Genomic DNA, 1,092,003 nt, shown 5'->3' with positions numbered 1-1,092,003 from the left:
TCTTAGTGAAACATTATGGTTTGATGGGAAAACTCAGTCATCTAATGTTAGATTTAGAAAAAAATCTTAGCAGTTGTTTGGACTCACCACCATCCCACTCTACAGACGAGCAAACAGAAACCCATAGAGGTTTAAGTAGGCCTTCCTCTTACATAAGCAGCCAATTCTAGATGATCTTTGAAGTGCATTTGACCTTTTATTTCTTTTTTTTTTTAGAGATTTATTTAGTTTTTTGAGGGGGTGGGTCAGGACAGAGGGAGAGGGAAAGAAAATCCCTAGCAGACTCCGTCTTCACATGGGGCTTGATCCCATGGCCCCAAGATCATGACCTCAGCCAAAACCAAGAATCAGATGGTCAACCAACTGTGCTACCCAGGCACCCTGAAGTTTCATTTATTTTGAGGATGAGTTTAATTATTTGGTCAGCCTACGCTTAAATTTACTCTTATTATTTTTCTTTAAAAAATAAATTAATAAAATAACATTTCATGATAAATGCTAATTTAGTATTGTATCCAACTCCAGCAAAATATGGTAAGGACCATAAGCCATGTGAGTGGAGAAATGATGATTAATAAAGAAATTGTGGATATTCCAGGTAAGCATTCACCAGCAGAGTTTGACTGTAGTTTCTTGCTGCTTTAAAGTATGTCTGCATATACACACACACTACACATATATATGCATAAATATGTATATTATATATGTTAATTATTTCTTATTTTTAATTAAATTATGGTTGACATACAATATTATATTAATTTCAAGTCTAAAACATAGTCATCTGACAATTACATATATTACTATATGCTCACCATGATAAGTGTAGTTACCATCTGTCAAAATAAAGAGTTACTACAGTATTTTTGGCTGTCTCCCCATGTTGCACTTGTCATCCCCATAACTGATTTATTTTATAGCTGGAAGTTTGTACCTCTTAATCTCCTTCACCAGCTTCACCTGTCTCCATGACTCCACCTAGTCTTTATCTCCTCCCCTCTGGTAACCACCAGTTTGTTCTCTGTATTTATGAGTCTTTTTCTGTTTGTTTATTCATTTGTTTTGTTTTCTAGTGTCCACATATAAGTAAAATCATACAGTATTTGCTTTTCTTTGTCTTATTGCGCTTAGCATAATACCCACTAGGTCCATCCATATTGTTACAAGTGGCAAGATTTCATTCTCTTTTATGGCTGAGTAATATTTCAGTGTGTGTGTGTGTGTGTGTGTGTGTGTGTGCGTGTGCCACATCTTCTTTATCCATTCATCTATATCAGTGGACACTTATAGGTTGCTTCCATGTCTTGGCTATTATCAATAACATTGCAATAAACAGAGTGGTGCATATATCTTTTTGAATTGGTGTTCTCATTTTCTTTAGGTAAATACCCAGAAGTAGGATTACTAGATTATATAGTAATTCTAATATTTTTATTTTAATTTTTTGAGGATCCTCGACGCTCTTTTCCATAGTAGCTGTACCAATTTCCATTCCCACTAACAGTACACAAGGGTTCCCTTTCTCCACATCCTCATCAACACTTATTATTTCTTATCTTTTGATGCCATTCTGACCAGTGTGAGGTAATAAATACCTGTGGATTTGCTTTGCATTTCCTTGATGATTAGTGATGTTGAGCATCTTTCCATGTTTCTGTTGGCCATCTGTTTATCTTCCTTTGGAAAAATGTGTATTCAGCTTCTCTGCCCATTTTGCAATCAGATTGTTTGTTTTTTTATAGGAGTTGTATAAGATCTTTATATATTTTTGATGCTAATCCCTTATTGGATATATCATTTGCAAGTATCTTCTCTGATTTACTAGACTGCCTTTTTGTTTTGTTGATGGTTTCATTGTACAAAAGCTTTTTTAAGTCTGATATAGTCTCAAATGTTTATTTATTTATTTTGTTTCCCTGATCTGAGAAGACAGAATCAGAAAAATATTACTAGGGTTGTTGTCTAGCAGTTTACATATACCTATGTTTTCTTTTAGCAGTATTATGGTTTCAGGTCTTACATGTAAATCCTTAATCCATTTTGAATTTATTTTTGTGTATGGTGTACTAAAGTGGTCCAATTTCACTCTTTGGTATTATAATGTTAAATCTTTATATAATATTGCCTATACTTGTGGATACCTACCTAGGATTACCTTTCCTTCTACAAACTGTAAATTCAAGTTTAATCATCCCTAACACTCAGTAACATATCTAGAGTATACAGCTGTTTGAAGTATGCAAACCTTAATGGCAAGTTACTCATCATAATGACTAACATTACATTTTGCATAATTGACCTGGGTGTGCCATGAGGAATCAACTTAGAAATCTACTTTGGTTTGGTTTAGAGGGAGAGTGAAAAAAAGAGATTGTATTTGAACTAGTCAAGTAAAATGGTGCATTGAAATAAAGATTACAGCAGAGATTTAGCCCATTCCAAGTATTCAGTTGCCATTTATTAGTGAATGGGTGAATGTTGGATTGAATGAACTCTACAATATTACTCTGAAACCTAGACCTTTTAGCTGTAAGTATTTTGTATTGCTTTGGATTTATTTAGATAACTGTTTCAGTGGTTCATCTTATCAGTGTCAAAGACCATCTCAAACAAAAATTGTAACTTTGATTTCATCATTCATCATTTTATCATTCACTTCCTAAAGAAGAGAATGACTTCTTTAGGAAGTGACCTTGCACCCTTCTTATGGGGTCCACATATATACTTTCTAGGATTTCACCTGAGACACCAAAATAACACTATCTCTTGTATGTTATAAAATTAGCATTCTATATATTTATATCTATACAAATTTGTTCCATGTATTTCTTTTGGCCTTTGTGAACCATTTTGTCAAAACTGTTGGTGTAAGCCCACTGTGTCAGAATGCAGACTGCTATTGGGAAAATGGGACATTGGTTAGAGAGATCCTAACTAGATCTATCACAATGGTGGTTCTTGCATTAAATTTGGCCTACAGATACATTGTATGTGGTCTTCACAGTGTTTTTTTTTCATTAATTAACTATAGAAAACAAACAGTGTTGCTGGAGAGGTGGTGGGGGAGATGGGATAAATAGGTAATGGGCATTAGGGAGAGCACTTGTTGGGATGAGCATAATACCCACTAGGTCCATCCATATTGTTATAAGTGGCAAGATCTCATTCTCTTTTATGGCTGAATAATATTTCAATGTGTAAGTATCGTATGTAAGTGATAAATCACTAGATTCTACTCCTGAAACCAACACTACACTATATGTTAACTAACTTTAATTTAAATATAAATAAATAAATAATAAATGAAATTCAGCCACATTTTATAAATTAGAACATTTTACTTAAATATCTGGATTTCTGTATCCTTGACAAACTAGCAGATCTGGCAAAAATAGGCCTCCTTTTGATACAGTAGCAATCAACAGGGGTAAAGCTCTCTTCAAGTGGCAGCTGAGATTATCATTTTGCTGCATTCTTACTTGGTATAATTCACTCATTTTTGGAGGCCTTGTGACCTTTTACCTAAGGAGAGGGGGGACAAACATGAAATAATAAATTGTGTGGTGGAGGAGAATAGGTGGTAGAAAAGTGGCAAAATGAGCAGCTTCTTGGTGACTTAAGATTAGAATAGTAAAGGTGGAGACTGCATCCCAGTAGCAGGGACATAGCAAATCTGGTTGAGTTCAGTAGAAGTCAAGAGCCCAGGGTATGTGACAAAGAAAATAGAGAGGAAGAATGGGCCAGGGGCTTCACTTTTGAAGTACAGAAAAATCAGGCCCATTGGATTATACTAGAAATCCATTTGGTGATGAAGGAGGAAGTAAGCATACTTGACCCAAACCCCAGGATATAGAGCTGGCAGATGAAGATAAGCAAGGCCTAGCCAGCTTACTGGTTTGTTTACAAAGGAAAGCACTGGATACCAGTGTTCCAGAAGAATATAGAAGCTCCAGATTCACTAAGCCCCTAGGTAGGAATGGTAAAATCCTTCTTGTGGGATCTAGCATAGGTGGTGGGCTGGGAGAGGCCACAGAAACGCCTAACATTGCCACCATCAAGAATAGAGCAGTAGAATAATTCTTTCTTAAAGCTATGCTGATCAGCAGTTAACTTTATTTCCATGATAAATGGCAGGACAATGATAAGTGGCAGGACAATTTGCCAATAGTGGAAGCCCACTCCCAAATAGTTGAGGCAGGGCAAACATGAAGCAACCATTGTATATGGAAAACTCAAAAAGTGAAAACTCAAAATCTCATCTAATTAATTAGTGTTCCTAATTAAGATAATAAACTTAATAAAATTTTTAACAGCTTTATTGAGATATGATTGCCACTATTAACCTCACCCTTTTAAATTGTATGATTCAGTGCTTTTTAGTATTTTCAAAGAGTTGTGCTACCATCACCACAATCAATTTTAGACATGTTCATCACACCTAAAAGAAATTTCATATCTATTAGCTGTCATTCCCCACTCCTTCCCAATTTCTCAGTCCTAAGTGACTAATCTACTTTCTTTTCTAGTACAATCTATCCAGATTTGCCCATTCTGGGTATTCTATATAAGTGGAGTTGTATTCTCTGTGGTCTTTTGTGACTGATTTCTTTCACTTAACATGATGTTTTCAAGCTTCATCCACGTTGAATTAAGTGACCGTACTTCATTTTTTTTTTCTTTTGGCTGAATAATCCCAGTATAGTATAGATATACTACAATTTATCCATTCATGAGTTGATAGACATTGGGTTATTTCTACCTTTTAGCTGTTATGAATAATGTTGCTATGAATATTCATGTATGAGTTTTTGGGTGAATGTATGTTTTCATTTCTCATGGGTATATATACCTTGGAGTGGAACTGCTGGATCATATGGTAACTCCGTGTTTAACCTTTTGAGGAACTGCCGAATTATTTTCTAGAGTAGCTTCACCATTTTACATTTTCATTAGCAATGCATGAGGGTTCTAATTTCTCATACCCTTGCCAACATCTGTTATTTTCCATTGTTTTTATTATAGCCATCCTAGTGGGTGTGAGTGGTGTCTCATTGTGGTTTTCATTTGTATTTCCCTAATGGTTAAAGCTGTTGAATATCTTTCCATGTGCTTATTGGCTATTGTATATCTTCTTTGGAGAAATCTTTATTCAGATCCATTTTCCATTTTCAATTGGGTTATTTATATTTCAAGATCATAACCTTTTGGAACATAATTTTTTAAAACATTGGGACACATAACCTAAAAAGAAAAAAGATTTTTGTTCTGGACTTGAGAAGCAGCCTGGAAGATCTCATTTAGAATCAAATATTGGAATTTCTGTTACAAAGCAACAGTATTAGAAAATGAAGAAAATCCTGGAAAATTTTGGAGGCAGCCACTGTCATGTGAAAATTTAGAATGCACACATGTGTCTTTCATCAATTTTTTTATAAGCTTGATATAGTAAGTCAAAGTAATAATGAGATTATTCATGAAATGCCGGGGAAATGTAGTCTTTAATTTTCCCCACATAGTTCCACTTTTCATCCATCAGGATAGTAACTTAGGCATGTTCTCTAGAAGTCAAACTCATCTCATTTTCCAAAATTCTTCCATCATACTAAAATCTAGCCTTTAAGCAATAGATCTTAACCTGTTGTGTTCATGAGCACTTTTGACAGTCTAATGAAATCTAGACCTTTTACCCTGGAAAAGTTACAAATATTTCTGTGAAGAGAAGAACATTGGGAAACACTCTGACATCACCGAGTAATAAAGTTTTCCTTCCCTTGGAAGATGATGAAATAAACTGTGAATATTTATCCAGTTAATATTAAGGTCTATGTGCTCATTTCTGGAAGACAAAGTATACATGGACACACACACACACACACACACACAATGTATTTTTATTAGGGAAACAAAAAAAAAGAATATGTAATTTTATCAGTTAGCTTTTGCTAACTACCTGAAAACATACTGACTTAAAACAACAAGTGTTATTTCTCATTGTTCTATGGTCTACTGGATGGTTTCTCTTGTCTGGGCTGCATCTACTGCGGCTGGTGGTTTGGGTTGGTCTCACCTGGTTGGCACTTGGCTCTACGTCAGCTGGAGGATGCCCTGCAAATTGTTCATTATGTAGCAGAATTGTTCTGGGTTTGTTCACATGGTTGTAGCAAGGTTCCTAAGAGCAGCAAGTGTGGAGGAGCCTCTGTGCACAAGAGCTTGGCAAACATCTGCCTGTGTCACATTTACTAAAGCCCAGCTGGAGCAAGTATTGGGCCAACCGAGTTGTAGGTTGGTTCTACCAAAGAATATGAATAGAAGGAGGGGATGGTTTGTGTTCATTTTTATAGTCTACCATAGTACTGTTGCACACTTATGAGAAGCCCCGTTTTTGTACAGAAATTATGCCTCTTCCTGTGTAGTATTTCTGTTAGAGAATACAAAGAGACCTTTTCCATTTGTTTTTTTTTAATATTTTATTTATTCATGAGAGACACAGAGAGAGGCAGAGACACAGGCAGAGGGAGAAGCAGGCTCCATGCAGGGAGCCCGATAAGGGACTTGATCCAGGGACTCCAGGATCATGCCCTGAGTCAAAGGCAGATGCTCAACCGCTGAGCCACCCAGGCATCCCTCCATTTGTCTTATATTGGTAACATTGATAACATAATTTGGTCCTTTTTTTTTTTTTTTTTTTCACTTCAGGCCCTTGCTCCTGTTATTGACCATCCTCATGGAGTGTAGTTATGGATTTGGATAGTTCCTCTGGGACTCCTCTACACAGGGAACCTGGATAGCTGAGAATTTTGAAATCCTTTCTTTCATAGAAAGCTGGAAATAGTACAAACAGAGAATAAAGTATCAAGAAAAAATAACCTGTTGACCTCTATCACTGGCTGTCCTAGAACTATCTCATTGCAGTTGAAGGATCAATGCAGTCGGTACATTGTAGGATAGTACCATCCACCCAAAATGCAGCATACCTTTTGAGTTTTAGAGACACTCTGAAGCCAAGTCATTCAGGGTTGGAAGTTGGAGAAGGCAACATTACATGGGTGAGGAGCCTGACCTGAGTTTTCTAGAGATTAAGGCCAGGGGCCAGAGTATAAAGTTTCCAGGTCTAGAGTCAGCTAACAGAGCAGAGGACTAGCATGTGCCAGTGCTTTTAGTTTATTACAATGTTCTATCATCACAACAACTTAATGGATGTTGTAAACGTGTTTGTTCTGGTGCATACATTTGTGTGTGTGTGTGTGTGTGTGTGTGTGATTATTATTACTTCTCTTTGGCATTTAAGCCTCCAATTAGTGAAGTGACTGTTGGAATTAGAACCAAGAGCCCTGAAAATAAGCCCAGAACTTTCTTTATCTCCTCATTTTTTTTGTTGTTGTTGTTATTGTCTTTTTTTTTTAAAGATTTTATTTATTTGAGAGAGAGAAAGAGAGAGAGCATCAGGAAGAAGCAGAAGGAGAGGGAGAAGCAAGTTCCTCCACTGAGCAGGGAGCCTGACATGGGACTCATTCCCAGGACCCTGGGACCACAATCTGAGCCATAGGCAGATGCTTGACCAACTGAGCCACCCAGGTGCCCCTATATATCCTCACTGTTAAGACAAGTATGATTCAACTCTTAGTGATGAAGGAGATACTATCTGTTTAGCCTATGGCTTTTCAGTGCTCCACATTGTGGGCAGTTTGCCAGGCGGTCACACAATCTGTGTCCCACTGGTTCTCCCAATAGAATGTCAGCTCTGTACTTCTCCCATATCCCACTTTCTGTTTGATGTTATTTGTATGTGGAAGCCTTGTTTTCCCATGTTATTTATTGGCTATTGTTTTTATGACCCAGAGTTAAAGTCTGAAAGATGTAAGCATCTTATGGATTCAAAAACTCTCAAAACATAAAATGTGACCATTTTTTACTGTTTTGAGAAATATTCTCCATCCTCAGTAAAAATAGTCCTTAATTCTCTCAAGTCTGGAATTAATTGCTTCCAGTATGTATCTTTTATGACACTCACCTGTTTGTCTCATAGGCATTTCACAGGAGTTCTTGGAGAGCAAGGATTATTTTAGGGGCCACCTAAAACACAGTGGATACTCAAGAAATGCTGAAGGAATTAGCATAAAGACCTCTGTTTGTGACCATCTGCTGTTATGAATGAGTGCATAGGTAATTGATCATTGTAATCCATAGAATCAGAATGGCTTTGGTTAAAAATATGCAGATAATTAGCATGTTTGTATTACCAAGAGCTTCAGTGATAGTCTTGGGAAATGGAAGAGCTGGCAAAATTGACCTATGAACATTTTATGTACTATATGGCAGGACGGTTTACTAGAGCTTCCATCCATCTGACTGAAATCATCCTTACAGTAAAATGATGTTTGCTTGCAAGCCAGAGCACCAATCAGAACAAATGCGGCTCCTGCCCTAAGTCAGAGTTGAATGCTACAGCATAACAGGTGTGATCTATCTAGGCCACTGGTGAGCCTGATGACTGAAAAGATGGCATGGATGAAGGGCTGAGAGGAAAATTCTTTTGAGGAAATGCTGCATCAAAGATAAAGCAGTGCACACTGCCTTTTTCAAGTCCACAGCCATTGTACATATTTGGCTTACCTAAAGCCGAACTGCCCACGGAAGCTATAAACTTGGAGAAAAATGGTGCTGAATTGGATGTTTGAGGCTAAATATTTAAAGTGGTATAATTGCCTCTTTGTGTTTGTCTCAAGCCCTCCTCACTTAAATTTCTTATTATGGAAAATGAATTTGTTCTATAAGTTCTCTGAAGGTCACTGGTGATAACTCATTATACCCCTGCTCATGGTGCCTTCTTTTTATTTTATGGACTTGAAAAATATTTATCAATAAATGACAGAATTTTGTCATTTTTGTAGTCCTCTGAATACAAACTCCACATGATTCTTTTTTTTTAAAGATTTTATTTATTTATTCATGAGAGACAGAGAGAGAGAGAGAGACAGAGGCAGAGGGAGAAGCAGGCTCGACGTGGGACTCGACCCCCGGTCTCCAGGATCACGCCCTGGGCTGAAGGTGGCGCTAAACGGCTGAACCACCCGGGCTGCCCAAACTCCACATGATTCTTACAAGTCACTTTTATATCACAGACTGGGAATGGACAGCAGCTGTCTCAGTGAAGTAAAACAAGCTCTCTCCTGCCAAAAAGCTGCAATAAATAATGAAAATGGGGTGCAGGAATGACATTCACATTTGGCTTCATGGCGTACCTACTTACAGCACATGGATAACCAAGAATTAACCATGGAAGTAGGTACTCTACAGAGCTGCAAGTAATGATAGGTACCAATTCCCATCCTCCAGGCAAAATGGTTATATTAAAATTCATATTCTCTTTATGAAAGCTTCATTTATTTTAATAATACCAAGATCTTAGAAAATACAGAAGCTGGCCAAATAGTGAAATTTTAACAGAAAAGGTATGCAGTCTGCAGTCTCAGTGTATAGCAATGCAAGGAAGAGGTGTATTTATAGAAAAAAATGATAATTCAACTCTGAAGATTCTAGAGAGAAGGTGGGTCATTCTGGTCTCCTGAGTTCATTAATACTAATGAGCAATCTGGTTAAAACTTACATATGAAATCTCAAAAGCATTGCCTGTCTACAAATTTCATTTCCTAGATCTTTATCCCTCTTGAGTGCTTTCTGGAGAACATCCAGGGTGCTGTCTAGAGAAAAATAGATTACTTATATTGGAAGGGAAGCATTAAAGCAACCCACAAGTTGGGAGGAAGAGGGTCTGGTCTCTCTAAATGTGCTCTTGAGTAATCCCGTCTGGATTTAGCCTTGTCAGTGATTCACCTCACCCCTTAATCCCACTATTCTTTCAAACCCCTGTTGCCTTCTAAAGCAGTGGACTATGCTTATTTGCACTTTCTGCCCATCCACTCCTTCCTGTCTGGCTTCTGCATTCATCTGTATGACATAATGCCTTGAATATGCCCAGAGTGTGATGAAGTCCCAAGAAACTGGTTAGGAACTAAAATGATAGTTGTGATATTGAATTTTATTTGTCAACTCAGCTGGGCTGTGGTCCCCTATTATTTTGTCAAACATTATTCTGCATGTGTTCTGTGGGGATGTTTTTAAATGAGATTTACATTTAAATCAGCGGACTTTGAGTAAACAAATTGCCCTACATCATAACGTGAGTGAACCTCATCCAGTCATTTGAGGGCCTGGATGGAACAAAAATGCTGACCTCCCCCAAGCAAGAAGGAATATTTCAGTAGGCTTCCTTCAGACTTCAACTGTAACGTCAGCTCTTCCCTAGATCTTTACCCTGCAGATTTTGGACTTGCCAACCTCCATAATCACATGAGATAATTCCTTAAAATAAATCTATCATTCTTCTATGTATCTACACATGCACACACATACTATTGGTTCTGTTTTTCTGAAGAACATTGAGTGATACAATAGTGCATAGAATGCTTTCGGAGGGAGACAGAGGGTGGGCATAGCAGTTACAAAAGCATTTTTAAAAAGTGTATGACATAGATTAGATGGCTGCAGATTATGAACTATTTAGGTCGGGCTGGGTTTAACTGCACTGCTCTCTCTCCTACTTGGGAAAGCTTTTTCAGACTGAAATTAGACTGATGTTATTATAAGCATACATTAGTTCACATAAGTTTTGCCTGCCAGAAACAAAATTCTTAAACTGCTTTAAACAATAAGCACATTTATGATATCACAGGACAGCAGGAGTAGGGCAGGCCGTTAGTTTACCAATGCCCAGGCTCTGCAGATACCTTGCCTCTGCCTTCCTCAGATTGGCTGCATTATGGTTGAAGTTGTTATAGCTGTCATGTCCAGATATGGAAGTGTCCAGGAGAAAAAGAATGATTCTCTCTTCTTGAGTGCATTTCTCAGGAGTTGGGAAAACTTCCCCAAAAGTCTCCATCATGCAGTCTCAGTAGCCAGAATTGGATCAGATGTACATTCCTAAAACCTGGCAAGGGGAATGCCATGACTGGATTAGACAAACCAGAACCTCCTCCTGGGCTGCATGCAAATGGGGTTAGCTTCTTCTGGAGCCTGTTGTTTGGTTACATGAGGCAAAGCAGGGTCCTGTCAGGCAGCCAGAAGGAGGGAAACAGATGTTGGGCAGGTAGCCAACAAAGTCCACCAATGGAGTCACCTGGACCTTGACTGGCCCTTTTCTTTTCATACAAATAGATGTTGTCTTGGTACTCTGCCAAAGAAAAATTAGTTTCTTTAAAAAAAATCAAACTACATTGATCAAATTGTTTTTAACTTATTTCAGTTACTGGGGCATGAGGATGAATTATATTATACAGCATGTGACACTATACTTGAAAATCTTCAGTGTCTCTGCTCTCACATCTCTTCCTCTTCCCCCGTTTCTGTGTCCTTCCTTTTACCCAGACCTCATGAGGCTTCTTTCCCCTTTTATATTTGAGGAATTAAACTCACACTCACATGTGAGGAAAGGTCTGCCTACTACTGTTGATTTGAGGACCTGGATGCCCAGTCTCCACCATCAGATTTATCAGAATATTCACTTACTCACCCAATTGCTGAGAAAATAAGTTGTCTTTACGTTATTACATACAGAAAAGTCTTTAACACTCTTCATTTTCTTTGAAAGTGTAAATCTTTTGTAGAGTTGGTGTTTTAACTAACATTAGTAAAAGGATACTTGTGATTGATCTCCCGAGTGATTGGAATGGATCAGAGTGCTAAGACTGTGTAGTGGAGGAATTTTAATTGATAATAATCGATAACCACAGCCCTGACCTTTCTCCTGAGCTTGACTCTCATATATAGTGCTCGTCTCTGCCAGACAGTGAAGGAACCTCACTCTGTTCAGAATGAATCTTCCATTGCACACTTGTCTCTCCTGTTTCCTAGTGCTATTAACAGCACCATCATCCTGCCAAACACTCGTTTTAAATTTCTTTCTCCCCTGCTCTTCAGATTAATGTAGCATTTCCCGAAACTGGTCTGGGAGTATTGGATCCCTTGAAGAAAGTGGTACAAACAACAACATTAAAACATTGAGAAACAGACTCATAAATACAGAGAATAAACTGGTGATTGCCAGAAGGGAGGAGGGTAGAGGGATGGGCAAAGTGGAGGAAGAGGACTAAGAGGTACAAAATCCCATTATAAAATAAGTCACGAGGGGTGTGTGGGTGGTGCAGTCAGTTAAGCATGTGACTCTTGATTTCAGCTCAGGTCATGATGTCAGGGTCATGACTTTGAGCCCCACTTGGGGCTCTGTGCACAGAGCAGAATCTGCTTGAGATCCTCCCTCTCCCTCTGCCCCTTCCCCCCTTGTGTTCACACACATTCTCTCTAAATGAATGAGTAAATAAATAAAATCTTTAATAAGTAAATAAGTCACAAGATGAAAAGTACAGCATAGGGTATGTAGTCAATAACATATAATAATACCATATGGTGACACATGGTGACTACACTTACCCTGGTGAATAAACATTGAGTAATGTATAGAATTGTCAAATCAATATGTTGTGCACCTGGAACTAATATAATATTGTAGGTCAGTTATACTTCAATAATAATAAGATAAGGAAAATAAGTTAAGCAAGAAAGTGTTCTGTACTCAAATGTCTTTGGGGAATGTGGTATATACCATATCCTTACTTTAGTGCATTATGATGCACATTCAGATATTAAAGACCCTGCCAAATTCTGTAGAACAGAAGGAAGTTAAGCCCTGTTTAATCTGGCATTTCCCAGACTTATTTCATCACAGAATCATTTTTGCAGGGAGTATCTCTTCATATATTGTGGGATATTACTATTTTACAGAAAAAAGAAAAGAAAACATTGATCTAAGTAATTTTTAAATAAAAATGAGGGACAAAGTTAATATTTATTTAGTACTTAGTAAGTACCATATACTTCATGTAGGTAAAGCAGATTTTTTATTATATCCCAATGCTAATAATAAGGGAAAAAAGCCCAAGTACTTCTTTTAGTGAACAAACTTAGCCAGAAATCCAACTTCATAATGAAATAAAGTATAGATGTACCTTAAATGTTATGGTAATTTGTATGTACATGTTTTACATTTTCCCCCTCATTTTAAAAAATATACTGATTTATTTGAGAGAGAGAGAGGATGAGAAGGGGGAGGGATAGAGGGAGAAGCAGAGCAGGGAGCCTTACCTGGGGCTTCATCCCAGGACCCTGGGACCATGACCTGAGCCGAAGGCAGCTGCTTAACCAGCTGAGCCACCCAGGTGCCCCTCCCTCATTTTTCTAAACAAAGGGTGATGGCTAATTCCTTTGTTGGTTCATAATCCTCCCAGGAGCTTCCCTGGTGTAATCTGAAGCTGGCCTGGAAAAAAGCAGAGGGCCAAGAGGGCAGGGTGAGACCAAAGAGGCAGGCCACTCCAGTTTGGTAGATGACAGTTTTATTAACAGCAAATGGAACTTGAATACAAGCTTGTCTTGGATGGCAGCAATGGATCTCCACACCCACCCTCCAAATCTTAAACATTTATAAAGAGACCCTATCTGGGCTCAGTTACATATACCATGCAGGTATTCTCAACACCATATCACCATCTCAAGGCGATGGAGCAGCCTTTGGGAGTGGGAAAGGCAAGCAGAACCCACATTCCAAGGGCAGGAGAGGGATTGAGAAGCCTCTGAGTGCCTGAGTCCAGTTTATGGGTCAATCAGCAGCCATCTTTTTGATACATTCCCCAAAGTCCTGCTTTATAGTCTCAAAACTATTTATGCCACATTTCACCCATTTTCACTAAATACCAATAGAACGTGTGGTCTGTGGCTTCAATAATCACCTTAAAAAGGTGGAATTGAGGTTATAATTCTTTTATTCTATATTATACCACTAGACTAAGGACTTAATGTGTCTTTTTACCTTAATGCACTGAATTCATATAGGTGCCTAATAAGTGTTCATTTATGAGAATGTAAGATTCTATAGATTCTTAGCCTACCCTCAAGAACTATCAGAAAAGAATTTGCATTTTAATTAATAAACTTAAGTTTATATAAATGAGTAGAATCCCCAATAGGAAAATAGATCGAAAGTGATAATCTAAAGCAAATTTGGCAATATTTGGGAGAGGAGAAATTCGATTTGTAAATGGGGAGAGATAAAGAATGAATTAAAGGTAGAGTATTTTTCAATATTGTATGTTTTACTGCATTTAACTCACATTTTTATTAAAAAATTATACAAACTCCCAGTAGATTGAATTCAGGTATTATACTGATAAGATAGATATAATACTGGCAAAGAGTTGTTGGGCTTTGTTGTTGTTGTTAATGAGACCCAAGAGTTGTCCAGAGAAAAGCCCTGAGTTATGATTTAAAAAAAAACAAACTGTACAGTGTACTTAGTGGCTTTTTAAAAGTTGAGGTACATCAAGCAAAGAAATATTTTGAAAATACTCAGGCAAATACAGGAATCAGAAAATGCTTTTCTTCTGTTCAAGCTAGCTGAAGAAAAGAACATAGGAAAATCATAAAATGAAGAGCATTTCTTTTCAGGATGCCTTTTTCTCATAAGCAGTTTAAAGTCCAGTGGAGTGTGCTAAAAGCTCTTTCATAATAGGGGGAAATAGAAAAAGAAGCTCTTGGCATTTCTGATTTTATTGAATAACTGCAAAACAGTGGCTTTGAAAGAGAAGAAAAAGCTCAAGGAAATGGGTAGTTGAGTGTCATGATAAGACGATAAAAAAAAAAAACAGATGAAGTGGGTATGGAGGCAAATGTAATGCCTCTCACTTCAGAGAAATCAGGCAGAGAAAATTATCTGAAGAGATTGCCAAACAGATGGCATGTTAAAGAATCTTGGATCTCTCTGAAGATAGGTTTGCCTCAATTGAAGTCCTGGAGTAATGGAATGAGGTTTTTTGAGGAGAGGATAAGTGGATTGTCTTAGCTTTCAAATGCAGCTAGTGCAAGGAGCAAGTGATGATTATTCATGGAAAAATATTATCAATGATGAAAATCTTAAGCATTTCTAAACTTTTAGGACTAAAGAGTAGAAAATGTACATTTGCAAAAAAATAGAAAATATACATTTGCTACTTAGCTTGAGGTGACATTTGTGTGGCACTAGGACTCCTTGACTGATACAAGAGAAGTCTGGAGCATTTTGAAGTTCCAGAAAGTAAGAAAGTATTAAACACACACACACACACACACACACACAAATACATGCAATGATAAAGATATGTCAAAAGGAGATAGGAATCAACTGAAAGAACTCCAAATGGTCATAACTGGAACATAATTTAAAAGCAACACAAGAAATAAAATTATATTGGATTATAAACCAAAGTATTAAATAAATAAATAAGAATAGAGAAATCTGGGGCAGCCCGAGTGGCTCAGTGGTTTAGCGCCGCCTTCAGCCCAGGGCCTGATTCTGGAGTCCCAGGATCGAGTCCCACATCAGGCTCCCTCCATGGAGCCTGCTTCTCCCTCTGCCTGCGTCTCTGCCTCTCTCTCTCTCTCTCTCTCTCTCTCTCTCTGTGTATCTCTCATGAATAAATAAATAAAATCTTAAAAAAAAAAAAAAGAATAGAGAAATCTCCCTCACAGGAGAATACCAAACAATTTATGTAGATGTTCTACCCTTTGAGGTCATGAGCATAACTTCCAATTTGTTAAGTGTGGGCTTTGCAGTGACTTTCTTCCAAATTATATCATATGGAAATGGGGAAATATGAATAATTGTAGTGGAGAATCATGATAAACATTACCTCAGCCAGACCAGTGTCACCATCAGCAGTGATAAGTGATGTTGATAGTATGTATGCTCAATTGATGTGATGAAAATGGTACTTGATCTTTGTGGTCTTCCTCTAAAACCCCATAACTCCAGTCTAACTATGAGAAAAGCATCAGATAAATCCCCAATGAAGGACATTCTACAAAATATCTGACCAGTATTCATCAAAACTTTCAAGGTCATCACAAATAAGGAAAGCCTGGGAAACGGAGAACTAAAGACAAATGATTACTAAATGTTTGTAACATCCTGCATGGGATCATGGAACAGGAAAAAAAAAAAAGGACATTAGGTTAAACTCCAAAGAGATTTGAATAAAGTATGGACTTTAGTTAACAAGAATGTATCCACATTGTTTAATTGTGGCAAATGTACTATACTAATGCTAATAATAGGGAAAACTGAGTGAGTTATATATGAAAACTCTTTGTACTATGTTCATAATTTTTCTGTAAATCTAAAACTATTCTAAAATGAAATTTTCATTTTAACATTTAAAAAAGTATTTTTGATGAATACTGGCACCTGAATATATGTTGGCTAAGAAATTGTTAATGGGATGTGATATTTGATATTTGATAGCCAAGCCTTGTGATGTTAAACTTGTTTTTTCCCTAAATTCATTTGCTTGGATTAGATACCTTATTTTTAAATGGTCAAAATATTTCTTTACCAACTCAACAAAACTAGTTCCAAGGATGCCTGAGAGGTTCAGTTGGTTGAGTGTCCAACTTTTGATTTCACCTCAGTTTCTGATCTCATGGTTGTGGGATTGAGCCCTGAGTTGGGCTCCATTCTTTTGACAGGGTATCTGCTTGAGATTTTCCCTCTCCCTCTGCCCCTCCCCCACCATTGCTCTCTCACCCCCTCTCTCTCTCTAAAATAAATAAATAAAACTTTAAAAACTAGTTCCAAAAAGGTCTGGTAGACGAAAGAAAGAAAGAAAGAAAGAAAGAAAGAAAGAAAGAAAGAAAGAAAGAAAGAAAGAAAGAAAGAAAGAAAGAAGAAAGAAAAGTAGTTGGGTCCACTGATACAAAAAAGTACTGCATAATTTTATTCATAAAAAATTCAAAATACATGAGGCATCTGGGTGGCTCAGTCAGTTAAGTGCCCGGCTCTTGGTTTTGGCTCAGATCATAATCTCAGGGTGAGAGATTATGCCCCATCGGGCTCCACACTCAGTGCAGAGTCTGATAAAGATTCCCTCCCTCTCTTTTTGCCCCTCCCTCCACTCACACTCTATCTCTCTTTCAAATAAATAAAAACTTTAAAACAAACAAAAAAAGTTTAAAATATATAATTAGGGGAAAATTGATCTAGAATGTTAGAAACTGATTATCGTGGGGGTATGACTATAAGGGACATGAGGACTACTTCCAGGAGCAGATGTTCCTTTTCTTGAGTAGGTAGTAGTACAATATTTATATTGTGAAAATTCATTGGGTTATAAGTTTTGTATATTTATTTTCAATATGTATATTTCAATAAAAATGTTTGTTAAAGAAAACAGTTAATCTTGAGAAGTTTGCCAACTTGTTTTTGACATCTATTTAAATAGAACTGTAAATAATTTCTATTCAGAAACTCTTCTTTCAAAGTGGAAGACCTAATAGTGCTGTTGTTGTTAGAAATTTATGTTGTCCACTTACTTATTCACTCATTCTACATATATTTCTTAAACACCTAGGACCGTCTTGACTCTAAAACCATAGATTATATGGGAAGTAGACCTAAAAACAAACAGTAATATGATAATTGCAATAATGCATATGTGTACAAGTGTAATGGGATTCTAGAGATGTTCTTTTGTGTATCAGAGGAAGTCAGAGGTGGCTTGGCAATATGGAGGGACATGTGAATTGGTACATGATGAAAGAGTACACATTTGCCTAAAAGGAAGTAGGTGTCATTTCATGAAACAAAATGAGATAAGGAGAGAATTTTAAGTGGACATAATGCTGGGGAAAGGTCACGGAGGCAGGATGAATTTTGGAAAATTTCTACAGTTTGGGAGAATGGCAGGAAGTGGCAGCAACTGGGTGTTAATGATTGAATGTTTGTATCCTCCTAAAATTCATAAGTTGAAGTCCTCACCCCCAAGTGGTAGTGATACTAGGAGGTGTGGCCTTTGGGAGGTGATTAGATTTAAATGAGGGAATGACAATGGGGTCCTTCTGATGCAATTAGGACCCCATGAAGAAGAGACCAAAGAGCTGGCTTTCTCTCTCCACTGTGTGAAGATCATAATAAAATGGCTGCTTGTAAGCCAGGAACAGTGCTCTCACCAGACACTGAATCTTGATTCTGGATTTCCAGTTTCCAGAACTGTGAGAAATAAATGTTTATTGTTTAAGCCACCCAGTCCGTGATATTTTGTTATAGTAGCCGGAACTAAGACACTGAAGCAATAGAAGAAAACAGGAGTCAGATCATAAAAGGCCATGTATGTCATGCAGAAGAAAAGATTTTATCCAGGAGGTGATGAACTTTAAATGGTGAGTAATATGATAAGAAATAAAATTAGAAGGATAACTCAAAGGCAGTGTTAAGGAATACTTGGAGGGCAATAGCTAGAAGCAGAAGGGCCAGTAAAGATGTCACCACAAGAGAGATGATGTCTGTGTGGAGAGCTGCGGACAGAAAAGTTGAAAATTTAGAGTTGGCAGGTCTTAGTGATTAATTAGATGGGGAGGAGGACATGTAGGAGTCCAAGGTGACATCAGTGGTGCCATTAATGAAGATAGAGAACATTAAAGGGAAAGTGAGAATGTGGAGAAAAATGACTTCTGTCTGGGATATGTTGAACTTGGGACACCCAGGTACAGACATTTAACAGGTGGTTGGATATAATGGGAATGGGGCCCAGAAGAATAGTTTGGAGTTAAGAGGATTTTCTACGGTGAATATATAATTAGTAATTGAAACTAGGGGAAGTCCAAGTTCACTTACAAAGATTAAGTAAATCATCCCAGATAATAATGAGTAGCTAGGAATTGGGCTGTTAGAGAGTCTCTGAAGTGCTCCACCTGGCATGGGTCTGAACTCAAGAAGGAAAGTGTAGTCAGGTGTAGGTGTGTGGAGTGGCTAGGAGACTGGAAGTCTTATGAAGTGAAATTGTGAGATTTGGAGTAGTGACAGAATGAGAATATGGGAAGGATATGAGCTTGTGGTGAGAGAGCACAGCACTGGAGTTAAAACTTTTCAGGCTGAGATAGTTCTAAGGTATGAATAGAATATAAGTTCCATGAGGGCAGGAGCATTTCACCTCTGTATCCCCAGTAGTCAGGGAAGAATATGGGTTGTGATGGGTGCTCAGTAAATGTTTGTTGAACAGATGAGGGGGGGTTACTGAAGTAGAATTGGATGAGATCAAGGAAGTCTGTTGAAATTCTTAGAAAATTTGAATAGATGTCTGATTTGTGTTTAATTAAGAGTTCATGTCTTATACATTCCTTTGTAGCAAGCAAATTAATAGTTATAGTTGGGAGGTTTCTATTTTCTGGGATATGATCATAATCAGAAAAGATCTTTATTGTTTCCTGCTTTAGAGAAAATGAATTTCTATAATGTATAAATGTCTATATTATATTCAAGTCAACACATTCTATTTTGAGGATTTCATCAGACTACCAGTTAGAAATGTTTGATACTGAATAGGTAATACCACCTATGTAGTCTAATTAAATGTTTAACTTTGAATACATTAAGCTATTAATTCTCTTATTTTATAGGAAGTACAAAGACTAGAAGAGCAAGCTAAATGTCATAATGAGGAAATAACCAGACTAATCTAGAAGATAGGACACTGTAGGACTATTGGCCCAATTTATTCAACATGTCAGGAAGACTTAAAACAAATGAAAAAAAAAAAAAAAGAGGAGACTCTGTCAGATTGATTTGAGTCATGATGTCAGGGTTGTCAGACTGAGCCCTGTATTGGGCTCCATGCTCAGCATGGAATCTACTTGGGACTCTCTCTTCCTCGCCCTCTGTGCCTCCCCCCAGCACTCACATGCTCTCTTTCTCAAATAAATAAATCTTTTTTTTTTTTTTTAAAGGCAAGAAATAACAAGTGTTGATAAAGATGTGGAGAAGAGAACCTTCTGTACTATAGGTGGGGATGTAAATTTGTGCAGCCACTATGGAAAACAGCATGGAGGTTCCAAAAAAAAAAAAAAAAAAAAGCTACCATATTTTCCAGCATCCCACTTCTGGGTATTTATATATATATATAAAAAATGAAATCACTATCTCAGAGATATCTGCACCCCCATGTTAATTCCAAAATTATTTATAATAGCCAAGATGTGGAAACAACCTAAGTGCCTGTCAATGGATGAATGCATCCAGAGAATATGGTATGTATATATGCAACAGAATATTATTCAGCCATAAAAAGGAAATCCTACCATTTGTGATAACATGAATAGACCTTGAGGACATTATGTTAAGTGAAATAAGCCCTCACATTTATATGTGAGATCATTTTTAAAAAGATGAAATCATAGAAACAGTAGAATGATGGTTGCCAGGAGCTGAGGGGTGTGGGATATAGGGAAGTGTTGTTAAAGGATACAAATTTCTAGTTATAAGATGAGTAATTTCCAGGGAGCTAGTATACAGCATGGTGACTATAGTTAACAGTACTATTGTATTTTTGAAAGTTGTGAAAAACGTAAATCTTAAAACTTGTCATCACAAGAAAAAAAATGTAACTGTGTCAGATGATGGATGTTAACTAAATTAATGAGGTAACCATTTTTGCAGTATGTGTGTATATCAAATCCTTATGTTGTATATTGAAATTAATAGTGTTATATGTCAATTATATCTTGATAAAAAAGAAAATGACTTTTCCCTTTACCTATAAACAAGTCTCCACTCAAAGGAAATGACCAAGCTGTAGTGACTCCTTTGTAGATCTATAAATTTTATTTGAATTTAAACTCAGATATCCACAGGCTCAATAAATGTTTGTAAAAATCCTACCACTTCTGATAAAACTAGTAGATAATTTGTTGGGGTTTTTTTTAAAGAAGAAGAAACATTTATTACTAGGAAAAATCTTGTCTTTTGGAAAATTAGTGTTGGTCTCTGTGATACAGTTTTTAATGTTGTATGTGAGGCCCAGAAAGGAGGATTTCAAATCAAAATACTTCTCTCCTTCTAGATCAGGTAAATAGTGCCATGGAATAAATTGAGGTCTGGTTAACGCTTAAAATCTGGCTCCCTCTACTGGAAGACATGATACCTCCTCTCCTTTTAATCTGCATCGAAGCTTGTATAGGATGGAGTTCTCAGCTCAGGGTTTTCTGATCTTCATGCATATATGACAATTGTCTCATTGACCAACTTGTAGTTTATAATGGAGAAAAACTTGTAAATTTCACTGTTTATGAATCAGCCACCAACTATCCCCCACTCTCCATTTCAAACAGAACTAATGTTTAATTTAGGGCCTAAAGCAAATGAGAAGATGCCCCTGACACTTAATCTTCCCTTCTTGGGTCATACGCTGTTGGTCCACGTTTAGGTTTTCAGAGCCTGGAAGGAGCCCAATTCTACTATTCATTTTCCTGATAGGAAAGTATAGATGCAGAGAGATGAGGTGATTTCCCAAAGTCATACAGCTAGGGCAACCGCAATGTGCATATATGACAGTTTACATATGATGCACTTCTCTAACTTTTTATAATGACTAGTGCATCAAATCAAATTAATAAATATTTCTTGATTGCCTTCTGTATGTCAGACACCAAAAGATATATGCAAAGATGTAAGAGACATGGTTTTTGCTCCTAAAAGAACTTATAGTTAATTAAATTTTATCAGTGATGATTCCAAGTTAGACACAGTTGTCAGGTTTGCAAATCCAAATGGCCAATTAAATAAACTTTTTAGTTTAAAAAGCACCAATTCCTACAGATGATTGATAGTTTTTTTTGCATAGCCAGTTAATTCCTCGATTAGGTGTTGATTCCTATACAACTAGCTGTGGGGTTTGACTGGCTTTCTGAACTGGAAATTAGTAACTTTAATGGAGGAGGGATATTTGTCTTGAAGTGAAATTAAAAATTTTTGGTTTTGTTGTTAACATAGAAAATGACATTGGATTATCCTAGTGAATGATCTAAAGTTGCTTTTGCATGGAAATGTCAGAATTTCCGTAAGTTTATTGATTCCTGGGAAAGCACATTTGCGTATCTGGTTCTATTTGACTGTGTCACATTGGAAAAACTATTTAACCTCTTTGTGCCTTACATGCTTCATGAGGTTGTTGTGATGATTAATGAGTTAATATACATGATGCCATTAGAGCAGATCCTGGTACATAGTGAGCACGTATATGTGTTTGTTTACATTATTATTACTTGAGTTATGTGCATAGAAAGCTAACATGGTGTTTATAAATTCTAAGAAAGGATTCAGAAGATGATTTACAAAATAAGACCCAACTAAATAAATACCATTTATGATGGCTCTGGATACACAGATGTACAAGAAGTTATTCTCTGGGAGACTGAATCTCTTCAGTAACCATAGGCACCGGGATGAGAAATCTCAGTTCCAACCTAATGAACTAAATGTCAATCCCCTGCTGTTCCCATATTTTATGTTTAGAAGATATAAAAGCATTGTGGAAATTATTTTTTAAGTCCATAGACAGAGGGAAAACCCCTTAGAGGCAAAAGTCAAACAGAGTGTATTTGAGCATACCATATCTCTTTTCCTGATGAAACATCTTTAGAAAACATGGGTTCTTGTATTTCAACCTCATTGGTAGTTCTTGGGTGCTAGGTGTTAGCATCAAAGAAAAGGTAACTGCAACAGAAGGACTCTGTGTTCTTAATAGTCACAATGTAACAGCAGGTGCTTCTTGCTCAGCACCTCTCTGAAGACTTGAGACAATATGAAATACTTTCCAGAGCTGAGAATCATTCTGAGGCTTAGCGGCACCTCATTTTCATCAAGGTTGATGTAAATGTGATTATTGCAAATGACTAGAGCTTTTCTCAGCATTCAGCCTTTAAAACTCAGATAAGACTTAATCAATTGTTTCCTGTTTTATGTCACTGACATCTTTTATTCTCCATAGCCCAGAAATCAAGCTGAGCTTGAATTAAGATCCTGTTTTCCAGGCTGTTCCTGAAAGATAAAAAGACTAATTGGTTTGTAGCCTCTTCAAAGCCCATCCAACAGGTTGAGCTTTAGAGGTTTAATCATTCGTGTTACTGTATAGCATTTATCCAATCACTGACAAACCCGCATCTTCCATGAGCTGCTCTTAGTGCCTGTGATCTCACCAGAGCAAAGCATGGTTCCCCATAAACACCTTGTCACTATTCATTAGGGGTCTCAAACCATGTCACTAGTTGCTGCAAAAGTAATAATAAGAGGACAGCATATATTCCACAGCCATTCTGCTGTAAGTTAGCAATGAATGACTGCATTAAAATGAATGGTTGCTGCACTTCCTGTGTTAGTGTAAGGAGTTTTGCTGACTCAATTCACAGAGAAACTGGTGAAAGTAGTTTTCAAAAATGTAAAGCTCCTTGGAATGGTTCTAAGGGCAAACAGAAAATGAAAAACCATCTATTCCAGAAAATTCACAAAAATTTGGAAAGAAATATGAGAGTCTGTGGTATCTGAACAAAGACTACTCTCTCCTTCTCCTCTTCCAGCTCCCAGTGGAAGAGCTTTCTTGCCAGGAGGTACAGAACTTCAGTGTTTCTCATTCCATCCCCAGCTATCTGTTGCTGAGGCTAAGTTCTGAGTGAATGCAATCAATAAATAAGGGTGTCCCTTCCCTCAGCCTCACTCATGAAATGGAGACTCTAGCTTGGGCATGACATGCTGAGTGTCCTGGAGTACCCCAGCTCATGAAGTTATGGCTCCATGCCAGGGGAGGCAAGCTCAGGCTTCTGCCTCCCCCATCTACCTAAGTCCTCAACTCCTAGAGCACAGGTGTCATTCTGAGAGAAATTTACCTTTGTCCCCATCTCCAGCTCCAAAACCCTGGTTCAGAAACTGCCTGAGGGAGAAGCAGCCATAAACTGATAGCTCTCAATCTCTTCCCAAGAGTACTGACTTCATTTGCAACAGACCTTGGAGAAGTACAAGCCAAAGGACACTCTTGAGATTAGTGGGGCTAGGGTTAAAATTAAATTTGGAGGCAAATTGGTGGATTTAATGAAGATAGAGCCTACATTGTAGGTTGACTACTTTGCAGGAGAGAACCAGAATAATGCAGTTGGGAGGAGTCCTCCTGGGGGTGAGAACAAATATCTAACATGACATCAGAAATCACTCTCAAAGGAACCACAGTCTGATTGGAGTAATTTGTAGAGCTATTTATGACCCAGGAATTGTTAAAAAAAAAAAAAAACACACACACACACACAACAAAACAAAACAGTCAAACAGCTGACAATTAATAGAGCTTAACAGCTGAGTTGTAGTTGGGGGAAAGAAAGGAGAGCCCTACCAATAGAACCACCATCTCTGGGTTACTGAGAGCATACTCAAAGGCATGCTTTGCTAAGGAGTAACATTCAAGGTTTAACACTATGGAAGGAGAAAGAAATAGATTTAATAAAATAATCCAGCAAGGTAATAAAGAAAAAAATAACCAATAACAATAGCCTCAAAGAGGGGAATCTAGTGCCCAGAACTGCTACAATAGACCATCTAAAATATCCATTTCCAACAAATTTATGAGGCATGCAAAGAAACAGGAAAGTATGACCTCTGCATGGGGGAAAAAAAGGAGACATCGCATACTGCCTATGAAAGCAACCAGATGTGAAGTTTCACAGAAAAATGCTTTAAAACAGCCATTAGAAATATGTTCACAGAGCTACACAAAAGCATGATAAAAGAAGTAAAGGAAGCTATGACAATGTTGAATCAGATAGAGAGTATCAATAAAAAGATAGTAACTATATATATGAAAGAACAAAATGGAAATTCTGAAGTTGGGAAGTTCCATAATTGAAATTAAAAACCTCACTAGAGGTGCTCAACAATAAATTTCAACTGGTAGAAGAAAGAATTAGCAAACTTGATAACATAAATAGAGATTAGGCAAGCCAAAGAACAGAGAGAACTAGTTCATTTTATGAGGCCACTATTACCCTGATATCAAAACCAGGCAAAGACATCACCAGAAAACCACAGATCAATTTTTTTATGACTATAGATGCAAAAAGTTCTCAATATTACAATCCCAGTGACGTAAGATTGGATCAGCACCTGAAAATCAATGTCATGTATTATATTAACAGAATTTTAAAAAACGGAAATCACACAACCATCCCAATTGATACAGAAAAACAGTTGACCCTTTCATGATAAAAACATTCAACAAATAAGATAAAGAAGTACAATTCCTCAACCTGAAATAGGGCATCTACAAAAACCTCACAGCTAGCATCATACTTATGGTGAAAGAGTAGATATTTTCTACTTAAGACTACTTAAGATCAGGAACAAGACAAGGATGTCTGTTTTCACCACTTCTGTTCAACTTGTACTGGAGATTCCAGCCAGGGCAATTAGACAAAAATAATAATAATAATAATAATACAAAAGGCATTCATATAAGAAAGGAAGAAGCAAAACTATCTCTATTTGCAGATAACATAATCTTGTATACAAAAAACCCAAAAGAATCCACTAAAAACTATTAGAGCTCCTAAGCAAGTTTGCAGAATACAAATCGGTTGTATTTTTACACATTTTACAATAAATAATCCAAAAACAAAACTAATGAAACAATCATTTTCACAGTAACATCAAAAATAATAAAATCTTAGGAACAAATTTAATGAAAGAAGGGCAGGACTATACTCTGAAAACTATAAAACATTGTTCAAAGAAGTTAAAGGAGATATAAATAAATGGAAAACCATCCCATGTTTATAGATTGGTAAAATTAAGATGGCAGTACTTGCCAGATTGATTTACAGATTCAACACAATTCCTGTCAGAATCTGAGCTGATTTCTTTGTAGAAATTGGCAAGCTGATCCTAACATTCATATGGAATTGAAGGGACCAAAAATAGCCAAAACTATCCTGAAAATGAAGAGCAGAGTAAAAGGACACACACTTGCTGACTTCAGAAGTTTCAACTAAATAGTGTTCCAACCAGTGTTCTAGGTACAGTTTTTCTCAGGGAACAAAACACAAAATTCATGTCCTTGTAGAATTTATATTGTTAGAACAGGACAGACAATAATCAATAACCTTAACAAATAAGTAAAGCATAGGGTGTGTTTGAAGGTGGCCAGTCCTGTGGAGAAAACGGACCATTAGAACAATGGCTTAATGTGTTTTCACATGAAAATCCCAGTGCCCAGAACACCTGACTCAGGGAGACACAAGGAATATTGAATAAAATGAATAAGATAGATGCAGTTCAACTTGTATGTTTGACTTCTCAAGGTTTGCAGTTTGCACTTCTGCACTGTTTGGGCTCTGTTCTTTTCTCTTCCCTTCTCTTCCCTTTTCTTCACTTCTCTTCTTCTTTTTTTTTTTTTTTTTTCTTTTTTTGAGATCACCATGGTTGTAGAAAGAATTTCACTCCTTTCCTGTTCTACTTTGCCCTAAATGGCAACATGGTATAGTGGTTTAGCACCAAAATCTTTAGACCCAGACTGCATGGATTCAAGTCCTAGCTTCACTGCTTAATTATTTCTGAAACTCTTAATCATACTTATCTTTATTTATAATGATTTGTAAATTGCATAAACTTTCATCTATTAGAACTTGAGGTTTTGTGTTTTGAAGACCTCCTTGCTACATATAATTTTCATGCTTTTTCTTAGCTTCATCATGATCATTCCCTTAAGTTGTCATATTTAGTCAACATTTACTTTGTGTCAGTTGTTTGCCAGAAACTGTTCTGAATTCTAAGGGAATTATCTAACAATGTGCCCATTGTAGGTGGATGTTAATGATCCTTTTCTAATATTAATAGGACATATGATATATCTTGATTCATACTAGATGTGAACTTCTGGATAGCTGGGACTCTCTAATTCACATCTAACACCCTCAGAACTTTACACAGTGACTGGCACATTTAGATATGCAGCAAACGTTTGATGAATGAATAAAAAGTTACTATCTTATAACAACAGTGATATATGCAAAAGGCACACATTTGCCACTGGTTGAGAGTTCTGTTTTGAACATCTTTAGGCTTTTTGAGAGTGGTCTGCGTAGGTCTGGACTCCCTTTCAAATGACAGGGTTTGCATGGATGGAGGACCAGGTGACCTGTGGCTTGGCAGAAGCCCAGAAAAATGCTTTTCTACCTTGGACATTAGCTAGGAGCCAAGTTTAGAGAGGAACTCCTTCCCTCCTTGGATGTGCTTCACAACTCTCCTTTGTAAGCTGATTTTTCATTCCTGAATTTGGGTAGCATGTTCTTATTTCTTCTTTTTTTGGGGGGGAGGGGAATGTTCCTGTTTCAAAAGTATAACAGCAGTAGGGTTTGTTAAGATGTCTCAGTCAAATAATAACTTATTAGCTATGATATAGTGATATCGGGAAACGGCAAGCTCTTTGGCTGTTTATTTCCCCCATTATGGATGGAAAGAGTAAGTATAGAGATGTCTCAGTTGCTATGGATACCAAGTCTTTGAGGTAATAGAATTCTTTTTAAAATAATCCATTTCAGTTAGATTAGCTTTTCTCTTGAATACTATGTCTACCAAACACAGTCTTTTTTTTTCAATACAAAAAATTATATTCCTTTCTCCTAACATCAGGAAGTATGATATTTAAAATTTTTTTCCCAATTATGCCTTGAAGGTTTTCTTTTTTTCTATATCTCTTTTTTCCTATACTAGAAAAGATGATATGGAAAGATAAATTCTATCTCTGGCTTTCCTCCTGTCTAAGCAAGAAAACTGATCTATGTGGTTCCACATAACCAAACTCAAACATCACAACATGATTGACTCAGGTGTGATGTTTATATTTTTTTAACTTAATGTTCAGAAACCAGGTTGATTATAAAAATATATATAGTGATCTCCTCAAAATACCATTAGTTCATTGAGTCAGAATTCTTTATAATAGAATGTCTTTAGGATAGACAGTTGAACACACTTCAGTTACTTTATTGTCACTGAAAAAAAAAAAACCACAGGGAAAAAAAAATCACCAAGTCTTCAAAATAAATTTGAAAAGTAACAACTCATAGTTTCAGAGTGTGAGAAAAGTCTATTCCCATGTGCAAAAGTAGTCAGACCCCTTGTTAACAGCATACATTTATGAAAGTTTAAAATGCCAGTTAAATTATTCATCTGTTTTTCAGAAGGAATTGTTTCTGTGGATTTATATATTAAAAAAAAAAAACAACTGGTAATGGTTTGAACTCCTACTTTGGTCCCTCGTTCCTCATTTCAGCTTGTATTTTCTTTTAGAGCAGTGTTGTGTTCATTATATAAATTTAAAACTCCATGCAATAAACATTTTTCTGGACTGTTTTGCTAGAGGCTGCCATGTTGGAGATGAAAAGGCCAGCATCTGAGTCATGAGGATTGGATTCTAGCCCCGACTATGCCTGTAGTTGTGTGGCCTGAGATGAGTCATTTACCCTCTCAGGTCTTCATTTCCTCATCCGAAAATTAGAGGTCAGACAATATAATTTCCCAAAGCCCTCTTTACATCCTAAAATATCTACATTGCTTTGAAATGTAGCCACATCTCCAACTGATATCCAGCATCAAGATTAGAAACTGTTTTAAATGAGCTTACTGAGGTTTTTTTTTTTTGAGGTTTTATTTATTTATTTGACAGAGAGAGAGCACAAGCAGGGGGAGCAGCAGAGAGAGGGAGAGAGAGAAGCAGGCTCCCCACTGAATGCAGGGAGCCTGATGTGGGGCTTGATCCCAGAACCCTGAGATCATGACCTAAGCCAAAAGCAGACGCTTAAGACTGAGCCACCCACTCACCCCCAAGTTCAAAACCAAATAGAAAAGAGAAAGCTTTAGAAGTATGAGTCTGCTAGCAACTTTATTTCCATCCTGCACTGCATTTAAAATAGTTTTAAATTTACAGTGGAAAATAGGACTGAGACCATGTTCAGGTGGATCATTTCAAGACCTTTGCTGTTGGTGATACTTTCTCCAGATGGAAAGTAAGTATGTAAGAGTAATGCTGGCTAATACTGGCATTTATTACTCTCTTAGTAAATGTCAAACACTTTGCTAAGTGCTTTCTATGGCTCATCTCATTAATCCTCACTGCAACGCTATAAGACAGGTTTTGTGATGTCCATTTTATGAATAATAAGGAAGAAAAAGGTGAAATCTTTCGTCCTAGGTGACTTAACTAGTAAGTAGCAGAGCCAGGATTTGAATCTATGCTGACTTTATATGTCATATAAACTCAATAATGCACAGACATTCAGGATTCGTGTGTGTGTGTGGCTCATACATTCATTATATGTCTCAAGACATATCATTATCTTATTTGCAGTGATTCTTCTATGCATGCCTGATCTCAGTGAAGGGTACCACACCCATCAATTACACCAGACAGAAAATTGGGGATTACATTTGACCCTTTGCCTCATCTCCACTCCTCACCCATTGCCAAGCCCTGTACAGTTTATTTATTAAATAGGTCTCAAAAATGGATGTATGAGTCAGGGTCCCAGAGCAACCCTAGCACACTTAAAGGGGTTAACCTAAGAGAATTTCATGAAGAGACCATTTATATACGTGTGAGAACGCTCAGGCTAACCTACAGGTGGCTAAGGTGGTGGAGCACCAGAAGACTAGCAGCATTGTAACACTATTGGCATGTTATGGGTTGAGTTGTGTCAACTCCAGAAAGATGCTGAAGTCCTAATCCCCAGCGCCTCAACCTCACAGTTAAGATTCTAACTGGCTCCTCGTTGTTCTTAAAGTAAAACACAAAAGTTAAAACTAGGCTCTATAAGGACATGTGGCATCTGACCTTCTGCCTGGGACTCCTCTCTCTCTCTTTGTTATTGTGTATTGTGTGTGTGTGTGTGTGTGTGTGTGTGTGTGTGTGTGTGTGTATGTATTTAACCTTACTGGCTCTCTTCCTTTTACTTCTAATGCATTGTCTTCCCTCCCACCAGGGAACCTTAATGTGCAGATGCTTTTCCTTCTGTCTGGTATATGTCCCCCATCTTTCTTCCTCCTGTGTTAGCCTGTTTATTCCCAACAGATGGAGCAGTCCAGTCAGCAGCTCTAATTTTCAAGTCATCTCAGGCTCCCAAGTGTGAGTGGATGAACCTTCAGATGGTTTCAATCTCCAATATCAAGTCAGAGGGTCTTCCTGTTTAAGTAGCTGAGCCCAAGATATCATGAAGGTGAACAAGCGCCCTCATTATGCCCTACGAAGCGTAGAGTCCTGACCTATAGGATCTCTGAATATAAATATATGCCACAAAGTTTGGAGATACTTTTATATTACTAACTGACGCCTATATTCACAGAAAATATTTTGAATATGTATATCCAAAAATCTTAAGGATGAGTTTAGTTGGGGATGTGACTGGGAAGGAAGATGTATATGGGCATATATTCTTTTCCAATAACATAAAGTAATAGAAGCTTTGCACACCTGAATGAACCAGGTGCCCTTTAGAGAAACTGACTTGGCAAAGGGAATAGTGTTGGAGTTGGAGGTGGGAGGGGCCCCTGCAGCCTCAGGCAAACCTTCCAGCAGAAATTTCACCCCCTCCCTTCCCTTCCCACTGCCACCTTTGAAATTCTGGTTTCTATCAACCAGATACTACCCTAGAGAGACAAAGAGGAGGAAATGAGCCAGGAGAGTCTTCCATTTAGGGGCTCTCCATAAGATGACCCTGTTTATTACAGTGTCTATAGTAACTGCTGCAACCACAAACCAAAAATCTTTACATGTGGCCATTGAAAAACTAGTATAAATTTAATGAGCAAGATATCATCCCTGCCTGGGAAAAATTCAAGGTGAGAGAATGAGGCCTCTCTGCTATTCCAATTAGCCTTTGTTTTCAGAGTTATACTACTGGTACTGAGAAACTAAAAGGGGCCTGAGGTGAGAAGGAGCCTTGTGAGCACAGGCGACAAGGAAGGCTAACATGTCATGAATAAGAGGAGGAGAAAGATTAAATCTGAGGGTTAAGCAGAGGACAGAATAGGTAGGACATTTTAGGCTAAGATAAAAAGTTAAAATTTTATTCTAAACGTATCAATGACCACTGGAGGGTTGTCAACAGCAGAGTGATCCTGTCTGATTTATACTCGGAGCAAATCTCTCTGGGCACCATTTGCAGAATGTGAACAGAGGGACATCATTCAGGATGTTGCAGTTGTCCAGGTGAAGTTCATGGTGCCCTAGACTCAGATTTTGGCAGGGAACATGGAGAGGAGTGGTTGGATAAGAGAAGTTCTTTGGGGGTAGTGCTGTGAAGACTTCCTGATGGAGAGAAATTCAAATGTGACTTCCAGTTTCTGACTGGAGGAATTGGTGGGTGGTGGTACCATTTATTCGGATGGAGAAGATTAAGGGGGAAGTATAGTTGGTGGGAAAAACTGATGAGTTCTGTCTTGGTGATCCTAGGTTTAAGAGAGCTGGGGCCATCCAAATAGAAATGTTGTTACGGCTTTAAGAGGACCCCTTGAATCCAGTCCTGCCTCCTATACCCTCCTCTCTCCTAATTCTCTTCTCTTCTACAGCCACTGCTCTATTAATCTTTCTGAAGCCTGGCTAGAATCATGCAAGGTCCCTACTTTAAAATCCTCAGCATCCCCTCATTGCCCTCAGAATCAGGTATAGATATCTCAGTCTGATTTTCAACTCTTGAATTATCCTCTGAAAATCTCCTTCTAGCCTTATCTCTTATTGCAACTTCCCCATAGCTCCTGTAAGCTCCAGCTAAACTGGACAGCTTTCTATTCTGAGTTATTGCTTTAGTAATTCCTCTTAAGTGTGTCTATCATCTTTCTGGCATTTAAAATGCAATGATATAAAGTAGTAGTTTCAAATGCTTGCTAAACAGTGATGCCTTGTGCTCTGAGCAAAATACTAAAAGCCAAAATACTTATAAAAGAAAGGGTCCTATGGCTCCAAATAAATAGAATGAGTGGGACACCTCTTTGAAATTTCATTAATTTCTACTCCTTCTACCAAGGAGCCTGAAGACAGAACTCACCACTCCTGTGTTCAGGAAACTTCTTGAAAGGCTTAAAGCCTAGGGGATGATTTATGGAAAAATCCAGTGGAAACCTCTTTTCACCAAGTAAAAGAAAAGGCATTGATATGATTAAAGGAAAGCAGGGTGAGAGTAGGATTTTAATAATAATAATAATAATCTCCTTGAACAGCAACTTAAATGCCAGCATCAACGTTCTCACTGTTGTCGGTTTGTTATTGCTCCTCCTGCAGTGAGAGGCCCTGTGTGGCCTTTCAAAAAAGTTTGCAGAGCCTTGGCACCTCTAACAGTGCTAGTTTTGTGCTCTATGTGTTCATGTCATTATATCCATCAGAAAAAAACATCTGATAATGAGCAAGAAGAAGAATTAGCACTTGGACATATTGTAATGGATGTGATGGTTAGGCACTTACCCAGAATATAGAAAAAGCCACTTCATGCTCACCAGAATTTGTGTATTTATATTCTGTTGCAGAAAAAAAAAAACATGTCATAAGTATAATAACTCCAGGTTATAGTTAGTAAATTTTGCCATCAATTATAAAATACTTTCTTTTTAAAAAAAGATTTTGTTTATTTATTCAAGAGAGACACAGAGAGGCAGAGACATAGGCAGAGGAAGAAGCAGGCTCCCTGTGGGGAGCCTGATGTGGGACTCGATCCCAGGACCCGGGATCATGACTTGAGCCGAAGGCAGATGCTCAACCATTGATCCAGCCAGGTGCCCCTGTAACATATCTTCAAATCCAGTGTTATGGACAACACTTACCTAGAGTCGAAATCAGTACGTAGACCCTAGATGGAACCACTCTTTCAGAGCATGTCATGTCAGCAAACCCAAATTTGGGTAATTTTCATGTCCCTATATTCAGTAACCCAATCCCAAAGCACCAAACCAATTTTGGGCCTTCTCCCCCACAAATAAGGTTGACCATGTGGCTGTAGCCAATCAGATGTTTTCTAATTCTCTCTTCCTTGTTCTTTATTCTTTATCCTATAGAATCTTGTTGTCTTTGCCCCATTTTGCAGTTCTTTGAAAGGACTGTCCATTTCATGAAGTGTTAAATGAAGTTTGTTTGTATGACCTAAGTTGTCTTCTTTAGTTATTTTTTTAACACTAGGCTCTACAAGAACATCTTTAAGTGAAGTGCTCTTTTATCAGTTGCATCATATATGACTAAAATAATGATTATTTTTGAGTGTGGCTAACGTGACGTATAAAATAACTTGTAGCTATTGATCATCAAATTGAATTCCATTAAGATTCATTGCTCACCACAGACAGAGATGTGTAGTAAGCCCTGGATCCTCTTTTAGCCCACAGTTTAGAATTCCAACCCCAGGCATTTAAAAATTCCCCTTTGAATAGCTCTCTCATCCACTGGTGCTATTTTTGAGGCCTTAAAATTTCATTCCCCCACTGAACATGTTACTTTAGTTCAGAACAGATGTGTGTGGCATCTGTGCACATATGTTCCCTGCAGAATTCTTGAGAGAGGAGGATCAGCACTCCAACTTTGGAACAGATTCCTTATGATGAACATACTTGAAAACACTATTTCTAGATCTGAGAAACTATGCTTCCTCCTTATCTCTAAAGCTATCTGTGTTTTCTGTGGCAGGCAATTTAATGAGTTGCCTTTTTCTTCCTCCTAGATTTTTCCTGTAGCACATTCTACTTTTCCAGCTGGGGTCAGGCATGGGATTCACTTTTGAGCCTGGAAGTCAGCCTGACAGGCTCCCAGAGCTATGGCCTTCTTACAAAGACAGCTTTGTAAGGGGGTTTCTTGATCATGAAGAAACCCACCAGAGCATGAAGTTTCTTTCATCAGCTCTGGGAGCTCTGACAAATGTCCCGAGCATTTTCACCAGGTGCCCTGACTTCCTAATGAGGTTTCTATGGCTCCACAGTCAACATTTTCCAATACTGACTTTGGAGCAGTTAGAAGAGAGCTCAGAGAAATAATGTCTGTTTTTTCATGAAAAACAAACAAAAAACCCAACTTATTATTTCAGAAATGATTAGGAACGTCAGTTGTATTTAGGAATGGCACAGAGATGTCTCCTGATACTGTCAACTTCTAGAGTGCAACCCCCCTCCCTCCCTCCACCCCCAGTAAGAGGTTCATACTTACTAATGGAGATGGGGGGGGGGGGCGGAGGGCGGAATGATACTCACCACACCAGAGTCCACGATCAAAGTGATCATGCAGTCTGTCAGATGATCTTGGAAAATTAGGTTTAGGAGACCAGAATTTGCCACCTTAAACGCACCTCTTTGGCTTAAGGATTGCAGACAGTGGAGAAGCTCTGAAAACAGAGTAGTTACCCTTTTGTAAGGATATTTACATTTATAAAGGAAATCACCACTTGTAAAGGTGTCTCATTCTCTGTACTAGGAGGAGGAAGATGACTCTAAATCCTAAGAGACTCTTATTAATGTAGAAGGCACTTAAATCTGCATAACCTTACTTACCCTTGTTTATTGTACTTTTCCTGGTCATTTGCCCATAACTGGCCTCCTGTACATCCTTCTTCCTTTGTTTTAGCTGAAGATGATATTTAAGCTCACGTTTTAGCCAATTCTTTGAGTTTACTCATCCCTGAGTTTCTAATACATTTCATTGTGTTAATCTGTCTTTCATAACATGGGCCCTAGTTAGAAACTGGAACACTGGAAGGAGGAGAAAAGGAGATTTTTCTCCTCCCTAATATGGGGATGTAACAAGCCTGAGACCATTGTCACTTGCACACTGGCTGTGTGTGTGTGTGTGTGCACGCGCGCGCATGTGCAGATTTCACAACAATGGATTTTTCTACAGCTCCCATCTAGGGAATCAATCAAGTTTTAAAAAAAATGTCCCAAAGTGATTCTGTCAAAATCCCAGTCCATAATCCTCTGGATCTCACCTAAACCTCTTCTACTTTGTCTACCACAGCCCTTGTGATTTATTGCAGAGCCAGGGAACCTTGAAACCAAGTATAAATCATTGGGTTACAGTTCAACAGCTATTTTTTTTTCTAACAGTAGTTCAGTGTGGGGCAGTTGGGTGGCTCAGTCAGTTAAGCATCTGACTCATGATTTCATCTTGGGATCTTGGGTTGTGATCTCAGGGTCATGAAATCCAGCTGTTGGGCTCTGCACTGAGCGTGGAGCCTGCTTGGGATTCTCTCTACCCTTCTCCTGCTGCCCCTCCCCCTGGCTCATGCCACATGCATGTGAGCACTCTCTCTCATTTAATTAATTAACTAGTTAATTAAAAGTTCAGTGCTCATTTCAATGTAATTTGGATTATTATAATAACATTTACAAGTTATTACAAATAGCTAAGATTACACATTAGGAATAGTTAAGAATGAGTGAGTTCACCCATAGGGAAGGCATGGACTAAGTGCTCTAATTAAATTATCTTACCCTCATGAGATCTCTCTATGGTAGGTGCTCTTTATGCTATTTTTACAGGTGAAAGCAGAGATTCAGAGAAAGTAACTTGCCTACCTAGTAAGTGATAAAACTAGATCTTGAACCTAAGGGTATGTTAATTTAACAACCGTGCTAGTGTTTTCCCTCCCTATTACCAGGTTTGTTTTTACTTTCCAGTCAAAGTCTGAGCTAATTGTTCCCATTTTCCCTGGCCTTTGAGAAGGCACTTGAACCCCAAGTTCTCCTTGTTCTCTGGGTTTCAAGCAACTGTTGAGAAACTATAATTAGAAATAAAATCTCCCAACCCAGAAAACCTCTCCACAAAGGTGGAAGAGAAAGACAACAATTTTAATATCAAGCATTAAACCAAAATGTGATGTGTGTCACTGGCAACCCACTGAAGGGATTACAAAGACAAGGAAATCTCGTTCTTTAATATATTATGTAATGAATATAGGTTTTGCAATTTGCAGTTAGGTGACAAGTTACATCCATCTGCTTCCAGGTCTCATGGTATTTTCTAATTTCCTTTGAAATGGGGGATGGGCCTTCTTTTTTCTTAATGATTGCATTCCGGAGAGATGGCTGCTGAGTCCCTCAGAAAATTTTCCTGAGTTGGGAGACTTATTTAACCATTAAAAAAAATTTACATGCATTTGAAAGGATAGAGAAAGAAAATTGAAAGAAAACAGAGGGGAGGAGGGGAAAATCTCTTCCCTGATTTTCCCCAGGAAAAATTAAGCCTCTTATTTTTTATTTTTATTTGCCTCTTACACTGTCTAAAAACTGACTTTCGGGATTACACTGAGCTTGGCCTACTCTTCTCTATACACCCAGCTTGTGGGCTCAGCACCTCCTGACCGCCCCAGGGCCACCAATTTCCTAAAAAGTTCTTGCTGTATCACTCCCCCTAGGATTTCACTTCTCTCATCTCTCTGCTCTCCCCAAAGAGGCTACTGCTCTGAGACACAAGTCTCTGAGTCTACTTCCTTTTTTTAGGAACAACACTAGGAGAATCATTAGCTTCTCTTGGACTGGATTTACATTTCATTTACTCTGGAGGCTATACTGGGTTACCTCCCAAATGAACATCTTTCAGAGGGCCCTGCCTCCACTTAGATTATACTTTCTGTTTTTTTTTTTTTTTTAATTTATTCATGATAGAGAGAGAGAGAGAGGCAGAGACATAGGCAGAGGGAGAGGCAGGCTCCATGCACCGGGAGCCCGATGTGGGATTCGATCCCGCGTCTCCAGGATCGCGCCCTGGGCCAAAGGCAGGCGCCAAACCGCAGCGCCACCCAGGGATCCCAGATTATACTTTCTGGAAGAGGTTGGGCTCCAGGAAGAATCAGGAGAAAAATAAAAGCAGCTTGTCAGACTTAAATCTATCTTCCGGTTTTAAATAACCAGAGAAAACACTTAATTTATTGCCTGTGCTTGATATAGATCATGTCTCACTAGACTCCCAGGCTTATGTAGGGGAGGAAAAAGTTTCCCTCAATGCTCTTAAGGTCCCTGGCTACGTCTGAAAATTCAACTGACAAAGACATGTGAACAAGAGAAAAGTATACAGATGTATTTATATAAGTTTTACATGACACAGGAGGATTGATAGGAGATGAAGACCCAAAGAAACTGTTACACCTGAGTATTTTTATGCTAGGTTTGAAGGCCAGTGCACAGTTGTGGAGAGATGTGATAGGTTAGGAAGTATGAGGTAGCTCTGGTCAACTAGGGGGAGTTTAGCTAGACTTGTTCATTCAGATTCCTCTCTGGGCCCCTCTCTTGGAGATAAGGGTACTCCTTTTCTCTGGGTGTAGAAAGGGCACTTCTCATGCAGTATTTTATGACCTGCTTCAGGGAGAATAGAGGGGGAAGGTCAGAGAGACCTTCCTGTTCCTGCTGTTTTCTCAGACTCCTTCAGCTTTCAACGTTCAAGATGTCAAGGTGCCATGTTTCCGGGTAGCATGTTTTGAACCCCATCACTTACCATGAACTGCATTTTCTGACATTAGAATGCATCTCCTGAAAATGCCTCCCATCCAGTTCTCCTTTAGACAATTCTTGTCCTCTGAATGTCCCTTTTACATACAGAGTTGCTTTTAGAAACAGCTGATTTCATCTACAGATGGATGATATGTTGGGGATCAAATATGTCACCTCAATATGGCACTTTGGCCTAAGAATTATTTTCAGTTGAAGGCATCTGAGTTCCTGAAATCTGGGAGTTCCTGAAATCTGCCTAAAAGCAGTGCCTCCCAAAAGAACTCAACTGCACAGATCCCCTCCCTGGGAGCAACTCTAACCTTCTCTTCTGGGAGAGGAGAAATTGACTCCACACCCAGATGGACATTAACACAAACTATCTCCCATCTATTCCTCAAAGACCCATTTATCTCTCCAAAAAGTCATCATGTTTCCATAAATGCCCTCCCCCTCACAATTTCTAAGGACTCACTTGTTCTCCCAGAAGTATCCCTCTGTTCCCCTTCTCCATCCCCCCACTATTAAGATGGTACATTAACTCCAAATTTCACAACTCCTTTGGGTATTCACCTCCTGTGTTGTATCTGCGCACATAAAATTAAAATAAGTGTATATGCCTTCTCTCCTGCCAAGCTGTCTTTTGTCAACTTAATTCACAAGTCCCCAGGCCACTCTGAGAGGGTGAAGAAAAATTTTCCTCCTCTTGTAATTTTAATCCAGGATTTTCTTCAAAATAATGTGAACGAGGAGAGTGGGTGGGAAAGAATTAGTCATGGGCTGCTGTTTGTTGGAACTAATGATGTCTACTTCGGTATATTGTTAACATTCTCCACTAAAAAGTTTTTTAAGAAAATAGTTGATTTTTTGGATGGTAAGAATTTGCTGATTTGGTTTTCTATCCTTGAGTATGATTTTGATTATTAGTATAACAACAAGGAAGAATTCATAGCCAAAAATTTGCCCACCAGATTTTTGCAGGAGATACATGATTTCTATATGGGTAGAGAAGTGATCACCCACATTTAAAGCAATAACTGTTGCATACTGAAGGCCTATCATATGCTAGATACCCTGTGTGGTACTTCATAAACACTATTTTGAATCTTCACAAAAACCCTACCAGGGTATGTGTCACTCTTTCCATCTCAAAAGTGTAGAAACCAAGATTCTGATAATTAAGTTGGCCAAGGTCGCCCAGCTGATAAATGATGGAGCTGGGATTCAAACCCCCCTTAACTCTGTGTTCCTTTATTCATATATTCCACAAGTAGTCATTGAATGCCTGTCATATCCATGCATTGTTCAGAGCTATGAATTTGGAAAATGTCATCTCTGCCCAAATCAGTAGAACCTACAATATCCTTCCTCTAGCCTGAACCACTTCCAAAGAAAGCAGGACCTGAACTAATCTTCTGCCAACTACATGGAAAGCCAAGGTACAGCAAAGTTACTTACTGTCAGGGAAAATTGTCCAAGTCTTGGACATATGCAAGAGAGATTACTGAATGTCCTTTCAGTGGAGTGCTGGGCAGTGTCTAGTGGACACTTTGGGGATTATCTGATTACATAGAGTGACATGTTTGGTAGTCTTTATATTGATGGATGTTGTACCCCTTTGTAGGGATAGAAATTATGTTGTGGAAAACAGATAGCAATGCAAATGATTCTGGCCCATAGCAAGAAAATAGAAACAACTGATTTCTGCCCTGCAGAGAAAAATCATCCCAAACATTATACTTTATTACTTGATATATTAACCAGATTTACTCCTACTAGCAAATTTATGTCAGCATTCCTGATTGCCAACACCTAGCTGTTTTGGAGAAGTTGGGGGCTAGATCTGGACTTTACTGAAAGTGTAATGTGAAACCATTGGAAAGTCTTTAGCAGAGGAGTGGCATAATGTGAATTATTCTCTGTAAGGACTACTCAGGCTACAAGGTGTTCTGAAGTCAGAACTTGGGGCCTTGGGAAAGCTATTCCATCTTGCTTTGTGACAGGTCCTTTATCTGTAAAGTGAGTAAAATTTTAACTTCTGTGAAAGATCTTTATGAAGATTACATAAGGCTGGAGACACGCACACCTCCTCCCTCCTGACGTAGATCATTGGTCACCTAGATGAATGTGTCTACACAAAGCCAGGCTGGGCTGACTTAGCCTCTGGAAGGATCCACATGGCATGTTCTGAATGATCATCATGAGGGGTGGGGGTTCACAGAGATAGAGTTAGGCTAGGTGAGGGACAGAAGTGGAGGTGAGAATAAGAATTTAAACACAGGTTTTGTGAGCCCTGCAAGTCTGCAAATCTAGACTGAATAAGGAACAGCTGAACAGGGTTTTTGTTTTGTCTTGGGAGACAAATGTGAAATATTCCTTATTCTTATTTTTGTGAATGCCAGGAAAGAGAAAGAGAGAAAATGTTCTACATTGCAGATAAGTTTGGGTTGAAGAAATTATCTTGTGCATAGATTTCTTTATCTTCCCTTTTGAAGATCCCTGAGTAATGACTTTCTATTCCTCTTGGCTTAGGGTAGTTCTTTAGGCTTAATTATAGAAAAGAGAACCTATAAAACCTCTGAGAAGAGAGAAGAAAAGAAGGACCCTTCAGTTCCTAGAATGCCTGAACCTTCTTGTTACCCTTTACTGGGACTGGCAGTTGTGTCTTACACCTGCTGGAGCACCTGCTAGAGCACCTGCTTGCAGCAACCCAGTGAGGTTGATATTCTCTCCCCCACTGTACACATGTTGAAACTGGAACCCACAGAGCTTAAGAAATTGTGCACAGCTGGTAAGTAGGGCAGCTTGTGTGGGAAGTGAATACCACCTGACTCCAAATTCCATACTTGTAAGCCTCATGGAAGGAATGTATAGGCATTTTCATATGGCTTGACCTATACCACTTCAATTTTGAATATTTTTGCATAAATGTCAAATCTGCAGTTATGTTCCCTTTACTCATAAATCTTTTCCTGTTTGTGTAGTAAAGAGCACATAATTTTAGATTTGGGATCTATAATCTTCGGTTTCTCTACAGAGTAAATATTCCTAACATGTTTTTCTAAAATTATATTCATTTAATTTTTTTATTAAAAATACAGCATGTTATTGAAATTGTGCAGCAGAATAGGGAGGATGATTAAAGTAAATATTTAGGATTCAGTTTTGTGGCTTAAGAGAGCTGGCCAAAGTTAGACAGTAGAGATGCTGCACATGCCCAGGGAGGGTTTTCTACCTGGGACAGGGCCAAAAGCCAGCAGTTAATAAGGCATGCTAGGGCTTTATGCCCATATTAGCTCAGGTCAGATCTGGTATTATATTGGGTCTGACAGCCACATGATCTCAGGAGAGTCTGTCTTCCACCCCTGAACTGACAGAGTGGGACATAAGACATTAAGAGTGAACGAGGAGTGTGTGTGTGACATGGAGAGACAGAGAGACAGATTCTGTGTGTTTGGTGGAGCAGGGAGAACATGCACATTTTAATTTTCAAAGACACAATGCACTACTTCATTGTCACATGGATTCTGGTCTGTGGCAGCCCTTTCTGTCATTGAGCCCACTAGTAAGAGTTTCTGCTTTCACCTACTCTGATTGTAGCCATTTTTGTAAGTGTCTCCTTGGTTTATTCTTTCTCCTGAGACGCATGTGGGAGAAAGTAGAATGAAATAGAGGGCTACTTTTGAGACTAGCAAAGGGATCTCTGACCCTTCCTCTGTACCTTTTAAAAGAGGTATTGAAAAACAGGCTTATTTTCTGGTTAGTTCTTGCATATTTGCTGACAGAAATGAGGCACTAACAGTGGTGGGTAAGACAGTGCGCTGTCAAGGCCATGTCCCCCTAAAAGCCATCTTGTCACATCGCATACTCTCTCCACAGCACTGGGTCTTATTTATCATGATCCACTGGTTTTATGTGAATGAAACCCACTCAGACCAGCTTAAGCAAAAAAAAGAATTTATTAAAATGGCAGAAAGGTAGTTTAGAGTGCTCCAGGTCAGGGAGTCAGCTAAGCCAAGAGCAGAATGGGAACCAGGATCAGAAACAGTTAAGAGTGTCATCTGATGGGAAAAAGTTTTCCAACAGCTTTTGAGTGTAATTGTTATAATTGTGACTCTCCAGAAACATTTTTCTCTCTATTGTCCTTTGCCGCTCATTCCTCCTTTTGCTCTTTCTCCAGTTCTAAAATTCTTAGACAAGTGGGGCACCTAGGTGGCTTAGTTGGTTAAGTGTCTGACTGTCAGTCTCAGCTCAGGTCTTGACCTCAGGGTTGTGAGTTCAAGTGTTGCCTCGGGCTCCATGTTGGGTGTGGAGCCTACTTAAAGATATAAATAAAATTCTTAGAGAAGAGACTCTGACTTACCAATCCAGGTGAACTGTCTACTCTCAGACCAACCAACTGTTGCCATGGTATAGGGAAGCTGCGTAGAGCTCCACGGCTTTGGCTGTGTGGGAGGATATCCACCCTACATGCATTGGCTTGGGAAAGTATATTCCACTGTGAAAGACTCCTTGGGATTTTCCAGGAAATATACAAGCAATTGGTTGTACAATGGTTGGTCTGATCAGACAGGCTGAGCCTGTAACTGGGGTCACACCTCTCAAAAGGTGATGTATTGTGTTTGTTTCCTATAACCTTCCATGTCATCTCATGAGAAAAATTTTATCTTTTGATGCAGAACTTAAGAAAGAAAAACAGAAAAAGAAAATTAAAAAAAAAAAGAAAAACAGTTGTGGGAAAAGAATTATGTGCTTTTCCAAAGCCCAATTCAAAGCCCCCAAAGCCTTCAGTGTTAAGGTACAAATATTGTTCCAATATTAAATAGGACTCAGATGTGCTCCACGGCTGACTTGAAGGACAGTGATTCTTCTCCCAAGACCAAGGTCTGGCCCAAACTCTTGTCTCTATTATGATCTTTTCTTTGAGAATCCCCTGTCCTTTTCCACTGTTACCATTATTCTGTCTAAGGTGCATGTGACCTGCTTGAATTTTAGTATTTCTTCTCAAATGTAAGCTACAGACTTGCCCTGACACTCCAAAGCTCAATAGTGACAAGAGTGGCATAGTCAAGCAAGACTTTACTAAATGTCAAGAGAAATGAGATAATATAACTTACAAAATACAGCCACCCCTTATGAACACTTGGATGAGCGTGCTCTCCATTTATTTCTATTTTGTATCTCTGTCTTTGCTTTTCACAGTACTGAGGAGGGTGCGGAGCATATGCAAAAGAGCACTGTGAGTTCCCTCCATTACAAGTGTTACAAGCCACTGGGGGGAGAAAACTTGCCACCAGAGAAGCCAGAGAATAGCAGGGTAAAGTACCCCTGCCTCACCCACATGGTTTCTGTCATCATGTGGTCTTTTAAATCTGCTCTGCAAAACTCTGCAAATTCACTTTTGTGTCACTTTAGTCGATTGCTGCTGGAACATACTGCCACCAAACTTAGTGGCTTAAAAGCACCAACTTATTATCTTACAGTCCTGGAGGTCAGAAGTCCGACACAGATCCCGCTGGGCTAAAATCAAGGGGTTAACAGGGCTGTGTTCCTCTCTGGAGGCTCCAGGGGAAAATATGTGTTTTTGTTTTATTTTGTTTTTTTACCTTTACTACCTTCTAGAGGCCACCTTCTTGCTTGTGACTCTTCCTTCAATCTTCAAAGCCAGCAATGGATTCCACTTTTCTGACCCTTGTGTGGTCATGTTTCCCTCTGACCACAGCTGGGAAAGGTTCTCCTCAATAATGCAGAATGAATGTCTAATCTGAAGAGCCTCAATTTAATCCCGTCTGCACAATCCCTCTTGGCATGTAAAATAACATTTCCTAGCTTCTGGGGATTAGGACATAGACATCTTTGGAGTGGTTGTGCAAGCTATTTTTTTTTAAGATTTTATTTATTTATTCATGAGAAACAGAGATGCAGAGACACATGCAGAGGGAGAGGCAGGCTCCCTGCAGGAAGTCCGATACAGGACTCGATCCCAGGATCCCAGGATCACAAACTGAGCCAAAGGTAGACGCTCCACCACTGATCCACCTAGGTACCCCTGTGCAAGCTATTTTTGATGAGAAGTACAAAATTCTGGGTGCCTGTGTAACACAGTCAGGTAAACATTCAACTCTTGATTCAACTCTCAGCTCAGGTCATGATCACCAGGAAGTCTGCCTGAGATTTTTCTCTCCTTCTCCCTCTGCTTCTCCGCACCCCCCCCCCCCCACCATAGGTGCTTTCTCTCTTTCTCTCTCTCTCTCTCTCTAAATGAATAAATAACATCTTTAAAAAATTACTGAAACTTCTTCTGCTTTCCAAGGAGGTATGATTCTGCTCCATAGGAGATTTAGAAAAATAGTAGTTTTTTCATGTAGTAAGGAAACACTATGGTGGTCATAATAGGCCTTTTTGGCTATGGATAAGCAAGGCTTTTCCAGGCTTGGGTAAGATGTGAAAAGTTCAGAAGAAGAAGAAAAGTGCTCCAAATAATAAAGTAACAGGGACTTTGGGATACTGCACATATGCACAAACACCTAATAATTAGCATGGACACTTGCAAACTATTTACACACCCAAACTAATGAATCTCTAATTTAGACTCTACAATGTGACTGAAATTTCACAATTTCCTCCTTTTTGTGATTTTTCAGAAATGAGGACATGGATTTCGACCTTCTTGTGTTAGGCTGCACGTGGAATCTATGTTGAAGAGGGCCTGGAGAGCTTCCTTTGCCTTAGGGAGTACATAGGGATTCCTCCTTATTTCCTGTTCTGGAGCCCAGGGGGACCCCTACCCCCACCCATGTGGCCTTGACAGTTTCAGTGTGGCAACATACCAAACACAAGCACATATGATAATGGGGGTGCCAGTAAGAGGGAGATTTCAATGTACCAGCTCCTCCTTTGTAGCTCATTTTCCTTGTTTTGTAAAATGGAAAGTATTTTTCTCCACTTTGTTCATGGGCTGTCTGTTTTTATTCATGCAGCTGCCCCTGCCTGGAATATCCTCGATTCTTCTCACCATCTACCAGAATCATTCATGCTTACAGGGCCCAACCCAGACCTGGGCTCCTCCCCATACAGCCTTCTGTGATTACCCAAGAACAAATGAAACCCTCCCTTTGAGCCACAATTCCTTTTAAAGATACCACTTCTCGGGCAGCCCTGGTGGCACAGTGATTTCGCACCTGCCTTCAGCCCAGGGCGTGATCCTGGAGTCCTGGGATCCAGTCCCATGTCGGGCTCCCTGCATGGAGCCTGCTTCTCCCTCTGTCTCTCTCTCTGTGTCTATGAATAAATTAGTAAAATCTTTAAAAATAAATAATAATACCATTTCTCATTTAGTCATTAAATATTTTCATGATTTCTCCCTTTCTTCCTTTCTATGAGACATGTTTAGGATGTCTCTGAGTGCCTGTGCCATGTCTTACACATCTAAGTTTTCACAGTGCCTTTTGTGGTATGTGGTAGGTACTCAATAAATGTTGGATATAGTAGACAACTCTTTTTTTTCTTCCCAGAATCTTTCCCTTTGTCTGCCAGTATTACTTCCCCTTTCATTTGGTAACCAGCCCATCTGCCCATCCACCCATCCACTCATCCATCCATCCATCCATCCATCCATCCATCCATCCATCCATCCAACTATGCAGTTAATTTATTGGGTGCCTAGAACCAAACACAGCTCTAGGTGTCTGGAAATCCACCAAAGAACAAGCATGCAGAAACTCCTCTCCCTATTGGGAGCCAATAAGCATAAGTAAATTAGATTTTTGAAAATTACATGTGCATTGCAGAAGGAAGACTATAAAGCAGGATAAAGACTATGAGTGTGAGGGGAGGGAAACAGATTTCGAATTTAAACAGATGATCAGGGTGGCCCTTGCTGAGAAAGTGATATTCGAACAAAGATTTGAATGAGGTAAGGAAGTGAAGTTCTACAAATACCTCAGGGGAGGATGTTCTAGGCAGAGAGAACAACTTGTACAAAGGCTGGGGTGAGAATGGGCTTGGCGTATTTAAGGCAGAGCAGGGTGAGCAGGTGGGAGAGGAATAGGAGATGAGGTCAGTGAGTAAATAGGGGCTTGAGCACGTGGGGTTTTGAAGGCCATCATAAGGACTTTCACTAACTCCCATCCAATCGCATGGTTTTGGAGGAGTCTCTCAGTTCCAAAATGTTTCTTTCTCACTCCTATCCAATTGTGTGGCTCCCCACTAGCCACCGTTTGTTAGAGATAGATGTAGGACCAAATCTAGCTCAAATGGAGTTCTTCCATAGAGTTTTAAAATTGAAACAGTGGGGTAGGTGGAATGCGGGGGGAGTCAGGATCTCTTCCAGTTATTGTTCTACTCTCTTGCTCTATTCCAATATCCTTGTAGTCATTATACAGACTTTTTTTTGTGTAGTAAAAAACATATAACATACAACTTACCTCTGCACTCAGCAACACCAGGTTCGATCCACCACCATGAGATCATGACCCAAATGAAAATCAAGAGTGAGACGCTCAACTGACAGCCACCCAGGCACCCCATAAAAGTTACTTTCTTAACCACTTCTTTTGGTGTTAACTAACTATATGCACATTGTTCTGCAACAGATCTCTGGAACTTTCTCAACTTGCAAGACTAAAACTATACTCATTAAAAAACAAGTCCCCATTTTTTTCTTCTCCCCAGTCCCTGACTAACACCATGCTACTTTCTGTCTCTCTGATTTTGGCTATTCTGAGTATTCCTATAAGTGGAATCATGCAGTATTTGTCTTTTTATGACTGGCCTACTTCACTCAGCATAATGTCCACAAGGTTTATGCATGTTGTAGCATATGAAAGGATTTACTTCTTTTAAAAACTAATATTCCACTCTGTCTACACTACACTTCTTTTTTTATCCATTCACCTATCAGTGGACATTTAGGTTGCTTTCACCTTTTGGCTGCTGTGAATAATGATGCAATGAACCTGGGTGTGCAAGAATCTCTTTGAGATCCTATTTGCAGTTCTTTTGGATAAATGCCCAGAAGTGGGAATACTGGATCATATGGTAGTTTTATTTTTAATTTTTGGAGGAACCTCCATATTTTTCATAGTGGCTGCACCATTTTACGCTCTCCCCAACAGGACAAAAGGGTTCCAATTTCTCCATGTTCTTACTCAGACTCTTTCATAGCCGGGTTTTTCATATGACCTAAGGAACACCAAGCCGATGCCCCTGAGAGATGTGCTTAAACTTGCAGGAGGGATTTCTGTCATCTTCAACTGGACCCTGACCAGTACAGATGCTGCCTAGTAGGACCTGCAGCATGGAATAGGGGAGCTTTCAACGGCTATGTTTCCTGCTATGAGGGAATGCTCCTTTGCTGTGAGATAGAATGAGGCCAACACAGACTGAAGCACAGAGACAGAGACAGAGGGTTTAACACCGGATTTAGGTTCCCACTCTCCACGAAGACCTGCAACACATATTATCCATTCATAACTTGGTTATCCAACCTGCCTTTGATTATATGATGTACCCCCAGAATCATTATTATGAATTCCCACTCTTGCTTAAACTCATTTAAGATGGATTTATGTCACCAGCAGATGAAAAGTTGACTGGAATTGGGGTATAGGATACCTTGGAGGTGTTTTTACTGGGTTATAACTTTTAAATGATTAGTCCGTCAAGCCTGTTTCCTCCTCTCTCCTCTCAGATTAATGGTTCCTTGTTTTGATCGTTTAGAGTAAAGAGGTCAAATGTAAGACTAAGGGGTTGTGTCTGCTCTGATTCACAGCTGCAGCTCTAATCCTAACAGACCTCTCACTGCTGGAAAATCACCCCAAATTAAGGGGCCTACTGTTGGCAGACTGGAAATCCATAAAAAGTAGAAATGGCATATAACTGGAGCACAAGTGGGTCACCAAGCAACTGCTCTACCCAAGACAGTGATGCCTTCCTACTGGAATGTAGCGCCCTGCTTTATGGAAGCCGCACTCGGGGGTTGGCAGTTTCAGATATGGGAAGACCAGCCTGCCTTTCACTCCAACTCACTTAAGCAGCAAACAACTCCAAAGCCAAACCCATCTATCCCAAAGAGTGGCCTAATTTCAGGCAAAATGTTCGTGTAGCAACTTAACTAGTAATTGTAAACTAGTACCCCCAAACCTTGCCCAATTCCATCACTGGGTGGCAGTCAGCTGCCAGATGGTAGATCAGCTACAGTTTTCTTAGGGTGTGACCTTTTTTCTTTTGGACCCCCCTTTACCCTACCATTGCCGAAAGCATACACCTGGTGGTCATATTCCTCCATGTGATTCCTGTTCTCTCCATTATTCCTGTTCCTCAAATCTTTTCATGCGCCGTTGGAGGAACCAATCATTGACTAGCAGGCAATCATCAGATTTGTTCTCTAGAAAGTGAAGTAAGGGGGATGTCTGGGTGGCTCAGTGGTTGAGTATCTGCCTTCGCCTCAGGGCGTGATCCTGGGTCGAGGAATTGAGTGGGGCTCCCCGCAGGGAGTCTGCTTCTCCCTCTGCCTATGTCTCTGCCTCTCTCTCTGTGTCTCTCATGAATAAATAAATAAATAAAATCTTTTTTTTAAAAAAAAGTAAGTAAAGCAAGGAAAACAATACCTAGTGGGTAGTGAGGGCTGGTGTTTAAAGATATAATGGACTAAAAGCACAAGCAGTGAAAGAAAATAATAATAATAATAATAATAATAATAATAATAAATTGGACTTCCTCAAATTTAAAAAAATTTTGTATATCAAAGGACATAATTTTTCTGGGCACCAATTTCCCAGGTTTCAAAATGGAGGGAGGTAGATTCAATGATCTCTATGGCTGCTTAAGGTTTCTACAAGTTGTTTTTCCTATCGTAGTGGAAAATGGAAGTGCTTTAGAAAAGGAGAAAAGTCTTGGGAAGAGAACTATAAAGCTTATTAGCAAAACTGAATCCTTCTGATTCAGGGCCACTACTGGCATCTGAAAAGAGATGTTTGCAGGTTTATTCTTCTGATGTTTGTAAAATTGGGGGGTGTTTATATATGCGGCTCTAGGGTGGGGGAAGGAGGAGTAGAATTTCACATGTATCATCAGTACTGACTAAGTGATCTAGCTGCTGCCACCACTGCCCACATATGACAGGTTGGTGCTTAAGACAGAAACTGAGACCACAGAAACAAAAGGCGTAAAACAGCATTCTGTGAGAACAATTCTTATATTTCCTGTAGCATGAGGGAAGGCAGAGAAGACAATTATGCCCTTACATGGATAGAACTCAGAGCTGACTCACTGACCACATGTTGTCCCCTCCAACTGGCTACTCCTTCATTCCCGCCGACTCGCCTTCTCTTTCCACATCACCTCACACACCTCAGTCTTTGTTCTTTTAGTCCTTCAATCCTCTTTTGACTCCACATGTGCCCTATAAACTCTGAACTCCTAGTCAGTTGTCACTCCACCCCCAACAATCCTCAGATTAGTTGCCGCTTGGATGTACTACCCTATCCTCTACACCAGTGAGAGATCTTTCAATCTCCCTGACTCTCGGGACTTGTCCCCTGGGAACTCATCTATATCTTCTTTTTTTAAAAAAGATATTTTAAGAGATATGTTTATTTATTTGAGAGAGAGAGAGGGAATGGGGAAAAGGGGTAGAGGGAGAGAATGTCTTAAGCAGACTCTCCACTGAGTGTGGAGCCTAACACGGGGTTTGATCTCACAACCTTGAGATCACAACCTGAGTGAAAATCAAAAGTTGGACACTTAACTAACTATGCCATCCAGGTGTCCCAACACCTGTATTTCTTTTAAGACCTCTTAAAAAACAAAATTTCATCTCAGCCAAAATTCTACCATGCCCCCTAGCAAGACAAATTCCTGACACCTGTCCCTTTCATAATTCTGGAAATCTGTATATTTTGTCCCTTCTCACTGACACTTTCCAATTTACAAAAAAACCATTTCTTTGTGTCCAGATTTAATACACAGAAATGCTGGTAATTAATAAAAATAAGCAAAATAAACTTAATTTTTTAACCCAGTCTCCTGGTTATTGGTGAAATTTGGTGGAATAGAACTTTAGGTTAGGAATAGAAGAACACATTTTGAATAGAAATCCAACTCATATGGGCTTGACATTAAAAGGAACTGAAGATACCAAGGAGGGGAAGGCTTGGTTTTATGGCTCAGTGGTGTCATCGAGTAACTGATTTCTTTCATTTTGTTTGTTTCCTCTTCTATGGTGTCAACCTTGTTTAAAATTAGCTCTTCTTGTAGTCCCAAGATGGCTACAAGCAGCTGACCTGCCTGTGCTCACCTCTAATCACTGTGGTTACAGAGTGACATGTAATGATTGCCATAGCCTCAGTCACCTGCTCTACTCCTGTAGCTGGAGTGGAGATTTATTTTTCCTGAAGCCAATGACTCCCTTCAACTAAACCAGCATGTTTGTCCTTTACTCATTTACTTGTAGGACATGCAGATTGGTTTGGACTTCACTTACCACCCTAAACTTATGTCTAGTTGGTATCTATCCTTTCTCAGACCCGGTCCTCCCACTCAAATCAGAGCACTGAATGTTAACAAGTTACCATGTGGAAGACTCCAGAACCATGTTTGGAAGCCTGCAGGCAGAGGTGAAAGATGCAGAGAAGGGGTGAGGGATAAGGACCACTCAGCCCTGTAATAGTAATGTAGTGACATCATGACTTGAACTCCCTGAACATCTACGGGGAGGCGCCTATTGCTAAAAGTGGAACAGCTGATTAGAGGAGAGAATGACTAGCACTTCCACTGAATTCTGACCAGAAAGGAAAAGCCATTTGGTAAAAAAAAAAAAAAAAAAAAAGATACGAGAAACAGGAGAGGAAGTGACTGAGTCACCCTGGAAATCATAATGGCAGAAAAAGGGAACAAATGGGGATGTTCAGACACATCCATTGGATTTTTTTTTTCTTTTTTAATCAGAGAAAGGTAAAATGAGTCCACAGTCAGTTTCTACAAGAGACTATCGCTTAAGAAGAATAAGTAGCTTTAAAAAAAGAAATGCTTACTCTGTAATCTTGGGTTATCCTAATGAGAAGGATGCTGAGGAGACATTAAAGAAATAGAACATGATCAAGGAACAATCCATGCCTAGATTTAGAAAGAACAAAACCAGAATCTCAAAGGCAAGGCACACGATCAAGGATTCATATGAAACCATGGACGTGGCACAAATCTGTGCAAATGAAAAATCCTGAAGGCTCACTGTAAATATGTTGAGATGAGAAAACGTTAAAAACCAAAAAGCTTTGGGGGGGGTTAATTTATTTTTTAAAAATTTATTTATTCATTTGGGAGAGAGAGCACATAAGTGGGGGCAGAAGAAGATAATTGCAAGCAGACTCCCCATTGAGCACAGAGCCTAATGTGGGGCTCGATCCCACGACCCTGAGATCATGACCTGCATTGGAACCAAGAGTCAGATCTCAACTGACTGAGCCACCCACGTGCCCCTCAATTTATTTTTTTTTAAAGGAAAGAAGGGAGAGATCATTGATAATTGTTTGAGGAAGATGGTGTCAAGTTAAATGACAGGAAAAGCAGAACCTCTCCACTGCTGTTTTTGTGGGCCTATCCCCTCTTATGGGAAGATTTTTTTTCTTTTTTTTTTTTTTTAAGTATTTATTTGACAGAGAGAGAGAGAGCCAGAGAGCACAAGCAAGGGAAATGGCAGAGGGAGAGGTAGAAGCAGGCTCTCTGCTGAGCAGGGAGCCAGATATGGAACTTGATCCCAGGACTCTGGGATCATGACCTAAGCCAAAGACAGGTGCTTAACTAACTGAACCAATGACTCCTGGAAAGGTTTTCTTAACATAGAAAGTCACAGAGAACTACTGTTCAAGAGAATTAAGATGATAGCAAGAATATTAGTCCATTAAAATGCATTTCAGTAACCAAGCCAAATGAATTATATCTGAAGATATTAAAGCAACTTGCTTAGGTGATGATCTTGGGATTTGTAGTAGGCAGAATGATGGCTTCCAAAGATGCTCACATCCAATCCCTAAAGCCTGTGAATATGCTACCTTACAAGGCAAAGAAGAATTTTGCTGATGTGATTAAAGATCTTCAGATAGGAAAATTATCTGGTTATCTGGGTGGGCCAAATGTAATCACAGGATCCTTATGAGGGATGCAGGAAAGCCAGAGAAGGAACAGATGATGTGGCCATGGAAACAAAGGTCAGTGATGTGATTGCTGGATCCTGGCCATGAGCCATAGAATGTGGGTGGCCTCTGAAAGCTGGAAAGTGTAGGGAATGGCTTCTGCCTCATATACTCCGGAAGGAATGCAGCCCTCTCAATACCTTGATTTTAGGCTAGTGACACTGCTTTCAGACTTCTGAACTCCAGACTATAACACATCTGTGTTGTTTCAAGCCAATAAGTCTATGGTAATTTGTTACAGCAGCAATAGGAAACTAAATATAAGATCACTACCTCATGCTTGGAAAAACATTACAAAAAAGAAAATTTACCAAATGATGAGGTAGACCTATTCCGGTTTGATAAAGGACATTCTAGTGAACACAAGCTTGATATTAATTATTGGTAAGATTTTGAATTGGATTCCTAAACAAGTAATTTGCAAGCACTTAGAGAAGTAGGTATTCATCAGGGGCAAATATACATAAACTAAGAATCAGTTATTACCAAATAAAGTGACTGAGATTTTAAATTTATTAGGCTTTTATTAGAGATATGTTTGTATGGAATAAAAGAAAGACTCAGCAAGGCTTTTGATAAAGTATCCAATGATAATTATGCCAACAAGATAAATAAGTAAAGACTGGAAAAAAATTTAGATGGATTCAGAGTTGACAGAACAAATGTACCCAAAGTATGTTGATTTTAATGGATCAAAGCCAATTTGGACAAAAAGAAAATCTTTCCTGCTTTCTTTGACCAAATGCTATTAAAACTTTTTAAATCAGCAACGTAACTATGTAAATGTATACTTTTTAGATTGTTGGATAAGGCAAGGCCAATAAATGGGTTGAAAGAATTAGTTTTTAAAAAATCTTTCCAAGTTGGAAAAAATAGAAGTTAATAGGATAAAATAAAAAAAGAATGTATGTAAAATCTGGCATCAGATTTTTAAAATGTGCAAAATTACAGTGTAGGAGAGATCCAGAGTGGCAGAAATTCTTTCAGAATGAAACACTACTTGGTAATTTTAGTTGATAATGTATGGACTTTGAATCAAGAAGAGTATGATCTAGGAATGCCTGGGTGGCTCAGTGGTTGAGCATCTGCCTTTGGCTCAGGTCACGATCCCAGGGTCCTGGGATCGAGTCCCACATTGGGCTCCTCAAAGGGAGCCTGCTTCTCCCTCTGCCTATGTCTCTGCCTCTCTCTGTGTGTCTCATGAATTAAAAAAATAAAATCTTAAAAAAAAAAGAGGAGTATGGTCTAACTACAATTTAATCTTGGGTGCATTTTTGGAAGTTAGGCTTTCAGATCTGCCTTGGTGTGACTGCTGCTAGAGTAGGTACCGGGTTAGTTCACCACTCCACCAAGGTGTAACATGAAGGGCTCTGGAAGCCATGTCTATAATCGTAAGTCCTGAAGATCTAAATTTGCAATGTGTCTCTGGGGGCCAATGAGTGGGCCAGCTTGGTTAAAGTGGAGGGTTCTTGTGACAGACGGTATGAGAAAAATCACATTGGCAGGACAGGGTAAGCAATTGTAGAGACTGAACTCTTGAATTTGCAGCTTAATAATGCTGAGCCTTCTCTTTTAGGCAATAAGGATGTTCTAAATATTTTCTTAAGTGGGAGAGGGCAGGTGAAAGATGTGTTTTCCAGGTTATATCTGATATATTTTTTAAAGATTTGTTTATTGGGGCAACTGGGTGGCTCAGTTGGTTAAGTATTCAACTCTTGGTCTCAGCCCATGTCGGGCTCCCTGCACAGCATGGAGCCTACTTGAGCTCTCTCCCTCTACCTCTACCTCTCCCTTTGCTCATGTGCTCTATCTCTCTCAAAAATAAATTTTCTGAATTTATTTTAGAGAGAGAAAGAGAGTGGGGGGAAGGACAGAGGGAGAGAACCCCTAGGAGACCACTCATCGAGCAGGGAGTCTGAGGTGGGGCTCAAACCCACCCCCCTGAGATCATGACCTGAGCTGAAACCAGAGGCTTAACCGACTGAGCCACCCAGGTGCCCCCTAGGTCTGGTATTTTAAATGACACAGAGGCAATGTGATGGCAAAGTAGGACTGGCATGGAATTCTGGACTTCAGTTTACTGGACATTTAACTTTAGGTAAGATTCTTTACCTCTCTGTTCCTGTTTCCTCATTTGTAGAGCATGGATAAAAATAGTATTTATAAAGTTGAGTATTAAATAATTAAAATGTATGAAGTACGAGAACAGTCCTTGGCATACAGTGACTCTCAACAAGTCCTAACAAGTAACTACTGGTATAGTCCAAACCTGGAATATGGGGACAGTATAAACGCTTGAAAGGAAGCATGAAGCTTGGAGTTTGAAGGCAAAATCCAGAGACTTTGTTGCTTACCTGAACTCAAACTGGTTCTTACCTCTCCTCTCTTGTGAGTTCCACCCTTGGCTTCCATCGTGGTTGTGGGCCTGCGTCTGTTCACCTAGGATGCGTTGCTGCCTGAGGTCTTCCTTCACCCATGCCCAGAGTGACTTCCATAACCATTTTGCTCTTACATTGTATTTCCTTAATTTACCTTTTCATTTGTACACATGTCTCACTGAGCTCACTTTCAGCTTGTTGAGGTCAGGGGCTGTTTTCCATATTTCTTTTTTATCCCCCCAACATCTGGTACAGTCTCTTGCATGTACACATTCTCCAAAACTGCATACTGTTGATAAAGGAGTAGGTTAAGTTAATGATAATTCCAAGTTTCCGAGCATTTGTTATGAGGGAAATGGTAGCGCCCATGATATGGGAGCAAAACACAGTGGGAAAGTCAATTAGCCTCAGAAGACAATGCATTCGGTGTTGAGGTATAGTGAAGTTGCAAGTTACTTGGGATGAGGTTCCAAAGGCACTAAGGCAGAAATCTAGTGTAGCAAATTTATCATTTAGATCCCTTAAATCTCAATGTCTCTCTGTAGGTGATTTAAATTGCATTAGAATTCATCAGTCTCCCTTAAGTTGAACACAGATAAAGATGTTGGCCTCTGAAGGACATGCTGCACCAAAAATGTTGCTTTTTTGGGTAGTGGTAAGGGTGCTGTTTGCATTTCTCCAAAGTGGATAGTGTGGATATGGGTATTCACAGCATATATGATTGGATTCCATTGTAATTATGTGGCATCTAGGTAGAGGCATCTAATGAATTTAACTGAGTGCTTTAATGCTTCATAGCCTCCTGGATGATAACCTTTTAATGCAACTTTTGGGAGAAATTGTCTATCATTTGGCAAATCTAAAGAAACAAATGGCATTGAAAATACCTTTCAGTAAGTCAGGCTTGGAAGTCAGTGCAGAGGTGGAGGGGAAAGGTTTTTCCCTCCCTTCTTGCAGAGTGAGGCCTCCACTTTCTATATTACCCCAAATACCCACAGAGGGGAGAAAGCAAAGAATATTATGGAACTGCTCTTTACTCCTTCAGCAGATGTGAGCTATTGCATCAACCAGCAGATTAGTAGACTGGGATCAGAAGAATGCTATCAGCCTAACACTGTATTTAACTATTCATGGTTATAACCCAGAGGGGACATTTTAAAAACATTAATTAGCTTTGGAGAGAAAAGTGCAAACCCAAGGAGAATGCTTCATTTTGCTAGACTCAAGAAATAATTTTAACAACCTTGTTGAATGTGGAAGCCAGCATTTGAATAAAACAATCCATTAAGCAGAAAACATGTCTCATGATATAAACAATCTAGCCATGCAGCAATATCAATAAACAGCACTTGACTGATAGAAATTAGCCATGCGCTAAGCCTAAATATGAACACCATGAGTTCATCACCTCAAATGCCCGAAAAGGGTTGCCTTGTTTTGTTGCTATTGCTGTTAAGGAAAAAGAAAATCATGAATCTGGACATCCTTCCCCTAATATTAACCATCTGCCCAAATGTAACCTACTTATTTCCTGGCTGACATTCGACTTTTGTGGTTCTTTCTTTTCATAGTGATTATGAAAAATCCTTAATGGTGACTGGGACTCACTAACATAATATGGAACAGTCATTTGGAGGCTGGCTTCCAAGTGATTTTCCTATTTATAAGCCCCTTCCTCCAAAATTCCTAAAATTCAAATATTAGAACTCCAAGAGGGTGGCAAGGCAAACCCATGTTCCTTGTGAACATCTCCCTAAGGAAATCTGTTTTGAAAATTCTTTTAGAAGGTTAGAAAGAAGAGTAGAGCAGAAGGGTACAAGGCCAAGGTCAACTAATTCTGATTGAAGGGAAGCAGGGATGTGAGTCTGTTTTGCAGAATCCCCTCAGGTGCAGAGAGGAATAGTTCCTCTGCTAATGGTGAGCAGCTGTTCAAACAGAGGTGCTAACCTCAATTGTTTTAACCAAAAGTGGTTGAAAAATTATGTTTGAAACAAGTGACAAGATGCTGTTTCTAAATTTGAAGGAATATGCAGAAAAGTTTGCATCAGAAGAATGGGAGACTCTCAAAGATACTTTTAAAACTTTAGTTATTTTGCTCAAACTTTGACTTTTGTTTGGTTATTGCCTAATGAGAGAGAAGTCCTATCCTCCACAAGCTCAAGCACGTATTGCATAGGGGAGCCTTCAAAAAATTTGGAGTGATACCGTAACTAGTCACACCCTTGGAAGTTTTCTCATCAACCTCAAGTCTGACAGGGCCTTACAAATCATTAAACAGAAGAATTCATTTTTATTGAGCCTTGTATTCATATGTAAGAAAACTATAAATAACAGTGATGAGGTGCCTGGTGAGGGTCCTTACACAGTCTTGTGGACAGGGATACATTCTATTTACCCCTGTTTATCAATTCAGTATTTTCTACTTCCCTGTAACTCTTCTAAATAATTAATTCAAGGTGCTATATTGGAGGCTTCCAGGGGCACAGGCTACATTGTACCTGCCTTTGCATTTTTTCCACCCCTACCTTGTCTGCAGTAGGCTTGATTCACATTGACCCAGGAAGATCTCATTAACATTTAAAGCCTCATTAAGTGGAGAACAAATGTAAGCAGAGGAAGTGGAGAGGCTGGCTTCGTTTTCCACCTGGTGGAATTCCACTCTTTCTCTGCAACTGATAGGTAATGTAATGTATGGGTTTGCTCTTGAATGCGGAAATCTGTTCTATTCCAAGTTCTCTGGTTTTTATCTCTAAATGTTGGCCATAATTTCAAGACAGTTGAGGTGAATACCATGTGAGTAGAATTTACATTGCATCACTTAAGTGCTTCCCTTTCCCTTGGCCCTGCGTGATGTGTTTTTCCTTTTTACTTCCTCCTGCAGAGGCAAAGTGTCCTGCAAGGAGTTAATATTTTTATGGCCATGTAGTTGGCAGCAGTAGATCACAGAGCTCAGTGCAGAAATCCAATTATTTCCTTTGCCTGAGATGAAAACCAATACTTAGGTGGTGGGGGAAGGGCTTCTCTTGCAGGGTTGCTTGATTTCAGATTTTGTTCTGTAAAGGACAGGTTCTGTGTTGCAGCTTGGCTCCTGGTCACAGAAACTCGGCTTTTTCTCCTGCTTGATGCTGGTCACCTGAATACCCTTGGCATCCAGGAAACAGGACAAAAGAACCCCCTAGTCTAAGTTTCTGGCTACTGTAAGGGCTTAGGATAAGTGATTAAACCAGCATTAAGTACCCTAGGCTAATCATGATGGTGAATCCAGCAACTTACTCTCAATCTAGGAGATATTTAGGGAACACAGGCATACCTTGTTTTATTGTGCTTCACAGATATGGTGTTTTGTTTTGCCTTTTTTTTTTTTTTTTTTTTACAAATTGACAATTGTGGCAACCATGCTTCAAGCAATTTTATTGGCTCTATTTCTCCAACAGTAAATTCTCACATTGTGTCTCTGTGTTAATAGAATATTTTTAAATTAACATATGTACTTTTTAAAAAAGATTTTATTTACTTATTCATGAGAGATAGAGAGAGGCAGAGAAACAGGCAGAGGGAGAAGCAGGCTCCATGCTGGAAGCCTGATGTGGAACTCGATCCCAGGACTCCAGGATCACGCCCTGGGCCGAAGGCAGGCGCCAAACCGCTGCGCCACCCAGGGATCCCCAACATATGTACATTTTTAAAGACATACTGCACACTTAATAGACCAGAGTAAATTGTAAACATAACTGTTGTAGACACTGGGAAATCAAAAAATTCATTCAACACTTTTCTGTGGTGGTCTGGAGCCAAACCTTCAATAACTCTGAGCTCTGCCTGTAATTTGAAAATAGAAGCTGCCACTGAGACCTTCTAAGAAGCCCTGGGGAGCAAATGTACAAAGAAATACATAAATTCATACTGAGAGAAGATGGCTAGATATGGCTTCAGCTGGGGATTTTCATTGGCTTAGAGTGGTTAGGGGAATTTCCAGTTCCAAACCAAAGATAGAATATTTGTCTTTTTTTTTTTTTAAGTAGCCATTACAAGATGCAACAAGAATAGAAGCATACATAGTTGAAGCCCTCAGAAACCACTCTCTCACCTAACCTAATATGCTCATCTATTTGCTATCCATTTTGCCAAGTAGTCTTGTGGAAAGATATGATTATATGCTTACCCACAAGGGAGCGGAAGAAAAGTGAGTGACTTATCCGAGAACACAGTATAATTAGAATCAGAATTGGAATCAGAAACTGAGCAGGATGGGATGGGTGGGAGTATGGATACTGAAGTCAAAGAGGCTTGGGTTTGAATTCCTGTGCTGCAGAAAGCCCTGATCTCTTATTTGAGTATTCATTCCTTCATCTGTAAAATGGTAAAATAATACTTACCTAGGTGATATGTTAAGAGGATTAGTGATAATGTACATAAATGTGTTTTCTCCATAGTAATCCTATTGAGTAGTGAAAGAGAATAGTAGGTAATAAGACAGAAAGGAAATCAGACTGAGATGATGGAGGAACTAGAATTCATGAGCTGTGCCTACCAAGATGTTTGGTCACAAGGAAGAGAGGTGGGTTTTGACCAGCAGTGATATGGCATGACAGACGCTCAATGAAAGCCTGTAGGAATTATAGCACTATGGAGAAACAAAGTATTTATTTATTTGTTTGTTTGTTTATTTATTTATTTATTTATTTTATATGGCCCTAGTTAGACTCTTGAATGAAGAGCTGGTCCTTATTCCTATCTAAAAGTATAAAAAGTAGGATTCTCACTTCACGTGGGATGCTCTGTCCTCTGAACCTCAGCCACGCCTTTTGTGAAGAACTAGAACCCACTCACTCAACTGTATCCTTTCCTGGCATATACCATTTGCACTGCTTAATGGCTGGTTTGGGGGTAAACAGAAGTGAAAGCATGATAAAATCTCCTCTAAGTCATCATTCTTGTTAATCCTGAAATTTGGACGATTCTTATGTGGTCCAGCCTAGCTAACTAAAATCAAAGAGTAATTAATTAAAAAGATACAGGGTAGTTTAGGAGATGAATGGAGATGCTGAACAAGCAGACCTCAATAGGTGGGAATCTGGGCTTCTTTGGAGATCTGTAGGAGGCAGGAATAAATGAGCTGTCTTTTGGAGTGCCACCAATGGGATTGATTAGTTTCAATATTTTTTCCAAACTTGGGTCACTCTCCTGAAACTTCACATTCTAGGAAGAATCTGGTCCAGTTCAGGTCACATGTTCACAGTCCCTCCCAGACCCCATCCAATAAAGGAAGGGCATTTTCTCCAAGGAGAAGGAAGAGGGGAAACTGAGTAGGCCAAAACATGGGCTGTCTCTCTTCTGGTTAGGACTTTTCAGTACAAAAGTTACTATCTCCTGATATTATAGTCCAGTGCTCTTTCTCTGGGGAAGGCTGCTTTTGAGGAGTACAGTGAGAAAATGATTAACCAAATCCTGTCCACATTTTGCATGTCACTCTTGCACTAAGTACCTCTATGCCTATTAGTAGAGTGAATGAGCTTTGATGTAATTTAACATGACAACTCCTACTGCGTACCACACAGTCCAAACATTGCCAGGCTGCATTTTGGATGGGAAGTCTGTATTTTGGCATCTACATACACCTCAGGAAATATACCTCCTGATACTTGCATATGAAACTAAGTCGAGACTAGATCTTGTTGCTTAGAAAGATATCTCCTAAGCAGCCAGAGGACTAGAACTTCTTGGGACAGCAGCATGAAGAGCTGCAGAAGTGCTTGGTATCCTGGCACTCTAGGGAGTAGCTGTCTCAGATACTCTGTCCTTGCAGCAAAATATACCAGTTCATCCTGAGTCAAAGCACTCAGAAACAGCTCTCCAAGCCCCAGCCCACCTCCCTAAGCACAGTGGCTTCATTCTGAGGCCAGAATCCCTGTCCACATGTCCTCTCACCACTCTCTCAGGGACTATGGACTCATTGCCTATAAACCCTATCAATTCTTTTTTTAGCAATGGATGTGAGGTATTTATTCACAAAAAAAGTAAATAATAGCTAATAAAACATTAGCATTATTATGCTATATTATAACATATATAAATGTTATATATAAATAACATATATAATAATATATAAATGTATAATTTATTTTTTTTAAATGTATAATTTATAATATATAATTTATAATACATATAAATAAATTATATATATATATATATATATAAATAGAGCATTACATTATTAGCTAATGACCCAAGATGCTCATTTGCCTTCCATATCTTCTCTCCGCTGTTCTCATTCCTTCTTTCTGTAGGAGGGTAAGCTGGCTCCCTCCCTGCTGGCCTTCCCTTGGAAAGCCACAGCTCCTGCTGTGTAGACCTTTCCTACAGCTATAGCTACACCAGCTACAGCTAAGCTCTCCTTTTTGTGGTAACTGCCCTCTCTCCTTGTCCCTTCAGATTTCAGAGTGACAAAGGGTTCCCTGCTTTAACCCTTCTCAGAGTGCTTCCACATGCCTTGCTGGCTTCTTTGAACTCCAAGCTGATCTTTGTAAATCATCCTCATTCAACCCTCCTTCATTACCCCGTTTGAGTCTATTACATATTTGCTGCTGGTACCCTCCCTGTTACCACAGAGTATTATTGTCTTTATCTTATAGATGAGAAAACAGTGGCCCAAAAAAGAGCATGTGAAACCCAGATTGTCCATCTATAAAGCGCAGGCTCTCTCTATCGTGTAGTCCACCCAGCCATGTCCATATTTAAGATAGCTCATTGACTTCTGCTAAAGTATCACACTCTGGCCTTTCAGGTATTAAATCTTATTTGAGGATGTGGCTTTGGAAGAGTGACCCTTTAATTTTCATATCTTCCTATGCGTCCATTCTGTTTCACCCGCCAAAGGGGATCTGGGACCTCATTTTCAATTTTTGAAGAATATTTCCTTCTTTGGGTTAGAAAGAATTGTTCTCAATCCCCTCTTTTCACTCAAGAATACCTCCTGAGATTTTGATATTTGCAATCCTATTAAGTTGAACTCTTAAACTTAATTATTTGAAAACAACCTTAATAAAATCTGACTCAAGGCAAGTCCTGATATACCAGATCAGAGAGGAACCTAATTAGCTATTTTTTTTCTTACTCTAGATGCTAAAAAGCACACTAGAGCTGGAAATGGCTTTAGAGATAATTCAGGTTCTTAATCTCAATTTGAGTAACAGAGACCTTAAATTTTGAAAATGTTATAAGCTCTTTCTGAAGAAAAATATGAATTTTCTGTCTCCCTCATACACACACACACACACACATGCACACAAAATATTACTTATAATTTTGGGGGTTCATTGTCATCTTGAAGCTCATTTATAGCTCCCAGAGTAAATCTTTCTGTTCCAGGCTAATCCTTTAGGTTTAGATACAGATAGGTTTAGTTATAGATAAGGAAGCTGATACCCAGGCAGGTAAAAGGACTGACCCAAGGTTGGTATCAGCGTATTAGTTGGTATCTCAATCAGATTGGGCTAAGTTATACCACAGTAACAAACAACAACATTTCATGGCTTGAGACAACATGTTTATTTCTCATTCATGCTGTGTTTCCACTATGGGTTAGCTAGGTATTCTACTCCATGTCATTTTTACTTAGGGATGCAGGATGATAGAAAATGCCTTCTAGAATATCATCTGTCATCATGACATGAGAAGAGAGGGCATTACAAACCTTGCATGATTCTAATGCTTTTGTCTGAAAAGATTTAATTTACCATTAAATTAAATTTAGTTTCCCATTAAGATTTAATTTGCCATCAGTGCTGGTCATATTTCATTGGCCAAAGCAAGTCCTATAATATGCCTAACTTCAAAGGTGACAGAGAAGCATTTGGTGGGCAGCAAAAGTGACCAAGAAAGCTGAAAAGCCACAAGCAGAACCAAGGCATTTTTATTTTTGTTTAGTGCTCTCTAACCCTTCTGCGGCTCCAATATCATAATCTAATTCATCTGGATAGATCCAATAGATTTGTCATTAGTTTAGGAGGGCCGTATTTTTTATTTAAAATTGAAACTAGGGGATCCCTGGGTTGCTCAGCGGTTGAGCGCCTGCCTTTGGCCCAGGGCATGACCCTGGAGTCCCAGGATTGAGTCCCACGTCAGGATCCCTGCATGGAGTCTGCTTCTCCCTCTGCCTGTGTCTCTGCCTCTCTCTCTCTCTCTCTCTATCATGAATAAATAAATAAAAACTTTAAAATAAAATAAAATAAAATAAAATAAAATAAAATAAAATAAAATTGAAACTAAGTCAGAGTCTTCTGTTTGTCTTATTGTAAATGCTGATTTTTCTGGCACAGTTCATTTAAGATGCTATCACAACAAAGGAGGCCCTTTTATACCGGATTTTTTACAACACTCATTTTTACCCATAAATCTTTCTTTCTACTGTCTAAATTGCTCTTATATCTCTAATACTCCCTCATTTTTGCTGGCCTTCCATAGTTTGGGACTTCTGCTGTTGCCCATGCAAACACAGAGGAGTTTCTAGATTTGTCTTCCATTAGCAATTGGCGATAGTTGTAGCTCTGTTTTTTTACCTTTGTTCACTCATTCCACAATATAATTAATACTTGCTTTGCCCTGTGAGTTGTAATGAGGATTAAATTAGAAAATGCGCAGAGCCTGGTCCAGAGTTGCTCAAAACATGTTGAACTAGTTATGTATATGTGTGTTTATTTTTATATTTTGAAATCGATATAGAATAATGGTAATAATGATACTTACCATAAGTATAAGATATAGGCAATTTTATTAACCTCTCTGTGTCTCAGTTTTCTTATCTATTAAATAGGAAAATAATAATTCCAAACTCTCAGGCTATAACAATGATTACTTTAAAAAAAAATTTTTTTTTTTAATTTATGATAGTCACAGTGAGAGAGAGAGAGATAGATACAGGCAGAGACACAGGCAGAGGGAGAAGCAGGCTCCATGCACCGGGAGCCCGACGTGGGATTCGATCCCGGATCTCTAGGATCGCGCCCTGGGCCAAAGGCAGGCGCTAAACCGCTGCACCACCCAGGGATCCCAACAATGATTAATTATAATGATACATATAAAGCATCTAACCAAGACCTGGCTCTGAGAAAGTTCTTGATGAAAGTAGCTATTAGTATTACCATCATGATTATTGAGTAGTATAATTGCTACTTGCCAAGAGGGCATTGTGGCAAGAAGGGAAGAGCATAGGCTGTGGAATTAGGTGGATGTGGGTTCCAATCTCAGCTCTGTGGTGATGTGAGTTTAAGCAAGATCCTGCTCTAATCTTCATTCTCTTATTTGGTGATACATACTGGCAGGGTGTTTTGGAGCACCCTCTAGGATACAACGTGACAAAAGGGTGCCACACCTAGGAGGCAGTGAATAAATATCAGTTCTTCTGAACATTGTGTGGCATCCAAAGATGAACAAAGGAAACAAATCCTCTCTTGCCTTCCAGGGGTTTATAATCTCCTTGCAGAGATAAGATGTGCCCTAGAGTAACTCCAGATACTCTAAAATGATGAGAGCCCTGAAAGAGCTACAGCTAATGGCCTGTGGAAGTTTGCATTAGGTGAATTACTGCAAGAGGGTATTTGAACTGGATTGTTGGCTTTGGCAGAGAAAATGTGCTTCTTACTCAAGAGAGATTTTAATTTATAAACACCACTTGTTTTCCTTCCTCTGCCTCTCCTCACCCACATCTCAGACTACCCTATTCCCCACCACTGATAATTTTGTATGGAGAGGAGGAATTCATTACCCTCACTGCCAGCATGGTGTGCTGATGTGCTGTTTTCTGGCTGTGATATTTACAGCGGCTCAGTTAAGATCTAATTTTCCATTATTCCCTGAACTTTGCAGCCCTCATTTTTCAACCCCTGTCTGAGATGCATTGCTCCAGCATCCTGGAACCACTGCTGGAAAGACTAATTTAACATTCAGAATCAATGAACAAACAGGAGATACATTTTACCAGAAATAGGCCACAAGTGGTGTGGGGTTTAACTTTGATTCTTAGCAATAGTTTTATACTCTTCCTTTCACCCCCTGTGGCCAGCTGCATTTCTCCACCTAATTATCAAATAAGATGCCTTGGAGGTACCTGAACTTCAGCATTCTCTCCTGGAAATGTTACGGTCCAGGATCTCTCTGGATGTTATTATTTCCTTTTAATAATAAAAGGCCTCTGGACTCACTTGATGTTGTAGAAACCCTATTTTTCTCTTTGTTCTCACTAGTCCCTTGCTAGAATTGCCCTATGACACAAAAACTCGTCTAAAGAGCTCTCAAGGATAGTAGACTCTTACACTGCCTCATTATCCGTGGATTCATTTGGTTGATGAGACAGGCTTTTGATTAATGTGTGTTTCCCCTCCTGAGCTCCCTGCTCCCTGCACAGTCTCTTTCCCTTGAGCCCACGAGAGCATTCATCAAGGATGAGAGTGGTTGAACATTCCCTCAGCCTACTGCCTTTCGCTCTGCAGCCCATCTGCTAAGGTGTTAGCAGGTTTATGGCCATTCTGGACCTATGACATTTTGGCAGCTGTCTATCCTTCAACACATATATTCACATCATTACACTGGGAGCAGCCATTTTATGCAATCTGACTATGCCTTCCCCCCCTTTCTTCATCAGTGAGATGGGAACTTAACAAAAACACTCTTCCCTGGAATTTTGGATTTGAGACTAAAAGCTAGTTAGACTAGTCTCTTTATAGGGGCTGGAACCACAGATGTAAAAGTGAGGGGAACTGGGTATCATTTTTCTAGCAGGTGGAGTCAGTGAGAAAAAAAATGGAGCATGCAGACTGGCAAGAGTTGGTTTCTGTCACAGGTTATCAGGGACTCTTAATTGGCACAACATTTTTCTTTAGCATATTGCTGATTTTATGTTTCTTGTGATAGCTACCAAGAGAAAGTTTAGATTATTACTTAGTATCTTTCTGATCATAAAGGAGAGTGTTAAAATTTTGGTGTGCTCAAAATAGAATCATCAAATACACCCAAATGAATTAAAAGCAAGGTCTTAAAAAGATAGTTGTGCACTCATGTTCATAGCCACATTATTCACAGCAGCCAACAAGATGGAAGCAACTCAAGTGTCCATTGACAAATGAATAGATACACAGAATGTGGTGTGTGTGTCTATGTGTGTGTGTGTGTATACACACACACAGTGGAATATTATTCAGCCTTAAATAGGAAAGAAATTCCATCACATGCTACAATATGGGTGAAACTTGAAGACCGTATACTAACCAAAATAAGCCAATGACAAAAAGATAAACACTGTATAATTCCATTTATGCAAGGTACCTAGAGTAGTCAAATTCAGAGACAGAAAGTAGAATGGTGGTTGCCAGAGGCTGAGGGGAAGAAGGAATGAGCAGTTATTGTTTAATGGGTACACAGTTTGTTAAAGTTTGTGAAAGATGAAAGAATGTTCAAGATTGGTTGCCCAGTATTGTGAAATGGACTTAACACTACTGAACTATACATTTAAAAATAGTTGAGAAGCTAAATTTTATTCTGTGTGTATTTTATTATGAGGTGTGGGTTTCTGGAGAAGCTTGTCCATAGGAAGTTATCTCTGGGTGTGTCTGGAAAAATCAATCAAGAGGAATTGTCCAGGTGAAAAAGTAAGAGCTAGCACTGTAGGTAGAGAAGCAGCCTGCGCAAAGGCCCAGAGGCATGAATGGGCCTGATGTATTTGGGAAACTCTGAGGAATGCTTTTGTGTTGAAACCTGGCAGCAGTTGGGGGCAGATGACCACAGAAAAGCATGGTAGGAGATGGGGCTAAATAAGGAGGCCAAGAATGGACCGTGGCTGCCAGTGGGTTGTTTGGGAGGTAGTGTTTCTATGAGCTATGTGGATTGCTTGCCTGTCAAGAGTCTAATGTACAAATAATCTGGAAGATGTTACACACTGTATCCCCTTGAATGTTGTCTTTAATTTTGTCTGAAGAAATGCTCATTGTGCTCCTGTCTCATGGCTACTGAATAAAAGATTAGATGGGCCGCTTTGGACTCTGTCCCTAAATCTTTCCTTCCATTGTCCTCTCAGCCCCCAGACCCAGCCACTTGTACATTCCCAATCTCAGGATTTAGCTTTTCATCATTAACCAAATAATTCTTCACTTTTATGCTTGTTTAATTTATTCATCCAACAAGAATTCACTGAGCATCTAACATGTTCATGAGGCACCACTGCAAGTGATCTGGAAGTAGGAGGTGAGAGGTGAGAATGCAGGGAGGGCGGAGACTCCAGGGAAAAGATCCTGGAATCAGATGGGTATGAGTGAAAGCCTCATTTCAGCCTTGAGCTAGTCGCCTTGCCTTTCTGAGACTCAGATAACTCATCTGTAAAATGAGAATAATCATAATATGTTTGTTATGGGCAGAATTATAGTCCCCCCAAATTCATATGTTGAAGTCCTACTCCCCAGTACCTCATATTTGTAGATCTTTAAAAAGTATTAAGTAATTAAGTTAAAATTAGGCCATTGGAATGGGGTCTTAATCCTATATGACTGGTGTCATAGAGACAGCAGGGGTATGTGTGCACAGAGAAACAACAATGTGAAGAAGCAGGAAAGGGGCAAGCCAAGGAGAATGGCCCCAGAGCCATATCATCATGGCAGCCCTACCAAACTAATACACCTACTTTATGAGGTTGATAAGAATGTTAATTCATGTGATGTACACATGAGTTAATATTTACTATAGTCCCTGATGCACATAAAATGATTAATACAAGAGAATTACTTTTGCTATTTTTGCTATGAAGGTAAACTAAACATAAAGGCCATCCTAAAAAGCTGTACTATGTTGAGAGGTAGAAACATGGCATTTTTATCATGCATGGTTTCTATGAGATGTTGAAATGTCTATAAAACAAGATGGAAACTGCTAAGTGCCAAAAGAGGTAAAGAATATTCTGTGGTAGTCAGAGGAGGAAGAACTGGGAGGAGAGGGAGGCTGAGAAGGTTTGATAGAGGGGTAGCATTTGATCTGGGGTGGATAGGGCTAGGACATACAGATGGCATGCAGGATGTTAATTGTATATGTTAATTATATATATATTACATATTAATATGCTGCATGAATAAGTATCTATACTTGATTGACTTGAATGCTATTCACTCACTAATCAGTCAATAGATATTTATTGAATGCCTACCTGAAGGTACTGTTCTAGATGCTAAGGAAACAGTAGTAAACAGGCAAAGTTTCCAGCCTCATGGAGTTTATATATACCAGGGGTGATGTTCATAATAATTAAGAATAAAAAAGATTCTGAAATAGTATATACAGTATGTCTGTTTTTAATATACATGTGAATATATAAATCTATATATTATAAAAAGAACATCATGTGTGTATAGTTACATATAAAGAGAAAGTGAGCAAGCTAGAGCAACAGACATCTGGAAACACAGATACCCAAGTATTTAAGTGATTGTATTTTCGGCCCTGAAATCTCTTTCCACGTTTTTTATTTGTATTTTCCATATTTGGAAGGAATAAACTTTATACATCATGTTTAAAAAGTTGTACATTATGTTTGCAATTAAACAACCAAGTGCTAAAGTTAGAAATTAACAGGAATTGGAAAGAGTCTGTTTTCCTTACGCCCATCTCCTAGACAGCTGTCACATTTCTAACTCTGAAGGCCCCTTTCTATGGTGGCTGTTATTTTTCACAATTCCACCTGAAGGCCTCTTGATTTTGAACTTTTTCCCTTCCATCTGCTACCATCCCCCTGGTTTGTGGCCCGCAAATCCCTTTGTTTGGTAAAATACAGTCTTCTGCTTTAGGGAAGTGCTTTTCTCAAAGAACATTGTGTTCAAATTCTGAACACTGTGTTCAGAAGCTTTGGGCATTTAGAAGGAAAGATATTCTGTAAATGCAAATAATTGCTGTCTCTACTTGCTTTGTAGTTCTTAAGTGCATAGAAGATGTTTGTATAAAGCTGGCTTGAAAGTAGCTCATGGATTTTATAATGGCAAACAAAACCCTCAGAATTTAGGGTCCCCTTGACAGCAAGAGTGTCCCAATTTATAAGAGGGTTTCTCTATAAAAGCATGGTGCCCTTTCTGGCTCCCAAAAGAGTACAGGAGATGGGTTTTATCTCACCAGCCCTGAGCCCAGAACCTCAGCCATTGGGTGCATTGGCGGAGCCAAGTTCTAGGCTGAGATTCAGGAAAAGTTTCTTGGTCATGGCCTTGCTTCTAGCAGACACAGTATATCTGTTTTCCATTGAGGCCCCAGTTTGCTTGGCATGACCTGGATTGTCTGGCAAAGCTAGTTCATGGTGCTCCAGTTTTCCAGAGCTGCCTGCATCTAGCAACTAGGCTGGGTGTGGTGATGTTAATAGGCTCACAGTTGAAAGTATAACGTTTTCACATTTCCTTTCATTTATTTACTCTGGTTTCTTACTCTAGTTGTTCCTGTCGTCTCTCCTAAATTCAAATGTTGGAAATTTTAAGTACAATTTTGCTATGCCTGTTTTTATTCCATGAATATTTTTTCATCCTAATTGGTTACTTGTGATTGTGGATCCTGCTATCATTTGAGTAAAATTAATCAATTTGCCTGAGTAATTTTTTTTTCAGAGAGGAGGGTCTAATGGGGGTGGTTATAATTTAAATGATGGTATATATGGATTAATGGGCAAAAAGAATGTTATGTAAATATGGAAATAAACATACCTAGATATATTTATGCTGCTGAAAAAAAAATCTCAAAGTTAAAAAAAAAATCTTATTTCCTCATCAACAGAGCCATTTATGTGGTTGTTATTCTTTGTTGATTGAATGTTGTCTATAGTTCTTAGGATAAGTACATGAGACTAGTCTGTTCATCCAGCCCATCAGGCCCCTGATTCTTCTGAGGCCACAAGCCTTTCACTCTAACCAGAGCAGAATCTGTTTCTTCCAATTCCTCTTGAGCACCCAACTCTTTTATCTCTACATCTTCACAGTGTGTTTTTCCTTCCTGGAACACTCCAGCTCTTCCTCTCTGTCTGGGCAACTCCTACTTATTTGCCAGGTCTCAGCTCACAAGTTGCTTCCCCTGGAGGGGTTTCTTGAATCTCCTTGGCCTACATTAAGGTCCCTTCCTCTACACTGTGTCATCAGGGAGGGTCATTGCCTGTCTACTTTCTGCTTCCTCCATTGGTCTGTAAAACTGCTGGGAGTAGATACCATGTCTTTGTGTTACCATTTCATGCCTTGTACCTAGCACAACATTTGGCTGGCACATAGTAGGTGCTCAGTAAATAATTGTCTGACTGAATGGGTACATTGGAATAATTTGTCCAAACAAAGAATCAGGTTTAGAATGATTTTATGAGTCCAACGCTGCCATATACGTGGGTGCCTGAGTTATCCAATCAATTCAGATTGGACAATTATTATTGAACACCATTACATGTCTGTCAGCTGCTTCTACCTACACTGATCCATTGATCTTCCCCTTACTTTTCTACTTTTCAGCTCTGTGAGGCTGAAGTACTTGATAATGGTGACAGATGAACAGAAAGAATCCTGAACGTCAAAGATTTAACTCATCACACTTGGCCTTATTTCAGGGTGTTGCCCCTTTAAACTCTTAACCTTTACTCTGCTCTGTTGCTGTATGAGAATACAAGAAGCCTTAAATTGACTACATATAAAGTATCACTGAGATAAAATAGAATCCTGGAGAGGAATTGGGGGAGGAAGCCCTGGTCCAGAAATCTGGACACCTGGGTTCTTTTCTTATCTTTGTTACTATCTGTGTGACATTGGGCATGACATTTAGTCTCTCTGGTCCTTAGCTTTCTCATCTATGCAATGAGCATGAGTGATTGGACCGTTTCTTAGGGGATCCCAGCCCTGTAGTCAGTCTGTGCTCCTAAGTTTGAAAGCTGGTACAAGGCATCAGAACTGCACACTGATTACTGCTCAGTGCATCATCAAGTCTACTAGAAAGAGCTCACCTCCAGGGGCTATTCTGAAATTGCATTCTCATGGTAAGAAGTGAAGAGAATAAATACAATTTTTCATATCACCCTCTTATTTAGTTTTTATACATATACTGGTAACAAAATAATAACTATGAGTCACTGGTGGAATTGAATGAAAAGAATGAATCGTGGCAATAAGCCACCCATTCATCAGCCATCACTAGTGGCCTTTAAATCAGCCACAGCCAGCACTGGCCCACTCTGCACACCTTCTTATATTCACAGAACAGGTTCCTTCTGATCCACGCTTGTTCTAGGCAAGTCGTCTTTAGCTCTGTGCCTCTTCAAACTACCTTATGTGTTTAAGCAATTAGCAATCAGACTTCACATCTTATTGCTGCACAAGCCAATCTGAAATATAAAAATGCAAATTGTAGGGAACAAAAATAGATTTTAAGTTGTTTACCTATAAATTGATTTCCATGAACAATGAAAACTTAGCATTTTTGTAATGATTTTTAGAGATGCTAAACTAAATAGAATAATTATATTACCCATGTGTGAACTTAGTAAAAGAATAAGCAAATTGTCGTTCTAAATTTAAAAAGAGAGACGATGTTGGCTTTAATGTAATTGAAAACAGCGGAGCAAATTAAAAATAGATGTAACTTTACAACCTTGAAGTTATCAAAGAATGTATATCAGTGAGTCCCTTAAAACTTCCTTTAAAAATTGAAATTGAGAAAAGGGAAACAGGAAAGTAACTAACAGGAGATTTGAACTTGCAGATTAGTTTTGGCTAAAATGGTAGCCATGACCAAAATGATAGAAAGTAAACAGAAAATGAGAACATGTGTTTTTCCTGTTTTGCCTGTATGATTTTAAAGCCATATCAAAAAATCAGATGGTCTATCTTTCCTGTCATCAGCTCACTGCGTCCATTTAGGCAAATCACTCAAGCTCTCTGAAATTTTGCTGGGCATGGAATTAATATTTTATAAAAATTAAGTCTTAATAACTTTAAGAAAATACCAAAAGTCCTACTAGGAATGACACTACAGATTCCAGCCTAGTGAATTCTGGAAGTAGATGTTTACTCTTTGGGGGAAAAATGATGTGTTTTGTTTCTATATTGAATCAGCTTCCTGTCTTAAGGTGAGATTTCTTTTTTTTTTTTTTTAAGATTTAATTTATTTATTCATGAGAGACCCAGACACAGAGAGAGAGGCAGAGACACAGGCAGAGGGAGAAGCAGGCTCCCTGCAGGGAGCCCTATGTGGGACTCAATCCCAGGACCATGGGATCACGACCTGAGCCAAAGGCAGATGCTCAACCACTGAGCCACCCAGGTGTCCCTTAAGGTGGAATTTCTGTCAGGAAAATGGCCTGATCATTGATTGACAGTTTGATGTAGGCATGTAAAGCTCAAACCCCACAGATCATAGATGTGAAAATTCTTGAGGTTCATAATGCATATGACAAAATGCAGAATATACTTCATTAAAAGATTTAGGAAAAAAAAAATAAAAGATTTAGGATCAAGAGCTATATTTCAAGCAGAGTTTTTGAACTATTAAGACATCTTATGGAAAACGAATCTCTTTTCTTTTTTAGTAATGCTGCACATTTTTTGAGAAGTTTATTAACAGCAGCATTGCTTCCCTTTTCACCACCAAATTGACAATAATATCCTATGGGTTTATGACACCTCTCGGAAAAAATGACTATATTCAAGTAGGGAAAACCTATTATTTTGTTCAAAAAAACAAATCCTAATTTGATTTGTCTCAAGTGATCATGTAAAAATATGTGTAACCTACCGACCATGGAGTTGATTTCACTCATTGAAGCTTAGGGAGAAGCAGGGAGTGGGTTGAGCTTCAGTGGTAAATTGTGAAAGGAAACCCCACTTGAGTTTCAAAACAACCACCACCACAGTAGTGCAGATGTAAGGAGGAAGGCCTGTTTTGATATTGAGCTTGAACCAGGTATTTGAGAGCTACACCAGGATTAGTGTGACAAGGGCCAGCTGACACAGGAGAAGCAGAAGAAAAAAATGAGGGGGTGAGAAGAGGATTCAGTCAGTGTGAGAAAGCAGGGTGCTGAGCTGTGCCACACAGAAGGCCTGAGGATAGAGGGCAGAAGGAATTACGGGCATGAAAGATATGGCAAGAGAGTGCTAGGCCATAAACATGGTCAGAGGGGAAGAGACACAGACAATTGAAGGTGGTGATTAGTAAGGAATACTCTGACTTTTCTTTCCATCAGACACCCATTCCTGGAAAGTTGTGTGCAAACCTCATTGTCATGCAGTAAAAAACATGTTCAGTAGGTAGCTACTTAAAGGAAATTTATGGAGGCACCAGGGTGGCTTGGCTCAGTTGGTTTTGGCCCAGGGACAAAACTTTCTGGGCTCTCAGTTTTGGCCCTGGTTGTGATCTCACAGTTGTGGAGTCAAACCCTGCATGGGCTCTGTGCTCAGCGTGAGTCTGCTTGAGATTGTCTCTCCTTTTCTCTCTGCCCCTCATCCTGCTTGCATGCTAGCTCTCTCTCTCTCAAAACAAAGAGATAAAATCTTAAAAAAATAAAGGAAGTTTATGTCTGTAAAGGAAAGGGTACTTTTGTAATACAAATACCAACCCCCTAACTTACCTCCTTGAAAGTTAAGGTTTGGCGCCTGCCTTGGTCCAGGGAGTGATCCTGGAGTCCTGGGATCGAGTCCCGCATCAGGCTCCTTGGATGGAGCCTGCTTCTCCCTCTGCCTGAGTCTCTGCCTCTCTCTCTCTGTCTTTCATGAATAAATAAATAAAATCTTTAAAAAAAAGAAAATTAAGGTTTTATGTATATTGAGTTTTCTCAGAGCAATGGGCAACTGAATCCAGCAGCTGTGAGAGAATTATACATTCTTTTAGCTGTGGATATGGCATCCAGAAAGAATGTTCCCAGCTGAAGGAGGCTCTGGTAATTCTTAAATTCAGCTCCCTTCTCCAGATGAGAAGACTGAAGATAAAATGCTTCCCCCAAGGCTAACCAAACGTTTAAGTGATTCATTTATGGTCCTTAGCTGGCGCTGAGAAATGAGAACTAGAACCCAGTACTCCTGCTTCCCACTCAATCTCACTCTCTGCATCTCCCTTGAACTGATGGCTTACTGCCTACATAAAGCCACCATGCAACTACATACTTTTGTCCAGCTCCAAAATTCTGTGATTCTGTATCATCCCTACATCTCTTATTTTTTAAGACTGTTACCTCAAAGGGTTCGTTGTAAGATCAGGAGGCAGCCAAAAAAAAGAAATAACTGTTATTGGCTCCCAAATGGCCAGGGAGTATAGTAATATATCTTATAGAAGGAGATGGATAATGTTAAAAGAAGAAATTCATCTTCCAGAAAGCAATAAAGCTTTAAAAAGCACCAATCCAGTTTCCCTTCACTTCTGCCAGAATATATCAAATATGGCACTTTAAATTGGTCCAAGCTTCACAGATACCAGGAAACCACAAGTGTGATGTTTTCAAAGATGCCATACATCTCCAAAAACACGTCATTTTGTTCCAGCTTACTCTTCTGTGCATGCCACTTAACTTCACTTCTTGTCATTTCTTCTCAGAGATTCCACACATATCTCTAGTTCCCCAGAAACGAGCCCTTTATTTGTAACTGCAGAAAGTGCATTACGTGAGAATTCAAAGAGAGAGAGAGAGAGAGAACATGATTAATGCCATTTTCAAGCACCACTTTTATAGTCTCTTCAAAGCACTGTAGAGATGATCCACAGAGGGTCATAAGGGCTCCCATTTTAATCTTAGGATTTTAAAATTATCTTATTCCTAAGTAGCAGCCTTCCATCACCTCTTCGCATTTTAATCTCTTTCCTCCTTATCTAGCACACACATTTCTTGCTAAAAATGCTTTAGATCATTACGCATTCATATGAAGTTTTTCATGTAGCAAAATGTTGAGTTGGGTTGCACACACACAAAAAGATGAAAAAGAGAAATCTTAAATCAAACCAGCCTTTAAATAAAAATCATGTTCTATGATAGCACCATTGTCTAAATTTTACCTTGTATGCGAAATATCAAATAAAACATAAATACCCATCCTGTGCCTCAATTTAGACAGAACCATAGGATTAAAGAATGCTAAAGCTCTAAGAGACGCTAGGATTTCTGGAGAACTTTCCTCATTTTACGGACAAGGAAACTGAAGCACAACACAGCCTAGTTAGGAGGAGGGCTGGCAAGGTGTTGCCTCAGCCGCCAGAGTATAAACTAGGATAAATGAGAAATCAGAGCTAGACAATCCAGGTTTCATACAGCTCCTTATTTGTGCACAGACAACTGAAAGTTGACAGTCCACATAAAATACCTGAAAATAAAGAATGCATGGCACAGCATGTTAGCCAAGAGTAAGCGATTTATTGGATTCTCCAAATTTTAATTTCTTCAAAATGCCCCCAAGCACACTAAGTTTTAAATTCACAGAGAATTTAAGAAGAGAGGACGAAAAATACAGAAGGAGGGATGACGTCTTCTTAGAGTTTTTAGAGACAATTACTCACTTTCTTTAGAGTTTTTAGAGGTTGTGTTTCAGCCACTAGAAAAATCTATCTGTAGTTAAATTTGTTTTTGAAAGCAAACACTTCAAAATTCCAATTCTCTCTATTCCTACAAAATAACAAAAGTGAAAAAAATAATAGTTGACAGAGTGCTAAATCATTAGTTCATCTCAGATGCCCAGAACTCTTAGGAGAGGCAGATTTTACCAAGATCATGGACCCATTGCCACTGGATCAAATTATATCAATGGATATAATTTGGCACATATCGATGCGATGCCAGTGCCAGAATGCTGGCAGCTACACAAATAACATTGACCCAGTCCCCTCCTACAGGATCTCACATTGTAATCATGAGTCAGACATGAACAATACCACGGACCAGCTCTTTGCTGAGATAGCTGGAGGTCCCTGAGAACACAGAAGATGGAAAGCCTGAAAGCCTTCACAGAGGAGTCCATATCTAGACTGGTGATTGAAGGATGAGTAGGAGTTTGCCAGGTGGACTAGGACAGGAAAAGGGAACATCAGTATATGCAACAATAACCAAGAAGATTGGGAAACTTATTCTGGTGAAAATGTTAATCTAAAACATTAATATTTAAAAAATTAAATAAAACATTAATATTATTCTTTATAAGCATCAGCAAAAAAACATTGTGAGTTGCAGTGGTTTTAATGATGTACCACCCAGATCCCACTTGTACCTTATGGATTTATTCCTCCCGTTACTGAGGGGGATGCTGACATGGTCCCCAGCGAGTCTGCTTCTCCAGGAAGACTCATCTGAAAACAGTACGCTTGTTTAGGGTCTCGTTCTTGGGGGGGGGTGGGTGGCGCCTGCAAGAAGTGCCCCAACTTGAGACACTGTGGGAACATTCATTCCTATTCAGAGCTTCCTGTGGGACTGGCAAGTCCAGCTGCATCACAGCCCAGCTTTCCTGTCTGCCCTGTCCTGCTTCCATCTCTTCTCTCTGTGACTGTTGATCTCAAGAGTACTCTAATAAAATTTCCTACCTGCTAATCTCCATCTCAGTATCTGCTGCTAGGGACAGCGTGATAACTAAATATTACATGATCTGTAAAGACATAGAAAAATCACATTCCAACCAGCAAGAGCCCACCAGTCTTATACTCGCCCAAGAGTGAAAGGATGATGTGTGAAGCCTGAATTGGTCACTAGCTTAGGGTAATCACGTCCGAACCTTTCCTCCTAGAGCTTTTAGTCTTCTTTCTGATAAACCTTCAAACCCTTTTCCCCTTTCCTACCTTCAGGGACTACCAGGAGTTTCTAGGGCTCCTGCTTCCAAATGACTTTTCTATGAGCCTTTATCCCAATTCTGTCCTGATCGTCTTATACATATTTCCTCCACTCCACATAGAATGTTCTGACCAGTATTCTCAAAATTTGGTCCTCAGCCTGCCTGAACCCAGTGCTTGTTTAAAATACAGATAACAGGGGCACCTGGGTGGCTCAGTGGTTGAGCATCTGCTTTTGGCTCAGGTTATGATCCGGGAGTCCTGGGATCGAGTTCTGCGTCAAGCTTCCTGCCGGGAGCCTGCCTCTCCCTCTGCCTATGTCTCTGCCTCTCTCTATGTCTCTCATGAATAAATAAATAAAATCTTTCAAAAAATAAAATAACATACAGATAACAGGTTCTACTCCAGCTCTACTCTACAGGTGGAGGAGAGGAGGGAGCTGCTCCAGAGAGTCTTATGGCCACTCAAGCCTGAGAATGTCTTCCTCAGAATCTGGGGAATGTATTAAAGAGAAAAAATGATAAGTGTTTCTGAATTGGCTCTTGAACCAATTGCTATATGTAATTGAGGCAACTTTATTATTTGTGATGAAGATAGTGTAGACACTGCATTTGTTCTTGTTGTGGATCATGTTAGGACTTCAGCTTGTTGTCAGTGGGTGGGATGGAGGCTGTTGAAATCCAACTAGACTTTTGAAAGCAGACAACTCTGACCTCATCTTGGATGGTTCTGGATATTGTTTTGGATCCAGGGTGGAGTGTTGAAGGGCCATTTATCAGAGAACATAGCAGCTTATTGGTAGACAAGTGGATGACTGCCATGCAGCTTTCAAAGATGAAGCTCCAGATCATTCACAAGTTTTTATTCAGCTGCTGGACTTACGGACAAGTTTTAATCAGGGTGGAACAACCAAGGATTTGCCAAGGAATCTTGAAATTCAGATAGCACTGCAGTTATTAAAAATAATTTCTTAAAAAAGTCAACTTAATTGAGGTACAAATTAAGTTTAATTAAATATATCTTTTTAGTGTATAGTTCAGTAGTTTTTTTTGACAGATATACAGTTGTGCAACCATTATCATGATCAAGATAACATTTCCATCATCTCCGAATTCCTTCATGCATGTTATAGTCAGTTTCCACCAACCATTCCTCATATGAGGCAGCCACTGAACTACTTTCTGTCACAATAGATTAGTATGTCCTTTTCTAGAATTTCATATAGATGGAAACATACAGAACATTAAAGGATATCTCCTCTAGATATAAAATTCTAGGTTATAGGGTTTTTTGTTGTTGCCCAACACTTTAAAGATGGTCTTCCATTATTCCACTTGTGTAATTTCTGATAATTTCTGGAATAATTCTTATCTTTGTTTCTCTCTATGAACTTTGTTTTTCTCCTCTAGTTGCTTAAAAGATTTTCTCACATTGATTTGAGCAATTTGACTGACATGCTTTGGTGGTGGGGGGTGTGTATGTATTGATACTACTTGGGATTCACTGAGCTTCTTGGATCTGTGAGCTTATGAGGTTTATGGTTTTCATCAAATTTAAACATTTTTTTGGCTGTCATATCTTCAAATTTTTTAGTGCCTCAGTTTCTCACCCATGAGATAGGAATAATGATAGTATCTATTTTATAAGCTTACTATGGAAGATAATGCACCGAGTTGTCTTAACAGAGTGTTTGATACCTAAGATATGCTCCCCAAGAATGTCTGCTTCAAATAGGGTGGCTTATAATGAATAGTACAAAAATGATCAAGCTTGAGATTGAAAGAAGGCAGTATCAATACTTATGCTGGCCACAAATATAAGCCACACTCATTCCAGGCAAAATGGCTGTATGGTCACCCTAGTTATGAAAGTAAAGTTGTTTTGTATAGCCTCCATTTGTAACTTGGGAGACAGCCCTGATATAGAGGAAGATTCTTCCCCCATCTCCCCTCTATTTGTCCCCTCCCCCCAGAAATGAGTGGATTTGGCCTGAAATTGGAGTCAAGACATCAGAATTGTACCTTAGACCATGACACCAACCAACTATGCAGCACTAGACAACTCTTACTGAGGTTGATGGTTTTTAAAATTTTTAATTAGTAGACTTTTTTTATAGAACAGTTTTATGTTTACAGAAAACTGTGCAGATAATACAGAGAGTTCTCATATACCCCCCTCCCTTAACTCAGTTTTCCATTATTAACAGTTTGCATTACTGTAGTGCATTTATTATAATTGATTATCAATATTGATATATTACAATTAACTAAAGTCCATAATATAACTTATGATTCATCCTGAGTTGTACACTATGGTTTTGACAAATATATAATGTCCTGTATCTTCCATTATGGTATTGTGCAGAGTAATCTCACTCTCATAAAAACCCCCTATGCTCCACCTATTTACCCATCCTCCCCTTCACCCCCAAGCCCCAGCAACTACTGATCTTTTTACTTTCACTTTCACTATGCTACTCCCAGAATGTCATATACTTGGAATTATACATGATATGGCCTGACTTCCTTTATAGTGCAATATGTATTTAAGGTACTCCATATCTTTTAGTAGCTTGGTAGCTCATTTTTTATTGCTGAAATTGTTCAGTTTGATTGTATAGATATACCACAGTTCATTTGTCCATTTGCATTTTGAAGAACATTGTGGTTTCTTCCAGTTATTGGAAATTATGACTAAAGCTGCTATAAACATCTAGGTAGGTTTTTGCTTGGACATAAGTTTTCACATCATTTGAGTAAATCCCTAGGAGCATGATTGCTGAATTATATGGAAAGACTGATTAGTTTTGTAAGAAACTGCCTGTCTTCCAAAGTGGTAGTCCTATTCTTCATTGCCACCAGTAATGAATGAAAGTTCCTATTGCTTCACATCCTCACTAGCATTTGATATTGTCATTTTTTCTGGATTTTAGTCACTGTAATAGGTGTGTAGTAGTATCACAGTATTGTTTTAATTTGCAGTTTCCTATATGTCATTAGGAATGTAATGTAAATGTAAAGTATCTTTTCCTATACTTATTTGCCACCTGTATATCTTTTTTGGTGAGATATCTGTTAAAGTTTTGACCCATTTTTAAAAATTCCAGTACAATTATCATACAGTGTATATTAGTTATATTAGATGTAGAATATAGTGATTCAACAATTCTGTACATTACTCAGTACTCATCATGATAAGTGTACTCTTAATCCCCTTCACCTATTTCATCCATCCCCCTCCACTTGCCTCCCCTCTGGTAACCATCAGTTTGTTCTCAATATTTAAGTGTCTGTTTTTCAGTTTGTCTTTTTTTTTCTTTGCTCATTTGTTTTGTTTCTTAAATTCCACAAGTGAGGGCAGCCCCAGTGGCGCAGCGGTTTAGCGCTGCCTGCAGCCCAGGGTGTGATCCTGGAGACCCGGGATCGAGTCCCACGTCGGGCTCCCTGCATGGAGCCTGCTTCTCCCTCTGCCTCTTCTATAAAAAATCTTTAAAAAAAAATTCCACAAGTGAGTGAAGTCATATGGTTCTTTTCTTTCTATGATTTATTTCACTTATCATTATACTCTCTACGTCCATCTGTATTGTTGCAAATGATAATATTTCACTATTTTTATGGCTGAGTAATAATCCAGTGTGTGTGTGTGTGTGTGTGTGTGTGTGTTTACACACTATATCTTTATCCATTCATCTGTTGATGGACACTTGGGCTCTTTCCATAATTTGGCTGTTGTAAATAATGCTGCAATAAACATGGGAGTGCATTTATCTTTTCAAATTAGTGTCTTTGTATTCTTTGGGTAAATACCCAGTAGTGGAATTACTGGATCATATGGTAGTCCTATTTTTAATTTTTTGAGCAACATCCGTACTGTTTTCCACAGTGGCTGTGCCAGTTTGCATTCCCACCAACAGTGCACAAGGGTTCCTTTTACTCTACAACCTCGCTAATGCTTAGTGTCTATTTTAGCCATTCTGACATGTGTGAGGTGACATCTCGTGATTTTGATTTGCATGTCCTTGATGATTAATGATATTGAACATCTTTCCATGTGTCTGTTGGCCATCTGTATGTCTTCTTTGGAGAAATGTCTGTTCATGTCTTCTGCTCATTTTTAATTGAGTTATTTGTTTTTTGGGTGTTGAGTTGCATGTATAAGTTCTTTAGATACTAACCCCTTATCAGATATGTCATTGGCACATATCTTCTCCTATTCAGGAGGTTGTCTTTTAGTTTGTTGATTGTTTCTTCCACTGTGCAGAAGCTTTATATTTTGAAGTAGTCCCAATAGTTTATTCTTGCTGTTGTTTCCCTTGCATCAGGTGATATATCTAGAAAAATATTGTTATGGTTAATGTCAGAGAAATTACTACCTATGCTGTCTTCTAGGATTTCTAATGTTTTGGGTCTCACATTTAGATGATTAACCCATTTTGAGTTTATTCTTGTGTATGGTGTGAGAAAGTGGTTCAGTTTCATTCTTTTGCATGTAGCTGTCCAGTTTTCCCAAAATCATTTGTTGAAAAGATTCTTTTCCCCATGGCATGTTCTTGCCTCTTTCGCTGAAGATTATTTAACCATAAATCATGGGTTTATTTCTGGACTTTCGATTCCATTGATCTATGTGTCTGTTTTTGTGCCAATATCATACTGTTTTGATTACTACAGGTTTGTAATAGATCTTTAAATCTGGGATTGTGGTACTTCTAGTTTTGTTTTTCTTTTTCGAAATTACTTTGGCTCTTTGGGGTCTTTTGTGGGTCTGTACAAACTTTAGGATTATTTGTTCTAGTACTGTAAAAAATGCTGTTGATATTTTAATTGGGATTGCATTAAATCTGTAGATTGCTTTGAGTAGTATAGACATTTTAACAATATTTGTTCTCTCAATCCACAAGCATGGAATATCTTTCCAATTTTTTGTGTTGTTTTCAATTTCTTTCATTAATAGTTTATAGTTTTTAGAGTATAGGTCTTTCATCTCCTTGGTTAAGCTTATTCCCAGGTATTTTATCATTTTTTGATACATTATACATACATAGTATCCTGTGACTTTACTGAATTCATTTGTCAGTTTTAGTTTTTTTGGTGGAGTTCTTAGGGTTATATACATGTATATATATAGTATCATGTCATCTGCAAATAGTGGAAGTTTTACTTTTTCTTTTCCAATTTGGATGTCTTTTATTTCTTTTTCTTTTCTGATTGCTGTTTGTAGGACTTCCAGTACTGTTTTGAGTAAGAGGTGAGAGTGAACATCCTCATCTTGTTCCTGATTTCAGGGGAAAAGCTTTTAGTTTTTCACCATTGAAAGTGTTGTTCTCTGTGGGCTTTTCATACATGGGCCTTTATTATGTTGAGGTACATTCCCTCTAAACCTAATGTGTTAAGAGGTTTTTTTTTATATCATAAGTGGATGTTGTGCTTTGTCAAATGCTTTTTATGCATCTTTTGAAATGATCATATGGGTTTTTATCCTTGCTCTTGCTGATATGATGTATCACGTTGATTGATATGTGAAACTAAACCATACTTGCATCCCAGGAATAAATCCCACTTAATTGTGGTTAATGATTTTTTTTAAATACATCGTTGGATTCAGTTTGCTAGCAGCTTGGTGACGAGTTTTGCATCTGTGTTCATCAGGGACATTGGCCTGTTCTCTTTTTGCAGGGTGTTTATCTGGTTTGGGTATCAGGGTGATGCTATCTTTGGCCCACTTTTTAATCAGGTTGTTTGTCTTATTGTTGAGTTTTAAGAGCTCTTCATATATTTTGGATAACAATGCTTTATCAAGTGTATTTTTTGCACATATTTTCTCCCAGTCTGTGGCTTGTGTTTTCATTCTCTTAGTCTTCAAATATTTTCGTATCTCTCTATTATTCTGGCAATACAATTACTTGCCTATTAGAGTACTTGATTGTTTCCACAAATTACAGAATGTATGTTCATTGTTTCCATCCTTTTTGTTTTTAGATTTCTGTTTAAATAGTTTCAGTTGCTTTATCTTCAAGTTCACTGATCTTTTCTTAAGCAGTATTGCAGTATTCACTGTGCTATAATAGCATAGCATCCCATCTAGTTTTTTTGCCCCATACATTGAATACTTCCACCTAAAGATTTCCTGTTGACTTTTCTTTGTGTTTTCAATTTCTCTTCTCATTATGTTTCCCTTAATATACTTGAACATATTTACAATAGCTATTTTAATATGCTTTTCTAGTAATTCCATTATTTCTGTCATTTTGGGGTCCATTTCTATTGACTGACTGATTTCCCCCCTAAGTTATGGGTTGCATCTTGCTGCTGCTTTTTTTTTTTTTTTAATTTTGAGATTTTTTTTCATTTGAAGGTAAATCTTAATGCTATTAAATTCACAAATATGCTAATTTAAATACCCAGTTCTATTTATCTAAAACACACATTGCAAACATACAAATATCTATTCTCTCCACATGTCAGAGCCCATTCATTTCATGGTTTGGAAATGCAGAGAATAGATTCCCCTTAAACTGCAAGTCAGCAGGTGTTTCTTTACAGTTAACTTTAGCAAAATTCATACAAAATAGTAATTAACAATGATCTTCTTTACTTGTTAACTCACAAGGAAACACCTTCAAAACTGCATTTTGTTAAAGTTTCTGTACTAAAATGTAGAAAAACTGAACTACACAAATATTGAAAAGTTAAAAATTCCTTAATTTTTTATTCCTGGTACCACTACCACAATTTACAGGGCAATATACCTGATGTAATGAAAAGAAAAAGAAAAAGACAAAGCTACAACAGATAAAAGACCTCAGGAATGTACATCTAATTGACACTACATTGCATTAATCAATAGCTGCACTTTTTGCAAACTGTGGCTATGACAGTCCTGAACAAGAAGGGTTTCCTGTTTAAGCTGCAGTAACTTTTCTGACTATGGATCATCGTTCCTCCTGTGGCAGATTTTTACAGTTCCTCCAATGCATTTGGGACGACTGTCTCAAAGTAACCTGCAGCTTTCCTGACAACTCCTTGCTCTCTCTCTCTCCTGCTAAGAACTGTAGCCCTTTTCTTCTGAAATTTTTTTAGAACCTTCTGCTACCATATCCACCACTTCCACCACCAGATCCATAACCACCACCATAGGGACTGCCTGAGCTTCTTCCACCAAAACTGCCCCCTTTCATGGGTCCATAATTTGATTGCTGTTGTCCACTATAATTTCCAAAATCATTATAGTTCCCACCACCACCATAGTTACCACCTCCAAAATTTCCTCCTTCATTGTAACCATCGTATCCTCCACCACCACCACCATATCCACCTCCTTGGTTTCCATATCCTGGTCCACCATCACCATAGCCTCCTCTACTACTATAACCAGGACCACCACCATAGTTGCCACCATCACCTCCAAATCCATTATATCCACCATCACCTCCTCCATAACTACCTCTGCTGCCACCACCTCCACCACCATAGCCTCCTCTTCCACCAAAGTTTCCACCACAGCCAAAATTACCACCACCTCCAAAGTTTCCTCCACGACCCATGAAGTTGCCAGATCCACCTCCACGACTCTTTGCGATCCAGCAGACTGCACCTCTTGTTTAGAAAGGGCCTTTTTCACTTCACAATTATGCCCATTAATAGTGTGGTATTTCTGAACAACAATTTTATCAACTGTATCATGATCATCAAAAGTTACAAAAGCAAATCCTCTTTTTTTCCACTCTGCCGGTCTTCCATAACTTCTATGGTTTCAATTTTGCCATACTTTTCAAAGTAGTCTCTCAAATTATATTCTTCTGTACCTTCTTTAATACCACCAACAAAAATTTTCTTCATTGTTAGATGGGCACCAGGCTTTACAGAATCCTCTCTAGAAGCAGCTCTCTTTGGTTCCACTACACGCCCATCAACCTTGTGTGGTCGGGCACACATTGACATTGCTGCATCCACCTCTTCAACACAAGAGTAAGTCACAAAACCAAAACCCCTGGAACGTTTTGTTTGGGGGTCTCTCATTACCACACAATCTGTAAGTGTGCCCCATTTTTCAAAATGTTCTCTTAAACTATCATCCGTAGTTTCAAGGCTCAAACCACCAATAAACAGTTTTCTCAACTGCTCAGGTTCCTTTGGATCATGGCCCTCCATTTTGAGACCGGACTCGCCTCTTCCAACTCGAGTTCAATATCTGCTGCTTTTCATGCTTAGCAATTTTTTACTAAGTGGTGAGTATTGTGAATACTGGATTGTGTTTTTTTTTTTTTCTTTTTTTTTCTTCTCTAAGGGGTGTTAGACTTTGTTTTGGTAGGTAGTAATACTTGCTTATCAACTTTATTATTTGAAGGCTGTTTTAAAAGTTCTGATAGGGCAGGTTTGGAATAACTTTATTTTTTTAAAGATTTTTTATTTATTTATCTATTCACGATAGACAGAGAGAGAGGGGGGCAGAGACACAAGCAGAGGGAGAAGCAGGCCCCATGCCGGGAGCCCAATGTGGGACTGGATCCTGGGACTCCAGGATCGCGCCGGGGCCAAAGGCAGGCGCCAAATCGCTGAGCCACCCAGGGATCCCCAGGTTTGGAATAACTTTAATCTCAGCCTCGTTTATCTTTTTTTTTTTTTTTTTTTTTTTTTAGCCTCGTTTATCTTATTGTCAAGGTGTGACCCTCCTGGAGTTTCTACTGAGTTCCCTGAGTATTCTCCACTTCGACTGATCAGAACTTCAACATCCCCCAGTCCCTTTTGAGCTCTGAGAATTGTTTACAGTTCCCAATGATTCTTTGGTTCTCTTAGAGAAATTTTGCCCTGTGCACTCATAACTTAATGTTAGCGATAGACTCAAGAGGAACGCTGTGCAATTTCTGGAGCTTTTTCTCTACCACATAGATTCCAAAGGCCTTTGCTTCCCTGAACTTCAATCTCTGTGTCTTCAACTCAATGATCCTATTATAGTTGCTTAGGATCCACCTCCCTGCACTGCTTTCCTGATAGTGACTCTAGATAGAAAGCCAGGGCAATCATAAGACTCACCTCCTTTGTTTCCTTTTCCTCAAAAATCACAGTCCTGTGCCACCTGTTGTCCAATATCTAAAAACAAAACAAAACAAAAAAAAGCCCCACACAGTTATTTGGCTTATTTTGCTAGGTTTACAAATTATAGTAGGGATATAAATCTAGTTCCAATTACTTCATCATGGTTGGAAGCAGAATTTACAATATCAAATATTTTGAAATTATGTAATCCCTCCAGCTGTGGTTGAAGTTTATTCTCTAGCTCAACCCCTTTGGTAATTGGTAAGACACTAGGCCAGGGAGGTCTCTGTCCTGAACCACACACTTGAAAGGAACACACACATACAAACACACAAATAAATGTCTTCAGGAGCACATGGGCAACAGTGCCTCTGTCAGTTGAGACCTGATGTTCAGCACTGATACGAAGGATCTATAACCAAAACATACTCCCTGACTTATGCTATGTTCTTGGATCAAAATGTTACAAAATGGTACTACAATTGAGTGCCATGAAGATTTGTAGCATGTGCCACTGAGGATTTCAGAGGCAGACACTGCTTTATTTAGTGTTTTGAGAGAATTTGAATGGCAGAAGCACTTAGTGAAAGAAAAGAAAAATTAATTTGTCAGATGCTTCCTCTCAGACAGCCTGAATACAATAAATTCTTATTTATCATTTGCCAGTAGTGCCAAATGTTCGTTTTCTTGATTTTCTTTGTGTTGTGCCAGAGATAGTCACAAATTACTATAGTATTTGCAACAGTTGCACATGGCAGTTGAATGATTGGAAATAGTAAAAGAAAATTACTATATCTGTTAAATTTATATGTATGTAAGTAGAAGCATCACATGTGTGAAGTAAGGTACTGATTCTTTACCTCACCAACTAGATTGATATTGAATCCTAGAATATTGAATATGTGGGCTTTTTACATTTTGTTAAAATATTTATTAAGATTTAGAGAAGGATTCAAAAGAGCAAATTTTGTAATTTCAGCATTATTTAATGTCTCATTTTGCCATTCATTAGTTATAATTTTTATTTTACCTTATAATCTTAACAGAACTTTTTGAACATGTGAGAAGAAATAAACTTTCAAAAGCATGAACAAATTTATTTTTTTAATGTAACTTAAATTTTTGATAAAAATAGGGATCCCTGGGTGGCGCAGCGGTTTGGCGCCTGCCTTTGGCCCGGGGCACGATCCTGGAGACCCGGGATCGAATCCCACGTCGGGCTCCCGGTGCATGGAGCCTGCTTCTCCCTCTGCCTGTGTCTCTGCCTCTCTCTCTCTCTGTGACTATCATAAATAAATTAAAAAAAAAGTTAAAAAAAAAAATTAAAAAAAAATTTTTTTGATAAAAATATATCCAAGATTTGTGTACTTGGCATAAATTATTTTAATATTTTATGCCATTGAGAATGAGTCCAGGTTGAAATCATGATAAAGGTAGAAAAATGCTACAAATGGAGTTCAATTAAATAGCTGAAGAGGAAAGAATAAACATTTCAGTATGAAAGTATGTATTTGTCAAGTCAGGGGGATAGAATGTATTCTATTTAACAGTTAGTACATCATGATTGGTAACTTTTAAATAGTTGCACTTACAGTGTGAGAGGTATCAGTTGTATTGCTGCTCTGGACCACATGAACATTAGGGGTGAGTCTCCATGAGAGGGATGGAGACAAAATCTCTTCCCCAGTTGCAGGAGGATCTCTTTGTATGAGTTCGGTCCCAAGTGGGCGGTTGGGGTAGGGGGAGTATAGGAAGACTGATTAAGAACCTTTGTCCCCAAATTGCTAATTTGGGCTCCAATCTGGGGTTTGCTTTCACTAGCCAGTGGTCCTAGGGTAGAGGCTGAGGGCAAGCAGGTGGGGCTTAGGGGTGGGATTCTAACCAGCAGAGAACTTAAATGCAAACAAGGCCACTAAGGCAGCCATCGGTTCACGTAGACAAAGTCGGAGGCCGTAATGAAGGTGGTTGGGACAGAGGGGGAAATAGACAGGAAATGCCCACCCTATCTGCCCTCTGGGCATCCCAAAGGCGCACCAGCATCCCTTGGATAAAGGCTCCCTCTGGCCAGTTGTGCCAACACACCTGGGATGTTTCCTACACTGGTCATGACTAGCCAGACTCTGAGCTGGTGGAAAATATCACTGACTCCTGCTCAGAGAAAGGTGTAAGGAGCAAAAGCATAATAGGGGATATTTTTAATCTCTCCCATGTGATTAAGAATAGTATTTGAAGTAATGTTTTATAAACAGTTGAATCCTAGCACCTCACTAGGCATGTCTCCTGTGACAAAATTTATGTTGTGTTTGTGATCGGCTCTGCTGGGTTACTTGGGCTGAGTCAAGATTGATGGCATGTGTCTTCGTGTCAGTTGCTTGCACTAGCTCTAAGCACCGGGAGAGCTTTGGTTAGGAGGGAAGGGCCACCAGCGTCTCCTGCACCACCTCTGTTGTGAGAGGAAACTGTAAGAAACACTCAGTGAAACAAATCTGAGAAATTCTAAAATAACCACGCGGGGCCATTTATTTGGCTAGCAGAGAGTACATACTTCTCACCAGAATGATTTCTGTCCTGTACAAACAGCGTCGACAAAGCCCAAGCTGGTGATTGCTTTACCCAAGGTGGAATGTTAGTGCCAGTTGCAAATAAGCCAAAGATGCACGCTCTATTAGAGGGAAGAGACCGTGCCACGTTCATTTCTGGACTTCTAATACCTAGCTCAGGGGTGTCTCAGCCCTGGTTGCACATTACAAACACCAGGAGAGCCCTTAACAATACTGCTGCCAGAGTCCCACTCCAGACCAATCAAGTCAGAATCTCTCAGAGACTGGTTGCTGGCATGTTCTCTTTTTTTGTAAAGCTTCCCAGGTGGTTGTAGTGTGCAGTTAGGGCTGGTAGGTGGCTAAGCTATCAAGCTAGACACATATTAATTATTCAATGAGCAGGCAATAACTCTGAACTTGGCACAAGGAGCTGGTGTAGGGACCAGTATAGCTGAGAACTGCAAGGATGGGGAAAGGGCTGTATCCTTCCAGTTAGCAAGCTGCAGAATTAGAATGGCTCATCTAGAGGTGCCCCATCTTTAATAGTGTGTATGGGAGGTGGGGGTGGTGATTTTAGGTTCTTTGCCAAAGCAGGGAGGCAACAGCATTTCTAAGACTGCCTCTTCTGGCCAGAAGTCCAGGGCTGTGGCAAAATCATTACAATTATAAAGTTGTATCACATCTGCTGCTCCTTGTGGAACAAATAACCTCTGTGTGGATTTTCCCTTTTGCTCATGTGTCTGAGATAGAAGCAGTACCTGGGGGAAAAGTTGGACCATTGACCCTGGCAAGGGGACAAGGTTGGCCATTCTCTGTGCATATGAAATGTGCAACCCCTGGCCACTCAGTTCTTTAAGCTTTACATCTGTGCCAAAATGGGAATCTGGGCCTAAGGGGTTTTCTAGCCCATATATTTTTTAATTTCTCAAATCCACAGAATGATGTATCAGTTTGTACATAAGACAAATAGTAAACATTGAACTAGCATTTCTGATGAGAGAGTTAAGGAATATACTAGGAGGATACTTAATGGCTCTTTCTGTTTTTTTTTTTTTCTCTCTCTCTCTTCTCTGGAAAGGGGAATCAGTATATATCCATGCACACATGACTACTTTCATCAGTATTTTTCCTTGTAACTGGTTCTTTATGGGCATTTCCCTCATCTTGATTTTGACTATGTGTGGCTGGCGTTCCAAATGTGGACTAATGTGGGACTGTCCAAAAAGAAAGAATATCACGTCTGGTGTTGCAATGTTTTTCACTGCTACTTGTATCCCTTAGTAACCTGCCTTAATAGCAGAGACATGTTTGAACATTTTGGGAGCTTGCTTTATAACTTAGATAAGCTACTTTAGGTTGTCAAGGAAAGAAGAAAATGAATAGAAAGATGAATAGATAGAAAAATGGGTGAAGGGTCAAAATAGCAACCTCTGATATCCATGGCTGGCCCATGGTTTGTTCTGTGTTGCAAAACTGGCCCATCCTGGTTTTGGTTCCATTCCAGTTTTGTCAATGTAGAAGCAGCTACATCTGCTGATTGCTGGTGAAACCGGCATTGATTTCCCTCTGTGACCGATTTTGTTCTTTTCTGGTTATCGACCAGGACTTCCGATGTTTCCTGTGTCCTCGCATCTGTAATTGATAGTGAGGGCAGAATAAAGTGAAATGTTTAGGATATATTGCAAGAACAGAATTAACATTTTAAAAGCATGTAACTTTACCTTTCATTTTGTTTACTGTCTTGTATATACAGCTAATAAACAGTGACAAGTGTCTTTGGAAGCTTGTGGCTGCTTGTAAGATCAAAAAAATGTGCCTACATCCTGGAAATTTAGTATTAGGGATCTGGAGGTAGCTAATCCATTTTGTAGATGAGGAACCTGAGCACCCCCTGCTCCCAAGATTGATTTGTCTCAGAATATGCAACAGCACAATGAGAGCTACGACCCAGATGGGACATAACTGGTCAAACTGGGTCAGGTAGCAAAATCTGATGTGGACCTCTTGTCATATGATAGAGTCCTCCTTTGTTTCTACTACAAATAGGGACAATCTATTCGTCAGGGCAGAGAGATTTGGGAGGTGGGGATGGGCAGCAATAAGAAGGTAGGGAGAAAGGGAGGGTGAGTATTTGTCTATGTAGAATTGAATTTCCTCATAGCCATAGCTAATGTCATTCTAGCAGCTTGGACTGTTGGGATGTCCATCAACTGGGACCCAGGGACACTTAGGAATTGATTGAGACCTAAACTAGTAGCTGATGTGAAAATGTTGGGGTTTGGGAGTTAAGTCAAGAAAGAATTCTTGAGGTGTCTTTGGTGCAAAAAAAAAAAAGAGTAGTTTTACTAAAGCACGGGGACAGAATCCATGGGCAGAAAGAGCTGCTCTGGGGTCGTGAGGGGTGGCTGATTATATACTTTCAAATTGGAAAGGGATGAGGGAATAGCATAAGTGCCTAAGGAATTCAGAAGCAAGATTTCCAGGACCTTGATGAGGCTGGTATTGTTGGGAAAATATCATTTACTACTGTCTAATAAAACTTTAGTGATGAGACTCTTCAGATGTCTGTCAGTGGCCATGTGCTTAGAGAGTGATTGCTAACATATATCTTGGTGGGTAGAGATAAAGGAAGTTTCCAAGAGAGTTTTTATATGTTAAAGGAGACTTACAGGATCCTGGAGGTTGGGCTAGTGTTAAGCTAAAATACTAATATTGAGGCAGTGAAATCCTAGAGGATATTCTCAAGGACTTTTCTTTTTTACTTTTTTTTATTTTTATTTTTTTCAAGGACTTTTCAATGGGCTGTAAGTTGTAAGGAAATTTAATTTTTTGCCTTTGCTCTCCACATCAGTGGCACATCTTATTGGTCTCAGAATCAGGTTAGGGATGCCTCAGTTCTGTCCTCTCAACCAGTTGACCCCTGGCCATGACAAAAGTACCCTTCCTGCCCTGGTAGTAACTTCTGCAATCCCTAGTAACTAGTGTTTAAGGAACCTAATTATTCCTTTCACTCTCTTTCCTCCATACATGGGCCGCTGATGGCAGTGTGTGGAGAGGTAGTGGACAATGAGCCGGCCAACACCTGGGGGTTAAGCATTGGTCCCTTTACAACCAGTTCACCAGCTGTGGTATCCTGTACTGTTGTTTCACCAGTTGGGACATGTCACCTGTAAACTTCACTGAGCATACTTATCATTCTTATTTCCCTCAAAACAGCTACTCACTTGAAGAAACTTCCAAGTCTCTCTCTCTAGCCATAGCCTTGCCAACCCTCTGGCAAGGCATAGAGTGGTACACTGATTCCTCCTTTCCATGCTCAGCACCCGAGACTGAACCTCTGTCCTAAGCCACAAAAAGGGAATAGTCCTCTTGGAGAGCTGCTATTGCAGCCTGATAAAGCAAGCCATATTTTTATTTGGCAATCCTGAGATCTGAAACATAAAGGATAACTTTTAAAATACTTCTGAACTTTAGTTTCACTTTTGGTTCAAAAAAACATCAACCACCTATAAATCTTTACCTATAGAAGTGTCCTATATATCATCCACTGTAGCTTTTCATTGATATTTACTCTTCTATAATTCCCTTCTTTGTCACAGGAATTAATGCATGGACGTTCTTTGGTTCTAAAGGAAGCATTTTACCCAGGAAATGAAAGTCTGCTGCTTTCTCTGACAACCTTTATTTTGTGTTTCTTTGAGATGGCTTCCTGACTCATGTAACCAGTTAACTTTGCCAAATTCCTTTATTAAAATCTCACTGAAGTCTGTAAGATCAGGCAAGAATCAAAGCATTTGAACAGTATTTGACCAAAAAGAGACTTTAAAAATTATCAAATCCGATCCTCTCTTTTTATAGGTAAGGAAACAGGCTCAGAGAGGTGAAATAACTTGTCTGAGGTAACAGCTTATAAGTAACACAGAGAGAGAGCTAGAATCTAGGTCTCCTAATTTATAGCCTATGTATTTTAGCAGGGATCAAAGATGGGACAAATGGACCAAACATAGCTACCTTTTTGTTAACTTTCTGTTCTAAGGAAGCCCATTTCCCAATTTTGCATTTTCAAGTTTTGTCACTAAATTTGCTATCTTAACAAACATTTTCAATATTATAAAATAATATTGGTACTGATATGTGTTATAAGATTATAAGACTATCTTCCTAGAACAGGTTAGTAAACTTCAGGTCCTCTGGGGACAGGCAGGTAATGGGGGATAAAACCAGTGGGAATGGAGAGGCTTCTGACAAACTGGAGGTAGAAACCTTTGCCTTATTGGCTTTGGAATCCTCTTTCTCATCCTCCATCTCCTCCTTCTCCTCCTCCCTGTCTCCTTCCTTCTTTTCCTCTGACACTTCCAGAGCTGCAGACCAAGTGCAGGCCCAGGTAAGGAGTTTATGCCCCTAGTGGAAGCTGTAGGTTCTTTTGCTGTCCTATGAGCATGGATTCCTTCTCACTCACCAGTTAATCCCCAGCACAGCATCTGTCATATTGTGGATAGTCAAATATTTTTTCAGTGGGTCGGTGATTAAATATGTATTGAGGTTGGGATTTTGAAATCAATGTCATGATTCACTCTTGCAAAGATAAACTGGTTCAGAGCCTGATGAAAACTTTTCTACAATTTACCACGTGCAGTGTTACCAGTTCATCAGCTGTGAGTACCTTGGGAAGGCCGTCCCTTACTAACAACTGAGTGTGAACAAGTCCCACTCAGTTTGCTTTCCTCCTGGCCCTGAGTTGCAAGCAGTTACATTAGGATGGAGAATAAGGCATAGGAAAAGAGGATCCTGTCCCAGAGGTAGGCTGGGAGGCTGGCCCCGCTGTGTAAGTGAGGACAGGGAAAGGGGCTTTAGAGGGCAGAATAAGAGTACAAAGGTTGATATAAGTAGCAAACGGTGCCTATTTCACAATTTTGTTTAAGGCTGGTGCCACGGGATTCCATCATGAAGGAAATGTGCTCATTTTCAGATGCAGATGACTCATAAACCGGCTCATTATAAATTCTTTGGAAGAAATTGGGCCTTGCGTTCTGTTTCTTTATCTGAGAGTTGTTTCCTTCCCACAACCTCTCCCTCCCCCAAAACATTACACTGGATAGAAATGTATCCCCCATATATCTTTGGGGCTGGGGATCATCAGTTAAATCCTCATCATCTGAACCACAACATAGCCTATAGTTCAATAGACACCATTGGGCCCTCAGGCAACATGCCAAACACATGTCTCTGTTTAGGGGAATCAGCAGCAGAAGTGCTCTGAATTGCAGTTTTCCAAACCTGTTGTACAGTCGTGCCAACAGAACAGGGAAAATTTCCTTTCAAAGCTGCCATGAAGGGCATCCAGATGTCTTTACTGAGCTAAAGTGCACCTGCACCAGAGTTGCTTGTTACAGCAGCTGCCAGGATCCCCTGGGAAAGCAAGCCACACTTACTGCCATCAAGTGGTGTCATGAACAACATGGGGCCAAGAAGCTTCAGGGGAAAGGATGCTGGACTTCGCACCACATGATGTGGGTTTAGCTCCCTATTCTGCCCTTGCCCGACAGGGGGTCTTCTTAAGTGAGCCCCTTCACCTCCCTGAGCTTCCCTCTGCTTACCTGTAACTTGGCATGGAAGTCCCTGCTCTGCCCATCAACAGAGTGGGCATTTCCATAGCTTCCACTCTGGACGGGGCACAGCTGCACATCCCTTGGTGCATCTCTTCCTCACAACGGCCCTGTGGGTGGTTGGACGCCATCATTATCCTCCCTTTCCAGATGGTAAAAGCTTAGTTTAGAGTGTTTAAGAGAACTAAGGTAGCACAGCTAGGCAGGAGCTAAGCTGAGGTTGGAAACCAGGCCTGCTTGCAGAGCTGTTGAAAAGACCAAATATGATACTGTATGTGAAAGGGCTTTGATATCACAATCTAGAGATCATGAACACAGTGATTTAAGAGTACAGGATTTTTTTCTTAATAAATTTTAATTCCAGTATACTTAATATATAGTGTCAGGTGTACATTATAGTGATTCAACACTTCATACAACATCCAGTACTCATCACAGAAAGTGCCCCCCTTTATCCCCATCACCCATTTAACCCATTTGCCCAGCTACTCCCCTTTGGTAACCACCATTTTGTTCTCTCTAGTTATGAATCTGATTCTTGGTTTGCCCCTTTCTCTCCCTTTCACTCTCTTCCCCTTTGCTTATTTGTTTTGTTTCTTAAATTCCACCTATGAATGAAATCACATGGTATTTGTCTTTCTCTGATTGACATTTCAATTAGCATGATATTCTCTAGCTCTATCTGTGTTGTTGCAAATGACAAAATTTCATTCTTTTTATGGCTGAGTACGATTCCATTGTGTGTATACACACACACACACACACACATATACATGCCACATCTTTATCCATTCATTTATCAATGGACATTTGGGCTGCTTCCATAATTTGGCTGTTGTAAATAATGCTGGTATAAACATAGGGGTACATGTATGTCTTTGAATTAGTGTTTTTGTATTTTTGGGGTAAATATCCAGCAGTGGGATTACTGAATCATATGGTAGTTCTATATTTAACTTTATAAGGAACCTCCATGCTGTTCTCCACAGTGGCTACACCAGCTCACATTCCTACCAATAGTGCAAAAGGTTCCTTTTTCTTCACATCCTCATCAGCATTTGTTGTTTCTTGTGTTTTTGATTTAGCTGTTCTGACAGGTGTGAGGTGATAACCTCATTGTGGTTTTGATTTGCATGTCCCTGATGATGAGTGATGTTGAGCATCTTTCCATGTGTCTGTCAACCATCTGGATGTCTTCTTTGGAGATGTGTCTCTTTATGTCTTCTGCTCATTTTTTATCTGGATTACTTGGTTTTTGGGTGTTGAATTGTATAAGTTCTTTATATACTTTGGATACTAACCCTTTATGTCATTTGCAAGTATCTTCTCCCATTTAGTAGGTTGCCTTTTAGCTTTATTGATTCTTTCCTTCACTGTGAAGAAGCTTTTTATTTTGATATAGTCCCAGGCATTTATTTTTGATTTGTTTCCTTTGCCTCAGGAGACATATCTAGAAAATGGTTGCTGTGGCCAGTGTCAGAGACACTACTGCCTAAGAGTGCAGAATTCTCTTTTTCAGAAAGGGCCCTGACTGTGGGTGGTGGGCAAGCTATTCAACCTCTCCTAGTCTCAGTTTCTTCATCTGTGAAATGGGGATGATAACATCTACCTCTTGGGGTTATTGCAAGAATGGAATGAAATCGTCCATATAATGCCTGACACGTTCCCATAAATGTTAGCTGCTGTTACTGTTGTTGATCTTAAGTTATTAATTATAAATGAGAGAAAATTCTGTTCGCAGCCCTTTGTTCATGTTATATGGACCATATTTGGTTCATTCCCTGTTCCCACTGAAAAGCAAAAGCCAGAAGGAAAGCTGATTACTGATATCACTTTTTAGCAAGAACATTTTATAGTATGAGTAACATATGTGCTTAAGCCTCTTTGCCCCTCAACCTGAATGAATGAAATTCACCATGCAGCACCTCACTAAGTCACAGACAGTGCCTTCTCCAGCCATGTCCAGCCAGAGCAGGCCTTCAGAGAGAGTTCTCAGGATCCAGCCCTCCCACCTTACATTCCAGCCTGCTTTTGCTTCTTATCTGTTTCTTGGCTCTGAATTCTGCACTCTCCTCCCACATCTGCTCCTTTGGGATAGCATTCATCTCTTCCTCTCTGATCATCTCTTTTAGTGGCACCTCTGGCTTCCACCATCCCTTTGGTCTCAGCCTCAAACTGTGGGTCCCAGCTGAAGCCCACAGAGCTCCACCCCTGTTGTAATTGATGGTGGAAAGACTTTGGCTTTCCTCAGGCTTGTGTTGCTTTGTCTTCTATTGCTCCCTGTTTTTAGCTCTGGTATGATTCATGCAGGGGCATGTACCAAGCAAAATAGCAAGTGTGGCTGAGGCTGTGTCTGTCAATATCAGACATCCAGATGTTTCCAAAACTCAGAAGTTTTGATCACGAAGCTAAATTCCTGTTCCTGAGTGAATTGTTAGCTTTTCGTCCTGATGTGGTATCCTGCAGGTGTGGCCTGTAACTCGTGCAAGTCAAGAATAGGACCCCTCAGTGCACAGGCATTAAAATTGTCTCTGTTGAAACCTGCCATTTTCTAAGTAAGCAGACAAAGACATCTTTCCAGGCTAGCATCCAACCTAGATCATGTGACGTTTTCATCAAGGCTACAAGTAGTTTTAGTAATAGGGGAAGATGGTGTAGGATTGATCTCTTTTGTGCCAGCAAAGCATGCTTTCCCAAATATATTTTTCCTCGTTGGCTTCCTAGGTCTTCCTTCTACCTACTGCTCCCTGACTCATATAGCTGCATAGACATTGCATAATCTACAAAGGAGTTACCCAGAGCTGGGATGGAAGCCCAGCTACCATTGACACTTGTGTATACTGAGTAAGTTAGTTAGCTTCTCTAGCTCCTGACAGCAGAAGTGAAAAAACCTAGAACCTGTTTCTTAGGAGGGCCAAAGGAGTTAATATACGAAACATACTAGCAGAAATACAGCTACGTGCATGGGATGTGTGTGACAGGAGCTATAGAAGTGGTATGTAACCTGTGTCTGGATAGATCTACATAAATCTCTCTCCCCTCATGGCCTCCTCATTTTGGTGAGTCATGATATAAATAACTTTCCCTGATCACAGGAATCAACTAGAATTTCATGTTTATCCCAGTAGTAATTCTGGATAAACTGTCCATTTAAAAAATATTCATGAAACACCTGGGTGGCTCAGTCAGTGAAGCACCCGACTCTTGATTTCGACTCAGGTCATGATCTCAGGGTCATGAGATTCATCCCCAGGTCCAACTCCATGCTGAGGGTGGAGCCTACAAGAGATTCTTTCTCTCCCACTACCCCTCCCCACTGTTCTCTCTCTTTCTCTCTCTAAAAAATGAAAAACACTCCTAAAAGTAGCCTTCTTGTGCAAACACTATGGGGTTATTGGTTTGTGTTGAGTGTGTGCACGTGCACACATGCACATGTGCATGTACATCTCTCCTAATTCGCCAGTTCTTTCCACTGTCACAGTTTGTCTTCTGTGAGCCTCTGTTAGAAGTGGTCCTGGTGGCTGTCCAGTTGGACCGGCTGGTGGAGCTGCTCCAGCTCACTGATTTCAGAATTTCCGTTGGCCTCTAACAGCCACCATCCTTCAAATATGTCCTTAGCTAGTTTAGCACTAGATGGGCAGTTTGCTCTAGAAAATACATCTGAATGCTCTTTTTTTCTTTCAAGAGAAAGTTTTACTAAGGTGCTCTTTTTTTTCCCCCTGTAGAAACATATCCCTCTGGTGTTTGACAGTTGGGAACTTCATGCTTCATCTGCCAATGAGTAATCTATCTGGGAGTAAACAAAGCCCTTTGGAAGGGGGTTAACTCTTTGAGGGTACCACTCTATTACTTAGGCATAATTTGAGCATTCTAAAAATATATTCTTTTCCTTTTCATCCAGAGAGGATCTGAACTTGCTTCAAAAGTGCATGCCATCTAAATTAAATAAATCACAAAGATGTCAGATACAGTTAAAAATTTGAAACTTGAGAAAAGAGTAGCACATGGCTCTATATGGTTACTATTTTCAGTCAGTTTGTCTCCCGGCTTCCCAGTAACCAAAGCAAAGAGGGAAACTCTCTCAGTTTTTAGAGATGCACTTTGGTAATATTATACCCATGCTAACATTTTCTCAAGCCAAAAGGGAATTCTCTGTGACCCTTCCCCAAGGAAAGCCATGACAGCTCTCAAAGTGCTAATCTGATGTGAATTGATCGACAACTCAAAACCTTTGGGACAGTTTGTCAGCTGACCTGGGCTGAGAAAAACAATGTGAAAAAAACAAACAAACAAAAAACAATGTGGCACTTGTCACATACACGTAGACAGAATAAAGCTATAATATTTAATCTCCTATGCCTACACATGAGCAGGACAGCACTAGAGGGGGTAAGGTGAGCATGCCCTGGCTCTTCCGTGTAGCAGAATTATGCCATGTAGTGTCACTGATAACAATACTAAATTACTGGATGTGTGTGATGTTAGTTAGATCATTCAACTGAAGGGGAAGTTTCATGTATCTTTCGAGAGCCTGCCAGAGTTCTCGCTATCCTGTGAAGTTCTGGGGCATTTCAGGATTCCCAGCAGAACACACAGCAAATTCGACAGGGCCTCCTATGTGCTTTACATTTGTAGGTCTCAGTCAGAGCGTTGTAGTGAGTTACTCTCATGCCTGCTCCTCAGCTGGACTGTGAGATCCCCAGGGAGGGTGTCACATCCATCCCTGGATACCGGTGCCCAGCACACCACCTCTATGGCTGATGTTGGCCACGAGGGGAGCGAATGTTGTGCACCAGCCAGAGTTCTAAGTGGTTTATGTGGCTTTCCTTTAACAGCTCTGAGAGGCAGTTGCCATTATTCTCCCATTTCACAGATGAAGAAATGATGGCCTAAAGAATGACTGGCTGTTTCCTGGAAGTAAACAGTGGAAGAGAGAACTGAAGCCCATGCTCTCAACCAGGACACTAGAATGAAGACCAAGTCTCAGTGTTCCGATGAGGTGAGCCAGCCAGCCAGTCTTGGGCATGGGAGATGCTGAACTTGTTAGTGGATTATGTCGCAGGAAAAGAGGGTTTAGTGGGTAGGGGTAGTGTCGCAGGAAAAGAGGGTTTGGTCGCAGGATAAACAAAAGATGTAGTGTTTATCAGAACCTTCATCTGAATTCCCTCTCATGATCACAGTCCCGGGAAACAGCCTCTGAGCATTACCTCCAGAAGTCCTGGGACATCCCTAAGGGCAAGTACTTTATAATTCCTCATTTCTTAGGTCAAAATTCGGTAATACAGCTAAACAGTTTTGTGGATGGTAACTGTATTAACTAATTGAAAGCTACCAATTAGAAAAGGAGAGACGATAATCTTTGTTTCTCATTTTCCCTGTATTGTTTATTCTCTCACAACACAAAGCACAATTTACAAGTTTGCGTTATTTCACTCTGAACTCAGCAGATTCTTAAATGACCTGACATCTCTGTGGTTTTCGGTGGGGTGGCGGGGTGGGGGATGAGGTGGGGTGGGGAGTGGTGGTGGGAAATGAAGCAGTTACAGTAATCTAGTGTTGGTACTTACTCCAATATTTTGATAAATAAAGCCCTGTTCTGAAAGAGAATTATGCCCTTTTGATATGCTTGGTGCATTTCTCTTCCAAGGGCATCCCAAATAGGTTGACTGCAAATATTTCCACTAATGAGATGGCCTTGAAATACCACTGCTGTGATTACAGGCATAAATAGTGGATTTCATTAGGTTGCTTGAGTCCCACTTTTGATAGCGTAGTAAATCTCAAAACAACCGTGGGCAGTAGATAGATGAAGAGCTTTTTTCGGTATAATTAACTTATTTGAATGCACTTACTAGCTACCTTAGCATAGTAATTCTAACTCAGTCTCCGGCTACTTAACTACATCGAACAGTTCAACACTATTACAGGGATGCTTAATGAGCCCAAAGGATTTATAACTTAGAACAAAACACTTTAACTTAGTAAACTTCTTAATAAGTGATCTGCCTTTTTGATTTTGTATACTTTCTTTAGACTTCCTTCTTACACTCCACTTTTACGGTCTCCTCTCTTACCTCCTCAGATGATATTTTATTTTATGGATACACAGTATATATGGCAGTTCACTCACGGTGACATGTGCAGTAAGTAACAGAGAATTATGACAAAATAATGTAAGCAAGAAAGAGGACAAACTGGTGTGTTTGAGAAGGTGTAAGCATTGGAGCCAGAAAACTTGCCGTTTACTCACCTAGCCTGGGGCTGTTTGGTCAACTTTTAAAAGAACCGGTTTCCTCAGCAGAAAATGAAGATAATACTTAACTTACAAAACAAAACTGGCTTGTTGTGAAGATAAAGAGAGATAATGTTTTCAACTAACATTTGTGGAGCGCCTGTGACGTCCTGGCGCCTTCATATACTTGATGTCATTAGTCCTCAGATGGGTGCACTAACTCTCCAACTTCCTAACTATATTGGTCTGCTGTAATAAATTCCTATAAAAGGATGAGTTAAAACAACAGGAATTTATTCTTGCACTCTTGATGGAGACCAGAAGTCCAAAATCAAGGTTAATAGAGTTGATTCATTCTTGAGGCTCTGAAAGAAAACCCATTCCGTGTCCATGCCTGTCTCCTAGTACCTGGTGGCCGGTCACATTTCTTGGCACTCCTGGTCTTGTAGACACATCACTCCAATCTCTGCCTCCATCTTCCTGTGGGCTTCCCCTCTGGGTGTGTCTGTCTTCTCCTTTTCTTTCATAAGGATACTCATCATTGAATTTAGGGCCTACCATTACCTATACGATGATCTCATCTCGAGAGCCTTAATTTAATTACATCTGCAAAGACCTTATTTCCAAATAAGCTCACATCCATGAGTACTGAGGCTTAAGGATTAGGCATATGTTTTGGGGGGCCAGCATGCAACCCACCACAGTGACCAAGAAAGGAACCAAATCCATGTACTTTCTGATTCGAGGACTGATGCACTATGGACCCCCCCCCCCCCCCCCCCATGTTCTCTCCCTCTGTGAAACTTCTTTGCCAGGGCTAAGGATCACATCATGGTTTCTTCTCCTTCTTCTTTTGGAATTTTGGGGTTCCCTGTGATTCTAATTTATATAAGAAAGTCACCTGGGCACCTAGAAGAAATCCTTAAATTCTACTAAATTTTTCATTCCCTTGTAAATAAGGGCATCCCTCTGCCTAAATAATCTTTAAATAATGAGTTGAGTTACACACAATGTTGCTAAACCATCCAAGCTTGTAGCAAAAATCAGAAGATAGTTAAAATTCATTGAATGCTTATTATGTGTTAGGACTGCTCTGTATGCTTCAGATGCATCATCTTGTTTCATCCTAGGAGACAGTAACTGTTACTTTCCCTCATTTACAGAAGAAATTGAGGTTCAGAGACATTAAGGAACTTGTCTCAAGTTACAGAGCTGCTAGGTGGCAGAGCTAAGATTTGAACCCCGGCCGTCAGACACCGAACCCCATGCTCTTGACACTGTAGTAGAGGAGTTTTACCACTGCAGCTCCTGGAACAGAGTTCACACCTCGACCATGAGGCAGGGCCAGAAGCACTTGGGCTTAATGAACAAGGACTTGTTAATCACACAAATTACCCATGCATTTCTAATGGAGTCAGACTGGGCATTCAGATGTCTCTTTGTTTTCCCTCATTTCATTTTTGGAGTGACATTGTTGAAAGGTATTTGGAACTGTTGAATGAAAACTACTTGGAACTTTAGCTGAGTTTTTAGGAAAAAGAGATCAGAGTATTTCCTTTATGTCATTACTGTTCCAAATCCTTTGGTCTGGAGTCTCCTTATGCATTCACTACTCAGAATAGTTGTTTTTAATTTGTCAGCACATTATAATATAATTTTGCTCAAGAAAAATAGCATTCCTCACCGCCCCCCACCACCACAAAGGCTGAGTTTGTTTTGGTTTGTCATCAACATAAACAGGGTAATATAATAAAAAGCCACCTAACTACTAGAGAGAGGGGATGTAGTAAGTTAGATGTAGTCAGCACTATAATTCTTTCTCTCTGACAAATATTTTCAAATTATCTTTAGCTGCCATAGGCAAGATAAATCTGTAATATGACCCCAAAGTCTAAGTGAAAGCTTATTGCTTTAGAGCATATTCATTTATTTTTAATGTTCATGTTTGTTTTTAAAGAATGTCTTTGTAAAAATATTTTAACTACTTAAAACATGAACTACACCATCTCCCATTCCATGATCTTAAGTGAAATGCTGGCCTTAACTAGAACTGCTCACTGTCTTTTCTTGCCTACAACACAATCATTAATTACACAATCATTAATGATGGTGTATTTTTAGCTTACATGGAAAAGGTCATCTTCTTTAATATATTGTTCTCTTAATTAGCTTTGGACCCTTGAAAAAGTATTTAAGCCTAAAAGTCCTTCTGATAAATTTATTATTTTCCTTTTATTGTAAGGTATCTAAAGAGTCAAGATAGCCTGCTTCAACTCCAGAGCAGTCTTTATAAATCATGCACATGAGAGGTTCTCAGGAGGTTCTCAAGGAGCATATATTTGGATTCAGCATTGCAACTTAATTGCACAAGGATGAGCAAGATCAGGAAACAAAACAAGAGCTCCAGCAAGACAGGAAAAGACTGGCCCTCTTGCCCCTTTGCTCAACTACTTCCTCTCCTCAGCATTTGATACAGCAAGTCACCAGGACAACAAGAGGCAAGGGACAGTGTGAAATTGGATTGCAACTGGCAACCAATGTGTTTTGACTTCTTAAAGCCATAACAAAGAAAACTCCAGTTATATATAAAGTTTCTATTTTATTTGGAGCACTTTATGTTCCCCAAACGAACACTTGATGATTCTTGCTCAATATACTGTTTTATAGAATTTCTATAAATTTGAAAGGAACAAAATGGCTTCCCTGGGTATCTGCATGCCATGGATTTACTTGACAACAGTGAATTCAGAGAATTTCCCAACCCCTCTGTGGAGAAGTTCTGATTATCCTCCCAGAGTCAGGGAAGCTGAAGAGTAGAGAGCTTAAGTGATTTGCTCAAGGCCAATCGGAGATCAGGGAATATTTGGCTCCAGCTTCCTGGGCTAATTATTATTTGGTTGCTCTCTCCTTGATTTATGCATTTGTTAATAATTGGTTTTTCATTAAAGCTTGACAAAATGAGCCAGCAAACCATTTGCAAAAGAAAACTAGCTTTTGTAATTTTTGCGGTTAATACATGCACATTCTGCTATTCTTGATTTTAAATCTTTTTTCTCGTTGCTCAAGGACTTTTAGAGTTGCAGACTTCCATCCAAACGGGGACACTTGAAGAGAGATGAGGGTTAAGCGGACCAGTTTTTCAATATATATGCTGCACTGACCACTGACTGCAAGAGTATCATTGTATTACCTTGCTTCTTAGGCAATGAAGTCTGAACACTCAGTTCTCACACATAATATTGGTACAGCCTACCTGTTGCTGAATGAGAGGTCTCACACCAAAGACACAAGAGAAGTCATTCTTTATTTCCATGGTAGCATGTACCAGAATTTCATTTCTTTTTGAAGCTAGTTTATTCTATAGAATATTCTATTTTGTATAGAATAAAATAAATATTCTATAAAATATTCCATTTTGTGTATATAACACATTTTATTTCTTCATTTATCTATTGGTGGACATTTGGGCTGTTTCTACTTTTTGGCTTTGGTGAATAATGTTTCTGGGAACCCTGATGTGCAAGTATCTCCTTGAGTCCTTCCTTTCAACTCTTCTGCATGTATAGTTTGAGGTAGAGTTGCTGAAACATATGGTAATTCTGTTTCCATTTAGAAGAACTGCCATACTGTTTCTCATAGTGGCTATACTTTTTTTTTTTTATTCCCACCAACAAGGCACAAGTGTTACAGTTTTTCCACATCTTTGCCAACACTTAAAAAAAAATTCATAATAGCCATTCTAATAGGTGTGAGTGGTTAATCAATTATATTTTAAACAGTATTAGCTATGGTGGACATGTGTTACATTTGCAGTGACTTCTATTCTGAAAAGCTTTTCTGAATATAGAGAATTTCCATGTTATATGTTCTTCCTCTCCATTACAGAACTCAGAACTCAAATCCCCACCTTCTTTTCACCAAGAATAAAATCATGTGACCCAGACTCAACTAATCAGATGCATCTATGCAAGATTTAAATTCCTGCAAGACCAACAACAGTGATAAGCTCTCTTCGGTGCTTTGGTTCTATTGGCTTGGGTGTTGGCAGTGGAATCTGGCTTTGGGGAGGCATTAACAATTGCAATAGGTCTAATGCAGTCAAGTTCCCAATGTGTAGGCCGATGGTGGCATTTCCTCAGCAAGTCATTTCTGTGGTATGATTGTGGGTGTTGTTCCTGGAAGCTCATCCCCAAGCCTATTTCTACAACCAAAAAGTCCCATCCAATTCAATTGCATAATTCTTGTGTTCATGCCCCATGCCACCAATGAAGCTTCTGCCTGGGGGTTTTGAAGTGGGGAAAGGGCATAGTCTACACATTCACTCTTTCTTCTCTCTTTTTCCTCTAGTTTTAGTTCTTGCATAGCAGGGGCAGGGAAGATGGATGAAGAAAAGAAAGAATGTTCACCTAACTGGTACCACTGTAGTCTCTTCTCAGATAGCATTCCCCTTTCTGTGGCACATGTCTAAATACTAGCTGTCTGGTGGTGTACTTTTCTATATGTGCAAGTGACCAGAATAGAATCTACATAAGATGTCACTAAAGGATAGCCAAGGGAGGTTCAGTAAAAGAATAGTTGAAGGCAGCAAGTGGACAAACATTGAACACATTCACATTCATATCTCTCTGAACTGAGGTTGTCTACCATGCTGGTTACTAAAGGTATAGCTGTTCAAGGGCCCTGTTTTTATATGGGAGTCTAGATCCATCTCCTGACCTGGGATATCCATTCATACTTGGCGTTTACATCTGCCCCCTGCTTTGGTCCACAGTGAAACACCCCAAAGCCTCTTGCTGCTACAGTCCTTGCTTGATTGGTTACCCTCTTGGGTGGGGTATTAGCAAGTCAGCTCAAGCCTGGCTACATGTGGACTCATAGGCAACTTACACAGCTTTGCCCCACCAAGTAGTGAGAGTACAGATCTGCATTCTCTCTGCCCTGTCATCTCTTTCCATTTATTTTCCCCCTGCACATATAGGAACAGGGCACAGATCAGCAAGCCCACTGTATAAACAAAAGCAAACTAAGGAATAAACTGTTGATAAGATGCTCTGAATCTTTGAGAATAATGTTTGGATCCCATTTCACATTAGTGAGATTTGGAAAAACAGCCACATCCCTTTTCTCTCCCAAGGAAAGAAGAGGGAAAAGTCACAATACTCATCCTTCCCCAGCAATACCCAAATTATAGGATTGTCCTTTCTCTCCCTAACCTGGAGACTGGACATGGAAGGGAGTATGGGGCAGAGGTTGAGGTGATAATAGGGGTTACAGAGCTCATTCAGCTGCTTCTTAATAATTCCTGGAAGAATTCCCTGGGCCCAACTGGTTTTATTTTTCTGTAAAATCTAGGGCATATTTATCTCATCTTTTATCTCAGGGCAATAGCTCATGTTCTACTCAGCAATCATTCTCTAGATATTTTTTTCCTGGGCAAAACCCATAGTCTCCTTTCAGAAAGTTACATATTTGCATTTCAGCAAAAGACTCTTCTATGTCTCCAGTGGTTTATCTTTATGGATATAATTTTTGTGTTCAGGGATATTAACTAGCCCCACAGACAATCATAGTACTATACATTGATTCCTAAAGGATCCCAGAAGAACCCATCAAATCTTCACTGGGATTGTTAGAAATCCCAGAGACACTACAGGACACCAAAGACAAGGAGTAAAACCTAAAAGCAGCCAGAGAATAGAGATGACCCACGAAGGAGCAACGATAGTGTCAGTAAAATTCTCAAAATCAATAGAGGCCAGAGGATAATGAAATAATTCCTTCCACATTGGAAGATAGGAATTGTTTTTCTTTTCCACCATATACTTATTTCCCAGATACTCATCCTTTTAATATAGTAATAGTATATTTTTGTTTAGATCAATCATCAGTGTTTGCATTATTATGGGTTTTGAATGTATGTGACTTGAAACACTCTGAAAGTGTTTAATGAGTTTCTGTTCTCTCCATAGTTTTGATAGTTCGGTGATACACCTTGGTGTGCATCCATTTTTATGTGCATTTAATGAGCCTTTCAAGCTAGAAACTCATGTATTTGAGTCTAGGAAATTTCCATTAATTATTTCTTTGATTTTTTTTCTCATTCATTTTCTCTATTCTTTTAAAACTCCCATTATTCATGTTTTCTTATTTTCCTCTTCTTTTCTTTTAAGTAATCTCTATGCCCAATGTGGGGCTCAAACTCACAATGCCAAGATCAAGAGACACATGTTCTACCAACCGAGCCAGCCAGGTCCCCCTGAAACTCCCATTATTCAGATGTTGGCCTTCTTAGACTATTTGGTACGATGTTTTATGATAAAATTTAAGCTTTTATGTTTTCCATTCAAAATATTTATATATAAATATAAATTTAGGGCACTCCTGGGTGGCTCAGTTGGTTATGTGTCGAACTCTTGATTTCAGCTCAGGTCATGATCTTAGGATTGTGAGATCAAGCCCCCCATCAGGCTCCATGCTGAGCATAAAGCCTGCTTAAAATTTTCTCTCTCTCCTCTCTCTGCCTCTCACTTCTTGCAATCTCTCTCTCTCTTAAAAAAAAAAAGGTGTATAAATTTATGTGATATTTTGTGATATTTTATATGTTTTTCTCCTATTTTCTTTGCTTTATGCTCTACTTTTTGGGAGATCACTTCACTTCAACCTGTAATATTTCCTATTGAGTGTTTCAGTTTTGCTCTCATGTTTTTAATTTGTAAGGGATCTTTTATGTTGTCTGAGTGTTCTGTTTTAAACAGTATTCTTAACTTGTTTCTGGGATTCAGAACCATGGCTTATCTCTCTGAGGATTTTAAAAATTGTTTTATTTTGAAGTTTTCTTTTCTTTTTTGTAGTTTAATTTTCCTCCAAGTTGTTTTCTTTGTTAGTGCCTTATTTGTTTGATCTTTATCTTGTATATTAAAGACATTCTTCAGTCCTCTGCTGATTTTTAGGTGTCTGCTCATGTTTAACTGAGCAGACACATCAGTAAGAGGCCGATTGGAAGACCTGAATGAGTTTCATTGGAGGGTGATGTGGCTGGCCTGTATGTTGGGGGAAACTTTAATATCACTATGTTTACATTTTTCCTCTATATCTGGTCAGATTCCTTGGAGATGACCCTTCCATTATCATTCTACCTAGAGAGAAAAAGTTTGGTCATAACCATTCTGGAAGCCAAGTTGGTAAACAGAGCTTAAAAGTAGGGTCTCTGTGTTCAGTATTTACACATTCATTTATTTACCCTGGTTTCAGTGTGGTACATTCACTCTTAACCCAGTCTGTGCTCTTTGAGTCCAGCCTACCTCCTTTCTGTCCTTTCTAGAGAATAAGCATCCATCTCTTGCTAGGGTGGTATGATGGTTGGTTTAATGTGTCAACTTGATTGTGCTAAGAGATGCTCACATAGCATGTTCAACTCACTCAGAACTGTAATCCAGAAGCCTACATCCAACTTAACTAATTTTTTGATCGATGCTTTCAAAAACTGGGAGAATTGACCTCTTCTAGATCTTAGCTGACAAAAAGATATATTTCAAAAAGAAGGAAATTGAACGTTGAAGGACAAAAGTGGAATGCAAGAATTAATAGGACTCAGGAACCTGCTGAGTACCCAGTCAGATGCCACCAGTAGGGATGCTATTCCCTTCTGGAGGGATGTGGCGATGTCTTTGACCCAGTATAGAAACCTAGCAGAGACACAGAAGGCAGCCCCCACCGTAAGACATTTCCACACCTAGAGTGGAAGAAGTCATTTCATTCCTATTGCCTGATTTTGGAAAGAAGCCTAGAAGTAAGAGAACCAGTTTCTCATGGAACATCCCCATCCCACCAAATAAGAGAAAATTTCTAAGTCCAATGAGTTGGATATTCAGAAGTCTAATTTGAGCCTGCTTCCCCATATGAGTGAATAAACAAAGCTTCCCTATAACAAAATAAATATAGAATAAATGTGTATATGAAGTTGTAAAATGTGTAATGAGAAAAGCAACCTTTTCAGTTTGGGAGGGGTTTTGGGGCTTTCAGCAGTTTGGAAACAAGATGTCTCATTTAAAAGTTTCTCTCTGGGTTTTGGTGTTGTTTTTTTTCCCAGAAGACATTTTTATTGGACACAGACAAACCTGCCCTTCGGGCTATAACCAGGGACCAAGATAATTTCCTTTAGCCTTTAAAGACATAATCCTGTAAGAAGTCTCTTCATATCTTCTACTCCATCTTGTTTGCTCCACCTCAAGTATCCTCAAATGAAGGTTCTATTTTAATCCTGAGACTATTTTCTACATTACTATTTTTAATGTCTTTGTTGTTGGTACTTACAATGGCATCCACTCAATAGTTTAGATTTTTCTTCTACTCTGATAAGACATTAAAGCTACAATTTGCTGATTGTCCAATTAACATTTCTAGTTTCTGCCTCCCACCCTGCAAAGGCAGGACAGTGTATGAAAGGCTATTTTGATGCATAGACTCCATAATCAGTCTCAACTACAAGCCTGACCTGAGAAAAATTTGAGTTGATAGAAAATGAATATTAAAGAAGAATGTAAGGCGCAGAGATACTGAACAATGCACACAGGTAGTGAGTGGCAGAGCTCCAGGTTAAACTCCAGCAGAACGATCTGACTCCAGGGTCCATGGTCTCAATGACAAAATTATACTCCCTGGGGGTGGCTGGGTGGCTCAGTGGTTGAGCATCTGCCTTCAGCTCAGGGCATGATCCTGAGGTCCTGGGATTGAGTCCCGCATCGGGCTCCCCTCGGGGAGCCTACTTCTCCCCCTGCCTATGTCTCTGCTTATCTCTCTGTCTCTCATGAATAAATAAATAAAATCTTTTTAAAAATTACAGTCCCTGTTCTGATATAACATTTTCTTATTCTTTTCAAACAGCTTTAAAAAATTAACAGTAATAGTACTTACTTTTTTTGATGATGAAAATATTAAGCCAGAGCATTCTTTTTTATTTTATTTTATTTATTTATTCATGAGAGACAGAGAGAGGCAGAGACACAGGCAGAGGGAGAAGCAGGCACCATGCAGGAGCCTGATGTGGGACTAGATCCCAGGACCCCAGGATGACGCTCTGGGCTGAAGGCAAATGCTAAACTGCTGAGCCACCCAGGGATCCTCAAGCCAGAACATTCTTAACCATGGCTTAGTAGAATCACCTTGGAGAGCTTTAAGGAAGTACCAGTGATTTGGTCCTATCCCAGAAATGATGATTTGATCAGTCTGCTGGGATCCAACCTTTGTATTAAAAAGAGCAAACTCCCCAGGTGTTGGTAATATACAGAAGGAATCATGTTGGTTGGATTGGTTCATGGAGGCATCTTGCAATGCCTCAGGGTAGAGTTTCTTCATTATCACCAGTCACCCAGGCCTTGGGCACTTTGAAAATCTGAAGGAATTGGTGTCATTTACCATCTTTAAATAGCCAGAATTTCAGGCTTTCAGATTAGTGGTGATGGTGTAGCTTGATGTCTCATCAGTAATGGCTCTTTGCACACCACATACATGTACAAGCATGCACACCCCCCCACACACACCTCATTCGCCTGTTCAGAGCTGATATTTGTCATCTGTCCCCCTCCCAGATGGTGTCCATTCTGCCTCTGAGTAGTTGTATCACTCTCTCTGTTCCGTTTAGATCAAATCACAGAGTGTAGATCCTCAATCTAACACATTAATAAGGTCAGAGACTGTAAATCAGAAGCTAAGCCCGGGTTTCATGGCTCTTTTTGGGGAATGTTTTAGGCTGCAAAATTCTTTATTCTTCCTTTTTTCCAGGCCTTGCTAAGGAAACAGAACTTGAAGAGGGAGAAGCATACTATTTGGGTTTAGCCTAAGTTGTACAAACGGCTTCCCAGGGATCCCTGGGTGGCGCAGCGGTTTAGCGCCTGCCTTTGGTCCAGGGCGCTCTCCTGGAGACCCGGGATCGAATCCCACGTTAGTCTCCTGGTGCATGGAGCCTGCTTCTCCCTCTGCCTATGTCTCTGCCTTTCTCTCTCTCTCTGTGTGACTATCATAAATAAATAAAAATTAAAAAAAAAAAAAAAAAACGGCTTCCTGGCCCTGCTCTGTGCCCCCTACCCCTGGAGCCGCCATTAACTGTAATTATGTTGAATTCCAATGTCCCTTCAGCTCACTCTTAGCCCCAGCAGGTGACACAGAGCCTTAACTCCCAGGATTGGAGGGGATGTCCTGGGGAGAACATGCATGTGCACAAGCCAGCCTACACACCCACCCACCCTGCCGCACAGCCACATGCTGCCAATTCTCCCTGCAGTTAACTTTGAAATGCCCGCAAAGTCTGCAGCAAGGTAAGACAAGATACTGCTCACCTGCTCTTCTTAATACTGCTCCAGGGGTCATGGAGATGTTTGCAGCCCCATGTGAGATTTATGGGAATAGACTTTTCTGGGTTCCCGGAAGCCCCGCCTTTCTCCTGGACCCAGACAGGAATCCACAGGGCTGGGCTGGGACAGGCTCAGATGGCAGAATGTGGGTGGTTTCATGATCTCTGTCTTCCTCCAACCCCCAAGACCTGGTGCCTTCATCCAGTGGCAGAGTCCTCTCCCTGCGGCCCCCTAGCCTTTCTTGCAGTGGGTCCTGAGAGCCTCCCTCACCTTTCCTCTCCTCACAGAGTGTATTGGGTATGCTGCTCTGCCCAGAAAACCCACACTTCTGCTCAGACTACTGCTCCTCTTCATATTGGCTCTGGGCTCTCCAAGCACATCTGTGCAGTTAATTTGTTTCCATAAATACCTTCCTGGGTGACCTAGAGCTTAGATTCAGTTATTTCCCTTCTAATGGTAGGGCTGCAGCTGAGGCAGGCCTCTGGACAGTGTATACCAGTGAGGATGTGCCATCCCGTAGCCTGTCCTTCAGAACATGTATTGAGTGCCTACAATTAGCCAGGCACACAGATGACAGGGGAGCAGAAATGAGAGTGAAGCAGACTGCTCAGCCCTTGAAGTATCAGCTTCCCTTGCAGATAACAGAGACATAAACAAAGTTATCATAATACAGCCTCGTAATATACGCTGTACTTTAGGAGGACAGGTAACCCTGAGAGGAAGAGAGGACCCTTGACTGAGTCTTTAGAAATGAATGAGATGGGTAGTGTAAACGGACTGTTTCTTTCCTTGTGTAGCAAGTGCCTGACCTAGGCTTTGATGGCTGAGGGCATCCATTTCAAAGGCTGGAATCACTATCTTGAATAGCTCTCTTGAACAAACACTTTGCCAGCCACATCATCTCGATTAAAGAGCCAGGCCACCTTTCCTCACTGAGTCCCCTTTGTCTTAAAGATCTCAGTTGATTTCAATGAGTGGCCACTTGGGCCACTTGTCTTTTCTCCTCCCTTGCTTTAAATTCCTGCTCTTATGTTTTGAATTCATCAATAGTGAGCCCACAAAACCCTAGGTCCTCACCTCAACCTTGATAGCAGCAGAACCCAGGCCCAAGGGCACTGTGTCTCTCTACCTACAAACCTTGCAGGGGCCCCAAGTGTGCTGTGTAGTTTCCAGGTCTTATAAGTAATAAACCTTTATTTTTCCCCCTAAAGTTTGCTGATCATTCTTGTTGAAAGGCCTTCTGCAGTCATCATAAGAACTATGAGGGTCAGTCCAGTTGTAACGACGATTTGGAAAGAAGAGTGGTCTGTGGGATATTCACTGGGGCCGTGGTAAGTGTGTCCGGGCATTTCTAGCTGGTAGTATCATTCTCCTAGGTTCGACCCACACAAAACAGAGCACATTTGCTTCCTAGGTCTGCATGCAAAGGATAATATACTGGGTCACTTAAACAATAGACATTTTAGTGCTGGAGGCCAGAAATCTGAAAATGTCAGTGGTGGGGGGGGGTTCCCTCTGAAAGCTGGGAGGGAGAACCAGTTCCCCAGCCTCTCCAGCTTCTGCTGGTTTGCAGGTGATCTTGCACAGCCCCGGGCTTGTAGGACCATTGCCGTGACCTCCACCTGGTCTTCAAGGGTGCTCTCCTTGTGAGCATTTATGTCTAAATTTCACCCTTTTATAAGGACACCAGTCATATTGGGCTAGGGGCCCACATTGCTCCAGAGTGACCCCATTTTAACTAATTGTAATGGCAATGACCTTATTTCCAAATAAAGTCACTTTCTGGGGTGTTAGTGGATAAGACTTCAATATGTGACATTTGGAGGGTTAAGGGAGCAGAATTCAATCCATTACAAGGAACTGACCCATCAGAATGCCTTCCTCCCCTTACCAATGGGAGAAGGGGAAGAAGGCATTCTGATTCTGAACAAAAAGAAGGGGGTATGTAAGAACACATGAGGAGTGGCCCAGAGGACACAGTCAGGAAGCTGCATGTGGCTGGTGGGGAATAGGTGGTAGGGGTGTGATGAGCTTGGGAAAGAAAGGTAGGCTCCACTATGATCACAAAGGGCTTTTTCTGCAGAACTCTGGTTATAGATACTTCACTGGGACAGAGAGAAATTCACCCTCTTGGCCTTGGGCCAGCCTAGGGGTATGGGAAAGAGGTGTGGGGTCTGAGAACAGGACATGGCACAGTGGTTGCCCAAACCTGGACAAGTCAAGAGAGCTTTGGTGGTAGCTAGAGCAGGGTTCACAGCCCTGCCCCGTAGGTCACTTAAACTCTTTGGGTCTAGTTTCTTCCCCTAAATTGACCATGAAACCACCTGGCATATCACAAACACTAAATAAAAAGTGGTAGTGTTTTCACTGTGATGACTCAGCCCTGCAAACTTCGACTTAAAAAAATTCAAAAGATTGCCATCAAACCATAGTGAAGGATATCTGACTCCAAGCTATGGTTCAGAGTAAACTGATGGAACAAAGATTAATGTTCCCTATGATCTATTCCCTTTTAAATGCCCACTGTAAAGGAAATGTCTACTTTACCAGTTCATTTGAGTGTGGCAATTTGAATAGCAGGGCATAGATTTTGTAACAGCAGGAGATCTGTTAAGAACTGGTTAACCTTGGGCCTTGGGCCCTCACGGTGGATGAGTCAGACTTGCAGCAGGCACGTGACTGTCCCCAAGGGGTAAGAGGCAGCTGGTGCTGGTCAGGAACCAAGGGACACTGCCAGCCAGCCTTGGGGCAGAGCCCCCAGACACCTCCTGCAGGAATGCAATGAAGGTCACTGACAGGATAAGCCATAGAGCCTGGAATTGTTTTACCAGCTCATTTTCAACCTGAGAGCATGCAGTGAGTGGGGGCACATCGAAGTCTATGTGTGGAGAGACAAAGAGAGCATGAAAGCAAGAGAGAAAATGCTGAGTAAGAGGCAGAGGGGAGCCCCAGAGGGCATCACAGAGATCCAGAGAGAGACACACAGACAGACAGGGACAAAGAAAGATGGAAATAAGCAGAAAGAGACAAAACTCCAGAGCAGAGACAATGTCTTGGTGTAGATCAGAGGGGACCCAGGAAGCAAGAAAGGGAGAAAGAAAAAAATATATATATATACATACATATATATGTATATATATAATTTTAAAACATATAGTATGTAATAGAAAGCAAAGTATAATTACTATGAAGGATATTATGAATAGCCTTATTATTTGCCCAAGACCTAAAGCATACAAAGTCCTGTCTGTGGACCCAAATCCTGGCCAGTGAGGAAGTGAGCTTATGACTTCCCATCTTGTCCCTACCACTTAGAGACATGTGACCTTGGAGAAAGGTCAGTTAGACTCTTTTTTTCTCTATTTTCTCTAGACTGGGACTGGTTACCTGTGTCTGGCCACCCCTTCTGGAAGGGTGGTGGTGAGCATCCCATTCTCTGTCTCCGTGGTTCTATCTTGGTGCTATAAATGGCAGTTCAAGAATTGATTATAGGTTTTAGTCTACGCCCCTCAGGTTTTAGTCTATGCCCACAGAGATTTAAATATGTTCTGTTTTAATTCATTGCCAGTATTTGAAAATACGGGCTATTACATCTGTATCTGGACATTGGGCTTCTTTTGAAAAACCTGGGCAAAATAGGCAGGGCTAGAGCCCTGTGCCACCATCAGTGATGCCCTGTGGTTGGGCATGCTCACACCACAATCCCTCCGTAAGTCCCCCTACTTCCGGCTCAGTTCATTCATGTCTGTTACTCTCTAGGCCCTGGAATTTCTGTTTGCTGTCTTTGCTCTACTTCACCAGCATATTTTATTGAAATGGTCTTTTTGTGGGTCAGTCCGCTGTCTGTGAAGTCAAGATTGTATCTTGTTCAGCCCTGGGTCTCCAGTCCTGAGCACTGTGCCTGGCACATAGTAGGTGCTCAGGAGTTGTTTGTGGAAGTGACCATTACATGGCACCACATGTGAACTCCAAGAAGGGAGAGAGGCAAAGGGAAGGGAAGGTGCGTGGCGAAGAGCCTCCCCATCTGGCTCTGCATCAGTGGTGCACACAGGGGTGCATCATAAGCACTCATTTCTTTCTTTCCTCCCGCAGATGAGCCTCTTCCCTCCTGATGCCTCAGTGGCTGGGCAGAGGGTGACACCCTCTTCTGTTGTGCCCAGAAAACTGGCCACAAGACCAAGCTAGGTCTTCAGCCCAAGAGTGACATAGCAAAAAGCCAATCCCTGGTTGTGGCCCCCCCGGGGGGAGCAGGGAGCAAAGCAGCCAAGGGCACAAGCATATGCCAGCTTCTGTGAGAGGGCTCGTGTGTGCTCCAGAGATAGCAGGCCCCTTTCCCTGCATGTGGTGTCGGCATGTCAGCAACCCTTGCCTGGGGAGACAGGCCTCTGTAAAGAGGAAATTTCTTAGGGGTGGTGTAGCTTGACCTGTGACACAGAACAAGTTACTTGACCCTTCTGGGCCTGTTTTCCCGCCTGTGAGATGGAGATAACAAGTCTCCATCTCACAGGGATGCAGCAGGATTGAAGGAGATGACTCATGGAAAGTGCCTGGCCCATGTTTGCTGGATGCTTAACACTTCTGTGTTAGTGTCCTGCAGCTGCCAGGACAAACCAGGGGACTTAAAACAACGGAAAGTTCTTCTCCCATCAATCTGGAGGCCAGAAGTCTGAAATCAAGGAGTCTGAGGGGCCAGGGCCACGCTCCTCTGGGGGCTGTGGGACTGGACCTGCTCATCTGGCCTTCTAGGGGCTCCAGGCATCTCTTCCTCCTTACCTGTGTCTGTTACTGGCCTCTGTCTCATGGAAGGGCACTTGGCCTTGATGTGGGGTCCATTTCAATCCCTGATTTAACTACATCTGCAAGGCGCCTTTTCTAAACAAGGTCATATTCATAGCCTATCTTTTTTGGGGGGCTACCATTCAACCCACCACAATACCTCATGTCTATTAGGTGCTTTCTCTAAATCAGAACTTTACCTGTGTTATTTAATCATTCCATTACACTAAATCTTAGAGGAGAGAGTCCTGGGTAGTCCTCCCCTGGGGAGGCGCTTTTCCAGGGGTTGAGGCAGTGCACGGCCACAGGGCTCTAAGGTCAGTGACTGGAGGAAGTGGGTTGATGTGCATAAGTTCTAGATGTTCTGGATTTCCTCCTTGGCTCTCTCCATGTGCAATATTCCTTCCCTTCTCTGCAAAATGTCTGTGGTGGACACCAGTGTGCTGCCCAGATCCTCCTTCTGGGAAGGACTCTGTCATCTCAGCTGGTGAGATTGTTGTCACCAGACAGCATTCAGCCATCAGCCCCCTTGGGTCGGCCTCTTGTTGGGGATCACTCATCCTTGTGTGGACCACATCCGCTGTGGCATGGAAGGAGCAATACAAGGAACCTGGCCATATCTGCCTCATATGGGATAAACTGCGTGGGCCATTTTAACTCCAGAGTAGCCAGTGGGGTCAGGAGATGCTTTGCAGGGCTTGCATTGCAATGTCACCTCTCCCTCAGCCCGGGTCTGTCTCCTTCTCCTCCCTTCCACACGTGCAGAGCCCAAGCACCTCACCTCCAAATCAGAGTCTGCTTCCCAGAGAAGCCATCCTACACCAGTGTCCAAGGATCATCTGTTCTTCAGATCATGCAATTATATGTGAAATCGAAATTTTACTCCCATTAACTCTGTGCATATGTGTAAGGATTCAGTTGCCCATAGGTGGCAATAAATGATGTTGCCTGAAAGTTTTAACTCGTCTTTAAAACCTTTGAATATCTCTTTATGGCTCAGAAGTTTTTCATTTTCTTAAGACTTGGAACATGCAAATGAATCTAAGGCAATCCTGAAACTGAAATATTCTGCAGGTACCTGGAGAAGGGAGCCCCAGTTTGAGAGTTGCTGGAAGCTTGCTTGGCTAGAAATAGTGATTTGAAGTTTCAAGTGGATTCATATCTGTCTTTGAATTTTTAATTGAGTAATTGGATGAAATTCATCAGATATTTAGTTCCATCCATGAACAAGAAATAAAAAAAAGAATATAAAACAAAGGAGACAGATTACCATTTGAGAGAATAGACTTTTAGAAGAAAGCAGATGTAGTTTTAAGTCTTCTCTCTGACTCTTGCTATTCACTGGACTCTGCACCTCAGTCTCCCCATATATTAAGTGGGAACAATTATGATATTGACCTCATAGAGTCCTTGTGAAAATTGAATAAGATTTTCGATATAAAATATTTATGATCTTAAGCACGATAAATGTTCTTCATTATCAGATACCACCTGAGGCAAAGCATATAAACACACACACGACTAAACAAATTTTAGGTCCTTTGGGTTATTGCTTACAGAAAACTCATGAGAATTTGTCCAAGCTTATTTTAAAAGGATCCGGGGTTTTTTTCTTATTAGAAAGAAGGCTAGTGGATTTCTAATACTGAAGGTGACAAGGGAATAATGACATGAAGGTAGTGTGGGTGGGTGGGTGGGAGTCATGTGGATCTCCAAGGAAGAGGATTTCAAGCTGAGGGAATGGCCAGTGCAAAGTTCTGGAAAGACAGGTACCTTGTATCTGAGGATCAGCCAAGAGGTCGATGTGGCTGGAGAGGTGTAAGCAGGGCAAATGAGGTCAGAGATGTAAGGGGGGTGGGGCAGGTCTTGTAGGATCTGGTTGGTCTTTGTGAAGACTGTTTTTTTTGTTTCTTTGTTTTAGAGAGAGAGTGTGTGTGCATGCACATGAGCAGGGGGTAGGGGTAGAGGGAGAGAGAGAATCTTAAGCAGGTTCCATGCTCATCGTGGAGCTTAACACAGGGCTCCATCTCATGACCCTGAGATCAGGACCTAGCCAAAATCAAGAGTCAGATGCTTAACCCACTGAGCCACCCAGGTGCCCCCAAAGACTGGGTTTTGATTTGCTGGTTTGAGAGTCTGTTGCAAATCTGAAGCTAAGCAATGACCTGCCACATGGCCTGACTTCTGTCCTAAACGGATGTCCTGATGGCTGCATTAGGAATGGAGTGGAGGTGGGCAAAGCAGGAGAGGCAGGGACACTGCCCTTCGGAGGTCCTGTAGTCTCCCCCTGCCAACAATTTAGATCAGGGCAGCCACTGGGGGCACAGAGCATGCTCAGCATCTGCTGTGTTTTGACCGGAATGGACAGAATTGGGTACTGTCTTGAGAGAAAGAGAAGAGTCAGGGATACCTCGATGTGATGTTTTTTTTCCTGAGCAAGCGGGGGAGAAAGGTTCCTTTAACTGAGATAAAAATGCAAGAGGAGGCAGGCTTGGGAGGGACTCCCAGGTTCATGTTGCGACCTGTGAAATGTGAGGTGGCAGTGAGGGAGAGGAGCCTGGAGTCAGTAAGCAGTCTGGGCTAGAAATGTAAATTCGGGAGTCATCAGGCTATATAGTTGGTAGGTAGTTCCAAACTAGGAAGCTGGATGAAATTACTGAGGGAGGGAGGAGATAAAAGGCCAGAGCTTGGAAGCACTCCAGTGTTTAGGGGGTAGACAAAAAGAGACAGCAGAGTATATGGAGAAGGAGCTGCCAGTGAAGGGCCAGGAAAGCCAGGAGAGGCCAGAAACTAGGTGAAGGTACATGAACAGGGCTTTGACGGTTGAACAGGAGTTTCTTAGGCCAGGGCTCCTCCAAGTGTGGTCCCAGACTAGCAGCATCAGCAACAGCATCCAGAAACCTGATAAGAATGTGCATAATCTTTGGACCCCAACCCAGATCTACCAGAGCAGAAACTCTGATGGCAGGGCCCTCCGGGGGGGTTCAGAAGCATCCTCAAGTTCCAGAACCACTGTCCTAGGCACAAAACTGCCTGCACAAAATTATAAAGATGGTGAAGAAGAAGAGGAAGAGGAAGAAGAAGAAGAAGAAGAGGAAGAAGAAGAAGAAGAAGAAGAAGAAGAAGAAGAAGAAGAAGAAGAAGAAGAAAGAAGAGGAAGAAGAAGAAGAAGAAGAAGAAGAGAAGAAGAGGAAGAAGAAGAAGAAGAAGAAGAAGAAGAAGAAGAAGAAGAAGAAGAAGAAAAGAAGAAAAGATCATCCCCACCACATTCTTTCTCAGAAGAGAATATTTTTAAAGACCCACTTAATGCTCAAAGCACTCACACCCTTCCTGACATCAGCACCCCCACCCCTCACATGCCAATTTAGAAAACTACTAATTTATCATGGCTCTTTGGAGAGGAGGAATGCCCCCATTTTACCGGACAGAGGGAATGCCGAGCACCAGGCATGCCAGACATTCCACTGCTAAAAAAAGGGGGGGTGGTATTCTAGGCTCAGCGTTACTGGGCCCCGAACACACAGCTCCTGAGACACAAAGCTTGTGTCACCAAGCAGTTTCCAAGTTCTCCTCTAGGTTTTCCACGGAGAATTCCACCCTTTTCCATTCTGGGGAGAAGAAGTTAAAATTAGGGCCAGCCCTGCAGTACTGGTGTGCCAGATGCGGGGAAGCTGTCCCCAGAAATAAGCTGGTTCCCACCGCGGATGGGCGGGGCGGCGCGCCTCCAGTCCCGGCCCAGCGGAGGGGCTGCAGGAAGGCCGGCCCCCTCCGAGTGTCTGCAAGGGGTCCGGTCCCAAGCTTTAAAGCCGTGAGCCGAGGCGCTGCATCCCGCCCTCTCCTCTGCCGGCCGGTCCTAGCTGCCCTTGCAAACGTGTGCAGTGTCTCCTTCCCGCCCGGCGCAGTCCTCGCCCGCCCGGGACCGCTGCGCGCCGGGCCGGCTTCCCTGGGGACGCGGTCCGCCCCGCGGCTGCAACCCGGCGAGCGGCGCTCTGCACCCCAGCAGCCCCGCAGCCCAGCACCCCAGCAGCCCAGCACCCTCAGCTTTCCGCTCAGCTCCCCGAGCCGCTCCGCAAAGTTGGGCAGCCCCAAGCGCACGCTCAGCCGCTCGGCTTCTCCCTCCCCGGGTCCCCGGCGGCCCCCAGCGGGCCCCCCTTTCCGGTCGGCCTCCCTCCCCGAAGCGCGACCATGCTGCTAAGGGGCGTCCTCCTGGCCGTGCTGGGTAAGTGCAGGGCCCCGGGGGACCCCCGGGGGGCGCCCTCGGGACCCGCTCCCGCAGCCCCCGGCCGTCCCGAGCCGGCCATCCGCGGGGGCCTCCGGGTCCTTCCCCGGCCATTCCCCCTCCCCAGCCTGGGGCGCGATGCGGGAGGGCGGAGGGCTGTGCCTGGGAAGCGCTGGGGGCGGGGAGGGTGTCCTAGTGCATCCCGCTTGCTCTCCCGTCGTTTCCCCCTAGCTCCCCGCCCCCACCCCGGGGCGCCCCAAGTTGGTGCAGACGCTCCCAGCCCTCGCCCGAACCGAAATTCGTTTTGTGCCCGCAGCCCCGCAGCTCGCGGGTGCCCTGGACCTGCCCGCCGGCTCCTGCGCCTTTGAGGAAAACACCTGTGGCTTTGACTCGGTGTTCACGTACCTGCCCTGGATTTTAAACGAGGAAGGTAAGGGGGCTCCAGAGCTCGGGGGGTGGGGGGGGGGGGAGGCTGCGAAGTGAACTCCCCCCCTTGCTGGTTGGCCTTTTCTCAAGGGCAATGTTATCTTGGAGTTAAATCTCCTTGGGAGGAAAAGTGTGAGTCATGGATCATCCTCAGCTCCGCTGCACGCAGAGCCCCGGGAAGACATGGGGGGCGGGGGGGGGGCGTCCTTTGTTTACCTGGCCTGCCTCTCCCCAGGCTTGCAAGGTCATGACGGTCGCCCACCGGCTGCGTGCCCTCTGCAGGTCTTCAGCCCCTCTGGGCCTCAGTAGACACCTTTATGAGCTGGGAAAGTCGCATGGGGGCTAGTTCTCTCCCCATACTGCAGAAGGGGTTCCCTGATTCTGTGGAGCCGCCTGAGCGCTAAGCCCTCGTGTTTATGTTGTGCCTCGTGTGTATGTGTTGGGCTGGGAGCGTCTGCACCAAGTGTGCTGTTGTATGACTTTATCCTCCTACTTCCCTCCTATCTGTAATATCCAGCACTTGGCAGAAAGGACACCAAGTCCATGACTGTGTGCCTGAGGTCACCGGGCTGGCGGGCGTTGGTCACTGTCTCACCACTACATACTGTTTGGGTTCTGGTGACAGTTTAAATGTGGGTCTTCAGATGTTTCTTCTTACCCTTCATTATATGGTCAAAAAACAAGTAGTTCTCAGCGCCCAGCAGCAGGCCCTGGGTGACCCTTCTCTTTTCCCCTACTCTGCAAGCCTGCTTTTTTTTTTTTTTTTTTTTTTTTCTTTTAGAAGCTTGGTGCCCCAGGTCATTTGGACTAGGGCATAGCCTCCTTTTAAAAACGCTGCAGTGTAAAGGAGCTCAGTTAACTTCCTTCCCCTCTAAGCTGCCCTCAGGGCATCCCAGCTGGCTCCCTGGAGGAGGGTGGAGCCCAGAACCCAGGCTCTGCCCCCACGCTTCTGCTGGGCTGCATATGCATTAAGTTTCTCAGACCTTCACAGGGGGGTGATGGGAGCCCCCTTTACAAAGGAGGGCATCACAGTCTCAGGAGATTCAATTGGCTGACTCCTGACACAAAGCGTCACTCAGCAGCTGGCCCTGCTGCTGCGTGATTAAGGGGAAGAAACAGAACCGGACTAGCTCAGTAGCAATCTTTATTTATTGCCAACAGTTGCCAGGTCTTGTCTACTACAGTTTACTTGGGGATAGCTGGGGGAAAGGCAGTTCCTGATTCATTATCGGAGGGATCCTCCCCTGCCAATGGCCTTGGGAAGGTCTCTGTCCTCTCGTCACCCCACCTTTTCTCTGCTCCTTCTGTGGCTGAAGCATTTTGAGAAACCACCTGCCATGGACCATATGACGGGCTTTGGAGAGCATTATCCTCTGGCACTGTGCTTCTCAGACTTGAGCTGCTCGGGAGTTATCTGATGTGTGCAATAAGACACAAATCCTGGGTCCCACCATCTGAGTTTCCCAAGTTCCCGGAACTGGTGGGGCCTGAGAGTTCACATTTCAGACAAGTTCCCAGGTGTTGCTGCTGGTCTGGAGACCATGCTTTGAGAGCCGCTGACCAAAGTGAGTTTACACACACATATGCACACATACAGTCACACACATCCCCCAGTGCTAGCGGCCCTGAGCAGTGTAGGGATTGGGAAGAAAGGGCCACTTGCATGATCCTGAGAGTGAAAACCTCCTTACATCTTGTGCCCTAACCATCTCTCCTGTCTCACCCCAGTCTTGGACCCAAGGAAAGGAAATCAGCCTCACCCCTTAATCGAGGAGCCTCAGAGTCTGAGCTCCCACTCCCAGCATGGGGGCCTCTCTCAGCTGCTCTGGGGTCAGTGGACATGCCACAGCTTGCTGAGTTCCTCCACCTTCCAGACCCACAGGAAGCGCTGGGCTGGCACCTCTGCACCAAAGTGGCCGTTAAACAGTGCCCCTTCTGGGAAAACAGGAAGATGATTATAGGAAAAGGTGATTTTGGTTTAATAGTATAATGGAAGCACTGTTGCTTTCTTTTTTGCTACTTTTGAGCTTCTAACGGCCACTGCTTTCTGGCATAGGATCAGGACTACTGGCTTGGCTGGGGAAAGTTCATTCATTCTCTTCAGGCAGAAGAGGCAGGGTAGGTCTCCGTCCTTCTAGGGCAATGTTTTTCAAAGGCCAGAACTTGGACATAACCAAGTGCACTCCAGAGGGGCAGTGATGTGTGTGCCAGCTCCGATAGCTGCTTACTGAGAGGGCAACACTAAGAAGTTCTGTGATAAGCCCATTTCTAGGTCGGTAAATTAAGGATGGTAAAATTGTCGCAGGTGGCATTTTGGCAAGCTGTTCCCAAGCCTCTCTACAAATGTACTCCATCTTGCGGCAGAAACCTTCAGAAACTGGTTTCCATCAACCTCTGTGCGTCTGAGCCACCCTAGATAGAAAGTTATAGGTTTCAGAGACTTTTGCCCGCAGGTATTTGGAATACAGATGGTGGTTTCTATATGTCCTTGGTCAGTAGGTTAACACACTGTGGAGAGAACTACGCTAAGGCCCAGTGCAGGGAATTATGTAGGGAAACAAATCTGCAAATTAGAATTTCATCACAGGAAAATCAGATCTGGGGGTAATTGCATAAGTCCTCTTCTTGAAATGTCTCCTCAGCTGCCCCAAATTGTATTTGAGGTCCACCCTTTTGATTTCTTTAGAGCATTAGGTCTCTAAGAGTCTCTGATTGCAATTCCACTGTCTCTAGTTTGTAGCCATCTTGTAGCCATATACTTGATCTCCGCTGGGCACGCTGAGTTTCACCTAGTGGTGTCTGCTTGGGTTGTGTACCACAGTGGAAGGTGCCCCCAGAAACAGGGGGTGGCACCTGTGCAGGTGACTGGGTGCAGCAGCCCAGCCTCTTCTACTTTCTAGATTTGCCAACAGTGGCTCGATTGAATGTTTTTATTTCCTCCTATTTTTCAAGGGGGGTGAGATTATGTTAGACTTGAATTTGAATTTGCTTCTCAATTTTAGGTTTGAATTAAATCCAAGAAATAAGAGATCTATCGAATCCTATAAAAATCTCCCTTAGTCCTTCATTCATCCTCAAAAAAAACCCCAAACCACACAACACATTTATTCATTCGCAGTTCAGAGACTATTGGAAGCTCTTAGGACGGTGGTCCTCGGGTAAAATCGAGACAGTTGATTCCATTTCCCTAATGCCAGCTGTGGGGGCAGAAGCCCTTCGGCTGAGGATTCTTGGAGCCCATTACGTAGGCTTCACATTGGAAGAGTCACAATCAAATGAGTCATCGGGTGAATTTTGGCTCCACTCTGGACACCTTGGCTTAGCACCTTTAACCTAGCTCAATAAGGAAGCCGTTGGAGGAACTGAGGAAGGGAGAGAGGTAAAAACCTGACCCAGGTACTGCTCCTTAATTGGAAGCTTGGCACACTAAGCCACCTAGAAGAGGAAGGTAAATACAGAAATGTGTCAGGTGAATGGGCGGTCAACAAGGCATTTCAAAGCTCTTGTTGTAGGGAATGGTTTTTGTACCACAGTGGGGGCTGGGGTTTGAGATATTGCCTAATACAGAAGAGTTCAGATGGTATTTGTACCTCGGAGCAAGTGATGCTATCTGGGGCAGGAAGGCTGGCTACGAGGTTTGGCACAACCAGGAGGTGACATGGGGGACATGGTAGATAGAGTGCACTGAAATCACATGTGTATATCTTTCTGACACCCGCTTTCTTTTTTTTTTTTAATATTTTATTTATTTATTCATGAGAGACAGAGAGAGAGAGAGAGGCAGAGACACAGGCAGAGGGAGAAGCAGGCTCCATGCAGGGAGCCCGATGTGGGACTCCATCCGGGTCTCCAGGATCACACCCCGGGCTGCAGGCGGCGCCAAACCCCTGCGCCACTGGGGCTGCCCCCCCCCCCCCCCCCCCAGCCCCTTTCTTTATCCATACCCGTCCCTTCTCTCTTGAAGACACTTTCAGTTACTGGGCCACCTGAGTTTTGATTCTATGCTCTGTCATGAAACTGATATTTCAGCTAGAGCCAAAAGTCTGGCTAGGATCCCAAGTGGCCTTCCTGGAAGAGGGGGAACAGTCCTCCCTTGTGAATTACAGCTCTGTTCCTGACTCTAGAAGATCGACACAGCACCCCACCCTGACATCACAACTTCATAAGGCAGTTCCCAACCCCACGGGCCTGCTTAGACTACATTGCCTCTGCGTATTGGTCTCCTGGTGCTCTGTAAGGAGAAACATACCCCCATGTTATGTAGAGACTGGAGAGCAGACAAGTCTGGGGTGTTCCTTGGATGTCTCTTGAAGAGACGCTCAACCCCAGCAAATGGCTTGGGATACTCCTGCAGCATCTCATGCCACTCCTGGGGGCTGCCCTGGCTGCTGCTGCTGTCAGGTTAATCATGGTTATCATGCGTTGTGCCCGAGCCCAGTTTGGCTTGGCCCTGGCCCTGCCTGGGATCCTATATCCTAAAACTGGGCTTTAGAAGTCATCCAGTGCAACCTCCTCATTTTCCAGAGGAGCACACTGGAGTGCAGACAGGCTAGCAGTCATGGTCATGAACCAGGGAAGTGCAACCTGGGGGCAGGGCCTTGTTTCTTGGCTCTCCACTTACTCTTGCTGCCCCTCTCCTAACAGCCCTGTCTCCAGGAGTCCTGGACCTTGAAGCTTTGGTGTATTGATAATAGAATGTTGGAAAGTCTTCATCAAAGAATTAATTATATTTCATACATATGGAAGAATATGAGTTCCAAAGGTACAGTGCTTCGGGCCCACCAAACCCATAAACCACTATGTTTTATGCCATACTGCATAATGATTCACTCTTTTAGATGGGTAGATCTCCCACCTGCCTGCAATCTTCAGCGTATAGGAAAGGGTCTTGCACATAGTAGATGCTCAATAAATATTTGTTGAATGGATGAATTTGCTGTATGAATAAACCCAGTATTGGATAATTAAAAAGTCCTTAGGCATTTTCATGTGTGTTCCTGTTTCATTATGCCCCTTCAAAGGTAATTATCTGTCTGATTGATGGCATAAAATTTTTTTTTTTTTTGATGGCATAAAATCTTAATGAGAGCCCTAGCCAAACTAATCTCTCTTACCCTAAGCTCTTGGGCAGAGCCCTATCCCTTGGCCTCCCTGCCAATCAGTCTGGGTTCTTGGGTTCTCTTAACTGGCCCCGCCACTTGGGATTTAACCTGCCTGGACTGGTTATATCCAACTGCTCCTCCCTCCCTTGATTGACTTCTTTGGACATAGGCTGTCTGGCCAACCCCCTTCTTTTCAAGGCCAATACCCCATCTGGGTTTTTCTCTTCTCAAATTAGAGTTACCCGATGGGAAGTAGCTACCCAGCTCCCACAAGACACCTAAGGAGTTTTAGGATGCTTCCCTTCTTATAATTGTACAAGTCAGCTGTGGTCACCATATGTTGGCAGAAAAAAATAATTCTTAGGACTTTCTGCTTTCATTGCCACCTTCAAATCCCCTGGCATACGGTTAGCATGTTTTGTGACTTGCATCTTGCTGTATAATATTTATAAAATACTCTTGTTCTTAAAGTAGCAGAAACTCCTTGCTAGGTCACCCCAGCAGTAGACCTACTTCTATCTCTTATTAAATAATATTTTTTTTATTTTTATGAATTTAAATGAAACTCCATTATGTCGATATAAGTGATACCTTGATAAATAAGGCCACTAGGGAGTTATATATGTCTTGGCATCTTGGTTGGTCAACCCTGATTTTCACATCTTCCAATTTTATATATATGTATACATATCAAATGTCAAATATATATCTATATATCATATCTGTATATATATCTTTTTTCAGATAGATCTGTATATATTATATCATATATATGAACATATCAATAATTACCAATGATATATATATGAAATACCTATAGGAAGAAGATAGTGCTTAACACAGATGAACATATTACTGTGATAAATGAAGAAGTTATTTAAAAGCAAGGAACTTTGCATAATATATCAGAAATTTCTGGTGTACCCATCGGGCTGTACCTAGTTAAACATAATGCCTTACCTATGTGGGCAAAGCATTCCCAACAAAAACTAAGAATTTATAGAGAAATTCTCATACCTATGTATTAGGCTAGTGGTTCTCAACCCTGGCTGGATGTTAAAATCACCTAAAAATCTCTTTTGAAATTGTCATGTCAAAGTCTACCCCAAGAGATTCTGATTTATTTGGCCAAAAATAGGGCCAGAGTTGGCATTGTTAATAAATAAATGAATGCTAACAAATGAACAAACTCCCTAGGTGAATGTCATATGTGGCCAGGGTTGAGGACAATATATTGGAATTACTGCCAACTGCTCACCCCTTCCAGATGTAAGAAAGAAGAAAGACCCTCTTGTTAAGAATCCTTTGATTATGAGTTGCCCAGGAGAAAGTACAGACTGCCCAGTGTGGCACTCAAAGCCCCTCATGATTTGCTCCAAATTATAAATCTGCTCTAACCCTCCTGTCGCTCCCCAATGTGCTGTTCATCAACGTGCCTTTTACTTTCTTGCCTTTTGCTCTATTTGCACTGTTCTGCACATCTGTATTCTGCTTTTTATTCCTTTGCTCCATTCTGGCCTATTGAAATCCTACCCCTACCCATGCCACTCCTACCCACGCCAGGGGTTCCAGCTCTTTCTTGAAGCATTCCCTGAGTTTCCTTGGTAGATGAACATCTCCCTCCCCTTGCTTCCCTTGGCCCTCTTCACTTTCTACCAGGTGTCTAGATCCCCACCCCTTCACCGGCCCAGAGGCCCAGAGCGTTACATCTTTGAGAACAGGGATCACATCCTCCACCGCACCCCCCCACCCCCGCAACACCCAACAAACAGCATGTGGTATCAGCAAACTCTTCAAAATTAATCAGTCTGTAAAGCCCTATTGAGATTGATAGGAAAAAAAGGGGGGGAGGGAATCCTTGACATCTCCCCTTATAGTAAGAGAAGTTGTGTTAAATAATCCTTCCTACTATAGGACTTCAAGGACTTTTGGAAGCTAGTGTTGTAATTTCCAAGTATAACAGGGAAGCAGTGTCTCAGCTTGTCTGACCCACAGGTGGTCTATTCTGTCTATGACATACCAAGGGACTAATAGCCCTTGGTTTATTGACTCATCAAGGCTACCTGAGTCCCTTGATCCTCTGCCATCACAAACAATCACAATGCAACATTGAGAGTGACACTGCTTGGTCTATAAAGTATTTTTAGCCAAAGATTATCAGACATTGAGCTAGCTTTTGAGAGCTGTTTTTTTCTAAGGGGAAGTGTAAGACAGCAGCAGTAGCCACTGATGGATTAAAGCAGTTAGATATTTGTCTGCTCTTGGAAGAAGCCCTTGCATATGGGTATGGCTATTGAGAAAACCTAAGGATTGGGTTCGTGATTCAGTGACATGTGTCAGAATATTTGCCTTCCCTACTTTGTGAGAAAGTCATTTGTGTTTTGGAGGATTCTGAGGCTAAGAATAAGATAATAAAACCAAACAAATGTACCATAACTTCATAGTATCATGAATGAATCATACATTTCACAGAAAAAGCATCTAAGAATATTCATTCTACCAATGTGCATTTGAGTGCCTACTCTCCATCAGGCATTATATTCATAGTTGGAGTACATAGAGGTCAGGGAGTATATACATGGTCATGGTCCCTGCCCTTGGCAGCCATAGACCAATAGAAGGAGACACAAATCTAGAAATTATGGTACAGAAGCAAATGGAATTGTACACTAGTCAAGGATCTTCATTGTAAACAGCATAAGTTGGCTATTTAAGCAGGAAAATGAGTTTATTAGAAAGGCATGAGCTTTTAGAATCAACAAAGAGTCTAGAGAGCTATGTTTGGGCAAGAATAAAGAGATACAAAGTGTAGGTAAGACTCTTTTGGAGGAACCATTTGTGTGACTTTGTTACTGTCCTGCTGGACATGTAATTTTCCTTGAGACTGTGAGTATTGATGTGGCCTGCTATCCAGTCTAGTAGCTGTGAGGAGGGTCGATTTGAGGGAGATAAGCCTGGCAATGGGGAAGCTAGTTAGGGAGCAATCCATTGGTCCAGCTGAGAGATGATGAGAGCTTGAAGTGGGACAGGGGTAATAGGAGTGAAAGGAAGTAAATAAAACACCAAAAAGGAGACGAAATTGGCAGGGCTTGATGATTGATGGGGTGGGAATGATGAGTCAGAGGGAGAATGACTCCCTGGTTTCTAGTTGGACAGCTGTTTGGCAGTGCCTACAGTTGAGGGATTTCAAGAGCAGCCTCCTGGTAAGGGTGGAAGAGGTGTGCCATTCTGAGTTGCGTGGGAAACAAACAAGTGGAGGCCTTTGATGCAAGAATTGGAAGGTCAGGTACAGTCTGGGCAGGACTACGTCCGTGGGAATCCTCAGTGTGAAGACAGTGGTTGAAATCTTGAGCAGGGATAAGATTCCCCGGGGAGAAAATACAAAGTGGTTAAGAGCAGGAGGCTGAGGGCAGAGCCTAGAGTCACTGTGCAGACTAGACATGGTAAGGGGGTGGTGGAGTGAGAGGCCCAGGAGGAACCAGGCACATTTGAAGAGAATTAGGGAAGTGCAGGTCACAAAGGCCAAAGCAGTTCGGAGTTTCAGAAAGGGCATGTGACCAACAGGGCCCAGGGCAGGGCAACCTCTGCAACAGCCTTGTCTGTTGATTGACAATTGGTGCAGTTTCCATGGAATGAGGAGGACAGACCAGAACCTCCAGGGAACAATGAAGGGAAAATGCAGAGAGCAGAGAAATCTCAGCAAGAAACTTGGGTGTTCTCCCTTTCTTACAGGGAGGTTCAGCCAGATTTACCAAGAAACATGATTTGAAAGGTTTTTGTTTTTATTTTGTCTCACTTTGTATTTTAAGCGAGACCTTGAGTTTGTTTATGGAGTGAGGGGAAAGGACCAGTAAGAAAGGAGTTTCTGGAGAGAGGGGGAGCAGCCTCACAAGTTACAAATTAGACCCAGTTCCAACTTCGACAATTCAGAAATGTCAAGAACGTCCAGATCTCAGACCCATGCAGCTCAAGAGCCCTCCACCCAATGGATCAGTAACACTTGAGTGTCAACTTCAAAATATGTGAAATTTTATTCCTACTGTAAATGCAGAGGATATAGGAGATTGGGCTGAATCTGTGGGGCTTATGAGGCATCCTGGAATCTACTTCTTAAAAAACAAAAGCCAACCTTTTAAAAGTGATAGGGGAATCTTTGGGTATCAGGGGATTTTAATGGCATCACGTATTCAACTTCTGTTGTAAGAGTGGTTCCCAGTGAGTAGTGTGGAGTGAAACCTAATGGGATAGTTACACAGTGGCTTTCCACGTAGCCCTGCTCTGTGATCTGCAGGTAGCATTTCACGGCGCCTGCCAAGTACATTTGTTGGCCTTATCTCTAACCTCTGCAATAATCCTGGGGTAGTTATGATCCGTTATTACCACATTTTGCAGATGAGAAAGAGGGAGGAACAGAAAAATGAAGGTAACAGACCCAGGGCAACATAGTTAGAGAGTTAGGATATTGACCCCAGCCCACCTAGCTCCAAAGAGTTGAGCTTCACTTGGCCCTAGACTCCCTCCTAATGGTGGTGATGCCTTTGTACTTGCAGAGGTCAATGCCAAGGAGGACAGACCTTCAAGATGTATGCTTTTCTAGAGATAGTAGAAAACCTCTGCAAAATAGTGACAATGTCCCAACATTCCAGCCCTGGGGGCGCAGGCCCCAGCTATATCTTGTGCACCTGCCATGCAGTGGTGAGCCTTTGGAATCAAGGAGGCATCAGGCGAAGATAGGAAAATGTGATTTTACTTCTTTTTTCCATAACAGATGAAAGTTTACTTTGGGAACCATTTTAAGGATTTTCTACTCAGTCCTCAGCGTAATCTTGGCAGAGAACTTCAGGAAAAATTTATAGCTTGACCTAAAATACTTTGGCCATCATAAGGAGTACTCCTAAACTTTGGATTCATCCATTCCTAGAGTGAGAATCAAATTGTACACAGATAAATGTGTTTTTGTAAGCCAGTTGCCCTGCTGGACAAGCAGTTTGGTACGTATTTGCTCTGTTACTCGTAACAGAATCGCAGTGTTGCTCTATAGCAGTGCAACAGAGAACTTAGCTCTATGCTTCGAAAAATTTCCATTCCTTATTTGAAAAACTTTTGCTTCACTGCCAAGCAGAAGTAAAGTGTTATTTGGGGCCATGCTTATAATGAAGATGACTTTAATATGCTTTAACTTCACGGAGAAGGTACCTTCTTTGCTTACTAATATTTTATGACTAAGATCCTCTTGTCTGAAACTATAACTTAAGCAGATTTCTTTTTTAAGGTTCTACAGGTTTCCCCTATATTTGTGGCTTTATTAAAAATGGATAATAGACCAGAGAATTTTCTTTCGAAGGGTGTTATGACCATGCATTAGTCCATTTTAAAATATAAGCTTCACAGAAACCCTTTGTTTTTCCATTACAAATCCTGAATTTGAAATCACACTGTTGTCCCTGAAGACGGTTTCTCTTTTCCACAAATTCTGATGAGGACAATCTGAATTAAACATTATTGTCTTTTTTCTTAATATATATATTTTAAAGATTTTATTTATTTATTCATGAGAGACCCAAAGAGACAGGCAGAGACATAGACAGAAGGAGAAGCAGGCTCCTTGCAGGGAGCCCAATGCAGGACTTGATCCCAGGACCCTGGGATCACGACCTAAGCTGAAGGCAGATGCTCAACCACTAAGCCACCCAGGAGCCCCGAGTGTGTGTGTGTGTGTGTGTGTGTGTGTGTGTGTGTTTAAAGAATCAACACTGAGGGATCCCTGGGTGGCTCAGCGGTTTAGCGCCTGCCTCTGGCCCAGGGTGCGATCCTCCCTCTGCCTGTGTCTCTGCCTCTCTCTCTCTCTCCCCCTATGTCTATCATAAATAAATAAATAAATCTTCAAAAAAGAAATAATATAAAGAATCAACACTGAAGAGCAGACCCTTTGAGCTCATATTTGATATTTAGGAATAACTGGGGGGGGGGGTCCCAATATATCCTAGGTTATATATTAGCTCTGCAGATTTTCATCTCTGTTGTCAACATAAGAAGTCCACAAACTGCTTAGACATCGTTCTCTACTGAATGCTATATAATAAAAGAGAAATGATGTTGGAGATAACCTATTTAAAGATGTATAGTATTGACGTGAAGTATGATTCAGTTTTAGTCTTGCGCTTGTGGACTAGGACTTCTTTTCTTTCTATAAAGGTGGTAAATTTAAAGGAAACTCTGGCAGTTGTAGAGCATAAACCCCAGGCTTTTAGAGCACCACCCCCATTTAAAGAGAATATCAATAATTACCAACAACGTCATGTTCAGCTTTGAGCCAAGTGGCCCTCTTGTCTGTCAAGTACACAGTTAAGCATCTTTTGAGACAGGATGAAGGTGACCTCTTTGTGTAACAGCTGAGAGTAGACAGCACAGTTGCTAAGAAAGTTTCTCTGTCCCTTTGAATATCCATCAAGCCTCTGCCTTTCCTGAAGCTCAGCTACTTACTATAAAAATTGCTGGAAGATGGAACAGGGTGTAAAATGGTTTATATTTTTAATTGACTCCATTCATTTGTTGTTTTGGTTATCAGGAAGTCATTCATAATTCTGTGACTATGTCCCTGTCATAAAATTTAAGTTTGGACACATTTATGAGAGATCTCTTGCTGAGCATAATATGAGCCTAGGAGTCTAAGAATTCTTGGAAAATTAATGGGTCTTGGAAAAATAGACAATATCCACTGTCATTCTGTTGAAGTGTGCAGTGAATCATAGTCATGCAAAAAAGACACTGCATTTGAGCTTCAAATGATTTAGGAACTTTTCCTTGGAGACATTTGACAAAGGAAAAGGCTGAAGAGTGAACTGCAAGGATTCAGAGTTCCAATCTCCTTTGAGTCTCTCCATCATCAGCTCCTGGGTGCATTCCAGAATGACTTGCCATCAAGGTACTACCCTTAGCTGGGAGCCTGCCACATTTTATTTAAATATTTGGAGAATGGACACCACAGTGATCATATTTTAGGATTATCCTTAGATCTCATTTCAGAATTGTTAAAAAAAAACAAAAACAAAAACAAAAACAAACCTGAAAGACCAAAGTGGTATTTGCAAGCATTTACTGAGCACTGAGTGATTATGTTGGTCAAAAATTCTAGTAGAAAAATGAATATTAACAATTATTTTCATGTAACATTTATTGAACAATCACTATATGCCAAGCACTGTGCTTGATGCCTTGCATGTATAATCTCACTGAATTTTTACAATGACCCAATGAGGAAGACAAGTCATTACAGATGAAGAAAGTGGGATTTGTAGGTTTGTTTGTTGTTGTTTTTAACATTCTCAAAGTCATGGAACAAGTAATTGGTGGAATCTGGATGTTAACCTCCATTTGTCTCCAAAGACTAAGAAAATAACCACTCAGCTATTTTACTTTTCTTTTCCCATTCTCCCTTAGCATGATGTTCTTAAAGGATCTTTGAGATAAAAATAATAGTAGTTATAGTAATAACTAATGCTTATGGAATAATCTCTCTCGTTTATTTACTGTTCTGTATGTTTGATGTTATTCACTGATTTAATTCTCTCAACACCTGTGAGTTGAGCCTTATCTTCATCCTCATTTTAGGGTTGAGGAGAGCTAGGCACACGGAAGTAACATAACTTGCAAGTTGCAGAGTTCCTGGGTGGCAGGGCTGTTTTTTTTTTAAACAGGTTTTCTGGTTCCTATCTATGTTTTGTGAAGAAGACAGCAGTTATAATATTCCTTTGTTTTCTCTACACTTTGAGGCAAGGAACTTTTCCACTTGAGTTCTGATATAAATGATGAAGAGAACCAAGTAAGAGCATTATTTCTTCTAGATTCTTCCATACACCAGGGCCCTACCACCAAATAAATTCTAATTTGAGGAAATACAAAATTAATCTTTTCCTTTAGCACAGGGAAAAGATTTAGCACTTTCCCTTGGCACAGGACCCTGGTACAACAGAATTCCTGCCCGGTTCCAAGTTCTAAATGAGAATACTTTGGGAACTCCTATGAGAGTCTCACATTTGCAGCAACCCCACGACTGCCCTGCATTCTCTGGACAGATTCCAGCAGAATTTGTGTTTCTTGATAACCTTATTGGTCTTATTTTGAAAACGAGTCAAATATCTCATGCAAAAAGAAAAAAAAGAGAGAGAGAGAAGAAAAGAAAAACGTAGTATTTGCCTGCTTGGGGTATGGAAAAAGACCTTAGAGAGCCATACTGGTAGAGATATAAGCAGGAGATACCATATAAGCTGAAGGACAATGAAACCCATGGGATAAAGGCAGATGGTGAACTCATCTCTCTCTGTCTTTTCCTTCCATAATGGGTGATGTCTGCTGACCCAAGGGACGTGAACATGCCTCATTTATTTCCAACCATGACCCAATGGTGAAGATACTCTTAGCAGGTGAAGACACTGTGGGTCAGAGAGTTTGTTTTAACCTTTCAAAAGTCTATTCTGTGGGATGTGAACATGTGTTTTAAGGCACAATGGGATAATGAGAGTCTGTGGCTTATTATTCAGAGTGAATACTTTAGCTTAATTTTATTCATTTGACATGTGCCTGCCTGTGCTAGCCAAGGACTAATAAAGATGCTGGCCCTCAGGGTACTTGCTGATCTATTAGAAGAAATAAGATATATGAACACTAACTATCTCATCTTTCACTGAGACTAGGGCATGGCAAGGAATAGGTAAACGATTCTAGGAATTCGGAGATTAGTGAGAACTAGCAAGGATGGCACTGTGTAGGTAAGAGGAGGTTACAAATGGTTTCCTGTAGGCTGAAGAGAGCACTGATCAGTCACCATCACAACTTTCTGGACTCTGCAACCTGGCACTTTGGGCAATAACTGAACCCTTGATAAAACTTTCTAGCCTAGCTAAAGAAAGGCATGCTTTCTGGTCTTGAGTTTTGACTAAATAAAAATAGGTCCATGAGTAGCCAGCAGTAAAAGCATAGCCCTTGGCCAGTGATTCTGTATCTGTCTACTAAAATGCAGGGACCCAAGAGACACTATGCTGAGAGGGTCAGTATTCATCTCTTAAATGATCACTTACTTCTGCAGAGCCATAATAAGTATGTTTTGAAAATTATCAGTCAGAACCTTGGTCATTTTATAGGAATAATGACTATTAGTTACTATGTCACAGACACCACCTGCATATCATCTCTAAAACCTCATTATAATTTTGTATGTAGTTTCTGAGGCTAACTCCATTGCTTGTTTTTTTTTTAAAGATTTTATTTATTTATTCATAAGAGACACACACAGAGACACACACAGAGAGAGAGGCAGAGACATAGGCAGAGGGAGAAGCAGACTCCTCGAGGGGAGCCTGATGTGGAACTCAGTCCTGGAACTCCAGGACCATGCCCTGAGCCAAAGGCAGATGCTCAACCACTGAGCCACCCAGGTGTCCCGGGCTAACTCCATTGTAAAGAGGCAGCACTTGATAACCAGCGAGGTTATTCAGCTTACCCCAGGGTACACAGCCAGAGCAAGGATTGGTTGGATCCAGGTCTGTGTATTTCAAAGCCCATGCCTCCCTGTCCCACTGGGTGCCCTCCTGAAGTGGATAGAATTCCAACCTCTTATGTGTTGACTATTTTGACAAATATTTTTCCCAAACCAGCCTCTTCACCTCTTTGTCTTTGCCAGAGGCTGCTCACCTTTGCCATCATCCATGTGAGACATCTCTCCCAAACTCCCTTGAGGCTGGGGATTGCCTTGTGTCCCCAGTACCTGGCCTCATCATGATAGACATTTAGTAAAGGCTTATTGAACTCTACTCCTCTCATCATCTCCCCTCTCTTCCTGTTTAGCTCATCCTACATGCCATCCCCTTCTTTCCTTTTCATGCAGGTTCTCAGTCCTCCACGACTTGCTTTTCCAAGTCTGTTCCTCATTCATTCAGGGAACTGAGTGCCATTATAACAAAACTGATGCTGTGTCTCACTTCCTAAGCCAGCTTCCATAAAGTAGAAATGAAGAGAGAGCTTATATTCAGTTCCTTAGGTCCTCGAAACTTAAAGGATAGATTCTTCATTCCAGGAACTATGTGATGGTTCACAGCTCCATTATCTGGAAGACATGCTAATGAGGCTAAGATCAAGGCCATGTCCCCGTGAAGCCTGCACCGCCCCACCTGGTACCCAGCTCTCAAGATGCATTTACTGGAGCTCAGTACATGCTTGATTCACTGGTAAATGAAGTAGGTGAGGATGTGTGGTAGCGTCGTGTCCTGTGTCTGGGGCCCTCTCCCCTAGACCTTCATGTAGCTGTCTCTTTCTTGTCCTCTCAGCCTCAGCGGGAATGTTGCCTCCTTCCCTGAGCACCCTATCTCAAGTGTGACCTCCTCACAGTCACTACCACATCGCCCGATTTTAATGAGCATTAGAGCACAGTAGCTCTCTGATATTTTTCACGTTGATTTTGTTGCATATATATTGCCTGCCAACTCTGCTGAACTGCCCACTTTGTGGAGAGCGAGGAACCTGTCTCATATGTGTCCCTCTGGGTTCTCCCATGCTCAGCACAGTGTCTGCCACCTGAAAGACACTCGATAAATATTTGACGAGTGGATGAACAAATCCTAGTCACTGTGAAGATGCTGCCTTAGAAATGTATGAAGAATTGGTAAGTGGAAAGAAATACCAGATGAGGCCAAGCATCACAGAGACGTTCTCCATAAGTGATGTGTTTTCCTCAAGGATGTGTTTAGACAGGCACATCAGACAGAAAAGGTGAATTTTTCAGTTACGCTTTGGTTCTGCTGTGATGGTGCCACTGGCTCTCCCTTTGTCTGCTGCTTTGAGTGAGTGTCTACTGGGAGAACAGAGATGTATTACCAGACACAGGATAGTATTTTCTTCTTTGGACAAATGTAGAAAGCAGTTCCTGCAACAAAGAAAAGATAGAGAACATTTAGAAACGAAATTCTAAGATGCTGCCCAAACATGAGTAAGAAGGTATGAGTGTGTGTGTGTGAAGCATAAATCATTCATTAGTCTGTGATCCGAGAGCGATTTTTCTGAAAACTGACTAGTTCCTCCCACTATTGGTTTTGTGTGGTTTATTCAAACACTTGTCTCAATCTTCTTCTCTTTCCCTAAGATAAGCCAAGCTGATACCTGAAATCCATCATGGTGCTCATACTCCAGATCACATGGAAAATATTCTCCCTTCTCACAGATTTTTCTTTTATGATGCCAATGACACAGAACCCAGTGTGGAGCTCTTGAAGCAGTTTGAAAAGCAGTGGCCAAGGGGGTTGTCTGGGTGGCTCAGCAGTTGGGCGCCTGCCTTCAGCCCAGGGCATGGTCCTGGGGTCCCTGGATCGAGTCCCACATCGGGCTTCCTGCGTGGAGCCTGCTTCTCCCTCTGCCTGTGTCTCTGCCTCTCTCTCTCTCTCTCTCTCTCTCTCTCTCTGTGTCTCTCATGAATAAACAAATAACATCTTTAAAAAAAAAAAAAAAAAAGAAATGGCCAAATAGTGGATGGGGATGTCTGGCTATAGTCCTCATGCATTCTTGGGAAAATGTGCATAACTTGTTGCATTTCTGTTGCCTTCTCCCTAGGGAGCTATGTGATGGCCAGTGTCATGACTGAGACTTTAAATCTGTGTTCCCCAGGCCTGCTTAGGCCCCACCGCTGTCATTTATTTTGAGTCCATCTGTGTTACACACATTACTTTGTCTTACCACACAATCACCTTCTGAGGTGGGGACGTTCTCTCCAGGTCACGGATGAGGAGATGGTAGTCTCTCATGGTCAAGTGGTCTGCCTGGTGTTACCCAGCTGGAAGTGGCAAAGCGAGGGCAAGAGGCTTAGCGTGGTGTCTGTCCTGCCTCACTACTCTTGAAGTGCTGTCATTATTTTGGAACTTCTCTTAAAACATTTATTGCTCTTTTGCTTTATTGGCCTTATTCTAGAACATGTTTTCCCTCCTATTATGCTATGATTCTAGATGTTAGCATCCACCTTTCTTCCTTCTCTGAATCCACTATATGCCTTTGCACAATGCTCTGCGCATAATCAACGAGGGCCTGGGACCAGGCTGAGGCATGCAAGGCCTTCATCTTGTGTGCACAAGTAAAGAAGACACCGTAAAAAGCCACTCATCAAGATACATAATATTTGTTGTTGTTTATTTATTTTTTTTAGATTTTTTTTTTAAGTTTTTTTTTTTAATTTTTATTTATTTATGATAGTCACACAGAGAGAGAGAGAGAGGCAGAGACATAGGGAGAAGCAGGCTCCATGCACCGGGAGCCCGACGTGGGATTCGATCCCGGGTCTCCAGGATCGCGCCCTGGGCCAAAGGCAGGCGCTAAATCGCTGCACCACCCAGGGATCCCTGTTGTTGTTTATTTATTATTTTATTTAAAAAAATTTTTTTTTAACTTTTTGACCCCCTCCCTCACAACCTCTACTCCTTACTCCCTGCCTTTGGCAACCATGAATCTTGTTCTCTGTATCTGTGGTCTTGTTTTTTGGTTCTTTTTTTAAAGTGAAATCACATGGTATTTGTCTTTCTCTGTCTGACCTGTTTCACTTAACATGCTCGAATTCCATCCATGTTGTTGCAAATGACAAGATTTCATTCTCTTTTATGGCTGAATAACATTTCATTGTATATGTATATACATATTGTCATTTGTGTATATATATTCACACATATGTACATATATATTTCATTATATATATATGCATACACCATAATTTCTTTATTTATTCATCAATTGTTGGATACTTAGTTTTTTCTGTATCTTGGCTATTGTAAATAATGCTGCAATAAACATAGGGGTGCAGATATCATTTTGAGTTAGTATTTTTGCCTTCTTTGGATAAATACCAAGAAGTAGAAATACTGGATCACTTGGCATTTCTATTTTTAATTTTTTGAGGAACTCCATACTGTTTTCCACAGTGGCTGTGCCAGTATAGATTCCCACCAACAATGCACAAGGGTTCCCTTTGCTCCATGTCCTTGCCAACACATGCTATTTCTTGTCTCCTTAAGAGTAGTTGTTCTGACAGGTGTGAGGTGATACCTCATTGTGGTTTTGATTTGTATTTCCCTGATGATTAATGACATTGAGGAGCTTTTCTATACCTGTTGGCTATCTGTACATCTTCTTTAGGAAATTGCCTATTTAACAAAAATATAAAAGTAATGCAAAAATTCCACTATGGATAAAATACTAAAATTTTAAATAAAGATGGTCTTCACTCTGCACTTGGCCTTTCTTGCCTGGTCCCCAGCCCTATAGGAACACTTAAAACATGCTGAACAAATGGATTGTAGAGTTGGTGTCTGGCTCATGTGAGCTAAATCTGCCATTAACAATCCAGTGAAACATTACCATTCAAAGCTCATTGATGGGGCAGCCCCGGTGGCACGGCCTGCAGCCCAGGGCACGATCCTGGAGTCCCGGGATCGAGTCTCATGTCACGCTCTCTGTGTGGTGCCTGCTTCTCCCTCTGCCTGTGTCTCTGCCTCTCTCTTTCTCTCTCTGTCTCTATGAATAAATAAAATAAAAATCTTAAAAAAACAAACAAAACAAAGCTTATTGATGAATCAGATGGACTAAAGTTCTTGTCCTTTCTTGCTGTCAGTCTGTCCATGAAGATGTTGGTTCAGCTGTGCTGGTCACTCCCACCCAAGCCTGGAAGGGCCACCAGAGTCCAGCTTCCCTTCTAGCCTTAGCAGCGGTCGACCCACCAGGGAGAGTTTTCTTAGAAGCTCAGCTCTAAATTAAAAACTGCCTTTGGTTGTCTAAGAGTCTGAAGTTCCTGAAATTGCTCTTTCATTTTGTTATTTTCTCTCCCTCCCTTAGTCTTGTTATTTCCAGAAATCAGAATAGTTGTTTTGAAAGGACAGACTATGAGATATATAAATACTTGCATTTGTGTATAGATAGATAGGTAGATAGATATCTCTTGGCTGTTCCCACCCCTCCACCAGGGTGAGGTAGATAACAAGAAGCAGAGTAAATATTTGTGAATCTATTATTTGGATCCTAGGAGATGGACTGTAGGAGAAAGAAGGGTTTGATTTTGAGCATACTATGTTTATATCTGAAGTCACTGTTATGTGTCACAGCCAGCAAAAAGCTTTATACCCAACAAAAAGATCAGCAGGTCAGATTTACTTTCATTTCATTTCAGCCTGTTTCTCCATGCTGTTTTCACTCTCTGTTTGGGACATTGAAGACTTAGCCAAATGAGGAATCTGCAGTCATACTGTTGTCCATACTAACAATGAGATGGGAGTTCAGGGTCTAAGTGCACACTGAGCAGCTTCTTCTCTCAGCTGACAGGCTCAATTAAGTGACCACTTCCATGGGAACTTTCGTCTCTCCTCAAAGACATGTCTCCCCAAAGTCAACAGAATCACAATGTTGAAAACGAGTTTCGGGTCCACAAATGGTCAGACTAGAAACTGAACCTTCAGAGGACAGGAATGCCCTTAGGTGCCATGCCAGTGAGGGATTGGGGAGAAGAGTCCCTCTTCTTTCCTATCAGCATGGCTGCCTTCTTCTTCCTCTTCCTCCTCCTCTTCTTCTTCTCCTCCTCCTCCTCCTTCTTCTTCTTCAAGATTTTATTTATCTATTTATTTTTAGGGAGAGAGAGAGAGAGTGAGAGAGAGATAGGGCGTGCGCAGGGGGCTCATGACCCTGAGATCATGACCAGAGCCAAAACCAAGAGTCAACCCAATGAGCCACTCAGGGGCCCGAGGTGTGACCTTTTTAACTAGAGCACAGAAATTGCTGCTCTGGACCTGTACTTTCGAAAAGAAGGAGCAATTTCCATCAGAACAAACCTTCCCACTGCTTGCATATAATCAACACAGACAGGCATGACTTAGAAAGACTTAGGAGTTTTCAGCAAGATTGGAGTTTTCATTAATTCGACAAGAATCTACTGAGGACCTATATCCACCATGTCCTGGAGATTCAGCAGTGAGCAGAAGCATTGTCTATCTCACCTGGAACCTATAATCTGGTAGGGGGAGCTGGAGATAAATGGCATACCAAACAACAGTATAATATGGCAGATGGTCTAAGTTTTATGGTGAGAAATGGACAGAGTAAGGGCAGCTCTCTTGGCTCAGGTGGGCAGGAAGGGCATTTCTGGAAAGGAGATGTTTGACCCAAGGCTGGAATGAGAGGGAATGAATGCAGCACATGGTGTGTTTGGGGCCCAGCTGGGAGGTCCGTGTGGCTGCAGGCAGGTGAGGGAGAGGGAGTGAGGTCTCCCAGGAACCCTGAGGGCCAGACCACATCAGTCTAGTGCAGGCCATGGCCAGGACTTCGGACTTTACTCTGAGAGAGATGGGAAGCCTCTGGAGGCTTTGAGCAAGTAATGAGCTTATACGAGTTTTGTTTTGTAAAGGTTACTCTGACTTCTGCATGGAGAAGAGCTAGAGCTTTGATTTTGGGAATCTAGAAACCAGGCATAACCCTGCTTTTGTAGAGCTTGTAATTTGGTGGGGGGATTTTGGTGATGGGCGCTTTCTCTCTCAGAAAGTCTGAAAAACACAAAGAAATAAAGTCAATTCAGGTATATTATGAATAAAATGAAAGAGGATGATGGGAAAACAGGAGGAATTGGACTGCGTGCTGCAGTGAATGGTTGGAAGAGGTTCTCTGGAGAGGTGGCATTGGACTGAGACTAGAGTGAGGAAGAAGAGCAGCCATGCACAGTGAGGGTGGGCAGGCAGTATACAAGGTAGATGGTCATCATTGCAAAGGCCCTGTGGTAGGGGTGAGCTACATGAGGTAGAAGAACCCCAAGAAGGCCAGTGTGGCCAGAGCACAGTGAGGTAAGGAGAGAGGTTGAGAGGTTACAGGGCCAGACCTTAGAGACACATTCAGGCCATGATGAAGAATCTGGATTTTAATCTAGTTGAAGTGGGCAGCCATTGAGGGGATTTGAGTATGAATTCTATTTCAAAAGAATCACTCTGATGCTTTGTGAGGAATAAATGTGTAGTAAGAATGAATGCTAGGAGCCCAGCCTTGGTAGTAATGTAGGTGAGAGAAAACTGTGGTTTTGATTCTGGTAGAGGTTGTGGAGAGAATGGATTTGAGATATATTTTGGAGGTAAGCCAATAGGATTCATTAACACAATGGATGTGGGAAGAAAAGGGAATCAAGAATGGTTTCTAGGTAATTGGCTCAAGCAAGAGGATGGATGGCATGCCATTTATAGAGATGAAGAAGAGTGGGAGAGAAACAGATGAGGGAAGGTCATAATGGTGGTAGGGGAATCAAGAGTTCTTATGTGGATGTGTTACATTTGAGGTGTTTTATGAAGTTTTTATTTTATTTTTTTATTTTGTTATTTATTTATGAGAGACAGGCAGGGACATAGGCAGAAGAAGAAACAGGCTCCCTACTGGGAAGCCTGATGTGGCACCTGATCCCAGGACCTTGGAATCACAACCTGAGCCAAAGACAGATGCTCAACTACTGAGCCACTCAGGTGCGCCCTTTTATGAAGTTTTAAATGCAAATAAATGTCCAGTAGACAAATTTGACATGGGTATCTAGAGTTCAGAGTAGAGATCTGGGGGTGAGCCATGAATTTGGAATTATCAGCATGCAACTAGTATTTAATGCCCAGGATTGGCTGATCAGCTAGGGGGATAATGTTAAAAAATAAGAGAAGGATAGAGGACCAAGCCCTAAGGATATCCCGGGATTTAGGGTGGAGACATAGAGAAGATGCCAGCCAGGAGGACTGAGAAGAGGTGGCCAGGCATAGAAGATAAGTCAAGATGAAGGAATGCCTTAGAAGCCAAAGGAAGAGAGTGTTTTTAGGCAGGAGTGTCTAACTGTATTGAATGCAGCTGAGAAGATGAAGACAAAAAGAAACCATTGGATTTGCCAACTTGAAGGTTTTTGGTGACTTTGGCAAGGGCAGATCAAGTAGAATAGAGAATAGCACTTTTGAACAGTTCCCCTTTGGCCAAGAAAGTGAAGTTCCCCAACCTTTTTGTGAAGTCATTTGTAAATTTTTATCTCTTGAAGCACAGAGAAATGTGCTTCTCCCTCCACTGCTGAGCAGAGTGAAAATGGCTACATTCTCTGACATAGAATTAACCAAAGTTTTTGGTATCCTCTGTTTCATTGAATAAGAAAACAGAGTCCATTTCTTCACTTGTGTCTATTGCCTCTCTTATTTATTTATTTATTTTTTTGGCCTGTTGCTTTGGAAATATTTGGAAATACAGAATAGCCCAGATAGAGGACCTTGGTCATCCCTTTATTTTATGAATGAAGAAACAGAAGCCTGGAAAAGTAAAATATCAGAGGCAGACTAGAACCCAGAAATCTTTTAACTATGTCACATTTAGGCTTTCTGATGCATATAATTCATCCTATTTTCCCCAGATGCTCCCAACTGAAGAAGATTAGGAGTATGATCCCAAACAGCTAGAAATAAAGGAATTCTACTTCCTAGACTGCTTCTAATCTGAGTCTATACTTGTAATATAGAATCAGCTTCATCTGTTAGGTCATTTTTTAGGATACTACAGAAGACACTATTGATGAAAGTCTGAAAAACACTCCATGCCCTGCGTCTATGGCATAAGACCACTGTGGCTTCCAGGCAGCTGCCAACACTCACTGCCATGACTGTGCAATGAAACCTATTTGCTTTATGTACTTGAGGATGAAGTTGTCCATGCCCCTAGCCTGAGCAAGTTTAGAGGGCACAAGAGCAAAAACTGTACATAAAGCAAAAGACTAGTAGATTCAGAGGTGTTTTGATCTGACAAGGTGCTCAGGTGGCCCTAAGGGCCAGTCATTGGCTGGTATGGTCTTTATATGAGTTTATTATCTAATAATAGGATCCTTTGCATCAGTAGATGAACGAGTAAGGAAAATGTGATACACACACACACACACACACACACACACAATGGAATATTACACAGCCATAAAAAGGATGAGATTGTGCCCTTTGAGACAACGCGGATGGACCTAGAGGGTGTTATGTTAAATGAAATAAGTCTGAGAAAGACAAATGCCATATAACTCCACTCATAAATGGAATCTTTAAAATGAATAAAATAAAGGAAGAATAAAGACAGAGAACAAACTGATCGTTGCCAGAGGGGAGCAGAATGGAGAGATGGGCAAAATGGGTAAAGGGAAGTAGGAGATACAGGCCTCCAGTGAACAAGTCACGGGAATAAAAAGCAGAGCAAAAGGAACACAGTCAATGATACCGTAATAGTGATGTAATGGGACAGATGGTAGCTATACTTGTGAGCATAGCATTATGTATGAGCTTGTCAAATCACTGAGTTGTACACCTGAAAAAAAAAAACCCCACTTACAAAAAAAAAGTAGATAGGATCTTTCAGTTTGGTGACAAAAGAAAGTGGGAAAGTCAAATGGGAGATGCAGCTGTTTCAGATAGCTTAAGAAAATCACTTTGCTCACAGTGGCTGTAATAGGCCTGCATGGCCATATGGCTCACTGGTGTGGTGTCACCGTAGCCACAGCTCCTTGCCAAGGAGCCGGATCAGAGAACCAGATCTCAACTTATCACACACCCAGACTCTGCATGTGCTGAGCAGACACAAGTGGTCTATACAAGACATTGTTCCTAAATCTTATTTTAAACTTCTTCAAAATGAGGAAAAGTCCTGTAAAGAACACTGTGAAGTTCACATGAGCTGGTTGGGTGTGCATTATAAACTGTAAATCACTATACGATTGTGCTATTAGAACACTTACAAAGAGAATCAAGAGCCAAGTTGAGCCTGACAGCTTGCAATCTTAAAAATACGAGAGACTTACAGGGACACCTGGACAGCTCAGTTGGTTAAGCCAACTTGATTTTGGCTCTGGTCATGATCTTAGAGTGGTGAGATTTCGCTCTGAGTTGGGCTCTGTGCTCAGTAGGGAGTCTCCTTGAGATTTTCTCTCTCCCTCTGCCTCTCCCTCTGTGTGCACACATTCTCTCTCTCTCTCTCTCTCTTTCTCTCTCTCTCAAATAAATAAATAAATAAAATTTAGTTTCATTTTATTATTTTTAAAACAGAGGCTTTTATTTTTTTATTTTTTTAAAAGATTTTATTTACTTACTCATGAGAAACACACAGAGAGAGGGAGAGAGAGAAAGGCAGAGACACAGGCAGAGGGAAAAGCAGGCTCCATGCAGGTGAGCCTGACATGGGACTCGATCCCGGGTCTCCAGGATCACACCCTGGACTGAAGGCAGCACCAAACCGCTGAGCCACCCAGGCTGCCCAAATAAATAAATTTTTAAAAAATTATGAGAGACTATAAATGTAAGGAAAATACTTATTTTAGTTAACTTGTGAATTAGGCAAAGGACTGTTTTATGAATAGTCAAGGCACACATCCTACTTCCAAAAAGGCACAATAATGAGTCTGCGTCTAGAGCACTGTGTATGCCAAGGCCTTGTGGTGGTAGTGGGGGGTGGGGATAAAAAACAACAGGATTTATTGTGAATCTCTGTTATGAGAGTGCAGGAGATGGGCCAGATAGAGTTCAGCCATGATGAAGACAAGATCCTATCTCTCAAAAGACTACAAACCAATAGGAAGCAGGAGGCAAACATCCAAATCCCAGGACAGAATGTGATGTTTGTAATAGGAGAAATACAAAGATCTTGTAAAGTCCAAAGAATAGGGGAGTTTTGTTTGGGAACGGAAGGTAATAGAAAAGGTTTCTTTCTTTTTTTTTTTTTTTAAGATGTTATTTGAGAGAGCACACGAGCAGGGGGAGGGGCAGAGGGAGAAGCAGACTCTTCGCTGAGCAGAGAGCCTGATGTGGGGCCTGATCAGAGACCTGAGCCAAAGTCAGATGCTTAACCAACTGAGCCTACCCAGGCACCCCAAGAGGTTTCTTAAAGAAGCAGAATTTACAATTTGCTGCAGTCGATAGGTAGGAATCTGAAAGTGGGGTAAGACAAGCCCCAGGTGCAAGGCAAAGGTGCAAAGGTAGGTTAGGTCTAGTTTGTTCCTGTAAGAGTGGTCCTGTGTTATTGGAGCAAAGGTCAACTTGGAAGAATGATCATAACCAACACTTACTGAGTGCTTACTGCATATCAAGCACTATCCTAAATACATTAAGGGTATTTCCTCGGGTAATTATCATAATGATTGTTATAATAACTATCATCAAATATTTATCATCATGATATCATAAAATTATCATCATAATGAGAGAGATGTTATTGATGTGATTTTATGGATGACAAAGCAGGGCACAGACAGATTGAGTCAATTGTCCAAAGTCACCTAGTTAGTAAGTGGCTGAGGCAGGAAGTTGAACTCAAACCCTGTCATTCAAGAGTCTGAAATATATAGATATTTCAGATAATCCACTGATCACCAATTTTTTAAGTTATGTATTTGATTTAATATGTATTGGAAAAAATCTATATTTAGCATATCAAAACTTTAATCATGGACATTTTTACTTATGCCCACTGTATTTTTACAAGTATGCCAAATTAAAGAAAAATTTTAAACTGTGTCAAGTTAAGTAAATTTTTTCTTAAGATTTTATTTATTCATGAGAGACACAGAGAGAGAGAGGCAGAGGCACAGGCAGAGGGAGAAGCAGGATCCCCACAGGGAGCCCAATGTGAGACTCAATCTCAGGACCCCGAGATCATGCCATGAGCCAAAGGCAGATGCTCAACCACTGAGCCACCCAGGTGCCCTAAGTTAAGTAAATTTATTAAAGAAAAATAACCCAGTACAGTTGTTATAAAGATTTGTCAAAATCTGTGAGGGTAGCCCTTGAATGCCTAATGTTGGAGGCAGCTCTGGATGGGCAATGGAAAACAATGAAGATTGCTGAAAAGAGGAGGCATGTTCAGATCTACTCTTTAGGAAAATTAATTCTTTCTCAACATTTAGGATGGATTAGAGGGGCCAGCAGTGAGATATGTGGAGTCTCGTTTTAGTGGGTTGTATCTGTCAATATTCAACCAAGGAATATTGGTTGAATTGGTTCAATCTTTACAGGAGGGGGATTTGGTGAACAAAATAAAATGTATAGGTTACATAGATGATAGAAGAACTGAGGAGCTAGAACGGGGGTATATCGAGGCAGCCCAGGAATCCGCTTCTCCTCCTGGCTGGAGAGACAAAGGGAAGAGGTCTTGTTGGAGCCCAGTTGTTAAGGTCACTGGCAAAAGCTGGAACTGCCCTGGAGCCAGGGAGCCATGCTGGAGCTACACAGGTGACTTCAGGGAAGGTAGTGGAGGACCCAGCTCCGGGCTCCTCCCTCCAGCGCCTCCCTTTGGTTCAGCCCCACTTAGGAAATGCAGCCCCCTGCAATACAGCCCAGAGGAAGGAAGAGTAGGGCAGTTTCAGATCTGAGCCAAAGATACCCAGGATCAGTGCTGGGGCTCTCGCCCAGATTTGCTGGGGAAATAATTTTGGAGGAGCCCGTGGAACCAGGATGCAGAGGGGGCCTTCTAGAGACATCTACAGACAGAATAGGTAGGACAATTGTTTGGAAGGGACAAGGCACATGATAGAAAGATTGTGTGTGAGAAAGAGAGACAAGCTGAAGTAAACCTTAGGTCTAGCCTTTGGTTTTTGTCTCCTGGATATGGCTTTCTCTTTTTTCACAGATGTTCCATCTCCTGCCTGGCAGTTCATTTCCACACTGAAGAACCTTTATTCTTGTTGTTCCTCTGTGCATGTGTGTGTTTTTCTTCCCCCTGTTACTGCCGTTGTGATTTTATTGGTCAAGTTAAAGACCCATATAATTACTGGAAGTAATTATATTTATTATGCCCACAGGCATTTTCAATGTTTTTCCAATCACAGCACAACTTTCTTGTGCAGCTATTACCCTGGCCTGTTTTCTTGGCTCATGTAGGCTAAGATCCTTAGCCTAGGATCCTTAATACTCTTGTGGATCAAATAGCCAGGGCTTGTCCTTGTAAACATTTCATAGATGACGAGGTCAGAAGCAAATTGTGAATTTACACAGCCTCTGATAATTCGTTTAGAATAGGACGCCTGACAAGTTTTAAAATTGAAAGCTACTTTGCTCCTTGGTGGCTAACAGAGGCTAAAAATACATCCAAAGCTGTGTTTCAAGCGAGAAAATTGTGATGGTTTCCAACTCCCAGAGATGGAGAGTTTTTTAAAGATGATCATGAGTATTTAGCATTAACCCTGCTTCACACTGTGGCACCTGGAAGGGAGCTAGCTGCTTTGCTTTCTGGAACTTCTTGTTCCTGAACGATTACAGGAAAAGTTGGAGGAGAATTTCAGCCAGAAACATTTGTTCTTTTGGTTGCTCTCCCCTTCTTTCCTAGGTCACCGTTTTCATGTCAGCATGATCTTGGCTGAAGGCAAATTTATCCCTCTTCACATTTTCCTCAACTAAGAACTTTAAAAAATAATATTTTATTTATTTATTTGAGAGAGACAGAGAATGAGCAGTGGGGAAGAGCAGAAGGAGGGAGAGAGAGAAGCAGACTCCCTGCTAAGCAGGGAGCCCAATGTAGTACTTGATCCCAGGACCCTGGAATCAAGACCTGAGCCAAAGATGCTTAACTAACTGAACCACCCGGGTGCCCCTAAGAACGACATTCTTAATGTGTGCCTTTTGGAAGCCTTGTCCAACTGCTCTGGTACCCCTCCCTGGGAGAGGTGGATTTCAAAAGATTTGGAAAGAGTTGTAGGGTGTGTGAGGGCTGCTGGCAGCTTGTATTTTCATTATGCATCGCTAGAGAAAGGGATTCTATTTACGAGATCCACCAACACCCAAATCCTTTCCTGATGGGTGAGCCCTCAGTTTCTTGATGTTCCTGAGAAGTGTACATGCCCAAAGTGGGCACGGGGAGGGCTGCTTCTGGGGATGAGAGAAACCAACATCTAGTCTCATCCTATGGAAGAGGGGGCCTGGACCATTACCGCTACAGGCACATCAAGAAAGGGAAGAAAGACTAACCCCATATGGGCTTATGGACTGTGAAAAATAAAAGGTGTGGCCCAGTCATTATTATCCATTTGAGGAGTTGCCTACTTTTTTTTTTTTTTAAGAGTAGAGTTTTTCTCTCTTAATTTTAATTCACTCTTTATAATAAGTAAGGTAAGAGTAGGGAGGTTGAGCCTTCAGCTCTAAAAAAAAAAAAACAAAAAACAAAAAAAACAAAAAAAACCTCACACAGCTAGTGTTGTATGAATAGCTCTACATGTTGAGCAATATCCAGGACTTGAGTCACTGGAAGTACAGGGCTGATCATGTCATAGATGCTCAGCAACTTCCTAGTGACTGAACGTCTGGCTGATTTGAGAAACAAGGTCTTATAACAACATATTTCACATACGATGTGGTCTTCTGGCCCCGAACTTGAGTAGTAAATTATATTCAAACTCTGGACTAGTGCTTGACACTCTATTGTCCCCTCCCTACTTTTCATGGTAAATATTCTGTGATTTAATGTATCAGGTTGATGAAAAAATATTTCAATAAACAGAGTTGCTATTTGCAAGGCATTCAAAAAATCATGACGAATTAAATATGTGAATATCAATGGTCATTCCTATTAGCCTTTTAACACCAAATATCTCGAATCCAGAACTCTGTAAACTGCAGGAAATAAAAAGAAACTAGTGAAATTCTTCAATAAACAGTACTTCTCAGAGGATGAGAAGGAGATCACCGGGGGGTGGAGGATGGGGTAACTGGGGGATGCGCATGAAGGAGAGCACTTGATGGAATGAGCACTGGGTGTTGTATGTAAGTGATGAATCACTAAACTCTACCTCTGAAACTAATAATACACAATATGTTAATTAAACTGATTTTAAATATTAATAAATAGATGTATAAATAGTAGAAGGAGATCACTGGTCTACCAAGTGGGAGGCCCTTATTGGCACTAGTTTTGAGAGAATTAACTTGGGTTATGTAGGGTTAATAGCATGTGTTTTACTGAACACTTTGACCCATTTTTCCTTGCAAAGGAGACCAACTGTGAGACAAAAGAAAACTTGAAAGCAGTGCTTGATTTACCTCAGATGTCATCGTTTATCTTCATGAACCAGAAAATTCCTTGATGGGGCTGTGCCACATCCCAGGGGTTCCAGAATTAAGAGACTACTCTAATTTTCTTTCATCCAAGTAGAAATAATTAGCTGAGGCACCTAACATGAGTCCATAGGTCTAGAGGTTTTGGTGAAAGTGTTCTTTCTTTCATGAGATCAAAATATCTGCTTATTTAATTTCTCTGAGCTGAATTGTCATCTACCCTTCCTATCTTCCAGGATTATTGTGAGGTCAATGGAGACGGTGGAAATATAAAACGTTTTATAAACCTTAATATTCTACGCACACTTAAGGTATTGTTATTTTTAATCTTACTGAATAAGATGAAGCCAAAGATAGAATAGGCAACATGCAGTTGTTGGGTAATCTATTGCTTCAGGGCTGGTTGAAAGCATTTCCATTTGGGGAGGTGCTGCAGATGCGGGGAGAGAATCAAGAGTCAGGAGGAGCAGAGGCGGAGCACCTGGGCTTACAGAAGATTGGTTCTAAGCTGATGAAGAAAGAGAATGAAGGAGGAGTGCCTGGATGGCTCAGTTGGTTAAGCATCTGACTCTTGATTTCAGCTCAGGTCATGTTCTCAGGGTCCTGGGATAGAGCCCCTGTCAGGTTCCACGCTCAGCAGAAAATCTTGGCTTGAGATTCTCCTCCCCTCCTGACTACAAGCACACTCTCAAATAAATAAACCTTAAAAAGAGAGAGAGAGAGAGAGAGAGAGAGAGAGAGACTGAACTGAGATCTCTGTCTTTCTTTAATTTACCAAAAAGTTCCTGGGAACACATTCCAAAGTTGAGCTTATGCAACTGAAAGAGGTAGGTACATTGGGTGGCTGAATAGAACAAAATTAATGTGGAATATTTAAAAGAGCCCTTGTTTTGACTATTTTAGGAACTGTTCAGGATTAAAACCTCCTGGTGTTTATTAAAGGTTGGCTGCCCGTTAGCTAGGTGCCACCAGTATTATGACTGATAATAATAATTTAACAATCATTTATTTTTAGGAAGTGTTTAGTATTATAGCAAGTTGGGGAGAGCAGAAAATGCAGACCTCATCTAGTTGATTTTATTTCATTTTAATTCTTTTGAAAAGAACAAGGTATCCACTTTTTCTGCCCAGCAGCAACATCCCCAAATAAAACCAGTCTCCAGGAAATTTGATTCACAGTTACACTGGCCCCATCACTGTGTGACTAGTCTGCTGGACTAGTTCCCAGGGGGTAAATGTCTGGGTTTAGCTGAAGCCCCCCTTTTCCTTGGGACCAGTACTCAATACATGACCTTGAATTCTAGTTCCTTCCAGAGTAGACTATAAATTTTCTCAATTTTAGAAATATGATGATGCTGTGTATGCAAGAATAATAGAGGCAGCCTCATACTTCTCAAATATTTTCTACCTAGCAGCCATAGTAATTTAATCTTCACAAAAAATCTGTGAGCTGGATGCTGGTGCTACTATTATCCCCACGTTTATAGGTGAGGAAATTCAGTGAAGAAGTAACTTGGCCCGATGATCCTGAATTGGATTTGAATCTAGGCAATCTGGGTTCTTATATTGTCTCTCTAAATACTTGCATTCCCAAACTTCTGAAATATTGGAAGATCAATAGCTATTTGTCTCTATCTCTGCCATATTAAAAAAAGAAAAGTCTGAGATAAAAGAGTCCACAAAAAATTAAAGGTGAGAGAGGTACATTTGAAGAGGAAAGATGTAAACGTGTTTTTTTTACTACTTCTATTTAAGATGCCACAGAGATTTCTGTAAGGAAATGAACAAATTGTCTGCAGAAGAGTAAAGCTTTCAGAGCACCTTGGTGGCTCCATTGCTTAAGCGTCTGACTCTTGGTTTCAGTTCACGTCATGATCTCGAGGTCCTAGGATACAGCCCCTGAATGGGGCTCTGTGCTCAGTATGGAGTCAGCTTGAGATTCTCTCTCTTCCTCTCTCCTTCTGCCCCCTACCTCCACTCTCACATACACATATACTCTAATAAACAAATCTTAAAAAAAGAAAGAAAAAGAAAGGAAGAAAGAAAGAGTAAACCTCTCATTTCCAAGCTTAAGTAACTGCAAAAATATGGTCACTTCTGACAAGCCAAGTTTGTTTCAATTTGTAGTACTTGTACATCTTGTACCTGAGGAGTGCTGCATATTTGTAACAAAGTGTTCTAGTTGGTTTAGACCCAAAATAACACCAAGAGAGGTGTAAGAGGGCTGATTCCTCTCAAAGGGAAGAGTTCCATCCAGGCAACAGAAAGTTCTTGCGGGGCGTGGATGACTGAGTTGGTCTTGTCCAGATGCTTGCTGGCAACTCCAAGGTCAGTGTGCAGATCCTTCTTAAAGGTACTATCCTTCAGCCAAGGATACTGAGAAGACTAGTTGGAAAGAACCACTACTTTATAGTGATTTATAGACGTTATGCAGCAGCTTTCAAATAGTGAATTATAGACAGAGCCCTAGCACCTCTCAAATCATGACCAAGTCTAAGTCCTTTCTATTTCTGGTATAAAACATGAATCTCATCTCATGAGACAGTGCTGAAAGTGAGGGGGTTAAAAATCTCTTTCCTGGCCAGGCCACCATCCCTGCGATTAATGGCTCTAGTTCTGTCGGTGTCTTACCCGTGTGGCACACACTTCTATATCTTCTATTGCTCTGGTTATGCCTATGATTACATGTAAACAACAAAAGAGAATATCTGCAGTTGCTCAAAGCTTGGTCCTTAAACTATTAGGGTGGTGGGCCCTTTAAAAATCCACACTGAAAGCGTGGATGCTCTCCTAGCGAAATATTCAGACATATATTGGTTTGTCTACAGTCATGAACTTTTGAAGCCATCTCCCCCAAGGTACGAACCCTGGTCCCAACAGCTTTACATCAAAGGCTGTTGTTTGGGATCTAGTGTCTTTCTGGTTCACTTTGCCATCCCATGTGTGGCCCTCATGGTCTCAGACGGCTCATGTTCCACCCATTTTAAATGCATTTCAAGCAGGATAGTGTGATGAAAAGATCATTTTTTAAGGGTGTCTCCCAAAAGTTGCATGAAAAACTTACACTTAAGTGCAGGATTGATCACACAGGCTTGAGACCAATATGGATACACAGGACCTTTTGCTTTGGGTTTATTGCTCTGTAGTCACCATCTTAAAATTCTTAACAAATTCCTGTTGGAAAGTGAAGTTTAATGGAACAGTGGAGAATGTGCTGGGGGCTTGAAGCCTCAGCTCCTGTGGGATCCCACCCCGCCTCCTGTTACTTTCCCAGGACTAGGTGTCCACTGCTGGCTCCTCTCCTTGGGAAGAGCTGGTGTCGAGGCATGACAACAGTGGTCCGCACCCTGAGCTGCCAATGTCACAATACACAAAGCAGGCAACACAGTCGGAGCAAGCAACTCACCTTCAATATAGACACCTAGACTGTCCTAGCATGCGGATGTGGCCATACCCCTGGGGTTTGCCCATCTGCAGTGGATTGAGGCAGTGGGACTGGGGAAAGAGGAGCTGCCTGGCTTGACTGCCCAGCCCCCGGAGGGGCACTGCACACAGATCTGATATTTGGCAGAAGGGGATGCTCAGTAGCCCCACTGGCTGGCCTCCTAGTGCTTGTGTCCCCACTCACTCTCGAGTATCTGTGTCCCCAAGGGAGCACCTGCAAACAGCAAATAAACATCATCGAGACAGGTCAAGAGAGAAATCCTGGACGAAATGAAAAAGCTTTATATTTAATACCTCTAATAGCACCTTTTCCCTGCTTTTTCAATAAGAGGCTCTGCATTCTCATTTTGTGCCAAACCCTACAAATTATGTACTTGGTCCTTTTGTGTCTCCCTGGCCAGCCACAAACAGCTGCAAAAGACTTTTTTTTTTTCCTGGGTGGCTATGCCCAGCCAGCCCCATGTTGGGATTTCTCTTACCATGGAAGATGGGGACAATGGAAATCAGGATAGATAACTAGCAGGGCCTAGCATATATGATGACAATTTAAAAATAATTTGCTCAAAGACTAAACGTTATTGAAAATGTTCACAGCTTTTAGCTCATTTAGTCCTAAAAACAGTAGTACTGTTCGCCCCAGCTTACAGAAAAACAGCAGCACACATGTGAAATCACCTGGCCCCGAACACATCTGTCAAGGGAGGAAGCCAGGACTCTAACCTGGGCAGTCTGGATTTTAAGTGCAAGGTCATCCCTGCCTGGGGCTCAGCACCTTTGCAGCTCAACCTGCATAAACCTGCATCTGTGCCTCAGAGATGTGCTGGTTCTCTAAGGCAGCAAAAAGTTAGGTCACAGGTTTACCTGTTTGGGAATTGCTACAGGATTTGTTTGAAAGGTAGCTTCCAAAGCTCTAAGCCAACCCACTGAATCAGAATATCCGAGAGTGAATCACAAGAATCTTTGTCTTACACAAATTGCTTCAGGTGATTCTTAGGAACTTTAAGAAATGTTGCTCAGAAGTTTTGGAGTACCATTAACTCCCTGAGATGAGTGTTGTGTGACAAGTTGCAAGGAAGGAGATACTCATAATATGATGCCTTGGTTGCGGGAAGGCACAAGGTTACAGCCCAGTGAAGGGGAATTTGACAGTATCTATCAGGATTACAGATGCATTGGCCCTGTGATGCAGAGATCTCGGAAATTTATCCTACAGATAGACCTGCACATGGGTGAAATGGCACACATACCAGATCATTCACAGCGGCATTGTTGATACTAGCAAAATGTTGGAAGTGACCCAGGCATCCAGCTGTGGGGAATGGCACACTATGCTGTGTGTCCAGAAGAACAAAGCAGATCACTAATGTAGAGAAATCTCCAGGACATGTTGGGAGGTGAAGAAAGCACAGCGCTAACCATGTGCATAGTAGAGGCAGGCGTGAGAAAGACCTCTCACTAGGAATAGCGTGTTCCCCTGAACTTGTACTCTCAGGGCTGGCCTGGTGGGAGGGAGCAGCAGAGTCAGCTCTGGCTCTTTGCCATGCACCCTAGGTTGTTGCAGACTCCAAGACCGCTGTCTTCAGAATTAATGGAGGTACTTAGCGCCCCTGCACCTCGGCTTTGGGTCCTATGGCAAAAGAAAACTTCCTTATAACATCTCTTTGGAAACGGTAAACCTGGCTCTCAAATGTAGGATCATGGTGAGATGCATTCATTTTCTCAGCATTTCCAGGTGAAAAGCCCGCTGCCTCAGTCCTGGGCTAGATTTGGGGGGCGAATTTTATGTATTTATATTTTAAGTGCATTTGGATAATTGCTGCCCAGCTTCCAGCTCCATATGATACCTCTCTCCTCTTGAATTTGGATGGCCCACTCCTGGTAGGATGCTTTCTTTCATACCTAAGGGAATGCTTACACTCTTGAGTGGAAACATGAGGGAATTTCAGAAACAGATTGTTCTCTAAAAATAGTCCCTTCAGCCTTTTGCATTAAACTAGGTGTCAAGGCTCAGAGTTAGCAGGGCAGTTTGTTAGAGCAAAAGCAGCACAGACTGTTCCCTTGGAGATTGTCTTATATGGCTGTGAAAGCCCAGGAAGGCAGACTTTGGAATTCTTCATGAGTTGGAGGAGAGAAACCCAAATGCCAGGTCAATTTGTTTTGCTTTAGTGAAAAAATAAGGATTAAAAAAATACAGTATCAGGAAGTAGATTAAATAATAGATGATCCATTAGCACAGTCCAGTCAAAATTCCATCATTTCCTGTGGTCTGGGCCTCGATTAATTTATTCTGGGTTCTGTCTTGGTCAATGGTGGTTCTAGAATGTGGGGTGGGAGGGCTTGAAGCTGCATCTCCATGACCTTTTGTGTAAGATTGAAGAGGTATAAATGGATTGTGTCAAAGAATAAAGGGATAGTTGACAGACAGTAGAGCTTCTCCACCCCCTCGGGCCTCATCTTGGTGCTTTAATTGCTCTCACTTCGTAGATGACTCTTGTCACAAAGGCCCAAGGCTGTATCCAAGGTTAATCTGGACCAGTGATGTCCAACAGAACTCTCTGTAATGATGGAAATGATGTGTGCCTGTACTTAACAGCCACTGGCCAGATATGGCTGTTAAGCAGTTGAAATATAGCTAGTGATTGAGGAGCTACATTTTTAATGTATTTCAAGTGGTTTAATTTTAAGTAGTCACATTTAAATGGCTGTCAGCTGCCATTTGGACAGCACAGCTCCACACTTGAATGGAAGTCAAGATTATAATTCATGAACTCTGTCTTTATGTCAAATGAAGATGATGGTAATGTCATGTTAATGCTGTTTGCATTAAAGGTCCACCTTCTACAACAGATAGAATGGGCCCAGGCCTCCCCTTTGGGTATTCTGAGAGGTATGGGCCATCCAGACTTCCTTACTAGATTCCATGAGCCAGAGATGTCAGTGCCAAGCTATTCTTTGACTCTATTGGTCCATTTACAAGATCCAAACCAGGGATTCAATCCTGAATAGAATAGAGGCAGAATAACATGCAGTCTGCTCAGATAGCAAAAGTTGTGAATTCACAACACTGTACCTGATATTCACAACTGAGGAAACTTTATTTGTGTCTATTTCTTTACTCACAGACAACCCAACTCCACAATTCTTGATTTTATATATATATATATATATATATATATATATTTTTTTTTTTTTTTTTTAAACCAGAAAATAGAAAAGAACTAGTTGCTGTACTTTGTGGGTTTGTGACAACCAGGGGATAATTAATATTAAGAAACAGCCTCATGTACAGTATAAATATCCAAGATGGCTTTGTAGGAGCAAACAGTGTTTGACCCATGTATCTTGCTAACCTCAAATCAGTCTGATAACCCTCCCCTACTTCCTGTTTCTGTCTCCAGAGTGTTTGTGTTTTAACTTAGTCCTTTCGGTGGTATTTTTCAAATCACCCCCTACCTAATAATTTTCATGCTGTTGATTAAGAAACAATGTATAGTTGAGTTTCCCATCATACAACCCACCAGGTCCCACTAAATCCTCATCTCCAACCCCCACACACTCCTATCTCTAGGCCTAAGATATCTCCAGAATTTCTAAGAGATGGATCTTGTCCTCCTTTCCTTAGGAATTCTGGGTTCTTAGAAAGTGGGAGGTTGGGATGGCCCAGAGTAAACCCAGCCTGGGTCAAGTCTTCAGCTCCAGCTGATCTTTTCCTTTAAGACTGTCCTTCTGGGAATCTCAAGACCTCTAAGGTAGCACAGAGGGAGCCACCTTACAGAACTAGTCTTCACTCCAGCCTCCACTTAGCTAGTGTGCTTTGTAGTCCAGGCCAAGATCTGGGTCACCATCTCTTGGCTTCTGATGCATGCCCATTGGTAATAAACCATGCTTTCCTTTTCCTGTATAGAGAAGCTCTGAAATGCTGTAAACTGGTGGTTATTAGCCCACTTGCCCTCCATTGTTAGCAGAACTCCTGAGAGTGACTCCCCTTGGCATAGACTGCTATGTACAACTTATGTATCTAAGAGAAGTTTGTGACATTGGGACACAGAAGCTCTCCAAAGGGCTTATTCAAGAACAAATTTATAACATATTACAAGCTGCTGTGAGAATGGCATGAACTACTTCCTCTCTTACCAAACAAGCCACCCAGCCAAGTGCCATGAATATAAACAGCCCCAGAATTTTAGATCTTATTGTTTTGTTGATGCGCACACATGACCCTGGAGCATGCAGTGTGGGTGGTCTGCTGGGAGGTGATGAATCAAAGCCAAGGGGTTTTGTTCTCTGGTCAGCCTCTGCGTGTTATTTGTGAGCACTTGAGTAATTCTCCTACACTGCACATTTAATGGCCACTTTTTGGGTTTTTGACAGAAAAATGGCTACTTGTTTATTCTCAGATGCCATAGTACATCTGCCCTTTCTCACTCAGGACCCCAGCATGGTCATGTGAATTGCTTGTGGGGGCAGATTCAGAGGCCCTCTTCCTATTCCGCAGCCCACTGCAGGACCTCAAGGAAGTCTTGGACAGGTGTGCTTTTGGCCTCCCCCTAACACAAATAAAACACACCTTCCCTTTATCTGGCTGAGTGGGAACATATACAGCTGCAGAAGATTAAACCCATGAACATTTGTCTGCAAAAAGACCTTCTTGGTTGTCAGATGTTATGCAATTACAAGTGTTATTGCTAAATATTCTTACTTTGTATGTTGAAACATTTAAAATTTATCATGCATTTGGTAGGACAGAGAATATTTTCCTAGTCTCCTGTTTTTGCTTTAATACACTATGGATTATGCTAAATGATCAAAACATTCATGCTGTTGTGATACTTCGCGTCATATAGAAATAATACAAATTACTAATCAAGTCTTCCTCATTTTCTTATCCCATCTCCTTGCGGGAACCAATGTTATTGGTGTAATGCACTGCATGAACTTTTTTCCACAATTCCTCTATGCATCTAGAAACATAAATTCTTATTTTTGTAATTTATGAAAGCACAGATATGCCTTCCATATGCATATATGTACACACTCATACATATGTATTTCCAAGTCAATATAGAGATACATCATTCTTTTCAATAGTTGCCTAACAGTCCATAATGTGGACTAGAATCTAATCATTTCCCCATTGCTGGCCACTGCAGTTTTTCCTCTGTTCTTAACGGATAAAAACAACAACAAAGGTTGTTGCTTTGGCTTTATTTTTTTTTCTCATATGCTTAATGTTAACCTTCACTGTCTTTTAAGTTACCCCTAATTAGGTATTTTGTCCTTCACATGACTTTTTAAAAAAGATTTATTTATTTATTTATTTATTTATTTATTTATTTATTTATTATTTATTTATTTATAAAAGATTTTATTTATTCATGAGAGACACACACAGAGAGAGGCAGAGACACACAGGCAGAGGGAGAAGCAGGATCCCTGCAAGGAGCCTGATGCAGGACTCGATTCCAGGACTCCATGATCCTGCCCTGAGCCAAATGCTCAACCACTGAGCCACCCAGGTGCCCCCACATAACATGACTTTTTAAAAAGTATATGCATTTTAAAGGTCCTTTATTTTGAAAAAGGGAAGAGAAAAATGCCTTGCTCTACATTGGTGGGGCTGCTGGGGTAGTTGGTCTGGTTGCATGAGTATTTGGGAATATTGTTTGTTTACACGGCCAGTTTCCTAGGTTTCCATGTGTCATTGCCAATCTGTGTGACTCGCCAGCCAAACAGCTCTTCCTACACTGTGTCTTGTGGCCAAACACCAAATGAACGTCGAGGAATGGAAAATCTTGCGAAGTTTCTAAATGGTCGGAAGGTTTTAATTCCAAGACAGGTCTAGTTTCTGTTTTGTGATAAAGAGTGTGGAAACACCTAATTTTAAAGACTTCTTTCGAGTGTTTACTTGAGTGCACACAAGAAATGAGAGTATGTTTTACTTGGTGTTGAATGTAGAGAGTTTTGTGGTCACTGGTTTGATAGGTACCCCGATGTTCAGGCCTTCCTTTGCCTGAGTACTTTAGCACGAGACTGTTAGCTCCCCGAGGGAGGCCTCTTTATGTACTTTTGTACCATGCCTGGCAGAAAGTTTGTGCTCAGTAAATGTTGAGCATGCCCACGAGTTTATATAGGGCCAAAAAGTAGCATTGTTTATAAGAGTTTTACTGAAGAAGGACTCTCACATTTGTTTGCTGCAAAGAGGTGACACAGAGTAGGGGAAGTTCTGGCAGGCATATCAGTTCAAGAGTAGGAGGGGACCAGGAAAATGAGGTAATGCGGTTTGCTCTAGTGATAGATGCTAAATCAGATCTTGAGGGTGTTTATCTTGGGCTTGAGAGCAAAGGAAAACCACAAGATCCTTTCTGATCCTTGTAAGGGAATGGCCAAATTGGTGAATGGAGAAGCTGACTTTGGCTTTTTATGTGTCATTGTGATTGATGACCTGGGAGGGACTGTCCTTTCCTGCCCTTTGCATGGGTTGAGGTTGTTATACCTTATTATTTGTAGTCATCCTGCCAGGTTTCTATGCACTGAAGAATATTCAAAACAATAAAAATAAGACTCCAATTCTTCATATTGTCAGTTGTCTGTAGGATGATTTTTTTCAGGTTGTTTTTAAATTCCTTTTAATATACAGTGTAATAATAGTTTCAGGCACAGAATTTAGTGATTCTTCACTTCCATGCATCACCAAGTGCTCATCACCAGCGCCCCTCTTAATCCCCATCACCTATTTAACCCATCCTCCTGCTCACTTCCCCTCCAGTAACCCTTAGTTTGTTTTCTATAGTTAAGAGTCTGTTTCCTGGTTTGCCTATCTTCCCTAACCCCACTCCCCACCCAGCATTCACCTGTTTTGTTTCTCAAATTCCACATATGAGTGAAACTACAGAAAGCTCTATAAATTAGAATTGTTACTTGGGGCCGCCAGGGTGACTCAGTGGAGTTGAACGGCTGACTCTTGATTTTGGATTAGGTCATGATTTCCTTGGTCATAGGATTGGGCTCTGCGCTTAGCGAGAGTCTGCTTGAGATTCTCTCCCTCCCCCACTGCCCCTTCCCCTGCTCATGCATGCACGTGCTCTCTCTCAAATAAATAAATACATCTTTAAAACAAAACAAAACAAAAAGAATTATTACTTGTTTGGAATGCAAACATTAGGCAAAACAACCTAGGAGAATAGCTTTCTTCCAAAGCCTAGCTTTAGTCTTCTGCAGTTTTCTCATGGAAGTTAAGTCTACAATTCATACAATAGAAAAGTTGGGGGAAGTTTGTTATCTCATCTCATGTCACTGTTTTTTTATTTTATTTTATTTTTATTTTTAATGCTTTTGCCTTAGTAGTTTCTGGTTAAGAGCATTGTTATCTTTTAATCTCAAAAAGTATTGAGGCTTTTTTTTTTTTTTTTTTTTTTTTTTTTTTTTAGCATATATGCTCTGTCCTTTAATCCAAGAGTTTAGATTGATGGCTGACTGGGCTGTTCCTTATCTGAAAGGCAAGTCAAGAACTCTTGCAGTCTTATATCTAAAGAGCCTGCTGCTTGGCGGGCTGGCTGGAGAACAGTGCCAATCACAGAAGTTATTTTTCATTGAAGAGAGACAATTCCCTTTCAGACCTGCAAGCTTAAAAAGCAATTTCCTCTACCTGGTTCACTCTTGGCACTTCATACAGCGCCACCAGCAAATTGGAACTTTTTAATAAATGCCAACCTCCCTTCACCAGAGGAATGTTGAAAATGGCAAAAAATATATATATAGTTTAAAAAGCTATAATAGGGATATTCCAGGAGCTACTAATTATTACCACTAAAATTTTGAAGCATGCTCATCTTAACTCTTAGCATCTCCCACCAAGGAGTAAGTGCAGAAAACAGGAAATAGGGCATTTTATTTTATTAGTAAAGTCAGAATCCAGAATAGCCAATGTGAGCACGTTTTGAAAACCATGGAAGTGAGCAGTGACTGCAATTGTCTTTCTCCAAGAATGAGAACAATTTTCAGATATGAATGGGTGGTTTGTCCATTATTGCCCTCCTCTCTCTATATATTCATTTTGTACCATTGATGGTTTACCAGTAAAGAATATAATTCAATATTTTCATTTTAAAATGTGTATCTAAGGCATTCTATAATTCTAGTTTCACAAAATTATACTTGTTTTGTGCCTAATTTTTGGAAAACAGTGTACATTTCAGGGCTTTTAAATTTTGCGTGTTTTATAATCAAAGCAACAAAGGGCTCCATCATTCAGTAAAAATGTTCCTGCAATGGCTGTAATGTCTTCTGAACCCAAGCTAGTCCTGACTGATTGATTACTTAGGACAGTCCGTTGTATTGAAGAGCAATAAAAATCAGCAGACCAGAAGGGAGTTGTAACTGAAGAGGAGGGTGGTATTTCTCAATGAAAGGGGCCAGCAAGCTCCAGATCAAGTCTTGCATTCCATTTCCTTGGCTTTGTTCCTCTTTCCTCCTTACTCACGATTTCCTCTGTCTTCTACCCCTCATCACAAGCCAACACCCAGCCTTTCAGGGACTTGAGGAAACCACTGGGATGACTGCCCTGTAGTCCCTCCAATTTATATTTATTGATGTGAAATCAGTTATCTGTTGTTATTAGAGAGATTCTTTAGCCAGACAAATTTGAATGTGGAAGTCACACAGAGAAACATCTTGCTTCCATTTCAGGACAGCAGAGCATGTTCTGGCCTTCCCGCTAGTCAGCTAAGAGGCTTAGGAAGAGTGGAGAGAAGAGGTTGTACTCAGACTTCTCAGGTCTTTTCTAATGTTAATATTTTGTGATATCAAAAAAATAAAATAAAATAAAGGAACCAGCTCTCCTCTAATATATCAAGTTCTCCTTGGCTTCAAAAATACTGACTAGAACCTTCTTCTCTTCTCCTAGCATACTCTTAACTTATATAATGTGAGGTTAGTTTTGCGAGGTGGGAGACTTACAACCCCTAATCCTCTTACCCAGGTCTATCATGCTCCCCACACTGCTAGGTGTGACCTCCCCACCTCCTATTTGGCCACCTCCTTGTATTGTATCTTGGTCATAGTCTTTGAAGAGTTCATGCTGACCGGTCTCAGTCATGGTGGACCTGACTTAAGATCACCAAAAAGGAGTAAATAATGCCATGAACATCTTTTTTGTTTCTAGCTCTACCTCCAAGGTATTGGAGAACTGCCTGGTATGGAGTAGATGCTCAGTAAATATTGTGGATCTCAGGGCTGGCACCACATCATCATGTCTTGGTCTCCCCATAGTCACAATCACATGTTGGATAGGTGGCAATAGTTATTCTGTTACCACTTCTTTCCATCCCCAACCATTACTCACTTAAAGCTTTGTTTGTATTTTTTTTCTTCTACCTGATTTTTTTTTTGCTAATCTATAAAAATTTCCTATTCACTAGATTAATAATCTTTTTAAAAAGATTTTATTTATTTGAGAGTGAGAGAAAGAGTGGGGGGTTTGGGGAAAGGAAGAGGGAAGCTCAAGCAGACTCGCATGTTGAGCTTGGAGCAGATGCAGAGCTCAGTCTCATGACCCCGAGATCATGACCTGAACTAAAATTAAGAGTCAGATACTTAACTGAGCCACCCAGAAGCCCCTAGATTAATAATCTTAATGTCATGTTTCATTTAGTGAATAATCCATTTGAAATTAGTTTGGTTTTCTAATTATTGTTATGATCTACTAATACCATAAGATAAAAACAGCCAAAGAACTATGAAATAAATGATAATGCTTGTCTTTGAATCCAAGAGACTTTGGTTTCTACTAATGAGGAGTCAACTAAGCAAACTTTCCTCCACTATTAATAGTACTGGGTCAGAGGGGAATAAAGTCTGGCAACAGATGCCTGCATGAAAGTCATACCCAGGGATTTTTATTTCCATGAACTTTATTTGAAGTGGTAGTAATAGGAAAATTAAACTTGCTTTACTATAGGGCTTTATTACATCTAATAAATATATGACTCACTATATCCCACTTTCTCTAATCTACAATGTAGGTACTCTAAAGGGACAATATGAAATCAGAGGTAAACATTAATGCATGAAAACTGCACTACAGGGCTACTTATTGTTCACAGCAGTGTTGGTCCTGGGATGAACTTTTGTTCCCAAATTAAATGGGATAGGCTTTTGGAAAGCAAATTATCTGAAGTTTAGGAGGACAATACTTTTTGTACTCCCCACCCCATCACCAAGGAGTCTGTTACAGCGAGGCATAGACATCATCCCTAGGGGTTTAAGTCAAACCTTCCAGTGGAATATTGCAACTGGTTGCCCCAGGCTCCAGGCACCAAGTTCATTCCATCAGAGTGGTACCGACTGGGAATTCTAGGGTGTAGAAGATAAGATCCTTCATTTGTTAGGGTCCTGGCTTTGTCAGAACACCTCTTGCCAGGGGAGCTATCCAAGGTGCTGTCTGAAACTCCCTGTCCATTTTGTCCCAAGCATTGACATATATTTCTGCCTGTCTTGAGCCTCACCCTTTTGCATTTGTCTAATCCCAAAACCATCTGTCTTTCCCAATTTTAATTTTTCCTGACCGCTACTTGCTTCCAAATCCTGAGATGTGTTGTGAGGCATTCATAGCTTGCCCTCATCTGACCCTTTGCCTGCATCTTGTCTTGACTCTGCTTAGTCTGACTTAATTCTTATCTTCTCTCACCCCATCCCCCACCTGGGTTTTGTGTATCTCTAGCATATGTGATAGAAATCAGGAGTTAAATCAATGAGAAAAATTAAACCTCAAAATATATATGATTTTATTTTTTGTATTAATATAAATTGCCTGAGTCATATCCTATCAAAAAACAAGTTTTCTAATGAGAAAACCATTAGTTATACAGAGACTAGAAGGACAAATAGAAAAATAATTTTCATTTATTATCTTTCAACGTGTTTGTTAAAGTAAATTAAATATTCATATAGTGTTGGCAAGATCAATATTATTTTTGGAATGTATATTTGTTATACAAATTTTAGTCATATTTGCAATTTTTACCTGAAATAAAGCAAAGAAAATTGTTTTGACTGTGGTAGTGGATGACCCATTCTGGAAATTGATGTTAAAATGTACTTTTTAAGATACATTTTTTTAAAGATTTGGAGCACTCCAAATTTGCATACAGTGTCAAAACTTGCCTGCAAGTTAATATATTTTAAATAATCATAGTAATTGATGTTCCCACAGAATGCTTTTATATGCTTTCATAGAAATTTTTGTTTCATCTGACTTCCACTCCAATGTGTATGTTGTCTATAAGAAAAAGCAAACCCACATGATTTTAGAGCACTGTGGATACCCATCAGATATTGTGCAATTGATTGTGTAACAGCAAGTGCTCTCTGTTATTTCAGCTTCTTCTACTATGATCCCACTGTCTTAAAAAAGAAAAAAAACAAACAAACTTCCAAGCATACCACCCTCTGTTCTCTAGCTATGAAGAGATTGCCTGCCTTGAGTGTTACCAGTGGTGTTTACACTGGCATTTAGGGCAGAGCTACGACTGTATGGACCCATCCCTGTTCCTTTTCCCAGTCCTTTGTATGACCACTGACCCACATCTCTAAGACCATTCTCGAGATTAGGGATGAAGATCATTGCCATTAACAATTCTTTTTTTTTTTTTTTTTTTTAATGTCTGTGTTAAGCTAACAAACCCTCCAGAGATTGAGCTCTTGACCTTGGCTTCTGACCAACTCTTCGCATAGAGCCACCATGTTTTTACTGGCCCCAGATGAGTCTTGACTCAATTTAGACTTAAGCATCAACAGAACTAGAACAGCTGATGAATATGTTTTAGCAGTAGAACCCACCTTCCAACAAAACCTTGTAAGAGAGCCTGACAAATAATACAGACAAGAAGGAAGTAAGTTGCAAGATGGAAGTCTGGGAACCTGATCCCCATAACCCTTCCGTTGCCTGAGGGGCTTTGAGGCTCCACAGAGGTCTGTTTGAGAATTACTGATTGTCCAATTCCTTTACTGAGGCTTGGAGAGGTTAACTCACTGTTCGGGACCACACAATGGGGCATGGGTAACGTTAAGGCAAGAGACTGGTCTCTGGCTGCCTTCTGCTGTCAGGAAACACCCTTGGAGTTCACAACCCCTGCCTCCTCTCCCCTCCCCATTTCCTCATGGTTGAAAGGCACTTATAGTGCACTCACTCTGACTTCTCTACCGACAGGGCTCCCTTGCCACCAACTAAAACATACTCTAATTCAGACTGCCTTAAACTAAAGGACTTCGTCACCTAATGTAAATGAAAAATTCAGGGATATCTGGCTTCAGGTGCAACACGTGGCTTTTAAAAATGCTATCCTGTTCAGTCTGTTTCTTTTCATTTCTCTTGGTCCTGGCTTCTGCTCTGCTGGCTGCATTTTCAGGGGGCCTTCCTCATGGACTCTGACAGGTGGAGGCATCCCACATTCTTTTTTTTTTTTTTTAAGATTTTATTTACTGTTTCTGCATGACACACACACACACACACACACACACACACAGAGGCAGAGAGGCAGAGACACAGGCAGAGGGAGAAGCAGGCCCCATGCAGGGAGCCTGATGTGGGACTCCATCCCGGGTCTCCAGGATCACGTCCTGGGCTGAAGGTGGTGCTAAACCGCTGAGCCACCCGGGCTGCCCATCATCCCACATTCTTACAGTTAATGGTTCCTAAGGAAAGAAGGCTTCTCCTAACAAAATTCTCATGATTGAGGCTCATTTACCTGAATAGGTCCGTGTGCTCACTGCTGAAGCAACCTCGTGGCCAGAGGGCTTGAATGACCTGATTGGTCAGACCTGAGTCATGTGACCACTCCTGGAAGGGGGGAGTTGGGGTCAGTGCCACACAAACCATTTGGGCTGAAACTAAGGAAAGGTAGATGCTGCAAGGAAAAAACAACCTACTGTTAGCCAGAACTGTGAGGGAATGAATGCCTGAAAGTGAAAATGACACACATCTCATGCAACAGCCTCTATTCTTTTTGGCCTTTGAGACTCTTCCTTGGAAACTGAGGTAAGAAGCCTCACCACAGAGTTGCCTGCTTTGTTGCTGCTTCTGTAGGAAGACCTCAGACTCCTGTCTATCACAGACTCTTTCATGGTATTATTGCTCAATTTGGGAATGTATAGGGATTTTAAAATTCTTAACAAGCACAGAATTTAAACATGCCCTATATTTTTGGAGGCAATTGGTGGAAGTGTTCCATTAGAGGATTTGACACAACTTGATACATTTGAGAGCGTGTAATTGGGAGTGGATGAAACAAGGTCAGAAAACTTCCAGAAAAGTCTCTAAACAGCACACAGTTTTGACACCCCCAGATTGCTCTGCTGTCTTCCATTTCATTTCCCCCCAGGGCAATGTGTTTGTACATGCCAAGCAAGGATATGAAGTGAGCAAGGCGCATGGCTGGGCCAGCTCAGGTGTGTGCTGTCAGGCATGTTCTGGGAGGGCAAGGCTGCCTTTAGGTTTCCTAGGTGAAGAAATAATATAGACAGTGGTGAAAGAGTGAGATTGGTTTAAGGTATCACAGTGTTCATCCTATGATTTTGCAGCAGGATTTAACTTAGGCTTCAACTAGAGGTATTTTAGGAGACTGGCTAATGAAAATGTGGACCTGGAAATCCAGAAACTTGTGTTCTTATTTCAGTTCTGCAATAGATTGTCTGGTTGACTTTGGTCTAATTTCTCACCCCTTATAGGCCTTAGTTTCTAAGTCTTGAAAACTAAAGTTTGACATTATAACTGACTTTTACATAAATCAGTGTTCCCCAAAGTGTGCTGTGCACACCATGGTGGCTCATAGGACTATTTTAGGTGGAGCATGCCATATTTGTAAAAATAATTATGTATATTTTCCCAGTTTTTTTGAGATATAATAATATATAACATGTTTTATGTATTTTTTAATGTACTAGACTAATCAGCATAGCAACTCCCAAATTTCATGGATAGCATTGCTAAGGAACCAGGTAAAATAAATATTATATTTTTAAAGATGAATATGGTTAAAGAAAAACATTAAATAATTGCTACACAGCTAAAGCAAAACCCCAAGGGTGGTACATAAATTATAGAATTTGAGAAAACTCTGATATATATGACCTCAATATAAAAACATTTTTTGATAGAGTAGTATAATAATGATTTGACAGTTAGGGAATCTGAGACCATGCTTTACTGAGAACCTATACTACACCAATTGCTGTACTGGGGACTTCCCATGAGTGAGATTATTAAATTTTTAAAGTAAGAACTACCTGGTTTTAAAACTATGTTCTTTCCACCAGCTGCACTATCCCTCCAGGGCTCATGGCTAACAGAGAGGCAAAAACATAATCGTTCAATATTTGTGTATACTGTGGAATGATCACCAGAGTGAGTCTAGTTAACATGTGTTACCATATATAGTTAATACAATGTTTTTCCTATGATGAGAACTTTTAAGATCTACTCTCTTAGCAACTTTCAAATTTGCAACACAGTATTATTAACTATAGTTATCATTCTGTACATTACATTCCCATGACTTATTCATTTTGTAACTGGAAGTTTGTACCTTTTGACCTCCTTCACCCATTTCGCACCACCCCCCACTGTCCTGGCCCCTGCCACCTCTGTCAGCCACCAATCTGTTCTCTGTTGCTATAAGCTTGGGGTTATTTTTTAGATTCCACATATAAATGAGATCATATGGTTTTTGTCTTTCTCTGCCTTATTTCGCTTGGCGTAATGCCCCATTTCTCCATAGTGGCTGCACTAATTTACATTCCCACCAGCAGTGCACAAGGGCTCCCTTTTCTCCACATCCTTGCCAACACTTGTTATTTCTTGTCTTTGAGACTAGCCATTCTAACAGGTGTGAGGTGATACCTCATTGTGGTTTTGATTTGCATATCCCTGATGATGAGTGATATTGAGCATTTTTTCGTGTATCTGTTGGCCATCTGCATGTCTGCTTGGGAAAATGGCTATTCAGATCCTCTGCCCATTTTTTAATCAGATTATTTATTTGCTATTGAGTTGTGTGAGTTCCTATATGACTTAGATATTAATCTCTTATCTAATATATGATTTGCAAATATCTTCTCCCACTTGATAGTTTGCCTTTTCATTGTGTTGACACTTTACTTTGCTGTGCAGAACCTTCACTTTCTTATTTTCAATTATTTAATGTTCTGTATTCAAAACTAATAATAATAACGCATTTTTAAAAAGTCGAGTCCACATGGAGAGGGGGGTCCTGGAGCCCTGAGAGATATCACTCATGTCTCCTTTCACCACCCCTCTGCTGACTCAGTTCGAACCACTGCTGTGCCAGAGAACGGTGCACATCCACAGGCTAGCATGTGCAGAACCTTCTGAATGACCTCATCACAGAGGTTAGAAAGGAGAACGGACCACCTTTCAGCCCTTTATCTTGGATGGTCCACAGTGATCCTTAAATCAGATCATCTCTTTTCACAGAAGAACTGGCCTGGAGCCTAGGGTTGCCAGGTAAAATAGAGGAAGCCACATTCCATTTGAATTTCAAATAGATGACAATTTTTTTTTTTTTTTTTTTTTTTAGTATAAGTATGTCCCATGCAGTATTGGGGGCATACTTAAGTACTTTGGATTGCTGAATCTGGCTATCCAAGTGGGATCCAGAACCCAGCTGCTCCTCAGGCAGCATGTCTTCTCTGAGCTTGGCTTTCCTAATCTGTGAGATAAAGGATAACAAGTCTCCAGCTATATCATGAGGTTACTGTGAGTCCGAAAAAGACCCCTGTGCTTTGGGAATAGTTAGGTGCTCTAAAATTATAAGGAATAAACACAGTTGCTCTCAGTATTCTTGTCCCAAAAAGCCTTAGTCTCCAAAGCAAACAACTCATTGAAACCCACTGCCTTGTTCTTCTGCCAGCTTTGCTGTTATTTTTTATATGCCTTGCGTACATAGTCATACATTTATTTTCATATTTAAGGAGGGTTTCTGAAATATATTTACAAGGTCTTCATTCCCAGTGTTTATTGTTATTGGCTTTAAAGGTGTTGCCTTTATTTTAAACCATCTTTACTGTAGGTGAATGAATGGCAGGATGTCCTACTTAACTCATTTAGACTGTATTTATTAAACATGTAGTACACGCCAGGCACTGGGATTAAAGGGTTGAGTAAAATAGACACAGACCCTGCCATCATTGTGTACATGGTGAGACTGAGATTCAACAGAGATAGAACCAAAGGAAAAGAAAAAAACAGATGAGAATAGTGCTTCTCAAGCCTTGTTTGACTTTAGAGCCACCTGCGAGGATTCTACGAATTGTTTGGAGGCTAACTAACCATCCCCGTCTGCCCAGATGTGGACTGATACCTAGACCTCCCTTGGTGATTCCAAGGTGCATCCAACATTGAGAACTGCTGCATTAGAAGGAATGTACAGCATGTTGGCGGCTGACCTCAGTGAGTAAAGACTATTTGGCAGATGAGGATTTCTCAGCCCCTGTGAATGTGGTTACCGCCCCAGACAGGGAGAGAGTGGGTTCATGTATCAGGGCCGGCACCCAGCTCAGCCGGTGAAACAGACTTGGAGGGAGCAGGAGTCCGGCCCAGAGTGGACAGGGGAGGTGGTGGCTCTGGTTGGTATGTCGGAGAGACTTAGGGCTGCCCAAGTCAGGAGTCTCCAAGTCCCACAGAATAAGCCACAGGGCCCCTGGAAAAGAGATTAATTGGGAGGGAACAGACCTCAGAGGCAAAATTACCCCAGATGACAAAAGAGAGTCTAAAACTTTTTAGCCTGCCTGGCGACCCTAGACACTCTTCTTTTCTCTGTTAGTAGATGCAATTCTGTGTTCAATTATGTTTGAAAAATAACAAGGTTTAAGGCCATGGATCTAAATCAGATCACTCATTTAAAAAAATATTCTGGAGGGGCAGCCTGGGTGGCTCAGTGTTTTAGCACTGCCTTCAGTCCGGGGTATGATCCTAGAGACCCGGGATCGAGTCCTGCGTCAGGCTCCCTGCATGGAGCCTGCTTCTCCCTCTGCCTGGGTCTCTGCCTCTCTCTCTGTGTCTCTCATGAATAAATAAATAAAATCTTTTAAAATATATATATGTGTGTGTGTGTTAGCTATCATTATCTTATAAAAACAATATTCTGGGGTTTACTTTCATTTAAACCCTTCTTTCTATCATTATGTTCCACCATCCCAAGTTGTGTCTTCTCTGTAATGCAACAAAAATAAATGTGTTCACCTTTATAGCTATATTTTCCTTTTATGTTGAATATCTTTGTTCCTACTTGCTTTTATACTTTATAATAGGCATAAAATGCTGAATATGAAATGAGAAAGTACAAATAAAAGTAAATGTGTATATATATATATATATATCTTTTACGTAAAAATGTATATTTAAAATATATTTAAATTCAGATTTATTTATTTACCTGTACTGTGGTGAAATTTTCATAGGCACTCCTATCTTATTGTGGTTCGGATGAAGCTGAAATGCATATAACTCCTTTTGTTTGACAAAATTGCCTTGCATAATTCATGAGCAAAAACAACCACCTTGGCTCTCAGCAGTGTTATTGGAAAAACTGTTAAGATAGGGGGTTAGAGTCTTTTATAAGTTAAAATAAGAAAATTTCCTTGTAAATGAACACATATTCCTTGGAAGGAGAATCCTTTTCGTCTTTTAGATGCACCAGAGTGCAATTGGTTACCTGTGATCTCCTGAGGTCATTACCCTCTGCATTTCCTTTATCTTAAATAAAAGGACCTTTCTAATTTTCCAACGAATATCTTCCCCACCTGGCAAGTCACGTAGTGGAAAATGTGTTCTGAGAACTGATTTTTTTTGGTAGAAAAAAAACACTATCCGATAATGCAGCCTTTTCTTACATTTTCATATTTATTTGTTAAACATCGTATCAAGCGAAGCTCCCTTTCCAAATATCCCATGACCTTTCACTGTGGGTTCATCATTTGGTTTTCTGTTGATGGTTGCTAAGGTAAACTTCTCTTCTTAAACTGCCACTGGGGCCAGCAGGGTTTAAATCTGCACCCTTCCCAGACCCTACAAAGGAGGGTGGAACCAACATCTGTGGTAGTGGTTTCAAATGTTGGTAGATTGTTTACACTGGAGATTGTCTGCTGGTATTTGTTTTTACTTTTGCCAGGCTTAACGCTTTGTAATCTTTTAAGACTACTTTTGCAGTGTTAGCCAGGATATAAGAATAATTTCCCCGTTGTCAGGGGGAACGAATATGGCATTCAAAAAGTCTAAGCAATGCTGACCTCATCAGTTCCCGATGTATCGCTGATCTCTGCACTTTGGAACTCCTCAAAATTTGAAGCTGATAAAACTATAGCTCTCTTTAATCTAGAAATGTCACACACTGAAACATTTTCTGAATGCCTCCCATAAATTCTGCATTCCAGAAAGGCAAAGAATTGTGTATTTTAACAATCCTTTGTGTATCTTGACATAATGAGAATTTGAGTTTCGGGAAGTTAACAGTGGGAGCATACATGAAAATATTAAGTGTAGTGTGGGTTGCCATTGAAATTACAGCTCACATTAAATGCCACATTTCCTAGAGTAAATTGAATTGAAACTCAAACCTAATGAGAAATCTCCATGACAAAAATGACTTTTAATGTATCCTTTATATGTAAACATAACAAAAGAAATCTATCATCAGGAAGGAGTTTACTCATTTATTTAAAAACATAGAGAACACCTACCAGGAGACAGGTAGATATGCCCTGATATGTTTAAAACCTAGTGAGGAATACAGACGAGTATATTGTCCAGAAAAAGCAGTATCTAAACAGGATCACCACGTATAGTTGACCAGGTTGTGCACTGCACATCTGTACATAGTGGTTCTCTTGAGTTAAGACCTGAGTGAAGTGTAGGAGTAAGCTAGGAAAGGAGGCAAGAGGTAGTAGAGTAGAATGTATGAAGGATGGGAGGTGAAAAAGTATCCTAGGTAAAGGAAATACCATGTGAGCAGGCCTGGAAGCAAGAGAGAATGTGCCACCTTAGCTTAGGGAACTAAAAGAAATTCTGTGCTGCTGTATAGACTGTGACAAGGATGTGGTGGTCAACTATGACAGCCAGAACATCAGGGCCGTGTAAAACAAGGGCAGTGGCGATTCTCTCAAGTATTTTTAGGCCAGAAAGTGATACAAACGTCATAGCTACCATATGGAGATCAGATTCGAATGAAGCAAGTCTCCGTGCAGAAGCAGGGAGTCTACTGCAACACTCCAGGCAGAAGATGGTGTTCTAAACTGGAGCAGGACAGGAGACCAGGTGGAATGGATGGCTTAGAGTAGATTTTAGGAAATTAAGTCATCAAGACTGATAGAATTTTGGAGAAAGAGGGAGATGGAGGAACCAGTGAAGATGCTAAGATTTCTTGATTGCTCGCTGGGTAGTGGCCTCCAGTCACTCAGATTTCGTACCTAGAGGAAGAGCAGGATGTGGGGGAAAGAGAATGGGTTTGTGTCCAAGAGGAGATGCCCACCAGGAAGTTGGACACATGGGTCTAGAAGGTAATGAGGCATCAGGCTGATGATACAGATTCAGAAGTTGAAAGTCAGGGAGTGTGAATCAGGCAGGTGTTTGAAAAGCCTGTAGCAGAAACCACTGAATAACTGGTTTAAATTTGCACTTGCTTTTCTCCATCGTAATCAAATGTGCAGAGGCAAGAAGTCCAAACTGGTTGGAAGACTCCACGTCATGGGCAGGAACCCAGGCCCAGCACTGACCCCCATCCTCAGGTCAACTGCTAGAGTGGTCAACTGTGTCCATATGCCTGGGACCCAGGGGGTTCCCAGGAGAGGGGCCTTTTTGTTCTCAAAGCAGGAAAGTCCCAGACTAGCTGGGGTGAGTTGGTCACCACAATGACCTCCCAGCTTTAACGTGGCCGCTGCAACTCCAGCCCCCTGCATCCACGGCTCAGACGGGAAGGCAAGCCAAATGCATGAGGCCCATCTTTAAAGGAACTTCCCTGGAAACTCCATCCAGCATCCCTGCCTGGAACTGTGGCCACCCACCTCTACATGCAGGGGTGGCCTGGCAGTGGCTGTCGCCTGGCTCCGTATAGTCCCTGCCCTGATCAAGCTCGGCTGCTTCAGAGGCAGCAGAGGAAGATGGATGTTGGGGAGCCAGTTAACAGTCCCTGCTACAGGGATAAAGACTCATCGGAGTACAGAAACCAGACCCACATCCGCTTAATACCAACAACTTAAGAGACAAGCGAGGATGAGAAGATCCCAAGGAGAAATTTGAGAAGAACAGGTGGAAGGCAGGAGCAAAACGGGAGAGAGGGTATCAAGGAACCCAGAGGAAAGAAGCATTTGGCGAGTGAGGGAGGCAGAGAGGTTAATGCGGCTCCCCCATGATTTCGGGAGCCAAACCTACAAGGTGAAAAGTGTGACAGCACTTCCTGCAGAAATTCCCCTCCCTCCCCAAAGGCCAAACACCCTGACATGGGAGAGGTTGCTGAACTGCTGAGACGAAGCAGCGAGACCCCAGCTGCCCCCGTGGCCTCCTCCCAGGACCAAGGCCCATGCTGGCAACTGATGGTCACACTCTGGACCGTGAGTCTGCCCTGGGCCTCCCCATTGTCTTCCAGGTTCATGCGAAGTGGCGGCCGAGGGGCTCAGCTTCCTCAGCACCCTCCAGCACCCCCACATCATCCAGGTTTCTGAGGCTGTGCGGTCCGGGCCGTGGCTCTGGCTCCCCTGGTGAGAATCAGAAATTCTTCCTTGGAAATGGATACTGGGAAGGCTGAACAGTCCATTTCCAGAGCAGGAAAAGCGTTCCCCTCGCCCACGGCCCTGTGTGCAGGGTTGGTCCTAAGCCCACGTAGCATTTGAAGCCACTGTTTAAATGCAGGGTTTCCCTCCTCCCCAAGCAAGGCGGTCTCTGCAACCTTCCCCGACATTCTGCTGTACCAGAGGTTTCACTCTGGGAGGGGTTTCTTACCCTTTGGGGACCCAAATAGGACTGCCCATGCCAGTCCCTTCTTCTCAATTATAGATCATTTCAGCCATTACATTTCAGAAGGGGGTCCCACCGGCATATAAAGTCACACGACAAATCAGCCCTCCTCAGTGCATTGGCTCGTGGTGGGATTTAGATTTAAGTGCATACCTTTCAGAGCTCATTTGTCTCTTTGTGCATGAAGCTAACTAAAAATCAGGGGTTTGGAGCAATTCTCTTGACTGGGAGTGAAAAGTCTCTTGGAATTCCGTCGTCATTGGGGACCTCGTATGGCAAGGAGAGGGTAGAAGAGAAGCCATTCCCATCAAAAATGTTTACTGAGAAGAGATGTGCCTTGTGAAATTCTGTAGAGGGACCCGGGGAGGTTGGAAGTCTGGCAGACTTGCTTATGTTGGGTAGCACAGAGACCCTCCTGTCTGACTCCGAGGCGTCCAATCCAGCAGAAGTCAATTACCCATAAGATGCACACACAGTGCCTCCTGCTCAATACAAATGAGTAAATACTCATTAGGTATTTAGGACACTAGTAGGACACTAAGCTGAAACTCTGGGCCGTGCCTTGTGCTTATGAATCCCTGCCAGTGTTGCCGTCATCCTGAGCGGTTCCTTCCCGCCCCAGCCAACTGCCATCCCCCCAGTGTTGGGCTCGGAGGACCCCAGCAGTATCTACAGGGGATAATGGCTGGGGTCCTCCAAGCCCAACATTGTGGAGTCTCTGTCCACTGTCACTAATCCAGGTGCAGGTGCAAATGTCTTATTCTGCACGCGTTGATTCTTACCTTTGGTTGGTTAACATCCTTTGTGGATGGTGGGAAGGTGTACTACCCTAGATCACTTATAAGGCATAGCCTAATTTTATAAAGCTCTACGTGTTTAACAACCTTTTACATTCGAGGCAATATGTTAGGAAAAATTAATCTGGTTATTGTGTTATCAATATGAAGAGTATGTGTAGAAAAGCCTCTGTGGGCTTCCACGTAGAAACATCAGCAGTCCCTCCAGGATTCCACAGTAAGGGAAAGGAAGAAAACGTTGCTCTCGTGCTCTAAGAAGATGAATACAATTATGAAAAGATAAATTAATGAAGAGACAGACAAGGATATATTCAGAGGCAGCATGGAGCAGGCGGGAAAGCATAGACTTGGAGTCCAACCTTGGTTGACTAACTGGGACCACGGGCGGCTGCTGCATTAACCTTCGTGAATTTGTTTCCTCCCTTGTTGTGTAGAAATTCTGCCTGATAGGACCATACATCAGGATTAAGAGGGAAGAGCACACGTCAAGAATCTCATGCCTGCAACACAACAAATGTCAATTCCCTTTGAATCCTTGTCTCTTATCCATATATATTCATAAATTGATTTAGTAAACCACAGAGGATACTGCTAAATATGGAAATAGAAGGTGAGAACACTTAATGCAAACCATAGAAGTTTGTAATTTTTTTCTTAGATACTTTCAGAACAGAACATTCTCCTATCAGAGGTAATCCATAGATTTATTAATAATTGTGAGTCTGGCTCACAAAAAAAAAAGCAGATATTCACAATCCTGAATATTTAATACAGATTTTTTTACATTTGAGAAACGCTAAACTCTTTTCTTTTCCAGCAACATAGTCCATAGTTTTTAAGAACCCCTATGCCCATTGCATTTTGTATACATTTGACTTTGAAATTTTTGAAAATCTTTGATGTGCAAAGAAAGCAAGACCCCTCCAAATGTAAGCTGATGGCTTATACATAATTGAAGATGCAATTCGTGGAGGCATCCTCTCTCCACAATAGGCAAAAAAAACCTCATGAATGTCTGCTCGGTGCTTCGCATGTATCATTGTCCGGGCTGCTCTGATCAGCTGCTAGATCCCAGAGATGATTGTTATAGCAAGGAACACAGCTGGGTGGTGGAATGGGACAGCCTGGGGGGTGCTGAGGTGTGCCCACAGGCTCGAGGGAGAGTAGATACATCTGCACATGGATCTCCCATGCAGTGGGCAGAAGTTGATGTCGGAAGCGCAGGAGTAACAGGGAGAACAAGTGGCAGTTGGCATCGTTGAGATCCACCAGGAGATGGTGAAATGAGTTAACCATCAGGGAAAGCATGCTGATCAGATATCAGGGGAAAATAAGAACTAATGTTTATCAAGAGTTGACCACAACCCTTGGCACAGTGCTTAGAGCTTTACTTACATTACCTTATTTAATCTTCTTTAAAACTCTGCAAAGTTGGTATTTGCAGAGTGACCAGTGAAGGAAGTGAGTGTCAGATAACGTGAATAACTGCCTCAAAATGACATGATTTGTAAGTGCTGTGATTGGGATTTGAATCAATGTCAGACAGGAACAGGAACTGCTTAGCAACTCTGCCATGTGCTTCTACAGGCAGGCACGACCCCATTCAGGGAGGCGGCAGCATGGCATTCAGGAAATCTGGTGAGAAGGCCATCACCTGAGTTCAAGGGCTGGACTTCAGCCCCAGGAAGGAAGTTGCCAAAAAGAAGGCCGTGTCCTTGCATCAGACGTGTGTGGTGCTAAGAGCTAGCAGAATAAAGACATAGGCGTCATTATCAGACCTGGGTCATGAGGTTTCATCCAGGATCCTACTGGAGTAAATGTGCTGAACTCCACTATGGATGGTAAGGAATCCTGGGTGAGAGCCCAGGGGGCTTAGCTGTGAGGACGGGCAGCCACGGCGGGCAACCAGGAGAGGCCCAGCACTAAAGAGCACAGAGGCATACATGTCAACGTGGAAGGGTCAACTAAGGTGAATTGAGCGAAGACTCTTGTCATACCAGCATTGAAAAGGTCTGCTACCTGAACAGATATTGGCTCTGCACCATACTGGACAAAAAGGAGGCAATATAAGTTTCTCCCTGTCTCTGAAACAGGTAAAGGACCCCTCCTCCTGATGATAAGAGAAATAACTAACAATTAACATTACAGTGTACAAAGCATTTTTATACACATCATTTTCATCAGGTTCTTACAATGAGTCTGTAGATGGGAAGTCATATCACACTGGAGCTTGAATTTATGTTCTAAAGCCAGCACAGAAGGTGAAAATCCGTTACTGTCACAATTGCCCTTGAACCTTGCTTAAATTACAGAGTACAGTGTACGTGGCTTTCCATGTATTATACTATCTCTATGTACAACACAGCCAGTTTTTTTAAAAAAAGATTTTATTTATTTATTCATGAGAAACACAGAGGGAGAGGCAGAGACATAGGCAGAGGGAGAAGCAGGCTCCCTGCAGGGAGCCTGATGAAGGATTCCATCCCAGGATCCCAGGACCCCAGGATCATGCCCTGAGCCGAAGGCAGACACTCAACTACTGAGCCACCCAGGTGCCCCCAACATGCCCAGTTTTCCTTTTAGTGTTGAAATATATAAATAGATTATATTTCATGGCGATTTGTATAAAATCATTTCATGTGTGTATGTATATATTACAATGGCTGGGTCATTTTCAGTTGGGTGTTTTTTTTTTCTCTGAGTACATTGAGTGCTTTCCCAAATATTGAATGTATATGTAATAGGACTCCACTGTTTTGTTATTCCCATTTTGCAGATAAAGAAACTGATGACACAGTAAGCCTTTGCATGATAAAGCTTTAAACAAATTTTAGCTTTACAAATCCTGGGTGGGGTCCACTGCACCACACGGTCACCTCAGCATGACCACCACACTTGAAGGACAGACATTCATCAGCAAACAGAATTTCAGGAATACCAAGAAGTCCCCCATGATTCATGCTCTGCCATAATGCCGTAATGATGGCCTGGGATTTAAATCCCAGAAACACTGTGCCTCGGCTATTGGAAGCCATTAATACATTGAGCTCTAGCTATGCAGATGTGTTTAGCAATTGAATGTGACATCAGAACTCCATTCTATTTGCCTTCGCTGAAACAGAATGGATTTTTCTGTTGTTTTCTGATGTGTGCTTGAGACTAGAAGATATTCAGACTCTGAGGTTCATGCAACCTGACTTTTTTGGCAGGATAGTTTAATTTTTGGTTTTGATTACTAAACTTTAAAAAAAATATCCATTTGGAATTTGATGGCCCTTTTCTGACCCATCATAAAGATTTGATTATTTCTAATAAACAACTTATAAATTAGTTCAATTGCCTAAGCAGCAGTATTGGAAGAGTATCCTTCACTTCCCTCCTGTCATCATATCTCCAACCCTGTGGCCAATAAATCCCTCCCCAGCCCCTTGGCCTGATGCATCAGTCAACATCCCAGTCTGTATGTGATCTCTGCTATTCTTTGCCTTTCTCTTGTTTGTGTCTGCTTTAATATCTTCAGAACATTGTTTTCTTTTATTAATGGTTTAAAAAGATGAAGAAAGGGAATGATGTTAGCAAGAACGGTAGAATAAGGACTTCAGACAATCCTGTCACTGTAAAAGCCATGAAAACGGTCAACAGTTGTGAAAATCAACTTTTTAAGAACTGGAAATCACTCAAAGACTTGCAACATTGGGAGTTTATTTATTACATAGATCAATGGAATAGAATTGAAAGTTGAGAAATAAATCCTGTGTCTATGCTCTATTGATTTTCAACAAAGATGCCAAGACAAGTTAATGGGCAAACATGAACTCAAAATAGATCAAAGACCTAAATGTAATAGCTAAAACTATAAAACTCTTACAAGAAAACATAGCTATAAACCTTTATGACCTTAAATTAGACAAGAGTTTCTTAGCTATGACATCAAAAGCACATACAACCAAAGCAAAAATAGGAAATTGGACTTTATCAAAATTAAAGACTTGTTTTTCAAAAGATACCATCAAGAAAGTGAAGACAGCCAGCCCATGGAATGGGGAAAAATATTTGCAAATCATGTATCTGATAAGATCTAGGATATACAATCTCTTATATTTTAACAATAGAAAGAGAAATAACCTAATTTTTTTAAATGAGCAAAGGACTTGAACAGACGTTTCTTCAAAGATGATGTGCTGGGGTACCTGGGTGGCTCAGTCGGTTAAGCATCCAACTCTTGATTTCAGCTCAGGTCATGATCTCAGGGTTGTAAGATCGAGCCCCATACCCAGCTCTGTACTGGGCGTGCAGTCTGCTTGAGATTCTCTCTCTCCCTCTCCCCCTGAACCACTCTTAAAAAAAAAAAGATAATGTGTAAATGGCCAATAAGCACATGAAAGGATGCTCTGCATCATTCATCATTAGAGCAAGGCAAATCAAAAGCACAATTAGATACTACTTCACATCTACTAAGATGGCTGTAATAACAAAAGATGGACAGTGACAAATGGTGACCATGTGGAGAAATTTCATTCTTCCTAATGGACGTGTAAATGGTGTTGCCGTTTTAGAAAACAGCTTGGCAGTTCTTCACAAAGATAACCTAGAATTATCATGTGACCTAGTAGTTCCCCTCCTATATACCTAGAAGAATTGAAACTTACATAAAAAGTTGTACAATACTGTTCATAGTAGCATTATTCAAAATAGCCAACAAGTAGAAAAAACTCACATGTCCATCAAGTGATGAGTGGATAAATTGTGGTATATCCATAAAATAATATTCCATAAAATGGAATATTATTCAGCCTCAAAAACGAATGAAATTTTAATAAATGCTACAATGTGGCGAACTTCAACAACATTATGCTAAGTGAAAGAAGTGTCACAAAAGGCCACATGTTATATGATTCCGTTTGTCTGAAATTTCCAGAAAAGGGGAGTAGACAGAAAGTGGATCAGTGGTTCCCAGAGGCTAGCAGAAGGGAAAAAATGGAGATGGGATTTCTCTTTCAAGTGATGAAAAGATTCTGGAGATAGTGGTGATGGTTGCAGAATTTTGTGAGTACACTAAAAACTACTGAATTGTATTAAAAAGATGAATTTTATTGTTTATAAGTTATGTTCCAGATGCCAATGTCTTTCAGATAGATTAAATGAAATATATTCTCAGCCCTTTGGCTACGATAAAGTGTAGAATAAATGAAATATTTCCCACACAAAGAAGACCTCATTAACTCAGTAGTAAAATGATTCTTTTTATTATTTTTTTATTTTTATTTTCTAAAGATTTTATTTATTTATTCATAGAGGCAGAGACACAGGCAGAGGGAGAAGCAGGCATCATGCAGAGAGCCTGATGTGGGATTCGATCCAGGGTCTCCAGGATCACGCCCCAGGCTGCAGGCGGCGCTAAACTGCTGCGCCACTGGGGCTGCCCTAATTCTTTTTTTAATAAACTAAGAAGAAACAAAAACATTATCAATTTGTTCTAGAAGAGCAGTTTTATTAATGATAGTTCAGGGAGGGGCACCAGCCCTGATAATTAATATCTACCTCATTCTTTCTTCATTTTCTAAAACTTCTTCAAAACATGTTCCTTCTAGTCCAATTTAGCTCTAACATGACTGCGGAATATACTCTGATACTGAAGCCACAAGCAAGGCTAAAACAAACGGTTTCAACTCAAGTTCTAACTCAAATTGATTGGTAGTGGCTACATGGAACACTGTTTAGAAGGATTCTGAGGCTATATTCAGACAAGGCAGGAAAAAAAGTAGTAATTAATTAAGAAAATCTTCCTTGAGCTTGACAGTGATAGTGGAGGTGGGCAGTGCTTGGGCTAGTTCTTTGATCAGGGAAAATGTATTATTCTGCAAAATCAGTTAGGGAGCTAAATCTGGATGGATTATAATGCAGCTAATAGGCACACTCACACAGCATGACCTGAAAATAAATTTGAAGTCTTCAGTTTACGTGAAAAATCCCAATATTTTGAAATAGCCAACACTTATGGCTGAGGTATCAAGATCTCTCAATAAATAGCACCAACTTTCATACCGTATACTATTGAGATATTTTAAGTAAGACATTTTTATAGTATGGGCTCTCCAAGGTTCTTTTTTTTTTTTTTTTAAAGATTTATTTATTCATGATAGACATAGAGAGAGAGAGAGAGAGAGAGAGAAAGAAAGAGAGGCAGAGACACAGGCAGAGGGAGAAGCAGGCTCCATGCCCGGAGCCCGATGTGGGACTCGATCCCAGGACTCCAGGATCAGGCCCTGGGCCAAAGGCAGGCGCTAAACCACTGAGCCACCCAGGGATCCCCGCTCTCCAAGGTTCTTAATATGATAGTATTAGCATATGCTTATAATCGAATCTGATATAGTGAGAGATTATGTCAAGAGAGATTTTTTAAAGTTTTTATTTAAATTCCAGTTAGTTTACCTACAGTGCAATGTTAGTGTCACGTGTACAATAGAGTGATTCAGCACTTCCATACATCAGCCAGTGCTCATCACAGCAAGTGCCCTCCTTCATCCCCTTCACCTATTTCCCCCATTCTCCCCAGGCACCTCCTCTCTGGTAACCCTCAGTGTGTTCTCTGTAGTTAAGAGTCCTTTTTTTTTTTTTTTTTTTTTTTTTTTGCCTCTTTTTTCCCCTTTGCTCATTTGTTTGGTTTCTTAAATTCTGCATTGAGTGCAATCATGTGTTTGTCTTTCTCTGATTTATTTCATTTAGCATGATACTCTCTAGCTCCAAGGGAGATTTTTCTATGACATTCACAGAAAAATCAAGATAATCACCAGTAGATGGACTCTCTGAGCCTGCTGCAGCACACATTTTACTTAATTTTGAGTTTTACCTCCAAGTGGAACTGACTCCTCCCTCCTTTATATGCTACAGTAGCCAGCCCTTTCTTTGATAGATAGGTGTCTAAGGGGGGCACCTGGGTGGCTCAGTCAGTTAAACATCCAAATCTTGATTTTGGCTCAGGTCATGATCTCTGGGTCATGGGATCGAGCCTCACATCAGGCTTGGGGCTCAGCAGGAGTCTGCTTGAGATTCTCTCCCCCTCTTCTTCGGTCCCTCCACCCTCTCTATAATAAGTAAATAAGTCTTTTATAAAATAAGTATTTAAATAATGAGTCCTATTTCTCTGGCAGATATTGTAAATCTTTGCTTCTCAAATGTGGTCCCCAGACCAGCAGCATCAGCATCACCCAAAACTTCTGAGAAATGTAGTCTGTTAAGAATGCAGCATCACGCCAGACCTACATGATGGCAGCTCAAGGGTAGCCCCAGCAATCTGTTTGAACAGGCCCTCCAGGTCCCGATGGGCTCAAGTTTGAGAGCCCTTCTGTTTCCTTCTAGAACTCAGAAAAGAAATGGAGAGTGGGAGAATTGAGGCTGTAGGGTAGCAGGTTGGCATGGGATGTGAAACTCCACCAGACACAGTGAGGGGTTTGTTTCTTTCCTTTGGTTACCCCATGTGTCAACTCTACTTCCTCAGAAAGGGTTTGAAGTGGTCTCAGGAGCTCCCTTAGTCACCATGCCCAACCCACTACCGGCCTGCTTAGAATCACTTCTTTGGGGACAGTAGTGGAGAATGGGAAATGAAGATGGCACTTACACATTCTCTTGTGTCACAGAGAAGCTGCCATTTCGGTTTAAAAAAGAGTTGGCCTCAAGAGCCAACTTCTCGTGCTTCAAAATCCAGCTAGTAAATCCATGTGAAGCGCTTAGAACAGCACCTGGTTCACAATGAGAGTTCACTCTGTGCAGGGAGTAATGGTGTTGGTGGCCATGACAGCAAGGGCCAGATTCCCCCCAGGGGTGCCTGGGTTGGCATCTAGAAGCCTGGATGGGTGGTTGCTATATTGAAAGCCTGCCCGCTGGAGACAGATGTCAATCTCAAAACCCCTCGCAAGCCAGTGAGGCTCCCTGAAGACAGCGCCCTAACTGTGAAGCTGGTCATCAGCTGAGCCTCCATTGGCCCATCCATACTCACTGCAAAGCCCAGGGTCCTGGCTGGGGTTGATGTTTAGGGCAATGAACATGGAAGGAGAGGCTGAGGAAGATCAAGCAAAGCAAAGAGGAATTTCAGAGCCCTTCTAGTAGAAGTTTGGTGTTGAGGAGCCTAAAATGCAAGGGGTGGGGAGGTGGTCCTAGGATGGAAGGCAGCAGGTGAGATGGCAGCCACAAATGTGGGAACCTCTGAGCATGGCGTGAGAATGCAGGTCCCAGGCAGATCAGGTCACTGCCATAGGAAGCCACTGACCAGAGTCAGATTTGGAAGGCTCAGGTTACGGTTCTTGTTTGTAATCCATTTTTTCCGGTTTTTCATAGCCATTTTTTTTTTTTTTTTTTTTTACATCCTGGTGCAGCCAGCAGAGCACCATGTATCAGTGTCAGGAAAAACTGCGGGGTGGGGTGGGGGGGCGGGATTGTCAGGAGGAGGAAAGAGGAGCAAAAAGAGCAAGGAAAGGGGGGGGGAGATTGGGGGAAAAGGAAGGAGAGGGAAACAGAGGAAGGAGGGGCTGTAGAGCAGAGGGAAGTGATGAGCGGCCTGTCCTCCATGTGTTGCATGTACTTTTTCCATTTTGTTATCAGGACTATGGAATTTCCTTGTGGAAGAGTCTAGGGAAGGAGAGTCTTACTCCTAATTTTAAAAATCAGCTGACAGTGAACTTTGTCTGCATAGGCCCCAAGATCTAAGGCAACCAAATAAATTCAATCTACTATAATGATGCAAATTAGATGCAGATCAAATCATTGGGCATGAGGGGAGCTGTGGAAGAAGGTTGAGTCCACCAAGGTATTCTAATTCCAGCAGAGGCATGCTGCTCCTCTGGGTTCTGAAGTTCTCAAGCTCTCACACCTGTGGGGACTGGGAAGATAAATGCAGCAAGCTAAATGGGCCTGGCATGAGATGATAATAGGCAACAGACACTTGGCTTCAGTGTCAGGGGGTAATAGGGAGTAGTGGGGATGATGGCAAAATGGAGCCCCATGCCACCCTCTGAAGAGGCAGCACTCCTTAGCTGCAGCCTATTATTTTCCTGTATTGTGCAACCATGGTCTCAGTGTGGTGGGACCTTCTAATTTTTTGCAAGAGGGCAGAGATCCCGTGTTCAGGCAACATTCAGTAGGCCATTGAAACGCATCTGCAGGCTGAATCTGCCCTTTGCTTCACTGGACCACTGTTGTGTATTTCCTTGAGTTTCGAACAGCCCATCAATCTTTTCCTGGTGCTCCTTTCTCTTTCTAGGCCACTACATTTATGTGGACACCTCCTTTGCCAAGCAGGGGGAAAAAGCCGTGCTGCTAAGCTCTGATCTACAGGCCGAGGAATGGAGCTGCCTCCGGCTGGTCTACCAAATAACTGCATCTTCAAGGTCTCCATCAGACACCAGCCGGCTGAACCTCTATGTGAGATTTGAAGATGAAAGCTTTGATCGCTTGCTTTGGTCAGCGAAGGAACCTTCAGACAGCTGGCTCATAGCCAGCTTGGATTTACAAAACAGTTCCAAGAAATTCAAGGTAGGTAGAATTTAGGTGCCCAGCTTATCACGTAGCTTTATGCTACTCTGAGGTTGGATGAAAATTTCTACTCTGAGGTTGGATGAAAATTTCTGCCACTGAAGGTAGTTATCTTCTATGTTAGGAGGTGCTGCTTTACAAGAGATGAGTCCCAGAAGAATATTAATAATTAATGATTAGTAAGTTAATATTTTGTTTATTCTTTAGAAAGGCTTCTTCCTAGATTCTGTTCTTGTCTAAGTGGGACTTCTGTGAGAATCTAAACCAACCTCCTCGATGGAAATTTAGTTTCTAATGGGCTTTAGGGAGCATTTTCATTTCTAGTCATTTTGTTTCATCTTTCTCATGTGTGTGTGGTATCTTCCTAATGTTTTGTTTGCTACAAATTTTGAACAAATCATTTAGTATGGTTAAAGGAAAAATGAAGATACTTTGAAGAGGGAAAGATATGTGAAGGATATGTTCTGATTCCTTTTCAAAGGTGAAGGCTGTTCCATCTGAAGTGTTGGAAAAGGAAGATAGACAATGTGACATAAAGCTGAGTGTTGTTTGGAGCAGGCAAGGAGGATGGGATCCCGACTCACTTGGCCAGACATGAAGTGTGATATTCAGTGAGACTGTGCTGTAGAGGACAGGATAGGGCCTTCATGAAAACTTTCTCCATTCCTAATTCCCTTTTCAACTCCCTATCCCATCTCTCTCCCTCAGAAAGTGTTGAAATGCTATCTTCTCCTCTCCCCCTGCCACTTGCAGCCCCTCACATCAGGCAGGACAGAAGATTGAGGGAAGGAGCAGTGAGGTCTGAGCTCTCTAGTTTACTCAGTCTGCCCAGCCATAGGCCACATCCTAAGTCTACCAGTGTCGTTGTCAAAGATTGAGCTGAAGTCACAGAAAGAAAAACAAATACTTTCAGAAATGGGAGCCAGAGTGAACCACAACAGTGCCTGAACTCCATCTCACAAATTGTCATGCTCCTCTCTGTTCCTTATGCAAAATTTTCATGTTTTTTTTTTAAACAATGCAGATACTACAAATTAATTTATGAGCCTCTTCCATCTCATGGGGAACTTCCCACTGCTGGTCATATTATGCTCCCTGCCTCTTCCCTTCCTCCAACAGCTTTCCCTGCTGAAGACTCTGCCCTGAGTCCCTCACCGTTCTCAATGGATTTCCCCAAGGGCACTGGCTGTCCTCTCCATCCACAGCCACATGGTGCTACCAACAAGCACTAGAGAAGGGGTGGTTGGGATAACAGTAGAAGACAGTTGACTCTAAGCTTTTACTGGACACCTCACTCACCTTGTACACACACACACACACACACACACACACATATTCTTTTAATAAAACCCACTGTGAGATTGGTACCCAGTAGCAATTAGCTGAGACAAGCAATCTCGCTCTGCCTTGAATTGCTGAATAGCTCCTGACCAGTCTCTGAAATACTGAGCCAAGGAACAACAGTGCTGGAAGCCTAACTCCTTTCTTCCTCATGTGTCATGCAGATTTTAATAGAAGGTGTGCTAGGACAGGGAAGCACGGCCAGCATCGCGCTCTTTGAAATCAAGATGACAACCGGCTACTGTATTGGTAAGTGGGTTTCATTTTCATTGTACCAGAAGGTGAATTGTGAATCTTCTTCTAAAATCTGTTGCCAGAGGGAATCGAATCAATCCTAAAGGGCAAGCTGTTTTATAGCAGTCAGTGCATAATGCAGAGTAGCTTAGATGCTGCTTCACTTGAATGGTGTCCCGTCACTCCTGTGGGCGGTGGAGGAAGGCTCACTGGGGTCTGCCTGGACTGGCTGCATTAACGAAGGGAAAGTAGATGCAGCAACTGTAACCTGACTTGCTGCCCAAACCTCAACACATTCTGATAAAAATAATTTCCAGCTTGCTGTGAGCTCAGCTTCTGCCGGAATAGCAAGCATCATATCGCCTTTCTTCCTCATTGCACTCCATTTCTCTCCTACATACCTTTACCCCATCTTTGTGTCCCCAGCGTTGCTTGGATGCCCCTGGAGCAGGGCTGCCTGGATGCCTCTTCCATGCCGGCCACTCACTTTCTATTTGTCTGCCATTGACACTATTTCCTTAGAAGCTGAAGACGGGCCCCCACGGAGGAGGCCAGGCCAGGCAGTGAGGGTGCAGCGGGGAGGAAGACAGGAGATCAGACAGGCCTGAACATCAGAGATGCGTTTGAGCTGGGGTTTCAGGAAGGAGCGGGTTTCAGTGAAGTGCAGGTGCAGGGGAAGAGGGGAGGTGCTCTCTGTGGGATGCCCCCAGTGTGGAGGAGGCCCAGAGCTTGCTCACCCACAGGCCAGAAGCCAGGACGGTGTTTGAAGTGCGAATCGGGACCGCCAAGGGAGTCCTAGGGAAGTCTCTGGATCCCAGCTGGGCTGTGGAGTGTGGATGGTTCTGTGGTCAGCAAGTGCTCCAGGTCAGCAGAGGATGAGCCCCTGCCCGCATCCTTACATGGTGACTCTGAGGGGCCCTTGGCAAATGACTTAGAAACAAGAAAATAACACAGGAGAGGAAATCCCCCAGGAAGTGGTTGTAACCTTACAAAAAGGGCCTGAATGGGGAAAAGGTGGGAGATTTGAGAGATTTTTCAACAGTGACAGCCCTTGGAGTTTGACCAGCTGTGGAGAGGAAGAGGAAGGGAGAGTCAGAGAATTCTGAATAAAAAAGAGCCTTTGCTGATCCCCTCTCAACTCTGTGTTTTGCCTTCCAAGGATAATACTAAGGCAAGTGGAAGAAAACATGGGAATGTGACCATGTTCTGAAGGTACAGTGGGGTTAGACCGCTGCGCCCCCTGGTAGTGCCCTCGCTCACCCCCTGGGGGCTGGTGTGGATCCCAGAGTACACTCACCAGATGGACGCCCCTGGTGCAGCAGCACCTGCTGGCCCTCAGCTCCCTGCGCCCTGCAGCCTCTCTTTCTCCACTTGCAAAATAGATATAAAATGCTTCCCTCATAGGAATAACATGGAAGCTGATGGGATCATAAGTATGAAGGTGACTGGCACAGTGCCGGGCACTTTAAAAATGTAAATTTCCTCTCTTCAAATCACTCAATGGCTTCTGGTTTGTTTGTTTGTTTGTTTTTTTTAAAAAAAGGAAAAAAAATTAAAAAGCAAAAGGAGTGCCAATACTTTCATCTTGTTGAGTAGCCTGATCCCATAATCCCTTCCCCTTTCTTTCTGTGCACTCTCTGCTTGTTTGCTCATCTGTAAAATGAGGTTAATAATAGTACCTACCTCATGGGACTGTTTTGAGGATTAAATAAGTTAATTCAGTTAAAGTGCTTAGAATAGAACCTGGCATATTAAGGACTGTTTTGCTTTCTATTTTATTCTTCAGCAGCCCTGGGCATGGAATGTTGGGCATTGCTTGGCAGACGCTGCAGTGAAAAAGTTGCAGATAAAAATCTTAACATTTTTCAGTGATTGCTAACGTAAAAACCCATTGATAGCTATATCAATCAGGGTCCTGGCAGGAAAGTGGAAACAGGGTGCATCCCACCTAATTTGAAGAAGACTCATTAGGGGCTACAGAGGTGAGGGTAGGTAAAGGAAACCAGCAAAAGCTTATGTGGCAATTCAGAACTGGTAAGAATGGTGATTCGTCAGACTTTAGGGCAAGGCGGGGGGGGAGGGGTGCTACTGGAGCCTGGAGCCAGTGGCTGTGTGGTGAGGGCTACTTGATAGGACCTGTGTCCTTGGAAGAGGGACACAGCCAACCCATGGCAGCCTGACAGGGAGGGAACTAGAGAAATGAACACCACCAGCCTCATTCTTCTCTTACTTTCCATTGGTCAAATCCAACAGGAAGGCAAAAGGCAGGGGAGACCATTGGTACAGTCCATATAAGTCTACCTCTGGAGGGCAGAGCAGGGTGAGAAAAGGTGGAGGTGGGGTCTGAAGGGGGTAATGGGAGATGACGAGGGCAATCATACTTCATATTTTTAGTTGATGAGTATGGGGGTCCTTCGTTTGTGAGCTTCTTATTCCCACTAAAAAAGCCTGAGAAAAATTTATCTTTGCAAACATGTCAGTGCAACTAAAAGTGTGTGTATGGGCGGGGGAGGTAGGTGAAGTGTCTCTATTTTCTCTTCTCCACTCAGTCGCTGCAGAAGAACCCAGAGCGTAGGATATGCCTGCCCTGCCTTTCTGACTGTTTGTTGTTAATAAGAAAAGCAGGGGCTTTTAACACCTAAGAAACATGTCCTTTTGCCCTGGGTATCTTGTCTACCATCAGGAGAGAAGGGGATGGGGAAGTATGCTACCAGAAGGGTGGCAGATACAATTTCTGGAGCTAAGCAGATAGTCCCAAATAGGGCTTTAAAGCAGAGGGGGCTGATACACCAAGCACTAACCACATGCCCAGCACTGTGTTGGGAGTGGCCACACTTAGAACCATCCTGTGTGGTGGGAGTGTTCCCCTCATTTCACAAATGAAGGAACAGAAGCTGAGAGAGGTCATGCTACAAGCCACGTGGCTGGTAAGTGGAAGGGCCGTAATACAAAGAAGCAAAAATGACTTAAAATTTCCATTATTGTCCAGGGATCATGGTACAAAGCTTCCAGTGATCAAAGGGAATGAGAAACATATCTGAATTTGGAAGAGCAAACTCCGTAGTGGGTCCGGGTATACCGAGGGGTGACCATGTCTCCACAAAATGTGTTTCTTTTTCTCTTCTGCCAGAATGCGACTTTGAAGAAAATCATCTCTGTGGCTTTGTGAACCGCTGGAACCCCAATGTGAACTGGTTTGTCGGAGGAGGAAACATTCGGAACTCCCCTTCCGTTCTCCCACAGGATCACACTTTCAAGAGTGAACTGGGTGAGCTGGCGACAGATGGTGTCCTTTTCCCAGGAGAAGTGTTTTCGTCCCTACATTGACCTAACCATGGCCCTGTCCACAGAAAAAGGAGAAGGGAGGAGAGGCCAGGAGTCGTGGTGGAAGAGCAGGAAAGGTGGGCTGTGAGATTGAGATAACCCGTGGACGGGAGCTCTGTAACTAAGGGGAAGGCCTCCCGGTTAAAGGCTTTTCTTCACCTGTGACCTGGCCTTGCTCTTTACACATTTCCCTATTATAGTTTACTTTCTTCTCTACTTGTTGTTCTATGTTTCTTATCCCTAAAGGCAAGTCTGGAATAATCCTAGATTGTTTTTCACTAAAAATAGATTGAGTGATGGGAACAAGTCCTTATGAACTTCCCAAGTGGCCCTGAGGTGAGTCTCAATTCCCAGTGATGAATCCTGAAAGCAACAGGGCCACCTAGTGGCCAAGTGGGCTGGACTGTGCAGGAAAATGGAGAGGAGAGGTTCTTGGGGATAAGTTGTCTTTGAGGAGACCATCTCCATAGATGGGAGACGTGTGCAAGGGCTTACTGTAACCTGGTCTCTAACTTTTTTTTAAGCGCCCATCCTGTAGCTTATCTTGGCTCTGGACAGTCTCCATTCTGAGACTGCTCCTACCTCTTCTGTCTCCTTTATAGCCAGACTCTCACACTCAGTTTCCTAAAGGAGCCAGGCAGATGTTATAAGTGTGACATGTGGGCTGGGTGAGGATTGTGGCAAATTAGGAAGCACAGATCCTGTACAAAGGGTACTCAGCTCTAATTAGTTGCTGCCATGTGAGATTGCGGGTCCAAAGGGCAGATCTTTTTATTTCATAAGATCACCAGGAAGGCAAGTATTTTATGTGAAATTTCCCCAATTTTTTGAAATTGGTAAATATTTTCTTTTTTTTAAAAGATGTTATTTATTTATTTGAGAGAGAAAGCATGAGCAGGGGGAGGGACAAAGGAAGAGGAAGAAGTAGGCTCCCCACTGAGCAGGGAGCCTCACATGGGGCTCGATCCCAGAACCCTAAGATCATGACCTGAGCCAAAGGCAGACGCTTAATCGACTGAACCACCCAGGTGCCCTGGTAAATATTTTCTTTAAAAACACAGCATGGGCCAAAAAAACACACCTTCAGGTCAGGCCCAGTTAGTCAACTTCTATTTTGCAGACTTTATTTTATCTGTTCCTTTTCTCTTTTCAACATGCCCAGGCTTCTTAAGTAATCATATATTAAAAGGTTGGAATCTCCTAGGATCACTTGTTTAAGACAAATGCAACATTGGAGCTAGCATTTTCATTCATTTGACTCTGTATCGGTTCTGATTGGAAAAACGACAATAAAATGGCACATTCCCTATGGTCCTTGCCCAGTTTCAAAGAATATACGTTCAAGAAAGGGAAAAAGAGGGATGCCTGGGTGGCTCAGTGGTTGAGCATCTCTCTTTAGCTCAGGGCATGATCCCGGAGTCCTGGGATTGAGTCCCACGTCAGGTTCCCTGCATGGAGCCTGCTTCTCCCTCTGCCTTTGTCTCTGCCTCTCTCTCTCTCTCTCTGTGTGTATGTGTGTGTGTCTTATATAAATGAAATCTTTAAAAAAAAAAAAAGAAAAAGATTTCTATCATACATGGATGTAAGACAAGGTAGCATGTGTCAAGTGATCTAAGAGTGGTCCCCCACTTCCCTCATAAAAGGAAAGTGCGGGGTATTCAGAGACAAGAGAGATCACTTACTGCTTGGACATTCTAGAAGACATGATGAAAGAAGTCAACTGCGTTTGCGGAATGGATAGGACCTTGACAGGCCGAGACAAGAGAGGGAGAGTGATGCATGGTAGCAATCATGGGGTATCGGAGGAGAGATATGATTGGGAAAGTGGTGTAGGGGCAAATTCGCAAAGGCCTCAAATGCCAGGAAAGAGAACTTAACTTTATAATGTCGACAGTGGGAGACCATTGGAGGTCTTTGAGCAAGGAGAGATGCAGTCACAACAATGTAGTTAGTTTAGTTAACCAGACAGTGTTTATCTCGGTAAATAGAGGACCAAACAGTAGAACAAGAGAACAAAAAACACTCTAGAAATGATTTCTTTAGATACATCTTAGGTCACTTACATAAATAATTGTGATTAGAAAACAAAACAAAACAAAAAAACCCAAAACATTTTCACTTACTTCTTCTAAAAGAAAGGGCTAGTACTTTTGGAAATGATAAATGACTGGAATATATATATATACATACATACATATTTTGGCCCTACGCACGCAGAGCCCAACTCCATTTGTGGCCATTGTAGGAGCCACACTGTAAGTGTCATGTGGTGAGTGGGTGATAACCTAGCATGACAGATTAGTCCACCAATCTGGTTCATTCAAAACAACAAAATGTTGCCAACTCTTAAAAGCTTTGTTTCAAGGAATATGACAACTTACATAACTTTCTCCCATATCTTAAGAATTTAGTAAAGGAAATAGAAAGAAATCTTGAAAGAGTAATACATTAATAATGTTATAACTCTTGATGTCATTAACATAGATGTCTGAACTTAAATATGGGGAAGTGTCAGAAAACTTCTCCCAAATCACTTAGTTCCAGAGTCAGATGCACTGAGTAACCGATATGATGACTTAATGACCACTTGTTCTATGCATCATTTTTCCTTTTTTTTTTTTTTAAGATTTTGTTTATTTATTCATGAGAGACACACAGAGAGAGGCAGAGACATAAAGGAAAGGGAAAAGCAGACTCCCTGCGGGGAGTCCAACATGGGACTAGATCCCAGGACCGTGGGATCATGCCCTGAGCCGAAGGCAGATGCTCAACCACTGAGCCACCCAAGCATCCCTTCTTTTTCCTTTTTTTAAAAGGTGTTCTTTCTTAAATAATCTCTACACTCAACGTGGGGCTTGAACTCACAACCCTAAGATGAAGAGTTGCACGCTCCACCAACTGAGCCAGCCAGGCGCCCCATATCATTTTGCATCCTCAATGATGATGAGGACCAGTTGGTTAGGGAGAACACATATTTCTTGGGAGAGGCAACGGATCTGTATCCTACTATCAGGTCATCCATTTGACTTTGTCACTTGAGTGTCATCCATCCTCTGAGGAGTGCATCATCCCTAGACTTTCCTCACTCTCATTTGTGACCATGGAACATTCCGACCTCAGCAGTGTCAATAAGGAACAGAGAAAGAGGACCAGGCTAGGAGTTCAACACTTGTGCTCCAGACCCAGTTCTCCGAGTGCTGGATTGCTTTAAGCAGTCCTTCATCTTCTCAAGGTCTCCACTGGCCTATTTTCAAATGAAGAATTTGAATTCCATAATCTCTAAGATAGCTTTGAGTTCTAGTATTTTAGTCCTAATGCTGTACATCCAAATCTCCAAATTCACCACTCATCGTAACCAGGGGGAAAAATAAACTAGGGAAACCCTGAGCTGAAGAAAGCTACACAGACTTCTTTGTTTCAGGACTTCTTGGTACCTTTAATACAGTTCTTTGTTAATGGGTATTATGGCATTTCTCAAATTATTCAAATACCAAAATACTCTGTAAGCATGCACAATGATGCATGACTAACAGAGCTGTGAAATAAATGATATGGGACCACAGAAAAGTGAAAGATTGCCTTGGTTTTGGGGGTTCAGGGAAAGCTTTCTAGAAGAAGTCATCTCAGAACTGGAATTTGGCTAGATGGATAAGAAGTACAGCATATGCAGAGGCGTACAGGCATGAGAGTGGATACTTTATTCAGTGATTGGAGAGCATTTGAAAGTTCTGGGATATGAGGTGATGGCAGAGTAACACCCAGACCTCAGTTATGCTCCTGCTCATGACAAGTCCGCAGCCTGGGTGCCTACGTTCTACTCATTTTCCCCTGACTCTCTGCTGTTTCTCTTGAACTTCTACACTGATGATCAGTTGTGGCCAGACAGCTGTCTCCTCACCTAAAACACACACACACACACACACACACACACACACACACACATTCAGACCCCTCACACATGGGCTCCCATATAAGACTTCTTCCTATATACAGTGAGGCTAAAACAGATGAGTTCTAAAGATTCTCTGATATTTTCCTTGAAAAGCTCTCTGCCCATAGGACTCAGAGTTTTGGCCAGAATCACTATTGGGAGAACAAAAAATAATAATAATAATAACCTTCCAGTGCTCTAAATTAAGAGAGGGGGGTTGCCTTTCTAAGTACATTTGCCATCTACTGGATGTATTGATTTTTCCTGAGCTCTATCAATTTGGGTGGCAAAGTAAAGATTAAATGGTTCAGGTATCTGCCCACAGCAGCAGATTTTGCTCAAAAAACTCATCTCATGTTCATTCATTTACTGGAAGCAGCTTATGCTTTCAGAGAAAACCCAGAGAAGTGAACAATGGGGGCAAGCGAAGCTGTGTGTCCGCTTAGACACTTCCAGGGGTTGAGGGACACCTTCAGGAGGGCTCTGGCCTTTGTGTTGTAGAAGAAAGGAGAGTGAATGTGGTATCTGAAAAATGTGACACATATATGAGTTTTCCTCATTTGACCATGCATTTTTAACAGCCCAAACCGTGAGTCCAATCTTTCAAATGGGCACTTGGTCTCCGAATGTCTGTCTCAGGGTGGAAATGGCTAAAATAATGCAGTCAAAACTCTCGTGAGACATCTTGGGAATGTTGGAGGGGATGGGATATTATCCTGCTTTTTTGTCATTCAATTCCGATTCATCATGAATGGATTTTTTTTTCTTTGTTAAATTTTATGAAGTGAAACGAAATCTTTCAGGAGGTAGCCTATTGGTAGCTCAGATCATTACTGTTTCCTACCTGCCTTGGCAAAAAAAGAAGGTAATTACTGGGCAAATAATGAGGGAAATCTGTTTCTTTGCTGAGATTTTAAAAATCATATGCACGTAGGGTGCCACCCTGAGAGCTGAGCAAGGTTTCAAAACCTAAATTAAGGTCAGAGTGATTTTATTCCCTCCAAGATCCTGAGATGGATGGAGCATCTTTCTATAATTCATGGCCACCTTTTCTCCTTTCAGTTCAGACAGAGCTCAGGCATCCTCTTAACAGTGCTATGCATTTACTCTCTGCATTGATCCACTTGGTTCCTTGCATACGCTCTCAGCGGGGAAGCAGTTTTATTAATTTTCTCACCGTTACCTTTACACAGGCTCTGCTCGTTCACCTTTCCCTGTCCTTGGATGACTTACCTTATCTTTCTGGACACTTTGAAGTATGAACTAATAGCCTCCTTCTCAAGGGTTTGGTTCAGCCCTGTCAAAACTCCAGCATCTCATCCGATTCAAATGTCCCCCCAGACTAAAACACGGTAGAGCCATAGAGAGAAAGCCATTGGCCTTTTTTCTTCATACTTCTTTTGCTTTTCCCTTCATGTTCTCCTACTCACTCTGCTGCTTCTGGCTCCTCCAGGGTAGGAGGAGTTGTGACAGTGGAACAGAAAAGGAAGGGATGGGGACAACAGATTTTATGTGACCAGTCCTATGGAAGCTGGAGTTTGGCCTTTATACTGCATGTGGTCCTTTTGAGAAAAGTCCTTTCAAGACATTCTAGCCTACCTACCTTCTGAGCTGGCTAAGGCTAAGGCTAAGGAAAATCTCAAATCTTTGCCCATGCCAAACTGGGAGGTACAGCTCACTGGCAACGGAATCCTTTCTCTCCATTCTACCCCCAGGGTCCCTACGGACGTCTTTTCTCTAGATGTATATGGTCAAGAGTCAGGAACTGCCTTCTGTGCCCCCACAAACCCCAGTTATCACTGATCAAGTTCTCCCGAGAACTCTGAGCACCCTCCTCTTGAGGCCCAGGGCAATTGAAGAACTCGGGGATTTCTGCAAGCATGGGTCAGGGGGAGGTTGAATGGTGATTTCCCTCTCATGGAGGTTCCACTCTCTCTATGAGTGGTTCCATTAAGCCTCTTCTCTTGGATCAAGATAAGAAAGGGGAAGCAATCCCTTTCCTTTTCCTTGGGAGGTCAAAAGAAAACACATTGCAGTTTAGCTCCGGAACACCAGTCTTCAAAGAGACTCTGTCTGTGATGTCTCTGATCCTTCTCATATCCTCAGGCTGGAAGGGAGAGATGGAATACATCTGGTGATGCCAGCTTAGATGCCAAGGCGGCCACAATGTAGCATATCCTACAGGGATGGTCTGGTACCAGACCACAGAATGGAGGTACTTGTCACCCATCGTTCTTGGCACTGAGGACTTAGCAGAGACTAGGAGACATCCCAGTTCATGTTCATTTATTACATTTATGTCATCTCTGAAAGCTGTCTAAAAAGACTAGAGCCTGACTCTACTATACTAAACTTACCCAAACTCTTAGAACTAAAGATCCATGACGATCAGTGTTGGATTCGTAGACAGGAAGAACAGGCATGGTGACCTCCCGTATTTAGGTGCTGTCTCCTCACAGTGGTAGCAGACCAGTGGGTTTTCCCAGCTGGCGTATGCTTCCTCAGACCATGCTTTCCCCCTTCCCCAGGAGACAGCTTGTCCAGACAACATGACACGGATATAGACGTCGCAACTGGAGCACAAATGTGGCCAACAAGGCCGAATCACAGCTGAGTCAGAGGATGCCTTGGCATCGGAGCCAAGCCGAGGGCAATTTTTGTGGAATGCTGGTTAGCCAGACTGTTTGAAAATAAAATTTCAGGAACTGCCCTCAAAGTTTTTTTTTCCCTAATTCAAGGGGAAAATGGCTACCTAAAAGGGGCCGCTGGTTGCACATGAACCGTTGAGTTAACATGGGGACATATTACTGCATGCAGGGAAGCAAGTGTACATGCGCAGAAGAGGCCTTTGGCTGACATCGCCAAGATTTTGATATTTTGATACAATTGGAAATTGTTTTTTGTTGTTTTTTTTTTCCCCCTAGGAGCTGTAGTCTCTCTGTGTATAATCTAGAATTAGGGAAGGATAGACTGGCTCTAAGTCTGAGTATGGCAAAGCAGCAATGGCTTTGGGTGTGGGGGGGTGGTGACACTGCACTTCCCAATTTTTAGTTGTATGGAGAACTCATGGCCCTGTCATAGACTCTTTCATTTCCAGTTGAAGTTTGATTACTTAGACGTCTTTGTGGCCTGCAGGATCCCTTAATATTTGTTTCCTTATAGGATGTGTACATCTAAGGTCCATTTAGACCTAGTTTCGTCCTACTCAAACTTAAAGGGTCAGACAAATTGCCTCTCCCAGGTATTCTAAAGGCCCTAGCACCCTGCACCAGTTAGAAGGACTGGCCTCACTGAACTGGGCAGGAAAATTCTCATAATGCCAAACACTAGAGATATAATTCCCCAAGAATTCCAAGCTACCTTCTTCATTCCCCTTGGAAAGGTGCACAAAATGGTGCCTGCATTCCTCCAAACATTTGCTCTTCTTCCTCGGGGTAGGTTGTACCCGAGGACACACACTGAGCCTGGGCTGGTAGTTAGCCCTCCAGCCTGGCCTCCTGTGGCAGACACCTGGTGATTTGTGAATCATCGGCCCCGCTTCAACTAAGATGAGCCAGCTACCTTTTGTTTCCCAGTGAGAAACACTCTTACTCAGATTTTCAGTAAATAGTACCCAACTTTGGCAACAATTGAATGATGGGGAGGCGGGGCAGGGAGCACAACAGAATGCGGTCTAGTCTAGTGGCTCCATGGGAGACTTGGTGTCAGCAGTCCTGGTCTCAGCACCAGCAGCCTGTCTGACTCACTGTGGGCACATCACATTGTGTTTGCTGGATGGTTTTTGGATCAGAAATGACTGTGGCTCACTTGGCTGAGTGTCTTGTACATGAGTTGTTAATGAAGCACTTTAACGGCAGATTCATGGATTAATATGTTGTCCCCACAGCAGGTGACTAACTAGCCTTTAGAGAAGACTGTCAGATATCTGTCAATGGTGAGGAAGATGGATTCATAATGGGATGGGGCTTACATTTCTGTAAGCCCAGTTACTGTGCACCCCACAAGTAGAATGAATACCTCCTAGTGGATTGTGAGGTCTCCTGGGATCACCAAGTCTCCCAGAGGCCTTCGAGGTCCTCCTCACCCTCTGGGGAATGATTTCCCTTGTCATGGCTGTGTCAGTTTGGGTCCTCCAAGAGGAAGACCCTAAGCTTGGATTAGGTGGGAAAGAGATTTATTGGCTGTGAAGGGTAAGGAGAGAGCTGGAGTGACTGGGGCCCAGGTCAACAGGTCTGTTAGGCATAGTAGCTCCCATGCCTAGGAGCCATGACATTTTTAGGGGTCCGTGAGAATGTTTTCATTTTATTTATTCTAAAATCAGTAGAAAATGAGGTGCCTGGGTCAGTGTCCAACTCTTAGTTTCAACTCAGGTCCTGATCTCAGAGTCCTGAGATCGAGCCCTGCATCAGGCTGTGTGCTCAGCATGGAGTCTGCTTGAGATTCTCTCTCCCTCTCCCTCTGCTCCTCCTACTCCTTCTCTCTCTTTCTTTCTCTCCTAAAATAAATAAATAAATCTTTAAAACAAAATCAGAAGAAAATAATGAATGTGATAATAACAGATAAAATCATCAGCCCCGCCTAAATTGTGTTCATCTTTATACTAAAATAGAATCTTTAATATGTTCTAAGGAGGAGCAGACCCACTCTGGCCAAAGTGCCCAGGGCTCTCGAAAGTCAGAACGCGGCCCCGGCTGGGGAGGGCCTTTGGGACAACAGAGAAGGCTGATACCGGGGAGGGGAAGGCCAGGCCAATGGGGAGTTACTGAGGAGCCCAGGTCAGGTGGAAATGGCCCCTCCCCAGCATCCTGCTACCCTTAGGCACCAGCTGAGACCAGCCCGGTGTACGTGACCGTGGCACAGGCGCCCGAGGGACCCAGAGGTGAGGCAGCCGGAGGCTGTCAGTGAGATACGGTCCCTGCAGCAAGTTCACCCAAAGGTGGCATGAGCAGCCCACCTCCACAGCCCCCGCCAGGAAGTACCAAGGAAACAAAATAAGGGCTCTCCACCCGTCCCCTCCCATTGCTCCCCCTCCCCGCATATCTTGGCAAGGGACTCTGTTTCATTACAAAGAGCAGTCAATACTTCCTCCCTGCCTTTGACACAGGAGCGCCCAGTGAGCAAAGGTGTGTTACGGAGGTTCGCTGGGTGCATATGTTCTCTATTAGCAAAGTATTCTTGGGGAGGCCGGGCCCCCACAGCCTGGGTGTGGGGAGCTTAGTGGGGAGGCCTGCCCTTCCTTCCAGTTCAGAGGTCCTCTGATTTGATTCAGTCTGACATTCTGATTCCTTTTTTTTTTTAAGATTTTATTTATTTATTCATGAGAAGAGGCAGAGACACAGGGAGAGGGAGAAGCAGGCTCCTTTTGGGGAGCCCGATGTGGGACTCGATCCCAGGACCCCGAGATCACACCCTGAGCCGAAGGCAGATGCTCAACCACTGAACCACCCAGGTGCCCCCTGACATTCTGTGTCTTTGTTTAACATCCCTTCCCAGAGTCAGCAAAGTGGGAGTCCGTCAGCTGTTTCCAGCCTGCAGATATGCTTATTTGGCATATACAGAATTTTTAAAAAGTTGCGGTGGTGGGTGTTACCGGTTGAATTGTATTTCCTCAAAACCATATGCCCAAGTCCTCACCACTACAACCACCACCACCTCCCCTGGTACTTCAGAATGTGACCTTATTTGGTGGTAGGGTTGTTGCAGATGTAATTAACATGAGGTCATACTGAAGTAGGTCCCTAATCCAGCATGACTGGTGTCTTTGTAAAAGTCATTGGGAGGATGGGGGTGGATTTAGACACAGAGAGACATGTGCAGAGAGAGAATACCATGTGAACATGAAGGTGAAGATCTCTTAGCCAAGAAAAGCAAAGTTGCCAGCCAGCCACCAGATTCCAGAAGAGAACCTTGGAACCAATTTACCTTGACCGCCCTCAGAAGAAACAATCCTGCTGACACTTTGATCTGGAACTTCCAGCCTCCTGCATTGGGATTAAAAATCCATTTCTGTTGTTTGTGATACTTCATTATAGCAACGCTAGCAGACTCAGACAGGGGGTATCATTTTTAAATGGATAGATGTGCTATGAAAATTTATATTTTGAGCTTCGGTGGGAAAAGCCTACGGCACCAGGCTGGATGTCGGGGCACCAGCTGGGAGCAGAGGGATGGATGCACTCAGTGTTGGGCCAGAGAACCTAACCCGTGCAGGGGCTGCCACTCTTACCCAGCCGCGTGAGAATAGGGGCTCAGTGCCATCTGATTCTCTGAGTTTCACAGAGAAGCTTGTTTTCTATTTCTCATTGCTGATGAAATATGATTTCAAATGTTGGCAATGAATCGATCACTCGATTTTTCCCCTGGACCCACTCCACTTCAGTGGTATACTTGATCCGGCTGGCCCTCTGGTCATCTGAGCCTGTGATCTTTATTTACTCACAGTTGCATGTCTTGGCAAGATGCTAAGAGAAATTATAGTTAAACAAGGGAGATGGTTCAGGAGGTTGAACAATTTGCCGCCAGGAGAAACAAGCCTTGATTTATTCACCTCTCTCCTCTGCCATGTTGAGGTGAGGACCTTTCTGAGACTGTATCTGTGCTTTGAATAACCATTTGTCAAGGGCCTATTGCACACCAGGTGGTGTGTTAGAAGCAAAGCAAGTGTCCGGTGCAGGAAGGCATATCTCCTTCCTAATACCCTTGTTGCTATTGTGCTGAGTATAAAAGGGATTGTTGTTAATCAGGCACCGCATAATAAAACAAAATATTAAGCTGTAATTGTTCTGAACTTATAAATAGAAAGGTCATTGTCGTGAAGCTACAACGCATCGCGTTCCTCCGTTGCCGCAGCTTACGTTGCTAATAATGACAACCAGTCTTTGCACAAAACAGACAATGGGGAAGGCATGGTACCAGAATCATTAATGACATTCCTTTATTTCATTGTAATTGTATTAGCCAGTCACAATGTGCCAGGCCCACGGTGAGCACTCCACATGCGTAATCTCATGTAATGCTTGGACCAGCTCTGCGAGGGAAGCATTTGGTTCTCCCTCTAGAGATCAGGACATTGAAGCCCGGAGATGTCCAGTAACTTGCCTGAGGTCCTAGCAGGGCTTGACCTCAGGTCACCTCAACGCCCAATCCAGGCTCTCCTCCCCCTTCCTGCTTCCTGGTTACTCTCTTGCACCAAAATGCCTCTAACAGAGGTCGGGTGGTCGACCTGTGGGCCCAGAGCCCACGAAGGCCTTGCCAAGGGTGATGTCCCAAGTCCAACCTCCCGAATCCCAACCCTGTCTGCATATTCTGTTAAAGAGGCAAAACTTGTAACCTAGTTTGAAGTCAACATGTTAGTTTCACTCAAAAAAAAAAAAAAAAAAAAAAAAAGACTTGGGCAGCCCGGGTGGCTCAGCGGTTTAGCGCCACCTTCGGTCCAGGGCCTGATCCTGGAGACCTGGGATCGAGTCCCATGTCGGGCTCCTTGCATGGAGCCTGCTTCTTCCTCTGCCTGTGTCTCTGCCTCTCTCTCTCTCTCTCTCTCTCTCTCTCTCTCTCTGTCTCTCATGAATAAATAAATAAAGTCTTAAAAAAAAAAAAAAAGACTTGCCCACATTTTGTGTGTATTGTAAAGATGAACAGGAGGGTCCCTCTGTGCCCCTTTAGGAACAGCTGGTATGCTGAGTATGTTCTTAGAAGTCTTGTAACTCACAGAAGCCTTGGGAGAAGCAGGGCCCTCCTGGGGTCAGGTTCGGTTTCTTTCCACAGCTGCGTTCAGCTTGTGAAAATTCCAGTGCTCTGCAGCTGATGCATCTACCTCTGTAGCTGTGTATTTTGCTTCTACCCAAAGTCGGGCAATGAGAGAGAGTGGACGGTTCTGGTCTTGTACTTAGCAGAGCACGTGGAGCTCCGTGCACTCCCCTCCCAGCAAGCACCCCCATCGGCCCGTGGCCAGACTTCGTGCGCCCCTAACTCATCCACTTCTTTGCCACACACACGCCCCGATCGCCTTGGAGCAAATCCTAGCATCGCACTGTGTCCCCTGAACCACCACCACCAGCCACCCCCCCCCCCCCCCCCGCCTAATTCCCGCCAGCCTGCCTTACGCTATGTGTCACCCTGTGATTTTCAGGCCACTACATGTATGTGGACTCGGTTTACGTCAAGCACTTCCAGGAGGTAGCGCAGCTCATCTCCCCGATGACCACAGCCCCCATGTCCGGCTGCCTGTCATTTTACTACCAGCTCCAGCAGGGGAATGACAATATCTTCTCCCTCTATACTCGGGATGGGGCTGGCCTCTACGAGGAAATCTGGAAGATGGGCCAGCCAGGGAATGCTGCCTGGAATCTGGCTGAGGTGGAGTTCAGCGCGCCCTACCCCATGGAGGTAGGTGTGCCCTGGCCGGACCCTCTGCGGGGGTGCAGCAGGCCCGGGAGTCTTTATCTTCCTTCCTCTCCACCCCCTGAGACCCCCTCTGCTTCTCCCTCTTCTTCTCTTGTCCCTCTGTCTTCCTGCTGCCTACTATATTTCATGGGCACACGTCCCCTCTGAACCTCACACTGTGATCGCGAGGCAAAAGAGATGAACACCCTCTAGGTGAAACCCACTCGTGAACTTCCATTCCTGAGAGCTAGGATGAAGCGTTCCCTTGCTGGAGGGAAGAGTCTTCCAGAGAAAGAGAGAAGGAAAAAAGAAAAAAAAAAAGCCAACTTATTTTCTTCTCTCCACCTTTACAATATAAAGAATGTCATAAAAATAAGAGATTTATGATTGTGGCCCCACTTTGAATCAAGCCTGGGTGCTTTTGTTTTAAAACTTTTTATGGTTATGTGAGTGATAAATATCCAGTGCAGAAGAATGAGAAGATTTAGGAAAGCAAAACATGCTAAAACGGCCCAGGCTGACCCTGCAAGGATGAGAACACTAACATTGTGGTGTTTGTTATTATGCGCCTTCTTTCTAAGCACATATACACACCTGTATCTATGTTATATTCCAGCACTTACGACAATCCAGAGTAGATAAAATTATCCCCACATTACAGATAAGAAAGGAGAAAAAAAAAAAAAAAAGAGAGCCCCAGCACTTGATGTTTTTTATCTAGGTCATACAGCTGGTGAGTGCCAGGCACGTAGGAAAATTCTGGACTAAATTCTGACCTAGAGCTGAAGGCAGATGCCTAGATCTGTCTGAGGACTCCAGAGGGCTACTAGAATCAATGGGTGCAACATTGTGCTTGCAGATTTGGGGCTGTATGTAGAGTCTCAGTTACCACAGATTTATACATATTCCTTCCTTTTCACTTTGTGCTTTTCTAAGGTCTCCTCTAGTTCCCTTTAAAGTGCAAAAGAAGGCAAAAGAAGTGGATTCTTCTTTGCATGCTTTTTGGTGATGCCATCTGCTCACCTGATGTGGGGCGCTTCAGAGAGCGTTGGGATTGGATGGGTTTGTGACATGTTCTGTCCACTGAAGACAGGCCTGCCACTCCCTTGGCCCCTTCAGCTCCCGCCCTACACCCCCATACAGCTCCAGAGATAGCACACTGGATGTGTGCTCTTTCCTCTCCCAAAGTCTGACGAGGCCTTGATTTGCTCTTGCAGGCCAGTGGAAAATTTTTTTAAGTTTGAGTTATAGGGAGGAAAAGAAATGCACATACTGTTTCAGAAAGTTTTCCTTCTATTAAAGTCAAATGAGTCACACACACAGTGACGACAGTTTCTTTTGCAAACTCCTTCCATCCGACCATAAACTCCTTGGGCAACATTTGTGTGAGTGTGGCTCTGCCGAATTTTCTTTTACATCCGTGCTTGAAAAGTCACAATCCTGGACACTACTACACTTCAGTATGTATCCCTCGGGTTCCCATGTGCGTTTGCTCCAGCAATCTGACTCATGATGCTGCTACTGTTTGCTAGTGGAAATTGCCAGCAAGAGAAACTCGCTCCGCAGAAATCAGTGAATTGAATGTCACCATATTCTCAAATGAATTTTAAAAAGGAAAACAAACATCTAAGAACCTCCCCCACCCTTTCCAAATAAGAGGGAACACGCTGGCACATGGGCTGTGATTTGCAAATTTGGATCAGAAGCATTCTTACCCCACCTGCTCAGTAAGACCAAGCTCCATCATTCACTTTATCAGCGGGCACCCTGAAAATGAAATGTCACGGACCTGAGCTATGTTTGTGGAGTCCATGGCCCCTTCTCACTGGTCCATGTCTGTCCCCTCTGTTCTCAGCCTCCCCCCACCTTTGCCAGCAGCAAACATCCAGGCCCCCCTTAGATTTTGCAGAATCCAAGGGTCTGTAGGACCACCGTTTTTGAGCTGAACAGGACCATCTTGTCCACACTCTTTCTTTCAAAACTAGGGAAACGAAGACTTAGGGAAAGGAAGGAACCTGCTGGGGCTCATTGGTGGCTAAGTAGGCTCAAACCTGGATAGGAGTTCCAGAGAAGTCAACCTGGAGAAATCCGCATGCATTTAGTACGGAGCTCAGTACGCACCTGACTCTGTGCTGGGGGCTTTATATACCTTATCTCATTTAATCTCCTTGATTGTCCCACAAAGTAGGGTTATGCCTATTTTATAAATAACAAAGGCAAAGCCTTAAGAGGGTTCGCAATGTATTCAAGGTCACCTAGTAGTACCAGAAATGGGATTTGAACTGTGGTCCGTCTGCCTCCAAGACACCCTTCTCTTTAGAAGAGGTTTGAAAACTAGAAGCCTAGGGGTCAGGTCCAGCCTACAACTATTTGCCTGGCTGCTCTCTAGAGTAGTGGGTTGGGTTTTTTCCCCTGTTTTTTCCATGTTTGTTTTAGTGTTTAAATAAATGGCCAACACTGAAATAGCCAAAGATTTCCCAGGAGAAATCTAGAGATCCAGGTCCTCTTGACAATTTGGTAGGTCCTGACACTTCAGGCCCAAACTCCCACACATTAGCAACTGAGGAAGCTGAGAAGCAGGCGCCCCTATAGACTGAGGTTGGGTTCCCCATTTCAGAGCAGTCTGCACCCGATCCTGCTGTATCACACCAAGCTCATGTCATGTGTTTATGTCACCTGCCTGACATGAGTTTCAGACCCTGCCAACGTTTCATCCTCTCGTGTTAATTCACCAGAGTAGGCTGCACACTTGGGTGGTTTCCCCACTGCATCCCCCACTGTGCAGCGCTGTGTGCACTGCTCCCCATCCCCAGGGGCACCAGCAGAAGGTAGCAGATGGACCTCAGAGTAGAAGCCGGTGGCAGAGAAGGGAGAAAAATGAGAGTTGAACTCATGAAAAACCTCATGTTCCTTCTAACCATCTGGATGTGCCTGGACATGCTGAAATGCTGACATCCATACATAGCATTTGGGGCCTGATTTTGCCTTTGCAGACAAGTAATAGTCTTTGATCTTACATCCTTGTCCAGAGCCCTCACAGAGGATTTCATGTGTGAGAAAAGGGAAAGAATCCCACAGTGCCTTACTTCCATGTGAAGGGCAGTTGGAAAGCCGGGCCTGCTTTCCCCAAGTAGTTCGTTGTTTCTGTAATGACGTGGGTTATTAGCAAATTGTCGATTCTGTGGTTCTGTCGGAGAGAGATACACACTCAAGTAAGGGGGAAAAATCCACCAATAAAATACAACACAGGGCTCAGTACTCCCTCCCCTAGAAGAAATGGTGGCTCAAGTCGGGAGCTGCTTGAGATTTAGGAACATGATTCCTAACATTTGCCTATAACCTGTCACCACCTGATTTGACTGCCACATCATGATTTTTTAAGATTTTATTTATTTATTTATTCATGAGAGACACAGAGAGAGGCAGAGACATAGGAAGCAGGCTTCCTGCAGGGAGCCCAATGCGGGGCTCGATCCCAGGACCCAGGGATCATGCCCTGAGCCAAAGGCAGACACTCAACCACTGAGACACCCGGGTGTCCCTGCCACATTATTTTAAATCATAGTTAAGAGGAGCCCCTGAATGACTCCATCCATTGAGGGTCTCTTGATTTCAGCTCAGGTCATGATCTCAGGGTCATGAGATCAAGCCCCATGTTGGGCTCCATGGAATCTGCTTGGGGTTTGCACTCTCCCTCTGCCTCTCTCTCTCTTTCGAATAAATAAATAAATCTTTTTAAAAAATCTGTAAATCATGGTTGAGAGCTCTGAAGCCTAACAGAAAATCTGTAAACCTGTAGCAATACATCATCTTCCTCTGCAGGTTATTTTTGAAGTTGCTTTCAATGGTCCTAAAGGAGGATATGTGGCTCTCGATGACATTTCTTTCTCTCCTGTTCACTGCCAGAATCAGACAGGTAAGCATTCTCTTTTTCTTTTGGCTCACACAGGGAGTTTTCTTTGTAGATGCCTGTGGTTGGGACTTAATTCTAATTTTCTCACCTCTCCTGTTATCTCCTCCTTTAAAAAATTATTTAATCAAGTAGTCATTTTTCTGCTACATTACTCTTTTTTTTCCCCTAACAGAGTGAATTTAATTTTTTTGACACCACAGGCCAGTTGTCATGTGTTAAGGAGCTTTCACCGTCCCTATCTACTAGGTAATGAAAATTAAATACAAACACATTCCCTCCTCATCTTTCTCTTTTTTTAAAAAAGAAGATTTATTTATTCATGAGAGACACAGATTGAGAAAGAGGCAGAGACCTAGGCAGAGGGAGAAACAGGCTCCATGCAGAAAGAGGCAGAGACCTAGGTAGAGGGAGAAACAGCCCGATGTGGGACTGGATCCCAGATCCTGGGATCACGCCCTGAGCCGAAGGCAGACACTCAACTGAGCCACCCAGGTGTCCCTCGTCTTTCTCTTTAAAGGATATCTTAGATCATGTACAGGTGGCTGAGTGGGTGGGAAAAAATTCTCAAACTCTCAAGTCGGATTATAAAAACTCTAATTTTATGTACTCAAGACCTATAAATGTCTCCATGTTTAAAGATGTTAATATTTGGTGTACATTATCTCTATGACAGTTTGTGATATTTATAGTATGTACTTAATTTAATTTCTCTTTCTAAGTAAATCCTCAAATTCTTTTATCGCAGCCAATTTTGTAATTTCCATAAACTTAGTGTTTGGAAAAGAGAGGAAATTTTTACTTTCTGGAAAAAAGGGAAGCAAATCGATTCAAAATAAATTAGAAAACAAATGTTCTAGGGGTGCCCGAGTGGCTCAGTCAGTTAAGCATCTGCCTTCAGCTCAGGTCACGATCCTGGGGTCCTGGGTCTGAGCCCTGTGTCGGGCTCCCTGTCCGCAGAGAGCCTACTTCTCCCTCTCCCCACCCCCCACTTATTCTCTCTCTAATTATCTCTCTTTCTCAAATAAAGAGATAAAATCTTAAAAAAAAAAAAAAAAGAAATGTTCCAGAATATGAAGGATGACACTATATTCATGATAACCCAGATTAATGCAACTGACCTTAGCTTTTAGTGTTTTTTTTTTTTTTTTTTGAGAGGCCCCAGGGAGGCAGTGATTGCCCCATCTTATTAATGAGCCCTCATTCTGAGTTTTAGAGCATGAAGTAAAGTTTTGAACCTGGCCTTTGTAGTATGACTTTCACTTAAGATAGAGTTGGTGTCTAATTTCATAGGGCTTCAGATACATTTCACAAGCAAGGGGACTGAGAAAGATAATGTTTTCTACTTGAGCTAAAGTGTTACCCCCAAATTAGAGAGAAACACTCTAATGTGTTAAAACCAAATATTTTTTTCTAATTCTAATTTTAAAAATGATCTAGCGAAATGGAACCAGACAAGATATGCATATTTACATATTTTCATTAAAATGATTTAATCCAAACTATAACCCCAAGATTAAAGGGGTCTCGAAGTTGGACAGTTCCCTACTCTCATGAGCTAGTATTTCAGTGGTGTTATCATAGTTGCATAACCCCTTTATCATTATTTTTGGAAAGTTTCTCCTGTTTGTCACCAGACATTTACATTGAACTTTTCTTTATTTTTACTTTATTTTATTTTATTTTATTTATTTTTTTACATTGAACTTTTCTATTTCCAAGTTATTCATATGGGAAAAAGGGGTGTTTATTCAGTATCTGCACAGGGTTGATGGTGGGGTGAAGATGCAGGTGAGAGGTTAACAGTATCTACTGAACCACCTTACAAGTAATGTTTGAAAACACTCTCCCTTTTAAAAAGATACAGAATCTATATGAGGGCTTTCCCACCGACTGGTGAAAAGAAAAGAAAGATTCCAGCAAAATAAGGACTATTTGTTAAAAGGTCCAATAGCCCTTCAGTCTGTAAAATTCAGCCCACATACAGGCCCTTCCTCTGCGGGGACCACCAGTGATTCACAATTTCATGTAATTAGGTTAGCCAAGTTCCATACTGGTCTTCAGAACTTCCCAACCTGGCAACTTTGCTTTAAACTAGTTTAATTGCATGAGCATGGTGTTCTCCAAAGTCGGGACTTTGGATTCACATCACTGCTCTGCCATTTGCAAACTGTGTGACCTTGGGTATGTTAATTAACCTCTCTGAGCTTCTGTTTCCACATTTGTGGGACAAGGTTAGAAGGATCTGTCCTGCATAGTTGGGAAGATGATGAGTTAATTTCTGTGAAGGCCTTAGCAGAATATGGCACACAGAAAATGCTTGGCCATGAGGCTTCGTGTGATTTACTTAACTTTCAAAATATGCCCATCCTTTCCCTGGGAACCAGGGAGTCAGCTTGAAACTGAGGAGAACCAGCAAAGGGCACCGCTTTGGTGAATGGGTGAGCTGGAGCCTCCTTTGTGCTGTTCCTTCAGCAGCTGTCGGCCAGATTCTGAGTCTTAGAAGCTGAGCTCTCCGTTTTTCATACTTCATCTTACATTTCACAAATAGTTTATGCCCTTCTGTTTCATAACAGGTGCCAACATTTTTTTCCTTATCTTGGTTAGCTCCAGACTTGTTGTCTCTGCTTTTCCCAGCTGGATCTAGCATTTTCTTCCCTCATCCCCTTTAGTAGGCCAAGACAGGAATTATTTCAACATATGAAGCGTCTCGTTCCCACCATCTGGTTGGGCTTAGTGTTAATCCAATCTCCCAGACCTGGGACCCATCACAGAGTCACAGGTGTTAAACACCAGTGTCATGTCGCTCCCCAAGTATTCCCCCAAGATGCTGCCAGAGAACAGTGAGACCTCTCCACGCCCCCTCCTTGAGTTAGGGCAGTTCCCTTTCCAAGCCTCTCCCACCCACAACCTCTCTGTCCTCCACCACATTTGGCTTAGCGCCTGGACCATGGGAATAAGCTCTCATTTTAAACTGTAAAGCCTTGAATGGCTGACAGGTGATTCCACTTATAGGGATGCCGTCTTAATGCTCTGCCCCAAAGTGAGAACTCCCACTGCTCTGCCATATATAGGCCCAATCTCCTCTCGGGGCTTGGGTCCACCCTAGCCCCATGCCAGGGACTGGAAGGGTCTTGACACTCGTGGATATAACCCTCAAAGATGTCTTCCTGGGCCTAAATGCCATTTATGCCCATTTGCCAACAACACACTGCCCTTTTGATATCTGATTAGAAACCTGGCTCTGGTCGTTGCCTTGGTTACAGCTGTAGTGGCCTTAGCTCAGACCTCAAGCATCTCCACAGCCTGGTCAGTGGCCCAGCCCCAGCCCCTGCTCCATCAAGATTCCTCAGTCTGGCGCCAGGTCCTACTCACACTGTCTCCCAGCCAACTTCGAGCTGTCTCAGCCTGCTTTCGGGCTGGCTCGGGCTAAAATAAAACTCCTGTGGCAGGTTAGCAGCCTACAGAGCACGCTGTACCCAGATCTCCAGAGCGCTGCAGGGGCTGAGGATCCCAAAGCCTGCTGATGAGCGTTTACAGTTCTCAGGCTGGTACGGAGTCCATCTCCATGAACCTCAGGGTGGGAAATGCTGCCAAAGATTCTTCTCCAACAGCAGCACCCTTCACCTGATTAGAGGATCTTCAGAACCTCTCATTTCCAAAAAGCTCAAGTGTCAGAGAGCAAGTAATTACATCTTACATTGTGATGCTTTTTGGCACCTTGCTCAAAGGGCCTTCTTCCTTTTTTTTTTTTTTTCTTTTCTGATCGACTGATGTTCAAGGGCTTCCAACTGCCTCTGATTCCTCCGTATGCTTCAAAGGGGTCATTATCGCTCAACTGTCATGGCCACTTGGCCCATATGCTCTGAAACCAGCCTTAAGCAAAAGCTTTCCACCCACCCCAGATCTCTGGCGTGCTCATTTTAGGTCACAAATAGGCCCTCTGGCCCCCTCTTCAGGAATTAGATGCGGTCTCATAGCAGAAGCGGTGTTCAGGGTGGAAGAGATTTAGGCTTTCAGTTATGCTTTTGAGATTTTCTTTTTATCAGGCCTCCTCAGGACCCCAGACAAATCCATTTCTAGGGCTAGGTATTTAGCAAAGGAATAAAATCATGTTCTCAGAAACATCTTTCCTGAGTGTCTCAGTTTGTCACCATGGAGAGAACTGATCTGTGCTTACTTTCAAGTTTTAATACCACCTCTCACCTCTCCTGCACACATAGTAAATGGGTTATGGTTCTCTTGTGGCTGCCCGGGGGAATATTCCTGGGGATGTATTCCCAATGAGTGATTTTACTGACCTGCCGTTCTCTGTGTGCCTGGCTTTTGGGAGTGCCATACCATTTTCTGGGCCAGACAGCTATCAATGGTGCATTTTCAACTACTTTTTCATTACCAGGTAGCAAGGGGTAACTAAGACTGGAGACCAATATAGGGTTTCCCTTGGTTGTAGATCTGCATAGGGAGGCTGGTGTCAAAGGAGACTCATGTGAATGACATCATCCTCATTTTTCAAAGACTTTATCTTCGTGGCTTAAAGATACTCCCTGATGCTCACAGAGCCAGGCCCAGCAATGCGTGGGCCAACCCACCAGTCTTAAAGCATTGAGAATGCTCTACGTTTCCTTTTCTCCTCTCTGGTTCCTCAGGGTGCTCACTTTGCACACTTGCTAGGGCATGTCACCTAACATACAATCGGAATCCAATTATGTAGGAATATTTTGTTCCTATTCTTTTTTTCTAATGTGGTGGTGATCACTTTTTACATGCTTTTAAAACTTTATTTATATGTCATTTTAAACTCAGCCAAAATTTGCAAGAATACTATAAAGAACTCTCATATAAGCTTCACCCAGGTCTAAGTTATTACCATTTTACCAGATTTACCTTATTGACCATTTAAGAGTAAGTTGCAGACATTATGCCCCTTTGCCCCTAAATACTTCAGTGTGTATTTTCTAAAACCCAGTGCATTTTCCAGAGTTAACTCCCATCAAATAACTATAAAGTTCAGGAAATTTAGCTACTGATACAGTATTATCAACTAACTCATGGTCCACATACTAATTTATTCCAATCCTGTCTTTTTTTTTTTTTTTTGAGATTTTATTTTTTTATTCATGAGAGACAGAAAGAGAGAGAGAGAGAGGCAGAGTCACAGGCAGAGGGAGAAACATGCTCCATACAGGGAGCCCAATGCGGGACTTGATCCCAGGACTCCAGGATCATGCCCTGGGCCGAAGGCAGACGCTAAACCGCTGAGCCACCCAGGGATCCCCTCAATCCTGTCTTTTATAACTCTTTGCTTTCTGGGACCAAGATTGAATGTTGGGTCCCTTATAGCATTTGGTTGTCATGCCTCTTCCATCCCCTTTAATCTGGGCCAGCTCCTCAGCCCACTTGATGGTTTTCTTGCTTTAGAAATTGAAGCATTGAGAGTATAGTGAGGTTCTGTCCATTATCAGCTTCCTGTTTCATCATGTCACTGCTCCCAGAACTCAAATATTTCTCTAGAACATTTCTCTTTCTCTGGCCCTAAAAACTTAGGCCAGCGTATGTCAGCATGCAGAACGGATCACAGTTGGCTACATTAAATGTGTCCCAAACTGTGGCAGTCACATCCCCTCTGGACTCAGACAATCTGAACAGTGAGATTTACAATCACTTGTTGCAGTACCAAGTTATTCTCAAAACAGCAGAAATCTTTTATGTTCCATTCACTCCAGGCAATCTGGAATGAGGTGGTATTTATAGACCAGGGTAAATGATACCAGAACTCAGCAAAAGCCAAAATAATACCAGGTGATGAAATTGGTGTGACTTTTTGGAACAGCGAGGTTTATACTAAGCAATGATTTTCTTCAAGCAGATCAGCTCCTACTACTAGTGTCAATTATAAATAGACAGCGGCTGAGCTGGTGACACTGAGATTGATCAACAAAGGAAAATTATTTCTGGAAAATATTATTTCTAAAATACCTGTCTTAAGAGAAAAATTAAGAGTTCCTTAAAATCTTTACCTTTTTCTTTCTCTTTAATTTTCTATGAATGAATTTGAATCGTGAAGAAATATGTGAATAATTGCTCCCAGTCTTTACATTATGAAAGGAAATTTCTTTTGAGGTCTGATATACTTCTTTATTTTTTATAGAGAGTATGAACAGAGTTCCTTCCCTCCATCTCCTTAGGGAGGAAAAGAACAATTTTCCTGTCATGCTGAGATGTTAGTTTGATGCTAACCTGTCAGCATGCCATTAGGGTGAAAATATTTTGTTGTGTTTTCTTTATTTGGTCTCCCTGGCTCAAATGTGTACGTATTTGTCAACCAGTTGATGTAGTCCTTTGAGATCGTTGGGTCTGGCATTTTCACTTTGGTTCTCCTTTGTCCAGAGCTTCCTTTCAGTGCCATGGAAGCCAGCTGCAATTTTGAGGAAGATCTCTGCAACTTTTATCAAGATAAAGAAGGTCCAGGCTGGACTCGGGTGAAAGTAAAACCAAACATGTATCGGGCTGGAGACCACACATCAGGCATTGGTAAATCAGGAGTCTGTGCTTGTGGGGATGCTGGGGGTTGGGATGGTGTTCATGCTCCATCTGCCATTCTTACTCCACACCAATCAAGACAGTGACTTACAAAAAAAAAAAAAAAAAAAAAAAAAAGCAAGCAAGCAAGAAAAGGCAGCTATAAAGAAGCAAAAATGATTGGTAATCGTATGTTTGGCCATTTTTTTAAAAATTGGCATTTAGGTTGCTATGCTTGCACAACAGTCTGCCAGTTCTTTAAACAGCCAAACCTTTAGAAATTATCTTGCTCTTCCCTTTAGATAGATAAGTATCTTTAAAAAGCTATTAGATTCCAATTACATAAAACATCCAGAAAATGCAAATCGTTAGAAACAGAAAGCCAATTCTTGGTGGCCAAGGGGCTGGGGAGTTACTGTTTAATGGGTAAAAAGCTTCCTTTGGGGGTGACGAAAATATTTTGGAGCTGGAGAGTGGCACTCGTTGCCCAACATTGTGAATGTACTAAATGCCACTGAATTGTAGACTTTAAAATGGTTACAATGGTAAATTGTATGTTATGTGTATTTTACTCAATGAAAAATAATTTTGTACGGCACTAAAGGCTATAAAAACTATTGGAAAAGGCTGGGGGTAGGGGCACTTGATGGTTATGTCTACAAAGAACTGTAAGAAAACCAATTTGAGCTCCCCTGTGTAAGGATTAGCTACCTAATTACTTTGACAGCATCCCCTGTGAAGCCCACTTCTGTAGAGACTGGTGCAAAGAGCTTGTTTCAAGGGTTAGTGTCTAGTTCATTTATTCAATGGCTATTTATACATTGGGCACTGGGTGTGCTCACCACACTCTGATGACACTTCAATTTCAGAGTAGCGTACTCACACAGGCCCTAGGAAGGGCCTTAAAAGGGGCCCTCACAATTTTATACTTGTAATCATGACTTCTTTTCTTACAGGTTGCTTAACTTATAGAAATACAGGCACTACAAAGACCTATTGTCACCTTGGCCAGACTCACTCCTGGAGGATACACTAGTGAACAGATCAGGTCCTGTTCTCACTGGCTAGCAATAATCTCAATGAGCAGGAGAAGTGTTAGACAATTATATACACAAATAAACTTATAATTTACACGTTGCGGTATGTGCTATGGAAGAAATGAAGAGTGGGCTCTGAGAGAGAATAGGAGAGAGATCCTGAGAGGAGAGAGTATTAGCTGGGAGAGTGGGAGGAATCCAGGCAGAGGGAACAGCATCTGTGAAGTCCTTGAATATGGGAAGAGCTGGACAGCCCCAGCAGTGAGAGGGTTACAGCGGCTGCAGTGGGCAGGAGAGTGGAGGAACATGATGTTAGGACATACACCATGGGTGTGGCAGGCCAGAGGGAGCATTTGGGATTTTTTTATAAAGGAAATGAGAAACCATTTAAAATTTTTAAGTAAAAGAAGAGTAGAATTCAATTCGGGTTTCAAAAACATTGTTCTGGCTGTGCATGGCCATCTGTATTAGTCCACTCGGGCAGCCATAACAAAGTACCACAGCTTGGGTGACCTGAACAGCAGAAACGTATTTTTTCATGGTTCTGGAGGCTAGAGGCACAAGATTGAGATGCCATCAGGGTTAGTCTCTAGTAAGATCTCCCTTTCTGCCTTGTAGATAAATGGTACCTTCTCATTGTGACCTCACATGGCCTTCACTCTATGTAAACCAGTAAAGACAGAGAGAAGTCTCTGGTGTCTCTTCCTCTTCTTGTGAAGACATCAGTTCTGTAGGATTAAGGCCTCACCCTTATATCCCCATTTAATTATCTCCTTAAAGGCCCAATTTCCAAATAAAGTTGCATTGGGAATTAGGATCTCAACTAATGGATTTGTGGGGGGACATCACTCAGTCCATATCACTACTTATATAAGATAACCCAAGAACCTTTTGTCAGATGAATTAAATCACTGGATAAAAAACCAAACTAAATACAAAGACCAAGGGAACAGAAGGAAAATTGATGAGGGGAGGAGCAGAAAAAGGAAAGAACAAAAAATAGATATTATTTTTTTCTTTTCTACCCAGGCTTTCTAGAATACGTGGATCTGTTTTAAGTTTACTGTAGGGGTGATGGAGCAGGTGGGAGGGGAGGTTCTTGACCTTATGTTTCTTTTTTTTTTATTTATTTAAAGGAAATAATTGTTCTTCCTTGGACCCTTTTCTTGCACAGAGAAGGTACTTGAAGATCTTTTCTGGTTGAATGGCAGGCTGAAACAAAATCGATTTTGGGGATGACACAGATCAGTCCCTAAGAATACTCATGTAAAATAATCAAAATTCGAAGGACTATCAGACCAGTCTGTGATCTGTTTCCACTAATCACTGCAGGAATAAGAAGGAAAAATCTACTCTGGACCTTACTGTCACTAGGACCCAGTATTAGGTACTCAGTCTGTGTCACTTGATTGACCCAGACAGCTGGAGCTCCAAGATGATTTCATCCCTTTTGTTTCATGAGAAGCACAAATCCTAACTGATGACTAGCATCTGAGCATATTGCAGATGGAAATCTATACTAGTTTATGAAGTTTACTGAAATTGAAGAAGTTTTTTTGATAATAGAGTCACAGGATATATCCTGTCACTTAAGCCACAGATATTACATAATGCATCCTATCATTTAAGACCCATGGAAATAGTCTCTGTTGGCAAATTCTACTGCTCTTAACCAAATTTTGCCACTTGACACTTTGGCCTAGATTATTTAAATTTTTCATCACTGATAGCCTAAATGTTTTGTCCTGTTTGCAGGGTACTACTTGCTGGCCAACACAAAGTTTACATCTCAGCCTGGCTACATTGGAAGGCTCTACGGTCCCTCCCTGCCAGGAAACTTGCAGTATTGTCTACGTTTTTATTACGCCATCTATGGGTTTTTAAAAATGAGTGACACCCTGGCAGTTTATATCTTTGAAGAGAACCACGTAGTTCAAGAGAAAATTTGGTCTGTGCTGGAGTCTCCAAGGGGTGTTTGGATGCAAGCTGAAATCACCTTCAAGAAGCCCATGCCTACCAAGGTATAGTAGAGCCAGTGCAATGCTTTGCCCCTTTGTTCATCTTTGGTTTCTGGGCTGGGTTAGTGAATTTCTGTTTAATTATTTTCAAATGGTGATGTTTTATTTTTCTTCTGACAGCCCCACCGCTACACTCTATCTGAGCCATGCACAAGTTATATTACCTATAAATTCTTTTCAGTTTTCTGTCTCAGAATCATGGCCACCGAGAGTGTTTGCTTGTTTATTTCTCAGATTCCCTGAGAATAGACCAAAGATGGTGAATTCATGGATAGTCCAAGTTCAACAGCTAAACTTTAATTTGAAGCCCCAATTCTGTGTGTGTGTGTGTGTATCACACACACATGCACACATGTATGACACACATAGGAATACTAATCACTGTATTATAATTTATAATACTAAATTACTTTAAAGGGTGAAATCAGTGAGCCTGATTTTATTGAGGCTTTAAGCTCAAAAGCTTAAAGTTCTACCTTAACACAAGGTAGAGAAGCTCAGTAAAAAATGAGAGCGAGCCCAGATGGAGAGAATTTATGTAAGGGTACCATCAGCCGCTGATTCTGATAGCAATGAGAATACAAAGAAGTATTTACTGCAAGGGGGATATAAAAGAAAACTATAATCTCCCCAAGTTTAACAACTCCTAAACTTAAGAAAGTTTTACAGAAGTAATAAATTCTGTCGACTACAACCCAGATATGAAACCAGTATGGGAAAATTCATTTTGTTTCAGCCCATCATTCAACCAGAAAATGTCTTTCAAGTACTTGCTCTGAGCAAGAATGCACTCAAAAAAAGATATGAGAGATCCCCTTCTTCAAATCCCCACAATGGGAACTCAAAATATATTGTTAAATGAATGAATCCAATCAATTGATCACGTTTATTAACCAGGAATTACCCAGGCTCCCTAGGGAAAGATACAAACCTAGAAGATTAGTAGAACCTTCTTCACAAACTTTAATGGCTTAGGCTTTCTTGCTGGTTATAACCATCCAGACAGAACATAACTTCATCCATCTGCTAATGAAATTTGGGACACCATTCCTATCACAGTGATGCTTGCTTATTTTTAGTGCATTGGAGTACCCACAAGGGCATGATTAAATTCTCACAGTGATTAATCAAAGATCTTTGAAAATCTTTACGAAGTTCTTTTCCATGGCTAGGCAAGAAGAAATTGTGATTATCATGACATGGCAGTCTCAGTAATTGGCTTCTTTTTTTTTAAGATTTATTTATTTATTTAAGAAAGAGTGCATGAGTGGGGGAGAAGGAGATGGAGAGACTCTCCAGTAGATTCCCTGCTGGGCTGCTGAGCATGGAGCCCAATGCAGGGCTTGATCCCACAATGCTGAGATCATGACCTGAGCTGAAATCGAGAGTCAGATGCTCAACCGACTGAGCCACCCAGGTGCCCTGTGACTTACTGACTTCTAAAAAGGGTTGAGCTAATTTACCATACTTCTAGCAGAACGTAAGCATACAAGTTTTATCACAGTCTCATAGGCACAACTTGTCTTATTTTTATGCTAATTAAACAGGTAATGTTATTTCAGGCCTCCCCTTCTTAACTCCGTTGTATATTGATCATGTGGCTAGAGTGAGATATTTGGTTTGCCCCCTGGATGATAGGAGAAGCTAGGTGATGTTTCTGGTGTGAGGTTCCCATTTCTTCTTAGTCTAGACTCATGCTCTTTAATCTTATTGCCTAGCCAATTCCAAACATTTCCTGGGTGAGTCTATCTTTCCATAAATGTCATCTGACCTTTGCAATGTCATTGAATTTCCTCTTTGATCTGTTAGTCCTGGAGGTATCCAAGTCTCTCTGCACCTCTTAGGGATCCCAAAGGCTTAAATTGTTTCCCATTACCAGTTATTTACTCTGGCAAGTAGTATGGTAATACACACACACACACACACACAGACGCGCACACACACAGGAACAGACATGCACCAGATTCACATAATCAGGGACACACCAGGAACTAAGGAAATATTCATTATACTCCATACCCTGTTATGCTAATGTTTTTTTAATTTTTTTAAAAAAGATTTTATTTATTTATTCATGATAGACATAGAGAGAGAGAGAGACAGACAGAGACACAGGCAGAGGGAGAAGCAGGCTCCACACCGGGAGCCTGACACGGGACTCGATCCCAGGGCTCCCAGATGACGCCCTGGGCCAAAGGCAGGCGCTGAACCACTGAGCCACCCAGGGATCCCCTAATGTTTTTTTTTAAAGTTGGGGGATATAATAAGGATTTTACTCATTCATTTGACTTTCATTTGTTTATTCATTCATCCATTCATTTATCCCTTTATTCAACCAGAATTTATTAGATACATGCTCAGGGCAGGAGTTATAAAGATGAGTGAGGCTCAGACCCTGCCCTTGAGGAGGAGATCACAGACAACAGAAGACTAAAATACAGATACGTAAGCAACTAACAACAGTCCAATCTCACTGTCTCATGGAAGGGTCTCATTGAGAAAAATAGAATAGTTCAACTAATTGGACATTTAAAAAATAATAACAAGTAGAGACCCAGCCTGATGAGTGGATGGTTAGGTTCAGGCTGTCTGGATTCTAATTCTTGCTCATGCCCCCACCCACCCTACTTCATCCTGTCCCCCCATAACCTCTAGAAACCTGCCCGCTCCTTTAGAGTGTGTCCCTGCTTTTACCTGATGCCATGGAATGGGAGCAAGCCCCTCAGCCAGTGAGGACTCCCTGCACAACTTGCCGTTTGTCTCTTGGGCTGCCTTCCAGACCCTCCCAGCAGCTGCTTTATTCCCTTCCGACCACATGAGGAAAAAGGGATCTGTACCCTTGGGGGCAGGGAAGTTCTTTCAGCCTTGGAAGGAACTAGTCATACATCTGGCCCCAACACCCAAGAGGAGAAAGTACAGTTCACCACCAGAAAACTCGACATACGTCTCAAGGTGGCCTGTAGTTCTTGGCAGGTCCCTGCTGAACAGAACCAGCTCCTCAGAGAGGGAGAGAGCCATTTGACAGCCACCATGGGGGCCCTTACTTATGTAACATATACAGGTGGAAGTAAGATGCAAATGACGTTTCAGGGAAGGGATAAAATGAAAAGTCAGAGTTGCCCTTACTACTCCGTCCTCCTGAATTCAAACTCCAATTGCACCTCTTTTTCTGGTGGTTTTCTTCCTAATTTGGGAATATTTTCCTCTTTAATTTTAAATATTGTATTTCCACATCCATTTCTTGATTCATTAACTTGAATAGTGTTCCCTGCGAAGAAAGATAAGGACTTTAGCTTACTTATACTATTCCTTCTCCTTTTTTCTCTCTTCACAATTTTTGGTTATATTGTATTTTTCACTTTTGGTGCTCTTTACAACTTTAATACATGTAACCATCTATATTTGGACCCGTAAACTCTAGATAGTGTCTCTTAACAGCCTCCTATGTAAGATGAATGAATCTTCACATCTACATCTCCCTTCACCTGTCTTGCCCCTTCTCTTGTCACCGTCTCTAAGCCATACAATAGCTTTTACATTGTCATGGCTTAGAATATTTATGTTCCTACAGTGAAGGCTTCTGGTGTTGCCAATGGCTGGATATCCAGTGTGGGTCACCTTGGCATTTGGAAGACGACAGTTCTGCCTTCCGGTAGGGGCGTCCCTCACAATACTCGGTTTTTCACATCTGCAAGTAATGCAACCCCAGATTATTTCCACACATTTCCAAATGGCCCCAGAAGTGCCAAACCATCCTTGGATGAGAACCATTGGTCTCTAAGTTGATGCTGAAAATTGAAATTATATTCTCACCTTACCTGCAGGCCACTCTTGTCCTGCTCCCATCTGTGCTCTGCCTGGCAATAGAGTTTTTATGAGCAAAACGCGCTCCAAACCTCCCCACCCTGGAGTAACCTTTTGGCTTCCTGTTGCTTTTAGGGAAGAGACTCCGTGTGCTCTGACACCAACCCCATCCCCAGCTTCACCTCCTGCTCTCTCTATTCTAACCATACTGCGAGTTCAGTTCCAGGAACTCACACCTCTCTCCTACCTTGGATAGTTATACACCCTGTGTCCTCTGCCTAGGCTCTTCTTAAATCAATCATGGCTTAAACCTCACTTCCACAGAGAGTGCTTCTCTGACCCTGCTCCCCAGAATAGTTAGGGCTCCCTGGGCATTCTAAGCCTCTTGTTCATCATCTTGGAGACAGTATAACACACTGATTAGGAGCAAAGACACAGGAGTCTCTCTGGTTTCAAATCCTAATTCCACCTATTATGGGCTTTGCAATCTTAGGACTTTTTAAAATTGAGGTGCAGTTGATATATAGCATCATATTAGTTTCAGGCATATAACAAGGAGTCAATATTTGTATATATTGTGAAATGATCACCACAGTACACGTAACGTGTCACTACACAGTTACAGATTTTTCCCTTGTGATGAAAACTTTTAAGGTCTCCTCTCTTAGCAACTTTTAAATATGCAATACAGGGCGGCCTGGGTGGCTCAGAGGTTTAGCGTGATCCTGGAGACCGGGGATCGAGTCCCATGTCAGGCTCCCTGCATGGAGCCTGCTTCTCCCTCTGCCTGTGTCTCTGCCTCTCTCTCCCTCTCTCTGTCTGTGTCTCTCATGAATAAATAAATAAAATCTTTTTTAAATGAATAAATATGCAATACAATATTGTTAATTACAGTCACCATGCTGTATGTTACATTCCCAGGACTTACTAATTTTATAACTGGAAGTTTGTACTTTTTGATCTCCTTCCATTCATTTCACCTACTCTCCACTCCTCACCTCTGGCAACCACTGATTTGTTCTCTTTTGTCTATGCACTTGGGTTTCTTTTCTTTTCTTTTTTAGATTCCACATATAAGTGAGATCACATGACATTTGCCTTTCTCTTATTTTTCTTAGCATTAATGCTCTCAAGGTCTGTGTTGTTATAAATGGCAAGATTTTGTTCTTTTTCATGGCTGAATGATATTCTCATATTCTTATAAACCTGTTTCTTCCTTACCTTTCTCATCTGGAACCCTAAACCTAACAGCTACTTAGATCACAACTGTTTACTAATTGTGGGATGACTCTCAGATCCTGACTTTTGAGCAGTGTTTGTTGACCCTTGGCACAATCACCTGGGAAACTTTAAATGTTCATTGTCCATCTCTCTTCTTACAAAAATATAATCTTCCTGAGGACAAGGGCCTTGTCAGCCTTGTCCATTTCTGTATCTACAGCATCTAACACTGTGCCAGGTGCAAAGTAGATCATCAGAAAAATTTTGTTCAATAAATTTAGTTTGATATCTATGTGGACAATGAATAAGTAGATGACTAATGAAAAGAACAATGAAAAATGACTTAAGAAAAGGAACAAATGGACTTTCTAAGGCTGGTAAGTGGCATAGCAGGATTTTACCCATGTTTATCCAGCTCTGAAGGATGCCCTTTGGCATGGGTTTTTATTAGTTTTTAAGATTATTTTTAGATTTATTTATTTGAGGGGAGCTTGGGGGGACAGGGAGAGAGAGAATACCAAGCAGATTCTGCACCAAGCCCAGATCCCAAAGCAGGGCTCAATCCCATGACTTCAGGATCATGGGACTGAACTGAAACCAGGAGTCAGATGCTTAACCAACTGGGCCACCCAAGCACCCCTGGCACAGGTGTCTTTAGATGCTCAAGGTTTCTACCCAGTCTCAGAGAAGGCTTATTCTTGAGCAGCTGCAGAAAGTGAGACTCCCTAGTGTGTCTTGAGGCATAGGCACCTTCTGCTATTTTATTTAATTCTTACCACATTCCTGCAAGGGAAGTGAGACATTTCCTTTTGGTGTCCTGGCCACCCTAGATGCAGAATCAAATGGATCCAACGTCATGTTCTGCAGAAGTGAATGCCTAAGCTCAGAGCTTACTGCACTGTTGTAGGAAGGAGCCTCTGCTTCATGCCCTCGCCACCCTAAAGCTGGTCAAGTAGTCAGGACCTAACTCAGAGTGAACAGCTATGTTTTCATACCTGTGTCCTGGCTTAAAAGCCTTTTTAAAATTTTGACTACACCTGGCTTAATCCTGGTCCTAATTCTCACTGGTGAAAATGTTGGGTAGAGGGACGCCTGGGTGGCTCAGTGGTTCAGCGTCTGCCTTTCACTCAGGTCATGATCCCGGGGTCCTGGGATTGAGTCCCGCATAGGGCTCCCTGCAGGGAGCCTGCTTCTCCCTCTGCCTATGTCTGCCTCTCTCTCTCTGTCTGGGTCTCTCATGAATAAATAAATAAAATCATAAAAAAAAGAAAACATTGAGTAGATATTTTTGAGTATCTATGCTGCTTATTCAAAATAATGACAATGAGCCCTTATATTTGCTTTGCTAGTTAGTATAACCTGCTTTCTTGAATGAGTCATGTGAGCCCAGAGCTGAGCTGAGTGAGAGGCAGCATGGGCCTCAAAGAAGACAAAACCATTGGCCTTTCCCCTACATGCTTCTCTTCCGTCACTCCTAATATATACACACTGCCTCATCTGTGCTTTCCCAGATGCCTTCTATTCTGGATGCTTCCATTCCTTTCTTTCCCCTAGAAGTCCTTATCCAGACTGTTTTAAGGACAATGGGCTGGTTCAATTAATAACTACCTGCTATTTCCATGGACGGTCTAATGTTTGATGGAAACTCTAATATATAGCTCTTTAAAGAAATGGTAGCAATGGCAACAATTTCCCTGAGGCCATTCTAGCAAAGTAGCCGTATGGACAGATTCTGTGTACTATTGGCACAGCTGCCCACAACAATGGGAACCTTCATAAAATGCTCCCTCGGTGCCGGGGACCATACTGAGCACTTGATGTATGTTGCTTCATTTGATGCTGTGACACCTGAGGAAGGAAGCAGTATAGCTCCACTTAACAGATGAGGAAAGCTGAGGCAGAGTATTAAGGACATTGTTCGGTAGCACACAGAGCTGGCTGAGATGAGAAGTAAATCCAGGTCTTTTTGAATTCAGAATCCATGTTGTTTTATACCAGGACTTTATGCCCCTCAGCCCTCTCCTGGTTGAAGGCATAGGATTGGCAAGAAAGAGAGCCCAGCCCTACCTAACTCAAGATTTGTAAAAATTTTGAGAGCTTTGGGCAGCCTGGGTGGCTCAGCGATTTAGTGCCACCTTCAGCCCAGAGCATGATCCTGGAGACCCAGAATTGAGTCCCATGTCGGGCTCCCTGCATGGAGCCTGCTTCTCCCTCTGCCTGTGTCTCTGCCTCTCTCTCTCTATCTATCTATCTATCTATCTATCTATCTATCTATCTATCTCATGAATAAATAAAATCTTTAAAAAATTTTTTTGAGAGCTTTATCATTAATGCCCAGTAGTTCTATTTTAGAAATAACTTTGGCTTCTACAAGGGATCGGAATCTATGGTGGGCCACCACAGACAAAGGAGGGCTTTGGGGTAGAGGGAAATACAGAGTAATGCTTAAGAGTTCTCGTGAGTGGGTTCTCTGCCACTTACACCTTCATAATTTGGGCTAATCATGTGATCTTGCTGAGCCTCACTTTTCTTCATATGTAAAATGGGTATACGAGTAGTACTTACCTCAAAGGATTATGGTGGAGAACAAATGAAATGTGTCAAGTAAAGCCCTTAGCACAGCATGTATTAAATTAACTGAACAGAGACAGAAGGAGAGAGAGAGAATGCCTGAGACTAAAGAATATTTTTTCTATGTCCTGATCCTCATCAGATTTCATAGGCAGCACCTCTACAGTATGTGGACAATTCTGCATAATTCTTGATTTTTGCTGTGCAGTATTCTTTAAGCTAAAAATAAAGTCAGGATTAAGTCTTTATTTTAATAGTACTAAGCTTTCTTAATGACACGGCTGTGTTTACAGTCATGAACAGCTTATAATAAATTTTTTAATGTCTTTGAAACATTTTGAAAGGCATGAGTCATGAAATGGTTTTCTTGATCGGTTTTTCCCCAGCACATTACTAAATGGAGGGCAGGTTATCAAGAGTCCCCTTGAGACCTTTATACACTAGGGACATTAGTAAGGAGAGAGAACAATTCACTCCAAAATGCTTTCCCTAAAAACCAAATGTCAGGAGAAACTGGAGTCATTATCAGAAATTCCATAAAGAGAGAGCACAGACATTAGCCTTTGTGTGTTCAAATCCTTAGTTTAAAATTATTCTTGGTCATTATAGCATATATATTAGGTCCTGCAATATTTCCTGGCCTGAAGCTAGTTTTCTCTTTAACAAAGATCTTCAAATGGTCTGTTAATTAGAAGCACTGGGAGCAACTCAAGATTGTGTTGGTTAAATATTTCCTTTGGAAAAAAAAATTGTTAACTGGTCCATTAATGAGAGAATGACCAGCCATTCTGTTTCATCTGAGCTCAGCTTAATGATCTTTGGGTTAATGGTCAAACCTTCTGAGTCTACTCTGCTATAAAATTAAAAAACAAATAAACTTTAAAAGTCACTTAAGGATTTGGAGAGAACCCCTATCTGGCCAGTCTGAGAAAATATAAATACATTTAATTTTTTACTTCACAAGAAACTTATGTCAGCACTTCTCAGGATATCCCCATAGTACAAATCATTTGAGTAGTTCATTGAAAAAATGTTCTGTGGTGGAAATTTTGCACACTAGCTCTCTTCCTTGTACACATGTGAAGATTCACAATGAGCAGTAACGTATTAGAAACTCTGGTAAATCCTACACTAAAGAACCCTGCTGAACTTCATATAAGGAGGAATTCCTTTAGGGTGTTTAACGTAGAATTCTTGTCTTCTGTTGCCCCTCTTAGCATCATTATACTACTACTATCATAGCATATTATCTACTTACCTGCCTGTCTATATTAATCAGACCGTAAGTTTCTAGAGAACAGAGAGCCTTGTCTCATTTGTTTCTAAATTTCTAATGTGAACATAATTCTGTAACAGGGTGGGTACTCAACAAATAGTTGGAAAGTGGAACTGAACTGTCAATGAATAGGGTTGATGGCAAGGAAGAGCACAGAGGTCCAAGGAAGAAGCAAGAAGTTTCTGCCTTTGGATCACACAAACCATGATCACTTCTAGCCCAGCACCTGAGCCATCTGTCCTGCAAGGAATAGGAGTGACCACTTACAGGCAGGAGTTGCTTGCTTGAGTGGATATAAGGACACACAAAGACATGTAGATATGGAGTCTGATTTGGGGCTTTTTATGATGATATTTATTAAAACCAAAAGCTGTGACTCTTCTCTTGGCACCAACTTTCCATCCTTACCTGGAATCATTTTGCTATTCCCAATGACTGATGGGGGGTTTTACAGGGCTTCTTGATTTTCTGGATGCCTTCCATGGACCCCAACACAGCTTCTCTAGCCTCCATTCTGCAGGTGTGGTCAATGATGCTCTCACTTTTGCTCCCAGTGCTTCAGGCTTCTCCCACCTTGGTCCCCTCAGTTTCTGGGAGTGTTCAGCAGCTACTTTCGTCTCCTTTCCCTCTCTGGGGTCTCAGCACAGCTAGAGAAAATACCACTGGCTCTCCAATGTCCCCTCCATGCTAATAGGAGAGCCTTCCTTTTATTCCTCTCTCCTCTCAGTGACTTCCTTCCTCACCCTCTGCCCTCAGACATTCAGATTCATCTTCACTTGCAGCTTTCCAACTTGATTCTCCCTGCCTCAGTCTCAGGATGTGACCTCACAGATGCATGTCCCAAAAGGATGAAGGCTTTCAACACAAACTCCTTTGATTCTGTTTCTCCCCAAATCCTCCTTTGCCTCTATGGGTCGCCTGGCACATGTGACAGGAAGTATTACCCTTGTTCTTAGTCAAAACCAACCAGTCTATCCATATGTGTGATTTCACCATCCTGTCACCTGTGGGACCTTATTTCCTAAATTATTTCTTTCTCATAAACCTTCAGTATCCACAGTCCTTTATACACTGCCAAACTATGTTGGCCACATGAACAAACAACCAACCTTCCTTTTACTTTTTTACCCATTTAAATTACCACCCAATCCCATGTTTTGTCTTCAAACTTCTTGGAAAACACATCTTCAATTAGTGTCTGTACTCCTGTGCAGGTTCTTATTTCTGAAATCCTCACCTTCTGACCGGTGCCTTCCTCCTACAAAGTATTTATCAACAACAACTATTTCCCACTGATGGTGCTACAGGAATCATCATGCCTGAGAAGATCCTACCCTACCTTTCTCTCAAAGTCCCATTTCAAGTGCCTCTTCCTCTTTGAATATTTAATAAATCATAACTCATGTCTTACTTATTAGCGTGAGATTTGTAGAATAGGAAGACTTGGCTTCGAGTCTTGACTCAGGCATTAATGATGTAATTCAGAATGTCATATCACCTCTCTGTGTAATAAGGATATGTTTTTGGGTGACCCACCACATCTCTTCTACCACATATTACATTTTTAGGCATCTTAATGTCAACAACTGTCTTTTCATACTGTGTAGCACAGCCCTTGTGGAGAGCTCTCTGTAGCTCCTTATTTCCTCTTGGGATAATCTTCTCCTTTTAGCAAAAAACTTGATGAAATTTAAGTCTGTGGTTTGGATTTGTGCTTTTAAAATCTTCCTTTTAACTTTGCCCTTTAATGATGAAAATGCAACTAGATGTAAAATATCTTGGCTTCTGAAAGTCTTAAAGTCAATACTTAGAAGTTCATTCAAATAGAAGAGCAAGTCTAGTAAGTTTCTGAAGAGACTTCTAAATAGGTGGCCATTGGATAACAAGACATCCTGCTCTAAAGGGATTAAGGAACCAGAAAACCAATGTGTAGACAAGATATATGAAAGGTGATAGATTTCCTATCACATTTCTTGATGTCTGGGTACATGGAGAAATGGCTGCCCTAGGATATTAATGTCCTGGTATAATTAAAGTAGGGCCACTGAGTGCAAAGTAGAAGTAGCAAGATCATTAACTAATGACAAGATAATCAACACATTATAGAACAGATTAGAGTAGTTCCATATACATAGCAAGGAAAATTATACTGTCAAGTGGAATAAGTTTTAATGTGGAACTGAATAAAAAGACGAAGTATGGAAAAGGAGACTCCTCTTGAGTTTTTCAAGCTAGACTTGGTGTCAGTTGTCAATCCAGGAATTCTCAATTACTTTAAATATGAGCAACACGGGGTTGAGATACTCGAGCTTTCCTTTTCTCTCCTTTTAGGTATTAGTTGAAGGCTTCTGCATTTCATGTCAACTTATGGGGGAATTACTGGGAAGACTGGTTTGCACAACTGCTGGTTGCCAACACAGCTTGCACGAGTGTAGCATCAGTGCATTCTTCTAGAACTTTCCCAAGGAATTAATCTCCTGGGGTATTGCTAGATTACCACATTTGTCCTCCCAGCACAGTGGAGAAATCTGAAAAGACATCACAGGCATTCTTTCCCCATGGTTTTATTAACAAACTTAATGAAGCAATCATTTATTCCAAGGATTGCTTATGAACCTGAAAGCACTACCTCCTCTATACTTTCAAATTCCTAATCCTGTGAATATTTCCAGATCTTGAAATGGCTACATTTTTAGGGAGACTTTTCCCAAGTTCTTATGAGGCAACATTATTTTTTGATGTTCACATTGAGATTCTCTAGGGATCCTCTGGTTTTCTGAGCTCTTAAATCAGGTAAAGTATTTGCTGGCTTTGGGAGCTGTGAGCTCCATTCACTTGCTTGGAAATTGACAATTCATAAACGTTAATAAAACTGTTACCCAGAGAAAAACACCATCTTTTCTTTTGCATAGAAAAGATACCTCCAGCTTTTTCTCCCTCTCTTGTGTGACTTTCTCTGGCAATTTTCTGCTCTATCTTTTCAGTACCCACCTCTAGGAGAAGTCACTCCAGATAGTCCCCAAGCTACTTTCCCATGGCATCCCCTGCCGCACTGCTATTGAGCGGTGACTCTGATTTTCTGTCTAACGTCAGGTTACATGTGTACCCATAAATACTCAGGGACACACAACGATTGTGGCCCACCCTTTTCATCTTAGTCTTTAAACCAAGATATTTAATTCTCTCTTAGTTTCATTCCTCAGATAAGGATGGCCTAATGAATGTCTGTGAAAGACAAATGTCAGGCCAGGAAAAAAAGTTTGCAACATATATGGCAAACTCTTAGGATATTTGATATATGTGTTTACCCTAATAAATCAATAAGCAGAAGGTAATAAGGAAGTGGGCAATGGATATGTACAGGCAAATCAGAAAAAAAGAAATACTACTGGGAGCATCTGGCTGGCTCAGTTGGTGGAACATACAACTCTTGATCTCAGGGTTGTGAATTTGAGCCCTGTATTGGGTGTAGAGATTACTTAAAAAAAAATCTTAAAAAAAAAAGAAAAAGAAAAATACTACTGGAAAATAAATGTACAAATCTATCCAACTTCATTTGTAGTCTGAGAAATTTTAAGAATTATAAAATAGCACATTTGTCTATCAAATAGGTTTAAATATTTTAAAACTATAATACTCTGGAGTATGCTGTTCCTAATAATAGTTATATCCATACTGTATACTGTTTGTATTGTTCAGCTTGTCAATTAAAAAGTAAATCTTTTGGGGTCCCTGGCTTGCTCAATCAGTTAAGCATCTGCCTTTGGCTCAGGTCATGATCCCAGGTTCCTGGGTTGCAGCCCCATGTCTGGCTCCCTGCTTCTCCCTCTTTCTCTGCCAGTCCCCCTGCTTGTGTTCTCTCTTTTTCAAATAAATAAATAAATAAATAAATACATAAATAAATAAATAAATAAATAAATCTTTTAAAAATTAAAATAAAAAATAAATCAGTTTGGACCAAAAATATATGTATATATGCATATATGAGTCATATCTATGAATACTTAAAATATATATATATATAAATAAAACACATTATCCCAGAAAGGTAAGGATGCAAGGAAATAAGGATTTTCATAAACTTTAGTATGAAGATACATTGATAATAATATTTCTAGATGACAATTAAATTACATGTCTCAAAAAGAAAGCCCCCAAACATGAATACAGTTTTGTTTTTGTTTTTATAGAGGGAAGGGGGATGGTAGGAGAGGGATAGAAAGGAGAAGGAGAGAGATAATCTTAAGCAGACTCCATGCCTAATACAACCCTGAGATCATGACCTGAGCTGAAATCAAGAGTCAGACACTTAACCGACCACGCCACCCAGGTGCCTCACATGAATACCTTTTGACGCAACAATTCTGCTTCTTGGAATTTACCCTAAGGAATGAATCACGGTTATGCACAAAGATTTAAATACCAATATTCCTCATAGCAGTATGTATAATACTAAGAAATTAGAAACTGCCCAATTTTCCATCAGTAGGAGTTGGTCACATAGGTTGGGGCAGGCTACAAAGGGCTTAGTGTTATGCAAGCTTTAAACCACAGCCCTTCATCCAGTCATGGATCTACACTTTGCCTTGGGAATCAGTGAAAATCAGGCCAAAAAACTGTCTCCCTATCTCAGACATGAGTAGAGCAAAGTCAATATTCCTGCTTGGGTATTACGGTACCAGCTGTCCTCTCCTGACCCCAGGAGAAGTTCCAGAGCAGGGCTGAAGGTCAGGATAAAGACCTAGATTCTTCCTTGTTTGTTGTTTCTTGACTGCACTCTGTGCGTCTTCTGGTAGAACTGGCGTTTTTACATCTCCATCCAAGTAACCTACAACAATAGCTCCATAGTGTGATGTCCATTAAATTGGCCATTACCTTAAATTGCGTGGGTTAGGGAAGGGTTCAACCAAGGGTCCTTCCTGAGGGAAGGGGCCAGAGATCAACCAGCATTTTTTTGTTCAGCCTGCCTGCCTGCTGACGAGAGTATATAAAAAGCAGGAAGGCATTCACACCTTATTTCCCTTCAGTGATAATGAGTGACTGATGGGATAAATATATAGAACAGTGTCCTCTTTATTAGGGTGTGAGTCAGACCCTAAAACACTGACAATCACTTTTATTTTTAAATTTTTTTAAAGATGTTATTTATTCATTGATGAGAGACACAGAGAAGCAGAGAAATAGAGGGAGAAGCAGGCTCTCTGCAGTGAGCCTGATGGGGGACTCGATCCCAGGACTCTGGGATCACCACCTGAGCTGAAAGCAATGCTCAGGGTCTGAGCCACCCAAGTGTCCCAACAATCATTTTTAGTATCAACCATCTACCTTTGTCTAACGTTCATTTTTCCAGAGGCCTCTCACATTTATTTTCCATTTGGATCCTCAATATTAATTGTGTAGATTAGGCATTCTGTCCCCAGTGGGAAGACCAGAAATTTAAGAGTCAGACAGACCTTGCTTCCCAAACAAAGGGAAGGGAATGAAAACAAGTGCAAATGAAGCTAAGGTGGGAGGTGTGGCTGTGGGGAGTTGAAAACATTCTTTCCTAGGCGCCTAAGTGGAGGCAGGGTCATCAGCTAAGGCAAAGAAGAATGTTGGCTGAGGTGAGGGAAGGCAGGCAGGAGAGGTTACTGACTGGTAGCTTTTAAATTTAGCCACCATCCATATAAGATTTGGGTTCTGGTGCCGGGTTCTGGTACCGAGTTATGAAAAACTCCTTATAAACAGACATGAGGCAACCAGACAGGAAGCTGGTTGTAAATGGAGGTCAAAGACACGTTTGGTCCACTGCTATGAACTGAGGAGTTTCCAAATCACACCCTTCAGAATAATTTTTTTTAAACTGAGGTATCATTAGCGTATTACATTCTATTAGTTTCAAGCACACAACATTGTGATTCAGAATCACAGTTTTGAATACCTAAAGCAAAAGGGAGAAAAGAGACTGGTGGGTATAATGAAACGTGCCCTATCGGATCTTTGGAGCGCGATGGTTTGCATCTGGCTCTGCAGCTGGACTTGTGTGATCTCGAGTTGGTATCACAGGGTCTCTGGGCCTTCCCAGATTCTAAAAAGTGACTGATTTTAATGTGCCTCCTGGAGTCTCTCTTCTCTTCCCAGTGACCAAAAGATCCAAAAATAGTGCAGATTTCTGAAATCAGTGAGCTGAGAGATCTTAATATTTACCACGAAAATAGCAATGAAGAAGTTCAGCAGTTTATCTGCAGGTTTACCACACCACGCCCTTTACCCCAGAACGGAAGGCTCCTATGAGCAGAAGGGCTCACGGAGGGAGAGACTGGAAGCTGCCCAATCTTTGTTGCTTGTCAAAGCCAAAAATTGAATTAAATCAGATGGGTCTTTTGAAAAAGAAAAAACAAAACAGATGAGTCTTTTAAGAAAAAAAAAAAGTGTTGGTCAGCTAAAGACTTATTTAAAAACACATGGTCATCCTGCCATTTGTGGGATCTAAAGACCAAATATAGTATCTGCAGGAGGCATGCTGTTACAATTTAGCAACTATTTCCCAAAACATGGCTGGGATTCTAAAAATGCTAGTCCTATCCTCGTGTCTCTAGATGAAGCTCCACTCAGCCTGTCTTTAGGGATTTGAGAAAATTCCACCCCTTTAGCCAAGTGTCTTAATATTGGAGTCTTTGTTTAGTTTTGCTTTACAGTTCTTTTATTTTTAGAATTCTATTACAGCTTATTGTCAAACAGTTAAATGAATACAACTGTATTATATAGGATACCCTGCAGTTGTGTCCACGCATCTTAATGAAAGACTCTGTAACTTCACAGACTGGATTATAGTAATTTTATGAATAATTATTCCACCAACTCTGAAGTCACCATACCCAAATTTATGTGTCCAAATGATTTCAAAGGAGTTTAACCTCATCAGAAGAAAAGTTAAATTTAACTCAGAATCAGGCCCTCTGCTAAATACTGCTTTTAACAGGAGCCTAGCTAGGTTCATTTTGTGAACCTGGGTAATTTATGATATTGTTGGCATACAACTGAAATGTTTCTATGTGAGGATAGAAGGCCATTTCTGGAAACTATCATTCACATACTTATTATAGGCCCAATTGGAGCTATTCAATGAGTAAAGTAGGTGGTGGGGTAAGCCAACAATCTGGCCAACTATGTCTAGTGAGCAGGCCATGGAGCCTACTTTAAAAGACACTTTTAAATCAAGTTAATTCAGCCAGTGTTTAGCTGTTTAATACAAACAATCCTTTTTCGCTTCACAACAAAGGTTTGTGGTTATATATTCCACAGCTCTTGGGAAAGCTTTATTACCTCCCTCCCTCAGCGAAGTTGGTTGGGTAGCCCTTAAATTATGACACTTCATAAAGTTAGAATCAGTAACCCTAACTCCTTTAAAAGTTTAACCTGGTTTAGTTTGAGAACATAAGTTCCCAATATATCTGTTTATCTACTTTTTCTTTGCTGGGTGCTTTAACCAGGAACTTTCACAGACTTCTACAGGCCTAGGGATAGTCTAGCTCCTCTGATTAACACAGCCTTGTGACTAGATTCCCATACAGACCCTCTACCCACCCCACTGTCCCTCTTCCCCCCTAAAATAACTTTAGAAGACAATTAAAATTGTAGGCTATGAAGAAAGTTTGCTCAGTTACTTTTTATGATCTGCTGCCCATTATTATGTTGTTTTGAGGGAGTAGATGATCCTTTTTGGAAAGGGAGAAAAATGTAAACAAAGAAAAGATTCTATGGCCCTTTGACAAATTTGCAGTTTTCTGAAGCAGGAAATTGGAACAGTAGAGCCTTGAAAATCTCGGGGATGATTATGTAGCTTGAGTTTTTGTCCATCTCTCTTGGTTTTTTGGCTCCTCTGCCTTTTGTTTCCAGAGCTTGAGGATATTTCATTGCTTGTTAGAACCATCTCCCAGTGACAAAGAGAGGAAGAGAAAACTAACTCCATCTAGTCTGCTTATAAAACATCAACAACTGTCCTGTGCTGATTGGGAAGAATAAAGTGAGGTTTTATCATCCACCCAGCAGTGTTTTACCACCCCCCACCCACCATAGGTAGAGGTACCTCTGGCTAAGAGGTAACTTTGCCCCTCAAGGGACATTTGGCAATGTCTCCATCTATTTTTGATTGTCTCAACTTGGGGGTGATACTGTTATCTAGTGGGTAGAGACCAGCGTTGCTGCTTAACATCCTGCAATGCATCAGAGAGTGTATATTAGTGTATTTGAGAAGGAGATGACGAGGAACAAAGTGAAATAATATATCCCTTAGACAGGTGTTCCTGATTTTATGCAAATCTCCTAAAACTTAATGGCAAATGAGATCTGCATAGATCATGTTGTTTCAGTGTATTTAAAGGTCCCAGTCCTTAGGTGCTTGTGATACTTTGCAATTTTTGTTTTGATAGAGAATATTCCTTGCAGAGGAGCCCTACCTAGACTAATTTTGGCAACACAAATAGGCAGTAACTTGAGAGCTACGTAAACGTATTTGCAAACAAGTAATTTTAAATACAGTCAAGTAAGGATCGACAATATTACTTAACATTTTATCATACTTAAAAGAGGCATTGCACGTGCTCGTTTATCTACAGCACAGTGTTCCAATCTCAGCACTACTGATATTTTGGTGTTTATAATTGTTAGTGATAATCGTTTGTTGTGGAGGACATTCTGATGCATTGCAGGATGTGAAATATATATTCAGGTTGCCTAGGAATTTTTTTTCCAGTCTATGGAGGTATTCCACTAGCTTTGAAATACTGCCTAAAATGAAATAAACACTCTTTTTAAAAAGATCTACAAATAAGCAAGAAGTTAATCCCTCAAGAATTTAGCCTATGACCAGTTCCCTTCTTGTCACATTCTTAACTGGACCTAGGGACAGGGTTCTGAAGAACAGACCAGGATGTTTGGCTTTCCCTTTTTCCTGTCTCAACCCGGCCTGGTCATTAGCTGGCCCAGGCACAACTACCCTAAAGTAACCTTTCCACTTCAAGTAGCCCTCAAAATGTAAGATGGTGGCCCAAGAATAGGAGCTGACATTATCAGCATTATTAATAGCACAGTGGAAAATCTTGTGTGTTCCACCAAACAAACTGATCTTGTCATGTTTCTTTTGTGTGTTGGAATGCTGATAGGCAAGTGCCAAACAGATTTGAGGTTTGAGGCCGTAGTTTGAATCTTAGTTCATAGCTAACTGACTATGGATCTTTTATAAGACAGAACAACATGTGGTCTGGCTAGTATTCTCAGTGCAGAAAGAGTTCTAAGATAGGAACAACCTAGTGGCCTAGTCTTGTCCAGAACAGCTTTAGCATTTCACCTAACCCACTGTGGCCCTTCACAAATCGTTTGGAATTCTTAAAAGGAGCCAGGAAGTTCTATGCATTGGAATTTCTGCAATGAGGAAATGCTATATATCTGCTGTGTCCAATTCACTTGACCACTAACTATATGTAACTACTGGGCACTTGAAATGTGGCCCGTGTGCCTGAAGAAATGAATTTTTTATTTTTACTTCTTAAATAGCCACATGTCCTCGTGGCTACTATAATAAACAATGCCAATCTAGGAAACACTAGCTCATTCCACATCTTAATTATAGATGTCCTGATTCTTTTTTCTTTTTTTTTTCTCAGTTGTAAATATAACAAAATTAAAAAGAATAGTTGGAAAATAGAAGGAAATTCTGTTTAACCCTCATATAATTTCATGGGCCTAACATAATTGTTCCAAATTTGATAAATTTTCAAGGCTTTTTTTCTATGTACTTTTAGATGAGTTCAGTATAATTTATCTTATTTTGTTTAACTTTATCTTTTATAACCAGCTTTTTTTTTCATTTAACATTATGAGAGAAATAGACTTTCATACTACTGAATAATATTCACAAGCAATCAGAGTTAATGTTTTCCTATTTCTTAACTTGTGGTACCATAGTTTATTCACTTCCTGTATTTTTGTGAAATTTTGGATTGTTTCATTTGTTGGCTTGCTGGCTTATTTTATTGCTTGTGTTTGGTTTTATGGTCATCATAAAATAATGCTATAGTAAACACATGAGAGCACATTACTATTTCCCCTTCTTAGAATCCATTTACATGCCAAATGATTGAGTCCTATTTAGGTAATGGTTTACATGGTGAATCCACCCCAGATTCATTTTGGAAAAAGTACATTTTCACTATTTAGGTGAAAAATAGACTTGAAAATTACCAAAAGGAAGGAAAGCCAGGACTTTTTCTCTCTGCAGCACGATTTATTCAATAAATTAGGAGACAGATTTACAATCCTTCCCCCATAACAATAAACATTGCTGATAAAATACAACTGCATTCAATGCTGATGACATAGAGCTTTGGTTTGCAAATGGGGAATAAGTTCCTAGGCAAAAATCCTGCAAGTAGAACACCCTGCTGATAGGGACTCCTGGGTGGCTCAGTCGGTTGAGCAACTGCCTTTGGCTCAGGTCATGATCCCAGGAGGGCTGGTGGGATCCAGCCCAGCCTTGGGCTTCCTGCTCAGCGAGGAGTCTGCTTCTCTCTCTTCCTCTGCCCCACCGCCGTGCTCATGCTTGCTCTCAAATAAATAAATAAAACTTTTTTTTTTTTAAGATTTCATTTATTTATTCATGAGAGACATACACAGAGAGAGAGAGGCACAGACACAGGCAGAAGCAGGCTCCATGCAGGGAGCCCGACGCAGGACCCGATCCCAGGTCTCCAGGATCACACCCTGGGCTGAAGGCAGTGCTAAACCACTGAGCCACCGGGGCTGCCCTAAATAAATAAAACCTTAAAAAAAACAAAAACAAAAACAAAAACCCTGTTGATAATCTCTATAATCTCTAAAAATTAGAAAATTAACAGAGATAAAACAAAAATACCCCCTTTACCTTGTCCCTTGTAAATATATATGTGTAGTTATATATTGTTACATCTCTAAACTATTCTAATTTAAAGCAGCCTAAATATGGTCCAAGTAAACTTTTACACATCTTATAATTAGTAATTATTCTGAAGATGTTGGCTTAAGACATTTTATACTTTGCATAGTGGTAAACTGTCACATCATTTTTAAATTTATTTTGAAACAAATTTTGTATGCTAATGGTTCCCATCCTCAAAGAGCAAAGAGATCCTGCTGGTAACACAGAGAAGTTGAAGACACAACATAATATTAGAATCTAAAAAAAAAAAAAAAAAATCAAATATTCTTATTATTCCTAATTTGAGATTTAGTTTCTGTTATATCTCTTTGTCTTTGTTTGAATTAATATTTGTGTTTGAGGGATTGCACATGAACTGAATGACTTCGTGCTCATTATACCTTAGGTTACACATGCGAAGCAGCTTTATAAACCACAAAGTACAGTGAAAATCTAATATAAATGTTTTGAAAAGTACTCTTTGCTCATCTTGTATATGAAAAGGAGACATTAAAATCGGTCTAATAGGGGGATCCCGGGGTGGCTCAGTGGTTTAGCGCCTGCCTTTGGCCCAGGGCGTGATTCTAGAGTCCTGGGATAGAGTTCCGCATCAGGCTCCCTGCATGGAGCCTGCTTCTCCTTCTGCCTGTGTCTCTGTGTCTCTCATGAATAAATAAATAAAATCTTAAAAAAAATAAAAATAAAATTAGTCTACTGGAAAGATATGCAAAACTTCTCTTCCTCCCCACCCCCCTTTCTATGGCACAATGAGTTTAATAATTTATAGTATGGATCTGTTTTTCTTTCACATAGAAGAATAAAAATGTTTGGCCTGATAAAATAACTGTATTTAGGGCTTTTATTAGTGATATTATCAAAGGACATATATCTTTTCTTCGGAAATGGAACATGAATCTCCAGATGGCAAATCACTGGGACTTTGTTCACAATATGAATGAAGCACATTGCCAGAAATTCATTTCCAAAAAATCAATGCTGTTTGTACTGGAAATGTTTTGTAAAAATGCTTGGCATTCCATCAACCCGTATGCACTTTGTGGATTATCTGGGGGAAAATATTTAAAACCTGACAGGTTTTCCTCTGCCAGGTGGTTAACCTCTTGCCTTCCTCCTTCAATTCTCTGAAGAATGTGAACTAATTCCAGCATTAATATACACAGCATATCATTATGAGCTTAACTGTGCTTAAAAAAAAGAATAGAAGTAGTTTCAGGGTCACGTATAAATGACTTGCTGTAACTCATGCCACTAGGACCTATAGTTCATGTGGACAAGGAAGAGGGCTCTGTGGTTTGCTTATGCATGCTTTGGACTAAGTAAATCCCAAGTTGTAAGAATTTCTAATTTGCAGCTAATGGAATTCATAGTTTTCTTTCTCGGAATTGTAGGTGGTTTTCATCAGCCTATGCAAAAGTTTTTGGGACTGTGGACTGGTAGCCCTGGACGACATTACAATAGAATTGGGAAGCTGCTCATCTCCAGGTAAGACAGCCAAGGTTTCAAGCGCCCTTTGTCTCCCAGGCCTGTGCCAGCACATCCTGTTTCTCTAAGAATACACCAAATACATTTAATCTGGGGCTTGCTTTTGTGGGTTTTTTTTGTTGTTGTTGTTTTCTTGCCAGAAGTGCCTCTGTCCAGATCTGTGTAGTAAGTTTTAGAATTTAGAAATGATGATTTGTATATAATGTATGACTTTGTACATGTGACTTGACTTCTATATCCTCATCTTTAAGAGAAGTAGTAATAGTAATACCTACCTGAACAGTGGGAATAATACCTGTACATGCCCTCGCATGCGGGACCTGGCATTTTTAATGTTGTCTTACATGAATGTAGATTTTCAAGTGATATTGATGAAATCATTATTATACAGATACTATACTAAACATGTAATTTTTCTTTTTCCTTTTTTTTTTTTTTTAGAGAGGTAGTGCAGGGCAGAGGGGGAGAGAGAATCTTAGGCAGGTGCCACACCCAGTGTGGAGCCTGTAAGCATGTAATTTTTAAATGATAATGAAATGAAATATTTTCTAAGTGAATTAAATGACAGTGGAACAGTGGACCAAGCATGGATGACAGGGACAAAATAAAGATGGTGGCCATGTGTCGGACACTATGTCTAATGAGATAATGGTGCATACCTCAGCCTGTATCTACTGATTACCACTGCATCCTAAACCATAGGTGTATCTATTTCTCTAACAAACAGGCAGATTGTGGTATCAGTGTGGCACTGCAGGATCATCTCCTTGTTTAGCTAATTAAAAGATAATTTGTTTTTAGCCTCTTGATTTGTGAGGCACTGCAAGGATAACACAAAGAAAAGAAAGATAAAAAAAATCTCTACAGTCGAGGCATAGCTTGTACCGTATATAAAATAAAATGGAGTAAAATAATTATTATGCAAGAGATGTAATAAAAACAGGTGGTAGATTAGAGAAATTTGCTAAGAATCTCAATGCAGAAAGGTACAACCATGTTCAGGCAAAGAAGTTTCCAGTAAGTGGGAGGTGGCACCATTCTCATTTTAAGAATCATCATCCAAAGACATAAATACTTGTTTTTGGAAATGGAAAATAAGGCTCCAGGTGACACAACACGAAGCCCTAATATTTATTTAGCTACTATTTATTGAGAACTTCATGTTCTAAATACTTTATGTGCATCATCTCACTGAACACAGTCCCGTGAGGTAGGTGAGAATACTGAAGCTCAGAGAAAGTCACTCACTTGCTCCACGCATGTTAAACTGTGTCTCCAGAAGCACAGTGAGCCTTTGCATGTTCTCTGCTTCCCTCCAGGCAACTATAGAGTTGTTCTAAGGATTTCCTTCACTTATCCTGGATTTCTGAAGAAACCTATTCTAGGCAATTTTATTATTTTCCATATTTCCATAAAGGCAATTTCCCTCCAATTTTCAGAGCTTTGTAAGCTCCTTCGGGCAAATAAACTCACCAATCAGAGGAGGTTTCTTTCTCGAAGTTATCCCGACACCTTGGAATCTAGATTTCTGATTTTTCTCCACTGCTATGGCAGAACCCACAGTAGAATCCAGGCTCTAGCTGGGGGCAAGAGGTTGGCATAGGTGGGTGGCCAGCTGGGGGGTAGGGAGGCTGCCTCTGCTCAAGCTCAGGCGTATGGCCAGGTGACATCCATACATGCAGGGTGGGCTTCTTCTAAGCCACGGGATGCATTTTCTTTGAAAAGGCCTTAACAATTACAACACCTGCTGTTTCCTTACAGAGAGGCTTCCACCTCCACCTGGAGAGTGTACTTTTGAACAAGATGAATGTGCATTTACTCAGGAGAGAAGAAACCGGAGCAGCTGGCATAGGAGGAGAGGAGAAACTCCCACCTCCTACACGGGACCAAAGGGAGATCACACTACTGGGGTAGGTGAGTTATGCCACATGGTACTGTTTGCTAAGGAAACCTGACCGAGCTTTCTAGGGGGTCATTCACTGCATTTTGGAAGGCGCAAATTTATGTCCTGGGTCTAGAATGAGCTACACATGCGATTCGACACCCCTGGGATAGATCGTCAAATTTGTGCATTCAAGATTGTTCTTTCTGCTTATACATTGTTTATGTATCTTGCGCAAAGAGGATTTAAATGGGCTTACAAAGATATGCACACAAAAATAATTTAATTAGAAGTGGGTTTAAAAATAAAAGAGAGAGGGACAGCATGAAGGAAAAAAAAAAGTAGTGATCTAAGCTGGAGCCAGCACTGAGGCCTCGAATGAAAAATGTGCTGGCAGACAAGGGAGGGAACATTAGCGTGCGAGCTTGACTCTACATTTTCTAGCAGCTGAAACAAAGATGAAAAACATGATTTACTGTGTCCTTAGGCTAAAGAAGAAGCACTCCACCAAGGGGTGTAGAAAATAAGGGGGTGCATTTTCTGCAGAAAATATATGAAGGACAATGAAATACACTAAATGTTGATTTATTATCACCATGTGCAGCAGTTGTAAACAATGTCAGTGGTAATATACCCCATACAGAATAGAGCTTTCTCACAGACACTCTTAATTTCGCTTAGTGTATCCATTGGGTGCACACTGTTCAGTCCAGAGAAGCAGAACAATGCCTGATCATAAGCTTGCAGAGATATTTTCTCAAGGGTCCTAGCAAAGAAGCCATTATAATAGGAAATACAAAGGGAGGGGCTCCTGGGAGACTTAGTCAGTTAGGCTTTGAACGTTGATTTCAGCTCAGGTCGTGATCTCGGGTCCTGGGATCAAGCCCCAGATTGGGCTCCACACTCAGCAAGGAGTCTGCTTTTCTCTCTCTCTCTCTCTCTCTCTCCCTCCCTCCTTCTCTCTCTCTCTCTTTTCCTCTCCCTCTAGCCCTCTCCTTGCTCACACACTCTCTCTCTTTCTCAAATAAATACATAAATCTTTCTAGATAAATAAATAATACAAAGGTGAGTTAGCTACTGCTATTTCTTATGGCCTACCTCAAGATAAGCCTATGGAATAACACCAGAGAGCACCCTGCAGTGTAACCTGTTTGTGAATTGGCTAAACTTGATGGGGTACCATCAGGAACAGCTTTATTCTTTCTTTGGACGCTCTCTTGAAACGTACCCTAAAATATTCTCCTTTCTCCATCCCCCGATCCCTTAGTTTCCCAGTCCTGTTGAGGTATTAGAATAGTTACCTACTTCTTTGTGTTACACAATCCAGTCCAAATCAAATCTTCAGTTTCTCGTTCAATTGAGTCACCTCTTTTTCCCTTGGCTGAGATCTAACTCGTAGTTTGGGAATTAGAAAAGGGAAGAAAGTTCCTTTGTTTTCTTTGTTGGACTTCCTCTTCTACCCCTCATTTCATGATCTTTATTCAGGATAAGTGGAAGAGAGATGGAAAGAAAAGAACTTTTAAAATAGTGGGTGCTAGGGACACCTTTGGCTCAAGGCGTGATCCTGGGATCCTGGGATGGAGTCCCACATCAGGCTCCCCTCCAGGAACCTGCTTCTCTCTCTGCCTGTGTCTCTACCTCTCTCTCTCTGTGTCTCTCATGAATAAATAAACAAAATATTTTTTTAAAAGTAAAATAATAAAATAAAATAGTGGGTGCTATTTCAGATTCTCTCTTGACTGATGAATATCCTCTGTTATAGCAGATACCTAAATATTGGCTCTTTGGGGAACCACTGCATCTTACAATATCTGGCAGTGTACTTTCTGGCTAATGTCCTGTGACCACCTTCTCTTCCCTTAGTGCTTGCTCTGCAAGCCACAACTCACACAGACTTTCTCCTTGGGTTCTACCTGGCAGTTTTGGATTGGGGTCCCTTCAAGAGCTCTTGATTCCATCCACCTTCCATGAGTGTCCATTTGACCTCAGGCACTAATGCACTCTTGCCTGATTAAGGAGATGTGCAGGTTGGTCCTACCACTGACCTTTCTTTCTTTCCTTCTGCGTTCGGGAGCTTATTCTGGAACACTGTTGCTTCAATAGACATGATGTTAAAGACATTCAGCATTGGTCCAGTAGAATAGATTCCCACTTCCAGCACTGAGTAGAAGATTCTAAGGGGTCTCTAAGAGTATGTGAGGCTGTATCTGGAAGACCAGGGGGTTAAAAAGATAATTGAAAGACTTGTATGAAAAAAAAAAAAAAAAAAAGAAAGACTTGTATGTTAATACTGTTTTGGTTGGGAATAGTTTGTTGCCCTTTGTAACAGACAAAATCCATTTAGGGTTAGCTCTAGGGACAATTTGATGCAGAGGATAAAACTGTGTGATCAGGAGCCAGTTTCCCTCCTGTCTACCTCTCTGCTCTGGTTTTTTGGGGTTGACTCTAATCTTAGATAGGCTCTCATCTCATGATAGCAAGACGGCTGTAGCAACTGTAGGTCTTTCAATATTAAATCTAGTGGAAAGGGCGGCCTTGGTGGCTCAGCAGTTTAGTGCCGCCTTCAGCCCAGGGTGTGATCCTGGAGACCTGCGATCAAGTCCCACATCAGGTTCCCTGCATGGAGCCTGCTTCTCCCTCTGCCTGTGTCTCTGCCCTTTTCTCTCTCTCTCTCTCTCTCTGTCTCTCATGAATAAATAAATAAAATATTAAAAATAAATAAATCGAGTGGAAAGAGGTAACTCAAACAAAAATTTTAAAAAGTGAGTTTCATTGGCTCTGATTGATAATGTCTTCAGGGCAAGGTACTGCCAACCTTGGTTTTGAATCCCCATAGGGCTTAATCTTGTACCTTGTATACTACAGATGCTCAGAAATGTCTTTGGAATGAATAAATGAGCTATAAGCCCTCCTTGACACAGATAAATAACTAGCCATTTATTTAGCAAAACCCCTAGAAGTAGGGAGGTATCTTTTTATTATAAGAGGAGTAGAGAAAGGTCAGGAACAAATCAGTTTGAGTTAGAGTCCATTGTAATCATGATGTTGTATTTATGTGCATTTTTCTTGGATGGAGGAGAGTTGATAGTTTTTCTTCCATTTCTCAGAGACACCAAGAAGGCTAGTTGTAGCAGATCTGAGAAGAGATACTCTCAAAGAGAGCTATGCTGTGGTAGATTGCCACAGGGGAATTTTCAGGGTAACATGCTGTGGAATGTCTTGGACATAGAAGAGAGCACAAAGCAAAAATAATAAGCAGTGGAGGAAAGTGGTCTTTGAAAAGGGCAAGGAGGGTCACCAGACTTCCACGAGGTACAGACAAATGAACTTTGGAATTATACCCCACTCACTATGTATGGAGCCATGAGATAGTTACATAAAATCTCTTCATTTCATTTGTGTCATCTCAAAGATTATATAAGAATAATTATAGCTCCTTGCCTATCTACCTGCTTTATAGGCTGGTTAAGTTTAAAAATTGAGAGATTTGGGACTCAACTGCTGCTACGGTCCAAATTTCACTTCTACCTTGAACATCTCTAAATGTCATTTCCTTATCTGTATGTGGAATAATTAGTACCTACATCATAGATTGTGGTGACATTTATGTATGTATCATTTATATGTGAGACAATATCTAAAACATAAGGGGCAGCCTGGGTGGCTCAGTGGTTTAGTGCCACCTTCAGCCCAGAGCCTGATTCTGGAGACCCGGGGTTGAGTCCCACGTTGGGCTCCCTGCATGGAGCCTGCTCCTCCCTCTGCCTGTGTCTCTGCCATTCTCTCTCTCTCTCTCTCTCTCTCTCCCTCTCTCCCTCCCTCTCTCTCTCTCTCTCTCTCTCTCTCATGAATAAATAAATAAAATCTTTTTTAAAAAATCTAAAACATGGTTAGGATATGACCTGGTATATAATAAATGCCCTAATGCTCTATTATTCATTTGTTCTTTCACTCAACAAATATTCATTGAGCATCTACTATGTGCCAAGTCCAGTTTAGATACTTAGGAAACACAGATGAACAAAACAAAACAATCATTTGCCCTCTTGGGCCTTCTAATCTAGCAGGTGGAGAACAGACAATGAAGACTACACTGAAGTATAAATTATATAGGTTAGAAGGTAATAAATTGCTACAGAAAAAAATAGAGTAGGGCAGGGGAGCTTGGAAATTGGGAGGAGGATGTAAATGGAGTTGGCTTATCTAAATAGTAGAGGCATAACAGAGCTCATTGAGAAGGTCGCCTGGAAAGAGTTGGGGTAGCTGTCCTAGTGTGTTTCTGTGAAGAAGTGTCTCAAGCAGAGGGAGCAGCCAGTGGGAAGCCCCTAAAGTGAAAGTATGCTCACTGTGTCCCACAGACAACAAGGCTGGTTTTGCTAAACAGAGTGAGTTGGGGAGGCAGTACTAGGAAGTGAGATCAGAGAAATAATCATGGGCCAGGTCCTGGCCTTTTCATTTGTTAAAAAGACTTTGGATTTTAATTTACCTGAAATGGGAGGACACTGGAAAATATTGAGCTTAGTGAAGAAGTGGCCTGGCCCCATTTTGAGAGAATCACTGTGGCTGCTCTGTTGAGAAAAGACTAAAAAATGGAAATGGGACAAGAGTGAAATCAGAGAACCCAGTTGGAATAAGGCGAGGCATCCAGGTAACTGATGATGATGGTGAATTTGCAGTGAGGGTGGATTTACCAATGACAGTCCAGGTGGTAAGAAGGAGTGAAATTCTGGATATATTTTGAAAGCAGAGGCAACAGAATCTCTTGATAGATTAAATATGAGTATAAGAGAAAGAGAGGAATCAAGAATGATTTCAACGATTTTGACCTGAGCAACTAGAATATGAGTTGTGGACAACTAAATAGAAAAGATTGGAGCAGTTTATTGGGAAGATCAGAAGCTCAGTTTTAAATATGTCAGGTTTGAGATTCTTAATAGATATTCAAGGGGGGAGGGGTGTCGAGTGGACAGCCGGGCCGGGGGATTCAGGAGAATGGCCAAGCTGGAAGTTGTTGGCATATGAATGATATTTAAAACTATATAACTAGGTGAGATCTCCAAGGGAGGTCTTGTAGACCCAAAAGTGGACCAAGGGATAAGCCTTGGAGCACTCCAAAGTTCAGAGGTCAGAAAAGGAAGAACCAGCAAAGGAGACGGAGAAGAGTGGCCAGTATCACTGATGACATTGTACGGGAGCCGCTCCTGCAGTGCCTGTGGGAAGTAGAGACTCAACAAAGGTGTCCCCATCCCTCCCTTCATCTCCATGACCTCTCCTTCCTTGGCTCTCTTTTCACTTGTGGCCATGGTTGTTGCTGCCACCTCAGTCACCCTCATGCCAGTCTAGTGGTTCTTACCTAATCCTTCTATGCATATATCACTTTTATCTTCCCAAGTGGATCATAAATAACGTCAGGAGTGGGTATTTGGACTCAGTATGAGCTTGCCAGTGCTGCCTTAATAAAATACCTCAAATACTGCTGGGCAGCTTAAACAACAGAAATTTATTTTCTCATGATCCAGGAGGCGAGAAGTCCAATCCAAGCTCAAGGTGTTGAGAGGATTGGTTTGTTTCTGAGGCTTCTCTGCTCAGCTTGCAGATGCCCTTCTTCCGGTGGTGGCCTCACATGGTTGGCCCTCGGTCTTTGTGGTCTGTGTCCTGAGCTTTAGTCATTGGATTAGGACCCACCCTAACATTTATTCATGAGAGACACACAGAGAGAGACAGAGACACAGGCAGAAGGAGAAGCAGGTTCCCGATGCGGGACTCAATCCCAGGACCCGAGCATCACACCCTGGGCCAAAGGTAGACGCTCAACCACTGAGCCACCCAGGTGCCCCCTAACTACCTTTTTAAAAGAGCTATCTGCAAATACAGTCACATTCTGAAGTACCAGAGTGAGGGCTTTAGTGTGTGAATTTTAGAAGGATGCAGTACAACACATAACAGAATTCCCTGGAGTTAGTGCACGGTGTGCTGAATCCTGAGGGAGCAAGGTAAGCTCTTCTTCCAGAAAATGGTCCCTGTCCTGCCCCTCTCAACTTTCTAATAAGATAATTCAAAGTTGTTTAATTTGCATACCACATTCTACCCCGTTCCCTCCACACACAAAATCCGTGATAACCTAGCAAAAGCACATTCAGTAGATCTTCAATTACTCATAATTTTCCTCCTTTATTTACCTTTTTTGCTGATTTATGGGGGATGCATTGGTTAACTGGGTGTGGCTTTGTGTTAAGAAATATGATATGATAGTGTTTGCTTTGTCTCTGAAAACTTTGAAGGATGTTTCAGCTTGCTGGATGTTTCTGCAAAGATGATAATGCAAAAACATCTTTGTGTGCCCACTATTCACTCCCAGTAAATGCTTTATTCATTAAATGAAATCCTCTGATGCACAATCAAGAGAATTTTGATTTTTTTTTCAGCACACTGCTTCCAGGGTCTGCCTTCTTCTTCATTCTTTATCTTACCTGTTTCAATGCAAATTTTTAGAAAGTTCTCAAGGCACCTTTCAATTTTCTAACTAAAGAAAATCTTTTACAGGTTATATCTTTTTTATTCCTATCTACAGTAATGCCGGCGAGGCAGCAAATTTTGCCATGGGTACCTACATATATGGAATTGGATTAAAGATGATTTGGTTTTGTTCTTAGAATTACTTTAGCAATTGCTTTACTAGGGAAATAATGTTAGCTAGTGATCATTTATGGAACATTTACCATGTGCAGGCACTATGCTGGGGACTTTATATCTTGTCTTAGTCAATTTGAGCTGCTATAATGAAAGTACCACAGACTGGATGGTGTAAACAAACATTTTTTTCTCTCAATTCTGGAGGTTGGGAAGTCTAAGATCAAGGCACCCACAGATTGGGTGTCTTGTGAGAGCCTGCTTCCTTGTTCATAGACAGCCACCTTGTCACTGTGTCTCCTCATGGCTGAAGGGGCAAAGGAGCTCTCTGGGTTCTCTTTTAAAAGGGTACTAATCCAGGACACCTGGGTGGCTCAGTGGTTGAGTGTCTGCCTTATGGCAGACATCTTATGGGATGCAGTTGAACACCTGCTTTCAGCTCAGGGTGTGATCCCAGCATCCTGGGATCGAGTCTCACATCAGGCTCTCCACAGGGAACCTGCTTCTCTCTCTGCCTATGTCTCTGCCTCTCTCTGTGTCTCTCATGAATGAATGAATGAATGAATTTTTTAAAAGGTACTAATCCCATTGAAGAGAGTTCACCTCTATGACCCAATCAGCTCCCAAGGCCTCCCCTCCTAATATCATCATGTTGGGGGATAGGATTTCAACATATAAATTTGGGAGGGGGAGGCATGGGTATTCAGTTTGTAAACACATCCTTACCACAATCTGTAAAGTAAGTGGAAGTGCCTGTTTTTCACATGAGAAAACCAAAATTGGGAGAATTTAAGTGTTTTTCCATGGCCACGGAGTAGTAACAGGTAGAGTAAGGACAGAATCTCAGGAATGTCAGACTCTACTGGCTATATCCTGGCCACACTGTCTCACCAGAGTTTCCCTGCCTTCGTGATACTAGGACACTGCAAACGACCTGGAACAACTGTGACAGCTTCTATGTGAAAGGCCCAGTTCTTCACATAGCAGCATGATCTCACCCCAACACCTTTCAGCCAAAGAAGGGTATCTTCTCTTGGAAAGGATATATTCAAACTGATGGTATTTTTAGACATCTATAGAAATGCATCTAGCAGAAAGTAAATTCTTTTCTGAGCTATTTCTGATGGCAGCAAACCAGTGTTGTAAATTTAACTCCAGGGCTGCAGCCTGCACATCTAGTGTGTGTCCTAAGGCCTGAAAGGGTGGCTTCTTCTTTCTCTGGAGTCCAGTGGCTTGAGACATAAGTAGGTGGATATATTGGCTCTCAGATTACAATATGACAGGTACCACTCGTTCAAAAATTAAAGTATTAGCAAATAAAGGCCCCTTTAAAACATTTATTTTTTTCAAGCCACCAGTGTCACACGCTATGTGTATATAAGATGAAACATCTTATGGGATGCAGTTGAACACCTTCTTTCAGCTCAGGGTGTGATCCCGGGGTTCTGGGATCGAGTCCCGCATCAGGCTTCCCGGAGGGAGCCTGCTTCTTCTTCTGCATGTGTCTCTGCCTCTGTCTCTCTGTTTCTCTCATGAATAAATAAGTAAAATCCTTAAAAAAGAAAAAGAAACATCTTAGAACTGGGAGCAGTCACAAATCCAGATGATCTTGATTTATTCCCCATTTTCTTAGCATCTACTATGCCTTATGCACCAAATAATTGTCCCAAAATTATGATAAGTATAGTATTAAGGGTTAAGTTCTAGAGAAGTTGGAACCACACAGAGAGAAGCAGCTAGCTCTCCTTGGGAGCATCTTGAAGGATGAGTGAGAGTTCACCAAGAAGAATGGCAAGATGAAGGATCCCTGGGTGGCGCAGCAGTTTAGCGCCTGCCTTTGGCCCAGGGTGCGATCCCGGAGACTCGGGATCGAATCCCACATCGGGCTCCCGGTGCATGGAGCCTGCTTCTCCCTCTGCCTGTGTCTCTGCCTCTCTCTCTCTCTCTGTGACTATCATAAATAAATTAAAAAAAAAAAAAAAAAAAGAATGGCAAGATGAGGTAGCATTTCAGAACAAGGGAATGGCACGTGCAAAGTATGGAACCACTTAACTAGTATGCCACCTAACTAGGTGGCAGCTTCAGGGAACTATAAACGATTCTACTTGGTGGGTGTATAGGAAACTGCCAGGCAGGATTCCAAAGAAAGTGACGTCCAAGATACAAGTTTGTATACAGGTAGTATTTTTGGAGGTGTGGTGCCAAGGAGCAGAATGTGGATTGAAGGTAGCCAAAGCAAGGAAGGGGGCAGAACAGATACAAGGATGCATCATTTAACTTGGCCACTGTTGTGTCCAACTGGTTGCTGGATCCTATGGGACCTCTCAGAAGCCATGAAGATTGCCAAGAGTATTTTGAGGCTTTGCAAAGCCCCACCCCAACCTCACCCGTGCACGTCCCATGTGCACATCCCATGACCTATTTTTTTTTCTTTAAAAATTTTTGGTCAGTCTTTTGTTAGCTTCAATTGTTAATTTCACCTCAGGCAGTTGCAGTGTTAAACAATTATTTACCTGATTGCTTTTGACAAATGCCCTGGAGATAAGGCTGTTCATACAAAGTAAGGTCTACCTCAGTCAAATTAAATAAAGAGAAGCCTTAAGAAGTTGCCTGTGCTTTGTCAAACAGGTCAAATAGTGACAATTTTCTGGGGACAGGATTTGGGGTAGCTCCAAACCAGTTCAGCCCCTTGCATAATTGCTGTAGGCTACTGCTTTTTACAGATACTTGAGTTGTAAAGATCCTGGTTTTCAAGTTTATCTTGGAGTAGGAGAATGAAGATGGGATTAGGTCAGGCTAAAAATTTACCTTTCTTAGCAAGATTATCATTTTTCTTGAATTAAAACTCGTAGATTGTTGTATGCCTTTAGTTAATTTCCAGAGTTCTGAATAAGTTGATTTGACAGTTTTTTTAAATCTTCCCCTTGCTTTGATAGAGAAACACTTTCAGAGGAATTTACTCTGGTATTCTCAAAGCTCCACATTCGTCCCCAACTTCTTTCTCTTTAAGAGATTCAAATTCTTTGATGAAATTTATCTTATCTTCTAGTTCTTGGCCATAATACTAAATGGCCGTATTATCAAATTATTTTTTTTGTATTATTAAATTATTAAGCATATTATTTTACACTCCTTAAAAGTGTGATAGCTCCATAGCTGGGTCACCTGTGCTTCTGTTCCTGTAGTCTGTTTTCCCCCCCGCTTTGGCCCAGTTTCTTGAAATATCTGGTGTTTTAATTGATTACTGAACATTGAGAATGAAAAATTATAGAATCCTTAGTGATGATGTGTTTTTCCCCAGAGAGGATTTAATCTCTTCTCAAATAGCTGGCTTGAGTAGAACAGGTCGCCTCAGCCCAATCAGAACTAGGCCAACTTGAGCAAGTGTTGCTTTGCTGGATCAACATCTTGTTCTCTCCTACACCTAGGAGATATTCTCTGAGAGCAAACCCTGGCGTTTAATGAGGGCCCTCCTCTTTAGTATCTCCTAGACTAATTTTTATCTCTTCAGCTGGTGAGATTGCTAAAAACTCTGTTTTGCATTTGACTTCTTGGCTCTTGCCCTCCACAGCTTAAGCATTTGGCACATGACTCAAGGGAAGATTGCCAAGTGATGCGCTCACTTTTCTGTGCCTCTCTTTTCTCACAAAACTTGACTCTGAAGCCCTGGCTGCCTTGGCAACCCAGAACTCCAGTTACTATCTTCCCAACCCACTGAATTCTGTTGGCTTCTCAGCCTCTTGCTAGCTGCTTTCTCTGTTTAACTTCTGAACTGACGAGGCAAATGCCCCGTGGGGAAAAACAGCTTGAAGAATGTTGAATTCACTTTCCTGACCTCCTTTTCCTGGCAACTCGGCCCCCTCGAATCCTTCCTGCTTCCTCTCTGCTAGCACCAAGACAGGTGTTTTCTAAAATATATAGATATTATCCATTGTTTTTCCAACTCTTCTCAGCAGGAGTGTAGGTCTGCTACAAATTACTCAACATAGCCAGAAGGGGATGTCTCTGGTATTTCATTTTTTTGGCATCATTTATCTAAGAACATAATTATTATACTCAAAATTTGAAGGCATTTGCTTTTCTCCTCTGTACCCACCAATCATAGAGTTTTGAACGAGATCTTTGTGTCTCTGGTCTCCTTAAACTGTATTCTTTAATTGATATTTCTACTATTCTACTCAGGATCTTGCTATATTTGAGATTATGTTATCATACGGTGTTCTGTTCTTCGAGAAGGGGTAATAGGAGGAAAATATTAAAATTTACATTTATACTGCCTTTGGCTATAAACTGCCTGAGAGACTATGATTTTCTACTTCTTTCCCTTTATAACTCTCAGTCTTGAGTAGTAAATATTGGAGACAATTGACATAGTAATAAAGTACTCCAGATGCCTTTTATTTAATTATCATAAAAACCACTTGACGATCACCTCATATTTTTATAGTAATGTAATTTTATAGTAAATGTAATGTTGCTTAGATGAATGTCACCAGAATTTCTCTCCAGCAGGGGATAGAGTCTGAAAGAATAAGAAAATTTTAGTTGACTCAACAAATTAATAATAATTCATAGATTTATAGGATGCTACAGGTAGAGAAGATTTTACAGATCAGCTAAGGCAATCTGGTCATTTTAAATATTAAAACACTGAAACTGCTCGGGGAGCCGCGGGCTTTGGTGCAGACATGGCCAAGTCCAAGAACCATACCACGCACAACCAGTCACGAAAATGGCACAGAAATGGCATCAAGAAACCCTGGTCACAAAGATATGAATCTCTTAAGGGGGTAGACCCCAAGTTCCTGAGGAACATGCACTTTGCCAAGAAGCACAACAAGAAGGGCCTGAAGAAGATGCAGGTCAACAATGCCAAGGCCATGACTGCGCGTGCTGAGGCTATCAAGGCCCTTGTCAAGCCCAAGGAGGTTAAGCCCAAGATCCCAAAGGGCGGCAGCCGCAAGCTCAATCGACTTGCCTACATCGCTCACCCCAAGCTCGGGAAACGTGCTCGTGCCCGCATTGCCAAAGGTCTCAGGCTCTGCTGGCCAAAGGCCAAGGCCAAGGCTCAAACCAAGGCCCAGGCTGAAGCTGCCACCCCAGCTCTGGCTCCGGCTCCTGCTTCTACTCCTGTTTCTACTCCTGCAGCGCAGGCTCCCAAAGGTGCCCAGGCCCCCACAAAGGCCCCAGTGTAGAGGCTTCTGCCTGCCAGTGTGAGGACGGAAGGTCTGGTATGACCCCTGGGCTTCTGTCTACATGGGCCTGGTGTCCTCCTGTGCTATTTGTACAAATAAACCTGTGGCAGGAAAACAAAACAAAACAAAACAAAAAACAAACAAACAAACAAAAAAACACTGAAACTCACCCAAGGGATTAATTATTATCTACTTGGATCCTAGGACAACAATAGCAAATGTGTCTGTGATTTAAATGTACGACTTAATCAATAATGGAATTACATCCAAAAAAATCTCCTACTGCCTGCTTTGTTGACTTATTGCTATCTTTGCATTTAATCCTAACAATATTTTCTGTGTGTCTTTTTACATTATAGGCAGTAAAATAATGGCAGTATGCAAATTTGGCAGAACTTACTAACTGATACATTAGTAAAATAATAGATTCAAACTCTGGAGCAGCAACACAATATCTTTCTCCCTAATGACTTGAGGGTGTTAGTTTGGTGTTGGTGATAACAGGATCCCTTTTTTTTTTTTAAACATTTTCTTTTTTTTTCAAGATTTTATTTATTTATTCATGAGAGACAGAGAGAGGCAGAGGGAGAAACAGGCTCCATGCAGGGAGCCTGACGTGGGACTCGATCCCCCATCTCCAGGATCAGGCCCCAGGCCGAAGGCAGCGCTGAACTGCTGAGCCACCCGAGCTGCCCCCAGAATCCTTTTTGAATGCAGTGTATTCTGGGAACTTCAGAGGCTATACCTATATTTGGAGACTTCATTCTACCTTTTTGCTTCCGTTCCTAAAAACCTATCAATTTACTCTTGAAAGAACACACACAAGAGGCACCTGGGTGGCTCAGTGGTTGAGCATCTGCCTTTGGCTCAGGTCGTGATCCTGGGGTCCTGGGATGAGTCTTACATCTAGCTTCCTGCAGGGAGTCTGCTTCTCCCTCTGTCTATGTCTCTGCCTCTCTCCCCATGTCTCTCATGAATAAAATTAAAAAAAAAAAAAAAAAAAGAACACACGCAAGAAAATAGAAAGAGGAAAGGCATACAAAGCTGTTTACAGACAACTGCATTAGATGGGCAGTAAATATAGGCCTATTAAATAAAAAGAAAAGCTCACAGAAGCCACATGTCCATATGGACATGCCAGTTTATTGTGTGTTTATTAGACTCAACACATCATCATACATAGCAATTTCAATGGAGCTTTAGTTTCTGACTCATTATCTGGCGAGGCAATAAATCTTCCCAAAATCTAATGGAAAGACCAATGGGTGAGCAGTGAACTGACTCTGCCACTTGCTGCATACAACCTGAGGCATGGTCACATAAGTTCTCTGAGCCTCAGTTTCTCCAAATGTAAAATAAAGTTAACAACAGCTGTCCTGTTAATCTCTTAGGGTTGCTGTGATGATCATAACTAAGATCATATTTGTGAAAAGCCTTAATACTGTATCAACTCCAGTCAAATGAATTGTATTGTTATTTTTTAATTTTTTTTAAAAGATTTCATTTATTTGTTTGAGAGAGAGAGCATGTGCACACGAGTGGCAGGGAGGGGCAGAGGGTGAGGGAGAGGGACAAGCAGTTGCCCCCTAAGCAGGGAACTTGACACAGGACTAGATCCCAGGACCCTGAGATCATGAGCTGAACCAAAATCACTTAAGCAACTGAGTCACCCAGGTGCCCCTGTTATTTTTATAATAACAAAAGTGAAACTTTTATAAACTTTTATAAACACTTTTATAAAACTTTTATAAACTTTTACAAAGAGATGTGATGTTCATCTCTAGGATATTTTCTTGGATTTATTGTTCTGTATCACCATCTGTGCTTTTATAAGTAGAAAATCATGGCCTATGACTACAGGTAAAATGACTTAGTAGTAACAAGAATCATTGGTAGACCTTAAACCAATGTTCTCCAAACAACCAGTGAGTAACTGAAGTGCCATGTGGATTAATATTTTTTAATTTTATGCTAATATCCATGTATAAGAAAAATACGTAACCAGTCCATCAAAAGTGTTATTTCACAGATTTATAGCTTTTTTCTATTTTCATGTTAATGTGAAGTTTCCTATTTGAATAAATATATTTATGTAATAAAAACGGAATCTGGGCCACCTGGGTGGCTCAGTGATTGAGCATCTGCCTTCGGCTCAGGTCATGATCTGCTCCTGGGATCGAGTCCTGCATCGGGCTCCCCACAGGGAGCCTGCTTCTCTCTCTGCCTGTGTCTCTGCCTCTCTCTCTTTGTTTCTCATGAATAAATAAATAAAAATAAATAAACAGAATCTAGTTGAAGAAGAATATTAAGTGACTAATACTGTAGGTATGTGAACAGACAAAATAAAATCATGAAGTTGGTATTTGTATGACTAAAGCTTGGGAAATATTTCCAAGGATTAAGGCAGTCATGTAGTAGGACAAGTCATGTTAGTAGAACAACAACAAAGACCAAAAACCCCCAAACTCTTGCACTACAATTTGGCTCCTTAATTAATGAGATAATACAGGCATTTGTGACAGATGAATTTGGACTTGCATGGAGAAGGGTTGGACTCTGCAGGATTTGTCTTTCCTGACACAGATGCTACTTATTTACAAGACAGTAAAGACAAGTTTTAAAGTTCACAGGGTTTTAATGTTTTTTTTTTAATTTATTTGAGAGAGAGAGCATGTGGGAGCAGGGGAAGGGGCAGAGGAAGAGGGAGAATCTCAAGCAGACTTTTCTGTGCTGAATGCAGAGCCTGACGTGGGGCTTGATGTCACTACCCTGAGATCATGACCTGAGCCAAAATCAAGAGTTGCATGTTCAACCCACTGAGCCACCCAGGCGCCCCAAGTTCACAGAATTTTACTGGTTATTGGAACTTTATTAACATTTATATGCTGCCATGATGTCAGAATTCCTCCATACATTTGTTTTAGTTGCCCTGGAGTTCACAGGGATTTTGTGGACCAAAGATAGCAGGATAAATAAATCAGTACATAACTATCCAGTTTAGCTAGAAAATGCCTCTAGTTGTAACATTTCCTAGCTCACTGAGTCTACAAGCCAATAGATTAAAAGTCCTCCAGGCTCTCCCCTCCACAACTACATTCTAGAAAAGCCGCTACTCAACATTTTCTTAATGATTTCAAAGAGAGAGACACCATCCTTTTCTTTTGTGATATTATTTAATGTTTCAATAAGTCTTCCATAGTTCTGATAATTAAGGGGTAAGTCTTCATTTCTAAGAACACTCCCTCTTGATAGAATATCAAGGATGCATTGAAATACCAACTAATGATATGTATTTATGAAATTACACTGTCAGACAAAAGAAAATTGCAGCTATACTTAATGTATTTATTATATAACTGAAATTTATTAGCAGTCAAATTTTAGTCCTTGTCTTTTAAGAATTGTAGTAGTTGATATGCAGACAAGTAAGGATGCTACCCAGCTAGTCTGTAGCCATCTGAGAAATTTGCTCTAGATGATCAAAATCTCCAATGTCCTTCAATCCTTGTATGATTTCTCTTCTCACACTAGTTTCTGATATTGTCAGATCCTGCTAACACAGAGAAGGCTTCTGCGGCAAGCTTCTGTTAAAAATTGCTATATCACACAACATTTACCACCTTACTAACTTGTAAGCCTGCAGTTCTGTGGCAGTAAGTCCATTCACACTGTTGTGCAACCATCACCACTGTCCCATCTCCAGAACTCTTTTCATTTCCCCAAACTGAAACTCCATGCTCATGAAACAATAACTTACTTATGACAAGCTTTAAAAATCATTTAGAAGGCATGGTAAAAAGCAATTGTAGAGAGACACATTTAGCTGTTGTTCTGCCCAAAGTACTGATGTCTTTTTTTTCCGTGTTAAAAATCCTCTTGGGCTTAATGAATGCAGCTTAGCTGTTCGGTTCACGTGGCTCTTACAGGCCACTCGAGCTCCTTCCTAGCCCTGGTGAAAGGGAGCAGGCATCAGACTGAAGGAACAGCTGTTTCACTGTTCCAAATTATGAATATGGTGTGTGTCTCAACACATCACGGTTGCTGCACAAAGAACAGATGGGACCCCGATCTCCCACTAGACCTAGTGGAATCCCATCTTGAATGTTAAACAATGACCCACAGAGAGAAAGTGATTTCAGTTAATAATCCCTTCCACAGATTGGAATCCTTCATGTGCAAGAACACGTGAGCTGGTCTGAGGTTTCAATGCTGGGGCTTCCTGGCTCCCATCCAGAGCTTTTGTTTGCTGAGACAGACAGCATTTGGAGTTAGAATGTGGCAAAGCTTGTCAACACATGGGGCTTTTCTCTGCTTTCCAAACACATGTGAGACAGACTGGCTCTCTATGAAGCTCTGATCTTTTCTGGGGAAAGGAAATGTCACATGCAAGTCAAAAAGAGAAACATTTGGAATCAAGAGGAATAATTGGTTTGAGCATCAGAGAGACAAATTCTGATCAGGTTGACAAATGTGTTAAAATTGTTTGTATGTATAGATGTTGATCTAGATTGGTTTCAATTGGTATTGCCTAGTGGAATATACATATATGCTTAAAATAGAAATGGTATCAAGCATTTTTGGAGAGCTTAACGTTACTCAAGAAAAATAGACTAGTATCTATCTGCCTAATATTATGATATTACATATATGCATATGTATATTAAATTTAAATATATGAAATTTTTTTAAAAAGTAGACTGGTGTCAGTGTCCCAGAAAAGCGCAACAAGTTGTACTTACATCCCCCTAGATGTTTTCTTTGTCTTCCTAAAGTGGTATAATTACACAGCTCAAAAGCCTGGGAGATTTCCTTTCATCCTTTATCTTCTGAAACACAAAGATCTCTGGAACCAGAGACCTGAGGTAATGGTTTCAGCCTAATACTTGAGACCCAGAGGTGCAGGAGCTAAAAGTGTTTCCAGAAAAATGCTTCACCCATTGGAGGCTAAATAGTTAGTGCATTGTACTCAAAAAAGAAATAATTTAATTTAATCCTGAGGGTGATTAGGGGTTTTCTTCTTTTGCAGGATCTCAGACTAATTCTGTCTGGGACTTATACTGTTACCAATAGGATGCACGCTGTCATCACTAGAAGCACCTCACTTAGCATCTTACGCATGATGGATCCCCATTGCTTCCTTTCCATTCTGCAAAGATGTCACGTCTCAGAGTCCTAATGGTCTCTACTTTCCATTTTTCCAGTGACAGCATCTTTTGGAGGAGCCTGCTTTTCCTCCCTAACTGAGTGGTTCATTTTTAGCCAAGGCCCTTTATTGAGGATCAAGTGGACCTTCTGAGAACCCCAACGCCAGATACAAAAGTTATTTTCTGATTTTCTCCTTATTTGAGGGGGTGAATTTTTTTAGGTTTAACATGCAATAAGGTAGGGTTTCAGGGCACTATGCTACTAATTTATGTATAGGATGGCATGGGATACCTTTGTGCATAGTTAGGTGATAAACCATGGTAATTTTCATGTTTTGACCTTATTCTCCATAGAATTAAGTTGAATACACCCTTCTGGGGCACCTGAGTGGCACACATCGACTCTTGGTTTCGGCTCAGGATCCTGAGATCAAGTCCTGCATTGGGTTCTGTGCTCAGCATGGAGTCTGCTTAGAGTTTCTCTCTCCTTCTTCCTCCACCCCTCCTCACCTCCCACCTCTGGCTGTCTCTTCAATCAATCATATATATATATATACATATACATATATACATACACCCTTCTGTTAGGATGATGTATGGCTGAATTTTTTATATCCAGCCTAGCTTAAGTCAGAAAATGTTAAAGAAAAGAATAATAAAAGTTCCTTTCATTGCTGAAAATACAAAAACCCCAGTGTTCCTTGTATAGTAATTTTCTTGCCAGTGGAAAAGTGAAGGTAACATTAAAAAATAATCTTTTTGTGTGTTTGGTTAAAAAACAATGCATCAGATAGCATGGTACTGGTTTAAGAACATTTAATTTGATATGACTTTAATTTTTTCAAAACTTGGATTCATCTTAGTTTTTCCTTGGAGCATCCCAGTCAAGTGCATATCTCATTGCCAAAACCCTCACACAACTGGAGTGACCTTGGTCAAACTGGTTTGTGGCTTAGAGATGCTGAAGAAAATACATTCATTTGTTCATTCAACAAGTGTTTATTGAGTATTTATTACTCAGGCAGTTCCAGGCACTGTTCTAGGACCTGGAGGTATAACAGTGAAGTAAATAAGAAAATATCTCTGCTATTGTGTGTTCTAGAGAAGGGAGACAGACAAACCTAAAAAAAAATTATATAGTATGTTATGAAGCAGTTAAATGCTATGGAAATAATAGTATAGGGAATGAGGAGTGCCAGAGGGGGATTATAATTCAAAATACTGTGGTCAGAATTGGTCTAATGAAAAAGGAAATAAGTGAGCAAAGACTTAGAAATGAGAGGGTGAGGCCTGAGATGATATGGAGGGAAAGCCATTCCAGGCAGAGGGAATAGTACGTGCAATGGCTCTGAGGTGATAGCATACCTACTCCATTCCAGGAACAGCACAGGGACCAATATGGCCACCCAACGCAGAGTGAGTAAGAAGAAAGGCAGTAGGAGAGGAAGGGGGTAGAAATCAGAGGTAGGAAAACTGTTGGGAGATACAGGGCTGTGAAAACCATTCTCAGACCTTCAGCTCTTACTCTGAGGGAAATGCTGAACCAATGGAAGGTTTTGAGCAGAGGAGTTGTGGTGAGATTTAGCTTTTGTTCACTATGGGTACTATGTTGAGATTAGATGGGAGGAAACCAGAGCAGAGAGAGGCAGACTAACTAGTAAGTGTTGCATGAATCCAAGTGAGAAGTAATAGTGGCTCAGACCAAAAGGTAGCAGGGTTGGTGGTGAGAAGAGAAATGACTGGCTTCTGGACATGTTTTGAAGGTAAAGCCAACCTGTCAGGAATTCCTAGAGGTGAGAGTGAGGAGAAGGGGTGGCACAGGACTTCCAGGTTTGGGGCCTGGCCAACCAGAAAGGGTGCTGTAGGTTTTACGGTAAGGCTGTTGGAATTTAGTTTTGGACATGTTCAGTTGGAGGTGTCCATTTGACAATAAAGGGAGATGTCTGTTAGGCTGTTTGAACAAACATGTCTGGGTTTCAGCAAAAGGGTTGGAAATTTAAATTCATGCTACAAGAACACATGTAGAATTAAAAGCCATGAAACAAGATGAGATTACTCTTGGAGTCAGTAAGAATAGAGCAATTTAAGACCTGGGCCTTGGAGCACTCCAAAGGCTCAAGGTCAGAGAAGAAAGGGTAAGCTAGTAAAGGAGTGACCAGTGAAGTAGAGAAAAACCAGGTGAGTATAGCGTCCTGCAAACCAAGTTAAGAAAACACTTGTAGGAGGCAGAAGTGATGTATTATCTTCAATGCCACAGATGAGCCAAGAATGACAAAGGCTAAATATTGACACTGGTTTAATGGTGAGCATGTCATTGGTGAACACTCCAGAAATACTGGCAGTATTATTTGTAATATTTTAAGGAGATCATGGAGAAGGCTGGTTGATGAAGGCCACATTCCATGACTCTGTTGGCCCAGTTTCCATTGAGTGGAACACAGCGGGGTGGTAGGAGGGTGGGGGTGGGGAGGGTGACACAGTGCATACAATTTGATAAGACCCACTTAAGCAGGACTCTCTCCCACCTGTTGAATTGCCCGTGGGACTTCTCAGGTCTGTGTTTATGGAAGTGAGAGAAAGGAAGAATGTCCTCTAGAAGCACAGATGGAGTTTCTGATCAATTCTGGTTTGGATACTTCAAGCCCTGCATTTGGGGAAATGACTAGAGCTAATTGATTAAAAGTCCAACTGTAAAGAAAGATGCCTTAGAGACCATTTCATCTGCATGCAGCATGTGGGCTCTCTTTCTTTTTACCCTCAATTTGGCCATTAATTTCTGCATGAAATAATAATAATAGGAATAACACTATGGATTAGTGTTATACACTAATGGATAGTAGTCATACACATAAAAAAATCAATATTGGCCAAGAAGACAATAAAAATGCATGGAAACACTTGTGCATAGTTTTTCAGGTAGAAGAGACATAAACTTTTATCAAATGGTCCAGGGTTAAGAATGATGTGGAATCCAGGGCCTTTTTGAAAATGACCCTTAAGTTTACAGAATTATATCACTGGTGTGTTGATCTAGAAGTTAGTATTCATATTATTCATCTGTTGCCTTATTTCAGTGGCTGGATGGTAATTATTTAACACTAGCCAGCTCTATCAGGGTTGGGGGGCCAAGGCTGATTTGTAGCCATGTCTAGTTTCTGTGGGGTAAATACATCAGTCATTTGGACCTACCAACAGAAGTCACACGATTGACTCTCAAGAGCCAGTAGAAGCTGGTTCCAGCAAACCACTGTTTTATTTATGTGCAGACAAATCTTGCTTCTGCCTGAAACCAGCAAATTAAAACAAATTGAAATTAATAAAGGAAATGGAAATGTTATATAGCATATGGATAGATAGATAGTATTAATCCTTATTCAAAATGATGAATGTAGTTTGAGAGAGGATAATTCCTTAGACCAAGATCAGATATTAGAGTCAAGACTTGAGCCCAGACACATCTGACTACAAAATCCATGCTGGCTCTCCCAAACCAATGTCTGGAAGCTCCAGAACATTGTCCATGAGTTAGTAGGATAAATTCTGATGCACTGATCATCACATTGGTGGCCCAATACTAGTGTTATAATAATGTCAATTACATCCTATATATTTAACTGAATTTTAAATTCGTAAGTGAAAAAAATTATTTTGATTATCTAAATTTTGTAGCATGTCTATTCCTCTTGGATGATATTCTCCAAAATGATAAAAATCTTTCATCAGCATGGTGGTCAAGTCATCCACTTACTCTAATTTGTTTCCAGGAGCACTACTCAAAAGAGAAAGAAGAGAATATTCTGTGTGTGTGTGCGCGTGCGCACACATGCTTTTAATAATACCTGATTTTGCGTTGCTCTCCAGGCTACTACATGTACATCGAAGCTTCCCACATGGTGTATGGACAAAAAGCACAGCTCTTGTCCTGGTCTCTGAGAGGAGTCACTGGAAAACACTGCTTGACCTTCTTCTACCACATGTATGGAGCAGGGACTGGCCTGCTGAGTGTTTATTTAAAGAGGGAAGGTGAGAATGAAGAGTCCCTCTTATGGAGAAGAAGAGGTGAACAGAGCATTTCCTGGCTACGAGCGCTGATTGAATACAGTTGTGAGAGGCAACACCAGGTAGGCCAGAGGAGACAAGAACCGAGTGATAGAAAGTGGTCCTATAAGCTCCTGATGTTCTTTCTTTCTCTTGTGACCCAAGAGAACATTTTGTTCTTTTTCAGGATCATAGAGAAAGGCAATACTTGTTTCAGAGTAAACATAATTGGTCCATATTGATGAAATCTCAGCAGTGAATGGGAGAGTAGGCGGGGAGAGAAAGCTTTGGGTATTTACGTGTAAAGTGCTTTTTGCAACTCAGTGATGAAAGGGTAGCTATTTTTGTCTTGGCACATTTTGAGTGTCAGGTGCATCCTCTGTGCCCTGCAACGTCTCTAAAGCAGTCCCCTTCTCTTCCAAACTTGGTATTACCCAATTAGTTGTTCAGGCTACATCTTCCCCTCAGTATTACCCACACGCAAGGGCTTTGGTTGCAGGCCTTTAACAGAGTGCGTGGTCCAGGGGAAAGTTGAAGCCTCTGTCTGCATTGACATGGAAGAAACAGAGAGTCCTGATCCTACGTCCTGAGTCTCGTGTGCAGTAGGAGACCTCTGTCCCACAGCATCCTGGCTATGAGTGAATCTGGGCAGCAACAGGAAGGAGCCTTTCACATTCCAGTCAGTGAAGCCGAGCAGCCAGTCTAGTCTAGAGGTGAGCCAGGGCCTCTGGACAGCCACTGACTTCACCTCCCTCTGAGCCAGAACTCCAGAAAGCTCTGGGGAGACATCCCTTGGATCCTGACTGTTCCTGAAATTGCTCTGTAGAATTCTCAGCTGTGACCTTCCACTGAAAACCCTGCTTCCTTCTCATCCTTGCTTCTGACCGATGAACAGTCTTGAGTCAGCACCCCTCAGCTTTAACCACTGGCCACTCTGCTAAGCCTAATTCTTCTGGGGCAAAGATACTTAAAATAAGGGCTTCATTTTATATCATCGTACAGCCACGTAGAATTTTCTTACAGATCCCAATGGGAAGGAATTGCAGAAGCTTGGGTGGGCCAGGTGGCAGGGCCAGCTAGGGTGCTGCATTCCTAAAGAACAAATAACAGAGGGAACATGAGCCATTATCCAGGGATGGCCCATTATCTTGGCATGATAGAACTATTAAGAGATTTAGTCAAGACAACAGCCTCAGGAATGATTTAAGTGGTGCTTTAATGTCTGGTATAGAAGAAACGTAGATCATTCAGGAACTTACTAAGATAATTGATCATCATTCTGCGATGGTAGATTAATTTCATTAGGCTATTTAGGACACTCATACTGGTACCTTATTCAGATGTTCATAAAGTGTGGTCCTGAGGCCAGCAGCAATGCTTGAAATGCAAGTTTACCTAAAATGACATGTACCTAAAATGCACATTCTCAGGCCCCACCTTGGAACTACTGACCAGCCAGTCTGGGAAAGGGGACCAGAAATCTGTGTCTTAACAAGCCCTCCTGGTGATTCAGATGCCCACTAAAGCTGGAGAGTCTGTCCTCAAGGAAGTGAATCTGAGTCTCTCAGGTGGAGACTGAGCGCTGATGTTTTTTACATTTCCCAAATGTTGCTGATGCAATCTGGGATTTAAGTTGAAGAGAACAAGTGGCTTCTCAGCATCTAAAGATTTTATTTTTATTTATTTCAGGGAGAACAAGAGAGAAAGACCATGAACAGTGGGGAAAGGGAGAAGCAGGCTCCCCGCTGAGCCAGGAGCCTGGCATGGGTCTTGATCCCAGGACCCCAGGAGCCAAAGACAGACGCTTAACTGATTGAGCCACCCGGGCTCCCCAGCTTCTTAGCATCTAAACCCAGGGAGTTGGGGCACCTAGGTGGCTCAGTGGTTGAGCACCTGCCTTTGACTTAGGTCATGATCCCGGGGTCCCAGGATCGAGTTCCACATCAGGCTCCCACAGGGAGCCTGCTTCTCCCTCTGCCTATGTCTCTGCCTCTCTCTGTCTCTTATGAATAAATAAATAAAATCTTAAACAAATAAACAAACCCAGGGAGTTGAGTACATGCCTTGCATATGCTAGACTTGCTGAGTAGCTGGTTGTTTGAAATGTTTTTTTGATCCCAAAGTAATTAGGCATCTAGGGTAGCATCTTGAGGTGTCAAGTTCAAAGGGTACAGAATAGCCAGAGAGATTTTTTAGCTCACAACCTGGAAGGAAGACTCCAGACCATTCCCTTTGTCTTACAATGAAACAGATTTGAATCTGCCATGAGGAATTTCCTTCTGGATTTAGTGATTCCCTCAGGAATCCCAAATGACTATCTGGAGACCAGGCTGAGCTTGTTTCTCCAAAACATTTTAGCGTCTGATAAAACACAGACACACCCATTCTAATAAATCAGCCATCTTCTCCGTGCCAGGCACTTACAGCCCTAGGATCAGAATATAAGTCCCTCCAGTTGATCTTTTAGCTCCTCATTACAGATGTAGAAATGGTGTCCAGTTGGTAAATGGCTGCGTGAGAGAATTCAATCCCAGATCTAACTGGTCCCAATGTGTGTATCCCTAAGTCATTATTCTACACTCCCTCCTATCATGAAAGTTCCAAACTAAACTCATTCCCCTGGGTGTCATAAACACTGGGTGATCTTGGGGAAATCTCATCCTCTATCAGAGTGTTTATATATTTTCAAAATGGGGTAGTAATTTCTGACGTGCTGACATCACCAGAGTTAGATGGTCAAATTAGATGATGTATGTGAAAGGGTTTAATATACTTTAAAGTCCCAAAGTATAAAAAGATGTTATTGTTTCTAAAAATATATTCCCTCCCAAATATCTCTGGTCTCAAATTCATGTCACCATGGCAACCCTGGTATTCTCAATAGTTACATTAGCAACCAGACTGAGTTCCTAAAGTATGAGGCCAAAATACCTTATTTTAATAATTATTTATTGACCATTTGCTGTTCTAAGTGCTGGGGTACAGCAATGAACATAACATGTAAAGCTCCTCATCTTTTAGAGTAGACGTTCTCATGGGGAAGAGGTAGAAAATGTAAACCAAAATATATAATGCACCATCAGGTGATAATATGCTGAGAAAAAGAATAGGTCAAGCTGATTAGGTAATGAGATCAAAGAAGTACCAGAGCATAATCATGGAAGGTCTTGGCCATCATCATGTAGAAGTTGAAATTTATTCCAGAAGCAACAAGGAACCATCAGATGGATTTAAGGTAATGCAATCTGATTTATATTTTTAAATGATCAGCTATTATGTGGGGTGTAGACTGTAGGGAGTGAAGGAGACTTTGGGGCTACTGCAGCAGTCCTGGCAGAAGGAGTGGTAGCTAGGGCTGTGTAGCAGAGGTGAAACGCATCAGAAGCCCACAGGACTTCTTATGTGTGGCATGTGGGGCTCAAGAGAAAGAGTCATCAAGATGACTCCACAGGTTTTGGCCTGAGCAACCACTAGAATGGAGTTACCATTTATTGAGCTGGGGAAGGCTTTGGGTGGAGCATATCTGGAGGTGTAAGGGCAGCGTGCACAGGAGGGAAATTTAACACATGGGGTTTTGCGGACATGCTAAGTTTTCCACATCTGGTAGATATCCACAGGGGGATGTCAGGTAAGCGGTAGGATATGAGACTAGAGTCTGGGGAGAACAAAGCTGGAGAAATCAGCGTGTGAATCATCAGAGGGGGCAGGCAAGTGTGGATCACTTTCAGAGTGCTGTAGTACTGCTGACATTTGAGACCGTAGAGGGGAGATAAGTGGGTGGCCTCCAGATGACATTCCAATCATCCGATCTTCCTTGTAGAAGAAATCCATCAAGTAGCAAAATTTTAATCATTCTCTTTCCTTGGGGTTTAATAAGGTGCTGAGCCACACTTGACTCGCTATTGATCAAAAACACAAAATGATTTTATTTCCTTTGAATGCCTTGCTTAACCTTTCCTCCTCCACTCTCTCGGGTTCTTTTATTTTGATGCTATTGAAAGAAAACGTTAGACAAATTCTTAGCTCATTGAAACATTTATGTCATTCATATTGTTCATTATACTGCCTAACATTTAGTAGGAATTATTACGTGGTGGGTACTCATCTAACACCATGTTTCCACATGTACTTGTTCACGGTGTGCTTAGTCTCATTCATCTTTTCCTGGTGCCACTAGAGCAAAAGTAATACCTAACAGTTTCATTTATTTAATAGTTGGGCCCAAACAACTTAGCATTTATGTCCTAATGACTTTGTAGCCATTTGAAAAAAATAATACAGTTAAATTGAAAGAAAAAATAAAGTTTCATCTCATTCTTAAATAACTACAATTATTTAATAATAGAATGTGTGTCTGTAATACAAAGGGGAAACCATAATGGTATAAAATGGTTACCACTCAAGTATTAAGGAAATTGAAATGAGAAGGTTGTATGGAATCAAATGTTTGGCTCAACTGCAGACTATTCCGAATTTAATTCCATCAGGTAATTTGTTTTTTGTATTTCCATTGTTAGAGTTGGAGGTGAAAAAACAGATTTTATTGATGTCCAGAGAACCAGAATGCTTATTAACTGCACTCATATATCCTCCTATCTAGATGTGTTAGGATATTTTTTCCCTCTTTTAACAACTTATTTGGATTCTTGTTTGGGATCATGTCCTTAGAATTTTTAATAACGTTATTTTGCCCATTTCTGTCATTACAGCTTCTTTGAGTCATTAATTTCAAGATAGTTTCATATGCTTATTAATTATCCACTTTATATTCTTTGATTTAATTTAAATCATAAACTAGTCCAATGGGGAGTCATTTGCTCATAAAGTGAGTAGAGCAAATGTATCTTCTGGATAATTTTCATTACTCACGAGCCTCCCTGGAGTATTAAGTGGTTTATTAACCATTGTTGGAGCAGCTTTAGGACTGGTAATGTAACCTGTTTTCCCTAGAACCTGAATATTTGATCAGTTATTTTCTTCTCAGTATCTAGAGTTATGGAGCTGGTTCTCTCCTCCTGGGCTGTTCTTGGATGTTATGGTATTTAACATGATAAGTGAACCATTGTCCTTTTGGTAAACTTCGTGATTATTCTTTGCTGCTCATACATAGTCTCATCAGCCATGTTAAATTCTTCCACCTAGTACTAGTATCACTGTAGATTTACGGAAAGCCTAAGAAAGCTTAAACTTCTGGCCCATGGCTTTCATAGGCCTTGTGAATACTGGGACTAGACTATTCTAGGGAGGAAGGGGAAACCAGGTCACTACCAGGAAGCCTTTCTAAGTGAGCATTTCTGGGAAATTGTCTAAAGAAATCTCAGAATAAAGGGACCTAAATCTCCAAGGCTCTTAAAACTTGTGAATTTCTTTAAAATCCCAAATAAGTACTCTCTTTTGTACCTAAGTCTGAATTTGTGACTTTGCATTCCTTTCCTTAAAGGAGCTCGAAAAACAGTCTAAGCTTCCAGACCCACATAGCCTGGATCTGTCCCTGACCAGTATTGTTTTGCTTTGTTTTGTTTTTATTTTTAAAATTTTTTATTTAAGTTCAATTTAGTTAAAATATAGTGTTTTATTAGTTTCAGAGGTAGAATTTAGTGATTTATCAGTTGCATACAATACCCACTATTGTGGTGTATACAACACCCAGTGTTCATTACATCAAGTGCCCTCCTTAATGCCCATCACCCAGTTACCCCATCCTTCTAGCCACCTCCCTTCCAGGAAGGTTTTGTTTCCTATGATTAAGAGTCTCTTATGGTTTGTCTCTCTCTAGTTTTCATCTTATTTTATTTTTCCTTCCCTTTCCCTATGTTCATCTGTTTTGTTTCTTAAATTCCATATATGAAGGGCACCTGAGTGGCTCAGTCTACCTTTGGCTCAGGTCATGATCCCAGGGATTTGGGATTAAGCCCCTGGGTTAGGCACCATGCTCAGCAGTGAGCCTGCTGCTTCTCCCTCTCCCCACCCCTTGTTCATGCTCTCTCTTGCTCTCAAATAAATAAATAAAATCTTTTTTAAAATTCCAAGCATGAGTGAAATCATATGGTATTTGTCTTTCTCTGACTGACTTATTTCGCTTAGCATAATACCCCCTAGTTCCATCCACTTTGTTACAAATGGCCAGATTTCATTCCTTTTGATGGCTGAGTAATATTCCGTTGCAAATGGCAAGATTTCATTCTTTTTGATGATAGTAATATTACATCTGTATCTATATACACACAATATAGATCTATCTATCTATCTATCTGTCTATCTATCTATATACCACTTCTTTATCCATTCATCTGTCAATGGACATCTGGGCTCTTTCCATTGTTTGGCTATTGTGGACATTACTGCTATAAGCATTGGGGGTACATGTGCCCCTTTGAATCACTATATTTGTATCTTTTGGATAAATACCTACTAGTGCAATTGCTGGATTGTTGGATAGCTCTATTTTTAACTTTTTGTGGAATGACAGTTTTCTAAGAGTGGCTGCACCAACCTGCATTCCCACTGACAGTGTATGGGGATTCTCCTTTCTCCAAATCTTGCCAACATTTGTTGTTTCGTGAATTGTTAATTTTAGCCATTCTGACTGATGTGAGGTGGTATCTCATTGTGGTTTTTATGAGTATTGTTTTATCAGGATGACTCTGTCTAAATTCAAACTCCATTACTTTTCAGGTAATTTTTGAAGCCATTCGGGGAGTGTCAATAAGAAGTGATATTGCCATTGATGATGTTAAATTTCAAGCAGGACCCTGTGCAGGTAACAGTCTTTTTCCCAATTATATCAGCATGCTTGAAAAGGGGTTTTGCAATAGTCTCAAATCATAAGAAGGCAAAATAAGTGTTTTTCCACAATAAAAATAGGGAAAATTACTATTGTCTATTTTCGATTTGTCTTTCCTGACAGAAATGGAAGATTTAACTCAACAATCATCAGGATATTCTGAGGATTTAAATGAAATTGAGTTTTAAGAAATGATCTGAATTGGATAAACTCAACAGGAGCCATACCTCTCTTCAATCAAAATGAAAACAAAACAAATGAATACTGGACAGTCTTAACCATTTCATAAGTTATCAATGACTCCACAGCACAGTACTCTTTTTTCATTTCTTTTGCAAAAAAATACTGACTCAGGGCTTTTTGTTTTGTTTTTGTTTTTTTCCTTTTTGCATATGACAACTGCTACAAAAGTGCAGGCTGTTGATTTTGCATAGATCACTCATCTTAATTTTGGTTCCAGTTAAAAATACAAATGTACTATATATTTCAATCATCTTAAAGTATGCAAATGAAGGGCACAAGCAAAATGAGATGTGCTCATTTAAATCTGCATTCAGTGAATGTATTGGGAGGAGAATAAGTCTTATGGGTTTCTTTTTGAATTTCAAGAATCATAACTATTTTTAAAGTAATAATGTGAGGTGTCAGTAATATCTGCAGAATGAATGCAGTTTTTCATGGTTAACAAGCTAGTCTAAGAAAATAAAATCTTATTTCCTATGTTTTATTCATAGAAATGGAGTATTAATTTTTTTGAGCATTAATTTTTAAATATTTTTACCATATGTGGTAACAAAGGATCTTTTCATGAATGTCCGAGGGTAAGTCAGTATTAATTAATGGTGTTTTACAAGGCAGTGCTACTTTCTTTTCTCCCCCTCTGAACTATTTTTGAAAGTCACTATGAACACATGAATTAGAAATTGCACTCTTTTTTTGTAAAGCAAGCTTGAAAATGTTTATGTACACACACCCAAAAATGTTTGGGATATGTCAGGCAATTTTACTGTTTTTTATAATAAATGTTTTGGTAAGGTTTTGAGTTAATATGAATTCAAGTAGGTATACTAAACTACTGCTTTTTATTTACATGTTTAGAAAATTGTATATACATATTTGTATATCCAAACAGCTGTTATAAGATTACCTAATAAAAGGTAATTTGAAAATCGTTTCACTAGCAATTAACTCATTTCTACATTATTTTTCTTGTTCAGAATATCTCCAGTACACAACGGCACATTCTAATTTGAATTTCTACTCTGCCACAATTAAATTCTTTTTAAGCCTTCCATTAGTGATACAAGCACTGCATACATTGATACAATAATACATTTCTAAAGTGTTCCATTTTACATAAGCTAACTTAATTTTTCACTAAATTTTGTGTTGTTAGAATATAAACACTATGAGGATAGGGATTCTTGCATGTTTTGTTTACTTTTGTAGCCTCAGAAGAATGTCTGGTATTTAGTAGGTGTTCAACATATAAAAGCTTGTTGGATGGATGAATTTAACTCTCAACATCCTCCAAAATGGAGATATTATTATCCCTTTTTACACAGAAAGAAATCAAGACTCTGAAGAATAAACAAATTATTTAAGATTCCATAGCTGTTAAGTGGAGGAATTTGGAGTCAGGTCTCTCTGACCCCAAAATCTATACTTCTTCCTGTTTTGTATGGCCAAAAACCCATAGTTTTCACAGAGTTTGGTGGTATTCCCATTCAAGAATGTCAAAATTCCTTGGGTGCCTGGCTGGCTCAGTCAGTAGAGCATCTGACTCTTGATCTTGGGGTTGTGAGTTTGGCCCCATGTTGGGTGTAGAGATTACTCAAAAAAAAAAAAAGTCAAAATTCTTAAATTAATCTGTAAATAGTAGTATATCCTCCTGAAGACCACATTAGTTGGAAAACAAAAAGTGAGACTTTTTGTCTCACCCTACAAAATAAACATCCTGAGGTAAACTTCTATAGTAAAGCAAATCAAAAATTTTGCAAATCCCTTAAATAGAGTTGAAACATTGAAAACAGAAGATTTTAAGATGTGAACCAACTCAATAGTATACTAGACATTATTTCCTCACTCTGTTATTCCTGTCCAGAGCTTAGTTGTATTTGCTGAATAAAGAAATGAAAATTGTGTCTCCAGGACCTAACACTGTACCTTGTACATAGCAAGGAGTTTATGAATAGTGACTGAATGAAGTCATTCACCAGCCTCCTTGCTTATGAATTACATAAATCCACCATAATAATCAGAGCTAACATTTATTGAATACTTAACTATCTTCAGACATTATTCAAAGAGCTTTGCATGAATTCACTCATTTAATCCTGATAACAACCTGTGAAGTAGATCTAGTGATATTTCCATTTTATAAGTTAAAAAACTGAATTTGTCCAAGTTCAGCAGCTGATATAGTGCTTAGGTTTGAACCTGGGTGTGTTTCACTGCCAAGCCTGTGTTCTGATCCTAGCAGGACTGCCTCCTGAACCAGCCAGCTCTCCTGCCCACTCCATCCCTAATACTAATTTAAACTGTAAGGAAAAGTTCCAAGTTTCTCTCCCTCCAGAGGATTTATTGGCTAAAAAAAATTGTCCCAAAGGTTGCCAAACCAGAAATAGTACTGGTGTAGCCACTTTGGAAAACAGTATGGAGGTTCCTCAAATAAAATAAATAAATAAATAGAGTTGCCCTATGACTCAGAAATTGTACTACTAGGGATTTACCCAAAGGATATATAGTAATTCGAAGGGACACATGCACCCAACATTTACAGCAGCATTATCAACAATAGCCAAACTATGGAGAGAGCCCCAATATCCATCAGTTGATGAATGGATGGAGATTAGACAGATAGATAGATAGATAGATAGATAGATGATAGATAGATATGATATGATATGATATGATATATGTATATCTCCACCACATACTACTCAGCCATTATAAAGAATGAAATCTTGCCATTTGCAACAACATGGTTTGAGTTAGAGTATACCATGCTGGGCAAAATAAGTCAGAGAAAGACAAATATCACAGGATTTCACTTTATGTGGAATTGAAAAAACAATAGATGAACATAGGGAAGGAGGGGAAAAAAGAGAGGGAAGTAAACCATAAGAGACTCAACAATAGAGAACAAACTGAGGGCTGGTGGAGGGGAGGTGGGTGGGAGGTGGGGTAACTGGGTGACGGGCATTAAGGAGTGCACTTGTGATAAGCACTGGATATGGTGTATAAGTGAGGAGTCACTAAATTCTACTCCTGAAGCCAATTTTACTGTATGTGTTAGCTAATTTAAACAAAAACTTGAAATAAAAAGAGAAAAAGAAATACTGCTTGGGATCCCTGCTTTGGGAATTGCAGGGGGTGGAGGGAAGGTAGGGGTTAGTAACTAGTCATTAAGTTAAGGCAGAAGGGAAAGAGGTAATTGTTACCAGTTGTTATTAAGAAACAACGTGTAGTTTATAAAGGAGAACAGAGGAAGGTAAAAGGTAAGTGGATTAATTTACCATTCCTCACTCTCGTTCCTTCTGCAGAATTCACTATTTGGATGCTTCTCTTTCTTTCCAGGTTGCTCAGGTTTAGAAATGCCCTAGTGGAGGACGTGCTAGCTGTTGGGTACTGCTTGATAATTTAAGTAAGCACAGTATTTGCATTTATTTAACTCTTATTTAAACACACAAATGCTCCAAAGACAAACTACTTTTTCCACACAGATCGCCTTCTCTCCTACAATTTGCTCTCTCAGTTGGAGATTATTTATATATAGAAGGAAGTGAAGGAGAAGATAGGGCCTCCAATGCAATATCTGGTTTAATGTGGAAAAAGAAAAGCTTCAGCAAAGATCTGGTGACAGGGTTGCCTGGGCAGCTCAGTCGGTTAAGTCTCTGACTCTTGGTTTCAGCTCAGGTTGTGGTCTCAGGGTCCTGAGGTCGAGCCCCACCGGGTAAGGCTCCTGCTCAGCAGGGAGTCTGTTTGAGATTCTCTCTCTCTCCCCCCCCTCTCCATCCCTCCCCCCTGACTCACATGCTCTCCTCTCAAAAAAAAAAAAAAAAATTTTTTTTTTAGTGAGAAATCTGTGCTCCAGGCATTATACCAAGCATGGAGGGTATGAAGATGCTCACAGGTGGGGAAGACGGATCCAAATGGATCAGCACAACTTGGAGCACTTAGTACAGCGATGTCATCTGCTCAGGTGCGAGGGGAAGCCAGGGCCGGCCTCATGCTGCAGTGGGGGCAGAGCAATGAGAACAGAGACATACTAAATGCAGCTTTCCAGGTGCCTGGATGTCTTCTGTGACTTCTAGGGCTAAGACTCGGGTTCTCTGACTGCTTATTCCCCTGTGGTAGACACGTTTCTCAGGGCGATTTAACCAGAACTTGGGGCCTGGGGTGGGGGGCAGTTTTGATAAGTGATCATTCTCCTGTTGCATCCTCAACATCTGGATTCTTTTAATGACAGATACAGCATAGTGATTAAGTACACGGTTTCCAGATTCAGGGTGTCCGGGTTAAAATCCTGGCTTTGCCACTTAGTGGCTTCATGACTAGGGGCAAGTCACTTACACCCTCTCTGATCTCTATCATTAGTCTGCAAAACGGGGTGACTACTCCTTGTCTCTATGTCTTCAGGTGGCTTTAAAGATGAAATAAAAGTGATAGCTACAAGCACTTAGTGTCTGACACACAAAAGCCATCCCAGTTTATATTAGTTTATATTAGAAGGTCTGAGAGAATTCTTTTACTAGATTGCACTTTTTAATGTAATCTTTCTCTACAAAGGAATTGTGAGTTTATAGTGCCATCTTAAGGATAAAGCAACCATATAATCTTGTCATTGTATCATGTTTTCCTTTTGTACTAACAATGCTAGGCTCATTTTAAGCAGCAGCTGGGCAGTGCCTTCCTCTTGCTCTTCCTACTCCAGCCGCGATTAGTGGTTCTTCTGGGCTGTATATACACTCTGGCAAAAGTTATCATGCTGAACCTAAATTCTTGTTTTCATGTCCATTTCCTCAAGAATGGTCACATTTCCAATCTGTTCCCCAACTGCCTACCATACTCAACACATATTTCTGGATTAAATAAACAAATACTCAATAAAAACTTTCAGTTTCATACACACATGTATGTGGATTCCAAGAATCACAAGGGCTATAAAGATTCTCTTTCATCCATCAACATTTCATGGTCTGAAAATCCACACTCTAAAAATTTAACATGAAAAATGTGTCCTTGCCCGGTGAGGACACTTGGGGCAACTAGTAAGAACAACTTTAAACCTTCTTTAGAGGGCCATGACTCCCAACCCAGGCTGCACACAATTCCCGTATGTAAAACTGGAAGAAGGACTCACAATCCAAAATTACAACACATTTGGTCAGCTGTCAACAGCAGAATTAGATACCCAAGACTTCACAGGATGAAATTTTTTAAAATTTTATTTATTTATTCATGAGAGACACAGAGAGCGATAGAGCCAGAGACACAGGCAGAGGGAGAAGCAGGTTCCATACAGGGAGCCCGACACGGGACTCAATCCCAGGACCCCAGAACTCCGGGGTCACACCCTGAGCTAAAGGCAGATGCTCAACCACGGAGTCACCCAGGTGCCCTGACAGGCTGAAATTTTTTGATAGACATTTTAAAATAACGATTTTAAAAATAGAGACCAAAAAAAAAAAAAAAAGCATTGAACACATAAAAGGCAATACACTGTGAAAAAATGAGGAGGCAGATTGATTTTTTTTAAAGATTTATTTATTTATTCAGATAGAGAGGCAGAGACACAGGCAGAGGGAGAAGCAGGCTCCATGCAGGGAGCCCGACGTGGGACTCGATCCTGGGTCTCCAGGATCACACCCTGGGCTGCAGGCTGCGCCACCGGGGCTGCCCAGGCAGACTGATTTTAAAGGGAACCAACTAGAACATCTGCACATGAAAAATACAGTCGTTAAAATTAAAAATGTAGTGGAAGAGGCAAATATCTAATTAGACATATCTAACAAAAGAGAACTGGTGAACAAGAATAAAAGATAAATGTGAATACAATACAGAGAGATAAAGAAATGAAAAATATGAAGGAGACAGAGAACAAGAGCATCCGGGCTGTTACAGTAAGAGAGGGGTTGGGGGGCGGGATTCAAAGGGAGAACATTTGAGACCATTTCAGAATGGATTATGGATAAAAATGTTTAAAATCAGGAAGTCTAACAAATTCTGAGCAATGTAAGTGAAAATAAATCCACACCTAGATCCATCATTGTGAAATACCAAAGGCTGAGAGATTTCAAATGGAACCAGAAGAAGACAGATGACTTACAAAGGAAAAAAAATGAAACAAAATCAAACTTCTCAATAATGAGGAAGGTGTTTAGACAGTGTGATAAAACCTTTAACATGTTGAGAGAAAACCACATCACCTGTGAATAGTATCATTCAGAAGAACAAAATCATGACATTTTCAGACAAACAAGGAAGAAATCATATGTTTGTCATACGTATGTGTGTATAGATATGCATGAATATACTTATACACAGATATTCCTCAACGTTCGATGGGGTTATGTAGCAACAAACACATTGTTAAGTTGAGAATATCATAACTTGAAAATGCATTTAATGCACCTAATGCACCTAACCTACTGATCTTGATAGCTTAGTCTAGCCTGCCTTAAACATGCTCAGACCTCTCACATTAGCCTACAGTTGGACAAAATCATCTAACACAAAACCTATTTTATAATAAAGTGTTGAATATCACATCCAATTCCTTGATACTCTACTAAATGTGAAAAACAGAATGGTTGCCTGGGTCCGACTATCATAGGTCGGAGACTGTATATTTAGATCAATGATAGTTAAAAGCACCACATATCAACATTCATGGAATGTAGCTACATTAACACATGAAAAGAATCTTGTCACCTTAAATAATTAATTTAAAACCTGAAAAAAGAGAAATTCTTGAGCCAAGCAGCAAACTCAAGAAGTTAGAAAAAGAACAGAAAATCTAAAGAAAGTAGGAAGGAAAACAGAAAGAGCATACATTAATAAAATAAAAACAAACATCTAATAGGGAAAGAATTAATAATATATGCAAGCATCTTGAGAATTAGATCAAATTAAGCCTAAAAGACAAACTCAAAAGACCCTAGGGGCCCCCACCTCGAGAGCCTATTGTGGAGGCTCTAAACATTCCATGAATGTTCTCAGATTGGGCCGTAGGTTGAGATACCAGGCCATCAGTATGTCTCATTCTTTATTTACATTTTATTTATTTTAATTAATTAATTAATTAATTTCACATGGCAGATGGAAGCAGCCAGCAGGTAGGCCTGCAGGACCAAAGGAGCTATTACCAAGCCCAGGAAGAGCTGTGGTCTTGGGGAAAAGTTGTATAAGAGAGACTGTGGCCAGAGGTAGAAGAACACAGCCACCTCTAAAACGCAGCTATGCTCCAATTCCCTGGTGAACCCAATCAAAAGTCAGAGGGCAAGTGAGCCTAGATGATGCAGGTCATCAAAATCAATCTCCCAGGCCACAGAGCAAGGGATATAGTGGGGCAAACAGAAAAGACACAGCACAAAATCTTTAAATCTCTTAATGAATTTCATCTTAAAGCACTATCTAGAATCTTTAATAGTGAGGATTGTGGCCTCATTCTTTAAGAGAGAGAGAGAACTAGCAGCAGGGGGGTAGGGAGAGAGAGAGAGAGAGAGAGAGAGAGAGAGAGCCCAACACAGGGCTCGATCCCAGGACCCTGAGATCATGACCTGAGCTGAAGGCAGATGCTTAACCAACTGAGCCACCTAGGCATCCTGGCATCTTTCTTTCTATTTTTTTTTTTTTTTAAGATTTTATTTATTTGAGAGACTGAGAGAGAGCACAAGCAGAGGGGGAGAGCAGAGGAAGAAAGACAAGCAGACTCCCTGCTGAGCAGGGAGCCCAACCTGGAGCTCGATCCCAGGACTCTGAGATCAAGACCCCAGTGGAAGGCAGACGCTTACCTGACTGAGCCACCCAGGCACTCTACTGCCCCGCTCCCCACATCTTTCTTTGGATCTTAATGAGAAGGAATAGGAAGCTTCTCCATTAATTATCCTGTATAGTCCAGGTTTTTGATAAGTAGCATTTAGCAAGTTCAGGAACTTCAGTGCCATTCATAGTTTTCTAAGACCTTATTACAAATAGACATTGAACTTTATCAGATGCTTCCTTGCATATGTTGAGAATATGATTTTTTCCCTTTAATCATTTAACATGGTGAATTACATGGATACATTGTAGGTACTTTTTTTTCTCCTTTAGAAATGCCTAACTTTTTATGTAAAGCATAATCTAACTGTAAAAGAGTATACAACATGGGGCACCTGGATGGCTCAGTGGTTGAGTGTCTGCCTTTGGCTAAGGTCGTGATCCTGGGGTCCTGGGATTGAGCCCAGGGGGCTCCCCCTGCCTGTATCTGTGCTTCTCTCTCTATCTCTCATGAATAAATGAGTAAATAATCTTTAATTTAAAAAAGGTTTGTAAAAAAAAAGTATACAGCATGTATGTCAATGCTTAAAAATAATAATAAGCACCCATGTACCATTGATACAGCATGAGAAATAGAACATTATCGATGATTTAGAAGCATTCCGTGGACTACAGCCCAGTCACATGTCCATTCCTTGTCCAGAGAGGTAACCATTATCCTAAAACTTACGTTAAGCATTCCTTTGTTTTGTTTTGTTTTGTTTTGTTTTGTTTTTGTTTTGTTTTTTAATAGTCCTAAAGCCTATGTATGCATCCTAACAATATATTACTTAGCTTTGCTGGTTTTCAAAATTAAATGAGGTGGGGCGCCTGGGTGGCTCAGTCACTTAAGCATTTGACTCTTGATTTTGGCAGAGGTCATGATCTCAGTTGTGAGATCCAGCCCCACATCAGGCTCTGCATCGAGGGTAGAGTCTGCTTGATACTCTCTTCTCTCCCTGTCTCTCTGCCCCTCCCTCCCTGCCACTCACACACATGTGGGCACACACTCTCTCTCTTTCTCTGTAAAAAAAAAATTATACAGGAGAAATCATTGTATATATATATCCATTGTAACTTGTCTTTTTTCCTCAAAATTATGTTTTTGAGATTCAGCAATGTTGAGTTTCTAGCTGTAGTTAATTCATTTTCACTGTGATATGATATTCCATTAAATGATTAGGCTTCAATTTATTGATTCATTCTCCTATTGATGAATATTTGAGTTGGTTCTAGTTTTTTGCTATTGTGGCAATGCTGCTAAAATACTTCTTGTGCAAGTGCCCAGGTACCCATGTGAAAGAATATCTTTAGGTTGCACATCTAACATGTTGAATTGCTGGTTTGGACCTCATAGGTACACTATACTACTGAGTGAGGAAAACTGCTTCCCAACTGGCTGCACTAATCTACATAACATTTACCAGTATAGATGAGTGCCCAAAAGATGCTAATGTCAGATTTTAATTTTTGCCAATCTGATATTTATGAAATTGCATTTCGTTGAGGTTTTATTTTTTATTTTTATTTTTCGTTGAGGTTTTAATTTGCATTTCCCTACTAATGAATTAAATTGAGCATCTTATCATATGTTCTATGACCACTCATGCACCTTGGGCCAAATGCCTGTTTGTTTTGCCCATTTTTCCAGTGAGCTGTATATCTTTTTCTTACAGAATCATAGGAATCTCTTAATACCCAGATACTAAGCTTCTGTTTATTTTAAATGTTGCAAATATCTTTATTTTATCATGTGGCTTCTCTGCTCCCCACTCATATTGTGAATTTGATTCATGAAAGGCTTAGTTTTTAATATGTATGAATTCATAATTTTTTCTTTATGATTTATATGGGTTTTTTTGTCTTAAGAAACTCTTCCCTACCCTGTGTTTTTAAAGATATTCCCATATGGTTTCTTCTAAAAAAGTAAACTTTTGTCTATTCTGTTTGTTTGATTTCTCTGAAATTCTATTCAGCCAACTTGCTAAGCTCTCTTTCTCAGAACAGACTCTATATTTACATTCATTTCCTACTGCTGCTGCAACAAATTACCATGCTCTTTGTGGCACAAAACAACACATTCATTATCTCATAGTCCTGGAAGTCAGAGTCCTAAAAATGAGCCTCATTGGAGCTAAAATTAAGGTTTCAGCAGGGCTGTGTTCCTTCTGGAGGCTCTAACAGAAAACCCATTTCTTGTCTTTTCTGGGTTTTAGAGGCTTCCCACATTCCTTGGCTCATGGCCCGCTTCCAGCTGTGTTCTCTCTCTAGTATCAGCTTTCATTGTCATGTCTCCTCTGACCCTGACCATCCTGCCCTGCTCTTTTAAGGACCCTTCTGATTATATAGGTCCACCCAGATGATCTAGGATAATCACCCCATCTCAAGATTCTTACCTTAATCACACCTACAAATTCCCTCCTGCCATGTATTCACAAGTCTCAGGGATTCACAAGTCTCAGGGATTATGATGTGAGCATCTTTGGGTTAGCCATTATGCTACCTATGGCAGTTTTCTTTTGCTATTAGGTCAGAATTCTTAATAAGGCCAGTTTTGGTTTTCCTCTTACAACTCCTCTATGTGTCCTATTTTCCTAACTGCTTTAGCAGGCTAAGATCTCTAATGTACTGCTCAATAGGAGTAATAGAATCATCCTTGACTTGTTCCAGAATTTAAGAGAATACTTCTAAACATTCTATCATTGAACATGAGTTTGCTAAAGGGTTCTGGAGTCACCTTTTCCTGGTTAAAGGGAGGTTTTGGGTTTTTTTCTATTCATATCTTCCTAGAAATTTCGACCATGAATGTGTGTTGAAAACAATTTTTCTTTTTCTGCTTTGATCTTCCTCCTATATTTTAATATGAAAAATCATAGTAATTTATTTGATTTGCTAGTATTTAATCGATCTTGGATTCCTATAACAAACCCAGTTGGGTCATGATATATTTATTTTTGTGAACATTGCTGCATATTCGTGCATATGTCCACAAGCAAGATAGGAAATTTTCATTGTCATCAATTTTCCAAGAAGCTGCAGATTTACATGATTAGACTCATGTATTCTCACAAAGTATGGATAGGATTAGAGCAGAGCTTCTTAATCTGGGGATGGCAGAGGAGGGGGGGGCAATTTTACCCTTTAGGGGACATTTTCCAATGTCTGGAGACATTTTTTGCTGTCAAATCTGAGGAGGCACTACTGGCTTCTAGTGGGTAGTGACCAGGGATGCTGTTGGCTATCCTACAATGCACAAGACAACTGCCTCCTCTTCCTCCAAAAGAATTTTATCCTACCCAAAATGTCAATAATACGGAGATTGGGGTTTCTTCTCATTCTGATATAAATAATCACTATCCTAATTTGTAATTTTGTGTTTTTTCAGAAGGGCTTCAACATTTAGGTACGTTTCAGGGCCCCCACAGAACCTGGATTCTATGGGGAAAAGAGTATTGTGTGGAGGACAGAGATGTATGTGTAAGAGAGAGAGAGATACAGACAGGGAACAGCTACTGAGCCAAAGTCAACACTAGAGAGAGATGGAAAAAAAGAGAGAAATTTTGTTTTGACATAATTTTCAAACAATCATAGTTACTAAGAAATTGGCCACATACAACAATGTCAAGAAACTGAAGGGAAGTAATTAGTGTAGTATATAGTCTAGCAATTTTAATTCTTGGTATTGATCCTAGAGAAATGCTAGCACATGTACATAAAGACATGTTTGAGGGTATTCTCTGAAACAATGTTTGTAAAAATAAAAAATTGGAAGCCATCTATATGTCAAATCAGTAGAGTAATGGATAAAGAGAATATCATCATACAAAAACCTTACAGCAGTTAAAAAGGAAACAGTTTTATATGTGTCAATATGGATATTTCTTAAAAATACATTTTTTGCATGAAAAACAAAATTGCGTAACCTTACCATATTTTTTAAAGTTAACACATTTATATGTATGCATGTAATATATTTTTATGTAAGACATTTATGTAATGCATTCACACTCAAAATATTACTACGTATTTTCTGTAGATAAAATGCATGTAAACATAAAAATGGCCTTTAAGGGGGGGGCTTGGGTGGCTCAGTCAGTTAAGCCCCCAACTCTTGATTTCAGCTCAGGTCTTGATCTCAGGGTCATGAGTTCAAACCCTGAGTTGAGCACCATGCTAGGTATGGAGACTATTTTTTTTAAATGGTCTTAAGAGACATTACATACTGAACAAGTGGATAGGTGAGGATAAGGTTTACAGCAACAAGATTGAGGAAAAAAATATCAAATGCACACTAATTTAATCTGTACTGTTCTAGTTTTTTAAAAATTTTATGTATTTGAGAGAGACAGAGAGAGCACTAGTAAGAGGCAGGGTAGAGGGAGAGTAAGAAGGACAAGCAGACTTGCCACTGGGCAGGGCTCCAACCCAGGACCCTGAGATCATGACCTGAGCCAAAGTCAAACACTTAACCAACTGAACTATGCAGGCACCCTTGTATTGTTCTAATTTTTAAGAGAATGTATGCATGTGTTTCATGTGTAACTGTTTAAAAAGCAGATAATGGAAAGAAGGACAATAAGATCATGCCAAATTGTTAACAGTGTTAATTCCTTTTTAAAACGTTTTTTTTAAAAAAGATTTTATTTATTTATTCATGAGAGATACAGAGAGAGGCAGAGACACAGACAGAGGGAGAAGCAGGCTCCATGCAGGGAGCCCGATGTGGGACTCGATTCCAGGACCCCAGGATTGCGCCCTGAGCCAAAGGCAGATGTTCAACCACTGAACCACCTGGGCGCCCCTCTTTTAATGTTTTGAAAATACTTTTAATCAATCTCTTTTGGATATTTAATTCTAGTATTTGTTAAAATCAAACATGTACTGGCGAACAATTTCATCTTCACATCTCTGAATATTTACTTAGGGTAAATTTATTAAAGGAAACTACTGACTCAAGAGGCATGAATAATTTTGGTGCTCTGATCTATACTGCCACGTGATACCAAAGATCTTGCTGAACTGATTTCCTTACCAAATTTTCCCTTTGGTGCCAGAATGACGATTTCATTGATCTTTCACCAACATTGGATGAAAGATTATCATTTTCAATTTCTGACTAACGTGGAAGGGTAACTTCATATTTGCTTTGTAATAATTTGCACTTTTTAATACTTTGTGTGAATATTTTTCAAATATCTGTGGCCATTTTAGTTCTTGTTTTATGATTTTTGCTTTTTTTCCTTTTCAAATTTTTATTTAAATTCTGATTAGTTCACATACTGTACTCAATATTGGTTTCAGAAGTAGAATTCAATGATTCATCACTTATATACAATACCCAGTGGGCACTGTAACAAGTACATTCCTTAATGCCCATCACCCATTTAGCCCATCCCTCTACTCATTTGCCTCCACAAATCCTCATTTGATCCCTATCTTTAAAGAGTCTCTTATGGTTTGTTTCCCTCTGTCTTTCATCTTTTCTTCCCCTCCCATATGTTCATCTGTTTTATTTCCTAAATTCCATATACAAGTCAAATCATATGGTACTTGACTGTCTCTGTCTTATTTCACTAAGCATAATACTCTCTAGCTCTATCCATGGCATTGCAAATGGCAAGAGTTCATTCTTTTTGATGGCTGAGTAATATTCCATTGTGTGTGTGTGTGTGTGTGTGTGTGTGTGTGTGTACCACATCTTCTTTATCTATTCAGTCCAATCTTCAGTCAATGGGTATTTGGGCTCTTTCCATAGTTTGGCTATTATTGATAATGTTGCTATAAACATCAGAGTGCATGTACCCCAGCGAATAAGTATTTTTGTATCCTTTGGGTAAATACTTAGTAGTCCCATTGCTGGATCATAGGGTAATTCTATTTTTAAGGTTTTTTAAAATTTTTATTTATTTATGATAGTCACAGAGAGAGAGAGAGAGAGAGAGAGAGAGGCAGAGACATAGGCAGAGGGAGAAGCAGGCTCCATGCACCAGGAGCCCGACGTGGGATTCCATCCCGGGTCTCCAGGATCGCACTCTGGGCCAAAGGCAGGCGCCAAACCGCTGCACCACCCAGGGATCCCTAAGTTTTGAGGACCCTCCATAACAGTGTTAGTTGTTTTTTAAAGATTTATTCATTTATTTTAGAGAGAACGAGAACAAGCGTGAGTGGGGATGGGACAGAGGGAGACAATCTCAAGCAGACTCCCCACCAAGCACAGAGCCTGACACAGCATTCAATCCCATGACTACGAGATCATGACCTGAGCCAAAATCACAAATTGGAAGCTTAACCAACTGAGCCAACTAGATGCTCCTGTTAATTCTTGATTGTAGGAATATGCATGCATGGTTGTTGGTTTCTGTTTTGTGTTTTTTGGGGGTTTTTCAAAATTCCAAAATAATATCAAAAACACAAGTACAATTTCAGTTATAAAAAGAATGTTATGGCTACCAATCAAAATTGTGGAAGTAAAAACTTAAACCCAAGGAGTTCATGGAAGAGTTTACTTTATAATTTATGTAGCTGATTTCAACAGATTTAGCATGGTTTTGACTATTACCAGCTTTATTTCTTTTGGTTAGTAACACAGTGTGAAGGGAAACAGTCACTGTCACTCTCCCCCCATACACCTCTGACCTAGCCTGGGTGAAGAGGACTGTTCATTTTGCAAGGATTGGCAGAGATGATTGTTCATAAGTGCTTTAGCACCTTGTTCCTGATCTTTCTGAAATTGACAGTAAATTCCCTCTGGAGCAATTTAATAACTGTTTTCCCATTTCATATCCTCAAAAGAAATGAAGGCACATTTAGCTATAGATTTTCTATCATGACACATTGCAAAGAACATTTGAAACCCAATATTAATTCCTAATGATTTTTTCAATCTTTCAGTTGGTTTTTGTATCCAACAGATGGAAATTTGAGAAAGATGCAAATCTGTTGAGATATTGATCTCAAATTAACTATGAAAAAGTACTTAGAACAGTAGCTGTTATATGGTACATGCTGTTAGTATCAGCTACTTCTACTAATACCGTCGCTATTACTCTAACCAGTTCCAAGACTACTGCCACCATGGTAAGGAGAAGGAGATATTTTGATTGTTTAAAGCTTTTCTGTTTTTTTTTTTTAATATTTTATTTATTTATTCATGAGAAGCACACAGAGAGGTAGAGAATAGGCAGAGGGAGAAGCAGCCAATGCTACATTTGATCCCAGGACCCTGGGATCATGCCCTGAGTTGGAGGCAGATGTTCAACCACTGAAACATCCAGGCATCCCTGTTTAAAGCTTTTCTATGATGTTAGAAACAAATTTTTTAAAAGTAAAAGCGTTAGAGATAAGGTATCCTTATTCCTAGCAGAAGCTTGCTGTATGGCATGTTACTTCCTCTGTAGAAAGGGTGCTTATTCTCCTCAGAACAGCTCATCCCTCCCTACATCTTCCCCAACTGTTCTTTTTTTTTTTTTTTTTAAGATTTTATTTATTTATTTCAGAGAGAGAGTGTGTGCACAAGTGGGGAGAGGCACAGAGGGAAGGGAGAGGAAGAGAATTTCAAGCAGACTCCTGCTGAGTGCAGAGCCAGAATCTGGGCTTGATCTCAGGACCTGAGCTGAAACCAAGAGTCGAATGCTTAACCAACTGAGCCCCCAGACGCTGCCTCCCCAACTGTTCTTTAACAACATTAATTAGAAAGAGTGGGTGAGGAGGCACCAGGAAAGAAGGGTTGTTTATGGGTGCTAAGGACTTCAGTTTCAACAACTGACTTTTCCCCTTCTTTTCAAGCCACCAGGGCTCACTTTTCCACTTTATGAATTTGCCAAAAGCAAAAAGCCATATTTACACCAGAGGACATCATCCCTGTTATCCTGTGAGGGTCTTATCAGAACTAGACGAGTAAACCATCTTAGTCCATCGTGGCCTCCGCAGAGTCCCAGTCCATGTATCTCGTCCCACCTTCTTGCTATTCTAGCACCATTATCAAGTTTGGAGTAAAGCCAAGAAAGACAACACACAAGATGGTATTCCCAGGGTGAGGTGAAATGTACTTACAACCCTTAACCCTGCCCCCTTTCTGCCAGTTTTTTGTTTGTAGCAGTTTTAAAGTTTCTGGAGCACTGTAAGGCCATCACTCAAAATCGCCGCTGGTGACTTACTCCTCGGTGAGTAGAAGGTTAAATACAATTGCTGGGCCACCGTAGCTAGCAAAAATGGCCCGATGAACTCAGCTGATGAGTGGACTTCGGATCCCGGAAATGTAGAATTAGCTGTTGTGGGTCATTCACTTATTCATTAGCATCAGTTTCCAATTAATTGATATTCTATTTCCAGAGACCATCTCCCTCTGCCTCTCTACCACCACCTCTTCCGAAACAGTTTTCACCAGTGGAATTAAAGAAACCAGGTGTGGCAAGATACTTTTATGGGTGCGTGAAATTATTAAAGAATGTTAGGAAGCACTGAGCTAGTATAGTCAGCCAGAGCACCCCTGGTTCCTGCTAACTGCCAGTTACACAGACAAAAAAGAAATGTTTAAATCAATTAGTTTATGTTTGATGGAATACTATATGGCTACTTAAAACTATGTCACAGAAAAATATTTTTATGGCATGGAAATACATTCATATTATATGAGAAAAGGGGTATTAAATGCTGTAATTTGGGATGCCTGGGTGGCTCAGTGGTTGGGCGTCTGCCTTCAGCCCAGGGTGTGGTCCCGGAGTCCCAGGATCAAGTCCCACATCGGGCCCCCTGCAAGGAGCCTGCTTCTCCCTCTGCCTGTGTCTCTGCCTCTCTCTCTCTCTCTCTCTCTCTGTCTCTCATGAATAAATAAATAGATAAAATCTTTAAAAAAATAAATGCTATAATTCATGTGGCATCATGTTTTTTTTTTGTTTTGTTTTTTTGGAGGGCAGCAACAAAAGTTGCATATCATGCATACAAAAGGAAGGAAGATATAACATACACCTAAACCTTAACAGTGATTAGCCTGGGTAGAGGAATTAAGAGTAAATTCTCACTTTGTACAGTATTTCTGTGAGTTCCCAAGGTTTCTACACCTAACATGTATTGGTTTTGTAACTCAAAGCAAAAGCAATGATATTTTCCTTTTTAAAAAAAGATTTTATTTATTTACTCATGAGGATAGATTTCCCCCAAATGTAATCATTTCTTCATAGACTTTGACGCTTCTAAGGTTCTTGAAATGAGGTAACAAATTACTTTTCAAAAAAAAAGTGTCCTAGCCTTGTGGGGGAATGACAGGATAGAGCCCCCCCTAAGACCTAAAAGTTCTAAAATTATTCTTCTGTATTGTAATTTGCAATTTATCATTATTTCTAGTAACCACGACGAGTTCATATGCTTTTCTTCTCATTCTATTTTCTCTGATAATAACTTTTAGAGAGCACTGATGCCACTTGTGTGAGAGGAAGCGCCAGGCACCTGGGGAAGGAGCACTGGTCCTCGAGTCAGGAATGAGGGTTCTACTGCACCTGTTTTTCAAACGGCTTCCCCGGTTCCAGGCTTGACCCTCTCCAAACAGTAATGAGGGATTATTTAAAAACTTGAATCAGATCACGTCTCTCTCTTGCTTACAACCATCCAATGGGCTTCCCAAAGCCTTAAAAATAAAAATCAGCTCAGCTATGGTGGGCAAGGCTCTGGTCAGGTGCAATGGTCAGGTGATCACTCACCGCAGCCACACAGGCCTTCCCTTTGTTCCTCAGAAGTCCCCCTGTTCCCACTCCAGAGCTTTTGTCCATGCCTGGAATACTTTTTTTTTTTTTTTTTTTAGCATTTAGGGTTCCACTCAAACACCACCTCTTCTGACAACCTTCTGTGCCTCCCCCCATCACCTGAGTTCTGTTTCACAGCACCTAGCACAGCCTGGAATGATCCTGAACCTGCTCCACTGGTTCTTTTTCTGTCTCCCACACCGGGCAGGGGCGCAGGCAGGCATCCCTGGCTGGGGTCCCTCAGAGCCGCAGCTCCGGCCTCTGGCGGGTTAGACATTAGCGAGACGCTGAGTGGTCGAGGCGCTGCGGCAGCTTCGGTGCGCCTCCCGTTCAACGAGGTTAACCAGCGGCAGGTGCGCAGGTTTAAGTGGAAGCGCGACCCACTGAAGCCGCTGCGCTCGAGCTCCTGGGTTTCTAGAAACCTCGGGGCAGGAAGCCTTAAAAGGGAAGGAGGGAGCGAGGAGGCGGAGTGTCTGCTTGCAGGGAGGCCGTTTGCAAGTTGGAGCGCCCCGGGTACCTGGCACCACGCGGCTCAGGGGAGACGCGGGCGCAGGGCCACCGCTGGAGTTTTCTTTTTTGGACACGGGGACCTGCATGAGGCCCAGCGGGGAGCAGGGTGAGACGCGGAAGAGCCCGAAGCAGGCGAGTCCGGGTGCGCGCGGGCAGGGTCCGCCCGCGGCCGCCGAACGTCTCCCTCCGTCCTCTTCGCGGGCCGGCTTCCTCCGAGCGCTCAGAGGGCTTTCCGAGTACTAAATGCAACTGACATCTTTTTCTGAGCCAAAAAGCCCGAACCGTGAAAGATGCACGAGCGCTTCGGGGGCACGGCCGGGTAGCCGCGCGCTGGGGGGGCCGCCGCCCCGGCCCGCGTCCTCGCTGCCGCCCGCCCCCGAGGCCCGGCGCCGAGGGGCGGGGCCGCCCGCTGACGCCGCCGGGCCGGACTGCGCAGGCGCGGGGCGGGCTCGCGGGCCGGGCAGTTCGCGCGGGAGCCGGGCGCCGGGGCGCCGGGGCCGCAGGTCGGTGGGAACGGAAGCGCCCGCGGGGCGGCGGGGACGCCGGGATGGCGACTCCGAGCAGGAAGTCGTCGACCCCAGGCACCGTGGCCTCCAAGAGAGCTCTCCCGAGGGATCCCTCGTCGGAGGTCCCGAGCAAGAGGAAGAGCTCGGCCCCGCCGGCGCCGCCGCCGCCGCCGCCGCTGCCATCGTCCAGGCCTTTCGTGGAGGGCTCTATCGTCCGCATCGTGATGGAGAACTTCTTGTGAGTGTCCGGAGGCCGCGGCGCCGCGGGGCGGGGCGGGGCGCGGCGGGGAGGCGAGCGGGCCCGCGGGCGGTCGGCGTGCGTCTGCTGCGATGCGGGGTGGGCTTTTTTTTTTTTTTTTTTTTAATTCATTCAGCCAGCGTTTTCTGAAGGCGTCACAGGGCGGGCAGCGGACGGGGTAGGGCCCGGATTTGTGTCGGCCGGAGTCACGGCCTACGGAGGGAGGACGTGATGTGCGAATCCCAGAAGTAGGGGCGCTGGCAACTCCGAGGAAGCCGCGGTGAAATCGGAGCAGCGGTGATGCTGTGGCCGACTCGGGAGGAGTCAGCGGTCGCCAGGTGGACAAGATGGTGAAGGTGGTTCCTCCTGGAGGTGGAAACGTACAAGCAAACTAATAAGCCTCGCTCTGGATTGTTGGGCCTCCTAGCAGACCCCGGAGCCCTCAGCATCCAGCTCCCCCCCCCCCCCCCCCCCCCGCGCCCCGTTCCTTTTCTTTCTCTCCAGGCAACTAAGAATCGTAATAATCGTTTGAGAATTTAGTAAATATCTTTTAACACAGATACTGTGTATCTCTCTAGCACCTTACAGTTTTGTTGGTCAAGGTCTTCCCACTCCCCCCCCACCCCCCACTATTTTTTTTTTAAAGCTTGCACATGGGGGCTTAGGATAACAGAATTGTAACTACCAACGTTGTGGTTCCCGCGCCCCCGTATCTATCATGTGCCAGGTACAGAAGTAGATGCTTTATTTACATAATACTCTGATTCTCTCCTAACAACTCTTCATCTTCACTGATGAGATGATGTCAGGTTAATTTACCCATGTTATACTGCCAATAAGTAGCTGAATTGCTATATGAATCTAGATCAGGAAAGATAATCAAATGAGTCACCTACCATGATAATGCGTGTATGTATTTATAGATATGTATGTATCAGGGTGCTGTGTGGGCACAGAGGCTGAAGTGGTTAATTTTATTCATAACTGTGAGAAAGGGCTTTGTACAGGAGGTTATGAAAGTTTTAAGGGAAGAGCACTGTTTCAGAAGAAACCGCCTGAAACAGCTGTATTTAGGAAGTTCTAGTATGGTTAGCACGTAGGGTGTGAGTGAGAGTGACGATGTGGACAAAGATGATACTAACGAGGTAGGCAGCTCTTGAGGATCTTTGTTCTCTATGCTGAGGAATTCCAATAATCCTGTTGGCAACCTGGGAATGGCATGTGATTTATATTACTCTGGAAGCAGTGTGAAAGATGATTTAGAAAGGGTCCAAGATCGGAAGCAAAGAAGACTTTTACAACGGTAAGACATGATTGGTTTTCGAACCTAGGAGTAACGGTGGGAAGTAGTGGAAAAGAGATTTGGCAGGATCTGGCTACAGATCGGGAGGCCTGAGGGTAAGAGAGTAAGACAGTATTTTTCTCAAGTCTCTGTCTTGGCTCTTGGTCGGATGTGGCCCTTTTCAGAAGACGGAGCAATTTGGGGAGGATAATGATAATTACTTTCTGGATCCTGTGATTTGAAGTTTCCCATGGGGGTGTCTAAAAAAGGTCTTCCATGAGCAGTAATTTTAGGGTCAGGAAAATGCAAACAGGTGAGAGATTTGGAAGTCATGCATAGAGGTGATTCTTGAAGTTGCAGAAACAGTTGAGGTTGCCCAAAAGGAAATATAAATTGGAATAGAAGGCCAACTGTGGTGTCCTGGAGGAATGCCAACACGTAAGGGTGAGCAGAGGAGTTGTTTGGATGGAGAAGGGAACTGTTCAGGGAGGTAAGAGGAGAATCCTGGGAGAGAGTATTCTCTCAGGAGCCTAGGGGGAAAAGTGTTTCAAAAATATCATCTGCTACTTTGGCATCTGATACAAGATAGTGGAACTGAAAAGAGCTCACTGCATTCAGCAATTAGGAATTCTCTTACCCTTTGAAGCCAGGTAAGCGCAACATTTTGCAAGTCCTAGAAGAATGAATGAATGTGAGGAAATAAAGCTTGGATATGAAGAGGAGAAGGAAGAGGTGGCTGCAAAGTGCAGAGCTAGCCTGTTGATTCTCACAATGAGAGGATGCTGAGTTTTAAGAATGAGGGAGGAAGGGTGGGCCTGGAGAACCAAAGTGGCCCGAAAGAGTACTTCCTAGAAGAATTCCTAGGAGCAAACCCAAGTCCAGTGGGGCTTGGGGATGGAGGGAGAGATTTCTGCTGATGGAAAATAGCATGTGCGAAGGCTTGGGAGAATAAATAAGTGTAAGATAGTCAGGAAGAAGTTCATGGTAGGTAGAATTTAGAGGTCAGATTAGAGAACAAGGAAGGAGATAGAAAGTAAGAAAAGATGATGCAAGAGTCCTATTTTTTCTTTTTCTTTCTTTTTTCTTAATGAGTGATCTCAGAATTGCTTGTCTACCAGCATGACTTGGTGACCGGATGATGGGGGGCAGAGGTGAAGAAGATGGTAGAATCAAAGATGATGAGAAACTTAACGTCTCGGTTTCTGATTTGGGCAGTGGGATGAATGATGGTACCATTCACTAAGAGAACACAAGAGTGGTTTTTGGATTGGAAAGCTAGTGGGTTTTAGTTTTGAATGTGGGATGTTTGAGGTGACTGTTGTGCAACATCCAAAGACAGTTCTGGAAGTGGTAATTGCATCTGTAGGTTACATGGTTTGACTTTGAGCATGTAGATCCTACCAGAAGTCATGAAGAGTATGTGAGATACCTGGCAAAATACATAGATGGAGAAGAGCATGGGCCTTTGACAGCTCTTTTCTGAAGGCGCTCAGAAAAAAAGAAAACTCACCAAAAGGGAATTCCCGATAAATAGATTAGAGTCAGACCAACTAATTTTCTTTCTTTCTTTCTTTTTTTTTTTTTTTTTACATGTGAAGGCGTTTTGTGTGTGTGTGTGTGTGTGTGTGTTTAGCAACTTTGTTGATAATATCTGTATGTTATAGGCCAGGAATTTTCCTTTTTCCTCTTGTTTTTATTGTTATCTTAAACATCATTTACATCACTTGTTTTAGTAAGACAGTGGCACAGATTTTACAGCAGGAAATTGGGGCTTAGTGTTTTTCTGTGATGAAGTTCCAAGGCTGGTCATTTTCCAGATGCCTGAAGTACCCAAGTTAGTTTCATTTTAACCATGACACTAAGGGTTTCTTTATGATCCTGCTGGGAACAGAACAAAGTATTTGAAATGATAAAGTAGGTAGATGCTGTGTTGAGACGTACAGTTGGAAACCTGTCAGAAAATACTTGTTTACTCCCTGTATTTACATTTATTACTATGTGACATTTCAGATCATTTGATTACTAAAGTGGAAGTGTACTTTGTTAAATTAGTTATATACCTACCAGGTTAGTAGTAGGGTAAGTTTTTATTCTTGGGGAAGTAGTTGTCAGCTAACTCAAACCATTTGGGAAGAGGATATTATTTGTAGGTTCTAATTTAGGATATTCAGAGACAAAGTAGATTATCGGAATGCATTTGTTTCACATTTTGCTGTAGTTGTCCTTGGTGGCTAATACAGATTAGGTGCTTCTGTTGGAGATAGAAGATTAAAACTGCTGGACAGCAGGCAGCTTTCTGGTTTGAGGGAGTTTACAAAAGTGCTTGGTGATGATGCATTCTTGTTTCTTCCCATAGGAATAACATTTATTTGAATATGGACTAACAGTGGATCTTTTGGTGAACCTCTGGCAGGATATTAAAAGAAATGGATTTTTAAAAATTTGTAATAAAATGAAACCATTGAGTTTATATCTCCAGTTTGTAATTAGAATAGAAATTTGGATTATTTCAAGTAGTAAAATGTGAGAAGTTGCTATTAAGCATTTTAATTCGAGAAGTAGAAGTGAAAAATGCACAGATTTAAGATGAGCTGTGGCTTCTCTTCACATAATTTTTTTTTTTGAGATTTTATTTGAGAGAGCATGAGCAATGGAAGGGAGCAGAGGAAGAAGCAGACTCCCTTTTTCTTTTCTTTCTTTTTTTTTTTTTTTTTTAAAGATTTTATTTATTCATGAGAGAGAGAAGGACCAGCGAGAGAGAGAGAGAGAGAGAGAGAGAGAGAGAGAGGCAGAGAGGCAGACCCCATGCAGGGAGGCTGATGTGGGACTCGATCCTGGGACTCCAGGATCACATCCTGGGCTGAAGGCAGGTGCCAAACTGCTGAGCCACCCAGGGATCCTGAAGCAGATTCCCTTCTGAATGAAGAGCCCGATGTGGGGCTTGATTCCCAGGACCCTGGGGTCATGACCTGAGCCAAAGGCAGACACTTAACCGACTGAGCCCCCCAGGTGCCCCTCTTACATAAAATTTAAAAAAATTATTTGTATCCTAGCTCTGATAAATTTTCTCATGTATTCTAATTATTAGAGGAATAAATAATATCAAACTTTGCTTTATTCAACAGACATATGTTTGAAAAGGACCTATGAAATCTTATTTTCTCACTGATAATCTTATTTCAGATTTGCATTATCACTTTCTCATTTCTTCCATTGATTTTCTTTTTTCTCTAGTTTATTAACAATGTATAAATACGTTAAAATGTAAGGTCAGCTGGCTTCTAAAGGAACTCCAGGAAGCCCTTAGATAATATAAGCAAGAATAAATGTTTTTGTAAAGAAAATATTCTTCACTTGTTATGTCTTAGTAATTTAACCTCTTTATAATTCAGAACGTATGATATCTGTGAAGTGTCTCCTGGACCCCACCTGAATATGATTATTGGAGCTAATGGAACAGGGAAGTCTAGCATCGTGTGTGCCATTTGTCTTGGATTAGCAGGCAAACCTGCTTTCATGGGACGAGCAGATAAGGTGAGTTAATATAAGTACTTAAAAAAAAAAAATCAGAGTTGACTTGCTTTTAGTAACAAATCACTTTCTATATCTCCGTTCCTTGGGTATCACAAAGATGTAGAATTTGAATATAAAGAATGAAGTTTGCAGGTAGACTGCCGGGAGGAGATTGCCATTTCTAGAAGTATACGTAGAGAATTCTCCAAGTATGTAACACTATAATTTTTCAGACTAGTGTAAGACTAGTGTAAGATGTCGTTTTAAGTGTATTGCTGGAGGAAAGATCACTGTCACTTTGAACATTAACATCCTGCCAACATTTCGTGGGGAGGAGGAGCCCTACCAAGGGCAGAAGGTTAAAAGAACAGCCTGAATTGATGGTCAGCCCTCACTTTTGTGGTTGAAGTTAGAAAGACTGGTGGCAAGAAAGCCACCAGTGCTGGACTGTCCCTGTCCAGAAGGTGAGGCTGAGCAAGAAGAAGAGGTTGAGAGAGACCTTTTTCTCTATGATGGAAGTGAGCTTTCAGCCCATTGTTGAGTCTGAGTGAAAGGATGTGAATTACACACTCAACACTGATCCCCTGGACTGGGCCTTATGTGAGCACGTGATGGATTTCCTGGCAGACGGATGGGCAGATGACACTTTTGCAGATGAGTTGGTAGAGCTCAGCACAGCACTGGAGCTTGAGGAACACATCATTTTCCATGAAGATCATAAAGGTTTTGTCAGGGTCTGGTAGAGCTGGCAAGACCTTGAATACCTTCTATTTTATGGCCGGCTTTGGCCAGGGAACAATCTACCCTGAAACTAGGCACATACATATTGTGAAAGGGTTTTCATCCTAATATGGAAAATAATTCAAATTTAAATTCTTTCCATTTCTCTCGTTTACTATTCATTTACTACTTCTCTACAAATCTGTTCCTAGATTTTTGTGTGACATAATGATGGATAATAAAATTGGTTTATCTCCTCCCAAAACAAAACAAAAAATACTATGAACAACATGAAGAATTCAAGCTTTATTAGCATAAAGTTTTTACAACTATGTAAATGATCAAAATCAGTAGAAAAAGTCAGCCATTCATTTTTTTTCTTAGAACACCAGAGACAATTATCAAAGACCATTATCCATTATATGCTGCTCTAAAAGCAATCACTTCCTATTTTACGCAAAGAATATGACTGTACCAGAATAACAGTACCAGCATCTGTTGAGGATGGGATGAGAAAATTAAAAGATAGTCCTACTCATGAACATGGGAGCAAAAATCTTAAGAAACTTTAGTCTGTTGAATGTAATACATAAAAAGCATAATACATCATGACCAAATGTAATCAAGGAATGAGAGATTGAACATTAGCAGGAAATTAATATATCATGTTTATTTTTATCTTTTTTGCATATCACTTTTTTTTTTAAGGATTTTATTTATTTGAGAGACAGAGTGCTCACAGAGGGAGAGGGAGACCCAGACTCCTACTGCGCAAAGAGCCGGACACGGAGCTCAATCCCAGGACTCTGGGATCATGACCTGAGCCAAAGGCAGATGCTTAACCGAATGTGCCACTCAGGCACCCTACATAACATTTTAAAGGAGAACTGGATGATCATCTCAGTGGAGGAAAAGCATAAATTCACAGTAATTTATGATAAAGTCTTAGCAAATTAGGATTAGAAGATACCTACCTTTTTAAATTACATAAAAGGTAAAACATACAACAAGTTCAAGAACAAGTCAGGGTTAACTACTAGCACTGCTATTTAATGTACTGGAAGTTTTAGCTAGAACAGTAAGGTAAGACAAAAGATACAAGTTAGAAAACTGTCATTTACAGGTTTATAAAAAATTTGCAGTGAAAAAGAGACTACAGATAAGCCTTCTGATGAATTAATTTGGAAATTTATCAGGATTGCTAGATTATGTAACAAAATCATATTTCCATACATTAACAATGGACAGAAAAATGCAATTAAAAATAGATAACTATTTACAGTAGCACCAAAAGTACAAGTTAATAGCAATAAACTAATAAGACATGTAAGAGCTATATTTAGAAGCCATAAAATTTTATTTGAAAATACTGGCGTTTGATGAGATGGACAGTTGTACTATATTAGTGGACAGGAAGACCTTGTATAAAAATGTCGTTCTTCATGTTGATTTACTTATTGAGCATCATTCCAGTCAAAATCCTAATGCTGTCTGTAGCAAATTACAAGCTATTTCTAAATTTTAGGTGAAAGAATAAAGGGCCAAGTATAGCTAAAATACTCCTAAAGAAATTCAACAAAATGGGAAAACTTGCCTTATTAGATGTCAAGACTTAACACGCAGTAATAGTAAATTAAAACATCATATGGAATATTATTCAGACATAAAGAATGAAATTGATGTTTGCAACAACATGAATGGGCCTAGAGGGTGTTAGACTAAGTGAAATAAATCTGATAAAGACACAAATACCGTATGATTTTAGTTGTATGAGAATCTAATAAACCCAGAAATGGACTCAAATACAGAACACACCAGTGGTTGCCAGAGGGGAAGAAGAGGTGCGTTTGGGTGAACATTGAAGGAAATTGAGAAACAGACTTCCAGCTCTAAAAGTCAAAGGGATAAAACACAGTATAAGGAATATAGTGAATAGTATTATAATAACTTTGCATAGTTACAGATGATGACTACACTGTTGAGCATGTGTCATGTATAGAATTCTTAAATCATTGTGTTATATATCTGAAACTAATAACATTGTTAATTGTACTAAAAAAAAAAAAAAAAAAACCCACCTATGGTATATTGGTGGAATATACATCAGACCAGTGTAATGTGATAGAATAAAGAGCCTAGATACAAAGCCATGGTGAGTAGACTCTTGATTTATGATGACTGACATTGTAGCTGAACGGGGAAAGATGGATAAATAGCACTGAGATAATTGCATAGGAAAAAAGAAATTGTATTCTCACACTTGAACACAGATCAATTAATTGCAAGTCGATTGAAGATCTAAATGTGATTGACAAAGTTTTTAGAAGATACTGGTATAGAGGAGAATAACTTTGTGAATATCTTTTGGGTTAAATAGAAATTTATCAAGTAAAAGTATAGATTGAAAAGGAAAATACTGATAAAAGTTAAACTCTTATCAAAAAGCACTATAAAGAAAAAGACCAGCCACAAATTGGGGGAAGGTATATATAACCCATATAACAAAAGATTGGTATTTAAACTTTTCAGTAACAAAACAATAACAATTAAAAATGGACAAAAGCTGTACTGAGACACTGCACAGAAGAGGCAGCTCAAATAGCCAATAAATGTTGATCTTTGAACAACATAGGTTTGAACTGTGCGAGTTTACCTATATGAGGTTTTTTTTTTTTTTTTTTTTCAGTAAATACAGTATGGTAGTATAAATGTACATTTTCCATATGATTTTCTTAGTAACTTGTTTTTTGTAGTTGTAAGAAAACAATATATTGTACATGTAATATATAAAATATGTATTAACTGTTGACATATTGGTAAGGATTCTGGTCAATAGTAGGCAATTAATAGTTATGTTTTGGGGACGTCAGAAGTTAATGCAAAGTTTTATGCAGGGAGTTGGCACTCCTTTGTGTTGTTCAGGGCCCAACTATATATGAAAAGATACTCAACTTCAATAATGGTCAGAGAAATGTACATTAATCCTGGCGAGGTATATTCCTCAGTGTCACAAAAATTCTGGCAGTGCCATGTGCTTACGAGGATATGGAATAATGGGAACTCTGATGCACTCTTGGTGGGAATATAAATTTGTAAAGTCTTGGAAAAGGGCATTACCTAGTGAATCTGCATATGCATATACCAAATCTCTCAAATTCTTCTAGACAGCTCTTGTACATTAATACTAGGCAAAAATTATTAAAATATTTACAGCAGTATTTTAAAATAAATCCTCGTATAGTGAAGTAAAATTGAATATTACAAATTAGTGAAAATAAACCATAGCTCATTGGTTAAATCTCAAAAATAATTTTAAGGAAAAGTGCTATTCTGGAAGAATACATGAGATATGAATTTATAGAATGTTCAAAACATTTAATATTTAAAGAGACAGCAAAACTAAAAAGCAAAAGGATGATCAAGTCAGCTTAGAGATTATATTTGCTGAGCGAGGATACAATAGTAGTGAGTTATATACGCGGAATGTCAGATACATGGTTAATGTTCAATTCTTTAAATTTTTGATAGATGCCTGATTGTTGTATTGTTCTTTCAAACAGTATATGAAGTTTATGTATAATGTTTGGTGTATATTTCACATAAAATTATGTTTTATAAAGAAAGTTTGAGGGTTGGGTTAATCCAACTGGAAAATAGTTGTAAAAGTTTAAATGATTCTTTGTGTTTTTCTAAAACTACTGGGAAATACTGCAGTATTACTAAAATGATGCTATAGGTTTCTTAGCCAGGCTTATATTTAATGTGGGATTATAAGGTTGAAGCATATACCCTTAAGATTATAAGCCTATTCAAAATACGTGTGTGTTTTTAATGCTATATGGGAGGCATTTATGAGGTATAATATTCCTAGATACTGCTCTATTAATAATTAGCCTTGTGACCATAGTCATTTGTCTGGACTTCAGTTTATTATAAAGATAGGGAGGTTGGAGTAGATAACTTCCAAGGACGAGTTTTTGTAAATATTGATGTATGGTTTTTTTAATTGTCAAAAATCATTTATTAAATCCTTATCTCTCTGTAATCGTCTGCTGAATTGTACTCCAGACACTGTACAGTCAGAATGGTTTGGTGTGTAACAATTTCCACCAACCTTCCCATTAATTTTTGGCAATCAAAGACGCTAGATCTTACCCTTCAGTGGTAGGGATTTTTTTTTTTTTTTTAAGATTTTATTTATTCATGAGAGACACAGAGAAAGAGAGGCAGAGACATAAGCAGAGAGGGAGCCCAGTGTGGGACTCAGTCCTAGGACCCCAGGATCACAACCTGAGCCAAAGGCAGATACTCAACCCACTGAGCCACCCAGGTGCCTTGAGTGGTAGATTTTTTTGTTTGTTTTTTGTTTTTTGTTTTTTGTTTTTTGTTTTTTTTTGAGTGGTAGGTGTTTAAAGGCTGTGGAATGCAGGGTTTTTTGTTTTGTTTTGTTTTGTTTTTTAATTTTTATTTATTTATGATAGTCACACACACACAGAGAGAGAGAGAGAAGCAGAGACACAGGCAGAGAGAGAAGCAGGCTCCATGCACCGGGAGCCCGATGTGGGATTCGATCCCGGGTCTCCAGGATCGCGCCCTGGGCCAAAGGCAGGCACCAAACCGCTGCGCCACCCAGGGATCCTGTATGCAGGGTTTCTTAGGTGACAGATGGCAGACCTTTGGATATCCCCAGATGGTTTTAGGGGCTACATAAGTCCTCAGCAAAAATAGTTTTAATGTATTTACGGTTAAATCCTAAAAGAATTTACCATATTCTCTACCATCCATATGTATACCTCATAATAAGAGCTGCCTTGTGATTTTTTTTTTCTTGACACAAGTATTTTAATTGATGCAAGCTAATGAGCAAATAGCACTCCTACAAAAATGCCATTGTTTTTCCTGTTTATGAAGAAATTATAAAACAGTGGTAACAAGTAACTTACACATTAATGGCAAGGTTGAGATTGGAACCTGGATGGTGTGTGTTAAAGCATGTACTCTTAATCATTAAGCTATACTTTCTAATTATGAGGACAGACCTCCTTTGTCATCTTTCTGGGCCTCAGTTCATCATCTGTAAAATGGGTATGATACCTCCGAAAGTTGCTCATGAGTATTAAAAAAAATTTGTAAATTGCTTAGCACAGTAGCATATGGTAATGCTTAATAAATGTTCCCTTTTGTGGTTCTAATTGTTGTCATCACTGGTGTTACCACTATTAAAAGAATTATTATTTACGAGATATATTTTCTGCCTTTTTTTTTTTTTTTTTTTTTAGAATTATTTAGCCAGATTGAAGATCCAATCTGTTGTTTTGTTTTTTTTGTTGTTGTTTTAGGTCCACAGTCTCTCTTCAAGATTATGCTTATGTCTATATTCAAACTAGATTAAATATGTCTACTTATCATGTAAACTGTACTTAAATTGTATTTGCTATGTGTATTCCTCTTTTTAAGAAAATGACAATTATGTCCTCATTAGTAACAGGATGGGTAGTATTAGACTGGTTAATATTTAATCTGTGCTACTCCAAAGAAGTCTCCAGTGGTAATAAGGAGATTTGGTAAAGCTTTGATTAATCCATAGAACCTATTTTCCTCCTGGTTTTTTTTTTTTTTTTGCCTCTACTGAGAGTATTTAGTATAGAGGCTAAGTATGCAGACTCTGGAGTCGTATTATGTGGGTTCATTACTTACTCTGTCATTCCTTGCTCTGTATCACTTATCAGCTTTGTCGCAAGCTTTATGAGAGGCTATCTGGCACAGAGAATGTTCAATAAATGGTAACTAATAGTATTGTTACTTGTGGGAGGAAACAATGGAAACAATTTCCCAAATCTGGGTAAGGGATGGGAGTGGGCAGAAAAAAATAGTTATTGAAAAAATTTTAACTTGGCAAATAATAATGACTTTGCTAAATCTGTGATAACCTGGGAATGTCACTCATGCACTTTGTTTTTTGTTCTAGGTTGGCTTTTTTGTGAAGAGAGGATGTTCCAAGGGAATGGTTGAAATTGAATTGTAAGTGTTAAAAGTGCTGAAACCACTTTTTCCTGTATGACTTATGTTCATGCTTTCATGATAACTTTAGAAAAGAGTAATATTGTGGCATTATGGCATGAATATTTAGAATTAGAATATTATAAATAATATTTAAAGAATGTTTTATCCAGACAAGTAATTTTCTTATGTTTCTATTAAAACCTAAGTTGTAAGACTTTTCTTTCAGTAGAATTCTTAAAGAAGTTACCTCTCGGCAGCTATTTCTGATGGGTAAGAGTATTCAAGATGAAACCAGTTAACTATCCTTGGTATATATACTGTTAGTCTTTTAAACACAGATATGTTCATTGGTTAGTTGGTTTTTAGTGAGCGTTGTGTTTTGGAGTGTTTATAGAAAGTCATGGAATTTTTGAGCTTATGTAGCTTTTAAAGATCATCTGATAGCTTCCTCGTTTTATAGGATACGGGAAAATGATCTTTTACTCAAAAACTGTGGAAGAACGTTTTATTTATGTAGTGATGAGAAATAGGCACAATAGAGGTAAAAGAAAACAAGATTATACTCCATTTATTAAAAAAATATGGTACTATTTTACTGAAAGATGTAAAACCGAGACCTGAATAACAGGGAAAGCATACTTTGTTCCTGGAAACATAAAGCTAATGTCATTATGAACATGCCAATCCTTTCTTATTAATGTATAAATTTGATACAGTTCCAACTAGAGTATCAACAGGTAAGTTTGCAAGTTGATTCTAAAGTTCATCTGGGAGAATAAATGTGCTGGAGAACCCAAGAAGATTCTGAAAAAGCAGAATCATGAATAAGTCGTTTGTGTACCAGATGTTAAAGTGTACTTACTATAAAGCTGTTGATAATGGTATTAGTACAGAAAATTAGAGGAGCAGAATGGAAAATGTAGGGAGATCTAAACGTGTAAGAGAATTTATTGTAAAGATGGCAGTTTAAGCATAGGCTATGAATTACTCAAATTGAGATAAACTAATTGGCTATTAATTTTTCAAAGAACATTTAGAGCTTTATCAAACATCCTACTTATAAATCTAAATGTGTTAATGACTGAGTGAAAAAATATGTAACTTTGAAAATAATAGAAAAGTATATTATTTTTTAAATCTTAGGAAAAGGAAAGGCTAGAATAGGATACCAAAGGAAGATACCAAAGGAAGATACCAAAGGATACCAAAGGAAGAATAGGATACCAAATAAACATAAAAAGGAAGATAGGAAATTTAGATTACTTACAAATCCAGCTGAAAATAATGGTACCATAGTTAAAAATGAGTGAGTGACAGATGGGAGAAAACATTCTCAGCACAAATAACATGTACATGTCTTAAAATTACCAAAATACCAGTGTCTCATGCAAGTCAGCAAAAATTACAAACAACTCTTAGAAAATAAGCAGAGAATTGTAATGCCAAGTAAAATAAATTGCCAATATGTATAAAAAGGATACAACTCATTAGTTGTAACTCGTCAATTTTGAAGGAAATCAAAATGAGGATTTTTTTTTCCTTTTAGTTTAGAAAAAAAATTTAAAAAAATTTTTTTTCATTTATTTATTCATGACAGGGGAGAGAGAGAGAGAGAGACAGAGACAGAGACACAGGCAGAGAGAGAATCAGGCTCCATGCAGGGAGCCTGACATGGGACTCGATTCTTGGTTCTCCAGGATCTGGCCCCGGGGTGAAGGTGGCACTAAATCGCTGAGCTACTGGGGCTGCCCGGTTTAGAAAAAGTTTTAAAATAAAATTTTAAATAAAATTTAGTGATGTGATGGTATAAAGAAGGGAATCCTGTCATGTAGGAATGTTAGCAGTACGTCTTATTTGGCAGTATATATCAGATTTAAAATAAAATAATCTTTGATTCAGTTACTATTTTAGAGAATGTTTATTCATTTGCACATAATTAACTTTTTCCTAATTTTAATAATGAGAAATTATAAACACTCCAGATGTCTATCATCTGATAAAAGGCTAAAGAAAATGTGGTATGTTCATAGTGACATCGGATTCAGCTATAGAAAGGAAGATTGATCCTCCAACAAGGGTGAACTGGGAAAACATGCTTTGTGAAAGAAGCCAGACACAAATACTGCATACTGTGTGATTCCACTTCTGTGGAATGTCCAGAATAGGCAAATCCGTAGAGACTGAAAATAGATTACTGGTTGCTTTGGAATGAGGGGAAGAGAGAGTGGCGAGTGACTGCTTAACAGATATGGGCTCTTTTTTGGGGTGCTGAAAATAATTTGGAATTAGCTGGTGGTGATGGTTGCAGAACCTTGTCAATATGCTAAAAACTATTAATTCACATATTCCTTCACCTGTATACCTAAAAATGGTTAAAATGGTAAATTTTATGTCACGTACATTTTACCATAATAAAAATGCATTAATTGGTATATATAAAATGATGGGGTATGTATGATATATGAATTACATCTCATTTTTTAAAAATTGCCAAGGATACTCCTGTGTTAGCCTTGTTACCGTTGATGGATCACAGTGGTTTGTTATCTTTTGCAACTGAAACAAATATACTAAGCCAGGAATATTTACAAAACACAGAGGGAGTATTAATATTTAAGTTTCAAGTCTTGTATGGGTGGCTGCAGGTGTTAGCACTCCTGATTTTCTGCTTGGAATCACCAAGTCCCAGTTGTTTTCTTAGTTATCTAAAGAGGCACACTTTTTGGTGTGTAATAGCTACTGGCCAGCTGTTATAATCTAACCAGTGACCATGAACCAGAGTTATGTTACCAGGTCTGCCACAGGGGAAGTTTCCCTAGTTATATTGTGGTCACTTGTTTGGGAATATGAAACAGAACGACTCATCATTAGTTGAAATTGTTATTGATGTTGAATAAATCTGTTAACTGGTCACATATTTGTTGAATGGAATAATGGATAACATAATTCTGGCATAAATGTATGCCATCATTTTCAGATATTTCTTGAGTACGAATTCTTTGAGGGAGAGGAGAGACAGAGCATCTTTCTAATTTATGGTTAGGGGCATGAGGGGAGGGACAGATAAATACATAGGTAAAATACATATTAGATTAGATGGTGATTAGTGAAGTAGAAAATTGAGTAGGAAAGGAGGATAGGGAGGGCGTGCCAGAGTGGAGTTAACAGTATTAAATAGGGTGATCAGGAAAGCTCTCACTCAGAGGTCAATACTTGAATAAAGACTTGAAGGAGATAAGGTGTTGAACTTGGAGGTATTTGGGGAAACAGCATTTCAGCATCTACAGATGCTAAGATGGAAGTGCTACCCAGTTGACTCCATTGCACTGAACAAGAGAATAATAAGAGATGAGGTCTGAAAATACCAAGGATCTGGTTGATAGGGGCTTGTAGGCCAGTGTAAGAACTTTAAATTTTTGAGTAAGCTGTGAACCCACCAGGATTTGAGCAGAGGAGTGGTAGAAGCTGTCTTGTGTAGTAGTGTTATTAGCCTCCTTGGTTGTTTTCCCCTTGATGTGAAAAAAACTGGTTTATCACTTTTATTAAGTCTTTTTCAGTGAATTGACTTCTGCATTGTTGTTTCTGTGCTATATCATGGTTTTCTGTTTCATTATTTTCTATACTTTACTAATTCTTCTTGAAACTTTTTTGTGGTCTTTAATTTCTTAAAATGGATTTCTTAGTGCAAATTTTTAGTCTTTTGTTTTTCTTAATATAAACAGTTAAGGTTAAAATTTCTCTCTCAATATTGCTTTAGGTCTGTCTCCCAAATTTTGGTATATAGCATTTTCCTATTTTTCAATTCTATTTTCTTCATTTTCTTTGAGTTCAAAATCAGAAGTTGTTTCAAAATTTGTAGTGATTTACTTGTTATATTTTAATATTGATTTCCACTTTGCTAGTAGTACTGTGGTAAAAAATACGTATATTATGAATATATAAAATTGTACAACGTTAGTATGTTTACTACTATATGTTATGTATATTATATATAGAACCATGTGTAATATTACTATATATTGTATATATTGTACATTTTATTGTGTATATATATGACCTTAGTGATAAGTAGTATAATATATAGCAGTGTACATTATTGTATGTTTTACTATATATGACCTTATAGTGATATATAGTATAATACATAGTATTATATACAGCATAATACATACATACATACATACATAGTAGATATATGTAGAGAGAGTAATGTCACCAAACCTTTGAAATTTATCAAGGCATCCTCTTTGTAGTGAGTTTTCATAATTGTTACCTATTGAGTTGAAAGAATGAGTACTCTGCTCTTATATGTTCGGTGTTTTCTATTCAGTTCAAGCTGATTAATCATATTGTTAAAGCTGATTATTTTGCTGATTTCAATCATTTGATTGATTCTTCAATTAACTGCGAAAGGTGTATTACATGTCCCTCTCTGTAGATTTGTCAGTGACCCTTGTCCTATCAGTTTTTGCTTTATGTATTCTCAGGACGTTATTAGTTGCAGCTAAGATTCAAATTGTTCTATCTATCTAGTGAGTTGAACTTTCTGTTGTTAGGTACTGACTTCTTTATCTTTTGATGCATTTCCCTTAGAATGTATTTTAATTTGCTACTACTGTAGTTGGTAGCTTTCTTTTTAAAGTATTTTCCAGGTTATCTTATTTTTATTCATTTATTTCCAATTTTTTATACCTTTTTGTATCTCATTGGAAAATTATAGCTGGGTCTTGTTTATATCACCTTTTAAATAGTGCGTATGATCCATTATGTTTATTGAATGACTTACATGTTGAGGCTTATTTTACTGTCTTACTCCATGCTTTTTATTTGTTCACCTGGATTTCTTTTCAGTATTTCTTCTCTCTTGCCATTGTCTAGATTTTTGTTTTAATTTTTCTCTACTGTTTTGGAAATTATCATTCTTCTTTTAGTGGTTGTTGGAATTTATAATGTAAATACTTGAATTTGAGTCTAGACTGAAATGTCTGTATCTTTCTGTTGAATAAAGACCTTAGAGTACTTTTATTTGAATAACTTTTTTTTTTTTTTTTTTAAGATTTTATTTATTCATGAGAGACCGAGAGAAAGAAAGAGAGAGGCAAAGACACAGGCAGAGGGAGAAGCAGGCTCCATGCAGGGAGCCTGATGTGAAACTCGATCCTGGGATTTCAGGGGATTTCAGGATCACGCCCTGGCCAGAAGGCAGGTGCTAAACCACTGAGCCACCCAAGGATCCCCTTGAATAATTTTTTGAACTATTTTAATTTTACCTTGTCTTTTAAACTCTTTAAGATACAGTAACTATTATTAATTTATACTGTTAGTGTTTGTTTAGAATTACCCCCCCCCCCCTTTTTTTTTGGTTTGCCTTTTTATTCTTTGCTGCATTTTTATTTCCTCTAGGATCGCTTTCTGCCAGAAGATATTTTTTAAAGTTTTCTTTAATGAAAATCTTCTAGTAGCATACTCAGTTTTTGTCTGAAAATGATGTTCTTATACTCTAAATCTAGAAAGATGTATTGGCTAGATATAAAAGTCTATATTGATAGGTCTTTTCTCAACAGATGCAAAGTATAATTCTATAATCTTCAAACGTAAATCTAATCTTAGTTTCTTTGATATTCTTTTTTTTCTTATAAGACTTTTTTTCCCATTAGTTTCATGTAGTTCCAGTGGCTTTTGGAGTCCTATCTCAGTTTTTGGTGTTTTATAGTTTCATATATATTTCGATGTTGATTTATTTTTTATTTATTTTGCTTGACATTTAATGAGCTTCTTAAATTTATGGTTTGGAAAATTATCTATTACCTCTTCCTATATTGTTACTGACCCATCTGTCTCCCTCCCTTCTGAAACTCTTGTTAGACAGATGTCAGGATCTTTTAGTCATCCATGTCTTTTTTTTTTTTTTTTTTTTTTTTTTAAGATTTTTATTTATTTATTCATGAGAGACTCAGAGACACAGGCAGAGGGAGATGCAGGCTCCATGCAGGGAGCCCAATGTAGGACTCAATCCTGGGACTCCAGGATCACACCCTGGGCTAAAGGCAGGCGCAAAACCGCTGAACCACCCAGGGATTCCCATTCATTCATGTCTGTTAACATCCTTCATATTTTTCATCTTTTTATGTCTTTGTGCTGCATTCAAGATCCATTTCTCTTTGGTTCGTTTTCAGATCAGAGTAAGTAAATATTTTGAATCTGCTATTTCTTGAAATATAGTGAATATACTTATTCTGTACTTGCCCATTAATTTGAGTGATTCTTTTTTGTTATTTCTGTTCTTGATCTTGATGGTTTGTTTTCATATGTGTATTTCTAGTGAGCTGCCCCTTTCTCTTTGAACTTTGTGTTAATTCTTTGAGGGTAAAGGTAGATTTCTGCTGAGGAAATTTTTATTGACTTCTGCAACAGACCATTGGATACTTTGAATCCAGGATTGAAATATACACGGTTCTCAGTTTGTGCATTTTTGAACCTTAGGTATGTCATGTAACTAACTTCAAGATACTAATGTGTTTGAAACTGGCTTGTGGTTAATAACTGTCTTTAGGAGAAATTGTTTTGCATTGCAAGCCGCAGTTTGAGACATGTAGGTGCTGGTGGTGGTGATGGTGATGATGGAGTAGTTCTAGTTTACCCTTATATTGAGGGTATGGTCTTTTTGGCATGGTTTTTATTAGACTCTCTACCATAGGTAGCTTTGGGCCCTGTCTGCAACCCCTCTCCCAGGAGATTCTGAAAATGGATGTGTCAGGTTATTTGGTGGAACAGATGCTTCCAAGGCAAAAGCCGGTTTCGTTTTTCAACTTCTGGATCTGCACCTGCCCTAGGATCCAGGCCAGATTTACTTACTTTCATGTTAACTCATAAATGTATTTATGAACATACTTCAATATTTCATTATTTGTAGTTTATAGCAAGAAGATCAAAAAGGGTAGTTCATTAGTCATTCTGCTGGAAATGAAAAATACTTTAAGTTCTAAAATCTTAATGTTTGGAGTGTTTTGATTACGTTATAGTCTATATACACAACATTTATAGATTATCATTGTCATTAGCCATTGAATACCAATAATTTATCTTTCTACCACATGCTGCTGATTCCCAGTGAAGAAGATGGATGGGAGGTGTGGAGCAGTAGTACTTCTAAAAGCAAGAAATAAGTAAATACCCTTCTTTCGGATTCTGTATTGCTTAATCTTCCCTTAAGGCTGTATGTTTTAGTCCTCTCTGAGTTCAGAGTGGAGTACAAGACAAGGAAGGCATGGGCCACCTGTATGACCAAGCTAGCTATGATGTCTGGAACTGCTTATGCAAGAATTGGTTTCCATTCATGTATTTTCCAAGTAGAGGAAGTTTCAGCATTTAATTTTATATGCTTTAATATACCAACCCATTTTGAATCGCAGTCAACGCATGTGATTGGAGAATAATAATTAAAGGATAAATAACTCTAGATATGTAAATCCTCTGTCAGTGTTTGGAAATTAGTATTGGTTTTGTTTTATTTTAACAGTTTAATTGTGATGTTAAATAAGTGGTAACTTCCATGTGGTCAGTTATGTATCATTACCAATGAAATACCAAGGTTTCCTTCTTTGGAGGGGCCAAAATATCAAAAAGAATAAAAATTATAATAATACTGTCTGGCAAACTTTGTTGTAAGAGAATTTTGGAAATTGTATTTCTAAAATATGTGTACTTTGAACATAAAGATTTTTAAAAATTATTTTTTAACCAGATTTAGAACTTCTGGAAACCTTATAATCACCCGCGAGATTGATGTGGCAAAAAATCAGTCATCTTGGTTCATCAACAAAAAATCTACAACCCAGAAAGTAGTAGAAGAGCAAGTTGCAGCCTTAAACATTCAAGTGGGCAATCTTTGCCAATTTCTACCTCAGGTATGAGAGAATGAAATGTACAGATGGGAAAATTCCTCTTCATGCTGTAGGACAATGTAAATACTTTTCAAGGGGTATTGTAAAGGAAGCTATTTAAAGTAAGCCTTATAATGTTAGTACTTTCTAACAGTTCTTTGTAAATAGAGCATCTCATCTCATATTATAATATAGTAAATTTGGAAGATTTCAATTAACTAATTAAAAGTTAAGTCTGCAGAATATTGTAAAGGAAATAAAGTTGTATTGTTTTTAAGTAGAGTAGCTTGGATGGCCATGGTCTACAATTTGTACGTCCTTAAAATTTTGTTAATAAACAACTTATTCGTGTTTTTTGTAATAAAATGCTTGATATACTGAAACTCCTAAATCTATAGGTGTGTCTTCTAAAACTTTGTTATATTTTAAGTTTGTTTAGTAAAAATATCCTGAAAACGCACTTTATTTTTTTTTATTTTTATTTTTTTTGAAAACGCACTTTAAATGTTACATTTGTTTTTGAGTGCTGTCTAGTGACTGCAGTATAGTTCATTTTTTTCAATTCAGAAACAATGACTTGATTATTACGTATGTCCAAATTAAATAAAAATTTTAAATTTGGAAGCATTGTTAGCTGATGTCTGATAGCTTCAGAACTAGATGTTTAAAAATGTCCTTTCTCTTCTAACATTCTAGCTGATATGTGGTAGATAATGATCATTCAATCCAGTGAACTGATTTTATTCACAAGCTATCTGTTATATGTATGTAAACACTTCACCCTAGAAATGTTGACATAGAAATTTTTTAATTTTTATTTATTTATGATAGTTACACAGAGAGAGAGAGAGGCGCAGAGACATAGGCAGAGGGAGAAGCAGGCTCCATGCACCAGGAGCCCGACGTGGGATTCGATCCTGGGTCTCCAGGATCGTGCCCTGAGCCAAAGGCAGGCGCCAAACCGCTGCGCCACCCAGGGATCCCGACATAGAAATTTTTTAAAAGTTCTCAGAAAGATGACAGTTCATACCCTAAGTTTATCTTTACCATTTTAAAGAGTAAAATATGAAGGACAGAGTTTCTGTTAGCACATCTTACAGGAGTTTTTTTCTTTTAAATGAGTTTCATCTTAACAAGTGTGATCACTGAGTGAAAATAGGTTTTGAAGATATTTATAAGTGATAATAGTTGTGGGACACCTGCGAGGCTCAGTCAATAAGTGTCCGACTCTTGGTTTTGGCTCAGGTCATGATCCTCAGGATTGTGAAGTTGAGCTCTGTGTTGGTCTCTTTGCTGAGCACTTAGCTAAGACTTAAGTTTCTCTCCTCCCTCTCTCTCTCTGTCTCTGTCTAAACAAATTTTTAAGAAAAATGATAATAGTTGCTGATATTTAAGTTTTATGCTCTAGGATAAAGTTGGAGAATTTGCTAAACTGAGTAAAATTGAACTCCTTGAAGCTACTGAGAAGTCTATTGGTCCTCCAGAAATGCACAGATACCATTGTGAACTCAAAAACTTCAGGGAGAAAGAAAAACAACTAGAGGTATTTATAAAGAGACAACTCATTTTTATTGTCCCTCACTGATTCCTTTCTTTTACAATGTGGTAGTGTAAGAGTAGCTTTGATTCATCGGGTGACTTCATATATTTGTGATTTTTTTTTTTTCCCACCTAGGGTTATATTGCTGACATTAATTAAACTAGGTAACAAAGTGAGAAATTGATTTGAAAAATTTGACTACCATTTCATCAAGTAACATGTCATTGATTGAGTTTCTAAGTAATCAATAATATTTTAAAGTATTTATTTTTCGCAGGAAGTTTCAGTATTATTCCTTTATTTATTCAGTGTTTCTTAAACACCTGCCATGTGCCAGGACGGTACAAGGCTTTGTAGTAGTATAGCAGTTACCTTGTAGCTTTTGATGTAGTGTCTCTTGAACCAGTTCTCATATTTTTTCAGTTGCAGGAGGGTAGACTTCGTAAGAGAGCTTTGTGTTTAGTTGCAGTGTTTTTATTTTCACCTTTAATAAACATTAAAGTGTCCATTTATGGCGTATCACTTAAAAGGGTGTTTTGTTTAATGAAGCATTTTCCATGTGTCAGCCACTAAAATAAATTCAGTAAATTTTCGTAATAAGATCTGTTATAAACAAATGGTTTCTCTTAAATTATAACTGTTCATACTTAATAATATGCATATTACTATAATTTAATATTTATTATACTTTTTCAGAGTCTGTGACCAAAGGAGTAGTTATTTTATCATGCTTTAGATACTCTGGCAGTTGTTTTACCTTTGCCCCCATGGAACAGTCAGATACAGTAGTCCTTCCCCTTATTCACATTTTCATTTACCTGCCATTTCAATTGCCCGTGGTCATCCATGGTCCAGAAGCAGATAATCTTCCTGACATATCGTCACCAGGTCACCAGGTCATCAGTAGTCTGTTGTTATATCACGGTGCCTCACTTCATCTTATCACGTGGCATTCTTCCCTTTCACATCACCACAAGAAGAAGGGTGACAACAGTAGGATGATGTATTTTGAGAACGATTGCATTTGCATAACACTTATGACAGTTTATTATAATTGTTTTGTTTTTTGCTAGTCTCATTGTGTCTGATTTATAAATTAAGCTTTATCATAGAGAAAAGCGATATATAGAGAGTTTGGTACTATCTGTGGTTTCAGGCATTACATCTGTGTAATGGCATTGTATCTGTGGTTTTGGATTACTTTCCCCACAAATAAGGTGACGGGACCACTGTACTCTGAAATACTCTGAAATTACTACCATCCTCTGAAGGAACACACATTATCCTACTAGGTTCTGAGTACATCTTTGCAATTGGTACCTCGTGGTCTAAGGGCTAAATTTTAGCTGCCTTCTCCTTTTTAAGTCCCTAAGTCATGAACATTCATAACATACGAATCATAATAAAAGTATTCATTTGTATGTCACATTACAGCTTTGGGTGAACTTGCATTTAGAATAGGTACATTGCTTCTACCCTCCAGGTGAGTAGGGCAGATACATGTCTTCTCTTGAGGCAGGAAGAGGCTGGGCTCAGAGGTATGGGGGGGGTCTTCCTCACAGTCACACAATGAATAAATTGCAGAGCCTAGATCAGAGCTCAGATATGCATGTTAGTTTTATGCAGTCCTTAAGAACTCCTGTGAAGTTCTTTATGGTAAAATTTTGCTAGCATTGTACATATTTTGATCATTAAAGGATTTGACCTCTTGTCTTCAGTTAAACTGATTGTTAAATATTTGTTTTAGACCTCGTGCAAAGAGAAAACTGAATATCTAGAGAAAATGATTCAGAGAAATGAAAGATACAAACAAGATGTGGAGAGGTTCTATGAACGTAAGCGACATTTAGATTTGATTGAGATGCTTGAAGCTAAAAGGCCATGGGTGGTAAGTCTTAATTATTAGAGGCAAGAATAGTGATGCTTTAACTAGCAGACAAGCCATAAAGAAGGCAATAATTGCTCTGTATTCAAATTATGTATTTTTGCCTTATATACTATAATAAAATTTGTGTTATGATAGAGCTGTGTACTGTTACTATTGTGTAACAGATAAGTTGATTGTGCTCCTAATTCTCCCAGATTTGAGTCCTCAACAGATTATGTAAGACATTAGCGATCTAAAAATGTTCACACATAAAAATGAAATCTTTGAGTGCCCTCAAGTCACAGAGAATTTTCTTGGCATGTGCCACCAATAACTTCAGGTACAGGTGGAGCGGAAGGCTGAGGACTACTTCTCTACTCGTGCTTCATAAGTTTATTGAGGCTAATGTTGTCTTTTAATCACTGTGCTGTACAGTTATTATGTTTGGCCACAGTTTGGGCTAAAGAGTCTGTTCCCTCAGTGCATTTCTTTATGACAGGTGGAATAAAATAGGGAAGTTTTAAGATGTTTGTTCCAGGGTTAGGATGAAGGTAATTGTTAATTGATTCGAAAAATATGTAGCTGTGTTTATGGCATTTCTTCCTCACCCCTTCACCCTATCCTGTCCCATAATTCCAATATTAAACTTTTTGCTTTCTTCAGCTTGTTTTGACTATATTTGCCCATTATTACTTTTAAACCTACTTTGTTTTTCCTTTAAAAGTCTTTTTGTTTATCCTTTTCTTTCTGAGATTGATTTCAATCTTTTTTTTTTTTCCCCATTTTTAAAATTTACTCTGTAATCTTTCTTTTTTTCAGCCCATACATTCTTAACTATAAGCTCTCTGGGCACTCCACTTACTTTTCTTTTTTAGCAAATATTTACTAATTCCTGTAACATGACAGACATTTTTACTCGCATTTTTGTTCTCCTTTGATCTGTTTTTCCTTTGTTCATTTTTACTTTTCATAACTGAGTTTATTTTTTATTTATTTTTTTAATAACTGAGTTTATTTATACCTTCTGCTATCCCTTCTTCATTGAGAGACTAGAAAGACTAGTAGCAATTCAGAACCAGCTTCAGAACCAGGAAGGGATGGAAGTGAGGGCCCAGCCCAATAATAGAGGTAAATACTCAGGGAGTGTTGAGCTTCTTAGTAAATCAGTGTTGGTATTCACTGCTACTGAAGTTATTTCAGGCAGTAGATTTCACATGAGTAGACTTGCCAAAAGGATACCCAGTCTTTTCATAGATTTGGTTTCTGTTTGCACCTTGATTTTAGCGTATGGGTTTTTAGTTCCACCTACTAGTGCATTAACTTTTATTTCTTGAATTAATTGCAAGGAATATGAAAACGTTCGTCAGGAGTATGAAGAAGTAAAACTAGCTCGTGACCGAGTGAAGGAAGAGGTGAGGAAACTGAAGGAAGGGCAGATCCCCATGACACGTCGAATTGAAGAAATTGAGAGGCAGCGGCACACTTTGGAGGCTCGAATCAAAGAGAAGGTACTTTTCCCAGCTCGGTTATGGATCTTCTGTATTTGAGCAAGTACAATAACTATTTTGTAGATCTGTTATTTTGTGGATTTACTTGAAGCTTTTGTTCCTTTTTAAGCTTGATTCTACCACTGCAGGGCTTTTCAGGGTACTGTCACTGCTGGTCGGTTGCTCCTTTGTGGAAACTCCAGCCTACAAAAGAGAAAATGGAAATGTGATTGTTTTAATGACAAGAAGACTCAGAGTAGTATTTGTAGGAACATTGAACATCTTTTGTGAATTTATCATAGAAAACTTGGTGTTTCTTAGAATAAATGGTATAATGGCATATGGAAAATTCCATTTATTAAAAAATATATTTAAACATTTTAAACTCAGGGACTCCTGAGTTGGGTGGCGCAGTGGTTGAGCATCTGCCTTCAGCTCAGGTCATGATCCTGGGGTACTGGGATTGAGTCCCATATCAAGTTCCCTGTAGGGAGCCTGCCTCTCTCTATGTCTTTGCCTCTCTCTTGTGTCTCTCATGAAAAAAATAAATCTTTTGGAAAAAAATTTTTAACTCAAAAATTTTTATGGTTGTGGCTTTTAACTTTAGGGAGATTTTGGAGTCCCAAGATTTTTGAGGACAGTTTAAACTATGGACCCCACTATCCTGGTAGGATTGCTTTTAGGATCAGATGAAAATCATGAGTTAATAAATGCAGAGATAAACGTGTGCATATTGCTATGGCTATTTTTATTTATTTAAAAAAAATAAAAGTAAGTAAAAAATAAAGATTTTATTTATTTATTGATGAAAGACACACACACAGAGAGGCAGAGAGACAGGCAGAGGGAGAAGCAGACTCCATGCAGGGAGCCCAACATGGGACTCGATCCCGGGTCTCCAGGATCACACCTTGGGCTGAAAGCGGCGCTAAACCGCTGAGCCACTGGGGCTGCCCTATGGCTATTTTTAAATATCATTGAATAACCTTTTATAGATTTGCAAGTAAGTTATTTTTGGTGTTAACATGAATTTGGTTTGAAAGAAATGAAAAAGCATTGTGAATTAAATTAATTTGGTTGGGGGGCCACATAATTGGCTTGCTTGAGATTTTAACTAAATCCCCCTCCTTGTGGTTCGATCTTACAGGCAACAGATATTAAGGAGACCTCTCAAAAATGTAAACAAAAGCAAGATATTATAGAAAGGAAAGATAAACAGGTAAGATTTTTGTATTGAAATTTTTATTGTGCTAATTTCACCTTACTTTTGTGTTCAGGCCTGAATTATGGGACAACCTTTTGTTTGGAAAGTGTCTAAGGTCCTCCTCATTCCCTCCTTGGTCTGTGAGGGCTACTAAGATTCAGAAGTAGAGCAGTTGCACAGACGATAATGAGGAAGAATTCTCACAACTCCTAGATAGGCACTGTGATCTTTGTAACTGAGTGGCTGTAGGTTTTTAATGGACTCATGGTAAAATTGGATTTAGTTATCTCAGAAATTAAATTTTAAGAGATCTGTTGATGTTAAGAGTTGGACGTTAAAAAGCTGGTAACAGATTCTTTGTTGATGGCAGAATTGTTTTAAGATGGCTATGCAGGAAAGTGGGCTTAGCCAAGAGATCCTCAACCATGTGTAGAGTTTTGTTCTTCAGAACCGTTCAGATACCTGAGTTTGAATTACCTGTCTTTGGGATAGACGCATAACTTGAAACATTCCCAGTGGTTGAAGCATTATGTTCATCTTCTGGTTTTTTCAGCCCCACCCATTTTTCTGTAGCTTTATCTTCAGATTCCAGGCACCTCTGATTTAATTTCTCCAGGATAAACCTCAGATTCTCATGGCAGAGGCTCAGCCATCAGTGTGAAGTGCATCTGTGTGGAGGGGTGCGGGGCACTGGGCGGGAGGCAGGGAGGGGGCAGTCCTGTTGTGTATGAGGTCTTTTCTCCTTGATATCTCCTGGTTGTTGAGAGGCTCCAGAATTGTTCTTTTGTTTTGAAAGAGTCCTCCTCTCTTTCCTTTTTCTCCTCATCACCTTTCACACTGTGGCTCCTCCAATAGGGTACTACATCAGTGGTCCTTCTGCTGTCTTTCCTCTTTTGAATGCTCTTGCTGTCTCCTCCCTTGGTTCCCTCTGTCCCTGTGGGAGTGAAGCTTTGTACTCCATTTCTAATACTTTGTTGGAGTTTAGGAGGGAAAAGACATAAAGATTTCATCTTTAAAACCCTAAACAGGGATGAATACAGATTGCTAAGTTGTGTAAATTTGAATCATCTTTGTTTCTGTCGCAAATCGTACCTGATATTTTAATACATTGCTGGATTCAGCTGGAAGATCTTGTATTTACAGTTTTTTGCACCATATGAGATTGGCCTAAAATTTTATTTTTATTTCATCCTTAACTGGTTTTTCAGTATGTGATGCTGACTTTTTAACTACTTTAATACTCCTTGGACCAGTATTTTCTATTTTGCTCTTAGTGTATTTACCAGGGCTTGTCACTTTATAAGTTATTTCACTTTTAACTTTTATTAACTTAAAAAAATATATTTATTTATGAGCAGTGGCAGAGACACAGGCAGAGGGAGAAGCAGGCTTCTCAAGGGGAGCCTGATGCCGGACTTAATCCCGGGATTAAGTTAGGTTCACACCCTGAGCTGGAGGCAGATACTAAACCACTGAGTCACCTACATATCCCTAACTTTTAATAAATACATTTTAGGGCATAAATAATTTTTTGGTTATCATTTGGCTACATCTCATATATGTGGTTAAGTGCTTTTATTGCTTTTCTACTTCAGATTCCATATTTTCAGCCATCAGTGAATTTGGTTTGAAAATTTAACATTTTCATTCATTTAAGCTTATATAGAAGTTCTTACTATTTTAATTTCTATGGATATGGAATTTCAAAACCTTAAAGTAGAGTTCTAATTCTGTTCCTATATGGTTAATAAACATGGGCTTTATGACTTTTAGATATTTTGAGATCTTTTTGGACTTTTATATTTGGTTTTGTACATGTTCTGTAAATATTCAAAAAGAATGTATTCAGTCTATTTATATGTATAAATATATGTGTTACAACAGGTTTACTATACTTATATTATGTCAATGCCCTGTGTACATTTTTATCCATTTTTAAAGTGAAATACCCTCTTCTATGAATATAGAATTGTCTATTTTTCCTAATGATTATATTAGGTTTCGTTTTCTAGGTTTTAAAGCTATATTGTTTTATTATTTCTGCATCATGTTTTGATTAATTTTTTCTGCTGTGAGTAGTATGTACTGGGTTTTGTTCTGCAGTTTTCCTCATTGTGGTGTTATGACACTTTGTCATCCAGGGAGTTTCACCAGTCCATTTATGGTTGGTTTCTACTCACTATGCTTTTTGTTGGATTTCTCCTGCCTGCTCCACTTTCTCCTTTCTGTTGGTATTGATAGCTTTTTTCTTTTATTCCATTTTTCTCCCATGGAGTTATATATTCTAAACCTATTCTACTGACTACTTTTAAAGTTTTAAATAACATATTTTTTAAAAGTTAGCATTTTGGGATGGCTGGGTGGCTCAGTGGTTGAGTGTCTGCCTTCAGCTCAGGGTGTGACCCCAGGATCCTGGGATCGAGTCCCACATTGGATTCCCTGTGGGGAGCCTACTTCTCCCTCTGCCTGTGTCTCTGCCTCTCTGTGTGTCTCATGAATAAATAAAAATCTTTAAAAAATTAAAAAGTCAGCATTTTTATTCTTCTGTTTAGTTAAGATACTTTGTCTTCTTCTATTCCATGTCTGTACCCTCAGAAATGATACTTACCAGTTATTTAAAATGTTATTTTTACAGTCTGTGCCTATTTAGACTTAATTTGTTTTATTATTTTTTTTGTAAAGATTTTATTTATTCATGACAGACACAGAGAAAGAGAGGCAGAGACACAGGCAGAGAGAGAAGCAGGCTCCATGCAGGGAACCCGACGTGGGACTCGATCCCTGGTCTCCAAGGATCACACCCGGGGCCAAAGGCGGCGCTAAACCGCTGAGTCACTGGGGCTGCCCTATTGGGTTTTTTTTTTTTTTTTTTTTTTTTATATTACTTGTTTTATCTTATTTCTGCCTTTAGGAGGTAGACTTTTTTGTTGCTGGATATTTTGCAAGGATGTTTCAGAGACACTCTTTGGGTGATGAACTTTGAGTTCTTGTATGTTGGAAAATAAGTTTTTTGCATTCATTGTGGAATGTTAATATGGCTGAATCTTAAATTATAAACTCTAAATTGTTTTTTTTCCCAACACTTTGACTATCTTTCCTCTGTGTCCCATGAGGTCTTATATTCCTAAAAAGTAGCAGATATGAGAGCTAGGCACAGACCATATTAGACCCTTAAAGAAAAAAGAAAGGAAATTGAATTTGATTCTAAATGCAATGAGAGAGAAAGCTTTTGAAGTTTTTAAGCTGGAGAAATAGTACTTCATATGTTTTAAAAGCACTCAGGATTGCCTTACAGAGAGTGAATTGTATGGGACAAAAAAGTAGAGAGTTCCATAATAAGGCCACTGAAGTAGGCAAGGCAAGTGAGAAGGCTTGCTTCTCCTCATATGATAGTCGTGGACAGGCAAGTTTAGAAAACTGAACCACAAAATTTGCTCGGGGAGTAGATAGACTGAATTGTGGAAGAATTGAGGATCCCTTCTAATCTTTTTGACTTCACAATTGGATGGATTAGTGGTACCTTTTACTGAAATGAGGATTCTTAGGAGAGTGGAAACGAGTTCTCTTTGACTCTATAAAGTTCCATTCTTTTACTTTAAACCTATTTGTGTCTTTGAATCTAAAATGTTTCTTGTGGATCATGGGCTTTCTTTTTTTATTGAAGTAAATATTAACATACAACATTATGTTAGTTTCAGGTATATGACATTGACTCAATTCTGTGCATTACTCATTGCTTACTATGATAAGTATAGTCACTATGTATTACACACTGTTATTCCAGTATTATTGACTGTTTTCCTTATGTTGTACTTTTCATTTCTGTGGTTTATTTTCTAACTGGAAGTTTTTGATCTCATAATCCCCTTTATTTAACCCATCCCCCATCCACCTTCCCTCTGGCAACCACCACTTTGTTTTTTTACTTAAGAGTCCATGTATATATGTATTTATGTAGGTATGTGTATATACATGGTGGCAGAGGGAGAGAATCTCCAGCAGATGTGGTGCTGAGCATGGAGCCTGATGTGGGCCTTGATCTCATTACTCTGAGATCATGACCTGAGCTGAAATCAAGGGTTGGACGCTTAACCAACTGAGCCACCCTGGCACCCTGAGCATCTTTTTATGTCTGTTGGCTGTCTGTATGTCTGCTTTGGGAAAATGTCTATTTAGATTTTCTGCCTGTGTTTTAATGATGTTGGGTTTTTTGTTTGCTTTTGTTTGGTGTTGAGTTGCATAAGATCTTTATATATTTTGGGTATTAACCTCTTATCTATCACTTGCAAATATCTTCTTTTATTTACCAGGTTGCTGTTTTGTTTGTTGACAGCTTCCTTCACTGTGCAAAAACTTGATGTTGGTGTACCAGTAGTTGTATTTGGTACACCAGTTGGCCCAATAGTTTATTTTTTTCCTTTTGTCTCTTGGCTGAAGAGACAGCCATAAATATGTTGGTAAGGGCAATGTCAAAGACATAACTGCCTATGTTACCTCGTAGGAGTTATATGATAATATGTCTCACCTTTAGGTCTTCAATCCATTTTTAGTTTATCTTTGTGCATTTTAAGCTGGAGAAATAGAAACTGGTCCAGTTTCATTCTTTAGCATGTAGCTATTGAGTTTTTTCAACATTTATTGAAAAGATTCTTTTTCTTTTTGTATATTCTTGCTTCCTTTGTTGTAGATTGACTATATAGGTGTGGGTTTAATTTCCAGGCTCTCTATACTGTTCCAATGATCTATGTACCTGTTTTTTGACTGGTACTATACTGATTTGATTACTTTCGCTTTGGAGTATATCCTGAAATCTGGGATTGATATACCGCCACCATTTTTCTTTCTCACAGTTTCTTTGATGATTCATTAACTTGTGTGTTTCTGTACACATTTTGGGATTATTTGTTCTAGTTTTGTGAAAAATGCTTTTGGTATTTTGATAAGGATTGCATTGAATCTTAGACTGGGATAGTATAAACATTTTAATGATATTAATTCTTCCATGAGGATAGTATATCTTCCCATTTGTTTATATCACTTTTGGTTTCTTCCATTGATGGCTTGTAGTTTTCAGAGTATAAGGCTTTTACCTCCTTGGTTAAATTTATTCCTCGGTATTTTATATTTTAGGGTGCAGTTATAGATGACATTGCTTTCTTAATTCCTCTTTTTGCTACTTTATTATTAGTGTGTAGAAATGCAACAGATTTGTTTAGATCCATTTTGTATTCTGCAACTTTACTGAATTCACTTATTCTAACAGTTTTTTGGTGGAGACTTTAGGGCTTTTCATATATTGCATACCATCTGCAAATAGTGACAATTTTACTACTTTTACCAGTTTGGCTGTCTTTTATTTATTTTTCATGTCTGATTGCTGCAGTGAGGATTTTCAGTATTATGTTGAATAAAAGTGGTGATAGTGAATGTCTTTCTTATTCTTAATCTTAGAGGAAAAGCTTTCAGCTCATTGAGTAGATGTTAGATGTGAGATTTTCATATATAGCCTTTATTATGTTGAGATGTGTTTCTCTAAACATGAATGGTTGTTGTATTTTGTCACATGCTTTTTCTGCATGTATTGAGATGGTGATAGGATTTTTATCCTTCTTGTTAATGTATCCTGTTGATTGTGAGTATTGAACCATTCTTGCATCCCTGGAATAACTTGCACTTGGTCATGGTGAATGATCCTTTTAATGTACTGTTGAATTCGGATTAATACTTTGTTGAGGATTTTACATCTATATTCCTCAGATACTTGCCTGTAGTTTTTTTGTTTTTTGGTAGTCTTTTTGTCTGGTTTTGGTATTAGTGTAATTGCTGGTCTTGTAGAGTTTGGAAGTTTTCTGTTTCAATTTTTGGAATAGTTTGAGAAGAACAGACATTACCTTTTCTTTAAATGTCTAGTACAATTAGTGTGAAGCCATCTGGCCCTGGACTTGTTTGCTGGGAGATTTTTTTTTTTTTTTTTGGTCAAATCCATAAACTATTTGCTGTTATTTTTATTGAATTGAATTAAAATTATAATTTAGGGAATACTGAAAACTTCATGATGGTGCATCATCTTACCAAGAACAGGGAATATTTTTTTCTTTTGCCCAAGTCTACCTCTGTGTCTTTCAAGAGAAATTCACTCATACATACAAAACCATGTAAGCGTATATTCATTTAGCAAGTCAAAGACAGCAATCTGTCCAATCCAGATTCCTATTGTTTATATTCTGAGACCCAAGGCCCAATAAAAAATCATGCATGGGCCGCAAGATGATAATGAATCCCTTCAAATTACATATAAAACTTGTGTGTGTGAGTGCTTTATTATTTTTTTTTAAAGATTTTGTTCATGAGAGACAGAGGCAGAGACAGACATAGGCAAGGGAATAAGCAGACTCCCTGTGGGGAGCCCAATGTAGGAGTCAGTGCCAGGAACCCAGAATCACGACCTGAGCTGAAGGCAGATGCTCAACCACTGAACCACCCAGAAGCCCCGTGTGTGTGGTTTAAATGAAATTTTTATTATATGTTGTTTTCTCTGAGAGATCATTATGATTTTCCTCTGCATTCTCATTCAAGTATAAACTTTCTAGTCTGTAATTTCCCCAACAGTAGCAATCTCATGTTTACAAAGAAACAAATACACATGACTTTTTTTTTTTTGTTGTTAGTGCTTCTAAGTACAATGACCCGAGCAACAAGTAGTTTCTCTCTACCCAAAATTGAGCCAAGCAATATGATAGAAAAGGATATTAGAATGATCCTTATACTAAAAAAAAAAAAAAAAAAAGGCAAGACAGACTTATTTGGGACAAAGCACTAAAATCAAGTAGAGAACCATAACAGTCACTTGCAACCTAATTCAATAAAAAATACAACAAAGAAGAGATCATAGACGCATACTGTCAGTGTTGTGCCCAAGATTGCGAATCCGAGAAACCACCAAGGAGCCGACACCAATGCTCGAGCTTGGGTCCAAGTATACCCGGCACAGGGGAGCAGGGACTTGGACCTTTTGGGAGATTTTTGAGTAGTGATTCAATTTTATCACTAGTATTTGGTCTGTTTATGTTTTTTGTTTCTTCCTAATTCAGTTTTGGGAGATGCTATTTTCTAGGAATTTATCCATTTTTTCCTAGGTTGTCCCAATTTGTTGGATGATAATTTTTCATAGTATTTTCTCTTGTATTTCTATAATATCAGTTACTTCTTTTCCTTCATTTTGGATTGTATTTGAGTCCTCTCCCTTTTTTTCTTTGAGTTTGGCTAAAGGTTTATCAATTTTGTTTATCTTTTCAAAGAAACAGCTCTTGGTTTCTTTTACCTTTTTCTTTCAGTCTGTGTTTCATTTATTTATGTTTTAATCTTTATTATTTCCTTCCTTTAGCAAGTTTTGGGCTTGCTTTGCTCCTTTTCCAGCTCCTATGAGTGTAAGGTTAGGTTTGAGATTTTCATTTGTGGGGATAGACCAGTATTTCTATAAAATTCCCTCTTAGAACTGCTTTTACTGTGTTCCAAAGATTTTGGCCCATTGCGTTTTCATTTTCATTTATCTCCATGAATTTTTTAATTTCCTCTTTAATTTCTTGGTTTTCCCATTCATTGTTAAAAACCACTATGTTTAGCCTGTGTGTTCTTTTCAGATTTCTCTTGTAATTGATTTCTAGTTTTATATCATTGTGGTCAGAGAAGGTGCTTGATATGATTTCAGTCTTCGTAAACTTGTTGAGACCTCTTTTGTGGCCTGATGTGATCTACTCTGGAGGATGTTCCATGTGCACTCGAGAAGAATGTGTCTTCTGTTTTTGGGATGTAATTTTTTTTTTTATTTTTTATTTTTTTTTTTAAGATTCTATGTATTTATTTGTGAGAGGCACAGGGAGAGTGGCCGAGACATAGGGAGAGGGAGAAGCAGGCTCCCTGCGGGGAGCCCGATGTGGGACTTGATCCCCAGACCCTGGGATCACGCCCTGAGCCGAAGGCAGACGCTCAACCACTGAGCTACCCAGGCATCCCAGGGGATGTAATATTTTGTGTATGTTTGTTAGATCCATTTGTAAATGATCCAGACCACTGTTTTTTGAATTTTTTTTTCTTTTGGTCTGAGTGATCTATCCATTGATGTAAGTGAGGTGTTAAAGTCTTCTATTATTCTATTGTCAAGTTCTCATTTTGTCTGTTAATATTTACTTTATGAATTTAGGTGCTCCTTTGTCGGGCACATCCATATTTACAATTGATATATCTAGTTGGACTGATCTCTTTATCATCATGTAGCGCTCTTCTTTGTCTCTAGCTTCAGTGTATTGTGTTGTTTATTTTGTCTTGTATATCTATTGCTATTCTTTTTTTTTTTTTTTTCCCCCTGCTTCATTGCATGGAATATCCTTTTGGATTCCTTCACTTCAGTCTGTGTGTCTTGAGGTCTCAGGTGAGTCTCTTAAAGTCATCATATATACGGGTCTTGGTTTGTTTTTGGTTTTTAATCCATTTAATCATTCTAAGTCTTTTGATTAGAACATTTAATCCATTTACATTTGAAGTAATTATTGATGTGTACTTATTGCCATTTTGTTTTCTGGTTCTTTTTTGTAGTTCTTCTGTTCATTTTTTCTTCTCTTGCTCTCTTACCCAGCAGTTGAAAGCTTTCTTTAGTGTTATGCCTATATTCATTTCTGCATTATTTTTTATCTATTTTAGGTTTTTGATTTGTGGTTGCCACTGGGCTCATATATAACATCTTATGTGTGGAGCAAATCTCTATTAAGTTGCATAAGTTTGAACACATCCTAAAATAACTACTACATTTATACTTCCCCCTCCACATTTTATGTATGTGATGTCGTACTTTATATCTTTTTGTGTATCCCTTGACTAAATTTTGTAGGTATAATTTATTTTACTACTTCTCTGTTTTAAAAACTGGCTTTTATAAGTGACTGATCTACCTTTAATACCTGGTTACTTTTACCTTTGAGCTTTTTTTTCTTTTCATAATTTCCTTCTAGTTCTGGCTTCGTCTTTGCACTTAAAGAGCCTCCTTTAAATTTAGTGATGAACTCATTTAATTTGTTTGCCTGGGAAACACTTTATCTTGTATTCTAAATGATTTACCTTGTTGGCTAGAGTATTCTTGGTTGTGGGTCTTGTCTTTTCAGCACTTTGAATCTATCAGTGACACTCCCTTTAGGCCTGCAAAGTTTTTGCTGAAAAATCAGCTGATAGCCTTATGGAGTTTCTTTTAGTGTATAACTGTTGTCTTTTGCTCCTTTAAAAATTCTCCTCATAAAAATAAATTATGTATCTTGGTGTGGTCCTTGGGTTCATCTTGTTAGAGGCTCTCTCTGTGCCTTATAGACTGTTTCCTTCCCCAGATTAGGACATTTTTCAGCTAGGTTTTTTTTTTGTTTGTTTGTTTTTTTAAGTTTTCTGCCTCTTCTCTCTCTTCCCTTTCTGGAATCCCCATAATGTGAATGTTATGCTTGATGATGTCGCAGAGTTCCCTTAACCTGTTCTTATTTTTTATATTTTTTTCTTTTTGATATTCTGCTTGATTGCTCTCCATTACCCTATCTTCCAGATCATCTGTATCCTCTAATCTCCTGTTGATTCCCTTAGTATATTTATTTCTGTTATTAATTTCTTCTGCTCTGATTCTTATATTTTCTATCTCTGCTGAAGTTCTCATTGAGATCATCTATGCTTTTATGAAGTCCCAATTTCTCTATTTGAATCTTTATTAGGTATATCGCTTACTTCCATTTCATTTAGCTCTTTTCTGTGTTTTTTGTCTTGTTCTTTCATTTGGGACATATTACCCTCTCATTTTGTCTGACTCTATGTTTGTTTCTGTGTCGATCAGCTACATCTCCTAGTTATGAAAGTCCTGGTCTTTTGTGGAAGAGATTCTGTGGTATCCTGTAGTTCTTGCCCTCTCTGGTCTCCACGGGTGTCCTCTGTGTGGGCTGCATATGTCCTGCTCTTGTGGCTGAGCCACTGTTGCCTTCAGCTTAGCTGACTGCAATGACCAAAATAGGTGCTGTGGGTGCACTAGGCAGGGTGTGGTCTCTGCTGTTGAGAGGCCTGTTTGAGGTTGCTTCAGGCTTGCTAGTGGGCAGGGCTGGCCATCTGACTAGGAGTCTGCAGTTATCCTCTCAAAGGGCATCTCTTGCTCCCTGCACAGCCGCCAAGAGTCTGGGCTGCTGAACTATAGGTGTGCCAGGGTGTGAGGTTATCTTTCCTCCTCCCAGGGCAGGAGTCATTTTGAAGTGGTACTGGTTCCTTCTGGGGCTTCCTACAGGGTGTGGTGTGCCAGGAGCAGTGGTTTGGATGAGTAGGTCCTCAGGGGAATGCTTGGGTGGAGCACCTAATGCTAGCAGGATATAAGTGGGGTGGGGGTGGGGCATTAGCTCTGGCTTCTGCAAGTGTCTTGCTAAGCTGGTGGAGTAGAAGAGAAGTGGCATCTGCCAGCACCTTGGTTCCTGGAGAAGTCTCCTGAAGATCCCTGCCCATTCACACACTCTAAGATTAGTCAATAAATCCCTTCCCTTGTACCCCAGGTGCTTTTCAGACTGCTGCTTCTATGCTATGTCTTGTGCAGTTAATTTTTTGTTCTTTAAGGGCAGCTACGGAGTTTCTTATTGCCATCTGGCTCTTACAGATTTAAGTCTCGCTGATTTATCAAGGGCCATGTTACCGGGATTCATCTTCCCAGTGCAGGCCCTCACTGCCGGGATTGCCTGGTATGGGATATGATCCTCTCACTTCTGCATGCGTGGCTACAAATTCAGGGGTTCCCATAGCCGATCTTCAGGTTTGATATTTGCTACAATGATTCGCAGAACTCAGGAAAATATAATACTTGAGAATTGCCAGTTTATTACAAAGGATGCAACTCAGTAACACCCAAATGGAAGAGATGCTTAAGATGAGGTAAGGGGGGGTAGTGTTCAGAGCTTTCATTCCCTCTTCTAGGTGCATCACCCTTCCAGGATATTGACCTCTTCATCAAGCCAGAAGCTCCAGGACTTTATCATTTAGAATTTTTTTTATTGAAGATTCATTATGTAGGCATGGCTGATTAAATTATTGGCCATTGGTAAATGAACTCAGTCTCCAGTTCTTTTCCCCTCCTTGAGGTCAGGGAGTGGTGCTGAAAGCTCTAGCCCTCTAATCATGTGTTGATTCTTCTGGCAACCAGACTCCATTCATTCTGAAGTTATCTAGGGGCCCTTCCAAGAGTCATCTTACTAGCACAAAATCAAGCATGGTCAAAAGTGGTCCGTGCTTGGTATGAATTTCAAAAGATGCTCCTGTCACTCAGGAAATCCCAAGGGTTTTAAGAACTCCAAGCCAAGAACTAGGGACTAAGAAAATACATGTTTTTTTTTTTTTTTTTTTAATTAATAACATAACAGTTGTCTTTTAAATCTGATAAAAGAAAAAAGATACAAAGAGATTTTACTATTTTTTTTTATTAACTCTGTAGCTACCTTTACTGATGCTCGCTCTTTCTTTATATAGATTTCAAGTTATTGCCTAGCATCCTTTCATTTTGGCATGAAAGAAGACTTTAGGATTTCTTGTAGGGTAGGTCTGCTAATGATGAATTTTCTAGTTCTTGTTTCTCTGGCAGTGTCTTTAGTTATCGAAGGACAGTTTTACTCGATAGGGAATTTTTTTCTTTTCTTCCCAGCATTTTGAATATGACATTCCACTGCCTTCTAACCTCCTTGGTTTCTTTTTTCTTTTCTTTTTTTTTTTTTTTTTTTATAAGATTTTATTTATTCATGAGAGAGAGGGAGAGAGAGGCAGAAGGAGAAGCAGAAGCAGGCTCCATGCAGGGAGCCTGATATGGTACTTGATCCCAGGGCTCCAGGATCACGCCCTGGGCCGAAGGCAGATGCTAAACCACTGAGCCACCTTGGAATCCTGCCTCCTTGGTTTCTGATGAGGAGTCAGCTTTTATCTTGTTGGGGATCCCTTGTATGTGATAAGTTTTTTTTCTTGCTTTCAACAGTTAACTATGATGTCAATCATAGTTAATCATAGTTAATCAACATGACTCTCCTTAAATTTGTCCTATTGGAAAGTTGTTTTTATCTTCTGGGATGTGCAGATTAATATTTTAGATCAAAGTTGGGAAGTTTGGGGTTATTAATTTTCTCAGATATTGATTCTGCCTCTTTCTCATCTCTTCCCCTGAGACTCCTATTCTGTATAGTTTTATATACAGTGATATATTTGGATACACATTTTGTTCATTTTTTTTCCCCTTTCATTAGACTGGATAATCTCAAGTAACCAATATTCAAGTTTCCTTTGTTCTGCGTTCAAATCTGTTTAGCCTCACTAGTGAATCTTTTATTTTGGTTATTGTATTTTTCAACTCCATATTTCTAGTTGGCTCTTTTTTTATAATTTCTTCCTCTGTTGATATTCTCTATTCAATGAGACATTGTTCTCTCTTCCTTTCTTTTAGTTCTTTAGACATGGTTTGCTTTAGTTGAACATTTTTAAAATAGCTATTTTAAAGTCTCTACTTTGTAAGTCTATTTCTGAGCTTCCTCAGGGATATTTTTTACTGGCTTTTTTTTCCCCAGTGTATGACCCATACTTTGTTTTTGTTGAATGTGTTATAATTTTTGTTGAAAGTGGCCATGTAAGTAGCATGATGTGGCAATTTTGAAATTGGTTGTTCTTCCCTCCCCAGGCTTTTTGTGTAGTTACTTTCCTAACCAATTGTTTGAAATTTGTATTTTTTTGTTGTATGTGACTACTGAAGTCTCTGCTTAGTTAGCATACTGGTCAGATAGTTCTTTAAATGACTACAATGGGGACATCTCCCATCTTTGTTCAGGATCTCTTTATGCATGTTGGGTCACACCTTCACACAGCAGGGTAGTGTTTTTACTGTGCACCAAGGTTCAGTAAGTGGTCTCTGAATTGTTACAAACTTTGGTTAATAATCAGTGCTAGTTTACAGCTGTCTTTTGGGTTTCATTTCCTATTTGCACAAGGTGAAACATTCTTTGTGTGCACAGAGACTCTGTGATTGCTTCGGGCTCCTTCCAGTCTTGAGCATGTGTACAGTCCTAGGCAGGTACACTGTCTACTCATACATGTAGGCTTCTAGATTCCCAGGAGCTTCCCAGGTCTCCTACAGGTATCTCATTCTCCAGCTTTAAAAAATTTTTTGGTTGCTTACTGTTCTCCACAACTGTTATTCTCATGAAACAGCTGTGGTTTTAAATACTTGCCACTGATTGTTTTTGACAAATGCCTTCAGGGAAAAGGCTGCAAGCTGTAGAGTCTTAACAAATAAAGATAAGCCTTGTAAGTATTTCCAGCAAGCAGATCACAGAATAGCAGTTTTCTTAGAATGAGAACTAGAAACCTTTTTAACGTTGTTCTGACTTCTCCATTGGTCAGTAGGTTGCTGATTTCAGTGTGATTGTGGGCTGTTGATTTTCAGGGCTGCCCTGGAAATGGGGAAGGAAATAGGGTATGTTCAAAATCCCACAAAGCTTGCTGTTTTTACCTAGATTGACATTTTTCTTGAATAGTCTCCAGATTATTAGAAGCCATTGATTAAATTCCAGAGTTCCCAAAAGGTTAGTTTTGATAATTTGTGTTTTCATTGCTTTTATGGAAGAGAGGATTTTCAGAGTTTGACTTTGCCCTTCTTGATGACATCAAATATTTTCTATATCTATAGAAAAATGTTTCTGATATTTTAATAGGAATTGCATTAAATGTGTATTTGGGGAGAATTGAAATCTTTACTGCATTGAGTCTTCCAATCTTTGAACATGGTATGTCTCCATATATTTACATCTTATTTCTTTGGTGAGCATTTGGTAGTTTCCAGCACACATGTCCTCCGTGTTTTTTGCGAGATTACACCTAAGTATTCCTGCTTTCCCCCCTCTCTCTAAGAAGCAGAGACCTTGGGATTTTCTGCATAGGCAAGCATGTCATCTACAAATGAGGACAGCTTTATTTTTTCTTTTCTGATTTGAATGCCTTTTATTTCCTTTCTCGCCTTGCTGTACTGGCTATAATTTCCAGCACCATGTTGGATAAGAATGGCAACAGTGGACATTCTTATCTTGTTTCTGGTCTTAGGAGGAAAGCAGTTGAGTATGTTGTTAGCTGTAGGTTTTGTATATTTTGTTTTTAATCAAGTTTGGGAGGTTTCACTCTATTCCTGTGTTTCTGAGAGTATCATTGATTGTTGGATTTTGTTAAGTGCTTTTTTTCTTTTTTTGCATCTGTAGATATGATAGTGTCTGTGTTCATCTTTAGCATATTAATATGTTGCATTACCTTGACTGATTTTTTTTATATCATTGGATTCTGTTAATAGTCAAAAAATTTTTTCATGTCTATATATATTTGTGAGGGATATTGTTCTGTAGTTTTGTTTTTGTACTATCTGTTTCTGGTTTCAGAATACCAACTAGCTTTATAAAAAGAATTGGTAAGTATTCCGTTTTCAAAATTTTTTTGTTTTGGAAGAGATAGTGTAGAATTGATGTTAATTTTTCTTGAAGTATTCCAAATAATTCTCAAATGACACTGGGTATTTGAGATTTCTTCTTTGAGCACTTTTAAATTTTTTTTTTGAGCAGTTTTAAAATTATGAATTTTATAGAGAGCTATTCAGATAATCTGTATCATATGTAATGAGTTGGGGTAATGTTTTTTGAGGAATTGGTCCTTTGAGTCTAAGTTGTCAAATTGTATGCATAAAGTTTCTTACTATCCTTTTGTTGTCTGTAGTGATACAATGATATCCCTTTTGATTCCTGATATTGGTACTTTGTGTCTTCTCTTTTATTTTTTGGGTTGGGGGCAACTCTTTCTAGAGGCTTAATTTTTTTTTTGCTTTTTTCAAAGAACCAGCTCTTTGTTTCATAGATTTTCTGTTTTTCCCTTTTTAGCTTTATTAATGTCTGCTCATATCTTTATTTTCTTTTTTCTGCTTGATGTGGGTTTATTTTGCCCTTTTTCTGGGTTCTTGTGGTGGAATCTGATTATTGATTGGAGCCATTTTCTCCTTTTGTATGTATTTAATGCTGTAAAGTACATCTTTTCATCACTGCTTTAGCTATGTCCATGAAGTTTGATATGTTGTATTTTTATTTAATGTATTTTTTTCCTTTGAGACCACAGTTTTTCTGCTTACCTATTGATGGACATTAAGGTTATTTCTGGTTTGGGGCTATTCCCAGTAAAGCTGCTACGAGTGTTCTTGTATAAGTTTTTGTATATATATATGCTTTCATTTTTCTTTGATAATTTCCTAGGAGTAGAATATCATAGGTGTACATTTCACTTCTGAAGGATTGACAAGCTATTTTCCAAAATGGTTGCTAGTAATTTATTGTGATTGATAAAAGCTGACTTTTGAGTGGCTCGGAATTTTTATTTTTGTTTTAATTATTATTTTTTAATTTATTTTTTATTGGTGTTCAATTTACCAACATACATAATAACCCCCAGTGCCCGTCACCCATTCACTCCCACCCCCGCCCTCCTCCCCTTCTACCACCCCTAGTTTGTTTCCCAGAGTTAGCAGTCTTTACATTCTGTCTCCCTTTCTGATATTTCCCACACATTTCTTCTCCCTTCCCTTATATTCCCTTTCACTATTATTTATATTCCCCAAATGAATGAGAACATATAATGTTTGTCCTTCTCCGACTGACTTACTTCACTCAGCATAATACCCTCCAGTTCCATCCACGTTGAAGCAAATGGTGGGTATTTGTCATTTCTAATGGCTGAGTAATATTCCATTGTATACATAAACCACATCTTCTTTATCCACTCATCTTTCGATGGACACCGAGGCTCCTTCCACAGTTTGGCTATTGTGGCCATTGCTGCTATAAACATCGGGGTGCAGGTGTCCCTGCGTTTCATTGCATCTGTATCTTTGGGGTAGATCCCCAACAGTGCAATTGCTGGGTCGTAGGGCAGGTCTATTTTTAACTGTTTGAGGAACCTCCACACAGTTTTCCAGAGTGGCTGCACCAGTTCACATTCCCACCAACAGTGCAAGAGGGTTCCCTTTTCTCCACATCCTCTCCAACATTTGTGGTATCCTGCCTTGTTAATTTTCCCCATTCTCACTGGTGTGAGGTGCTATCTCATTGTGGTTTTGATTTGTATTTCCCTGATGGCAAGTGATGCAAAGCATTTTCTCATGTGCATGTTGGCCATGTCTATGTCTTCCTCTGTGAGATTTCTGTTCATGTCTTTTGCCCATTTCATGATTGGATTGTTTGTTTCTTTGCTGTTGAGTTTAATAAGTTCTTTATAGATCTTGGAAACTAGCCCTTTATCTGATACGTCATTTGCAAATATCTTCTCCCATTCTGTAGGTTGTCTTTGAGTTTTGTTGACTGTATCCTTTGCTGTGCAAAAGCTTCTTATCTTGATGAAGTCCCAATAGTTCATTTTTGCTTTTGTTTCTTTTGCCTTCGTGGATGTATCTTGCAAGAAGTTACTGTGGCCGAGTTCAAAAAGGGTGTTGCCTGTGTTCTCCTCTAGGATTTTGATGGAATCTTGTCTCACATTTAGATCTTTCATCCATTTTGAGTTTATCTTTGTGTATGGTGCAAGAGAGTGGTCTAGTTTCATTCTTCTGCATGTGGATGTCCAATTTTCCCAGCACCATTTATTGAAGAGACTGTCTTTCTTCCAATGGATAGTCTTTCCTCCTTTATCGAATATTAGTTGACCATAAAGTTGAGGGTCCACTTCTGGGTTCTCTATTCTGTTCCATTGATCTATGTGTCTGTTTTTGTGCCAGTACCACACTGTCTTGATGACCACAGCTTTGTAGTACATCCTGAAATCTGGCATTGTGATGCCCCCAGATATGGTTTTCTTTTTTAAAATTCCCCTGGCTATTTGGGGTCTTTTCTGATTCCACACAAATCTTAAAATAATTTGTTCTAACTCTCTGAAGAAAGTCCATGGTATTTTAATAGGGATTGAATTAAATGTGTATATTGCCCTGGGTAACATTGACATTTTCACAGTATTAATTCTTCCAATCCATGAGCATGGAATATTTTTCCATCTCTTTGTGTCTTCCTCAATTTTTTTCAGAAGTGTTCTATAGTTTTTAGGGTATAGATCCTTTACCTCTTTGGTTAGGTTTATTCCTAGGTATCTTATACTTTTGGGTGCAATTGTAAATGGGATTGACTCCTTAATTTCTCTTTCTTCAGTCTCCTTGATAGTGTATAGAAATGCCACTGATTTCTGGGCATTGATTTTGTATCCTGCGACGCTACCAAATTGCTGTATGAGTTCTAGCAATCTTGGGGTGGAGACTATTGGGTTTTCTATGTAGAGTATCATGTCATCGGCAAGAGGGAGAGTTTGACTTCTTTGCCAATTTGAATGCCTTTTTGTTGTCTGATTGCTGAGGCTAGGACTTCCAGTACCATGTTGAATAGCAGTGGTGAGAGTGGACATCCTGTTCCTGATCTTAGGGGAAAGGCTCCCAGTGTTTCCCCATTGAGAATGATATTTGCTGTGGGCTTTTCGTAGATGGCTTTTAAGATGTTGAGGAATGTTCCCTCTATCCCTACACTCTGAAGAGTTTTGATCAGAAATGGATGCTGTATTTTGTCAAATGCTTTCTCTGCATCTAATGAGAGGATCATGTGGTTCTTGGTTTTTCTCTTGCTGATATGATGAATCACATTGATTGTTTACGGGTGTTGAACCAGCTGTGTCCCAGGGATAAATCCTACTTGGTCATGGCGAATAATTTTCTTAATGTATTGTTGGATCCTATTGGCCAGTATCTTGTTGAGAATTTTTGCCTCCATGTTCATCAGGGATATTGGTCTGTAATTCTCCTTTTTGGTGGGGTCTTTGTCTGGTTTTGGAATTAAGGTGATGCATCTGGTTTTGGAATTAAGGTGATGCATAGAACGAATTTGGAAGTACTCCATCTCTTTCTATCTTTCCAAACAGCTTTAGGAGAATAGGTATGGTTTCTTCTTTAAACGTTTGATAGAATTCCCCTGGGAAGCCATCTGGCCCTGGACTTTTGTGTCTTGGGAGGTTTTCGATGACTGCTTCAATTTCCTCCCTGGTTATTGGCCTGTTCAGGTTTTCTATTTCTTCCTGTTCCAGTTTTGGTAGTTTGTGGCTTTCCAGGAATGCGTCCATTACTTCTACATTGCCTAATTTATTGGCGTATAGCTGTTCATAATATGTTTTTAAAATCGTTTGTATTTCCTTGGTGTTGGTAGTGATCTCTCCTTTCTCATTCATGATTTTATTAATTTGAGTCTTCTCTCTCTTCTTTTTAATAAGGCTGGCTAATGGTTTATCTATCTTATTAATTCTTTCAAAGAACCAACTCCTGGTTCTGTTGATCTGTTCCACAGTTCTTCTGGTCTCCATTTCGTTGAGTTCTGCTTGAATCTTTATTAACTCTCTTCTTATCCTGGGTGTAGGATCTATTTGCTGTTTTTTCTCTAGCTCCTTTATGTGTAAGGTTAGCTTTTGTATTTGAGTTCTTTCCAGTTTTTGAATGGATGCTTGTATTGCGATGTATTTCCCCCTTAGGACTGCTTTTGCTGCATCCCAAAGATTTTGAACGGTTGGATCTTCATTCTCATTAGTTTCCATGAATCTTTTTAATTCTTCCTTAATTTCCTGGTTGACCCTCTCCTCTTTTGGCAGGATGGCCCTTAACCTCCACGTGTTTGAGGTCCTTCCAAACTTCTTGTTGTGATTTAGTTCTAATTTCAAGGCATTATGGTCTGAGAATATGCAGGGGACGATCCCAATCTTTTGGTATCGGTTCAGACCCAATTTGTGACCCAGTATGTGGTCTGTTCTGGAGAAAGTTCCATGTGCACTTGAGAAGAATGTGTATTCAGTTGAGTTTGGATGTAAAGTTCTGTAGATATCTGTGAAATCCATCTGGTCCAGTGTATCATTTAAAGCTCTCGTTTCTTTGGAGATGTTGTGTTTAGAAGACCTATCAAGTATAGAAAGCGAGATTGAAGTCACCAAGTAGAAGTGTATTATTATCTAAGTATTTCTTCACTTTGGTTATTAATTGATTGATATATTTGGCAGCTCCCACATTCGGGGCATATATATTGAGGATTGTTAAGTCCTCTTGTTGGATAGATCCTTTAACTATGATATAGTGTCCCTCTTCATCTCTCACTACAGTCTTCGGGGTAAATTTTAGTTTATCTGATATAAGGATGGCTACCCCTGCTCTCTTTTGAGGACCATTCGAATGGTAAATGGTTCTCCAACCTTTTATTTTCAGGCTGTAGGTGTCCTTCTGTCTAAAATGAGTCTCTTGTAGACAGCAAATAGATGGGTCCTGCTTTTTTATCCAGTCTGAAACCCTGCGCCTTTTGATGGGGTCATTAAGCCCGTTCACGTTCAGAGTTACTATTGAGAGATAGGAGTTTAGATGCATCATGATATCTATTCAGTCCTGTTTTTGTGGATTGTTCCACTGAACTTCTTCTTAAAGGGGAATTTTAAGAGTCCCCCTTAAAATTTCTTGCAGAGCTGGTTTGGAGGTCACATATTCTTTCAGTTCCTGCTGGTCTTGGAAGCTCTTTATCTCTCCTTCCATTTTGAATGAGAGCCTTGCTGGATAAAGTATCCTTGGTTGCATGTTCTTCTCGTTTAGGACCCTGAATATATCCTGCCAGCCCTTTCTGGCCTGCCAGGTCTCTGTGGAGAGGTCTGCTGTTACTCTAATACTCCTCCCCATAAAAGTCAGGGATTTCTTGTCTCTTGCTGCTTTAAGGATCTTCTCTTTATCTTTGGAATTTGCAAGCTTCACTATTAAATGTCGAGGTGTTGAACGGTTTTTATTGATGTTAGGGGGGGATCTCTCTATTTCCTGGATCTGAATGCCTGTTTCCCTTCCCAGATTAGGAAAGTTTTCAGCTAGAATTTGTTCAAATACATATTCTGGCCCTCTGGCCCTTTTGGTGCCCTCGGGAACCCCAATTAAACGTAGGTTTTTCTTCCTCAGGCTGTCGTTTATTTCCCTTAATCTATCTTCATGCTCTTTTAATTGTTTGTCTCCTTTTTCCTCAGTTTCCCTCTTTGCCATCAACTTGTCTTCTATGTCACTCACTCGTTCTTCCACCTCGTTAACCCTTGTTGTTAGGACTTCTAGTTTGGATTGCATCTCATTCAATTCATTTTTAATTTCTGCCTGATTGGATGTAAATTCTGCAGTCATGAAGTCTCTTGAGTCCTTTATGCTTTTTTCTAGAGCCACCAGTAGCTGTATAATAGTGCTTCTGAATTGGCTTTCTGACATTGAATTGTAATCCAGATTTTGTAACTCTGTGGGAGAGAGGACTGTTTCTGATTCTTTCTTTTGAGGTGAGGTTTTCCTTCTAGTCATTTTGCTCAGTGCAGAGTGGCCAAAAGCAAGTTGTATTGGGAAAAGGAGGAAAAGAGAGGAGAGAAAGAAGGAAAGAAAAGAGGAGAAAAAAAGGAAGAAAAAAAAGAAAAAGAGGAAAAGAAAGGAAAAAAAGGGTGGGGGAAGGAAACAAATCAAAAAGCAAAACAAAACAAAAGAACCACGGGGGAGTATCTTCTGATTCTGTATACTTTAAGTCCCTTGACTTCCCCTGGAACTTGCCCGTCTAGCTGGTCTTCTGGGGGAGGGGCCTGTTGTGCTGATTTTCAGGTGTTAGCACTTGGGGGAGCTGCTCTGCCCCCTGCCTGGTGCAGGGCTCAGTGGGGGTTGTTTACCCCGTGAGGCCCCAGGAGGAACAGCCCCAGTGGCGGGGCCAGCTCTGGAGCCCTGGATTCAGCCCCCGCAGTAGCTCCGGAGCTCTCCGTCTGCAGGGCCTGGAGGCTCCGGGGCGGGGCCGCTGATCTGCTCAGCTCAGGGCAGGAGCGTCCTCGCTGTCCTGGGCCCTCCCGGCCTCTGCCTGTCCCGGGGGAGGCCGGATCCCGGGCTGAGTCCCGGTGCCCTGTGCTTCGGAGCTTGCGCTGTTGGATTCAGGCTCCTGCTGCGCAGCCCCCTCCGCGGAGCCGCCGCAAGAGCCCCGCGCCCCCCCCCCCCCCCCCCCGAGCTGCTCCTGGAACTGCGCAGCCCTCTCCGCACGGAGCCTCTTCCTCCGCCGGAGCCTCTTCCTCCGCCCGAGCCCCTCTGAGCTGCTCCCACCCCGTAGCCCCCACCGCGGAGCCGCCCCATGAGCCCCTCTGAGCTGCTCCGGGCCCGCCGTGCGGAGGACTCTCCTGGGGCACAGGTGCTCTGTTACTGTCCCAGGGAACCCGAGGGCATCCCCGCCCTCCTGGGTCCTGCTCCAACTCCCCACGAGCCCCTTTCCGCCCGGGAAGGTCGGTGCAGCTCCTGCTTCTCCGGGCCGGGGCTCTCCTGTCCTGGGGACACTCGCCCCGACCTCAGCCCGGCTCCTCCCGGGGCCCCTCCCCCTTGGAGGCCTTTTGTTTCTTTATTTCTTTTCTCCCCGTTTTCCTACCTTGATAGAAGCGTGAACTCTTCTCACTGTTGCATTCCACTGGTCTCTCTTTAATTCTCAGGCTGAATTCATAGATTTTCAGGATAATTTGAAAGTTTTCTAGGTAATTTGGTGGGGACAGGTGATTTGGGGACCCTACTCTTCCGCCATCTTGCCCCTCCCCCCGGTTCGGAATTTTTAAAAAATGGCCCTCACTGTTAGTGATTAGAGAAACACTGCTTGGAGTAGCCTTGGTTAGATTTAGGTCACTAAAAGGACTCTCCTTACATTATACAAGATAAAATGGAGTGAGTACAGATGGAGACAGGGTGATGGATTTTAAAGCAGGAATAGTAAGTCCTTTGATCATAGTACTGATTTTATGCTATTAATGAAGTGTGAGGCAAAGTGATTAGCTGAGTGAGTAGAGGGCCTGTAGTAATAAAGGATTGAGGAAAGGAGGAGGCCAAGATGTGAACTCATTTTAGAATGAGCACACATTTGGTAGAGAATATAAGAGGTTTGTCTGGTAGTTTTTGAGTTCCTATTTAAGTTTTTGTGGCCATAAATTCAAAGTTAAGAAGTGTTTTTGTAGAGTTTCTTCAATTAGTTCAGCTGCTTGGATACAGATACATAGGAGGTATATAGTTAGATTCAATAAAGACTGCTTTCTTTCCTGGCTGATGTGACATAGGAATGGAGGAGGGTCCAGAGTCTTGTGCTGGGGTATAGAATTTCAGCAGGTTAAAAAGAAAAAAAAGAAATGAAGAGGGATGATGGATTGTGAAAAGATAGTGGAATCACTGGATTGCAGGACCCTCTGGAGTCCAAGAAAAATTTGAATACCACAGTAAGTAAGATGGAAGTAAAGGAGACTGAAAGAATAGGATTATAGAAATGGTTTTCAGGTATATGATTTTTGGTGTTTTATGTGATCTGAAGTATAAATAGTAGGAGAAGGTAGCTGAGGAGGGGTTTAGGAAAAGATGGTTGAAGTAGTCCAGGAGCTCAGAGGCCAAAGAGTTATTATATTGATTTTTCTGGACATATGTTGAAGCCCCAGAATCATGGGCATCATGATGGAGAGTAAAACAATGAGTGGCAGGCTAAAATCATCAATGAATAGAGTGAGGAAGGATTTTGAGGGACGTAGTTAGCACAGCAACAGAGGTAAAGCCTTATACCATGGTCTTCAAGGAAAATTAAGTGGGGGCTCAGTTAATAGAGGAAATAGTAAAGTAGGGATTAATGAGTTTAACTTCCTCCCCACCTCTTGGTTCTGAAGCTATTTGAAGGATTGTGGCAGGAAGTCACCGTGAGAGGACTTTAGGGAGAAGTGTCTTTCAGTAACAGCTAAGTGTCAGAACGAGAGAGAACACTCATGGAAATTGAAATGATGGGTTATCTAAGAGTTTGGACCTACAGTGTTTGAGCTAAAACCTGAGTAAAATGGGATTAGTCATGGAAGTTTCTTGGATGAGAGCTGCACATGAATTAGAATTCAGAAAAACTTAACCTATAAGGACAGGGACCATTGGGCTGCTTCCCAGTTGTCAGTAGCCCAGTGAGATTTGGTAGCTTGGTCTCTGTTTTGCTGGGAGTGCACAGGTTTTGTTTCCTGAATTTCTTGTCCTTTTTTCATGAAGCTAGACTTCCTCATGTGTTTGGTGATTCTTAATTCTACACCTTTTTATTCTCATTGCCTTGGACTTCAGGGTTTCCTGGTTGGATGCTGTGGCATCTTATCTCCTTCCTTCTTTTAGGTCCATTGAACATTGTTAATTTTCAGCCACAGATACATACCTTAATTTTAAAAATATTTCTGTCATTTGTATGTTTGGTATAGGAGAGGGGATTTTGGATATTTCAGTTCATTTTCTTGACACAGTCAAAGTTAAATTTTTAGAAAGGAAAAATTGATACCAACCCAAATGTCCAACAGTAAGGAATGATTGGACAAAGTGTGTTATATCTACTTGACATTACATAGATAACAAAATTTTGTTTTGCCTGCAACATGGGAGAAATGAGAAACTGCTCTTAATACATATTTAGTGATGCCATTTAGTAAAACATGTACATTCTATATGGAAAGATATAAGTAGGTATGAAAATATAAATGTTTAAGGGCAGTATAGATTTTTATTAAAAGTTTGTATTTTTCATGTTTTCTGTGATGAATTTGTTCCTACTTTTTTATAATGGGGAGGGAGAAAGGGAGTAGATAGGACCATTACAGAATTCTATTTTTGTAAAAATAGGGTTGTATACATGTGTATTTTTGCATGTGTATGCATGTGTGTCTTTAAGTCTTAATTCTTAGGTAGACCTTGTATGATCTTGATAAAAATCCACTGACCTCTATAATCTTGGTTTTTTAAAAATAATTTACTTTGAAAATGTCAACATATCTAAACATACATAGAGGATTAAAATCTTAAAATATTAATTTCAAGTATTAGTGAATAATTTTGTTAAAATAGTTTTGATGGGCGCCTGGATGACTCAGTCAGTTAAGTGTCTGCCTTCAGCTCAGCTCATGATTTCAGGGTTCTGGGATTGAGCCCCATATCAGGCTTTCTGCTCAGCGGGGAACCTGCTTCTCTCTATCTTCCCCTCTGCTCATGTTCTTTCACTTTCTCACCCTTTCTCTCAGGAGTGATGTATGTAATCTTTGTCATCTATACCATGTAAATGCTATTTTAATTGTGGTCTTCTGGTGTATAGTATGAATTTATTTACTGTCAGTATTTAGAAATCTGCGAATTGGCTTTATACATATTTTGTTTGTCGAGCAAATATTTTATAAGTGCTAATTATATGCTAAGCACTGTGTTCGGTACTTAGGATATATTATGAACAAATAAAACAAAGGTAACAAGTGTTCTGATAGGAGTAACACTATAATCACAGCAGAATACCTTTTAGTGAGGGGAAACACCCATGTTCTTAGGTTGTTTGTATTTTAGATACTGTACGTACTATAAAAACCTTACAAAGCAAGAGAAAAAACAATCTCCCGTACCATTCTATCTTTGTTTTATCAGATTGAGGAACTTCAGCAGGCATTAACGGTAAAACAGAATGAAGAACACGACCGGCAAAGGAGGATAAGTAACACTCGGAAGATGATAGAAGATTTGCAGAATGAACTGAAGACTACAGAAAACTGTGAGAATCTTCAGCCCCAGATCGATGCCATTACAAATGATTTGAGACGAGTTCAAGATGAAAAGGCATTATGTGAAGGCGAGGTGATTGATAAGCGAGGAGAGAAGGAAAGCCTAGAGAAGGAGAGAAAGAGTAAGTTTATGAAACTTAGAGTGAAGAGGTGTTTATAAAATGGAGATCTATTTCTGTTGATGGGCTTTCTTCTTCCCGTGGTACCATGTCTTTAGCATCTCAAATCCCTTTGTTGAGGAAGCTCAGCTTGGTTTTCCAAGTTAACACCTTTAATCACCTATAGGTAGTATATACCATGCTTTGGCACTGGCTAACAATTGCTGTGTTAGATTATGATAGTTGATTTAATTCTCTAAAAATGCTTTCCTTTATTTTCTTCACAAAGTCACTCACTGTTATTTATCAGATCAAATTTAAGCTCTTCATTTGTCTTCAGAATCTTCTATCATGGGACGCCTGGGTGGTTCAGCAGTTGAGCGCCTGCCTTTGGCCCAGGGCATGGTCCTGGAGTCTTAGGATTGAGTCCAACATTGGGCTCCTTGCGCGGAGCTTGCTTCTCTCTCTCTGTCTCTACCCAGCCCCTTCCCCCTGCCCCCATCTCTCCTGAATAAATAAGTAAAATCTTTAAAAACAAAAAATCTCTTCCATTAGCTTTTGCCTCTTGAAACCTGTCCAATTTCATCTTTGCTTTTCTTTCCTATGGACCATCAAAACAGTTGTCGGTATTGCTAGAATGCACACTTTGTAAGCTAAAAATACTTCAGACGTTCTGAGACCTCTAATTTGTACTCATTTTTATATTTTCAAGGCTGAAAACATTTTTTTGAGAACCATTTCAAATTTTATATGATCTGTTTATGGGTTAATTCTAAAAGCTAGAAATATTATTACAGCAGTGTATGTAACTTGTTCACAGCAGAGCCAGGTAGTGCATTATGATCTGATTTCCTTTCATTGATAGCTTTCTTCAAATGTTTTAATTTACTTTAAAAATTTTTTTTAAAAGATTTTAATTATGTATTCATGAGAGACACAGAGAAAGACAGAGGCAGAGACACAGGTAGAGGGAGAAGCAGACTCCACGAAGGGAGCCTGACATGGGACTCGATCCCGAGTCTCCAGGATCACACCCTGGGTTGAAGGCAGCGCTAAACCGCTGAGCCACCGAGGCTGCCCTAATTTACCTTAAAAAAAAAAAAAAAAATTTGCTTTAGCATTTCCTTAAAAAGAAAAAAATGATTAGGCATTCGTTCTCTTGAGTTTTAGAGCCTTGCCCCTCCCCCTCCTTCCATCTAAATGGATTGTTTTCAAAGCCACTTATGTGGCTGTCATCTGGGATTTGTCAAGATCCTTTTCTGCATTGGATAAAGCTATTCCCGAATTCCATGGGGTTTGTTATATTAATGTTTTCATACATAATTTGTTTTTCTTACATTACTCCCTTATACATCTTTGGGTAACCTCCTAAGGAGAGCTGTTTGGGGAATAATTTCAGAGTCTCTGCATCCCTCAAAATACCTTGTTTCATAGTTTTGTGGTATATATGACTCTAGGTTGAAAATAATTTTTCGCTCAGAATTTTGACGGCCTATTGCAGCTGCCTCATGTTAGGAAATGTAGTGTTTTCTTACTGGTTTTTACGTGACCTGCTTGCTTACTTTTGTAACTTAAAGATCATATTTTCTCTCAAATGTTTGGAAATTTGGTAACCATTTTTTTTGTCCAGGGTGTTGCTTTCTCACTGTGGGGGGTAGTTGCTGAGGGTGTTGCTAACTTTCAGATCTAAGACACCCTTTTATATTACCAGTGAATTATGTCACTGATTAAAATTTTCAGAGAAATAATAATTTTGTCTTCCTTTTTTAGGTGTAGGTGATAATATTGTACGGTTTGACAATCTTATGAATCAGAAGGAAGATAAGTTGAGACAAAGATACCGTGATACATATGATGCTGTTTTGTGGCTGAGAAATAACCGGGACAAATTTAAGCAAAGAGTATGTGAGCCTATAATGCTCACGGTAAGAAATTTTGTTCATCTTGGTAGCATCTGTTAGTTTTATTATTGTAGTTGTCATGGTTTTTTGTTGTTTTAAGAATTCTTAGTGTTATCAAAACCCTGGTTTTCCATGATCAAACTTGTGGCTCTTGGTATGCTGCTGAATCCGTACCTGATTTTTGACCAATAAATCTTTGAGCTTTGTCTAGAAAGATTATGAAACTGTTAGCTTATCGACCAAGAATCATGTATAAAATGAGTTTGCTTAGCTAGTTCCTTCTGGCAGTTGTTATTCTTAGGTTATAGCAGGCAAGAGATTAAATGCTGCCCACAAGCTAAGAACTGCTATAAATAACTGTGTTGATTGGAGGAATTAACAGAAGATAGAGGAGAAAATCACCTACAAATAATAGAGCATTCCAAGGATTCTGAGAATGCAACCAGCAGTCTCTTGACCTTATAAACCTTTGATAGATGGCTCTTTTTGATAATATGAGTCATTAAGAATAGCTGTATTTAATAAATCAGCTGTATTTAATAAATAATCTGTATTTAATAAATCATTTAATGAAATGTGGCCATGGAATGGCTAGGGTGATTTCCATCTAAAATATTTTAAGTAATAACTTTGGCCATGGAAAGAGAAAATAAAGTAAAAACCACATTCCTTGGAAATGATATATTTCGGTATAATATAAACCTAAAACTTACCAAGAAATGACTTAAGGATCGTTCTTGGTGTTTTTTTTTTTTTTTTTTTTTTTTTTTTAGAAAAGAATGTACTATAGAGCCTTGCAGGATTCGTGAAAACTTCTATTTTCTGTAATTCATGTTTGTATTATTCTTTATTTAAGATCATTTCATGTAGTTGTCTTTTTTATATCTTAGATTATATTAGCAAAATTAATATGCATAATACTGTATTCTCTTCTTGCTCAGGTATGTATTAGTAGAGTATTTTTGCCAGATCAAGAAGGGAATATCTATTTTGGATGCAGACATTATTGTTTTGATTAATCTGGTAAGGACTGAAAGAAAATATAAGAAAATATTTTGATCCTTAACATAATAAATTATAATGCAAGTAATTGTCAACAGATTTTAATTAAAATGTCAACCTCAAAATTTTAATTCACAGCTTAAGTGAATTTGCCATCTTTTTTTCATTTGATCTCCTAATAGTAGCTTGTCACCGAGAGGGATTACTAACTGGTGTATATTTACATTCAAATTGCATTTGAATCTTTGAGATAAAAAGATATATACTCTTGCTTTTTTATCCTTTCTGGGGTAACCCTTTACCTTTCCTACCTTCTTCCAACTATGTTTCCTCATCCCCCACCCCCTTCCCTACCCTGATGCACACATACTTAACTAACCTTTCAATAGCTAGTTGAAATGTCACCCATGTAGGCAAGTTAGCAATCTATAAACTTAAAATTTTAGCCATATGACTTGGCAACTAGCAATCCATTTCCATGAGTTATGTCTAACCATTCCAATATACAATGAGAGAAGTGTACAGAGATGTGTTTATGGTTCTGCTCCTCACAGCAGTGTTCATAACAGCACAATGATAGTGGAGTGCAAAGAACAGAATTTCCAAATATATTGATTAGTTATATAAAGTATTCTACATTCATTGGATGGAATACTATGCAGCCATTAAAAATGTCACTCTAGGTCTTAGTTAATATAAGAGGATATTTATGACCTATTAATGAACTATACAATAGGTTATCGGATAGGGTGTATAGAAAGATTTGTGTTAAAAAACTGAACCATGCATGCCATCAACTGCCCGATCACTTTGGAGTGCTACATCTCCTCTGTCCGCCTCTCTCTGTCTTTGCTGTGTTGTGAAGAAGTGACCTTGAACTTTGCCAAATATTTTCTTTACCAGTCTCACAAGGAAGAGCATGTTAAGTAGCTGATGAAGCTGCAGAACCAGCAAAGTGGTGAAATCTTCCTTCCTTCAAGATGTCAGGAAGCCAGACTGAGTGCAATGCAATTTGCATATTATGGGGGGTGGGGTGGGGTGGGGAATAACTCAGTTACTACTGGAAGTGCACAAAGTGGGCAGGGACAGGAATGACCTCCTACTCTTGAGGCTTTTTTCAGATTCATTATCTAAATGAGCAGGTGAAATTCTTCGAAGAGTTGAATGACCATGTAACCAACTTACATGAGATTGAGACCCCAGAAAAGTCTTTTTGAAAAAGGAGAGTGATAATGAGAGCTCAGTCTTGGCTGCCTTATCCACAACTATTTTAAAAAGGTGACTTCCTGCAGTCACGTTACTCTTTCTATAAGTTGTAGCTAACACTCACTTAACATTTTCTTTAATTTGTACCACTGCTTCTAATGAAAGTACCAAATTTGGTACCAAAATGAAATTGTGAAATGAGAGAAGCTAAATTTCTATAGTGTTTAATGTCCAGGTATTTTATGTTTTGTTTGCTTGTGTATCTGTTCCCAGTTTTTGTGCTGATGTTTTGTGGTGGTGGTTTTTTTTAAATAGAGAGTAGTAGTTGCTGATATTTATGTGATAAGCATTGTACTAATTTTTTTTTAAAGATCTTATTTATTCATGAGAGACAACACAGAGAGAGAGAGAGAGAGAGAGGCAGAGACACAGGCAGAGGGAGAGGCAGGCTCCCCGCGGAGAGCCTTGATGTGGGACTGGATCCCAGGACTCTGGGATCATGCCTTGAGCCAAAGGCAGATGCTCAACCGCTGAGCCACCCAGGCGTCCCTGTACTAAATTTCTTTGTGCTCTCTTAATCCACATTTATTCCTGAGATACTATTTTACTGTACCCATTTTGGAAAAGAATTAAAACTGAGAGAGTTAAGTGGTACGTGATTTGAAGCAACATCTGTCCAACCCCAGAGTTTTAGCTCTAAACTAATATGTTGTATTTTATATATATGGTACATAAATACCTTCCTTCTCTTTCATAAATCTTTATTTTTTCAAGAAAGCTGATTTCCATGTGCTGAAGGTAAATCCATCTCCCCCCTCCCCGCCAAAATTCCATAAGACAGTACTTTATAGACACCTCTGTTATAGAACTCTATTGTTCTCTACTTTTCAGCATACTTATCTGCAAAGAGTCTTAAAACAACCTGTCTTCACTTATCTTAGTGTTTTTCCCATAGCATTGAGCCTCACATGCAGAAAGTGCCTGGTTTGTTAATACTTAAAAAGGTAAATCCTAAAGCTTATGCTTTAGTGGTACAAGCCTAGGATTTCTCTTGAAAGCACTGTTAAAATTAATTCATACCAAGTGTCTTTTCATTAGTTTCTTAAAGTTTTGTTTGTGTTTTTGTACTGATTGTTATTGCCAGGTATAGTATGACTTCCTCTTGAAGATTAATAAACATTTCTCATCTATCCCCAAACTTTTAATATTTTTGTCCTTAGATTACAGTCTAAGCCTATTTCAGATATTTTCAATGAGTTGACTAGAAGGGACTGTAGTTATTTTTTTAGCTAGAATCAAAATTAATATGCATTAGGTACTTATTCAAGTCTTGGCTTTTGTTTTACTATGTATTGTTAGATGTTTCTGGGTGCTAAATTTAGTAGAGGTTTTAAAGTGTTGAGTCTTCATACCAAAATCTTTTTCCCCCCTCAAGTATTTTTTTCCCCCTCAAGTATTAAATTTAATTTGACTAAACAAATCAAAGTAAAATTATGTCCTAGTAATCAGTTTGAATTTCATGAGAATTAACTTATATTTTCTTTTTTTTAGATCAATATGAAGGATAATAAAAATGCCAAGTATATTGAAAATCATATTTCATCAAATGACTTGAGAGCTTTTGTATTTGAGAGTCAAGAAGATATGGAGATTTTCCTCAAAGAGGCAAGTAATCAACATACTTTGACTCACCTAGTGCTTATTTTCTGGTCCGTAAGTTTTTAAGTTCAAACTAAAGCAAAAAATAGCAACTAATTATACCAGCAGTAACTCTTGTGTAAAATCATTCAATTTTGCAAATTTCTTTTTTATATATGTCATTATTGGGGAATGAATTTGTTTTGCAAGAAAAGAAACAGCTCATAATTACATCTGTAACATGTTTTGAAGTTATTTGGAGTTAGTAAGAATAATTCATACTGTTTTAAGAGGGAAAAAACATAATGATGGGCCTTTGGTCTTAAAGAAAAGCCAAGTTCATTCCAATACATTTCCTGATAGGGAGCATGGGAATCAGTATGTTGTTGCTTTTATATAAAACCTCTTCAGAAAGAATGAGAATTCTCTATCTGGCTACAAAAACACCACAGAGAATCTAAGCCACTAAAAGGCAATGTGGCTTAGTAGTTTGGAGCATAGACTCTATAGATAGGCTGCCAAGATTTGAATTCTGGCTTTGCTACTAAATTGGGCAAGTTTCCTAAATGTTTTGTGCCATAATTTCTTTATCTGTAAAATGTAGATATATTATCTACTTCAAAAGGTGGTTGTAAGGATTAAATCTGTTAATAAGTAAAAAAAAGTATACAGAACAGTGCTTGTTTGCAATTATTTTTATTGTATGTGATTATCTATAAAATATATATTGTTAGCTGTTGTTACTATCAGTAAGATTTCTTTCCTTTTGCATATGCCACCTTCTTTTAAAAGCCCTAAAGAGGGGGATCCCTGGGTGGCGCAGCGGTTTAGCACCTGCCTTTGGCCCAGGGCGCGATCCTTGAGACCCGGGATCGAGTCCCACGTCGGGCTCCCGGTGCATGGAGCCTGCTTCTCCCTCTGCCTGTGTCTCTGCCTCTCTCTCTCTCTCTGTGTGTGTGACTATCATAAATAAAAAATTTAAAAAAAAATTAAAAGCCCTAAAGATTAGGTTTAGATTTTGCTTTAAATCTTTGCTAACAAGTGTAAATGAGGACAGGACCCTGAATCACCTCAAGTGGGGTCCTCTGTTTCTGTGGTACACTAGTGATTGGAAAGAATCCCTACTTTTTTTGGCTTTTACCATATTGCCCTCCTTCTGGTTTGGGAGTTGGCAGGAAATGTTGAATATATGGTAATTGCATAAAGTTGCATGTATAAAATTACAGAATGGACTCCAGAAAGTTAGACATTTGTGTAGTTTAGGATTATTTAAGCTTAGCCAATGAGTTTTTGGTCTGAAGAAGTAGGTTACTTGCATTACAAGTCTGATAAATGGCATGTTGCGAAGGGCATTCAGTCAGGTGCAGTTAGATGTTTTCTGTTGGAAATGGTCTGCTTAGCCTACACTGGGTACCTTTTTTTTTAAGTAAAAAACTCATGCTGCTTCTGTGCTAGAGATTTGAATCCTATATGGATAATGTGACAGGAGATCCTGAAATTTTGACCTTTTTGTGTGTGTGCTAAGTAACTTTCCATAGCTTCAGGACCAAAACTACTTCCCACATGTCTGACTGTTCATTTTACATTGTGAAATTTATTGTATATAACTGCCTCCTGTAATATCTACTATAGAATACCATTAGCATCTTATCGTGTAAGAAGTATTGTGTCTGCTATACAGTTACCATAGATGAAGTTGCCTTCTGTTCCTAGTTTGCTGAGAATTTATCATATTTTTCCGCATCTTCTGGAATGATCGTTTGGCTTTTGTACTCTATTCTGTGGACATAAATTAGATTTTTTTAAAGATTATTTGTTTATTCATGAGAGAGAGAAAGGGAGAGAGAGAGAGGGAGAGAGAGAGAGGCAGGCTCCCTGTTGGGGAGGGGACTTAATTGCAGGACCCTGGAATCACGACTTGAGCCAAAGGCAGATGCTCAACCACTGAGCCACCCAGGTGCCCTAGATTGGTTTCTGAAATATATCAATCTCGCATTTCTCTGAGAAACTCTACTTGGTTATGTGTGCTGTTTACATATTGCTGTATTCTGTGTAGTAATATTTTGTAAAGGACTTCTGCATATGTATTAATGAGGGATAGTGTTTTTTGTCAGGTTTTGGTATCAAGATTATGCTGGAATCATAAAATGATGTGGGAAATGTCTTGCATTTCCTCTCGTTTTTTGGAAGAGCTTCCTTAACTCTTAAATGTGCTCTATTTTCACTGAAATTCTTTCTGTACAAACATGTAATTATAATGTCCTTATCGCACTAAAACATTTTCTTGAAAGTACCATTAAATATACAGTTTTGATCATCTTATACAGTAGGAATGTAACTTTAAAAATCATTTTGATAGTGTATGCTAAGTAAAATGTTTTTTCCCTTATATTCAGATTCGTGACAATAAAAAATTGAGAGTAAATGCTGTCATTGCTCCCAAGAGTTCATACGCAGACAAAGCACCTTCAAGATCTCTGAATGAGCTAAAGTAAGTCTCAAAAATATTTTTAGAATTAACCTGTTACTTTGAATATTGAGTAACCATTTAGCTCTTAAATACCTCTCTTACATAAGTATCTTATAGGCTGTATCATTCCCTTTTAGGATCTCTGCTTAAGTTTAAAAGAATGAAACTAGGAACAGACAAACCATGGAATATTTACTGGTGATGTTTCAGATCAGTGGAATAATACTGGACTGTTTCATAAAAGATACTAAGATAGTTGGTTAGGTATTGGGAAAGTCAAACCGGTCATCACTTCATAATGCAGAAGTAATGTCCAGAAGGACTAAATGGAAAATTTGCAATTATAAAACAGTTAATAAATATCTTAATTCTGGGTATAAGTAAACATTCTAAATATAAAAGCAATGGAAGAAACAAAAAAGATTAATAGTTTTAATCATAAATATATTAAACTTTTCTGACAAGGGAGGAAGTCTCAACATTAATCACTTAATATTGATTTTAAAATATAAATTTTTGCCATACCATCATTAATTTATATTTTATTGTTTGCCACGTCTCAACTATCAGATTTCTGTAAATGATTTTCTTTTAAGAAGAAAAATCTAGTAAGTACTTTCTGTTTCAGACCATATGGATTTTTCTCTTACTTGCGAGAATTATTTGATGCACCTGATCCTGTCATGAGCTTCCTTTGCTGCCATTATCATATTCATGAAGTTCCTGTAGGAACTGAAAGGACCAGAGAAAGAATTGAACGGGTAAGAAATACTGAAATCATTACCAGAATCTCATTTTGTTAAAACTTCTTAGCATAAAAATAAAAAATTATGAGAAATTTAAAGAAGTAGGTCACTGTTGTTTTTAACCACACAGATATTCTTTGTATTTTACATTTTTAATATAACACAAAATAGTGACTGTTGACTATTATGTTATGACACATATGATATGGAGTTATCTAGAGTAAATGCTTTTATATCTGTATTTAATGAATAAAATGTTGAAGCCTGAAAAGACACCTGGCACTCTTACCTCATTCTATTTTGCTTGACAAACCTATGTTCAGACATTATATTAATTACTTTTTTTTGGCTTTTACCATATTGCCCTCCTTCTGGTTTGGGAGCTGGCAGGGACTGTTGAATATATGGCAATTGCATAGAAAGTTGCATGCATAAAATTATAGAATGGATTCCAAAAAGTTTAATCATTTAAATTCTTCTAGATTATTTTTCAGATAAATTATACGTTAGGGTGGTAGGCTGGTGTACAGAACTGTTTCGGTAAGCCCTTCCTTTCTTAAAGCTGCCATTTAAGATTATCTGCTATATGGATGACCTCCCTTCATAGGATCTCCCTTCTTGGCTAGCATAGCACACATATTTGTAGTTCTTATATTTTGCTAATTCTGCTTGGAGTTTTCACCTTCTCATATAAATCTCCAAGACTTCAGATTACATTTGTTGCTTCTATCACAGGCAGAAGCAGGAAAGAAATCTCTTCATCCAAAACAAGTATCTCCATAACACCAGGTTGTGTTTTTTGCTTGTAAGCATCTAAGGACCCAGTTAGAGACCCAACTACTATTGATTATATTGATTTCATTAGAAAATGTGTTTTAAAATTTTACACCTAGTGTACCAGTATTCCTGGGACAATTCTTTTGTAACTTAGGGACTCTTTATTAAACTTTATGGACAGAAGGTAGAAATGAGGGCTTATTACCAACCCATTTTGCAAACAAACAACAACAACAAAAACAATAAACCACCAAGTTAGTAAGTTGCGTGTGTCTTTGAATAAAAATTACATTATGGAGAACATTTGAGGAAATGAATATTAGAGCTCTCCATGTGGGTATACCACTCTTCTATCCTTTAGAAAAGAGGACAAGACCATCTATATATAGGAAGATTTATGGAATTGTTCTCATTAATTTCTAGGACTCTCCTCTTTGGTTGTTTTGCCACCTTAGGCCATGATGACCTTTTTGCTGCGAGTGTCCTGCCCTTGCCATCTCTGTTAAATTTATTAGAACTTGAGTAGCCTTTTAGCTTTCTCTTTATTTCAAATTATTCAGCAATTTGTGGATACCAGGTTATACCTTGTTAAACTTAAATGTGCTTAAATGTGTCTTATCTCTTCACTTAGTCTATAAACTTCCAGATAGAAACGAGCCACAAGAGTATTGATAGTGAAGCTTCAGAGATTGGAAAAAAACTGTATCACGATAGCCTGTTATTCATGAATATGCAGCAATACATAGAGTAATGTTACTGTGTTTAGGATGTGCTTTAGTTTATTAAGATCTTGAGAGACAAGCTTTCCAAAAAATGTAAAAAAAAAAAAAAAAATTTGAAAATTTTCAAGTGTGTCCATTAGGTATTCTTCCAAATATACAGGAATTATAACTGAGGGAAGGTGAGAATAAATGACTTAGTTGAGCTACCACAGTTCTGTGTTCTGGGCAGCTGGTTCCTGGCATCTCTACTGTAAACTCACCAAAACTCCAAAAGTACACTTACTTGAGAGAGATTATATAGTCAAGTAGAAGTATTGCCACCTTTGCTGTAGCTGTTTGGGTTTTATTCCTTCTCTCTTCCTTAGTATTTTCCAAAATAGTACCCTAAGATGTATCTATCACCCACCTTTTTAGAGATGTTACTGGTGAAGTTAAAAAAAAAAAAAAAAGTATATCTGTTTTGATCTTTTCAAATTCACTTGATCTGCATTTTCCAGTGTTTTAATCCTTTTAAAAATGTTTTAATAACTATTAGATGTACCCTAACAGTTTGACCTTGTTTGGCTTATATGACAGGTAATACAAGAAACCCGGTTAAAACAAATGTATACAGCAGAAGAAAAGTATGTGGTGAAAACTTCCTTCTATTCGAACAAAGTTATTTCTAGTAACACATCGCTAAAAGTAGCCCAGTTTCTCACAGTCACTGTGGATCTAGAGCAAAGACGACACTTGGAAGAACAGCTGAAGGTCAGTTACTTTGAGTATTAAAAAAAAAAAAATAACTGGATTTATAATACTTTACCTAGAACTATTTTTAAAATAACAATCTTTAACATTTCATAGGAAATTAATAGAAAATTGCAAGCAGTGGAAGCAGGGTTGATTGCCCTATGTGAGCGAAACAAACATCTAGAACACAAAGACAATGAACTTAGACAAAAGAAGAAGGAGCTTCTTGAAAGGAAAACCAAGAAGAGACAACTGGAACAAAAAATTAGTTCCAAACTAGGAAGGTATCATTCAGCCTATTTGGGCAAGGGTGTGTGGGGAGGTACAGCTCTACGAGGATGTTATTAGTGACAAAGATGTTTTTTATTTTAGACAGATTAACAGTTTGTGCAGCCTTCTGTCAAGTCTGTTGGCACCATTTTTCTAATAGCATTTGCTCACTTTGCCTCTGTGTCATGTTTTAGTGATTCTCACGATGTGTGTGTGGTGATCTGTGATTAGGACTCTGAAAGCTCAGATAATGGTTAGCATTTTTTAACAGTGAAGTATTTTTCAGACATAATGCTGTGGCATACTTAATGGGCTACGGTATGGTGTCAACACGACTTTTAGACACACTGGGAAACCACAAAATTCTTTGGACTCACTTAATTGTAGTGGTCTGGAACCAAATCTGCAGTATCTCTTAGGTGTGCCTGGACCCTGCCATGACAATGCAGTTCCCACAAACATGTTTTTGTGATAATTTCCCTCAAATTGTAGTCCTGGTATTCAAAACAAAATTGTGGTCTGTAGGGTAAAGGTTGGGGAATCTTAAGTTGTTGTGAGTTTTCTGTCCCCTGATTAGCTGCAACAATGTAGAAAAGTGCTTAGACCCTATGTGGAGGAGATACTCTTGCTAATCCTAAAGCATTGCCCAAGGGCCAGGAGCCTAATGGGAATCCCTCCTGGGACAGGGGCCATTGGTGGGGACCACTTTTGCACTCTCACTCTAACCTGCCAGCACTAGTGGGTGTATGGCACCCCCAAATCCTCGACAGAGCTAGGCACCCAAGGGTCTTAAACTCTCTGAGAAACAGAGTTCTTAGCAGACTGCTCTCCCCAGGATACTGTATAGACAGCAGTCTCAAACATTTTCCTGTGAAAAAGATCTATTTACTGGTCCAAAACTTCATCCTCAGAGGCTTCAGGATCACCACATATCTAGAGGCTCTGCAATTGTTCTCAGGGAACATGGTCCAGGAGTTGCCATCTTTGTACTCTGTTGTCCTTGCTAAAGCTCACTCACTCGTCTAGAGCCCTGATTTTTCCGACCTAGGTGTCCTAAATCTCTAGATTGCCTGGTCTGTAGATCAGTGAGGTTTATGGGAGTCCCGTAGGACTGTTTATATATTTGCATACGTTAAAAGCTGCTGCCTGAGGGTCCTAGTTTATATTCTAGTTTCCGCCTGAAACTAGGGATAGACTGAGATCCTTCCCTCTGGAACACTCATAGGACTTGGCACTCCCTCAACAACTGGGACCTATCAAGAATATAAATCAGGCTTCTTAGATTACAAAGAGTTAGAAGAGGCTTAAACAGCAGGGCTCATCTCTGTGAGGCCACTTCATGACTTGCTGAAGGTTGTTTCATCTGCTGCTTAGAAATCAAGCAGTCAAGCAAAATGAACAAGAATGTGTTCCAAATGAAAGAACAAGATAAAAATCAGAAAAGAACTGTTAATGAAATGGTGATAATTTACTTAAGAAATCAGAGTTGATGGTCATAAAAATGCTAATTGAACTTGGAAGAGGAATGAACATAGTAAGAACTTCAATAAAGAGAAGTGTAAGAAAGTACCACAAAGATTTCACAGAGCTGAAGAATACAGTAAGTGAATTGAAAAATATTCTGGAGGGGTTCTAACAACAGACTAATGAGACACAAGAAATATCAGTAATGTGGAAGACAATAGAGAAAAAAAAAAAAACTTCTAAGAGCGCATGTGTGCGAGCAGGGGTGAGGGACAGAGGGAGAGAGAGAATCTTAAGTTGGCTTCACGATCAGTGCAGAGCCCAATGTGGGGCTCAGTCTCACAACCCTGAGATCATGACCTGAGCCAAAAATCAAGAGTACGACACCTAACTAAATGAGCCGCCGATGCACCCCTCAAACAGAATTTTAAGAAGTAAAAATAGCGTAAGGGACCAACATGACAATATCAAGCAAAATAACTTTCACATTATATGAACCACAGAAAGAGAAAGCAGAAAACATACTTGAAAAATAACACAACTTCCCTAATCTCAGGAAGGAAAAGACATCCAGATCCAGGAAGCCCAGAGAGTTCCATGTAAGAGGAAATCTGTTCTGTAGAAGAGCACTGATTTTTTTTTTTTTTACTGAAAACAAATCAGTCATATGACAATGACATTTGACAGGACTGGAAACCCTACATTCCTCAATAATGAAGAATTTACACAATGTTCAAGGCTTTTGTTTTTTGTTTTTAAGCCATCATGACTGATGGAAGCATATTATTTGTATCTGAGAGAATATAACTTTATCACCTTAATATTTACCATTTAATCTCGTGGATCAAAGTATTTTATCCCAGAGAGGGAACATTCACTAGTTTTTAAAAATACTCTCTATCCATCTGCTGAAAAATGATTCATTAACACTTGAGTATTTAAAATCAGAATCCTGTTGTCCTATGCTTTGAAGAACAGTAGACCCATAGGAGTCACATATCTATGAATACGTGTAATTTATAGGAAATTTCAAATCATTAGAGAATGGTTTAGAAGGAACTATACAAGGCACATAGAGGCCTTAAGATGATCGAAATTGTAGCTATTGTCAGATAAGCTAAACTTTAGTTCATCAAGGATGTGTACTGTTGAAGACCTTAATGAGCTCTAGATATCTGGACATCATTCACAATTTTATTGCTGGGTCACAAGGAACTACCTATGATAGAACATTTGCCTTTGAAGTTCTGTGAACATCAGGGTGTGAATGTCATGTGCATGGTCTAGAATATTTGGCAAAAATGTCATGAGCTCTTAATGCAGTATGGGAAAGGCAGATCACGTTATTATAGGTTCCTAATTAAAGGACCACAGTGGATTTGGCTCCAAACTCATTGTATCATTTATCTTTAGTGGAATTCCAAGCCAGAGTTTATTGTTTGTACTCCTACCATGCTAAATTATGCATAAGTTAGGGCTGGAATATGAAGAGTACTTGGCGTTGAAGAGTCTCTGAGACAACTGCTAACAAAAGCCAAGATTCTCGGTCTGATCATTGTATAGATAACAGGCCTCAAAGAAGCATTGGAAGGGTTTGATCACAGCCCACCTCCTCCTGCTTTCTTCCAGAGTTCAAGAAAATCATTTCACCTGGCAGTCTCAGACCATTCCCTCAACATCAGCAGAGACTTGCACTCCTCCCAGATAGCAGCATATACCATCTTAATGAAAAGATGATGACAAAGAGGGTCATTGTTGAGTCAGTCCATAAGTTCCCAGTCTGTTCAGTCATTGATATGGCCAGTGATGTCTCAAGTTGCAAATATGCAAGTTCCTTAAGGCATGTCTCAGTTTCAATTTTTAGCTCAATTATGAGCCATGCAGCAACTGAAAGACCAGTTGGAGCAACAGACATGGAAGACAGAGGCAAATATTCATCAGCCACAAGAAGAACTAAGAAAAATTCAAGAACAACTTTAAATGGTCCATGGTTGAGGGCTGTAGATGTTTTTACAACAGTCCACCCCTGGGTTGAATTTAGATTCTGTTCAAATTTCTTCTGGAAATTCATCAAACATCCTATAAATATTAAGGACCAAGTTGTTCAAACTAACCAAAATCAAAGTGAAATGGTATTGGACACATTGGCACACTCAGCATATGATACTACAGCATACCCAACGAAGTCCATCAAATCAGAGTCAACAGAACGTACTGAGCTGGCACAGTCAATAAACACCTCTTTCCAGTTGGTCACAGAGCACTCTTACAGCCCCACTGTATGACACTATGATGATTTCATAGCAGAAAACGTGGTCCGGATTCCACCCACAAAAGAGTGCCACAAAACCGTACCCAGAGGGCTGCAGTTACCCCACTGGTTTGGGACAGAGAAGAATCTTTTCAAGGTCAGCGGCATGTGCTGTGTGATTTAGTACCTGCTCTTGTAGCTTGGGGGTGGTCGTGGTATTTAGCACTATGCTTATGGGTTAGGTGGTGGCTGCCTGCCCTACTTTTGCTACACAACAACAGCAATTACAGACCTTGTCCATCACGCAGCAGCAGCAGCGTTCCAAGGAAGGGCAGCTTAGTTTAGTTCAGCAACCCTCTTAGACTCCACTGACCCAACTACTGCAGCAGTTTTTACAGACTTGAAGGATTTCCATGGAGCAGTCTTGAAACCAGCTTACCCCTGCTGCATTTCCACTACAACAGGGCACATCCTTCAGTACCATCACCACCAACACCCACCTCAGCAACAGCAGCATCTGAGTCAGCACAGGACAAATTGATCTGTTCTTCTAAGGTTCAACCATGGTAGCATATATGCCTCCTCTGGCCTTAAGGGAGGAAGGGGTTGGCCATGAAGAGTTGCTCAGATGATCTGAAGCTAGGAGAAGGCCTAGCGGTTTCACAAGAAACAGTACTGAATGTTCTAGTTTGTAGAATTAGGGGAAATGCTGCCTAGTACTACAGAAATACATTAAACACCAGTCAGTGGGAGATGATCATGGGTCCATACCCAACTCTTGACAGTGTTGAATGTGGCCAAATATTTTTTGACAGGAAAAAGTGTATTGCCAGATTGTAAGCTTATCTATGAAACATGGTCACTAATCAGAAAGGCACTAACAGTATTAGTAACTTAGTGGTTCTGTACTTTTTTTATAGGTATTACAGGACATGTCACTGTCCTGTCAGGGCTTTGCTTGCAGTGATGCTATGGGGGTAGTCTAGTAGACTCAGACCCCTTCCCGAGCCCCTTTCCTTTTCAGAGGATGATGGAATAGTAATTAATGTCAGAATGTTGTGTGGGTACAAATTTTCTATGTACACATACTGTAAATACTATGTATATGTCTGGATAAAAGAGAAAGCCAAAAAATAAAAGTCCTACTGCATCTCAATAAATGCAGAAAAAGCAGTTGACAAAATACAACATCCATTTTTTTTTTTTTTTTAAGATTTTATTTATTTTTTCATGAGAGACCCACAGACAGGCAGAGGAAGAAGCAGACTCCACACAGGGAGCCTGACGTGGGACTCAATCCCAGTTCTCCAGGATCACACCCTGGGCTGAAGGCAGTGCTAAACCGCTGAGCCACCCAGGCTGCCCACAACATCCATTTTTTGTAAAAACTCTAAACAAAGTGGGCATAGAGGCAACATACCTCAATATAATAAAGACCATTTATGATAAATCCACAACATACTCAACAGTAAAAAGCTGTGAAATCCTTTCTTTTAACATCAGGATCAAGACCCAGATGCCCATTCCCCCCACTTTCATTCAGCACATTATTAGAAAATAGAATTTCTGACCAGAGCAATTAGGCAAGAAAGAAAAAGCATCTAAATCGAAAAAAAGTAAAACCAGCACTATTTGTGGATGACCTGATTTTACATAGAATACCGTGAATACTCCACCAGAAGAAACTTGCAGGGTACAAAATCGGCACACAAAAATCTGTTGCATTTTCAAGATGAATTCAAGAGAACAGTCCCATATACAATCACACCAAAAAGAAAAGGCTTAGGAAGAAATCTAACCAAGGAAGTGAAAGACCTGTATACCAAAAACTAACACATTGAGAAGGAAATGGAATATAACCCAAATGAAAGATTTTCTGTGCTCATGGATTGGAAGAACCAATATCTTTAAAGTGTGTTACCCATGGCAGTCTATAGATTCAGTGGAATTCCTATCCATTTCCAAATTCCAATGGCATTTTTTAGTATTAGAAGAATCCTAAAAATTTGGGGACCATTAAAGATATCAAATAGCCAAAGCAGTCTTGAGAAAGGACAATAAAGCTGAAGGCATCATGCTCCCTGATTTCAAACTATATCACAAAACTGTATTCATTAAAGCAGTATTGACCTAAAAACAGACGTGTACATCAATGGAACAGAATAGAGAGCCCAGAAATAAACCCCTGTATTCGTCTCTGGTCAATTACTTTGTGACGAAAGAGGGAAGAATAAACAATGAGGAAAGGGTAGTCTCTTCAATAAATGGTGCTGGGAAAACTGGATCACTAGCTTACACCACAAGAAAAATCAACTCAAAATGGATTAAAGATGAATGTAAGACTAGAAATTAATAAATTCCTGGAAGAAAATAGGCAGTAAGTTCCTTAACATGGGTATTGGCAGTAATTTCTTTGAAACTGGCTTCAAAGACCTTGGCGATATAAACAAATGGGACTACATCAAACCAAAAGGCTTTCACACAGTAAAGGGAACCACCACACCAAGAAGGCAACCTATGGATCGGGAGAAGATATTTGCAAATCACATATTCGTTAAGGGTTTAGTATCCAAAATGTAAAAAACTACAGCTCAGTAGCCAAAAAAAAAAAAAAAAACAAACTCCAAAACAAAGACCATTTGATTAACAAATGGGCAGAGGATCTGAAAGACATTTTTTTTTTTTTTTATTAAAAGTTTATTTATTTATTCATGAGAGACACAGAGAGAGGCAGAGGAAGAAGCAGGCTCCATGCAGGGAGCCCGACGCGGGACTCGATCCCAGGTCTCCAGGATCATGCCCCGGGCCGAAGGCGGTGCTAAACCGCTGAGCCACCAGAGCTGCCCTGAAAGACATTTTTTTCAAAGAAGACCTACAGATGGTCAGTAGGCACCTGAGAGTGTGCTCAATATTATTAATTATCAAGGAAATTTAAATAAAAACAATGAGACTACCACCTCACACCTGTCAGAATGGCTATTATCACAGGACAGGACAAGAGATACCACATGTTGGTGAGGACACAGAGACAAGGGAATCCTTTCCACTCTTAGTGGGAACGTAAATTGGTGTAGCCACTATAGAACACAGTATGGAGGTTCCTCAAAAAAAAAAAAAAAAGAACTACCACAAGATCCAGTAATTCTACTTCTGGATATTGATTCAAAGAAAATGAAAGCTCAGATTTGAAAAGATATCTGCACTCTCATGTTCATTGCAGGATTATTTACAAGAGCCAAGTCATGGAAGCATCCTAGGTTGTCCATGGAGGATGAATGGGGAAAGAAGTGGGATACACATGGAAACATGACGCATGTATGTGCACACACTGCACTATTTAGCCATTAAAAAGGATGAAATCTTTTGTGACAACATGAATGGAACTTGAGAGTATTACGCTAAGTGAAATAAGTCAGATGTCGTATGATTTCACTTTTAGTGCAATCTGAAAAACAAAGGAACAGAAATGCATAGATACAGAGAACAGATTGGTGGTTGCTGGGGGTAGGGAGGAGTGTTGGGGGTTTGGTAAAATAGGTGAAGGTGATTGAGAAGTACAAACTTCCAATATAAAATAAAAGCTCATGGGAATGTAATGTATGGCATATGACTATAGTTAATAACACTGTAATGCATTATTTGCAAGTTGCTGAGAGTAGATCTTAAAAGTTTTCTTTAGCAGAAAAATCTTTTATAATTGTATAGTGACAGATGTTAACTAGATTTTTTGTGGTGATCATTTCAGGATCGATACAACCACCAAATCATTATGTTTTGCCCCTGAAACTAATATGTCAATTATACTTTAGGTAAAAAATGAAATAAGATTCATGATTTAATACAGTTAATTTTTCTGTCATCAAAAATATTAATTGAATTTGGTATGTTTGAAATTTTTAAGTACACGGCAGTGAAGAATCTCATGACTCTGAGTCCCCTTTGGTGCCATTACCTAGATTCATTCCAGAGCACTAGCGTTTTTATTCACCATTGCTTTTGTCCATTAGTGCAAAACATCACTTCAGTGAATGGAGCAGTTGAGGTCTTCTTCCAACAGTGAAAATGGTTCATGATTCCCCTGAAATGGTTTCAGGGATCCCCACAGGATTCTGCAACACCCCTTGAGAGCCACTGACCCAGACATATATCCAAAATAATACATCCACTGAATTTGGATTGCTGGGAGAGGAGAGAAGAGGGTACAGGCAGTGAGATGAACAGTCCAGACCATTAGCCATTAAGCTGTGCATTCTCTTCTCGACTCTAAAGAGAGTAATGGGAGAGGAGGAAAACATGCTGATTTTCACAGAAGAGAATGGGCATCTGGGGATTTAACTCACTTCTTCAATTGTAATCTCCCTTGTTAAATTGGAATTATGTCTGCTTAGCCTTCATGCTCACACATTCCACAGAATTCTGTACAAGGACATGAATAGTCTTAAGTCTTTTCCTAAAGAAAAACTGGTAGGCAACCATTCTTAGAACTGATATGTTTTATTGCGTTTGGATATTTTGTAGAAATGGGGATATATAAGCAGAGATAAAATTTATGTTTATTCTAGGGGCAGGGAATGTGGCTTCCGGTTCAAAGGTTTTTCTCATGGCCTCAGACCTTTTTGTTGTGATTTTTTCTTTTATGTTTTCTATAAAGATTTAAATATTAATAGCATTGTCAACCTTTGGTAATAAATGACCACTCATGGCCTTAAGGTTATCTGTTTACCTTGCCCTAATGTAGTATGTTTTTAAACACATTGGTAAATTGAATTGTATTGAAATATGTTAAGAGAATTGGTGCTGTTTTGGTTTTGTTTGTTGGTTTGGGGCTTTGGGGGTTTTGTTTTTAAGCAAACAGTTGTCCATTAACTCAGTGAAAAAGTAATAGTGTACCTTGATTACTTAAAGCAAGATAGTATTTAGTCTGGCTGCCTAGGAGGTTTTTCATCTCTCAAGTCTCTTTTCAACTTTCACCTCTGGCCTCATTCCTCTCTTTCATCATCTACAAGTCACTTAACTTTTCATGTTCACCTGTTCTGCTGGACCCACTGTCTTAAAAACTTTTCATAGGTAGTGTGGATTTTTGTAGTGAGATGGCCTTTCATACCCATCACCAGCCTGCTGTCTCATACCTATAATTAATTGCCTCTAGTTACAACACTGCATTCCTTGAGATTGACTTTTCATTTATACAGTCTCCTTTCACTCGACCCATTTCGCCTTACCTCCCTGGCATCCCCCTACTCTCTTCCATGTACTGGTCAGGCCCCTCTCTACAACATCTGAACTTATTTATTATTGTTTCCAGTGGAGAAAAGGTAACATGGTGCAGTGGAAAGAACTTGGATGTCAAACATGTCTTAACCACATGCTTGCTATACATGATCTTAGAGTAACTTCTGATTCTTAGTTTCTTCACCTTGACTAGCAGAGTGTCAGTTTTTAGGGTTTATTGTCTTTTCAGTATGTATTTTAAATCTTAATCAGATATCCTCAGTTAAACTACTTTAAGTAAGAGACTGTATGTAAACAACATTAATAACAATGGTAGTAATTAATATTCATCAACTGGTTAAGGGCCAGGCACTGTGCCAAGTGTGTTATATGTTTTACCTTTTTAAAATTTTCATCATAGCCCTGTAGGGGAAGTAGCATTGCTAGAAAGCCCATGAAATAGCAGGAGACCTAAGGATTTTTGCTCAGTCCCTGTGTTAACTCTGATTTCTGCATCATTGTTTTATGCAGTTTAAAACTGATGGAACAGGATACTTGCAACCTTGAAGAGGAAGAGCGAAAAGCAAGTACCAAAATCAAAGAAATAAATGTTCAAAAAGCAAAACTTGTTACTGAATTAACAAACTTTGTAAAGGTAAGGCATTTTCTTAAAAACTCTTCTAAGGGGATCCCTAGGTGGCGCAGTGGTTTGGCGCCTGCCTTTGACCCAGGGTGCGATCCTGGAGACCCGGGATCGAATCCCACGTCGGGCTCTGGGTGCATGGAGCCTGCTTCTCCCTCTGCCTGTGTCTCTGCCTCTCTCTCTCTCTGTGTGACTATCATAAATAAATAAAAATTAAAAAAAAAAAACTCTTCTAAGATTTTTACTATCAATTTTAACTTGCTTTGTTTGACATTTCTCCTTATAGGTTAATAAATTAGTTAAAAGCTGTCATTAAGCTAAATTATTTTATTCCAGATGATGCAATTAAGCACAGAAAAACATTTAAAAATTCTCTTGTAAGAAGTAGTTGTAAAAAGAACTAATTGAGGTATCAGTCACATTAAAAAAATGTTCCTTTTTCTCATGGTTTATACTAGTTTAAAAAACTTTTTCTTAGTTGTAAAACAAATTAAAATTTTAGGGCTTTTTTGTTCCTAGATTTGTACTTCTTTGCATATACAAAAAGTTGATTTAATTCTTCAAAATACTACAGTGATCTCTGAGAAGAACAAATTAGAATCAGATTACATGGCTGCTTCATCACAACTTCGTATAACAGAGGTACGGTTTTTGCTTTTATTTTTTATGATAGGGTGGTTCTAGCCTTAGACCTGGTTTGAAAACCTGTATCTAGCACTTAGAATATGCATTTTGTTATGTGCTCTTTAGTTTATGAATTAATGCATTTTGCTGATGAGGAAGCATCTTTTGAAACAGTGTATTTTATGTTACTTGATAGGGGGAGTTATGGTAATAATCAGAGTCTTATGTAGTCACTCGACAAAGTCTCCTCTGTGTTCCCTTAGCCCATCTAAATTACAGTCACACTATTAACAGGTAGCATCTAGTAGCTTTTATTGCAGCTTGTACATCCCATAAAATAAACCGCAGATGAGTTATAATCAACACTAATTCTGGCCTAGGTGTACAGTTTTGGTGGTTTAAACTTCCGTTAATATCGATCTGTGAAATAATATTAAAATAGTGTGCAGGGGTGAAACAGGATGCTCTAAAGTTAACGAAAATTGCAAGGGCGAACTGGCAAAAGAAGTGGTGACAGTGGCATAGTTTTTGAGTCTTCCAAATCCTTTCTTAAAAATAGAAGAGTAACTAGGATAATGACCACAAATTCATGGATAACATATACAACAAAACTAAGTTTCAGAGCTCCCCTGTTGTTGTACTGCAGTATACTCTCCCACTGACCACCCAGAGTTAGCATCAGACTGTTCAGGTTAAGGGCACAGACTCAACAAGCCTGCCCTTCAGGCTCTTCCCCTCTCCCCTGAAGGCTCAAGAGTAAGTCACTCAATGCCCCGACACTCTGATCACATAATTTGCCTTTTGGCATTGTCTCTTGAGTCCCCTCAAGCTCTTAGGTCCTCTCCTAAGCTTGAATGTAGGTATGATCCAAGGGGGCGGGCTTATGAATAATAGACATTCCTATCACTCAGAAAATTCCTAGGGTTTAGAGTCTCCTTCCCAAAAACCAGGGACAAAAGCCCAATTCTTTATTACATGACACATATGAACCTCCATCATATCAGTGGGTAAGATTAAGTCAGCGGCAGCGGCGGTACAACTAGTGTGTTATCGGTAAGTGTGTGGTAAACAGAGGGAGAGCTCAGAGAACCCAAAAATGGAGGTCACCAACAGGTTCTCCTCTCTAAAGGGAGGCCCCACTAACTGTGGAAAGCTCAGATCAGTTTGAGAACAGCTGAAAGTGGGAGGTGACTGCAGGTCCTAGAAAGGCGGATGGTGCTGTGGTGGTCCAGGTCCTGTGAACCAGACTAAACTACTTTGCAGAAGAATGCTGCTTACTGAAACTAGAACCATGTGGTACACTAAGGAGACAGTTAACTTGGTAGTACATGGTTAGAAGGCTGACCCTGTAGCTAACACGCAGCACTAAAAATGGGAGAAGAGAGACAACAGAAGTAAAATAGAATATACTTCCTGACTGTCTGATAGGTATTATCAGGAAATAAAAGGATAATACTTCAGAGTGGGTGCTTTGGGAGACAGAAATAAGGGAGAATTTCAATATTTATAGTGGGAACCAAAAGACACTATTCCAAATAAAATATAAAGGACATAGGACATTATATAAAGTATTTGCGTAAACTTTCCTAAATACCAAAAGATACACAAAGAAAAGGGGAGGAAGATAAAACAGATCTTTAAAGATTGAGTATTTTATTTATATGTGTATTTGCCACAAAAGTAAATATGACATAAAATGGCAGAACTGGGGCACCTGGGTGGCTCAGTGGTTGAGCATCTGCCTTTGGTTCAAGTTGTGTTCCCAGGGTCCTGAGATCGAGTCCCACATTGGGCTCCCCACAGGGAACCTGCTTCTCCCTCTGTCTCTGTGTGTCTGTCTGTGTCTCTCTGCCTCTCATGAATGAATAAAATGTTAAACAAACAAACAAACAAAAAAAACAGAACTAAGGCCAAACATCAATCTTGTCACTAAGTATAAAAGGATGTGTAACTCATCTTTTAAAAAAGGATTATTTCCAAGTTCCAGTATGGTGCAGAATGTGAGGGGTACATCTAAGAGAAGAGATCGAGAAAGGTTTAAATAAGAGGATGATAAGCCCAAGGGATTTTTTTTTTAAATCAAAAAGATCCAAAATACCTATCAAAAGTCTCTATATTTATGGAATTATAAATATACTTAAAAATAGTAATATTGGTCACCTTTGGAGGATATTGGAGAACGAGCTCATTATTTTGAAAAATGGCAAAGAATTCTACAATCCAGAATTTCCTATGTGAACTATTACTTAGGATAAACAAGTGTAAGAGAAGTTCCTCTTTACAGGAGCATTTCAGATAATAAATGCAGAGGGAATTTTAGTATTAGAATATCACCACTTTGCAGCTGCTAATGAATCAGTGGATCACATTAGCTGCTAACATCACCAAAAAATAACCAGATATTTATATGTATTCCCACAGACATAACATGAAATTATTTTGTGAAAAAATTTCAGTCTGATTAAGCCTCTGGAACAAGGGTGTGTCGACATCAGCACTGTCAACATTTTACACTGGAGAATTCTTGTGGGGGCTGTGCTGTGCATTGTAGAATGCAGTATTTCTGGCCTTTACTTGCTAGATACCAGCAGTATACCCCTCCCCACTGCAGTTGTGACAATGTTGCCAGATGTACCCTGGGGAACAAGACTGCTCCCATTTCAGAACCACTGTTCTAAAACTACCAGTTTCAAGTCTTCAGAGTAGTCTATTTTATAATTAGATCTCAATTTAGATGATAAATTGTCATCAGAAGTATTTAATTATATTTTGATTTTGGTGAAACCTACAGTTGAAAAAGTAAATTCATATACACAGGTTATGTAACTAAACATTTTCTAATAGCTGTAGTATGGGTTTTTAAATTTTTTTAAAGATTTTATTTATTCATGAGGATCTAGAATTGTAGATGATAGGTACATGAAGGTTTATTATATTCTACTTTTGTGTATGTTTGAAGTTTTCCATAATAAAAAATAAAAAGTTTCCATTCTTGACCATCATGAAATAATAGGGGTCATAAGTATTATCTCACTTTAAGCCACTAAAAGATGGAACAAAATATATGAAGTAGTGATTTTCAGACACTGGATAACAGGCAGCACAGGATGGTGATTTTTGAGAGAAGGGAAAACAGTGCAAGGTGATCCCTGTGATTGCCTTAGCTTACTGCCAGGAGAGTTTTTAGGCCACACTGTAGGGAAGAGGAACCCAGTAGGAAATAGAGCAAGCACTGCAGGTCTTACACATGGTAAAAGAGTATTAGGAGAATATGGTCAAAAACATTCTGGCAGTAAATCTGACAGTTTAGAAGAAATGGGCACACTCTTGAAAAGCCACAACATATCAAAAGTCCCTGAAGGAAGACCTAATTAGATTAGCCCCATATTTACTAAAGAAATTAAATTTGTACTTAAAAACCTTCCCACAAGGAAAACTCCAGATCCAGAGGCTTCACTGGTGAATTTCACCAAGCCTGAAAAGGAAGAATTAATAGAGGTTCTACCTAGAGTCTTCAAAAGGTGTGGGGGGTGGGGTGAGGGTTACTTCTTGATACATTGTATGAGGCTAGTATTCCTAATATCCAAACCAGGCAACTCTACAGACCAGTATGTCTCATAATTCTTTTTTTTTTTCATAATTCTTTTAAAAAGTTAGTAAGTGAAGTCCAGTGCTTTATAAAAGAGTAAAACATCCTAACCAAGTGAGTTTATTATCCCAGTGTGTATCCCAAAAGTTGATCTAATGTTTGAAAATTCATCAGTGTAATCATGTGAATGACTACAGAAAAACCAGATGATCAGATGATCATCTTAAGTATACACAGAGAAAAAACATTTGCTGAAGTCTAGCACCCCTTTAATGATAAAAACTCCGTGTATCTAGGAATACAAGGAAATTTTATACATCTGATAAAAGGCATTTACCCAAAACCATTAGCTCATATACTCATTGATGAAGGAATGAAAGCTTTTCCCTACTGATTGGAAACAAGGAAAATGCTCACTAATCAGTTGTGTTCCACATTGTACAAGAGTATCTAGCCAGTGCAGTGAAGAAAAAACAAAAACTTGTCTACTTCAGACCAACAGATTTCTGTGGAAAATCTTAAAGAATCAGTGCATTCAGCAAGGTTTCAGGATCAGATGTGGCTCCGTCTACTAGCAGTGAACAATTGGCATTTGGAAGTTTAAAAATACTCTTTGGGGTGCCTTACTAAGCATCTGACTCTTAATCTCGTCTCAGGCGTTAGCTTGGGTTCTTGAGTGCAAACCCTGAGTTGGCTCCACACCCAATTTTTAAAAATGCCATGTACAATAGCTTCAAAAATAGGAAGTGCTTAAGGATATATTTATAAGAAACTACAAAGTTTTACTGAAATTAAAATAAGACTTACATAAATGGAGAGAATGATTATGTTCATGGATCAGAGGTTCAGGATTTGTTGTCAGTTCTCTCCCAAATATATATATTCAATAAAGTTCCCAGCAAGGGTTTTAGAAATTGACAAGCTTATTCGAAAATGCAGTAGACTTAGAAGAACTTTGAAAAAGAACAAGTTCGATGACTCACCCTTCCTAATTTTAAGACTTATTATAAAGCTGCAGTAATGAAGACATTATTGTATTGGTGTAAAAATAGACCTATATGGCTCTGTGGAACAGAATAGGGAACCCAGAAATAGATTCACACATACATAGTCAATTGTTTTTTTGGCATAGATAACTGAGGCAATTCAGTGGAGAAAGAATAGTCTAACAAATAGTGCTAGAACAATTGAAGAGTGGTGTACAAAAAATGAGCCACAACCCTTACCTCATACCATATATAAATGAATCATAGACTTAAATGTAAGAACTAAAGCTAAAAGCTTTTTGCAGGAAAGATAATAAATTCTTAGTGATCTTGGTTTTGGGGAAATTGAATGAAACACAAAAAGCATGAACTATAAGGCAAAAGGAATCAGAAGTTTTACTTCAACAAAATTAACTTTTCAATAGATGCTGTTAAGAAAAAGCAGGCTGGAGACTGGCGGGGAGAATATATTTGCAGCACCTAACACCTGACGAAGGACTTGTATCAAGATGAAGGGCTCTTCCTGGGGGCCTTATCAAGCCTAACGTCTGCTTCTATAAAGTCTCTGCAGGCTAATGCTTTTTCCATTTTCAAAGGATTAAAAAAGAAATACAGGATAGTTTGTCTGCGGCCCTCCACACCTAAAATACTTACCTGTTGGCCTTGTATAGAAAAAGTTTGCTGACCCTACAGATACCACAGAAAGAACTCTTAAACAACTATTGACACAAAGAAGACAACCCAGTCAGAAGACGGGCAAAAGATTTTAACATGATCTTCACTAAAGAAAATACAATAGACAGCAAATAAGCATATGAAAAGATGCTGAACTTTATTGTAGGGAGGTGTGAATTAAAGTTATATTGAGCTACTATCAGAGACCCACTAGCATGACAAACTTTGACCGTACCGAAGTGATGGTGAGGATGTAGAGCAGCTGGAGCTCACATATATACTGGTACTAGAGACTTCAAGTGTGCAACCACTTTGGAAAACCATTGGAGAGATTCTTAAATGCTAAAAAATCTGCCTGCCGTATATTTTGATCCAGCCATTCCTTTCCTGGTATTTACCCAAATGAAAGGAAAGCATATGTCCATGAAAGACCGGCACAGAATGTGTGGCAATTTTGTAATAGGTAAAGACTGGAAACAAATGTCCAGCCGTGGTTAAGTCACAAATTATGGTATATCCACACAACAGGATATTACTCAGCCATTAAAAGGAATGAATTACTGAGACACACAGCATGATGGATCTCAGCTATGCTGGGTGATAGAAGACCAAAAAAACCCTCTGATTCCCTTTATATGAAATTCTACGGAATGCCTAGTGACATTCTAGAATTCTAGTAGAATGCCTAGTGACAGACATAAATCAGCAGTTGCCTGGGGGGAGGATACAGTGGGGTAGATCAAGGAGGAGTATGTAGAGTTGAAAGTGATACGTTTGTTACATTGGGGATGATAGTTTCACTGTTGTGTAAGATCATCAGAACTTACCAAGTTGTATACTTTACACGCAGCTTATTCACCAGTACACTGCAAAGCTGAAAAAACTCTTTAAAAACTTAGTTTTTTTTTTTTTTTTCTAAGATTTTATTTATTCACGAGAGACAGAGAGAGAGGGGCAGAGGGAGAAGCAGGCTCCATGCAGGCCTGGGACTCCATCCCGGTCTCCAGGATCACGCCCTGAGCTGAAGGTGGCACTAAACCGCTGAGCCACCAGGGCTGCCCAAAACTTAGGAGTTTATCATTTGTTTTACTAAAGTTTTTTTGCAGTATTTTCAAGTATGAAATTTTAAAGGTACATTCGAGTAGGAGGAGTAACGTAGCTTCCACATGTCCTTACCCCTAACAAATGTAACATCTGGCCATAATTGTAGATTTTTAAAGCTTGTCCTGTATTTGAAGTCCCCTTGTACGCTTTGTCATCCATTCTTCTCTGAATCTGCTGTACTCTGGCAGGGTCTATACACGAGTCACATTGTACCTGACTTTTCAGAAACTTTTCTGTTGTGTAATAGTAAACTATAGTAGTATCTTTCAGTGGAAACAGCCCTGATAGGAGGAGCTGTGGGGGCTGGGTACAGAGCTAGCTCCCCAGAGGGCCTCATCTGGGTTTATTTCACGGGGTGTGAGTGAAGCCCTTTGCCCTCGTGTGTTTTGTTGGTGAATAATTACAGAGCCCATGCTACAGTTGTGTCACTGAGTGAGGCTGTGAACCTGGTTATGGAGTGTAGGAAGTGCTATTATAGAAAAGAGTTCATGGAGAAATTGACCCATCATGCCTGTACTATATGGAGTAAGTCCAGTCACATGATACAGTACTGGATCTCTGTGCCTGAACTTGTATTTTTGAATTAAGCATTAATAAGCTTAAGAAGACTATAGGTTTGTGCATGTTGACAGAAGTATCATGAAATCATGATGGCTTTGGGGTAAACATTCTCCCAAACTTCAGCCCACTCTTGACGTAGAGCTGTTCTTCCAGCAGCTTTTGTTCACATGGACATACTAAGATTTGGTGTAAACTGACAGCTATTGCCCTGTGATCCATTTTGTTAGTAGCAGCAGGAATATTAGAGCAGAGTGAAGGGAGAAAGGTTTGTTTTCAGTTTTTGAATCACTAATTTTTTATAAAGATGGCCACCTTACACTGTCCAAAGAAATAATCTGTGGTTAGCTGCTTGTCCCTTTAGATTTTGTTACCTGGAAATAGCCACTCACTTCTCAGCCTCTTAACCACTAGCAAAGACCTGTGTGCGTACAGCCCTTGACAGGTTTTCCCATAACGATCTTACCTGATACTCCCTGACTATATTTTGCATTTCCTCAGCAGTGTTTGGTACCATTCTGTTTCTTTTTTTCACTAGTTGATCTGAAAATTGTTTTATGCATCCCTTTTGGAAAGTTCTTTTATTTCCGGCACAGTGTACTCAATAAATGTTTGTTGCTGACTGACCATAGTCCCTAACTACACTTTTGAAATAATCAAGGACGAATGAAATTATATAGAATACACCTGTCATCATTCACTTTCTTTTGTTCTTTTTTCTTCTGGTTGCTGTCCTTTACCCACAGATGCTCTTACTATTCTTTCTTGCTCTCCTACTTCATTTGAAACAAGGAAAAAATAGTGTTTTTCCCCCTACTTGTCCCTTTGAACACATGGCAGGTTGCACTAAGGAACCATTACTATCACTTCCCCATTTTGTCCTTGACGCTGATCATGGAAACAAGTTAACTAGAGAGGACGGACTTGTGTCAGTGGGTGTTGTATCCATGAGGGAACTTAAGGATGATTAACTACCATGGATTCTGATGTGTCCTCAGACTGGAAGGCAAAGAGGGCAAGAGGATTCCAGGCCCCTAACATATCCTCAGAGAAAGGCAGGTGGTTGTAAGTGTTGGTTTGTTAACTGTGCCTGGAGTATTTTTAGGACAAGTTAATAAACATGTAAACCTGAATATAAAGGTGGATACAGATGAATATACCTGTTACTTGGTTGAGGTTTTTAAGTCGTGTGCTGCTTTCCTGATCCCACTCAGTGTCTCTTGTCTATCTCTGGTCATAGGTATTAAAACATCTATCTGCCTGGCAAGGGGTATTGTGATGTGATAATTCTATTTAATATATATCAGAATGCTTAGTGCACTGCCTACCATGAAACCAGGGTTTCCTTCAGAAGTATAGGTTTACATCAGAATTAACATTAGTTACAAGAATTAGAAGTTGTTTGTGTTTATCCTCACACTAAATTTAGAAATTCTGTGCTTCCGTCTAATGTTCTCTTCTCTAGCTGCCTGCTTCCCTCTGTCCCGCAAAACAATTTCAGGAACCTTTAGTTTATTTAAGGGAAATAGATTTGGGGAGAAGGAGGGTCATTTAACAAGTAAACAGTATTATTGCCATTTGTTAATGGCTCACTATTAGAATTTGTTATTTTGAATAGTAAAAAGTCAAGACCACTATCTTTAAATTTCAAGTTTGACGTTAAAATTTCAAGTTGATATTAAAAGATTACTTTTCATATTTCTAAAATATGTGTATGTACTAAAAGTTAACGTGAACTTGAAATCTATTGGTATGAAATTTGAGGCTTGTTTTAAAGGAAAATTGAAGCAATGCTTTTATTTACAACTACTGTTTTAGTAAAAGCTCACATTCCTTTACTACAGAAAATCATTGTCATTTGACTAATTGTTAAATATTTACTGTGTTAATTTTATATAAAACATGCAATTATATTAAGAAATTCTGTGAGCAGTTCTGCTTTCTATCACTAGAGGGCCCTCTTAGAGAAGCTTTTCCATATTCAATGTCACTATACACCTTTCAGGACCATTGAATGTGCTCAGAATTTCAGAAAAAAGGATACTTATTCTTTCGGAATATATACTCCTAGAATAGTCCTTTCTGAGATGTTGGTGGGGCACAGTTTGTCAGTTTGCCTTTTCCTCCCTTGGTCTCCCACAGATGAAGAGTTTCTGTTGTCTGTTAACTGTTAAAGGCTAGACTCTAAGCAGAATTGTTAACAAAGCCTTTTTCATTAGCGTGACTATAGAACATTATCTTAGATAATGGTAGGCTCTCTTTCTTTCCTATCGTTACCCACCGCTCCCCTACCCCAGGCCAAAAAGACTCAATAATACGAATTATGGTTTAGAGTAGGGAGAAAACCAGCACCGTTTAAAGAAGTGTGTCACAAACACATACATACAGAAAGAACAGTTTTCTCTTTAATTAGATCGATGCTATTCATTGGAAGGCAACTGTTCAGTGAGGTCCTCCCAAGCCCAGAGGCCCACACGTATTTCTTTGCCGTAACATTCTGGTGCTTTGTTTGGCAAGGCCCAGAGGAGTATGAAGCAGAAATGGAAGAGTCTAGAAGTGTGTGGTCTCTTTCTGGCACTTACTGACAGTTGCCTCTGTGTGATTGGCCCTGAGAGCGGAACAGAGGTGATGGGGAATCTTTAACATTTTCCTCTATTTGTCTCAGGCTTAGAGAACCATAATAGCAAGTGAGTATTGGGCTGGCTTTGCATTTTCAGTTCAGTCCAGGAATTCCTTTACTTTTTTCTTAGTTTAGCGCATTTGCTATCAAACTTGTATGCATAAAAATCACCTGAGGATCTTGTTAATACACATGTGCAGGCCTCTGCCCTAGATCTTAATGAGTAAATACATCTGCCATGTGGCTGGGCATCAATACTGTTTTAATCATCTTCACCATCCTCTCCCGCACCCCTCTGGTGCAGACTGAAGTTTGAGGTTTAGTGGAAAGAGTAAGCTGGACCTGTTTTCTTAGGAACCTGTTTACTTGGTATTTTTATAACCTTGAGAAAGTTTCTTAATACCTCTAAGCCATGTATGAAGAAGATAATACATTTCTCTAAGATTGCAATGAGGATTAGAGGACTTAACATATAACAAGCTTGGCCCACAGAAGGCATTCCATGATGCTCTCCTCATTACAAATGAAACTTGTCATCTGGCTCTTGCCTACCTTATCACTCTGATTTTGTACAATCTTACCTCTCCTCCAATTATGGTAGATTACTAGTTCCCTAAATAAGCCTCAGGGAGGCTTCCCTGCCCTTACATTTGTAATTAGGATGCTAATGCTAGGAATCTGTTCTGCTACTTGTAGCCTCCCTAGTAATTTCTTTCTTTCTTGTTCTTGAAGACCATTCACCTGTCATAGCTTCTGTGACCCCTCTGGCCTTCCTGTACCCTCCCCTGCCAGGCGTTGCTTTCATCTGTCCAGCCCTGTCCAAGGGCCATCCATGGTGCTTAAGAAGGAGAGCATGAGTTCTAGAAGCAGGCATGGTTGTGAATCCTGACAGCCTGCAACTAAATTTGTGAGGTTGGACAGGATGCTTTATTTTTTTAATGTGCAAAATGGGGAATAATAGCATTGTATAGTATTGTGAGAAATAAGGGCATCCTGTGTGAAGCATACAGCACATTAGCTTTCAATAAATAGAGCTGTTTCTTTAATGATAATAATTTTGTCTTTTCTCCTTTTTCAACTTTCTGTGTTGAGTGCCTAATAAAATCCTGACATTCCATGGATTCTCAGTAATTATCTGGTGAAGGAATGAGTGGGTCCATGAATAAATGATAACTATATGAAAGGCAGTGGGACAGCTACCAAACACTATTTACAGGTTCTCTTTACATTCAGATGCTGAGTGTTCAGACAGGAAGCCTACGGACTGTGTATTTCAAATTGTATTAGAGTATAATTATATATAGCTAAGTTAAACTGTTGAAGAAAAAAGCAAATTTAAATTTCAGCGCTCTTAAGGGAACTATGGCGCAGAACATAGCCATAGGATATACTGGTATATTTTAAAATTTAAGTTCAAATTTAATCTTCCTAATAATAGCTGTCGTGATTTTTGAGGTATGGTTTTTTTAGATGCTTTTGCTTCCCTGTATTCAGTCATTGATCTACAGGCCTACCTCGTTCTGTATTTTTCACTTCACTACACTTCAGATGTTGTATATTATATCATTATTGTATCAGTTACGGTGACCTGGGATCAATGAGTCGCTTTGCTGAAAGCTCACATAGTAGTCAGCATTTTTTAGCAATAAAGTATATTTTAAGTAATGTATGTACTTTTTTTTTTTTTTTAAAGATATAATGCCCTTGCACAATTAGACCACATTTTGGTAAATGTAACTTTTACATGTGCTAGGAAACTAAAACATTCATTTGACTTGCTTTCGTGTGATGGCCACTTCATTGAGGTACTCTGGGACTGAATCCACAGTGTCCCCAAAGCATGCCTGTGAATTGCTCATTTGATCAAGTAGCTCGCTGATCTAATGATAACAGAAAAATGGTCAATTCTTTTTCTTGCAATAGCAACATTTCATTGAGCTGGATGAAAGTCGACAGAGATTATTGCAGAAATGCAAGGAGCTGATGAAGAGAGCTAGGCAAGTATGTAACCTGGGTGCAGAGCAGACAGTTCCTCAAGAATACCAGACAGTAAGTATAACAAGTATATAAGGCTGCAAGGTCACATGCTGCGCACCTTCTTTATCTGCTTCAAGTGTGTTAGGCATTGTAATGGGCCCTGAGAAACACAACGTGCCATAAGGAATGTGGGATCCCACCCCCCCATTTTTAAACTGAATATGTAAAGTCATTGTGCATAGTGGATTTTCTTTCCTGTATTCAAACCTGGGCATTCCTCCATCTTCGCTTAGTCCTAAAGTTATTAAAGCACGGCTATCCCCTTGCATAGTTCTCAGTTCCGTAACATTCATTCTTCCAATAAGAGGCTTTTTTTCTCCAAACTCCCTTTAAGAGGTAGCGTCAGGGGATGGGGTGTAGTTCTTTATGGAAACATAGCATTGGTAATTGGCATATAAGAAATAGTAAATAGAAGGGATGTCTAGAAAAAGGCAAAATGAAAAGGTTTTTCTGGAAGTTAGCATGTTTATTTAGGTTTAAGCGGGACCTGAATCTTTAGGGCTAACATCTGGTGAGAAAAGGAGAAAAAGAGCCTTTCCTCCTTCCCTTTCTGTTTTCTGTGCTGACATATTGTTCAGTTAGTACAAGGAGTTGTTGCCCTCTAGTCCACGTTCCACCACTGATTATGCGGCCCCGTGGCTCTGTTATCTGACGAGTGGGGATCATACCAACTCTCAGAACAATGTCAAAATAAAAGTAGAAAATGAATTTTTATTTAAGGTATTTTATCTTAATTTGAACAGATAACGAATGTATATTTCCCTATTTCAGTAGTTCATGTCCCATCTCTTTCAATACCTAATGAAATGGTGGGTGGGGGGAACCATTCGGATTATAATTTTCAAATCCTCAAAGATCTTACTCTGTTATATCAACTACACCATAGAAAATGGTTCTATTTAGGCACATAATAGGGATGTAGTAGGTACATAGAAAAGACGAACTGAGTGGTGGCTGTTTCTAAAAATATATTAGAACTTCTCTAGAGTACATGGAATTATAAAATAAATATTAGCACAAGATCTGCACCAATTTTTTTTTTCAGAGCGTAGAATTAGTCTACTCTTGATAAGTTGTATTGTTTTTGAAAGAAAATTAGAAGATAATTCACATATTAAAAACATTACTGATGTATCAGGCATTGAACAAGACAGATACTTCTCTACTGAAATTTATATTCTAGTCTGGAGGGTGGAGCAGATAAATGAATTAAAAAGCAGATAATGTTGGCTGTCAAGAGGTGCTAAGAAGAAACAAGGTAAGAGGATAGTGTCAGGGAGCCTCCTTTGGGAAGATACTATTATAGAGGATTCCTGAATGCAGAAAAGAAATTAGTCAAGTAAGAGTTGGAGGGTAAAGTTTTCCAGGCAGAGAAAACAGCTCCATACAAAGCCCCTGAGGTAGAAGTACACAGGGCAGGTTTCACATGAAGGAAGCAATCTCAGTCTGGCTAAGACATTATGATCCAGGCCCAAAGGCAGGCAGGAGTCAGATCATGCAGCCCCGTAAGCCCATGGAAGGAGTTTGGATTGTACGTGGAGACGGAACCCACCAGAAGAAGATCAGAGAGAGGAGTGATGGGACTGGTGTGGGCATGTAGGAGCCCCCTCTGCCTGCCAGGCGGAGACTCGAGGAGGGACCCAAGAATGAAAGCAAGGAGGCCATTTAGAAGAGGATTGCTTCGGGCCAGGCCAGAGCGAAAAGTGGCAAGGAGCAGGGTAGGAGCACTGGAAAGGGAAGTTTGCCGACCTGAGGATCTTTTCGTGACAGTCAGCAGGACTGGCTAATGGATTTCAGGAGAAGGGCAAGAGGGAGAACCACCCCCTATGTTCTGCCATTGACTGAAGGAGAACTAGGTTTGCCCCCATTGGTGGGGAGGGTGGGTGACAGGAGTCTTTCTGTTGGACCATCTCCACCTGAAGATGCCTGTTAGGGAGCCTGTGAAGACCCATGCACGTGCGCAGCACAGGCTGAAAGCTCAGCAGTCACGTCAGAGCAGCAGCAGATGCTGACTAGAGAGAGCAGTTCAACTTCTCCAGGCTTTCAGAAACAGTTAAAAGACCTTAAAATTGAAGTATTAGATTAATGTAATACTTCAGGACCTCTTTCAGAGCGTCAAGATGCATTCTGTACCTCATTTTGTCTGAGTGTTGCAGGTTCCCCCTCAGACAGGAAAGGGCCTGTGCCCACTTCTCTGTCAGGGCTCAGAAGGTAGTACGGTTGATCCTCGAACAACATGGGCTGAACTGCACGGGGCCACTTCTAGAAATTGCCCCAGGGCAATTTCTTTCAATAAATACAGCACTAAACGTATTTTCTCTTGTGTTTTTCTTAATAACATTTCCTTTTGTCAAGTTCACCGTAAGAGTACAGTATATAAAACCCGTAACCTACAAAGTACGTGTTATCTCATACGTGTTATCTCACTGTTGATATTATCGCTGAGGCCTGCAGGCAGCAGTGGACTACTGGGAGTTAGACGTGTATTTCTGACTACACGGTGGGTGGGGGCGAGGGGGCGGTCCCCTAACCCTGCGTTGTTCGAGGGTCAGCCATGCTGTGGTGAAATTCTACCGTCGAAGTAATTGGATTCTTAAGATGCTTTTGTCGTTCTTCATAAGTACAGTATAAAGTTCTAACTTCTTGCTCTCTTTCAATGCCCCACATATTCTGGACCCATTCTACCAATTCAGCAAGTACCCACCATTCCAAATGGACACAACTCCTCACCCCCCATGGTATGCAGCGCTCTTTCTGTTCTCCACACTCCTCTCCCTCTGCCTCGCTTTTTCCCCAGCTACTTGCTTGCAGGCCCCAAGATGAAATTGAGGCCTCTTCTTTCCCCTAACTCTCTGTAGTTTCTCCAGCATGAACTGGTATCCCTTCCTCCCCCGTAACTCCCTGTAGCTGTAGGATAGAACGTTAATACTCAGCACCAACACTCGGCCTTAAGGTGTTACCAGTGTTACTAAGTGTATAAAGTGGAAGCTTTTTGAAGGCAAAAACCCCTGTTGAATTCCTCTGATTCCTTGTATGCTAGCATGCTGTTGAACACATAGTAGATACTTACTCAGCAGAACACTTAACTGTTCAAGCAGAACTGCTTCTGCTGGACTGCTTGTAATAACAGACCTTTGTTTTTTTCCCCTTTTAGGCTTTCCAGGATCTTCCAAACACATTGGATGAAATTGATGCTTTATTAACTGAAGAAAGATCAAGAGCTTCTTGCTTCACGGGACTGAATCCTACAGTATGCTACTTGCCCTGTTGCCTCCCGCAAGCACCACTGCCCCCCTCCTCACACCCACCACGCACGCGCACGCACACCTCCTTCCAGCACTCGCCTCCCACTCTGTACTAGAGCTCTTGGTAATAATAAGCCAGACAGCAGGAACAATGTGCTTTAAATGCCAGATTCTGAATCTATTAGAATTTTAAATAGACTCTTCCTAAGGAACACACTGTTCTGTGCCTTTCCTTTATAAAAAGAATCATTGGGCTAACCTGAAATACTGCAGTGTCTATTTTTTCAAGGATAAAAAAACACGTTTAGTAGAAGAACATAAATTGCGTACAAACAATGCAACAATTGGCATATTTTCAGTTAGTATTTTAATTGATGCAGAATTTCCTGTAATGTTATCCTTTGGTAGATTGTCTTAAATAGTTTTTTCTCTGCCAGGTTGTTGAAGAATACACAAAAAGAGAAGAAGAAATAGAGCAATTAACTGAGGAACTAAAGATAAAGAAGGTTGAACTGGATAAATACAGGGAAAACATTTCACAGGTCATTAACCTTTAACTTTTATTTCTGTCACGTGCTTATCATATGGGAATGTAGAATAATGCAAACTGAAATGACATGTTTCTAAGAACAACTGCCATGTATGGTCTCATGACTAAATTGATCTTTGTTTTATGGACAATTTTCTGTCAGAACGTAGTAATACTTCTTTTAAATTGCCCTTTTATGTTGAATTGATTTGCAGGTAAAAGAAAGGTGGCTTAATCCTTTAAAAGAACTTGTAGAAAAAATTAATGAAAAATTCAGCAATTTTTTCAGTTCCATGCAATGTGCTGGTGAAGTTGATCTACATACAGAAAATGAGGTAATATTGCATTTGAAATGTTTCTTGGCAAGTAATTTTAATTATATGCTAAAAGTCTGTGTAAATTATTTGTTTATTCTAGAGTTATACCTGTGAAAATTTTGCTAACTGCAAAATCGAGCCACCTAGGCACCCTAAATAAACCAGTTAAGCATCTGCCTTTGGCTCAGGTCATGATCCCAGGGTTCTGGGATCGAGCCCCGTGTTGGGTTCCCTACTCAGTAGGGAGTCTGCTTCTCTCTCCCCCTCTACCCCTCCCTCTCTTAAGCTCTCTCTTACTTTGCTCATTCTCTCTCTCCAATCTTTGAGAAGGAAAACACCACCTGTGGGAGTCCGTCGGGTTTTTTTTTTTTTTTTTTTTTGCGACATGAGACCAGTCACTATAGCCTTACTAAAATTCTTTTTTATATCCAGATAGGTAATGGTTATTCAGCTGTGAATGAATTGCTTTATAAATCTACCATTCTCCACGTTAGAAGAGTCCTTTAGAGATTGGCAAATGTAACTGAAATACAGTATAATATCAGTGGTTTCCTCTTTTATTCAAGATTTTAAGAGTACACAGGAATGAAAATATTTGGAAACTTGTTACTAATTCCTTAAACTATAACTTAATGCACTACAAAATGGTAGGTGTAAGATAATTTTGAATCAGAAATGTGTAAAGTGAATGTGGAATTTGCTTTAAGATCATTGGAAAAGAGGAAAGGGTAGAGTTAGAGATGAAACAGGGTTGGTCATTATGTTGATAATAGTGAGGCTAGTTGGTAATTTTACTGAGCTTATTTTAGTGTCTAGTTTTGTGTATGTTGAAAATTTTCCCTAATAAGTTTTTTCCCCTAGTATAGAAATGAAGACCATAAAAGATCATTTTCTTTCAAGCATGTGTGCAATCTTGCATGTACGTTCTGTACATAGATACAAAGCAAGGTAGTGCTTTAGGAACTTTGCCCCATGACTCCTTCACCTGCTTGACTATCCATAAGGATAGTCAACATTATTTCACTTTTCAGTTCTATTAAGATAGTAGATTTTGCCATAGTGAGGCCATCCACAGACTTTTTAGGCTTGTTACACAATTAAGAGACAGTGTAGTAACAAATGTAATTCATAATATACTGTGCACCTGCCGGGCTCTGTGCCGAAGCACTTAGAAGTCCGTTATCTCGTTTCATCCTCCCAGTTACTCTGTAAAGCAGTATTCTGATCATCCTTTTTTTTTTTTTTTTTTTTTTTTTTTTTTACAAATAAAGTATCAAAGAAGTAGTTGCTGTCTACAAAGCTATTAGAGATCTTTAAGGAACTAACTCTTCTAATGGATTTATTCAGTCTATCATCAAATACTATAAAATTGCTGGAGAAAACTGTAACCTTTCAACAACTTTTTACTGTTCTACAGGAAGACTATGATAAATACGGAATTCGAATTCGAGTCAAATTTCGCAGCAGTACGCAGCTGCACGAATTAACCCCACACCATCAGAGTGGAGGTGAAAGAAGTGTTTCCACCATGTTGTACTTGATGGCGCTCCAGGAGCTTAATCGATGTCCATTTAGAGTAGTTGATGAAATCAATCAGGTGTGGTGCTTATTCTTTTACTTGCGCTTTAGTGTAGCTTATAATAGATTGAAATGTAATCATTATTGTTGTCATTGTTTAGGGAATGGACCCGATCAATGAACGGAGAGTGTTTGAAATGGTTGTAAATACTGCTTGTAAAGAAAATACATCTCAGTACTTCTTTATTACACCAAAGGTGGGTAATAAGACATCTGCACGTGCTCTGTACTCAGAAGTCCCCTGTGGTCTAATCATAGAGCAGATTATGGCCCGATCCATAAATGAGCAGAAACACTCCCCCAAGACAGAACTAAAAAGATTTCAGTAATATTTATATAAAGGGGACAAGTTCCAGTGACATACTTAATCAGAAACCTTATTATTAGAAAAAGAAACGTAGGAGGCATAGAATTATGTTCTAGAACCAAAATTTCCTCCCTGCTTTTGGCACTTTTTATCTAGAGAGGCTCTTCTTTTAGTACTTTAAAAAAGGGGCGGGAGGGGGGGGGTGGGCAGGAGAATATAACCCTAGAAGTCTGGCACTCCTCATTTCCTCAAAGACCCAAGGATGCCCTGCCCTTCTGTATTTGCCCAACAGCAGTCCCCTGGCGCAGGGCAGATCTTAATTATCCTTACGGAGAATTTTCCATAAGCTAGAACCATTATAGCAGGAAATTTTCTTTTGTTACATCTTGTGCAAGAGCTAATTTGTAAGACCAATATACTCAAAGGTGTGTTTATCATCAGATTTCCCTTTTAAATTAAGTAGTCATGAAAAATTTCATTGGAGAGCCCACCTTAAATGCACATTTTCTTAGAATAGAATAATCTGTTTTTTTCCTGTTACTCTCTGGAATAGCCAGAATGTTTACCACTCTATTTACCAAACACCCTGGTGTATGAACCCACCCCTCTGTCACACACTTTTCAGGCTACCAATCTTTCATGGGCCATACAAGTTGCTTGTGAAGTATATGTGGATAAATGAGTTAAAGTATGGATCCTAGGAAAATTCTGAAGGACATACTTCCAGGGTCAGCCTAGAAGTTGTAGAAGCTTACTTGGCCTGGGAGTGCTGACAAGGCATTTGTTGATGATTCTTTAGGCCAGGTATTGATGATTCTTTAGGCCAGGTGCTAGCTCAAGTAAGGATCATAGTCTGGCCAGGTATCTTATCGAATTGAGAACTTCACACTAGAAATAACATTTGACTTGACACATGTAAGGTTCGCAAACTGTGCCTCTTAACGTATGGCATTATGGGACCATCTGTTCTAACACTTACAGCTCCTGCAGAATCTTCCTTATTCTGAGAAGATGACCGTATTGTTTGTCTACAATGGTCCTCATATGTTGGAACCTAACAGATGGAATTTAAAGGCTTTCCAAAGGCGGCGGCGCCGTATCACATTCACTCAACCTTCTCAATAAAAGTAAAGAGCAGAAACGGAGCATTTTTGGTTAACTCCTGTTTATGAGTATGGCTCACCTGAATAAAAGATTCGTTAAGACTAAGAGATGGGTCATTTTTGGAAACCTGTTAAATACAAATGGGTTGATGGATGGAGACCATAGTCACTCTTTCTATGGGGGCCTCATCTGACAGTAGAAATTAAGTCTTCAGTTTCTGTTGAGCTCAAGTCCTTGGCTCTCTGCCTATGAGTCATTGGGTTCCCATGGTAAAAGGTATTCACTGTTTCACATCACAGGTACAGGGGAAGGGGTGACCCAGCACAGGAAGTGTGGGTGACCTGGTGATCCCGAGCTTCAATTCCAGAGTCACTTTAATTACTTTCAGAGTCTAAAGAGGACTCTACAGCTAAAGTCCTCCCAGTATAATATTTAAAAAAAGAATCAATATGGAAATGTCTAGACTAATGTATAATAATAATTTATGACAAATCTATTTCTTCCTATTAAGAAGGATTACCTTATCTCACCAGGAAATGGAATTTTATGGGCCTTTAAAAATTTTTTTTACAAAACGACATTATAATTGTATCAGTATCTCAAGGGAAATATGTACTGGGCTTTAGAAATGGTAGGGGAAAGTCTTTGAAATGCCACAAGGTGGCCACTAGATGATGCAGTGTGCAACCAAAAGATTGACAGGAAAAAATCAAGTGATAAGGGTTTTTAAAGAATAACCTGGAAAAGTGTGTGTGGGTTTGGTGTTTTGTTTTGTTTAGTTTTTTTAATTTAAAGTCAATTGTATTTTACATCTTCAATTTCTAAAAGCATTTTTATAATTATTTTTAGTAGGATTTTTTCTTAAAATTTCATATACTGGTTTCTACAATTTATATTTGAAAATTTTCAGTGTTATTTCAAGAGTGAGGGAAATATTGATTTGTTTTAAAACACAATACTTCTAGAACCTGAACTTTTAGGTCCTTCCTTACAGTGTTGACCCTACCCAACTGTCTTAAAAAATCTAGTTTAAACTGGTTTTTTTTTTTTTTTTTTTTTTTGGAGCAAGAAAGAATTAGATGAGAGAATCATTTGTTCCTCTGAGTTACACTAATAGTGCCAAAACTATTTTAAAAAAAATAAATCCATTGGACTAATCCAAGAACATGTCTCTGAACAGTTGAATTGGATCTCTGCCAGTAATGACAAAATTATTTTTTAGTTGGTAGCTTGAATAAATTGAAGAATTGCATTCAGTTTCGTATATTCATCACTAGCCATGGAAATTTGTATTATTAGGTTAAAAAAATAATGAACCCTAGTCTATATCCTCTCACCTGGACATTTTCTCTTTAAAAAGGTATTTTTTTTCTTGAGAAAATTTTAAGAGAGCCTTCTACTCTTAGCCTAATGCATGTATTATGAAAATATTTTAAAATAACATTTTTTTACTAGTGTAACAACTCACGTAAAAGTTGAAAAACTTGGTAACCTACTAGTAGGTGGATCTTGTTACCAAATATTTGTTGTTTAATACTTTGTTTTCCACCAAAATATCTTTACTAATATGTGCTTACTGTCATTTGTTTTTTGTCTGAGTTAGTGCCAGTCATCTTACTTCTGCAAAATGATTATCAGTGTGAAAAAAGGAGCTTGAAGATGAGTGTGTTTGGGGGGGTGGGGGGATGATCAAGTACATTTCCGTTTACATATGGCAGTAATTATTCCTATAACTTGTTTGTAAGCATTTTATATTTCTCTACTGGACAAAGTTAATACTTGGTTTTACATTGGATTTTGAGCTGTAAAGGAAAAATTATGTATCATTTTAACATAAGAGAATAAGAAGTGTAGCACATTATATATACTCAGCCACTTAAAACTTCATATATTTTCTGCAAAAGTTGATTTCTAATTACAAACAAAATGTAAAAACACCAAGTCTGATTTGATGAATAAAATATTTAAAACCTGAAGGTGACAGGTATCCTCATCGATTTGCCTAAGGAGAGTGTCTCTATTCACAGATTTGTAGTGTTCGAAGTTTTTTTTTGTTTTGTTTTTTTTGCTGCTTTCTGATTTGCTTACTTTCTTTGGAATACGGATCTTTAGTATGTGAAAAATGTAATTTTGTCCTGCTATAGTGTGTGTCTGTGTGTGTGTGTATAACTGGGGAAAAAAATCTGTGGGAAATGCTACTTTGTTGGTAATAAATGCATATTTTCATATTCTTTTGGTGTATGTTATCTTAAATAATGGTTTTTACACTTTCAACATTAAGTCATTCTGGTTTTCACACTTACTGAAGAACAACTCTCTTCAGTGTGCCTTGCCAGCCTTCCCGTGGTCAAAAGCATAGAAAATTTTGTTTCACATTTGCCTGCAAAGGAAGTAGTCTAACAGCACTGAACACAGTGAAAAAGTTTGAAGCCATCAAGGAAGCCAAGTTACAACATGAATATAGACATTTTTTGCTAAAAACATTCACAGTATTCTTTTTGTCTTCATACAGTAAGCTCTTCTCTTGCCTCAATTTCCTCATTGTGAAATGAGGGTAATACTTCATTTACAGAGTTGTGGAAGGGAGCAGAGGAGGTCAGGGGCCTCTTACTAGGGCACCTGGCATCCTAGTGGATGCTTTATTAATGTGTCATTTTTTTTTCCAGCTTTATTGCAGTTTTGTATTTTAAATTTCTTACATTTGAGAGAGAGAGCGAGCACAAGTAGAAGGGGTGGAGGGAGAAGGAGAGAATCCCAAGATGACTTTGTGCTCGGGGGGCTCAGTTTTATAACCATGAGCTCATGACTGAGCTAAAACCAAGAGTCGGACCATAACCAACTGTGCCATCCAGGCACTCCTTGCATTTTAAATATTTAAAAAATGTAATATACTATATTTTATACATCAAGGTATGAGAATTCCCTTTTAAATGAAGTTTTTTCTTTTGTGTCCATTGTTCCAAGGACAGACACCTGTAGGTTTTGAGTGAGCCTCTCAACATACAGATAAAATTGTTGTACACCTTCATGAAATTTGACTTCGTTAATTAGATGAATTGGTATAAGTATCTTTAGCTTATCTCTTTATAGTCATACCATAGGTTTTGGAAAACTTGTAATCAATACAGTTTGCAAATTTGGGAGATTTGACTCTACTGATAATTTGGGCTTATTTTTTATTCCCAGTGGAAATTTATATTTGACATTTTTTTGTTGAGCTATTCACTCACTGCTCCAAAGTAAGTTATTGATGATTGGAGTTTAAAAAAAAGCTGGCTCAAAAAAAAAAAAAAAAAAGTCCCACTCTTCCAAAGACAATGAGCTGGGCTACTATAAGAGGATTTGGTGAGGCTGGGCTCTGGCTTCATCTGAGAGACCCGGACAGGATGTGGGGTGGCGGTTTTGGAGCAGATCAGAAACATGAAGGGTGTTCTGCTGCAAATCCTGCCTTACCTTTCTGATCATCCATTAGTAAATTTTCATTTCCTTTTGCCTCTCAAGAGCATGCTTACACATTCGGTGTCTAGGCCCAAGGGTTCAAGACCCCTTGGCACCCTACCCTGTCCCTCAACCTCTGCTCTTATCATGCCCAATACTCCTTAAGGAGTGGGTTGAAACAGGATAATTTTAAATATGTTGTTTAAAATCTTAATTTAGTCCCAGTGATCTCTGTGACATGTTCCTTTCTTCGTTTGCAAATATTAGCTGTTCAATTTGGAAACAATCTTCCAAGTGGCTTAAATCAGCCTCCTCTTTCCACTGTCTTAATTCATGAAAGGAATCATTTGAGTGATGAGGCCAGCACCTATTTTGTAAATTAGGTGGAGTAAGAATTTGTTTATAAGCTGTACTATACTTTCAACGTGTTTCCACCCAGCAACCCCTGTACTATCGATTAATAGAAACTTAGTAAAAACTTGAAAGTCTTAACAGTGCTATCAGTAAATGGCAGAGGTGGGAATAAAGAAACATTTTTTTTCCCGGGATACCGTACTGCTATTTTAATCAGGATACCTTGCCTTTTAGATTGGTGGAAGCTATACCATCAACAGTCCTGGTTATGTAATCTACTTCATTATGGCTAAGACTTGCTGTTCTGATATGCCCCTGGATTAGGGTACAAGTTCTGCAGTTACAAAAAACCCAGATACAGCTTATATAAGATAGAAATATATTCCTTTCTTAAAAGAGCATTAAACAGTCTGGGATTCTTCACCCAGTTCATATTTTGCTGTTCTGCCGTTCTCAAACTGGGTTCTCTCATGGGCCAGGATGGCTGCTTCAGCTCTTGCCAACATTTGTATCCAAATGATGAAGAGGGGAGAAAGGGACAAGAGGAAGACATGGCTACCACCGCCTTAGAAGTACTGTTACGTAAGAGGCCCAAGTTACTTTAACTCTTGTTCTGAACTGAGTGCCGCAGCCTGCATGAGACTTGACTATGTCATCCTGAGTTAAGGGACTACATACCTAGTTAAACTCCAGCCACTCTGTTAAACAAAAAAGGGGAGAGTGACTATCGGAAGACCAGCAGGAGTCTGCCACAGACCCCAAGAAGATAACCCTATGGCCTATTGACAGCGTTTTCAGAGAAAAGATCTGTTGAGTTTCCCATCGCACCTAAAGATCCGGTTACCACAGCCTTGAAGATTGCTACACACCACTCCCTCTAAACAGCAGCCCCAAGCCACTGCTATTCTCTTGCTCTCTCCTTTCTTCATAGCATTTCTCACCACTTGTGTATTGTGTTTGTTTCTTTTCTCTACTAGAACCTGAGTTCTCTGAAGGCAGAAGCTTCATTGTATTGAGTGCTATCACCCCAGAGCCTAGAGTGCTTATTAGTACATACAGTGTAATGGTATCATGAACGAATGCTCTTTCTCCCAACACTGATGGATTAGAGCATATTCCATTACCTGTATATTCAATTCTTACATGTATTTCAAGGAAAGCACTATCTTATGTAGTTTGAGGAATAAAAATACACCCCGCGTATGATTCCACTCTGAAGGAATTTGGGGTAGGGATTTATTCAAGAAGATGATGTAGGACGATCTTGAACTCCCCTCTACCCACAGACATATGGTGGCTACAGCTACATATGGAACAGTGTCGTCAGAATAACCTGAGCCTGGCTGAGAGATACCTACCCAACAGACTAAAGAGAAGAAAACCACATCAATGCAGGTAGTACAGGTTGGGACACAAGCTTGTCAACCCCTCCCCCCCAGGCACAGTGACCCACAATCAGGAGGAGACGCCACTCCAAATCCAGAGCCCCACCCCCCCTGCCGCCCACCACTAGTGATAAGAGCTCAAACCCATCAGGTGCCCCAAATTTTCAAATGTGCACCTGAAAAGACCAGTCCCCATCTAGTTTTACAAACCAATGGGGCTCATAATCCCCAAATCCACCAGACTATCAGTCTGAGAAATAGCTCTGAAAGGGTGTGTGTGCTTGAACTCACCTGCTCCAGATCCCAGCTCAGACACCACTGACTATGCCTAGACTTTAAAGGGAGGAGACTCATTTCTTTAGATTCAACCATCAGCTTGAGGACCAGGCATCAAATTTAACCCACATATCTAGAAGCCTGCTGGAACACTCCCGGGACAAGAGTGTCCTCACACTCTTCACTCTGATCCAAACCAGTTATCTCCCGGAAGGGAGCTTTTACATGTGTCTGGTGCCCCGGTGTTTATAGCTGCCATCAAGGGACACTTCTTGATCACCTGAGAAGGGCAGGGAGCTTACATTCCTGGTCCCATGGAACTATAACAATAGGTGTTACCCAGAAAGGAAATTATACCCTTGAGGCACCCTGGTTTTTGTGACTGCTGCTGGGGGACACTCCACATCACCTGGATCTGGTAGCCAGTAACGAATGGAGAAACACTTCTTAAATAGCCTCCATGCCCAAGGGCTCAGCAAGAGGCAACAGATCTAGGATATCAGTTTTTACGTGAAGGGGGCCTATTAGCTAATCATGGCTGTAGCCTAAGGGACAGGTTTTTTTTTTTTTAATAATAATTTATTTTTTATTGGTGTTCAATTTGCCAACACACAGAATAACACCCAGTGCTCATCCCATCAAGTGCCCCCCTCAGTGCCCGTCACCCATTCACTCCCACCCCCCTGCCCCCCTCCCCCCCCTTCCACCACCCCTAGTTTGTTTCCCAGAGTTAGGAGTCTCTCATGTTCTGTCTCCCTTTCTGATATTTCCTACCCATTTCTTCTCCCTTCCCTTATATTCCCTTTCACTATTATATTCCTCAAATGAATGAGAACATACAATGTTTGTCCTTCTCTGATTGACTTACTTCACTCAGCATAATACCCTCCAGTTCCATCCACATTGAAGCAAATGGTGGGTATTTGTCATTTCTAATGGCTGAGTAATATTCCATTGTATACATAAACCACATCTTCTTTATCCATTCATCTTTCGATGGACACCGAGGCTCCTTCCACAGTTTGGCTATTGTGGACGTTGCTGCTAGAAACATCGGGGTGCAGGTGAGGGACAGGCTTCTAATAAAACATGCATCTAGAGGCTCTAATCCTTTCCAAAGACCTGCAAAAGTGGGCACTTTCTTTGCACTCTCCCTCTGCCGCATTTTAGAGCACTGTGTCTCCCAGAACACGGCTTTACATGTGTCTGGTACCCTGGTTTTCAGTCTGATAGCCAGGGAAACTTGTATTTTTGGGTACTGTAAGACTAACAGTTTTTGGCAGGCTACTACCCCCCAGGATACTGCAAAGACAGTAGACTGAGGCACACTTCCAGTCTCTGTGAAGACCTCTTTGCTTGTCCTGGAGCTTTGGGCCTAAGGAGGTTTCAGGTTTGACACACATCTAGTGGCCTATGGAGCTGCTCTCAAGGAACATATGCTCTTAGATGCCATGTTGGTGCTCTCCTTCTGCCTTACTTCAGCTTGGCAGGATCTCCCAGAAAAGAGCTTGTACACATTTCTGGAGTCCCCATTTTTGCAAATACCTCCCAATTGCCTGGCTTTGGTGGCCAATGGGTCTTATGTGTGTGGTCTTGAGCACTATATATTTGCACACTTTTGAAAGCTGCTTCCTGAGGGTCTGGCTTCCAAATGGCCTGAATCCAGGTGCTGAGAGAGCCTCTTCTCTGGGATACTCACAAGTCTTGGCACATCCTCAGCTACTGGGAGCTACTAAAAATATAATAGGCTGCTTGGACAAGCACAAATATTTGAAAGACAAGAGCTAGGGCAGGATTGAACAACAGGGTTTATCTCCTACATGAATTCACTTCTTCAAAACTAGGAGAGGTGGCTGCTTCATCTAATGCATAGAAGCCAACAGAGAGCCAAGCAAAATGAAGCAGCAAAAAAGTATATTGCAAATTAAAGAACAAGATAAAAACTCAGCAGAAAAAAAAACAACAATGAAATGACAGTACATAATTTACCTGTTAAAGAGGTCAAAGTAATGATTGTAAAATGCCCAAACTGGGAAGAATGGATAAACACAGTGAGAACTTTAACAAAGAATGGACAACATGAGAAAGCACCAAACAGAAGTCGCAGAGTTGAAGAATAGATTACATGAAGCAAAAGAAGGGATCCATGAATTCAAAGGCAAAGCAGAACTCACCCAACCTGAGCAGCACAAAGAAGAATGAATGAAAAGAGGAAAGATAGCATAAGGGACTTATAGGGCAACATCAAATGGATTAATGTTCCTATTATAGGAATCCCAGAAAGAAGAAAGAGAGGGGCTGAAGTCTTATATGAAAAGACAATGGCTGGAAATTTCCCTAACCTGGGGAAGGAAACAAACATCCAGATCCAGGAAACTCAGAGTTCCAAATAAGGTGAACTCAAAGAGACCCACACTAAGACACATAATTAAGATGCTGAAAGTTAAAGATGAGAGAATCTTAAAAACCAGAAGAAAAAATAAGTTGTTATTGTACAAGGAAAACCCCTCATAAGACTATCAGCAGATTTTTTTCAGCAGAAATTTTGTAGGCCAGAATAGAGTGGCATGATATATTTAAAACTGAAAGGAAAAAAAAATCCCAAAATACACTACTCAGCGAAGTTATCATTCAGAATTGAAAGAGAGAGAAGGAATTTTCCAGACAAGGAGAATTTTCCAGACAAGTCAAGCTAAAGGCTTTCATCACCATTAAATCAGCCTTACAAGAAATGTTAAGGGACTTCTTTAAAAGCTAAAAGAAAGGGTGCTAATTAATAACAATATATAAAAGAATAAATTTCACTGGAAAAGTAAATATAGAGTAAAAGTTTAATTAATCACTTAAAACTAGTATGAAGGTTAAGACAAAAGCAGTAAAAATAACTGCTTACCATAATAGTTAAGGGATATGCAAGATAAAAAGATATAAAATGTGATGTTAAAAAACAAAATGTGGGGGACACCTGGGTGGCTCAGCGGTTGAGTGTCTGCCTTGGACTCAGGATGTGATCCAGAGTTCTGAGGTCAAGTCCCACATTGGGCTCCCCAAAGGGAGCCTGCTTCTCCCTCTGCCTGTGTCTCTGCCTCTTTCTGTCTCTCATGAATAAATAAATACAATCTTAAAAAAAAAAAATGTGGGAGAGAGAGCTCATCGAATGTATGCAAGTTAAGCATTAGCAACTTAAAATAGACTGATAGAGATTTAGGTTGTTATACATAAGCCATAGGTAACCACAAAGCAAAAGTCTACAATATATACATAAAGGTAGAAAAGAATCTAAACATACCACTACAGAAAATTAATCAACACAAGAAAAGAACAAGAGAAGAAAGGAACAGAGGAACTACAAAAGAGCCAGAAAACATAACAAAATGGAAATAAGTACATACCTATCACTAATTACTTTAAATATAAGTGGACTAAATTCTACACTTAGTAGATAGAGTGACCAAATGGATTAAAGAACAACAACAGGACCCATCTCTATGCTGCCTGCAAACTACGCACTTTAGATGTAAAGATACACACAGACTGGAAGTTAAGAAATGGAAAAATATATTCCATGCAAACGGAAACAAAAAAGACGTGGGGTAGCTGTATTTGCATTAGAAAAACACAGACTTTTAAACAAAAAAAGATTGTACTAAGAAGAAAAAGAAGGGCATTGCATAACGATAAAGCAATCAGTTCAACAAGAGAATATAACATCTGTAAATATTTGTGTACCCAACATAGGAGCAGATAGATAGATGGAGAAATAGACAGTAATACAATACCTGGGACTTTAGTACTGACTTACATCAATGTAAAGATCATCCAGATAGGAAACCAATAAGGAAATATTGACCTTCAACAACACATTAGATCAAATAGATTTAATAAATATATACAGAACATGTCATCCAAAAGCAAGAGAATATACAATCTTCTCAAGTACACATGGACCATCCCCCAAGGATACATTATGTGTTAGACCACAAAAACAGAACAATAAGGTTTAGAGGACTGAAATATCAAGCATCATTTCTTGCCACAATGGTATGAAACTAGCAATTGCATGAAGAAAACCAGAAAAATCCACAAACATGCAGAGATTAAACAATATGATAATGAACAAATGAGATAAAGAAAAAATTGAAAGAGAAATTTATTTTTTAAATTTTTTTTAATTTTTATTTATTTATGGTAGTCACAGAGAGAGAGAAAGAGAGAGAGAGAGAGAGAGAGAGAGGCAGAGACATAGGCAGAGGGAGAAGCAGGCTCCACGCACCCGGAGCCCGACGTGGGATTCGATCCCAGGTCTCCAGGATCGCGCCATGGGCCAAAGGCAGGCGCTAAACCACTGCACCACCCAGGGATCCCTGAAAGAGAAATTTAAAAAATACCTTTAGACAAATGAAAACAGGAAGCAAGAACAGTTCTAATAGGGAAGTTCACAGCAATAAAGGCCTACCTAAGAAATAAGGAGACCCAATAAACAGCTTTTATACCTCAAGGAACTCAAAGAAAAAATGAAGCTTCAAGTTAGAAAAAAAGAGGATATACAAAGATTACAGCAGAAATAAATGAAATAACAAAATGGAAATAAGTACATGCCTATCAATTGCCTTAAATGTAAATGGACTAAATGCTCCAATCAAAAGATAAAGGATGGCAGAATGGATTTTTTTTAAATGCTGTTTATAAGAGATTCACCTCAGACCTAAAGAGCTATTCAGACTGAAAGGGAGGAAAAACATTTAATGCAAACCTAAGTGAGGGGGAAAACAAAAGCCAGAATAGCAATACTTTTATCAGACAAAATTGACTTTAAAACAAAGAGCAAAGAAAAAGACAAAGAAGGATATTACATAATTATGAAACAACCCAAGAGGATATAAGAATCATAAATATCTATACACTCAACACTGCAGCACCTAAATACATAAGGCAAATATTAAATGGACATAAAGAGAAAATTAATGGTAATATAATAATAATAGGTGACTTTAACACCCCATTTACATCAATGGATAGATCATCCAGGTAGAAAAAATATCTGTAAAAAAAGAATATCTTTGAATGACACATTGGACCACATGGATGTAACAGACATATACAGAATATTCCATCCCCAAACAACAGAATATATATTCAAGTGCACACTAAATATTCTCCAGACAGATAACATGTTAGGCCACTAAACAAACCTCAATCAACTTAAGAAGAATGGAATTATACCATGCATCTTTTCTGACCACAACTGCATGATACTAGAAGCCAGTCTCTGTCTCTGTCCGTCTCTCCCCTCCCTTTCTCTCTCTCTCACACACACACACACCCCTAAAAAAAGTCAAATATGTGGAAGCCCAACAAGGTGATACTAAGTAATCAATGGTAAATGAGTCAAAGAAGAAATTGAAAAATACACGGAGACAAATGAAAACAGAAGGGTCTCAAAGATTTGAAAAAGTGATTCTAAGAGGGAAATATATAGCAATATAGGCCTACATCAAGAAACAAGAAAAAGCTCAAATAAACCATCTAACTCTACACCTAAAGGAACTAGAAAAAGAATAAGCAATCCCAAGGTTTGTAGAAGAAAGAAAATAACAAATATCAGAGCATATGACATAAATGACATAGAGACAAAAAATTTTTTAAAAAATTAAACCAAGAGCTGGTTCTTTGAAAAGATAAATGAAATTGATAAACCCTTAGCCTGACTCATCAAAAAAAAAAAAAAAACCCAAATAAATAAAATCCAAAACAAATGACATCACAAATACAAAGGATTATAAAAGAATGCATTAAAGATTATATGCCAACAAACTGGACAACCTAGACTAAATGGATAAAGTCCTAGCAACATAATTTTCCAAAACTGAATCAGGAAGAAACAGAAAATCCCAAGCAACTGATTACTAGTAATGGAATTGAATCAATAATGAAAAAGTCTCAAATGGAATCACAGACGAATTCAATCAAATATGCTATAAAACTGTAGTCATCAAAACAGTATGGTCCTGGCACAAAAAACAGACACATTGGTCAATGGACCAGAATAGAGAACCCAGAAGTAAACCCACAATTATATGGTCAATTAATCTACAACAAAGGAGGAAAGAATATGCAATGAGGAAAAGACAGTCTCTTCAATAAATAGTGCTGGGAAAACTGGACAGCTGCATGTGGAAGAAAGGAAAGAAAGGAAAGAAAAGAAAAGAATAGAAAGAAACTGGACCACTTTCTGACACCCTACAATAAAATATACTAAAAATGGATTGAAGACCTAAATGCAAGACCTGAGACTATAAAACTCCTACAAGGTAACACAGGCAGTAATTTTTCTGACATTGGCTATAGCAACATTTTTCTAGATATATCTCTTAAGGCAAGGGAAACCAAAGTAAAAATAAACCATTTGGACTACATCAAAATAAAAGGCTTTTGCACAGTGAAGCAAACAATTAACAAAACAAAAAGGCAACCTACTGAATGGGGAAAAAAAATATTTGCAAGTGCTATATCCAATAAAAGATTAACATCTAAAATATATAAAGATCTTCTACAACACCAAAACAACAAACAATTTAAAAATGGGCAGAGCACCTGAGCAGACATTCCTCCAAAGAAGACATCCAGAGGCCAACCAACACATGAAAAGATATTCAATATCACTCATCATCGGGGAAATGCAAATCAAAACCACAGCGAGGTATCACCTTCTATCTGTCAGAAAGGTTAAAATAAAACACAAGCAGTAACAAGTGCTGATGAGGGGAGAAAAAGGAATCTTTATATACTGTTGATGGGGAGCTAAATTGGTTAGAGCCACTGTGGAAAACACTATGAAAGTTTCTCGGCAAATTAAAAATAGATATGATCCAAATTAAAAATACCATATGATCCAAAAAATCCTACCACTGGATATTTACCCAAAGGGGAAAAAAAAAAAAACACTAATTCAAAGCCATACATACCTCTATATTTATTGCAGCATTATTTACAAGAGCTAACATATGGAAGCAACCTACATGTCCAGTGATAAATGGATAAAAAAATTATTTTATATATATTCATATGCAAGCAAATGCACATACAATGGAATATTGCGCAGCTGCAGAAAAGGATGAGATCATGCTATTTGTGACAACATGGATCTAACAGAGAAATAAATAAGACAGAGAAACACAGATACTATAGGACTTCATTTATATATATGGAATCTAAAAAACAAACCAAATGAACAAACAAAAAAGCAGAATCAGATCTATAAATACAAAGAACAAATGTTTGCCAGAGGAAAGGGGGTGGAAGAAATGAGCAAAATGGGTGTAAGGGAGTGGGAGATACAGGCTTCCAGTTATGGGGGAATAAGTCATGGGGTGATAGGGATAAAAGGCACAGCATAGGAACAGAGTCAGATACTGTGATAGCATTCTGTGCTGACAGATGGTGGCTATGCTCCTGGTGACCATGGCATAATGTATAAACTTGCCAAATCACTATGTTGTACACCTAAAACTAATGTTATATTGCATGTCAACTATACGTAATTAAAAAAAAAATCAGAAATGAAAGCAATGTTACAAGTGGTACCACACAAGCGCAAAGGACCATGAGGAACTTTTATGTGCAAATGTTTGCAAAAACATTAGACAACATAGGACAAATGTCTAACTTCCTAAAAACATGTAATCTGAGAATGAATTGTGAACAAATAAAAAATCTGAACAGACCAATTACTAGTAAGGAAGGTGAATCAGGAATCAAAAACCTAACACACAGAAGTCCAGAATGAAATAATTTCCCAGTGAATTCTAGCAAACATTCAAAGAATTCATACCAATCCTTTAAAAACTCTCCCCCCAAAATAGCAGAGAGACTGCTTCCAAACTCATTTTAGGAGGTTAGCATTACACAGATCCCAATACCAGACCAGGATACCACAAGAAAGGAAAATTATAGGCCAATATCCCGGTGAACACAGATGCAAAAACCCTCAACAAAATATGAACACATCGGGGTATTTGGGTGGCTCAGCTGCTTAAGCATCTTCCTTCAGTTCAGGTCATGATCCCAGGAGCCCCACATTGGGCTCCCTGCTCAGCGGGGAGTCTGCTTCTCCCTCTCCCTCTGCCCTTCACCCCCACCCATGCGCTCTCTCTCTCTCTCTCTCTCGTTCTGCTCTCTCCAATAAGTAAATTCTTTAAAAAAATATTAATACATCAAATTCAACAATACATTAAAAGGATCATACACCATGATCAAAGGGGTATATTCTGGAGATGAAAGGTTGGCAAACCTTTGCATCTGCAAATCACTTGATGTCATATACTATATTAACAAAAGATAAAACTCATATGATCATCTGAAGAGATGCATAGAATGCATTTAACAAAATTCAACATCCATTTATGATAAAAACTCTCAAGCATGTATAGAGGGAACGCACCTCAATGTAACACAGGCCTAGAACTAACATCATGCTCAATGGTGAAAATCTGACTTTTCTCTGTAAAAATCAGGAACAAGATTGGGATGCCTGCTCTAACCACTTTTATTTTATTATGGTGCTGGAAGTCCTAACTAGAGTAATAAGCAAGAAAAATGAATAGAGGCATATAAAAAGGAAAGGAAGAAGCTAACCATTTGCATATGACATTATATATATATATATATAGAAAACCCTAAAAACTGCAAATTCAGTAAAGTTGCAGGATATAAAGTCAATACACAAAAATCTGTTGTATTTTATACATTACTAATGAACTATCAGAAAGAGAAAGTAAGACAATAATCCCATTCGTAATTGTTCCAAAAAGAATAAAATATCTAGGAATAAATTTAACCCAGGAGGTAAGAGACTGAAAACCATGATGAAACATTAATGAAAGAAATTGAAGATGACACACATACAAAAATGGAAAATATTCCATGTTCATGTGTTAGAAGAATTAGCATTGTTAATTGTAAAAGAATTAGCATTGCAAAATGACCCTATTGCCCCTAACATTCCTTTTTTTTTTTTTTTAAGATTTTTATTTATTTTTTCATGAGACACACACACACACACACACACACACACACACACACAGAGGCAGAGACACAGGCACAGGGAGAGGCAGGCTTCATGCAGGGAGCCTGATGTGGGACTGGATCCCGGGTCTCCAGGATCACACTCTGGGCTGAAGGTGGCACTAAACCACTGAGCCACTGGGGCTGCCCAAACATTCTTTATTCAATGCAATCCCTATCAAAATCCGACGGCATTTTCTACAAAATTAGAACAATCCTAAAAAACTTTATGGAACCACAAAAGATGCTCAGTAGCCAGAGCAATCTTAAACACAAAGTTGAAGACATCATGCTTCCTGATTTCAAACTATATCACAAAGCTATAGTAATCAAAAACAGTAGGACATTGACCAAAAACAAAAAACCCCAAAACCAAAAAACCCACATAAATCAATGGAACAGAATAGAGACCTCAGAAATAAGCTCATATGATGGAGAAAGGACAGTCTCTTCAATAAATGGTGCTGGGAACTGGACTTTCTTACACCATACACAAAAATTAACTCACAATAAAGACTTGAATGAAAAAAACCTGAAACCATAAAACTCTCCCCACGCCTCAAAAAACATAAGCATAAGGGTTGGTGGTGATATTTTGAATTTGACACCAAAAGCAAAAACAAGAAATAAGCAAATATAACTACCTCAAACTAAAAGTCCTCTAGGTAGCAAACCATAAGTAAAATGAAAAGGCAGCATACTGAATGGGAAAAGGTATTTACAAAGCATTTATCTGATTAGGGGTTAGTATCCAAAAGATATATAGAACTCATACAACGCAACACCAAAAACAATAGGATTAAAAATGGGTTGAAGAAAAAAAAAAATGGGTTGAAGTTGTAAATAGATATGAAAATACGCCGAACATCATTCATCATCAGGGAAATGCAAACCAAAACCCCAATGAGAAATCACCTCACACCTATTAAATAGCTATTATCAAAAAGACAAGAAATACTAAAGTGTTGACAAGAATATGGAAGACAGAACCCTTGTGCACGGTTGATGGGAATGTAGAATTGTTTCTCAAAAAAATAAAATAAAAATAGAACTACCATATTATCCAACAATTCCACTTTTGGGTATTTATCCAGAGAAAATGAAAACACTCAAAAAGATGTCTCTACCCCCATATTCATGGTAGCATTGTTTACAATAGCCAAGATATTAAAACAACCTCAGTGTCTATCAATAGATGAATGGATAAAGAAATTGTATATATACACAATGGAATTTTTTTTAAAGATTTATTTACTCATGAGAGACACACAGAGCGAGGCAGAGACACAGGCAGAGGGAGAAGCAGGCTCCCTGCAGGGTGCCCAATCCCAGGACCCTGGGATCACGCCCTGAGCCAAAGGCAGATGCTCGACTGCTGAGCCACCCAGGCATCCCTACACAATGGAATATTTAGCCTTTAAAAAGAATGAAATCTTGCCATTTACAACAACATAAATGGAACTTGAGGGCATTATGCTAAGTGAAGTAAGACCAAGAAAGACAAATACCATGTGATTTCTCTTACACGTGGAATCTAAACAAACAAAAAGCAGCCTCATGGATATAGAGAATGGACAGGTGGTAGCTAGAGCTGGGGGTAGGGGATGGGAAGAATGGTTGAAGAAGATCAAAAGGTAAAAAAATAAAAGCTAAAAATAAATATAAATAAGAAAATAATTGTAAAAGAAACTTGGTCTATGAAGATGCTTTAAATTGTGCCACAAAGTGGGACGCCTGAGTGGCTCAACATTTGAGCATCTGCCTTGGGCTCAGGTCGTGATCCCGGGGTCCTGGGATCGAGTCCCACATCAGGCTCCCTGCAGGGAGCCTGCTTCTCCCTCTGCCTGTGTCTCTGCCCTGCTCTTTCTTAAAAAAATCTTAAAACAAAAAAATTGTACCACCAGGATGCCCAGGTGGCTCAGTCTGTTAAGCATCTGACCCTGAATTTCAGCTAGGGTCCTGGTGTCAGGGTCCTGAGATCAAGCCTTGCATCTGACTCTGCTTCCTGGGGCATCTGCTTCTCTTCCTCTGCTCCTTCCCCCACTCACACACCCTCATTCTCGCTGTTACATAATTGGATAAATGTTTAAAAAATTAAAAAAACTGTACCACAAAGACACTTTGCAGTGCAGTAAATGGCACGTAGATTGAACACTATTGGAATTGAGAGGGCATGGGATCTGAGAAACGGTGGGCTTCATGAAAACACAGAATTTGGATGTTGACAGTGGGCCTTCCCGAGGGGCAAGCAGAACATGCAGGCGAGATATCACAGGCAGTTTATGGAAGTGGAGAGACATTCATGTCATTAAAAATATATGTCCAGTTATTTCCAGCTGATCCAAGACAATTTGATCACGTATCACTCTTACAAATTTTGTTTGGGGAAAAAAAAATGAATTTAACACAGATGAAGGGACCCCAGGGTGGCTCAGCAGTTGAGCGTCTGCCTTTGGCTCAGGTCGTGATCCCGGGGTCCTGGGATCGAGTCCCATGTCGGGCTCCCCACATGGAGCCTGCCCCCTGCCTCTTTCTCTTTCTCTCTTTCATGAATAAATAAATAAAATTTTTTTTAAAAGGGCAATCCTGTCGGGACCCTTCTCACTTCTGAAAGCTTTCTCTATATCTTTGCTTAATAAACTTCTATCAGTTTACTCACAAAAAACAAAACAAAAAAAAACACGGATGAAAGTTAGCTACTCCCCCCCACAACCTTGTTTACAGGGTACGATGAAAATAAGTCTTAGATAATTCTGCCAATCATAGATATTTGAAAGTATTTTATTATTTTGTTATTCCATAGACATTTGTTAAGCATTTGGTACAAGTAAGCACAAAACTATTCTTGTATTGTGTTTCCTAAGCATAGTGAAGTTATATCTAGCTGTTTACCATTTTGGGTGATTTGATCATGTTTTGCATGAAAGGTTCACTTGTATCAGATGTTGTTTGTCCATTTAAAGGAATTATTACCACAAGAAATCCTTAGACCGATTGCCAGTCATAAAAGTCTGTTGGAGGAGGAGGGGGTATTCAAGCTTTGGGAATCACCTCTAGAGGAAAACATCTAGAATTTGCTGGATCCTTATACCCAGGTTCTTGAAATAATTGGGAGTATCTGAGCATTTTAGCTAAGCTATTAATACATATCTTGAATACCTTCCTCAGTGAGGGCCCATTGGTAACATTCATCATGTTAATTACAAGCTATCAATGTAATAAAAACCCAATTTTGACACTCTGTGCTAATTAACGAAGCATCTGTCTGGTTTTAATCAATATACTGATAGTAGATGCACTTTTGATAGCTGCCTCTCTGGGGTGGGCTTTCTGTTCAGAATGCTGAAGTACACACTGATTAGGCCAATTGGCTGTGCCAATGTAACCTCCCACATGATAGATATATCGCTGTGTGCAGGCAGGAACATTTGAAAGAAAGGAATTTTACATATAACAGCAACAGCGGGCAAAGGCAGCTGTGGAAAATGGCTTAGCAAGGTATAGAGTGGGGCTAAATAACAGAATAAGGCACAGAATTTTCTTAATTACATGGTCTTTTTTTTTTTTTTTTTTTTTTTGGTTATTGCAGGAGAGTAACACAACGAGAACTTAAATCCTGGGTGACTCATTTGACCATCGAATTTGGGGGAAGGAAACAAGGGCATGTGAGAAAGATACACAGAAAGCAGGTAGATGCATAATAAAGCCTGAACAGTTGCTGTGCTAAAAATAGTAGCAGAGAAGTGACAGTAAAGCACAAGAGCTATTTATACACAGAATATATAAAAATACTGATTCTGCTTCCCATCCGTGTAATGCGTGGTCTTTCACGGATCTCCTTTAATTTTGATAGAGCCTACAGAAAATGAATAGGAGCTCCACCGAAGAAGAGGATTCAGAGAGACTAGAGTGACTTGTCCACACTTGCGAGCCCAGTACAGTGCGCCAGTGCTGGGGACTGGGGTGGGGCGGGGGGGGGGGCAGCAGTGTGGCCACCGCAGAGCACAGGGAAGGGCCAAGCTCCAGAAGCAGACAAGCCTGTGGGGAAAGAGGCACCTGCTTGGTCCGGTGACCCTGCCAAACTGGTGCTGCCTCCGTGGTGAGCGGTGTAGAGATCTGTTCCGAGGAAGGTCCCTTCTGACCTAGCAGGTGCACCCACAGGAACGAATCCTGCCCTATTCTCCACTTGTAGGTCCAAGCCTATTCGAGAGCATGAAGCTCAGTACTGCTTGATATAGCCATTGATTAAGAACAGGTTAATAAATTAGGATGCAAACGACCACTTAAAATAATATTGTGGGACGCCTGGATGGCTCAGTAGTTGAACATCTGCCTTCAGCTCAGGTCCGGATCCCGGGGTCCTGAGATCGAGCCCCCCCATTGGTCTCCTCACAGAGAGCCTGGTTCTCACTTTGCCTGTGTCTCTCATGAATAAATAAAAATCTTTAAAATAAAAGAATATTGTACAGTTGTTAAAAAGAAAGAGGCTGCTTTTTATGTACTGATATGATCAGAGCCCCAGGCTGCATTAAGGAAAACAGCAAAATCCTGGGGAGAGGGAGGGGGAGGGAATTTACCATGGGCACTTACAAAGAAACAAATACACAGACACACATTACATTTTCCATCTCTTTAAGGATAGAAACAAATGGTGGTTACTTCTTCGGAAAGCAACAGGGTTGGAAAGAAGATTTATTTTTCACCTAATGTCTGTTTGTAGCTTTTGAATCATATAACTTACACTGCTTATTTTTAAAGGCTTTTATCTGAAAAGAAAAGAGAAGAAAAGAGAAAAGAAAAGAGAAAAAAGAGAAAAAAAAAAGAGAAAAGAGAAAAGAGAAAAAAGAAAAGAAAAGAAAAAAGTTTGGGCTTTGGACTCAGAGAATTTGTTTCCACTACTTAACTAGCTATGTGAACATGGCCAAGTTTTTTTTTTTTTTTCCAACTTAATGTGACATAATAGAACATATGACAAAGTCTCTTATGAAGCCAACACTTAGACACAATTATTGTCAAACTTTGATGTAATTCCTCATAGTCTCTAAAAAATAAAAAAAAAGGTGGGGGCACCTGAGTGGCTCAGTGGTTGAGCATCTGCCTTTGGCTCAGGGCATGAACCCGGTCCTGGAATTGAGTCTCGCATCAGGCTTCCTGCAGGGAGCCTGCTTCTTGGTCGGCCTGTGTCTCTGCCTCTCTCTCAGTGTCGCTCATGAATAACTTGTCTTAAAAAATATTTTTAAAAACCACTTTACTTCTTTCTGATACATGTAACAGTTAAATTTTAAAATGTATATTACAAAATTCATCAACCCATGTAAGGTATAGTGACTTGTGCTGAAAAATTAGAACATTGGGAAATATTTAAAGGTTTACTGGTCAATAAGTGTACCATGTTTTCCTGTTGAAGTCCCAAAATCATCTTTATTGTCAAATGCATCCTTCCTGGCTAATAGCATATCCCACCTGGAAAAAGAAGTAGTGACAGTGTTGCTACTTTAAATCCCACAGCTCTGGGAATTTGTATGGAAACAATACAGGTTATTTTGTCTGTGCAGTCCTCTAGTACCACCACGGATTTTAATGCTGGCACATTATGACTCCTGGGAGTCATTCATTCAGTGACTTCCAGGAACTTTAACACTCTTACTATGCTTTATGGATGATGAGGACAATGCAAGTCTTAGCCAGAGTTTGCAGGAAAATATGAACCATAATTCATTTTCCGGGCGGGTTAAGTTTGCCATTCAGAATTTTATGGCGTAAATACAGAACAACATGTTTTCCAGCAGGGCCTTTGCTTGAGCTCTTTAGGCCATCGTCACAGCAAGTGCAGACCATGCTCTCTTTTTCTGCAGGGCGCCCTGCCTTCCACCACCGCCCGGAGAGAGAAGCATAAGCAAGGGGCCCAGATGCCAAGTGAGAGAAGCAGCCCCATCTGCACAGGGAATGTCTGTCCCAGTTAGGTAGGACCCAAGTAAGACTCAGCCCATGAAGGAGGCTGAGTCCCGGGGCCCAGGGCAAGGTTCCCACTTGCAAAGCCGTCCACGTTGATCTGGACCATTCACAGAGGGAGCATTAAATAGAACAGAAATGAGCATCTGTCTTAAGCCACGTTACTAATGTTTGATCTCTGGTATAGCAGTGTAGCCTTATCATAATTAATATACTCCTATATATCAGATACTGCAAATCTGTCATTTCCATAAATCTGATAAAGCAAAAATAAAATACCTTCTTTTTCTTGCCTAATTTGAACTTGTTAGTGAGGTTGAGCCTTTCTGCTCTGCAGTCATTTGTATTTTTTCTTTGAATCGTCTCTTTTCCTTCTGTGCCCATTACTTTCTCTTATGAACTTTTTCATACCTATTTTTATAAATATATTTCATAAATATATAAAAATATTTCATAAAACAAAAAATAGATTGGGGGAAAATATTTGCAACTTCCATCATGGACAAATAGTTTTTTTTTTTTTTTTTTTTTTTTTTTTACTGTTTATAGTGTATTTTTGTTTTTGTTGAAGTAAGATTTATTCCTGTCTGTTTAGGTTTTGCTTTAGTCAGATTTTTCATTCTATGCTTTATGTCATTTGCAGAAAGGCTTTTCCCACTCTTACTCATGTTTTCTTCAGTCTTTTTATAGTTTTTTTTTTTACATTTAAATCTTTGTCTGTAATTGATTTTGACAGAAGAATGACGCAAGAATAAAGTTCCCACATGTAACAAGTCTATTGCCACATTGTCTTAATTACTCTTGATTTACAGTATATTCTTACCTTGTGGAAGTAAGTAGTCTACTTTTCTTATTGCTCAGAATCACTCTGTTTCCCTATGTTTTATATTTCCAGGTGGACTTTAGAATCATTTTGGCATTCTAAAAAACAAGCCTATTATGATTTTGTTTGATATTGTATTAGTTTACCAATTAAAAAACTGATATTTATATAATACCAGATCTTCTCATCCAAGAGTAAGATAGGTCTCTATTTAATCACACTTCCTATATTCCAGGGAGATTTATGGTTTTCTTCACAAAAGTACTGCATAGGTCTTATCAAGTGTATTTCTAGGCATCAATTTTGGTGTTATTGCTATCATAAAACAGAAAATATAATGATGTTGATATTTTGCAACTATTAAAAAAATCAATAAGAAAATTTTTGTTCCCCAACCCACATTACCAGTTGCACATGGATTTATTTTATGAAACTGATTGTACACTGGAGCATACAATTAAAAAAAAACCTAGCTCATATGAGCTAGTCTATTCATAAAATTTGTTATGAAGCCATATATCCTAGATTAAAATTATTCAAAGTTTTTAAGATATAAAATATGCACGAGCCAAAAATGTTAAGTAACATATAAAACAGTATCTGAATTGCTGATATATTTTCAGGTTATTGATACTTATTACCATAAAATACATAATTCTATTTCATGGATGGGCATGGAAATATTTGTTACAATTAAATATTTGTTACTATTTAAAAACTAAGGATTTCCTCATTTTGTAAAGAGTATATATTAAACCCACAGGACCAAGAAGTCTAAAGAAACCCAAACACAAGAAACGTGACAAAAACTGTACCAAAGTACATCATAATGAAATTGCTAAAAAAAAAAAAAAAAAACAAAAAAACAAACAAAAAAAAAAAACAGGTGAAAAACTTAAAAGTATCCACAGGAAAAGATATATAAAACAAGAACAAAGATAAGATTAATAGCAGATTCCTCGATGGATATAACACAACTGAGAAGTCAGTGGAGCAGCACATTTACAGAAAGAAAAAACCCAGCCTAGAAATCTATACACACACACAAAAAATCTCTTTCTAAAACAAAGGCAAAATAAAGACAGCCTTATTTTTTAAAATAAAGTTATTTATTTTAGCAAGCTCTATACTCAGTGTAGAGCTCGAACTCACAACCCCCAAGATCAAGAGTCCCATGCCCTTCTGACTGAGCCAGCCAGAATAAAGACGTGTTTAGACACACAAAAGCACACTAATACTATAATAAATGTTAACAGAAGTCCTTCTAGCAGAAAACAAACAAAACCCAGAAATCCAGATCTATAAAAGGAATAAAAAAGACGAACAAGGGGCATCCTGGGTGGCTCAGTGGTTTAGCACCAGCTTCGGCCCAGGGCCTGATCCTGGAGACCCAGAATCGAGTCCCATGTCGGGCTCCCTGCGTGGAGCCTGCTTCTCCCTCTGCCTGTGTCTCTACCTCTCCCTCTCTCTGTGTCTCTCATGAATAAATAAAATCTTTTAAAAAAATGAACAAAAAAAAAAGAATGAAGTAGTAACTACCTGGGAAGATGTATAATATTTAATGTATAAAATATATAAACTTTAGTATTATTTAAATCTCTTTAAAAGATAATTGACCATTTAAATAATAGTAATAATGCGGTGTTGGGTTTATATCATATGTAAAAAAAGTAAAATGTAGGACAATACCATAAAGATCAGAAAGTGGGAAATGGAAGCATATTATTTTAAGGTTCTAATAATATTACGTATACAGAAGTAGTATAATATTACTTGAAGATAAGATACAACAATACCTCATCACAGTCTAAAAGCCCTAAGGCAATTGCTAAAATAACATATAATTACAGCTAATAAGCAGAGGCTGGGGTGTGGACAAAATGGGTGAAGGTGACCAAAGGTACAAACTTCCAGTTATAGAATACATAAGTACCAGGAATGTAATGTATAGCATGGTGACTATAGTTAATAATAGTGTACTGTATATTTGAAAACTGCTAAAAGAGTAAAATCTTTTTTGTTTTACATATTTTATTTATTTGTTTGAGACAGAGAGAGAGCAAGCAAGCACATGCATGCAACTGGGGGCGGGGGGAAGGGTAGGGGTGGGGAGGGTAGGAGCAGAGGGAGGGGGGACAAGCAGACTTCACTATGAGCTGAGTGTGGACCCAAGGTAGGGCTCCATCTCAGGACTCTGAGATCATGATCTGAGCCGAAATAAAAAGTTGGCTAACTTAACCAACTGAGCCACCCAGGTGCCCCCTAAGAAAGTAGGTCTTAAAAGTTCTCATCACAAGAAAAAAAAATGTAATTATGAGTGGCAATGAATGTTGACTAGATTTATTGTGGTGATCATTCTGCAGTATATGCATGTATGCAATTACTACATTGTACATCTGAAACTAATACAATGTTATGTGTCAATTATATATCAATTTTTTAAAAAGATTTTATTTATTTATTCATGAGAGATAGAGCGGCAGAGACACAGGCAGAGGGAGAAGCAGGCTCCATGCAGGGAGCCTGATATGGGACTCAATCCCAGGACTCCAGGATCACGCCCTGGGCCAAAAGCAGACACTCAACCACTGAGCCACCCAGGCGTTCCATATGTCAATTTTTTTAAAAAAGAGTTCAATACCCTTCTCTCAATAATTGATTGGTAGAACATTAAACCAGAAAATGAGTAAAGATGTTCAACACTTAAGCAACACTGTCAACCAACCGGTTCTATTTGACATTTCTAAAACACCCTATCTTGGAACGCCTAGGTGGCTCAGTGGTTGAGCATCTACCTTCGGCTCAGGGTATGATCCTGGAGTCCTGGGATCAAGTCCCACATCAGGCTCCCTGCATGGAACCTGCTTCTCCCTCTGCCTATGTATCTGCCTCTCTCTCTGTGTGTCTCTTAGGACTAAATAAAATCTTTAAAAATAAAAGTAAAAAAATAAAATACTCTATCTAACAAAAACAGAATACACATTCTTTGCAGGTGCACATGGAAAATGTACCAAGACAGACCATATTCAAGGTGATAAAATTTTCTAATTCAAATCATACAAAGTAACTTCTCTAACCATAATGTACTTAAATTAGAAATAGAAAAATCTAAGGGAAAAGTCTCCAAATATATAGAAGCAGAACAAAATATTTTAAAATAACATGTGAGTCAAAAAAATAATCAAAGGGAAATGAGAAATTATATGGAAATAAAAAACACAACATCAAAATTGGATGGATGCCTACAAACCAAGACTTGGGAAATTTATAAGCAATAAATGGTCATATTAGAAAATAAGAAAGATCTCAAACCATAAACCTCCTAGAAGAAAACTAGGCAATAAGCTCTTTGACATCAGCCTTAACAACAGTTTTCTAGATCTCTCTCTTCTCGGGCAAGGGAAACAATAGTTTATTTTTGCTTGAGATTATACCAAAATAAATCAGTAAAGCAAAAAGGCAACCTATTAGGGAAAATATTTGCAAATAATATATCTGATAAAAAGTTAATATCTAAAATATATCAAGAACTCCTACAACTCAACATCAAAAACAATCCAATTAAAAAATGGGCAGAGGACCTCAACAGACTTTTCAAAGAAGACCTATAGTTAACCAACAAGCACATGAAACTGTGCTCAGCATCACTCACCATCAGAGAAATGCAAATCCAAACCAAAGAGAGGTCTACACCTTACACCCGTCAGAATGGCTAGAATCAAGAAGATGATAAGCATTCATGAGGATGTGGAGAAAAAGGAACCTTCATACACTGTTGGAATGTGAATTGGTAATAGTCACCATAGCCACTCTTTTTTGGAGTTTCCTCAGAAAATTAAAAATACTATATGATCCAGTAATCTCACTATTTGATATTTATCCAGAGAAAGCAAAAACATCAATTCAAAAAGATATATGCAGGGCAGCCCTGATGGCCCAGTGGTTTGGCGCCGCCTTCAGCCTGGGGAGTGATCCTGGAGACCCGGAATCAAGTCCCACATCGGGCTCTCTGCATGGAGCCTGCTTCTCCCTCTGCCTGTGTCTCTACCTCTCACTCTCTCTGTCTCTCATGAATAAATAAATAAAATCTTAAAAAAAAAAAAAAAAACACAAAAAGATATATGCACCCCAATATTTACAGAATTATTTATAATAGCCAAGATATGGAAGCAACCTAAGTGTCCATCAATAAATGAATGCATAAAGAAGATGTGGCATTTATATATAATGAAACGTTACCCAGTCATAAAAAAGAATGAGATCATGCCATTTACACAACTTAACATTTTTCCACTTAAGGATGGACTTTAAGTCAGACAGAGGAAGATAAACACCATATTATTTCACTTACATGTGAAATCTTTTTTTTTTTTTTTTTTTTTTTTTAATGATAGGCACGCAGTGAGAGAGAGAGAGGCAGAGACACAGGCAGAGGGAGAAGCAGGCTCCATGCACCGGGAGCCCGACGTGGGATTCGATCCCGGGTCTCCAGGATCGCGCCCTGGGCCAAAGGCAGGCGCCAAACCGCTGCGCCACCCAGGGATCCCACATGTGAAATCTTAAGAGCAAAACAAATGAGCAAAGAAGCCAAAAAATGGACTCTTAAATACAGAAAACAAACTGATAATTGCTGGCGTTGGGTGGAGGGTGAGTAAGGAGTGAGAAAATAAGCAAGATCTCAAATTAATGACCTCAGTTTCTACTTTCAGTAGTTAGAGAAAGAGTAAATTAATTCCAAGGTAAGCAGGAGAAGGGGAATAAAAATCAGAATGAAAATTAAGAAAATAAAAACCTAAAACAATAGATAAACATCACTGAAACTAAAGCCCGTTGGAACGATTAGGAAAGAATGCAGTACAAAAGTTACCATTATCAAGAATGAGAAAAATGACATTACTAGAGATTCCATTGGTGTTAAAAGGATAATATCATGAGCAATTTACACCAATAAATTTGATAATTTGATAACTTAGATCAAATGACACATTTCTTAAAAGATACAAACTGCCAGAGCTTGCCGAGGAAGAACGATAAGACCCAAATAGCCCTATATCTATTAAAGAAATTGAATTAGTAGTTGAAAGATTTCCCACAAAGACAACTCCATGCTCAGAGGGCAGCACTGGTGAATTCTAAATATTTACAAATTCTTCACAAACTCTTCCAGAGATTGAAAATGAGGGTAAATGTCCCAACTCATTCCATGAGTCCAGAGATTACTCTGATACAAAGACAAAGATATTACAAAGAAATTGCAGATCAGTATTTTTATGTAATAAACAGGGATAACAAAAACCCTAAGCAAAATTTTTACAAATGGAATCCAATGTATGTGAAAAGGATAATTAATACATTTTGACCAAGTAAAGTTTATCCCAAGAATGCAAGATCGTTTTGACGTTTGAAAAATCCACCAGTGTAGGCCAGTGGCACACGGCTAATTCATCTGAATAGAAAAATCCATCAATGTAACTTACCTTGCTGACACATTAAAAAATATATATCTATAAAACATATAAATTATATGTGATTATCTCCATAGATGTGGACAATCATATGAGAAAACCTAACTTCCATTCTTTTTTTTTTTTTTTTAAGATTTTATTTATTTATTTATTCATGAGAGACTCAAAGAGAGAGGCAGAGACACAGGCAGAGGAAGAAACAAGCTCCGTGCCAGGAGCCCGACGCGGAACTCGATTCTGGAACCCCAGGATCACACTCTGGACTGAAGGCAGCGCTGAACTGCTGAGCCACCCGGGCTGCCCTCTAACTTTTATTCTTGGTTAAAAACAAAAAAACAAAAAAACAAAAAACAAAAAACAAAACAAAACAAAACAAAACACAAAACTCTCTGGTAATGAAGAATAGAAGGAAAAATTCTTCACCCTGACAGAGGGCATTTACTTAAAATCCCCTAACTAGCATCAAACTTAATGATGTTAAACTAAATCATTTTCCCCTAAAATCAGGAACAAGGCAAGGATGCCTACTCTCAATATTAAAGATTCTAGCCATTGTGAGAAAGCAAAAGAGAATAAATAAAAAGAATTCATATTGGAAAAAGTAAAACTGTCTTTTTCACAAGGACCTGATCCCTTCTGTAGAAAATCTGATGAGATCTGTAAAAACCCTGAGAGCCCATAAATGAGCTCAGTGAGTTTTCAGGATACAGGATCTACATACAAGCACTGTTTCTATATACTAGCAATAAAGATTCGAAAATTAAAAATACCACACAGTATTGTTTATAATGGTACCAAAACCATGAAAAGTCAGGGAATTAAGTCTAACAAAAGATATGAAAGGCTTACACACAAAACTATGAACAATGCTGAGAAAAATTAAAGAAGACTTAAATAAATGGAGATACACCTTATTCCTTAGTCAGAAACTCAGTATTGTTTTTGGTTCTGCTGAATTCATTCTGGCTTCAACACAAGCTCTACCAAAATCCTAGCAGGTGTTTTTGTAGAGATTTTGACAAGCTGATTCTAAAATTCACATGAAAATTCAAAAGATCGAGAATAATCAGAACAACTTTGAAAATGACAACAAAATTTAAGGTCTGACACTAACATTTCAAGAATTATTATAAGGCAAAAGCAATCAAGTCAGTATGCTATTAGCATACATAAATAGACTAATGGAATAGATTAATGGAATTAAAGGGTCCAGAGACAGACATTTTTTCAGCAACTAATTTTTGACAAAATTGCCAGTATGATTTAGTGGAGAAATGACAGCCTTCTCATCTAGAACAACTAAAGATCCTCGTGTTAAAAAACAAAATAAACAAAACCTTGATCCATATTTTGCAACATAAAAAAATTTAACTTAAAATGAATCATAGGCCTAAATGTAAAACCTGAAATGGTAAAACTTCCATAAGGAAACGGGGGGAAAACTTTTGTGACCTCAGTTTAGGCGAAGATTTCTTAGCTAGGACACCGAAAGCACAATTCATAAAATAACAAATTGTTCAAATTTCTGCACATTGGAAGACACAGGTAAAGGATAAACAAAAAAAGAAATTACAAGCCACAGACTGGTTGAAAATAATTTCAGAGCATATATCTGATCAATTACTTATATTTGGAATATATGAAGTACTCTCAAAACTCAGTCATTAGAAAATAAACCAATTTTTTAAACTCCCAAAGGTTTCAGGGGTAAATTCACCAAAGAAGATATGACCAGCACATTAGGAAGTACTCAAAATCACTGATCACAGGAAAATGCAAATTAAAACTATAATGGCATAGCACTACACACTCGGTAAGACACCTACAATTAAAAAGCTATTTAATGACTGATGTTGACAACCATGTGGAGAAGCTAAAATACTCCTACAAGGCTCGTGGGAATGAGAATGGAACCACTTGGAAAAACAGTTGGACTGCGTCTTGAAAACTTAAATACATTAGAGCATATGATAAAGCTCTTCTACACCTGAGTATTTACTCAAGGATTGTAAGCATGCGTCCCTGCAAAGATTCTTCAGTGCAGATTGGTAAAAGCTCTCTTTGTCATAGCCTCAAACGAGCAAAAACCCAAATGTCCATCAACAGAGAAACGGGTAAGGGAGCTATAGTTTATTCATGCAGGGGAATTCCACATGGATCTACCTCCAAATAATTATACTGGGCAAGAGAAGCCAGACACTCCTCCCCTCAAAATAGAACAGGCTGTATTATTCCACTCATAAAATTATAGGAAATGCAACTTACCTTATAGGGACAAAATACATCAGTGGTTTCCTGGGTGTGGTAGAAGAGGATGGAAAGGAACAGGAGAGGTGGCTGGTGGCTGAGCCTGGTGGCTCAGTGGTTTAGCGCCGCCTTCAGCCCAGGGTGTGGTCCTGGAGACCAGGTATCGAGTCCCACGTCGGGCTCCCTGCATGGAGCCTGCTTCTCCCTCTGCCTGTGTCTCTGCCTCTGTCTCTCATGGAAAAATAAATAAAATCTTAAAAAAAAAAAAAAAAAGGAAAGGAATGGGTGGAGTTGCACGGGCAACTTTTGGATCTGATGGACATATTATCTTGATTATAATGGTTTCATAAGGTGTACATATGTTAAAATGTACATCGTGCAGTTTCTCGTATGTCAATTATAACTCACCAAAGCTGTTAAAGTTATTAATTTCATAAGATAATGAGAACCTAGCTTAATCCGATCATCCCTATGAAGAGATGGGGAAAAAAGGAAGACTTTCATAATACAAATCAAAGCTTGAAGACTGTTTCTTACAAAGGTTTGCTTCTTTGTTTTATTGTTTGTTGTTTGTCTTACCTTTCATTGATGCTAGTTCCCGAGAGTCCCCATAAGACTGTTTTGATATAGAAGTGAGCAAAAATCCCATACCCCAAAACTCTCTAGAAAATATCCTGCTCCTTTAAAATTCAAAACGACCCATTTGTCATCATTAGAGGGAAAACAGTTTCTCTGCTGATTATAATCCAAACTTGTTATGAAGTTACAGCCAATGTTCAGTCTTACAAATCATGATTACTCCCTGAGTCTATAAACCAGGGAAATAGGAATGCCCAGCTTAATGAATTGATCACCATTGTGTGCTTGAGGCCTCTTTCTTCTCATCCTTTTTATTCTAATGTGCAGATATAAATTCATTCTGTATAAGCTTGGATTCAGTTTATAAAATTTAGCAGAAAGTCTTCAGAACCCACAGAGCCCAGGTGGAGAGATTCTGTTCTTTATCTGGCCTCCTGCCTCTGCTATAGCTTCTGAATGGATGGAAAGTCTTTAGAGCGAGGCTGTGCCCCCACCCTCCACCCCCAGCTCAGCACCTGTCAGATCTTGGGAGAAGGCAAACACAGCAGTGGAGCAGAGAGGGGACAGAGTTATGTTTCAGTGAGCATCACAAAAGGCAGATGAAACCGAGGCCAGGACCCCAAAGCCCCCTGCTCTTGGACTGTGCTATCCGAGGCTTCTTTACATTATTTCGAAATTATAATAAGCAACTGTTTTCATTTTGAGAGATTCCCTTCATGTTTTCTTTCTGCTCCTCGGTTCCAAACTTCATGGCTCTTCAGAAACTCAACGTGGAGAAATTTCAAGTGGGAAAACTCTAGCCACCTGTGAGAGGCACAGAATATCATCAACTGCTGAAAAAAAAAAAAAAAATGGGATTGGTTTCTCCACCTGGCTTTGTATGCGGTATCCAGAGAACAATGCCTTCCTTGGAGACTGTCTCGGGACAGTCACTTGAAGTGACTGTGAAGATGAGGAATCAACAAAAGCAGAAAGTGGCAATAAAGTGACTTTATGAGGAATTTTGGGGCTTATGTTCATTTTCCCCATTCATTGGTACACCTCCCCTCTCAAACAGTTGAAAGATTTTGGCCATAAAAATTGCCTTGATTAGAGAATTATCAAAACCCATTTCAAGAATACCCCATTTCTATACTATCTTATGGGTGAAGTGCTTTTTATTTTGCCCAAGTTCCTATCTCCTGCTCACAGGTTTTAATTATAACAGTTATCTTAACCATTTACACATTTACATACAATTTTTCCCCACCACTTAGCCAAGAAATTTCCCACAAACACTGCCTATTTTTTTTCAACACAACATACATATGGCCATTACTTTTCCTTTTGTTTTTTTTCCCCCTCTTTTATCCTCAAATGTATTTTCCCATTCTGCTTCCATTCTTCTGATGCCTACACATTTTGCAGACTTCTACATTTCTATTCTTTCCAGACCCATTGTTTTTCCTCTCTTCTCCCACTCAAAAGGTACCTGTGAATGAGCAGCAAAAAAAAAATCACCTTGGTACAGAACCATCCGGAGGCTTTGGAGACGTGCAGACCTGGACTTGGACCAGGGACCTAACACCTCCATCTTTCTGCTTCAGCATCTTTAAAGGGCCTCGTAGTGTTGTTGTGGGGATTGAATGCGATGATGTAAGCTCCAAAATACAGCTGCCCCCACTCTTCCCTTTTTCTTCCCTCCCCCCGTTTTTTTTGGCCAAGTGGACTCCAAATCTTTTTGTATTAATACATAAACATCAGTTGAACTTCCAGCCCTGTGTTCAGTAGATGTGTTGTCTATACTATCTCAATCATTATGATCACAGTGTCATTCCTGGTGCTACCCCAGCTTGCAGAGAAGGGGACTTAGGCTTACAGAGGTAAAGTCACTTAGTTCCCCAAAGTTACACACAGAATAAGCTCCAGGACTAGCTTTGAACCTCTGCTACCTGGTTTCAGAGCCTGAGCCCTTGCATACTGAGCCCCTTCTTGTTCTAGGACCTCCATGCCTTTCTTTTGGAGAGACCCTATTTTTCCTTCTTGTTCTTTTCTAGATGTATCTTCTAGCTTTGATTTTATATTAGTCCTATCACCTGAAATATTTTGCCAAGCAAAATAGGTAAGAAAAAATTTAATGCTGGTATTTTTAACACTGATATATATATATATATATATATACGTACATATATGTATATGTGTTATATACACACACACAATATATATAGATTTTTTGGTCTTTTTTGTGAAAAGACTCCCATGAGTTCCTGTCTTCGTCTTCAACTTCAAATTCTGTAGTTGCTTTCCGATGCCTAGCAACCCTGCCTGCACGTCCAGGGACTCTTTGGGTCTCCCCTTGGAGGTAGCCTGGCATTTGCAATTCCCTCCTCCTCTTTCTCATGCTTGGTTCACCCTTCACTTTGTCTGCTGTGTAGCTTTTTCTCTCCAGAGCTGGGCTTCCTCCTCCCCAGTCTTCAGACCTCAGGCAGTGGGTTTCAGAATTCTCTCTCCAATCCTGTCCTTCTTCATATGGAAATGCAAGAACTGAAAAGGACCCTGCCTCCATCAGGCCTCTTGTAATAGTCTGACTCCCCTGTTTATGCTCACCTTCTGAGGCTTGTAAGCCTCCCTTCTCTGTGCTCCACTGGTGGGCAAGCTCAAAGGAGGGGGTTCAAGCCTCACAAGGCACTGCCCTCACCCTGGCCTGATCCCCTGTCCACCTCACTCTGCTCTCCCTGTCTTCTTCCCAAGCCATTTTGGGTACACCTGGGAGGCCTGCTCTGATCATCCCCAAAAGACTTGTTATGGGAGTAATTAGCCTCTTCATACCTCTTGGTATATGTGTGTGGGATCATTAGTTTGGGTGTCTGTACCACATTTGGGGTTGAGAGTCCACCCTGCTCCTGCAGAGTTCCCGCACTTGCCACTGAAGGAAGCCTTGTCCTTTTTCCTCTCTCGAGGGCCCTTCTGAGTCGGCTGCCTTGGTACAGAAGGTGCCCAGACATTCCTTGATTTGCCTCACTGCTGGTCTAGCTTGGACTGCTAACTTTCCTGACCTTAGTACCTATCCCAATTGATTGTTTTCTTTCTTTCTTTTATTCATATAAACCAAGAATTCTCACCAGCCTGCCCATTATTTGTGTTTATTTAATCTTATTATAGTGTTTTGTTTCTCTTATGTTTATCCTTTTCCATTTGGGGTTGCATTTTGCTTCTACTTGTATAGCATATTCCTTATTCAATTTAATAAGCGTTACTGATCAGTCGTGTCTCCTACAAGAGATGGATTTGTTGGACAAGGAGTATTTCCAGTCATGGTTTTGCAACTTTTCAGTCAGCAAGGGCTCCTTTACCTTAAACCATGCTTATATATTTACAGTGGAGATAATAAATACTGCCTCTAATTATTGGAATGTTCATTTTATTTTTTAAGATTTTATTTATTCATGAGAGACAGAAACAGAGAGAGAGGCAGAGACACAGGTGGAGGGAGAAGCAGGCTCCCTGAGGGGAGCCTAATGCAGGACTTGATCCTAGGATTATGCTCTGAGCCACTGAACCACTCAGGTGCTCCTGGAATGTTCATTTTAAAGGTAATGTATTTTCCAATTGAAAAGATAATATATGTGTGTAGATATATAAAAGATAGACAAAGAAGTCTCCTTACCTCAGACCTTCCCACCCCCTTCCTAGAGGCAATCACTTTAACATTTTATTAGGTATTAGGTATATACCAGGTATATAACACACACACATATATCCCTATATACACACAAAATTTTTAAAATTATACCTTTATAGATATATGTAGACACACATGTAAATACTTATTCAAAAATCCTTACAATGGGGCACCTGCATAGCTCAGTCGATTAAGTGTCTGCCTTTGGCTTAGGTCATGATCCCAGGGCCCTGGAATCAAGACCCATGCAAGGAGCCCACTTCCTCCCTCTGCCCACTTATATTCTGTGGCTACCTCTGTCTCTCACAAATAAAATCTTAAACAAAACACAACCCTCACAAATGGGGTGCATGATTGGCTCTGTCAGAAGAGTGAGTGACTCTTGATCTCAGAGTTAAAGGTTTGAACCCCATGTTGGATGTAGAGATAGATTCATTCATTCGATAAACCAAAGGCCTCACAAATGAAAATACGCTATATGAAAGTAGGCCTTGTCTGCCTTAAGTGCTGTGTCTCTAGGGCTCAGACAATACCTGGCCTATATTTATTTTTAAATTAAAAAATGTAAAAACATTACTTTAAATTCAGTTTGCCAACATATAGTATAACACTCAGTGCTCAATACCTGGCCTTTAGAAGGCACTCACTCAGGGACGCCTGGGTGGCTCAGGGGCTGAGTGTCTGCCTTCGGCTCAGGGCATGACCCCAAGGTCCTGGGATCAAGTCCCACATTGGGCTCCCTGCAGAGAGCCTGCTTCTCCCCTTGCCTATGTCTCTGCCTCTCTGTGTCTCTCATGAATAAATAAAAAATTTTTAAAGCACTCATTCAATAGTTGTTGAATGAACGAATGCTGTTCACAGAATTTATCTTGAGAAGTGTCCCTTGTCACACAGAGGTCCTACCTCATTCTTTGTAAAGCAAAGGTTAGTCCATGTTCTAGGTTTGTTATTAATTTATTTAACTGAGAGACTACGATGGACATCGAGTTTGTTTTCGACCTTTTTTTGCCTCCAAGATTAATAAGTAATGTTGCCGACATCTCTCACGTCCTGCTTTCCCACTCTGCTGTTTACAAAAAGTTCTTTGCTCTTTTCAGGAATAGGTCATAAAAATGCATCATCCCTTTAGAGGTTTCTGGCTTTTCTTTCTGGAAAATAAAACCGAAAAAACCCAAACTGTGAAAGCTGCCTTCCTTGGAGACTGTCTCGGGACAATCACTTGAAGTGACTGTGAAGGTGAACAAGGAATCAACAAAAGCAGAAAGTGGCAATAAAGTGACTTTATGAGGAGTTTTGGAGCTTATGTTCATTTTCCCCATTCATTGTGCACCTCCCCCTCAAACAGTTGAAAGATTTTGGCCATAAAAATTGCCAAGAATACCCCATTTCTATACTATATAATGGGTGAAGTGCTTTTTATTTTGCCCGATTTCCTATCTCCTGCTCACAGGTTTTAATTATAACAGCTATCTTAACCATTTACACGTTTACATACAATTTTTCCCCATCACTTAGCCTAGAAATTTCCCACAAACACTGCTATTTTTTTTCAACACAATATACATATGGCCATTACTCCATGCATCTAAATGTAAGAGAAATATTCAGTTGAAAATGTAGAAAGTGTTGACAAGCAGGCAAGGAGAGTCTCTGACTGGAAAAGGGATTTTAAGTAACTTAGAAAAAAGTGACTGCTTAAAAATAGATAATTAAAAAATTAAAAGATACATTTAGAAAATTTGTAAGTGTCCCCTGGGGTACACAGATGTTATCTATCTTCAAATTGATTGTAGCCAACATTGTTTTTACTAGTTTGCTCTTGGGCAATTTACTAGGAATTGGAGATTAAAATTTTAAACAATGGAAGTATTGCTTAAGTAGAAGAGTGTAAACAGCTTAAGACAACTCAAATATTTCAGATTGAGAGGGACGAGAAAGTCTAGGTTGGAGGGAATCCCTGGTTCATTAGAAGTACCACCTAAATTCTCTACCCCTTGTCATTCTGGAAAAATAGGCCCAAAAGGATAATTGGCCAATGAAAGATTGCAATGCTATTTGACTTGTAACAGATCAATTAAATATAGGCACAGTTCATTTTATTGCATGTTGCTTTATTATACTTGGCAGACATCGTGGTTTCTTTTTTTTTTTAAACAAACTGAGGGTTTGTGACAAGCAATTCTATTGGCACCATTTTTCCAATAGCGTTTGCTCATTTTGTGTCTCTGTATCATTTTGGTATAATTCTTGGAATCTTTCAAACTTTTTCACTATTATCATATTTGTTAGGGTGATTGGCGACATTTGATGTTACTATTGTAATTGTTTTGGGGTGCCATGAATCATGTCCATTGGAGATGGAGAACTTAATTGATAATTATGCATATTTTGACTGCTCTACAGCTAGCCATTCCCCCATCTCTCCCTCTCCTCTAGCATCTCTATCCCCTGAGAGGCAACAATATTGAAATTAGGCCAATTAATAACCCTTTAATGTTCTCTAAGTGTTCCAGTTAAAGGAAAAGTCCTATATCTCTCACTTTGAATCACAAGCTAGAAATGATTAAGCTCATGGAGGGAGGCTTGTCGAACCTGAGACTGGTCCAAGAGGCCAAGCTTTTGGTTTAAGAGCCAAGTTGTGAATGAGAAGGAAGAGCTCTTCAAGAAAATTAAAAGCGCTACTCCAGTAAACATACGAATGATAAGAAAGTCAAACAGCCTTATTGCTGATATGAAGAAACTTCTAGAGGTCTGGATAGAAGACCAAACCAGCCACAACATTCCTTTCCACACAAGCCTAATCCAGAGCAAGGCCCTAACGCTTTTTAACTCTATGAAGGCTGAGAGAGGTGAGGAAGCTGCAGAAGAAAAACTTGAAGCTAGCAGGTTGAAGCTAGCATGTTCATGAGGTTTAAGAAGCCATCTCCATGCAGTGCCTGGGTGGCTCAGGTTAAGCATCTTACTTGGTTTGGGATCAGGTCATAATCTCAAGGTCATGAGATCAAGCCTTGCATCAGGCTCTATGCTCTGCATGAAGTCTGCTTGTGATTTTTCCCCCTCCCTCTCTTACCCCTTCTGCTCACATTCTCTCTAAAAATAAATCCTTTAAAAAACAAAAACAAAGAAGCCATCTCCATAACATAAAAGTGTGAAGTGAAGCAGCAAGTGATGATGTAGAAGCTGTAGCAAGTGATCTAGAAAATCTAGCTAAGACAGTGCAGGAAGCCACACTAAACAAATTTTGATTAAAAATGAAACAGCCTTCTATTGAAGGAAGAAAATGCTGTCTTGGACTTTCAGAGCTAGAGAAGTCAATGCCTGGCTTCGAGCTTTCAAGGACATGCAGACTCTCTTGTTAGAGGCTAATGGATGGGTGACTTTAAGTTGAAGCCAATGTTCATTTACCATTCAAAAAAATGCTAGGGGCCTTAGGAATGATGCTAATTCTTCTCCGCCTGTGCTCTTTATATAAATGGAACAACAAAGCCTAGGTGACTGTATATCCACTAATAACATGGTTTACTGAATATTTTAAGCCCACTAGTAAGACCTACTGCTCAGATTTTTAAAAATATTACTGCTCATTGACAATGTACCTGGTCATCTGAGTTATCTGATGGAGATGTACGGAGATTAATGCTGCTTTCATGCCTGCTAACCCAACTTCCTTTCTGTAGCCCTTGGAACAAGGAGTCTTTTTCACTTTCAAGTCTTATGATTTAAGCAATACATTTCATAAGGCTGTAGCTGCCATATATATAGTGGTCTCTCTGATGGATCAGGGCAAAGTAAACTGAAACTTCTGGAAAGGATGTGCCATTCTAGGTGTCATTAAGAACATACATGATTCATTGGAAGAAGTCAAAATATCAATGTGAACAAAAGTTGGGAAGAAGTTAATTCCAAACTTCAGGGAGGACTTCAGTCTTGAGGAGCTCAAGACTTCAGGGAAGGAAGTAACTGCGGATGTGGTAGAAACACCAAGAGAACTAGACCTAGAAGCGGAGCCTGAAGATGGGCATGAATGGCTATAATTGCATTATAAAGTGTTAATGGACAAGGAGTTGCTTCTTATGGATGAGCAAAGAAAATGGTTTCCTGAGATGGAAACTACTCCAGGTGAAGTTGCTATGAAGACTGTTGACCTGATAACAAAGAATTTAGCATATTACATAAGCTTAGTTGATAAGGCAGGGAAAGCATGTGAAAGGATTGACTCCAATTTTGAAAGAAGTTCTCCAGTGGGTAAAATGCCAACAAACACCATCACATGAGAAATCTTTTATGAAAAAAAAAAAAAAAAAGAAAAAAGAAAAGAAAAGAAAAAGAAAGATAAAAGAAGAATCCACTGATTGGCAAACTTCACTGTTGTCTTATTTCAAGGAATTGCCACAGCCACCCCAGCCTTCAGCCACCAGCACCCTGATTAGTTAGCAACCATCAAAAAAGAAATTAAGACTCAAAAAGTTCAGATGATGGTGAGCATTTTTTAAGCAAAGTATCTTAAAAATAAGGTATATACATCTTTGTTTTTTAAACATTATCACATATGTAATAGGCTACAGTATAGTGTAAACATAACTTTTATATGTATTAGGAAACCAGAGTCATTTGCCTTCCTTTGTTGTAATAGTCACTGTATTGTGGTGGTCTGGAACTGAACCTATAGTATCTCTGAGGAATGCCCATTTCATTGGCTTTTTAAAAAAATGTGAGATTAGAGATTCGAAAAAAATCTGTTTAATGTTTTGTTGGTTTACAAATGTTTTTTCACAACCTTGTGATAGAAAGTTTGACCAGCTTCATGGAAGACTTCTTGGTTGAAAGTCATGAAAGGATCTCAATTTTAAAAATGGAACTGGTGAATACGAAATGGAAAATCTCACACACGCCCTGTCAGTAGAAGGGAAGTTAAGAACCGAGAGACTATTTCCTGTAAATGCTTCATTTACTGAAAACCATGATTTCTCTCTTGACTAATGAACATCCACCAAGAATCTCTTCTCATCCTCAAGCCAATGACTTCCTACTTGGACACTGCCTGGACTTCCCCTTTGCACTCCTTGTCCATAAATGCAGCCTGCTCCAAACACATGCTACCACATGCATTTCCCAAATTGTAATTCTTCTGTTATTCCCAAATCCTCCTTCAATAAAGTGGTAGATATTCCCTCAGTTTTTAGTGATTCAAATTCCCCTCAGTTTGAGTTGACATTCACAGGTGTCGGAAGAGGAATCTGAAGGAGACAACTCTCAGAAGGACAGTGACTGAGAATTAGGGTGCACTCGGTTTGGACTGAAACCTATAGACATTCCTCAGAACAAAACTAAAACTAAGACTGATAGGCAGAAGTTGAGCACCTAAATACTGCTAGAACATTTGCCATTTTCACCTGAAAGACAACAGTCTCTAAAGCACAAGAATCCCATATTAGGATAATATGGACATATGGACATGGACAAGTGTCAGGATTGCTTGCCACCCACAAGAAAATTCCGTGCAATGAGGGATAGTTGGTCAAGAATCAGACAAATTGGGCAGAGACTGTCAGCCAAGAAACACAAGTATCTCTCAAAAGGCACACTGTTAAACAAAACCCAAGTCCCAGCCTTCAGGCTATCGAGGATTTTCCTCTCCTCTTGAGAAAAATCCAGGTGTGGGATCCCAGTCATTAAAATGCTCTAAGGGGGATCCCTGGGTGGCGCAGCGGTTTGGCGCCTGCCTTTGGCCCAGGGCGCGATCCTGGAGACCCGGAATCGAATCCCACGTCAGGCTCCCGGTGCATGGAGCCTGCTTCTTGCTCTGCCTCTCTTTCTCTCTCTCTCTCTCTCTCTCTCTCTGTGACTATCATGAATAAATAAATAAAATCTTAAAAAAAAATGCTCTAAGGGTGGCCCCCTCTTTGGGAAACCCAGTTGGTTTTATGTTAGACATTATGGTCTCTCCTCACATTCATTTTTACTAAATGGACGAATCTTACTAAGACAATCTAGAATTACAATGGCCATTATGAGGAACATCCCAATTAGACAAGATCACTCCTTTATGAAAGGGTTCCCCTCAAAAACAGAATGGGATACATACTTTAATTGGCATGCAGAAGCTGCTAGAAACCTTTAAGATTTCGTAATAGCTTCATTGGAAGATTCATTGCAAAACGCTAATGAAAAATTATGAAGTAACTAAAACAAAGACTGTAAGACTTAAGTGACTCCCACTGCTTTCTCCTATTTTCCCTTAATTGGGTACTCAGGCTACTAATCCTCTAACTCATCTTTCCACTCTGAAGAGTCTATAGGATCATAAATAAGTCTGCCAAGTTAGTGGCCATAAGGACATCCCCATATCCACCCTCAAGGGTTGATAGGACTCTGAAGTGTTCTCCTGTAACTGTTACCAGTCATTTCCTTAAATAGCCAAGGGAAAAAAACTAATATAAAACTGCCAAATTCTGGTAGATACTGGAGCTACATGCTGTACTTTGAACTCCACTCACTCCAGAGCCTGTAGATGGGATCCTGAGAAAACCAGAGATGTTGGTGAAAAGTGAGGATTCCTAGCAGATTCAACTTTCCTGAATCTGTCTATAGCACCCTACTGAAAGAAAATTAATTTTCATGTTGTCCCTTTCTAAATCTGGACCCACTTTTTTAATCCTTTATCTCCCAGAGACAGCTATTGCCTTCTTGTTTGCCCCCTTCTGTGTCCTGAGAACTCAGCTTGGCAACTATTAGATCGGGGGTGCCAAAATATTGCTAGACAGAAATGTGGATCCAACTCCATGTTTAGGTAGGGTCAAACTGCCTACTGCCAGCCCTCAAGAGAATTGTCCAAGTCTTTTTTCCTCTGGCTATCTTTCGAAATTTCTCTGGATCTTGGGAGTGTAGTATCCTTTGCATCATCCTCGGGGAGGCTTGTGTCCAAGAGAGTTGTTCAATATTGCCAGGAATATTTACTCTTCGTCCTGGCTGAACCCTGATGAGATATTTGAAAGGATTTTTCTGAAGTAGCCCTATGGTCAGAGGTTGAAAGTGAAAAGAGATATTGAAAGCAAAATCAAAAGCAGATATTCAAGGCCTCATAGAAACTTTTTTTTTTTTTTTTAAGTCTTCTTCTCTAACCTAAAATGAAACTGTGTACTGAGAGGGAAAGTAAAAAACAAAACAAAACAAAAACATTCCAAAGACAAACAGCTCTAAATCTAGAATGCAGGAATTTTTCAGTTTCCATCTTAGTTGAAGATCTTCCCCCTGGTCTAAGGAAACAAAGTGAAGATAATGTAGTAGGATGGATGGGTCAGCCTATGATGTCATTCAAGTTCCAACCCAATTCCTTGAGGAATTTAAAACCATGTTCCTTGTCTTACGGAATTCAATCTTTGCAAGAACAAGAATGCAGCTCTAGAAGCAATTTAAATCCCATTTTTTAAACCATCAACCCCCCCAACACTCCCCTATTCATCTCAAAGGCCTGCATATTATTATAAAAGATGTTGTGTTAAGAAACCAATGTTCCTCTTGGAATAGCCTCCATCCTCTCCATGTGCCTCTGAGTGTCAGTGTTCTTCCTGGTTGCCCCTATGAACTCTGAACTAGGCTCATCTCTTTGAAGTGCAAACTTCAGGGGGTTTATTCTTTTCAAAAGAAAAACTGGAGGGTAGAGGAAAGACCATTTGGAAGACTTAGGTGAATTTTCTCAAGTGTCTTGTCCACAAATAGTCAAAAAGCTTTAACCTTCTGAGCAGTTAATTTATTCAACTTCCAGAAGCAATTTGGATTCAACCATTCTTTCATAAACTAGTGAGTTGTATTTATGGCTAAAATTTTGCAACAAAAGCTGTAGGATCTCTATTGTGTCTGCCTGTATCTTTATGTACATCTATGTATATGTGTATGTATGAGATAAGTGTGTGGAATTTTTCTACCTCTGGATGGTATTGCTAAAGTTAATTTGGCTTTAATTGGCTAAAAGAAAAAGTAGGACTTACCAAATTAAATATTCCTAAAACTCTCAAAAGTATAAAAATGAACCCAAATGTTTTTCACGTTTACATGATCTAAGGTAAGTCTTTAGTGCATAAAAGCTAATTGGTTAGTCTAATTAAAACAATGTGTCTTTAGAGCTGTCAGCACTAAATATTAAACTTTTGTTCTGCCTAAGTTTACTGACGGTCAAATAAACCTGCGTAATCCAGTTGTAGAATTTTTCAGCAAGAGAGAGAACTTCAGATGATGGTTAGGCTGTTTAAGGTCTCAGGAAATTTTCTTGAGTAATCTAAGCCTAATTACTAAAAAACAACTAAATAAAATAGACGTAAGTAAATTTATGAATGAACTTTTCATCAGTAATTGTGCATTTTAAAATAGTTTCTGAAATCTTTTTGGTTACTTGAAACCGTAAAGTTATACTGAGAGAAATTAAAGGACGTTGAATGTTTACTGGAATGTTTACTGGAAACAGTTATTGAACATAGATTTGTCTACTTTGCACTTCCAATTTACAGAGGAACTAAAGATACTTGTATCCATGTTGGTAAACATGCCACACATTTCTAGAAGTGTATACTTCTAGGAACTCAGAAAGTTTGTTTTTTTTTGTTTTTTTTTTTAATATATAGAAGTTTGCCAGTAGCACAGAGTTCACAATTGTTTACCCAATTTTCATTAGAAATTAAGGTTAAGAGTTACAAATTCAAAAATATGTAATTAAAACTCATAGAAATAAGGAAACATCTCTGTATGCCAGGAAAGGAGAATGTCAATTTTAAGCAGAAAAAGGTATGGGCCTGGACTACTTGCATGTATATTAGAAAGAAAGAAATGCCCAGCTGTTTAAAGCTATAATCATTTGGAGTTTCTCTGTTTTAAAAGACAAACCACATGCATTTTCTCCCACAAAGTTCCAGTTAGGTAGGCAGGAAAAAATACCCATCATTTTATTTCAAAGAAGAGAAGACTAGACATAGAAAAATAAGTGGAAGCACTGAGGTTAAGATCTGGGACTCCTGGGCATCAGTCTAGGACTCTTTTCCTTACAAAGCTCTGCAATTAATTTGTTCCATGGCCTCAACTTTATTTATTCCTTTTTAAAGATTTTATTTATTTATTCATAAGAGACACAGAGAGGCAGAGACAAGGGCAGAGGGAGAAGCAGGCTCCCTGAGGGAGGCCCGATGCACAACTTGATCCCAGGACCCCGGGATCATGACCTGAGGGGAGGGCAGACACTCAACCACTGAGCCACCCAGGCTCCCTGCCATTGCCTCAACTTTAGACAATGATTTTGTATTCACTCTCAGACATGGTATGGAATTGCGACTTTCCCACTATAGAAATAAAAATTCATAAGCCTCGGTTTAAAAAAAAAAAAAAAAAAGAAAAAGGTGTGAGAAATGGAGGTGTATTTCTATTCAAGGAAAAGAAAGTAATTGTGTCCCAAAGTAATTTTGGTTATTTCAGAATGGGAAAAAGGCAAATAAAGGGCAAAATGAATGGATTTAGAAGGCTGGGAAGAAAGAGTGGAATGGGTGGGGTGAGGAGAATCATAACTTGTGTGGTCAAGCTGGCTAAAATAGAATCAGTTTATTACAAGTTTTTTCTTTTTAAAAACGTTTTACTATGAATAGTTACTTATATAAAACTCAACCTTAATTTTCTTTCATCTACTGAAAAGAAAACTTTTCTTGGGCTATTGGTCTGCTCCTGGGGTAAGAGATTGTGAAGGGTTTTATTTTTATTTTTATTTTTTAACATCTTTCAGGTTAACTGCCTGAACAGCAAAGATTTTGTGTCTTAACAATATAAGTGTTGTTGTAGAAGTTTATGTTGTCCTTACCAGGTCTTTACTTCAGAAAACCCATTCTTCTCAATATTAAGAGAGCTAAGCTTTGTTCACAACTAGGTAAGTTTCCATGTTTACCTTTAAGATATTCTATTTTACTTTGGTTAAAGATTTCACAGTAGTCTGAGATCCTATTCAGATGCTCAAACCCTTTGACATTTTGACAACTTCCCCAAATCAAATTCTAAATCTTTTTTTTTTTTTAATCTTATTATTTTTAAACCTTCAAAGTAACTTTGAGATTTCCCACAGGGTAAAAAAAAAAATCTCAAAGGACTTGTCTCTCATTTGGTAGAATGTTAAACTAATTAGGTTTATTTGACTTGTTAAGTTACACGGGAAGTGTTCTCAAAATTCAGAACTGAGGCTATATCTTCTCAGCTTATATTTGTATAGATGCATGTTCTTAATTCAAGTCTTCTAGAAACTTATGGAATTCTTGGAAATCTGGTATGTTCTGGTATGATTTTATCAGTCATAATTCCAGTTATCTTAAAATGTTGGAAGTGGAACAGAAAGTCTTTGGCAAAATATTATCTTAGGCTAATTATGCTTAAGAAATAACAGACCTAGAAAAATCTCTGAAAATTGAGTAGAAATTACCCATTTCTAAGAAACATTTATATTTATAAGGAAGATCTCCATTTGTAAGGGGGTCTCCCTCTTTGTACCAGAAGAGGAGGTCTCTAAATCTCTAGAAACTCTTGTCAATTGAGAAGCCAAAAAACTTAAAACTGCATAACAATCTATCCTTGTTTCCCATGATTTCCGTGGTAACCTCCTATAACTGGCTCTCCCTAACATTTTATTTTGTGTTGAGCTGGAGATGCTATTTAAGGTGGTGGCTTAGACCACTCAGTTTTCCTGAGTGTCTCCAACTTATACAGGTGGTATACAAGTTGTTATTAAACTTCTGTTTTTCTTCTGCCAATCTGTCTCTTAACCTACGGTAGTCTCAGACAAAAACCTAGAAGGTAGAAGGAAAATTATTTTTCCTCTCACTCAGTGATGGGTCACAGAAATAACCAAATTTCCTTGTCAATTCAATTATAACAAACTCACCAGATTTGGAACCATGGGCATTTTTAAGTCTTTTTTTTTTTTTTTTCTATTTAAAGATACTCTTATGATTTTACAAAGGTGAGATTTGTGGGAAAAACCTTAACCAAGCACTCTTGACCACTGACCCTACTGGCAAATGACAAGGTGTCAAATGTGGGGTGCATATTTCACAAATGAAGACTCTCCACCTGATATCAAGTCCTGTGCAAAAACTGGAGACCTCAAAGTCACATTGACTAGTAAAAGAGGAGTAGCCACTATCCAAGTAGACTACTTCCATTCAACTCATTGGATCAAGGACATTTCTTCCCATTCTTTCTTCCTTCCTTGACAGCCTTTTTCTTAATTTATATACCATGAAGATCTTTAGGATTCTTCTGTTTATCTTTCATTTTGCTTTGGACTGGAAAGAAAATGCCATTGTTGACTAATCTCAGACTGTTGTAAATGGAGGTAAATCCAACCTCCAAATGACTGTGGGATCTGCCATGATGCTGGTGATCCTGTAGCTCTGTCAGAAACTTCTCCCTGATTTCCAATGCCTCAGTTCCTCTGGAACAAATTCAGCCTCCTCTGGATCGTGTCAGACTCCCTAATGCTAGAGATCCATTTCCCAATCTCTAGGTAACAATCTTACATCTGAAGAAACTTGCTTCTAGGTTCTGTACAAAGAAAGGGACACAAGGCAGGGGTAACAGAAAGAAAGCCATCTGTGTGGCCTACAGACCTTTACATTTTTTGGCCTCCATAGCAGTCACATTTCCAGTCCTGAGCCACAGACTCAAATGAATTACCAGGAGGCATTCACAGTTCAAAGTTCACCTCATTTGGCAGATCCTCCCTACTCCTCTGGCTAGGAATACATACAAATCATGCTATCATTAGGAACCTATCCTTAACTCTTGAAGATATTGCAGAATCTGTTTCTCAAAAAATAGCTGCCCAACAAAAATTCCTAGACTCTGGCCCAAGCTGTTCTTGATAATAGGGCAGTTTTGATTATCTTTAGCAGAGCCAGGAGGTATTTGTGCTATGGCACCACTTTGATCCACTTAGATGGACTCTTCTGGCAAAGCTGATTTACACAAGATCACAGAACAAGCCAGTTGTCTTAAAGGGACTCTTTCAATGAAGGTTTTTCTTTCACTTATTTGATTCTGATTGGTTTGGGTCTTGGAGACCAGGGTCCCAAAATATACTCCAGATTGTGAGGATTACTCTCCTTATAATCTTATAATAATCACAGTAGTCTCTCTAGTGAGCTGGATTAAGAAGATTGTTTTTTATGCTTATCAATTGACCATGGACATGGAGCTAACCAGACTAGAAGAGCATGACTAAAATTCATTTCTTATTCCTTTTGTTGCTCAAGTAAGACCAACAATATCCACTTGCCATTTCCCTCCTACATGGGATAAAACACCTGAGGATGGTTGTCCTCAGCTCCAAGGAGTCTGCACCCCATCTAACAATGTTTTTGAGAAAAAAAAAGGATCTAAGGAAAATAATTTTTAAATGACATGGTTGATGTGCAATGCTTTCTGTGGAAGATCCTAATGAAAGGGGTAAATGTGAAAGAATTTCAATCTAAAAATAGAACCAAATGTAGGAGATGAACAATCTCACATCTGTACCCTCAGAAGTAGGAAACTGAAAATCCCTGATTTACAGAAGACCAAGACTTAACTTTTAAGTAATGAATATCCACCAAGAATCTCTGCCCATCCTCAAGCCAATGAGTCTATTGTTTAGACTCTAGCTGGACTTCCTCTTTGTACTCCTTGCCCATAGTTCTAGCCCACCCCAAACCCCCAGTGGACTCGCCGGTAACTTGCTACAGCATGCATTTCCAAATTCCAGTTCCTTTGCTATTCCTGAAAAAAACTCAATTTCTGGCAATTTGAGCTTGCCTCAGTATTTGCCACCTCTTTATTTAGGGTGACAAAGACCTAGAAATTGAATTCGAACTAGCTTGAACAAAATAGAAAATTCACTTATATGTACAACTGGGAAGTACAAGGCTAGAACTAGGATTCAAGTACAGCTGACTGGTTTGAAAATCAGCCTTTTGTAGTTCCAGACTCATTAGGCCAACTTAGCCAATGTAGCAGAAAAAGCTCTTCTCTTCCCAACATTGGTTTGGCCAATCTGAATATCTGAGAGAGACAGGGTATAGGAGTTCCTAACGGATGCTATGCCAAGATAAGTAACACAGTCAAAAAAAAAAAAAAAACCAACAACAACAAAAAAAAACTAAGCCTACTGGAAAAGTGAAGAGTAAATACATTGCTGTATTACACAATGTTGTGTGCTATGGAAGCCTAGAATGACCAAATCTTTGTTTTAAAAACAGAATCAGCCTTCCATGATTAATATCAGTGTTACACGATCTGAGTAAATGCACAAAATTCTTTGACATTTATACCGCATTTCTCTTAAACACAGCATTTCCTCATAAAAAACACTATAGTTTAGCCTCCTACTCCCACTTTCGCTCCCAATAACCACTCCTTCATCTTGAGAAGACTTATTCCAACGTTTAAATGAGCAACATTTTCTAGTCAGAAAGAATACTTGCCCAGAAGAAATTGAGCTTATTCTTCAATTGTGTTCCTGTATGCATTATCATCATTAAGATTTCAAATGGGGAGGTGGTGGGACAGGTGAGAAGAACCAGGAAAATTAAATGCCGATTTCAAAAGCAAACTTCAGGCATTCTCATTCTGAAATGCCTTTTAAGTATATATAAAATTTCAGATATTTAAATTGAAGGACCCTTAAAAATATTTAAACATTGAGACATTCCTTGATAGAATCTTGAAGAAAAAAATACCAGTGATAAGCCCTGATATTAAAAATAAACATTAACTGAAACATGCACAAAGGTTGACTCACTCAGGTAAATTCCTCAGAGGCCAATTGGCATTTCCATTGGTGGGGACAAGAGAAAAAACTATTTTTGAGGATGCCCAAAGCTGCTCACCTAGGATCAGCACAGAAACATAGAAAGTGAACATAGGCTTTTAAAAAGGGACTTGGATTTTCAAAGGAAACCTTTACCATCATCAGAAGTATTTGGGAACAATAGATTGCATGTCACTGCTGATCAACTTAGAGAAACAATTTTTAAAAAATTTGCTAGAGAGAGAAAAGAGAAGAGGGGGCACTAAGGAAAGGGAAAAGTAGGCCTCCACTGAGCAGAAAGCCCGATTTAGGGTTCCATCCCAGGACTCCGGGATCATGACCTACGCCAAAAGCAGATGATTAACCGACTGAGTTGCCCAGCTGCCCCAAAACAAATCATTTAAAATCCACTTATTCATGGCTCCCTTAAAAACGGGGGAAGGGACTGAGGCAGGGAGGGTTTCAAGCCCCACATGGGGACACCCACTGTCCTGGGGACCCACCAGGAGATGAGCTCTCATCATGTCTGGCTTTGGAAATCAGCAGGACTTAACCCAGAAGGCTATGGGAAACAGACTCTGCTCATATAGGGCCTGCACACAATCTCCCTTGCTCTGAGACTCGGCACAGAGGCAGCAGTTTGAAAAGTGCATGTGCCATATGTGAAAGAGATTTGTTGAGTCTCTTTAGGGCATGTGCTAGGAGGGATACAGGGACGCATAGAAACTTATACCAGGAATGGAAGCACAGGCAGAGCCATTTTTTTTGTCCTCCTTCAGTCCAGCCAGCCTCATGCTGGCAGCTACCAGTTTTGAAATTCTCCATCTACGTTGCTAGCACTGCTCACCCAGCTCCAGTGTTCCCCGACCAACTTGCCACACCCAACCCATCTGCCCCAGTAAGGGCCCCTCTGAAACAGCTCCCACCACATCACGCCTAGCCAACAGCCTCAGCTGGGACCAGTGTCCTTCCAGATTGTCTCCCGCCCCAGGGAGGAAGAGGCCAGCTCTACCACCAGCATGCCCACAACAGCTGCAGCCAGCCACACCAGTGGCTAACCCCACCCACTAGCCTGCCTGTGGCAGCTGCAGTTAAGCTGCCCAGCCAGCTGTGCTGGGGGTCACCCACCCACCAGTGCACCCACAGTAGTCATGGCCCAGTCACAACAAGAGAGCACACGTGGCCTCTACAGCGGATACCCCTGGAGAACTTGGTTCCGGGGGCTGGGGGATTGTATTTTTGGGACCCACAGGATGCCTTCTGCCTAAGTCCACTGCCTTCAAGACCAGGAGAGGTAGTTGCTTTACTTAAGATAGCAAGAAACACAGAGTCAGACAAAATGAGGAGACAGGAATATGCTCTAAATGAAAGAACAAGACAAAACCTCAGAAAACAAAACAAAAAATGAACAACTACTAAATGAAGTGGTGCTGAGCAGTAAAGAGTTAAAAATAATGGTGATTATGGAGGCCTGGGTGGCTTAGTGGTTGAACATCCACCTTCAGCTCAGGGCATGATCCTGGAGCCCCGGGATGGAGTCCTGCACCAGGATCCCCACAGGCAGCCTGCTTCTCCTTCTGCCTGTGTCTCTGCCTCTGTGTCTCTTATGAATAAATAAATAAATAAAATGAATAAAAATAATGGTCATTAAAGATGCTCATTCATCTTGAGAGAAGAGTGGATGAACTTAGAACTCTGAGAGTGATATTAAGAAGAATCAATCAGAACTAAAGAATAACGGCAATGAAGAATAAGCTAGAGAGACCCAAGGCAAATATTTGCCTTTCTGCATTCAAATAATGGAAGGGAATTTAAGGCAATTCCATTTATAATTCCATCAAAGAGAATAAAATAGCTAGGAATAGATTTAACCATGGAGGTGAAAGACTTGTACTCTGAAAACTCCAGGTCGATGAAAGAAATTAAAGATGCCATGAACAGAAAGATAGCCTATGCTTATGGATTAGAAGAATATTATTAAAATATCCATCTTGCCCAAGGTAATCTACAGATTCAACGCAATCCCTATTGAAACACCAATAGCATTTTTCACAGAACCAGAACAAATAATCCTAAAATTTGTCTGGAATTACATAAAACCCCAAATAGTGAAAGCAATCCTGAGAAAGAAGAACAAAGATTTCATACTATACTACCAACCTATAGTAATTGAAACAGTATGGTACGGGCACAAAAATAGGCAACACAGATCAATGAAATAATTGTAAGCCCAGAAATAAACCCATGCTTATATGGCTAATTAACTTAGGACTGAAGCAGGCAAAAATATACAATGGGGAAAAGACCATCTTTTCAATAAACATTACTGAGATAACTAGACACCTGCATGCCAAGTAAAAAATCTGGACTACTTTCTCACACCATACACAAAAATAAGTTCAAAATGAATTAAAAACTTGAGCCTAAGACCTGAAACCATAAAACTCCTAAGACAACGGTCTTAGCAATTTTATATATTTTATATATATATACTTATTATATAAATTTATATATATATATAATTTTTTTTTATCTGTCTCCACAGGCAAGGGGGTCAAAAGCAAAAACAAAGGACTACACCAAACTAAAAAGCTTTGCACAGTGAAGGAAACTATCAACAAAAGGATAGCCTCTGAAGGGGAGAAAGTATTTGCAAATGATATACCCGATAAGGGTTAATATCCAAAATATATGAAGAACTCCTATAACTTGAATCACAACAATTTGATTAAAAATGGGTGGCAGACCTGAATAGAAAATATTTTCTCAAATACAGAGATGGCCAAGAGACACATGAAAAGATGCTCAACATCACTGATAATCAGGGAAATGCAAGTCAAAACCATAGTGAGAGATTACCTCCCACCTCTCAGAATGGCTGAAGTCAAAAAGAGAAGGCGTAAGGAGTTCTGGCAAGGACGTTGGAGAAAAAGGAACCCCCATGCTCTGTTAGTGGGAATGCAAACTGGTGTAGTCAGTATGGAAAACAGCATGAAGTTTTCTCAAAAAATTAAAACTAGAAATACCATATGATCCAGAAATTCCAATTTTGGTTACTCAAAGGAAATGAAAACAGAGTAATTTGAAAAGATATGTGCACCCCTGTGTTCATGGCAGCGTCATTTACAATAGTCAAGGTATGAAAACAACTTAATTGTCCACTGACTGATGGATAAAAAAGATGGGTGTATATACACAATGGAATACTACTCAGCAAGAATGTAACCTTGCCAATTGTGACTACATAGGTGGATGGACCAAAAGGATATTGGGCTACGTGAAATAAGAGAAATACAAAGACCACATGATTTCACTTATATGTGGAATCTAAGAAACAAAATAAATGAACAAACACAACAAAAAAAATAAAGACTCAAATACAGAGAACATACTGGTGGTTGCCAGAGGGCATGGTGGAGGGAGAATGGGCAAAATAGATGAAAGGGATTTAGAGGTACAAACTTCCAGGTATAAAATAAGTCATGGGGATGAAAAGCATAGCATAGGGAATATGGTCAAACAATATTGTAGTAACTGGGTATGGTGGTTGATGGTAACTACACATCGTGGTGAGCATTTCCTAATGTACAGAGATGTCCAGTCTATCTGTACACCTTAACAGCAGGATATTATGTCTTTTCCTAAAATAATTCATTTAATAAAAAAAATGGGGGAAGTTAGCTGGAATCCTGGCTAGCATGAACACAATATGATGAAATTACATAATGAACACATCCTAGAACATAATCAAAGCTTAGAAACGCCATAAACAGCTTAGCACTTCCTCTTTGGGAGACCCCCCTCTGGCTTGAGTTGTCTTGGTTTGTCAAATGTGTAATTATTGTGTATTTAAGTGTGCAGAAGAGTAGAGAGGCTCACCAAGGCAGGGATCTAAAATCTGCCAGAAGAGCTAGGGAAAAACCCCTAATAGAGACAAGGCATTGGAAACCTTTGAAGGGACTGAACGGGAGGTAGTACATGGGGCTGGTATCCTGCTGCTTTAGGAAAATGGAGAAATCTGCAAACATTTGATGGTTCACAGCTTAAAAATGCAAAGATGGTATAAAACCCTAAGGTTTTTCCTGGGATTAACAGAACAAGCATATTTCCTTGGGTAAATATGGTTGTTTTGAGCTACCATTGGAAGAAAACCTGCATGCTATGAGTCTCCAGGGGGTGTGGTGTTTCGGCCTGAGAACAACATAAAGGTCCTTTAGAATAAGCAAAACTGAGTTGAGTTTTGTTGTTTATCATCATCCTAAGGGCAGTGGCCTTTTAAATCCTGCCCTTGCGTGTACTGCCTTTTTTAGTGTTAGTTTCATTTAATAAAGATTTTTACTTTTACAGAAGAACTGTAACAGAATGGATGATGTGCTAGATTCACCCTGCAATTATTTGTGCCCCATGTAGCCAAATTTAACCCTGCTGGTTCCGGTTGCATCCTGATCATCTCCACCAAAATACCACTTATATGAGAGGAAAGGAGAATAAAAATGGTCTTTCTGCAGAGGCTCCATCCAAGACACTCTACTGTCCCTGTTCAGGGGACTGCCTTTTGCAGGATAAAATAGAGTATTCACCATTAGTATCTAAACATCTCACCTACACAGAAATTAGAAAGTCAAAGTGGTCACACTGCATTGAAATCCTCCATTATAAAGGGATTACAGGGCCCCTTTAAAGTAGCATCTTCTCAGAAGCTTGTTTATAAATTAAATAACAAAGGAAGCTAGTAACTAAGGCATTGGTGATCAAACATCATTTTGAATGTATGGCAAAAACAAATCAAAATAATATTTAAAAATAGATTTAGAACCTAAAAGCTTACCCATAAATCTTGTCAAGACCACTAACCTGATAGCTCCTAAACAGGCTGAACATCTAAAAACATCTTAGCTGTGTCAGGCCTGCAAACCCAAATCTATCACATTCACTGGGATTTAAGGGATGGTCATTTTAAAAATTAAGCCTTCAAAATTCATTTATTTTGATGATTTTTATAAAAATGCAATCCAATGAGCAACACCTTTCCTATTTAAAGCTTGCCTCCAAGAAATACTTAGATAGGAAAAAGCCCAGAGCAGAGGTCAGCAAACACTTTACATAGAGGGCCAGGTCGCCAATGTTTTAGGCTTTGCAGGCTGTACAGTCTCTGCCACAAATACTTTGTGTGTGACATTATGTGACAGCAGTCATAGACCACATGTAAACAAATGAACGGTTGTGTCCCAATAAAACTTTATTAACACTGAAATGTGAATTTCATGTAAGTTTCACATGTCTGGTATAACATTCTTTCTGATTTGTGCAACTATTTAAAACCGTGGAAACCATTCTTAGCTTGCTGGGTTCATAAAAAAAATAGGCTGTGGGTCAGGTTTGAAGAGGGGCCATAGTTTGCCAACACCAACACCAACGTCCCAACCCCCAACAGACACAGACACACACACACTTCAAACTCTGCTCTTTCTGAATAACAGCAAAGGCTATTCATAAATAAAGGCTGACATAGGGAAAATGTACCCACTCACGAGAGACAAATGGGGCTGTAACTCCTTTTATTAATTGGAGGCTATATTAACTCTAGGGGTGGGGGACGGAAAGAACAAGTATTTGTTGAAAACAGCACTGTGACAGGTAGTATATTTAAGTCTTACTGATTTGATCTGAACAAGAGATGTTACATACATATGAGATGTTACATATACACTTTTCCTGGAGGAAAGAGACTCCGAGAAATGAACTGCTTGGCCTAGATCTGGTTCCCAGTGAGGATGTGAACATGGCTCAGTCTGTAATGTGGTACCTCGACCAGAGAGGAGCCGAGTTGATGGTGAAGATAGGAGCGAGAGCTGCATAGCAAAGAGGAATGGAGCTGGGCTGGAGCGTGGATCAGAGAGTGAGAATTCACTGTCCTTCTACACAGCAGCCCCAGAGGCGACCGCACAACAATCCAAACCGACTGGACGGTGTGACCCTAGATTGGCCTGTTGTGGTGAGACAAGCAGTCCAGAAGTGGACCATTGAAAATCTAATGAAGGCCAGGCCATAGAGCAAGTCAACCCCATGCGAGAGCTAGGGGTTTACCTGCTAAGAGATTTTTCTTTTTAAAGATTTTATTTATTTATTCATGAGAGACAGAGAGAGAGAGGCAGAAACACAGGCAGAGGAAAAAGCAGGCTCCATGCAGGGAGCCTGACATGGGACTCGATCCCAGGTCTCCAGGATCACGCCCTGGACTGAAGGCAGCGCCCAAACCGCTGAGCCACCCGGGCTGCCCAAGAGATGGTATTTAGATGGATTTTGCCATTTCTGTTTTTTTCCCCTTTTAACAAATCTAATACATCATCACATTGTAGAGATTTGAGAAAAATATAGATAAGAACTATGAATTAAAAATTGTCCATCAAAAATAATCACAGTTCGCATTTTTGGGTAATATCCTTCACATTTTTCTGGCCTTTTATCTACACATATTAAAGTGGGGACTATGCTATTCATACCGCTTTTTTGCACCAAACATATCACAGATGTGTTTCTGTGTCATTTCTGAGTCAAATTTACAAAATGTCCCCCCAAGATAGAGCAAAACAACCATAATCAAAAAGGCTTGTGTCATTCTGTGCTGCGTGGGTGCCTCAGGTGTTAACAATACCTATCAGAGAAGAGTGAGGTTCTCAGAGTTCCAGTGGAGAAACGTGTTCACTCTGCCAGGGTATCTGCAATTTATGTAATTATGGGATCCTTCTGGAACATAACATTTGGAAAACTGATGTTCTACAGAAGATTCTTGGTCAAAACCTATTCTACATAATTCATAATGGTGCATAATATTCTACTGTTATTTAAACGATCCATTATGAATTGTTATAAACAATACTGTGTTCATTTTTGCAACTAAATCTTTGCAAACATTCATGGTAATTCCTCAAACATGCAATTGCTTTGTCAAGGATGTGGACATTCCATTTGTTGTTGTTTTTTTTCTAGAAATGGCATTATAATGAAAATTTTGTTTTACATGAGAACTTGAATGCTAAATTTTCCCTTTTAATTTTAATTCATTAATAATTAATACTTAGACATTTAATCAGGCAATCTCTACAAGATGCTTAATATTCTGTGTCTACACTAAGACCAGCATGAAAAAGCAATTGAAACTCTCACATACTCCTGGTGAAAATTTAAATTGGTACTTTGAAAAACAGTTGGCAGCATCTACCAAAACGAATACATGCACACTCTACATGTTAGTTTTTTATTGCTGTATAACAAATTACCACACATTTAGTGGCTTAAAACCATTGTTAACTCACAGTTCTGTAGATCAGTCTGACACAAGGTGGCTGGGTTTCTGCTCCCGCACAAGGCTGAAATCAAGGTGTTAGGAGGACTGAGTCTTATGTGGAGCCCTTGGGGAGAAATCCACATGCTAGTTCACTCAGGTTGTTGGCAAAAATGCAGGTCCTTGAGGTCCGGCTTCTGTGCTGGTTGCCAGCTGAGAGCCACTCTCAGCTTCCAGAGGTTACCCTACAAGACCCATGGATCAAGCCAGCAACGATACAGCAAGAATCCCTCTGGCTCCAGATCCCTCTGACTTTCTCTTCCGCTCCTAGCTGCAGGGAAACTCTCTGCATTTAAAGTGGCTGGTGTGATCTGGCCCACCTGGCTATCTCTCTATCATAAAGCCCACCTGGATAATATCCCTGTCATTAGGGCATGGAATCTGGGGGTGGGGGCATGCTTCATATTCCCCGTGCCTCCTATGAGTTCCAGTCCTAGATATACACCCGATAGAAATGCACACTTAATGTTCTCCAAAATGCACGCACAGGATGCTGATAGAAACACAACTCATAGTAGTGTAGCTAAAATCTGGAGAAATTATTTAACAACAGTCGTGATATATTTTTATAACTGAATACAGAAATGAGAATGAACAAACCGCCACTACATACAATAACACAAATGAACCTCACAAACACAATGCAAAGAAACCAGGTCAGTGTTTTATGGGACCAAGTGGAAGGGAACCTAGCACAGCCCAGAAAGTCACAGAATGCTTCCTGGGGAAAGTACAGCTTTCACCGTGAAGATTTAAAGTGAGTGATGGGGTAAGGGAGGGCAGGACTGGCTTTCCCTGTGAAAGAATAATATGAACAGAAGTAACCTATCTGTAAAAATTATGGCAGATGGGTATTATAAATGGATAGCAAAATGGGGCTCGGTGGGAAATGATTTGCCTAGAGAAGTAGATGCAGATAAGGACATGGAGAACCTTGCAGGCCATATTAAGAAGACTGATCTCGGGGCATGCTGGTGGCTCAATTGGGGGAGCATCTGACTCTTGGTTTCAGCTCAGGTCATGATCTCAGGGTCTTGGGATCAAGCCCCGTGTTGGCTCCACGCTGAATATGGAGCTTGCTTAAGATTCCTTCTCTCAAAAAAAAAAAAAAAGATTCCTTCTCTCTCTGCCCCTCCCCACCCCCTTTCCTGTGCTCACTCTCCCTAAAAAACAAAACAAAACAAAACAAAAAACAAAGAAAAGATGGACCTTAATCCTCTTGATGATGGTGCCATAGGAGGTACTTGCGAAAGGAAGGATATGGACATATTTACAGTTGGGATCAGCGATACTGCAAAGTGGAAGGTGAAATTTCAAGAGGAAAACGAGGAGACTAGGTTGAGTTAGGAGGCTTTGCAAGTAGTACGGGTTACATACGAGATGGAAACCTGAGTTAGCTGGAGTGAAGAGGGCCAGGGACAATATTAGAAGCATGGATGCCTTGTATCCACTCCCTTCCCAAGATCTCTTAAAGTCATCTGAATGTTTTTGTAGTTTTGAATCCTATTAGCTCTCAGAAGACACTTGCCAATCTGAATTCCCACTAACAATATGCCCATCGCTCTCAATACTTGACAGAATGGGGGCTTTCAAAAAAATTTCACCAATTGCATAGGCAAATAACTATTTTATATTTTATATTGTATTTTTGATTGAAAGCATTAACATTTTTTTAGACATTTTTTAAAATTTATTTATTTATGATAGTAACAGAGGGAGAGAGAGAGGCAGAGACACAGGCAGAGAGAAGCAGGCCCATGCACCGAGAGCCCGACGTGGGATTCGATCCCGGGTCTCCAGGATCGCGCCCTGGGCCAAAGGCAGGCGCCAAACCACTGCGCCACCCAGGGATCCCGAAAGCATTAACATTTTTAAATTGTTCATTGACTGTCATTTTATAAAGCATCAATTCACGTCACTTGCTAGATTTTTCGAAATGTGTTCATTTCTTCATATTGACTTGTAAGAAGTTATTTATTAAAGATGCTAACCCTTTTGAACTCCATTTTTCCATATCCACACCTTTTGATTTTGTTTAGGCTAATTTTTCATTTATAATAGTTCCACATTATTAAATCGTTAAATCTATTCAGGTTTCTACTATTGGCTTCCACCTTTCACTTTACGCATTTGAGTTCCTCTCCAATCATGATTTGTGAATCTTTACCTATATTTTCTTTAGGTGCTTTAATCATTTTATTTAAGTCTTTAATTGATATAGGATTTATTTTGATATATGGTATATTTTGTATCTTAATTTTTTTCCAGATAATCAGTGGCTAAATGAAATGGATAATTCATCTTTCCCTATTGATTTGAAATGCCACTCTTATAAAATAAATTAAGTCTTCAAAACAGGCTGTATTTCATGGTAGGCCAAATTCCCCTACATTAACTTTCTTTTACAAAATATTCTCAACTATTCTTGTGAGTAAGGATTAAATTAGCATCGTATAGGAAACAGGTGTTTCTTATCATTTTCTATGCTCTATGTTCTAACAGTTTAAAGGTTTTAAAAAAAATTTTTTTTTTTTTGAGAGAGAGCATGACCAGGGAGAGAGGCAGAGGGAGAGGGAGAAGCAGACCTCTCCAGTGAGCAGGGAGCCCTGCAGGGCTTGATTCCAGGGATCATGACCTGAGCTGAAGGCAGACACTTTACTGACTAGAACCACCCAGGCACCCCTATTTTAACAGTTTAAAATCTAAAGGAGATAGCTCAAAGGTTTTCAAACCTCCTCAAAGATTTGAAAGATTTTACTTATAAAATTTTCCAGATGCTGGAATTGACATTTGTCAACTTCTTTTATAGTTTTTGGTTTGTATAATTATATCATCCATTAAGGTGCTTCTTTGGGGCGCCTGCCTGGCTCAGTCGGTAGAGTATGTGACTCTTGATCTTGGGGTTGTAAGTTTGAGTCCCACATTGGGTGTAGAGATTACTTAAAAATAAAATATTTAAAAAAGCAAACCGTCTTTTACTAAAAAGAGCCACTTAAGATGTCCAAAAAAATTAACGTACACATCTATAGCTAATTTCCCTTTCAACTCATAATATGCATTCAGAATTTTTCTTTTTGTTTGTCTTTGCCAAAAATGTCCATTTTTCTGGTCTTTTCAAAGATCCACTGCTTGGGTTAAATATCAATCCTGCTTAAATTTTATTCTTTCCTTATGCTTTTCCTAGATTTTTTTTTTCACTTTTGGCTTCTTGAATAGATTGCTTGGTTATTTTGTTCATGGATATAAGCATATAAATGGCTCTAAGTTTTACTTGAGGTAGAGCTTTGGGGTTTATTTTGGATATATAATTTTCCCTATTTTTATTGTTCTAAACTCTGATTACAGTTTGTATTTTTTCTTCAACCTATGAATTATTTGACAGTATTTTAATTTCTAGTAATTAAAAAAATATCTTTGTTATGAACTGCTCACTTCATTGCCTGGTGGTCAGAAAGTGTAGTCTAAAACGTGTTACTTATAGTCTTATCATGTTCTATATTTTTGTCCAGGTTCCATGGATATTTGAAAAGAATATACATATTATAAAAATACTTTTTCTCATTTTGGGATAAGGCTGGTTTTCATAATATCCTCCTGCTGTTTTCTTGCATTTTTGCTTTGCATATTTTGATGGACTGTTACTAGGCACTGTTACATCTTCAATAGAGAATGCTCCTATACAAAGTAATTTTTCTTCCTTAAATTCTCTTTTCTTAAAATCTCATTATGAGTACTCTTGAATTGTTTTGTGAACCTTTTGCCTTGTCTATACCAATCACTCTATTTAATCAGTGTCGTTTCATCTTAGGTGAGTCTCTATTAAATGTGCGCGCGCACACACACACACTTGCACTGGTACACACATACACGGGACTTCATTTTTTGACCCAAATTGAAAGTCTAGGGGTGCCTGAGTGGTGCAGGTCATGACCCCAGGGTTCTGGGATCGAGTCCCCTGTATCAGGCTGCTCAACGGGGAACCTGCTTCTCCCTCTCCTCCCCCTGTGCTCTATTTCTCTATCTCTGTCTCTCTCTCAAATAAAATCTTCAAAAAATATTGAAAATCTAACTTTAAGTAGGGACATTTAGGTGACATGTGGATTCTATTATCCTTCTTAGTTTGTCTGTTTCTTGAGTCTCCCTTCCTTCGCTGTGCATTGATCAAGGCTGCTTTGTTTTCACTTTCTACAGACTGTGCAAGAATTGACTCTACTTCCCCTTTATGTCTTTCACTTCCTGATGATTCCTCCCCCTACCCAACCAGATGTCTATTTTCACTGTTCTAATGTAACGGCTCTAATAAGCCACCAATAACTTCTGATTCCTAAATACAGTAAACACTTCCCTTTTCACTGAGCCCTAGTCTACTACACCCTCCTTGTAACATTCAACACATTGCCCACTGCCCCTTGTTCTAGGACCCTGTGCTTTTCTAGATTTTGCCTGTTTTGATATTGCTGTCCTCTTCGTCTTCCCTCTTCCCTCCCATTCCTCCTCCAGCCGCTCCTTTCCAGGTGCTAACCCCCTACCCCTCCCATCTGTATTCTATCTCGGGTGATTTCATCCACTTGTGGCTTCAGTTTCTATCAAATACGACTGACTTCCAGATCTCCAGTCCAGATCATTTTTCTGAGCCCTAAACTAACATATACCATCATTCTCTTGACATTTCTGTGTGATGTCTGACCAACACATCAACCCTGACATGTCCGAACATGAGTCCATGATTTTCCCTCATGCTGACCCTCTCTCCTTTCCTCCATCTGATCAAACTGCATTAACAGTGACCTGCTTGTTGCTCAGACCATAACCTGCGAGTCATTACTGGACCTTTCTATCCTTTACCTTTGACCTCTAACATCACTAAGTCCAAATGATTCTGCCTCCTACGAGTGGTCAGGGGATGGTCTGAATGACTGCCCCCTCCTGCAAGGTATCTGACTCTCAATTTCTTCATCAAAATATGTGGATAACCAAAGTATCTACCGTAAGGGGCTGTACAGAGCTGCTGTATGGATTAAATGAGAAGAAAGTCCTAAATACTCAGCACCATGACTAGCATATAGTAGGTGCTTAATAAATTGTAGCTAGCTAGTATGTAACTATATAAATTACTTTCTCTCTTTCTCTCTCTCTCTCTCACACATACACACATTTTGGTGTTCACCTTCATTTGGTTTTAATGGTTCTACTGTCCTACCTTTGAGACCTTGACTTGCGTGTTCTTATCAGTATCCTATCTCAAGAGCAGAATCTGAGTCCCTAACATCCTCTGCCCAGTTCCTAGCACACCCCAGCATGGTTATGAACTTTTACAAACCTCTTCAAGTGATTTACCTGCAAATACAAATATTCCCCTCCAGTATCATACAGTGGTTTCAAGCAGCCTCTAATCCAACCTCTTCCTCCGAGGTCCATGAACAAGCAAACACACGTAGGCCTATACAAATACCACACGTGTTGAAAGATGCAGAGTAAAATCATCTTGGGACTTGCCATAAAGGTCCTGTGAGCCCTGGTTAAGGAAGCAACCACCATCACAGCAAGACATGCCCCTTTTACAACATATAATGGCAGGGACAATTCACTCTTTGTCATTTATTACTTTTATTTGGACAACATATATACATATGTACAAAATACCTACTGTCAGAATCCTCTTTTATAATTTCATTTGATTTACAAAAACGGGACAGCAAAATAACTTAGGTCACTAATACTGTACAAAAATAAAACTGATTAAACAGTTGTAAAGATCAGTATCTTACAGTGTTACAGATCATTCATCTGTTGTGAAAGAACATCTCAATCTATCCAGAGTGATGAGCGCTGTGCTAAATCTACCTGCAAACTGACAACTAATCAATTTCTGTAATATGGCTACCAAATATAATTCTCAAAAGAAGCATGATGTAGAGCTAGACCTTAAAGCCAGGGCATCATTCCACAGTGGTGAAGGGCTTTCTTCTTCCCTAACCAAGGAGAGGAGTTATCTTAACTCTAAAACTATTAAATTTTCCAGAATATGACAACTACTTACAGTATTAGATAAAACGACTTTTCTTTCTTTTTAAACACCTGCAATAGTCTTTCAAAAAATTCAGTTTGGTTAAAAAAGTAAACAAAAATTACTATCCTGCATTTGGATTTTTATAAGTTAAATCCATGGTCTTTTTAATATAAAAAGTAATTGCTTCATAGTTTTAGTGTTCAATGAACTCTAGTAGTCCTATTTGAACCATATCTCGATATAGTAAATCTAATTAGAATGCTGGTTCCTGTTTCGTGACATTTTAAAACAGGATTTATCACGAAGAATAAAAAGCCTTGAGTTTATACGTTACGTTACTATAACATATAAGAGAATATCAAATGTGTGTTCTTCAACAACTTGAAAAGGCAAGTAACAACTTTTTTTGGGAAGTAAATTGTGCATTTTTTTTTTTAAAACAAGTTGCTGCATTTATATCCATCTAAGTAAGTGCTGGACAAAAGCCACATATAGATTTACTCCTGAAACTACAAAGATTGTCTTTCACTGACTTTGCTTGGTTTTCCTTCATTTCTTTCTGTGAGGGGAAGATGAGTTTGTCCAAGTTGGTGGGTTGCTAGGCAACCCCAAACTCCTCACTCACTCAAAGGCAGCGTGCAGAGGATCACAAGCAGGACCGTTCCATGAGCTCAGTAAGAAATAGACAGCCTAACCTATTTCGTATGGAAGAACAGATGTCCTTGAAACTTATTTTGGACACAGAAATTAAAATTTGGTTTAAAATAAGCGTTTCAAAAATCTGAAACAGAGGTAGAAAGTGTTCTTTATTTTTCCTGACATGTTTTCCCGTGAGAAAACACTTTCCTTTTTATCTCAATGGACTGTTCCCAGTCCCTAATGTTAAAAGCAGTTCTCTTTATAGAACTACTAATACAACTACGTTGGTTAAACAAACAAAAAAAAAATAACACCGTGCTAGTGATGGCTATTGTATTGGAAGTCAGAGTCAGCCAGGACCCACGCCTGCCGTAGGAGCCCACACTGCTTCTGGACTGGAAACGCGCCTGTGTCGGGTGAAGTCACGAGTTCACCTTCAGGGAGGCCCCCTACGTTTGCACGACACAGCTTACAGCACGTGTATAAATGAGAGTGCACCATAGCTCCCTGGTTTATATATTGGATAAAATTGTCAGGAAGCATGATTTCTGACAAAAGAAAATGTAAACATTTCTCCCATGGTCACTGCTGACTCTCTTACTTGAGGTTTCTTCTTCGCTATGAAAACAGTTCATTGTTCTGACCACGTGAAGGCCAAACTTAAGTTTTCAGGTAAATGGCATATTATGGATGTAGTGGTTTAGGCCATTGTAGACACCTGGATATAAGATAGCTAGTGGTGAGGCTTCTGATGTCAAAGGTACAGTGATGTGTTCTCATTCACACGCGTTCTGTGTACCCTCGTTTTCCAAAAGGGACCGTGCTGAAGTCACCTTGGAAATCATCATGGTATATTCCCTTGGGGCTCCCTACTTACAGAGGGATATGCTTCTCTTTTCACATGTCAGCTCCCTTTTCCTTTTACATAACTCTTGCACCTGTTTGTGGGAGTTTGTAGGAACACGGGCAGGAGACCAACACACCTTTTTCTCCACCAAATCGGTGTTTCCCGAGCAAGTTACTGTTTTGCACCCATTCAAATAAAACCCAACAGAGTCAAAACCCTCTCGCTTCGTGGCATTAAAACAGTAAGGTGATGTTAACTAAAAGGATCGGAAAATTTGGAAAAGTTAATAGAGTTAAAATTCTGTTTGTTCTTTTTGATTTTTTTTTTAAATACTACCCTCCTCCTCCTTCAGCATCTGTCGGATGTATTTTGCCCTCCCATCTCTGCCATGATTTCATAGGGAAATGTGTATACTATAAAAAAAAAAAAAAGCAGATTATAACGTGGTTCCAAACAGAATGTCTGCTTCTACCCTTAAAGCACGTATTTAACTTATTCATCCTCTGCATTAGAAAATAAAAGTGCAGCTTATGTTCAAATAGTACAATTCATACAAAGCAAGGTTTAAAAGTTCTGTACTTAGTGTAACCTTTCAGAGGTTTGTCTTGATTAGTATAAATTCAGACTGCTTACCCATTGACTATAAGTAACTTTTTTTTTGTGGTTTTTGTTTTTGTTTTCAAGTCTTTAGATGACAGATCATGCTGGAGTAGATGTGCTCTTGCTTGCATAAAGACAGCTGTGCTATGGCGTGTTTTTTGTTTTTTTTTCTTTTTGTTTTTGTTTTTTGCTTTTTGTTTTTGTTTTTTTTTTTTGTATCTCAAAGGTTAACGTGATTCAAGAGAGTGGTTTTTGCTAAAGAAACCGAAGCACACTCGTCATTACATCGAAAAAGGTAAGAAAACAATTCTGGAGAGAGACAGCAAGCAGAAAGGGGCCCAGCGCCGCCCCGTGACGCCGCAGGTCCGCTCACCGGGTCAGACGTATGTACACCAGTGTGGGAGCTTTAAAACTCTGCCCCCCCAAGTCTGGGCTTTGCCCCCCTCCCCCGGCCCCCTTAACCCCCCCCCCCCGAAAAAATAAAGGAGAGAGAGAGAGAAGGAACAAACAAAAAGCATTTGCCTTCCCTCCAACAGTCAGAGACGCCGGAGCTGCCTCTGCGCGGGCCGGCGCGGACTTGGCGGTCGGGCTCCGCTGGGCTCACACCCGCCGCGGGGCGCGCTGCAGGCGGCCGGGCCGGGCGGGGCGCGGGGCGCGGGGCGGGGCGCGGGGCGGGGCGGGGCGCGGGGCGCGGGGCGCAGTCCGGCCGGCGGGCGCGGCCCTCACAAGGGGTGGGCCAGCGCCTTTTTGGAGCGCTTGATCATACTGGGGTGGAACTCGGTGTGGCGCCGCGCGTGCTTGGTGAGGTGGTCGCTCCTCATGAAGCGCTTCTCGCACAGCGGGCAGCGGAACTGCTTCTCGCCCGTGTGCGTCCGGTAGTGGCGCGTCAGCTCGTCCGAGCGCGAGAACTTTTTAAGGCAGTCTGGCCACGTGCAGGGGAAGGGCCGCTCACCTGCGGGGGGGACAGGACGCAGGTGAGACCGCGGCGTCGCGCACGCCGCAACCATCCCCGGCCCCCGGCCCGGGGCACACAGCCCGCTCACCTGGGGGCCGAGGGGTCCCCCGCAGCCACACCCCCGCCCGACCTGCCATCACCCCCCCCCGCCCGCACCTGCCACCATCACCCCCCCCCGCCCGACCTGCCATCACCCCCCCCCCGCCCGCACCTGCCACCATCACCCCCCCCCCCGCCCGACCTGCCATCACCCCCCCCCCCCCCGCCCGCACCTGCCACCATCACCCCCGCCACCCGACCCGGAGCCCGCATCCCCGGTGCTGGCATCCTGCCCACCCCCCCCCACCCCCGGGGACCTCAGAAAGGGGACAGAGAGCGACCCCAGAAGGAACCAGCGCCGCCGACTCCCTCACCTTGGGGCTGGAGCCTCCCACACCGAGCAAGCCGTTTCTGTTCTGTAAGCCACCCGCTCGGGGACACCTGGCCAATGAATACGTGAGGACGGTTCGGAGAATCAGGTTCTCCGGGCACATGAACCTGGTATGTGATCCCACTGGATCCCTGGCAGCCTTGGAACGTACTGTTATTTGGGGGGAGGGGGTGGTGGTGGTGGTTATTCTACGGGGTTGCTGGTTCCATGGGTTCCGTGGGAAAGCCGGAGAGTGGGAAGCCCTAGCCCTTTGCAGGATTTGCCGGCACCGCAGGACTGAGGCGGCTAGTCCAGCCAGGCTGTCACCTGGAGCAGGTGTTTCCCCCTGAGCTCCTGAGTGCTGTGGCCACCAAGCCTCTGGCTGACCCAGTCTGGTGACAGGGAGGCCAGCAGCCACAGGAAAGAAAGCCTGCTTGTTCCTGAGCATCTCAGTAACAAACACTTTTAGAGACACGGAGAGTGCCTCCTGTGTAGGCCATATTTTAGGTCATATTGTCTTATTATTATTAGTAGTAGTAGTAGTAGTAGTAGTAGTAGTAATCTCTATGCCCAAAGTGGGTCTCAAACTCAAGACCCCAAGATCAAGAGTCACATACTCCTCTGATGTAGCCAGCCAGGCACCCCAAGTCATACTGTCTTATACAAAAAACAAGTTTGTTTCCTCTGCCACATAATAATCCTTCAAATATCTGAAGACAGCTATCGTGTCTCTCTCTCTCTCTCTAATCTCTGTTCAGACTAAGCAGTCCCGGTTTCTTTCATATTTCTCATACAAAGAAATTAACATTATTCTAAAATAGTAAGAGCTAAGGCATCCTGTCACTGAATTCTCACAGGACACCCTGTGGAGGTGGCCCATTTCACAGATGAGGAAACAGGCTTAGCACTTGCTGGTGTTTCCAGCACCCCCTCCTTTGCGGCTCCTCTCCTCAGAGTCAGTAGAGTGTCTTCATGTCCCACTTTATTAAAATGCGACTGAGCCTCACCCTCCAGACATGATCGAGTTAGCACTGAGGGCCTCTGCCATGGCAGGAGAGGGCCTATGGCCATGTTTGCTGAGGACACACACAAGCAGAAAGGCAGAAGGAGCTGTTGATGATAAGAGAGTCTTGTGTGCCCTTCTTGTGAGCACCTGGCTGCCTCCTTCTCACCTTGTTCAAGCACAGCCCAAAGCTGCTGCCTTACAGACCCAGGGCACACAGGCTCCTGCCTTCCACAGAACTCTCCAGATACTCTTTTGGAAGGTGTGAGGAGTGCATGTTTTCTCACTCCAGTTCCCACCTTCCTGGAACCCAGAGACTCAAAAGGCTGAGAGCTGTCCACTGCAGTGCATCTGAGTCATCCACATATTATTCATCCTTTCCTTCCAGTGTCTCCTACCTCGTGCCAGAGATGTAGAAATACTGATCATAAGAACAAAACCAAAGCTCGGTCATTTCTGTGACACTCCACACATGGCTAAGGTTTTATTTGCTATTCTCTCAGCAGAGCCATGGTTATCATGCCCTGTACAATCTCTTTGTTCTTATGGGAAACCCGATATGGGGAATACAAATCTCTATTAGTAGATTCGTTATACGTGGGTCTAGGTACGAACCTTCACCGAGCCAGGGGGCTGAAGAGCCATACCAGCAAAGGCAACAGCAAACCCGTGAATGCCAAGCCCTACCCAAGGTGGATGGGTATTGGGGTTAATGAGGCAAGAGGATGCTCAAAGACTCCGAGAGGGCCAAAAAAAACCCCAAAACTAAACAAGAAGAAACCACACTTCAAACTGAACACTTTTGAAAAAACTCAATGACACGGAATTTGGAGACCACATTTCAACTTCTGCTGGATCAAACAGTTTTCTACATGGTTCAGAACTTGGAACAAACGTGGAATGCAGGTTGTCACAACACAATAAGGTTGAGCCTCTTGGGATAAAGACAGCATCATGAATGATTTTTGTACTACTTATACCACCAAGCATTTAATAAATGCCTAAATTGTGTGTGTGTGTGTGTGTGTGTGTGTGTGTGTGTGTACACATACAGCTGAGGTTGCTCACATGACGAAAGCCTGCTCAGAAGTTTCCTAGATCGCTGGGGGAAGACAACTCCTGTCTCTTCCAGAATTACACTGCAACCAAGTCCTCTTAACTCCAGTGAAAGGTCTATGGGAGAAATATTCTCTTAAATATGTTATGTTAAAAAATATAATGAAGGGTTAGAACTCACACAGCGATGAATTATAAAACCAAACCAAAGCAAGCCAAACGGAACAACCCTCACTGCTCTCTCCATCCTGGATGAAGCCTTCTCTCCCCTGCTTTGTGATTTGGTGGTGAGAAAAGCGATGAAAAGGAAAGGCTCAGTGTTTTCTCAGTGCTTGTTAGGACAAAAACTCATCAGAGCGATTTTTCATGGAGGACTGGTAATGTGGTTTAGCTTACTCACTGGCACATGTTTCTTTCAAGTGAGTCACGAGAGGAGGTTTTACTGGAGTGGATCTGTGTCCACTGTGGGAAAGATGGATCAGAAGACCACTCGGCTATGCTCCAGGTTGGGAACGAAAGAAGACACGCCCTCTGTTCTAGGAAGATGGCTTTATAGAAGAGATAGTGGATGGAAAATTACCATGCAGCCTGAATCAGCTGTATGTACAGAACCATTAAGTATTTATGATGATTTATGTAGGTTTCAAGTGTAATCAGGGTCCCTTCCCACTGAATTCACCTTCAGTCTAGCTTCTGGCTCTACCGTCTTCGCTGCTCCTCATGGTTGTCACCATGTGACTGTTCTCTTGCTTCTAACCCAGATGCTGCCATTGACGTAGCATCTTTATCCCTGTTTCAGAGAAGAGAGGGCCACCTACTGAGCCCAGAGCAAATCAGAGCCAACAGCAGCCTTTGTTAGACTCATATAACTTGTGTAATTCCACCTTACAGTTTCTGAGCATTTAAAAAAAGATCTACCTGGAAGTGAAATGCTAGTGTAAAAGCTCCAGGATCATTTTGATTCTTCTCGGATCCTTTGGAAAAACATTAGTGATCTAAATCAGGGATTTAGCAAACTACAGCCCGCAGGCCCAATCTGACCCGCCATCTATTTTTGTAAAGTCCATGAGCTAAAAATGGTATAAATACCATTCTTATTTTGGCTTTCACCAAATTGTTGGGGGGAAAAACATCAAAATAATAATAATATTCTGGGATAGGAGAAAGTTTGATGAAATTCAAATTTTCACATCCATATACAAAGTTTACTGGACCACAGTCATGCTCATTTGTTTATATATTATTACCTATGGCTGCTTTTTACTATAACAGCAGTGTCAAGCAGTTGCAACAGAGAATGGATGGCCCACAAAGTCTAAAAGATTTGCTACCTGGTCCTGCATAGAAAGTTGGCTGAGGGATCCCTGGGTGGCGCAGCAGTTTGGCGCCTGCCTTTGGCCCAGGGCGCGATCCTGGAGACCCGGGATCGAATTCCACGTCGGGCTCCCGGTGCATGGAGCCTGCTTCTCCCTCTGCCTATGTCTCTGCCTCTCTCTCTCTCTCGCTCTCTCTGTGTGACTATCATAAATAAATAAAAATTTAAAAAAAAATTAAAAAAAGAAAAAAAGAAAGTTGGCTGACCCATGATCTCAACCTGAGGATTTGAACTTTTACCTGGTGTATACAAGAGTTTGCAAATCCAAATGTCTTCAGGAGCCAGACACATAATGAAAAATGGGTGAAATGCCAGCTGTATTAGATCATGGGTTGTAGTGGAATCCATAGCCAACTGGACAGTGCTTTGTCCCCTCAAAGGCATTCAAATTCAACACGTTATAAAGCATTGTGCCAGCCAAACAATGTGTGTGTTTGCAGGAAGGCTGGATTCTTCTTGGGGACTGAAAATTTGTAGGCCTTTGAAACCACTCACTTCTTTAACCCAGTGAAGAGTCTGCATACCACCTACTTTGGTATGTTAGTTGATAATAGACACACAATAAGGTAGCATGTAAAAAATGATACATGTTTTGTACCTAAGAAAGTATGGAATGGCTAAATATGTAGAGAAGGAAGAATTTAAGGCTGAATGAGATGAGAGATTGTGGGCAGAGGAGGAAAAGAGAGGTCTTAGAGAAGCTGCGGCTGGCTTTTCATCCTGTACCCAAGAGAAAATCGAGTCAGGCCTTTCAGCTCAGTGCCAAGGCCCACAGAAGAACAGTTAACCTTCTTCACGCCGAACAAATCATATGGCAAAGCAACTACCAATTAAAGAATCTTTAAACTTGTCTTCAGCATTAATGAGAGAGTTACCATCCTCCAAGGGAGAGGGGCGGGGGAAGAACAGGAATGTACTAGTGTTTTATTTCTGGCCTTTACAGGAAAACATACCCAGAGGCAGTGACACAATAAACTCTTGCTTTACTGGAGCAGAGCTGTTAACAGCACAAGTTCCTCTGCGTTCTCATTATTTATATACCGCTCCCCTCCCCTTTCAGCAACCAGCTAAGCACCTCTCGCTGACAGACTCGGCTCAGAGTGTAAAATAAACTTGATCAAAACGGCTACTGAAGACCGCACCTGGTGTGTAAAAGACTTTCTTTGCAGAGACAGGTCAGGCCTCCAGAAGTCTCTGGGCCTCCAAGGGGTTCAAGAGAAGTGGAGTAAAGCCTGCTGGCTAGGCGCTTGCCTACTCAGCACAAAGGATGGCTCGTTGCTTTTAAGAAAGAGCCTCCACTCTACCTGGTGATTGGTGGACAATGCCAAGTAGTGAGTTCTCCATATGGAAGGAGAAAGAAAGACGACAGTGTGGGTATTGCTGCCTGGATATACTGAACCTCCTCCAGGCTGCCCTGAGTTCAGACAGGCTGAGAACACAGATCTCCCATACCCACTTCTCTGCCTGGTTCTCTTTCCCATTCCATCCCAACCCACAGTTCCACGGAAGAGTCTAAAACGGGCTAACCTTAACCAAATACAAACTCTAAGCCTCCCATTGCTTCTAGCAAAAGTAACTCCATCTTGTAAAACAAATCTAAGGGCTTGAGGCCTCCTTTTCAGAACAGAATTCAAAAATGCCAATTAAGAATCACAGCTTCTTGCCAGTATACAAAATCAGGGCTGCTTCTTGAGGAAAAAAAAAAAATAGTGGGTTTTGTTTATTGAAAAAAAGGAAGTAGGATTCCAGAGATAAAAGGAAAATCTGATATTAGAAAATCATATTGATATGATTCTCTATTTTTAACAGGCAAATATACCATCCTCAACCCCCCCCCACATCTTCCCTTGAAAAATTCAACATCCATCCCTAATAAAAGGTTTTAGGAAAACAGAAGAATAATTCCCTAATAAGACAGAAAAATATAGATTGGACACTTTTCCTCAGCAAGGTCAATAGTAAAATAAAGGTAGCATTCTATTAAAGTCAAGCTCAAGGCATGAATGGACACTGTCTCCATCACTACAGCTATTTAAAATTATTCAGGAAATGCTAGCGAGGACAATTAGATAACAAAATAAGAAGTAGGGGATCCCTGGGTGGCTCAGTGGTTTTGCACCTGCCTTTGGCCCCGGGCGCGATCCTGGAGTCCCGGGATCAAGTCCCACGTCAGGCTCCCAGCATGAAGCCTGCTTCTCCCTCTGCCTCTCTCTTTCTCTCTCTCTCTCTCTCTCATAAATAAATAAAAAAATAAATCTTTAAAAAAAAAACAAAATAAGAAGTAAATCACTGGAAGGGGAAGTTAATATAAGAATTATCTGCAGTTGATACAGACTTGTTTGGAAAGTCTTAGAGAAATGCCTAAAAAAAAAAAAAAAGCTAATATAAATTAAAGAATGCATTCTTAGGTGTAAATATACAAAAGAGTAATGGGTTTCTTATATGCTAACCATAGCCAGTCAGGATGAGCCTAACAATAAAAGTTCAAGACCTGCATGAGGAAAATCTTTAGACCTTGATATAAAAGAAATTGAATAAATGGAATATTTCCCATATTCTCGGATGGTAAGTCTCAATGGTGTGAATGTGGCAATGCTGTACAAATTCATCTATGAAATTAACACATACCATAGAAATTCTTTTTTCTTGAACTTGACAAAATTATTCCAAAGTGAATTTGGAAGAATAAATATACTCGACTTGCCAAGAAAATTTTGCAATAGAACAACAGTAAGTGAACACTTGCAATACCAGCTATTACAATGTATGATTAAAGCTGCAATAATTAAAGATAGTGTGAGACCAGTATAAGAAAAGACAACTCAGTGGAACAGTCAAGTCTGAAAATAAACCCAAGACTCGGTAGGGATGGGGTGTTTCAAATTAATGAAGAAATGAATGTTAAATTCAGTAAACAGCAGAGACATCTGGTTAAAAAGAAAAAAAAATAAATCTGGATCCCTACCTTATACCATTTCCTTCAATAAATTCCAAATGAGCTATACACATAAATGTAAAAAATAAAACCACGGAGGTGAGAGAAAATATAGGTGACTATTTTTAGAATTCTGGAATGGGGAGAGACTGTCTCAACATGAAACCAAAGGCAAAATCCTATTTGAAGAGTAGTTTTGAAATACATAAAAAATTTTAAACTTCTATATAGTAAAAATATACCTAAGTGAAAGAACTTGAGTCAGAACAGTGAACCTAATAAAGGAAATTATATAGCACAAGACAAAAGGTTAAAATCTGTAATATGAAAAGGACACTTACAAATCAAAATTAATAACCCAATTTAATAAAATTGGACAAGGATGCAAATAAGTAATTTATAAAATAAGAAATACTACTGGCATGGGGCACCTGAGTGGCTTGGTGGTTGAGCGCCTGCCTTTGGTTCAGGTTGTGGTCCCAAGGTCCTGCAATGGAGTTGTACACTGGGCTCCCCACAGGGAGCCTGCTTTTCCCTCTGCCTATGTCTCTGCCTGTCTCTCATGAATAACTAAAATCTTAAAAAAAAAAAAGAAATACTAATGGCCAATAAATAAATATATGAATTCAATCTCACAAGTAATCAAAACAAGCCAAGTAAGACACCAATGAAGTATCTATCAAGCTGGTGAAAATGTTAAAAAGTAAGTGCACATGGGGTGCCTGGGTGGCTTAATTGGTTATGCATCTGACTCTTGAACTCAGCTCAGGCCTTGATCTCAAGGGGTTGTGAGTTCAAGCCCCATGTTGGGCTCCACGCTGGTCATGGAGCCTACTTAAAAAAAAAAAAAAAAAGTTTATCCATTACTGGTGGAGCCATGAGGAAATAGACCTCTGTTATGTTGGTGGAACTTGAAATTGATGTAGGGATTTCTGGCAATATATTTCTGTAGGAATTATTTTTTGGTAATTAGATAGGAACAGAAAAGTATACAGGGGTACCAGCTTTGTTCATAAAAGCTAAAACTTGGTAACAACTTAATTGTCTAACAGTAGAGAACTGGTTTGATACATTGTAATGTATCCATACAGTGGAATAGTGTGTACTTGTTACAAAGGTGCTAAGATTGTTACAGAATGAAATGGAAAAACCACAGCAATACCCGGAGATGTGAAAAGAGCAGTGTATAATCCACTGTATATTTATGTACATGCAACATCTACAGAGAGGAAAAAAATCCTAGAGGAATATATATAAAATATGAACAGCAGCTATCTACAGGTGTGTGTTTTTTTTGGGGGGGGGATAAAGAGTAACACTTTCTATAATTTTCCTATATTTTCTAATTTTTAAAAAATAGTCACGTACAAATTTCTTTTATGAAACAAAGTCAGAAGAAAATCTTATACAAAACAAAGGAAACTGATGCACTCAAGTTTAAAATTTTCCATGAATGGGTTGATCATTCTTGATCAAGAATATATTCACAGAGGATGGGGGCCCAGGTATTTCCCTTCTATTGAGAAATAACACTCCGGATATCTAAGACCAAAGAAAAGAGTATCACTCTGTTTCCTTCTCAAATTGTTAGAAAGAAGCTTTCAAAACATACCTCATCTGTTTTCTCACTTCTCCATCTCCCCACCGACTCCTACTTTTTCTGTATGTGAAAGGGAGAATGGCCCCTATGAGGACAGACAGGAATCTGTCCAGAGTGATGGCAATGCTACCCAACCAGGGGGTGAGTTCACTGGGAAGCAGGGGGGCAAGCGTGTGCAGAAGTGCAAAGCCCAGCATCCACACAGACTCACACAGACCTGCCCTGACCCCAGACCTTTGGCACCCCCATCCCATTGTTCATTATCATGTCTTGCAAGGCTGACATGCAGGTCCAAAATGTGAGCCTTTGCTCTATTTTTCATACCCATGATCCTCAAGTGCAGAAGCACAGTGCACTTGACAGATGAGGTACATGGGCCGTCTCTGGGAGTAAACAATTCGACAGTTCCCTGCATAAATTGTTCCAGTGAACCATGAGCTCAAAAATCAAGAAGTCAAAAGGCAAAAGAAAAATCAAAAGTCTCCTGTTTGCCAGAAATATTTCTACCTACACATGCAGATGCTCTGAAAAAATAAAAGCACTTCATAGGCTTTAAAAGAATAATCCTGCCTGAATGCCATCCCATTATATTGCCATTTGCTCTTGGCCCCTCTCGGAATCCCTCTTGCGGTTGGGTTTCTTTTTATATTTGATTTGTTGATATAACAGAGTCATTTTAGAGTTTGAATGTGAGATTTTACTTCCTGGCTCCCATGTTTATCTGTGGAAAGCAGCCTGTCCCACTCCTTAGGTTCTGAGCTGGGAAGTGGGTGTGTGTCAGTAACATCTGCCACATAGCATTTGTTCTGCAGCACACTGGTGTCTAGGGAGCAAGCCTGTCTGAATATTGTTTGTGTGTCCCCAACCTCAACTGATCAGTGAGACAGCTCATGTGCTGGGACCTCAGAAGGAGAGACGGTGGACAACAGATTCTTGGCTCTGGTTTCTCAACCTAGTGAGAGAAATGTCCTGAAGTCTCAGGGATATGGACCCATAAAGCAACTCTAAAACTGGCAGAGGTCGAGAGCCCTCCCCACAACCACACAGCCAGGTCCAGGCCTAGATTAGCTGGTTCCCACGTTCTTCCTGCCACCCCAGACTATGCTGCTTCTGCTCAGCTGTTTGTGGGAAAGAGAAATAATAAGTCGACCCACTAAGCATTGAACAGGATATAAATGTTGAGTGGCAAAACTATCCTAAGAACATAGATTCTTTGCATCTTTGCATTTTGGGTGACTTTTATAACCATCAAATGCAAACCTGTCAAACCTGTCCGATAAAGCCAACTTAGACGGCCGATGACCTGTCCAAGGACACGCATAGATGAGAACCGGTTTTCAAACTCTTCCTTCAGCTTGGAGCACAAGACAAGACTGGATGTGAAAGAAGAGCAAAGGCCCTAACTCAATGGAGAGAGAGAGCCTTCTACCCACACGTTTCTCTCATTTTCTTACTCCCAGGCCCTTCTTTCCCGATGGACTGGCTCAGGGAGAGCATTTACAGTTTAAAACAAATAGATGCTGCTGAGCATTAAGTTCCAAAATAGAGTCTTAAAAATGGAAAGCAGACCCTGAAGTCCTTGAAATCTCTTGATTGGCCAGCGCTGCCGACTGAGACCTGAGCCATAGAGAGAGGCAGGAGGGGTGGGGTTTATGAACAGACACAGAGGTCCCTAACAAGTGCCTTGTGTTCTGTACTGTCCTGTTAATAACACGTGGGGGCAGTCCCGGGTGTGGCCACTCTGGCCTGGACTGGCCTGGAGCCTGCACTGGCCCCTCCGGGGAAGTCCCCACACAAACCAGGGCACCTGAAGAGTCAGGCAGACACACTGAGGAGGGGCTGTGTGCATGTCTCCCAGCCTTACCCTTCCAAATGTCGGGTGTGGAAAGGGACTGTGTGCTCCTGAGCCCATGAGCACACAGTTGGGAGAATGCCACAGGGGTCCCGAGTCACAGACTGCAAAACCTACCACCTGGAGCCATGGTCCAGAGGTCCTCTTGAGCAGAGGATGCCGGAACATGAGGACCAAGACCTAAGCTAGTGCATGACACCCCAGGGGACACCATCAAGGTAAAAGGATGGTGTGTAACATCGACAGCCCTCCCATGATGCCAAAAAAAGTGCATTTCTTGCCTACCAAACACCAGATCACTCCCAGAGAAAGGCCAAGGAAGAAGGAAAGAGAACCCTGATTTTGCAAATATTTACCTAAAGAAGACAATTCAATAGATAAGTGACAGAGAGACCCTGAATAGGACTCAAGATAAAAGTTTTTCCACCAATAGTACAAATGAGAGTAGGGGGAGGATGAGGGGCAGCACTTGAGAACTCAGTTCTGGTTATTGACAGTTACATCTTTGCACACCCCAGGGTCGCAACTGGAAAATCCATGTCCAATGCACACGGGTTACTTTGCAAGGGCTACTGAGACTTTTAGCATCCTTAGCAAACACAAGGATAACCTTTCCATTTGTGCACTTAGGTACAATTATATGTGGCGTCCACAGCTTCCTGTCGGGAGCAACCACTATCCGGAGAGTTGGCGCTTTTGGCACAGATCAAACAATGGGCAAAAAGACAAAAATACAGGAGATGAGACTGCTGTCCGGTTAGAAAAATGCCTACTCTGCCAGCCAGGCTGCGGCACTCGCAGTGACTCTGAGTGACTAGTGATGCTTCTCCAGCACGCGATGCCAGCCTTTCCCTTCTGGGCTCAACCTCTGTACACTGCTCACATCACGGTAAAGTTGTGATGACCACATGCCATGTGGGCCACCGTCAGACAGTTTTTCAAGCTTTCATGGAAGGAGCCACTGATTCCTATTGCCTGGGGTTTGTTACCAAAGACCACAACGTTTGACAGTGCTGAAGTTTCTGACCTTCACTATGCATTACCCTGCCTGGCTCCCCCAGCCCCCCTGGACGGGCATTCCTGGGCAGTGCTTCACATGTGGAAGCAAGCGGGACATGGAGAAGAAATAAATTAGGTGACAGGGGCAGAGCCCATGTCTCTTTATGCTGGGGACCCCCACCTCAGAGGGATAATGCTCACTAGACAAGCATTTTCTGGCTGGCCATGGGTATGATTTGTAACTCAAGAAATGAAGAGCCAGCCGTTTGGCTGTCATTCTGCTTATTTTCATTAAAATGGCAGTGATACAAACCTATTGTAGAATTATGGCAGCACAGGAATTAAAGTCATTTTAATGTGTTCTTTTAAGTTATTTTTAAGAGCTAATTTTTGCCTCTGATAATTTATTAGGGTGTTTGTGTTGGGCATTACACACACCAAATAGATTCCAGAATCCCTACAGGAACTGTCATATAAACAGCCCATCTTTGTAAAGATGAGCTCTTTATCTACTAACATCCAGGGTGACAAACATTCATGTAAACACAATTCATTTTTCTGGGCATTAAAATGGACAGACAACTGGAATCAAGACCAAGTGAATGGTGCTGGTTATCACACCGTTGCTGTTAACTTCATTCCATGAGAGGCTTTGGGTACTGGCTTCCAGGATGTCCACTGAAGAGGTATGAGGCATGAGCCTGAACACAAGAACTTCATGTTAAAATAATCTATCTTTTGCAAAGGCCATTTAGTACATGCATTAGTGGCCTGTCTTTTAGGGTAAACTCCAGGGATAGCTCCGAGCCTTTTCTCTTCAAAGAGGAGAAAAAAGAAAAGCTGTCATAGAATCTGTCTCTCATTTTGTCAAACCTCTGTTTTTTGGAACAACCTGTCTATAGTTCTATGTGGCAGATAGAGGGGGTATCTGTTGGTTTTGCCTGTCTGGCATCCTTTGCTTCTTTTGGGTAATAAATAGCACGCCTTGCGTTTCCTCATGGAAAACACCCCTTTCCCACTCTGGCGGGGAGAGTGACCCCCAAACCCCAAGCCCAGAGGTTCAATATGACCTAGCCATGCCTCAGTGATTGAGTTCAGGGACAGCCACAAAATTCTAACTCAGCTAATGAAGATGGAAGCCTGAGACTTTTGCTAGAATCATTAGGAAAGAAGAACTTTCTTTCTTTGCTGAAACGGCAGGCTGGGAGTCTGATATGTGGTGGCCACCTCACCACCATCCAAAGACAGCCTGCCCATGAATGAAGCCAAAGCAAAGGACGGCAGAGCTGAGCCAGAGAGAGAGCCCGACACTGAGTATCTGAATCCAGAGACACCAGAAACTAGAACCACCTCAGATATGTTGGTAATATGAACCAATCACTTTTTTTTTTTTTTTAACTGAGTTGGTCCAAGTTTGGATTCGGTTGCTTGCGACCAAGAGTCCTAACTCATATAGCTGTGCACTCAGAACTGGTATCTTTTTCAATTGGAAGGAAGTAGCTTCTGAATAGCTCTTAGAAAATATCGGAGAGGTTTGGTCAGAGTTCAAGAATTCTGTAGACATTCCTAACCAAGGTTCATAAAAACCAGCCACAAGCCAGAGTTAAAACACAAGAACAGAGAGCTAAGGTTTGATGGTTTGGGGGCCAAGTCCAGGAGAGGCATGCAAGACAATGGGGTCTCTTTCCCCACTGGTGGAGACCCCAGGGGTTCAGATCAATAACAATTCATGCAGAACTACAGGCAGCTAGAAAGATACTAGGAAATTCCAGAGTAAACTTGGATTAAGATAACTGACTCCAAGTCTAATTCCTCCTATAAAATAAGAGTACTTTCCTACCTCAATGGACTTCTGTGAGCTTACATGTGACAATGCACATAAACCATTCAGGTTAGAAGTTGGCATGTAACAAATGCTGGATGTTATTGCTATTCCTATTATTATTACTGTTAATATTAATAATTTTCCATTAAACTATTATTCACAATGCTCACAGTGCCTGCTTTCAACATCTAGCACAGCTCTATGCATGTAACAGTCACTCAATATTCTTTCAATGAATGAGCTGCTGCTGGATTGCTCTGGAATTGCACACAAAAATTCTAGGAACCTCAAAAGCTTCTGGGGAACACCTATAAATTATTTTTAATTATAATTCTTGGTCAATGGGGATACTGTCCGAAATGCTTTAAATGCATTATCTGAATTAAGTCTCAGAACAACTTCAGTTGAATCACTGAACTCCATTTTACAGATGAGAAAACTGAGGCTCAGAGAGTTTTCAACATACAAGAGTGCCGGGGTGGGACATAAGCACAGGTCTGAGGGCCCCGAAGCCCATGCTTGGATTGCTCTCCGTACTGAAGCAAAGGCCTTTCCTGGGGATGCCGTGCATTCAGGCTCCTTAGAGTAGGCTGGTCTCCCCATTACACACTCTTCCTACTGCCTCTTCCTCATCAAAGCCGGCCCCCTGGAAGGGAGAGATGGGGAAACCTTCTTTTCCTTCTCTTTGAACCAAGATGATCTATAAAATGCTTTCCAGTTCTGAAATGTCTGCAAAGCTTTTTGTCCACTGCCTACCCTACTGGTTCCCACTTTGGGTCCAGTCAACTCTGGGAGGCACTCACTTCTAAAATGACAGAGGCTTGCCTTGGAAAAATGTTCACACTTTGTTCGATACAAAATACTGCTGCCTGCATTTCAAATCCTTGTCATTAATTTTGCATGGCTTAAGCTCCCCTCTCTTTATTTTCATCTATGTAAATAATGTCCTCGCTTTTTAAAAAGGCTCAATCAGGGATGAATTCCATTCTCCTATTCAAATTTGTGATCATTCTCAATTTTATTTAAAAAAAAAAAAAAGAAATTCGAACATCCAGAGGACCCAGGCTTGGACAGTGAGCTAGCTGGTTCTTGCAGCTCTAGAATCCTTGGATTTCAGATCCAGATGTTCATTCACATCTCAGAATTCCAGAGGCTAACATACCTCACGATGAACCCAGATTCAAAGGGAAGCTTGTCAGTGTACCTTGGTAAACACTGGCTTGGAGCACAAATGGAAACGAATGCCTTGGAAGATCCCACGCATAAAAAATGGATGCACCTCACTCCCTTAGAGGGGAAGGCATTCTCTATGAATAATAATGTGAGTCCTATTATTTGCTGAGGGGACTGCTTGAGGCCAGGATAAGACAAATGTTTACTCTTGGCCTTAATGCACCAAAAAGGTATTAAAGTTTCAGGAGGGCTCCAGGAAGGGCGGAGTAGGAAATCTCACTGGCACTTGGCCTTGGGCTGGTTCACAGTGTGCTGCTCCCATAATAAAAGGGCAGAGGTTCCCTCTGACTCCACCTCTGCCCTTTCGCTTGGTTAATTTGGTTAATGTGAAGCAGCTCTTTAAACCAGGATTTTAAAAATGCTAACCACAGATTGGAATTCTCAGGAGGCGGTGGGGGAAAAGAATTCAAATCAAAGAATTGCAAAGAATTCACTGTGAGGGAAGGTCTCTGCGTGGGCCAACCTCGGTTGGGCCTTTAGCAAGTCTTCAACAGCCCTATAGAGTCCGGGGCGCCCTCTTGTGTTGCTGAAGAAACCCAGGCCCCAGGAGATCGGGCTCTGGGCCGAAAGTCACATGGCTGTCAGGGCAGCCGGCCAGCCTCCCCAATCCCGGTGCTGCTGCTTCCAAACCCTCCAAGGGAACATGCTTCAATCGAACAATACCCGATACTTGGGAGGGTGGCCAGACCCTCTTCTACAGGCAAAATGATGGATGTGATGACCCCTCAAGGTCACTTCCAATCTCCAAATTCTACTCTTTTGATGCTGACAACTGCTGCCACCAAGTGCTCTGATCATGGCCTAGGCCTGGGACTAGCTTCCCAACAAAAAGTGGGGTGGAGCGAGAGACAGGCTTGCTCAGAGACCACTGCAGAGGATCCCATTTCTTTCCCTTTAACCATCTGTGGGGTTTTTTTTTTTCCCTTCCTGTTGCCCCTCCTTTTTGCGAGTGTTGCATAGAAACAGAAAGTGCCTTTGTACCAATTACTAGGCACTAATTTACGTTCTTCAGTGGGCGCTGGGCTTGCTGGAGAAACATTAGGATCAGGTGGGAGGGTCGGATGTGGGGGAGGCCTGGAAGGCTGCAAGCTTTTTCTCCAAGCCTGAGAACAGCCAAGAGGAGAAGAAAAAAAAAAAAAAACAACCTGAAAAATTTGGAAGTCAAGACTAACGAAAATGACAAAGCTGGTTTTATCTTGTTTGTTTGTTTGTTTGTTTGTGTGTTTGTTTGAAAGTCAAGAATGCTGGTAATCATAAGGCATTCAGAAATCAAACCAATGGCCTGGAAAGTCGTCTCTAACCAGGGCCCGCCACGTTGTTTCAGAGGCTCCTAGAAGAATGAACACTGGAACCTTTCCACCCACTTTTCTTCCCAACGAACTTAAGGAAGACCACTGTCAGCTACTTTCCCAATATGTCATATGATAGTTCTCCCTGGGAAGTTCAGGCTGGGAATTTCCCACAGACGTTGCAGAATGATTTGCTCTTGGAATAAGCATCAACAATTGAGACAAGAATGTAAATCTGACCTTTACATTCAGAATCCAAGCATTCACTTGGAGGTTTGAAGGTAATGGGGTGTTGCCATCAAAACAGCCCTATATTTGCTCTGCTACCTCCTCCCGACGCCGGGCCCCACTCGTCCCCTCCCCTTTCCTCACCACTCATCCAAGATCTGAGGGGAAATTAGGGGAATGACGTTTTCACCCTGTAATTCCACTCTGTGTGTATCTTCTGTTGTGAAATAATAACCCTGCCAGCAGCAGCAGCTTTTCTAAGGCAACCCCACTTTGTTTTTTGCTAGGACAGCTGGATGGAGGGTGTCCGAGGACAGGGAAGTGAGGAAGAGGAGCAGTGGGTCCTTCCTACATCGAGGACTGGCAATGAAGAGCTGTTGGGTTCCCCCTGCCCCACCACCACCACCAAAGACCCCAATCCCCAGGGTGAGATCCTAGCAGTGGGCTGGGGCTGGGGCAGCCAGCCATATGGGCCATCTTCCCTTGGAACAGAGAGGGTGTTAACCTCTTGCCTGAAACCCAGAAGCAATCCTTTCAGTAGTCCATCCTTGCAATCTTTAGAAACCTCTTATCCTCTACAGCTAGAAGCCATCTGTACCTCTTTGCTTTCTTCTTGAATGTAGACTGTCATTTTTTCCGACAGGATACATGAGATTGTGTCTAGACAGTCTCACTGGGGACTGGGGTGTATACTGCCTCAAGGGGGCAAAAATTGGATCTTTGGCAGGTGAAAAAAGTTTTAGCTATTACAGTGGTTTGTGGCCTTCTCAAGGGGAGCAATACGTAAACCACTCTACAGTATATCAGTGGCACTAAGATGTCATGTGAGGGGCGGAGGATTATGGGGAAAAAAATGACTAGGGTTTCCTTACAGGAGAGAAAACCGGGCGGCGCGGGGGAGTAGAAAAACAGTTACCCGTGCAAACCCCACTCAGGCTAAGCTGTAAATCTATTTTGGATGAAGCGTGTCAGGTTATGAAATACAACAATCCACATCACTTGGGGAGTCCTAGGGAAAGAAGAACAGGGCAGAGAGAATGTCTCCTCAAAGGCCTCCCTTCTACTTACGAAGAGAAGAGAAAGTCGCAGAAACTGGGCATGGGCTAATGAACAGCCTGCCCGGAGGCCACTTGTGAGCTAAGGCCCCCAGCCTGGGGCCTGCGGCCAAAGTGAGACCTTGCCCTGTCCCTGAACCCCTGCCTCCCGGGTAATGGAAGTGGATCCTTTCTCACACCTCTGATGGCACGATCTCCTGAACCAAACAGTTGACTCTAAAGCTTTTTGCGGTAATTAAGGGAGATGAGTACAAGAGGCTCAGGGCAGGCCTGGCACCTGCCTAAGCAAAATCTTTCAAACTCTGGTCTCAGGGAAGGAATGTCCTGGCTGAAGGGACATTCTTGAAGAGTCCAGAAAACTTGTTTCCAGGGTTGGAGGAGACCTTCCATGGTGAGGGGCCCTCCAGATCCCTTCTGCCAGATAGTCTCAAGTATCCCAGGGAAATGTTCAAGCTGGATAAGGAAAAACAGAAGCAACTGCTCTTGGGGGTTTTGCAACTCTTGTGTCTCCTTATTTTACACGGACGTCCTTATGCTCTATTAAAAAAAAACAAGTGTCATTTTTAAAACCCTTTCTGTAGAACTCGAGGGATATAACCATGATCCTCAAGCTCAACCCACTGTCACCACTTGGGGAGAGCTGACTTGAGTCCTAAAAAGAAAAATGGCACTTGGCATGGAAGTGAAGCCTAAGGTCTCTACCATTAGGATGTCAACCTTGCATGAGTCTACACCAGCTGGTTCTGAAGACCTGGATCTGGAATTTGGATATTGTTGTTTCCTTCCCCCAAAGATTACCCCCCTCAATATACATAACCATTCAAGGTGACCACAAAATCAGGAAACTTAGTATAAACTCTTTTTCTTTCTTTTAGTGCTCATGGGGAGACGTGGGTGTGGCAGGGGGTCTGCACAGTGAGTGGGTATTTGTGGAGTTAGTTTGGGGTATGTGCTCTGAGATGGGGGTGTGTGTGTAGGTGTGGATGTGGGGGCTGTGAGAGGACTTCTGTGTGCACACACGGGCACACAGGTGAGGGCAGTGATATGGCTGTGGCTCTGTGGGGCAGGTGTGACAGGATAATCTTAAAACCGCTTGCCTTTAAAAAAATATATATGCCCCACATGTTTTCAGGCCAAGTACTCTTAATGGGTCCCATTGTTAAACTGGAACATTACCATGAATGCCCTCTAATGTGTCCCCAAAGTCTGGAAACGAAAACGAATGTGTTTATGGCATTTTTCAGATTAATCGTGCATCTGCTTCTTAAACTTTAGAGGCACATTACTTGAGAGGAACATCTGACCCAGAGGCTAATGAAAAGCAAATTGAGCTTAGTATTATAAAATGTAAACTGATATACTACTTAAAAATAAGTTTATCCTGGTTCCTGATTTTGAGGATACCCTCTCTATCACACACAAGCTACAAGATGCAGAATTTCTTGAGGGCTTTCTGTACGTGGAATCCTATTAGGTGCTTTGCCTATGTTATTTAATCTTTGTACAAGAACCTATGAGGAGTTCGGTGATAATAGCCTATCCAGTGGATTAAGAAACGGAGGGTCAAACAAAGAAGGATAGTAAAATTACATGCCAAAAGAGATGATGTAAATGATTAAAATAAAGGGCACTGTCGAGTAAAGAATGATCAGTTCAAGCCAATTGTTGCTGGGTAGGACTTCAGGCCCAGTACTGCCAGATGGATCGATTTTTCCAGAGAAGCCAGAACTCTGGATTTGTGACGAATCATCTGATTTCTAGATGTTAGTAACTAAACTACATTTTTATTAACTCTGTGTTGGCCAAGCCAAACAAATTTGCGAAGCAAATCCAGCAGCAGGCCTGTCTAGTTTGCAAACTTGGAATTCCAAATTGCTGAAGTTTCTCCCACCTGGGAAACAACAGGACAAACGAGAACCCAACTCAAAAGTGTGTTTTCTCTTAGGATACTGCGGAAGTAGCTGCACTGGATGAAATGCAATTTTGTTTAAATGACTCAACTTCTAAAGCCACTGGTTTTGTGGAAGTGGCAGCTGGAGGAGGCTCCAGGAGCTGGTGGAGCAGCAGAAAGGACTCTCATAGGGCCACACAGAGCAGGGTGGGGGTGTGGCTGGAATTTTAGCTGTTAAAAGCTTCATAGAATGCAGACATTCCAAGGGCTAGCTGGGATCCACCTTCTGGAAAAAACCAGGAAGCTCCTTACCTCTCCCCCCCCCCGCCCCCTGCTTTACCCCCCAAGACAATCCAACTTGAAGCCCTATCTGCTGCAACTTCCAAATGCACAAGACCTAGAAATCTCTTCTTTGGAGTATCCTTCACACATCCCTAGTTCAGTAGGAGTATGCTTCCCACAATATTTACAGAGGGCGAGGTTTTTGTTCAACCACGTCCTGGTGTCACAGAGCCCCCCCAAACGTAAAGAAGACACCTGCTATCACCATATCCCTAGTTTCAGAAGACCGACTGTAGCATTTAAAATGGGATTAACATTTCACTCGGTTTTCCACTCCTGACTGTGTAAAAGGTTCTCCTGGAACAGCTGGGCCGGCTTGCCTTATGGAGAATTAAAGAGCACCACGCATGCACGCACACATAAGCAGCCATTTCTATAAATGCCCGAGAAAAAAAAAAAAATCACTCGGCTGAATGGGTCACGTCTCCAGGAATCCTTTTTTTCTAAGACAGGAAGACTCAGGTAGCGCCCACGCCCACAGAAACCCTGCAGGCCTCCCCGGCCACCGGCCACCGGAGTGGGCAGCTCCCTGAAGGAGAAAGTGCCTTTGCTCAAGGTGGCAGTGGGTGTCGGGGTGAAGTGAACCCCCGGGGGACGTGGCTGACAAGGCCAGGCCCGCCCAACAGCTGCTGGTGAGTAACACCCTGGGGCTAATATACCCCTACCTCACCCTGGGGGGAGTGACGCTAAAGGTCACATCCCCCAGTTCAGGCACACATCTGCCTGCCCCCAGCCTTGCAGACACAAACTTTGTCAACTGTGCTAGTTTGATGGCAACTTAAGAGGACAACCCCAAACAGAACCTGATTTTGCAGGAACCACGCAGGAAAGTCAGTTTTGCTCCTGTGCCAGCAGCCACCTCCACAAGGAGCACTGTCCAAAGGAAATAAAACCCGACATGCAGTTACGTGGCCTTCCTCTGAAAGAGCAAAACCAACCCAACCCAACCAAGTATCATTCTCAAACCACAGGCCCAGGGCCTCATCTTGAGTGTACCGACAATTACACCAAAGAATGACAGTACTTTGCTAAGTAACTCCAACAGCCTCTTAAATATCGCGTGGGATGGAGGGAAAAGAAGTTCTAGGAAAAGATCAAGTCCTGTGCTTCCTTATCAGAACAGCGGTTGTAACAGGACCTTTACTAAAGATGTGGAGATAGCATGGCCCAACCCTTTCCAACTTTTTCTGAGTGTGTTACCCAGAACCAGCACAATTGGCTGACCAAGAATCTCGGGAAGCCTCCAAAGCCCATCTTAACCTGCTTATGTCTTTTCTGGCCACATCCCTTGGGCCAGCCCTTGCCTTTTGGTGTCCCTGGGAGAGACCCTGGTTGCAGGAGGGAGCCTGGATGTCAGGCCAGGACCACACCTCCTCGCTGACTGTTCAGGGTGCAGGGTGCCACCAATCATGGTGGTGGTGGCGGCGGTGGGGAATCGGCTGTGGAATCTCCTTAAAAAAAGGCTAACTAGTCATGAAGTTAACCCCCTCCACCATCACTTGATCAAACTCCTCTGCTGCCCGAAGCAGTGTTATTTTAAACCTCCCTGGGGACTCTGGGCCAAATTTAAAACCACCTTGGCAAGCCCTGAAAAAGTAGCAAGCACGGGGCTAAATGAGTCCTTAGTCATCCCTAAAAGGCTCCCCCGTAAACTGCTTCTCCCCAGGTTTGGGGCGCGTCTCGCTGCAATCCCACAAGAGAATCAAATAAAAGCTACGCCATTTGACCTCCCCGATGCCAGCGTGTGCCCAGGTGGGGTGGCCCCACGGCCGTGGGGTGCGGGAGCCCTGCGAGGGGGGGTGGGGCGGGGAGCGGAGGGGAGGGGAGGGGAGGGGAGGGGAGGGGAGGGGAGGGGAGGGGAGGGGCGGCACCACTCCCGGCGAAGCCACGCACAGGGGCCGGCCCTCGGCGCTCGCTCCCCGGCCTGCCGGGTTAGGGCTCTCGGCGGCTCCTGGAGACGGGAGACGCGGCGAGAGGGGGAGCCTTCCGTCTCTCCGCGGCTCAGTCAGTTAAAGAGTCGAACGGCAGCACCTGATCCAAAATACGGGCACCCTCGAGGCCGAGTGTGGTGTCCTTAACGCCCCGAAAGGCTGCCCAGCCAAAGGTCAACTAACCCCAGAGCTGGGCTGGGCTGGGCTGGGCTGGGGTGGGGGGTGGGGTGGGGGGGTGGGGGGGTGGGGGGGGTGGGGGGGAGGGAGCCGCCGCTAACCTGTATGCACTCTGTAATGGGCTTTGAGATGGGAGGATTTTCCATAGACTTTCCCACAGCCACTGTAGGGGCACTTGTGCCTCTTTTCGGAGGCGTGTTTCCCCTTCGCAGCCACTCCGGGGTGGAGGAGGGAGAGCGGGCTGGGCGCGCCGCCAGGATCCTGTCTCTCCTCGGGGCTGTGAGAAGGACTCGACCCAGATTCGGTGGTCACGTCGCTGTCGGATCCCATATCCTCATCCGGACTCTCCAGACTGTCGCTGCACACCGAGGGGGTCTGGATGGGTCGGTACTTGTTCAGGTCCAACAGGCTCTTGGCGATGGTGACCAGCGTGCAGTAATCCTTCCAGGCGTCCCCCGGGTCGCCGTGCTCCTTGGCCACCTCGCGCTCAGGGAGTCGCAGTCGCTCGGCGTCCGGGGCGCCCCCGTGCTCCGGCACCGCAGCGCGGTTCGAGATCGACACCAGACACTGGGCGGCCACGAAGTCCATGTAGGCGGCCGCGGACATGGTGCGGGCGGCGGCAGCCCCGGCGGCGCGGCCCAACTCGGCGGTGGCTGCGGAGGTTCGGCGCGGCCGGCCCTGGCCTCGGACGACGAGCGCGGCGCGGCGCGGCGCGGCGCGGCGGCCAAGGGGGCGGGGGCGGGGGCGCGGGCGCGGGGCGCTTCCGACTCGCAGGAGCGCGAGGCGACCTCAGCCCCTCATCTTTACGTAACCGGCAGCGCCTCCGCACGCAGCATCCACGGCCTCGGGCTCCGCCGCGCCGCCGCCGCCGCCGCCGCCGCCCGCGCCCCGCTCCCCGCGCCCCGCGCCCCGGCGCGAGTCCCCCCGACGGGCGCGCCGGCCGCTCCGAGCCGGCTCCCTTGGAAAGATGCCACACGTGGCGGCCGCAAGTTTATTCGCTTGAAAACGCCCCCGAGGCGCTGGGAGAGGAAACTGCAACGGAGGTACACGCCCTCGGCCGCCGGCCTCTCTCCGTCGAGCCGCAGCCCCGGGTCCCGTTCACCCGAGCACCCGCACGCGGGGGGCTCGGGCCGCAGCGAGCGCCGGGTCTAGGACGCGCCTCTCGGCCGGTCCGCGGGCGCCCTCCGAGCCCCTGCGCCGGCCGGTCCGCACCGTTCCGGCATTCTCTCGCTCAGTAACAATTTCGCAGAATCCCATCACGTCACAACCCAAACCCCCTCCAATTGGCCAGCGGGGAGGGTGATTCAACTCTGTTTACTTTCTCCCCCTGCCAGTCAGCGCGGCCTCTCGGCGGAGAGGTGCGTCTAGGACTGAGGCGCGCGGCCAATCCGGCCGTTCCGAGCCGCCGCCTCGTGCTACCCCGACAGCCTCGAACGCGGGCGCTTAAAAGGGTAACAGCCGGGCAGGCCGGCGGGGCGCGCCGCCTCCTCCCCGGGAGCGCCGGGCGGCTCCCCCCGGCCCGCGCGCTCCGGGCGGCGGGGCCGGGGCACGCGCCCCCCGCACCCCCAGCCCCACCCCGCCGCCCCGAACCGCTGGCGCTCGTTCTCGTGACAACAGAGAACTTGGCGCCCGGCTTCCCAGCTTGCAAACGGTTAAGTGGCTTCCTGCAAACGCTAGAGTCCCAGCAACCAGCCTTCCAATCGAAAGTAAGTTGGTTGATGTCACTGACATTGGCCCGGCCAATCAGAAGGGGCGCTCCGAAAGCGAGCGCCCCGCGCCTGGAAACCCCGGGAGCTGTAGTGAAACTGGACGCAGCCTTGTGTGTCGTGTTGCTGGTAGTAAAAGTGAGATGTGTATGGGAGGGCAGGGGTGATGAGTAAATGCGATGTGAGTCAATACTTAACAACAACAACAACAACCAAATGTCAGGCCAAGTTGTCCAAGAATAAGCACAAATGAGAAGGCATCATTTCTTTCTTTGTGTCTTTTCTTTTCTTTCTTTCTTTCTTCTTTCTTTCTTTCTTTCTTTCTTTCTTTCTTTCTTCTTTCTGTTTGGGGATGCAGCATACTTTTGGGTAGGTTTTTAATATACATGCAATGTGAGTCAATACTTTAAAAGAAACTAAATATGTCAGGCGAAGTTGCACAAGAATAAACACAAATGAGAAAGCATCATTTCATTTTTCCCCCCTTCCAGTTTGAGGCTGCAGCATGCTTTTGGGCAGATTTTTAAGAATTCCTTCAATCCAGGGACCCCTGGGTGGCTCAGTAGTTGAGCGCCTCCTTCAGCTCACGGTGTGATCCAGGGATCCTGGGATCAAATCCCACATCAGGCTCCCTGTGGGGAGCCTGCTTCTCCCTCTGCCTGTGCCTCTGCCTCTCTCTGTGTGTGTCTCTCATGAATAAATAAATAAAATCATAAAAAAACTCCTATTAATGATCCTTCAAGCCAATGCATTGACTATGACCAATTCATCTGAAAAATGTAGGGCTGACAAAAGTTCTGTTTAAACCAAATTCTTGGGATGCCTGGGTGGCTCAGTGGTTGAGCCTCTGCCTCTGGCTCGGGGTGTGATCCTGGAGACCAGGGATCAAGTCCCAGGTCAGGCTCCCTGCATGGAGCCTGTTTCTCCCTCTTCCTGTGTCTCTGCCTCTCTGTCTCTCTCATAAATGAATAAATAAAATCTAAAAAAAAAAAAAAAAAAGCCTTTTTTTACTGTCTCACTACTCTTACAGGAAATACCCCATCTTTGCTTTTGGGATACCTTTTCATTCCTCTCCTTCCTTAGTGCAGTTTATTCTAGGTAAGTTATTTTAGTTTTGTTTTGAAGCTACTGTAACCCATCTTCAATTAAATGCAGACAAAAATTTGTATGACTCTTTTTAAAAACACCATTTTCTTTCCATAGACCCTTAGATGTGATTTCAGGGTTTGTTTCTCTTCCCTCACTTTACAAACGCCAAGACTGAGATGTATAGAAGTGACTTGTCTATCTTATCAGGTAGACAGTGACAGAGCTCAATTGAAACCATAAATCTAATGATGGCCAAGCCCTTTGGGCTTTAAAACAACTGGGCTCTTCGATTTTGTGAAATATTAACTGTGCTAGACAGATTCTTAAGAACTGGAAGGAGCCAGAGATCCTTAGGTATTGAATATTGTGGCATTACGGGATCAATGATTAGCATGGGTCTTGGAGTCTGATTAACTCAGTTTGCCCCTCCCTCTGAATGAATGATGGGTTGTTTTCCATCTTGAGAGCTGAGAAAAGAATCTAGGGCTAATGCCTCTTGCAGGAGGCAAACCATCAGCACAACTGGTTAAAAATACATTGATTTGGGGATCCCTGGGTGGCGCAGCGGTTTAGCGCCTGCCTTTGGCCCAGGGCGCGATCCTGGAGACCTGGGATCGAATCCCACGTCGGGCTCTCGGTGCATGGAGCCTGCTTCTCCCTCTGCCTATGTCTCTGCCTCTCTCTCTCTCTCTCTGTGTGACTATCATAAATAAATAAAAATTAAAAAAATACATTGATTTTCCTAATTGGGTATGAGAGGTACCTGCCTCTTAGTGATACAGATCCACTGAGGTCCAACCATGGCCCTCACTGGCTGTTAGCCTTGGTCAAGAGTTGGGAACATTACTCACACCAGTTTCCTGGTCTCTAAAGGTCCAAATTAACACTCCCAGTTTGAAGGCCAGTATAGTTTATTTTGACTTTGCTTTTGAAGTGATACAGGAAGATACAGCAGTAGGTTGAGTATATGGAAAAGTGAAGTTTGGAAAAGGGGTGGCAGTCAACCACGAATGTTATCATCACCATCACTGTCACCATCACCAGCATGGAAAAGTAGGTGCATCATGGCATGTGAAAGTGATGCCGTCTTAGAATTCTTGCATTCTAATCCCCTTAATTTTAGAAAAGAATTCACTGAAGCACAGGGGAGTTTGCCTACTTCATAATTTTTCTGGGACAAACTCTGTCCCCAAGGATAGATGATCATTTAGAAATTGCCTTTGCTTGCTTCCAAAACCAATGGTATCTCTCCAGGGTCTCTAGATCACCGCCTATATAGTCTCTTGAACTTGCATTGCAAATGGGCATTGCACTGGGTACCTACAGACAGCCCTAGAGTTAATTAACATTGGGATTGTTCTAGAAGAGAACGAAAGTCTGATCTTTCCTTGGACATTGAAATCCAGGGACTTGAATGTATTTTTAAAAAACTTATGATGATTGATTCAAACTTTCGCCTCCCTTACATCTTGCCCTCTTCTCTTTTATTAATTATCTTTAATTTAGTTTGGTTTGGACTGGGCATAGACCATGAATTTTTCCAACTCATTCATTTCACAGGTATAAAGTAATAAAAGAAAAACCTAGATTTCATGCACATGAGTTTCTCTCACATATTTATAAATGTATCTGCTGCTTGACTTGATTTAGAATAGCTTTTTAGAACCCAGAAATCCTAGAATTATAGAATGCTTTCCCCTTTATCTCTTTTTCCACTCATTCCTTCTTCAGATACTTATGTTTCAATCAGGGAGCTAGGCATGGGGGAGTACAGAAATGACAGTCTATCCTCAATGACACTTAATATGTTAAAAACAAATTATATATATTTTTATATATATTACAAGTAATTCCTATATAACATATAATATATAATACATACGTATGCATATATACATACATTATTTATATGATATCACAAAATAGCATCAATCACAAGTAATTCCTACATCAGTATTTTTTTCCGTGTGTAATTTAACAACAAGCTCTCTTGGGATGTGCGTTATAATAGTTTTATGATTAAAATCAGCTTACACTGTTTTGCCAGCATGTAGTTGTCCCAATTAAATTCTGGCAAAGTAAATTATCCCAAATTAATATGAATCATTTCTAATTACAATGAATAATTTACCAGTAAAGTATATATTATGCCACATAAATATGAGAGATCTGTTTCTCCCCAATTTAGTCTTTGTAAATACACATTTCAAATCCACACAAACCAACTGGGAGGAGCACAGGAATTCAAAGACTATGACTGTGCTTCTAGTTTATAAGTATGTGTTTTCCTCTCTACATTCTGTCTGAGGCTTGGCTTTGTTATTCAAGTTCTCAAGAACAATCATTTATGGGCTTGTAGCTAGAAGTCTTATTTTCTGTGCATCCTAAAATTATTATCATTATCACCTCCAGAAGAGGTGGTGCCTACAGTGAGCTGATTTTTTTGAGCAGTGTTTAGGCCAGCCTGGGGCAGAGAAGGGGCCTCCTGGGCCTGAGATGAGCAGTAGGAACTAGGCAACCTCTTAGAGGGATTCCCTTATCTGTGAATGAACAGGATTAGATGAACATATCTCCATAGTACCTTACAAACTCCAAATACTCTAGCCATCTCCCCCCCCTCCCAAAAAATCATAAGGGAAAAAACGGAACAAGACTTGGGTTCTTTAAACACCATCTCCTCTGCTGTACATCTACAAACAAGTCTTTATTTTATGGTCTTTTTAAAAAATTTAAATTCAATTAATTAACATATAATGTATTATTAGTTTTAGAGGTAGACTTTAGTGATTCATCGGTCTTATATAATACCCAGTGCTCTTTACATCGTGTACCCTCCTTAAGGTCCATCACCAGTTACCCCATTCCCTCCACACCCCCAGTGAAGATCAGAATATCCGAAATCAGTACTTAATGGGCCAGCAGGCACAATATAAACTTGCTGGGAATCCCTTAAATCCTTTTTTCCCCTTAATTTCATGGTCTCACTTTTTTTCCCCCTTCAAACTAGCTTGTGCAAATTTTCCACCCTAGCCCCAGCCGAGGAATTTTCAGGCGATTGCAACCCATTCCCAGTACCCTTCCCTGGAGATTTTAATCCAAACTGAGCCCGGGGGCAGAGTCCCCCCCCTCCCCCCCCCCTCCCCTCCACGCTCTGGGTGGAGCTAATCACCTGGGGCTTAATCTAAAATACATTATTGCCCAGTGTCATCTTTGCCCAAGGCCCAGGGAGGTTTAGGTTAGAACAGTACTCCGTACGTAGTGGGTTCCGCCAACCCTGGCGTTTCTCACTCTTTCCTACTGGGAGGCGTGGACGGTGCTGGGCAGAGCTGCCAGCTTCCAGGCGGGAAGGAAGGAGGAGAACAGATGGCCCGCTGGGGGGAGGGGATCACGTGTCGGACCTCACTCGGGGCTGGATCCAGACTTGTTTCAGGACCCAGGCCCTTTGGCTTCAGCGACTCCACCTAGGCACAGAGCATGTATCTGGGGCGAAGCAGTGTTCATTATAGTGAAAGCTGGGGAGTTAGGGGAAGATGGTGAATTGGGGGAGGGGGGCGGGGCTGAAGGGATCGGGGCTTCCAGCAAAGGCAGTGTTCTGGATTTGAAATACAATCCGGTACAGCCCGATCTGCCGAAGCCCCCGTGGCCATAACGTCAGTGAACGCGCAGCGGCTGGAGAGGGAGGGGGGCTCGGCCCGCGCGGAAACTTGCACAACGCCCTACTTTGCTCTCGCTCCACTTAGCAGCCTTCCGCAAAACTCCAGGCCTCTCCTTCGCCGAGCAGAAAGGCCACACGTTCATGCATATGCAGGAGGATAAGTTTAGCTAGCAGCCCCCGGCGCGCGGAGAGGCCCTGCGCGGCGCACCGTGCCTCACCCGCGCTCGGGGGCGGGCGCTCGGCGAGGGCAGCAGACAGGCGGGCGGCGCAGCCACTTGCGGGCTGCGCGCTCGGCCTGGCATCGCCCTTTTAAAAAGTCTTCCGCAGGCGGCCGCCGCCGCAGCAGCCGGAGGAGCCGGGTTCATCTGAGGACAGCCCCAGTTCTCAGAAATCCCTTCCCTGCTGGAACATCTAGCTCCCTTTACTGCAGTTGAACAAACTGCCCTAGATTGGGGGATGAGGAACCCGCCCCAAACTCGTGCAAGGAGCTCCGGGCGCCCGCGCCCACGTGAGCTAACCTTGAAATTAGCCCCCGCACCCTGGCGGGAGGTGGGGAAGGCCGGCGGGGGTGAAAGTGGGCGGGGGCCAGCTGTGCGCCCCGTGAGGCCTCAGCCCTTGGGTTTGCGCCCTCCGCTGGCGCGTACCGCCCCCACCACCCTGTTTCATAACTCTATCGGGTTGCATTTTTTTTTTTCTTTTTTAAACTCTTCGGGGTAAGATAGGTGTGTGTGTGTGTGTGTGTGTGTGTGTGTGTGTGTGGGCGGAGGTTGCGGGGCGGGTGGAGCCACCTTCCCCATCCCCCCAGCCCGCGAGGAAGAGGAAAACCTGCCCTGCGGTCTCCCCTGGGAACACTGCGGAGTAGGGTGTCGGGATGACATCAGCTTCTAAACATAGCCCGCACCGCACCCCAACTCCGAGCGCCGCTCGCAGGGCTGGGGCGGGAGCGCGGGGAGCGCAGGGAGGCGGGTGCTGCTGTCCGCGGGCGGGGCGGGGCGGGGCGGGCCGGGGCGGGCCGGCCGGGCGGTGCGGGAGGAGATGACTTTGCAGGAATCCTGCTCGCAGAGTTTGCCGGCAGCCTCTCCCGCGCTGCTGGGGCCGCGGGCTTAGGAAACATTCCTGCCTTTCCGCGCTCCCCGCTGCCCCACAAAAAGCCACATGCACACGTGCGCACGCACGCAACCCTGGGAGCTAAGGTGTCTTTCTTTATATAAATCAACCCCGCCCTGAGCCGTAGCGGCCCGGTGGGGGCCGCCCGGGGGCACCCGCGCCCTCCAGCCTCGCGCCTGCCTCGGGGCTCAGCCCGCGAGGGGGTCGGCGCGGCCCTCCCGGTGAGTCAGAAGGGCTGTGTTTCCTGTGGTTGTTGTGGAACAGTTTGTCCTTTTTACCACCGCCCCCCCCCGCCCGGTCTCCACCCCCTTGGTAAATATAGCGCTCACGTTTCATCATCTCTTTGTCCAACGAGCGCCAGACACCCCGGCCCGCGGCCCCCGCCGCCTCCCCCTCCTCCCCGCTCGCGGTTACCTCGCATAACCCCGCGCGGGCAGGCGGCGGGCAGCAGCCTGCCCCGCGGGCCCCGCCAGCCCTGCGCCCCAGCGCCTCCCGGAGCGGCGCGCCCCCACCCCCCCTCCCGTCCCCTCCCCTGCTGCCAAGTCCCGCTCAAGTTGTGCCCCCAAGCCACCGCCCCGCCCCTCCGGCCCGGTGTCCCGGGGACCCAGTCTGGATCTGTGTAGGTGCTGGGCGTGGACACCCCTTCTTCGCGGCCCCGGGCGTCACCCCGCCCTCGGGCCGGCACTGGGCCTTCCGCTTACCCACCCCCCCTCCACCCCCCGGTCCCCCTCCCGAGCGCAGGTGACAGTGTGAGCTGCTGGGACTGATTCACAGCTAAAGCTGCGACGCGTACTTGTAGGGGTGGGGGTGGGGGTGGGGGGCGCTTAGGGAACGTCTCCTTCGCGCCCGCTCACCCCGGAGGGGAGTGGGCTGCAGGGGCGGGAAGAGCTAGGTGGGTGGCTAGCAGCCGAGAAGCGCGTGCCTACCCTTCCCTTCTCCCTCTTCCCCTCCCGGTTTCATTTCCACACATACAGCCACCCACCGGGGACCGGAGGCGGCTGGTGTTCTCTGAACGCAGGGAACTGGCTCTCTCTGTGGTCTCCTGTTTACTTCCCTCCTCCTCTTCCCCCTCCCTCCTCCTCGCCCCCACCGCCCCACGCCGCCTCCCGCCCCCAAGCAGCTGGGAAAGCTGCAGCAAAACACTGCAGTCATGAGATTTCCCTGGACCCGAGCTGTGGCCTGGGTTTGCCCTGCCCTGCCCTGCCCTGCCCTGCCTTGCCCTGCGTCCACTTGGGGCACTTGGTCCTGGAAAGAAAGGCTCTTGGGGCTCCCCATCCAGGAATGTGGAAGAGGTGACAGCCTCCCCCCACCTCCCTCCCTCTTCCTCTCCCCCCTTGGCACCAGATACCATCCTGTGGGGGCTCCGCCTGGCTGCCTTTTTTGGCCAGGGCTCTGGGCCACCCCCGTGAGTGGCCACCTGTCCAGGGAGGGGCAGTGAGAGAACTGCCGGGGTGTGAGAACTCCGTATCCAGGATGCTGCAGGGCTGCCTGATTTGCCATCACAGGCTGTCCTGTGCCTGCTGGGGTGCCCAGAGTCCCCTGCTGACCCAGGCTTTCAGGCAGAGCCCCCAAAACCTGCTCCGGGGGACCCACCCTCTCCTTAGGGAGTCTGGCAAAACCTTCCCTTTCTAAGCTTGCTTCCCAGCTGGGAAGAATTCAGCCTCTCTTCCTAAGTAAGTTGAATGAACAAAGAGCTCTGGGGAGGCCTTGAGGGTGAGCTCTGGGTGCCCACTGCCTGGAGTTCACCCCTATTTCAAAACCACCCCTTCACCATCGCTCTCTGCTCCACTGCCATGGTTACCAGCTCCCTGTCCTTCGGCAGCACAAGCGTTGAGCAGAGGCAGAAACAAACAAGGGCATTTTAAATGTTCTTTTAAATATTCCCAAACAACAGCCTTGGTATTTGGGTAGTGGAGAAGAGGGAATAGAAGTCCTGACAGTTCCTTGGTTTCCTTCTGACCCTGTGACCCTGAATCAATCCCTCACCCTAATTGGCCTCTCAGCTGCCAAAGGGAGGGAAAGAAGCTTATTGAGATACTAGAGCGTGGAATTGAGAACAGAACAGGTCCACCCACGCTGGTGAATCTTACTAGTTCTCCCCTCCCCGGCAGACTTATCCACACCCACCCCGCCCCCCGCAACCCAGCTGCTGGGGCTATACCACCATCAGCCCAGCCACCCCTGCTTGCCGCTGTCTTTTGCAGCATGTCTTGCGTATTCCCTCTCATTCCCAGAGATTCTGGCGTGGGAATCACGGTCCTCCACCTCCACCCCACCCCACCCCATCCTTGACGTTTTCTGGGGAATTTAGCAGCCTTGCGGAATAAGGACCTATCTGGAACCCCAGACCTTACACTGCAACCATTTCTCCCTCCACCTTGCCTTGGAGTTTTGTCATGTGGGTACCCCCGCCTTTTTTTTACCTCTAAACAGCACCACCTCTGCTCTTTATATCTCAAGCGTTCTGTTCCTTGCCCAACTCATCTTTCCCTTTCCTAATTACCCCATTTGAACCATTCTTTGACCTTATTATGACCTCCAACCTACTTTTTCATTGTTCCTGTCGCCCTTATAGCCTCACTACCCTCCTGTCCAGCTTAGATTTCATGCTCTCTATCTGTCCCTATGGCATCCATACACACCTCACTTTCTTCTTCCTGGGACCACCGCCCTGCTCCCCCACCCCCGGCAAAACCCTGATTCTGTCCAACGTAACTAACACACTGGGCACAAACAACAGTGCTGTCGTCACTAACTTTACGATCATAAACCTCAAGTGGGCTCTCAGTGCTGCCCTTCTGCATTTCCCTAGTCGGTTAGCTCTCTCACACTCTGAAACACACTGTACTTCGTAGCCTCAGATACCACGTAGCTCTCCCCTTCCTCACTCCGAGCTGAAAACCCTGCTTCTTAATCACCGACCAAATAAAAGCAATTTCACAAGCACTGCCTCCTCTTCCCCAGCACCACGGCTTCCACCCGGCCTGCCTCTCTGCCTGCCTCTGCCTCCCCTCCTGCCACACGGAGGTGGGATCCCTGACCCTATCTACAGCAGACCCCCCCCCCACTTGGCACCAAGGTCCCTCCCTCTCTTGACCATTTAGTGGCTGCTCCTGGAGTTCTCTCTCCTGCTCATCAGTTGTTGTCTCCTCCTCCTCCTCCTCCTCCTCCTCCTCCTCCTGCTGCTGCTTCTTCTTCTTCTTCTAAGATTTTATTTATTTGAGAGAGAGAGAGTGAGAGAGAGAGCATGAGCTGGGAGGCAGAGGGAAAAGGAGAAGCAGACTCCCTGCTGAGCAGGAAGTCTGACGTGGGGCTTGATCCCAGGACCCTGAGATCATGACCTGAGCTGAAGACAGATGTTTAACCAACTGAGCCACCCAGGCACCCTAGTTGTCCCCCTCTTCTAAATAATTCATGTTGACAGAAAAACATGGTGTACTCCATTTTTTTTTAAAGAGAGAGAGAAAGAGCACACATGCATGTGTGAGCAACAGGGGTGGGGCAGAGGGAGAGGGAGAGAATCTTAAGCAAACTCCGTGCTCAGCACAGAGCCCAATGAGGATCTTAATCTTAGGACCCGGAGATCATGTCCTAGCTGGAATCAAGAGTCCAACACTTACGCAACTGAGCCACCCACACTCCCCCTTCATCCATCTATCTATCTATCATCTATCTATCTATCTATCTATCTATCTATCTATCTATCTATCATCTATCTATCGCGTTAGCTCCAAATTCCCCTCCATTATTACTCCTTTTGCCACTTTTTCTTGGCTGCAAACATCTCAAAGTTGCCTGTGGGTCTACACCTCCTATTCTCTCTTGGTCTTGTGCCAATCTGACTTTCACTGTCCTTGTGCCACCAAAACTGCTCTTGTCAGCGTCACAAATGAGCTCCATCCTATGGAATCTGTTGGCCAGGTATTTCACTTCATGTAACTGGAAGCAAAGAAAACCAAGGAGTGGGCAGTGAAGTAAGAGAAAAACAGAAAAATAGGCCATCTCAGAAGCAAAGGGAAGAAATTGTTTCAGGGCAAAGAGTTGAATTCTTTTTTTTTTTTTTTTTTAAGCTTTTTGTTTATTTCTTTATGAGAGACACAGAGACATAGGCAGAGGGAGAGGCAGGTTTCCTGAAGGGGCTCCACGCAGGACTCCATCCCAGGACCCCGGGATCATGACCTGAGCCAAAGGCAGATGCTCAACCACTGAGCCACCCAAGTGCCCCAAAGAATTGAATTTTTCATCTCTTTTGCTGAGTTCAATTCTCCTGGCTCTATAAACATTGGAGGGCTCTGTCCTTTGGCCTCTTTCTATGCTCAGCCTCTTGGAGATGTAATCCTTACCTTCTATCTGCTAATGACTCTCAAATTTTACTCTTTGGTCTAGACCTCACTCGTGAATTTCACACTTGATTATCCAACTGTTCATCATTTCCATTTTGAATATCTAACCGGCATCTCAAACTCAACATACTCAAACGGAACCATGGATTTTCTCTCCCCACAATGGCTCCATACAAAGCCCCCCCCCGCCCTCAATCTCAGAACTGCAGTTGCCTTCTAGATGCTCTCTGTGCTCCCACCTTGCCCTGGCTTCTTATCTCAACACAGTTGCCAGAGACGTCATTCCTCTGCTCAAAACTCTGCAGTGATCCCCATCTCACTTGGAGTTACTGTCTCCAGGTCCTTACAATGGGGACGGAGATGAGGCCCATTCCTCCATCTGCCCAAAATGTGACTTTCTAACCTCCTCTCCTGCTTGCACCCACCCTCACTCTGCTGCAGCCACACTGGCACCTCGCTCACTTGGGAACTTACCACTTTATTTGCAATAGCTCTTTCTTCTACCTGGAACCTCTTCTCTGAGAGGGTTCTGCATAGAGCACCTATGGGTGGCTCAGGTGGTTAAGCATCTGCCTTCTGCTCAGGTCATGATCCTGGGGTCCTGGAATCGATCCCCACGTTGGACTCCCTGTTCAGAGGGGAGCCTGCTTCTCCTTCTCCCTGTGCCCTCACCGCCTGCTCATTCTCTTTCTCTCTAGTGAATAAATAAAATCTTAAAAAAAAAAAAGAAAGAAAGAAAGAAAGAAAGAGGGATCTGCTTGGCTCACTCCCTTACTTTTTTCAAGTCTTTGCTCCCCTGTCCCCTTCTAAAAGTGGTCTGCCCTGGCAGTTCTATTTATAGAGCTCCTGCCATTGCAGGAGTTTCTATAAATTTCTTTCTACATTTACTGCTATATTCTCTTTTTTCCTGTGGCACTTAGCATATTCTGACATGCTCCACAGTTTGCTTATTTATTACTTTTGTCGTTTATTGTCTGTCTCCTGCAATCTATTTTACTTTCTTCCCTTTCTCCTCCTCCTCCTCCTCCTCCTCCTCCTTCGTCTTCGTCTTCTTCGTCTTCTTACTAATTTTTCGGCCAGTGTATTCTTGGTGCCTAGAACAGTGCCTGGCAGATAATAAGCTTTCAGTAAAATGTGCTGAGTGTTGAGTACACAACAGTTATAATTTTTTTGTTTGTTTGTTTGTTTGTTTGTTTTTAGAATCCTGGCAATGTGCCAGGCACTCCAAAATGCACTGTATGGTCTTGGCACTCGTGGATGACAGATAAAGAAATTAAGGTTCAGGGAGGGCAAATGACAAACCAAGCTCCCACGGTAGCAAAGCTAGGATTTGAGCTCAGGACTCATGTTCCTAAGCTCTCCATTTTTGTGCCCCTGCAAATAAGGAAGCTGTAAGGCCAAGAGTAAGTTCTTTTTGTTGTGGCTGCAGAGAAGTGCATTGGCTTGTGACATCTCTGCACGTCACCTGAGGATGTGTGCAGAAGCAAGATGGATCCCCCTGGTTCCTTCCCGTACTCCTAGTCTAGTGCTGAAGGAAGGGTCAAGGTGATAGGCAAGGACATGGCCATCTGTTTTGCTTACCCTAGAGTATTTTGGCCACTTTGAAAGATGTTGGGCATATTTGTATTAAAGAGACAGCACAGGGCAATAGATTTGTTTCTTGCTCACGATACATTTTAAACAAGGATTGGCTGGGGTCTCTATTAATTTAAGACTCAGGTTGATGTTCCATTTGGAACATCGGAGTCATTATTCCTCCTTACATTTTGTTTGTCACCATCATAGCCATAAAGAGAACAGGAACCATGATCTTTCCAGGTGCCCAGAAGGCCAAGAGCTAGAAATATTTCTTAGGTCCATGTCCAGTATGACTCAGTAAGCTTTTGTTGGACTAATCCTCTTACAGATGACAGTGATAAACTCTGGATGATATGTAAAAAACGATGACCTGAGGTCTCTGGAGAGTGAACAAAAGCAGGCAGGTAGTGGAAAAGAGTTGGCTTATGGAAGATGGGAAAGACATGAAGATGGCTTTTGACTTGAGGGTAGGTCCTAATTCATACCATTTAAAATGGTTAAAATAGGGGCACCTAAATGGCTCAGGTTGTGATCCCGGGGTCCTGGGATTGAGTCCTGCATCGAGCTCCCCACAGAGAGCCTGCTTCTCCCTCTGCCTATGTCTCTGCCTCTCTCTCTCTGTGTCTCTCATGAATAAATGAATAAAGTCTTTTAAAAAGTAAAATAAAATAAAATATCATCTTCAGCTAACAATTTTCTGTGGATGTATTCCGTTACATTCTTCCACCTTATTATTTAAAGAGATGATTTATTTTTTGAATGAGTAAACATTCACATGCTTCAGTTAAAAAAGTATAAAAAGCTATATAATGAAAAATCTCTTTCCCAACCCTTCCCTTTTCTTGTTATCCTTTTCAGAAACAAATAAATACTACTCTTCCCTCTACCATTTTTTTAGGGTAAATCCTTCCTGAGATATTTTATGTATATCTAAGCAAATACATGTATCTTGCTGACATTGTACACAAATGGTTAATATCATCACAGTGCTCTGTAGCTTACTTTATTTTTTTTTTTTTAAGATTTATCTGCTTATTTTAGAGAGAGAGAAAGAGCACGAACAGAAGGGACAGAAGGAAAGAGAGAGAAAGAGAATCTCAAAGCAGACCCTGCGCTGAGTGCGGAGCCCAGGGTGAGGCTCGATCTCACGACTCCGAGATCATGACCTGAGCAGAAACCAAGTGTCTGATGCTCAACCAACTGCCCCACCCAGGCACCCCTATACCTTACTTTATTAACATAATGGTATATCTTGAGGATCACTTCAGATCAATATACATGGTTTCCTCATGTTTAAGGACTGCCATAGAATTCTGATATAAATGTACTTTAGGTTTTTTTTTTTTTTTTTTTTAACAAGTCCTCTGCTGCTCAGCATTTAGGTTACTTTGAGTCTCTTGGAATTTCAAAAATTATTACCACAAATACCTGGGGCAATGCAGCTGTAGGATAAAATTCTCGAAATGAAATGCCGGATTAAAAGATACCTGCGTTTGTAATTCTGAGAGATGTCAAATTGCTTTCCCCAGACTTTGTACCAGTTTATGCATGCCTACCAGTGAGTGTACAGAAGTGCCTGTTTCTCCACATCCTCATCAATGAGATGGTTGAAAATGTGTTCGATCTTTGCCAATGTGATTGATAAAAATGACATGTCAGGGTGATTTGTTTTCCAACCTCTCATTCATTGTAGGTGAGGTTGAGTATCTTTTCATAGGATTGAGAGTTTTTGACATTTATTTTTCCTTTTTTAGTCCATAGCTATTACCGCTTTTCTTCCAGACCATAGGCTTTTTCCCTACAGAGTCTTTCTATATTAGGACATTAGCCTCCTATCTGTGAGAATGGATCACAGTTATTTTCCCAAACCTGTCACTTGCTTTTTAATTTTACTTACTGTGTTGGTGCCATGTAGGAGTTTTTATGTTATTATTATTGTATTTTTCAGTTTTCCATACTTCTAGATGTTATTTCATAACTAGAAAGGCCTTCCATATTCTTACTATGAAACAATTGTCTCATGGCTTCTTCTTGTGCCTTTATGATCTTTTTTTTTTTTTAATTTTTATTTATTTATGATAGTCACAGAGAGAGAGAGAGAGAGGCAGAGACACAGGCAGAGGGAGAAACAGGCTCCATGCACCGGGAGCCCGACGTGGGATTCGATCCCGGGTCTCCAGGATCGCGCCCTGGGCCAAAGGCAGGCGCTAAACCGCTGCGCCACCCAGGGATCCCTGCCTTTATGATCTTATTGATCTAGTAAAAAATTTTTTCTGGTGTAATGTGTGAAGTGTGTGCCCTGTTTAATATTTTCCAAGGGATATTCTGTTGTTCCAGTCCCACGTGTTGATTTTCTTTTATGTGTGTAGTCTTATCATCTCAAAATATAGTTTTTCTTCTTCTTTCCTGAGCTTTCTGCCTTTTCTTTTTCTTACCTCATTGTACTTACTGAAACCGCTAGCAAAATGTTGGCTAAAGTAAGGGAATGGCATCTTTGCCTTGTTCTTGATCCTACACATGAGCAAATAGGTAAATGATGGGCTGGCTATGCATTGCCAAATTATTCCCCACAAAGTTGATGCCAATTTGAACTGCTCTGCAGTGCTTGGGGTTGCCTAGGAAACCATAACCATTAAGTATGATGTTAGCTGTAGGTTGTAGATGCCCTTTATTACTACATTTAGAAAGTACCCTTCTATTCCTAGTTTGGTAAGAGTTTTTATCATAAATTCTGACAAGTGCTTTTTCTCTATCTATGGGTATGATCCTATGCCTCCCACCCCCCCGCCGGCCTTTATTCTGTTAATGTAGTGAATTATATCATTTTTGAACCTGAATAAACCCCACTTGGTCATGATTTATTGTCCTTTTTATGTATTGCTTGATTCTATTTGCTGATATTTGGTTAAGGAATTTTATATTATGTTCATGAGGGATATTGGTCTGTAACTGTCTTTCTGCAGTGTCCCTGCTATATATTGATTTGAGATACCACTTTAGCCATATACTAAATTTATGTTTATATTTGAATCCATTTCTAGATTTTATATTATATTCTGTTCCATTAATATTTGCCCTTCTTATCTCATTATTGTTAATGGGCGCATTGTTGGATATTAGGAATTAGGTTACTTCCAGTGTCCTGCTAATACAGACAACACTGTAATGAATTGTAGTTTGGCTAGATCTTTTCTGACTCCTTGATTATATCCTCAGTATATAAGGCGTTGAATAACTAAGTCAATGGGTAGACATGGTTTTAAGAATTTAGATATTTTGTCAACCAGTGTCCCATTGGGAAAAACAGAAACCATGCTAATTGTTTGAATCAGGGGATCTAACTTAGGGAATGATTATTATTGTTGGAAAGGCTGAAGGAGAAAAAAGGGGGAATGTGAGGTAACCCCTAGATTAGTAACTGGAAAAGTAGTTTGCAGGATCCAGCTCCAACTGAGAGCAGCAGGGTCAGTATTGTGGACATTGGATCTGCACAGTTGCACAGAGACTTGTCTTTAGAAAAGCCCCGTGCTGTCATGGTCTTGAAATTCTTAATACTTTCTGAGCAAGGGGTCTTGTATTTTTATTTTGCGCTGGCCCTGCAAATTATGTGGTCGGTCCTGCCGAGCAGGGCATGGAGGGACAAGAAGGGAGCTAGCTGGGAGCAAAGAGGAAGGTGCCAGGGCTGCTACGTTGCCAAATTGCTCTTTACAAAGTTTATGCCAGTTTGAATTACTTGCCAATGTAGGGAGTTGCCTGGGAAACCACAAATTAGTTATGGTGCTCATAGAGAAGTTCTTAAGAGTTCCCCTAAACAGTCTCTAGCAGTAGCACAAGCAAGAGCAGAGAAGTCAACAAATTGATTCTCTGTTCTTCTAGCTCAGGGAGTCTGATCAGAAATCCTCCCTGTGTGGGCACCTGGGTGGCTCAGTAGTTGAGCATCTGCCTTTTGGCTCAGGTTGTGATCTTGGGGGTGTTCTGGGATTGAGTGCCATATCGGGCTCTCCGCAGGGAGCCTGCTTCTCCCTCTGCCTGTGTCTCTGCCTCTCTCTCTCTGTGTCTCTCATGAATAAATAAATAGAATCTTAAAAAAAGAAAGAAAGAAACCCTCCCTGTGCTCCAGTGTGTGATTCTCCTCCCTTTCCCCTAAAGGAGTCAGATCTGACTGGTGACTATACTGGTTGTCCCAAAAGTCATACATCATTGCTTTGTTTTTGTATTTCCAGTCTATCATCACATTTATCTTATATTGTTTTTTCTATAACTAACTGGTGCAGAGGAAATGGTGGGACACTGAGCAGCACCTGGGGTCAATCTTCTAGACCTATTCCTGGATGGGGACATCAATCCTCACATTGGCTCTAAAGAACTCAGCAAGATGAAGGGAATGGGGAAGACGTTCGGAGAAGGGTCTTGAGATTTTGGGAGGGTAGTTATGTTACAGCAAGGATCAGAGTGTGACCCCATCACTGAAGGAGGTGGGGAGGTGGCCCAGAGAGGAAGCAGAGGCACTGGTTAGGAGCCTAGACCTGTGTTCTAGCCCTTTAGAGACCTTGGGATAGGGCACTTTCAGATATGCCTCCCCTACGCCTACCGCCATTGTCAAAAATGTCTTACTTAATATCTGTTTCCTGAGTTAAATCCCATAGGTTACTTTCTGCAGTTACTCATAAAGGGAGCTATTCATTCATTCATTCATTCATTCATTCATTCTTCAATAGATTGGGCCTCCACTATGTGCTAGTATGAGACTTGGCAGTAGGGATATAATGGTAACTAGGACCCCCATGACTCTGCCTTCTCTGTCCTACAGGCTAAAAGGAGAGGAAACTGATCAGTTGCAATCGAGTGTGATTAAGCCCTGTGACAAGGGAATTAAAAGGTGCTGCACAAGAAAACATAACAGGGGTCACTTGCCTTGTCAGAGTGTGGGAGAGGAGCTGAGAACAAAGCTGAGGGGAAGTTAGGTAAGAAAGGAGAGTGGGAATGGCTAGAGGGATGTTCTAGGAAGGGGAATAGCAGTACAAAGTCCAGAGGTGAGAGATTAGGCTCCTATAAGGAACTGAGAGTATGGCCACCTGGGTGGCTCAGTGGTTAAGCATATGCCTTTGGCTCAGGTCATGATCCCTGGATCCTGGGATCAAGTGCCTAATTGGGTTCCCCGCAGGGAGCCTGCTTCTCCCTCTGCCTATGTCTCTGACTCTCTCTCTGTGTCTCTCCTGAATAAATAAATAAATAAAATCTTAAAGAGAAAGAAAGAAGAAAGAAACTGAAAGGAGTGCAGCGTGGGGAGGCCCCAGGGAGGGGAGCTGAGGCCGGGAAAATAGGTGCAAGTCACACCTTCAAGGGCTTTGAATATCCATAGGGCCTTGATCCTCAGGCCAATGGCAAGCCCTTCAGGTCTTTAGCCTGGAAAGAGGCATAGACTTGTACTTTAAGAACAGCAGTCTGTCTACATTCTGAAGAATGAATAGAAGGGGGCCAAGTTTAGAGGAAGGGAGATAAGAGCCTGGGGAAGAAAGGAAGTGGCTTGGAATATGACGGGGGTTAAGGGATGGAGAGAAGTAGGCAAATTCTGAACACTTTAGGATGAAACATTGACAGCGTTTGGGAATCAGATCAGGTGGAGGAAGGCGGGGGCGGGGGGGGGGCGGTGATGCCAAGCATGTCTTGGGTTTTAGGGGTTTCTGGGTCACACAACTGTGGAACACATACTTGTTGGCGAGGACAAGGAATTGGCCTTTGGGTGAGTTGAGTTTGAGGTGTCCATGGAGCTGCCCGGAAGTCAGGTGGAGAACCCCTCACTTTGAAGCACTTCATTACAGATAAACCACCAAACATGCCAATTACTAAGGGGAGAAGACACAAGTACCTTTGCTTTGCTCAAGGAGGGAGGATGAAACAAAAGCCCTGAATGGTCGGTCTTCCCCCTTGAAATCAGGCAGCCGTGGAGAGATCCCCCACTCCTGCTTGCACTCAGCTCCCTGCGCCTTCAGGAGAACACCCATCCTACTGCTATGTTGCCCATTTACCCATCAGGGTTTCTTATTAGACCATGAGCTGGAAGCAGGATTTGGGTTCAATCCATCTTTGGCCTTTCAGTGCCTCCGAGGGTGTCCTGAACATAGTACACTCATCTCCCACTAAGTGACTTTAAAATAGACTAAAAATTCTGCTACTAAGTGAAAAGCTGTTATGTGGGGGAAAACCCAAACAAACCTCTATTTATTTTAGTGGGAAAAATAGTGTTGTATCCCATTGCAAGATACCAAACAATTTTCACAGGTAGGACAATATATCCGTTGAACAATGGCACCAAATTAAGTTTAAGGAATAAGCACAACTTGGGGCACTCGGCTGGCTCAGTTGGCAGAGCATGTGACTCTTGATCTTGAGTTTGAGCTCCACATTGGTTGTAGAGATTACTTAATTAAAAAAAAAAAAAGAATAAGCACAATTTGAAAGTTCAATCAATACAGCTTCTACAGAAAAGGTAATGTATTAAAACTTTATTGTACTTTTTTTTTTTTTTTCTTTTTAACCTTTGGGTGACTTCTGCATTCACACTGGGTTAAAAATAAAATTATAGCCTGGAAAAATATTTCTAGGGTAAAATAAAAGTTAAACATGCACGTGCTTGGAAATATATGGAAATAGTGTGGGCACATGGCAGGTCATGGAGTCATAGATGCTGTCATTCCTCAGTTCTCTCCTGGGGCATATGTCCACACAGCAAAATATTTTGGGTTCATACAAACATGGCTTACAATTTAAATTTGTTCCAAGTAATATTCCCTACAATAAACTATTGTGTCACACAGGCAACCAGTGAGCGGTCTTTGTTTGAAACCCTGATGAAGAAATAGTACTTCTTTTTCATTATTTATTTAGTGAGGTTTTGAGTATAAGAGTTACTATACATATAGAGAGAAGAAAGAAATCACAAGTGGTAGGTCTTTCAAGAGGTGTTATGATGAGAAGCTGTTAATGCATGAAAGCAAGATGAATGAAGGATGAATGAATGGATGGACACCTGGTAAGGCCTTTGGTAAGGTCAGAAGGAACCCTTGTTGTCTGAGAGAAGCCTGAGAACATTGGGAAGCACACAATGATGGAGGAGGTGATGAGAAACCCAAGAGGAGCCAGTACAGAAAACAGAATATTCTGGAAGAACTCTAGCTACCCTTTATTGATCATACAGTATATGCTAGGCATATTGACAAAATTACCTCTCCTGGGGACTTCAGCTCTGCAGAGAATCCAAGCATATGGTCTAATTTTCTCACCCTCAGGATCTTGGTCTTCACACCAGCCCAAAAGGCTTTCATTTGGTCTGGGTTGCAAACTTGAGCATGGAGTCCCTTCAAGTTTCCAGTTTACTCGGTGTAAAGATCTTCATTTATTCTGACCACTGGGAATTTTCTTTTCTCCTGCAAGGTTATACCACCACCCATATACTCCGTGGACATGGAAATCAGATGCCTCACATGCAGCCATGCCGCCATGTTGATTCTAGTCTGTCAGGTTGGCCTAGACAGCCACAGCTTCCTTGGTCCAGGGCTGTGTTGGGCAGTTAGCACATGGCATGCATGACTTTCCTCTTCCTCACCCTCAGCAAAACCATCACCCCTCACCTCTACTCCTAACACAATCTGGAATAGAGAACTGTTTCTTGCATTTACCATTTACTTGGCATATGCATTTCTTGAAATGTAGGTATTTTCTTCTTCCCTGTATTCCCCTTCCTCATCTCTGTTTTTGCATTTGCTTCTTTGGTTTTCGTACGTGGCTTTCTTGTTCTACTGTGTGTCCATTTTGCTCTCTCTGCTCTGTCCCAGTGCTCCATTTTTTCTGATCTCTCTTTCCCCCTGTATTTCTGCATACTTGTTCCCTCTGTGGCTTCCCACTAATGTATGTGAAGATCAGTGAGGGCTTTTTATCCCACAGACCAGTGGAAAAACCATAGGGAGCTCTGAGTGTGAGCATTACGTGGATGGCAGTGGAAGAACATAATAAATTGCAAAAACAATTCCAGCATTATCAGATCTTAAATCTCAGGAGATGGTAGTCATTGAAATCTCATACATCCAAGTTAAATTTTATTCAGGGCTTTCTTAAGCCCTCAGTTCTAAGGCCTTCTACTGAATAAGTCTATTTCCAGCAGCTCATAGATTAGCAGGAGTTGGGGCAAAGATGGTATAGAAAGCAAACATAACTGTTCTCCAAGGGGTCTGCAATGATTATAGGACCTTTCTTTGGATCACTGAGTAATTATCTTCAGCCAACTCTTAGTTTCCAGCTTCTTGAGTCTGGTGTTCATAGTTGCAAAGGTTTGTGACTTCTTGCAAGGTCTGTAATGGGTTTTTTTGGGCTTTGACTGGAGACTAAGAGAAATCAACTGACCTGACAAAGTTGTATCTTGGCGTTAGGCTGATGTTGATAAATTATAAATTGAAGTAGCCACACTGAGTGAGGCCACCAATTCAGCCCAAGTTATATGAACAGGGGTTTAAGATGTCAGTACTCTCATAGTTCGTATTACCATGTGGATCTCGATGGAAATTTTACTCAACACAACCGTTTAAGGAGGATATCATGTCTGAGTTATTTTGAAAAGGCAGTCTGTCTTAACACTTTTACACTTTCGGTGTCTTCTAAGCATCTCTGTCATCTGAAATGGAGGCAAGCATTATCGCTCTCCTGTCATGGGTGAAGAGCTGGTGCACAGGCATTAATCGACTTTCACCTTGCAGGGCAATGGCTGAGTCATTCAGGGTTACAGGTCTCCGTTCTGCTGCTTATTCTATAGGACAGCATCACCTCGTGGTCAGCGACTTAAAAGTCCTGGGCTCCCTACTGACAGAGGTAGTCTGGTGGTGACCTTGAGGGACTTTCACATTCTCTCTGGATGCCTGTTTTCTTGCTGGGAGTCTAGATAACATGCCCGTACTTCTGATTGTATCTTTTTTTTTTTTTTTAATTAGGAATGATGGATTGCCAGTGAATCAGAGGTGAGGGATTTTATATTATACATAAGCACAGAATCTCCAGGTTAGAAAGGACCTAGGAAGGGCAGCTGGCTCAATGGTCCTGAAATTTGGCTTTATGGGAGAGCTAGTAAAGGAATTAAAAACTATAGGTTCTTGAGGCCCACTGTACTGAAATAGAAGACACCAGTATGAGGACCAGGATTCTGTATTAAAAAAAAAAAAAAATCACTCCAGGTAGTCTGGTGCAGGTTTAGAAACCATGGCTTATGTGACACCACTCCAAGTGAATGGGGCAGGACACATATGCTCTACAGCTGCTGAGGGTCCAACGTGCACTTTAAATAAATAGGCCACGAGATGAGAAAAGTCACCCCCTTAAAAGCACTTGAGCTGGGAGGAGGTGTTGGGAAACCCTGGACTCTGTTTTTGCCAGTAAGTCCTTGAGCTTAAGTATGGAAGCTGGAAAAAGCCCCAGGGCCTGGAGCAGGCTCAGCGTTAGCCAGCTATGTGACCTTGGGCAAGCCACTCCCATCTCCTGGCCTCAGTTTCCTGTCTGTAAAATGGGAGTGTGGGCTCTAAGTGTTGATCTCTAAGGGACTTCCATGACACTTTGGCACTTACCTACTATCCTTTTGGATGTGGCCATGCTACAATTCTAAATGTTCTCCATTATCTTAATTTTTTAATATAATGCTCTATGGACCCAGTGCCTGTCCCATTGAACCTGTTTTGAGTCACAGGCCTCCCCAACCCAAGCAGTGCGAGTGCAGTGTCCGGCCACTGAGATGGCCTATGGAACCCAAAGCATTCCAAGATGCTTCTTGGCCCTCTTAGGGCAAAGAAGGTAAAGAAGGTGAGATCTGGGGAAGAGAGACTGAAGTCTAGATTGCAACCTCCAAGGAGGTGAGATCTGGGGAAGAGGGACAGAAGTCTAGATCGCAAAAGGCACAGGGAAGAAAAGGGGTTTGGTCTGGAGGGAGGGGTGTATCCTACCAGACACCTTTGTTCCAGGTGAAGGTAACTCTACCTGCTGCCTGCTACCTCTGAAGGTGACCAGAGAAGGCCCCAACAACTGGCAAAGACTGAATGTTTTCCAGTGACCACGCTCACCTTGCCCTGGGTGGTGGCCCACGTTGGCAGGACAGGCACGTTCGGTTAGAGTAGCTGGCACCGGCGTGGGCTGCTCAGGCTCCAGCCTGGCCCATGACAGGAGGCTCAGCAAAGGCGAGGCTGTAGGAACAGCAGCATCTCGTAGGCCAAAGACGATCAAGTGTTCACCACGCTTGGAAAGGAACCAAGAGAGAACAGTTTTGGCGAGGGAGCCAAAGCCGAGGAGCCAAGTAATAGGTTTTATTGGGCTTTTGTGAGGGTCAATTAAATTCAGTGGAGGGACATTTATTGGGTAACTCCTTTGGGTCAGATGCTGAGCAAGGCTTTCGGAATTCAAAGATAAACAGGGCATAGTCCCTTTCTTTAGGTGTTTATAATCCAGTAAAGCAGTTCTCTGGAAGAAGGGATATCATGTGTCATTCTAGTGGTGACAGCACAGCAGGGGAGGAGCTTACAGGGTCATGGGCAGCAGATGAGGTGACATCTGAGCAGGACTTAGCGAGGAGAAGAAGGGAGTAGACAGGCCTTCTAGGCAGAGGAGACAAAATTGGCAAAGGCAAGAAGGTGTGTAAGAGCATGATACCTTTGGGAATGGAGAGCAGGTTGGAGGTGTGACAGGCAGTAGCTACACACAGGGGAGTGTGTGTGTGTGTGTGTGTGTGTGTGTGTGTGTAAGGGCTTTAGCAATGGGAGTCTCTTGTTAGATATTCACATTTAAGAAATATTGCCCTGGGAAAAACGTGGAGGACGAGTGGGTAGAGGGTAAGAATGGGGCCAGGGGACATAGTAGGAAGTTAGGGGGCAGAGAGGCAGTGGTAGAGAGGCCAAGGTCCTATTGTGTCTGGATGTGGCCAGTATGTGAAAGGGAGGTGTGAAGAATCAGTCTTGGTCTTCTGGCTTGGTCTAGGGGCTCCAGAGATGCTGCTCCCGCCCCTACCCCCCCAACCCTGCCCTGGACCCTCCTGCAAGTCTGTATATGTTAGGCTGGTGGCATCCTGCCCTCTGCTTCTCCAGATAACTGGGAAGCAGGTGGTTGAGTGACACACTTTAAGGAACAGAGAGTTCTCAGAGGCGCCCCTAGGAGGAAAGCACTTAAAAATAAACTTTTGCAAAATTATTTTAAGAACTGCATATTATTTCGGACGATTAATCTTCTGGAAAAAATACATATATATATATATATATATATATATATATATGGCGAAACATTACCCACATACCTGAAACATACGACAAAAATAGAAATGTATGACTCCGTGATGGATCACAAAGCAAACCTCAGTGTGACCATCACGCTGGGCTGGAAATGTGGGCATCGCTGCCAGTGCCCCTGAAGGAAGCCCTCTTCACCTTCCCTATCAGCCGAGGCTCACTTGTCCCCCTCCTTCACCCCCAGGAGAACCACATCCTCAGGAAAGCACTTGAAAAGAAACCACACATTTGCAAATTAATTAAATAAATAAAACAACTATAAAAGCCAATCTTCCTTATTTTCCTTTTTCCAATTTAGCTTAATTTCTCCTCAACTGAGTCTGATTGACTTTGGAGGGGAGCCCTTAAAATGGTCATTTGATTCAATACCCACAGTGGTAACAGAATTGTGATCTGGGCTGTCCCTTTGTCTGCGTCTACAGAAGCTAAGCTGCCATCTTTGGCGATTCATCATCTCTGTAACTTTTTGTAGCTTATACAGCTGTGAGTTTACAGAAAGTCCATTTATCTTGACAGAGGCATTTGCTCTTGTGTAAACAGTGGTGAGTACACCCCGAACCGTTTAAAGGGAGGGAGGAGGAGAAGAAAGGATGAATTGTTGTGCCTGGAATCTTTGTTGAACTTAGTTTAGGGTCTCGGTGTTCCTTATAGGCTCTGTATCCATCCCCCTTTCTAGAACTGCTGTTTCTCCAGCTGGCCCTCGGGCTTGTGGGCTTCAGCAGCCTCTGGTAGATGGGCTTCCGTTCCTCACAGGAGGGAATTTTGTGTAGAAAGGGGGTCTCCCTGGGGGAAAAAGTGGATGGCCCCATGTTTGGTCCACTAGGGTGAGCCACCTCAGGAGAGGCGCTTGGGCAGTGGAGCAAGGCATTGGGGGTTGGGGAAAGACTTCGGAGTTGGCAGCAGCCTCCTTCCTCCCCCTTTGCCATCCTGAAGGCGAGGTGGGCCAACCCCTCCCAAGTTCACCTCAAGGTTTACGAGGGTCAGTGTGTTTATGCTGGCCTTGACGTTTTCACAAATTGCTCTGTAGTTGTTTTTATTAGTTTTATTCCAGCTGTTGCTCCAGGGCCCTTCTGGCAGCCAGGCCTTCCAGGCCTGCTTGGACTCCCTCCTTAAATTGCCTCAAGTCATGAAGAGGCGCCATCTGCTCTGAACTGTTGCCTGTTGCAATGGCCGACAAATCCCAGGCACGCATCATAGGAAAATAGGAAAAGCAGTAATGAGGCTCACACCTCCAAGCTCACAGCGCCCAGCTCGGTCTGGTCAGGTGTTAAGTGCAGAGGTGAAGTGCAAGCCGCCCCATCTTATGCCCTGCCTGGGGTGGGGTGGGGGGACAGGGGGGCCGGGAAGGGTTTGAAGAGTAAACAGGGCCTGAGAACGTGCTTCCTCCTGGGGTCCTAAGTGATGCCAGCCTTGGGAGGAGATTTCACAGCAATCCTGTCAAAACCTCGCGGTTAATAGCATCACGATGACCTAAATACAATTCACATATATCAGTTACTGCCTGTGTTTTCAATTCACACCGACCCTCCACGGAGATGCCTCAGCTTGGGAAGTACTTGGGGAAAGGCCTCAGGGAGAATTTTCCTGTGAAGCTATTAATTTTATCCCACTTCCTAGACAGAGAATATGGGGGAAAAAATGAAGGAGGTTTAGGAAGAAGGGCCACCATCACCATGATGGAGCTGATGGGTACTGCTGTTGAAATACTTTCTTGTCTCGTATTTATTGTTTAAAAGAGATACCAAGGGCAGTGGCAAGGGAGCAAAATATTTATTGACTTTCGGGGACTGTCCCCCCAATAGTGACTTTTTAAAAAAGTTCTATCAACTGTAGTGTGAAATCGACTCCTGTCTCCTCTGGTATAGTGCATAATCAGAGTGTCTTTCTTTGATAAATTGTGAGACGTTAAAATGGACCCAAGTTCAAGCATCCCTCGAAATGGTCTGTCTTAAAGAGGGGCTCCAGTAGGCTGCCATTCGTCTATCGAGAGAGATGAGTCACTACTGGAAACCAGAGAGCTGCATGTTGACTAGACCTTGGAAAGATGGTCTCAGAATGTACCAACTAGTTCAGGGTGTGGCAGGTGGGGCTGAGTGGCAGCAGGAGGGAGAAGCCATACATTAAAATAGATTTAAGAACCGAATCAACCAAAAGCAATGCATAGAGCTTGTTTGGATCCTGACTTGGACAAACCAACTAACTATAAAACAAACAAGACCCGAGACAATTGGGGGAAGACACTGGATATTGGATGACAATTCTTTTTTTTTTTTAATATTTATTTTTAAAGATTTTATTCATTTATCCATGACACAAAGAGAGAGACACACACAGACAGAGACACAGGCAGAGGGAGAAGCAGGCTCCATGCAGGGAGCCTGACGCAGGACTGGACCCCAGGTCCCTAGGATCATGCCCCGGGCTGAAGGTGGTGCTAGACCACTGAGCCACCAGGGCTGCCCGAGACATTTTTTTAAAATGGCATTGCAATTATGTTCTTTTCTTTTTTTAAAAAAAAAGTTCACTTCTTATCTTTTAGAGATTTGTACTGAAGTATTTACAGATGGAATGATATAATGTCTGAAATTTGTTTCAAAATAACAGAAGGGTCAGGGTGGGGATTGAGTGTATGGCAAGGGAGGGGAAGCAAGAGATGAGATAAAACTGGCCTTGAACTGATAATTGAAGATAAGAGATGCTGACAGGAGTTATGGGTTTATTGTATTCTTTTCTCTACTTCTCTATGATGAACATTTCCATGACAGAAAGTTACAAATGAAAGACCTCAGTGACTCTTGTCTCTGTTAGCTTTTCTTTTATAGGAGAAGGAAAAGGTATTAAGGATCCCCTCTTCAATTGGGTGTACAATTTTTACCTTTTTAAAATTTATAATCAAAGAAATCTCAATGTGTTCTTTCTAATCTTTTTAAAAAAATATTTTATTTATTTATTTATTTATTTATTTATTTATTTATTTATTTATTTATTTATTTTATTCATGAGAGACACAGAGAGAGAGAGGCAGAGACATAGGCAGAGAGAGAAGCAGGGTCCATGCAGGGAGCCTGATGTGGGACTTGATCCTGGGACTCCAGGGTCATGCCCTGGGCTGAAGGCAGATGATCAACTGCTGAGCCACCCCGGTGTCCTGGCTCTTTCTAATCTTATGGATTTTTGATTATATGATTCTGTAAAATTATGATGACTTGACATACTAGTCATAGTAATCGCCAGTGCTGCCTCCTCCCCCCCTCACTGGGGTTGGGGAGAGGCAGAAAGGTAAGGAACTACTTCCCACTGGAAAGTGGTTGGTTTGTTACTTACACAAAGTTATGGACCTGGTCTGAATGGTCATAACGGGGGGGGGGGTGATGTGAGACAAGACAATGTATGCTTTTAGGCATAACAGGTAGGGAGAATAGTTATGGTTTGTGTGATAAAGCTCATTAAAAAAAAAGATTTTATCTATTTATTTGAGAAAGAGTGAAAGAAAGAACATGAGTAGGGGGAGGGGCAGAGAGAGAAGGAGAAACAGACTCCTGCTAAGCATGGAGCCTCACTCGGGGCTCAATCCCAGAACCCCAGAGATCATGACCTGAGCTGAAGTCAGATGCTTAACCAACTGGGCTACCCAGGAGTGTTATCACTCCCCCCTCCACCCCTTTTTAAAAAAAACAAAAGATTTGATAAAGCTCATTTTAAAGAAACTGTATCCTAGGCTCACAAATAACTTATACCTTAGAGTGGATTTCCAATGCTATCACAACTGTATTCGTTATCTGTGCTGTGTAACAAATTCCCCAATGTTCAGTGGCTGAAAACCACTAACATTTATTATCTTACGGTTTCTCTGTAATGTGGTTCTGGCTCTGAGTCTCTCTCGAGGCTGCAGTCAGGCATTGTTTGGGGCTGTGGTCATCTGAGGGCCTAAGGGAGGATCTGTCTCTGCTCTCGTTCACATGGCTGTTTGCAGGCCTCAAATGTTTCCAAATTCACACCTGTGGATCTCTCCACAAGGCTGCCTCCCGACGTGGCAGCCAACTTCTCCTAGAGCAAGTGAACCAAGAGAGCATGAGTGAGAGCATCACGGGGAAGCCACAGCCTCTTTATAATATAATCTTAGAAGTGGTAACTCATTGCTTCTGCTGTATTTCATTCCTTATAAGTGAGTCACTAAATCTGGCTAGGGTGATCAATTCATCCTCATTTGCCCTGGGGCTTTCCTATGTTAACATGGAAAGTTCCACATCTTGGGAAACCCCTCAGTACTGGGCAAACCAGAATGGCTAGTTACCCCGAATCCTGCACTCAATGGGAGGGAATTCCACAAGTGTATGAAGACCAAGAGGTGGGGATCACCGAGGGTCATCTTCGATGCTGGCTACCATGGCAACCTTTTTTTTTTTTTTTAAGATTTACGTATTTATTCATGAGAGACAGAGAGAGAGAGGAGAGAGAGTGAAAGAGAGAGAGAGAGAGAGACAGGCAGAGGGAGAAGCAGGCTCCTTGTAGGGAGCTAGATGTGGGAATTGATCCAGGATCCCAGAATCAGGCCCTGAGCTGAAGGCAGATACTCAACCACTGAGCCACCCAGGCATCCCTATGGCAACCTTTCTAAGATTCACCTCTCTTCATTACTGAAAAGTCAGGCCTATGGGCCACTTTGTGATTTATAAAATGTATGTCTCAGTTTTTAAATGATAATAATGAATCATGTTGAACTGAACTGAATAAATATATAAACCAACTTTAGAGATAGAACTTCATTTGAGGTGGGTTAATGAGATTTATTATACCTCTATTTTTTTCCCTATCTTGTCATTACTTCAAAGCAAATACTGAAGTTAGTATACCAGTTGCATCTTTTGCTTTGATTTCTAGGATTTCTGGCTAGATTTATGACTGAATCTTTAAAGAAAAGTTCACTTTTGAACCATACAAGTATCCTGTTTATCCTAGACTATTTGGAATCTATCGAAGAATGATATGAAGCAAAAAGCAAAACATCTGAGGACTTTTGCTTGTTTCTGTATGTTGGCGCTTTGCGTTTAATCCTTTAGTACATTTTCCTTCTTTTCACAAATTCGTCATTTGTGTGCTTTTTAGGGCTACATAGTTTTTCCAATTGAGGGGATTACCATGATTTTATATTTTCCCTATGGCTGGATATTTTAATTATTTTGAATTTCAGAGCATTTTCTAACAATTATAACCTACATTTGACCATTTGACTCTGACTCAGAAGAAAAGTCAAATGATTCATTCATTCATTCATTCATTCATTCAAGGGATCATTATTTATGAAGCACCTACTGTGCTTCACGGAGAGGACTGGCGGCGTAATAGGATGAGGAGTCTGAGAGAGGGGACTGATTTGTGCTCAGGTTGTCCCCCTTTCAGGACTGACCTGCCCATAGAGAGCCCACATTCCACTCTGCTAAGGCATCCTCTGTATGGGGCAGCCTTTGCCTTTGTTGAGGGCCTTGTGATCATTCAGTGCTGCTCTATTTCTGAAATTCAGTATTGAAGCCCATTATTCCTGCACCCATACGCCACATCTTCCTACCCAGTCTTTATGAGCAACATCTTAGTTCAGGCAGCTATAACAAAAATATCAACTGAGTGGCTTCAACAACAAATATTTACTCCGTACAGGTCTGGAGGCAGGGAATCCCAAGAGCAGAGTCCAGCATGGTTGGGTTCTGCTGAGGGGCCCCTCCTGGTTTGCAGATGGCCGTCTTCTCCCTGTGTTCTCACGCGGCAGAGAACTGAGAGCACTCCCGTGTCTCTTCTTATTAAAGCACCAATCCATCATGAGAGCTCCACCCTCATGACCTAATCACATCCCAAAGGCCTCATCTCCAAATACCATCACACAGGATTAGGGTTTCAACATGTGAATTTGGAGGACACACATTCAGTCCACGGAAGTAATGAAGACTTTCGTCTCCTTCTGCCCGACTCCTGTGACTTTCTCTCAATTGGTTCCAAACTCGGGTGAGGAAGGGACTTCCTCAAGTATGGACAGCTAAGGTCTAGTGTGTGGGCATGGGGGTGGGGCTGATCGAGCTGAGAGGCTCAGGGACAAGCAGATGGCTTCTTTGGTTCAGCTCTTAACCAGTTTTCACAGAACAATCATTTTCTTCCTTTGGGCCCCTGAACCCAAGCCTGCCCTGGCCCTCTCCTGGGGGTGAGTTGCTGCTCCCTTCTCTGCACATGGTGTAACCCTCTGCTGTCTTGCAGCTGCTTGCAGACCCTTTTTTGGCAGCATCCTCCATCTGATAACTTGGAAGGGAGGGGAACTTTAGGAATGGCAGGCAAGAAGAGAGGACAAAAGTACTCCAAATAGTAGCCCTCTAGCCTCCTCTTCCTCAAATGCAAACTGATCCTTCTTCAACCAAGTGGATGCATGGAGATGCAAGTTTCATCAGGATGAACTCTTTCTCAAGAGGCACCTTGGTTGCTCGTGCAAATGAAACTCTGCATGAGCCAAGCCCAGCAGCTGACCAGGCCATGTCTGAATACACACGTACAAATGTATAAAATACACACATGCTAAATAAATGCAACAAAGCCACATGTATAATATATATGCTAATATCCAATAATGGGATACAGACACATAACTTAGGATTTAATGCTACAGACAGATACTCATACACTCAAAGAAGCAAGTGTATACCCACACTTTTGCTACACATAATAGAACAACTTTTCCCCCAAGCTTTTATACTGCAAGTCAATGAACATAAGGAAAGGACACTTCCCATATTTCCTCTGTCCTCAAGATTAGCTCTTTGAGTCATGCTTCTCTTCCAACTGGGGATTTAAATTCTTTAGAAGGACAGTATATGGGGCAGAAGAAGTTAAGGACCTGGTCCTTCTTCTGACCCTATCACTGGCTCTGTGATGTGGAGAAGTGCCCTCCTGCTTGGTTGCCTGAGTTTCACTGCAGTTAATAGGTGAAGGCTGTGCTGTAGTGGCTCTCTCGCTCCTTCGGTAGGTGTATGCTCTGAACAGACAGCCAGTGATTTGTCAGTGGTGGGGGGAAGCTGTGATGGGAGAGAGAAGGTGGTGAGGTTTGAAGAGACAGGATACTGGGTAGCCATCATCCTCTGGAGAGTAGTATATTCTGCAATTGGGAAAGGGCAGGGTGCAGACATGTCAGCTGAATGCACTGCGTTATCTCTTAAGTTGTTGCAAGAATGAGATAGAGGACTATAGTCCATTTATGCACCCTGTAAAAAAGAAGGTGGGCAGCCTGGGTGGCTCAGCGGTTTAGCACTGCCTTCAGCTCCGGAGGTGATCCTGGAGACCCTGGATCAAGTCCCACGTCGGGCTCCCTGCATGGAGCCAGCTTCTCCCTTGCCTGTGTCTGCCTCTCTCTCTCTCTCTCTCTCTCTCTGTGTGTGTCTCTCATAAATAAATAAAATCTTTTTTTTTTTAAAGGAGGTATTTATAGGTGTCACGGTACTTGGTCCTTTATTGGGTGATACAAGGAACACAGTGTTGGGCCAGCCATGGACCCTTCCCGATGGCTTGCCAACAGCTCTGCCGTGAGAGCTCACTTGCAGGCCCTGGAGAAACTGCTCCCTGAGAATGGGATGGGTCAGATGCTATGGAACTTGATAAACTGGAAAATGATATCCAAACCTTTCTATTTAAGTCGTCAAGTATTTACCAAATTCCTTCAAGAGAGCCCCCCTATGATTCGTGTTTGGTTCTCTCACCTGGCCTCTCCCACAAAAAGTATGGTAAATATTTATTGAATGAATTGGCACACGTTATTTACAAAACCCTCTGTTTGGATTGCGGTTCGGTTGGGACATATTTAGAGAAGCTTTCATGCTGCCTACAACTCTGTGCTCCGAAGGTAGGACTTGAGATGCTTAATCTGGGTTTCTTAAGCATTTACCTTAGTCCCCTGTGTACCCTGTTTTCTGGTTCCTACTCACTCAAGCCTTTTCCTCCTCTCCTTCCTTTACCCCCTTCCTACAGGCTGTCACCTGCTTTGGAGGCCAATTCTTGTGGAGAGTTCCTAAAGTCTTGGGTTTTCCAGACTAGTCCTCTGCCTCTCGGAGAACAGCTCATGAGAGTTTGTCCTGAAACACACAGTGATTTCTGTGCTAGATACTGATTTTTTGGTATTTCCTGCTGGAGCTCTGTGTGGGTGGAGTTCCCTCTGGAAGTGCCAGAGTTTTCCTGTTTGAGCAGTTGATTTTTAAAACCTTAAATAAACTCTGTTGTGATGTGTTCAGAATCATAACAACTCACCAACTCTTTCTGAAGCACCTGCTATGAGCCTGGCACTGCTCAAGGGGCGGGGTAGCCAGTGGTGACCTCAGTAGACACCACTTTCAGAGGGCTCTCAGGTCTAGGACACTGATTAGCAAACAGGCATCTGCCTGCCACGTGGTGAGCACCGTGAAGGGTAAAGTCCAGGGGGCCGAGATGAGAGGTGAGGTGCCCAGAGCAGGGGCAGCGGACCCAGGCTCAGGCTTGGCAGGGTTTTGGGGCGTAGGTGTGTCAGCAGAGGCTGCCAGCTTACAGCCAAATCCAGCTAAACTGAGCCCAGAATCTGAGAAACTAAATGTGATAGAATCTGATCTCATTTATCTGTAAGTAGATGACTCCCTTTAATTTGCAAGAAAACTTTTTCAAGCCTTTTTATTTTTTTTAATTTTTTCCCAATAGCTTGAGTATCTCAACTCCCCGTTTCTGCTGCATGTTAACACAGACGCACCAAGTCAGAGGCGCCAACCAAGACAGGATGCTTGCTGGAGGGAAGGTCTGGGCCCTGGGGAAACGTTGCATTTCCTGCATGGAAGGAGAAAGGAGAGGTGGCCTCCAGAGGGGGAGAGTGAAGTGCTCCCAAGCTTCCACCAATTCAGATCTCTATAGGGAACTTCGTTATTTCATTTGAAGTGAATCTCAGGGATGTCAAGCAGGCACATCCACCTCCAGATCGGCCTCAGAGCTCTATTTCAGAGCCACTGGATGTAAATGGCTTGTGATTTCCTCTTTTTAGAGTGTCCAGGTCATTGTTTCCCTCCATTCGTGCAAATCATAAAGACCAACTCCTTGCCAAAAGAAAAAAAATAGGGTGTGGGATGGGAAACAATATAAAGGATTCTGTGTGTCTGGCCAGACAGAGTTCCCTGTGATTAGTCTTGGATTTACTTTCAATCTCTTGGTCAGGCAATAAAATGCCTATTTGTTAAAATAACTTTTTAAAGGTATGATTTACATCACATCAATAAAACACACCCGTTTTAAGTGGTATACTGTTCTGTGAATTCTGACAGATGTTTACATGGGTGCCACTCTCCACAACAAAAACTTGGACCATATGCAATCCCCAAAGTTCCCTTAGGGCTTTCTGCAGTCACTCCAGCCCCAGCCCCAGGCAAGCACCAACCCACTTTCTGTCACCAGAGATTAATTTGGCCTGTTCCAGAATTTCCAATAAATGGAATCACACCATATATTCTTTTGGCTCTGGCTATTGTACCCAGGATAATGTTTTTTGAGATTCATTCTTATTGTTCGTATATCCTTAGCTCATTCCTTTTTTAAATTTAAGATGCTGATTTTTGAAGTGGCAAACAAATGTTCAATGTACCACTCAGTAAGACGAGCAGATCGAGGAAGTCCCTCCGGTCTAAAAATTCAATCAACTTGCCCAGGAAGCACAGGTCTGAGCATTGCATCAGGTTAGTCCAGATCATATTTAAGAAGCGGCCAGGCCCGAGAATTTCTGAGCTGCAGGAGCCCAGGAGGCCGGGGAGTGATGAAGCCTCAGTGAATGACAGGACGTATTACAGAGGATGACAGGGCTATTTGTTCGGTTCCGTTATGAGCTCAGCAAAATGTGACAATCCTGGGAAATATAAATATATATTGCTGTATTTATATGTGTGTTTGCCTCAGGAGACCCGGCAGGGAGTGGCGGGTGGGAGAGTGGGTTCCTGCAGGACTGGTGTGGGCAGAGATTACTGGGTAAAGTGTAGGCCATGTCAGTGGCATAGCCAATAAATAAAAATTACAAAAATCTCTAATATTTATTGAGCACTCACTATGCACCTGGCACTGTGCTCCCTCCTTATACTCGCTGTATCCTATGAAGCCAAAGCCTTTAGTCTCTGCCCCGCATCCATCCCTTACCATATTCCTGCACATGTATCACTGCCAGCTCTGTGCTCCCAGAGCCAGCGTGGTGGGGCTCTGTGGTGGGGGATGATCCCCCAGTTGCTGGAACCACTTTGCATTCCAGTCTGGAGAGCAGAAGTATCTGGGACTTACGGGCAACCAAATAGGGCAGGGGGCAAGCACCCCAGATCCCCATGTCACTCACCCTATCCCCAGTTCTCTGGTCCATGGCATTTTGCTTGACTCAACATTATTTGGTCTCCTGCCCTTCATAGTCCCATATTCCTCAACTTCTTTATTTTTAAGAGAGGGAGAGAGGGTTGCAGGGGGAGAGGGAGAGAGAGAGAATTCAGGCAGGTTCCATACCCAGCGAGGAGGAGCCAGTGGTGGGAGCCTCATGACCCTGAGATCATGACCTGAGCTGAAAGAGCAAAGGTCTAATGCTTAAGTGACTGAGCCACCCAGGCGCCTCTGTTCCTCAAATTCTGAAGCAGTGTTTCCTGGAGCTGCTTCCTAACAAATCATGTTTACATGAGTCCTCCTCTCAGGGTCTGCTTCTGCGGACTCCAGATGTAGACACAGCACTATCATAGTCATTTTACAAATAAGGAAACTAAGACTCTCTGTCTCTTTGTCTCTGTCTCTGTCTCTCTCTCACACACACATCCCTAGCTAGATCCTGCTCATCCTTCAGATAAAAACCTGAACTTCACTTTCTTAGGCAGCTTTCCCTGACGCCCCATCCACAAGTTCTCAGAATCATCCTTTGTAGCACTTACCTCCAGTTCTCAGTTTGCAATGATCTGATTATTTCACCAATGACCATCTCCCCTGCTTGACTGCTGGCTCCAGGAGGTCAGGGGCCCTGTCCCTTGTGCTCTCACCTGTACCCTCAGCACCCCAGCACCCCCAGCAGAATTTCTAGAACACAGTCATTGCTCAATAAATTTTTGCTGAATGTATGATTTGAAATTCCTTTTGTTTTCTCACAGGTGCTCACTGGCCTTCCAGATACCTCTCAGCCTCTGCATGGGTCAGAAACACATAATGTATAACCCCCAGGAGTGACACAAGGCCTCCCACCCACTTCTCTTCTTCTGCGTATTTAGGGAAGCACAATTTCCAGGGCAAGGTGACATTACTTTGCTCCGGGGGAATGAAATTTAGCATTCAACTGTGGAGTTGAATCCAGAGCTGAACCTGGAAGGCTGGGTAAAATTTGAATGGATTATTAGGAGGAAATTTGAATACTATTTTAATGAAATATGATGGCATTTAAGTACATACACATTGTGAATTAAATACACGTTCTTGGATGCCTATAACTTCTTATCAAAAGCACACTTAATCCCAAGTTCTCATTAGGAAGCTGATAAGCACCCTATTTCCTTCTATTCCAGCAATGATGATTCCCCAGCTAGACAAAATTTACAAACTGCTTTGGAAGCATCTGTGGAGAAAGGTGCCATATGAATGTATGAGATTATTGAAATAAATGCTGATTTAGAGATTTCCCAGGTGGATAGTTAAAATATACTGGGGCACACACATATCCTCATACCCCACACTCAGGGTACTTTCTGCTCTGATCAGCGGGGATAAATTTCCCTACTTGACAGTTGACTGTAAATCAAGAAGTGTGTTTTAATAGTCACTGGCTTTGTGCTGCTGTCTCAGGCAATCCTTCACCTCCTGGGACACAGGACCTGAAGGATCTTGGCACTTTCTCTCCACTGCACATGGAGAGGCGGTGCTTAGCAGCAAGGTAAATACTGGCATGCTGTCCGTGAGTGGCGAATACAAATAAGTCAGGATATCCTATTTAAGTTTTAAATATATTTGCATTCTATTTAAGTTCTCCTCTGGATCTACCATTTTTCTTATCAACAGGTAATAGAAGAAGAAATCATGAGTTTCCCAGGTTTTTACCAACCCAAAACAAAATATTTTTTTGTGACAATATAAAGGCCAGAAGGTATTTGACAGTCAATAAATGCTGGGTGAATCATTTCGAAGGTAAACACATGCCCTTATTTCCACAAACCCTGATTATTGGACTAGATTACTGAACTTGCTCCTTTTGACTTTATCCCTTATAATCCTGCCCATCAGTGTTTGTTCGGAGGAGCTCAAATAAACCAGGCTGTTCCATACCCCAGTACCATTGAGCATACTACCTTTGGTGCCTAGATAGGAATGCTTCCCAATAACCCAGGTGGGTTGGGGACACTTTCTCATGTTTCAATACCCAGGAACAGGATGACCTTTAACTTCCTTTATGAAGCTTTTCTTGAGAGATTCTCCCACTCCTAGAATTGCCACTTTATCCCATACAAACGCACATATCTATTTAACACAAACATGACGGGGCTCTCTTGGGAAGTCCCGGTTTGCACCCTGTACACTTTGACACCGTAATCAATACTTCATTGCTACCCAGTTTCCTCCTTGTAACCTCTGAAGCCTCTCTCCAAAGCATTTTGAGTAATGTATATTTTACTGAAATGTTCTCAAGCGAGAAAAGCTGAGGGCTTTCATTGAACACCATATGGCCCAACTTCATAAAATTGCCGCCATTCCAAAAGCCTTTTCTCTCATTGCCAGCAGGCTTCTCTCCTCTGTCTCCTTCATTCTCCACTCTCTCCTGACCTCCTCCCACCTGGATGCCTCATTGTCACCCTGATTGCATTTAGCAATTCAGCCTTTCAACCCTTTCTCTTTCACAAAGGAGACATCCTCAAAATCCTTCACATCCTTGAAATTGTAGGGCCTTTTATCAAAAAAACTCTCTCTTTGAGATTCCTCTTAAAAGGCAAGGGTAACAAAACCAAATACATTTCTTCTCTTTCTGCTAAAGACTGGAGCAATTTGAGGACAGGAATCAAGCCTGATACGTGTATCTCCCGCGCAAAATCTTTAAAGTATTTGTGAAATGAAAGAATGCAACAATATAGCCACAGATTAAAATCCCTAAAGTTCTACTTTGGCCATGGCTTTCTTCTGCTCACCTTGCATATCTTCTCAACTCCTGCTCTGGCCATCTGCCATTTCTTCCTGACTCTAGCACACTGCTCAGCTATGATGGGTCCTCTCTCCTCAAGGCCATGGCAATAACCTTGCCTTTCAGTGTTCATATGGGTTGTCTCTCCAGGCCTAGAATATGCCGTGTCCCTCAGGAGAGTGGTTGGTAGTGGGGTACCATCACCCTCTTGAAGGCCAAGGTGGACGCTACTGGTCTGGTCTTGCAGGTCCATTCAAGTCCTTCTTATTCTTCAAGGCTGAATGCCCAACCTACCTCAAGACATGCCACTGAGGTCTCCAGTCCAGACATAACTCACTCTCTTGAGTCCTCAGGATATAAGCCTTGTACACATTCACTCTGATGGCCCTTATTATCCACACTTCCATTATTGTGGAATTGGGGGTATGAGGTTTTGAGGTCATTCCTTTTCCCAGAATGTGGTCATGATTAGACCTATTCAACTAAAAATTTTACAGTTTTTGCCCATCTCCAGACTTGGGGTAGGTTTGTGCTTATCAAACCCCTTGAAGTTATGTGGTTATGTGCGCCTATTTAATTTGCTTTGCCCGGTGAAATGTAAGCAGAACAGATATGATCCCCTTTGAGGAAGAAGCTTTCAGAGGGAGAAGCATTAAGAGCTGGTGAGTGATGGATCATGTTGTCTTTCCTCCGTGACATAGTGACTGGCAGTGTCAGAGGTATCTGGTGGATTGTTCACCAGTCTGGGTTCTTGAGTAAGGGCCCAGCTGATTCTCTGTGGGCATGTGGTATAAGCAAGCAGTCAACCTTCGTTGTGTTATACCAAGTCGATTCAGATATTGTTTGAATAATTAATAACATAAATAAAGTGTTGTGATGGCACAGCCTAGCCCATGTAGGCAGACTGTAAGTTCCATGAAGGCAGCACCCATGCATAACTGACCTTTCCATTCCCCCAGAGAACATAGCACCCTGCCCCCTGGACATCTAATAATAAACTTTTGCTGATTGAGTATATACACTGGGATAAAGTAAATATAGGAGACTGGGGAGTAGGACTTGGTGTCGGGACTTCAACTTGAGACTTTGGCCTCTGAAAATTCTAAATAAATGTGGGAGATGATTCCAACAGCATTCTAATAAGATCCTCACATGCAAGGAGGCAGAGCAGCATGATGATAAGAACCCGGGCCCTCATGCTGGATCGGGTTTAAATGCAAGCTCTGCTGGGTGCTTGGCTACATGACTGTGGGTCCATTATTTCAGCTCTTTGAGTCTGGAATAACATTACTACCTACTATATAGGATTATTGCAGGGATTAAATGAGGGAATGTATGTAAAGTGCCTGGCACATAATGAATGGGCAACCAACGTCATTCTCTTAGGCTCTCCTCCCATCCAATGTGTGTGGGTTGTCTGAAATCTTGCTTAACTCTCTGGGAACTACTTCCCTTCATTTATTCCCTCTGAGATCTTGGTCACTTGCCTAGTCCTTGAATTTATTTAGCTTGGTCTACCTCAGATCCCCGGGGTTTTTGCTTTTAATGCCCCAGGCACACTCTGGTATTCTGAGAAATTCCATCTGCAACTGGCTGGAGTTGGCAATAGCCCCTGGCAAAGGACTCCAATGGGGCAGGGGAGGGAGCATTTTCACCACCCACTGTCTGCTGCCAAAACTTTAAACATGGCCCTCGATGTGGTGGGTATAGTCAGGGAAGTGATCTTCGTGGGGCAGAGAGACTTTAGGATGTCATGGTGACCAGTTCCAAGGAAGCCCTACCTTGGCCTGGGCCCTGGCTCTCATAGCACATGATTTGTCTATTGAACCCTGGGATCTTATCACTGATGGCAGCAGGGATGTCTGTGAATTTATCAATGACTGACTCCTTCCATGGGTTGGGGCTTGGTGTGGTGCCTGAGGGCTTGTGTTTTCTTGATCTCCTGGACCAGTGAGCCTTGTGTTTTCCAGTTTATGTATTGTCCCTGACTGAGTCCTTGAGGCTACTTCTGTCCACCTCCCCTACCCTGCCCCCTCTTGTGGCAGCAGCCACTCCAAAGGTGCTTGTGTAACTTGTTTTTCAAAGTCTTGGCAGGAGCTCCAGTCCTGCCTGTGAGAAAGGCTGTTTACATTCTAGAAGAGCAGTCTCGAGAAATGTCTTGCATCAGGGCTGTCCCCAACCAATTCCTGCTCCCCTAGCAGCTTCTCTCTCTCTCTCTCTCTGGGATGGCTTGTGAGGGTCAGAGAGGTGGCACGGGACCTAGGAGGAAGGAGCCTGAGCGAGGACAAAGGTGGGCTATGAGGAAGGCTTCATCAAGCCCTGGGGCTCCGCCACTGCCCTAAGTCAAGGGCCCTCCTTTGAAAGGCGAGGGAGCATCTTGAGAACAAGACTCTTGTTGCCCTAGTGTTTGGCGCAGTGCTGGATGCTGGTGCTCAACATTCACTAAAGTCAATAATTGCGCAGATGTGTGGGCAAGAAAACATTTGAGAGGATGCCCTGGTGGAACTGTTTAGCTGACCCCAGTTAACAGCTTTCTCTGAACGGTCCTTCAGTACTATTTATTACGTAGTCTAGGCCAGGCAAGGGCATATAATATTTCCTTAAATTCTACAATGGTCAAGAGTTCTACAAAATAGGTAGTCTTTGCTCCCATTCATAGCTGAGGAGGGCACGGAGACTCATGCGCACAAAGTCTGGGGGTCTTGCCTGAGGCTTACAGTCAACCAGGATTCGGAGTCTCTAGCCAGCACCCAAGCCCCTGTTTTTCCACTTTCCATTTTTTTCCCACGCTGCCCCTCCCCCCTGCAGCCTCCGCATCCTTCAAGAGCTCCTAAAGCGAGACCTCCCAGGGGCAGAGGCAGCACTCCCCTGCTGCGGGCCCCTATGCATTCTTGTAGTCATTCCTTCCTCCTGCACAGGGGCTTGAATTCAGCACGCAAAGAACCTCGGGGAAGCACCCCACTCCCCCACTCCAGACAGTCTGCACCTAATACTTAAGAACACGCACCCATATTCAGGGCCTTCTGGTACCTCCACCTCCCCCCAAATATCCCTCCCCTCCCTTGCCACCTTCCCAGTATGGACACACACAGCTCCCCTCTTTCCTTCCTCTTCTGATTGGCTTCCAGGCTAGGTTTTCCCCTTTTCTAGAAAAAAATCCTGCTGCCCGGATAGGATTCTCTGGACAGTCCCGGGCAGCATCTAGGCAACTAATTATTTAGTGAACTGCTTGCTAACTTCCAGCCAAAGAAGAAGAGGAAGGAAAACACACACACACACACACACACACACACACGCAAAAATCGGAGATGTAGAAGAAAATGGAAAAGCTTCGAGGGTGGGGGAAGGGGGCGATGCAGCGGGCGGGCGGATTTGGAGCTAATAACGTCTTTGAATTACAGTAACATCCAAAGAGGCAGAAAAGCTCCAATGGAAGCCAGAGCAGAAGCGAACGCGCAGGGGCTTGCTTCCTTGGAAGGGTTTCAGCTGTAATGACTCTCCCCAAAGAAGCAGCCCACGGGCTCCCGGACCCGCTGCGCAGGAGGCACAGGGGGCGCTGGGCTGCGCTCGGGCGGGCGGGGCGCGGGCGGCCGCGGTGCGCATGTGCGGGGCCCTCCGGGCCGGGTCGGGCCGGGCCGGGCCGGGCCGGGCCGGGCCGCGGGGCGCCTCTGACAGCCGCTCTATTCAGACGCCGGCCCGGGGTTGGCGGCGCGGTGCCTGCCGCCGCCGCGGCTGAGATCATGCTGTTGATTTTGTTTTACGGAGAGCAGCCCGGCCTGTGCAGAGTACAGAATGTTCTCTTCTGTGAACTGAGCTTGAACTTCTCCAACCCACTTTGTCGGAAGAATCACACAGACACAGAGGGGAGCAGGCAGGGAAGATAACCCCCAAATTGTTGAAATCGTTGTGTTCTCTCCCGGGTTTGGCCCAGATCGTTTGCTTTTCACTGCGCAGAATGAAAAATCCCAAGCATGACAGTTCTTGGAAGAACAAAACGCCTGGGATGTCCTTTGTCTAAGTCAGGACCCTGGCGTCAACTTTGGAAATGAACGCGTCTGTCTCTCCCTCTCCTTGATTTTTTTTTTCCTTTCCTTTTTTTCTGATTTTCTTTCTTCTTTCTTTCTTCCTCCTCTCTCTTCCCATCCTTCCCACTACCCCGCCTCCCTCCCTCCCTCTCTCTCTTTCCTCCCTTAAGGCATTAAAGGGACATTAGAAGGACAAGGACAACAAAAGCCATTTTCCTGCAAGAGAAAGAAAGGATCCCAGGCCCTGTGTCTTCTCTTCCAGTTGTTCAGGCTATTATGGTACTACAAATAGTGTTCCCCAATTTGTTGTATGGCCGGAGAGAATCCACAGTGAGGGCTTTGGGTTGACGGCCTTCATTAAATCACCCAACTTGAGAAGCTGCCAATGCCTGGTAAGGTGGTTTGAAATTTCTCTTTGGAAACAATCTTTGTCCAGTCTTAGGGCTGAGTCTCCAGTTTGGGAGCACTCTGATAAATGGTTAATGGGTCTGCTTGGAGGATCTGAGTGTGAGACCTCTGTAGGACAGGCCATAGTAGTTTTCCAACTAATTATTTTTTAATGGCAGTGGATTCCTTTCTTTGTACTCATATTTACCCTAAACTCACTGATGAGGCAGAAGAGGACAACTTTGTGTGAGTCATGGATTTGAAGTGTGAGCTGTGGGCTGAGTCTCCTACGCATGAGTGTGCTTCTAATATTGGGCAAGTCATGTCTTCTAAAACTCAACTGGTCTAAGGGGCACAAGGCTTGTCTTCTATACCTGTATAGTCATTTGCAAGTGTGGAGTGCCATACTGTGACACCACAGGAGATTGTTCTCTTGAATTTGTAGCTCTACTACCTACCTCATAGCTGGGGGTGGAGGGGTGGGAGCTGCTTGCTGTCTTATGGATCTTGCTCATTGCTAAAAACTGGGAGATTCCTACAAGAGGGGTTCTGAGATGATTCCAATTCTCTGGATATTCCATGTGATTTTTTACTTTTTCTTTAGTTAACACACTATCAGAATATTGATTAGTTCATTCATTCATTCATTCCATAAAATGTTATTGAATATTTGCCATGTTTAAGTTACTGGATGGGACCTAGGGATTGGGAAATAAGGAAGGTATGTTCATTGCCTTCAATGAGATTATTGTCCAGTTGGAAAGGCAGAAATATACATATACATACACACATTTACATGTAATACTTATGTATTACTTATAACACAAATGAGGTTGATACGTGTTCAATGGAGGGACAAGTTATAAAATGTGAAGGTGGAGTATTACAAGAACAAGATGAAGATTCTAATAAGTGGAAGTTGAGCCAAGTGCAGTCTAGACAGCAGAAGATAGAAATTGTGAAAATAGATGGTCTTTGTGGTTAATAAGATTGTGTAGTATATTTGGATATCAGTGTGTATATCTTTTGGCTGAGCAGTTGAGGCTAGAAGATATAGGAAGAAGCAAAAAAACACATTGAGCCTAGATTAGGGATGTCTACTTCCCCTGTTAAGCCTGTCACTAACCGTTCTTCTGGAGTTTGTATGAAGCCTTGGAATCAAACTCAACACTGTTCTCTAAGAAGCCACCCCTAATCAGTTGGTGTTGGCACTTGGAATAAAACCACTTATTGGAGTTAGGGAAGATGGCGGAGTAGGAGGATCCCAAGCTTACACCCTCCCATAGATACACCAAGGCAACAACTGCACATACTGCAAGTGACTCTAAAAATCACCTGAGGGATCCCTGGGTGGCGCAGCGGTTTGGTGCCTGCCTTTGGCCCAGGGCGTGATCCTGGAGACCCGGGATCGAATCCCACGTCGGGCTCCCGGTGCATGGAGCCTGCTTCTCCCTCTGCCTGTGTCTCTGCGCCTCTCTCTCTCTCTCTCTGTGACTATCATAAATAAATAAAAATTAAAAAAAATATTTAAAAAAAATAAAAAAATAAAAATCACCTGAAGACTGGAAAAAGATATCTTCCACAGCTGGAGTCATAAAGAGAGGGGCACATCGAAAAGATCCGGAGAGAAAGAGATGCAGTCAGGAACCAAATACCCAGTGTGAATTCCTGCAAGTGGGAGGGAGATCACAATTGTGGAGGAGTGAGGACTTCAGGCCCCACATTGGGCACTCTCAGCTCTGGGGTCCTGTACTGGGAAGAATACCCATAACATCTAGCTTTGAAAATCAATAGAGCTTAACTCTGGGGAGACAGAAGGTTCTAGGAAACTGAGTTCCCACCCTTAAAGAGCCAGCAAGCTTTATCACTCAGTTTGAGACCTAGCACAAAAGCAGCAGTTTGAACAGTGGCTGGGTTATACACGAAGGAGACTTGTTGATTAATTTTAGGTTGTGTGCCAGAGGGACAGGGATCTGTTGGAGCTTTCTATAGGAACAGAAGTGTTGGTAAGTGCTATTTTCTTGACCTCCTTTAGCACAGGTAGCTGAAAATGTGCATGAGCCAGCTCTGACACTCTCCATCTACCTTGCTAGCACTGCTTGCCCCACCCTGCTGTTCCTCTGTAGATCCACCCTGGTAGGCCCCCCTCCAAAGCAGTGCCCACCCTGCTACCTGTGGTGGGCAACCTCAATCAGGTCGGATGCCCCTCCAAAGCAGAATACACACTCCTTCCAAGTGCATGTGGAATTTTCTCCAGTGTAGATCACATGGTAGACCACAAAACAAGTTCCAGTGCATTTAAGAAGACCAAAAGCACATCAAGCATCTTTTCTGACTGCAACAGAATCAATTACAAGAAAAAAAAAACAGGAAAAACACAAACACATGGAGGCTAAACAACATGTTACTAAACAACCCATGGGTCAACAGAGAAATCAAAGAGGAAACAAATAATATCAGCAAACAAAAGAAAATGCAAATACTAGAGTTCAAAATCTTTGGGACACAACAAACTTCCCCTCTCCAAGAGGGAAGTTTGTAGTGATAGAGGCCTACCTCAAGAAACAAGAAAAATCTTGAATAAATAATCTAATTTTGTACCTAAAGAACAACAAAAGAAGAATAAACAAAGCACAGAGTTAGTAGGAGGAAGAAAAAATAGAAGTCAAAAGGGGAAAGGAATGAAATAGGGAGTTAAAAAAAAAAAGAAAAAATAAATGGAATTAAGAGGTGGTTCTTTGAAAAGATAAGCAAAATTGACAAACCTTTAGCCACATTCGAAAGAAAAAAGAGGAGGACTTGAATAAAGAAATCAAGATTGAAAGAGAAGTTACTGACACCAAAGAAACACAAAAGGGTATAACAGACTACTACAGAAAATTATATACCAATAAATTGGACAACTAGAAGAAGTAGATAAATCCCTAGAAGCATACACTCTTTAAGAAATAGAAAATCTGAACAGACAAAATTGAATCAGTAACCAAAAAGCTCCCAACACACAGAAGTCTAGTACTAAATGGCTTCACAGGTGAATCCTAGCAAACTCTTATTTTATTTTATTTATTTATTTATTTATTTTCCTAGCAAACTTTTAAAGAAGAGTTAATATCTATCCTTCTCAAATTATTCCAAAAATCAGAAGAGAAGAGAATGCCTTTGAATTCATCCTACAAGGCCAGCATTACCCTGATCCCAAAGGCACTATGAAAAAAGAAAATTACAGACCAACATCCTGGATGAATATAGATACAAAAATCTTCAACAAAATATTAGCAAACCAAATTAGAAAGTACCTTAAAAGGATTATTCACCATGATCAAAACGGATTATCTCAAAAATACAATGATGGTTTGTATCCACAAACCAATCAATGTGATCCACCACATTAACAAAATGAAGGGTAAAAATCATATGATCATCTCAATAGGTGTAGAAAAAGCATTTGACAAAATGTAACATCCATTCATGATAAAAATTCCCAACAAAGTGGTATTAAAAACACAACCCTCAACATAATAAAGGCCATATTGTTAAACCCACAGCTAACAAGGTATGGAAGTCCTAACCACAGCAATCAAATAAGAAAAGAAATAAAAGACATAAAATTGGTATGGAAGAAGTAAAACTAACACTATTTGCAGGTGATATGGTGTTCTACAGAGAAAACCTTAAAGATTCCAGCAAAAACTATGAGAACTAATAAATGAATTCAGTAGAGTTGCAATATACCAAATTAATACACAGAAATCTGTTGTGCTTCTATACACCAATAATGAAGTAGCAGAAAAGGAAATGAGAAAATGATCCCATTTACAATTGCACCAAAAACAGTAAAATACTTAGAAATAAATTTAACCAAGGAAATGAAAGATCTGTACTCTGAAAACTATAAGACATTGATGAAAGAGTTAGATATGACACAAATAAATGGCAAGGTAGACCATGCTTGTGTATTGGACGAATTAATATTGGTAAAATGTCCATACTGCCCAAAGTAGTCTGTGAGTCAGTGCAATCCATATCAAAATACCAATAGTATTTTTCACAGAACTAGAACAACAACAATAACAAAAAAGTCCTAAAATGTATATGGACCACAAAGACCCTGGATAGCCAAAAGCAATCTTGAGAAAGAAGAACAAAGTTGGAGGCATCACACTTCCAGATTTCAAGCTATGTTACACAGCTTTAGTCATCAAAACAGTATGGTACTTACTGGCACAAAAACAGACACATAGATCAATGGAATAGAACTGAGAGCTGAGAAACCCACGCTTACATGGTCAATTAACATATGAGAAATGAGGCAACAATATACTATGGGGGGGCGCCTGGGTGGCTCAGTGGTTTCGAGCCTGCCTTCGGCCCAGGGCGTGATCCTGGAGTTCTGGGATCAAGTCCCACATGGGGCTCCCTGCAGGGAGCCTGCTTCTCCCTCTGCCTGTGTTTCTGCCTCTCTCTGTGTGTGTCTCTCATGAATAAATAAATAAATAAATCTTAAAAAAAAAAAAAACACGATGGGGAAAAGACAGTCTCTTCAATAAATGCTGTTGGGAAAACCAGACAGCTATATGCAAAAGCATGAAACTGGACTACTTTCTTATGCCACACACAAAAATAAACTTAAAATGGATCAAAGACCTAAATCTAAGACTTGAAACTGTAAAACTTTTAAAAGAAAGCATAGGTAGTAAACTCATGGACATTGGTCTTAGCAATACTTTTCTGAATATGTCTCCCCAGGAAGGGAAACAAAAGGATAAATAAATCATTGGGACTACATCAAAATAAAAAACTTTTGAACAGTGAAGGAAATCATCACAAAATGAAAAGAAAACCTACTGAATGGGAAAAGATATTTGCAAATGACGAATCCAGTAAGGGGTTAATATCCAAAGTACATAAAGAACTCCTACAACTCAACACCAAAATAACTCCCAAATAAGCTGATGTAAAAATAAGTGGAGGACCTGAATAGGCATTTTTCCAAACAAGACATACAGATGGCCAAGAGATACATAGATGCTCAGCATCACTAATCATGTGGGAAATGTATATCAAAATCACAATGAGGTATACCTTACACCAACAGAATGGCTAAAAACAAAAAGACAAACAAAATAACAAATGTTGGTAAGGGTGTGGAGAAAAAGAACCCTCTTGCACTGTTGTTTGGAATGTAAATTGGTACAGCGACTGTGGAAAAAAGTATGGAGTTTCCAAAAAACCCCCTAAAAATAGAATTACTATATGATCCAGTAATTCCACTTCTTGGTATTTACACAAAGAAAATAAAAATACTAGTTCAAAAAGATATCTGCACCCCAAGTTCATGGCAGCATTATTTATAGTAGCCAAGATATGGAAGCAACCTATGTGTCCATCTGCAGATGAATGGATAAAGAAGATGTGATATGTAAGCGTGTGTGTGTGTGTGTGTGTGTGTGTAATGAAATGTTACTCAGCAATAAAGGGAATGTGATTTTGCTATTTACTACAACATGGATGGACCTAGAGGGTATTATGCTAAGTGAAAGGAGTCAGATAAAGGCAAATACTGTATAATTTCACTTATATGTGGAATCTAAAAAGACAAAACAAACCAATGGTAACAAAACTAGAAACACACTAAAAACTATAGAGAACAAACTGGTGGTTGCCAGAAGTAAGGTGGGCAGAGGAACAGGCAAAATAGATAAGGCAGATTAGAAGGTACAGATTTCCACTTATTAAAAAAAATAAGTCACAGGGATGAAAAGTATAGCATAGGGAAGACAGTCAATAATATTGCAATAACTTTGTATGGTAACAGGTGGGAGTGACACTGGTGTATAGAACTGTTGAATCACTATGGGGTACACCTGGCATTAATATAATATTAATACATGTCAACTATATTCAACTAAAAATTTAAAAAAGATTAAAATTTTTTTGAAAAAGCCACTTGTTATTCTGTGCTTGGGCTTTGAATCTCATGCCTACAAATTTGTACGTTGATTGTTCTTGGGGAGTTATTGCATGTTTTTAAGATTCAGAATAACATGAGTGAATGCCATGATTCAATTTACGCTTTCGTAAGGTAGCTGCTGGCCACGGGAAGGGTCCCTGGGAAAGGTGGGAGACTGGGCACAGACAGACCAGTAAGAAGACTACACAAATCATCGTGAGCAGTGTGAGTGGGAAGGACAAGTGTTTTGGACAGATGGGGCTTTGGGGAGGTAGGATTGGTGATAGTAGAGGAAGCAGAAGGAAACTTCACAGTAACTGAATTTTTTTCATTTGGGTTACTGAGAAGCAATAGGGTCGCTATGGTTTGAATGTGTCCCCCCTCCTCCCCAAATTCATATGTTGAGAAATCCTAACCCTCAAAAATGATGGTATTAGAGGGTAGGGCCTTAGGGAGGTATTAAGTCGAGAGAGTGGAGCCCTCATGGTTTCATGATAGGATTATTTCTTTATAAAAGAGATCCCACAGAGCATCCTAGCTCCTTCCACCTGTGAGGACACAGCAAGAAGTCTCAGACCTGGAAGACGGCCCTCATCTGACCATATCAGACCCACGATCTTGGATTTTCAGCTTCCAGAGCTCTGGGAAATATGTTTCTGTGGTTTATTAGCTCTCCAGCCTTATTTACCACCATTATTTTTTTAAGATCCACTTATTTATTTTAGAGAGAGGGGGCCAGGGGAGGGACAGAGGGAGAGGGAGAGAGAGTCTCAGGCAGACTCCATGCTGAGTGCAGAACCCAACATGGGGCTCAATCTCACAATCCTGAGATCATGACCTGAGCTAAAACTAAGAGTTAGACACCCAACTGACTGAGCCACCCAGGTGCCCCTGGTCTGTGATATTTTACTAAAGTAGCCTGCACAGATGAAGACAGGCCAAGAGAAGGAACACAGGAAGAGCTTTTTACCTTTCTTTTTATATGGGGCAGATGATAACACTGAGTTTCAGATAGGCTTGAATTTGAAGGGAGAGAGAACAAAGAGAATTCTGGCCATCATTTGGAAATACAGACCTGGAGTCAAGAGCTAAAAAAGTAATTCAGAATCCAGCCACACAGAGGAACCAATGGAAGTCCGGAGAGTAGATGTTACCGCCCAGAAAGAGAGCTATGCAGGTCATTTACAGGCCTGTGGGGAAAAGGGTCAGGTTAGACCTTGAGAGGTGCTTATATTAATGAACACCAGAGGGAGAGCATTCTAGAAATGATTCAAATTCCTAACAATGTAGGGGACCATCTAGTCCTCCACTCCTGTATCTGATTTTTCTGTAATACAGAGCAATGGCTGGGGGCGCCTGGCTAGCTCAATTGGGGGAGTGCACAACTCTTGATCTTGTGGCCATGAGTTTGAGCCTCACATTAGGGATAGAGTTTACTTAGGAAAAAAAATTGGGGTGCCTGGGTGGCTCAGTTGGTTGGTCCAATGCTTGATTTCAGCTCAGGTCATGATCTCAGGGTCGTGGGATTGAGCTCTGAGTTAGGCTCCACGTTCAGTAGGCGATCTCTTTGGGATTCTGTTTCTCTCTCTCCATCTTCCCATCTTCCCTTCCCTCTACCACTGGAGCTTTCTCTCTAAATAAATATAGTCTTAAAAAAAGAAAAAAAGAATGACTAGTCATCTTCTTTAATACAGAATCTATTTAATGCCTGTCTGAGAATTAAAGAAAATGGGTAGTTTTCTCCAGCATATCCTTCAAGGCAGTACTTTAACTCTTGATGGTTGACCATGACCCGTAGTGAGAAATACAAGTTAGATATGCACACATAATTATGGAACTAAGACAAAGGGCTTTATGAAACAATATCTACCTGCATCTTCTATAAGTGACGCTATTTTCTATTTTATTCTATTCCAGTAAGGAAAAGAAAAAATGCTAGCTGGGTCCCAGTGAGTTCCTATCACAAGAGACATTGGGATTAGAGGCCATGGTTTCTGGAAGTCCACTCTCCCTCTAGTGGTTGGCATCTTTCAGGAGAGATCAGAGTTTGTTAATCTTAGCCGAGCCTGGAGACCCATGGAGCAGAGCTTAACTCCATCTCCAAAGGTCCCCCTTTCCTGGAGGAATTTTTAGCTTTAGGAGGAAGTCCAGGTGTGTTCTGCCAGCAGGGCTGCTTGTTTTGTTCCTAGAAGCAGATAATAATAATAATGACAGGCATTCAATCAAGCACTTTACTCATCATTAACAATACTCATAATAAGCCTCTGAGGGAAACATAATTATTACCACCTCCATTTTACAGATGAAAAATATCAAAGCTAAGAGACAATTTGCCCCTGATCATACTGCCAGTGAGCAGTGAATTGAGATTCAAACTCGGTTGGCTGGCAGGATAGTGACCATAAGTGGTATCTTCTTTGGTTCACTCTATGTCATCTCCATGAGGCCCTCAGCAAGTGGTTCTCAGCAAGACTTGGTTTGTTCTCACAGTACTCTTCATTGCTTCTCTCAGTGGGGTCTCCCTGCATTTAAAAGTTTCTTGAATATAATCAAGTATCTGGAATGCATTGGGAAAGTGGAGGCAGGAAAGGAAGTGAGCCAGGGAGAAAGGCTAGGGGGACTATGGGGTAGAGCTGGAAGAGGCTGTCTGAAGGGGTAGAGGAGGGCCCTCAACACCTTGACCTTCCTGCCTCTATCTTTGTCCTGACACTCATCCACCCCCACATCTCCACCAGGCTTATCTCTCCAAAACAGCTCCCTCTCCTATCTCATGCTTCCTGCTGACACGCCCCACCCACCCTGTCTGGTACTGAAACCCTTCATCTCTCCCTTCAATGCCAACTCAGTGTCTCCTCCTCACTTGCAATGGGCCCTGCCCTACTGTCGCCACTCCTGGCCCCTGACTGCTCCACGTTCAGCTCAGCAGGTTTTCTCTCTGTCCCTGGGGACATGGGGCTTGTCCAATCTCAGCACCTGTGCTCCCTGAAGGGAGTGCACTTCTTCCTTCTCCCTCTATATCTATCCATCCTTAGGCTCCGTTCAGATCTGGCCTCTTTCCTGATGGCTTCTCCTGATCTCTTCTATCTTTGCATCTTTGCTTTGGTGTCATCCATTGAGGAATATCACCAAACACTAGAATATTTAAATGGTCCATGTTCATCCCTCAATCAGATTCATTCACTCATTCACTTTTCTTTCTTCTTTCTTTCTTTCTTTCTTTCTTTCTTTCTTTCTTTCTTTCTATTTATTTATTTTAGAGAGAGCAAGAGCAAATGAATTTGTAAGTGGCAGGAGGGGCAGAGGGAGGGGGAGAGAACCTCAAGCAGATTCTCCACTGAGCACAGAGCCTGAGGTGGGACTCGATCTCACAACCCCGATCATGACCTGGGCCTAAACCAAGAGTTGGACATTCAACCAACTGAGCCACCCAGGTACCCATTCACTCACTCATTTTAAATTTATTGATTGAATTGCCTATTAAGTTTCAGACACAGGAAAATCTCTGACAGTGAAGGTAAGAAGAGGTATCATGACTCCAGGATTCATAGAGCTGTTGCCTTTGACATTGAACTTCCATTCCCCTTCTTGGAAAATACCCCAATTTTCTTTGGGCAGCCCCTGAAGTATAAACCTGTGTTGTAGGAGCAGGGCTGGACTCCCCACCTTCGAAGAGGAGGGAGTCTGTGACAGAGGGCTGGCCAGGGAGAGAACTGCACTCCCCTGGTCACAGGTTCAGAGATAGTGTGCACCTGGTGAGGCCAGTGACAAATCAGTCCTGGGTTCTTGCTAGAACTATCTGGGGAGGCTAAGCTGGTGGAACATGAACCAGGAGCCTCTGTCTATTATTATTGCCACCACTTTGTAGGGGGCCCATCTGAAGGTGAAGCCAACACAGAGGACATCGGAGGTGAGGGATTCTGGATAACACTTTTTAAGCACTTGGATCCAACCACTACTAAACCAGAAAGCTTAAATTCTTTCCCACTTAGTTTCTGTTGAGATTTTGTAACGTGCCACTTAAAAGCGCATTAACTTTTGCGGTGCATCCTCTGTGATCCGTGCTCCATGGTTATCTGTAAGCGGAGAACAGCTCAAGGCACAGGCCCCTGGCATCTGGCCTGGAACTGCTCACCGGCCCTAACTAGCCTAGCTTCATTCCCATTCCAGCTCGGGTTGGGCTGAGGATCAGATTCAAGTGAGCCCATCGACTTCACCGGGCTCTGGTCATGGAGGAGCACTGCCTCTGCCCCTGCATCAAGTCCTTCCCATGGCACCTGGCCCGGCGCTGATGACCTTCAAGTGCTCAGTGTATCCCTGGGGCCTCTGTGCTGCCTCGTGTCTGCCCATTGGTGCAAACAGCTGGTTTTCTATCTCTGCACATGGTAGAGATGATCCTCTCTCATGTGCTGTGATAGGCAGATCTCGAGTTGAGATGGGATCCTCATGTTGAGCAAGACTTAAAGTGAGGAGCCTGCAAGCCTACAGGGGGCTTGTAAACTATAAGTGGTGGTGATACAGTGAGAACAGGGGAAGAAAGAGAGTAGTCTTCATTTTAGTAATGCCTGTGGGCGGGTGCTGGCTACTGAGGGTGTGCTGTATCTGTTCTCTGAGAAGTTCTTGTCAATCGATCAGCATGTATTTAAAAAGCACCGACTAGAAATTAGAGCCAAAACTTGCCAGTCATCTTTCCCAGCCCTAAGCCAATACTTGCCTAATAATACATACCCTTGGTGATTAATAAATGCTTTACAGCCTCACCTTGCCGTTATTTAGACACAAAGATCAAACACAAGGAGAACCAACTCTTGGCTCCCAATACAGTGCTCATCTCCGCCCCAGGGTCTAGGGACGACCAAATATTCCCAAGCTCTTTATTGGCAGTAGTTACCTTTCCTCCGACATGTAGCTTCTGATTCTTGGAATACTGTCAGTCCCCAAAGTCAGAGGCTGTGGAACATTCCAAAGTGCTCTCAACAGAACAGGTTAGGCCTTGCACTAAATTGCTGCCTTCCCTTCAATGTCCTGAGGCCACCCGAGAGGGCTTCCCGCGCGTCTGCGTCTAATCTCTGGCCAAGGCCACCCGTGGACACGCCCTTGGCTCAGGCCCGAGTTGGAGCTCCTCCAGCTGAAGGTGTCCTTCTTGCTTAAGTGCTTCCGCCTGGTGAATATTTGGAACATTTCGGGTTCCCTCTCCGGCCCCTTTTAGTTAAATCCTTTTGTAGTTCAGTCATAATAAAATAATGATAATGGTCTTCTGCAAAGGAGCCCAATACAGAGCTCCTGTCAGAGGCGCGTTCAGAAGTAAGGCTCGCCCCTGGTCTGCATGTGAGGTGCTGGGTAGCGGGCGATCCGACCACAGAGTATGGTTTAATTAGACCCTGTTGGGAAGGGCCACCTGGGTGGCTCAGCGGCTGAGCATCTGCCTTCAGCTCAGGTCGTGATCCTGGGATCCTGGGTCCTGGGATCGAGTCCTGCCTGCGTTGGGTTCCCTGTGAGGAGCTTGCTTCTCCCTCTGCCTTTGTCTCAGCCTCTCTCCGTGTGTCTCTCATGAATAAATAAATAAAACCTTAAAAAAAAAAAAGAATCTGTTAGGATTTAGCTAGTTCCTATTAAGAAAGCTCAGAGTCCCTTCTGAGACAGAACACCACTTCCCTTCCCCCAAGTATCCCAGGTATCACTAGACTTTAAAGACCTGGTAACAGTTTTATTTTTCCTATAGCCAAGAGTTGGGAAGTATTTAAGTCACCTGTTTTTCTACCTAAGTGAAGTTGGGTAGCCATTGGTTTTAGGGTAGATGCTAAAGTAGTGGCCAGCCTGAGCAGTGGGTCTTAGCCTGGAGGTCACAGTAGAAAATGGGATTTTAGGGGTGCCTGGCTGGCTCAGTCAGGAGAGCATATGACTCTTGATCTTGGGGTTCTGAGTTTGAGCTGCACATTCATTGTGGAAACTACTTAAAAATAAAATCTTAAAAAAAAGGAACCTGGGAATTGAAAAAACTATTCATGTCTGCCCTCCTTCCAACCACCCCCAACCCAGAGGCTGAGTTATGTGGTCTGGGGTGTATCTAGCATTAGGACTGAAAAATCTTGCTAGCTATTTATAACGTGCTGTAGTTATATGATCTGACCAGGCCCAGAAGAAAAAAAGAAAAGGCCAAATCCAGCCTTTGTTTATAAAGGTTATCATTGCTTAGAATGTACTTTTTATATGCCACAGAATATGACTTTGTAATAAATTCAGAAAAAACTTTGTTTTTTGTTTGTTTGTTTGTTTTTTACTGTAACTGGGGGGAGTAAAAGTCTCCATCTTGCAAATTCCACAGGATTGTGGTGAAGCCTACATGAGCTTCTGTAGTAGCCGTGTGTGTGTGTGTGGGGGGGGGGGGGGCGGGGTGCAGTACTTTGTAAACCAGGATTTGCAGCCTTGCACACTAGCCCGGGGAGGGGCTGGGGTCTGACAGCTAAATGCTGGAAGTGATGAGCAGGATACAAGACAAGGGATTATAGGCCTGTTCACTGTGTGACATTGACTCAGCTGTGGCTGATTGGTGCCACTTTCTTTTTTCTTTTTTCTTTTCTTTTTTTTTGAGAGGACATGCAAGGATTTATTTACCAAATCTCTCACTTTTAAGAACACTGGGTGGGTGCCTGGGTGGCTCAGTTGGTTAAGGGTCTCTCTCTCTCTCTCTCTTTTTTTTTAAGATTTTGTTTATTTATTCATGATAGAGAGAGAGAGAGAGAGAGAGAGAGAGAGGCAGAGACATAGGCAGAGGGAGAAGCAGGCTCCCTGCAGGGAGCCCGATATAGGACTCGATCCCCAGGCTGCAGGATCATACCCTGGGCTGAAGGTCTGACTCTTGATTTTTGCTCAGGTCATGATCAGGTCATGAGATTGAGCCCCACATAGGGCTGTGCTGGAGATTCTCTCTCCCCACCCCCTGTTCCTCCTTGTGCACATGCGCTCTCTCAAAATTAATAAATAAGTCTCAAAAAAACCCCAAAACACTGAGTGCCATAAAGCATATTTGGGGAGTAGACACATGGATCCCATACTTTCTTTGAGAGTCATCTTAGGGCCTTCTCATACTCTTTTACAAGACAGCTTGTAACCCTTTCTCAAGTGTGGAGACACTGGAATTCTTCAAAACATTCCAAGAGAGTGGGGTGCCTGGGTGGCTCAGTCAGTTAGGCGCCTGCCTTCAGCTCAGGTTATGATCCTGGGGTCCTGGGATCCAGCTCCCGCTGAGCAGGAGCCTGCTTCTCCCTCTCCCTCTGCTGCTCCCCCTGCTTCTACTCTTTCTCTCTCTATCAAATAAATAAATAAAAAGTCTCTCACACACAGAAGATTCCCAGAGTAATCAGTGTCCTTGATTCTATCCTCTTCAGTTTGCACAAGCACACTGAGGCCCAAAGAGTCAGAGGGACATGCCCAGGGTCACATGGTCAGGTAGTGGCTATAAGGACATTCTTGATCTAATTCAAACATCTAGTCCCTACTTCTTTCTTTTCAATGGAATTCCAGTTTGGGGATCTGTCCCTCCCAATGTGACTTAGGGATGCCCAGTGTGACACCATTTCCAGCTCCAGGGTAGATCCTTGTTAGCCCTAAGCCAATCAGGGCATGGCATTCTCTTGGCAACTGCTAATGATCCGGTGGTGAGTACGTGACCTCTGGTGGCCCAGGCAGATTGAAGCAGAGGATGTAGGTCCCACGACTGGGGGAGAAGACTCTTCTGCATGTCGCCTCCATCACCAATGGGAGCCATCAGGGCCCATCTGATGTGGGTGTCCATGCACAATCAGAGCACAGCCGAACCTCTGCTGAGTGAGGTGTTGTCCTCGTTATACCACACAATTGCCTCACTGTTCCCAGCAGGCCAGGCTACTCCACTGGGCAAAGGGGACATTTCCAACTTTTCTGGGCTGCTGCGTAGAGCTGGTCAATAGTCACAGAACGGCACTGAGGGAATTTCTGTGACTCAGTCTTTAGCAGGTGAACCTTGTGCTGGTCCCCAGTGCTGTGAAAGGCAGCACCTGCCTCTGTACCCAGCTAATGAGACAGAAGAGGAAGACAGTCCTTGAACTAGCCAAGGTGTTTTAGTTGTAGGAAAGAGAAGATGCAATTCGAGCTGCCTAAACAATAAAATATACTGGCTCAAGTCAATAAAAAGTACTTGGGTGCGTGGCTTAATCTATAGGCTCAAATGATGTCACTGGGACCCTGTCTCTCGTCACTCCTTGGCTGTCCTATCACCCAATTGGCTTTACTTATTCTCACATTCCACATGGGGTTGGTTGACAGCCAACAACTCTAGACACACTCCCTCTGCCCTGCTCAAGACTCGGGTGGGCCCCCTTCCTGCCTCATTGCTCTGGTGGGTCCCATGGCCCTACCAATCGCTGCCGCAGTGGTCTCAATGGCCAGGCCTGAGCTGCGTGTCTCTCTCCCCCCAGAAAAAATGTCTACTGAAAATGGCAGCAGATCTCCAGAGAAAAATTACTGTTCTGTCACCTGGGAGACAGGCAAATTGGTGCTGGCTGCCCAACTCGGTAACTGGAAGCTTTTCCAAACGTGTAGGTTTTGTTGGGTTTATATTGTGCAAAGAGCAGAGAATTTGAAATCAGAGGAGATCTCAGCCCACAGAAGTTCCCTGGTGAAGGATACCTTTATGCAGCTTGCCCCCCGGGTCGTTCTCAGAATTGCATGAGATCCTGTACAGCAGAGTACTTTTTAAAAATGTTAAAGGCTAAACCCAGATGAGGGATTGTTGTTGTTGTCATTACTGTTATCGTCTTTTCTGAGTTTCTCCTGCTCATGCTCTGATTATGATGTAATGCGACTACGAGTAAATGCATCCAGATAGCAGCTAGGATGAATTTGGCCAAGGATACATGGCATCTTTATGAGAATCAGAATCCTCCCACCTCTGGGTGGTGTAGTTCCCAGGGAACATGGCATGACAAGTGGATAGAATCTTTGTGCAAAGAAAAAGTCCGCCCTTCCCCTAGGTAGACACACCTGTGTGTTAGCTGGGATGGATTTGGTGAGTGGAAAGCCTACTGGATTTCAGCTGTTGCTGCCCCCTTGGCAGGAAGGTGGCCAGGCAGGGGTGGGGAGTTCTGTGCAGTGCACAACCTACACAACCGTACTTTGTGGCCCTGCCTTTGGAGCAGGTTAAATTCTGGAAGCCTAACTCATTTTCCTGGCAGAGTTCATCTAAGCCCCTAAGACCATTTATCATTTTCCTCTCTTCTGAGCATTTTCACTTCATGCTGAATGCAGCAGTCTGTGCTGTCTCTTTTAGGTAACTACCCACTGGTGATTCAGATTCGACCAGCCTTTTCAGATGCTCACCACACACCAGCCTGACTTTGGGGAAGGGAGTCCTTCCTCTCTGACCACGCTGATGAGTGATGCTGCAGAGGGTGGCTTACCCTTTAAAACGAGCACAGGGCCACTGGTGAACAGTGGTTGGCTGTTGCTGGAAAGTCAGACACTGATTTCTCCGAAATGGCCAGGAGGGAGGGATGAGGAGCCCAGGCCACTTCACTTAGACTCATCACCCCTGTCTGCTCTTCCAAATCCTCCTGGCAACAGCGGCTCCGGAAAGAAATGATTTGAACTAGATCCAGCCCGCCTCCAGGGAGTCAGGGATGCAATACAGGAGCCTTTGTGTTCCTGGGAGTGAAGGTCTTCCTCCTCTTAAAAGATTATCCTTCTCTTGTGTGACAGGCGGGTGGCTGGCGCCAACAGGAACTGGCAATGTTGTCGAGTTGTCAACGTCTTGCCCCTTTCGCTTCATCCTTGGTCATCCTCTGGGGCACCTGAAAGGGTAGAGGCTTTTCAACCTGACACGGGCCACGACTGCCTCCTCGCCGTGACGCCAGTGGTGTGGCCTAGGTGAACCGAGTCTCGGTGCCAAGCGTCCCTGGGTCTCTATTGTCGGGCAAGCAGCCACCTTCACTTGACACCGCTTTTCTTCCTTCATCCCTCTTCGGGGACTCAGAAAGGCATCTGCTACCTTAGCCGCAATTTCCTGTCTCCCTGCTTTGACTTCCTTCTTCTTTCAGGTTGGTGGTTTTTCTCTCTGGCCTCCTGTCCCCGTAGATCCATTCTCTGTGCTCCCCCCCTTTTTTGCCCTTGCTGGGGCTCCTTGGCTCCTCAGATTTCTAGTTGGGAGGCACAGCAGACGACCAGAAGGTGTGAGGGCTGTGCCACAACGTGTTGGCTGCCTCCTGACCATCCCCCACCCCGCCCCCGGTGCAGCCTCAGCCTCACAAAGGCTCTGGCTCCTGGGGGGCAGGGGTTGCTCCCCGACTCCCTGTCCCCACTCCCTCTCTTGTCCCTTCAGACACAGGGATGTGAACAGCTTCCTGCAATCATGAGTCTCCAGGTGCCCTCTGATCTCCATGTGTTTCTGGCTCCCTTAGCACCTCCTGCACCTTGTAGAGTCTCTTCATTAAAGTCTTTACAGTTCAACTCTTTGGAACATCCATCTGTTTCCCAGCCCGTCTCTTTAGCCACCTGTGCCCAGGTTAATTCTTCTTCTTGATCCTCTTTCACCTTTAGCCTCCTGGAATCGATTCCATCCTCCTTTTCTGCCTTTCTGCCCACTTGTCTGACGAGACCCAACATAGTTGTATCTTAAGTGGTCTTCTAACTTCCACTCCATCCTGCCCCATCTGGAACATCGGTGATAAAAAATAATCTCCCTAAGATACAGGCCTCCGGTTACGAAGTGAATAAATCACGGGGATGAAAGGTACAGCATAGGAAACACAGCCAGTGGAACTGTGATAGCCTGGTATGGTGACAGGTGGCAGCTACACTTGTGGTGAGCACAACCTAAATAAAAATGTTGTTATCAGTGTTATATGCCTGAAACTAATGTAATGATGTGTTATATTAGCCATATATATACAACTATATATTTAAAGATTTTACTTATTCGACAGAGAGAGAGAGAGAGAGAGAGGAATAAAGAGAGCGCTTCTGCATGCGGGCATTGGGGAGGAGCAGAGTGAGAGGGAAAGAGTCTCAAGCAGACTCTGTGCTGTGTGTGGGGCCTATTGAGGGGCTCAATTCCAGGACCCTGAGCTCACGACCTGAGTTGAAACCAAGAGTTGGCTGCTTCACTGACTGCACAACCAGGTGCCCCCTACAACTATATTTTAAAGAAATCTTCCTGGGGTACCTGAGTAGCTCAGTGGTTGAGAGTCTGCCTTTGGCTCAGGGCGTGATCCCAGGGTCCTGGGATTGAGTCCCGCAATGGGCTCCCCTCGGGGAGCCTGCTTCTCCTTCTGCCTGTGTCTCTGCCTCTCTCTGTGTCTCTCATGAATAAATAAAATCTTAAAAAAAAAAAAATCTCCCCCAAACACCTAGAACCAACTTCTGGAGTAGTCACACTCAGGAGAGGGAGGACAGAGAGTTTCACTCACACAGGGAGGTTGCCGACCGCCTCCACTCGCCCCTTCTGATGAGTCCTCCACCCTCCTCCACCTTGCTCTGAGTCAGGTGGACGGTCACAGAGGTATTAAAGGGCTCCGTGGACCACTAGCTTTCTGTTGGGTCCAGCCAGTTGGGAAGCCCTGGCAGGAAACGAGAGGACAGGAGGAAGATGAAGTTGGGGGCATTTGCCTCCTGGGCCGCCTCCCTGGTGGGCAGGGGGTTGGCAGTGGCTGTGCCTCCCCGCCTTGGCCCACAGCTGCGGGCATGGCTCTCCCTGCTGCCGCTGCTTCCCCCCTTCGGGCCTGGGCCTGGATCACAGCTCCCCCCTGCTCTGGCCTTCCCCTGCCCGGTGAGCTCCCCTACGGGACCTTTAGGAGGGGCCCTGCCTGATGGGGCCTCGGCCCAGTCACCGCCTCCAGCCCAATTCCTAGCTTCTTCCTTCTTGTCCTGCAGGGAGCTCGCATGCCTGCTGCTCACCCCAACCTGAGGGCGCAGCCCGGTCCTGGGAGAAATCTAATCTGCTCTGTAACTGAATTCTCCTCCCCCAAGGATAGGGATGTGAGGAGGAAGGCATGAGAGAGAGCCCTTCGGGTCTTTGGCGCCTGGTGCGTGTTGGGGAGGAAGCGGCGAGGCAGGACGAACCCCTCTGCCCATCCAGCTGCGGAGGCAGTCGGTCTTTCTCACCCCCGGGGCCCAGGACGCTGTCCGAGGGGCAGGAGGCCGAAGGCTGATCCTTCCGGGCTGGGCACGGTCAGGCCGTGCTGACAAGCCACCCCCGGGCTGAGCAACTCGGTCAGCAGAGCCTGACTTCTCTTTACGCCACGTGTCCCCGAGGCGGACGGAAGCTCTGCTCACTGGATCACACGATCCCTCGGGGGCTCAAGCGGACCGACAGTCCCGGCCTCTCCTGGGCTCCCCGGGAGCAGGCTCACCTGCTCACCCTAGATCTTGCCTGGGGCTCAAATGAGCCAGGAGGGGCTTGCACGTGCACGCGCCTCCTTGGCCAGAACCAGCCACGTGGGGCCACTCAACTGGAAAGGGGCGGGGAAACACACTCTTTCTAGGTGCCCGCAGGGGGTGGCCTGAGGTATTCTGGAACAGCGCGGGTGCCCACCGCAGGGCAGGTGCCTGACTGCTTCAGAAGATTCTGGGCAGCCCCGGTGGCGCAGCGGTTCAGCGCCGCCTGCAGCCCAGGGCCTGATCCTGGAGACCCGGGATCGAGTCCCACGTCGGGCTCCTGCATGGATCCTGCTTCTCCCTCTGCCTGTGTCTCTGCCTCTTGCTCCTCTCTGTGTCTCCCATAACTAAATTTAAAAAATCTTAAAAAAAAAAAAAAAAGATTCTACATGGCCTTGTTCTCTCTCTGCCGGGGAGGTGAGGCTCCAGCCTGAATGTGGCTGACCCCTGTCCCACGTCGCTGAGAGCGCGCTCCCCTGCTCCTTGGTCCAGGTCTCTGCTCCTCACCGGCAGCCCCGGGGTGGGGTGGGTAGGGTAACAAGTTGTCTGAAGCTTCGGCTGCTATTCTATCTTTAGTAAAAGAAAAGTATTGTGGTCAAATATACATAACATAAAGTTGACCAATTTCACCCTTCTTAAAAAAGACTTTATGTACTCATTCATGAGAGACACACACAGAGAGGCAGAGACACAGGCAGAGGGAGAGGCAGGCTCCAGGCAGGGAGCCCGATGTGGGACTCGATTCCAGAACCCCGGGATCACGACCTGAGCCGAAGGCACATGCTCAACCACTGAGCAACCACTGAGCCACCCAGGGGCCCCCCAATTTCATCATTTTAAAGCATACAATTTAATGCTATTTATTACATTCATGGGGTTGTACGACCATCACTACTAGCTAGTTCCAGAACATTTCCATCAGCCCAAAAGGAAACTCCATACCCAGGGCACTGGGGTGGCTCAGTGGTTGAGCGTCTGCCTTCCACACAGGTGGTGATCCCGGGCTCCTGGGATCAAGTCCCACATAGGGTTCCCAGTAGGGAGCCTGCTTCTCCCTCTGCCTCTCTCTGTGAAAAAAAAAAAAAAAAAGGAGTCCCATACCCATTAAGCAGTCACTCCCATTCCTACCCTCCCTCGAGGCCTGACAATCCCTAATCTGCTTTTGGTCTAGGAGGTCACCTGTTCTGGATATTACATATAAATGGAACCACGTCTTGGAGCGCAGCTACTTTCGGAGGTGTCCTTGTGACCTGTGGGAAGCTCACCCGGTTGTACCCAACGTTGGCCCAGCAGGTGCTCCACAGATGCATCCTCTCTCCACCTGCTGTCATTCCGTTTTCCTCCTTCCTGGCTCGGAGGGCAAACAGCACCTTGCTGTCCAAGCAGGGAATGGACTGCTTGCTTTTTCTCAGCCCCTATGGGTGCGTCTCTGCGGGAATCCCTCCCCTACACAAGTAGGGGGTGGATGGAGAAGAAGGCATGTCCCCAATGCACAGAGAAAAAGCCATTGTATTCACTGGCCAGTCTCTCCCGATTCCCACTGCCTCGCCTCCCCCGCAGAAGTGCTTACCTGGCCTGACGTGGGCTAATTATAGCGGAAGCCCAGTTAATAAGCCCTGGGGGAGTGTGGCATCTGTCCCCATTTCTCCCCTATATCCTTTACCATATGTGTTATTTAGCTGCTGTTGTTTCCAGCTGCAGGCCCCAGGACCAACCTGCCGCAGGAAGGTCCTATCTGATGTCGACTCACATGTCATTTTGATAATGTTCCTCCCCCACTCAGCGACTTTCCATGGCTCTCTTTTAGGAATGGGTAAATCCCAAACTCCTGACTTTGCATTCAAGGCCCTCGACCAACTAGTTGCAATTTCGCTTTCCTTCTCACTATGCCCCACACAGACTCTGCTCCTTTCAAGCTGGCCTGCTCCACTCACTGCCCCCAGAACGGCCTCGCTCCATTTGGGCTGGGGTCCTTCCCTCTCTCAGCCCCACCTGGAATGTGCTCCCCTCTTCCTGGACGGAAGGCTCTTGGCCAATGAAGCTTGACCCACCTGTCCCCTCATCCGCCGTCGTGTCCTTGATGAGGGAAACCAGCAGAGCCGGACAGAAAGGGGACTAGCCAAGGCCACAGAACCCAAGCCTTTTTCCTGGCTGGTGAGAGTGTCGTGAGGAATCAGTAGGGAAGGGGACTCTGGGTGGCTCCACCGTCTTCCAGGGACACCTGCCTGGAGCCTGCTGGGACTGGGGATGGAGAAAGGATGGATGGTCATGCACATTCTGTTTGGGGTTCCTTCAGGTTGAGCCAGAGGTGCATTCTGGGGTGGCAGGTTTAGGTGCAGAGATGGGGAGAAGGGAGAGAGCCAGAGAGTTGAAAGGGTAGGGAAGGGAAGGCAGAAACAGAGGAAGGGCCAAGTCAATGTGGGGCGAGGTGGGAGGGGAATAGATTTAGGAATCCCAGACTCTGGGGAGAAGTGGGGTCTTTCTCATCTTGCCAGAGGGAGGAGACCCTGCTCATTGGCTCCTGCTGATTCTGTGCTCCCCCCTGCTCTCCCTCCTCCCCTCACCCATCATCCCCTTATCCTCGAGTCACCTGCCTTAACTGGGGAGAGCGGCCCCAGCCCAGGGTGTGCTCCTCCCCGGCACCCTCCTCTCTGCGCTGTGCCCAGCTCGGTTTTTGTGCTTCTGCTTTGGTTTATTTCAGCTGGAGGAGCTGACCTGGGCCGCGGAGGGACAGTCCCTGCTCTGGTCACTTCCCCCGTCCGTGCAGCCTGACCTTTCTCAGGATGCTTAGAGCCACCGTGACGCCAGAAGCGTGCCTTGGCCAAGCTGGCACCTGCACGGCGCGTGCCCAGAGCCCGCGGGTTGTCTTCTTTCCGGGGCCCTCGGCTAGGCCCTGGCTCGCTCAGGCCAGCGGGCAGCTTTCTGCGGCGAGGTCCGCGGACGCCCGCACATCTTGGCTCCCTTACACGTGAGGGCACGGGGAGGTCTCAGGAAAGCTCAGGATTCACGGGCTTCTCCAGGGCCTGGGATGTGGTGCGCCCTCAGCTGAGGGGGCCGCTGCCCTCTTCTGGGGTGTCAGTATTATCCCCGCAGGCATTCTGGGCCTGGATCCTTGGCGCCTGGACTGCTGCGTCTGCAAAGACGCCTGGCCCCCAAACGCTCCCTTCCATTGGGTCAGTGGCTGTTGGATTCACTTTGCTAAAAGCCATCTCTTATCTTGTCACTCTTCCCCTCAATAACCGTCAGTGGCTCCCGCTGCCCACGGAATAAATAACCGATTTGTGCCTTCAGACTTTTTGTGCTTACTCCAGAGTCCACACCATAAGCTCTGCCGCTCGTCCCCGAGGGCAGGCTGGGGGCTGGGGAGCAATGTGCAGGACCGTGACCTGCCCATCTCCTCTTCCCAGTCCCAGGGGATGCCACTCAGAATGTTGGCCTCCTTCACACTTGGGGTTCCTTCTTACCCTAGGCTCACCATCAGGTCTTCTAATAATATTTGCTAATAGGATCTGGAAAAGGAAGGTTCTAGATGAATCTCCAGGTTTGCAGATAACAAGAAGTGGTGACGACTAGTTCTTGGCAAGCATGCTCTCACAATTTTCCTTCTTCACCCATGGCAGAGGTGACTAATCCACTTTTGCCCAGTGAGCCCAGCTGAGGCCTCAAATCACCTCTGAACGCTGCTTGGGCAGCCACTATCAATTGATTGAATTTGGCAAATGAGATGGAAATCTATTTGTTATCCCTACACACAGTTCTTCCAGCGAATGGAACTTTGAACCTCATCAAGATTGAATATGAGAAGACACGAACAGGCTACGAAAGCGGACCCACAAGTGGCAAGGGGGGCTCACTATTGTGTGATAATTATATTTTGAGATTTAACCAAAGCTTTTTCCCTTCATCCCCTTGTCCCCCTAGCCCGTCCCTGAATTCAGGCTAAAGACATTCTGATTTTATTCTCTTAGTGAGTGAATGACTCAGCAAAAATGCAGAGAGTTAAAAGTCTAAACAGACTTTCAAAACTCCTGGCAGAGATGGTAATTTGAGGGGAAAAAAAAAAAGAAGAAGAAAAGCATTTGACGTTCAAAAGCCTAGGTTTTGGAGTTTCAAAAGGATGGCTCCAAAGGGGAACTCAGGGCACTGGGAACATAGGAGGGGTAGAAAAAGGAAAGAAAGCAGGCAAACAGGGAAAAACAGTCTGAGTGCAGGTTGGAGGCTGGGGAGCAGGGGGTCTCTGACAAGGGCTTCTGGGCCTTGCAGATCCCTGCGTCACATCTGGAGGAGGAATGATGTCTCCCCAGCTAGGCTTGGGAAACTGAGGCCAAAGGGGATCTGTACCTCTCTTTCCTGGGGCAAGCCCAAGGAAGCACCCAGTGTGGTGTGGCAGGTGGAGATCTTCAGACAAATCCTCTGGGTTTCTTGAAGGCGGTGTGGGGGAAGAGGGAGTAAGAAGCACAGGCAGGATCCCAAGCTTCTGAGAGCCACCGAGAGGCAGGGGACACGAAGAGGAACCCAAACAACAGGGCAGGAGACAGTGAGGGTGGAGACCCCTCTGTGATACCAGAGTGGTAGATGACGATGACGATGCTGAGGGCCCAGAGACCCCTTCCCCTGGCATCTGTACATAGAAAGGCATTTTCCCAGGGGTGCTTGGGTGTCTCAGTTGGTTAAGGGGCTGCCTTCAGCTCAGGTCGTGCTCTCAGGGTCCTGGGATGAACCTCCGGTGGGGTCAGGCTCCGTGTTCAGCAGGGAGTCTGCTTTTCCCTCTCCTCTGCCCCTCCCCCCTGCTCATGCTTTCTTGTACCTTCTCTCTCAAATAAGTTAAAAATAAACAAATAAAATCAAAATAAATAAATAAAAAGAAAGGCACTTCACAGACTGCAATTAGGAGGTGATATTTTCTGGCTCTTGATTGTGGCCTGGGAAGTGTATTGGTCATCTCTTTTTGGAAGCATCTAGTTCCCTGCCAGGCTCCTCTGTCTCTGGAGTAGGGAATGGGGATTGGGACAGTGCACGCCAAGAAGGACCTACTGTCTGGAAGAAGATTCAGGATGGGTGATTCTGAGAGAAGGGGGAAGTTGGGGAGGGGGGAGGCTCTGACATGCATCAAGGCTGCGTGATTGTTACTGCAGCCTAGAAGGCACATGCTAACCAGAGGTTTCATCAGAATCGTCAAGGGCAAGGGCCAGGCCTCCTGGGTTGTGTGGGAAGTTCTGGAACACCACAGATCATAAGCTAGCCAACCACACAGGATTGGAGGGAAGATAGGTGGAATCACAGAAGACAATGTATCTCTGGGCCTATAGACCTGTAAGAATACAACTAATAAATAAAAATAGAAATAACTTCAAAGAAGGGGTTTGTTTAGGGTTTAGAGTTTCTTAGCCTTGGCATTATTGGCATTTCGAATCAGGTAGTCTTTTGTTGTCCTGTGTATGGTAAGATGTCTAGCAGCATCCCTGGCCTCTATCCACTAGATGATGGGAGCATCTGGGCCCCTGCCCTGGCCCCAGGTGTGATAATCAATAATATGTTCAGATGTTGCCATAGGTCTCTTGCAGGGGGAAAGGGACAGAATCGCTCCCCAGTCAAGAACACTGGGTGAGTTTAAAATTCCCAAAGGGGGAACCCTGGGTGGCGCAGCGGTTTAGCGCCTGCCTTTGGCCCAGGGCGCGATCCTGGAGACCCAGGATCGAATCCCACGTCGGGCTCCCAGTGCATGGAGCCTGCTTCTCCCTCTGCCTGTGTCTCTGCCTCTCTCTCTCTGTGTGTGTGACTATCATAAATAAATAAAAAAATTAAAAAAAAATAAAATTCCCAAAGGATGGCATCATGGAATGAGGTCACGCAAAAGGGAAGTGGAGATTTAGTCGAGTAAGCCTGGAAACGCTGCGTGAAAATGAGCATTTTGTTTGTAGGGCTTCCCAGGGCTGCAATATGCCATGGACATGTTGAATCTCCAAGGGGGAGCCCTTCAGATTAGCATGTGTGCAGTACGCTTGGGCATTGCTACCTTAGACGCGTCCACGGCCTGTGATGCACGAGGGTTAGTAAACACATCATTAACGCTTTACAGATGAAGGATCCACCCAACAGATTTTGTTTTTTCCTCTTCACAATTGTCCGAGGTCAGTTGAGGAGGAGAACCAGGACTCAGCATTGAAGTATCTGCCCATGGCCACACAACCAACACAGGGGGAGACTGGGAATCAAATGGGTTTTAGATTCTCGGTTCTGTGTTCTTAATAGGGTTCCCTGCTGCCTCACAGGCACTGCCCTTTGCTTTTGGAATTCATGTCCTGCCACAAAATTTATCCTCACTCTCGGTGACACTGACAATTTTCCATTTAGAGTTCTCTCGAGAGACATTGTTCACCGGGTCCGCATTTGCATAGACAAATGAGGGCCTCAATGGGAAAACACTGGCAGTCTTCGGCATGAGGCAGTTTGTCTTCATTACGATTCTTAGATAAAACTTTTTTCTTCTTTCTGAAAATAAAAATTCCGTCATTGCATTGTTTGAGGTTTCCCTTGGTTGCCAGGAAGTTCAGATCCAAAATTTCTATCATGTCTGACACTGTTCTTTCCTCTTGGTTCTATTATTATTTATTGCGTATATTTTTATATCGTTTGTATGCAACCTCAAATACTTGCTGGATAAGAGGGAATATGGAAACATATGTAACTAATAAATGGAAACTTTGCAAAAATAGTCACCCCTTAAAAAAAAAAACCTTAATGCTTAAAAATGGTTCCACCTGATTTTATTTCATAATCGTGGTGAAATGCCTATGTGTAGCCATCCCTTTGGGTTTCATCTAAGTGATGTACCATCTGATAGGAGAGTTTGGTATTGAACAAAGCCTTTGCAGGATCAGTATCTTATCTGAGCTCATCAATTGGCTTGAGAGCTGGAGCAAGTATCACTAATTGCTGTTCTCATTTGGCTGCTGATGAGTAAACCCAGGCTCAAATATTTTTAGAGAATTTTTTTTTTTTTTTGCTTTTCTAATATTTCTGGCCCAGACTAGCGAGTGCAGGAATTTCCAGGTAGCGCTGGGTCTTTGGCCTCCACATGGGAGGTTGGACACGAGCAGAGGCGGCCAATCTGTGGCACCTATACTTATAATTGACACATACATATTCCCTACCCCCCTACCTCACGTACAAGCTCCAGGGCTCAAGAGGTAGCAGTATGGCCCTGAGTGATCTAAGCTCTCTTTCCCAGGAACTCAACCATTGCCAGAATCCTCTCCGCAGTACCCCAGACACACGCAACGCAAGATACCCCAGGGTGGCTAGTTCTTAGAATTCTGTTACACTCCAAGATCCTGTATGACTGTATGCAAGATTAGAAACCCGAGATCACAGGGGTGCCTGGGTGGCTCAGTCGGTTAAACATCCAACTCTTGGTTTCAGCTCAGGTTATGATCTCAGGGTTGTGGGATGGAGGCCCAGGGCAGGACCCACGCTCAGTGGGGAGTCTGCCGGAGACTCTTTCCTCCTGCCCCTCCTCCACCACCGGGGGAGTGCATTCTCTCTAAGATGAATAAATAAATCTTAAAAAATAAAAAGAAACCTGAGATGATAAAACATGATGGATTTTGTCTGTAGCATCTGCATGGCAATTTTATTTTATTTGAGGGAGCGAGCACAAGCAGAGGGGAGGGTAGAAGGAGAAGCAGACTCCCCAGGGAGCAGGGAGGCCACTGTGGGGCTCGATCCCAAGACCCTGGGATCATGACTTGAGCCAAAGGCAGATGCTTAGCTGCCTGAGCCACCCAGGCCCCCATGCGTGATGATTTTAAATGTAGCAAGCAGTACATGAATCCACTCTAGCTGCTGAAATCAAATACCACAGACTGGGTGGTTTGAACAACAGAAATGTAATTCTCACAGTTCTGGAGGCTGGAAGTCTGAGTTCAAGGGGTTGACTACCGTGGTTTCTGGTGAGGACCTATCTTCCTGGCTTGCAAAATGGGCCACCTTCTCACTGTGCGCTCGCGCGGCCTGTCCTTGGTGTGTGCCCAGAGAGCATGAGAGAGGGACAGGAAAACAAAAAAGCCAGAGGCCTCTCTTCCTCTTTTATAGTGCCACAGCCTTACTGACTTAGGGCCCCACCTTTGCAAGCTAATTTAGCCTTAATGGCTTCTTCAAAGCTCTCTCTCCAAATAGGGTCACACTAGGGCTGAGGGCATCAGCAATGAACTTTGTCAGAGGCACAATTCAGTCCACAGCAAGCAGGTGTGTTGTTGGGGAGTCAGCTTTATTCCAGTGTGAAGGGTATTTTTTTTTTAAAGATTTTATTTATTTATTCATGAGAGACACACAGAGAGAGGCAGAGACACAGGTAGAGGGAGAAGCAGGATGATGCAGGACTCCATCCCAGGACCCCGGGGTCACGACCTGAGCTGAAGGGAGAAGCTCAACCACTGAGCCACCCAGGTGCTCCTGGAGGGTGCTACCTTTCAAATCAGTTGTTACCAACGGGCTGCAAATAGCATACATAAACCACCTGGAGCAAATACTACACCTTGTAAAAAATTTAGTTGCTTCAGCTTTAACTGCACTGAATTCCCTTCTCAGCTGATGTTTGGGATCTTGCACTTCTGGTCACTTCAAATCTCGCTCTAGGTCCCAAATATGCATGTGGACCAGCACCTCAGGGCAGTAGGTCCAGATCGCTGTTCTGAGGAAGAGGGAAAAATGCCTTCTTGTGGTTTTAGAGAGCAATTCAAACAGAACCCACTTCTCTGTCTTCACGGACACCATGACCTCAGGGCTTTTGGTTTAAAAAAAAAACAAAACATTACTCTCTCTGAAGTGTTGCCTTTTGTCTGACTTGCAGTATAAATTAAGGGCAATTAAAACCAACACCCTGCTCTTTGCATGGGGTTGTTTATCAGTATATTTGTTTCCTTTGCCATCTGGTCACAGATGATGTAAGATCTCTGTCATCCTGAGTGAATAAGATGGTGACATCTCTGCCTAGTGTTCTTCATCTCAGAGTTCTGGGTTATTTAAGGCCATGCTCCTATTCTTTTTGACTCCATTTCCTTAATTTCATATGACTGTGCTAGAAAGATGGCCCAACCACAAAGGAATCTTTGGACCATTGACTGACAATCATGGATCATCCTGTTTCCAATCTCTCTTTCTCTCTCAAGGATAAGGGATCCTGAGCCTTGCCTGATAAAGCCACAAAAGGAACCAAATTATGTTGAGCAAAAATAAATTCTTTTTCTGAGAATTTCCCAGGAGTTGGGGTATTTTTGACTCTTGCTCACTAAATATGGAAAGATTGAGACACCACAAGAAGCAGGGGAGCTGTTCTGCCTTTTTTAGTCCTGTTAAGAAATCATTTCATGTCTTTGATGCTATGTTTACAATATATCAGAAGGCCCCTCCCTGGAGAAAAGTCAGAGCCCTCTGCTTGGTAACAGTTTCTGGAGATATTCTCTGGCTTTTCTTTTTGTATAAAGACTAAAGCTCTGTGAATGATAATTTCTATTTCCTGCTGGGCTGATTGCTGCCCAACCTAGGGAAAAGAAGCCAATGGCATCTTTAATCTTGCAGGAGTCTTCTCTTTGTCTCCCATTCAGCACTGGCTCCCTGCATGCTCCAGATTCAGTGGGTGTACCAGTGGAACTGCGGAGGGAAGTACTTGGGTACCAGTACTGGGGAGGGAACTGTGTACTGCTGTCCCAATGCGTAGGATGCCTTTTTATGAAGGAACAGATAGGATCAGGAACTTTAGTTAATGGGGTTTATTTTAAGGATACGATTGTGGAAGTCAAGAGGAGGTGGAGCAATCTGAGCAGTTGGATGGCTCTGCTTCAGTGGAAATGAATGCATTGTCCAAGGAACAGTAAGACTCATTAAGAGTGATGGGACTTGGGTAGTATTGGTCCAAGAACGACCTGGTAACTTGGGACGCTGCTGCCTCTGTGTCACGTCTTCCCCTGGGGTCATTTTACATGTTTCTCTATTTTTTGTGGTACATGCAGATTGGTCTTGAGAACTAGGGGTTTGGTCATTCTCCTTGTTCTTGTTTTGCTAAGAGTTCAGAATTGGCATTGTATTTTCTGTCTGGTTATCTCCCTCTTAGGGTTGCGAGTGACCACCGATGTTCATCGGCTGGATATATTAATTCATGACTGTTGAAAAATGGCAGTATTCTGCTTTTATCATTCTTTATTGGTTGGGATAGAGCTATGAAGAGAAACTTTCCATGTCAACTATTTGATTGCCTTGACGTACAGTTTCTTGGGAAAGCAGAGTCCATGCTTGATTCTTTCCTTCTATGTATTAGTTGTCAAGATAATGAGTTGGTTCTTGAAGTAGCATATGGAGATGCTCTGCATTCCTATAAAGTCATATTTTTAACTGTGTTCATGGACTATCCAGACCTTTTAACAGTGTTCAGGACTGCACAGGGGAAAACAAGACCCTTTCAGAAGAACTTCTCGTGCACTGTTAGTGGAAATGTCAAGTGTTGGAACCACTTTGAAAGGCCATTTGGCAAAATATAGAAAAGAGAAGAGTATGTTTGCTCCAACCTAGCCATTCTTTTTCTAGAGAAACTCTTAATGTTGAAGGCATACCACCTTATTTATAATGGTAGGACTAAAAAAAAAAAAAAAAAAAACCCACCTAAATGTCCATCACAAGTAAAATGGCTAAATAAGGTATTATATATTCAAGTGATAGAATAGACCAATATATAATAACATAGATTTCAAAAACATCATATTGAGCAAAAAGCAGACTATAGAATGAATAGAGTAATGTAGCACTGGTGTAAAATTAAAATCTTTGAAATAGTACTGTGTGCTGTTTATGGTTACATAAATAGATAGTAACAGTATTAAAACATGAACATAACCCTTCCTTCAATGAGCTCCCCGGGAAGAGAGACTTTGTAAATGGAATTGTTTTTGTATTATTTTCTTCGGTTTCTCTGCCCATCACCCTGCCTTGCCCTCCGGTTTTCCCCTAGGATTTAGGTTTGATTGACTAGTCTGATTGATATTTCCACTTACACTCATCCTTGCCAAGGCATACCAGGAGAAAGGCAATGACTGCAATGCACCTCGGAGGACCAGGGTGGAGGGACCAACAGTAGTGAAGTAAGAGAGAACCCTGCTTAACCCTACTTAACTTGGTGGTCTCTGCAACCTTCCAGAAGGAAGACTCTTCTTGTGTAAACACACCAGATCTGTAAAAAGTACAGGAAACCAACTCCTGAAATTGTGAAATGTCAGTTGCAGGACTACGTGTTCTGTGACAGTATAAAGTGCAAATTTTCATCATCAGAGGAGATGAAAACAAAGGAAAACAGAGCCCCGGGGCGATAGAAGACAGGGAACCACAGTGTTTGGGGTTGGGAGAAACAGTCTTGCGCTACAAGAAACGAGACTGTGGGTTACCGGACGCAAACTGGCAGCCCACAGACATTTTTTGTTAAAGTTGTTTTGGAAAAAGAAATTTTGGTTGAACTTTTATTGGGCAAAAACGCGTTATTTAGAAATGTGTAAACATTTAACTATTGGGAGATTTCCCATTAAAAAAATACAACAACAAACCCAGATTCTGGATTCTCTTGAAAAATCAGGAGGTTTGGGTACCCCTGGCTCACTGTGTAGTGACGTAGGTGACACTCACCTAGAGGTGCCGTCCCCTGGGGGTGGAGCTTGTGCTCTCTGGCTAAATGCAGTCCCCTCTGGACAGCGCCACTTATGTGTCACCTGCTTGCTCCATTATCAGATGGGTAATGGCTGCTTTAGGGCAGCAGATAATGCCATTTGCATTCCTCCCCTTACCACATTTTTCTGTCTTCAAACATTTTGGTCACGTGTTTCCAAGTATAATCAGATGGAAACCAAGAGCCCTTGCAAGTCGGGGCTGCTAGGGCCCCACTACCTTCCTCAGGCCTTGGTTTTATGTGGGGTTTGGGGAATGGGATTCGATGAAGATGCATGTAGAAAGGTCCTCGAAACCTTGGTTCCTCATTGGCAGGGCTGTGGCCTTTTTTTTTTTTTTTTTTAAATTTTTATTTATTTATGATAGTCACACAGAGAGAGAGAGAGGCAGAGACACAGGCAGAGGGAGAAGCAGGCTCCATGCAGGGAGCCCGATGTGGGACTTGATCCCAGGACTCCAGGATCGCGCCCCGGGCCAAAGGCAGGCGCTAAACCGCTGCGCCACCCGGGGTTCCCAGGGCTGTGGCCTTAATGCTTGTTCTTGGTCCTACGAGGCCGTGAAAGATGGCAGAGTGCACCAGGCAGCCAAAAATAAGTTTTACGATTCAGAATGCAGTGCACACTCTATTATTTATAACACCCACAGCAACGATTCCCAAAGAACTAAGTCTCATTAAGAATTCCTGCTCATTATCTAGTGAGGAAATAGATTGGGGTGAGTCCCAGACTCTATCCATGCCCATGGCATGGAGTGGGGGTGGGAGGGCAAGGGCTTCCCAGATGGGGAGAAAGAGAGGCCCAACGGCTGGTACAAATAAGTCATTCAATCAAAAGGATTCATTTCCACAGGGTAACCTCTCAGAAGACTTCGTGCTCAGTGCCACGGGCAGAGGTGGGTTCAGATGGGTCAGTGTGGATTCAGACTCCAATATAATAGATAACTGCTGGCTTCAACAGAACACATGCAAACCAGGGCTGGACTGTTTCCATCAAGAGGGCGCCTGCATGATGTGAACCAGGGGATGTCGGGAAGGGGTGACCCGAGGGATACCCACCACCACCACCAGTTTGCAAAATTCACTTTCTGTCTCTGCTTCCTTACCTGCCTGATATCCCATCGTTAGAGAGCTGTGTCTTGGTATTCAGACACCATCCCTAGGCACGGTCTCTTTTTATATAAATATCTTTGGGAGAAGCTTTTTAAAAAGCTTTTTAAAATACTACTATCTGTGCCAGGCTCTTTCTTACGCGTGAATTCATGCCCAAGGTGACATAGCTCGTCAGTGGTCACCAGCAGTGGGGCTTCTCTAACTCCAGACCTATGGCTCTATGTAGTGGTTTTCAGTGTATGTTCCTGGACACCTGCGGGTCCTGAGGTGGGTCTGTGGAATCAGGATTATTTTTGTAGTAATACAAAGACTGTATTTGCCTTTTTAACTCTCATTCCCTCCTGGACATAGGTAGAGTTTTCCAGAGGCTACATCCATGTGGTATTACAACAGATAGAACCAGAAGCAGATGGTAGGAGAATCCAGCTATCATGCAATAAGTCAGGCACTGAAGAGGTTTGCAAACATACAAAACAATGCTGTTCTGGCTAATTGTTTTGTCCGTTGGTTTTCGGAGCTCTTTGGAATTGTCAATAATTCTGAGGAGGTCAAAGCATCCTGAGGTCAAAATATTTGGGAGCCACTGTTCTGTGGCACAGTGAGCACGGTGCCTTGCCATCTTCATCTGAATGTGAGCTGAGTTGTTTTTTTCTCTGAGATAGCTGGCTGAGAAAGGCACCGAGTGTGGGAGAAGGGAAAGTTCTACCCATAGAGGACAGACGTAGAGCCAGGAAGGTAGCAGGAGGGTCTCTGGAAAGAGGAGATGGTGTGTGGAGGGGAGTCAGGAAGCACTAGGAACAGAAGTTTCTCCATGCTCAGGACTGGTAGTCTGATATGGTGCAGAGGTGGGAACCAAGATGTGCCTCAGAAGACTTGTTTTAGCGAAACCACTTAGGAATGGTGTATCTGGGCAGATCACTTATCTATGGGGTCTTACTCTTTCTTGGCTCTTAGTTGGACTAAATCAAGATTTTTCAACCAAGGATTGTGATAAAATAATAGATGATCATACAGCAGTAATTCAAGATAAAACAGCAGACAAAAATAGCAAAGTTTATAAATGCTGATTTAATAAAAAATTAAGGTGTATTTAACATTGTCTCCATTCATAATGCTGCTCTACTTATTTGAGTTCTGATGTGGTTTCTCAAATGGGACCCCAACTAGCACCAAATGGCTTCGCCTGGGAAGTGTAAGTCGCCACAGCAGAGGAAAGAGGCAAACAAACAGTCATTAAAAATAGATGATTTAGTACAGTTCTCTTTTGGCTCAAAGCCTCTAGAGGTCTAAAACAGCGTTTGGTGCCTCTCCTGGAGACATGTGTCCTCAGAGAACAGAGGAGAGACCACTTGGAAGGAGGGTCGAGAGTTACCAGACTTTCTGGCCGCAGAGACCTGGTATTTCTCAACCCAGTCACCTGATATTTGTGTGTTTTTGAGCAAGAGATACAATCTCTTTGTAAAAATGGGATAATAATGCTCACCTTCTAGGGCTGTTGTAGCTGCTCAATGAGAAAACATAGGTCAAACTGGCTGACTCAGCCAGCAGTTGATAAAACATTGGCCTCCTTCTCTTGTCTCAAAGTGCATAAACAGAGAACTGAACGACATAACATGAGAAGTTGGTCTTTTCTGGGTGTCTCTCGATGACGGGGGGGCTGCCTCAGAGGAGTCGGTTTCAAGCACTTAGATGTTGATTAAGAGGAGAAGCAATTTGGTAACTGTACACGAAGCTGAGAAGATGCTATCTCAGGGGCCTGTTCCTTCCTGGCGGCCCCACGGAATGTCTCCTGATTCAGAGCTGCTCTCCTGGGCCCTACTTCCTGGGAGGCATGATGGACGAACCACGGCCAGCAAAGACTTTGCTCCCCGTTTATCTTGTGGCTTGCTATTGGAGCTGTTTGTTTTCCAAAAGGTGAGCCGGAGGAGATGGATTACAGGGTGTCAGGATAGTAAGTAATGGGATGTTGCTGTCATTTTCTCTGTGACGTACAAGTGGGAAATATTTAAGCACTTCCACTTAGCCTAACAACAAGCTCAGGAAATAGACATTTACAATTCCCAATCTTCCCTCCCTGGTTTTACTTAATGATTTTAAAATTCCCACAAAAAGTGCCTTATTCAGGTTTAAAAAATTTTTTTTTTTAGATTTTTAAAATTTATTTATTCATGAGAGAGAGACACACACACAGAGAGAGAGAGGCAGAGACACAGGCAGAGGGAGAAGCAGGCTTCATGCAGGGAGCCTGACGTGGGACTCGATCCCAGGTGTCCAGGATCACACCCTGGGCTGAAGGTGGCACTAAACCGCTGAGCCACTTGGGCTGCCCCTTATTCAGTTTTTTTGGTGTTGTTTTTTTTTTAAACTCTTCTCTTGGCACAAATGTATTTGCAAATAAACACTGGCTTGAATTATGTTTAATGTTATTTGACAGTACTTTGTATGAATAAATATGATAGGCAGAGATCGGAGGAAATGTCAGGACTCCTTGGTTTGTGCCATCAAATGAGCTCCAACTGAGGAACCTCTCTTAGCATCCCAGAACACTGAGTTCTAGAACTCCCAGCACATGGTTTGCACACAATGTGAGGAGCAGGGGAATGGAAAAAGCATAGTCGTTGGAGTTGGAATTGGAGATGTCTAGGTTTGAACTGAGGCCCCAGTATTTGCTAGGTGTCTGACTTTGGAAATATCTTTTAATCACACTGAACCTCAACTTTTTTATCCCTAAGTTGGAGGTAATAAAATCTACCTTGTAGAACTGCTTTGAGGATTACATATAATGAATGCAAAGTGTCTTATAATAACAGGTGCATAACAAATGGTAGCTCTGATGATAATGTTGTCTGTAGTCTGTGCTGATAAATTTAGGACAAATACTTTAACCAAAACGATTTGCCCTACACAGTTACCTCAAAGCACCCCTTTATATACCACGTGCTTTCCGGTTCTGTTCTCTAGGCTGGCTGAAAATGACTGGGTTTTGAGAGAGGTTAACTCATCAGTGGGCTGGCTTAACATGTATAGTCACAAGCTGCATAAATCACCTTATGAAGGAAGCACATTAGCTGCTATAAAAGCCCAAGAATATGTGTCCATTGTGTAAGTGGAAGAGCAATTGTGAGTACTTGTGGGTAGAGAGTAGATAGGACACATCAGCAGATCCACCTTTTAGAGTTATACTGGAAGAATCACTTGCTCCCTAATGGGAGTCTTTGGGAGAGGAATGGAGCTAGTTCCATCACTGAGACAGAGAGGTGGGATGCGATAGAATCATTTGCGAATCAGCAGTCCTGGGGTAGGCTGGTGTGCTCAGATGAGACTTTACGTGAACCAGAGAACTGAACTGGGGACTACACCTTCACTTAGCACTGATGGATGGAGATGGGCCTCCTTGGCAGAGGCAGCAGCCTGTTCTGGGGTCCAGACCCAAGAGGTATGATCTCAGGGTGGGCCAGAGCTGTTGGGACCGTCAGCACAGACTTCAACAGTGACATGATGTGACCATAAGAAGCAATGGTGGTGGCAGATTTCTCAGACTTAATCTCACCTCATTTGACGGGAAAGTAGGACAGATTCTTTGGATTGAGTAATTCTAGAAGAGAGGGGAGAGCATTTTGCAATTCAGTCAGGGACTGTATCAGTGGATCCTAAAACCACTGGGTGGAAGGTTATGGAGGAACAACATAGTTTTGTGTTATCTAAATATCACCCCATAGGTTGTTCACCAATCGTAAAGGTGAAATATATCTTTACGTCAGAGAGATCAAGTGGTCAGACCTGGCACCCCTATTCCTAGTGGAAGTACGTGGTTATGATGTGCCTCCAGGTGCTGAGCAAAAGTATATAGGATACTTGTGATGTATTCTTGCCAGATATGCTTAAGCTGAATCTGATAAAGCTGTTGGACCAAACTTCTGGTTTGTAGAAAATACAGGGGAGAGAGTAGCATGCAGAAATAATCACAAATTCAGAACGTGGGGTGTTCTGCAGGATAATTAGCCTGTTTTTTTTTTTTTAAATCAATGTCATGAAATATAAGCATGTGCTGGGGGATTGTTCTAGGCTAAAAAGCTAAAGAGATACGTCAACTGAATGCAGTGGTTTGGAAAATAAAAATTAGCCACAGAAGTAAATTTGGAAACAATCGGGGAAATTTGAATACAAACTGGATATTATGGTACAGTAAAGATTATTGCTAATTTTCTTAGGCATGATAATGGTATTGCGATTATGGAGGGAAATATCATTTTTCTTAGGAGATAAATTTAAAGTAGGCAGAACCGAAGTGCACCTTACTTTCATCTAGCTTTGGGAAAAGTATATACAGAGATAAAGCAAATAGAGCAAACTGTCAAGAATCATTGAACAGAGGCAGAGAGTACAAAAGTGTTCATCATCCTATTCTTTCAATGGCTCAGTATGTTTGAAAATTTTCATAATGAAGGGGGAATAGAAGAAGTGGGGGGACCCAGGAGTTGGTACTAGACTTCCTGCTAACACTAAGAGGTGTGGCAGTCGTTGTACCACCTGTCTGTGGACCACCAGCCCATACTGGTCAAAAAAACAAAAACAAAAACAGAGATGAAGCCTGTTCACTTAGACGTTTCAGCATGACATGTCAGTCCCCTAAAGTCACGATGAGAAATCCCAGTGCTGAGATGGGGGTGACTTCCTCAGCAGCACAGTCCTTGGTGAGGTGAAGGTGGGGAGCTGGATCTCAAGACAAATTGAAGTAATTGACAAGACTATTAGCTAATCTTCATTTGTAGGCAGAGCTTACGGCGGGAGAATTTCTGGTTTGCGGGAGACTCGGAGCTGTGCAGGCTGTTCACATGGCCTTCATCGGAAATAGATGGACTCTTTTAATTCAGTTCTTACCGTCTCGACTTGAGTGCATTTGCTCAGCAGCTGAGGAGGATGACAGGTGAGAGCCTGCCGCTTGCATCCTGGCTCATCCAGCTGTCAGCCTGATTTCTTCGGCAGATGTTTCAGAACGACTGTGTACGCTTTTTGTTTTGCCAGCCTGCGTGGTGTCTCAGGGCTGTTGACCTGGAGAGACGTTTGGTTCTTAACCTGGGGTTCGTAGATTCTTCTGTTGGGGTCTGTGGATGGGCTTGGGGGATTCAATGAACCCCTTTAAACAGTCTCCTGGATCTAAGCTATCTTTCAACAGTTTCCAATAAGTGGTTATAACTCAAGAAATTTAACAGCCACTGATCTGGTCCAACCTCTAAACCCCACATAGCAGACATAAAAAAAATAAAAATAAAAATAAAAAAAAAATAAATAAATAAAATAAACCCAAGAGAACAAATTAGGAAAAAAAAAAACACTTATTGAAATTTTTGGGATGTCTGTATACTTTAAAGAACTGACCTGGTTTCCTGCCACTCCAGACTGAGCTAATGGGCCAGGAAAATCGGTTGAATGAAATAGAGACCCTGGGGAGCTTTTGCTGTCAGCTTAGAAACCCCAAATAGCAGCGACAAGTCTGGTTGAAGTCCCCAAGAAGGCAACATAATTTGGTAGCAGGTTCTGCAGTCCCTAGAAGTCAGGGACATGAGGGAGACCAGTTGGATTCTTTTGCGTGGATTACATTTGAGCTCTGGGAAGGAGAATGTTTTTGAGAAATATTAATGTCAACAAATTTTATCGCTCTACTCACTTTCCCCTAGACCCGGCCCTTCCAACCAATTTAAAAAAACGGGGGTCCCTTGGCAGAACGGAGTTCTGATAGAACTGAGAACCAAGAAAGCTCAGTTTTCTTTCTGAAACACAGAAAGCACTCTTTTTTTTTTTTTTTTTTTTTTTTAGAAAGCACTCTTTTCGATGAAGCATTGGTGTGCTTACCCAATAAGCAAGATAAAGGCAGAAAAGATTCTTTAAATTATAAACATTGAGAGGGATAGGGGTTGGCAACTAGTTATAAACAAGCCATTTAGGTATTTTTATCTTTTTTTTTTTAATTTTTAGATTCAAGTAGAATTAACATAGAGTTTTAAATTAGTTTTGGGTGTACAATGTAATGATTCAGCAATTCTCTACAGTACTCAGTGCTCATCGTGATTAGTGATCCCCTTCATCTGTTTCTCCCATATCCCCACTCACCTCCCCCCTCTGGCAACTCCCAATTTGTTCTCAATACCAATGAAGTAATGTTTGAAAGGCTCCTTGTGTCTGGGTGCCAGATGGAGGGTCTGGTGCATCCTGAAACTGCCTCTGAAGCCCCCTGCCTTCGTGAGCAGCTCCTGGTCATGCAGGAATCTTCTCTCCGCCTCCATCTCCTTTGTGCCATCTTCTCTTGCTGTCAGCTCCTCCTGAGCATCCCATGACTCAGTGGACCTCCCTGTTAGCAGCGTCTTCCCATGACTGCATTGACTTTCATGCCAAGTTCAAAATTTCCCTTACGGGACATCTGTTGGATTTTATGTACCTTTCTGCTAGATTGGGAGGTCACTGAGGGCATAGTCGGGCATACCCCCATGGGAAAACAAGCTTGGTGGGCAAAGTGTCTATGACCATGGTCTCCAAAATACCTTTCAGCCCAGATCCAGTATGCTGTCAAACGTCCCAACTGTCTTCTACCTCGGCCTTACTCCCACTTGCCACTGCTTGGCCAAAGAACTGTCATTCATTTGTTCAGCCGTTCAGCTCATCACTTGTTTGTTCTGTAACCCATTGATGTGTTCACTCATGTATTTGAAAAATGTTGATTGGCTCACAATTGGAGTATATAACTGCTCACCTCTCCATCCCCCCGTAGAATATCTCTAGGAACCACATTTGAGAAACAAAATCTGAGTCATCTTCCATGTTCCCCTTTCCATTGGGTTGTTTCCATCCTCACCTTATTGTGCATGCCCTACTTGATTCCTCCTGCTGCATTTAACCCCATCCAGGGTCCTTTTACCCCATCGGCAAGTCCTGCCTTTCTTGCACTTTGGCTTCTACCATTTCCCCTGTCCAATCATCTTCACCTCTCACCTAGATCAAATTTTCTGGACTCCCTTCCGTCCTTTTATGACATGTTGGCATGTGCTATAGCCATAATGAATTACTTGCCTGTTTTCTGGTGCTTTCTTTTCTCTTCATTCCGTTGTGACTTTTTTGATCATGCTATGCTTTTTGCCTGTAATCCTTCCCCTACTCCACCTTTTCTGCCTTTCAAAATCCCACTCATCCTTTAAGGCTGAGATATTTGAGCTCAAATGTCTGTCACCTCTCCTGAGAAGCCCTCTCAAACTTACCTTCTACCCTGCTCTCTAGTTACTGCAAATTTGATTGCATATTTAAAAAGCACACTCTGTGTTCCAGGATGCTTTGTTTATGTAATTTATTCATGGTGCTTTGAAAACTCTGATTTGTATAGTGACATATCTGTTTCTGTTGGCCTTGGAGCTCGCTGAGGTCAGACACTATCTATTCATTTATTTCCTGATACATTCCACGTGGCATTAAACTAGGCGCCAGAGACTATGCCAAGATGCTTGGGGTTTACCTGGAGAGACAAACAAATAAACCTACCACTATCAAGTAGGGTGACAATTGACAGAGGATACGTGAAAGGCTTGACCCATGGTCAAGAAAGGAGAGTTCATGATGGTAAATTAGAGAAGGCTTCATAGACATAGAGTTGGTTGAATTCTGACATGAAGGATATATTGCTTTATTTCATTAATTCCGAGTACACATTTTCCCTCCACATTTTGAAACCAGAATGTCTTTTGATCAATATGTATATGTATACGTATAATGTGGCAGTGTTTCTTTTCCACCCCCAAACTGATGCTAATTTGGCAGTGTGTCTTACGGTCTGTGGCATCTTAATATTAATATACGGTACTTAGATTCTTGTGGTTGCACATAAAAGATACCAACTTGATTTTAAATAAAAGTGTGTGTGTAGGGGAGGTGTATTAGTTTCCTATTGCTGCTGCCATAATTCACCACAAAGGCAGTGGCTTTCAACAACACAGATTTATTCTCCTACGGTTCTGGAGGTCAGAAGTAAAAATGAGTCTCGAGAGACTGAAATTAAGATGTCGGCAGGTCTGGTTCCTTCTGGAGACTAGGGGAGAAATCTATTCCTTGTATTCCTTAGCTTTTAGAGGTTGCCTGCATTCATTCCTTGGCTCATGGCCCCTTTCGTCATCTTCAGCATGAATCACTTCAGTCTTTGCTTCCCTGGTCACACCACCTGCTCTCTGACTTTGACCCTCCTCCTCCTCTTATAAAGACCTTTGTAATTACATCGGGCCTACCTAGATAATCCAAGATTATCTGCCTATCTCAACATTCTTAATTTATCACATCTGCAAAGTTTGTTTGCCATATAAAGCAATATTCATAGGTCCTGGGGATTAGGATGTGGGCATCTTTGGGAGGTCATTACTTAGCTTACCACCTGGGGAATTTATTTTAAGGATACTGATTTGCTTTTAGACCCCCATAATGGCACTATAGTTATGTCCTAGAAGGAGGCTAGAATTTCTGTTTCCTATATCTGCTCCTGTGTCTATGTCTATATTCCTTCTTTCTCACGAAGACTGACTTTCTCTGCAACTCAGCCATATGTAGGAACATGATCGTCAAGAATTCCTGAGCCTGTAAGTTATGGTTTCACTCCCCAGAGATTGCCACCCCCATTTTTACTCCAAATTCCCAAGGAAAAAGCTTTGACTGGCATGCTTGGGTCAATGCCATCCTTTGCCAAAGAGCTAGCCTAAACCATAGCCATAGGCAAAGGGTACAGCTCTTCCACAATGTGCAAAATGGCTGCTACCAAGGAAGCATCTCAAGGGATGCTCAGCTGGGCATACACTAAAACATAGTTGTCTGTAAATGATGACTAGTTGTTCACTAGGGAATTAAGTCAGAGGGTGACATTTCAAGTAGAATGTGCTGGCACTTGGTCAAGTGTTTTTCCACAAGTGAGTCTTCATGAAATATTTGTTGAATTAGGTTGAGTTGTAAAACTTCTTCAGTGTCTTCATCCGGGTTTTATTACCTCTTGCCTAGAATCCCGTCATCAGCCCCATGACACCTCTCCCTCCCTTGCCATGTCACATTTTTGCCTAGAATTCTTCAGTCACTTTCAGAATAAAGTCCAGACTCTAATCTGGATTCATGAACAAAATGATGAGCAGTCCCTCCACCCCTTCCCCGAATCTGGGACAGGAGAATGACAATGCTGATTTCATAGATGTGCTGAGAAGATGAGAAGATTAAATGAATATAAGGGATTGTGATACTTTCCCACGAATCTCCAGTGTGAGTCCTCTGACATGATCAGGTTGGTTTCTGTTTTCCAAGCAGGCCTTAATTATTCTCATGGCTACAGCCTCCTTTTCCAACAGCCTTGGAAACAAATGCCTGGTTCTCACCTCCTGTCTTCCCCAGCCCTGTCTATTCCATTAGGCCCTGGCAGGCTACAGATGTTCACTCTTCCCTCTTAACCAAAAAGCATCTCCAAGGTTGTTTTATGCAGTCTCAGAGCAGATGAGGTAGTCTAGTTTCCTATCCAAATGTGGGAAGCCGTCCACACACCGTCTTCCTGGTGGCCATTTTGCTTCCATGTGAACACTTTCAGTGTTGATGAGCTAAATTTGGGCCACTCATCCCGTTTTCTTCAACAGCTCTAATTAAATAACTACACCATGTAATTATCTTTTTAGTCATGACAGCCTTGCCTTTTTAATAAAATTTTCAGTTCTTCCAGAGGAACAAAGTAGCTGCTCGAAAGACATTGGTTGTATTTATGCCTAAAATGACAATTTCATGACACTAGTAGTTAAACCATTGCTACCACTTTTCTTTTCTTTCAGATTTACTGTTCTTTGGAGGAGACATGTTGCCATTCCAGGGCTTGTGATCATTGTGATGATGTCTAGAACAGATGTCTGGAGAGAAAGAAGGCAAAGGTGTCTTTTGCTCCTTGAACCAATTTTTCTTGGACACTTTAGATTACTCTTCAATAGTATTTGAATTTTGGGAAAGAAAAAAAAACACTTCTGCAACAGAACTTTTACTCCTTCCTCTCCTTTTTTGGTGTATTCTCTCAATCTTTACTATTCTTTATTATTATTTTTTTAATTTTTATTTATTTATGATAGTCACAGAGAGAGAGAGAGGCAGAGACACAGGCAGAGGGAGAAGCAGGCTCCATGCACCAGGAGCCCGACGTGGGACTCGATCCCCGGTCTCCGGGATCACGCCCTGGGCCAAAGGCAGGCACCAAACTGCTGCGCCACCCAGGGATCCCAATCTTTACTATTCACATGTGAATATATCCACATCTCTCTACCTGGTTTAATTTTTACAAAAATTGGGATTAGATCGTATATGCTGTTCTGCATTTCCTTTTGAAAAGACTTGACCATATACCACTGGCATCTTTTCATGTCAGTATACAAAGATTTAGTTATTGTTAATGGCTCCATGGTATGGCATGATTGATCTATTTTTTTCTCCTATTGATCAGTACGTGTATTGTTTCCAACTGATTCCTGAATTCTGATTTCTCTACTTTAAAAAACATTAAAAAGATAAATGACCACCATACTCTTACTCATAAATTCACTTAGCATTAAGGTTTGAATTTTATTTCTCCTTTCTATGTTGAAATCCTTGTTGCCTCAGAATGTGGACTTTTTGGTGAATAGGTCATTCCAGATATAACTAGCTCAGATAAGGTTGTAGTGGAGTAGATTGGGTGCCATACTGGTGTGATTATAAAAAGAGTAAATTTGGGTACAGATAGCACACCAGAAGAGCGTCATGTGAAGATGGCAGAGATTGGAGTGATGTTTCCATAAGCCAAGGAATGCCAAAGATTGCCAGAAAATCACCAGCAGCTAGGAGAGAGGCATTGAATAGATTCTCACAGCCCTCAGAAAGAACCAATCCTGCCAGTGTTTTGATCTTGGACTTTTGGCTTCCAGAACAAGATAATAAATTTCTGCTATGTAAGCCACCTAACAGAACCTTTGTGATATTTTGTTAAGGCAGCCCTAAAAAACTAACACATCTAGTCTTAAATAAAATGTGTACTTAATGCCCAAGAAGAAGAATGTTGAGGCAACAGTTCATGATTTTGAGTAAAGACCTTTCTAGTGTGACTGTGTTGTGTCAAGATAATGACCGTGATTTAGCACAAGGATTCTGAGAAATGGTTAAAGCTATGAAAGTAGTGTGCTGAATGTTCGGCAGAGGCCAAGTTAACAACCAGAGATCAGGAGAGGTAAAAAAGAAGGAATGCTGAGAACTTTCCACTGATAAAGATGTGGTAATCTAGTCTTTTAAACAAGCCATGTTCTGGCTTTTAATCAAATGGGGTAATGTCAACAAGTAAGTAATGACAAATTACTTTTAAATCTAAATTAAAATTAAATTTAGCCCTAGAGAATTAATCTTCTTCTTCACCGATATTTCTTTCAAGGAAGCTCTATGCTGCTCTAAATCTGAGATTGTGGTAACAAATGACAGTTGACCTGATTTTCCAGGAAATCTGAGGGCACACGGTTGAATATTGCGTGTGTTATATAAATGTGCATATTTATAAACATAGACAAATTTCTATGCCAGCTATTCCATTTTCAAAATATTGACCAGACAGCCAGTGGGAAAGGTACAGACGAAGACACCGGCTGGAGCAAAGCCTCATTCACAAAACTGGGATCGATGCTGGAGATACCGTGAAGCTGCCTGGAAGTTCTAACCAGGATGAAGCACTGTAACATTCGAAGGCTTATCAAATGAGTGTTCTTACCTGGAGTGTCCTCCTTGTGTCTTGTCAAACCCTCCTTGTTCTTCAGGGCACATCCCAGGGTATCCTCTTCTATGGAGACTTCCTTGCCCTGAGTCACAGAGCACTGTCACTTCTCTGAACCTCTACAGTCTTATTTTTCACACTTGATTCCGTAAGCAACTAAATAGTAGTTATACGAATATATGGTTACATTCATTACAGCTAGATTCAAAACTCTACAGGGGCTGGGAATTCCTCCACTTTATTCACCTGGGCATGCCAACTGGGGACACAGTAGGCACTCAATGAATATTTTTGAATAAAGGACTGCATGTATGCATGTATGTTCGGCAATTTCTCTTCCCACTGCTATTTGAAATGAAAATATTTGTAAGGTCAAGGAGCATTGTTTATTCTTTTAGGCAGAAATTACTTAATGGGGGTGGGATTGATCCCCTTTCACCCATCCATCAGCTTTCTCAAAGCTAATCCAATTATAGATCATAAAATTCTTTAAAATGGATCATGAAAGCATGCCTGCCACACCTTTAATGTGAAGACAAGTCCCACATGTGTCTCTCATGTGGCCAACTTGCTATCCTTAAGCCTTTCCTCAGAAATTCTAAAGCTGCCACTGCTTTTTTTACATCCTTTACCCCAGAATAGGGGTCCAATATCCCAGTGCATGTAGGAGCCTTCCATGTGATGTTAATGAGGGAAGGGACCATACGTGAGATACAAAAGGGGGTGCTGGAGACTGTGGCCTATTGAAGAGCATGTCCTCCTTTCAAAGGGGCAGCCAAGATGCTGTGAGTCAGGTGACTACTGTCATGTGAGAATCCAGGTCTCATTTCACTGGATCTTCAGATTTTTCAAGAGAAGTCAGAAGTATAAAATTAGATGTGAAATCAATCAATTTAAAAATGTTTCACATTTTTAAAAAACATCCCTTCTCTGCCAGCTAGAGACGACCCACAGGCTAGTTTGCAACTTCTGCTGTACAAGTAACTTATGGGGCCCTAGGCAATTATCTCTGTGTACCCCAGCCACTCCTGGCATGAAGATGGTGGAGACCAACTGATGGCAAATAAATGCACAAGGAAGCCCAAGTCATGTTTTAAACTACCGAGTTTTTTTTTTTTTTATTGCAAAACATTTGTTACAGAAATTTCAGAAAGATTTTCCCATGGTATCTGCCAACTTCTGCTTCGAATTATGTATCTAAACAAACAAGCTCAAAGTGCATTGTGAATCCAATAATAGACCTTTAAAAAAGAACAATTCCTCTAAGGATTTATATATATTTATAATGTCGATAGATATGCCAACCGCGGTCTATCCATACACAAAGAAGGAAAAGATGTATATATCTTTAACAAACCCAATTTCAAAATTGTCATATTTATAGGAATTCATTTAAAAATGATATTTGAATAATTTTCCCCATTATAAACTATGGTTAGAAGCTTTACAAATGAGAGTCTAAGTTCTAGATTAGGAAATGACTATGAGTACAGAATACCGTGTGTACTGTTTTCCACAGCAGGAACAGCAATATAAACTCAAGTTAGACGCTGTAGTGACAAGAAGCAGATAAGCCTTGATTCAAAGCTACGGTACTCTTCTGAATCTCCCTCACAAAGATCCTGCATTTGGGTCCAGAAAGATGCAGCTGGTAATGCATCCATGATGCTGGAGAACAGGAATAACCCTAAATAGGGTGAGTTTCTCTCTGCCCCCACCTCAGTTCTCGGTGTATTTCTTGTATACACTAAGTCAGGATCAAGAACATGATCCTGGTTGGCCCTAAAGCAGAGGTCCCAAACTATTGCCATTGGGACTGAATGCTGTTGGCAGACACATTTGTTTGGCTAGCAGAGTGTTTACAAATCAGAATGTGAATGTTTTTGTAGTAGGACACATGTTCTTTCATGCCTACAAACCCTACTTCTTCCTGTTGTCTTTCCCCATCCCACCGGGCACATTTGGGTCCTGGCTCCAGCCTCTGCAAGTATTTGGGTTTGCAGCCCCATGATCTAGATGCAGATGGCTGGTTCTGATGATACGTGGGGGAGCCAAAGACATGTCTTCGTGGCCGAAGACATGAGGGACTCTTTTGTGGTTCAGACAGCAAAAAAATTGGATGGGGCTGCCACAAACACCAGTTGAGTTAGGGGTATGGGGTGGAGGGCGGGGAGGAGCCTAGTTTAGTGGGAAGACTAGGGGTGGGCAAAGTGAAAGCTGGACTTGTTCCACATAGCCACTGTTTCAGGCTACTGTGCCAGGCTCCATGGGGTATTGGGGGTAATAGGAGTAAGGGTCTGTTGTTCTGGCAAAAAGCATGTTGTGCTGGGCTAAGAGAAAGGAAGAAAGTTAAGGGGTTGAAGAAGGCTGTGCATTCCAGGCGTGAAGCTCAACCTTCCTCCATGACCCAGTGCTCTCAGCAGCCCGCCTATTCCTGGGGAAGGCCTAGGTCAAGGTCGGTACTGATGCTCTGCAGATGGCACATGGACTTGTGGCCATAAGTGCCCTTTCACTTTCTAGCACATAAACATTATGCTGACAGGTGAGGGCCTAGAGGCTTAAGGGGATCTACAGACGAGAGTAGTTAGGGAGGGGAAATTCACCTCACTCTTACTGCTATGTGGACCACATGGCCACCGAAATCCTTTCTTAGATGGACATATTGACATTGTCATGTCTTGATTTCATTAGCAGTGATCAGGGCAAGGAACTCATCAGAGAAAAGGTAACACAGTGACCTTCTCAAATGAATGAAAAAAGAAAAGAAAAAAAATCTCGTTTTCCTTAAATCAGAACAAACCTCTGCTTTGACTGACTCCATTCTGGGAAAGAGAATGTTTGACATGTAAAGGGAAGAGAAAGCTTAGGCCAGCACAGGTGGAGGGAAAAGTTTTCTCTCCCCATTTGAAGAGCAGTCATTTATAAGACTGTGCAAACTAGCTCTTCTCTTTTCCAGATGTTGAATGGCTTCTGATAATGACATGGTGATTTCTTTAAGAGACAAGCTCTTTAGAGTCACCCAGTTCTTGATTGGACACCCAGTCACCCATCCCTCTCTCTCTCCCAAGTGAGGTTCACACATAAGGTAGAAAGCTACCAGGTAGGAGGGGGGCCACATGCACCATGGAGCCACTCATTCTAATGATCTGTGGATTTCTGCAGTGTCTGAATGGACTTCTCACTCTCATGTCTGGTGTAGCAATTTGTACCCAGTGGCCCTAAAGAAACAGAACTGTGTCTTTCCTATATCACAGATGTACCAACACCTACATTGGTGTTGGCCAGCCATCTCTGGGTCCCCTCGCTATACACCCTGCAGTTAATACTTTATGTCATATGATTTGTTCAGAGCTTTAAAAAAAGATAAAAAAAAAAAACCTTGGTTACTTTCTTGTTTTTAATTTTTAAAAATCGAACATAATTCCCAAACAGTGTAAGAAGCCCAACAACGTGAGCAAGTTCCTAGCTGGGTTAAGTGTTACAGCAGGCAATAGTAAAATGTTAAGTGCCTTTTAAAAAGTCAAAAGAAACGCATAAAGCAGTGCATGCATTTTGTTGCCACAAAATTAAGACTGGATTTGGAGAGGGATTACTTCATTTAAGTTACATTGCTATTGTTAAAGAATAGTGAGTAATAATGCAATATCGAGAATGTATATAACCACCTACACACTAGCATCACTTTATCTAGAAACAAACATATCAGTGTTACTAAATGAACATATTTATAAAATACTGTACACTGTTTCCGCATGGGGTTAGCAGATGTAAACAAACAGCTAATTCAACTGGAGTTTAAAATATTATTTTTAGTTCATTTGTCATACAGTCTGTCGCATAACATGCCAGTTCGTCTTTCACAAAACACAACTTGCCTACCACGGCTCATGGGGCTGGTTAGAGGATGTACATAGGCTTGTACAAATATTTCCTAGTGGTCTATAGGATTGTGGAAACCATAAAGTAGATCAAGGACAGGAGTGCTCATTTTGCGAGAATGCTGAATAACATGGAATTGGGAACATACTTACTCCTTGCAACATGTGCTTCTTTATTGAATGTTACAGATTTGTCAATGATTATAAAGCTATCCTGTAACGTTCATTAATACAACCACATGCTACAATTCTGCTGGGTTACACAGGGGTTACAGATATGTGTACATGTGTTTTATAATACAGCATGGCTTGACACATCGAATGGTACAGCCTGTAGATACAGCATGATGGATGACTGGATAATACAGATTACCATGTCAGAAGTTAAACAGCCCAAACATTTGGGAAGATTAGCCTGTACAGCCTCAGAAGGTCGAATTAACAATGTACTATCCAGTTATCTATCATAATATCATCTATAGAAACCATCTTTTACAATACATTTGAAACATTCAGAAGAAACACACTTTGTGTTTTTACAAGTACATTTTTCCCATTCGATTATTCTTTTATATATATATATATATATATATATTTTTTTTTAAGGGGAACTTTCAAAGTGCTAAATATATATCCAAGACCTGGAAGCTTAGACTCAAAAGGAAAGCCAGTTCTGGTAAAGTGCTGTATATGGCCTGCTCATACGCCTTCTGGCTTGGAGACATACACGAACTAGCCATGACGACTGTGCCCACGTTTGCCAGCTCCTCATTCAAATCCATCAAGGAGGAATTTTCTAACTGTAAGTGTGTGGGTCGATCAGGGAATTTCCATGGCCATTTTCATAAAACACCCTTAATTTTTTTTTTTTCAGAAGGAACATGCCACGTAGAACCAATCATTACATATAGTAGTATGTAAAAACTGGCACCTCAGGAGCAGATGATGAAACCAAAGCTATTACTTCTATGAGCTCTCTATGACTTTATTTATGTTCTTCAGTAATGTGCTGCTCAGGAGCTGCTTAATTCACACAGACAGGTAATTAACGTCCCCTTGATCAGGGACAGGATGGAATAAATGAGCTGAACATAAGCTGACTCTACAAGGCCACAGAATCAATGCCATATCGGGGTGCAGAGAACCCAGAAACGGGAAGAAATGGGCTGAAACAGGACACACATGTATGTGCACAGGAAAGAAATGGCTCAGGAGAACTGCACAGTTTATGTTTAAAGTCACTTAAATTTGGCTTATATATTTTGCACACTTCATGGAAGATGTAAGAGCTTCATTTTCCTGTACGACAAAAGAACCAGGCAGTCACAAGGTCAGGACTGGTAAGTACTGTGTTTTCCAGGTCCTGTTCTGTTCTTTCCAGAAATCATGATGAATGGAAACACTTGTGCACATAATTTCTTTCCCTCACTTTCTGTCTGGTCCGCATGGGGCCCTAGAGGTGCCGTGATGTCCTGCTCTGTGGTCAAAGAATAATGGTTTCATCTCCTTCTTGGATCCCTCTACGGACTCACTCAGAGAGCCTTCTGACTTTTTAAGTGTGCACTCCACACTTAAAATCATCAAACATTAGGATACAAGTACATCAAACTAGCAAAATATAATCTAAGGGACAAAAAGAAAAAAACCTTGGTTCCAACTCTGGTGCTGAGACTTGGCCTTCCTGAGAATCACAGAGAAATGGTCTCAAATGTAAAGTGCCTGTTACAACTGTATTGATTATGAACAAACATGGTTCCTCTTCCTCATTATCAAGCAACACGGAACCAGGGGTACAGGGACCCTTTCAAGTTATATTGTAACTCTGTATGTTTATGTACATTTTTTTTCTGGGGAGAGGCCCTGGAACTTTCATCAGATTCTCACTGAGGTTCATGTTTCAAGAAGTTTAATGGCAACTGATTTATTCTCAGACCAAATGCATGTTTGCTGAAAGGGAAACAGCTAATCAGGGGCTCAATAAAAATGTGAGCATTTCTAGAGCAATTACACATGAGGGAGTCTGGTTGCCTGTGTCTGATTCACCCAAATACCAAAGAATGACAAGGAATTCTTTAATTCTTTATATGTGGCCTCATAACTATTTCTATACCTAAAAGTCTTGTTCAGAGGGGTTAAAAAATAAACTTAAAGGCTAGAGCTTTTGTCCATGTATTTGCTGATGATGATTTCACATCATGAGAAAATTCGAAGCTCACAATAACAACTAAACAGGAGAACCACATAGTATATTGGGGGCCAAGAACATGAGGTCATTTTCCTTAAAGACTTTATTCTTTTGAAAATCCGTGACACAAGTAGGAATCTGAAGATTTGAGGGTCAATATTTCTTTATCCCCCTTCAAATCTAGATTCTGACCTAGTAGTATACGTCTGTATTAAAGAGTCCGTAATACTATCTGGTTTTGAATTGCGTGTCTAATTCAGATTGTACTTGGCGTCATCACTTTGTGCAGAAGAAACCAGACTAAATAAGATGTCATCACAGCAAGTGTTTCTGGACAGAAAAGAAGCAGAGGGCAGGTAGCCAGTCATTTTGAAAACTCTAGTTTGGTGCAAGGAAGAGTTAAGGTCATAGGGCTTTAAAAAAATCATAATTTCAATATCTGTCAAAATCCAACATAATATAATGAACTCTTTCAATGGAACACCTTGGATATTAAAAAATCCTGGTTACCTCAAGGTGATAGAAAAGTCCAAGCCTCTTAAGAAAGCTCTATATGCCTGTTTATATACTATATATAAACATCTCTGTGTGAATGCATATACATGTATATAAGCAGCATATACAAAAGAAGTCTTTATGTGGTTTATTTGCTTTCTACTTGAGTCTACTGTATCATTTTTATAGCTCTGTATATAAGAAAAATATTCATGGTATGCCTGCAACTGATGGCTTTGGGTTGATACCAAATTCCCAGTCAATTCTAAGGTTATTTATGATTTGAAACTTCCTTAAAAAGTACTTTGGAACATTTCCATAAAAAAGATACCAGCCCTTGAAAAACTCCAATTAAATTTATACTGAGCTCAGATTAAATGGCAAAACTCTAGGTATGAAAATATCCACATGTGATCAGATCTTCATATACAAAATGGTCATGTGATGGGTGGTGTGAAGAATTTCCAGGTACATCTCGGAGATGTTTAGAAGACATGGTAGAGTCATGCAAATGATGACAATCACACAGCAGCATGACACATGACACGGATGGTGAGACTATAATAGTGTATCACATGGCAATTTTAGGTGAGTTCTGCCCACTATTTTTTTTCCTTTTAGTTCACTATCACATATTCAGTGAGTGACTTCATTGATGACAGGTGAGATACAAAATAAATTAAAAAATATAAAATTATTTAATTACATTCATCCTGAGCTTGCTCAACTATACTTGAATGCCCACTGTATATAATAAACCACTGGACATTTGTTTTTAGCCTCAATTCTTCTTTCAGTTTGATTGCAATACAAAAAGGCATTTCTTTTCCCTTTATTTTCTTCAAAAAGATAAACAGTTGTGGCACCAGAAGTGAATATATAAGAGACAGGTGAACTGTGACTGTTACCTTGTTCTTTCTTTATAATGATCAATTACAGAAGTGTTGGCATGAGAAGGATGTGGGACGTTAGGTAGAACTGCTTGCTGCCGGCTTATACTGAATAAAAAGGATGCTCTTCATCAGTCACCAGTGATGGAGCCAATGTGAAAAGAAAACAGAATTGAAGTTTAGAATATCTCATTTGTACGCTGGCTACTTTATTTCATCTTATTTTGCAATTTAGCCCTGTATCCTAAAACTCTTGACAATGGGCAGAAATGGAAAGATGCCTCCTGGCATGGAGAGTGCTTGAAGCCCCTTCATTCCCAGAGCTCATGGCTTTCTGAAGTCACTAGAGATACACATTCACCTTAACCCTTCTTCTCCCTCTTTTCCCTCCCTGCCCAACAAGTGTGAACATGACTTAAAACCCCTGTGTTTGGCACTGGGCCAGACCAAGCGCTTTCTCAATCTGTGGCCCCGAAGTCACCTTTGAGTTAACACCTCCCAAGGCTTTGCTTGTTTTGCTCAGCTAAGAAAAAAGCAAGGAATGTTTCAAGGAAGGGGAACAGGTGGTGCGCAGGGAGGATTCTAGGGCTGGATTCTTGGGCCTCCTGCAATGCTTATGAAGAAGGTTTAGTTGTGCTTGCTTTCAAAGCTGTGGAAGGCGGATGTTCTGGACAGTCTCCTCATGGATAGGCTGTCCCCTCGTCCCTCTGGCTTGGAGGACTTACTCCTCTGGAAGGGGTTTCGCAGGCTTGCTGTGTTCCGCTGCCTGTCGAGTTTGTCACTGATGGAGAAGCTCTTCCTGGTGTGCGCATAGGGCGCACTTGGCTCCTCTGCTGAGTAGCTGTTGGCGCGCTCTATCTTGGGAACCATGATGTTGTTGGACAGGGTTCTGTCTGAGTTATCACCCTCTTGGGAGGGTATTGTGATAGTGGCTCTCCGGCCTTTGGCCTCGTTCTCTTCATTGTCAGAGCTGGGGTGACTCAGTTCTGCCTCTCGCTCAGGATGGCAGCAAGACGAATCCTCTACTTTGCCTCCAAGACCTCCAGGGAAGGTGGCCCTGTCAGCAATCACTTGAGGAGCATTGACACACCTTGTGTCAATACAGTCTGTAATACTTGTATATTCTGCTGTTTTCATGGGCACCCCAAAGTTGGCGTAATAGCTCCTTGAGGGAGAAAACATAAAGCTATGAGATTTCACGATGGGGGCCTCTTCTAGAAGAAAGGGTGTGGTGGCTAGGTAGCGGCTACTTTTGGAACGCTCGATGCTCTGGTACATTGGAGGGTCAGTGTCCCAGGGGTTTTGGCATTCTGGGAGGTGGGTATAGTCTGAAGAAAAAGATCTAGTGTCCATGGAGGTGAGGTCCTCGAAATCAATGCTCCGGCTTGGAGGTCTGTCTGTGGGTGCAAGAGTTGCATAGGCACTACTTGAAGGAGCTGTGGAAGGTGCTGGAGCTGAAAAGCTTGGTTCCCCCAGCCCAAGGATGTTCATGGAATTGTCCAGAGGGTCTATATCACAGTGGAGTTCATCCATGGCAGAGACATAGATATCAATACACGAAGACGGTCTTCTGGAGTCAGGAACAATGGCCAAGGTGTTTGCAGGGGCTGCAGGAGCTTTGGATTCTTTTGCTACTGAGTGGGAGCTAGTAGCCCGGTGTAGGCTCAGGGACCTTTCTTTAAAAAGACTTTCCAACTTTTCTATACCACCTTTGTCTTTCATATTGACTGAATAGAAAGAATGGCTTCTCATACGGGGCATTAGGGTTGGAGAAGTTGGGGACATGGTCTCCTCACCTGCAGGGTCTATACTCTCTTGGAGCTTGAAGGTGTTCCCCTCCTGGCTGTTGAAGCTGCTCTGGCGCACGATGTAGGCTGCGTCTGTGCAGTCTGAGGAGGTCCGGGAGCGGATTTTGTTGGACTCGGCCCGTTCCAGACCTGTTAGGCGCTCTAGGGCTGTGGCCATGCGCCCAATGAGGTCCTCGAGCTGTGCCAGCCTGATGTCCACGGTCTGGAGTGAGGCCTTCATGCAGTGCTCTCTTTCGTTGACTTCCTCCAGCCGCATGGACATGTTCTCCACCCTGGGCGAGAAACAAAATGAGGGTCACTCAAGGCCAGGTTCCTCTCTGGAGAATCTAAATCTTTTTGAGCTGGAATAGGCCTTAGAGATGATCTAATCCAGTGGTATTTACTTACCAAACCCCTTTCTACTCAGTAAAATTTAATGCACGATCCCAATAAACACCAAAGTTGAGTAGTTCTTATTGAACTGGAGTGGGGCCAAAGGACCTCATGACTTAGCTGTGACTTGGGGCAAGGTTTAATGACCTAACTAAATATTAGGGCGTTGGCTTAATCAGTCACCATCAAATTGAGCATTGTTGCATGTTGAGGACTTTACTCAGAACCATACAACAGAATTTTAGAAGGCAGCTTTTCTCGTTGCAGTGTACATTTTAAGGCTTGGAGTATGGATTGGGATTGTTTTTATTTTGTGCATTTGTAAAATGTTTTGTTGTCATTGCTATTCACAATAATCTTAAAATTTAGCTCCTCCAAAGGAATTAATAGGGTCCTGTCACTGAGGAACCTGGACTTGATCTAATCTAACCCAAGGCTTTCATTCATAAAGGCAAAGCAAACATCAAGAAATTTAACCAAGATTACAATAAAGTAACTTGTGGTAAACTCTGGAGTGTCTATCAATAAGTAAATTCTCCTACTCCTCTCTCTTTCTCCCTGTGTCTCTCTGGACAGCTGATCACAGATGCCTTATATTACAGTTATTTCTAGATGTCTTGACCCTCTCCACTGGAAATTCTCAAGGGCGCGATCTGTCTCATATTCCTTTTTCCATTTCCATGCTGCCAGGTGCCACTAACCGTTCACTGAGATAATCATGGTGCTGAACTTGATTTCAATTGTCTAACAGGCTGCCTGCGCATTTATTTACAAAGACAGAGGCCACACACTTAAAATAAAATTGTGCCATAGTTTTCACTTGACTGGGAAAGGACAGACCAGAGCCAAGCTTTGGTTTGACCTCCAACTAACTTACTTTCTTTTTTTTCTTTCTTTTAAGATTTTTAGTTATTTATTTGACAGAGAGAGAGGGAGAGAGCACGAGCAGGGGAAGCAGCAGAGGGAGAAGGAGAAGCAGACTCCCCACTGAACTGGGAACCTGATGCAGGACTCAATCCCAGGACCCCAGGATCATGACCTGAGCTGAAGGCAGACACTTACCTGACTGAGCCACCCAGGTGCCTCTGACCTCCAGCTTTCACTTTGAAATGCCCAAAGGCAAATCTTTTGAAGACTCTAAATAAGACCTATTCACAACTTTCCTGCAGAGGACCAAGATAAAGATACTTCTCCAAAACTCCCAATGTGCACAGTAAGTCCTGTGTCTGCTGACCCTTCAAAGAAACCTGCTGGCAGGTACAGAATGTATCTTACAACAATGGTGGGAATTGGAGCTGGGTCCCCCCAGCTGTTGTGATGGGGGCAATGGGGGTGGTGGTGCCAGTGGTGGTGGTGGTGGTATGTTTAATAATAGCAACACCTCAAATTAAATTTAAATTTTAAAAATGTAAAAAAAAAATAATAGCAACACTTCCATCAGAGAAGAATATACATTTCAGTGTCAGAAGGAGGTATAAGAGGCATGTGGTTTTCCTCTCTGAGGATCTGTAGGCTTTAAAAAACAAAACCAAAAAACGCTCTTCTGGCCAGTGTGTGTGTGTGTGTGCGTGTGTGTGCGTGCGTGTGTGTGTGTGATTCTCTGGCCTCAGGTCACATTTCTGCCATTTTCAGTAACAGCCCCCCTGCACCCCCAATTCACTCCATCCACTCTGCTCTTTTATCTTTCAGGTTCCCTTCACCCAGCCCAAGCTTCTGGACTGCCCTCAGGAGCCCTGCCTTGGAGACATACTCCCCATGCTCCAGAACCAATGTGGCCCTTCCTAGGGTCCAGGAACATTCCACCACTGTGCCCAGGAGTATTCCTAAAAGACTTGTCAACTGAGCAGTTTCTGTATCTGGCAAACCCAATGTTATTCACTCAGCTAACACAGCTGATTCAGAAGGAAAATACAACCTTCTCCTGTTTCAGTTCATTTTGCGCTATAAACACAGCTTGAGAAACAAACTACTTACAATAATAAGTTTGTGTGTCTTAGAGACTCACGATTCACTTTGTCACCATCTAGCCTGTGCAGTGTGGTCTTGCAAGTACTGCAGTTTTGTGTTTTGCAACGCAATAAGCTTTGGGTAAGTGGATTAAACGCGTCCTCATTACAGTCAGGAGCAGGAGAGACACATTTTTGTAGAATGAGACTTCCCATTTTGGATACACTAGGTACTGGGTCCTCCTAGTTTTTTAGTGTTGGCAGAATTAAAAAAAGGCAGGATGGTTTTCTGCCTCCCTCTCCTTCCTTTCCTGGAGCCTGGTATATACAAGGTTGGTGTGCAAAGAGATAAAGATGCTCTTTTAGCATAACTGCATGTGATTACCGGTCTGCACACTGTGAGGCAGCTCTGCCTACACTGTGGGGCGCTCCCTCCCCGCACCCCACCTGCCTTCAGCCCAAGGATCCAACACTGCAGAGAAAAGCAGCAGATGAGAGGCAGAGCTAGGGCACCATGAGGAAGAGTTAGGAGCTGGCTGTGGACAGCAAATAGGACACAGAAGCTAAGGAGCCCAGTGGGATGGGAAGAACAGAGAGGTGGTACAAGAAGGAAAAGGGTTTTTCAAGGAAAGCAAAGAGGCACCTGAGGAAACCTCAAGAACAAAGACAAAGAAGCATGGCCCCAGGGAATAGAATAGCTGGAGGTGGTGGGGAAGATAGCTAGAGCAGGACCCAGGAGCTTTTTCTCACCAAATCTCTCCTCAGCGGGCTCTCCTGTGGGCTCTGAAGTGTTTTGAAGCCTAAGACTGGAGGGGTGGTGGGGATAGACTATTTCACAAATCTTCTCCCAGACTTCTGGATGTGTTTAGCCACCTGAGTGTTTGATTATTCAGGTCATGGATCTAACTGCAGGGTTTAATATAGGAGTTATAAAAGAACAAAAGAGCCTAGAATAAAATTTATGTATGCTTATTCCATAAACAGAGTGCCTCTCTTAATCTTAAACAATTTTTTTGAAAAGCGATCATAAATGGGTGTTGCATCACACATATAAAGAGGTCTGAGGAACAAGCCAAGAGCGATGGGTCGCGATTGCCGTCACCAGTTGCTGACTCTGGTCAAAGCACTCAGGAGATAAAGGAGGTGAGAATGATAAGAATTAATGAACCAATAAGAAGCCTCAAGGAGAGAGAGACAGGAAGTTACTAAGTAAGAAAAAAAAAAAGAGGGACCATGGAAAGGAAGATACATTGTGGGAAGAACACCTCAGTTTTCTTTCCCTTTTTCACATCTGCAGGCTTTGCAGGGCTTATTCACTCTGGAGGCAAGCACAATAAGGATATAACAGGGCCCTGAAGGATGTGAGATGTCTCCTGGCCCCAGACGCCCAAGAAAGTGACAGCCAGGATCCCACTAGAGAGCACTCAAAAGGTTGGTGAAAAGCTCAGCTAAGAAGACAACTAGCTTCTAATGGCCAAAGGGATGGAGAAAAGGGCTTTCATGAGAAGATTCTAATGACACAGAAAATTTCAGCTTCCCTATGCAATTTCTTAAGAACTGTTATTTTCTACAAATTCATTTTCCTGTCTTTTCTGATAACCTCACAATGTGGTCAAAGGAAAGGCAGAAAAAGAAAAAAGGGTTGTCAGGCCATGCCTGTTTTCAATCTCCAATAAAATAAGACAAAAACAGAGAGGGAGGCAAATGATAAGAGATTCTTAACTATAGAGAACAAACCAAGGGCTGCTGAGGGGAGCAGGGTGGGGAGATGGAGTAACTAAGGGATGGTCATTAAGGAGGGCACTTGATGGAATGAGCACTGGGTGTTATATGCAACTGATGAGTCACTAAATTCTACCTCTGAAACTAATAATACAGTATATGTAAGTGAAATTGAATTTAAATAAAGAAATTAAAAAAAAAGACTCCCTGAAGTGCTAGCAGTAGGATGGCTAGAGGATGAAGGGCAAAAACAACCCCGTATCACATGAACCAATCACAGGGCCTCTTGTGGGGGGGTGGGGGGAAGGGTATGCTCACACAGGTTTTCAAATGAAAGCCAATGATGCAGAACAAATAAAGCAAACTCTTGTTTATCCACAGACTGACACCTAACTTGTGAATTATTTAAGTCCCTTAGGATCATCTACCCTTCCCTTTGGGCCAGTTATCCTTCTCATCATCCTGGGAAGGAAACGGGAGAGCTATTTAAATTCAACTCAATCAGTGGAGAGACCAAAGATCAGCAATGGAGAAAAGATATGGTTGGGAGGTGGGTGAAACTCATCTTTTTTGGCTTATGCTGGTTTTTGATTAGTTATGAGTCTCATATATCCTAAGTTATTCTTGTCTTCCTTTGTTATGAAAATTAGAAGTTGAATACACTATTAATAGTCACATGACTATTCCTTTTTTTGGATCTAGGTGAAGAGCAAAAAGGGCACAAAGCTCTTTGGCTCAGGAAAGATAATATTAGATAAATGACTCTAAAAATGATGTGTATCCTACTTTGCTTAAATCATTATAGGAGAGAAGATCCAAACTGCAACTTCTTCTGACAAGTGGAACTTGACATGTGAGATGATGGGGAGGATGATCTAGAAGCTGTAAGCCAGGGGTCGGAGAGCTCAATGCCTACAGGCAGGGCAGATAAGAAAGTAGATGAAGCAGGCGAAGTGTATGAGGTCAGAAGCAAGGATTCTGTGGCACGCCCAGGCCAGAGACATTCAGAATGGATGCAAGCCTAAGCCTCTGTGGGCAGCTGTTGCCCATGAGCCACCAGTTTGCAAACCTTGCTTTAAATGGGTTAGAGAAACCAGAAAAGAACTTCCAGCTGTGATTGCCAGAAAATGTAGGTGACCCTTAACGAACCAAGGGGAAATAAAAAAGAAATGCCAGGAGACTGGAGATAGGAGAATGTCTTCCTGATATGAGAAATCCTGAATTCTAGGAATTATGTGAGGTGGACATAAATTCTAGACAGCATTATAGAATAGCTCAGTCGTATGTAGTTAAGCAGATGGTACCTTTTGAGTACTTTAAAAAGATAAGGTTCATTAACAGGAGACTTTGTGGGCATAATATTCATCTTGTCTTGACAATCTCGACCAATACAGTAATGCGGATGCATAACGTTTGTGATGGAGCACTCTGTGATTTTAGCAGGGAGGTTGACACACTGGGCTGAGTGGCAAAATGGGGATACCTGGTTGGTTATCAATCAAGGGACAGGTGGTAGAGTAAGGGGCCAGTGTTGTCATGGGAGGTATTGTTGGAGCCAATGTCTTGGTTGACCTGATCTGTGCCGGTGGGCATCTGGTGAATTACGTTGAAGGCATAGCAGGTATGCTTATCAAGTCAACATTGAGATAAAATGAATAGGATAAAAAAACACACTTGAAAATGCAAAACAAACCAGTATCACCACCACCAACAACAAAAATCAAACTCCAAACAAACACAGACAGAAGTAACAGAAGCAGGATGAGGTCTGGGTTTAGATTTACTTCTTTGGCACCCGGGCTTGGTCATGAGGTTGTCCTGGTCCTCCCAGCCTCTGTTACTCCAGAAAACCAGCCTATCTAATGCCTAAGATACAGGAAGGGGGTGTCTATGATCTGTCCTGGATTTCTGGGAACTGCTCACCTCAGTCATGGTCCTTGAGGGTGGGGCTCTGTAACTACCCCAAGAGGAAGAGGGTCTTGGGGAAGGAGTCTCCTGGAAGTGTTTGCAGGTGTGGGGTGAGAGGCTCAGGTGAAGGTGCTGTTTCCATTCAGTTCCAAGGAATTGGTGACATGGTCACAACAGGTTCACATGTGTTGGTGTCTATACCTCTCATTTTAGTTCCCCAGAGAGGCCAAGGCTTCCGTGAATCTCCATACTCCTTCCCCCTACCTTTGCTCCTAGGTCTGTAGCTTTTTGAGTTTGAAAAGCATTTCAAAGTCTCCTGTACATATGCTTTGGAAATATGTTTGAGCAATAGGCAATGTGTCCACATGGCACAATTTTCTGGAAACCACATGGTTATATGTCCATTAATAAATAGCTTTTTCAAGGCCACAGAATGAGAGAGATTTTTAGATTTGCAGCTCCCTCCTCTGTTTGCCAGAAAATTGCTCATATCATATCATCATAGAATGCTCTATTGTGCAATGACAGATGTGCATAAAATTTGTGCATGGTTTTAAACTTTGTTAATATTGGCTGCGTACCAATGGATACAATCACTCAATGGCATGTGTGTATATACCTACTTATCTAGACTGCGTTCTTTACAGAAATGGAGAGCCAGGGACAGAAAAATGCCACTTGTATAATTTCTACAGAACCACTAGAGAGTGTACAGAGTGGGTAGGCAGACAAAATGTCATTTCTTGAAAACTCAAGGTCACTGACTCATATCTTACAAGTCTGAATCATATCAACTGAAGCCATCAATAAATGCCTTTTCCCACTATTTATAATAGTGCCATCTTCATATCTCAAATGCTTACAATTTAGAGTTATACCAATGCTTTGTAATAGTCTGCATGTTCATTATCACAGTGTTTCCCAAATGCTGGGTTTTGAATGTGCCAGCCTGGAATGAAGTTTTTATTAGTCTACAGGAAAATGAGAGAAATAAGAAAAATGTAAATTCAATTGCATTAAGCTAGATTTATTAAATTTCAAGGATTCTGTTCTTTGTATTTTGGGATTTCTTTTTTCTTATAGTCTTACTGGTCCACAAAACTGCTTGGCCAGTGAGATCTAAAAATATATCACCACTGGGTAAAAGGATCTGCTTCTATTCTTTGCTTTTACCTTGTTCTACAAAAAGAATAAAACAAAAATAATTCTGATTAAAAAAGCCCTCATCTATTATTGTAACAGATTCATAAGTCTCACTGCTGTTGATTCAGAAGGCACAAAACACGCATATAATCCAAATACCAGAACTGTTCTACTCCTCCCAAAAAGATTCCCAGTGATCTACATGAAATGTCAACCTGCTGGAGACCCTTGCATTGGGTTGGATCTCTCTTGCTTGGTGTCTGGGCCAGAATATTCCAATTTTTGGTCTGAGTCAACAAGCCCTGCCCTGTCCTAGACTCAACAATCTAGTGTCCAGGAGATAGGTGTTACTGCCTTCTGGAGAAGTTTAGGATCTGTAAGTACGTAGTACTAAGTAGACACTTCAGACAATGTTCTGTTCTCTCATAAACTTGAACAATAAAAATAAACACAAGGGGATCTCTGTTTTGGGGGGCTGTACATATGAAAACAATTGGTAAGTCATGTCACAATGCAAAAAATCCCTGTGAGAGGCATGTGCCCATGGAACATACCTTTCTGAGGTCACCCGTATCCTCTCATCATTGGACGAGTTGAATCGATCATCCTTTTCTCTGAAATATTCCTCTATGCACTGCTCTTCGAAATCATGTACTTTCTTGAGCTCATCATCAGTTATGAACAGTTCTGTGGAAAAAAGTGAGAGAATGAAGACAGGAAGGATAAGCAATGGCATCTGATCTGTGGGCCTAATGAGATTTGTCATTTATCAAGGTTAGGAAAAGGGGCTGAGGTGCTTTACTAAGTCTCAGGCTAAATCCAAACCCAGTCAGGCAACTTATGTCATTGTCCTTCTCTGCATTAGACTCACTATGGAGTCCTAAAGTTCACCTGAGTGTATCTGGTTTACTGCAGGGACTGGTTGGAGTTAAGCCCACTGTAAGGCTGAGAAAGGAGCCAAATCAAAGAAAAAGAAGGCTATTCAAAAGCTCAATTTCTGGTATATGAAGTATGGCAGACATGTACTATTCTCTGGCCTTCCTAAAACCCACTGCAACCCCATTCTCTCCTTCCGTCTTCCCACAACTGAGGCTTGAAAGCCACATCCACACATCTCCAGCCTCCTCTGAAGTTGGCAGCAACCACAAGACCCAGGCTGGCTCAAAAGAAAAAAATTGGCTACAGGAAGGTGTGGTGTAATGGGAAGAGGTTCTGCTTGCCTGACAAACTATTCAGATGTAGCCATTTTTCTCTACATTTTCTCACCTCCCCTCCTCTTCCTGCCTTGAGCATGGATGTGACGACTGGGAGGATGGCAGCTATTTTGCTACCACGAGATGAAACAGTGCAAAACGGAATAGTGGAGGCTAAAAACAGGACTTGGGTCTCTGACTTCAGAGAGCCATTGCTGAGCTCTGGGCTCTTATCCCTTCACTTTTTGGGATGTGAGAAAAATAAAACTTTATTATTTGTGTTATTATTAGTCTAGCTTTCTGTTAACATCAGGTAGAGTAATTCATAACTGAAACAGCTACAAAGAGCTCAGTAGAAATTTGAAACTTTTTCCCCTTTAAGCTTTCTATTTGCCTAGATTTTTGTTTCCAGTGGAAATGGTGAATTCTGGGATTCACAGCCCTCTTCAACTCTCTGATTTTAATGTCTGGAAAGAAGTTGGGCATCGCTTTGTCAGAGAAGTTGTTGAAAGTCTCAGATTTAGAGAAGCAGTTGAGGAAATGGCTTTGGTTTAAACCTTAGAGCACCAGTGATCAACAAGAGACACTTTCTGGGTCACAACCCTAGAGGCTCTGGTCCAGTACATTTAGTATGCGTGGTCTATTTGACACGGTTTGAGAAACCACAGTAGCTTGCTGTACAGGGCTAGCTCCCCAGTGGTTCTTAACTGTGGGTGGGGTAGTAAGGGACATTTAGGGACATTCAGGAGCTACTGGTATTCAATGCCTGGAGGCCGGATGTGCTAAATCTTCTGCAATGTGTGGGACAATCCCACACATTGAGGAATCATTCCACCCCAATGCCAGTGGAACCTCCTTTTAGAAACACTGGGTAGAAGGTGGATGGTAGAGTGTTTTCTGCTTTTCCTTTGACTAATAGAGAGCAGGGATGGTTTCCTCATGAAGTCATACAGGCATAACCCATAAGATTGGAGAATGTTCAAGACCTTAAAAAGTGATGGGTCAAGAAATGACCATGGAAAATCAATCTTAAGTCACCTGCAGCCCAACTCAATGCAGGTAATGATGGTTACATTATAGATAATGGAGTGTTGGGAGCACATTAATATGTGTATATTTTGCAGTGGGACTTCTGGACAGTAGGAAGTTTAGAACCTGTAAAGGTGCCAAAGCAGCTCTGCTGGAAGACTGGTTTTATTCAGTAAGAAAGATGTGAGGCTAAGAATGCTCCATTTCAGCCTCTTGTGTCTTTTCAGCACTGTTTCCCAAATAAGCATGCCCTCCCATGTCCTCCCGAGTGTTCAGAGCTGTCAGCCATTTGCAGGAATCTAGAAAAGCCAGGTGGGCACATGGTCCTACATGACTGACTGCAGGATGTAGTAGGAATTTCTGCTTTGTGGCTGCCCAGGGCTGTCACCCAAAGCTTACTCAGGCCGTAGTCCCGCTCATCTGGGTCACTCTCATGTTTTCTCCATCGGCAACATAGGTGCTGGAATATCATGGTCATATGGCTAAAGATGATCAGAGGCGGGGGCAGAACCGGCCTTTCATGGAAAGTCATGATAAGCTGATACCTTTGAAACTTCCACACTTGGTTGGATATTGATTTTACCTCAAAAAATGTATTGCTGAAATAGAGATGAGAGAGAATCAAGCGAGAAACTCCTCTCCTTTCGGAAGCACCAGAGCCTGCCCTCCCCCGGCCTCCCACTCCACCCCAAGTCCTCTGGAGGAAGGACCCACTCACTTAAAGACAGCGATGAGCAGGTTGACCAGCAGGATGTTCGCCACTAAAAGGTAGCAAGCCATGATGGCCGGTACAATCCAGGCTCCCGTCTTGCAGGGAGGTAACTGGATTATTTTGCCGTCCTCTCGGGTCTCATTCTGTCCACAGGGAGCTGAAGAAAGCAACACAGGCAAGAAGTGAGAAACTGTGGCTATGTGATTAAAAAAAAAAAAACAAAAAACAAAAAACAAAAAAAACAAAACCCAACTGATATGAATGAGAGAGGGTTTTTTTTTTTTCCTTTTTTAGATGGAGGAAGAATACAGCCATCTCCAAACAGAAAACAAAACAAAACAAAACTCTAAAAAAGCCAAAATAGAAAAATGAAAGCTTTGTGAATATCCCAAGGGATATCAGAGGGGAGCTGGTGTGGCACGTCTCCCAAGTTGTCACTGGACATAAAAGAGATGTAGGACCCCTGCCTCCTCACCCTGTCCCTTGCCCCCTCCCACCCACCGAAGGGCACCTGCTGTCCTCAGGGAGCCTGGTGAGGGCTTTCCTGCGGAGTGGAGGGGGTGCAGAGTCTCACCACCCCAGCAAGTTACTTCCAAAATGTGCTGTGGAGGCTGCCGCCTATAGCCGTAAGAGCAGTGGCAGAGGGGCTATTGATTGGAATTAGCACCAGGGCAGCAGTTAATTGCTGCGGGAAACAACCCAGGGGCTCTGAGCTAACGATCTGCTGTCTCGGTGAGGAAGGAATAAAGCAGGGCAGCGCTTTGGGAAACATTGGGAGGGCTTGTCGCTCGGTGCTCCTGATGGATGGCATTTCGCTGGGAGGCCAATGAGAGGTGATGAGCCGGGACCCTGGGGCCCTTAGTTACCTGCTTTTTTCCTGTAGCATTTCCATTCCAAAAATGTGCTTTTTGGGGCACAGGGCACGAAACCCAACTGCACTGAATAAATGGGCAAATGGAAAAAAAATGTTCTGGAGGTGGGGGTGAGAAGGAGGAAGGTGATGTGTGGGACTCGGTGAGCGTGAGTAATGTGCTAATGAGGCCTGCTTGGAGTTTCCAGGTAAATTCAGGGGAAAAGCAAATCCTTGACAAAGCTCCTCAGGGCTTCACAGACAACAGGGCCCTGGAGTGAGATCATGCCCTCCCGGTGCCCAGAGAGAGGTGAGGTTGCTCTCCCTCTCCAGCTGCCTTATGTTGGCATTAGGGAGAGGCCTGTCTTTACAAAGGGGGTGGGCATGCAGTGGTCTCAGCAGTTGCCACAGGTAGCTTTTGAAGATCTACCGGGAAAGTTTGCAAAGTTGGCCCAGAATCTTGGCTGGAGTATCTGACAAGGGAAGTCCCTTCTCAAGAGCTTCCCATTCCCTTCTCAAGAGCTAACATTGCTACACTGGGCACTCCATAGTAGTCCTCAGCCTTGGCTGCACAGGGAGCTTCCCCCATTCCACCCCCGCCCCCCCAGACAATTGAATCTGAATCTCTGAGGGTGACCTAGGCAAGGACATTTCTTTTAAAACTTTCCAGGTAATTCTCAGGTGCCATTCAAGAGAGTCCACTGAGCTAGAAATCAGCTGGCAATATTATGTGATTTTTGACATGTCCGCAAGTCCAAAATGCATGTTCTTAGCCCAAGAGGATTTTAATAATGTCAGAACATCAAGATCCTGTTTTTATGACCAGAAAAGATGCTTCCTTTGGATCTGCCTCCGAGGTCCTAGTGTGTTGGGGTCAGGTGTGTTCAAACAGCTGGCATTGTTTTCACTAGCCGTTGTGGCACTAAGCTACCCAACAGAGTCCTCTAGAGGGTCCTGATCATAGACTCCCCTGGAAGGGAAACCCAGTGATGGAGGCCCCTACTTGCTTCAGGATGAAGTCCAAACTCTGAGGGTGGCTGGCCCAGTGCCATCCCCTGCCACTTCCTACCCCTCTTTCAGAGCACAGATTGGAACGAGTCTCCTGCAGTTCCTAGAAATGCCATGCTCTCTCTTACTTCCTGATTTTCAGCCATGCTACTTTTGCTTCCAGAAGGGCCCTCTGAAACCTTGCTCCCACTCCCATGCTCCACCTGGATGAATCCTGTTTAGTTTTCAATGTTCACTTAGATTTCTAGAGCTTTCTGGAACCCACCCCAGCTCACTTTCTGGCCTGTTCCAGCCAGGACTAGGGTAGGTATTGACTGAGACTCTGCCTGGCTAAACTCTATTCAGCTCTTCTGGGATCTTTTTTAGCTAGGCCTCGACTTTTGTGCTTCCATGTTTGTCTCTTCATTGTCAGTTTCAGCAAGAATCCTGCTAAGCCAGTTTAGCCAGAATTCTCACCCTTAATAACTTCATCACCATTGATATCTCGTCTGTTTTCTCATCCTCCACCGTCCTCCAGCTGGTGTCTTGATCACCTTGGCCAGCCCTTGCCAAGAAGCCTGTTTAGCCAAGATGGCCAGAATCCCCTTACCCTGGTGTTTCCTCTTCGTGATCTGACCCATACCCTGCTCCTGGCCATAAATTTCCAGTTTCCCTTGCTGCATTCAGAGTTGGGCCTGATCTCTGTCTTCTATCACAAAACTCATTGTAGTAGCCCCCCACTCCCACCCCCTTGAATAAAGTCTCCCTTGCCATCTTCCCTTGCTATCTCCCAGGAAATACTGATCCCAGTTCTTTATTTGGGATCCTCAAAAGCGAAGGATAGTAGAGACTGGGAGTATACATGTGGGGAAAACATAGCATGTGCCAGCCTCTGCTCTGGGCACTTCACATTGGCCAACACATTGAAGCTTCCCAGAAGCTCCATAAGAAATGTATTCCCTCTGCATCTTGGTTGGGAGAACACATGCCAAGGGGTAAAATGCCTTACCCAAGATCACACAGCTAATAAGGGATAATGCCAGAACCATTCAAACATTCATCTAAAAAATGCTGAGTTCTAGCTATGTGATAGTAGAACTGGCATTGGAGATGCAGTGATGAATGAAGAATTGAATCCTGTCTTCTCTGTGACCCCAGAGCCTGCACATACTCTGATTTATCTCATGTGGTCTTTCCAGTGTAGAATACACAGTAATAGTAGTGACCACCTATTGCATGCGTAAAAGTAAGGCCATGTGCTACGACCTTTACTTATATTGCCTTATTTTAATCATGAGAATATTTTGATGAACAGATATTCTTATCCTCATTTTACAGATGAAGAACTGAAGCTCAGAAACCTTTAGGATTCCCTATCAGGATCTCAGAAACAGAAAGAACAGATTCAAGAGGTCCATGCAAGCCTTCCTGGCTACAAAGTTTCCAGTGTGCCTCTAAAGAAAAGGCCAAGAAAGCATTGAGGGGAGTCTGTATTATGAACAAATGCAGACACAAGCCGATAGACATCTGAATTTTTTTGTTTCCACCAACATGAATAATGGCCTGAGTTGTTCAGATGAGGTGACAAATGTACTGAACACTAAAATTTGGATTGTGAAGAAAGAAATTTGATTCACATTATAGGTATCAGGTGTAGGCACCCATGTTGCAAAGAGTAAGATGCATGCCCTTTTGACTTCATCCTATAGTATATGGGGAAAAGAAACATTTTTTTTTTAAATGTACACACTACCTTTTCCCCAAAGAGTAGCGGAAATTTAAAATGAAACACTAAGGAGTGTTTGATATAATCAGCATCATCCTTAAAAATATGATGAAGGAGGATATTTCTCCAAGATTGTCTCTTCCCCTTCTGTCTGAAGAAATGTCTCAGAAGCTTATTCCAGATCACAGGCAATGGAATAAAGAGCTTAGTTGAGTGTATGACTACATTTATCCTATTTTTTTTTAAAGAAAGGATTTTCAACTAAAAATCCATCTTGAGAAGATAACAGGACAAAGAGGATTTCTCCACCTCCTTTTGAAAATCCATACAGTTTGCCAGAGGATTTAAAATTCCATTAGCGCAGCTCCCATGGCTTACTCCAAAGGTGAATTAGATTTAGATGGCTCTGCTCTTTTCTCACACAATGCTTTTTTTTTTTTTTTTTGACAAGACAACTGGAGATGCCTCCCTTTGTATGGCTACATCCTTCTAGAAGGTTCCTGATCTACAAATGTCTTCAATGGTGGTGGAGCCAGACAGAAGTTCTCTTTATGGAAGTGTGGGGCACTTTCTAATTCTCTCAACAGGGCTACCATCTATATCTTATAGTAATGGAGGACAGGAAGAGGAAGCATAATCGAACACCAGGGAAGCTCTAACTTTGTAAAGTCCAAAGCACCACCTGCCAGCACTGCCTTCTACTTCTTTTGTGGCTCAATTCTTTTTCCTTCCCCTAACCAAACTGCTAGGTTGGAGGCCAAGCAGTAGTGATGTGGCACAAAGGTAACCATCAGGAAGGAGTGAGAAGAGGCTTCAGTTTCTCCATCCATGAATGGAGGGACCAGGACCATTGCTATTCCCTACAGCACGGTGCATACACGACAACTCAGGAAGTCCAAGACGATTTTAGAATACAGAAACAGGGCACTAAATAACAGTGAGAAACTGATGACCTTTTCAAATCCCTTTTGATCTCTCTGGCTCCATCAGAGAGAATACATCAGTTCGAGGATAATATTTCTTTAACACTTCCTTCATATTTGCTAAATTCCCTTGTTAGTGAAAATTGGGCAGGCTGAAGGCTCAAACAACTGGACAGAATTTCATAACAATGCGATTGTCATTCTGTTTATTTTTTTGTTATCTTCTATTTATATCAAATCATACTGATTTTTCAACTTGTGGCTGTGATAATACAGTTTTTAAAATAACGTAGGTTTTAAAAAGAAGCCAATCTCTCTAAAACCATTAAAGAGTAGAACGCATTTTTACAAAACAATGAATGGTTTATGTGACTAACCACTGAAAAATGCTGGACTAGATGATTTCCAAGCCCATCTAGCCCTGTTATTTTATTACTGTGATGAGGAGCAAAAGACCAGAATAACTCTCAGACTGGATCATCTATCCCTGGAGCTAACTGTAGGTCACTTGTAGAGGCCTTATTATTTCCATTCCTGGCACAAAAGCAATCAAATAATTAGCTCCCATTGCATGACATGGAGCCCAGCCACCATGGGGGGAATGGGGGGCACCAGTGAAAAAAGCATGTAACTCTTCAGGGCTTCTGGTCTATTTGCTATTTGCACACATGTTCAGCTTTGAGCTAGTTAAAAAGCACTACTGAACTGAAAATGCCTCATTTTTTCACCCAGTGAATTAGAAAGCAGGATATCACAAGTCTAGGTATATAGTATGTGAGTTGTGGGTATGGGTGGGACATGCATTATGGGGGGAAAGTTCAATTCCCTCTGTTATCTTGGTTCTGTGGTCTTGCTATTCTATACGTGTAGTTTACCTAGAGACAAAATTGTCATTTTTTGCTGTTATTTGAAAGGTTTCAAAATTCAACCTTGGTAATTTATTATTTGGGACCGGGAATTAGTATTAGAAAGATTCTGTGCAAGTCTTGCTGGGAGAGGATGTAGCCTGTCGCACATGTCCTTGAGTTCGTTGCCATGACACAGTGGGTTGACTGCATTAATAGTTTCAATTTCTCTCCTCCCCCACCCCCCATCTCCAAGCTCCTTTGCTATATGGTTTGACAGTTTCTCTCACTAAACAGGTAGAAACTATCTCTTTGCTCCTTGATTCTGAGTTTGGCCACTTGAGTGTCTTTGGTCAATGAGATGTTAGCAAATGTGGTCCATACAGAACCCAGAATAAACCGTTGAGTGTTTCTGTTTCCACTTTTCCACCCCAGTCATAACCATAAGGAATACAACAGAGCTAGTCTGCTGGAGGATGAAACACATTGGCCTCTGATTCTACTCACTTCTTTTGTTGCAGCTCATGCTGCTCTGGATCAGCTGACAGCCAGCTGAGTCCCTTGGCATGTGACCGAACCCGGCCAAAACCAGAGAACCATCCAGCCAACCCACATCCTCCTGAGCTAATACGTGCTTACAGCTTTAAGCCACTGCCTTCTGGGATGATTTGTCCTATAGCATTATCAATAGGCAATGCCAATATCCATGGTCAACAGGTAATGTCGATACACACCTGATACACACACTCAACTTCCTTTGCACTGCTCACAGCCAGGAGAGGCACCCTGCCTTTCAGGTGGATAAAGCCCTAAGTTCTTCACCACCACCTCCCCCTGTAACCCCAGTTTAGGGCCATTCCCATCATCGCTAAAGGAGGAGCAAATTCATCAAATGACCAATGACTAATCAGACTCTGTCTTTAGAACTAAATTGAGGTGCTGGAACTTTAGGGAGGTGATGCCAGGAACTTCACTAAAAGATCACGTGGAGTCAGACCACGTTAGATTGTGTAAAAGTAAAGCGAGCCATCTGTAAGAAGGAGTGGAGAGTGAGGGGAGGAAGGAGAGAAGCAGAGAGATGACGGATTGATCGAGGCGGAGGGAAGTGGCGAGAAAAGCAGATGAGAGTGGTCATGTCTACAGATTCTGGCTTCTCCAAACCACTTCCAGTTTCATTTCCAGTCAGCTCACATCATGCTTTGTTTCCTGTCTTTGAATGTCTCTGAGGTTTCCTCTTACACACTTGTAGCCAGTCTTTCTCTATTAAAGCTAGTTTGAGTGGGTTTTGTTTCTCTTGCAATTACCATTTTTCTCTAGTTGAGGACAGTCATTAACACCTTAGAGAGAATCAATGTCTCAGGCTAGTAGTTTCATCAGAGGGGTCAATGATGCAGAGCACTGGGAATTCATGGCAGTTAGGGACGGGGCTCAGGGAAAGGTTGGAAGGACAGAAATAAAAAGCATTTAACTTACAATTTGACTAAGGCCTCACCTCACTCTTTTTGACATTTGCCTAAACAAACTAGGATCAGATGAGCTTGTTTTTCTTCCTCAAACCACAAACAACAAAAGAAGTCTAAGAAAAAGTCAAAGAAATGATTCACGCTCCCAGATCTTTGTGCCCTGTCCAGCTCCACTATAATTCTTGACTGTGAGGTTCTTGTCACACCTCCTTTTGTGGCAAAAATACTCCATCCCAGAAGCAGGGGGGCAGGAACAGGTGGCCCTTGTATCACAGGGGCAGGGAGCTTGGATCCATTCTCACTGCCTTAACCGTGGAAAGACCCCTTAACTGTGGGTCCACACCACCCTGGCTGTCATGCCACATGTTAGGGAATATGTTTCTTGCTTTTCTTTAAAAAGGGGTTGGGGGATTTTTCAGACATCTATCCTGTACACCATACATCTATCCTGTAAGGTGTCTGAAGGGGGATGAGCCAGGCTCTTCTTCAAGAGGGAGTGTCTCGTCACAAGAACCAGCAGCCTCCCATCAGGGCTTTCTGTGCTGAGAAGGATCAGTCCAGAGAGCCAGACTGTGCATCTCTCTGCGTGAATGTATATCATGGACACTAAGCTGTACTGGCTCCGCAAAATGATCCATGGCTCCTGCCGCTGCCCATCGGATTGTGCCCTGGAGTTATATGACATCGAGGGAAACAATCAATGTGGCCCCTAATATGCAGCAATGCCCTTATAAGCAAACACAAGTTCCCACTGACATTATTTACGAATCCCCTGTAAGTGTCAATGCAAGACATCCATTCAGACTCACAGCTCAAGCTCCTGGCTCTGCCTGACGGCACACTCCCTCCCGGTGGCCCTGGGTCCCTAACTGCCAGGCTCTGTTTGCCCCAGCCCCTCTCTTGTTATTTTAGGGCCATGTACTGTTGAAATGTGAGCTTTTCACACTTTGAGTGATGCTCCTCAAACAGTAAAGAATCCAGATCATAGTGGGCCACGTTCTGCTTAGACCTAAGCTCCCATGAGTGGGCTCACCAGTTCCCATCACTTGCTACTACGCCATGAATCCGAGTCCAACTGTACACTGAATATAAGCATCACGACGATTCTAACACCCGGCTGGGTGGCAGTACACCTGCATATGGTGGATTAACAACTTTTTTCTCTCTCCCCAGGGCAACACTACACACACCAGGTAAGATAAACACCTTCACCTTATAAGAATTAACCTGTTGAAAATAAGAAACTCAGATGGAGAGGTAAGGTGGGCGGTGCAGGGAGGGCCAGGATGGGAGAAGCATTTTGCTGTTTGTCTGGGTCTGGATGTTTTAAATAATCACATTACTGTCCATTTCCTATTCAGGAATCTACCTATAATGGATCCGTCTTATTAAGTCATTTTTAGAAACCACTGTACGCAAGGCACTAAACATGGGTGGGTTCAGTTTGAGTTCTAGAGCCGATATTTTGCCATCTGTGTACTACTGAGTAGATCAATTGCTGTATCTAAGCCTCAACATCCTCACATCTGACATCATAATAATAGAGATAATATTACCACTGATGAGGATACGTGTCTAGCTTCCCTCATTCAAGCGGTTATCGAGTCCCTTCCCTGTTCTAAGTGCTTGGGATATGCCAGTGCCAGCACACCAGACACACCTGCCCTTGCACGGGGCTTTCTAATACTGGGAAAGGGGGGAGAGGTGGTGGTGGGTGGGCAGAAAATAAACAGTAGCATAAGAAATGAGTCAACTGGCAGCCCGGGTGGCTCAGCAGTCTAGTGTCGCCTTCAGCCCAGGGCCTGATCCTGGGGACCCGGCATCGAGTCCCACGTCGAGCTCCCTGCATGGAACCTGCTTCTCCCTCTGCCTGTGTCTCTGTCTCTCTGTCTCTCTGTCTCTCTCTCAGTGTGTGTCTCTCATGAATAAATAAATAAAATCTTAAAAAAAAAAAAGAAATGAGTCAACTAAATGGTGTGCTAGTAAGTGATAAGGAGTGTGGAAGAAAAAAGTAAGGGGAGGGCAAGAAGGAGCAGGCGGGCACGTGGGTGGCAGGGAGCCACACTGAGGAGGTGAGGTGGGAGCAGACGAGGGTGTTGGCCAAGAGCCTCTCTGGCGACAGGGTGCTCGAGGCAGCAGGCACTGCCAGGGCAAAGGCCCTGGGGTAGTGGCGTGCCTGCTGCATTCTGTGAGCCAAGGGCAAGCTCTCGTGTGCAAAGTAGTGCAGAGGACAGCAGCTGAAGAGGAGGAAGGAGCACTGCGGGGTGGAGGGAGAACGTTAGGTGGGGTGCGGGGCAGGACCTCCTGGGACCCAGTCAGACAGTGATAAGGTGCTACGACTTACTGTGATCCTTCCTGGCTCTACGAAAGAGACAGTAATTCCCCTTCACCCAATTTAGCTCCTGCCTGACGGTTTCTTGTTCTACTAAGTAAGTCCTCTCTCCGTGGCTTCTGTTTTTTCTCAGCAGCTCCCTCATGCCCTTAAATGAAATAGGGACCAAACCCCTGCCCCCAGGCGGGAGGGCTGAAGCCGCCTGAATTTTGGTCCTGTGCCTTCTGCAGCGGGGACTCTCAGACCCCCCTTCGCTCCCCCCACCTGCCAAGGAGGAGCGATCACCAAAACAGGCGCCCGGGCTCCTGTGAGCGGTCTCGTGATCCCACCGCCTGACAGCCAGCTGTCCTGCCTGCACTGGCCACACCGCAGGCCCGCTCGGGGACAGCTCACTTCCAATCTGACTTGAGCAGAATCACCTTTTATAGACACAAGAAAGGCTCACAGTGTGTGTGTGTGTGGGGGGGACGGGATGGGGGGTTCTCAGTCACGGCATCAGAACACAAACCCACCTCTTCGGGTGGCAGCGAAACTCCCTAGGGGTTTCTGCTTGGTGCCAACCGCTGTGCCCGCTGCGCCAAGGGACGATAAACGCAGGCCCAGGCAACCCCCCTCGGTTCCTTGCGTGTCCTAACCTTTCCTGGCGCAGGACTCGCACCCCAGAGCTGTAGCAGCGAGGAGTCTGAGAACGTGCGCCGACACCTAGCACAGAGTTTATAAAGAGAAAGGATGGATCTGAGTTCACATTCCCCGAACACGGGAAGGTGGTCACTGCTTTTTTAAGTGAAAATAGATGGTTTATACAGCAACTGCATTTTCTTCCCAGACCCAGTACTCAGAACCCCCCGCCTCCCCAGCTGCCCAGAGAGGCTGCTGTTTTCACAAGCGAACAACTGAGTGGGCCACGCTGATCGGAGTGCTGGAAGATACTCTGTCATTGCACAAAGTACAAACTACTGACGTGACAGCTGACCTATATTTGCTGCGTGTGTGTGTTTTTAAACCACAGCCATCCCATTTCTTTAACAAGTTTACGCTTCATGCAGTTCTACTCTAAATAACGCCCGGTGGTGGCATTTCCTGTGGCCAAGTTGGTCTGAATAGATGTTCGGGAAAATCTGAACATTACGTTACAAGCAGTATAAAATTGGCTAGTTTCTGAGTCCTGCATAGGAAAGGAGCCAGTTGGGCTCTCCCCACTCTATCCCTTGCCTGATTGTGAAGCAAAGGCTGTTTTCTGGGCTCTCTGGTGGACCAGCTCGTGGGCTGCAAACTTGAAGAGTTTATAACTGAATGTTCTTTCCCTCTCTCTCCGTACATCGTACCACCAGTTAATCAAAGGAGAATGATCAATGTGCAGGCTCTGTGCCGCATGCTCAGCGATGAACCGTACACATGTGTGTGAGCCAGTGAAGGGTCCTGGGCCACCCCCACGAAGAGAGGAGAGAGAGAGAGAGGAGTAAAAGAATGTTGTGGGGTCAAGTCCAGCATGATTGCTAAGTCAGCTAACAAGATACAGAGGAGTAGCTTCCTGTGTGCATTTAACGTCTGACCCGGCTACAGTCAAACCCCAGCGTAAGATGCAATTCTACTTAAGGCGACATAAAACCAACGTCTGGTGGAATGAGAGCAATCATCGGTCCTTGGGGGCCACAAGAGGACAGGCCAACGTGGACAGGCATAAGGCAGATGTTCATCTATGGCCGGCCTTTCAAAGAATAGGGTCGATATGGGTCTAAATGAAACAAGTTTCAAACTCAGGTACAGCAAGGACTTACAATTATATAGCAAATGAACTGTAGTTACAACCATCTTGGAGATTCTATGTCAGATTCCATGCCAGATGCTCTCAAATATACTAGCTCATTTGATTACCATAATAACAAATACGTTTTAAAAAAGGTATTAAGGTTATGGAGGCTGAACATTAAGACAACAGGGTGAAAATCCTGCAAGAAACACTGTATGATTTCTCAGGTGTTTATTTACTTTTAAAAATTCCATTCGACAATTAATAAAACACTTGCTATATCCCAGAAATTATTCTGCATGCTTTAGAAATTTCAGCTCATAAAACATAGGAAGAAAAAAAAAATAAGGGAGTGTCTTACAGTGAGCTCAAACTGTCCTAACAAAATGCCATAGATTCAGTGGCTTAAACAGCAGACATTAACTTCTCCCAAATCTAGAGGCTGCAAAGTCTAAGACTTAGGTGCCAGAAGAATCGGTTCTCCAGCGAGAGCCCTCTCTCTGGCTTACAGACAGCCATCTTCTCACTATATCCTCACATGGCAGAGAGGAAGCAAGCCTTCCACTGTAGCTTATTAAATGGGCACTAATCTTATCATGAGAGTCCCTCTCACCCCCTCTAAATCTGAATTACCTTTCAAAGACCCCATCATAGTCACACTGGGGGTTAGGGATTCAACACATGGATCTGGGAGAAAATAATTTGGTCCATAACAGGCAGGTACTATTATGTCCATTTTACAGATAAGTAAACTGAGGCACAAATAGGAAGTAACTTGTTCAATGGCACACAGCTAGTAAGAGGCCTCAGAGCCTGGATTCAAACCTACGATGTTCCATCATTTTTGTTACCACATTGTTCCATTTCTTGTGATGAGGGAGTTGACAGCCATGTTAAAGCAGAATGTCTAGACATCTGCATGGAGACTTTCCTTGTGTTTCATTCTTTTGGCTGGGTCAGTGGCTCCCAAATGGTGATGTCCACAGAGAATATTCTGTATAAAGACTTTTGAGAGTGGGGCACCTGGGTAGCTCAGTTGGTTGAGTGTTTGACTCTTGGGTTCGGCTCAGGTCATGATCTTGAGGTCGTGGGATCGAGCCCTGCAAGGGTTTTACGCTTGGTACATTTTGCTTCAGACACTCCCTCACCCTCCCACTCCTTCCCGGTCTCTCAAATAAATAAAATCTTTAAAAAAAATTTAAAGACTTTTGAGAGTAAGTTTGAGCATGTTTTTGGCCAACATGCTTACTTTAGAACATCTATGTGGATAATACATTCAATGTGAATGGAAAATGTAGGTTTATCACCACAAATATAGTGAAAGATATTACAAAGCCCACTATTCATTTTATTGAATATCCAATGTTGCTTTTGGAAACAAGTAAACTGATATTCTTTGGAAGAGGCACAAACAATTGATTCCAGGCCAGGAAGTGCCAATTATTGGGCGTTGGACGAGCTGCTTCATCTCATAGGCTTGAAGACTCAATTTCAGTCTTCTTCAGGTCTCTCTTATCCCAGTTAACTGTGTAAACAGGCTGTTTTTAACCCATGAAAACGGAGATCTCCCCACTTCACTGGAATATGTTGATGGGCCCAAGTATAAGCAGTTAGTTGGCTTAGACACAGCTGTTTGTACCCACCGTGACTAATGGCTTCATTTAGCATCACAGTGTTCGGTTTTCAGTAGGATCTCTGTTGAGAAGAGGCTGAGGAATGGCCTGAGATAATGTATAATCAATGAACAAAGCCAAATCTTGTTTTGCTGTCACATGAACAATTAGCCCATTGCTTCACGTTACTAGGTGAGTGAAGGAACTGGTTATATCAACGGTTGCCATGGATATGCACTGCTCCAACTGGTCTCAGATTACAGCCTGATGTTGAATTGAGGAATATCAAGCAAAGGGATCTGGCTTTACCAACCAGTGGAAGTGTGAGGCATCTGAGCCCAGTTGAGATGTTCATGGTCACATTTATGCACTTCAAAATCGAGAGAATTGCCATTGTCATGACAGGTATAGAGGGCCAAGTGGGCAGAGTGGTGCCAATAATATATATTCATTGCAGTGCTCTTTTCATTAATTAATTAAATTTTTATACGAATGACTGAATTTTTTCATTTTTCATTTTTTCATTTTTTCAGTCAAATAAGGCCCCTTTGCCTTATTCAGGTCTGTTTCTAGTCTAAGTTGTATTTTCATGCCACTGACCCAGAATATTGCTCCATGAACAATGGTACCTAATTTGTTCTATTTTGAGATTTGAAGAGATAAAGCTAAGGAGCTTTCCATTTTTGTGTAAATTTGGTGGTCTGAATTACTTAGTGGTCAAGACTGGAGTTACTTTAGATTCTGGGGCCCTTTCTTTGCATAGAGTCTTCTTGCTAGGCAATCCACAGCTAGCTTAATTTAACATATGGTATATGTGTGAAAATAATGGAACTGCATTTCTTAAAATTAAGTAGTACAGATTTTGTTGTTGTTGTTGTTGATGCTGTTAATTTGGAATAAGTTGGCAGTTAACGTTAGTAAAGGTTTAGGTCATATTATGAAATGACATTGTAAAAACCTAATTTGCCAGACGTCTAAGCAACATTTGGACATTTTTTTCCCTTCTCCGCCTAAGAGAACCCTGGTGTAAATTAAGTCAATTAAGTACTGGGTCATTCTGACATGACCACATCACTGTTGGACAGAGTAGATCAAAGCGCCAAATGTCCATGGGATGTCCGGCTGGTCATTTAAGAGTAGAGAGAAGGCAGCCAATTGCAAATAAAGTACTGGATTCCCAATGGCTCCAGCACAGGAATGCTTCTCCCAGCCTCTCAACATTCTCTTCTTTTGCTCCATTGTCTTTTATTCTCTTTTGTTTCCATGCTTATTTTTTTTTAAGAGATTCTGAGGTCAATTTTCTGTTCCCCAGAAGAACAATGGATTCATTCTGAGTTGGCCCAGAGATATAATGTCCCCCTCCTGCATGTCCTACTAAGGGCTTTGCATCTGGTAGGACATGAGGTTTGACAGGGAAAGCCTTTTCTCTCCAGATTCGCAAACTGATGTGAAAGCTCGTCTCTCTCCATTCTGCCACACTGAATCTAGAAACACACGAGAGGCAGAGAGCACTGGACCCATGCTCTAGAGCCAGCAACCTGGGTTCAAATCCCAGCTCTGCCATTTGTTAGCTGTGCCACCTTTGGCAGGTCACTGAAGCTCTCTGGGCCTCAGTTTCCTCCACTAAATTGGGTGATAATCATACCTATCTCTAGAGTGTTGCTGCAAAGGGAAATGAGTTGTTGATTCATGTAAAGCTTTAGATAGTGCCCAAGACATAGTGAGTGCTCAGTAAATGCCAGCCATTTCTGTAAGAGGCCCTCTAGCTGAGAGGCCTCCAGCCCAGGCTCTTGAGCCAGCTGCCAGGCTTCAAAGTCCAGTTCCACCTCTCCAATACCTGTGCACCTGAGGCAAGTTACTTACTAGGTCAAGCCATATGACCTTTCTACAGAAATGGCAACGTCATAGGCTTCCATCTAACGTATGCATAATAGTCTCTGTGCCTCAGTTTACTTGTCCATTAAAACCAGGGTCCATAATACTCATAGTATTATTGTGGGGATTAACTGAGGGCACATTCACAAGAATGTGGGACAGTGCTTGATATACAATGTCTCCTTAAGTATTTGCGATTATTATTTGTGTTACCCTCACATCCCATTACTACTTGACACAAACTGTCTCCAAGAATAGCCTGCTTAGTAACCTTTCTTTTTGCTTCTGTGAATCAGCCTTTCTGTTGTGCCTGCAATGCCCCTCTTGTCCTTCAAAGTTTGGATTTCCATTCCTCTGACTGCCCCGCTCCCTCCATTCCCTCCATTTCTATGTCTCCTGGCATTTGTATTTTACCAAGGTCATGATGTTTTACATTAGCTGCCAGGGATTCCCATGGCATCTTTGTCTTCTTCATATATTGGCCCTGGGGTGTGAGGGTCCACAGAGGATATGACATGTCTTCTGCTTTATGTCTTTTCATGTGATGGTTATTTTATATCTTTACAAAAATTCCTTAAGTTATATATCTACGTGTGGGACCCCTTAATGCCTTCCTATGTTTATTTTTTAAAAAAGACTTAAGAAAAACTAAGTAATTTTAGACTCATAGAAAAGTTGCAAAGCTAGTACAGAAAATGCCCAGATGCCCTTTACTCAGTGTCCTCTAATGTTAACATCATACACAACCATTTTACATTTGCCAAAACAAAGAAATCTGCATGGGTCCATTTCTATGAACTAAACTTCAGACTCGATCCAACATTTTAACCATTTTCCCCTGATGCCCTTTCTGTCTTGTAGGATCCCATCCAGGGTACTACATTGCAGTTGGTTATTATGCTCCTTTAGTCTCCTCTGGTTTGTGACAGTTCTTAACCTTCCTTGCTCTTCATGACCTTGACAGTTTTGAGGAGTCTTGGGCATTTTGTAGAATGTTTGGGCATTTTGTTGAATGTCACTTGATTTGAGTTTACCTGATTTTTTCAGACTGGGGTTATGGACTTTGGGGAGGAATACCAGAAAGGTCCAATGTCCTCATCATATTACCTTGGGGGTATATGGTACCAAGATGACTTCTCATTGGTGATGTCAACCTTGATACCTCTGTGGGTCTACAATTTTTACAGAGTATTCTTTGCATGTTAAAGTTACTGAGAGACCATCCAGACATTAATAGTAGGTAGCTACGTTGCAAAAATCATAGCATTTTGAAGCATTTGACAGGCTTACTCCGTTGTTCTCAACCTTATCAGACCCAACACCTTCTTAAATCGTAAATATTTTCAAATGCCTTGTTTACCATCCTGAGAAAAAAATTTATAGATAGTATAATGTATCAGTACTCATGATCCCAGAGAAATCAATAAAAGGTCCTTAATTTTAATATAAGGGTGCAATGCAAGGAAAATAACATGTAATAAAATAATAAATATTTCCATATATAAAGGTCTCGGTCTGAGTATCCTACATGCCATAGTGACGTGGTCAGATGCTTACACCTATATGAAGACCCTTCACAAATGAGACAGATGCAAACATACAGATGGACTGAGGGCTCAAGGACAATGAGTGGCACTGTCGTTGGTGAGCTGATTTTCTCAAGGAGTGAACCATCCTTGGGAAAGTTCTAAAGCAAACCAAATAACCATCGCCTTCAATTTTCATGGTGTTTCATTCCTGGAAAAATTCACTGCTTACTAAAAACATGCAAAAATATTGTGCCTTTAAGCATAAAATGGAGTTAGGCTCTGATAAATCATAACCAGGTTTTGCACTTACATGGGTGTGTGCTGGAAACACAGCAAAGCTGTATGGGGCAGAGAACGATGCTTGATGGTGGAAATGTTCTGTACATTGAAGGACATGGGCCCTCCTTGGACTCCAGCTACCAAATGCCAGTGGCGCACCCCAATCAGAGAGGGCAGAGAGAAACATGCCTCGAATTTCAAGATAAAATTTCCATACTCTGGGGGCCATGCTGCCCAAGTCAAGACCACCAGGTGTAGTCTATATTCAATCACTTCTATTCACACCTCGGAGCTGGCTCGGGTCTGTGTGGCCAGCACAGAAGGGAAAAACTTAGCCTGGAAGTCAGTCTGCCAGCTCCTAATCTGCATAATCTGGCGCTTGTTGAACTCTCAATGGGACCCACTGGTAACCCTTGGATTGATGCTGATTGATCAAATCGTGCAACTCACATCACCTACACACACACACCTATGCACACACCTACACAAACCTACACACATGCCTACATATACCTCACCATCATCACCACAACTCAGTGCCTGCACCTAATCCTTCATAGATTTTTCCATTAAATGTAAGAGAATGTTCATTTCTTTACATTGGCCTAAAAGTCCCTTCTCAACTTGACCCTCATTTATCCCTTCAGCTTTATTTCATAGAATGTTTTGCTCCTTGCACGTTATGCATCTACCATGCTGGTCTTCTCAGTTACTGGCAAGAATTACCTCTTTTATGCTATAGGGCCTTGGCACATATTATCCTCCACTCCCTGGCTCTTTTCCTACTTATTGCCTGGCAAACTCTTACTTACTCTGCATAGCATAGCTTAAAAGTCACTTATTCAGAAAACCCTTCCCTGAGTCTCCATGTTTAGATGTTCTAATTTCTTCTATTTCTTGAACATACACTTACCAGAGCTTACGATGAAGTATTTGTGTGATTCTGTATTTGGTATCTGATGCCTCTACTAGGCTCCCCAGGAGGGAGGAGCTTCACTGGCTTTGCTCATTATTGTACTCCCAGCACATAGCCTAGTTTCTGGAACAGAGTACGTTTTAAATCTTTATAGAACTTACGAAGGGAACACACTTAATTGAGTTAGGTGTCTAGAACGACTCCTGGGCTGGCTAGAAGGCAGACCCAACTGAACAAACGAAATTACGGCTCTTCATGATGGGCAGTGGCAAAAGAATCTTGGTTCTACTTTGCGGGGAAGACAGAGAGGCATGCTATTTGAGACAGTTCATTTTGGCTTGTTTCAATGGGCTTGGTTTCAAAAGGACATAAGAGAAGAGAGGGGGCTGGAAGGTACCACTGTTTAGACAACTCAAAGCTCCTGCATCTGTCTGGAGCTAGCTTCCCTGCTGGAAGGAATGGGAAGCTCTACTAATCGCTTTGCAAGCTTTGGCTTCATAAGACTCAACCCTACAAGTACCCTTAGTACGCTTCATCCTTCCCCTGGTATTACCAATATCAGCTTCTCTCTCAAGAGCCCTTGATATTGTGCCTTTTAAAGTGCAAATTTTGCTTCATTATTCCCCAAACTTCAGTCCTTTGGGTATTACTTTCATTAATTTGGCACATCTGCACATCACCAGTGCTCTATTACTTATTAATGTTTTTCTTTGAACACACTGCACCCTGACATTGATGCAGATTTTAGCTTCAAAACACACACTAATATGCATGAACCCCTGTATTTCTGGGGCTTGTTATATTCATTTGGGAAGGACTGCTCTTTTTCTTAACAGCATTCCTGTGGAGGAGGCACACCAAAGCAGACCTCCTTTGTGTCCTTAATTTGTCAAGAATGCTGTTGAACAGAGAGGTTCCCTTGCTTGTGCAAGGTCACAGAGTTATCAGCAGTGACAGAAAAGGGATTTAGAGTGTCTGGCTCATGGTTTTCTGTCTTGGGCTGTCCCTGTCACAGTAACTCAAACCATTCTTACCTGAGTTCTCCACCCACACCAGGCACTCCATAAATGTGCATTGCTATGGGACTAATGATCACTCCTGAAAGCAGACTTTTCTGTAAGGTTTTCCCCCCTAGGAATGTCATATCCAGTACATGCTGCGAGTACCTGTGGAGCTAATGCCTTTCAGCTGGCTCTTCCCAATTTGTAATATTCCGAGCCATCTGTGAGCCACGTCTCGTTTACAAATGCTTCACCCATCTTGTTTACATTACTAAGATGTTCACAGTTTTGATGATGAATGCCGTTCTGACATCTTCATAGCACTCAGGTAAATCTCCTTTTGGGAGGGATGACGCATTTTTCATGTGAGTGTCTAATTCGTGTGGGATGGTGCTTCTGAGAGTAGCCAAGGCATCACCACCTCAGTGCCATAGGAAACCTTCAGTGAGGCCAAAGGATGACTCCAACACCGGAGGGAGCTCCCTTCCTGGCCCTGGAAGCTACTGACTTCTGGAAGATTCCCTGCCCTACTGACTGTCAGCATATGGTGGTGTGCTGTTTCCTGAACTACCGCAGAGCTGCTGATCCTGTTTTTAAATTCAATCCCTAATTTAGAATTAAGTCACACACTGGATCCCAGGAATTCCACCATGACATGGTATACCAACTTGAGCTACTTTAGACCTTACACTCCAACCACACTGGTATTTCTTCTGATCCTAGCTGCACACGTCTAGATCATTCCAACCACATGGCATTTGTCCTTGCTGTTCCCTCTGACTGGAACATTCTTTCCCCAGTTCTTGCCACACCTGTTTTCATCATTCACATTTCAATTCAATCTTCTCTCTTCAAGGCCTTTCCCTGACCATGCTGCATAAAACTGCACCCCCAACTCCTCACGCCAATGACCCCTTTGCCTGTTACCTGAACTTACTTTCTTGATGAGATTTATTATGACCCCCAAATAGCTTGCTTACTAATGGCCTATCTCCCTCTTGCTCCAAGATGTAACTCCCACAAAAGAAGTGACCTCTTGTTTACTACTTTCTCTCCAGTGCCAACTAGGGCACCTGATAAATAGTTGCTAAGTAAATAAATGCATGACTGGGGTCCAGTCCCCACAGTGAGGTGCAGGGGGAAAAAAGGAGGACTATGGGGTCAGATGGATGTAGCCTTCTGTTAGAATGGAGAAATAAGAACATGGGCTTAGGATTCCGATAGGGCTGGGCTCCAATTCCTCTTCTGCTGCCCTAGCTGTGGGCCATAAGTAAGTTGTTTCATCTCTGCTCTTTGTGCGCATCCACAGTAACTTAACACACTGCTCTGGTATAACATGTGCCTGGTCCCGTGCCAACTACTGTACCAGGATCTCAATAAATGTTAATTGACTTCCCTTCTCTTACAAATGCCAGAAGAAACCCATGAAACTCATGGCAGCCTTTGTAACACGCTTGACAGCTAATAAAGATCTCGGGCGTCCTTATATTTGGTACAATCTACGTAAGCTGCCATACATTTTTCAAAAGGCTAGCGACATTTTCGATACTTGGTTATCTTATGTAGACTCCTGAGAGGGTGTATAGTCTTAAATTCACTGAAAAGAATCTAGTCTTTTAGTGCATGACCTATTAGACAGAGGTGTCCCTCCCCTGTATATTCAATTACTTGCTGTATAATAGAACCGTCTGCGCCACATAGAGTTTGGTAGTTGAACACTATGTTCCTCAGGTGGCAGGAGTGACTTTGAAGTACTTGTCAGCAACTGGCTTTCCTGGAACCCGTGCGGTAGCTACTCAGTTCACAGTGGCATTTTACTTCTGAAGCCGTTGTTCAGAATATTAAAAAGGGCATGCAGCAGACTTCATTCCTTTGCTCCAAGGACTGTGATTTTGCAAAGACAGACCCCGTGGTCTACTCAGGAGAGAGTCACTGGCTCCAGCAAATGTTTAAAAATGGTTTTGAATTTGGTCCAGTGGTGTTAAGTTGGTCAGCATCACTACAGAGTCTGATCATGGGGAGTGTGGGTCTCCTTCCTGCTTCATCCCAGATGATGAGCTGGCCTGACTGAACTGGGCAATGTTACAGGACATCTGAGGTCACTCAAACCACTCTTTCTGTTAGTGCAGGATGGTGTTTCCCTGTTGAAAAAAAAAATCACTGGCCTTTCTCAGACCTATTGGGAAGGGAAGCGTTGAAGTTTGCTAGACCTCACCTAGATCAGCAACATTTCTGGTGAATTCTGAGATTGGTCAGCCCTCTGGGTTCTTCTCATTCTTCACTGCAATGGTTGTTGGCTTTATTCTATCCAACAGTGGTGCCCAAGAGCAGGAGACACGACCTGTTGGTGTTTGCCAAAAGTGGTTTGTCACGTTGGCCACTGTCACACCATAATTGTGCCATATCCAACTTGGTCTTTGGTCTGAAGAGCTTGAGCGGAGCAGAGGGAGATGCGAAACTCTGTAAGGGATGGCAGGGTGCGGGGGCAGCACACTTTATTCCTGGCTTCGGGTTGTGAGGGTTTGGGATCTTTTTGGATCTGTTTCTGAGGACTTTGCAGATGTTGAGAGCAACTGCCTTATGCTATTTTCCTTCAAGAAGCAACAGGAAGTTAAATTTTGGATTCAATTGTGAAGTTCAATTTTGGATAGGCAAGGTTTTCTTGACCTCAACACTATCGACATTTTGGGTTGGCTAATTCTCTATCTGGGGGGCTCTCCTGTGGATCCTAAGATGGGTAGTAGCACCCCTGGCCTCTGTTATCAGCTGCCAGGAGCACCCTCCAAGTTGTGACAACCAAACATACTTGTAGGCAGTGCCAAACATCCCCTGGGGGTCGGGGTGGGGCCAAATTGTCCCTGTGAGAACCAGTGGGGTAGACTTTTACTGTGGGGGATTGCATGGTCACGGGAGAACTTGGGAGTATTCCAGCTTCTCTTGGCTGTCCTGAGGCTTTTAGACCTTTGAGTTTTCTGGGAAGTAGATTTTTGATGGACCTGCAGACAGGCAAAGGAAGAACTGAAGAAACAGGTTTGAGAGGGTGGTACCCAAATGAACTTGATTCCTCTTTGCTGTCTTCCTCCCCCTCCTCTGCACTTGTTAGTCTTCCAGCAGTGAAGACGGACAAGTTGGAGTTGGGGAGCCCAGTGCCTGCAGACTAGACAGGGAGGGCCTGAGGATTTTAGAACTTCCAGCAATCCCGACATTTAAATTCAGGTGTCAGCAATTTTCTGCAGACAGCATGGAAGAGGTTTGGGGAGGCAGCGGGCATTGGCTGGGGCCCTTGGCAAAACTGCAATGTAGGCAAAACTGTTTTTGCCACCACCTCTCTCTGTGACCCTCCCCCACACCCTGTCTCACTTTCCCTGCCCTCCAGGCACACAGTCCTCTGGCTGCTCCAAGCCTGCCTCGCCCAGCCTGAGCCATCTGCTTCATTGCCTGCCCTGCCTGCCCGGGTTTTAACTCTCCTTACCCAAACGCTGATTTCAGCTATTTTGGGGGTTAAGATGAAAGGTCCAAATACCTCACACTAAGGGGAGGAGAGTCCATGGGTTTAACCTATTCAGGGGATGTTTTGATTCTCTGAAGCTTGCTACTGCTCTTAGAAGACATTTGGGAACAAAGGGCTTTTCCACGGCTTATCTGTTTTCCCTGAAATGAGCATCCAGATTGTATATTTTCCCAGTAATAGTCTCCCCATCCGGCAATCATAATCCGTGAAATCCATGAACTAGAGACCTCACTGAGAAAGAGGCCCCACACAAGGTGAGATGCAAATTTCCCATAAAAAAAGATCCAAATTCCTTAGCTTGGTCCACAAAGCCCTTTATAATCCACCTTTCTAACCTCATCTCCACTCATTCACTCCAACTGGGTGAAAAAGATGGACATAGACCCTAGCACCTGCTCTCCAAAAATGCATATTGTCCACAGGGGTGGGGGGATATACAAAACAAACCAGACAAATCAATACAATGGCACGTGTTGGTCCAGAGTAAGTCGAGGAGGCTGGGGAGCACCTCACAGAGGGTACTAAACCCAGGGGCTGCTATCTCCATATGTCCAAACTTGACCCACCCTGTCACCTCTGTGTACCTGACAGTCCCTCTGTCTAAATGCCCTCCCATCATCTATCTGGAAAACTCTTAATACCTTTCATGATCCAGCTTACCTGTAACCCCCTAGGGGATTTTTCTCTGACTGTACTTTGTCCTCTCTTGCTCTTTGCTTTGCCATGGTTCCCCTTGCTCACCCCCAAACAAGTGTGTTCTTTTCTTTAAGCTTATATATCAATTCTATGGAAATATATATCATGGTGATTTGCAATGATTTATTGACTCATCAGTCTTCCCCATTAAAGTTTTTTCAAAGCCGAGGCAATGAAGTGTATCCCTGTATAAAGCCCAGTTCCTAGCACAGTGCCTGGCACACAGGAGGGCTCAATAAAAGTCCCTGTTTGAATGAACTCATTCAAACTAGAATCTGGAAAACATGATAGCAGGTTGTCTGCTTTATTCTCTTTTATATTGCACTGTGAGATTGATATACAGAAAAGTCCATAAAACATATATGTCCAGTATCAAATGAAAACCCACGTAACCACAACCCAGGTCAAGAAATCGTTCCCTCTATTCTTAACTCATCAGTGGGTGTCATCTACTTGAATTGAGTGTGTCACAGAGACAAGGACTCAAAATTCTGTATCTGACCTGAAGTTATTGGGGTCTCCTGCGAAGCATGTCCTCAGCTTGAACCTCAGGCCTGATATTCCAGAGACCACAAACCTGGCTAAAAGCCAAGCAATTCGGTCAAACATCACTTGGCAGACGTGGCCTGAAATCTAGCTACAGGAAGCTATTCGCTCCACTGGACAATATCTTGTACAAGATCTTGAGCACCTTATTCTCCCCCTCCATATTGAGGCTGCAGGATTATTTGGACTCTGTCACATTTGAAAACAGAACAAAACAAAACAAAACAAAACACCACCACAATTAACATGTGAGCCTATCTGCTAATAGTTAACCTGTGTGGAGCTCAGTCTATTTTTTGGTTGCTGTTAATATGGATCAGCTAAAATCTTGCCATGCTCTCGGAGGGGGTGTGCTCCGCCGGCTTTGAGTGGAAATCGGCCATCTGCCTCACTGCACTTGGTCAGAACACTGTGCCTTTGGAAAGGCCTGCAGTTACAGGATGCCCGGCCACCACCTCCGGTGCAGCTCAGCTTGGAGCTGGCAGGGCTGTCTGTGTGGGGCTCCTCCAGGGCCACTGCCGGGCTCCCCCGGCTCTCTCTCCCTGCCCTGGCTGCCCTCAACAAGCAAGGGCCCGCCTGCCTGCCTCTTTGCCACTAACCCTCCCTCTCTCCTTCCTTTCCCTTTCTTCCTTCTCTTCCTTCTAGCTGTCCAGCAATCATTTCTACACACAGACTAGCATAAGGGCTTGTTCAACAAACATTTCTTGAGCCTGGCTGCAATTCTTTTCTTTCACATAAATTCGGCTAACTTTCAGCAAGTTATCAATTCCAGGGTCCTTTCATTTTACTTTTCTTTCTCTGTGTGTGTGTGAAGCATGAATCCATGATGAGCACACTTAGCTTAAGTTAAAATCATTTTTGTGCATGTGTAAACCCATGACAACCTTATTCTCTTTCGAGTTCTTGCTTCATGGGGTTTAATTTATGCACTATTTTCTGAGCATCTACTCTGTGACAAACAGTTTGAGATGCCAAGGCTACAACAGGGAGCAAGGCAGAGGTGGTCCCTTTGCTCACGGGGGTAGTAGCATTTTATTTTATTTATTTTTAAAGACTATTTATTTATTCATGAGAGAGAGAGAGAGAGAGAGAGAGAGAGAGAGAGGCAGAGGGAGAAGCAGGCTCCCTGCAGGGAGCCTGATGTGGGACTTGATCCCAGGACCCTGGGATCACGCTCTGAGCCAAAGGCAGATACTCAACTGCTAAGCCACCTAGGCATCCCATGGGGGTCACATTTTATTTTATTTTATTTTATTTTATTTTATTTTATTATTTTATTTTTTATTTATTTTATTTTATTAATTTTATTTTTTTAAAGATTTCATTTATTTATCCACTAGAGACACACACACACACACACACACACATACACACACACACAGAGGCAGAGACACAGGCAGAGGGAGAAGCAAGCTCCATGCAGGGAGCCTGACATGGGACTCGATCCCCAGGTCTTCAGGATCATGCCGCAGGCTGAAGGCGGCACTAAGCCGCTGAGCCACCCGGGCTGCCTGGGGGTCACATTTTAAAGAGTTTTTATATTCTAGAACTGAGCTGTCCAGTATGGTAACCACTAGCAACATGCAGTTATTTAAATTAATTACAATTAAATAAAATGTAAAATTCACTCTCATTCCTGCTGGCCACATTTCAAGGGCTCGCTGACCACATGTCACTAGCAGCTAGGTATTAGCACAGATCTAGACCAGTCTCACCATCACAGAGGATTCTACTGAACAAGGCTATTCTGGAGGAATTTGCCAGACCTACTACCATCCTGAGGCTTTCAGAAATCCCCAAAGCAATACTGTGAGATGATTTGTTATGACACCAGATCACGATTCCTCTACTTACACTCCACCCTTTGAAACATGGAGCTTATATCCAGCATGCCAGGAGCCAGTGAGTTTATTTTTATTTTGAGCATCCTGTTTTACTTACAAGACAGCTAAATCAGTGTGGTGGAATAGCATTTTGAAATACTCATTTTTCCCTCTTGTCTTGCAAGCAGGTACTGGCTCCGTGTCAGAGAAGGGAGAGATGGAGTCCAGAATCCAGAAATAGCCTTTGAGTCTCTGGCTGCTTTTGTGGTCCAAATGGACAAGCTCACGGCCCTTTGAGCATCTGTAGAAGGGGCAACAGAAAGGAGGTTTTGCGGAATAGATAAAAATGTCTTGGCAGAAGCAGGACTGGAGGACAGAGAGAGAAATGTTTGTGCACATGTGTGAAGGGTTTTGAGAGACAATGCCAACGTGCATTGCTTTGTGGGCTCAGGCTGCATGGTTTTCCTGGTGGTTCTGTGGGGGGTAGCAGGATCCCAGAGGGATAAAGTGTCTAGGATTTGGGACAGTGGGGAGGCATCACAAATCCACCAGACCTAAAGGGCCAAACTGACTGGAACGATGGACATTTTAGCAGCTAACTGTGATAATTCTACTACATCCTGCCCCTTAACCCACATCAGGGAAGGTAAAGAGGGGTGAGCACTGGGTGTGATTTTCCTCCAGCAACTAGGATGCACGTTCAAAATAGAAATCAGTGGAATTATAATAAAAAAATAAAGCTGATTTTCTGGCATTTGTGGTCTGGGAGCCATACCTGCTCCTCAAGCAGTGTGGTTTCCTTGCATACTAACTTAACAACCACAGACCTCATCCCCTCTGGTGGGTACTTGATTTGGTAGAGTAACATTTCTCCTGGAAGAAATAAATGCGCAAAGCAGTGTCATCTCCTGTATTTGCATAAAATGTCAAATAGGAAATTGATTCCATCCTGGAGCTCTGGTTTCACACATTCATCAACTGAAATAAGGGGGGAGGAAGGAAGCCAATGCAATCGCATGACTAGATGGTTTAGACAAGGAGTTAGGAAACTGTTGCCCCCAGGCCAAATCTGGCTTGCCTCCTGTTTTAGTAAATAAAGTTTTATTGGCACACAGCCCCACCATTAGTTTATTTATTGTTGTGTTGCGGAGTCACAATGTAGACTGTGCGGCTCTCAATGCCGCCTGACCTTTTATAGAAAAGGTTTGCTGACCCCCTGGCTCAGATTACAAACTCCTGAAAGACTAGGACAGTGTCTATACATCTCCTGTTTCCTTGCAGGACCTGCCTGGTGGAAGAGCAGGTGTAGAGGAAGGATTTGAGAAATTGGGTGTAATAAAATAGTCTAAGGCTGAAATAAACTTTCCTGCTTCAAGAATGACCTCCTCCATGGGCTCCTGTGAACATAATACCTTGAGTTGCAGCACTGACTTCAAGTGTTAAAGAAGGATAAGGTGCAAATCAGTCTCTAACAAGAAAGAGAATCTTGTTGTCTTGTTACTGTAGATGACCAGATGAACTGCCTGTTTTATTTTATTTTGTTTTTTAAAAGATTTTATTTATTTATTCATGAGAGACACACACAGAGAGAGGGAGAGAGAGAGAGAGAGAGAGAGAGAGAGAGAGGAGGCAGAGACACAGGCAGAGGGAGAAGCAGACTCCATGCAGGGAACCTGACAAGGGACTCGATCCCAGGTCTCTAGGATCACGCCCTGGGCTGAAGGCAGCACTAAACCACTGAGCCACCTGGGCTGCCCAACTGCCTGCTTTATATATAATCTGGGAGCCCCTGGACTCTTACTCTGCACTGCATGGAAGGGTCCCAAAGCCTCCAATAAACATGGCCTGTGTGCCTTTCTTAGGTGAGCGTTCTTCCAGGAGTGACTCTATGCAAAGGATTACGTGAAAGTGATTTGTTAAGGCCTGCTCTGAAGAGAAAAAAGGATCACCTTTTGTTCAGCATCTCCCTTGTTATGATTACAAAGATAAAATGTTCAAAATTCGCTTTGAGACTGCATTATTTCTCCTGTAACATCTCCAAGGGGAAATAAATCCCTGAAGTTCTCTACCCACTTGTAGAGTGGCATTTCTTTCATTTGACCCAAGTCTACAACTTTCACACTTCAATGGATCCTTAGCTCGAGTACACTGGGATTTGGGGACCCATGTTATACTTTATCCGCAGAAAGATTCATCTGGGGAGTTCACAGCCTCCAGACGTGGCTGCTTTTGAAGCAAAGAGCCCTCATCTTCCAGATCGGTCCTCAAATTACAGCTTTTCATCCACTCCCTTGGTAAGTCTGGCTGCCTTCTCTGGCTCAGTGCACTTATGTCTTTCTTGAGGAGACAGTGACCAATATCATCCTCAGTAACTCAGGCACAGATATACCACAGCTCCAGATCGGGTAAATATAGCCCTTTTGTTGTGCTTTTAATACAATTCTAGATGCTATTCAACAACACTTTGGGTTGAGTGATACACCACAGAGGTGTTTCTAGTATTCTGTTTAGAATAATTACCTTTCTCTACCTTATGGTCAATTGCACTTGTAATGTATTTTGGTTCACTTTTATTATCTTAATTTTTAAAATTTTTAAAAAAGATTTTAAGTGATCTCTATACCCAACATGGGGCTTAAACTCACAACCCCAGTATCAAGAGTCGTATGCTCTTCTAATTTAGCCAGCCAGGCACCCCAGATCATTATTGGTTTTTAATAACTACTGTCCTCTTAGACATGCTCTTAGTAACCTTTCTGCTACTTATCTGCTGTCGCACACATAAACTCTTTCTGAAGTCCTTCACTGTTGACTTAGTATTTGGCATTGCCAGAGACTTCAGTTTTTTCTCTAAATCTTACAGAATCCCATTTTATTTTTGCATGTGCTAAAGAGGATAAATTCAACCAGAGTTTTAAAGAAAACTCTACTGATTTGCTTCTATGTGGAGGGGCACATACTTTTTTTTATACCTTTTGACCCCAGTGATAAGTTAGCTCCTCATAGGTGACAAAATAGTTGTAACAGCTAGATGGGAAGCTAACTCTTCTCTCCCAAAGTAAGCTTTTTGGGAAATGGTTTAGAGCTTTTTTGTGAAAGTTTCCAAAATTTAAAACATATCCCATCTGCTGATGCTTTATTTTCCACGGGGTTATGTAGGACTTGCTTGGAGTATTTGTGGTAGAGTAGAAAAAACACAGGCTTTGGAGTCATGCAAACCTACAATGTACCAAAAGCACTCTGTTAAAGGCAGAGTTAAAACAGAGGCTGAAAATGGCCAGGATGGGCCAAATACTAAATTTAATTATAGGCAAGGTATTAGCCAGTCTATGGTTAAAGAAAAATGGAATACTCCGAGGTGATAATAAGAACTCATTCTTGTAAAAGGTAACGAATGATGATGCTTCTCTGATGCTTCTCTAGAGCCTCCTCCAAGACAGGAGAGTTCTCCAAACTATCTGGAGTGGTTCCTCTTTAGAATCTGGTTATTCTGCATCACCACACAAAATCTCCACTTCCATCCACTGAGGGCATCAGAACAATTTGCCTTCAACACAATCTTGGAAACCTGAGCAAAGGTTGCTCTAGACTGCCTATGAGACTGAGCTGTCATTAGCCCAATTTGTCCCCTTACGCTACCTGCGCTCCAGTCTTTAGCTGCCTCAAAACCCAAGAATAGTTATTCCCACTTCTCTTACCTTTCATCCTCTATTCCTACAGTGCAAGTCCCTCTGGTGAACTATCCTCCCCTGTGCTTCTGTCTTCATGTGATGTTGGGCTCTCTGCCCACTGAATTTTCCCATCATTTCTCCCTTTCCTCTCTTTCCCCAGACTTCTGGAATACCCTTATCATTGAACACATATCCTCTGCTTTCTCATACTTCTACAAGCCCAGTCTGCATTTTCTTGTCTTAACTAAATCCCATTTTGCAGAAAGACACCACTTCCCTGTAACCTTCCCAAATGAAAATTGCACATTCTTGTACCTCCACCATTGTGGTACCCATAAGTAATGTCTGTATTGTCATTGATACTTTGCCTCTTCTAACCCGTTGCTTTTCATTCTTGTACAAAAAGCCCTTTCTCCTTTGAGTGTCAGGTAATTCTGATCAAAGTCCTCCGGACCACTCCCTCTTTTGTCATTATGGACACTTTGATATCTGCAGTGACAGACACAGAAGAACCTAGCTCCAAGATGCTTGACCTCAATTCCAGCAAATCCTAGAATCCATTCTGGACCTTATAATTTTCCTAAATTGTTTTACCTCAACTCTGAATATCAATTTCCCATTCTCTGACCACAACACCTTATCATCACACCTCTCAGGATCCTTAGTTCTCAAAGTACTTGGTGCTCAGGCCAGAACTCTGGTCCTTTGATCTTTCTTCCTCCTATGTACTGATCAACATTATGCTTTTATTTTCTTCTCCTTCCATCTTAGACCTTACAATGCATAACTTTAAACCCTTGTAAGCATCTTCAAAGAACTTAGTCTCCTTTATTTCTGCCATGCTGGCACAGCAACAATTCAATCTTGGATTAATCCAACAATTTGTTTTTCTTGATCTGGACTGCTGAGTCTAAACTGAGAAAACAGACAACCTAACTATGCAAGTGGGTGGCCCTAAGCCATCCTTTGATGTGTACTTAGTGACTTTCCTGAGTGGTGATTATAAAACATTACTCTTTCTCTCAAAGCCCCACTTCGTTGATCTTCTTCCCTCCCTTGCCACCTCTACACATATGCAACATTTCTCTCTCTCTCTTCCCTAGTAAATGTTTTGCCTTACTGCTCATTTACTCTTAAATCATTGTAATTTGTTTTTGCATTACTCCTGAAATGAAAATTCTCTGGTCAAAATTACCAGTGACTTCCTAAAGGTCTAGCTGAATGAAATTTTTCTAAATATTCAGCTAATTGTTGTCTTCTCTTGCTTTTGATACTGTTGATTTCTCCATTCTACCGTTCCTCTCTGGCCTTCTCTACTTGTGCTCCCTGGCAAGCTCACCCACTTGCATGGCTTTAACTGGAATTATATTCTTGATTTTCAGATCTGTATCTTCAGGCTAGCTCTTTCTACTTAGCCCCAGAAATCCACATATAAAACAGCCTTCTTTGTGGTTTTCCTGGAATTCCCATGGGAACTTAAATCTATCCAACCCCAACTAAACAAATCCACCTCTCCCCATAGTTCTTCCTTCTAGGTTCTCTATCTTGCTAAATGACATCATTCTTTCGACTGAGCCAGAAACCTTAGAGTGGCCTTCAACTTCTCCATCTTAAATCCTTATCCTACTTCCCCAGGACCATCTCCAAATGAGGTCCTTCTGTTTTGACCTTCTTAAAGTCTCATGCTGCTTATCTTCTTCATCCCAACTGCTACTGCCTTAGCTAGTGTGCTCTCACCTCTCACCTTTATATTTTTGCTAGAGGGTTCTAAAACATGTCAGGTCATGATACTACCCAGAACATGAACTATAAGTCTTTCAAGATCTATATTCCTGTCTCTCTTCAGACCCATCTGTCCTGCTTCCTGCCTCCTGCCTCTCACCCTATAGTCAGCCATATTAAACTACCTGCTGTGCTTGGAACTGTCCATGCTGAGTCTCAGTTTGGAATGCCATTCTTCTCCTTCACACCCACTTGCTCCCATCTGCCCAGCAAATATCTGTTCATATTTCAGGTCTCAGCTTAATCTTCCCATTCTTTGCAAGGTCTCATCTGTTGTACCCTCAACTCTCACCCTAGGAAGAACCAACTACTTTTCTTTTGGGGCTCCATCTCCACATATATATTGTCAATGTCAGTTTGCCTCTCTTGGACTGTAAACTTCCTTAATGACATGATCTCTGTCATGTGCATGTCTTTACCTCGGTGTCCAGCTTATAGTAGGATCAAAATAGATACCTGCACAGAATGAAGAATGAATGGATTAAAAATGGAGCCCAACCTGTGAGCAAAGACTAAATGAATATTGTAAGAGTGGAACAAATGTTGATCACTATAGCATACTGAATCATCACAAAGGCTTGTCTGCAGATAGCTCTGCTGTTTGTAAACTCACTAAGTCTCAGTTTGCATTAGCAAACGAGTTGGGTGGGTATTCTCTAGAATGTAAGCTGACTTTCAGGGACAGAAAAAGGGGGGTGGTGCCTTCTACTGGCTTGCTTCCTTAGCAATCTGTGAAAACAAAACCCAGCAAAACAATTCCCCCTTTTCCCAAAAGTTGGCACTGGCTCAAGTTTTTCTTTTCCAAAATACTTTCTTTGGTCAGGCAACACTCCCTACACTATAGCTGTTAGGCATTAGTGTGCTCTGAATCCATTAGAGAAGGTCAGTCCTGAATACCAAACAGATGCAGAGCTCCAAGTTTCCAGAACTGGAGTCCAAGAATCGAAATGCATAACAATAGCCATCTTCTCTGTTCGTGTTCTCAGCTTTGCCATAGCAGGCATATTTTAGAGACCAGACTTGAGCTGTCCTAACTTCCACACATGAAGGGGGAACAAATAATTTGAGACAGAAGAGTAATACAAGGGAATGTTTTAGCTTTACACGTACATACATGCTCCTTGTTTCCTGATGAAAACAACACTTCGAATCCAGTCAATATCACGGAGACACCAACGGTACACAAGAGTAAGGTTTTTTTTTTTTTTTTTAATAGCAAAACTTGTACTAAATAAATAGATAGATAAAAAGTAAATCAAGTAAACCAAACCACAACAAAAATAAGCCCTCTTACTCCAGATTACCTATTAATTTCAGATGGAAAGCCCTAGGCAGTAAGAGAAAAAAGAATGACCCATGCATTAAGTAGACTTGGATAGTTAATTTGGGTCAAGGGGAAAAGCCAAATAATATTAAATTGTTATGGTAGAAAGTAAGTTTTGGACGTTCTGCTTTCACATTAGTACCCAAACTTGTAAAAATACTCAGAGCAGCAGAAAGGAGAACTAAATTTAGACCTTGATTTAATGCATTCAAGAGCATGATTCATTTTCCCCCTGCCCTGGTATAGCCTGGGTAATCTGCATGGATGGCAGGCAACACAAGGATGCCCTGTGCATAAAGGGAAGTCTCATTCATTCAGATGCTCAAGGAAGCTAGAGACACCCCATCTTCTCTGCCAACAAAGGTGCATTTCTAGGTACCTCACACACCCTGGAACCAGATTTCTTAACTGGCAAGAGTCCCTCTAATTTTAGCTTTGCCCTGGCCTTGGCATGAATGTGCTGGAAATTTATTCTGTTGCTCGTTTTCTGTAAGTGGTTTTTTTTCCCCCCTCAAGCTCCAGTGGGATCCTGGCCAGCTCTCAGATGCCATGCAACAGGGGTCACCTTAATGAGACACTTAAAAAGGATGTCATCGTATGGTAGCAATGCATTTAGCAAGCTGGGGCCCAAGTCACCAAACGGTAGCCCATATATTGGGTTTTAGAGAGCTACTGTTATATATAACTTAAACATCAACCCAACGATGATGGCAAGGTCATTTCTTATTAGTTCATCAAAGGGCTAGGTAAAACATCCAGGCAGAGCAGACCATCATCCTCCCTTCCCAGTTTCATTATCCGCTGCTGCCAATCACTATCTCGCATTCATGTCTGCTCTGGACACAAAGCAAATATTTTAGCCACTACAAATAATTGAGATTAATGCCAGACTATCATTTGTGTTAATATAATCTAGTTTAGAAATGAAAACCACCTAAATTATTTTGTGATTTTACAGTCACTCCATTCTTTATTTCTTTAGCTTTCAGTCTTTAAGCACATTTGGAAAGTAACCTCAGAAGTCTCATTCCAGCTTTTTTTGGCCTTATTGAAAGTCGCTGGGCTTAGGACAAGCTACAAGAAAAAAATGGAACGTATATTAAAAAAAATCTGTAGTTCAGGAACACGGTCTCCTGGAAGCGAGGGCATTAAAGCTGTCCTCCCTTCTGAGGTATTAGACTGATGTAAATAACCCACCCATTGGGCCCCATTATACATCCACGTACATTCATCCCAAGAAAGATTATTTCCCCAACCATGAAATGGGTTCAGCAATTTTGCAGTTCAACACACAAAGAGTTCAATACAGAGCACGTGCATCACATTAGAAATGAGTTGCTCTGAGAAGGTGTGTGAGAATGAGCAGCATTGGAGAGGCCCGCATGGGGGCACATCCACAGGATGGGCCTGGTGGACCCTGGGCAGGGCTGTGGGTCCAGGTGGATATGAGATCCGATCAGCCTGAACACATGCTTCACAAACCAGCCTGGACATGGCACAGAAAAGAGGCAAGACACCGTAGGGCAGCATCAATGATTTGTACCTTTCTCAAATAGCTTGGTTCTTGGGTCTCCTGGGCAGTTCTGAATGGCAAGATGGGGCAGTCACTCTGCCCCTTGGGCTTGTCCAGTGCCACAACATGAAAATCAAATTATTTTGAAGATAGGGATGTTTGATGACTTTGACCAAATGCAACGGCAGGTTTGGGGGCAGCCTCGTAAGAGGCTTTCCCATTTGAGAAAGGACAAATGCTCTTTAGCACTCTAAACAGCAAACTGGCTGATTTAGCTTAGAACAGTGGCTACCATTGCAGCCAATTTCAGAATGTCAAGAAGGAAGGTAAGAGCAAGGGAAGGGTGTCATGAAGGTTGCATCCATCCGAGGCTGGGTCAGTTATATATTGAGATTTGGGGAAGAAATTTATTCTCACACACGTAGAGCACCACGGGTCTAATGAACAAGAAGGGACATCTATTTTCATACTTCACTCACACAAAACACCTCTCTCCCATCTCTGGGGGTAGGGGTGGGGTTCCAGTTCTAAACTACAATCAGCCCTTCTTTTGAAATAACAATAATAAATCTTCTTTGTTCAGCCAGATGGTGGTGTCTGTTGCACTAGGTTGGGCTCATAGTACAACATCAATAAATGGCCACTAGTAGAGGGACAGACAATGCCGTTTGTAAAACATGCCTACACGTCCTGCCTTCTCCCCTCCCAAAATGTCATACTGTCAAAACGCCCATGGGGACTTGATCTCATTTTGGGAAAGAAAGGAAAACTTAAACAAGGCAAAATAATGTAATGTGGAAAGTAATTTCTGGGGGGCCGGGGAGTATACATTTAATCTTTGAGGAGAATGATGGTAGATGGGCTTTTAGTTGTTTTGCTTTAGGGACCATTTGAAAGGAGGATTCCCCAGAGGGTTTTCCCCAGGCTCTGGAAAGCTGTCTTGGTGAAGGCGGCGCATTGCCAACCAAAGTTATCACGACTAGGAGATGGAGTCAGAATGCCTCCTCAGTGAGCGTGGCCAAGTCTCCTGAAATGAATATTGTTCCAAGTAGGTGTCCATAAAGCCTTCTTGCCTCAGATAACTCCTTTTAAGAAAGGTATTTGTTCAAAATCCATCACAGAAGGGAAAATGACATATTACTGTGTCCTGCTGCCCATGTACACATGTTCCTCACAGGCCCAGAGGGCTCATACTCTTTGATGCTTGCTCCTTATTTACTTGGTGTCCGTTCTACCTGGGATTGGCAGAGGGGTAGGGGTGGGGGGTTGCTGACTGGTCTCTGCTCCTGTTCTTAACAAACTATATTACCTGGTTATGTAACCCCGATCCATGTCCACAGTCCAGAGCTCAGATGGCTGGCGTGTCAGCAGAAAATGTTTCAAAAATGTTAATTCGACAATGTTGGAGGGATGTTATTTCTAGAGCTAAACTCCTTAGGGAAAATGAGAAATCCTTGCTTCAGGGATTTAGCTCTTCCATACTGGAAGATACTTCTTTCCTGATGCTTTCTTCCCAAATAATTTCTCAATGTCTGCTATGCCCTGACATTTGGTCTAAATAAAATGCTGGAACAGACTCCTAGGATACAACTACCTCCAAACTCTGTATAAGAGGGTGTTTATTATAGAGAATCAGCATCTATTAGGGCATGAAACACTGGGGGCCTGCTGGCGCTTGCTCTTCACACTGAATCATTTCATAATATAGATACTTTTTTTTTCTGGCATTTACAGCAAGCAACTCAGTTTATAACCTAAGGCATTTTCCATACTTCCAGGCAGTGAATACTAGGTCCTTTTGAGTCTCAATAGCACATAATTTAAGACAGTGGGAAAAGGAGTTGGAGAATAGTTTCCACTGCAAGGAAAACACCATGCAGATGTTTGCCCTCTTGAATTCTGATGGCAAAATAGAGAATTGTTTACTTGTTCTGAAGTCAAACCCAAGGAATTTAGTTTTTACTGGCTGGGGGTTGGGGGCTGGGGTAGGGGTGGGGAGTCATGACATAATATATTAATGATATTGAAATATTCAATACATAGATTTTGAATCCCCAAATAATTTAGATCTTTTTATATGGTTCTTGATCAAATTTGGTATATCAAATGTCGATTTGTGTCACAGAAAGGACATACCTGGAGAAAGACTACTTTGTGAAAATTGTATATTCACCTTCTGTAATTTTTTTTTTTTTCCTCCAAGATACCAAGCTAGGAATCGGTCCTCTATCTTGAGCCATTTATTGAGAACAAACAAATGAACTCAGAAAAGACATGACCCAATTGAAGTTCAATACCTGACTTTGGTGTATGAGAATCATAAACTTGCTTACGGTCAATCTGGTCTGCAAACACTTCCCCATAAATCATCCAATAGGGCATGTAGAAGATGTTCTTGGCCAATTTCCATGATGGCTCTTCATTGGGAAAGAGAATGGCTTGCCTGGCGACCCCAAAACTCATCAGTACCACCAGCATGATGATGACAAAGTACATCATGTCTATCATCTGGAAGGTTGGGGAAACAGAGGGAGAAACAAAAGAAAATCCATATGACTGAATGTTCCTATGACAGCAACATTGATGGAAACCTTTGTAGGAGGTTCACTTTTAATACTGCTGATAAGGGATATATACATAGATAGCTCTGTAAGAAAGTAAGAAAGAGAAACACTTGGTCTATTGCAGCAATGTCCACAGATGCTTATCAGTAACTCAAAAATCATTTTTACAAAAGCACACAGAGAATGGAACCTCCTCATTTTTCACTATTGTCTGTGCCACATAGTCAAGCCTAGGCATGGGAGTCACATGAAGCTTGGGTCTCTGTAAGTTCAGTACTAGCTTTGTCTCTCTTCCTGGAAGGGCAAATGTCCTCCTTGGGTCTCTTTCTTCTTAGCAAAATTGAAATTGGGATAATTAGACCATCTTAAGAACTACTGCAATGCTGTAAATTCCCTAAGTTTGAAAGGCTAATGAAGCGGTGGAACACTCAAGGAAATAATCATTTGCAAACAAAGCTAGGACAACCCAAATATCCATCATATACCTTCTTATTCTTGTGCCCCTACCTCATTGTCTGGTATTCTATCACAAACCAGTCCCTCAGAAGACCATTCTTTCTGTATTTAATTCTCTCACAGTATATCCTATCAGTTATGAAGGGTGTTTTTGTAGGCAATAGAATCAGGTTGCCTAATGGCCCATTTCTGTGTCTGCTGTTGAAAAGTTGGATTTTCATCTTGACATGTTTATAAAATTCTCTTGACTGCATTTGAGCACAATGTTATCTCTTGTTCCTCTTGATTCCTTTCTTTTTTGCTTGTTTTCATGATACATATTATCTGTGATCTGTTTCTCATATGCCAAATTACTTTCCTTTTATCACCAAAAATAGATGAGGAAGTAATAACTATTATTTTGCCTGGCCAGAACCCATTGCCTCCTTCTTTTAGAAGCAGTTCCCACCCATTTTGGCCACAAAGATAGGTGTCTTTTCCAGGCTAGGTTAATCATGCTACCTCACTCTCTGGCAACAGTGATAAGAGGTAGGCATGTGACACAAGACGGGCCAACCAGAGTCCTTTCTTTGGAGTTTTTTCAATTGAAGCTGGGAGAGAGAAGCTCCCTTTCTTTCTCCATAATGATATGAATTCAGAGTGTCTGAGGCCGAGTCTCTCACTAGTGAAACTGATCAGGAGTGAATGAAGCAGATATTCCAGACACAGAGAGAGTATGTCCTGACAATGGTTGAAGGCCTGATTGCCATAGGCCTTAAGGGCAGTTTCAACATGCCCTGCTCTAAGTCAATATATCACTCCCGGGCTTAAGCTAGTTGGGAGACTGGTTTCTATCCCTCACATCAAATCATCTAATACAAAAGACGACCTTCTCTTGGGTATCAAACTTCCTGAAGGGATACCCATCCACAAACAAACACTAATGATAATTTTATCAATGATAATAAAGGCTTTAAATCTGCTTTAAAATTTTATTTTAAAAGAATATATTCCATGGTGTCTGTTATTAGAATTTAAACACTATAACTTTCCTGTTTGCCTTAGGAGACTGGGGGCTCAATATATTTTAGGTCAATTAGTCAATCAACCATCAAGGCAACTTCCAAATCCATCTGTCAAGTATCATTTGACTTTAAGACTAAATAAGAATCTCTCAAAACTTGATGTTCATTCATATTTATTTAGTGTTTTAAAAAAATATATGCTACCGAATTGGTTATTCTTTTTATAGCTGAGTGGCCTCAGAACTCTCTTAAAAGTGAACAAGCCAACTGTGTTGAAACAGTTTTATAGGAACATAGACCTGTTGCTCATCCTCTATTTTGTAAAATTCTTTCATCTTTTATTTACAAGAAGTTCTATCAATGAAAAAACACTAATGGGTCCTTCATGTGTATTCAGATTGATTAAAAGGTGGGTGGGGAGAAGAAGGCGTGTACCTTGATTTAAGAGCCAGTCTGACCCAAGAAAACTCAGCCAGTACACATGACAACTGTTCTAATCTAATTTCTCAGGACTATTTTCATTCAGATTAAGTCTGCTCTCTACCTGAAGGCTCAAAACCACCAAAGACAAAAGACATTCTTCTCACTCAACCATATAGATTTCAAAACAGTCTTCCATATAAATACTGAATTCTGGTAGAGTGCAGAAACAGAGCATTAGTAAAAACTAAGGGTGGGGACCTCTGTTTTTATAGCTAAATTGTTCAGTTGGTTCAATATGCAAGAGTGGATTTTGTCTCACTCTTCTAAATACGTGTTGGTTGCATCCCGTACGGGTGTTAGACTACCAGACTACCTGAGTTTTCATCTTGGCTCTGCTAGTAAAAAGAGCCTAAGGGGTCACATGCAAGTTGCTTAATCTTGTTTTTCTTCTCATTTTCAAAATGGGGATAATAAAGACAATAATGATACATATTAATTTTGTAAGGACTAAGTGTGATGACACGTGAAGCAATGTGGGTAGTTCTCTGTAGTATTAATGTATTGTTATTATTAGCATTGGATGATCAACCTGTGAAGTCAGAGCTGGAATCCTGCCTCTGTTCTTTGCCCAGTTTGTTTATTCAATTGACAAATGAATGAAGATACTAAAAGCCATTTCGTGGGGTTGTAGTGATGATGACATGTTTGACATAGTATTTGGCACAGAGTAAATGATAGCTATTATTATTGTTGTTTTTATTTTGCATTATATAAGTGAGCTTAGTACTAAGCTTGAAGAATTGCATTGAGAAGTGGAATATGAAGGAAAGGGTTCAGGATTACAGAGTGATCCCAGATTGTAAATTCAGTTGGGATCATACTTGATCAGTATTGCATCCAGGTATCTTAGCAGATGTCTATCCCTAGACCACAGGGCACAGTGAGTTACTTGGCTGTTTAATACTGAATAGGGACCTCTCTAATGTTGAGGGGCTTTCAGAATAATCACATCTTTTGTTAAGCTTCCTGCCTGGCAGTCCATTTGGCTCACTGATAAATTCTATAGGCATATTTTACCTACCTTCTGGATCAGTGACTCAATTATCAAACTAAGTATCTTAAAAGCTCCATGAAAGAGAATAAAGCCACCAAATACACTCATTTTCTTATTCTTGACTGATCTGTGAAGTCATTCATAAGTTAGAAGGTAGAGAAAATGTAGTACATCTCTCTTGCTCACTCCAAAGTAAGGTTTCATTCAAATAAAATCTGGGGATAATTATGCCATTATTAAAGTGATAGACGTGGATTTTACAATAAGCTTGCCGTTTTAGTGTGACTTCAGATATTTCAAGTATTTCAATGCCACCTAACCTTTTTAAAGTAATATATTTGGCTGGTTTGAGACTTCAGATCTTATTTATTGAAACAGAACAAGGCAACCAATCAATTAGAAAAAAACAAGCCATCAGATTATGTAATTGTCTACTGTGGCAGTTTTCAACAGAGGGCAATTGTGTCCACAGGGGACATATGGCAATGTCTGGAGATGTTTTTGTTGTCATAAGAGTGTGTGTGTACTTGTGTGTGAGCACCTACTCTACTGGCATTAGTGGATAGAAGCCAGTGATGCTGCTAAACATCCTATGATGGACAAAATGGTCCTCCCAACAAAGAATTATCTAATCTGAAAGTCATTAGGGTCCAGGTCGAGAAAACTTGGTTAATTTTGCAGCTGCTATAATTCTTCACTTTCATTTGGTTCATTTGAGAATACATTTGGAAATCTCATGAAAGCTTGTCCTCTCTGTCCAGGAAATTCATACATCCACGTATTTTTTATATATAAATTGGGTGGAGGGTCCACCAATTCTTTCTCCTAAATCTCTCCCAAAGACTCTAAATTGAGAGTCTCTGCTTCTAGACATACGAATCTTTACCACAATCTCAAATTCATTACTAAAATACAGAGATGATTATTTAACAGGCTGTGCAACAGAGTCAGATACACATTTTATATCTAGTCAAAAACCCCAATTGAACTGGGATTCAGTTTTGGGTAAATAAATCAAGCTTGTTGAATTCAAGTTTCCCTCTCTAGAATGGGTTTGCTGATATTTCCCCTAAACAATGTTGGTGTTATAAATCTCAAGCTTTTGTACAAAAGATTTAAGAATAGAGCTGACCAACCGTGCTCACCAATTCTTCCGCTCTCCTTTTCTTTGTACTTTAACAAACATAAATATAACAGACACAATTTATCAACTATTTACTAGGATCCAGATACTATTAGTTATTTAGAAACTGTTATTTCTAATCATCCCAACAACCTTGCAAGATATAACCTTGCATTTATTATAATTACTTTAAATGAGTAAACTGAGTCTTAAAGATGGTTAAATAAATTGCTTAAAGCCTCACAACCCTTCCCTTTTTGATTCAAATTCTCCTCTTTGCATGTGTTTGTCAGTGCTTTTGTAGGAACAGTCTTGGTTATTTAAGATTCATTTCAATAGAGTTATATATGTGCATATATAATAATTAATAATAATAATAATAATAATAATAATAAATACTGATTGGCTGACCGAAAGGTCAGCAGCAATAATGTATATAGTAAAACTTGAGTGAGAATGATAAAGGACATCTATTGTCTAATTGCTGGGTTTTCAGCAGCTCACAAGTGGAAGTGGAGTGGAGGTTATTAGCATAGAGGTTTCTCAGTAACAGGTGTTTACCATGGTAGGATGAACATATTTGGCTTTTCCACATATGTCCTGTAAAGGTGAAGTAAGGGACACTTAGAAAACTGGAGTAACTGATAAAAAGCACCCAGGTTCTGGGCTTCTGGTTCTAATTCCTCTAGTGAGTCTGGAGCAGAGGCTGATTTGCTCGTGCATACCTCAGTTCACACCAGGGCTGTCCTTCTAGGGCTGGATCTTTATGGAGAGAGTCTGGAAACTAGTGTGGCCAAGGAGTGCCGGAGCAAGTCTACAGCTACTTGTGGGAACGCATATTGGTTTGCCACTTGAGATTCTTTTTTAAAGAATACGATAAGTAAGTGTATCATTCTGGAATCCAGTTTTTAACTCATCATTTCCCAGTAGTGTAACAAAATACATGGATATATGGATAGAACTTATGGGCCGACTCAAATTCAACCTAACAACTCAGCTAAAATAGATTATATTTTCTTCCTTTTGTGTAGGGAAAGGCATTTTTCAAGCACTTTATTAAAAAAAAAAAGAAGAAGAAATGTTAAAAATCGAAAAAAATCTGTTAAAAACTTGGAGTGGATACCACACCTCCTCCAAGATCCAGCTAAAATGTAATCGCCACATGAAGCCTTCCCTGACCTACATTGTCTTTTCTATTCTCCTTTATACTTTATTTGCATCTCTACCATAGCATTCTCATACTATATGGCAATTACTTCTCTTCCTCTCATCTCTGATCTCAGAGAATGAGTTCCTTTATATACACAACTCCTACTCCAGTGCTTAACACAAAATAGATGATCTGTGTATGTTTTTCAGTAAGTATATGGGTGAGTGATGGTTAATTTTCCAGTGATGTATATGGATGTAGTCAAACTCCCAAACACTCAAAAGGAATGAAAAAAATAAAACATCCCCAGGGCCATCTCGGACCATCACAGCGGGCCCAGATGAATTATTTTCCTCTTCCTATAATTGCTACTCCTCCTCTGCAAATTTATAACATGGAATCAGAGGACCCTGCTTACCATTTTTCCAATCATCATTACATATGGGCCCAAATACTTGTTCACGCCGAAGATGTCTAGTAGACGGATGTACCAATAAATGATGTTCACACAATAGATGACCCTCCCATCGCTCCTGAAGGGCTGGTCTTGAAGACGAAGGATCATTCCGACAGAGAACAAAAGGATGGCTATTAGGTCTGTGACATTCCAGTATTCCTGCAGCCACACCTTCACTTTCTGTAGCAACTTCCCTGGTTCTGACATCAGAATCTAAAAGGCAGGAAAGAGAGTGGGGTTAGGTCTGATTTCAGTCTATGTTTTTGGTCTAGTTGGAAAATGCTTTGGCCTGTTAGTTGACATCAGTAGCTTGTTTTGTTTACTTGTGTCCACTTGAATACTTGCATGCTGTGAATGTACAACTGAGCTAAATTTAGGCCAGGCAGATACAAACATTCCAGAAGCAAATGTAAGCAATAAGTTTGATCCTTTGGGTGGCTTTACGATTCTAAGACATGCATTGGGGCTTTGCTATAAAATTACTGATTCTTAATGCACTGTAAATCTCCATTTCAATGCCATCATATTGAGTTACTCAGATCCACAGGGAGGACAACTTCAGTCTTCTCTTCACATCCACATAATTGCATCAATATCACCTCTATTTCTAAATACAATGTGATCCAACCACTTCTCACCACTACCCACTGCTGCCACTCTATTCTAAGTCCTATCACATCAACCAGATGATTGCAACATCCTTCTAACTGGTATCCCTGCCATCACCGCTGCCCACCCTTCCTCAATCCATTCTCTGAGTAGCACACAGAATGTTCTTTAAAAACTTAAGCCATGATCTGGGTGGTGACTACACAGTTATATGGGTTGACAGAAACTCATCAAGCTGGACCCTTATGAGTTGTTCATTTTCTTACCGGTAAATTATACCACAATCTAAAAAAGCGAGAGACTTGAGAGATGCGTGAACAACAATAATGACAACAAAAACGAAAGTAAATTGTGATGAGTGAATAAATCTCTTGACAGCTTCCAAAACAAATAGAGAAAAATCCAAACTCCTTCCGGTGGCCTCATTTCCCATCCCACCATATTCTTGCCATTCCACACCTCCAGACACAGTCGTGTTGTCTGCAGCATAACAAGTCCATTCTAAGCTCAGGCTATTTGCACCTGTTCTTCTGTTGGGCATTTTCTTCTCCCAGATTTTTACATGTTTGGCTCCTCCTCATTCTCAAGGTCTCTGCTCTGATTTCTCCTCCTTAGGAAGACCTTCTTTGACTATCCTACCTGCAGGGGCCTCCATACCCGCAAGTCAATCACTAATATATTACCCTATCTTATGCTTTAAAGAGTTTATCACAACATGAAATTAGTAAATATGTTGTATGTGTCTGTTTACCTGTCATCTCCCCTAGACTGTAAACTCTGAGGGCAGACCCTTTGTTCTCTAGGGCCTGTTACATAATAGATTCTCAATAAATGTTAGTTGACTTATTGCTACATAGACACCTACCTCACAGCAATCCACAGCGACTGGGTGGGGCTCTGACTGACCTTAAATCCAGAGGGACTTTTCTGCTGCCACACATGGGCTCTATGAAATGCACAGTCGGATAGTGGGAGTTGCCACCCATCCCACACCACAGCTTGCACTGGATGTGAGGAGCCAGGGAGGCAGGCCCAGTGAGGCTGTATAGCAAGGCTACCTTCATGCATCCCCTGTGTTTATTCAGAGACTTCCTTCTTTTTGAGACATCACCAGCCCTGCTTTCCCAACTCACGACCTCCTCTCAAAGAGGAGGAAAGCAAAGACAGGGACAGGTCTGGTCTGCAGCTATTTATTCGAATCCTCATGTCCCCTGTCATGGCTTACCTTGGCCTCAAACATTAAGGAAGGGAGGTCTTGGTAAGTCAGGACGAGGACTTGGGAGCGGTGCGCCAGATACCAGAGCCAGCTGGTAGTCCTTTCTCCTCTGCAGTGCTACATTCCTAGACCCTAGGCCAGGGTTTCTTAAACTCAAGCCTGCCTCAGAATCACCTGCAGGGCTGGCGCCGGCACAGATGGCTACTGTGTCCTACGCCTGCAGTTTCTGCTCGCGTGTGCCTGGTATGGGGCTCGGGGGTTTGCATTTCTCACACGTTCCCCAGGGCAAGCTGGGGACAACAGGTGGAGAACCACTGTCCTACCCATCCGGGGTTCCTGCACTGCCGTGGTCCTGGTGGCTTCTCACGGGGCTCCCTGGTAACTAGGAAAACTTGCCCTGTGCGTGGGCTGAGGGGGGTGGGGGTGGGAAGGGAAATGCCTTGGAGGTTTCCTAACCCTGTGTCCACATTTTCCTGCAACCGGTCAACACAGAGGTTGGCAGCATCATTTTTTAGACGGTGGAAACAGTTTTGGGAAGGCTCAACATAAGAATAAAAAAAGAGAGATCAAGGCTTGAGCGGCGGCGGGGAAGGAGCGCAGAGACCCGGGCCCTGCAAGTTCTCCAACAGGGGCCCCGAGGGGCGTGGCCGCGAGAGGGGGCGTGGCCGCGAGAGGGGGCGTGGCCGCGAGAGGGGGCGTGGCCGCAGGCTGCGGGCTGGGGCCTGGCGGGGCCTGGCGGGGGCTGCGGGGGGGGGAGGGAGGGGAGGGGCGGGAGGACGCCCGCCCACGCGCGCTGTAAACAGTCCCGGGCCCGGGAGGGATCCCCGCGGCTTGTTTTGGTGACTGCGCGCGGAAGTCTGTGGTGCTGGGAATGGGAGGGCCGCCTGTGAAACCACAAAGCCCTGCTCGTGCGTCGGACGGCCGGGAAGCCTGCACACTTTTCCGTGTTTCCGGGATCTTGCGAGCCCGCGCGCTGCGGGAGACGCGGAGGCGGGACCCGTGGGGTCCTCAGGGCCTGGGCGGGCGGCGGAGCATCTCTGACGGGTCCGGGGACCCGGGGGCAGGGTTGCGGTGAAGTGGGGTGGGGTGGAGGCGGGGGAGGTTGCAGCGCCAGGCCCGGGAGGGCGAGGTCGGCTAGGAAGGTGGTCGGCGCCTCCCTGCGCCCGGGGCGGGCTCCTCCTCCTCCGCCGGACTCCGGGATGACCCCCTGCTGACCCAAGCCTGCAGGGCCTGCCCGGTCCACGGTTACATGCCGCCTCAGGAGAAATGGATATCCAGGCCGGGAGGTTCCTGGCTGCCCGCCTGCTTGGCAGCCTCTTCCAGAACAGTCCGTGGAGTACAGACTGCTCCCTGTCTTCTTCCAGTCTGGTCCCTGGAGGGATTCCAGTCTCCCTGCCCAAGCCTTTCCCTTTTCTGCTTATCATGGGGAAGGATTATGCATCAGGGCGTTAAATCACGGGAGAGGAGCTGGCGCTTAGCAGCAGCAGAGCCCCTAGCAGTGGCGGGCCTCCGTTCTCCGTTTGGGCGCTACACAAAAGACCACAGCAAATTTATTACAGTGTTTTCACTTCACAGATGGGAAATGCACAGCCCTGGTCAGCGAGGAGAAGGCATTGTGACTAGGAAGACCTGAGAGTAGACAACTAGTTAGAACAAGGCCAGGCAACGCATCCATTAACAAAAAATAAAAAAATTAAAAAAACAAACAAAAACAAGAAATTCCAGACTCATAAAATGGGACTAAGTGTACACACCTCCAAACTCTCAGGATGAGGGCATCCCAATTAGAATTTCAGTATCCCCAGAGCAGTTTTAAAACCCTAAAGGGCTCTAAACATATTTAAGAGATTTTTTTTTAAATGATCCCAATATAATGGCATCTAATAGATACTGCATCCCTTTGTCTGGAAGAGAACATTGTAGAGCTAAAACCTAAGATACTCTAAGGGTCTTTTAACCTGTCTGCCTTGGTAATGAAGGCAAGGGTGAATTTGTGTATTTGTAGGACTCCTTTTTCCTGTGGAGCCTAATATATTTTCCCACTCACTGACTGTTCCGGAATTCCTGAGGGTGCAGTGGACTTGACAGAGAGTGATTCTTCCAGAAAAGACCTTGCCTGCTGACTGTAGTTCCAGGGGGAAATGCAGAAGAATCATCACAGGGCACAAGCCAGCCTTCCCTCCAGCCTAGGGAATGGGAGTTTGCGGAGCGTGTTGAGCAGGGTTGCAGAGCCCTCTGGTGGACTCTTGCTTGACCACATGCATTTCAGCAGCTCACGTTCTGATGGCCCCTGACACTGGCTCTGACTTCAAGCAAGTCCTATGGGGGTGGGGTTATGATGGTTCCTTTTACAAGAAGGGGGTAGGGGTAGAAGAAGGGGGCCCACACTTTCAACCTGAAGGATTTTAACCTGAAGGATAAAATATCTTCATTTCACCTCAGTGATGCGTAGGGCTGGTGGAAAGGCTGGTGCCAAGCAGATGCATCATAAACGTTGAGAAGGAATAAACCGGAGGATAAATTAATGAATGAAAGTATAGTTCCTACCCCCAGAGCTGCTGAAACGCATTTGAGGAATCATAGGTGTTGGATGACAGTGTGCAAAGAGTCCCAGAGTAAATAAAGCCTTGCCATGGGAGTTAAAAGTAGAAAAATGGAGCAATTTGAGAAGTCCTGTTTCTAGGGTCCATGGAAGATAGGCGTAAACAATGTCGAAGACTACTGGAGGGTTTCTTGGGGCAAGAGCTCTGTGGGCAAAAGCTAAAGCAAATCCTAAGCATGTGTGGAGTGACTGCCTTATAAACACACACTGTGATGTCTCCCCAGATTTGTCAGCGGCCCCCAAGGCCAAGTCCATTATTTCTATGGCAGCATTAGAGAAAACAGTTTCTGGCTTAATATGGATCCCTGGCAGCCACCCTCTCCCTTCCATCCGCAAACCTAAGTAACCACGGTCTTTCTCCTACATTCTCTTTTGTGAAAGCAGTTACCTCTCTCATCTTCTCTATTCCCAGGGTGAATATATAGGAAATAACGATCCATTCCTGCGTGGAAGGCCAGCGCTCCATCTTCACTAACACAATATAGTTGAAGAGCATCAAGTATCCGATGTACGCCAGCTGTAAGGAAACACAACAGAGTGCTCTGGCTACAGGACCCGGGAGCCCTGCCCTTGGGCAAAGCCACCGCACGGCAGGACGGAACGAGGTCAGCAGGCAGGACTCAGAATTCCCGACAAAATGAACCTCTGAGCTATTCAAAGACTTTTTTTGTAAAAAGACTGTAATATTGGAAATAATGTGATATGCTATCTTCCTTTTGACCCTTACGTGTATCTGTGGGTCCCAGTATTTTGTTTATACCTCTGTGTCATGATGCATCATTTTGTTTTGCAGTTACCCAGTTTCTCGTGTCCTTCTGGCTAAAAAGGGAACCTCTTCTCTCAGGGTTCCTCTTGCTCATGCCTGAGCCTCAGGTTCTTGAACTAGGGCACACAGTGGATTTGTGCCTAATGAATGCCAGGTAGATTAAATGTCTGTAGGAAGGAAAGGAAGACACATACTGTACTTGTAAACTGGCCAAACCCACATGAAAATAGACTGGACTTTATCTCAAAGTTCCACTTGAATTCTTCCCCGAGTTAATGTCATTGTCGTCATCATCTTCTTCTTCTTCTTTTCTTCCCTCCTATCTAATGTGCTTTGCGTGGGAGACCCTGGGAGGGTTTTATCTGTTTTCTGTTGCACGCCCCCCCTTCCCTGTCCAAGCTGGGATATTCCTTCCCAGTTTCTGCTGCTTTGAAAGAAAACAAGAGAAGATAAAGCAATTTATAGGAAGGAATGGGTCTGTGTGGCCAACTGTGGCTTGGAGTGGGGTGTGATCCTCATGAGGCTTGAGAGCCTGAGGTCGAATCTCAGCGGAACTGGCTGAAGTGCTGGGTGTCTGAGGAAAACCTCAGGGCTTAGGTTTGGTGACTGTCACTGGACAATTCAGTTATGTCTAGGTGAGTGAGTGCAGGTGTAGGAGGACTGGTGAGGGTCTAGCAATGGGAGGCCTTGGAGCAAAAGTCCCCCTTGGGGGAAATGGCAGAGAAGCTCAACCTAGAATAGGCAGTGCTTTAAGTTGACTAAAGCATTCCTGGCTTTGGGGGGTGCCCGGGACTGTGAGTAGGGAATGAGAGTGAGTTTACTCTGATCTGCACTCTTCGGAGTCCACATAGCAAAAAATAGGACACAGGGTGGGCCAAAGGGTTGAGGCCTTGGAGGTACAGTGTGACTCTGGAGCCTGGAGGCAGCATAGCAGGTGGGCAGCTTAGCAGGTGGAGAACAGCTCAGCCTGGCTGGGAGACAGGGAGGGGAAGTAGCAGCCCCTACAGAGCCAAAGAAATGTTGCATTCTCTGCTAATGGGGCCTCTCTCGCTCTCTCTTCCTTTCTTTCCTTTTTTAATCAAATGAATACATTAATTCTTAATAGGAGCCAAAGGTATTTTTAAAGACCCCATGACCTCAGTGCATTTAAAGACACAATCATATAATTTCTCATCTCTTGCAAGGTGAACATATGTTGGCATTCAGCAGAAGCATGGGGGCAGCTACAGAGAGGCTGAGGGGCCAGCGGGGCCCATTCTCCACCCGAGGGATGTGCTCTTGCACACCTACCTCTTCAGGGACTGTCATTTTTGTCCACACCTCAGGTCCCACTGCTCCCCTTTGGGATCATTAGCACACTGTGAAAACCTCACTTGGGAAGTCTGCTCTACCTGAAATCACATAGGATGCTGTTAAAATGTAACTTGGGGAATGCCTGGGTGGCTCAGTGTTTGAACATCTGCCTTTGGCTCAGGTTGTGATTCCGGGGTCCTGGGATAGAGTCCTGCATTGGGCTCCCTGCGGGGAGCCTGCTTCTCCCTCTGCTCTCTCTCTCTCTCTCTGTCTCTCATGAATAAATAGATAAAATTTAAAAAAATAAAATGTAATTTGATTCCTGTGGTTCCTGTTCACCATTACACACTGGCATCTACTCTCTGCTCCCTGTGAGTATTTCTCAGGACACAGTGGACTTTAATGGCTAAACTCTAAAATATTTTCTCAGCCTCCTTGTGTCCTGAAATCCTTCTTTATGCTTGCTCTTTTTTGTTTATTGGATCATATTCCATTACTTCTAGGAGAAATGAATCTCCTTAACTGCCCTGGTTTTTTAATCATGTTACCCAATTCATTGCAAAACATTTCAAAGCATTATCTTCTCTTGTCACACGTAGGCCCAGTAACGCCCACACAATTCTTCCAGAACCTCGGCATTTTCGCATTTACCTCCTCCAACCTGCCCCTGTCCTCCGAATTCAGGTCTAGTGTATTTGTTTGATGCAAGGAACGCAGACACCTGGATCAGTGAAACTTGGATTTAAATCCTAGCTCAAGTACTTCCAAGCTGTATCATTTTGTAGAAATCACTTCACCTGCCTGGGCCTCCATCCTGTGGCTTGGAGATGATGGCTACTGACCTTACAGAGCTTTGGGAAGGATTAGGGAACATGGGGGCAGAATATGTATCTATTTCCTGACAGTAGAGGCCCAATGAATGGTGGCTAAGATTACTATTTGCCTGTTTTCTCAAGAAATTTCCATTCCTCTTGTCTCCTCCTACCTCACTCTTTGCCTACTTTTGATGCCGTGAACAAGTCATACCTCTCCTTTTTACAATTGCCTCCTTGCCTGTTCTTTAAATCCCAGTTATTCTATACTGCTTTTCTTTCCAGAATCAAGCTACAATATAACATTTTGGGACAACTCTCAAAATATGGACTTCCAAAAATACGGCTTTAAACATGTTTAAATGGCACATCAGAGGACTGGCTGCTGTCTGGGAGGCAACCTATCTTAGAACTCACCAACATCCATGGGGTCTTGCTGCAGGTTACCTTAACATGACGTGCTTTAAGTTGTGTGTGCATGTAGACACAAACACATATATTCTGTAGGCTTTAACAAGCTGTGTAGAATGTCAAAGCTCTGAGCAGAAACATAACCTTATGATTCTTACTGAAGTCACTGCAAATCCTATAAGGGATTTGTATTTTATTGCTTAAATATTCTTCTTATACATTTTCTATTAAGCAGGATGCACAACTCCTAAACTATGCAATACGAGCACCAAAGATTGCTGCAGGTTGTATGGAACCCTGGTGGGCCTTTACTACTGCTGCTGGAGAGTGGAGGGCACATGGCGTTTAAACAGTGGAAGGGGTCTGTCACTGCTGGAGAAGCCCAGAGCACATCCCTTGCCCTCTGACCTGGTTCTTCTTTTATACCTTGAATTGGCATCCTCTCCAGCTGGGCACTTGAAATGGCTTTCATCGCAAACCAGATCTGGGAGCCAGTTGGATCCCTGCCTCCTTTCTTCTTGGAACAGAAGAGGACCCAACCTGCTCTTCTGGAAACTTGCTAAGATACAGAAGTGAGGTTTTGTGAAAATGAGGTGTGTCCCATCTTTCAGAAACTTGGGAGCATCGAAGGGGATATTTTTTGAAATCAGAGTAGGAAATACTCTTAAAGAAAAGAACACAACCAAAGGCAAATAGGACCTTTGATCTAAAGCTGAATTTTGCTGTTAAGCATCTCTGGAGATTTAAAAATTAAAAATCTCTCCTTATCTCCATGTACTTCCTTGAGGCCTGGGCTTTGTCAATACATAAATATGGATTTCTGAAAGTCCTTATGTGAACACAACCAAACACGACTGGGGCATCCAGTCTACAGTCAGCTGTGCACAAAGGAGCCAGACGTACAGGCTCCCCTTCCCAGAAGCCACTTCACAGCCTGCCCGGTATGATACAAGGAAAGTGTGTGTGTCCCAAGCTTCCTGGACCACCAGACTCCCTTGGGAAGCTTGTTGAACATAGAGCCTCTTCATCTCCTCCTTGGAGATTTGATTTAACGGGTCTGTGATGGGGCCAGGATTTGCATTTCTAACAAAATTCTTTATCATCACAGAAACTTTGGAAAATACTGGGCTGACAACTCAGCCCTCTATCTGATGCAGTGGTTCTCAACCCTGGCTACTCATTACAACTACCTGGGAGCTTTGAAATATCCTGATGCTTGGGCTGTGCCCCAGACCAATGATGTCAGAATCTCTGAGAATAGCACCCAGGTACCTTTAAAAAAAGAGATAAAGATATAGGTTAAATTGAACCCAGGTATTTTATTTTTATTTTTTTAAGTACTCCAATTGGTTCCAATGTGTAGCCAAAGCTGCAAACCACCGTTCAGGGCATTTGTCACTTAAAAGCCTCCTTGGATAACAAATTGCTGCAGCTGAATAAATGGGGACAAAGGGAATCAAGGAAGTAAAGTTAATACTGAACAAAGATCAAGGATAACAAGATAGGGACACTCTGGAAGGATAAGAGAAATAAATCCTGTCCTTGTAAAGGTGATTGATAATTCTTGATACTATTGCTTCTACTGATTCCTTTATGCTCTAGATCAGGAATTAGCAATCTTCTTCTGTAAAGGACCAGAAAGTTAATTTTTAAGGCTTCACAGGCTGGACAGCCTTTATGGCAAGTTATTGACTCAGCAGTTGTAGCACAAAAGCAGCCAGATTATATGTAAACAAATGAAATTGGTTGTGTCCCAATAAAACTTTATTTATGGACACTGAAGTATGAATTGCATTTAATTTTCATGTGTCATAAAGTATTCTTCCTTTGATTTTATTTCAATTCTTTAAAAATGTAAAAACCACTCTTAGCTCACAGTCCACAATAATAGGCCTTGTTTTGGGACTGGATTTGGCATATGGGGATGTAGTTTGCTAAGCCCCCTTTTAGGCTGGGACAATTGAGGTAGCTTGGTATAAGAGGAAAGACAGAAATATGTGTAAAATGCAGTAAAATTATTATCTTGATAAAACTTATTATATTATTATTATTGAGTGGATGGATGAATAAAAAACACTATTGCTGTGCAATGTGACTAGGCTTGGAATAAAAACAGTTACATTTATATTATGCTTACACGTTCCAAGCACTGTTCTAAGTGTTTTACATATTTTAACACATTTAATCTTTACTAAATCCTACAAAGTAGGTGCTATTAATATCCCCATCTTAAGGAATCTGGGCACAGAGCACTGAAGTAACTCATTGGAGGTCACACAATAAAACTAAGACACATAGACAGGATTTCTGTTCAGCGCTCAGCCTGTCTTACCCCAAAGTGCATGCTTGTTACCACTAAGTTGTTTTCTGCAAGGTAAAAATAATATATATATATCTGCATCAAATATATAAATCAAAATTATTTTTGTATGTCTTTTTTTCAGAATATTTTTCTTTTTTAATATTCATAAATTTGAATTTTTACTTTGCTAAAAATAATCTAATATTTATATTTTGATTATGTCCTCTGCCGAGACCATAGTTTAAAGCAGTAGTTTTCAACTGGGGGCAACCTAAGCCCATAAAGGGACGCTTGGTGATGCCTGGAGACATGGTTGTCACACTTGAGGGCTGGAGAATGCTACTGGCATCTAGTGGACAGAGGCCAGGGCTGCTGCTAAACATGCTATAATGCACAGGACAGTCCTCTACAAAAAATTATTCGCTCAACATATGTCAATAGTGCTAAGGTTCAGAAAGCCTGATTGGAAGCCAGTGTTAATTGTTAGCATACGGGACCACACACACACACACACACACACACACACACACACACACACAAACACCTCATCTGGTCATCTGAGTCATCTTGGCCTCAAACTCAGATTTTCCTTTGCTGACTCAGGTGACTGGTGTGTAGCTGGTTGTGAGAAAGGCCAAAAATACAGACGCTTGTCCTTTGTCTGGCACAGTGCCACCATGGCTGGAGAGAACCAAGCTGACCTGAGCCCAAGCTCACTTTCAGCTTAAAATATCATGAAAAGTAGAAAACCAACACTCAAGCCATTTCTATCATATCCAGAGGATATTTTGGGGACAATCTTTCATCTCGTGGGCAGAAAATACTTGCACGGTGTGCACTGAACCATCTCTGCTGTGATTATAGGTTACTTTGAGCAGTTCTTGCTGCTTTGGTTGGCATGTTGTTTAATTGTGTCTGAGCAAGAAAGGTTGTTTGATGACACTACTAGGTTGGCAGTGGTTGCACACTTATGCTACCCACCTTTCCTGGTGTTGCTTTTAACACTCTGCTCAGCCCTTAGCCTTCACATGTCCCCCCAAACCCAGGATTGGCACCTAAAATGGGCAGTTCAGATCCAGTGCTCATCTATCCAGAACACAGAAGTGTTTTATAAAATGACATCTATTTTCCTGCTAGACTAGACTCATACTCATCTCACCTCTATTTCTGTTAGTTCTCACTTTTACCATTTCCTTTATTTTCTGCAAGGAGGAGAAATGCAGAAACTGTGGAAGCTGCCTCACAAACTTGACACATCTTACAAAACCACTGGGAAAAGCTTTCATTCCTGGCTGTTGGATCCTTATATTGTGATTCACAGAGGAAACCACATAGGTGCACGTGGACCTGGCATTGGCCCTCCGCAGTCCCCCATTAGGAAGAAGAAAAAGGAAGATGCTTACGGTATAGAACCAGAACTTCACAATGGGTGCATTGTAGAATTCATAGATTTTTCTGCCCAGGGGGATTAACCGGTGTCTGCTCTGAACTTCCTCTTCATCCTTCTTTCTGGAAGACTCCCCGTTGTTTCGCCCCAACATTGCCTACAGTGGAAGAGAACCAGTACCATCACGGCAGAGCTCTGGAGACCAGGTAGTTCACTGGGCCCATTTCACAGATCAGGAGTGCATACTCATAGAACCTAAGAGTTTTGTCCAGGGTCCCCAGAGATTCAGAGGTTTTGCCTTCCCTAAGTGTGCATTTACATTATATATAGAATCAAAGGTTTTTGCCTGGGATGGAAAGCCTTTAGGGATAGCTCTTGACCATTCTCTTTTCTTCTACCCTGGGAGCTCTGGAAGCTGTTGATGATGGAAGATACCCAGAGTTCTGGGAGGAAGAAAGAGCAGAGTCTTTGGAAGGCCAGGGATCTGTCTTTTCTTTCTACCCCTTTTTACCATATATGTAGTAAGCCAGGCAGATCTGGATTTGAATTCTACCTCCACCCATGCTAAAATGGCTCTTAACTAAAAAATACATTGGACCAGTAATAACAAACTTAACCAAAGGTTATGAGTATTCCAGAAAGCTAAGTTATCTGAAGTACCTGGAACTTAGTTGAGTTAGAAACGTCTCCTCAACCCTTAGGCATAAACTTTGGTTCCCTGATTTCAAACACCATGAAACCTGAACTACTGCTGGTATTAGTTTCATGGCAATTCCTAGACACAGTGCCTTCTGTGTGGGACAGTTCACTAGGTGGAACTAGGAGAAGTAGGACCTGACCTGGAGAGGCCTCATCTCCAAGCCATTGGAAGTTTCTTTATAAATAGAATCATTTCCTTCTCACTCATGGCAACAGCAGCTGCAAAAACAGTAATTTAACATCACAAAAAGGACAGAATTTGAGAAAAGGCAGATGCAAGCCGGTCTGGGCAGCAAGTGACAGGACGAATGTCCCAATGATGGCCGAAGATCTTGATGGTGAAGAGTTCCAGACTTGGGGTCACTCAGAAAGAGGACTGAGTCCTCTCTTGGATACTCAGAATTCATGGCACCTGGGGCAAATCTTTTAACCACTCTGAATCTTGGTTTCTTTATCTTTCAGTTGGAAGTAGTAATAGCACCCGTTACAAGATTGGTCTACAAATCAATAAGCATCTGCACTTAATAAGGACTCAATATATTCTAGCTAGTGTTTACAAAGAACTGAGACTTTCTTGGATACTCTTGACTGAAACGATCTAGTTGGGAATCTCTCACCAGAAAAAAGAAAAGTGTTATCAGAGGTTTATTACAGCATAATTTATTGGCTTTAGTTCTTTCTTTTTCTTTCCTTCTCTTCTCTCTTTTCTTTTCTTTTTTTTTCCTTTTCTTTCATTTATTTGACAGAGAGAGAGGACAAGCAGGGGGAGCAGCAGGCAGAGGGGGTGGGAGAATCAGAGTCCCTGCTGAACAGGGAGTCTGACTTGACTCAGGGGCTTGATCCTAGGGCTCTATCCCAGGACCCTGAAATCATGACCTGAGACACAGGCAGATGTTTAACTGAGCCACCCAGGTGCCCCTCTTTCTTTCTTTTTTAAAGTGGGTTCCATGCCCAGCATGGAGCCCCACATAGGGCCCAAATTCACAACTCTGAGATCAAGACCTGAGCTGAGATCAAGACTTGGATGCTTAGGGGATCCCTGGGTGGCTCAGTGGTTTAGCACCTGCTTTCAGCCCAGGGCGTGATCCTGGAGACTCGGGATTGAGTCCCACATTGGCCTCCCTGCATGGAGCCTGCTTCTCCCTCTGCCTGTGTCTCTGCCTCTCTCTCTCTGTCTGTCTCTCATGAATGAATAAATAAAATCTAAAAAAGAAAAAAAAAAAGAGTTGGATGCTTAACTGACTGAGCCACCCAAAGGCACTAGCTTTAATTCTTTCAATATTATTCTAAGATAAGGTTAGTTCTACAATGTTTGGGAAATGAGATTTTTATTTTATTTTTATTTATTTTTAAAGATTTTATTTATTTATTCATGACAGACACAGAGAGAAAGAGAGAGGCAGAGACACAGGCAGAGGGAGAAGCTGGCTCCATGCAGGGAGCCTGACATGGGACTCGATCCCGGGTCTCCAGGGTCATACCCCGGGCTGAAAGCGGCACTAAACCACTGGGCCACCGGGGCTGCCCTATTTTTATTTTTTAAAATTTTATTTAAATTCAATTAAGTAACATATAGTATATTATTAGTTTCAGAGGTAGAGTTCAGTGCATCAGTTGCATATAACTGCTCATTACATCAAATGCCCTCCTTAATGCCCATCATCCAGTTATCCCATCCCCCACCTACCTCCCCTCCAGCAACCAAGTTTGTTTCCTATACCAAGGAGTCTCTGGCAGTTTGCCTCCTTCTCTGTTTTCACCTTATTTTTCCTTCCCTTTCCTTTCCCTATAATCCTCTGTTTTTTTTTCTTAAATTTCACATGAGTGAAATCATATGATAATTGTCTTTCTCTGATTGACTTATTTCGCTTAGCATAATACCTTCTAGTTCCATCCATGTTGTTGCAAATGGTAAGGCTATTTATTTATTTATGAGAAATGAGATTTTTATTAAATGTGAGAACAGGGCAAATACTTCTAACTGCTCTGAGACTAGGATTTGGGATAAGAAAAAGGACTGGGAGACGAGTTTAGAATTGAGAGCTCTAACTACAGAAATAATTTGTTTATCTTGAATTTGAGACTAGATAATTCTGGTTTCAAACTACCTTACTCAAGACATACATATATAAGTTTTAACTACTTTTGTGATAGCCTCAATTACCCACTTACTCAAATATATAACAATCACAAATGATGAACCTATAATTCATAAGATTTCTGGAGAAGGTAACAAGTAACTTCCGTTCCTTTAAGGACCTCCTGGCTAGAAAGTTAGCTTGACCTAATGAATAGGTAGGATCTCTTTTGATGGCTTATCCAAACCTTTATTTTGATCAGTGAGCTGGGTCGGTCTTCATGATGTATATAGCATATTAGACTTCTATAAATATTGACCACTGACCTCAAGAAACTCCAAAGTTCCATGATATTTATCCTTCTATAATTTATAATTTATGTAACATAATTATCCTGCTTCTGTTCTACTTTTTATTTGCTCAATAATACAGTACCATTTGGAGCCATAATAGGATGTTAGTAAAGGCAGCTTGGAGAGTTTCAGGCATGTTGGAGAGTGACATCTTGGGGTAAACTCTAGGAACAGTGGCTTCCCCAAGAGTTGAAACAATGCCCTGGGTCTGTGGACAAGCTGGGACTTTAGTAAACACATCTGGCAGTGCAGGTAAAACAACAACAAAACACCACAGCCTGTGTTGCCTTTATTATTCAGATACATTCCCAAATGATGCATTTTTCAAAAGCATTTTTTTCATGGGTTTAAGTGAAGCATTTTTGAAATTTCATTATTTCCAGCCTAAACAGCTTCACTCATTGATTTTCTTGATTTCTCTTCCCAGAAGTCAGACACTTCCTTTGACTACATTCCTTTAGCAGAATGTAATAGGGTCAAACAGGCACAACTGTACAATATGGATTGGAGAATTTTTGCTGGCTGGATTACTGATGTCAGGTCTGGGAAAGATCTACTAACGGCTACCACGATGAAACTGAGACTCATGTTTGTGTGTAATTTTGGAAAGGCCAAGGGAAAATGTCCCAGTGCAAGAAAGGATATCCTGGTTCCAATATCTTTCCTGTGAAAGGAGTGGAAGTGTCAACAGGTTGGCTTCTCCAGTCCTCTCCAGGGTGAGTGAAGACCAGTGATCCAGCAGTGACAGCACTGTCATTAGGGTCAAGGAAGCTCCACCTTACAGATATTTGCTGCCCAGCCCTGACTCTACCAGCCTACAAGTCTCTTCTTCCCTTCCTCCTAGCTGTTTCTGCCCGTGAGGAAGAAGCCCAGGCAGTATTGCTAAGTGTGCTTTTACTCGGGTTCTTAGGAAACAGCAGCAGGGCCGATTCTCTGGGAAGCAGACTTTGCCCTCAGCTGAGAGATGCATCCTTTATTGTGGATTCTTGAAGGATCAGGTCCTCAAAGCTCTAGATGGAACAGGCGAAAGGAGCTGCTTCCTTTGTTGCTTGAGACCTAACCAGAAAGAATGCTGACTCTGCTTCTAGCTGCCTTCATAGGATCCTTCCCTGAGCCTTGAAGGCCATGTCATACTTGACTTAGGAGGCCCATGCATTATTTTTGGATTCTTTCTGCTATGTCGTAGACCAAACCAACTGAATACCTACATTTGAGACCAAGAAGAAATTCTGCGCACCCATGAGCCTATCAGCCTACAAGCATGGCCAATGGGATCTCAATGCCCGGGTTCTTATTCTGGCTTGCAACTAGTTAGCTGGGTAACCTTGGGCAATTTAACTTCTCTGAGTCTCAGCTTCCTCATCTATAAAATGGGATAATAATAGTACCTGCCACATGGGATTGTTGTGAGGATTCCAAGAGTTAAGTGCACATAAAACAGTTAGTACAGTTACCACAACATTTGCAAACATTTATCAAGGCTTACTGTATACCAGCCCTGGCCTAGAGAATTTACAGGTACACTTCTTAAACTGCAAAACTACTGGTGAGCTAGAATGTTCTTATTCCCATGTTAGAGGTTAAGCAATGGTACCCAAGGTCCCACAGGGAATAGGTGTTGGGGCAGGATTCTGGCTCCAGAATGTAGCCTCTTTACCCTTCTACTAAGGTATTTGATAATGCTCACATTCAATAAATAAGTACTACTACTATTAATATCTCTGTTAATGATTAAAATATCATTCCCTATCCTTGAAGGATTTAGAGGTCAAGATTATGATCGGATCTTTAAGGAAGATAGTCAACTTATTCTATCCCAGAGGCAAGCACTCTGGGACTCATCCACTGGTTTTTATAACAATCCTGAAATGGAAAACAAACATTGGCTTTTATCTCTAGGAGTCAAAAACTGTGAGTGATTAATCAATCCAAAGAGCTGTCAGCTGCATACGCCCTGCTGTACTTGGGGTTGGGATTGTTTCCTTAGGAAGGAAATATTGTTGATCTGGAGGAAAAACAATTCACAGCGTGGTCCCACTAGGATAATAAGGCAAAGGGCCTTTTGTCACCCAAGCAAAACCTTGGTGTTTTTTTGTTTTCTCTCCTTACAGGTTTTTTTTTTTTGGGGGGGGGGTCATCACAGTCTTTGTTCAGGGTGGTGGGGAGGCTGGGCATATTAAGGAAGTCCTACAGAGTTGTTACTTGATGTCTCCAAAACTCTGAAGCCCTGTTTGTGCCTTTAACAGCGTGTGATATTTTTAGACATTGGATACAATCCAGTGGCAGTCACGCTGTCCAGGCGGGGGTTGTGGGAAGCTGTCCCATGCCCAGCTGCCCCCTTCCCCCTACAGAACAAAGCATCCACATTCTATAATTACACCAGGAAGAGCTAATAAAAGCCTTCCATACAAACCTCAAAATTCAATTAGTCCTGCATTTGTGAGCCTGACCCTGAAGACAGACAAAGGCGCAGCATCCGATCACCAGCACAGTTCCAGCCCGGGAAGCTGGCTGTTTCCACCTTGTAGATTGCTTTGCCTTCCTCGTGTGCTCAGGCGGCCACATCACCTGCTTGTTTATAAAGCGTTGCCTGCTTGGAAGACGGAAGGTGTCTTGCTTTTGAATTTCACCAGGTTGTCCTGTGTCACTGACTCTGGCTGAAGGGTTTTGCACAGAAACAGTCCCTGGAGTTATGTCATGTGTGCCTAGAGAAGGCTCTTTTAGAATACCTGGGTCTCAATATTTACACTACAGCATCTGGTGGTGGGCAGTGACCTCAAGCATGACCAAGGCTTAATACATATCAATAGGACAAGTGGATTAGGGTTGCTGTCCCCTGACCCTGACCGTGTAGCTTTCCTTACTGTCAATTCCATGTCCTCTTCATCTTTTTCCTTCGTGGGCTTCTCTGGCTCTTCTGGCTCCTTCTCTTGAAGGTGGATTTCCTGGGCCTGAGACATATAGGGCATGTCGTCTTTGTTCTTGAACTCCAAGCTGAGAATTGAAGGAGGAAGTAGAATTCCCAGAATTACCTAAAGTAATAATAATGATAATAATAATAATCACATTTAAAGGATTAAGATCAGGGCAGTTTTTTTTTGTTTTTTTTTTTTAGAATCAGAGGGCCTAAGGTGGTGTGCACTGTTTGTGTCCTGAGGACCTGCATATGCTAATGCTCAGAGGGTCACTCTTGCCTATCTGAGAACCTTCACACACAGCAGTAGTTCCCCCTGAACTTGGAGAAACAGAGCATTTCTTGCCCAAATTCATCTTACCCAGTTAACACCCATTTTGCATGGGGGAAACTGAAGAAAATGATAGACCCTGCCCTAGGCAAAAGCGGGAAAGGATTCAGATTCTCCTTTAGCCATCAGCACTTGGCTTCATGAAATCGATTCATATGTATGTCCACTGGCATTTATTTGCTAACATGTCAAGTAGAGTTGGTTATGTATCATCCGGTTATCTCTGTAAAGAACCCTGCTGTCCTCAGTTGACCTTGAGGAAGTCCATGTGGGAAAGCATGTTTTCGCTTCAGAGTACTCCCCTGGCATTTGCTACTATACCACAGATACACACACACACACACACACACACACACCCAGTGGGCTCTGTATTCACCATGAGAAGCCCCCTACACAAACACTCTGGGACGTTCAGCACTGAGTTCTTCTCATGTATAAATGACATGCTTCTGCCTCCATGTGATGATAATAAAGACACGGACCCTTCTCATGAGAGGACGATCTCAGCTGCACTTGAATGATAATCCAGGCATGCGACTCGTGCCCCCCAGATCCTCTCCTGCCTCTTTCCCCAATCCTTCAATTGGTTCTGCTGTTCAAGGCCTCTGAATGTGAGCCTCCTTGAAGAAACCACACCAAGGTGAGGGGCCAGAGAGATCCTGAACAGCAAGTGAAAAGGGTCCTGAAGTAATGAGGCAGGACAGCCTGGGCCTGAACACCCACAGGATCTCTGGAGCAGCCAAGGGAGAAGGGAGGGTGGTGACCCTGAAGTCAGGGTGCCTGGCAGGCCCGGGAAGGCTCAGATGGCATGCTGGCAGCCTTCAGGGGACGTGACACCGTGTCCTCTGAGCCGACAGCTGGGTTTGGCGGGCACTATCCGTGTGGCTTGAGAGTCCCCAAGCGCCGCTTCACGGAGCCCTCCTGTGACTTTGGGCCAAGAGCGGCCAAGAGCCCATGGGAAGGGTGGTGTGGGGAGGGCTGTGGTGCCAGCAGGGCGGCCTCAGCACATTGCTCTGGTCTGGTGGCCCTTCTGCTTTGGGCTGGCCACAGAGTTACCTAGGCCAGGTAGTTCCAGGGAAACTTGAGCCTGGCTTCAGATGTAGCAGCTGCAAACTCTAGCCAGAGAAAGCATCTAAAAACGCTCCCTCAATCTTTCCCTCCCATTTTTTTTTTCTTTCTTTTGACTTCTTTTGGTTTAATGTCTTCCTTGTAAAATACTCCAGAAAACATAAGGAAGCAAAGCCACACGTCATCCTGTGTCCTGGACTTTTTTTTAACCCGAGGTAACCGAGGTAACTGCTACACACAATTTACTGTGTATCCTTCCTGGTTACTTAAAAAAATTGTATACAGATATAACTATGCATGGGCATGCTTTAAACAAAACCCCTCACAAATGGACTCAGGCTCTACAGAACTGGACTGCAGCTTGTTTTCCTTCACTTAGGAATAGATCAGGATGATCTAGAAACATCTTCACAAGTAAATCTGTCTCCTTTTTATGTCAGTTTAAAACATTTCTCAAGCATAGCTGGTGAGAGCCAATGTCTCAATGACAAGGTTCAAGGACGGCCAAGGCATTCAGATTTTGCATGGCGGTGACAGGTTGTCTGGTGGGGGGAGGGGTTCCTGACACAGTCTGGCTTGTGCTAGAGTAAATGGTACCTCCTCATAGTATCTCTGTGTGACCATCACCTTTGGATCTTCTGCAAAATACTAATGTCCGGGCATGCTATCTCTAGAGGTTCTGACTTAGCAGATTTTAGAGACTAGTAGACTCTAGTCTCTATATGAAAAAAAAAAAAAAAACCACACACCCCACTATATAGAAGATTCTCCACCCTCTAGAGACAAGAGAATGCCCAGTCCCACTGCAGACTTGATTTGGAAAGCTCCAAACCGACCCTCTGGTCCTCAGAGCCAACAGGGCCTTCTGAGGGCGCTGACCTTGAGGCCTGAGTTCTTGCGCATCCGGAGCCGACCCATCCACATATCTGTGAGCAACATCTGGCTACATGTGTGTGCGATGAAGTCGCGGTGCTTGGCAGCCACAGCAAGCTGCAGACATGTAGCGTTGCTCCAGTTCTTCAGTTCATATGTCAGCAGTTTCATGGCCAGTTGCTCATCCTGCTTGTAGGACTGGTCGAGGAGCTCCACAGCCAGCTGGCCAAAGTCCCTGGAAGACAGAAAGCAAGGAGTTGTCTTTTGGCCATCTTGGAGACTTAGATGATGAAAGTGGGGCCCATTGGCCAAGCCACAAGAGGTGCTTACAGTGTGGTCTTGTTTCTTACACGGTCTAGTCTGTCCATTCCTTCAGTTAGCCAACATCTACTGAGCATCTACTATGTGTTTGGTACTGTGTTTGGAACTGGGGGTGTAAATTAAATAGGACATGGTCCTGGAACTCAAGGACTCCAGTTTAAGGCTATGGATGGGGGAGGCAGACCAAAATATCAATGATCAGAATGCTGCAGGTCTTCTGTGACAGACCTCCTTTCAGATCTGAGCCTTTTCAGTCACAAATATGTGATCTTGGACAAGTTAATTAAACTCTCCCAGTCTCATTTTCTTCAGCTTTAAAATATGCATAATAAGAGGACCTACCTCTTAAGGCATTGAGAGGATGAAATAAACTCTATGTAGCTTTGTGTACTTCTGTATCTAGCACTGTATGCCACAAATGTTAATTATTCATGTCCACCCTTTGTGTGTACCATTGAGGTGACACTGCCTCCACTTAAAGGTGTAGGTAGCTCAGACCTTCTAGTATTTGGGGCCCACCTTCTCTTCTCTTCCCCTGACTACCCCATTTACTGGGCTGGCCAACCTGGAATTGTGGTTCAGCTCCTGGGAGATGTCATCGACCATGTCATTCTCAGAAGCCTCGTGAGCCATGGCTTTGCAGAGCTTACAGGCCACCAGAGCCTTGGCCATGGCCTCCTCGCCATGCTGCCAGAAGAACAGGGCCATCTTCTGTCTCTTCATCAGGACGGCCCACACCATCAGCTCATGGAAAGGGAAAGGGAAGTGGTTGATCTCAGGGTCATCCAAGTCAATGTCCACCTCTTCTTCTCGCTTCTTGGTGGTCTTTCTTCCTCGCCTCAAGGGGACATCATCCTGTAATTTTAGGGAAAAAACATAGAGGTGGAGTTAGAAGCAAATCAAATAAATTTATTAAATAGTTATTTGTTGTATGTCTACTATAGATCCTGGTCTGGGATTGGCACAGAAATGAACTAGCCTATTCCAGCTCTGATTCCAAAAGCACTCATGCCTAACTTTAAAACAAGTTATAATAAGTGCATAAGCACAGCCCTATGGGAACATGCCAGTGCTATATACTTAAATTTTTAAACAGTATTTTTTAATGGACGATTCGCTTTTGTTCCTCCCTCCTTCCCACTCTTTCTTTCTTTCTTTCTTTCTTTCTTTCTTTCTTTCTTTCTTTCTTTCTTTCTTCCTTCCTTCCTTCCTTCCTTCCTTCCTTTCTTTCTTTCTTTCTTTCTTTCTTTCTTTCTTTCTTTCTTTCTTCTTTCTTTCTTTCTTCTTTCTTTTTCTTTCTTTCTTTTTTTTTTTCTATAGGTAAGGCTATTTGTGCCCCATGATGGACAGCATTACCCTTTTCTCTGAAAAGGACAATGACATCCTATATTTGCATAAACAACAATACCCACAAGAACAAAAGATGTGAAAGAGACAATCTATCTCCAGTTTCTACATACTTCTTAGGTGCATTTGTGAAGTATTTCTGGCCTTTGGATCTGTTGTCAGTTGTAAACACCCTGAGTAGCTTTCACTTACTGGAATTTGTATGCTTCCTTGGTTTTCAAGTTAGTATTTCAAGTAGGATTTATTTTCTTGCTTGTAATGCTAATGTAACCTTACGGTGGAATTTTCAAAGCTACTGTGACTTGACCCCCAACACTGGAAAAAATTTTACTTCCTTATTTTAGAAACATGTACTAAACCTTACCAATTTAAAGGATATATATATATATATATATATATATATATATATATAAAATGTGTAATAAAGAGAACGAATAATTGATATCAATAATTTAGGCAAATACTTACCTCCATTCCCAGTAGTTTCAAGGCTTTGGGCTGTTTAAAAAAAATGTTATACATGAAGTTAGATCTTTCTTTATAGAGGTAAGAAAATAATCCTATTATATCTTAACCAGATACTGGAAGAACTATTGTACCATATAGCATGTATTCATTTCACTAAATAAAACATCACAAGAGGAACCCATTTATAGGAATTCCAGGAGAGTTAGAGATTTAATGATTTTGGTGAATCACAGAAAATTAGAAATCTGGTGAGGCATAATGAGATTGTCTAAGGGTAGAGCCCATAGGTTCATAATCTCTTTTAATGGACTAAAATTTCTTCCATCTTCCCAGAACCGTGCTGCTTGGCTGACATCTCCATGACTTCAAACACTTGGGTGAGCCATGAAATGTTCAGTTAAACCATCTGATGTTTCTCAAACCTCTGAAAGACCTCTATTACCTAGAAACTTGGAATATTATTCAGACTATGTGTTCAAACGCTTCATGTCAGCCATCTCTCTATGTGGCTGTCCAGTAGAGCAAGGGTGAGTAAGGCCACAGGGTTGTGTGCTGACTGTGGCAAAAGGTGCTCAGTGACATGGAAAATGTCAGCACATACAGTAGCATCATTGGTCATGCTGGGAATGTGCAAAATAGCCACAGGCCAAGACGGGGAGAGAAGGCAACTCAGCAAATTACAGAACTTGATTTATATCTAACAAGTGGAGATACAAAATTACATCTCAGGGATCAGGAATCCCAATTCTGTGTCTTAAGTGTCACAGAATGGTTGAGTGCTATCTTGGAAGCTGTTTGGGTAAAAAATAAGGTTACAGCACTTACCATTCTTTCAAATTTTATTTGACCGTTCAGGTAGAAATAGCCTGAATCTTGCCTCTCTCCCTTTCTTTCCCTTCCAGCTTCTAAAGCCACCACCAGTTTGAAATTTGTGTGATTTTTATTTCTTATTTATCCGTTTTTGGTGTTTTTAGAGTGGTCTTCCAGCACCACCAAATACTTTCATAATCAGAAGATAAGCTTTGTTAAATGTAAAAATCATGCCCACCACCAGCGAGACTAACAGTTTTCAATATGTGGTCCAGGAATCATGTGATCCTTTCTGGAGCTCTGTGAAGTCAAAGGTGTTTCCCTAATAGTACTAAGATGTTACTTGGTTTTGACACCGTGCTAACATTGGCAATTATGGTGCAAAAGCAGTGGTGAGTAAAACTGTTGGGGGCCTTAGCAGGAATGAAGGCAGTGGCACCAAATTTCACTAGCTGTCTTTAGATTCCACTGTTATGCACTTGAAGTTTAAAGACAAACAAAAGACCAGTTGTATTCCAGAAGTCCTTGATGAGGCCTAAAAAAATATTAACTTTATTAAATCTCTACCCTTGATACTAAAAAAATGTCTTCTTACTATTTTGAGGGATGAAATGGGAAGTATGCATAAAACACTTCTGCTACATACTGAACTATGATGGGTCATCCTGAGGACAAACATGCAGTTATTTGGATTATGGCCACATTGTTTCATGGGTGATCTACTTGAAGGAATACTGGCAGACAAACTATGGTTTATTTAGACTTGGACATTTGGCAGACATTTTTGGAAATGGCCAAAGTGGGGATGTCATTTCAAGGAAAATAATTGATGGCATTTGTTGCCAATGGCAAAGTTTTTCCAAGCAGAAATTAGAAAAAATTAGATTTTTTGGAAAACTTGTATATTCTTCCCCCCATAATCTTGACAGTTTTTCAGACTTTTCAGATGAGATTGGAGATGACACTAATGAAGGTGAGTTTTTGAAATTGTTTAATGAAATTGTCAACCGTCAGAAGATCTGCATAACTCAACAAACCAGGATCGTACAATGACCAATCTACGATGTTACAATATCCATACAAAGTGTAAGATCAATTAATGCATTTTAAAGTAGCAGAGTATGAAAAGTTCTTTGAAATTATTTCAGATTTTGTGTTGCAACTAATCTTTAAGAAATTGCCAATTAAGTTTTGATGTATGTAGCATCAAAAAAGAATATAATTATTTGTAAAAAGTATTAAAATACTCTTTCCTTTATATATATGTATTTACCATATTTGTCACATATTTGTCACATATTTGTATGAAGTCAGATTTTCTTTGTATACTTCAACCAAAACATCTGGCAACACACTAAGTGCAGAAGTAGATATGAGAATCTAGCTGTCTTCCATTAAGCCAGATATTACAGAAATATGCAAAAAATGTAAAACAGTTCTACTCTTATTGCCAATTTTTGTTTTTGAAAATATAGTTATTTTTCATAAACATGTCTTTTACGTTAACATGTAATGAATGGGCTTCTTACAGTTAAAATAAATTGATATTAATCATTAATTAATAAATACTGTTAAGTCTTTAATTTCTAACATGATAATATCGATAGCTATTATCCCTAGACCAAAAACCTTGAAAGTTACGAGGTAGGTAAGATTAATTTGAATTTCATTATTATTCCCTGATTAAGGCTCACTCCCAGTGCCAGTTTCTGATTATTTATTAATTTATAGCTTCTGATTTCAATTGGAGCTAGTGAGGAAAAGAAAGGTGTGTATCACCCAATAAATTGCTTGCTTTCTTTTCTTTCTTTCTTTCTTTCTTTCTTTCTTTCTTTCTTTCTTTCTTCTTTCTTTCTTTCTTTCTTTCTTTCTTCTTTTTTTTTTTAAACAGATTTGATGGAGGAGGGAAGAGGTGAGTGGCCCAGTTGCCTTCTTCTCTGATCTCCCCCTTGGAGATAACGAAGCCACATCCCAAATGGGTCGTGCCCTAGTCCCCCCAGGAGTCCAGAAAGGAGAATTTGCTGCAAAACTCACCCTCTTAGGGCCAAAGAGATTGTGGTAGAGCGTCCGGAAGCGCTTGCGTGTGTAGTTGCAGCGGTAAGCCCCGCCCATCAGGTACTCGATCACTAGGCCGATGTCAATCAGGCTGATTCTGTAGTCCGGGGGCAGGTTCCCCTATGACGGATGGAACGAAACACACACACACACACAAACAAATCCAAAAGACAGAGTGGTTTACTAGGGATTCTATGCCATGTGTTCTGTAACTATTTTAGAGTAAAAAAAAAAAATAATTGAGAAACATATGAATGTATTATTATGCTGGTTAATTAATTCACCTTAAAATAGATCCAACCGAAACCTGGATATTCTCGCTTGGAAAGAAGACATAAGTTAAATAAGAAGATGCAGTAATCGTCGGCAATAACAGAAAATCAAAATATTTATTCAAGTCTTCAGCTGGGGAGAAAAAAACACCAGTGTAGCAGAAAGAAAGACAAGGCTTGACATGGCAAATGCTATGAGTCCGAGCCACTAGCAACTGGGTTCCCCAGATGTCCCACGGGCCCACCTCGCTGCTCTGCCTCTGACCCAGGCTTGTTACTACTCTCTTGTTGATCATTTACTTCCTCACACTCCCTAAATGAAGACTCCTTCCAGAAGATGATTGTTATTACCAGGGCCTGCAGCAGGTGGGATATACTTAGAGTTCCTGGATAAAACCTCTATTAACAATGAAAAAAAGGTAGCACCTTTTTCATAAAAGGAGAGTGGATGGATGCCAGCATGAGGTCATTTATGAACACCCTTGTGGTTAAAGAGAAAGAGGGTGGTATAAGAAGAGATTTTATCAAGGGAATATTAAGGAGGTTTAGGTCTTTAACTTAAAGACTGAGAGTTACAGGGTTTTAGCTGCTTGCATAGATAGATGCAAAAACGTCAAAAGGGCTCTCTATAGGGTCTAAGGAATATATTTGCTCTGCTAGGCCAAGGAGAAGTTAATTCTATTTGTGGGAAGCTCTGAGAGGGCAGTGAATTCCAAAGGGTGCGAATAATTAACTCACTGTCTGGTTTAGTTCCTTGATGCAGGAGCCCGCTCTAGGTGATGAATTGGCAAGGATACCGCACACTGTATCCTTGGATATATTTTGGAGAGGCATGAGGGCTTTGTCTACTTTTGTCTTTAATGAAGAACCCACCCCGGATGCTGTGTGAGCTTTCTGACCCTTCACAGAAGTGGCTCATAACCGTGGTGCTGGCTCTCCAACTTCGGTGGCATCAGAATCACCTGGGGAATTTGGTGACGGTGCAAAGGACTGGCCCTTGTCCTGCTTCAATGTTTGGGCTTTTATGCTTTACTAGCTCTCCAGGTGATTTTGATATATACCAAAGTTTTGCTAAATAAGATTGTTCAGGTGGGCTCACACGGTGGAATAGGAAAATTCACAGTATATATAATCACTGCCATTGGGAAGTCACCTTAAACTGTGTTGCAAAACTGAGGGTGGGTTTTCCATTATTCTTACTCAGCTTTGCTATGGTCAACAGCATCTCTTTGAAGCGGATTCCGGGTTAGAGGTGGTCTACTGTATCCTTCCATCAAACCTGTATCTTTGTTTTATTGATCTTTGAATCCCCTTTATTGCCTTTTATAGTGACTGGTGTGAGGCAGGCATTCAGGATGTTTCCGTGAATGCCTGCAGACATTTAGGGAAATTAGTTTCACAATTTTTACTAGGGAATGAGTAAAACAGTGAAATTAATTGCTGTGGCTAGGATCCAGTCTCAGTTTCGGGGTTTTCAGTATCGGGTTGTTTGTTAGTAACACAACTAACCAGCCACAGGCAGTGAGTCATCCTATTTGGGATAGCCCCACGTCACTGTGGGAATTGGACTTGGAATACACTGATTGCTCTATTGGTATTTAGAGGAACAAAGGGCGGGCAGCTAAGACACCAGCCATAGCCTAGGAGAGCCTTGTGCTACTCTTTAGACTTGCTGGCTGCCCCCGACAGTTCCTAGCCCTGCCCATCGGGTTCGACCTCTCTTTCGGCTCATTTGAGCCAGCTGAGCACAACAGGACAGTGTGAAGACTGTCACACTTGCAATGTGAAGAAGTTTGAGGCACAGATCCTTCCCATCCTTGACCTTGGCTCATCAGAATCCCATCTGAAGCGTCCCTTCATAAAAATGGTCTTATTCTCCTCCCCACCATGTGCAGAATTTCACCATCTCCTCGGAGGACTAGCTCATCGATCTAACTCAATAGGCAAGTGAAGCTACCCTTGAGTTGTCAGAAAAGGCCAACTGACTTCTTTAGGCAAAGCAGGGCAAAAACATAGGAAAGGGAATCTGGAGAGTAACCTTTCACATATTGCCCTTTCCATAAACATTAAACCAAGTTTAGAAATATTATTCATGCAACTGCTTTTTTTTTTCCACTGTTGTGGGGCAGGTTAACAAGGCTGCAAGTTGCTATGTCAACGGGCTGTACCTGACAGGCCTCTTATTTCGAGAGTTGACGAGGCTGAGAGCCTGGACAAGCCTGGGTCGGCCTGGCTGCCTCCTAACATCTGCATTTGGCTCCTACAAGGATGACCTGCAGAGGATGCCCCACATCTATTTTATTTTCCTGGGCGTTGTGAAGCAGCCAGGGTAAAGAACACTGGCTGTGAATTACCTGCCCTGAGTCTCTTTCTGTCCATGCATCATAATCAACCAGTTTTCCTAAAGGCCTCAGTTTTCTTCCCTGTAAAATAGGTAGAACTTGAAGGCCTCTATGGTCTCTAATGCTCAAGTACCAGGATTCAGAAAAATCCCTACTGAGATTTAGCGTGATGCTATTGAAAAGGAGTCATCCAAGTCTATGAATTGGTGCCTATTTTTAATCCTGTAAGAATTTCCTAAATTTTAAAAGTGAGTAACAGCGAACCTAACACATCTATATTTTCTTTTAGGACACCTATGTGTGAACATCAGTTTGAACTCTAAGAATAAGACAGCAGTATTGCTTGAAGGCCAGTAGTGAGTGGCAATAATTATGCTTTCAGATTGTCTATAAGACTGGAGGTTATTAGGAAAGTGATAATGGTAAAGTTCAAAATACTAAAAATTTGAGAGGGGCAAAGAACACATTTTTTGTGTGATTTTATTCATTAAGAGTCTTTAGGCTTACATACTACCAAAGAAGGTGCTGGAATCTTTTTTTTTTTTTTTGTCGGAACTTCTGTAAAGTTTGATTATTTTGAAGTGATTTGTATGTGATCTGGTCTCAAGTCAGAGAAGGGATTCCGTGAACATTCTGGGTTCTGTCCAGCTTTGAGCAGAGGCCTTGGACGAACTGGCCTGCCTTCTGTTTGACCACAAGGGGGCGATGTTCACCTGACTGAAGCCTATGACAGCATTTACCTGCCTGGACTGTTTTCTATGTGTAATAAGGGGATGTAAATGAATATAGCAGATTGAAGGATTTGGAAATCAGGAGAGAGTCAAATGCCCTTGTTAAAGTGATATCTGGAGGAGGGAGAGCTTACTTTACCACGTAATGTGTTTGAAGGAGTGATTGCATCTGTTCTTTTTTTTTTTTTCCTCCCCCAGAGGCTTTGAAAGCAGAGACATTAAGGGAAATTAGTTTCACAATTTTTACTAGGAAGAATGGAACCCTTTTGGGGAAGAAGAAAGAAATTTCATAAAATTAATAAAATCGGATACAATTTCAGCCTCTTGTGATAACTGCGTCCTGGATGAACTCTGAAGGGGATGGCAACACTGGGGCATGTCTGATGCGCTAGGCTGACGGCCTCGGCCACCTGTGACCTTAGATGTCACAGGTGCAGAGAACAGCCCACAGTACGACCCCACAGTGGGAACAGCACTGGGCTGGACTGTGGTCCTCGCTCTGCCTCTCTGTGACCCTGGGCAGATCACTACCTTTCTCTTTACCTCAATTCACACTCAAGACAGGCACTTTGGACAGAGTTACTTCAAAATTCATGCCTTTTTCTAGAGCGTCAGTTGTCTGGCCACTATCTGGCAGGTGGCTCTCATTTCTATGCTGTCTGGTCCCTGGGCAAAGGTTGTTGTCCGGAGCTCGCAGGGTTGGAGTAGTTTCCTCTTATCACCTCTGAAATATGGTTAGGGGAGCCGAGGGCTCAGAGACAGGGATGGTAAAGGGCTAGACAGGGATGGTGTGGTGCTCATCACATCCACCTCTTTTGGAAAAAGCAGAGAAAGTGAACAGCACCTCGCATACCACAGGTAATATCCAGAAATCTTCTGGAGGAGTCTTCCTTTGCTTGGGTGCTTTTCAAATAGGAAGCCAAAAATAACACTGGAGTAATTTCTGTTATTCTTTCCTCCGTCTTTCGGCCATTGCTTTGGTAATCGGTAATGCCTGAACACTTATGTCCCATTTCATGCCTCAAGAACATATGGCAAGCCATGTGACTCAAACAATTCAATCCACAGGGTAAAACAGAGAAGCATGGCACTCTTGGTAGGTACAGTCTGACAATGTGAAAACGTTGTCTCCTTTCCTCGTGCCATGAGCCAGTACTCTGAAGCTGAGTTTTAATCCATGCCATCCTAAAGATGACTTTGAATTAAAAGCGTAGTTTAAATGTATGTATTAGATCTGCTCTTCTAAATATATTCCTTTTCAGGAGTCAGCTCATGGTATCATTATCAGATCTCAGCTGTGTAGGGAAACACATTTCATGGAAACTTACAACAAGCCTTCCAGACAAGATTGTTTCCTTCTGATGTATGTAAGGTGTAAAACGATTGCTGGTTGTTAGGTTTACCATGGAAGGGTGGGGAAAAGACTATTCTGGTGGAAGTTCCTGGAAAAGAGGACATTCCCTCAATGTCTGCCATGGTTATAGACAAGGCAATCTTTTAAGAAATAAAAATTCTTTTGCAAATCTACATGAATTTGGCAGATGGGATTATGAAAATGTCCTTTCTTTATCTAAAGAGTGTCTGAAATGCTTCCCTCTCTACCCTTCATTCTACAAAGCTCTGGGTCTTACTTCCCATATGAATGAATTTTAAACTATCATAATTTGACAACTATTTCTATATAGTACTCAAATATCACCCTTCCTTAGTGGGGAATGATAGTACAGGTAATCTGAAGTATTAGCACATTTAAGTTAAGAAAGAAAAACTAGTACTTTAAAACATATAGAGGCACAAATCGAGCAGACAGTTAGCTTCTAAAAATGGCAAGTTAGATTTCACGGAAAAGCAGACAGACTGGGGCCACTCTGGATTAATGTAGCATTGGTGCATCCAATGGATTTATGCAAGAAAGCAGTTCAGGGAATTGGGTTGGCCTATATCATTTAAAATTTCTGATTAATGCTGTATAACCAACTTTTTACCTCACTGCTCCTCAATAATTTGAGATTCAGTTCTCCAAATTCAGCTGTTTGATTTCAAAGGAGAGTTGGACTTGGAAATACCATGCTGTTAATGTGGGACTGTCTAGTGATTCCTAAATGCATTCCCTGGGTTCCTAAGAGTTACTTGTATTCAATTTTACAGACATATCATCAAACACTATATTTAAGATTCAGAACTATGTTCTTAATGTAGGAGTAGCATTTCATACCAGGGTTTATCACCACTGGTTAATATTTTTTTTTTTTTGTCACAGATCACATCAATCAATATGTAACGTAAAGGTCCTATAATCATAGAGCACAAAGCACATGCTAATTATCAAGTCGCTTAATTTTGAAAATTGCTTAAACTGTCCAAGATTTTTCTTAGCATTTTAAACCTAGCTTTTGTAGACTTTTGTATATCGCATTGGTCTCAATTGCTGGAAGTCATCTGGAACCATCTGAGGAAGATGTAACCAATATTAAGTTCTCTTAAGAAGACACAGAGACCTCTCATCTTTAGCTTCCTTCTTCCATATAACATGTGGCTCCAGTGGTTATACCTTCTTGCGGTCCAAGTCAGGGGCTTATCTTTATCAAAGAAGTAACTGGAAGTCTGCTTTTCCTATTCCTCTTTCTTCCCAAGGGAAGAAACTAAACATAGGCTGGCTGTTTCTCCTCACCTTATTGGGAGTCTCTTTTCCCAGGTAAAAGGACAAATGGTTCCTAAGCCAGTTCAGAAACTATCCTGGATCATTTGTGATCACTTTCTCCAGTCACTAAATCAGTACGTAAATGAATCCTTACATGTTTTTGCTCTAATATTTGGATCACACTTGAAAGAAAAATAAGCCCACTCCTAATACTCCTTCCTCCCACATCCTTACCATGCCATTCTTTCTTGTTAGTGTATATTACTTTTGAAGTACATCTTTAGTCAAGAAGTTTAAAAAAAAACAACCCTATCTTAAAAATACATGCCTTCTAATGCAAGTGATACAAGCAAATATAAGAGGCAGTGAACAGGATTTCAGAAGGGAGATGTTGCAAAGCAGAGCCCTACAAGGAAAAGAACCTTGTAGGAGGGATTTTGATCATTTACACTCAATGAAATCTAACTGCAAAAAATCCCTTTGAAAATCAGGCAAGATATTGAGAAACTGGGGGGTGGAGGTGAATCAGTGACTCTATTTGAAGTCTCAGATTAGCCAATGGCTGAGATTGAAGGATGTAGCTGTCTCTTCAGAAAGTCTCATAGTTCCTGCAGTGACATAGTGTAGCTCAAGGTGATGGGGGAGATAATATCTTATTTATTATTTAAAAACTCTGTTGTATACAAGCAACAAATACCTTGGCAAAAAATATGTTAGATGAGTATGCTTACTCTTTCTAGATACTTCCCCCTCTTTAGTTTCCAGGCAATTCTAAGCCATGATAAATGGCCCAAAGTTAGAAGACTTGAGGGTAAGAAGAGTGGCTCTGGTGAGTGCAGGTGTGCTTATGGCTCGAAAGGGGGCAAATCGGGAAAAGGTGTGATCTTGGTAAAATGGTGGTTGGGTTGGAAGTACAGATGGCACAGCATCTAAGGCTTCATCCACTCACCCAGATGAAAAAAAGCCTTTAGTAAGATCATGTAGAGATGAGAGGAAGGTTCCTAAGAGCCAGCAGAAGGTTTTTTTTGTATGTTTTTCGGAGCTTTTATCCATTACTAGCAAAGGTCTAGCTGGTTAATAGAACATTCTAAGCAGCCCCAGGACCTTTACTTGGTCTTTCAAGGGAAAATTAAAAAGTGGCTACAGAATACCTGGGGGAAGTTCTAGACAATGACTCCATATGAGATGAAGGAATTGTACTCTATTTTTGACCTTACTTTGTAGCTATCTCTGAGTATGTGCTACGGGCTTTGGTGAAGAATTGCTACCGTCTGGTGGGTGGGTGTGCCTACATGTGTTGTAGGGGTGGGAAAAGTGCCCCCATCTATTTCCTCCTTTGGAGCTAAAACAACAGTCTCTGGGAATGCTGTCAAAGGTTCAGAATGAAGTTACCTCTGAGAGAGACTGAATGGGGCAAAAGAACCAACAGTTGGCTAGGATTAAACATACTTCCTTGCACCTCACTCTTCTCATCTATAAGTGGGAATCACACTGCATAATAATAATTTTAAAAATACTAATTCTACTTCATAGAATTATCATGAAGATGAAATGAACTGAGATGTACAGAAAGCTTAGGTTAGTGCCATGCACCTGGTCATCCTGGTCATCACTAAAGGTTTGGTACTATTTTGTTGCTGTTAAAAAAGGATCTGAGTTTGAATTCCACCTCTTCCCTAAGCATTATTAATACAGTTCTCACCTCCTTACATTTCAGCCTCGGGATCTGTAACATAGGAATAATTCTCCTTGATCCAAACCTCCTGGCTTTTAATTTTTATTTATTTTTTACCCCATTGGGTTAGATGATAAACATGAAAAAATATACTGGAAAAAATAAAGTGTTAGAAGAATAGAAGGCACATGTGTGTTTTAGTCTCTGATTCTCCAAGATGTTTTGAGCTATGTTTCCTTCGCTCCGTGTAATGTTAGAAGCGACAGTGACGCGTGGCATCAGGAGCTGGTGCATGAAAATACCTCCTCTGGTTAGTCAGACAACATGGAAAACCAACTCCCCAAACAGTGAGGGGCATATGGAAGAAAACAGGCAATGGCATAAATCCACACAGCATGGGGCAAAGCTATCCAAAAACATTAGGAATTGTGCTCTCCAAAAACATTGTGTCCAATGAAAGCATCTAAAACCACAGCTGCATTGTAAGCAGAGATGTCATCGTTAAAAGGCAACACACACACGCGCGTCCTGAAATGAGGGGTCTCGCGGGGACAGGAACTCGCTGGCAGCTCATGCAAAACAGAGGCGCTTTCTAATTACAGGAAGCAGTCAAGACAGGGCCTCCGACCTGCAGTCGAGAGGGTTCTTACCTTTTTGACATCCCTGACCAAGTGGTACAATGTATTTGAGGGCCCATGTCTCTGAAAACAATAAAGAAGAATCAAATGGTTTTGCTGGTCAGGGGCTCTCATTGGTAAGGCAGGAAGGATCTGGAAGGAAGGGTTCTGGCCAGTGGAGGGGGTGCAGTTCTTTAAGATGAACCTTGTTCTAGTTGCTCAGTTGTACCTGTCTTTTCTAAACAAACACGCTGGCAGATTTTTGGATTGTGGTTCCTCAAGAAAAAGTGTTTGAGGTTCTAGGTTCAAACTTTATAAAGGAGCTTGTCAACTCTGTTGACAACTGGGCCAAAAGATCATTTAAGGGGTTAGTTTTGAGGCAGGGGAGAGACAAAAAGGCCAATTTACAGCACTGGAAATACACTTTGGCACACTGCTGATCACAACTTGTTTATTACCCAGAATGACTGAGAAATTGTCCAAAATGGGTTGGCAAATTTTTCTATAAATGGCCAAAGAGTCAATCTTTTAGACTTTTGGGTCATACAGTTTTCATTACAACTGCTCGACTCTGCCATTATGCAAAAGCAGGCAGAGGCAATATGTAAACAAATGAACCTGCCCGTGTTTCAATAAAACTTTACTTATAAACACCAAAAGAGAATCAAATTTCATATAATTTTAATATGTCACAAAATATTCTTCTAGTGATTCCTTCGATCATTAAAAAATGTTTTACAAACACTTTTAGCTTGCAGGCCATTAAAAAACAGGCAGTGGGCTGGATTTGACTCTTGGGTAGCAGTTTGCTCAAATTTAGTCAAAAGAAAAAGCCACAGGATCTTTGTGGGAAAAGAGAGGCTAATATGAAGTGACGTACCATCCTGTTGTTTTTCAGGAATAGGAATGCTTGATAAAATACAGGATGCCCAGTGCAATTTGACCTTCAGATACATAAGAAATAATTTTTAGTATAAATATATCCTAAATGTTTCATGGGACATGCTCATTTTAGAAATTACTCACTGGCTACTTGGAATTCACGTTTAGCTGGGCATCTTATATTTTTATTTGCAAAATCTGGTGCTCCTACTGGAGAATCTCAAACAGTGATGGCAAATCCTTCAGCGCTGTGGGAACATATTCAGGTATGGAGATAATTCCTGTGTATTTCCTCAGCTATCTGCCCATTCTTGCAACATACTTCTCAGAATTCTTTTTCCTCTGAGAAATGCAGTCTGATATAGGGATTAAACACACAGACTCCAGGATCAGAACGCCTGGCTCCCCACCTGGCTCTGTTGCCTACCGGCTTTGACCACGTGCAAGCTCCTTATTATTACTGAGGCCATTCAAAGTCCCATAATTCTTCTTGACAGAGGACTCCAGTTGATTTAGGTGATGAAGTCTATTGGCCTTTCTTATAGAATTTTCCTACTGACTTCTTTCCAATCATTGGAATAAATATATTACCTTGATTCTCTAACTGATATGCAAGGAATTAAACTGTATTTTATTTCATTTATTTTCCTGAAAACCCCATTATTCTTTTTTTTCTCTAGTTTTGTTAATAAATAATTGAATAGGACATTGTGTAAGTTGAGGTGTAAAATGAGATTTGTTTATCACAATAATGTTAGTTAACACATCCTTCACTTAACATAATTACAATTTTGTTGTTGTTATGGTGAGGACATTAAAGCTCTAATCTAATGGCAACTTTCAATTATACATTATAGTGTTGTTAACTATAGTCTTCATGCTGTAGGTTAGATCCCTGGAGTTTATTCATCCTGTAACTGAAAGTTTATACTCTTTGACTAGAATCTCCCATTTTTCCCACCCCTCAGCCCCAAATATTTCGAGGATCCTCCACATTGTATTTTTATATCTGGCTCCCTTTTCAAATATTAGTTGACCTTATACATATGTGTTTATTGCTGGGCTTTCAATTCTGTTCTGTTGGTGTTTGTGTCTATTTTTATGCCAGTACCATACTGTCTTGATTACCATAGCTTTGTGAAATAGTTTGAAATCAGGAAAGGTGATGCTTCTACCTTTGTTGTTTCTTAAGATTGCTTTGGATATTCAGGGTCCTTTTTGACTCTATGTGAATTTTAGCTTTATCTATTTCCATGAAAAAGTGCCATTGGCATTTTAAAAGGTATTGCATTGAATCTATAAAAGGCTTTGGGTGATATGGTCATCTTAACAATATCAATACTTCTAATCCATGAATGTGGGCTATCTGTCCACTTATATCTTCTTTAATTTCTTTAATCAATGTCTTATGATTTTTGCTTAATAAATCTTGTACTTCTTGGTAAAATTTATCCCTAAGTGTTTTATAATTTTTGATGCTATTCCAAATGGGATTGTTTTATTCAGATAGTCCACTGTTAGTGTATGGACATGCAACTGCCTTTTGTATGTTGATTTCATATCATGAAACTCTACTGGATCCATTTATTAGTTCTAACAGGTTTTTTGTTTGTTTGTTTTTGTTTGTTTTTGTTTTGTGTGTGTGTGTGTGTGTGTGTGTGTGAAGTCTTAGGGATTTTCTATATACCAGATAAGGTTGTTAGCAAAGACCAGCTTACTTCTTCCTTTCCAAATTGGATGCTTGTTTTTCCCTGTCTCCCTCCCTATTGAGAGGATATGAATTTGTCTCTCATTCTACTAATGTTATGTTCATTTATTGATTTGCACAGATTGAACCATCCTTGCATTTAGGGGTGGAATCCCATTTGGTCATGGTGTATGATCTTTTTAATGGGTTGTTGAGATTATCAAGATATCAAGATTGAGAAATCTTGTACCTATAGTCATCAGGGAGATTGGCTTATAGTTTTATTTTCTTGTAGTGTGTTTATCTGGCTTTAGTGTGAGTACAACTTTGGCCACTTAAAATAGTTTTGGGAGTATTGCCCCCTCTTCAAATTTTTTGAAAAGTTGGACAAGAATTGAGGATAATTACTTAAATATTTGGTAGAATTCATCTGTGAATTCTATCCACCTACTCCTGGACTTTTCTTTGTTGGGAGGTTTTTGATTACTAATTCAATCTCCTTACTTGTTATTGGTCTGTTCAAATTTTTCTATTTCTTCATGATTCACATTTGGTTAGTTGCATGTTTCTGAAAATTTATCCATTTCTCCTATAGCTAATTATTGATCTTTTGGTGAGGATAGAAACTGGGGCCTCCTACGCTATTATTTCAGTCTATTATTCTTGCTGAAAGTGTCACTGTGAAAAACCAAGAAAATTTGCAGAGAAAACAGAAATCTGGAGCTACTCTGCTAACCTATCTTCTAGTTCCAGCAGCAAGAACAAGATAGAGCCAGTGTGGTACCACCTAATACCCACTAAGGCTGGGGAGAGGTTAATAATCTCCATCTCATTAGAGCTGTGGGTGGTGGGACAGAGAAGCATTGTGACAAATGAAAGGAAGAATAACCTCTAAGACAGAAGTGTTGGTTCAGTACTGGCTTTCTTCTTTACTTAGGAGTTTTGTGACCTTGAATGAACCAATTCAATTCTTGGCCTTAGTTTTCTAATCTGTAAAACGGAGGAAAACAATACCTACTCTTTCTTTCAATATTCCAAGTAAAAATTTATTGATCTCGTATGTGAATTATATAAAAAATATGTATATACAGAATACTTTACATATTTAATACTGCTTCTAATGTATCATAGGCATTACTTCCCCAAAATGTTAATCACGGCTGGATTGAAAGAATATTTGGGAAATGTGGCAAAGTTGTTTATGTAAGTATACCACATTATAAGTCTACTGGAGATCCAAAGGGATTTGCCTTTGTGGGATTTGAAAAAATAAGCAGCAAAAGCTATTGAGGTAGGTGCAGAACCTTTGGGAAGCAAGGTTTTTTTTTAACCTTCCTGAATTGTACTCTCCAAGCATCCTGTTCCCTCTTGAGGTTTCCATATCTACTCTTTAAACTTTATTGGATATTAGCATTAGCTCGACCAATGTACTTAACTCACCAAATACTATAAACAACTTCATAAATAGTGGTTTTTCTTTACACTTACTCTTTGGTATCCCTATTAAATGAATTAGCAGATTGTTACAAAACAACACAAGAAATATTTTTGGGTAACTCCAAACAAGGGGTATTTTATATTTTATTCCACTATAGAGGAAAAGGAATGAATGTCATAGCTCTGGGGGTAACAAGATGGTGCAGGATAGTTAATCGGTTTCCTTTGAATTAAATCAATTCTCCTCTGCTGGTTGCTTCAAATACCCTCTGGGCTTAGAGCATAAACTGAGTTCTAATTTTCAGAACTGTGTGGTTTTGTGTAAGAATCTGAGAATGTTAGCTTTTGGTGTGATCATATAACTTTCTGCCTTAGATGCTGACAACTGAGCAGTTAAAACAAGTGGAATCTTGGTGATTTGACATTGTTGTCTACAGGTCTAAGGGAGCATTTGTGAAAAATGATCCATGCATTTGGAGAGGAGGGAAGAGACTCACAGGCATGTTGGGGGCAGGAGAAGGTAAAACAAAAAAAACACAGAGAAAATAAAAAGTGCCTTAGCTTGGTCCTACCGTATTGTACAATTCCTCTAGTCTGGAGATGGTGAGAAAACGGTGCATGCTTACTCCATTCTCTATGAGTAATTTCACAAAATCCACTCTGTCCAGAACTAGGGCATCCAACATGGCTTGCTCCAAAGACCCCACCTGCAAATCAAGTCACTGAGTTAGTCTGCCCCAGATTCTAGGGATGCAGTTCCTTGGTGTTCACCTCAACAGTTTAGAAATGGATGCCTTTGCCATCTGATAAACCTTCAGCATTCCAAGAACATGCTAACAACTCCACTTTTAGGACAGCCACAATCTCTCTTGTGTTTTTGGGCCTGTATTTGCAAATAGAATTCAAAGGTTTCTAGTTCTAAAAGCTATTTCCTCCTTGACTCTTTTGAGAAGTCAAAATAAGAGTCTGAGAAGATGCCGGATATACAAGGATTATCCTTGTGTTCTCTGACCAAACTTCTGCAATAGTAGTGGAGTGCCAAAGTGGATGCTTAGCTGTCCTCCCTTTCATCTTCTCAAGGCTCTGAATTAGACCCCTGGCTACCTTGAAAATAGAGACCCTAGTGAACAGATCAGAAAGTAGGCCCTTCTTTATTTTAATTAAGTGTTAGATTACCTTGCCTCTGTCTCACCCATTTCTATGCAGAGACTCAGCAACTATTTAGATCCTTTGGTCTGTTTACCAGGGTTTTATTTAATTCATTTCACAAATATTTCCCAGTGTCCAGACTCCTTGACAAATCTTTCCACACTAGCAATCCACTCGCAGCACTAAATAAAGACAGGGGCTTAACCGTAGGTAGAAGCTGTCTGGGGGGAAAGAAAGAAAGGGTTAAATGAGATCTTTCCATGAGGGTATTGCCCTCCAGTTATTCCAGCACAGAAATCAGATTTCAGACTGCTGGCTGCCTCCTAGGGACACACACATAAACCACCCAAGAGTCAATTTTCCAAGTTTTTATTTTTGGTAGTGTCAATTGAGGGAAACAAACCAAGAACAGTTATATAAAGCTTTGTTTCCCTCTGTGTTGTTCTTGGGAATAGGGAGGACCTGTGCTCAGCCACCAGGACCAGATGGTACCTGCATGTGGAAGCCTGCTAATTCTGCGTCCTGAGGTATGACCAAGCCATACGCTAGCGTGGGGCACCGCCACTCAGAGCAACAACCTCAAAGACAACCAGAAACAAACTGCCAGTTCCATTCCTTCCTTCACTTGAATTAATACAGTCTTGTCTTATATATATTTTTTCAGATGTGTGAAAGAAACAGCATCATGTGCAGCTGAAAATTGCCATCAAAGGCCACTCAGAGGTGGGAAGTGTCTGGAATGTTTGCAGTTGTGCTTTGTCCCGTCTTCAACCAGGTGGCAGTGTTTTCCTAAATATGAGAAGGGCTGAACAAGGAGATGGCTACAAGGGATCATTTCCATCCTGGAAAAGAGGCAGCAGTTTCCTGAGCTGCTTTCAGAGACTTCTTAGGCAAATACCCTTGCCCAGGCAAGTGGGCTTTTCCCAGGGTGGTGACATATACTCTACCGGCCACTGCTGCCCATAAATAAAGATCTGGCTGCGAGCGATGTCCACTCTGTTCCAGGCTAGAGCTAAGCTCAGCTGGTCTGGCGCGGAGGCATTTGCTCCTGTGTATAGACAAGTAGGAGAAAAAAGTGGGAGACAGAAAGCAACGATCAGTTATTATACCAAGAAGACCTACTCCCCTACTCTCCCATCAACCCCCTTCTTCCTGAAGAGTAGACACAGCTGGACAGCTGGGTTTCTCAGACGTGGCACTATTGGCATTTGGGGCAGGATAATTCTTTACTCTTGGGGGTCGTTCTGTACATTTTAGAGTATTTAGCAGCATCCCTGAATTCAACCCAGTAGATGCCAATGACAGACCCCACTCAGGTCATGACCATCCAGAATGTCTCCAGATATTACCAAATGGTTCCAGGCAGAAGGGAAGAGATAAAACCAGCTCAGTGAAGACCCACTGCTCAACAGCATTGCTAGTCTGAAGCAGCAGCAGCATCTAGGCACTTGTTAGGATTGCAGACCCATAGGCCCCACTCTAGAGCTACTAAATCAGAATCTATATTTTAACAAGATCTCAGATGATTCATGCACACATTCAAGTTTGAGAAGCAGTGCTCTGTAACATGTTTTGTTTCTGCTGGTCAATCACTGGTGCAAAGCATCCTTCAAATTGTATATTACATGGTGCTATGCCCTCATCACCTCATGGGCTGGCTCTGCCGCTCTACTGACAAAGAGTTAAGATCTTTTTTTTTTTTAATTTTATTTATTTATTCATGAGAGACAGAGATTGGGAGAGAGGCAGAGACACAGGCAGAGGAAGAAGCAGGCTCCATGCAGGGAGCCCAAAGTGGGACTCGATCCTGGGTCTCCAGGATCAGGCCCTGGGCTGAAGGCAGCGCTAAACCGCTGAGCCACTGGCGCTGCCCAGAGTTAAGATCTTTTAAGAGAAAGGCAAACAAGTGGCTTAGGTTTTCTTTGGTTTGTGGGCAGAAGCCACTGGAATACATTTTCAGTTTCTCCTTCTTCTCTAGACTCTGTGGCTAGATCTGTGCTGTCCACCTGTGGTTATTTAAATCTAAATTAAATAAAATTAAATAAAACAAAAACTTTATTTATTATTTAAAAAAAAAAACAAAAACTTTAATTCCTCAGGCACACTGGCCACATTTCAAATGCTCAGTAGCCATATGTGGCTGGCAGCCTTTGAGTTGGGGAGTATAGATTTAGAACAGTTCCATCATCACAGAAAGTTCTATTGGAACAGTGCTGGTCTAGTAGCAATGCATGTGCTGATCAATGATCGATGCATCCTGTCAATAAATGCAACCCACCAAGCAGCTGGGTGTGAGGCTGAGAATGACAGGTGGAGAGAACACTGGGCCCTGAGTCTGCCATTTTGCAGCTGCGTGACTTTGGACCTCTCTCTATTACTGCTCTATCATCTTTTGAAATGGGGACAGTAAGAATTGTCCTGTTTACTGGCTGGGATATGAGACTAGAATGAGATCATATAAATGAATTCACATGTGAACAGGGTTTTGCAGTTAACACCCTTGTTACCCTGACCAGGAGCCATCCCTAAATATTTGCCTGTCTTCATGCTGCTAGATGTCCTACCAGCAGGGGAGCGGGGTACAGAGACAGCATTCTTACCTGCCTCAGATTTTTTGGACATCTAATATGTGCTAGGCAAAATATTAGGCATTTGCACATATTATATGTAATGTCCCAAATAATCCTGGGGAATGGATATTATTGTGTCCGTTTGACAGATGACCATACTGAGGTCCAGAGAGATTAAAAACCAAATCGCTATAACAGAAGGTAAACAGGGGAAGCATTTATCATGACAGGGGTGAGATTCAGCCCCAGTGAGTTTTTCCTTCATTCTATCTCTGCTAATTCTGATGTTTGTCAGGGAAGGAGGGATAGTAAATGCTAGGACTGCCCATTTTTCTGGATTTTTTGGCTGGAGGCTCGGAACCACGAGCTGCAGATAGGGTTGCTGGTGATGAAGCTGTACCAATGATTCGCAAAGTCTGTTGCCCATGACTGAGAAGCTTTTAAAACATCCATAGACCCAGATTGCACCCCCAAACAACTACATCCCTCTGCTTGGTGTGGGAGCCAGGCTCTGATAATTTTTAAGATCTTCAGGTGTTTTCAATGTGCCCAGAGCATGATTTTGTCTTCTGCCTCCCCTTGCCTCTTCCCTTTCCACTCTGAGATATTAAAGTTAAGAATGAGGTGAGCAAAATGCTCTCTAGACAGCACCTCTCCAATTTGGGCATGCATAAGAATAACCTGGAGAGCTTTTTATCTTTTTATTTTAAAATTTTTATCTATTTGAGAGAGAGAAAGAGCATGCACAAACAGGTTAGAATGAGAAGCAGACTCCCCACTGAGCAGGGAGCCCAACTCGGAACTCAATCCCAGTACCCCAAGATTATGACCTGAGCCGAAGGCAGACACTTAACCAACTGAGCCATGCAGTGCCCCTGGAGAGCTTTTAAAAACACATTCTTGAGCCCCAACTCCAGAGAATCAGATTTATTAAGTCTGGTATGGGACTTGAGTTTCTGCATCTCTAATAGGCTCACAGGCGGTGCTGATGCTAATAATCTGAGACCTTCATTTGAATAACAAAGGGCCTAGAGAGCTTTGTGCCACTTTCTCCTTACAGGTCAAAGGGTGATTTTTGATTCTGGTGTCTACACATTGATGGGTTCCATATAAATCACATACTAGTAGTGAATTAATTAGTGTTTGGGATGATGAATATTAATTCAGTTTACACAGGGAGTTTTCTATTAAGCTATTTATCACCTCAAGTGATATCAGAAACTGCAAATTAATACCAGGGTAATGGATGTAAACAAATGATAAATAGGAACATGTCAAAAGGTACAGTCATCATTCTGAAGGAAAGAAAGTGAAGGCTCATTGGGAATGCATTTGAAAAGGTAGAACCTTATACTTTCCTTTGGTTCCCTAGAGGCTCTGTTGGTCATTGCTGACCTGCTGTAATAGTTTAATCATTCCCTTTGCCATTTGAATGACACAAATTTGTATGTCACCCAGTCAATAGTAGCAGCACAAATCTGAACAAGAGGACATAGGAGGAAGCAGCTATTGGGGTCAATGTGAGTTACCTGAACGTAATTACATAAGTGTCAAGTGAAAGCACAAAGCCAATGAGTCTTGACTTTTCAAAAATTGAAAATACATCACTCAAAAATGATCCTGGGTGACAGTTTGGATCAGAGGTTTTCAAGTAGGCTGTCCAACCATCCCAGCTGCCCAGGATAGTTACTCTGTTAGCACTGAAATGTCCACATCCTGGGGCACCTGGCAGTCCTGCACAAACCTGGATGGCTGTGCCACATGCTCAGTTTGCATGCTGGAATTGCCTGAAGGGCTTGAAATATACTTGTGGTTGGGAGCCATCTCAGAGGTTCTGGTTTCATTGGTCCTGGGCATTGCAGTTTTTAAAAGCTCCCTGAGAGCTTCTAAGAACAAGACATCCTTAACCTCATTTTCACATTAGAATCATAAAGACAAGGTGAAGAGTCTTGAGTCCAGATAATATATATGCATTCGCTTATTCACTTGTTTATTCATTTATTTACACATTTAAAAAATTCAGATTTATGCCTTCTCTTATGGCAGGCACTGCCAGTATGAGGGCCAACATGTGTAAGGCAGTCCTTTGTCCCAAGATTCTTACATTCTAGAGGAAGAGCCAGGTCTGTAATTAAATACACCATTTCATGCAGTCATTCATTTATCTGCTCAACAGATATTGAATACCTTCTATGCCAGGAACTATTTTCAACACTGAACATCCAATGGTGAGTGAGATAGCTAAGGTCACCCTGTGCACAGAGCTTACTACTTTCTTCTAAACACTCAAAGTGAAGGAATTATGAAACTAAGAAATTGTGTACTTTCTGATTGTGTAAGTGCTATGAAGGAGTAGGGTCATTCCCAAGAAACATGGGACCTATGTCTATAGGAACAATTTGAGTCACTCCAGCTCAATGTGGCAGCACCATTTTGGTTACCCAGTCTCACTTGACCTAGTCAGCTGGCGTGATCTGCCTGCCACGTTGCCCTCCTGAGACCAGGGCTGGATATGAAGCCATTGGATAACCTCTAGGTACAAGTCTGGGTGTCCTTTAGGGCATCTAGTTGGCCCTGTGAGGGAAATAGAGGGTTGGAACATACCCTGAAGTATTGACATGGGTCTGGGGTCCATGAAGTTCCTGGTTTGGGCTAACGGTACACTACCCACATGCCACTGTGGCCCTGGATGATGCCAGATGCCAAGTGGGCATGGAGAAGGCCTTTTAAAGCACTGGTGTATTGGGGGTACTAATAATAATCTAGGTGATGATAGAGCTGCTGTTAGGATGAATGAACAGGAGACCTCTCTGAGAGTAGCACTTGAACGTGGGGGGGAGGGGGACCTAAATGATTAGAAAAAGACATCATGTGAAGAACTGGGCAGGGGGTGGGGGTTTGGGGGGAATTCTAGGAAGAGGGAGCATCAAATATTAAGGCCCTGATGTGGGAATGAATACAAGTAGGTATAAGACATAAAAAATATGGTTTTAAGATTTCCTCTTTCTGCAGGTCAGGGAAGATTTAAGTGCATATATAATGGTTTTAAGGGAGAGATTAGTTCACTAGAGAAATGAGATGAAGAAAGGCATTGTGGCAAAAGGAACAACCTATGCAGATTGGGTGGGTTGAATAGCCCTGTGAATTTGGGAAATTCATGGGAAGACACTGAGGGAGATTCAGTACTTGAGGTATATGTGAAAAGAAGCAGAGAGAGATGAAACCAGAATGGGAGGACTTGTGCATGATGTTGGAGGAGCTTTCCTTTATTCTGAAGACAGAAGGAAACCATTGGAAAACCTTATTTCAGAAATAATTTAGTCAGATCCATGTCTTAGAAAAATTCCTTGGGCAGCAGTGTGAAGGATAGATTGGAAGGGACATTGGACTGAGGGAGAAAGAGCAATAAGGAAAGTTTTGCAATATTCTAGGAAAGGGATAATGATCTAAAGGAGTTGCTTGGACAAGGGATATTTAGAAAGCACGATTGGTAGCTTTGGGTAAGATATTTGAAGTGGGGAGCAAGAGAAGTTAAAAGTAGTCCTCTAATCTCTAACTTGGGAGCCCAGATATAGAATGACCAACTGAGATTTGCAAGTGCAAGATAAAAAAAAGGGGGGGACGACAAAATTGCATTCTTGGATAAGGGTTAGGTCTGTAAACAGATGTGGAAAATATTAGCATTAAGGTGATAAGAAGAGAGGAGAGGATGGATCATTGAATAGCACCAATATTTAAAGTCTATGAAAGTAAGGCAAATCTTTAGAAAGAAATCACACACACACACACACACACACACACACACACACACACAACAGAGAGAATCTGGAGATCATGATGCCCTAAACTATGGGAAGGGAGAATTCAAAGAATAAGGGGGTGATCAGTAGGATTAAAGCTGCAAAGAGGGCAAGTAAAAAAGATAGACTTTTAAAAAATATTTATCTATTTATTTTAGAGAGCATGGAGGCAGGGGAGGGGCAGAGGCAAGAGCAAGAGAGAGACTCTCAAGCTCCCACTGAATGTGGAGCCCAACACAGAACTTGATCTCAAGACCCTGAGATCATGAACTGAACCAAAATCAAGAGTTGGATACTTAACTGACTCAGCTATCCTGGTGCTCCATTGGCCTTCCTTCTTCACAACTCTTTTTACTACAAGGCACCACTCAAGTGTCTATTGGTTTATTATTTATTTCCTTCTCCAGAAGTTAAACCTTGAGAGGCCAGGGGGTTAGTCTACTTTATTCACTATTGTATTCTTAGACTCTAGAACAGTGCTTGATACATAATAGGTACTTAGTAACCATTTGTTGAATGAATGACTGAACTTCAAAATGTGCATTGGATTTGGCAATTAAGAAGTCTTTGATGATATTAGCATGTGCAACTTTAGTAGAGCATGGAGACAGAAGCGTATCTGCAATCTCTTCCCTCAAGGAAAATGCAATCTAATAAGAATGGATGTGGGATGAGATAAAGGGAGAGCTGTGACAAGTATACAAATGACGATATCAAAGAGCAAAGTGGTAAGAGGCTGTATGCATGGAAGCTCAGAGCACTCCCTTGTCAGTTAAGTCACTTTGAGGAGGAAGTCGAATTTGATTATAGAAGAGAAGGATGGTGGAGATTTGAACAAATGGAATGTGTGGTAGGCTGGATAATGCCCCCAACTCTCAAAAAGATGTGCATGTCCTGGATCCTGGGAACCAGTGAAGATGTTACTTAATATGGCAAAGGGATGTCAAAGACACAATTAAAGTGAAGAATTTTGAGATGAGGATATACTGGCTTATCTGGTGGGCTCAATGCAATATAATCACAAGGGTCCTTAGAAGGGGGAGGCAAGGGACTCCAAGTAGTGGTAGGACATGTGAAGATGAAAGCATCAGTTGGACCAATGCAAGAAAGGAACCCAAGTCAAGGAATGTGGGCAACCTCCAGAAGCTGAAAAAGGCAAGGAAGTGATTCTCCCCTGAAACTCTCAGAAGGAACATAACCCAGCTGATCCCTTAATTTTAGGCTTCCAGCCTCCAAAATGATAAGAGAATGAATTTTTGTTCTTTTAAGCCATTAAGTGTGTGGTAATTTATTATGATAGTAAAATACAACTAACACTACTAGCCAATAGTAAAAATACTATTGTAGGTAAACCATCAAGATAAGAAGGTAAAATGGAGTTAATGGACCAAGAATACTTCATACGTTGGCTGTAGTGCAGAGCAGGATTCTCAAACTTCAATGTATGTGTGATTCATCTGGGAATCTTGCTTCAACAGTCACTCTGATTTGGCTGGTCTGGAGTGGGACTCCTAATTCTATTTCTTTAGACAGCACTCATTACCACTGTGAGCAATGATGAATGTTGTTTGCATACTTTCTCTTCCTCTTCTCTCCTGAGAAGCTTCCACCATTGAACTTTAGAATATACCATTACATGTTTAGTGTTTTATTTGGTTCCTTCCATTAAATATTCTTACATTTCTACTACTACTACTGTTTGAATTGTCAGTCTTACATTCCTTATTTTAGGAGGCGAAAGGTACAGATATTATAATGAGTCAAAAAGCCTACTACCTCTCCCTCCAACCTTCTCTTAGCTTCTTTTCATTGCTGTGTTATTTCTACCTTGGAAGGCAGGTAATGCTTACATTCATTTCTGTTACTCCATGTCTCATTTCTGTTTTTTGTTTTTTTGTTTTTATTATTATTATTTTTTTAATTTTTTTATTGGAGTTCAATTTGCCAACATATAGCATAACACCCAGTGCTCATCCCATTAAGTGCCCCCCTCAGTACCATTTTGTTTGTATCTTAGTTCTGTTAGCTTCTAGTATCAGTGCTTACACTTAGTGATTTTGCCAGAATGTTACTCAAGCATCTCCTGGTTAGTCAAGTTGTATCTTCTCTAGTAGCTTTTCCAAGAGGAACTCATGAGAACAATATTATCAGAATTCTAGAATGTTCTAAGCTGCTTTTTTTAGTAGTCTTTATAGTTGAATGACATGGGCTCAATATAAAAATCTGTTGCTCTATTATCTCCTGGCATTGAATGTTACTGTAAGAAAGTTTGTAGCCAACTTGATTTTTAATCTCATGAAAGACTTGATCATTTTGCCTGGTGGCCCAAAGTAGTCTTTATTTTTCATTGAGTTTCAGTAACTTTATTAGGATGTGTCTAGGTGTTGAGGATCCCAAATCAGTTTAACCTGGCACAAGGTAGCCCTTTCAATATCTAGCTCAAAGTCTCAAAATTTGTTTAACAAAAAAAATTCTTTTTTTTATAAATTTATTTTTTATTGGTCTTCAATTTCCCAACATATAGAATAACACCCAGTGCTCATCCCATCAAGTGCCCCCCTCAGTGCCTGTCACCTAGTCACCCCCACTCCCCGCCCACCTCCCCTTCCACCACCTCTAGTTCGTTTCCCAGAGTTAGGAGTCTCTCATGTTCTGTCTCCCTTTCTGATATTTCCCACTCATTTTTTCTCCTTTCCGCTTTAATCCCTTTCACTATTTTTTATAACAAAAAAAATTCTTAAATTATATTTTAAAGTATGTGTTCTGATCCATTATTTTGGTTTACTTCTTTGGAGATACCAGTTATGCTTATGTTGGATCTCCATTTTCTGTCTTCTATAAATATAATTTCTCATTAATTCTAATGATCTATTTCCATTTCATTTATTTCTGTTCTCATTCCTCATTTCTATCCTTTGTGTCTTGCTCTGTTTTTCATGATGCATATTTGATCTTGCACCCTTTCTCAAGTCTGCAGTTCTGTGCTGATTTCATATTCTTGACTTTATTCCCAAGTGCTATGCACATTATATCTCCTCTTGCTGCCTCACCTACTCTTACCTGAGTTTTGGTATTCCAACTTGGAAGTATTTCTTCACAAATAGAGTACTTCACTGAGATTTAATTTTTTTTTTAAAGTTCATGGTAAAATATTTATTCATAACATTCATCTGTTCTCTGGAATACTTTTACAGATATTCTTCTGTGCATACGTTTTGCCCTTTTTTCTTTCTTTCTTTTTTTTTTTTAGAATGTATCTATATGCTAATTGCTTTTTTATTATTTATCATCTAGTGAGTTGGGTTATAATGGGCCCAGAGTAGCATTCCAGGCTACTTATTATTCACAACTGGAAGGTTTTCTTCTCAGCTACCACAAAGATAAGCTCCCTGATACAAACATGACTTATCTGCATAATTCTAGAGCCCACCACCTCTATATCTGTGTACTAAATCAGGATTGGGGGCACCATCGAACTCACTCTCGTTCTTGCACATGCTGTTCCAGGTAAAGGAGAGAACTTTGCACCTTTGGGCATTCCTTGCATCTAGAATTACATTTTGGTGCTTTCTGAGAATTGCCACTGCCAGTTTTTCCTCTCCTCAGCTTTTACTCTTTCCTCCCACAGATCTCTTGCATTTACACATATTTTGGAATATTTCCCAGTTTTGTCAAGATAAAGTTTCCTTGTTTTTTGCCTTCCCCTTTCATTATTGATTTTTTGAAGGTTTCTAGAAGAAGAGACTAATGAATTTGTGTTGCCATGTTTGCACTGGATGTCCCAAAGGATTCTGTAGGTAGAATAGTGTTTTTGATCAGATCTTTTCATTACTATTCAAAGTATTAAGGATGGATAGGGATATATGCTCAATAAGAATCAGGAAGATCTCATAAGAAGCCATTGCAATTAATCAGGTCCAAAGTCCTGATTGGTGCTGAATGAGGAGAAAAAAGAAGGAATAGACATATGAGATATTATGGTGGCAAAAATGGCCAGAATTAGTAAGAATTTGCTTGAAAAAAAAGAGGAAAAAATGTGGTGGAGTTTTGGAGCCTGGAGAACTCCATGGATAGGGTCTGTATGGACATAACTGGGAAAATTGGGTAGAAATCAGCTTTTTTGGGAAAAGATGACTTTTTAAAAATATATGTATATTTAAAGACAATTAATTTGATTGAATTTGGGGTGCAAAGTGACACCCAAGAGAGTTGTCCAGTAGGCAGTTAGAAAAGGGGGCAGGGAGGGAGGCTGGAGGTCATTCATGGACACATGATATTAAACCCATGGAGTTTTATAATCATAATCTTGACAGAAGGCAGAATGGAGAAGTAAGAGGATCTGGTGGAGACAAAGGAGTGGCTAGAAGTGTAGAACACTCCATATCTCTGACACCGAGGAAAGGTAAAAATAAATACAATTACCATCATTTATTGAAAGTCAATCATATACTAGGCATTTTACATTTATTATCTCATTTAATACTCACAAAGCCCCTGTACAGTGAATATCTTTATCCCCACTTTGAAGATCAGAAAATAGAGGGTCAGTGAGATGGAGTAATTTGTAGAACCAGGTTTTAAGCTGAGGTCTTCCCTCAGGGTAAAAAAGAACTGTGGTAAGAAGTAAAGTTAACACTGTCAGAAGTTATTGAATGTTCATGAATAATAATAATCATTGGGGTGAGAAGAGTATTTGGGGTTTTCAGGAATACTGATTCCTGTGTGAGGAAACTGGATGGGGTAGAATGGGGAATGTGAAAATTTGCAGTGTGGACCAGTGATCCCAGAATTCAGAGCAGGTGGAGGGAAAGGACAGTTGGTGGAAAGGCAGGTCAGCTTTCAGAGCTGGATCATCAAGAGAAGAAAAGTTGGACACTTCCTTGAGGGTCCTGGGGGTTGGGGGCCAAGGTCTCTGCAGGTGACAAGGAACCTGGATGCATTGAGGGCAGAAGCAACAGAGTCCTAGGGGAGGGAGGCAAGAGCAAGTACATGGTAGATGGGATCCTGCAGCATGGAGGCCAGAGAGCAGCCCATCAGCAAAGAAGAGATGGCATCGGGGTGAGGAGGAAAAGCAATGAGGTTGAGTGGAGAAACTAATATTCATGAGTAGGGAAAAAGGGAGCTTGGATGAAGCTAAATATTGACAGTGAAATAAGAGGGGATACCGCTTGCTGAGAGTGAGAGGCAGTGAGGAGTTGAAGAGAAAGGAGGAATGTGGAGAATGTGCCAGTCTGAGGCTTTGAGAAGGAGGGGGTTTGGGTGCAGAGTTAAGGCCCACTTGCTTGTAGTAAGACATCCCAGATATGTCATGGTACCAATGGCACGTATTGCAGGGAATGTTTGCTTATTTAGGGACCTGTGATTCCGTGTTTGAAGAAATATTTTTGTTTATTTTTATTTTTTAATACCCTGAAGGTCACTAAATACTTCAGTGGCTTGTAAATGGAGTTGTGGGCTCCCTTTGGGAGAGTTGCTAAATAAAAATGTCAGGGGTCTCATCCTACCTTGATGGTTCAAGTATGGTCCTGCTTGATGGGGCAATGGAGGGGGCAGGATTTGCAGACCCTGCAATGTCTTTAGTGGTGCCATCATGTGTGATACACAGGATGATACCACCCATCTCTATCTTAGTTGAAAAACATTTCTTCTTGTTGAGGTCTTTGGACCTTTCCATGTTTTATCTGAGGAATCTTGTCTGGATTGAACATGCGGGATTCTATTCATTTCCATCAATTTATTTGTAGATGTTGTGCCGAAATGTGATAGGATCTCAGTCAATGAAAATTGAACGATCCATTCATTTAAAGATATCATTCTTTACCTATATGAAAACTACAAAAGTGTTAGGAAACTAGCGGAGAGACCCTGTCATGTGACTGGGTTGCTAGGCTACACCTGCAGTAGTCTCCCAGAGCAGAGTCACCCACCTACCCTGGTGAGGCTTTCTCAGGAAGGCGGCTGCTACATCGAGAAAAACCAAATTAAAGACTTGAAACGTGCACATAAAAAAGTAGATGAGGTCTGTGTATAATTTATTCTTTGCTCTATTTTCTTGCCCTGAATGATAACTATCTTCTTTTGGTAAAATAACTCTAGGTAGATTCCCAGGAGGAAGTTAAAAGGAATCAGGAAAAATTGGATTAACTTTAGCTAGAAGAAATTCACATTTGGTTTGTAAGAGACAAAACAGGCAGCTGAGTGAAAGAGCCCTTTGCAGGAAGATAAGGTTTTCTTTTTCGGTTTATCTTTAGTGAATAAGATAATAAAACTAATATTTCTGTCATGTTTAGCTGTGGCAGGCACTGCTTCTAAGTGTTCACGTATCACATTTTCACAACAAACTATGAGGTGCCATTTTCCCCATTTTACAGACAGGAAACTGAGGCATGAAAACTTGTCCAAGGTAAAGTAGCCAGGAAGTGCCAGAGGCAAGTTTCAAATGCAGGCAGGCTGATTTTAAAGCTAACTATTATTTTTCTTTTTTTAATTTATAGGAACTTAGAAAACTTTATTGAACTCATGATACAAAGGGAATTAGGCAGACAGGCTTTTGTCTTCTTGATCATAAACAACCCACATTGCATGAGCGAAGGAAGACACAATACTTTCTAAGGCTCTATCATTAGGGCCAGAATCGCTAAAATGGTATCTAAAATTCACTCATCAGCTTCTTTAATTTTTTAAATTTATTTTTGTAAAGATTTTATTTATTTATTCAGGAGAGACACACAGAGAGAGGCAGAGACGTAGGCAGAGGGAGAAGCAGGCTCCCTGAGGGATTATACCCTGAGCTGAAGGCAGAGGCTCAATCACTGAGCCACCCAGGTGCCCCTAATTTATTTTTATTTTTATTTTTTTGTCAGTCAACCCATTTAGGCTTGGAGATTTATTTATCTGGTTTTATTATTTAAAAATTTTTTATAAGTGCATCTAAAATAGGATGCAGTTCAAAAGGTACAGTTTGTGAATATACTTTAAGAAGTTATTGATTGGATACAATGATGCACATCTGTATGGACAAAATGAGCCCTGCCTGGATATTCTTACATTTTGTTTATTTGAAGGCTCAGATTTTCAGGATTAGTAAGATTTTTATTACGTTTCTAAACTTGAAGAAGTTTAAAGTGGGAATGCAAAGTGGTGCAGCCACTGTGGAAAACTGTATGGAGGTTCCTCAAAAAATTAAAAATAGAACTAGCCTATGATCCAATCATACTATTGGGTATTTACCCAAATAATACAAAAACACTAATTGAAAGGACACATGCTCCCCTATATTTATTGCAGCTTATGTGCAGTAGCCAAATTATGGAAGGAGCTCAAGTGTCCATTGATAGATGAATGGATAAAGAAAGGTGGTGTGTATATAATGCAATATTACTCAGCCATAAAAAAGAATAAAATCTTGCCATTTGCAATGACAAGGATGGATCTAGAGGGTATAACACTAAGTGAAATAAGCCAGTCAGGGAAAGACAAATACCATATGGTTTCAATCATATGTGGAATTTAAGGATTAATAAGATTTTTTTTGAAGTATCTATTTTATTTTATGTTTTGGTATCTTCTTAATTTTAAATTCCTCCAGGAAAGTAATTGGCATACTATTTATTTGTTTTTCTTTAGGCTGTTTATTTGACATCACAGGTTGGCACTCCAAACTGTAGAGGGGCATTTGAAATGTTGCCTTTATAATAAAATTTCCCCTGCAACAGGGAGTCCCCTTGGTTTGCACCTTTTTAGCTTTTTTCTTTAGTTTTCATTATGATGTGTACTTCTGCCATATTTTAAGACTTTGAAGATGTGTACAACTTAAATGAATGCCTTGTGCATTAGCAGGTGTACTGGCGATTAGGGCATTTACTTCTGATGTTAAGACTGACACACAGTGGCCTCTAGGAGATTTGAATCAGTTAGTAGCCTGGTGGCAGGCCCTTCCTGGTTCAATTCTGACCTATGTCAGGTTACCCTTTGTAGGGGAGGGGTGGGGTAAATGTTAATAAAGTAGGAGCCATAAGGACTTTTTGGGTGGAAGAGAAAGGGCGCTGAGCTTGTTTATTCCCTGTCGGGGTTTAGGAACATTACTTATCCTCTCTAAGATTTAGCTGCTTCTTATTAAAAAATGAGGTCAATAATATCTCCATCAGGGGATTGCTTGGAAGGTGAAATAGAAAAGTAGATGGAAAAACTGCTTTGTTAAATTAAAGCACTCTGCAAATATTTTTAGTATCGTACATATTCCCAACAATAAATTGGCCAGGTTAATGATAATTTAATAAATTGATCCAGTTGTAATGCCATCGCAGACAGGCAGCTGCTCCAGATTGCAGTTTCTACTGTGGCCGATGCGACTGATTACGTGTCATTGAATTTTCATAAAAGGGATATTTCCTGTGTAGTAAAGCAGTCACCCTCAGAATTAAGTACTGACACTCCCTAAATTACCCAGGGCTGATGCGCAGGTCAGAATTGCTGATGGGCTTGGGGAGCGGTCCTCTGATAGAGCTTGGGGAATCAATCAAAGGCTACCTGCCCCTGAGGTTTTCTTTTTTGACACTCCCTCAAGTGAGCTGAAGCTCTAGGTGCCGAATTTAAACAAGAAGAGGTAGCTCTGTTACAGCTCAGCAGGAGGCGGAGTTTAGAGAGGAATGATCTCTTTGAATTGTAAGAATGTGATTGTTTTGCAGGGATGTAAATTAAGGAGACTGGTATGTAGCGCCTCGGTGCCTGGGCAGCCCAAGCCCTGGATGCTAGGTGTTTTCCATATAATCTATAACCACATTCAATTAGGAAAGTGCCTCTGCTCCACCAACCCCACTGGGCTGCCTGGTGTAACCATGACGAGGCACTTGCTGCAGCCTTCTGAGGAGTTCCTGCACCGTCTCTGGCCCCTCAGAGGTGAGCTAAGGCTCTGTGAGGGTCTGCAGTCCCTCCTCTCACCCTTGCTCCCTGCCTGGAATAAGAGCTGAACTCTTTTTGCCCTGGGTCCCTCCATTTCCTAGACACTGGATCTAGCGGTGGGCGGAGGTGGTGGTGATTGAACTTTGTTTTGTTGGTCTCTAATTTTTGGGTCTGGGTTTTCTGTATCAGGTCTCACTCACTTGGAAAAACTGTTAGTTTCATTTCAGACTTTGATGGGCCAACACTGCATAAAAACCTTACAAAGTCAGGTTGTCTATGTGATGACATTTGCCAAGAGTTGCTGCAGGAAATATCGCTACTGTTTCTTTGTATCCTAATAACATATGCAAGCAAAAAGGACAAATGAAATTATATGGCTTATGATTAATAACATGGTGGAGCACCGCGCTATTTCCTTCTTTTTTGCCAACCTAGCTAAATGGATGAGTCCTCTTTACTGTGTGCCCTTTCTGCAATAAAAGAAGCCAGTACTTCACAAAGTCTCCCATTAACATGTTAAAAAAAACAACTTTATAAAAGTGTCCCTGTATTATGTGCAATATGCAAAACCGGGAAACATTATCAACTTAAGACAGAGGCAATACAAGAAAAAAAAAAACCTCTACTGGGTGATCCTGCTTGCTTGTGATATGACAAAAATGAATTCATTTACATGGCTGAGTAAGTAAAATATTTGCATCTTCCATATTGTGATTTTTAGCAGGATTATATAGAAATGTATCCCCTGGAGTTCTGGCACATTTTCTGGAATTATTGCATTGATGATGTCCTATCTTCTGTTGTCTCTTCCATTGTCCTTTACTCATTCTGTGCCTTTCGTTGAGAGCCAGGTAATCCATTGTGCACCTCATTTTTACTGAGATTATACATGCACAGATTTTAGAGTCATCTATTCCTACAAGATTTATCATAAAATCACAAATCTCATCATCCAATGTCTCTTTACCCAGAGGCAACCACTTCTTCTTGTAGCTGATTATTTTGGTCCTCCATGGTGGCTAGTCTTTAAAGGTAGCTTCTAAGGGACGATCTCCCAGCGTTCACACTTTATCTGGCCTGGTCTTGTGACTTGCGTTAGCCCATGGAATGCAGCAGAAGCCACACTATGCTGATTCCAGGCTTGAGTCTTAGGAAAAAGGTCTGATAGCTCCTGCTTTGGCCTCCTATGGCTGGTGCAGAACTGTCTCCCTGTGTCATCATCCAGGGAGAGCCAACACTTCTCTCTGTGATAGAGCTCCCACTTTCCGTGTTCCGTGTTTTCTGTTTCTGTTGTTGTTTGTTTTGGGGGGTGCTTATCTTTCAATAATTTCCAAAGAAATAGTTCATGGGTAGTAAATGTTTGGATAACTCATGTCTGACAATGTTCTAGGCTACACTTGCAAGTGGCTGGTAGATTAGGCATAGAATTCTAGATTGCAAATAAATATTCTTCAGAATTTTTAAGGCATTGCACTACAGCTTTCTACATTGTTGTTTAGAAATCTAAAGCATTTTGGCTACTTTGCATGAGAACTGTTTTTCTCCTTGGAAGCTCATAGGAGAATTTTATGTATGTAATATTTATGATACCATATAATATTTTGCGATATAATTTATAAACTATGTAAATACTATCATATTAAAATATATTAAATATAATTTATACATCTATTTATAATATATATCATATAAAATATATATGGCTTAATATATAATATATAGCTTAACGTATTATATTAATACATAATATAATATATTCAATATTTTAATTATTATATATAATATAATACACTAATATAATGTATATATTTGGTTTCCCATGTTCTATAATATTATGATACAACTTGACAGGGGTTTATTTTCACCCACTGTGTCGGGCACTCAGTGGGAGTTTGTAATCTAGAAGTGTGTGTTGTAGAGTTCTGGGACATTTTCTGGAATTATTGCATTGATGATTATATATCCATATACATTTTCATATAGACATTCATATATATCCATAGATATTCATATATATCCATATATATTCACATAAATTCATATATTCAGATATATTCACATGTATTCATATATATTCACATATATTCATACATATTCACATATATTCATATATGTGTATATATATACACACACACACACATATATATAATGTCTACCATATGTCAAGCATTTTTTTGGGTGTTAGGATGCAAAGGCAAAGAAGACATTTTCTTCCAGAAACTTCTTACGGAAGATGAGTTTGTAATCGAGAATGATAACACTTCCTAGTTTACCTGGACATTCTAATAAACCAGTTTACCTGGTTTATTCTAGTTTTTCTGGCATAATTGTCCCAATACTTCTTACTTTCATCACTAAGAAAGTCTCAGTTTAGGGATAAATTATCTAGTAACCACTTTACAGAGTTGTTGCAAAGATTAGATGATGAAATTTATGTGAATATGCTTTGTGAATTGTAAAACATACACATAACAGGATGAAAAAATTAGCATTCTTTTATCACATTCTCCAACTGAGACAAACAAAAATGTCTAAAGTTGCTACCTACCTTGCTGTCTGCATTATTGCTCTAAGATCTACTTGGATTTGTAAGAAAATAAACTCGCCAGAAAATTAATTTCATTTTAAGGCAGCTTAGCATGTTCTCAACCATTTTCAAGAGGAAACTAATTTTTATGGATCTATTTTAGATCTTTACACGTATGCTTGAGGTTTATATATTGGTTGCTTGTTGTTTTCAGGTGATTCAAATTTAACATTTTTTATGCTCTGTTGGGTTTTGGACATGGGGGCGTGCCAGTTCCCTAGCAATTTTTAGGGTCTATGTGAGAAGGGAAAAGGTATAAAAATACTAGTTGTTAAATGTTTACCATAAAGAAGGCAGAGTGCCTGTCCTCAACGAGCTTCCAATGTCACCATCTCAAGTGTCCCTTATATCCTCCCACATGACAGAGCTCTGGTTTTCTTTCACACAGGGAAGGGAACTGAGGCACATATATAGAGGTTAAGTAACCTCCTTAATGAATACCACAGCCAAGAAAGAAGTAGAATCTAAATATATACCTAATCTGATTTTAAAGCCGGTTGATCATTTCTTCATGACTTTAACAATAGTTTTTGAGGGGCAACTGGATGGCTCAGTGGTCGAGCATCTGCTCAGGTCGAGTATCTTCTCCCTCTGCCTATGTCTCTGCCTCTCTCTCTATAACTCTCATGAATAAATAAATAAAATCTTAAAAAAATGATGATTGTTTTTGAATACTGATGACGTGGTAGGCACTGTGTTTGTGTGCAGATGGCAGTGAGTAAAACAGAGGTGGTCTTTGTCCTCATTTCTAGCTTAGCATCATCATCATCAGTCAGTCCATCATTTATTAAATAGATTTTTTTTCCAGATACTGGGTTAAATGCTTTACTCGGATTATTGGCTACAATGGTTACAAAGGCTATGAGAGAGATATTATAATCGTCTGGGCTTTACAGGTTATGAAACTGAGCCTCAATGAGAGGAAGCTGTTTGATCAACAAGGAGTAGTGATGCTTTGCATATGGGTGTTGCTGTCACTATTATTGGGACCTTTGCTGGGTAGTCCCGCTGTGGCAAGTAGCACTCTGAGGGGCTGGCATGGCAGGGAGGATGGCGTGGAACGTGCCCAATGGGGAAAGCCTGGGGCGACTTGGCCTTTATGGAATCATTTTTTCTAAGGAATAGACAGACTTTGGTCTTGGGAAAAAAGTGCTAAAAATGTCATTTCCCTTAACATTTTTTTTTTTTGCAGAAATACTCCAGCACAGACCATTAAAATTGAAAAAGTGAATGGTGATTATAACAATACATCATTGTATAGTAAAAATATTAATAAGTTACATATTTAGGTCTACCTAAAGTGAACTTTATTGAGTATGACTTGGGTGAATGGCTGGACTCTGATTAGTATTCATTTGACCTAGTTTCTATTTTTGGTCTATGGGATGAAGAATTTATTCCTGGTATATAGATTTTGAGGCATTTGCATTTGAGGCAAATCTGACACTCTTTGGGTCTCAACTTCAGAGAAGTATATATATATTTTTAGTTGCTATTGGTCTTACCAGCACTCTTTTCTACTTCCAGGCTACATAATATTTTTTTGGGGGGGGTTGGGGGGGACCCCATAACTCTGTAACCTGGGTGGAAACTGGAAAGGTAAGACCATTTTCCATTTCATGGTCAGAGGGATTGTCCCACTCCCATGGCCACAGTGATGAATTCAGGGGCAGGCACTGATCTAAGGGAAGCACATGCAAGTCCTCCCTGGTTTCCTTTTGCTGTAAGTCCCAGGAATTTAATGGGGATTCACTCAGTTGGTTGGTATGAGCCTAGCACTGCCGATGGCCATGCTGTGTGACAGGTATACAGACTAATATCCGAGAGATGGAGGACAGACTCTAATGACATCATCTGAGCCCCAGATCCTACTTTGCCCGAACTCAGTTTACCCTTCACTTTCTTCATCATGTAAACCCACATGTCCATCTTATTTATTTTTGCTTGAGCTAATTTGAATTGTGTATCTTTTACTTGTAACCAGAAAATTTCCTGGTTGACACTCTCTTCCACTGGTGATCTAATCTTTAAAAATGAAACAAGTGTCAGATCACACTGATTTTAGCCAGAGAAACTGTGGGCATGTGTGCAGCTAAGGTCATCTGACAGCTAAGTGCCCTAATAAGAGCCCTGAAAGTTTAAAGGAAGCAGATGTCCTGATTTACCGAAACAACAAAAAAATGGGAGGAACTAGGTAATTTTTTTCTGAAATGATTGTGTAAGTCCACAGGGAAATTGGATTTTGTACAAATTGTTCCCTATGAGTCCTGCATTCAAATATTGCTACTTAGGTTTTGGGGAGCCCCTGACAGGACTCTAACTGTTCCTGGTCAATCTGCTCTGTGACAAAAGGGGTAAAATGAGCCATCAGGAAACAGGTGCACATGGGGAAGCCTGATTTACAAATCAAAGGACAGAAGGTAGACCAAAAGTGGCCTCACGCAGAGAAGGATTTAACACTTGTGTAAAGAATCTTCATTGTAAAAATTACCTAGTGAGTTTTGTCTCTGAGATATTTTTCACTATTCTCCCAGTTTACCCCAATGCCCTTATAAGCTTAAAATAAAGTGACCATGCCACACATTTTGACCCTGTCAATCTTATTTTTAGATGAAATTTCATCTACTTCCATTTGTATAATATTTAATAACTGATAACTTTGCATCTCATATAAATGATAAAAGTGTCAACATGAATGTCTCTCTCTCTTTTTTTTTTCTTGGCTGTATTATGGCTATTCGAACAATTCCAGGTTAAAAAAATTATTAAAAGGAAAGCAATTATGCATGTGTTTTGTTAAGCTGCCTACACATGGGAAAGAGGGATGGGAAAGATTGAACATATAATCAGAAATAATTTTTTATCTTTAAAGCAAGGCCATAATTAATTCCCATTAAATCTATTCATGAATCATCTGAGATCAAGCAAGGTAGCTTCTCAGTAAACATTCCCGGATGCTAGTTGCTTTTGAGGTCTACCTGGTGCATAGAATTATCGGACATACACTACTTCAGAATAATGCCACAATTTTGTTTTACTAGGGATTAATTAAGTCACTTAAAAACTAAGACGAGTTATTTAGCAAGACTAATTGCCTATTGATGTCGGTCCTAGTTTGTGATAATAATAGCATTTTCTAGTTAATATGTCTAAGGGTCATACATTCAGAAGTAGTTTCAAAACATTCAGATATACTGAGTTTTCCTCTTTAAAATTTTATCCACTTTTATTTCAAGTTTAGTTGTTGGGAAAGATATAATTTTAAAGGAAAAAGATTCAGAGCACAGTGATTTTCATTGTTTTGTATGATCTAATCAACAGCATTCTTGAGAATGTTCTAAAGTTAGAACATACTGGCTCTTCTTTTGGCATTTGAACTTTTATTTCAAACTCCTTGCCTCATAGTTTCAGGAAAATTACAAATGTCTCTTTTAAAAAGAAGTTGTTGTCCTCCACTTATAAGTATCTGTGATTAATTAATTAATTAATTAATTATAGATAGCATTAATTTTGTCTGAAGAACCGAAACATAACAAAAAAATGGGAGGAACTAGGTAATTTTTTTCTGAAATGATTGTGTAAGTCCACAGGGAAATTGGATTTCGTACAAATTGTTTCCGTATGAGTCCTGCATTCAAATATTGCTACTTAGATTCCCCAGTGATATTTCTAATCATTTCTTATAGTGATCAGCTATTGTCCACACCTATCTGATTTATATAGACCCTTTATATTAAATATTGCCTACACATAGTACAGTATTTTGATTACATATCTACATGACTTTTACAGCTAATTCTATAAGATGCTTCTCCTTTTTTGTCATTTTGACATGACATGAAAGGTTTTCTTGGCAACAGTACGTCTCCTGCTCAGATTCAAAACATATGATAGCTCAGTTCTCCTATTTTCCCTTAAAATCTTTTAAAAAATCCATGAAAATCCTAGTTTATTCAGATTTTCTCAGTTTTAAACACAATATTCTTTCTTTTATTCTGACTGAGGATTCCATCCAGGATGCCCCTTACATGTAGTCATTATGCCTCCTTAGTCTCCTCCAGGTTGTGACAATTTCTCAAACTACTCTTGGTTTTGATGACCTTTGCAGTTTTGAAGAGGAGCATAGAGTTTTGAGATATCTTTGAGATTTAAAAATAATGCTTTTCAGAAGAAAGGAATAAGCAATAAAGGTCTTTTCCCATGCTACAGAACTTCTTTACCAGTGAAGAATGAACCCAAAGGAAAAGAATTTCCTTGTACCCCAATGTTCATAGCAGCAATGTCCACAATAGCCAAACTGTGGAAGGAGCCACAATGTCCTTCGACAGATGAATGGATACTGAAGATGTAGTCTATATATACCATGGAATATTAGCCATTAGAAAGGACAAATACCCACCATTTGCTTTGATGTGGATGGAACTGGAGGGTATTATGCTGAGGGAAGTAAGTCAATCATACATAGAAGGACAAACATTATATGGTTTCATATATGAATGAAATGAATGGAGAATATAAGAAATAGTAAAAGGGATTATAAGGGAAAGGAGGGGAACTGAATAGGAAAAATTAGAGAGGGAGACAATCCGTGAGAGACTCCTAACTCTGGGAAATAAACAGAGTTGTGGAAGGGGAGGTGGGCGGGGGTTTGGGGTAACTGGATAACGGGCAATGAAGAGGGGACTTGATGGGATGAGCACTGGGTGTTATACTATACGTTGGCAAATCAAACTTAAATAAAAACAAATTTTAAAAAAGGAAAAGAATTTCTTGATCGCCCATATTATACTTTAGTGCATGCACAGAACTGAAAGGGTACATCCACATGATTTGACTTCTGAGGTGTACAAGAAAAGATTTTTTAAAATTGAAAGTAATTATATCCACAGAGAGGGTCAAGGGACCCTGCTATGAGCAGATGTTTTCTGGCTTTATGGAGCCCAGAGCAAGAGGGGCCAGAGCAAGAGGCATGACCAACTTGGCCATGAGAGCAGGCTGGTAAACACTGAATAGTTTATGAAGGTGAGTTTGGGGTTGTTTCCAGGGAAGCCTCTGGATTTAGGCAGGGCCAGGCTGAGCAGGAGGCAGACAGGGGCCAGACCAGGCAACTCCCCTAGATTTTTGAGTACTTCCCCATAGAATCACTCAAGGTGTCTGAAGTCCAGATGTATTCATGGCATCAGGCCTCCTCTGAGTAGGGATGCCTGATTTAGCAAATAAAAATACAAGACTCCCAGTTAAGGTTGAATTTCAGATAAATAATAAACAGCTTTTTTAGTATGAGTATATCCCAGGCAATATTCGGGACATGCTTATTCTAAAAATTTCTTTGTTGTTTTCTGAATGGTCAACATCCTGCATGTTCCTTGGCTTCCCCTGACTATGCGTGGCAGCAGGAGAGGAGAGCTGAAAAGCAGAAGGGTGTAGGGTATACAGTTTGTAGCCTCAGACCACTACTCTTGGAGAGCAGTTACCTTAATGTGAAAGACACATGTCATATCACTTATTCTCAAAAGCTACCCCAGGTCAGCATTCAAAGAAAGCGTGAACCTCTAAGACCTCTGGAATAACATCCTTTTTGTCTCCTCCTTTCTTCATTTTTGAACAGATACCCCCCAGATCTGTATCTTATAAAGAGTATCCTTTATATGTACGGATACTGAAATATATATATACAGATACTGAAGAAACTCAAACCCAGTGGGATGGGAAACAAGTTGTCAGCAAAGTTAGACTTTCCTCATGGTCACCTGTTTCCTAACAGTCCCTCCCCCTTTTTTTCTTCTGGATTTATGGACCAGTGTTTAGTTTCCTGGCATTCTCCCCCACCTCCTTTCTAATTTCTAGTTTTCTCAGATGATGGAGGAAATAAAAACTTGACAATAAAAAAATTCCTCATGCATAGCATAATTGAAAACTAAGTATAATTGTAAAAATTAAGTGTTAAACCATGTTACATGCCCAGGCATAATTTAAAAAGTACATACAAATAATTTAACAAACTATAGAATTTGAAACTGATGTAAGTATGCTCTTGGCCTCCAAGAAAGTTGGCAAAAGGATTATGCTTGACATCCTTCACAAATCAACTGGGTCAAAATCAGAGAGCATTTAAAAGCCTTTGCAAAATAGAGTTGACACATCATAATCTTTTAACGGCATAAATTCCCATTAGCATCAACTGTTGCATAAATAATATTCATTATAGTGATTAGAAATGTTAATTTCTTAGAGCAATCATAATTTCCTTTAATCTATTACGGCAGTGTTTTTTAAACTGCAGGTTATGACCCATTAGTGGGTCATGAAATCAATTTAGTGGGATATAATCAGCATTAAAGAGAATAGAATAGAATAGAATAGGAAATATCCAATTTCATTGCATACAGCCAATGTAAATATTACTTCATGTACTTTAACTTCAGCTTTCTAAAAACATATGTATAACTACTTGGTTACAATATAAAAGGTATTTCATATGGTCTGTCATGCACAGTCAGGAAACAACTATCCTATATTGTAACAAATAAATTCTAAAGGCGAAACACAAATTAAAGCACAAATTGGTGAAAGCAGAAAAAAATATTTTCAGTAGAAGATATTTTGTGATGGCTTGTGTGTTTTTAACTGGTAATGGGGCTGCTTCTCTGTTTGCTGAGTTCTGGTTAAGACGAGAAATGTGGCATTCTACTTCTTATCATCAACGCAATAGGGATGCCTTGGTGGTTTACATAAGATGAGGGCTATGGGGCTAGCCTGTCTCTACTGCTTACTGGCCAGCTTATCTTGGGCATGTAATTAATTGTTCTGTGTCTTGATTTCCTTATGTATAAGACACAATTAACTGGTTATCGAACTTGTAAAGATTAAACAAATTTATACATAGAATGTATCTAACAGTGTCTGGCACTTAACAAGTCTTCAATAAATGTTAGTGGCTTTATTACTTTTTCTTATTTTTGTGAAGGAAGAGCAAATACCAGAGAATTTCCTGCCTCAAGCTTTTTATTTGATCTCTGACAAATGGAGAATGGTGGCCAGAGTATGCTTTGTGGTTCGGCTCATGCATGGTTCCATGCATGAATTCTTCTACATGTCTTTGTCAGTTCATTGGAATGAAATGCTTTGGAGCAAAGTTTCTCAACCTGGGACACATGATACACTTCACAGGATTGTGAATTTCTGAAATGTGATTGGGATTTTGAACTGAATGTGCAAATATACTTTTGGGGAATACATGGAGGGGATCAATGACTTCTAGTGCCAAGGGGGCCACATGTGGTGTGGTGAAGAGTTAGGCCTAGATCTAAGTTCAGGCTGATTAATTAGCATGGTAACTCTGAGCAAGTTACTTAAATCTTGTAGCTCCACTTACCTGTCTGTAGAATGGGGATTAAAGATAGCTGCTGCACAACACAGTCGTTATAATAATTAATGTTTATAGTATTTGTAAAAAACTTAGCACTAAGGCACAATGGCTGCCACTTGATGGGTATTTAAGAAAGTATTAATAGTGGAAAAAAGGTAGGTAGACTGGAAATTAGAACACAATGGTTGCTATTCTGAATTTCAATTTTGGAATGTTAAGTCTATCACTGAATCATTAATAATCATCCATTCAGTAATCCATTCCTTCACGTATTCAACACTAATTGACTGAATGCTGCCCTATTGTGAAGAATTAGGTGAGATGCTGATCCATTGGTGGATAAGACACATTCTCTATCCTTACAGAGATTATAATCCATGAAGGCTTCCTAACAGGTAGTCACCAACCTTGTGATAAATGGGGCAGGAGGCAAAGTATGGTGCTTGGGGAGAATGAGGGTAACACCTTGAACTCAGAGCCACATTCAACAGGATTGGTGGTTTTGTTTCATCTTATAGTTCTGGTTTTCAGTTCAGGCCTGAATAGAGATAACTTCCTTTTGTTTATTTTACTGCTGAATGTTATTGGTCAAATGTATAGACCTACTAAGGGACATAAGGGCAGAATTTGATCTGTGGAGACTGGAGGAAACTGCTCTTCTCTTGATATGGCTCCAAGGATGAGAACATGTAGTGAGACATGTATGTATCCTCTTGATAGAAAGGAGACTAAAGAATAGGACAAATATCCATCTTCTAAAGGAAAATCATAAAATCCAGGGCATTTCTATTTTTCACTGGACTTCAAGGAAACTTAGAGCTAAAGTTAATGTTCCATTACAACAAGTATAGTAGCCTGTTTTATTTTTTGTTTATTCTTTCTTCTTTCCTCTCAATGGTTTTGATTTTCCATTTTAATTAAGCAACACATTTTTAATGTGTTATAATATCTTTATATCTATCATCTATGCCATATTAAATGGTTTTTTAAAGTAGACAGGATAATAATTATTAAGTAACTTCAGTAACTTAGTATTTTACATATGACATTAACTTTTTCCTTTGTATATTTTTATGACTCAGTAGACATGATTGAATTGTAATATATTTAAACTTTAAGAAGTCTAGTCACACTTTGACAGCTCGATCATAGAAGAATTTCATAGCAGGAACAATGTCATCCAGAAGTCCTTATGTTATCAATAATTGGATATCATGGTATCATTTAAGATTATACCCACCAATTAAGAGATAAAGTTGCTAAATTATTTAAATTATTTTTGCACTCTCTGGACACACAAACTCTTTTACCTTTGAGCAAAGCTGTCAGGATAGCTAAATCAATGTCCTGGTGTCCTTCTGATCCCATCCGAAATACCGTAATCTGTAATTTGAGACAAGGTGACCATTAGCAATGCATGTTTTTCCCCCAAGAGAAACTCAATCAATGAGACCATATCTGAACACAGACTATCTTAATATCTACAAGGTAGATTCTTGACCACAGGGTAAGCAGACAGCAGGAATTCAACTCGAGTGTTCTGCAATTCATTTGGAGGAAGCTGACTCTGTAGCCTCCCAACAGAGATCACCTCACATAATTGCATTGATTATTCTTACAATGGAGAGAAACCAGAGACCAAGGAAAACATCCTCTTCTATCATTTCAGTTTTAGAATTCAAACTTGCTGGATTTACAAAAATGTGTTAGCTGTGATGTAAACTGTGAATTGGGAAATTGTCTAAAAGCAGCTAGTTTAGTATGCCGTTCAGAAAATGGTCCTACGTGTGTATGTACATGTGTGTACGCATATGCATGTGTACAACATAGCCATCACCACGCTTACTCCTCAGCAATAGTTATGAAGGGTTTCAGCATTGCAATGGCTCTAGATCCTTCCATCCTCTCAATAACCTTGAACCCCCTTTAGAATAATTTAGCAATTATTTCCAGATTGTAAGAAGGGGAAAGCAGAAATACAACAACATCTTTCCTTTTGGTAATCCAGGGGAGAAGAGTATTCTCCAGGGATAAATAAGGAAGGAGAATAAAAATGGAGCAATGAAGGATTAATACATGTTGAATTAATACAAATCCCAAAATAATGCTGAACCATGACCAAGGGTTTCTCCGAAGTCAGAAGGAAGCTACTTAAGGAAGCCAAAAGTTTCTTTGAATATCTACACCAAATTGCTATTTTATTCAGCTACTTTAGATTTTAGATTTCTCTATCTGTATAATGGAAAAATAATACTGCTTGCCTGTTTCCAGCTACATAGGAAGTAAACTTTATAGCATTCGTTAATATATAATTCTAAGTTTTGCCACAATGAGGGAGAGAATAGACATGGAGATCAACACCTGAGCTGAGATCAAGAGTCAGGTGCCTAACCAACTGAGCCACTCAGGTCCCCTTGCAAATTTCTAATTTCTTTTTTTCTTTTCTTTTCTTTTCTTTTCTTTTCTTTTCTTTTCTTTTCTTTTCTTTCTTTTTTCTTTTCTTTTCTTTTTTTTCTTTTCTTTTCTCTTCCTTTCTTTCTTTCTTTCTTTCTTTCTTTCTTTCTTTCTTTCTTTCTTTCTTTCTTTCTTCTTTCTTTTTCAACTCTAATTTCTATACCTGCTTTTAATATTCCAGAAATTACTCAAAATTTCTTGTCTCCCAGCATGGTATCCTTTTTTATCTTCTTCCCTGCTAAGCACTGATAGGGGTTGTTTCAAAGAAATATATTTTTTTTTGTTATTTTTGCCCTTTTTTTTGTCATTTGAGGTGCAAGAAGAGAGATAGGCACATACACTCATTCTATCAAATCTTATCAATGTAACTTTAATAGACAAAAATTTTAATTACACAGAAGGAGAAGTTATTTAGTTATTTTATTGGTGATTTAGTAATTAAAGCCTGATTTTCCTTTATGATAGAATTGGTATTTTCAACATATACCCAAAAAGTGACTCTTGGATTTTTTGACATGGTTGGTTATTTTGTCAAAGCTCTATGAAATATAGGGAGATTAAAGTGTTCTTCAAGATTTGAAAGAACAAACATCAAACATTTTGTTAAAAAACTCACAACTTCTCCCCAAATTCAGTTTGACATTTTCTATCTTCAGCTCACTTGCAGACAAATTGCCTTAGCACAGATGCAATTCTGATTCTCAGATCGAAGAGGAGTTAAGTCTTTCCAAATGACAAGTATTCTCCGCCCCTTGAACTTGTCCACTAACCAGCACCTCTGCTTATGTTCGCTCTCTCATTTTGCACCCCATTAAAAGTACAGAGTCAAAAAAAAAGTATAGAGTCAGGGCATCCTATCTGTTGCCTACACTGCGACAAAAAAAGGGAGTTGTGGAACACAGATTCACTGAGTATCTCTGTGCCAGGCACCAGAGAGGTGCTGGGGATGGAGCAGTAAACAAAGTGGACAGACAATTCCTGCCTTCATGGAGGCCACCTACTTCTAGTGCATTCTACGCAAGGAGAGACAGAGGGAAGTGCGTAAATATATGGTATGTCCAGGTGCATCTCTGGGCACCTCTTCCTTCTTGGTTCTATCACAGCCGTTGTTCAGCCTGCAGACTCAGAGCTATTTAGGAGTTTCTTCACTGATCTTCCCCATTCTAGTCTTTCTATTCTATTCCCCATGCTGCTTTCCAGGCAATGTTCTTGATTATAACACCCTCCTTACTAAAATTTTTTAGTGGCTTTCATTGCTAAATTTTTTTTTTAAGAAATGTTTTTAAAAATTTATTTATTTATTTGAGAGAGGGAGAGAACAAGCATGAGTTGGGGGAGGGCCAGAGGGAGAAAGGAGAGGGAGAAGCAGACTCCCCAATGAGCAGGGAGCCCCATGCAGGGCTCAATCCCAGGACCCTGAGATTATGACCTGAGTCAAAGGCAGATGCTTAACTGACTGAGGCACTCAGGTGCCCCCATTGCTAAAAATTCTTAGCAGGGTATTCAAGGAACGCCAGTATCACACTCTCATCTATTTCTTTAGTTTTATCTCTTTCTGATACATGGTCACTGCTACACCCTTGCTGCTCTTCCCACTACCTCAGCCACAAACCCACATTCCTGATGCTCCAATCGTGCTGAGAAACTTGCTCCTTTAAGTGCCCCTGAAATTGTTTCCATCCTCTTAGCCTTTGTTTATTCGTTTCGGTTCCTTTTTTTTTTTTTTTTTTTTTTGTAGTGCCCTTTTCTCTGCTTGCAGAACAAACCACAAGCCTTTCATTTGACATGTGCCATTGAGGAAGCCCTCTCGTTCATCTCGTGTGCTCTGTGAGGCTATCCAGCATTCTGCTTTAACCCTCACTTCTTTTTTTTTGTACATGTCTCTTTGTATAAAAGCGAGGTCCATTACAGGCAGGATCACGAGCTAGTCCTTGCTCAGTATTGTTTGCTGAGAGGCTGAATCATTACCAAATCGCTGTGTTAAGGAAACTGGTTTGGAGAAACCAAAAATGCAAAAGTAGTACATTTCACCTGGGATGGTAACATAGCTAAAGCGAATGGTCATATTAGGCGATATGCCAAGAACGTATTTCACGTGTCAACCATCAATTTTAATTAAGAGTCTTCTGGGCACTGTATTACTTGCTAAGCACTTAGTCAAATATTATGAGATCAAAACTGGGCTGCCTGAGTTTTAGAAATTATTTGAGGCTTAGTATAAGTGCGATGTTTTTGAGATACAGTAGCATCGATTAGCCCAGAAATATGTTTCACCAGAGTGTCTGAAACTTTGGTGCCATGTAGATTAAACCAGATTATAGAAAAGGACTCAAGGCAGGAATAATATTATAGAAAAATGACAAAATCCCAGAGGTGTAAGAAATGATTTGGGAGCAGTAATTTTGTATTTGAAGATGATTTGATTCGTCTTCTGGGCAACCAACCGGTATATTCACCACTTAAATAATAAAATAGAGTATATATGGCTGAATTTATCATGAGACTTTCCACTTCTAAAACCCAGCAGGTCCTGTTGTTGAACAAGATGAAGGTACAGAAAAACATATTGGAAAAATTAAACTGACTCCTTTTCAAGATGTCTATTAATTAGCTTAACTTGTGATTTATATTTCTGTCCCAGCGAGCAATGAATCTGTGAAAATCGACATGGAGATTGAGGCAGGCTTTTGAAAATGAAAATAACCATGGTATTAAGCTGAAAAATATCTGTAAGTTGCAAGGACACTTTGGCTCTATCTATCAAAAACAGAAAAGAACATTCCACAATCATTTCATGCTGTGTTAGCTATGCAAGAGATGATACCTGGGTTTGACAAGTGGTTTGGAACATGTCAGAGAATTTTAGAGAAACACCACAGCTACAAATAGATCACCAGTAAAATTCTTGTGATTTTGTAGGAATTTAGAAAAAGCCCATCTATAATAGTGTTGACCAATAGCTTTGAGGACATTAACATGCTACATCTGAAACATCTTTAAAATGTTTCCTATTTACTCATTCAATTTCTTAATAAAATCTGGAGATGTGTTTCCTGGGGACAGGAGCAGGGAGAGAGGGAGAGGATTAGATCCAGAAGTCATTCAGTCATCACAATGCAGTGACTTTTAAAAATCATCAGCAAAGGGGCGCCTAGATGGCTCAGTCAGTTGAGCACTTGATTTCTGGCTCTTGATTTTGGTTCAGGTCATGATCTCAGGCCTGTGAGATGGAGCCCTGGGTGGGGCTTCACACTCAGTGGGGAGGCTGCTTGAGATTCTCTCCTCTGCCCCTCCCCCTGCTCATGTGCACTCTCTCTCAAATAAATAAATAAATCTTTTTAAAAAATCACCAGTTAGGCGGAATATTTCCCTGATGAAATATTAATATTCTAAATAATTTGAAACAATTGTGTGATTAATAGGAAATGCAAAAATCCACGTTCATCAAGATGCAGAATGATATAAGACCCCTAACAAGGATCTAAGCAGGAATTGTGGTGGGTAATAAAAGGCCTTTGAGCAGATGCTGGCTTCAGTTTTCACTCTGGTACAACTAAATGTCACTTGGCATGGGGAAGAGAATAATGCAACCTGATGAATAGAATCCTATGCACCTAAAACATATTCTTACTTTATTTTCAGCATCTGCAAAAATGCACTCCCTTTGGTTAACAAAATTCTTTTTTTTTCTTTTTTGTTAAGATTTATTTATTTGAGAGAGAGAGCAGGGGGAGGGGCAGAGGGAGAGAATCTTCAAGCAGACTCCCTGCTGATCACAGAGCCAGACTCCATCTCACTCCATTTCGTCTCCCCCTGAGACCATGACCTGAGCCAAAGTTAAGAATTGGACACTTAACCAACTGAGCCACCCAGAACCCCCTGGTTGACAAAATTCTTAAAGGTAACATTGTGCCAAAAGTACTGGATTGGAATTGGACACGCTGATTTGTATGGAGGGAGGAGGAAATTCAAACATCTGGAAATGAACAAACCAAAGATCAGCAGAAAATGATATTCAAAATTTTTGTGAGAAAATTAATACCAAATAAGTGCAATTATTTGTTATGGAGTTCCATGTAAACTATATATTGACTCCCCACATAATAATTGTGAATAAGATTCACAGTCTCATATTGAAGTGGCTAAATGGTAATATTATGGAGATAGAAACTGGATGAAATTACTATAAGTCTAGTATGCCCTACTTTAAAAAGACTCAGATGTATGAATTTACACATTAGATAAAATATGTGATTATTTGACTATTGAAAGATATTTTATTATATATTGGCTTTGCCAGTGTATCAATTGACTGCTTCGATATGCCAGTTTATTTTAAAGGTGTATTCTCTCCACTTTTGGGACACAATTCAGCTTAGGTTGCTTTTAGCAGATTAAAGCACACCCACATTATCATAACGGAATGTTCTCTTAAGGGACCTTCATGCATGCACGATTGAGCAATTACCAGAGTGCTAGAGAATGGAGGAAGTTTTGCTCTTTTGACTCTAATCCTTGACTTCTCTTTCTTTTTGCCCACTGTAATTAAGAAGACTAGTGGGTTTTTCCTTCCTTTAAGAAATTCAATTCAGAGGTCAGAAGCCCAATGGTTCCAATATGAGAAATAATTTTTTTCTTATTATAAAAGCAATGCATGACTGCCATGGAAAATTGTAGAAAGTTTAGAAAAAGTCAAATAAGAAATAATTTCCCAAATCCCAAGTCCTATCAAAAGATAACTACTAATGATATCTTGGTATATTTCCTTCAAGTCTCTTTTCCTTTCCTTTCCTTTCCTTTCCTTTCCTTTCCTTTCCTTTCCTTTCCTTTCCTTTCCTTTCCTTTCCTTTTTCTTTCCTTTCCTTTCCTTTCTTTCCTTTCCAATTTTTTTTCCCATAGGCACAGTATATATATGTGTGTGTAGGGGGTTGGGCATATTTGTGAAGTTCTATTTTGTATTCTTATTTTCTTTTCCATTAGTATTCTAACTAAGCACTTTCTTGTATTATTGGAAACTCTTCTAAAAGCATAATATTTGGGGCACCTGGGTGGCTCACTGGTTGAGCATCTGCCTTTGGCTCAGGTCATGATCCTGGGATCTTGGGATCGAGTCTCACATCAGGCTCCCCACACTCCCTCTGCCTATGTCTCTGCCTCTCTCTCTGTGTGACTATCATAAATTAAAAAAAAAAAAAAAAAAAGAATAAACAAATAAAATCTTAAAAAAAATAAAATAAAAGCATAATGTTCATTATCTATAGAGATTCTGTCCAAGATATATGAATAGCTCACTTAATTAATACCTCCTTTGCTGGACACTTATATTGTGTCTAAATGGCTGATACAAATAATGATGGGATGAATATCATTTACAACTTGCTCTGCATGTGACATTCTATCCTTAGGATAGATTCCCCAAAGCTTGGACCTCTTGTCACAAATTGCCTTTACAGCTAGAAATGAGTCTTTTAGTACATGATAAACTAGTTGAAGTAAACAAAACAAAAACAAAAAACCCCAAACCCAAAATAAAACAAAACAAAACAACTTGTGTTGTTTTTGAATCAGATTTGCTGTAAGGGCCTCCAATCTAGTTAGTGAAGGTGCTGGAGAGAGGGAGGCAAGTCTCCTAAAACTGGTTGCACCAAAATGGGAGCAGGAAAGAGGCACAGTCAAGAGTCAGAGAGTGCAGCCTTCCTCTCTGGAGATGTGGGAGCTTTGAACAGGATCAGCTCTTATCTGTTGTACTATTTGCACAACTCCCAACACCCTGGAGGTGTTAGGCTCTTGTTTTTGGGAAAAAGACAGGTCTTGCAAAAACAGACTGACCTCATCACTTTCCTGATGTTTCCTTTAGCCCTCTTAGCATGCTGCCTTGGTTCTAGGGCAGTGCTGGCTTAATAACTGGAAAGTGAAAATTAAATCGTTTGGTGAACATGAGCTTTGGAGACTTCTTCTTTTTTTTTTTTTTGTATTTTGCTTTTTAGCATGTTCAGTCATGTCACAGGAAGGAAATTATTAAATATGGGTCAGGAACTCAACCCAGGCTCCCTGGATCATGACTGACTATCCTTCATAATCTGAAGAACACTTTGTGATCCTAAGGTGACACATGGGGAGGATAGAACAAGCAGTCTAGCTGATTTTGTGATGAGGGCAAAAAATGGGAACAGGCTAAATTCCTCTTCTATTAATTCTTCGGAGAAATTTTAGCAGGGCTTTTTTAGGGGGTTGGAACTATATGACAACCTGTCATCTACTGCCTCCTGCTTTCAGTTCTTTTCCTGATGATTGACATTATCTCTTTCATTTGTTATATAACCATGTGATGTATCTCACTGGATGCCAACATGACAAATCCTACAGGTCCAGCAATAATATTTCTAGAAGCTTCTTTATATATCTCATAGCCTTGGCTAACAGAATCAAGAATATTTGTCATCTACCATCTTGTCAGCCAGACAGATGGGTGAAAATTCAGTTTGACCTTTAGTATTATTTTCTAACTCAGGAGGGACATTATTGGATTCATGTGTGTTTTCTTATATATTTAAAAAATAATTAGAAATCTCTGAGGAAAATAATATAGGACAGATGGTTCTCATAGGCCAATACCATATGGGCTTCTTACTGGGGCTGTAATGACTTTTAGGGGTTATTTTGGTGGCTTTATTATTTTTTTTCATCATTACAAGATAGAATGATATCTTTTTCTGACTTCCCTACTGTATTTATTAAGATACCATATAATTCTGTTATCTCTTCAATGGTGAGATTACCAAGAAAGCAACATAAAGTGCTGCAGAGGGTGGGGTTCTCTTGCTTCTCTTCTTTAGCTAGTCTAGTTGCCCCACCAATGATCTTGTTGTCAGGTTCTAAGGTTGGTAGACAGATGCCTTTGGTGCAGCCCTCTGGGAGCCTGCCTGTGTGGATGCTTTCAGATTCCTGTGATTTCTTTGTATGACTGACAGGATGAGGTTAGCTTCATATGGCAGATGTCACATGTTTAAAGGATTGTGGCCTAATCACCTCACTTCTCTGAATCTTGGTTTTATCATTTACAAAACAAAACAAAACAAAACAAAACAAACAAACAAAAAAAAACCCCAAAAAACTTTGACTAGGTGATCACTCGGGCTCTTTTTAGCCTTAGAGATCACAGAATTTCTTTCTTTGTGTTTGAAATGGCAGAAAATCTGCTTTGGGGACATCTAATAGGTTTGGCTTCCTACATGATACATTAATTCCCTCAAGAACATCCCTAAGAAGGGATTTGGTTTCTGTGCATGGTACCATATGAAAACCTCGTTTCCATTTGTCTCACTCTCATCTGTTCATTAGCTTAGGGCAAATCACCATTTTTTAAAATTGAGATGTCATTGACACATAATGGTTTATACATTTAAGGCCCATAGTGTGTTAATTTGATACATTTATATAATGCAGTATGATTATCACTGTAGCATTAGCTAATGATATGATCCAGCAATCTCACTTCTGGGTATATATCCAAATGAAATGAAAACAGAATGTCAAAAAGTTTTCTGTACTCCTGTGTTCCCTGCAGCATTATTCACAATAGCCAAGATACGGAAACAACCTAAGTGTCAACATATGAATGGATGATAATGCACACAATGGAATATTATTCAGCCTTGAGAAAGAAGGAAGTCCTGCTATTTGGGACAACATGGAAGGGACCTGAGGGAATCAGGCTAAGAGACAAAAGTCAGAAAAAGAAATGTTGTATTGATGTCACTTACATTTGGAGCCTAAAAAAGTCAAACTCATAGGAACAAATTACTGTTTTAAAAACATTTCCCTTTTATGTCATTGAGCCATAGCACCATAATCTCTGTTCCATGCCATGAGTACCATGTTGGTGATACTTACACCCCCAGTTCTTATGCCTCTGGAATTAGTAATAACCCTTCCTCTGTTCAGAAAAAGTTGTTATTCCCAAGGTAACACTTAAACCCCTTACTGTGAACACTGGGGCTTTCCTAGTCTAGCCATGAGTATCCTCCACAGCCCTCCTGACACTGACACAGCTTGTGCTCTGACTCAGAGAGGACAGACTATGTACAGAACCCAAGCTTTAGCATCCTTCGGTTTCAGAAGTGAATCACACCAGCTAATAGATGTGCAACCTTAGGTTATTGCTTAGGGGCTCTTGTAAGTCTCTGAGCTTCAGTTTCTTTCTGTGCGAAAGACAGGGATAGCTCCTTGTCTCCGGATTACTGCAAAGCTTTCTGTGGGATCATCTTCTAAAATCATATAGCACAGTATCTAGGATCTTGTATGGGCTTAAGAATTGTTAATTCCCTTCCCATTTGCTAAGCTGGGCATGTTCCTTGGGTCTGTTCCCTCTCCCACTGCAGTGGCTTTGTCCTGTCTCTTCCCTCTGAGGATGTGTCTGTTCCCTCAAGCTTTGCCTGACTATCTGCCCCCCTGGTCCTCTCAGGCACTATTCAAGTATCATCTTTTGTGAGTCCATCTGGAATCAGAGTAGCTTTTACTGGGGTTGGAGTCTGCCCTCTGTACTTCTACCTGTGTCACAGCGCTGACATTTTGCTATGCACCCTGCCACCATCTGTGACAGCAAGATTACTAAGATTGTTTGCTATGCCAAACACTGCACACAGTTCACACACAGACTTTGGCTGGCCCCACAAACCTCTATCATCTTGTTTCTGCAATTATTCCCATTTCCCAGCTGATGAGCTGGAGGCCAGGGAGGTTAGATACCATTTGGAAGCCATGCAGTCAGGAAAAGCTGGGGTGCATTCAAAGCCAGGCAGCCTGGTTTGAGGGCATGGTCTCCTGTTGGCTTGTTTCCCTCTTTCAACAACCGTTTCTGATTTCTTGGAAGGCAAGGATCCTTCCATCTCTACATTCCTGTTACCCAGCAGTGTGCTTGGCATATTGTGGGTGCCTGGTAAATGTGGCATGAATCCTTCATTCCCAGTTCAAATCTGGCCTGTGGTTTTCAGATGGGGCCTGTGTATGACGAATGCTCTCTCTTTGATCAAAGCTTGCCTAGGTTGGGCAGCCCGGGTGGCTCAGCAGTTTAGCGTCGCCTTTAGCCCAGGGCATGATCCTGGAGACCCAGGATCGAGTCTTACGTCAGGGTCCCTGCATGGAGCCTGCTTCTCCCTCTGCCTGTGTCTCTGCCTCTCTCTCTCTCTCTCTGTGTATCTCTCATGAATAAATAAATAAAATCTTAAAAAAAAAAAAAAAAAAAAAAGCTTGCCTAGCTTTTCTGAACCCTTTCCTCTACCAGGCTCCAACTTTCAGGCTTCCATGTTCATCTCTGCATTACTCTGTTTTAGGAAGCATTCCCCACCCTCAGAATCCAATCACTCTCCATATTTGGCCAAATTCCTTATCTTCCACCCTTCCCCAGTGATATCTGATCACCCTGGCCTGCATTTGGCAAGAATTTTGTTAGGTCTGTGTCATAAGAATCCTCCTACCCTCTTAGTCACTTCCCATCCACTGATCCCCTCCCTCTACTCCTTGACTATAAATTCCCACTTTTCTTTTTCTTTTTTTTACTCAGAGTTGAGCCCAATCTCTCTCTCTTGCTGCAAAAGCCTATGCATAGTTCCTTGGATAAAGGCTTCCTTACAGTCTTTAACAGTGTCAAGATATATATATATATATATATTTTTTTTTTTTTTTTAATTATTTTTATTTATTTATTTTTTTTTTTACCATATCTGAGACTGAACTGTCCTAATTGGATTCAAGAAAGGCAGGGCTGGGGTCTTAGATGCTCAGTGTCTGAGTTTAGGTGTCCATGTATCTCTGCATTGTCTGTCATTCAGAGACCCATCAGGTTTCCACCTAATATTCATCCCCAGCCTCACCAGTAAAGACAAGACAAGCTCAGTGCTATACTCCAAGGGTACTCAGATCCTTGAGGATTAGGATTCATTTCATATGCACCCTTGCAAGCTAATCAGTAAGTAAAACTGATCCTGCTATTTGGTCAAGGATATCCCCATGTGGTCATAAGAACCAATATTAAAATAAATTCCTAGCCTAAGTGAGATGCTCAAGAAAGAAAGCCTTCCGGGTTGCACTGTGGTTGAGTACACAAACCCACATCAGAAGGGCATGTTGGGCCAATGCTGGGATGTCCTGGAGAATGTATCTGATGCAAGACAATCCTGAATTTTATGTGTTTGTTTGACTGCATGTATTTGAAAGCATTTGCAAGTGGGGATACAGGAAGATTTTTAGATATTTTAGAATGATGATTAATGTCTTAAACAGTGGTAATTAAGAGAGAAAAGCACAAAGATCATTTGCTGAGAGTCAGATGTTCCCCAGACACTCCTCTGCTTTTCAGTTTGCTTGCCTGCCTGGGGCTACTTTCCTCTTCTCGTTCTTGTGTGCCTGGTGGACAATCCATGGGGCAGAGAAAATCCCTTGTTTATGTACACAATGCCTGGCCTGGAGACACTGCCTTTTTTTTCTCTCTTCTTTTTTTGCAGTTCTTGATTTCAATTTGTGCTTTCTCTACAGCTTTTATCCTAGGGCCACTGGAGAAGAATAAGAAGCAAGAGCTTCCTTTGTCATTGGACAAGAATGAAAACACAAAGGGAAACATAAGGCAGCCCCAGAAGCTTTTCCCCTTAAACCAGCTTGACAAATTCATAATAAAGCTGGTGGGAGAATGGAAGTGCTTCCCTGAAACTGCATTTTCTGGCCCGACAATGGCAGGACATGACATTGGTCCAATGGTAAAAGGGAGTGTTAGTCCAGGGCCCATCTACTGTCATATTATATACTACCCTGCAGTGAATACAGTTTGGAAGAGTTTTTTCTTCTTTCAAACTCTGATGCGATTGATTCCAGGAAAGCACAATTCAGTGTATCAGCTCCATTGTTTCCTCTAAACTGAAGTAATCCCCTTTTCTCCTCCTTGGGCCAATATGAACACACACAGCCCTTTGAATGGTTGTTTATTCTCCTTGATGCTCATTGCGCAAGCCCTAGCTGCTAACCATCCCAGGGTCAAAACTCTTAGCATAAAAAATTTCAGGCCAGGATGTCAGGACTATTGACTTACTGGAGCATGTCTGTTGAGGAGAGATGGCTTTCATCCCACATGCAGCAATTCTTTCTCCCCTCTCCCTTAGAGTTGTTTTTCTGCCTCAGGTCATGTGCTCCAGGTCATAGGCATATATGTCAGATGTGAAAACATTTGGGGGAGAAATAGAGATGCAAACGTGATCAAAATCAGGAAGCTGTGATGGAGGCCATGAGAAAGTTCTAACTAGGCTAATAAGGACTAAAGAGACAAAGGTCATTTCTGACTGGTGTGACCCAAGAAAACTTTAAGGATGAGACCAGGATTTGGTCTGAATATTGTGGGGTAGTTCGCATTTCAATAGAGCAGTGGGGTAGTGGGAGGGGCACGAAGCAGAGCATGGTAAAAGACAAGAAGAAAAAAGTAAGCATGGAAACCATCACGTACAAATATTCAGTTTCGCCAGAGCACTGGGTGAAGGGAAGGTGACTCATGAAGCAGCCTAGAAAGGAAGGTTGAGGCCAAGCTGTGAACGATCTTTGGGTTTAAGGGATCTGGACAGAATTCAGTATACCTAGGCCTGGTGCCAAGCACTTTATACAAGTTACGTTGTTAATCCTCAAGTCAACCCTAGGAGGCTCAGAGATTAAATTAATCACCCAAGAGCGCTTAGGGGAACATGACAGTCAAGATGAGATCTCAGGTCTATGCAGCTCTAAAGGCTGTGCCCCGAGCCGCTCTAGGCTGTCTTGCTGAAATCAAATGCTATCAGATGCAAATTAATCTCAGGCTGGGGATTAGAGTTGGGGTCCAACATCAGAGCCTTTGCAGCAGACTTGAGATGGATAACGAGGGGGGGCTCTGTGATGGGAACGAGGGGGCTGCTGGAATCGCAAAGTGGGTTGACATTCAGGGGTCAAGAATCAGGGAGGAAGCAAAGATGACTCTTCGTTTTTCAGCCTCGGGGCTGACAGCATGAGGTTGCTCTTAACAGGAACAGAAGCCACGATGATTTGGGGGAAGATGGTGAGTTTATCCATAACTTCTATCCTTTCTGACTCCCAAGCTGAGTGGAGGAGAAGGGCAGCCCCTGCCAGGCAGGGGCGGCTGGGGACAGTGCTCTGCCCTCCAGTGAAACCCAAACTCTTATTAGAGTCTCTGCTGCCCACAGGCACTGCAAACCTTTGCACTGGCGACCAGAAAGAATGACGTGCTTGTCCAGGCCTCTCGCTGGAGCTCTCCCATAGCCCTGCGGAGGTTCTGAAGCGGGGACAGGGAAGAATTTGGCAAACCCAAGAGCTGCCAAGAGCTTTTAAGGGTAGAGTTGCTGCGGGGGTAAAGTGTGTGTATGTGGAGAACCCCAAGGAAACAGAATCTCTCATCAAATGGCTCTCTTTTGCTCTGCAAAACTGTAGGGAGGTTTTGCGCACATCTGCTTGCCTATCGTGGCAAAAGGAAGCTAGGTGTGCACATGCACGTGTGCACACACACACACACAGTGGTTTTATGAGTCATGTGACTAGGCAATGTTAAATATGCCAACCGTTGTCCCAGAAGGCAACTCTGTACCAATCGGAGTGTGATTCTCTTGGGTGACAGAATGGACTTTTTAACTGGTATTGCCTTTTCCACAAAGAAAAATGTTCGACTTTGTATTTATCTCATCAATCAACTGCCAGCATTTTTTCACCCACCCCCCGCTACATTGATCGTCCACTTAGACAATGGTGTCTATCCTGTTTAGAGATATAAAGGATGGAGTGTTCCACCGAAGCAAATTTTCTAGTTAAGTACGGATTATCCCTTAAAGCCAAGTAAAAACACGTTAATTCTCTTGGGTGGAAACTTGTCTAAAATGGAATGGACACATTTGTCTTCTTAGACTACATTAAGTAAAATGAAAATTCATTTTTTTTTTCATCTGGCATGATTTAGCGATGTTCTCATTGACAGGGAAGGTAGGCCTATTTGGCCCTATCTAAATGGCTCAGCCTTCTCATGTTTAGAGATCCTGTATCTGCTATTTATAGATTCTGGACACTCCGTCCAACTCTTCTGACAATGCTCATTCATTATGCCTTCCTGCTTTCTGGCTGCAAAGGGCAGGAAAACCAGGCTACGCTGGAGCAGAAGAGTGCGGCTTTCGGTGGCATTTAGTGCCCATGACCATGTGGGATTTAGTGCACAGATTATTTGATACCAATGCTGACATTCAGATAAGTCTTTTTTTTGTTTGTTTGTTTCCATTTCTTATTTCCCAGTTCAGAGCAGTTGAAATTTCTGTATAAGAGATCTTTAGATAAATTAGGTATTGTCATGGGTTTTTTTTGGCAGGCACATTTTCTAATTAATTTTATTTCAGCTCCTCCTGTTCCTCCCTGCTTAGGGAATAAGGAATTTAACATTTCTAGACTCTTAAGGAGAGCAGCTGCTAAGTGAAATCAGCACATCTGCCTAAAGTGGGAATGGAAGTGAGCCCTTCATAATAACGGCAGCTGTGGGGTGCAGGCGCGCCTCTAAACACGATATACATATGACTCTCATGGAATCTTCCCCATTACCCTTAGTGTCCTCATTCCTGTTTTCCAGTAGAGATACCTGAGACTTGAGAAAGTCAAGTAACTCAACTCAAAGTCACAGAGCTGGCATTCCCATGCCCTGCTCTCAGACACAACCCAGCCTAAAGGCGTCCCCACTCATTCTGCCAGATGGCTCATTAGAATGGCCTGGATTCTATGGTGGGGGGGTGAGCAGAAGAACTACTGGCAGCCACACTGAGGTCGAGGTAGTGTTCCACAGTTGATGCCCATGGCCACGCAGATCTGCTGGAAGAAGGGCTGGTGCTGCAGAGCCCTACAGCCCGATGGCTCCCAAGCCCCCTGACCAGCTACTCTATCATGGGAGCCTCATCTCCCCTTGTTGGGGGGCAGTTGCCTACTCAGTGAGCTGGAAGGAAAAGAAAAGCTTGGCAGAAAGAAAGAATCATGGTGGCTGGCCCATCTCCCTAGGGTTCTCTAAAGGTCGCAATTCATCTCTTATTCCCTGGAAAACCACCAACTCAGAGGAGAGGGGAAGAAGAACCCGATTCCACAGAAAGACACGGTTTCCACTCAGCCTTGAACTTCCTCTCTATGGTTTTGGCAAGAGCACCCACTGGTTGGCCAGATCATCCCAGACAGGTGTTATCTGTCACTGATCAGCAGCTCTTTTGGACTTTGCTTTTTGAACAGAGAATTCCCTTCGGTGCCCAACAGAAGAATGGGCATGGAATAAAGCAAGCTGCTAAAGAAAGTCAAATTCCCAAAAATAGGCATGGGAGCATGGCATGCAGAGGTGTGTATTTTTAGCTAGCAATTATAAAGCTACTGCATTTAATTGAGGCGACAGTGGTGCAAAGTAGAATGTCACTATTTCCTGTCCAGCACCTGTCTTTGAGTCGGCTGCTCTGCCGTTCACTTCTGGACATCAGTGAGAGACGCTTCTCTGCCTTTTAACCTCTTCCTTATCGGCCCATTGCCATGAAACACCACATAGCTTAAATGATGTACTTGTAGATGCATGGAAACATTCAAGGAACATTGTAATGCTGAGTCCCTTTCTCGTACAAACCCTGCATTTCTTTCAGTTATATTTTTCTCCTTTATTCCTTCCTCCCAGAAATATTAAGGCATCCTGCAAGGACTTAGAAATATATATACACACACACACACACATTTATGTATATATGTGTATATATATCTGTGTATATATACACATATACACAGTGTATGTACACATAAACACTGTGTATATATGTGTATATATATATATTTAAAAACTCCTAGTTAACATGTGCATGCACACATACTACCAAATTTGATGGTATATATAGACTATATTTAATAGTCTATATAAATATATAATAGTACAATAGCTAATAATCAATAATTAATACGTGCATATATATACACACATATTTACTAGGAGTCTTTAGGTAAAATATTAACTAGGGATCTTTAAAGTGTCACTGCACAGTTGCTTGCACCATGACCCACTTAAAGGCTACTAGTCAATATGTAGCAGATATACACACACAGGTATTGTATATAATATATTCATGCATACCTACACATGCCTAGGAATATATCTATATTATCTATATCTGTATACGTTCATGTACTGTGCCTGCCTTTAGGATCACTTTCTCTTTATCTCCTGTTTTGGATAACTGAGAACATACAATTTAATTCACACTTTAGACTAAAGTTTAGTGACACTGTGGTTCTACATAGATATTTGTTTCTATGGAATTGGAACTATAGCTTAGGGTAAAGCTCAGTTCAAAGATTAAAAACTACCATTTTAGGGGCACCTGGATGGCTCGGTGGTTTAGCATCTGCCTTTGGCTCAGGTCATGATGCCCGGGCCCTGGGGTAGAGTGCCTCATCGGACTCCCGGCCTGCTTCTCCCTCTGCCTATGTCTCTGCCTTGCTCTATGGGTCTCTTGTAAACAAACAAACAAACAAACAAATAAATAAATAAATCTATCTTTAAAAAATAAAAACAAACAAATAAATAAATAAATCTATCTTTAAAAAATAAAAATAATCTATCTTTAAAAAACTAGTTAAAAGAATAAATACAGTTTCACAAGACAAGAAGAATGTGCCTGAGATATATTCTTTTTTCTGGCCATAGTGGTCCATAGCAAGAAACAAAAGAATATTTTGGCAGCTAAGTGAAGCTTAATTTAGCCATGGGGAAAAAATTTAAAATTAGTGGGTCCCTGAAATTTTGAACAAAATGAAAATTAGTGGGTTTATATTAGGTACAATGGGCAATTCTAATTCCTTGAAAGGGAACTGGGTTTTATTTTTATTTACCACTTAGAAAAGAAAAACCTGGTTTTTATTAGGTAGTAGAGCCTATTTCAGAACATGACACCATTAGTGTCTCTTCCTAATTATACCGTTAATCTGAAACAATAGGTAACGCCAAGTTCATGGACACTATAACTCCATGAGACTAAGACCTGATAGAAGTGAGGCAGTCCCTAGAATAAGTCAGGCAATGGGAAGAATTTTTTTTTTTTTCCAAAAGAAGAAATATCATGTGAGTGACAAATCCTTTACTTACTCAAGACACTATCTTATCAAGTATCACTCATCAACTTTTAAAAAAGGCCGCTAAGGCTCAGTTGGTTAAGCATCCAACTCTTGATCTCAGCTCAGGTCTTGATCTCAAGGTCATGAGTTCAGGCCCTGTGTGGGGCTCCACCTAGGGTGTGGAGCCTACAAAAAATAAATAAGTAAGTAAGACAACTAAAGCATGACCATCATGCCTCTAAGAATGAACGAGGAAGACAGCCCACAGCCACTAGCATCCCTGATGCTGCGAAAAAAAGAGGAGGCTCGTGAATATTTTCCCGGTTGTTTGGTTTTTTTGAGTCCTTCTGTCAGGCTAGTTCAATTTCTCTAAGAATTTCCAGATGTGACAGGCAGTCAACAGCTTTGCTCGGTATGACAGGTTTCATTTCAAGGAGTCCAGCTTGTAATTTCAAGTAGACTGGCTACTGGTAGAGGTCTAATCAACTCAAGTTTTCGATTGCTTTCAAGCCCTGCTTCATTGAACACACTAAGCAGTGACAGAACCACCCAGGCCTATGTGGCAAAGGCTGGGAAAGAACTTGAAAGTCCCTTAAAGCAGAAGGATATTTTTGCCATTTTCTGAAACAAGCATTCTAAATGTACCTTTTCAAAGTGATCGATCCCATACTTTCTGATATGCAAGAGGAAAGGAGGTATTTCTGGAACTGGGATAGAATCCAGGGGGAAGACTTCATCTTTATCACTAGTAACTTACTTATGCTGACTTGTGAAAGAATTTTGGATGCTCCTGCTTTCACTCCAGCTCAGTTTTTTGTTGGGTTTTACCTACAGCTTTTTAAATGGTCAGGTTTTTTAACTTTTAGAAATATTTGACTAAATGTCAATCCAAAGAAGTTAAAAATAGCATTCCACATTTTACACTGACACACATCTAATACACACATTATATATACACATTAAGCAATATGCTAACTACACACATGGAATTTTCCAGAATCGTTCCTATTTCAAATATTCCATCCAGTTGGTAGTTCACATCCAAAGCCATTTAGTCTAGGTCTTAGTGTTGAAACTATGATTTCTCGACCCATATGATCCATTGTGTTGATCCTAAGGTAAAATTCAGATTTTGATTTAGTAGATATTTTCTGAACACCTTCTCCAGATGCAAGGTTGATGCTTCAATTCATTTATTTCTTATTTACTGAAATAAGAGGACTTTTATTATGTGGGATATGGCATATTATTTTTTCCTGACTGGCCTCAGCAATGCATGCTGGATGGATTGCAACACTCTTGAATAAAATATTTGATGCATAGAACCTTCTAGAGAAATACATTTTTATAAGTTTCAACATAGAATACTATTATATAACATAAATTTGTTATAACATTGTATTTTATCATGAAATAACGTGTTACAGATAATATAATAATAGGTGGCCATACAATATTTTGTGCCACTTAATGGGCTCTGTGGCCTTGAGCATGTCATCTGTTTTACAGATGATGACACTGACAAGATTATGAATCACTAAATTTTACCTCTGAAGCTAATAATACATTATATGTTAATTAAATTGGATTTAAATTTTTTTAAAAAAGATTGCTTTCATAGGTTGTTGTGAGAAAAGTGAATTAATATGCATAGCACAGTCAGAAAGATCATGACAAAATCTTGGAGAAACTGAACTAGCTTGATAATGGGCTCCAAAAACCCAGCCACCTAGAAAAGTGTTCGGTAAATGCTGTTGCTATTATAGTTTTTATTTAAAGCCCTGATTTCCCCTGTAGTACACTGAATGGGTTGATTTAATCTCAATGATCCCTACAGTTTCTTTTTCTTGCTGTGGTGTCCTTTAACTCCCTATGGAGTAACTCATAATCCTAGCTAAGTGGGCCACAGTAGCTAGGAATAACTGTCCTGTGTCTGTGCTTGTTTTTTGTTTTTTGTTTTTTTGTTTTTTTAATAATGCCAGAATGATGAGATGATCAGGTAATTTCCCCTGGGGGCTTAAATACTTGGTCTAACTTTGAATGCTTTGGGATCCAGAAGGAGAGAGACCCCCGCTCCGCCTTAACAGGCAGCAGAACAGCTTGTCAGTTGGTTGTTTTAGCTCCCTGGAGGCTCATTCTGACACGGCAATTTTATGTTATAAATTCTGGAGAATGTTTGGCCAGGCTGAGGGCCAGTTGTTCCAACAACTGCTACTGTAAATCCTTCATTCCCCAAGTAGTTACTCTTTCTCAAGTCAGAATAAATGATAGTCATGGGGGCTGTAAACTACTTAAAATTAGGCTTTGAGCTAGTGAGTATGTCCTCTCCTGAAAAAATAATTTTTTCCCCACATTTTCCAGTATCTTGGTTCCTCCAAACTTTAAGGGTTCTATTTCTTCCTCCCAAATGCATAGGAAAAGTAATTTAGAAAAATACTGGTGAGAGACAAAGCTGTTAAGAAGAAATGGATGTTTTTTGTTTTCTTATTTGCTTTAGAGAATTGTCCAGAAAAGAAAAAAAAAATACTGTTCATCAATAGTTCGATTTCAGTCATGTTTTACCAAATGAACCACTTCTGATCAGACATAGATTTATTGGTAACACCACTTGCAAAACCATTCAAAAGGAAAACAAAGACAAAAAGAGAACTAGAGCATATGTGAGAGGAGGAGTAAAGGGGGATTCTCTGGTGATTCTAGTTGGTTTCTACCTCTGTTCCTGACATAGTCTTAATTGCATATTAAGAATAAAGACGAACTATTCAATAACTATTGACTTTTCAATAATAGGTCATTGTTTTGTTGGTCAACAGCTGGTATGGAGATAACCTTGCTAGTTGAATTATACTCAGCAAACAGGAGACTTACAATGGGACTTTCTCCAGGGTAAGTGTCAGAGCCACGTTCATGGAGAATGCAAATTCAATCAAGCTAAGACTGGCAGGAATACATCAGTGATAGGCTGCATTCATCACCAATGTCAAGTGTTGGCTGGGTCTTCATATTTCTTTTTGTTCATGATTTCTTCTTATCCTATGGCTCCTTCACATGGACTGCATATGCAGGGGATAAAGGTTCTCTAGTAGGTTTTGACTAAGGTCAAATCCCACCATGTCTAACATGACAATGCCCAACTCGGCAAGTTGCCCAACAAAATGTTTTGACATTACATGAATTAAAATTAATTATATAAACTTCATGACTGAAAAGGTCCAATAATAAGGCCATTTCTGCATTATCATATTTAACAATCATCCTTTGTTCAAATGCTAGAATATTGGGCAGTTTTCAGTAGGTGCTCATAAACCGTATTCACGTGCAATTTTAATGGTGAGGAAGGCTTTGTTAAGGTAGACGTGGTGTTGGCATGCTACTAAATCCAAAGGTTTTTCAAGTATTTCAATAGGGTCATAACATTGATAATTTGTAACTTTGATAATAGGATGACCACAAAGTGAATTCTTGCCCAGACAGATATCTTACAGGAAATGAGTTTGAGAGTCATGGTGGAAAGGAAAGAAGCTACTGGTAGCACTGTCTCTGTTATCCTTATAACCAGACATCTACTCTCTTCTGAAAGTATGGGTAGGAGGGCTTAGGTGCACGCTTTATGTCTTTTCCTGACTTTAAAATTTAACCTAATGTTTTTGGTAGGGGAATCCCACTGTGAAATAATGAATGATTTTAACCTTAAAAACTGTATGTTTATGAATTATATAAAACAATGCAAGTGTTTTAATGCTAAACAAAAAACCTCATTGTCCAAAAAAATATATTTATATAAATATAATTACTATGGTGTTTCAAACAAATCTGGAAACTTACATATAGGGAAAAAACTACCTTAGAAGGAAATTTAACAAAAGTCTTTGGTGGCTTTTGGGGCTGTGGGTAATATTGTTCCTCCTTTTATTTTGTGGTAGTCTCTAAATCAATAATAAACTTACTTTTAATCACCATGTATTGCTTTTACAATGGAAAAAATGAACTGGGTCAAAGCTATGCTCATACTCAAGTTCAAGATGGTTATTCACCGAGAGATGTGAAAGTAATTCAAATAGGGAAGAAGACTCTGACCCTGTAAAGGAATCATGGAACCCAAGAAAAGCAGTGCTGGCTGAGACCCAGAGGTCATTTAGATTGTGTATTCCATGTGATCAAGCCATTGGGAGGTGAGATTTTTAGGCTGGAGAGTTAAAAGCCAGTCCATACATCAGTAGAGAGAAGTGGAAAGTACTCAAAACGTTTACTCAATCAAGTCTGGATTCAAATCTTGAAGCTGCTACTTAACCTTCCCTGTTCTCTTGGGCAAATCACTTACCCTCTCTCAGCTTTAAAGAGGAGAGAGGACAATAATATCTAGTTGTTAAGGTGGTTTTTAGATTTAAATGAAAGAGAGGGAATATTTATAATTTACTAGTATCTCATAAGCACCCAGTAAATGCTCTCTTTTAAATATTATTATTTCAATCTCTTTGATTTCTCAGTGGCCTCTAGGCCAAAAGTATTTCAGTGTCATTTCTCTCGGGTTTAAAAGAGAATGAAGATAATTACCAAAATCTCCACCCTGCCTCTTCCAATACTGAAGAGGGTAAACATTTAAAGTCACAGAATTTTTTTATGGACAAGAGTTATTGTGATACCATCCCTTGATCTTGGTTCTCCAGCCTCCCCAGTTTTTTTTTTTTTTTTAAGTTGTAAAATTCCTCCAAAGCATTTTTTAGTCTCACATGTTTCTACTCCTTGCAAGTCTCATTCTCTCTTGAATGTGCTGCATTCAGGATTTTCTTCTATACCACCACTGAAACTGTACTTCTCAAGGTCACCAACAAAATCCATCCTGCTAAATCTGGTGGCAAGTCTTTAATCCTGGTGGTACTTGATATATTAGCGCAAGATCATTGCCTCTTCCATTCCGTATCTTTTTTATTTCTTTACTATCCCTTCCCCACTGGCATGCACGCTGTATGAGGATTGGTACTGCTGTAATCTGGGCCCTTTGAATACTGCGGGGTATGTGGCAGGCACTCAAGAAATGAATGAAAAACTGCAAAAATAGTTTGTCGAACAGAAGAGTATTGCAGGTAACAGACTTTAGCTTGCTCTGTGTGATTTAGAACGTTCCAACCTGCCCACCCCATGGATGCCACTAGCATTTCCCGCATACCTTCTGGACTTCTGTTCAATGCTCAAAATTTATTGGCATGTGTGATGATTTGGCTTTAAAAAAAGATGCATTTCCTGCTTGGATTTTCCCGCAGTGAGCTTTCTGCATATGCCCATGTTTATTTGTGTACAATGTGTGCTGTGCTTGGCATCTGCTCTGCTTCCCGCCCCTTTGTGTGCCCGTGCCCACAGGGCATCTGGGAGTTTGCCGGCATATTATAAGGAGGTTTGGAAAATTCTGCGCTCTGAGCCCTCTGACTTACCCTTTTGGGGCTGAGAAGGCTACCAAGCACCGCTAAGCTGGCAGAGTGACAAAATCAACCCACACAAGGAGATAAAACAGCTGCAGTGGGGACGGAGATCTTCTGAGGACCAATGAAAGAGGAAGACAGGGATTACGGCTCCTGGATGGCAGATGGTTGAGGTCTGGTTGGAAATCGGGTTGTCGAGAAACATTTTGTCTTAGGCAGAGCTGGAACAGTGGCATTTAAAAGCCACACAAAGGCCAGTGATGGGTCCTGGCAATCTCAGGCTCTGCTGGAGTCAGGGTGGGGTCCTCTCCTTCATCATCATGCCCCCATTTTTGTCCACAATGGAACTCGCAGTCGGCCCCTGGGAGTCCTGAGTTTGGGATGCCGGTGGGTGTGTTATCCGGGCACAGTGGCCCTTTCCAGAGCATTCCGCCACTGTAGGGGCAGCTCTCTGCAGGTGCAGGTGCTGAGGATGGTGTATGGAGGGGCTGGAAATATAGAGAGATTTCCAGAAAGCCCTGGAAAAGGAGCTTGCTGTTCAAAGTGACTTCCTGACTTCAAGGCTTCCAGAAAGCACTATCTCTGACAGGGATCATTTCTGTGTTTCCTGCCAGTGAATGTGCATGTTTTTGGCAATGTGAGATGGTGGCGTGGGGAGAAGGAATGAACAACTACAAGGGGAGGAAGAGAGATAAATGAGACGCATTGTTGTTCCAGTCTTTGGAAAGGTTACTCATCCTCCCTGATACTATGTCTTTTTTTTGCTGCCTGTCCCAACCCCACCCCATAGAGACAGAGCCAGAGGGTGAGAAAAGCAAAAGCTTTGGAATTAGACACATCTGTGCTTGAAGGCTGGCTGTTTCAATTATGATGCTGGCTTAGGCAAGAAACCTAATGTCTTAAGCCTTAGTTTCTTAATCTGTGAAATTGGAGAAATAACACCTATCACATAGTGTTATTTTGAGTTTCAAATGAAATATATGTGCAACGTGCCTAGCAGAGGGTCTGAAATAGAGTCCTCCCTAAATAGTAGTTGGAAAAAAAAATAAAAGGGCAGGGGGAGAAAAAATACAGTATCAAATATGGCAGACCTGGGCTGTGTGTATGAATTTATTCAGCAGACATTTAAATCAAGCATCTACTTTCTATCTAGCGATGTGTGACACGCTGGACGAGACATGTCTTCAGGGAGTCTAAAAGTGCAGACACAAACACATGCGAACACAAATAAATGGGAGAAGTGCACAGGGTGGCAAGCGCCATCACAAAACAAACAACAGAGGGAAAGGGGGAAGAGCTTTACATAGGGTGGTCAGGGAAGGCTTCCTGGAGGAGGGGGTGTTCAAGCTGAGTATGAAAAATGACAAGAGCCAGCCACGCAAAGTCTAGAGGGAAAGAGTTTCAGGCAGAAGGAAGGGTACAAGCAAATGCCAGAGACCAAAGAAACCCAGAGTGGCTGAGATGAGAGACCAGTGCCACAGCAAGGAAACACACGGGTGTAAGTCCTGGCAGTCATTCTCAGGGAAAACCTCTTGAGAGTCTCTCATTTCCCCCCTGCACCCTGCACCCCGTGCCCCTGGAAGTGCCACTTTGTAATGAGATCTCTCCCTTTGTTACCAGCCTGTCCTCTACAGATTTGGAAAAAAAAATGGTGCTACTTCGTTAAGGTGAGGTAGCCTGCCCCTGTTCAAATCCCTGGCATTTGATGGTTTGTTAGTGTTGTTAGCTGACAGGATGGTGTGGTTCTGGAACGTTCTGTTGTTCTCCACTGGCTCCATGGGTGGGGGAACCTGATGAAAGGACTCACACTCTGCTCTTGGCATTTGTGCAGCCCCTGCTGGAATTGACTGGTGGAATTTGTGTTTCTCCCCCCAAGCCAGGGCCCTGTGGAGGTTAACATGCTGCCAGGAAAAATCCAACCTTATTTCCTGGGCCCCAAGTCAGCCTACCTCCAGGTGAGGCGGAGAGCTGCAAGCTCCCTATCTTCTGGGTAGAAACCACCCTGGCTCCTACCTAGAATGAGGTTGGTGGGCAGTGGCGAGGGAACTTTATTTCACCCATGTCAGAAGTAGGGTAGTTGTTTTTGCTTTTTTGTGGTTTTTTTGTTTGTTTGCTTTCATTTTTGTTGTTATTGTTGTTTTTTGTAACTGGTTTTGATTCACTTTCTTTTTCTTGTATAAAGTATGTGGTGGCCACAGCTGGAGCCTGGGTCAGTGAATGTCAGTGAATTCCTGAGAGGGAGACTTGGTGAACACAGTTTGTTTTCTGAGGTCAGGGTGAGACGGCTGTAGGTGTTGGGAATGGCATCAAAAGTGGCCTTTGCAAAGTTGCACAGGGTGGCAGTGTGGCCCCTGGCTGAGTTTTAGCAGTCATCTATACCGGCCATCATCAGTAGCTTCTTGGGCATAGGAGCTGAGGCACAGTGCCAGTGCCCCTGTGGTCAGAGGTGAGGTGCACAAGCACAGCCACAGCAGCTGGTCATCATGCATGGGACAATGTGGGCCTTATTGATCTTGTTTTCCAAGTAGCCTTGCCACATAGGTGGGTGGAAAGCTTGACCAGGATCATGGCCCCATGGATGGCAGTGGCCCTCTCCCTGGAGCACTTAACACCCAGACCCACATGCCCGTAGTCCTCTCTGATGGCAATAAATGCCTTGAACCTGTTCCACTGGCCAGCACGGGGTTGCTTTTGCACTAGTATAGTCTTCAAAACCTCATCCTTCAGAGATACCCCAGGAAAAGGTCAGTGATTTCAGATTCCTTAACAGGCAGGAAGAAGAAATATATCTCCGCCAGGACTTGATCTTCATGTCCTTCACCAGGCGGCCCAGCTTGGTGACAGGATCCACTCCTTGCCTTTGGCCCACTCAGAAGCCACTGTGGTCTCCCATCCCAAGGCCCCGGGGTCCTTAGACCCTCCCACCACATCAATGTCATCTGACACTTGGTGTTTTCTCAGAGAAGAAGCAGGGAAATGGTCTTTGAATGGACGATGGCAATGGATGGGAGGGCAGGAGGAGCCACGACCATGCCACTTATCAGCTGACTGATCTCAAGTCAGTAAAAATAGGGAGGACATTCTGTCTCTTAGTGTTGTGGGGAAGATAAAATTACAAAGCAACTGGCAGGCTAGGGATTAATATACTCCTCGTCTTCCATTTCCTTTCCTTCTCTGCTCTCCAGGAGGCGGCGACACCTTTTTCTTCCTGTCTGTCCTTGATCACTGAAGGGGTCATTGCGAGCATGTACAGAGCCCTTGGGGTGGTAGTGAAGTCCCACAACTTCTGAACACTTGTTAGAAGTCATGGCCAAGCACTTGGAGAATGGGATCCCAGTATAGACAGTTCCCAGCTTTAATTTACGATTTTTCGGCTTTATTCTGGTGTGGAAGTGATTTGCATTCAGTGGAAACTGGATTTTGAATTTTGAATATGGATCATTCTGGGCTGGTGATATATGTTAGGACAATTTCTTGTGATGCAGCCCCAGCTCCTGGTCAGCCCTGCAGTTATGAGGTCAACAACCAGTATGCTGACAACCATTCTGAATCCATACATTCTGTTTTTCACATTTGGTACACTATTCCAGAAATTACATGAGATATTCAACACTTTACTATGAAGTAGGCTTTGTGTTTGATGACTTTGTCCAACTGTAGGCTATTGTGTTCTGAGCACGCACATGATAGGCTCTGCTAAGCTGTGATGTTCAGCAGGTTAGCTGAATTAAATGCATTTTTGGCTTAATAATATTTTCATTTTATGATGGGTTTATCAGGGTGTAACCCCGCTGCAAGCAGAGGAAGATATGTATTTAAAATCAAGTTGATTGTGGCCAATTTCACTTAATTATGCTTTTTCTCTGTTCCAGCCTCCCACCAGGCCTGTTCTTAATATATCATGACACTTCAGTTGGTGGCATCTTTGGAAAATGAGGAGTTTCATATAGGTGAAATTTTGTTTTACAAAAAAATTAAGCCCATCTCCTTGTGACAAATTATACCACAATTATCTAGGCTCAAAGGCATAGAAAGACATAGAACTGTAAGTAGTAATGGTGCAGAAGCAAGTATTCTCTTCTGTGAGAAAGCTTTTACCATCTTTCAGACTCAGGCCACATCCCAGGCCAATGACATGAGAGTCGCCAGGGGTGGGATCCAGGCTTGTTGTGTTTAAAGCTCCCCAAGTGATTCCAACATGTGGCCAATGTTGGAGCCTCTGTCTGCCCTGTGTTTTCCCAACACCTCGAACCTCTATGTTTCTGTGGGTTATGTGCCTATGTTTCTATAAATTAAAAAAAAAGGAAGGAGGAGGAGTACAAGAGGGAGGAAACTACAGTTGTGTGGCCACCAGAGGCCGGTGCTGTGGTCCACAAGGATGGGGATCAGGGATATGTTAGCCATGTCATTAGGGAAATAAAGAAGGAAGATTAGCTCCAGAGTGAGCCTGAGCCCTGGCTGCAGTTGATCATAAGCCGTGGAACTGGGCAGGAGCATAAAGAAAACACAAGAGAGAAAAAGACCAGATGAGAAGGAGAAAAAACAACGCAAATCAGTTCTGAAATAAAGGAGGAGATTGGCAGGCACGACATTTAGATTGTCTTTGAGGGAGAAAATAGCCAAGTAGAGCAGATAAAAATCAAAGATAAATGATAGAGATGATAGCGGCAGTGATCATCTTTATGCGGTGTATGTTTGTCCTCCTCGATCAGGGTAATTTTATCCGGTCAAGGCTGGGGTTTGGTGAAAGCAGATAATACATTGGGAGAATGGTCTATTGGGTGACACGTGATCTGCCTCAGGCTAATGGCCCCAGGCCGAAACCTTGGGATTTGATGAATGTATTCATTTACTGGGCATCACACCTAATAAGAAGAAGCATAAATACTAATATAGATGGAAATGTGGGTGAATGAATTCACATGACAGGAGGTACTGTATACACATTGATTAGCAAGGAAGGGAGAACAGAAAGCATCCTGCTTTTCGACACCCGGTTTACAAATAACCTGCGTTCTCCAACCTCTCTTGCTCCTTCCCATTTAATTTCCCCTCCACCCTTCTGCAAACACTACGGTTTCCAACCACACCAAAGCATACAGGTTCGAGGGCATTCCATGGGATCCAAGCGGTGGGAAGAAATAAATACTTTGGGAACCACCTGTGCCCCTTGGAGCTGTAATTTTCAAACTTGAGTTCTACAGCCTTTGGTCAAAGGAAGTGTCACTGGGAAGGGTTAGAAAACTCAAGATAAATTAAAAAGAGAGAAAGGTTAAACCAGCGTCTGTTAACGCTTTTTCTCCTTGCATTTAGCTGTGAAGGAGATGCTGGAGGAAGCAGAGTCTGGAAATGATGTGAATCCGAGGCTTCTGGGGTGGGGTGGAAGAGGGAGGAAGAAGGAACAGGTTCTAAAATGCGAATACATGAACAATTTTGTGACTAGGGTCATCCTGTCCCAGAGAAGGGGATGACAATCTTTTTCTTCTTTGGAAGTACACTTCCTGGTTTCCTGTTCTTAGTCTCTTTATAGCAAACCAGAAGTTTGCTCTATTATTTACATTGCTTTATGAGACAGTGGGTTCTGAGCTGTAAATAGATCTTTGGATCATAGCCCAATTACAAGCTGTGGGCTTCCTGAAATGCATGATTGACTGTTTAGCATGGAAGAGCTTACGTGTACAGGAACTGTTAATGAGAGACGTGGAGGTGCACACAGTTAGAAATTCCTTGGAGGTTAAATGTTCATTCAGATGGGGTATCTCTGAGGGACTAGAAGGAACGAAAGGCAGTGTTTATGGGTCCTGTGGTCCAAACGTAGTTATTGCTATGGGAGGGCATCTACTACAGTGGTTCTTAACTCTTTGGAGTGATTCATCCCTGGGGAATCTGAGAATTGAATGTATTCTTCCCATAATATGCTTATGCTTGCAAAATTTTGCATATATTTTCAGGGGACTCACGGAACTTACTGAAGACTTATGGCTGTTCTTAGACACAAGGCTAAGAATTCTTACTCTATTGAATTCAGAAAAAAACTCTGGTCCCTGTATTCCTTTTTGGATAGTAATATTCCTAGCTGGGAATCGGCTGTAGGGTAGGGGTAGAGAATCCATCTCAGTACTTCTAGAAACTACTACATTTAACATTTGAAGAGAGGATTCAAGAGCTTTCACAAAATACAAAAAGATGTATAAGGCATGGTCTTTTACCTCAAGGAAAATTGGACTTGGTTAGACTAAAGTATAAGGGATAAAATTAGTAGTATTAGTAGTTGTGGCTGGAAAGGTAGACCAGATCCAGACCAGGAAAGGCCTTAAATACTACATTAAGGAACTGAAACTTAATTCCAAGCTAACAGTCTAGCTTGTACAGTCTTCATTGTTTCGCCATATCTATATACCAACACTATAATCAGATCTTTGAATTGATTCCCCTTTAAACTTTGTGTTTATTTAGGCTTACTAGTCATGGTTTTGTGTTTTGTTGTCATTATTTGTAATATAATGCAAATTAAAACATGCCTCTTAAAATAAAAATATTGATTTGTCTTCCTCCTGAAACAATCTCTTATGCAAACAGCATTCCTCACTTTGGCAAACACTGCTAAGGACAATGGGGGTTTCTGATTGGGTGGGAGGGTATAGTTAGGAGAGCTGTTCTTTAAGAGGTGTTCCGCAGCTGAGTGTCAGTTGGAACGGAGGGACTGGCCAAGCAGGAACCATTGGTCAAGGCAAACATGGTGAGACCCTGGCCTTGAGGGCAGAGTGGAACGCAGAGTACAGGTGAGATGTGGAGTCTCTGAAACCCAGTCTCTAGAAAGTCTGTCTTAGATCTGAAACTCAAAACAATTGTTAGGTATAATATTTAATAAGTCAGCTCTTAAAGTAGGAATGCAATAATATGTTTTCTTGTGTATTTATATTTCATTTATCATAATATTTTATTTTTCTCAGTAAAAGAGAGAGAGCATTTTCTGTGTTTTCCTAGTGCCTCTAATCCACTGATAATTTTTGCTGACTATGGCTGGGAAAGTTCAGGGGTGTTTCTGTTGGTTCTGAGAGAGTCTGAGACCTTGATAGTGAGGATGGAAATCAAATGGGATTTTTCTGTACACTTCTATGGACTCCTCCAATTTGTTTCATTTTTCTGGTTAGCTGAAAAATAGACATAATTCTCTGGAAGAAAAAACAAAGGTATCTAGAGATTAAATAGTTTGCTGAGTGTCATGCATTAAATGCAAATCTGGGATTTGAAGCCAAGCAAATGGAGTCTAAAACCTGCATCATCCTTATTCCTAGAAAATGATATTCTAATCTAAGAGTTTCAGAACCTTCAAAAATCAACCTGCAATCACCCACTGTGTGTTGAGAATGTAATATGGAGAACATTTTTAAGGGAGCTATACTTCTTCTGCATTCTTTTCCCACTATCTCATTTAAAATATTGAGATTTAAATTATGTGATGATGACATTTAAATGAACTTAAAAGAAGTAAGGTACAATTCAGTATCTATCTCAAAGAGCATTTCTATTTCTCTCCAAACCCTGTGTTGTAAAGGACTGTTTTTTTAACTTGATACATGACTCTATGACTCTCAGCCATTTGGCTTAAAAAGCTCCTTCCTTTGCAGCTTTGTTTTCTCCCCTCATGATCATAGGAGTCTACTGTGCTTGTTTGGCTGTTGGTGTTAAACAGGGTAGACAGTGGCAGGTTACGTATATGTTTCCTTTTGTCTGTACTTTCTGTCCATTGAGATGAGCAAAGAGGGAAGCTGGAATATGAAGGTGGGATGATAGATTTCCAAGGTCAAATTGTGCCTAACTAACAATTTTAGCTAGGACTACGGAAACACAAGGGCAAGTGTAGACATCTGTGCTTACACTCGAATTAGTATCTATAGTTACTCATAGAATAAATGTAATTATAGTGAAAGTCATCCAGGGCTTCCTCAGAGCCTCATACTGTGTCAATGTTCTTTACACGTGCTAAAATGCTGCATTCTTAGTAACTCAGGGTAACCTGGGTCTTCAGGAGCATCTCCTACACGATGCTGAGACCCTAACTTGCCAAGTAACACTCACCCAGCTGCCTGCCCATGGTATCAAGAGTCTGATTTTCTAAGCAAGGAACATCTCAGACTTTGTGGTCCTTTCCTGGATAGAAGGGGCTTGTTGACAAAAAGAGAAGAAACTTCTTTGTTTAGAAGTCATGTTTGCTTAGTTTTTATGAATCTATGAAGATAGGTAGAGAGAATTGCCTCTCATTTTTCCAAATGCGGCCAAAGTTGTGATGTGATATCAGCATACACTTTAAATACACCCTCGTAAAGAAACAGATCTCCCTGAATTGGAAGGTAGAGGACATTGGCCTCCAGGGACTCATCGGAAAGACACGGACCACACTTCTCTGTGGCTTTCCCTAGTGTCTAAGGGAGATTCGCCAGCTCTATAGCCTGTCAAGCAAGAACAGGAAGCCGTGTGAGTGACATCTGGGGACTGCCTGACCTTGTACTTGGCAGGGCATGGATATAGGGCATGGGAAACCCTTGGGCCAGTCTTGATCTTTTGGTCTATGATGATTTTTGTCTCACTGTGTCTTTTTTTTTTTTTTTAAAGAATCAAAGTATAATCTTACCAGTAGGAGGAAGTGTGGTAGATCTAGAACACATAAGTATTATTAAAGTGGTCAGTCCTGGGGCTTCATGGAGTTAAGTCACTTGAATGATAAAGCCAGAACTGGAATTCAGGTTTGTCTGCTCCTAGAGCTTTTTCCTCATAACCACTACATTAGAATACCTCCCACAACTTAAGCAGATGGCCCTGAATCAAACCTAAGTCCATAAACCAAATCTATGACTCCCTAAGGAGATGTAACACTGCGTTAGTGGAGATTTTAAGGCAATTTATAGATATTAAATACGTATCTGTCCCCACTAATGTATATTCATCTGAATTCGTTCATTTATTCACCCATTAAATAAAGATTTATTGAGTGTCTGCTATGTATATGCTCTGCTGCTAAGGGATAAGGGATAAGTGAGTGAAGGGAAAACAGAATAATGAATTAGACACAGATTCTGCTCTTAACAGCTTTCATGAGAAGTCAAAGATATATAAATGACTTAAGGTATAAATGATAAGTACACAAGAGAGCTGCAAATAAAGGAGTGCAGTGTATTCTAGGTGTGTGTGTGTATGCATGTGTGTGAATGTGGCATGTGCATTCGTGCATTCATAGGCATATGTGTGTTTGGCAATTGGTTATGGCTAATTGAGAGAGCCCTAAGTTTGAAAAAATGCAGGGAAGCAGGCAATAATAATAATAAAAAATAACTGCAAGAAGATTGGTTTCCTTAGCATGAAAGGTCCATAAAAAAGCGATGGAATTTAAGACTGGAAATATAAGCGAAACATTTACATTCAGATGAGTGATGTCATTGATTCTGTGCTTCAGTTGGAAGCAACTGGCATTACTGTATAGAGGGGCCAGCAGACCACAGCTTGTGTGTTAGATTTGACCCGTGGCCTGATTTTCGATGGTCAGTCAGTGGAGAATGGCTGTTAGATTTGAGAGTAGCCCTTGGCTATTCCTTGCCTGAAGGTGTCCCCCCTCTCCCCTGGTGAGAATGTGATGACATTGAGATGCCACAGCTTTGGCTGCTAGGAAGGAACAGTTTCACCTTGCAGGCTGTGTGTCCATCATCTTCCAAATACATCTCGATCCCAGGTCCCCTCTGATTGCACCCAAGCTACCTCTCCACTGTGTTTCTGTGGCATCCCCAGAAGCTTCTTGACTGAAGAGGTTTAAGGACAAATCAATTTATTTTCCCCCATGTACATCCTGAATTGATGGACTGGATAAGCATACTTAATAGTCTAGTTGCAAAGATCACTTCTGGGCTTTAGAATCACTACAGCACAGGAGAACTCAGTGGAGGGAAGGAAGCAAGAGGCTGGTGTCCCCATACCATAAAGGCAGTCATAGGTATTGCAAAGGTCCCCAAGTGGCAGTCAGACTATCAAGGTTTCCACAATTGTAGGGAGCAGGAGAGACGACTGGCATCACTAGAGGCCCAAGTAAGAACGAAACGACCCTGCTTTGGGAGTGGTACCGAGAAGCAGCAGGCCCAGGGGCAGAGGGGTGGGTAAGTGAAAGGACCCCGGCCAGCGAAGAGTGGAAACAGTCTGCGCTCCCTGCGAGGCACAGGGCAGAGAACACTGCACTCAATTCCACTCTGCTTCTGTGAAAATCATCTCAGAAGTTTGAGCTCTGACTAGCGAGTCACAGAGAAGCTTGGTGTTCAAGTTTGAGATGAATGAGTGATGGTGGCAAGTGGAGGAGGGAGGGCAGTTGTGCTTGGAGCTGGGAGTGGATTTTAAAGTCCTGGTTTTGGGAGCAGAGTCCGCACTGAGTGTGGACCTGACTCCCGGGTGTGATTGACAGGTGGTGGCAAGGTGGCCCGTGTGAGGTCCAGCAGCTGAGAAAGGACAGCAGGTGGGAGGAACCATCAGTGTGGACACAAAGGTGGTGAACTAGTCTCTGGACTAGTGGCCTCCTCCACTGGGACGCGGTCTGGGCCCCACATACCATGGGGGGCTTACATGGCTGAGCGAGGTCCTCCTTCACTACAGAGTGGAAGGAAAATGTGCTAAAGCAGTGGGGCTGGAGGGTCAGAAGGGGCGCACAGGATGTCGAGGAGGCAGAGCAGGGGCGAGGAGCTGGCCCTGCACTTTGGAACTAGAAGACTTTGGTTTCTACACATACAATCAGCCTCACACTGTGCTTTGCCACTTGGGGTCCTCTTCCTGGTCCCGAGCTCTTCCTGACTAGACTCCTCTTGATGAGGAAGGGGGTGACAGGACACGAGGTGCCTCCAAGTTGATATGCTGCTGAGAACAGATTTAATCTCTTTCTCTTTTGGTAACTCTGATGGAACGTAGCTCAGAGGCTGCTTTCTAGGGGGATGTATCTTCTCAAAAGGTGACAGATTCTGAGATGTTGTTTGGACCCAAGAGGAGAAGTAAATTGCTCCAAGGACAATATGGAATGAATAGAAAGTACCACCAAAAGGCCCATCGAGGGGTATTTTTCATGAGGCCACGTGGCCCAGGCACCTGAATTTCACAAGCTAATTACACATCCCTGGTGAAATTCTTTCTTACAGAAGTTACAAGGATGCGGGGGTGAGAAAGACGTCAGCCCGGCTCTGGCACCAGATCCCTTCACTGAACTTAGCAAGAGTTAGACTGACCTCAGAATGGTCTATCCCACTTCATCTGTGAAGGGAATAAATGCAACTGGGAGGCTACAGAAATGAGGAAGAGCTCCATGTGAACTTCTGAGAAGTGGAAACTTTCACCCCAAACCTGGGAGGGGCTGAAGGTTCTCACCAAGTTCATGTGGCTGTTTCCTGGCCGTGAGATGTGCTAAGGTAGGCAGCCTGGGGAGTAGAAGCCACCTGGGCTCTGCGGCAGGACACCCCCTCCCGGCGGGCTCCTCCTGGCGGTGTGCACATCTCCACTCTCCCTCCATCTCACTTTCTTCCTCGACTCGCCTCCAAAGGGGAGAAACAATACCTGCCTCATGTCCACATCATTTATAAAGCATCTGGTGCTTTCTGTGCACATGAACAGTCCCTCCAAAATGAAAATTCTTGTGATTTAAAAAAAAATCTTAATTTCTGCCCAGTTCTGAGAAGAGGATAACTTATTTCCTGTTAAGATTGCATTGCCTTAGCCCACAGCTAGGGATATCTCACGTATCTTGCAGTAAATATCTGTCACTAAGATACAGTTGACCTTTACAGCAGGGGCTATGAAGAAGCAACATAATGATTATTAGGTAGAGTCCCAGGGAATAGTCCTGCAGAATACTTCACTTGGGGAGGCCACTCACCTTCATTTGGTTCTATGACTTCTAAGTGGTTCCTTGAATTTTAATCCTAACTGCCTTTCTAGGAAATTTACAGGACCCCAGAAATGGATAGTTCTGGTAAGTTTTCACAGTTGGCATTGGGAAACTGACTGTTAGCATGAAGTCAGTAGGAAACCCATCCTATGTGTGGCATGCTGAGGGGTTCATGCCCCCCTCTGGGGCTAGAGGGAGTGTTGAACTGAGTCTCCTTGCGGGCACCAGCAGTCGTGGCTGTGAACCTCATCAGTGTGCTGGCTTCTCTATACAAAGTGGACAGACTACCTGGGTCTATGGACACTCAAGGATTAGAGGTGCAAAACCCAGAAGGGGCTGAAGGTTCTCACAAAGGTCATGGAGGATACTTGCTGGGCGTAGGTCTTGCTTACTTGAGTCAAGTCCTGTTTTCCTAAATATTTGGCTTCTCAAACTCAGAAGTTGCCTCCTTTCCCTGCTCTCCTCCCTCCTGGCAGTCACAGTGAGCCTCTGTGGGTGTCAGCAGCTGTCCTGGGCATCAGGACACCATCCTGAGCAAGACCGCTCTAGGCCATGCTTAGTGGGGGAACTGGCTGAAAGCGGCTCACTCCAGCCCCTCCTTACCCTATCTGCCTCCCTGTGGTTGAACCTTTCAGAGTCTGGCCCTGGTGTCCCTCTGGAGGAGAAGTGCCCCCCTTACATCCCCAAAGATAATCATTCCATAATGCCCACGCAGACTTAGGGTGATTCAAAACCTGAGGAAGGCTTCTGTTCAGGTTTAAGCTGCTCTTTTAACTTCCCCTGTCAGCAGGCGGGCTCCAATGACCTCTGAGGATAGTCTTTGCTTGCTGAGGCCTGCAGGGAATCTGCTCAGAGTGGGCGATGTACAACATTTGATTCAATGAGACAATTTCTGATAAAAGCATTTCCCGCAGAGATTAAATGCCACGGTGTTGAGTCCTGCTCCCTCATTTACTAATCAAGTCTGTTTGCATCTCCTCATCTGTAAGGTGAGGATAATAATGGTACCTCTCTCATTGGGACAGTTGTAAAGATCACAGAAGTTAATGCATGTAAAGATTTCTCGTGCTGCCTGGCACATAGCAAGTACTCGTTAAATGTTAGCTCGTGTTATTTCTGTTCACTCTAACAGAAGGTCTCTGGGATGATACCACATTTGCAAGACACTTGCACCAGATGTAAGGAATGTTTCAGCAGTTATTGGAGGACACTTTGGAAGCTACAGAAGTTTCCAGCATTCCGTGGGCATGTCACTCCCTTTTCTACCTGCATGGATTAGCACATTAGCCCAGCCCCTGTGTCACTAAGATATTTGACAATAAGCCCATCAGTGATTCCCTACTCCCAAGCAAAGGGAAGCACCAAGGGAAGCATTTTCCAGAGGAAACCTATTTTCTCTCCTCCACTCCTTTGTGGAGGCAATCGGAAGCATTCAGGGTAAGCTTCACTAGGATGCTGAAACCCAGCTACACACACTTCATTAAATCTGGGCAGAAAAAGTAGTGTCTTTGCTACTGAGGGGAGGAGGCTACAGGAGCCAATAGAGCCTGGGGAACGTTGTGAGCTTGGCTGGAAATAAAGAACAGTTGGTGTGTGATTCAAGAAAATGTTTCGACGGACTAAAGGAATATGGAGAGGCCTCTGCCACTCGTGGGGAACGCTGTTTACATACCAATTCCTTTTTCTTCATGCACTCCATGAGGATGATGAACAGATGCTGGGCTTGGGTCCGAGTGTACGTGAAAGTCTTCTGGATGGTCACCAGCAACTGGTCCCTCAGGGATTCGTTGATAAGTCTGCAATTAGGAACAATGTCAACAATGGGTCAACCCAGTTCTTCTTCAGTACAGGTTTCTGAGAAATATTCTAGAACTCAAGAAAGCATTGTGAGGATCGGCTTTGGACAGGAGTTATTTCTTCCTGTATGTTTCTCACCACAGTTATTTTGACTGTGATAATCTAAAAAAACAACAGCGCACTTAAAAATAAATCCATTTTAATGTCTCATAACCTGAACGAGTAAAGTCAGAAGATTAATTTGGGTCTTTTTTTTTGTCTTTTTTTCTTTTATAATGACAGTATCTAATACCCTCTTCCTCAAGTGCCGCTTTAAAAAGCCTTGCTTATTAGCATCTTAGTAAAAATTTACTGTATTACTTATATGAAGCTTTAAATGTCAACTTCAGCTCTAATTGTATGGAAAAAGCCTCCATCTCAGTAATTTGAGCATGAATGAGGAGAGATAGGACTTATGTTTCTTTTAAAACCATTTCCTGTAGGTGGAGCTTCTCTGACCTATGATTCAGGTTATCATTTATGTCAAGCATTTGCTGTGTTACAGCCAACAAGAGTATGACCCACAGACTCTTAATAATGGACTGCTTCATTAAAAGACAGTTTTCATGCTATAGAAGAACAAGGAAAAGCAAGGGAGGTACGTTATACCCAATCACTGCCCTGATGCCTCTCGAAGATGAACCAGCTGTAACTTCTAACTCTGCCCTCCCTCACTAGCCTGGTGTGAACAGGGCTATCTTTACCAGCCATCAGATGGCAGGGAATGAAAAATCACTTTACTGTTATAGATTCTGTCCAAAATCAGGAAGATGAAACTGCTTCCAAGGACCAGTGACAAAATTATCATACTTTGCCTAGCATTTTACAGTTTTATAATTTTTTTTTCTGTAATTGAAGAACTAGAAACTCCTATATACAATAGTAAAATATAATTATCTCATTTGGTGCTCATGGGAACCCTGAAGGCCAAAGGTCCATAGAATTTAAAAGGGAAGGGTATTTTAGCTGAAAAGAGATGGATGCTTAAGGTCCTCAGCAAATAAGTGGCAGAGCCAGAACCAGAATCTATGTCTTCTGATTCCTTGTCCAATACTCTTTCCACTGCACCACTGCCTCTTATTACACCAAGAACCCTATACCATGGCCTCTCTTCATCATTGTGGCTACTTGAGAAGCAAATTATAATGTTTGCTTCAGGGGCAACTTGGGTGGCTTAGTGGTTGAGTTTCTACCTTCATCTCAGGTCGTGATCCTGGGATCCTAGGATTGAGTCCCACATCGGGCTCCCTACGTGGAGCCTGCTTCTCCCTCCGCATATGTCTCTGCCTCTCTCTGTGTCCCTCATGAATGAGTAAGTAAGTAAAATCTTAAAAAAATAACATTTGCTTTAATGTGAAAGTAGACTAATTTTTGTTGCTTAAAAAAAAAAAAAAAAAAGCCAGATGGAAGGCTTGAGGATATCTTCTTATCAGTGGCCTTCTTTTCCCCAAGATTGTGTGAGGATCATCTGAGCCCACTAGGCTGAACATTATGGTGCCTTAAGCTTTGAGGAGGGTGCATTCCTCATGATAGAATTATACCAAGGATCCTGGCATGTCACTCAGCTCTATGGAGGATTGGCTTACACTTTCTCCACCCCACCCCCTGCCCCGGAACCTTTATATCATGAACATTTAGAAAAAGAGAATGGTCTAGATGAAGCTGAAAAATACTGCCAGATCTTCTCAAGATTACTAAATTATTCTGGAGGACTCTGTTGCCTTAGGTGTAGACCAATCTGAAACCATTCATGTATTCATTCATTCATTCATTCAACAGTTGCCTAGTGATGTCTATTTAGTACCAGACTCTGTTGTACATGCCAGAGCTAGAGGGATAGATGAGAGACATACACTCCCAACCTTCAATGAGCTTACACACTGGAGTAGAAAGACAGGAACCAGCAATTCAACTGTGATTGACAGTAGTAAAGAAATAGAGAATTTGTGACAGTTGAATATAATCTAATTTGGGGGTACAGGGAAGACTCCTTTGAGGACGTGCTGTTTAATCTGAGACTTGAAGAATAAATGAGCATTAGCATGATCAGGGAGATGGTGGGGCTAACTAAGAGCCTTCTTGGCAGGTGAAACAGCATGAATAAGCCTAGTTTTGAGGAAATAAAAGAAGGTCAGTATGGTTAGAACATGAAGAGCAAAAGAAATATTGGAACAAGATGGTGCGGCAAAAGGGATGAGGATAAGACCATGGTGGAGGGGGGACTTTTAAGATAGTGTTAGAGATTCTGGATTTTATCCCACAGGTAATGAAGCCACTGGAGAGTGACATGATCATGTCTGCGTTGCCAAATTTCTTAAAGGGTTAATACATGAGCACTCATATCTGGGCATGTATGTATTTGACAGGCAACCCATGTGGATGGATCTAGAGTTCTGCAATATTGAGTATACATAAATGTATATTCAATACATAAAGTTGTACATGATTAACAACACAAGAAGAGATTCTCCTGATTAGCCACTTGGTTGATTCAATCACTCATCTGCAGGTGTTTAATTTTGATAACAACTCAAAATTTGTTTTCCATTGCTAACCATCTGCAGTGAAATCCCAGTTCCCTGAGGTCATTAACTGAGGGATTTGTTATTTGTATGTAGTCTATCACTTTGTAAAAATTGAGAAATCATGCACAACTTAGTTGATTGTGAGCTTTATTGGTGAGGAGCACTGAAAGACACTAAAGATCTTATATTTTTAGCTCAATTTTGCAACTGAATGAAGTTGTGCCTCTGGTTAAGTCATTTAGCAGAAAGAACCTGGAATTCTATGTCTAGAAGTACAAGGATTCTCTAGACTGGTGTTTTGCAAAGTGTGAGGTGCCCATCACTGATGGAGCAAAATGGTTTTATGTGGCACAAAGATGATTTGGTCTTTCCAAAGCATTAAGTTATACTCATTAAACATTAAATAACTGTTATTCTGCATTTAGTTCTTTTTCCATCTTGACTGCATCAAGAGGAAAGTCACATTTTTGATGCTTCTTTGGCTTTAAAGGGCTCACAAGCACTTGCAAATCTCCCCCCTTTTGGCAAAGAAATAACAGTTATTAGGTCCCATGCTTTTTGCAGAAAGTTCAATAACTTTTAACAGAAGATCCTGTATAACATTTGATGTGTTCAGAGCACGTCATGGTTTAGGACACACAATGGGTTACAGAGACCATATAAATTGGTTTTCATAGCAATCTGAGAGGGAAGCAGGTATTAGCTCCATTTTGCAGAGGAGGAGACTGTAGCCCAACAAGACCAAATGATTTGTACAAAGTCACATAGGTTGATGATCTTAGGCTTGAGCTGAGTCTGCTGAATTCAGCCTTCCATCTGTAGGGCTGCTTTTCCTGTTTGAAACCTATAAATATGTTTTTTTAGTTTCCTAATCATCTGCATTGGAAGTAGAAATTTAAGTATATTTGTTTTGGGAAATTGCTTTTCCTTTTTTGATAGACCATCTGAAGGAAATCAGACGAGTTTGGAGAAGATAGGGGGAAAAATGAGGACAATGGCAAAGTGCACTTAGTGTGCTGAAGATTTTATCTGCTTCTGATTTCTCACAAGTGCTTGCTATGCTGAATGAGATGTTTTCTATTTGGCACAAAGACTTCCTCTGTCTTCTCTAAAGACCTTCTCTTTGTGGCCATATTCTGTAGGATATCAGGAAGCCTGCTCTCTTGATATTATGGCTTCCCTAGCTCTTCCCACTTTTTTTTCCTGCACAACACTGGAATGACCGTGATATTTAATCATCAGCAAAAAATAGAATCAGCCCATTTTAGATTTCTTTTTATGGCACTAGAACAGTGATTGAAAATTTCTTGACATCAAAACATGGTCATAGTATTATATAAAATTTTAGTCTTAGAATTGGGTCTTTGACAAAGTGGTGCCTATTTATAGTAACTGTTAATTTTGAGACTCCATATGTACCAGTGCTATTTTTGGTATGCCTCAAATTAGAATGTTTCTTGATTTAGGAAGGGTAGTCATTGAAGTGAGGAAAATCTCCATACTATGGCATTTGTGTTTCCATTTAAATGCTGAACTTGTGATCTGGAGCTTTTTGGATGAGTCACAGAAGTATCTGAAATAGGTCAATGTTCATCCAGTGATTGGAGTAACCAACGGAACTTCCCATACTTGGCTATTCACATTCTGTTCAAAGGCTGGCAATACAATACATGTGTGCACACTTTTCTCAGAATGACTTCAATTACCTGCAATAGCAGAGTTTTGTTCCTAGATTTAAAAATTAGAAAATGTATTTAGAATTCAATGGGACGCAAAGAGCTAGACTTAGGTTAATGGCTTTCATCAAGGAGTGAAGCCCTTTTCCTGCCCTCCACAGATGCTCTCAGTTAATTTATTCAGATACAGTATGAGAGAATTTTACTTATATAAAGATCATTAATAATACTGCAATTTGGTACTTAAAAGACATCATTTCCCAGAGAACCTCTAATGCTCTAAAGAAAAACGAAATTTTGTCATTTGCTTCATGCCAAAGCAAATTACTACATGTAACCTTAGGACACAGAAAGATTAAATATCTTGCCTATTGTCACAAACAATGGGATTTTTCTTTTCTTCACCTCCTCCTCTCCTTTCTCCACCTTCCCCTCCCCACCTCCTCCATTTCCTTCCTCTCCTCCTTCTCTTCCTCCTTATTTTTAGTTAGTAAAAGTTACCCCTTCCTCCCAAATGCCATGACTCTGGAGTCACAATTCTTCCCGGAGAGGTAGGACAATACAGTGAATAAATAAGCATCACAGTCACCAGGTTAGGCTGTCTTGAGTGAAGCTATCATTTGCTAGCTATATGATCTTGTGCAAGTTGTTTAGTTTTTCCATGTCATGTTTTTCATATATGTAAAATGAGAATTATAGGAGTGCCTATCTCATAGACTTTTGAATATTTAATGAGTTAATCTTTGTATAGGGCCCAATACCTATGCAAGTATTTGTGTTATTAAAACATAGTCCCACACTGTTCTTTGCTCACTGATATTTCTTCTTGTTAAGTAGCACGTCCAATGGCTGGGGCCTTTGTGTGCAATACAGAGCTCCTTTCTGAGACCAACAGTGCTCTGCATCCTTGGAGAGCCCAACAGTATAAGGCCACTCCCAATCCAAGCTGGAGAAAGAACTCTGTCTCTTCAGAGAGATCAGAGATCACCAGTTCTTTCTTACATTTGGGAAGTAGAGAACATAGCAAATTTAGGAGGCTTAATTATTGCTGGAGCTTTGCAAACATCTGCACACCTATTTATTTACTTATTCAACAAACAATACTAGTTGCACCGTGGATGGACTTCTTACATGGCAGCTGGCTTCTCTCAAATTGAAGACTCGAAGAGAGAGTTTGAAGAGGCCCAGGCAAAAACTTCAAGACTTCTGATTTAACCTCAGAAGTCCCAGAATGTCATTTCCTTACATTCAATGAACCCAACAAGTCACTAAGAGCAGCCCAGATTCAAGAAGAGGGAGGGAATAGACTCCAGCTCTTGGTGGAAGGAAAGTAGGAAATTGCAGAGAGGGAATATATTGATGGTGGTCATCTTGGAGACCAGCAAATTCATCACGTGACTCTGTTCAGATGAGATGGGATAAAGCACTGATCTTTTCCACAGTTTAATTAAACTGCCTCAGCTGTCTTACTCAGCATTTTTTCTTTTAATAGCTGATGATGAGAATCACCATTTTCTTTAAAAATGATAGTCTAAGCACTCAGAAGTATTTTCAAAATGTTATCGCTGATCTGAAGTGTTGTACCTGTAAATATTTTCTGATTCAAATATTCTTGAATCAGCAGCCTGTCTACATTTATTTAGTGTGTACTATGTACCAGGTATTTCTTTTTGGCCTTGGGCACCTGGCCGAAGCCTTTTTTCCATGGATGCCATCATCGTACTTTTCCCTGTTAAATGCAGTATGCAAAGGACATCTTCATTAAAATGTGTGCATGCTTGGGCCAACCTTAATGCCCACTTTGAGTCACCACCAAGAGCAATGGGGGCATTTTCTTGATGCCCTCACCACACTTTGAAGTCTGTTTGAAGAAGAAAAACCACAAAGCAACTGCCAAAAACCAGAGAGAAATTTTGACTTACTGAAGTATTGTTCCAGTTTATGTTATTCTTTTTTTTTTTGAGAGAGAGAGAGAGAGAGAAAGGGGGGAGGAGAAGAGGGAGAAGGATAGAGAGAATCTTAAGCAGGCTCCAAGTCCAGCAATGAGCCTGATGAGGGGCTTGATCTCATGACCCTGGGATCATAACCTGAGCCAGAATCAAGAGTTGGATGCTTAACAGATGGAGCCACCCAGATGGCCCCAGTTTATATCATTCATGATCTACCTTTGTTTGGGCCCTTTTCGTATCTTACTCAGATGGTACCAACAGACTATTAATTGGGTTTGTCTCTATCCCCCCTCTAATCCATTCCACACAGTTGATTGAATGGTCTTTCTACAAAGTAAATAGGATTCTATTACCTCTTAAAACCCTGAAATAGCTTCTCCTCACCAGTAAGATGACAACTCAACTTTTGATATTTCTGGAGTCTGTACACTGCTAATCTGAAAATTCAGCTGTGGGATTTGAGCTTTGGGAATAACATAATGACACAGTTTAGGAGCAACCATTTTGCAGATGCAGAGTCTGGAGCCTGCAGAGGGAAACTAATTTGCTAACGATTATATACCTGAAAGCACCAGAGCCAAACTTAGAGGACAAGACAATCAGGAAGGAAGAATCTTTGATAATGAACTATATACTAACCTCAACTTACTGTGGTTATGTGAAGTTAGTCATTTGTTGTTTAGTGACTGGATACAAGTGGAGACTTCTCTGTCCTATCCTGGAGACAGGCTGTTCTGTATCTTATGTGTGAGAAGCCCGAGACTAATGTAATGTCAAGGATCCACTATTTCCCCAGAGTGACTCCCCAGATTCTCAGATGCCCAATGTTCCTTTTAATTAATTAAAAGGCAAACAAATATTTCGTTTGACAATTAGAAGCCCTTAGAACAACTCTTAGGTTGAGTGATGTTTCATTTTAAACTCACATGTAATGAACTGACTGATGCTGATGGTTTGTAGAAAGCACTAGTTGGATAGAAAGTTGGAGAAGGGGGCGCTGGGGTGGCTCAGTTGGCTAAGTATCTGCTTTCAGCTTGAGTCATGATCCCAGGGTCCTAGGATTGAGCCCCACATCAGGCTCCCTGCTCAGTGGCGAGTCTGCTTCTCCCTCTCCCTGTCACTTCCCATATTTGTGCTCTCTATCTCTGTCAAAAAATAAATGAAATCTTTAAAAAAAAATGGGGCACCTGGGTGGCTCAGTTGGTTAAGCATCTGCCTTCAGCTGGGCTCAGGATTGCTGGATCCTGGGATCCAGCCCCATGTTGGGCTCCTGGCTCAGGGAGGAGTCTACTTCTTCCTCTCCCTCTGCGTCTTCCTCTCACTCATGCTCTCTGTCTTTGTCTCAAATGAATAAATAAAATCTTAAAAAAAAACACACACACAAAAATTGGGGAAGATGTGAATGAGACACGGGAAAGTGACCAACAGAAGGAATGCAATGGATAGGGACTAACTTTGCATGACTTTTTACTGAGGATAAACTCCAGATACAAATGGCTTCTGTCAGCTGAGAGCTGTGAAAATAATATCTCTCATCTCATCTGAATATGTAGCCTAGAAAAGTGGTTCACCTGGACTTTTCCTGAGGGTTCTATCTAGTAATGGAAGGTAATGAAAATGATCTTGGAGAAGCTGCCTGTAACTGGGAAGGAAGCATCCTCATGGGGAGCATTTATCATATTGGTTCACTTTCTCTTTATTTTATTTTATTGTTTTCAATTTTTAAAATCCACTCTAGAATCTTGAGCTAGATATGGTAAAACAGAAGATCCCAATACACATACAAAAGGAATCAGGAGGAGGGTGGTGCAGTGAGATTGTTGTGCGAGGCATTTTATGTGTGACATTTCATAAAGACAGATTAACCTAAGAAAATCCTAACTAGACTAATTCCTTGGATGCATGGACAACACAGTTTACTTAAGTATTCTCTTTTCTCAGTCTTCATCAAGGTGCTGAAGACAGAAGCTTTTCCACTACACCCTTACCTTGATTCCCCTTACCCTTCTTTTTTCCCATAGCATATCACTTTCTAAAGCATTATACAAGGTGTTTATTATGTTAAATTACTATTTACTCTCTAACCCTGCTAAAATAACGTAAGTTCTGTAACCACAAACATTTTTGTCTATTTTGTTGACAGGTGTGTTTTTGTCAGTACCTAGAACAGTGCCTAGAACATAGTAGGTTTCTAAAAAATATTTGTTGAGGGGCACCTGGGTGGGTCAGTCAGTTAAGCATTTGACTCTCGATTTTGGCTCAGTTCATGAACTCAGGGTTGTGAGATTGAGCCCCATATCGGGCTCCATGCTTAGTGGGGAGTCTGCTTGAGATTCTCTCCCCCTCTGCCCCTCCCCCACCTCATGTGCTCTCTCTCCAAACTAACTAAATAAATCTTTAAAAAAAGACTTGTTGAATGGCTGAACACGTAATGTTAGTTGGATGAAAGAATGTAATTAAAAAACAAAGAGAACAATGTCAAATAACATTGAAAATCTGTCAGACTCTCAAGGGGTCCCCCCATTTGGTGGAGCTCAGTTACAGAAATACTACAGCTATGTTATCCAATATGGTAGCTGTTAGCCACATGTGGCAATTTGAATTTAAATTAATTACAGCTAAGTACATTTAAAATTCAAATCCTCAGTCATACTAGCCATAGTTCAAGTGCTCAGTGACTATCTGACTGGACAGATAGAGAACATTTCCATCATCATGGAAAGTTCTACTGGATAGCAATGATATTGAGGTAAACAGGGTTGCCAAGCTCTTTACTTTGGGCAGAAACTAGCAGGACATTTAGGTGAAAAATCCTCAGCAGTTTTGGCTGTGTCTCTAATTTTTCTCCCTTCCTTCTCTTGATTATGAATATGCCCAAGAGTAAAAATTGTTATGTGTTGCCAATGAATACAGGGACTACCACATGGTTAGGTAGCTTCTCTGCTGCCAAAATTAAAGGGAAAAACACATCTTCTGTGCTCATTCCAAGTGAAATCCCATCAACGACTATTGCATGTACACAGGCAAGAGAAATAGTTGGATTTTTATTGTTTTGGGCCCTCTATTAAAGAGAAAATCAGAGCTGGACTTAGATGTATGAGCTTCTTGGGCAGGTAAAAACACAGGCACCTCTTTAACTGACATGTCTTAAAGGTTGGTCCAACATTTATTCAGAGAAGTTAACCAGCATGTGAGAGAAAGGAGAAAGCTGAAAGCTGTTGTTAAGAGTAACTCAGCCCTGGGGCAAGCAAATCTCCTGCAGTTATTGAGTCTCAAGTTCCTAGAGGCATTGCAGCAGTGTAGCTGCTAGAAGCTTAGTTAGCTTCCAACCCCAATGTGCCTGGACAGACCATTCCCTAGTAGTGAGATGTTGAGCAAACTTCTTAATCTCTCTGTCCTCAATTTCCTTATCTATTAGATGTGGCCAATTATCACAGCTACCCCATAGAGCTTATGACATATAGTGTTTAGGTCAGGTTCTTGCATGCAGAAGCTTTAAAAATATTAATTTCAATTTTTCAAGTATGCTTTTGGGAAGAGGGTCAGAGGTGCAGGGTAGGGGGTGGGGTGAGGGAGAGGGTGGGGTAAATCTCAATTCTCTGCCAAAGTAATTTGTCAAAGATTCCTTCTAAGTCCATATCCTACTCTATGAGATGTTGGAACAAGTATAATTTTATTTTATTTTTAGATGGATTAGTGATGGATTAATTCCTTGCTGTTTTAAAATTATTCTTTCTTATAAATTATCCGTAGACAACTGCTCAGTTAATCTGTCCCACAATCCAGCCTCAAACAGTATCCCCCAAAAAGACCCTCTTGTTTTTGATATACTATATATTATGCCTGTAGGGAGACTCATATTTGTCAGACAGTTTAGACCGATGTACTTCACAGTGTTGATGAAATATTATTTACCAGACATCTTTTAGGCAGATAAATTTCTTATTTTTCCTTTGGCTTCATAATTCAATGTGTTATTTGATGATTGCCGGATAGTGATATATGGGGTTATCTATAACATTTTGTCTTCCGTCGAGAATAAAAGTAGACATACATGGCATGTTGACTGTACATTTCCTTCTTTTCATCATTGTTAATCCATCACAGCAATCTTGCCCCTGAGCCCAAATGTGCCCTCAGACTCATTCTCAACACAATATTCTAGGATGCCAGGACTAGTTGATTGTTGTTGACACTCAAGATGAAATCTATTTGTCATCCCTGCGCTAGAGATAATGAGATCTCAAACATACTATTAAATGGTGAATACCAAGGATATCATAGGGCTGACGAACTCCAAATTCTAGGTTTGTCTCCAAGACACTGAACTATGACTTCCATGAATTTTAAGGAATCGATCTTTTACTACTTACTTTAGGGGTCACTGCTTATGTATGGATATTTAATTTGCTTTGAATATACCCAGAAAATGCAACAAATAGGTGGATCAACTCTAGGACAGTTGCCCAGCAATTAGGACAATTAAAGAAGAAGCTTTATTGAAGTTGAAGGAGACTTTTCTTGACAACAGTAATAAAGACGTGAGTTAACCTTGGAATGCTACTTTAATGCATCTTTAGTGTGTCTCTGGTGGAAGAAGCTTTTATAGCAGGTGGCCACTGTTGTATTTAGTTTTTATGAATCCTGTGGTCCGTAATCAACAATGAGAATTGCGTGGGGACTCTAATGTAAATCCATTAAGAACATTGCAAACATTATCTATTATTAATGATACTCCTGGGTGAGATGTTAATCCACTCTATTTCTAGAAGCTGCAGGTTCTCATGTCAGCCAGGATGATTCAAAATTCATCTCCTCTAAGGTAGAGGGATTAAATACCAGGGCATTTTATTATCTGTGGCTCCCTCAGATACATTTTAAATGTATTTGTGAAAAAAAATGTATTTGTGGATTTTAAAGCCCTCGCTACTTCTTTTCATGAAAGAAAGCTACCTTGTAGAAGCAGTGAAGGAAATGTACATGTACATTTCATGCTAAGGCAGAGAGGCATATGGCAGCAGTGGGGAGGACAATTTAGCTTGGTTGTCTGGTGAATGGAACGTTCATTGAGATGGTCTTAGAGAGAGGCTGGGGCCAGAATGGAAAAGGTCTTGAGTCTAACCAAGCAAAGGAATATGGACTTGACCTGTGGATTAATGGTCTTCAACTGGGTTCCACAAGGAAGCCCCTAGAATTTGAAGAGGTGCTCCAAAGCTGCTCAGAGCTGCCTTAGTGGGTGAGAGCCAGGCAGAGAGAGGAGGGCTCTAGACCAGTGGTTCTCAAGTTATGGTCCCTGGATCAACAGCATCAGCATCTTCTGGGAACTCCTTGGAAATGCAAATCACCTGGCCAATCAGACTGAATTAGAAAAACTGATATGAAGCCCAGCTCTTTGATTTTTAATAAGCTCTCCAGGTGATTTTGATTCAAGACAAATACTTAAGAACCCCTGGTCTAGGCCTTCCACCCTGGCTTCACCAGAGCAAACATGTATTTTGTCTGTTTTATATATTGTACTTCTGAGGTTTCATATGGGGAGGGACCCAAGAGCTCTAAGAAAGTGAAATTAATGCTACCAGGTAAGTGGGACTTTAGGAATCTTAAACGGTTGTCCCCTGGAATTATGAAATCAAAGGAAAATGAGCTGAAAATTTCTAATGGGGAACTTAGTGGCCTTGATGATTGTCAGTGGTGTCTCCGACAGCAGAGAGAGCCATCATTCACAACTAGCACCATTTTGGTTTTAAACACTTTTATATTTCTCATTCTCTTTTTCTTTTCTCTTTTGAAATTGGTCATACATTTTGAACTAGTCAGAAAATCATTTTCAAAAGAAATAAGGAAGTGAACTGAATGCCCTTAAGAAATCCATGTAAATAAAAATATGAACAGAGAAATCTACCAGTCCTTTCAAAATGAGTATTTTTGTGGTGTGGCTTTCCTTCCCTTCAAGGGAGGGATTTTCAAGTCTAACAGATGTTTGGAACCAAGAATAGCTGTGATCAAGAAATAAATGAGATGATTCGTGCTAAATAGACTTTTCAAGTCAACTGGGTTCCAGAGACAAAACTTGGCAGAAGGTACAAAGTGCTTGTGGTAACAATGCAAGGGCTGGTGTGCTGAGCATATACATGAGGCACAGAAAGTGAGGAAGCTCTTTCTGAAAACATCAGAGAAGTATGAAGACAGTTCATTCATATACATTTAGAAAGAGTTTCTGAAGGCATGGACCATGGACTACTCTGGTTGGAATCACCGGGACTCCTTTTTAAAGATTTACTACCTTTTTAGAGAGAAAGGGAGAGAGCCAGCAAGCAGGTGGAGGGGCAGAGAAAGAGGGAGAGAGAATCTCAAGCAACTCCCTGCTGAGTATGGAGCCTTCTGCAGGGCTTGACCTCAAAATCCTGAGGTCACGACAGAGCCCAAATCGAGTCTGATGCTTAATTGACTGAGCCCCCCAGAGGCCCTGGAATCCCTATGGTTTTGGTTTCAAGCAGTTTCTGCACCCTATCCCAGGTGCACTGAATAAGAATATTCAGGGGAAGGCTGTCTCCTAACATTCTCAGGCATGCTGCAGTGTGATAACCACATGCCTATTTTGAATGTTTTCTGTGTAACAAGTGGCCAGGAAGTTAGCTAAGCAAATCTCAGAGAACATAGTTAATCCATCCTTTGAAATCTTCACTTGGCATTGATGGGCTGTCTAAAAGTCGTGGGCAGTGGTACTCCGAAAAACGATTTCTTTGTCATAATGGATTATGCGGCTCTGTGTATTTTTCTGATGTTTGCTGTTTATATTCAAGGCCACACTTTCCCAACTTGGAGCTGAGCAATTCTAAAGCAAATTTAATCAATGTGGAGAACTGACTAACCAATTGAGATCAATAAAACTTTTCCTCTCACTCATACTTTCTTCCATGAATGCTAGGTAATTGTTTTAAAATCAGTGCTTCATTCTCTCCATGCTGACACAACATGGAGGGATCAAGCAGCAAACTGGAAGACATCAGTATATTATTATGAAGTTTCCTAAATAAATGAAGCTACTCTAGCCTTGTGAAACTTGGGAGACAACGACACAGGTATCTACATAGCAATATGTTTAATATATTCTACAACGGGAAAAATTGCAATATAAAAATTGCAATTTAGTAATTATAGGCATTAGTATATATATATAATCATATATAATTTCATTAATTTGCCATTTAAATTGATTTTATTAAACTGAAATATTTAAATTCAATATATAAATATATTAATATATAATATATAATTGATATAATATTAGTACATAAAATATATACTAACTTATCTATAATGCATTTATATTATATTGATATATTAATTATAATTTTATATATTATTAATATAATATATTAAAATATATATAAATTTGAGTATATATAAATTCAACGTAATAATATGTATACACACATACACACTATCTGATAAAATTATCTCTTTTACTAACTTCCTTCAATACTCTGCAGACTGATTCTTTTTTTTCTGTGTTGAGTTACATAAAAGGGCCAAATATTAGCTTTTTCTTGGTCATTCAAGAAACTGACCCTCAGTTTGGATCCAGTTTTTGATGGAAAAGGAAAACAGTAGCAACAGAGTCACTATATTGCCATTTTGTGGGTAATTAACAGAGTTGTTCCATTGAATATATTCTTTTTTTTTTTTTCTTTTTCATTGAATATATTCTTAGGAGGAATACCACACTCAGATACTTTGTCCTCTGGGCTCTTGAAACACTTACCACAGCACACCTGACCTTCTAGTTATCTGTATTCATGCCTATGTTTTAATTTCCTCATAGAATCTCTGCTAGGGGCAAGTCTTGCTCATTCTCTAAAAGTTCCATGCAGAGCATAGGCACTCAATAAATGTTAACTTAGAAAACAGTTGACAAAAACAACACTTTTTGTAAATAAAGCCCCCAGTATCCTTTGTCTGTACAAGGTATTTCCAACTGTCTTTCCTTCCCTTCTGAGGAAGTTACAAAACAGAATCAAGTTTTGACATGCCCTCTTATAGAAAATTCTGGAAAAGAGACAAGATAAGATAAAATTAATGAAAACTGAAATGGACACTTGGAGTCAGCATGCTTGATATTTGTTTCCTTCTTTCTCTCTTGACATTCCAATTATGTCTAAATCATACTGGGATACAAACCACTGAGATCAATTACTTTCTTTCAGCAGATCTCATAGAGACAAATGATAGGGCTGTGACATCCTTCAGCCTTAGACGGAAATCTTAAGCAGCAGAAGAAAACATTAGTAACCATGGCACAGAGTGATAGGCCCTACAGAAAAGAGACTACGTCTGGATTTCTAAAATGGCTAGTTTTCTGGTGACTCCCTCCTGATTTTGGTCATTTTGAGGTGTACTTGGAGAGAATCAAACTTTTGTTACATCTGTGATATAGTGATATAATTTGAAGCCCTGCAACATATTTTTCCTTGTTCATCTCTACTTTGTCTTCCATTTATGCCTTTACCTCAGCTAATCGAAAATGTAGGGACCTTTATTAAGCTCCCTTTAAACAAGGATGATAATCAGATTAAAAAATATTTTATTTATTTATTCATGAGAGACACAGAGAGAGAGAGGCAGAGACATAGGCAGAGGGAGAAGCAGGCTCCCCGCAGGGAGCCCGATACGGGACTTGATCCTGGGACTCTGGGATCACAACCTGAGCCAAAGGCAGATAGATGCTCAACCACCGAGCCACCCAGGCACCCTGATAATCAAATTTTTTATTTGAAATATATTATCTATTCCTGTCCTCAAGAGCAGGCCATTCCTCAGTGTTTCTCCACAAATCTGACACATAAGAATGTGAAAGTCGGGCCACATAGGACTCCCTGCAGGGAGCCTGCTTCTCCCTCTACCAATGTCTCTGCCTCTCTGTGTGTGTGTCTTTCATGAATAAATAAAATCTTAAAAAAAAAAAAAGAATGTGAAAATCTATTGATGTCTGCTCCGTGGATAATTTCCCAGAAGTTATCAATAGACTACCTTAAGATCTTTAAGGCTTTCTGCTACTACAGGTTCTGCTTCTTATCCTAGGCTCTCTAAAAAGGGTGAATCCAGATAATTATTTTTGGAGAAAAAGACACTAAAATAAATGTAAGGATCAGCAGTAAAATCCAGATAAACAAGGAGCATCATTTCAGAATGAACATTCATTCAGATGCCTTTTCCACGCTGACATTTTTCATCTGTGCGGCACTTTCTCACTGATAAATGAGGAGCAAGACCACGTTTCTCTGCAATCTGAGACTTAGTTTATTAATTTTCAAGCCATCTCTGACTTTGCAGGTACCTATAGCCTGAAAGGTGTTCCTGACTATGGGTGATGTTGGTCAGTTTGCTTGGTCAACAGCAAAAAGTGGAATCTTTGTATCTGAAAACTTAGGTAATCAAATCTAATACCCCTTTGGTAGTATTAATCTGTTTCTCTTTTCAGTGTTTTGTCATTCATGGTTTAGAAAAAAAATTTTGATAATATTTTTAAGGAATGAAATGAGTTAGGGAAAGTGACTTGTGACTCATTCTAAACTATGACAGATGAGAAATAGAAAATCAAGTACAACAATAAGGGAAAAAGAAAGTTTGGCCATTTCTTTTGGGTAGCATGTACCATGGAGCAGAGACAGAGAAGGCAAGAGTAAGAATTTAATTGCAAATGCCTCCTAGTTTACCCAAACCCATTTGTGTTGGGATAGATATGGCCTGTCTTCCTCTACCTCAAATAATCTCATCTACAAAAGTTAATTAGTTTTGCCAATTATAATTTGCTTCCATAGTGATGCCCTTTCAAATTTATATTCTTGGAAGATGGTTAATAACAGGGAGTTTAAAGGCAAAATTATCAAGTTCACAAAAGTTAAAATGCAAGGTGTATAAATTTCATTCACTCCTTTAAGATTATAAAATGAAAAACTTTATAGCTGAATACACACATTTATAGTTCTTGGACCTGTATTATTTATTTAACAAACTGTAAATGAGTTTAAAACATTTTAAAACATATTTAAATTAGTAAAATAACTGAAAAGTAAAAATCAATGATTACAAACTCTGATTCAGGTTTCGTAAAAAAGGTGTATGTGTTTTCTATCATCGATTTTATATGTACAACTACACTCATTTATTTATATAGATTTGTTTATGTGAACATATAGTTATACATTGATATTTATTTTTAGTGAAACATATCCCAACTTTGTTGGATTTTTTAGAACTTGAAGAAGAAATTCTTGGTGAAGAAAGTCTAAAATAGGCTCATTTTTGTTTGTTTTTGTTTTTTTCAGCATAGAGAAAACACACTCCTGCAAAATAATATTCTTTGGAAATGCTTTTTTAAATTGGCTGCACATGTGTGGCCAGACAAATTCTTACTCAAGCTAAATAAACATGATTAATTCTGGCAGTTATTCACATGATCCAGAGAAACGCCATGGATTCATTTGATCATGATAAATTTATAATTCCTCTCATGGAGCAAGAGCATAGTTTTATTATAATACCATATAAAATAAATAAATATAGATTTATATATTTGGATTGACAAATACAAAGCTTCTCAATACAAAGCTTCTCTTGGAGTTTCAATTTTCCTGTTTCTAAACGTTTCTTAAATTTTTTAAAGTTTTAATTTTAATAATTCCCAACATAAGAAATTATAACTCAATTCTTTATCATCATGCTAGTTATCTGCATGCCTTTGGGTTCTTTGAAAATCAACTATGGTTTGTGTGTTTGCAAAGATCCTATATAGATTATGCTTTTGCAGGGCACCTGGGTGGCTCAGTGATTGAGTGGCTGCCTTTAGCTCAGGGCGTGATCCAGGGAGCCTACTTCTCCTTCTGCCTTTGTTTCTGCCTCTCTCCTGACTAAATAAATAAAATCTTTTTTTTTTTAAAAAAGAGAGATTTTGTGTATTTTAGTCATAAAATAACCATAACTAAAACTAAACTTTCATTTTAAAAGTAAAATTGCTGATTAAAGTTAAAAGGGCATATTTCTGACTCTTAATTTGTATCTGTGTCAGGGGAAGAAAAAGAATCCACATGATGCCTGAAACTAATATTACACTATGTGTTAACTAACTGGAATTTAAATAAAAACTTTTTAAAAAGTCTTAAAAAAAAGAAAGGGTTGGGGAAAGGAACCCACTTTGGTCAGCTTGGACATTGGTTTACCACCAGGAATGCATTGATTTTATCTTTTGAGAATACATGGAATAATACAAAAAATTTAGAAATTATAGTGCAAAGGGGAAGCTGAAGGAAACTTAAGTGCACTTGTATTAAAAGACAGTATCATTGAAGTACTACATAAGAAACACGAAGGCACATACCACAAAATCCATTTCAGCGAATTTTTATAATAGACCAGAAAGAATCCTGGCACAAGATCCTGGGCCATGTGGCCTTGGGGAAGCACATAACTGCCCTGTGTATCTGTCCCCTAGCTTAAATAATACAGACACACCCTCCCACCCCACCCAAGCTCTAAAATGTGTAACATTTCCACTGTATAAAAAACAGAAGCAGGAAGAATTGGAAAATTGTAACATTTTCAAAGTATACAACCCCCAATAAGGACAAAAAGTAGGCCCTGGGTTCAGACCTTCATTGTGTACAGACCTAGGAAACCTGAAATACTGTGATGAGCAGCTCACTTTTCATGAATTTTCTGAAAAGGAAATGTGCATCCTGAATGCAACCTTGTCTCTACTTTTCGGAAATACAGTAAAATAATTACAAGCACTGGGAGGCAAAAAAGTAAGCCAAAGCTAAAAACTGTATAAGTACTTTAGTTATTTTTGAAAAAGGAACACGTTGCTATATTTGAATCAATGAGAACTATGGCTAAATTTTTAATAAAAGCAAAGAACAGCTGAGGATCCTGAACTCTGTCTGGTTGTAAACGACATGAAGGCTTTGGGCAAATGTTCTTTTCAGTTTTCTAGCTATAGAACAAACCAATATTTACAATGAAGGGAAAAGATAAAAGTAATTTATATTTGCCAGGAAGCAAACTCCAATTTCATGCTCAGCAATATTGGTTTTTTAAAAAATTTATTTATTTTTTGTTTTTGTTTTTTTTTGTTTTCATATCAATAGCTTTCACAGGCCTGAAATCACTTTAACTGTTTGCAATGTTACCTGGAGGGCTGGTGACTTTCCTATGCCCCCTTTGCCACTTTAGGTTCACACACTTACCAGAGAAGGGTCTGTGTTAATGGCTCACCTGGAGCGCTGCTGGGCTGCCTGGCAGACAGGTGGAGGAGGGCATGTCCTGCAGTCGGCAGGCTCACTGATCACTCTCTGTTATCATTACATACTGGTCTACTTACAGACTTTCTATGAGCTCTTTGAGGGTAGGAATAGTTGTTATGCTTTTTCCCATCTCAGTGCATGGCACCCAGGAGCCACTTTGTGTATGTTTGTAAAAGGGATGAATAAAAGGTCCCATTTCCTTTGGGGCTCCTTTCTCCCACCAGTTTCATGTGTTAGGAGAATTGATTAGGTCAGGAAGTTCCTTATTTAAAAATTCAATGACTTGGGATGCCTGCCTGGCTCAAGTCAGAAGGGCATGTGATTCTTAATCTCAGGGTTGTGAGTTAGAGCCCCATGTTGGGTATAGAGATAAAAAACTTTCTTAAACATTTTTTTTTAAATAAAACTTTTTACAACATTTAAAAAAAATTCAATGACTCCTCCTGAGTTTTTCTCCTCACACACATTCATGCCTTGAGATGACTTACTTTGATCTAATAATATGCAAGAGTGCTTGGATTTTACTATTCATCAGGAGAGAACTCAGACTGGCAGGGAAGTATGGGAAGGGAAGCCCTCCTTGGGGCTGGGACTTTGGATTGTTGAAAGTAGCAATGGGGAATATATAGACCAAGGAAAGTGCATGGGAAGGGCGAGGAGTCCAGGAAGGGTGTACAGAGGACCAGAGTGGTTAGTGGCTCTGCTTTCTAAGCGAATTTAGGGGGATTTGGCAACACGGGCCACTAAAAGGTCTTGTAAATGTTTGGCCTTTGTAAACCTGCAGCAGTTCAGTGAAGCTATATATCCCAGCCTCTCCCAAGGTACTAACCTGAACTATATGATCCAGGTTAGCTTTGCTTTATGTGTTAAAGCCCAGTCCCTGTTTCTCCTTAGTGGGAGGAGCAAAAAAGAGAAGAAATGAAGAGAAAGGATACCAAGTCCTACAACCTCCTCCTTTCCTTTTGTCTGTATAAGACTGGTCTAGTGGAGCTTTCATGGAATTTCTCATTTAGGACATTTAGACATTTATAATATGTTCCCCTGCTCTTCCCCAGCACCTTCCCATACCAAACATCGCAATCAACTGATATCATCTTCCCAAGCTTGGCACACAGGCTTTGTACTCAAAGGTCTCTTACAGGGCCTGACAAATTACCTACCCGCCTTCTTCTGAATATTTATGCCCAAAAGCCAGGATGTCCGATGCCCGTCCACTCCCATCACAGACAACAACTGGCACGGGAGGGGTGTCTCGAAGGTACTCCAAGACAATTGAGATCACATTGGGTCCTCCTTCCACAATGAGCGCCACCACCGGAACACCTTGACCGATTCCTGCATGAAAAAAGGAAAAGAAAAGGAAAAAAAAGAGAAAAGAACACAAAGCCAGCAAACCAAAGAAACAAAAAGGGGAACAAAAAGCACAAACTAAAATTACTGAGCAAGGGGGAGATAACAACATATAGGGATAAAATATGGAGCAAAAATTTTATACAACATCCTCCAGCAGAATCTTCCCACCAGAGAGTCTATGTGATTTTGCCCTCTCCCCAGAGCTCCCGCAGTGCTGGGGCCGGGGATGGCACCCACTGCCATAGTTTACAGGGATAGGGGGTGCATAGGGTGAGGAGGGAGAGAAAGGAATTGGTTAGTAGATGAAGCCCTGAGCCAGCAGCCAAAAGACTTTAACCAAGTCTCACATGAACCCAGTGGTTCAGTTTCTTATACAAAAAATGGGAATTTAAAATGGGCTGGATCCTTGACATCATCACAGTGCTGAGAAAACACCTGAATGGTTCTCTTTATCAAAGACTATTCGAGACAACTGGGGGCAGGTTTGCACTTGTCAGGTCAACTATTGGCTGCATTAGGGTCTATCCATAAGTGACCATAAATGATCAGCTTGATTATTGGTTCTTAACAGCTTAACAGTCATGATAAAGAATACAGTAGATGTGGTACCTGCCATCTGCCACCTGCTACTTGCCATTACTGTGTCATTTACCACTGAGCAAGGTGCCACCAAGCACATAAGGGGTGGTCCGGAAACAGTTGTTGAATTCAGGGGGTGCCACAGACCTTTTCTAAAGAATTTAAGCTATTAATGGTGAGCTAGAAGATGTAAAAATTCCCCTAATGCCAGCACTCACACATGGTTTGACCTAACATATTAAAGAGGAATATTAATGTCTCTCGCCCCTGAGAGATGTGATGAGAAAGAAATGAAGCGCATTTTCGAGCAACCTCTCAAGTGTCATCATAGTTCATTGAGTCACTTCTCTTGCTCATTTTGGTATCATACTGCATTTTCTCACTCTTCACCTTCCCAGAACAACTAAGGAATTGACCAGTACCATAAAAATGAGATGGCTTTTTACTGAGCAGTTAACTTAAAAAACAAATAATCAAGATTCTGTACCACTTCTGTAAATATGAACTAAAAAAACCCAAAAAAGGCCTTTAGCAATCCCAGTTTTTCCCCTTTCCCCTCCTGCTGTGTTTTTTTTTCTTTCATCCAGAAACTGCTGTCCTGTGAGAAATAATAGTTGGAGGTTTGCTTTCTTGTTCCATTAATAAGCGATTGTATTTGACTTGGGTGACCTGTTACACTTCTACAGTGCATCGGTATTCTGGGGCCTTTTATTTCCTAAGTCAATGTTTTTCATGGTTTCATTTTCATCTTAAAGGAATGATCCAAAATGTCAGTTACACAAAAATCAATGTTTTAAAAATGTAAGAAAATGACGATTGGGGGTCCCAAGATTTCTTTTTTTGTGCTGCAGAAGGAATCAGAGGAGAGGGATGACCTGTGATGCCATCCAATGTTTCTGTGGATGGAGAAGTTTTGAGAATTACCCCTTCAAATCCAAGGAGAGGGAAGTGAAAGGTCAAAGCAGCTCCTCTTTGGCCCAAAAACCCTTAATGATTCAGGCAAAATGTCACTTTAAAATTCTACGTGTCTATGAAGGAAATATTTTTCCCACTGCTGATTATGAGGATTAAAGAAATTCCTGTTGAAAGGCTCTTTGAAAACTAAAGGCTAACTTGAAATGTTAATACAACACACTTCTTTTGGAAGACAACTTGCTGACATATGACATACCCACCCCTATGTGGATCACTATTTTAATATGCCTTGAAAAAGAGTCTCTACTCCAATGTTTCAAATTCTTTTATGAGGTATTCCCCAAAGAACTATGCCATCTAATTTTCCCCTTTTCCTTGCTTCAGTGCATGCTATCGTATTGTTGCATATCAAGGAACAATGCACTGTACTTGCTGTTTTATACCAAATGGTATGTTGAGACTTATTTCTAGGTTCTTCCAAGAGAGCCCTTTGCCAAATTCTGGTCTTGAGCACTGATTCTGTCAGTGGGATCTTTACTCCAACTCACAGACCAACTGTGATCCACTCAATGTTCTCATGGAGAAGTCCTAGAATGAGCCTTCATGAATTTCCAGTGATCTACAATCTATCAGACAATAGGCAAGATGGCTGGAAGCCTCTCTTCCCTTTGAAAGGATACAGAGGTGCAAAGGATCAAGTTTCATAGGATGACTTGAGAGCAATAAACTGTCTAATGGTTTCATATCAATGTATTTATTAATGAACCAAATTGTTGTAACCCCTAGAAACACAGAGAAATTTTAGATGATCAAATTTCCTATATTTGGAATTAAGCCATTATCGCTTAAAGGATGAAAACAACTACATTAATTTATATTATTATTAAGATCTAGTGGTAAAAATTGAAAGAACTATCAAGATATCATCTCCCTTTTCAAAAATACTGAATATATCTGGCTTCCAAATTCTCTCCCATTTCCTACAGTGATAATACATGGAGATTTGTTCCATAGATAATAAAAGCCCTTATAGTTTAAAATAATAAGTACTTTTGAATTTCTTAGTTATGGGAGGTAGAGCATGAGGCTATATCTAAAAATATCATGTTCTATGTAAACTAAACCTACCACAATATGGTAATATTAAGTCTTTCTGTCAGGAGACACACACACACACACACACACACACACACACACACACAGCCTTTGTTTCTGAGCAAAGAAATGATATCAAGTAGTAATGAATGAAAGCAGTGGTTCATGGCCTAGTTTTTGGAGACAAGGATCTCTGAATACATTTGTAAATCTGATGAAAGCTAGTGACCCTTTCTCCAGAAAAATAAACACATATGTGGATAGTCACAAAAATGTTTGTATGTCATTTCAAGAGTTTATGGATCTTTGAAAGTGATTTATGTAAAACCTGCAAATGGACTCTTTACAAAATTTTACCCTAAATTAAGCATATTGTTATAGCTGCATAGATTTTCAGTTTGCGCTGTTTTATGAAGCTCACTGAGGCCTGTGAAAGAAGTTCTAGAATGGGTTTTCAAAAGAAACTCTATGCCCAAGGGAACTATATCATACTATTGCTGTCCACTAACTGGCTAAACTTCCAGAATAAATACTATCTGTAGGATGTCACTCTTCCCTTCGGTTTCTCTCTTATTTTTCTTTATTTCTTCTGTTCACACTTTAGTTTCTAAGTTATGTTTTGGACACAGGATATCAAAGATGTCCTAGAGAAAGTCACAAATATAAAAATAGAATCTGTGGCCTATGACTTCATTAGTAAAGAAAAAGCTTTTTAAAATATCAAGAACAGTATATTTTCTATTAATGACATAAAACATTTTTCTTTCTGGACTCTACTACATATTAGCTTGATTCACATGGCCCAATACTATTTTCTTCATGCCCCAAACAAAATAAATGTAAATCCTTTTGAAGATAATTGCAAATTTATACCATGTTCAGCTAAACCTACTAGCCATTCACAACAAAAAAAAATAGTTGTTCATATTTACAGTCTTAAAAAAATATCTCTATTATTCAGGAAACTTTTTTCACTTTATCTAGTGCCCTCAGGGACTTTTGTGGTGTGTGTGAATATATTTCCTGTGCTTTTGGGGAAAAATAGGTTAATTCCTTAGTTATAATTTTTTGTTTTCTACCATAACCAATGGCTTTCAGTAGTTCTCAGAGATTTCCATTAGAATTTAATTTTACAGTAATGTAGAGTTGCTTAAGCAGGAAGAGGCAAGATGTTTGCCACACTCTTGAGCTTTTGCAATGTTGGAACTGGAAGCATAGCCTTCAAAACTGTGGGCTGGGATAATGGATTTAACAGCAACATTCTACAAGATTCCAGGTTGACATAGGGCTTTCAAATTGCAAGCCAAACCCCAATTAATTGTTCTTTGCAGAAGATAACCTCTTAGACTCTTGTCACATTTTTGTTCTGACTGCTATGTACTTTAACCTGGGCTCTCAAAAGGCAGAAAGTGTCAAAATTGGCTTAAGCAAAAACTGAGTTGGGTGTTGTGGGGAAGGGAGGTGGCAGGAATAGAAGAATGTCTTAAAATTCCAAAAGGCTTCTCCTCATTCTTTCTCTCTTTATTTCTGCTGACATAAGATCATAATCTATGATCAGTTCAGGCACTTGTAAAAATATTCGGTCTTGTAGTAAAATGCCTGGATAACATGAGAATTTTGATCCAAGTAAATTAACACTTTAGTTTTATGTCAACATCACTATATATGATCTAAGATGCCTATGGGCCTAAGGAGTAATATATTTGCTGTTGGGAAATGGTTCACATTTACATGAAGAAGGAGCATAGAGGGTTGATTATATAGGTAGGCCATAATGACCTAGGCCTCAAATCATGTGATTATTACAGTAGAGGCCATTTAGAAAGGAAATTCAAACTTTCTGTGAGAGATGATTTCCTAAAGAATGCATTCAAGACTGAGACTGTCAATGGTGGGTGGGCATTTCTGTCAAGCCCCCAAAGTTGTGTGACAACAACATGAACACAGTTAATACATTGGCCTTGCAGCACTGGGATTATGTGATTCTTGATGATTTGCTAGTTTGTGTGGAGAATTCATATGCTTTGAAATTACGGATATGGTAAGACTTTACCAGTATATGTTTCATGACTTTAAAGTTGCATAATTAAAATTTGCATAAAGTTATAAAGCATTGAACATGTTCCCTTCATCCAGCTTCTCACTTGAATAGCCCAGTCTTTGGTTCAATGGTTGACTCTACCAAGGGAATACTGGTCACTATTTCCTGCATTTGGACTACATAACAAGGCCATAAAAACTCAACAACTACCCAAGATTTTGCATTTTTCAAACAGAACCTTGCACGGACATGGGGAGGTATTAGCAATTACTATAGTGATGGGAAGAGAAGCAGTAAGTTGTTTGCCTCATTTTAATGGACACCAATTTGCTACCCACTTGAGAAGTAATGGCTGAAGTTTGCATAATACACAACTTTCAACCGATAGTTTCAGAAAGACATTCTTGATATTCTTACCTATTTTTAAAAAAGATTTTATTTATTTATTCATGAGAGACACACACACACACACACAGAGACAGAAATGCAGAGACACAGGCAGAGGGAGAAGCAGGCTCCATGCAGGAAGCCCAATGGGGGAATCAATCCTGGGACTCCAGGATCATGCCCTGGATGGAAGGCAGGCGCTCAATGGTTGCCTCCAGGGATTCCCCCTCTTATCTATTTAGTACATCTCTTCTATGATCAGAAAAATTGTGGATAGATTTATGGAAAGTACATAAATCTGGTAATCACGGTGTGAAACTGATGACACTCAAAACTATTCTTGTTTATTAAGTTCAAGGTGCTTCTTATAATTAGAGAGATTCATAGCACATGAATATGCAGATACAACTATAGAATATTATTGCCCAGAGACAGAATACTTTAGTATGCTGTACTTTGCAAAAGGAAACTCAATTGGAAATCTTCAAGCTATGAAAGAATAGAGCGAGCCTAAGAAAATATCTAGGGAACAACATAAGAAAAAAATATCTAAGGTATGACATAAGCAAACATTTTTTCTTCTTCTGAAAAGATGATCTTTCAGTTTTCTGTGGAAGCAGATGTTTTAGATATGACCTTCATGTTTTAGAGGTAGAATATACTATCTATTCAAGACAATAGGATGGCCTTACTTGGAACTGGGTAATAAACCCAATTATCTTTTAGTGAATCCAAGTGATATAACCAATTGGTGAATGCCAAACCCACTGCAGACCACTCCTTTGTGTCATTATAAATTACTATAATGTCTGTCACTATAATTCTGCACCTAAATTGATGCTTAGGGAAGCATTTGGAGTATAAAGTACCTGACAAACTATTAGGCAGTGAAAACAAAGCCGCATGCAACAAGATGCTTCGCTTCTGGATACTTATGGTTCTCAAGTGGGAAGGAAGTTCTTGGAAAGATGGTTGGGGTCTTTCCCTATGGTTGGGACTTCCCAAAGTATAAATTTCCAATTCCCTTTAGGACTTTCCCCCTGCTTTAGGTGAAAATAATGTGAATTTCTTAAATGTCTTTTCCTGTCATCACCAATTCCTATGGCAACTCCTTTACTGATATTTAACTTAATGGGTCCCCTCCATATACAGTCCTTCTCATTTATAGCTAATGCCAATATGCCAGAATCAACACACATGTGTATTTTATCTTGATATTTAAAATCTCAGCAAATTTGGCTAGAGATAGATGGTTGTAAGACATTAAAGATACAGAGTTTGAAATAATATGAATGCCTCTCTTAGTGATAAGTGATTTAAAGTTGATGATATAGCATTTCCTTTCCTGGGGACAGAGAATGTAAAATCTATCAAACTAATATGGAAAATATCTTTTTGTCCATCTTGTTTTCAATACTGTTGAGTTAATCTATTTTGTGCATTATCAATGCTACCAGTGTTTTCATAGGAACGCTGTACTAGCTCCCACCGACTGGCTTTCAATTTGGAGATTGTCTTGTTTTGATTTTCTATCTGGCAATCAGAGGGCAAAGGACAGACTGGGAGGGTGGATGAGTGGATTAAATGAGGTACCTGTAGGCCATCCAAAGAGGTGACTGTAGTATGTGTCCTGGAAACACCTGTCATGTCCTCCATGTTATGCTTCCCTATTGGAGAATTGACCTGTCCACAGAAGGTTGGCCTTACTTGGCTTCTTTCAAAGCTTACTGGACTAGAGGTGGATTCCAGACTTGCAGTGGGCCACATTGGGCTTCCTGGAATTGGAGTGGAAACCCTCAGGCCTGAAGTGAGTAACTGGAGAGTGGATTGGTGGGGAGTGAAGCCTCTATGAGCCGTGGCTGTGGTGGGATCTTGAAGGGTGATTAAAAAAGTAAAGAAGACTGGATGCAGGAAGAAAGGAAGGGGCAGAGGGTACCACAGAGAAGAGATCATGTGGCCTGAGAGGGAGGGAGAGGCCTGTGTGTGTGTGTGTGTGCAGGAGAGAGAGACAGAGATTGAGAGAGAGAGAGAGAGATATTATTTACAATTAGTCATTATTGTGTGGGAAAGAAATGTGTGGGAAAACACTTAGAAAAGAGGAGTCTGGCACTTAAGAACCATATGGTTAAACAAAAACAGATATAAAGATGCTTATTTATATTTATTAAGCCTATAAAAGATTTCTACTTTAAATACACATAAATATTCATGAGGATGAAAGAAGAATAAATGCATTTCATATTTTTAAACCAAAAGAGGCTCTGACAAATAATTTGAAACATATTTTTCCAAAGTTTGAATGTTCTCTCATACAGCCCAATAATATGCTTAGGAAGACAGTTTTTTTTTCCTTGTATCCAAAAGGCTAAAACTTTCTTTTTTGGGGTAGGTGAAGGGAAGGGAAGTTACTAGGTGACTTTTTCTATCACTCCCCAAATGCCTTCTACCATGAGCCTCTCCTTAGTTCTTCAACCAGCTTGGAAGGGCTTTTTGAGTTCTGTGGGTTGGACAAAGATGCAAATGCCAAATAACAAAACCCATAAACTGACTCCAAGTATATTATATGCTAATAAAGTAACTTGGCTTTTGACTTAGTCAATGAGAAACAGTTATTCCCTTATGGCCAGCCAGTTCTGATTGAAATATCCTGCTATTAGTGTTTGCCTATTACCAAGACATTCAAGGAACATTCTATGTGAATCATTTCAATAGAAAGGGAATAGCCAATCCCATGGGCTGTGGTGCAAGTATTACTTTCATAAAAGGAAAGAGCCAGCATTTTCTTTGAGGGGCATTGTTTGCCGGCTGAATGTTTTAATGTAATTGATCTAAGTCTACGAGAAAACTCGCCCAAACAAAGCTACAGGCTTCTTGGTTTCTTGTCTGTTCAAAAACCACATCAAAAAGCACCCCTTGCCTTCTCAAATAGAAGGTAATCAGAGTGGTCCTAACTCATTTTACTTTATAATACTTTGTCTATCCTCCCCTATAAATGTGCCAGGATCTAGGTCCACAGCCCAAACAAGTTCCTTTGGTTTCTTGATGGAATTAGCAGGCAGCAGAGCAGCCCAGGGAATTGTGGATTGAACATAACATGGAAAGATCTAGTCCACAGTGGAGGGAAGATAGAGGGGGGAGAGGTAGATGGTACGAAAGAGAAAGGTTGCAGGTAATGGCAAAATGGCAGCATGTATGTTAATTTGCCCTTCCTCCAAAAACCTCTTTGTACTAGTTGAGACAGGCTGCAATTACTTCTTCCTGCCCCAAATGTGAAAATGTGAAAAGGTCTTTCTCTCTTTAAGGAATGGTCTTTCTGACTCTGTGTGAGGAACTCACACTCATCTCCAATTCCCAGGCTCAATGACAAATCTTCCTGAGCCCTTTCCCCTCTTACCCCACCAGGCAGAAGTAACCATCCTCACTTGTGATTCCTCATAGCATTTGCTTTTTCTAAAAGCCCAAGTCAATGAATATGTCTTTATAAATGTGTCCATCAATTACTTTGTTATAAATAAAACCATTCTCATAGTACCTTTCCTCTCTCTTGAAGTTTTGTCTCATTGATTACATGTTTGAGCACCTCTTTTCTCTATTTAGGTAGGTTTGTCTTTGTATTCCCTGCATGCCATACAGTGCTGTACATGTAGTAGTTGCTCACTAAAACTTGAGGCATGGAAGGCAGGCAGGAAAGGGAGGACACTGAATTACCATCAGGCTACCTCCTTATTTCTTATAGGTTAAATGATTATGTAATTAATTTCCCCAGAAAGTTTTAGATGTTTTGTGACACAAGCAATTTCCCTCAATTAACTGGCCTGAGCTCCAGGGCACTGAGATCTGATTTAAATCCTCATTAAGTTATTCTAAATGCCCAGTTTCTATGCTCATTGGTATGCTCATTCCTGTGGACTACTAGAAGTACTTCCTGACTAATTTCCCAGCCTCCACAATAGTCATCACCAGCTAGTTTTCATCATAAATACAGTCTTTTCTGTAGCCTTCTTTAGTGGGTTCCCATTGCTTAGAGACAAAAGCCCACACCTTTCATGTGACAGGAAGGGTTCCCCATGTTCTGGCCCCAGCCTTCATCTGCAGCTTTGTCTCCCACAAGAACCCTCTGTTCACCCTAACTCTGGTCTCATCAGACTATTGTGATCCACCATCTAGGATTCTTAGCCATCCTAATTTTTAGAAGGGAGTATCTCTCCCCACTCCCGGTTCCATGAGGAAGAATGAGGTCTCCCAGCTTCTCCAGGGGCCCTGAGCCTAAAGCCATGTGTGGTGGGGTGGGGGTGGGGTGAAGGCTCCTTGTGGAATGCTGCCTTCTTTGGAGGAGCCATCAAGCCCATTTGACCAAGAGACTTAAAGCCATACCTGCTAACTTGCCCAACAAAAAAGTGATATTTTGAGTCCCATTGAGTACTTCTCTTTTTTTAATTTCTCAAATTGTTCAGAGTTTGGATGAGGAAGACAGATGCTAATATTGTGGCCCCTCAGAGACCCCAACTCAATCTCCAAATTTCAGTTCAAACATTACTACTTCCTGAGGCACTTCCTAGCTCCCTTGGGTAGTATTAATCATTCATTCCTTTGCAGTCCATTGTGGATTTGTTTTTCTTTTACATAATTTTTGGCAGGTATTTTATTCTGTCTTGCTTTCATGAAAGTTTCATCCACTAAATTTTAAAATTCTTGGAATAGAACCCCTCTTCCTCCCTTAAGCAACATCCTGGTTTCCAAAGTGCCTCAAACATAGTAGGTAGTTTAAATACTTGTGAAGTAAAACAAAATTAAAATGTATAGAGTCTGGGGTCTAGACCTTGGGCAGGGATGGGAATAAATTGGTGGTCATTAAGGGACTGAGTGCCATCTCTCAATATTAGTGATGTGTCCTGCTGACAGTAGAGATGATAGCCATAAATGGCTTAAAAGTGGCTCCATGCTGGCCTTTCATAGGCCTTCACCAATGGGTCTCAGCAGTAGTCAGAGACCTAGAGAAGAAGATGCTGAGTCACCCAGGTTGGTGCTCATATTTCACTTGTCCATTTGGATTAGGTCTGGATGAGTCCAGATTCTTAGTGACTCAAAGAGCCAATTTCGGTTCAGCTGTCTTGTACTTTTAAATTGAGGCCTCATTGTTTCTCAGAATTGGACCCAGCTGGAGTGACAACGTGTCCTGGCCATCGACGGGCAAAGATGTAAACAAAGGTTTACATTCTTCCCTTTGCTGGAACAATAGCCATGAAAGCTATTACTTCCTCCAGATGAAATGGGTAGAGAACTGCATGACTGAAATGGAAACCTAATTCCCTCCGAAATGTTTGATATGATTCAGCAGCTAAGGTGCTGTGGGCTAGGAGTGACCTTCATTCACCACCAGGGTTTTTAAAATAACTGACTGCCCTATCATATATGAGACAAATGTTCTGACTATTTGGGATCTAGTAATGGTATTTAGTCCAATTTCTGACCAGCAATTGGGAGAAATGATACATTTTTATTTGATTATCTGGCATCTTTTCTAAAAGACAGTGTGTCAAGTCTAATCAAATCTTTACTGTGACTAAAGGCTCAGTGAGAAATGAATGACAACATCACGAGGAGCCTTCTTTCCCCTGTTTCAAGTTTCTGTGTGGATGGAGGTCTGTTAGTAGAGCACATCTAGCCTCTTGCCCTTCCCTTACTCTTCGCCACATATAAAACTGAGCAATGTGATCAGTGATCGCTAATGTCTGTCCATATTTCTTGGTTAGATAGAGTAAATCTACTCAAAGACTTCCACTGAAGAGAATTTAGCTTCTTTCTTCCTTTGGATCAGTGCCAGTCAGTGGCTGTTAGTAAAGGTGTCTTTTGTAGATACAAATTTCTTCTCTGGTTTGCTGTCTGGAGGCTGGAGTGAGTAGGCCAATCCATTTGGCCCTCACACTAAGTCTTTATTTCCAACAACTTCACCATTAATAAAAATGATATTTTGATCTCCATCTGCCTGACTCTGGGGCCCAACGCTCTCTGTCACTTCCAGTCTCGTCCCATCAAGGGTGAAGTATAATTTATTGGGCTTTCTTGAGCTCCAAAACATGAATTATAATACTCGTATTTCACTTTCTGGCATTCACTTTGCAGCAGAGCATCTAACAAACTCAAGCCTCTGGTTCAAACTTGTGAATGTGAAATTATTTCCCAAGTACAAATATGGCCTTCTCTGAAAGACAGTTTTGTATTTATGTTTTTTACAGCTCCTCAAAAGGAAACAACAGTGACAAACTGTTAAAAACCCTAGTGACAAATGGAGCCCAAACAAGGTCACTTATGAATTTCTGGGTTGCTCCAAGTGATCTCATGTAGTGAAGCCAGTTCAGCCAACTGGCTGAAGGCAGTTTCTTTTTATCTTATGGGAAACAGCAGTTGTTGAGCACCTACGAGGTACTGGGCAGCAGTCAGGCGGATCGTACTTGTTTACTCAGTCTGTTCAACAACCCTATGATAGAGATATCATTATCCCCATTTTATGGTTAAGTAAACTGAGGCATAGAGAGTTAATTGCATATCTGAATTGGGTTTAAAACAGGGGCCTGCTAGGAAAAGCAGAGTCTGCACACTGTACTCTACTGGACTCCACTGGGTTGTCTCTCACTTGGAGTGACCATGCTATTTATCATACAAATACTAGGATGCTTTTCCAAGTGAAGGGGTCATCAATCATTAGTAGTTTTTCAGGGTTGACAGTATAAGCCAGAACTATCTGGTCTTGGACAAACCAGTACATATCATCACTCTACCTTTCTCATGTCTTAGCGTCTCAAACTTATTTCTGGAAGATTTTAAACATGGACACCAGCCTCAATATTTAGAAAGGGGCCTGAGTTTGCTTGCTGTTCCTTTACTGCATCTCCTCCTTGCTTAATAAGGCCAAGACCCACTGTTGTCCCTCTCTGATTCTCTGTGATCAGGTTTCTAGCTCCATCTAAACCACAGCTATTCATTATTAGAGATATTCCTTCCTGTTAGGTTCTCAGAGGGATGAAACTCCAGGGAAGGATTAGATCATTAAGCAAAAGAAAATAGCATCTACAATCCAGCAGCACCTGCATAAATCCCATAGGGGGAAAATATCGATTTAAAGTTTTTCTCATTCTAGCATATCCTTGATGGTACCGAAAATAAATCCCGTCTACTTTTCTCTCTTATAAATAAATGCCTCATTACATTCTATCACTTAAACACATTGGGATGCCATGATGAAGAATCAGCAGACAGTCATGGCCCAGGGGCATCCAATGGTCTTTGGGTCCTTAATCACTCACTTATTATCCTACTCTGTCATGTTTGTGTGAAAGATCCACTCGGCTTATTCCTACTCTGCCACCAAGAGTCGTTTGCAGTAATAAGTGTTAATACCATCATTCTAGAAAGGGCACTACCCTAATGTTATATACAAGAAAATGGCACTCTAAAGACTAATTCTTTTTTTTTTTTTTAAAGACTAATTCTAATGTACAAAGAACTAGTTGGTGCCTTGAAAATTATCACCAGGAGGAGGTGTGTAGAAATGCCCATTTCAAGTTCTTAGCTCTCCTTGATCAGTTTCTGCTCTAGCGCCTGGCTTTTTAGCGTAGCATGCATCAGAATCACCTAGGGAGCACTTAAAGCACACCCTACAGCTCCCGTCCCCCCACCCTGAGCTTCTTAATAGGTAGATCTAAAATGAGACTTGAGAGTGTGCGTTTCTAACAGGTTCCCAAGTAATGCTATTTGCTGCTGGTCCACAGACTACACTATGAGAACCATTGACCCAGCATTAAGCTATAAGTAAAGGAGACTTCCAACTATGAAAAGAAGTGAAATCTAAGGTGTGTCCTTTGTAGTAACTTAAGATAAGAGCCCATGGAGTAGGACTGAGACACTCATGTTAGATTTTCAGTAGTCTATTCTAAAGTCTAAACCAGGAGTCAGCAAACTTTTTCTGCAAAAGGTCAGATAGTAAGTATTTTCCACTCTACAGGCCAGACAGCCTCTGTTGTAAGTCCTCCCCTCTGCCCCCATGGCATGAAGGCAGCCATAGACAGTGCACCAAAGAATGAGCATGGACATAGCCATGTTCCAATAAAGCTTTATTTACAAAGACAGATGGCATGCTGGATTTGACCCATGGCCTGTAGTTTGCCAACCTTTGGGTCTAACCAATGTGATAAAAATGATTCCCATGAGGCAACATCTGCTAGTTTGCCAAGCCTGAGTATGTCTCAGATCAATGAGAAACTAACCAAGCTGGAAAGCTGATTGTGTAAGCCAAGCAGTGACATCAGTTTAGTTGTACATGGTTGATAAAACATTGTCGGGCAGACCTGGTGGCACAGCAGTTTAGTGCCGCCTGCAGCCCAGGGTGTGATCCTGGAGGCCCAGGATCGAGTCCCAGGTCAGGCTCCCCACATAGAGCCTGCTTCTCCCTCTGCCTGTCTCTGCCTCTCTCTCTCTCTCTGTGTGTCTCTCATGAATAAAGAAATACAATCTTAAGAAAAAAAAAACATTGTCCTTACTGGAAGATACATGCTTTTCTTGCAATTCAGCCCCAAGAACCAACTATTTCAAAATGCATGGCTTCCCACTTCATCCTATTTCAGCAGGGTTTCACTGTACCACTGAATATTATTTACCTATATTTAATGTATTCTCTACTCGGTACTTTGCCTAGAAGTAAGTAATATCTTTTCTGTGCAGCAGGATCATTTTTGAGTTACTAGTTAATTCATATTTGTTTTCCATTTGTTTTTTTTCTCCAAAAAGGCCCACTGAGCTGTTGTTTCTCTGGAAAAATTTGTGTTGCTGGCCTGAGGATGAACTCACTGAACAGCTTTTGTTAAAAACCTAAGCTCACTAGTGTCTTGAAGAGAAGGTGGTGAAGGCAAGTGTCTCTGATGGGGAGGAGTAGGAGCAGATGACACAGGGAGAAGGGACTCACAATATCCCTGTTGGTCAGTTCCTAGGTTGTTTTTTCTTCCTCCTCCTCCTCCTCCTCCTCTTCTTCTTCTTCTTCTTCTTCTTCTTCTTCTTCTTCTTCTCCTTCTCCTTCTCCTTCTTCTTCTTTTCTTCTTCTTCTTCTTCTTTTTTTAAAACATTTTATTTATTTATTCAGAGAGACACACAGAGAGAGAGAGGCAGAGAGAGAAGCAGGCTCCATGCAGAAAGCCCAATGTGGGACTCGATCCTGGGACCCCAGGATCATGCCCTGGGCCAAGGGAGTCACTCAACTGCTGAGCCACCCAAGCATCCCCCTAGGTTTCTTCTTACTGGACCTGTCAACAGCATTTGATGCAGTTGGCCATTCCTTTCTCTTGGAAAATATGTTCTTCATTTGGCTTCCAGATAGCTCTCTCTCCTTAGCTCGCTAGCTGTTCCTTCTTCGTGTTTGCTGGTCCTTTCTCATCTCCCTGACCTCTGGTAGAAGGACTGTCTTAAGAATCATTCTTGGTCCTCTGCTGTCTCCTTTTCTCCTCTCTTCACACACTCCCTCAATGACCTCACCCACTCCCATGGTTTCATACACTGGCTACCCACAGACAATTTCCATAGTTACATCTCCAGACTGAATATCTCCACTGAACTTTAGTCTGGCACAATTGTACTCCTCTTGACATTGCTACATGCACTTTGAGATACCTCGGATTGGCCATGCCTAGAGTAAGCTCCTGATATTGTCTCCTATCTGCCACTCCCATCCCAAGGTTCTTCCTCATCCAAATAAATGGCAACACAGTTTTCTAGCTGGGCAGCACCCCCAAAATTGGAGTCATCCTGGCCTCACCTTTTCCCTTTCACAACTTGTGTCTAATTTAAAGGTAAATCTTGCCTGCTCTGCCTTCAAATTATAGCCTATATGCTAGACTTCTCACCTCCTCAACTGCTACCACCCCTCGTCAAAGCACCACCAGGTTTTGCCTGGATTATTGCCATGGTCTCTTGACTGGTATTTCTGCTTTCACACCTGCTCCCTGTGTGGGCAACTCAATGCAGCAGGTAAGGTGATTCTGTTGAAACCTACAAGAAACACTCCTTTGCTCAAAACTGCAAGCTACTGTTTCATCCAGGGTGAATGCAGAAGTCGAAGTTCTTACCCTCCTCACTGGGTCTGGCCCTTGATCCTTCCCTGGACTCCTTTCTTGCTCCTCTCCTCCCTGTTCCTTCCACATGGCCACACAGGCCTCCTGATGTTCTCCAGTCATGTCACCCACATTCCTGTCTCAGTGCCTTTTCACAGCTGTGCCAGAAAGTCTTCCCCAAGGTGTTCCCTAACTTGTTTCATCACTCAAATGCTTCCTTTCAATGAGGCCTTCTCTACCACTCTGTTTAAAATTATAGCCCCTTCCTTGCACTACACACCGCCCCCATCCCTGCCTTTTTGGCTTCTCTGCCTTACTTCTCTCCCTAACATTTATCACTATGCAGTACACTACATGTTTTACTTATTTTTTTTCCTGTTTCCTTCCACCCAAATGAAAACTCCAGGAGGGTAGGATGAGCATGGACATCTGGCCTGAGAGGGACTGCCCTGAAGTGCACCCTGGGGCTCTGCTCAGCACTGGAGTTCCAGAGCCTTCTGCCTGGCCTGGGAGGGAATGTGCAGGCTTGGGCAGTTATGGCAGCAATGGCAACCTTGGCTGAGGGGAAGTAAGAGGCCCCTTCCTAATTTCCCAGGGATGCTACAAGGCTGAGAGAGAGCGAGAACAGGCAGGAAGGGAGAGAAGGAGAAGACAGGAATGGAGCAGGGAGAAGGGGAGGGATGAGAAGGGGGTCAGAGGGAGGGAAGAGAGACCTAATAAAGACTGAGACTGAATTTCCCAAAACTAGATGGAACGGGGGCTTGGAATTGGATCTATGTGAATTAAGGAAAATTTTAATTTTTAAAATTTTTGTTTTATTTTTAAAGATTTTATTTATTTATTCACGAGAGACAGAGAGAGAGGCAGAGACACAGGCAGAGGGAGAAGCAGGCTCCATGCAGGGAGCCCGATGTAGGACTCGCTCCCAGGACTCCAGGATCATGACCAGAACCAAAGGCAGATGCTCAACCACTGAGCCACCCAGGCGCCCCAAGGAAATTTTTTTATTATGTAACATTTCTTACATACTTAAGTTTATGAGCCATAATTCATATCCACTACGACAGTCCTTATTACTTGAATAATGGAAACAAGTCCACAGAACAAAATAAATCCTGTTCCATGCATGCCATGCAAACCGAATCTAGGAACAGAAAGGGTGAGAAATTTCTACCTCTCCCCAAACTCCCGATGTGGGCACACTATGCTTAATTGTCTCTTTCAGAATCTCCCCCATGATTTCCTAATAAATTCTGATGTGCACCCGTGTCGGTTCTCACTTCCTGTGTTCTCCCTCTGGGTGGAAGCAATGCTGCTAATGAGGAAAGGTTCAGCTCAGATTTGTTTGATGACCAGAAAAGCTGACTCTCCAGTCCTCATTCCCCTGTTTTAGCAAAGGCGCACCTGTTGTTGTTTTTTTTTTCCTCCTCCCTCGCTCCAGCAGGAATTGCCCACAGAACCCTATGTGGACGCCAAGACGCCAAGGCTCATTAGCCAACAAGAACTGTTGATTCCTCCTCTTCCTGAGATTTAAGACTTCAGTGTTTGCCTATGGGGCTGTGGCCTGTGGAACTCCATGCAGCTTTTAGAATCTGGCCTCCTCATGGAACAGGGACAGCCTGTTCAGTGAGGGGAAGAGCTGCTTGTTTGTTTCAGCTCCAGATGCCCAAAAAAAGAAAAAAAAATCAACCATTTGCCTATTTGGCTGTTATCAGGGCATAACATCTCTATTTCCCTCTTTTTTCTTTTCTTTTCTTTTCTTTTTTTCTTTTTTTCTGCTTAGGGGTTAGTATCTTTAGCTGAAGGTTCAAGGTTAAAAGATTTGTATTCTGTTAAAATCTATGACAATTTTATTACTGACGCCTTGGGGGCACTATTTCTGGTCACTTTTCAAGCCTATATGAAATAGACTTCACTCTCATAGCGATCAGTTTCAAATAGTATTTGAAAGGATCCAAATAGTATTTGAAGGGATAGGCATATTATTTTAAATTCTAGGAGGGGGTGCAAAGGGTCCTATGACAAATTCCCTGGCCTAATAGGCAAATTAAAATCTCAGCCCACTTTTTTTTAGACCCGTAGAGAATGAGATACCTTATCCTCTTTAAATATATCCCACTGTAAAATTGTTGATTATAGCAGAAAATACGCAGAAAGCACACGTCCTGCCATTTATTTTATGTTTGCCTAACTTTCTAAAGTTAGCTATGCATTTCTACTGAATGGTTGATCCTAATCTAGACTGAAAAACAGCCATGGGCAATTATCACTTTAAATAAGTGGGGGAAAATCAATACTTATTTATTTTTCTGTGTAAATGGAAATAACGAAGCCACGATGACATTGACTGCTGCAAAAAAATACACATCCCTAGACCCTCTAAGTTCATAAGGTGGAAAGGTTTTAACAAGAATCACGATGCCACAGGAGCACAGTCAAATTTCCAGAATAAATGTTTTCACGCCCATGACAGTCGGAAGTATTCGTGATGGTCTTTGCCTGTACTTGTTCCTATTCATTTATCTTCCCTAAGTCTATGTGTTATTGCTTTATTATGTGTCCTTCCTTTGTAGCTTTTAACATCTAAGCTCCTCTATTAAATTTTTATGTCAGACTGGATACCAGAGTTAAAAATAAGGCCAGAAAAACATGTATCGATGTTTACAATTAATATTTATTGAGCACCTACCTGCATGTACCAGGCACTGTGCTACGTTTGCCAGATGACAAAAATAAGTAAAACTCAGGCTCTGCTCACAAGGAGCTCACAATCTGCAGGTGACGGAGGGGCAGGCAGGTGGACAGATAACCAGTCTGCCCAAAGAGGCAGCGCTGCAACAGAGGCTTACACAGGGCGCAGTGGCAATACGAGTTACGTGGTGAACTCGTAGTTACGTGGTTACAAGAATCACTGTGTGTGTGTGTGTTTGTGTGTGTGTGTATCATGATAAGATTTCACAGGAGAGAAGATTTTCAAGCTGAGGTTCAGAATGTAGGTTTCTGTCAATAAATAGAGTTGAAAGAGGTTGGAATTTCAGCAAATGTCAAAACAGGAGGAAAACACATCTGACAAAGTATGTCATTATATCATTGATGGGAAATTGCAAGTAGCTTGGAATGGGAGGAACATAAGGTCCGCATGCATTATGGAAGAAGGAGAAAATAGAAAAACAACAGATGAAAAGATATGGAAAGACTTTGCTTTTAGCAGTGAAAGTAGGAAGAGGTTGGGTTGCATTAAGAAGGTCTATGTTATCATGAGAGTAATCTATCAGATCTGACCAAAACCAGCAGATTTTGCTGACATTGAGACCAAAAGGCCAAATGTTTGGAACCTCAGTCTTTCTAATCTGAAAAGAGATTTTAGCATTCTTCCTTGAATGTAAGAGAACCTAAGAGATCTTATCAGAACGGTGGACAGCTCCCCAGGTTAACTCATTTGTTTACAAGTACTGTCCCTGTCCCCAAATAAGTCATTCTAATACATAATGCATTTCTAAGGCACTTCTCTTTTAGGAAAGCACTCCTAACTTGAAAAGGAAAATGAGTCAGATAGACAAGATAGGAAGATACCCAGAAACAGGTTTCACTAACATTAGTTCTACTCCCCCAACATTATTCTTGTCTCCATTATTGTCTTGCTTGACAAAGTGACTTTTTAGTGCCAAGCATGACAAACATTTTGGTAACAGCCAACTAGCAACAGACCATTTCAAAAGATGAAGAGAAGGCAGATGTTTACACTGCATTGTCTTCTTCACACAACCTACTCTTTCAGGGGGAAAATTCTTTAAAAGGCAGAGAAAACTTCAAATAACATGTTCCGCTGAGAGCATCTAAAAAATGGCAGGGCATCAGAGTCCCAAAGTTAACTGATCATGTATTTGTATTTGTATTTTGGATGGTCTTTTACTTGATTGGATCAGTCTACAGGTAGTAAAAAGTCCGAATGATTGGGGGGAACAGGCGAGAGTATCCACCAAAAGCAATGAAATGTCCCCGATACACATACAACCTGCCCAGAGGAAGTTAAACATCCTTTTCAAGTCATGTGGTTTGAACCTAGGGCTGTCAGTCTGTGGGAGTATAAATTCATACTTCCAGGTCTCCCTGGATGAAGTTCTGCTATGATCCTTAACTCGGCACTGTTATTGATCTCATGGAACAGTTATGGGCTCAATGATGAAATTTTCATGTCATGGTTACCCCAATGCATTTGAAGATGATTCAATGATCAAAAAAGATGCCAGTGATGACAATTGAACGTCCCTTTGCCTTCCCAGCCTCCTTCATATATTCTCAGGCATAGGATGACAAAGGGAAGTCCACAAGTCACATGAAAAAAGACTGTAGCCATGGGTACATGATCAGGAGCTTCTCTGTTTATCTTCACCCACCACACCCTGGACCATCACTCTGCCCTATTTCTTCCTCATGGTTGCTCCTGTGAATTCCTCCACCATCTTGCCACTAACCACTGTCTTCTGCCCAAAGTTCTGCAGCTGGTGAGTTCCAATTGAACCAATGTTCAACCCATGTGTGACATGGAATTTGTGTTCAAATAGTTGTTGAACAAAGTAATGATGCCCAAACTCTCCAATTTGGGTTTAACAAGATTTTAGGGGAGTGCCTTTTTGAATGAAGTAATGCTTCCTTATGTGGGATGAAAAGAGCAAGGGTTTTGGAATCACATCAGCCTGGTTTCAGCCATGCTGTGCCACTAACTGGATTTAGAACAAGGGCTTAATTACTCTGAAACACTTTTTCTTCAACTATAAAAAAAAAGAAGATAATAATCCCTACCTTGAAGTGTTTCTGTATTAAAAGAGATAGTACATATGAATGCCTAGCATAGTGCCTGGACATACCAGGGCCTCAAGAAATGCTTATCTCCCTCCTCCTTGTCTTATGCGGGACTTTAGGATGATAAAAATAGGGAGTAACTAATCTCAGATGTGGTTGGAAGTCTTAGAAAGAGATAAACAGCAGTCACAGGGAGAGATAGCGTTAGCAATTTTTAAAGGAAATGAATGGTTTTGTGGTTAATTTTCTTGGTTGGGGTTTAAGAGGAGATTCATGTTGTCTATTAATTATACTTACCAATTGGGTCTAATTGGCAACTACCCCAAAATGAATAAAACAAGCGGGAGTCAAGAGAGAAAAACGGCAGGCATCCTGTCAAAAAATAAAATCTTTGAAATTTCTACAACCCAATGGTTGAATATACATTTTATTAAAGCAGACGGACTCACCCAATTTATAAATTTGTACTTGTGATGGTAATTCAAGTTGCACATTCAGACTTTAGCAAAGCATCAAACAGCCTTCTGTACCAGCCATGCCTGGTTGCATTGCTCCTTCACTTGTTTGGGTCCTTCAAATCAGCATCCCCTTTGCTGGAGGAAGCATCCCTCATTATTCTATCTTAGCTTAGGTAACTGCTTTGGTGGTCAAAGGGTTAAATGAGGCAGTCCACGTTGAGGACTTGTCAAGACGCTGAGCCCTTAGTAAATCCTCAAGAAATACTAGCTGTTGTTATAGTGATTACAACAATAATTATGAATTTGATTCTGTGTTTTCCAAGACTGAGCAAGAACTAGATTGTCTCCTCTCTCCTTTTAAAAACACTTTTCTGTTTTTTTGAGATATGTGTCCTGTTCTCAGGTGATTGGCTTACTTTTGACCTAAAAGGATTATTTTTTTATCCCCTTGGCTAATGTATTTAATTTCTTTTCTCTTCATAGAGGAATTGAAATCAGTGCCAACGTGTCATTCAACATGCATATTATTTACTGAAAAGATTCCCTCATTACCCTCTCTTCTTTCTCTCATTGCCAAGAAAATGACTAATTAGGCAGATATAGCTATATATATATAATCTATCCATATCATAGATCTACCCCTTCCTTCCTTCTACGTATATATGTATGTATCTATTTAACTACAGAAAAAGTCACCAAATCTATTTCATTATCATAGGTTTTCTTACTAATTTGGCTATACTATCCCAAACTGTGAAGTAAATTTAATTGTAATTTTATGACTCTGGAGTTGTTAATTTACCAAAGAAGCTAGTTTGGGTTGAGATGATTCAGTATCTTATTTCAAGTCTAGGCCTCAGGGGAGAATCCCACAAACAGTTCTGCTTCTGCCTCTCTTGGTTCCTTTCCTAGAAATAACATTTACAGGTGCCTCCAGATCCTCAAACCAGACTTCTAGAACAGCCTCAATTGGGGGCGGTGGTAGGGCAGGGGGTGGCTGGTCGGTGAGAGACATGGTAGGGGCTTATCCACTTTTATGGAATATTACTTGGTGATTCCTCAGTGCCCACAGCCTGGCAAAGCTGCCTTGTCATAAGAATGTTCTCCCTAGGGAAAGCACAAAGCAATATCCCTCGAAGCACAAAATGTAAGAGTTAGTTCCTCTGGATTCTTAATAGTTTGTAAAATAATAAGCCAAGAGTAACTACTGTGTATTTTCCAGAAAGTTACCAATTAGCATATTCCTGAGAACATAAATTCAGCTTGGGAGCATACGCCTCCCCAGGCCTCTCTACCACCATGTACAACAATTAGATGCTTGCTAAATACTATGAACAAAGCTCCAAATAGACAACAACACAAACCCTCTGGAAATTTAGCACAAGCATTTGTTTATTGAACCAAGCACAAAACTGGCTTAGCTGTGCCTTCCCTGCAGAGCGAATGGCACACTGGTATTTTCAGTTTGTTTCTCTTTTCCTTCTAGTTACCAAACCCTAATGAATAAAAGTTGAGATGACATTTTAGTGAAGATTAACTAGATTTGTTGAAGATATGTGCATGGTTGACAACAGAAATGTCTAGACCTCTGGCGTCTGTCAACTGTGACCCCAAATGTCTCATTATTTCTTTGATTACCCTTCTGGGAACTGTGGAAAAAAGTGGTCTTGAGGGGGACAATGGGGAAATAAAGGGCCAATGATTTTGCATCCAATGAGGCTAATGCCCTAAGTACTCTGCTTTCATTCCTTGTTGAGGTACATGGAGAACCTTTCTTTATTTGAATTCTTCTGGTGTTGTGTTAAATAGAGTAAGAAAAGTACCTCTCGAACTAACGCAGCGACTATGCTGAGCAGCAGACTGGGAGTGTGGTGTTTTGAGCTCAGCTAAGATCCGTGCCCTAATGCAGAGTATGAAAGAGGTAGGGCATGTGACTTTCTCTAAGGGGGTTTTCTTATCTGGAAAGTGAAGGCAATGAACTAGGTGAAAAAATATATAGACTTATATATATGATAATAGTATGTATATATGATTATACAGAATCCCATGAGCATGAGTAGCTTTGCGCCTGCCCCATCTGTACATCTCTTTCTATAGAATAATGCCCCAGCTCTCATATATTATTCTATAGTTTACCTTTATATCCCTGTCAAGGAGTGGCTAGAAAAAGGAGACAATGAAACATATATTATCTTTTCCTTATGATTCTGATGTTTGTGTTTCCTAAAAATCTAACCCCAGTTCACACATAGACCTTATTTATATTTGCAGCTCAAATAATGCAACTAGATAGGATATAAAATTTAATGAAAGTAAAGCAAATTCAGTTAGACTGCACGCTATGCACTGTTTCTAGATGTTGAAAGCTTTTATCTACAGGGCTCGCGATCCATTGCTCACATTCCACGCATCAAAATCTTACCTAAAATACCTCTACCACATAGCCCCTTGACCATTCCACCCAGGAATACTCTTTGTATGAATTTCTGTTGTATTTTATGTCATTAAAGGGCACTTAACACTTGCTGCTTAGTATAATGCTGCTCTTTGTATCCTGAACTGAAACAGCCCAGTGGTGGGGGCTCTGACGCAGGCAGACTTTTCGGGTCAGCCTCTTATTACCAGGCTGACGTTGGGGCCATCACTTGACCTCAGTTTTCTTTTTTGTTGGTGGGGATAATAAACAGTACTCACTTCATAGGGTTGTCAGAAGGAGTAAATCATGATTTCTTGCAAAGTGTTTAGAATAGCACTCAATTAAACATTAGTTATTGTTAACTTATTTGTAAAACTCTAAGTTCTCTGAGCACACAACTATGCTTTATTTATCTTGCAAACCCTGCAGTGCTTTGTATACTATACGCACACAAGCCAATACTGGTAGAGCCATAGAAATACTGTCAAGGGGAAATATAACAGACAGAGCAATCATTATTTATTGTAAATGACAGATATTTGGAATTCTCATTTTGCTACATTTTGAAAAGCTGAAGAACTTTAAGCCTGTGTTTTGGCTCCATATGAAGCATCTTAAAGGGAGAATGGAATAAAAAATGCAGCAGGAGCTACTTTTCCACAGTTAGCACCACAGACAATATCCAACATGAATCAGCTGTTGAATGAGCTATTGTGTGACCCAGCCCCATCTCAGGGAGGAGGACTCTGGGAGAGGGGAGCTGGACTTTGGGGTGGCCAGGATCATAATGAAGGGGAAATGAACAATTCCAGCTCTACTGAACTGTACTCACAGTAAATACATAAAATCAGGAAATTTTCAAGAGCCCCATTATACCAGGATGTCTGGTTATGGTTAAGGATTGGGAATAAACTTGGGCTGTTTGTCATTCACTAAGATAGGGAATTATAATTTTGCTTCTGGTTTCAGCTACTATCAAGTGTAAGCATCAGATCTGTTACATTAGTCTCATATATTTTTTAAAAGATTTATTAGACAACGAGAGAGAGAGAGAGAGAGAGAGAGGAGAGAGAGGGAGAGAGAGAAGTAGACTCCCTCCTGAAAAGGGAGCCCAATGTGGGGATCATGACCTGAGCCAATGGCAGATGCTTAATTGACTAAGCCAGCCAGGTGCTCCAGTCTCATAATTTTTATACACATCCTTTATGTGTGATTGGACAATATTATTTTCTTTTTTTTTATTTTCTATGTTGTGTCTTTAATCAGCCTCTTCCCTTAGGTTTCCTGACTGAACTCTTTCCTCTTGTCTTAGATGAAACAGAGGATCCCCAGCAAGTTGAGTGAGCAAGGGAACACATGGCAGTGCTGGCTCCTTACCTAAGGTCAAGAATGATATGCACACACTTGAGGGAGGAAAGTTCTAAACTCATACATTACATGGATAGGCTATTGCCAAAGGTTGTCTTCCTCCCTCTTTCTCTCCCCCTGTCCTTTTATCCTTTCTTGCTTCCTTCCCTCAACTCCTTCTTCTCTCCTTCCCTCCCTTTTTCCTTCTTGTCTTCTCTCTACTCCTCTCCTCTCCTCCCCTTCCCCCACCCCTCCCCTCCCCTCTTTCTCCTCTCTTCTCTTCTTTTCCCTCCCCTTCCCTCCCCTTCCTTTCCCTTCCCTTCCCTCCCCTTCCCTTCCCTCCCCTTCCCTTTCCTTCCCTTCCCTTCCCTTCCCTTCTTCTTTTCTCCCTTCCACTACTAAAACACCAACATTAAGAAGTATTTAAAAGGTAGAAGTGGAACACATCAGCTCTCATCATACCTCCTCTACCTCAGGTTTCATTCCCTATAAGCTGTGACTATTAATTATTCATGTGTGTCCTTTCAGATATTTTATAAGCATATATGTATATTTTTTCAAATTTTTATAAACATAAATTTAATCATAAACACACAGCTGTACTGGCTTACAACAATCTTTTTAACTTAGGAAAAAAATACCCTTAGATATCTTTCCATATGAGCCCAAACCAATCTAATGCATTATTCATAATAACTTCAGAGTATGTCACTATATGTTTACATATAATTTAGTCAGTCACTTACTCATGAATCTTTGTAAACATTACTGTAGTAAATATGAATAGCATAAATTCTTAGATGTAAAAATATATGGCCAAAGAGTGTACACATTTAAAATTTAATAGGGGTAAAAAAATAATAAAATTTAATAGGGGTAGCCAAATTGTCTTCCAAATAAGGTTTATTTACACACAAAATAATGCATATTTATATATATATTTATTGACAGTGATATCCGTAAACTTTGTTTTTTGCCAACTGATAGGCTGAAAACATTTCACTGTCTTAATTTTCATTTCCTTAATTTTGAATAAGGAAATTTGTACTTTCTTCTCTGTGATCTTCCTGTTGATGTATTTTGCCCATTTTGTTACAGAATTTTTCTTTTGGATTTGTGGATATTCTTTACTATGGAAATTAGCCCTCTGTCATGATTGCAATTATTTGCCTTATTTTATCATTTGTTTTTTGAGTCAGTATTTGCTAATGGGGTTTCTAAGCTTTGAATTTGTTTACTACAGCAACTCAGTTTGTGTGAATGTCACTGTAGCCCTGAGTTTGGTATTATTAAAAGAAGAAGGGAAAAGGCCTGGCAGAAACATAGCAGTTCCACATATGTAGTATTCAGAGAGGAAAGGTGAGGTTTGTTTTCAAAGCACTTGCCTATGGTTTCACTAAATCTGTAAGGCATTAGATCCTCCTACCTCTATTCATTTAGCAAGATAGAAAGTAAATTCCAACTGCCTACAGCTCTGCTTTTGGGATTTTATTGAATAATACAAGCTAAAATCAAGCGAAAAACTAACTAGGGTTGGATAAACAAGGACATGGGTATCTCAGTCCAAAGAAGACCCAATTCACCATTTATTACAAGAAGCTTCATGAATTTTTTTTATAACTTTCAGTATCAGCAAATACTCTCAATTCTATATTTACTGACATTCAAAACATTTTAAGAGCCCTTCAGCTGTATCTTGCCAAATTATTAGTCATTACTTCAGGGTTATTAAAATGTAAAAATGTCATATTGGATAATTGGCATAAGAAGGATTTCAATCCTTGAGAAACTCATCTGTTCATTAGGTCTCCTCAAGTGTTTCCTCAACAGAGTGGCGGGGGGGGAATGCTCTTAATCCCTAAGACAGCTCCTTAGTCCTTTTCTCTCAACAGGGCTGAAGTCCTTTTGTGACTTACGGTTTGAGAGGCTGACCAATCTCCATCCTCCTGCCTATTACCAAGATTACAATCATGTGTAGGTCATATGAGAATTATTTTCCAGGATTTATCTTTGAAACATTTGTATCAAGAGTACAGTGTCATGGAAACATGGAATCTTTCCTATATATTTTTAATATTTTGGGATTTAAAATGTTACCAAATGATGTGCAAAAAATAAGTGACTCCACTAAGGATCCATTATGGAATGCACATGCATTATGCATTAGCGCAGTGTATGCAATTACTTGGAGGCCTATGGGATCTGTTTGAGTTAGCTAACTTAAGAAGTTAACTAAACCAGAATGATCTAAAATAATCTCTATAATTTTAGACATCTTGTCTCAATCCAATTTCAAGTGGAAATTGCAATTTCCAGAGCCAGTGCAAGACTTCTCCAACTACCGATCCCGAAAAGACTCCCAGGTAGAGAGTGAAAGAACATGGTATGAAGCATGCACTATAGGAGTTGTTTGTAGACTAGGCTCCCCAGTGAACATATTGGAACTATGACAGGCATGCCTTATTTATGAATGGCAGATACGTTTTATCTCATATGACAAATCAGCCATTCCTTAACAATCTGAAAAGCTAAGCTGAAAAGATATGGCAAAAACTGCTAGCTGTACCATGATAATTAATTTTCCCCTTTCTTCATAGTTGTGAAAGGATTTTAGCTCCCAATGTATGCGCCCAGGATAAAGACTACATTTTCAAATCCCCTTTTAGCTAGGTGTGAACATGTGACCAAATATTGGCATGTGCAACGGAAGCCAAATGGTGTGTATGACTTTCTTATTGTGACTTCAAAGGGCAGAAGGGCATGACTTTCCCTTGCTCCTTTTTCCTGATTCTTTCTGGCTAGAAAGTAGATGTGATGGCAAGCTCCCATGGACCAGGACGACAGGGATGGGAAGAGCGAATGAAAGAAGGAATCTGAGTCCTCAATACTGGGAGACCTCTACATTAAATCTAGACTCCTGTTCAGAATAACAGATACATAAGGAATAAACTCCTGTCTCATTTAGGCATCCATTGTTTTAAGTCATTGTTACAGCAACAGAACCCATGTCCTAATGAGTGCAAAATTGTTCTGAGCTGAGTCAAGGCTCAAAGGAAAAGTCACGCTAGGTTTGCAATGCCTGCTATGGGCAAGGGACTTGATGGTTTCCTGCAAATTCTAACCTCTTACTGTATGGATAGTTAACCTACTCCAAAATGGAAAACTCTCAAAAACACCTTTCATGGCACTCACACGTTACAGCTTTCCTTGACTATATATATACACACACACACACACACACACACACATATGCCAGTCTCCCTCTCTGCTATAGTTAACCACCTCAGGCTTAGCCTTTCTGTATTTGGTATAAACACAAAGAAATGAGACTGACTTCACAATCATAGTAAGAATAAAATAAGGAATATGTATAGTATTTAGGATATACTATTTATTATATATAAATGACTACAATCCTTTAAAATAGCCCCCCTGGAAAACCATATGCTTATTTCAATGATGCTGCCATTACTAAAATATTTTTGGATTTTTTTTGAAGTTGAAATTTACACATTTCTTATGATAATAGGACTGGATCAAATAACTTAAACTTCTTTCATTCAAACCAGCAACTCCTTATTGGGCACTTACTATGCACAACGTTGTTAGTTTGAGTGTCAGAGATGTTGGTAATCAATCAAGGATGTCAGTGGTACTCTTCAGACAATCTATGTTAAATTTTCTGGGTAAGATGCTTTCATGATTTAACAATAGAAAAATAATACATATAAAGGGTCTACTATAGTCCAGGGAAATGAGAAGGATACACCAGGAATGAAATGTGAATTTTCAAAAAGCCCTGCTTCGTGGAGTTTTATACCATGCATTTATTCATTCACTCAAGATTTATATTACTGCCCTGCTCCCTTACTTCCTCCAAAATTCTCATTTATAGATTAAAAATTAGAGTCCTCTTTATATTCAATTTTGAATTCTTTATTCTACTAGAAACTTGATTTATTAAAACATTCCCTGGGCAATGCATTCTACCAAGTAGGCTTTCCAGGGGCATATGGGTAAAGCAACCCCATCTCTGCCTCTGCCCCCACATGAGCTAACAACAGTGGACAGTAGGATTTCTCTGAGTATCAAGGACTCTGACAGGAGAGCTCCCAGCGTCGAGCACATTTCTAGAGTCACTGAGCCTGAAACATATAAAGCCGTGGTGCTCAGAGCGGGCGCTGCTGAATTGGGAATACTGATCTGATTTACCTCATGAGTCACTTCTGCCCATTAAGCAAATCGGTGTGTCTCTTCAAATGAAAAACAGCTTCCTTACAGCCATGATGACAGAAAGGTCAACTCAAGTCCATTTGCAGTTTTCAACTACACCAAGAGCTCAGACATAGACAGTGACTTTAGTCCTCACCCAGGAGAGAATAGACTCGGAGCAAATGAAGTCAGATATAAGGAAGAACTTCCCAATGGCAAGTGATGTTGGGATCTGAAGGGCATGCCAGGGCTGATAGCCAGCTGATGCTGTTGGTTTAGGAAACCAGTGTCTTCACCAGTTGTTAAAGATTTTAAATCTCTCTGCTGGTTTGCTATTGCTGCTTCTTCTATATGTCTTTAGACTAGAATATTGTGGGTGCGGCCTTGACAAATCAGATATGGGCTATTGGAAAGATTTGAAAAAAACAAACAAAACGAAAAGTCAAGGAAACTTGCTTAGAGTAGCAAGTGTTTCCTGAGGGATGTGATAGGCCTTTGGGCCAGGTGGGTATTCATGTGAAACTGTTCTGCACAAGGTAGAAAATTAACATTCCAGCCTCTTCTCTCACGCCATTCGGTAGCACTAGAAATTGTGTCAACTCCGATACCCCCTGATATATTTAAATGCTACATAGGGGAGGCAGTGCCACCCTAGTGGTAAACCACTAGAGCCATGTTTAAGCATTATCACCCAAAATGGTGGTAAAGGGAGCGGGATATGAAAGATGCAGTCATGAGTACTTACTTCTGTTGATGGAAATTTCATGGAAACAAAATGCTTTAAATTGATGTGTGTGATGTCATAGAGATGAACTTTTTAAAATAAAATCCCTTGGAGCCAATTGGATTTTACCAGCATTGACTCAATCTGTGCATTAGAATGTTCATGTGGCTCATGTATCATGTAACTCAGTGGCAAGGGGGTATATTTGCTTCCACAATAAGACCTAATTTATTAGGGATGACATCCTGTACTGTTGGAAGTCATTATTCTCATTATTTTTGTTAGTTTGGGTGAGTAAGCATACAATCATATATAAATAGGTGTGTTGGCTTAGGGACTGCATAATAAAGCATATTTTTCCTAGAGAATTCTAAATAGCAATATCCTCAAATACCAAATGTGATTATGCTTATGAAATCTGCCGTCATTTCTGCCCCTTGTTTACTCAGAAATACCAAGCCTGCTTTAAGCTCCTGCTTTAGAAAAAGTATTCTTCATGTCTTCATCAGATGAGACTATGCTCAAATGTCAGTCATTACTCTGGGGCAAAGAAAAGGCAGAGAATCAAATTTTCTTTCCAGCAAACCCCGACAGTAGCAAAAGTACTGGCTATGGACATCTAAACCTACCCAGACACCCCCATCAATTAATATCATAAAATAAATGTCTCTATAATGACTGCCATCGGGACATAATCCCTCAGACTGGATTTAGTCTGACGGGGATTTCACTTTATAGTCTGGAGATGACAAAGTCAGAAATTTCTAGCTTTGTAATGAAATTTCCTACAACCTAAACTGATGTTCACAATATAATTAGGTATGCAGTCTGAATAAAACTTCGCATTTGGGCAAACCTAAAATAAAATTCAGTCAACAAAGGGGAAACATTTTAACCAAATAGAGCTCAAAGATAACGAGATTTCTGTCTTCTTCCTTCAATCCACTTTTTGAGTAAAATGGTAACTTACAAGAAGAAAATTTCAAGTGTAAGATATATTCTGGGCTGATTCACATTTAGCCCAAGTTCTAACACCTCCAAACACAGTAGTCGACAATCCTGACAGTCACCATGATTGCTCCAAGACACTGGAATAACTTGAATCTCTAAAGAAAGACTACATTTCCTCCATTATGCTTTGTTTATTCAGACAGGCGGAAGAACTACAGTGTAGAATATATTTTCGACAATAGAGAAAAAGGCAAAAGAGTTTCCTGGTTATTGCTGCAACAGTTAGGATTTTAAATCAATTACTCTTCAACAAGTCGTGTTAACAGAGCCTTGAGGATACGTTCCAGAATATAATTTTGAGCCTCATTTTTTTCTTTTTGGACTTTTTCAGTAACTACAGAGGTACATGGCTCCCCTTAACAAGCAAAGCCAGGCCTGATCTGTGGTAAAAATTAATATATATTTATATATATAGTGATGAATACCCTTGACTCTGATAGGCTTCAAATGAGAGGGTCTGGTCTCAGGTTGGAATCCATGGCAGCCAGGCTACGTAATGTCCTCGGGTCCTGCCTGAGGAGCACTGTACCACCACGAAGGCAGGAAGGGAACCAGTGTTTCTGGATGGCCAGATGCCAGAATTCTTTCATATGTTGACTCATGTGCTAACTCATTTAACCAGAGTTCACAGACCCAGAAACAGAGTCTAAGAGAAACACCTTGATATTGGAATATTCATGGATATTGCTGTCTGGATTATGCTGTCTGGATATGCTGTCTGGATTTCCTTCAAAAGTATCCAGAGGAGGATGTAGGTGGGTATATATAGAGAGATTCTAAGCTTGGCCATGGACTGATAAATGTAGGGGCTGGGTGACAGTCACAGTGGGTTATTAAAATATTCTCCAACTTTTTTGTATGTGACAATTTTAACAATAAAAATTTTGCAAAAGATACGCTTGGGATTTTAAAGTCCTATGGGGCTACTTATATGCTACTTCCTGGAGCAGCCCCTTGGTAGTCTTGTAGCTAATACATATTTCCTGAGCAGCTAGTATGTTCCCAGCAACGTGCTAAGTTGCCTCAATTTATGTGACTATGTGAACAGCAATAAAATAAGCATGAAGCATTTTTGATTATGTACCTTTGTTTATTGAAATAGTTCAAACTTCATATGTGATGTTTGGCAATATTAATGAAAGGTGTGGGTCACCTTTGATAATTCTCTTCATCACTTCTCTGTGCCTCGGTCTGATCTTTGAGATGAATGATTTTATGTTCTTGTGAACGTCAGCCACAGCATTGCTTTCATTCACAGACACTGAGGATGCTCCTGGGATACAGGTATATGGGATTCTAGAGTACATGCAGCCTCACTTCCTTGCCTCTCTCTCCCTCTTATTTGCCAGGCAAAACTCCAGCAGATGCTTAACTTAATTTTATGACTGTTCTGTCCCTGGAGCTGACCATGGCTTCAAAGAAAACACACAATCCTGGGGGTCTGTGCCTCTTGAAATTCGCAACCACAAATACCAAGTGGGGCCAGGGTGCGATGGGGCAATGCAACATTCCCCTGGTCAGGTTACTCTCCTTGTCTCTACATGAGCTGTAGTTCTTTCCCTTAATCTCCTCTACCTCCTCCCCTTCCACATTCTTTGCTGATGACCTCCCATATTCTTTTCTTTATACAGAAACTGTCTACAGAGAAGTACCTGATAATCCCAGCAGAAAATATTTCATCCTACCCACGTCTGTGCCCATATGCTCTGCCTTCCTTCCTGCTATGCAGGATGAAGCTGTCCCTTGTCCTAAGGCTGAGCTCTTTATTTGTGCACTGAATCTCATCACCTCCCTCTCTCAAGGACTTTGCCCAAAGTCCCTTTTTTTCCTTCAAAAGTTTACTTCTTCAGAGTTCTCACTAGCCCCCCTGTTTTAAGAATATACCAGTGTTTGCTAAGAATGGCCTTGCAGCTTCCTTGACGTGTCTCTTTCTTACCCTGGATGCCCAATTTATTTGCAGGTCCTCATGAGTTATACCTTAACAATACATCTTAGGACCAATATTATATGATTTACCTGAGGCACCTAGAATAGGTGAATTCATAAGGATATAAAGTAGAATAATAGTTGTCAGGGGCTGAAGGGAGGGAGGAAGGGGGAGTTAGTGTTTAATGGGTACAGAACTTCAGTTTGGAATGATGAGAATGTTCTGGGGATAGACAATGGTAATGGTCATACACAAGGTATATGGACTCAAAGACACTGAACTGTGTACTTAAAAATGGTTCAAATGACAAATTTTATGCTATGCATGTTTTATATTTTCAACAAAGATCAGTTAAGAAAATATCTATGCATATATTTGAGTCCAATCACGTTTTACTACCTCTTTTGCTGCCATTCTATTTCCAACTACACGCAATGCCTCCTGCATTATTTCAATGGCCTACCAAAATGTCTCTCTGCTTGAAATCCTGTCCCTACCTCAGTCTGATCTCTGCACACAGCAGCAGAGTAATATTTTAAACCCTAAAGTAGATCCTGCAATTTGCCAGATCAAAATTCTCTTAGAATAAATTCCAACTTTTCCCAAATGTCTTGCTCTTTATTGAATACCTGGGGCTTCTGTCTCTACTTTCACTCTCCTCAGAATGTTCTCCCCACCATGGGCTCCCTGACTTCATTCAGGTCTCTGCTTCCACGTCACCTCCTCACAGAGACCCTCCCTGACCACCTGCTTCTACACCATCCTCTCAATGCGCAGGTGCCCATGCACGCAAACAGGTGCACGCAGGTTCAGTCATCACCTCCCGCTGCTCTATTTTTTCTTTTTTTTAAATAAAGATTTTATTTATTTATTCATGAGAGACACAGATAGAGAGAAAGGCAGAGACACAGGCAGAGGGAGAAGCAGGCTCCATGCAGGGAGCCTGACGTGGGACTCAATCCTGGGACTCTAGGATCACACCCTGGGCCAAAGGTAGGCGCCAAACCACTGAGCCACCCAGGGATCCTCTCTATTTTTCTTAATAGTTCTTTTTACTACCAGATATCATATATTTATTTATCAACTTATTTCCCTATTACTCTGCCCCTCTGGAGTTCAGCTCAATGAATTGTCAACAGCTGCTTTTCCAGACCTCAGCCATGGCTGGTCTATAACAGGACTTCAAGAAGTATCTGTATCTTAAGAAGTCATGCTTGGAACTGTCGGAGGCTGTGCTCATTGAATTTGAAGTTTAGTAAATTGCAGATGGGAGAGAGTGTTCCAAAGCAGGTCACTGTTCATATCCAAAAGGGTTCCCTTTTACATAGTCTTTCAGGAACCAGTGACAATACTTCAGAAGGGACTGCTGACAGCAGTGATGGGGGTGTGTGGAGAGGGACGAGATAATGGATGCCAGAGTGCATAGACACATCTAAAGCACTGGTGCTCGTAATATATTATCATTAATACTTAGCGTTTTGATGAGAAAGGGTTCAAAGTTCTCCCAAGCAGGATTCACTTATTATTTAAGGAAAATATCCTTCAGAAGATTATTGCATGTAAGTAAGAAACAGACTTGTTGAAAGGCTACTGTGGTAGGCAGGTCACCCCTAAGTGATGAGGAGGAGTGGCACTCTGATGAGAAAAACGCACAGTGCATCCAGACATCCCTGGTGTCATCCGAGGTGTGGGGGTGATGAGGAGTGCTATTGTGGTAGGGCGGCTGATTTTCAAGAGACCAAACTGGGGCCTCAAATGGAGTCCCACCATTGTGTTTTAGATTTCTTTAACTGTTGGAGGGAGCTATAAAAGCAAATGAAGTTTTTAGAATCAGCTTACAAAAGAAAGTTTTATTTTTGATTGGAAGAACTACATTGCTACTGATTATGACATAGTGAAAAGAAATAGTGTCCACATTAGAAAGCAGAGTTGCTGTTCAAAGGTATTGATGGGAGATTGATTGCCTTAAAGGTTTGTATTCGTACTTCTGTCTCCTATTATAACCAGGTCAACTTTCCCCCTCATTAGTCCTCTTCTGGAGGCTTCTGTGTTCTCCAGGGGAGGGGAGGGGAGGGGTGCTGCTAACTAGATTGAGGTCTCAAGGTCCTGCTCTACTTTGGGGAGCCTGGGTCACTCCTTAAGCTCTGAACACCTTGCTGCTCCTTCCCTACTTTTTGGGGTGAATGCAGTAGAAAGAGAAGGAGACCAACTGACTTATGAGTTGCTCACTTGGAGGGTGGATCCATCATCTGGGTTTGCCTGGGACTGAGGGAAGATAAATCAATAATAAATTGGAGACAGTGACGGGCACTTGGGACAAGTTGATCACCCTCTCAGATTAAGCTTAGGGACAGAGCTGGTGTAAAAGCTAACTCGTAGTGTTTTTCACTACAACTTGTGGGCAAACTGCTCACCCTGAGCCTTTTTACTTCCTGTGACCTCAGAAATCTCCTCTGGGTCTCTTTAACCTCCTTTTCCCATTTATTTTTTACTCAATGGGAGCCTGTGGGTTTCTACAAATCTTCAAATACAGATCTCAAAGCAGAGAGAACAATTATGTTTATAAAATATGATCATTCCAACGGCCATCTGGCTCCCCCTGCCCCCACCTCATTCCAGCTACTGTCACTTAACCCAAGCTGGGGGCTCATCCCTCACCCCAGACCTAACCCTGTTTGTGGACTTGGAGCAGTTCAAGAATCTCTGGCCTGCTTCTCTGATCTTCTGCCTCAGCTTTGTACTTGGGTGCATGGTTCTTCAGCCTAGACCCTTGACTGGGTCCCCACTTGTCAATGTTTCTGTGTGCTTCTCCCTGCCTTGGTCATCTAGCAAGGGTCCACTGTCCCTCTGAATGGCATGAGGTGTGTGTGTGCAAGGGCTGTTGGCTCCTCCAGCATCTTTGACACCCTTACTAGCCTTGGCCTGCCTTTTGACTCCATGCTTCTGGGCTCTGCTCCTTATTGTGGCCAGGCCACCATACAGGAGCCTCTCCAGGCCTCTGCTGCAGGCCATCCACACATTTAGCACCTCTGGGAGCTTTTGAGAGAGGTGACCCTCTAGGTACTTAAATTACAAAAAGATATTCCCTTTAGGACAACCAGTTAGAACTACAGCATCCTTTCCTTGGGCAGCCTGTGAGGCACTGAGCTTGGCACACAGAGCCCTGGCTGGGTTTAACTCCCCCAGCACCCCTGAGCTGGGTGTATACTTCCACCACCACATGCCTAGCTCTCTTCCTAACTACTAACTAGCCAGGCTGCCACTGGGTCTGGCACAATGACATTCTTTGCACTGAATCTGACCCTGAATTTGTTCTTTGTCTATCCTGCTCCCATCCTGCATCTTTTAGGTCACTCTCATTTAGATTCTTATTCTTAACCTGATGATATATACAAAGTAATGTTTCAGCCTGTCAGAATCTAAGTAGATACCACTAGTTACCTAACATTTGCCTTTTCTAGCAACTATTGTAATACAACTCCATTTTAGTTTTTACAAAATCTACCACCCATTGGTTATAGTGCTTTGTTAACATTTGATCTCTGCCGGTTTCTGGATCGATTTTCTAGTCTTTTCTATTCTTTTTTTCTTCCAAGAGAGGTTTAGCTTTGGATAATCCTGTTTTCTCTTTCCAAAGAACATTGCGGATCCTTAGATAGAAGACGGTTTCCTAATACAACTTGGATTTTAGGCCTACACCAAAATGTACTATTTCAGACTCTTCTGTGAAAAAGAGAAAAACAGTAGCAGCTCCTAAGAGTGGGGGCTACAAAAGGCATAAGAGAGAAGGTGTGGTCTGATAGGGAGAACATTCCAGTTCTGGGAGGAAGGTGGCTCTGGCAAGGAAAACCCACCCCAGACAGGTACAGAGAAAAGAATAGGGAACAGCCATTTGGACAAGCTGAATCACAGCACACTGAGCTTTTCGAAACACATCTAGCCAAAGAGGAGAATCTTTTGTTATTTAGAAACATAGGCTTTGAAAGTTTGATCAAATAGATCCAAGTTTCCCTGAAGGGACATACGACTACCCTAAATGGGGAGCCTGCCACGAATCCTCCTCAAGTGTTAACTTTGTGGAAACAAACTGAAGTTTATTTTGTGAGGAAAGATAGTGGATGATTTTCCTACCTCTGTTACATTTAAATGCAAGCCACTTAGTGATTTGAGAAGCACTGCTATTTTCACAATGTCACCTTTTCATAGTTCATTGTGGGCACAGTCAATACAGCATAGAACACCTGAGTATTTAAGAGGTACTTTTAGTGTCACCATCAGATATGAATTATGTAGTGTGCATACACATGCACATATATCTAAATATATTATGTTTAAAGACAATAAATACATACATAGAATTAAGATACAGAATTAAAGTTTATGAAGATGGTTACACAGGATACTTTTTGTTTACTTTTGTTCAGTTGCCTTGAAATTCCATCGTGTAGGCAGATCTATGCTAAGATCAAAACTTACACATATGTAAATATCTAACATATTTGTATATTTATATATAATAAATTTTATATAGTTACATATACAAATTTTATATCTAATAAATATATTGGATATTTATATATATATTATTTTTAGCCAACAAAAATAGCTTAATAAATAGAAACAATTTCTCCAGGGTGCCTTTCCTCCTTAGATAGAGTACTGTGTAAAGGATGTAGAGAAATTTTGGAAAGAAAAGTGTGTCTGTATGCGTACACCCCAGATGGGATTGGGTTTCTCACCTGTGACAAATGAGCACTAGTCCACTAATCATGTCCAGTCCTCCTCCTCCAGACGACTTCCTCAGGTTCTAACCACTGGCCCAGCAGACACATCATGGTCTGTGTTTGCAATTTGCTCAAGTTTTTATAATATTGCCACATGGTATACTCGAAGTACTCACTTTCCACATGTTTGCTATGAGGTATGACAGCGGGAGCAGTCACCTACTTACTTGTGTTTATCTTCTGGAGAGAAATATGCTTTTCCAGTTGTCTCCTCAGCTTCACCTCAGCTCCATATTTCCCGGTGGTCCCATTGTCAGCCAGAATGAAGTGGGAATGCATGCTGTTGAGAACAGTGAGCTTGCTCATGGGATTGGACATGGTCTGATATGGCCGGACCACCTGCAGGATTTTAAAAGGAAGAAGCAGAAGTCAGAGGAAAAAAAGAGGAAAATATGAAAAGGAGAACCAGACAGAGAGGAAACAGAGAGAGAAGGATAAATCAATTCTTCAGTACAGAGAAAATGGAGTTTATATCCTCTTCCTAATACCGCTGTGGGGAGCAAGTTTTATGGTCAATGTCCCCAGTCCCAGCAAGATTACAGTTAAAGAATAATTTTATTGTATTTATTTATATGCTGAACTGATACAGAAGCTAGAGTTTGTGCTCTCATCATACTCAAAAACTGACGTGTGAATGATTGTGTCATTTTAAAGTCGATCTTTCATTTGCTGACAAACCACAAGTAATTTTCATGTTTACTCATGTGGTTTTTTTCTTTTCTCCATGGTGTCCATACTCTAATGGGCAGAGCCGAGCAATTATGGTTCTGGAGGCGGGTGAGGGTGGGGGTGGGGGCCAGGGTGATCGTTTCTATCCAGCCCATTCAGTCATCTGAAGATCTGTTAATTAAAAGGGGGGCAGCCTGGGTGGCTCAGCAGTTTAGCACCGACTTTGGCCTGGGGTGTGATTCTGGGGGCCCGGGATTGAGTCCCGCATTGGGCTCCCTGCAAGTAGCCTATTTCTCCCTCTGCCTGAGTCTCTGCCTCTCTCTCTGTATCTCTCATGAATAAATAAGTAAAAAAATAAAAAATGAAAAAATAAAAAGTGAACACTGTTCTTCTTAGACACCTTATTTAAGTGAAAATGTTGAATGTCAAATACATGTCTCCTGAGGTGGGTTATGAATCAAAATATTCATCTCTGCCTTTTTTGTTGTTGTTGTGTTATTTTAATGTCATGGTGAATTATACTACCTAAAACAGAGTAAGTCTTTTAGATTTTTGATATCAAAAGAAAGGCAAAACCTATTGTGAGTTTTAGTTGCTAGTTCTAGTTGCTTTGTAGACATTATCTATGTTCCTTGCAACAATCCTGCAAGGTAGATGCTCTTATGCTTATCTTGTAGATGGAGAAAAAGAACTGGAGGTAAAATAGGTTTTTCAAGAGTTTCTTACACACAGAACCAGAATTGACACCCAAGTATGAGTCCAAAATCTGTGCTTTTGTTCCCCTTTCCCACACTGCTTAGACACAACAGAAACAAGATGATATTTTGGAAATCTACTCCTATAATATTTAGGTAGAGAATTCACTCACGATTATGAAAAGGAATATTTCACAAGCTCATTGTTACCCAGGCCCAGTAACAGTTATCCCTGTACTGAATCATCAGAAATGACAGCACAGAAATAAATACTACTGGGTTTTTATTTCTGTGCCTTTGTGCACAATTATGGAATCGAGATGTTCTCATTCATTTTTAGTATGTAATAACTCACCATGAAAAGCTGTAGTAAGATTGAGTAGTTTGTTAAAGAAATTACAAAGTGGTTTAGTAAGGGCAGTCTTTAATAGTAAAGATCTCATAAAAGTCATTTTTTAGATCTTGACTCCAATTTCCAAATCCAAGTCTATGTGCCTGGCAAACAGAATCTACTCAATACATAGTGAATGAGTGAACAGGAAAACTTGAGACAGGCATGCTTTTGTTCAGAATTGAAAAAAAAAAGGGGGGGGGCCTACTCTTTTCTGAATTGTTTGGGATTTGATCTCATCTAAATTCAAAATGTGTAATTTTGAGCTTTTCAAATATCCTTCATTCCTTTTAATATGTCTTATTTGTTAATGTAGCATTAATATAACATTAATTCATAGCTTCATTTTAGTTGACTCTTAGTGATAAAGGAAGCTCATAACTTTTTGATTATTGTTTCCAGTAATGGATGGGATTTTTTTCCAGTAATGGAGCAGTATTCAATTACTCCTTTGTCTAGATGAGTGCATAAGAGTCCCCTAAAATAAAGAGACAGTGGTTTGCTAACTCCATCCTGAGTTCTTTATCACTGGAAGAGTAGGTCACTTGTGGTTAAAATTCCCATTTTGTTGTTACTCATTTTTGATCATAAAACATTCATTCTATAGCAAAGTACAAGTTAATAAATATTAATGCTTTGTTGAAAGAGGCTTAGCAGAAGGACTTTTCTCCTATCCTTAAAGTGCCTCTGCGTTGTGCTTTTGGACAAAAGAAAATACTTCAGTTACTGTTCTCTATTTTCTTTTTTTTTTTTTTTTCTGTTCTCTATTTTCTGACAGCAGGTTCCCAAGTATCCATGCCAAGGAGGAGGAAGACCCAAATTATTTCTCTGAGAGGCAGGGGACAGTGGATTTTCTAGAGGTTAATCTATGTATTATAGTGAATCCCAGACACTTGTTCTAACTGAGACACAAGAACACATTTTCTAATTCCTGGGAACCTAATGAAAGACCATCAGTGAACATAAAATTTTCAAATGAATAAGGTAGTGAAAGTAATTCTGGGCCATCTGACATACTTATCACAATCTGAGAATACCAGAACATCATTAAATCATCTAACTATACTCTATATGTCTGTTTCCTCTATCACATGATTCTAAGGACAGTAGGGCATCAGCCTTCTGAGTTCTGACCTTTTTTTGTGTGTGTGAAACATGGCACACCAGCTCTTTGGAAATACTGTTCCTTTGAATCAGTCATGGCAAGAGGGTCAAGTTTATAGTGTCATCCATGAATTTTAATTTCTTCATCTTACTGCTCCCCATTTCATCTGATCATACAAGTTAAAGGTGGTCATATTTTGGCAGAGATTTTGTCTGCTGCATAATAGGGGATGTACATCTGAAAAATACGTAAAATGCTCTGATTTATTTTCCCATCCTCACTAGAGGAAGATCTGCTGAATCCTGGAGAATCCTGAACATACGAGCCATGGAAATCTGTCTGAATCCTATTAGTTCTGCCAGTGGCTGTGTAAATCTGAGGCTCACATTTTTAATCTGTAAAAGGGAAATGAGAAAACCACTTACCTCATGGTGGTTAGATGAGATTATAGGTGCAAAGCACTTGGCACTTTGCCTGGTTTCTAGCAGGCAATCTATAAATGTGAATTCCTTCTCAAGCTTGGCTCTATTTTACCAACTATAAGCTGATTTTCCAATTGCTAGCGAGGGACCAAAATGGCACAATGACAGACAAATCACTGACCTTTGTTTTACTCAAGAGATTTGAATCAATCAATTTCAGTAAAGTGAAAAATCAGCAATCAGTTGGCAAAACACACAACGTGTTAGTACTTGGTCGCCTCCTCTCAGGCCATTTAAGAGGGCGATGCTCTGGAATTATTTGTGGATTAACTGAAAAGTTGGAAAGAACTTCCCAAATGCTTCAAGAGGAGTGCATTTTAGTCCAACTTGCCTACAAAACCCACTTAATATTCTTCATAACAAACATACCAGCAGTCTATTCTTGTTTGAGTTATAATTTGCATATCTACAAAAGACTTGCTGATCTTCCTGCTATGTTTCTCAAATAAGAAAAGAAATAATGTCTTTGTGTCACATGAATACAAATGATGTCTTCCCTCTGATAAAATTTTGGAGGTAATGCATCCACTTTCATTGTTAAGAGTTCCTAAAAAAGGACTTTTTTTGGAAATGTGTGTGTGTGCATGCATGCACGTGTGTGTATGCACATGAGCACATAGCAAGAACAACTGTGACATGTTCAGGACTTGGAGGCATATTAGATTGCTCTAGCCATTTCTCAGCCACTTTGTTTTTGAGAGAATCAAGCCCTAATGCCTGTACATAATAGATCAACTTTCCTAAGAATATAGGATGGTACCATCTTTGAGGGAATTAAGGGAGACACTCAAATAATTTTCCATGTTCATATTTCAGAAGAGGAATCTGGGTTGATAAAGGCTGAATGGCATCTGAAAGGCCTACATATCATGTGATCTTTCATTATTGGTAAATATGGGATTATATATACTTAGAAGGGAAATTTGCTTAGAAATGGATTTTAGGTGCTTTGTACTCTTCAGGTAGCACAGGTCAGAATACCTCTGAGTAATGACATTTTGCCTCTTTCTTATTCCTCAAAGGTAGATGGGAGAATTCTGCACTCTTTAATATATTTACAGCACTTTGTACGCTGATTGGTAAAATTCTGACTCCAAGGCCTCTGTATACCTTGACTCTGAAACAAAAAGGCAATGAAGTAGAAGCTGTTTAAGAAATTAATGAAGGTGGGGGTGCCTGGGTGGCTCTGTTGGGTAAGCAGCTGACTCTTGGTTTTGGCTCAGGTTGTGATCTCAGGGTCCTGTGATCAAGCCCCAAGTTGGGCTCTTCACTCAGTGGGGAGTCTGCTTCTCTCCCACTCCCTCTGCCCCTCCCCCATTCTCTCTATCTCTAAAATAATTAAATAAAAATCTTTTTGCAAAAGGAAATTAATGAGGGTGAAGTCTTTTTATGTAATGTATTTGTAGGTGGGGATTGATCTAGAGACATCATGGAAGATGTTAACATTCTTTATGTGCTGGTGTCAGTGTGCTACATTTCTTACCCATGGATGGGCTTAAGTGGATCATTTTGGAGCTGATCTAAGATACCTTCTTGAGTTTTCCTAGCTATTTTCATGCCTGTTCTGGTCTTACTCGAGAGTACTAATGGGTAGTCTGGAGATTGGGGGGGTTCTAGTTCCTCCAGCTACTGATTTGTGACCTTGCGCAAGTCTTTCAACTCATTTATTCCTTCCTCTATGTACACATTAAGAATGTCTTGAGGAAAGGTAAGTGATGAATATTGTGCTGGCTTGAGGAGAAATATAATCTTGTACCTAGGTAATACCTTTCACTAAATGTTCAAATTCTATGTATTAAAAGAAACCTTTTGGATGGTAGTTTCTCATCTATAAAGTAGAGGAACTGATTGTAGTTTCTGAGAGCTTTCTACTTCTAAGATTGAGTCTGGACAGCCTGTGTTGAAAAGTACATTCACTTCTTCCAAGTTAGTGCAGAAAAACAACAAAAATGTGGTTCAGTCATGTCCTGGGATTTCCTCTGTTTTATAGTGCTTTCTACAATGCAAGGGCAGTTTGCTCATCTGCAACTTCTTTCCTGAACAGAACTAAATTGAGCTGCCTTGGGTTTTTGAGTCATCAATCACAGGCCTTTGGCAATCCCTGAACTTAGGACCTGGTGAGGTACATATTAACATGCCCCCGGCAAGTAGCAGTCTAGGGCATGGGTGGCACACTGAATCATTCTTTCCCTCCTAGTAGGACTACAATTTTAAATTAGGCAGGAAGAAAATTAGGATTTATTGAACACTCATCATATGCCAGGCACCATGATAAACACTTTCCCATGGATTAATCCATTCCATGCTTATTTTATAGGCAAAGCTATAGATGCTCAGAGAAGTCTTTTGGCCAAATGTGTCCCACTAACACTTTTTCCTCTAAATCTACACAGCAGATAGATCTTAAATTCCTTTATAGGCCAGGAGACATTTACAGGGAAAATGGAGGACCCAGTCTGATTTTAAATTTATAAAGGATATTATGGTTGGTTTCGCTGCTGGACATTTTTGCCAGGGGCTCAGCTGAGCACTAAAATTCTTGTGACAGCTGATCAGATTATTTCCAGATGAGTCATCTAGAACTGTATAGTATGCAGAGGTTAGGAGAGGCAGCAGCAGGCAGCAAGATGGGAGTTTGTACTTTGGAGAAAGGAAGACAAAAGGGATGGGCAAGGTTGTCTTAGGATCAGACATGCAGTTTCTGGGAGGGATGAGGTGATATTGCTGAGACGTGGGCAGCACCCTCTGTGTCTGAGAAAAAGGAACACAGGGACTAAGAGGATGAGATAAAAACCGAATAAAGAAAGGCACTGTGTGTCCTCATAATCCTAGCGAGGCCTGTGCTAGCAGGGGCACTGGGCTGGTTATTTCCCATTTAGCCAGCTCAGCTGCAAGTCTATAGGAGGGTTATATGAAACCCAGATGCTGTGTCTCAGCCCAGCAAACCAAACATGAAACCAGCAAATCCAGGGATCCATCCCAAAGAATGCTCAGGTACCTCAGCTGCATAATTCACACTAAAATCCATGGGTGGGGGACACCTGGGTGGCTCAGCAGTTGGGCACTTCCCTTTGGCCCAGGGCGTGATCCTGGAGTCCTGGGATTGGGTCCTGCATCGGGCTCCCTGCAGGGAGCCTGATTCTCTCTCTGCCTGTGTCTCTGCCTCTCTATGTGTCTCTCATGAATAAATAAATAAAATCTTTAAAAAAAAAATAAATAAATAAAATCTACGGGTGGAACAATTATGTCTTTCTGCAGCATTTTGAAAAAGTGTCCCTCAACTCGTGGGCTTGCAGAGGGTTACATCATCCTCATTTCACACTCATCTCCCTTTGCCCTGTCCTGAGGGAAGCCACGGACTTTCCAGGTTAAGGGCCTACTTATAGTAGAAAAAGGCCCTTAGGTTCTAAAAGGGGTTACTTGCTTTAGAAATCACCATGCATCAGTGGGGTGGTTTTAAAATATGTTAAAAATTCTTTGAAAAATCTTCCCTTCCAGTCTGCAGTCTTCAGTGACTCACTTCTAAGAAATAGAAAAAAAAAAAAAAAAAAAAAAACAGAAAAAAAAACAGAAGTGATGGTGTACAACTTGCAAAACTAGGTCATGAAAGGGTTCCTTTTAGCTCTCTTGGATCACTTACTCTGGGGGAAGCCAGCTGCCATAATAAGGCAGCCTTCTGGAGAGATCCACATGATGAGGAACTCCTACCAACAGCCATGTGAGTGAGTCATCTTGGAAGAAGGTACCGTATCCCCATTCGATCCTTTATTATTTTTAAAATTTTTTTTTCCATTCGATCCTTTAGATGATGCAGCCCCAACTGATATCTTGTGACCTTAAGAAAGACTCAAGCCAAAACCACATAGATAAGCTCCTAATTTCTGACCCACAGAAATCGTGACACAATAAATGTCAAGTCATCTGTATGTTAGTAAATTGAACACCAATAAAAAAAAAAAAAAAAAGAAACCAAAAAAAAAAAATAAATAAATAAATGTCAAGTCATTAAGTTTTGGGTTATCTGTTACACAGTAGTAGATAGTAGACAATACAATGGATTATTATTGCTATCTTGAGAGGTGGTGCATCATAATTTTGTGACCTCTAGTGCCTCTCTGCATCCTGTCTGGGCTCCAGTCTGCTCTGCTTCCTGTTCTGGCTGGAGCGATGTCTGCCATCCTCCACTCTTACTGCTCCTGTCTGACACCTCACACCATCCTTCCTCACTGGGCAGGTGGCCAGATTCCCACACCTACACATCTGCCAGTCGGGTAACCCAAAGCAGGTTGTTCCCCTCTGTGTCTCAGCATCTCCATATGTCAGTGCAGATTAATAATGATAATAACCACCACATTGGGGGTACTGTAAAGATTAAGTGAGATATAAAGCACATGGCATGATGCACATATGAACTCAGATAAATGATCGCTGCTATGATTATGGAGAAGTCGTGCCGCATCATAGGTGAGGATGTGGTCTTAGGAACTGGATGGCCTAGGTTGAAATCTCAGCTATGTGACTTACAGTCATGTAACTACCAGGCAAGTTACTTAATCTTACTGTGTTTAGTTTCACCATCTGCGACATGGAAGGATTACAGTGATACTAAAAAGAACAACTTCTGAATGCCATTATGAGAATTAAATGACCACCTGTGATGTGTGCTGAAATGTATTAAGTTCAACAAAACTGCTGGTATTATATTATTGTTGTTGTCATATTTATTATTATTTCAGTGATAAATAACCTCTAGGCTGACACATCAATATCCTGCCACCAACCCTTTGCATACATACTCTTTCCTCTTCTCCTTCAGGTATAAGGATACAGATAGTTCCTCTCTCCTTTAGCTCTGGACCCCATCACCTCAGGGCCACTCTAGGGCTTATTCATCAATTCCACTTTCACTATCTCTATTTTCTCCCCTATCATCAACATATAAGCAAACTCAAGTCTCTCCCTTCTTGCAGAAAAATCCCTCAAATTACAGCTCCTTTCAGCTACTCATATCACTTCTCTTCATCACACCTAAACTTCTAAAAGGTTGGTTTCTACTGGCCATCATCCTCTGGATACATCTTATATAACCTAGTCATGGAAGTCCAATAAAGTCCATGCAAGAACCATTACTGGGAAGTTTTCTGAGCTTATAATATGAAGTCATATTTGGCTTGCCTTAGAAATAGGTGACAAATGCACTGAGTTGATAACTGCATGAGAAGTATCAATCAGGTGCGTTATTAAACTTGATTTTTCTTGTCTTGTAATATAAAGACAGCATTGAAAGAATGCTTTCCAATTAAATATAAGAACTCTTAAAGGTTATAAAGTTCTGAGAATAAACCTGCAGTTTAGGGGAAAATAGAAGATATCATTGAATGTCATGATAATTTAATAACCACATAAGATGATGTGTTGGAAATCTTCCCAAATACAATTTTCATCCTAAAGTTAAAATGAAAAGTGCTTTTTCTTATGATCATTTCTGGATTTCTAATTTGGCATGTGTTTTGTTAATCTACATTTGGGAAAAGACAAATTATAAAGGTTTCAGAAACTGTTCAATTACCTGCAACCATTCTAGTCACACTGTTTTCTAAAGTAGGGGAATCTAAGGCCACTATGAGTCATGTAAAAATTTTAATTCAACAGAAGTTCTTTCCTGACTTTACAATGGGGATACTGTCATCATCTAGCCAGATCAAGATTCTCTAGGGACAAAGAAAAGGGTTCTGGTCAATCTCATAGTTTGTTTTTTAGGTCAATTTATAGGCTTTGATATTTGCCAGTATCTCAACTAACAATAACAACATCATTAAGTATTTTCTTATATATTACTTGGCATGCCTCTAGTTAAGTGTATGGGCTTTGGAGACAGTGGATCTTGATTCCAACCCTTATTTAGTTTCCTTACATAATAATACATAGCTCATAAGGTTAATATATGCAATTACAGAGAGCTTCCTCAAATAGGAGCTCAATAAATTATAATTACTATTATTATGATTATGCTAATTCAAGTTGTATAAAGATAGAGCAAATGTTTTTATAGTCAGTCCACTTAGAAATAAAGGAATCCACTCTTACAGAGTTTTTGGTCACATGTCAATGCCTCAGGCTCATGCAAAATGTTAGTGGCTAACAAGAAACAAAGAAAACCTCCTGTTTTCGAGGAGGTTTTACCTAAATTGGGGAAGAGGATGGTTGTAGGAGAATTACAATCAGGGATATGACATTATGGGTGAAGTTAATCGTGGAAAACATCTTGGTGGAAGTGAGCCTTGAGCTCAGTTTGATGGAAGAGAAGTTTATGGGTTGTAATAAAAGAAAGGGGCAGTAGGAATCATATGGAGGAATCATAGAGGAGTAGTAAAACTTGACAGCTGAACAATAGTCATTTTCGCATTTAATGGCAGAGCAAAAATTATTACCATCTCGGTATCTATAGCATTATTTCTCACCAAATTCTGTTGTTTTGATCTATTAATTGGAGGTTTGAGCAAACAGAGAAGATATTTAAATTTAAAGAATCAAGTATAGTTCATTTCTCAGTTGGGTGGATCATGCCTCTCTCAAAGGGATTACAGAAAGACCTGTTCTCATTCCATTCTTCTTTGCCCCCATACATATCCAACATGTAGAAGCTTCACCATCCACCTCCCACCTTGAGTTGCTATATAAGAAAATAGTTTTATATTTAAAGCCTTGATTTAAAAATGCCTTTATTATAGTTACTAAGGTATGATCACCTTTGGGGAAGTGTGTGGAGAAGAAATTGTGGTAAAGTTGCAAACTAGGTAAGATGTATCATTACATTTTTTTCTGTAACATTAATTTTCCTTGTAGCCTTAATTTCATTATGCCCAATCCATCTTCATCCATATTTACTGAGCACCTGCTATATGTGAGGCTCTAAGTTGAGCTCTGAGAATCCTAAGATACATGCCCTTTATCTTTAGAGTCTAACCTAAAGTCTAGCTAAGTGATAAGACTTGAAGGGAGGTAGATGCTTCAGAATATCAAGAAGCAGACCCAAGGGAAAGCTAATTTTTCTTTTTTATGTTTAGGACTAGTCTTTGCCTTTATAGTGCCATTTCAAAGAGACAATCAGTGCTACTGTGAATAATAACTGCTGTGTCTACTACTTATATCAATAAAATAACTATAGAACTACTTGAATGTTCAGCTTCTGAAAGTGCTCATCTGAGAACCATCCCCACAGAAATAAAAGGATCTTTATTTTCTATCAGTTTGGAAATAAATCTACTGTAATAAAATATTAGGCATAAGAAATGGAGCCTTTCTTTTATCCCTATATTTTTACTTCAAGTACATTTCCTACATTTCCCTTGACATTGATTTTGGGCCACTTCAACCTTATTCTGGAATACAGACATAGAATAGACCAAAAGTACAATTTCTTTCAAAGGAATGCATTTTTGATAGAATTCTGAAGTGGCAATGATTTTTAATAATGCGTGAGGTTTTTTTTTCTTCTGCTACCTAATGTCTGATGCTAGGAGGTTTGTTTTCTTGACGTTTATTACATGTAAGTTTGATTATATAAAGTCGAAGGGAAAGGACACAAGGCCCTAAATTAGGCTAGCTATGAAAATTCTTATAACTACGTAAGTTTACCAGATGACACTTCTACGCCAATGATTTTTTAGGGAGACTTCTTTCTCTGACAACCTAGCACCACATGCCTTTTTCATTATAACATTAGACTAGTAAACACATATAAGAATTTCCTCAAACTAGGTCATAAATCCTGTACACCAAGAACAGAACTTTTGAACCACATAATATACAATGTGAAAAACAAATTCCATTGTTATCCAAGTGCCTGAGAGATCCTTTGCATATTGCAACTCCCCAGTTTGGGGTGGGGAAGGGTTGTTTCAGTGTGGTTGAAATTCAATAGATTTTTGGTCAAAGATTTATTAAGAAAGTAAAATACAACTGTTTTTCTTGAGCTCTTTACAATCTGTCAATGTCAATCCTTTTCTCGATGGTCTCTCTGCAGGTTCACTTGGATCCTTGTGAACCACAGTTTGGCTCCATTAGTCCCCTATGGGCATGGAGAATAAATGTGCTCATTTTACTGAACATGAGTCTCCTTCTGCCCTCTGCATGGGGATCAAGACTATTTTCTCATTGGGAAGTCAGACAATGCGTAGGCATATGTGAGTTCCTACTGGCATAACACTGGGAAGAAATAGGGGTAGAAAGAAAGTAAGAGTAAAAAGGAGCACAAGAAGAGGTGAAATCAGGGGAAAGGAGCTCAAATTGGAGGAAGATGAATCAGGGGTTTGTTATTCTTCTAACTCATCAAGGCAAGTAAATGTAATGTAAGTACTGTCTCTCTGCACTCCTATAGAACTTACAAGACACACAAAATGACACACAAAAAGGCAGTCGGTCGCCATTCTCTGTAAATGCTTAGGCAACTGAGGTAATTATTGGGTTACTCTATCTTGAATAAAGAAGTAAGCAGCTTCCATTTATTCATTGCTCATCTGAATAAGAAAGTTCCAAAACCGGCTTTCCCCTCACCAAAAAAAAAAAAAAAAAAAAGAATAGTAACTCTGTTTTATCCGTTTTACACTAGAGATCCTGAAGAAATGAACATATAAAAATGACTTCTGAATCATCACAACAGTTTAAAATAAGTCATTTGTTAATAAAATGTACTATTAAATGCTTTTGGCATCAGGACACTTTAGCATACTCTCATTCTCATTCTAGTTTACCATCAACTTCAAAGCCAGCTTGGAGTCTGAGGCAAGCATTAACCCAAGGATATTTCATCAAAGACCAGTTCTAGATACTCTAAAAAAATTGGCAATGCTTGTTTTTCCAGGGGGTTCTGCCTACATATCACTTTGGAAATTGCTGCTTGAGATAATCAGGTTGTGTGTGATGTAAAACAGCCAATAAATTTTAGTTAAGAAAATGTTACACTGATAAAATTAATATCTCATTTCTTACCCCATGTTTTCTAGATAAATTAGTGTTTCTACACGTGATTGTGTAGCATTGATAAGGATGTTTCTTATGCACTTAAATGTCCTGAAGGACTTAAAGAGTCTTTTATTGCATTTCATGAGGTTTGATTTTTTTTTATTCAAAGTATTTTGCATTATATTAAAAATTGCAGATGCTATGTTGTATTATAATAAGATGGTTTCACTGTATTGCTGCACAATAGAAGAAGCAATTTAGGACCAGTTAATTCTCAAGCTCTGAGTTTTTAGCTCAGACAGACCTCATGGTACTTGGAAAAACTACTTAGCACATTTGTTATACCCTGTGGTAGGGCTTGATTGGGAAGGGAAGATTATATTGATTTGGTTAGAGGTGCAATGATCAATAATTAATTGTTAAGATTATTAGAGAAAATAACAGTGAATAAAGTATGGTAATTATATATAGTTTAACTACAATTCCTATCAATTGGAATTTTGAGAATTGTTATATAGGGGGAAAACTCTGGTGGTTATTAGGAAAGAAAACCCTGTAAGGGAAATTGGGGATAACCTGTTTGTGGTAAACAAGACAAAACACAAGAGAAACAAAACCCTAGGAGAAAGAGAAGTAAGATGATGACTCAGATAAAGTAAGGTAAGTTCTCTCTGGCAAAAACTATTTGACTGATCAGTCAGTGTGTGGCTCTGGACCTGAGAGAAGGAAAGAGAGGTCGGCACCTTGCTGAGTTTGGTCAAGGGCTTCTGAGTAGTTTCTGAGTGGGAAGTCAAGATCCCAACTGTGCCCACCCCTTGCCTGAGCATTCAGCAAATGAAAGACCAACTGGGGAAGCCACAGCTTGAATGGAAAGGATCTTCCTCTGTAGCTTTCCTGAGCTAGCTGAAGGGCACACAAATAATAAATAAGCTGGAGACCTGGGGTGAGAGGTCTCCATTTAATGTGGAAGTTAATGAGCTCATGTTGCTATACGTTACCTGGTGTTAATCTGAACCATACTGAGCCAATAGCACTTACAAGATTTGGTGGGTAAGGAAAGACCACTGCTTGATTCAAACCAAGAGTATAGTTAGTAAGTCCCTAATTAGGATCTTTTCTTCTTCTTCTTCTTCTTCTTTTTTTTTTTTTTTTTTTTTTTTTTTAGGTTTTATTTATTTACTTAAGGGAGAGAGAGAGAGAGAGAGAATGGGTGGGGAGGAGAGGGAGAAGCAGGATCCCCATAAGCAGGGAGCATGACACAGGGCTCCATCCCAGGACCCTGGGATCATGACCTGAGGTGCAGGCAGACACTTCACCAACTTAGCCACCCAGATGCCCCTGGGATCTTTTCTGATCATAAGACTTGACACTGGAGTTTATATAGATATATTTTGGAAAATACATGGTCTTCCAACAAACTATTCCTCACATGAATTTCATTTTGGGAAGTGGGAACCAAAAGAGTAATATAATATGTGTATTTTGAAATTCTAATTTTATTTTACTCCTTTGGTATCACTTCCAGGAGAATTCACAGACAGGGGCAGTTTCCAGGACTTACATCTCTTCCAATCAGGTCCTCTTGGTTTTCTACAATTCCCCACGGGGCGATGCCTATGGTACAGATCTTCCCTCGAGACTTAGATGCATGATCCTTTAAGGCATCTCCAACATGGCGAATAACACCTAAGAGGAAAAAGAAGTATTTACTCTTTCCTTTAAAGCAATTACTCCCTGTTGATCTAAAGGAAATTGTGATAAATGTGTCTCACAAGGTTAAATGCATTGAATATAAAATTTTGACACATTTCTACACAAACTACATGTGTTCAGAAGAGAACATAAATTTGTGGGTCTAATGTCAGATGTATTTGTGGGACTTGTATATGAACTCCAGCAATCACTTCTCATTCGACTTTAAATTCTTTTTTTCCTAAGAAAAAAATTAAAAAGTGTCCAATATTGTAAAAAAAAACAAAACAAACATGATTTTTTAAACTCAGGGAACTTTTTTCTTGTACAATAAACATAATAATATTAGTATGGCAGAACCAATACCATGAGTATGTCCTACAAAAAACACCATGTGGAATATTATATGACATCTACACCAGGGTTTGTGTATGAGCTAGGGTCATTCAAACAGAGTACTTAGCTCAGATTTTGTTAACCTTGATTTCATCTTCCTATTTATTGACACATAATGTAGAAACCCTACTTGTAAAGAAAACCTTGTCATATTCTATAGAGAATTTATGTTTAAAAATATATAAATACAGCTTTTTAGCTTCATCATTCTAATTGTTTTCCTCCTCTGTTATAATAGCCTTCCCCATCACTGTGGTCTTCCTCATCAGAGTTAAAAGTGAAAAAAATTCAGTTGACAAGATGATAGGGAACCTACCTATTATACTTTAATAAAGACAAACTGTATTTAAAGATGTGGTTTCTAATGTATTAATCTCCCTCTCAATCATTTTTATAGAAGATATAAAATACATTAAGACAAGTTGTATCCACGTATCAAAATTCCACCCATTCCTCGAGGAAAAATTCATACCTAGTGCCATTTCCTATATGAAAGCTGAGTTGGATTTGATTTTTTTTCTCCCTTTGAGCAAGACTGTAGTTTACATATCTCGAATAGCTCAATATGTTACATAATGTATTCTTCTGTGATTCACAATCACACATGAGGGTAAATCTCCTTGTGTGGTGGGTTGAGAGGTCAAGGTCTCACTTCATCTTTGCATGCTTCAGGTGCTAGCACAGAGTATAAGCTCGAACACTGAGCTAAGCACACAAAATGCACCAGGCAGTTTAATCTTGGGAGAAGATACATGTGTGTGAATCATTCCATTCTGAAATATTTAGAAGATCAACAGAAAGACTTTCTTTAAAAAAAAAATTAAAAAGTAGTGTAAATAGCACTAATCCATATGGAGACACACTGACAACACTAATAAGAACATCAATTTCACTGGTAGCTTTATCTAGGGATCTTCTAAGATAGAGTACTGGTAAAAAAAAAAACTCAAGTATAAATAAGAGTTAAGCTGTGAATATCAGTGTTCACTTCTTCCCCCCATTTACATGTACAACTCCTTTCAGGTTCATCAGGGGCAAGACGTTTAACTTCACGGTATGCCCTCTATCAGCCACAATTCTACTATTACCTCTTACCTAATGTGAGATGCCACCAATAGAACTTCACTGTGGGTATTAGATTGAATGCTAGCCTGGCGTGAGGCAGAGATGAACTCTGGTTTACAGTATTCATGCTGTAACTTCTTCCTTTGATACTGGGTACATTTTATAAAAGAAAAAAAGTAATAAATAACATTCCGAGTTCCCAGAAATGGAAGATGGTTAATGGTTTCTTTTTAACCTTTAGAAACTTTTGAGTGGGTCTGTAGATGAGGTGCAGGTTATGCCAGGAGAGCAAAAGACTGAATAATCACGCGTGAATGAGGCCAGCTAAGCTGAATAGAAGCTGGAGCCTAAAGCCTGAACAGTCACTGAAAGATAATTGCTCGGTAGATATTTGATTACTACAAAATAAACAGCAAAGAGCTGACTGAGCAGGTCATTCTAAGATCATGTCACTTTACAGGCTGAGTCAGGATTTCACATAACGATGATTAGCGTGGGCAATCTGCAGAGCTCGCTGCTGAAATGCGCCTATGGAAAGTTTGCACAAATTCTAGGTATTGAGGAGAATTCTGAGTGCAGGTCTTGCTCAAATACTACCCAAACTGCAAACGAATGAATAAACAGTATTGAGATAACATCTGATTTAAAAGTAGTTGGCCCTGAGTGATGTTTGGACTATTCCACAACTCCAAATGTCTAGAGTCTTAGAGCCTTGAAACAAGTATGTGTATATATATATGTGTGTGTGTGTGTGTGTATGTACATATGCAATCATCTTTATTATAATTTATAAACACATTAGAAACAGGCCCGGATCTTTAATAAGACATTTAGGATCTCATGGGCTCCTGTTTTCTCTTTTTTTTTTCGGCAGGGGGAGGAGGGGGCTTCTGTTTTCCATTCAGTTATGTAGTTAGAAAATCCAGTTTACTTGAGAGTGGTGGAAAACGCCAAGTAGTTATCTTAGTTTACTAAAGTTTTCTCCTCATAGGCATTCTGGAATCTTTGGGCTTCGTGGGTGAAAGGACCATATTCATTCAGTGCTGTCTTGCCCATATTCATAGACTTGCCCATACTCAGTGCTGTCCACATTCCTCAGATTTCAATGGGTACTTGTCCTGATTCTTAAAAGTATGGTTCTAGGGCCACACCTGAGAATTTGCTTTTCTAACCTATTGTTCTCCCCTGATTTACTGTAAAGGGTGGTTTCAAAAAGGGGTCAAATGTGCCCAAGTTTCCAAACCTCCATGCTTATCTTATAAACAGCATTTATCACTCACTTTACCAACTCTCCCTGCCAAATAAAGGAAACCAAAAGAATCAAGTATCAACTGCCAATGTTAGGCGAAGCTCCTCTTCTCTCCTCAAATCAAATTATTCGGAATCCTGAGTGATCACAGCCAACCTCAACGCAGCACTGCAATCTTTCTCAAAAAGACCCTTGAAACAAGTTTAAATGAACTTACTGCAGTTATTACTCGAGTACTTCCAATTGGCACTTTGGACTCAGGCTGGGGAAATATGTCAAATCCATTTACGGGCATCCATTCCCTTATCGGCTGCACATTCAAAAATGTGCTGCATGCAAGCACTTAACTGTAAGTGGGTCTGTGAGAATTGATTTGATAGTCTATCTGTATCACAATTTAAAGAAACTCATTTGGTAGGAGAAAAAATAATTGTTTGGAATTCAGAGTGTGATATGTCTTCTCTTAGTGCAGAGCTGATTTACAAAATATTTTACATAGTATACACACAATCCTCCAGACTTTGCTGTCACAATTTATGTCCCAGATGTAATGGGCATTTTACAAAAATTAAAGTTATTTGCGTCAAGCTTTAAAAATCACTTAAAGATCAGACGCAGGGCTTCCGATTTAGAGCAGAAGTTATTCTTTAAAAAATTCTCGGATACTTGTGGCAATTTGAGGTATTGAAAATATCCTGTGAAATTCCATTCGTTGTGTTTACAAATTCTGTATCATCAATATTAAAAGGCCCAGCAATTGCACTGCTGGGGATTTACCCCAAAGATACAGATGCAGTGAAACGCCGGGACACCTGCACCCCGATGTTTATAGCAGCAATGGCCACGATAGCCAAACTGTGGAAGGAGCCTCGGTGTCCAACGAAAGATGAATGGATAAAGAAGATGTGGTTTATGTATACAATGGAATATTACTCAGCTATTAGAAATGACAAATACCCACGATTTGCTTCAACGTGGATGGAACTGGAGGGTATTATGCTGAGTGAAGTAAGTCAGTCGGAGAAGGACAAACATTATATGTTCTCATTCATAAATAATAGTGAAAGGGAATATAAGGGAAGGGGGAAGAAATGTGTGGGAAATATCAGAAAGGGAGACAGAACGTAAAGACTGCTAACTCTGGGAAACGAACTAGGGGTGGTGGAAGGGGAGGAGGGCGGGGGGTGGGAGTGAATGGGTGACGGGCACTGGGGGTTATTCTGTATGCTAGTAAATTGAACACCAATAAAAAATAAAAAAAAAAATAAAAGAGCCTAAAAGGCCCAAACTGCTTTTCAAGTGTAAGTAATTCTTGGTGAGAACTAACTATGGTTATTGTGTCAGTAATGGAGGGAGGAAGAATCAGTGAGAGGACGGAGATCCAGCAAGTAATGGACACACGGGGGTGGGTGAGAGATGAGGTGGGGTGAACAGAAATATATTTACCCTTAGGAGAAAATAGTCTTAGTTACAACATTCTCATGGCCTTCCTTAGGTCATCTTTTTCTATTAAATTACCTGTGTTAACCCCTCCAGTGAATATCCATGCTCCGGTTGTCATGGCTGCTTTGATGAGACCCTTCCCAAAGACTTGCTTGAGTTTTGGCTGGAGTTCAAAGTTCTGCAGTCCCCCGTGCACAGAGATGAGAAGCTTGGGAAGCTCCAGCTGCCATTCCTTGGTCATCAGATGCAGAAGGAGATCAGGTTTTGTATCGAAGGATACTCGCACATACTGGAAGAAGATGGCACCAATTAGGGAGACAGGGAAGGGCTGGCTGTGGGGGCTTATCTCTTTACTGATTGTAATGATGTGTATAGTGCTTGAAGAAAATGCTTTCATGTGAAATCTGATTTTATTAAAAAAAAAAAAAGGCAAATCACTTTCTTTACCAAAAGAGTCTTTGCTTGATGAAGGCATACCATTTTTAAAGGTTTTCTCGAAATGGTGAAGGATTACAAACTCTAAAATTGTTTGCTGTTCTCAAACGCAGTGCAACTACAACTTTTCCCAAGTATACCAACTGGACTTAGCTATATCTGTTTCTGTGACCCTGTCACTTTGACAGGTTTTGGAAAATTCTGCAGTTCTACCTAATGTAATGAGAATTTTAAAATGAGGTAACTGTCGACTATATTTATTTAATCTATAATAACTGCATACTAAGAATTTCTTTATCTTTTTAAAGAAGACAAATGACAAAAGGCATGCCAATCATTCTTGCAGAATAATCTAAAAAACTAAAGCGTATATCAGATTTCAAGGTATTAGCAGATGCACCTGGAAATAAGTATACTAAGTACATATAAATGGAATGCTATAAATACATACAATGATAAACATGTATATAACCACATACATACTCATTTAGGTCTCAGTTTAATTACATAAAGACTTCCATCTTTAGCTGGAAACAACTGAAATACTGGGCAGATATATTTGAAAGCCTTTTGAAATGCATTGCAGAGCAGACATGAAAAGAGCAAATATCCAGATTCCCAAACAAAGTAGAAGCTGGAACCTCAGGAGATAAGGAAGGACCAAAGCAGGCTTTGGACTTGAGGATTTTTCCTAAACCTGGGAAGATGTTGGCACCTGTGCTTTACCAGCTTTATGCAGTAAAGGGGACCCCATGTAAGCTGGGATACTTCAAAGGACTCCACTCTCATGTGTAAGGAAGAAAACAGTGAGTAAGTCTGATATACAGAAGAAGAGAACAAAGAAGCCTACCTGCTTCCACCTTGGTTCTGAGTGGATGCAGAAAAAAATTCTCCTCTGATTATTTATAAAACAGGGGGCCCTCCCAAAGGCTTTGATCCATATTCACACTATCAATGTGGCTTGAAAAACATCAGAGTATTTAATTTAAAATGGTTCTGGCTGGGGAATGGCTCCAGGTAATCAGCAGAAGCAAATGCAAAGCCTCTGTGGAGGAATGAGTCCTCAATCCGGAGCTCGGATAGTTTCCATGGGAAAATAAACATCTCATAGTAAAAATAAAAATCATGTAAAAAATAAAATCGCATATTTTTATATGTGATTTTAATACAAGAGATGCAGCAGTATGAATAAGAACCAAAAGAAATAACAGGAGAATAAGATCCCCAAAGATATTGAAATACTCAGAGAATATGCATAAATAGCTATATTTAATATGTTAAAAACACAAATGAGATTATTGAACATATCAGTAAGGAACAATAGACTATAAGGAATGACCAATACATGTGAAAAAGAATCAAAAGCAGCTTCTAGAAATAAAACTGTAATAACTTAAATGAAAAATACAATAAAAAAAATTAAGCTACAGATTAGCCATGCTGATGACAGATCCAGAGAAATCAACCAGATGCAGCCTAGAAGAACAAAGGACTTGAAAACAGAAGCAAAACTGAAAACCTTGGAGATGATCTGAATTCTAGATGGAAGTAAAAGAGATAATGGGGAAGAAGCAATACTTGAACAGATGCTGGCTGGGAGTTTCTTAAAAATGTTGAAAGATACAGATTCTCAGATCCAGGAATGTCAGTGAATCCCAGGCAAGGTAAATAAAAACAAACAGCACTCAGAGACACCTCACAGACAACACCAAAGGAAGGGAAATAAAAAACCTTCAAAAGCTGCTAGAAAATAAGACAAATCGCCTATAAAGAAATAGTCATTATAAGACAGAAGGTCTATTCCTCAACAGCAAAAATGGATGCCGCAAGCCAGAGTCTACAATGTGCCAAGAGGAATTATCTGGCAGTGTAAAATTCTATATTCAGTGAAAATATCTTTCAAAGATGAGAGCAAATTATAGATATTTTCAGACTACCAAAACTGAGAATTTATCTCTAGCAGACTTCACTGAAGGAATTTTGAAATATATATAGCAAGGAGAAAGTCCATGATACCAAATGGATGATCTTTGGATACAAGAAAGAATCGCTAACAAAGATATTAGCAAATACATGGTAAATCTATGAAAAGCACTGGTTGTAGAATAAAAAATGATGATAATATCTAATTTATGGTGAGAAGGGATAGAACTAAAGCACTGGACAATATAGCATTTAATTGGGTGGAAGTCATCAGCATTAAAGCATTCTAAAGTCTGTATGTTATGTGGGAGAGAAGAGGAAGGTACTGATTAAGGGATTTGTTAAGTATTAATGATGAAGTAGCATAACCACAAAAAGAATAGAGGGGCATGTAATCATGCAAACAAATGCTTTTGGGTGTATAAATAAATAAGGTTATGCAGGAGGTGACAATTGATTGCAATAATTTTGACCTAGGGGATCCCCTTGTTATCCTCAGTAATTATGTCAATTCTTTTGTTAAAATGCATTTTAAATATATTTAGCTGAAATGTGAGGCAAAGAAGAAGAAAAAGTTGAAAGCAGCTTGACAAACTAAACTGCTTCATCAAAGAATATCAAAAAGAGCTAAAGCTTTCTACATGCATATACCAGAATTCCAAAGAGGTGTTGGAATCTAATAAGCTGGTTCTATAACGATTTAATCTATGTAGCAGCAATCAATTCCTGAATGGAAAGGGTAAGGGTTGGCAATTTTAGTTAAGTACATTATAGCAATAGAATTGAACTAGAGCTTACAATATGAGATGTGGCGTATTTCGTGCACAAACTTTCATGCAAAGGACAAGAACTTTCTGATATCTTCGAATAGAAATTTTCAGTAACGATGTATGTTCCTGTGCCACACAAGGGGCCTTGGGGCTGAAGAGTAGCTATTGCAGTGGTAGAAACAAACACAGTGTTTCTTAAATAAAGGCCATGTTATTATCACTCTGTCGTTGTATTTATTGGCTCATTGAGTGACTCAAAGAAAAATATCTAGATAATAGACATCATAAGACGAAAGAATAAAATGTTTTCTGTGCCTGCTCACTGTGTCTATGCCACTCGAGTAGTTAAAATTTGGCGGCTCTGCTGAAGTGAATTTATGTCATTTTGACTAATTCCAGAAAGGGATATTTAGTGAAATAAATTAGGGCTGGGACTCCCAAGGCTTCCAAACTATACAAATAAAAAATGCTTAGTGTGGGAGATGGAAAAAAAAAATTCTTTTTAAGTTACTATTCTCTCCTTTACCCTCTTATACCTTCAAAAAAAGAAAAAAAAAAAAAAGATCCCCAGGAAAGTGCCCCTCAAAAATCTATGGAATGTGTTACAATTCCTTTTGAAGTGGCCTAATCTTTTTCCTAGTTAAGAAAAGCTTGCTTGTGATCACAGAACTCTTGTTACTTTAAGTGCTCTGTAGGGAGTGAATGACCTTGAATCACCTTGTCCCCACCTCTGTCTTACAGATAGGGAAACAGAGGCACTTGTTGTCTGATTTGTATAAGGTTACATTACTGGTGGGCCCTCTTCATGTATTTTTCTCTGCTCTCAGGTCCTTAACTCTATTGAGAAACAAAACAAAACAAAACAAACCCCAAATCTCAAACCAAGACCTTTGTGTATATTCTATGCTCCAGCACATACATTATTTCATGACTCCTCTCAGTAAGGAGGAGGTTGATATCATTCACATTTCACAGCTTGCAGACAGAAAGGATCCATCAGGTTCTCAAGTTCTTTTTTTTTTTTTTTTAGGTTCTCAAGTTCAAATGACAGTGGTAATGATGGGGTCCATAGCCCAGGTCTTCAGACTCCAGAGTCCTTACTCTTGACCACAAAGTGATAATGTCCCTCTCTCTTTCTCCTTTCCTTTCACCTACAAGCAGTCTCAAAGTTCTAGAGAACCATTTCTGAAAAGAGTGTTCTCAACCAGGTCTTTCCCTCTATTCCTTCAGTTGCCACTGTAGGAATAAATTCTCTTTACTAAGATGTCCATTTGGATTATAGCAACAGTCTCCATAGGCTTCTCGACCCCATGCCCTCAGCAAGACACTGACAGAAATAGTTGTTTCTCCAATTCCTTTTGGATCACACTATATCTCAAAGTGTTTCATTATATGTAAACTCTCCTTCTGCCTGTCATGGTCCTCTCCACTTTGGCTTGACTCCACCTAGAAGTGTTTCCCACTTCTCTCTGCATTTGGCTAATGCTGTTCCCTAAGTCCTAGAATACCTAGTTCCTCCCTTTCTCGTCTACAGAAATGATTCTCATCTTTTAAAGGCTTTTACTGAGAATGCAAGCTCATATCGATGCAACATAACAATCAAACTAACCCAATTGGATGGGTTTTTCCCTGGTTGTTTTTTGCATGTGTCAGTTTTATCTGCCCATGTTGAAAGATCTTTGAGGACAGGGACCATGTTTGACCTGACTGTGATTTGTGATAAAACTTTCCGTATTGGCTATGAAGTAGTCAATCTTAGAAATCAAAGAGAACTTAGAAATATCTTAGCAATCATGGGAACTAGAAATCATCTAGTTCAATTCTTCTGCTTCACAGAGAAGGACAGGGAGACCCCAGGGAAAGTGAGTGACTGGGGCCTCAGAGCTAGCTGTCTCATAATCAACCACTCATCTAGTCCATTACTAAAGCTACTACTGCACGGGAAATTCTCTGGTGGAGCTGTGCTTCTCAGACTTTAATGCACACAACTCACCTGGCAATCTTGACAAAAATGTGGGTTCCAATCCAGGAGGTCTGGGGTGGGGCTTGTGGTTTTGCATTTCTGACTAGCTCCCCAGAGACTGCATGAGAGGCAAGGATTACAACTCTTTCCCAGACCAAAGAGAATTTTCTAAGTGCTGTCTTGTGTTTCTCACTGGGCCAAAGGGTAGAAAGAACACTCAATATTTTACATGAAAACCACAGAGAAAAATGGAGGAGATACTGGAGGAATTACCCAGGAGACAGTGAATAGGAAAACTCTGCCATTTTCAGCTACCCAAATTATCTCCAAAAATGTAATCCCTTGGAGAATAAAAGGCAAGTTTTTTTTTTTTTAAAAGAAGAATTTATGTGAATCAGTTGTTTTTGTCATTGTTATGGTTTAGTAACTCAGTAAACCATTTGGGAGATAAGAGGCTAATTAAAACAATGTGATAACATGACACAATTATCTGAACATGTCAATTTTTAAATTAGATTCTTACATCCATAAAAAGCAGGTTAGTCAGGGAACTCTCCAGGTGCTTGCATTGTAACAGCTAACTCACGTGCTGAATCAGCAGCTTTAAAGTCATAAATGGCTGACCCCAGAGCAATTAATAAACGGTCAATGTGATTTGAAATTAGGAGCTATTTTGGTTGTCAAGATAAGCAATTTTGACCATCCACTTGTGAGCTCATTAATTGCTAAGGGATCACCTTACAAATAACAAGAAATCTTCCTGATGGGTATACTAAATTTTGTCACTTGGGCAGTAATCTGATGTGGTGACATGTGCTTCTATTTATAGATTTTTCAATCATCAGCAGCATCACACTCTAGCTCGGACACTGGTGCTGTTAAGTCATTTGGCCAATTTCAGTGCCTTCTCTTGTGAAATGAGGCTGATCCTGACCACCTCACATGACCCTGTGAAGATTAAATTAAGGAAAATCGCCTGTTATGGCTGAAAAACCAATACATGTAAATTTAATGAAGGTTACAAACACCTTATAAGTGACGTCTGTGTACAACAGGATCCGAATAACTTGCCTTTAAATCTTCAGCAGATATGTTAAAGGAGCACTTTGTTTCTCAACTCTGAGTTATCTGGGGAGTGACTGCTGCAGGTGTTTATCTATATACAAGTACCTGTCAAGAGCGAAAATGCTACCTTGGCTCCAGGTTGCCTAACCCATCCCTCATCCACATGACTTTAGCTCCTCAATTTATAATTTCTAGAGATAAACTGAGCTCCAATAAGTTGCCCAAGCCTAGAATAATCTTCTTCTTTTCCTTTCTATCATTAGTGGCTTTGCCTGGCAGGGGAGAGCTAATGTGGAGAGAGCTAATGACACCCAGAACAGCACTTCAAGAATGCTCTATATAAAATAGGGGTTCACTCTAGTCGAAATATATTATTTGATCTGTTCTTAGGTGCTTTGGAGGCCAATGCATACAGCATGATTTTTGAGTTCCAAACACAAACCACTAAATTAAGCTTTGTGAAACTCTATTAGAAAACTAGAATTAGAAATTAGAAAATTATTTAATTTGAATGGCACATGGCTTCGGTAGCCAAAGCTTGAGTTTTTGCTCTGCCGATGCTAAAGGCCTTTCTGTGTAGCAGATGACTTCACTGAAGTTTTTTCTAAAGCCATTCTTACTACTTTATCATTAGTAATATTACTATTCACTTATCAAAACAGGACTTGACTTGACCATGGCCTCACTCTGTACTAAACTGGGAAGTCACAGATGCATCATAGACCAGACAGCGTTGTTCTGCCTTTATAATAACACCCAGGGTGGGCCATGGCTGTGCGTGCACACGTGTGTGTGTGTGGGGGGGGGGGGGGATAGTCATTACTACTTAGAATAGGCTGAGGCTGTTTAATTAAAATATATAATAACAATCTTCCTTTGGAATTCTGAATTTGAGAGCTGGTGGAACAATTTGGCTCTGATAATGAATGAGTCACCTCTTTAGCCCTAAATTTTTATCCCCCTAACTCTGCCCAGATTTTAAATGAAAATGTAAAAGAACTGCAGAATGATAAATCTGGCTAAGCTCCTGGAAACGGTAAAATGACAAATCCTCTTCCTAATACTGTAAAGCCATTTTTAATTCTGGGAAATTATCAGTTTGAACGTAGTGCTTGTTTGGAATAAGGGAAATACCATTGCTAACTCTATTTGAACACTTATTTCTAGTGCTTTTCTTCTGTGGCTGGAGGGGGAAATTTGGCCCATTTTCTTCTCTGTTGAGAGATGTGATAAGCATCATTTCATTTTTTTAATTCTTTGTAGCCACATTTTAAAATGACTACCTTTAATTAAATCTTTGGCCAAGGAGGACACGTCATATCAAACTGCTAACACAATTTTGCTGATATCAGCTTTCTGAGTCCCTGGAGTCATTAGTTTTACAGTGAGAGTTTAATACTTATGGTGGCTTAAAGCACGTGAAAGTTCCCTAGAAGGAAAATACTTGGAAAGCAAATGTGTGGTGTCACTGGCTATTGCATTCCTAGTTTGATGACCCACAAAACTTTGGAAATGAAAATGCCATTGCAATTTAGTCTATATTGTTTTTGTGATTCCTCAGCATTAGATACCAGGTACTTTCAGGTGACAACTGCTGGCTGAGAAGTCAAACCTAAAGGTTTAGAAATATAAAACTTCACTGAGCATATAAATAGGTCATAGGGGGGACTCACTACATTTTTCTGCCAGAATTGTTTAGCATAAAATTTTCTAGAGGCAAAGAGATAGGAATTTCCTAAAGGTAAGATAGATTTCTTTGAGGAGGGTTGATTCTTTCCTTCCTTTCCTATAGGTCTATGATTGGGACCAGAAGTTTAAGTGATAAACTCTAGTTTTATTCTCAGTTTCAGAAAGGCTTCTCAAGGGTACTGCTGATTCAGTGGCCTAAAGATTAAAAGGTGGAAAGTGGAAATGGAACAATTACCAAACCCCTCAAATACCTTACCATGCTTATGTAAAGCTGCTTCGTTAGCCACAGTCTAGTGAGTAGCTATTTTGTTTTGGGAAAGGGGATTCATTTAGTTTCAAATTTGGCATGTGTCAGTTGGTGATGATTCCCAGATTAAATATGCCTAATTCAAAGAAAGACAGTTTTTAAAAAATCGAATTCAATCCCAAAGCATTTTAAAAGTGTGAGACTGTTGATGCTGTGGTGCTGCCAGCAGACCTCCCCACTCACCGGAGCTTCCCCTACCTCTATTCTCCTGACCCACTGGCAATGCTCAGAGAATAAGGCTTTAATCCTGGAAGGCTCAATAGTTAGGGCTTTAAGTGTGACAGTGAGGCAGAGGAACAATTACCTAAATGATATAAAAACTATAATAAGGGGTTCAACTTGATCTAATAAACAGTGAATAGCAAGGAAAAACCTGAAGATAATTACATGTGAATGACTTGAGAGGTTTAAATCCAAGTCCTTAATTAAGTTATACTTACCTGGTGTACAAGTCAGCTCAGCATTAATTGGAAGAGATGATTAGTAGCAAATAAGACTCTGTATAATCAAGTCCAGCACTGTCACTTTTTCTAGATAACTTACAGCTGTAGCCCCAGATAAAGAAGAGCCTTTGAGAGAGGACCCAATGTGTGCTGCGGGGCCAGCCTGCTATGGTCCTCTATGTCAGTTTTAAAAAGTTGCCTGGAACTGGCTCTACTCAGACAATGTCTAACCCAGAGCTTTGGTATCTTACTATCTTCTTCCTTGGTACTGATGTTCTGACTTTTATAAGGCACCTGAATGAATTGCCAGGTCCTCCAATAGCCCAGGAATGGCATTTGGAGCATGCAGTTTGGTAGGACATGGCTTGGTGTTGAGAAGAGAAGGGAGTGAGGATCCCTCATTCACTGTCAGCTACGAGTGTCTCCTTCCTGGATCATGATTCTTTGCAAAGTGAGAGAGATGTTGAGTCCATTGCTACTGAACTTTCCCAGGGTTGTTGGGCCTGGAAATTGAGAACAGAATACCACAAAGTGCTGGGAAAGGCTCAGAAAATGGTTCTATTAACCTAGGATGTAATTTTACAAAGACCTCCTCCTGCTCAGAGCTTTTGAGTTTAATTAACCTCATCAAATAATAGTAACTGTATACTTCTGCAAAGTGTTCAAAACCCTTATAAGAGAGCGAGAAATATAACAGTAATTAGCTTCCCCCCAAATCATCTCCTAGAGTCTATACCAAGCATACATGACAGAGAAGAAACAGAGCTGACAGCAAATCCTAAGGAGCCTGAATTCAAGAATTCTCTTTGTCATGAAATAATCAAATAACTCTCACAGAAGAATTTAACTTCTCTGGGCTCCAGTTGCCTTGTCTATAAAACAGATAGATCGAGATTATTCAGTATTTTTTAAGCCTAGCTGAATAGAATAACCTGGGATCAGGCACATTAAGTTAGTTGACCTGTTTCAGTCATGGTGAATATTTAACCATGCCTTCCCCATCTGAAGACTGACATTCTTTAACAGACAGTAATTGATGATTTTTCCCTTTGTCCAAACTGCATGCCAGTTTGTTGGAGAGGGCAAAAAGTAAAGAAGGCACAGATTGGCACAAAATCACCATCCTGCCTGATAAAACAAGACATCTGACCACTTGTCAGCTCCACCCCTTTGTCTAGACACGAGAACCAGAACAATTCAAGGCCAAGTATTCAAAGTGGACAAAACGTTCATTGTGTGTGCATAGCGGGGACGCTCACTTGCTAAATATTTGGTTGTACAAAAAATAAAAGAAGAAGAGGAAGAAGAAGAAGAAGAAGAAGAAGAAGAAGAAGAAGAAGAAGAAGAAGAAGAAGAAGAAGAAGAAGAAGGAAAACTGGTCCTCATTTGACTGATTAGACTCTGAAAGAAAGATTTTTCCTCATAGTGTTTGCAACGAGACCATCTAGGACATGCAAGACCTAATCTCAGTGCCAGCTTCACGGGCGTACAAGCAGCATGGTCATACTGCTCAGAAAGGCACTGTTTACAGTTTAATGCTCTACACTTGCTGTCTTGAAAATCTCAACAATTTTATTCTTGAATCTGTTTTGTAAGTCAAGTGTGATGGGATGGTAGAGTATGTGCAGAGGGCTTGGATCCTCAGCTCACAGGTGGTCCAAGGTCCCACATCCCACCTCCTGCTGCCTCCCTGGCACAGGGGATCCCAGCCACCTGCTCTCATGTCTGGTGTCTCAGTCAGTCTAGCCTTCCCACTCCATTCTCACCTGAGGCAGCAATAGAGATTTTGTTCTATCATTACCCACTATCCCTGACTGGGATCTGAGTGCAGGCGAGGGGAGAGGCAAAGCTGGGTATATTCCCTGTAGCATCTTAGGACAGAGCAAGGAAGTAGCTGTCTCTGCTTTTGGCTGGCAGTGCCATGGTGAGGTTCTTAGGTGAGAGGGTGGAAAGTCTCACCCACACCGGATACCGTGCATGCCCCATTACAGAGATGGCAATTCCTTTGACTATTATTTGTCCACTGTGAGTTGGGGTTGACAGCAGTAGGAACGGGGGATTGCTTTCCCTGCCCCAGGAGGGGGCCTTGATTTTCATTTTACACTGGGATCTACAAATATGTAGCTGACCTGTCCTAACCTGACCCGTCAACAGGTAGTTTGGAGTTTCATCAAGGTACATGGGGCTTTGGGAAGGCTATCAAAGTTCCATGTCATATGTATTCACACTTCCAGAACAGAGTGACAGGTGTGCCTATTTGAGTTTGTCCTCTGCCATTAAATGTCATAGTATACAGACATCATATATCAGCTATGCAACATGGGGCACAAAGCTTGGTGGCACCATTCCTGCATCCCAAGCCACTTTCTCATCTGTAGCACATTCTCTTTTTTGGGGGGTACACTTCACTTGCAACATTATCATATTCTCATTTCATCTCATCTTATCTCATATCATCTCATATTCTTGGCTCTCTGTGGATCCATTTTCATACATTTGCTTTTTTTTTTTTTTGGCAGCACTTTTCTTATAGTGAACTTGCATGACTTTTAATTAATGCATGATTTCCTGGGGGATCCCCAGTGTATATGGTTTGGATCCCATACTGTGAAAGGAAATTATGCTGAGTTGGGAACCCTTAATGACTTTGTGTAGGTGAATACATCCCTTGGGTGGAGGAGGACGTTGCCAAATTTCCATTGCCCTTGGTTCTGTATAGGCCAAGACTAATTCCCACCCCCCCACCATGTTTTTCCCCAGGCCTTACTGGGGGCTGCACATAGCCTCCTCTTCTTTCCAATACATTGCTCAAAACTATTTGTACCCTAACACATAGCTCAGAATTGATTTTCTTGGAAAAAAACTAGGAGACTACCTTAGTCAGCCATTCTTAGTGAAGAAAATCCTATAAGAGTGGGGGAATAGAGGGGAAGGGGAAGAGAGAAGAGAGGGAGGGAGGTGGCTTTTTTGCACATTTTTAGCCTGTGACTAGTATGAAGTGACTTCCCTTACATTTTGCAGTATGCTTCTCTAAGCAAAATTTCCTCTCCACACTCAAAGAACTTCATGCTGTGCCTTAGAGCAGCCACCTCCAACTGCTCCACTCTCCACTAACTCTGTTAGAAGCAAGCTTGTTGAAATATAGCATTTCTAGAATTTCCAAAAACATATGGTGTACTTTTCTCCTGGAAAAAAAAATCTGTCAGCCAAGTAGGGAGAGGTTCATGATGAAAGCTGAAATTTAGAAGCAACAACTCTTAGAAGTAAAATTTGTATTATTTCCTAAAGCCACTGTTCCAAACAAAACCCTTTTCATATGGAGCTCTTCTACTGAGAACATTATTGAACACAGCTGCTTGGAGCAAAAGCACTCACTTTAGATGGCAAGATCTCTGTTAGAACAGGGAAGGAAACAGTCTGGGATGATCATTTCTACCTTGAATTGAGAGAAGTCCTAGTTACCAATAGAACAAAACAGAAACCTAAAGATTTTTTTTTTCAATCAAAGGAGACAGAAAAACATGCCATAAAGATGAGACCCAGAGAGTAACATAATAGAAGTGGATCACTATAGAAAGTTACTTGTTATTATTAATAATAACAATAGTCACTGCATCTGATATCATACTAATTATTTAAAAATCCTGGGAGGAAGCTTTTCTTTCTCCCATTCTATAAAGGAGAGCAGAGAGGCATAGGGGCCAGGTCATCAGAGCCGGTTGCCCAGCCTGGATCTGGCAAAGGTGGGATAAAGCCCAAAGACTAAATCTCCAGCTCTTCACCTCTCCTTTGCAGGCTGTGAGAAAGAATTTGGGAAGCGACTAAATGGTTTTCTGATTACCATAGCTTTGTTGGAATGGCCACCTCCTTGGAATTCAATGGTTCCAAAAGCATCCGTCGGGCTGAGTTGAGTGTGCTTGCTGATGGACCACTTCTCGGACTGGATGTCATTTCGGGAGAGGCGACTTTCATTTTTCTCATTCTGAAGAACGGAGATACTGGGAGTGAGGCCCACATGCTGGCCTATTAGACGCCCACAGCAACACCTGCAGTAGAAAAGGTCAAAGTGAATCCCTGTATCTGCCATTATGGGATCACCCACTAAGGCAAGCTGCCAGAGAAATCTACAGACCATAGCGAGCCAGTCATTCCTCAGGCAAAATCCCACAATGTGGCTATACTAGGCAAATAGTGAACTCAAGATTTACCTGACACACAAATTTTCTTTTCTGCCCACCCTCCCTCCTCCTCCCTACCCCCCCCCCCCCCACACACACACATACCACCCTGCTCTTCATTTTCCTTTAGCTGGATAAGCTATACCATGCCTCCCAGCCTTCTCCACCCACCCCTTTCAGACCTGCCATATGGTTCAGGATCGGAACCTGCGAACAAAAGCCCTATAGATTTTTCTACCTCTCACTCCTCCCCTCTATCAAATCTTGCATGAAAGCCATGGCATAACTTTGAGGGAAGAATTTTAACATGCACATTTAAATAAGGACTCTCACTCATATGTGAGTCACAACCTGTCTTTCCTCAATTGACATTCACTGTCAAATAGCCAATTCTGAGAATAAAAACCTAAAGCTTAAGTGTTCCTGAAGAAATGATGAAAATGTTAGTCACAAGATATCTGAAAACAGAATTCATTCCTCACATCATGAAAATGTCCTTCATACTTTTCTGCTACCACTATTATAACTATTAGTAATAATAGCAATACATATCCTTCATACTTTGAGACACTATTATAACTATTAATAGTAATAGTAATTAATAGTAAAACAGTTATCAGTTATTAAATACTAACAGTGTCACATTCAATTTATGAGTAAAAAATTGCATTTTTGAAGGTTAGGAAATTTGTTCAAGGTTATGTAGCTAGTCTATATGACTCGATAAGCTGTATTTTAAATTGCTTGATTATGTTGCCTTTTCATAAAGGCATTTTCAGACATTCATATGTTACTGCATCCTGAAAACTTTCTATCTCAGATGCTGCCAGCCTTTAAGGCAAAATCAGAGAGGTAACTAGGATATTGAAGATAAGGTAAGTAGTTACTAAAAAATGTGCTTGGATGGGAATCTGAAGGTCAGTCTAATTAGTAATCTATTAGGAGTCTTTTATTTAAAAATCTCTTTTTCATTATAGCAGAGAATATTGGTACAAACTAAGCATTTCGATGAAATGCTTAAAAATCAGTAACCATACTAAAAATACGTATAACCCACTTATAGACAGTGATTAATTCCTTCCCAGTGGCGTATCTCTGTTATTTTGTACAGGCTCTTAGAGAATTAACTGTAGGCATAGCATATTATGTGGTGTATACATCTAAGATTGCTTCAGAGATGCCCAGCAAAGATAAAATAAAATGATCTTTGACTTTGGATCCCTTGCAATGGATAGTGTTACTATTGTAATTTTGTTCCTGTAAATGCTACTCTGTGTTCTCACTTCATTATAGAAACAGCAAGATTACCTATGGGGGTCTTTGGTGCTGGGTATGATGTGAACACATTCTCTCTTATAAAATGCTCTTTCTATCCAGGATTTCTGAGCCTGGAAAAAAAAAAAAAACAAAACAAAAGAAGAAAGGTGAACATAACCTCCAAGTACTTTTGACTAGAAAGTAAAATTTCATAATCATGTAATAGACTAGTATCTCATAAACTGAAATGAAATTGCAGTTACTTCACACATAAACACGGCATATAACAAAATCAATTGCTGCCAGAACCTGTTGATTAGGTTAACATTATAATATTGAGTCAAAGAAAATGATCTTAAAGAAAAATGTTAGTGATGGAACCATACACAAATTCTTAATGATTTTTAAAGGTCAGAAAAACAATACTATTTACGGAGGAAATGAAAAACACAGAACAGTATGCTTATAGCTCTGTACATAACAAATATTCAGCGGTGGGAGGAAATATATGTAAATAAATACGAAGTTCTCATGGCTAGCACTTCCATTTGATTTTCCTTGTAGAAAGAAAGAGAAATTGCAGCACCTGGGTGGCTCAGTCAGTTGAGCATCCAGCTCTTGATTTTGGCTCAGGTCATGATCTCAGGGTCCTGAGATTGAGGCCTGTTTTGGGCTCCTCTTTGGGGAGCCTGCTTGAGATTCTCTCTCTCCCTCTCCCTTTACCCCTCCTCCTACTCTCTCTCTTTAAAAAAAAAAAAGAGGGAAAGAAATGGTAAGAGAATTATACAACTCAAGAGCCCTAATCCATCATAATGCTTTTCCTAAAATCCTAATTAACAGTGCTTAAACACAGAAGGAGAAAAGGAAATGGAAGCATAGGAAGATAAATGTCTTCATCACAGTTTAGAACTTCACAGGTAATTGATGCCTTTGGAAGGAAGAAAGATAGCACTTTTTCTTTTCTTTTTTAAATTCCACATGTCTTTAAGCATAGGAAACACAGCTTCTTAGAATAGGCACTGTTGGGATTGTCCACCAGGAAGTCCGGCCATTAAGATTAGGTTCCCAGAAGGACAAAGGAAGCTCCAGCAAACTGTACCATCTTTGTTCCAAAGCATAGTGCCCATCCCGTAGCCCTTTACCTCTTTCTTTACTAGCTTTTAAAATAGCAGAGGAGTCTCCCATGAGATCCTGCAAGCTGCTCAGAAGATCCCTTCTCTAAGCATTTAATACGGAAGTTGTTAAAGCACCCTGTCAAGTTATTTCCATATGGTATTATCTTTTCTCTAACACAGTATCAGGACTAAATTCATACTCTTGAAAGATACAGGGCCAAAGTGCAATTTAGCTGTTTAGTTGGCCTCAGTGACCAGTGTTAACTGTTACAAACCCCCATATGTTGGCGATAATTGATTCTGATTCTGTCAAGGACTCAAACATCTATATAAACTGTGTGAAGGTCTGGTTTGCTCTCAACCCTTAGTCTCCCATCTCCCTCCTCTCTCATGATGGAGCCTATGCAAACATGCAGCACTGAAGGCAGTAGTTATCTCATATGATAAAGAATGTTGTAAGAGTAGCAAGGCAGGGAAGCTTGAGGAGCACAAAGGAGCTGCATCCCGTTTCAGTCATGATCACAACTGGGTCACATAATTTCTCAGTGTTTATGCATCGTCCACATGAAGAGGAGCACATATCCTGCCTCAGATCCCTGGATCCAGGTGGACCTCTGCACCCTCTAACCACAAAGTTAACATTTGGAGTTCTGTTTGTCAGCTGGGCATGAAGAATGCCCCAGTGTCTAATCACAAAGATTTTTCTTCTCAAATATATAGGAAAAGTTAGTGGCTGCATCTTTGCCACAGAAATGAGCTGAGCAGCATAGATAAACCAGGCTTTATCTTTGTGAAAAGCCTGTAAGTTAAACTATTCATAGGCTGTGATTTTTCCTAGACACTGAATACCTTCATTGATAACATCTCTTGGCAGAAAGATGGTAAAAATATTCCTCACTGGACATCTGAAACCAACGTTCCCTACACCTCGGGGAGCAGAAAAGGGAGAAAGCCCTTTCCTTTCTTCTTTGTGGCCTACTTTGGCTAGAATTCAGAAGTTTCTTTTGGGGAAGCATCTGCAAATTTGGGTGAGTGCCCATCAACTCTCCCAGAGAGAAAGAAGGAATGGCAGTGTCATGGATAGAGCATGAGGTTTGCCAGTAGAAAAAGTGGCATGAGTGGAACTCCACGGTATGGACAAAGTCACATTATTATTGTGGTCCTCAGTTTTTCTCATCTATAAAATGGGCACAATAATAATAGCTGACACATCAAGTTGTTATCATTAGTATTTGGGTACCATGTTTCACTTCAAGGGAAGGGGCCAGTGCTGGGTTGGTTCTGGTACTAAAAGTTCAGATGCAGGTTCAGACAAGAGCACTATGAATCTACTATAACTGACCTGACCTGGTTTGATTTCTCTTTGCATTGGGGATGATAGGCTCCAAGGATATTTCACATTTATGAAGGGCTCATCATGTGCCTGGAAAGTGCCCTATGTGTATTATCTCCATGGGTCCTCCTAAGAACCCTATGAGGAAAGGACTTCTGTTACACCCATTTTACCATTGAAGAAACTGAGGCTGAGAGATTCAGCAGGTACATGTTAAAGCCAGAGTTTGACCTTATGCAGTCTGACTATAGAGTTCACACCCTTACCCACTCTGCTAACCTGCCTTTCCAAGTTATATATTGTTGATAGTAAATGCCCTTAATCTGGGCAGTGCCATCGGGGCATGCCTGGGAGTGCCTTGGTTTATGGACAGTGTTGAACTCCTAGAGGCATGCCTTAGACCCAATTCATACTCGCATCTTTCCCTCCTCTTTCCCCTCTTCTGTCTCCACACGTGAAGTAAAACATATTCTGCTATGTCTTCTATCTCACTCCTTAGGATAAAGGACTGGGGTGTGACATCAGGAAGACATTGTAAGAGGAGCAAGAAGTAAAGGAAGGGGGGAATCATTATAATGGCTCTAACAAAGAAATGCAGTTCCAACAGATTCCTAACTTGAGAACCCGGGGGACCATGACAGATGAATTAGATATCCCAAGGATACCTTGATCATTTGTCTCACTCACAGATCCCAGTTTCAACCTGGAAGGCACTGGGAGTTTTACTGAGAATTACTACATAGAGATTGCCAACTTGTTAATTTTTTAAAATAAAATATCTTGACTTGTGTCAGTTCAGCAACTTAGTTACCTTCTTAATGGTGAAAAACCTATCTCACTGTTACCAAAAGGAAACAAGATCAATTTCCATCTCTTATTACTAGCAGATTAACCATTTCCCTTGCCAAGGTATGGGAAATTGGAAGGGGGTGGGGAACAAATGTAATATAATAAAAATCTTTCCAACATCCATAATTGAATTGAATTCTCTTTTTTTTTTTGAAAAAGAAAAGCAGAATACATAATAGAAAGACTACATGTATAACACATGAATTAGGAATTCTACAAAATATCGTGCATAATTGATTATGCTCTACTGTGGGCTTTGCTGTACTGTGCTTTTTTATTCAGCTCTTCAGTGTGGGTAGATAATAGATTTTTAAAATTATTTTCTTGGAAGCGGGCAAATTTGATGTATAATCATGGTTTAACTTGTTCCTTAAACTAATTCCCTTTGCTTTTGTCCAAAGGCTTTGAACTGCTCTGCATGAGCTTCATACTTGGCTTCAATATCCAAGTAAGTTAGCTCAGAATGGCTATCCTTGTTGTTTGAAAGCATGAAATAGTTTTGACATGCCATGTTTCTCACTGACCCTTTAATTCTCTTCTAATGCAAAACTTCAACAGACAGGTTTGCCCTAAAATCTTTTCTTTTTAAATAGGCTTCAAAAGTCTCATGTACTCTTAGAAAAGATGGCTTCCATCAGACCCTAGAAAATCGCTTTGTACTTTCTTTTCTAAAGGTAGAACGGTCACATCACCATGACTGAGTTTGTAATGGGCTATTTTCTTTCTTTCTGCATTATCAGTCATGTGTGATGTGTAATAGGGAAGTGGTTTCAAAGGCTAATAATTAAAGGACATCGTACTGAAAACAAAAATGAGGACATTCACATTTGAATTAAGTATAATGATTACCCTCAAAGAATAAAGTACTAATTTTGAAAGTAAAACGTACAGTCAATAAAGGACAGAAATGATAGAAACAAACAGAAGCTGTAAATATTGCTTTCCAAAGGGAAAAAAATAAGTTATTTCATTTAGTCAGGTTTCAATTCTTTCTCACAAAGCTTCTGCTACAAACATTAGTTCCCCACATTACTCGGATACTTCATACTCCCAACTCTCCACCAGCTACAAGATCAAGGACTTCTCTAAGCAGGAATAGTTTATAAGTACATACATCAAATATGTACTAAATCTGTCTCCAGAAAATCTTGGAAACTACAACTGCAATCACCCTGTAAGAGGGTAACGTAACAGGACGACAACAACCCAGACCAGTAATCACAAGATGAGAGAAAGAAAAAAAAGAATTCCCTAACTTTATAGAACAAATCCAGTGAAATTTCACTATGTCCTTATTTTGAGACTCTCCTGTTTCAAACGTACACTCTGTCCTAATCAGAACAAAACACCACAGACCCAAAGGGACTGAATACCAGTGTTCATTTTTGACTGTAGCTTTCCTTCGGCATCTACCTGGGTATTCCTTGGGTCTTCCTCTAGGTCCCCCCAATTCACTATTGGGAGGTTGAACAAGAAGAAAATGAGCCGAAATCATTTTACCTGAGCACTGGCTCTGGGTGGTGGCAAAGGCAGTCCCACGAGCAGCTCCTGTTGCTTTCATTTTGCTGTGTCTGGGGCTGGTCATCCCGTTAATAATGCTCTTATGACCGCCCACTGGAAAAAAAGCCACTTGCCCAGCTCTTCCCCCAAGAGACGTTTCAAGTAAGCAATGAACTTGGGTAGATTAGTCCCTTGGAATGTGCCGCTCTGGGATTAGCCTCACTAAGAATCCCATGGACATTCCCTTGCAGCCCTCAAACACTGCTTGATTTGAACATCTAATCTGACGCCAGAAGAAAAACAAATCCCCGGAGAGATCGGATTTAACTGGCACAAGTCCTGACAGGCTCTCCCCCCTTTCCTTTTTCCATTTTCAGAGAGAAGGCTTCTGAAAGTGTGATAAGGTGTTCTGAGTTCTGAAAAGTTCAACTCGGGAAAGCAAACCCTTCTAAGGAAACAGTGTATTAACGCTCTGAGTGGTTCGAACACACAAGGGGCATTGTTCCTTCCTCCCCAAAGAAAGGAATGATAGCATTTCTTTAAAGAGGAACTGCTAAAAACTCTGCATGTTTCAAAAGAATGGTTTGGTCCCTGAACATAAGCCCAAGGAGAATAAAGTTGGGCTTTGCCAGTGGTTTTCCACAACTTCTAAAATGTCAATAAATAATAAAATTTGCCTGATTGCGCTTCTCATCCTTGGCCCCTCCCTTGCAATTGCAAATGTGTGATTAGAAACCTATACTTTTCCATTTACCTTGAAAAAGAGATGAGCAGTGAGCATTCCAGCAAATGGATACAGATTGAAAGCAGTGACACCAGGATGGTGGTTTTTGTTTTTTGTTTGTTTGTTTGTTTGTTTTTTACCTGCGGTAGCCCAACTTGGAATTTCTGGCTCACACAAAAGGGGCTTACAAACATCACCTGAGACTGAATTTTTCAGGTAATAACAGTAGTTATTACCTAAATAAGTGAACACATTGGGAGAGAAAAGCGCTCCAATATCAACAAGGCAAAAATACTTATTAAAAAAAGTAAATACGTAAGCATTGCATCTCCTAAGGACTTCTCTCTCCCCACAGGGCGATGTCAGAGCAGAGACGTGTTTATGGTCAACAGCCTGGGCTGTCAATCTTTGAGGGCAGTGCCAATCTGATCTTCGTTTTTCCTGAAAATACCTAGTATGTGTTATGTGAAAATACATGGGGAGTCAAAGCATGAACCGGATGACTTAAGCCAAACATGGATGGAATCCTTACCCTTCTCCTTGTTTTTCTGCTGTTTCCAAGATTGATCTTCCAACTCTGGTCTGTAACATACTGAGTTTCCCCAGACACAAGAATCAATAAATTACTTAATGACCTTCAACCAAGGAAGTGGTATGGTAAGCAACAAGTAAATGGAACATCAGACTGAGCTTTAGCATTAAAACCATGATGGAGAAGTCCCTTCACTTGTCTGTAGGAATTTGGCTACAGAATAGTATGTAGTGACAGCCTTGAAAATGTGCATCCCCTCTTTCCATGCAGCTGGAACCCTCCCACACATTCTATTCTCAGGGCATCACTGGAGATGTGAGCACACAAAGATGTTCATTGCAGCTTTATTTATAATACAGAAAAACTGGAAATACAAGTCCATCAATGGGAGGCTAATTAAACTATGGTTCATGCCATTTGATGATGATCATAATCAATTTTTAGAAGACTAATTACATAGAGAAATATACATATCTTTATATTCTTATGTGAGAAAAGCGGGCATAAAATAATAAGTGAAGAATAATTAGAAATTTTAAATGCATATAGACATAATCGGTAGGAAATACTCTGAAGCAGAAACTGTGGCTAATTTTTATTTTCTTCCTTTTGCTTTTCTATATTTTCTTTCTTTTTTTTTTTTTTTGCTTTTCTATATTTTCTAAAGTTTTTTTTTTTCCTCCTATAACCATATATTTATAGTCCTAAAATGATCTTCTTTGTGGTCAGAAGGTTTCCAGATTTTTTTTTTTTTCATCTGTTAAGTTTCAGATAACAGGAAGTCACTGAGAGGAGAAGTTCAGGAAGTGACTTAAGAAGAATTCAGTCAAAAAAGAGACTGCCTGGCTGGTTCAGTCAGTAAGCATGCAACCCTTGATTTCAGGGTCATGAGTTTGAGCCCCACATTGGGTCTAGAGATTACTTAAAAAAAAGAGAGAGGGCTCTGTGGGGAATATGTGAAAAGAAAATTTCTATAAAGTACTGGTGAGACTTCTAGAGTTTGAAGAATGAGTGGAGAAGGGAACAGAGAAAAGAAAGAAAAAACAGAAGTAGGAGAAAGAGAAGGGGATAAAGGGAGAATGAGAAGAAGAAGGGGACAGTTGGTAGGCAGATAAGCAGGAGAGAGACATGGAGCTGGTAGGCTGTAGACTCTCCATAAGACTAAATACATTGGTTACAGATGATCGCTCTGATGTAGGAGATACTTTAAAAATTCAGCTTTCTTCAACCTTCTTCCTCATCAGACACTACTTCAACCCTTCATCTGACTTATTTTAAATCTTGAGTTCACTCACATTCATACTGAGCCCTTTAAATATCACTCCTGTATTTCTCTTAATTCTATTCTCTCTAGTCTTACTTATATATATTTTTCCTTTTTTCTTACTTCTCCTTTTTAGAGAGAAATATTTGATAGGGACAAGAATGTGAGACATCTTCCACGAACTTTTTACCAAAGACAAAAATATTACCACCAGGACCACGAGCATTTTTGTTTATGAGAAAGGGAAGCTGCAGGTAAAGTCAGACAGTGATGCTTTCACATGAGGTCACAGATGATCTTCAGGACCCTTTGATTTGAGAAGGTAATTAGTTCCAAAGAGACTTGTAGCTCTGGGCCACACTGTCCATATGGATCTTTTTAAAATCTTGTGCATCACCCAACAGTGCAACTCCTGACAGGGTATATTTCCAGCCTGTTTCAGATGTAGTTTAGAAAGAATATAATTTGAATACTAACAAGAGGAAACCACAAGGGTAATGCTAACTGTGGTTGTTCTTTATGTAGTGGTGGAGTACCTTATTCTCCTAATTCATCATTAAAGAAAAAAAAAATCTCACTCAAATAGAATATACCAAAAACTTTCCACTGGTACCTAACTCAATTTTAAAAACGGAAATCAGATTTTTTTACAAGTAGAAACTAAGTTTTAAAATGGAAAAATGCATATTTCACTGTTATAAAGATGTCCAAAGCAATTTTTTCCCCTGTGATGTCCACATTGGACGACAATAGCAACAAAGCATGACAGAGAGTAGGAGTCAGCAAACATTTTCTCGAAAGGGCCAGACGGCAAATAATTTAGGTTCTTTGTGGGCCACATAATCCCTGTTGTACCATGAAACTCTGTTCTTGTAGCACCATAGGCAACATACAAACCAGCCAGCATGACAAGCTGTGGGCTGGGATGGGTGTGTGCTAGTCAGTCATTGGTATAAGAAAAGGGGGAGAATGGATAAAGAAGCTGTGGTCTATGTATACAATGGAATATTACTCAGCCATTAGAAACGACAAATACCCACCATTTGCTTCGTTGTGGGGGGACCTGGAGGGTATTATGCTGAGTGAAATAAGTCAATCGGAAAAGGACAAACATTATATGGTCTCATTCGTTTGGGGAATATAAAAATTAGTGAAAGGGAATAAAGGGAAAGGAGAGAAAATGAGTGAAAATATCAGGGAGGGTGACAAAACATGAGAGACACCTAACTCTGGGAAATGAACAAGGGGTAGTGGAAGGGGAAGTGGGCAGGGGGATGGGGTGGGTGATGGGCACTGAGGGGGGCACTTGGTGGGATGAACACTGGGTGTTATGCTATATGTTGGCAAATTGAACTCCAATAAAAAAATTAAACACACACACACACAATTATTAGCTACTCCATGTTGTCTTCCAAAAAGTCCTTTTGGGTTTTTTTTTTCTCAGCAACTGTATGTAGAGAGGGGAGTGGGGAGATGGGGTAAATGGGTGATGTCATGGGCCCTGGGTGTGCTATGCAACTGAGGAAGCATTGACCTTTGCCTCTGCAACTAATAATATACTAGATGTTAATTAATTTAATTTAAATACAAAAATTAAAATTAAAAAAGAATTTAAAAAAAGAAAAGAAAAGGGGCCGGTCTGTATGATGGGGCTGCAGGGGAGGGAGTGGTGGTCCTAAGAACCAGGCTTTCATGGCACCATTCCTTGCAATTCCTGGCTGTTTCTCAAGCATGTCGGGCAAGTTCTCACCCAGGTGCCAGGATCCTGTTCCTTCTACCTGGACAGCTCCAGCCTCAGCTATCCCACATCCTGTTCCCTGAACACATCAGGGACTGCTGAGAAGCTTTCCTTGACCAGCTATCTCAAGGCTCACTGTGTCTTTCTCTATTCCCTTACTTTCCTCTGTATTTCTCACAGCCCTTCACATCACCTGGCAGTATGCCATGTCCTTATGTCATTGTCTTTTGTCTCCGTTCCCTCCTAGAATTAGAGTTGTTGAGGGCAGTGATTTTATGTTGTGACTTCTGTTGCCCCGGCATCTAGAACTGTGTTTGGGATATCAGGGACATACATAGGGACTTAGGCACATCATCTGACTCACTGGCACATCAGTTTCTCAGCTGTAAGATGACAGAAGCAGATGGACCTGTCCCTCCTCAAGGGGCATTTTTAGGGTGGTATCTTGATGGGTACTTTTAATAGTTGGGTTTATGTTAAAACATAATATATAAACAATCAGTAACCCTGCAACTTTACAAATGCTATTGCTCTGGGACATACATTTTCCCTTTTGGAGTTGTGAAAAGATATTGAATAAATTTGAGTAAAAATCATTTGTAGGTAAAAGAAAAATGATGATGTATTAGAGAAGTGACTGAAGTTTGGGAAACACAGGACCAATCTCTCTTAAATGTTCCTTGTTCTTATTCTATTGCTTGAAAATAAATATATTGTGGCCTCTAATATTCAGAGTTGCAGTTGACCTATAAAGTAAAAAACAATAGCAGAGAAACATCAGAAAGCCAGTGGCCTCCAGAGAATGCTGCCACCAGCATATTCTTCCTAAAATAACTGATCAGGCCATCCCTTGGTCAGTTTCCTTCCATGGTTCCTCATCACCAGCACCATCAGGTCCACTCAGTATTTAAAATCTTTAGGATCTGGCTCTGGAGGTATCTTTATTCAAATCTTTTAATTTCCCTCCAAATCTTTGAACACATTATGCTCCAGTAAACTAAGTTATTGATTATTCCTCTACAGACCAGACTATTCCAGACTTCTCAGCCTTTGAAGATGCTGTCCCATTTGCCTAGACTGCTAAGTTCCAGCTTCTGTACTTAGTAAATGCCTCTTCGTTCTTCCAGACTCTACAAAATACTGTGTTCTCTGAGAGGCTTGGCTGGCCACTGCCAAACACAATGAATCATCACAACCACTGTTCCACCTCAATTAGGGGAAAAGTCATACAGGGTTATAATTATTCATTTTCATATCAAAATTTATAATCAGGCATTGTCAGTTTCCACTATAAATACTCAGTACGCTGGGTCTGTTATGGTGCCGCGTCACCTAGAACATGTCCCTTCTTCCCTCTGTTTGTTAACTTGGCTTCTATGGGGATATGAAGTCTTCATTTAAAAAAAAAATATTGATTTATTTACTTTTTATTTATGTATTTATATAGAGAGCATGCGAGTGCACAAGTATGGGAGGGAGCGGGAGAAGCAGACTCCCTGCTGGGCAGGGAGCACCCCGCACGGCTGGATCCCAGGATCCTAGAGATCACAACCTGAGCCGAAGGCAGATGCTTAACTGACTGAGCCACCCAGGTGTCCTTGAATTCCTCATTTGTAATAAATCATCTTTGGGGAGTAATTCTTTGGGGACTGAAATTATTTGTACCAAAATTCACTTTATAGCCTCTACACTTAAATCATATACACCAGAACATAAAGTTAAATTATATTTTATCACCAGATTGGGAAAGGATTCAATAAGTTATGCTTTACAATTATAAATCAAACTCATTTTTTATCAATAGGTCACGCCATGTAAATTATAAACACATTCAGACTTTTTATGCAGAGGTAATATTAATATATATATATATATAAGAATATTAATCTCAAAGGGAGTTGTCATAAACCATTTAAAAATATATTCCATGTTTCTTTGGAAGACTGTTTCTTCATCATAAAGCAGCTAATCACTGCTTGGCAATAACACATCATATTTATAAAGAATTCTACAGTTCACAGAAGGGTTTCGACAAATAGCATTTCATAAATATTCACAGCAGCTCTGTAAGGCAGGTATTATAAAATTCCATTACCCAAATAAAAAACTGGGGCTTATAGAAGTTATTACATCATGCCAAAGTTATCCATCAGCCATCAGGCTTAGCCTGCTAGGTCCCAAGCCCTTGTGCTTCCTTCCATTAGGATACAGAGAACCCTGCGTTCCTTTATGCTCTGTGACTGATTTTAAGGGGGCTGAAAGATCTTTGTCTTCCTTGTAGTAGAATAAGTGCATTTTAATCATCCCAATCTTAATAAAAGTATAACATTTCATCAAGTCTAACAGACTATCAAAGCACTGATGAGGATGTAGGTCTTTATTTCAAAAGTATCCTACTTAGAGTCACGGATGGATGATTTGTTCCAATGTAATAGCTGATTATGAAACATACTCTTAGAGGCTTTACTGCCTTCATTGATCAAAAAACAGAACTACAGTGGTACCCACTTTATACAACTGGTGTACATCTCTAAAAGGAAGGATAAGATAAACCTCACCCAGAGAAGGAGAAAATGAAAGGAAATTATGACCAACAAAACTATGAGAATGAAGTTTGACACACTCCACAGAAGCCAGGAAGTTTGAAATGATGAGTCCCTTGTTAGAAATATCTGTGTAATAGTATGGGGGCATGACCAGTGACGGGATGGGAGCAAGTGGTGGTTTCCATACTCATGGAGTCAGGCCCTATTGGGAATACAACTTTGTTTTCTGTCGAGTAAATGAGGAGGAGCTGGGGCCAGGAGACGTCTACCTCTATGCCCTTAATTCTGTTTACAGTTCACTACTCATTCCTGCACTGTTCTGACTTTGTCAGGAGCTGAAGGGAGAGAGGCTGAGTCTGGAAATGGAAACATTCTGTGTCATGAAGAAATGTGGAATTTATGTGACCAATTGTATCACAGATTCAGAGGCTAAGTTCTATTTTGTTTACCTCTCTCACCCTAGAAGGAGGAAGATGTTGAGAAGAGGGTGAGGATGGTTACCTAGCTGCACTTGTAGTAGAGCTCCCCCGTCAGGGTTCACTGCTAAGGGAATCAGTGTTTCTTTCTCTCTCCTTCCCTCATCTACTCTCTCTATACATATATACATGAATACATAGATATATAACATTTAAAATATATACAAATATATATTCCTATTTTTACTCTTTTTAAAAAAAGACTTTATTTATTTATTCATGAGAGACACAGAGAGAGAGGCACAGACATAGGCAGAGGGAGAAGAAGGCTCCCTGCGGGGAACCTGATGTGGGACTCGATCCCAGGACTCCAGGATCATGACCTGAGCCAAAGGCAGATGCTCAACTGCTGAGCCACCCAGGTGCCCCTCTATATTTCTATTCTTATGTTGATAATAAATAGCTACTATATTCTATATTCTGTTACTATTTTTATATCATACTCATATTTTTATATTTGTTTTAATTTTACATGTTTTATTTAGAAAATATTTTATAACATTATATTAAAGCATATTTATAATGTAACATAATATTTACATATACTTCTAAATATTTGTATATGTATAAATTTTTCAATTATTTTTAGTTTCTTTATCATCAGTCCTAACTACTTTAAAGTGTTCTGGTTTATCTGAGAGCCTGATTTATCTTGATCAATGAGTGATTTCAATTCTTGGGTCAAACTCTTTATCCTCACTAAGGACAGACTTAAATCTGGCTCTGGGATTTTATTTCTGAAATCCTGATTTTCTTTATCCACTCAAAGCTGTTGTAAGGCACTGCCTGGTGTAAGCATGACTGATCAGGAGTCCTGAGATATGCATCCTACCCATGGCTTGTTGACAACTATGCATGTGACCTTGGGCAAATGACTTAATCTTGGTGATCTCTTTGGTCATCCCCAGTTCTTAGAGTTGAGGATTCAGGGAATCAGAACCCAATAGCTTTGCCCTCATTAGTGTGTACAGAGTACGTGTAGAGACATTTTGAAAATGAGTTTTTTTTTTAATTTTAATTTTTACAGATTCATGGAACCATTATTCTTTTGATAACAACAAAAAAAAAATGTAGCAGAGCACAAAGTTTTGTGCCTACTGAGACAAAGTACATAAGGAGATTTGAATTAGCAAATAATCCCTGAAAGAATTCTCAGTAGATGCCAACCATTCTTAAGAATGCCCCTGGTTTAGTAATCTGGCACACTCGAGAAGTTCTAATTCTGTTTCAGTAAGACTCCAAGTATTATTAAGACATTATTACAATTAATAATTTCACATTTCTAGTTCTGCAATTGAGATAGTTTTGAAGACCAGAACTTGGTGTTCTCTTGCCCTCACCCATTACCAGATGATAAATCAAATCTTGGTGATCATTCAGGTCAGAATATGCAGAGACAGCCCATGATTTGTACTTTTTTTTTAAACCTAGCAATCAAGAATTATTTAACTGGAGAGATTGAGATCAAATCAATCCCATTTTTATCATTAGAAGCAAGTTATAAGCAAACAGGTCCAGCAATGTAAATGTGAAGCTATTCCTATTACTCTCTGGAAATGAAAAATTATTAAATATTAAGTTAAAGCAGTGTAAATGTATTTCTGTCTGATAGCCATCTTTCTCTGTCAAATTACTGGGTTGTTAAGTAGAAAATAAAGCCATCCACATAAATTCAGCCTCTGGTTATGTTGGACTAAAGTTTTAAGATAGTTCAAGGTTGTTAGGCCTGGCTTTAAAATACTGTCAATGTCTTCCCTTATGTACTCACTAGCAACTGAAGCTCTATCCTTTCAATTTATTCTTATCTTAATATAATATAAAATCTCGGGATGCCTGGGTGGCTCAGTGGTTGAGCGTCTGCATTTGGCTCACAGTGGTTGTGATCCGGGGTCCTGGGATCGAGTCCTGAATCGGGCTCCAGCTTCTCCTTCTGTCTTTGTGTCTGCCTCTCTCTCTCTGTGTTTCTCATGAATAAATAAATAAAAACCTTTAAAAATTTTTTTAAAATCTCTATGGAAGATTTTAGGTCCTGGAAGACACAGATACATATATTAGTTTTTTCCTAATACATTGATATATTGATTTAAATATATCAATAAATGTATCAATATATTGATTAAAATTTGATGCCCACAGAAATGAACACAAATTCAGAAGCAGGTATAAAAAAATTACACTAGGTAATGAGAAATATAGATTTAATCTCCCCTTTGTGCTCCCCTGGATGGCAATGTGTTTTTTTCTCCTCTATTTTTTTTTTTTTACCACTTCATCTTACTCCAATGTAGAGAATTCTAATCTTTGAATGTTTGATACTAAAATCAGTTTCTGATAGCAATTTCTTCTGAAAGAAGCTATGCCAAAAAAGCTATTTCAAAAAATATACTGTGGTGGCTTCCTAATTCATCCTCCCAATTCACTGTCCATCCAGCAATAATCTCTTTTTTCCTCCTCTTAATTAAGAGACTTTATTTCTTACAGCAGTTTTAGATTTGAAGAAAAATTGAACAGAAATACAGAGAGTTCTCATATATTCCCTCCCTCTACTTTCCCTATGGTTTCCTTCTTATTTACATCTTTTATTGGTTTGCTACATTTGTTCCAATTTATGAACTGACACTGATACATTTTCATTAACTAAAATCCACAGTTTATGTCAGGGTCACCCTTTGTGTTGTACAGTTCTCTGGGTTTTGCCAAATGCATTGTATTATGACTCCATCATTGTGACATCATATGGAATACATTTAGTGATTATCTCTTAAAATAATGAATTAGTTGGGGCACCTAGGTGGCTCGGTCAGCTAAGCATCCAACTGAATTTTGGCTCAGGTCATTATCTCAGAGTCCTGATATCGAGCCCCGCATCAGGCTTTGTGCTGGGCATGGAGCCTGTTTAAGATTTTCTCTCTTTCCCTCTGCCCCCCTCCTTGTCCCTCACGTACTTTCTCTCTCTCGCTAAAAAAAAAAAAAATAATAAAATTAATAAGACAATGAATTAGCTTGTGCCATTTCATCTCCCTGGCCCCACAATCATCCAGTGACTTCTCACTACTAAAAGAAAATCTAAATTCTTCAACTGGTCCCAAGCTTTGCATTGTTCTCACATCCCAGCTCACTACCTCCAGCCACACTAACCTTCTTTCAGACCTGTGACTGCTCCAAATATATGAGAGTAAAAATGCCCCAAATAAATGAGAGTAAAAATGTCATAATATAAGTTAGTCTTTAATTTGAATACTACTTTTTGAGGAAATATGAACAGATAATATTCATGACCTGGGTGGAGGGGATTGTGGATGATTCGATGTTTCAAATGCAAATTTTCATAAGTAGCAATTCTCTATAGATTTATGTAATTTGATAATGTGATCTATTCTAAGATTCCTATTGACACATGAGGAATAAGTGTGATAACTATGTTAGAAGTACAGCCAGGTCTTTAATCACTGGGAAATCATGGAGCAGACACCAAATATCCTGATGTACCTACCAACCTAAACTTCAAATCCTAAATTTGCAAGAGATCTTAGGTTCCTTTCTTCAACTTTTAGTAAAAAAAAATAACTTCTTTCTGGTGAATGATACCCTGTTTCTAGCTCAGGACATAACTGCAAGGAAAGTCATAAAACACATACACACTCTCATATGTAATTCCTGACTCCAGAATGCTATCCCTTGTATTAAAATACTGTGTGTGGCCATTCATCAAAACTGTCATGTCATGGGTGCAGTCAGTTAAGTGTCTGACACTTTGTTTTGGCTCAGATTATGATCTCAGGGTCATGGGATCGAGCCCTGCATTGGGCTCCATACTCAGCAAGGAGTCTGCCTGAAATTCTCTCTCTCTGCTTCTCACTCTCATGCTGTCTCCCTAAAATAAATAAATACAATCTTTAAAAAAAAAACCTGTCACTTCAGGTAAAGGCATATAATAGATTATAGTACTAGTTGACTTGCGCACGTGCACACACACACACAATAATACTGTTACCTCTGTTCGGATAGGTATTTCTTTTTCCTTTGTCTTTTTGTTTTGAGTACCACATGTCACACTGAGGTGTGCATTACTGTTAAATATCAACTCTACCTGAGGTCACAATAAATAAAGAACAATGATGAAGTATAGGACACATATGAATACACACACACACACACACACATATACGTGTGCGTGTGTGTGTGTGTGTGTGTGTGTGTGTGTATTTTGTCCCACTTCAAATCCTGGGGTTAATTATTTGAAAGTGAATTATTATGAGAAGGAACATGCACTTCACAAATGTACAAATCCAATATTTCACAAGAGAGAACCAGGTAGAGAAAGCATTTCTCTATGCTTACAGTTCTAATGCAGAAATCTTTAAATAACCATTAAGAATAAAATGTAAACAAAAGCTTAGCTGTGGACTTGCTAATTATACTTCATTAAAGTTGATGCTACCTGGAGCTCTGACTTTAACCATTACATGGAGAATTTAAAAATGGGCAATCAGAACTGCATTCCCTTATTTTTTAAATTAATTTATCATCAGCATTCAAGAATACCTGTTGAACACTAATCAAGTGCAAAATTGTTTTAGTTGCAGAGGAAGTACAAGACTTTACAAAGACTCTGTATCTGCTTTTCAGTTTATACTGTTTGCTAGAACAATGCCTCTCAAATGATTTGTGGTGAAGGATATTTATTTTAAAAAAAAGAGTTCAGTCCACTCCAAACTGATAGTTTTGTAAGATGCCACAAAATGATTCACTTGGACTTTGTGGCAATGGCAAATTGCTATAGAAATTTCTAAATGTTAATTCTCAGCTTCTGCACTTCATCTTTCACAAACAGGTTGTGGGCCAGCACCAGTTCCTGGACCGTACAGCCCGACCCAGTGTGTAGCCAGTGAACCAGCAGCATTGGCAGTATCAGGGAGCTTGTTAGAAATGCAGATTCCTAGGCCCCACCCCAGGGGTGGGGTCGAATGTGAACTTGTGGTTTATTAAGATCTCCAGGTGATTCCTTACATTGAAGTTGGCAAAGCACTGTTCTGAAGGGAAATCCATAGATGGATGAAAAACTAAAATAGGGGCGCCTGGGTGGCTCAGTTGGTTAAGCATCTGACTCTTGGTTTTGGCTCAGGTCATGATCTCAAGGGTCCTGAAATTAAGCCCCATGTTGGCTCCATGCTCAGCGGGGAGTCTGCTTGAGATTCTCTCTCTCTCTCGCTCTGCCTCTCCCCCCACTCATACTATCTCAAAGTCTCTCTCAAATAAATAATCTTTGGGAAAAGAAAGAAAAGAAAAGCCACAGTAACATAGCAGTAGTAGCTCTATGCCCTTACTATATATATATATATATATATATATATATATATATACACACACAGTGGTCTAATTATTTCCTTATATTAACTAATATTATATTAGTTCCTTATATTAACTAATTTGAACCTAACAAACCTGTGAAGGAAGAGATATTATTGTGCTCATTTTGCAGATAAGGACAATGAGGCAGTAGGGGGTCAGGCTTCTTGTTCAATGTCACACAGCTAGGAAGCATAAAGCTGATGCCTGGAATAGTGTGAGTGACATAAGAGATACAGAGACGGGCTGAGAGGGGATATTCAGAGGAGGGAAAGGAAGGGCCACTTTGGGCCAAGAGAGGAACTGGAGCTGTGTATGGAAGACGGGGTACTCTCAGCATAGAGTAGGCATTTAAATGATTTTTGTTGCATTTCTTTCAATTAGTTGACTTTTGTCCTTTAGTATTTCTATAATTTCAGGGAGGTGGTTTCAATTTAATTTAACTGTTTTCAGGTTTTCTACTTCTTAAGATTTAGCTTTCATTTTCCTTTCTTCTCTTCTTCCCATTTCTACAATGGAAAGTATGTCCTCACCTGAGCTTCCAAGCACTTTGTCCCTTCCCTGTCTGTTAATGCTGTGTATCCTTATTAGTGGTGGGCAGTTATTCTAGATCCTTGTGCTCATTTAGGGCAGGGGCCATATCTACTTGCCTTGTTACTCTCTTTCCTAATCCCAGTGACTGGGACCTACTAGACCCTCAAGAAACATTTGTTAAAATAATGGATAATATTTTACAGTTATCAAGAAAAAGAACAACCAACTGTGGATGGAGCATGCTTTAAGATATTCATTAATGGAACACCTTGCTCTTCTATCTTCCTAACACGTTCTGCACCAGTGGATCTGTTGAACCTTAAAATACTGGGCAAAATATACCTGTCAGTCTTAAGGCATTGTCACTGAATTGGCTGAATGATTACACTGGGTCACATGTCCATGCATGTTGTGCATGAGTTCACGTGTGCACACAAAGACACACACACAGGAGCACATTTTTTTTTTTATGTTGTTAGAATTTAGTAGACACATTCCAAGTTCTGCTTTTCCCAATTCTACGTTACATAAAGCATGCTGGAAAGCACTGGAAAGAGAGAAATATATTAAAATATATCAAATCTCCACCTTTCCTTTGATCCACAGGATAGCGTATTAGCACATTTGAAGGCCAGTGGGTCCATACTACCACTCTTGAATCTCTGAACCTCTAAATCAGTATTTTGGAATCCAAGGAAAAAAATCTTAGGAAGCCTTTTGATTACTATGTGTTATTTTGAAGGTACAAAAAGTCTTTTCTTAGTGTCAATAGATGTCATTATTTAAATTCAGCTGTTTCTTAAGTAGTGTAATTGCTCATCAATTTTGTTTTCCCACTGAATTTAGATCATGTTATACCACTCCTTTGCTCAAAAAATTTCAAGTCTTAGAAAATAGAGGTTGATGGTACAGGATCTGAAAAATAATTTTAGTCAGTGTCATTCAAAATAACAGAGAAGATTAGAACTTCTATTTCTTAAGTAATAAGGACCCCTTTAAATGAGGGTCCTTGCTAGTGTCTGTTCTATCCAAATAGAAAGTTCTGCATTTTCTATGTTAAAAAAAAAAATGAAATTACACTAAGAGAATCCCAAATGGCTGGATGTTAGTTGGTACTTACATATGTGTGGTGTTCTGTGTGCCCTGGACCGTTTTAAATGATTAGTCTGTAAGACTGAGGACAAAATCTTGAAATCCTTTGTTCAGCTTAATTCTACGGCTCCTTTTCTTTGTGTTCTTAGATGCACAAATCCTACCTGCATCTGTCCTACTCTGCTCATCATTTAACATTTGAGACCTAATTGATGAGTTCCTCAAGACACTGTTACTTACTATCAACTTGTGCTTTTGTGCCAGACATCAATACAAGTAATTTGGTGAATATCTGCATGAATGCTAAACCACTCAGTTAGTGATTCTGTTCTTACAGTCCTCTTCTACCTTGACTTCTTAGAAAAAAAGACAGTCACCTGAGAGAGAAAGAGAGAGACAAAGAGAAAGAGAGATGCAATAATAGCCTACTTGTGTCTCTGATTATGACTGGGGACAAAGCATTCCATTGCCTCAGTTTCTCCCTTTGCAAACCTAAAGCATACTGCCCATCTCATATTACTCCCCAAGGTACTATAGTCTGGACTGATAACATGATGACAGCCCTGGATTCTCTGAGTATCATGTGAAGACGTCAACTACAGGGCTAGCTCACTCTATGCAAAATATAACATTCTTTTAAGCTTTCTCCGTATAACAGGTGACTAAATTTAAGCAGTTTTAAATGACATTCTTGTTTGACTTCTACCTAAATATCAATTTTCTTTGGATTAAAAAGGCACTCTATAAATTAATGTGACTAAAAAAAAAAGCACACACACACACATTAGGAATTTTTCTGAGTTTAAGTAACATGGAATTTGATTACACAGTGCATTCTGGGGCTCAGCCACGGCAGGCTGTAGACACCAGGCAGGCTGATTATGACTTAAGCATTGTTTCAATGTGATTTTGCAAAGGATTTCATTTAATGCAGATTAGTAACTTTATTAAGCTGTTGATAATTGAAGCCTCTTAGTTTTGATAAGTACCATCCAGCAAGGTAGATTAGTGGGGTTTAATTTGTTGCTCTCAAATAGCAAAACAAAGACTTAGCAGAATAATTACATCTCCTCAGTGGGCTAATAAAAGGCGACATCACAATGGTACTTTGGACCATTTCTGCTTTTCTGCAGTTTCCTTTGGAGCACAGCCTTTAGAGTTTTGTGCGTTTCTCTTAAGCGACCTTCAAACCTAGCACCTGCAAATCCCTTCCCTTCAGGAGCAGTTAAAGATGTTGTCACGTGAAATGTGAGCCATGACTGCAAATATTCACTCCAGAGCAGGCTGTCTTCTACCTTCATCCTAATTTTTCTACTGTTCCCTAAAATTTTTTATCCATCCCCCTGTTCAGTTTGGAAGTACCTCGAAGGCAGAGGGCATATCTCTCATCTGATTCCTTAGCAGCTGGGGCAGCATCTGGCCTGCTGTGGCATCTTGTTTACTCCCTCAAATTAAGGAATTATTTTAAATAATCATAAAGCAGGCTTGCAAATAGAATTATCTCCAAGTTTTCAAATTCCAGGAAGTCAGTGTTAGAGGGGGTATCAAGTTGCTGTTTTAGCCAAAAGACTAAGTCAATAGAGGAAAGAGACTGTATCAATGAGTGAAATGATGATTTGTTTTCTGATAGATTCTTGGCCACACAGAGCAGTTGGCCTGAATCAGCTGGCTAAACAAATTAACTTAATGTCTTAACATGACCCAGTCCTGACTTTGGTTGATTTGGTGGCATGCATGAGGAGAAAGAGTCCTTATTCCTCTGGACTGCTAGGTCTACCATATTTCTAACAGGGTCACAAGCCAGACAATGAAAAATGCTACACTGGGGAAGCTGACATAAATAACATTTCTTAACAGGAAATACCAAAGCTGTTTGAAGCAGTTGGAAATGAGTTTCTAAAGTCAATCTTGTTTTTTTCTTTTCTTTTCTTTTTTCCCCCTTCTTCTATCCCTGCATATTAGAACATCAGCAAGACTACAGGTATGGGGACTTGGGAACTAATGCTATTTTTTTCCCTTCATTGGCTTTTCAGGTAGTTTACTTTCTCAGAATGATGCCCCAAACCTCAAACTTGGCAAGCAATTCTGAGTATTCTGGGAGATATCACTTTCCTTCAAATTAATTTTAAACTCAATCCCACTTCTCCATTTCCCACTTCATACTATTGATCTGCTTAGGTATACACTGAATTATTATAAAGTTCTCCCTTAAAGATTCTGCTGAGTGACTGAGCAAGGATGCCTGGTTGCAGGTCACAGAAACTATCCCCAGTGATTTTACAATAGCACCAAGAGCAAAGGAGAATGAAACCCGATTCTGGTGTTTCATGTGAATGAGTAGTGACTTCTCTGTAGACTGTACACCTTATAAACCATGGACCATTTCCCAAGATAACATCCCTAGACATGTATATTTCCTATACCACAGACCAGGATAGAACAGTAACAAACTTCAAAAGGATACATATATAAGAGTGCTAAAACCATGAGTTACCTTGAAGTACTTAAATCAGTGTGCTTCCTAGAGCTCAGTGTCTTTCTGTCCATATGTGGGTATTTCTATTATGATACTGCCTCCTTGCCCACCCCCAATGGCCAGAGCTGAACAAACCAGTGGACCCAGGGGTGGTGCCTGACTCCAGAGCAAAAAACTGATTGGTGAGCTACTACCTTTGACTTATGGATTAGCCCCCAAAGAGAAACTGATCAGTCATATTGCTTTTCTTGGAAATTTGAACTTAGAAATGTGGAAAGGAACCATGGCAGAACTAACTCAGAGATATCTTGAGGTAGAGAAAATTCCAAAGAGGCAACAACACCTGTGCATAAGTAGAAACTGGAGGGGGAAACACATACATCATCAGAGTGATGGACCTGTGTAGGCAGAGGCAGAAATCTTGCATCTGAGAGAGAAGCCAGGTAGCCTATGGAAGACAGGGAGATGGAGAGAAAAATCCTGCTTCCTGATTTTTTTCCCAGTCCAATTTCAGTCAATTTCTAGGCTCACAATAATCTCCGCTCTCTTGAAGTGATTTGAGTGATTCTTATTAGTACAGCTAAGAAGGTAACAGTAAAATAACATAAGCCAAAAGACACCAAAAAACCTATTTCTTCAGAGGTCACAGATTCAGGTCTCAAGTGCAGCATCTCATGTGATATACCTGGGCCCCATGGTGAAAGACACTGACATTCAGAGAGCGGATATGACTTGCTCAAGGTCACACCACTAGCAACTAGTAAACCCGGGGTTAAAGACAACTATTCGGCCCCAGACTCCAGTCACACTCCAAGTACACTCCTCCACGTGGAAGGCAGAGTTGGCTGGCTTCTAAAATAAGAGTATTTTCATTTCTGGAAACATGCTCATTGGAAGGACAAGTACAGAAAGGCCAATACACTCTGTTTATACCAGGGGCAGGATCCTAGCTGCTATTTTGCATCTAGAATTACAGTGTTAGCTCTGACATCCTTGAGTCTTAGATGTCCCATCATTTCATTTAAATGGGCTCATCTAAAGGAATGTGACTGTGGTGCCTGGGTGGCTCAGTTGGTGAAGCACCTGCCTTCAGCTCAGGTCATGATCTCAGAGTCCTGGGATCCAGCCCCAGATTGATTTGGCTCCCTGCCTAGTGGGGTAGTCTGCTTCTCCCTCTGCTCTTCCCTCTGCTTATGCTCACTCTTTCTCTCTTGAATAAATAAATAAATAAAGTCTTTTTAAAAATAAAGGAACTTGACTTTCAACATTTGGGGATTTGCTTTCTGGATGTATTGGAAAACATATTTTAGGGAGCTCAAGAAATATAGGGACAGATATTTATAGTGAAGTTCATACCTTTTTGGTCTCCAACCTTTGCCACAGTTGACAATGAAGGGCTTCCTAGGGTGTCTTTCTGTTTTAGGGTGTGGTTTACAGTGATCTCTTGCAAGGACAGTGCCCAAATGCAAACTCATCAAATTACTTTTTTACGACTCTTTCCGTATATTCTTTCCATTTTATAAAAGCTGTGCTGATTCAATGAGGGACTTCCGGGAAAATGGTTATACAGCAAGAAGAAAATACATGTTACCTCAAATCCTGACTCCCTCTCAGATAGAACTCTGGTAATATGTTGCCATATGTTCTTGGTAGAAAAGTATAGGATACCCCAGGAACCTACAAGAAAAATGTCTAATTTCTCCCTGGGATGCAGTGACCTGGTGAAAGCATGCAGAACGGAATTAACCATTCATCTGAGAATGTGCTGACCAGGCATGTGAGGGGCAGGACTAGCATGGCCCCAGCATGGGACAAAGTGTGCATGTGAAATGTGGCAAAGGTGTGTCTTATGGTATTTATATAAATGTGGTATTTATATAAATAGTTCCAAACAGTTCCTGTTTATAGAAGACATAGCTAACCTTTGTTTTTGCAACATCTTGAATGTGTTTGATTTACATCCCTACTTCACAGGCTGGGGCACATATAGTCTTCTAATTTGAGTGATTAAAAAAATCAGAACAATTCTAGAGATAATTATAAGCATCCTTGACATATGAGAAAACAAGTTTAGGAATCAAGGATTTGACTTGAAACTCCTGCAGAAAATTACCCAGGAGTTAGTGAAAAATGTGCATGATGGTCTCTTGTTCATGGATTCTGCATCTGTCGGTGAGGTTGGTCTCCAGCTTCTCAATTTTTAAATAACCAACCCAGCTGATTCTGTGAATGACTCTGAGATACACAGCTAATGTTTTCTCTTGGTCACTGGCATCTGAGTTTCTTAAAGGTGGCTACTTATGATTACTTGCAATGCACCAAACCCTCTGCTGCTGCTTTACTGTAGTCTTGTCATCTTGCTCCATCACTGTGACTGGAATTTTCTTATAGGCCTCTCTGCTCTCAGCCACGTTTCCCTCTTCCATCCTCCCCAGTACCATAGAAATATCTTCTGCAACCAGAGTTTCTCAACTTTGGTATTATTGGCATCTGAGGCTGAATAACTCTTTGTTGTGGGGAGCTGTCCTGTCCTTGAAGGGTTTTAGCAACATCCATGGCCTCTACCCACTAAAAACCCGTAGCATCCTCGACCCCAGTTATAACAACCACAATTGTCTCCAGTTGTTGCAAAATGTCCCTTTTGGGCAAATGACCTTGGTTAAAAGCCACAGTTCTTAAGCCTTAGGGAAGAATGGGTGGGTCTCCTCTATTGTACAAAAGTTTTACCATGGTGATCAAGCACCTGTGTGATTTATCTTCAAATTACATTTCCAGCCTCCTCTACCGTTAAACTTCTCAATGATCCTCCCTCTTTACCAAACTAGGCCACTCACATCTCTGTACATTGGCTTCTACATTTTTCTCAGGACTCAGAGTATTCTTTCCTGCTTGCTTTCCCAGGAAAACCTACTCCTTCAAAGCTTAGCCCAAAATTCATCTTCTTCAAAGTTTTTCTTGATTTTTCCTAGTTTTCTCAACTCCTTCCTTGTGAACCACATGTTTACTTGTGCCTCTATGTAGAACTTATTCAAACTTGTCCTGTAAACAAAGTTTTGCCCATCTCTTTCCCTTAGATTGGGAAGAACAGACCTTGTTTCTTCCCAGGTCACTAACACTTAGTATAGGGAAAGCACAAGATGGCCCTTCACAATATCTGTACAAATAAATAAAAAATTGACATTTAAATGTCAGAGAGTAAACTTTTTTTTTTTTTGCATCCATATGTTGTAAGTGACTGGCCAGGAATAATGTAAATAAAATTAAATATGTGTACTATAGACCAATAGCCTTATACTTAGAGTCAGGATATTGGCTATCAATGTATCAGAACAGTTAAGTGGCATTAAGTCCCTAAATAGAGTTATAAACCAGTTACAACAAGTGACCAAACTACTTATAAGCAGCTTCCGTTAAGTAAAACCACACCCCACCCTCAACCAGCCCATGAGCCATTTTTATTTTAGCATTTCTCTTTTCCTTTAATAGATATAAATTATACCTCAAGTCATCTTTGAAAAGCACTGATTCAGATAGGTGCTGTGTTAGCACCTTTGGTGGAGTTGTTACAAAGAGAACTCCCAAGGAGTCCCAGGCTTTAGGAATTACTCTATTATTGGCTTAACAATTGCTGTAATTCATAGCAATTAAGTTGTCTAGTTTTCCCTCCATTGCCTTGTGCCTTAACTTGCTGTTGCATAACAAATACATCCAGTTGACACCAACCATCCAGTCTCAGCCTCAGGTCTAAAGCACTTATTTCTACCACCTTAACTACCTGGAATTCAGGGGGAGGAGGATTTGAAGGGATAGCAGGGATGTTGAAAAAGAAATAGTGGTGGTGGAAGAGGTCCTTTGAGAACTTTTGTTTTCATTTATAACATGTCAATATTCATAACTGATAATCTAGAGGAAATAAAACCAAAACAAAGGTTAAGGGGACCTTTCTTCCTCATGGAAATCCATAATTCTGCCTAGATGTTACCAATACAGACTTGCCTAGCTCCCATTGTCACTCGGATTTCTTTAAACACATCACCCACATTTAGCTACTTGAGCTCCTACTTAGAAAGAGAGAGAGTTGACAACATGAATTTGGGTGACTTAATTTAGGTTGGTCCAGGTCTTATTAAGTCCAAATTGTGGCACATCTACACACAGTCTTCTTTCTAACTTCAGTGTTGAAGTTACAGAAGGAAAGTGGAAGATGATTTAAATTCCAGAAAGATATTTGAAGAGCTGTTTCCTGACAAAATGATTCCCGACTATATTGTTCTTCATCTAAAGTGCTAATAAAACCATGGTAAATAATATAAGGAACATAAGTATTAAAAAATGCTTCCTGTTCCATTTTTAAAGAGCATTTTGGAATAGATATGTGATGCAAACCAATAGGTATAGTCTGATACTATGATATTTATGTCAATATAAATGCCTTTTTTTGATGAATTATGGAAGAAAGTTTCCTTGGATATCTGAAATGATAAGGAAAAACTTCTGTGAGGTAACTATAATTTTTCTATTCCTGTAGTTATGAGTCTTCTCATTTATGTCACAGGGGAGTGAGGCAGCTCGTACAAATCTTGTATTTTTTTTGCCATCTGGTTATGTTTTTCAATGTGCACTTTTTAAGTTATCAACCCACTTCTTTCTTTTTTTTTTTTTTTAACCCACTTATTTCTTATGGCCATTGGTTGGTCCATTTTTCCTATGTGATAAATACACATATTTAGACTTAAATTTGGTCTGAGGCAGAGATATTACAAGAGTCTATCAAACATCATGTATCTTTCCCATAACCCTCATACGATGAAAAATAATGCCAACAATTGTGCAACTGCAGTATGACAAGTGTGAATGCCCTAATTGGTCAATTGGACCAGAATGATGAGTTGCCTTTTTTTTTTTTTTTTTTTAAACCAATGTCACTTCTAATCTATTACAACAGTAATGAACAGCCAGGCAGCCTATTTCCCACGGATATCTTCAAAGCTCTACAGATTGCCATTTGAACCATTCTTTAATTGCATTTGGCACAGATTGTAGCATGTTCCATAGAACCAAGAAGGCGTATTAACTAGATTTGGCTATCCCTAAGTCACTATAATGATGAGGCTTTCTATGTCTGAAGGAAGCTTACCTTTAGTCTTTACTATCAACTGTTATAACCATTAAAACCATGTAACACATAGCAGTTGCCTGAAAATTTGAATTTTTAGGACAATGTATTCACTTTTTAAGATTTCTTATTCGGCTTATAGGAATTAAGAGTATTTTTTGCTTTTTTTCTGTGTGTGTGTATGTGCGCGTGTGTGTATGGTTTGTCCAAACTTGGCTATAAAATTTTCTGGATAATTAAAATTGGAAAGGGTTAATCCAATAGTATCTGTACTCTAAGATGTTTCTCAAAGGTTTATCTTTTATTCATAAGGGGATTTGACTTTGGATTTATTTTGTCATTGACAGATATATATATATTTTGCCTTCAACTCTATTGTCTTATCTCCATTGTTAATGTATAATCCATACCATTTAAAGAATGTCTGTAATAATTGGGAAGGATGACTGTATAATATCTTTCTCCTAAGCCAGTGATAATTCACTAACTATTTCTATTTGGCTATTCTGGCTTGAGTAGAGTCACTAATTTGACTCCAGCACATAGAAAATAGCAAGGAGGCATGGCTCCCTTCAGGCTGTTTTTCTAAGTTAAGAGGTGATGATGTACATTCGGAATAAGATCATAAAGTACATTTTAGAGTGGTCATTCAGAGCACTTCCAATCAAACATGGAAGATTGAATACATGCATTTTTCCTGGTTCCTCTCAAATATTCTCTTATAATGACAGTAAAGGCACAATAAAAACAAGACAAAGGCATACCCTACAAGGACAAGAGAATGGAGAAGGAGGTGGCAATTCATGATAGATGCCAACAATATATTGAAAGCTTTACATGGATAAGTAGTAACCAGTAGTCCTGCCTGGGGATGTTTCAAGAAAAATGACTGGAAAGCGTAGCATAAGCAACAAGAAACAGGCTGTTTCCCTTGGCTGAATCTCAGACAGGCTTAGGTATAGAGGAACCAGGTATTTTTGAAGGCTGAAGAGTGGTTAGGTTGTAGGGTGAAACCCATATGAACAATTGGTTTAAAGTCTTTAAGACAAGCAGTCAAATTTCCTCCTCCACTCTACATAGACAGTCAGAAAACCAGAGGTTTATTCTTTTGGAAAGTTGAACCTCAGAGGACTCAGTCCTGAATGCAGCTGAAAGAAGGCACAAGGCACCAGACTGGAAGTAAGAAGATGAAGCAAAAGTCTACAAAAGGGCCAATGAGAGCCCCAGGTTCCTTACCTCTCTCAGCTGCTGGAACATGAGCAATGTGGCTGAAGCTCTTCCCTGCAACCCCCTGCCCATGCCTGCCTTACCTGCACACATCTTCAGATATAGCATTGGAGGACTTTTCTTTGTAAATACTCAGAGCACCAAACAGAAACCTGATGATCTTGGCTTTCAGGGTTCTCCCAAAAAATATTGGGTACTCACTGACCAGGTCACCAGCTACTAAGTTCCACCTCAGTATAAAGATTTCTCAGAAAAAAAAAAAAAAGATTTCTCAGTTTGCATTTTAGTGTCTCATTTTCAGATAGAATAATAGCCAAATGTTTCTAGGATTTGAGGAAAGCCTCTAACAAGAAAGACTGAGATCATGAAAAAAAAGTTTTGAAAAACTGTATCTACAAATGAAATCTTCATGGGGAAGGAGGATTTACTTCTTTAGTCAACAGGGTAGTACACATTACCAAAAGTGGAATGAGTTAACAATATGCAATATCTTTTGAGAAAGAGGTCCTATTACAGTAAGAATGTTAAATTAGGCATCTGTAAATTGCCAGAAATATCTAGAAATAGGATAATTCCCCTAGATCAACAGTTTCTTCTTTTACATTATGGGGTCAGATCTTGAGTTTTGAGATTAAAATAATTCCAATTTCTGAAATTTGATTATTTTCTGGGGAATACTTTTAGCTGATTTGTTGAGGCTGTGTCACTTTTTATTTTGTAAATAATTATCTTGAAAGAAATTCTGTGGTTTGATTCAATTTTGGTTACTTCATTTTTTTGTGCTTTTGAATTTTTTTTTAAAGGTGTCAAATTAATACATTGTTCTTTCTACTTTGGAGTTAAGCTTTATATCTGCATGTTCAACCTCAAAAAAAAAAAAAGAGAGAGGATCAACAAATTAGCTAATTTGCAAGTATTTATGAAAAAGCATCATGTTCAAGGATGGTTAAAACCAGTTCTAAGGGAATCTATATTTGCATGCAGTCTCAAGATTTTCATTTAAAGAGGCTATTCTAATTCTTAATCAATATGAAGGTGTAAGTGGTTAATACTGATAATTATTATTATTTTTAAAAAGATTTTATTTATTTATTCATGAGAAACACGGAGAGAGACAGAGACACAGGCAGAGGGAGAAGCAGGCTCCACGCAGGGAGCCCGGTGTGGGACTCAATCCCGGGACTCCAGGATCACGCCCTGAGCTGAAGGCAGGCATTAAATCACTGACCCACCCAGGAATCCCTTGATAATTATTATTTTAATCATATGTATGCCAAAGGTGGAATAGGAAAAACTTGAATAATAAAAATACACCTGCACTTAATGACATGACCAAATATGCCTTTAAATAAAATTGAGAAAATGATAACATTCTAACTACTTGTGAGGTTGTAAACATGCTGCAATATGAAATGGTATTCTAAACAAGCACAAAGCACCACTTTTCTAGAGCCTAGTGGGAAAGAGGCAACACTGATGACCTCTTTCCCCAAAGCAGTCTCCTGCACTGGATAGCTATGATAACACCTGGGTGCAGGTACTGTCTGAGACAGCAGTAACACATTTGCTAGTGAAACTACTCTCCATAAATCCTCCAAACTGGAAGGACCCCATGATGTGGAGGTTTGCTTGGTGAAGTCACATGGACCATTCCCTGAGGCTGGGGTCAGAGAGCTGGCTTTGTCACAAGGAACTTTGGGCAGAAACTGTAATACCCCAAGCCCCAATTTTCTCATCCATAAAAAGGAAGCTCTGTTTGCTTCACAGGGCTTTTCCTAGGCTCAAATGAACACATAATGTGAATGCGTACTGTATAAGAAGCTCTTTCCCAAATGATAAAGTACCATAAGGTACAAGTTATAGTGATATGACTATTAATACAAATAATAGTATAACATAAATATTACGATGCCCCATGGTGACCACCAACTTTTTAGTTGTATCTTGACAACTTTGGGATGAAAGTATACCTCTTAGACCTGGAATGGCTAGGGCTCTGAACTCTTACTTTTTATAAAAGGAAAACTAAAATACATGCACCTAGGGTCATTTTGTGGTAGCAAAATACCACCCCCTCCCCAAATCCCACACGTGGTCAGATTAAAGGGCTAATGGTAATTAAAGATCGACACACAGTGAATAAGATTAATATTAGAAAAGGATTACATCAAAAAAGATTTACATCAAAGGATTCTTTCTCTTTTCTCCCAAAGAAGGCCTGGGACACGAAACAAGTCCTTATGCAAAGCATTTTAAGCCTCTCAGTTATTTTTAAAGAAGTGGAAAAATATGACGAGGTAAGCACAATTTTTTTTCTACTGAAAAATAGCAAAAGTTATAATGTGCTTAAGGCATTACTCCACATATGGGGAATCATACTATACTGGAGGCAAACTGGGTCAGGTATGTCCAGGTACTTGAAAATTTTGTTTAGAACAGTTAGAGGAGAGCATATACAGTCCAGGAAATGAAAAGGTGTCTGAAGTCATCCCATCAAATTTCAACACCAATATATGTGTTTTTTTTAATGTGCAGTTTGTTGAGCTAAAGATGCAAGTTGTCTTATATGGCATTGTGTACAAATGCAGTAGACATAGGTCTGTGTTTGCACGTACACAGCCATCTAATTATGATGTGTAGCCATAGCATTCATAGACACACACACACACACACACACACACACACACACGTAGAGGTTCTGGGTGCTTTTAATATAAACAATCAGGACTATGATCTAAGACCAAAATAAAAAGTAAGATAAGCAGGCAAGTCCTAGAGGAAAAATTTGCTTTGCTTTGCTTAAAATTTAGGAAGTAATTCCATTACAGATATATGCATGTCTCCAACTGACAAGCGAAGAAAGAATCACAGCACAAGAATGGTGAAGAACTTTAAAGATCAAGGAGCCCGAGGAGGTGCAGGGACCTGGGATTTTTCCCTTCAGAGTTAATCTGAAGCTCAAAGGCAATGTCTATGAAAACACTTTGGGGATTGTTACATAAACCACAAAAAGGCGTATTTTCAGTGGAGCTGACCAATGGCTCTGCCATCTAGGAGCAGAGTCAAATTAGGACCCAGGTAGGGTTTGCCTGGGGCTATGGAGTGAATGGATCTGGGCAAGTGGGACCATGGCACATCACATGGGCTTTCTGGGACTGCTTTACCCTGGTTTGCTATATTTCATGTTTGCATCTCATGGAACATCTCTCTATACATCAAGATCTATGCCTTTGGTATAAGAGCTAGGGTTACTCTCATCACTTTCTGTCAACAAAGTTTTCTTGAGCACCTACCCTGTCCCAGGCACTGTTTTCAGCCCCTACTTGTACAATGCTGATCAAGAGTGCTGAAGATATTAAAAAAAAAAAAAAAGAGTGCTGAAGATAAAAATAAAATACGAGGTTATGTACTCTAGTGAATTCTGGAAAGAATAGAAAATAAGGCACCTGGATGTCTCCGGGGCCCAGATCTCTGGGCTGTCACATGAAATTGTCACAGTATTACTAATATTTATATAACACTTGACAGTTTGTTACCTAAATAAATGTTAGTATTTCATGACAACAGTACTTACAACAGACCTTCTTGAGGGCCTACATCTCTAAGACGCTTATATCTTATTGCCATACTGATTCTAACAGGATCCACCAAAGGATGTGGATACTGCTGCTAGGTCTGTGAATCTGATGTGAGAAAAAGAACACAAGTTTAGAAGTCAGACAACATCAGTTTGAGTGCTGGCTTTACTGGGTGCCAGGGTCAGGACCTGGGAAGATCCTTATCTTTTCAGAGCCCCATCCAAGACCCAGGGAGATGACAAGAGTCCCTATTTATCAAGTGTACTGAACCTCAGATAAGATCTTGTCCATGAAAGCACTTGGCAAAGTGTCAAGTGCTATATAAACATTAGTAGCGATGTGACAATTCTGTATGCCAGTGCACACACACATGGATCTGCAGTCAGAGGAGACCCACTGCTGCATCTTATGTTCTTTGTAGAATTCTCAAGTGCACACCACTTTGAATTCTGTTCTTATGCTTAATGCATATTAACTTTTCAGAAGATTTTTTAAAACCTTAAAATTTTCTACAACAGGGCAAGACCATCATTTCCATTCCAATGAGGCATGTCTATCTATAAGATAGCTTATATGCCACTGAAAATCTAGAGGAGCATGTTAACTGCCCAAGCTATCTGAAATGAAACTATGTAATTCATAACTGGATGGAATCCTAAATTTTCGTTTTCTTCCTGTCCGATATTTTCATTAGAACTATCTAATACAACAAACTGATTAATTAAAGGTGACCTGTGATAACTCCCAGTATTTGTGATGAGACAAATGGATTACAGAAAATTTTTCGTATTTATGAGTGAAGAGAAATTCCTTTTGATAATTTTCTACTTTGTGGTATATTTTCAAATACCATTTTCAAGGAATTTCCTGTGAGCAAAATGACATTGAGAATATATTGTACAGGAATATACAGAAACCTCAGAAAATTAGATGGTGCATATAATTTACAAAAAGAGACAGACTTCTGGCTAACCCTCAACCCCAAACCAAAGGGGTAATCTCATAAAGAACACACCTGGAAGAGAGAGCAAATTTAACAGAGAGAGCCGAAGTCTTAGATGACCCTTAGGTGCACAGTATGGCAATATAGTCTAGTGGAAAGTGGTGATTTAATCTTACAAATTTATTTAGCTTAAATTGATCACTGAAAGGCTAAAACCCTTCAAAATATATAGAGGCCTGGATGTATTTTCCACTTCAGCCACACATATTCATTACATTAAGCTGATAACCACCATATCTTTGATTTCTTTATGAGATACAGTCACAGAAAATAAAGAGCCAGATGCTAGAAGACAAAAGGATTCAAAAGTGAATGTGCATGAATTATTATGCAAGAAAAGCAGTAATCAATGTGTGAACGTGTAGGGACAATGAGTACTTCCAATAACAAAAGAGACAAAAAATACAGCTGTTTAATCACAACTGATGTTCACTGTGTAGTAAAGTACTTTAACATTTATTAATAAAAGCCTCAAAGTTCACTGTATATCACTCTTGGATTGGATTCGGCAGATTCTCATGAAAAGATTACTCTGACAAATAATAATAATGAGATTTATAGGGACTAATGCCTAAACCAAGAGATTTATGTCTTTTTAAAACCAGTTTCTCTAGTTTACAATAGTTTTTTATGTGACAGAGCAGTGTAAAGACCTGCCTCAAGCCACAGAGCCTTTCAGAGCAAAGCAGACATGCTGACTAATCTTTCTGACAGGTGAGAAAGCCAAGGTGCACAAGGGAGAGTGTTTATTAGGGCTGGAACTAGATCCAGATTTTCCAAACATTCCTCGTAGAGATCTCTTATTATATTAGACAGTCGCTCCAAAAGTTTGAAAAAGTCTAGGCTGAGTTTTGAAGAGGAGAGATTGTTTTCCCAAAGGCAGTCTCCTAGAAAAAATTATAAAATCTGTAGGTGGATGTCTGCACCGAGAAGAAGGCAGTGATTACATTTAGTGAAAGGAAGAAGCAGAGTATGCTAATGGTTTGTAAAATTAAACAAACAATGGCTTCTAAATTATGCTGATGACCTAGAAGACAGTTCTCTGTACTGCTGTGCACCAGCTCACTGGCCATTAATAGCATCTCTTGTGGAGGTCAGGGAGGGTCAGACTGGTAAATTATAGTAAGGCTCAGGCTGCCTGGGCCGTTATTATTAAACCATAGATAATTAACAGTTCATGATAAAATATAGTGTTAAGTCCAATTTCTGGAGCTCTGCTAGCTCTGGAGATACCCCTGCTCCAATGAGATCCCTGACAAGTGTTGCATGGTAAGTGATTCGTTAGAACGGTCTTTATTTTGGCATTGTAGGAACCTAAACTCTCACTGAGCAACTTGCAGGAAGTTTAAAAGTGAATGTTTTTGAAAGATTTTCTTGTTTTTTTTTCTATGTCTACCAACATGAAAGCAGACTGAGGATACAGAAGCTTGGGCTATCATTTGGGCTCAACAAATCTCTGGAAGAGAAGCTCTTCCTGGGAATGAAGGTGATCAAAATGGCTCTAGGAAATGTGTGCCTAACTGGCAAGCTTGTAACCACCATGGAGCTTGGACAAGAGAAATAAATGTGCTATCTCTTCATAGGAAACAGCCAGTGAAAAGAGGAAGCCAAGGCCAGTGCCTGCATAAAATATTCAAAGAACCTGAAATGTGATGCTGCAGAGAGAAAGGAGGAGGGCATGGAAGCCTCTAGGAAAAGGATGAGTGATAGATGTGAAATCGGGATGAAAAAGCAATAGAACAGACCAAAATGAAAAGAGGGAAAGAGAGCTTTCATTTTATAAGATAATCCAAACTACTATCATTGACTGCAAATCTGCACCACATTTTGTTGTAGCCTTAATACATGACTTGCCATTCCCATAGGTAGTCCGACAGTTAGATTTTATGTATAAACACATGGTCGCTTGGGCAAATTTGACCATACCCTTCAAATAGATCCTCACTGCCTAAAGGTTTGTGTCCAAATGTCTTATGTCATTCTAAGCCCCTTTCTGTTTCTTTCCTTACTGATTTCTTACTTTGTTTCCCCTTCACACCTCACACTTGAGCCACAAAACTACATCTGAGATCCTAAGCTGTTTAAATTGGTTTATGTCCCTTGGGATTTTTTTGTACTGTATCCTCTACCCAAATCACCAAAATTCTTGTCCCCTCCCCTGGCCCCTTAGGGATCTGCTGTTTTGAAAACTCAACTGAATCATTAGGTCATTTATAAAGCTTTTCTTTACCTATAACTGAGGGAGAACTGACCACCCATTCCTTTGTGCTCTAATGTACCCCACAGATGCCTAGACCATAGTAATGATTACACTTTATAGCATCTGCTTAACCATGTGTTTCTCTCCACCAGGCTCCAGGTTAGGAACCCTCCCTACTTTATTACCATAGAAATACTTCTTAGCACTGTGCTTGCATGGAGAAGTCACTTAATATTTGAAGAATGATTTAATAAATGAATGGGTCAATCAATTAACTATTGAATAAATGTATACTTGAAGACATTGGTCTTAATTGTACCAATGTGGCATTATAATTGCTTTAGAGTATCCATCAAGAAAGAATGTAAGGACAGGCATTGTATAAACCCTCATCATCCTTTCCTTTCTTGGACAAAAATAACATTTCAGAGATCTCAGGGTTGGAAATGTCCATGGAAGTAAATTCATCAAAACAGAAAAATCAAATTCCAGGTATGAGAATCATAACTTTAATGACATAGATATAATCGAGCATATAAGAGGTCAAGAAATAGATCTCTAGAAAATCAAGTGAATGAGGTACAAGTGCAGGTCATAGTTTAGAGACTTCTTGCAGAGATTAAGAAAGTTAAAAGAAGGGAAAAAAAAAAGAAACAACAACCCAGAAATGGAGTTTGGAGCTTAAGGGTACACATAGAAAAAAATAAACAGACCAGAGAATTACAGAAATACATTATGAACATTAAAAGGGAATCAAGTAATTAAGTACTTCATCTCAAAAGGCATATTCTATAACTTACAGTACAAAACTAGGAAGTAGCCACAAATTTCTTTTAATAAGAATCTCTAGTCTTTTCCCACTCTAAGTGGATGGTTCACTTGGATCAACCTTTGCACACTCTTCTCATTTCTCTCCTAGCCAGAGTTACTTCATAACTTCTGATTCTGCCCTAAATCATGTTGATGGTCCAGACTCATAGGTGAGCAGTGTCAGCCTAGAGGAAGAGTCTGTGTCTGGCCTCAGAGGCAGTGAGTCACAATGCTTTCATGAGGACAATATTTTCCTTATGAACATTTATGTTTGTTTTTTGTTTTTCTTTTTAAGATTTTTATTTATTTATTTGAAAGAGAGAGAGAGACAGAGAGAGAGAGAGAGACAGAGAGAACAGGAGAGAGAGAGGGAGAAACAGGCTCCCCAGTGAGCAGGGAGCCTAATGCTGGGCTCTATCCTAGGACCCTGGCATCATGACCAGAGCCAAAGATAGATGCTTAACTGACTGCCCAACACTTATGTTTTAGAGGTTTATACAGAGCTTTCAAAACTGTGTTCTATGATATTTGCAGTGGGATATAGGGGGCAACTCTCCCTTCCCTTCATTTGTTTTCAAGAGAAATTCCTGACTGGTTTGCCTTAACAATGTGCTTTGTTTCAGGGCTATTTATATACTGCCTTGTTCCAGAAGGAACAGGACAGCCTAAAATAAGAGGGATATAGAAGAGAGAGAGAGAGAGAAAAGGGCCTAAAATATAAATAGCAAGTAGATGAAGGTGCATGGGGTAAAGACCTACACATTGTCATGGGTGTGGCTGTGATGACAAAAATTAAAACCAAGGGAAACACCCTTCATCACTAAACTCAGAGGGGACAGATTAATGACTCCAGAAGCATTTCCAAAAAATAAAGAGCCAGTCCTTGGAGAGAAAATCCCCATGAGGCAGCTCCAAGTATTACCAAGTAATACAGAAGGCAAGACATTCCTAATCTGATGGCTTATCTTGTGTGAGGAACTTATCAAAATATAATATTCACCTTTTTTATCTTAACAAGATAGATTAAATGTGACTTTGGTTAGCAACCTGTTTATAGTGGTAAAACATTTTATGGAATTTGAAATATACCGTGGAAAGAACACACTCAGGAATTTTATTTTATATCCAGAAATAACTTCATTAAATAATTACAAAATTTAAGCATTCAAAAAATTGTTTACAATGGGAGAAGCAGAAATATATGCAGCTATGGAGGACCACCAGACTTGGATAATTTGAAGCATTAAAGTTTTGATGTTTCTGAATGGCACAAAAGAACAGAGAGAAGGTAAGTTTTATTTCCAAGTTATTAATTTCCAAATTATAATAACAGACTAATGTCCCTTGAGGATGATGTCTGATTGGAGAGTACATGAGAGATCATACATAAAAGTGTTGTGTAAACTTTAACCGGTTGGTAATGTCCATTATCGTTATTATATATCTATTAAATATTGTGCTTGTTGCTACAATTAGGATAAGAGGACACTGACAGACACTGTGGCCACACAAAGTAAGCTTCATGCCCTAACAATCTTGTTCTTTGGTGACTGCGGTGCAGTCATATAGAACATGAGGTCAGCAGTGAATATCATCCAGCTGTAATTACATTATGTCACTTTCCTTTAACCAAGCCTGCTTCTCAGCAACAGAGCTAGCTGACAAGGATCCAAATTCACCACACCTGCAGGCAAGTGGTACATAGCAAAGGCAGGATCAGAAAAGTCTGAGGTGCAAAGAAGCATCATCTCACAAGGTCAGTTATGGCTACAGCTCTGGTTCAGGCAGTTCCCTTCATCTCCTCACCCCCACACTCAGCAAAGCCGTGGTTATGCTTGACCTTATCACACTCAAGATCTGGGATGCGTCATCTCTTTTGTACTTGACACTCATTGTACTTATTTAATAAATGCTGATGACTGAATGAGAACCAATTAAGATTTATTTTGTTACTTGGAAGGCCAAGTATTTTAATTTGGAGGAAGATAAGAGAGGGACACAGATTTCAGATTTTGTACAAGAGACACAATTTCTTTGCATCTGTATGAGACAAGTTAGGGTCGTGTTGGTTTTCCTCCCAATCTTTCATCTATTACTTGAATAAGAATCAAGTTAATTGCTTTTTTCTTCTTCCAGAGAAATTACAATGAGCTAAACACAGGCCATTCACTCAATGATTCCATTTTTGTGGACATACTCAGCCCCAGGCACCATGCTAGGTGGTGAGATCCCTGAAGAATTTCACAGTGCTTGATGCCTAATACATCCTCGATGAATGAATGAATGAAGAAATGAATGAATGAAGGAATGACTTCTGATTTGCACATAATGATGTTTCAGGGAAAAGAAAGTTTGTTGGCTTGGATTTCATTAGAATAAGTTCCAGAACCCTTTGAAAGAGCCCACAGTTGTGCCATAAATAGAGCGACCTAAGCCTGTTGTTCCTGCTGCTAGTTTACAGTCTGGTGTAAAGGGTGCCATAACACAAGGCAAAATGTGCTCTGCTGTAAATGTGAAAGAGCAGGTAAAGAGGATGGGGAATGTGGAGATGTTATCCATGAAGATGGCCGGGGGAAAATTACAGCCAGAGCTCTTTCCCAGGAAAGAATTCAGAAACCAAATCCAGTACAAAGGAAAGATGACTCCGTGTTGGTTTGTACCTTACTGTCCTTTCCTGTGTTGAAACGTTAACATTTTCAGATATAATGGGTCTTTTTTCCAGGTCATGAAGCACAAACAATGTGCCGGAGGCCTGAACAAAGTTGGCTCATCAGCAGGGCTTTGCACTTAAAACAAAGATCAGAGTTTTCCTGGCTATTTAAATGAGAGTTGAGCATTAATACACAGAGAAATGACTGACATGTTTGGTTGTAGGGATTAGCTTCATTGTATGGAAATGCCACATTGGCATCCCTACACTAACATTCTCTGTCTCTTAAAGTGTGAATGGTGGCTTCCGCCCACATCCCTAAAAAGATAATTTCCCTTAAAATACTCTGTTTAATGTGTTCTTGGGATTTTTTTTTTTTTAAGGACTTGGGTAAAAAGAAAGGGATCAGAACTAGGAATCAATTGTATTTTTTTCTTGACAGGGGAACTGATGGAAATTTTGTTGAGTTTATCACTAAAACATGAAAAAGCAAAGTGCTGAATATAAAACACTAAAACGTGATTAAGTTAAATTTTATGGTAGAATATTGTTTCACTTTATTGGCTAGGACTACTAGGATCAAATTTACCACTCTTTTGGCTCTATTCTTTGCAAATAGCAGGGTTCTCATACATAAGAGTTATGCAATAAATGAGTTTAACTGTTGTTTAAGCATTCATTGCGTGTATGTAAGAGTAGAATGGAGAAAATGTTTTCTCTGAGATACAGAATGATATAGAATTTGAAATAGTAATATATTTTCTTTTTTGCTTATTTGAAGTTAACACAAATTAAGAGTAATTGATACAAATAAAGATTCCCTACTTTTCTGGCAAACCTGACTATCCATAACACAGCCCCAGACCATACTAATTCCTGTTGATCAAATATTTGCCTAATAAGAAAACTAAGAAAGTTTCTGAGAAGTTACTTCTTTCTAATCAAAGAAGTACAATTTAGTTATTTGTTCTGGGATTGCTTCTTGAAGTTATTACCTATATCAACAAGTGTGTGAACATGGTTTCCAAGGGCCCAGTAGATTAGAAGCAGTCTGGGGAGGGGTGTGAAGAAGGGGGATCAGAAGGAAGGACTTCAAAGGCAGATAAGAAGTGACCTCAGAAAACAGAGCAAGCTGGGGCCTCATAGGGATGAGGTAAATGGCCAACATATATTAAAGACTGTAGGGCAGCACTGACTTTCAGCACAAAATGTCACAAAATAATGACACTTTCAAGGAAGGGCTAAATTGGATTTGGTGTACTGAGTTTGGGAAGACAGGGTAATCATTTAGAATATTTTCTCTTCAAAGGTATTGAAATAAAGTTTTACTAATTTAATGACACCTTAAAAGAGTGAAGGGGGAGTCTTTTCACTGCACATCAGTATATTTTGATAATAACAAAATCTGAGTGCTCGCTTCGGCAGCACATATACTAACAAAATCTGAAAGGAGTTTTTCTAAAGTTCTTGTTTATATTCCAAAGCATAAATTTCCTTATGGCTGGGGAAGTTTTCCTTTTAAAGATCCCTGAATGGGGATCCCTGGGTGGTTCAGCGGTTTCGCGCCTGCCTTTGGCCCAGGGTGCAATCCTGGAGTCCCGGGATCGAGTCCTACGTAGGGCTCCCTGCAGGGAGCCTGCTTCTCCCTCTGCCTGTGTCTCTGCCTCTCATAAATAAATAAAAATAAATCTTTAAAAAAATAATAAAGATCCCTGAATCTCATCACACTGCTTCACTCAGCATGGTTTCATGAAGTAGGTAAGCAAAAACTCACCTGTTTTGGCAGGTTTCAAGATATGCGGGGGAGATGCCAATAATCCTGAAAAGCCATCTCCTGAGCATCAATAATAAATAGATATGGCTCCTGTCAATCATTAATTATCCATTTTCCTCCACTAGAATGTCTAAGCCTACAAATGTAATGTAGGTCACATTCTGGTGTACTATTTCTAAATCTATGCCTTTCATAGCATTTTTCCTGCAAGATGTCACTTAAAAGACATCTGAAGTTAATACACACTGTAATCTCCTTCTGGAAATACCCAATGCACATTAACATATTAAAGAGCATAAATATTGCAGTAAAGTAAGCTGTTTAACTTTTAAGTCAACATTTTCAAAACTAATTAAAAGTCCCTTTTCCCTTTATGTAGAGAGCAGTAGCAACTATGAACATCTTGCAGAAGATACCATGCCTACGCTAGAATTTGCACTGTCATTAAAACTGACCAAGGGGAATGGCCTCTATTTAACTGTAATTATGCCATTTTTCTTTCAGTAAAGTATATTTGATTACTCTGAGGAGTAACATACCACCGTACAAAGAGACCAACAGATTTACTGCCATAAATAGATGCAGCAACACTTTATAAATACCTGGAAATTAGATGTGCAATGAATAATCACTTGTCATCTCTATAGTTAATTAATATGCTTGGGAGATAATCCATTATAAGAATTAAAAGGCAAGTCACATGATACAAGATACTTGAATTACATTTAATCAATTAAAGGTATGTATCAATAATTACAAATCAATAGTCCATGTCCTCTAAAAAACCAACCCTGAGGGAAAGCTAATGAGATACTGCTTTACTGGAGTATAGAAAGTCCAGAGCAGCAAGAGTGAGGGAAATAGAGAAGAGAGGTAGGGAAGAAAGGAAGCAAATACCTAGCTATTCAGAGATTTATAAGAACATCTAGTTGACTGTTCAGTCCCTAGATCAGACATAGGGACAGGATATAGATGCCTACATCAGAAGGGTTTATGGAAAGAAGAGAAAGGGAAGAATTTGTATGCTCCCATTGTCAAAGGGCTCCACACTAGGGCATTAACTGTTTTACATTTCTAGGTTAAGTCAATTGGCCTTTCCAGATATTCTCTAGGGAGTTGGTGGGTGAAGTAGACCCTCCATGGTCTTATAGGTTGGGCTCGGGAGCCAGAACTACTATAGCTCCAACATGGTGGGCATGAGGAAGACCACACTAATGACCAGCTCCTTATGCTGGGGAAGACCCAAGCAGCCTATGTTGTAGGGGAGGAGGCAAAAGCATTGGTCGCTTGTGCCGTCCATTGAGCAAGTAGCTAAGGGTTCAAGGGTGGGGGTTTGAAGGACTGAGTTAATCGAGGCAGGGTCCAACACACACTCTAATGACGAGTTGGCAAAGTTCTTGATGAGATCCTTTGAAGTAATCCAAATGGCCCATCAACATTTTAAAATGTATTCAGCCTCCTTTGTCATCAGGAGAATAAAAATCAAAACCACAATGAAATACTGGTACATTTCCCACCCTAATGGCTATAAGTAAAAAGACCAACAACATGAAATGCTGGTGATGGTGCAAGAATGAGATTCTTGAATGCTGGATGTGGCATACATTGCTATAATATGTGGAGTGTAAATTGATATAACTACTTTGAATTTTCTACTAATGTTGAATATATGCATAACCTAGGATCCAGTCATCCTGCTCCTAGGTGAATAACAACAGGAATACATACGTATATTCACAAAAGGCATGTAGATGAATGTGTATGGTATCATTAGTTATATACCATGAAATACTATGCACAGTGAGAAAGAATAAACTCCTCCTACGGGCACCCATGTGGGTGATTCTCATCAACATAATGTTAAGCAGAAATTCATATATCAAAGAATACTTTATTCCATATGTATCCATGAGCAGATTGAAAAGGGATTACCTGAATTAGGACTCTGAAGAACCTATGCATCTCTCTCTTTGCATGCACTACATTCCTTTAGAATCAATTCTTGGCAAAAAGAATTCAATGCTGAATAAACACCACTTCTCCAAATCGTGTACTCAGCCACATACACGTGTCCCCGTGCATTATGTTATTAGGGTAGACTTGGACAATCCGATATGTTAGGTAGGCCTCAGAAACAAGTTCAATTGGTGTGCTGAGAATGCACAGTTCTATAAATTTCCTAAAGATTATTGCATGACACACTTAAAGTGAGTTAACTTAATGTTATGTGAATTATGCTTTGATAAAGCTATTTAAAAAGGAGTTTAGGTAGCACAAAGCCAGTCTTTACATTTTTGCATCTTTGCCTGTCTTCTGCAGACACTCTTCCTGCTGCTATTTGAAGATACATAATATTTTCCTTAGATTACCATTTTTTTCCTACTCAATCATTGCTTTCAAAACTTATTACAACTCCTTTAACTTAGCTTGTGGCTAAACCCTCACACACTGATACTCCACTGGTGAGAAAATTTCAGTTCAAAAAATTGTTAAGGGAAACAGCCAGCTCCTTTTATTTGATTTAAGTTATTGTTGTGCAGCTAAGTGGTCTCAGGCTTGTTTTCCCTCCACATATTGTGGTTGGATCTCCAAAGAGGTTATTTTTCAAAAGGAGATTTTGCAGGTAACCAGCATGTTAAATAGAATGTAATGTTTGGGCCCTGAGGAAAGAGAGGAGACTCTATAAGCACTTTGCACAGAGGCTCACCTGCTGTGAACTCACCTGCCACTATACAACTAATTGGCTTATCAGAAATCATGCCCACTTCAAGGGTAAAAGTGATTGGCCTTCCTGACTTTGGCTTTCTAAATGGAGTAGGCTATTGGACCTATCAGAAATGACAATGCCTCTCCAGGGACAATTAACTGCAGCCTACAAATGGCTCAGTCTGTTCATTTCTTTCTTTGACAATCTGGGTAAACTAGCTGATGAAAACAAAGCCTAGAGAACCTGAAGGGAAACACTACTTAAGGTAACGGAGTATTCATTCCCATGGTATTTCACACTTTTCAATATTCGTTCATATCTACTACGTGTTCATATTTACTAATGTAATTATTCAGGTGTGTCCTATGTTAAGATGATGGAAAAGGTACAGAGGGAAGATGAAATGTGTTGGATTACCTCAGGACAACAATAGCCAGGGATCGAGCATTTGCTTCCTAGCCTGCTACAGGGGGTTCTTAAAACATACTTAGTTTTTTTCCCTGATAACATTAATTCATGTTAATGTAGGACAGTATGGAACAGGTAGAAAATACAAACAAAACAAAACAAAACAAAACAAAACAAGTCATCATCACCTGTCAGTGCTGAGAACTGAGTCTCTTTTCCCCAAGAGATGATGGTAAAGTAACGTAGCGGATACGAAGGAAAAGATGCCCAAGTTCTCAGGGTCATGAGTTAGAAAATCTTTTTTTTTTTTTTTCAGTGTGTATATAGAAATGTATTTTCTATGAGCCCTTCTTGCCAGATGTCAAATCTGCTTCCCCAAGAACTGCATTTAAGGAAGACTCTAGAGAGCTAGTAAGTCACTCTGAAAGTTCTCCGTTGGATACTTCTAAACACTCTATTGATCAAGCCGGGCTCAGTCATATAAAAGGACAGAGATAACTTGATTTTACTTCTTTCTTTTAAGCCAGTGGTTCCCAGATAAGGGTGGTGATTCTCCACCCCATCTCAGAGAATATTTAACAGTCTGGAGACATTTTTGGTTGTCATATCTGGGGGGCCAGGGGTACTGCTAAACATCCTCCAATAACAAAAATAACTACTCTCGACATTTTGTTGAACGTCTGATAATATCTCTTTTCCTTCCGTGATTCCTTTTCTTTTTCCTCCCCAAATTATAGTCACACTGACCATCCACTTCCATATCCTATTATTTTTTAGTTACAATTATATCGTGAATATTTCCTTGTATCAGGATACTTCAGAACGTGATACTTAATGCTGTGCAATACTCTATCATGTGATTTATTGATTCCCTCCTGATAATCATTCATTGCCTTTCCAGTATTTCAAAATCTATAAACAATGTTGGTATGAGCATTTTTAATTAATTAATTTTATTTTATTTCATTTTTAATTTTTTAAATTTTTTTGGTATGAGCATTTTTGACCACAAACCTATTTCCATGTCTCTAATGATTTTCTTTGGATGGATTCCTAGAAGCACAGTTACTGAGTCAAACTAAATGAATGTTTTTAAAGCTTTTCCTTTTATTGCCAAATTACTTTTTCAATTAACAGTCTCTCTGGCAGTGTATTAGAGTATTCATCAGGCCCATGCTGCTTCTACAACATCTTCCTCAGTTAAAATTTGACTAAATGCTAATACTTATATCTTATAGCTCTCACGTGACATGCAGGGTATTAAGCACTTTAGCAACCATTCTCTCAGCTGAGTAGTGGGAAGTAAGAAATTTAGGTACTATTATCCTCCCCCTCCCCACACGCACACATAAGGAATTCATTCATTCATTCATTCATTCATTCATTCAATAGCTTTGTTTTAATTACCACCCCTCCAGCAATTTTATAGTTGAGGATGAGGAAAAGGGTTAGAGCCAGCCCAAGCCCACACAGCCATTAAATAGAAGTCCTGGGATTTGAACCCAACCATGCTCATGTCAGAGCCTGGATTCCCAACCTATTTTTATTTTCCCAACCTTTCTGCACCTCTATGCAATCTCTATTGCATCTCTATTACTCATTTTAAAGAAGTGATTTCTTCAAGAATACACAGATTTAAAAAAGAAGACGACAAATAAGATGAAGAAGACACAACCAGGATAAGGAGACTACTTTCATTCTGTGCTCTTTCTATTCCTCTGTGAAGCCTCATTATTACTGAGACAATTGCCATTTTATAATGTGAATTACTTGAAGCAGACATGAGCAGATCCACAGATCCCAGCTAGTCAAGGATTTTGGCCTTGAGAATCTCCAGTACTTGGCGAACAAGGGTTTACCTACATACCCCTTTCCAGCAGATGGCGCTGTTTTTCCAACATTTAAATTTGCTACACCGCAACTTTCAACTTTTGATTGATCTGAGCAGGTTTGCTTAAGGGTATTCAATGAAGTCTACTTTGCACATGGATATTATGGAAATAGCTCATATGCCCCAATTGAACCTGAAAATGAGAGGCGTATTTCAAATAGAAAACCAGTCTTTGCTCAGTATTGATGGAAACATGTTTTTGAGAGTACTAAGGGCAAATAAGTGACAAATCACCACCCTACAGCAATGGCCTATTAAAGCAGACCTTTTGGGACACCTGCGTGGCTCAGTGGTTGAGTGTCTGATGGAGTTCCACATGGGGCTCCCCACAGGGGGCCTGCTTATCCCTCTGCCTGTCTCTGCCTCTCTGTGTCTCCCTGAATAAATACATAAAACCTTAAAAACAAAAAGCTTGTCCTATAAAATAAATAATAAAATAAAATAAAATAAAATAAAATAAAATAAAATAAAATAAAATAAAATAAATAAAATAAAATAAATAAATAAATAAAATAAAATAAAATAAAATAAAATAAACCAGACTTTTTTTCTTAGAGACACATAGGTAAATATTTTGGGGAGGCTATATAGGAATCAAGGGTGGATCTTAAACAGTAGTTACAGAAAGATCAGGAGTCATTTTACAGATTCTATATTGTTTCTGTGGTAGATATCACAGAACTCGTGTTGGTGGAATATGGATTAGATGGTGAGGGTGGGGGTGGCTCAGCAGCGTCTCATTTTCCAAAATAATTTAATGTTAAGCTGGATGAAGAAGCACAATATCTCCTTTCACCCAGTCCAATGGAGATAAATTTCTCACTGTCAATACAGGTTAGATGTTCCCTTAAACACAATTAGGGCTAAGAGGAGAACGGCGCCTTTGTTGAGTTCAGAAATTGTTTACAATGTAGAATTGAAGCCAGTCTGATTCTTCTGAAAACAGCAGCAGTTTAGGGCCCAGTTTCAGGGAGACATCGTATGATCTGCTTGTAGCTAGAAAATAAAAATGTGTGCTTGAAAAAATCCAAAACACCTCCAACCACCTTTAAAATGAAAGCACAAACAACTACTCTTAAGCCATACAGAGAAGTCATCCACGTCTCAGGAAGACCAAAGATGATCCATAGGTTGTTGATGAAGAGATAAATAATCAATGGTATTGACATGAAGATAACTTGTGATGACTTCCTGTCCAAATTTCTGGAAATGGAATGGAAATAAAGTAAAAATCTGAGTTTGTGTGATCTTCAGAGTGAGGTATCCCCAAGACTAAAGTGAAACAGAGCAGCATTTGTAAAATATTTCAGGTCTAGCCCAAACTAGTGTACTTGTGAAGTTATCTGTATTTATTTGTAAAGATTTGTAGTTATACAAGTCAGAGATACTAACGTGTGAACCCTAATCTCTTGCAAAATCACAAGACTACATGTGATTCCTTGGAGAGACTCACCAAAAAAAATGAAAAGTAGGCTCTCCCCAAAAGAAGTGTGGGGTATTTGAAAATGAGGCAGAACAATACCACAGGTAAAATTACTTTTTTTAGATCTTAAAACATCCCAGAAACATAGAGACAACTTTTGCTTCACCTAGTACTTTTTCAAAGAATCATGATAGCATGTTCTAATTCAACTCACAACCTTGTGTGGGGCTTTAATAATAGAATTTAACAAGTGGATCTACTTCCCTGTGACCCATTATTTGAAATTTGCTATAATTTACTTAGTCTTCTGCATATCTATCTGATGTACTTGGCTGTGTTGCTCCTACATGCGCTGCAACTGGTAGGCAATCTCAGTCCTGGGTGAGCACAGAGAAGGTATTTTAAAGACTACATTTTTTTTAAGACTACATTTTCAATGGTGTCTGCGACCTTGTAGATCTGAGAACACAAATATCCACAACTCTGAGATCACAAATATCCACAACGCAGAACATGTCAACTAAATCTTCCAATCAGAGGAGACCTGTTTTGACAGCTGTCCCCATGACAGGCATTGGGTTTAATCAGAAAATTTCCAGCTTGAAGGTTGAATGCTAGCCTGAAAATGCACCATATATATAAGGAAATTCCATTTCAAATAACATGCAACTTTATTCTACAATTCTCCATGACAGTTGAAAGCTCAGTCTGGTTGATCACGGTTTTATGTTACACATTATTATCAATATATTGAATATTTTTCTGTTTATCGTCACCTTGTATCTGAATTTATTGCCCTCCTAGTTCTCTTTTCATGGGAAGTTTTCATGGGAAGTTCTCTTACAGGGAAGCTAGAGAGAGAGAGTTTCCTTACCTTTTTGTGGAAATTTAAATTTCCTTTCATACTATTATGTTCTGCCTGTAGGAGGTGAAAATACATTAAGCTGCAGATAAGACACTACTGAGCGACACCTGGGTGGCTCAGTGGTTTAGTGTCTGCTGTTGGCTCAGGTCCTGATCCTGGGGTCCTGGGATCGAGTCCCACATCAGGCTCCCTGCAGGGAGCCTACTTCTCCCTCTGCCTATGTCTCTGCCTCTCTGTGTGTCTCTCATGAATAAATGGGTAAAATCTTAAAAAAAAAAAAAAAAAGACACTACCAAACGCTCCCTGAATGATACTGGTAAATGTCATCCACAAAACAACTGTCAGACAGCTAGGAAGATCAATGAACAAAATTTCAGGAAATTCACAGCATCAGAAAAAGGTAAAGAAGTTTCAACGCAACCAGCAAAGGCTTAAAGGCATCCAAATCTCCAAATTTAATTTTGTAAATTAGAAAAGTACATTAGGGTTTTCTCAGAGGGACAGAGCTAGAGAGAGAATGTGTTTTATTATATATACTTTCTTGGGTTGCCCGCTTCCAATGACTGGGTTAATGATCTGTGCCATTCACAAGGATTTTCTGAATACTTTTATCCCAATGTTTCCCTAAGGCTGGGGCACAGAGTCCGAAGTTCCCATTTTGTACAAAAAAGGGAGATATGGCAAAGTCACAGCAGCTCATAGGTTCTGCCAGCAGGAATTATTTAGCTCAAAACTAGGAGCCCAGCATATTAACTGGGTCTCTCTTTTGCTTTTGGGTATCAGCCACTGCCCCCTAATTTAAGCCTCCTTCCCATTTTTAGCTCTGCAGCAGCTTCTTTACCTCTCACAAGTTACTAGTTTCTTTTTCTTTTTCTTTTTTTTTTTAAGATTTTATTTATTTATTCATGAGAGAGAGAGAGAGAGGCGTAGAAACACAGGCAGAGGGAGAAGCAGGCTCCACGTAGGGAGCCTGATGTGGGACTCGATTCTGGGTCTCTAGCCCCTTCAGCGGCGCTAAACTGCTGAGCCACCTGAGCTGCCAAAGTTACTAGTTTCTAAGAGCATTATAGGCAGTATTTTTTATTAATAACTTTGCTGAGAAATCTCTTTTTTCCAAGATGAGTGTAGAAGCTGCTTTAGAGACCTTCATTCTTTCTGAGTTCACATGACTTCAAACTCATTGCCCCATCTTTGCAGGCCATCTGAATATTTAGCTAGTTAGGCAAGATGGGAAGAGCATTGGTGTGGGGGGTCAGAGAGAGAGAGGTCTGGGATCAGTTGCCACTTCTGTAACTTACTAGGTATGCGACATTGGGGAGCATTAATGTCTTGGAACCTCAATTTACTCATATGTGAACTGCTAGGACTGCAAGCTAAAGCTCTGAGAAAGACATCTAGACTTGTTTGAACAGATCACTTCCCATCACTCCTTTTAAAAAATTGCCTTCTCTCCTCAATTTACACTGTAAGAGTGATCCTAGGGACTTCTGGACTTGCTGGTGATCTGGACCCTCTGGCCACATTGACAGAGCAACATGGAAATCTGATCCCAAGGGAACCCATCCAGGGATTAAGTACAGCCAATTATGGTGTCTTTCTTGAGAATTTAATTCAACACACACACACAAAATATAGTTAAGACAATACAGACCATAGGAACCTCTGTAATACTATCAACATTGGATTGCCCCTCTGGGTGCTTCATTATGTCTGGCCGCTGAACATTTTCAACTGGATCCAAAGAAAAGATGACAAACCTGAGCCATTGATGACATGGAGTGATAGAACCCACGAGGTTCTAAGAAACATGATCACAGAGAGATGTGGGAGGACAAAGCAGATGTGTGGAGAGAGGACGAATCAGGATGTCATCCAACCCCATGGGAGACCTGGCATACCTATGCTTCTTGCCCTTGGCTGTCTTACAGTTCATCCTGACAATTAACCACCTACCGCAGGATCTAGCTGGAATAGGTTTCTTTAGCTTGCAACCAAATCATCCCTAGAAAAAGCTCTAGGTTCCTGTTCTGGAACAGCACCATGTGTGATATGAATTACTAGTTCTTAGTTGGCCAACCAACTGTGGCTTCCTCTATAGTCCAGGAAAGACTAGGGGAGAAGGGATTCTACATTCTTATAGTTGTTCTAGCCATATTCACAAATAGTGGAAAGTCTCTTGGTTCATTTAATTGGTAGCTGATAAATCCCAATAGTCTTCAAACACTGCCTTCTTTTTTGCCTCATCTCTGAAATATAATTCTTCCTCATACTTTTCCATGTCTATGGAGGCTAAGCCACATTATAAGTTGTATTTTACAAACTGGGTGGTGTTTGAGGACAGTTCTATCCCCAATCACATGTTTACAGGGTCCTAGATGAGTCTCTTTATGGCTGATCTTGAAAACTAGAATATCTATTCTTAACATGAGCAGAGAAAAATTGCTTCCCCCAAAAGGGAACCCTTGGGCCTTGTTGGCAGGAATGTAAATGGGTGGTGCTGCCACTATAGAAAAAAGTATGGAGGTTCCTTTAAAAATAAAAAATAGAAATACCATATTATCTAGTAATTCCACCACTGAGTATTTACCCAAAGAAAATGAAAACACTAAATTTGAAAAGAACCTTATTTTTATTGCAGTGTTATTTATAAGAGACAAGATAGGGAAACAACCCAAATGTCCATTGATAGGTGAATAGGTAAAGAAGATATATATATATAAAACTGTTGTGAGGAACATTTATATATATATATATATATATATATATATATATATATATATATATTTAATCCAAAAGACACACACAATATATATATAAATTTATATATATAAATGAAATAAACCAAAGACAAATTCCATATTAATTCACTTATATATGGAATCTAAAAAAAAACAAAACAAACACTAAAACAGACCCATAAATATATACAACAAACTAATAGTTGCCAGAGGGGAGGGAGGTGGGTAGGATAGGCAAAATGTGTGAAGGGGAGTGGAAGATACAGGCTTCTAGTTGTGGAAAGAATAAGTCACAAGGAAGAAAGGCACAGGGAATACAGTCAATGGTATTGTAATAGCCTTGTATGGCGACAGATGGTAGCTACACTTGTAGTGAGCACAGCGTAACATGTAGAGTCGTGAATCACTATGCTGTAAACCGGAAACTAATATAACATTGTGTGTCAACAATTCTTCTTCAAAAAAATTGCTTCTCCTACAGTTTCTGGCACGGGGCCCTTACCCTAACCAAGAGCTTTCTAAGTGCTTGAACATACTTAGAGTGTTTTGTGTTTTGCTTTTTAGGATACTTTTGCTCTCCTTTTTCTGAACCCCTCACTCTAGCCTCCCTTCCCTCTATAGAATTAGAATTAACTCTCAAAATTCCCACTCTTCAGTCTGTCTGCTAGAATAGAAAGAAACTGAAATCTTAAGCATCAACCACTGGATGTTCATCATGTGATTTGTTCCTCACAACAGTTTTTATGAGGTAGGTATTATGCTCCCATTTTACCCCTGCAACTGAGGCTCTTTCCTTTTTTCTGTAGGAAGGCAAAGTACATATTGTAAATGGTGGATGGGGGAGGCAGTATCTTGAGCTTCCCACAGTTTTACTTTATATGTCCATCCATTTGGGGAGAGGGTGGGAGAAATGAAATGATCAACAAGAGACAGTGGAGGGTGGGGGCAGGGTGGGAAAACCAAATTAATAGATATAGTTACATTTGCAAAGGTCCTGGCATACTGTCTTGCACTGAGAGCAAACAGTAGTAAATAAGGACTACTTCTTATCATCTTTTTTCAAAATTACAGTTGAAGAAATCGTCCATGTTGTTACTTCATGCAGATGCAGTAAGGTCCGATGTGAGGATTTATTTTTATTTATTTATTTTTTAAAAGATTTTATTTATTTATTCATGATAGACACAGAGAGAGAGAGAGAGAGAGAGGCAGAGGGAGAAGCAGGCTCCATGCAGGGAGCCCTATGCGGGACTCGATCCCAGGACTCCAGGATCGTGCCCTGGGCCAAACCGCTGAGCCACCCCTGGGTGGCTTCCCCCAACTGTGAGGATTTAACAGTGCCATGAAGCTTGTTTCTCTGAGTGGATTTTTATATTTCCTTTTATCATCTTTTATTACCTTCTGCTTCCAATTGTTTTCTGATTATTTAAAAAGTAGAACTTGTCTGCCATTGGCCTGTTTATTTAAATCTTACCATTTAGGCCACATTGTGATTTGAACCCACAATAAATAAAAAGCTAAGGTCAGAGCAGAGCATCACATATTCTTACTAATGGTATGTTGGGAGTTGCTACGGAATGAAATACAGGATTACTAAGGAGTGAGTATGTTCTGGAACAGGATCACATGGCTATTTTCTTGTAATGAAGTATGATTTAAACTCAATTAACTTATATATCAAAAGTCATTTCCATAAACACTTTGGCAAACACTTTGGCCAGACTAGTTCATTTTCAATATTCATTGAAAACAAGACCAAATCTTGCTAGTGTGTTTAGCTGAGATGTGGGGCTCGAGGGACAAGAAGCAGGGTCGAGGAAAACAGCAAAGGCGTAGTATAGTACACATACTCCCCTGTATCAGATGCAACAGCCCAAGGGGGAGGATGCCGGTAACCTTGAACCCTGGGGCTCCAGTTACCATATCCTCCAAGTTCTAGATTGGATGAAGGAGAGTACTATTGACTTTTTTCCCAAAAAAGTCATTTTTTTTAGTTTTTGAATGTAACCTATTTGTTTCCTACCTTTGTGGGTTCTATAAGAATAATGATAAGCAATGTATCTTTGAGTAGATGATGTTCAGAGTCTGAAGAAACTCATGTCGCATAGGGTATTTGGCATAATGATCGCTGTCCTTATAGTAAATGCATTTATATGCATGTGTAAATTATAAGTTTTAAGAATAATTTGAAATGTGTAATTTGCATTTGGAAGCAAACTGGATAAAATTTAAAAGCTCTTATTTCCAAATGCATCCAAGAAACAAAAATGCCAAGGTTATGTAATTTTAAGACTGGTATATTCAAATGCATTGAGAATGCATAAAAAATACATTCATAATTAAAAATAAGAATGGCTTCATCAATGTGAACTCCTGACAGTTAAAGCTGATTAGAGACAGAACCTAGAAAATAGAGCTATATCCAAAGATTATACCTTCTGGCTTCCAAATGCCAACAATAAAATGAAGTTTGAAAAACTAATTTTCTTTTAAAGAAGTGAAACAGAGGCTCAGTAACCATTTCAATCTCTTTTCCTTCCTTCCTCTCTCCCTCCCTCCCTCTCTCCTTCCTTCCTTCCTTCCTTCCTTCCTTCCTTCCTTCCTTCCTTCCTTCCTTCCTTCCTTCCTTCCTTCCTTCCTTCCTTCTTTCCTTCCTTCCCAGCAGAGTAGAAGAAAGATTTTTAAAAAATGAAAAAATGAACTCTGGATAAAGATAGTATTTTCTCCAAATGACACATCTTTTAGTATTTTCATCAATGCTTTTGGATTAGTGTAGAACTTTAAAATAAAAATTTTATGATAAATCTTGCAGCTTTCCTATCACATACATTTGTATGTTTCTAGATTAGCAAGCATATAATCAAACATTCTCCTCAGTGCATCAGCTCTCACTAAACTCGATCCCTGACATTAAGGAAGTCCTATAACCACATTCCCTGATTTCTGTTGCTTTATCAACCTGCTGGATGCTGAAGGATTTTCTCTTGGCTGTCCAAACCATGTATTCGTCGATGTCTTTTTATAAGCGTGCCCAAGTCCTTGGAGTGGACAGGATGGCATCTGCACATGTGGAGTCCTGGGCAGACTCAGTAATAACAAAGAAGGACATGAAGGTTAGGTATTCAGCATGGAAGGATGATGGGAGGAGAATCTGGCAAGAAAAACCTAATATTTGATGATTCCAGGATCAAGCCAGGGAAAACCTTGAGAGCACTTTTGGTTTGCTTTATGACTGTTATGAAAAAACAAAACAAAACAGGAATCAGCTATACTTGGGTTCAAATCCCAGTTCTGCCAGGAGCAAGAGATCTAGCCTTTAGCCTCAGTGCCCTCATCACAGAAAGGGGATAAAATATGACTTCACAAGGACGTGAAGATTAAAACAAGCAATATACACAATACATACATCATGTGCAGTGCCCCTGAAATACATTAAGTGCAACTTGAGAAGTTATTATGATGGTGAATTTGGGCTAGATAACTACTCTTAGTTTGCATTTCCTCAACCTCCTCATCCTAAAAATGAGGAATGAATAATGCCTACAGCCACAGACTCACTGAACCGTACGTAGAATGCCTAGTGCAATAAAATTTCCCTTTCTCTTATAACAGAAGTTGAATGTCTGTCTGTCTTTCACCCACCAGTGTCTTCTGTGAAGAGGTGTGCTGTGGAGGTAACAGCTCTGGGTGATTTAATGCCCTCCTCTGCAAGGAAAGCAGTCCCTCCATCCCAGTCTTTCTTGCCCTCGATGCACCCACTGCTTAGCTCATTAACTCATTAACTCCCACTCACCCAGTTCAAATATTCTATGAAGACTTCCCAAATTCTCCAGGCAGCTGGCTTTCCTCTTTTCTCTAGGCTTATAGCACTCTGCGACTTTGGAGCTTATCTCGATTTTAATACTTACTGGTTTGTATTTAATTCATCTGTTAGTGGGTTTTACTTCCACCCCAGACTGTGAGCGCCTCCAGGGGAGAAGAACTCAACCCATTTTTGGGATCGCATCAGTGTCTGCTATGATGCCAGGGTATCATGGCATCCGACAAGCGTTAGATGCAGGAAAGAAGGAACTCTGTGGATATTTTAAATAAGAAGGCTGGCTTGCACAATGATCTAATATGTGTGTCCATTAAAGAATAATGCCATTGAAAAAGGAAGTTGTTCACACTTTACAGGTGGTCTGCAAATATTCCTAACCTTTGAACTGTACATAATGGAAATGCACTAGATTATTCACTGTCTTTTTGCATCTACTGTGCCCCCTTTCCTCAGTGACGTATGTCCTATAGATATGTCTGGGTCACTGGGCACCAGGAACTCTGACAAACTAGCTATATCTTTTTTTAAAAAATACTTTATTTATAAAAAAAAATATTTTATTTATTTATTTAACAGAGAGAGAGAAGGAGCCAGAGAGCACAAGCGGAGGAACAACAGGAGAGGGAGAAGCAGCCTCCCTGCTGAACCAGGAACCTGATGTGGGGTTAGATCCCAGGACCCTGGGATCATGACCTGAGCCAAAGACAGATGCTTAACCGACTGAGCCACCCAGTTGCTACCAAACTAGCTATATCTCATCACTAGTCAGATTCCAAGAATATGTAGAACCTAAATATGTTCCCTGGATGAGACTTAACCGAAATCTTGTTTATATTTGTGAATTTAAGAAGACAAAATAGGGGCTTTTTCCCCTAGCATGATAAATGCTCTGCATTTATCTTCTGGGATCAGTTCTCCAATTTTTTTTTTTTTTTTTTTTTTTAGTTCTCCATTTTCAAATTTGCCCTAATGTGCTCCAAGGTGCAAGGTGTAGGAAAAGGAGTATTAGTGGTCCAGTAAGTGCTAGGAAGACAGTCTGCAAATACTGGTGCACTGATACACGTTCCTTTCTTCAAACGCTTTCTGATAATGCCAAAGGCACCTGGCATTGCTTAGCAATAGGATTAACGTTGGCTTCAAAACATGAAAGAGAGAGCTGTCTCAGGGCAATTGTTCCATAGAAGTAACTTTATAGTTTACAGTTTGTAAGGCTTCTACAGTTAATCGTATGGCATAAATGTGCTGTAAGTTCAATGAGTGTAGCAAATTATAAATAAATGACTGAATGTACCAATCTTTAGATGTGAACAATGGTATTGCTTGCTTTGATTCAATTTTCAGGATTTTCTGAAACAAAACGTAACAAAAACTTAAGTCCATTCATTATATTGTATTATGAAGACCAAGCAGCCACGGAGAGAGAGAAGTATGCCCATCCTCTCAAAGCTTCAGCCAAGAGTGGGGATCTGTGCATTATTGCCCCTGATAGAATGCTTCATTATTAACTCTTTAGAATCAGATCGGGAAACCAGGCTGAACTGGTAGAAATGGGAAAGCTTAGCTGGAGAGCAATTGTTTTTATTCTGACACGACTCTAGAAGAAGAGTGGCAAACAGCACTGGTCATGGTTTGATAACTACCAGCCTAGCAGGTGTTTTGAGTAATGGGTTCAGGTGAACTGAAAGTTACAATCTTTACCCTCAGGAACTCTGGGGGTTTCTGTTTCACAAGCACCTCCTATGCTTAGAGTACTCCTGACTCAGTAAATAGGTTTTTCATTTTGAGCCAATGGGATACCCTCTCTACTCAGAAGAAAAGCCGTCTCTGTGGGTGATGTGAACTAAGACCAAGCTCATTCTGACTCAGCTCCTAGGACTCCAGGCTTTGGCATCCGGAAAAGGAAATTCGAATGTGATTTCTTTGCTACAACTCATATTTATCAAGCTCTTGCAGACTCTCAACAGCCCAGACCATACAAAAGATACCTGTCTTATCACTCCTTTTCAATCTCTGCTATCTCATACACTTTCCAAAGCAAATCAGCCCAAGGCATTAATTATCTTACACTTTTGTTCAATACTAACACAATGAGGAAAAGTGCCATGAGCTGAAAAGAATTTTAAAGGAACTATGTTATACATTTTGATGCAACTTCCCCACCTGGCAAGAGTTGAGATAACTTCATAATTGTACATTTCAAAATGAAATACATTTTTTAAAGTGGTTAGTTAAAAGTAGGCAGATAGGCATAGAAACTGGCACTGGGCTTAGAATTAGATTTAAGTTCTATTCTCTTGTTTCCCTTGTTTGGCCACAAATTAGCATCTTTAGGCAAATCTCTTAGCTACTTCTCCCTCAGTGAGAGGTACCACACTCCCATGAAAAGATTTATTTATGATTCTAAAATCAATCCTTTGAGGGTCTAGATTGTAAGATGCTATAGTAGAAACAGTAAACATGGCAATATTTTAGAATATTTAATTTCATTCTTGCTGAAATAACTTTGCAACACATTATAGACAGAAGTATCCACAGTTACTGAAACAATACAAATTTCCCTGTAGACCAAAAAAGAAAAAAAAAGAAAAACAATATCTTAATTGACTGCCATTCTTGAGTTAAAATAAATTAAACATATTTGCAAGTAGCATATTCATTGATTCTCTGGTGTGGAAATGTCACCAGGAACGCAGTCTCAGAAAATGTCTGACTGAAAATATGGCCATCACTGAACAGAGACTTGAGTGTTTACTGGGTGGATTGTGAAATCTTTCCAAGTCCCTAAGGCAGGAGGGTTCCAGAAATTCTATTTGTGATTCCCTGTGACTCTCCTACGTCCTGCAGAAATCAGTGGAGGCCCTGGCTAGATTCTCAGACTAAAAGCTAGCAATGTTTCAGGAGGGGGTTGCTTCTACAGAACTTCTGTTACGATTTAATAGAGTTCTAAATTTTGGCCTCTTAATTGGTTTCAGAGAATTTGTTCTCTAATTTCCCAGGAGGACCCTCTTCTAGACCCTCTTCTATTACAGCATCTCAGTGTATTGTGTCAAGTAAGCAGAAGTGGGAGGGCCGCTTTTAGGACTTTTCCATCTGCTGGGATGGGGAATGGGATGTGAGGCTGCATCAGTGTAAGGTCGAGGGGTGCTGGGTACGCAGAGCTGAGGAGGGGGAAACAAAGTGCTCACTGTGTCAGGAGCTTCAAGTTGTTAGGTGAGGTTGCTTCTAACACTACAGAGATTCCAGTAGATTCTGAAGAATAAACTTCAGCCACATCATCTCCCTTCTTCAGATCCTACTCTCTTAGTTCACCGAGGCCTGAGTCTGCTGTCTTTAAGGTCATCAGTGACTCTTTGTTTGCTTCAAGTTGTTACTCTTTACCAAAATTCTCACCAAAGCCCTTGCCTCTCTTGATGACAGAGCCTTGGGAAATGAGCAAGGGGTTCCCCCTACTATTGCTGCTAATTACCCAACTGTTCCTGAAACTTCTCTCAGCTGTGGATAGTAACTCCTCCCTTTCTCTTATATATGTTAATTATTCAGTTAAGATTAATGACTTCTCACTCTGATTTCAGCAGGAGAGCCAATATTAGTCAGCCCAATTGCTTAGAGCAGTACAGGATCTGAATAGCAGTGGCAAGATTTACCTAATATGCTTCAAGGAACAGTTTCTTGAGATAAATCAACAAACCCCTAATTGGGTTATAGTGATTGGACATACCCATAAGGGTTGATTTTTGCCAGCACACAATTGGAAAGAGAAATTTCCTAAGATAAATCCAATTAAAATTTATATTGAGAGATAGAAGAGGAAATCTGAAGGAGAGACAGTTCCATCTTTTGATTGAGTGCTGAATTATGAAATTGAGTTGCTACAACCTTTCCCAAGCATCTTTGTTCACTCTTTCTCTGGCCCTGGGGCATCTTTCTCCTCCATGTACCCATCTATTAAGGTAAAATTAATTAATCCTGCTAATGACGTAAGATGCTGCTTCTTGAAGCGTGAAGGTGGCATGGAAATAGAGTGCTTAAAGTCCTTTGGAATTCAGCTTGCTGAAGCATATTCTCCTTTATAATTACAGTACCCTACTTTCTACCTCAAGAAGCTAAAGTGAGGGATCATTATTTAAAACACACAACCCTGGAGCTCAGTTGGGTGGCTTTAACCTCCTGCAGTGAACTTAGGATTCCTGCAGGTGCTGGAACCCTTGTATGAGGACTTTGAAATTATTTCCTGAGGATTCTTAGCCAGAACATATGTGCCAGCCACTGTTAAAAAAACAAAGCACATAACATGTGTTAACTTATTTAAAACTCATTACAACCTTTTGAATTAGATTCAGTCATTATCTCCCGCTTACAGATGAGGAAACTTACTCACAGAAAGATGAAACATTTCCCTTAAGGTCTCTATGAAGTGGCAAAGCTGGGGTGTGGGCTGAAGTTTTTCATCATCAAGTGATATTATCCCTTTATTTGAAAACTTGTTAGGATTCCACTGGAACATAAAGACACAATCGGAGGGTAATTGGTAGAGAATGGAGATGAGAAAGTGTCTCAGTCTCAATTTCTTGGTCTTGCTGGCCCATTGATTCAAAATTACTTGAGCATCTACTATGTGCTAAGTGCAATGATAGGTGATGGGATGTTCCTTGCCATTATGGGGCTCTCAGAATATTGGGGAAAGAAACAAAGAGGTACATAACAAAGAAAGTAAACAAAAACATATGTAAACATATGATAGTGAACAATAAAAAATGGCATGAAAGAAATCATCATGAAGCAAATAGAACACCGTGGCACAGACCTATTCTCATAAAGTCGTCAGAAAAGGCCTTTCTAAGGAGGCTGCCATGGAGCTAAGACTGAAGGGTCAGAAGTTAGGGAGCTGGGATGGGGAGTGGAGAGAAGAGAAGAAGAGTGCTAGATGCTCAGGGAGCACCATGTATAGGCTTGAGGAGAGAAGGATCTAGTTCATAGTTCAATAAGTGAAGGATGGCCAGCATTGTGGTGTCTCCTTGAGGGACAAAACTCTCTTTTTGGATAGCATTACAGCTGAAGCATTTACTTAAGGTTCTTCTTTGAAATGATGAACACTTACTTTATGATTTCTAAGTTTGCACTTAAAGAATGCAAGAAGAGGATTTGAAAATCATTCTGTAGCATTACGCAAATTCTCAGGGGCTATCAGTGTGGCATCTGCCCTGAACTGAGCAGTGCTCCCATGTCCTACAGATTTTGTGCATGCACAGACAAATGCAGAAAAGCAAGAAGCATTTTACTGAAGATGGCAAACTACCAGCTTCCAATTCACACTGTGGAAGACCCAGAGGGATTGCGTTGTGCCAAATGAGCATCTGATCAGATTCTGTTCCCTTAAATCTAAGGCTCCTTCTGAGAACTCATTGGACTCTGGAAAAATGAATATGATTACTGTTTATCTTGACTCTTCAATTCAGCAAGTAGATTCCACTCCCAAGTCATTACTTAAAAAAAAGATATGTCTCTATCGGTTCCAAAAATAATCAGTAGAGGCTCTTGGAAATCTTATAAAATATTTTGCTCTAAACCTGTAGGGTTTTTTTTTCTGTAAAATCTTCCTACATATGCTTTTCAACTTCTCTTTAGATGCTATTTGCTTTTTACGTGTGAGACAAATGGATCATGCAGCTCAGGTTAGCGAGCACTAGCAGAAGCAATTGGCCACTCTTCGACTGGGATATTTTCCAGAAACAGACCTTTGAAAAGGTAGAGACAATCTTCCTTCCCAAAAGTCTACCCCAGCACCGTTTCCTCTGCTATATGTTTTAGAGCTAACCTTGAGAATCTCAAACACTTTACATGTTCATGTATACACACACACACACACACACACACACACACAGTTGAATTAACCATTCAGGTATAGTAAGGAGTCTTAAACAAAGCAGAGACTGACAAACACAGGCCGCAAATGCATGGAAGTCCAAGAAGAGAGCCAAAGAAAAACAATGGCAAGAGTCAAAGAAAAGAGATAAGCATCTCAACATCAACAAGCACACTGGCACACAGACATGTTATTTATAAATCAACTCTGGCTCTTGGAGATCAAAATGTTGTTTGGAAATTTCCCTGGGCAAGGCTTCTTTTCTCTATTGTGATCATATAATCTTTTAAATCTTCTTCAGCAATGAGCATCAGTTCTATGTAGCATATGCTTTCTCTCTCTATTGGTATTGCATTCCACGTTCAGAATCAAAGACTTTGGGGTTAGATTGGGTTGAGCCTTGGCTTCACCATTGCCTTTGGGGAAACTACTAACCTCTGCAGATCATCTGTAGTATGGATTGTTTGGACCACTGGCTCTCAAACTTTGGTGGAAAGCTAATAAAGAACACCAGGAGTCAAGCTCAATAAAGGACGCTAGGGCCTGGGTATTTGCATTTTCATCAAGTTTCCCAGGTGATTCTGATACTCACTGATGTGGGAGATTAAAGGTGAGCTAATTTAATAAGCACCTGGACATCTAGAAATGTTTCCTGAGATTTTGTGATAAAATGGAAAGGGGATTTGTCTTTGGAGTCTATCTAACACCTGACTTCTATGTGGGTTCTACTGCCTACTAAGTTTGACTAAGCCACTCAACTTGTGTGACTCATAGTGTACTCATTTGTTAGGTAGTGATGGTAATTCCCACATTGGGGGGTCATGCATTTAATGAGATAAGGTGGCTCATAGGAGGTGATCATGGATGTTGGCTAAAGCAGAATCTCCTCCTATGTTTGTGTTTACCCATTTAGAACACTCTAGACACAAAACTTGTGTGGATTTGGCTCCATGAAAACTCTTCCAAGAATCTTCCAAAAGATTACATATTTCTTGAATGTAGGAATTCAATAATTCAATATATGGATCCTTCTGCATTTACTTATGATACTGAGTACAACTTCTGATACAAAATGCCTTGATTATATAATACATAATTCATGCAAAACCTGTTGGTTTCTTATATCTACTCAATTGCCTGAGCTGACTTTCCAAAAAGACTGGTAACATGTTTTGCTTTGCTGGGTTAGAAGTTATTTTTATTAACCATGTGCACATCTTCTTCTGATCCAAATCACAGCTAATCCCAAGCATGGGTCAGAGTTATTGAACTATGCTTCCGAGTTAAGTCAATCTCTTGCTTCATTAAATTAAAAAAAGCTTATCATTTGGTTAAAAGATTTTGTGTAGACTTCAAGGTCTCCAAAATGTCGGATATTGAATAATCATTTTGTTGGGTATTAGTCATTATGATGATGATGATTTTAAAGTAATTTGTTTTATAAAAAGGAGACTCCATAGGGTTACACAAACAGCAGAGAGGCAAGCTCGGTCTGGCCTCTGCTCTAGTTGGCAGTACAAAGAAGGAAGTAGTTGGAGGGCTGGAGGTGGATGAATGGAGTGAGAGAAAACAAGCGGCAGCATCATTAATGACCACCCTGCTTGAATAATCTCTCCTCCAATAAGCAAAAAGGAAGCCACAGCCCAAGTGAGCAACAGCCTTGGAACAAGGCATGTGTTTCTCTGGTGTTTCTTTATTTTATTCTCTGGCTTCTGAGTGGGCTTCAGACCACAGAACCCACATCCTTCTCTTTCATTTCCACACCCCCAAATTTCTCTTATTTTCTTCTTTCTTTTGTCTCTTCCTCCTTTTTTTCTGATCTCTTTATTCTTCAATGAATGAAACAAGAGTTATTCTAGATTCGCCCTATGGAGACTTCCCCTTCCCTTCTCCACAAACGCCCCTAATACCTTAAGGGGTTCAGTGTGGATGATAATGTCATTTGATACCAACTGAAATTCCTCCGTGCAGAGAGTATATACTAGCAGGAGAAACTTGATTTAGAGACATTTAGGAAAATATATAGCACAACTTAAGATTTCCCTTAGGACTTCCCAAAGATTTTGTGATTAAAATGTCCAAAAGGACAGCATTAATCCTCTGACTTTTAAATTTTAACAGTGATCATTTGTGGTTTGCGAAAAAATGTTTCTGCTCGTTTATATCTTATAAGTTGTATTTTCTCCTATTGCATAGAAACAGATTACAAGCTCACAGGAAAAAAAAAAAAACTAAACAACACATAAAAGCTTCAATATAACTGAGTGATCAGAGACCAATGTATGTGTGTCCATATTTTACATTAAACTTAAGGCATCAACAGAAGCAAGTGCTGTCATTTCTAAGGCCACATTCAATTGTTTTTTGCTTTTAAAGGTATCATGTCTAATTAAAAAAGTCTCTTTGGGAGTAGAGTATGAGCATAGGTATTTTTCAAAAGACCGTTGGTGATTCGTATGTGCAACCAGAATGGAGAAATATTATTTGCAAGGAAGTGAGAAGGCACAGGTGATCTTTGCTTTGAATTTCTCAGGATGAAATGGAGCCTCTGCCCAGCTCTGCAAGTTCCTTTTAAAAAAAAGATTTTATTTATTTATTCATGAGAGAGAGAGAGAAAGAGAGAGAGGCAGAGACATAGGCAGAGGGAAAAGCGGGCTCCACACAGGGAGCCCAATGCAGGCCTCGATCCCGGGACTCTGGGATCACTCCCTGAGTCAAAGACAGATGCTCAACCATTGATCCACCAAGGCATCCCTGCAAGTTCTCTTGTAACTTGTCATTCTGTTTCATAGCATTACTACCACTGAAATTACCTTTATAGACTTGTGTGTTATTTGTGTATGGCCATTCTCATCTCTCAAGAATGGAAACTTCAGTGACCTCAGAAAATATTTGATATGGAGTAGTTGCTCTATTATGTATTTGTCAAATAAATGAATTTAAATCTATTACACATCAGCTTTGTCATCTTACAATGAGCAAAATATTGCTACTTCCCCAACAGGATTGCTGTGAAGATCCAGTGAAGTCATGTCTACATAAACTAAAGTGGATGGTGTGAAATGCCAAGAAATGCTATTTTATTACTACAAGATACTATTTAACCCAAAATGTTTCTCCAGATATTTCCTGGCTCACAATTTCCAACATTAGATTCCCTCATTTGGCTTTTGGCTGACTATTGTTAAAATGTAAATTGCTTACCTTGGTGGAATAATATTAATTAGGTGAGTTCTTGTCACTTAGCAACCATTAGCAACTCTAAAATACAGAAGAAGTTAATTTTGAAATAAATGTAAAATTGAAAAAAAAATAATGTAAAATTGAGGGACACTCTGTCCTATTCAGGCAGGGCAGCCCTAGTTTGTAGAAAAAACTGGCTAGAGGCAGCCCGGGTGGCTCAGTGGTTTAGCGCAGGCTTCGGCCCGGGATGTGATCCTGGAGACCCAGGATTGAGTCCCATGTCGGGCTCCCTGCATGGAGCTTGCTTCTCCCTCTGCCTGTGTCTCTGCCTCTCTCTATGTGTCTCTCATGAATAAATAAATAAAATTTTAAAAAATGGCTAGGAAGATAGAGAGGGGAATAAAAATGTGACAGGGTGTGGAAGACACTAGGTCTCAAGGGGACCAGAAAAGGAGAGAGAAGTGTGTAAATGACAGACTTTGTTGACCGTCCATAGGGAAGGTCTAAGATTAGCTCTGATAAGAAAGGTAGAACGGTTATGCTTTTAGTCAACATCAGTTAAGTCCCCTGTGGGCTAGATCACTGCTCTCTCTCTCTCTCTCTCTCTCTCTCTCTCTATATATATATATATATATATATATATATATATATATATATATATATATAGGCTCCACGGCCAATATAGGGCTTGAACTCATGACCCTGAGATCAAGATCACATGTCTACTGACTGAGACAGCTAGGCACCCCAATGACTGCCATATATAATACCATTTAGTCCTTAATACAACATGACTCTTGATGTACTCTTATCCCAATTTTAGAAGATGGAAAATCGTAGTTTGCAGATGTTCAGTTCCTAGAGAAGCAGCAACAGTATAGTGGTAAGGACACTCAATCTGTAGAGAGACAGGTTGGGTTAGAAACCCAGCTCTAATTTTTTTTTAAGATTTTAAAAATTTATTTATTCATGAGAGACACAGAGAGAGGCAGAGGCATAGGCAGAAGGAAAAGCAGGCTCCCCACAGGGAGCCTGATGTGGCACTCGATTCCAGGACTCTGGGATCATGACCTGAGCTGAAGGCAGACACTCAGCCACTGAGCCACCCAGGCATCCCAGAAACCCAGTTCTAACATATACCAGCCATGGGACCTTCAGCAAGTTACTTACATGTCCATGTATCAGTTTCCTCTCCTGTAAGTAAGGGATAATAATTGTAACTACCATCTAGGGTTGTTATGATGATTAATTGCACTACTATTTACAAAGCACTCAGAATACTGGCACAGAGTGGGTACTGGTCTAATCATACACAAGAATACACAGTGATCCTTGTAGTGATTATAGAGAACCAGAATTTTTATAAAGCAATTAAAATTTATATGTATCTTGAGGGATTTTACACACTGAACACACATGTAACCAGCATCTGGACCATGAAGTAGAACATTACATGAACCCAAACGCTGCCCTCATGCTCCCTTTCCTGTCCCATCACCGTCTCTCCTCCAGATTATTCCACAGTCTGACTTCTTACACACAGCATAGGCTTTCCTGTTTTTGTAACTTATATAAAAGGAACCACATAAAGCATAACCTTTTTATCTGACCTCTTCCACTAAACATATTTATGAGATTCATTCATGTTGCTGTGTATGGATAAAAGTCCCTTATTTTTCCTTCCGTGTGGTATTTGAAGTTTATCACAATTTATATATCCAATTTACTGTAGATAGACATTTGAGTAGTTCCTAGATTTAAGCTGTTATCAATAGTAGTGCTATAAACACTTCCCCAACGCTCTTTGGTGAACATGTAAACATTTTTATTTATAATATACCTATGAGTGAAATTCCTGGCTCACAAGGTATGAACACAGTCAGCTGTAGAACGTGCTATGAAACAAAGCGACTGTACAACAGACATTCCATCCATAGTGTAAGGAATTCCACTTACTTGTCTTTTCCATTATCATTCTGGAAGACGCAAAGAGGCATCTCATTGTGATTTTACTTTCCATTTCCTTGATGACTAATGGAATTGAACACCTGTTTATTGGGCACTTGGATCTCTTCTGTGAAGTAATGCCAAGATTTAAACTTAGGTTTTTCTAGGTCAGAAGCCTGTGGTCTCTCTGTATCCCCACTTTTTCAAAAAAAAAAAATCTCTCGCTCCAAAGGTTTTCAGAGAATTTTAAAGTCCTGATTTAGAAACTGAGGGTATTCACTATTTTTATTTTGTGTTCACTTTTTTTCCCCCTTTTGTAATTTGGAGAATTATCTTCTGGTAATGGAGGGAAAGAAAGGGGTCTTCCATAAAAGACAGTTTTACTCTTCCTTTTGTTGTCATTCAAAGCAGGATTAAAAAATTATCTCAGCTCTGCAGGCCAGCTCAGAGCTCAATTGTGGGGGTGGGGAGGAGCACACAATAAGGGAAGCTGACCTACTTTTCGAGGCTCCATGACACCATTTTTAGTCACTGTAAGGTGCTTCCACAACATTTATATCTGAAATGGGGCCAGGTGTGTAAGTGGGGAAGCACCTTGGGTGTATGTTGAAAACAATGACAATACTGAAAGTCTGTGAGGAATTTTTTTTTTTTTTTTTTTTTTTTTTTAGATTTTATTGATTTATTCATGAGAGACACAGAGAGAGAGGCAGAGACATAGGCAGAGGGAGAAGCAGGCTCCCTGTGGGAAGCCCAATGCAGGACTCAATCCCAGGACCCTGGGATCACACCCTGAGTCAAAGGCAGACGCTCAACCACTGAGCCACTCAGGTGCCCTCAAGTCTTTGAGTATTTGCAGGGCAATGCAGGATTGTGGTTTGGGTTTTAGGTTTTACTTTCATTGCTCACATATATGGGTATCTCCAAGTTCCCTGCACTTCCTGCAAAGCTTTTCTGGCAGGGACCTTAAGCAGAGAAAAATTACTATTTTAAGATATATCACTTATGAAACATTCTGTTTTAGCTTTTATTTGTATTTACAACAAGTGTGCAGGACTACCACCCGATTCCTTAACATCACTTGATTTTATAAACAACAGCATTAGTATCCTGGATGATCCTAATGCCTATATTCTTTTTTTTTTTTTATAAAGATTTTATTTTTTTTAAATTTTTATTTATTTATGATAGTCACAGAGAGAGAGAGAGAGAGAGAGAGAGGCAGAGACACAGGCAGAGGGAGAAGCAGGCTCCATGCACCGGGAGCCCGACGTGGGTGGGATTCGATCCAGCATCTCCACGATCGCGCCCTGGGCCAAAGGCAGGCGCCAAACCACTGCGCCACCCAGGGATCCCTAATGCCTATATTCTTATATTTATTTATTACTATATTAGTAGCCAGGATTCCTATACTTATTTATTCATATTATATTTGAACACGTTATGTATATGTTTTTTAAGTATACTCCATGCCCAGCCAGCATGGAGCCCAAAATGGGGCTTGGAACTCAGGACCCTGAGATCAAGACTCAGACACTTAACTGACTGATTCCCCCCAGGTAGGTACCCCCCAGCTCCTATATTTTCATTCTTACCTTCAAAAGCCAACTTTTAAAAAAATTTCATATAAAACTACTAAATTGCTCTCCATTTTCATAAGAGGGTTCCAGCTAAAGAATATAGTTTCTTGGCTTATGTTCAAATCACAGTTTTTCTTCTGGATTTGAAAGAAACTTCTTCCTCAAGAATTCTTCTCAAATATAAATTATTTAAAATAATTTTTTTTTTTTTTAGCTTAGGAGACCTGGGTAGGGAGGTACATTTTAAATAATCTGTGCCAACCTGAACATTGCTGGAAGCAAAATATGCTTTAAGGGCTCCATCTGAAAGTATTCAGCCCTATTCTGATCTTTCCTTGTCTTTCTCTCTAATAAAACACTAATATTGAAAAACAGAGAGCCCTTTGATGACTGTAGTAAGTCGTTGGAGTGTGGAAGGCTCTTTGGTTTGGGTACCTCTGTAAAGAATTGAGACGGTGACCAGCAATCTGGGCTGTAGGTTAAAAATGAATTAATCTATTAACAATTGCAAAGACTGTCTTCAAAAACACGGCTTGGGCAGAAGAGAAACTATTAAACAAACAGCACCCTCATTAGGAATTTAGAATCAGCCAACAGGATTTCCGCTGTTCCCGGCAGTTGGTATTCCGGCCACTATTCATGGAGGTGGCCAGGCCCAAAAAGTAGTCCCTGATCTTGGTGAACCCACAACATGACATTGGACCCAGGGCCACTTTGGACTTGCATCTTCTTGGTAATTAATGCAGGAAGATGCTAAATGTTTTGCTTCAAAGTTTTAATCGTATTGTATATTTACTACAAACAGCTCTGCTGTTTTTGTGTCTTCTGGAATTTTTTTCTACATTGTGTTCTTGAGGGAGAGAGTGCCCCTAGCTTAAGTTTTCATGACATTTCCTTGACTCAGCATTTACACTTAAATTTGTTTATTCAATTAGTATTTAAATACCCACTACAGCCTGAGCATGGAAATAAAACCCTGCACAAATAGTGTTCTTTGAAATAGACATGATCTATAGATTCATAGAGCTCACAGTCCACTGAGGGTGAGGGAGGTGGCAATAAATAGGCGCTATCAGTTGTATGTTTTATTTTTCAGTTGTGTATTTTATGAGAATTTCAGTGCTTTAAAGAAAATAAATTATGTGCAATGATAATGAATATCAAAGGTGAGATCCAGTCAGAATGGTCATGGAAAGAATTTCTGAGTTTGTAGAACTGACAAAAGACACATGGAGCAGAAGCATAGCATCCAAAAGCCAGAGGAGATCAAGTTGTAAATGGGGATTTATCATAAGGCAGTCACCGGACAGTTACACGGGATGATGGCAGAAAGCTACTTATCATGGCATTATTCATCATACTGGTAAACTGAAAAAAATAGGTTTCATGTCTAACAATAAGGGTATTAGTCAATAAATTAAGGCTTATGCTTACAATTCAAAATTATTCATTATTAAAAATATGACTGGAGATGGATGGTAGTGTTGTCTGATGATTCTGAACGCATATCCTGAAACAAAGCTGCTTCTGTCCAAATTGAAGCTCAGTCACTTAGCTATGTGACCTCAAATTATACAATTATTTGGCATTTTAGTTACCTGTAGAATGAAGATAATAACCTAAGATAGGGCTGTTTTGAAAATTACCGGAGTCGATGTATGTAAAGGAATTTAAAAAGTATCTTTGCATGTTGTATATTGTTATCATCATTTACTGACTTAAAAGCTGGCCGACACAAAGTCTAAAATGTAGGTTACACAATTATACAAATACTATGTCTAACATATTTTTGATACTCTTGCATGAAAAGAACAGAACATAATAGAGACTATTAATGGTGGTTATACCTGGATAATGATTTTTTCATTTTTCTGTATCGTTTGTGTTGCATTTCTACAATTAGCCTATATTACTTTTATAAACAGATTAATAAAGCAAGTTTCCTTTTACAAAAACACACTTTTGCATATCCATTTCTAAAGTCTTCTAGTGAAGTGATTTGAAAGCATACTGGCACAGTATGTTGTGGCAATCACATAACATCTCTTTTTATGGGTAGCTCCCTTCTTTCTTTCACCTGCCATTAAAAAGAGCTTTCCAGGGCGCCTGAGTGGCTCAGCTGCTTAAGCATCAGACTCTTGATTTCAGCTCAGGTCATGATCTTAAGGTCATGAGATCCAGCCCTGCGTCAGGCTCCGTGCTGGGCATAGAGCCTGCTTGGGATTCTGTCCCTATCCCTCTCCCTACTCTGCCCCCAGCTGGTGAGCTCTTGCTCTCTCTCTCCTCCCCCCAACTTAAAAAAAAAGAAAAAAAAAGGTGCTTTCCAATGTGCTAAGCTCTATGTCAAGCACTGGATTATACAGTGATAACTAAGGTGATATTTCCCCCTGTAAACAGTTTACAATCTAGCTGAGATACGCAGAAAAGTAACAGGTATATAAAGTCCTTTCAGTGTCAAAACTGGTCCCATGTGTCTGAAGGTTCTTATGAAGATGTAACTCATCAGTTCAGCCTTAGAAAATAACAAGGGACAAATGGAATGGTTTAGGTGGGATGGCACAGTGTTCTAAGCAGATGCAGCTGTGTGTGGACAGCATGGCATGTGCAGAGCCAGGAGGGCTTCCATATGGCTGCAGCTTCAAGGAGAGGGAGGAAGTGAGCCTGAAGAGCTTGGAGGAGGTGAGATTCTGGAAGGAATTCTCTGCCATATTAGGGAGTTTGAATTTAATCCTAAAGACAACGGGGGACACCCAGCTGGCTCTTTAGAGTAGAGTATGTGACCCTTGGTCATGAAGGTTGGGCCTCATGTTGGGTGTAGAGATTACTTAATTTTTTTTTTTTTTAATCTTAAAGAATCCTGAAGGCAATGAATGGGGATCCAATGGAGGATACTAAGGAAATATAATGGTAATCAGATGTGTGTTCACAGGAGTCATTTTTTTTTTTAAAAATGATGTGAATTTCTGGAAGAAATTCAACATGCTTCCATTTCTAGTGGTAAGAATTGTTTCCTTCGTCTGACACATGGGAGTCACTACTTGGCCAAGGTAGTCTGCTTTTCTTTCCTATGCCTGAGCCAAAGGGTAAACTGATTCTCACCCATGAAGTCCACGTGCAACTTGGAAGCTCCCTGAATACTAATTTGACACTACAGCTTGGGAGAATGCTAATACAATTCATTTCGGCATGACTGATGAGATGTTCATACCTTGTTTACTTAGATTTGAAAAAAATGATTTGAAAAGCTCTCTGTACAGTCATGATCTTTTTCTTAAATTGAGATGGCAAAGTCTATATAGAATCACAGTTTCTAGCAAAACCCTCTAAAGCTGCCTTATTTAAACAATGTAGAAAGTATTTAAGTAGCAAAGTGGCTTTCTTTTTAAGTAGTGCCACAGTACAGATGCATTTAAACTTACAGTAGAACATGATCTGTGGCCTCAAAAAACCTTTTCGAAAATCTCTTTGCTTTTAACAAAGAGCTGTCACAAGCTCATGGTGTCATTTTCCAAGTGACTATAATACATTTTTTACTTGATTCATCAAACCTAGATGGGCAAATCTCCACAATATTCTCATGGATTTGGGTGTTGTATTAGCTGTGTACACTTGACATTAGCACTGAAGAAAAATAACATGGTCAAGAATAAATAAAACTGAGACCACCTAGTGTTACATGGATTGCATGAAAATCATTTGGGAAAATGTGTCTCTTTAAGAAACAGGATTCTTTAAGTTGAGGCACTGGGAATAGAGGTCGCTCCACAGTTAATGGATAGACAGGTTTCTAGGGAAATGGAATTAAAACACAATGAGGAACAGAGGAGAAAGTCAACATGATGGCCTATGAACTCACTGAATTAAGAATCTGAAAAGGCCTATTAACTCTTATCCATCCTCTCCAGTCTACATGCCGTCTTTCTTATAGCACCTCTACCTCGCTGGTTTACTTAATTTGTTTTTCAATTACTCAGCCTTCAAGGTTTCCTGATCTCTTACAGGAAAATATTCTGATTCAATCAACTTGGCTTGGGGGAAACAATGGTTAGATTTTGCATCTTCAGATTCAGCTTTAGTAGATGGTTAACAAATAATTATATTTGAATGGGTGAGGAGATAAAACATCAACAAATAATGATAAACTTCTTGAATAATTTTCAGTAGTTCAATATAAGAAACTCTAAATCTGTAGACTGATGACCAATTACAAAAAAAAAAAAAGAGTATAGTGACAATATTCTATTATTCTGTAAGTGATCAAATTATGGATTAGAGGAGTTTGCTTTAAAGTCAAGACATGTCTTATGCATATAAATGATGGACAATAGAGGTACAACATTAAGAGATAAACTTAATCTTTTAAAATATACTAACACTCTATTCAACTTTATCCTATTACAGTGCTGGCTTTTTCTCACAAATCATACTCTATAAATCATATCGTACAATTATGATACTTTTAGAATTTGAGAAATAGGACAGAACTAGTAAGTGTCATTGCTTACATAACCCAGGGGGCAGCGATGCTCATTGATAACATTTCTTTTACAGTCTGTTCTTGAGTCTCTCTGGTAACTTGCAGGGAAATACAGATTTTGCAGAGTGAAAGGAATGTCTTCTGGAAGGCCTTCTTATTCTTACCTGTTTTCTATTACCATTCAACCTGACAAGTGTTTGGGTAACGAGGATGGAATTCTATTTAAACAAACTAACCAACTAATAGGCATTCAAAAAAAAAAAAAAACCCACATAACTTGCATCATTGCATTTCAGAATTCTGGAATATGTGATAAGTTGAACAAAAGCTCATCCTGGACATCAAGGCTGATTCTGTGCTGGAAGTGGCTGTTCTAGGGCAAATCAAAATGTTCATGATCAGGAGGCTCCTGGGATCCATGAACCAAGAAGTCTTGGATCCTTGAGAAAACAAATGCAATGCCCCGAACAGAAAAGTATCATTCTCCTAATCATCCATGAGCCCATGTTTCTTCCTTAAAAGATTTGCTCACTGCCTTTCAACTGAAACTCTCATATTTGATGAACTCATGGCACTAATGAAAACACATTTTTCTTTAGTAGCAAAATTTTATTGCTCATCTTACAGCCTGAACCCATAGCCAGGGGATATCTTGCTGCTACAAGTGCAATTATGTTGAGTTCTTAAATGGTGTGTTAGGACATATTTTTATGTGTGAAATTTATAATACAGCTCTTAATAGGCATTTTGGTAATGACCAAAAATATTTGCTAGCAAGATGTCACAAAAAATTAAATGAGCAGTTTCTAATAATTGTTTACCCGCATAAGCAGAAGACTCTTGACACTGGGCTAGAGATAATACAGAAAGTGTACTATTATAATACTCATTTCAAGCACACTAATCATTTTGAGCACTTCTGATGGACCAGGCTTTCAGACAGGCTCCAGGAATTTGGAGATGAATGAGACATGGCCAATTTGGGGGGTAAAGTGTAGTCTCCTGAAGGGTAAGTAAAAATTCATCTGGAATATTGAATAAGGAGGTGAGGGAGGACAGAAAAAGACAGGAATCTAGACAAGAGTGCTGGGGGAAATGACAGCAGTTTATTGAGGCTACAGGAAAGAAAGTCTGTGGGAGGTCCCTGGGAGCTGACTCTGGAGAGGGAAATAGGAACCCATTGCTGACAGGCCTAGTAGAGCCATGTGAAAGATTTCAGACTTTATTCAGAAAATAAGGGAGAGCCACTGAAGGAATTTTTAAGCAGGGAAGTGACAAAACTGATTAGAATCATCAAATAAATGGTAAAGCATTCAAGCCATTTTTCTGCAACTATGCCAAGTACTGACAAAAATGGTTTCACTACTGACCCAAATAACATAAAAATAGCCTTAAAACTAGGTGCTACTTTTCTGGATATATGGGTATACTGACTAAAGTCAAATGATGGGCCATAGCTGTGAGAACCCAAATGTTTCATGCTCCATTGCCACTCAACAGAATGTCTATAATCTATTTTCTTTTCTAATACAGGGAGTGGAGTGTGGGGGTGGGGTGGGGAGGGGGGGGAGGCTTGCCTGAGAATGGCCCACATCATGGTCATTGAATTTCCAAGTGCTTTCACTTTTCAGGGTTACCTAACCAACTGAGGCTCTCATGAGAAGGTTGTCTTACCACCTATGACTGGAGCGTGGGGTCCATAGACATTTTTTTCAAAGTGAAGAATGAACTGATCATCCCTGGGGAAGATTATTGTGGATAATATTTTTCTCCTAGTCTCAAAAAAAAAATCAGTTAAAGTGGAACACAACACTACTTCCAGAAAAATCTGTGATACTGTCAAGCATTTTAAATGTTTCATCATAAACACTCTCTTTAGAAACCAGGAAATATATTTTTTGAGAATTCTGATTGTTGAGGAAACAGTTTTAGACATGTAGTTTTTGATGACTTCTTAGCTGCCTAAGAATGGGTCTTGTATGGAAAACACTTTTGTTATAAAAAAAAATAAAGGGGCCCATAGCCTATGCTGGACTTATCATCTGTGTAAGAATATCTTCCTCTATTTCAGACTCAATGTGTACTCTTTTGTTTAGCCTAAGTGTGTGTCATATGGCACCTGGTCAAGCCTATTGCTTTATCTGTCCTCTGCAGGAAGGTGTGTGTGGGGGGGGTCCTCCATTCAGTGGCAAAACTGGGGCGTAAGCAGGCCAGTACCCTACACTGGCTGCTGGGTGGGACTCATTGGCCACATGGGATTAACGTCCATTACTGAAGCTAATATGGCTCCGTGTGAGGTAAGCATTACTTCTTCAAGTGTTTGACTACATTGTTTTCCTTGGTGACTTTGATATCAAGGCTCCATGGGCAGCAATGTTCAAACTTCTAGTCCTGATAAGAGGCAACATATGTCAATTGTTCAACATGGGCTATATGCTAAGACTCTTAGAAATTATTTTGTAGGCAATCAAAATGAAATTATTCAATGTGAAATGACATTACTGCAGAATATGTCCAAGAACCCAAGAATCTGGGTGATAAACTAACCATTGCTCTCCAGGTTTCAAAGGAAATTTTTGGGGACATCATCTCTAAGCTCTAGTGTAGAACTCTCCAGGGGAACTAGGAGGGGCCCCAGGTTCAACCCCTGTGGCTTAAATAAGGTTGAATGAAAAGATCATGGGCTGAGGCAGATTGAGAGGCCCACCATGCCCAAGCAGATCTTCGACCTTGCCATGCCACTGCGAAGGCTCTCATCCAGAGCCGCACAAGAGTTCAAAGAAGAAGACCAAGGAAACATGTTTTGGGATGCCTACTACAGATTTGGTCTGGAAAAACTTCCATAGGTGTTCTGAGACTGGGGTTATCAGGAACATCCCTGAAGAAATAGCATCCCACAAAGAAACAGAAAAAACTAGGCTTCTTCCAGGAGAAAGTGGACCATCTCCACTCCGCTCACTTGGGGACACAGGTCAGACAGGGACACAGGTCAGAAGGAAACCAAAGACAAAGAGGGAACTAGCTACTCCTCTCTAGGGCACTGTAAGAAAATCCCTATAGAGTAAGAGGGACTGTGACAGTCCCTTTCCTTCCAGCGGAGCTCTGCCTGTGGGAATCACTTGCAGGGAATCTGGAGAGAAGAGTAGCCTTCAGCCTCCAGCCTTAGGAGAACACGACAGACAACTAAGGAAGATTTTGCCAGAGGCTTTTTAGGGGAGCGCCTGTGACTCACTTGGCAGTTGCAGGTGATGAAGATCATAGCAATAGCTCTTCAGTGTTACCTGCATTTCCAGAGTTTCTAAAAACCAGGAGCATTTCCCCCAAGCCTTTGATTCTGCAGCCCTTCCAACAGTTACGTCAGCCTCTACTTCCCTGTATTATATTCTTTTCCACCCGAAATGTTTAGAGTGACTGAAAACAAATGGCAATCACATTCTTCTTTTTCCTATGTAACACTCTTCTGCTTTCAGCTGACACATTTTTTTTAACAGTTAAGGGGTAGTCTTTTTAGAGGCTGTTTCTGTGTTACAAAAGACATCAGAGGAAGACTGAGGTCTACTCTTTGGCCTTATTTAGTTCCCTTGTCTCATGAAATTACTTTTATTTATACTTCATGCTGTCTGTAGATATTCTCCACTTACCCACGTGGCTGTATAACAATAGCAGCAGTAGCAATTACCATCTCTCTAGTTCTTAACACTTTTTAATGAACACTTAATATACGTTATCTCACTTGATCTTCACAGTAATTTTATCACTTGAATGGAATGGCATTATATTTCCCTATTTTGGACATGGAAAATTTGAGACCCAGAGAGGTTAAGTGATTTATTCAAGGTCACAAAGAAAATCAGGGAATGTGCTAAGACTAGAATTCAGGTTTTTGATCACTACTATTCTAGGGTGTTTGATAGTATTCTACTATCTCACCAAGTTAAGATGGCAACTCTCTGCCTATAACTTTCCTGATCTGGGACATTTCTTATAGCTTAAGCCTTATGAACTCTTGAGTTAGCATATTTCTTTTGTGTGAATGGATTCCAAGTCTTTGTCAATGCTTTCAATCTCATTTCTCATTCTTCAAATTAATATAACAAGCTCAATGGGTAACTGTAAGATTATTGGGGGACAGCTCTATGATTGCTATTTGGCATCTAATATATTTGGTATACTGGCAAAGTATAATAATAATGGGAGTGACAATATATCATTATCTCTGACAACCTTTCTGTGGTTAATAGCAATTAGTCAGTGGTCTAATATCTACCGAATGAGTTTTCACATTGGAGAAACTCTCATGGTTCTAATTGGACTATTTACAATGTCACTTAAAGGGCACCCAACTGAGAATCAGAGAGAACTTCTTGCTCATTCAAAGATAAACTTTTCAGAATAAAGATAAAGGAATTGGGGAATGTTAGGAGTAACAGACCACAGGCTATACTGAATATATGAATAAATGAAGAATCTGAATTGCTCTTAGTATTTTTTTAATCACGTAAGTAAAAATAGCTAAGACTCTACTAAGAGAAATGTACATTTTTAACCCCAGAAAGCATTGGTTTCCATTAATAAATTCAACATTTCCATCTATGGATAAATTTTAAATATAAAAAATAAGAAAAAAAAAAGGAAAAAAATATATAAACTGCAGTCAGCAAGGCAAATTGTTGTAGCCAGCTCCAAAAAGAAAGATAAAGATGTTGAACATCTACAGGAACTTAGTGTTTTTTTTTTTTTTTTAAGATTTTACTTATTCATGAGAGTCAGAGAGAGAGAGAGGCAGAGAGAGAGAGAGGCAGAGACATAGGCTGAGGGAGAAGCAGGCTGCCTGCAGAAAGCCTGATGTAGGACTCGATCCCAGACCCCCGGATCACAACCTGAGCCCAAGGCAGAGATTCAACCACTAAGCTACCCAGGCATCCCAGAACTTAGTGTTGACTAAAGACATGGCTGGATGTCCATGTGTTGATTGGCCAGCATGCCTAGATGAATGAAAGTTTTAATGATTTTACTTCTCACATTTAAAATTCTTCTAAATTTTGAAGTTTTATTTTTAAAGCAAATGCTTTGTAAGTAGACTTGTGCACAACTGCCGTGACAAGGTCAGCTTAAGAACAGAACATGTGACCTATTAAGTTTAGACCAATAAGCACGGCAGAAGCACCAGCTGTGTGTACCTACTAGCCCAGGTGTTATCACTATTAAGGTGGAAAAGTGCTCTAGGGTCACAAGGACCAGATTCAAACTCCAGGTCTGCTCCCCAATGGGTGTGGAACAATAACGTATTTGGGTAATTTCTTGTAAGTGTTCACATCTCTGAACCCCATATTTTGTCTTGAAGAATATATCAAATGGCATAGGTATTTAAATTATTTAACAGAGTACCTGGCTCACAGTTGCCCATAAATGCTGATTTCCCCTCAGTTTCCATAAATGTCACAGTAATCCCAGCACTCTGCCCAAAGTCTGCAAACCCAGCAGCTGACCTGCTCTACCTTCCCTAGATATCATATAGTCTGTGGTGCCTACATAGATATAATCAATAGAGCCAGAACTTTCCATATTTTGGAAATGGACTTTCTTCTACTATCATCTCAAAGTCCCCTGTGGTTCTCCAGCTCTCTTGTCAACCATTAGCTTCTGTAAGGGAATATGATGTACAAAAAGAGAGTGCTTTGCCTTCAGAATAAACTTCTCCAGAGATACTCTCTGGGTGCCCAAGGAAGAGGGTTTAACTACCAGAAAATTAGGAAAAGCATGCATGAGACACATAACTAGATGTGGAGCCTTGCAGCTTCCAGATAAAGAATGGAAAGGGATACTGGGTGGCCAGAGATCCCTGACTTGAGGTCACCTTCCCCTTGGGGTCTCTCCTGATTACCACTGTGGCTACAATGTCAGTGACTCCAGAGCAGTGGCCCTTTTTGTTCTATATCCCAAGCATGGGAAACAGGGACAAAAGGGTAGGCTGCTACTGCTTTGCAGTTTTTCAGTTTTGCTCTATGAGGTAAGGAACTCTTTAAAGGTATCAAACATGTGCATAAAGTCACTAGAGGTCATCTCCCTCAACAAAAAAAAAAAAAAAAAAAAAAAAAACTCTCAGTAATTGTAAAGCACAAATGCCATATTGTATTGCGTAGTCATTATTTGGTTATGGAAATGTTTCTCTCATTCTAGTCTATCTCTAATCCTCCATACCCCGAGTTTCAATAAATGCTTATTATAATTTAATGTAATAATATAACTGATCGTAATGATGAACATAGCCCTTGACTTGTCTTCTTTGGGACCTCCACATTCTAAAGTCTCAGTACTTCTGACGGCCAACTGAAGGAAATGGGAAAGACCACTTTTTTTTTTCCTTTTTAAGGAAAAAGAACCAAGTGAAAAAGAGAGGCGTGTTCATTTGGCAGCAACGGAAGACATTCTCCTTAAAAAGCAGCCCTCTGCCAAGTTTTTAGCTTCTGTTTGTTGTTGCTTAAAAGGTAAACACAATTAAGAAAGAAAATACTGAGTCTTTAAAAACACAGCTGAGTATTTATGTTTTCCCTCAGAGATTTCTGGGCTTATTTCTGAGGATCTTTCTTTGCAACTGAACATCATAATAGTTAAATGCCACCAAAATAACTCTGCTGCACCGTTCTGCCTTGGAAAGAGGAGAATGTGTTCATTTCATAACGTCCATCCCTTTCAGATTGCGTTGTAATTCCACAAAGTCTGAACACCAACATTATAATTTTCTCTCCCATTGCTGAAAGCACACACTTTTGTTCTGAAAATTCCATGTTATCAAGTCTTAGGGTACAGCTATCTGATCCCATCTTAATTGCTTTACTCTAGATAAGCAACTATACTGATAATAGGGCCCCCTAATGAGTTAATAAACCATCTGGGCTTGCTAACTCCTGAACTATCTGAATTTGTGTTACTAGAGAGGCAACTCCAGTCCTTGCACTTATGTGAGAATTTCCGTAAATATCTCTTGGTCTATTTGCAGGTCTGCTAATTCATTTGATTCTTGGATTTTGTTTTTGTTTCCCCCCAACCTAATTGCACACCATATGAAGCAATGGCTATACCAAGTTTCAACAAAGTAATATCTGAGTTAAAACTCACAGCATGTGACAACTTATTTTAAGTTCCGGACAACATGGAAAGCAACAGAGTGTTAGTGCACAGCATCTCAACTCTGCTGTAAACACCATTCAGTCGTCTTCTTTATCAGGCCAATCCTCCTGTCTGCTAGCCTTGCGATAATAGTCCATAGCATAGATAAAGACAGTGTCTCCGAGAGATCGCTGCAGCTTGTATAACTCTCCATCACAGACTACTTTATCTCTTTGAGACTGGAAGCCCCTTTGGGAATGCTCTGGAAGGCTGTCTGGAGAGGTCATTTTTAGTTCTCTGAATAGCCCATATTTTTGAGCATGACAATGATTCCTCAGAAACCAAAACATGTGCATCTTACTCCTGTTCTAGCTTATTGGGAGGCAGGGAGGGTCACAAGTCCTCTTTAGGTAGCTGCTTTTCCATGGTGAAGCAAATACCACTTGGAGTAAGTTAAGACTGTGTTCACAAGTACAAATGTAGGCGGGCATGTGGGTGGTCTCTTGCTCACATGTGACATACACACAGACAAAGAAGCAAAGGGAAGCACACCACACCACACATATACTGTCCAATGATAGATTCAACAATCTCTGCTCTGGTCTCCCTGTCTCTACACCTTTCTGCACAGTCCTCTGCTTTTTTACTTTGTGCTTTGCTCATGTCACTCCCCATGTTGAAATGTTCAATGGTTTCGAGTTGTGCAGGATAAAGTTCAAAGCATATCCCTTAAGAAGTTCCTCAATATGGTGCTGCCTATAATTGACAGAATGATGGCCCCCAACACACATCCAGGTCCTATTCCCTGAACCTGTGAGTATGTCATCTCACTAGGCAAAAAGGACTTTGCAGATGTGATTCAGTTAATTTAGACATGAGGAGATAATCTTGGATTTTTCCAGTGGGCACAAGGCAACCACAGGAACCTTACAAGAAGAAAGCAGGAGGGTCTAAGTCAGGGAAGATGTGATGACATGAGTAGATGTTGGAGTAAGGTATCTGAAATTGGAGGAAGGGGCTACTGATCAAGAAAAGCAGGCTTCTAGAACCTGGGAAAGCCATGGAAAGAGATTATCTCCCAGAGCTTCCAGAAGGAATGCAGTTCTACCAACACCTTGATTGTAGCCATAAGACCCACTTTGGATTTCTGATGTACATGACTATTAGATAATATATTTGTTATCTGAAGCCACCAAGTCTGTGGTAATTTGTTATAGCAGCAATAGGGACAAGTGCACCCATCTTGGACCTTCTCTCCCCTCACCTTCCTGAATCCTCAGTTAAAGTCACATTTTATCAGCCAGGTGTTTGACACTCTGACTGCAGATTCTATTCATTCTCCACGAGCACTTTCAATTCCACCTGTCTTACGACCAAGGGATTCCTGCTTTCTCTGGACATCTCTAGTAATTATTCTGAAACCTCTGACACCTCCGATGTCTTTACTCATAAGTAGTATTACAACATTTCTACTACTATTTGGAACTAATATTTAATTTTCTGTGACTATATTTTGTCCTTCTTCCCTGCTGAATTTTAAGTACTTTGTAGATGAGGCTTCTATCATATTATTTTCTTATTTTACTCAGTTTCTAGTGTAGTATTCTGCACAAAGAAAGCTCTAAATAGGTATTTGTTGGTTTTTTTTGTCAATGGAGACATTAAATAATGCTGTAAGATTTATTAAATGTGCAAATAGACCTTCTTAGCAGCAACTTCATAGGGTTAAACCTGGCAGTAGGTTTTCAGAGGCTCTCTAGACTTCTGAGGTAGCATCACAGGATGACTCCACAAGGCTGTGATTACTGGTCAGTAATGGAAATTAAAGTAATAGGTGCAAATATTATAAAGATAAAAAGAAGAAAATGGTAGTACAACCAGCGGGGCACTAAAATCTCCCAAAGCTCTTTCCAGATAGCCTGACATGCTCTAGTGCAGATGTAACACAATAAAAATAGATTTAAGCTTTAAATTTTAGGACTTTCAATGAGGCATTTATATGATCTGTGTCCTCTGAACTATGTTCAGTGTCAGACACTAAAGACATTTCCTAGTAAGGATACAGAGAAGTGTATATTAGACTTTCCTGTTATTTTTTTTCAACCAAGATCTTCTCCAATGCTAAGCTGAAATCTACAAGCAATAACATTTCCTAAAAAATTGCAGTAAAGGGGCACCTGGGCCGTTCAGTGGTTGAGTATCTGCCTTTGGCTCAGATCATGATCCCAGGGTCGTGGGATCAAGTCCCATATCAGGCTCCCCACAGGAAGCCTGCTTCTCCCTCTGCCTGTCTCTGCCTCTCTCTGTGTCTCTCATGAATAAATAAATAAAATCTTAATTTAAAAAATTGCAGTAAAAAAACGACAGGATCTGTTTGTACCAGTGCTCTATACATCAGCAATGAATCCACATTCTGGAGACTAACAGCCTACATTGAAATCCTAACTCCATCTCTTAGTGGTTGGGTAAACTTTAAGACTTTCTGGTCTCAGTTCCTCATCTCTACAATGCAAATAATATGAGCACCTCATTTGGCTGTGGTAAGGATTAAATTAAATAAGACATGGGAGTTAATCGGTAGAATGTCCAGCATGTAATGAGTCTTCATGAGAGATTATTTGTGATTATTGTTCTATCTGGAAACCTGCTTGGGTCACTTCTCTAAATCTTCCAGGGCACAAAGCAACCAAGCATGATTGGAGATGAATGCAGAAGGAATAGCTGTTGCACAGGAGAGAATGGCGTAGAGAAGAATGAAATTACGGGATGAAGTGCCATTTTTTAGTGGTAGACCTCAGGCCAAGGTCAGGTCTATCCAGTGTTTCCATCCACCCCTATCCTTGTCACTAGCACTTTCATATGTATATGTGCTGCTTGTGAGCACAGAACTGGGGAGGAAAAAACACTCAGCTTTTCCAACAACTGGTTGGAAGCCCAGCACCGTACATGTAGCATAGCTCTCACATAATTATCATGATTACAGTGTAAGGGTATGTAACACTTACTCCCTTTATATAGATACAGGAATTTGCCTTCGTGAAAGAAGCCAGACATCCAACAATGCTTATAATTTGATTTCATCTGTATAAAGGTTTTAAAAGACTACAACACAAAATTTTAGAGTTAGAACTAAGTCAAGAAAGTGGTTACTCTGGAGAAGAGAGAGGGGAAGCCATCTGAAGGGCCCTCAATCCCCAAGGGAGGATTCTGATGGACTGGCAATGGCCCATGTCTTGGTTTGAGTAGTGGCTACACAGATATCCTTTGGTGATAGTTCACTGACCTATATATCCATATTTCATGAATTTTTTTAAGTGTGCTGTATTTCAACTAAAATGTTTACAAAAATGAGGCCCTGAAGAGCTAAATAAGCTGTTCAAGTTCATGTGGAAATCCCATAGAAGAGTATGGATTTATATCCTTGTTTCTCAAACTGGGCACTAAAATGTATAGTCCTCCCCAAGCTCTGCTGTCTTCAAAGAGAGCAAGTAAAAAAATGAGTCTTCTGCATCAATAGTAGGCTATGCTTTGTTCCAGAAACTTCTGTCTGGGGTCAGAAAGAAATGTTTTATAGCAAGATTCTTTTGTTGTTTAACTAAGGAAGGACATTCAGAGCCTATCATCCTTACAGTTTTTTCCTTGCAAAGTGAGCTCTCTATGGTCATGTTTTCCTTGGGTTAGAATGGTTTTTAATCTTTATAACGAGGCATCAGTTCCAGTAAAAGCCTTTTATGGAACATCTGGTTTGGCCTCTAGTATATATCTATTGTTTGGAGAGTCCAAGGACCCAAGCCAGCAAAATGAGGATAAATAGATCATTAAAACTGAATGGACAGTCTGGGTATATACAGGTAAGTAATTTTTGAGTCATATAAGTCATATAAGCAATTCAAAAAGAAAAAAAAGACAAGACATGATGCTAAAACAACTGTATATTTGTATAGAAAAAAGAACACCTCAACTCCTAGTTTACAGCATACATAAAAATTAATTTAAGATGGATCAGAGTTTTATTAAACCCAAAATGTACAAAATTTCTAAAAAATATAAGAAAATATCTGATGGAGTAGGCAAAGACTTCTTAAATTGCTCAAAAATAGCACTTATCTTAAAATGAGAAATTTGATCAATTTGACTTAATTAAAATTAGCTTCTGCTCCTTTAAAGGCAACAATAAGAAAATAAAAAGCAAGAAAATTTTTGCCACATGTATATCTAACAAAGGGCTCAAATCCAGAATGTATTTTTAAAAGTCCCACAAAGCAATAATCCAAAGATAAACAGTCTAATATTTTTAATGGGCAAAATAACAGATATGCACATTATAAAAAGCAAATTATGGATGAGTCAATAAGCACATAAAAATATGATAGTGTTCAACAACCACTGGTCATCAGAGTAACTAAATTCACAGTGAGATATCAGGATACTCTCACAAGAATAGGTAAAAGATAGATAGGTAACATCCATCGTTGGCAAGGATGGAAAGCAACTGGAAAAATAAATAAATTTCGTGGTATTTTGTTGGCACATCAGTGAATACAAATAAGTTTAGTGCAGTGATTTCTCAAAGGAAGGTGAAATTTCTGCTCACTTAGAGCTGCCCTGCTGAAGTGGTACATCCCTCCTGGGTATTTGTCATCATTTTAATTTTTATTATTTATCCTAATTATAACTTTACATATTCTCTCAGATTTGTTTTTTTTTTTTTTTGCCTATTTTTCCTACTAGATCATAAACCCTATAATAGCAGAGTGTGTATCCAGTACCAGGTACAGAGAATAAGCTCAAAGAAGAGATTTTGAGTGAATGAATGGATGTTTAGAATAATGCATGAATTAACAAAGAAGAAATAGAATGACAAGACTTTACAAATTATGGGGCATCTTGGTAAATGGCAGAAGCACATTTCTAAAGTCAAGGCAATAATCCCGCTGACTGCTATTTGTTTCCTTGTGGTTCTTCATTCTGGTTTATTTGCCGACATGACTAGTCTAGATAGCAAGTATTTATTGAGCATTTGCTACCTATTCCCACACAGGGTGGGAATAACCTGGTTGAGGAGCTCGTAGACATGCCTCCAGTTATATTATGAACCAATGTGAATCATTATAAGTAACTACCAGTTTCAATTTCAGACACAGATATGATTCCTTACCTTAACTCATTTTCCTAAACCACAACTTGGATTTGAATAATGATCTTGCAATTAAGGACAGGGGTTTAAAGAAATCATCTTATTTATTCCAAAGATCCTGCTTAGATGTCTTGTTCTGTTTTCACAAATCACAAGATTGTCAAAATCAAATCTTTTCTGCTTTTTTATTATACGAATAAGAAATTTGCATCAATCTTTATTTCTCTGCCTAATTGTAATTCTCTGTCTATAATATAATGAACACCACACTGAGGTGGATTTTAGAGTAAACTAGCATCTGACAATCTCTTTGTACTATACCCCATTATTACTGCTGATTCTACTACTCAATAATTCTTTAACTCACTCATCCCCACTCCCAATCTAACACCTAGCTTCTCCAAGGGTAGCCAGTGCATGCCCTGAAGCTATCCTTTTTTTTTTTTTCCCCTTCTAAAATTCACAGTGGAAGTGGCTAATGGGCATTTCCTTTTACCACAGATAACATTTCCATCAGTGCAATATCAGAAGGCCAAAGAGCATCTCATTTGCAAGGGCAGCACTGAGTATGTGCATGAGATTTTAAACTGAGTAAACATTGTTATTTCTTTTTACAACTTCAATAAAAGGGGCCCCCATTAATAAATAATGTGATAAATTTCATATAGGAATGCTGCATTTTATCACCTTTTTAAAAGTGGTTTTGAATAGAAACTCACAGTTTTCAATATAGTTGGAAAGAGCTGAAGGTGAAAAGTAATCAAGGACTCGTATAGGGCAGAGAATCGTCATTTTTTGCAGTTGTATTTTTACAAAAAGTTATATGAGAACTTGAATGTAAATTTGTGTCCAAGTTTAGAAAACTCAAACTTAATGTCTATTTCAGATAAATGAAATTATTGTAATTGTAAACTTAGGAATCATAATAGCAAAAAACAAAAAACACCCCACAGCAACAACGAGAAAGAAGGAAAATAAAGGAAAAAAAAAAAAAGAAATGAAGCAGCTTCCCTTTGTGTAATTTTTCTGGAACTCTAATGAAGAAATGCTGCCTTTTCTTTTAAAACTGAGGTTTTCTCACAAATTTCACTCTAATCCTATTCAACTCCATCAAATGTGGAACATTTTAATTCTGCATAATTCTAGTTTCTTAGAGACGACTGCAAAGACCCAGTTCCTTGGGGACAGTCAGTGCTAAGACAGGTCAGAGAACAGAGGGATCCCTGTGGGCAAGAGAGGAGGGAGTATTGGGAAGATTTTGTAAAACAGAAAAACCTTGATGAGGGCTTGAGTGGGTTGAATTGGATGGTAATATATAACTCTAAAAATGCTTTTTATTAAAAAAAAATATCCAAGGGGCACCTGAGTGGTTCAGTCAGTTAAGTCTTAGGCTCAGGTCATGATCCTAGGGTCCTGGGATTAAGCCCAATGGTCATCATCACTGGGTTCTCTGCTCAGTGGAGAGCCTGCTCTCCCTCTCTGCCTGCCGCTCTACTCCCTGTGCCTGTGCTCTGTCAAATAAATAAAATCTTAAATATATCTAAGAAGACAAAATCCATGGGTAGAATGAGAAGCTAGTGTTAGACACATTTTCTAAACCAAAGAAACTCTTTATTTCGTGAACATACACTATAATTAGAAAAAATAATGTGGGTGATCATGTACTTTATGCAAGCATATAAAGGACTTGAATGTGTGTTAACATTTCTCAAAGTCTGTTCCATGGAACCTGCAGGTATTAACAGATAAACTCTGGACAGACAGGTTCTGTGGTCAAAATATTTGGGAAACCCCCCAAGGTCTAACTATTTCTTTTTAGCCTTAAATACTTCTCAGTATCATTATGATGCAAATGTCCTTTGAGAATCTATAACAGGAAATATAATTTAGGGTTTTCAAATTTATTTTATCATAAAATACTCTCAGGATATTTCAAGTGTCTAGTAGTCCCTACACTGCATCCTAGAAAATGCTGGTCTACATTATGCCATGTGAACTCCATGGAAACCAAGCTGGTGTTATTATCTCATTATCTGTTTTTCTCTCTCTATTATCTCTCTCTATATATCTATATATCCCCTTGTATCTGTGTAGCATCTAGTTAGCTAGCTATTTTCTTAGAATAGTACCCGATACATAGTAAAGGGTAACTATTACCACTACAACTATTATTACTATTCCAAAGTTATATAACTAGTATGTATATGGTAAGGCTTAGACTTGAAACTAGATTTGTGGGTCTCTACACTAAATGGTAAATTCAATATCCACGTGGACAATGGCAAAATCAGCATATCAATTAAGGATGTATGTTGAATGATAGAAATGGTATGAGCTGCAGCATTGGACAGAGCTATGTCTAATGCCAGTAGAACAGAGCATTTACTGTATAAGGTGAGTCAGTTAGCTAACCTCTCCAAACCTCAATTTCTTCACTGATGACAGGAGGATGTTAGTACCTGGACTGCAGAGCTGTTATGAATACATGAGCTGATTTACGTAAAATGTTCCTATCACAGTGATTCTGATAAAATAGTAATCTTCACTAATTAAGTGATGCACATTAGGGCCATATTGATGAAGAGATTGGCTAAAACCCAGTAACCCGAATCCAAATCCTGAATATCTTTAACTACATCAAAGCTGCATCAGAATTCCTTTTAAGCAGGGGCATCTAGGGGGCTCAGTTGGTTAAATATCTGCCTTCAGCTCAGGTCATGATCTTAGGGTCCTGGGATTGAGCTCTGCATCAACCCCTGCATTGGGGCTCCCTGCTCAGCAGGTAGTCTGCTTCTCTCTCTCTCTGCTCATGCTCTGTCTCTCATTAATAGATAGATAGATAGATAAAATCTTAAAAAAAATTCCTTTTAAGAAAAAGGTAAATCAAATCAAGAAGGCTGCCAGTCACTCCTTCTAGATCCCTGTTGTTATCATTCAAAGCATTCCAAAGAGTTGGTGCAGTCAATGGGCCCTTTCTTGCCAGGGAAACACAGCAATCTCCTAAGCCTGGTCTGGTCCCCTCTTCCCTTCTCTTCTCTCTCTGTAGTGATTTCTTTCTCCTTGTTTGAACTCACATTATTGTCCTGAACAGCATTTGCTCATCATCTTACATTCTATTTTCCCTGCAGTAAACTATAAAAGACAGAAGCTAAGAGACAGTGGGGGCGGGGAGATGAGGCTAAAATGAATGCATCTGAGCAGCAAAGCTGATCTGCATGGCAAATGACTGGCAAATAATGCACTGGCTAGAAAGAAGCTTAGCACTTGGGAAATAACCTCATCCTCATCCCCATCCTCACTAGCCTGCTGAGTGGTCTCAGCAAAAGAGAACATTTGAAGAATGGCTGACCGCCTACACAGAGATCTTGTATTTCCACAATATGGCACCTAGAACTAAGAAAAGAAAAGCCAACATTGAAAATAGAAAATTTTTTCTCTAACTCATTTGGCAATGAAACCAGACCTACACTGATATAAAGCTATTTAGAGTTTTTATCCTTCTTTGTGTTATATTCATTTGCTGTTGTGTTTGATTACGGCATGCTGCCTCAAACCCTACCAGGATATTATATAATACATGGTACATCTATTGTAATACTCTTCTAAAATCTGAAAAAGACTAAATTACAAAATGTACCTAGCTCCAAAGAAGTGTGGTTCTGTATAACCAAAGCATCATAACTCTGTGTATTTAAAAGCAGGTTTCTTTCCCCCTTCCTACTGATTTTTTAAAAAATAATTTTATTTATTTATTTAATTATTCATGAGAGACACAGAGAGGCAGAGAAACAGGCAGAGGGAGAAGTAGGCTCCCCGTGGGGAGCCTGATGTGGGACTCGATCCCAGAATCCTGGGATCACGTCCCAGGCCGAAGGCAGATGCTCAAACGCTGAGCCACCCAGGCATCCCCCCCTTTCCTATTGATTAATGTCTCCACAACCCTACCATCTCCAGATGGTTCCTTCTGCCACCTCAACTGGTAGCAACATGCAGAAATAGTTGAAGCTCATCATCATAGGTGTTTTGGTCTCCCCTTTTTGTGCCTTTTTAAAATTCATTTGGTGATTCTTATCTTTTGCTTTTCAGGTACCCAGGCTTTCTACCCCTAGGACTAGTTTCCACCCATTACCCAACCCAAACTTGCCTGGACTTGTGGTGTGAAAAATGGTACCAGAACCCCTATTACAGAGAAAACTGTCTTTTTTTGGGGGGGGGGAATAAATTCTTGTGGGGAAGATAGGGAGGAACTCAAGTAAAGAAATGACGCTGTTAAGCTGTGCTGCATGAGAAAATGAGAGAAATTTGTGTTTTGGTTCTTGAAACACCTGAAGAGAAGAGCAGGAGAGAGAGAGAGAGAGAGGACCAAGTTGAAGTAAAGAACCATTTAGGAAGCAGATTATACTGGGGATAATTAACAGTGAAACATCCCTCAGCCAAAATAACTTTGAAGATTAGAAATGTCTAACATGTGACTTTAGGTTGTTTATCTGATTTAGGATGTGACTATTGAAATTTTTGTGAAGTCTATCTCATGGATGTTTTATGAAAGCAGAGTTTGGTATATGTGTGTCTCTATGTGTGCATACAAACCAAGAAAGGGCTTGGTTCTCCTCTGTTTCAGTGTGAGAACAGGGACAATCTGTACTAAAAGGCCACATATAGCCCAAAGATAGAAGTACCATGAAAGCATTAGTGTCTCTGTATATAGAAAAAAAAAAAAAAACTCAAAATGGACCAAGACCTAAGCATAAGAGCTAACACTATAAAACTCTTAGAAGAAAACATATAACTACAGCAAAAGTGACAAAGGTAAAAAACAAATTGGACTTCATCAAAATCAAAAACTTTCGTGTACCAAATACCTATCAAGACAGTAATTACAGATACCCATGTAATGAGAGAAAAATTTGCACATCATACATCTGATTAGGAATTTTTATCTATAATATAACAACTAGATAATAAAAGGACAACCCAATTAACAATGGGAATAGGATCTGAATAGACATTTCTCCAAGGAAGATAGACAAATGGCCAAAAAACTATGTGAAAAGATGCTGAACATTAGTGCTCATTAGGGAAATATGAATCAAAACTATAGTAGTAACCACTTCACACCCACTAGGATGATTATAATGAAAAAAGCAGACAATAGTAACTGATGGCAAGAATGTGGAGAAACTGAAATCCTCCTCCATTGTTGGTGGGAATGTAGACTAGTGTAGCTGCTTTGGAGGTATTTTCTCAAAGTGTTAAACAGTTACCACATCCCTCAGCAATTCCTAGCTAGGTATATGCCCAAGAGAATTGAAAATGTATGTTCACACAAAAACTTTATATGGATGTTGACATCAGTTACTATGCATTAGTAAAAAAAAATGCAAACAATCCAAAGGCCCACCAATTGATGTGGAATTCCATACAATGGAATATTATTCAGCCATAACAGGGAATAAAATTGTGGTACATGCTACAACATAAATGAACCCAGACAACATCACAGTCAGCTGAAAGAAGCCAGGCATAAGAGGCTGCATTGAGAATGATTCCATTTATATGAAGTATTCAGGATAGGCAACTCTATAGAGACAAAATGTAGATTAGCGTTTGCCAGGGTTAAGGTAACGGGGGGAAACAGACACTGACTTCTAACTGGTGCAGGGTTTCTTTCTGGGGTAATGCAAATGTTCTGGAATTACTGAACATTTGCACAACCCTGTGAATATACTGAAATCCACTATATTGTACAATTTTAAAAGGTGAACTTCATGGTATGTGAATTATCTCTCAACATGGCTGTTACTTAAAAAGAGCATCAGTGCTCCGGGAATTATTTAGGTTCCTGAAGAGATCTTTGGACTTGTATCAGTGTGTGTGTGTGTGTGTGTGTGTGTGTGTATGTATATATAACATATATATATAAATTTTTTGTCTGGTAAGTGTCATTCAGTTGGACGCCCAGTATGACTCAACATTATTACTGTTTTCTATGAAAACTATGACATCTAAAAGATTAGAAGCATGGATGGAGGTTACACATGATTTCTGCCTTCTCATATTCTCATGTGGAATCTAATTCCTACATAAGATATAATCATACTCTCAATACCTCATCACTCATATGTGATATTTGCATAATACCTTTAATTTTTACCAATATCTTGGCATTGATGCATTCAATAACAATAATTATCTCCAATGTAAAGGTACAACAACTGGGGCCTAAGTCAGATTTTAAGTGACATCAGTAGGAAGCAACCCCAGAATTTGAGTCTGTTGAATGACAGCTGAGAGTCCTTTTTATACCTTATCATGTCCAATCATTTCTCAATTTTAAGACCTGATTGATCACAAGGACAAGTTGTGGGGGGTTAACATTAGCAGGGACCTTAGTCTTCTTATCATGCTGGTAAGGCCACTGCTCACTCTGCTTTTTAACTGAGTTAGTCTAAGTATGAGGAGGTCCTATTCAGTTGTGAATGCATTTAATTTCTAGTAAAAGTGACTAATGAAAGTGTACTCCTCTGTATGTGGTCCTCCCACTGGTTTGTGCTCATGTGACATCACAAACCTAATCAATAATACCTACATAGGGGGCACCTGGGTGGCTCAATCGTTGAGCATCTGCCTTTGGCTCAAGTCGTGATCCTGGGGTCCTGGGATGGAGTCCCACATTGGGCTCCCTGCAGGGAGCCTGCTTCTCCCTCTGCCTATGTCTCTGCCTCTCTGTGTCTCTCATGAATAAATAAATAAAATATTAAAAAAAAACCTACATGGTAAAGTATTAACTGTCAGACAACTAATAGCAGGCACTTCAAGAGACCCTTTTTCTGAGCTTATCTATGTATTTAGGCCGCTCTCACTAACCTCAAATTTATAGCATTTTTAAAATAAGAAATAAAAACACCCCACTCAACGGATCTGATTGTTGGCATCTCTTCCCAATCCCACATTGTCACATCATGGTGGGAGCCTTAAATCAGCCACAGTGATTTAGACCAGGAGAACTGGCAAATTATACAAATTAGGGTCTTCATCTTTTTCCCTGGCTTGGTTATTTAACATCATTCATCTGGTTATTAAACATTTACAGCACACCACTTGGTGAAAACTGTCTCCCATCAGAAAGAAATTAAAAACCCAGGCTAACACCATTGGAAAAAGACTACTAATTATAACAAACACTTCACTGAACATACTTTTTAAAATAAAGTTCTATGATTCACACAGAATAGAACTGGTCAGTTCAAACACATGATAAAATTCCTCACCCATGGACAAAGAATTTTATACAGGGGTTGATGGCTAAGAGGATAATATTTCCCAGTATGTTAAATGAATTATTATCACAAAATGCCTGGCATAGTCAGTGAAGTATACATGCGCACTACATAAATAAAAAGAATGACACAAATGTTATTAACTGCTTACCAACCAAAGGAATCAGCAGGCTAATCCTGAAAAGTGATCCAGACATCAGGGTTTGAAAGCAAATTTCTTCTCTTTATGCAGCATGAAAAACTTACTGAAGCTTTTTACACGCATTATTTTTTTATTGATATTAATAGTCCCCAGATCTAAATGAGAAAGATGTGCATGTGTGTGTGTGTATGTGTGTGTGTGTGTTTAACAGGAGAAATGTGAAACTCAGGAAAGCTTAACAAATGCTTAAAAAGACAAAAATTCAAAATTGATTGCAATTCCACAAGAATGAAAAACCACCCATTTCTGCTAAAGAAACTCCAGCAACAGAGTTGATGAGCCATTTCACGGTATCAAGTTACTCCTGTTTCAAAATGCATCTTCAAGAGTAAGAAAATAAGAGATGCATTTAGGGTTCTGTCAGGGAAAAGAGCTTGTTACTCGCACCACAGCCATGCCTAGGAAATACCTCATGAAAAAAAGAAAACCCTTTTGAACATCTACAAATTTACAACATCTTTATGTGTCTCTTGGAACACATACATACGGCTATCAGGGCTTTAAGCCAGAGTGTATTTTATTCCTATCAGTAAAAACTAGGTGCCCATATGTACACTTACCTAACATCACATAGTGACAATTTCTGAGGAAGTTTCTCGAATCTGTTGCAGGGGATAAAGGTCGTGCAAGCCCTTTGGCCCTGGAACCTCTCAAGGAGGATTTAGCACTTGCTGAAAAGCAGCTGCAGCTTAAAGTTCAAAGATGCTGTATTCAGCTGTTACCATCACTCAGGAGCTTACTCCAGCTAGCTGCCTGCCCTTCTGGCCAGACTTCATCTCAGTAGCCAGCATGATATCACAGAAGGAACAGAGTCTTCGGAATCAGATAGGCCAAGGTTGAATTCCAAGTTGGCCATGTTTTAGCTATACAACTTTGGGCATGTTACCTAACTTCCCTGAGCCTAGGGTCCCCATCTGTAATAACATGGACATCAGGTTCCTTGAAGATCACCCAACCAAATGATCAAGCACAGTGCCTAGGACATGTATCTTAGTTTCCCTTCTTTCCATCCCTCTTCCCCCCAGGCCTGATCTCCATTCCCAACCAGAGACCGAATCCGGGGGTCTCATTTCACTGTCTCCAGGACACACTTTCAGTTACAGTTATTTAGTGAAAAGCAGTCTCCTTCTAATGCAGAGCAGACTAGCCATGGTGAGATTCCCCGCACAAGAAGGAGAGCACACATATGCACACATTCTTGGGGCAGACCAACTTAGCATAAGACAGTGGTCAAGAAGGGGCAAGGTGAGTTAAATATTATCCCATGAGCCAAAACTCTAGGAGGTGAAGGGGTTGTCCACTGTGAAGGTAGACATAGACCAGGGGAGCTCAACGTCCTCCAAGGAGGTCGTGCAGGTAGCGATTTCATAACTAGATTCACCAACTTCCGCACACAGGGAAAGTTCTCATGATACCAATGCCTGAGGCAGAATGTCCAAAAATACATGCTCAAAGCCAAGAGATTCAAAAGCAACCTAGCTCATCTCAGACAGCAAATGTTCTCAAAACATGGGATCCAGCCACAGGTAAATGAACCTAAAAGATTTCTAATTCCAATGGTTCCTGGAGATTCTTATTATGTATGCTACAATTTGCAAGCGTCTCCTAAAGAAGCTCATTTCTCTGAAAGTGCTTCCGTCTTTAAAAAGTTTAGGGGCAGCCCAGGTGGTTCAGTGGTTTAGCACCACCTTCAGCCCAGCGCCTGATCCTGGGGACCAGGGATCGAGTCCCATGTTGGGCTCCCTGCATGGAGCTTACTTCTCCCTCTGCCTGTGTCTCTGCCTCTCTCTCTCTCTCTCTGTGTCTCTCATGAATAAATAAATAAAATCTTTTAAAAAGTAAAATAAATAGATAGTCTATGCAATGGTTAAGGGCATGGAATCCGAGAATCAGACTGCATTTTAATGCCTGGCTCTTCACTTTAGGAGCTGTGCAGCCTTGGGCAAGTCAACTTAACCTCTTTATGCCGACGTTTCTCCTTTGTAAAAGTGTACAAATCAGAGTCTCTGCCTCACTGGATCATGGTGAGGATTGAATGAGATAATGCACCAGGATACGGGTACCTAATGAGCGCTTTGTTATTAGTAATGAAAACTCCTGGCCTGAAAATGAAGGATCCTTATTAATGTTGATGCTGAATAATCTGCAAATCTCTGAATAATCCCCTTTGAATTGTGATTTTCTCATTTCTAAATCACTGTAAGGTGATGTTCCTTTAATTACAGAGATTTTTTTTTTTTTAAGAAAGCAAAGAAAAGCAAGGCGCAGCATTACTTTAAGCATGAAGGGTAAAAAAAAAAATTAAGAAATACATATGAATGTTAAGAATCTCAAACACATTCTCCCTCTGTGTTGGGGAGAAACGGGGCATGTCAGCCCATGTGTCCATATTGCAGCTTTGACTAATGAGCACACATGAAACAAAAAACATCCTGGATGCTTCTCCCAGGATTGCCGCCTCTTAGCCGTTTATGTCTAGTGATGAAGGCAAATGCAATTCCGCTTGCTGAGTGTAAGACAAACCAGCCCCAGGCCTACTCCACTATCTTTCAGTGTAATATATTTTGCTCCTTTGCAGTCAATTGACACTGCTCAGAAAAAATCCCTTTATGTGTTTCTCCCTTTGCAAAACTTGGGTTCTTTCTCTTTTCCCAGAAATGATCCTCTTTATGTAGTGCAGCTACAACAGAGACACAGCTAGTATTTCAGAAACACCAGCATTCATGTATTTCCATGCTTCTGTTTGCAAGACAAATTCCTGAAACCCTGCCTCCACGAGGGAGTATTGTAGTTCCCATCATGGGGTAAGGCATTTAGCTTAGTGTTAATTTGCCATCAGCATAATTTAAACAACTTCATAAAATATAAATGGCATGAAATGGAAATGCACTTGTTTTGGTGGCAGACGCCTCTGTTTTATGTGAGGAAGTTAGTATCATGGTTACAGGCTCGCTGGGTACCCTGCCAGGGCCTTCAACATAAAACATTGAGGTTGGATGCCACCTATATCCTAGGGAAATGAATACAATTGCTTCTAAATGCATTGATACCTTTTCCACAAATGCCAAAGAGATTTTTTCCCCATCTCCACAGGGAAGAAAGAAAATCAGAAGACGGAGTATTACTGGGGCACCTGGGTGGCTCAGTCGGTTAAACACCTGCCTTCGGCTCAGGTCATGATCCGGGAGTGCCAGGATCAAGCTCGGAGTTGGGCTTCCTGCTCAGTGGAGAGTCTGCCTCTCTCTCTCTCCCTCTGAGCTCCCCATCCTAGCTCATGTTCTATCACTCTCTCACAAATAAATAAATAAATAAAATCTTTAAGAAGGAAAAAAAAAGAAGATTGAGTATTACTGTTCTGGCAGTTATCTTGAAATGAGTCATCACAAAGGAATACTTTTCTAGAGGAGAAAAGAACTTCCAGCTAATACAACTCCTTCTAAGGTAAGGTTTCATACTGCTTCTTGAGACCAGTGATAGGTCTATACACAAAGTCCCCTTCGGGACATGTGATTAGTCTTCTCAGCTCAAACCTTCCTAGTGGTTCTCCTTACCTCCTGTTACATCTCTCTGGGCTACCCCCTTGCTCATCCTTGGGAGATGGAGGGTGGGGGGCTGTGATTTTCATTTGTTCATTTAACAAATAATTGTATTTTCCTGTGTGTCGTGGATTTTCTACTCATGATGAATACAAAGATGAATCGGACAAAGTGCTAGGTTTCTAATTTTTAACTTCAGTTGGCCTACTGTATTCTGAGACATTTCTATGAAACATCTAATAACTAGTAAAATCATAATCTTTTACCTAAAGAATTGTCCCAGGTCTCTTGTGTAGATGAATGGATTAGTGAAATCAGGTAAGGTAGCCTGTGCTGAAGTCTGGGATTCTCTACTTCTCTTACTTGATGTTTAAAGATTGTCAATGCTTTGGTTTGGACTGCCTTCTGAAAGAGGATGTCTTTCCACCTCACACTAAATCTGACTTCTTGACCTTTTGTCCACAAGCCTACTCCCCCCTCAGCCTTCTCTATCTCGGTGATGGCCATTCCATTTTTCTGACTTATTGGGCTGAGTCCTGTAAATGGGTCCCTGACTCTTCTCCTCTAACATCTCATGTTCAATCTGTCAGGAATCTCACTTGTCTCTACCTTCCAAGTGCATATGGAATCTTATCTCTGCTCCCTACCTCTCAGTCATCTCCTGGCTCCATCTTGTTCCCAGGTTATGACAGGAGCTTTTTTTTTTTTTTTTAAGATTTTATTTATTTATGAGAGACATACAGAAAGAGGAAGAGACATAGGTAGGGGGAGAAGCTCCCCTGCGGGGACCCCAATGCAGGACTTGATCCCAGGACCCTGGGATTGTGCCCTGAGCCGAAGGCAGATATTCAACCACTGAGCCACCCAGGCGTCCCATGACAGGAGCTTCTGATAAAGTCTCCCTCCTTCTACCTTTGCCAGCCTATAGTCTGTTCTCAGCAAGGCAGTCAGAGCAATCAGTTTAGGATGCAAGTCAGATTATGTAATTTCTCTCCCCAAATGCTTATAATTAGGTCTTCAACAGGTTGGTCAGAGTGAAAGATAAAGTCTTCATAAAGACTGAGGTCTGATCCTTTTCTCTCTCTGGCTTTACCTCCTCCATCTCCCTCCCTGACCCCCTCTGTGTCATATCAGTAGCCTCTTTGCTGGCCTTGAACATACATGGTGTGCTCCAATACAAGGGCATTGAACTGGAATTGGCTGTTGCCTCTCTTCCTTTGTCTAGAATGTTCTTCCCCCAGTGTCTTCAGGGCTGACTTCATTTCTTTTAGACTTTTGCTCAGAAGTTACCTTATCCCTGAGATCCATCCTAACCACCCTGAAATTGTAACTTTCTGCCCTTTCTCATTCACCCATCTCACCCGTCTTCTTTACCTGCTCGGTTTTCTTCCCCTATCACACTTACCATTTTCTTACCTACTATGAAACTTATTTATGTCTTGTGTTTAATATCTGATGCCCTCGTGGATTGTGCCACATAACTGGGTCTTGCCCATGATTCTGAGAAATGTGTCACTCCCAGGTTAGAGCATTTAATTGCTGGCGTGAGACATTCTAGAACTCTCTTGTCTTCTGTGTAGAGATCAGCAATGTTTGTGGGTGATGTGTTTGATCCCTGAGTTATTCCAAGGAGCAGGACCCTCCCATCTTCCCCACTCTATCAAACTATGACAGACAATAAGGCAGAGGCAAGAAATAAGCCTTTGTGTCTTGCCACTGAGACTTGGGGGTTGTTTGGTAGCAGAGCATCATCTAACCTACCCTGATCAATGCGTGGAAGATGGAGAAATTGCTTACCCAGTGTCACACAGCCAGGAAGTCCAGACATTCCTCTATGACACATAACAGATTTCTGAAGGTATGTTGGAAACACAATGGTCTGAAAGTCAAATAATATATTTGCATGCTTTAAATTGAGGACCAGTCCCAAGAAAGGAACTAAAGCAATATATAAAACCCTAACTGTGACCAGTGCAGGTGCCATTTTCTTCAGAATCAGGCAACCAGGCACAGGTGGGATTGCCTGCAACAGGTTTATCAGTGATCTGGGCATTTCCCTTTCCCACTGGAGAGGAAACCATTCTAAACAAATTCCCAGTGAATCTCCCTAACAAGCTGTCCCAGGGGCTGGATGGACTGGCACAATCATTCTCAAACTTTTGCAGGTATCAGAGTCACCTAAAGGGCTTGTTAAAACACACGCTGCTGGGTCCCATCCCCGGTGGATGAGAATGGGCCTGAGAATTTGTATTTCTTACAGCTTTCCACATGATTCTGATGATATTGGTCCAGGGACTATGCTTGAGAACCATTAACAACAATGAGCAGACCAGGTATCAACTCAAAAAAAAACAAACAAAAACAAACAAACAAAAAAACCCACAACTATAGAAAAGTGACTATTTTTGCAAAGGATTTCCAAATCCCAAATGTCCAAATCAGTCATTATGGAAAAAGAACTTTCTTAAACATTTTTTATGGTTTGGGGTTAGGGTAGTCACACATCCCCTAATTCAGGAAATTCCTGGTTCACACCTATTGCCCCAGCATTAGTGTGTCATTAGCCCCTTCTTTCGTTCTTGCTAGTGATCTGGTCTGGGTAAGTTATGGGATTGTTCTGTTTAGGCCTGTTTACATTTTTGTACAATTGACTTATGTATGAGAAATTATTATATGATAGTTTAGGGCCTCAAAGGTCTTACTTTTTTTTAAAAAAAAGATCTAAGATGTATTTATTTAAGAGAAAGAGTATGCATCTGAGTTAGGGAGGGGCAGAGGGAAAGAGTCCTCAAGCAGACTTCCCACTCAGCACAAAGCCCCACACAGGGCTCAATCTCACAACCCTGAGATCATGACCAGAGCCAAAATCAAGAGTCAGAGGCTTAACCAACTGAGCCACCTGGGTGCCCTTATGGCTTCAAATGTCTTAATCCCACCCAGGTTGTTGTGCCTGTGGGAAGACCCATGCTGCTCTTGGGTGAGGGAACAGCTCTGGGCCCTGGTTCCTGACCTCAGGACCCCTGTTGGATTTCACAGGGGTTGCAGGGTAAGGATGGAGGTGGGAGGGGTGGGTGTTGAGCATGGGCTCCCTCCCCCTAACTGGCCAGGACCCTGGAAGAGCTCGGCATTAGCCTGGCTCACTGATATACGCAATACAAAATCCAGCACAGAGAAAGCTTCTGGGGTGCTGAGGTATAATGTAGAAAAAACAAAGACTGTCAGAAAAATGAAGATCTCAATATGTACCCTTCTCCCCCACAATAATGGGAATAGGACCAGAATCAATCCTCCTGCTAAATGGCCACTGCCATTTTATTTTCCTACTTGGCTCTCAAGCCTTATAGAAGGCAAACACATGCTTTTTGCCAACCTTCCTGACACTTTCTGGAGGTCCATGTTGCTGGATTGCAATATGTGATGACTAAAGAGGATGAGTCTGTACGGGGTGCATTTCACCTGACGAGAAGCCTCACAGGGGCCACGGTCTTTCTGAGTCAGAGGGAAGGATTCCTTGATATAAATTATGGTGTGGGTGTGTTGGCTCAGGGCAGAGAACAAAGCTTTGTCCTTCCACCCCCTTTTAATAGCATCTAATTACTTCCAGGTTTCTAGACAGTTTCACAACACAGTGATTAGATAGTGGGAGAGCACTTTTTCAGCTAGACTGTCATATACCTACTTTCCCCCCCTCTTTCCTTTACAAAAATCATTATTTAAGTGTAGTTGACATGCGTCATATTAGTGTCAGGTGTACGACATAGTGATGTGACAATCCTATACGTTACTCAGTGCTCACCACAGATAGCTACTTCTTGATAACTGTGAAGTCATTACTTGAAGCAATTTATGTGAGTTGAATGCTGCACCTAAAAATGCACACAGATGACTATAGCTTTAGTTTAATGGAAATTCTACAGAGTGTGAAAGATTCACAGCAACTGGCACAGCCTCTCAACATTCCAAGTTGTTTACTAACTTCACCCCAAACCGATCCTGTATTATCCAGAACATGGAGTATTGCTGTTTTTGGTTTCAGATAAACAGAAGTTTAGAAAAGGCAGATAAGGAAAGTATAGGGGGGGGGGTAGCCAACTGCAAGCATAAATGAAAATAGGCAGAAGACATTTGTCACCTCCACATTAAGAGAAACAGCAGACTTTACTGGTATTTACTAGATACTTGTTTTATATAAACAGTGTGATTATTGTAAATGCGGTTAAATTGACAATTTTTGCCTTGAAGGAGTTTTATTCTATCATAGATGACCTAAATTCAACCGGTGCTCTTCACAACTGCCACCACCCTGCACCCACACCCTGCGGGAGGACTGCTCTGGCTGCCATAGCCAAATACAGCATGCCAGGTGCTGTCAACAACAGCAGTTTACTTCCTCATGGTTCTGAAGGACCCTTGGTCCAAGATCAAGTTTCCAGCAGGATTCAGTTTCTAGTGAGGACTCTTTCCCTGACTTATAGATAGCGACCTTCCTGTGTGTCTTCAGGAGGTGGCAGCAAATGAGAGGTGGGAATTTGGGAGGAGGGTGAGATCTCTCTCTTTTCCCTTCCCCTATAAGGCCACAGTCTTTCTGAATTAGGGCCCCATCCACATGACCTTGTTTAATTTTTATTACCTTCAACAACCTTATTTCCAAATACAGTCACTTTGGGGGTTAGGATTTCAACAAATGTGTTGGCAGGGGCACAACTCTATCCATAGCACACACACACACACACACACACACACACACACCACATTGCACACTAAGCCAAGAGCTGATGGTATGGTGAGACCACTGGTGATGAAAGATTTACACGGAGAATAGCCTTCTGGAAGCAGGCCTTTGGTGTGCTCTGGAAGGCACACTGACAATCTGCTGGAGGGAGGAGAGGTCAGTGTGAGTTGTCTTCATTTAGCTGGGAAAGGCTTTCTAGAGAAACGGGGATTTCTGGCACTGTCTGGAGGGCAGAAAGATAGATTTAAGTGATAAACAGGATAATAAGACCAGTGGGAGCAGCAGCATGAGAAGGATCTGAGTTAGAAGAGAGAAAGAAAGATACATAGAGGGGCTGACTGGGAGAGTTTTCCTATTTTCCCTTTGCTTTTCTAAAGTGGTTTTCAAGTGGTTTGCCTTTGGTGTTCCTAATGCGGGGGGAGCTCATCAACGCCGGCTGTGTGTAGGTGTTCATTTTTCTTTTGCTTCCTCTGTGCACTTCTGTCTGCTGCTCCCTGGGGTTCTAAGGCATCTGCTTCATTTTCTTACGGTGTTCCCATCTCTGTCCCAGCTGCCTGATTTACTCATCCCTCTATACTTACTCATATAGTTCTAGCTCCTTTGTTTCCCACCCCCAATTAATTTGTTTAGTAGCATCATGGCCCCTGCCAGTACATATCCTCCTCAGCTGCCTTACCTTGATCTTCTCTCTAAAAAAGGGAGCACAGGGGCACCTGGCTGGCTCAGTTGATTAAACATCTGACTCTTGATTTTGGCTCAGGTCATGATCACAGAGTCGTGCAATCAAGCCTTGTGTCTGCTCCATACTCAGCAGGGAGTCTGGTTGAGATTCTCTCCCTTCCCTCCCCTGCCCCTCTCCCTGCTTGCTCATACATGCATGTGTGTTCTCTCTCTCTAAAATAAATAGATAAATCCTTAAAAAATTAATTAAAAAAGTGGGCACAGGTGATTAAAAATCAAGCAAGCTATTTTTTTTAAATGTGAGAACCCATCTTTGGGTATGTTATACTATCTTTGCCTGGACTGTAAGCTAAATGTCGCTTCACCATAGAAACAGGCACATGGCTACAGCCTACTCTTTTTCCTCTTCTGATCCTTGTCTAGGTTTTAGGACCCAGGAGGCACACAGTATATTCATTTGTTTTAAGAAATCTCTCTCTCAGACACAAAAAGATGAAAATGAATATGTGAGGTGATGGATGTGGATGTGTTAATTAACTAGATGGGGGGGCACTTTTACTATATATATATAAATAATCAAGTATATGTATATATGTATATATATATATATATAATCAAGTCACCATGATGTACACTTTAAATAGCTTATAATTTTATTTGTCAATCATACTTCAATAAAGCTGAAATTAAAAAAAAAGAACACACACACACACACACAAAAGAAACCTAAAGGAATTTCAATGCATACATAAGCATTTGCATGAGCACAAACATGCACAAGAATGCCTCTTTTTAGGGCACCTGGGTGGCATGTCAGTTAAGCACCCTATTCTTGATTTTAGCTCAGATCATGACCTCAGGGTTGTGAGACTGACCCCTGAGTTGTGTTTCATGCTCCGTGTGGACTCAACTTGAGATTTTCTCTCTCCCTCTATTCCTTCCTAGCTTGTGCTCTCTCTCCTTTAAAAAAAAAAAAAAAAAAAAAAGAAAAAGAAAAAAGAAAAAAAAACCCTCTTATCTTGGCTGATTGGGAAGCTCAAGAGTCACAACAAAATAGTTGCTTCTGAATTACTATGAGCTTTGATGAGCCTAGAATTCCTATCAGGTCTCTCCTTTCCCATCCCCATAGACCTGTTCACTTCTAATGAGAAGGATGACAGTGTGATTTGGTCCAGAGCCTCAAAAGTCTTGATTTTAGGGCCCAAGTGTCTTAAAACAGTACTGTTCTCTCTCTGCAGCTTTATAGCACAGAATGGTCTGAAAATGGGAGAGCAAAAGCACCATTAGAGCTATCTCTTTGATTTAGGTCATGGTCTTCAGAAAGTTTCCTAATAAATTATGAATATGACTTCTGGGAGTACATGATTAACCCATCAGTAAAGATTGTTTTTGTTGCTTTGCTAGGAAAGGAGATGGAAGATGTGTCATGTTGGGGAGGTGGGGGTGTCTGGCAAGGTCTGTGAAGGCGAAGCTTAAAGGGAGACAGTTGTAGGACAACTGGGAAGTTCCTGGAGATCACTTCTGCTGACATCACAATTTGGCCTGAGAAAGTCCTGCCTGCCTTCTGGTCCTGGCACTATCACTTCCTGGTAGAGGGACCTCTAGCAAGTCCCTGAGGCTCCATAAATCTTAGTTTCCCTGATTGTAATATGGAGATAATAATGGTATCTAAATTATATGGTAGTTGCAAGGATGAAATGAGGTAATGTAGGCAAACATTTGGCACAGTGTGTGGCTCACTGTAAACACTCAATGCTAATAATTATTATTATGTGGGAATAACATCTTTTCCCCCCATTCCAGTTTGAAGCTCATAGGTCTAAGACACAAATAATAGAAATTCCAAAAAAAGTAATAAAACAGCGTGGAAGCATCCTAAGCTTAGAAAATATTATCTTTGTATTATCTCCAAATTGGACTCCATCCAATAAAGCACTAAGTATCCTTAGGAGACTTATAAAATGATCCAAAGAGAAAGGTAAGTTAAGGTGCCTTGATATACTAGTGTGACTCAAGTAAAACTTGCAAAACTCTTCTTTCTGAAGCCTTGGAACACTGGTACTATTTCACTATCTGCCCCTTACCAAACCTCAGTTCTCCATGATATCCACTCTTCAAACTAATTCCAACTCATCCTTCATGAATGTTCTCTTTTCCCTTTCAGCCTACCCCTGCATCTCTCTATTGATTTCATTTCTCCAAGTCAGTGACACTGTACAACCTCACATTCTTGGGACAATTACTGATGAAAAAAATACATTCAAGATTTAAACTTCAAATGGGCCTTCAGCTATGGCTGGAATTCTTTCCATCATTTCCTGGGTAAACTGCAGCTCCTACTTTCCACAGTGACTACTAGAAACATTTCCAATCTCACTTCACATTACTCAGAAGATCAAAACTTTCCAAAGGAACCCTTATGAAAATAACAATCCCACTGACCTACATAACAATCCTCACCTTTTCTCTTGTTAGATTAAACGAGTTACTCCTTCTATCATTTAAGCTTTTGCTCGCTCTCCTCAGGATCATGACATGGTTATTCATTTTCCTTTCCCATTAATCAACAAATCCCTTTCAAGCAGACCCTTTCTGTCAACATGTAAATACATGTAAACTTGGGGCGCCTGGGTGGCTCACTCAGTATATTGTTCAACTCTTGATTTTGGCTCGGGTCATGATTTCAGTCCTGAGATTGAGCCCTGTGTTGGGCACTGTGTTGGGCGTGAAGCCTGCTTAAGATTCTCTCCCTCACCCTCTGCTCCTCTCCACTCATTACTTGCACACATTCTTTCTGTCTAAAAAAATAAAAATAAAAATAAATAAATAAATACTAACTATAAATGTTTTCAGTAGCCCTTTCTGATCCTCACATTCTACTCCTGCTCCCAGTACATTTTCATGTTCTGTAAACTTTCAGCCTTCCTTTTCTCTCTCTTCCTACTCCACCTCCACAAGTCTGGAATCCTGGCCACCACACGTTCATATTGCTAAATCAGTAAGCTCTCAGCATTAGGTGGTGTCAATTGCTTCCTTATGAAACCTCCCTTCCCTTGATGCTCATGATCCCACTGCCCTAGTTTTTCTCTCTTATCCCTCTATCATCTTTTCACACTCTTTTCTAAGCTGATGCCGCTTTTTTTCTTAGGATCAGTTCTAATATTTCCTATCTCCTCACTTTATACATTTTGCTAGGCAAGTTTCCCCACCCTCTACAGCTTAGGCCCTTCAGACCAGTATATCTAAGTGCCAACTTGACATGTGGACTTCAAGGCTTCAAAGACATCAAACACCCCTATACAAGATCCATTTTTCTCTCACTACAGCATTTTCTCTCTCATTGAAAGACATATCTGTGGAAATATAAAAGATCACCCAAATGAGAGCAAGTAAAGACTACAATTCACTCTTGAACAATGCAGGGCTTAGAAGCACTGAAACCTTGTGCAGTTGAAAATCTACATATAGATTTTGACTACCCCCCAGACTTAACTACTAATAGCACCATTGACCAGAAGATAACATAAATGGTTAGTTAACATGTATTTTGTATATACACTATATACTGTATTTTTTTTTAAAGTAAGTTAGAGGAAAGAAAATGTTAAGAAAATCATAAGAAGGAGAAAATACATTTACAGGGCTGTAGTGTATGTATTGAAAAAAAATCCACATATAAGTGTATCCATGCAGTTCAAATTGATGTTGTTCGAGAGTCAACTATATTTGGGGCACCTGGGTGGCTCAGTGGTCAAGTGTCTGCCTTTGGCTTAGGTTATGATCCCAGGGTCCTGGGATTGAGTCCTATTGATATAGGAGGTTCCCTGCGAGGAGCCTGCTTCTCCCTCTACCTATGTCTCTGCATCTCTTTGCCTCTCTCTGTGTGTCCCTCATGAATAAATAAAATTTTTTTAAAAAAAGGTTCAGCTGTATTTGAGTAAGGAAGTCAGCCACCATCATTAGTGTTTGGCAGAGACTCAAAGGCAGGCAGAGGAGTGGGAATGTTTCATAGTGGAGGAGAAAAAAAGCCTTCAGGTATGCCCTGATTAGAGTCTGTTGGCATGGGGAAATGTAGGTGAGCTAACTAGATGTCCGTGTCCTGTGTGATGGGTTAGGGTGAATATTTAGCTTTCTCCAGTTAGTACTATACTAGAAATGGAGGCAAAAATTAGGAAAGATGTCAGTTATTAATCAAGCCTGGGCTGTTTGGGGCCAGTTGTTACAGGGATTATTGTTTGGTTTCCTAAATGGGTTGCTAGAGATAATAGTCTGATTTCCTGGACTGGTAACTCTATAAATAGTAGGTTAGCTTCCTGGGCTGGTTGCTGCAGGATCAGCATTCTGCTGGGTCAGAATTCTGTTTTATATATAGTCTTCCCATTGCCCATTTGTGTGTGTGTGTGTGTGTGTGTATATATATATATACACACATACACACAAATACAGTCTCTCAACTTCATCAGTCCAGCTGTGTAAACCAGAAGCTAAGGAGGCAATATAGCATGATGTTAAGAATATGAGTTCTGGAACCACACTGTTTATTCCCTGGGTCCAGCACACATTAGCTGTGCACATTGAATAAGCTACTTAAGTTTTATTTTAATTTTAGTTTACATACCCTAAAAATTAGGAGAATGAGAGACTTATCTGAGTCTGACACAGTTATTGCCTACCCAACAGCCACTACCCACACTTTTCTAAAAGTGTTAACAACATTATCTAGTAGCTATGTGCTTGGTCCAAGGATAATCAGGAATGGCACTTTATAAGTAACAGAGCCTAAAATGAGAATTTGATTGAAGGAAGAAAAGAGATGGGGGGTGCTGAGAACTCTACTATTCTTATATTCAAAGTTAATAAGCTTTCAATGTCAAAATGTTTGGATTGGTTATTGCCTTATTACTTTAGAATGAAGACAATTTTACTAACGAGGCTGATACTAAAATAAGGAGAGTTCGGCCTGTTCTTATGTGTTAGCTACAGCCTTGCAGAATTCAGTATAGTCTTTTAAGAGTCAAACTTGCTAAGAGAACCTCTTTCTGCCAGTAGCCTGAAATTTAAATCAACTAAGACTGCTATAATTTGTAGTGTTGGAATACATCAATTCTCACCTTGAATTAGTATAAACCCACAGAGAGGCAGGAAATACACTGTTGAGAGAGCCAGACATCCCGTCAACCTTGCTGCATCTTCCAAGCATCTCCTCTTGATTATTCTCTGCTTGATGAAGGAGAAAAGAGTGATGGCAAAGACAAGCTTAAAAGAGTTGCTTTCCCATACTACGAAAGATCCTATTTCATATTTTAACCGGAGTCATGAAAGCAGAAGCTACTGGGAGTAGCCAAGGAGATGGACAAGTGACTAGGAGACAGATATCCTCAAGGATTATGCACAAGGAAATTGCTGGCTCTGATGTTACAATATGGAGCAGACAGCTCCATAGCAGATGGCTAAAACTGTGTGGCTCAAGAGGACATTCTACCCAATACATGTACAGATAATGTTCTAAAAGACAACAGACAAGGAAGATCTTAGGGCAGAGCCAGGAAGACCAGACTGACTGAGTGGCCTCTACCAGCGTGGAGATTCCTCAACTTTCCTGTATAGCAAGATATGATATATGCTATTTTTCATTATGCGAGGCACTTCTCATTTTCTCATTCTTCTGAAAAGTAATTTTAATTGTAGTCATCCATTTACTTCTTTGACATAGTTATCTGGTACAAATGGGGTTGAACAACTTGTCTTCTACACTAGAGTACCTGAACATGAGTAATCATTTCCAGACCTGATGCAGGGGAATACCTTCTCACCAGTGACCCCACCAGAATAAATAAATAATAAATCTTAACAGATTTAAAATCTTCTTCATAGGAGAGGAGGCAAGTGTATTTTATGTGGGTATGCCATTTCTTCAATGAGTATATTGGGGTGATGGATGTTAATGGGCCTTGGGCAGTAAAAGAGGTAGACTGGCACTTGTTGCTGGCAGCTAATTCAGCAGTCATTCTTATTCTGTCTCCCTTCCCTTACTACTTCTTCCCTGATATAATATTATGTCCAAATATAAAGTGATCATGTGCTTTGTGCAAGTTGGGTCTCATTTCAGTCCCATGGTAAATCTTGATTAGTCTGAGGCAATCTTAGTAATTCCATTTCCTTATCAGCAGTTGTTTTAGGAATAAGTATGTGATACAATTCTGGCTAATAAGATACAATAATAAATATGCTGAGAGGTTTCTAGAAATGTTTCTCTTGCTTTTAACAAAACTAACAGAAGGGAATTTACTCAACTTGATAAATATTTATAAAACATTTACAGCTAACATCATACTTACTAGTGAGAAATTCAAACCTTTCCCACTAAGATCAGCAAAAATGTCTCTTCTCACCACTCCTTTACATCATATTTAAAATCCTAACTAATGCAGTAAGAAAAGGAAATAAGAGATCTATACATAAATAAGAGATATATAAATAAGAGCCATAAGGGAAATAAGAGATAAAGAGAGGAAAGCATAAAACTGCCTTTTTAGATATCATGATCATAAGTGATTACAGCAGTTACAAGATATAAGATTAATATATAAAAGTGAATTACTGCCCTATATGCCAGCAATGAAAGAGTTAAATTAAAAATTTTAAAGACCATTTATTTTAACACTCAAAAAAGGAAATGCCTACATATAAATCATAGAAAATATGTACAAAATCTACTGAAGAAAGCTAGAGGGGTCCCTGGGTGGCTCAGCGTTTTAGCGCCTGCCTTCGGCCCAGGGCGTAAGCCTGGAGTCCCGGGATCGAGTCTCATATTGGGCTCCCTGCATGGAGCCTGCTTCTCCCTCTGCCTGTGTCTCTGCCTCTCTCTCTCTCTCTTTCAATCCCTCATTCTCTGTGTGTCTCTCATGAATAGATAAAATCTTTAACAAACAACGACAAAAAAAAGAAAGCTATAAACTCTGATCAAAGAAATCAAAGACAAACTAAAAACCCATTTGCCCATTTTCCCACCTCCTCTTTGCCTCTGGTAACCATCAGTTTGTCCTCTGTATTTCTAGGTCTGATATCTGCATTCTGTTTACTCATTTGTTTGTTTTTTTAAGGTGCACATATAAGTGAAATCATGTAGTATTTGTCTTTCTTGGTCTGACTTATTTCACGTAGCATAATACCCTCAAGGTCCATCCATATTGTTGCAAGTGATAAGACTTCATCATTTTTTATGGCCACAAATATTTCACTGTGTGTGTGTGAATGTGTGTGAGAATGTGTGCGTGTATACACATATCTTCCTTAACCATTTGCCCACAGATAAGCACTTAGATTGCTTTTATATATTGACTATTGCAAAATTCATCTTTTTGAATTAGTGGGAAAAGGGGACTGAGAGATACTAGCTTCCAATATAGAATAAAGAAATCACAGGAATAAAAGGTACAGCATAGAAAATACAGTCAATGATATTGTAATAGAGCTGTATGGTCACAGATAGTAGCTACACTTGTGGTGAGCATAGCATAATATATAGATTTGTCAAATCACTATGCTGTGTACCTGAAACTAACAGAACATTGTGGATTAACTATACTCAAAATTTTAAAAAAAGATTTAAGAAAAAAAAAGACAAGCTAAATAAAGAAATACTCATGGTATAAAGATAATATTGTCGGGATCCCTGGGTGGCTCAATGGTTAAGTGTCTGTCTTCAGCTCAGGGTGTGATTCTGGAGTCCCAGGATCGAGTCCCACCTTTGGCTCCCTGCATGGAGCTTGCTTCTCCCTCTGCCTACGTCTCTGCCTCTCTCTCTCTCTCTCTCTCTCTCTCTCTCTCTGCCTCTCATGAATAAATAAATATTTAAAATATATATTTTATTGTCAACAGGTCATATTGTCAACAGGTCAGTTTTTCCCAACTTGATGTATACATTCAGTGCAATCCCAATAGAAACCCCTACAAGTTATTTTGTGGATGTTGACAAACTGGTAATTAAGTTTACATGGAGAGGCAAAAACTCCAGAACAGTCAACACAATATTGAGGGAGAAGGACAAAGCAGAAAGACTGACACTGTTGAACTACAATATTAACTATAAAGACAGAGTAATCAAGACATTGTGGTATTGGTGAAAGAATAGAGAAATAGTTCAACAGAACAGAATAGAAAACCCAGAAATAGACCCACATAAATATAGTCAAGTGATTTGACAAAGGAGCAAAGGTAATAACAATGGAAAAGGTAATCTCTTCAACAAATGATGCTAGAACTACTAAAAATCCAATTGCAAATAATAAGTCTAGACATGGACTATACAAGCTTCATAAAAATTAAAATGGATCAAAGATCTAAATGTAAAATGTAAAATTATAAAGTGCCTAGAAGAGAACATAGAAGAAAACTTGGATGATCTTGGGGTGGGTGATGTCTTTGTAGATATGATACCAAAAGCACAATCCATGAAAGAAATAATTAATAAAGTAGACCTGATCAAATGACAAACTTCTGCTCTGTGAAAGACAGTGTCAAGAGAACTAGAAGACAAGTTACAAACTGGAAGAAAATGTTTGCCAAAGCCACATCTGATAAAGAACTGCTATCCAAGACTTCTGTGGAATATGGTAGGGCAGGAGGATTCTAAGCTCACCTCATCCCGTGGATACAACTAGATAACACATTAGTGTAAGTAACCCAGAGAATTACCCAAAGATTGGCAGAACAGACTCCCCAAACCTAAATGTACAGAAGAGGCCACATTGGAAGGGTGGAGATGCCAAACCCTATGGGGTCTGGCGACAAGAGGAAGGGACCCATGGGCATGGAGAGGGGAGAGAAATAGATTATCACACTGGGGAGTCCGCATAGGGAAGATGAATTCCCATAACATTTGGCTTTGAGAATCAGAGGGGCCAAATTACATAAGTTCTTACAACCAGTGGGACTTAATGCATGGAACTTTAAAAATCATCAGGCTTGGGCAGCCTTGGTGGCTCAGTGGTTTAGTGCCGCCTTCAGCCTGGGGCCTGATCTTGGAGACCCGGGATCGAGTCCCACTTCAAGCTCCCTGCATGGAGCCTGCTTCTCCCTCTGCCTGTGTCTCTGCCTCTCTCTCTCTCTCTCTTTCTCTCTCTCTCTGTCTGTCATGAATAAATAAATAAAAATCTTAAAAAAATAAAAATAAAAATCACCAGGCTTGCTCTGGGAGAGTGGGAGTACAATAGGAAACTGAGTACCTGCCCTTAAAGAAACAGCTCAACAAATAGCCCACTGAGATATAGCACAGAAGCCCAGTTTAAAAAATGCCTGGAGTGTACAAGAAGATGATAGATAGATAGATAGATAGATAGATAGATAGATAGATAGATAGATAATAGATAGATTTATAATTATTTTTAATTATTATTATTTTTTTTTAGAGAGAGAGTGTGCCTGTGTGAACAGGGGTAGGGGAAGAGGGGCAGAAGGAGAGAGAGAGAGACAGAGAAAATCTTAAGCAGGCTTCAAGCCCAGCACAGAGCCAGATGTGGGACTCAATCTCATGGCCTCGAGATCATGACTTGAGCCAAAATCAAGAGTTGGAGACTTAACCAACTGAACCAACCAGGTGCCCCCAGGAATGAGATTTATTTACTAATCTCAGAGCATGTACTGGAGGGACAGGGATCTTTGCGAGATTTCTTCAGGAGAAAGGAGCTGGTGGATGCCATTTCCCTCCCCAGTTCCCCAGGCTAGATGTGTAGGCATCTGGAGGAATCAGTACAGTCCAACACTCTCCACCTATTTTGCTAATGGTGCACCCCACCCCTGTGCACTTAAGTAGATCCACACCCTCCTACTCTCCTGAACTGGCATAAGTTTTCCCAGATTGCTGTGGGTCCCTTCCACAGAGGACCAGCACAAACCTTGTTGACATGATATGCCCCACCCCCTTGTTCTCCTGTGGATCTGATCCCTCCAATATGCCAATGGCCAGAGCCTATCCAAAGCAGTGGCAAAAGCCTGGCAGCGTGCAAGCAGCAGCCCTGATGGGGCCAGCCCCACTCCAAAGTAACTCCTGCCCTGGGGTGAGGGGAAGATAACTACACACACCAGTTGGACTGTGGTACTGCCCACCCATGAAAGCTTCTCAGGGGACAACACAAGGAAAGTTCCCTGCAGTTCAATGCTGCTGCATCTCTGGCAAATGCCTTGACTAATTTAACTAGATAGATCATCCAAACAGAAAATCAACAAGGAAACAGTGGCTTTGAATGACACATTGGACCAGATGGATCTAACAGACATATTGAGAACATTCCATCCTAAAACAGTGGAATACATGTTCTTTTCAAGTACACATGGAACATTCTCCAGAAGAAATCATACATTAGGCCACAAATCAAGTCTCGACAAATTCAAAAAGATTGAAGACATACCATGCATCTTTTCTGACCACAATGCTATGAAACTAGAAATCAACCACATGAGAAAATCTGGAAAGAACACAAATACATGGAGGTTAAATAACATGCTACTAAACAATGAATGGGCCAACTGAGAAATCAAAAAGAAAATCAAATCAAATCAAAGAGGAAATAAAAAAGTACATAAGATAAATGAAAATGAAAACACAATGGTCTAACGTCCTTGGGATGCAGCAAAAGCTGTTCTAAGACAGAGATTTATAGCAATATGGGCCTACCTCAAGAAACATCTCAAACCACCTAACCTTATACCTAAAGGAGCTAGGAAAAGAAGAACAAACAAAACTCAAAGCCAGTAGAAGAAAGGAGATAATATATATTAGAGCAGAAATTAAAAACAAAACAAAGGAAAAACAGACCTATGAAACCAGAAGCAGGTTCTTTGAAAAGATCAACAAAATTGACAAACCTTTAGCTGGATTCATTAAAAAAAGGTGGGACTCTGATGAACAAAATCATTAATAAAAGTGGAAAAATAACACCACCACAGAAATAGAAGAGACTATGAGTATTATGAAAAATCATATGCCAACAAACTGGATAACCTAGAAGAAATGGATAAATTCCTAGAAATATATAACGTCCCAAAACTGGATCAGGAAGAAATAGAAAATCTGAACAGACCTATTACCAGCAAAAAAATCAAATCAGTAATAAAAACAAACAAACAAACAAACAAACAAACAAACTCCTAAAGAACCCAAAAGTCCAGGACCAGGGCTTCACAGGTAAATTCCACCAAATTTTTAGAATTTATACTTATACTTCTCAAACAATACCAAAAAAGTAGAAGAGGAAGGAGAACTTCCAAATTCATTCTATGAGGCCAAAATTACCTTGGTTCCAAAACCAGATAAGGACACTGCAAAAAAAAGAAAAAAAAAAAAGAGAGAGAGAGAGAGAGAATATTACAGGCCAATGTCTCTGATGAACATAGATGTAAAAATTCTCGACAAAATAATAGCAAATCAAATCCAACAACACATTAAAAAAAATCATTCCCCACAATCAAGTGGGATTTATTCCTGGGATACAAGGGTAGTTCAATATTTGCAAATCAATGTGATATGTCACATCAATAAGAGAAAGGATTAAAAACCATGTATGTGATTATTCCAATAGATACAGAAAAGGCATTTGTAAAGTACAACATTGATTTATGAAGGAAACCCTCAATGAAGTAGGTTTAGAGGCAATATACCTCAACTTAATAAAGACCATCTATGAAAAACCCACAGCTAACATCATCCTCAATGGGGTGGGGAAACTGAGAACCTTCCTGCCACGGTCAGGAACAAGATAAGGATGTCCACTCTTACTACTTTTATTCAATATAGTACTGGAAGTCCCAGCCACAGCAATTAGATAAGAAAAAGAGATAAAAGACATCTAAATTGGTAAGGAAGACAAGAACTAAAAGGCATCCATAGTTGTAGGAAAGAAGTAAAACTTTCATTATTTGCAGATGACATGATACTATACAGAAAAGACCCTAAAGACTCCATGAAAAAACTGCCTAGAACTGACAAATGAATTCAGCAAAGTCACAGGACACAAAATCTGTTGCATTTCTTTGCATACCCAAGTGTCCATCAATAGAGGAATGGATAAAGAAGATGGCAGCATATTTTTACAATAGATTATTATTCAGCCATGAAAATGAACGAAATCTTGCCATTTGGAACACCATGAATGGATCTGGAGGGAATAATGCCAAGGGAAGTAAATCAGAGAAGACAAATACCATTTGGTTTCACTTATATGAAGAATTTAAGAAACAAATGAACAAAGGAAAAGAGAAAACCAAAAAGGCAGACTTAACTATAGAGAACAAACTGATGGTTGCCAGAGGGGAGCTGCGTGGGGGAATGAGTGAAACAGGTGAAGGGGATCAAGAGTACACTTAGCATGATGAGTACTGAGTAACGTATAGAATTGTTGAATCACTCTACTGCACACTTGAAATTAATATAACACTATATGTTAACTATATAGGAGCTCAAAAATTTTAAAAATTGTTATCCAAAATATACAAATTCTTAAAACTCAACAACCCAATTAAAAAATAGGCCAAAGACCTTAACAGACACCTCACCAAAGATGATACACATATTGCAAATAAGCATATGAAAAGATGCTCCACATCATATGCCATCAAGGAACTGCAAATTCAAACAATAATGAAATACCACCACACACTTCTAAGAATGGCCACAAATTACAACACTCACAAGAGCAAAAACCCTGGTGAGGATGTAGAGCAACAGGAATGGTCATTCACTACTGGTCAGAATGCTCTGCAAGACAGCTTGGCAGGTTCTTACAAAACTAAATATACTCTTACCATACCACCCAGCTGTCATGTTCCTTGGTATTTACCTGAAGGAGTTGAAAACTTATGTCCATACACAAATGTTTAAAGCAACTTTATGCACAATTGTCAAAATTTGGATGCAACTAAGATGTATTTTAGTAGGTGAATAAACTGTGGAACAACCACATAATGGAGTGTCATTCAGTAATAAAAAGAAATGAGCTACAGAGTCATGAAAAGAGAGAGTGATCTTAAATGCATATTACTAAGTGAAAGAAGCCCATCTAAAAAAGCTACATATTATGTAATTCTAACTATATGACATTCTTGAAAAGTCAAAACTATGGAGACAATGAAATATCAATGGGTATCAGGAACTGGGGGTGGGAAGATGAATAGCTGGGACATGGAGGAATTTTTAGGGCAGTGAGAGTATTCTGTATGAAACAATAAAGGTGGATATACATTACTATACATTTTTCCAAACTCACAGAATGTACAAAACCATGAATGAGGTATAATATAAACTACAGACTTTGAGTAATTATGAAGTGTCAACATAGGTCCATCAGTTGTAATAAATACACTTCTCCAGTAAGAGGTATTGAGGATGGGGAAGGCTGTGCTTGCGCCGGCGTAGGGGGCATTTGGAAAATCTCTGTACCTTTCTATTAATTTTGCTGCAAACCTAGAGCTGCTCTTAAAAATAATAAGGTTTTTAAAAAATTATAATTCAGCAAATAGAAATATATCCAATATATCTTGAAAGGAAAGACTCAATATCAAACAGAGGTCAGTTTTCCAAAGTCCACACCTGTGACACAGTTCCAATGAAAATACCAGTCAGTCTTTTTCTGGAGCCACATAAGTCAGCCATAGCATTTATTTGGAAGAATTAGCAAGCAAAAATTTCCAGGAAAACTTAAAAACTCCAATGTTGTGGAGGGGGAGGGGATGGCTATTAGATATTCAAATATTATATAAGCTTCTACAATTAAAGTAATATGCAATGATGTACTGAAGAGAGAGACAAACTCATAGAACAGGAAAGAAAATATAGAAATAGATCCAAGGACATTTGAATATGTAGAATATAAGCACAATATTTCATATCAGTGATGCGAGGGGAAATAAAATTAACTTGCACAAGTGCTTTCATTAATTATGAGAAAAAATCATTAAGTTTGAATAAATAAAAATAAAAACTTTTGCCCAAAAAAGTCAGTAGTAAAATGCCAGGTGACAAAAGTGAGAAGAATATCTGCAAATTAAACCATAAAGAACTGTAACCTGTAGTATATAAAGGCCTTCCCAAAATTAAGACTAACAGGCCAATAGAAAAATGAGCAAATGATATGACCAGACAGCTCACAGAATACATGGCTCTAATCAGAGGAGAAAAATGTTCCGACATGCCTCTAATAAGGTAAATGCAAAATTAAATATAACGTGATTCCACTTGTCACCTCTCAGATTGTCAAAAACCCAAAGGCAAATTACCATCACTAGCCAGGCTGTCACCAAGCAAATATTCATATGTTGCTCATAGGAAGGGAAAGAGGTAGAGCATACCACTGTGGAGGGAAATTTGATGCTGCCTGCTAAATCTGCAACGTGTTTATCCTTTAACAAAGCAGTCCTCCTGAGATTTTATTTTGAATATACATTGGAAAAAGTACAAAATCACATGTGAACAGCTTACTCAACATTGCACTCTTTGTAACAGCAATAGACTAGAATATATACAAGTGTCTATCAATAAAGGACTAGATGAAAAATTATGGTAGAGCCACAATTGGAGCGCTATGCAGCTACAAAAAGAAGTGAGGGAGACCTTGTATATGAGTGATTTCAGGATGAATTATTAAATGATAAAAATATATGGGCAGAACAATGTATTGCATGCTACTGTTATTTAAAAAAAACCCACAAAGGATATGCATCTACATATTTGCTTCTATTTTCATAAAGACATAATATAAGGATAACCTCCAAATGAAAAGAGATGCTTCCTAAAGAAGAAGGAAGGTGACAGAAGGAGACAGAGATGGCAAGTTTTTCCTTCTGGATTTAGCTGGGTGAATAGTGGTGACCGGAGCGGCGGCAGCCAGCTTGCAACCATGACGGGAGCTATGGCAAAGAATTGTCCCAGTGTGCACTGAGGGTAACTGAGTGGACACAGAATGACTCTCGGTCCCACGTGAGGTTAGAGCTGATGAATTCAACATTGAAGCTACCCTACTTGCTGACTTTTATTCTCCATATTATTTTGTCTATGACTAGAAGCCAGAGTATACTGACATGCTATTATCTAATAGTGATAAATAAGATAATTCATGAAGAAAAGTTACTTACCACCACATCTCACATGGTAAACCTTCAATAAATATTAGCTGATATTATTATCTACCTCCCTGTTTTCCAACCTATCACCAAATTCTTCCCATCATCCTCCTCAGTATCACTGACATCCTTTCTCTCCATCCTTGCTGCTATCACTTACTGTAACGTCTGTTCTACACAACTCAGGAGCACTTTCATTGCTTATCTGATCGTACAGTGAACCTGTCTCTTTGCTTGTACCCAGCTAAAAACTCTTAATGGCTTCACTCTTGGGATCAAGATCAAAATCCTTAGCATGGCCTACAGTAGACCTCCATAGTTCATTGGCTTAGCTCTTCAACCACATTGTTATCTATTACTCTTCTCCTTGCTGTCTGTATTCCAATCATGCTTGACTTACCTCAGTTCCTGGGATGAATTTTGCTCCTTCCCACCACAGGGCCTTTGCATGTACTCTCCCCACTATGTAGAATGCATCCCAACCACCCCTCCTCTTTTGCTGAATTTGCTCCTACTCATTCTTCAGCTAAAGCATATCTTCGGTGAAGCCTTTCTAAAATCCCCTGTCCAAATCAAGTTCTTTCGTTATATGCTTTCATGGAAAGTTTCTTTCCTTTTATTTACTAGATACTGTTAGCGTGATCAGAATGAGAGATTTCTTGCCTCTTCTGATACACGCATATCAGATTATTCCTTCTTCTTCACTTTGCATTAAAAAGGAAGGGAGCTGTCAATTTAGTACATTGTTTTCTCAAAGATTTCTTGACTCCTCAAGAAATAAACATTCTAATCCCTAGAAGTTGCACAGGAGAGTAGTGTAGAGAATGTGGGTTTTAGAGTTAGACCTGCATTTGGAACTCTGCTCCTGCTCCTGATGAGCAATAGGACCCTGCGGAGTTATCTCTGAGCCTCAGCATTTTCCCCTATACAATGTAGACAATGCACCTTGTAAGAATTGGCCATTATTTGTGTATCAGGCTGAGTACTTAGGACTTGGGGAATTCCTTCTTTTCTTTTTTTTAAAATTTTATCCTTGCTTTATTTAAAGTCTGTTTCCTTTATTTAAAGTCTGTTTCCAGATATTTTTCCCAAAATATCTCCATCCATGGTTAAACCTCTTGCTTTAGTTCTGGATGCATAAGTCCCCCCTTACCCCCCCAAAAGGATTCCTGTAACTGCTCTTTCAAGGCAGAGTAATGCTCTGTAGCCCTTGGGTGTTTAATGAATACTGGTTATGCACTGATTGCATCACTCAAAGCCACTCTATCTTGTGCTTGAAATGCCCCTGATTTGGAAAATTCTCTTTTGCAACCAGGAAAATACTTCAGAAAGTGGTCTTTCACAAACTCTTCTCTTATGACATCATACTTTATCTGTCATTGGCACTAGTATCCACACTGACACTTTTTTTTTTTTTTTGGTATCCACCTGACATCTTAAAAATAAATGAGAATGATGTTTACTCTAAGTAGAAAGAAGATGTGATGCAGTGGGAAAACAGAAGCTTCCTTCACTGTTTTTTCTGATTTTCTACCCCCAGGATTAACTTCCCCTTAAACACTAACAAATTAAAGCTCCTGTGCATATCACACATAATCTGTTTGGGCAGGCATAATAGCTTTAATACACTGCTGTTATGATGGGTCATTTTTCTTGTCTGATCCTTGTTATAAGCTGTGACTCAGACCCTGGTCTTGGACCAAGATTCCAAAACAGTGAATGAAGGTAAGTCACATCTCCTCATTTGTAAAAGAGAGCAAGCTGACTCGAGATGCAAGATCTCACACAAACAGGGATTTTGTTCATTGCCTATCTCAGATTTTAGATGGGGTGGCATTTTGTGCCTCCAGGAAAAGGCAAGAAACAGATCCCCTGGAGCCTCCAGAAAGCAACAGCCCTGCTGACACCTTGGTTTTAGCCACTTACGACTCCTTTAGATTTCCAACATCCAGAATTGTAGGAGAATATACCACATGTTTAAAGCTACTAAATTTATAGTAATTTGTCACAGCAACAGTAGGAAAATAATGTCATCCACTGTCTCATTTACCCCACAGATTATGGGGTCATACATCTCTATCCCAGGTTCCAGCTTCCTGCCGTTGGGTTATCTCAAATTAAATACACTTAAGATGCAGATGTTAATAATACCCAGCAGATGGCACGGAGTGCCATAGGAACAGATGGGGAAAAAGAAAGAAAAAGTAAAAGGAAATGAAATCACAAAGAAGGTCTAATTATGGCATTATTATCTATAGGAGTTAGGGCCAGCCATACTGTGGCAGCAGATGTTGGGGCCAATACCAGACATTCCTTAGATGGAAAATGTCAAGGGTAACCCAGATACCCAGTGCTGACTAATTTAAAGAGATTTCTGCTAGAGGATGTCTGGGAAAGAATGTTTTCTTAAAGAGAGATGGGTCAAGAAAGGACCTTTGCTTACTTCTGTTCCTCTTTGGTGTGCTTGATGTGAGGACATGCCACATGGAACTGTTGCAGCCATTTTGGGACCATGAAGAAGAGGCCAAGAGAATTCTAGAGAGGGCAGCTCATTGTTCTTATAGTACTGAACCTCTGATTCAGCCATGGGGAGGCACATTTCTAAATTTCATTTTATGTAGGCAGTGGAATATCTACATTAATTTTTAGACAGAAATTTATTCTATCACTTGTGGTCAAAAGCATTATAACTAAAATGCCAACTTAAAAAAATGTTTGGGGCACTGGGAGGCTCAGTTGTAAACCTCTGGCTCTTGGTTTCGGCTCAAGTCACGATCTCAGGGTCCCAGAACTGAGCCCCACATCCGGCTCCATGCTCAGCAGGGAGTCTGCTTCTCTCTCTCTCTCTCTCCCTCACTCTCTCCCTCTGTTTCCACCCCCATGCGTGGACACTCTCTCTTTCTAAAATAAATATATAAATAAATATTTAAAAAATGAAAACAAAATAAAGTCTGTTTCTAAATCCATCTAAAGTCCTTGTTAATCATCTCAGCTCAAAAGTGTTTTCTGAGAACTGACTTTGCACTGCTATACTGAGGGGGCATAAAAATGCTCTGGATATGATCCCTGTGCTCAAGAAACTTATATCAGTATATGCAGAAATTCTATCCACAGAATACATAAATCTTAAAAGGGGGGGGGGAGGAGAATTCAAAGAGCCACGAGTTCGGAGAGAGAATAAGCCGCCGAAACAGATATACTGAATACCCAAGCGTACCACAGGCAGGATGGAGAGAGGTTAAACCAATAATAAAGCTCACAAAAAATTCAGTCTGCTTTTTATCACACACCTACAATTCTAAATAATGTCAGTGATCAAATATTCCTCCTAGAAGAAATACTTTTGAGTGCACGTTCTAGATAATTCTTTGGTTGCAATCAGGTTTTAGTAATATATACATTTGTTTGAAATTAGTATCTTTTTATATTTTGATAAACATACAGACTTGATTATACATTCATTTCAAGAGCAAGTTTGTTTTGATTCAGAACCATTTGCTTTGAGATATCTTTCCCTTGAATGACCTAAGTCAAATCAGATAATTTCTGAGGTCAATACTGCTGTCCCACTTCAGAAATCTAGAAACCTAGTGTGACTGTACTTTGGAAGTTAAATATGCCTCTTTCTTTAGCATTTATGACTTCCCCCTAAAATGTAGACAAACAGAAAGCGGGCAGGTTCTGAGGTTTAATCTAGTAGATTCTCTTCATATCTCTGTTATTAGAAAAAAAAAAAAAGGTTAACACCTCAGGAGAGCGCAGGTCATATTTACCCTTCAGGGAGAATCATTTAGCCATGGTGGATCAATATCTTCTAATAGAGCACATTTTAGGTGATGGTAACCTTCTGTATCTCTGCTGTGTCTTTCCATTATGGTAGCTTCTAGTCACATGCGGCTCCTGGGCATTGGAATTCTAACTAGTGTGACTGAGAACCTAGACTTTTTAATTTACTTGTAATTAATTTATATTTCAATTTAGATTATTGAAGAGTACAGAAACAGATCATAGAGCCCATTAATTTCTTTCACAGATGAATGAATAGATAAAAAAGTATATCTTTTGTATACATACAAATGTATACATAAAGATATATTCATACAGACGTGTGTGTGTGTGTGTGTGTGTGTGTAGTATACAACAGAATACTATTCAGGATAAATGGATAAAAAATAAGATATATACATAGATATGTACAAACACAACAGAATATTATTCAGCTATAAAAAAAAGGAAATCCTGCCATTTGTGACAACATGGATAAGCTTAGAGGTCACTATGCTAAGCGAAATAAGTCAGAGAAAGACAAATACTTGTATTACACTTGTAGTGCAATCTAAAACAGTACAAAATCGGGCAGCCCTGGTGGCACAGCAGTTTAGTGCCGCCTGCAGCCTGGGGTGTGATCCTGGAGACCTGGGATCGAGTCCCATGTCAGGCTCCCTGCATGGAGCTTGCTTCTCCCTCTGCCTGTGTCTCTGCCTCTCTCTCTCTCTCTCTGTGTTTCTCATGAATAAATAAATAAAATCTTAAAAAAAAATAAAATAAAACAGTACAAAATCAAACTCACAGATACAGAGAACAGATCAGTGGTTGCCAGAAGTCAGGGATGAAGGAGTGGGGTGCTGGGGAATGAGTGAAATCAGTGGAGGTGGAAAAAATTTTTAATTACAAAAAAATGTAAAATGCAAGGGTTTGCAATCTTTGTTGATGCAAGCCTAGCAAAAATTCCCAGTTTCCTTATCAACAAAGCTAAATATACTATTTTAGCTTCCATGAAAGCCGTTTCTGAGAGATGTTATTTAAGATAATGGTGGAAACACATGTGGACACTTGCTTTTTATTTTTAAATCCTCAGCTCATTTCTTCTTCTTTTGTATGGCTTTTTTTCATACTTTTCCAAATTGAGTGGTATTCAGCTCAAATGTCACCATCTCTGTAACCTCTCCAGTCAGTGAAGGATAGAAATCCAACTCCGAGAAAGCTTAAGAAAAATGTGGAACTGTATTATGTGTACATTAAATTCAAGTGGAATCATATGGACTCAGCAAAATCAACACAACAATGATGGTACAAGAACAGCAGCAAACAAGGACTGATGTATATTGTTTAAATACAAAATAGCTCCTAAACTTAAGCCAAATACCCGAAGTCATGCTTAATTGAAGAAAGTATCTGTTCTATCCCTTCTAGTCTTTGAAGATAATTTTGACTGCATATAATTTTTGCATCTCCTGCTGAATTTTGGGCCCAGGCTCTGAGTAAGATGTGACTTCGAGGTACCCTATTTGATACAGATAGGAATTGAAATATATTCAACTTTTGGAAAATTCTGCTTCATTCTTCCATTTCTTGTGCCCTTTTTTTTCTGAGGTCTCTAAAATCTATTACATTCCATAAATATTATTTCTGATGTGAAATTAGTTTATTGACACAGGAATTATGTCCCAGTGACTAATTCTGGTATCTTCTGAAACTTGAAAGCCAAGTATGGAGAGACATGTATATATGGTACATTAAATGTCATTAACAAGTCAGAATATATGTTCACACATATTTGATTAGATGTGGGTAAAAACATACAGATAAATTACTATGTATGAGCAATGAAAATTCTTTAGGAATAGAACTGGTGAAAAGAAGATAAAAGAGGCTCTTAGTGCCATTATTATCATTCTGAAGATGTAATCATGCCTACATGGTATATTATTAATCTAGTTATCTATCAGCTGGAACCTTCCATTAAGCAATATCTCGTACACCGACAGAACAAGAAAGATAAATTATCTGTTGGATTGTGAAAAGTCTTTGAAGTGCAAAAAAATTTTAACACTATATTAAAATACGCACATATTTTAAATTATATGAAAATTTTATTTCATGAATAAGTAATATTATGTGTGTTATTTATTTTTTTTAATTTTTGTTTATTTATGATAGTCACACAGAGAGAGAGAGAGAGGCAGAGACATAGGCAGAGGGAGAAGCAGGCTCCATGCACCGGGAGCCCAACGTGGGATTCGATACTGGGTCTCCAGGATCGTGCCCTGGGCCAAAGGCAGGCGCCAAACCGCTGTGCCACCCAGGGATCCTTATTATGTGTGTTATATAAATAACTAATCAAAAACCATTCCAACTATGAGTTATTTGTTCCCAAATGCCAGAGCTGGGATTAGTACATTCACTGAAAAATTTTTATCATTCTATAGGAAAGTTAGAAAAATAAAGACATAAATGATTGTCTTTTATTCTGTAATTACGTTTTCTGAGACATTTTTTGGTACTAAAGTATCTGTTCCTAAAGTAGGCAAGCTTACACTAGCCGCTGAAATTCTTTTGACTCTAGACCTAGAGAATCAGAATGTCTTGGAGGAATGACTAGACATGAACATATTTAACAAATTTTCCATTGATTCAAATACATCCTAATGTTTGAGAACCACTAGTATGGAGTCAAGTGTGCAGACCTTGAATCCAGACACTCAAAAGTTTGAAATCTTGCCTTGTTATTTCCTGAGTGGCCTAAGATGCTTGACTTAATGTCTTTTAGCCTTCATCACCTCAAGTATAAATTGGAAGAGCTGTTAGAAGAGGAAATGTTAATCAATGTGAAGTTTCCGATAGCACTTGGTCTAGAATAGAAACCCAAGGACACTAGTTCTCTTCCAAACCCTGAAGATGCTAAGGGTCTATCATACTATGCTGTGTCTTACATAGTATATTTTGATAGGCAGAATTGTGATATGGTCCCCCCAAATTCCTGATCACTGGTTGATGAATCATACACCAATCTAGGTAGTGCTGTGAAGGAATTTTGCTTAAGTAATTAAAGTCCCAAATCTGTTGATCTTAAATAAGATTATTCTGGTGGGCCTGACCTAATCACATGAGCCCTTTATTTATTTATTTTTAGTTTAGTCTACTTCCTTCCTTCCTTCTTTCTTTTTTTGAGACCAAGATGGTTTGTTTATTCAGCTACAAGCTGAAAGGTTTTAATGACCAGAAAATGTCCTTAAGTTTGGTTCTTGACTTTTGCAGTTAAAGTTGACAAGAGCTTATGTACTATTCTTGTGTTTAGGCTTACACCTGGTGATCTGTGTTATTTTTATCATGTAATTAGCATGTAAAATTTTATTCTGGGTTAAATAACTTATTTCAAAGGTTTTAATGTACTCTAGCTTGTTCCCCTATGACATGACATCTGGTGACGTTTCCTGGATTTTTGTTATCAAAGTTGCTTTCTCCTTTTTTTTCTTTTTCTTCTTTTTTTTCTGAGTATAGTTGACACATGATGTTATATTAGTTTCAGGTTACAGTGTAACGATTTGACAAGTTTCTACACAATGCTATGCTCACCACAAGCCCAGCTACCATCTGTCCCATTACATTACTATTACAGTATCATTGACTGTACTCCTGCTCTGCTTTTTATTCTCATGACTTACTCATTCCATAACTGGAGGCCTATATCTTCCTCTCCTCTTCACTCATTTTGCCCAACCCCATCCCTCCTCCCCTCTGGCAACTATCATTTTGTTCTTTTTATTTATAGATCTGATTCTGCTTTAGTTTATTCATTTTTTTAGATTCCATTTATTCATATGATATTTGTCTTTCTTTGACTCATGGCATGATATCATCCTTTTTAATGGCTGCATGATATTCCATTGTGTGTGTGTGTATATACACACCACACAGTACCACATCTTCCTTATTTGTTTATTGATTGACATTTAAGTTGCTTCCATGTCTTGACTATTGCAAGCAATGCTGCTATAAACATAGAGGTGCACATACCTTTTCAATTTAGTGTTTTTGTTTTCCCTGGGTAAATACCCAACAGAATTACTAGATCATAATGTATTTCCATTTTTAATTTTTTGAGGAACCTCCACACTGTTTTCTATAAGTGGTCATGCCAATTTGCAGACCCATCAAGAGGGCACAAAGGTTCCTTTTACTCCACATTCTCACCAAGCCTTGTTATTTCTTGTCTTTTTTATTCTAGCCATTCTAATAGGTGGAGGTGATATCTAATAGTGGTTTTGATTTGTATTTTCCTGATGATTAGTGATGTTGAGCATCTTTTTATGTGTCTGTTGGCCACCTGTCCATCTTCTTTGGTAAAACATTTATTCAGGTCCTTTGTCCATTCTTTAATTGGATTTTTTGGTGTTGAGTTGTATAAGTTGTTAAAATGTCCGTATTAGGGGATCCCTGTGTGGCTCAGCCATTTGGCACCTGCCTTCAGCCCAGGGCGTGATCTTGGAGTCTCAGGATTGAGTTCCACGTCAGGTTCCCTGCATGGAGCCTGCTTCTCCCTCTGCCTGCATTCCTGCCTCTCTCTCTCTCTCTCTCTCTGTGTGTGTCTCTCATGAATGAATGAATGAATGAATAAATAAATAAATAAATAAATAAATAAATAAATAAATAAAATATTAAAAAAAAAAGTCCGTATTACCCAGAGCCACCTACAGAGTTGATGCAATCCCTATTAGTAAAAGCATTTTTCACAAAACTGGAACAAATAATACTAAAACTTGTATGAAATCACAAAAGACCCCGAATAGCCAAAGCAATCTTGAGAAAGAAGAAAAAAGCTGGAGAAATCACAGTGTCAGATTTCAAGATGTACCACAGAGCTATGATAATCAAAACAGTATGGAACTGGCACAAAAAATAGACACATAAATCAATAGAACAGAAGAGAGGCACCCAAAATAACCCATACTATATGGTCAATTAATCTATGAGGAAAGAGCCAAGAATATAAAGTGGTGAAAAGACAGTCTCTTCAATAAACGGTACTGGGAAAACTGGACAGCTACATGTAAAAAAATGAAACTGAATCATCTCCTAATACCACATATAAAAATAAACTGAACCTGGATTAAAGACCTGAACATGAGACCTGGGACCATAAAAATCTTAGAAGAGAACACAGGTGATAATTTCTCTGACATCAACCATAGCAACATTTTTCTAGATATGTCTCCTGAGGCAAGGGAAACAAAAGCAAAAATAAACTATTGGGACTATCTCAAAAATAAAAAGCTTTTGCACAACAAAGGAAACCATCACTAACAACAAAAAAGACAACCTACTGAATGGGAGAAGATATTTGCAAATGACATACCTGATAAGGGGTTAATATCTAAAATATATAAGGAATTTAGACAACTCACACGAGCCCTTTAAAAGCACAGGAGGAGTCAGAGAGATGCACTCAGGCAGGCCTGGAAGAAGGTCAACGTCCGCATTGTAATCTGCCATGGGGCCACATGGCGAGTGGCCACTAGTTGTTAAGATCAGGCCCTCACTGATAGTCCACAAAGGGAACCCCAGTCCTACAACTACAAGGAAATGAATATGAAGGAGGTTAGAGGAGACGTTTTCCTTGGTTGAGTCTCTGGGTGAGCATGCCGCTGGCTGTTATCTTGACTTCAACTTTGCCAAACGCTGAGCTGAGAACCCAAACATGCTGTGTCAGACTCCTGACCCACACAACAGTGAGACAGTGAGTATCGTCCTCAGTCTCCAAGTTTGTGACAATTTGTTACATGGTGATAGAAGAAAATATGTGTGGTGCAATTGTGTTATAGGATTACATTTTTTAAAGGTAACATTATTTGAAGAACACATTCTTCCTTTTGCCTTTTTGGCCAGGCACCTATGCTTGTAACTATAATATAAATACAAAGTGACAGTTTTTATCTTCCAAGGGACAAAATGGAAGGAAAAACAACATATTTGCTATTTTGACATATCACAGAGGACTACATAAATGCACATCTCTTTCACTCCATCTCCTTTAGTTTGTTATAAATGCCCTACAGTGAAATAACCTTCCTATCTTGCCCAGAGGCTTAGCTAAGAGTCTAGAAGAAACAACAACTGAACTTTTAACTTGTGGAAACAGCAATCCCCAAAGGTTTAGAACTGTGAAGAGCTTTTCCCCTTATTACTGTTGTTGACTTTTTGTTTTCTGACTCCTTCTATATTACTGAGAGGAAGGGACTGACACTTTCTGCCTTTCTGACCTGGACCAAAATCAAGACTTCCTCTGAAAATCTTTAGGCTTCAGTAATCACACTAAGCTTCATATGTTGTTCAGACTGAATTCCAATTGGTTTGGATTGTTTAAATGAGGGACTTAGACCGGTAACTGTATCTTCTAATGTATTTCAAATAAAAATGAATCATTTTTAGTTTCCCTGAAGTCTGATTTAATAGAAGCATAAAGATCTCTTTCCATCTTTTTATACCATCAACCAACTATGTGTAGGCATTTCCACTTGTGTAGGAGGCATGTGTGCATTTCCCACATAGATAACAGCACCTCCCACTTACTGAGCAATTATATGTCAGACCTCATCGTGGGTACTTTGGGTGTATTAATTTAACTGTGATACTGTGATAGCATCTCTCTGACAAAGGTACCAAAGGTTCTAACCTAGCATCTCTTGTACAATGAGGAACCTGCAGAGTATTTAAATAACTTCCCCAAAATCACATGGCTAATAAGTGGAGGAGCTGGGAATCCAGAAATTCTGGTTCTTGAGTTGTGTATTTAATGCCTATTCTATTTTGAGACAAGAAGTATTAATCCTCTCAGTCCCCAAATCCATGGCATGCGAAGCGTGGCATTCAGCAGAAGATGCCAGACCTTCATGTCAAAGCATGTTTTCTCTGCCTGGAGAGGCAAAATGCACAGGCGTGAGACAAGGAAAATATCTAAAAAAAAATGGTGATCAAGTCCAAACCTGTCCCTCTTCTTCATCACTGTTACTGGCAATAAAAATGAAGAATAAGAAAGCCTGCTTTAAAGCTTCTTCCTAGAGCCTAGAAAATTCAATAAGGCACCATAAAACAGACAGTACAATTTAAGAGTTTATAACAAAATAGAAGCTTTCAGTTCAAGTTATGAGATAAATAGGTCTTGAAGGTGACTCCCTGGATCCATGCTCCTTTATAACATGTTCTTGGGTCCAAAACACTGTGCTTGGGTTGAAATGAAGGAAGGTACACTCCACTCTTCTTGGTCCTAAATTACGTGTTACTGTCACTGATGTCAGGAAGTTAAACTGTGTGTTTGTGTGTGTACATATTTAAAAACAAAACAAAAGCATAAGATCCACAAAAGGGGTTTCTTTTCCTGGAAGAACAGATTTTAGGACGACTCAGTTTTCTTCCCACCATGTTCCAAATGAGCTCTGAAAATAGAACTAGCACAACTGTATGTCTCCAGCAATCCTGTGTCTCTGAAACTTGTCTATCTCCATGTTCTGAAAATTAAATTATACCTTAAATGAGGGTGGGGGGGTGCCTATATGTAGGAGACCTGTGATGAATCATTTCTGATACAAATAATTACCCTTTAAATGTTCTAATTTGGAAGTGAATATGTGCCACGTTGGTTTCAAAGGAATTGCTCAGCTCAGGCATCCTCATCCCTCATGGGAACTCTGGTGTTGCATTCCTAACCACATTCCCTGTGTTCAGCCTCTATCACCTTGAGCAGGGCGCCTGATCATGGAAAGTTCAGTGGTCCATCAACTTCGATTAAAAAAAAAAATCTGTATTTTCACTAATATCTAACTGAAATTTTGCATTTCTTTTTGTCTAGAATGAAGACAACCACCCTCAGTATTATTTGCAGTAGCAGTGACCTTCGTCACCATAGAACATCAGAGACACTTCCCTATCTCATTATAGCTGCAGTAAATATCCCTAAATATCATGTATCGTTGCTACCACTCAAAATTATCATAGTTATTAGACTTGCTGCTACATCTTGTTATTTAATACATTTAATAAAGCAGCACATATATTGCTGTATCATAAATGTATGTTTTTCTGCATTTAGATCACTGTATTTTAATGTAATTGGTCTTCTTTAAAATTCTACGTGTCTATTTTTTCTTTTGAATCCTGAGAAGGGAGGGCACTTGAGTGACTCCATTGGGTAAGTGTCTGCCTTCGGTTCAGGTCATGATCCCGAGGTCCTGAGATCAAGCCCCACAACAGGCTCCCTGCTCAGTGGGAAGCCTGCTTCTCCATCTCCCTCTGCTGCTCACCCTGCTTGTGTTCTCTCTCTCTCTCTCAAATAAATAAAATCATTTTAAAAAAATACTGAAAAGGGATATTTTGGCCTTCCCACACTGCTAAAAGGGAATCCCTGGCATGCACACACAAGAATTAAGAACTTCTCTGGATCTTACTAAAATAAAGTCCTCATAATGTTACATTCTTAAGCTTTGTTAGTGGTGCCAGGTCATCTTCCTAATGGTGCTCAAATCCTCTGTGGCTCACAGAAGGCCTTGCATGATCTATTCTCCCCCCACTGCCTGGTCACTTGCATGCTGATCCTTGTACTCCGCATTTCGTCTGTTCCAAATTATCTCAAGCTGCTGGATGCACTGAACAATCCCAACTCTCTTTTGTCTCTGTGTCCAGTTTTGTCTGATAAAAATGTGGTGTAATATACTACTGCTGCTAGTAAACTCCTACTCACTCCATAAGACCCAGCTCAAGGTCACATCCTTGAGATACTGACATGATGACTCTTCATCCTTTCCAGACTTGGGAGAATCACTTGTTCCTTTGCCCCATGCCTGTACACACTACCTACATTATAGCACCTGATGCAGGGCATTGTGCCTGTATATGTGTAGGTCTCTTTAAGGGGTTTTGAGTTTGGGAGATCTTTGAGCCATCTGTGCTACAATGGTGCCCAACACATTGTGGGCCTTTTATGCATAGGAACTTGACTGTTGTCCACAAGGGGTATATGAATAAAGTAAACCTTGAGTTGGCCCTAAAGCTGGTTCTATGGTGACTATAGGATTCTCAGTTGAGGCAAAGTGGGACTAATTTGTCTTGCTGATAGCTTCTTTGTGAAACAGAGCTGTTAAATTGCAAATATTAGTGCTGCATTCTCTCAGCCAACTCTGGGCAAATTAATTTGTATCTTCGGAATGCTCCTAAGGAACCCTTATGGTAAAAGAGCCACAGTCAACAGCTTCACTCTGTGTGATAATCTCCTAGTGGTGTCTCCTCCTGAAAAATTACATTTTTCTTTATAGACAAAATTTGTTCATCTGCTCATTCACTCCCTCAGAAGATATTTCCAAGGAGTCTATGACCTGCCAGGTACTGTCTGGGAGACCCAGCAGTGAATGAGTCAAACCCTGCCCCTGGTCTCATGAAGCTTACAATGTAGGGCAGTGCTGTCCAATAGGGTGTTCTGTGATGATAGAAATGCATATATGCACTGTCCAGTATGGTAACCATGAGCTGTATGTGGAAATGGCCACGTATTGATAGCTGGCACCATACTGTCTGTGGTGTGTGGTAAAAATGAATAAGTGAACAAACGTGTGAATAAATGACTAACAACCAGAAACAAAACAAAACCAAACAAAACAAGAAATCCCCTCAGATATTGAGAAGTGCCAATGCAAAGAATTAAGTAGGCCAATGTGGAGTCACCAGGGTGTCAGAAAAAGTTTCTTTGGGAGCTGACATTTGAGCTGAGAGCTGAATATCAAGAGAGGTCCTGTTAGGGGAAGAAATGGACAAAGAGATTTCTAGGCAGAGGGAACAAACTGTTACAAACCTGTAGGAGAGACATACTTAGACTATTTGAAGGGTACAAAGAGCAGTGTGCTTGGAAGTAGGACATGAAGTCAGAGGAAGGCTGATGCCACTTAGCAGGGATCTGTAAACCAGTGTAAGGAGTTCAGATTCGTTTCCCAAGAGCAAAGGGAAGTCATCAGAGGGCTTGAAATAAGGGGACTTATCTACATTGCATAAAGCTCACATGGATGGCTATATGAAGGATGGATTGCAGAATGGAAGCTGGGAGTCCAGTCAGAAAGATTATAGGAGCCCAGGTGTGAGTTGATGGCAAGTTTGTATTAGGGTCATGGTTCTGGAGGTAGAGAGAAGTGAACAGAATGAGTATATATTCTACAAGTGAAGTCAACAAAGTTTTCTGGACTGATTAAGAGAAGGGATCAAGAACTATTCCTATGTGGGGCTTCAGCAATTGCATGGATCATGCCATTGACTGAGACTATTGGGGAAGGAGCAGATTGGAAGGGTGCAAAATGGAGAATTCAGTTTTGAACATGCCAAGTGTAATACCTATTAGACATCCAGGTGGAAATGTTACATCTGAGGAAATGTTAGGACTGGGAAAGTGGATTTGGGACTTACCAACCATTAGACATGGTATTTGAAACTGAGGGACTAGAGGAGATCACCTTTGGGAGGCTACAGGCAAAAAGAGAAAGCCCTTCAAGAGGATTGCTTGACCAGCACCTGCAGAGGGTGGTTATCCCCTGCAGATTAGGGTCACTCATCCCTCAGGGCAAAAATGGGCCAATTCCAAAGGCCCAAATATTGGTGACCCAAAGTGCACAACACAGAGGCATAGTCTGATTTTTGCTCTAAACAAATGGGTACAGTCAGGGAGAGAGAAAGCCACCATGTCCACCCACAAGCCCTGGAAGATTAGTAACAGCATCTTTATTTCACAGAGAGTGTAATTAGAATACAAATAAATAGTCATATAGGCCTGAGTTACAATCCTTGCTCTACTCTTTTATGACTGCATAATCTTAGACAAGGTATTTAATGTCTCCCCAATTTCATCAATAATAGAATTAAGTAAGAATACATAAAATAAAAAATAAAGAATTAAATAAAATAATACATAAAATCCCAATGCCTAACACATAATAAGTAACCAAAATGTGTTAGTTCTTGATACAAAATACTGTGACCAGTGTGAGTAATCCTGGTTAGTGTGCAACACACCTGAGAGATTTATGCAGGTGTATGTGCCCCAAAACTTGTGATCTCCCTTCCCATGTTTCCATGACTGTGCTTGAGAACTATCTGATCTGGGCTCTCTCCCTTCTTTCTCTTCTTTATTTCTCTAATGTTCCCTAAAAATAATCTCTTAATTTACCTCCCCCTTATTATTATTATTTTTTTAATCGGAAAATGCTCTTTCCTGAAACTGGCTTTGCCTTCTGTTCTAAGACAGGCAGGTATTCAATTTTACACGCCCCTCTCTGGGCCCATTTTTTACCCTCCCTGTTGCCGCCTTTCCTCCTCCCAGCCCACCTTACTCAGGGGAACTTCACTGGCTTACTCAGCATCTAGGGCTTGCCAGCAAAGCATCAAGACTGCTCTTTCCTCAACCTGCAGTTAAATACTTGGATGAGCCACATTCCCGCTGACTCTGCTCTCACTGTGCATTCTATTTAATAAACCTCCAGCCACTCTGGATGGAAGAAACAAAGAGATGGCAGGCAATTTCTTTATCTCCGCTGATCAATTAGAAACATGCATCCCGCCCAGTGTGGTCATCTCCGAGACTCCCTTCTCTGTACTCTGTAGAGCGTGTTCTCCGGCTCGCTTTGTATTTGCACCAGTGATTCCCGGGACCCATGCAGATGCTCCTAAGAAGCCACTACTGCCAAGGCACACGTAGGGGACTTCAGCAGAGCTCAGCCAGCACACTTCCACCATACCTCTCCTGGTGCCTGTGGTGTGTGTGTGTGTGCAATCTCATCAGTATTTTCCTGCCTTACACTTGGCAGAGAAGGAGTCTACAAGTCATTACAGCACAACACCACATGGATGCTGGCCCTTTCTTAAACAGTCAGCATTTTCTCAGGTTAGGGGATCTAATTAACTCACTTTGAACTCTCCTCATCAGGGTTTAGGATTAATTCAAAAATACATTTAAATCAGCAGTTCAAGCAAATTTTCTCTAGATCCAGGCAGATGAGAAATATATATGGATCACTTGCTTTTAACTCTTGCCTTTCCTAAAGTGGACACATTAGATTTTTTATTTTTAAATTCTCAACTATGTAATTTTCAAACCCAATGTACTGCATCCATTTTTCTTTATTACCCCCCACCCTCTTCCCTTTGGCATTTATCATCCCTGCACATCAAATCCTTGTATCAATTAGGCAAGACATCTGGCAGGACTTTTTGACATTTTTCCTCCATTAGGCTGTTCCAGAATGTGCTAAGGAAGAGAGGCTGTTGCTTGCCCAGCCATTGGTAATGCCACAACAAGAGTCATTTGTTTTAATTAGCTATGTCAGAGGTTCCTAGCATCTTTCCAGATGTGTGGGCAAGGTGGTGGATAAACTCAGCATTCCAGGCTCTTAAAAATTAATTGCTCAAAATAAATCCCTGCAAAACCCAGCTGCTGCCTTCCCCCATACATACCGATTCACATACATTGCTCAGGTTTCTGGACTTATTTACTTAACCATCCTGCCTTGGCATCTCAACTTTCATTTCTAATTGCCACCATTTCAGACAATTTCAGGAAGAGACTTTAATCTTGTCCCCTTTTTTCCTCTGTAATTCCCTGGATCCATTAGCTCTGTGTGTCTCTTTCCTGTAATGCAGCACGCATTCTTTTTGAAATTGGCCGGGTCTTGTTTACCCCAGTGGACTCAGAAATGGCTTAAGGGCAATTACTGTCTCATTCACTTTATTAAAATCACAGAATCCACTGTCATATACACTGAAGGCACTATATTGTTGAGTTAACAAAAGGTCTTTCTTAACCATTTCAGAAAAACTACCAATGATATCCTCTCCTCAAAGAAAATCGATCACATATCTGTAGAAACCCAATTCTTCCTATCGTTTTAAGGAGTTAAGGACTTGGATCTACAGACATGAATTCCCCTTGCTCAGTCTACCTAGAGCATGAAGTCTTAGGTGGTGAAACACATGAATCCAAAATAGTTGGAGTCCATGGGGAATCTGGTTTAAAAAAAAAAAAAAAAAAAGCTCTCTCTTTGTTTTCTGTTCTATAATGACACCAAATAATACCGAAGGACTCAGGCCACCTATGTCTACTACAGACAAATTCTGAGAGTCAAGCCAAGGGAACAAGATACCCAGGAACGTTTGTTATGTTGGCTTATGAAGGACCGAGCACACAGGATGGTAAATAAACAGTCCCACCTGATAGTCACATCCCATGGCCATGCCACTCGGATCATATCCAAGGCTAAGAGTGAATCACTGGCTGAGTCACAGTATTAAGTCACACTGATTTCACACCTTTAGTTCAGCTCTAAACACTGGGTCATTTCTTAGGTACCGAATACTATCTGATTTAATGGTTTCTTTGGAATCTCACTTTTTCCTTTCACTCTAACAGAGCTTTCAGCTTTCTTTGATTGGGTTTGCTAACTATCTCATTAGATTTCTCCGAAGTTTTAACACTGATCGCCTCGTAGGTCACAGTAGCTAAAAATGTTAATTAAATCTGTTCTGGTGCTATGTGGCATGTTTGACCAGGTAGAGGTGGAAAGTATTTTTTTGGGTCTCGGGAGTTTTTGGGTAGTGCTTGCCATTCTTTTCATAAATGAGAGCAACCTTCTAATCAGTCATGAATATCCCTTTACTAGGGGTTTATGAGCCTTGTTTTGTTTTGTTTTGTTTTCCTCCTGTGGGTAGTATTGGGGCTTCTTCTGCCCTAATTCTCTTTAATGCTCTATTGAGTCTGGTTTGTTGTTTTCATCTAAGAAGGGTTAGATGGTCAACATATTTTCCAACAACAGCCCTCAAAACTGTTTTTATGACTTTAGGAATGTATTCCTTCTTCTTTTATTCCCCTCCCTCTCTGTGTCACTTTTTTGATACTCATTCATCTTAACACTTCTCTTTGGTTGTCTTCAGCCTTTTCAAAATCAGAGTTCCCCACATTCTTTTGCAGACTATCCTTTCCAGGATTTTGAGAATCTAGTAAATAAGGGTAGACGACCTCCCCAAGCCTTTCATTTTCCCCTTGAAAAGATAAAATGGCTTCCCCCCCAGGGCCCATCACTGTTGCCTCGTTCCAGATGATCTTCCTATCACAAGCACTCTGTAGGTAATTTGACAGGGACTTTCATGTTTGGGGTTCCTGGCTATGTTGATTATAACCCACTATGGATTTCTTTCTTTCTTTTTTTTTTTTTTAAAGATCTTATTTATTATTCATGAGAGACACACAGAGAGAGGCAGAGACATAGGCAGAGGGAGAAGCAGGCTCCCTGTGGGAAGCCCAATGTGGGATCGATCCCAGAACCTGGACCTGAGCCGAAAGCAGACACTCAACCACTGAGCCACCCAGGCGTCCCAATCTACTATGGATTTCTACTAGAAATTTCACTTTTCCCCCCCCCATCTCTTGGGTGAACTCATGTGCCCTGCCCATCTACTTTCTCTAAAGTGATAGTAATTTACAAAATCTCCACACTTCTTTAATACCCACTAAACAACACCCAACAGGATCTCTCAAGCCTCGCAACAGAAAATCCCACATCCCACAGCACACAGCCCACATGGTAACAAGAAATACCTTGTCCATATGCCTTCCAGCCTGTTCCTATTGTTCTTGAGGTATGGCTGTGGCTGAAAAATCACATTTTAAATTTTTTCTCTATTTATAGACTCCATACACAATGTTTTAATTGTATTTCTTCATTTTAGTTTTTTTCTTATCCTGATGTAACCTCTGTCCCAGAATTTTATTTGTATCACAATCACTATTTTTAAATTGTTTTCTAGTACAGTATTCTTCTCCTTTCTCCTCTTCTGTGTACAGTTGCTACAAGAAGGATACATTATTTACTCTTAGAACTCAGATGACAACACTGTGAAACACACAATTTCACTCCTGTTGTTTGCAAGGGCTGGAACCCCATTTCCAACTGTTTTAAGATAACGGTCTTTGCATCCTCTTGAAATTTAGCTTTCTGCCTTCTCATCCCTGTAATGCTACACAGTGCATTTACCTTTTTCATACCTTTCACATTTTTTTGTTGTTGTTGCGTACATACTTGCCATATATAAAACACTGTGGTGCAGGGTAGCCAAATTTAAAAGGCCTGGGTCTAGCAGAGCCCCTTATTTCTGCCTTACTGAGGGTCGCTATCTCCCTTAAGCTCCTTGATGCCTTCCAATTTCACCTCGAATGGTTTTCCATTTTTCTTCAATTCCGGGTGCCTTTCGGGGCACACTGGAATGAAAGCACTCGGCAAAAAGGAGTCCAAATATCTGGCCTGTCTCCCACGGGACCTCACTAGAAAGAATTATGAAAGCACTGACCTAGTAATATGCTGCCCATCACACCTGAAGGAGATCGCATATGTGCTTTCAGCAGAATTGACTTTCCCAGCTGTGTGAACAGGGGTCGTTTTTACGTGTCCACACTTTCTGGTTGGGACTCATTCAGGCAATAGCTCATGCCAGGATTCAGCATCATACATACAATTCACCGGGACGGGGCACAGTAAGTAGTTCCTTGATCTGACAGTGATGAGACATAATGAGCAGAAGTGATGATACTGGCCCCGGCCGAATCCAGAAGAGGAAAATAGAGAAACCTTTCCTTCTTTTCAAATGCAGGAGGTAAAGAGTTCAGTAGGTAACACCAGGGGAAGTGATGACTGAACACCCCAGTGTAATTATTCCACCATAATGATGCTTCCTGAGAACGCTTGGCTACCACGTGTAGTATCATGAAGTTGGCATACTTCAATCGCCCGTTATTTTTGGCAAGGTGGCATTTTAAGTTTTTGTTCCCTAATGGCAGAATGGACAAATGCAGCATTTAACTCCCGTTGATCCAGGATTATTTTTATTCTCCAGCACCTCCCAATGTCACACTAGAAAAAGGTACAACGCTTTCTGGGCACTCCTCCTACAGACCGTCTAAAATATCCACACGGGGTAGCATTCCTGTTGCTTTCAGGAGCATCTGAAACAATCCGCTGTGATATTCAGCAGGAGTCACTTGGGGAAAAATGTGTTCTTTTTCCCTGTCTTTGGCACTCAGGTCCATTTTTAAAGTTATAGCCCTGAGCCGAGGGAGGGGCCCGTGCCATGCCTTTTAGTTTCATATATTGTGACAGCCTGGTGTTTTTCTGATCTCACTTATCCTGAGAAAACTGTCAGGGATGGCCCCTGCAGAGACAGCTGACCTAAATTATGACTTCTTTCAGGGAAGGGAAACCCCTTTAGGACAAACAGGAAGCGATCTTTCAGCATAATGTATTCCCATTGGGAGCAAGTAAACAGTTTACTGTTCAGTTCAAAGCAGTGCATTCAAGACACATAAGTTAGTTTTGGCTCAATGTGACCCTAAAATCAAGTCAAATGGAGTGAGTTTACAATTCAGAGCCTTAAGATTCTGTTTGGCTGAACACTGGGGTTGAAGTGTTGAATTCCATCTCATCTCAGCTATTATTTTTTCTTTGGCCATTTCCAAAATACTGGTAAATTCTGGAAATAAAATAAAGAAAGTGCTAAATTGGTTTTCAGATCCATGAGCAGGCTTTCTTAGGGCAAAAACAATCCCCTGAGGTGTATTGTTAAGTGAAAAAATAAATTTTAAGCGTATACATACAACTGAAAGAAGTTTTTCTCAATCTAATTGAGAACTTGAGAAATTCAGATTTGGCTTCATGATTTATTTGACTTTGTCCATTACTAATAGTGAAATGTATCTAGTTTTATTACCTTTAGAGCTAATTAAACACAGTTTGCTGATTAAGTAGCATAATCACCTGCCATCATAAGGGAATGGAATATCTTGCCCTTCGTTAACCAAGACCCCTCACATGGTTAAGAAGCCAACAATAAAGTGTGCATCTGTCATTTAGTCCATAGGGGTGACACAACCTGAAAAGTCAGGTGGGTTGTTCTTCCCTTTTTTTCCACTAGTATATATAGATAAAAGTCTTCACAGAATCATGATAAATTGCAGTCACACCATCTTCCAATCTATCAGTCCTGTCACTCTTTTAGAAGAACCTGATGCATATCTGATAAGTTTTGTTTCTATCAACATAATGCCAGCTAACTAACACAACATCTTTTCTTGTTAGAAGGGTTTAACAGATTACGTACAGGATACAAAATGAGAGTCTGGCAGCTAAATTTCCTCCATTCTACCGAATTGCCTACCATTCTGACCAAAGATTGGTGTAGAATATATGGGTTGGTGGATGGGTTACTGAGTAAATCCTGATTAGGGTTTTGGAACCCAAAAGCCCATTCCAAGTCTATGGGGACCAGGAGCCCAGGCTGTGATAGATGGTGTGATCTCACAATGGCTGGGTGTCATTGCAAGCCCAATATAGGGGTTATGTCTACAACTAACTGAAGTGTAAGCGCAATGTAGGGGTTATGTCTATAACCAACTCAATAATCACTGTGCTTTCTTTTCTTTTCTTTTTTTTTTTTCACCGTGCTTTGATTCAATTTAGAAACCCTAGAATAACAAATATAGAGATAGAGAAACAGGCATCATTCTCCCTGAAGTTTTTATATTTTTGTTCTATTAGGGTCATTTTAAGCCTCACTATATCACCCCAAACCTAAGATTTCTGGTATCTCATACTTCTAGTATTGGAAATTACTATATTCCTACTGATCCAAATTCATTCCAAACAGAAACGCTGACTTACTTCTAAATGTGTTCATACCATATAATGTCCATTAATAGGAGGAGGGGAAGCCAGCACAATAGAGGCATTGTAAAAAATAAAACCAAACATTCCTCTCTCTTTTTTCCTCCTGTAAAAACATCAAATCCCTAACCTTGAAAGATTAGTCTTTTTGATGTTGAATCCAAAGCAAAAAGAAAAGAGATAAAGAGGAAAGAAAAGAAAAGAAAAGTCATTCTAAATGGAAGGGAGAAGGAAAATACTGTTGATTCACACATGTCCAGGCAGCTATTTTGATTTCTAACCCAAGTGGGAGTATGAGACACATGGCATCTATCGTGTGGTGATAGCAACTTGAAACTTAACCACTTCTGTTTTGCTTTTGCTACTCAGTTAGCAGGGGCATATATGAAAGAAATGGGAGCTGCCCAGATAGTTTTGTATAACCATAAGGAACAAAGGAAATACCTTTGGGGTGGCATATGGCCACAGACCAGGTATCAGGTCTTGGGTGCCTCCTGTGGCTGACATGCCAATACAGATGGCGGAACTGAGCCGGAGATTGGGGGCAAGAAATGAAAAAAAATTCCAACCCTTTCTTACTATTCACATTTTTCTTTTCTGTGTTTCAGCCATACTGGTATTCTCTTAGTTCCCAAATGTGTCATGTGCCATGTTTCTTTCCTGTTTTTGTTCTTTACATGTGCTGTCCCCTGTGCTTATAACACTTTTTTATTCACCCATTTGCCTAGTTAACTCATTTTAAAGATTTTATTTATGGGAGAGAGAGAGAGAGAGACCGAGACCATGCACAAGTGGGTAGGAGCAGAGGGAGGAGAAAGAGAGAATCTGAAGCAGATCCCACACTGAGTGGGAAGCCCAATGTGGGGATCAGTCCCACAACTTTGAGATCATGACCTGAGCTAAAACCAAAAGTCAGATGTTTAAGTGACTGAGCCATCCAGGCACCCCTGCCTAGTTAACTCTTACCCATCCTTCAGACTTTATTTTGACACTAATTCATCAAGGAAGCATTCCCTGACTCCATGTACTGAGTAATTTCATATACTGAAGCTACAAGCAATCATCAGTTGCTAAACATACTTCTTTAGATTGAAATTAGAAGAGTAGTTTTAGCTTTTGGACTTTAAAGAGGAATGTGAGTCTCCAGGAAACTAATACAAGGCACCACATTTCTTTTTAATGAGAGTTCTCAGAAGAAATGAAAAATCATCTTTTTAGACACACAACATAACTATCCTACATTCATGTTTTTACCAAAACTTCATTCAGTGTGTTGGTCATTTTTCTCCTTTGATTCTTTTCTCCTTCTAGTATATATGTCTACTCTTAGGAACCTCATTAGGTTCTTTTGTCCCCTACCATACCTCAAACATAACCAACATTCAATGAATGTTAATTTGGTTAAGATAACCAATTTTTCACCTTTAAATATTATTGAAATATAAATCTAAATTCCAATGAATTACAAAATAAATAAAAGGCATAGCACTACATTATCTTTTATTCTGGACATCTTTTTTGTCTCTCTTTTATTTGGATAATTTAAAATCTGCTTTTGAATTGACTAGCATAATATGCACCTATGTATCTTTATCTAGATCTATCTACATATATCCTTTAGAACTCTTTGAAGACAAGTTACAGATATTATGATACCTCATCCTTAAATACATCAGCATGTACCTTGTTCAATATGAACAGGAACGTTCTATAACACAACAATACCAATATCAACTAAGAATTTAACGCTAAGGGGCAGCCTGGGTGGCTCAGTGGTTTAGCACCACCTTCAGCCCAGGGCCTGATCCTGGAGACCTGGGATCAAGTCCCACATCAGGCTCCCTGCATGGAGCCTGCTTCTCCCTCTGCCTGTGTCTCTGCCTCTCTCTCTGTGTGTCTCTCATGAATAAATAAATAAAATCTTAAAAAAAAAAAGAATTTTAACACTAAAAAGTATGATTTAATATATAGTTCATATTCTATTTTTCCAAAAATGTCTTTAATAACCATTACTGTAGGATCCAGGACTCAATAAAAAAATTAATTACTGCATTTGGTTGCCAAAGCTCTCTAGTGTCTTTTAATCTAGAACAGGCCCACTGCCTGTATATTTCTCTTTTTCTGGTCATTCATTACATTGACATTTTAAAAGAATCCTGCAGGCAGATAATTTGTGTGATTTTCCATGGTTCACTCTGTGATTGCAGCTTCAAGATTAATTCAGTATAAACATTTTGAATCCTTTGAGTCTTTTTTTTTTTTTTTAACTTGATGGTATATTCTGGAAAACACTATCACAATTTTCCTCATGTGTGTCTTTATATGACATTTTCCTCATTCTGTGTGTCTTTATGTGTATAGTACTTTGCTGTGCAAAAGTCACTCAAACATTCTTCTGTGGATGGACATTTGTATTGTCTCCAGTATTTCATTACAACATACAGTGGCTCAATAAAGAAATTTGTATATATGTATTTTTTATATTTGTTAAGGTGTAATTCCAGGGTAAATTACTAGAATGGAAATTGCTGGGTCAAAGAGAAAATGAATACCTATGTTTTATAGATAGTAATAAACTCCCTCCACAGGTATGGTACCAACTTATACTCCTACTGGCAATGTAGGGTCTGTTTATCTATAGACTCATTAATAGTGTGTTGCCAATCTTTTGTATCTTTATCAATCTGTTGGATGAGAACTAGATCTCACTATAGTTTGATTTACACTATTCTTTTGGATAAAGTTTGGTATCTTTTTATTTTAAAGACTACTTGTTTTATATTTTCTGTCAACTGTGTCTTTTTCCCATTTATTATTAGGTTTTTGGTATTTCTTTTCCTATCATTTTAAAGAAGTTATATTTGGAGGATACGCCCTTTATCTGTGGTATATTTGCAGTTATCTTCTCCAAATTTTTTATTTGGTTTCAAATTTCATGTTTTTTTAATGTAAGGAATTTCTTTTTACTTTTATACAACAAAATTTATAAATTTCTTTAATTGCATCTTGATTTTTGAGTCATAACAGAAAGGCTTTTCTTTATAGGGATCATACAAGAATTCACCCATGTTTTCTTATAGCAGTTGTGTGGTTTCATTTTTTACATTTTACCTCTGACCCATTGGAAGTTTACTCTGCTACACAGTAGAGGTATGGATTTAATTTTTTGTTTTCCCAACACTATTTATTAAAAAGACTATCTTTATTCCCAGTGAATAGAGATATCACTTTTGCATATACTATATTTCCATATGTGTGTTCGTTTCTTAATTTTCTATTCCAGTCTTTGGATTGTGTATCTATTCATATGCCAGTCCCACACTGTTTTAAATACAGAAGTTTATAATTTGCTTTAACATCTGGTAGGGCCAGTCCTTCTATTACTGCTAGTCTTTTTTTATAGCTATTATACATGTTAATTTTACTATAAGAACTTACATCAGCTTGTCTACTGCCAGGAAGAACAAAATGTTTTGTTTTGGAAAGTATTGCTTTTCTATGTTAACTTGCTCACTTTAACTTGTGTGTCTTTTTGGCACATTTCTTGAAATGAAGTTTCTCTTTCCATTATTCTTTCTAGCAGCTTTTTTTATATGCATGAAAGCTAGTAATACTTATGTTTGTTTTATGTCCTGATATCTTACTGGATTCTTGTATGATTTATCTTGGCTTCATTATGGAGACTCTAAGATTTTTGAGATAGATATCATATTAATAAACACAGATAATTTTTCTTTTCCAAATTCTTATGACTGTATATTTACTCTTGTTTGATCTCATTAGCCAATACATTCAATACGATATTAAATAATAGTAGGGCATTGGTCTTCTTCCCCTTGTTCCTGATCTTAATGTGAATACCTTATATTTCCTTACTGGTGCTAGGTTTTGCATATGTATGTATTTGTACATATACACCTATATACACATGTGCACATACATGTACATGCATGTAATATGTGTATATACACATGTATTTATACACATGAAAACATATATAGGTCTACATATGAGAAGGAGGAGAAAGAAGAGAAAAGGACGAATCAAATTGAGGAAGGATCCATTAATTCCTATTTTGTTGATTTCTCTTTTAACTCAGGAATGGGCAGAAAATTTTAATAAATGCCTTTTTAATGGAGGTAATTATATAATCTTTCTCCTTAGGTATATTGCTATGGCAAATCTTATTAATGGATTTCCTGGTATTGAGCAATCTTTGAATTTCTGGAACTTGGTTGTAAAAATTTGTAATGCAATATTATATTTTATTTATGATATTTGCATTTATATTCGTATGTGAGATCAAGCTATTATTGTCCTTGTTGTACTTTGCTTTTTAAGATTTTATTTATTTATTCATGAGAGACACGGAGAGAGACAGAGAGGCAGAGACACAGGCAAAGGGAGAAGCAGGCTCCATGCAGGGAGCCTGATATGGGACTCGATCCTAGGTCTCCAGGATCAGGCCCTGGGCTGAAGGCAGCGCTAAACCACTGAGCCACCCGGGCTGCACCTTGTTGTACTGTCTTTGCAATATTTAGAAATAGATGCTATACTTGTCTCATAAGAATTCTTTGGGTGCCTTTGTTTTTTGTATTTTTGTGCTGTGAAACAATGTAAGTGCATTTGGGATGACCAAGCCTTTGAAGGTTTAGTAGAATTTGCTTGTGAAAATATCTAAAGGAGCAATTTTTTGTGAGGTAGTACTTTGATAGCTATTTCTATTCTATGAAAATTGGTGTAAGGTTTTTCTTTTAATCTTCCAAGGCCAATTTTGGCAATTTTTAAATATTATTTTAGACAATTATACATTTCAGCTAGATTCCTAATTTATTTGCATAGAGTAGTGTGAAATATCTTTAACAATTTTAAAATTTTCTTGATGCTGTGATGTTTACCAATGCTGTTATTAAAGAGTGTCCCCATTATCATGACACTTTGAATTTTATCATTTGGAACCTGTCACATTTGTTCTGCATTCTCAACTGATAAAACCAAAGCTTTCCTTGTGAAAAGAGGCTAAGCAAAAAAAAAAAAAGCCAATGAACTGGAGTTGTGTTGTTTAATTCACTAACAATTTCTGTCATATTTTTGTTTTGAATGAAATATTCATCTGTCATACTGAGGAGCAGATTTTTGGGTAGTTCCCTAGATAGAGCTGTCTTTGGATTGACAAAAGTAAATCAAAAGAGAGGTAAGGAAATTCTGAAGACATTACCAACCAGGCATATACTGCAGATCTCCCTAGCATCTCTTTTTAAAATTGTGGTAAAATATACATAACATAAAATTTACCTTCCTAACCATTTTACAGTATACACTTCATTGACGTTAAGCACATCCACAATGTTCTACAACCATCGCCAACATCCACCTCTAGAACTTTTTTCATCTTTCCGAACTAAAATCTTGTATCCATCAAGTACTAAGTCTTAATTCCCCTCTCTCTACCTCCAGTCCCTAGTAAGCACTGTATACTTTTTCTCTATGAATTTGACAACTCTAGGCATGTATGCTGAGTGGAATTGGTGAATCATATGGCAATTTTTAATTTTTTGAGGCACCACCATACTGCTGTCCATAGCAGCTGTATCATTTTATATTCTTATCAGCAGGGGAAAGGGTGCCAATTTCTCAACATTCTCACCAAAACTTTGTTATTTTCTGTATTTTGTTTTTTTTTTTTTAAATAATAGCCATCCTAGTGGGTATGAAAGGGTATCTCAATGTGGAGCATGACTTTTGTGCTTATATTGTTATATTTCAATATTATATTATGATTATATTCCATTATATCATTAGTACAAGATTCAGATTCAATCAGTTGATCAGATTTGGGCCACTATGTGCCAGATATTGTGTTACATCCTCTTACAAATATTTTCACATTTGCTGCATTTACTTTTTATGTAAATAAATCAAAGAAACTTTCCAAAGTGTGCCCAAGAAGACCTGAATAAAGCAGCCATAACAGATGTCTGTTCTGCTAGGTTTTCTGATCTTCTTAAATAGATTAACCTTCTAAATAAGAAAGGAGAGGAAAGGAACATAAAAAATATGGAACAAACAGAAAAGAATAGTATGATGGCATATGTAAGCCATAATTTACACATAAGTATATAAAATAAAAACAGACAAAAATGTAGGGGCTAATTTAAATAGCACTCTTGATCAGAAAAAGACAAACAAGCAAGCAAATAACAAACAACCAAAAAATTCCCCAAAGAACCAAGAAACAACTATACGCTGATTATAAAAAACATACCATAAATATAAGAATACGAAAGGTTTCAAATAGAAAAGCAGAAAATATATTATGTATAAACATGAAGCAAAGAAAGATATGCTAATAATATAAGACAGAATAGGTTTTAAGACAGGAAGCATTATTAGAAATAAAGAAGGTTATTTCAAAATAAGAAAAGATCAGTTCACATAAAATTAATGTGCATATACTTAGTTATATAGCCTTAATTTATAAAGCAAAAGTTGATAAACCCAATAAAAGAAATTCTACAGTAATAATGAAAAATTATAATATATCTTTCTCCTTATAAAATAAGGGGGGAAAATATCATAAAAGATATAGAAAACTACTAACAGACTTGACCTGACACATGTAAAACTCTATACCCAATAACTGTTAAACATATATTCTTTCTAAATGCCAAAAAGAATGTCTGACAAAATTGTTCATATTCTGGGACATAAAATAAGTCTTAAAAGTTTTTAAAAATAAAATAAAATAAAAAGCTTTTGCCTAGTGAAGGAAACCATCAACAAAGCAAACAAAAAAATAAAAGGTAACTTATATAACATGGAGGTTACCAATAGAGACAAGATTTGCTAATGATATATCTAACAAGGAGTTAATATCCAAAATATAAAGATCTTACACAACTCAGCACCAAAAAAAAAAAAAAAAAATCTGGTTAAAAAATGGGCAGAGGACCTGAATAGACATTTCTCCAAAGAAGACATAACAGATGGCAACAGATACATGAAAAGATGCTCAACATCACTAATCATTAATGGAAATGTAAATCAAAACCACAATGAAGTATCACATTACACCTGTCAAAATGGCTAGAATCAAAAAGCCAAGAAATAGCCAAGTGTTGGCAAAGATACGGGAAAAAACTCTTGTGCACTTGTGCACTTTGTTAGGAATGAAATTGGTGCAGTCACTGTGGAAAACAGTATAAAATTTCTTCATAAAATTAAAAATAAAATAACCATATGATTCAGTAATTCAACTACTGGGTATTTACCAAAGCAAACAAAAACACTAATTCACTAATATGCATTGAATGTATATGGAAGCATTATTTACAATAACCAAGATACAAAAGAAACCCAAGTGTCCATCAATAGATGAATGCATAAAGATGTAGTGTCTGTGTATATATACATATGCATATATATACACGTGTGTACATTTATATATAGTATCTAATAGGTCTATCCATATTGTTGCAATTAGCAAGATCTCATTCTTTTCTACTGCTCAATGATAATCCAATGAATCTTGCCAGTTGCAACAATATGGATGGACCTAGCAGATATTATACCAAGTGAAATAAGCCAGTCAGAGAAAGACAAATTTACATAATTTCACTTATTTATGAATATAACAAAACAAATGAATAAACAAAGAAAAAGAAGAAATAGACCCATAAATGCAGAGAACAAACAGATGGTTGCCAGTGGGGAGGAGGGAAGAGATGGGGATAGGCAAAATGGGTAAAGCAGAGTGGGAGATACAAGTTTGCAGTTATACAATAAATAATTCATGGGGATTAAAGATATTGCATAAGAAATGTAGTCAATAATATTGTAATACTGTTGTGTAGTGAAAGATGGTAACTACTACACTGTGGTAAACACAAGATAATGTATAAACTTGTCCAATCACTATGTTGTATACTTGAAACTAAGGTAACATTGTATGTCAATAATTCTTCAATTAAAAAAAATAAAAATAAGTAAAAGGGGGGAAATGAACTCATGCAGATTTTTTTTTCTTATTAAGTGGAATTACAATAGACTTCAATACTAAAAAGTGGATAACCTTCAATGTTTAAAAGCTGAACAATACACCTCTGAAGAGCTCATGAGTCAAATATAATATCAAAATGAAATTAAAACTATTTTAGGATGAATTTTAATGAAAGCATAATATAATGTGAAGGATATATTTAAAGCTTAGAGAGAAAACTTATATCCTTGGTTGAATATATTATAAAAGAAAAAAAACCTGAAAATCAATGATTCAAACTTCTATCTCAAGAAGCTGAAAAAATGACAAGTGAAATCAAGTAAAATAAAGCATATAATAAAGAATAGAGATTAATGAAATAAGAAACAAACATAAAGTAGAATAAAAAAGCCAAAAGGTGTTTTTTTCAGAAAATAGTAATAAAATTGATTAAGATTGGGGGAGGGAGAGTGCATGCAAAAAAACCAATGTTGTAATTTTAAAAGTGGTCATTATCCTACACCCAATAAACACTGAAAAAATAAAAAGTATATTATGATCATTTTTATGCTGATAAACTTGAAAATTCAGATGAAAGAGGAAAGTTTCTAGAAAAATAAAACACCAGAGATGACACAAGAAAAATAGTAAAATATGAAAATCCTGCATCTTTTTAAGAAGAAAGCTATAATTTAAAAATTCTTGACACAGGAAACTAGTGGCCTAGATGAAAATTCTTGCTAATATTTGAGGAAAACATGACACCAGTCTTAACTAAATACTTTTGGAGGACAGCAACAGGGAGTGTATCTTCCAAATTATTGTTTTGCCAACCAAACTGATACTGAATACTCACAAAAAACCTATGAGAAAGACAAATTACAAGCCATTGGCTTTCAAAATGTTAAACTAAAACATGGCTAAATAAAAATTAAGTAAATCTGAGCCCAGTGATATATAGAAAGGATGCTACCTGACAACCAACTCATGTTTATTTTAGGAATATAAGGAAGGTTTAACATTTTAAATTTGATTATTTCACTACATTAAAAAAGGTTAGTGATAAAATTCATATGATTATCTGAAAAATGCATATAAAGTACCAGGAATAAGGTATCTCCAATAGGATAAGGTATACCTACAAAAAAAAAAAAAAAAAGACAGGAAATATATTCTTAATGGTAAATACTAGAAGCTTCCTTCTAGTATCCTGATACAAGAAAGAGATGCCTATTATCACCACTTCTACTCAATATTTTGTTGAAGATCCTGGACAATGTAATAAAACAAGAAAATAAAAAGAATGGAAAGTAACAAGTAAAACTCTCTTATGATGACAAATGCAAAAAAAAATTATAGCAAATATAAAAGAATCTACAAATAAGTTTTTAGAATAAATGAAATTATCAAAGTCATTGGCTAAAATGTCAATATACAAAAATCAATTTATTTCTATACATCACTGACACAAAATGAAATTTTTAAAAGTTCCCTTTTAAATAAAAAATCTTCAAATATTTAGTAATAATTTTAACAAAAGAAATAAAAGAAGTACCAGTATGCAGAAAACTATAAAAATATTTAAAGGTTTTTAAAGAATTAAATAACAGGTGGGGATTTATACCAGATCCATGGATTGGAATATTAATACTGTAAAGATGTCATATCTTTGCAAATTGATCTATAGATTAAAATGAAATGGCAGCCTGATTATAGAATTATTTGGAAATTCAAAGAGCCAAAGAATAGCCAAAACAATCATAATCTGGAAGACTTAACCAATTTTCAAGAATTAGTATAGAGCTAGAGTGAGTATCAGTACAAAAACAGACAAAAAAAGAACAAATGCAACAGATTAGTAGGTGTAGATACAGACCCACACATGTATAGACAATTGATTAATGACTAAGATTTCACTGCAGAACTTTGGGGAAGGGATAGTCTTTTAAAGAAATGGAACAAAATAGTTACATACTCATCTGGAAAAAATAAGACTCCTCCTGCACACTATACACAATAATTAATTTCACATGAATTGTTGATCTAAATATGAAAGGTAAAATAATAAAGCTTCTAGATGAAACTATTAGGCAATATTTCTATAATCTTGAGAAAGGAAAATATGTTTTAAATGGGGTAAATAACACTAATCAAAACAGAAAAGACTGATAAATTGGACAACATTAAGAGTTTGTGCTTAGATAATTCTTTAAAAATGAAAAGGAAAGTCACAGGACAATTTATTTGCAATACATAGTAACAACGAGTTCACATTCAGAATATATAAAGAACTAGCCAAAAAACATGAAAAACTATTCAACCTCATTAGTCATTAGGAAAACACAAATTAAAACCAGAATGAGATAAAAACATCTCATCAATCTGGGTAAAATTAAAATAACTCTCAAGACCATAAATGTTGGTGGAGGAGTTGATCAATCAGAATTCTCATACATGCCAGTGAGACTATATAATAGTAAAACTTGGAATATTATTTATCAGTATCTATTAAACTTGAAAATACTCATATTCTATAAAACAACGATTGCACTAACAGCTGCCCAACAAAAAGTTTATACATAGGTACCCAAGGACAGGTGAAAGACTGTTTATAGCAACGTATTTTTAATAGCCAAAAAATCCCAAATGTCTGTAAGAGTTGGAATAAAGACATTATGGTACTTTAATTAAAAAAACAACAACAACACTTTACAACCACAAAAATAAAAGAATTGCTGCTGTATAAAATTCAAAATCAGGTAAAACAAGTATATAGTGTTTGAAGTCCAATAATGATTATCTTTGGTGAAGGACTAGTGACTGGGGGGTGCTGGTAATGTTCTATTTATTTTAAAATTTTAATAGGTTGTACAGTTATAATTTGTGCTTTTAGTGTATGCATATACTTCAATAAAAAATGTATTCCAAAATGACTAACAATATGCTACATAAGGAATCAGGAAATAGGTCATTCAAGTGTGAAGTACTATGAAATGTGACATAATTTTGAGCAATTGGTTGGGGATGGTGTATTTCAGCTTGGTATTAGGAACATTTGTATTGGAATGGCCCATGGGTTGTTACTGGCAGAGTATAGAAAGTTATAGCTAAATCTTCACAGTTTCAAAAAACTGAAATATATTGAATTATTTTTTAACTTTTCAAATCCAACTGCGGACATATAAGACAATTATTATTATAAAAAAGGATGCAAATGTTGAAAAATTTGACAATGTTTAGGACAAAGAATTTGAGGTAAAAATGGCTGAGGGAACAGTAATATCATCTCACAAAGTGGGGCATCAAGAGATGAAGGTTCAAGTATGTCTTCTCAAGATGACAGGTGGCTAGTGAACAAATTAAAAGCAGTGGTTTAACCATAGAAGAAGGAAAGAGAAAGAGGGAGTGGGATGGATTTCAGTGAGCCAAGACCCTATATGTCTTGGCAGAAAGGTGAATAATATCAAAAGTCGATAAATCAGGAGATAGCAGCAATACAAGCATATTATTTGGAGATAAAGAGTCCACAGCCAAAAATAATCTAAAAGCAAATAGTCTAGAGTTGCTGCCTTCAAGAAATTGGCATAGGATATGAGTAGAGCAGGGGCTGTTGCTTTTCATTAAAAAAATAACAGTATAAACATAAAACATTTAAAGCAAACTTGCAAAACAATAAAGTGGAAACAATCACTCTACCCAAAATCAAGTCCTCCTGGATAGCTACATTAACCAAGACAGGTTGGTATTTATAGAGGACGGTGCACACTGAATAGAGAATTCACAAGCAGTCCACACAAATACATCCAATAGGCTTTTGGAAAGGGTACAAAAGCAATTCATTGGGAAGAATAGCTTTCTCAAGAGCTAATACTAGAACAGTTGGAATCCACAGGCAACATGAGTAAATAAACTTTGACCTAAACCTTACACCTCATACAAAAATTAACTAAAATTAGATAATAGGCCTAAAGGTAAACCATAAAACTATCAAAATTTTAGAAATCTAAGGATGGGCAATGAATTATTAATCTTGAAACCAAAAGCATGATCCATTAAAGAAAAAAAAATCATTTGAGGATCCTATCAAAATCTTAAAAATTTTGTTCTGCACAAGAACCTATTAATAGGTTAAAAAGACAAACTACAAAACTGGAGAAAATATTTGTAAGTCTCATATCCAGCGAAAGGCAATTACCTAGAATATGTAAAGGATGCTTAAAACTCAACAGTAAACAAAAAAACACCCAACCAAACAATCCAATTAGAAGATCTGCAAAAGACACGGACAGACATTGCACAGAAGAAAAACACAGATGGTAAATGAGCCCATAAAAAGATGTTCAACATCATCAGACATCAGAAAAATGCAAATGAAAACCCCAATAAGCTATCACTATATGCCTGTCAGAAAGGCTAAAATACAAAATAGTGAGAGCACTAAAGGCTGGTGAGGATAGAGAGAAACCTCAATCACTCATACATTGCGGGTGGGAATATAAAATTGTAGTCACTGTGGGAGCCAGTGCAGGAGTTTCTTACAAAACCAAAGATTGGCTATCATATAACCCAACAATTGTACTCTTGGGCATTTATCCTAGAAAAATGAAAACTTATATTCACACAAACATCTGTGCATGAATGTTCATAGCAGCTTTATACACAACAGCCCCAAAGTGGACATGACCCAGAGGTCCTCCAGTAAGTGAACTATTAAGCTGTGGATGATTATCCAAACAATAAAAAGAAACACATTTTTGATTATGCAACAACCTGGGGATTATGTTTTTTTTTAAAAAAAGCCAGTCCTCCAAAGTTACATACTGTATAATTTCATTTAGATTAAACATTTAGAAAGACAACATTTTAGAGCTGTGGCAGGGAAGTGAAGGTGTGGGAGAGAGATTACAAAGGATCCTTGTGATGGAACTCTTCTGTATTTTGACTGTAGTGTAGACACATGAACATACACATGTGACAAAAGTGTATAAAACTAAAAAATACACACAAATGAGTACAAGTAAAACTTGAGCAATCTGAATGAGATTAGTGAATTGCCCAATGTCAATATCCTGGTTGTGAGGTTACATTATGGTTTTATAGGGTGTTACTACTGGAGGAAACTCATTAAAGGATGCATAGGACCTCTCCCTTTTTCTCACAAGTATATATAAGTTAATATTTATACCAAAATAAAAAAGTCTTTTAAATTAAAAAAAAAATTAAGTAGGATTCATGCCCAACATGAGGCTTGAACTCACAACCTTGAGATCAAGAGTCACATGTTCTACCAACTGAGACAGACGGTGCCTCAAAACAGAGTTTTAAAAAAAGTTTTAATTAAATAAACACAAAAGCTTCTCAATAATCTCACAGGAAAAAACGTATAGATATGTATATACATCTACGTATATGTATATAGAGAAGAGGAGAGATATAGATCATGCATGCATTAGGACAGAGAGGAAGAATATGAAGATCTGAGATATTATCAGGTTCTGGAAAAAAAGGAACAAATTGGATACAATATTAGAGAGGTAGAAGTACCAGCTAAGACTGGACCTGAGAGCCACCTGAGTGGCTCAGTAGAGTCAGTAGAGTCCAACTCTTGACTTTGGCTCAGGTCATAATTTCAGAGTCGTGGGATTAAGCCCTACGTCTGGCTCTGTGCTTCGTGTGGAATCCGCTTGTCCCTCTCTCTCTGTTCCTCCTCGCTGTTCCTCCCCCTACCGCTGATCAATCAAAAAAAAAAAAATCTTAAAAAAAGAAAAACCTGAGATTTTTATACAAGGAGTAAGCAAACTTTTTCAGGGATGAAAATCCAGGGAAGCATATCATGGTGCTTTCTTGAACAGAATATATCACCTCCCAAGATACACAGCAGAATGTAGTTGTTGAGTGTGAGCTCTAAAACTGACTTCCTGAGGTCAGACATCAACTCTTCATTATCAGCAGTCACAACGCTGGGCAAGTTCCTGAAACACCGGCATGCTTTGGTTTCCTCATAATACATGAATCCCAGAAGGTTATCATGAGGACTAGAGACGGTAATGTATATAAAAATCCTAGAAAATTTCCTAGGATTCAGTCTTAGGTGTATAATTGGCTGACTAGGAGGGCGTTTATCATATATGATAGTCTAAGTTATCATTTTTCTATTTTTTATCATTTATTGTGTTTTGAAGCCCATCCCACAGTGTTTAAGGGGAATTGATACCTCTCTCTCTCTCTCTCTCTCTCTCTCTGATTTTTAAAGCCATGTATTTGAAAATAGGCCAAAGCAACACAGCATTGTGTAGGTGGCTGCTTACCCATCCAGGTACACACAGTACTACTTGGAGAGAGAAACTGGTTCATCAATACATCTCACTAGAACCTGTTCCCCTTCTCCTGGCTCTAATGCCCAGCATATCTTTATTTCAGTCCAGCACAAATCAGAGGTAATTCTGCAGTTTCTTTCCCCTCTCAGCACCAAGCAATCTGTTTATTCTCTGCCAGAGCATAAATGCCACACTCATTTCCCCAAAGAGAAGCCATAATCATTGTTTCCTAGCCCTGTTGACAAATTTTCCCCTTATTTTGCAACCCTCTTGGCTGATGAGGACTGACAAAGCTAATGATTTAGGCAGAAGTTGTTGCCTCTAAACCCCCTCCAGACAGACTTACTCAGCTTGTTACAGGAGTGCAGAAGTGGGTGTTGAAGTAGCCCTGAAGCCTACAGAATGACTGCCATGAGGATTCCACTCTATGAAAGCATGGGCTTTACTGGCAAGAATACATGATTCATGGAAAAAATAAGTATTTTTTTAACGTATGTGCATGAATTCTAGGAGACTCACTATCTTCTAGTGAACCATAATATGATCGCTCCTTGAGAAGATACCATGTTAGTGGTACAGGCACATTTCTTCTTTAATAAGGGTGGGCATGGACTTGGCCGCCATTGCTCTTGGCATATTACACATAACACGCAACCATGGAAACACCAAAAAAACACACATCAGAATACAGTCCATTGTGTGGCTCCTACTAATGTTGTTAAAAGATATTTTGTCATAGGCAATGGCTGCCCTCTCTGTAAGTAGCTTCAGAAATTTAGGAATGTGAAAAAAAAAAAAAAGAAATTTAGGAATGTGAATTTATTGTTTCTGCTTTCTCTTATGAAATCCCCTTGGAAATCTACCATTCATACTTAACTGTTTTGAGCCCCTCCTTTTTTTTTAATATTGACAAATATCAGCTTTGGAGATGACCAGTTCCATATGCTTACTACTTGCTGTGCATGGTGGTTCTATCTCTTTTTAAATTTGATTAAGTTGGGCAGCCCTGGTGGCCCAGCAGTTTAGCGCTGCCTTCACCCCAGGGTGTGATCCTAGAGACCTGGGATCAAGTCCCACGTCGGGCTCCCTGCATGGAGCCTGCTTCTCCCTCTGCCTTTCTCCCTCTCTCTTTCTCTCTGTCTGTCATGAATAAATAAAAATCTTAAAAAAAATAAATTTGCTTAAGTCAAACCTTCTTTAAGAGTTTTGTGATTCAGAATTTGGCTCAAAGAGCCATCTCCACCTTCTTTATACTCTCCAGAATGTATAGGCCCGGTACGTGTTCGGTCCTCACCTTCTCAAGTCAAGCAGACATCCATCCCCAGATCATTTTAGTTCACATCTACTGAACTTCCTCCATACTCACTTTTTGTGTAAGGTTAGGCACCAGCAACATACATTGGACTGGATGGAGCATATAATGATTAGACACATAATCTGAACCAGATTTTCAATTTTTCTTTCTGGAACTCTTCCTGAAGTTTATCAGCTTTGAAGAGATGAGGTTGAGTGGGAAAGGGGAAGCACTGTTGTCTACAGAACACTACACTGGGAAACTGCCAACAATTGCTTCAAGGTGTAATAACCTCTTCCTGTAATGGTTTTCTGCAAACTTATTATTCCCCACGAAAGCATATCTACCATGTCTTATCAGGTCTTTTAGAAATCGTCCTTATTATTGTGGCAACTCATTCCCTGGATGAGATTAGCATCATCTCTAAACAGAAAGATTGGAACTTTCCTCTTTTATAAGGATCATTTACGTATGCCCTTATTTACTTTCTTCCACCTGTCTTAATCATTCTCTTTGGTTTTGAAGTTAGTTTTCTATCTAGTTCTTTCTACCCAATTTCCTATTCAAGTTCTATAGTCATCTTTTAAAAAAAAAGTATAAAAACTAATCAAAAGATACATTTGAAGCCTAAGTATCAAAAAATATTGGCTCTATATGTCACATCTATATAATTCCTTTGTATTACATAGCCACTAAGATAATGTATAAAGAATTAATGGTAAGGTATGATCTTTCTGGTATATTGTTAATTTAAAAAGCAGGTTATAAAACTATATACATAGTATCATTCCATTAAGAGAATGAAGCATGTGCCTATGAAAATACTGGAGAACATCCATTAAATAACAGTAGTCATTTCTAAGTGGGAAATATGGCCAATATCCATCCATAAATCAAATACAAATGGGTTGAAATCAGTACTATTTTAAGTATGTGTTTTTAAAGTATGCATCTTAAATCAAAAGATCTAACTAATCAGATTTTAAAGGTCATTTATCCTTATTCTTACAAAGTTCTTAATGTTGCAAACTATGATATCATTACTGTATGTGTTGGTATATTATCCTAATCTCTGGGGGACTAAAATAAAAAGGTAGATTCAAGTTTTACTTGCAAAATACTTTTTATGCATAAAATAAACTATATTTACAAAGATAACTTATACTGAAGTACTAAAATACCAGATATTATTGTTAAAATATAAAAACAAGAAATTGCTAATAGAATAAAATATGCAAGCCTTTATAAATACATTAAATGTCAACATCGGGTCTGTTAACTACAGTAATTTCAAACTAGTGATGAATGTGCTATGTTAAGATATCTGTAACAACTGTGAAGTGATAAGAAAATGCTGAATTTCATTGATGACAAAATCATAGATACTGCTAACACTATTGTTATTTGTTGTCTACATTTATAATTAAAGAAACTGATACAATTTTGTTAGGGGTTAGTGAATATGAAGATGTATATGTTTTTCCTATCCAAGTTCAAAGACATTATGAATTTAATCGTTGAATGCTTTGGAAATCTACAGATTCCAGGTAAAGAACTTCTGAGCTATGTAGCAAGACCAAAGCATTCTCATAAAGAGAAAATTAAAAAAATAAAATAAAATACTTACAGAAATCATTTTAATAAGAAAGATTGTTTAATGTGTTCTATGTATTCACAAGTTTCTAATGCCAAAGATCTACAAAATTCAGTATTGAAGAAAAGGTACATACTGAAAGATGATGAATGTATAAAATCACACCAAATTAAGATGTATAGATTATATCAATAAAAGTTCAAGTTCATACTACCCACTCAAAATTCAACTACTATATGAAGAAAAAGAAGAAAAATATCATAATAGAGTTTAAACAATTTAAGCTTAAGAAAAAAAAGTAGAAAATCAATGAATTTTTTTGATACATGGATTCCTGAGAACAGTCCTTCAGGCATTATAAAGTCTTTATAAATCAAGGTATATTAAAAATACATTTTAAGAGATTTTCAGCAAGAAACCACATTAAGTCACATCAGATCCCACAGAGATATGAGTTGAAATGTCAATATTACAGATATTGATCATAAATAACAGACAACTAAATTCAGAAAAGAATATTTAGAAGGAAAATCAGAGTAGAATAAGAGCTATGGCATTGCTTTAGTGGGTTGTTCTTATCATCTGAGTCATGTATCAGGATGTACACTGATCTCTTAGCTACAAGGAGCTACTCTATGGGTATCCATACCTGAAATGACATTTTGAAGCTTTCTTTAAAGACAAGAATGTCTGATTCCCACTCCCCTTCTACTGACTCACATATCTATAAATAAAATATAAAATCTCTTAGGACACAGAAACAAATGTTAATGAATGCTCGGTGGTTATCTCAGGCCCAAGAGATGGATTTCTTATTTTTGATTATAGTTTCTAAAGTTTGTTCAATGAACATTTACTTCTTTTTAAAGTTATTAAAATTATTTAAAAATAATCTGCCATCAATTAATTTTTAGAGATGACAGAGACATCTATTTGGTAATAGTTTGATTTTTCCCTTATGACAAAATGCTAAATTCTAATGCAGCTTCAAGTTTGCTGAAGTAGCATGCAGGCTTTTCTTGGCTAATTAGGCTAAACAGAATTTTAAGAACACAAAACATTATTTTAGTATAGACAAGATTTTCATTTTGGATACTAGTGTGACAATATTAGCTTGGATGTAAAGAATATATACATATTAAGTTCTAACAGTAAATATGTGAATTCAACACCTAGGAATGCTATTTGGTAGTTTTACCTGAGTTACAGAAAATGAATGAACATCAAGCTATTTTTCCCCCAAGGTTTTAATTCTTGCATTTATTATGCTGATATTGGCATGAAACATTTGAAAAGAAATTATATACAGAGTATTTGCTGATCGCCAATGAAGTTTTAGGAGTCAAATGGTGAATTGTTGAGCTCCTGGAGTTTTTGGATTTCAGCATCTTGGTTGTCTTTCCTAGATTATATCTGGGGCTCCTACTACTCCCCACTGCTGCAACTGCATTAAGTCACATGGTCTCATTAAATATCTGGAAGTTTAACAGAATTTTGATATTATAAATTCTCACTTTACAGATGAAAAAAACAAGACAGCTAACAAGAACTTGGTAGAAATGCCCACTTATTCTTTCTACTCACACATATACATTGAATGCCAAGAAAATTATTAACTGCTAGAAATAGAAAGGTGTGCATGACCAATATAGTGTTTGCCCTCTCAAAGTCTAAAAACACAGAGCCACAGTAGTAAGAGAGCAGAACTATGTCAGCCTGAGATGAGTTTGAATACTGGTTCCACCTCATGTTTTTCTAATTTTTCTAAGCTTCAATTTCTCCAACTATAAACGCAGAATAGTGATAGCTCCTATGCCAAGTTGCTGTGAAAAAATGGATGCAACATATCTGAAGTACCTAGTGTAGTACTCAGTATAATGATGACACTTAAGAAAGTCAGATACCTGGCATGAAGTAGATACTTAAAAAGCATAGTCACTATCATTATTTTTGTGGCTGGAATTTTTAATAGTATTTAAAAAGTATCATGCTAAGTTATATTCAGCTAGGGCCTTGATATTTCCAGTATTTGATATCATGGGAAATTTATTTTTTTTAAGATTTTATTTATCTATTCACAGGAGAAGCAGAGACACAGGCAGAGGGAGAAGCAGGCTCCCTACAGGGAGCCTGATGCGGCGCTCAATCTCAGGACCCCGGGATCACAACTTGAGCCAAAGGCAGAGGCTCAACCAGAGTCCCCCAGACATCCCTATCATGGGAGATTTAAACACTTTGTTTTCACATGGAAAAACCTGAATATGAGAGTCAAGGTTGGAGACACTGTATTAATCCCACCCTAAATGTGTTTAGCCAGATTCTTTCATAAAATATATTTCATGAGCCATAATTGGAAAACCACCAAAATTTGACACTTGCCACTTACTGACTAGATGGAAGATATTGCGACCCATTTTTGATGTATTTACTAATATCAGGGTTTTAAAAAATAGACATCAGGTTACATTTCCACCATTAACTTCCACATATTACTGAAATACAGTCTGAATATTGTAGAAGTGAACAAGCCAACATGACAGAAGAAGAGGAAAAATTTAAAAAGTGAGGAAGATACTTATTCTAAGTTTACATAAATGTAGATAATATTTTATTAACAAGGGATGATATAAAAATGTGCATGATGAAAAGATGTGGACTCAGGTTGCAAGAGCAATTTCCTGTGTCCAATTAACCTCAAGTCTGAAAACATAGGCATTTATTTTTTTCTGCTATACCACTGTATGCACATGAACATGCTAATATGATTTAGATCTGTTTTATAGCAGTTTTTCTATGATAATTTCTACTATAAACTTCAGCATTTTGCCAGTGAATTTTGAAATAATGAAGTATTTTTTTTTCTTATGAGGAAAGACATGCTAGATTGCTTAGCCATCAATTCTGTATTATAAAATTCCATCAAGGATAAATTTACATCTAAGTTTTTATCTGACTTTATGAAAGACTAAATTGTGTAGTTTTTGGAAAATATTTGTTGATTAGAAGAAAACAATTTCTTGAGTGTTAGAACAATGTCCATGGCTATTTATATCACAAGGGTTTTCAGTACATATATTCATAAACTGTATTTCCAGAATATGTAGGGAAGTAACCTCCCACCCTCTCAGAAGCATTTCACGTATTTGGATTAAAGATAATCTTTCTGAATTATACTCTATTATATCCTGGACTCCATCTAGCTACCTATTCATCATAGTCTCATTTATCTTGATTAAAACCCCCCGATCCATTCAGTGCCAAAACAATCAGATCTATTTCCATCTGATGCTTTAAGCACCCATCTGATATTCCAGTAATGAGTCTTCTCTCCATCTCAAACAAGCTGTGGTCTCTAGTGTCTGAAGCAAGAGAAAACCTAGCAGATAAAGTAAAGGGGTCCTAGACTGTTGCACAGCCAAACAGCCAGTGTGAGTTGCTCTAAGAAGCATGCTCTACAACTGAATGTACTTCACTAAAATGAGCTTATTCACAAGAAGGGGTAAGCCTCACTGTTCTATTCCACTGACTGAAACATAGGGAACAGAGAGGTGAAGATATTTTACATACTTAGATGATTTTATACTGAGTTTTGGATCACCTCTAGGTAGGTAGGATTCACAAGTTGGGTTCTGGAGATATAAGAGGATAAATGGTATAACAGGGTGGGTGTGCAGTGGTTTGCTTGAGTTGGTTTGGTTCACTGTAAGAGCTCACTGTGCATCTATTCCCAACTCTGCACTCAATGATATAACTATCATGGCTTGAAATTGGCCACAATGGAGTCTTTGCACCATGGAAACTAACAATGCTACAAATCAGGGCATCTGTATATTTCTGTTTACAGGGAGCTGTTGGGTTGTTAAATACATGTATCAGCACACCACTTGGTGTGTCTGTGTCCATGCACACACATTCTGGAAATTTAATTTCTAGAAAATTAATTAAAATAACTTTAAAGATTGCTCTAACTCACCCATGTATTGAAAAAGTGATAAAAAAAATGATCAGATATATGTTTTAGTAGCTATAAACCTCAAAGCTATTTTTCCTTTTGCTTATTCATTTTTTATAGTGGGAAGTTGGGAACAGTGGACTCATCTCAACCTGTTGGTAATTCCGGTCCAATTTTTTCCCTTATTAGGTCAAGTCTTTTCTTGTAGTTAACTAGACTTATGTCAAAGCTTTTCCTTTTAAGCTCATTTTTTTTCCTTCATTAGTAGAAACTTGGTTAACAACCACTTAGCTAACTGCATCCATCAAGTAACGAGCAATTGATAGAGTGTAGATTGATCAGGAAGAGAATGGTGAAACTTTTATTTGCAAACTTTGCAATCTAACAGCAAAAACAACAACACGCCAGAAACTACTCTAAGAGACTTAGTGTACTTCAAGGACAGGCACTAGGAGACACAAATTTGCCAATTCCTATATTGCATGAAAACATAACATAAAAATCTATCCTCTCATCAAGTTTTATGGCAGTCCATTATGGTTAGGACCTCTTCAAGAAAAAACTCACAAGCCTCAACCCTTGAAGAGCTCAGCATCTACTGGAGGTCAGATCATAAATTAGACTGCAATATTTATTACACAGAGATAAGGAGAAGATGTTTTATAAAGAATCTATTTTAATTAAATATATTATATCCCATGCTAAAACTCAACTTGCTGATGCAAATAGGAGCTTTTTAGCAATTTGGGGATTTTGTTTTTCAGTTTTTAGTAAGAGATAAAACAAAAATGATCTCTGACTCTAACTTTATGGCCTGGAAAGGGTGGGTTTCAAATTGGATTTTTAGTTCACAGCTTTTAAGTAGTTAAGAGGGTTTCCCCTTTTGCCACATTATAGTTTCACAAAAATGGACACTAATCTATTAACCCTTAGCTGGTTGAAGGAGTCACCTAAATATAATACCTTATTTCCTCACCAAACCAGCATCCTGAAGTGTAACTATAATTACTTCTTATCCAGATGACAGGAAGCAATTTCAGTGACTGCTTTACTTAATTAGGATTCATGAAGCATGGACCTCCAGGTCACATCTCTGTAAATTATGCCTCTTCAATTTTCTTGAAAAAGCACTTACGTCTCAGGCACCTTGACATAGTTTTCAGTAAGACCATAAAAACTCAGTGTGACCACATTTCAGTTATTTGTTGATATATTATCTGCATTGCCTTCTGGTTTTTCCAGAGACCCCCGTTCATTTAATTATTTATCTCCATTTGCTGGACCTTAACTGGAAAGTTATCAGTGAAATGACTTCATTACACATTTGTTGGCACAATATGTTTGAAGGGATAGGTGAATCCATGAGGGAACCCCTACAATTTCCTTTGCCTGAGGAAAGCTTTTCAAAACAGGAGTTTTTGGCCCCTTGCCCAGATTAAGAAAAGTTTTGTAAGAAGGCTAAATTTGCATTAGTCTGAAGCAAAGTAGCCGCCTATCATAATGAGGCAACTTACAGCAGCATGGAGAACTGGACAACTCCTTTGTACCATGGGGATGTCACTAGATGGTTCAATGGGAATTGAAAACCAATGGATACTTAAATATGAATAAAAACATATTCCAAAGATAACCACATGTTGGCCATTTTAAAATTATGTGAAGTTTAGGACAACCCACTACAATGTAATTACAAGCATTAATTAAGCATCTATGAAGGCAAGAAGCTATGATGGAGATACCAAGAAATATGAGACACAGTTGCTACACTCAAATAAATAGTTCATGACCAATAACAGCAACAACTGGAGAAACATCAATAATAATGCAAAACTTTAAAAAGCATCCCATACGACAAGGTATACTATATTAGGTATTACTCTACATTTATTTCCTTTTCTCTTAAGGGTATTGAGAGTTAACTGTGCCTTGATCATCCAGCCTTGATCAACTCTTATTACTATTATTTCTAAATGATGTCAGTGAGAAGAATTTCAACATTTGGACACTTAAGTATACAAGACGGGACGAATGTAACCAATTACTAGCCACGGTCTTGGCATCCTGGGACATATCACATTTAAAGTTTGAACATATAACACAAATCTAATGTTTTGACTGGATTTTTAATTTTGCTGAGTGGAATCCAAGAGTTTCCTAAAAGTCAATGGGGCTTTGTGTGTTTATGAACAGTTGTATATATCTGTGTATGTATATGTGTGTGACTTCAAATGGGACAAGCTTGTACAACCACTTGTATGCACATGTGCACCCATCCATGAGCACGACTCTTCCACTATGGAGTTACAAGACTACATTTCTCATTTATTCAAACCTTCCCATTGTAGCTCACTGTGTGCTGTGTGGTTCACTTTGTTTCTCAGCTAACAGCCTGCAGAATTTGGGTACGACATGGCCAGCACATGCAGAAACCTCTTAGTGAAATGTATCACATCAGATCTAATCAGTAATGTACAAGAGCCCACTGGTTGTATAATACAAGCCAATCTGCTCCTCTTCCCTCCTGCCTACTCACTGTTCCATGGAGCGTGGATGCCACAGGAGAATCGTAATCAAGAGACACCTGATAAGAACATCTGTCCTCTAGAAAATGGCACTCATGCTTTCAGATAAATGGTGTAGCCTATCATTCTTGCAGCTAAGGTTCTTACATGTTTTGTTTTGTTTTGGTCTTCTTCCGTCAAAACATAGCAAGGCTTATTGATTACAAGGGAATAGGGGCCTAAGAATTGATTTTAATGACCCTTTTCAATTCTCAAGTCTTAGCTTAGTAAGATAAAAGCTGGACTGATAGAGTATAAAGTGTTTTAAAACACACTTGCATTGTTCAGTGCCATGGGTCATTTTATTCTGTGGGGAGTTGGAAGAGAAGTGCATCTCAGTGTATATTAGGATATAAGAACACTTGTCTGCTAGCAATTGTAGTTCTAGAGAATGATAGAGTTTGAAGAAATCTGACATGCCTCTTGCCTGCTAATTCTAATTTTACTGATAAAAAATTAGAAGTTCATAGAGGGGAAATAATTTATTCAATGTTATAAAATGAGCAAGTAAAGGGACACCTGAATTCATTTCTACTGGCCCTCAGTCCAGGAATTTTTTGCATTATCATATACTTGCCTCAAAGATTTTTGTCTTCCCCTCTCTACCCTTTCTCTTTCTCTCCTTCCCTCACTTCTTGTCTCTGTGATATCTTCCCTCCTCTCTCTTCTTCTTCTTTCTCTTTCATCTACCCAATCATCCATCTATTTAACAATCATTTGCTGAATACCTATTATGTGCCAGGCACAGTGTTAGGGACTAGGGATCTGGCAGGTCCCTGAATGGGCACATGGACATGTCAGGAGAAACCTTCTGAGGAAGTCCTACTTACAGTGAGACCTGAAGAAAGCCTGTCATGGAAGGGGAATATAACATTCTGGGCAGAGGAAACTATTTGTGCTAATGTCCCATGGCAGAAAGCTGTTAAAGAGGCTATTAGGAGGATCTCAGCAGAACTGACACATCAGGCAATGGCAAGAGAGTATTATTTTTTGACTCTGTCCTCAAGATTAGGGCCCCAATCCTCAGCCCCAAATTTTCTCCCACACATCCCTGCACCCTCATGCAAGCCACTGTGGTCAGTGTGGTATATAGATTATGGACTGTGAAATCAGAGAAATCAGAGCATCTAATTCTGACTCTGAACTTCCTGGTGCCTCTGTCTTGAGCAAATCTTTCTATGGCTAAGCTTCAGCTTTCTCACATCCAGAAGGTATGAAACCAGTATGTTATGCATGTAAAGGGCCAAGCATGGTGCCAGGCATATTAAAGACTCAAAAAACATTCAAAACATTCAAAGGGTATATAATATTTTAAAAGTAAATGTTTTAAGTCATACTACCAATAGATGCTCCTTAATGATATAAATAGACTTACAGAAATGTAAATCTATATTCTCTAACTAGATATTACCAGGAATGATAGGATGTTCTATTTCCAGAGAACATAATGGGACTCGAAATGCCAGATGTGGGCACATAAATAGGAAACATGTATGAGCCTCTTGGGCCATAGGCAAGGGCAACTCTGCTCAAGATTGTTCTTACTAACATAGACACACAAAAAACAGACCCCAGCTCTCAGCATTCATGAGTAAGATTCATCAACACTGGAAATGAAATGAAAAGCACTTAACTCCATTTCAGGTTTGCCATCTGTAAATAGGGACAGCATAGCTTTAAACAAGAATATATAGAACATGATGATAGTATATCTTGTACCTGGAAAATATGTGATAAGTAGAGGTCATGCTTTTTCAGTCAGGGTATATGAAGGTCATATTTCAAAATGCAATGTTTGATCATTTGATTATAATGGTAATAACAGAAAAGTGGCCAAACGTTTTTCTTTGTCCAATCCATCTCATAGGGGTTTTGAGAATTCATTTTTGCCTTCATTTTAAAGGAAGAGGAAAAGAGAGCTGGAGCCCCCATATAGGAAAGAGAAAGCTGTGCCTGGTTCAGAAAAGGCTCTTAAGTTTTCTCTGTCTGCTTCAGTGATATACAAACAAATTTAACACTTGTGTAAAAGCAAAAGACAAAAAAATTCTTCACATCTTTAAGAAGAAGCACATCCTGATGGCCAGAGCTGGAGTTTTTCATAAAAATGGTTTATCCTAAAGCACATACTATTTCTCAGTATATTTTATTTTATTTTTTTTTAAAGATCTTATTTATTTATTCATGAGAGACAGACAGAGAGAGAGAGAGAGACAGAGAGACAGAGACATAGGCAGAGGGAGAAGCAGGCTCCATGCAGGGAGCCCAACCTGGGACTTGATCCCGGGTCTCCAGGATCATGCCCTGGGCTAAAGTGGCACTAACCCACTGAGCCACCCAGGCTGCCCTATTTCTCAGTATATTTTAAAGATGAACATTAGTGAACAAAGCTTTGACTCTAACAAAAACTCTGAAATGCATAGCTGCTCATCAGTGTCACAGTGCTTCCCTACCTTCTCAGCAGGTCTCCCCCAAGGTATTAATAGTCACAGCTGGGGCTTAGAGAGGTTATCCTAAACTTTCTATAAAACATTTTTATTTCAGGGTGGCATTTTTTAAACTGGAGTCATAGACAAAGAGTAGCATCTCCCTGAATACATAGCCTTTAAAACTTGCTTGGATGTGGAATTTTAGAAGTCATCATTTGGAAACCGTCGTGGTAATAGTTGATGTGGAAAGAGGCACCAGTGGATGCTAAAGCTAGTAGAAGTTTTTAGTAACACAGTATTTACATGGTTGCAAAGTGAAGCTGAGGAGAACAGGAGAAACCTAGTGGGTACCACTTTACCCCAGTGATGAAAATGAGCAGCAACAAGAAAGAGACATCAGGTGCCTTCAGACATGATGCACTAGAAAGAACAGAACAATAATACTTCTGTGGCAAAAGCATGTAACCGGAATCCAATCATGAGGAGATGGCTGAGAAACTCAAATACTGAGAGAGCCGCTGAAATAACTGGCCTGTACTTTCCAAAACTGTCAAGGTCATGAAAGACAAGGGAAGGATAAAAGAAAACACATCTGGCAAAACTAGAATAAGGCATGTGAATTAGGTAATACTGTATTTGTTCCAATTTCCTGAATTAGATCATTGCACTCCTGTTATGAAAGAGAACATCCTCATTTGGGTGAAATATATGGAAGTAGTTAAGGACAAAGAGGAATCTGTAACTGCATGCGCATGCACACACACAGAACATGATCGCTGTACTTTCTTTTTTTTTTTTTTTTTTTTTTTTTTTTTTTTTTTTTTGTTAAAATCCCTGTACTTTCTATGGGGTGGCCATGATTACTCCAATTGCAGAGCTCAGGAAACAGAATCAAAAGACAATTTTTAGGCATCTAGCTTTGTCCTTTCCCTACTAATTTCCTAAAGTAGGTACTTAGAATACTGAGCTGGTTATTTGGAAAAAGGGGGGCGGAACAGAAAACGAGGATCAAAAAATGAAATTAAGTTAGTTTCACAGTGCTATTTTATGTTGCTATTCTTCAATGCACATGCAACTATATAGCATTCCCTACTTAATGTGTACCACGCTATTCAATAGCTACTTCAAAATTTTTTTTGCTATTTTATGTAATTTCGTCTTGACACTCACAGAAGTAATATTTGCTTAAAGAGTGGATGTGCCTTATACTTCAGTCTCCTTCACATGTTAAGCCCACAGTAGGTATTCAATAAATATCCCATGGTTATTGGCAGGCACACCCCACCTCCCCTACGGTCTTCTTTCTTTTTACAGAATTCCTCAGTAGTTCTCCTTGAATTTTAATTCGTTGTCCAAGCTAATATTTACATGTAAACTAACTGACCTTTGGATGTCCTGGAGCTGATTTGTAATCATTAATAGAAACTCCAGCCTTCTGACAGCCTTTGATTACATTTATGTTACTCTTCACCCTCCTCTCACTCAGGTGAGAGTCAATTTTGCAAACAGCCGAGTCCTTTAAGGAGTTTTGAATAAGAGAGGAAAATTTTAATTTAAATAAGCATTACATACCTGGCAGTTGGGAAAAATGAAAGGACCATAAGCAGTACATCAGGAAACACCACGGTGTGTTAAATTATAGGTAATAAAATCATAGTGTCATAAAGAAAACCACTATATAGACTTTGAAATGACTTTTCTAAACTGCAAGAGTTGCATTAATTTGTATTGCCTAGGATTACGTGTGAGCATGACTATCTTTGGTGGGAGCAGACACTATCTGCCAAAGTTCTTGCAGTTTTATAAGAAACAGGAATGTTGATATCTTTGCAAAGCAGATCTTGAGCTTTAGCACGTAAATGTAAGAATGCACGCATGGCTGCATTTATCAGACTCAAGTGATGTCTGACATTTTCCCCTGGTCCTTTAATAGCTCAACTCTTCAGAGAGCCCCAAACCCTGCTACATCCCAACTTTGATAGTTAGGGGCTGTCACACAACTGGTATATTTTGGATAGAAGAGGGAATGTGGGGGCAGTTTCTGGGGAGAAGAGGTGGATGAGTTCAGAAGAGGTGAGTGACTATATTGAAGGCTACCTTTATGAAGGCTTAGCTATCTGAGCTAGGAGAAAGCAATGGCTATTGGCTATCTTCCAAGTAGAGGGAGTTCCTGGGTGCCTAATGCATGTATGCTGCAGTGCTGGGTGTGATGGGAGGGAGAAGGAGTCCCCAGAACTACAGCCTTTTCTCATCTTCTTTCCATAAGCAAATATTTTGATCTTGCCTCCATTTTCTGCATAGACAACTAGATTATCACTTATTCCCTATTCTCTGGCACCTGTTACAATCTTCCATCACTCTAGGACAATGGTTCTCAAAGTATGGTCCTTTGAAGGAGCAACATCAGCACCACCTAGAAATCTGTTATAAGGGGAGATTTTCTGGCCTCTCAGCAGATCTACAAAACCAGTACCTTTGGTGGGAGGTGGCTAGGGAGGAGACCTGACCCAGAACCGGTGTTGCCACAAGCCCTCCAATGTGTACTATAGTCAGCACCACGGCCCTCTTGGAAACCATGTTCTCAAAGTTCATTAATGGCCTCTGATTCACCAGACCTAGTGGTCTTTCCTCAGATGATTCACTAGACCTAGTGGTCTTTCCTCAGATGATTCACTAGACCTAGTGGTCTTTCCTCAGATAAGATCCTTCTTTACCTCTGTAAGCATCATACCCTGTCCACATTTCCCATCGCTGCTTGACACTTTCTCCTCCTTTGTTTCCCATGGTTTTGTACTACCCTGACTCTCTTTTCACCTTGTGCATCATTCCTTGATCTCTTGCATTGACTCTTTTTTCCCCCCATTACCTGGCATTCTCCGTAGCTAAATCTCCCCTCCTTTCACTTTCTATGTTCTCCCATGAGGATCTGAGCCATCTCTATGATCTCAAGTATTCATTTTAGTTACAGGAGTTTTTAGAATTGTGTTTTTCATCCAAGCCTCTGTATTAGTCTTCAGGTTTGCATTTCACATTGCTTGCAAGGAAATGCCATCTCCATGTTCCATGGCCTCGTAAGGAGAATACATGGAAACCCAAATACCCTGTCCTTACCACCCTCAAAGCAGCTGGTCCTCAGCTCTTCTACTTCTTTTTCAACTCTCACACAACATCATTCAGAGACTCAGACACATCCTTGGTTTTATTTATGTTTTTTTTAATTTAAATTCAATTATTAAACATATAGCATATTATTGGTTTAAGAGGTAGAGGTCAGTGATTCATAAGTCTTATACAACACCCAGTATTCATTACATCACGTGCCCTCCTCAATGTCCATCACCCTGTTACCCCATCCTCCCACTTTCCTCCCCTCCAGTGACCCTCAGTTCGTTTCCTATGATTAAGTTTCTTATGGTTTGTCTCCCTCTGTGTTTTCATATTGTTTTATTTTCTCCTCTCTTCTGCTATGGGCCTTTGTTTTGTTCTTAAATTCCACATATGAGTGAGATCATATGATCTTTCTCTAATTGACCTATTTAACTTAGCATAATATGCTCTAGTGCCATCCATGTGGTTACAAATGGCAAGATTTCATTTTTTGGTGGCCGAATAGTATTCCATTGTATTCATACACCACATTTTCTTTATCCATTCATCTGTCAATGGACATCTGAACTCTTTCTGTAGTTTGGCTATTGTGGACATTGGTGCTATAAACATTGGGGTGCAGGGGCCCCTTCAGATCACTACATTTGTATCTTTGGTGTAAATACCCAGTAGTGCAATTGCTTTGTCAGAGAGTAGCTCTATTTTCAACTTTTTGAGGAACTTCCACACTGTTTTCCAGAGTGGCTGCACCAGTTTGCATTCCCACCAATAGGGTTCCATTTTCTCCACATCTCACCAACATCTGTTGTTTTCTGTCTTGTTAATTTTCACCATTCTGACTGGTGTGAGGTGGTATCTCATTGTGGTTTTGATTTGTATTTCCCTGATGCCAAGTGATGTTGAGTGCTTTTTTAGATGTCTTTTAGCCATTTGTAAGTCTTCTTTGGTGAAATGTCTGTTTATGTTTTCTGCCCATTTCTTGATTGGATTATTTGTTCTTTGGGTGTTGAGTTTATACATTTTGGACACTAGCCCTTTATCTGTCATTTGCAAATATCTCCTCCCATTCTGTCAGTTGTCTTTTGGTTTTGTCGACTATTTTCTTTAATATGCAAAAGATTTTTATCTTGGTGAAGTTACAATAGCTCATTTTTGCCTTTGTTTCCCTTGCCTTTGGAGGTATGTCTAGTAAGAAGTTGCTACAGCCTGGGTCACAGAGGTTGCTGTATTCTCCTCTAGGACTTTGATCAATTCCCGTCTCACATTTAGGTCTTTCAATCATTTTTAGTCTATTTTCATGTATGGTGTGAGGAAATAGTCCAGTTTCATTCTTCTGCATGTGGCTGTCCAATTTTCCCAACATTGTTTGTTGAAGAGATTGTCTTTTTTCCATTGGACGTTCTTTCCTGCTTTGTCAAAGATTCGTTGACCATAGAGTTGAGGGTCCATTTCTGGGTTCTCTATTCTATTCCACTAATCTATGTGTCTTTGTGCAGTACCAGACTGTCTTGATGATTACAGCTTTGTAAAAGTGCTTGAAGTCTGGAATTGTGATACCATCCATTTTGGTTTTCTTTTTCAACATTCCTTTGGCTATTCAGGGTCTTTTCTGGTTCCATACAAATTTTAGGATTATTTGCTCCCACTCTGTGAAAAAAGTCCACGGTATTTTGGGTATTTTCATAGGGATTGCACTGAATGTATACACAGCTCTAGGTAGCATAGACACTTTAACAATATTTATTCTTCCAATCCATGAGCATGGAACATTTTTCATTTCTTTGTGTCTTCCTCAACTTCTTTCATGAGTGTTCTATAGCTTTCTGAATTTAGATTCTTTGCCTCTTTGGGTAGGTTTATTCCTAGGGATCTTATGGTTTGGGGGCAATTGTAAATGGGATTGACTCCTCAATTTCTCTTTCTTCTGCCTCATTGTTAGTGTATACAAATCAATTGATTTATTCCTTGGTGCCCCATCTTTTTATTGTCTACACAGTTTTGCCCTTTCCAGGATATCTGAGACTTGGAATCGTACAGTATGTAGCCTTTTCTGATTGGCTACTTAAGGAGATTCTGAAATAGATTTTGATTTGTTTGGAGATTCAGTTTATTTATTTTTATTTAAATTCAATTAGCCAACATATAGTACATCATTAGTTTCAGTTTTCAATAATTCATCAGTTGCATATAACACCCAGTGCTCATCTCATCATATGCCCTCCTAATGCCCCTCACTCAGTTACCCCATCGCCCCAGCAACCCTCAGTTTGTTTCCCAGAGTTAATAGTCTGTCATGTTTTGTCTCCCTCTTTGATTTCCTCCCCGTTTTCCCTCCCTTCCCTTATGGTCCTCTGTACTATTTTGTATATTCCACATACAAGTGAAACCATATTATAATTGTCTTTCTCCAGTTGAATCTTCAGTGTTCATAGCAGCATTATCCACAATAGACAAACTGTGGAAGGAGCCAAGATGTCCTTTGACAGAAGAATAGATAAAGAAGTGGGCTGTATAATGGAATATTATTCAGCCATCAGAAAAGATGAATACCTTCCATTTACATCAATGTGGATGGAACTGGGGGGATTATGCTAAGTGAAATGCAACTGATTTCTGTGCATTGATTTTATATCCTGCCACTTTGCTGAATTCCTATATGAGTTCTAGCAATTTTGTGGTACAGTCTTTTGGGTTTTCCATATAGAGTATCACATCATCTGCAAGGAGTGAGAGTTTGACTTCTTTGTCTATTCAGGTGCCTTTTACTTCTTTTTGTTGTCTGATTGCTGAGGCTAGGACTTCTAGTACCATGTTGAACAGCAGTGGTGATAGTGGACACCCCTGCTGAGTTCCTGACCTAGGGGAAAAGGTCTCAGCTTTTCCCCATTGAAGATGATATTCACTGTGAGCTTTTCGTATATGGCTTTTATGATATTGATGCATATTCCTTCTATTCCTACAGAGTGAAAGGGATCCTTTCTTAATCAAAAAAGGATGCTGTACTTTGTCAAATGCTTCTTCTGCATCTATTGAGAAGATAATGTGGTTCTTGCCCTTTCTTTTGTTAATGTAGTGTATCACATTGATTGATCTACAGATGTTGAACCACCCTTACAGCCCAGGAATAAATCCCACTTGGTCATTGTGAATAATCCTAAAGTACTATTAAATCCAATTGATTAGTATTTTGGTGAGGATTTTTGCATCTGTGTTTATCAGGGATATTGATCTATAATTCTCCTTTTTGGTGGGGTCTTTGGTTTGAGGATCAAGGTAGTACTGGCCTCATAGAAAGACTTTGGAAGTTTTCTTTCCATTTCTATTTTTTTGAAACAGCTTCAGAAGAATAGATATTAATTCTTTAAATGTTGAGTAGGATTCCCCTGGAAAGCCATTCAGATCTGGACTCTTGTTTGTTAGGAGATTTTTGAATACTGCTTCAATTTCCTTGCTGGTTATGGGTCTCTTCAGGTTTTTTATTTCATCCTGTTTCAGTTTTGGTAGCTTATATGTCTCTAGGAATGCACTCATTTCTTACAGATTGCATAATTTATTGGCATATAGTTGCTTATATTATGTTCTTATAATTGTATTTCTTCGATGTTGGTTATGATCTCTTCTCTTTCATTCATGATTTTATTTAGTTGTGTCTTTTCTCTTTTCTTTTTGAGAAGTCTGGCCAGGAGTTTATCTTATTAGTTATTTCAAAGAACCAGCTCTTAGTTTCATTGAGTTGTGCTATTGCTCTTTGGTTTCTATGTCATAGATTTCTGCTCTAATTTTTATTATTTCTCTCTCCTACTAGGTTTAGGCTTTGTTGTTCTTTTTCCAGCTCCTTTAGGTGTAAGGCTAGGCTGTGTATTTGAGACCTTTCTTGTTTCTTCAGAAAGGCTCCTACTGCTATATACTTCCCTTGTAGGACCACCTGTGCTGCATCCCAAAGGGTTTGAACAATTGTGTTTTCATTTTCATTTGTTTCCATGATTTTTAAAAATTTTTCTTTAATTTTCTGGTTGACCTATTCATTCTTTAGTAGGATGCTCTTTAGCCTCCATGTATTTGAGTTCTTTCCAAATTTCCTCTTGTGATTGAGTTCCAGTTTCAAAGTATTGTGGTCTGAAAAGATGCAGAGAATGATTCCAATATTTTGGTACTGATGAGACCTGATTTGTGACCCAGTATGTGATCTATTCTGGAGAACGTTCCATGTGCACTTGAGAAGAACATGTATCTTGTTGTTTTAGGATGGAATGTTCTGAATATATCTGTGAAGTCCATCTGGTCCAGTGTGTCATTCAAAGCCCTTGTTTCCTTGTTGATCTTCTGCTTAGATGATCTGTCCGTTGCACTGAGTGAGGTGTTAAAGTTCCCTACTGTCTTCCTTGGTTTTAATTCACTCCATAACTGATTATTTGCCAAGTCCTGTTGAGCCTCTTTACATTCTTTCTGCCACATTGGCATGTCTGCCACTTTCCCAGACCAAGCTTCTGGTCTTCTTTCACTTAAGTATTTTTCCTAGTAATTGCTACTAAATTAATTTTCTCAATGATATAAGTTAGTTCTCAATAATTTATTATAAAGATACTCAATGATTCTGTGATACCTGCCACTGTCTTCCACATAAAATCTTTATTCATTACCTTGATGCATGGCACTATTTATTATATGACTCCTAACTTTCTTTACAGGCTTAGTTCATACCACTCCTTGTTATATTCCAGCCAAGCTGGGATACTCTCCATCCAAGAGTCTCTAGGCTTACAATTTTTATATTTCTGTAATGGCACCTTCTAATGTTCTCACCCAACATACAATATCATCTCAATTCTCCGCCATTTCTCTTTCCTAGGTGTCCCTCCCCTCGACACTATCTTTCCCCTATTTTCACTTCCTTTTTATCTCTCGCATGGCAGATGACACATCGGCAGGTTACTATAGTAATGCACACAATGCCTTATCTTCTTGGCTAGATTGTACACCTCTATGAAGATACTGAGATGGTCTTGAAGGTTTTCTTTCTCACCTGAGTAACTCATGCACAATTTGTCATGTGAAAGATGCTTAATAAATATTTGTGTATTGAACTCTGAGGAAAATGAATAGCTAATAGTCCATAATGCCAGGAGTTCTATAATCAAATAACTAGGGGAAGCCTGACACAGAAAAATAAACAGGATTCTTGCCTATATAATTTCCTAGGTCTTTCCACTTACTGATGTGTGACTTTCCAGAATGGCCTGAAGCCTGAGATATTTCCTACATTGATATGAGTACAACACTCTTTTATCACAGAGCATTCTGTAGGAATAGCATTGCTGAAGAACTCATGCTGGGGAACACTGCATGACTGACTTTCTATGAGCTTTCAAATAAGAAACTAAAGGCAATTTTAATATTTGGGGACTTAAAAATGGAAAAAAAATAAATTAGCAAGCCCATAAAATGGCAAGAAAGGGGGAACTTCTATTGCAATCATCTAAAATATTATCTGCTTCACAGTCCCCTCCCCCAAGAGGATTTCTCAGACTATCAGTGATTTGTTGCCTGTTTCCAGCTCTATTCTCCACCACTAACCACCCACCCTCCTTTTCTATTCTCACTTTGTGAGACACTCTTTTGCTGGAGGGATCTTTTTAACAATCCCAGGAAGGTGGAAAGGAGAAAATTAACTACAGACACAACTCTCAGGCCCTTGTAATTTAAAATGGATTTACCACAAATTGAAAGTGTTGCTAAGGCAACATATATATTATGCTATATGTTGGCAAATCAAACTCCAATAAAAAATATACAAAAATAAATAAATAAAAAATAAAAATAAAGCAACATATATATTAAGTAGTAATTGGCATGTGGGCACAGAATAAGAAACTGATTAGAATGGAATGAATATTCCATCTGGACTTTGATATTTCATAGTTGTGGTCCATTTTTTTTCCATGACATTTACTTAAGACATGCTCAAAATAATAATTTTTAAAAAGATTTTACTTATTTATTTATTCATGAGAGACACAGAGAGAGAATGCAAAGACACAGGAGGAAGGAGAAGCAGGCTCCCTGTGGGAAGGCTGATGTGGGACTCTATCCTAGGACCCTGGGATCTTGACCTGAGCCAAAGGCAGATGCTCAACCACTGAGCCACCCAGATGCCCCTCAAACTAATTTAAAATGATAAGCACCAATATGGCATGAGCTCCACACATATGCCAAAATAATCTTACCCTTGTAATCCCTAAGAAATGACCCTCACAGTGCTTAAATGTAAAATACAAGCTGCATTTGTAATGTTTCTAAGGATGAATTCCTCAGGACTATTCCTTTAGGGAAAGAAAAGCGTGTGTATATGTAAGATAAATTTAATAAAATGTTTTTCCAAAAGATGGAGGAGGGTCCTAAATTAATCCCATATATGGGTATCTCCCCAGCAACTGGAATCAAGATAATTGGATTAGTAGGAATTACTAAATACTTCTTATGTAGATATATAAATAGGTTATACTCTTCAATCATTCATGGATCTTTATTTTTATATTATCTCAGTTTTTGTTGGTTTTCTTCTATGCATCCAAATGCTCTAGTCTGAACTGATCATCAGGTAAGAAGATTTTGATGATTTTTTTCCCCGAAATTCCTGTGAACATTTCACTTGAATATCTCAGAATCAAGATCCTTCATTAAGAATTTAGACATGCCACAAATAGAGTTGGAAATAATTCAACTGACGGGTTGATATTGTGCAGGGACTGAAATGTTCTGGTAGAAAGGAAAGTGTCTCAAACTGCTGCAACTTTGATTACCTCTACATAACATAAACATTATTTCACTTGAAAAATAATCTGGAGAAGACACAACATGGTCTGCAGGTTCACCACATGTGAGAACTCCTTCCTTCATGTTCAGTGTAGGCTAGCAATGGTTCAATCTGCCTTACAGTCAGAATTATCAACTGCAAGCTTATAGATAAACATTGCTTTCAAAATGCAAGCCTACTAGTTGCATCCTTCTAGAACAAAATCATATGAAGGCAGAGAATTTGACTCTCTCATTCACCAATGATTCACTGATGCTTTATAGAGTCCCTGACATGGTAGATGCTTAAAAAGTCTTTTTAACAAGTGAATAATTTGATCTTTTCTACTCTGGTCATATCATTATTCAACTGTAATAGATGTCTAATCTAAGATGTTATTGACATTTTTTTTTTTTTTTTACAAAAAGGAGAAGAGTAGTATTTCACCTCATCCCACACACAGGTTAGATCAATGTTCTGTTCAGAACAGGTGCTTAGTATATTTTTAAATAAAACAATAGCTACAACTATCATTTAACTTTTTTAGAGCATTTAGTTATTCAACTACCTATGTCATTTTATGTCAAAGAAATAACTAAACTTCTCAAGAGGGTGGCCTTCATCTAGGGACAGGGCAACTGGCCTCAAATCCTTATGTTTTTGGGGCTACTTCACTCATGGCCATTTACAAAGTACCAAACTTTCCCCCAGCAGCCATGCTGGGCAGTGCATGCTTTCAGCAACAATCCTGTGATTCTCATCTACCATAAATCAGGAGAATATCTATTTGTTTCTATTCTCTCTCTGGGAACTTTATCACTCCAGCCAAGAGGGACAGCCTTGTCTCACTTACCTCATTTGATTCTGTGATTTGAATACTGTGTGGTTAGTTGTAGTTAGAATCTGAGCCTTGTCCTGAGAAGGGTGTGAACAGTTGCAGACAATCAATCTCGTGCACAGAAACAGCAGGTGACTGAAAAGCAGTGTCCAATTTTTGAGACTGCCTCAGAGAGCAAAACTCTTACTTTGATGCTGATGTGAAAGGAATGTCAAGATGGATTTCCATGAGGGTATTAAATAACTGACGGGACTGGAAATCACTCATTGCTAATGTAAAAAGGACATATGATTTTTCATCAGGAGCCTGAGCTATGGCTCCATTCTTGCCTGCATTAGCCATTATGAGATGAAAGCAGATGGAAATTATTCATTCCCTCCAAACTTATGTTCTTAAAATGCCATCTTATGAAATAGCTTCCCCACAATCTTTCACTTCCAGGGAAACAGGACAAATGAGTCTTCCCCCAGAGCAGCCTGAGGATCCTCTTTCCTTATTGTATTTTTGCTGTACTAGCATTTTAGGCACCTTCCTTGCTCACGTGTCACAGGCATTATAGGTGACTCTATCTCTTACCCCAGAAACCAATGTTGCACTGTATATTAACTCACTAAAATTTAAATTAAAGTCAGTGACTCAATCTCACTTTTATTTTTTATCGTGATGCACACCCTGAATCCTCCCATCCCAAGACTATCCTGACCTGCCTTAGTGGTTTGATCCTCCTCCAGACACACAGCTCCTGTCTTGCACCCGATGATAGCCATGTCAGTCATGACCATAGAGTTAAGGACTTCTCTTTCAGGATATAAGAAAACTATCTAATAATGCTCTGACACCATCCATATCTGAAATGTAGGTTGTGGTTCCTAAAACATTTTACAATTAAACCAGAAATCAAATTAACCAACTCCTGTTTGGTTCATGAGAGGAAGGGAGAAAAGGCGGTCCCAAGGAGCCCACAGCAGTAAGTGGCCATATGTGTTGCCAGGGTTTTGAAGAGGAAGGGGACAAATGGCCAAACAAGAAGGTTCTTAAAGAGACTGACACCTTGCCTGGTCATTATGGATATATAGCATTGGCTCTGGTGGACTACCGCTCTTTGAAGGCATAGGAGGCACTGAGATATGATGGAAAAGAATATAAGTTCTAGAGTCCCAAAGGCATAGACTAAAGTCCCATTTCCTTCACTTTCCAGCTCTATGAATCTGGGCAAATTACCTTACTCTGTGATACTTGGTTCCCTCATTTGTAATACTGGAGTTAAAAATAAACTCTCTTCAAATCTTCTATCCAACGCTGTGACCATAATCAACAATACAATGTACTACTGTATACTTAGAATTTTGTTAAGAGTGGATCTCATGTTAAGAGCTCTTACCACATCAAAAAAAAACCCCACAAAGCCGAACCAACCAAAAACCCCTCCAGGTTATTTTGAGACTTCAATAGAATAGCACAAAGTAGAATAAAAACTGGGGTTATTAATTGTATTTTACAAAGTGCCCCCTCAATGTCACACACATAATAAGAAACAATGCACGCAGGAAATTGTTATATGGGGATTGTGACTTTTTCATCATTGTTTTTCTGGCATGGAGCATGGTGCTTGGGACATAAGAAGCTCTCAACTAATATTTATGCATATAAATGAGATTTATCAATTATTTTTTGTGAGACCCATGTAGATCTCACAAAACACACTCTGGTAATAGAGAATTTTAAAAATAAATAGAAATAACATACAATTTGTACCTTTAAGGAGGGCAGGGGTAAGGTACAATGTTGCTTACAGAAAAGGAAGTGTTTCTCAGATGAGTCCTTAAGTCCTTGCCATGTCAGACAGGAGAACCACAGTAATGGAGAAAAAAAGGACATGTAGAAAACAAAACATATATCTTGGGTTATTAAAATGTAATTATGATTATACAATTAAATGAAAAAATTATGTCTTATTTGACATCACATATATATTATCACAAAAGCCATATTTTGGGATGCCTGGGTGGCTCAGCAGTTGAGAGTCTGCCTTTGGCTCAGGACGTGATCCCGAGGTCCTGGGATTGAGTCCCACATTGGGCTCCCCGCAGGGAGCCTGCTTCTCCCTCTGCCTATGTCTCTGCCTCTCTCTCTGTGTCTTTCATGAATAAACATATAAAATTTCAAAAAAAAAAAAAGTCTTATCTTAAATACTACTTGTTGACCAGAAGGGTCACTTTCTTAAAACACAATTCTGTTTACATATCATATCTAAGTGCATCCACATCTGATGTACACCAATTGTTCAGACTTTTTTAAATCGTTTATGCTTGCAAATGGGCCCATGCCAATAGAACACAGGTCGGCCACCATACAGAATGAACAAATATTAACTCAAAGTTGATCTTCAATGTCTATGGCTATCACTTCACAGAAGAGAAATGGCTTCAGATAAATGTATAATTCAGTGAGAGCACCTGATAAGATAGGATGAGGAAAGGAAGGCCTGGTATGTTGATTGAACATTAATCACCAGTGAGGAAATGGGCTTCATTTCATGAGAAATGAGTCTCTCAAATCCATAGGCTTTAGTATCCTTATCTATAAAAGAAGAGATTTAGACCTGGCCAGTGCTTTGCAAACTGTCACTAGTGGTCCCTAGGTATATGGTGGGATAAGACTGGGCTGTGCTTTGAGTCTCCTCCTCTTCAACCTGAGCAGCTCTTTTCTTTTTTTTAATCTGCTTTATTTGCTTGCCATAGTAAGATTCTTTCAACAAAGTATTATACTATAAAAACTCTGTTAGGTTGGTGGGCTAAGCAAATTAATTGGTTTGCATTCATTCAGCAGCTCTTTGAGCCTCTAAGACTCTAAAAACATTTAAGTGCTTCTCAGTTTACTAAACGTCCTAAATCACATGCATGGTCTTGCCTCAGTATTGCTGTGAGGTCTATGTTACCATTCCCCTCCATTTTGAGGATTAAGGAGCCATGGCTTGTGGAGGCCAATAGTGTACCTAAAGATACACAGGTAGTCAGTCATGGAGCCGACACAGGAGCACAAGTATTCTGGTCCCAAGCATCCTTCTGCCACAGTGCATTGCCTCACCCACGTAAAGAACTCTCCCACTCAGTTGGTACTATACATGAGAAGAGAGAAAGAGAAATGGCAAACTATTCAGTCTTATTCTGCATTGCAAATGTGCCCTAAGTATTGAGGCCAACATGTAATTTGGCTGTTTCTTTTTTTCTGTCACCGTAGATTATCACAGAACACACAGTTTGGGTGTTCATTTCCATCATCATTATCTAGGGGATAGGAGGAAAAACTTGATTATCATTTAATTTCATCCCCATTAGTGTTTAAATCTAGCATGTCCTACCTGCTTCTATACTACATCTCTTAATCAAACGTATTTTTGACATTGTAATAACCAAGTCAGAAGGAGAAGAAAGCCTGGCAAGGTGAAAGAGAAAGTATAAAGGCAGTACAATGTTGTCATTGGCAGTTGATTCTGTATCATGGGAAGAGTGAAAAATTAGGGCACAATGTTAGCTTCATGTTAAAGAATCACATTAATATGTACCTTGTACTTATTATTCCCATTTTATAGTCCAGAAATGAGATAAGTTAAAAAATAAACTTAGCTGGGGTGCCTGAGGGGCTCAGTGAGTTGAAAGTTAGTCTCTTGGTTTTGGCTCAGGACATGATCTTGTAAGATCAAGCCCCTTGACCAATGGGCTCCGTGCTTGAGATTCTCTCTCCCTCACCCTCTGCCCCTCCCCCCTCACATTTGTGCTCTCTTCTTCTCTCTCTCCCTGAAATAAATAAAATCTTAATTAAAAAAAAACACAAAAGCTTGGCCAAAGTCAGTAGTAAAAATAGCAGATCAAGGATGCATAGAGTAATCTCTCAAAAGTAGATGTTTAAGACAAAGTTAAAATTAAGCTACAGTAAAGAAGTATGAGCTCATTAATACAAATCAAGCAAAATTAAATGTACTGTACTTAGAAGCCATATCTATTTATTAGATACCCACGGGGATGAATCTTGGAATAGCAATTGGGCTTGAGGTACTAATTTTTATGAGTCGGTAGTAGCTTCCTGAGATTCTGTGTTGAGAAAGGATTCTGAGATATTGATGCACACCAGTAGGTAAAAGTGCCATGTTCCATTACTTATGTCTAAGGAGTGTGAGTGTGGGTGGGGATGTGAGTGTTCCATATTCCTGAATATGAAATTTCAAAATCCATGAATTTTGTCTACTGAAATCAGAAAATAACTAATGCTCTTTGCAAATACTTTACAGTAATTTTTAACCATGACAGTCATCCTAAGAGCTTTCTTCTACTTCTATTCACTAGCTGAACCAAAAACCATGTAACTATCTAAACAATTCTGCAATTCCAAGTATCTAGGAGTTTTCTGCAAATGGCCAAGGTATCATCATTTGCTTACTTCAGTGCACAAGCAAAACACAACTTACTCTCACCAGAAAAATGAACCTCCCATAAGTTCACAAGAGACAATATTTTCTTTTTGATGAAATGACCATCAAAAGCTCTATTTTCATGGCAAAAAAAATTATACCCTTACAAAAAAATTAAACAACAAAACAATGATACCTACCCAAAGTGGATTTCAGTACCTCTCTTGGCACCAATGATGCATGTGAAATTTTATAATCTGTAAATTAATATACCTCTTTCATAGAATCATAGGGAAAAAATGAGCAGAGAGAGAAGGAGGAAGTTGTCAGCCTAACAGTTGATGTTTAGAGTATTACAATTAACAACCTGGAAGGGACTTTAGGATGATTTATTTCATCTCCCTGGTGAAGAAAAGTGTGATCGAATCCTGAGCCACACTGACCTTTGCAGATGTCTGGGCAACGCTGGGTCTCTCAAGCTAACTCATTCTTCCTGATTATCCTCATGTACACAGAGCTGCCTATCTCATTTCCCATCACATTCATTTAAGTGCTTCTTATGTCACTCTAGTCTCATAGATATTTTGAAGACGACGTGTCCAAGAAGTGAAAAGATTTATTGCTAAATCCACATGCAGAGTTTGTGGCCTTGAGAATTGAAGGTCCTCTCCCAAGGTTACAGTGGAAGAGGATGAATGTCAACTTGCTCACTGTATATGAAACACAAGATTATAAAAGACATGCAGATGCCACCTATAATTCCACAGCCCAATTTTGACAAATGTTATTTTTCAGCTCCGCTGGAGATCAGAGAGATCTTCTGACAACTTGAAAATATTTTAAAGTTTCTGTTTAAGAATCACAATTGTTTCTCGCTGACATGGACTTGGCAACCCAAGATTCTTTTTAGTGCCTGTTCTGCCTCCTTACCCTCCCCAGTCAGGATGCCCTCAGCAAAGGGGAGCACAACTAAGCTACATAATGAGTGAGCTCTGTCCAGCAGGTCCCTCATGGGGTAGAAGTACAAGAATCAGTAATACAGAAGATTGGCCAAACCTCACAAAATGGGGTGAAGGGTCTGCAGACATTGGAGTGTAACAGCTTCCAGACAACTCAAGAGCTTCAGAGTCAAAGAGAACTTGTGGAAGAATCATTGAATTTTAGAGCTGGAAGAGACCTTTAAATGGTGGCATCAAGCCTTTAAACTTAGCAGGCTTACATCCCAGCTCTGACCCATGTTAGCTGGGCTATCCACAGTTGACATATGTATGCCTTTAGCATGGTGCCTGACACCTGAAACCATGGTAACCGTTACTATCTCAAGCAGCTTCTTACGGTCAGAGATGAGGAACGTGGTCAAAAAGGGTGAAGTGGCTTGACCAAGACAATCCAGTGAGTTGTATGGAGGCTAAGTGAACAGTTCTTAAGAGGGCAGCCGCCTGCTTTATGGACTGGCTGGAGATGTTTCCCACCTTCAGGGTTCTCCATCCTTGGTTATTGAGGATGCCTGCTATGAAACTCTATCCCCCTCTGGTAGGAGGCCACACACCAGCAGTGTTCTTTCATAGTACAAATCATCAAGTTCACAGAATTAGTTTATTTTGCCCTTGAGGCAGCCTGAGGTAGTTGTGAAGTGAGATAGAATGGAATTTAATTTACCTCAGGGTCTGTGTAAGTCCATATGGTAGTGCTAGGTACCGCTTTGCTTTTTACTTTCACGTTATGCTTTCTCTGAAAGCATGCATTCTATCTGTTCATTCATCGAACATTTATTGAGTGCCTCTTCTGAGGCTAACACTGTGCTAGATCTGATGAGATATAAAAGAATATATTCAGTTGGTATTTCCACAATCTCCGTAATAAAGTAGCTCACACTACTACTAGTGAAGATGTTCAAAGGTCTCACTGGTAGATCTGCAGCAGCAGGGACTGGGGCAGGAGGATGGCTTTGGGGTTCCATCACTGCTAATTGCACAACCTTGCAAAAGCTCTTAACCTCCTCGGCCCCTGTTTCCATTCTATAAAATGAGGATAACAATATCTTCTAATGATTCCTTATAGAGTTATTGTGATGATTTTTTTAAATGATGCATACACAACGTGACACGTAATGTTTGGCAGCTAGTAAGCATTCAGTAAATGTTAGCTACATTTCTAGTTTAAGCAGTGAGTTCAGAATACACTTGGATATTCCAGTTCCTTTGAAACTGAAGTGAGGAGGTAAGGCATTGTTTAGTTACACTGAAGCCAGGGATTAGGTTGTGCTTAAACTATTTTAGTCAACTATCCTGTTGACTAAAAGTTCATTATTTCAGGTGGTGGGCTGAACCCAGTCACATCTGAAGAAACTTAATCAGGCAAATGGATGGACTTGGAGAGGACAGAGAATAATATACTCAAGGAACCTAGTTATAAAAATCATCATCTTGGCAAGAGTTAGTGGGAACTTAAGGTTAAGTCAGGGCAAAAGATATAGAAAATAACAAAGAGGCAGTCTAAGGATAATTAGACACCACTAGTGGTAGAGAATAAAATTGAGAAAATTAGAGGTTTCTCCAAGATTTAAAATGTAGCACCTAGAAAAGGAGACCATTCAGCACGAGCAATAGAATCAAGAGGGGAAAGACAATGTTTCCAGATTCCTATTTTGCAGCATATGTTCTTATATCCAGGATTTGTGAGTGGCCAGATAATGTTCAATACACATCCTTTCTTGAATCCAAGAGAAACATTTTTCCAAACGGGTAGCTTTAGCTGGATCAGAATTCAAACACATACATGTCCAGGCAATATCACTCACTGCTTTGTGTTATCAACCTGATACAATATTACAGAACCTCTAGCCTCAGTGCTTGCTCTCATAAAGGAATTGATGATGCAGACAGAAGTCATAAGAGTTCAGATCTTTAAACCAATTTCTTGAAGACGGCATCATATGTACTGGCGCTGCTATAGTTCAACGTGAGTGTGTCCTTCCCAGTTCACAAGTGAATGTTGGTTAGAATGAAGGATTTGGAAGTAACCCAGAGTAGTTTCTGTTCTGGACAGAGAACAAGAGTTGAAGGAGAGTACCTCCTTCTCAACCTCTTCTCAACCCAACCTATGAGAATCCACTCCTTTCCCCACATACCATACATAGAAATAACCCTTATAGCTTTACCTATCATGCATTGAGTGCCTGTTGTATGCCAGGCATTGTATAAAGCACATTAGAGCACTATCTCTTCTTATTTCCTTAGCTTCCCAATCAGGGAATTACCCCCATTCTACAGAGAAATGGATTGAGACCTACATGGGTAAACTTGTACAAGGCTACACAGTAGCCAGTGTCAGAGCCATGATTCAAATCAAGCTCAAAGGAGTATTAGAAGAACTCATGTTGGGGGTGAAATTTTTTGGAGACTAGAAAATTGGGCCTACAACTGGAAGAATTTATCATGTTCTAGTGTATACAAAGTACTCATTAGCTGTGAATGGAAATTAACACCAATCACAGTGTGCTGCCTCTTGCAATCTCTTCATATGTTCAAAGGAAATAATTTCATTAGTTTCAAACCTTCAGAATAGGATGATTATTGACTCTAATCCTTAGGATATGCTGCAAAGACACCGATAATTAGGCACTTTTCACTGAGATGAAGATGAAGCTTGTGGTCTAGTCAGTGGGTTGCACTGTGAATTTTTCCTTTCCAGGAGTGGTTAATGGGCATGTGTATGGGCAGAGTTGTAGCTCCCAAAATTCACATGTTCAAGTCTTAACCCTCAGTATCAGAAAATGTGACTATATTTGGAGATAGGGTCTTATAGAGATAATTAAGGTAAAATGAAGTCATGGGGGAGGGTCCTAATTCAATATGGCCACTGTCTTCACACAAAGAAGAAATTTGGACAGAGATAAGCCCAGAAGGAAGACCATGTGAAGTCATGGGAAGAAGAAGGACATCTTTAAGAAAGGAAAGAGGCCTCAGAGGAAACAAACCCTGCCAACACCTGACCTCAGACTTCTATCCTCCAGAAGAGGAGACAATAAATTTCTGTTATTTAAGCCACTGCATCTGTGGTACTTTGTCACGGCAGCCCTAGCAAAATAACACAGCAAGCTTGGAGTCATCCACACTCCAGAACCTGGTCTCCCTTGTGAGGAAAACCGTATAAGCATATTGACTGAGATGGACAAAATGGTGAGAAGAAATGCTTTGGAGGCCCCAGAGGGTTTTTCTTTTAGGTTCCAACAAAACAGAAGAAGGGGACAAAAAAACTCAGTCTGCAATGTCCTGTCATTTTAGGTCTCCAGACACCCATGTGATGAGCTTATGAGGTCCTTTACACAGAATTGGATTTCCATGTCCTTCTCAGTACTTCTCTACTTAACCAGGGTGTCTGTGCCACTTTTTCCCTTCCTCTGAAGTGAAGGGGAACTGTCAGCCCTTCTCCTTTGCCCCTTTCACTGAAAACCCTTCATGACACTTCATTCCATTGAATCTCCTCTTGCGTAGAGTGTAGACTCACCTCAGCCTGATGGTCGTCTTCCCCTCCACTTTTGTATGTGAAACTAGTTAGACAAAGAAGTGCTCTCAAACAGGCTCAGGTAAACTACCGTTTAGTTACACCGTTACAGTCTCATGGATATAATGCGTTTTCTGTCTCTATGTCTTGCTGCTCGATCTCTATCTTTGTTCTCATCTTTTTTAGAGGTGTGCATTTTTTTCTAACAGACCCAACATACTGAAAGCAGTAATTTATTTTTATGGAGTGGCTATAATGTGGCCAGCACTTTGTCTTATTAGCTCTAATCCTCATACCTGTCCTAAAGGTTAAGTATGATCACTTCCATTTTACGGATGAGAAATATAAGACTTTAAGAGGCCACAAAGGAGGTGAAATCTGAACAAAGTCCTGACAGAAAAACCCAGCTTTTCCTCATTGTACATGTGTTTTCTAATTGTGGTCATTCTCATGTCACTGCATGATGTTGATCATACCTGCCTACTCTCCATACTATTATTTATCACATTTTTTCAAAGTTTTACCTTAATGTTTTAAGTAATATGCAATAACTGTATTTTTATATAGCTTAATGCAATAGCTATACTCCTTAAATATTCATTAAAATGAATACATTACAGTTTACAACAATACATGCTAAAACAAATAAGCATGTGAGTCCAATAAAATCTGAACACACATATAGAACCTAAAATTGTCCTGTGTCACCCATGGTATAGATATCATACCCTAGGAAACATTGCACTACAAACTGACACCAATTATGAACAGAATGAACCTAGGGCAGGGCCCAGCACAAGCCTTGATGTTTCTCCCGAAGCTGCTAGCCATATGTTTTAAGCAAGTTGTACAGCCACTTGGCGGTATCTTAAATTCTAAAGCTTTGCCTGATGAGTATTGTAGACTTTGCTTTAAAAAGAAAAATGAGGTTCCCTGCCTAGTGTGGAACCCAAAGCAGGGCTTGAACTCATGACTCTGAGATCAAGACCTGAGCTGAGATCAAGAAAGGGACATGTAACCAACTGAGCCACCCAGACACCCCTGACTTAAAATATATTTCATGTAATCTGCTCCACTCTCGTCTTTTCCTATGGATTCTTCAGCTCTATAGTTCCTTCTGATATTGATATGGGAATTTGGAAACCAAACCAGGGACAGATACAGCAGAGCTGCAGATAGGCTAATCAAGAGCATGTAATCTTGGGGGAGGTCAGCCTCCAGTCAGGGAGAGTGAACAGATTTCAGGAATGGAAAGCAGAATTCAGTTGGTCCCCCTGATGAATCCTGTGCCAGTTTCCCCAACTATCTCCCTCTCTGCCTGTCTTCGAAGTCTGAAGTTCCGCTGTAATTAATAAATTTTATGCCGTGTTTTTGAAATGTCAATAGTCATTTATAAGTAACCTGTAAGAATAATAACACTGTGAATAATTATTAACTACACTATGCTAGTAGCTCTGGGGTGGCAGAAAGGGACATGTGAACAGAAGGATTGGACTAGGGTTGGGGTATTGGGTATATCGAAGGCTACTAGAAACAAAGTAGGACCACATCAAAGAAAAATGTCTCCTCTCCATCCAGGCTCCTTGACAGAGCTCCTCCCTTTCTCCAGCCTCCCTCTGATGTGGGGTTTTCCTGTGATGTCAGGCACCCCCCTTCCCTGCAGGACCTGGAGCTTCTTCAGCAGGGTCCAGGTCCTCTGCTTGCAAGGGTAGTATATACAGTCAATGCAGACAAGGGAGTGTGGTCTATTTTTAAAAAGTTAATAAAATGCCAGACCACATTTACACAGAAGTGGTTTCCGGATCAAGGGAGTTAACATTCTCCCTGTGTTGGACCCTAATCAGAGCAAATGTTTTGTGCTTGATTCTGGCATCACACTTTAAGCATACTGCCTGTGAAAGTTAATTTTATGGCAGCTTGGCTAGACAAGAGCATCCAGTTATTTCATTGAACAGTAATTCAGGTGTGGCTGTGAAGATATTTTGTAGATGTGGTTAATATCTATTACCAGTTGACTTTAAGCAGTTTACCATCAGTAATGCAGGGGTGGGAGGGTCATCCAATCAAATGAAAGCCTTAGGAGCAAAAATGTGTTTTCCAGGAAGAAGAAATTCTGCCTCAAGAAGACACCATCAACTCCTGCCAGGAAACTACTCTACAGATTTTGGACTTGGCAGCCCAGATAATACCATGAATTGATTCCTTAAAATAAATAAATAAATAAATAAATAAATAAATAAATAAATAACATGTTTCCCATTGGTTCTGCTTCTTTGGAGAACCCTGACTGATCCACTGCCCATTTGGAGCATGTTGTAGAGGAAAACAGCCAAGACTGCAAGGGGTCTGGAAAGCAAGGGGGCCTGGAAACTCCAGTATGTGAGGAGTGGCTGACAGGACTAGAGATACTTCATCTGGAAGGAGGTCCAAGCATGATCTGACAGATGTCTTTAAATGTTTAAGAGGATGAAATGTGGAAGAGGGATCAGACTTTTTCTGTGTTGTCTCAGAAACTAGAATTTGGCTCTATGGTTAGAGGTTACAGCAGGTAGATTTGGGATCAATAGAAATAACCTTCTCAGCTGCATCAACTCCCAAGAGTTGGGATTTCCAACAGAACTGTGATATGTAGAGGAAAATGAGACAAAGGACTCTTTGATTAGGTGAGAGGAAAAAGTGTGACCTCAAAGCTCAGATTCAGCATGGCATGCTACCAAGTGCTTACTATGTGCCAGGCACTGTGCTCAGTGCTTTATACATTTGACTTCACCACATCATCCTTCCAATCCCTAAGGTAGCTTTACTATATCCTCATTTTAATGACAGGAAAAAATAAGGCTCTTGGAAATCTAGTAACTGGTCCAAAGTCATTCACTAAGTAGAGAAGTACTAGGTTTCAAACTGAGGTCAATCCGACTCTCAAAGTTCCCCTATGTGGAAACACTGTGCTTCCCCCATGACAGTAGGACTTAAAAACACAAGCATGAGCCACAGGCCATTGTCCTTTCAACTCGTAGCACATGCCTCCTATGTTCATCTGCCAATGTGGTGAGGTAAATTTACCTGCAATATAGCCATGTCATATTTGTCCGAGGTTTTTTTTTTTTTTTTGTCCAAGGTTTGAAAGTGAGAGAAATGTATTCTTTCATTAAACAAATACTGGTTGGCCATAGCTACTAGTTATCCAGAAACAAGCTACAAACACCACAGACATTGCCTCAATCCCATCAAGAAACTTACATTAGCGGGAAAGGCAAATATTAAATTAAAATGCATTAAGTATTTAACCACAATTGTCATCAATGCTGAGAGGAGAAGAAATGCATATTCTGAAAATGAGCAACAAGTAGATCCTCTTTTCATCTGGAGGGCCAGGGAAGACCCTCAATAAGGGGGTGCCAGGCTGGGAACTGAAGTAGGCACAGGCTTACAGGGGCAGTGAAACCATTCAGAGTGATGGAGGAACTCAAAGATGACCAATGTGGCTGACTTTTTATTAACAAAAAAGGCAGTGGCATAAAATGTGGCTGGAGAGGTGACAGAGACTGTCTCATGCATGGCTATGCAGAACATAAGTGAGTTTTAAGTGAGTAAGGATAGAGATAACTTGGTCGCTCGGGACATCCTAGTCATTGTCCTCAAGTACAGCTGCAAATGAGCCTTGGGAGGTGTGTAGAAAAAGTCAGTATCACAGACTAGAGATTGCCATCCCTACAAAGTCCTTTCTCCAAGGTGGGTCCTTGGCTGGCATTAGGAAACTTGGACATTAAGAAGGTTTCCGCCATTCCCTCAACTGATAAGAATGACTCATGGTGCCTAGCTTGTGTAAACAATATGGTTTGTACAGAGCACCTGCTTTCTTTTGGGTGTCTGGAATTTGGTATGTCTTCGTGGCCATCCCCCAATAAAAACACTGAGCACTGAGTGCCAATGACCCTTCCTGGTAGACACCCTTTCATCCATATTGTCACATGCCTGATGGAGGGATCAGCACACCCTGTGTGACCCTATAGGGAAGGCTCTTGGAGGCTTAAACTTGGTCTCCTGCAGACTTTATTCCATGCATCCTTGTTCTATGGCTGATTTTGCTTTGTGTCCTTTCTTTGTAATAACTCTTAGCCATATGTCCATCTATATGAGTTCTGTGACTGTTCCTAGTGAATCACCAGCATGGGGGAAAGTTGGTACTGGGAACCCCTGATGCAGTGTGTGACCTTGCTGACTCCCCCAGAGTATGGAATCAGAAGTTCCCTCTCACTGCACAAAAGCTTAGTGAGGTGGATTGAAATGGTCTCTTTGCTTCTGGGGAACTCCAGCCTCTGAAGTACTTCACTACTTTAAGGTCTAGAAATGTCTACAGTGATCCACAGCTGTGTAATGAAAATTTAAAGACAAACATCAATTTTCAGGGAAGATTCATAATAAATATTAAACAACCACCTGCAATCCCCAAAGCCGCTGCCCTGGATTTGCCAGGAACATGCCATCTTACCATCGGGAGTTCAGAGAGCCAATTTTGTCATGCTCTATAGCTTTAATCTATCTGCCCCTTATTAAAATGCAGGATGTACCAATGAGTCTAATAAGGTGGTCTTAAGGGCATTTCAGTTTTATATCTTTTATATCTTTATTTAGCTAGTCAATGTTGCTGTCTTAATAGCTTCTTTTTTTGTGTTCTCAACTTATTTTTCAAGACCAAGGAAAATTAGTCATTTTTTTGCACTTTACATTCTGCTAATTGCAAGATCTAGCAATATAAATATACTAGAAACCACACAAAAGCAAATTTTATAAAATATAAGCCAACTTCACTACAGCCAAGGGAACAATGCTTAAAACTGTTGATTTTGCTTACTAAATACTTTTGTTTGAGTAAATGAAAATTCAATATAGTTACTCTTACATTCCTAGAAAAAAAATAGCAATAAAATATTGATGAGACAAGAACCACGATGGAAGACAAATCTCACTTTCTAAAGTAAACAATCCAACAACACTACTGTTCTTCTGTGTCTGGAAGCCAGCCATTCTGGCCACATTTTCAAAGCAGATTTACACTGCTATCATAGCACTTACCCTCCTCCCATAAACTGCCACTTTGGAGAGTCATAAAGCTCTTAAATCTTATATATCTGGGGAGCCTAGTTCTTATGGAGATACTCACTGGCACTGATCAATTAAATGTCCCCATCTTTGCTGAGTATGGTCAGAATTCTTTTACAGAATCAATAAATATTCACCTGGCACCCACTTCATGCAAGGCATGTGCTATGCCCTGGACGTGACGTAGTCCTTGATATCTGGACACTATTAGTCCTAGGTACATAATCATATGTTTCAATACAGTAAAACAATAGAAAAGATTGTGTTATTAAGTACCAAATGCAGACTAATAGTATGAACTTAGAAAGAACCCTCTGTGGATTAAAAAGTCTTTCCAGGAAGAATCAACAATGAAATATGAGGATTGGTGGATTCAATGCTTTGAGGATTTGTGATGGAGTTGATTATGTACATAAGCACACATTCTGGAGACTATGAGTAGACTAAGGTGGCTGGGGGGAGAGCATGTTTAAACATATCATGCAGGGGTGCAGTCTAGAAAGGTTGGCTTTCCATGTTCTAACAGCAGGAGACCACCAAAGGTGTCTATGGAATCAGAGGACTTTTGCTTTCAACATGATACTTACGGGTGCTTAATTTGGAGGTGTGGCATAAAAAAGGACAAAATGGGACACAGGTGTGGAAGAGGTCCTAAGTCATTGAAATGAAAATCTGGAAAATCCTGGATTAGAGAGAGCTAGAAGGCATGTCTATGGAAATGAGAAGAGCTCAAATTGGATTGAAAACATAAAGGAAAAAAGACATAGATATTATAGGCCAAATGAGGAAATAACCAATAAGCATTGGAAGATCTTATGATATAGAACCCTCATAAAAGCAGCTTTAGAAATTTGGGTTTAACACTATATTGCTATAATGTGCTGCACTTCCAATTCATAATCTTTACCATAATTATAATAATTATAATTATTGATTTATTGTTATTCTTTCCAAACCCATAAACTTTTACAGGCTAGGACTGTGACTCAAAGCGCTTAGGGGCAGGGCATGACATATTATAATTGCTCAAAAACTAGAATTAACGTGTAGGCATATTAGAAATAGAAGATAATTTGAGGGGAAAAGATCTGGGAAATCTAGTTTTAAACAAAGAGAATTAGAGGCCAATGACCAGCATGAGATGCTTATTTATGACATACTTTCCTGTAGTTAGGTGATAGGGCTTGTAAGCAATTGATATACAGACCCTTCAGAATATTGTGTGGCTATCACTTGTCCAAATCCCTGTAATGATGAAACATGCTATAAAACTGAGTTTTATTGGAAAAGGTGATAGTTACTGAAGATTCTCAAAGCTAATGGATGGAGAAACATGTTCAAGGGGTATTGTCAAATTAAGGGTGATTTTTTTTTCATGCTCAATTATTGAAAATGCTTCTAACTGGTTTAAATTTCTTTTAGGATTCTATTTCTTTGAAGTCCCATTCCCTCTTAAGCCTCTGTAGCCTTGAAATCATTCTGCATACAAATACAAAATTAATCCTTCTTAAATGGAGTGAATGAATGAATGAGAGCTCTGAATCCTGGGAGATGTTAGAAACCATCTGTGCTGCTTCTACCTGGCTAAGTAATATGGTCAAATCACAGTCACAGATGTCTGGGACTCAGTTGTTCATCTTATATTTCTCAACAATGGGGTCACCAACATGTTCTAAATACTTTGAGGGCACATGATCAAGTAAATTCATTAAAAAATATATTAAAAGTATCTATTGATGCTCATAGGGAAAAAGTCATTTACCTAAGAAGCATCCAGCTTAACTTCTCAACTACCTAAAGTAATCCTGGAACCCAGGAGATTAAGCAAAGTAGCTAAAATTCAAAATTTGTACATGTCTGTGATTGGTATATTGGTAAGATTAAGAAATGATACTTGGAAGTGGAACATTAAGGGAAAAAATCACAAATTCACATGCAGACACACAAATTGACCCTGGTCACGAGGCTGGAACTTAAGTGCAGGAAAACTACTGCATTCTCACCCATTCTTTGCAAAAATAATCAATTGTGTGTACAATGGTGACTCCTGCCCACCCCAGCCACTCCAGCGTACAATGCTTTGTTTCAAAAGGGCAAAAATATATCACACATTTGAGAACTGTTCCTATCCATACGTTTAAAGTTAGAGACAGTAACCTGTGACACCCTGAAGCTATAAAACTTGGTCTTCTAGAAAAAAAATTTATTCAAGTGAAATATTTTCTATCCTGATAACAGTAATATCTGAACAAGACTTGACTTTGTAACCTTTATTATTACAATATTGGAGAACCATTATTAAAATATTGGAGAACCTACCTATGGTAGAGCTTGACACTTGAGAAATGGTAGGTTTTGTAAGAAACTAATGTATGGTCTGATTTTCACACTAAGAAATAAGGTCCTGAGATGAATTCCATGCAGACTTTCCAAGAAGTTGCTCATTAACGTGACACTCGAAATTGTATCAAACTCTATGACACAGACCTTCCTGGTCATAAATAATAGATTCTAAACCTGTTTTGTAAATGGGGTCTTGGCAGATGGGGTGCAGTCTTTAAATTGTGCTAATACTCTTTTGTGACAGCAAGGAACAGAGAGGGCCCCTGCTGGCCTGATATGCAGAGCAGGGTCACATTTCAGGCTGTTGTTTAATTAACAACTCTGAGTTTTGGCATTACAGACAAACACTGATGAATCATTGCTGACTAGCACTGAAGGCTGTTGCATATGAAATTACTTTTTTTTTCCTAAAGTGAGAAATCATGGCTGCACATAATTTATTCTTCAGACCACTCTTTCTTATGTGGTCCATCTGAAAGGTTTTTCCCCCTACCAATCCCTCCTGGTCCCTGTTTCCCCCTTTTCATCTCACCTCTCCACAGTATCCAGCCTTTGTTTACCTCGCTGTATTCAAAAGCTAACTCCTGCAATCCACCCAATCCACAGTGTTCTACTGATAAAATTTGGAGGAGGTCTATCTCCTTCAGTGGTTTTAGGGGTTGGTGCTATGGTGCCATATTTCAACCCAAGAAAGCATTAAAGTGGATCTGTCAGCCCTTGAAATTCCCACAAGTACAAGAGCACTCTGAAGCCAGACAAGAATATACCCTCGAGGCCTGAAACCTGACAATGAATGTCTGTAGAAATCAAGGAAGCCTTTCAATGGCTTGAGACAAAAAGGAGGCAATGAATCTCTGTTTCTTATACTGTGTATCACATTTTTAAAATAATATTTATTTTCTTTTTGACTATCAAAGTAGCAGATGTCCTTGGGAGAAAATGGATTAGTGCCAAGCAAAAAGAAAATTGCACTTATTGGAGGATCAAAAGATAATCATTGTTGATACCTGAGTACATAACCATCTAGTCTTTTATCACTGAAAACATCTCAGTGGTGCTTCTTCATTTTAGGGCTTAGGTTCAAGTGCAGAAGTTAGCAGGAACAGAGCCAAGATTATATTATGGCTCATGTTTCATAAGGACATGGGTAGGTGAAAGCTTTGGTCGTTACTCTGTAAGTTGGCATTAATCATCACTTCCCAGAAAGAAATGGCCTAATGTAATAATGAAGAGTGTGGGCTTGTGGGGGCAAACTGTCGGAGTTTGAATACTAGCAAATGAATTGGTTTTTTGTACTTCATTTTTCTCATAAATAAAATGGAAAGGGCAACAATGGTAATAATGATAGTAATAATACCACTTACTTAATGGAATGATTATGAGAATCAAGTGAATTAATATGTAAAGTATTTAGAACAGTCACTAGCACCAAGTAAGTGGTCAACTAACACTTTCAATCATGAAGACCCCTATGACTTGGCAATGGCATGTTTATTCACTGCCAAGGCCTCATACTGGGCCACCTTCAGAGACTATTTTCAAAGTCTTGGAGACATCAATACCACATATTGAAATTCCCAGATTCCAGCCCCATCCCTGCTGCAAATAATTATATGATCTTGATAAGTCACTGCAGTCCTTTGGATCGTGGCTTCATCATTGGGAAAATGAAGGTACGAGGCTACACTGGTAGATCTGAATCATTTCGAGGAAATTAGAAATTCCTTTGACACAGCATTCTGCTTAGGACTTCAGGATGTCCCCTAATCCCTGGAAGATCAAGGGTCTCTCCTAGGGGCCTCAGATTAAAAATCCCTATTTCTGTGATCTCTGATGATTCCTGAGGCTCTGACATTCTGTGGTGGTTGGATCCATGAAAAGGGTCCCATTCTTATGATTTCTGACCTGACTATCATGGACACAAGAAAAAGGTGAAAGTTAAGTTCAGGAAGCAACCTCTCCTCACTGAAGGTTTTTCTGTTTTCTGCCTTGTTGGAGATTGTAAGAGTTTCCTAATTAAATCTCTTGCACATACTTTCAATTCCTGGTGCACTCAGGATCTGGGAATCCAACACCTTATTTATATGCTAATTTGCTGCAGAGAACTGTGGTCTTTCTCAATCCCAAAGGCACAAGTATTCAGGTATTCAGCCTTATGCTTTGCTGCACCCACTGGAGTCTAAGGCAGCCTGTGCACAGCCAGGGTGCAAAATGCCCTGGAGAAAAATGCCTGGCCCCAACCACAACCATGGAACCAGATGGCAAGGCTATCTGGGAATGCCGCTGACAACCAAGCATGATGCCCTACAGAAATAATGTATTCCCCCGGCGACTATCTACAGCTACGTGCGTGCTAAAGTGTGGTGCAGGGGTCACTGCAAATCATCTGGAGTATAGGTTCAAAATGAAGATTGCCAGGCAGGATATCTAGGTACCATTTTACATGTATGGCCATGATAGAGTTGGGCTCCCTGTAATAGTTCCAGCAACTCACCCCAGATAGGCTGATGAGCACTTATGAGAGCACAGCCTGGGAATCTGCATTTTCAAAGGCATCAACTGATTCTCTTGAATTTTGAGAACCTCTGGCATAGAAAAACTTATTTGTGAAGATGCAGAGGAAGAAGATTTTCTTAAGAATACCCAGTGTTTGACGACTGATACTACTGCTTCCACAGCGTGGTAAAATATGAATACATCTCTCTGACCCTGAAAGACAGAGATCACTGTGGAAGCACAGAGAAGCTGCCAGAGTTTTGGTTACCTCTGCAAATTCAGGGTAACAGTGCCTACCTTAAGAGTAGTTGAGGATTTAAGTACATAATTCTCCTTAGACTAGTTAAATAAACTCTGACATATCCACACAGAAAAGTATACAGCCCTACAAAAGAATAGGAAACAGTTTGTGTACTTGTATCCAAAGCTCTCTAAAATATCTTATGTAAGAAAGCAAAGCACAGAGAAGGATATCTAGAACCTATGTACTCTCACAAAAGACAGGCAAGGGAATATGTATTTGCATTTGTACATAAGTGTATAAAGAAAGTAATAAAAATGGTTAGCAGTGGGGATCACGTGGTGGGAATAGACGGCTAGATAGGAACAAGAGGATCTCAAATTAATTTTTTTAAAAGCATGCCCTTTAGTCTCTTCCTGTAGCATAAAATCATTCTCATCAAAGAAAAGTAGATATCAAGCCACCAGTCTAGCAATGTAATATGCCAAGTTATCCTTTTTCTGTTTAATTTAGATTTTAATGGGTGTCGACCACGACATGATTATATTTCGCTCTGTTGCCAAAACTCCGGTCACCCAAATCAACTTGCAAATTGGGGGGGGGGGGGACATATCTGAATGAAGAGCTACTATTAAAATGTATCAGTTACTTGCTTCTGCAATGGGAGGAGGAAATGTCCTAGATCAGCAGAAAACCAAACAGAAGTCTGTAACCTACTGGTGAACTTATTTGTGCAGTGGGATTTCTGCATCGATTGTTATGCACTTTGTCTACCCCATCAGGTCATGAATGATGCATGGTGCTACAAGAGGTTCAGCTACAAAGCTCTTCACTGCTGATTGAAACAGAGAAGACTGTTAGAAAAGCAGAAACAAGTCTTCACTTTGCTTTTACCTCCACATCAGCTTATAGAACAAACCCACTACAATTTCTGTGAGCTTTGTTCCCTAGATTCTCCAGGGCCAGATTTCTTATCAGATGTATTTTCTTTAAAAAAAAAATAAAACAACACAAAACCAGAGCAAGATATTTTAGAAGAACAACATTTGCAGAACTCCGAGTTGCCGAATAGTGCCTGCCAACGACAACATATTCACTTTTAAAAATGCTGACGTTTGCAAAGGGAGAGAGGATAAGAAGGGATATGCAAATCTGGAATAATCTTTGCAGTGTGGTTATTGCCTTTTTGTAACACAAATATAAGTCTTTGTCTCTATAGTTAGGATGAGCAGAAATCTCATTTTCCCCCATCCTGGAGAAAGTTGGAGATTTTTCTAACTCAGCTTATCAGCTTGTAAAATATAGACTTTTATATATACCAAGACCATAACTGCTGCTTTAAAAGATTTCACTTCAGCTCTAAAATTGACGTAGCTCTATATTAGTGAGTGTCCAGAGGGAAAAAAAAATTGAATGGGCAAGGTAGGATCTCAGAGAGGGCAGTGGAATCTAGGTCAGCTTCGGTACGAGAGACAGTGGGACTCGTGAAGGTTCTTTACTCTGGGATGAGTCAGAGACCATTGATTGTGCCCCACTATGTGTTCCTTTGAGCAGGAGAGCCTCATCCCTGCACCTGCCTGGTTAGAAGGCTCACTAGTTTTATATCTAGTTTTGCTGTATGAGTTAGTTGGGACCAAATAGATGGGAGTAGCAGTAAGATATGCCATTTTTGGGCCACCTCCCCGCCTTGGACTACCTGTTGCTCCCTTTCTTGGAAAGAGGCAACATTTAAAACTATGTTTTGAGGACAGCAAACTGTTTGCTGGTCTTGAACTATGACATGAAAGAGAAATGTACCGTATACCTTAGCTAATAAAGATGGCTTGATATAGGAGAGTGTTAATTAGGAAATTAGCTATGGATAATCAACCAGGAATAGAGTAAAAGGTGAGAGATTATTAGAAGGTTGTAGCCACAGGAATACAATCATGAAAATGAAATGAATAATGCTAAACTACCAAGGAAAACTTCTCTTCAAAAATTGACTATAGGGAATTGTAACCCAGACTCTACATTCATTGCTTATAGGTTCCTAATTAAGCAAGACCAAATTAATTAATTATAGCTATAGTTTTATCCATAGAGTCTGTGCTACAGTGATGAGAGATGCAAAATAGGGCTTTTCTATAAGAGAATGGGCTTTTGCACCATGATGAGCAAGGTTTGAATTCAACTCTGTCACTTACTTAAAATGTGGGATGCTAGGAGATTCATTTACTCCTCTGAACTTATAATGTAAGTGGAGATACAGACAGCTGCTTGTTGCTAAGGATGCAGTTTAGAGCCTCTAGCAGAGGACCTAATTCATACAGAGAAAATCAATAAATGTCAGGTGTATTTATTTCTATTCTATTCCTTTTGAGGGATATCACAGTGATCTCAGTGCCAAGAAAGAAAAAAAGGGGGGGTGGGAGGTAAGGGGAAAGAGTAAGAAATGGAATTTTAATGTTTTTAGTACTGGATTTCTTGATTAAGCAAAGCTAATCTCTTAATTAGGTAGTAATCCTAGGATTACTAGGCCCAGAACTTTAAGACATAATTTCAGAGAGAAACTAAGTATCACAAAATACATGCCTATCTGATTTCTTTATATAGGGAGACCCAAACATTTCACATCTAGTTTCCAGCAGTTTATGGGATGCCTTCATTTATAACAACTTTTACCTCGTTCAGATTTCTCTACTTGCTATTATAGTTGGTGAGTACCAGGACCACATTTTGCTTTGAGATCAGCAGTTATTTTTTTTAAGTTGAGGTAGTTAACCACTATTCCTACAAAGCATTTTATCAAGTATTTGCCCATTTCTCCCACACCCCAACCACGCCTGTCCATCCATCTAATTCTTAGCTAATACTTATTGAGAACTTACCATGTGCCAGACTCTCTTCTAAAGCACTTAATCATTAGCTCATTTAATCCTCACATTAACCCTTAGAGGCAGGTACCATTAGTACCCCATGCTGCAGATGAGGAGAACAAGTTACAGATATATTCACCTGTTGTCCAAGATCACACAACTCATTGGGTGGCAGAACCAAGATCAAGATGTGGGCAGTCTTACTCCAGAGCCCAAGCAGTTATATGGTCTCTTCAAGGTCTCATGATAAATTGCAACGACTAAAACTATACACAGCATTAGGTACAGAAACCAGAGAAAATAAAACTATGGACAGAAGACCAAACAGGGAGAGCCAAGTATAAAGGATAAGGATGAAGGGGTGGCAGAAACTTGAGACCGAACAACCCAAAATGTAAGCTCAATGCAAGATCCTGAATTTGGGCCAAAATCATACCTCTGAACTTCTGGGAGGTTGAGGCAAAAAAGGAAAATGGGAACTGGGATATGGTTTTCACTTTATGGCAAAAGGAAGACTATTAGTTTTGAAGGTGAAACAGACTATATCAGATTGTATTCCCAGCCCTTCATGTAGTTTCTTGGCTCTGAGCTTGAGGACGTACAGAGGTCTTGTCAGTGAGCACCCATTTCCTGACACTGTCTAATTACTTCAATTGTGCTGGCCAGAGATGTAGCTTCAACTCACGCCCGTATTCCAGTAAGCCCATTTATGTTTTCTTGATAACAAGTTGTAACGTCTTTTCCCATTCCACTCCGCAGATGATCAGTGAACAATAAACCAATCTGTTTAGAAAATCTCATTTCTTCTGTCACATAATATTAAAGCATAAAGTTTTGCTTCTCAAGCTAGTAGCTTATATATAGCAGGAACTCCAAGATATGCAGGAGTGAAATATTATTTAGTCTTTTAAAACCCAGAACAAATATTGCTGAGATAATGCTCAAAAAGTAATGCTTAATTTTCTAGTGATACAAAGACGTTTATGATTATCTTGATTTTATTTCCCCAAGTAGCTATTTAAAAAGCTGGAAAATCACAAATCAAAGGAAAAGAATATGCATCTATAACATAAAATTGTTCTAAGTTAAACTTCCTTGGCTAGACCCATTTTTCTTATCTGTAAAGGATGCATCTTTTGATTATATTAAATCAGAGCTTTTATGGCCACTATAGCCAAACTGTGGAAGGAGCCTCGGTGTCCAACGAAAGATGAATGGATAAAGAAGATGTGGTTTATGTATACAATGGAATATTACTCAGCTATTAGAAATGACAAATACCCACCATTTGCTTCAACGTGGATGGAACTGGAGGGTATTATGCTGAGTGAAGTAAGTCAGTCGGAGAAGGACAAACATTATATGTTCTCATTCATTTGGGGAATATAAATAATAGTGAAAGGGAAAATAAGGGAAGGGAGAAGAAATGTGTGGGAAATATCAGAAAGGGAGACAGAACGTAAAGACTGCTAACTCTGGGAAATGAACTAGGGGTGGTAGAAGGGGAGGAGGGCGGGGGGTGGGAGTGAATGGGTGACGGGCACTGGGTGTTATTCTGTATGTTAGTAAATTGAACACCAATAAAAAAAAAATGAAAAAAAAATAAATAAAAAATAAAAAAAAATAAATAAATAAATCAGAGCTTTTATAGGAATAGCTTTAAGGTCTGCAAAAATAGTTTCTCCTCCATCAAGTAAAGGCCAGCAGCACCATGATTATTGTTAACAATATAATTCAATAGCCTGCAATTAATTCTATTTTAGTAGCTATCAGAACAGGTAAGATGTATACAGTTCACTCTTAAATTACTGTATATACAGTATATATATATATATTACAAGTATTTTTCTATGCATGAGGTAAGCAACCTGTGCAGCTGATTTTTGCAGCTTTTATTCTAACTGGTATGTGAATACACCATTTATGAGGAGGAATTTCCTGACATGGATATTTATTTACTCTTGTTCATATAAATTTTTTTGTGTGTGTGTTTTAAAGTAGTAATGAATATAGCTTTTGGTCACATCACTGTTGGATTTGAGGCAGTTGGGAGTTTGGGTGTTTCTCGGCCCTGTGACATCACTGGTAAACACTGGCGGTAGGCTCCAGCATCATATTACCTGTTTCAAAATCCTGCTTCCCCTCCTCAGCAGGTTACTTACCATCCTCCTGCTTCAGTGGCTTCATATCTAAGATGGTAACAATATACGTTTATCCCTCACGGGTCGTAAGGATTAAAAGAGATAGCACTTGTTCTAAGACACAGTATGTTCTAGGCATTTGTTCTGACACACATTAAAGGAGAAGACACTTATTCTAAGACACATTGTGTGCCTTGGAATAAAGTCATCATAGTCTAGAATAGTACATAGATTCTCAATAGCTATTAACTCTTGTCATTGTTGCTAAAAAAGCAGAGACTTGGCTAGTTCTGGATAGAATTCAGAAGGACATCATTGTTGTGATTTCAGACTAACCATTGCCAGGGAAAGGCTAACTGGAAATGATCCTATTTAATGCAGAAAAATACAGTTGGTTATAAACAGTGGGAGTAAAAAGTTTGAATGGGACTTGATCAAGGAAAAATAAAATTTCATATAGAAAAACAAAATTTTAATTCCAGCTATGTGCTGATTCTTAGAATTAGCCTACTGTTTCTAAGAATACATGGCTCTACTGTTTTTGTTTTGGAGGACTGGAATGTAGCTAAGTTTCCTAACAAATTTGTGGGATACATTGTAGTGCTATTATTCGGACAGCCATTGTGATAAAAAATAGCAGTTTTTGCAAAGGTTTCTTCAAATGTTTTGATATTTGCATAATTCACTTCTGACGATCCTATCCTGTATTCACCATCAGATTTCCTCAATTCTTGATTCAGCTAACTCAAATCAGATTGTTTGTTTCGTGGCATTGCACAACATTCAAGCCATTCCCCAACATTGCCGTCAGTGAAATTCCACATATTAAAGGATTTTCAATTCTGCTTAAGCAGCTTTCACAACATCTTGTTCAGTGTTTAAACAGACAAGATGTCAAGTAGGAGGGTTGTTTGGATGGGGGTTAATTTTGTAAGTGGTCAATTAATTTGTGAATATTTGCATGGTATGGTCATCTTTGTTTTCCTTGTGTAAACTTGTTTCCAGAGAGATTTGACTAAGAAATGCTTAGAAAAAAACACCCCCTCTCCTATACCATTTGATAGATTTAATTAAATATACATCTGTTTTATCTTTAAAAATCTACAAGACTTCTGCATGATGAGCCCAGCTAAACCTCAGAAAGCCCTCTAATAAGTGACTTGTGTGTCATAAGTAAACCATAAATCATAGATGTAACTGAAATATTTCTTTTGTTTTAAGGAGAACTATAATTCTTCTGGCCTAAATTTTATAACTGAAATATTTTACCCTATCTTTAATTGTGATGTTCATGCCAATGGAGATTCTTAAGAGTACATACTAACTAGTAACAAGGTAAAATTGTTTCTATAAAGGAAAACTAAACAGGACACAGATGAAAAATCACCATAGTAAAAGGAATAAAACTTTAGCTTCAATCCTTCATTTTGGTTTTTGTTTCATTATTTAATTGAGATATTGACATTGGGAGATTAAAGGACTCCAGAAAAATCTGCTTTTTACTCCTCTTTCTGCTTCTACTCTTGCTAAGAAGACACCCCACTTATATATGTCTCAGAATGCAAATTGTGTATGTCCTCTTTGTAAGGGATAAGGAGGTGATGTTGTCTTTTTTTTTTCTTTTTTTAGGGGGAAATGACATCTAAACAAGGACCAGGTGAGAATGAAACTAACATATGCCTATTCCAGAGCACTGGTGCCAGACCACTCAACACCAAGGACCCACACCTGGGCCCTCATCCTTGTTCTAACTGGTTCCTCAATGTCTGAGGGGACATATACACCAAACCTTCATCCTCAATACAAACCCCCTGACTCCGAATAAAGATGAGACTCCTTTCTTTCCTTTCTGAGTCTCCTAGACACTATCTGTTCCTGCGACCCTCTCTATATTTTCAATACTCTGCTTTCACCTCTTGCCTGCTCCAGCTTGATTTCTATCCTGATCTCTTGGCTGGTCCTGCAGGACCCCTTCTGGGTCCCTGGACCCAACCTGCTAGTGTCAGTATTACTTATCTACAATAAAGCCAATGGCACATTTTTGTAAAAGAAACTACCAAAATTTTACAAATGATCAGAACGTGGGAGGTCAGGAAAGCTTCACCTGGCGGCGTGCTGACATTGGCTCATATTGACTCAGGAGAGCTGCTTGTCCAGATTTGAGGACACTTGCAAGGCAGGTGTTCAACTGCCATCAGCTTGAAATCAGCCAGGGGAGAGGATCTACACCACGAAATTAGCAAAGGCTATGAATAAGGGATTCTCTCTCTCTCTCTCTCTCTCTCTCTCTCTTTTCCAGAGCTGATTGTTAAGCATTCACCAGCATGTCACTGAATCTTATAATAAAAACAATGGACTTGTTGCTACTGGATCAAGGAGCCATCCTTGGGAAGTGGAGAAAAGCTTTTATCTGCTCTCAGATTCCTGGACAGGGTAGAGGGTTCTCTGGGAATCATCATCAGGGAAATGGAGGGCTGCTACACAACACAAGGAAAAGCCATTTGGAGTCACTGAAGATCTGTGTTCTGCTGCTCTTAGCATCTTCCACTGCTAGGACAAGTACCGCCACTCACTCTCTCCATCAAAAAGGTTTGATAACACCAGCATCTTCTCCTTCACCAGAGATCAAGGAGGGGAAGGAAGCTAATTTGAGAATGAAGAGCTGGAGAGAGGTTACCTCTGCCTCCTGAAACTCATGTACATCAAAGACAAGGCTCCTCACTTGGAAAGCTTTAAAAATCCATCAGCAAAAAACAAAACAAAACAAAACAAAAAAACTATCAGTATTTGAACCCCATTCTGAAACCAGCGAATCACATCTGAGGATAAAGCCCAGGCATCAGGTGCAGCGTGACTGAAAATCATTTATCAGGATCACTGAATGGAGCAAACAGCAGAATACAAACTCAGACAGCAGTGATTTACCTCGTTCACTATCCTGTCCCCAGGAACAGAGGATTTGCATCGTATACTCTTCCAAGAAGAGGAAAAGGCACTGTCCTGAGATACAAACAAGCATTCCAGGTGTCACAAACACTTCACCTAAACAAAGTTTTCTTACACTGTCAGAAGGGCTTACACAGTCTTCTCTCCCTGTCACCCACGTCTGTGTGGTCCAACCCAGTGGTGGTGCTCAATCCGGCTGTGTTTCAGAACCTCCCGTAGCATTTACACACCTGGACAGGAAAACACCAACTCCTGGGCTCCACCCTTTGTACATCCTGTAGCAAATCTCCACTACTGGTGCCAGGAATCTGCATTTCCAAAATGTCCAGGTGACACTGAAGTCCTTTGAGGCTTGAGAATCACTGCCGTAAAGCTAGCACTGCCCAAGCCCACACTTCTTCCAAAGGCCAGCTGAGGGGCTTGGGAGAAGCATCAGGACCTGTTGGGTAGTTTGTACAAGGTCTGACGCCGGGCTTCATCACCTGGCTCTTCATCACACAGGCCTCAATTCCACTGCAGGACACCCCTTTCTCGCAAGGATATACACACCCTGTGGGGGTACATTCTTCTTTCTATTCTTTATTCCAACTCTTCTCAGATCATGAAAACCTCTCCCTCTGATCCATTTCCATGAATCACAAAAGAAAGGCAAAAGACACAGAAGTAGAAATTAGAATTGGTTAACTCCTAAAGCCCCTAAAGTTTCCAGGGAAATAATCAGCACCCTTCAGACTCTCCACAAATCTTTTATCCTTCCTCTACCAACATCTGGCGGTGTTCAAGTGATGGTCAGCGACAGATTTAAATGAGTTGTTTTTATCTTTTGCAGAGTTAATCATTTTTATAATATTGTTGCCTTTAATCACAGATGTACAGTTTTTCTGGGACATTCTGCATAAGATATGCTGTTATATACGACAGTTTAAGAATTAAAATAATTTATGCCAAGGTTTCCATGAGGAAAGGTACTCAGAGCTCCCTTGGACTTAGGCCAACTTTTAGATTTTGGAATTTAACCCATGGTTAAATAGGAAGTAGTCTGTATATCAATCAGTTTGGGGGATCCCTGGGTGGCTCAGCAGTTTGGCACCTGCCTTCGGCTCAGGGTGTGATCCTGGAGTCCTGGGATCGAGTCCCACATCGGGCTCCCTTCATGGAGCCTGCTTCTCCCTCTGCCTGTGTCTCTGCCTCTCTCTGTCTCTCTCAAGAATAAATAAATAAAATCTTAAAAAAAATCAGTTTGTCCTGAATTGTTGATAAATCCTATGTAGGCCGAAGCAGAAATATATTTGAGGTACAAAACATCCTGTGGATATCAGTGCCCTTCCCACCTGCCCTCCTGTAACACCTGCCAGCCCCAGGGGTTGGGGGAATCACTACAAGCTGAGCCAAGCCAAGTCTGCAGCCATACTGGCCTGTGTACACCTTCCTCCCCATGCCCTCTGGCTCCTTCCCATCCACCTAGCACTGCTCAGCGCACATTGGACAAAAGGAATGAAAGTATCCACTATCTTTAGATTCCATTTAAATTACCATCTCCTCTATGCTTTTAGTATGCTGTAACATTTTAATTCAATTCAGAGTCACCCGTTTGGGTTTCATTTTTTCCCCCTATTCCATCAGTTTTCCCAATGCTAGCCAGTCACACAAGCCCCTTAAAGTTCAGAAACCCTTATCAAAAGTTTTAAATGCATGTATGCTGTTCCACCTCCAGAAAATCTTCTCCATTTATGTGAGCGTGTGGGCAAAAACACACTAATGAGATTTTTTTACAGCATTGTTTGTAATTGCAAAAATCTAGGAATCATCCTCTTTAGATGACTCGTTACACAAATTAGGGAACATCTTTGAAATGGAAATATATGTAGATGCTAAAAAGTGAGACAGATCTATTTGTGCTGATATCAGACTGTCTTCTAGGTATAATTTTAGGTGAAAAAAAGAAAGATACAGGATTCTATGTAAAGTTTCTCCCCATGCCATAAACATACACTTTCATTTATACATAGCAAATTTCTAGAAAGATACAGCAAGATTATTTTAACAGTAATTGTATCTTGGGAGGGAGAATTTGGAATTAAGTGTTGCCATGGCCTGTCTTACTTCAATAAGTTTTCAAAACAGAAGTCACCCTCACTGAAAAGACTTTACACATATTTATATAGGTATAACGTTCTGTTAAATAAGAGTCTGCAATGTTAAAGGGATTACCAGCCCTTTTGGCTCCCACAGCAGTGCCCTGGCAGTCGGCAAGAACAAGCGCCTTATGAAAGGCGGCAAAAAGGGAGCCAAGAAGAAAGTGGTTGATCCATTTTCTAAGAAAGATTGGTATGATGTGAAAGCGCCAGCTATGTTCAATATAAGAAATATTGGAAAAACACTAGTCACAAGAACTCAAGGAACCAAAATTGCGTCTGATGGTCTCAAGGGTCGCGTTTTTGAAGTTAGCCTTGCTGATCTGCAGAATAATGAAGTTGCATTTAGGAAATTCAAGCTAATCACTGAGGATGTGCAGGGCAAAAACTGCCTGACTAATTTCCATGGCATGGATCTTACCCGTGACAAAATGTGCTCCATGGTCATAAAATGGCAGACCATGATTGAAGCTCATGTTGATGTAAAGACTACCGATGGTTATTTGCTTCATCTATTTTGTGTTGGTTTTACTAAAAAACGCAATAATCAGATTCGGGAGACCTCTTACACCAACAGGTCCGCCAAATCTGGAAAAAGATGATGGAAATCATGACCCGAGAGGTGCAGACAAATGACTTGAAAGAAGTGGTCAATAAATTGATTCCAGACAGCATCGGAAAAGATATAGAAAAAGCTTGTCAGTCTATTTATCCACTCCATGATGTTTTTGTTAGAAAAGTAAAAATGCTGAAGAAGCCCAAGTTCGAATTGGGAAAACTCATGGAGCTTCATGGTGAAGGTAGTAGTTCTGGAAAAGCTATGGGGGATGAGACCGGTGCTAAAGTTGAACGAGCTGATGGATATGAACCACCAGTCCAAGAATCTGTTTAAAATTCAGACATTTGATGGTGACAAATAAAAACATATTTGTGATGTTTAATTTCTTATCATTCTTTTTAAATAATCAGGCTTAGTGAAGCAGATGTTCTGAACTGACAGTGCGAACTTTTCAGAACCGTTGTATGGATCTTATCCATTGCTCTTGGCTACTAAATAGCTGCAAAAGGGTAGTGATCTATTTTAAGCTGTAGTGATCTGGATGGAAGTGTTCTAGATGGTTAATAAAAGGAAACTTTTTTTTAACGTGAAAAAAAAAATAAAGGGATTACCAAAACTATCATCCCCTGATCATCTTGCTTCTTTAAATATACGAGGGGATTTCTGATTTTCTGGGGAGCTTGTTATAAAATTCAGTCTAGGAACCTAGAGTTCCAACTGCAATATTTTTCAGTAGCATTTCAATCTATAGAAGAAACCTGGGGAAAAATCCAGAGTAAATCCTGAAAGCTTGTACAAAGCAGACAGAAGTCAGAACGACCTGCCTTTACCTATCTGGCAAGCTACTGCCATGGGTCAAGGCTCACTTTTTTTTTAGAGCTGGACACATCTTCAGGACCCTTAAAGGATTCACTGCCAGTTGAGTAGGAAGAAGAATCAGTTTTCCCACATCAGGGCTAAACCCTGTATCCTCACATCCCTTCCCATTTCTGGGGAAGAGAGGGGATAAGTCTCTGTGCTGGCCTGGCTAGGGCTCCGTTCGCACAATAAAGACATCTCAAAGGATAAGAAATGTTTGTGCCCATGGGAGTGGGTGACACTTGGGTAAGCCATCTGAACAAAGCATGGGATGCAAAAATAAAGTGCTTCCAGGGGAGGCCAAAGTATACCTGTGTCCTCTGTGACACCAACTGGTTGGAGTTTGGAGTGAAGAGCTGACTGTGAGGGTGCCACTCCCCTCAGTCTCCTTGATGTGGCTTCTGTCCCAGGGAACTTGTGCCAAGTTCTGGGGAAAGGTGTGCTGTGATGAAGACGAGGCCAAAGGAAAGCTAGATCACAGTGTGGCCTCAGTGAGTCACGTCACCAATCCAGGCCTCCTCTTGGCTCAAGGGCCTGAGTGGGCAGAAATACAGAAATACAGTCCCTTCCAGTTTGCACATTCAGAACTGTAACATTCAGAGATGAGCTGGAAAGTAAATTGTTCTTTATTTAAAATGCACTTGAGGGGTGCCTGGGTGGCTCAACGGTTGAGCATCTGCCTCCAGCTCAGGGCGTGATCCCGAGGTCCTGGGATGGAGTCCTGCATCGGACTCCCCGCAGGGAGCCTGCTTCTCCCTCTGCCTGTGTCTCCGCCTCTCTCTCTCTGTGTGTCTCTCACAAATAAATAAATAAAAAACCTTAAAAAAAAAAAAGCACTTGAGTCTTCCCAAAGGAGTGTAGGCCTTGCTTATGCAAATTGCACTCAGCTGCTCCCTGTTCTGCTTCTTTCTTCAGTGGCCCAACTGGCCCTGAAGACTCTGCCATCACAGAGCCAAGTCTTCCTCCTGTCAGATTAGGAAAGCTGGTCCACCCTGAAATGGACTCTCATGGTTCTCTGCTTGCCTTACGAGTGTTTCTAAGGACATAGAAGAGACTGCCCTCTAAAGTTTGCAATCTAGTCATTTGGAGAAGATAATCACCACCACCTCAAAGGATGCCATCACCCCAAGTGGCAGAAGCAAGAAGTAGCTTGTGGGGGGGCTTCAGACATACTTTCTGTCAACTCTAAGAAGCCAAACCAAATAAATATGTATTAAGAACCAGCTTCATAGACCTGCAAGCAATGTAGTTGCTCGGGCCCCCTACTCAGAAGGGGATCTGCTCTTGGGGTTTAATACTCTGCAGTTGCTATCTTGAAATTCTTAGTGATTTTATTTTGAATTTGTATTCTGTGAGGTTCAATGGGACAATGGAGGGTTCTCTGGGGCTTTGGAGCCTAGGCTAAGCTACAGTTGCCATCTCACACTTGGGTCAGATTCTTGGTCATCCCCAATCTCAACTCCACTTGGCAATCGTCCCCATTCCCTCTCCTTCAGGGGGCCCCAGTGCATTCACCCAGTGAGTATCCCCATGACTGAGAGAGTGCAGCATCAAATAGCAAATAAAAAATCACGTGACCAGGTGAAAGAGACCACAGAAGAAAGGACCAAACTTTTACCTGTGTTTTGAGTAAGGAGCCCATGTTTTTATTTTGCACTAGGCCTAGCAAATTATGTAGCTGGCAGGAAAGTACCTATAGTTCCTCCTCTCACAGGGATGCTAATTCTAAACCCCTTCTGCAAATGCACTGTGGAGTCAATCAGGTACCTGAGAAGGAAAGACCAGAGAGAAGTTGAGGGGACAGGATGGAGACGCTGGGTTTGTTGGAGACAGGACTATTGCTTCCAGCTCTGATCTCATGACCTCTACCCTCATCTTCCCAGATATGAACCCCAACTGATTTTTATCAAACCCAAATTTTCTGTGCCTTCAAGGGTATAAAGGGGAACAATGCCTGTAATGTATTTTAAAAACCACCTGGAAAGATATAATCACCCAGAATGGTAATTAATAGTGAACATGCAAGGTGATCTATGGGAGTGATTTGGAAGGTGGGCTCTCAAAGAGGATCATGCCTAGATTGCATTCATGGCTTATCCCTCACTAGCTGTGTGTTTTTGGACAAGTTGTCCTCTTTTAGAGTTCTCATCCTGTAAAAGAGTCTAATAAGAGCAGCTCCCCTTAGTGACTGTTGAAAGGACTGAATGTTTAGAATAGTGCCCAGCACATAAAAGTGCTTTAATTAATGTTAATATATAAAGGTTCAAAAATGGGGAAAAAAAGTTTTTAAAAAAGTTATTTATTTATTCATGAGACAGACAGACACACACACACACACACACACACACACACACACAGGCAGAGACATAGGCAGAGGGAGAAGCTGGCTCCCTGAAGGGAGCCTGATGCAAGACTTGATCCCAGGACTCCAAGATCACGCCTTGAACTGAAGGCAGATGCTTAACTGCTGAGCCACCCAGGCGTCCTCCCCCCAAAATAGAAGTTTTTAAGTGTCTTGGGGTTATCAGGGAAAGATATGTAAGGTGCTGAGACAAAGGTTGTTTACTGAGGATTTGTACAGCATCGCTAAGAAAGCAACTTGAGCCTAATATAAAAGCTTTCATTGAGAAGAGTCTTTTGTATAATAACTAGATGAAAATGATTTATGTTATTTGAAAACACATACACACACACAATGCACACACTCAGAGGACCACTTAGAAAGGAGAGACTTAACTACATGCTTTGTAAGATATTTCTGAAACGATTACTGGTGGTTTTTCCAATCTCACAGAGTCTTGATTTGGTATTAAGCAGTTATAATGAAAGCGTGTAAACATCTGTCTTTTATTCTGGCTCTTTCCTTAGCTACACTGCCATCCTGATTTACAATTTAGGATGACTCCAAATAAGATAAAAGCCACATCTGCCTATCCATCAATCTTTTACTTTTCTACTAGCAGAACTGCATGTCCCCGTACAGATATAATATCAATTTATTTTTAAAATAAATCCTGTTGGAAAGAAAGCAGGAAAAGTTCACCTAACTGGCAACAAATATTTACATATAATGGCGTCCCTAAAATACCAGTTAGGTGATTATGTGTTCAGTTAATAGTTGTGTACTGTCAACTAACTCCAGTACCAATCTCAAGGATCATGGAAATATATCAAATGTACTGATGGTAATTCCCTTGATATTTACTGATAATCTTGTAGGTGCTTTGGATTTAATTATGAACGCTCACTTCCTAAAAGAGGGCCAAATAGCTGATGTTGAAAATAAAAGTTAGGAAACCATGAAAATGTTGCCAACTTTCTTAACATTAATGAAACGTCATCTTATTAATAAGGCTGTATAAGTTTACTGTTCCACAATGTCTCCTTATATAATACCTATTATCATAAGGAGCAAAGAGAGGGCAGGTATAAGGTAAGTTAAAGTTGCATTACCACTTCATTCTAGATGAAAGAAATTTATGTTTGGTTTCAAGACATAAGTCAGAGACACTACTGAATGATAGTTCACAAGGTGCCTTAACTTCTCAGAACTTCCCGTTCATCCTCTGTATAAAGACAAAGGGAGCTGCAAATACTCTGTGATGCCTTCCAGCTCTAATGGTCCTACTATTCTATTGTTAGTGGATTATGTGATTTTACAGGCCTGATCCCCTGTCAAATCAAGAGAGAGGGAATAGTTTGTTATTGAAATTACAATGACCCGTGTCAAGAAAAAGAAGTGCACAGGTTAATAATATAAGCACGGATAGCAGTTTTAATGGGAATAGTATCTCTATGGTGGTAAAGAAAAGTCATATAAAAACACAAGGTGCTAAATTTTACTTCTATTGTAAGAGACTTTGGGATGACAGGAAGGGATTATAAAGGCAGGAATAGGGCAAATAAAATCAAGAAGACAATTTGAAAAAGTCTTTATATGGAAATTTCACACGGAAATTTCTAGCTTGTCCTGAATAGGGGAAATTTTCAAATAGCTCTATGTGTGTGTTCTGAAGAATAGCCTTCATTTAGATGATACAATATGACAGGTAATGCATTTCACAGAACCTAATGAACACTTAAAAGAGGTATGAGTCTGAATCCCAAGCAAATCCCTTGGAAAATACAGGGATTGAAGTGGCTGAGTGATTGTGTGAGTTGGAAATAATTTCATAAAATTGTAATCAATGTCAGTCTGGTAATAATAGTTACCATTTATTGAGTCCGTACCATGGATCAGGAACTACGCTAGATGATTTATGTATATCATCTCATCTAATACTTACAGCATCACAGAGAAACAATTTAATATCTGAAACAAATGTTCAGAAAGACAAGCAACCTGATCAAGGTCACAAGGTTGGTAGATGGGAAATTGAAACCCAAGCCATACTGAATCAAAGCTCATGTTATTTCCCATCTTCTGTCTTGCCTCTGCATTTTATTGGGTGAGCTAATCTTAAGAGTCACATACTCTGAAACTGTAAACACCACAACCCTCTGACTGCACACTGATTGTTTTCAATGGATTAGAAAGTATGAAGGAGAAACGTAGCCTTTATTTTTAATGACAATTACTTTACACATTATTTGTTTTTGAAATTACTAGACCTGTACATTGAAGGGTACACATGTATGTATATACATATTTACACATACAGTGCAACATACCAATTATATATGTACTATACCAGTGTAGTATATATACAACAACTGGCATATACAACATATATTCTGTTTTTTTGGTGCAAAAAAGGTGGCTTTATTAAAGCACAGGGGCAGGACCTGTGGGCAGAAAGAGCTGCCCAACATATATTCTTTATATGTGTGTATTTAGTATATCTGTACGTATATACATATACATAGATAGACATGTGTGTATATATACAGATATATATCATAAATATAAAAATTGTAATCATATTTTTCCTTTGAAGTGGAAGATATGTATTAAAACGAGTCAATTATCTGGCATAGGATATTCAAAGAATGAATTATCTTAGCAGAGGAATCTTGAAATACAGTGATATGGACCCAGTCTATGTGAAAGAAAGTAATTCTATAGGGGAAAAAGATTCTTGAAAAAAGAATGCAAATCAGTATTTGACTGAAGGCCTACCATGTCCTAATGTTGTGATAGGTGCTTCCTGAATATCTCTTTTATTTCTCATGGGTGACAGGCTGGCTGACAGTAGTTAAGTAGATATTCTTGATTGGATTAGGCATAGAGGGTGTACACTAATTTTAACAATGGACCCCACAGCATATTCATAAAAGAAACTGCTCTAAGAACCTGTGGATTGTACATGGCTTCCTGTAGGCTTTAAATGATGAGTTAGTAATAACATGAAGAGATCTTGTCAATGAATGAGAAAGTGTTCTAGGACACCTACTTCTTGGTTTAAAAAAAATAGAGATTCTTTATCATTTTTTCCCCTCTTCTCAGCAACCTTAAACATGAGTGGCAAGTCTGAACTATCATAACGGACCACTGACAAACTCATTCTGAGTTAGGTGCTCATCACCAGGCAGAGATGTCCTTTCTCTACCTCAAACCAAAAATCTAAGCTAGGTTGAAGTGATGAAGACCTGAGCATCATTTTGCAAATCCTGTCAGGATAAGTGAGAGCGTTGGCCTCAGAAAGACTCAAGTCTTCTTTCTCTAACTGGCCTAGTTGACCGTACTATCTCATTGCAGTGCTAACTTTCTATGTGAATTAGCCTTCCTCTCCCCTTACAGAAATTGAAAATGGTGGCCCAGCAAAGAATCCAATTGACCACTGTCAGAGTACTCAGGAAAAGTTACAAATATCTATTATAGTGATACTAACTTAATATTCTAGGCAGAGCCTAGGCTAGGCTAATTTGAGTGAGGTACCATTTCACACACTTGCATGACCAGCAGAATGAGTGTGTCCTTTAAATTTACACCCTATTCACTTCACATGCTTTTCTGCAGTCTCAGCCTTATGGGAAGAAAAGTAATGTCTGAACATTTCCTTTCCTTATGAAATTACCAAATTTCCTCCTACTTATCAATTCACTGGCTATTAACTCTGATGTCGGATTCTTGAAAATTTCTGAACACCATGGCTTATTTCTTCTTTTCTTTTCCTCAAAAACTTTCATTATCTGCCTGCAATATACTTTTTTTAAGATTTTATTTATTTATTTATTTATTTATTTATTCATTCATTCATTCATTCATTCATGAGAGACACAGAGAGAGAGGCAGAGACATAGGCAGAGGGAGAAGCAGGCTCCCTGTGGCGAGCCTGATGTGGGACTCGATCCCAGGACCCTGAGATCATGACTTGAGCCAAAGGCAGATGCTGAACCCCTGAGTCACCCAGGCACCCCTGCCTGGGATATTAAACCAAGGTTCTCACCTCTCTCCAAGAACTTTTGATCCAAATCTGATTTTGCAGCCTTATCACATACCCCATCTCTACTCCCACATTCCATCCATGCCAAAACCAAAACTTTTAACCTTCCTGTTTTCATCCTATGACTAAGACACATCTTTGTTTTGAAAGTTCCTTTCTCTATACCACTTATACTGTGCAATGCTTACACCGTATACTTCAAAACTTGATTCAAATGCCTTTTCCTACCACTTCCTTTGTTCACAACAACTGAGCATGTATGTCAGGGTTCCTTTAAAAAAAAAAAAACATTATTTGCAGTTATATCTGTTCTGTGATCACCCTTTGGACTCCTGGAGGAAAAAGCCTATTTTACTGGTCTCTGTACTCCCATAGGATCCAGCAATGAATTGCACATGGTGGTGCCTCAATACATTTGCACCTCACTGCATGACTGAGTACATTCTTTAGTAAAGTAAACGTACATGGATTGATAAGGTTTTGGGGAGAGCAAGCAAGTAAGTGCAAGCTCATTTCCTTTTTTTTAATCAGCAAAGTAGATTTTAAACATAGGCTGCTGAGTGTTCAGGCCAATTCTACTGGGTATAAAGACTAGGAAAACACTTATAACTAATAAATGACTTCAGGGTTAGTACATGGTGTAATTGTATTTTGAAAATTACAGTCTGCATGCATACAAAGCAAATAAGTACTAGAAGCACAAATATTTAAAAAGCTCAAAAAATGTGAACATGATGTTCCTTGGATTCATATGTTGACACAAAGAAACTGCATCTATGGCAGTCCATCTGCTTTAACTTTTACATGGGTATTCATTTTCTAATCAAGTGTTTACCATGTGTCTCCATTGTGCTTCATATTGGTCTAAGTGCTAGAAATGGAAAGCTGACAAAAAACTGTCAGTGAGCTCTTGTCAACAATGAGAATACGGCTACACCTGTCAGGTTACAGTGACTCCACAGACTATTGTGGAAGACAAGACAAACACTGGTAGAGGAAAGCATGTGGGAACCCAAATTATACAGAGGATAGAACACTTGGTTATACCAAAAAAGGGAAAATGGATTTTGGGATGGAAGCTGTTCAAACAGATTTTGGACACTGAGTGGGACTTCTACAGACAGCAAGGGAGGAACTGTATTCTACAAAGTGGGAACAGAAATACAGAGAATTCTGAATGGATTTGACGTATCCTAAAATGTACAAAATCATATTTTAAAGATTGACATAAAATATCTTTGGAAGCCAAGGTAATCTATATATGTAATCTAATAATAGTTTATTATATAAATTAAGCTATAGTTACTTGGTTACCCAAATGTTTCCAAATATATCAACAATGTTTCTCTCTGGTTCTAGATTGGAGCTAACTACTAGTACTTAATTTTAGAAAGTCCAAAATTGTCCGTGCTAACTGAAAAGCCAACTGACATTTCTGGATATAAGCAGCAGAATTTCAAAGGCATAATGAGATTTCCTCATTCTTAATTCATCTAAGGTGACATAATTAGCAGGTAGATTTTGGGGATTTCATTTTCGGCTCTAAAATTCTATACCACCATTACACCCAGTGTTTCTCGCTTTGAAAGAGTCTTCATGCTCTTTTGATTTTAAGAGTCACTCCATCCAAACTTGGATTTGTACTTGTGCATTGAAACCAGATGATAAAATCCAAAAGAAAGGAGGTGGAAAGAGAGTGGGAAGAGGTGTAATGGAAACTGGAGCTTCTGATACATTGCTCTACTCTTTCTCTAGTAAATTCTCTCTCTGAAAAATGATCCAGGCTGCATACCAGAGTAGAAGACAACCTCAAATATGAAGGCACACTTGCAAATCACTGTGTATGTATGCGTATGTGTGGACATACACATATAAAATGTATATAGTTATGTAGGTTATATTATGTATATGAACATTAGCTTAAATATATGCATAGTTTTTATATAATATAAAATTAGTTTTGGAGAAGTATTTCATAACTCTAAACATGCTATATAAGAGCATATGTACAAGAGGTACCTGGGTGGCTCTGTCAGTTAAGTGTCTGCCTTTGGTTCAGGTCATGATCCTGGGCTCCTAGGATCGAGCCCCGCATTGGGCTCCCTGCACAGTGGGGAGTCTGCTTCTCCCTCTATCTCTGCATCTCTCCCCCACCTATGATTTCTCTCTCTCCATCTCTCTCAAATAAATAAAATCTTTTAAAAAAGAGTATATGAGCAAGAATACATACATACAACACCTATTTTTTTTAATGTGGCATTTCTATCTCCATATAGCTTATACAGATAATCTGCTTAGGAACAAACCAGGGATAGTAACGGACTCTATGTCTACATGATCTGTATCTTCCTTTATATCACCTGAAACTATTTCCAAGTAGAGTCATCTAGATACTTCATGGCCAGAAATTCATTTAGGATTTTTTTTTCTACTCAGATACATAAAGTGATATGTGAACAATGATGTGAAAAAAAATACAAAGTAGGTATAAAATTATGCAATAAATAACATAGAATGAAGTTGGGTCTTTGAAGTCACATAAAGTACCATCTGCTTAATGCAGTAATTTACCACCAGAACCATGGTGTTCAGTTTTCTTTTGAAGATGACCAGGGACAGAAGCCCTATGTCTCACCAGCCAGCAGCCCTAAGCATCTTCTGTGTGCAAGGCTAGTAAAGGAATCAAGCATGGCCTCATAGAATAAATGGCATTTTGAGCTTTCAAGGACAGGTTGTATATCGATATGTAAAGGGTATAGGAACATCCTAGACAGAAGCACTAGTGTATGCAAAGAGTAATTGCTAATATCTTTGCTTAGCTGCAGACTGTCTCCCTGAAACATCCAGCACCCATTCCAAGAGGGGTAAGTATAATTCTCTATGACCTGGTTCTCATAAGTTGGATGCTATGGACTGAATGTTTGTGTTCCCCCAAAATTTGTTGTCAAAATCCTAATCTCAATGTGATGGTGTTTGGAGATGGGGCCTTTGGGAGGTAATGAGGCCATGAGAGTGGAGCCCACATGAGGGTGTTAGGACCCTAATGAAATGAAGACCACAAAAGAGTTGGCTTCCTCTCCCTTTGCCCCATGAGAACACAGTAAGTAAGTAGACTGCCACCTGGGAACCAGGAAGAGGGCCTTCACCAGAAACCTGCTGGCACCCTGATCTCAGACTTCAAGCCTCAGAACTGTGAGAAATAAATGTTTGGTGTATCAGCCACCCAGACTATGGTAATTATAACAGCCTAACTAAGACATAGGAGAAGTCATCATGACCCTTTTGCTTGATAGAAACCCTCTCATCAGCCAATTTTTCAGACTCCTCAGCATCCTGGCCCTGTTCCACAACACCTTCATGTTTCTGAAGGTCTCCCCTCCAAGATGCTTCCTAGACTGTTTCACTGCCCTTCCACATGCCCTGACCAGCACAAAAGCAGTGAAACAACTGTTTCTCCTGCCATGGGTTGTTTCTGTAGATGGACGAAGCTATGAGCACAGGTGAAAACATCATCTCTCTAACCTACCAAAGGTTAAGGCAGGCTTTCCTACTCACTCATTCTGTGATCGTATTCAAGTGATTTAACTTGGCCAATCCTCTGTGTCCTCATTTCCAAAACGAAGATAACAAGTAGATACGTCATGGGGTTGCCATGGGTTTACTGGGAGGTTTATGTGAGGATGAAAAGTATTCAGTATAATGCCAGGCATATAGGAAGTACCTAATAAATGTCAGGTAGTATTAGCAGCACATTCATATATAGTGATTTTAAGAGCTCCAATAAAGCTTTCAGATTCTTGATTCCTATCTCTATCAGATAATTTTCAAACATACCCCCACCCTTTTCTTCTTTTAATAAGTCATAACAATTTACTGTCATTTTCTACATTCTAAATTCATTTTTGCTTAATGGCTACTGATCCTACCTTTTGATTCTGGCTTAGTAAGGAACTCCCTGAAACATCAAAGCTTGAAAATGCTACACTTGCCATTCCTTTGCAGACAGAACATCTCCTTCTTTAGCACAGTGATAGTAATGATAGCTTTTATTATGAAAATTGAGTGGATTGTGTGGTAAAGAATAGATAAAGAGGGTCAAATTTCTCTTTATGGCTTCTGTATTTGACATCTACTGTTTCTGCTCCCAGGATTTGCCTCACTCTACTTCTGGTAATTGAAACTTAAACTTTGAGGTACCATCCCTCTTCTCTCAGTTTTGGTCTTCATTCTTTGGCTGGTGAATCTATCCCAGTTCAGAGTTGGGATGTGTAATGCAGGCTTAAGCTGCTTAGAGTACGACACCCCCTCACAACAATGGTTGGTTGGAATTTGCCACAGGACCTGATCAGAGTCCTTGAAACACAATGACAGAAGTCCAGACTTGCTGCAGTCATCTTGAGCCTCAAAAGGAGACCATGCAGTGAATGGAAGTAACCCAGAAACAACATAAAAAAAAAAAGATGGAATAAGAGAAATCAAACACTAGTAACATTGCCTACTTAAAACCAAACAACTCCTGGAGCTTACAGTTAGAAGACCCCATCAAGTTATTTTGTGCTTTAAATTGGTTGGGATTGGATTTTTGTCATTTTCTGCTCATAAAGAGGCATAGCTGATAAAAATGAAATCACTAGTTCATGTACTGCTAAAGAAAATCAGGGATATAAAAACCCTATGAAAGGTCAGTTTCTGAGCATCTTCCAGTATTAGGAAACCCAGGGAAATAAGGAGTCTTAGCTATTGTGGTTGGAGTGAAAATGAGGGGTAAAGAATTGTGTGTGCCTGCTCCAAATGTAAAGTATCATAATAACCTTGGTTTCTAGCTATCCAAGCATGAGCATGCATTATTTATATCTCTATACATCTATACGTCTATGCATCTATCTGTATCACTAGATCAATCACATCTGCTGTTGATACTGTTGCATCAGCTTACGGTCTTTTATTCTGACAGATGGTAAATCTCTTTTAGAGATCACGTCTTACCCATCTGCAAGGTGCTAGCCAAAATTTGACAGAGGTACTCAATAAATGCTAAAATAAAATGAATTATCATAGGAATATGGAAAAAAATTCCCTGGATAAATTGTTCTTTTTTCAAGTAGAAAGCATTGCTTTGGCCTAAATAGTCTAGCTTAAGAGAAGGAAAGGCAGGGCTACTAACGTTTATGAAACTAGAGCATCTCTTAGGCCCAGGCTGCTATTCGCATAGATTCACTACAATGGGAACGACACCCCCTGGAGTTGTGCAGTGGAGCAACGTGAGCAAGGTTTCTAAACTGTACAAAATAAAACAACACTGATTATCTCTCTTCATGATAAACATGAGGCGAGGACTTATGAAATTTAAACATAATTTCTCACAAATATGCTTCCCAAATGGCAGTAAGACTAACTTCTTCACTTACCCAGCATAGATTTTAATGCTTTCTCTTCTTAATATTTTATAAGCTATAAACACACTTACTTTGAAATTTCAGGATCTGATTAGGAAGATATCCACAAAAAACGTCGCTGGTATTACTGTAACCGTAATACTATATTGACTATAATACTGACTTAAGAATAACACAGACAAAATAAATATTTCATCTCTTTCTGCTCTGATTCTAAATTTCTGAATCTTTAAGACCCATATGGTAGCATACATGTATATTGAGAAAATCAATGTCTTTTGCCCTTTGGTTTTTATTATGTACCTTTAACATTAAACATTGGGATACATTTATGGATGGAATAACATAAACATTGATTTATTTTAAAGTATCTGTTTGCTTCCATTTGCCAAGCAATGTGCCAGGTGCTAGCAATGCAAGAATGAAAAGACAAGATCCTTCTTGAGGAAATGATCTTTGACAGACATTTAGGATTAAAAAATGGAATCTTCTTTCAAGCCTACATATTCTCATTATATTAGCTTGACTGCTTCTCTATTTCTTTTCCATTTTTTTTGTGTGCTGTGCTTTATTGTTTTAGAGAATCCTTATCATTCCGTGGAAGACAAGAGAAGATGAACACAAGAGGAAAAAATCAATTAGTATTTAGGGCACTGAGCAAGATCAAATGTCAGCTACCATTTACCACTGCCTACTAGCAGAGTAACATCTAATACTCTAAGTTGTAGGTATGTACAAAGGGTGATCTTAAGTCAGTCATAGGGGTATTGGGAAGATCAACGAGATGAATGTATGAAAGGTAGTAAGCACAATGCCTGTCATACCATAATTTTTCTTTGGTACATTAGGTAATATAAAGGCACACTCTGAAAATCAAATTTGCCTCCGTTTAACCACTTATATCATTGAAGAATAAAAAAACTACATCCTTACATCCTCCAAACATAGACACTCAATGTAGCAAAATGACACGGGTCTCACTGGGTAGTCAGTGCTTGCAGTAGAGGGCCAGGAAAAGGATGACCACAGAGCTGTTCAGTTTTGAATGTACACACAGCTCTAGGAAGGTCTGAAGTTCCTCTTAGCACATTCTATCCAAAACAACTACTTTGTATTCATAAGAGGAACTGTACCATCCCACAGATGACTATCTACAATATGGACTGTAATCCAAGCCCTGGGAAATGCCTTGGCTTTTATCTTGAGTAGGGCTCAAAGAACATATTACTATTTCTCTTTTGTGCTACTTGGACTGAGTTTCTGATTACATTTGCCTGTTAAAATTTATGTGAACAAAAACGCTCCTGTTTTCACCAACAAAAGATCTGCTTATTAAATGAAGAGAGAAGGGGTCAAACCGATTTCACCACCATGCACAGAAGCTAGAACCATTTTCCAGATTCCATTCTTTGTCTTCTCTCATGAAAAAACATGGAACTAGGGGGATGTCATGGGGCACAAAGGGAGATCCCTTAATTCATGCCTTTCAACTGTTTCTTATGAGCCCCTAATCACAAACTAAAGCAGGCAGAAGGCAAAATTAACTCTGCCAACCCAGGAGATGTTGAGAATTTTATATTTAAGTGTATTTTCTACTAATAGTTATGAGGTTATTACCATTGCTCACCAAATACCTACCAATGCTATGGAGTGGACACTTGAGATTTTTCATCAGAATAACTTCTCAAGGAATTACAATTCTCCTCCCCCATTATCAGATTAGTCATAAAAATCAAAGTGGGCCTGTGGTTTTCTTTTCTGGGAACCACTATGGCTTCATCCAGTTAAGAGTTAAACAAAGGCATTTATTCAAGAGAGATAACTTTCCGATATTAGCTTTCTTGCCTCTGGAGGACCAAATTTGATTCTAAGTGAAGTTCATGTTTCTAAATGTAAGGTCTGTTGCTCCCACCTTAAAATAGATCAGTGGCCAGAAAAAAATGTAAATTCAAAAAAAAAGTGATAAATGTTATGCTTCGATCCAGAACCAAGGCAGCATATAGAGTGGTGGCTTTTTTCCATAACTGATTTTTGTATCTAGTTGCTTTTCTCTTTACTACTAAAAATTGCTAGTACTACTCTGCTAGGATCTGAAGGAAAAAGAGAATCATGTCCATGATTGAAAATCATTAGAATAACCTGAGTCATGAAACCTCAGAAAAAGCAAAGCACATAGTGCATACTACATTGCTTCTGGGCGATATGGGATGCTTCCAGAAGTGGAGAGTGAGAACGACCCAGTAGGTGGAAGTCTGCAGGATCCCCCATCAACTTTTGGAACCCCTATTCTCTGTGCACATACACACACTCATTGTAATAAAATGGTAAAGAAAGTACAAGATGCTAATATGGCACTGGCAGATTTTATGTACCTGGAGTGCTGCAATCATTATCGGTAAACAAATAATCCCTCATAATTAAATGTTAACTTTCAGATCAGCTGGCGGTCTGAATTTAGGTTTCTGCAATTTTTGCGAGCAAGTGGAAGATGCTATCTGTGACTACTTGAGAGAAAATACGAATGTAGAACTCAAACATAATCAGACTTTTGTCTCCAGAACAGTTGCCAGAGTAATCTGTTTGACTCTACTACAGCACTCACTTCATTGTCCACATATATAATTTTAGCTCAAAGTAGCTAGTGCTTTAGAGAAGGAGGTAGGGGGTAGAAACCAATTCCTGTGACCTATTTGGCCAAGAGCCCAGGTCACATTAGCAATTTCTGTGTCCTTCCTGACTCTGGCAGCTTTTATGATTTGTTGTCAAAAAGACTCCAGCATGGATTTGCTTTATAATGTTTGTTCATTTTATAAAAAAGGCTCCTATCCTCATTGAAAAACTTTGAAAAACTCAAAATACATTAAAATAGAAATTGTCTATAATTCTGTCATGTAGTAATAGTAACACGTTCAGATGCATATACATAGGTAACTGGCCAACACTACGTACACATACACACGCACGTATACATAATTTAAGGTAGGGTAGGTTTAACTTCCATGTCTGTATATATTTACACTTAATTTATGTATACAAAAGATATTTATGTGTAAATATCTATTTTTTAGTTCCTGGGTTCTTTTCAATTCCTCTGAGCTTAAAACTCACCATGGTGAACTTGCCAACACTTTCAACCCAGTGTTCTTATTGTTATGGGTACCGGTAAATTTCTCCTAAGACCAAATATATACCCCCAAGGAAAAGCACATGTCCCATTATTCCAGCTTACATGCCTCTATGTTTTAGGGCCTAAAAAAAAAGCTGTAAACAGAAGTTCAAGTGCCCAGCAGTGCCACCTAGAAGAGAAATGATTATCCTAATATCATAGGTGACAAAATAAGCAATCATGGTTTTAAAGACATTGCCAACAGATAAAATATTTCTGATAGATGTTGGGGCCAAGGGGTACGTGGGTTATAACCAGCAGCTGCCAAATATCACAGATGGTATGCAGTTAGAGGTGTAGCGAAAGGAAGGGATGTGTGATTAAATCAGTTCGGTCAGGGAGGGATGCAGAGAGTAGAGCTCCTAACCCCATCTAGGACTCATGAGTATCCTGCTACAAAGAGGAAGGAAAGAGGTTGCAAAAACTCAGTCAATGCCAATATGGCCTCTCGGATGCATGCTTATGCCAGGAGTTTCACTGTGTAATGAAGGCTCAGTAGTCAACATTGCAACAGCTGGGATATGTTTACTTATCTCTGATCAGCCCCTCTATCAGGGCCATGGATCATGTCAGAGGTCCTCACTCAACTAACACAATCCCTAAGCAAAAAGTCATGAAAGCAACAACTAAAAATAAAGAAGTCCATGCTTCATTGTGAACCAAATTGTACCCGAACATTAATTGATTTAGCATGTAGAAGTTAAGGAAGTATATTTTCACATTATCAGTTAGCTAGCAACCCTGAGAGAGAGAGAGAGAGAGAGAGAGACAGAGAGAGAGACACAGAGAGAGAGAGAGAGAGAAATAAAGGAGTAGATATATGTGGGGAAACAAACCCAGCTGGGCTGCCTGGCTGCTCATGCCAGTGTTTTTCTGGTTTAATGCAACCACATTCACACACTACTCAGGCCAGCCACACTTTTCATACTGCTAGTTGCTCAAGGGCATATGCATTGGTGGATGGTCCCCCAAACTTTGTTAAACAGATTCTTATTGCAGGTGATCTTAGGGACAGCACTCAGACTTTCTGGACCACAGGTTAAGAGATACAGTTGGACCAGAGGAGCTGCTACATTCCTCTGAGCTCTAGAATTCCAGGTAATTCCTGTTTCCTCAACCACCCTGGTCCAGAAGTCGTAAATGTGCGGACTGCATAGAGGTAGTTCTCTACCTCTATGGTCAACCAAAGGATCACTAATTCTTCTCAAATCTTTTCTGAAGATGTCTTTGAGTCCCCTGGAGAGGCTAGTGGCCAGTGAAACCTTGCAAGTGATGCTACCATCATTTGGGAAGTGATGCCCATGCCTCCCTAGACATGCCTACTTCCTTGTCTCCCAGAGCTGTGAACATGGTACTGCTGCCCATGCCACACTAGGCTGCTCAGGTGAGGGGCAAGTGATGGGTTCTCGGTCCTGGGGCATCACACCATGGCACTGAGTCCATAACATTATTGCCTCATGCTTCCAACATCTCAGGTACTCGAGAGCAAAGAGATCCCTGTCTCCCCATTATATTTAATTTACAATACTCATCTCCTGAAATGCACAGAGCAGGTACAGGACTGCATTCTGCACACCCCTCCTCACCAGTGGAGGGCCTTTTTAAGGATCCTAGCTCATGTGTGACCATACCTTCAGATGCAGTCTTTCCCCCAAGTGCCTGTGGCAAGCCCCCGTGTCCAAGCTATACTCCTGACAGGAGAGAAGATGCAATGGGGTCCCCACCTGGGATCCAGGCTACATATGTGTTAGGACACCAAGCTCCCTTTGATTTACTCTGCATCAAACAATAGCTAATACTGACAGAGTATTAACTGTGTATAAAGCCTTTGGTGCTTTACATGTATTACCTTATTTCATCTTTTGGGTTTTTTTCCAAATATTATTTATTCATGAATACTTATTTATTCATGAGAGATCTAGGGAGAGAGGCAGAGACATAGGCAGAGGGAGAAGCAGGCTCCCTGTAGGGAGCCTGATGTGAGACTCGATCCCAGGACCACGACCTGAGCTGAAGGCAGATGCTCAACCACTGAGCCACCCAGGTGCCCTTATTTGACCTTTGTAACAACTGAAAGAGGTATTATTTCTTTTATAGACAAGTAAACTAGATTTATGGAAATTAGTTTGCCCAAAGTTTCCAGTGACTTGAGACGAGATTTGGGCATACATAATGCTCACGTTATTCTGTATCCTTGTGGATGTATATTGATCCGTTATGTGCTGGACAGAGGGCTGTAAGCTCTTCCAACATTTTTAACCCTGGAAGAAGTTAAATAGGCCTTTATTTTAGAACCTTTACCTGACATAGCAGGACCTCAGATCTTATTGGCCACACTTCAAGAGATTGCTGTATTTCTCCATCCTGTTTTATAAAAATTATTTTTGACTTCCAATTCTTAATTTTCACCTCCCCAATTTTAACTCCTTTGATTAAAAACTCCACTAACAAATATCTGACTGACTACCTTGAGCCAGGCATTTTATTAGCCACTAAAAGAGAACCAGAGACACCAAGTCAATGTCTTTACCATTAGTGAATATATAATCCACATATCAAGAGACACACAAACATTGAAGAAACCATCAGAAAATTATAAGGATGCTCAAGCTCCTTGCCTTGTTTCCTTACTATCACAAAGTGATGGCCTCTGGAGACACAGTCTTTAAGTTCAAATCCTAGTTCAGTTCCAACTATTTTCTGAGCCTAGTTGAAATGAATCCTAACCAGAATCCTAACCCTGCCCCCTTCCTTGCAGGTGTATGGTAAGGATTAAATGAGACAACATATGTACAATACACTATATGTTACCCGGCACAGCTATCATTTCCTAAATCTTTACTGCAATTACCTTGGAGGGACTAAAATGTAAGAATTTCCAAACTGCTTTCCTTCTACATCAAAAGGACTGTACTTTTAGCCCATCTTCCTTCTGTCTTAGAAGATGAGGTGTCATTCCTCACACATTCGTTTATTCAACAAATATTATGTCCCCACTGTTAGACTTCTCCTCTCCAAGAAAAACTGTCTCTGATTCAGACTCATCTTGTCTTCTTAAATCATGATTCGAATTTAAATCTGCTTTTCTCCTTTTTTATCCTCTGTATGTCTAAAAGCTACATATACTTTTCATCTGGGGCCATGTAACCACCTGAAGCCTGCCTTCTCTATCTCCTCTCCTCCACTGCTTATAGTATATCCACTGCCTCTCCTCCTGCTTACTCATGTACTCATCCATTCAGGAAACATACGAGCATCTGTGACTTCAGTGCAGGTGTTACGATCTCTGTTCTTGAGATGGTGGCAGGTGTTTTTTTTTCCTTGAGCACTCTACCATAGCTCCTCATTTAGTCACCTGGCTCCTCCAAATCAGTCAAACCACGGGTCTTTTCTCAGTCCTGACTTCCCCCTTACAAGGAAGCTAATGCAACAAAATTGGCAGAAGTAGTCTCAACAAATTGCTGACTGTTTCTAATGCCTGAAGAGAGGGCTGGCTCGTATGTGTTTGTGTAATTGAGGACAGACATAGAAGATGAGAGTGGGAATATAGGTAAGCTAGGATGAATAATTTCCAGGGATCTTCTGCAAACCCAGTTAAGGAAATCTACAAATTGGCACAGAGCCAATGTTGTCAAAGATGAACACTGCAAGAAACATCTTCTGTCAGAAGCAATTTGCATTCATTTGTATGGATTTCTTCAAGGTAATGAACACCCAAGACATCTCTTCCTGGGAGGAAGAGGGGAGAGTGCTATAAATGCGCTCTTTGTAGGCCTTCTGACCCAGTTTAGTGACTAGTTTAATATTCAAAGGGCAGATGTGTTCTCTTCACTTTAGAAAGTTTGATGCTCAAAGACAATTTAGGTCATTGGCTCTTGTGACAGCATTTCCCTTGTGAGGAAGCTACACTTAAGCATCTCTCTTTTGTATTATTGATAACAAAATTGGTTAGGGCCCACAAAGTCCAACAGTTTTCTGGGCTGTTCGGAAGAAGCAATTAGATCAACACTCTGTTCCAGCTTTCCTATTTAGAGGGATGTGTGTGTGCTCTGAACACCAGATCTGTGAAAGCAGAGTTCTAGCACGAGTTGTTCTTTCCAAATACATTTCAATCATCTCTTCCACACCAAAGCAAAATCAGAAATGACATTACAGACACATTAAGTTTTTGGTTCAAAACATGAACGTTTTTATCTTGGTAGTGAGTGAAATGGGTTCTTTTACCATTAGAGAAAACAAAGCCCCTCCTTTATCCTCCTATCTCCCCTCCCATGAAGTACAAAGAGCCACCCGTCCTTGAATCAAATGCCATTGTTTCTATCTTGGTGTATCTCCAGTTAAGATTTCTGAGAGATGGTAGTGAATCTTTATTCAGTGTATCCTCAGTGCCTAGTTCAGATTCTGGCACACAGATTTCTGTAATTATTTGTCAAATACATTTTCCCCTAAGAACATTTTAGAAACAACTTCAGATGTAAAATCCAAATTACCGAGCATTGCCCATGAGGCCCTTCTCACTTCCTGTCCTAGTTCCGGTCACATTGCTTACTTTCCCCTCGAGTCTAATTTTACGCAGCAACACTGATCAAATCACCCAACATATCATGCCCATTCACACCATGACGCTTTTGCACATACACATTTTTCCACGTGGAATGTTCTTTCCTTCCTTTGCTAATCATCTTTTAAGGGTCATACAACTCCAATATAACCCATTTACAATGTTTTTTCCTCAGGCAAAATTGGTTCTTTTAACACACTCTTATATCTGAAATATTTTTATGGTATGTTTTATTAGAAAGCATTATGATTAATTGCTTATATCAATTTTTCCCATTAACTGGTCAGATCCTAGAATGTATAAATTATGTCATTTTCATCTTGGTATTGCTAATGCTTAGCGTGGAACCTGGAATATAGGAAATGCTCAAAAATATTTATCTAATTAAATTGATTTCTAGTTCGAAGTCCAACACATCTACTTTATTTTGACCCTTTCTGACAAACTAGTACATATTTTTGCCCTTAATGGTGTATTTTAATAAATTTCTAGAGGTAGAGTAAAAAAATTTCAGAAATTAGTCACAGATGTTGGTTTTTAGTTCAAATCCTCTTTAAAATAAGAGGTATGTAAATAAGTAAAAAGATAACAGCTTTGAACATTTAAAAATACTTATTCCTAATGAATCACATGCTGAATTGCACTGGTTGAAGTTTTCTCAAACACTTACACTATTTTTTTTCCTATTGAATCCTGATTGTAACCATGGTAAATATTCCGATTAAGTTTTATTATAAAATGAGAATTGCTAAAAAGAAAAGGTGGAATAGGAATCTTAGAGCAAGGTGACAAGTATCTTCTCTCTTATAACTTGAATATCCTATGAAAACTAATCTATCCACCTGCTGAAATCAAAAAAGGACTATGTATTTGAGAAGCCTGCCAAGTAAGGTCTGAGATTTCAGGAGCCAGAGTTGAAAAAATACTATGAAACACTGATACAGAAATTTGTGTCACTGTAATCTTTGAAATATACTTACAAGGGACATTAAAAAAAAACAAACAAACACAAAACTACCCCATGCCCCAAACACAAAGATCTAAACTGCAGAGACCTGGAAGCCAATAAGTCTTAAAAAGCACCCTACATAGTCTAATTCATTAAGGAACTACATGGGACAGGCTGGGGAGATAGAGTACATGGAGAAAGGTAACCTTTTCTTCTCTTCTGCTCTATGAAGCCTAACCACACTCACTGTGTGTGTATTGCCATCACTCAGTATGACATCTTAAGCATAGGATGCATCTGAGAAGTTTAGTAGAAGCAGCGAATTTATCACTCAATTAACAGGCTATGTCCTATTTCTGAAATATGGACAGTCTCCACCCAAGCCAAGCTCCATGGATTAACTATAGTTGAAAACAATCAGATCCATTCAGCAACTTTTCAAGGGTGACCATTAACATTAATATGGACACATCCCTAGTGGTACAGCCAACATTTTATCAAATTTCCTCATGTTAACGTCAGCTGGATTAAATCCATAGCCAGTCACAACTCAATCTTCCCAAGCCAGAAGGCTAATTTGTTTTTATTTAAAATTTATAGGGGTGCCTGAATGGCTCAATCAATTAAGCATCTGCCTTTGGCTCAGGTCATTGGGATCAAGCCCCACATTGGGCTCCCTGCTCAGCAGTAAGCCTGCTTCTCCCTCTCCCTCTCCCCCTGCTTGTGCTCTCTCACTTTCTCAAATGAAATCTTAAAAATAAAATATACAGTATTATATTTCCAAACAGCAACACTGAGTGATTCTCACATGCCAGGTATTATTCTCAGTTCTTTACATAAAAAACATAATGTGTATGAATGTGTATAACATTTAATTCTCCCAACTACACTACAAAGTAGTATTACTAATTCTATTTTATGTAATGTCTCTTTATCACAAATTTATCTGAAAACTGGACCTATTAATACATCATTATTAAAGATTAAATAACATGGTATAAATTATGTGTTTTGGTTTTGAGCCATGATAGCTTGTTAAAAGTTCATTTTCTTGCCCTTTCTTCAACTTCATCATTTTTTTTGCTATTGTTACGGTTCAAAAAATATTGTTGTATGTGAAATTAACATCACATTAGTCATCAAGAAAATTATAATACAATAAGGTAAAACTATACACCTCTCAGAAAGGCTAAAATTAAAAAATAAGGACAATGCTAATTTTGGTGAGAAAGTGCAGCAGTTGAAACTCTCATACATTGTGTTAAAGAGAGTATAAAACAGTATGACCAGTGTGAAAAACTGATAGTTTCTACTAATGGCAAGCATATGCCTACCCTATAAGCTAACAATTCCATTCCTAGGATATAAACAAGACACATGAATGCATATGTTCACAAGAATGTTCATAGCACCTTTACTTGTAGGAGCTCAAAATGAGAAATAAGCCAAATGTCCATTAATAGGAAAGAGGACAAACCAGTTCTGCTGTATTCATTCAGCATTACACAGTATCATTACACAAAATGATACATGAAACAAAATTGATTAATCTCAGATTCTGTTGAATAGAAGAACACAGACACATGAATACATACTGCCTGATTCCACTTATTGAGAAGTTCTACATCAGACAAGGCTAATAATAGAATGATAGAATCCTGACAGTGGTTACCTCAGGTGGTGGTTAGCTCAGGTGGTGGTTGCTGTGGTATTAACTAGCAGGGCACCAGGGAACATTTTAGGGTAATGTAAATTGATGTGTCTTGATATGGGTGGTGGTCACATAAGTGATTACATTTAAAAATTACTGAGCTTACAGTTAAAACTCATTAATTTTACTGTACCTAAGTTTACCACAACATAAGCAAGTTTTCTCAATGATATTCAACTATTTGTGTATCTCCACACCTGTGAGAAAACTTTAGGATGGTGAAAACCCACCATCCCAGAGAAGTCAGTCTGAACGGTCTTGATGTCTAAAGGTCATTTGTTTTTTTGTGTGAGGACACATGCAAATGCATATTCATTCCTCCTCCTCAGTGATACAGCGCTATTAATGACAGCAAAGTAAGTTCATTATTCCCCTCGCCTAACGTTTCATAGCCGTCTGGAACAAAAGAAAGCATTCTGTGCCATAGCTGCTACTTACTATAATTCTCAGAAGGCCATTCGATCACTCTGGATGAAAATATTTAAAAAAATATAAAACAGAGGCACCTGGCTGACTCTTGGGTCATGAGGTCAAGCCCCATGTTGGGCATAAGGATTACTCAAATACTTTTTAATTTTTATTTTAATTTTTTAATTTTTAAAAAGATTTTATTTATTTATTCATGAGAGACACACAGAGAGAGAGAGAGAGAGAGAGGCAGAAACACAAGCAGAGGGAGAAGCAGGCTCCATGCAGGGAGCCCAATGCAGGACTCGATCCCGGGTCTCCAGGATCACACCCTGGCCCAAAGGTGGTGCTAAACCGCTGAGCCACTCGGGTTACTCCTCTCAGATACTCTTTTTTTTTTTTTAAAGATTTATTTATTTATGATAGACATAGAGAGAGAGAGGCAGAGACACAGGAGGAGGGAGAAGCAGGCCCATGCCGGGAGCCTGACATGGGACTCAATCCCGGGACTCCAGGATCGCGCCCTGGACCAAAGGCAGACGCTAAACCGCTGAGCCACCCAGGGATCCCCCCCTCTCAGATACTTTTTAAAAAATAAATAGAACCTATAAAACAGAACACTTGTCCATGATGGGGGAGATTGTGAAGTTGTTTGGATGTAGATAATGAGTTTGCCAGAAGCACTGGAAAAAAAGGAAAAGCCAAGGACGCTCCTACAGTGCAAGTCTCTTCATAAAGCACCCTGTGGCTGCTGAACCATTCCTACCGGTAATGACTAAGGCATCTGGACTTGCCTCTGCATTTGCACAGCTGGGGTGAGTGGTGCTCAGCTACAGAGTTCTCTGAGGTAGTGGGTGAGGAGGTGGCAGCATTGCACTTCAACTTGAGTGGACTCAACTATACAGATAGTTGAGTGCAAGCTGTACACCAGGGCAACATAAATATACCCCACACCCACCACCCAAAGTCGGGTCACTTCTTGTCCCAGCATTCCCTTCACACTCTGTGCTTCAGCTTCCCTCACGAGATGTCCCTCCATGCACCATACTCCCTAGGAGGCCTCCTTGCCTCTGCTTATGCCACTAGATCTGGAATATTTTTCTATTCCAACTTGCTGTAGGTATCTCCTTCAGTGTTAGTTCTAGTAACTTTCAGGCTCTCTTTGGCACCCCTCTCTGTGCTCATCAATGTGTAAACATCTATAAAGCCATAGTGTCATTTCCGACATGCTTGTCTGTCCCCCTACCTCCATTATTAGCTCCTTTGATCGTAGCCTAGTATTTTTCCTCCTTGAATCTCTAATACCTGTAGTTTCTGACACAGAGTGAGAGATGATTATAGAGTATGGGTTAAGAATGAATAAATGGGGGAGAAAAACCTAATTTTATATTCTTGTTTTGATATGTGAATTGCTGTACACCTAAAAACAAAATACTCATCTTGATAGCATTCAATGTGTATCAACTTTCTCCCCTCAAAAGAATGTCCCTAGAAATAGGAATATTCTGATTAAAATTTTAATCTCTCTTAAGCTGAATTCCCTTAAGCATGATTAATTAAAAATATTCCTAAAACTTTTCTCCTATTCAGTTGACTACTATGTTGCTACTTCTAAACAAGGTGCTCTTCTGCTTTCTTTTCTCAGGGATATAGATTTGGGATGGCGCAATTTTATTAAGCCAAAAGAGTTGACAAATCCCATGAAAAGCTCCAAACAACCTTTCAGCAGTTGTGAAAAGCATGAACAATGGAAAACTCAAGGAGGCATTTGAGGAGACAAAGGAGCCCAACTTGCCATCTTTCAGAGGGATTCTGAAAGCATTTCTTCTGGATTTCAATGTGTTCCTCCAAAAGAGGAGAGCTTACTATTTCTGCAGGTGCATTAAGCCTCTTCCTCAGAAATACTGTGTATAGCACTCCAAAATCAGGTTCTGTAGCTGGAGTCCAACTCTTCCTGTTATATCTTAGCAAAAGGTACAGACTAATTGATTATATTCACTTACCGAGTGAAATCTTAGCACTACTTTTTAGGCCTGGGTGGCTTCCAGAATCATTAAGTTATTTTATATCTGAGGGATTCATATTAATTAGCAAAGAATTGTACCTACCTACAACCATGTTAAAGAGAATCTGTTCCTGTCCACATCACCTACTAGAAGAATGGGTCCCTACCATGGCTATGTAGGTGAGGGTGGAAATCTGTCCAAACCTGAGTCAGTGAGATTCCATAGGAGACAGAGACAGACAGACAGAGAGACAAACTAGTGAGCTATAAGAAATGCAACTGTAAGATCATATAGTACTGGCATTATAGCAAGTCTTAATAAAATATGGAGGAAGCTAGTCTACAAAGAAAAACACAAGTATAGGGTAGGTGGACAAGAGAAGCTGAAATGAGACACTAGGACCCCATAACACAGAAACATGGGTCCCTGTGTTATCTCGATTTATTTCTGTTCCAGTTGCTAAATATCCTAGAGCCTAACCTTAGAGAAAAGAATTTATTTAAGTTAATGTGAATGGGGGGGACCCCTAGGTGGCTCAGTGGTTTAGTGCCTGCCTTCGACCCAGGGCGTGATCCTTGAGTCCGGGGATCGAGTTCCATGTCGGGCTCCCTGCATGGAGCCTGCTTCTCCCTCTGCCTGTGTTTCTGCCCCCCCACCTCTCTCTGTGTGTGTCTCTCTCATGAATACATAAATAAAATCTTTTAAAAAAAAAGTTAATGTGGATGTATTTCTGTTACTTGCAAGCAAACCACATCTAAAACAGCAATTTAAATGTAACCATAATAATGACTTATGTTTTGTGTCAACCTGTCTGGGCCACAGTGCCTAGAAAACATGGTTGAACATCATTCTGGATATTTTTGTAAATAAAATAACCCAACTTTTGTAAACGGGTTTTGGATGATATTTAACTTCAATCAGTGATCTCTGAGAAAGGCATATTGACCTGCACAATGGAGGTGGTCTTCATCTAACCAGCTGAAGGCCTGAATATAACAAAGGCTGGCCTTCCCTCAAGGAAGAAGGAATTCTGCTGAAGACAGACTCTGGACTTAGTCTACAGCACTGGTTATTCCTGGATCTACAGCAGACAGCCTTTGGACTCAAAATGCAAGTCCCTCAAAATGGAGTCTCCAGTTTGGCAGTCTCCACCATGGGATTTTGGACTTGCTGAGACTCGAGAGTCAGGTGAGCCAGTTCCTTAAAATCAGATCACTCAACCTCCCTCTGCCTCATGTATAGATATAGACATACATACTTATGCACACATATACACACCCTGTTGGCTCTGTTTCTCTAGGGAACCCTTACTAATACAATGTGCAATAACTACAAAGTATAATTAGTTGCACATATATAATATGCATTCCCTAAGCCCAAATTATAAAAGGCATCTTGAATTCTGTTCATCTGCACTGCACCATTTCTGTGTTATTAGATTGAAAAGAAGGGACTCATATTTACCGAACACCAACTATAGTGTATGCCCAAACCTAACACATTGATTTCCAAACAAAGAGAAAGAAGTATTTTTATTTAACTTACAACTAAGAAAACTAACATCAAAGAAGTTTTGTATCTTGTCAATGATCATTCTGAGGCTATGCCATGTAATTCTTTTTGTTGTCAAGTACTTAAATGATGTATTTGTTTGTATAACCAGAACCTAAGAAAAACTCTATGGTCTAGTTAGGCTTCAGATGAGGAGAGTAATGGAGGGCAGATATAAGATGCAGAGGAGTGCAAAGGGGGAAATTGTGAATTTGGAATCAGAAAAGCCCACTAAGATGTGGCTTAACCTACCTAGGCTATATATGTGTGTATATATATATATATATATATATTTTTTTTTTTATTTCAGCTAAAAAGGAGAATAATTGCTTACTATATACTTGCTTTGCAGGGTTGCTATGAAAGTTCAGTTCATTTGATGTAAAGCAAAGTACTCTGCAAATTGAAAAGAACTTTACAAATGTTACATTTTAAAACGATTTCACTTTCTGTCTCTGTCCATTTCAACAGTGTTTGTGAAAAATGACATCTTTTGTAAGACTGGAGCATTCCTTTTTCTCAGAGCAAAAGAAACCAAGTATCCCCCACAAACATTTGTTAAATACGAACTACTTCATGAGACAGCAAGCCCACCACACAGCACTGCCCAATAAGCATGAGATTACATTATTATAATTAATGAATGATTTACCCTCAGCTCTTTCAGATATTAAGGTAGTTTTAAAATAAATAAGGACATACAATGACTTTCTCTCATCTTCACTTAATCCCAGAATGTTAGAGCTGTAAGAGACCTTAACAATCACCTTGTTAAGTTGGCAAAATGCAGCCCACACACAGGGCAAGGACTCCCTGCCCTCTGTATACAGCTGCTGAGCCAGGAATAGTTTTACATTTAAAAATGGTCGAAACCAATGATGATAATATTTCACGACATGTGACAACTGTATGACATTCAAAATCAGTTAGTCTTGGTCTGCTCAAGCTGCTGTAACAGAATACCACAGACTGGGTAGTCTATAAAAAGCAGAAATGGGGCAGCCTGGGTGGCTCTGCGGTTTAGCGCTGCCTTCGGCCCAGGGCGTGATCCTGGAGACCCAGGATCGAGTCCCACCTCAGGCTCCTGCATGGAGCCTGCTTCTCCCTCTGCGTGTGTGTGTGTGTGTGTGTGTGTGTGTGTGTGTGTTTCTCATGAATAAATAAATCTTAAAAAAAAAAAAAAGCAGAAATGTATTGCTCCCAGTTCTATAGGCAAAAGTTCAAGATCAGAGTGCCAGCAAGGTCGGGGGAGGCCCCTCTTTTGGGTCATAGACTTCTTGTGTCCTCACATGATGGAAGGGGGCTAGCAAGCCTCTTTTACATGTCACTAATCCCATTGATGAGGTTCCACCTTCAAGACTTAAGTACATTCCAAAGTCCTCACCTACTAATATCACTTTTGATAATTAGGATTTCAACATACAAGTTTTCACCATATGAACATTCAGACCATTTCATGGTGTTCCTAGTAAATTTTATTGGAACATAGCTACATTTATTTATGTGTTGTGTTTGGCTGCTTTCCTAAGCTACAATGGCAGAGCTGAATAGCTGTGACAGAGGTTGTACAACCTACATTTACTATGTGGGCTTTAATAGAAAAAGTTTGCCAACCATGATCTAACCCAATCTTGTTATTTTATAGGTAAGAAAACTAAAGCATTGAAAGATAAAACTACTTATTCTAGGAAACTCAGCTAGCATATTATTTAATGCAGACTTAAGGCTCAAATCTCATTTTTATGTCCATTTTTGATCATGCTGAATTTAATGGCTGAAAATTAGCTGTAATTATACTTATAATTTTTATGGCACTAATTTTATTTGAGTATAGTTGACACATCATGTTACATTAGTTTCAGGTGCTATAAACACAGTGATTGAACATCTCTATATGTTATGCTATCATCTTTAAATTATACAGCTCCCTTGTGCTAATTATTGGATTTATCTTAAAATCTTTGATTGCTCATATGAACTAACTTCATACAAAAATTTCACCTTGAAGTAAAATACTTTCATTTGTTCATTGAAATGGATTTTCTATCTTATTATTCTTAAATAGTTCTAAGTAGAAGTTATTGTAGAACAAAATGATGATAAAAATTAAATATTTCACTTGATACATCAATCAAATGAAAATACACTCCACTTTTAAGTTACAAAGCAATAATAAATGGAACATTCAAACACTTTCAGACAAATTGGACACACTGGATATTCTTAAAAGAAGAGATGATTGACAATAAGATTGAGAAAATAGTTCCTTAGTCTTTCTATATTTAGTGAAAGAACTTGACCAGTTAATTTCCCAAATGTTAGCTGAATTTCAGTCTTTTGTAAATTAAAAAAGAAAGTGTGCCTAAAGTTAAAACATCCATTTCACATCACCAGAACTTCTCTTTGGCTATCCAGTGAAATCAAGTACCCACCTACTTCTTAAAATACTCATCTTCAAGAGGTAATGTTTAAAGCATTGGTTTTCAACTAGGGATGATTTTGTCCCCCAAAGGATATTTGGCAGTGTATGGAGACATGTTTGGTTGTCACAATGCAATATGAGAGGGAGAAGCTCCTGGAATCTAGTGGATAAATCCAAACAGATTTCTAAATATCCGACAATGCACAGGACAGACAGCCTTCACAATGAAGATTTATCCAGGCCAAAATGTCAGTAGTGTAGAAGCTGGGAAACCCCATTTTAAAGGGAAATCATTGGGCTAGCCCAAAGTCTTCAACAATTGCAAATTAAATCTCCAGAGCTTAAATGTCAAGCCATCATTCATTCTTTAACTAACCCTACAGAACAAACATGTTTTATGGATCCTGTTGAAGAGTTCATTCTTTTAAATATTTTTATTCATTTATTTCTTCTAGTAAAGAGATGGATAAATATGGATATGCCAAAACATTTTTTTTTACCTTCTTTCCAGTCTTTTCCTTTACTGATCTTAACGAGCAAGTACTAGGATAATTTTTCTAATGATTCTAATATCTTTCCTAAGATATTTATTTTGACTTTGATCTATTTTTTTCCCAGTAGGAACATGATAAACTAAGACTTCTATTTGACTTCTATCCATGATAGCTGATACAGTAAAATAACCTAATGCTAACAGAAAAACAAATTCTAAGTCACATTTACCTTTAAATGGAAATGTCAAGATACTTCAATAAGATTATATCTAAATAGTTATTTCTAGACACTTGCAAAAAAACACAATTAAAAAAAGCAAGGAGTATCTAGGTGTCTCAGTCAGTTAAGTATCCAAATCTTGATTTCGGCTCAGGTCATGATCTCAGGATCATGAGATGGATGGAGCCCCGAGTCTGGATCTGTGCTGCAAGTGGAGCCTATTTCAGATTTTCTCCCTTTGTTCCTCACCCCCTGGCCCACCTCACATGCTCGCGCTCGCTCTCTCTCTCTCTCTCTCTCTCACCTAAAAAATAAAGAATGGCTCAGCAAGGCCACTATATTATTAAAGGTAATATGTTACAATCTCTTAGATCACTAAATTAAGGAAAGTTCTTATTCTGACTTAATCAATAGGTGAGGTAATTACAATCTCTCTCTTTTTCTTTCAGCAAATATTTTCAAAGCAGGCCTCTGCTGCTACTTATTTACAGTTTCTTCCTTGATTATGTAATTTTATTCTGCATCATTTTTCTATTAATCATTGGTTCAATTCCTTAACTAATCATCCCATTTGGGGAACATATTAAGTACATCAACTCAAGCTCAAAGTTCTCCTAAATTAGACAAAAATGCCAAGACCCTATAATAGCATTTGGTTCTTTTGGATAATAACTTTAGAGAACTGCACCAAGAGCATAGTTGTCAATTTGGACATTCAACTATTCAATTGTAATTCATCTAGCAATCAAAATATTCTAAGCTCTTTGCCAAATGCACACACCAAATTGTCTAAAACATGATTTCCATGAGGCAAAAGAACTAATATTTCAACATGCTAAAAGGAAAGATAGAAATACCCACTGATTTTTATAAAAAAGGAGCATAAAAGGAGGCCCTAATCTAGCTTTGGGGATTTAGGGAAATTTTTCCTAAATTCATCAAGCTCACCTGTGTTCAGTATTAAAATATGGGCAGGAGTTAGGTAGGAGGCGTGACTCTGACTTTCCAGGCAATGGAAATGGCTTGTGCAAAAAGCCCAGTGACAAGGAATTTCAAAATTTGAGGAAGGAAAAACAGAATATAAAGGTAGAGAAGTAGGCAAAGATTAGATCACTAAGGATATCATATGTCATACCAAGGAGGTTAGATTTTATTCTACAGGAGAAAGGGAACCGCTAAAGAATGTCAAATATGGCAGCATCCTACTCTTGCTTGCATTTTAAGTGGACCATTCTCTTAACTGTGGGAAGGATCAATTTGAAGGAGACATCTGTAGTATTTTGGACCCAAGAATAAAAGAGACTGATCTTGGGAACTATGAATAGACAGAAGGAGAGAATCAGAGACATATGAGGAAATCTGGCAGAACTAATTGGCTGATTGTGGAAGGGATGAGAGCCAACCAAGAAAAAGGCATAAGCCCAGGTTTTTCAGTTCAGACAACTTGGTGAATGGATGATGTTAGTAATTGGGAGAAAGTATAAAGAAGTAGCAGATGTGAAGGAACTTGATTAATTCAGAAATGGCAGAAAGATTAGGGCAAATTTTAGGCATAGCGCTTTCTTTGCTACAGAGTTTCTCTGCCTCCAAACCATGTAAGTGCATCATTTCTTTAAACAAGAAAGAGGTTCATATGCCATGTATTTTTAATATTTATTATAGAGAGAAAGCAAGTGGGGGGAAGGACAGAGAGGGGGAAAAAGAGAGAAAAAAAATCCTCAAGCAGACTCCCTGCTGAGCAGGGAGCCTGAGGAGGGGCTCCATCCCACAACCCTGAGATCCTGACCTGAACCACAATCAAGAGTCAGAGGCTTAACTGATGAGTCACCCAGGAGCAATCTGCCCCCTCATGTTTTCTTTTATTTGTGTGTGTGTGTGTTCCAATAAAACTTTATTTATAAAAATAAACAATGGGTGAGATTGGGCCCATGGGTTGCTGACCTGATTTTGATGGTCAAGTTATCTTTTTTTTCTTTTTTCTTTTTATTTTTTTATTGGAGTTCAATTTGCCAACATATAGCATAACACCCAGTGCTCATCCCACCAAGTGCCCTCCTCAGTGCCCATCACCCAGTCACCCCATCTCCCTGCCTACTTCCCCTTCCACTACCCCTTGTTTGTTTCCCAGAGTTAGGAATCTCTCATGTGCTGTCAACCCTCACTGATATTTCCCACTCATTTTCTCTCCTTTTCCCTTTTATTCCCTTTCACTATTTTTTATATTTCCCAAATGAATGAGACCATATAATGTTTGTCCTTCTCTGACTGATTTATTTCACTCAGCATAATACCCTCTAGTTCCATCCACGTCGAAGCAAATGGTGGGTATTTGTTGTTTCTAATTGCTGAGTAATGTATACAATGGAATATTACTCATGTTTCCTTTTAATACAGGATACCACTTATTGACTATACACTTCTAGCACCTAAGCTGGTGCCTTGCGTGATTCTTTAAGAAACCATTATAAAAGTCATCCAATGTCTGTGAGCACGGGGACTTTTAAGATATGGTAACATTATGGGCTTATATTAATTCTTTTAAAGATTTTATTCATTTATTCATGAGAGACACAGAGAGAGAGATGGGGGAAGACACAGGCAGAGGGAGAAGCAGGATCCTCGCAGGGAGCCTGACGTGGGACACGATCCCTGGACTGGGATTATGCCCTGAGCTGAACACAGATGCTCAACTGCTGAGCGACCCAGGCATCCCTGGGCCTATATTAACTCATACAGAGATACTGCGTGCTCAATTTTTAACAATAAAAATCAGATTACTGAGGCGTGGTCATGCCAGAGGCAGAATATTAAGGAGCCCATGTCTAAGTGTCACACTTCAGAAGACATAATCTCAAAATATTACAAGGCATAAGGTTCATCTGTATTGTTTGTTAAAAGGCAGATTCTCAAGGTCCTCCCAGGGGCTTATCTTAGTAAGTTTGGGTAGAATCTCAAGAAACTGATTCCATAACAGGGAGTCTTGGACCACACTTTGAGAAACACTTCAAGGGTTCATTTGGTAAATACATCTCCCTCCAAGGCAATTTAATATATAAAATGTTGCTGCTAATGGATTTATGAATAGAATCAATCCTTCTGTCCTTCCTTCATCTATCCAACCATCCACCCTTGAAAAATCTTTAATTAGGGGGTGGGGGGGAGAAGTAAAAGTTATCAATGTTATTCAAAAAAACAGCAATTCCTATGCCTGTGCCTCTGAAAATAGAAGTAGAGAGCAGCCACAGGTCGGAGAATTTCCAAAGGCTTCTGAAAAATAAATTATGTGTGATAAACATAAAAATGCAATATCGCTCTCCTAGAGATTTTGTTATGCCTGCCCCCACCCCACCACAGCAGTTGTACTACTGTATTTTTCTCATATGCTCAAGAGCCAAGACAATTTTGTTCAGCTCAGCTCCCCTTATTTATTAATATTAGGTATCATTTTTTAAAAATTCAAGCATAAAATTAATTATAATTTCCAAAGTGTTATTCCAAGTGAAAGGCCCGAATGTTCTCTTCCTCCCCTCCCCTATCCGGTCTAGAATCTCTTCTTTCCTAGGTTCTTGAAGGCTGTAGGGTAGGGCAGACAGGGTTATGGGGGAAGAACTCTACCACTGCAGGCATTGGTTATGACTGCTTTGGCCTTGGCCCCCCAAGTAAACAGGCCACCCCTCACTTGGTACTACCACGTCCCATTGGCACGAAAGGAACATGCACGTGAGTGACCACTGCAGTTCCAAGGACACAGGTGAAGGATAAAGGAGGCATGTATAAGACACTGCAGAATTTTTACCATGCACACCATCTTTGGGAGCTCTGGTTCACAAATCTCCACGTGAATCCAATAGAATAGAAACATCTGAAATGGTCACAGGACCCAGAACAATCCATGAAAGTAATAAATACATAAATAAAACACAGAAAGAGGGACAACCATGTCTCCAGATTGTTTTGTCATCTACAAATCAAAACAGGGCAGCCGAATACAATTTACTTCTTTATCTGTAAATGATCACTCACGATTAAATTTTGAAAACCTGTGAACTGTTTAACTTAAAAAAACCTTTTGCTCTCACTGTTTACTGTCACAAAATCTGTTCTGCCCAGATGCCAGCAGAAGAAAGGGCATTTAATCAAGTTTCCTCTCTAGCTCAGCTGAATCTATGTCAGTTTTTCTCCATGTGTGGTCCTTCTAAGAGCTGTTCACATTGGACTCACTGAAGAGCTTGTTAAAATGCAAATTCCCAGGCCCACGACCTACCCCTGGGGATGGGCTTGGATATTTGCTTTGCTCACTAGCTCCTCAAGTGATTCCTATGCATTTTCAGGACTTCATGTATTTGCAGTTTATCTGTTTATTCTTCAATAAATATTTTCTGCATACTTTTGCCAGCCAGAGATTTTAAAACTCCTTTCCATAGAAGTCACAGAAAGGGAGAAACAATACAATCTAGTTGTCTGTAGATGATCTTGGAGCCAGTTGAGTTTACAGCAACAAGATGAGGGCGGGGAGGACGGAAATCGCTGGAAAGGCAGGGTTCTCTTTCACTGCAGGAAGTCCTATCTACAAGGCAGGCAAAGCCCTTTCCCTTGAGACAGGCCTTGCCCCATATTACTGGGACTCCACAAGTCATCCCGGAGCCAGGTGGCCCTGGACTCAGACTCCCAGCCACATCCTTCCTCCTTCCCCAGCGACCACACACTTTCAGTCTTCTCTCCATAATAGAGGGCACCAGAAGACAGAACTCTCCAGAGAGACAGGAGGGTTCCTTGTTGCCTCAGGAATTTCCGTCAGGCTGCCCCAGGAACATTTTACAAAAAGGCAAGTCACATGGTGACTGCTCAGCAGCCTGAACCAAGCCACCATCTGAAACACACCAGACAGAATTTCTCTCTCCCGGGCTTTAGTATGAGCACGTTCTCTCCTCTTTTTTCTTTTCTTTCTCTCATTTTCTTAAAGGGAATCTGAGGCTGGCTTTGCTGAGATGAAAAGACAGAAGTTTCTTTCTTAGTAGCCCTTAAAATCTTTCCTGACAATACACTGTGTTGGCCTAAAAGCAGTTTATTCTTCAAGTGTCTCATCTTTAAGGCACTTACTTAATGGAATTGGCCCCTAAGACATTCCCTGACCTCTCTCGCCATGGTTCACCAACATGTCTTAGAACAGGTGTTGTGTTTCCTCTCCTGTGGTGGAAACTTTACTGCTACTCACTAGCAGGTAGGTAGGTGGCTTAGGAGTGCCTTGTCGTGACTGAGCAAAAACTTTGGTTTATTGATATTCCTCTACGTGCCATGTCAAGATTCAGGATTTCAGATGTGAAAAGGAGAACTTGGGAGTCTTAAATTTGAAACATACATTGAAATGAACCCCAACCTCATTGTTTCCTACAGGTTCGAGACCATCAAAAGGAAGTCAGCTTTTGGAATGCCTGGCATCAACTGTAGAAGACAGACTCAATTCATTTTGTCACGAGGATCTTTTTGTTTAAAAAAAAAAAAAGATTTATTTATTTATTACAGAGGGGGGGAGCAGAGAGAGAAGCAGGCTCCTCTCAGGACCCTGATGTGGGACTCCATCCCCAGACCCGGATCACGCCCTGAGCCCAAAGGCAGATGCTCAACTGCTGAGCCACCCAGGTATCCCTGTCATGAGGATCTTGTTAAGCTTCTGAGGCAGTATGATGGACATTGGTTACCATTACAAGGAATTATAGAAGTAGAAAACATTAGTAATTGAGCAGAATTTATGCTCATCTTTAGCCTACCTTGATCGCCACTCTCAATTATTTCCCTTTTGTTACCCAGTTCACTTTCGTTAATTCTTTGGATAGTGATATGAAAGTGAGGAGAGAAAAAAAAAAGTGTGCTTTTTGAATGGATTCCAAAAAACTGGGAGTTTATTATACATACAATCTTAAAAAACTAGAATAGTTATTTCTGACTATTATTTACTTCAAAGAGTTTTATTATCAAGTATGTAATGGAGCTCATACTCATCAATAACATGGAATTATATTTTTTTCTCAATCTCACTAGAATAACTGACATACCCTTTCTACCTCAAAGAGGAACCACATAATGAGAAGTTCTGTCCTTCCTTCTCAAGACTTTTACTCTCACACATGAGGACCTCCTTTGAACTAGCCACAAAGATCAAAACTCAGAAGTTAACCTAAATTCTTCCTTTTGCCACAATTAATCAAGTTAACAAAACCCTGATCATTCTACCTCCGTCCCTATTGCCTCAGCCCACATCCTCATTAATTCTCTGGGCCTCCAATTTCATCTCTCAGCTTCCAATCCTAGCATCTTCCACTCATTCTAGCCAGTACAATCTGAGCAATCTATTTAATACCTGAATTTGGCAGTCACCTCCCTGCTAAAATCCCTTTGATGGTACTCCATAGTTTTCAGGATAATTATCAAACAGCTTAGCAGCTAAGGCCTCCTATGATTTTAAATGCTGCTGAATGTCCTAGTCTTCTTCTATTTGAATATCCAATCCAGTTAAACTATTTTTAACCTCAAGAGACTATGTTCATTCATACCCACAGAGCATGGTAGCCTTTACCCCATGGAGTCCTAGCACTGGATCCAAGTCAAGACCTAAACTCTTAATTTTAAAGAGGATGATGCCAAGTTACAGAGAGCTTAAGTAACTTACCCAAGGTCACACAGGTGGTTAGGAACACAATAGATTAGGATCCAGTGTTTAGGTCTAACTCTCCTGTATCATTTATATATATAATTTCTTTATTTTTTAATAAAATTTCTTTAATCTACTTTGACATTGTTCAAAGTACAAAATCAGACTTCTTCTCAGTATGAAACTTTGAAAATCCTAAAATGATATTGACCATTTGGTCTTCATGGACACACTGGCTTAAAAATCTGCTTGAAGATTGGATCCAAAATCTGCTTGAGGTACAGAGCTTTTCTTTCCTCTAGTGCAACCCATTTTTCAGAAGCCTTCTCTTTACTAAGTCCACTCAAACTTCAATACAAACAAAGCTATCTGTCCTAAAATTCATCTTCAAAATCAACATAAGTTACCAAATAAAACAATGGCAGAGACAGACCTAATAATGAATATGAAATATGCTAAGAACATTCTGTCACTGAAATAAACTTGACTTCTCATGATTAGTAAGATGAAGTCTTGAAACACATAAGAATGAAGCAAAGGACAACTGAAGAGGAATAGTCTGGACAAGGTCCCATTTGAAATGTATCCGTTTGAAAACAGCCTCTGTCTTTTGGCTATCATCATCATGTGCGTGTCCAAAAATTCATTTTCAAATGTTATTTCCAATTGCAATCTCAAATTCAAATGTGAGTTTGTTGGCATGTTCAAAAATTTCTCTGAGATGGACAAAGCAAAAAAATGAGATGTTTTCAGAAGGAATAATAAGTATATTCCAACATTCATTCATTGAGTTTATTTAATTCCTGCTTCAGAGGCCAGCCTTCCCCTTCTAATTCCTTTGTATCCTGTTTCTATTAGGAAATAGGAAATAGAGAAAATAGGATTACAAAGCCATTTCTAAATATTAACACGGTGCCGAAATAAGTTACCAAAGAAATACATATTTTCAAGGAAAGGATAAGGAGGAAACTGGCTTGAGCCCAGTCTGTCAAAAATGATGAGTGATCAGAGTTTAGCTAAATCTGACCATATGATCACGCCCTCTACTGCATTACTGACAAGTCAGAGCCCTGGAAAAAAACATATTACATCAGAAAATGCTTGGAAGGGGACCAAAAATTACCTGTTGAATAGGATAATTGGGGTTTGTTAGCTTATGATTTCAATAGACTCCTGGATGCCCAGGGAACCCATCCACTAAATCACCATGGTGGTCGTAGTGTGGGGGAGTAGAATAAGAGACAGGGAAGGGAGAGGGGGAAACAGTAAAGAGCAGTAAGAATCACAGTTATTGAATATTTAATTTATAAAGTAAACCAGGAAGAGCACTGACCAAAAGATGCAAATGATTACTCAGGAACTTCCAATTTACTTGAAATATCAAAGCCGGGCAAGAATACATAGGGACTAGCAAAGCAGATAAGACAGCAGCAATCCAAAGGGGGAAAAATTTATACGACATTCATATCCAGAACGTTGATGATATACAACAGACATATAAAAGTAGCTTTCCTTTCTTTTGCTATTGCTGAAAGAATCTGGTATCACTTTTTTTTTTTTCCAGAGGAGTTTGAAATATGTTCACTATCTGAAGTTTCCTAGGATAGTTACAATTTTTCAGGAACACAGATGTCATTTGGAAAGGAACTTCTCTAGTAATACACGTCCTGTCTTCCACATATTGAAAGAGTTGGAAGGATACTCACCAGTATACTTTATTAGATAAATTGTTAAAAAGTCCCATGTTAAAAAAGCATAGTAGGAGTAAACTGTATACTTATCACAGTATTGGTGGAGTATTGACAATGCCTGCCGATATATAGCATGAACAGTGGTTCCCATTAAAAAAGACGATAGCTGTTCTCAAAATAAGTAATCTACTTCAGGTAGATACTTCTCTGCTGGTTTTGTGATTAGGAAATGATGAATTAATGTTTTCCATTAAAAAACTAGAGTATTAATGAATCATATATTGAGAGTGCTATGCACATACCTGTTAAGAAGGCCATTATGTAAGTCAAAAAGCATTATTTTGGGGGTAGGGCCAATGAATGACTTTAAATGAAAAATGTTTCTCATTGCACATGGGATTGCTGGAGTCAATTTTCTCAGTCCTAGTTGGATTTGTCAAGACATTCTTTGCCTCAGACCCTTGATTCAATAGTGATTCTTGAGGAAAATTTACATTCATTTGTTTCTCCTGCCCTATCACACACAGTTGGTCCAACACAGCAAAAGCACTTATATCCAAGGACGCTTCTCTCCCACTCCTTATTCCCAAATTGGCTTTTCCTCAATACTCTCTTAGGGAAGCAAACCATCGCCATGACAACAATACGATGGGGCTTTGAACAGGACATGGGGGGCAGCCTTTGTGACAGTTAACATGGGTTCTTGTTGAACAGGATAAGGAAAACTCAGACAGTAGGTAATGCTCTGTTTTGAGGAGCCACTTAGCTGTACAGAACTAACTGTCCACATAAAAATTGACCCAACCAAAACACAACAAAGAAAGAAAGAAAGAAAGAAAGAAAGAAAGAAAGAAAGAAAAGAAAGAAAAGAAAGAAAGAGAAAGAAAGAGAAAGAGAAAGAAGAAAATAATGTTGCAAGTATAATTTATTCAGGACTAATTCTTTAATTCTCCATTGTGGTCAGTTAAGCTCAACATCTGGTGGTCATGAAATCACAGTATCATGTTAGTATGGAAAAGAGAATAAAGAACTTTGCCTTGCCTTTTTAACTTCACATGGATGTGGGACACCCAGAAATACGTACTTTTCCCAAAAAGGTGTTGGCACATTCTCTTTTCTAGAGGAAAAATACTTGTTTTCTGCACCTTTTAAATTTTATTTGCATTTTCCTACCTGTAAGGCAGGTGATGAAGGTGAATTATTATGGAGTTGTGGGGACTTTTTCAATAGCTTTAACGTATTTGCTTCTAGAAAGAGGAGTTGCTGCAAACACAAGGTGAGGATTCTAAGCTCAGGTGTAGTACCATTCTTTTGTGTAACTCAGAGCGGGAGCTCAGAGGCAGACGTTCAATATATATTTAACAACACTTTCCCACTACTGGCTTCACTTAGGAGACTAAAATTATCATGCCTTTCTAAAAACAAGGACACCAAAGAAGTCACAATCTGATGAGACTCATTCTTTGTCTTTACCTGAGCGACCACCTAAGGACACAGGGCTTTTAAAATAGTGAGGAGAATCCTTTGTTCTCTCAGGTTCCATTTAAAGGGAAAGTGGGTCGAAGGGCTTCCCCAGGGAGGGGAGAAAAAAAAAAACCAAGGAGCCAAACACCCAGGAGTAAGAGATTTTACTCCCACTACTGTTCCCACCCTCCCAAAGAAGTTAATTAATTCTATTTTAGGGATGTTTGGTGGGGGGGGCTGAGGTGGGGGGGCACTCAGGCAGCCCATTCTCTGCCACCATAATCTCATTCTCAAATGTGGCTCAGACCATCTCTCCTCCCTGACACCATGGGGGGCGATGGACCGCTGAGATCCTCTCTCCAGCCTGGGCAACAGAGCCAGCTCCCTTAGCATTTGTGCTCCCCCCCCCCCAAAAAAAAAGGTGTGTCCCAGCCCGAGTGCGAAGTTGGGCATTTAGACCTGAAAAGCACAATTAGAGCCATTCAAAGGAGCAAGTTACAGTACCTTAAGAAGTCTGACAGATGGGAGAAAGGCTGCGTGGCACAGCTTCCGGATGGTCCAGTTTAGGGGACGAGGAGCATCAGTTTGATTCATGACCCCTTCCAAATTCCACCGGGAAAACCAAAAACTGCACACCTGAGCAATGCCTAGAAAATGAACGGTCCCCCACGGCCTTGGCATCCCATGGTCACCTCCGCACCTGCAAATTCCATCAGGGCAGAGGCTCCCTGGAACTTGGGAGACTAGTCAAGTGGCGGTGCCTGAGCCACTGAACCTTCTTAAGCAAGCCACCTCCCCTCTCCCTGCAGCCGTGCTCGTGCATACCAAATGTGGCTGAATGGAGGCACCCTGCCTGCTGCTTCGGGGAGGGGATGCACGGTTTTGAAGGAGAAGGACAGCCTGCACGGAACAGCCTGTGGTCGCAGGCACAGCAGCCCGCTCCGAGTGCGCGCTCCCTCTCCGCCTCTCCTCCCAGGAAACGTTGGGGGAGAACCCGGGCCATTTGCTCCGCTCGCCGGCTTTTGGGGAGGCGGGGGGGAGGCAGGAGGAGAGCGAGAGGGGAAAAAATCAATAAAGCCAGAACAACGAGGAACTTGCACTTTTCTTGCACAAAGCATCTTTGAGGGGCTGGAAACTGGCACGAGGGGAGGGGCTAGGACGCAGAGGGAGAAGGGCTGCCTCCAAATGACAAGATAAACACTTGCCTTTCCTTCTACGTGACCTAATGAATCGAGAGCTGCTGCACAAGGGGTCTATAGTAAAAGGGATCTCGGTCGTGTTCTGGGCTTTTTATTAGCCGCGATGGAGGGTCCTCGCCCCGATGTACACGTTATATAGGTGACCGATGGGCCGACTGGCAGGGAGAAGCAAACTCCCACCCCGCCACTGGGAGCGGCCACTTCTTCCTTTCGTGGAAAGCAGGGCGAACTAATGTGTGTTTGGCTTACCTTTTAGAAATGGCAGTTTCTAAACTGGGGCTTATATCTTCCTGGAAAGCCACTTGATACTCTTTCTCGGCAGCAAAAAAATTAACCCTCGGGGTGCCACGCAGGATGCTTTCCATGAAAGATCCAGTTTCCTCAAGTGGGGATACCCACCCACTCCCATCATTTTCTAAGGATGGCTTTCAGAGAGAGAGAGAAAGACTGAGTTAGCATGATTCGGGTTCCCGTGGTGACAGAGAATAAAGGAGAACTTTCAATGTGAAGGTAGAAATTGGATAATTTCACTTCAAGTGGCGAAGTTCTGGTGGTTGGGAAGAGGACTGTTCGTGTCACAACAGAATGTGACATCCCACCCCTCTCCCCCACCAGGGATCAGACCTAGGCGGGTGCATTTGACCCCTGGCTGCCCAGGAGAATCCCCACGCCCTTACAGCAATGCCATCGGAGGTATTTTTCCTAAGCCCCTCCCTGTGACTATACTGATTTTCCATTTCTAATTACCTTGAGGAGGTCAGTAAATCCTAGCTCCATGGTTTATACGCATTCTGAAGCAGAATCAGGAAAGGGGAGAGCAGATGTGACACTCTGGGACCCTGCTGTAATGCAGACCTGGGGACAACTTGAATCCTCCCCCTGGGGTGTAATAACTGCCTGACATGCTGCATTACAACACTATTTCCCTCACAATGGTCCCGTGTTAGAGAACTAAGGACACTTGCAGAAAATCTCATCCGTTGGCGGAATCCAGACCACGGACTTGCTTTGTAGACAACTCAGTGTTTGAATATCTTCTCCTCAACAATATCACTTTCACAGATTCTCCCCCACCCCCTCCCTCCAATGGTTGGTTCATTTTCTTTTTTTTTTTTTTTTTTTTTTTTGGTTGGTTCATTTTCTGTCACCATTCTATTTCCACAAAGGAATAACAATCGCTTTAAAATAATAACGGCTAACATGCACGCATCAGGCCTTGTGGTGGGCACTCTACATGCATTACCAGAGCTCGTGTCAACAGCATCTTGTCAGGTAGATACCATGGTCAGAGCCCCACTTCAAAGGTTAAGCAACTAAGAACTTGAGAAATTAGTAGCAGGCCTAAAACGCATTAACTAGTAAAACCAGAATTTGGAGTGAAATCAGTCTATTAAACCACAGAGACAAGCATTCTCTTCTTTCTTTCATGATTCAGGGGACCCAGCAATAAAGCCAGTGCCTCAAGTTTTCTGGTGACTCTACTATGTAAGAGCTGAGCTAGAAAGCCCTCGAAGAAGAAATATTCAATATTTCTTTGGTGTGCCGTTGATGCAGTATTAAGCAACGTGAATTCTAGAATCAGGCTGCATGGTTCAAATTCTAATTCTGGGCCTGACCCTGGGCAAGCTATTCAGCTACTCTGTGCTTTTGAGTCTTTGTCTGTAAACGGAGATACAAATGAAACCACACACCCAAGGTTATCGTGAAGACCGACTGAGCTACTATCAGCCAAGCACTCAGAACAGTGCCCGGCACAGACTAAGTCCCTTGCACCACGATCCATCTTCTAGGCAGCTTCTGTTGAAGTTGAAGTGGGAACTCGCTGATCGTTACCATTCGGTATACACAAGTGTGTGCACTCCTAGGACCAGTAATGAAGCTGAGCAAGACAGATTTAATCTGAATGTTTCTGAGGAATTACTGTGAGCTTGACAAATGGGGTAAAGAGGAAGGTGGGAGCCTACGAGGTCAGTATGGGTCTCCTCACGCTATCCTGCAGTGTGGTATTCGGCAGATTGCCAAGACGTTGCCTTCAGTGAAGCTCCAAGGCTCCAGGCTCTCCGAGTTTTTAAATGCCATATGGTGGTTCCCTTGTAGTTGTCAGAAGTTCACCCCAAGAAAATGCTGAAACACGCAGTTACCTTTCCCCTGGCCCCTCATTGTTCCAAACCATGAAGGAACCCCACAAAAAATGCCAGCATCATTCTGAAAACACAAAGCCTTTGATCCTCCTGGCCCCTTTCATTTTTAGCGAATAACTTTAGTCAAAGAGAATAGGTAGGAACCCTGCAGAACAGGGAAGGAGGAGGATTCTCAGCCCTCTCTAATGGCAATTAGAGAGAAGCACAGGACCTCTGGAGGATTGCCTTGGAGACTACACTGCAAGAGAGGTATAGATCAAAGAGGGAGGGCAGGGTGAGAGAGGAGCTTTTTCTTCCAACGTTGGAGTCCTCGGTGCCAGAATCATCTGCTATCAAAACGTCTCAAGCAGTGTATTCAGAACCCTGCCCCCCCCTCAAGAAATGAAATTTTCACATGGAATGATATTTTCTCCTGGGTTTGAGAGAGAAGTCTAATGAGGAAAGAGCCAAGAGGACCAAGTTCAGCTCTGGATGTCAGCATATCATAAATCCAAAATGCTTGCTTACCAATGTTATGGATGTGGATGTATATAAATCTACAGAACAAATTCGAGCAGGCTTAAAAATCCGACACAACTGCAGTAGCTTTCAGGATCCTAACAAATAGCAAACCCATCACAGCAAACCTCTGCACTCTGAAGTCTGCCTTTACACAAACTAATTCTCTTTCACGCTACATAAGCCCGCTTCCCAATGATCATCTTTGCATATTATTTCCTATGTAAATGATGCTAAATTTAAGAATCATGGTAAGATGAGTTGTCTCATTGCTGACAATGAGCCACAGTATAGACATTCTGCATTCTTTCCTTTTGAAAACCGAGTTCTTTCTCTCTAAAAAAAAATCAAATAAAAACCAAACAACTCATGGCACCCTCAATGTACCACTTTGCACACTGTCTTCCTTTACACTCTTTAACTATAAAAGGGGCTGGCTTATGAAAACCTAAGACAACAGGAAGGAAAAGACACAGTGTCCAGGGAGTTCAGTGTTCTAAAGCTCCCTGCTGACATGTGTTTCCAATACCCAGCACGCAAAAAAAAAAAAAAAAAAAAAGAAAGGGCAGTCCCGGTGGCTCAGCGTTTTGGTGCCTTCACCCCAGGGCATGATCCTGGAGGCCCAGGGATCAAGTCCCACATTGGGCTCCTTGCATGGAGACTGCTTCTCCCTCTGTCTGTGTCTCTGCCTCTGTCTCTTATGAATAAATAAAATCTTTAAAAAAAAAGTCCAATGTAATTTTCCACGGTATAACATTGAAATTCACAGGTATCTGGACATTAGCTGAATAGCTATTTTCAGGCTCTAACAGTGAATATAACATACATTAAGTGCAGAAAGGTAACATGCAAGCATCCAAGGGAAATCTTGGATGGTAGTCTTTACAGAGAACTTCATTTGCCACAATATTTTGTAAGCTCAATGTTACCTTCCTGTTTGCTTTGTGACTGGCCTCAGCTATTAGCTTTGCTGCCTTAGATAATCCACCTTTTTTTTTTTTTATCAGAAAACCATTCATGTTGTGAACTCCAACAATTTAACATTCTTGTAAAAAAAAAAATCCTTTTCCCATTTCTTCCCTTTAACTACACTCAAATACAGCTATAGTATTGTTAGGAATTTCTAGATGCTTCTACAATATTTTCCAAAACAGCAAATATCGTTAGAGATTTCATTGATCCTGAAGAGTCCTTAACTTACTTCCAAATACATATACTTCCTATATATATAGGTGAAATAACTTTTTTTCTACTGAAGGTATTTTTCCTTTTGGCATCTTTTATAGGTAATAGATTCTAAAATACATCATAATCTATTAAAATAAATTACTTGCATTTATAGCTTTGATGGCATTTATTCTGTGTAAAATGACAAGATCTCAGAATTAGAATTGTTGCCTTCTCCATTTCCCCCAGTAGTGGGATCTCACCCTACTTCCTTGACTGCTGTCCACTCTACATGGACACTGGCAGGGCCAGGGAGTGAGTGCAGTTCTGAGGCAGCCCATTTCATGGTTAGACAGCTCTGGTTGGCAGAAAGTCCCTCCCAAGAGAATGGCTGTTCAAATGTACAGATAGACCACAAACTCCCCCTAAATCTCCTCTCCGCACTCAACATCTTTGACTTTTACTCCTTTTCACATGATGGAGTATAGTTATTGAGAAACCCTTTTTGGGTGACACTCTATATTACATTATCAAGGTATTTTAAATAACATAGTGTCTCATCCTCTTAAATTCCTTGAATTACTTCTCATGAAGATCCTTTAGAGAGCTTTAAATAACAGCTGATAGACAAATAGACACATGTGCACTTTCTCCCAACCCCCAAAGTGAGGGTGCCAAACAGAACATCTGCTGCAAAGTGGCCTCCGTGGTATCTGAAGCCTGAAATGTTGTGTGTAATTTAGTTTTTAGATCCTGACTCACCAGGGAGGTTGTGGTAAGCCATGGCTAATGAGAAGCCCATGCCTGTATCAAGGCATAAGTAGAGATTAGACCGCTTGTGCTTCCTCCTCTGTATCTTTATCTGCCCACTTTGGGGTCAGGCAGACTCATTTCAAATTCAAGTCCCCCTTTTATGAGCTGTATGGCCTTGGGCCAGTTACTCAACCATTCAGCCTTAATTTCCATGTTGTAGAATAGGGTCTATGGTAGTTTCTACCTTGAGGTCTTTGTGAAGATAAAACATTAGCATGATGCTTATATAGTAAACATACATTTAAATAGAATTATGTTATGATGGTGACTGTTATTTCTTTCATTGACATCATTGGCATGGTGCTTAAGAGCACAAGCTATACAGCCAATGGCCTAGATTTGAACACCCTTTCAGCATTTACATGTAGCTTTGAAAAGTTTAACCTCACCGCACTTTAGTTACTTCATCTGCAAACCAGGGATAGTTCTACTACCTAGGTCACAGGAATAGTGCAAAGTTGATTAGCTAGTATATACAGAGCCCTTAAAAAGAGAAACCAGCCCATAGTGAAAGTTCAAAAAATTTTAGTAATTGAAACTACCAATATAGAGTCATACATACTATCTTTCCCAAAGCTATTGCTCTGGGAAAAGCAAAGTAGAACACAACATCTTCATGCCCTCCTCTGCTTCCTCTAGGAAGAAGATAAGCTTCAAAGAACACAAGAGAGGAGAAGCACATGGGGCTTTTCTTATGGCTTTCCCCTCTGTACCTGAGGGGATCCTATATTCCATTAATAGAGTACAAAGCTTTAATATAAAAATGTATTACTTTGGGAAAACCCTAAGGTATACGAGAAGCTTCCATCTCACCAAAAATAGAAACCCTACACACACATACAAAATGTATAACAAATATTCAAAGGCCAAAAGCTAAAATACATCCTCAGTCAAGCTTTGAAAATCTAAAGCTTCCATTTACAAAGGGGATAATTTTTTGTACAATTACGGAATTTTAATGAGTCCATGGAGGCTTGTTAAAAATATAAGAATTTGAGAGATATATTTCTAAACCACTTAATATATGCCTTTTTCTAATCTGCAATGTTATTCATTAGCATAGATGTTCTCTCTCTGAGCCTACACCCCTCTCTCACATACACACACATGCTCATGTGCACATAAACATATGTATACACACAGAATATAGGCATTTTAGATAATTTTCCATTATGAAACCAAGAATCTGACCAACTTGGTAAAGAACTCATGAATACCTTTTAGGAAAGGGATTTTAAGCCTTAAGTCTCCAATTACTGTTTGAATAAATCGTGTGAATTGGAGGAAAGCTCAGCATTTCATTATTCATGGTATAGCAGTAAGTCAGATCCTTTGGTCAATGGATGCTCAAGACACAAGTTCAAGCTCAACCTGCACATATAGCTTTCTCAAACACTATCTAACTCCCACCTATGCGAGCTGAGAGCTGGCCCCAGCCACACACCCCTTTCTGCATCTGGGCTTCTGACACAAATGGCTAGTATTGGGTTGAACCATGAGGTGCACGCAACCTGGGAAACAGAAACATGCTGTGATTTGGAAAATTCTCAGAGTGGTAGCTCTGCTTGGTTGAGGATTTTAATGAAGAAAGCTAATGGAAACTGCACTTGCCATCTATTTTGATCATCCTTCCACAAAATATATGACTGTTAATTTACTCTGATATCATTTTTAACAACTGTGAGCCTTCCTTTTTTTTTTTTTCTTTGACTAACAGTAGTGGGAGGAATTACATGACTTTAGATTTTCAGAGAGTTTGATCCAGTTCTTGTTTTGTTTTCTCTCCTGAGGAGGCATGACATCAACACAAACAACATGGATTTTGAAATCAAAAGAACTGGGTTTGAATCCACATTACATCACTGCCCAAGTCAAATAACCTTTAGGAAGATTCATCTTAAAAATAGCAGCTAATTAAAACAATGTTAAGATGATGATTAGAAAGTTTGAACGTATATAATATGTACTAAAATGTGCTAAACCTTCTAAAAGCATAGTTCTTTTAATTCTTATGACAAACCTATTTTGTTTGCAAATTAACTTTTGCAGCATTATTATTTTCACATTCTTAGTTTGGGTAATAGATGAGATAATAATCTCAGGTAATCATAGACTCAAAGAGGTTAGTTAAACTTGCAGGTCCCATGGTTGGTAAATGGACTTGATCCAGGTCTACGATTCTGCACTGTGTGCATTGGATTCTATAGTCTGTTTCCTTATCTACTACCATAATGCTGCTGCCAATTAAAAGACAAAAAAGGGAACAAAAGCTTACACAAGTTTCCTGTGCTTTCCAAAAGTAAGGTAGTATTCGATCACTAAAACAATGTGGAAAAATGAGAAGCAACTCAGTGGATCTAACCTTAACATCAAAATCCTACAGAGCACAGAAGTACCCAGGGTCTCCCCATGGCTCTGGATTTCCACACTCCCCTACTCCCCAGTTTCATCTGACTGGGGCAGCCTTCCCTGGGCCAGAAGCTCAGACATCTTGCCAAAACAAAGATTTATCCTTCCTCATTAAGTATGCCAATATATAATACAAGTGCCTGGGACACGGTATTTATTAAGTGGAAAAACAAATGTTCTGAAGGACTCACCGGATTTTTTACAAATAGGAGTTAAATTCTTTATACAGACAAATGCATTTAATTATCACTACTATCCTACTTTTATACCCACCTGCATCTTCAAGATGAGGAAACAGACACAGAAAGTTTAAATACTTGTCCAAGTTCACACAGTAAGTTTCAGAGCCATGGTTTTAATTCAAATATAAACTCTTGATACACTGCCTTAGAATATACAAATGAAAAATAAAATCTATTTTTAAGGCAGCTGAATTAGTTTCAGATACTCCAGTTAAGTATCTTATAAAACCACAGTCTATCATTCTTCATGACTGAAAGACCATATTCTCAAATATTTATTAGGGCAATAGGAGGTTGCCATCACACAAAAGAAGCATTTGGCCAAGAAACTCAATAACTATCAGGTAAAAATCAAAGGTATCTGTGTAACCATATATATAAACAAAACTAGGATGATTATTCAAGGTTACTTGACCTTCATATAAAACATGCAAAACATTTGGGGAGAAAAATATTATCAAAGCCCTACTACTGACCTGAAGCTGCTAAGTTTTAAAATGAAGGCACCAAAGAACTTGATCTAAAAATAGCTTCTCAATTGGCTAATAAATCAGATTCTGACTGCTGTTATTCTAAATCCAGCCAAAACCAGCCATAGGAACCTAAAGGATACATGTGCTGGGATAAGGTATCTGGCTCACTGCATTGGGAACCCCACACGGGGAGCCTTCTCCAACAAGAAAGCGGACAGATTAATACACGGAAGACTACAATGTTCTATGGTACTTGACATTATCCCAAAGGGGAAATCTTGAGAAATTATTGTCTTGGGAAATAATAGGTAGATAAAGCTTTAATGTATTTTTTTCCTTGCATTTTAATCAAATTCTTTGCAAGTAAACTGCTGGCTACAGATGAGAGAATCATCAGTTCTGTTTTATGGAAATATCCAAGATTAAAACATAACAAGTCACTCTCATAAATAAAACTATCTATTTCTCCCTACAGAGTTAAGACATCCCTGTTGCAGCTGTCGCTTAAATTCTTTTTACTTATCAGAATTTGTAACTATTTAATTAATTGGCTTATTTTTGGTCTTCATCTCCTACATGAATGTGATTTCCATTAGGGCAATTATCACCTGTATCTCGGGTCTACAGAACATCTAGAAAATGATAGAAACTCAACCAAAATTCAGTGATTGTAGAATGAATAAATGAGGCATGAATGACTCAGACAGGTTGTTGTATCCTTTCTTTCAAGTTATTTAAAGCTACTACCCTACCCCCCTAGTTCCTAGTGCTTATCTGCAAACCAGTTTGAACACTTAGCAGCTTTTCAGTGCCTTTCTATTCCTCCAAATCTTAACTCCATTACCTTAAAAGTCTAAGAATTGCTCATTAGATAACAAAAAATTCACAAAAGGAAGATGTTCTTAGATTCTAACTTAAGAGTAGAGACGATGCTCTCAACACAGAGAAATTTGGAAAAGAAAGCAAAAGAAGAAAAAAGTATGGATGTTAGAACTTCAATCTGAAAATAACTCACACTAGAGAATCTATCAATAACCTCTTGTGGTAAAATGTTCTCAAACATTTGGCCCATTCTCAACCAGTGCCCATGATGGCAATTCATGAAGGGCTTAACCTAATGTCAGAAAATGCCTTTATGAAGGCAATTCTCTGCCTTATATGAAGACAAATCTCCTTTTCCAGGAAGGGAAGACTGACCTACACATCCACAGTCCTATTTAGGCTCATAATGACAATAAATCCAGGGACTGATGCTCATGCCTCATGAAGTGGTTTAACAAACAGATTCTGATTTGTTACCGGTAATGATGCTCAAGTATGGGTAAGTCAGGTGTTACTATTAACCTCGCTTTACAGATGAGCCAACTCAGAATCAGAAAATGTAATGACTTGTCTGAAGTCCCCAGGCTCAGTAATCTCATTCTTTTCATTTGCTCAGGGCCTCCCTCTTCATCCTAGAGTTAAGTTTTGGGATGAACCACTGACTGAATATTCTTGCAGAATATATTCCTTAGAACAAAATACAGCATATACAGCAGCATGGATCAATCTGAAAATCCTGCTGAAATTCTAGAATACTTAAAGTCATACTAAAATCACACTGAACAACAGTGACAGAAAGCAGAGCAGGGATCACCAGGAATTATTTGGGGGAGGATGGAACTGACTGCAGAGGGACATGAGGAACTTTTTAGGGTGATGGAAATATTCTATCTTGAATGCAATGGCAATTACTCAAATGTACATAATTGCTGCAATTTAGCAAACTATACAATCAAACTGTGAATTTTTTGTATTTAAAAAAGCTAGGGAAACTATTTACTGTTTTTCTTTTCCTGATTGTGAAAGAAATTTTCAATACAGAAAAATTTAAAAAGTCATATAGAGAAATAACAATTATCTATAATTCTGTTGCATAACCAATGGTGAGATTTTTTTTTTGAAATTCCATTCGATATTTTAGGAATCATGCTATACCTATAGCCTAATAAGATTATCATATTATGAATTAATCTCCATGTTACTGAGTATCCTGATTTTCCAGAATTCTATGTGTTATTTACTGCAAGATAATCAGCCTGCTTCCATTTTTATTGTTTTAAATAATGGTATTATGAAAATACTTGATCATACTTTTTAAAAAATATTTTATTTATTTATTCATGAGAGAGAGAGAGAGGCAGAGACACAGGCAGGGGGAGAAGCAGGCTCCATGCAGGGAGCCTGATGTAGAACTCCAGGATCACGCCCTGCCCCGAAGGTAGGCACTAAACCGCTGAGCCACCCAGGGATCCCGGAACATACATTTTTGTACCCACTTCTGATTATTTCCTTAAGATACAACTTAGGATGAAGGATAATTGGCTCATAAGTCATGAAAATTTTTTCAGGTTCTTGAGAGGTATCTCCAAATTGCTATCCAGAAATGTACCGTTTTACATGCCCCTTAGCAATATATAAAAAAAAATAGCCCCTATTACTAAATCATTGACAAAACTAGTCATATCATTAATTTAAATTAACTTTTGGCCAAGTTGATCATAGAAAGAGAAACATTGTACATTTATTTGGTAACTTATAAAGCTCCATCTTTCCTGTGGACATTTATAATTCCTCTAGTAAATGGCTTCCTATATTAGTGTTTTATTTTTCTTATGAATTCATAACCATTCTTTTATACTAAGGGTATTAATTCATTGTCATATGAGTTACTAGTACTTTTACAGTTTTCCATTTGACTCTTTCTTTGTTATAAGAAATTTTTAACATTTATACATTCTAATCTAGCAGTAATTTCCTTTGTAGCTCCCACTATAGATGGTATGCTAAAGGCAGGCCTTTGCTAACTTATGCTCAGATCAACACCTATTCATAGCTGTTCTGTGGTCAGTTATCGTACCAACACCATCTTTGCTCCATTCTCCTTCCTTCATGACCTCATTATTTTGCCTACTACCTATGAAAAACATGTGCATGTGTGTGTGTCTATCACAATTTTTCTCCCTCTCTTTCATTATATTTTAAATATTTTGACTAAAATTTCCTTGCTGATACTTAACCAAACTGCAATCTCTATTACTCTTTTTATTATAGGCCCATCCAAATGGTGTGATAAAATTCCTTAAACAGCAACTGTGAATACAGGGATCTTCTGTTCCATGATATAATTTACAATCTGTTCTAAATCAGGCCTGTCACTTCATATTTTCAAATATTATTAAGGGCTTTTTCTTTCTCACAAACACTATCTCCATAGAGTAAAGAATCCAACTGCCTTGGAATCTCTATCATCTTAGTCTCTGATAGATGCAATCCTGCAACATTCAATGTGGCAGTGATCTTTACCACAAAATGTATGGGGAGAAGCAATGAGTGAATTGAATGCTATCTTACTAGCCAGCCACTGAATAAATGAATCTAAGCCACTAGAGACTTTGAAGATCAAAGCCAATAACTTGAACTAAGCTCTCTGGACTGTAGCCAGAAAACTGAGAACTTCTGTTTTTAGAGCTGTCACCCTGGCACCAAACCAGTTGGGGGAAAATCTAATTTGAAAATACACTAAACCCTCACCATGGTAAAGACGGGCAAGAGGCTAACAGATAAGGTGTAAGTCAACAAAAGGAACTCATCATAAATATACTTTATAGGAGCATACTTACCTAAACCCCAACATTCTGAAATTATTATGATAATCCTCAGGATCCTTGAATGACATGAGTGACTCCTCAAGCATTCATCTGGAGTCAAAACTTATTTTTGGATTCAGAGGGTCATCTTCTGTTGGCAGCTTGTCCATACATTGGACAGCAAATCCCCAGTCACCCTTCACCTCACTGTTCCCCTCTTTGCACAAATTCTGTCATCATTACCTCTAGTTCAATGAGGGGATAGGTCAGAGAGAAGCGTGCTAAGCAGAATCCACGGAGACTTGATTACATAGAATGGGTGTAGTATGGAGGCCAAAGCAGCTGGATTCTTCTCTACATGTACCACTAAGTAGCCATGTGAACTTTGTCAGGGCACCTCACTCCTCTGGGCCTCAGGATGATCGTATAAAGTAGGAGTGATGTTGATGCTCTGGTGAGTTCTTTCCAGAACTAACATTTTAGATTTTAAGACTAATGCCTTCCTAGATTGTTGCCATCCATTTTCAGGGTAGTACAAATAAAATGCTTCTAGCATTATCTATTAGCAATAAGAAGTGAATATTGCCTAATATTTACCATAGAGTCCCTATAACAGGATATCTTAAGGAGCTAAATTCATCTTGAGAACTACATGGAATGAAATTACAGATATAGGGGCACCTGGGTGGCTCAGTCTGTTTAAGTGGCTGCCTTCAGCTCAGGTCATGATCCCGGGGTCCTGGCATCGAGTCCAGCATCTGGCCTTCCACAGGGAGCCTGCTTCTCCCTCTGCCTATGTCTCTGGCTCTGTGTGTGTGTGTGTGTGTGTGTGTGTCTCATTAATAAGCAAATAAAATATTTTTAAAAAATAAATCACAGATATAAATGGAGACTTCTGTATCCTTCAAGAGTTTATGCTGTGAAACATCTGGACCAGATACACCTCAACATATGGTTATCTTTGGACAAAAAAAAAAAAAAGTATTAGAAAATTTTAGGTCTGCTTTATTTTTCTCAGTAGAATGACAGAGCGATGTGTCAAAGGCTATTAATATTTAATATAAATATTATTTATCATTTGCTGAGGAATTACATTAACATAGTTCTCTAGGCCTAGAATTTGATGCCATACTCTACTGAATCATGAATTTAAGATTTTTGCATATTTATGAAGACGATGTTTAAGAGTGATTTCATTAACTCTGACTGCAGTAATGGGATAGGTTGGTGAATCCAACCAACTCCTTCTGAATATATGCTATGTGTCCAGCACTATGCCAAGGTCTGAGGATAAAAAGAGTTTAAAATATAATCCACACAATGATGGAACACATAATCACATTACTTGAGAAAACAAGAAGTTCACATAGCACAGCAAATGCCAGATAAAAAGCCAGACTGGACAGAGCCTTCTAGATAAACCAAAAACACAAATTCTGTAACAACTGGCGCAAGAAGGGTTAATCCTTTCGCTCTTACTTTGGAGGAGTGGCTGAGTGTCACATGGGGAATGATCAAAGATTCCTAGGCCCAGCCCCTCCTCTACTGCCCCAAGTCATTCAGCCCCAACACCAAATATGGACACTCCACCTGGTCACATGGAAGTGTCACAGGTACCCAGAGGCATCCACCCAAGAAGGTAGTTTGGAGATAGGATTGGAACCTATTTCCTGGGAAGTTTTGCTCTTCAACTCTGCTTCCCAACCCTATCCCTTAGTCTCCTTGAGAGAAGTTCTAATAAATGTATTATCCTCCTCCTGAGGACGTTTCCAGTAGTATTATGGCATGTCGAACAACATTCAAATGTCCATCATACAACTGGAACCAGGTAGATGCTCCTAGTTTTGCTCTTTAATCCAGGTCTGCATCAGGAGATGCACAAAATGCTGAAAGGAGTACAGGAGAGGTAGCACCTGTGGGTGGTCTCATGGTAGGGAACACGGGAAGACATGCAACTTCTAAGCTATTACTGGGAACACAAGATTATTGTCAATTCAGCCAGAGAAAGGAAGTCTAGATAGAACAGCTCTGGTAAAGGCAAGGAAGAGGGCCCATGGTGTCTTCTGAAGATAGAAAGTAGGTTTGTATGGCAAAAGAACAAGCTGGGGGTGGACGGTAATAGTCTGAACTAAGACACTTGAACTATACCCTTAAAGCAGATAGGGTGGGAAGTCTTGAGGTTCCAAAGCCTGGGAGGAAGTAAGTGTGATCAGGATTGCAATTCAGAAAAGGACTCTAGTATCTATGTAGACAATGGATCACAGAGGGGCATGACTAGAGGAAGGATAACAAATAGTAATTCATATTTTTTTGTGGTTGGTAACAAATTTTTCCTTAACTTCTAGGCTCAAAAGTAAAATTTTCTTAGAGTTGAGACCAACATAAAGCTCCAAGCATGTGCTTAAAAATGCAAAATTATTTATGCTGTGACTGTTCCTTAAAACTAATACAAAAGTACTGAAATTCACATATAAGAAACAAGAAGAAAAGGATATTACTTCAAGGAAATAAAGATTAAGTGTCACCATTTTCACGGTTTAAGACAAGGACAAAAATCTATTCTGTTTGAGATAGATTCTTACTTGTTCTTGGTACAGGGGAGAAGCTAATGTTCTAATAAATATCAAGCAAACAGATTACCTTAAATACTTTAGTAAATAAGCTTACACTTGTCTGGGCATAACTTAAATGAAGAAATGATAACTGAGTTTTTAAGAATCATTAGTGGGATTATAGACAATATATTTGGCAATAGTGTCAACAAATTTAGGGAAATGGCTGAGCAGTTCCAATTATTCTAATCTTTTCTCAAGAAAAAAAAAAAGAAGATGGTTCTTCCCTTATTTCCCTTTAATTTTCCACATAGAATAGCACATGACTTTGACCTGTAATCCTCACCAGCTCCTTATTTTGATAGGTCACTGAAGGTTTCATATGTAAAGGATTCAAGACTTCTGCAAAATGTCCAAAAGGAAGCTTCAGGCTTAGATGATATTTTTCAACTATTACTTTTAGGAAGGCAACATTTTTCTATTATTTAGGTAGTTTAAGTAACTTTTTCAAGTAGAAATAGACAATGGAATTTTGGAAAGAAGAAGTAATCCCCCCTTATCCAAAATCCCCCATGTTTGCCTGAAACTGCGGATAGCACCGAACCATACATGTATTATGTTTGTTCCTATATATACATACCTATGATAAAATTTATAAATTGGACACAGTAAGAGATCAACGCTAACAAAATAGTAGAGTTATAACAATATACTGTAATAAACATTGTGTGAATATGGTTTTTATGTACTGTATTTTATATACTGTACATATCCTTCTTCTGATGATGTGAAAGGACAAAATGCCTACATGATGAGATCAAGGGAAGGATTCAGGCATTGTGACGTCGCATTAGACCTCTGCTGACCTTCTGACACTATGGTGGCAAGAGGATTATCTGCTTCCAGACAGCAGTTGACCACAAACCACAGTAACTGAAACTGCAAAAAGCAAAATTATGGATAAGGGGCAGGAGGAGATACTGTAATAGGATTCAAGAAAAAATAGAAAAAACATGCCAACAGAACCTCCATTCTCAAACTCATACACCTGGCTCCACAGCAAAGTTCTCCCTAACTTCTTCCTCTACTCAGCCTTCCTCTGTGTTTTTGTTTTTTTTTGCTCCCAGGCATCCGATGCTTTTCAGTTTGCAGGTCGGTGGATCCTGTGCTGCAAATACTAAGGATGCTCATACTCAGGGCATAGACACCAAAGCAGTGCATAAATCTTATTTTTAATTTGCTTTCATGTTTTAAATGAAAAGATTGTCATCCAAATGGTTTTTCAGTATTCATATGAGTTTCTAATTCAAAAATCAGCATTTTTTCTGTCCATCCTTTGTTTTCTCAGTTTACTTAAAAATAATAGAACCAACCACTGAATTATATACTTCAAATGGGTGAATTTTGTTGTACGTAAGGTATATCTCAACAAAGCTTTTTTTTAAAAATAAAACAGATTATAATATAAACAATAGGCCTGGGTTATAGTCCCATTCTTCTTGATATTTTAACTATTTATTAGGTGGAAGTCATCAGATCTCTCTGTTGAGAATCTCTCTTTTCTCTAACTAGCCCGCTGATCCCTTCAGTATATCAATGACATACATTTCAAAGTCAAGTATATTTCTACTCCCTGCAACATAAAAATCCATTTTTAGGGGCACATGGGTGGCTCAGTCAGCTTGTTGAGCAGCAGACTCTGGCTCAGGTTGTGATCTCAGGTCTTGAGATAGAGCCCGCAATGGGCTCCATGCTCAGCAGGGAGTCTGCTTTAGATTCTCTCTCTCTTCTTCTGCCCCTCCCCCAACTCGCACGTGTGTGCAGCGTGTGTGTGTGCATGCTTTTTCTCAAATCTTTAAAAAAAAATCTATTTTTAAAACGTGATTTGTTGCTCCACTTACAAACATGAACTATACTGTTCCTGAAGACTCCTGACTTGGCAAGTTACACTAGCATATAACTTATTTAACATAAAATCTTGTGATCCGTAGGTTCAAAAGGGTCTCTTGCAGATTTTATTACTTTTAACTATTTTTATCTCCTTTGCAGATTTGCATTTTGTTTGTTTACCCCTTTGGTGTTTTTACTTGATTCCCTAAATACATGCTATTTTATCTTCCCCAAATGCTGTGTGCTCTCATCAAAACTTGCACTGTAACTGAAACAAGGGACATCCTCCAAGATTAAATTGGTGACAATAGCGTATCAGAATTTTCCCCATTAGCTGAATAAGCCACATAGAAATGGCCATGTGGCAAGGTACTATACCAGGTTTTCCGCCATGAAAATTTTATAAGTTGTGAATTTCTGATGCAAAATTCAACTTTAACTCCTGAGGATATATTAAGAATAATTAAAACAGGGGCACCTAGAAGGCTCAATCAGTTAAGCGTCTGCCTTTTGCTCAGGTCATGATCTTGGGGTCCTGGGATCGAGTCCATGTTGGGCTCCTTGCTCAACGGGGAGCCTGCTTCTCCCTCTCCTCCCCACTTGTGCTCTCTTCTCGCTATGTCTGTTGCTATTTCTGTCTCTCAAATAAAATATTTTTTAAAAAATAAACAATAATCATTAAAGCAAAACCTCCCATCCATCTTAATTGATATTTTAGAAAAACCACTGTTTATATTTCAGTCCTGAAAACAGGTATAAACTCCTTTTCTTGGCTTGGAATCTGCATAAAAACAGAGTGGGGGTGGGATAAAGAAAAGGCAGAAATTGAGGTAATACTTACCAGACAATCAGAGTGTCTGAGTTTATAAATAATTTATTTAAAAATATTTAAGTGGTAAGAAGTAGCCTATGTTACCATGAAAAATCTTAACTTATATTGGAATATTTCTCTTAAGTACAGTCCAAGGTAGTCACAGTAATATCAGTAATACCAAATAATAAGGATTTGATAATATCAAATCCATGGAGGCACCTGGGTGGCTCAGTCGGTTATGCATCTGACTCTTAGTTTCAGCTCAAGTCATGATCTCAGGGTCCTGGGCTCAAGTCCCATGTTGGGTTTTATGCTCACTGTGAAGACTGCTAGAGATTCTCTGTCTCCCTCTCCCCCTCCCACTTGGCTATGTCTCTCTCTCTCTCTCTCAAATAAACAAAAATTTAAAAATATATCAAATCTCTGCCAGGCATGGTGTGAAGCAGAAATAATCCTTGTACGGACAGCAACTTATACTCTTGGATGGCACCCCAAATGCCATTCACAACCTCTTTCTTACTTGTCTTTCTGCTACAAAGACTAAAAATCAGATGCTTGTTTTCTAAGACTCCCTTCCCATCAGTTCTGATCAAAAAGGGAAAGAAAGAACATGGAAGTTGGGGGAAGGACTTCTCTTCCTGAAAAATGGAAAAGGCACCCAGTTCTCTGGCAGCCCCCTTGCCAAGCCACTTACTGTCCCCCTCCACTTGTTCCCTACCTTTGGAACACTATCATTTGAGGAAGGGATGCCCAGAATTGCATCAATCATCTTGAAACCATGAGGGACAGGTCAAAAAATAGACAGACAGACATGGTAGCTCAGAGCCCTCATATCCTGAACTCCTGAGCTCACCACGAACTGGTAATCTCCAAGATTTCTAGTTTATAAGATAACTAGATCCCTTTACTATTTAACAGGGTTTCTATAGTACTTACAGCTTGGTGCTTCAGTATAAACAGCCCTAGGGAGCAAATTATGGGTGAAGAGATTGAAGGATAGAAATGCTAACCTCATCCAAGCCACAGAGCCAGGAAGTGGCAGAGACGTGGTTGCAACCCAAGCACAAGGTTCCCAGTGTTTTGAGTATCTGCTCTACATTGTCTTTCATTTACGAATGAAATGGTGTAGTATTTGCACTCAGAGTTTACTTTGTTTTCCTTCTTTATTCTCTCAATTTGTTCTAATTCAACCCCTTCTTCTCTCTCCCACTTCCTTAATACAACATCTTGACATCTCCCCACGTTTTGTCCGTTATTCCATCCTAGAATAATGTCTGGAAATATTTTAATGTCGCGGTACCTTTAAAGCCAAGAGGCACAGAACTTTCCTCAATGATTGCCCTAATTTCATCCATCCATCCATCCACCCACCCACTCAAATACTTGCTGAGCTTCCATGTGCCAGGCCTTGAGACATAGTAGCAAGGGTAAAGATAAATAGGACTAGCGTCTAACAAATGAGTCATACATGTACTTATAGGGAAAAATACTGTCTATTAATACAGTGTATAAATATATCACAGTGACAAGCACAATATAAACTAACAAACCATGAGTTTAGCATAGGAATAAAAGCAACTGGCTCTGTTTGGGGATAGCTGAGGGATTCACAGAGTATGTGCTTGAGGTGGACTTTATCATTCAAGTTTAATTAGTCTCTATCCTCAAATGTAGGCAGATAAAACCCTTGATTTCTAATTCACTGGTCATGTATTCATTCATGTTAAAATATTAAAATGTTGCACATCCTAGTTTTACATTTTTATATTTACAAGAACCAAAATCAAGTACATTGAATATGATTCATTTAACTTTACATGTAAAATTAAAATTTCCACAAAAAAATAAGATGGCTAGGACTGTTGGTATGTTCTTAAAGTACTAAAGTATTATCAAACACACTTGACTTCAGAGATCTTTCTTTTCTTCTTTTTAAAAAAAGATTTCACCTATTTATTCATGAGAGACACATAAGAGAGGCACAGACATAGGCAGAGGGAGAAGCAGACTCCCTGTGGGGAGCCCCATGTGGGACTCCATCCCAGGACCCCAGGATCACGACCTGAGCCGAAGGTAGACATTCAACCACTGAGCCACCCAAGCATCCCAGAGATCTTTCTAAATAGCATCTACTCGACTGAGATTCTGGTATCCTTACACAACTTACAAACATTTTGAGCATTTAATATAATACAAAAGTACTGAAAGTCGTATATAAGATGGACTTTAGTGTTCAAAAAGATTGTAACAAGAGATGAACATTTAGTTTTTAATTTGGGGATGGGTATAACTCTGTCCTTTGACTTCTGATCCTGATTCTACTTTTTTTTTACTGATAATTTCAAAGTAGGTTTTTCTTAATTCATCTTCTAGTTGTAAGTTATGCTTTTTTCCCATACATTATTTATTAAGTTACAGGGGCTTTTCAAACACAAACCTAGAATATTCTGAGTTAATGAGGTTACATGTACATCTGATTCTCTGGATTTGTAGCAAAACATAACAATGTTTGAAGTCTATTTCTGAGCCCTTGAACAATGGAATTAATAGTATTACTACCACCTACGATACATTTATTACATTTCATAGGTTGACAACACTTTTTACATACCACTTTCACTCGTGTTTATAATTCAGATGGTTGCTGTCTTGTAAAATCCCAATTACTTTGGCATGACCTTTGGATTTCCCATGAAATGAAGCTTCTTCCACCATAGCACCTATAATACCACATCATTAAACTTTTTGGGTTTTCACTGTTCCTGAAATTCCATTCATTTGGCCTATAATATAACCAAGCTCCTTGTCTATAAAGGATGTCATCAAAACACTTGGAAAAAATATCTGAATGTCTTCAAAACTGACCAGAAAGGGTTTTGCCACAACTCAAGTGTTTCTATCTCCATTATTTCTCTAAAGAAACAGATCATATAGAAGTTACTCTAGCTGTCTTGGCCAAATACTAACCCTGTCTGCAATTCTTCAACTACTTAGACATCTAAATACTTGAGCAGTTTATGCTGACATATTAATGTTGCTATCAAATTTGTAACATCAAAAAAACTTGATGGGCCAAGAAAGTTAAAGTTCATTTAGCAGCGGAAGCTCAAACAAGCATATATTGGATGTCTACCTAATATGCTTAAAGCACCATACTGCTTAGGACCTTTCCAGTAGTCTATATATTTCATATATATATTAATTATAATTTTTAATATTAAATTACAATTATTACATATTATACACCATTATATAGAATATATGTTTATATATTATAAACTAAATTTGTTATAATTATATGCAGCTAAATTTGTTATAATTATATGCAGCTAATATTTATATTACTTATTAATTATAACTATATAATATATATAATTTAACCTGAGATCAGATCTAAAGTTAAAATTTTACCATTAAAATTAGATTATCAAAAGCCACCAACCAAGCTATTTTCAGCCGTTACTTTAACAAAGGTAACATCCCCAGATTTACTTTTCACTGATTACTTAAAAAAGGAGCCTGTCTAGCAATTTATATTAGAGTTGTCTCTTCTGCTTATGTGAAGATGTGTTTTTCATGCACTGTCAGATTCTGTTACTTTATATAAATAGTACACTGTCTTCAAAGCAGTTGTGTATCTTTCCACTGTTAGAATTCTGTCCCATTAGCTATTAAATTGTTAACAGAGCTGCGTTTTAAAGGCATATGCTAAACAACTTCATTTATTTTCATGTTGGTCAGTGTTGAAATGCAGGTTTTCTCTATGTTTCAACAAAATATCCCTTACTTTATGGCCATTCCTACGGGAACAAAGGAAAACAAAAAATTATAAGAGAGTTCTAAATTTCGTTTCTTTTGCAATTTATTAATACCCAGGTTTGGGTCTATGTACCTAGCAGCAGTATATTTTATCCAAGGAAATTACTTTAAAAAGACTTATCTGATTGCTTAATTTTAGTTCTACCCAATCTTGGCCTATTAAACACACACACACACACATACACACACAAACAACACAGAACAAAACAATCTTTCCCAAATCCTTTAATCCAACTCTCTGCTCCTGGACACTGAACTGTATCTGGTTCCACCTACCCCTCTATGCATTTTCTTTCTCCTTCCTTTTTGGCTTTAAGACAACTAATTTAGTTCATTTTTTTGCTTCTAGTCCCTCCTTAATAATTATTATAGTACCCTGGAAACAGGCAGAGCACACAGTAAGATTTGGGACCTATCTTAGGGGAAGCTAAGATTTCCCCTTTTTTCTCCTCTGGGTCAATTAGATTTCTATGAGCTCCCCAGGGGGTTGGTCTAACACAGTAAAATAAGCATTATTCTGAGGGTTTATATATAAACCCAACTTCACACAACACAAGGAGAAAGGAAAAGCAGTAAAAGTCAACCTGGACTGCTGATGAGTCCTTTTGACACACAGTTTAAACTGTGCCCTTCGGCATGCGCACGCACACACACACACACACACACACACACACACACAGTCTTTAGAGAAAAAAAATTAAAAATTAGGAACAATATGCTTAATAAAATAAACCTAGTGAAAAAGAAAATAAACCTCAATTAAACAGCAGTACTTTTTGTTAAATTACATTACATACTAAAAATAGTTTGTAATAAATTGATGAAGTAAGCTTCTTGCATGTAAGTATCCATGACAACTCAGGTTTATATTTTTGAGTTTCAAATAGCTATGCCACCAGAAATATATAAATTATGTAAAATGTTGTGGTAAAATTATTTGTTTCCATAAATATCCATTAGCAAATAGTCCGACAAAAAACTTCACAGCGAATCTCAAATTGTGAAATGTTTTGACTATTCTTAGAGAACTTAGAAAAACTATTTATTATCATAATCATAATGAAGAGGAAGAGGCAAAGGATCACGTACCCTTCCGACTATTGTGAAGTCAGAAGGACACGAACATAAGAGAAAACGTGCGCGCTACCTAAGATGCCAGATGGAACTCCATTTGGAAGTCTGATAGAGTCACTTCCCTGGAGCTGCTACACGCGAGAGGAAAATCGCAATTGAAGACAGCGTGAATGTGGGCATCGAGGCAAATGCTTCTGCTACTCTTTTCGTTTTCCAGTAAGAGGTTTAAGTTCCTTTAGAAATGAGACCTTATGCATGGATTCTGGATTATTCCGTCAGTGAGAAAGCAGCAAATACCACACTGTTAGATTGTGTTTACTTGTAGAATGCTGAAAGCCCTAGTCAATGGTTATGAATACAGGAGACTCTCTGCAGGAAAACTGTGAATTCTTGGGAAGAAAATATAGATAATATGAAGAATGGGTAAAATAGGCATTCCAAAGTCTATCTACTCCTGTAGAATCCTAATTTTTCTTTTGTAAAATGAAAAAGAAAAGTATACTTCTACTTGGATATACAGGGGAAAAAAAGCATTGAAAGAAACGTGTCTTAAAATATGGAATTTAGGGTCACTTGAGTGGCTCAGTCGGTTAAGTGTCTGACTCTTGATTTTGGCTAGGTCATGATCTCAGGGTTGTGAGAGCTAGCCCCACATCCATGCTGGGCATGGAACCTACTTAAGATTCTCCTCCCTCTCATCCTCTGCCCCTCTCCACTCCCTCTCTCTAAATACATATATGTATATGGAATTTAAATTTCAGATTAAAGTTTTCCAATACTATCTAAAAATGTCTTTTAAAAAAGGAAACTCTTATAAACTAATTGGAATAAAACATGAAAATTAAAGGGATCCTAAAGTATAAAATTAAATACTGTAATTCCTCCCCCAATGCCAGATTATATTTCCCACCATCCAGTCTAGCAAAAATTCTGAAGATGAAAAAGTCTGCCTAATAGCATGGTTCTTTATGAAGACATATGGAGGTCAATTAATAGACAATCAACATCCAACTCCAGGTCTGTCAAACTCAGCACCTGACTTATATATATGCCCTAGATGACAGTGTTGGTGGTGAGAAATGAGCCAACATTCATGTGTCCTTGGAATCTTGAAAGAACATGCTTTCTCCTGAAGATCTCAGCAGCTGGTAGCCTTACATAATTTATTAATATTCCCTCATTGAACCAACATTTGTTACATAACTGTCTCAGGCAAAGCATTGTCCCTCATCCTCAAATAGAAAAATGGAATGAACATGCCTCCTGTCTTCAAGAAATTCATGATTTACTACACATAGGAATTATGAGGAATATACACTATATACATATAATTATTGACAGTTGTTATGTGCCAGGCACTTGGCTAAGTCCTTTACATACAATACCACATTTAGTCTTTGTAAGGACCCCACACATCATTTTCATCTTTTGGACCCAATTAGAAGCCTAAAGTCACATAGTTAATAAGGTTCAGAGGTGCAATTTGACCCTAATCTCTCTGTGTATAAATACCAGGTTTAAAAACATGTCATAGCTTGCCTCTAGAAAGCAAACCTTTACTTTCTCTTGTATTGGGTGAGAACTGGTTAGAGCGTAATCAGGTAGATGCAAGGCTGTGCCACTGGCCTGACCTATTAATGATTAGTGCACAGGGAGGCCACAGAATTTGGGAAAAGCAAGTTGGATTCTTGGTAGAAGGGGAAGAGGGCGGGGGGTGGGAGTGAATGGGTGACGGGCACTGGGGGTTATTCTGTATGTTAGTAAATTGAACACCAATAAAAAAATAAATTAGAAAAAAATAAAAAATAAAACCAAAAAAAAAAAAAAAAAGAAGAAGCCCTAAGGCCAAGAAATGCCAAACACATTAGAGCTCCTATTTAGTTCTGGGTACTTCCCAAAGTTCCCATGGATTTAGTCTCTGGACCACTGGCTCCCATTGATTCTCAGTGCTGTGCTATACCTTTGTTTCCACAATTCAGATATTCAGCAAATGTTTGTGGAATGAAAGAATAAAAATATGTAACAAGCTTCTATCTGTGTCTTAGAAAGCAGAAACACCGAGAAATTACTGTGAGGTTTCATAGTGGACTTAAAGGCATGGTTAATTTGCCCCTGTTTTAAAATTGTTATGTTTTAAAAATAGAACTTGGAACCTTTAGAACAGAAATTTCATACAGAAAAAAAAAAAAAGAAATTTCATACAGAAAGGATCTAAACTACAATTGACCACAGTCCAGATCATTTCTCTTTAATATTAAAACAAAATACATCGATCGTTAAACACTCCCACCAGCACCATCCTCCACACCCAGGATGATAAAATTTGGCCTGGCCGGGAAAGGGTTAATGGAAACCAACCTCAACTGTTCAGCCTCCTATGAGAACGGTTTTCCAGAGTTTCCCTGAAGTCCTATGCCCACACTTCACAGAAACCCTCAAGAGATCTGGATTGTGTACTCAGTGATTTTTTAAACTGATCTCCACTCCAAATGGAAATCAGGTTAAGATTGCATTTTGGAATTCAGCCTGTTTCAAGTGTGCTAATCACATAACAGACTGAAAAAAATAACTGTTTGCTGCCAATCTTTGCTGATTCAAGTTCTCACAGATAGAAAATGCTGCCTCTGGACAAAGGCAGGTACACAAGTCATATTAGACCTGCTGAAGCAGCAGCAACACGATTAACAGGGACCTCACAAGAGGCACTCGTTATAGGGCACATCCTGACCAACATTTTGTTTTCCAAGGATAGAATATTCTTCTTCTCCTCTCTACCTTGACAAAAATCTGTCCAGCTCAGGAGTCACCTCATCAGGAAGAATGCCTTAAAAAGTCTAGTCAACAATGTCCCCTCCTTCCTCTTACTACAAGCTTTTGTTTGAGACTTAATTACTGACTCTGAAATGGGGATGATGGAAACTGGTAGAGTAGAATTGTCTGAAGTTTAAAAATCTTCTCAAGTGATTTTGACATACTAGTTTTCCTATTTTAGAAAACTAAAGTACCACATTTTTCTTGATTCCTTAGGAGACAAAAGCCACATAACAACATTTTTTAATTAGCTAAAATTACCAGATAATGTTATTAGATTATCACTTTAATTACCAGAATAGGTCCAAAACAAATTATGCATTTACCTGAATTTTTATAATTAACATTGAAAGTAATTCACATTTTTCTTAACACCCTAAGACAATATAACATATTGAGAATAGATTCAAAACAAATTACACATTTCCCTGAATTCTTATAATTAACATTGAAAGTAATTTACATTTTTCTTAACACCTTCCTTAAGACAATATAACATCACATTACTATGCGATATGCTGAAAAAATGCTTTCAGATACAACTGAGGTGTATGGGATATTGTTCTAAAAGACTTTACTTTCGGGGGTTTTAGATTTTTATGACTTTTAAAAATCTCCTCTCTTGTTCTTCTGTCAATTATTCACAGATTTATCCAGAGCAGAATATACAACTAGCACATGGTAGAGTGATGCCTAAGAAGATCTTAGGAAAAGCATGAGCCAAGAATTTTATACCCAGCTAAGCAACTGCTTAAGAATGAAGAAAAGTCTTTTTCAACATATAAGAACTCAGAATATTGTTCCAAGAAAGCTTTGTTGAAAAAGTGTGAAATTTCTTGAAATCTGAGGATGCATTCCACCTGAGGAAGAGAAAAATGGAGTAAGAAAAGGAAGAGCAGTGGATCTGAAGCCATTTGAATCCTAGGATAAAGAAAAATAAAATCAAGCCTGTGGCCAATAGGGTAATAGAATTGTAAAATGTAGAAATAATGTAACTACCAAAACTTTAATGAGAAGGAGATGCTAGTGGATTATATATAGAGTTCTTTTTAGAACTGGGGATTCAAAAGTTATCATATATAGCTGACAAATTAAGTAACATAAATAGAGATATGTTCAAAGATATAAATAAAGATGTCAGTATTAACAAAAATATAATCACTCAAAATTATGAAAGACAGGAGGGAATGCAAGTGAGATGAAGTGGAACCTTACTAAATTAAATGCCACATTTAGAGGAGAGACAATACATTTTGTCTAAATAAAGAGGAGCACAGACAGCACAAAAAATAGTGACAGAATTAGGCCAAACTGGGCTTATAATTATAAAAAGAATATCTTCATGGGGATCCCTGGGTAGCTCAGTGGTTTAGCTCCTTCCTTTGGCCTGGGATGTGATCCTGGGGTCCCGGGATCGAGTCCCATGTCAGGCTCCCTGCATGGAGCCTGCTTCTCCCTCTGCCTCTCTCCCTCTCTCTCTCTCTCTCTTTCTCTCTCTCTCTCTCTGTGTGTGTGTCTCATGAATAAATAAATAAAATCTTAAAAAAGAGAATATCTTCAACGATTGAAAGAATGATATTCTTGAAAGCAGAACAGCTACATGTAGTAAATACACATGGAAGAGATACATTTAAAACAAGGTGATCAGGGATGGCTGAAAATAAAAGGGTGAGCAAAGGTTTTCCAGGAAAGGTAAAGAAAAGGAGTAAAGGCTTTGAATCAATTCAGGGCCATAAACATTAAACAAAAACAAAGAATGCATTCTGCAATGATTAAGAGTTTAACCCACAGAAGAATTAACAGTCATAATATCTGTGAATAAAACAGTTTAACATTAAAATTCACAAAGCAGAAACTATAAGAAACACAGGAGATATAGACAGACTCTGATCAAACAGAGAATTTTAATTTTTTTCCCAGCTGACAAAACAGCAAATGGACTAGAAATAATCTAGGCCATCTTAGGCCTAAAGAACACAATAAACAAGGTAATTGATACAGACTTTTATAATCCACAAACCAAGACAGTAACTCCTTCTGAAGTAATGACATAAGAGCCACAAAAAAATTAAGTTGTAGGCCACATGAAAAACCTCAATAAATTTCCTCAAAATATGATGGTATAGTCACACAAGTTAAAGAGAAAATGAATATAAAATCACAGAAGACTTAGAAAATACACACAATAAAAATTCTCTTAAAAATGTTAAACAGCTAAAGCTAGATTTAGGAGAAAATGTACAGTCTTAAATATTTGCAGAGCCATGAAAAATGAAATTACTAAAAGATAATTACCCAATCTTACCAAGAAAGTTAAAAAAAGAACAACAAAGTGAAAGAAAGCAAGGCAAAGAGAAGTGGTAAGGAAAAAGGAAAAGCAGATAATTAGAATATGGAACTGTTGAAAAGATAATTTAGAAACACAACAGATGCTTTTCTTAAAAAATACAATCGAATAGGTAAGCAATAAATACAGCCAAGAAGAAAATGGGAAACCCACGCATACACACGATGAAAGGAAATAATCTCAAGAACTGAGGAAGTTAGGGGCACCTGGGTGGCTCTGTTGTTGAGCATCTGCCTTTGGCTCAGGTCATGATCCTGGGGTCCTGGAATCGAGTCCTGCATTGGGCTCCCCACAGGGAGCCTGCTTCTCCCTCTGCCTATATTTCTGCCTCTCTCTGTCATTCTGTGTCTCTCATGAATAAGTAAATAAAATCTTAAAAAAACAAAATTAACTTGAGAATCTATATGAAACATGGTTAACTAGGAAAATATAACTTGCAAAGACTAAGCTAAAGCAGGGGAAAAACAAATAAGCAGAGCACCAAGGATTTTTAGAACCATGAAAATACTTTGTATGATATTATAATAATGGATACATATCATTATACATTTGTCCAAACTGCACCAAGAGTGAACCTTAAGGTGAGCTATGGACTCTGGTGATTATGATGTGTCTATGTAGGTTCCTCCTTGGTTTAAAAAAAAAAAAAAGTACCATTCTGATGAGTGATGTTGATGAGGGAGGCTATTGCCTCCCTCTCAATTTTGTTGTCAACAGAAAACTGCTTTAAAAATAAAGTACAAAAAACACTAATCTAGAATGACAAAATCTATGAAAATCCCCATGGGTGAAAATAAAATTGAGGAAATGTTAGGACAATGAATCCTCCTCCCTACTCTATCCCACACCACCACTGCCTTATACCTTTGAAAAAGCACCAGTCTCAGGTAATTCCCAGGTGAAAAAAAGCTGTAAGTAAATAGCTCCAATATTATATTAACTTTCAAAGTGCAGATTTTTTTTTGGTATATATTTTTTATTGGAGTTCAATTTACCAACATATAGCATATCACCCAGGGCTCATCCCATCAAGTGCCCCCCCGAGTGTCCGTCACCCAGCCACCCCAACCCCCAACCCCCCCACCCCCACCCACCTCCCTTTCCACCCCCACCCCCCCACCTCCCCACCTCCCCCCACCTCCTCCACCTCTCTTTCCACCACCCCTTGTTCATTTCCACCCCTTGTTCGTTTCCCAGAGTTAGGCATCTCTCATGTTCTGTCTCCCTCTCTGATATTTCCCACTCATTTTCTCTCCTTTCCCCTTTATTCCCTTTCACTATTTTTTATATTCCCCAAATGAATGAGACCATATAATGTTTGTCCTTCTCCGATTGACTTACTTCACTCACTTCACTCAGCATAATACCCTCCAGTTCCATCCATGTTGAAGCAAATGGTGGTATTTGTCATTTCTTTTTTTGGGTTTTATTAATTTATAAGAGAGAGAGAGAGGCAGAGACACAGGCAGAGGGAGAAGCAGGTTCCATGCAGCGAGCCCGACACGGGACTCGATCCAGGGACTCCAGGATCACGCCCTGGGCCGAAGGCAGCACTAAACCGCTGAGCCATCCGGGCTGCCCGTATTTGTCGTTCCTAATGGCTGAGTAATATTCCATTGTATACATAAACCACATCTTCTTTATCCATTCACCTTTCGATGGACACCGAGGCTCCTTCCACAGTTTGGCTATTGTGGACATTGCTGCTAGAAACATCGGGGTGCAGGTGTCCTGGCGTTTCATTGCATCTGTATCTTTGGCGTAAATCCCCAGCAGTGCAATTGCTGGGTCGTAGGGCAGATCTATTTTTAACTCTTTGAGGAACCTCCACACAGTTTTCCCAAGTGGCTGCACCAATTCACATTCCCATCAACAGTGCAAGAGGGGTTCCCCTTTCTCCACATCCTCTCCAACATTTGCTGTTTCCTGTCTTGTTAATTTTCCCCATTCTCACTGGAATGAGGTGGTATCTCATCGTGGTTTTGATTTGTATTTCCCTGATGGCAAGGGATGCGGAGCATTTTCTCATATGCTTGTTGGCCATGTCTGTCTTCCTCTATGAAATTTCTGTTCATGTCTTTTGCCCATTTCATGATTGGATTGTTTGTTTCTTTGCTGTTGAGTTTAAGAAGTTCTTTATAGATCTTGGATATTAGCCTTTTATCAGTTCTAATACTATTGAAATAGTCCAAACCAGAGAGAAAGAAAAAAAAATCCCCTAAATTATTTAAAATGAAGCCAGTATAATATGGATGCTAAAGTCCAATGAAATAGCCTCCCAATAAAACCACTAACAGCACTTCAGAAAACTGATACAGTCATCTTAAATACAGCTCCAACCTATTTGTTTAGATGTATACCAAACTATTTAATTCATATGGAAAAATAAATGTGCACAAAAGGGAATTTTTTAGAAAAGAATTCTGATAAAGAGGAGAGTGAACAATTATTATAAGTCTTCTTACACATCATATACGTCTACTGCTATTAAAATGTTATGGTCCTCTTACATAAAAACATAGAAAAATGAATGGAGTCTAGACAAAAATTCAAATACATAGGACTTTAGGTTAAGACGTAAGTGGCATTTTGAACCTGTAGGGGAACAAGGCTGAAAGGTGCTGAGGCAATTGGGACGCTATCTAGGAAAAACTAAGGATAAATATCTAGCCTACACGAAATAAATTCTAAATAAAACCACTAGAAACAAGATAGAGTGTGTGTTTATGTATACATGTGCATGTGTCTGAATGTTTGCAACCTAAAAAAATTAGGTTAAAAAATTAAGTTTCTTTCACAGCAAAACATCTCATAAAATGCCTCAAGGTAAATGAAAAGTGAGGAAAATATTTGCAAATCTTATCAAAAATGCCTTTTTTTTTTCCAACTTGGGAAGATTTTCAACAAATCTGAAAAAGACGAACTGTCCAAGATAAAACAGAAAAGACAGAGAGTTCATAGAAAATGAAATAGAAAAAAAAAAAAGAAAATGAAATAGATATAACCTCAAATGCTCTCTTTTTGTAACAAAATCTGCATAAATTAAAAGTATACAGATAGTATTTTTCATCTATCATATTGGTGAAGATCTAAACTTGATATACAGGTGACGAATTATGTATCTTCTTACACTCCTGGTAGGAGTATAAGCAACAAATCTATAAAGGGTAAGTTGGCTACCCTTGTCAAAAATTTGAAGATTGGGGGTATGTGGGTCACTCAATCGATTGCCCATCCAACTCTTGGTTGGGGCTCAGGTCCTGAGATGGAGCCCCTATTGGACTCCCCGCTCAGTGAGAGTCTGCTAGAGATTCTCTCCCCCTATTCCATCTTCCTCTACCCTTTTCCCCACTCATGTGTGCCATGTGCTCTCTCCCTCTCTGAAATAAATAAATAAATCTTTATTTACTAGGGCCTAGCAGATGTACCTAGGAATTCATTCTGCACAGTACTAACCCATTAGCTCTGTGGCACACACCGATATTCTTTATAGCATCATTTATAACAGTGAAAGTTTGTAAACAACATAAATTTCCATCCATAGGAGAATGATTACATTGTATAAACCCAAATAAAATGATATTTGGTAGCCCTTACCAAGAATGAGGCAATGCTATATGTACTAATATGGAATGAGCTCCAGTGGAAAAAAGCAAGGTGGCCAAACAGTGAATACCACATATTTCCATTACTGCAAAAACATATGCCAAGCTCTCATGTGAAGGCTGTATGTTTTTTACTTCAATATCTGCCATCAACGAATGAAAAATGTACATTACAAAAGCCATACTAGGATATATCCATATTTCCTTTCAGAAGAGGTATAAGAACTATGGCTTGTTTTTCAACCAACTTAGATGTCATAGCTGATTTTAGGATCATGAGAGTTTTTAAAATCTCGATGCATGTTATAAATAACCAGAAGTGCATGTCCTTAATCATATATTAAACTGTAAACTCCTTGTTGATAAGAATTTTATCACCTTCAACTTGCTCTGTTATGAACTGTAAGAAAAATGATCCTGATATTTACTGCATTAGTATCTTAAGGATTTATTTTTCAAGTCAAGGCCATCCTAGAAAATATGTCACTTTAGAGGATGTATGTTGTTATCAAGAAAGGTGCTCTATGTTGATTGTCTTGGACTTTGCTTCTACAGACTTAAGCACCTGACAAATTCCTTTATAATTCTTACTCTACTTAAGTGAGTAAATCATCGTAACTTGAGATTCCAACCTCAAGGAAATTGGTAAATGGAAGAGCAAATACAGCTCTAACCAAAAAATAACTTTTATTTTCCATTTAACTGGGTCATTAATGCCCAACAAAAAAATAATATAAATAAAGGAGAATTGCTTTTCATCTATAAATTTCAACTCATCATATTTCAAGTGAACTGAAACATTGAAAGGAAAACCAGTAAGAGAAAATATATACATAGTCTGTCCTCATACTGGAGTGACCATCACTGGCTCTTCCTTGCTTATCACTGCCCAAGAAGGTTGACGCTGTTAAGTAGAATCAGAACTCAATTCTCTTTTATTAGCCCACTGTCCTATTAGGAGAGAGATTTGAACTCTCAGAAGGATAACAAACTCTTCAATTAGGTAATTTTTGGATGATGGTGTACATTTCTTTCACCTCTTTAAAGATTAGGACCTAGGTGGCTCAGTTAAGTGTTTGCCTTTGGCTCAGTTCATGATCTCAGGGTCCATTACAGGGCCCCACGTCAGGTTCTCTACTCAACGGGGGTCTGCTTCTCCCTCTCCCTTTACCTCTCTCCCCACTCTCTCTCAGATAAATAAACAATTCTTTAAAAAAAGATTAGGACCTATTCCAAATAGGGTACAGGGCTTGGTAGGCACAAAGAATGAAACAATAGTCTTCCTCTGCAGAAAGTCTGGTAGAAAAATAACAGGTTGATCAAGTAGCCAAGATCATGTTAAATCTAGAGAAATGTGAAGGAGCCTCAAATTGTCATAATGATCAACGCCTACCATCTATACAGTCAGAGCAGCATTTTGTTGCTGTCTCATGGAATCTTTGTAACAGCCAAGAACAGTCACTGGCCATACTGAGTCCAAAAGCGATACTGTTAGATCACCTTGGTAATGTGTCTGGATGCTTTTAGGTATTAGTAATGATGCTGGTCACGTAGTAGCTTCCTATTTTAATTAATCTTTCTTGCTAACTAGGTGCTAAGCTCAGTGCATATGCTATCAATATGTAAATGTTACACCATTTTAAATGGCACTAAAACTTCTATATTTTTAAAGTGTTTGTACTCTCTTAACATTGGTGCCTTGGGACACTCCCCTGCTGACTCTATGATACTTTTATCTTAAGGTGATTTTGCAGCTGACTCAAAAGGAGGGTCAGGGATGCCCTGTCACTTGCCACAGGGCCTGACTTGAAGCAGTAGAATGAGACTTGCATCCTGAGCAACTAGACTCTCAAAGTCTCCACTTTTTTATACAACACCTCCCAGAAGAAAAAGGAATTCTGTATGGCCAAATGTGACCCAACAAGTACAGGGAGCACTTTCATTTTTTTCCTATGCTTTAGCAACCTTGCTTATTTGCATATAACCTAACTTATGGTATTTCCCCACAAGACTCTTAAATGTTTTGTAATTTGAACTGTATATAGCCATCTTTATAGAAAGCCGATTTTACAACATCAGGAGTAAATTTATTTGGCACTCTGAGGGTGAACCCACAGGGAGATGCAATAACAAAGTTCAACTCTTAAGCAGCACAAACTTCATAGTTAATAATCCCTGGAGTTCTCCAAATAAATTTAAATCTATCGTAGGTGTGCCTACAGAAAAATGTTTCAAACTGTCACTTCAAACACCTGCATATGCTTTAGATCTCTTATCCAGTGATATTTTGCATTTATAATATACATATACCCTCATTATTCTTAAAACATGTATTTTCAGGATTTTTAAGTATGAAGCAAAATGATTTTTCTGTAATAAACACCAAAAGATATACACAGTGAGCCATCCAGTGCATTAGTTGGGAAGGCACAGCATGTGCTATATTGCCATCAACAAGGGAAGCCAGAGTTCCAGATTCACTTCTTTCTGGATCTGTTTCTTTGATGTAAAATGAAGTGATTGAACTAAAGGATTTTAAGGCTTCTTCACACTAAGGGATGCCTTGAGTCCACTGTTATTTTGCAAGCCAACAAACTTCATTTGGTAGCAGGTCAAAATATATTTGCATGGGATGAAACCAAACTGTCCTTCCCTTCCTTCAAAATAATCTAACCGAAGAAAGCTTCCCCATTACACGATAATCATCAAGCCATTTTAACTTAAGAGGCAGACTTTCTATTATTATAGGAATGGGTATCTGGCTTGGGCAGTTTCTAGTAATTACCATCATTAATAAGCGGGCAAAGGCTAAGACCCTCTCCTGTGAGTTATTTTCATTACTCTATACTCTCCAACTTCCTATCTCTTGGGGAAAAAGGAATATTTACCAATGAATTTTTCCTAGTTTTATTTTTTCCAAAGAATATTGTGCCAAGATTGGAAACCATTATCACTGAAAGAAAGAATGATATTGTTTAGAATTCAGAAGACAAGAGTCCCTTCAACTGGTATAAACTACAGAATTCTATCTAGTGTTACTAATGATACACGCTCATCCAAAAAACATTACCTTAGTTGTTTTGTTTTTTTGCTGGGTAGTCTAAAAACCTAGCCTTGCTACATGCTAAAGGTGTTAGTTTACTGGAAAACATAATATTTTCCAGATACAGGATTATCCTCAAATGAGTCACCATCCCAGCTATGACAAAGGCTCTATCATCAAATCACCTTAATTTTAAACTGAATACAGAATACTTCTGCCTGTACACCAGCTGTGTTCTCTTTCCAGTTATCTAGAAAATGATACATAGAATTTGTGTTCAAAGGTAGGACAGTCAGCTTAGTTCATAAACAGATGAACGAACTGAAAACCTGTCCTAAATTTTTTGCTGTTCATTCAGTCAAGAGGCACTTATTGAAAGCTTATTAGGTGCCAAACTCCAATCTCTATGCTAGGGATACACACATGCTAAAAAGAGACAGACAGGGATGTCTGGGTGGCTCAGTGGTTGAGCGTCGGACTTTGGCTCAGGGTGTGATCCCGGAATCGAGTCCCACATTGGGCTCCCTGCATGGAGCCTGCTTCTCCCTCTGCCTATGTCTCTCCTTCTCTCTGTGTGTCTCTCATGAATAAATCAATAAAATCTTTAAAAATTTCTTTTAAAAAATAAATAAATATAAAGAGACAGACAAGATCTCTGTTCATATTTTTGCAAGGACACCAACAATAAACAAGTAAAAATAGTATTTCAGAAAATTAAAAGTATTTAGAGGAAAAAAATTCATTTGATAAACAATTTGGGGGGAGTTATAATTTTTTAGGGAACAGTCATAGGCAATATCTCTGAAGGTACAGTTGAGTAGAAATCATAATCAAGAGAGGAAACTACCTAGGCAAAGCTTCTAAGTATTGTAAGCTACCTGAGGCTAAAGTGAGCTTGGCTCATTCTGGGGTTAAGCTTTTGTACCTAATACATCTGAATGTGTATTTTATTATAACTATTTAATAGTTCAAATATATTAAAAGTTAAACTTGAAGCAAATTTAAAGCATTTCCACTGAATTCTGTTGTCCTAGAAGACAGCATGCTCTAAATAAATGCCTCTTGCATCTATAAGTGGCTATACATTAATGTCATTTGCAGAGCTATTAAAAATAGCAGTGCCCCTGCCCCACCCACAAGATCAATGGATCAGAATCTCAGTATATCGTAGAATACCCCAGATAATTCTAATACACAAGGAGAAGTGAAACCCATCATTCTAAATTAATCTGGAAAATGCCATATTCTAGCAACCAGACTGTATTTGAGGTCCTTCATTCTAATGGTCAACCCTAGATTGACTTGGTTAGCTCAGGTATACTAGGAGTTCGAGAAAGTCTATAGTGTTGTGTGCTAGTTGCAAATATGGGCCTAGAATCAGATCATTCCTCGTTTGAATACTCTCATCAGCTGTAGAAAGTTAGGCAACTCATTGAATTCTTCAAGCCTTTATTTCTCTATACAAATTGAGTATACCACCAGTGTCTACATCATTGTTCACCAGCTGATGTATACACAGTGCTTATTGCTGCACCAAGTATGTAACTGAAAAGTACGAACTATGTTTATTAATAATTAAGTAGCCTAGTATCTTTATCTACTTTAAAAATATATATATATAATTTCTAGCTCTCAGGATTCACTTTAAATGCTTTAAATGAAAGGAACTATTTGTGATTAGGTTTCTGCCCATATAATACCATACAATTATTTTGTTAAGTGCCTTCAAATTATGAGTAAGACAAAAATGTAGTTATACTTCTAAATTACTCACCACCATACCTAAAAAAACTTCCTACAAGCATTCTTCAGAATTCTTAAGAGACTTGTACATTTATTTTTAATAAAGGATAGGAAAAACACCCTCTTGAAAATTTGCAGACTCTTATGTGAAAGAATGCTCAATGTCACTTATGAATGCATTTCAAATTGCTATGGAAAGAAAAATTATTATAGTTTGATGTGATAATAGGCATCTTCATGACGACCATTCTCCAAGACCAAATCACTTGAAAGTGCTTAAATCATAACCCTTGTCATACAGAGGTTTCCATGAGATTGTGTCTAAGAATGTCAAAGTCCAGTATAATTTCCATAGAGCAAACTTGATGAAATATTTAAACGCTCCACTTCTACCTCCTTCCCACACACAGATGAGTGAGGGCTTCCCTGACTATAATAATCCACATTGAATACTTAGTGACTTTCTTAGACTCTAGGTTTATTTTCCAAACATTAATAGAAGATGAAAAGCAGTACATTAACAACAAAAAATATAACACCTACACAATGTTGAGGGAACATTTTGGTTTGCTGAGCTAACAAATGTTACAGTTCTGAAGGCAAACAATATTTTTGCCTAAACAAGCATCAAAGTATAATCACTGTGTGTCAGTATCTCATCTATCAATCTATATATATCAGATACAAATTATCATGAATATAATAATTATAATATTTATAATGCTATCTAAATATCTTTAAAAGTATTCTTTTTAAAAATATTTAAGAAAGAGAAAGTGTGTGTAAACACACATGTGAGCAGATGGAGGGGCAGAGGGAGATAGAGAATCTCAAACAGACTCCCTGCTGAGTGCAGAGGCTGATGGGGGTGCTCCATCTCACAACCCTGAGATCATGATCTGAGCTGAAATCAAGAGTTGGATGCCTCACTGACTGAGCCACCCAGGTGCCCCTATAAGTATTACTTTTTATTCCAGAAAGTTTTAAAGGCTATAGCTATCAATTTCAAAAGATGTTAATCTCTATGATTTTCTGCCCTACAATCACCTGCAGATACAGATAACATCATTTCTTTAACTCTTGCTTCTTTCACAGTATCAGCAGGATGAAATTAAACCAATGACACTAAGTAATCTTAAATGCAACAAGGATATCAATTAAAAATGTCAAGGCAAAGGAAAGCCATTCTAATTTTTCATTGATATTTATATTTGCAGAAGCTCACAACTCTGCCCAAGTTCAGTAATTAGCCACTCTATTTATCTAAAAATGCTTTGTTGCATCATTATCGTGTTTAAGCACTACAGGAAGCAAACAGTATAGACTTGTGATGACCTAATATTTAACTGACACTTCATATTTACATGCAGATGGTAAGTAATAAAATGAATTAGGTTAAAATATACTTTTATTCTTCTTTTGTGAATCAGAGGAATCAAGTAGTTCAAGTAGTAGTAAGCGACAATGTAAGCCACAGAGCACATAGGCAGATTGTTGAAACTGGAATAATTAAATTATGCAAAAACCATGAGGACAGATTGTCAAAAAAATTTCTGCATTTGGTGCTACAGAACACTTGACTGGGTTAAATGAGGTTAATACAACTTGCCATTCAAGACTGGTAATGAACTTTTCTTATTCCAACCTAATTATAATATCATACCTTGAACTATATACCACATGCAGTCTTAGTGTGTGACAGAGTAGACTATTAATTCTTGATACAGAAACATGCCTTGCCAACCACACAAAGAAAAAGTCCTACTATATTTGACTAACAAAAACTCAAATCTTACTCGTTTAAAACATACTCTTATCCAATTCTGCCAAAAACACTCAGAGTACATGTGATTATCCTCAATTTATAGATGAGGAATGCAAGCATTAAACTGTACAGTAACTTGACCAGGGTCATACCATTCATGAGGGGCAAAGCTGGGATTTGAATACAGGACTTTTACATCCTTACTACCTTCAGCCACCTAAGATGTCATATCAGGTCAAGATGAGCACACTGTAGCTTTTAACCAATTAACAGTTTATTCCTTCTACCCAGCTCTAGTTACATATGGTTCAAAAGGACTTAAAAAGAAGTTGATAGTTCAATCACGTGGAAATACAAAGAGCCTGGGGGTCAAAGCAGCAAGAATACCCAGTCCAACAACATGTAAGCTGTGCAGCTTGAACACAATTATTGAATCTCTATAAGCTTCAGGCAGCTCTACTTTAGAATTTGAATAAAAGTATCTCTCCCATACAGTCATCACAAAAATAAGAAATAAAGTACAGTGCAAATGGTAGTGAACACATGAGACATAGAAGGCCATTAACACACTCGAACACACACAAACCTGTTTTTTATACCTTTGCTATAGAGATAGTCACATGAAAAATAAGGCTTAGCTAGACCATCTGTGTCAGTTGGAAGAGAGAATTCAAGTATCAATATGTGGAATCAAATATATCAAAATGCATACTTCAATGTTTGACCAAAGAAAACACATATATGTTAAAAAATATTTCTACCATACATAAAACTTACAGTATTTTTCTCTCCATCTTTTGTTGTTTTTAAAAAAAAGTTATTTTGTAACAGCCCTCTTTCTTTGAAACAAATTTCCTTTGAATATCCTTGGGGTAAAAACCCTTTCCAGGAAAATAACTCATACCAGTTGCGTCTAACGCAACATGGGTATGTTTCCATCACAGGGAAATTAGAACAATCTGAAATATTATTTTCTTTCTATTTGAAGTTTAGTAAAATCATCTCCATTTCAGAGATCTATTAGGTTGAGTCAAAAAATTAAAATACAATGGAAACTAAGTTGATTCCTTTCCACCATGATATGCATAGATAAATTGCCGGATCTCTTCCAGGGGAAACCTGTAGCAGAATGTATTTTCTTTGAGACTTCAGAGTTGTAGAGCTGCAGAGTGTTTGGGGGTGGGGGGAAATGTTGGCAGAAGGAACAAGAAAGACTGTAAACCTTCTATGAGATCTTATAGGACCCACCCCCACCATACCACATGCCACTTTACTTCTCTGCTTCTTCTACTTCTCTCCTCTGCACTTAGCTCCAATAATATAGGCGTCTAGGTCATTCCTTGAATACACCAGGCACACTTTTCTCTCATCACTCTCTTCCTGGAACATTCTCCCCTAAAATAACTGAATGGTTCTCTCCCTAATCCCCTTCAAGTCTTTGCTCAACGGTCCCTTTCTCAAGGAATTATGCTTGGACTATGCAGTTTAAAAGGTTAACTTGTGGGGCACATGGGTGGCTTAGCTGGTTAAGCATCTCCCTTTGGTTCAGGTCATGACCCCAGGGTCCTGGGATCCAGCTCCTTGCTCAGTGGGGAGGTCTGCTTCTCCCTCTCCCTCTGCCCCTCCCCCTGCTTGTGCTCACTCTCTGTCAAATAAATAAAATCTCTTAAAAATAAAAAGGTAACTTGCAACCTATAAGGCACAACAACCCCCTTACCCTGCTTTATTTTTTTCCTTTAATTGTATAGCACATAATCACTCTCTAAAATCCTTTATAATTCTATTATGATTATTGTTTATCATTTGTCTCTATCCACTTGCACATAGTAAGCATTCAATACCTGTTGAATGCAGAGCACATTCTCCATATAAGAACATTTCCCTTCCTTGCATCATGAGACTTCTGCCTCAACCCAAGAAGACTTCACTATTCATTTTGCTCTAATGTCCATGTTTTTGCTTGGAACATATTTTTAACCAAAACAGTTTCCATGGGGCACCTGGGTGACTCAGTGGTTAAGTATCTGCCTTTGGCACAGGTTGTGATCCTGGGGTCCCGGGATCGAGTCCCACATTGGGGTCCCTGCAGGGAGCCTAATTCTCCCTCTGCCTGTGTCTCTGCCTCTCTGTCTCTCACGAATAAATAAAATCTTTAAGAAAAAAGTTAAGAATAAATAAAATGGTTTCCTCAGTACACTTCCACTTGTCAAAATCCAACTATCTTCTAAGTCTGCTCAAGTTCTGTCTCCTCCATAAAGTCTTCCCACATTCCACTAGGAAATATGGAATCCTCTTTTCTCCCTTCCCATAATTTTAAATACAGCATTTACCACAGTCGTGTCTCTTTCTCAAGCTGTCCAAGAAGATACAGTCTTTTAAAAATCACCTATAAGTTCCTCTAGAGCCTAGTACAGTGCCTGACACTACATAGGCAGTTTTGTATATGAAATTGAACTGGCCATAACTTTGTGGTTGTGTATTATTACTAGACAAGAATTAGACAATAAGTGTTATGCTTTGTAGGCAATGGTACTCAACTTCTCTCAAGTTAATGCAAATCAGCTCAATCTGATAAAATATGAGGTTTCCTACTTAGTGACAATTTATTAACAGTTAGGTGACTCTGGAAATCCAATATTCCCCTTCAAACTTAGGTAAAATAGTATCATTCTTCCCCATCATAATAAATGAAAAGTTTGCTTTCTCACTTACTCGTCTTGGTTTTGTAAAAATGCTCTGACTTAAGTTCAATTTTTCCTTAGGAGGAATTTCCAACTACTTTCACGGAATCCAAGCCCTCTTCCATCTTCTGGTTATCTCTGGTTTGGCCTCATCTTATACCCTGTCCCTAACAAACATCCTTCACTCTAGAAATAACCAAACCTGATTTCAGAGATCCCTTATCTAAATTCCATGGACCCTGGAGGGTCAATGAAATACTTTTAGAGATCTATGACCCCCTGACTCTGCTGTTAACATTGATGAGTATATGAGTATGTGTATTCTCTTTGAGAGAGGACTCTATCAAATTGTCAAGATGTCCACAATCCCTAGGAGATGAAGAAATACTCCCTTTACTTCCCATTCTCTATTATGCTATATCCTTGAATTTACCTTTGGCTTTGTAGAGAATACATTAGGGGTTTTGGTGGGTTGGAAATCCTCTAAGACGGTCAAACTAAAAAAGAAGAACAAATTCAATAAGGCAGACTCAAAATACCATCATGAGAACTTGCTTAGTATCTGGTACCATGCTAAGGAGGAGGTAAAAAGGGAACCTATAATGAGTCAAACTCTAGACAAAAGTAGGATTAGATTTAGGGGAAGGTTTAGACTTGCAGAAAGATATTATATTCCAGAAAAGTTATTTCAAAAAAAGATATTTATTTTTGTCTTTGTTTCCCTTGCCTCCAAAGATGTGTCTAGTAAGAAGTTGATATGGCCAAAGTCAAAGAGGTTCCTGCCTGTATTCTCCTCTAGCATTTTGATGGACTCTTATCTCACATAGGTCTTTCACCGACTCTGAGTTTATTTTTGTGTATGGTGTAAGTAAGTAAGTGATCCTGGTTCATTCTTCTGCATGTGGCTGTCCAGTTTTCCCAGCACCACTTGTTAAAGAGACTGTCTTTTTTCCATTGGACATACTTCTCCTGCTTTGTCAAAGATTAGTTGGCCATATAGCTGAGGGTCCGTGTCTGGGTTCTCTATTCTGTTCCATTGATCTATATATCTGTTTTTGTACCAGTACCATACTGTCTTGAGGATTACAGCTTTGTAATATAGCTTCAAGTCCAGAACTGTGATGCTTCCAGCTTTGGTTTTCTTTTTCAACATTCCTTTGGCTATTCAGGGTCTTTTCTGATTCCATACAAATTTTAGAATTATTTGTTCCAGCTCTTTGAAAAATGCTGGTGTTATCTTGATAGAAATCCTGCAACAACGTGGATGGAACTAGAATGTATTATGCTAAGTGAAATAAATCAGAGAAAGACAAATAGCATAGGATTTCACTCATGTGGAATTTAAGAAACAAAACAGATGAATATAGAGAAAAGGAAGGAAAAATAAAATAAGTGAAAAACAGAGAGGGACCATAAGAGACTCTTAACTCCAGGGTACAAACTGAAGGTTGCTGGAAGGGACAGGGGTGGTGTGCATTAAGGAAGGCGCTTGATGGAATGAGCACTGGGTGTTATATGCAACTGGGTGATGAGTCACTAAATTCTACTCCTGCAACTAATAATACACTAATTTGAATTTAAATAAAATGTTTAAAAGGAGATGTTTAGTAATTTAAAATTGCACAGAGATGAGTGAAATACCTAAAGGTTTGCAACATTCCTATTACTGAGTATATGGAGATGCCAGAAGATCTTTTAAGGCAACCTTATTAAAATGAAATAGTTGCTTTGGGGATTAGAAGATTAATTCATGATAAGATATAAATACTTCTGACTTTCTGGTAACCTATACCTCTTATCTACCATACAATAATAACGGACAGTCATGACAATGGACAAAGGACAGAAAAACACTGTAGACAATTATTTAGATTATTTTTCATATCTTGTACTTTATCATATTCAATTGATGGGCATACTTTATAGAGCACAAATAGCTTTACAAAGTATTAAGTGAAACATTTAATTAGTAAGAATGCAACTGCTCTCCAAATATGCAAAGTAGAGTTTGAAAACAGAACTGAAGTTACCTAAATGGAATCGTTCAGAGCAATCATTTTAATTATTTTACATAGAAAAATTCTGCTGGTATCCTCATTTTTTTATTTCACTCATTCATTTCTATACTAATCTTTCATTCATATACTTACTGATTACCTACTGTATACTGGTCTAGGTGTTGGGTACATAAAATTAATAGAGTTTGACCAAAATCTTTAGTGTAAGAGACAGAAATGTCAATAGACTATTCCAGAAGGGTATGATAAGCACTAAGGTAAAGATGTGTATGCATAGCCTTCCTGTAGCCATAGGAGGGGCATCTATGTCAGGTGGGGGAGGGGGAAAGGGTCAGACAAAGGTGATGCTTTACATAAGTCTTACAAACAGGCCCAAAGAACATACACAGGATATTTAGGAAACATGATATTTGCTATTTCTGGAAAAATTGATGCATGCAGAAAAGTAAACAGATAAATGCTAAAGAGCTAAGCAGGGGCCAGGTTACAAGGGCCTTAAGTTTACAACCAATTAAGTGTTCAAAAAGGAATGGTCATATGATGGTAACTTTTACCCAGAGAAGTGACATGATCATAGCAGCTCCTTAAAGGGTTGATTGGAGGGAGAGGAGAACAGAAAGAAAATAATCATTCAGAAATAGTTCTGGTGATGTGGTGGGGGGGGGGGAAGAGAGGCAAATCTGTACTACAGCAAGAGCAGTGGGACAAGAAAGGGAAAAGGGATGGGGAGACATTGGTTGATGTTGATTTGGGAGATGGAAATGGTTGGATTTGGTGGCTGAATGGATAGAACAAGGTTAACTGAGAAGGCTTAGTGTCGTCGGTTAATAGTGTTACCATTTACCAGAAAGGCAGTATCAGAGAGCACAATTTGGAGAAGTATGATGACAAGGTTGAATTGCTTGTGAAATAAGCAAATTGAGCTAACAATGAGACAGTTGTATATGTGTCTGGAGATCAGTAGAGAGACCAGAGCAAGAGAGATAAATCTGGGGATTGTCAGTATAGATCTCTTGGAGTCAAGGAAATAGAGATGTACATTTAAAGATATAAAGTAAGAACCCAGAGGGTCAAAGGCTCAGTCTCAGGGAAAGAGTCTATTAAAGGGAGTAAGTTGCTGAAGAGAGATTTGTCAAGGTGGTAGAGGTAACATAGCAAAAGGAGATCATAAATCCTGAAAGGAGGATTCTGGAAACCAAAGAGATTTCAAATAGTAGAGAATTGTCAATATGGCAAAAAGCAGTAATATTATTGAGAAATATAATGACAGAAATAGAGCTAGTCGATTTGGCCATATGGAAGTCAATGGTCACTGTGGTCAGAGAAATATCCTTAGAGAGTCAAAAATCCATTCCTAAAATGATTAGTAATCCTAACCCTAATCCTAACCCCACTGGTATTTATCTATAATACAAACCCTAAGAAGTCCAGGCTTATCTTATGAGCAAGACAGGTACATAGGCCTCATGCAATCACAGAAACTCTGAAAACAGGAGTGCCAGATGACTAGACTTTTCTGTTTCTGCCACTTCCAAGGGAACTGTTCAAAGGACTAGTTGACTAAGATTCAGAATTGTCAGTCAGGACTCTTTCCATCAAGTCACAGATGCCAGCTAGAACCAGCTGAAGCAGAAAGCATGCTGGGAGAGCTCATGGCAAAAACCAGAAGGCAGGAACCATGGGCAGCATCAGGACCAATATCCTAAAGGTTAACTAGCCATTTCATCAGCTGGCTGAATGGCCACTTTATTTAAAGCTAGTCTTCTGAGAGCTCATTTACCCACCAACAAGTTCATTGAATTTAACAATTTGAAATGGTTTACAGAAATTTCTATTTGCTGGGATAGGGATAAGACCTCATGAAAAACTTCATGCTGTGTTTTAATTGACCAACTTTATATTTTCTTTGTTGAGAGAGTTCAATCTGTCCCAGATACCCATTGTTAGAGCTGAAGGAAGCTGGTCAAGGAAGGGGTAGAAGCAACAGACCCACAGCTGGATGAGCACAGAGGCAGCTTGCATCCCGCCTGGTGCTGTGATGGGTGGAGTACAGATGAGAGCCAGAGGTGGAGTAGGAGTAGGGTGGTGAGTAAAAATGGGAGTGAGAGAGAGAGATAAGTCCCGGAAAGCATCAGTTTGGAGCTAGGAGGAGATAAGTGATTCTAACATGATGCAAAGTGAGAACAGTGAACCATACTGTTCTGAATTTTATTTTCCTCTCAACAAAACCAGAAGTGCTAGAGCTATCTGAGGCTCGATAACCATATGTTTTGAATTTTTTTGTTTTTGAACATCTAATACAGTCTGGGACACTTACTAAATAACTGCTTTGACTCTTTGGAAGGAATTGCTTTAATATCCTCAATTCTTTCATGAGTCATCTTTTTGCCTATATTTAAATCTGTAAGATTTCATAGTCACTGAGTTCAGCAATAATTTGTGAAGTTGCATCCATAGGTAGCAATAATCTGATTTTTGTAAACAAAATAATCCACTGAAATTAAAATGTATTATATTCCCTCACATACCAAATCAGACTGAGCAAATTATCCTTGTGTCTAATTAGCTTTACCAACAACACCTGTTCATAGTGATGCCATATGCTTATGATAAGAACAATCAGTATAGAGAAGCCTCAGAAGGCTTACCTCAGAAGGTAAACCTCAGCTTTACCACTTATCAATTGTGTGACCTCAGGCAAGTTACTTAACTATTCTGTATCTAGTTTCACAAGCCAACATTGCAGTGATAATAATGATCTCATAGGGTTTACGAGGATTAAATACATTAATACATATAATACTTTCAGGACAGGAACTGACTTATAGTGAACACTATTTAAATGTTCACTATATTATTCTTATTATTTTTAAAAGCTTTATTTATCTGAGAGAGTGAGAGAAAAAAGAAAGAGAGGGAGTAGGGGAAGAGGTGGAGAGGGAGAATCTCAAGCAGAATCTACAAAGAGCATGGAGCTCAACACAGGGCTGGATCTCATGACCCTGAGATCATGACCTGAGCCCAAACCAGGAGTCAGGCACTCAACCAACTATGCCACCCAGACACCCTGTTATTGTTATTTTTATTGTTATAGTGGTAGTGGGGATGAAAAAAAGTATGACAATTTTTGCCTCTAAGGAGCTTAAAATTCATGGAAGAGAGAGAAACTATCACACATGTACACAGACACACAAACATTCTAAGAGCATGTTGAGTGGGACTGCATACATTGCCGGAAGTGTAGGAAACCACTAATGTACCAGGTGTGTTCCCCATTCACCAACCTTTCTCTCAGCCCTCTATTCCCCAGTTCACAAAGGAGCCTGAAGGGCAGCCTTATATTCCACAGATACGCACACTTTGTGGTAAGAGGTTACTCAGCCCTGTCCCAACCATAACAGGCAAGAATAGTTTGTTTCTAGAGCCAAGCATTTCAGGGGAGGGGACTTACTGAACAGCAGTTTGTTAAGGAACCTGGCAGGTTGATTCCTAAGCTGCAGTAACAAAGTTCTCAGGTGAGGTTAACAACTGTTCCCTGGAATGTGGGGTAAACCTAGTATAGAACCTGGTACACGTTTCCAGGCTGGAGGTGTCTAAAGGCAGAAAGCCCTTCATAGCAGCCTATGTCAGCAGCTCCAGAGAGGATTAAGCCCATTATATTTGTGACAAAGAATGAGGGGCAGGCCCTTCTAAGTTCCCAGAGGCCATCATTGGGCACAAAAGAGAACTCCTGCAATTCTTCTGGCCCCACAGGAAGGAGCAAAGAGGACAAAGGAAGGCAGAGACAAGTGAGGAAGTACTCTCCACAAGAAGGAACTGGAAACATGGTCTCTGGAAAGGATTCAGCTTCTAGCTGTCCTTCTCTGCAGTAGTTGTGAGCAACAGCAGTCACCAAGAGGAGGATGCACAAAGCCTTCACTACTGTCAATGACTTCCCCCCACAAATGCCAAGCACCTACAGAGACCATTCCCTCAGAGTACAAATAGAGCCAGAAAGAACCAGAACAGCCTAGTTACAATAAGCTCTGCTTCTACTATTCTTCTCCATCCCCTTTCAAGAGACTAAAACTTGAAAAGAGAAAGACAAAGAGGATCTGAAAACCAGACCCTCCTACTCTCCAAAATCTAAGTGGCCAAGATCATAGTCCATGCCTGGACAAAGAGAAGAAAACTTTGATTCAGTCAGGACATTGGAGTTTCAACAGGATTAGATTAATTTTAATGACCCAAAGTGACCAGAAAGTTATAACATCTGGCTAAAATGGACCAGAAGGAAATTCAACACAATAGGTTGAAAGCTGTGGCTAAAGAAATAAAAAATAATGTTTTCATGTTGGCATATTCTTTTGAAAGTATTCCAAAGAAAAAAGTCAAAGGGACTGATAGACCATCAATGTAGAGGCTAAGAAGTCAAACTTAAATATATCTCTGATAATATGAAAGTAGATTTTGCCATATTATCAAGCATCAAATATTTGGAAGTTGACAATTTAAGAGAGTAATAAAGCAAAATAATGGGTTGCATAGATTGAAATCTCATACAAAGGACTTGGAATTGTTAACCAGGAATTGATTAGATATTATAGCAAATGACATGGAAATATCCCATCAATACCATTTCAGTTTCTTACCATCTTTTTAAAGATTTTATTTGTTTATTCATGAAAGACACACAGAGAGAGGCAGAGACATAGGCAGAGGGAGAAGCAGGATCCTCTCAGGGAGCCTGATGTGGGACTTGATCCCAGGACCCCAGTATCATGACCTGAGCCAAAGGCAGATACTCAACCACGGAGTTACCCAGGTGTCTCTCAATTTCTTATTATTTTGTTAGAAAAATGAGGTAAATGGCTGAAGGGATTTCAAAAACTCCACTTACTAGTCCATTCTCACACCTAGCAAGTATCAATGTGGTCTCTAAATCTTAGAGACCAACTGGTCCATAGATAAAGAGAAGAAATAAAAGAAAAGAAAGAAAATAAAATAAAATAAAAAAGAAAAGAAGAAAAAAAATCCAAAATTTGTTACAGTTAAAATTTCAAAACTTTGAATGAAGTTAAATATGTGATACATTACAGTTCAATACCAGGACATTATTTGGAGTAATCAGTAGAGTAACATCCAGTTAATTCTGAAAAAGAGGTCTTCATTTTAGCCCAACCTACTTTAATAATTTCCCCCATGTATTTATTTCCATCATTTCTTTAAGATCACTGGGTATGATAAAGATATTATCTTTTATTTTAAATTCACTGTCCAGGCCCTAGATGGGTAAGTCAGTTAAGCACCCAACTCTTAATTTTAGCTCAGGTCATGATATCAGGGTCATGAAATTGAGCCTTGCGTTGAGCATGGAGCCTGCCTAAGACTGTCTCTCTCCCTCCACCCCTCTCTCCACTTGTGCACATGCTTTCTCTTAAAAAAAGAAAAAAATTATAATAGTAAGATAAAGTTCACTGCCACTTTCCTTTGGCATCCCCAAATGTTATACTAGAAGACTTGGAGAGCACAAGAATGAACTTACCAGAATAATACCTTTGTCCATAAAACCAAACACCACCAAATACCTCCTGCACCGCGATCCCACCAAAAAAAGAAAACAAACAATTCTTTCTCTCATAACATTTAATTTTGGAATCTTTATAGATATCACTTTTCCATATAGTGACAATGCAATCCTGAATCAACAAGTCTTTATTCCATGCAAAGGTTAATTCAGAACCCAATTAGCAGTTTTCGGAATCCTGATAACCATAGGCTCATGGTTGAAGTGTCAATTAAACCTCCCTAGTATTTTGCTGAGTGAAGTAAGTCAATCGGAGAAGGACAAACATTATATGTTCTCATTCATTTGGGGAATATAAATAATAGTGAAAGGGAATATAAAGGAAGGGAGAAGGAATGCGTGGGAAATATCAGAAAGGGAGACAGAACATAAAGACTCCTAACTCTGGGAAACGAACTAGGGGTGGTGGAAGGGGAGGAGGGCGGGGGGTGGGGGTCAATGGGTGACGGGCACTGAGGGGGGCACTTGACGGGATGAGCACTGGGTGTTATTCTGTATGTTGGCAAACTGAACACCAATAAAAAATAAATTTATTATTAAAAAAAAACCTCCCTAGTAATGTCACCTCTTGTACAGCCTGAGTTGTTGGGTTTTTTTTTAACGTTTTCCCTGCTGAGCTATGAGAGATTTACCCAACTTTCCCAATAAACCAATTATGGAGGGAATCATGACAACACAATTTAAAAAAAAATACATGTGTATATATATATTTGGCAGCATTTTAGTTACATTATGCAGAAGACAAACAGTGAGAAATGAGTAAGGGTGAGTAGGGGCAGGGTGTGGGAGAATAGAGGAAATAAAACAATAGTTTTTATTAGTTACACTGTTATCTTACCAGCAGCTATATAATACCATGACCAATAGACTGCTAAGGAATTGTTTTTGCTGCAGCTGAAAATAAGTGCACTATGACATACTTCATCTAGAGGAAAAACTGTTATCATTTTAGAGAAAAAACAAAAACGGATTGCCAAAAATGTTCCTTTACAAGCAAATCAAATTAAAAACTACCATCTATCACTGTACTCTATTTAGTGGTATTATCTGCTTGGCTCTGAAGCCACCAGACACTTCTCTTTCCAAGTGGCATACAGACTACCCTGACTCTGGATATGTTACTCCTTGTGGTCTACTTTTCACTCATTTGTGTTTCTTAGTATCAGAGGGGAAATGAGGACAGATCTGACACTATCCACCTTCTCTCAATCCAGCCCTTCCATTCTACTTTGGTAGAGCAAGGCAGCAGTGAGTATTGTGTGACCGTCTAGAATGGTAGGGGATTTTAGATTTATTCACAACATCAGGATCCTCAGTACCTTTAACCATGCCCTTCTTCCCACATGGATTAACCTGTGCCACTGGCAAGGAATTACTTCCTGGATGTTGGTACAATCTTAACAATAAAACCATTCTTTTTATTTTTCAATGATCACAAACTTCCATGCCTACAAGAAGAAGAAAGTGTCTTGAAGGAGTGAAGATATCTGGTTAGGGTTTTGGGCACACTTTTAGTTTGCATTTGATATATAAAATGTGCTCTAATGACACCAAGAAATAAGCTAGCTTCTAGTTTTTGCTTGAAATAAGCTGTGCTCTTTGAACATTTTTTTTTTTGTTTTCCCATAATTGACCAAGCCATGGATACAAGGAAGTATTTTCCTACTACAAGGGACTGCAATGAAAGAGCAGAGATGAATGGTAGCATTCCCTGGGCTTTCACATTTAAGAAACAATACGGAGTGGTGGCCTATGGCAAGTAGATATCCGTACAAATGAAGATTTGCTACTAAGTCCTTGCTGAGTTTCCCCATGTTTGAAAAGTGGATCATCTGTTGGATTTTTTTAAAGGAAAACCAGGAATGCTTAATTTTTACGTTAAACTTTCCAATTTTCACATGTTGACTGAAAAATAATTTTCCCAAGTAGGTAGATCTGCAGGTCAAATGTGACCTTCAAGCCTCCAGTTTGCAAGGCTTGTGCTTCATGTTCACCAATGGCTGGAAACAGGACCCCCAAAATTTACTCTGTGTCAGAGGAGATTGGAAAATGGAGCCTTGTAAAGGAAGAATATGTAAGTGAATATTATTTCTATTCAATAGACAAGTGATGTGCAGAATGTGGCCATGCATACAGATCAAGGGTGGATTGGCAAAGCCAACTGAAAACTACAGTCAGGAGAAAAACTATTTAGAGGCAAGTACTCTATTTAGTCATTCAGTTTCAGTGAAATTGATTTGATTCCTCACTGACTTTATTAAAAACTGTAATTCTACCCCCATTGGGAAGGAAGGCAGGGAAGAGAAACACGGTGATAGAAACATCAAAATTCAATCTATATTGCTGATTTTCTAATTTTTGGTGGCAGCTGTGGAAGAGGATGGCAAGAGATCCACAGTGGAATAAGAGGGAAGAGATCCTGGAGGAGAAATTCAAGGTGGATGACTTTTGAAAAGGCTCCCTAGTATTCTATAAGTTGAGGGTTAAGTCGATAATGGCCAACACACCAGGATACAGAAGACAGAGATTGCAAAGGTAAAGGGGCAGGTTGCTCAGAGGATCACAAGTGTACAAGGCTGAAGACAGGAAAATTTCAGTATTTTGGATCAAGAGTCAAAGCAGGGGAGAAAGTCTGGACTGCTAAGCCTCTGAGTCAGGATATGTAGCAACACTCTGAGTTAAACCTAGGTCTTTCATCTTCAAGTATTAATTTTACAAAGAGGTTCTTCTATTCAGCTTCATTTCTTTTTCATTAATAAAATAAGCCTTTACTTTGTACTTACTATGGGCCAGGAATTAAGTCATTGTTTCTATCTCTAAAAATACAACATGTTAGGGGAGAGAAACATAAAGAGAAGCAGTACTATAGTGGTGGAAAACACTGAGTTCTCTAGGAGAAGTATCCAAGGCTGATATACAATGCTGTTCAGGCTGTGAACTGCACAAACCTAGGAGGCACTATTCACATAGGAAAGTAAACGGTGTTCTCTGGAACTGTGTGATATGGCAGTGTTACTACCTGAGATTAGCTTGGTGCACAGAAGGCTTTTGGAGGAAATCGCTCCCGGACTAAGTCTTAAAAGCTCCTGGACTGAGTTCAAAAGTAGAATTTAGCCATACAGATTTGGATTGGGACAGAGAGGGAAGAAAGGGAATTGAGAATAGGAAAGATCTCACTCCTGTAGAGGAATTTGAAAAAAAAAATACACAGAATAAAGGTCCTTAGTAATTTCATCATTTCCATGTTTAGAGGACATTTGCCCCCAAATAGTGAGTCATCTATTTCATTAGGAGGCCTCAGACAGAAACAACCAAAGCTTCTTCATTGTAGGTCAGATTTACTGAACGTGATGTACATAAAGGAATTCTCCAAACAGAATATCTAAACAGATCTCTTCTCATTGAACTGACGTGGACTGATTCAGGAGCACAAGAAACTCAGAGATGGTGCCAGGTATAGCAAGGACACCACACATAGTAAACAGAGATAGCTGAAGGCCAAAGTCATTTTGTAATTAGTGAAGTAAGTGGGGGCATGAGCTAAACATCATGACAACCTGGAAAAGTCACATGGATACGAGAAAGCAAGATATAGCTAGGAGGGCTTTTTTTTTTTAACCTTCAAGCAATAATTTCTCCCTACTTGGAATACCTTCTCACTGAGCCATGCACTTGTCAATGATTCCCTAATTGCTTTTCTAATGTTGTATTTTTTTTACATGCCTCCTCTCAGAACTCCTCATTTTCCACAGTGCCTTGAATATCACATGTGCCACGGACACAGGCTGATGATAAGTAGGTATAGAGCACAATAGCATCACGGGCTGCTTTTAAGATCTGTGAACTGTACCACCACCATGTGTAACTACCACCATGCAGTCTTTATGAGTGCCACCAGTGTGTAGGATTCTTTGCATTTCCAGAAACAACTACCCACACTGAAGAGGATTGGTGAACAAAGTGAACTTTCCTCCATGTTTTATAGTATAATCAGAGAAGAGCATTGTATCAAGCACACTTTATGAATTCCTACTTGACAGTGCCTTCATCCAGTCTCCTACTGGAGCTTCTCATTTTCTGGAAATATACCGGGCAGTATATTTGCCATTTGACCTGATCTCTCTCCTATGCCTTCAATACCTCCTACCTCTTTCTCACGCATTGAACATTATCTCCAAACTCTCTCTCCAACTCCAAGCTTGTCTACACACACTTAGCAGCTCAATTAAAAAAAAAAAATCTCTTGTTCAGAATACCCATCTATTTTCCTTGGTGAAGCATTATCAATAATTTTTCCTGATTACAGAATAATATGGACAACTAGAGAAACAAATGATACAAGAAGTATACTTTGAACTTAGAGAGTTCAGGACATGCTAGCTCAAGATATGGCACCTAAGCATATTGAATACTTTCAGCTGAAGGAGTTTGAGAAAACAGCAGAAGCAGCAAGGTCACTGAAGCTTTCCCAAATACTTTCTCCCCTGAGACAGGTCAGAAAATCTTCATGTGAGGTAGCACACCGAGCTCATACTCTGATCTATTATACCATGTGACTGCACACCCTTCAACACTCCTAACAGTAAAAATACTCAGGTTTAACTATTTCTTCAGGTCTCCGTTTCCCATGTCACATAAAACTTAAGTCCATTTGTAAGCTTTTCTCCTGTTGCTTGTCTTTGCCAGTTTAATTTCCAGAAGTAGTCAGGGACCCTAAGAGGAGACAGGGAGATTTCTTCCTGCCCTACAGAACCTATATGAAAAGGCAGTGTATTTACCTTCTAAGACATATATGTGGTAGTGAAGAAAGAAACAAGTTGTGCTTTGCAAGAGTGCTATTCCCAAAAATGTAGTTGGCAAGAGCTGCCCCTGCATCTGGGAGAAGAGCGAGCCATGGCTGTGTATTGATAGAGGTGTCTGGCTTCTTCATGGAAAATTCCATGGGGGGACTGAAGGGAGACAGATCACTACCTGCCAGTAAAGAACATTTGGAGACAAGCATGTCACAAATCATCTAAATGGTTTTGTTTGTTTGTTTGTTTTAGTTTGTTTTTTTTTTAATTTTTTTTTTTACCTTCATCTAAGGTAGGAATAATATTGAAAAGGCTGCAGGATAGCTTGAGTCAACTTTTAATTTGTTTTTAAGATGTATTACCCAGGAATATCAATTTATTTCTTGAAATTACTACTCTTATTTGTGTGCTTGTACTTGTATCAAGACAACAAGTTTGATTAGCCAATAACTGACAAGATCTGGGCATTGCTTTGTATTATAAATTGCTAAAAATAAAGTCATCCCACATTCACTGCCCTGCTAGCTAAACCCAATCTCAATCATCATCTGCAATACAATGTATTTTCTATGAAGGAAATTATTTCAAAACCTGTAGGAGCATTACCTGACTGTGCATGTGATTATTTTAGCATCAAAACAAAGGAGTATGTTTCTACTACATTTCTTCCTCAAAAATTTAAATAAAATAAATTTGGAAATGAAGCAGAATCTGGGGAAGGAGCACCAAAGGAGAAAGGTCTTGGGGCAATGTAGCTGGTTAAATTGTAGACAAACTAAAATGGAAAACATTGTAGAAAAATTAAGTTGCGGCGTCCAGTAGGTCTTTGAAAATGGAGTTGTAATTTGGAAGAGAGATTTGTGTGGAGGTATATTGTGGGGCATCATGAAAATAGGATTGAAATGAAAATGGAGTTGATAGTTGAAATTGGGGTATGCCAGGCATAAAACCTGTAGGGAAAACTATTAAGGATAAACTTTTCAAAAACATTCCTCTTTTGAGTCTGAAGGGTGAAAAAGAGCCAGTAAGAGGAGGAGAATCAGAGCCAAGACTATTTGACAGAATTCAGGTTCAGCAAGTTGGGCAGGCAGAGTCTAGGGCCATAAAAAAATGCTGCTGCTGAAGATGATATAGTCCTCAAGTAAGGACCACACATTCTAACAGGGACAGGGGACAAGTATGAGGAGAGCAAGAGAGGACACTAAGGCCATGTACAAGCTGTCTGGTTGTTTTATTTTCAGATAGTGAGAACTATTCCTTGTACAAGTGGCAGAGGTGGAGCTGGGGCTCTCGGGAGCAAAGGAGAGCCCCAAAGGCCTCGAAGCAGTCAGGAGGGAATGGCAGGTGAATTCTGGAGACTGGAGGGCTGGGGAGAAGAGCACAGACAGGAAGGAAGTGACAGATGGAGGTGAACATGACCAAAGAGGTAAAGCAGCTCCTGCCAGAGTCAAACTATCTCTGCTATAAATTTGGAAGTGAGGGAAGGCAGGACTGGTTGTCAGGGAAAAGAGGTCACAAGGAGCCTCTGGGAGAGTTAGAGTTGCACAAGAGAGAACTAAATTGGCCAGTGGGGCTACGTTAATAACCAGACTAAATTTGTGTGAACCTATAATAGGCTTGGCATGTGTGATTCTAGGCTTCTTCCCCAGTGACCCCAGCAGTTGAGGAGCAGAAAAGCAGAGAACATGAGCTGAGATAGTTGCAAGTGTTATCAATGCATATGGAAAGCTATGAGGCAGATTGCAGGACAGGGGAACTCTGGGTGGGGGATAAAAAAAAAAAAAACAGCTCTCCAATACAATGAAGATGGGAGGCCAAAGAGAAGAAGGTA

The 1,092,003-nt window shown here is 40.4% G+C and overlaps 5 protein-coding genes, 5 long non-coding RNA genes, 1 other non-coding gene and 3 pseudogenes across 31 annotated transcripts; 9 read left to right on the top strand and 5 right to left on the bottom strand.

Moving 5' to 3' along the window:
* Window positions 1-8,958: 8,958 nt before the first annotated feature.
* LOC112644742 (uncharacterized) lies at window positions 8,959-13,299 on the bottom strand. Of its 2 annotated transcripts, XR_003126702.3 has the most exons (4): window positions 13,198-13,299; window positions 11,797-12,020; window positions 10,788-11,230; window positions 8,959-9,181 (listed from the first exon to the last, which is right to left on the bottom strand). It is a non-coding gene; the product is annotated as an uncharacterized LOC112644742 (long non-coding RNA). The 2 variants fall into 2 exon arrangements; XR_003126701.2 differs by lacking the exon at window positions 8,959-9,181 and having other exon boundaries at window positions 10,701-11,230.
* Window positions 13,300-82,414: 69,115 nt separating this feature from the next.
* Window positions 82,415-83,942, bottom strand: LOC112644740 (heterogeneous nuclear ribonucleoprotein A3-like; annotated as a pseudogene).
* A 34,369-nt stretch (window positions 83,943-118,311) lies between these two features.
* Window positions 118,312-265,738, top strand: MAMDC2 (MAM domain containing 2). 3 transcript variants are annotated; one of them, XM_025423330.3, is made up of 14 exons: window positions 118,312-118,491; window positions 118,808-118,921; window positions 182,613-182,884; window positions 184,390-184,474; window positions 187,590-187,727; window positions 199,843-200,099; window positions 203,919-204,012; window positions 210,397-210,540; window positions 213,321-213,586; window positions 234,798-234,891; window positions 236,653-236,805; window positions 257,604-257,863; window positions 264,456-264,540; window positions 264,688-265,738. In XM_025423330.3, exons 1-14 carry the CDS (start codon window positions 118,458-118,460, stop codon window positions 264,750-264,752), a joined length of 2,061 nt encoding a protein of 686 aa, XP_025279115.3. In that variant the 5' UTR covers window positions 118,312-118,457; the 3' UTR covers window positions 264,753-265,738. The 3 variants fall into 3 exon arrangements, with proteins under 3 accessions (XP_025279115.3, XP_048948077.1, XP_048948078.1); XM_049092120.1 differs by lacking the exon at window positions 257,604-257,863 and having other exon boundaries at window positions 236,653-236,801; XM_049092121.1 differs by lacking the exons at window positions 264,456-264,540; window positions 264,688-265,738 and having other exon boundaries at window positions 236,653-236,801; window positions 257,604-257,816.
* On the top strand, window positions 248,034-248,710 carry LOC112644739 (60S ribosomal protein L29-like). Its single transcript, XM_035712879.2, has one exon. It carries the CDS (start codon window positions 248,092-248,094, stop codon window positions 248,596-248,598), a length of 507 nt encoding a protein of 168 aa, XP_035568772.2. The 5' UTR covers window positions 248,034-248,091; the 3' UTR covers window positions 248,599-248,710.
* A 17,548-nt stretch (window positions 265,739-283,286) lies between the features above and the next one.
* On the top strand, window positions 283,287-376,389 carry SMC5 (structural maintenance of chromosomes 5). Of its 3 annotated transcripts, none has more exons than XM_025423326.3 (25): window positions 283,287-283,580; window positions 288,255-288,396; window positions 295,064-295,116; window positions 302,843-303,005; window positions 304,390-304,524; window positions 306,269-306,409; window positions 307,735-307,896; window positions 309,023-309,094; window positions 333,621-333,876; window positions 335,623-335,777; window positions 339,513-339,626; window positions 341,996-342,090; window positions 342,698-342,830; window positions 344,891-345,064; window positions 345,161-345,330; window positions 354,774-354,897; window positions 355,405-355,527; window positions 366,965-367,090; window positions 369,772-369,816; window positions 370,233-370,328; window positions 370,761-370,865; window positions 371,068-371,187; window positions 372,587-372,766; window positions 372,849-372,944; window positions 374,036-376,389. In XM_025423326.3, the coding sequence occupies exons 1-25, from the start codon at window positions 283,384-283,386 to the stop codon at window positions 374,177-374,179; spliced, it is 3,321 nt and encodes a 1,106-aa protein (XP_025279111.1). In that variant the 5' UTR covers window positions 283,287-283,383; the 3' UTR covers window positions 374,180-376,389. The 3 variants fall into 3 exon arrangements, with proteins under 3 accessions (XP_025279111.1, XP_048948060.1, XP_048948062.1); XM_049092105.1 differs by lacking the exon at window positions 283,287-283,580 and adding an exon at window positions 284,183-284,307; XM_049092103.1 differs by lacking the exon at window positions 369,772-369,816.
* LOC112645634 (circadian locomoter output cycles protein kaput-like) lies at window positions 346,806-352,154 on the top strand (annotated as a pseudogene).
* A 7,371-nt stretch (window positions 376,390-383,760) lies between the features above and the next one.
* On the bottom strand, window positions 383,761-408,137 carry LOC125752207 (uncharacterized). Its single transcript, XR_007401134.1, has 2 exons — window positions 403,180-408,137; window positions 383,761-383,975 (listed from the first exon to the last, which is right to left on the bottom strand). It is a non-coding gene; the product is annotated as an uncharacterized LOC125752207 (long non-coding RNA).
* Window positions 408,138-434,141: 26,004 nt separating this feature from the next.
* Window positions 434,142-459,686, bottom strand: KLF9 (KLF transcription factor 9). 2 transcript variants are annotated; one of them, XM_025423325.3, is made up of 2 exons: window positions 458,906-459,686; window positions 434,142-437,601 (listed from the first exon to the last, which is right to left on the bottom strand). In XM_025423325.3, exons 1-2 carry the CDS (start codon window positions 459,408-459,410, stop codon window positions 437,372-437,374), a joined length of 735 nt encoding a protein of 244 aa, XP_025279110.1. In that variant the 5' UTR covers window positions 459,411-459,686; the 3' UTR covers window positions 434,142-437,371. The 2 variants fall into 2 exon arrangements, with proteins under 2 accessions (XP_025279110.1, XP_035558137.1); XM_035702244.2 differs by lacking the exon at window positions 434,142-437,601 and adding an exon at window positions 457,460-457,569 and having other exon boundaries at window positions 458,906-459,494.
* On the top strand, window positions 437,961-449,202 carry LOC112644735 (uncharacterized). The gene is made up of 2 exons (XR_003126698.3): window positions 437,961-438,144; window positions 448,465-449,202. It is a non-coding gene; the product is annotated as an uncharacterized LOC112644735 (long non-coding RNA).
* A 40,862-nt stretch (window positions 459,687-500,548) lies between the features above and the next one.
* LOC112644733 (uncharacterized) lies at window positions 500,549-571,872 on the top strand. 3 transcript variants are annotated; one of them, XR_007401128.1, is made up of 7 exons: window positions 500,552-501,158; window positions 554,625-554,936; window positions 555,413-555,811; window positions 556,691-556,812; window positions 556,967-557,100; window positions 557,802-557,941; window positions 566,552-571,872. It is a non-coding gene; the product is annotated as an uncharacterized LOC112644733 (long non-coding RNA). The 3 variants fall into 3 exon arrangements; XR_004807023.2 differs by having other exon boundaries at window positions 500,549-501,158; window positions 556,691-557,100; XR_004807024.2 differs by lacking the exon at window positions 556,691-556,812 and having other exon boundaries at window positions 500,555-501,158.
* On the bottom strand, window positions 545,182-1,038,068 carry TRPM3 (transient receptor potential cation channel subfamily M member 3). 10 transcript variants are annotated; one of them, XM_049092035.1, is made up of 28 exons: window positions 1,037,585-1,038,065; window positions 794,511-794,590; window positions 792,866-793,070; window positions 780,505-780,718; window positions 776,146-776,270; window positions 762,446-762,617; window positions 745,697-745,771; window positions 725,290-725,464; window positions 705,514-705,637; window positions 669,248-669,320; window positions 643,658-643,758; window positions 642,134-642,268; window positions 637,589-637,639; window positions 629,562-629,597; window positions 629,257-629,397; window positions 626,413-626,442; window positions 625,163-625,452; window positions 624,283-624,511; window positions 621,955-622,122; window positions 615,977-616,117; window positions 609,378-609,506; window positions 604,524-604,775; window positions 598,665-598,839; window positions 563,383-563,533; window positions 563,064-563,263; window positions 560,997-561,129; window positions 553,340-553,623; window positions 545,182-551,669 (listed from the first exon to the last, which is right to left on the bottom strand). In XM_049092035.1, exons 1-28 carry the CDS (start codon window positions 1,037,759-1,037,761, stop codon window positions 551,647-551,649), a joined length of 4,089 nt encoding a protein of 1,362 aa, XP_048947992.1. In that variant the 5' UTR covers window positions 1,037,762-1,038,065; the 3' UTR covers window positions 545,182-551,646. The 10 variants fall into 10 exon arrangements, with proteins under 10 accessions (XP_048947992.1, XP_048947971.1, XP_048947978.1 ...); XM_049092014.1 differs by having other exon boundaries at window positions 545,182-553,623; window positions 1,037,585-1,038,068; XM_049092021.1 differs by having other exon boundaries at window positions 545,182-553,623; window positions 642,188-642,268; window positions 1,037,585-1,038,068.
* On the top strand, window positions 698,611-828,864 carry LOC112644731 (uncharacterized). Of its 4 annotated transcripts, none has more exons than XR_003126694.3 (5): window positions 698,611-698,715; window positions 703,099-703,365; window positions 824,544-824,627; window positions 828,322-828,397; window positions 828,495-828,864. It is a non-coding gene; the product is annotated as an uncharacterized LOC112644731 (long non-coding RNA). The 4 variants fall into 4 exon arrangements; XR_004807018.2 differs by having other exon boundaries at window positions 828,319-828,397; XR_003126693.3 differs by having other exon boundaries at window positions 828,322-828,864.
* On the top strand, window positions 867,956-997,751 carry LOC112645633 (40S ribosomal protein S3a-like; annotated as a pseudogene).
* On the top strand, window positions 1,023,367-1,023,427 carry LOC112645738 (small nucleolar RNA SNORD66). Its single transcript, XR_003127229.1, has one exon. It is a non-coding gene; the product is annotated as a small nucleolar RNA SNORD66 (small nucleolar RNA).
* Window positions 1,038,069-1,092,003: the final 53,935 nt, after the last annotated feature.

Source organism: Canis lupus, chromosome 1, assembly GCF_003254725.2.
Source record: "Canis lupus dingo isolate Sandy chromosome 1, ASM325472v2, whole genome shotgun sequence".
Classification (NCBI taxonomy): Eukaryota; Metazoa; Chordata; class Mammalia; order Carnivora; family Canidae; genus Canis; species Canis lupus.
This window is presented reverse-complemented; position numbering and strand designations above follow the sequence as displayed.

Excerpts from the sequence above, each read along its gene's own strand:
- MAMDC2 (XM_025423330.3), top strand. The coding sequence starts at position 118,458 with ATGCTGCTAAGGGGCGTCCTCCTGGCCGTGCTGG. Across the intron at positions 118,922-182,612 it reads CTGGATTTTAAACGAGGAAG|GCCACTACATTTATGTGGAC; the intron begins GTAAGGGGGCTC and ends TTCTCTTTCTAG. Across the intron at positions 234,892-236,652 it reads GGGAAGCTGCTCATCTCCAG|AGAGGCTTCCACCTCCACCT; the intron begins GTAAGACAGCCA and ends GTTTCCTTACAG.
- LOC112644739 (XM_035712879.2), top strand. The coding sequence starts at position 248,092 with ATGGCCAAGTCCAAGAACCATACCACGCACAACCAGTCACGAAAATGG.
- SMC5 (XM_025423326.3), top strand. The coding sequence starts at position 283,384 with ATGGCGACTCCGAGCAGGAAGTCGTCGACCCCAGGCACCGTGGCCTCC. Across the intron at positions 354,898-355,404 it reads AATTAACAAACTTTGTAAAG|ATTTGTACTTCTTTGCATAT; the intron begins GTAAGGCATTTT and ends TTTTGTTCCTAG. Across the intron at positions 372,945-374,035 it reads ACTTCTTTATTACACCAAAG|CTCCTGCAGAATCTTCCTTA; the intron begins GTGGGTAATAAG and ends TAACACTTACAG.
- KLF9 (XM_025423325.3), bottom strand. The coding sequence starts at position 459,410 with ATGTCCGCGGCCGCCTACATGGACTTCGTGGCCGCCCAGTGTCTGGTG. Across the intron at positions 437,602-458,905 it reads CCATTACAGAGTGCATACAG|GTGAGCGGCCCTTCCCCTGC; the intron begins GTTAGCGGCGGC and ends TCCCCCCCGCAG.
- TRPM3 (XM_049092014.1), bottom strand. The coding sequence starts at position 1,037,761 with ATGCCAAGGCCGTGGGGGACCGTTCATTTTCTAGGCATTGCTCAGGTG. Across the intron at positions 669,321-705,513 it reads GCATGAAGAAAAAGGAATTG|ATTACGGTATTTCGGATGGG; the intron begins GTATGTAAACAG and ends CTCAAATTACAG. Across the intron at positions 604,776-609,377 it reads GAATAGAGAAGATGAGAGAG|ATTCTGATGTCAGAACCAGG; the intron begins GTAACTGCTTTC and ends CCTGCCTTTTAG.